The sequence below is a fragment of the Chiloscyllium punctatum genome, chromosome 44 (genome assembly GCF_047496795.1).
Source record: "Chiloscyllium punctatum isolate Juve2018m chromosome 44, sChiPun1.3, whole genome shotgun sequence".
NCBI lineage: Eukaryota > Metazoa > Chordata > Chondrichthyes > Orectolobiformes > Hemiscylliidae > Chiloscyllium > Chiloscyllium punctatum.
The window spans coordinates 17,436,719-18,515,888 of record NC_092782.1 but is presented as its reverse complement, the minus strand read 5'-3'; the positions used below and the strand labels follow the sequence as shown (position 1 = coordinate 18,515,888).

At 42.8% G+C, this 1,079,170-nt stretch overlaps 11 protein-coding genes across 25 annotated transcripts; 7 read left to right on the top strand and 4 right to left on the bottom strand.

Moving 5' to 3' along the window:
* Positions 1 to 8,682: 8,682 nt before the first annotated feature.
* On the top strand, positions 8,683 to 70,118 carry LOC140466777 (histidine ammonia-lyase-like). Of its 2 annotated transcripts, XM_072562393.1 has the most exons (20): positions 8,683 to 9,005; positions 9,589 to 9,649; positions 9,922 to 9,949; positions 17,581 to 17,655; positions 17,759 to 17,831; positions 18,078 to 18,144; positions 19,049 to 19,086; positions 19,183 to 19,308; positions 28,120 to 28,259; positions 33,585 to 33,632; positions 46,321 to 46,468; positions 49,901 to 49,996; positions 50,088 to 50,146; positions 51,527 to 51,607; positions 54,355 to 54,420; positions 55,303 to 55,468; positions 61,876 to 62,010; positions 66,425 to 66,533; positions 66,638 to 66,707; positions 69,441 to 70,118. In XM_072562393.1, the coding sequence occupies exons 1-20, from the start codon at positions 8,759 to 8,761 to the stop codon at positions 69,570 to 69,572; spliced, it is 1,965 nt and encodes a 654-aa protein (XP_072418494.1). In that variant the 5' UTR covers positions 8,683 to 8,758; the 3' UTR covers positions 69,573 to 70,118. The 2 variants fall into 2 exon arrangements, with proteins under 2 accessions (XP_072418494.1, XP_072418495.1); XM_072562394.1 differs by lacking the exons at positions 9,589 to 9,649; positions 9,922 to 9,949; positions 17,581 to 17,655; positions 17,759 to 17,831.
* Positions 70,119 to 73,952: 3,834 nt separating this feature from the next.
* Positions 73,953 to 103,608, bottom strand: amdhd1 (amidohydrolase domain containing 1). The gene is made up of 9 exons (XM_072562392.1): positions 103,312 to 103,608; positions 102,570 to 102,676; positions 102,407 to 102,471; positions 101,175 to 101,452; positions 99,616 to 99,841; positions 95,098 to 95,222; positions 90,255 to 90,348; positions 87,116 to 87,276; positions 73,953 to 76,706 (listed from the first exon to the last, which is right to left on the bottom strand). Exons 1-9 carry the CDS (start codon positions 103,446 to 103,448, stop codon positions 76,601 to 76,603), a joined length of 1,299 nt encoding a protein of 432 aa, XP_072418493.1. The 5' UTR covers positions 103,449 to 103,608; the 3' UTR covers positions 73,953 to 76,600.
* An 8,469-nt stretch (positions 103,609 to 112,077) lies between these two features.
* Positions 112,078 to 178,527, top strand: LOC140466773 (coiled-coil domain-containing protein 38-like). Of its 2 annotated transcripts, none has more exons than XM_072562390.1 (15): positions 112,078 to 112,109; positions 118,359 to 118,451; positions 120,837 to 120,940; positions 129,218 to 129,371; positions 131,946 to 132,013; positions 138,525 to 138,688; positions 141,677 to 141,757; positions 142,493 to 142,662; positions 150,557 to 150,656; positions 154,487 to 154,544; positions 154,940 to 155,091; positions 157,257 to 157,392; positions 168,185 to 168,390; positions 173,601 to 173,694; positions 176,886 to 178,527. In XM_072562390.1, the coding sequence occupies exons 2-15, from the start codon at positions 118,382 to 118,384 to the stop codon at positions 176,997 to 176,999; spliced, it is 1,671 nt and encodes a 556-aa protein (XP_072418491.1). In that variant the 5' UTR covers positions 112,078 to 112,109; positions 118,359 to 118,381; the 3' UTR covers positions 177,000 to 178,527. The 2 variants fall into 2 exon arrangements, with proteins under 2 accessions (XP_072418491.1, XP_072418490.1); XM_072562389.1 differs by lacking the exon at positions 112,078 to 112,109 and adding an exon at positions 115,291 to 115,641.
* A 1,470-nt stretch (positions 178,528 to 179,997) lies between these two features.
* Positions 179,998 to 195,570, bottom strand: snrpf (small nuclear ribonucleoprotein polypeptide F). The gene is made up of 4 exons (XM_072562391.1): positions 195,401 to 195,570; positions 193,935 to 194,060; positions 191,060 to 191,124; positions 179,998 to 180,292 (listed from the first exon to the last, which is right to left on the bottom strand). Exons 1-4 carry the CDS (start codon positions 195,401 to 195,403, stop codon positions 180,226 to 180,228), a joined length of 261 nt encoding a protein of 86 aa, XP_072418492.1. The 5' UTR covers positions 195,404 to 195,570; the 3' UTR covers positions 179,998 to 180,225.
* Positions 195,571 to 309,908: 114,338 nt separating this feature from the next.
* On the top strand, positions 309,909 to 363,119 carry ntn4 (netrin 4). The gene is made up of 10 exons (XM_072562388.1): positions 309,909 to 310,092; positions 310,848 to 311,374; positions 328,309 to 328,584; positions 348,015 to 348,141; positions 350,429 to 350,617; positions 353,745 to 353,958; positions 355,039 to 355,172; positions 355,939 to 356,007; positions 358,474 to 358,644; positions 362,078 to 363,119. Exons 1-10 carry the CDS (start codon positions 310,032 to 310,034, stop codon positions 362,209 to 362,211), a joined length of 1,902 nt encoding a protein of 633 aa, XP_072418489.1. The 5' UTR covers positions 309,909 to 310,031; the 3' UTR covers positions 362,212 to 363,119.
* A 32,392-nt stretch (positions 363,120 to 395,511) lies between these two features.
* On the top strand, positions 395,512 to 442,927 carry usp44 (ubiquitin specific peptidase 44). Of its 2 annotated transcripts, none has more exons than XM_072562380.1 (6): positions 395,512 to 395,642; positions 409,070 to 410,525; positions 433,316 to 433,514; positions 439,283 to 439,391; positions 439,540 to 439,745; positions 441,643 to 442,927. In XM_072562380.1, exons 2-6 carry the CDS (start codon positions 409,125 to 409,127, stop codon positions 441,807 to 441,809), a joined length of 2,082 nt encoding a protein of 693 aa, XP_072418481.1. In that variant the 5' UTR covers positions 395,512 to 395,642; positions 409,070 to 409,124; the 3' UTR covers positions 441,810 to 442,927. The 2 variants fall into 2 exon arrangements, with proteins under 2 accessions (XP_072418481.1, XP_072418482.1); XM_072562381.1 differs by lacking the exon at positions 395,512 to 395,642 and adding an exon at positions 408,691 to 408,978.
* Positions 442,928 to 447,074: 4,147 nt separating this feature from the next.
* On the bottom strand, positions 447,075 to 473,428 carry metap2a (methionyl aminopeptidase 2a). Its single transcript, XM_072562382.1, has 11 exons — positions 473,251 to 473,428; positions 466,301 to 466,408; positions 466,139 to 466,204; positions 463,868 to 463,970; positions 461,269 to 461,430; positions 459,360 to 459,541; positions 459,172 to 459,266; positions 455,918 to 456,014; positions 452,632 to 452,735; positions 451,623 to 451,738; positions 447,075 to 447,855 (listed from the first exon to the last, which is right to left on the bottom strand). The coding sequence occupies exons 1-11, from the start codon at positions 473,396 to 473,398 to the stop codon at positions 447,603 to 447,605; spliced, it is 1,434 nt and encodes a 477-aa protein (XP_072418483.1). The 5' UTR covers positions 473,399 to 473,428; the 3' UTR covers positions 447,075 to 447,602.
* Positions 473,429 to 479,905: 6,477 nt separating this feature from the next.
* LOC140466600 (uncharacterized) lies at positions 479,906 to 634,418 on the top strand. The gene is made up of 19 exons (XM_072562051.1): positions 479,906 to 479,986; positions 486,762 to 486,831; positions 486,912 to 487,015; positions 488,628 to 489,148; positions 518,886 to 518,948; positions 521,804 to 521,851; positions 522,008 to 522,107; positions 524,199 to 524,420; positions 542,018 to 542,173; positions 550,348 to 550,468; positions 551,746 to 551,877; positions 563,267 to 563,411; positions 567,672 to 567,867; positions 579,696 to 579,788; positions 589,279 to 589,585; positions 594,475 to 594,591; positions 624,420 to 624,562; positions 629,881 to 630,015; positions 631,630 to 634,418. The coding sequence occupies exons 2-19, from the start codon at positions 486,793 to 486,795 to the stop codon at positions 631,754 to 631,756; spliced, it is 2,769 nt and encodes a 922-aa protein (XP_072418152.1). The 5' UTR covers positions 479,906 to 479,986; positions 486,762 to 486,792; the 3' UTR covers positions 631,757 to 634,418.
* An 18,821-nt stretch (positions 634,419 to 653,239) lies between these two features.
* vezt (vezatin, adherens junctions transmembrane protein) lies at positions 653,240 to 762,215 on the bottom strand. 3 transcript variants are annotated; one of them, XM_072562385.1, is made up of 12 exons: positions 762,113 to 762,215; positions 730,064 to 730,195; positions 708,072 to 708,155; positions 703,969 to 704,174; positions 699,947 to 700,231; positions 698,859 to 699,004; positions 688,201 to 688,349; positions 685,792 to 686,123; positions 680,093 to 680,286; positions 665,777 to 665,877; positions 655,340 to 655,547; positions 653,240 to 653,904 (listed from the first exon to the last, which is right to left on the bottom strand). In XM_072562385.1, the coding sequence occupies exons 1-12, from the start codon at positions 762,152 to 762,154 to the stop codon at positions 653,366 to 653,368; spliced, it is 2,418 nt and encodes an 805-aa protein (XP_072418486.1). In that variant the 5' UTR covers positions 762,155 to 762,215; the 3' UTR covers positions 653,240 to 653,365. The 3 variants fall into 3 exon arrangements, with proteins under 3 accessions (XP_072418486.1, XP_072418488.1, XP_072418487.1); XM_072562387.1 differs by having other exon boundaries at positions 699,947 to 700,105; XM_072562386.1 differs by having other exon boundaries at positions 703,969 to 704,144.
* Positions 762,216 to 762,417: 202 nt separating this feature from the next.
* Positions 762,418 to 906,103, top strand: fgd6 (FYVE, RhoGEF and PH domain containing 6). The gene is made up of 21 exons (XM_072562384.1): positions 762,418 to 762,672; positions 768,848 to 771,260; positions 796,616 to 796,754; positions 806,341 to 806,405; positions 806,507 to 806,537; positions 810,183 to 810,334; positions 811,875 to 812,031; positions 812,221 to 812,308; positions 833,662 to 833,712; positions 833,804 to 833,862; positions 833,973 to 834,044; positions 844,637 to 844,705; positions 846,691 to 846,774; positions 847,118 to 847,197; positions 852,226 to 852,325; positions 869,697 to 869,843; positions 882,833 to 882,935; positions 890,082 to 890,212; positions 894,980 to 895,108; positions 896,556 to 896,707; positions 903,860 to 906,103. The coding sequence occupies exons 1-21, from the start codon at positions 762,663 to 762,665 to the stop codon at positions 903,894 to 903,896; spliced, it is 4,269 nt and encodes a 1,422-aa protein (XP_072418485.1). The 5' UTR covers positions 762,418 to 762,662; the 3' UTR covers positions 903,897 to 906,103.
* A 46,114-nt stretch (positions 906,104 to 952,217) lies between these two features.
* nr2c1 (nuclear receptor subfamily 2, group C, member 1) lies at positions 952,218 to 1,078,740 on the top strand. 10 transcript variants are annotated; one of them, XM_072562373.1, is made up of 19 exons: positions 952,428 to 952,615; positions 957,277 to 957,394; positions 1,002,308 to 1,002,364; positions 1,011,902 to 1,011,980; positions 1,033,274 to 1,033,378; positions 1,034,627 to 1,034,743; positions 1,039,106 to 1,039,240; positions 1,039,576 to 1,039,803; positions 1,040,294 to 1,040,378; positions 1,044,071 to 1,044,250; positions 1,044,345 to 1,044,492; positions 1,045,333 to 1,045,426; positions 1,045,508 to 1,045,692; positions 1,046,722 to 1,046,896; positions 1,058,264 to 1,058,385; positions 1,058,742 to 1,058,881; positions 1,065,207 to 1,065,344; positions 1,068,041 to 1,068,146; positions 1,075,690 to 1,078,740. In XM_072562373.1, the coding sequence occupies exons 6-19, from the start codon at positions 1,034,633 to 1,034,635 to the stop codon at positions 1,075,862 to 1,075,864; spliced, it is 2,022 nt and encodes a 673-aa protein (XP_072418474.1). In that variant the 5' UTR covers positions 952,428 to 952,615; positions 957,277 to 957,394; positions 1,002,308 to 1,002,364; positions 1,011,902 to 1,011,980; positions 1,033,274 to 1,033,378; positions 1,034,627 to 1,034,632; the 3' UTR covers positions 1,075,865 to 1,078,740. The 10 variants fall into 10 exon arrangements, with proteins under 10 accessions (XP_072418472.1, XP_072418473.1, XP_072418478.1 ...); XM_072562371.1 differs by lacking the exons at positions 952,428 to 952,615; positions 1,033,274 to 1,033,378 and adding an exon at positions 952,218 to 952,403; XM_072562378.1 differs by lacking the exon at positions 1,039,106 to 1,039,240 and having other exon boundaries at positions 952,427 to 952,615.
* Positions 1,078,741 to 1,079,170: the final 430 nt, after the last annotated feature.

Below are 1,079,170 nucleotides of genomic sequence, written 5' to 3'. Positions count from 1 at the left end.
TTCCTGTAAACTGCTTTGAGTTGTTTACTATGTTGAGGAATTTTACATGGATAACCTACAGGGCTCTGACACTGATTTCTAGGTACCTAATCCAATATCTGGTCCCAGTCCAGCATTTGAGGCTGGGCCTTCCTCACTTCAAAACACTTTTCTCCAAATTTCTCACTAAATTGACTTAGAGTCATAGTCATAGAGATGTACAGCACAGAAACAGACCCTTCCGACCATCTTGTCCATGCCAACCAGATATCCCAACCCAATCTAGTCCCATGTGCCAGCACTTGGCCCATATCCCTCCAAACCCTTCCTATTCATATACCCATCCAAATGCCTTTTAAATGTTGCAATTGTACTTGCTTCCACCCACTTCCTCTGGCAGCTCTTTCCATCCACATACCACCCTCTGTGTGAAAACGTTGCCCCTTAGGTCTCTTTTATATCTTTCCCCTCTCACCCTAAACCTATGCCCTCTAGTTCTGGACTCCTTACTCCAGGGAAAAGACTTTGTCTATTTATCCTATCCATGCCCCTCATGATTTTATAAACCTCTATAAGGTCAACCCTCAGCCTATGACACTCCAGGGAAAACAGCCCCAGCCTATTCAATCTCTTCTTATAGCTCAAATCCTTCAACCCTGGCAAAATCCTTGTAAATCTTTTCTGAACCATTTCAAGTTTCACAACATCCTTTCGATAGGAAGGAGACCAGAATTGCATGCAATCTTCCAAATGTGGCCTAATGAATGTCCTGTACAGCCGTAACATGACCTCTCAACTCCTATACTTAATGTTCTGACCAATAAAGGAAAGCATACCAAATGCTTTCTTCACTATCCTATCTACCTGCAACTCCACTTTCAAGGAGCTATGAACCTGCACTCCAACGTCTCTTTGTTCAGCAACACTCCCTAGGACCTTACCATTAAGAGTACAAGTCCTGCTAAGATTTGCTTTCCCACAATGCAGCACTTCCCATTTATCTAAATTAAAATCCATCTGCCACTTCTCAGCCCATAGGCCCATCTGATCAAGATTCCGTTGTAATCTGAGGTAACCTTCTTCGCTGTCCACTATACCACCAATCTTGGTCTCATCTGCAAATTTACTAACTACATCTGTAAATTAATCCTTTAATCTCCCACGTTCCAGGGAAAAGTGCCTCAGCCTATCCTCACAGCGCCAGAGACCTGGGTTCAATTCCCGCTTCAGGCGACTGACTGTGTGGAGTTTGCACGTTCTCCCCGTGTCTGCGTGGGTTTCCTCCGGGTGCTCCGGTTTCCTCCCACAGTCCAAAGATGTGCAGGTCAGGTGAATTGGCCATGCTAAATTGCCCGTAGTGTGAGGTAAGGGGTAGATGTAGATGTAGGGGTGTGGGTGGGTTACGCTTCGGCGGGGCGGTATGGACTTGTTGGGCTGAAGGGCCTGTTTCCACACTGTAAATAATCTAATCTAATCTAATCCTGAGAAATCAAACTCTCCAGTCTCGGTAACATCCTTGTTCATATCCAAATCATTTATATAATTGACAAAAAGTAGTGGACCCAGCACCGATCCTTGTGGCACTCCACTGGTCACAGGCCTCCAGTCTGAAAAACAATCCTCCACCACTACCCTCTGTATTCTACCTTTGAGCCATTTCTGAATCCAAATGGCTAGTTGTCCCTGTATTCCATGAGATCTAACCTTGCTAACCAGTGTCCCATGGGGAACCTTGTCGAATGCCTTACTGAAGTCCAGATAGATCTGCCCTCATCAATCTTCTTACTCAGAACATTCAGTGGTTTAAACAGCCTTTCATATGCAAACTTTCTCAACATCTTTCAGGAAATCTAGGAACACTACAACATGGCACTCTTGATGTTTGCACAGTCTACAAACATGTGGGTGTGTTGGTCAGAATTTTTATTGCTTGCGTAGACACATCATCAGTTGGACTTGCACAGACTTTCTGTATTTTCTATTTGATTGCAGCATTTGCCATTCTTCTTTCTTTGTCTCTGGAATATAAAGAGAAAATTGCCTATGTTCTTTTGTTTGTCAGTACTGGAGTAACAGGTCTATAAATAAAAAAGTAAAATATTGACTGTTTGAGCCCATATCTCAAATGAGCCTGCACTATTTGATTACTGTGTCAACATTAATATATACATAATCACACAGCACAGCCCAACTTGTCCATACCAACTTGGTTTACTAAACTGAACTAGTCCCATTTGCCTGCATTTGGCCAATATCCCTCCAAAACTTCCCAACCAATGTACCTGTCCGTATGTCTTTTCAGTGTTGTAATTGTAGTTTCCTCTACCACTTTCTCTGGCAGCTCGTTCCATATGCACAACACCCTCTGTGTGAAAAGGTTGTCCCTCAGGTCCCTTTTAAAGCTTCCCCTCTCATCTTAAACCCATACCCTCTGATTTTGGACTCCCTACCCTGGGAAAAAGACGTTAGCTATTCACCTCATCTATGCCCCTCATGATTTTATAAACCTCTGTAAGTTAATCCCTTAACCTCCCACGCTCCAGGGAAAATGCCTCAGGCTATCCTATATTTCCTGAGAACTCAAACCCTCCAGTCTCGGTAACATCCTTGTAAATCTTTTTGCATCCTTTCCAGTTTAATAGCATCCTGCCTTTATGATTGTGAGAAGATTTGTAGCTCAGGTTGATGTTCTGATTGTAGTTTAGCTTGCTGAGCTGGTGGGTTTGTTTTCAGGCATTTCGTCACCACGCTAGGTAACATAATCAGTGAGCCTCCGGTGAAGTGCTGGTGTTCTGTCTCCCTTTCTATTTATGTATCTTGGTTTGTTAGAGGTGCGTAATATCATTTCTGGTTCTTTTTCTCAGAGGTTGGTAAATGGGGTCTAAATTGATGGAATTATTGATGGAGTTCTGGTTTGAATGCTAGAAATCTAGGAATTCCCGTGTGTTTAGCCTGTCCTAGGATGGATGTGTTGTCCCAGTCAAAGTGGCGTCCTCCTTCACCTGTGTGTAAGGATACTAGTGAGAGACGGTCATGTCTTTTGGTGGCTAGTTAGTGTTTGTGCATCCTGGTGGCTAGTTTTCTGTCTGTTTGTCCAATGTAATGTTTGTTGCAGTCTTTGCATAATATTTTGTAAATGACAGTTGTTTTGCTGGTTATTGGTATGGTGTCCTTTAGGTTCATCAGCCGCTGTTTTAGTGTGTTGGAAGGTTTGTGGGCTGCTATGATGCCAAGGGGTCAGAGTATCTGAAAGTCATTTCAGAGATGTCTTTGATGTATGGTGATGTGGCTAGAGTTTCTGGGCACATTGTGTCAGCTTGCTTTGGTTTATTGTTGAGAAATCGGCAGACTGCTATATTGGGTATCTGTTGTCCTTGAATATGCCGTACAGGTATTTTTCTTCCGCTGCTCGTAGTTCCTGGGTGCTGCAGTGTGTTGTGACCTATTTAAATAATGTCCTACTGCAGCTCCATTTGTGGTTGCTGGGATGATTGCTTCTGTAGCTAAGTATCTGGTCGGTGTGTGTTGCTTTCCTGTAGACGCTGGTCTGCAGTTCTCCATTAATTGTCCGTTCCACTGTGACATCTAGGAAGGGGAGTCTGTGATTGTTCTCCTCCTCTTTTGTGAATTTTATGCCAGTAAGGATATTATTGATGGTCTTGAAAGTTTCCTCTAATTTGTTCCATTTTGTGATGACAAAGGTGTCATCCCTGTAGCAGACCCAAAGTTTGGGTTGGATCGTGGGGAGGGCGGGGGCACACTGTTCGTTCGACATCAGACAGACAGGCAGAAAACTAGCTACCAGGATACACAAACACCAATTAACCACAAAAAGACATGACCCACTATCACTAGTATCCTTACATACAGACGAAGGACACCACTTCGACTGGGACAACATATCCATCTTAGATTCCCTACAGTATGGAAACAGGCCCTTCAGCCCAACAAATCCACACCAAATCTCTGAAGAGTAACCCACCCAGACCCATTCCCCTATCCTATATTTATTGCTGACTAATGCGCCCAACACTATGGGCAATTTTGCATAGCCAATTCGCCTGACCTGCACATCTCTGGATTGTGGGAGGAAACCGGATCACCCGGAGGAAACCCACGCAGACACGGGGAGAATGTGCAGACAGTCGCCCAAGGCAGGAATCGAACTCAGGTCTCTGGCGCTGTGAAGCAGCAGTGCTAACCACTGAGCCATTGTGCTGCCCCATCCATGCTAGGACAGGCTAAACAGAGACTGCACAGGAATTCCTCGAGGCCTGGCATTCAAATCAAAAATCCATCAATAAACACATTGATTTGGACTCCATTTACCAAACTCTGAGAAAAAAAACGGAAATGATATCACCCACCTTAAGAGACCAAGACACATAAATAGAAAGTGGGACATAACACCAGCACTTCACTGGAGGCTCACTGATGATGTTACCTAGCATGGAGATGAAATATCTGAAAACAAACCTTCCAGCTCAGCGACCAAACTTACAACCTGAGCATCCTCCCTGTAGCTGGGTGACTTGAATTGTACACAGTACTTCAAATATAGCCTTAACAATATCTTGTACAGCAGTAACATGACATCCCAACTCTTCCACTCAATGCTCTGACCAATGAAAGTAAGCATGCCAGACACTGTTGTCACCACCTTGCATACCTGTGACACCACTTTCAAAGAACTATGTTCCTGCAATCTGAGTTCTTTCTGTTTGACACCATCCCCCCCCACCCCCTTAACTGTATAAGTTCTGCCATGGTTTGTCTTACCAAAATGCAACACCTCGCATTCATCTTCTTCAATCAATCTTTTTGGACAGAAAATAGAAGGGACTTAGGGGTTTTGCCCGAAACGTTGATTTTCCTGCTCCTTGGATGCTGCCTGAACTGCTGTGCTTTTCCAGCACCACTCGGGTTGGGGGAGTAATCACTCGGATCCTGAAAGAGAGAGTGCTAGTTTGGAGTATACAGCAACCTCCTAATGATGTGGCTGTGACCCACAGAATCAGATTGCTTTGTTGCATTGAACATGGTACATCACAGTTGGCATTTACCAAACCAAGATCAATCGATTCCCAACAAAACTGTTTGGGCGATCAGTGTGGGCTCGATGGGCAGGATCGCCTGCTTCCACACTGTATGGGTTATATGGTTCCATGGACTTTCCTCAACCCTTTCAATAACATTTTGTTTTTTGGAGGGGAATAAATTGTAATGTAGCCTCCAGTTTTGATTCATTCTCTGAATCGGACATTAATTGCCCAGTGCAATTAACCTGGGAATGTGGTGGTGGGTCAGTCAAACCGGGTCATTTCAGAGGGGTGCCAGACAAATAGACATCACCCTGAACCTTCATGTATCAACCCCCACACATTCCGATATTGGGGAGCACCCGCTATTATCAGTGAATTCACTATATGCAGGAATTCTAAACTGGGGGTGAGGCACAGCTGGTTAATTCCACCACACACTGACCATCCTGGGGAATCTGTATGACAGCCAGGCTGTAGCACACTGCTCTACAGTTACAAAGAGCACTTCCACTGTGTCATTACTCACTGGGACAGGGCACTGAAAATCAAGCCCACTGTTCACAGTGTCAACAATAATATAAAAAGCTTTAGTCAAACTGCCCAAAGTCCCCAATTTATTGGACTGACAAATTCAGGTTACAAGAAAACACTCACAAGCTTTGTGTATTAACGAGAGTAGCTGTTCGTCGCAAAGTTTTCAATTTAAATGGATGCTTTCGAAGGGTTCCAGGAAACTCAAGTGGAATTTTCAATTCCTTGCACAATTCCTTTGGGGTCTGCTATGATGGGGATCCCATAGGGTTCCCGTGCACTCCTCCTTCCTGTACTGGAACAAAGACTGAACAAGGGCTGATGAAGGGCTTATGCCTGAAACGTCGACTCTTCTGCTCCTCGGTTGCTGCCTGACCTGCTGTGCCAGCGCCACAATTTTTGACTCTAGACTCCAGGACCTGCAGTCCTGACTTTCTCCTGGAACATAGACTGTCAGGTTGGATGGTGGTCCTGGCTATCATGTTCTCCATCTCTGAGATCATGAAGCCAACATATCAGGGTGGAATTGCACAACTCTTAGGGGATAGGCCATGAGGATGGAAGCCGACCGAAGAATGTGTCACGATGGGAGAGTATGTCTAAACCTACATATGAATCAGGGATAGGAGTAAGCCATTCAGTCCTTTGAACCTGCTTCACCATTCACTAAGATCTAAGACTTGATCATGATCCAACTCCATTTGCTCCTGCAATCCCCCATCACCAAAAATGATAACCTTTGGTGAGAGGTTCCTGTTGTAGCAATGGTGCTGCTGTCCCGCACCAAACCCCATCTTAATCTCAGTTGGGTACTGGCTGACAGGGATAGCTCAGCCCCCAAGGCAATTTACCTAATTGAGGGAGTGTGTGCTCCCCTCCTCCAAGTGCAGTCCCACCAAAGACCTCCACTCCCATATTTTGGATCAGTTACAGCCAGAAAATGATGTGTTGTGTCTCAGTATTTCAGTCTTCCTTTAGAGATAGGCTTCTGATACCATCACTGTGTCACAGCCTGTGAACTGAGGGGATAGAGATCTCATGTTGGTGGTGGAGGGAGTGGATGTGGTGCCAATGAAGTGGGCTGATTTATCCTGGATGGCGTCAAGTTTGTTGATGTTGCACTCATCCAGGCAAACGGGGAATATTCCATCACACTCCTGACTTGTGCTTTGTAAATGGTGGACAGGAATGGGGAGTTAGGAGATGAGTGACTTGCTGCAGTATTCCTAGTATCTGCTCTGCTGTTGTAGCCAATGTATTTATATGGCTAATCCAGTTCAGTTTGTTTTCAGTGGTAACCTTCGGATATTGAGTGGGGAATTCAATGTTGGTAACACCATTTTATGACAAGGTACAATGATTAGATTATCTCATTGGAGATGGTCATTGCCTGGCATATGTGTGGTCTGGATATTATTTGTCACCTCAAATCTTGTTACATTTGATTGTGGACTGTGTCAGTATCTGAGGAGTTGCAAATGGTGCTGAGCATTTGCTGCAATTCCCACTGTCTCCAGTTTTCTTGAGCACCTTGATGCCACACTTGGTTAAATGTGGTTTTGATGTCAAGGCATATAACTCTCACCTCTGGAATTCAGTTCTGTCTATATTTGAATAAAGATTGTATTGAGATTAGGGGCTGAGCAATCCTGGCAGAACTCAAACTGGGCATCAGTGCGTTATTGAAGAGTAAGCGGCACCTGACAATACTGTTGATTACCTTTCCATCACATTAGTGATCAGAAGCAGATTGATGAGGCATTAATTGATTGGATTGCTTTTAGAATAAAGGACATACATACCTGGGGAATTTTCTATATTGTCAGGTAGATGCCAATATTGTAGCTATATTGGAAAGGCTTGGCTAGGGGAGCAGCAGGTTCTGGCACACAGGTCTTCAGCACAATTGCCAGAATGTTCTCAGGGCTCATAGCCTTTACAGCGTCCATACTTCCAGCTTTTTATTAATATAATATGGAGTGAATTGAATTGGCTGAAGACCAGTATCTATGAAGCTGGATACTACTATTGGAAGAGGCTGAGATGGATCATCCACTTGACATTTCTGGCTGAAGATTGCTGGGAAAACCTTATGTTTTGCATAGAAGCATTGGCTCTTCCATCGTTAATGACGGTACATTTGTGGAGCCTCCTTCTCCAGTGAGTTGGTCAATTGGACATGGCAAGACTACAGAGCTTAGATGTGTGGGATCGCTGAGCTCCATCTATCACTTGCTGCCTATGCTGTTTGGCTTGCAAGTAGCCCTGTTTGGTAACTTCACCAGTTGACACCTCATTCTTAGGTATACCTGGTGCTGCTCATAGCTTGTCCTCCTGCACTCTCCACTGAAACAGTACTGATCCTCTGACTTGATGGTAATAGTGAGTGGGGGATATTCCGGGTTTTGGAGTTGCAGATACTGTTGGAGTACAATTTAGCTACTGTAGATGGCCCATAGTACCTCATGGATGGCAAGTCTTGAATTGCTAGATCTGTTAAAGGGCTGTCTCATTTGGCATAGTGATATTCCTCACAACACGATGGAGGGCATTCTCAATGTGAGGTGGGGACTTTGTCTCCACAAGAACTATCCGGCAGTCACTCTTACTGGTACACTCATGGACAGATGCATCTGTAGCCGGCATATTGGCGTGGATGGGGTCAAACAGGTTTTTCCCTCTTTTTGGTTCATTCATCATCTATCCCAGAATTAGTCTAGCAGCTATGTCCATTAGGACCTGACCAGCTTGGTCAAGTGGACGTTGAAACCCTGCACTTTCTGTGCCCTTCCCACTAGTTGCCAAGGGAGGGGCTGCCTGAGGGGGCGGGGGAGGGGACGGGGCTGGCTCGAGGAGGGGACGGGGCTGGCTCGAGGAGGGGAAGGGAGGGTGCGACGCGGGAGAGGGGTGGGGCGGGGCTAGAATGGGTGCACGTGCTCGAGGAAGGGGAGGGGCTGGCTCGAGGAGGGGAAGGGAGGGTGCGACGCGGGACTAGAATGGGGGCGTTGGCTCGAGGGAGAGTGGCTGGTGGGGGCGGGGCTGGCTCGAGGGTGGGTGGCTGGTGGGGGCGGGGCTGGCTCGAGGGTGGGTGGGGGCGTGGGCGGGGCTGGCTCGAGGGATGAGAGGGAAGTGGAGGGGGTTGGTGGAGTTGGCTCGAGGGAAGTGGAGAGGTCCTTGTGAGTCGAGTGCAGGGTCTGTTGTGAAGGATGGCCCGGTTCACGGTGCATGTCCGGGGTGAGTGGTTGACCGTGCCCTGTAAGGACACCTCGGTCAGTGTGGCGTGGCTGGCTACAGAGGCGCTCCGCCGTTATGTGAAGAACAAGCCGGACAGCGGCGGCATGAGGCCGGGCTCCAGCCCCCGGTTTATGGTCCGTCGCTGTCAGGGACTCGGCTCGTTAGACCTGGACGATGCGGTTCACGATGTCCTGGAGGATAACGAATTCATCGAGATCGGTAAGAAGAGGGGCAGAGCTGGTTAAAGCTTCACTGGTCGGAACCCATCAACTCAGTGACTCAGTAATCAAAGGACTCAATGGCACAAAGTAATCAAACTCATTGTGCATCCAGTCAATCAACTGACTCAGTAATCAGTCAACTCAACACAATTAGTGCATCAGGAGAAAGTGAGGACTGCAGATGCTGGAGATCAGAGCTGAAAATGTGTTGCTGGAAAAGCGCAGCAGGTCAGGCAGCATCCAAGGAGCAGGAGAATCGACCTTTCGGGCCAAAGCCCTTGATGAAGGGTATTCTTGACTAAGGCCTCTTGCCCTAAATTTCGACTCTCCTGCTCCTCGGTTGCTGTCTGACCTGTTGTGCTTTTCCAGCACCACACTCTAGACAATCCACTCATAATTCAATCAATTTAGTAATTGTTCAACTCACTTATTAACTCTGATTCACTCAAATAAATCAACTTGCCAATAAATTAACTAGTCAGCTCACTAACTGGTTAATTAAGCTGTCATTGACTCACTGTTGATCTCAGTAATGAACTGAGTGATGAAGTAACTAATGTCAGTTTCTCTCTCTAACCCAGTGCTGGAGGATGATCTGATGTCTTCAGAGTTTATCCCATCTCAACCTGAGAGAGTTCACCTGTATCCTTAGATTAAAAAAATAAAGATCAACATTTCTATAGTGCCTTTCAGCAGCTCAGGAGACCTTCCCAGATAGGTACCCTTTTACTGCCACTCAGAGGAGAGTTGGTTATACATTCAGAGGTCAGCTTCTCTTCAGAGAAGTCCCACTGCCAGTTTGGTGAGAATGAGACTCACAATTGACTATTTTCTATAAACATTTCCAGTATTTTAGTCTGCAAAATGAAAGATTTTAGTAGGAGATGAAATGCCTTAACTAGTCACTCACACAGATACAGCAAGTACCAGGAGCCAACGGAGGTAAACCTGTTTCCTCATCGCAGCTTTAACTTCATTTCATCGACACTTCAGTCTTTTTCCCTGGACTGGAGACCAGAATTAACTTTCAGATAAGCTTAGAGAATGCTGGAGAAACTCAGCAGGGCTGTTGGCAGACAGTTGAAAATCACAGTCAAAAATGTGTGGTCCTGAAAAAGCACAGCTGGTCTATGCAGAGAGATAGTCTGTTAAAGCTTCTTCTGAATCTCTCCATTTGAGTTTCTCCAGCATTTGTTGTTTTGTTTCAGATTTCCATTATCCATGGTAGTTTGTCTCTATTCTAATCAGCTTTCAACTTGTGGTTTGTACTGTAGTTTCTAAATATATTCTAAATTGCAGTATAGAAACAACTTCTATTTCTGTGGCGTATAGCACTGCAAAGTATTTCTTGGGGGAGCATTACAACAAAAAATGCACCTCTGGGCCACATGAGATATTAGGTTTGACTAAAGCTTGGTCAAATAGGTTTTAAGGAGTATCTTAAAGGATGAAGGAGAAATGTTTAGATGGGAAAATTTCAGAGCTTTGAGCCTAGGCAGCCGAAGGCATGACAAAGATTTAAAAGGGACCTAAGGAGCAACTTTTTGACACAAAGGATAGTGCACGTATAGAAGGAACCGCTAGAGGAAGTTGTGGAGGCTGATACAATTACAACATTTAAAAGGCATCTGGATGCGTACACGAATGGGACTAGATTAATTTAGGATATCTGGTTGGCATGGATGAGTTGGACTGAAGGGTCTGTTTCCATGCTTGTACAGCTCTGCAACTGATGGCAGACAGTTGAAAATCACAGTCAAAAATGTGTGGTCCTGAAAAAGCACAGCTGGTCAAGCAGCATCCAATGAGCAGTAGAGTCGATATTTCAAGAATAAGCTGTTGATCTGGAATGTGGGGGAGAGCCTAAAGGGACTGAGAGATAAATGGGAGTGGGATGGGGCTGGAGGGGAAGGTAGCTGGAAATGTGATAGGTAGATGAAGGTGAAGGGTGATGGTGATAGGTTGGAACAGATAGGTGGGAAGGAAGATGGACAGGTAGGACAGTTCAAGAGAGTGGCGCCGAGTTGAAGGGTTGGATCTGGGATAATGTGGGGGGGATGGGAGATGAGGAAACTGGTCAAATCGACGTAGATCCCATGTGGTTGGAGGGTCCCAAGGCGGAAGATGAAGCATTCTTTGTCCAGGTGCAGGTGGCTAGAATTTGGTGGCGGAGGAGGCCCAGGACTTGCATGTCCTTGGCGCAGTGGGAAGGGGAGTTGAAGTTTTTTGGCCACAGGGTGGTGGGGTTGTGTAGTGCGTGTGTTTCAGAGAACACCTCTGGAACATTCTGCAAGTTGGTGTCTTGTCTCCCCAGTGTTGAGAAGACTACATGGAGAGCAATAGATACAGTAGATGACGTGTGGAAGTACAGATAAATCCCTGTTGGATGTGGAAGGATCCTTTGAGGCCTTGGATGAGGGAGTGGGAGTGGGAGTGGGAGTGGGGGTGGGGGGGGAGGTGGGGATGGTGGAGGTGTGGGCACAGGATTTACACCTCTTGTGGTGGCAAGGGAAGGTGCCGGGAGTGCAGGGTGGGTTGGTAGGAGGTTCTAGTAGTCTCCTTTGTGCTACTAGGAGACCAAACACAGCCAGAAATCCTAACCATCTTACCATACATCAAAGAAGTTTCAGAAATGACAGCCAGACTACTAAGACCCCTCGGAATCCTAGTAGCACACAAATCCACCAACACTCTCAAACAAAAACTAACAAACTTAAAAGACCCAGTACAACCCATGGACAAAACCAACATCATCTACAAAATTCCACGCAAGTACTGCCACAAACACTACATAGGACAAGCAGGAAGAAAGTTAGCTACCAGGATACATGAACACCAGCTAACCACAAAAAGACACAACCCTCTCTCCCTTGTAGCCCTACACACGGAGGAAAGAAAAAAAACACCATTTCGACTGGGACAGGCTAAGCAAAGACATGCCAGAGAATTCCTAGAGGCCTGGCACTCTAACCACAAGGCCATAAACAAACACATAGATCTAGATACCATCTATCAATCCCTCAGAAAATGAACAGGAAATGACATCACCACAAACCCCAGGAACCCCATCCAGGACAAACATATAAATAGAAAGCAGGAGACAACAGCTTTGTTTCACTTGGAGGTCGCCACTGATGATGTTACCTAGCCAGGTAATGAAATATCAAACCTACAGCTCAGCGAATAGATGCCTGCTTTGAGTCAGTCACAGGAAATGGAGAAGGAGAGGTTGAGGAAGGGGAGGGAGGTGTCTGAGATGGTCCAGGTGAACCTGAGGTCAGGCTGGAAGGTGTTTGTGAAGTTGATGAACCGTTCAATCTCCTTGTGGGAGCACAAAGTAGCGCTGATACAATCATCAATGTAGCAGAGGAAAAGGTGGGGAATAGTGCCAGTGTAGCTGCAGATGATGGACTATTCCACGTACCCGATGAAGAGGCAGGCATGGCTGGGGCCCATACAGGTGCCCATGGCTACTTGTTGGTCTGAAGAAGTGGGGTGATTTGAAGGTGAGGACTAGTTAGGCCAATTGAATGAGTGTGTCGGTGGAAGGGTACTGGTTGGGTCAGTGGGAGAGGAAGAAACAGAAGGATTGGAGGCCTTTATCATGGCGGATGGATGTGTATAGTGACTGAATGACCATGGTGAAGATGAGGCATTTGGGAACCAGGAAACAAAAGTCGTGGAAGTGGTGGATGGCGTGGGTGGTGTCCCAAAAGTATGTGGGGACATCCTGGACCAAAGGGTACAGGACAGTGTCAAGGTACGTGGAGATAAGTTTGTGGTGCTAGAATTGGAGAGGTGCAGCTATCTCTGAAGGTTTTAAGGTTGGAGGAGTTTACAGACAGGTAGGAAGAGCCCAAACCCAGAAGTTAAGTGATTGCTTAAACCAGGAGACAATGTAGGTCAGCAGTTGGCAGGAGAGAGTGAGGAGTGAATTGGACTTTGTGCAATTTAGGACAGGGTAGCAGTTTGGATGTTCTTAGGTTGACAGGCAGTAGAATGTGGAAGCTTAGCCAGGAATGTCTTCATTATTCCAAATGGGCCATTCACTTGGTAATCAATGGCCTTGACCTGGTTCACTCCTTGTTAAACTGCACTCCCACCTACTTTCTGTAGCACTTTTCTGTGCAAATACAGGAATTACACCACTTGCCCATGTACCTCCTCACTGTCCAAGGTTCCATCTTCCAATCTGGTCTGTTGTACTCACTGCTACCAATGTGATCTCCACTATACCAGGGAGGAAGGCTAAATGTTGGTGATACTTCTGTTCTCCCTAAGCTTCCAGCAGCCTGTCATTTTATTAATAAACATATGAAATCGGAGCAGGAGTTGGCCATTCAGCCCATCAAACCTGATCTGTCATTCAAAAAGATTACAGTTGATCTCTGCACAATTTCTTTAGCCTGCTAGCTCCACTTGATGTCATTAGTCTCCAGAAACCTATTGATTTATGTCTCGAACTTGCTTAATGACTGAGCTACTGTAGCCATCTGAGGAAGAGAATTTCAGACACCATTCCTGGAATTCTCCAGCTCACTCTCACACTGACATTGCTGTTCTCAACCTGTACTGTTCCAGTCAGGCTCCTTCTGAGCCTAATGTGCAAAACCTTATCTCGTTACTAAGTTCATTACAGCTTTCCAGACTCAACATTGCTGTCTGAAATTGCTAAACTCAAACCGTGCCCCATTTTGTTTCCTTTTCTTTGCACGTTTGTTTTTCTGAGTTCTACTTTCAGACAGTAGTACACCTGCTCCTGACACATCTTTGTTTCTTGCCCTCTCTTTATTATTCCCCTTTGTCCTGGAATAATATCTCCTTTGTAACCCAGTCCTTTGCATCACAGACCTCCTTTGTAATTGTCCCACCCAGTCCCTTGTTCAGGATCTCTTAATTGTGACTTTTCAGAATCCTGTCAAGAGGTCCCCAAATCTCAAACGTTCAGTCAGTTTCTCTGTGTGACTTTACAGATGCTGCCAGTTTTTCAATTCTAATTTATACTTTGAAACAATCCAGTCCAGAATTAACAAAGTCCTGAACAAGGGATTGAACGGTACAGGGACAGAGTTGGCCATTAGTATGGAGGTGGAAGCAGATGGACATAACGATTGTTTGCAAATGTAGACATGATGGGCTGAATGGGTTCCTCTGTTGCCACCATCATTCAGTGATGAAATTCATCTGAGGGTCAAACGTGAGACAAACTGTGAATGGTCTGGTTCAGCCTTGGAGTGATGTCTGACAGTGTGGGGATGGAGTCACTTGCTAGAGTTTGTGATGGGGATTGGTTTTGGCTTTGATTGTGATCTGATTTGAGGAAACTTCTGCTCCTCTAGTATAAAATGTGGGATAAGCAGTCTGATCATTTCCTAGCACTGAGGGATTGAGAGATGTGGTGTGATAATGCTGCGTGCAGACAGAGATATGTGAAAACAACACTGTGCAATAGATGGTGTTGCTGAGGGCATCAGGTAAATGAGAAATAGGAAGGGACCAAAGATAGATCATTGGGGGATCTAGAGGTAATGGTGTGGGAGCACCATTTCGGTCATTAGAAAGCTGAGAGTGGAAGCACGTGGAAGGAATTCCTGCCAGTTGCATGATAGGGGAGAGATGTCAGAGGAGGATGGTTGAGAAACACAAAGAGGGGAAGTTTACCACTTACATGATGTTATTTAAGACTCGATGGAGGGATTCAGATGTGATGTTGCGGGAACAAATAGGCACAGTTGGCACAATGGCTAGTGGTTAGCACTGCTGCCTCACCGCTCCAGAAATACAGGTTCAACTCCTCCTCCTCTGGTGACTGTGTGGAGTTTGTATGTTCTCCCGCAGTCTGCATGGCTTTCCTCCGGGTGCTGTGTTTTCCTCCCACAGTCTAAAGATGTGGTTAAGTGGATTGGCAATGCTGAATTACCCACAGCGTCCAGGAATGTGCAAGCTAAGTGGTTAGACATTGCAAAAAGTGGGGATTAAGATGGGGGTCTGGATCTAGGTGGGATGCTCTTCGGAGGGATGGTGCAGACTTAATGGGCCAAAAGACTTCTTTCCATTTCCAGTTTTGAGGTTACCTCTGAGAGGAAAAGGAGGTTGGAAATGGGACCCTTCGTGCAGGAAAAGGGACATAGAGACAAGGAGTAAAGGAAGGGACTTTGATATTTGTTGGGAGGAGTTAGGAAAATTGATCAAATCTGTTGCAAGTTGTGTTTTGGGATGCTATTTAAATTCTAGAGAGAAATAGAGGGACTTTTCAAAGAGATTTCAGTGAGTGGTGTCAAATGCGCTTTGAAGGGCTTGGGAAGAAACCAGAGTTTTTGGACTTAGGTGTGGAGATGAAGAGAAAGACTAAAAGGGATTGCAGGAACAGAGTCACAGACAGAAAAAAATGTTATGTCCAACCTAGGGTTAGGAGTCAGTGGTCCACAGCCAGGAAAATTAAAAATCACAACACCAGACATAGTCCAACAGATTTATTTGGAAGTACAAGCTTTCAGAGTGCTGCTTCTTCATCCGGTAGTTAGTGGGGCTTGATCAAAGGACACAATGTATAGTAAAAGATCAAAGTGTCAAACAACTGATGCGATTTTGAACAAACCTAGATTGTAGTTCATTGTTTAATCACTTAGAATGGGGATGTAGGTTTCGATTCATTAATATATAAATCCCAGAACTTCTTTCAAGTCACAGTCCTGAGATAATGTAAGGCTTTATTTTAAAAAAAAGTGATTGCTCAGCTCAGACAATACATTAAAGGTGTGAGGTTAGAGTCAGTCTGTATCCCAATCTTGAGTCAGACTGACTCTACTTCCAGAGTAGGAATTTATAAAATGTAACATGGACTGACTGTCTACAGACTGTGCTTTTTGAACAAAGTGAATGCTTCTGCCCATGCAAATCTGCAAATGCAAAATTCGCCCCAGAAACTTATGCAAGTGTGCATGTGTGTGTCATAAGTCTATAGGGTGAATTTGTATTTGGAATGGTTCCACACTGAGACACAGTCTGAGCAGGTGATACATTCAGTTTTACTACAATTGAATTGAAGAAAAGTCTTAATGTCTAAAGCTCATACTAATGAGCAATTCCTGCCTTGTTGGTCAGGTCAAGACAGACAGAGCTCTTTTTAACCATGACAGTTCCTGCTTGGTCATTAACTGTTCTAGGTTGTTCTACTTCAAACACTTCAAAAATACATTTTTCAAAATTTCACCCTGGAATTAGGGTTATCATTTGTTTGTCAGATGGTTAGCCTGACACATGGTCACAATGTATGATGGTCCTTTAAAATGGTCAGTTACATGTTGGTTCCAATTAAAAGGTTATAGTACTTTAGATGTAGACATTATTATAATCCTTAGCTTTGAGCTTTCATTATGAGAGCTGCAAAGAAGAGGTACAATACTGCATTAGAAAGTCAAAATTTGAAATGTTATAACTGAAGCTGCCCTTAACCCAATGTGAAAAGATACTAATGTCTAATATAACAGGAAAATTATAGACCAGTTAGCCTGACATTAGCAGTAGGAAAAATGCTGGGGGTCGTACAAACAGGAAACAGAGTAGGAATATTTTTCCGAGGGACAGGCAGTGTGTAGTGGAGAACCACAGGGGTCAGTGCTTGGACCCCAGCCATATACAATATACATTAATGGTTTGGATGATTGAACTAAATGTAATATCTCTGGTACAAAGCTGACTGAGGGGATGAACTGAGAGGATGCAGAGATGCTTCAGTTACATTTGAACTAGTTGAGTGAGTGATCACGTGCCTGGCAGATAATGCAGATAAATTTGAGATTATCCATTTTGGCAGCAAAAACAGGCAGACTAATTATTATCTGAGTGACAATAGATTGGGAAAAGGAAAAAGTACAAACAGACCTGGGTGTCCTTGGACACCAAACATTGAAATTAAGCATGCAGATGCAGTAAAGTTGGTACGTTGGCCTTCATAGTGAGAGGATTCAAGTACAGGAGCAAGGATGTCTTGCTGCAATTGTACAGGATCTTGGTTAGACTTCACATGGATTATTTTATGTAGTTTGCCTCCGTATCTGAGGAAGGATGTTCTGGCTACGGAGGGAGTGCAGTGAAGGTTTACCAGGCTGATTCCTGCGATGATAGGACTGATGTATGAAGAGAGCCTGGATGGTTAGAATTATGAATGAGGGGAAATCTCAGACAAGTTGTTTCGAGAGGAGAAACCCAGGAAGGATGTTTCTGATGACCAGGGAGTCCAGAACCAAGGGGCACAGTCTAAGGATACTGGTAGGCCATTTAGGACTGAGATAAGGAGAAATTACTTCACCAAGAAGTGATGAGTCTGTGGAATTCTCTGTCACAAAAAGCAGTTCAAGTCAAAATATTGAGTGTTTTCAAGAAGGAGAAAGATATAGTTCTTAGAGCTAAAGGATATGGGTTAAAGGAGCTGGGATTGGGGTGGATGATCGGCCATGATCAAATTGGACGATTGAGCAGGCTCAAATAACCTATTCCTGTTCTATTTTCTTTGTTTATGTACTTTGCTCAATGCTGATCAAACGTTCTAAAGGAAAAACACATTATTTCAGTATATTTGTCTAGATGGAAACCATCTAACAATAGAAGATCTAGTTCAGTTGGGAAGAGGTCTTTACAAGATCAAGGTGAGTATGTTTATTGGACTTGAGCGTTAACAGTTTTGGATTTCAATACACCAGATTCGCAGAACAACAGCGGTTTGATCTTACCTTCCCCCATCTTCCCCAGCTAACCACGGAAGCAGAGGAAAGGATCAAACAGTCAAGGTTACTTCTGGAAAACATTGTGAAAGAAAATAAAGGTATGGTGAAAAAGAGGAAAAGGAGGAGGCAGAATGGCTCAATGACCTGAGAATCCATTCAATTCAACCTCAGGAAAATATAGGTCTTCCAGGATATTTTACAAAAGCTTAATCGGTTTACATTTCTGAATTCTGTAATAAAGTTGACAGCCATTTTTTTGTACACACTGCTTATTATGTACTAGTAAAACACAACAGCCAAGGCAATAAAGGAAAATGACTTTTTCAACTTCATTCTTCTTTCAGTTGTCTATGGGATAACTACAGGCTTTGGAAAGTTTGCTCGGACTGTTATCCCACACAATAAGCTCAAGTGAGTTTGACTGTTTTGTGAGTGAATTGCTGCTCGTGTTAACTTTCTGTAGTAGATTTAGATCTGGTTCTCTATTTTTCTGTTTGACACTGGTAGGCAAACATACTTGACAGTACACTGATGGGATATAGTTGCACAGGCTGCTGGATTTGACTTATTGTTTGAAGTCAATACAGACTAATACCAGCTTTGGGTGTCAAACTTGCAGTCTACCTGATTCTGTGGCTCTTTGTACAATGAAAACATTTATATCACAGTGGTACTTCCATGATCTTAATTCATGGTCTTAGAATAATTTCTGCCCAACCTGTCCAAGTCCCTAACTAGCTACAGAGAGCAGGATCATTTCCAAGAAACTTCCATGCCTAATAAAACTCTTTTCCACTCATGTATCCCAATTCACATCAACTTTGTTTGTGAAATATGGAATCTCTATCTTCTTTGCATTCATCTTCCTGATGGTGCTGACCTTCTCCTGAGGGTTGTTTCCACAATTCTCTGTCCTAGATGAACTCATTCAAGAGCCATTGTTGCCCTGGTAACCATGTACACTGAGGACTGCTTGGAATCCGGACATCTGAACCCTGATCTTATTTGCTGGTGGAACACACACAAAGGGCTGAATAACCTCTTCCCATCTCTGGCCAGCCCTCCTCTTACAAACTCTAGAAAGTGATAAAGAGTCAGAATTCTGAACCATATTGGTTTCCCTCTTTCTGAACATTAATCTCTGTCTGAATTTTTCCAGCTCACTTAGGATCAGGGGCTTGAGACCCACCCCTCCCCCAAATTTGGGAAGGCATTTTTTAACTTTCTATCCCTGTGTCAAAATGTAGCAATAATGGTGTTTTGAGTTTAAAAAGGATTGCTCCAATGTGTAATCTTTTCTCTGCTCTCCACCCAGAGAACTCCAAGAAAACCTTATCCGTTCCCATTCTGCTGGTATGGGCCATTCATCTCAAAGTTCTAATAGACTGTTCAATATGTATGTTTCAAATCGATGTGGTTCATTGATCTGTTGTTAACTCTGCCCATCAGGTGTTGGTAAACCCTTGTCCCCAAAAAGATCCCGGATGCTGCTGGCTCTCCGGATTAATGTCCTCGCCAAAGGTTACAGTGGGATCTCTTTAGAGACCCTCAATCAAATGATCCAGGCATTTAATGGTAATGTGCAAATTTCCTGGTCTGTAAGGTCTTTGACATGAGTTAAGGGATGATGTTTTTCTGAGATAAATGTGTGACTTTGAAACCCTGTTGTAGGAAGGACTGCAGGAGGGGTCACTTTATTTTTCATTTTGAAACATAGAGGCATACAGCACGGGAACACCCTTCATTCCAACTCGTCCATGCCGACCAGATATCCTAATTTAATCTAGTCCCATTTGCCAGCACTTGGCCCATAAACCCACTAAACCCTTCTTTTCATTTACATATCCAGATGCCTTTTAAATGCTGTAATTGTACCATCCTTCATCACCACTTCTGGCAGCTCATTCCGTCTACGCACGACCCTTTGCGTGAAAATGTTGCTCCTTAGTTTCCTTTTATATCTTGCCTCTCTCACCCTAAACCTATACCCTCTAGTTCTGGACTCCCCCACTCCAGGGAAAAGGCCTTGTCTATTTATCCTATCCATGACCCTCCTGATTTTATAAACCTCGACAAAGTCACCCCTCTGCCTTCGACGCTCCATGGAAAACAGCCACAGTCTAGTCAGTCTCTCCGTATGGCTCAAATCCTCCAACCTTGCCATCGTCCTTGTGAATCTTTTGTGAGCCCTTTCAAGCTTCACAACATCCTTCTGATAGGAAGGAGACTAGAATTGCACACAATATTCCAAAAGTGGCCTAACCAATGTCCTGTACAGCTGCAACATGACTTCCCAACTCCTATGCTCAATGGTGTGATCAATAAAAGAAAGCATACCAAACGCATTCTTCACTATAGTATCTACCTGCGACTTCACTTTCAAGAAACTGTGAACCTGCACTCCAAGGTCTCTTTGTTCAGCAACACTCCCCAGGACATTACCATTAATTGTATAGTATAGTAGTTGTATAGTATAGTAATTGGATAGGAATAATGTGATCAAAGATAGTCAGCATGGTTTTTTGAAGGGCAGGTCGTGCCTCACAAGCCTTATTGAATTCTTTGAGAAGGTGACTAAGGTGGTGGACGAGGGGAAAGCGGTAGATGTGGTGTATATGGATTTTAGTAAGGCGTTTGATAAGGTCCCCCATGGTAGGCTACTGCAAAAGATACGGAGGTATGACATTGAGGGTGAGTTGGAGGTTTGGATTAGGAATTAGCTGGCCGGAAGAAGACAGAGGGTAGTAGTTGATGGTAAAGGTTCGTCTTGGAGTGCCGTTACTAGCGGTGTTCCGCAAGGATCTGTTTTGGGACCATTGCTGTTTGTCATTTTTATAAATGACCTGGAGGAGGGGTTAGAAGGTTGGGTGAGCAAGTTTGCAGATGATACGAAAGTCGGAGGAGTTGTTGACAGTGAGGAAGGATGTGGTAGGTTACAGCGGGATATAGATAAGCTGCAGAGCTGGGCAGAAAGGTGGCAAATGGAGTTCAATGTAGCTAAGTGTGAGGTGATTCACTTTGGTAAGAGTAACAAAAAGATGGGATACTGGGCTAATGGTCGGATACTTGGTAGTGTGGATGAGCAGAGGGATCTTGGTGTCTATGTACACAGATCTTTGAAAGTTGCCACCCAGGTAAATAGTGCGGTGAAGAAGGCATATGGCGTACTGGCTTTTATTGGTAGAGGAATTGAGTTCCGGAGTCCTGAGGTCATGTTGCAGTTGTATAAGACTGGTGCGGTCGCATCTGGAGTATTGTGTGCAGTTTTGGTCGCCATACTATAGGAAGGATGTGGAGGCACTGGAACGGGTGCAGAGGTGGTTTACCAGGATGTTGCCTGGTATGGTAGGAAGATCGTATGAGGAAAGGCTGAGGCACTTGGGGCTGTTTTCATTGGAGGAAAGAAGGTTTAGGGGTGACTTGATAGAGATGTACAAGATGATTAGGGGTTTAGATAGGGTTGACCGTGAGAACCTTTTTCCACGTATGGAGTCAGCTATTACGAGGGGGCATAGCTTTAAATTAAGGGGTGGTAGGTATAGGACAGATGTTAGGGGTAGGTATTTTACTCAGCGAGTCGTGAGTTCATGGAATGCCCTGCCAGTATCAGTGGTGGACTCTCCCTCTTTATGGGCATTTAAGCGGGCATTGGATAGGCATATGGAGGATAGTGGGCTAGTGTAGGTTAGGTGGGCTTGGATCGGCGCAACATCGAGGGCCAAAGGGCCTGTACTGCGCTGTATTCTTCTATGTTCTATGTATAAGTTCTGCTCTGATTTGCTTTTCCAAAATGCAGCACCTTGCATTTATCTAAGTAAAACTGCCTCTATCATTGCTCAGCCCATTGGCCCATCTGATCAAGTTCCTATTGTACTCTGAGGTAACCTTCTTTGCTGTCCACTACACCTCAAATTTTGGTGTCATCTGCAAACCTACTAACTATACCTCCTATGTTCACATCCAAATCATTTATATAAATGATGAAACGCAGTGGACCCAACCCTGATCCTTGTGGCACACCACTGGTCATGGGTCTCCAGTCTGAAAAGCAACCCTCCGCCACCATCCTCTGTCTTCTACTTTTAAGCCAGTTCTGTATCCAAATTGGTAGTTCTCCCTGTATTCCATGAGATCTAACCTTGCTAACCAGTCTCCATTGAGGAACCTTGTTGACAGCCTTGCTGAAGTTCATATAGATCATGTCTGCTGCTCTGTCCTCATCAATCCTCTTTGTTACTTCTTCAAAAAAACTCAGTCAAGTTCATTAGACATGATTTCCCCATGCACGGAGCCATGTTGACTTTCCCTAATCAGTCCTTGCCTTTCCAAATATATATAACTCCAGTACCTCAGGATTCCATCAAATAACTTGCACCACCAATGTCTGGCTCTCCAGTCTACAGTTCCCTGGCTTTTCCTTACCACCTTTCTTAAAGAGTAGCACCATGTTAGTCAACCTCCAGTCTTCTGACACCTCACCTGTGACTATTGATTATACAAATATCTCAGCAAGGGGCTCAGCAATCGCTTCCCTAGCTTCCCACAAAGTTCTAAGGTACACCTGATCAGGTCCTGGGACTTATCCACTATTATATGTTTCAAGACACCCAGCACCACCACCTCTGTAATATAGGCATTTTTCAAGATGTCACCGTGTATTTCCCCACATTTTATATCTTCCATGTCCTCCTCCACAGTAAATATTCTTGCAAGATCCTTATTTAGTATCTTCCCCCGTCTCCTGCGGCTCCACACATAGGCTGCCTTGCTGATCTTTGAGGGCCCCTATTCTCTCCCTTGCCAACCTTTTGTCCCTAATGTATTTGTGAAAACCTTTTGGATTCTCCTTAACCTTATTTGCCAGTTATCTCGTGTCCCCTTTTTGCCCTCTTGATTTCCCTCTTCAGTATACTCCTACTGTTTTTATACTCTAAGGATTCACTCAATCTCTCCTGACTATATGCCTGTTTTCTTAACCAAATTTCAATTTCTCTAGTATTCCAACATTCCCTAAACATACCAGCCTTACCTTTCATCCTAAGGGGAATATACTGTCTCTGGACTCTCAGTATCTCATTTTTGAAGGTTTCCCATTTTCCAGCTATCCCTTTACCTGTGAACATCTGCCCTCAGCTTTTGAAAGCTTTTCCCTAATACTGTGAAAATTAGCCTTCCTCAATGTAGAACTTGAACTTTTAGATCTGGTCTATCCTTTTTCCATCACTATTTTAAAGCTAATAGAATTATGGTTGTTGGCCCCAAAGTGCTCCCTCACTAATACCTCAGTCACCTGCTCTGCCTTGTTTTCTGAGAGTAGGTTAAGTTTTGCACCTTCTCTAATAGGAACATCATTTGAGATGTGGGTCTTGCTGGCTGGGCCAGCATTTATTGCCCATTCCTTGTTACCCCTTGAGAAATTGGTGGTGAGCTGCCTTCTTGAACCATTGCATTCCATGTGCTGAAGGTTGACCCACAATGCCCACCAGTGGTGTTTCAAAGGGCTCTGTTCTGGGACCTCTGCTCTTTGAGAGTTTTATAAAGGACTTGGATGAGGAATTGTAACTGTGGATTAATGAGTTTTCCAAGGACACAAAGGTTGGTGGAGTTATGGATAATGTGGAGGGCTATTATAGGTTGCAACAAGACATTGATAGGATGCAGAGCTGGGCTGAGAAGTTGCAGGTGGAGTTTAACCTGGAAAACTGTGAAGTGATTCATTTTGGAAGGTCAAATTTGAATGCAGGTTACTGGGTTAAAGGCAGGATTCTTGGTAGTGTTGAGGAACAGAAAGATCTTGGGGTTCATGTCCACAGATTCCACAGAGTTGCCACCCAAATTTAATTGTGTTTTAAGAAGGTGTATGGTGTGTTGGCTTTCATTATCGGGGGATTGAGTTTAAGAGCCGTGAGGTTATGCTGCAGATGTATAAAGCCCTGGTTAGACCACACTTGGAATGTTGTGTTCAGTTCTGGTCAGCTCATTCTAGGAAGGATGTGGAAGTTTTAGAGAGTGGAGAGGAGATTTACCAGGATACTGCCTGGACTGCAGGGCATGTCTTATGAAGAAATGTTGAGGCTAGGTCTTTTCTCATTGGAGCGAAGAAGGATGAGAGATGACTTGATGGAGGTGTACAAGATGATGAGAGGCATAAGTAGAGTGGATAGCCAGAGACTCTTTCCCAGGGTGGAAGTGGCTGTCATGACGGGACATAATTTTAAGGTATTTGGAGGAAGGTAGGAGGGGAAACGTCAGCGGTAGGTTCTTTACACAGTGTGGTGGGTGCGTGGAATGCACTACCAGCAGTGGTAGTAGAGTCAGATGCACTAGGGACATGTAAGCGATTCTTGAAGAAACACATGGATAAAAGTAAAATGAAGGGTATGTAGGTTAGTTTGATCTTCGAGTGGGATAAAACATTGGCACAACATTGAGGGCTGAACGGCCTGTACTGAGCTGTACTGTTCTTTGTTAGGGAGGGAATTCTAGGACTTCAGTTCAGTAACAGTGAAGGAATGGTGATATATTTCCAAATCAGGATGGTGAGTGGCTTGGAGAGGAATTCGCAGGTGCTGATGTTCCCATGTATCTGCTGTGCTTGTCCTTTAAAATGGAAACAGTTGTGGGTTTGGAAGGTACTGTATGACAATCTTTGGATTCTGCACTGCATCTTGTAGATGGTACACACTGTTGCTTTTGAGCATCGGTGATGGCGGAAGTTTATGACTGCTTTGTCCTGGATGATGTCAAGCTTCTTGTGGTTGGAGCTGTGCTCATACAGGCAAGTGGGGAATATTCCATCACCCCTGACTTGAGCCTTGTAGATTATTGGCAGGCTTTGGGGAGACAGGAGGTAAGTTATTTATTGCAGAATTCCTCGCCCTAGACTTGTTCTGTGTTTATGTAGCAAGTTCAGTTGAGTTTCTGGTTAATGGCCCCGCCAAGGATGTTGATTGTCGGGGATTCAGTGATGGTAACTCTATTGAATGTCAAGGGGTGTTGGTTAGATTGTTTCTTAGTTGTGATGGTCATAACCTGGCATTTGTGTAGTGTGAATGTACTTGTGATTGAATATTTAAAAGATTCTACTCAAAACTATTTCTTCTTTTAAATATAGTCTCTTGCTTAGTTACAGTACTACCTCTCAAACCTTGATATCAGTTTTGAAAAGTGTTGCACTGGAAAAGCACAGCAGGTCAGGCAGCATCCGAACAGCAGGAGAGTCGACATTTCGGGCATAACCCCTTCAATAACATTCCTGATGAAGGGCTCATGCCTGAAACATTGACTCTCCTGCTCCTCGGATGCCGCCTGACCTGCTGTGCTATTCCAGCGCCACACTCTTCAACTCTAACTCTCCAGCAACTGCAGTCCTCACTTTCTCTCAGTTGCTTGATTTCAATGTGCCTGGGAGAAGTCAGTCTTCACACTTCTGAAACCAGTCCATCTGCTATTTAAAGATTTTTATTTCAGATTTCTCTTTGTTCATAGGAACATAACATGAGTAGGCCATTCAGCCCATAGAGCAGGACTTATCATTTAATATGATCACGGCTGATAGAAATGTTCACTGTCTTTTATCCACCTCATCTCCATAGTCCTTTACCCCACTGATAATCAAAAATTAATCAATCTCTAAATGTACCCGAATGCCAAGCTTCCATAGTTCTCTGCGGTAGAGAATTACAAAGATTTGCCATTCTCTGAGTAAAGCAAATTCTCCTCATTTTGGTCTTAAATAGCATCTATCATATTTTCAAATTGTGCCTCCTGGTCCTAGATTCTCCAACTGTGGAAGAGCCTTACTTCCTTCTACCCTGTCTATCCCTTTGTTATTTCTATGTTTCAATGGGAGCACTTCTTATTATTCAAACCTCTAGAGAATACAGGCCCAGTTTACTGAACCTCTTCCCTAAGAACACTAGAACTAGAGCAGGAGAAGGCAATTCAGCCCCTTGAGCCTGCTACACCATTTCATACGATCATGGCTGATCTCATCTTGTCCTCAGCTCCACTCCTCTGCCTGCTCCTTATAACATTTTAATCTGTTGCTAATTAAAATGTCTCCCTTTTCCTTTAATTTACTGTGTTCTGGTGTTCACCGCACTCCAGAGTACTGAATTCTGCAGGTTTATTATCATTTGAGAGAAATAATTCCACCTCATCTCCGTTTTAAATTTGCCACAAGCTATGACTTGTTCTAGATTGCCCCCACAAAGGGAGATATCCACTTTACACAAACTTTGGTTGGACTGATGCTAAAGGGACTGACAATGTCTGCTGCCCCTTACTGTTTCCTAGTTCCTTCCCGAGCACAATCCATACAACGTTCTATCAAACTGAGATCCTCCCTGACTAACATACTATCTTATTATCAGAGCTCTTCCACATTTTTTTTTCCTTTTTGTCTGTCCTTAAATGTTGAATAATCTTGGTTATTCAGTTCCCACTCCAGGTCACTGTGCAGCCACATTTCTGTAGTAACAATTATATCTTAATGTCATGTTTTGGTATCATTCCACATTTTATAGTGTACTCAATATTGGGCTTTGTTTCTCTTTTTTTTACCCTCCCTTGCGTCTTCTCTACCTTCTATTAACAGATGAACCCCCTTCAGTTTTTACCTCCCGCCGCAGCAAACTGCTTCAAACGCACCTTTCAGCTAAACAAAATCTTATGATGAGGTGATTGCTGTTCCCTTACTGACATTTGATGCAGTTGACTCCCCTCATTCTTGAGAACCAGACTCAGCAATGTTTCCTTTTATCCAAAACCAATTGATCTAGAAAAGTTTTCTAAACGCACTTCAGAAATGTTCTCTCTGCCCTTTATGCCATTGCTACTCCAATCTTTACTGAAATAAGTTTCTTTACTGAAGTTTCCATTTGGAATTGTTGCTGGGTCAAACTCCCTTCCTGACAACATTGTGGGTCTACCTATAGCACATGGACTACAGCAGCTAAAGAGGCATCTCAACACCACCTTCCTTAGGGGCAGGTTTAGAATGGGCAACACATGTTGATTTTGTCAGCACCGTTTACAGAGAGAACTGCTAACACTAACCTTAGGAAATGTTAAAATTACTTTTTTGTGGCTAAATGTTGGAATTATAATCTGTCAGTACTGAACTACTGTATTGTGCTTAGTTTTGATGCACTAGATCTCACTACCTTGGATTAAATCAAGTTCCTTAAGCTTTTTTGTCCATCATTGTTGGGTAACACTCTATGCTGGTGTGCTCACTGATATTGGTGTAAGATCCTTGATATTGGATGACTAATTTAAGATACTGTAGATTATTCTGTGATGAGTTATAGCTATTTATGAAACTGTGTTCCAGAATAAAGAGGAATATTAATATAGTGATTTGTCACTGGAACAATCATCTGTGGGCCAAGACTAATGCTCTTCAGTATGTGGGTTCAAACCCCACCAGAGAACTTGGTGGAATTTGAATTCAATGAATTAATGATGGTGACCCTGAAACTATATCAATTGTTATAAAAACACCTCTGGTTCCATGAAGTCCTCAGGGAAGGAAATCTGCCATCCTTATCTGGTCTGGACCAATATGTGACTCCAGACACTCTTAATTGCCTAACCCACAGTGTGGGTCGTTATACTGGTGTGTGTTGGGACACTAACTGCCTACAGTGTGGGAATATTGTTGGCTGGCTCCTATTCCCATTGAGGTTAGGATGCAGACAGAACACCTATTGTTGCACAATTCCTGCTGGAATCACTTGTTCATGAGGGCTGATGAGCCACTGATATCATGGCCAGTTATGGATCTTGTGCTGTATTGCAGACATGAGAGTTTCAAGATAGTCAGAGAGCTGAATGCGGGTGGTGCTTAAGAGGCAGTGTGATGGTGTGATAACATGGGATCCATCTTGGGGGCTGGGCAGACTAAGAGGAAATTTGATGAAATTGCAGTTGTTTAAAATCATGAAAGGTTTTTTTTTGCTCAAGTAAATGAGGAGATTCTCATCTTCAGTGGTCAAGGGAGCAGACTGCAGATGATTGAGAACTAGGGAGAACATGGGGAAAACATTTATACATAGTGATTGGTTAGAATTTGGAAAATACTATATGACAGGATGGTGAATTGCAGATTCAAGTCATAAACAGGCTGTGTGTGGAGTGAAACCCTTTTGCTCTGGTCACATTGAAAATTGATCTTAATCATTCTTTACCCTCTGCATGGTCCAAAATATTCGAGGACATTAAATGCCAAAAATGAGTAAATAGAGATTTGGGATCATCTGTGGCACTGACAATCTAAAAATACTGATGTTGAAGGCTGTCTTTGAAGGGTTGTTTGGAATAACTATCCATTTGACAAAGATGAGCAGATATTTTTAACCTAATGCGTTTTGCCTCCTGTAGCCTCCTGTCTCTCCTACGTCCCAGAGAAGGGGACAGTTGGTGCCAGTGGGGACCTTGCTCCCCTTGCCCATCTTGCTCTGGGACTGATTGGTGAAGGCAAAATGTGGTCACCCAAAAGTGGCTGGGCGGATGCTAAATACGTGAGTTCTCTCTTTATTGTGCTCAAAGTTAAGGTTGTTAAAATATTTGATAGTTTAATGATAGTTTAATGGCATGAGGATCTGATGTGTACATTAGGACGTACAGCAGCAATACTGGAATTACTATTCTAAAGAAGGGTCACTGGACCTGAAATGTTAACTTTGATTTCTCTCCACAGTTGCTGCCACACCTGCTGAGATTTTCCAACAATTTCTGTTTTTGTTCTGCAATGACTGAGCTTGACAGAAAGTGAAAGTCCAGTTTCATGTAATTCTGCAAGGTTTGAAGCTATATCCTTGTGTGAATAGCTATGATACAGGATATTTGAATGTCAAACAGCATGCACAGCAGATCATACACAAGGCTAAGTGTTCTAACAACTAACGGATTAGATCTAAGATCTGCAGTCCTGCCACATCCAGTCGTGAATAGTGGTGGACAATTCAACAACTCAATGGAGGAGGAGCTTCCACAAATATCCCTATCCTCAATGATGGGCAAGGTCCAGCACATTGGTGCAGAAGATAAAGCTGAAGCATTTGCTTCAGCCAGAAGTACCGAGCAGATGATCCATTTTGGCCTCCTCCAATGGTCGCCAGCATTGCAGTTATGTAAGAGTTATAAAGCACAGAAGCAGACTGTTCAGTCCAACTCAACCATGCCAACCAGGTATCCCAAATTGAGCTAGTCCCATTTTCCTGCCTTTTGGCCCACATCTCTTTAAATCTTTCCTATTTATGTACCCATCCAGATGCCTTTTAAATATTGAGGATAATTCCCCTGCTCTTTGAATCATTGCCATGGGATCATTTACAGCCATCAACCAGATACATAAGTGTTGCCTTCATGTCTGATCTGCAATACAGCAGCACCAGCAATGCCATACTCCCGGTCTCTTGCCCTGGTTGGCAGCCTGGACTTTTGCATTTAAAAATGCAGCAAAATGAAGACAGGTGCTATAGCAATAACTGCACCCCTCACCAGACTATTCCAGTACAGTTACAATACAGTGATACTCACAGCGAAAGGCAAATGAGCCACTATCTCCTGTCCACAAAAAATAAGACTCTTTTACACTGACCAATTACCACCGCCAATCACCTATTCTCAATCTCATATAGAACATACCAAACCATACACGGGAAAAGGCCCTACAGCCCACCATGTCTGTACGGACCATGATGCCATTCTAAACTTCTCTTGTCTACCTGTAAATTGCCTGTATTCCCTGCCTGTTCATCTGCCTAAATGCCTCTTAAACATTAATGTAATATCTTCTTCTTCTATCTCCCCTGGCAGCACTTTCCAGGCACCAGCCACCCTCTGTATAATAAAGACTTGCCTCACACATCTCCTTTAATCATTCCCCTCTCGCCTTAAACCCCTGCCCCCTACCATTTAACATTTCCACCCTAGGAAAAAATCTCTGACTATCCACCCTATCCATGCCCATCACAATTCTATATATTTCTGTCAGGTCATCCCTCAGCCTCAATGCTCTTACAAAAACAATCCAAGTCTGTCCAAACTTACCTTATAGCTAACACATTCCATCCAGGCAACATCCTGATAAACCTTTTGCACCTTCTCCGGAGCCTCCACATCTTTCCTATAGTGCACACAATATTCCAAATGTGGCCTAACTAAAGTGTCATACAGATGCAAAATGACTTGTCAACATTTATAATCTGTGCCCTGACTGATGAAGGCAAGCATGCCATATGTTTTCTTTATCACCTTATCCGTTCGCATTCCCAAGGGTTTTGTCATTTACTGTATTCTTCACTCTTGCATTTGACCTCCTAGATGCATCACCTCGCACAAACTCCATTTACCATTTCTCTGCCCAGCTTTCCAACTGATCTATATTCTGCTTTGTCCTCTGATATCCTTCCTCACTATCCATAAATCCATCAATTTTTGTGTCATATGCAACCTTATTAATCAGATCATCTGTATAGTCTGCGATAATTCTGTTCTTGAATGATCCCACGTTATAAGAAAAATGTGTAATAGCAGAACCATCCCAACGATGGGGCCAGAATCATGTTATAGCCAATGCATAGAACATAGAATGGTACAGTACAGTACAGGCCCTTCAGCCTTCGATGTTATGTTGGTCTTCTATCCTACTCTAAGATTAAGCTAACCTACATATCCTTCATTGTACTAACTTCCATGTGGTTATCCAAGAGTCGCTTGCATGTCCCTAATGTCTCTGACTGTACTACCATGGCTGGCAGTGCATTCCACGCACCTACCATTCTCAGTAAAGAACCTACCTCTGATATCCGCCCTAAACCTTCCTTTAATTACCTTGATTTGGAGATGCCAGTGCAGGACTGGGATGGGCAAAGTTTAAAAATCACACAACACTAGGTTATAGTCCAACAGGTTTATTTGGAAGCACTAGCTTTCAGAGCACTGCTCCTTCATCAGGCAGTTGTCAGGTAGTACAACCACCTGATGAAGGCGCAGCGCACTGAAAGCTAGAACTTCCAGATAAACCTGTTGGACTATAACCTGGTGTTGTGATTTTTAACTCTAACTACCTTAAAAGTATGACCCCTTGTGATGGACATTTCCGCCACGCATAAACGTCTCTGGCTATCCCCTCTATCTAAGCTGCTCAACATCTTGGACACCTCTATCAAGTCACCTCTCCTCTTTCTTCGCTCCAATGAGAAAAGTCCTACCTTCCTCCACCTTCCTTCATATATCATGCCCTTCAGTCCATACAGCATCCTGGTGAATCTCCTCTGCACCCTCTCTAAAGCTTCTACATCTTTCCTATAATGAGGTGACCAGAACTGAACACAATATTCCAAGTGTGGTCTAACCAGGACTCTTTAGAGCTGCAGCATAACCTCATGGCTCGTAAAATGAATCCCCCTGCTAATGAAAGCTGACACACCATAACCCACTATCAAATTGGGTGGCAACTTTGAGGGATCTATGGATGTGAACCCCAATATCCTTCTGTTCTTCCACACTGCCAAGAATCCTGCCTTTAACCCTGTAATTCTGCATTCACATTTGACCTTCCAAAGTAATTCAATTCATGCTTTTTCAGGTTGAACTCCATCTGCAACTTGTCAGCACAGCACTGCATCCTATCAATGTCCCAATGTCCCAACCTACAAAAGCCTTCCACACTATCCACAACTCCACCAACCTTTGTGTCATTGGCAAACTTGCTAGCCCACCCTTCCACCACCTCATCCAAGTCATTTATAAAAATCACAAATTGCAGAGGTCCCAAAGCCGATCTCTGTGGAACACCACTGGTCATCGAGCACCAGGCTGAATACTTTCCATTTACCACCACCCTCTGACTTCTGTGGGCCAGCCAATTCTGTATCCAGACAGACCAATTTCCCTGTACTCCATGCCTCCTCACTTTCTGAATGAGCCTACCATGGGGAACCTTATCAAATGCCTTGCTAAACTTCATGGACACCACATCCACTGCTATATCTTCATCAACGTGTTTTGATACATCCTCATAGAATTCAATAAGATTTGTGAGGCATGACCTGCCCCTCTCAGCTGACCATCTCTAATCATGCTATGGTTTTCCAAGTAATCATAGATCCTGTCTCTCCGAATCCTCTCCAATACTTGCACAGATGTAAGACTGACTGGTCTGTAATTTCCAAGATTATCCATATACCCTAATACAGATAAGGAAACTTTTGTGTTTTACAAATAATGGTCTAAATTCTTCAATCATGTTAGAGCCAATTCATGTTGAAGAAATGTGCACTATAGCAGAACTGACTCTATATGTTTATTACAAACAACAGAGATCCCAGTATTGATCCTTGTGGAACACCACTGGTCACAGATTTCCAGTCGCAAAACACCACTCCATATCTAGCCTCCGTCTTCTATGACCGAGACAATTTTGTATCCAACTTGGCAATTTATAATGGATTCCTTGTGACCTAATCTCTTGGACCAGCCTACCATGAGGGACCTTGTCAAATGCTTTAGTAAATTCTACGCAGACAACATCCACTGCCCCACTCTCATCAGTCGTTTTCATTACGTCCTCAGAAAACGCAATCAAATTTGAGAGACAATGTTTCCTCACATAAAGCCATACTGACAATCCCTAATAAATTCTTTCTTCTCCAAATATGAGTAAATCCTGTCTTTAAGAATCTTCTCCAATAATTTCCCTACCACTGATGTCAGGCTTACCAACCTATAATTCCCTGGACTGTCCCTATTGCTCTTCTTAAACAACATTGACTATTCTGTAGTCTTCTGAGATCTCACCTATGGCTAAAGAGCGTACAAAGATCTCTGGCAAGGCCCCAGAAATCTCCCTTGCCTCCTTTAATACTCTAGGATAGATCCCATTGGGCCCTGGGGACTTATCTACCTGAATGTTTTTCAAGGCACTTCTCAAGGGCAACTAGGAATGGGATACAAATGTTGGAAATGCCAGGAATGCTCATGAACAAATAAGGAAAAAATTCACCTGGCTCCCTAGTGTAGACTGTTTCCACTTCAGCACTTCACTTCAGTTTAGGTTTGGTGACTTCACTGTATCAGCATTCTGTAGCTTGAACCTCTCCCAATCTTCTCCATTACTGAGTGCCTACCTGGCAAACCCAATATCTTTCATTCCAAACCCATTGTCTCTACATCAGCAAAAAAAATTCCTGATCTCTTCTTGTACAATATCTCTGGTATTCTTACTCTCTGCCACCGCAACTGATGAAATGTGCTGTGCTTGTCACTTCATTATGATTGGTTTCTTATGGCCATTAAAGTGGTGGTGGGAGAGAATGTATCAGGCAGACCTGGTGACATTTTAACTGCCCAAACCTCACCACCACCACCTCCCCAAACAGGAGGTCAAAGTTAAAATCACTGTTCAGATCTCTGCAAATGATGGCCAAAAATAATCCTGATCCAGGACATTTCTGACAGTTCCAGGCTAATTGAATTGACAGTCAAGCTGGCCTCGATCCTCTTAAACAAAATTCTAATTTTTGAGTTCAGATTTGACCTCTTGGGTTGGGCCCTTTTGTAACTGAGCTGGCCTGAAGAAAATGAAACCATTCTCTATCTCTGCAATGCCTTCAGCTTGTGTGCCTCAAACTGACTTGTAGTGAATCCTATTTTGGGAAGGTATTCAGCCTGGCTTCTCTGCAGATTGGTGTATGGTGTAGATTTAAGGCATTAAAGTGCTGACTTGAATTGACAGCAGTATTGTGCGAAACATTCCTCAAGTGTGTACTCTTTGGAACGTCCTGTTCAAGGTCTCGCTTGGAAATATCTGCCACAATAATGGAATCTCTTCTCTTTAGGTTTTACAAGCACATGGGCTGAAACCTGTTTCACTGAAACCAAAAGAGGTAATTCTGGAGTTTGTATTTCTGACTGCTGCCTTTCTCTAGAACTGGCACTAATCTCCTGAGGAGCATTTCTGGTAGGCAAAAAGTCTTCCCACCCTCCCTCCTTAAATTTCTGCCTTCTATCTCCATCCCTTTTCCTACCTATGCCATTGGTGCCTATGTGGACCATGACTTGGGGCTGCTCCCTCTTCCCCTTAAGGAAAACACAATTTGAGACATCATGGACCCTGGCACCTAGGAAGCAGCGCATCAACCATGAATCTCTCTCGTTCCCACAGAATTTCCTATTTGTCCCTCTAACTTTGGAGTCCCCAGTGATTAATGCTCTACCCCTCTCACCACTTCCCTTCTCAGCAACAGGGGCAGACTCTGTGCAGAAACCTGTATCCCCATGGCTTACCCCTAGTAAGTTGTGCCCACAACAGGATCCAAAATGGTATACTTGTTATTGAGGGGAACGGCTACAGAGGATCCCTGCACTGTCTGTCTGTTCCCTTTCCATCCCTTGACTGTAACCCACCCACCTTTCTCCTGTATCTGAGGTGGGATGATCTCCCTGTAACTCCTCTTAATTATTCCCTCAGCCTCCCAAATGATCTGAACTTCCTCCAGTTCCAGCTCCCTAAAGCGAGTTTAGAGCTAGGACAAACAGAGTTGTAATCTCTGGTTTGTTACCCGTGCCATGTGCTAGCAAGGTGAGGAATAGGGAGAGAGAGGAGTTGACCATGTGGCTACAGGGATCTTGCAGGAGGGAGGGATTCAAATATCTGGATAATTGGGGCACATTCTGGGGTAGGTGGGACCTCTACAAATGGGATGGTCTACACTGAACCAGTGGGGTATCAATAACTTGTGGGGGAAATTTGCTAATGCTCTTTGGAAGAGTTTAAACTAATTCAGCAGGGGGCTGGGAACCTGAATTGTAGCTCCAGTGTACTGCAGGTTGAGAGTAGTGAGGACATAAATAAGGTTTTAAAGTCGCAAGATTGAATGCAGGCAGGAAGGTGGTTTGACATGTGTCTGCTTCAATGCCAGAAGCAGTCAGAATAAGGTGGGAGAACATGCAGCAATGGGTTGGTAACTGGGACTTCGATGTTGTGGCCATTTTGGAGACATGGATAGAGCAAGGACTGGAATGGTTGTTGCAAATTCTGGGTTTTAAATGTTTCAGTAAGAACAAGGAAGGGGGTAAAAGAAGAGGAAGTATGGCATAGTTAGTCAGGACAGTATTAAGGTGGTAGAAAGGTCATTTGATGAGGACTTGTCTACTGAGGTAGTATGGACTGAGATTAGAAACAGGAAAGAAGAGGTCACCCTGTTGGGAGTTTTCTATAGGCCTCTGAAAAGCTCCAGAGATGTAGAGGGAAGGATTGGAAAGATGATTCTGGAGAGGAGCGAGTGTAACAGAGTAGTTGTTATTGGGACCTTTAACTTTCCAAATATTGACTGGAAACGCTACAGTTTCAGTATTTTAGATGGATCAGTTTTTAATATGTGCAGGAGGGTTTCCTGACACAGTATGTAGATAGACCAAGATGCAAGGCCACATTGGATTTGGCATTGGGTAATGAACCAGGCAGATCTTAGATTTGGAGATAGGTGAGCACTTTGGTGCTAGTGACCACAATTTGGTTAAGTTTTCTTCAGTGAAGGAAAGGGATAGGTATATACTGCAGGGCAAGAGTTATAGCTGGGAGAAAGGCAATTATGATGCGATTAGGCAAGATTTAGGATGCATAGGATGGGGAAGGAAACTGCAGGGGATGGGCACAATTGAAATGTGGAGCTTGTTCAAGGAACAGTTACTGCGTGTCCTTGATAAGTATGTACCTGTCAGACAGGGAGGAAGCAGTTGAGCAAGGGAGCCATGGTTTACATAAAGATGAGATGTGAAGGCTCAGGGCGCTTGAGAGTTAAAAGTTAGCCAGGAAGGACCTAAAGAGAGAGTTAAGAAGAGCCAGGAGGGGACATGAGAAGTCTTTAGCAGGTAGGATCAAGGAAAACCCTAAAACTTTCTATTGGTATGTCAGGAACAAAAAAAATGACTGGGGTAAGATTAAGTCCAGTCAAGGATAGTAGTGGGAGGTTGTGCGAGGAGTCGGAAGAGATAGAAGAAGAGCTAAATGAATATTTTTCATCAGTATTCACAGGAAAAAGACAAAGTTGTTGAGGAGAATAATGAGATACAAGCCATTAGACTAGAATGAAATTGATGTTCACAAGGAAGAGGTATTAGCAATTCTGGAAAGTGTGAAAATAGATAAGTCCCCTGGGCCAGATGGGATTTATTCTTGGATTCTCTGGAATGCTACGGAGGAGATTGTAGAGCCTTTGGCTTTGATATTTATGTTGTCGTTATCTACAGGAATAGTGCCAGAGGACTGGAAGATAGCAAATGTTGTCCTCTTATTCAAGAAGGGGAGTAGACATAACTCTGGTAATTATAGACCAGTGAGCATGCCTTCTGTTGTGGATAAAGTGTTGGAAAGGATTATAAGAAATAGGATTTATAATCATCTAGAAAGGAATACATTGATTAGGGATAGTCAACATGATTTTGTGAAGGGTAGGTGGTGCCTCACAAACCTTAGAGTTCTTTGAGATGGTGACCAAATGGTTGGATGAGGGTAATGTGGTTGATGTTGTGTATATGGATTTCAGTAAAGCATTTGATAAGGGTTCCCCATGGTAAACTATTTGCACAAAATACGGAGACATGGGATTTACGGTAATTTAGCAGTTTGGATTATAAATTGGCTAGTTGTAAGAAGACAGAGGTGCTGGTTGATGGGAAATGTTCACCCTGGAGTACTGCAAGGATCTGTTTTGGAGACCTGGATGAGTCGAAGGATGGGTTAGTAAATTTGCAGATGACACTAAGGTTGGTACAGTTGTGGATAATGCCGAAGGATGTTGTAGGTTACAGAGGGATATGGATAAGCTGCAGAGCTGGGCTGAGAGGTGGCAAATGGAGTTTAATGTGGAAAAATGTGAGGTGATTCACTTTGGAAGGAGTAACAGGAATAGAGTACTGGGCTAAAGTTACGATTCTTGATGGTGCGGATGAGCAGACAGATCTCTGTGTCCATTAACATAGATCCCTGAAAGTTCCCATCCAGGTTGATAGGTTTATTAAGAGGGTGTACTGTGTGTTAGCTTTTATTGGTAGAGGGACTGAGTTTCAGAGCCATGAGGTTATGTTGCAGCTGTACAAAACTCTGATGCAGCCACACTTGGAGAATTGCATACAGTTCTGGTTGCTGCATTATAGGAAGGATGTGGAAGCATTGGAAAGGTTGCCTGGGATGGAGGGAAGGTCTTATGAGGAAAGGCTGAGGGACTTGAGGCTGCTTTCGTAAGTGAGAAGAAGGTTGAAAAGTGATTTGAGAGACATACAAGATGATCAGAGGAATAGGTAGGGTGGACAGTGAGAGCCTTTTTCCTCAGATGGTGATGGCTAGCCTGAGGGGACATAGCTCTAAATTGAGGGGTGATAGATAAAGGATAGATGTCAGAGTTAGGTTCTTTACTCAGAATAGTAAGGGCATGGAATGGCCTGCCTGCAACAGTTGTAGGCTCACTAACTTTAGGGGCATTTAAATGGTTGTTGGATAAACATAAGGATTATAATGAAATAGTGTCGGATAGATGGGCTTAGATTGGTTTCACAGGTTAGCACAATATTGAGGGCCAAAGGGCCTGTACTGCGCTGTAATGTTCTATGTTCTAAGTCTTATCTGATCAATCAATGCTTGCTTCAAGGAGGAATCTGCATTTAGATGCAAAGCATTTCATAATATCAAGGCATTCCCAAAATGTTTTACAGCCAGTGAAGTACTTTTGAAATGTCATCACCAATGTATTATGGGTAACTCAGCAATCAGTTTGCACACAGCAAGCTCCCAGTATCACTAATTGTGTGAATAATATTGATTGAGGAGTAGGTGTTTAGTGAGAATTTTACATTCACATAAGAGGGCAGGTGGAGTCTTGATTTAACACCTCCAACGCTGCCACACTCTTTCAATAATGCACTGGGAGTGATGTTCAGCCTGGAATCTGTCCTCCACTCACTGGAGGAGAGCTTGACCCTACAATTCTGAGGTAAGAGCTTTGCCAAGTGCCACAAATTACCCACTAAATGTTTTCAACACCATAAGAGGTTTCAAGAGAGCAAACAAAGAAAAGCAAACCGTATTCCCACTGCTGGGTTAGTCAGTAACCAGAGATCAATTCAGATGGGGTAGGAGTGGAAATATTTTCACTCCTAGTTGACATGGTTTGGGATGCTTCATTTGACAGTGGAATGAAACAGATTTCAAGGATGAGGAGACTACAGTCAAAATGTCAGGAAATTTAAATAAGTACTGCTTTCCTCTTAGAAGCTTGGAGCACAAGTAGGCCATTCAGCCCTTCAAGCATGCTCTACCTATCAATATGTTCATGGCTGATCACCCAACTCAGTATCCTAATCCTGCTTTCTCCCCATAACCTTTGATCCCCTTAGTCCTGAGAACTATATCTAATTTTTCCTTGAAACGTTGTGTTTTGGCCTCGACACTTTCTATGGTAGAGAATTCTAAAGGCTCACCATTTTTTAGGAAAAAAGGAGCACTGCTGCCTCACAGCGTCACGGAACCAAGTTCAATTCCTGCCTTGGGCAACTAACTGTGTGGAGTTTGCACATTCTCCCCGTGTTTGTGTGGGTTTCCTCCGGATGCTCCGGTTTCCTCCCACAATCCAAAACGTGCAGGTTAGGTGAATTGGCCATGCTAAATTGCCCATAGTCAGGGTATATATAGGGTAGGGGAATGGATCTAGGTGCGTTACTCTTAGGAGGGTCGGTGTGGACTTGTTTGGCAGAAGGGCCTGTTTCTATACTGTAGGCAATCTTTAATAAAAAAAATGAAATTTCTCCTCATCTTAGTCCTAAATGGATTACCCCGATCCTAAGACTGTGACCCCTGGTTCTGGACACCCCAATCTGCAGCATCATCCTTCCTGTGTTCACCCCTGGCTTTACTACAGGCTGGTAAATCCACTCTCTACTAACTCAAAAGATGCTACCAACTCTGCCAACACCAACAGTTAGCACTACAGGTTTATTTGGAAGCACTAGCTTTCGGAGTTCTGCTCCTTCGTCAGATGGTTGTAGAGAATAAGATTGTAAGGCACAGAATTTATTGCAAAAGTTTACAGTGCGATGTAACTGAAATTATATATTGAAAAAGACCTGGATTGTTTGCTAAGTCACTCATTTTTTAGAATGACCATGTTGGTTTCAGTTCTTTCATATGTAAATTGCAAGCCTTTTTGTAAAAGTTACATTCTCAAGTGAGGTATCATGTTGGCCCAGATAATGTATTGAAGGTGTGAGTTTCTCTGTGTGAGGCTGTCTGTGCCACAATGGTCAGACTGATTCTAATCTTAAAAAATGGATTTACAGCATCTTACTTGGATTCATGCAGTTTTTGAGCAAAGTAAAATGTAATTCTGCAAGTACAAATTCACCCACAAACGAGGAGTGAGTGTCAGGACTGTTCCCTGTTCACTATGTTTTGAACACTCGGAGCCCCCCAGCAGCAGTGACATTTGCAGCACTCCCACTGCCCTGCACCCCATGATACTGACAGAGGGAGAGCACTTTGCAGTTGGGGAAGGAGTATGAGGATTGATATTTCCCTCTGATTCCACCAAACCCTATAGCTGAAGGAATGCCTGTTTGCAACAACATTGAATCTGGGCGCTCTCTCTCACTGATCGGTCACTGAACCGTGCACAGAGCTAGTTTCTTGGCATTGCTATTGAAAAACTGTAGGGAGTTAGTTGAATATTGGCAGCTATGGCACTCTTCCCATCCCACACCCACCGTGACATTGATTTTCTCACTGTCTCACTCTAACTCACTCTTGCAAGCTCACTCGTGCTCTGTGGGTGCCAGGCTGCAAATGGCCGGATTTGCGATTAGGCTATTAATGGATCAGCCCTTCTCCTTTTTCTTGCATTTCCACCTGCGAGGTTTTGTCAGAACGTTTCACTGTTGATCTCTAATAAGGACAGAACATCCCAGGCAAACACGTTCTCAAGTGTCGCTTGTTGCTGAAGCACAGATTAAGCTGGGTTGACCTCTGTGTTGTATAAATATTGCCTGCAGTTGAAGGTTGTTTCTGTAAACCATTGACCTGTTCGGTATATGAATGACAAAGAAACCAAAAAACTGAAGGGGGGGTGCTCACTGTACTTGCAAAAACACTTTTCAAACCTTAGGAGCAATGTTTTAGTAATTCAAAGAATTATGAACTTATTGGTACTTGGCCTGACTAACATCTGGGGGCTAGTGCTTACACTGGGAGAGCTGTCTCACAAACTAGTCAAGCAACAGTCTGACAATCATACTCTGAGTCATACCTTATAGACAATGTCCCAGACACCACCATCACCATTCATGGATATGTCCTGTTCCACTGGCGGATAGACCCAGTAGCGGTAGCAGCACAGTGCTATACCATCAGGAAGGAGTTGCCCTGAGAGTCTTCAATATTGACACTTCAGACCCCGTGAAGTCTCATATCTTCACGATAAACATGGGCACGGAAACTTCCTGATTACTGTGTGCTGTCCTCCCTCAGCTAATGAATCGGTATTCCTCCATATTGATTTGATTTATTGTCATGTGCATTTAAGTACAGTAAAAAGCCCTATTTGTCAGCACTACAGGCAAATCATAGTAAGCAAGGACGTACAGATCATAAGGTGAAAAAAAACTTGGACAGAGTAAGGCATACAGGTTACAACACAAAAAATGCATGCGAGACAAAATCAGCATTAACAAGACCAGCATTATTTCAAGTTAGAGAGTACATTCATCAGTCCAATAGGCAGGTAAGAAGCTCTTCTTGAACCTGCTTGTGCATGTGTTCAAGCTTCTATATCTTCTGCCTGATGCAAAAGGTTGTAGGAGAGCATTACTGGGGTGGGATGGGTCTTTTGACGTAGGAGCCTTTCTGTGACGTATAAATAGAGTTCATGGATGGGAGGCTGGCTTCCATGATAGTCTGGGCTGTGCACATCACTTTCTGTAGTTTCTTACTGGGCAGGGCAAGTACCATACCTGGCTGTTAATGACCCATGCTTTCTATGGTGCGTTGGTAAATGTTGGTGAGGGTCCTTACAGACATGTCACATTTCCTGAGCTACCTGAGGAAGAAGATGCGTTGCAGTGCCTTCTTGACCATTGCATCTGTGAGCAAAGTCCAGGGCAGGTTGTCTGTTATCTACACTCCTGGGAGCTTAATGCCCTCACCCCACCACCCCCCCACTCCATTGATGTAGATGGGGACATGTTCTCCTTTCTAAAGTCAGTGATCAGTTCTTTAGTTTTGCTGACATTGAGGAAGAGATTGTTATCATTGCACCACATCACCAAGCTCTTTATCTGTTGAACAACACTTGGAGGAAGCATTGAGTGTGACAAGGGCACATGTACTCTGGGGATTTCAATGTCCACCACAAACAGTGGCTTGGTAGCTGCACTACTGATTGAGCTTGTTGGGTCCTAAAGAATGTTACCTGCCAGACTGGGTCTGCAGTAGGTAGTGAGGGAACCAACAATAGGAAAAACATACTTAACCTTATTCTTACCAATCTGCTAGTAGCAGATATATTTGCCTATGACCATATTGGTAAGAATGACTACAGCACAGTCCTTGTGGAGACGATGTCCTACCTTCACATTGAGAATGCCTTCTATCACGTTGTCATAGAATCACTACAGTGTGGAAACAGGCTATTCATTCCTATAAATCCACACCAACTCTTCAAAGAGTAATCCACCCAGACCCATTCCCTGACTACTCTATATTTGCTCCTAACTAATGCATCTAACTTACACAGCCCTGAACGTTATTGCCAATGCTATTGGCAATTTTAGCATAGCAAATTCACCTACCCTGCGCATCTTTGGATTGTGAGAGGAGGCTGGAACACTTGGAGGGAGAATGTGCAGACAGTCGCCTGAGTCTGGAATCGAACCCGGGTCCCTGGCGCTGTGGGGCAGCAGGGCTAACCACTGAGCCACCGTGCTGCCCATATTGTGTAGTATTATCACAGTGTAAGTGGGACAGACTTTGAACAGATCCACCAATTCAAGACTCAGCATCCATGAGGTATTGTGGGCCATCAACAGCAGCAGAGTTGTACTCCACAATGTGCAACCTTGTGGCCTGGCATATCCCCCACTTAACCATTACCACCAAGCCAGGGATCAAACCTAGTTCAATAGAGTGTGCAGGAGTTGCACCAAGTGAGGACTGTGATGGAATACTCCCCACTTGCTTGGATGGATGCAGCTCAAACACTCAAGGTTTGACCCTATCCAGGACAAAGCTACCCGACTGATTGGCACCACCTCCACAAGCATCCACTCCCTCCTCCACTGAGGCTCAGTAACAGAAGTGTGTACTATCTGCAAGATGCACTGCAACAATTCATCAAAGATCATCAGACAGCATTTTCCAAACCCATAGGAAACAGTGAGATCTGCAGATACTGGAGATCAGAGTTGAGAGTGTGTTGCTGGAAAAGCAAGCAGGTCAGGCAGCATCCGAGGACCAGGAAAATTAACATTTTGGGCCAGAGCCCTTCATCAGGAATCTTGAAAGGCTCTAGCCCGAAATGTCAATTTTCCTGCTTCTTGGATGCTGCCTGCCCTACTGTGCTTTTCCAGCAACATACTCTCAACCTTCCAAACTCATGACCACTTCCATCAAGAAGGGCAGGGGTAATGGATGTAAGTTCTCCTCCCAAGCCACTCACCACCCTGACTTAGAAGTATATTGTTGTTCCCCTTCTTAAGGGCAACTAGAGATGGACAACGAATAGTAGCCTTTCCAGTGATACCAACATCTCAAGAAAGAATGTGAATAGATTGACTTTGGCCCAGAGTGGAAAACAAGTGGTTATGAATCTGTAGATCATTTTACATCCCTCCCACTGGTTTCAGTGGAACGTAGGAATGAACGAAGGCCATTCAGTCCCTCAAGTGTGTCACACCGTTCAATTAGATCATGAGTATCTGACATTATTATTACAATCATCAGATCATTTGGGTCCTAACATTACCTGTTCACCCAACGTGTTTGCACTTTAAATATACACCATCAGATATAAATTTTCAATTTCTCCCACCCAGCTCAAATGGTTTTGTGTGGGAAGCAGTTTCAAATGTTGCCTCTGCATTGAGTGGGGATACATTTTCTGATATCACTGTGAATGCGTTAGATTTAATCTCGAGTTTGTGCCCTTTATTCCAGACTCTGCTCAGCCCCCAAATTGGCGCAAGTAGTTTTTATTTAACCTCTCAAATCCTTCAATCATCTTGAACAGCTTGGATGAGGAGCTCTGTTTGAGCAGTGGATAGTGTTCCTGTCTGTAAGCCAGAGGCACTGGGCCCTGCTCTCACTTCAGGACTGGGTTGTGATGGACAGTGTGTTCATACCAAACAGAACTTGTTTCAATCTGCTGATGCTTCTGATATCAAGTGTGCTGCTGGAAAAACACAGCAGGTCAAGCAGCATCTGAGGAGCAGGAGAATCAACATTTCAGGTATAAGCCCTTCATCAGGAACCTTCATCAATGGCTTATGCCTGAAACATTAATTCTCCAGCTCCTTGGATGCTGCCTCTCCTGCTGCGCTTTTCCATCACCACACTCTCGACTCTGATCTCACTTTCTCTGAATGCTTCTGATAAGCCTAAGGCAGGTAGCAAGATTAGCAGACACTGCCAGACCAGGTGCCATTAAGAACCAGCCTCTGCTGACAGTCCAGCGATCAATTCCAGTAAAGTCCCAGCTTCACAAACAGGTGTTTTATCTACAACAGGTAAGCGATCCCCCACACAAAGAATAATCTGTTCCCGAAATATAACATCAAGTTAATTCCAGCATATTCCCCTTGCCCCAAGTATTGCACATGGAAGTTCCAGTCTGCTGTTTCCTGTGCCTGGCTCAGGACAGCACTTTCCATGGAAACTTGGAAAAGGAGGAGGGAGTAGCACTGAGGGATGGGAGTCTGTGTGTACCACTGAGGGAGAAAGAGGGAAGGGACACTGAGTAACACTGAGGGAGAAGGAGGGGAGCGACCCTGCTGGTAACATTGGGGGTATAGAATGATGGTGGACTCACTGAGTGACACTGAGATGAATGATCGCGAGTGTTCTGTGAGTATCACTGTTAATAGAATGAGGAAAGGGGAGCCTGTGAGTAATACTGAGGGGGGGTTCACCCTAAATAATGCTGAGTTAGAACAAAGGTAGGGATACCAAAGGAGAATGAGGAAGGGAACCCTGGGAGTAACATTATGGTGATATGAGGGAGGAAACCCTTGAGTAACAAAAGCAGAATAAGGGAAGGTACCTGTGAGCAACACTGAGGCAGAATGAGGGAAAGGACCCCAGGCATTGGGTCACGGGTAGTGGGCCAGGGGTTGGGATGTTGGTGCTGACCATGGTGATGAATTGTGAACTTGTTTGTCCAATTTCCCCACTTGTTCTGTAAATGCTGTAAGGGGGTCTTATGGTGCAATATTAGTGACCCTACCTCTGAGCCAGAATTCCTGAGTCCATGTCTCATCTGCATCAGAGGTGTGCAGTATCTTCTCTGAACATAGAACTTAGAGACACGGGAGGTAGGAGCAAGAGGAGGCTCCAATGAAAGCAATCCTAGTCTAATCAAGAGGCAGCTAAATATTGCACTTACGGCGAATGAAATCAAAGGTTAAGGGAAGAAAGCAGGATTAGGCTACTGAGTTGGATGATTCATTAAGATCATGGCTGAATCATCCAACTCAGTAGCCTAATCCTGCTTTCTTCCCTTTATCTTTGATTCCATTCACCCTAAGTGCAATATTTAGCTGCCATTGAATATATTCAATGTTTTGACATCAACTGCTTCCTATGATAATGAATTCCACAGGCTTATCACTCTTTGGGTGAAGGAATGTCTCCTCATCACCATCCTAAATGGTCCACCCCTAGTCCTCAGACTGTGACCCATGGTTCTGGACGCACCCACCATTGGGAATATCCTCCCTGTATCTAACCTGTCTAGTCCTGTTAGAATTTTATAAGCCTCTAAGATCCTCCCTCATTCATTTGAACTCCAGTGAAAGCAATCCTAGTCTAATCACTCTCTCCTCATATGTCAGTCCCACCATTCCTGGAATCAGCCTGGTAAATCTTCACTGCGCTCCTTCTGGACCAAGAATGTCCTTCCTCAAAAATGGAGATCAAAACTGCACACAATATTCTAGGTTTGGCCTCACCAAGGCCTTGTGTAACTGCAATAACATATCCCTGCTCCTATACTGGAAACCCCTCGCAATGAAGGCCAACATATCATTTGCCTTGTTTACTGCCTGCTGCATCTGCATGCTTAACTTCAGCAACTGGTGCATCAGGACACCTGCTGCACACTCTCCTCTTCCCAATTTACAGCTCTTCAGGCAGTTATCTGCCTCCTTGTTTTTGTTTCCAAAGTGACTAACCTCACATTCATCCAAATTATATTGCATCTGCCATTGATTTGCCCATTCACTCAACCTGTCCAGGTCATGCTGGAGGATCTTTACATCCTCCTCCCAGTTCACCCTCCCACCTAACTGCAAACTTTGAGATGTTACATTTAGTTCCCTCATCCAAATCGTTAATATATATTGTAAATAGCTGGAGTCCTAGCACCAATCCCTGTGGCACCCCATGAGTTACTGTCTGCCAATTTGAAAAGGACCCATTAATTCCTATACTTTGTTTCCTCTTTGCAAACCAGTTTCCTATCCATCTGAGTACACTTCCTACAATCCTATACGTTTTAATCTTGCACAACAATCTCTTACGTGGGACTTTGTCAAACACTTTCTGAAAGTCCAACTATGCCACATTAACTGGCTTCCAGTCCAACAGGATTGAACAGATTTGTCAAATATGATTTCTCTTTCATAAATCCATGCTGATTCTGTCTGATCATACCACTGCTTTCTAAATGCTATTCTATTAAATCCTTGATGATCAATTTGAGAACTTTCCCCACTACCATTATCAGACCGACTGTTTTATAACTCTCTGCTTTCTCTCTATCTTCCTTTTTGAATATTGGAGAGATATTAGCTACCCTCCAATCTGCAGGGACTGTACCAGAGTCTATAGAATCCTGGAAGGTGACCACCAATGCATCTGCTATTTCTAGAACCACTTCCTTAAGTACTCTGGGATGTAGATTATCAGGCCCTGGGGATTTATTCGCCTTCAACCCCAACAATTTTCCCAACACCGTTTCTCTACTAATATTGATCTCCTTCTGTTCTTCCCTCTCACTAAATCTTGCGTTCTTCAATATTTCTGGTATTTAATTTGTGTTCTCTTTTGTGAAGACAAACCAAGGTATGTATTTAATTGCTCAGCCATTTCTTTGACCCTTATTATACATGCCCCCATTTGTATCTGACGGGACCTACATTTGTCTTAACCAATCTCTTTCTCTTCAAGTTGATAAGAAAATCTCCACATGCTGAGAAGCGGTCTCTGTCCAGTTTAAGGGTTATGAATGCTGCCTACTTGCCGGGTCCTTTCCTGAGCGGTGCTGAGCATAGCTTGGTTGTGTTGCTGTTTGTGAGATGTGCTGGTTTCTCTCACAGGGACTGGCCCTGATCAATGGCACTCAGATGATCACGTCACTCGGTGCGGAGGCAGTGGAGAGAGCAACAGCAATAGCCAGACAGGCAGATATTATAGCAGCTCTCACTCTGGAAGTTCTGAAAGGCACCACCAGAGCCTTTGATAGTGGTGAGTGATCATTGGGGGCGACTGAATGTTTTATTGTGGGCTTTGACCTCCTGGGCTAAGGCATTGCACACACTCAACACGAAGCTAACCACCTGCAATACAGTTTTACAAAATTGCAACATATTATCATTGCTTAAATATTTATTTATTAAAGATAGTCTGCAATATGACACACACACACACACACACACACACACACACACAGTAAGGAGATAACTGAGACTTCTATATTTATTTAAAGGCACTGTGTTCTAGATGTAACTAAACACACTTTATTCTTACAACACAGTTAAAATACAAAAATAAAGAATTGGCATAACCTTAATTCTATTTGAATACTAAACAAGATGAGGAGGTGATGGCCTCATGGTATTATCACTAGAATATTAATCCAGAGACCCAAGTAATTTTCTGGGTACCCAGGTTAAATTTCAGCAATGGCACATAGTGGAATTTGAATTCAATAAACAAAGTCTGGAATTAAGATTCTTATGATGACCATGAAACCATTGCTGATTGTCAAGAAAAATCCATTTGTTTCTATAATGTCCTTTTGAGAAGGAAATCTGCCATCCTTACCTGGTCTGGCCTACGTGTTATTTCAGACCAACAGAAATGTGGTTGACTCTCAAAAACCCTCTCGGCAATTAGGAATGGGCAATAAATGCTGGCCTAGCCAGTGACCCCTTCATCTATGAATGAATTAAAAATATATATTATTTAATCATTAATCATTAACTGTTCCAATATAGGCAGCATGCCACAAACACAACCTTGGCAAAAATCCATATCAGCAAAACCATTCTGCTTCTCACATACTGAGTGTCTCTAGTCCAGAAAAAAGAAACTATCTGCCCCATTTGGTTTTTAATAGGAAGCCTTGCTGTCTAAGTCTCGAGCAGCTGAACACTTCAGATTTCTGCTTCAGCAGCAGAAAATCACCTCCTAACTGAAACCAAAACTAAAAACCTTCCTGGGTCTGTATTGAATTGAAAAGTGGAAAGCTTTGTCTTGCAAGCAATACAGGCAGATCAGAGTTAAATAGCATAGATAAGTAAATAATAGGTAAATCGCAGCAAAAACCAAAACACAGGTACAGGTGAATGCTATGAGTTTGTGAGTCTATTCAGTAACATCCTGCTGAAAGTCAATAATGAGTTCCTTGGTTTGGCTGGCAATGAGAGCTAGGTTGTTCTCGTCGCCATCTGAGATTTGACCGACTATGGTGGCGTCATCAGTGAACTTGAAAATGGCATTAGTCTAGTGTTTGGCAACGCAGTCATGGGTATACACTGAATACAGTAGGGGGTTGAGTACACAACCCTGGCAGGCTCCAGTGTTGAGTCTTAGTGAGGATAAAACATTGTCCCCAGTCTTCACTGATTGTGGCCTGTGGGTCAGGAAACTGAGGATCCAGTAGCAGAGAGTGGGGCTTAGTCCAAGGTCACTAAGTTTGTAATCAGTCTTGAGGGGGTAATGGTGTTAAAGGCTGAACTGTAGTCAATGAGTAGGATTCTTATGTAGCTGTTCTTGGTGTCAAGATGTTCTAGGGAAGTTTGAAGGGCAAGTAATATGGCATCTGATGTCAATCAGGCCAACAGATCCACAACTTGGAGTGGGGCAAGAATAGTGGGGAGGCTGGAGTTGATTAATGTCAAGATTAGAGTGGTGCTAGAAAAGCACAGCAGGTCAGTCAGCGTTCGAGGAGCAGGGAAAAATCAACGTTTCAGGCAAAAGCCCTTCATCAGGAATGAGGCATGCCATGACCAGCCTTTCAAAGCACTTCATGACCACTGAAATTAGGGCCACTGGGTGGTCATCATTGAGACATGCTGCATGAGACTTATTAGGCACAGGGATGATGTTGGCCCTCTTGAAACAGGCAGGGTCACTGGCCTGCTGCAGGGAGAGGTTGAAGATGTCTGAGCAGACCTCTGCCAGTTGACCTGCGCATGCTCTAAATGCACTGCCTGGTACTCCATTTGGTCCCATCACTTTCTTGGATTCACACAAAGGAAAACTGATCTGACCTCTGATGCAATGACGGTTGGGATAAGTTCATCAGGACTAGTCAGAATAGGTGCTCAAAGCGAGCATAGACAGTGTTGAAATGATCTGGGAGGGATGTGTCATCATCTGCTATCTTGCACTGTCTCTTTTTAGAAACCGTGATGTCATTCATTCCTTGCCATAGTTGTCGGGTGTCTGTCTGGGTCTCTAGTTTGGATCGGTATTGGTCCTTGGCTTTCTTAATGGCTCTGTGAAGGTCATACTTGGATTCCTTATATTTGAGTGGGTCTCCTGATCTGAAGGCCTCACACCTGGTTTTTAGCAGGTTCTGTATGTCCTGATTCATTCAGGATTTCCTGTTTCGGAACAACCAGATTGAATTCCTCAGTATGCAGTCCTCCGTATACTTGCTGATAAAGTCAGTGATGGTAGTGTATGAGCCTGACAACACCCATTCATGATTCCTTTGTCTCATTTTGAGGGGGAAAAATCCACCCAGAGATAATCCCAAGCTGTTTACCAACTGCCTGTCTAAAGAAGATATTCTGACACTACTATGGTAACCCCCTTCTGCAAGAGAAACAGCACACATCTCTCCTAAAACCACAGTATCATCCCATACCTAGGCCCCAGAATATATTAAAATAAAGATACCAGCTAATGCCATTCCACAGATAAATAATTAATCTCACTGGACAGGTGCTTCTTACCAACAATCCCATGAGCTCCTTGATAATTTGTGTTGCAAACGTTTCGTCCCCTGTCTAGGTGATATCCTCAGTGCTTGGGAGCTTCCAGTGAAGCGCTTCTGTGATGTTTCCTCCGGCATTTATAGTGGCTTGTCTCTGCCGCTTCCGGTTGTCAGTTCCAGCTGTCAGCTGCAGTGGCCGGTATATTCCCAGCTCGGCGAACAAAACCACAACAATGAGCACCTGAGCTACAAATCTTTTCCCAAACTTTGAGCTCCTTGATAAACCTGAGGGTCTGTTGGCAGAGGATGTTGTCCCTATCTCAGGCCAGGAAATCCAGATTCAAGTCCCGTCTCAGGATGTGTGATGGCCTCAGAAGTGTAGGAATATGTCAACGGATTGATTTTAAAATAGCACAGATGCTCCCTCAGGTTTGATCAGTCCTTCATGTTAGTAAGCTATCATACTGTCTGTTTGTACAACTCAGGGAAAGCTGGCCTCTCTCCACCCCTTTCCCACTACACCAGATTGAACAAATTCAGCAACATGGCATGCATTGTGCTATTGTAACCGCAATGAGATGCAATGGATCTATGGCTAGTTGCATTCTTCAACAAGCTGGCCACATGAAAGGCTTTTAATAACAGCCATAGAAGCCTGTATACAAATCTAACACAATGGCCGGCTGTTGGTTGTCTCTAGTGTTGAATCTGCTGTTATTCATGTGTTTTAGACATTCACAAACTGCGTCCTCATCCTGGCCAAATGGAGGTGGCTTTCCGATTCCGGTCACTGCTAGGTTCCGATCACCATCCCTCAGAAATAGCAGGTAAGCCCTTCCTAGACAAGGGGCCATTGAGGGTTATTTCTCAGCTCATTTCAGGCAGCTTTGTCTCACCATTGCAATGCTTCCTTCACAGAAAGCCACCGGTTCTGTGACCGTGTTCAGGATGCCTACACTCTCCGCTGCTGCCCACAGGTAAGCACCTCCCTATACTTACCTCAACCCTGTCAGAGTTCCCTTTGACTACTTTATCACTGTAATCTCACACCAGCACTTGTAGAGTCATGGACGGAGTCATACAGCATGGAAGCAGACCTTTTGGTGCAACTTCTCCATGCCAACTAGGTTTCTTGAACTGAACTAAACTGGTCCCATTTGCCTGCATTTGGCTCTTATCCATCTTAACCCTTCCTGTTTGTAAACCCATCCAGGTGCCTTTTAAATGTTGTAATTGTTCCAGCCTCCACCACTCTCCCTGGCAGCTCGTTCCATACACGCATCACCCTTTGCGTGAAAAAATTGCACCTCTGGTCCCTTTTAAATATTCTGCCTCTCATCTTAAACCTATGCCCTCTAGTTTCGGACTCTCCTACCCTGGGGAAAATGACTTTGGCTCTTCACCTTATCTATGCCCGTCATGATTTTATAAACCTCTATAAAGTCACCCTTCAGCCTCTCATGCTCCCAGGGAGAAAAGTCCCAGCTATCCAACCTCTCCTCCTAACTCAAACATGCCAGTGCTGGCAACATGCTTATAAATACTTTCTGTCCCCTTTCTAGAAATCTTTGAAGGAATATATGAACCAAGTGCAGGCAGATGGGACTAGTTTAGTTTGGGATTATGGTCAGTATAGACTGGTTGGAACGTAATGTGTGTTTTGCACTGTAATACCCTTCCTATAGCAGGGTGACCAGAATTGTACACAGTATACTGAAAGTGGCCTCACCGATACATTGTACAACATGACTGCACTGTACTCAATGCTCCAAACAATGAAGGCAAGCATGTTAAAAGCTGTCTTCACATCCTGTCTACAATAATTCACATGTGCAAACCACAATGAACTGGATCGTGTGTACTAAATTGCTGATTCTTCCTGGTTTCTGTTGTTAGAGAGTCTTACGTTTCTATGACATCTTTTGTAATCTCAAAGCTCCCACAGCCAATGAATTTTTGAAATGTGGTCACTCCAACGTGTATGAAACCCTACAGGCAGTTAGTAGAAACAGTCATAAACAACAATGAGTCAGCAACTGGATAATCTGTTTTTGGAACCTTGATGGATAAATGTTAGCTGGGACCCCATAGGGAACAACTTCGTGCCATGGGATCTTTTGAGAGGACAGACATTTCCTGCATTTAACACCTCCAAAAGGGGCACCACCAACAATACTCTGCATTACCAGTGTGTCTGTCAGGATCTTACTCTGTTCACACTGGGGCTTTGTACAAAAAAGGCTAAGTCAAAACACTGATGCTCATAGGAAAGCATTTTCAAAGAAGTGTTTATAGTACTAGCATTGTACAAGGGGTTGCTGACATTTGTTGGATTTAATTCATTTTTGTCTTTGCAGGTACATGGGGTGGTGAACGACACAATCACATTCGTGAAAACTATCATTGAGACTGAGATTAATAGTGCGACAGATAACCCGGTATCCTTTGTGAGTTTAGTGTAGCATAGTGTGAACTTTCCTCTTACAGACTTTGTCAACTCTGCGTGTACCCCAGAGAGACAGAGATAAGGTGAGACAATTATTGTAAAGGATGTATATTGAGATAAATTACATATATGGAGGTTAAATGGTATTTGGTGTACAACAAAAAAGGGCTGATTCTAAGCTTCAGTATACTGAACCATCCAAGCAAAAGGAAATCTCGAGGGGAGGATTACTAGAATCATAGAATCCCTACAATGAGGAAGTAGGCCAGTTGGCCCATCAAATCCACATTGACCTTCCAAAGAGCATCCCAGCCAGACCCACTCCTCTTACCCTGTAGCTTTGCATTTGTCATGGCTAATCCACCTAACCAGCATATCCCTGGACACTATAGGCAATTTAATGTGTCTAATCCACCTAACCTGCACATCTTTGGACTGTGGGAGGAAACCGTAATACCTGGAGGAAATCTATGCAAACACGGGGAGAATGTGAAAACTCCACACAGCAGTCATCTGAGAGTCGAATCAAACCCTGGTGCTGAGGTAGCATTGCCGACAACTGAGCCACTGTGCCATCCATATTCAATCATGGCTTTCAAAAGAGGATTGGACAGTTATTTGAAAAGAAAAACATGTTTCAGGGCTACAGGAATAAGATGGAGGAGTGGGTTAGCTGAATTCCCTTCCAGGAAGCGAACATAGACATGCCAGGTTGAGTAGTCTCCTCCTTTGCAGCAACCATTCTCAGGAGGAAGCCTTTAAGTCACTCAAGTCTGCAAAGTCATTCCTTTAGATCATGGACTAAACTAATTTTCAAATTACAAAGGGATTCTGAATGACCAAGTGAATGGTCAAAATTGTGGCCTTTGAAGTTCAATGTAAGCTAGTTTAAGGTTATCCATTTTGGAACAAAAAGGTAACTATCTTGGTTTCATAAGTTAAAACATATGAGAATAATAGAACAAGACGTGACCAGTGGTGTCCAACAAGTGTTAGAGTCTCAATTATTTACATTATTTATTAACAACTTGGATAATGTCATAGAAAGTCAAGCATCCAACTTTGCTGATGGCACACAGTTAGGTTGCATTGTAGACAGTGAAAGTTTCAAAGGTATATTGTTAGACTAGGTGAATGGGCAAAACAGTGGCAGATCGAGTTCAGTTGTAAGTGACTGTGAGATAATCCATTTTGGGCCAAGAAAGGATATGTAACTACCATGGGTTCATAACTGTCAATATCCTTCCCTAACAAAATTCTCTCAAACAACAGTTTTGAAAGTTTCAATAGCCCCCATGCACCCTCCCCACCAACATCAACAGCTTTGTAATGCCAAGTGTTACATATTTCAACTACCTTTGTGCTTGATGGTACTTCTGAATGAGAAGAAAGTGAGGCCTACAGATGGAGAGTCAGAGTCAAAAAGGGTGGAGCTGGAAAAGCACAGCAGGTCAGGCAGCATCCGAGGAGCAGTAGAGTCAATGTTTCAGGCATAAGCTCTTCATCTGGAATGTGGAGAGGGGAAAGGGGATGAGAGATAAATAGAGATGTGGGGGAGAAGGTAGGTGGGAAGGCAATAGGTAGATGCAGGTGGGGAGTAATTTTGATAGGTTGGTGAGGAGGGTGGAGCAGATAGGTGGGAAGGAAGATGGACAGGTGGGACAAGTCAAGAGGGCAGTGCTGAGTTGGAGGGTTGGATTTGGGATGAGGTGGGGGGAGGGGCTATTTAGAAACTAGTGATGTTGACGTTGATTCCATGTAGTTGAAAGATCCAAAGGCGGAAGTTGCGGTGTTCTTCCTCCAGTTGGCAGGTGGCTTGGATTTGGCGGTGGAGGAGGTCAGGACTTGCACGTCCTGAGAGGAGTGGAAGGGGAGTTGAGGCAGTCAGCCACAGGGCAGTGGGGTTGTTTGGTATATGCAGACCAGAGATGTTTTCTGAAATGCTCCATGAGTTACATTATTCATTTCTAAGATCACTCAGTTTTAAGTTCTGGATTCTTCTATCAAATGTGTTAATCATCTCAAAAAACACCAATTAGATGACATCTTACTTTTCCAATTTCAGCAGAATACATGCCTATTCTCTGTAATCTGTCTCCATCATTTAACTACTTTAGTTTCACTATCATTCAAGTGAATCAACGTTGCATTGAATAAGTAATCCAGAGACTTGAACTATGAATCCAGAAGCCTAGAAAAGTAGTGCAAGTAACAACATTTTCAATCCCAACAAGTCAGTCAGTTTTTGAATGAATCCAGATAAGAAGCAAATAAAATCTCTGAGCTTGTCACTCCTGCATCCTCCCTTTGTGTGCAGTTATTTTCCACCTGTGCGTAGGCAATGCACTGATCAAAGTCAGTGTGTGCCATTACACTTCACATCAATCAACTAGATGTCCCCAGTCCCCTTCCCATAGTAGGCTCCAGTCTGACAGGTGTGTACCGCAGTTCAACACTCTGCAGATCACATTTGCTACATTTACATCCCAGCTATTGTTGCAGATGATCCCCCAGACAAACTACAAGCGATCTTATGAAATAGGAACAGGAATCTATGATTAATGTTCTTCTGTCACACAGAACTTTGGGATTGATTTGTGTCAAGAGAAAATAAAAATTATTTGAAGTGTCTCAGTGCAACAATTAGTTCTGTGACTAAGTTTGCCTGGCCTCAGCATTAAGCTCCCAGTGACTATCATACCCACAGGTTGTAAACCTTAATATATTTATTTATTCAAGATGGTGTTTGCAGAAAGAGGGGAAACTATTTCTGGTGGAAACTTTCATGGAGAGTATCCTGCAAAAGTAAGTGTTTGCTACGCCCAAAATTGCTGGCACAAAGAACTATTAGAATTAGCTTTATTGTCACAAGCCGCTACTTATGACACCATCTTAGGTGTCAGAAATAACTTTCAGGAAAGAACAATTCAGACATTCAGAATTAGAAAGTGCCTTGATGGAACTCATAGGGAATATTTTTTTCACTGGTTGATGAATTGGTCAGACATTTCTTTCATCTTGAGAAGAACGAAGAGAGGGTTTGGGAGAAACTTCCAGAGGTTGAGATGTGGAATGTCTGACCAGAGACGGGGACAGAATTTGCAAAAGCTGGCAGCTGAAGATTGGAAGAACTGAAAGAGTATAATGAAAGGTCTCAGAAGTGGAACTGATTGTGTAATTCTTACAGGGAGATAGTACACAGTACTCAGACGATAGGCTGAATGGTCACCTGTGCTGTATGCTTCATAGAGTTCGTGATTTGGGTACTGCGCATTCTCCCTCAACTTATCAATGATGGGTAAAGCTCTAAGCCACGGACATCCTATAATTATTAGAGATATTAATCAGTCACTCATTAAGACTGTTGCTGAGAGATATTTTGTTGAATTTTCTCACCTTGCCCTCATCAGGACGATTTGCAAGAATACCAAAGAGAAAAATCACATTTATGAATTACAAAATGACAGTGCTAATTGGTCACTTTTTACAAAGGTATTAATTACTTTTATCATGTTTTTAAAATCATGACAATGTTTAAAGTGGATGAGAATGTATTTTGTTTTCATTCAATTTATTTTTAATGGTGAAAGGAAACCAAATGCCAGACAGAGTTGAGAAAGCAACATGGTATTGGTTCAGATCAGGCATCTCAGTCCTAGAGCCAATGAAATTCTTGTTGTCTCACAGGCCCTTGATTACCTGGCAATCAGTGTTCACGAGCTTGCTGCCATCAGTGAGAGGAGGATCGAGAGACTATGTAATCCGTCCCTGAGTGAGCTGCCTGCCTTCCTGGTTAATGAGGGAGGCCTGAACTCAGGCTTCATGATCGCTCACTGTACAGCAGCTGCCTTGGGTATGTCTTTCCACTCAGTTTCAGCATGAGTGGCTTTCATTAATGGTCTGTAGGTGCTGACCAAAACCTGGGTCACAAACATTGTCCCAAACAGGAATTCAAATTTTTGATACACAGAGATGGATGGGAATGTAGAAGTAACTGCAGCAATACAATGCTGTATCTATGAGGAAGCTGGATAGGCTAGGTGAAGGGGAATGCAGTGGGGGGTTCCGCTGATAAAACAAAATGTAATCAAGTGCAAGAGGGCAATGCAGCACCCCCTCAGTTTTGCATTAATGTACTGAACTTCAACTACATATTCAGCTGTCTGTACTGAGACTTGAACCCAATACCTTATGTTTCTGTGGAATGAGGGAATCCGTTTGCCCTCCTGTAGGAACGAGGTTGTTAAATTGGAAAGGATACAGAAAAGGTTTACAAGATGTTACCGAGACTGGAAGATTTGAGTTGTAAAGAGAGGGTGGGATATTTTTCCCTGGAGTGTCAGAGGCTGAGGGTGACCTCAGGTTTGTAAAATCATGAGGGCATGGATAGTCAAGGTTTTTTCCCCAGGGTAGGGGAGTCCAAAACTAGATTTAAGGTGAGAGGAAGAAGATTTAAAAAGGACGAGGGGCAACCTTTCATACAAAGGGTGGTGTGTGTGTGGAATGAGCTGCCAGAGGTGGTGGTGGAGGTGGGTACAGTTGCAACATTTATAAGGCATTTGGACAGGTCCTTGAATAGGAAAGGTTTAGGGAGGTATAGACCAAATGCAGACAAACAGGACCAGATTAATTTAGGACATCTGGTCAGCATTGACGAGCTGGACCGAAGGGCCTGCTTCCATGCTGTATCACTGTTTGTCTATAGCTCTATAACTGAGAATCTGATCTGGAGTTCACTCAGTGGTGCGTCCCAAATTAGATTCGATTACTTACGGTGTGGAAACAGGTCCTTCGGCCCAACAAGTCCACACCGACCCTCCGAAGAGCAACCCACCCAGACCCATTCCCCTACATTTACCCCTTCACCTAACACTACAGGCAATTTAGCATGGCCAATTCACCTAACCTGAACATCTTTGGATTGTAAGAGGAAACCCGCGCAGACACTGGGAGAATGTGCAAACTCCACACAGACAGTTACCTGAGGCGGGAATTGAACCTGGGTCTCTGGCACTGTGAGGCTGCAGTGCTAACCACTGCGCCACCGTGCCGCCCTGAGATTTAGAAACCACATCACTGCAATGGTCGGGAATCGAACGCCCCTGGGGCCAAGCTCTTCCAGGATTGCTACTACTTTAGGAGCTGCCTGTCCATGTGGAAAATTGCCCAATGTCCAGTTCATTTAAAAAAACAAACAAATCCAGTTGACCTAAATACTGCTTTGTTAGTTTAGTCATAGAGGCATATAGCACGGAAACACAGCATTCAGATCAACCAGACCATAATCCCAAACTAAACTAGTCCCAGCCACCTGCACTTGGCCCATATCCCTCCAAATATTTCTTATTTCATGCACTTTATCCAAGTATTTCAAATGTAACTGTACCCACATCCACTACTTCTTCTGGATGTTCATGCCACACACTAACCATTCTGTAAAGAAATAATTAATCCTCATGACTTTTTAAAAATCTTTCTCCTCTCACATTAAATAGGCCCCCTAGTCTTGAAATCCCCACCCCAGGAAAAGCATACCTGCCAATCACCTTTTCTATGCCCCTCATGATTTTAAAAACTGCTTTAAAATCACCCCTCAACCTCCGACACTCAAGTGAAAAGAGATTCCAGTCTCTTCTTTTAACTCAAACTCTCTATTTGCAATAACATCCTGGTAAATCTTTTATGAACCCACTGCAGCTTAATAATATCCTCCCTATGAAAGGCTTCACCAACGCCCTGTACAATCTCAACATAACTTCTCAACTCATATACTCAACGGTCTGAGCAATGGAATGCACTTACTGACCAATCAGCTGTCCACCAGGACAAAAGTATTGGAAAGGGTTATAAGAGATAGGATTTATAATCATCTAGAGATGAATAAGTTGATTAGGGATAGTCAACATGATTTTGAGAAGGGTAGATTGTACCTCTCAAACCTTATTGAGTTCTTTGAATAGGTGACCAAACAGGTGGATGAGGGAAAAGGGTTTGATGTGGTGTAAATGGATTTCAGTAAGGCATTTAGAGTCATATAGTCATAGAGATGTACAGCACAGAAACACACCCTTCGGTCCAACTCGTCCATGCCAACCAGATATCCCAACCCAATCTAATCCCACCTACCAGCACCCAGTCCCATATCCCTTCAAACCCTTCCTATTCATATATCCATGCAGATGCTTTTTAAATGTTGCAATTGTACTAGCCTCCACCACTTCCTCTGGCAGCTCATTCCATACACGTACCACCCTCTGAGTTAAAAAGTTACCCCTTGGGTCTCTTTTATATCTTTCCCTTCTCACCCTAAACCTATGCCCTCTAGTTCTGGACTCCACCACCCTAGGGAAGAGACTTCCTCTATTTATCCTATCCATGCCCCTCATGATTTTATAAACCTCTGTAAGGTCACCCCTCAGCCTCTAGCGCTCCAAGGAAAACAGCCCAGCCCATTCAACCTCTCGCAAATCGCAAGAATTCAACATTCTTGTAAATCTTTTCTGATCCCTTTCAAGTTTCACAGCATCTTTCTGATAGGAAGGAGACCAGAATTGCACGCAATTTTCTAACAGTGGCCTAACCAATGTCCCATACAGCTGGAACGTGACCTCCCAACTCTTGTATTCAATACTCTGACCGATAAAGGAAAGCATACCAAACACCTTCTTCACTATCCTATCTACCTGTGACTCCACTTTCAAGGAGCTATGAACCTGCACTCCAAGGTCTCTTTGTTCAGCAACACTCCCTAAAACCTGACCACTAAGTGTATAAGTCCTGCTCAGGTTTGCTTTCCCAAAATGCAGCACCTCACATTTATCTAAATTAAACTCCATCTGCCACTTCTCAGCTCATTGACCCATCTGATCAAGATCCCGTTGTAATCTGAGGTAACCTTCTTCGCTCTCCACTACACCTCCAATTTTGTTGTCATCAGCAAACTTACTAACTATACCTGTTAAGTTCACATCCAAATCATTTATATAAATGATGAAAAGTAGTGGACCCAGCACCAATCCTTGTGGCACTCCACTGGTCACAGGCCTCCCGTCTGAAAAATAACCCTCCACCACCACCCTCTGTCTTCTACCTTTGAGTAGTAGACTAGCCAACTTTAAGGGCAATTAATTGATCATTGGATAGGCATATGGACGAGAATAGAATAGTGTAGGTTAGATGGGCTTCAGATTGGTTCCACAGGTTGGCGCAACATCGAGAGCCGAAGGGCCTGTACTGCACTGTAATATTCTCTGTTCTATGGTCAATAACCAGGCTAGGGCTGACAAAAGGCAAATAACATTCACACCACACAATGCCAGGCAGTGGCCATCTCCAGTAACAGAGAATCTAACTTTTGCTCTTTGACATTCAATCATCATCGTTAATTCACCCACTATCAACATCCTGAGGGTTCCCATTGACCAGAAACTCAACTAGAACACCCCCAAAAAAGGCTACAACAGCAGATCAGAATACACAGTGATAATCTTAAACCTAGGGTATGCAGCAAAGAGGTAGTGTTTCTCAACGTTGCCCTAGCTGAAGGGGTTTGAGGATTCAGCAGTTCATCTGTGGAATTCTGTTGCATGATTTTTTGGAGCCAGATGTACTGAATTAATTTAAAAATGTTATGTGTTCAGAATCTAAAATTAAGTTTGAGGACAGTTTACCCTGTCATTGAACAGACAGTGGGGACATTTCCTTTTGTTTATTTAGGTGTCATTATGATTGCTGCATGTGTTTCTGTTCTTTATATTCTTTATATTCATCAGGGAATGAGAGAAAGAAAGTCGAACATTTCTGTAGTTCCTTTCATGATCACTGGGCATCCCAAACTGCTGTATAGTCAGTGAGGTTTTTTTTTTGAGGTCTCAGTGCTGGTGAAATGTAGGAAACACAGCAATCAATTTGTGCACAGCAAGATCCCAAACACAATGTGACTGATGATCAGGGAATATGGTTTGTGATCGATGTTGTGTAAAGGAAAAGAGGTGTAGAGTTATAATGTAATTCTCTGCCCCTCTGTGCCAATGCCGAATGTGGTTAATGGTGAGTGAAGATTGCTAAATTGTAGTTTCAACAGTGAATAAACCAAAGTAATGGATACATCATTGAGCTTGTAATACCTATATCTTTATGTGTTCACGTGAATTTTAACATTTTTCATCATAATCATATAGCACAGAAATAGACCCTTCATTCCAACTTGCCTGCACTAAACTGAACTAGTCCTGTTTGCCCACATTTGGCCCATAACCTCTAAACCTTTCCTATTCATGTACCAGTCAAAATGTCTTTTAAATTTTGTAGTTGTGCCCACCTCTGCCACCTTCTCTGGCAGCTTGTTCCATATACATGCCGCCCTCCATGTGGAAAACGTAGCCCCTCAGATCCTCTTTAAATTTTTCCCCTTTCAACTTAAACCATCTAGTGCTGGACTCCCCAACACTGGGGAGTAGCTATTGGCAATTCACCTTATCTATGCCTTTTGTGATTTTATAATCTTCTGTAAGATCACCTGTCAACCTTTTATGCTTCAGGGAAAAGTGACCCAGCATATCCTGCCTCTCCTTATAACTTACATCCTCTAATCTTGGTAACATCCTTATAAATCTTCTCATTTAATAACATCCTCCCTAAAGCAGGGTGACCAGAATTATAAGCACTACTCCAAAGTGGCCTTACCAATGTCTTATACATGACATCCCAACTCCTGTCCTCAGTACTGTGACAGATGAGGTTTAACCACCCCATCTACTGTGGTGTCACTTTCACGGAACAATGTACCTGTACCCCTCAGTCTTTGTTTGACAGCACTCCCCAGGGCCATAACATTAACTACGTAAGTCTTGCCCATGCTTCCTAAATACTCATACAAATCATTTATATAAATGATGTACATCCAGCACTGATCCTTGTGGCACACTGCTGGTCTGAATATCAACCGTCTACCACCACCCTCTGTCTCCTACCATCAAGGAAGTTTTATATCTAAATGGCTAGCCCTCCCTGGATTCCATGTGATCTAGCCTTACTAACCACGTGAAATCTTCTCAAAGACCTTGCTAAAGTGAATCTGGTGATTTAAACTGTGAAATCAAAAGCAGAGATAGGAATGGTTATTGTGTTCCCTATAGGGACCAATAACTTTTAAAGAGGGATATGAATTTCCCAGTGACCGACGCAGAAGAACCAGATCTAGCTTTCAGATGAAGTGAAAAAGATAGGCAAAGAATCACTACAGTATAAAAGCAATCTATTATGCCCCCCAAGCACACACCAACCTTCCAAAGAGGATCTCACCCAAAGCAATCACCCTACCCCTGCCATCCTACAGCTCATCCACCTAGTATGCAAATCCCTGCACGCTCTGGGCAATTTAGCATGGCCAATCCACCTAACCTGCACATCTTTGGACCATAGGAAAAAACCCATGCAGACATAGGGAGAATGCACAAACTCCACACAGACTGTCACCCAAGGCTGGAATCGAACCCAGGTCTTGGTGCTGTGAGGTAGCAGTGCTAACCACTGAGCTCCCACAAAAGGTGGCCTAGAGTTATTGGCACTGGAAGATACAAAATGCCACTTACTGTGCCCACTAGTGCTGGCAATGTTTCATTTTATTCATTCATTCACAGGATGAAGGCGTCACTAACTAGGCCAGCATTATTACAGCATTTAGGTCAACATCCCTCATTGTCCAGAGGGCAGTTAAAAATCAACCACATTGCTGTGGGAGTGCAGTGACATTTGTAACCAGACCAGGGAAGGATGACAGCTTTCTTCCCTAAAGGGTATCAGTAAACCAATAGATTTATTCAACAATTGACAGTAGATCCATGGTCATAGTTAGATTCTTAATTCCCGAATTTTTAAAATAGATTTCAAATTGCACCATCTGCCATGGGATTCGAACCCAGGTCCCCAGAACATTAACTAAGTCTCTGAGTTAACAGTCCAGTAAAAATACCACTAAACTATTGCCTACCCTAAAGTTACAACTAGAAAAGTTTGTTTTGGGAATTTCCGTTGTAATTGTGGCTTTATTTTATGACAGTAAAAAGTTGACACAAACTCTCAAGAAAAGGAAGAAGCAAGGTTTTGTAACATTCGCCTCAGTGGAAATAATTTATTTCTGGTTCTACAAAGAGTTTGATTGAGTGAATCTTTTTCTGCAGTTGAAAATTTGAGACTCCAGTGTTGCTGTTTTAGTTTGCAAAGTAGGTATATTGGAAATAATATTCATTATCGCCCTAGTCTCCGAGAACAAGGTGCTGTGTCATCCATCCTCTGTAGACTCTCTATCCACCAGCGCTGCCACTGAGGACCATGTCTCCATGGGTGGATGGGCCGCCAGGAAAGCGCTGAGAGTTATTGAGCATGTCGAGCAAGGTAAGACTCCATACTGGAGGTTGGTGATTTGTTGTACATCAGACATTGAGAACAATTCTGCCTGTAAGATAGTAACAAATGATCCTTTATTGATTTTATGTTTTTAACTGTTGTATTATTTCCTTACAGTTTCCTATTAAAACATTTGACCTCTGGGTAAATTCTTTCATTTATATAATGAGGTGATACAAAGCAGTTTGCTTGATGGGCAGGTTAGGGATTGACACAAATGCCCCTTCACTCTACCATCCCCAGTTACACATTATACAGTGGCTGCTGGTTACTGAATGCACCACAGCAAGTGGTTTAGAATCTTTCAGCAGCACCATCTGAAAGTGTCAGGGGGTCCTTCAGTTATACAGCACCCAGACCTGGACATACAACATTGCCAAGTGAGAAACACCAGGGAAAAGTCAGTCATACTTGGCAATGTATGACCTGGAGCCCTACTCTGAGGTATACATAACAGGTTCTGAACAATATATGTCATTAGCAAGTTTTACTGCTTCGTTTTTCTGAGTACAGAGTCCAAAATGTCAAATTCCACAGCCTAGTGGTGACCTAACAAGGGGCAATTAAGGATGGGTAATGACTGCAGCCACATATTCTCAAAACAAGAAGTAATGGTCTTTTGGCCCCATAAGAGCTGCTGTGGCCAGCTGTGTGCACTCCCATTGCAACAAGTTGTCCCCCAACATCAGGCAGGCAACAAAATGTTGAGAACTATCTTGAAACATTATGTTTTCTCTCATCAGATGCTGCCAGATCTGTTGTGTTTCTCCAGCACACTGCATTTGTTCTGTCTGGGCTGTGAAAATAACTCATGTCAGCCCCTCTAACCATGGAGTCCACATCACTAATGCATTTGGAACTGTGTTGCTAATTTCCAGAGCTGTTGCAACTTCCTTCTTTGCCTTTCTGCTTCCTCGTTCTGTCATTGCCCCAAGGTCTTTCCTGTCATATGGATTCTAAAATTGAACATAAACAGAGAGGTAGGGGAAGAGGAAAGAACAGTTGGGAGACAGCTGTTAGTGGAGAGCTGTTAAGCAGGGGATTAGAAAGTAGCCTATTACTGGTGCAGTAGGTTTTGTGCAACAGGACAGGAAAGGGAAGAGCACAGGAGGACGGGGTCCAAAGGGGGTGGGATGGGCTGAACATAGATTCATACAGCACAGAAAAGACCCATTGGCCCTACAAGTCTGCACCCACATGACTACCATTAAAAGTGCACAAATCCCAATTTCCTGCACTTCTCCCATATCCTTGAATGCTATGATATTTGAAGCATTAACCAAAATATTTTTGTATGGTTTCCAGCCTCCTCTACCTTCCCAGGCAGTGGTCTTCAGGCTCCCAACAGCTGCTGAGTGAAAAAGATTTTCCCCAAATCCCCTCTGAATCTCCTACCCCTTACCCTAAAACTATGTCCTCTCATGATTGATCCCTCAGTCAAGGGAACAGCTGCTCTCTATTCTCCCTGTCCAAGCCACGCTATACTCCTGAATCATGTCCCCCTTACTCTTCTCTGATCTAAAGAAAACTGTCCAAGCCTATTTAGCCTCTCCTTCTAGCTCAATTTCTCCATCCCAGGCAACATCCTAGTGAACTTCCTCTGTATTCCGTCTCATGCTGTCACATATTTCCTGTACTGAGGTGACCAGAACTGCATTCAGTACTCTAGCTGTGACCTAAACAATGTTCTCTACAACTTCAAAATAGCTTGTTGGTCTAGGGGTATGAATCTTGTATATTAAAGAAATATGAGAGGTTCTAGGTTCAAATCCTAGATAAGCCCTGATTGCTTGGGGCAGCACATTGGCTCGGTGGCTAGCAAGTGCTGTCTCTCAGCACCAAGGACCTGGGTTTGATTCCAGCCTCAGGCAACAGTCTGTGTGGAGTTTGCACTTTCTCCCCATGTCTGTATGGGTTTCTTCCACAGTCCAAAGATGTGCAGATTGAGTGGATTAGTTATGCTAAATTGCCCATAGTGTCTAAGGATTTGCAGGCTTGGTGGATTGGCCATGGGACGAGCAGGGGTGGGTGGCTCTAGGTAGGATGTTCTTTGGAGGGTTGGTGCAGAATCGATGTGCTGAAAGGCCTGTTTCTGCATTAGGGATTCTATGGAACACTACCTCCTTGTTCTTATACTCTCTGCCATGACTGACCAAGGCAATGTCCCATATGCCTTTTTAACAATCCTATTCACATACTCAGTTGACTTCAGGGATCTGTGAATAATTGTCCTAAGATCCCTCTGTTTCTCGTGGTCTGCAGGGAAATAGGGAAAAGGCAGGAGATTGGTAGTAAGTAAATGACCACTAGACATTGTAAAATGGGAGCACAGTGGTTACAGGAGCGTGATATGATGTTTGCACAGAGCAGGGATACAGCAGGAGTTAGAACAGATGAAACAATGCTATTGACAATCCCTAGAAAAGAGGGACTGCAACTCAGCTTCAGGTCAAATAGGGTGGGTTTTGCTTAGCTGAATTGCCCAGAGGTACAGTTCGTCATGCATGTGGCACACTGGAGGGCTCTGAACAGGACAGCATCTGCCAAAGGTTCCTGCCTGACCAAACAATATTCAACTTCTACCATCAGGATCAACATGATCTTGTTCTTCTCGATAGGGAATCATAATAAAACATTTAAGTTTGATAAAACTCAGAGATCAATACTGGGTATCTAGGCCTGTGCTGTCTCTGTTCTGGGAGTCTTTGATGGGGGACAGTGTGGATGGAGCTTTACTCTATACGTAACTCAGTGCTGTCCCTGTCTTAGAGAAAGTGAGGACTGCAGATGCTGGGGATCAGAGCTTAAAAATGTATTGCTGGAAACGCGCAGCAGGTCAGGCTGCATCAAAGGAGAAGGAGAATTGATGTTTCGGTCATAAGCCCTTCTTCAGGAAGGGCTTATGCCCGAAACGTCGATTTTCTTTCTCCTTTGATGCTGTCCTTGTCTTGGGAGTGTTTGGTGGGGGCACTGTTTAGGAACCTTTACTCTGTATACCAAACCCTTGCTGTCCCTGTCCTGGTTATGTTTGGTAGGACGGTATAGGGGGAGCTTTACTCTGTATCCAATCCCACACTGCCCCTGTCCAGGGAGTGTTTGGAGACAGTGTAGAGGAGCTGTTAATTGACCTGTGTAATTTCTCAATGCTGTTCCTTGCCCGAAGCCTGTTTGACAGTAAGATCTTGGAGGAAGACTTGCTTTGGATTGTTCCTGTGCTGTAAACAGTCCCATTGGTTGGGGTGGTGGAGCTGGGCCTGTGCTAGCCTGATTCTAGCCTGTGCTGTACCTGGACTGGGTGTGTCTGATGGGATAGTGCTTTCTTTGATCTGGCATGTGCAATACCCTCACCAAAGTGTTTGAAGATGGTAAAGGATATTTGAATATTTCCAAGTGATCAGTCTTGAGGTCAGGAGCTGAGTGGCGCTAGTAGAACCCAAAGTGGGTGTCACTGAGAAGGCTATTGCTGACCAGGGGCTGCTTGATGATGCGTTCCATTGATTTATTGATGATCAAAGGTAGACTGATGGAACAGTAATTAGCTTGGTTGGATTTGTCAGGCTTTTTGCATACAGGACATACTTGGGCAATTTTCTTTATTGTCAGATATATGTCACTGTTGTAGCTGTACTGGAACAAGTTGGCTAGAGGAGTGGCAAGTTCTGGAGCACAAGTATTTTTAGTACTATTCCCGGAACGTCGTCAGGGTCCATAACCTTTGCAGTATCCAGAGTCTCAAACTGTTTCTTGATATCATATGGAGTGAATTGAATTGGTTGAAGACTCATATCTGTGGGGATAGAGACCTCAAGGGGAGGGTGAAATAGAATAGCTTCAATGCAGAAAGAGGCCATTCAGCCTATCAAGTCTATACAAACCCTCTAAAGAGCAACCCACCCAATCTGTTACCCCACATTTCACATGGCTAATCCAGTTAACCTGCACATCTCTGGACTGGGAGGAATCCAGAGGAAACCCGCACAAACACATGGAGAATATGCAAACTCCACACAGATTCCAACTGATGGTGGAATCAAACCCTGATCCTTGGCACTGTGAGGCAGCGGTGCTAACCACTGTGCCACTCCTATCAGGTATCATTTACTTGGAGATGGATAATCTACATTGGGATGGGGATATTGGTGGAACTGGGAGAAAGTGAGGATTGAAAATGCTAGTGATCAGAGTCGAGGGTGTGGTGCTGGAAAAACACAGCAGGTTAAGCAACATCCAAGGAGCAGGAGAATCGATGTTTTGGGCATAAGCCCTTTGTCATGATCGTGGAACCTCTTTACCTCACTGTTTCTAGTCCCAATGTCCATTAAAACTTTTGATTCCAATGTTTAGCTGTGTCTAAAGTTAGTCATTTGTCATGATTTAAACCAATTGTTTTTGCTTCACTCAGTGCTTGCCATAGAGCTTCTGGCAGCGTGTCAGGGTATTGAGTTTTTACGGCCCTTAAAGACAACAACTCCCCTGGAGAAGGTGTACGATTTGGTCCGCACACTGGTGAGGTACGGTTAAACCAGCACCCTCCTGTCAATCACATGTTAACTGACTGGAAGGATTCCTATTTGGATGGTTCATTTTTTTAATTCAAACTGCTTTCCTTTTCCAGGCCTTGGATTAAAGACCGTTTCATGGCACCAGACATTGATGTTGTCCATCATTTATTGGTGGAACAAAAGGCAAGTTGGTGTTTATGTTAGATAAGACCATTTAATCATTGACAACTGAGCTGGGAAAATACATTCAAAATAATATTCCAGCCTTTTGTTTCGTTTTGATCGTTTATCAGACATTGGTTAGGAAATATCTTCATTTTAAAGGCACTTTCAGTTGAGTAATAAAATTAAGTATCCAAGTATGTTTTTTTTGAACAAACGTTGCCATTTCCATGGCGCTAAGCCAATATGCTCAGGAGGTTTGCTGTATGTTCAGGTCTTTTTGGAGGTTTGAGTGAAGGTTTTTGAAAGGAGTGCAGTGCAGTACTGAGATCATCACTACTGCAGGCTGTTGCTTCTCCACTATATTCAGCATGGGAGATGGTCACTCACTTCCTCAAGCCATTTCCCTGTTCATTCAAATCAGCAGATCCACCTTAGCCCAAATTCACTTAATATGGAGTAAAATTCACTTTTAAACCAAGCAATTTTAAAATGAAAAATGTAGTGGAGGTGGTGGCATATTGGCAATATGACTAATAATCTAATCACAATAGCTGGTGATACCTAAATTCTGATATCAAATCTGCAATTGACAGCTACTCTCAGTAACAGTGACTCATCATAAAGACCTATCTAATGTCCTTCAGGGAAGGAAACTAACATCCTTACTTGGTCGGGCAATGTGGGTGTCTGAAATGGCCCAGCAAACTACTCGGTTCAAGGGAAATTTAGAGACATGTAACAAATGTTGGTCTTATGAATGACACCTACATTCTGAGAGAGTACAAAGAAAACAATTAATCTTTCACCTTTTGCCATTTACAAAAGGAATTCTAAACTCCTACCACTCTGTGTGTAACCTGAAATATTGGACTGTAACATTTAAGTGCTGGTGGTAGATAGCATTCTGCTGGTTCAAGTACCTGCCACTATCCCCAGTCTCTGTCTCCTGCGATTTAGCCACTTTCCAAATCAGGTATAATAATTTACTGTGTTTTTTTTGGAATTCTCCACCCCAGAGGAATATGGATGTTCCATTATTGAATATGGTTTAAGACTGAAGATGCAGACTTTTGGTCTCTCAAGTAATCAGCTAATGTTAAACAGGATGAATATTTGGAGTTGAGTTGCAGAATAACTGTGATCTATTTTTGAACAAGGATATATTTTGTCATAGCTTTTGGTCTCGCATTCATCAGGATATTTTGCAAGAATACTAATTCAAGAGGAAATTGTTCATTTATATTACCTGAGAAGAGAATTCCGATTTGTTGGATAGTAGACTCCAATAGACAAAATACACTCATTAGTTAACATTCAGGCTTTGTTTCAATTTTAAAGCAGACTGGTTGATTCTGATTGGTCAGCGTAATACCTTGAGAAATGAACCAGCCAATGGCTGCTGCCTGTATTTTTGAGTTGAAATAGGCACAGTGTGTGAACATGTTGTTTTTGTCTGTAAAGAACAGGCCCCTTTGTAATAACATACATGTCCCTGTTGCACGCAAGTACGTCACATAGTAAATTGGATGTCAGCATAATTCCTCAAACATTTATCATTTGATGATCAGTGAAGCCAATCTGAGGGCTTGACTGACTCGCTGCAGTTCCTGTGTCTTTGGAGCCAATTTTCACCCAAAAGAAAAGTCCAACCATCATCACACTTCATTAGAATCATAGAATCCCCAAAGTGTGGAAACAAGCCATTCAGCCGAACAAATCCACACTGAGCCTCCGAAGAGCATCCCACCCTGACCCAACTCCTATCCCTGCATTTCCCAATCCACCCTAACCTGCATATCTCTGGACACTGCAGGGAAACTTAGCATGCCAATCCACCCTAACCTGCACATCTTTGGACTGCAGGAAGAAACCAGAGCACTGGGAGAAACCCATGGAGACATGGGGCAAATATGCAAATTCCACACACAGTCATCCAAGGGTGGGATTAAACCAGGGTCCCTGATGTGGTGAGGCAGCAGTGCTGAGCGCTGAGCCACCATGCTGCCCAACTGAAACACTGTGCTTGTGCAGAATACCCACGTTCTGTTCGCAAAAATGACCCTGAGCTTCCAGTAGCCTGTTACTTCAATGCACCACAATGTTCCCTGGCCAACATCTCTGCCTTGGGCTTGCTGCAGTGCTCCAACAAAGCTTAGTGCAAGTTGAAAGAATGGCACCTCATGTTCTGCTTCTGCATCCTTCAGGGCTCAATGTTGAACTCAATATTTTTAGAACCTGAACACCTTCTGCCATGTCCGTACCCTAATGCCCTACACACTAAACCTTGTCATCGCTCAACCAGAAATGTTAACTCTGCTTTCTCTCCGCAGATGCTAGCAGCCCCACTGAGTTTTTCCAGCAATTTGTTTTTGCTTGTCATCACGTGGACTGCTTTCAGCACAGCCAACCCTTTTTCAGCTGCTATTAGTTCCCATTACCAGCTTTCATTTCTCCCTAGCTCACTATTATCCATTCCTTTCTCTGCCTGATTGCTGTTCTCGCTCTCTGGGCTCTATCTTCACCTGTTGTTTACTCCTTCCCCTATCCCCATTCCATCTCTAGCACATATACTGTACCAACCATTTCCTAGCTACTATCATGTTCTGAAGAAAGGTCACTGGACCCGAAACGTTAACTCTGCCTTCTCTTCACAGGCACCGCCAGACCCACGATTTTTGGTTTTGTGTCATTACACTTTGCTGAGCAGCGATTTGTTTCTGTTACTGATTGACATTTCTTCCCCCCCCTTAGGTGTGGGAGGTGGCACACCCTTATATTGAAAAATACAGATCAGCCAATCTGCCGGAGGCCAGGCCCATTTCACCAACTGCTTTTACCCTGGAGCCTCCAATGTCTCCCTGCAAGAGAGCACGGATTGAATAGTATAATCGCAGTCTGCTTCAGGCAATCACCTGACATGAACTATCATATGAGCACAATGTATGTAATAAAAATACCACGGATGTTGGAAACTGAAATAAAAATAGAAAGTGATGGGGAAATGCAACAGTGCAGAGTAAAATGCATCTGTGCAAAGAGAAACCGAGTTTCTCCATCACTGTGCTCTTATTTGAGAGCTCTGTGTTAACCTTTCTGTAATATTCATACACAACTGTGCAGATCAATTTTTAAAAATAATGTTTACAAGCTCCAAACACATTTTAATTTTGTGTTGTTAAATTGTCAAGACTGTGTTCCCTTATGTGATGTGATACCTAAGTAACAAAGGTTAGCAACAGCAGTCTGCCTGAGTTTTCCAGAGTACCAACGATGTCGATAGATGCAGAAAGGTCAGTGCTCTCTGCCTGACACATTTTTAAAGACACAACTTTGTGCATCACTGGTATATTGATGGAGAAATGGCACCTGTGCTGTCGACTCCCTGCCTTTTAAGAAAATACAATACAAAGCAATTAAAAATTTTAACTATTACCCTGCTCTGCCTCTTTGTGTTCAGTTTTGTTCAACTTCCTCAGTTTTGTTTGCAGTGCTCATTTCTTTCTTTATTAGAATGTTTCTTTACCTGACTGGCATCAGTGGTTTTGATAATTGGCATCATTCTGTTTGTGAGAAATGGGGGTAATGCAGCCTGAGAGTTTTTCTGGGAGTACACAATGTAGCGATCTTCCACAGGTACCATACGTAGAGTTGTCCTTTGGTGCTGACTTATCCCTTGACATATCCTTGGTAACCTGCATTAATGCTTTGTTTTCAGGAATGAGGGACTTCTAAAGGGTTCTGAAGAAGAGTCAAACCAGACTAAAAACTAACTGTGTTTCCTGCCAAATCTGACAAATTTCTCCAGCATTTTGTTTTTGTGAGAGATGTCTGTTATGTGCAGAGTCTAGAGAAACTGGGATTATTCTTCTCTCAAGAAGAGCAGGAGAGGTTTGATAGAAATGTTCCAAATCCTGATGGATTTTGATGGGGTAATTTGGGGGAACGTCCTTTATTGCCAGAAGAGACAGTAACCAAAGAACACGAATGCAAACACCTGATTTTCCTTTTGATGTTATAAATTGTTATCGTCTGGAGGGCACAGTCTGAAAAGCTGATGGAAACAGAATCTATTGGAAATTTCAACAAAAAATTAATTGAATGTACAGAAGTCTCTGACTGAAGTTTGTAAACTGGTGTTCACCTTTATAGAGTCAGAGTCATACAGCACGGAAGCAGACCCTTTGGTCCAACTTGTCAATACTAACATCACAATCTGACCTAGTTTCATGTCCCAATGTTTGGCCCATTTCTCTCTAAACTTTTCCTATTCACATACCCATCCAGATGCCTTTTAAATGTTGTTGTTGTACCATCTCCACTATTTCCTCTGGCAGCTCATTCCATACATGCAGTACCCTCTGAAAAAGGATCTGAGGGGTAATCTTATCATTCAATGTTTCCCCCCTCACCTTAAACCTATGCCCTCTAGTTTAGGGCTCCCACACGCTATAAAAGAGACCTTGGCTATTCACCCTACCTACTTTTTGACCTTTTAGGAATTGGGGCATTGGACCTTGTTCTCTCAAAACCTGATTCTGTTGTTTCCTGTCAACAACTTTTGTCTTGGGTGGTTTCAGCAAATCAATTGCCATATGGGCAGCACAGTGGCTCAGTAGTTAACACTGGTGCCACACTGTGCCAGGGACCCAGTTCAACTCTACCCTCAGGTAGAGTTTGTCTGTGTGAGTTTGCACGTTTTCCCCGTGTCTACATGCAGGTGCTGCAGTTTTCTCCTACAGTCCAAAGATGTGCAGGTTAGGTGGATTGGCCATGGGAAATGCGGAAGGGAAGGGTGGGGGGTAGATACATTGTCTGAGCAAACCTTTCTATCAAGCTACTTGTGGCTGTATGGCTGGTCCAGGATTGGACCAAAGCTATAATGGAGTCTGGGTGTGTCAAATTGATCAAAACTAATGAAAATATTTCATATGATGCAATCAAACTTCTTTATTCCCAATATTTTCAGCAAAAAAAATGTAGAATCTCAACAACAAATGATTTTTTTCTGTTCTTATAGCTCCTGTGACCACCAGGTGTCCCTCTTCGTGGCTTCCAATTATTTCTTGGCACCTTTTATTGTGAAACAATCTGACAACTGGTGACTCGTGACAAGCTTCTTTATTTTGGAAATCTCTATTCTTCCTTTATGCCGGCAACTAATCCTCAAATTTTGCTCAATGGCATCTTTTGTCAAACTTCCATTGTCTCAAACAGAACAGTTACTCACATCACACTATATGGCAAACGTTTCTCAGATTTCCCTTCTGTAGGATTCCATTTTGAATATTGGATAAATGCAACCCTACATCCATAGCTTCTATATCCTACATATCTTATAACCTATATCCATAGGCTATATTTCAGCAGGTAAGGTACTTGTAACTACTCTTTCTATTTTCTTCACTTCCTGGGCCAACTTTTATTACTCTTTCCCACTAAGAATATGAAGAGCCCTGCCCTATGTTAATAGGCACTTTGGAGATTGGCAATGTGATGTATTGCTAAAGAGGACTAATCATACATTCTCTGTCATCTTAGGCTGAAAACTGAACTGTACAACTTTCTGCTTTTAATCTCGTCATTGTTTTATTTGCTCTCAAGACTTCCTCAGAGGGATGTTTCATACAGCATTCCACTCCACTAAAGTCATTGGGTCTAGTCTCAACACACAAACAGTTTAACAGACAAATCAAAATTCTTAATAGGTCTGCTTCTTTAAGAGTCATAGAGTCACACAGCACAGAAACAGACCCTTTGGTCCAACTCATCCATTGCTGACCAAGTTTCCCAAATAAACTAGTTCTATTTGTCTGTGTTTGGCCCATGTCCATACAAACCTTTTCTATTCATATACCTGTCAAATGTCTTTTAAATATTGTAATTGTACCTGCGTTCATCACTTCCTCTGGCAGTTTATTCCACATACAAACCACCCTCTGTGTGAAAATGTTGCCCTCCGGTCCCTTTGAAATCTTTTTCCTCTTCCCTTAAAGTTATGTCCTCTTTCTGTAAGGACCTGCCTGATTTACCGGGATGCGATTTACACTTTCCAAAGAAGACTGTTGATCCAAATTCTTGAAAAACCCAGATCAGGTATCGGTCATCTTGGCCAATCTGTTCAGTCAAAAAATTGTGTTCAGGAAAATAATAAAACTAGTGTTCCTTTATCACATTGTCATTTTATTTCTCTGAACTAGCTTGTTCTCAGGATCCCTAGGAAAATGGCTTCTTGGTGTGTGTTTTGAAGGGAGTTGTCCATGTTATGCGTGGTCTTCCTTGTCCTGAAAAGAGTGCAGCTTGCTGTAGGTTTTCCTGAGAAGTAACTTCGAAGTTAATTTCTCATTCCATCTGATAAAGTTTGTCCCTGATTCACTCACAAGCATGCCTGCCAATTTTTTGCTATAGTATCAGTAGAATGTTGATTTAAACTGAATTCAGCTTAACTTGGAAAAACAGAACTGAGAAAAAACCAGAGACTTGCTATATTATTCAACCAATAAACACAGTTGTTAAGTTTCCCTTCAACTTGCAAAAATGCACCTTTTATGTCAATTGATGGACCTTCCTAAGAGTATGTTGCGAAGGGGGCTGAGAAATGTTTTATTTATTCATTTGTGGGACATGAATGTCGCTGGTTGGTCCAGCGTTTATTATCTGCCCCTAGTCGCTCTTAAGAAGGTGATGGTGAGCTGCCTTCTTGAATCGCTGCAGTCCATCAGGTTTACCCATAATGCCGTTAGAGAATTCCAGGATGTTGACCTAATGACAGTGAAGGAACGGCAAATATTTCCAAGTCAAAATGGTGAGTGGCTTGGAGTAGAACTTACATGTGCTGGTGTTCCCTTGTATCTGCTTCCCTTGTCCTTTTAGATGGAAGTGTTTGTGAGTTTCAAAGGTGCTGTTTCAGGATCTCTAGTGAATTACTGCTTTGCAACTTGTAGATAGTGCGCACTGCTACTACTGCAAATCAGGAGCATTCTGGACTGAGTAAACAGGGAGATACTGTCCCTGTTTGTAAAGGACAGGGCACAGCTTTAAAGTGGAGTAAATGTCAGGTCAGATAACACTTTTTCCTTCAACTGCCTGGAAATGTGGTGGAAGCAGGTTAAATTGAATCTTCAAGAGGGTATCAGATGTTTATTAAATAGAAATAACATACAGGATATGGAGAAAAGGCAGGTGTTTAGTATGAAGGCAAAATGCCCAGAGAGCTGGTGCAGACATAGTGAACAGAAGGCCTCCAATTGCACCTGAACAGTTCTCTAATTCTGTGATTATCAAAATGCAGGCAATCAATAGATCTGTACAAGAAAAAAACAGGAAGAAGTTTTTGTTCATCAACAAGTAGTTTATTGAGGTGCAATTCTCTGTCACTTTGAATTTAGAGCTAATTAGTAAAATGATATAATATTTTGAATTCATAGTTCCTGTGATACTATTGAGCACTGATGACACAAATTAATTGTCATCTTGCTTCAGGGTTTTCTACAAAGCAATCTGAAACCCAAAACAAGGTTGTGTTACGATATGAAGATGGACAGCCAAATCAAATCAGCCTCCCATTCCATGGAATTACAACACAGTCAAATTAAATTACTTAATGACCCTTAAAATTAGCCCCAATGGCTACTAATCTTTTTTTTAAAGTAACAGGTACCAGACTTTGTGATTAACTAATACTAGACACCAGATTCCTAGCATAAATAAAATACTTAACAATTTATTAATACAATAGCTTTAGCACATCAAAATTAGATAAGATAATGTAATTAATGTCTATGATTTAAACCTAATCTTCTTTGATTCTAGTCCCCATTCTTGTGCAAGGTCAGACAAACAAAGAGACATAGTTAAGGGAGAAATCAAAAGAAAAAAAATGAGAAAAAAAATGTAATTACAAAGTTCACTTAAAGCAGATTCCATGATTTGTAATCTCACAGGCACATGGGCTGTATCTTTCCTGGCTCCTGAAGATACTAATGCATGCAAATAGCATTCAGTAAAGTCTGAGGAATATCCATATAATACTTTGAATTGAGATTCTATTCATTGAATTTTCAATAACATGATAAAGGGAGGATAACCATGGAGTAATCAAACCTCCATCCTGTAGCTTTCACAGTCTCAATTGTTATAACTTAAACACAGTTCCAAAACCAGTTCAAACTTAGGTTTGTCTTTCTTAGACTGGTTAACCCACAGAAAGGCCCCAGTTAACATTTAATATCTGCTATCTGTTTGACCACAATGTATCCCAAAACCGAAACAACTGCTATCTTTTTTGAACAAAAATCAACCTGCAATTAACTTCCAGGCCTGGCCTCATAAGCAAACATCCGTTTGTTCCCCCTTTATTTTTAAACAAGCTGTTGCACACTCCGAAGGTGATGAGGGATAGGATTTCTGACTATTTGGAAAAGCATAGAATGATTAAAGGCAGTCAGCATGGCTTTGTGAGGGGCACGTCATGCCTCTCAAATCTTACTGAGTTCTTTGAGAAGGTGATGAGACATGTTGACAAAGATCGAGCAGTGGATGTAGTGTATATGGACTTCAGCAAGGCATTTGATAAGGTTCCCCATGCAAAGGTTCATTGATAAAGTCGGGAGGTATGGGATACAGGGAGATTTGGCTGTATGGATTCAGAATTGGTTGGCTGACAAAAGGCAGAGAATGGTTGCAGATAGAAAGTATTCTGCCTGGAGGTCAGTGGTGAGTGGTGTCCGGCAGGGCTCTGTTCTCGGGCCTCTGTTCTTTGTAGTTTTTATAAATGACTTGGATAAGGAGGTTGAGGGATGGGTTAGTAAATTTGCCATTGACACAAAGGTTGGAGGTGCCATTGATAGTATCAAGGGTTATTGCAGGCTGCAGCACGACATAGACAGGATGCAGAGCTGGGCTGAGAAATGGGGCAGATGGAGTTCAATCTGGATAAATGTGAAATGATGCATTTTGGAAGGTCGAACTTGAATGCTGAATATAGAATTAAAGACAGGATTCTAGGCAGTGTGGAGGAACAAAGGGATCTTAGTGTTCAAGTGCATAGATCTTGCAATGTTGCCACCCAAGTGGATAGGGTTGTTAAGAAAGCATATGGCGTTTTGGCTTTCATGAACAGGGTGATTGAGTTTAAAGCTGCAAGGTTTTGCTGCAGCTCTACAAGACCCTGGTGAGACCACACTTGGAATATTGTGTCCAGTTCTGGTCACCATATTATAGGAAAGATATGGAGGCATTGGACAGGGTGCAAAGAAGGTTTACCAGATGCTGCCTGGACTGGAGGGCTTGCCTTATGAAGAGAGGTTAACTAAGCTCGGACTTTTCTCTCTGGAGAGCAGGAAGAGAGGTCACCTGATCGAGATGTACAAGGTATAGATAGAGGCATAGATAGAGTCAATAGCCAGAGACTTTTCCCCAGGGCAGGGTTGACTGGCATGAAGGGTCATAGTTTTAAGCTATCAGGGGGAAGGTATAGAGGAAATGTCAGAGGTAGATTCTTTACACAGAGAATTGTGAATGTATGGAATGTGTTGCCAGAAGTTGTGATGGAAGCAGAGTCATTAGAGACATTTAAGCGACTGCTAGACATGCACTTGGGTATTAGTGAATTGAGGGGTGCATAGGTTAGGTTATTTTATTTTAGATTAGAAATATCCTTGGCACAACATCGTGGGCCTAGGGGACTGTTATGTGCTGTACTTTCCTACGTTCTATGTTCTAATACTTTTAGTACTCAGCTCTCAGTTCACGACTCCAAACCAAAAATGAATAAAAAATAACAAATGAAATAATAAAAGATCAGGAAGGGTTCTATCAGTTGCTGATCTATCTATTTTAGCTACTCGTACTCTGGATGAAGTTCCTGCAGAATAGTTCACCGTCATTTAGCTGAGGATTTGGACTTAGAACTGTTAATAATCCAGGCAGCTTTTATTTTCGTATGCGATCTTTCCTTTGGTAATGACATACTTGATTAGATCCTGATGACCTCCAAACTGATAAATCAAATGCTCCCACCTTTAAAACAAAAGACAGGGATTTACTCTGGCAATGTATGAATCACACTGTAGCTTTCTAAAATAATCTTAATTCCGGCTTCAACTTGGAAACATCAACTGCATTTGCAGAAGTTGGAGCAAAGTGTAAAAAAAAGAACAGCACCTAGATCAAAAAAGGATGATGTATACAATTAGAGCTGAAAATGTGTTGCTGGAAAAGCGCAGCAAGTCAGGCAGCATCCAAGGAGCAGGAGAATCGACGTTTCGGGCATGACCCCTTCTTTAGGAATGAGGATTCCTGAACTCATTCCTGAAGAAGGGCTCATGCCCGAAACATCGATTCTCCTGCTCCTTGGATGCTGCCTGACCTGCTGCGCTTTTCCAGCAACACATTTTCTGCTCCGATCTCCAGCATCTGCAGTCCTCACTTTCTCCTAGTTGATGTATACAATTAGCAGATTAAACGTAATGAAGGAGCCCAAAAGGAGCAAAAACAGCAAGCTAAATTCATTGGTATGTTGTAGATTTTTCAACTCCTTACAAAGAAAGACTTGCAGTTATATAGCACCCTGTGCATCTGAAAGTAAAGGAAATGCTTTGAACATAATTTATTACTATAAAATGGGAAACACGACACCCAAGCAACACTAGTATGAGAATGAGCAGAGAATTTATTTTTCTGGTACCAATGAGGGTTAAATATGAGTGAGGACAACAGACTTAGTATTCCTTCTGAATAATGCCAGGGTGTCTTTTACATCCACCTGAGAGGGTGGAAAGCTCTTTGGTTAACATCTCATCTGAAGCAATCCCCGAGGACTGCACAGAAGTTTCAGCCTTGATTTATTTGATAATCTGAACTGAGACTTGAACCCATAATCATCTTAATTAATCAGAAGTGTTCCCCACTGAAGCACTGGTTCATTCTCCTGGATCATTGGTAGCTGCTGAATTTTGTAAGCTATTCCTGCAGGAGATTTGCAGTCATTATATGCCACACTTGTACTACTTTCATACATCCACTGTCATCCAACTATGCCTAGATTTTTAAAAATTCATTCACAGGATGTGGGTATTGTTGGCTGGGCCAGTATTTATTGCCCATCCCTAGTTACCATTGAGAAGGTGGTGGCGAGCTGTCTTCTTGAACAGCTGTTATCCTTATGCAGTGACCATCAGTGTTTGGGGCAGCATGGTGGCTCCGTGGTTAGCACTGCTGCCTCACAGCAAGGGACCCAGGTTTGATTCCTACCTCAGGTAACTGTCCGTGTGAAGTTTGCACATTCTCCCCATGTCTGCATGGGTTTCCTCTGGGTGTTCTGGTTTCCTCCCACAGTCCAAAGATGTGCAGGTCAGGTGAATTGGCCATGCTAAATTGCCCATAGTGTTACGTTCATTAGTCAAGGGGAATATAGGGTAGGGGAATGGGTCTGGGTGGATTATTCTTCGGCGAGTCAGTGTGGACTTGTTTGGCCTAATGGCCTGTTTCCATACTGTAGGGAATCTAATCTAATCTAATCCATAAACCCACAATACCATTGGAAATATGAGTTGAGTGAGCTTCTGGTCAATAGTATCCCAGGATGTTGACAATGTGGAAATTCAGTGATGGCATCTCCATTGATGGTCAGGGGATGGAATTTAAATGATCTCTTTTGGAAATGGTCATTGCCTGGTATTTATATGATGTGAATGTCACTTGCTACTTGTTGGCCCAAGCCTGGATGTTGTCCAGATCTTATTGCATTTGAGCATGGACTGCTGCCCAGTATCTGGGGAGTTCTGAATGGTGCTGAACATTGTGCAGTCATCAGTGAACATGCCCACTTGTGGACCTTATGATGGAGGGAAGGTCATTGATAAAGCAGCTGAAGATGATTGGGCCTTGAGGAACTCCTGCAGGGTTGTTTTGGAGTTGATTTGACTGACTTCCAACAACCACAATCATCTTCCTTTGCACCAGATATGACTCCCATCAGCAGAGAGTTTTCCCCCATTGAACCCCCCTTTCCCTCCTCTCTTCACATTGCCCTCGAGAAGAGATCATGAGTAATGATTAATTAACCTGCTCACTGGTCTGTAAACAAGGTTACAGAATGGGCATTTGTATAAACAGCATTTTTTCAAGTGGTTTGAGACAATGGGAGAGATGAACACTTTCCGTCAGTGTAAATGAAGTCAGTAATTCATGGCATCGTTATAAATTGGGCTCTGACAGTGAAAGTGGGACTTGAATCCATGATCTCCTGGCTCAGACTGGGGTGTGCCAACCACTGAGCCACAGTCAAAATTGCAGCCTTGCCATCAGTGAGTTAAATCCCAGTCTCCCATATGACAAGCTGCGCACTAACCATTACACAGATGCTAAAAAAACACAATTGAGAGCTTTCCTTTTCAAATCTGGATTATCCAATAATTTAAACAACCAAATTAACAACAGCAGCAACTTTGATTTATATAGCACCCATAACTTAAAGAAACACCACAAGGCAGTACATGAGAGTGACTATAAAGCAGAATCTGACATCAAATTATGCAAGGTTCCACCTAGGCAGTTTACCAATGGTTTGGGTGGGCTTAAATAGGAAACAACTGTGGAAAGGCAAAGAGGATTAGAGAGAGAATTCGAGAATTTTGATAGCAAAGTAGAAATTCAGGATGAAGATAATTACACTACAATAAATGACCTTCAATCCATCATATGGTCAAGAGTAGGGATGTTCATCAATGATTGCACAATGTTCAGCATCATTCACAACTCTTCAGGTACTGAAGCAATCCATGTTCAAATGCAACAAGATCTGGGCAATATTCAGGCTTGGATGATAACTAAACTATCAAAGGACACTTATTAGACCTCAGATGAAGTGTTATGTACAGTTATGGGTATCACAATCCACCCAGACCCATTCCCCTACCCTATATTCCCCTTGACTAATGAACGTAACACTATGGGCAAGGTGAAAGTGCATTGGAGAGAGTTCAGTGCAATATAGAATAATGGTTCCAGTAATGAGAAACATTGGTTTTGAGGATAGATTGAAGATGTTGGGACTGTTCTCTTTGGAGAGAAAAATGTTGAGTGGAGATTTGATAGCAGGCTGGGCAGAGTCGGTAGGGAGAAGCTGTACCTGCTTGTCAAAGAAACAAGAGCAAGACCAAGAGAGCCTGGATTTAAAATTATATGCAAAAGAAGCAAGGTGAAGTGAGATTAATAACTCAGTGAGTACTTAGTATATAGAATGCACTGAAAATGTGTTGCTGGAAAAGCGCAGCAGGTCAGGCAGCATCCAAGGAACAGGAGAATCGACGTTTCAGGCTGAGGAAGGGCTGATGCCCGAAACGTCGATTCTCCTGTTCCTTGGATGCTGCCGGATCTGCTGCGCTTTTCCAGCAACACATTTTCAGCTCTGATCTCCAGCATCTGCAGTCCTCACTTTCTCCATATAGAATGCACTGCCTGGAAATGTGTTAGGGAAATGTGAGGCATTCAAGAGGGCATTGGATAATTACTGGGATAGTACTGGGTGAGACCCAGGGAAATAAAGAGGAAAGGGATCAATCTGAGACTGGTACAGTTGAGAAAAGAAGCGAGTCAAACAGGCAGGGACAAAGCAGAGAACAAGGTAGGACTGATAAATTAAACTGCATTTATTTCAATGCTAGAGGCCTAACATGGAGGGCAGGTGAACTCAGGGCATGGTTAGGAACATGGGTCTGGGATATCATAGCAATTTTAAAAATGTGGCTTAGGGTAGGACAGGACTGGCAGCTTAATATTCCAGGATACAAATGCTACAGGAAGAATAGAAAGGGAGGTAAGAAAGGAGGGGGAGTGATGTTTTTGACAAGGGATAGTGTTACAGCTGTACTTAGGGAGGATATTCCTGGGAATACATCCAGAGAAGTTATTTGGGTGGAACAGAAATGAGAAAGGGATGATCACCTTATTGGGATTGTATTTTAGACCCCCTAATAGCCAACAAGAAATTGAGAAACAAATTTGTAAGGAGATTTCAGTTCTCTGTAAGAATAATAGGTGGTTATGAGAGGGGATTTTAACTTTCCAAACATAGACTGGGACTGCCATAGTGTTAAGGGTTTAGATGGAGAGGAATTTGTTAAGCATGTACAAGAAAATTTTTTGATTCAGTATGTGGATGTACCTACTAGAGAAGGTGCAAAACTTGACCTGCTCTTGGGAAATAAGGCAGGACAGGTGACTGAGGTGTCAGTGGGGGAGCACCTTGGGGCCAGCGACCATAATTCTATTCATTTTTAAAAAGTGATGGAAAAGGATAGACCAGATCTAAAAGTTGAGGTTCTAAATTGGAGGAAGGTTAATTTTGAAGGTATTAGGCAAGAGCTTTCAAATGCTGATTGGGGGCAGATGTTCAGAGGTAAAGGGACAGCTGGAAAATGTGAAGCCTTCAGAAATGCCTTCAGTGTGAAAGGAAAGGCTGGTAGGTATAGGGAATGCTGGATGACTGGAGAAATTGAGGGTTTGGTTAAGAAAAAGAAAGAAGTATATGTCAGGTACAGACAGCAGCGATCGAGTGAATCCTTAGAAGAGTATAAAGGCAGTAGGAGTATACTTATAAACAAAATCAGGAGGGCAAAATGGGGACATGATATAGCTTTGGTAAATAGGATTAATTAAAATCCAGAGGCTTTTTACAAATAAATGAAGGACAGAAGGGTAACTAGGGAGCGAATAGGTCCCCTCAAAGCTCAGCAAGGCGGTCTTTGTGTGGAGCCGCAGGAGATGGGGGAGATACTAAATGTGAATTTTGCATCATTGTTTACTGTGGAGATCGATATTAAATGTAGGGAAATAGATGGTGACATCTTGAAATATTACAGAGGAGGAAGTGCTAGATGTGTTGAAACACAAAACGGTGGATAAATCCCCAGGACCTGATCAGGTGTACCCTAAAACTCAGTGGGAAACTAGGGAAGTGATTGCTGGGCCCCTTGCTGAGATATTTGTACCATCAATACTCACAGGTGAGGTGCCGGAAGACTGGAAGTTGGCCAACGTGGTACCACTATTTAAGAAGGGTGGTAAGGAAAAGCCAGGGAATTGTAGACTGGTGAGCCTGATGTTGGTGTTGGGCAAGTTGTTGGAGGGAATCCTGAGGATGTACATGTGTTTGTAAAGGCAAGGACTGATTAGGGATAGTCAACATGGTTTTGTGCATGGGAAATCATGCCTTACACACTTGATTGAGTTTTTTGAGTAACAAAGAGGATTGATGTGGGCGGAGCAGTGGACATGATCTGTATGGACTTCAGTAAGATGATTGACAAGGGTCCCCATGGGAGATTGGTTAGCAAGGTTAGATATCATGGAATACAGGCAGAACTATCCATTTGGATACAGAACTGGCTCAAAGATAGAAGACGGAGGATTGTTTTTCAGACTGGAGGCCTGTGACCAGTGGAATGCTACAGGGATCGGTGTTGGGTCCACTACTTTTCATCATTTATATAAATGATTTGGATGTGAACACAGGAGGTGCAGTTAGTAAGTTTGCAGATGACACCAAAATTGGAGGTGTGGCAGTCAGCAAAGAAGGTTACCTCAGAGTACAATGGGATCTTGATCAGATGGACCAATGAATTGAGGAGTGGCAGATGGATTTTAATTTAGATAAATGCGAGGCGTTGCATTTTGGGAAAGCAAATCTTAGCAGGACTTATACCCTTAAGTAGGGTCCAGGGGAGTGTTGCTGAACAAAGAGACCTTGGAGTGCAGGTTCATAGCTCCTAGAAAAGAGAGTAGCAGGTAGATAGGATAATGAAGAAGACACTTGGTATGCTTTCCTTTATTGAGTTTATGAGTTGGGAGGTCATGTTGCGGCTGTACAGGATGTTGGTTCGGCCACTTTTGGAATATTGTGTGCAATTCTGGTCTCCTTCCTATCAGAAGGATGTTGTGAAACTTGAAAGGGCTCAGAAAAGATTTGCAAGGATGTTGTCAGGGTTGGAGTATTTGAGTTATAAGGAGCGGTTGAATAGGCTGGGGCTGTTTTCACTGGAGCATTGGAGGTTTGGGGTGACCTTATAGAGGTTTACAAAATCGTGTGGGGCATTGAGAGGATAAATAAACAAAGTCCTTTCCCTGGGGTGGGGGAGTCCAGAACTAGAGGGCATAGGTTTAGGGTGAGTGAGGAAAGATATGAAAAACCTGAGGGGCAATGTTTTCACACAGAGTGTGGTATGGGTATGGAATGACCTGCCAGAGGAAGTGGTGGAGGCTGGTACAATTGCAACATTTAAAAGGCATCTGGATGGGTATATGAATACGAAGGGTTTGGAGGGATATGGGCCGAGTGCTGGCAAATGGGACTAGATTGGGTTGGGATATCTGGTCGGCATGGACGGGTTGGACCGAAGGGTCTGTTTCTGTGCTGTACACTTCATGATGCTGTAGTGTGCAGGGATGGGGGGGGGGGGGGGGGGAAGCGGGGAGGGATGGCAGGAGATTGGCACTTGGTAATGATGCTCATTTGAAGTGCGAGTGTTGCACTATGGGCTGAATGGCCTCCTTCTGGACTATAATAATTCTACCATTATCACAGATCATTTACATGAAGCAATTTTTCTTTCAGAGGGGGTCCTCTACTTCTCTTAACTCCAGCAGCAAACATTCAGCAAAGTGAATTCTAAAAACTATTAAAGATTTGTTACATGGAGTAGAAGCTCGAGTTTCAAAGTCCATTTCAATAGAAGGGAAGTGAAGAGCAGAACACAAACCAGTTCTAGTTGAAATGTAATGTTGGTGGAGCGTTAACTCTAACAGTAGAAAATGTTAGATTTCCCTTTAATAGAAAGTTCAATGTCAGGTGACTCTTTGCATTGATTTGTAATTACAGCAAACCTTTTATTAATTGGTACCCATGGGACAAAGCAGTGTGCTAGTTAATCAGATAAGCAAGACTCCACCTATTCAATGTAAAAATACACATCAAGTCGCGGAAACATAATGCATGTATGGAATGACCTGCCAGAGGAAGTGGTGGAGGCAACAATTGCAACATTTAAAAACCATCTGGATGGGTATATGACCATCACTGCTTTACTTCATTTACAGCATAAATTACTTCAATAATAAGGTAACTTTGCCTTAAACAAAAATTAGTACAGAGAGCCCTCTGACACGCTCCTTCAACCGACTGCTTTTTGAAACCATGACGTGGAAGTGCCGATGTTGGACTGGGGCAGATAAAGTTAAAAATCACACTGTGCCAAGTGACAGTCCAACAGGTTTATTTGGAAGTACAAGCTTCAAACAAGCACTGCTTCTTCATCAGGTAACCAGTGGAGTAGGATCATTGGACATAGAATCTATAGCAAAAGATCATACTGTCTTACAACTGATGTGAGATATTGAATAAACCTAGACTGCTGTTAATAGACAATAGGTGTGGGAGTAGGCCACTCTGCCCTTCAAGCCAGCACCACCATTCATTATGATCATGGCTGATCATCCTCAATCAGTATCCTGTTCCTGCCTTATCCCCATAACCCTTGATTTCACTATCCTTAAGAACTCTATCCAACTCTTTCTTGAAAGTATCCAGAGACTTGGCCTCCACAGCCTTCTGGGGCAGAGCATTCCATACACCCACCACTCTCTGGGTGAAGAAGTTTCTCCTCAACTCTGTTCTAAATGGCCTACCCCTTATTTTTAAGTCCTCTGGTTCGGGACTTACCCATCAGCGGAAACATGCTTCCTGCCTCCAGAGTGTCCAATCCTTTAATAGTCTTATACGTCTCAATCAGATCCCTGGTCAGCCTTCTAAACTCAAGGGTATACAGGCCCAATCGCTCCAATCTTTCAACGTAAGATAGTCCCGCCATTCTGGGAATCGACCTTGTGAACCTACGCTGCACTCCCTTAATAGCCAGAATGTCTTTCTCAAATTTGGAGACCAAAACTGCACACAATATTCCAGGTGCGGTCTCACCAGGGCCCTGTACAGCTGCAGAAGAACCTCTTTGCTTCTTAATTCCTCTTGTTGTGATGGCCAGCATGCTATTAGCTTTCTTCATTGCCTGCTGTACCTGCATGCTTGCCTTCATTGACTGATGTACAAGAACACCTAGATCTCGTTGTACTGCCCCTTTACCTAACTTGACTCCATTTAGGTAGTAATATGCCTTCCTGTTCTTGCCACCAAAGTGGATAACCACACATTTGTCCACATTAAACTGCATCTGCCATGCATCTGTCCACTCACCTAGCCTGTCCAGGTCACCCTGTAATCTCCTAACATCCTCCTCACATTTCACCCTGCCACCCAGCTTTGTATCATCAGCAAATTTGCTAATATTACTTTTAATACCATCATCTATATCATTAATGTATATTGTAAAAAGCTGCAGTCCCAGCACTGATCCCTGCGGTTCCCCACTGGTCACCACCTGCCATTCCAAAAGGGAGCAGTTTATCACTACTCTTTGTTTCCTGTCAGCCAACCAATTTTCAATTCATGTCAGTATTTTGCCCCCAATATCATGCGCCCTAATTTTGCTCACTAACCTATGAGGGACTGGATCTCCCTTGTCCATCTTCAGAGTTACATCCTCAAAAGATTCCAGAAGATTAGTCAAGCATGATTTCCCCTTCATAAATCCATGCTGACTCTGACCTATCCTGTTACTGCTATCCAGATGTGTTGTAATTTCGTCCTTTATAATTGATTCCAGCATCTTTCCCACCACTGAGGTCAGACTAACTGGTCTATAATTTCCTGTTCTCTCTCTCCCACCTTTCTTAAAAGGTGGTACAACATTTAGCCACCCTCTAATCCGCAGGAACTGATCCTGAATCTATCGAACTCTGGAAAATAATCACCAACGCATCCACGATTTCTCGAGCCATGTCCTTCAGTACCCTGGGATGTAGACCATCAGGACCCAGGGACTTATCAACCTTCAGACCTTAACAGTCTCTCCAACACCAACTCCTGGCAAATACAAATTCCCATCAGTTCAGGTCCTTCAGCCACTATTACCTCTGGGAGATTGCTTATGTCTTTCCCAGTGAACACAGATTTGAAGTACCAATTCAACTCCTCTGCCATTTCTTTGTTCCCCGTAATATATTCCCCTGTTTCTGTCTTCAAGGGCCCAATTTTAGTCTTAACCTTTTTTTTCCTTTCACATACCTAAAAAAGCTTTTACTATCCTCCTTTATATTTTTGGCCAGTTTACCTTCGTACCTCATTTTTTCTCTGCATATTTCTTTCTTAGTAATCCTCTGTTGTTCTTTAAAAGCTTCCCAGTCCTCCGTTTTCCCACTTTGCTATGTTATACTTTTTGTCTTTTGACTTTATATGTTTCTTAACTTCCCTCGTCAGCCACAGTCACCCCTGCCTCCTCCTAGGATCTTTCTTCCTTTTTGGAATGAACTGATCCTGCACCTTCTGCATTATACACAGAAATACCGACATTGTTGCTCCACTGTCATCCCTGCTAGGGTATTGCACCATTGAACTTTGACCAGCTCCTCCCTCATACCTCCATAGTTTCCTTTATTCAACTGAAATATTGTCACTTCCGATTGTACCCTCTCCCTTTCAAATTGCAGATTAAAGCTTATTGTATTATGGTCACTACCACCTAATGGCTCCTTCACTTCGAGGTCCCTGATCAAATCTGGTTCATTGCACAACACCAGATCCAGAATTGCCTTCTCCCTGGTAGCTGCCACCATCAATGCCGCTTATGCCCTGGGAAAATCCCACTCTCCCAGCACCAGCTGTTCTAAGAATCCATCTTGGAGGCACTCCACAAACTCCCTTTCTTGGGGTCCAGTACCATCCTGATTCTCCCAGTCTACCTGCATGTTGAAATCCCCCATAACGACTGTAGTAATATCTTTGCGACAGGCCAATTTCAGCTCCTTATTCAACTTACACCCTACATCCAGACTACTGTTTGGGGTCCTGTAGATAACTCCCATGAGGGTCTTCCTACCTTTAGAATTTCTCAGTTCTATCCATACTGACTCTACATCCCCTGATTCTAGGTCCTCCCTAGACTGAATATCATTCCTTACCAACAGGGCCACCCCACCCCCTCTGTCCATCAGTCTGTCCTTACGATAGCACATATAGCCTTGAATATTCATTTCCCAGGCCCTGTCCACTTGAAGCCATGTCTCCGTTATCCCCACAACATCATAACATCGTAACATCGTTAAGTTTTTCATCTTTTAGAATGGGTTGCAGGAATTGAAACCTGATGGACTTTAACTTGGCGTTGTGTGATTTGTTTTTACTTTCTGAAGAGAAATGGACTTTGTGTGCTGGTTAATCGAGAGAGTGCCAGCTGACAAGGTGCCAGTTAAAACAAAGTTTGCTGTGTGTTGTTACCAGCCAGCGATTTGGATGAGGGAAGTTTCTGTTTACAACATACCTTGGTGCGTTAATGATGAGGAGATCTCCTTGTTTTCCTACCTCCAGGGAGCCATGAGAGTGGGATTTTCCCAGGGCATAAGCGGCATTGATGGTGGCAGCTACCAGACTCTCGTTCATCGACATCTTCATGTTGACACATGCCAGGTGCATGGTGATTGGCTACCAGGGAAATTACAACAACAAGCGTGACCAGTGAAAATTAAAGAAGCAAAATCATCAATGAACAATCCATAAAGTGCACAAGGCCTCACTCTCCTTAGAGCTGTGAACTCCCCTGAAATAATTCCCCTGAAGGTAGCTCACACAACCAGTGGAAGTCGTAGCTGAACCTGGGCAGGTTCGAAACAGATATTGCTGCTCAGGTAGTGGAAAGGAGGAAATTGTGATGATGGATCACAACTCCAAGACTTATAAAAAGTTTTTTCCAAATTGTATCGGACTGTTCCAAGCTCTACCAAAAGCTGGAAATCTCGAAATGTTGCTGAGAGATTACAGGTGGAAACTCAGCATGTTGAAGTGGATTCAGTAGCAGTAGAGAGATTAAAAGTAAAAGTACCAAGATTGAAAATTTCAGGAAAAAAAAAGAGGAGAGAGAGAGAGAAGTGGGAGAGGGAGAATAGAGCAAGGAGGGAAGAAAGAGAATTTCAGGAAAAACAGCTTGATCTAAAGGGCAGGGACCCTAGACCACTGACCCAAACTTCAGGCTGGAGACATCCCCTTTTGCTTGTTTAATTTCTAGGTTTGAGGAGACAGAGATATTTCTTTTAAGTAGTATTACAGTGGCCAGTCCAACATTTGCCTTAGCTTTCTGGGAAAACTCATGAAGTTTACTCCCCTCTTGCCTGGGGAAAGTGTCACTGATTACATGGCAGTAGAAAAGGCGATCTTAAATGCGTATCAATTGGTGCCAAAGGTATACCATCAAAACTTCCATGCCTCAGGAAATGGCCTGACCTGACTTACCTAGAATTTGAAACATTTAAAATAATTTGTTTTTGACCGACTGCATATGGACATTTATGTCAGAAGCAAGTTATAAAAAATCTCAATGAAATAATTCTCAGAGAGAAGTTTAAGCACTCCATTCCCTTCCCAATAAGGGTACACCTCAAGGAACAGAAAGTGACTGGATCCAGGCAGGGAGCCACACTGGCTGGTGATTCGGAACTGATCCATAAACCCCTGTTCCAGAAAAAGTCCTGTGTAAGTCACCCCCAAAACACACATAGAAAGTAAACATGGCAAATTGAGCTCCCATAGGAGAGGGAAAAACTGAGAGAAAGCGCCACACCAAGAAACCGGTGTGATTCACCTGCAGAAAGGTAGGTCATGTCTGAGTCAACCACTGGATTCAGCCAGAGAAATCAGGAGAAACCCCTTCCCTTGTTTAGTCCTTGTCCACCTCATTTTACTTTATCTCTCTCTCTCTCTCTCTCTCTCTGGGCTCCATTTCCACCCCTCTGCTCACTCCTTTATTCCCTCCCACCCCACCTCCACCTTCAGCATATCTACCATCTTTTCCTGACTTCGCTCAGTTATGACGAAAGGGCACTGATCACAAAACATTGACTCTGTTTCTCACTCCACACATGCTGCCAGACCTGCTGAGTTTCTCTAGCAATTTCTGTTTTCTTTCACCAGGATTTTGCCTGGGATAGAAAATTTCAGCAATGAAGAGAGACTGTGTAAACTCAGGTTATTTGCTTTGGAGAGAGAAGGCTGAGAGGGAGAGGTGTATAACATTCTGAGGGGCATGGACAGGGTGAATAGAAAGCAGCTCTTCCCCTTAGTTCAGGGGTCAATAACAAGGGGATATAATTTTAAAGTGAAGGTTTAGAGAGGATTTGAGGAAACTATTTTTTCATTCAGAGGGTGATGCGAATCTGGAGTGCATTGTTTGGGAGAGTAGTTGAGGTGGGAAACCTAGCAACCTTTAAAAATTACATGGAGGAGCACCCGAAATGCCATAACATTCAAGGCTATGGGCCAAGTGCTATAAGGTGGGATGAGTGTAGATTTAGTGTCATTTTGGTGGCACACAGACTTGATGGGCTAAAGAATCTCTGCTGTACTGTCTGGATCTCAAATGTTTTGATCCATGAATCTGTCACTCTACATGCTAGAAGCCAATTAAGTGGGAAGCCAGTCAGAATGAAACAAAAGACAGAAGGGCTCTCTTGCTCTGAAGTGCTGCTAACCAATTACCATCAAAAGGAAACAGGTCAAAAGGATATCAACTAACCTGCAAAAACTAAAATCCCCAAAAATGGCTGTTTAACTGCTCCGCTATCCATGTTCCACTGTCTACTTTTCCTGAACTATCCAGAGAGATTATCTGTTTATAACCTTTAAATTTTACCTTTTCTTTGGACCCACTTCTTCTTCCCAATATCAGGAGTCACATGAAACCAAGTTATGGTCCAACAGGTTTATTTAAAATCACAAGGTTTTGGAGCACAGCTCCTTCGTCAGGTGAAGTTCCACCTGATTAAAGAGCATCGTTGTGAAAGCTTGTGATTTTAATTAAACCTGTTGGACTATAACCCAGTGTTGTGTGGCTTCTGACTTAGTCCACCTCAGTCCAACACCGGCACCTCCACATCACGACCATCATATTCCCAATATATTATTAATACTTTCCACATGTAGAAACTAATAAACTCACATTTTTGTTAATTCAAGTAAAGCCCAGCTAATTTGGCTCTTTTTGAAACATAATTTGGTCTGGGTAAAAGGCATTCACAACAGAGGAATCCTGTTAAAACGAACCTTACTGTCACAAACTGAGGGAGCAGTGGGACTCAGTCCATTCCTCCTCACCCTGGAACTTAACAATTTGGAATATTTCTGTCTGAAAATATTCGAACTTGGAGAACTTCACATGGGAGTTGTTTGTAACAACTTGCATTTTCAGAAAGCTTTTTGCTTGTGAAAATTGTCTGTTTGGCATTTGAGTACACTTCAAAAGTACACAAATACTTCCCCAATGTTGAAAAAAAACGCTGGATAAACAAGGGATCTTTCATTTCAAAGGCTCCAGATCAAAGCAATGAGCTCAACTGTCCTCTCCACCAAATACATCATTCCTTTTCTTCCAGAGGCACTGGATCAAATAATGGCAGAATGGATTTACTTACCATCGAGCAACAGTATGCATTGGGATTAAAGTCACTACCAAGAGCAACAATCACTCCAGCATCAAGCATGTCTTGGGCTCGTGGTGTCTTAAGCCTGGAAACGTTTTAGAAATGTAACTATCAGCGTAATTTTATACTGCATAAACTTTAAATCGTTTACCAATAAAAATTTAACGTCCACTCCAGTATTCTCTGACTGCGGTCTGCCACCCTTTCACCCCACCATTGGTGTCAGTGAGTGTTCAACTTCCCTCCCTGAAACCTTTGACAACACTTCCCCTTCTCTTCCAGGTCCTCCTTAAATCTACTCCCAAAGAGATGTTTGGTCCTCCCTCCTAATAGTGCCTTCCCTAGCTCAGTATACAAATCGCTGCGAATGTTTCACCTGATCAAAGGCGATTTACAAATGCAAGTTGTGTTGTATCATATTGATCAATGCAGTGACATTTTTTTCTGCATTGTGCCACTGTTTTCTTGGATTAGTCAAAGCCCGTTCCTCTTTCATTGTGAGTGTTGTTGCCACACCATGAGTTTGGGTTATTTACAGACTGATTGAGGAAATGCCAAAGTCATTCAGGCTTAGACATCACCGTATCCCTATTTATTAGATATTAATACCTAGATTCTGCTGCACACAGAGATCATAGATATACCCAGGCTTTGATCCTATAGCCACATTCAGTAAAGACTAATTTATCTGCTTAGTGTGGTCCTGTCCATGTGACATGTTTACATAGGCAGGTCCCATTGTAAATGTTGACAAATCATAGAACCTCAACAGTGTGGAAGCAGGCCATTTGGCCCATTATATCCACACTGGCCCTCCAAGAGCATCCCACCTACCCCCACCCTATTCCTGTAACCCCACATTTCCCATGGTCAATCCACCTAACCGCACATCTTTGGACTGTGGGAGGAAACTGTAGCATTCAGAGGAAACCCATGCAGACACAGGGAGAATGTGCAAACTCTACACAGACAGTAACTCAAGGGTGAAATTGAACCTGAGTCCCTGGCATTGTGAGGCAGCAGTGCTAACCAATGAGCCACTGTGGCAACCAATGGAGGTTCTAATGGAAGCACATCAAAATAATGTTAAGCTCTTGTTAAGGATATGAAGCCTGGATGGCTGAATTGAGTTGAGGCAGAGATCAGCTGTAGAAGCATCTTTGAGGCATTGAGTGGACTGTGCCACCAACCCTTTACTCCTCACTTTACCCAATGACTACACAACTTGACGATGGTGAATTAATGATGGTTTATTGATAGCTAAAGGGAATGGGCACTGTGTGAAATCAGATAGTGATTTATCGAGACATTGCCACAACTTTTTCACTCAGTGATGAAACACGGAAACAGGAAATGACCACTCAATACCTCAAAGGTGTTCCTTGTTCAAACTATCGCCAATCTCTGCCTCAACTCCATTTGCCCATTCTGGCTTCATGTCCTTAATAAGAGTCTGTTGGTGCAGGGAGAGAAGTCCAGTGTGCGCACTGTCAGGAGATGTTGCCTAGTCTTAGCATCCTTCATTCCTCCACTATCTTGAAATTTATCATGTCAAATGTCTACGTGAGTTTATGTAGCACTTGGAAATTAAATGCTGATATTGTACTAGGATGGCGTCATTATCAACCTGCATAGACAAAAACTACTTTGCAGTAAATGCATAAAATATCTCCCAAAATTGCAGACATATGCATTGAGTCATTATACTGCCCCTAGTGCAACTCTAAGGCTGGAGCTTAAGACAATTTGTTTTGAAATTCATGGGACATGGGCATCATCAGCAAAGCGAGTATTTGTTATCCATCGCTAATTGCCCTTTAACTGACAGGTGTTTTCAGTGGGCAGTTAAGAGTCAACCACATTTTGCTGTGGGTCTGGAGTCACATGTAGGCCCAGACCAGAAAGGACAGCATATTTCCTTCTCTAAAGAACATTGGTGAATCAGATGAGATTTATATGATAATTGACAATAGTTGCCATGGTCACCATTAGCAAGATGAGCTTTCAACTCCAAATTTATTCACAGAATGTAAATCCACCAGTTCCTGTAATGGGACTTGTTCCCGAGTCCCAAGAGCATCATTCTGGGCCACTGCAGTAAGAATTCTAGTGTCATCACTACTACTGTTCTGTCTCCCATTTTGAGGATCTTTTTGATTTTCTTGTGTTTTGATGTGTTATTGGCTGGGACAGGGAATCAATCTTTTTGCTTCCAAGTGCTCATTCACTTTTGATTCCTTGTTAAAAGTGAGAAAAAAAAGTGCAGTTTAGCAATTAAAAATTGTACTTGATGCTAAATGCAGCAGTCAAATAATTCCTACTATTGCGAGGTGTGAGTGACTACCCTTGACATCCAGGCTGCATCTGGCCTAGTGTGGCATCGCGGAGCCTGAGCAAAACCAATGTCAATGGCAGTCAGGTGAAGGGAGAACACTAATAAAATCAGGAGACATAGTGTGCACAAAAGAAGATGATTGTAATTGTTCGGGATTAGTCACCTAGCAGGCATTTAGTTAAGGCAGGCACCAATGATGCTTCCTCCAGAAAATCAAATAGCGATGAAAGAGAAGCTGTGGAATTTTCCAGAGCATTCTGGAAGTCGGAATTGAATTCAAGTTTTTTGAGGCATAAGGGTGGCGGTGGTCAGTTAGTCTCCTACACTCAGGAGGAAGGTTCTGGAAGATGACTAGGCTCCTGAGATGATGGTATAGTGGACAATGAAAAAGCTTATCTAAGAGTATATCAGGATTTTGATCAGCTGGGCCAAAAGGCCGAGGGACAGCAGATGGAGTTTAATTTGAATAAATGAGAGGTGTTGCACTTGGGTAAGACAAACCAGGATAGGGCTTACAAGGTAATGGTAGGGCACTGAGGAGTGTTGTTGCAAAAAGTGACCTTGGGATGCACGTACATAGTTCCTAGCAAGTTGTGTCACAGATAGACAGGATGGTGAAGAATGCATTGGGCATTCTTGCCTTCATCAGTCAGAGCCCTGTGCTTTGGAATCTGGACATCAACTTGCAGCTGTACAGACATCGGTGAGGCCACATTTGGAGTACTGCATACAGGAATTTTAGTCATGCTGCTACAGGAAGGATGTTATTAAACTGGAAAGGGTGTAAAAAAGATTTCCAAGGATATTGCCGAGACTGGAGGGTTTGATTTATAAGGAGAAGCTGGATAGGCTGCAACTTTTTCCCCGGAGCATAGGAGGTTGAGAGATTTATAAAATCAGGAGGGACATGTATAGGGTGAATAGTCAAGGTCTTTTGCCTAGGGTAGGGGAGTTCAAAACTAGAGGGCATAGGTTTAAGGTGAGAGGGGAAAGATTTAAAAGGGAACTGAGAGGCAACTTGTCCACATAGAGAGTGGTTGTATGTGGAATGAACTGTCAGAAGAAGTCAGAGGTGCAGATAAGTTACAACATTTAAAAGACTTTTGGGCAGGCACATGGATAGAAACAGTTTTAGAGGGGTATGCCCTTCTATGGCAAATGGGACGAGTTCAGTTTGGGAAATCTGGTCAGCATGAATGAGTTGGATTGAAAGGTCTGTTTCCATGCTGTATGACTCTACCTTTGTTTCTCATGAAGCCAATAATGTTGGTGATGGGGAGAAAGAGGCTGGTGCTTGTGATTTTGAGGTGACCATCTTCTCTGACTCTGCGAGTTACTGCTTCTGCAGTGTCTGATGGAGGAATGGGAGGTGGGCCTCCAGGCCTGGGAAACATGCTGAAGACTTTGGGAATCTGAGCATTCAATTGGGCTGAGTGGGATTCTAGGTGGTTGCAGGTTTTATGACTGTGGGCTAGGGTGAGGGAGCCATACCCTTCCTGGTGCACACCATAGCAGTTAAGTGACCTCTCACTAACCCCATCAATTGAACAGTTCTGTTGCAAAACTCCTCCACTGTGGGCTGAAGTATTTCAGATGACTACTTATTAACAGTAAAAAAAGAATCACACAAAACAAACTTGGAGTTTCCACATGGAACTGTAAGGTCAGTGAGCTTTACCCTGACAGAGCATTACTCTCTGGTTGGTATTTAATACTTATCAAAGCCCCAGAAATAGCCAATGTAAGCAAAATCTGTTTACTACAAAGACAAATATTGACTGAATAGCTCACCTATAACCCATGCATTCTTAAACTCCTGATAAATTATTATCTCACACAAACACTGCCAGAGGCAGAGGAATGTAGCTCAGTGAGCTGTGGTAATGCTCTCAGTCATAAAACAAGCTTACATCACGCAGAGTGCATATACAACATAGAACTGTACAGCGCAGGAATGGGCCCCTCAGCCCATGATGTCACGACAAACATAATGCCAAATTAAACTAATCCCCTCTGCCTGCCCTTGGTCCATATCCCTCCATTCCTTGCATATTGGTGTGCTTATCTCAAAGTTTCTTAAATGCCCCTATTGTATCTGCTTCCACCATCAGCCCTGACAGCATGTTCCAGACTCCTATCACTCTCTGTGTAAAAAAACCCTTCCCTCACATCTCCTTTGAACTTTCCTCTCTCACCTTAATTGCATGGTGCTTAGTCTTAGACATTTCAACTCTGGGAAAAAGATTCTGACCGTTAACCATCTCATAACTTTATAGACTTATATCAGGTCTCGCCTCAACCTAATCAGTCTGTGCTGATTCTATTACCAAGTGCCAACTACTTCTGTATGTAAGACACATGTAAGTTTTCAATTCTACTCCTACAGAAATTACCTCCCCTGTTTTACTTCCCTCGTTAACCTGCCATTGGATTTTTAATGATTTGTGAATCTGTACTTATCGATCACTCTATTCCCCGGTTCATTTAGACACACAATACCTCAATATGTAAGCAGTACTTGGAAGGAGCACAGCGCACGATTTTGCAGTTGCCATAGCAGCAATCCCAGCATCACTCACTTCTTCCAAGTGACTTATTGCGAGAGCACCAAGTTCAGCACCAAGCTATGAAGAGGAAGTCAAATGTATTAGTTACAAACCATCCTGCATCAGGAATGCCCAGCCTCATTAATTCACAGCACCATCACTGAAAATAGTCTGAGCAGCAGAAGGTCAAGTGAACACTAACCCTAAGGACCTTAAGAAGAATAGCAGCCCGAATGTGGCTGTCAGTCACCAAAAGCCTTTCTTGAAATTGTAAATTGCAAATTATTGAAGGAAAGTTTCTGATGCATTCATAAGGCCACCTTTTGTATGAATGAACCTTAATAAAGTTGCACTGCACCAACACCATCCTCCAAAGTGGCCATTCCAGAATAGAACATAGAACATAAAACATAGAACATAAAACGTTAGAGCACAGTACAGGCCCTTCGGCCCTCGATGTTGTGCCGACCTGTGAAATTAATCTGATGCCCATCGAACCTACACCATTCCATTATTATCCATGTGTATATCCAATACCGGTGAATCTACTATTGTTGCAGGCAAGCCATTCCACACCCCAACTACTCTGAGTAAAGAAACTACTCCTGACATCTGTCCTAAATCTATCACCCCTCATATGTCCTTTCATGTTAGCCTTCATCATCCAAGGAAAAAGGCTCTCACTGTCCACCCTATCTAACCCTCTGATTATCTTATACGTCTCGATTAAGTCACATCTCAATCTTCTTCTCTCCAATGAAAACAGCCTCAGTTCCCTCAGCCTTTCTCCATAAGACCTTCCTTCCATACCAGGCAACATCCTAGTAAATCTCCTCTGAACCCTTTCCAAAGCTTCCATATCCTTCTTATAATGCGATGACCAGAATTGTACACAATACTCCAGGTGTGGCCTTACCAGTGTCTTGTACAGCTGAAGCATGACCTCGTGGCTCTGAAACTCAATCCCCCTACAATAAATGTCAACACACCAAATGCCTTCTTAACTACCCTACCAACCTGGGCGGCAACTTCCAGGGATTTACGCACGTGAACACCAAGATCTCTCTGTTCATCTACACTGCCAAGAATTTTAACATTAGCCCAGTATTCTGCATTTGTGTTACTTCTTCTGAAGTGAACTACCTCACACTTTCCCTCATTAAACTCCATTTGCCACTTCTTCTCAGCCCAGCTCTGCATCTTATCTATGTCCTTCTGTAGCCCACAACATCCTTCAGCACTATCCAGAACTCTGCCTACCTGTGTCATCCACAAATTTACTAACCCATCCTTCTATGCCCACATCCAGATCATTTATAAAAATGACAAACAGCAGTGGTCCCAAAACAGATCCTTGCAGCACACCACTGGTAACTGAACTCCAGGATGAACATTTCCCAGCAACCACCAACTTTCAGCTAGCTAATTTCTGATCCAAACCATTAAATCACCCTCAATCCCATGTCTCCATATTTTGTGCAATAACCTATCATGTGGAACCTTATCAAACACCTTACTGAGGTCCATATACACCACACCATCCGCTTTACCTTTATCCACTTGTTTTGCCACTTTCTCAAAGAACTCAATAAGGTTAGTGAAGCACGATCTACCCTTCACAAAACCATGTTGACTATCCCTAATCAAACTATTCCCCTCCAGATTATTTTAAATCCTATCTCTTATAACCTTTTCCAACATCTTATCCACAACCAAAATAAGGCTCACTGGCCTATAATTCCCAGTGTTGTCCCGACTCCCCTTTCTAAACAAGCATCATGGAGAAACTCCTTCAATAAAGAAGGAAGAGACTAGTCTGAAGTAGGGTCTGGCAGTGTAGGAGGAATGGCTGCTGTTAGCTCATGACCTTCCTTATGGCTATCTTTTCTGATGCAAGATATTCCCTTTGACTCTCCCCTGTACAGGGAACATAAAGATTCCAGGAGAGATATGTATGTTATTCTAGAAGCTTCTTATTCTTTTATTGGGTAGAACAATATGCTTTACTTTTTGCTTGGTTCGTCTTATACCTATCTATTGGCTGTCCTCTCCTGTATCTTATCTTCCAGCCACTCTCTCTATCTTGCACCCCCATGCTTCCTCTTTCTAAAAGCATCAGCAAACATAGCATCAGTTTCCATGTGTTTGTTTCTGCTGTTCAGCTCCACCCCATCACCATCTCTCCCTCATACCTCCCGCTCTCTCTGATTGAGACCATACAACCAAAGCAACAGCAGTAGGCTGTTTGACCCATCAAATCTGCTCCACCATTCAACAGGATCATGGCTGATCCAACATTCCTCACATCCACTTTCCTCATGTAACCCTTGATTCCCCAACTGATCAAGAATCTATCTATCTCAGGCTTAAATATACACAGGGACTCTGCCCCCACAGCTCTCTGTGACAAGGAGTTCCAAAGATTCTCAACTCTCTGAGAGAAGAAATTCCTCCTCATCTCAGTCTTAAACTGGCACCCTTTTATTTGATTGACATTCGGTGTTGGAGGAGTGAGTTTCTTCCAATTGGTTATTAGGAAGACCCTGTTGTAGACTCTGTTCACTGACTGTGGATCATGTTCTCCTGACTGGCCACTCCGTACAGTCTGACCCAAATTGTTTGGAACCCCAGACTCCTATCTGACTCCACACTGTGCTCCTACCCACATCATTGCCAAAACTATCTCCGTCCACCTCTCCAGTACTGCTTGCCCCAACAGCCGCAGCCTTGGTTCCTCTAGACCGAAGATGTAAGAACAGAAGTAAGCCATTCAGCTCACCCAATCTGTACCAGATTCGATTATTCCAATGTTGTTCCACCATCTTCCATAAACTCCAACTCATCCCAAGCCCAAACTCCCAAGGAGTTCCAATCTCTCATTTCTCACTGGTCACCCTGATGCACATTATCTCCTCACTTAACACCTCCTTAAATTGTGTTAATGGCAAATTGCATTTTGAAATATCCTCCTCAAATCCTCCCATGTCCTTGTCGGTAAATTTTCTGCTCTTACATTATGACAATGACTCAGTTGAAAGTTCTTCACTGGATTGCGAAGGATTTGGGACATCTGTAGATCACGAAGGCATTATGTAAAAACTTGCATGAATCACAGAAAGTAGATCTGCAATGCAGCACATCATAGGAAAGGCAAATGGACTTTATTGAAAAAGGAATGGACTACAAAAGTAAAGAAATGTTGATACAAATATGTAGGAGCAGAAAATTTACCGACAAGGACATGGGAGGATTTGAGGAGGATATTTCAAAATGCAATTTGCCATTAATACAATTTAAGGAGGTGTTGAGTGAGGGGATAATGTGCATCAGGTTGACCAGTGAGAAAAGAGAGATTGGAACTCCTTGGGAGTTCGGGCTTGGGATGAGTTGGATTTTATGGAAGATGGTGGAACAACATTGGAAGGAGTTGGTGAGACCACACCTGGAATACTATGCCCAATTTTGGGTTTCCTTACTTGAGGAAGGATGTGGTGGCACTGAAGGTAGATCAGAAGATGTTCATCAGATTGAATCCAGAAATGAAAGGGATGTCATACAAGGAGCGATTGAATAGTTTGGGCTTGTATTTGCTGGAGTTCAGAAGAATGAGGGAGGATCTGAGTGAGGTATGTAAAATGCTTAAGGGAATTGGTAAAGTAGACATTAAACAGATGATTCCCCCTTATGGGACAGTCTTGAACAAAAGGTCATAGATATAGAGTGAGAGGAAGTAAGTTCAAAACTGAGGTGAGGAGAAACGACTTTCCTCAGTGGGTTGTGAATCTGTGGAATGCAGAATGCACCGGGGGCAGAATCAATCAATTGATTCAAGAAAGAAATAGATATGATTCTGATGAAACGCAGGATAAAGGGCTATGGGGAGCAGGAAGTAGAGTGGAATTGACACCAGGATAAGATCATGCATGATCATGTTAAATGACAGAGCGGATTTGAAGGCCTGAATTGCCTACTCCTGATCGTTTTTCTCTCTCCAGCACCATAACTCTCTGAGATCCCTGCTGCCCTCCAGTTTAGGTTTCCTGTCCAGCCCTCCTGTTTCCCACTGAACCTCTGCCAGCTATCAAAGCTCCAACTTCTGGCATTCCTTTTCCTGAACCTCTCAGTCCCTCAATCTCTCTTTCCTCCTGTAACATTCTCCTTCAAACTGACCTCATTCACTCACTTTTTATCACTTGGTCTAAAATTTCTTTCTGTGGTTTGGTGTCCAATTTTGATTGATCTGTGAGGGCCACATTTTATAATATTAATTTTACCTAATGAATCTCAGTTTGATCAATTATTTGGATGATTGATTTGTTTCAATTGCTGGAACAGATTAAGAACTATCGCATTGATCCTCACTGATTTGATGACATATAAATTTCTCCTGCACTAAAACAAATCTGCAATTCACGTTTTGGACTATAACATCCATGTTACGACTGACCTCCATTGAATATCCAATCCTTACCTCTGCTGCATGCATTGGATAGAGCTCATCACCATGAAAATTAATCTGGAGTTTCATCTCTTTGCCAGCCTGTAATATAGCTCTGGTGGAATCCAGGTCAAAGACTCCCTTTTCACAGAACACATCAATGTTATCGATGTGAAATTCACCGTTTGCCATCATCTCCTTCAGTTTGGGGAGTTGAACTCTAATGATATCATCCACTGTTTCCGCTGGGGTCTTCCCTCTGGTGTGCAGACATCACAAGTTACTTTCATTACAGTCCAATGTGCTTCTACATTTTAAACTTAAAGTCACTGCCTCACTAAATCTCATAGTCATCTCATGATCATGTCAGATCACTTGTGATCTTATCAAATGGCAGATCAGGTTCAAGGGGCTGAATGGCTTGCTCCAGATTCTCGCCCACATGGTTGAATGTCGAAGTTATGATTAGTTAGAAAGTGACTTGTTATCTTCGCCATCTGTGCTTGATTTGATTTATATATTGTCATGTGTATCATGTTACAAAATTCGGGGTCAATGACCGGGGACATAGATTTTAAGGTGAGGGGCAGGAGGTTTAGAGGAGATGTAAGAAAAACATTTTCATCCAGAGGGTGTTTGAATTGGGAACTCATTGCCTGTAAGGGTGATACAGACAGAAACCTTCACAACTTTGAAGAAATATTTGGGTGTGCACTTGCAATGCCAAGGCATTCAGGCTAGAGGCCATGTGCTGGAAAATGGGATTAGAATGTTAGGTAGTTGTCTTTGATCTACTTGGATATGATGGGCTGAAGGGCCTTTTTTTCTGAGCTGTAGATCTCTGTGACTCAGTAACTGCTTTCTGACTCCATAAATAAATCACATGGTGAAAAATTCCAAATGTTCCTGTAAAGATCCTAGCCTGGCAGTGGGACTAATAATCACAGATCAAAAAGGAGGGAGAAAGCACCTTCATTCCTATCACACCATATCACCTCATCAGGACGTGCTGACGTGTATTACACAGGAACAGGAGGAGGTTAGAAGCAGGAAGGATATTCCCAATGGTGGTTGAATTCTAAACCAGGGATCATAGTTCAAAGTAATGGGATAAGCCTTTAAGGACTGAGATGAGGAGAAATTTCTTCACCCAGGGAGTGGGGAACCCATGGAATTCACTACCACAGAAAGTGGCTGAGGCTAAACATTGTGTTTTCAAAAAGAAGGTAGATATAGTTTTTTTGTACCTAAAAGGATGAAAGGATATAGGAGGGGTGGGATCAGGATATTGATCAGGAAATTTAATGTGGAGCAGGATTGAGGGGTGGAATGGCCTACTTCTGTTCCTACCTTTTATGTTTCTATAGGCCATTCAGCCCTTCACTCTGGTTTGCCTTTACATGAGGATTGGAATTGATCTGTTTATTATATCTTATTTGTTATATTGTTATGTATGTTATATTATAACTGGAACCAAAGACAGTTCAACAATCAATTTCTCATCCAATAGCAGTACTGCACACATTATGCAGACCCACTGTCGGTAGGAAATATAATGATTGGCTTCAAGTAAACCAAGATGACACATTTACCTCGGCACAGAATGAGCACCGCAGTATGTGGAGGAGATGCTGATATCGAGTTCCCTTCGGGCTCGTTCAATCACCCGCAGCATTTTGGTCTCGGTTTCCAAGTTCAAGCCATAGCCTGTCTTGCACTCCACCAACGTGGTCCCTGTTCTGACCATACGCCACAGCCGCCCTCTCAATCTCTCAAAGAGCTCCTCCTCTGACGCCTTCCTCGTGTGTTCGACAGTGAAATGTATCCCTCCTCCAGCTCTGTGAATCTCCATATAGGATGCTCCTGCCAGCTAGTGTGTAAATTGAAAGCAAGTTAATGCGACCATCATTTTCAATTCACTAGGTATTAGCATAATGAAGATAAAATACTGCAGATGCAGGAAATCTGAAATTAAAATGTTGGACAATGTCAGGAGGTCTGGCAGCGTCGACGGAGAGGGAAACAGAATTCACATTTTGAGTACGATATGACTCTTGCACAGATATGCTCAAAGCTGTGGCTCACAGATGGTAGCACAGTCCCAATTCCCATTAAGTCATAGCATCTTTGAGGTGAACTTTGAACTTTGGCCAGTGATGGTTGCTATCCTTTCTCATTGATGTGGCACAGCTAAACCAGTTACCCAACTAAATGGGCCCAACCCAACAAAACAGGCCTAACCCGGCAAAAGAGGCCTAACCCAGCAAATCATGGCCTAAGGCAGTAAATCAAACCCAAACCATGCTTTGTTTCAAAGCTTGTGTTCTGTTTTGAGCCCTGTAATTTGGTTTGGGCCTGTGTTCTGATTTGGGCCCTGTGTTCTGGTTTTAACCCGGTGCTCTGGTTCAGGCTCTGTGCTCTGGTTTGGAGCCTGTGCTCTGGTTTGGAGACTGTGCTCTGGTTTTAACCCAGTGTCCTAGTTCAGGCTTGTGCTCTGGTTTGGGGCCTGTCCTCTGGTTTGGGGCTTGTGCTCCAGTTTATGGCATGTGCTCTGGTTTAGGCCCTGTGCTCTGGTTCAGGCACTGTGCTCTGGTTTATGCCCTGTGCTCTGGTTCAGGCCCGTGCTCTGCTTCAGGCACTGTGCTCTGGTTCAGGCCCGTGCTCTGGTTCAGGCCCGTGCTCTGCTTCAGGCACTGTGCTCTGGTTTTAACCCAGTGCTCTGGATTGAAGTCTGTGCTTTGATTTAGGCCCTGTGCTCTCATTTGGGTCCTGTGACCTGGTTTGAGTTGCACTTTCTGTTCTTTCCTCTCCTCCATGAACTTACCTTCATTGCAAATTCATGAACTCTGTCTCCAGCCCACACCGGATGAGTGTGTGCATCGACCAAACCTAGAAGAGAAAAAGAAGATAGCACAAAAAAACTCTTGAATGTGAAGGTGTCATCACTGTGAAGTTAATATTGAATATGATTACCCCGAGTGACTAACCTGGCAGCACACACATCCCACAAGCGTCAATTTCTTGGTCAAATGTAACTTCTGTATACTTGGATTGGATCAGTTCATTTGGCCCCACGGCCTCAATCAGACCCTCTCTGAAAAATGAGATTAGAAAACTATCATCACTCACTGAGAGAGAGAGAGAGAAATTATGAGGCTGTGTGAGAGAGGGATGTGTGACTGTGGGTGGGTTGTGTGTGAAAGGGGTATTGAGTGTAATTTGACAGGTGTGTGTGAGAGGAATGTGTGAGTATGAGGGGGGTGTGTCAGGTGTTTGTGTGTGAGTGGGTTATGTGTGAAAGAGGTATTGAGCGTGAGTGTCAGAGGGATGTGTGTGAGAAGGGTTTGTGAGTGTGAGAGGGGTGTATACATGGGTGTGAGACAGGTGTGTGTCTGAGAGGGATGTGTGAAAGTGAGGGGGAGTGTGAATCTGAGAGGGGTGTGTGTGAATGGGTTTTGTGTTGAGAGGGGTATTGAGTGTGAGAGAGGTTTTGTGTGTGTGTGTGAGGGGTATGAGTGTGTGCAAGGGTGAGTGTGTGTGTGTGAAGAAATTGTGTGTGTGCAAGAGATGTGTGTGTGGAGTGAAAGTGTGTGCGAGGGGTTGAGAGAGTGTGTGTGTGTGCACACGCAAGTAGTATGGGTGTGTGTAAAATGAGTGTGAATGTGTGCAAGGGATTGAGTGTGTGTGTGTGTGCGTGAGAGGGGAGGGTGAATTTGAGCAAGCTCTTACCTGTTGATGACAATGCTGGCCCCAGTGATCACGACCAGTCTCTGCATCTCGGCCTTGCCCAGGTATTGGGCCCCACTGTCACTGACCTGCACCAGCTGGGCCGCATTCCTCACCAATAACCTGCACTGGCTCGGCATGGTGAGGACAGGGAGAGGGTGAGAGGAGGGAGGGGAAAGCAGAGGAGGCCGAGCTCCCACAAGGATACCCAACTACACCTTCACTCCCTCAAACTCCAAAACACTCAAACACTCCACTTCCTCACCCGTCAAACCCTCACACCCTCAAATCCCCCCTCACCTTACCACACCCTCAGACCTACACCCTCCCCCTCACTCCCTCAGACCCTCTCACTCACTATCTCCCTCAGAGCCTCAGCCTCTCCCTCACACTCAGTCTCTCTCTTAGTCGCTCCCTATCTCAGTCCCTCACTCTCTCAGTCCCTCTTACTCCCTCCCTGATGCTGAGAACTTTGCTCCTTCTCCCTGAACTTTCTCCTTATTCTCTGTCGCAGTTTCCCGGGCACCAGCTTCTATTCCGGGCACAGTGAAGTTTGTGTGGAGAGCCCACAGGTCAGAAATTTCCACCGAGTCTTCAAATACCACAACTCATCTAAATATTGTGAAGGGCTGTAGCAGCAAAGTGTTGTTTAAAAGAAAAATATCTCGGAATAAAGGTAATAATTAACGGAACAAAGAAGCAGACTTCCAGCTCAAAGTGACTTGGCTGATTGACGCAGACTGAGCAGGACTGTGTGTGTCTGCACTGACTGTTGTATCTCAGCAAAGTGTATGTTTGAACTGACTATTATATCTCAATGCAGTGTGTCTGCACTGACTGTTATATCTCAATACTGTATGTCAACACTGACTGTTATATCTCAGTACAGTGTGTGTGTCTGCACTAGCTGTTATATCTCAGCACAATGTGTATACGGCCTCACTCCTGCCTTGGTTTACCTTGGCTCCCGAGGCCAGTTTGAACTGGTCACAGATGCTCATGAGTCTGTGTGCTGAAAGCAGATCTGAGCAATAAACAGCAACGATGTCCATGTACAGGGAGGCATGATCTGCAGGCCCTCACTGCCTGGAATAGTCACCCCTCTCAGGCTCACATCCTTACTGATGGACACAGTAAAATACAACACACACACAAGGCAGGAGAGAATGGGCAGCACTGCCTGACTCCAGTGACGGCACTAATGATGTTGGTGTAGGGCAGTTGGATCCAGTTTGCGAATTTCCTCCCAAAAGCTTATTTTGGAGAGAGCATTCCCACTGTAATAATTACTGTTTATTACAAATAGTTAAATTCTAACTATGGTAGACAGTTATAAATCATTAACATTTAACACTTCAAATTAAAACTCTAAACCCCCTATAAATGACTGAATACACTCATACACACGGACAAATAAAGGTAAAATAGGTTATAGATGAAGGAAAGCTGAAGGCAGTTCACTGGCTTTTATTGACAGGTTGATGAAATAATCCTTCTGATTCTTAGGCTGGTCAGAGCTGTTCAATCATCTTTCTCCAGATGCTTCTGTTGGTTTCAAGAGACACATAGTATCTGGTTCGCTAATAAAAGTTCACTGACTTATCAGTTAAAAGTCATAGTTCCTGAAGCTTGGTGACCTTCAGCCAGTACAGGAATCAAACTCATGCTATTAGTGTTACTCTACATTAGAAACCAGCCACCCAGCCAACAGAGGTAACTAACCCCCTGAAATTAATTGCTTCAATTGCTGCTTGTTCAAACAATGTTTGCCATAAGTGCCTGATGCTCTTCATAACATGTAGCAATCTAATAAACCAGTGACTTTAAAACCATTCTTCCACAATTCTGTCTTTTCAGTGCTTGCTTGGAGGCTCACTGCATCTCTGATTTACTTTCTTGCACATTGTCATTTTATTCAGAATTTTATTTATTCATTCATGGGATGTGGTTGTTGCTGGCTACGCCAGTATTTAATGCACTTGGACTGCTTCAGTATTTCTACAAGCTCTTTAGGGGCTCACTGTAATTCTGTTTTGCCACCAGGTTATAAGGTGTAAGAGCAGAAGTAGGCCATTCAGCCCATCAAGCCTGAATTAGCTTTATTGTCGCATGTACGCAAATGAGTACAGTGAGTACAGTGAAAAGTTTATAAGTTGCCATTTACAGCACCATCCTAGGCATAAAGGTACCTAGGCACACCCCTTAGTTACAGAACAGAGAAATGAAAAACAAGTTACATTACTGTTATACACAGTATAATCACATGTCAGAAAAACAAGAAGTTGAAACGATAAACATCACAGTCTGTCACCAAAGGCTCTCTGCAGCAAACAAGCGCAGCGTGGTCTGACCACTGGCTACAACCTCCTTATCTCTGGGCCGCTGCTCGCTGGCGTCCCCACTCTGGTCACTGGAGTCTCCACCGATTGCTGATCCTGCATTGTCATTCAAGGTATGCTCTATCATTCAATGAAATCATGGCTGATCCGATATTCCTGAATTCCATTTCCCTGTCTTTCCCCCTTATCCTTGATATTTCTATCATCGATAGTCACAGATGAGGTGCTGGAAGACTGGAGGTTGGCTAACGTGGTGCCACTGTTTAAGAAAGGTGGTAAGGAAAAGCCAGGGAACTAAAGACAGATGAGCCTGACATCAGTAGTGGGGAAGTTGTTGGAGGGAATCCTGAGGAACAGGATATACATGTATTTGGAAAGGCAAGGACTGATTAGGGCTAGTCAACATGGCTTTGTGGGAAATCATGTCTCAGTAACATGATTGAGTTTTCTTAGGAAGTAACAAAGAAGATTGATGAGGGCAGAGTGGTGGATGTGATCTATATGGACTTCAGTAAGGCATTCGACAAGGTTTGTTATGGTAGACTGGTTAGCAAAGTTAGATCACACAGAATACAGGGAGAACTAGCTATTTGGATGCAGAACTGGCTCAAAGGTAGAAAACAGAGGGTGGTCATGGACGGTTGCTTTTCAGACTGGAGGCCTATGACCAGGGGTGTGCTACAAGGATTGGTGCTGGGTCCATTGCTTTCTGTCATTTATATAAATGGTTTGGATGTGAACATAGGAGGTATAGTTTGTGAGTTTGCAGATGACATGAAAATTGGAGGTGTAGTGGACAGCGAAGAAGATTATCTCAGATTACAACTAGATCTTGATCAGATGGGCCAATGGGCCGAGGAGTGGCAGATGGAGTTTGACTTAGATAAATGTGAGGTGCTGCATTTTGGAAAAGCAAATTAGAGCAGAACTTATACACTTAATGGTAAAGTCTTGGAGAGTGTTGCTGAAAAAAAGAGACCTCAGAGTTCAGGTTCATAGTTCCTTGAAAATGGAGTTGTAGGTAGATAGGAGAGTGAAAAAGGTGCTTGATATGCTTTCCTTCATTGGTCAGTGCATTGAGTATAACAGTTGGGAGGTCATATTGGTGGCTGTACAGAATATTGGTTCAGCCATTTTTGGAGTATTGCGTGCAAGATCTCCCTTATATATAGGAAGGTTGTTGTGAAACTTGAAAGGGTTCAAAAAAGATTAACAAGAACGTTGTCGGGATTGGAGGGTTTGAGCAATGGGGAGAGGCTGAAAAGACTGGCGCTATTTTCCCTGGAGCATCAGAGACTGAGGGATGATCAGAAAAAATTTATAAAATCATGAGGGGCATGGATAAGGTAAGTAGGCAAGGTCCTGACCCCGGGGTGGGGGAGTCCAAAACTCCCTGGGCAGGACACTAGATATTTTACCCTGTTTCCTGGTAGATTACAGTGAATCCCTGGCAGGACACGAGATATTTTACCCTGTTTCCTGGGAGATTACAGTGTATCCCTGGGCAGGTCATGAGATATTTTACGCTGTTTCCGGGTAGATTACAGTGAATCCCTGGGCAGGACACTAGATATTTTACCCTGTTTCCTGGTAGATTACAGTGAATCCCTGGGCAGGACACTAGATATTTTACTCTGTTTCCGGGTAGATTACAGTGAATCCCTGGGCAGGACACTAGATATTTTACCCTGTTTCCGGGTAGATTACAGTGAATCCCTGGGCAGGACACTAGATATTTTACCCTGTTTCCTGGTAGATTACAGTGAATCCCTGGGCACGACATGCGAAATTTTACCCTGTTTCCGGGTAGATTACAGTATGTATCCCTGGGCAGGATACTAGGTATTTTACCCTGTTTCCTGGTAGATTACAGTGAATTCCTGGGCAGGACACTAGATATTTTACCCTGTTTCCTGGTAGATAACAGTGAATCCCTGGGCAGGACACTAGATATTTTACCCTGTTTCCGGGTAGATTACAGTGAATCCCTGGGCAAAACACGAGACATTTTACCGTTTCCTGATAGATTAGTGAATCCCTGGGCAGGACACGAGATACTTTACGCTGTTTCCTGGTAGATTACTGTGAATTCCTGGGCAGGACACTAGATATTTTACGCTGTTTCCTGGTAGATTACTGTGAATCCCTGGGCAGGACACAAGATATTTTACCCTGTTTCCGGGTAGATTGCAGTGAATCCCTGGGCAGGACACGAGATATTTTACCCTGTTTCCTGGGAGATTACAGTGAATACCTGGGCAGGACACGAGATATTTTACCCTGTTTCCGGGTAGATTGCAGTGATTCCCTGGGCAGGACACTACATATTTTACCCTGTTTCCTGGTAGATTCCAGTGAATCCCTGGGCAGGACATGCGAAATTTTACCCTGTTTCCGGGTAGATTACAGTATGTATCCCTGGGCAGGATACTAGGTATTTTACCCTGTTTCCTGGTAGATTACAGTGAATCCCTGGGCAGGTCACGAGATATTTTACCCTGTTTCTGGGCAGATTACAGTGAATCCCTGGGCAGGACACGAGGTATTTTACCCTGTTTCCTGGTAGATTACAGTGAATCCCTGGGCAAAACACGAGATGACTTACCCTGTTTTCTGGTAGATTACAGTGAATCCCTGGGCAGGACACGAGATATTTTACCCTGTTTCCGGGTAGATTAAAGTGTATCCCTGGGCAGGACACGAGATACTTTACCCTGTTTCCTGGTAGATTACAGTGAATCTCTGGCAGGCACACGAGATATTTTACCCTGTTTCCTGGTAGATTATAGTGTATCCCTGGGCAGGACACTAGATATTTTACCCTGTTTCCTGGTAGATTACAGTGAATCCCTGGGCAGGACACTAGATATTTTACTCTGTTTCCGGGTAGATTACAGTGAATCCCTGGGCAGGACACTAGATATTTTACCCTGTTTCCGGGTAGATTACAGTGAATCCCTGGGCAGGACACTAGATATTTTACCCTGTTTCCTGGTAGATTACAGTGAATCCCTGGGCACGACATGCGAAATTTTACCCTGTTTCCGGGTAGATTACAGTATGTATCCCTGGGCAGGATACTAGGTATTTTACCCTGTTTCCTGGTAGATTACAGTGAATCCCTGGGCAGGACACTAGATATTTTACTCTGTTTCCGGGTAGATTACAGTGAATCCCTGGGCAGGACACTAGATATTTTACCCTGTTTCCGGGTAGATTACAGTGAATCCCTGGGCAGGACACTAGATATTTTACCCTGTTTCCTGGTAGATTACAGTGAATCCCTGGGCACGACATGCGAAATTTTACCCTGTTTCCGGGTAGATTACAGTATGTATCCCTGGGCAGGATACTAGGTATTTTACCCTGTTTCCTGGTAGATTACAGTGAATCCCTGGGCAGGACACTAGATATTTTACTCTGTTTCCGGGTAGATTACAGTGAATCCCTGGGCAGGACACTAGATATTTTACCCTGTTTCCGGGTAGATTACAGTGAATCCCTGGGCAGGACACTAGATATTTTACCCTGTTTCCTGGTAGATTACAGTGAATCCCTGGGCACGACATGCGAAATTTTACCCTGTTTCCGGGTAGATTACAGTATGTATCCCTGGGCAGGATACTAGGTATTTTACCCTGTTTCCTGGTAGATTACAGTGAATCCCTGGGCAGGTCACGAGATTTTTACCGTTTCCTGATAGATTAGTGAATCCCTGGGCAGGACACGAGATACTTTACCCTGTTTCCTGGTAGATTACAGTGAATTCCTGGGCAGGACACTAGATATTTTACCCTGTTTCCTGGTAGATAACAGTGAATCCCTGGGCAGGACACTAGATATTTTACCCTGTTTCCGGGTAGATTACAGTGAATCCCTGGGCAAAACACGAGACATTTTACCGTTTCCTGATAGATTAGTGAATCCCTGGGCAGGACACGAGATACTTTACGCTGTTTCCTGGTAGATTACTGTGAATTCCTGGGCAGGACACTAGATATTTTACCCTGTTTCCTGGCATATTACAGTGAATCCCCGAGCAAAACACGAGATATTTTACCGTTTCCTGATAGATGAGTGAATCCCTGGGCAGGACACTAGATATTTTACCCTGTTTCCTGGGAGATTACAGTAAATCCCTGGGCAGGACACTAGATACTTTACGCTGTTTCCTGGTAGATTACTGTGAATCCCTGGGCAGGACACAAGATATTTTACCCTGTTTCTGGGTAGATTACAGTGAATCCCTGGGCAGGACACGAGATATTTTACCCTGTTTCCTGGTAGATTACAGTGAATCCCTGGGCAGGACACGAGATATTTTACCCTGTTTCCTGGCAGATTACAGTGAATCCCTGGGCAGGATACGAAATATTTTACCGTTTCCTGATAGATTAGTGAATCCCTGGGCAGGACACTAGATATTTTACCCTGTTTCCTGGGAGATTACAGTAAATCCCTGGGCAGGACACTAGATACTTTACGCTGTTTCCTGGTAGATTACTGTGAATCCCTGGGCAGGACACAAGATATTTTACCCTGTTTCCGGGTAGATTACAGTGAATCCCTGGGCAGGACACAAGATATTTTATCCTGTTTCCTGGGAGATTACAGTAAATCCCTGGGCAGGACACTAGATACTTTACGCTGTTTCCTGGTAGATTACTGTGGATCCCTGGGCAGGACACAAGATATTTTACCCTGTTTCCGGGTAGATTACAGTGAATCCCTGGGCAGGACACTAGATATTTTACCCTGTTTCCGGGTAGATTGCAGTGAATCCCTGGGCAGGACACGAGATATTTTACCCTGTTTCCTGGCAGATTACAGTGAATCCCTGGGCAGGATATGAGATATTTTACCGTTTCCTGATAGATTCATGAATCCCTGGGCAGGACACTAGATATTTTACCCTGTTTCCTGGGAGATTACAGTAAATCCCTGGGCAGGACACTAGATACTTTACGCTGTTTCTGGGTAGATTACTGTGAATCCCTGGGCAGGACACGAGATATTTTACCCCGTTTCCGGGTAGATTACAGTGAATCCCTGGGCAGGACACGAGATATTTTACCCCGTTTCCGGGTAGATTACAGTGAATCCCTGGGCAGGACACGAGATATTTTACCCCGTTTCCGGGTAGATTACAGTGAATCCCTGGGCAGGACACGAGATATTTTACCCCGTTTCCGGGTAGATTACAGTGAATCCCTGGGCAGGACACTAGATATTTTACCCCGTTTCCTGGTAGATTACAGTGAATCCCTGGGCAGGACACGAGATATTTTACCGTTTCCTGATAGATTAGTGAATCCCTGGGCAGGACACGAGATATTTTACCGTTTCCTGATAGATTAGTGAATCCCTGGGCAGGACACGAGATATTTTACCGTTTCCTGATAGATTAGTGAATCCCTGGGCAGGATACGAGATGTTTTACCGTTTCCTGATAGATTAGTGAATCCCTGGGCAGGACACGAGATATTTTACCCTGTTTCCTGGTAGATTACAGTGAATCCCTGGGCAGGACACGAGATATTTTACCCTGTTTCCTGGTAGATTACAGTGAATCCCTGGGCAGGACACGAGATATTTTACCGTTTCCTGATAGATTAGTGAATCCCTGGGCAGGACACGAGATATTTTACCGTTTCCTGATAGATTAGTGAATCCCTGGGCAGGACACGAGATATTTTACCGTTTCCTGATAGATTAGTGAATCCCTGGGCAGGACACGAGATATTTTACGGTGTTTCCGGGTAGATTACAGTGAATCCCTGGGCAGGATACGAGATGTTTTACCCTGTTTCCGGGTAGATTACAGTGAATCCCTGGGCAGGATACGAGATGTTTTACCCTGTTTCCGGGTAGATTACAGTGAATCCCTGGGCAGGATACGAGATGTTTTACCCTGTTTCCGGGTAGATTACAGTGAATCCCTGGGCAGGATACGAGATGTTTTACCCTGTTTCCGGGTAGATTACAGTGAATCCCTGGGCAGGATACGAGATGTTTTACCCTGTTTCCGGGTAGATTACAGTGAATCCCTGGGCAGGATACGAGATGTTTTACCCTGTTTCCGGGTAGATTACAGTGAATCCCTGGGCAGGATACGAGATGTTTTACGCTGTTTCCGGGTAGATTACAGTGAATCCCTGGGCAGGATACGAGATGTTTTACCCTGTTTCCGGGTAGATTACAGTGAATCCCTGGGCAGGACACTAGATGTTTTACCCTGTTTCCGGGTAGATTACAGTGTGTATAGAAGCTGCTCGAGCCGATTGTTTTGATTCTAATTGGTTCCCGCGGCGCGAAGACCTCGTCCAGCCGCGCTTTCCAGCCAATCAGAGCGGCGCTGAGTACGGTCCCGCTCATTGACAGCCAATCACACTCCGCGTTTACTCAAGCGGGTGGGCCAGGGTTAACGGACCGGGGAGAAAGTTAGTGTTTCCTGAGGGAAAGGTGTGTATCTGGGGAGGGTGTGAGTTTACCTGAGGGAAAGGTGTGCACTTGGGGAGGGTGTGAGTTTACACGAGGGAAAGGTGTGTACCTGGGGAGGGTGTGAGTTTACCTGAGGGAAAGATGTGTACCTGGGGAGGGTGTGAGTTTACACGAGGGAAAGGTGTGTACCTGGGGAGGGTGTGAGTTTACACGAGGGAAAGGTGTGTACCTGGGGAGGGTGTGAGTTTACACGAGGGAAAGGTGTGTACCTGGGGAGGGTGTGAGTTTACCTGAGGGAAAGGTGTGTATCTGGGGAGGGAGTGAGTTTACCCGAGGGAAAGATGTGTACCTGGAGAGGGTGAGTGAGTGTACCTGAGGGAAAGGTGTGTATCTGGGGAGGGTGTGAGTTTACCCGAGGGAAAGATGTGTACCTGGGGAGTGTGAGTGAGTGTACCTGAGGGAAAGGTGTGTACCTGGGGAGGGTGTGAGTTTACACGAGGGAAAGATGTGTACCTGGGGAGGGTGAGTGAGTGTACCTGAGGGAAAGGTGTGTACCTGGGGAGGGTGTGAGTTTACACGAGGGAAAGGTGTGTATCTGGGGAGGGTGTGAGTTTACCTGAGGGAAAGGTGTGTACCTGGGGAGGGTGTGAGTTTACCTGAGGGAAAGGTGTGTATCTGGGGAGGGAGTGAGTTTACCCGAGGGAAAGATGTGTACCTGGAGAGGGTGAGTGAGTGTACCTGAGGGAAAGGTGTGTATCTGGGGAGGGTGTGAGTTTACCCGAGGGAAAGGTGTGTATCTGGGGAGGGTGTGAGTTTACCCGAGGGAAAGGTGTGTATCTGGGGAGGGTGAGTGAGTGTACCCGAGGGAAAGTGTGTACCTGGGGAGGGTGTCAGCTTACCTGAGGGAAAGGTGTGTATCTGGGGAGGGTGTCAGCTTACCTGAGGGAAAGGTGTGTATCTGGGGAGGGTGTGAGTTTACCTGAGGGAAAGGTGTGTATCTGGGGAGGGTGTGAGTTTACCTGAGGGAAAGGTGTGTATCTGGGGAGGGTGTGAGTTTACCCGAGGGAAAGATGTGTACCTGGGGAGGGTGAGTGAGTGTACCTGAGGGAAAGGTGTGTACTTCAGGGAGAAGGTGTGTGAGGCTACCTGAGGGAGAAGTCTTGTACCTTAAGGGAGGATGTGTACATGGGAAGGTTTGTGTACCCAGTGAGGCCTGTGTAGCTAAGTGAGTTGTGTCCATGTTGTGTCCGGGCAGTGTTGTACCTCTGGCTAGGCCCAATGTGAGACTGCTGAATTAATTCCCAGTGTTGCTGAGATGGAAACCCTGCTCGGCTTGCCAGCTGTGTACATCGAGGCTGCCACAGGGTTGAACATGGATGACAGCAGGAGCTGCGACTATTGGCCCAGTGCAGGAATGTGGACAACATAACACTTCCCAAGGGTCGTCAACTCTGGGCATTGTCCTGGGATGGGGACAGCACTTGATGTGCTCCAGTTGGATGCCAGGCATATCTGTCCCCATGGTGCCCAACCTTCTGGCGCCCATCAGAATGTAAATAGGCCCTTCAGTACTTGACTGAATGATTCTTGATTGCAAATCAATCAGCCTTTTCCCACATTTGATATTTTTATTATCAGTAAACAAGCCTGTTGAAAGAAACGTTTTGTTAGAACTCAATTTTAAATGTCTTTTTGTTTTTTTTTCATCCTGGGTTACTTCCTGCATTGTCCAGAAGTTGAATCTCTTAATCCCTGGGGAATAAGTGGACAACCTGTAATGTTGATAACCCCACCTAGAATATCGATCAGAGAGAGGTGACTTTACCAATGTGGAGATGGGGGGGAAAGAAATATTTAACAGCCTCAGGTCTAAGGTTGTCAAATGTTCAAAGGAATGGTAGTTTCCCAATAAATGACATTCCTCTTTTACTCAGAAATATTCATTTTATTTAAAGAGTCATGATCTATTGACAGATATTGCCAATAGTTTGAATGTAATAAGTATTCTGGAGACCTCTAGTGGTGTATAATAAGATAATGTTTCCTTGATGGCTCCTTGCATTCAATTTTTTTTTGTTTTTAGTCTCTCATGTGAAGTGGGTGTCACTGTTTGGGCTAACATTTATTGCTCCAACCTGGTGATGAGCTGCCTTGTTGAACTGCACAGGCTTTGGGGTATAGGATCATCCATAGTGGTGTTGTTGATCCAGCAACAGTGAAGGAACAGTGATTATAGTTCCAGGTCAGAATTGTGAGTAGCTTGGAGAGACTTTTACAGGTGGTGGTATTCCCATGTACTTGCTGCCCTTGTCCTTCTACATGGCAGTAGTCATGGGCTTAGAGGTTGCTAAGGAACCTTGACAAATTTCTGCAATGCATCTTGCAGATAGTAAACATTGCTGTGACTGAGTTTCAGTGATAGAGGTAGTGAATGTTTAAGATAATTGATGGGATGTTACTCAAATGAGGTGTTTTGTCCTGGATGTTGTTGAGCTTCTTGAGTGTTGTTGGTGTTCTACCTGTCTAGGCAATTGAAGAGTATTCCTTGGACTCCAAATCTGTGCTTTGTAGCTAGTTTGAGGCTTTGAAGAGTCAGTTTACTTACCACAGAATTCTCAGTTTCTGACCTGCTTTTGTAGTCACTATATTTATTTGCGAGTCCAGTCAGTTTCTCATCAGTAGTAACCCCCAGGATATAAATACCCCCAGAATTCAATGATGGTAATACCATTGAACATCAGAAGAGATGGTTGGATTCTCTTTTATTTGAGATGGCCCATTGCCTGGCACTTGTGTGTTGTGAGTGTTACTTGCCACTTGTCAACCCAAGCCTGGTTATTGAACATAGAACATTACAGCGCAGTACAGGCCCTTCGGCTCTCAATGTTGCACCAACCTGTGGAAACAATCTGAAGCCCATCTAACCTGCAGTATTCTTCAAGAACAAACCACAACAAGCAGACCAAACACAGCCAGAAGCCCTTACCACCTTACCATACATCAAAGAAGTTTCAGAAATGACAGCCTGACTACTAAGACCCCTCAAAATCCGAGTAGCACACAAACTCACCAACACTCTCAAACAAAAACTGACAAACTTAAGAGACCCAGTACAACCCATGGACAAAACCAACGTCGTCTACAAAGTTCCACGCAAGGACTGCCACAAACGCTACGTAGGACAAACAGGAAGGAAGTTAGCCACCAGGATACATGAACACCAGCTAGCCACAAAAAGACACTACCCTCTCTCCCTCGTAGCCCTAAACACAGAGGAAAAAAAATCACCATTTCGACTGGGACAACACATCTATCCTGGGACAGGCTAAGCAAAGCCATGCCAGAGAATTCCTAGAGGCCTGGCACTCTAACCACAACGCCATAAACAAACACATAGATCTGGATTCTATCTATCAACCCCTCAGAAAACGAACAGGAAATGACATCACCACAAACCCCAGGAACCCAATCCAGGACAAACATATAAATAGAAAGCAGGAGACAACAGCTTCGCTTCACTTGGAGGTTGCCACTGATGATGTTACCTAGCCAGGTAATGAAATGTCTGGATATCAAACCTACAGCTCAGCGAGCAAACCTACGCCTTAAACCTCAACCTGAGTTACAAACCTCTTCTTAGATCTCTCTTTAATCTTTCCTGGCTAACTTGTAATTCTCAAGCATCCTAACTGTGCCTTCACATCTCATCCTAACGTAAACCTTCTTCTTCCTCTTGACAGGAGATTCAACTTCTTTAGTAAACCACGACTCCCTCGCTTGACCACTTCCTCCCTGCCTGACAGGTACATACTTATCAAGGTCACACAGTAGCTGTTCCTTGAATAAGCTCCACATTTCAATTGTACCCATCTCCTGCAGTTTCCTTACCCATTCTATGCATCCTAAATCTTGCCTAATCGCATCATAGTTGCCTTTCCCCCAGATATAACTCTTGCCATGCGGTATTTACCTATCCCTTTCCATCACTAAAGTAAACATAACCGAATTGTGGTCACAATCACCAAAGTGCTCCTCTACCTCCAAATCTAACACCTGGCCTGGTTTGTTACCCAGTACTAAATCCAATGTGCCCTTGCCTCTTGTTGGCCTGTCTACATCCTGTGTCAGGAAACCTTTCTGCACATATAGGACAAAAATTGACCCATCTAAAATACTCAAACTAGAATTTCCAGTCAATATTTGGAAAGTTAAAGCCCCCATAACAACTACCCTGTTACTCTCGCTCCTATCCAGAATCATCATTGTAATCTTTTCCTCTACATCTCTGGAACTATTCTGAGGTCTGTAGACAGCTCCCAACAGGGTGACCTCACCTCTCCTTTCCTGTATCTAACCTTACCCCATACTCCCTCAGTAATCGAGTGCTCAAAAATCCTTTCTGCCACCGTCTACCTGTAATCCACTTTCAGAGAACTGTGCCCCGATCTCAAAGGTCCCTCTGTTCCAGTACACTCCATAAGGCCCCACCATTCACCATGAAACTCCTACTTTGATTTGACTTTCCAAAATGTAAGACCTCACACTTTTCTATATTAAATTCCATTTGCCATTTCTCGACCCACTTCCCCAGCTGATCAAGGTCCTCCAGCAATTTCTGATAACCGTCTTCACTGTCCACAATACCGCCTATTTTGGTGTCATCTGCAAACTTACAAATCATGCCTTGTACATTGTCATCCAAATCATTGATATAGATAACAAACAGCAATAAGCCAGCACAGACCCCTAAGGTGCTCCACTAGTCACAGGCCTCCAGTCCGACAAGCATCCTTCCACTAATACCCTCTGCTTCCTACCATCAAGGCAATATTGTATCCAGTTTGCCAGCTCGCCCCGCATTCCGTGCAATCCAACCTTTCAGAGCAGCCTACCACGTGGAATCTTATTAATCTGAAATCCATATAGATTACAGCTACTGCCCTGCCCTTGTCAACCTTCCTGGTCACTTCACCAAAGAACTCTAACACATTTGTGAGGCATGATCTCCCACACACAAAGCCATGCTGACTACTCCGTATCAAACTCTGTCACTCCAAATCTTATCTCTCAGAATCTTCTCAAGTAACATACCTACCACAGATGTTAAGTTTACTGATCTATAGTTCCCAGGTTTTTCTTAGTATGCCCTTCTTGAATAATGGCACAACATTCACTACCCTGCAGCCTTCCAGGACCTTACCCATGGCTAACATTGATGCAAAAATGTCAGCTAGGGCCCCCGTAATTTCTTCTGTAGCGTCTTGCAGTGTTCTTGGATATATCTGGTCAGGACCAGGAGATTTATCCACCTTCGTACATTCTAATGCGTCCAGCACCTCATTCTTCTTTCTTGTGGAATGAATCAAATTGATTCCTGACTGCCTTTGGTGATGCTGTTCCTGAGGGGAAGGCCTGAAATGTTTATCAATTATTAATATTTGGTAATTTAGAGAAACTTGTGTAGAGAAATTATTTACAGAAATTTAGGGCCAGAGTGGAAAGCATGAGGTTTGTTTCCACGGTAGAAGGGTCAATTACTAGGGATCACGGGTCCAAGGGTGCGAGGGGGGAGTTTAAAGGAGATGTGCGATGCAAGTTTTTCACACAAAGGGTGGTGAGTGCCTGGAACGTGTTGCCAGAGGAGGTGGTGGAAGCAGATACAATAGACCATTCAAGAAACACCTGGTCAAATACTTGAATAGGAAGGGAATAATGGGATACGGAAGTGAAGACAGTTTTAGTATGGAAGGGCAAAATGTGTCTGCACAGGCTTGGAGGGCTAAAGGGCCTGTTCCTGTGCTGTATTGTTCTTTGTTATTATTAAAAGTTAACCTAAGTTGTTCATTAATTTGCTGTTAGAAAAATAAAGTCATTTTCCTTGCTTCATTTGACAGTATTTTGAAAAAGGCTTTAAAACTTTAAACTTCTGAGAGCAGTTCAAAATGGGCAATAAATTCTGGCTTTGCCAGTGACACCCACATCCTGAAAATAAATAAATTTATGAAATCCCTCAGTGACTATTGAAGCTGATGTGTTGACTTCAAACAATGTTTTGTTTTGAACCAAATATTTTAAAATCTCCATTTAAAATTATATTGTAAAGAAAAATATTAATAATAGATGCTGATTTTGTCTACCCTTAGAACTTAATTTGATTGTAACCTTGAGTTTGGGCAGTCCTAGAAGGTAAATAAGTTTACAAACTGAAGAGGTCTGTATTATTGTCTAAATTTTCATTGGACCTGACAGCTGATGATATTTATTATCCAGGTGATGATAAAGCAGCTGCAACTATGGCAACAGGAGTGATCACAAACCTGCCCTCACTAACTCCAACTTCTGGGACTGTGGATACATTTCCACGTAAGTGCTCTTAACTTAACATGCTAGCACCATTGCAGAATGGCTTTCACTATATTCAGAAATATTAATGGTAATTGCATGCTATTTCTCAAGTTCCACACATGTTCTAGAATGCTGTGTCTCAAGTACATCAAAGACAACCGTGCTTTAATGCTAGTGTAACCGATTCAGCGAAAATATTAACCAAATCCAGATACCTGGCAACATTACCCTTCTGATAGGGATGGGGGAGTACAGAACAGCAATCGGCCATTCAGCCCTTTAAGGCAGCTCCACCATTCAGTAAGGTCGTGGTTGATCTGGTTGTGATTTCAGTTCCATTCTCTTATCTTCCTCCCAGAAGCCTTTACTCCCTCATCGATCAGTAATTCATCTAACATTTGATGGGCGTTTTTTGCAAAACCAGGGGAAACCTCAATAAAGGCAAAGGGGAAAATAATGTGAAGGAGAGAAGTAAAACTTTACAACAATTCAGTCCTTTAATTGAAATTCTGCATTGCTTCACTGAGTCGATAACAACATTTTAGTTTTCTATCACATGTTCATATTTGATCAGACTGTACATTGATGCCAGATGCTGTTGTATCTAGCCTGAAATATAACTCTGTTACTAACTAACTAGTGCCTGTCAGAATTTTTCGTTGTTTAGTTTTGCTAAATCCTGTCTGAAAGAGTATTGTAGGTCTTGTGGACCTTAGCAGAGGATAGAAACAATTTCGAACTGGTAAGGTGTAAGTGTTTCAAACCAGGAGACCCAGAAACAGAAAGGTTTAAATTATGTTGTTGGTTAGGAGTGAAATAGAAAAGGGCCATGTAGTGAATAAGATTTTAATAAAATGAATTCCACAACTGGTATTCAACAATGTACTATTAATTAGTCTTAGCCATTGACCAGTAACACATGGTGAGAAGGTAATTGGGGCACACTTGAACTGACAAGGAAGCAGCAGAGAACCATCACAAGCTGACTGGAATGGGATGTGGGGGATGTTTAACATCAATGTTGAAATGAAAATCTCAGTCCTAGATTGATTTCTCACACATGAGGGCTACTGAGCAGAGGATTGTATCGGAGCTGGTGCTTAACTAGTGCTGCATAGAAACCTGGAGGCTGAAGGTTTCAGGAATCCTGAAACATTGTTGTTGAATTTTGGCAAAACCCAGAAAGAATATTCCAGAGGGGCAGAATGATTCTTGATGGCCTCTTTTTGCTGGGTGTGGTGTACAACCCTAATTAATATGTTGGAAGGCTCGTCACAACTGGAAAACAATCTGACTAATTAAGCCTTCAAAGCCACAAATTGTATTTGATTCCGTTGCATTTTGTTATTTTCACAAATAATAACCATTTGTATGTTTGCTTCAGTTGGTGGGAGGAATTTTTGCCCCTGATCATTAGTCTCATCACAGTATTTCTCCAAATTTCAACAATGGATAACAAATCCTCCAAGGAAGAATTGGCTAGTTTTTGGCAGTCATGCAGATCTGGATCTGAATCCTGGAATTTTTGTTTTAAAGGACGCATTGGGAGATTGGACAAACTAACTTTTTTGTATATCTGAATGTTATGAGAAGTTTTATTTAGATGTTGTTAACTGTTCTAGAACATGTGCCAGTGGCCAGATTATAAGCAGAATATTCAAAGCGGCTTTGGTGAATTTCTACAGTGCATCTTGTAGATGACGCACACTGCTGCTATTGAGCGTCACTCATGGAGGGAATGGATGTGGTAGCAATCAAGGAACTGCTTTGTCCTGGAGTGGTGTAAAAGTTGTGTCCATCCAGGCAAGTGTAGAGTATTCCATCACACTCCTGAAGATGGTAGACAGGCTTTGGGGAGTCAGGTGGTGGTGAGTTAGTTGCCGCAGTGTCCCTAACTTCTGACCTACTCTTGTAACCACTATGTTTATATGGCAAGTGCAGTTGAGTTTCCGGTCAATGGTAACCCCATTATTGAATTGGAGATTCAATGATGGTAACACTATTGAATGTCCAGATGTCGGATTGTCTCTTATTGGTGATAGTCATTGTGTGACCAACAGTCTGTTTCCCCCCTTTCATCATTCTCTGTGGGAACAAGTACTTCATTCTTACCAATCTATGAAAAACAAGTAGAAGAAAGTGTGGACTGCACATGCTGGAGAGCCAGAGTCGAAAAGTATCAGGCAGCATCGAGTAACAGGAGAGTCAACATTTCGTCAGCTATCCTGCTCCTCAGATGCTGCCTGACCTGCTGTGCTTTTCCCGTGTCAGACTTTTCAGCTGTGGAAAACAATGCTTTGTTTGTCATGTTCTTGAATTTGTTGTACATGTTTTTATTTTATTATATGGGAAGTTAGTCATGAAATCTTTTGAAGTTTAAGCATGTTTTCCCTTCCCATCCAGTATTACAAAAGCCATATGAGAGTGAGAAGCAAAGTCGGATATATCCATTTATTAATCCCACTACTGGTATTGAATTCCGAGCAAATCTACAACGGCAACAAAAGGTAAAGGGTGAGCATTCTGCAGCTGCTAGAACATCAGAGTTCCTAACTATTCAATCGCTGCTGAAATATTTGTTCTACATTTGTGATATTATAGAGAAGTGATTGCAGAGATTCCCTTACATGAACAGAAGTAGTAAGAGCAGGAATAGACCATTCAACCTGCTGAGCTGCTTCTGTTATTCAGTAAGATGTCTGATTTTCTACCTTAACTCCGTCTTAATCCAATGTTTCCATATCCCTTGATTTCCTAACATCAAAATAAATCTGTTCATCTCCGTCTTGAATCTAATCAAAACCTGAGCATCCAGATTTCTGAGGGAGACAGTTGTACAGATTCACAACCCTTTGAGTAAAAGAATTTCTCCTTAGCTTCATCTTAAACAGCTGAACTTTTATCTGAAATTGTCATTTGTAGTTATCATTGTAGAGTTGTACAGTACAGAAACCGAACCTTCGATACAACTCATCCATGCTGACTGTCATCCCAAACTAAACTAGTCTCACCAGCCTGTGCTTAGCTATATCCCTCCAAATCTTTCTTATTCATGTACTTATCTAAAAGTCTTTTAAATGGTGAAATTGTACTGCATCCATCAATTCTTCTGGAATTTCACTCCACACACAAACCAGTCTCAGTGTAAAACAAAAAAAAAATTGATCCTTGTCTTTTTTAAAATCTTTCTCCTCTCACCTGAGAAGTATGCCCCCTAGTATTAAAATCCCCCACCCTCAGGAAAAGATACCTGCCATTCACCTTATTTGTACCCCTCATGATTTTATAAACCTCAATATAGTTTAGTTTATAAACCTCAACCTTCTGCGCTCCTTTGAAACAAGTCTAAGCTTATCCAGCTTCTTCTTACAACTCAAATCCTCTATTCCTAGCAACATCATGGTAAATTTCTTTGGCTTAGTATTAATAGTATCCTTGACATACACATGCACCACATTCTGCACACACACTGCCAGCCAAAGGAAACATTCAGCAAGCCAATGTTCCTTTTAAATGTACACATTGAGCAAAACCAGCTTTTTCAGTGTGTTGTTCTTTTCTATAGCTTGTAGGGACATGTGCACACATTATTTAATTCAATGTAAGACTAAGGTAGTATCTTCCAAGCACTGGGCTGCCATGGAAATATACAGCTTAATGGGAACAGGGTTGGCAGCTTTTACTAGCAGAAAGTGAGGACTGCAGATGCTGGAGATCAGAGGTGAAAAATGTGTTGCTGGAAAAGCGCAGCAGGTCAGGTAGCAGCAAAGGAACAGGAGAATCGATGTTTCGGACATAAGCCCATCTTCTCATTCCTGAAGAATGCCCGAAACGTTGATTTTCCTACTCCTTTGATGCTGCCTGACCTGCTGCGCTTTTCCAGCAACACATTTTTTTGCAGCATTTACCTCAACAACTCCCTTAAATATGTTTATCCTTTTAATGAGATCCTGTCCCTTTTCTTTTAAAGTTCGAGGGTATTTAGAACATTCTTACTCAATCTCTCACTATAGAATGCTCCCAGGAAGCTGGCTAATTTTATTTTGCTTTGTTAATGGGATGTGTGCCAGTATTTCCTGTCCCATACCCAGTTTCTTTGGAGAAGGTGGCAGTTGCCTTCAGAGATGTGATGCCAATCAAGTGGTCTGCTTGGTACTGGATGTATCAAGCTTCTTGAGTGTTGTTGGAGCTGCAGTCATCCAGGCAAATGTGGAATATTCCATCACACTCCAGATGTGTGCCTAGTTGATCGGGGACAGGCTTTGGGTAGTCAGGAGGTGAATTACTTGCTGTAGTATTACTAAACTCTGACCTGCTCTTGTAGTCACTGTAGTTATTCGATGACTCAGTAGTGACACAGAGATGTTCAGCACAGAACCAGACCCTTTGGTCCAACTCGTCCACATTGAACAGTTATCCTAACCTAATCTTGTCCCATTTGCCAGCATTTGACCCATATCCCTCTAAACTCTTCCTATTCATATACCCATCCAGATGCCTTTTAAATGCTGTGATTGTACCAGCCTCCACCACTTGCTTTGGCAGCTCATCCCATGCACACACTACTCTCTGTGTGAAAAAGTTGTTCCTTAGGTTTCTTTTATATCTTTCCCCACTCACCCTAAACCTATGCCCTCTAGTTCTGTACTCCCCCACCTCAGGGAAAAGACCACATACTTTTTGACTCTGATTTCCAGCATTTGCAGTCCTCAATTTCTCCCAGGGAAAATACCTTGTCTATTTATCCTATCCATGCCCCTCATGATTTTCTAAACCTCTATAAACCTCAGCCTCTGATGCTCCAGGGAAAACAACCTCAGACTTTTTCCACCAGGACTCCCACCCACCCTCCGAGTACCCCTTCTCCTGCCTCCAACACATCCCATCCACCTGGACACCCCGTGCTAGCCTGTTACCTGCCCTTGATCTCTTTATTTCCAACTGCCACGGGACAATGACCACCTCAACTTGTCCACCCCCCCTCACCCACTCCAACGTCTCACCCTCGCAATGCAGCCCTCCACTGAACCCAACCTCACCACCAATCCAGCAGAGAAAGGGGATGCAGTGGTAGTTTGGCGCACCAACCTCTACACCGCTGAAACCAGGTCATCTACCACTGCTCTCTTGACCACAACCTCACCTCCCATCACCAAACCATCATCTCCCAGACCATTCACAGCCTCATTACCTCAGGAGATCTCCGATGCACAGCCTCCAACCTCATAGTCCAGGAACCCCGCACCACCCGGTTCTACCTCCTACCCAAAATTCACAAACTTGACTGCCCTGGTCAACCTACTGTCTTTACCTGTTCCTGCCCCACTGAACTCATCTCTACATACTTTGACATCGTCCTATCCCCCAGTCCAGGAATTCCTCACCTATGTTCAGGACACTACCCATGCTCTCCACCTCCTCCGTGACTTTTGTTTCCCTGGCCCCCAATGCCTCATCTTCACCATGGATATCCACTCCCTGTACACATCTATTCGCCATGGTGAAGGCTTCCAAGCCCTCCATTTCTTCCTCTCCCATCGACCCCACCGGTACCCTTCCACTGACACTCTCATTTGTTTGGCTGCACTGGACCTCACCTTTGAATCCTCCCACTTCCACCAGACCCAAGAGGGCATGGGCACCACATGGGTTCCAGTCATGCCTGTCTCTTTGTTGGGTACATGAAACAGTCCATCTTCCGCAGGTACACTGGCACCATTCCCCACCTTTTCCTCTGCTACATTGATGATTGTATCAGCACCACCTTGTGCTTTTGGATGTAGGTTTACTCGCTGAGCTGCAAGGTTCATTTCCAGACGTTTCGTTACCTTACTAGGTAACATCTTCAGTGGGCCTCATGCAAAGCAATGCTGAAAATTCCTGCTTTCTATTTATATGTTTGGGTTCCTTTGGGTTGGTGATGTCATTTCCTGTAGTGAAGTCACTTCTTGCTCCTTTTTTCAGGGGGTGGTAGTTGGGGTCTAACAACACACTAAAACAGCAGCTAATGAACTTGAAAGACCCTATATAGACAATGAGCAAAACTAATGTCATTTACAAAATACCGTGCAAGGATTGTAGCAAACACTACATTGGACAAACAGGCAGAAAACTAGCCACCAGGATACATGAACACCAACTAGCCACAAAAAGACATGACCCTCTCTCACTAGTATCTTCACATACAGATGGAAGGACACCACTTTGACTGGGACAACACATCCATCCTAGGACAAGCCAAACAAAGACACTCACAAGAATTCCTAGAAGCATGGCATTCCAACTTGAACTCTATCAACAAACACATCAAGTTAGACCCCATCTACCACCTCCTGAGAAAAGGAGCAGGAAGTGACTTCACCACAGGGAATGACATCACCAACCCAAAGAAACCCAAACATATAAGTAGAAAGCAGGAATTTTCAGCATTGCTTCGCATGAGGCCCACTGAAGATGTTACCTAGTAAGGTAACGAAACGTCTGGAAATGAACCTTCCAGCTCAGCGAGTAAACCTACATCCAAAACTTCAACTTGAGCTACAAATCTTCTCAAAGCTCACTACCACCTTGTGCTCCCACGAGGAGGTTGAACAGTTCATCAACTTCACTAACATGTTTCACTCTGATCTTAAGTTCACCTGGGAGAAAGTGAGGACTGCAGATGCTGGAGATCAGAGCTGAAAATGTGTTGCTGGAAAAGCGCAGCAGGTCAGGCAGCATCCAAGGAGCAGGAGAATCGACGTTTCGGGCATGAGCCCTTCTTCAGGATTCCTGAAGAACACTGACAACACTGACATCTACTACAAACCCATCGACACCCACAGCTCCCTGGACTACACCTCCTTCCACCTTCCCTCCTATAAAAGCGCTATCCCTTTTTCCCAATTCCACTGCATCTGCTCCAAGAAGGACTAATTCCACCACAGAACATACCAGTTAGCCGCCTCCTTCAAAGACTGCAATTTCTCCTCCCACATGGTCGACGATGCCCTCCAGTGCATCTCATTCACTTCCTGCACTCTCCCTGCCTCGAGCCCCACCCCTCCAATCACAAGGACAGAACCGCCCGATCCTCACCTTCCACCTCACCAACCTCCGGTTACATCACATTATCCTCAGCCACGTCCACCACTGACAAACAGACCCCACCACCAGGGATATATTTCCCTCCTCACCCCATCTGCATTCTGTAAAGACCATTCCCTCTACGACTCCCTTGTTATGTCAATGCCCCCCACTAACTCATCCTTTCCTCCAGGCTACCTTTCACTGACACCACAGGAATTGCAAAACCTGTGCCCACACCTCCCCCCAGTTACCTCTGTCCAAGGCCACAAAGAAGCCTTCCACATTTGTCAGAGATTTACCTGCACTTCTGCACGCATCTACTATATCCATTGCTCCCAATGTGGTTTCCTCGACATTGAGGAGACAGGATACCTACTTGCGGAATGCTTCGGAGAACATCTCCATGACACACGCACAAAACAACTCCACTGTCCCGTGGCCGGGTACTTTAACTTCCCCTCCCATACCACCAAGGACATGCAGGTCTTGGGCCTTCTCTATTGCCGAACCCTTACCACCCAACGCCTCGAGGAAGAATGCCTCATCTTCCACTTTGTGACCCTCCAACCACAAGGGATCAATGTGGATTTCACCAGTTTCCTCATTTCCCCTCCCTCCACCTTATCCCAATCCCAACCTTCCAACTGAGCACTGCCCTCTTGATCTGTCCGACCTGTCCATTTCTTTTCCCACCTATCCGCTCCACCCTCCTCTCCAACCGATCACCTTCACCCCTACGTTTAACTACTTATCGCATTCTCGGGTATCTTTCTGCCAGCCCCAAACCTCCTCCCATTTATCTGTCAGCCCCCTTGGACCATTGACTCATTCTTTGAAGAGCTTATGTTCGAAAAGTCAATTCTGCAGCTCTTCGGATGCTGTCTGACTAGCTGTGCTTTCCCAGCACCACACTCTTCGAGTCTGATCTCCAACATCTGCAGTGCTTGCTTTCTCTCAGTCTATTTAGCCTCTCCCTATAGCTGAAATTCTCCAACCCCAGCAACATCCTTGTCAATCTTTTCTGAACCCTTTCAAATTTCACAACATCCATCCAATAGGAAGGAGACCAGAATTGCACGCAATATTCTAAATGAGGCCTAATCAATATCCTGTACAATTGCAACATAACCTCCCAACTCTTGTAGTCAATACTCTGACCAATAAAGGAAAGCATACCAAATGCCGTCTTCACTGTCCTATCTCCCTGCAACTCTACTTGCAAGGAACTATGAATCTACACTCCAAGGTCTCTTTGTTCGACAACACTCCCCAGGATGTTACCATTAAGTGTATAAGTCCTGCTAAAATTTGCTTTCACAAAATGCAGCACTTTGCATTTATCTAAATTAAACTCCATCTGCCCCGCCTCAGCCCATTAACCCATCTGTTCAAGATCCTGTTGTACTCTGAAATAACCTTCTTTGCTGTCCACTACACCTCCAATTTTGGTGTCATCTGCAAACGTACTACTATACCTCCTATGTTCAGGTCCAAATCATTTATATAAATGATAAAAAGTAGTGGACCCAGGACAGAACCTTGTGGCACACCACAGGTCACAGGCATCCAGTGTGAGCCAGTTCTGTCAAAGATTTGTCAGAGATTTCTACCTTTGAGCCAGCTCTGTATCCAAATGGCTAGTTCTCCCTGTATTCCATGAGATATAACCTGGCTAACCAGTCTCCCATGGGGAACCTTGTTGAATGCCTTATTGAAGTCCATATAGATCACATCTACTGCTCTGCCCTCATCAACCCTCTTTGTTACTTCTTTTAAAAACTCAATCAAGTTTGTGAGACATGATTTCCTACGCATAAAGCCATGTTGACTATCCCTAATCAGTTCCTTCCTTTTCAAATACATGTAAATCCTGTCCCTTAGGATTCCTTCCAACAACTTGCTCACCACCGAGGTCAGGCTTACTGATCTATAGTTCCCTGCCTTTTCCTTACCATCTTTCTTAAACAGTGGCACCACGTTAGCCAACCTCCAGTCTTCCAGCATCTCACCTGTGACTATTGATGATACAAATATCTCAGCAAGAGGCCCAACAATCCCTTCCCACAGAGTTCTAGGGTACACCACAACAGGTCCTGGGGATTTATCCACTGTTATGCATTTCAAGACATTTGGCAGCACTTCCTCTGTAATATGGATAGTTTTCAAGATGGTACCATCTACTTTCCTACATTCTATCTCTTCCATGTCTAAAGTAAATACTGATGCAAAATACTTGTTTAGTATCTCCTCCATCTCTAGCAGCTCACACATAAGCTGCCTTGCTGATCTTTTGAGGGGTCATATTGTTTCCCTAGTTACTCTTTTGTCCTTAATGTATATATAAAATCCATTTCAATTCTCCTTAACCCTATTTGCCAAAGCTATCTCATGTCTCATTTTTGCCCTCCTGATTTCCCTCTTCAGTATACTCCTACTGCCTTTATACTCTTCTAAGGATTCACTCAATCTCTGCTGCCTCTACTTGACATTTGCTTCCTTCTTCTTAACCAAAACCTCAATTTATCTAGTCACCCAGCATTCCCTACACCTACTAGCCTTTCCTTTCACCCTAACAGGAATATACTTTCGCTGGATTCTCGTTGTCTCATTCCTGAAGGCTTCCCATTTCCCAGCCATCCCTTTACCTGCGAACATATGCTCCTAATCAGCTTTTGAAAGTTCTTGCCTAAATTGGCCTTCCTCCAATTTCGAACTTCAACTTTTAGATCTGGTCTATCCTTTTCCATCATTATTTTAAATCTAATAGAATTATGGTCACTGGCCCCAAAGTGCTCCCCCACTGACACTTCAGTCATCTGCCCTGCCTTATTTCCCCAGAGTAGGTCAAGTTTTGCACCGGAGTCTGTGTGGGCGGTGTTGGTTACGGACCTTCTCTAGTAGGTGCACCTACATATTGAATCAGAACATTTTCTTGTACACATTTAACAAATTCGTCTCCATCTAAACCCGGAATACTATGGCAGTCCCAGTCTATGTTTAGAAAGTTAAAACCCCCTGCCATAACCACCCTATTATTCTTGCAAATAACTGAAATCTCCTTACAAAATTATTTCTCAATTTCCTGTTATTGGGGGGGTCTATAATGCAATCCCAATAAGGTGATCATCCCTTTCTTATTTCTCAGATTACAGTTGAGTTTCTGATCAGTGGTAATCCTCATGATGTAAATAGCTTGGAAGTCCATGATGGTAATGCCATTGATGTTAAGGGGCAACGGTTGAATTCTATCTAGTTGGAGATGGTCATTGTGTGGCTCTCATGTGGTTCTTATATATAGCACGAATGTTGCTGTGTGATCTTTTCATGCACCTTGGTTTAAGATTTCATGTGAAAGGCAGTGCCTACAATCAAGGACCCCTTTTAAGTTATTTTTGTCATGCATGGCCTGTTTGTTACAATGTGTGGTATGTTAAAATTTCTTTTGGGTGGATAATGATGTGTAATATCTTAAAGGGAATGAGCTCTGAGCTGTTTGGTGCTATCTCCTGCGCATGCATGGAGGAAATATCACTTTCTACAGTACAGCACTCCCTCAGTGGCTGCCTGGATTATGTACTGAAATCTCTGAACTGTGATTTCAACTAATGAGATTTGATACTGTGCTCTGTTGTGCTCTGTTCCACATGTCTGTCGAGGTTCAGGGGCTCGGGGATAAGTTGCTTGCTGTTGTAGTTAATGTTTGTGCTTTTATTCAGGAATTACTAAATGCACACACTGGACCAGGTTATTTGAAAAGCACCTTTGCATCGAGAAGAAAATCTTTTTCTGGCAGCTGGCGAAGATTTGCCTTGGAAGAGCAAGATGAAGACAAGATAAATAAAAAGCCCAAATCTGTGTGTTTTGTTACAGGTGAAAATTCAGTTTGTGCTTTCCCTCACTCTCCCATTTGATCCCTTTAGTCATGAGAACTATCAAACTTCTTCCCGAAAGCATTCAAAGTTTTGGCCTCAACTGCTTTCTCTGGCCCATCATTCTCTAGGTGAAGATATTTCCCCTCATCTCAGTCTTAAATTTCCTATCCCAGATAGCTGAACTGTGACTCCTGGTTCTGGACTCCCTGCAAATACTTGTGCTTTCTTCTAAACTGCAGTGAATATAGCCCTGACTAATCAAGTCTGTCCGTATGTCAGCCTTGACATCCAGGAATCAGTCAACAATCTGTACCTGAGTCTGCATCCTTGACAAATTGCTGCAAAGGTTTCTACAAATGGCATACCTCAAGCCACACTCTAATTAATGTAACACCTGATTTTACTGAAGAATCTTTTCTGTGATCGATCACCTATTGACACAACAAGATTCAACACTGACTGTAAGATTGTTATCCATTTGTTGAATTAGGCAGTTAAAAATTTCAGAGATTTACTAAGCTTTTGTTGTAAATCTGCAATACAAACATAAATTTCCACCTTTCTTTTCTAGCCCGTCTACCCGTCTAGATCCAACCCATCCTGGGGAGAACTCAACATTTTCTTTCTGTATAAAAGATGAAAACCAAAACTTGCCCATCAGGAGCACTGTAACTTAACTAAATGTCAAACAACCTGAAGGGAGAAACTCAGAGCAACTAAATAACAATGTCATGGGAGTTGGAGTTAATGAACTACAGCCTCCGCAGTGCCCACTAGACCTGTAAACCTTCAAGGGTGCTGAGGTGATTGTAACAAGGTCAGCTAGAAGGACCTTTTGGATTTTTAGTTCCCTGACTGGGGCTGTTAATCTGGTCCAATCAGCTAGCCCTGGCTGACAGATAAAGAGTGGAGTGTCATAAAAAAAAAGCGCATCAGAGATGCTAACATTCTGAGAACTAACTCTGAATGAGGCAGTACTAAAGTCAAGGCCTAAATAAAAGGTGACATGGTGACAGGGTACCAACCTCTGTGGAGTCATTTCAGTGGTGACGAGTATGGGGTAACATTTCTGAAGAAACTTGCAACAGTTATAGATTGGGTAAGCATTCCTTACATTATGTCTTTGTTTGGAAAGCTTCACTCATTTGACCCTGCCATCGAGCACTGGAGCCAGTATGGAGAAAAAATGCAGTATTTTATTCAGGCAAATTACATTGTGAAAGACAAAAACAGCAAGCAATTTTCCTGGCAGCCTGTGGAACTGTAGATTTTTCTGTCATTAGGAGCCTAACTTTCCGTATTGGGTTTTTTGACTAGGTTAAGGTAACTGGCAGAAGCCTGTGACTTTGGTTTAACCTTTAATGAGATGCTTAGGGACAATCTGGTATGTGGGATTAATGATGTAAACATGCAAAAACTGGACTTCAAAAAGGTATTCCAATTGCTTTATCATTGGAATATGCAACAAGTGGAGTGTAAAAGTTGCAGGATATTCCGATAGAAGTGGACAACTTTGCCTGTCTGACTGAACTTGGGGAACATCACTTGAGTGAAGGAAATTGCTTACCATTTCAGGCCATATCCTGATCAGTAGGACTCTAGGTCAACCCACAGCAAAACCCTAAAACAAAGCCAAGCCTTGACCAAATAGTTAAAATTTTCTTTTGGATCCTGGCCAGCTAGCCATTGTTGTTGGTAGTGGTATGTGGTCTCAAGACAGTTATAGGGCCCTACTAGACCTAAGTTGAGTAAGAGGACTCCAGGCTGGTATCTAGGAAAGTCCATCTGCATCTGGCTTGAAACAGTTAAATTGCTTAGCAACGTCAAAATCAGAACCAGTCAAGATAACCATCTGGTTAAGTAGTCATACAGTTCTATTGGAGACTGATACTGGCATGGCTGCATCAATAATCACAGAACCAATTTTTAATAAAATTTACTCTGGACTCCAGCCATTAACTTTTCGCAAGACCTTTGCTAAGTTGAGAACGTGTGCTGGGAAACCTTTACAGATTAAGGGTGCAACTTTGGTTCCAGTCTCTTATGAAAACCAGCTGGTTCATTTACTGGTATAGTAAAAGGCTTGGTGTCCAAACTTGTCTGTTTGAAATTGATTGTGAGAGATTCACCTAGATTAGCTCAACATTTTTTAATTCAAAAATGATTGCCTGAGTGAAGTCCCAGTTAAATACCCAGCAATTTTTCAGGAAGTCTTGGAACGAACAAGGGAGCCATAATTCTGCAAGACCCGCTCAGTGCCATTTGCCCTATGGACAAAAGAAGAGGCAGAATTCATATGTAAGATCCCAGTCCTTTCTCTTCATATTTTAAAAACTCTCAGGCAATTTATCAAATCTCCACTTAACAAATGACTACAAACACTCCCCACCAAAGACTGTGGAACAATAACAGAACATAAAAAGGGGAGGAAACAGGCAAGGGGCTAATTCAAAATAGAATTGGTGCAGGAAATAATGCACCCCAGTCCGGTGGTGCTCACGTGTCTGAAAAAAGGGGTCAGCAGAGTGAGCAATGTTTCTATCTTAAATATTCTTTGCTTTTTTTTTAATAGATAAATCCACCGATCAATCTGGATTAAAACAGTACATTCAACAACAGCGACAACTATTCTTGATACAGGTATGAGAACTTCCATGATACTTTCCCTCTTAATCGTCTTGAAATTGTTTGCCTCTGAAAGCTCACCTGCACCTCGTGTTGGAGAGGTGCATTGTGGCTTGGTCAGGTTTTATTGACCTGGAATGAGACAACATGACAGAGGGTCTCCAGATTCAAAATGTTAACTCTCTCTACAGATGCTACCAGACCTGCTGAGTTTCTGTAGCAACTTCTGTTTTCTTTTTATGATCGTGGGCAAGCTCTCTGATTTTCCTGCCCTTGGTATACTTGATGCAGTAGATGGAGAGTGAGAGAAAGGTCCTGCCAACCAGTCTCTGCATCTGACTGAAGCTCCTCATCCTTGGAACTTTTGAAGTGAATATCTTCTGCACCATCTCCAAAATCTGGATAAGTGTGGCAGTGAGAATTGTACTTCCAATGATTTGATAAAGGTTTACCAAACTCCCGTGGTTTTAGTGATGGTTTGAAGGGATTAAGCTTTTATTCTCCTCCATCTCCTTAAACCTGGAGGCTGTCTGAACCGTAGCAACCCTTGGAGCTCACTTCCTACAGTCTACCCTGCCTGCACACAGCCTCCATCCCTAGTGCTTCCCTTTTCCTCAACACTACAATATGGCCAAAGTTGAAAGATACTCCTTTTCCCACAGCCAGTGATAGAGGATCCTCTACCTTTTACATAGACAGGCATAGAAAATAGAGGCAGAAGTAGCCTGCTTGGTCAATCAATATAATCGTGGGCTGACCATCTAAGTCAGTATGCTGGTTCTGCTTTCTCACCAAAACCTTTGATTTCTTTAGCCCTAAAAAATTCAACTACTTTCTGCCCCCATCTGGGTATAACTCCATCTTGGAACTATTGTTACAGACCAGATAAACACCCGCCACCCCCTCCAAAATATAGCAAAGAGATAGCTAGATCTTAACTTTTATATTTATTTAAAGGCACGTGTAAGGCACTGTCGCCACTAGGCTTTACACAAAACACATTTTATTCATGCAACATAGAGCCATAGAATCCTACAGCACGGAAACAGGCCCTTTGGCCCAAAATGGTCCATGCTGATCAAACTGTCCATCCACGCTAACCCCATTTCCCTGCACTTGGCCCATATCCTTCTAAACCTTTCCTATCCATGTATTTGTCCAAATGCCTTTTAAATGTTAATGTACCTGCCTCAACCACTTCCGCTGGCAGATGGGGTGAGTGCATTCACCCTATTCATGCCTCTCATGATCCTATAAGGTCCCCCACCTCTAGAAGGTCCCCCCCTCAGTCTCCTACACTTTAAAGAAAAAAGTTCTAGCTTGTCCAACCTCTCCCTATAACTCAGACTATTGAATCCAGGCAACATCCTTGTAAATTTTTCCTGCACTCTTTCCAGTTTAATAACATCCTTCCTATAACAAGGTGACTAAAATGGAACACAATACTCCAAGTGCAGCCTCACCAACATCCTGTACAACTGCAACATAACTTCCCAACTTCTATCCTGACAGATGAAGGCCAGTGTGCCAAAAACCTTCTTTGCTGCTTTGTCTACCTGTGCCTCCTCTTTCAGAGAACCATGCACCTGAACTCCAAGATCCCTCTGTTCCGTGACACTCCTTAAGGCCCTACTATTACCAAAAAACTCCTAACTTGATTTGACTTTCCAAAATGCAAGACCTCACATTTTTCTATATTAAACTTATTTATATTCCCTCTAAAATATTGCATAGTGTTAGTGTTTTTGCTCAGCTCAAAAATCATATCCGTCTGTCAGTCCCAAAGATTAACTGTAGAACCCAATTGAATCGGTTCATGCTAATGGCCAAAGTGTTGCAGTGGTTTGTGATTGCCTTTGGCAGGATGATTGACTAGGAAACTCTCCTCTTCTCACTGCATGCCATCAAATCTGTTCAAAGAATTACATGGTGACAATCAACCTGTGTTCCTAGTTCACATTAGGAATGTGTCTTCTTGGTCAAAATGTCCTGCTGTGGGACTTGAACCTAGATCTTGTGGCTCCTGGATAGGGACACTAACCATTGTGTCACGAGACCTCTTTAATCATGTGAAGAAGATTGTTCCATTTGTAAAATTTGGGATGTGGGTGTTGATGGCTGGGACAACATTTAATGCCCTTCCCTAATTGTCCTGGAGAAGATGGTGGTGAGCAGCCCTTTTTGAACCACTAAGTCCTTGAGTTATGAGGAGTCCCACACTGCTGTGGATGATTTTTAAGCCAACAATATCCGAGTATGCACTATAGGATCGTAAAGAGGCAGCTACGGAGATAGTGGATGCATTCCTGACCCGGGTGCCAGGGTCAGGAATGTCTTGGAGCGAGTCTATAGGATTCTTAAGAGGGAGGGTGAGTAGCCAGATGTTGTGGTACACATTGGTAGCTTGGAAAAGAGATGAGGATCTGAAAAGTGAATATAGGAAGTCAGGTTGGAAGCTAAAAGGCAGGACGAGCAGATTAGTAATCTCAGGATTGCTATCAGTGCCACAGGCTAGTGAGGCTCGGAACAGAGAACGAGTGCAGCTGAATACATGGCTGCAGAGCTGGAGTAGGAGGGAGAGCTTCAGATATGTGTATCACTGGGATAGCTTCTGGAGAAGGTGGGACCTGTATGAGGAGAGTGGGATGCATCTGAACTGGAGGGGTACCAATATCCTGGGTGGGATGTTTGCTAGAGCTCTTTGGGAGAGTTTAAACTAGTTTGGCAGGGGGATAGGAACCGGAGCTACAGATCAGAGGATGGAGTAGTTGGTGAACAGGCATATACAGCGTACAGAGAGTCTGTGCGGGAGGATAGACGGTTGGTCAGGCAAAATTACAGTCAGTGTGATGGGTTGAAGTGTATCTGTTTTAACACAAGAAGTGTCAGGAATAAAGGCGATGAACTTAGAGCAGGGATCAGTACTTGGAGCTTTGATATTGTGGCCATTACAGAGACTTGGATATCACAGGGGCTTGAATGGTTGTTGGATGTTCCAGGGTTTAGATGTTTCAAAAGGAATAGGGAGGGAGGTAAAAGATGAGAGAATGGCATTACTAATTGGGATAGTATCACAGCTGCAGAAAGGGAGGTCATTGAGGAGGGTTTGTATACTGAGTCAGTATGGGTGGAAGTCAGAAACAGGAAAGGAACAGTGACTTTCTTGGGAGTTTACTATAGACCCCCTAATAGCAACAGAGACACGGGGGAGCAGAATTTGGAAAGGTGCAGAAGTAACAGGGCTGTTGATGTGGGTGACTTCAACTTCCCTAATATTGATTGGAACCTCCTGAGTGCAAATAGATTGGATGGAGCAGAGTTTTATCAGGTGTGTCCAGGAAGAATTCCTGACTCAATATGTAGATAGGCTGACTAGAGGGGAGCCTTATTGGATTTGGTGCTTGGCAATGAACCAGGTCAGGTGTCAGATTTATTGGTGGGAGAGCATTTCGGTGATAGTGATCACAACATCCTGACCATTATGATAGTCATGGAGAGGGATAGGAGCAGATGGTATTGGAAAGTATTTAATTGGGGGAGGGGGAAATTATAATCCTGTTTGGCAAGAAATATGGTGCATAAGTTGTTATGAAGGTGTCGAGGCGTATAGTACCTTTAAGAGAGTTGAAGGACTTCGAGAAATACACAGAGTAGTGGAAAATTTACAATGTAACATTTGGTTCAGCAGCTAGCAGTACATGGATTGCTTTGAGACAAAAAATAAATTCAAATTTGGCCAATCAGTTTGTTATGCCCCATGACACTAAACTCCAATCAAGTTTGAATTTAGTATTTTGTTAATATTAAAACCAATGAAACAATCTGATGCTTTGGGGTATAAATATTAAACAAATTGAACAATTGGGGGAGAACTGCCAAGCCACCAACATATGCAGACTGCCTGCAGAATAGCTCTCTTAAAGGTACCTCTATCTATCAATGACCTGGGAAATGGGAGTCCCGAAGAAGAAAAGAAGACAGAGGAAGATAAAAAGAAGATTCGACAGCTGGCTGGTTTTGAAATTTGAATGTTTTGGTAAATCATAATTGGGGGTTTTATCGGATCAGTATTATAGAAGGGAAAGTAAAAGATAGGTTGGAGAAAGGAGTTGTAAATAGTTGTTAGTTAATTATTCTCTGTCAGACTTTTAAGTAAAAATAAAGTTGTTAATTTTTACTTCAAATAGCAACTTTTGGGAATAGTTCCTTGCCTCTTGAATATTAACAGGTTACAGTGTGGCTTAAATCATTTCCATGTTGCAACTTTAAATTAGTGGGGTGGGGGGTGTTACTCCATCTCATAATATTTGGAAACAGCTATTCTCAGGGAAATGCATGACAGATATGTGGTGGTTGTTAGGGAGCACTTGCTGCAGGTGCTGGAAAGGCTTGTCCCACTGAGGCAAGGAAGGGATGGTAGTGTGAAGGAACCTTGGATGACAAAAGCTGTGGAACATCTAGTCAAGAAGAAGGAAGCTTACTTAAGGTTGAGGAATCAAGGATCAGAAAGGCTCCAGACGGTTACAAGTTAGCCAGGAAGGAACTGAATAATGGACCAATAGCTAGAAGGGGGCATGAAAAAGCCTTGATAGGTAGGGTAGGTCCTTAATGAATACTTCGCTTCAATATTCACTAATGAGAGGGACCTCGTCTTTTATGAGGATATGCTTAAACAGGTTAATGTTAAGAAGGAGGTGCCGGAAATTTTGAAAAACATGAGGACTGATAAGTCCCCTGAGCCAGACAGGATATACCCAAGGTAACTATAGAAAGTGAGGGATGCGATTGCTGCACCTTTGGCAATGATCTTTGCATCCTCACTGTCCACTGGAATAGTACCAGATGATTGGAGGATGGCAAATATTGTTCCTTTGTTCAAGGAAGGGAATAGGGATAACCTTGGGAATTGCAGACCAGTCAGTCTTATGTCTGTGGTGGGCAAATTATTGGTGAGGATTCTGAGAGACAGGATTTATGACTATTTGGAAAACCAAGTTTGATTAGAGATAGTCAGCATGGCTTTGTGAGGGGTAAGTCATGCCTCACAAGCCTTATTGAATTCTTTGAGGATGCGATAAAACACATTGATGAAGGTAGACCACCCTTGGAATATTGTGTTCAGTTCTGGTTGTTTTATTATAGGAAGGATATGGAAGGTTTCAAGAGGGTGCAGAGGAGATTTACCAGGGTGCTGCCTGGACTGGAGGGCATGTCTTATGAAGAAATGTTGAGGGAGCTAGGGCTTTTCCCATTGGAGTGAATAATGATGAGAGGTGTACAAGATGTTGAGAGGCATAGATAGAGTGGATAGCCAGAGACTCTTTTGGAAATGGGTATCAGAAGGGGGCATAATTTTGAGGTGATCAGGGGAAGCTTTAGGGGAGATGTTAGATGTAGATTTTTTATACAGAGAGTGGTAGGTGCGTGGAATGCATCGCCACCATTGGTAGTAGAGTCAGAGACATTAGGGACACTTAAGCTACTCTTGGATAGGCACATTGGTGATAGTAAAAAATAGGTTAAGTTCATCTTAGAGTAGGATAAAAGGTCGGCACAACATTGAGGGTCAAAGGGTTGATACTATGCTGTATGTGTCTTAGGCCCAACCATCTTCAGCTGCTTCATTTAATGAACTTCCCTCCATCATAAGTTCAGAAGTGGAGATGTTTGCTGATGACTGCACATTATTCAATACTATTCACAACTCCTCAGATACAGAAGTAATTACCTTCCATATGTAGCAAGATCTAGACAATATGCAGGCTTGGACTTATAAACCGCAAGTAATATTCCTGCCACACATGTGTCAGGCAATAAACACCTTCAACAAGAAACAGTCTTACCATTGATTCTTGACATTCACTGGCATTACCAATGCCGATACCCCTGCTGTCAATATCTGAAGGTTACCATTGACCACAAACTGATCTGGACTAGTCATATAAATACTGTAGCTACAAGAGCAGATCAGAGGCTAGGCCTCCCCAAAGCTTATCCACCATCTGCAAGACAAAACTCAGGAGTGTGGAAGTATATAGCCTACTTGCTTAGATGAGTGCAGTTCCAACAAGCACCTGTAAGCCCTGTACGACACGTAAGCATGACAGACTTCCTTCTCTGAAGTATATCATAAACCATTGGGGTTTTTTAACAGCAATTTGATTAATTTCAGTGTCTGCTCATCCACTAATCAATGATTAATGTATTCAAACTATTAATGAATTTAATTTCCCAACATAGCATAACAGCATTTCCTGAACCTTTTGGTTCAGTTCTATACAGTAATTACTGGGTACAGTGTCCACTCCCTACAGTCCTGTTCCGTTGTGATCTCTTGCTGTGTTAGTGGTATGAAATTGGAGCCACTGTGTGACACAGTATGGTAGAAGCAGTAAATGATTTCAGGATAGCGACTTCCCACTCGAATGGCACAATATATCTTGTGCAGTTCACTGTCGAGTGATCAGCTCTGGAATCTGTCTGTGTCCTCAAAACCCCTAACTCAAACTCTCTTGGTTGTCTGTAGTACACAGCAGGATTAAAGGAAAACTCAATAAAAGGCTTAAAAGAAGCCGCTCTCGAACAGCAGCAACGGATGATCGAGGATGAAAAGAAACTTGCAAAAAATAAACTCGCCATTGAAAATTTAATGGCAGAAAGTCAAACCAAGAGAGTACAAGCCATGTTACGGTATGTTAGAAGTTGTAGACTTTTGTGAATTCAATAAGGTTAACTAAAATATTCTCTTTGATCTGGCATTGTTCAATCACTGGAAGCTTTAAAGTGACAACATTGTGTACTGTAGTGCACAGAAATATGCAGACTGATTTTACTTTTTGGTTCAGAGATGCCGGTGTTGGACTGGGGTGTACGAAGTTAAAAATCACACAACACCAGGTTATAGTCCAACGGGTTTAATTGAAAGCACACTAGCTTTTGGAGCGACGCTGGTGTTGTGTGATTTTTAACTTTGTTTTTTGGAGTTGAAGATTGGTGGAGTGTGGGTGAAATGAGGCAAGGTGTTAGGATCAGAAAAATCTGAGTCAAAACCTACAATCAATCAGCCATAATCTTATTGAATAGTGCGGCAGGCTCAAGGAGTTGATTGGCCTACTCCTTCTCCTAATGCTTATGATCCTAGGATTTAGCCTCTACTTATTAATCTTTGTGCCACTCATTCTCTTTATGTTTACTATTTCACTTTTCTATGGCTCTACTTCCTCTCTCTGTCTCCCTAAGGATGGCACTCTCACTTCTTTATGCAGATACCTGCTGGTTTCATCAAGAGAGTTGTCTGCATGTCTCATCCTGATCCTTTGTCCGTACCTTCCCTTTGTGCCACTCAATCCTCTCAATCTGAGGAGTGTTAGTTTGAACAGGAGACAGAAGGAGCATGTTGGGATGAATAGGGTGGAAGATGGAAAGTATTGGGTTGAAGGAGTGGGAAGTGGTTACTTGGGTGAAAGCATGTTGGGGATGAATGGGAAGGGACAATGTCAGAAAGATTAGAGAGGCGGAAAGATCAATTCTTGAGGTAAATTCCACTTGCTCACAACTCTATGTTGTGAAGTTTCCCATGTACTGTCTTCTAAATATCTTAAATTTATTTCCATTTCCCCCATTACCAGGTGCTTCAACTCCTTGGAATTACCGACTTCTATCCACATAGTCCCATTCTTTCATAATTCAAAACTGTTCTAATTCCATCATTTCTGCTGTGCTGGGATGAAGATTTTAAATCTTTCTTCCATGTTCTCATACAACACAAAGCTCTAATCAATCTGTTCACCCTTTTGAAATTCTGAATATCCTTCCCATATATGAAGCCCAATATAGTGCACACTGTACTTCCAACCTGCCTGGATGGGTGCAGTTTCAACAATACACAAGAGGTTTGACACCACATAGGGCAAAGCATCCCACGTGATTGCCATCGCGTCCACTCCCTCCAACACTGATGCTTAGTGGCAGTGGTGTGTACCATCTATGAGATGTGCTATAAAAATTCACCAAAACTCCTTAGACAGCATCTTCCAAACCCATAACCACTTCCATTCAGAAGAACAAGGGCAAAGACAAGGTACATGGGAACACCATTGCTAGAATTTCCCTTCCAGGCCACTCCCAATTGTGACTTGGAAATATTTTGCCATTCCTTCAGTGTTGCTGGGTCAAAATGCTGGAATTCCCTCCCTAATGAAATTGAGGGTGTAATTATGGTCCATGGATTGCAGCGTTTCAAAAAAAGCAACTCACCACCACCTCAAGGGCTTCTGGGCAATAAATGCTGCCCCGCCAATGATATTCATATTCTGTGAAATAATAAAGAAAAACGCAGTCTAACTGAGGTCCTACCTAGGTGTTCGGTTAGTCTCATTGTTACCTTTTGATATAGGTTTTCGAAATACTTGTTCCTCTTCTTCTATATTGTCTGTGCCAAAGCCTAGAGTTTTGTTAGCTCTTTGAACCTTGTGAATTGGAGGTGCTGCCTATTGTCCTGTGAACTTGTTACCCCTTGTTTCCCTTCCCAACCCCTCTGCTCTTCAACAACATCAAGTAATTTACGCTTAGATTTTCTTTTTTTTTGTATTCTGCTTTTTTTCTAACAATGAGCTCATATAGATATTGAATTCTTCTTGTTCCACTTTAGCCATTCCTCTTTGCAGTTCTTATGTCCTTTAAAGGAAACAATATACAGCTCCTGTTTTAGTTACATGCACAAATTCCAACAGGTCCAACTCCAAATTGTTGATGTGAATGAAGACGTCCTTGCAGAGCGTTTTTACTCACTTTTCAAACTCACTGAGACATACTCAATCCAGTTTATGATCCTGCTGTTAACTTCATGTTCCTTAAGATATGGCTAAGAACTGGGGATGTGGAGATCTGTAACAAAAACAGAAATTGCTGGAGAAACTCAGCATGTCTGCCAGCATCTGAGGAGAGAAAGCAGAGTTTTGAGTCCAGTGACTCCTTTCTGAAGAAACGTCATCAGACCCAAAATGTTAACTCTGTTTTTTTCCCCCATAGATGCTGCCTGACCTGCTGAGTTTCTCCATCAGTTTCTGATTCTGTTCCATTCTCCTTAATTATTTCAGATAGACTCTTGTGTGATACCTTCTCAAAGAATCTCCACTCATTGAGGTACATTACATCCACATCAGTTCCTCCTCCACCATGCCTGCTCTCCACTTAAAGAATTATATCATGTTTTTCAAGTCCTTTTAAAATTCCTGCTGGGTATTTCTAGTGTTGTTTCTTTAAGATAAGTGGCCACTTCATCTTTAGAGTATACTTCTCCTTGTCACAGATAGTAAAACCAACTGGTCTGAGATTCCCTGAATTAACACTCTTCTTATAAATAGATACTGACACTTCTATCATACTGACCATTCTCCAGTCCTCCAACTCACAATGACACTCAATTGAGCCTGACATTTTACTTTGCAAAACAGTGAAATTAATAAGAGACAAACAATGTGTCACTTTCAGAGCCTGCTCCTTTACTTATATAAAACTTCCCCTTTATCCATAATAACATGGGGGTAGAAGAGGGGAGTGGGACTATTTAGATGGCTCCTTTGCCCAAACAATAGACAGAATCACTTCCTCCTATGCACCTTGTGTGACTCTGTAAAGATTTTTTATAAATGGTGCTAACCTTTTAATTCTTTTTAGGGCAGAAGAAACTGCAAATGATAATCGTCTTGCAATGGAGCAAATAGAAAAACTTACTGAGGAAGTGCAAAGTCTTAAAAGGTGTGCAACATTTATTTTGAATGTCGAGGTATGATACTATATCTTGTAACTATACCATGTAAAAGCTGCTCTCTGGTATTCATTAGAATCCCTAATTGCGAGAATTAATAACATGAATTGTATTTAGTGGACAAGGTCATGCTACTGAGTCAGATATTCCTGGAGAATTATTTTCATTTGATCCAGGGATATGGGGATTACTGGCTAAGCCAACTTTCTATTGGCCTTGTGAATATGATGATGAGCTACCATTTTTGAGCTGCAATCCACAAGACGTAGGGAAACCTAGATTGCCATTAAAGAGGGTTCCAGGATTTTGACCCAATAACTCTGAAGGAATGGTGATTCCAGTTCAGTAATGGAGAGACTCCAGGACAGCTTCTCTTGAACATATCACAACCAAATGTTTATTCATGCTTTAGAAAGTACAAGTCTCCTAGCATGATCACATGGATTGTAGTGGTTCAAGAAGGCAGCTCACTATCATGTTCTCACAAGCATCTAGAGATAGGCAATAAATGTTGGACCAGTCCATATCCCGTGAGTGAACAGAAATAAAACCTTTTGAAGTCAGGCCAACAATCTGCCTCTTGTGCTCAATATGGTGCTCCAGTCTCTGAAGTAGCCTTCTGTCTTGCATCACAACCCTGAGTGTTAACACCTCAATCAGGTAATTTTGTTGATCACCACCATTGAACAACCTACTTCACCTGTTTTTTTTTTAACATTGTATAGTGTAATTGGAAAACAGCAGCAAGAACTGGATTATTGTATAACTGCAAAGATGTTTTTTGAAAAACTTGCACCCAAGGAATGGAAGGAGAAAAGAAAAGAGAAAATGATTGAGAGTGACGTCAGAAAGGAAGCTATTCCGCTTGACTCTCTTACTGTAACTTCTACCAGTGGTATGTTATTTTGCTTGTCTCATGTAAAATATTTTGTTCTTCATAGAATGATATGATTCTAAAGTCCTAATAACAATTACAAGATGGGAATGGTGTGTGGGAGAAGAAGGACCAGAGGTAGCTGGAGAGATACGTCAGCCATTCAAGAGAGCCTCTTAGTCGAAAATGCCCAGGTTCAGCTTTGTTTCCATATACTAGATTACGGAAGACCTATAATGTACATTATATACTGATGTTGCTAACATGGTGGTCCATAAACAGCAATTACATCCCCTCTTAATATCAACTGACTTAACATTGTTTCACCTTAACATTATTGATGATAAAGTTGATGATGATCATTTAATGTTATCAGTTTCGCTTTATGTCAGTTTCATTCTAACAACATTTAAGTAATTTTCTGTCTGTGGTCTGCTTGTCCAGCTGACCTTACCCCATCTCGCCTGCTTCCACCCTGCCCCTCAGAACCTCTTCCAACCAAACTCCACTATCTCTGCCAATCTTGCCTTTCTGTCACGCTATGGCACCCCCCCCCCCCCCCCCCCCCGCCCCCGGCCTCCTTCTTTTCCTTCTTCATGACCTTGCTTTTTGGCATTGCTCTGTCCTGGTTCTGCCTCCAGCCCCAGCTGCGCCTGCTGCCTCTGTTCTTATCTGAGGCTCAGGTTTGTTCTTCTATTCGTTATTGGCTTTGTTCTGGTGGCAGAAGTCAGTCATTGGATGTAGTTCTGGGAGTTCTGCTTCCTGCATGACAAACCTCTGCATGACATCGAAGTTAATCAGTCTGGCTTAATAAAAATGGATATTTAGTGATGTATTTTACTTTGCTAGCTAATTCAGTTAGGAATGTAGTGTTGCACAAGAATGATACATTATTTTAACTTTTACATTTTCTTTGTGGTGAGAAATAACTCACAGAACCTAATTATGTCTTTATCATTGATTCCTGAAGGAAACCATGATTAAGTTCAAAGTTGTTTCACTTAAAGTTGTGATTTTCAGGGATGCAACTATAAGTAAGGTTTACTCTTCAGCAATCAAATTTATTTCTTGAAAATATTTATAATGCGATTTTTGTTTTATTCCAAATGTTTTAACTTAGTTGTGTTGCCTCTTGGTGATGTTAATTTCATGCAATTGAACATCGCTACAATTCTTTGGCAGCGATTCTTTTCAAACACTACCTTTTTTTAGTGAGTATATTCCAAGAGGCCCAGATTCAAGTCCCACCTGTTCCAGAAGTGTGTAAGAACAGCTCTGAACATGTTTATTAGAAAATAGGTTAAATGTACCTTTTAGATGATAAATTTTATGGAATTTACAATGTTCCAAGTACCCTGGCTTTCAGTTTGACTTCCCAGTGTGTGAGGTATAGGATGAAACCAAAGCCAGATTATACTTACTTTATATAGTCTATTAGCTTCCAAATGAAAGTTACAGCAAAGGAACAGGCCCTTCAGTCCTCCAAGCCTGCACTGATCCAGATCCTCTATCTAAATCTGTTCTATTTTCTAAGGATCTGTATCCCTCTTCTCCCTGTCTATTCATTTATCTGTCTAGGTAGGTCTTAAGTAATGCTATCATGCCCTTCTCTACCACCTCCATGGGCAACGCGCTCCAGGAACCCACCACCCTATGCGTAAAGAACTTTCCATGCGTATCTCCTTTAAACTTTTCCACTCTCACCTTGAACTCAGGACCCGTAGTAATTGAGTCCCCCACTCTGGGGGTAAACGCTTCTTGCTATTCAATCTGTCTATACCTCTCATGACTTTGTAGATGTCAATCAGGTCCCCACCCCCCTCATGATCTGTCTAATGAAAATAATCCTAATCTACTCAACCTCCCTTCATAGCTGGTTCCCTCCATTCCAGGGAGCATCCTGGTTAACCTCCTCTGCACCGTCTCCAAAGCATCCACATCCTTCTGGTAATGTGGTGACCAGAACTGTACATAGTATTCCAAATATGGCCGAACCAAAGTCTTATACAACTGTAACATGACCTGCCAAATCTTGTACTCAACACTCCGTCTGATGAAGGCATGCCGTATACCTTCTTGACCACTCTATCGACCTGTGTTGCCACCTGCAGGGTACAATGGACCTGAACACCCAGATCTCTCTGTACATCAGTTTTCCCTAGGGCTTTTCCATTTCCCATATAGTTCATTCATGAGTTGGATCTTCCAAAATGTACCACCTCACATTTGCCCAGATTGAAATCTATGTGCCATTTCTCTGACCAACTCTCCAATCTATCAAATTCTGCTGCATTCTCTGACAATCCCCTTCGTTATCTACTTTGCTAACAATCTTAGTGTCATCTGCAAACTTGCTAATCAGACCACCTATACCTTCCTCCAGACCATGTATGTAAATCACAAACAACAGTGGTCCCAACACAGATCCCTGTGGGACACCACTGGTCACAGTTCTCCATTTTGAGAAACTGCCTTCTACTACTACTCTGTGTCCTGCTGCCCAGCCAGTTCTCTATCCATCTAGCTAGTACACCCAGGACCCCATATGACTTCACTTTCTCCATCAGCCTACCATGGGGAATCTTATCAAATGCCTATCTACAGCCCTTCCCTCATCAATCAACTTTGTCAGTTCCTCAAAGAATTATATTAAGTTGGTAAGACATGACTTTCCCTGCACAAAACCATGCTTACTATCACTGATAAGCCCATTTTCTTCCAAATGTAAATAGATCCTATCCCACAGTATCTTCTCCAGTAGCTTCCCTACCATTGATGTCAGGTTCACCAGTCTATAATTACCTGGATTATCCTTGCTCCCCTTCTGAAACAAGGGGTCAACATTAGCAATTCTCCAGTTCTCCGGGACCTCACCTGTGTTCAAGGATGTTGCAGAGGTATCTGTTAAGGCCCCAGCTATTTCCTCTCTCGTTTCCCTCCATAACATGAAACTTGTCCACCTTAATGCCTTTTAGAATACCCAGTGGGCGGCACGGTGGCACAGTGGTTAGCACTGCTGCCTCACAGCGCCAGAGACCCGAGTTCAATTCCCGACTCAGGCGACTGACTGTGTGGAGTTTGTACATTCTCCCCGTGTCTGCGTGGGTTTCCTCCGGGTGCTCTGGTTTCCTCCCACAGTCCAAAGATGTGCAGGTCAGGTGAATTGGCCATGCTAAATTGCCCGTAGTGTTAGGTTAGGGATATGGGTGGGTTGCGCTTCGGCGGGTCGGTGTGGACTTGTTGGGCCGAAGGACCTGTTTCCACACTGTAAGTAATCTAATCTAATCTAATACTTCCTCCCTCCTTATGCCGACTTGACCTAGAGTAATCAAAGTTAAAAATCACACAACACCAGGTTGTAGTCCAACAGGTTTATTTGGAAACACTAGCTTTTGGAGCGCTGCTCCTTCATCAGGTGATTGATGAAGGAGCATCAACGTCTGATGAAGGAGCAGCACTCCGAAAGCTAGTGCTTCCAAATAAACCTGTTGGACTATAACCTGGTGTTGTGTGATTTTTAACTTTGTACACCCCAGTCCAACACCAGAACCTCCAAATCATAGAGTAATCAAACACCTCTCCCTAAACTCAACGTCCATCATGTCTCTCTCCTCGGTGAATATCGGCGCAAGTACTCATTAAGAACCTCACCCATTTTCTCTGACACCATGCATAACTTTTCTCCTTTGTCCTTGAGTGGGCCAGCCCTTTCTCTAGTTACCTTGTTGTTCCTTGTATACAAATAAAAGGCTTTGGGATTTTCCTTAACCTTGTTTGCTAAAGATATTTCATGATCCATTTTAACCCTCTTAATTCCTCATTTTAGATTGGTCCTAGTTTCCCAAAATTCCTCCAAAGCTTGGTCTGTTTTCAGTCGCCTAGACCTTATGTATGCTTCCTTTTTCCTGTTAGCTAGTCTCACAATTTCACCTGTCATCAATGGTTCCTAATCTTCCCATTTCCATCCCTCATTTTCACAGAGACATGTATGTCTTGCACTCTAATCAACCTCTCTTTAAAAGCTTCTCACGTATCCAAGGTGGATCTGCCTCAAACAGCTGCTCCCAATCCACATTCAGCCGAGCAGCATCAGGAGGTGGAGAAGTCAACGTTTCGGGTGTAACCCCTCTTCAGGACTGAGGGAGGGTGTTGGGGGAGTTGCAGATAAAGGGAGTGGTGGGGGTATGGTGGTGAAGTGAGGATAGGTGAAAACAGGTAGAGGGTACGACTTGGTTGGTCAATGGGAGGAATGAATCCGGTTGGTGGCAGGGAACAGTGAAAGGGATGAGGAGGGGCTGGGAAAGGAGTTGGATGGGAAGGGAGGTTATTTGAAATTGGTGAACTCAGTATTGAGTCCTCCAGGCTGTAGGTTGCCCAGGCGGAAGGTGATGTGTTCCTCCTATTTGTGTTGGAGTTTGTTTTGGCAATGGAGGAGGCCAAGGATGGTCATGTAGGAAAAGAAATGGTTGGGGGAATTGAAATGGGTGGTGACTGGGAGGTTTGGTCAGCCCCTGCAGTATCAGCTGCGATGCTCAGTGAACCGTTCCTTAAGTTAATCTTTTCCGGTTGTAGGCGAAGGTACCTGGGGGTTCAGAGGGGGTTGGTGGGGAGAGTAGCGCAAACCAAGGACTGAGAAGGAATGGCCCTTGTGGAAGACAGAAAGGGTTGGGGAGGGTAAGATGTTCTTGGTGGTGAGGTCTAGTTGGAGTTTGCAGGGAGTGTTTAAGGATGATGCATTGGATGCGGAGACTGGTGGGGTGGTAGGGGAGGACAAGGTGGACTGTCTTTATTGCATTGGGAGGGGGTGGTTTAGAGCAGGGAAATGGAGGTGGTGCGGCAGAGGGCTGTCTGGATGATGGGGGGAGGAAAAACATGTTCAAAATAGGTGAACATCTGGGATGCTCGCGAGTGGAATGTCTCTTCATCCGAGCAAATGCGGTGGAGGAATTGGGAGAATGAGATGGAGTTCTTGCATGATACTGGGGTGAGAGGAGGTGTAGTCCAGGTAGTTATGAGAGTGTGTAGGTCTGTAATGAACGTCCATTTGGAGACTATTGCCGGAGATGGAAATGGTGAGGTCAAGAAAGGGGAGTAAGGTGTCCAAGATGGACCAAGTCAACTTGAAGGCGGGGTGGAATTTGTGGGCAAAGTTGATAAACTATCATCCCTTCCACTACTCCCAGCCACCAACCGGATTCATTCCTCCCATTGACCAATCAGGTCATACCCTCTACCTGTCTTCACCTATCCCCACTTCACCACCCTGCCCCGCCACCCCTGTTATCTGCAGCTCCCCCCACACCCACCCCAAGTCCTGAAGAAGGGTTACATCTGAAACATCAACTTCTCCACCTCTTGATGCTGCCCGGTTTGATGTGTTCTTCCAGCTTCCTGCCTATCTATTTTGGATTCCAGCATCTGCAGTTTTTTTTTGTCCCCAGTCCACATTCCCCAGCTCCTGCCGAATTTTGGTTTAGTTGACCTTCCCACAATTTAGCACTCTTCCTTTAGGACCACTCCTGTCTTCGTCCATGAGTATTCCAAAACTTACAGAATTGTGATCACTATTCCCAAAGTAATCTTCAACCACCTGGCCAGGCCCATTCCCCAACACCAGGTCCAGTCTGACCCATTCCCGAGTTGGACTATTTACATACTGCTCTATAAAACCCTCCTGGATGTTCCTTACAAATTCTGCTCTATCTAGACCTCTAACACTAAATGAATCCCAGTCAATATTGGGAAAATTATAACCTCCCATTGATATCACCCTGTTGCTCCTACATCTTTCCATAATCTGTTTACATTTTTGTATCTCTATGTCACACTCACTGTTGGGAGGCCTGTAGTACAGCCCCAACATTGTTACTGCACCCTTCCTATTTCTGAGCACTGCCCATATTGCCTCACTGCTTGAGTCCTCCATACTGCCCTCCTTCAGCACTGCTGTGATATCCTCTCTGACCAGTAATGCAACCTCCCCCACCCCTTTTACCTCTCTCTCTCTATCCTGCCTGAAGTGTGTATATCCTGGGATATTTAGTTACAAATCATGCCCTTTTCTCAACCAAGTCTCAGTAATAGCAATACCATCATACTTCCAGGTACTAATCCTGGCCCTAAGTTCATCTGCCTTACCTACTACACTTCTCGCATTAAAACAGTGGACGTCAGATCATCTGTTCCTTTGCACTCATCATTTTCTCCCTGCCTACTCTTCTCCATTAGTCATGCTGACTTCAGTATCTAGTTCCTTACAAGCTTTAGTAACTACTTCCTTCCTGTCCACTACTTCCTTCCTGTCCACATTTGGTTCCCATCTGCCACATTAGTTTAAACCCTCCTCAACAGCGTTAGCAAAAGAACCTCCGAGGACATTGGTGCCAGTCCTGCCCAGATGTAGACCATCCAATTTGTAATAGTCCCACCTCTCCCAGAAGTGGTCCCAATGTCCCAAAAATCTGAACCCGTTCTTCTTGCACCATCTCTCAAGTCACTCATTCATCCTGCCTGTTCTTTAGTTTCTACTCTGACTAGCGTGTGGCACTGGTAGCAATCCTGAGATTACTATCTCTGAGGTTCTACTTTTTAACTTGGTTCCTAACTCCCTAAACTCTGCTTGTAGGACCTCATCCTGTTTTGTCAACCTATATCATTGGTGCCTATATGCACCACAACAGCTGGCTGTTCACCCTCCCCTATCAGAATGTCCTGCAGCCGATCTGAGACATCCCTGACCTGAGGCAACGTACCATTCTGGAGTCTCATTTTCGACCACAGAACCGCCTATCTACTCATCTTATAGTTGAATCCCCTATGAATATAGCCCTTCCACTCTTTTTCCTGCATTTCTGTACAGCAGAGCCAGCCACGGTGCCATGAACCTGGCTTCTGCTGCCCTCCCCTGGTGAGCCATCTCCCCCAACCGTATCCAAAATGGTATACCTGTTTTGGAGGGAGATGACCACAGGAGACACCTGCACTGTCCTCCTGCTCTTTCTCTGCCTTTCGGTCACCCATTTCTTTTCTCCCTCAGCAATCCTAATCTGTGGTGCAACCGATTCACTAAACGTGCTATCCACAACCTCATTGGCATCGCGGATGCTGCAAAGGGAGTCCATCTGCAGCTCCAGAGTCATCATGCGGTCTAACAAGAGCTGGAGCTGGACACACTTCCTGCGCAGGAAGGAGGCAGGGACATCAGCCTCATCCCTGACCCCTCATGTTGAAGAAGAGAAGCATAACACAAATTGTTTTTACAGAACCTCTTGCTCCATGAACATAATGTGCTGTATTTCTGATGAAACACATCTTCATCCACTGCATTCTGTGGAATCACTAGAGAAAGTCAAGTTCTTGACATTTCTGAATAAAAGCCTAAAGAACTACAGACACTCTAAATTGAAAACAAATACAGAAATTGCTGAAAAAGCTCACCAGATCTGGCAGCATCGGTGGAGAAAAGTTAACTCATTAACTTTCGGTCAAGTGACCCTTCCTTAGAACTCCAGGCCACCAACAATTGATGAGTAATTACAGAATCAAAGATAAAGCATAGAAGGGGGCCATTTGACCATTGTACCCGGTTCTTTAAAGAGCTATCTAATTGGCTGCACTTTGCCAGGCTGTTTTTTCATGTCCACGTAAGCCTTTCCTTTTCTGTATGTATTCAATTGCCTTTTCAAAGAGAATTCATAATGTCTAATAATGTAGAAATATAACTCACATTGCTTCATCAAGGTTTGAGGGACAGTTACTTTTACAGGCAATAATAATTAGTTCACAAGACCTCTGTAAGCAAGGTCACATGTTCCTTGTATTCATCAGTCAATGGTATGTTGTGCACAGAGCTCAAAATATACAAAGTGCAACAAATCATTAATTTTTAATCATTGTTTTGCTTGTCACACTTTAGAACGGCAAAGTCGTAAAGCAAGCAGGCCAAAAACGAAAAGCTCACGGTTGAGCCCAAAACATTCAGCAGCCACGCAGGTCACTTCCTGGATGGAGAAAGGGTAAGGGAACCCAACATAAAGAAAGAGCACCAGAAGAACTAGAAATGCTGGGATTCCTAGTCTACTCCTGCCAGGGAGTGACTTTTAAAAAGTACAACAGCTTGCAGCATTTGTTGGTGACTTTACACTGAGGGATTTAAATGGCTACAAGAACAGGTCAGTAGCCAGGAATCCTGCAGCAAGTAACTCACCTGCTGACTCACCATCGCATGCCCGTCATCTATAAGGCACAAGTCAGGAGTGCAGTGCAATACTCCCCAGTTGCCTGGATGGGTGCAGCTTCCACTACACTCAAGAAGCTTGATACCAAACAGCCTGCTTGATTGACACCACATCCACTAGCATCCATTCCCTCCATCACTGATGCTCAGTAGCAGCAGTGTGTACTATCTGCAAGATTCACTGCAGAAATTCACCAATGCTGCTTAGAAAGCACCTTCCAAACCCATGATCAGTTGCATGTAGAAGGACAATGGGAACACCAGCCCACCTCCAAACCACTCACCATTCAGACTTGGAAATATGTTGCAGTTCCTTCAGTGTCACTGGTTCAAAATCCTGTAACTCCCTCCACAAGGGCACTGTGAATCAACCCACAGCACATGGTTTGCAGTGGTTAATGAAGGCAGCTCGTCAGCTTCTCAAGGACAGTTACAATGGTTGGGCAATAAATACTGTTTTCGCCTGTTATTCCTGTATCCCATGAACAAGTAAAAAGGTTCAAATTATGATAAGTAACCAAAAGCTTGGTTAAAGGTTAGTAGACGGATGTAGGTAAATTGGGTGAGTGGGTGCACAAAATGTGAGAAATGTGTGAAAATCTGAAATGATCTCTGTCAGGAAGAATGAAATGCATTGTATTTCCAAACTGAGAATAAGTGCAGAATTGCAGATGGAGCTAGGTTATCTCGTACTCGAGTCACAAATAATCAAAAGGCTAATGGAATGGTATCCTTTATTATGTGAGGAATTGAACGTAAAAGTAAGGACATTATGTTTCAGTTATATAGTATGTTGATGAGACACCATCTCGAACTAACTGAAAAGTCTAAGGCTGTGAATAACTTGGAGAAGCTAAAGAACTTGGTATTTTCCAGACTGTGGCCAGACTGTGAAGTGGAGAATCGTTAGTCAGTTGTGAAGGAACGAACTCTGGAAAGCTACATTAGCAGGATTGTTGTGAGCCAAAGGAGAGATGATTCATGGGCATCTTTCTTTCTGTGACTGAATGAGTGAAACTGGAGGGTGAAAGCTGTCATCTGATAGGACCTATTGATGAGTGAAGTACTGTGGAACTGTGTAGCTATGTAGTGTCACATTTGTGTGGGGAGTGTTGGGTTATTTGTGGTTCTCTAAGGGATATCTTTGTCACAAAATCTTTTCATCAGTATGTTTAGTTTTAAGTTGCAGCTAGTTCTTCTACAACATGCATCAGCGCAAATTAGCTATAATGCAATTGATGAATTGTGGAAGTTGTTTGCATAACATAGACTTTCTGCTGAATGGGTATGGAAGGTTTCCATAGTGTGATGTTCTGCAGCGTCATTTCTATAGTGATTTCCAATAGCACGTTTTTTTTATAGTGTGAGGTTGCACAGGAATACAACTGTCGAGCAGAGTGACCTGTTTGCCTGCTAATTCATGTTTAGTTTATGTTGATTCTGATCTGTGTTAATGTAAAACTTACATAAAGTAATATCACGTTGACAGTTTCTCCTATGAGGTCATTTGGTTAGTTTGATTGATGGTTCTCTGTGGGGATCATCACAGATTCTGAACAAATTCATAATGATTATCAGCCAAAAGGCCTTTTGAAAATACTCTCTTACAAATATTATATCCATCCCACTGCTCAAATATGCATCAGTAATTTTGATTCAAAGACAAAGAAATCTTTCTGTAATGATTGTAAAGAGGTCAGCCAGGTGGACCTCATAAAATATGAGGACAGCATGATTACCCAGTGGTTAACACTGGTGCCTCACAGCACCAGGATCCGGGTTCGATTCTGGCCTTGGGCAACTGTATGTGGAGTTTGCACATTCTCCCGTGTCTGCATGGGTTTCCTCTGGGTGCTCTGGTTTCCTCCCACAGTCCAAAGGTTAGATGGATTGACCATGCTAAATTACCCATTGTGTCCAGAAATGGGTAGGGGAATGGGTCTGGGTGGGATACTCTTCGGACAGTCAGTGCGGTCTTGTTGGGCCTATAAGGATTCTATGGTTCTGAGTTCCTAGGCTGGATCCCAATCAACGAGGCCTGGCTGACAGATATAAACAAGAGTGTCAGAGGTTTGTTCACTCTGAGAGCTGGTTCTAAGGAGCTGGATCAGAGTCAGGAACTCTCCACAAGTAAATAAAGGGTGACTTGATGACCGGGTACCGGCCTCTGTGGAGTTATTTCCTTTCACTTCTGCTCAAGGCCTCCACTATCTCAAGTTAAATTTCTATGTGAAGTTTTGATAACTAATAATGAATCACTGTGGAGTGCAATGTAACTAGGCATTATGTTGGATTTCTGCAATCCTGGATTCATGAAATTGTCAAGCTTATTGTTTGACAAGTCAGTCCCATAAGACCATAAGGTATATGAGCTGAAGAAGGCCATCTGTTCTTCTCTGCCATTCAATGAGATCATGGCTGATCTGATAATCCTCAACTCCACTTTGTTGCCTTTCCCCATATTTCTTGATTACACTACTGAATTAAAACTTTCTGTTCTGTTCTGTCCTGTTTGTCTCTCTCTCTTTCTCTCATATCTCATTCTTGAATCTACTTAATGGCTTAGTCACTATAGTACTCTGCAGTAAAGAATTCCACAAATTCACAACCTTCTGAGAGTACAAATTCCTCCTCATTTCTGTGTTAAATGGGCAGCCTCTTCAGACTTTCCCATGAGAAGAAATAGCCTTTCTGCCTGTACTCTGTCAAGTCCCTGAGAATTTCATATGTTTATACAAGGTCGCCTCTCATTCTTGTATCTTCCAAAGAGTACAGGCCCAATCTACTCAACCTCTCCCCTATAGGACAGCTCCTCCATACCCAAGATCAGCCTAATGAGTCTTCTGTCGACTGCCTCTGATGCTAGTGTGTCTTTCTTTAGCTGGACAAAAATTGTTCACAGCTGTGGTCCGATTAGTATCTTGTATAGTTTTAACAAAACCTACTTACTTCTATATTCCATTCTCTTTGAAGTAAAGGCCAACATTCCATTTCTCTTCCCACTTACTTTGTAAACCTGGATGCTAGCTTTTAGTGATTTATGTATGAGGACTCCAACATCCCTCTGTACTGCAGCTTTCTGCAGTCTTTCTCAGTTTGAATAATATTCAGCTCCTCTCCTCCTGCCTCACACATAACTTTACATTTCCTGACATTATTTTCCATCTGCCAAATTTTTGCTCACTCACTTAACCTATTGATATCTCTCTGCAGATTTTATATCATTGTCACCACTTGCTTTTTAACTTAGTTTCATGTCGTCTGCAGATTTCACTACAGTACATTCACTTCCTTCATCCAAGTCATTCGTATATTTCTGAATGATTCTGGCCCCAGCACTGATCCCTGTGGCACTCCACTCAGCTCACGTTGCCATCCAGAAAATGCCCTTCTTGTTCCAACACCAAGTTTCATTAGTTACTCAACCCATGCTAATGCACAACTTCTAACACCATGAGCCCTTAAGTTGCCTAAGGTGTGGTACCTTATCTGATGCTACCAAGGTGTCTGTGAAGTGCTGAGTGTTTTAACTTTTCTGTGTTTTAACATTCTTGACTTATTGTCTTTGATTTTCAGTTAAAAAAAGTATTTTATTTTGTTTCTGCTCAGGGTGGAATCTGAACCTGAGGAAACGCCAATGGAAACTAAGCCTGATGTCAGCCCTGTGGTATGTTGGACATGACTGCAGCACAGATATCGTAAACTAAATGGTTGCTTTCTAAGTTTAGTAAAAGGGTAGATACGGTAATGTTCAGTAATCACATTGGAAAGTGCACAATAGTCTAGCGTATCAACAAGTTTACATCACCTATTTTTATTCTAATTTTAATCTGATGGTACATTGTCAATATATGTAATACATTTCTGCACGAGATTTTTATTTTAAATAAAGTAATTGAGTAGATGTTTCTGGATTATACTTTTGTCACTTTCTATATTGGGGATATCCTATCACAATCTTTAATTCTATGACAGGTTCCTTCATACAACTCGTAATTGCTTTGGGAGTGCTTTATGGAGTTGTTGTTATAATGAGATCTGACCTGTTTTTATCTGTTTAAGGATCAGGAACTGTATTTTAAGGACCCACAGGAAATCCTGGACATTTTCTTTGATTTGGAAGAGCAGATAGTTTCCCTTCTCCAGTATTGTCGTGAAGCTGAGGAGGACATCGACCGAGTTAATCAGAAAATGGCTGCAACACAGGAGGCCATGTATGTGTGACTTTTCAATGTTTGTCTATGATTCTTGTTACTAAAGATATAATCCATACGCTTGTAGAGAAAGAATTTGAAAATGAGTTGGGGGGGTGTGGGCAACAGAACATCCTTTTTCAAGTCTTTCAGTGAGGATTTGGGAGGAATTTATTTCCAGAGAATGGTCAGAAGGTGCCAAATGGAGTGGGTTCAAACTCACACATGAAGCATGGGCACATAGTTCAGGTTATAATTGCAGTGCAGTGCTGCATTGTCAGAAGTGCTATCTTCCATAAAGTGTTAAACCAAGTCCCATTGGCCCTTTCTGATGGATTAAAAAGGATCACAATGATCCCTCAATTTGAGGATGACGTGTGTTCAGGATCATCGGTTTCTGCTGTGCATCATCATGTGCCTGAACAGACTCATTCTGAAAGCACAGAATTTTGGGCATACAGGATATTCCATGGAACAGTGGGATCTGCATTGTGGGATTTGATTCCTTTTCTTTCCCACTCTAAAACCACTGTGCCTCATCATTAAGGTGTTTTGCCTCAAAGTGTGATGCATCTTGATGGATGTGTTGTTGCCATTCAGAAAGACCAGTAGGGAATTCTTCCCAGTCATTAATGTTAATGCTGCTATACATCAAGAAGAGGTTTGGACAAAGATTTCAGACTTTGTAGCAGACTTTTCTTCGTCCTCACCGGAATGCTGACCGTCGAGAATTGAGAAATCAGGACCTGGAGGAGGAGATGCTTTTCAGTCATCCAGATGCAGTATCCAGTCCACCGAAGTTGGTTTTGTAGGGGTTTGGCCTAAAACATGTGGGGTTAGCTTCAAGAGGTACTTGTGTTTGTTCAACAGTGCCCCTCACCCACACTGAAGCTGGAGGATGTGGCAGAGGCATTGCTGGTGGAATTTCTCCTGCTCTCCGTGTGTCACTGATCCATGGTCCAGGTATCCTTGGAACTGCTGTGCACTCTAGGACTTCAGTTGCTTGTCTTTGTTATCAAACACTCGCTGCTGTATTTTGTAGCAGGAGGAGGTGCTGCAGTTGATTGGTGTTGGATCTTTTCGTCAAAGGTAGCCTTCTGAGAAGGGTGACTGCCAAGACTTGGGATATACTCAATATTTTCCAGACTCTCCTTCAACAGATGTGGGAAGCTGGAGTATGTTAGTATGTGACTGATCAGATTTTGGATGATATGAACTTTGTTTTGTCAACATTCAAGGACCAGCCAAGTCCCTTGTTGGCAGAGTTAAAGAGATCGGGAATGGGTGAAAATCTGGTGCAAAAAGGGGAAAGCACTGCAATGGCCCAGTGGTAATATCATTGGGTCCATAAGCTAAGCAATCCCACCCCCCCCAACCTCCGTCGTGCCCTGAAAGGAATCTGTCCTTACCTGGTCAGGCCTACATGTAACCCCAGACCCAATTGTAGTTGATATTTAACTTCCTTTTGGCACTGTAATGCTCAAAAAGTAAAACTGTGAACATTCTGCTGTGATATGGCAACTTGCGAGACCTCAGAATATTCCAAAGCACATCACACCAAAGTATTCTTACAGTGCCGTCACTGGTATAATATCAGGAAATAAAACAAATCAATGATAGCAATGGTATTAATGACCTGATAGTCTGCAGTGATGTTGATTGAGGGATAGATGTTGGTGCCAGGGAGAACTTGCCCCTCTGAAAAATGTGTGGGATCTGCTACATCTATCCAAAAGGACAGAGCAGTTCCAAAGGACACCAGATGGTACAGCATTGTCTCCAGGCTGGGGTCTCAGCCAGAATTATAATGTGAAGTATTTGGACAAGTGCTACAAGGGTTGTAAGTCAAGAATATTAACTGTGAGCCATGACCATCTAAACACTCTGTTAGTAAATTATCCTTATAATATTTCATATCACTATTGTGGGCAGTGAGAAGCAGCACAACATTCAGTTATTATGAATGTTCATTAAACTTTGTAAACAAGATAATGAATGGGGCAGATTTGAAGGGAGCAATGATAACTCATACTGGTGAGATTGCCACAACAATTATAGTGTGGTGAATGATGTCAGATAAATGCACATGCAAAACCTAATTCCAGTTGTTTAATCAATATTGATGACTGAATGGGAAAAGTTACAAATCATCATTGAGGTGACTAACAGATTATATTACCCAATAGGCGGATTAAAATATTCTGCCTGAAGAGCCAGGTGAAGCATTTTGAGGACGCCATTGAGAATGTGCAAAGTGCAACAGAAGATATTAAGTTTCAGGTCAAGATGTTCTCATGGGCAGATTCTACAGGTGAAGATGAGGTAAACACTCCTTGTTCACTGCTCATTGCTATATTATTTTCATCATAAACATTGAATAAGAATGTCATGGCACATTTCTTCTTAACCAAAGTGATTAAGCTTCCTGAAATGTCAGGGATTAATTAAATAGTGCTGTGAATCCATTCATATTACTACATGTTTGTCCATACAAACATGAATTGGGAGCAGGAGTAAGCCATTCAGCCCCTCAAGTCTGCTGTGTCATTCCATGAGATCGTGCTGATCTATTTGTGTTTCAAATTTGCATCTTTTCCCAATAGCCTTTGATTTCCTTGTCCAGCTGGAATCTATCTCCTCTCTCTACCTTAACAATATTCAATGACCCTGTCATCACCACTTTCTGAAGAAGAGAGTTCCAAAATCTCTCTGCCCTCAGTGAAATAGAATTCCCTTCATCTCTGTCCCAAAAGGCAACACAACATGGTTCTGCACTCACCCACAAGAGGAAACATCCTTTTCCATGTCCATCTTGTCACAACCATTCAGCATTGTATACATTTCAAGTTACATTTCATTCTTCTAAACTCCAGTTGGGGAAAAGCCCAGCCTATCCAACCTTTCCTCAAAAGAGAATGCACTCATCTGAGGACTGCAGATGCTGGAGATCAAGTGTGGTGCCAGAAAACCATAGGCAGTCAAACAGCATCCAAGGAGCAGGAGAGTCGGCGTTTCAAGTATAAACTCTTCATCGGGAATGGGGGCTGTGGGGAAGGGGGCTGAGAGATAAATGATAAAGAGCTTATGCTCAAAATGTCGACTCTCCTGCTCCTTGGATGCTACTTGACTGGCTGTGCTTTTCCAGCGCCACATTCTAGATATCAGTCTAGTAAAGCTCCTCTGAACCAGCACTACGCATTTACATCCTTCATTAAATAAAGAGACTAGGGGATCCAAAATGGCGGCGTTCTAGAAAGATTGCGTTGCAGAGCTCCGCGCTACATTGCAAGCAGGAAGAAGTCCTAACCCACCCTACCTGGGCCACTGCGATATCCTGGGATGCTAGAAAGGTTGTGGAATCCCAAGAAATTGTTAGAGAACAACTTACCAGGGATGCCGAGGAAGGGAGGAAGTACGTCCGAGGCTGGGCCCGTAGCCCAGTCTGCAGCATCCCCAGACTCTATTTCCTACCAAGTCCTGATAGCGGAGCTCACGAAATCTTGATGTTGGGCAAGCAGATAGAGGAGAAGCTGGCCCCGATCTCTATCATGCTGCAGAAGCATGAACAGCAGCTGGGAGACCTCAAAAACGGATGGATGAGGTAGAATGCAGAATCATAGTGGGTGGAAGCTCATACTGGTTCCTCCAACGATAGGATCCAGGCCCTGGAGACTTAGGTCTGTAATTTACTTGACCAGGTTGATGATCTCAAGAACAGGGGCAGGAGAAAAAATATTCGGATTGTCGGTCTGCCAGAGGGTAAGGAAAGTGAGCAACTAGTGGAATTTATTGAGGACTGGTTGCCGAAATTCCTTAGCGTGGAGGCAGGAATGAGAAGTTTGAAGATTGAGAGGGCTCACCAGGACACGGCGCAAAGGTCAGGTCTGGACCAATGTCCTCGTCCTATCTTGGTGATAAGGAGACAATTGTGGAAGCTTCCAGAATCCAAGGAAAGGATCCGAAAGCCCTAGTTTGCGAGGGCTGTAAGATCATGGTCCTTCCAGGACTTCTCAGCGGCGGTGATCTGGAAAAGAAAATCCTTTGATGGCATTAAGAGAAGATTGAGGGAGCTCGGGATCCAGTACTCTCTGAGGTATCTGGTGATGCTTTGGATCACCTTAGATGGATCTGTACATCTCTTTGACACGTCTGAGAAGGCAAGAGGGTTTGTGGACAAACTAATTTAATCTGAACAATTTAGTATGTACAAATAGTGTGTTGTTTGGGTACGTCTCTACTTTTCCTTTTCAAAAAAAAAAGGAGGAAGCCTGGTTAGGGCTTTCTTTTCCTCTTTTTTGTATTGGTAATAATCTCATCTAAACTAAGCTTGGGGGTGGCTGGGCTGTTTACTTTCAATTTCTAAGTTATGTTAAACCAAACGATGGGTGGGGTACTTATTTTGTTATTCCATGGTGTATTTTCTTTCTTTCCTACTTGCTTTTGTGGTGCGGCTCTAGCTAGGCGGAGGGAAAATGGTTGGGATGGCTAGCTGCCTATCTATGGGCAGTTTATGCCCATTTCAGGTATTTAAATGCCCTGGCTACTGTATTGGCAGCAGGATGGAAAGTTGGATTTTGGGATGTGTAGATGCCCTCTTTGGGCAGGGGGTGAGTTTCCCTTTTCAGCGCCATTCACACTTTATATGTTGGTTTGTTTTTTTTTTAGTTTTTGTTATATATAATCTTTGATAGCTTCGTAGGTTTGTTAACTGTAGTGGTTTTGGTTTACATAGAATTTATGTTCGAAGATCTTGTGACACTAAGGCTTGGCCATTTGTAATTCGAGTTCCTCCTCTCTGGAATCTAAATGTTACTGCAGAAGGTTATGGCTAATGCCTTGATTAAATGGCATACCTGTAATATCAAGGGGAATCACTCACCAATTAAGAAAATAAAGGTACTCTCGAGTCTTAGAAAGGAAAAGGTGGATATTGCTTTATTACAGAGACACACTTGGATGATAGGGAGCATTTGAAACTACAGCAGAATGGCTTTGATCGGGTTTACTTTTTATCTTTTAATACCAGAAGTAGGGGAGTAGCTTTATTGGTTAGGAGGAATCTCCCATTTAAGCTACTAGTGTGTGTTAAACACGCACATGGGAGGTTTGTAATCCTCAAAGCCCTGATAAACTGGGAAGAATATGGTGTTTTAAATGTTTACTGCCCTCCGGCCCATCCCTCAAATTTCTGGTAGATGCTTTCTCTAAAATGATCAGTCTCGAGTCTGGCATATCATTATAGGGGGAGATTTTAAATGTGTTATGGATCCCATAGTAGACAAGTTGTCCAAAGCACTCCCCCCCCACCCCCCACCCCACCCCACCCCCCCCTCCCCATTCATAGGGCTCCCAATATATCAGCTGCAAAAGTGGGGTCAAAATTGCGTAAGATTTTGTTGTATGCGGATGATTTATTTTGTCAAGTCCTGCATTTTCGGTGCTTCGCCTCATACATTGCATCAGCTCGTTTGGCACCTTCTCGGACTACAAGATTAATTTTGCAAGATCAGAGGCTATGCCTATGGGTGGTCTTATGAAGCTGCTTGGTCTTGACAGCGAATCTCGATTCCCGTTTAAGTGGTCACAGGGGTTTTATGTATTTCATTATTCATTACTCCAGATTTTGATCGGTCTTTTAAAGCTAATTTTGTTCAATTATTTGACAAAATCAAACAAGACCTTCAAAGATGGGAGGCACTTCTGGCCTCATGGTTTGGTCAGATAGCTCTTATTAAGATAAATATTCTCCTCCGTTTGCTGTACCCTATACAAATGCTCCCCCTGATTTTTGATAAACAAATGTCTAGGTGACTGAACAGCTGGTTCAGCTCTTCTATTTGGCATCGTAAGCAGCCCCTTATTAAATTAGCTAACCTGCAGTTGCCTCACAGGCTGGGGGGAGTGGATCTCCCAGACATTAAAAACTATCAACTAAGCTTGTTTTATTTTACGTGAGTGATTGGGCTTGTGGGGACCCTTTTTCAATATGGTTAGATATTGAAACCTCTCAGGCAAAGTGTCCCCTTACTAGCTTGCTGTCTTTGGACAAAATGAGGACAGTTAAGGAATATTGCCATCACCCAATAGTTATCAATACTGTTAAAGCATGGAGGGCAATTCGGCAGAGGGAAGCCAATATTGGTAAAACATCTTTTCTTACACCCGTAGTGGGTATGCCTGGTTTTCAACCGGGGGTGATTGTTTCAGGACTCAAACATTGGGCAGCTAGGGCCGTGTCTTGCATGGGTGATTTATTTGAGGGAGACACAATTATGTCTTTTGATCAGTTAGCGCAGAAGTATGATTTATCTAGCAGGGACCTCTTTCAAGTTAATGATTTTATTCAAAAAAAGACTACACTCTTGATTGATCCCTACAAATCCAACATAGAGAGGAGGGTGCTCAGTGCTAGGAGTACACGTTCTGTCAGCACTTTATATCATTGACCGGTGGGGGCGGCCCCTCAGATGAGTTTGATCGGCTTTGCAAGCGTGGGAGAGAGAGCTAGGCATTGAGGTCTCCTCAGAGACATGGGAAGATATTTGGGAAAATGCAAGAAAGATATCAGTTTGAAATAGGACCCATGCTTTACAGTTCAAGATTCTCCATTGGGTCCATTTGGCTCCGGATCGTTTGTCAAAGTTTAAACCAGGAGTATCTTCAACATGTCCCACGTGTCTCTGCCTCTGGTCCTGTGGTAGGCTTCGAACATACTGGAGCACTGGCAGGTGCGATAGTGGGGATTTTGGGTGTAAGGGTGGAGAAGGACACAATCTCTCCTCTTCTTGGCCTGCCCAGTGTATTCCCTGTAAATGCGCATAAGAAAAAAACTTTTCAATATCCTCACTTTCTGTGTAAGAAAGAATATCTTGTTAGGTTGGGTGTCCTAAAATCCCCTGGGCCTTTTGGGTTGGCATAAGATTGTTATCCAAATCCCTTTGGATTTTCTTACAAGTATGGTACACCACAAAACTGAGAATTTCTATAAGATATGGCGCCCACTTTTGGAATACCTGGACTTTTATGTAGCCGTAACAATTGTGCTTTGCGAGTCCAATATCCAGAGAAGGGGAACTGTGAACATATGAATATGTGAAAATTAATACTCTTGATATTAGAGAGTTAGTGTTTTGTTTTGCTGAGCTGTATGATTATTATTTATTAGTTTGTTGTTAGTTATTATTTATTTAGTTAAGTAGTTAGTTGGGGTTTTTTTTATACATTTAATCATTTGTACAGGAGGGCGGTTTGGGTTTTTTACATTTTATTTTGTTTCTTTTGTATTGTTCAGAACTGTTTTGTTTTGTATTTGTTGTAATATTTTAAAAAAACTATTTTTCAATAAAAGCATATTTTTAAAAAAAGACTAAAACTGCACACAATATTTGAGATATCAATTTACCAAAGTCCTGAAACATAGCATCCTCCCTTTCATATTCAATTTCTCTCTTAATAAAGGCTAGTCTTACATTTAGATCCTTCATTTGTATTCGCATACAATCAGAATACTGGAGGTTGGCTACCATGGTGCCACAATTTAAGAAAGGTGGTAAGGAAAAACCAGACCGGTTAGGAACTCGAGACCGATGAGCCTGATTTACGTGGTGGGGAAGTTGTTGGAGGGAATCCTGAGGAAAAGAATTTATATGTATTTGGAAAGCACTGATAGGGATAGTCAACATGGCTTTGTGTGTGGGAAATCGTACCTCACTAACTTGATTCAGTGTTTTGAAGACGGAACAAAGAGGATTGATGAGGGCAGAGCAGTGGATGGGATCTATATGGACTTCAGTAAGGCATTCAACAAGGTTTGTTATGGTAGACTGGTTAGCAAAGTTAGATCACACAGAATATAGGGAGAACTAGCTATTTGGATGCAGAACTGGCTCAAAGGTAGAAGACAGAGGGTGGTTGTGGAGGGTTGCCTTTCAGACTGGAGTCCTGTGACCAGTGGTGTGCCACAAGGATTGGTGCTGGGTCCACTGCCTATTGTCATTTATGTAAATAAATTGGATGTGAACATAGGAGGTATAGTTCGTATGTTTGCAGATGATACGGAAATTGGAGGTTTAATGGATAGCGAAGAAGGTTACCTCAGTACAATGGGATTTTGATCAGGTTTAGATTAGATTAGATTACTTACAGTATGGAAACAGGCCCTTCAGCCCAACAAGTCCACACCGACCCTATGAAGAGCAATCCAACCAGACCCATTCCCCTACATTTACCCCTTCACCTAACATGCACATCTTTGGACTGTGGGAGGAAACCGGAGCACCAGGAGGAAACCCACACAGACACGGGGAGAATGTGCAAACTCCACACAGACAGTTGCCTGAGGCAGGAATTGAACCCGGGTCTCTGGTGCTGTGAGGCAGCAGTGCTAACCACTGTGCCACCGTGCCGCCAGGTGAGCCAATGGGCTAAGGAGTGGCAGATTGAGTTTATTTAGATTAAATGCGAGGTGCTGCATTTTAGAAAGAAAAATCAGGGCAGGACTTAAATACTTGATGGTAGGGTCCTGGGGAGTGTTGCTGAACAAAGTGCAGGTTCATAGTTCCTTGAAAGTGGAGTCACAGGTAGATAGGATAGTGAAGAGGCGTTTGGTATGTTTCTTTTATTGGTCATTGCATTGAGTATGAGAGTTGGGAGGTCATGTTGTGGCTGTTCAAGATATTGGGTTAGGCCACTGTTGGAATGCTATGGAATACTAAAGGAAGGAAGTTATGAAACTCGAAAGGGTTCAGAAAAGATTAACAATGATGTTGCCAGGGTTGGAGGGTTTGAGCAAGAGGGAGAGGCTGAATAGACTGGAGTTACTTTCCCTGGATGTCTGAGGCTGAGGAGTCACTTTATAGAGGTTTATAAAATCATGAGGGACATGGACAGGATAAATAGACAAGGTCTTTTCCCAAGGATGATAAAGTCCAAAACTAGAGGGTATAGGTTTAAGATGAGAGGGGAAATCTATAAAAGGGATCTCAGGAGCAACCTTTTAATGCAGAAGATCGTGGTGTATGGAATGAGCTGTCAGAGGAAGTGGTGATGGCTGGTACAATTACAGCATTTAAAAGGCATCTGGATGGGAATATGAATAGGAAGGGTTTCGAGGGATATTGGTCAAATGCTGGCAAATGGGGCTCTATTTATTTATGATATCTGGTTGGCATGGACAAGTCGGACTGAAGGGTTTATTTCCATGCTGTATATATCTATAACTCCTATGACTCTATAATTTTTTTGTGACTTATTCACTGGAATGCCTAGATCCTTCTGCACTTTAGAATTCTGCAGTCTTTCTACATTTAAATAATATTCTTCATTTTCAGTCTTCTTTGTAAAGTGAACATCTGATTTTCCCACTGTATATTCCATCTACCAGACATTTGCTCAGCATTCCCTGATACAACTTGTGTTCATCTGCAACTTCTTGTGTGCTTTCCTACCTATCTTAGTGTTGGCTGAAAATTTAGCCACTGAGCCTTTGCTCTCCTTATAAGAGTTACCTGACAAAGGAGCAGCACTCCAAAAGCTTGTACTTTCAAATAAGCCTGTTGGTCTATAACCTGTTGTGTGAGATTTTTAACTTTGTCCCCTCACAAAAGTTGCGGATATAAATTGTAAAATATTTTGGTGCAGCACATGCAACACATGCTGCCAATCAGAAAATGACCCATTTTTTGACACATTCTTTGTTTTCTGCCAGTCAGCCAATCTTCCATTGTTACTGATATGTTACCTCTACAGCATGTGCTTCTGCTTTGCACAATAATTTTCTTTATGTAACACCTTGTCAAATGTCTCCCTTCCTGCAGATGATACTTTTCAGCCCAAAGGAAACTCTCCTGAATCTAGTGAATTTGGAAAGTTAACACCAGTGCATCTGCTACCTCATTACCCACCCTAAGATGAAGTCCAGCTGGACCTATACACCTGTGAGCTCAGAGGTCCAATTGTTTAGTTACTAACAATTTTGTCATTATTGTAATTTCACAAGTTCCTCTCCCGTCTACCACCTGATTTGGTGTTGTTGGAATGTTGGTCCTGGAATGTTGTTGCATTCTCTATAGTGAAGACACAGCAAAATGCTTGTTCACTTCATCCATCATTTCCTTATTATCCACTGTTAAATCCCCAATCTCACTCACTAAAGACCAATGCTCACTTTAGTTTTGCTTGTCTTGTTAAATTACCTGTATAAACTCTCGCTATCCATTTTTACATTCCTAGTTTGCTTCCTCTCATTCTCTAATTTCTTCCTTTCAGATTAACCTTTCAATCATCCTCTGTTGTTCTTTATATTCTGACCAATCATCCAACTTGTCTCTCACCTTTACGTAGTTACGTGCATTTTCTTCACATTTGATACTTACTCTGGTTAACCATGGAGAGGGGAATCTCTTTGTAAGATTTTTCTTCAGTGCAGAAGCATAATTATTCTGATCATTCTGAAATATCCCCTTAAATATCTGCCACTGCTTCTCTATTCACATTCAGACCACACAAGTGCCAGTGAATGACCATCTCCAACAAGAGAGAATCTAACCATTGTCCTTTAACGTTCAAAAGTATTACCATCACTGGATTTCCTACTGTCAGCATCTTGAGAGTTACCATTGACCAGAAACTGAACTGGATTAGCCAAATAAATACAGTGACTCCCAGAGCAGGTTAGAGGCGAGGAATCGTGCAGAGTTACTCTCATCTTGAATCCCCAAAGCCTATCCACCATCTACCTATAAAGCATTTGTGAGGAATGTGCTGTAATACTCCCCACTTGCCTGCTCACCAACACTCAGGAAGCTTAACACCGTCCAGGACAAAGCAGCCTGCTTGATTGGCACCTCTGCCACTACCTTCAATGTTTACTCTCTTCCCTACCAATGCACCGTTGCAGCAGTATGGATCATCTACAAGATGCACTGCAAGTAACTCACTAAGGCTCTTTCAACAACATCTTCCAGACTTGCAAATCCAGATATGGATAGCAGATGCCCACGAGCATCAGCTGCTGCAGTGCAATTTTATCCTATTTTCCAGAGCATTAACTTGGGACTCTGAGTTGCAGAGCAAGTGAACACTACTGTCTTGAGTTTAAGTCAGATGGGAGTACACTGGAATGGTCTAGTCTGGAGATAACCAGCTGAGGGTGAGGATGTCATCAGCAGATAAACTAAAGAAGACAGAGCATCAGTGGAAGTGAACGTAGTGATCTTGTGATGTTGCAGATGTGAGGTTGATAGCTCCTCTTCAGATCAAATGCACCACCAGGGTTGCAAAGAGTTAGTTCAACCCCCAAAGGTTGCTGGGGAGAGTTAGAGTTAGAGTTAGTGGCTGGGGACCCAAGACAATTCTTTGTTATCCTTTCATGGAATATTGACAACACTGGCTGGTCCAGCTTTATTGCCAGCCCTAATGGCCCTGGAGAAGGTGACAGTGAAGAAACAGTGATATAGATCCAGGTCAGAATGGTGTGTGGCTTGAAAGGGAACAGAAAGAGGCCACGGGCCAGTGTTTCCTCACCAGTGCAGAAATGAGTCACACCCCAGTATAGCCTTGCAGGTTATGGCAATGTTACTTGTCAGCAGGCAACAGTGCAGCAACCTAGAAATTTCACAAACTGAACTCTTCATGTTATTGTGCATGTGCAGCCACACACCATTGTAGGATGGATCTCAAACAATGATGAGACAATATAGGAAAAAGAATGCTTGGTGGCATGGTGTAAAGGTAACAATCTCTTCCTCAAAGTCAACAAAACTAAAGAGCTGGTCATTGACTTCAGGAAGCAACATGGAGAGCACGGCCCGATCTACATCAAAGGTGCTGAGGTGGAAGAGAATTGAGAGCATATGTTCCAGGTGTGATGATAACCAGTGATCTATTCTGGTCCACCTATGTTGATGTGATGGTCAGGAAAGCACAACAATGTTTCTCCTTCCTCAGAAGACTAAGGAAATTTGGCATGTCTGTAAACACACACATTTTTAAAGATGCAACATAGAAAGCATTCTATCCGAATGCTTCATGGCTTGGTATGGTAACTACTCTGCCCAGGACTGTACAAAACTACTGAGTTGTAAACACAGTCCACTACATATGCAAGCCAACCTTTTATCCACTGACTCCATCTACACTTTTCATTGCCTCAGGAGGGCAGAAAACATAACCAAAGACCCCTCCCAGCCCAGATATAATCTCTTCCAACCTCTTCTATCAGGCTGTGGGTGCAAAAGCTTAAACATATGTATCAACAGATTCAAGAACAGCTTCTTCCCCACTGTTATTAGATTTCTGAATGAACCTCTCAATTTTACCTTTAATGTTAATCTCGCTCTTTGTGTACCTTATCTGCAGCCATAAAATTGTGTTTTTGCTCTGTTCTACTGCCCTAATGCACTTTGTATGGTATGATCTGCCTGTACTGCACTCAGACTAAAACTTTTCACTGTACCTAGGTACATGTGACAAGAATAGTTCAAATCAAAATAAAGGAGATGCACACTTAAATAAATCATGCATGCACTCCAAAACAATTAGGTTTGTTGTCAAAATGTTCTGGTATGTGCATTCCTGCAATTCTGCTGTTTTGCATTTTCCCAATTTTAAGTACTTTACCACAAGTGGCCTTCTCCTAGCAGATTGCGCCCTAACTCTGGAATCTCCTCCCCTCAAATCGGTCCACCATTAAATAATAGCACCGTGGTTGAGTGGTTAGCAGGGTTCAGTTTCAGCTTTGGGTGACTGTGTGGAGTTTGCACATTCTCCACATGTCTGCATGGGTTTCTTCTCGGTGTTCCGGTTTCCTTCCACAGTCTAAAGATATACAGGTTAGGTGGATTGGCCATGCTAAATTGTCCCACGGTGTCCAGGGGTATGTACGTGGATTAGCTACGGTAAATGCAGGGTTATGGGAATAAGGTAGAAGGCTAGGTCTGAGTGGGGTGCTCTTCAGAGGAACAGTGCAGATTCGAGAGGCTGAATGGCCTCTTTCTGCACTGTAGGGATTCTATGATTCAAATAAATTACATTTAAAGGTAAGTTGCTGCCATATTAGAATAAAATTGGTTGCAGGATCTCAAAACTGCATTGTTGCACACCATTTCTGTTTTAGAAAAAGGTATTTCAACAGTTGGACCAGGGCCTTGCGAGGCTGCATCAGACGTGCTTTAAGGACAGCCAGGTACCAGAGGATACTTTGCAGAAGCTGAAGAATGTTGAGGGTGAGATTCACAGGCTGTTGGATTGCATTGACGCAGCTGCAACAGCGACAACAGTCAGCAGCATCCTGAAGAGAAAACAGAAAGAGGATGCAGATAGGTGAGGACATTGTCAAGCTGATGTTTGTTTGAGGTTAGATTACCTGGAGTAAGTGCCACCAAGCTTTGAAAGGTGTTCAACTTCTCTGTCACAAAGGATTCCATCCATTCTACAGAGAGATCAGACGTTTGTGCCACGGACAGTCCTGTGTTGGGTCTGGTTTTGCTGGAAGCCCTGCATTGCTTTATGAAGAAGGGGGGTTTTGTGTGTTGTTTGACCATGCTGCAAATGCCAAGTGTCACAATTTGTTAAGAGTGCCTACCTGTCCCTGGTGTCACACAGCATAGATCTGGCTTTGGTGCCATCGCACAGTCCATTCAGTTCGGTCGGACTCGACCACCCGGCCCTTGTCGAAAGGCCTGGGCAGAGAAACCACCATGCGGTTCAATGTTCTTGTAGTCCTGCAGGACCAATGGATCCTGTAGGATGGTTCCCAAGCAGACATTCATTTGGCACATGTCTCATCGCCAGAACCTTCAAACAAGCACCAAGATGTCGCTTGACTGGTACTGAGCAACACTCTCCCTATCTGATCCTTCACACAGTCAAGTCTCGGCCATTCTGCTTCTCTGAAAGTGTCTGTGATGAGGATGAGATCATTCTCCACTTCTTTCAAGAGTGTTTCATTGCAGTGAACATCTGGAGTGAGAGGCGGTGTTTGTTTTGTCGGCATCACAGTGTCATAGAGATGTACAGCACGAAACAGACCAGATACCCTAAATAAATCTAGTCCCATTTACCAGTATTTGGCCCATATCCTTCCAAACCTTTTCTATTCAATGTACCCATCCAGACATCTTTTAAATGCTACATTTGTACCAATCTCCATCATTTCCTCTGGCAGCTCATTCCATGCATGCACCACCTTCCGCGTGAAGAAGATGTCCCTTAGGTCCCTTTTAAATCTTTCCCTTTTCACCATAAACCTATACCCTCTAGTTTTGGACTCCACTATCCGGGATAAACCACCTTGGCTATTCACCCTGTCCATGCTCCTCATGATTTCATAAGGTGACCCCTCAGCCTCCAATGCTCCAGGGAAAACAGCTCCAGCCTATTTAGCCTCTCCCTGTAGCCCAAATCCTCCAACTCTGGCAACATCCTTGTAAATCTTATCTGCACTCTTTCACATTTAACAATATCTTTGCTGTACCAGGGAGACCAGAATTGGATGTGACCTTCTTAAATTGTCCTAAACAATGTCCTGTACAGCTGCAACATGACATCCCAACTCCAACACTCAATGCACTGACCAATAAAAGCAAGTCGTCGTCTTCACTACCCTGTCTACATGTGACTCCACCTTCAAAGAACTATGAACCATCACCCTAAGGTCTCTTTAATTGGCAACACTCACCAGATCCCTATGATTAAATGTATAGGTCTGCCCTGGTTTACCAAAATGCAGCACTTCACATTTATCTAAACTAAACTTCATCTACCACTCATTGACCCATCTGGTCAAGGGCCCATTGTACTCTGAGATAACCTTCTTAACTGTCCACAACGCCTCCAGTTTTGGTGTGATTGGCAAACTTACTAACCATTCCTCCTATATTCATCCAAATCATTTATGTAAATAACAAAAATCAGTTGATCCAGTACCTGTCCTTGTAGTACATTGCTCGTCACAGGCCTCCGATCCCAAAAACAACACTCTACCATCACCTTTTGTCTCCTGCCTTCAAGTCAAATTTATATCCAAATGGCTAGCTCCCCCTGGATTCCATGTGATCTAATTTGCGGAACCTTGTTGAAAGCTTTACTGAAATTCAAATAAACAACATCAACTGTTCTGCTTCATCAATCATCTTTGTCACTTCTTCAACAAACCATCATCTCCCAGATCATCCACAACCTCATCACCTCTGGGAATCTCCAACCCACAGCCTCCAGCCTCATTGTCCATGAACCCTGCACTGCCCGATTCTGCATCCTTCCGAAGATTCACAAACCTGACTGCTCCCACTCGACCCATTGTCTCAGCCTGCGCCTGTCCCACTGAACACTTCTCTTCCTAACTCAACACCGCCCTGTCACCCTTAGTCCGGGAACTCCCGACCTACGTTCGTGACACCACCCATGCCCTTCACCTCCTCCAAGGTTTTTGTTTCCCTTGCCCCCAACGCTTCATCTTCACCGTGGACATCCGGTCCCTGTACATATCCATCCGCCATGACAAAGGCCTCCAAGCCCTTCGTTTCTTCCTCTCACACCGTCCCAACCAGTACCCTTCCACCGACACACTCCTCTGCCTGACTGAACTGGTCCTCACCCTCAACAATTTCTCCTTCCAATCCTTCCACTTCCTCCAAACCAAAGGGGTAGCCATGGCACTCATATGGCACCCAGCTATGCCTGCCTGTTTGTCAGATACATAGAACAGTAGTTACACCTGCACCTGTAACCTGTTCCTCTGCTACATTAATGCTGTATCAGCACCACCTCATGCTCTCACGAGGAGGTTAAACAGTTCATCAACTTTACCAACACCTTCCACCCCAACCTCAAATTCACCTGGACCATCTTGGACACCTTCATCCACTTCCTGGACCTCTCCATCACCATCTTCAGCGACCAACTAATTACAGACATCTACTACAAGCCCACCGACTCCCACCCTACTCTTGTAAATATGCCATCCCTTATTCCCAATTATTTCACCTCCGCTGCATCTGTTCCCAGGATGACCAATTCCACCTCGAAGTCTCAGATGGCCTCCTTCTTCCATGATTATAACTTCCCTTCCTATACTTCACGCACCACCACCCTTGAACCCCACCCCTCCCAACGCAACAAGGACAGACCCCCTGGTCTTCACCTTCCACCCTACCAGCCTCTGCATACCTCTTCATCCTCCGACACTTCCACTGCCTCCACAGATCCCACCACCAAAGATACATTCCCCCCACTACCCCTATTAGCGTTCTGGAGAGACCAATCCCTCTGCGACTCACTCGTCAGGTCCACGGCCCCCCAGACCACACCCCACTCCTGGCACCTTTCCCTGTCACCACAGGAAGTGCAAAGCCTGCACCCGCACGACTCCACTCACCTCCATCCAAGGCCCCAAGGGATCCTTGCACATCTGTCAGGAGTTTACTTGTACCTCTACCAGTGTCACCTACTGCATCTGTTGCATTCGATATGGTCTCCTCTACATTGGGGAGACAGGATGCCTTCTTGCGAATTGTTTCAAGAACATCTCTGGGACACCTGCACCCACCAACCCCATCGCCCTGTGGCTGAATACTTCAACTCCCCCTCCCACTCTGTCAAGGACATGCTGGTCCTGGCCGCCTCCACTGCCAAACCATCACCACCCGACACCTGGAGGAAGAAGGCCTCATCTTCCGCCTTGGGACCCTGCAACCACACGGGATCAATGTGGATTTCAACAGTTTCCTCATTTCCCCTCTCCCCACATTGCCCCAGTCCCCAGCCTCCAACTCGGCACCGCCCTCCAGACCCGTTCATCACTCCTCTCTCTGACCTATCACCTTCTCCCTCAGCTTCATCCACCTATCGCTTTCTCAGCTACCTTCCTCCAATGCCAGCCCCCTCCCATTTATCTCTCAGCCCTGACCCACAAGCCTCATTCCTGATGAAGGACTTATGCCTGAAATGTCAATTCTCCTCCTCGGATGCTGCCTGACCTTCTGTGCTTTCCCAGCACCACACTCTTGACTCTGATCGCCAGCATCTGCAGTCCTCACTTTCTCCTTCAAAAACCTCAAGTCAAGTTAATGAAACATGATTTCCCATGCACAAAGCCATGTTGACTACCTTTCCAAATACATGTAAATCCTGTCCCTCAGGATCCCCTCTGACAAATTACCCACTAGATGTTCATCCTGAACAGTGTGGTTTATGGGTTGCTCCCATGGATGTCCACCTAGACAAACATCAATAGCTACTGAAGGGCTGTGGACACGGTGAAAGATGGTCTGCCTAACACTTGTCAGCCTTCCAGCGCAAAGAGCTACGGATGGCCTGTCCCAGTTTGGCACCAGGAATGCATGTTGAGGGCTGTAGTAAAGCTTTGAGCATCCACTGTTGAGTCTCAAAGGGGAAAGGTCCCTGTCTAAGGCATTTCCACCATTGGGGTGTAAATCTGTTTGACAACTTTTGGGCTGCATGTTACTTAACAAGTGTCACTTACTGTATGGGACACAGTTGAACTGAATTGTTGTCTCATTTGAAAGGCTACAATATTTACTTTCTGAATGAAATAACTTGACAATGTTGCTAGTGGCTCACCCTTGGAGCTGTAGAGATGCCCTCATTGTGAGACTACACTCCAGGTGATCGAAAATATATTTGACCAGCAGCTGGGTGTAAAAGTACGTTTCCCACTGACATTAAAATCTGGACAATTCCTCTAACAAATCAAAGAATTGCATTTCTGTAGTGCTTTTCATATCCTCAGGGAATCTTAAAATGCTTGACAACAAATATAATCTTTCAAGTATGGTTCCTGTTGCAGTAAAGCTCCCACCAGAAATGGGACAACCCTCTGTACAGCCCTGGATTCGGAATGGGTTATTTTCTCACATTAGGGCTGTGAGACTTAAACTCCTGTGTTCAGAGGTGAGACCGAGCACTGCGAAGCCACGGCAGCTTCTAAACTGAGCAGCACACGGAGGGCGATGATGGCCCAGTGGTATTGTCACTGGACTGTTAATCCAAAGACCCAGGTAATCCTCTGGACACCTGGGTTTGAATCCTGCCACGGCAGACGGTCGAATTTCGGTTCAATGAAAATCTGGAATTAAGTGTATAATGATGACCATGAACCCATTGTTAATTGTCGTAAAAACCTATCTCTTTCACTAATATCCTTGAGGGGAGGAAACTGCCATCCTTACCTGGTCTGGACCATATGTGACTCCAGACCCACAGCAATGTAGTTGACTCTTAACCACCCTCTGAGCAATTAGGGATAGGCAATAAATGCTGCCTAGTCACTGATGCCCTCATCCCATTAATGAATATTATAAAAAAAACACACTGCCACCGTTTCTAGAGCAGGAACTGAGAAAATTGAACAGCTGACTTGACAATTCATTGATAGTTTCTAGTGTTTGAAATCGTGTTCTGTGTTCATTCACGAGATGTATTTATTTTTATCCGCTGCATTCTTGATAACTAGTTCAGCTTTGACTACCGGCTGGAGTGTGCTAAAAGGCATGTTCTGTTCTTTATCTTAGGCTGCAAGAAGAAATGATGTCTCGTATAAAAAGTTCAATGGAAGCAAGAAATAAAAATCGACGCGAGGCAGCACTAAGAGATATACAGAAACGGGTAGATACTTCTCAGATGTAATTCATTCTGCATCATGTGAAGTGCTTTCATCTCCAAACTAATGTCCTTGAGGGAAGGAAACTGCCATCCTTTATATATATACATTATATATTTTATATATACATTAAGGACAAAAAGGTAACTATGGAGAGAATAGGACCCCTCAAAGATCAGCAAGGCAGCCTATGTGTGGAGCTGCAGGAGATGGAGGACTTACTAAATTAGTGTTTTACATCAGTATTTACTGTGGAGAACGACATGGCAGATATAAAATGTGGGGAAATAGATGGTGACATACTGAAAAAGGTCCATATTACAGAGGAGGAGGAGCTGGAAGTTTTGAAATGCGTAAAAGTGGGTAAATCCCCAGGACCCGATCAGATATACCCTAGAACTCTGTGGGAAACTAGGGAAGCGTTTGCTGGGCCTCTTGCTGAGATATTTGGATCATCGATAGTCACAGGTGAGGTGCCGGAAGATTGGAGGTTGGTTAATGTGGTGCCACTATTTAAGAAAGGTGGTTAGGAAAAGCCAGGGAACGATAGACCAGTGAGCCTGACGTCAGTGGTGGGCAAGTTGTTGGAGGGAATCCTGAGGGACAGGATGTATGGACTGTATTTGGAAAGGCAAGGACTAAGGGATCGTCAACATGTTTTGTGTGTGGGACATCATGTCTCACGAACTTGATTGAGTTTTTTTGAAGAAGTAACAAAGAGGATTGATGAGGACAGAGCAGTGGACGTGATCCATATGTACTTCAGTAAGGTGTTTGACAAGGTTCCCCATGGGAGACTGGTTAGCAAGGTTAGATCACATGGAATACAGGGATAATTAGGCATTTGGATACAGAACTGGCTTGAAGGTAGAAGGCAGAGGGTGGTGGTGGAGGGTTGCTTTTCCGACTGGAGTGCCACAAGGATCGGTGCTGGGTCCATGACTTTTCGTCATTTATATAAAAGATTTGGATGTGAACACAGGAGGTGTAGTTAGTTAAGTTTGCAGCTGACACCAAAATTGGAGGTCTAGTGGACAGCGAAGAAGGTTACCTCAGAGTACAACGGGATCTTGATCAGACGAGCCAATGAGCTGAGGAGTGGCAGATAAGAGTTTAATTTAGATAAATGCGAGGTGCTGCATTTTGGAAAAGCAGATCAGAGCAGGACTTATACACTTAATGGTAAGGTCCCAGGGAGTATTGCTGAACAAAGAGACCTTGGAGTGCAGGTTCATAGCTCCTTGAAAGTAGAGTCGCAGATAGTTAGGATATGCTTTCCTTTATTGAATATAGGAGTTGGGAGGTCATGTTGCGGCTGTACAGGACATTGGTTAGGCCACTTTTGGAATATTGCGTGCAGTTCTGGTCTCCTTCCTATCAGAAAGATGTTATGAAGCTTGGAAGGATTCAGAAAAGATTTACAAGGATGTTTTCAGGGTTGGAGGATTTGAGCTATAGGGAGAGGCTGAACAAGCTGGGGCTGTTTTCTCTGGACCGTCGGAGGCTGAGGGGTGACCTTATAGAGGTTTATAAAATCATGAGGGGCATGGATAGGATAAATAGACAAAGTCCTTTCCCTGGGGTGGGGGAGTCCAGAACTAGAGGGCATAGGTTTAGGGTGAGAGTGAAAGTATATAAAAGGGACCCAAGGGGTAACTTTTTCACGCAGAGGGTGGTGTGTATGGAATGAGCTGCCAGAGGAGGCTGGTCCAATTGCAGCACTTAAAGGCATCTGGATGGGTAAATAAATATGAAGAGTTTATAGGGATATGGGCCAAGTGCTGGCAAATGGGACTACATTTATTTAGGATATCTGATTGGCATGGACGAGTTGGACCAAAGAGTCTGTTTCTGTGCTGTACACCTCTACGGCTCTATCTGCTTCCACTACCTCTTCAGGCAGCGTGTCCCAGATTATAATTTGCTACGTTTAAAAAAAATTCTTATCCTCAGAGCCTGTAGTTCTTTTCAATTCCCTGCAATCTAAGCTCTCTTGTTACTGATTCTGCTGCCACAGGAGACAGTTTCTCCTTATCTGACTGTACTCTTCCATGACTTTGAAAAGGAAACAACAGGATGTAAAGGATAAGTGAGCTGTACAAGCTGGGTTACTATCAGAGAAATGGCACAGAGGCTGGGCTGAATTGGCCCCCTTCTCCTGTGTCACCATTCTGTGACTCTGTTAAAACTTCTCAAAACCATTTCTGTTCTATGGAACACAATTGCAGCTTATCTAGTCTGTTGAACTAAAGTTTCACACGGAACCACAACATGGCTACAACATGCAGGAGGCTATTTGGTCAATCTGGTCAGTGCTGGCTGGCTGCCCTTTTCCCAAACTCCTGGCAGATTTTTTCAGGTTCTTATTTAATTTTCATTGAAAGCTATGACTCAACCTGCCTCCACACACTCTGATGCAGTGATCCAGATTGAAACCATTCACGGTGTTTTAAAGAAAAGGATCTTGCCCCCACTTCTGCTAGTGGGGTCTCTCCCTCTCCACTCTGTTCAGGTCCTTCGCGATTCTGAGTGCTTCAAACAAAACTCCCCTCCACCCTCTTCTCCAAGGGCAATATCCCAAGCTTCTCCAATCTGTCCGTGAGACCATTATAGCAGAATTTAGGCATTCAGCTCTTTGAGTCTGCTCCACCATTCAATCATGGCTAATAGGCTTTTCAACCCCATTTTCCTGCTCTCTCCAGGCCATTTAGTATTCTGTAAGTTTCAATTAGATCCCTCTTCCCCCCCACCCCTTAACTTCACCAAGTAATGAAAGTCTCTCAGTCCCAGAAACATTTTTGTAAGCGGCATGGTGGCTCAGTGGTGCTGCCTCACAGCACCAGGGTCCCAGGTTCGATTCCAGCCTGTGTGTGAAGTTTGCACATTCTCCCAGTGTCTGCATGGGTTTCCTCCCACAGTCTCTAAAGATGTGCAGGCCAAGTAAACTGGCCATGCTAAATTGCCCGTAGTGCTAGGTGCATTAATGAGACGGAAATGGGTCTGGGTGTGCCCCTCTTCAGAGGGTCGGTGTGGACTGGTTGGGCCGAAGGGCCTGTTTCCACACTATAGGAAATCTAATTTATTCTAATCAAGCTTTACCTGCACCTTTATAAAATATTCACAGCTACCAAAGACATGGTGTACAGGCTGGAGCAGTACCGAAACTCAAATGAAATTTTTAAAATTTTTCCAACAGTTGGGTCGAAAGCTGGTGTATCGCTCAGAGCCCATCAGAGACAAAGGGAAAGGGAATGATGTAGTAAATAACGAAATTGAAGAGGTCAATGAAGAAGAGTTCTTTTTCACTTAAGAGTCAAGAGTTAAACCTCGTTGTTTTGTGTTCTGTAAATTATTTATTGATATTCAGCTGTTCATTAATAATGTTGATAGCAAAGATATAACTGGAATGTTTGTGTATTGCTGTTCCACCATGTCTATTGTCCTTATACACCATTCCACTCAAGGTCAAAAGGCACAAGATCTTCTGAAAAGGCATGTTGCAAGACACCTGACCTTTTTTTTATATACCGCAGGACCCATTGTGTGGTTGGCTGCATGTACTACTGCCCATTTTTATTGGGAGTGAGATTTAAAATGTTTTAAACCAGTATATATCCAATACATTAATCACATGCAACTTACTGGCAGACTAGTGTAACTTACATATCTGAACGAAATTGTATAGGGCACTGTCATTGGGCATGCAATCTCAATACCATTTGAGCACTGTATGATCATTGTGAATGCTTTACTTCAAGATTGAGGTAAAAGAGATCTGCAATACATTTCTGAAAACAAGTCAGGAGAATTATAGCAACATTGTTATTTCCAAAGGAAAAGCAGAGATTGCAGATTTTATTTATCATGCTGAGTGTCTTTACTTGCTAGGATACTGACTGATACTGTAGATGTTGGACTAAATACACACATGAAGTAGCTGGTTTGTGCATGTATGTCTGCTCACACCAGGTATTTCCATGATAATTACTACAAGTGATTTTATCACAAGTGGATAGCCAGTTAATCTACTAGACAGCACTGGATTAAAGCAACATTTGTCCCTTTACTGACATGTATATGATCTCTTCTAAGATATGGGATTCCTTCAAAAGAACATTAGGACCAGTTTCTGGCTCTATCCTGCCGTAAAACTTATGAGATGATATGCTAAAATGGTGTTGCTTATTAAATGGTTCTGATAAATTGCCATTTAAGGCAATGGTGGGACTGATATATAAAGTCACATTGATTCAGAATATAATCTTGGATACACTTGGTGAGACTGTTTCAGTGGTACCTTTCACTGGCATCTCTTCCTTCTACTTTTAATTTCAACATCCTACATTCTCCTTGTCCTGAGTGACTAATGACTGAGCTTTCCTAAATATTTCACTCAGCAACGGAGGGATTTTCCAATATCAGCATTGTATGCTCACAGATAAGGTACAGAATGGCCACTTCAAGAAGTTAAAACTCCTTCTGCTCTTCCAAAAAAAAAAATGACCTGAGGACAACCTTCACTAACAGTAATCCATTAGCATTTGCTCTTCAGCTCTTCAAGGATCACAGTCATGTCCTTCACAGTAGAGAAAAGGAAAACACATGTTCTCAGGATCCAAATGCAAACCTTCCTTTGTAGTATTCCCTCACTTCCAATTACTGTTAAATAAACTCTTCATAATGTCTGCTGTAGAAATACAATTTTGTTATTGTTCTCAACTATTGTGCAATTTTGCTGTTTTTCAATATTTTGCTAATTGTAGAGTTTGTAGGATACTGCAATACAAATTGTAATGTATTGTATGTATTGTAGTGTAATGTTTGTATCCTAGTGTAAGGATGGGCTGTTTCTTTCAAGGGATTTTAATTAAAAGCTGTTTAAAAAATAATGGTCTACACTCTTTTTGAGCGAAGATATATTTTACAAACCTGGTTTGTAAAGTCATCTTTGGAATGATAAAAACTCTGTACTCATTTTTCTAAACCCTAATACCTTAACTAGGGACATCTTGTACTTGCATCAGACATCTTGTACTTAACCTCTTACACCCAGCAAACAAAAGAAATTTCTTCAGAGTTCAAATTCAAGTGTTCGTACACTTCAAATTAATTCACAGGCTTTAAAGTGCTTTTGATGTCCCATGGTCATGAAAATGAAGAAGACATGAACCCCTCAATTTGTTGGTAATAAAGGTTTTATGTAAAATTATTAGACTCTGAATGTTTGGCACTACAGTCACCTAATATGGGCAGTCAACCATTCTGGAATATCAACTCCTGTTTTAGTAGATGTTGTGTGTATTCGGAGCAGAAAGTAAGAACCTCAATTACACAGGAAATACCAGAAAGAAAAAGTTTTAAAGGGACCCCAATATTTAACAAAATCGTTATCTGTACATACCTATGACAATATAGACTCCTGCAAAGCTGCAGACCAGCAGTGCTCACATCTCTCAAGCAACTGACTACTTCACTGCAGATAGACTTGGACATCAGGAATCCCTGAATCATTGCACTTTAATGCACACAACTCAGGCTAAAGACAATGTGCAGGGAATGTGCTAGGGCCTCGCTTACACACATTCCACACAGTGATGATTCCACACATCTCTGCAGGGAATGATTCATTAAATTTATCAGCGTTCCAGGGAACATATTGTCAATCAAGGCTGGGGGCAGTATACAATAGGTATCTCACATTTCCACTTCATAATGCAATGGCCTGCAGAGAAAGCTGCACAAAACTGCCTCTCTCAGATTCCATACTGACCTGTTCACACAGTGAAGTTACAAAAACATTCCAAAAGGTGATGCAAGTTTAGAATTCCCACAAACAGCAACTGAAGTTAGGTCAACTGTTAATTTTAAATGGCAGATCAACAGATTTCAGTTAATTAAAGGAATTTAAGGACATGACACAACTGGAGTTAGTAGTAAATGGATATAGTGGGTTGGATCACTGAACAACCACTGTCTTAGTGAATGGTGAGGCAGACCTGAGGAGTTCAAAGGCCTATCTGCAGGTGCGAATTCAGTTCTTACCAAACATCAGTGCAATATCACGCTGCCTTCAGGAAAAATTACATTCACCAAAACAAACATCAGGATTGGTTCTGCAATACAGTGAAACACGGACTTGTATTTATACAAGGACATCTGGTTGCTGTGTAGACCTGCTTAGAGAATGAAGATACCAAACATTAAGAAGTGCTGCATCTCCTTCAATCAAAGGCACCGGCCATTCTTGGGAAATAACTTGCTCACCCTCCAATATACAAAATCTATAAAATTATTACGCATGACAGCTCTCAAGGTGTAAAAGGGTTTTTACTGGTACATCTGAATTCACAGTGCCATATCAAACTAGAAGAGTTGTGTCTACAATTAAATTATTTTGTCTTGTACATTTTGAAGCACAGTAGAACTGTCTGATCTCGTCAGTGCAGCCCCAAAAACAGCATCTTGCTTATTGGATATATAAAAAAAAAGTACAAAAAAATTGTACACATGGTTATTCTTCAAATCAAAAAGGGAAGTTACTCTCTCATTTCTCCATCTTCTTCCTCCTCCTCAACGCCTCTAATGTATAGAACGTTGTTACACCTGTTGAACAGAACACAAGTCATCAATAGCTGAAAAATGTTTTGCTGGAAAAGCGCAGCAGGTCAGGCAGCATCAAAGGAGCAGGAGAATCGACGTTTCGGGCATAAGCCCTTCTTCAGGAATCAATATCCAAACAGGTTTGTTTTGCAGTGTATGCGATTAGAGATTCTAGAACAAGGGGGCATAACCTGAGAATTAGGATCAGTGTGTTCTGGAAAGACGTTAGGTAGCATTTCTACACATAAAGGAAGGTAGAAGTTTGGAACTCTTCCATAAACAGCATTGGATGCTGGATCAGTTGTTAATTTTAAATCTAAGATACATAATTTTTAAAGTTAAAGTGTTGAGGGATACGAGCTGAAGACAGGTTTGTGATGTTAGGCCACAGATCAGCTATGATCTCACTGAATGGTGGATCAGGCTTGTGGGGCTGGAAGGTCTACTCCTATTCGTATGATTAAGTTACTACCATTACACTAAATATGGACTCTGGTGTAATGCAAGTCACCCAAAGAGTTTTATTTCATTATATCCAGTCAACTACTTTTAGTAAAGAAATTACACTAAACCTACAAATATGTGAAATCATCCAAAATGCATCTGGTATGATATGAAGCTTTACCCATGACTTTTGAAAGACAAATGTTTCATTAGCACACTTGGACAACCAGATCAGCAAGTGAGTTAAGGTTCAAATATGCATTCTTCAAGAGACAATGGATTGTTACTCATTGGTTTCCTCAGCACTGAACACAATTCTGATTGGCCTGTAATTAAGAGGAACATTCCCTCTAAACCGGGAGGCTGCATGGGGATCTGAAACCCCACAGAGACCAGGCACAAATAAGCTCTACTAAATTACCTTGCCTGCTAAAACTTTAAAGGGACCATGCACTTGGGATTAAAAATGGATTGGAATGAGGATCCCTTTAGTTATCCCTCTTTTGAACAAGTTTGTGTGTAACATTTGTAATCTGTCAATTTTATAATTCAACATCTAGAGAGGATTGGAAGACTGTCTACTTGTTATTTTCATCCTTGTTTCCTTTAGACCCTGGAACATGACTGTTATATTACAATTCATCAGAAGCCTCTTTTTGTGGTTTCATTGAATTAAAGAGCTCTAAGTTTGAACACATAGAAACATGTTTAATCTATACTCAATCTCTTCAATAGCCTCCCACTGCCCATTTCCGGTTTTGATTCTAATTCACATCTGCCAGGTCCTTTTTCAATTCTGAAATTTGCACATGCCAGTTGAGTGTCTTCATCTTCAATTACTATGTCCTTGTTCTTAATTTGTGTAAGTCAAATAGTGCCAGTTCTTTCCAAAATGCTCTTTCACTAAAGTCTGTTCCACGTCATTCCCAGAAGTCAGTTAAACATTGTTTCTAATCTAACACGGAAGGAAATGATCAATGATCAACAATGATCAACAAAGTTCCCTTGCACACATTTCAGGAATTTCTCTCCTCTTTGCCATTCACTATTCTTTGCCCAATCCAAGGTAACTGAAGTCTCCAGTTATACGTTTATTATCCCTTTCTGTAACTTGCTTGAAAATCTGCGCTTTTATGTCCTTCCCATCATTTAGTATATACCTAGTAGTGGAATTGTCTCCTTACCGTTCCTCAAATCTTGCCAAGAGATTCTGCCTTTGATCCAACTCTGGCAAATTATCTCTGATCATTACTGCCACAGTCATTGTTTCTGCTTTCCTACCATTCCTGCGTACCATTGCACCAGCGATATTAAACATTTCACCCTTCCCTTGTTTGATCCAGGTATGTTACTGTCAGTCATAACCCCATGTGGAAAGGTGATATACAGCTCACCAATCTTATTTATCATTATAATTTCAACCACCAACCTTTCCAGGGCAACTAGGGACAGGGAATAAATGCTGGTTTAGCCAGTCACATTAATTCAGCGAATTAATTCTTTTTAAATGTTATTTGCCTCTCTGCCCTCTGCACATTTTGTATTTTTTTTAAAAATCATTCCTGGCGTGTAAAAGCATCACTGATTAAGGTCAGCATTTCGAATTGTTCTCAAAATATGGTGGTGAGCCACGATTGGAATACAGAAGAGCGCCTTGCTCGGCCACTTCAAAAGACAATCCAGAGTCAGCCACCCTGCACAACAGAATGGGCAAGTACAAGTCGATTCCCTTCGAAACAAAACTCATGCGAAATAGGTGAGTTGTAAGAATCTGTTGTTTTATGGTCACTGTAACTAATGCCTGTTTCCTAATTCTAAATTTTGGTTTAATTAACAGCATGTAAACTCCTTTTTTAATTTAATTAACAGAGTGTAAACCCACCATCACTTAATCGTGCAAACACAGAAACAGACCCTTCGGTCCAACTTATCTGTGCTGACCAGACATGTCAATTTGGTCTAGTCCTACTTACCAGCATTTAGCCCTTATCCCTCGAAACCCTTCCACCCAGATGCCTTTACAATGTTATAATTTTATCCGCTACTGCCACTTCCTCTGGCAGCTCGTTCCATACATGTACCATGCTCTGCATGAAAAAGTTGCCCATACGGTCCTTTCTAAATCTTTCACATCTGGCCTTAAACATCCATCCTATAGTTTTGGACTCCCCTACCTTGTAAAAACAAACAAAAATAAAAGAGCTTGGATATTCACCTTATCCATGCCCCTCATGATTTTATAAATCTCTATAATGCCTCTGACACTCCAGGGAAAAATGCCCAGTCTATTCAACCTCCCCCTTTAACTCAAACTCTCCAATCCTGGCAACATCCTCGCAAATCTTTCTGCACCCTCCTATTTTTAACACCATCTTTCCCATAGCGGAGCGACCAGAATTGAACACCATATCCTAAAAAATGGCCAGACCAGGTAAGGACATCAGATTTCCATCACCATAGGGACAGTGAACCAGAGGGCTTTTACGGCAATTTGTAATGGTTCTATGAGGAAGTAGACCATGTGACAGAAGAGAAATATGTCATTTGGCCTACTGAGTCTGCTCCACCATTCAATGAGAGGCTGATCACATTGATGGCTGATCTGAAAATCCTCAATGCTACTTTCCTGCCTTTTTTTCTATGACTTTAGATCTCTTATTGATCAAAAATTTCTCTCCGTCTGGAATATGCTTATGAGACCATAAAACATAGGAGTGAATGTTAGTCCTCTAAAGAGTGAGAATGGCAAGTTAATCAAACATAATACGCAATTCTTCACTATAGAGTCATAGAGATGCACAGCACAGAAACAGACCCTTCAGTCCAACTTGTCCATGCCGAACGGATATCCCAACCCAATCTAGTCCCACCTGTCAGCACCCGGCCCACATCCCTCCAAACTCTTCCTACTCATATACCCATCCAGATGTCTTTCAAATGTTGCACCACTTCCTCTGGCAGCTCATTCCATACACGTACCACCCTCTGCGTGAAAAGGTTGCCCCATAGGTCTCTTTTATATCTTTCCCCTCTCACCCTAAACCAATGCCCTCTAGTTCTGGACTCCCCCACCCCAGGGAAAAGACTTTGTCTATTTATCCTATCCAGGCCCCTCATGATTTTGCAAACCTCTGTAAGGTCACCCCTCAGCCTCCGACCCTCCAGGGAAAACAGCCACAGCCTGGTCATAGAACATAACAGTGCAGTACAGGCCCTTCAGCCCTCGATGTTGCGTCGACCTGTCATACAACCTGAAGCTCATCTAACCTACACTATTCCATGTATGTCCATATGCTTGTCCAAAGATGACAAAAATGTACTTAAAGTTGGCGAATCTACTACCATTGCAGGCAGGGCATTCCACGCCCTTACTACTCTCTGAGTAAAGAAACTACCTCTGACATCTATCCTATATCTATCACCCCTCAATTTAAAGCTATGCCCCCACGTGCTGACTGTCACCATACTTGGAAAAAGGCTCTCCCTGTCCACCCTATCTAACCCTCTGATCATCTTGCTTGTCTCTATTAAGTCACCTCTCAACCTTCTTCTACCGAAAACAGCCTCAAGTCACTCAGCCTTTCCTCGTAAGACCTTCCCTCCATGCCAGGGAACATCCTAGTAAATCTCCTCTGCACCCTTTCCAGAGCTTCCACATCCTTCTTCTAATGCAGTGACCAGAACTGTACACAATACTCCAAGTGTGGCCGCACCACAGTTTTGTACAACTGTAGCATAACCTCATGGTTCTGGAACTCTATCCCTCTATTAATAAAAGCTAAAACGCTGTATGCCTTCTGAACAACCCTGTCAACCTGGGTGGCAACATTCAAGGATCTGTGTACCTGGACACCGAGATCTCTCTGCTCAACTACACTACCAAGAATCTTACCATTAGCCCAGTACTTTGCATTCCAGTTACTCCGACCAAAGTGAATCACCTCACACTTGTCCGCATTAAACTCCATTTGCCACCTCTCAGCCCAGCTCTGCAGCTTATCTATGTCTCTCTGTAACCTACAACATCCTTCGTCACTATCCACAATTCAACCTCTCCCTATAGCTCAAATCCTCCAATCCTGGCAACATCCTTGTCAATCCTTTCTGAACCCTTTCAAGTTTTACAACATCTTTCCGATAGGAAGGAGGCCAGAAGTACAAGCAATATTCCAACAGTGGCCTAACCAATGTCCTGCACAGCCGCAACATGACCTCCCAACTCCTGTACTCAGTATCCTAACCAATAAAGGAAAGCATACCAAAGCCTTCTTCACTATGCTATCTACCTGTGACTCCATTTCCCAGGAGCTACAAACCTGCACTCCAACGTCTCTTTGTTCAGCAACATTCCCCAGGACCTTACCATTAAGTGTATAAGTCCTGCTAAGATTTGCTTTCCCAAAATGCAACACCTCACATTTATCTAAATTAAACTCCATCTGCCACTTCTCAGCCCATGGGCCCATCTGATCAAGATCCCGTTGTAATCTGAGGTAGCCTTCTTTGCTGTTCACTACACCTCCAATTTTGGTGTCAGTTTCAAACTTACTAACTGTACCTCTTATGCTTGCATCCAAATCATTTATATAAATGATGAAAAGTAGTGGACCCAGCACATATCCTTGTGGCACTCCACTGGTCACAGGCCTCAAATCTGAAAAACAACCCTCCACCACCACCCTCCGTCTTCTACCTTTGAGCCAGTTCTGCATCCAAATGGCTGGTTCTCTTTGTATTCCATGAGATCTAACCTTGCTAACCAGTCTCCCATGGGGAACCTTATCGAAAGCCTTACTGAAGTCCATGTAGATCACATCCACTGCTCTACCCTCATCAACCTCCTTTGTTACTTTTTCAGAAAAACTCAAATCAAGTTTGTGAGACATGATTTCCCACGCACAAAGCCATGTTGACTATCCCTAATCAGTCCTTGCCTTTCCAAATACATGTACATCCTGTGCCTCAGGATTCCCCTCAACAATTTGCCCACCACCGATGTCAGGCTCACTGATCTAGTTCCCTGGCTTGTCCTTACCACCCTTCTTAAAGAGTGGCACCACGTTAGCCAACCTCCAGTCTTCCGGCACCTCACCTGTGACTATCGATGATACAAATATCTCAGCAAGGGTCCCAGCAATCACTTCTCTAGCTTCCCACAGAGTTTTACAGTACACCTGATCAGGTCCTGGGGATTTATTCACCTTTAACTGTTTCAAGACATCCAGCACTTCCTCCTCTGTAATCTGGACATTTTTCAAGATGTCACCATTTGTTTTCCTACATTCTATATCTTCCAAGTCCTTTTCCACAGTAAATACTGATGCAAAATATTCATTTAGTATCTCCCCCATCTCCTGTGGCTCCGCTTGCTGATCTTTGAGGGGTCCTATTCTCTCCCTAGTTACCCTTTTGTCCTTAACTTATTTGTAAAAACCCTTTGATTCTCCTTAACTCTATTTGCCAAAGCTATCTCATGTCTGCGTTTTGCCCTCCTGATTTCCCTCTTAAGTATACTCCTACTTCTTTTATACTCTTCTAAGGATTCACTCGATCTATCCTCTATCTGACATATGCTTCCTTCTTTCTCTTAACCAAACCCTCAATTTCTTTAGTCACCCAGTATTCCCTACACCGACCAGCCTTTCCTTTCACCCTAACAGGAACATATTGTCTCTGGACTCTCGTTATAACATTTCTGAAGGCTTCCCATTTCCCAGCTGTCCCTTTACCTGTGAACATCTGCCCCCAATCAGCTTTTGAAAGTTCTTGCCTAATACCATCAAAATTGGCCTTTCTCCAATGTAGAACTTCACTTTTTAAATCTGGTCTTTCCTTTTCCATCACTATTTTAAAACTAATAGAATTATGGTTGCCCAAAGCACTCCCCCATTGACACCTCAGTCACCTGCCCTGCCTTATTTCCCAAGAGTAGGTCACGCTTTGCACCTTCTCTAGTAGGTAGAGGATACAAAAAAAATTCAGGGAGAATTGCATGTTCTCCCAGTGTCCGCATTGGTTTCCACTTGGTACTCCAGCTTCCTCCCAAAATCCAAAGATGTGCAGGTTAGCTAGATTGACCATATAAAATTGACCTGTAGTGTCCAGGGATGTGTAGGCTAGGTGGATTAGCTATGGGAATTATGAGGTAATGTGGATAGGGTGGGGGCTGGGTTTGGTGGGTGAGATGCTCTTTGGAGGGTCAGTGTGGACTTGATGGGCCAAAAGGGGATTCTATGATTATTAATAGATTGCGAGATTTGTTTTGCAAGGGACAACCCGTGCTGTAGATAAAAGGAAGACTGCTGACATACTGTACTTGGATTTCCAGCAGACACTGGGTAAAGTATCAAGTCAAATTTATTGCTGAACGAAAAAGCTCAAGTTTATTTTTTAAACACATCAGCTTGCATATAAAGGTTGGCTGTTTGGCAGAAAACAGATAGTGTACACCATAGGTTTTTGTTTCACTGGCTGGATGCTAAGAATGGACTCTCACAGGGGTCCATGCAGGCACTTAAGTCTTTTGCAACAATGACTTAAATGAAGTGAGAGGAGCTAAATTCACAGACCACACCAAGACAGTAAGAAAGTGTATTACAAAGACTATGAAGATTGCAGACAGATGTAGATACATTAAATGGAGAAACTCTTGCAGCTGGCATTTGTGGCAAAGTAAAAGAATTAAAAAGCAGAGTGATATTTTGATGGAAATCAACCGCAACCTTCTGAAATGCAGAGGGATTTAGGTGCTCCAATGCACGAGTTATGAAAAGTCACTATCCAGGTACCATACATAATCAAGCAGGTTAAAGGAATGTTATCCTTTATTACAAGTGGAATTAAACACAAAAGCATGTATGCTTCAATTATACAGGGCATTGTTGAAACCACATCTCAAATGCAGTGATTTAGAGATGCAGTTTTGGTCTCCTTAGTTAAGGAAGGCTAATGCATGAGAGGTGGCTCAAGAGGTTTACTATATTGATAATGAATTGGACAGGCTGTGCTTGTTTCCACTGGAGTCTAGAAATTTGAAACAATCAGTTAAGATTCTGAATGTTCTTGACAAGGTGGACATGGAAAGGATATTTCTTTTTGTGAACAAGTTCAGCACTAGGGAGCATTAATCTAAAATTAGGATTGACTTGTGGGACAGTCACAGAATTATTACAGTTCAGAAGGAGGCCATTCAGCCTACCATGTCTGCACGGACTCTACTATCTAGCACCAACCTCTTGCCTTTTCCCCAGACCCCTGCACACCATTATTATCTGAAAAATTATCCAATGCCCCAATGAGGAGAATCTTTCTCTCTCAATGTTCTATGACTTTGGAATTAGAAGGCCTCTTGCAAAAGGATCAAGATCAAGAGAACAAAGCTTTAAAATAATTTGCAAAAGAAGCATATGCGATGTGAGAAAAACCTTCCACAAAACTTCCGTCTGGAAGTATGATGGAGGTGGGTTCAACTGAGGCACTCGAGGGCATCAGATGATTATTTGATAGAAACAATGTGCAAAGCTATCAGGAGAAGGGCATGAAGTCATAATGATCAACATGTGAACCAATGTAGACACAATGGGCCAAATGACCTCTTTTTGCACCATAACACTTCAGTAATTTGATGGAGGCAGGTTCAGTAAATATTTTCAACACTGAGGTGGATAGATTCTTAAAATCCGAAAAAACTGTGGATGCTTTAAGTCAGAAACAAAAATAGAAGTTGCTGGAAAAGCTCAGCAGGTCTGGCAGCATCTGTAAAGAGAAATCAAATTTCACATTTCGGTCCAGTAACCCTTCCTTAAAACTGATGGTAGGTAAGAAACTTTTGGTTTGTATGCAGAAGATAGGGTGGTGGTGGTTGAGTGGGTTTAAGGAGTAAACAATAGATAGGGATAGAGCCCAAATTGAGAAGAGGACAGATGGGCAGTCAAAGGAGTCGATAATGATCTGGCTGAGAAAGTGAATAGTTGTTAATGGGACTATTAGTGGCTAACAATAGGTAGTGTTTAATGACAGACTATGTGATAACAAAGCGCATGGCGGGGTCCAGGACCTAAAATTATTGAACTTGATATTGAGTCCAGAGGTTTCCCAAGCAGAAAGTGAGATGTTGCTGTTCTAGCTTGCGCTGAGCTTCGCTGGAGCACTGCAACAGGCCTGAAACAGAGAGGCTGACCAGGCGACATGGACGGGTTGGACTGAAGGGTCTGTTTCCATGCTGTACATCTCTATGGCTCTATGGAACAGGGTGGTGCTAAAGTAGCAGGCAAAAGATAGCTCAGGGTCTTTTTTGTCAGCAGAATGAGTGATGTTCTGCGAAGCAGTCTCCCAGCCTATGCTTTGTTTCCCCAATGTGTAAGAGACCACATTTTAAGCAGCGACCGCAGTAGACTAGATTGTACGAAGTGCAGGTAAAGTGCTGCTTCACCTGAAAAGTAAGTTTGAGCCCTTGGATACTTGGGAGTGAAGGAAGAATGGAACAGAGGGAAAGGTCCCTACGGAAGGTGGATAAGGGAGGGGAGGGGAATGTGTGTCTGGTGGTGGCCTCTCGCTGGAGGTGGCATAAACAGAGGCAAATGATCTTCTGGATATGGATGCTAGTGGGATAGTAGCAGTGATAGGGAAAAAGTGAGAAAGTGAGGACTGCAGATGCTGGAGATCAGAGCTGAAAAATGTGTTGCTGGAAAAGCGCAGCAGGTCAGGCAGCATCCAAGAAGCAGGAGAATCGATGTTTCTGGCATAAGCCCTTCTTCAGAAATATGCGACTGAGACTGAGTAACTGGGAGAATGAAATGGAATCTTTACAGGAAACAAGGCGTAAATATATATAATCCAGGTAGTTGTGAGAGTTAGTGGGTTTATAGTGGACAGAAGTGGGTACTGCAGATGCTGGAGTTTAGAGTCAAGATTAGAGTGGTGCTGTAAAAGCACAGGAGGTCAAGCAGCATTCAAGGAGCAGGAAAATCAACGTTTCGGGCAAAAGTCCTTCGTGGCCTGTCTATTCCCAGGAATGGAAACAGATGTCGAGGAAGGAAAGGGAGGAGTCATAAACAGACCAGGCGAAAGTGAGGGTGGGGTGGAAGCTTGAAGCAAAATTGATAGATTTTTCCAATTCCAGATGAGAAGGGGAAGCAGCATCGATGATATAATCAATGGATCAGAGAGAGAGTTGTGGGTACAGGCCAGAATAAGACTGGAGCAAGGAATGTTCCACATATTCCATGAAGAGACAGGCATAACCGGGACCCATGGCCACTCCTCTGACTGGAAGAAATTGACAGGAGTTAAGAGAGACGTTGTTGAAGGCGAGGACAAGCTCGGCCAAGTGGAGGGTAGTGGTGGTGGTTGGTGATGGTCCAGGCCTTTGCCCCCAAAGAGAAGGAGAGATCGGAGATCATCCGGGTGGGTGATGGTTGTGTAAAGGGATTGTACACGAATGTCAAAGAGGAGGTAGCTGAAGCCTGCAAATTTGAAATTACGAAACTGGTATAAAGTGTCAGAGGAATCATGGATGTAAGTGGTTAGGGACTGGATCAGGGGAGAAAAGACTGAGTCGAGGTAGATTCTGATTTGGCAGAGTAAGCAAAGGTTATCTGGGATAGGTGAATGCGGAATTCAAAATACAAACAGAACAGCCACAATCTTATTGAATTGCCCAGCAGGTTGAGAAGCTGAATGGTTTAGTGTCGTTGAAACGTACAGCAGGCAAATAGACCCTTCAGACCAACTCGTCAATACGGATCAGATATCCTAACCTAATCTAGTCCCACTTGCCAGCACTTGGCCTATATCCCTCTAAACCCTTTTATTCATATACCCATTCAGCCTTTTAAATGCTGCAATTGTACTAGCCTCCACCACTTCCTCTGGCAGCTCATTCTATCCACGCACAACCCTCTGCGTGAAAACGTTGCCCCAAAGGTCCCTTTTATATCTTTCACCTCTCACACTGTCTACTTCTAATTCATACGTTCATATGATTTTAAAAAATAAGGCATAGTCTCGCCAGAATTTCTTTCCACTTGGCCTCATCATTCTGTTCATCACTGGATTCAAATCGGAGCCACATACAGGAAATTGCAAAGGTTCCAACATATTTGGTAAAGCGTTTTATTCAAGTATCTGCAGGCATACCCTTTCTGAGTGACTTGTGCCATCACATTGTTGATATCCATACAGGAAGCTTCCACAAACAATTGTGTTTTCTATGCAACAACCACATCCAAAAAATGAACATAATTGTCGCTAAAAGGACTGAGAACTCAGAGGTCACGAGAGGTGCTATATAAATGCAAACCTTCTTCTTCTTTGAAGAAATCTCACCTGATTAGGACTTCTCCAAGATGACCCGCTAACGCACCATCAATATATTCTTCTGTGTTTGCAAGCTGGAATAAAAGCAAAACAATTAAATGGTTTCACTCATTTACTCTTCTTCATTCTAGTCTACAATACTAATGTCTTTTAACATAGGATCCAATACTGCTTTGAATCAGACACCAAAGGAATAAATCAGTCAATGTCTGCTTCAGAGCTGTGTTGGGAAAATTAGATTCTAATTCACAGTACAACAAATCAGAGTTTTATTGAGCACTAGCTTTTATCATTGCAAGTCCAACAAGACCATAGTTCATGACTTCCAGATAAATGAAACACAAGTGGAGAAATATTACATGGAAAATTATCGGCATTCAACATCATTTTAGTTGAAAGGCGAATACTTAGAATTTTGAAATGGTTAGACAACAGAGACGGCAATTCAAAACAGTCCCACTCCTTCCCATGCCACAGGAAAATATCTTACAACTTCAAACGGTCATCCAGTTCTCTTTGAGAACTTTCAGGCAGTACGTTCCAGATCCTAACTACTCATTGCGTTAATACTTTTTTCTCATGTCACCAATACATCATCTTAAATCAGGTGCCCTTTGGTTCATGTCCAAGAAACCTTTCAATCTTCTCCTAAGAGGAAGGATTCTCCACCGTCTAGTCCTATAAACAGGATTCCCCATCCTGTGAAACCATTCTCATGATGCATGCCCTTGCTTTGCCATCCTGTACAATATTATTTCTCTCCAAGGGCTCTGTGCTTGCCATTTTCCTTTTCAGGTCACTGTACATCATTGTTGTCAGCTTAACATTAGCCTGCCCAAAATGTCCAGCTCATCCCATTATGCCTTGAACCTCCCACTCGTCCATCCTCACTCAACTCTCCACCTCCCGCGAGGTGGTTAAGCAATTCATCAACTTCACCAACACATTCCACACTGACCTTAAATTTACCTGGACCATCTCTTGACACTCCCTCCCCTTCTGGACCTCTCCATCTCCATTAATGACGACCAACTTGACACTGACATTTTTTACAAACCCACCGACTCCCACAGCTACCTGGATTACACCTCTTCCCCACCTTACCCCTTGCAAAAATGCCATCCCGTATTCCTAATTCCTTCGCCGTATCTGCTCCCAGGAGGACCAGTTCCACCACAGAACACACCAGATAGCCTCCTTCTTTAGAGATCGCAATTTTCCTTCCCATGTGGTTAAAGATACCCTCCACGCATCTCGTCCACATCCCACCCCTCCAACCGTAACAAGGACAGACCACCCCTGGTGCTCACCTTCCACCCTACAACTTTCGCATAAACCAAATCATCCACCGACAATTCCGCCACCTCCAAAATGACCCCACCACCAGGGACATATTTCCCTCCCCACCCCTTTCCGCAAAGACCGTCCCCTCCGTGACTACCTGGTCAGGTCCACGCCCCCCCTACGACCCACCCTCCCATCCTGGCACCTTCTCTGCCACCAAGGAACTGCAAAACCTGTGCCCACACCTCCTCCCTCACCTCCATCCAAGGCCCTAAAAGACCCTTCCACATCCACCAAAGTTTTATCTGCACGTTCACTAATATCATTTAGCGTATCCGTTGCTCTCGATGTGGTCTCCTCTACATTGGGGAGACTGGACGCCCCCTAGCAGAGTGCTTTAGGGAACATCTCCGGGACATCCTGCACCAATCAACCAAACCGCCCTGTGGCCCAACATTTTAACTCCCCCTCCCACTCTGCCGAGGACATGGAGGTCCTGGGCCTCCTTCACCGCCGCTCCCTCACCACCAGACCCCTGGAGGAAGAACGCCTCATCTTCCACCTTGGAACACTTCAACCCCAGGGCATCAACAGTTTCCTCATTTCCCCCTTCCCCCAGCTCACCCTAGTTCCAACTTCCAGCTCAGCACTGTCCCCATGACTTGTCCTACCTGCCTATCATCTTTTCCAACTATCCACTCCACCCCCATGACTTGTCCTACCTGCCTATCATCTTTTCCAACTATCCACTCCACCCTCCTCTTGACCTATCACCTTCATCCCCTCCCCCACTCACCCATTGTACTCTATGCTACTTTCTCCCCACCCTCCTCTAGCTTATCGCTCCACGCTTCCGGCTCTCTACTTTTATTACTGATGAAGGGCTTTTGCCCAAAACATCGATTTTACTGCTCCTCGGATGCTGCCTGAACTGCTGTGCTCTTCCAGCACCACTAATCCAGAATCTCCACCTATAACCACCCATCGCTGCCTCCGTTCCTCAGGTGTCTGGCCTCTCCCTCCACCTCACCCCTTCCTATGACCCTGTTACTGTGATCCTCCCACAAGGCACTCCTCCTTCACCACCAGCACCCTGGCACCCATCTGTCTCCCTCCCATGAGCTAGCCCTCCACTTCCTCCTTTCCACCATTACGTTCCCCCTTACTTTTCAGGAATATAATTACAATTTCAAACAAACACACTGTAAATCTTGTCTACCCTCCTCCAATACTGTCAAATCCTTCCTAGCGTGTGATGTCCTACAGTTGTTCAGTTTTATAATAGTTCATTCTAGTTACTTTACTGTAAATGTTTACACCTCAACTTATAAAGCCCAAGATTCTATTTGTTTCATTAATTTCTTTCAGGAATTCACACATTTTGAACACTCAAGTTAGCTAGACTATAAAATCCAGATCTTATTTTTTGCGGAATAGATTTTGCAATCAGACCTGAGAGAGGATTACAAATGATCTGTGATTTCGGTACCCTGTGATTAACAGATCAAAAGTGAGTACCTAAGGCTAAGACAATAGTCATATTCATATCTAACCAGTAATATGCTTAGAGAACAAGCAAAAGTGTCACCTTAGTCCTTACCTGCATGTTCATATACCCATCAACTGACACTAAGTAACCTTTGTATTCCATTCCCCACTTTAACTTCACCATCACCGGTTTGCCAGTCAACCCATTGAGGAAAGGTTTCGGATTCAATGGTAAACTCTTGAAGGCAAAAGGGAAAAAAAATCAGCCATCACAAAGGAGAACGACCCTCCGTGTATGACCCAAGGAACACTCTATGAGAGAGACCAGGAGACAGAGGTGTGTGTGTCTATGTGTGCAAAACCACCCCACCTCAGCATGAAAACAATCCAGCCCCACAAGGCTGAGGTTTGGGGAGGGGGCAAGGGTCAGGGGACTGGAGGGGTGGCAGGGTTGGGGTAGAGGGTAAGGTCTGGGGGGGGCACCAAGGGTCAGGGACTGGAGCGTGTGTGTAGGGCCGGGGAACTGGAGGGGTTAATGTGATGGTTGGGGAACTGGGGGAGACGTGGGGGGGGGGGGGGCGGGGAGACGTGGGGGGCAGGGAGACGTGGGGGGGGGGGGGGCTGGGGAGACGTGGGGGGGGGGCGGGGAGACGTGGGGGGGGGGGGCGGGGAGACGTGGGGGGGGGGGCGGGAGACGTGGGGGGGGGCGGGGAGACGGGGGAGGGCGAGGGGACTCAGGGGCGAGGGGAGCGAGGGAGGGGACTGGGGGGGCGAGGGGACAGGGGAGGAGGGGGAGAGGGGGGGAGGGGGAGAGGGGGAGAGGGGGGGAGAGGGGGGGAGAGGGGGGGAGAGGGGGGGAGGGGGGGGAGGGGGGAGGGGGGGGAGGGGGGAGGGGGGGGAGGGGGGGAGGGGGGGGAGGGGGGGAGGGGGGGGAGGGGGGGGAGGGGGGGGGAGGGGGGGGAGGGGGGGGAGGGGAGAGGGGGGGAGAGGGGGGGAGAGGGGGGGAGGGGGGGAGGGGGGGGAGGGGGGGAGGGGGGGGAGGGGGAGAGGGGGAGGAGAGGGGGAGGGGGGGGGAGAGGGGGAGGGGGGGGGGAGAGGGGGAGGGGGGGGGAGAGGGGGAGGGGGGGGGAGAGGGGGAGGGGGGGGGGAGAGGGGGAGGGGGGGGGGGAGAGGGGGAGGGGGGGGAGAGGGGGAGAGGGGGAGGGGGGGGGGAGAGGGGGAGAGGGGGAGGGGGAGGGGGGGGAGAGGGGGAGGGGAGGGGGGGGGGGGGGAGAGGGGGAGGGGAGGGGGGGGGGGGGGGGGAGAGGGGGAGGGGGGGGGGGGAGGGGGAGGGGGGGGGAAGGGGAAGTGTCGGGGCACAATCATTCCCCCACCTCCCATCCCGACTTCCCGGAAAGTGAGAAGAGAAACAGATTAGCGCAGGATGGGGAGGCGGGTAGAGATCGGTAACCGCCTGGAGGGGGTTCAGCGATATGCCGGCCAGGAGGTTAACTCTAGACCCGGTGCAGCCTGATGGACCAGGCCGCTGGCACTCCGAGCCGCCGTAGAGGCCACGGGCTGTGTACCGGATGCTCTCACCATGCCGCTACTGCTCGGTGCTGTCTCTGTCTGTCTCTGTCGGTCCGAGAGCGCGGAGCGGGCTGACGGTGCGGCTCACACACAGAATGGCGGTTGCTCCGGGACGGACTCTCTCTCCGACACAGACACACGCGCGGGAGCGCCAAGGGCCGGGAGCAGGGGCTGCCGGGAACCCTCACCTCTCACCCCCGGCGCCATGTTGGGCAGCGGTTACCATGGAGACCGACAGCTCCGCGGCTGCAGTACCTCACCGAAAGTCAGTGGACAAAGTTCTCCACCTGAGTCCTGTGAAATAATGACTGTGCATCATTCAGTGCAGGTACCAGAGAGACATCTGACATTATTAATAACAATAAGCTGCAGCAATAGGTCTCATCCTACAATATTCTGGATTAGTGGTGCTGGAAGAGCACAGCAGTTCAGGCAGCATCCAACGAGCAGCGAAATCGACGTTTCGGGCAAAAGCCCTTCATCAGGAATAAAGGCAGAGAGCCTGAAGCGTGGAGAGATAAGCTAGAGGAGGGTGGGGGTGGGGAGAGAGTAGCATAGAGTACAATGGTGAGTGGGGGAGGAGATAAAGGTGATAGGTCAAGGAGGAGAGGGTGGAGTGGATAGGTGGAAAAGATAGGCAGGTCGGACAAGTCAAGGAGACAGTTACTGAGCTGGAAGTTTGAAACTAGGATGAGGTGGGGGAAGGGGAAATGAGGAAGCTGTTGAAGTCCACATTGATGGTGAGGTTGATGAATTGCTCAACCTCCTCGCGGGAGCACGAGGTGGCGCCAATGCAGTCATCAATGTAGCGGAGGAAGAGGTGGGGAGTGGTGCTGGTGTAATTACGGAAGATCAACTGTTCTACATAGCCAACAATTCATCAACTTCACCAACACATTCCACCCTGACCTTAAATTTACCTGGACGATCTCTGACACCTCCCTCCCCTTCCTGACCTCTCCATCTCCATTAGTGACGACCGACTTGACACTGACAATTTTTACAAACCCACCGACTCCCACAGCTACCTGGATTACACCTCTTCCCACCCTACCTCTTGCAAAAATGCCATCCTGTATTCCCAATTTCTCTGCCACCACCGTATCTGCTCCCAGGAGGACCAGTTCCACCATTAGAACACACCAGATGGCCTCCTTCTTTAGAGACCGCAATTTCCCTTCCCACGTGGTTAAAGATGCCCTCCAACGCATCTCGTCCACATCCCGCACCTCCGCCCTCAGACCCCACCCCTCCAACCGTAACAAGGACAGAACGCCCCTGGTGCTCACCTTCCACCCTACCAACATTCGCATCAACCAAATCATCGCCAACATTTCCGCAACCTCCAAAAAGACCCCACCACCAGGGATATATTTCCCTCCCCACCCCTTTCCGCCTTCCGCAAAGACCGTTCCCTCCGTGACTACCTGGTCAGGTCTACATCCCTCTACGACCCACCCTCCCATTCTGGCACTTTCCCCTGCCACCGCAGGAACTGTAAAACCTGTGCCCACACCTCCTCCCTCACCTCTATCCAAGGCCCTAAAGGAGCCTTCCACATCCATCAAAGTTTTACCTGCACATCCACTAATATCATTTATTGTATCCGTTGATCCCGATGTCGTCTCCTCTACATTGGGGAGACTGGGCGCCTCCGAGCAGAGCGCTTTAGGGAATATCTCTGAGACACCCGCACCATTCAACCAAACCGCCCCGTGGCCCAACGTTTCAACTCCCCTCCCACTCTGCCGAGGATATGGAGGTCCTGGGCCTCCTTCACCGCCGCTCCCTCACCACCAGATGCCTGGAGGAAGAACGCCTCATCTTCCGCCTCGGAACAGTTCAACCCCAGGGCATCAATGTGGACTTCAACAGCTTCCTCACTTCCCTTTCCCCACCTCATCCTAGTTTCAAACTTCCAGTTCAGCACTGTCCCCTTGACTTGTCCGGACTTGTCCGACCTGCCTATCTCCTTTTCCACCTTTCCACTCCACCCTCCCCTCCCTGAGCTATCACCCTCATCTCCTCCCCCACTCACCCATTGTACTCTATGCTACTTTCTCCCCACCCCCACCCTCCTCTAGCTTGTCTCTCTACGCTTCAGGCTCACTGCCTTTCTTCCTGATGAAGGGCTTTTGCCCGAAACGTCGATTTCGCTGCTCGTTGGATGCTGCCTGAACTGCTGTGCTCTTCCAGCACCACTAATCCAGAATTTGGTTTCCAGCATCTGCAGTTATTGTTTTTACCTCATCCTACAATCGTTCACGGGGGAGTTGGAGCCAGGCTCTGGTGCACCTCGACAACATTGCTGTTTGCAATAAAATCTCCCATGAGTTCGGCGCAGATAGAGGTGAAGGGTCAGCCTAGATCGGGGCAAGTGGAAGCCACGGCAGCGGTCAGAGGTGGGTTTGGGTTTGGGGTTGGGTTTTCAAAAGTTTAAGTGAACTAGGGTCACCGGATCAGAGAATCACAGAAATTATAGAATAGTTGTGTCACAGAAGGAGACCATTCAGCTCATCATGTTTGCACTGGCTCCCTTAGCATCATGACTCATCTCCTGCCCTTTCCCATAATACTGCACGTTCTTTCGATTTTAATAATGTCCTCAGTCATTGCCTCAATTGAACCTGAAGCCTACTTCCAGACAGTGAATTCCAGAACAAACTACTTGCTGTGTGAAAAGTTTTTTTTTCTTAGATTTACTTCTTTTGCAAAGGAGAAAATGAGGACTGCAGATGCTGGAGATCAGAGCTGAAAATGTGTTGCTAGAAAAGCGCAGCAGGTCAGGCAGCATCCAAGGAACAGGAGAATCGACGTTTCAGGCACAAGGCCAAAGAAGGGCCCTTCCCGAAGATTCTTCTGTTCCTTGGATGCTGCCTGACCTGCTGCGCTTTTCCAGCAACACATTTTCAGCTTCTTTTGCAAAGCACTTTAAAGCTCCCAGACAGGAGAGTCCTTTTTTAAAAAAAAACTTGCAAATTAACACATTGGTCTCTCCATGTTGTCATTAAAGACAGCAACACATTTTCAGCTTCTTTTGCAAAGCACTTTAAAGCTCCCAGACAGGAGAGTCCTTTTTTAAAAAAAACTTGCAAATTAACACATTGGTCTCTCCATGTTGTCATTAAAGAAGATGAGAAGGACTAGTATGAGTCCTTATGTACCTCATATGTACTAGTATGCTTCAAACTTTTTTACAAAACAGTTTCTTCCAGTAAACTCATTGAAAAGGCGTGCAACATTCAAATACTGTGATGATCAACATGCTGGGCAAGCAGTGCCTAGTATTGAAAGTGAGATGTTATGAATATAATCAAATCCCTACACTGTGGAAACAGGCCATTTTGGCCCAACGAGTCCACACTGACTCTCCAAACAGTAACCAGGCCCATTCCCCTACACTTATCCCTGACTAATGCACCTAACCTACATATCCCTGAACAGTATGGACAATTTAGCATAGCCAATTCACCTAACCTGCACATCTTTGGATTGTGGGAGGAAACCAGAGTAACCAGACGAAACCCACGCAGATATGGGGAGAATGCACAAACTCCACACAGTCACCGAAGTCTGGAATCAAACCTCGGTCCTGTGAGGCAGCAGTGCTAGCCACCATGCCACCCTGTGTGAAGATATCTTCCCGATATATTCAACCAGAGTTGTATATTGTTTTAATCAGGCTGATATGTAATGTTGAGACACAATCCATGACCATCAAACCTTGAGGTGTGACTTGAATGCAGACCTTCTGAATCAAAGGACACCCCATATCACAATCTTTGGATATCCAACCAAATGCTTGCAACACTTTTCAATAGATATTTTATGAGGTGTTATCAGCAAAGGAGACATTGGTGGCAAGATGCTAGTGACAACTGTTATGGACCAGGCCAGTCCCCCTCAAAACATTTCAAGAAAGTGGCCCAGACCCTAAATTTGCTAGTTGTTTAAGCAGGTGTAACACAGATTTTACAGGAGTGATGCAGTTGGTCGAAGCACGTAGTTTTAAAAAAAACACAACTAAGTGGTTCTATGGAAACCTGAATTTAAACAGTAGTGAACAGGTTACGGCTATGTGCCACTTGATAGCACCATCAATGATTCCAATTTGCTCATGATCAAATGTTGACTGAAAAGACGGTAACTTACTGGATTGGAATTGTCTTGCTTTTTGTTAACAGGACACAAACCTTCAGTTCTGTTGTTAGAATGTTGTCAGGTACCACAGCTTTGCAATTTTATGCCTTCTCCCATTTCTTGCTATTGCATGGAGTGAATTGAACTGGGCAGAAGACTGGCATCTGTGCTGTTGGGGACCTCAGTAGGACACTAAGAATAATCATCCACTCAACATTTCTGACTGAAGATGGACATTAATGCTACAGCCTTGTCTTGTGCACTGATGTGATGGATCTCTGCTGTTGAAGTTAGAAATATTAGTAGAGCTTCCCACTCCAATTATCCAAGTGATATTTAAACTATTCAAAGGCAGCTTGTATCTCTTAATGGGGGGTGTGCTATGCAGAGATACTATGCATGCTGGAGGTGCTGAGGGTAATTTCAAAGTGAGTTGTGAATGATTCAATGATGGAAGACCACAGTGGACGAGGTTTACACTTGCCATTCCACTTCTGCCAGTGCCCTTGTTGTTGCCACTCAGCACCTCAGATTGCTGCCACTATGGTAGCCACTGCCAGAGGATACTAATAAATGGCAATCCATGGACATAACATGTACAGTAGCTTTCTGTCCACTTTCACTTTCTCCACATTCGCATCTTCTACTTTGTCCTCCTTTTCCTTGTTCTCATGCTGCTGCACCTAATGTTCTTGTCTAATGAATGTTGGAATATCTGTTCCTTCCTGTTAACCAGGACATGTATTATGCAATCATGAGACCTCTTCAACTGAGTACTGGTGTGCTCATCCTTGCCATCTAGGCAAGAAGTATTGATTGAGACCCCTGATGGTGAATGCTGCATGGCTTTTATTGAACTTCTTTGCATGGGTGGATGGATTCTGACATTTGTTGAGATTATATACAAAACGTCGATTTTCCTGCTCCTCGGATGCTGCCTGACCTGCTGTGCATTTCCAGCACCACTCTAATCTAGACTCTGGTTTCCAGCATCTGCAGTCCTTGTTTTTACTCTGGATTCTGACATTTGCCAGGCTATCTGTGAATAACCAATCTTTTACTTACCATGGTGGGTCCAATACACCTGGCATAAAGGTCTCCCTGAGAATAATAAATCAGAACTGCTACCAGGGTATCGAGTGCTCACCAGAATGAAGTAGTATCTGTACTCATATAGCAGCTATGAACCTTTCAATTCAGCAAACTGGAAGTGTTGACATGAGGTGCATGCAAAGCATTGTGGGTGCAGTGAATGGCATCCTGCATCATGGGAAAATCTGCAATTCATGTAAACCTTTGATGTGAGAACTGTATAAAATATTAATTACATCACCACTGGAGTACTGTATATAGTTCTGGTCAGGAAGGATGTGATCACACCTGATAAATTACAACTGAGAAATACAAGGATGTTGACACTACAGAAATTTAGCTATCAAGGAAGATAGCAAAGGCTGAAATTGTTTTATTTGAAAATGCAGAGGCTGAGATGAGGTTTAATTATGATGGGCCTGGAAAAAGTGGAAAGGAATGGCCTATTTGTGAAAGCAATCAGGGGGCATTGATTTTAAGCTAATGATTGAATACAGGAGAGCTGTGGAGTAGTTTTTATTAACTTGCGGCAAATGGGCCTGGAACTCACTGCCTGAAAATGTGGTAAAGGGAGAAACCCAGATTACATTTCATAGATTCATGGTAGGCTCTTGAAGTTCTCTGAACTACAGAGTTACAGACCAAGAACTGGAAGATGAGGTTAGCATTGACACTGATACAATGGTTGAATGGCTTCCGCTGTTCTGGTACTTTTCTCTAAATTTTTGTTTCTAACTCATTCAGTCACAAAAAAATGTCTTTCAGCAACAACTAGACCACTGTTTGTAGACCTGGGCTTCTCAAACCATGTGAGTGTGGTGCTGGAAACGCACAGCCGGTCAGGCAACATCCAAGGATCTCTCCTGCTCCTTGGATACTGCCTGACCAGCTGTACATTTTCAGCACTACACATTTTGACTCTGATCTCCAACATCTGCAGTCCTCATTTTCTCCTCAAACTATGTTGCATGGTTCCCAGTTGGGTCTCAGTGGTCATATTTGGTATTCTGAGCTGCCCCTCCTCTGAACAAAATGGCGATTATGAAGAGGTGAGATTTCAGTGTGGAGGCTCTGATGGCACAGCCCTGGGTCAATTATGTCAAACACCACAAATGGAATTGAACCCAAAGTACTTTCAACTTGATAAAATATTTCTAGCAGTGAGTTTGAGGGGGCTTGAGATGTTTGTGCACTGATTTGGTGTACGGCAAGTTGTACTCAGGCACTGATCGAATGCAGGGAAAACAGGGAAGATATAGGGCTGAACTGGAAAGGTGAGTAATAGCTCAAAACCTTCCTGTGTTTTGGAACCTGTCTCCCTGTTGTACAGGCTGTTTTAACCTGAGATGGGAACTCTATTTCACAGGCACCAGCAACTTGACCTAAAGGAGGGAAAGGGGGAAGCAATGGCCCTGGTATTATTGCTGGACTGTTAATCCAAAGAACCATGTAATGTTCTGGTGACTTGGGTTCAATTCCTGCCATGGCAGATGGTGGAATTTGAATTTAGTAAAAAATCTAGAATTAAGTCTAATAATGACCTTGAAACTGTTGTCGATTGTCAGGAAAAAAAAACATCTGATTCACAAATGTCCTTTTGGGAAGGAAACTGCCATCCTTACAAGAGAATGATCAGTGAGAGGGTAGGGCTGATTGGAATAGTGGAGGGAACTTGTGCCTGAAGTCTGAAGGCCCTAATTGAGTTTTTTGCTTCAGTATTTACAAGGCAGAGGGACCTTGCTGATTGTGAGAACACCATGGACCAGGTTAATAGGCTTGGACAGATTGATATTCAGGAAGTGGATGTGTTGGAAATTCTGGGAAACATCAAGACAGATAGGTGCCCAGGGCCAGGCCAGATATATCCAAAGTTACTATGGGAAGTGAGGAATAAGATTGCTGTGCCTCCGGCAATGATCTGTGCATCCTCACTCTCCACAGGAATAGTACCAGCTGATTGGAGGGAGGCGAATGTTGTTCCTCTGTTCAAAAAAGGGAATAGGGAAGTCCCTGGGAATTACAGACCAATCAGTCTTACGTCTATGGTAAGCAAGGTACTGGAAAAGATTCTGAGAGATAGGATTTATGACTATTTGGAAAAACATAGTTTGATTAAAGATAGTCAGAATGGCTTTATGAGGGGCAGGTCATGTCTCATGAGCCTTATTGAGTTCTTTGAGGATGTAACGAGACAAGCTGATGAAGGTCGAGCAGTGAATGTGGTGAATATGGATTGCAGTAAGGCATTTGATAAGGTTCCCCACAGTAGGCTCATTCAGAAAGTTAAGAGGTATGGAATACAGGGAAGTTTGGCTGTCTGGATATAGAGCTGAAAATGTGTTGCTGGAAAAGCACAGCAGGTCAGGCAGCATCCAAGGAGCAGGAGAATCGATGTTTCGGGCATCAGCCCTTCTTCAGGAATGAGGAAAGTGTGTCCAGCAGGCTAAGATAAAAGGTAGGGAGGAGGGACTTGGGGGAGGGGCGTTGGAAATGCGATAGGTGGAGGAAGGTCAAGGTGAGGGTGATAGGCTGGAGTGGGGTGGGGGCGGAGAGGTCAGGAAAAAGATTGCAGGTTAGGAAGGTGGTGCTGAGTTCGAATAATTTGACTGAGACAAGGTGGGGGGAGGGGAAATGAGGAAACTAGAGAAATCTGAGTTCATCCCTTGTGATTGGAGGGTTCCCAGGTGGAAGATGAGGCACTCTTCCTCCAACCGTCGTGTTGCCATGGTCTGGCGATGGAGGAGTCCAAGGACCTGCATGTCCTTGGTGGAGTGGGAGGGGGAGTTGAAGTGTTGGGCTACAGGGTGGTTGGGTTGGTTGGTCCAGGTGTCCCAGAGGTGTTCTCTGAAACGTTCCGCAAGTAGGCGGCCTGTCTCCCCAATATAGAGGAGGTCACATCGGGTGCAGCGGATGCAATAGATGATGTGTGTGGAGGTGCAGGTGAATTTGTGGCGGATATGGAAGTGTGCCTTGGACCCTTGAAGGGAGGTAAGGGGGGAGGTGTGGGCGCAAGTTTTGCATTTCTTGCTTTTGCAGGGGAAGGTGCCGAGAGTGGAGGTTGGGTTGGTTGGGTTGGTATGGACCTGATGAGGGAGTCACGGAGGGAGTGGTCTTTTCGGAACGCTGATAGGGGAGGGGAGGGAAATATGTCCCTGGTGGTGGGGTCCGTTTGGAGGTGGCGGAAATGACGGTGGATGATACGTTGGACATGGAGGTTGGTGGGGTGGTAGGTGAGGACCAGTGGGGTTCAGTCCCGGTTGGAGGGGCGGGGCTCAAGGGTGGAGGAGCGGGAAGTGGAAGAGATGCGGTGGAGGGCATCGTCGACTACGTCTGGGGGGGAAGTTGCGGTCCTTGAAGAAGGAGGCTATCTGGGTTGTACGGTTTTGGAACTGGTCCTCCTGGGAGCAGATGCGGCGGAGACGAAGGAATTGGGAATATGGGATGGCGTTTTTACAGGGGGCAGGGTGGGAGGAGGTGTAGTCTAGGTAGCTGTGGGAGTTGGTTGGTTTATAATAAATGTCCGTGTCGATTCGGTCTCCCGAGATGGAAATGGAGAGGTCTAGGAAGGGGAGGGAGGGTCCAGGTGGAAAGTGTTGGTAAAGTGGATGAACTGTTCAACCTCCTCGTGGGAGCACGAGGCAGCGCCGATACAGTCATCGATGTAGCGGAGGAAAAGGTAGGGGGTGGGGCCAGTATAGCTGCGGAAGATGGACTGTTCCACATATCCTACAAAGAAGCAGGCATAGCTGGGGCCCATGCAGGTGCCCATGGCTACTCCTTTGGTTTGGAGGAAGTGGGAGGATTGGAAAGAGAAGTTGTTCAGGGCGAGGACCAGTTCAGTCAGTTGAAGGAGGGTGTCGGTGGAAGGGTACTGGTTGGTACGGTGGGAAAGAAAGAAGCGGAGGGCTTTAAGTCCTTCGTGATGGAGGATGGAGGTGTACACGGACTGGATGTCCATGGTGAAGATAAGGCGTTGGGGACCGGGGAAGCGAAGATCATGGAGGAGGTCTGGATATAGAATTGACTGGCTGAAAGAAGACAGCGAGTGGTAGTGGATGGAATGTATTCCACCTGGAGGTGGGTGACCAGTGGTGTCCCGCAGGGATCTGTTCTTGGGCCTCTGCCTTTGTAGTTTTTATAAATGACTTGGATGAAGAAGTGGAGGGGTGGGTTAGTAGGTTTGCTGATGACACAAAGGTCGGTGGTGTTGTAGATAGTGTCAAGGGCTATTGCAGGTTACAACATGATATTGACAGGATGCAGAGCTGGGCTGAGAAGTGGCAGAGGGAGTTCAACCTGATAAATGTGAAGTGATTAATTTTGGAAGGTTGAATTTGAATGTTGAATACAGGGTTAAATTCAGGATTCTTGGCAGTGTGGAGGAGCAGTGGGATCCTGGGGTTCACATACATAGATCCCTCAAAGTTGCCACCCAATTTGATAAGATTGTTACAAAGGCATCTGATGTTTTGGCTCTCACTGACAGGGGTATTGAGCTTAAGAGCCATGAGGTTTTGCTGCAGCTCTATTAAGCCCTGGTTAGACCACACCTGGAATATTGTGTCCTGTCTGGTCACCTCATTATAGAAAGGATGTAGATGCTTTCGAGAGGATGCAGAGGGGATTTACCAGGATGCTGTCTGGATTGGAGGGCTTGTCTTATAAGAGAAGTTGAGTGAGCTTGGGCTTTTCACACTGGAGAGAAAAAGGAAGAGAAGTGACTTGATTAAGGTGTCCAGGGTAATGAGAGGTATAGATAGAGGAGATAGCCAGAGACTTTTCCCCAGGGCAGAAATGGCTGTCACAAGGGATCATAATTTTAAGATGATTGGAGGAAGGTGTAGGGGAGCTGTCAGAGGTAGGTTCTTTACTCAGAGAGTAGTGGGTGTGTGGAATGCACTGCCAGCGGTGGTAGTAGAGTCAGAGACATTAGGGATATTTAAGTTACTGCTGGACAAGCACATGGATGGCATAAAATTGAGAGGTGTGTAGGTTAGGTTGGGTCTTAGGTTAAGATAAATGCTCGGCACAACATTGTGAACCGAAAGGCCTGTGCTGTGCTGTACTGTTCTATGTTCCATATTCTTACCTGGTCTAGCCCCAGACATCCCAGGGGCTCTTAACTACCCCCTGTGATGGGCAATAAATGCTGGCGTAGTTGGCGATGCCTTTATCCTCTGAATGAATCAAAAAAAGAGAGGGCTTTTGAGTGAGTGAGGAGGGGCTATTGATTGAGTAGGGATTGTAGAGGTGGGATTAAGGATTGTTGAATGATTGTGGGGATAGGAGATTTAGAAGAGAGACTTTTGAGTGAATATATAAATGGGAGGAAGGTTTTGAGTGAGTGAGAAGATATGGGAAGAGGGGCTATCGAGTGAGTTGGTGATGGTGGAGATTGGGGAGAGGGTTGTGTGTATGACTATGTGGGTGTGCAGTGTGGGGAGACAAACTGATTCCAATTGCCTCACAGAGGGTGAGAGGAGAGAGGCTTCACTGAACCTTCCGAGACTAGGGTGGGAGCTTTACAAAAATCGACATGAGCCCATAAAATTATAACATTTTTACAAAGAGTTTGAAAGCACATTTTTAAAACAGGCATCGTTATGCTGGTCGAGAATGCACATGCATTAATAATTATATGCTGAATGGTGCTTTATTTTTTGCTGGCATCTGAAGAAATGAATCTTTGGATATTAAAACTGGGGGTCACATTAGAAAATAGAAGGACTGCACAGGTTACTGAAGCTTGGTCAAACATGGAAATGCATCAAAAATTGCAGCAACAGCCTGAAGAAATAATCTAACAACCAACCTGAAAGGCATTTATGATACCTTTAAGCAGCAATTGTGGATGATTCTTCTTCACACTGTTTCAAGCATCTAGAATTGAGGTCACCATTTAAAAATAAAGGGTTGCTCATTTCCACAGAAATGAGATGGAATTGTTTTTTGCAGTGGATTATAAATCTTTGGAACTCTCTTTCTCAAAAAGTGGTGGACATTGTGTATTTGAATATTTTAAAAATAGAGGTGGACAGGTTCTTCATAAGCAAGGGGCTGAAAACCTATCAGCAGTAAACGTAAATGTGGAGTTGAGTTTACATCAGATTGGAAAGGATCTTATTGAATAGCAGAGTAGATTCGAACATCAAGGAGTGGCCTCCTCCTACTTAGGATGTTCATGTTGTGTTCAGCTGTGCCATGTTAGGAGGGGCCATCAGGTGTGGAGTTCCACAACAGCAGGGCTGATGTCAAGTCACTGTACAGATAGATTAGCATCATGGTATGCCTGTTCTGTATGTTTGTACGTGCACACAAACAAATATCGTGTCCAGTTTAATTCCTGTAAGAAGTGTGGGCATAGGATGCAGACACTATTTTGAACTTTAGTAAGCTTTGTATTGCCTAAAACTGAGATGTTACATACAGCCCAGTTTCACATTCCATTCTGTTTAAGTCAAGTGAATGATCTGATCAGGAGAGGGGCAATTGTAAAAGGGTACAAGGAACAATTAAGCAAGGGGGAAGACAGAGAGGTAGGGAAGGGGCTGATTGGGAGGACAATGGAACTAGCAGTTGTGGGGTGTGGGGAGAAGGTTGTTGAATAGTGATAGCTTTTAATATAGAGCTGTGAAGTTTTTTACCATCTCCCTGATCACTTATTCTCCCTGGTCTTAACAGTCCCGCAATAGCCCACACAGACTAGTCTTTGCTGAGAATCTCACAGGTGTTTTTGGTTATTTTTAATTCATTCACAGGATGTGGTTGTCATTGCCCAGGCCAGCATTTATTGCCCATTCCTAATTGTACAGAAGACAATTAAGAGTCATTGCTGTGGATCAAGAGCCATATATAGACTGGACCAGGTAAGGACATTAATTTCCTTCCCTAAAGGACATCAGTGAACTAATTGAGTTTTTCTGGCAATTCTCAATGGATTTATAGTCATCATTGGACTTTTAATTCCAAATTTTTATTGAATTCCAATTCCACCATCTCCTGAGGCAGGATTCAAACCTGGATACCATCATTACCTGGGTCTGTAAATTAATAGTCTAGTCAAATATTTCTCTGAGCATTAAGTGGTCCTGAAATACCTATCCACAAACACACCTCATTGAGCAATTACTGGATGATAAATAACTGGGTGGGAATTCTAACCAGTACCTCCCCTTCTCAGGCGAGTGGTAGCCCTCTTCAACACCTCCACATCCTGCCTTTCAGTGCTGAGTACCAGAGACCATTGAAACCAGCCACCCTCATTAAAGTGAGATCTTTATGTTTAGAGAGACAATGGTGAGGCAAAGGCTGTGAAACAATATGAAATCAAAACAGACTGTTCCATTCCTGTTGCACTGTTATTGCTGCAAACTGAGACAAGAACAATAGGCCTGTGCTGGTTATTTGGCAAGGTCAGTAGATTAAGGGTTAAAGTACTGAATTTGAAGGCATTTAGTACCAGCCAATGTCCAGACTGGCTAAAACATAGACAATTCAGTACAAAACAACTGTCTGGCCATCATACCATATTCTTGCACTTAGACTGAGGCTGATTGAAGACATGTAAGAGTTTGTATTCCTTGACTAGAACACATGGGGGAGCTCCAGTGTTGCACATGCCTTTGAGAGCTCCATGCACATCCCACAGGAGCTTCTTTATGTCAGATGAGGAAAAAGCATAGCAACTCCAAGGAAAAAGACCTAGGAGTTCTCCAGCTCCTTGTCAAATACTGCCTTGAGCTCTCCATCTTAACGGTATAAAGGGTCTCAGTTTAATGTCCTATTCAAAAGATGGCACCCCTAGCAGCGTAGGACTGAGTTGTCAAACCTGAGATTTAATATCCCAATTGCTAAGCATGGCTTCTGATGGCTTTAATCACTAGACCTTATTTAATATCCCAATCCAGTCCAAAATAGGAATGAAGGGGAACCTTCAGTGGCTGTCAACCAACTATCTCTCATAGGCAAGTAGTTCGTGAGGGTGTTGTAAGTGAGGTGGTGACAGATGGGGCAGTGGGAAGTTTAAGTCAAAGGAGGCCATTTAAAAGCAAAATATTGCAAATGCTAGAAATCCAAAACAGACAGAGAATACTGGAGAAACTCAGCATGTCTGGCAACATCTGTGCAGAGAGAAACACAGTAAACACTTCAGTCCAGTATGACTCTTCTTCATAACAAACAAGGCCATAGTTTTCCTTGTGGAGGCATTTGTTCTTAAACAGAAAAGCAGACTGTTATTTAAATGGAGAGAAACCGCAGAATGTTGCAGTACAGAGGGATCTGTGTGACCACATATGTGAATTTCAAAATGTTAGTATGCAGGTACAGGAAATAATGAGAAAGGCAAATTGAAACTTGGCTTTATTACAAGGAAAATGGTATATAAAAGTAAAGAAGTCTTACTAAACCTGTATAGAGACTACACCCAGGCTAACTGTGTTTAATTAGTACCTTTGATCTCCTTATTTAAGGAGGCATATCCTTGTATTGGAAGCAATTTGGAAAAAGTTCATTGAATTGTTTGTTGTAATAAAGGGGTTTATTTTATGAGGAAAGATTGGGCAGTTTGGATCTATTAGAGTCTAGAAGAATGAAAGGTTATCCAATTGAAACTTGACAAATGCTGAATGGTTTCTCTCATAGGGTAGTCTAGAATAAGTCTATAATTACCTGCCTATCTTCCTTTCCACCTATCCACTCCACCCTCCTCTCTGACCTATCACCTTCATCCCCACCCACATTCACACATTGTACTCTTTGCTACCTTCCCCCACCCTCCTCTCTGACCTATCACCTCCATCCCCACCCCCATTCACCTATAGTACTCTCTGCTACTTTCTGCCCAACCCCACCTCCCTCTCATTTATCTCTCCACTCTGCAGGCACCCTGCCTCTATTCCTGATGAAGGGCTTTTGCTTGAAACGTCGACTTTCCTGCTCCTCGGATGCTGCCCTGCTGTGTTTTTCCAGCACCACTCTAATCTAGACTCTGGTTTCCAGCATCTGCAGTCCTTGTTTTTACCTAGAATAAGAAGACACCGTTTCAGAAAATGGTTTTCCCACTTAAGATGGAGATGAAGAGGAACTTATTTTCTCATGTGGCTTTTAACCTTTGGAATTTCCTACCTTGGAAAGTAGTGGAAGCTGTGACATTTGAATCTACTCAAAGTTGATTTCAACAAATTTTTCATCTACAAGAGAGTTGAGGGTTATGGGGGACAGGTAGGAAAGTCAAATTGTGGCCACAATCAGATCCCCCATGATCTACTGAGTGGTGGAACAGGCTTAAAGGGCTGAATGGCCTGTTACTGTTCCTGTTCCTATCTCTTATGGGTGGAATTTTATTCTCCCTAGTATACCAAGAGTAATGTTGAGTGAGGTGACTAAATAAAGTGAGAATGAAACAAAATTGTTTTTTAACATTGAGAAAATGTTGCTAGATTTTCTGTTCAAGTTTTAAATGGTGGATTCTGAATCTCACCCTCAAGCAGTGATAGCTCATTTCCATGTAGTTGCAACTCATTCAAACTCCAACTCACCACATTAATATTGCAATTCCAATTCTCCTGTCCTCCTGTGGGAAAGTAGATTGTGCAAAAACTCAACAGGTAAAACAAAGCAGATACCTTGCTCATGAAATGCCTGTTGCCTGCCATGCAACAGTTTCTTCTGGACAATTCTCCTACATGGTCCATGACAACTATCCTCTTCAACACTTCATCCACACAACTGAACATCAGCAAACTTTTTGCCTCACCACATCATTATGCCCATTCTCTTACCAAGCCAGATCCCCTGTCAGGCTATCAAATATCCACTAACTATCCATTCTAGAGCTGAGGAACAGCTAAGGTCTGCATGGTACTGAAGGTTGTTTTATGCAGGGGACAGGAATGGATCTCATGGCTCTCCACAGGATGTTTTTGTTCTGACATGGACATAGGCATCTTAAAGGTCTTAGCTTGCTTTTTAGCATTTGCTGATTTAGCACAAACTTGATCACATTCATTGTAGAAGACATTGCATTTTTAGTGTACAAGAGCTTGAACACTGAGTTACAGGCTACTTACTTCTGTGCTTTGACTTTTTTAGTGTAAAAGGAGAAGCACACAGCATTGGGAGGCATTGAAGAGTAGGTGTGTCAATTAGATAAGGGATGGGTGTGTTGATGTACAGGATGGTGCTACATCAGTGTCAGAGTTGCAGCACGTGCCAGCATTGCTGCAAGTAAATGATGGTGTGTAAAAGTCAAAGGGGAAAATTGTTTAGTGGGTGTAGTGAAGAGATCTACAGTTGGTCAGGGAGTGGGTGCAGCCACAGTCATTCAAGAGGGTTGTCTAATTGAAGTCCAGGATATTGGTTACAGTCTGTCAGGTGCTTCGTCTTAAACAGATCTGGAGATGAGTTTGTCTTAAACCAGTCTTTCATCTGGGATTGGGTCATGATCAGTCGAGCAGGTCAAGTGCAAGCAGCCTAGGGAATGCAGTAAGGTTGGTTAGGGTGCTACAGTGACATCAGTCTAGGGGCTGGGCTGTGCTCAGTCAGGGCTGTCCTGCCAAATCAGTCAGAGGTGGGAGGATGCCACAGTCAGTTATGGGTGTTGGTAAATAGTGGTCAGGAGGCTTATCAGTGAGAAGTCCATGGATTTCTGAGACAAATGGGTAACTCAAGTCTGGGATGAGTTTCATTGTACTTGGTCCCTGAAGGAATGATTATAGTGATAGGGAGCAATGCAGATAATGGAGTAAGACCTCAACGTAAATGCGAGGAGAATGGGAGCTCTCGCAGTTTATACTCAAATAGGTCATAGTAAGTCTACCATCTTTATGGGGAGATAACAAGGGCATGAGAATCTGCAGAGTCATGGACTTAGGGGTAATGTGAGCACATTAATAGTGATTTGATTGGTCTCAAACGAAATGGGGAGAGGCTGAAAAGTCATTGGAGCCATAGACACAGCAACATAAAGGGTGGAGGAAAATTGGTGCATCAGAGGTGGAGCTGTCAACTCACTCCCTGCAGCACAGAGTTGGGCATTTGCCAAATCAGATTGAAAGTCATTTGTGTGATACTTACAGCAAATGGCTGCAACTATATGCAATTGGATGGAGTAAGTCACTATATTTTGGGGGTTAAGTAAGCAACTTTGTTTTGAGTCCCTCCTAGAATGAATTGCAGTAATTATGTCAACCCTCTTCCATTATCTGCCTTCAATTTGTCCTTCAGTGGAAGATCAATAATTGTCAAGAATGCAGATATTAAATAAATGGTCTCAAGCAATCATTGCATGTGCCCACTGAATGCCTCCTTATCATTGTCATCTTAACAAGTGTCATGGTAGCAAGGAGCTTACAAACAGACCCTGAAGTTCCCATTTCACAATTACATTCCATATTAAGTTCTGCAAGACCATATGTTGTCACTGCCAGATTCTCACACTGAAATGAAAGCATGCGAGGACCTGGGCTGTGATGTGAAAGGGAGTCTTTTCTTTTGTGGACTGGGGGTTACTATCATGGAGGGTTACTGGCCAATATCTACTACTAGTGTAGCACAAACACTTGTGTTGTTCACCATACAATTAAATAGACACATCCCTCAGGGCTTCTTATCAAGGCATGACTATTTGCATCCGTGTCACACTGTGTGAGGATACTGTATCTTGACCCCACTCCCCCATCTCTTTGCTGTTATGCATGTGAGGGCTCAGGAGTTCCATTAATAAAATTGTGTTACCTGTCTGCCATTTTTCAGATTATTTTCTTACAAATCTCACGTGGAGGACACCATTAATCAAGTCAACATGGCCTTGATGATAATTTAAAGCCAATGCAGAAGGAACATCTTCCTTGCCAATCTGCCTTCACCGAGGGAAAAGTATAGAAACTTCCCCACTCATTTCCTGGATTCTTATATGGTTGGGATCCTTCTATATCCATCCCAAATTTCCTAAGTTCTTGCTTTAGGTGGCCAATTCAAAGGTTTGTAGAAACTTTCAGGTTTAAAATTGCAGGCTGCTGAGGAAAAGATTGCCCATTATTAACTGTCATCTTATTTAGTCTGTGCAAGGGGAATAGTGTTAAAATTGACCTCCAACTCTCAAATTCAATTTCAACCTGTTCCTGACCCCTCCCCTTTTATTTCATATGATTTTCACTGAGAGAGTTTAATTGGTAATTCCAGGGAAACAACAGGAAAACTGTTTCCAGAGCTGTGGCACATGGTATGAGGTAACTAAATCAGAGACACAAAACGGAGTACTAAATTATCTTGCTGAAGTGAATCTTCCAGTGAGAGTCTCATGACTTTATTTCACCCTTAGTCAATAGCACCTGTTGTTTCAATAAATTTGGATCAACAAAAGAGGAAAAGGGAACAAAAACAAGATTAAATTTTAAGCTAATGATATTTGCTAATGGTGCTTGTTTGTTGTTGAGAAACAGTATTAATTGTTGACATTCCTTCGAGAAAGAGAAAATTGAAATGTTCATGCCCTTTCTGAATCGTGCAGCCTATGTCCTCATTCACAAGTCAAACACAGGACTTAGAAGCTGCCTAGTGATGCATGTGAGTTACAGTCAAGATGGGAGAAAGTGAGGACTACAGATGCAGATGCTAGAGATCAGAGTTGAGAGTGTGGTACTGGAAAAGCACAGCTGGTTGGGCAGCATCTGAGAATCAGGAGAATCAACATTTCGAGCATGAGCTCTTCATCAGGAATGAGGATAAGGGCAGATGCTATTGTAATTGCTATTACTATTGCTATTGTACAGAATGTATTGTAATCCTAGCAGCACAGGCAGGTAGTAATTACAGGAGAAAGCGAGGACTGCAGATGCTGGAGATCAGAGCTGAAAATGTGTTGCTGGAAAAGTGCAGCAGGTCAGGCAGCATCCAAGGAGCAGGAGAATCGACGTTTCGGGCATGAGCCCTTCTTTAGGAATTCCTGAAGAAGGGCTCATGCCCGAAACGTCGATTCTCCTGCTCCTTGGATGCTGCCTGACCTGCTGCACTTTTCCAGCAACACATTTTCAGCTCAGGTAGTATTTACAATTGACTGAACCTTCTGAGCAGTGGCAAGTACTGTCAGTTTGCCACTCTGCTCCTATATTTTCACATTATAACAGATGTCCACATTTCTAGTGGGCACTTCTAAACACGGCCTACTGAGAAAAACAGGGTAGTTTAAGTTGGACACTTTCCTGTAGTGCTGGATCATCAAGGGGAGGATAAGCCACAACCCTTTTTACTGCACTGGCTGCTGTTTTGCGGTAAGTACCTTCACCAGCATACTTAAAAGCTTTGAGACATCTAATAGGTGTGAAGAAATTGTTGTCTCCTATTTTTGAATTGCACCTTCTAGAAGTTTCAACATTGGGCTGAAAGCCACCTGCAGATTATCCACCTTGGAAAAACAGTGGTGCCAGACTTGGGAGTACCCAATGAACCGTGTTTTAAGTAAATAGCTTTTGGGAAAAGCAGAGAATGAGAATGGATTTGTAAAAACAAAACTGGAAGACTCTCTCTTCATGCCTGTTTCCTTGAATCCCCTGGTAAACAGTACCCATTAATAAAGAAATTCCTATTTACTGTGAACTTCTGAACACAGCCTGCTGAGAAAAACAGGATAGTTTAAATTGGACACCTTCTCTAGTGCTGTATTGTAGTAAGTAGCAGCACACTTAAAAGCTTAATAACTTAACTGTGAATTTACTATGAACAAATTACTGTTGAGAATACAAGAGATCTATCAAGTCATTATGTTCTCAAGTTAAAAAATCCAACACCTTGAGAACTCTGTGGACTTTTACAAACTGCACATTCTTGACCTTCTGTACCAGCCACTCTCTTTTCACATTTTTATTCTTAATTTGTTTGATGACATATTCTATTACATTTTTGGGTTAGTAAATAAAATTCTACTATCTTTTACTCTAAAACCTTCTGATTGACTCATTCATTTTGATCTAGTTAGCTGCACTTCAACTGACGTGCAATTCATCTCTGTGCTAAAAAATAATACAGTATTTGTAGCAATTGAGGGATTTAATAAGAGGAGAGCCAATTCACCTGGTTGCACAGGTTTTCAGTACTGACTGTATCGAAATGAAGCCCAATAATAATGTCAACTTTTCTTTCATATTCATCTAAGATTGCAGATGAAGCTACAATTCACATTCCATCTGAAAGACAGTACATTTGACAGTGCAGCACTCTATCAGTATTGTCATGGAGTGTTAGCCTTGATTTTATGCTTAAATCTTAGAATGGGATTTAAACCCATGACCTTCTGATCCAAAGTAATGATAATATGATTGTGGTGACTGGATGTGGGCAGGTGAATAACTGTTATCCTGCCTTTATTTGACAGTTCCAAGAATCCTGAAATACTTTTTCTACATTAATCACTCATGGGATAGATATGGGCATTAGTGGCTAGACTAACATTTGTTGCCCATCCCTAATTGCCCTGGAGAAGAAGAAGCCTTCTTCAGCTGTTGCAGTCCATATGTAGATATGCCCAGAATGCTGTTAGGATCAGAGTTCCAGGATTTTGACCCAGTGACTGTGAAGAAATAATGATACATTTCCAGGTCAGGTTGGTGAGTGGCGTGGAGGAGATCTTGTTGTGTTCTCTTGTATCTACTGCCCTTGTCCTTCTAAGTGGGAGAGATCGCAAGTCAGTCATTTTGCTGGAGGATGTGAAATATTAGCTTCCACATGTGGGATCACAGATGGGGTTTGATTGGTCCCAGTGTGTACTTAGGGCACCTCAATATCTGTCCAGGCATATCCTCAACATGCCAATGACCTATAAAACTCACATCTAGTTGGTGATGTGACATTTTTTGTGATACTACAGGCTACCATTTGTGTCCTGTTTGTGTCCCTTAGGAGCCACCCATTGTCCCTGGTTCAGATGGGAAGCGATTAAAGAAAATGGTCTAGAGGATGAAAGTATCATGATAGTTGCCCAGGAATCTTTCACAAGTGTATGTAGATTTATTAGTGGTTTCACACATTGATGGAGTGCAAGGTCTTGTAGTTGACCAACAGTCCTGGGTGAACTGGAGTGTCCCCTGTACACAGTCAATGCCACCCTGTGTTTTGAGGAAGCCAGATAGGGACACAAACCAGAACACCCACTGACTGACTGGCATTATCACAGGTGAAACCAACAGTAATGTATGGCAACCTGCTTCAGCTGTCTGTACATGTCAGACATCCCCTGACATGACTGTCCGAGTGTGCATGGAATCAAGCATCCTAACACATTGAAAATAATGTTTGTAGACCTTGTGTATTGGGTATGACACCTTGCAAACACCACTCTGCTGCTCATCTCAGATGTTACTTTCCCTAACAAGTTTGAAGAAGTTTGGAAATCTCATGCATCACATCTTAAAGTGAAAATCAGATTCAATAACACTCCAGTTGAATGATTATCCTATACTAATAGGGAAACTGTCTTTAGGGTGATCATTCTGGTTGCTGGACTGAATTGTGAAAGTTGGTGGGTTGGAGCTGGTATCTCAATGCACTGTTAAATTCAGCCTTGAACCTTCCAACCACTTCCAAACACATGCACATCTCTGAATGACAATTCCTGAAACTCCTCCATGCATTCCCACTGATTAGTTTTGAATTTTAAAGTACTCTTCTACTGGTTAGGAGAAGTTGAAATAACTTATCATAATGTATCCAGTCAGTCAATGTAGAGTCCCAGAAACAGCAATCATATCATCTGCCAGCCATCTATAGTGAGAATATGTCCAATTTGTACAGTAGCTTCTCACAGTCCAGTTCTTCCATCTGCTGAATAATTTTTCATATTCTTTCCTGTATCCTTGAGACAGGAATTCCTATATCTATCCTCCCAGATGGTTTACCAGCTCCAGTGAATGCTGTTCAAATGGGAGGCTGAACCAACTGATACAAATTGAAGGGAGAGCCCAGAGGTTGGACAGGTCTACTCTCTGACCTGATTGTGAGGTTTCCTTATCCAATCCGGCTCCAGGCAGTTTTACAGACCAAATAAAAACAGAGAGAACTGCGGATGCTGTAAATCAGAAATAAAAACAGGAATTGCTGGAAAAGCTCAGCAGGTCTGACAGCATGTGCAGAGAGAAATAAGAGTTAATGTTTTGGGTCAAGCAACCCTTCCTCAGGTCACAGAGAAAGTACAGGTTTGGAAAATAATCTCAAAGCTCTGGTCTAACTTGCCTGTAACCAGTTCTAATGGATCCAAGGCTGACCAACGTGGACCTACAGATCAGTGAGGTTAATCTCCAACTTTATGTTACAATAAAACAAAACAGTAAAATTATGAATGAAGAAAAGCTTGCATTTATATAATGCCTTCCAAAATCTTAAGATCTCCCTGTTTCAGTTAATATTTTTGACGGGTGATGGTTTATAATGTAGGACACACAGCAGCCAATTTATATACAGCATGCTCACACAACTTAATATTTCTCAGGACTTTGGGGAGAACTCCCCTGTTCTTCATCGAAAGTGCCATGAGATCTTCTACGTCCACCTGAGAGTGCAGTTTAACATATCATCCTAACGATGAGCAAAGCAGCACTCCTTCTGTTGTGCCAATCAAACTTCTGTGTCCCAAGTCCCTGGAATGGGACCAATAACCTGGTAGCTGCTGACTCAGGAGTGAAAGTGCTATCTGCTGAGCCAAGGCAAAAACAAAAACTCCCATCACTTATTTATTAACTCTGAATGTATTCATTAGCAGCACACAGATATTGTATAAAAGACTATTTAAAAAGCTAACACAGGTTTTCTCACACTTATACTTGAAGAAAGTGTTCCTAATTACTGTCTTTCTTTCTGATCACAGTGAGTGATACACTAATGATACACAGGGTGGCACATTAGAACGTTCAGAAATTATTGTTTGTGTTATGCAGACAGTATGAAAATATGTCCCCATAGACCATGAAATCAAGATCAACCAAAAGTATGTTGTGAATTCAACAGATCTCAGAATTTCTGGCACATACTGGGCAATTAAAAGGTATTTGGGCAAACATTATGTAAACCACTGTATATTTATAATGCTCAGCTTTGTGTTCAGCTGCTCTGCTGGACTGCTGAAGCACAAACATAAGGAACTACTTGAAATCATACTGTGCATTTACTTTAACATATAAAAATGTTTCAAGGTGCTATGAAGGAGGCAAGCAAAAGGAGGTGTATCAAAAATTAATCTGAAGAGATGGCTTTTAAAGCAGACCTTAAAGTTTGGAGCTACTTCGACAGTGTTGTGGCCTAAACAGCTGAAGACATGACCAACAATGTCAGGGTGAAGGAAGAGGGGCATACACAAGGGACCTGAGACAAAGGGGTTGTACAGTTCAAGACCTTTACATAGGCCATGGAGCAATTTAAACATGAAGATAAGAATCTTAAATTTAAAGGCTCAGGATTAGAGCAATATAATAATTTAAGTCAGCAAGAGCAGGAATGATGAGGCAGCAGATTTTTGGATGAGCTGAACCAAAATAATAAAGACAAGGTTGAAGGTCTCAGTGGCAAAAACAGAGGCAGGAGTAGAGATGAGTGAAGTTATGGCGATGGATGTAGGTGGGCTTTGTGATGGTGTGGATATATAGTAGAACACAGCTTAAGGCCATATCTGGTTGAATTCAAAGATGTTTTAGTTCCTAATGGTTTATTAGGTATAATTTTCCTGTGATGTGAAAGGACATAAAATCTAAGAGATGTAAACTAGACAGCTGACTCACTGTCAGAACTGCTGACACACTATCTACATTGGGCGGAAGTGGGTACCGCAGATGCTGGAGATTAGAATCAAGATTAGAGTGATGTTGAAAAAACACAGCAGGTCAGGCAGCATCCAAGGAGCAGGAAAATCAACGTCCTGATGAAGGGCTTTTGCCCGAAACTTCGATTTTCCTGCTCCTTGGATGCTGCCTGACCTGCTGTGTTTTTCCAACACCACTGTAGTCTTGACACTATCTACAGTACTGACTCACTATCCAGACTGGCACCTCACTATACAGATGATTGACTCACTATCCAAATTGCTGACTCACTGTACAGAGAGGCGAAAGTGAGGACTGCAGATGCTGGAGATCAGAGTCAAGATTAGAGTGGTGCTGGAAAAGCACAGCAGGTCAGGCAGCATCTGAGGAGCAGGAAAATCGACGTTTCAGGAAAAAACCTTTCATCAGCTTCCTTTTGCCCAAAACATCGATTTTCCTGCTTCTCAGATGCTGCCTGACCTGCTGTACTTTTCCACCACCACTCTAATCTTGACTCTGATCTCCAGCATCTGCAGTCCTCACTTTCACCTAGTGGATTTTAACCTTACTGCAAATCCTCTTGCAAGGATGCCTACTTGAAGAAGTTCTCCACTCTCTACAAAGACTGGCAGTCTGGATTGTCAAGTCATTATCCAGTCTCCTGAATGCTATCATATTTTAGGATATCATGCTCACTCATAATCCAGTCTGCTGACTTACTATTAGAATTGCTGACTCACTACCCAGAATGCTGACTCACTATCTGGACTGCTGATATGCTGACTGCCTGATTTACACAAAAAAAGTGATTCGCACCAGCTGACTGAGTCACATATCGACCAGGCTGGGTATGCATGCCAGGTGGTAGTGAATCATGGCAATTTCATGACAATCTGACAGCATTTTTGTCCTTAGTCAATCATGTCTCGTTGTCGTAGTATGCCAAGGGTGTTTCAAATTGCAAGGAGTTTTGGGTTCAATTCATACAAGTCTGTTGACAGTCATTGAACCTTCAGCTTCTCACTCAAAGGAAAGAGGAGAGAGGAAAAGTGAAAGCCAAGAACGGTATTCGGAAAAGTCAGGACCAGTATTCAAGCTCAAGGTACATAACATCAGCTGCAATACCAAAGACTTACATTATATGCAGACACAGCAGATGATGTTTGCCAGCGAGTAATGTGATAAAAATATGGGGAAAAGCAATATAAACCAAATGTTACAATTTAAACGTGGATGCAGAAACAGAGAGACTTAAGGGTATACACACGTCTTTGAAGGTGGCAGAACAGGTTGACAAGAGTATTAAGAATGTGGAATCCTTAGATTTTAGAGGCATAAGGGAGAATTGCATGTTTCATTGGCAGAATTATTTTCAAGTTTTGGAACTTGATTCATTGAATCCAAAGATGTGCTGGTTAGGTGAATTGGCCCTGTTAAATTGCCCATAGTGTTCTGGGATATGTAGGTTAGGTGCATTAGTTAGGGATAAATATAGGATAATAGGGTAGGGGAATGAGTCCTGGGTGCATTACTCTTCGGAGGGTCGGTGTGGACTTGTTGGTCCAAAGGGCCTGTTTTCACACTGTAGGGATTCTATGATTCTAAGAATAATGTGCTTGCCACTTACTCTTTACCAGAGCAAACTGTCATCCAAACTCCCCAAACAAGTAGGGAAAGTAAGTGGAATTTTATTTCTGTTCTATCATGGGATTCCTTACTAAAGAAGTCACAGCATGGCTCACCAGCATTTTATTTTACAGTGAGTCAGCAGTCCTGATAGTGAATTGATAGTCTGGATAATGAGTTGACATTTCAGATACTATATGACTATATAAATATGGAGCAGGATAACACCTTACATTCCCTTGAGCTAACTCCTCTGCTCAATAAGATCATGTCAGATCAGTGAAGTTATGGTCACAATCTGATGGGCTATGATAGTGTCAAATGACTGAGCAGAGTTGAGGGGGCCAACTGACCTACCCCTGCTCCTGGTTCATACTGTGGTCCCTATGACGATCAATTAGTTACAGTTTACCAATGTGAAAATTGGTGCTGGAATAGCATAGCAGGTCAGGCAGCATCTGAGGATCAGAAGAATCGATGTTTCGGGCATAGGCCCTTTATCAGAATCAGGATCTCCAGCATCTGCAGTCCTCACTATCTCCCAATGTGAAAATTGTCATTTATCCAGACACTCTGTTTCCAGTTAGTTTGCGAACCCTTTATCAGACTTTTATGAGGTATCTTACCAAATTTTTTTTGGAAATTCAAACACACCTAATCTACTGGTCCCCCTTTATCCACCCTGCTTGTTACATCTTCAAAAAATTCTAACATTTGTCAAACACTATTTCACTTTCACAGAACTGTGTTGACTTTGTTTGATAGAATAATGATTTTCTAAAAGTTCTGCTACAACCTGCTAGAGTCATAGAGATGTATAGAACAGAAACAGACCCTTCAGTCCAACTCATCCATACCGACCATATATCCTAAACTAATTAATCTCATTTGCCAGCACTTGGCTTAAACCCTTCCTATTCATATACCCATCCAGATGCCTTTTAAATATTGTAATTGTACCACTTCCTCTGGCAGCTCATTCCATACATGCATCACCCTCTGAGTGAAAACATTGCCCCTTCCTTAGGTCATTTTTAAATCTTTCCTCTCTACCCTAATCCTATGCCTTCTAGTTCTGGGCTCCCCTGCCTGGGAAAAGACCTTGACTACTTACCTTATCCATGCCCCTCATGGTTTTATCAATCTTTATAAGGTCACCCTTTAAGCCTCCGCTGTTCCAGGAAAAACAGCCCCAGCCTATTCAGCCCCTCCACATAGCTCAAATCCTCCAACCCTGACAACATCCTTGCAAATCTTTTCTGCACCCTTTCAAGTTTCACAACATCCTTCCAATTGGAGGGAGACCAGAATTGCACACAATATTTCAAAAGTGGTCTAACGAATACCCTGTACAGCTGCAACTCCTATACTCAATGCTCTGACCAATGAAGGAAAGCCTACCAAACGCCTTCTTCACTATCTTATCTACCTACGACTCCACTTTCAAGGAAACATGAACCTACACTCCAAAGTGTCTTTATTCAGCAACACTCCCCTGAATCTTACTGTTAAGTGTAGAAGTCCTGCCCTGATATGCCTTTTCAAACTGCAGCACCTCACATTTATCTAATTTAAACCTTTATGTGTTTTAAGACATTCAGCACCACCTCTTCTGTAATATGGACATTTCTTAAGATGTCACCATCTATTTCCTCACACTGTATATCTTCCATGTCCTTCTCCACCGTAAACACTGTTGCAAAATACTCGGTTAGTATCTCCCCCATCTCCTGCGGTTCCACACATAAGCTGCCTTGCTGATCTTTGCAGGATCTCTGATCTCTCCCTAGTTACCCTTTTGTCCTTAAAGAATGTATAAAATCCCTTTGGATTTTCCTTAATACTATTTGCCAATGCTATCTCATGTCCCCTTTTGCCCTCCTGATTTCCCTCTTTAAGTATATTTCTACTAAAGGAGTTTCAGCGTTATCCCACTAACTGATGTTAGACTAAATGACCTGGAGTTTCCAGTTTTGTGTCTCTCTCCTTTCTTGTGTCGAGGTGTTATACTTGTGAGTTTCCGTCTGCTTGGGACCCTTCCAGATTATAGAAAATTAAAGCAGTGTATTTATTATCTCTCAGCTACTTCTTTTAAGACCCTAAAATGCAGATCAAGTCCCAGGGACTTGGTTTTTACTTTCTCTAATACTTTTTCCTCTATGAGGAAAGTGATCATGATTGTTTTCGGTTCCCCCCACCCTTTTACCTTTTGATTTTCTACAACTCCTGGGATGCTCTCTGTATCTTCTACTCTGAGGACAAATACAAATTTGCTGAGTTTTGAGAAGATTTGTAGCTCAGGTTGAGGTTCTGGATGTAGGTTTGCTCACTGAGCTGGAAGGTTCGTTTTCATACAAAATACTTGGTTAAAGATTCCTTATTTCCCATAATTAATTTCTCAGTTTCCTTCTGTAAAGGATGAGCGCCTAATTTAGCTATTGTTTTTTTTCTGGAAGATTGCTTGTCTGTTTTCATATTTCTTGCTCACTTTCTCATACTAATTTCTCCCTTTTTTTAGTCATTGTTTGCTGATTACTAAAATGTTACTAATCTTCTGAGCTGTCACTAATCTTTGCAGCATTGAACATTTTTTTTTTAATTTGATACATCTTGCTACCTCTATAATACCTTAGCTTTTAGTTTATTTTCCCAGTCCACTTCAGCCAACTCTTTCTTCACACCCTGTAGCTCTGAGCCAGGAGGTTCAGGCCCAAGTCCTACCTGATCGAAGGTTTGTAATAAAATCTCTGAACAGGTTGATCAGAAAATGTCTGTCATATGTTCTCATTCACTGCAGCCTTGTGCTTCAGAATCTCTTAGTGTAGTTCGCCACTCCATTAGAACACACTGGTCAATTACCTTTGGTGGCTCAGCCTACCGAACTTCATAGCCTTGTAATAAAGGAATACAAGCTGACCTTTAGGCCAGAAATAGCAGCTTTTATCCAGTTAACTTTCAAGGTGCATTCGCCAAACCATACAATTAAAAAAGCAATGAAACTTGAGCTCTTCCTTAGGCTCCAAATTAATGACTACTATTGGATTATTTTAATTGACCTTAGAGCTGTGTTCCTTTCACCCAGACTGAGATCTTGTTTGTAGAGCAGTACGCTGATGAATAAAGTCACATCATTTCACACCATTCAAATTGTGACAAATTAATCAACAAAAACCACATTGTGTGAAAGAAATGAACTCCCTTAGCCATTTTGTCCTCAATTCTGAAGCCTAGCCTCAGTGGTTCCTGGCAAGCTTTCCATATCCATCGTCAGTGCCAGTCAGCAAGTGAACACTTTCCCATTCAACTTTTCAGCAATATGTAAGAAGGGGACTCAGTAACTACACATGGGCTTATCCCACAGAGTGGAGAAGATTAAGAGCTTTCAACTACAGCCTGATTAAAGTCCATCTTTGCCTTAAGAGGCTGCTCAAGCACATTTCTCACATAACGAGCGCCTTGACATGGTACAATACATTTGTAACTCAGGCCTGGGGGAATTAGAAACCAAAGTGTTGGAGGAATGTTATTTCAACTATGATGTGCAAGCTCGATCTGTAGAAGTTTGGAGCTTTAGCACAAAACTTTGCATTTATGTAGCGCCTTTAATGCCGTCTCACTGTCATAAAGTGTCTGCCAAGAACACTACCAAACAACATTGCATGGTGAGGGCAGCATGGTGGCTCTGTGGTTAGCACTGCTGTCTCAACACCAGAGACCTGGATTTGATTCTAGCCCCTGGTGACTATTTGTGTGGAATTTGCACATTCTCTCCACACTTGCATGGGTTTCCTCCAGATGCTCCAGTTTCCTCCCATAGTCCAAAGATGTGCAGGTTAGGTGGATTAGCCATAGGAAATGTGGGCTTACGGAGATGGGGGTGGGTTTGGGTGGGATGCTGTTTGGAGGGGTTGTGTGGACTTGATGCACCAAATGGCCTGCTTCCCACACAATAAGGATTCTATGACTCTATGAATACCAAATCACAGCAGATATGAGAGGTGAGCAAAAACTTGGGCAAAGTGTTTGAGTTTAAGGAGCAACTTAAAGAGATACAGAGAGATATATTCTGTGTGTTAGCTTTCACATTTTCCAGAATGAACATCAGAAAAGATCCCCAGTGATATTACAGATATTGCTTGCCAATCCTCTACACTGTGTCGATGAAAAGATCACTTGTCTAGCCCTTATGTACTGATATAGCTGTTTCTCACTCTGTTTGCAATGCCTCTGCTGTCTCTTTCTTCGCTGCTGGTTTCTCTATATTTAATACTTCTTTTTCCTCTTGGCTAAGCTGGGACATTGTGATGGAGTATGGAGATGTTGATGTCTGCAGGCAGTATTTTATTCCAAGGTTTCAGTGTAATTTATTTATTTTGTTTTCCCTTGTAGCACCTTGGGCCCATTTTCCTGAACACCTCCAATGTGGACATGGTCAGATATAAATGTCTCTCTTTGAAACATACATTTTCTGCTCTGAATCAACTCAGTTCCTGAACCCTTCCTGTCCTACTTGTCATGCCATCGCTAACCTTACCTTTGACCCTACATCCAATCCAATCGTTAATCCCACCTTCTGCTGGGTGGACAGAGACGAAATAGCCCTGAACTTATCTTATATCCTTCAAGAAATTGTTGGGTTTTTTGTAAAGATTGAATTAAGGAATGGTCTATCTGCCTGTCACTTTCTCTCTTTCTCCATCCAGTAGATGCTAACAAGTGACAATATCTTTCTCTTTCTGTCACTATGTTTTTTTTGTCATTTGTCTCTTTCTTTCTGGCATTTTTCTGCCACTCTCTTTCTCTCTCTCTCTTTCACTCACTCACTGTTCATCCCTCTGGTAACTATCCTGTGACTAAAACAAGAATGTGATCATTACAATATATATATATATATATTCAAATACCTTTTGGTTAGGTACAACACTGAGACAACCCTTCACCCAAAGAGATCAATGTGTTACAGCTGGGCCAGGTGTCCAAAGATTAAACCATAATAACCCTGAGATAAGGTTAATTAAGTAAAAGTGAAATATTGCTGATACTGGAAGTCTGAAACTAAAATAGAAAATGCTGGAGAAACTCAGCAGGTCTGGCAGCATATGTGGAGAGAGAACACAGCAACAATTAATGTTCCAAGTCCAATATGACTCTTCTTCAGAGCTGATGAGAGATGGAAAAGTGATGGGATTTATGCTGTTCATAAACTGAGGAGGAACAATTCAAATAATGGAGAAGGTTAGAGAAAGAATAGAGTATGAGGGATTCAAAGTTTGTGAGAAGATTTGTAGCTTGGATGCTCGTTGTTGTGGTTCTGTTCGCTGAGAAATTTGTGTTGCAGACGTTTCATCCCCTGTCTAGGTGATATCCTCAGTGCTTGGGAGCCTCTTGTGAAGCGCTTCTGTAATATTTCCTCATAGAGTATGAGGGAGATGAGAAATCAGACATGGCAAAGAACATAAAGGAAATGATTGTAGAGAACTAAGTTCAGAACATTACTTCAGAGTTGGTGTTAATAGCAAAATAAAGATCAGCTGTGACTGATGGCAAAGACATCAAACATGATTCAGTCCTGAGAGGGAAAAGAAATAAAGATGAAGGGTGGAGTTCATGTTCTGAAGTTATTGAACTTCAAAGGTTAATCAAAGCAGGATATACAACCTTTCACAGAAAGATAAAGATTTCCCTTCAGGAAAGTCAATAAAAATAATTTTATACATTTTAAAGACATGTTTTGTTTGATGATGGTAGTTTTAAAAACAATTTGTAAAAGGGAAAAGATTAATGTTGCCATTTTACATCCTCCCTCTTTATTCCCTGTAAATGTGGGCGGCACGGTGGCACAGTGGTTAGCACTGCTGCCTCACAGCGCCAGAGATCCGGGTTCAATTCCGCCTTAGGCGACTAACTGTGTGGAGTTTGCACATTCTCCCCGTGTCTGCGTGGGTTTCCTCCGGGTGCTCCGGTTTCCTCCCACAGTCCAAAGATGTGCAGGTCAGGTGAATTGGCCATGCTAAATTGCCCGTAGTGTTCGGTAAGGGGTAGACGTAGGGCTATGGGTGGGTTGCGCTTCGGCGGGGCGGTGTGGACTTGTTGGGCCGAAGGGCCTGTTTCCATACTGTAAGGAATCTAATCTAATCTAAAATGTCTATTTAGGAACTTTTCAGTCACTGCTGAGTGAACTGATATATTACCACTTCTTTAAAAAGCAGACTTGGCCCAAGCTTTGACTGTGACTCCACTGTTACATTTGTGACAGGGAGAGGATTCCATGTATTTGTCCCCTCATCCAGGTCAGTTTCTCAGCATTTCTAATGTTCACTCCTAAAAGCTGCACTTTTCCCTCTAGCTTTACATCAATTTTTTTTTTTGGCTGTGATGTTTTGCACATTAGGTACAACTTAACCACTGTTGAAAAATATCCTTTATCCTTTCAAAAGTTACTATTGAGTTAAAAGAGAAAAGATATCCTCTGACAGTTTGGAAAATATCCTCAGGCACTGATTGCTCGGAGTGTAACAACTGTCATACAGCGCACACATGCCAACTCCCACTGGCAATTCAGAAGGGTTGCTGCTCCCTTGAACTAGTGCTATAATTTCATGGAACTATATTGTTGAAGGAATAAACAAATCATTCACTCTTTAAATCAATAACCCGTGTTATCTGCTGGAAAAGTGTGAGGACATAAAGGTGTGTGTGTTTGAGTTTGTGTGAATGCTATGTCAGCATTGGTGAGGTCCAGAAAAGATTCATAATGGCAAGGGCGTTGGTGGGGAAACCCTTTCAAGTTTAACAACATCTATCCTATAGAGGGGAGACCAGAATTGAATGCCATTTTATAAAAGTGGCCTAACCAACCTGTACAGCCGCAATATGACATCCCAAGTCCTATACTCGGTGTACTAACCATTGAAGGCAAGTGTGCCAGACACCTTCACCACCCTGTCTACCTGTGACTCCACTATCAAGGAACAACGCATCTGTATCCTTAGGCCTCTTTTTTTCAGCAACGATCCCTAAGGCCCGATCATTAGCTGTATAAGTCCTGCTCTGATTTGCCTGACCAAAGTGCAACACCTCACATTTACCTATATTGAACTACATCTGCCGTTCATAGAACATAGAACATTACAGCACAGTACAGGCCCTTCAGCCCTCAATGTTGCCCCAATCTGTGGAACCAATTTGAAGCATATCTATCCTACAGTATTGCATTTTCATCCATATGTTTATCCAATGATCATTTAAATGCTTTGAAAGTTGGCAAGTGTACTACTGTTGCAGGAAGTGCATTCCATGCCCCTACTATTATCTGAGTAAAGAAGCTACCTCTGACATCTGCTCTATATCTATTACCCTTCAATTTAAAGCTATGTCCCCTCGTGCTAGCCATCACTATCCGAAAAAAAAGGCTCTCACTGTCCACCCTATCTAACCCTCTGATTATCTTATATGTCCCAATTAAGTCACCTCTAACCTTCTTCTCTCTAACAAAAACAGCTTCAAGTCCCTCAGCCTTACCTCATAAGACCTTCCCTCCATACCAGGCAACATGCTGGTAAATCTCCTCTGAATCCTTTCCAAAGCTTCCACATCCTTCTATAATGGTGTGACTAGAACTGTATGCAATAATCCAAGTGCAGCTGCACCAGAGTTTTGTACAGCTGCAACATAACCTTGTGACTCCGAAACTCAAGCCCTCTACCAATAAGAGCTAACACCTCGTATGCCTTCTTAACAACCCTATCAACCTGGGTGGTAACTTTCAGGGATCTATGTACATGGACACCGAGATCTCTCTGCTCATCTACACTACCATGAATCTCAGCATGAACCCAGTACTCTTTATTTCTGTTCCTCCTTCCAAAGTGAATCACCTCACACTTTTCCACATTAAACTCCATTTGCCACCTCTCAGCCCAGCTCTGCAGTTATGTATGTCACGCTGTAACCCGCAACATCCTTCAGCACTCCACCGACCTCAGTGTCATCTGCACATTTACTAACCCATCTTTCTACACCCTCATTTAGGTCAGCAGTGGCCTCAAAACAGATTCCTTAGCCCATTGGCCTATTGTCCCTGATGTCTACACTTGCTGGGAGTGCACCCAGCTGCAGCTCCTGGGAGACGGTGTTAGGGAGCTGGAGCTAGAGCTGGATGCAATCATGATCATCCAAGATGCTGAGCACTTCACAGATAAGAGTTTTAGTGAGGTGGTCCCACCTAAGGTGCAGGCAGAGAGTAGCTGTGTGACCACCAGGCAAAGCAAAGAGAGAATGCAGGAGTCTCCTGTGGCCATTTCCCTCAAAAACAAGTATACCGTTTTGGGTGTTACTGGTGGGAGATGACCATTCAGGGCAAAGTAGCAGTAGCCAGGTCAGTGGCACTACAACTGGCTCTGGGGAACAGCGGGAAAGGGTAAAGATAAACAAGACTTCAGTGATGGGAGACTTGATAGTTAGAACAGAACAGTGCTGCACAGTACAGTCCCTTCAGCCCATAACTTTGCACTGAGCACTTATCTTAATGTAAGATCAACCTAACCTACACACCCTTCAATTTACTGCTGTCCATGTGTTTGTCCAGCAGTCACTTACATGTCCCTAATGTTTCTGCCTCTACTACCACCGCTGGCCGTGCATTCCATGCACCCACCACTCTCTGTGTAAAGAACCTACCTCTGACATCTCCCCTATACCTTCCCCAAATCACCTTAAAATTATGACCCTTAATGACATTTCTGCCCTGGGGAAATGTCTCTGGCTATCTCTTCCATCCATGCCTCTCATTACCCTGTACACCTCAATCAAGTCACCCCTCTTCCTTCTTCTCTCCAGGGTAACAAGCCCTAGCTCTTGTCAACCTCTCTTCACAAGACAAGCCCTCCAATCCAGGCAGCATCCTGGTACATGTCCTCTGCACCCCCTCGAAAGCATCTACATCCTTCCTATAATGAAGCAAGCAGAACTGAACACAATATTCCAAGTGTAGTTTTATAGAGCCACAGTAAAACTTCACAGCTCTTAAACTCAATTCCCCTGTTAATGAAAGCCAAAACACCATAAACCTTCTTAACAACCCTATCAACTTGGGTGGAAACTTTGAGGGATCTATGTACGTGGACCCCAAGATCTTGCTGTTCCTCCACACTACCAAGAATCCTGACTTTAACCCTGTATTCAGCATTCAAATTCGACCTTCAAAAGTAATTCACTTCATATTTATGCAGGTTGAACTCCATCTGCCACTTTTCAGCCCAGCTCTGCAATCTGTCAATGTCTTGTTGTAGCCTGCAACAGCCCTGGACACAATCTACAGCACCACCAACCTTTGTGTCATTGGCAAATGTACTAACCCACCTTCCACTTCTTCATCCAAGTCATTTATAAAATCTACAAAGATCACAGGCCCAAGAATAGATCCCTGCAGGACACCACTGGCCACCGACCTCTAGGTGGAATACTTTCCATCCACTACCACTCACTGTCATCTTTCGGCCAGCCAATTCTGTATCCAGACTGCCACTTTCTCCATACCTCCTAACTTTCTGAATGAAAGTTCATAATGTACCATGGTGAACCTTTCAAATGCCTTACTGAAATCCAAATATACCACATCCACTGCTTGACCTTCATCAACTTGTCTTGTCACATCCTCAAAGAACTCAATAAGGTTCATAATGCATGACCTGCCCCTCACAAAGCTATGCTGACTATCTTGAATCAAACTATGTTTTTCCAAATAGTTATAAATCCTATCTCTCAGAATCCTTTCCAGTATCTTGCTTACTACAAATGTAAGACTGACTGGTCTATAATTCCCAAGGATTTCCCTATTCCCATTTTATGAACAGAGGAACAACATTCACCTTCCTCCAATCATCCAGTACTACTCCCTTGGAGAGTGAGGATGGAAAGATCATTGCCATAGGCACAGCAATCTCATTCCTCGCTTCCCATAGTAACCTTGGATATATATATGCTCTGGCCCTGGGGACTTGTCCATCTTGATGCTTCCCAGAATTTCCAGCACATCCACTTTCTTAATATCAATCTGTTCAAGCCTATTATTCAAGCCAAGATGTTCTCACTATCAACAAGGTCTCTTTCTCTAGTGAATACTGAAGCAAAAAAAAATTATTTAGGGCCTCCCCTGCCTCTTCAGACTCCAGGCAGGGGGACAGACAGGAGATTCTGTGGTTGCAAATGGGAATCCAGCATGGAGTGTTGGCTCCTGGATGCTAGGATCCAGGATGTCTTGGAGCGGCTGCAGAATGTTCTCAAGGGGGAGGGTGATCCGCCAGAAGTTACTGTGCACGTTGGCACAAATGACATAGATTGAAATAGGGAGGAGGTTCTGTGGAGTGATTATAGAGAGCAAGGAGAAAAGTTAAAAACCAGGACCTCGTCGGTGGTAATCTCCAGATTACTTCCAGTGCCGCGTGCCAGTGAAGATAAGAACAGGAGGATATCACAGATCAATGCGTGGCTAAAGAATTAGTGCAGGGGGCAGGGATTCAGATTTTTAGATCATTGGGATCTTTTCTGGGGCAGAGGTGACCTGTTCAAGAGGGACGGATTACATCTGAGCTGGAGGCGGACCAATATCTTGGCGACCAGTTTTGCTAATACGACAAGAGAGGATTTAAACTAGATTGGCAGAGGGTTGGGATCCTCAACAGCAAGGAGGTGAGTGCAAGGCTGGAAGAAGATACAGTAATCAGAAATAGTAAAGTGAAGAAATAGGTCAGGCTGGAGTATGACAGGGAACAAGGAATGCAAGTGGGCTGATAGGTCAGGCCAATGAACTCAGGGCATCATTAGGTAAGTGATACTGGGATATTATAGAAACATGGTTAAAGGAGGGACAGGACTGGCAGCTTAATGTGCCAGAATACAGGTACTTCAGGCGGGACAGAGATGGTGGAATGAAGGAAGGGGGAGTTGCATTTTTGATTAAGGTGAGTCTCACAGCAGTAGTCAGAGATGAAATAAATGAAGAATCATCCAATGAGGCTTTGTGGGTGAAGCTAAGAAATAAGAAGGGAATGATGTTGTTATTCGGGTTGTACTATAGGCCCCCAAATAGTCAATGGAAATTAAAGGAACAGGTCTGCAGGGAGACTGGGGAAACTTGTAGTAGCAATAGGGTTATCATAGGAGGGGATTTTAATTTTCCTACTATAGACTGGGACTGCCAGAGTGTTGAGGGCTGAGATGGGGTGGAATTTGTTAAGTGCATTTTGGAAAGTTTCCTCAAGCAGTATTGGGGGGGGTCCTACTCAGGAACAAGCAAAACTCAATCTACTCTTGGGAAATAGGGCAGGACAAGTGACAGAGGTGACAGTGGGGGAGCACTGGGGAGCACCAGTGACCATTGTTCTATCAATTTTCCAATAATTATGGAGAGGGACAAAACTGGTCCACAGGCTCAAGTTCTAAACTGGGGCAAGGAGAATTTTGATGGAATTAGACAGGAGCTTGCAGGGATTGATTGGAGTAGTTTGTTTGCAGACAAAGGGGCCTCCGGCAAGTGGGAAGCATTTAAAAGTGAGATAGCTGGAGTTCAAGGTCGATATGTTCCTGTGAGGGTGAAGGGCAAGCTTGACAGGAATAGGGAATCCTGGATAACAAGAGATAGTGAGGCTTTGACCAGAAAAAAGCAGGCATGGCTCAGGTATAGACAGCTGGGATGAAGGGAATCCCTGGAGATATATAGGGGATACAGTTTACTGAAGAAAGAAATCAGGAGGTTGAAAAGGGGACACGAGATGGTCTTGACTGAAAAGATTAGGGTGAGTCCAAATAGGTTCTGTAAGTATATTAAAGGAAAAAGAATAACTAGAGAGAGAATAGGACCCCTCAAGGACCAAAGTGGACATGTATGTGTAGAACCCCAGGAGATGAATGAGGTCCTCAATAAATATTTCTCCTCTGTGTTTACCGTGGAGAAAGATCTGAAGGCTTGGGAACTTGGGGAAGTTGGTGACCTTATCTTGGGGACAATCCGTATCACAGTAGAGGAGGTGTTGGATGTATTAGAAGGTATGAAGATGGATAAATTTCCTGGTCCTAACTGCAAGAGGCTAGGAAAGAGATTGCGGGGCCGTGGCTGATATTTTTGCATCATTGTTAGCCACTAGTGAGGTCCTTGAAGACTGGAAGGTAGCAAATGTACCTTTATTCAAGAAGGGCTGCAAAGAAAAACCTGGGAACAATAGACCAGTAAGTTTAATATCTGTGGTACATAAGTTATGTGAGAAGATTCTGAGAGATAACATGCATTTGGAATGACAGGGTTTGATTAGGAATAGTCAGCATGGCTTTTTGCATGGGAAATCATGCCTCACAAATTTGTTAGAGTTCTTTGATGAAGTGACCAGGATGAGGACTAGGGTAGATGTAATCAATAAGGATTTCAGTAACATTCCACATGGTGGGCTGCTCTGGAAGGTTAGATAGCATAGCATCCAGGGTGAGCTGGCAAATTGGATACACAATTGGTTTGATGGTAGGAAGCAGAGGGTAATAGTGGAAGGATGCTTGTTGGACTGGAGGCCTGTGACTAGTGGAGTGCCTCAGGGGTCAGTACTGGGTCCATTACTGTTTGTTATCTATATCAATGATTTGGAAGATAATGTACAAGGCATGATAAATAAGTTTGCAGATGACACTAAAATAGGAGGTATTGTGGACAGTGAGGAAGGTTATCAGAAATTGCAGCAGGACCTCGATCACTTAGGGAAGTGGGCTCTGAAATGGCAAATGGAGTTTAACATGGAGAAGTGTAAGGTCTCTTGGAAAGTCAAATAAAGTCATAGAGATGTCAGCATGGAAACAGACCCTACGTGTTTCATAGTGAATGGTAGGATCTTTAGGAGTGCAGTGGAACAGAGGGACCTTGGAGTTCAGGTGTACAGTTCTCTGAAAGTGGACTCACAGGTAGACAGGGCAGTGAAGAAGGCTTTTGGCACATTGGCCTTCATCAGTCAGGGCACTGAATATAGTACAATGTAGTTGGAAAGTTATGTTGCAATTGTGTAGGATGTTGATGAGGCCGCACTTGGAGTATTGTGTTCAGTTTTAGTCACCTTGCTACGGGAAGAATGTTATTAAACTTGAAAGAGTGCAGGAGAAATTTATAAGGATGTTGCCAAAACCCAATTTTCTGAATTATAGGGAGAGGTTGGACAAGCTAGAACCTTTTTCTTTAGAGCATAAAAGACTGAATGGAGATCTTATAGAAGTTATAGGATCACGAGAGGCGTGGATAGGGTAAATGCACTCAGTCTTTTTCCCAGGGTTGGGGAATCAAGAACTAGAAGGCATCAGCTTAAGGTTAGAGGGGAAAGAATAAGAGGGAACCTGAGGGGCACATTTTTTACACAGAGGGTAGTACACATACAGAATGAACTGCCTATGGAAGTGGTTGAGGCGGGTACATTAACAACATTTAAAAGGCATTTGAACAGATACATGGATAGGAAATGTTTAGAAGGAAATAGACCATGTGCAGGGAAATGGGGTTAGCGTGGATGTACATTTTGTTTGGCATGGACCAGTTTGGGCCAAAGAGCCTGTCTCCCTGTTGTAGGACACTATGACTCTATGTGTCTATCTGATCAAGGTTCTGTTGTACTCTGAGATAAAGAAAGGAGAACAAAATACAGAATATTATTTAAATGGAGAAAAACTACAGAAAGCTGCAACACAAAGAGACTGTAGGGTACTTATGTACAAAACACAAAGCTAGCTCACAGGGCCAGCAGGTAATCAGGAAGACTAATGGAATGTTGGCCCTTATTTCAAGGGTATTGGAGAATAAGAATCCGGAAATCTTACTGCAACTGCACAAGGATTGGTGAGACCACATCTGGAGTACTGTGAGCAGTTTCGGTCCCCTCATTTAAGAAAAGGTTTTATTTCATTGGAGACAGTTCAGGGAAGTTTAATTAGGGTGATCCCTGTAATGGAAAGATTGTCTTATGAGCAACAATTAAACAGGTTGGGACTGTACTGGAGTTTAGAAGAATGAGAGATGATCTAATTGACACATAAAGGATTCCTAAAGGGGAAATGCTGAGACGGTGTTTCCCCTCATGGGAGAGTCTAGAACCAGAGGCACAGTCTCAGAATTTAATGGGCACCAATTTAATCTGAGATGAGGAGAATTTTCTTCTCTCAGAAGTGAGTGAGTCTTTTGGGACTCATTGCCATAGAGAGCTGTGGTGGGGGAGTCCTTATATGTATTAAAGCTGAGAGAGATAGATTCTTGATCAGTCAGGGAATCAGGAGTTACAAGGAAAATGTGGGAAAATATACTTGGCTTGAAACTATTGAATGGTGGAGTACGCTCAATGGGCTGAATGGTCTACTCCTGTTCGTATTTCTTCTGGTCTATGGGTGAATGAGTTGACTTGGTGAGTGATTTCCATTCAGTGCGCCTGCTTTTACAGTTGCTATTACTTTCCTCAAATAAACATCCTTCAGCATGTTGTCTAATTTCATATCATCAATGTCAGTCACATTGCCTCTGCTCTGCTATGAACAATTTCACAATTTTTGAGCCTGAACTGCACCATCCCCTTTTATGGTGTGCTTCAATTAATGTTGCCTCATTCTCCAGTCAGCTGTTGTCACAGAACAGAATCCCTTACAGGCTTCGTTCCACAGCCAGCTGTTCTATTAGGGCAGGTTTGCCAGCAGCCTATGCAAACTGTAAAGAAGGCACCTGTCATGAATTGTGGACCCTCTTCCCCAAACTTGGCACTGAGAATGATCCTGTGTCATGGGGTCAGAAGAAACAAGAATTTGTTTCAGTCTAAGTGAAACAGTGATTTACCTGCGCTTAACTCAATCTAGACCACTGTATTCACTGAGCTCAATGAAGTCTGCTTTGCTTTGGGGAAATGAAATGCTGATGGGCAATTGCTTTGCAGAACATCTACGTTCTGATTGCAAAAATGACCCCGAGCTTCCAGTTGCCTACCACTTCAATGCCCCACTGTGTTCCCAGACCAACATCTCTATCTCACGCTTGCTACAGTTCTCCAGTGAAGCTCAGCGCAAGCTGGAAGAACAGCACCTCATTTTCCGCTTGGGAATTCTGCAGCCTTCTGGACTCAATATTGAGTTCAATAATTTTAGGGCCTGAGCACCATATCCCATATTTTTATTCCCACCCCCAGTCACCAGGCTTTGTCATCACATGGGTTACTTCTACAAACTACCCATTGTCAGCTACTAATAGTCTCCATTAGCAGCTATTCATTCTCCCAGGCTGTACATTACCCAATCCTTTGCCCAGCTGTTTTTTTCCCTCTCTTTTGGGCCCCAATCCCCAATTATTGTTAACTCCAACCCCTTCCCCTACCCCACCTTCAGCATATATACCTACCTTTTCTTAACTACAATTGGTTCTGAAGAAGGGTCAACGGACCCAAAACATTAACTTTCTTTCCACAGATGCTGCCAGATGTGCTGAGTTTCTCCAGCAGTTTCTGCTGTTGTTTCTGAAGTGATTGTCTCAGAAAGGCAGCATCCTGTAATGAAGAAGGTTTGCCAGTTTACATTCACTACTTTGTTCCTGGCTCTTTGGAAGGAAGGTGAGCCCTCATACAAGGAACATTATTGTAAACAGCAAAGAAAGCCAGCAGCAAAACTAACAGAGGCAGCTGTGTGTGTAGACAATGTTGGGGGAGATTGTGCTATAACAAAAACCATAAATGCTTCTTGCAGGAAAGTACAGGAAATCTATGATTACATTTTCTAAAGGAAAAGTGATATTACTTACATTTATTATTGAATCTCTCCCACTCATTACGTAAAGAAACTGAGGTCTGTAATGATGATGCCCGTCCATTACTTAAGAAACTATACCAGGTTAATGTGTAGTTTCTGATGCCAAAAAGGGAGAGACAATCCTGAGGAAGGTTAAATACATCAGTACAACTCATTTCAACCACTCCCTGCAGTAGGGAGTTCCACAATCTCACTACTCTCTGACATTCTTTAATTCTCTGTTCTGTGATACTCCTTCCTTGTTGCTAAATTATCATACAGTCTATCTGACCTCCAGTACTGAATGAGCACCAACATCTATTAGTTAAATATTGGAAAGAACGAAACTATTGTTTTTGCTGCCTGCTCCAAACACCATGTCTTAACTACCAAGACAATCGCTCTCCATGGCAATGATCTGAGATTAAAGCAGTGCGTTAGCAACTTGCACTTGACCCGGGGAGATGAGCTTCCAACTTCATATTTCCCAGCAACATTTCGGCAGTGAAATGTCACCTGAGTTCATCCTGTCTTACGAGGCCACTTTGGTCTCCCTGCCAAAGGAAAAATGTTGTTAAATTTGAAAGGGTGCAGAAAAGATTTACAAGATTGTTGACAGGATTGGAGGGTTTCAGCTACAGGGAGAGGCTGAAATGACTGGGGCTTTTTTACTCAAGCATCAGAGGCTGAGGGGTGACATTATAGAAGTTTATAAAGTCATGAGGGGCATAGATAGGGTAAATAGACAAGGTCTTTTCCGTGAGTTGCGGGAGTTCAAAACTAGAGGGCATAGGTTTAAGGTGAGAGCAGAAAGATTTAAAAGGGACCTAAGAGACAACGTTTTCACACGGTGGTGCAAGTATGGAATGAGCTGCCAGAGGAAGTGGTGGAGGCTGGTACAATTACATTTAAAAGACATTTGGATGGGTATATGAAGGATTTGCAGGAAATGAACCAAATGCTGGCAAATGGGACTAGATTTGTCTCGGATATCTGGTTAGCATGGATTAGTTGAACCAAAGGGTCTGTTTCTGTGCTGTTTGTCTCTATGACTCTGTGACTCTATGGTAGGCATGTTTCTTTATTATATGATTGTATCTCCAGCTGAAACCCTCGTTCTTGCTTTTGTTCCCTCTAAGCTCCATTATTCTAACTCACTGACTGGTTGGTTGCATGCCCATATTCTACCTTCTGTATACATGAAATCATTCAAAACTCTGCTGCCCATGTCTTAGCTCACACCAAGCCCTTTACCCTTATCCAGGACAAGGGCAGAAATCATGGACCTGGTGGATCTACAACACTAACATAGGAGTCCCTCCAGCAGACCAGAACAGAGTGACCTCACCCCCAAGCCTCCTGATCCCGGATCTTGATGTATCACCCTTTCCCGGGACACTGTTCTTGCTGGACTACATTCACTCTCAGGCCCACAACATATTGATTTTAAAACCTTCATCATTGTTTTCATTTTCCTCCATAGGAACAGGTTAGGTGCATGGAGAAAGTAATTTCTGAAATCTCTTCCAGCCCCATAATCCTCTGAGATCTCCGCACTCCTCTGATTCTAGTCTCTTGAGCATCCTTGATTTTAATCACTCCATAATTGGTGGCTGCACCTTCAATTGTCTAGGCCCCTCTGGAATGCCCTCCCTATACTCCACCACATGTCTACCTCACTTTCCTTCTTTAAGACTCTCCTTAAAACTTACCTCTTTGGCCAAGCTAGTATTCATCTGATTTAATATCTCCATACATGGTTTGTATTATACTTAGTGAAACAACTCCACAGAAACCAGTATCCTGTCACCAGGTTAGCCTTTATCTACATATGGAAGTCCAGAGTGAACAGGATGTCTGATACTGCTGTTTATATCTGTCAGCCAGAGCTCCTTGGTTGGACCACATTAACAGCTTCAATGAGGGAACTCATATTCTATAAAGTTCACCTGGCTGACTTCGTTACAATCACTACACTAAGTTTTATAATGCTCCTGTGAAGCACCTTGGAATATTTAATTGTGTTAAAGGTGTTATATGAATATAAGTTATTGCTATTGTTGGAACTAAGTTTTCTTTGAAGTCCCAATTGGATTGCACCATGAACAAATTATATTGATGTCCTCTTCGCCACAAGAGGAAACATTCTCCATGTATCTATTCTATCAAAGACTTTTATAATTTTAAAAATGTAATTATGATAATATCTAGCATGCACATCTTTGGACTGTAGGAGGAAATTGGAGCACCCAGAGGAAACCCATGCAGACCCCCATAGGGAGAATGTGCAAACTCCACACAGGCAATCACCCGATGGTGGAATTGAATGCAAGTTTCTGGTGCTGTGAGGCAGCAGTGCTAACCACTGAGCCACTGTGCCAATGAGATCTCCCCATTTCTATATTAAAATCAGGCCTACAGTTAACTGAAGAAATCGAGGCTTTGGCTTGGGTGCTGAATGTTTTTATTCATTTACTTGTGGAATGTGGGCATCACTGGATGGACGCTTTTCCCTATGCTGCAGTCTATATGCTATAGGTAGACCCACAGCCCCTTTAGGGAGGGAGTTTTAGGAAATAGAAGAGAAACACTACATTGTTGACCGTGGTTCTCCAGGGTTTTACAGTCAAACATAGAGAGGGACATCAGGAGCAATCTGCATGGATATTCTACTCCCCAATATTTACCTCAATTGAAAGGATATTTAAAATGGCACACAATCTTTACAAAAATGAGGATTGTACATTGTTCAGTTCCATTTACAATTGCTCAGTTAGGGAAGCAGACCATGCTCATAAACAGTAAGATCTGGACAATTACAGATTTGACAACTTCATACGAACCTCAAAAGTAGGAGCTGGAGTGGGCCATTCATCCCCTCAAACCCACTCCACGAATCAGTTATACCACAGCTGATCATATATCTCAAAGTCTCATTATCGTACTATCTCCATATCCCTCCGTCTTTAATATCTGCAAATCTATGAATCTGTATTTTGATTAGACTCATTAGCCCATTTAAGTCCTAAATGGCTTGCGGCTTATTATAAGACTGTGTCCCAATTCTAGAATCTCACCCCAATGACCACCACCAGTGCAGGGGAAACACCTTGACATGCCCAAACAGAGGCAGGTATTGACCACATAACGAACACTCCAAAAAAGAAAGACTCTAAGATACTTAAAGACTATCAACATCCCAGGGGTTACACTGACCAGAAACTGAACTACACACTCATGAAAATACCGTCGCAACCAGAGCAGCACAAAGGCATGGTATTCTGTGGCAAATGATTTACTTCCTGACTTCCTGAAGTCTGGCCACTACCTACAAGGCACAAGTCGGGAGCACAATGGATTACTCCCCACTTGCCTGGATGGGTGCAGCTCCAACAGCACTCAAGAAGCTCAATACTTTTCAGGACAAAGCAGCCTGCTTGGTTGGCACCACATCCACGAACATCCATTCCCTCCACCATGACTTTCAGTAGCAGCAGTGTGTACTATCTGCAAGTTGCCCTGCAGAAACTCACCAAAGCGTCTTCCACAACTAATTGCAATGTGATGTGCATAATAAATGCTAGCTGTGCCAGTGACACCCACATCCAGGGAACAAGCACAGGCTGTGAAAGATGGGTTCAGCACTAGATGGGCAAGCACAGGGAGTGGATTGGTGAACTCAGGGAGTGATGAGTGAATTCAAAGAATGATGGGTGAGAGCAGGGAGTGATGGGTGAGCTCAGAAGGTGATAGGTGACCACGGGGAGTGAACACAGAGCATAATGAGTGAACTCAGGGAATGATGGGTAAGCACATGAGTGATGGGTGAACACAGACATGATGGGTAAGAACAGGAAGTGCTATAAGATCTCGATGTTATGCAAAGTGAGATGTGGCAACTTTGTTTTGAATGATTATGGAATGCTGCCAGGAGGTGCCAGGTGGCTGGAAGGTTCGGGACAGGTCTATGTGAGCCAGAGAGTGGTGTCCTCAGTAAACAGGAGGAATATGGGTAAAGTGTCCTTTGATTAAGTCACCCAGGGCAGCTGTGCGAAACTCTTGTGTACTTTGCTTTTTTAGACCTGCTTGCCAATTAAATTCATATGTATAAAATAATTGTTCAAACTTGTAATCTACCCTGTTCATTCATTAATTCTGAACTCTTCTGTATTACTTGGCTCACTTGTTAAATTTCCTGGATTGTTTTGCTAATAATGCTCTGAGTCAGTGAGAGTGTTTTGGTGAATAGTTTGAGGCACATTTGGATTAGTTAGCACCTGCTATTCACCTTCAGTCACTCTGGGAAATTATCTCGAACAATATTTCCATTGTGCATGCTTCCTTAATTTACTTTGTGACTAAAGCTGTAATGTGATCTTGCCAAGACTGACAGCTGTAATAGTTCACATCTTATACAGATCTCCAAGAACCAATGTGTAGAATCAGAACACTCATTGTTGCTAATAGAAGGTGCTAAACTGTCAAACCCCTCAGCTAATGATATATCCCATTCAAACTCAGAACATGATCATAATATGAAGTGTCCATTAATACCAGACAGCCAGCAGCACATGTATTCTCTCCATCAGAAAGCTCTGAGTCTCATACATGAGAGACTTGAGCCCAAAACTTAGTGTGACACAGTCAGTGCCGATGCTGACAGAGCACCACTGTCAGAGGTGCCATCTTTCAGGTGGAATATTAAACCAACTCTGTCCAATTGGCTGGATATTAAAGATTCCATGGTGCTATTTGAAGAGGAGTTAAAAGGTGTGCTGCTGGAAAAGCACAGCAAGTCAGGCAGCATCCGAGGAGCAGGAGAGTCAACGTTTTGAGCATAAGCCCTTCATCAGGAATGAGGGGGCAGAAGGAGGTTGAGAGATAAATAGGAGGGTAGGGGGAAAGGTAGCTGGGAAGCTGATAGGTAGATGCAGGTAGGGGATGATAATGATAGGTTTGAGGGGAGGTTGGAGCGGATAAATAGGAAGGAAGATGGACAAGTAGGACAATTCATTCAAGAGAGCTTTGCTGAGTTGGAGGGTTGGATCTGGGATGAGGTGGGTGGGTGGGAGATAAAGAAACTGCTGAAGTCGACGTTGATGCCCTGTGATTGGAGGGTTCCAAGGCAGAAGATGAGGCGTTCTTCCTCCACTCGTCAGATGGCTTGGATTTGGTGGTCAAAGCCCAGGACTTACAGAGTGGGTCGGGGAGTAGAAGTGGATGGCCACAAGTGGTGGGGTTGTTTGGTGCATGTCCCACAGATGTTCCCTGAAACATTTCGTGAATTGGCATCCTGTCTCCCCAGTGTAGAGGAGACCATATTGAGAGCAACAGACACAGCAGATGAGGTGTTTGGATGTGCATTAAAATCTCTTCCAGATGTGCAAGGACCCTTTGGGGTCTGGGATAGGGATGAACCTATCACCTTCCCAGCTACCTTCCGTCCACTCCACCCCCCTCCTGATTATCTCTCAACCCCCCCCCCCCACCCCCACCCCCAACACCCCCCACCCCACATTCCTGATGAAGGGCTTTATGCCCAAAATGTCGATTCTCCTGCTGCTCGGACGCTGCCTGACCTGCTGTGCTTTTCCAGCGCCACACTTTTTGACTCTGATCTCCAGTATCCTCACTTTCTCTCTATTTGATGATGACCCAGGACAATCTCTCTCGTGTCCTGCCCATTATAAAAATCCTGCAACCAAACCCCAACTGGTTAATTGTTAATTCTGCTGTTTTGGGGATCCTGCTGCTGTGTACTTGGGCTATTGTCACAAAGGGCAGAATTTAGTTATAGTGTCTTATCTGCTGGCTGGTGAGGTGGTGAGAGATCCTGATGGTCTCTTCACACCAAACTATCACCGATCAGGCACATGGTGGCCATTTACACCTGGAATCAAGACCCCAAGGGCCAGAAATCTCTGAGAGCTGTTGGCCAATCAGAGGCTGCATTGAGCAGCACAACTGGGAATGGGTGAAGAGGGGCAGTTTGCTAATGGAAGGACAGCATTCCCTTTCCCCCAACCACTACAATCCAGGCACTCAGCCCACAGATGTGCGAAAGGGATTTTGCATGGTGGGGATTTTGGGGGAGGAGAGCACATGGGGGTCAGAAGCAAGGGGAGCAGTTCTCAACATCACCCTCACCCCCAATGTCCAGTCTCTCAAAAGCTCCTGCAGAAGCGGTGACAAGCAGCCCACTCGGTTTGACCTGTTGTGCAGGTTCCAAGGCCCCACTTGCAGGTGGGTTAATCACAGTGATGGGGGGAGCGACATGGTCCTGCATAAGAGTCTCAATTAGCAGCAGAACAGGAAGGTCGACCTGTTGACCTTTCTGTTCAGTTCTGAATTCTGGAGCAGGTGGATACACAGTACCCCATCCCAACCTGATTAAATATCCTTTCCGTTTCCAAGCAGTGAAAGTAGAGGATTCCTATAGCACACCGGGACATTCTGAAGTTGATCAAGGTATTCACATAAATGCCAAGTTTTTCTTTAAGGATGAGATAAATATAGACCAATTCTGAGCATTTCTCTACCCAGATAATGATCTTACTCCACTCTATTCACCTGGATGAAATCTCCTGTTCATGTTGTATAATTTTCATCAAGCCTCAAGTGTGTAGATACAAGTTCTAGTAAAAATGCCAGCAGGCCATCATCCAGCCAGGATGTGTACACAACCAGAGAGGATTGAGCTTATGATTGGTAAATTAGATACCTTTCAGCGAGTAGTAGTTCACAGAATGGTGATGTAATTAAGTAACCCAAATTGGCTTCATTTCATTTTGATGTAAAGCTGACATTATCTTCATTTGAAACCTTAACACTTTGTGAGCGTCACTTCCATGTTTTGAGAGGGAAACTGAGTCCAAGAGGGATATGTCTTCATGAGATTGTAGAAAGAGATAGAGTTCTTAAAATTTGGTTGGACCAAGAAGCAACATCAATTCTGTTGAGTTTGGTGGGAACATGAGATTTCGTGACCAGTCACATCAAGGAAGAACTCCTTGATGAGGGAATTTTGGGGTGACAGAGTGTTGTTGAAAGGAAACCCAACATGAGTGGAGAATATAAAAACATAAGAACTAGGAGCAGGAGCAGGACCTTCAGCTCCTCAAGCGTGCTCCACCATTCAATACGATCATGACTGATCTTGTCTTGGCCTCAACTCCACTTTCCTGCCCAGTTGCCAAAACCCTTTAGCCTGTTACTAATTAACAATCAGCCCATCTCCTCTTTAAATGTATTCAGTGTCCCAGCATGCACCACATTCTGGGGTAGTGAATTCCACAGATTCACAACCTTTTCAGAGAAATAACTCGTCCTCATCTCTGTTTGAAATCTGCCAGCCTGATCCTAAAACTACAATGTCTTATTCTAGATTGCCCCATAAGAGGAAACAGGAGCCAGGCTAAATCCTTTTCTTTGACAGCAGTTAGAGTCATGCAACCGTACAGCATGGAAACAGGCCCTATGGCCCAACTCCTCCATGCCAACCGGGTTTCCTAAACTGAATTAGTCCCATTTGCCTGCACTTGGCCCTAATCCCTCTAAACCTTTCCGATCCATGTACCTGTCCAAATGTCTTTTAAATATTGTAATTGTACCCACCTCTACCACCTCCTCTGGCAGCTCGTTCCATATATGCACCACTCTCTGTGTGAAAATGTTGCCACTCAGGTCCCTTTTAAATCTTTCCCCTCTCACCTTAAACCTATGCCCTCTGGCTTTGGATTCCCCTACCCTGGGGAAAAGACCTTGACTATTCACCTTATCTATAAGGTCACCCTCAGCCTCCTACACTCCAGCAAAAAAAGTCCCAATCCAGCTTCTCCTGATAACTCAAACCTTCCAGTCTAAGTTGTAGCCTTGTAAATCTTTTCTGTATTGTTTCCAGTTTAATAATATCATTCTGTAGCAGGGCAACCAGGATTTTATATATCCTCCAAATGTGGCCTTGCCAATGTCTTCTACAGCTGTAACTTCTAGGTCTCTCTGTTTGACAACACTCTCCAAGGCCCTACTTTTAACTGTGTAAATTCTGCCCTTGTTTGTCTTACCAAAATGCAACTCCTCACATTTATCTAAATTAAACTGCCATTCTTCGGCCCATTGATCCATTTGATTAGGATCCCATTGTATTAATGGGTTTTGAGATTTGTAGCTCAGGTTGAGGTTCTGGATATAAGTTTGCTCACTGAGCTATTTTCAGACGTTTCATTACCATACTAGGTTACATCATCAATGGGCCTCCGGTGAAGCACTGGTGGTACGGCCCTCTTTTCATTTATGTGTTTAGGTTTCCTTGGTTTGGTGACGGATGCCATTTTCTGTGGTGATGTCATTTACTGTGAGGATGTCATTTCCTGTATTTTTTCTCAGGGGTGGTTAATGGGATCTAACTCAATGTGTTTATTGATAGAGTTCCAGTTGGAGTTTCGGTTGGCATAACATCACCCACCTTCAGTTCTCTGGCAACCCACTTGTGGATGTTGATGATACAAATATCTCTTCCTCTCTTGCTTCCCACAATGTCCAGGAATACACTTGTTCAGATTCCAGGGACTTATCTAATTTTATGCATTGTAAGATCTTCAGCGTCTGCTCTTCTGTAATGTGGACTCTTTTTAAGACATCATGGCAGCAGTGTGTACAAGATGAATGCCAAGATTCCTTCAAAGTTATCTCCCAAACTTGTCACCTGTACCATTTAGAAATCAAAACAAATCAAAATATGATCTAATGAGCCAAGTATCCATAAAGCCTTGGATCTAACATCTCTGGTAATAACATCAGCTCGGATCATAATAAGATGATTTTATTAATGTTCTTTACAGACTAGTTGAGGGATATGAATATAGAGGTTTGAAGACAGACTTAATCAGGCAGTGCATATTTCTATATGTTACTAATAAATCCATGTTAGATTTATTGCAGTTTAATAAAGACTATACCCTAGAGAAAGCTATACAGCTGATGAGATACGCAGATGTTGGGAATCAGAGGAGAAGCAGACTTTGTACAAATGATCTATAGTGTCTGTATAGTTTGTTAAACACAGGTAGTGAAAGAAATCCAGAAATAGAGGGCAAGTTCAAGGTGCTATGAAACCCTGCCAATACATGAAAAAATCCACAAGCAAGAACAGTGTCCTGAAAACAAAGCAGATTGATTTCATTGCAAGAAAGTTAGACTCTTTGAAAGACATGGAACATAGAACGTAGAACATAGAAAAACACAGCGCAGTACAGGCCCTTTGGCCCTCGATGTTGCGCCAATCCAAGCACACCTAACCTACACTAGCCCACTATCCTCCATATGCCTATCCAATGCCCGTTTAAATGCCCATAAAGAGGGAGAGTCCACCACTGCTACTGGCAGGGCATTCCATGAACTCACGACTTGCTGAGTAAAGAATCTACCCCTAACATCTGTCCTATACCTACCACCCCTTAATTTAAAGCTATGCCCCCTCGTAATAGCTGACTCCACCTGTGGAAAAAGGTTCTCATGGTCAACCCTATCTAAACCCCTAATCATCTTGTACACCTCTATCAAGTCACCCCTAAACCTTCTTTTCTCCAATGAAAACAACCCCAAGTGCCTCAGCCTTTCCTCATACGATCTTCCTACCACACCAGGCAACATCCTGGTAAATCTCTTCTGCACCCCTTCCAGTGCCTCCATATCCTTCCTATAGTATGGCGACCAAAACTGCACACAATACTCCAGATGCACCAGAGTCTTATACAACTGCAACATGACCACAGGACTCCGGAACTCAATTCCTCTACCAATAAAAGCCAGTACGCCATATGCCTTCTTCACCGCACTATTTACCTGGGTGGAAACTTTCAGAGACCTGTGTACATGGACACCAAGATCCCTCTGCTCATCCACACTACCAAGTATCCGACCATTAGCCCAGTACCCCACCTTTTTGTTACTCATACCAAAGTGAATCACCTCACACTTACCCACATTGAACTCCATTTGCCACCTTTCTGCCCAGCTCGGCAGCTTATCTATATCCCACTGTAACCTGACACATCCTTCCTCACTGGATTAGTGGTGCTGGAAGAGCACAGCAGTTCAGGCAGCATCCAACGAGCAGCGAAATCAACGTTGGATGCTGCCTGAACTGCTGTGCTCTTCCAGCACCACTAATCCAGTATTTGGTTTTCAGCATCTGCAGTCATTGTTTTTACCTTACATCCTTCCTCACTGTCAACAACTCCACCGACTTTCGTATCATCCGCAAACTTGCTCACCCAACCTTCTAGCCCTCCTCCAGGTCATTTATAAAAATGACAAACAGTAATGGTCCCAAAACAGATCCTTGCGGAACACCGCTAGTAACTGCATTCCAAGATGAACCTTTACCATCAACTACTACCCTCTGTCTTCTTCCAGCCAGCCAATTCCTAATTCAAACCTCCAACTCACCCTCAATGCCATACTTCCGTATTTTTTGCAGTAGCCTACCATGGGGAACCTTATCAAACGCCTTACTAAAATCCATATACACCACATCTACCGCTTTACCCTCGTCCACCTCCTTAGTCACCTTCTCAAAGAATTCAATAAGGTTTGTGAGGCACGATCTGCCCTCCACAAAACCATGCTGACTATCCTTGATCACATTATTCCTATCCAGATGTTCATAAATCCTATCCCTTACAATTCTCTCTAAGACTTTGCCCACAACAGAAGTGAGGCTCGCCGGCCTATAGTTACGAGGGTTATCCCTACTCCCCTTCTTGAACAAGGGAACCACATTTGCTATCCTCCAGTCTTCTGGCACTATTCCTGTAGACAACGAGGACATAAAAATCAAGGCCAATGGCTCTGCAATCTCCTCCCTTGCTTCCCAGAGAATCCTAGGATAAATGCCATCAGGCCCAGGGGACTTATCTATATTCACCCTTTCCAGAATTTCCAACACCTCTTCCCTACATACCTCAAAGCCGCCCATTCTAATTAATTGTGACTCAGTATTCACATCGGCAACAATGTCCTGTTCCTGAGTGAATACTGACGAAAAGTATTCATTCAGTGCCTCCCCAATCTCTTCAGCCTCCACACGCAACTTCCCACAACTATCCTTGACTGGACCTATTCCTACCCTAGTCATTCTTTTATTCCTGACATACCTATAGAAAGCCTTTGGGTTTTCCCTAATCCTACCAACTAAGGACTTTTCATGTCCCATCCTTGCTGCTCTTAGCTCTCTCTTCAGATCCTTCCTGGCTACCTTATAACTCTCAATCGCCCCAATTGAACCTTCACGCCTCATTTTTACATAGGCCGCCCTCTTCCCTTTAACAAGGGATTCCAATTCCTTATTAAACCACGGCTCCCTCACACAACCCTTTCCTCCCTGCCTGACAGGTACATACTTATCAAGGACACTCAATAGTTGCTCCTTGAACAAGCTCCACATATCAATTGTGCCCTTGCCTTGAAGCCTAGTTTTCCAAGCCACGCATCCTAAGTCGTGCCTTACCGCATCATAATTTCCCTGCCACCAGCTATTACTCTTGCCCTGCAATGCACACTTATCCCTCTCCATCACTAGAGTAAAAGTCACCGAATTGTGGTCACTGTCCCCGAAGTGCTCACCTACCTCCAAGTCTAACACCTGGCCTGGTTCGTTTCCCAGAACCAAATCCAGTATGGCCTCACCTCTTGTTGCCTTTCTACATATTGTGTTAGGAAACCCTCCTGCACACATTGGACAAACACCGACCCATCTAACCAACTCGAGCTATAGCTTTCCCAGTCAATATCAGGAAAGTTAAAGCCCCCATAACAACCACCCTATTACTTTCACTCTTCTCCTGAGTCATCCTCGCAATCCTTTCTTCTATGTCTCTAGGACTATTAGAAGGCCTGTAGAAAACTCCTAACAGGGTGACCTCACCTTTCCTATTCCTAACCTCAGCCCAAACTACCTCAGATGGTGAGTCTTCATCCATCGTCCTTTCCACCGCTGCAATTCTATCTTTGACAAGCAATGCCACACCTCCCCCTCTTTTACCCCCACCTCTGACCTTACTAAAACATTTAAACCCTGGAACCTGCAACAGCCAATCCTGTCCCTGTTCTACCCATGTCTCTGTAATAGCCACAACATCGAAATCCCAGGTACCAACCCACGCTGCAAATTCACCTACCTTATTTAGTATACTTCTTGCATTGAAGTATACACACTTCAAGCCACTTTCCTGTTTACAGGCACCCTCCTTTGAGATTGATGCCATGTTCCTAACCTCCCTACACTCAAGGTCCTGTACCCTAAAGCTACAGTCTAGGTTCCCATGCCCCAGCAGAGTTAGTTTAAACCCCCCCCAAGAGCACTAGCAAACGTCCCCCCAAGGATACTGGTGCCCCTCAGGTTCAGGTGTAGACCATCCTGTTTATAGAGGTCCCACCTTCCCCAGAAAGAACCCCAGTTATCCAGATACCGGAATCCCTCCCTCCTGCACCATCCCTGTAGCCACGCATTTAACTGTTCTCTCTCCCTATTCCTCGATTCTCTATCACATGGCAGGGGTAACAAATCAGAGACAACAACTCTGTTTGTTCTAACTCTTAGCTTCCAACCTAGCTCCCTGAAAGCCTGCCTAACATCCTCAGCCCTCCTCCTACCTAAGTAACCTTTTAAAAAAAAACAAACTAGGTCTAAAAAACAGAACAAGCAAAATGCAGCACTTACCTACTTACCACAACGGGTCTTATTATTAGGTTAGAGGAGGAGGGCGGGTGGGAGACACTACCTCTGTACTGCCTTGGGTTCCACTCCTGCACGTTTTTATAGGGAAAAAAAACCTACCCAGATAAGCTTGCGCTACACCAGCTTCCAGGTCCTGGCTGCCCCTCTGGTCGTTGTCACTTCCCCCTGCTGCTCCCGCTCTTTCTGTGAAGAGAAAAAAAACACAGCTGCCCGCTACTGGTAAGTAATTTTAAAACAAACTGTCTTACCTTAGCTGTAGCCTTCCAGGTTCATTTAAACTCAGCTGCTGCTCGCACTCAAAAAAAAATTTCTTTTAAATTTTAAAAAATTGTCAAATACCAAATTTTAAAGTCCTGAAGAAAATGTTTTCAAACACCAGTTTTCAGTGAAAGTGGAACAACTTTCATCAAAACACTGACTTGCTAAAATCAACAACCTTAGTCATGCAATCTAGAATTTGGACAGATATAGAGCCATTGAGTCATGCAGCACAGAAACAGACCTTTCGGTCTAACCAGTCCATGCTAAACATAATCCCAAACTAAACTAGTCCCACCTGCCTGTTCCTAGCCCATATCCCTCCAAGCCTTTCCTAATCATGCCCTTATGTCTTTTAAATGTTGTAATTGTACCCTCATCCACCACTTCCTCTGGAAGTTCATTCCACACATGAACCACCCTCTGTGTAAAAGATTTTCTCTCATGTATTTTTTAAATCTCTCTCCCCTCACCTCAAAAATGTACTCCCTAGTCTTGAAATCCCCCATCCTAGGGAAAAGACTACCATCATTAACTCTATCTATACCTCTCATTATTTATAAATCTTTATAAGGTCACTTCTCAACCTCCTACACTCCAGTCAAAAAGCTGCAGCATATCCAGCCTTGATTTATACCTGGCAACATCCTGGTAAATCTCTACTGAACCCTCTCCAGTTTAATAATATCCTTCCTATAACTGGGCAACCAGAACTGGTCAAGGGACACATCACAAATTTTAATTTAGACACTGGTGCGACTGAAACACCAGTCACAAGGAATGCACTATAGAGTTATAGAGTCATAAAGATGTACAACACAAAAACAGACCCTTTGGTCCAACTCATTCATGATGACCAGATACCCTAAATTAAACTTGCCTGAAACTATCATTAATCCAGTTATGTATTCCAGGAAGAAATGAATCAAAAGTCAAAGAAATGTTACATGCGACATCCCAGTGCAGATACTGGAAATATTTTATGTGCTATGCAACCATGAATAGTTTATTTAGACCTTAATCTCAATAAGAAAGTGGATAGAAGTTCATCAACAAGAGACCAGAAATCACTTCAGAAAGGATTTGCCATTTTGTTTAAAGACCTAGAAAGACTGAAGGCTGAGTATGGTATCACATTGAGAAAGGATACTAAACCTATATGGATGATATATTAGTGTATGACAAGAGGACGCTCTTCTCAGTTTCCCTCCAGGGAATATCCTTGGAGAAACAACATCAAAGCCAAATGGGTATCACAAAATCAAGAACCCATGGTTAATCATCCATGTGATGGACAAGAATTTCAAAGGCTGCTAAAATTGCCAGATATGTGCTGTACACATTCCAGAAGCATTGATGTCAACCAAGTATCTAACCAGACCGTGGGAATGTCTGGGGATGGATTTATTTATCTTCAGTAGTAAGTTATATTGATTGTTATCAAATAGAATAGAATAGAATAGACCCCCTACAGTTTGGAAACAGGCCATTCGGCCCAACAAGTCCACACTGACCCTCTGAAGAGTATCTCACCCAGACCCATTCCCCTACCCTATTACTTTACATTTCCCCTGAGTAATGCTCATAATCTACACATCCCTGAACACTCTGGACAATTTAGCATGGCCAATTCACCTAACCTGTGCATCTTTGGATTGTGGAAGGAAACCAGAGCACCCGGAGGAAACCGAAGCAGACACAGGGAGAATATGCAAACTCCACACTGACAATTGCCCAAGGCTGGAATTGAGCCCAGGTTCCTAGTGTTGTGAGGCAGCAGTGCAATTTTCGAGATGAATTGAAGCTAAACATTTGTATGCCATAACTACAGAAACAATCATTAGAGCTTTGAAGATTTTTGCAATGCATGGCAGTCTCAGATCAAGTAATGGGCCACACTTTGTGGATTTGTACATGTGACAAGTTCATCAAAATAGCCTCAGCCCAACAGAGGAACTGAATGAGGAGTCAGGTCTATCAATTCACTGTTGAAAAAAAATGAAAATTTCAAACAGAATTTGTGGATTACACAATGATCCACCTGAAAGGTGTGTATGGGAACTTGGATAGTCGGGAGGTAAACAGGCAAGGGATTGCATGTTCTGCGATTGCATGGGAAGGTGCCATGAGAGTGTAAGGAGATGTGTGTGGACCAGAATTTCCCAGATTAAATAGTCCCACTGGAATGTTGACAAGGCAGGGAAGGGAACTTTTGTCTGGTGGTTGCATCCCATTGGAGGTGGCAGAAATGGTTGCTGGAAATGAAAATGGTCACTGGACACAAAATGTTATCTCTGTTTTGCATCATTCCACAGATGCTGCCAGACCTACTGTGTTTCTCTAGCACTTTCTGGTTTTGTTTCAGACCTCCAGCACTGACAGTTCTTGGTTTTATTTAGTGTTTTTTCTTTTAGTTTGATACTATCTCTACCAATTCAAGTTGATGGTAGGTTGTCCTTGATAATTGTTCTTGCTATTTGGAATGTTTATCTTCTGTGCATTCTGAAATATTTCCTTTAATTCTTGCCACTGCATCTGCAGGGATCTAATCTTTAATTTGCCAATTCAGTTTAGCCAGCTCTAATTTCATGCCCTTTTAATTCCTCTTATTTAATTTTTTAAAAATCATACTCTCAGTTGCGCTCATCCCTTGCTGAAATTGAATGTAAAATTCAATTACATTATGGTCATTGCCACTTAGAGGTACCTTCACTAAGAGATCTTTAATTAATGCAGTCTCATTGCTCTGGTCTAGTTTAGCATTCTGATTGGCTCCAGAATGCTCTGGTCTAAGACCTTTCATGAAAATACACTATGAACTTCTCATTTGGGTTACCTTTGCCCATCTGACATTTACAATCCATATGTAATTTAAAATTTCCTCTGATTACTGCTGTGTGTTTCAGACAAGTTCTCATTATTTTTGCTCCATCCTATTAGGGACCTGTACAACACTACCACAACTGACTTCTTGCCATTATTATTTCTCATTTTGACTCAAAACTGTTTCCAACTTTTGGTTTCTTGAAATTAGCTCATCCTTCACTGTACTAATACCGTCATTAACTAAGAGAGCCACCCCTCCACCTGTTCTTTATTTTCTAAACTTCCTAAATGTTCTGTACCCTTCAAGAATAAACTCCTAATTCATGTCAACCTGCAGTCATACCTCTGGATAATGGCATAGACAGTCATATACACACATTTGTTGATGACACAAAGTTAGACTGTAAAATTAGCCAGTTTAAGTCATAGCATAAAATTGCAAAGGAATATTGATAGACTAAGTGAATGGGCAAAATTATGGCAGATGGAATTCAATGTAAACAAGTGTGAGGTTTTCAGTTTTGCATGAGAAAAGGACAGATCAGGAGACTTCCTAGATGATATGAAGTTAAATACAGTAGGTGTCCAAACAGATTTGGGGGTTCAGGTGCATAGATCTTTAAAATGCCATGAACAGATGCAAAAAAAGTCAAGAAAGCTCATGGAATGCTGCCCTTATGTCTAGAGGACTGAAGTGCAGGATGCAGAAGTTATGCCACAGTTATACAAAATCCTGGCTAAACTTCATCTGAGCAGGTCAGGGCACCACACCTCCAGAAGGATATATTGGCCTTGGAAGGAGTACAATGAAGGTGTACATGAATAATATCTGGACTTCAGAGGTTAATTTATGAAGAACAATTGTACAAATTAGGCCTGCCTTCCCTAAAATTTAGAAAGATAAGTGGTGATTTGATTGAAGACTTCAAGACATTAACATGAAAAGACAGGGTAGATAAAGATAAACTATTTTCACTAATTAGAGATCCTATAATTAGGAGACATAATCTGAGAATTATGGCTAGACTGTTCAGGAGAGATGTTAGGAAGCAATTCTATACGCAAAGTGTGGGAGAGATTTGGAAATCTCTTCTACTACTGGCAGTTGATGTTAGATCAGTTGTTAGTTTTAAATCTGAAATAGATTTTTGTACTTAAGCAAAGGTATTAAAGGATACGGGCCAAAGGCAGATATCTAGAGTTAAGTTGCAGATCAGTCTGATTTCATTAAATGGCAGAACAGGCTTGAGGGGCTGAATGGCCTATTCATGTTCCTATGTTCCCATCAGATTGTACTTATTCATTTCTATTCCCACCTTCAATTCATCTGTTTTGTTTTGAATGCTGACAGATACAGAGCTTTTAGTTTTTCCCTTTTGTTCTCTTTGTAAATTCTCACCTTATTTGTTGGTTGATTCTTAGATTCATATTGTGTCTTCCTTTCTGTCATCGTCGGTTTATCAGTTTCCACATTAATACCTTTTTCTTTGGCCTTGACTTCATTCTTTCATTTACCACAGCTTCCCGAATTTGATCCATGCCTCCACCATTTAGTTTAAGATTCTCTCCAAATCCCTAGTTGAAAACCCGGGATCAGCACAGTTCAGTAGGGACCGTCCAATCAGCACAGATCTCACTTTCCCTCGAACTAGTACCAATGCTCCAAAACCCACAACCTCAGAATTCCACATCAGTCTTTGAGCCCCATATACACCTCTTTAACCTGTCCCATGCATACAGACACCCTCATCCCCACAGCTATTTGGACTGTACTCAAATATCTTACATCTCAACTCAAAGGAAGTGTCCTTTAAAGCTCTATTACTATCAGATCAAAGTAGCAAGTAGATTAGATTCCCTACAGCGTGGAAACAGGCCCTTCGGCCCAACCAGTCCACACTGACCCTCTGAAGAGTAACCCACCCAGACCTCTGATTAATGCATCTAATGCTATGGGCAATTTAGCATTGCCAATTCACCTGACCTGCACATCTTGGAACTGTGGGAGGAAACCGGAGCACCCAGAGGAAACCCATGCAGACACAGGGAGAATGTGCAAACTCCACACAGTGGCTGGAATCGAACCTGGGACCCTGGTGCTGTAAGGCAGCAGTGCTAACCACTGAGCCACCATGCCACCCGTACTTCCCCAAAGTCCAGTGAATTGTGAAACTCACCAGGCACACACCTGTTAATGGTTTGGAGATGCCAGTGTTGGACTGGGGTGTACAAAGTTAAAAATCACACAACACCAACAGGTTTAATTGGAAGCACTAGCTTTTGGAGCGCTCCACAATCACCTGATGCTAGTGCTTTCAATTAAACCTGTTGGACTATAACCTGGTGTTGGGTAATTTTTAAACTATCAATGAGGTCAGATATTTGAAAAGAAGAATTTTTCAGTTGGACACAAGTTTACTGGAAAGAACCTCCCCTTAAGTCCAGTGAGCTGTGCTTTTGATAAGATGCGTGTACATGCAGCTAAGCATCTCAGCAGTTAATGTTTGGTCTCTTGCTCAATGCGGGTCGCCCATCTGCCACCCTCTCACCTCGTCTGGAAGCGGAAGTTCCCACCCCTGGTCACTGTTCTGGTATCAGAAAAGTAACAGCCAATTTGCAAATTGCAAGATCTCAGAACAACACGTTGTGTCCCTGAGAGTAGGTCCTTGTCTGTTAATATCTGAACATCATCAGAGTGCTGTGATTCTAATCATAGGTAGGGTGTAATCATTAAGAAGCAGTGGAAGGTCCAAGACCAACCCTTGGCAATACAGAGGAGGAGTGGGAACCTAGTGGTATTATCATTGGGCCAATGTTCTGAGGCAAACCAAAAGAACTGCAGATACTGTAAATCAGAAACAAAAACAGAAATCACTGGAAAAACTCAGCAGATCTGGAAAGAAATTAGAGTTGATGTTTTGAATCAAGTGACCCTTCCTCAGAACCCTGGTTGTTGTTAACGTTCTGGAGACCCGGGTTCGAAACCTGCCTCGGCAGATGGTGAAATACGAGTCAATAAAACAAATTGAAATTAAGAGTCTAATGATGACCATGAACCCATTGCCAATTGTTGGAAAAGCCCATCTAGTTCATTACTGTCATAGAGTCACAGAGATGTACAGCACAGCACAGACCTATTGGTCCAACTCATCCATGCCGACCAGATATCCCAATCTAATCTAGTCCCATTTGCCAGCACTTGGCCCATATCCCCCCAAATTCTTCTTATTCATCTACCCATCTAGATGCCTTTTAAATGTTGCAATTATACAAGCATCCACCACTTTCTCTGGCAGCTCATTCCATACATGCACCACCTTCTGCGTGAAAAAGTTGCCCCTTAGGTCCCTTTTATTTCTTTCCCCTCACACTGGACTCCCCTACTCCAGGGAAAAGAGTTTGTCTATTTGCCCTAACTATGCCCCTCATGATTTTATAAACCTCTATAATTCCTTTAGGGAAGGAAACTGCTGTTCATACATGGTCCGGCCTACATGTGACTCCAGACTCACAGCAATATTGTTGACTCTCAACTGTCTTCTAGGAAATTAGGGATTGACAATAAATACTGGCCTACCTGGTGATGCTGTCATCCTGTGAATTAGTTAAAAAGAGGAAAGATGGACGAGGTGGTGGGGGTGGGGGTGGGGGTGGGGGTGGCTGTGAGGAAACAGCTCTTGATTTTACCTACAGTGACAAATTAAATCCTGCGCCTAGAACTAACCTGATCCATTGGTAACTGTCTAATCGGACTTAACTAAATGCCCTAGCGGCTATTGGATTAGATGCTCAAGTCTCTAACTATTTTTCCTCAGAGATATAAACTCTGAGCTGTACATGGAATCTACAAATGGTCTAAAACACTGAAGATGACGTTGCTATTCTGGACAAGAAAGCTTGAAGCTGAGAATTATACAAACTTCTTTGGGAATTTATAAGTGGCTTTACAATGTTTAACAGCTGCTCCTTCATCAGTGCTACTTTGACAAACCTACACAAATTGTACTTTCCACCTTACTGAAACAAGAGAATTGTTTTTGAACTGATAGCACTTTTAAAGAGTTGAAAATGAACAACAACAATGGAAATTTTTATGGCTCCTTACTGTAACGATATGGCCCAAAGCATTTCACAGGATAAAATGTAGCTTTGATGAGTTGAACTAGGGGACAATAGGACAGGTGACTTGAGGGAGATAGGTTTTAAATGGTGTCTCAAAATAGAGAGAGTTGGATGGTGATTTAGGGAGAGAATCCTAGAGCTTAAAAATTCCTGAGAATAAAAGCAAATATTTTTGAAGACAAACATTTCCCATTTTGAAGTTATTCAGGAGAACATGGGGGAAAATGATGATAACATTCCATGAGGTTAGATTCCCTACAGTATGGAAACAGGCCATTTGACCAAACAAGTCCACACCGACCCTCCGGAGAGTAACCCACCCAGACCCATTCCCCCACCCTATATTTCCCCTTGACTAATGCACCTAATACTAGGACAATTTAGCATGACCAATTCATCTTTGGATTGTGGAAGGAAACTGGAGCACCTAGAGGAAACCCATACAGACACAGGGAGAATGTGCAAATTCCACACAGATGGTCGCCTGAGGCAGGAATCAAACCCAGGTCCCCGGCACTGTGAGGCAGCAGTGCTAACTACTGAGCCATTGTGCCACCCAGCACGGTGAAGCCTTCAGTTATTCTGGTGCAAGCAGCTACACCCTGAGGTATACTTGAAAACACGGGGAAACACTCCACCAGAACTTCCCAACTGGGTGGATTGTCCCAATCAGGCTTTGTAACTTTAGCAGAAATACCTGCAATAATGCATTGATTTTGATGATTTAAGACATGCTGAGGTGGGTGAAAGACATTCTGTCAATCTTCTGCCAAAGTCATGGTTATTGTTTGGGAGAATCTTGTCTATTGTGGGAAGGTGTGAGATGTTTCCATGTGTGTAGAATTATCAGTTTCAGTGATATGAAACTGATTGCTGACATGTATCAATTGAGCGTTGTATGAACAGGTTTAAAATAAGCAGTTGTCACTTCAAGTTGTCTAATAAAACTTTGACCCCAAAAAAAAGCTAAGGAGTGCAGCAGATTGTGATAACTCCTCTAAGCCCCATGGGGAATCACAAATTAATCTTCTTGTGGAAATTCTGAGGAAGCTTCACATGATCCGAGATGTTAATTCTGATTTCTCTCCATAGAGAGCTGAGCTTTTCCAGTAATTTCTGTTTTTGTCCATGCGGAGTTCGTCGAGTTTGACTTCTCTTAGTAACAAGCAATGGGTTGCTCAGCTGGAGCTCATCACTTGTGTTCCAGTGTCCTTACCTCTAAACTAGGAGGCCTGTGTTCAAGATGATTCCTGATGAAGGGCTTTTGCGCAAAATGTCAATTTTCCTGTTCCTCGGATGCTACTTGACCCGCTGTGCTTTTCCAGAACCACACTCGGGCCTGGGTTCAAGTCCCATCTCCTTCAGAGATGCCTGTGTTGGACTATATAAAGCAGACCCAGTCCTTAACAGGCCTAGCATGTAAATATTCAATTGGCTATATGGGTAATTTACTGGTGGTAGTTAATAGATGAAAAGAAAAATGGTGATTAAATGAGAAAAAAAAATGTTCACTAGTGTGCAATAACACTTCTGGATATAGATGAAAACAGAAAGCAGGAAAAGAAAGCAGACACAAGGATGCGTCTGCAAAACAGTAAACAAGTAAACAATCTTTTGCCCGCAGCACTATTTTGTTTCTTTAAGAAATTCTTAAGGCAGAACTGTCTGGCCTTTGTATTATCATGAGTATTGGCTGTCTTTTAGTGTTAAATGTAAATGATATTCCTTTCCAGTCAGGCTTCTAGAATTATTATACAGAGCAGTAATGTTGCTTTAAGAACCTTTTTCAACTGATCAAAAGGTCAAGTTAAAAATAATATTATGTGAAAAGTAAAATAAAAAATATATAGTGAGGGTAAAATGCAGGTTAGTTCCCATTTTAAAGAGATATAATCTATCCTTACTTAATTATAAGAAGTTGCTAATTTTAATCCAATGATTAGATTAGAATCCCCACATTGTGGAAGTAGACCATTTGGCCCATCACCAATTCTCTGAAGAGCGTCTCACCTAGCCTATCCCTGTAACTCTGCATTTCCCATGACTAATCAACCTAGTCTGCACATATATGGACAATATGGGTAATTTAGCATGGCCAATCCACCTCACCTGCACATCTTTGGAATGTAGGAGGAAATCGGAGCACCCGGTAGAAACTCACATATACATAAGGGGAACATGCAAACTCCGTACAGACAATGGCCTGAGGCTGGAATCAAACCTGGATCCCAGGTGCTGTGAGGCAGCAGTGCTAACCACTGTGCCACTCTCAGTAAAAAGTAAAGAAGTAAACAGTCTTTTGCCTGCAGCACTATTTTGTTCCTTTAAGAAATTCTGAAGGCAAGTATTTTCAGGAATGACATGCTGTATATACAATCATAAAGCCTTACTGTAATATCGTGCTGTTTGTCAGTGAGGGAAATTGTTCATTAAAAAAACCTGTAAAGAATGGGATTGTGATACTGAGAGAGTAAGTACGGAATGAGCAGTTTACCTGGACGTAGTGTTGACAACCAAAGTATAAATCATTGTTTTATGAGACAAAAAATGTCATAGAGTTTACACAGGCAATTTTTATGATATATGTGGGATTTACAATAAGACCAAATTGCTAGGGATTGCATGATAACACATCCAGCAAGTATGTTCGAAGAAAGTTTCCATATGATGATTTTTGATAATCAATATTTAAGTCAGAAGCTTTGGAATTCCCTTCCTAAACCTCCACAGCGCTGGTATGGTCGGTAATGTTCGGGTGGAGCCCATCCCCTCTAAGCTAGCTACACTCTTTTTCTCTCTATCCTTCTCTCTTTTTTCTTCTCCGTAGACACTGAGCGGGGACCTTGCAGCAATCCTGGAGCCATGTTTGGGACCCTGGCTGATGATCTGTACCTCAAAAGGTGTAGATTGTGGTGACCGAACACTTTTCACTGTATCACCCTAGTTATATCTGACAATAAATAATTCATTCATCATTCATTCATTTACTTATCCTGACAAGTGCTTTGGGCCATATTATTACAGTAATGAGCTGTGAAAAATAACCCTTGCATTTGTTCTAGGTTGTAAATTTGGATGATGTCTCCTCTGAGTTTCTACATTGTTCATAAACGCTCATGGAAAGCAAGGCAAACCTGGTGATAGTGAATCAGCAAAGCGTTTTATGTCCCTTTGATTTGTTATTCACGTAGGCTGTAGAATTAGATTTGCTGTCTCCTGCTTTGTGTGACCTAAGGTGAAATTGTTCACTGGACTATTACCCTGTTGTCTGTGGTTATCCTGCCTCCACTAGGTTTAGGTCTTCTCTTCATTCTCGGTGCTTTGTGAATTTCAAGCCCCCCACTGGCAGGCTGCACTATATTACAGTTGAGCTTTATAGGCGTACAGTGTGTAATTCTAGACAATACACGCATGAACTTCTTAAAACAACGAAACTTCACTGCATGTAGAAACTTGTTTATAGATCTAATCATCAGTGTAAAACAATTCATTCAGACATAATTGGCCAAGGTCATGTGAGACCTTTAGAAAGTTTATGATGGGTAATTTCATATGGCGTACTGAGTATTTTAAAAACGAGCAGGCATTTTGATCTTGAAATATTCTCACGATCAATCATTCTTAATGACCTGCTAAATGAGGACGGACTGCTTAAGGAGTTCTTCTCCTTTGGCACAGTTTCGATCCAAAAGTGCAGTTATAATGTCAGGTTCTCTTTCTACCAAACCTAATTACAAACACTTCTCAGTGACTAACTGGAGATAAATAATGTTAATTGGCAAATGCCCAATATCACTCTGATACTAGCTCAAAGAGCTGTTTTATTATGTTGAATACCATTGAGATGTCAGAACATTTTTACTCAGTACTGAGCAGGAGAAATGGACTCTCCAATTCCCTAATCACATCAGGGTTGTGTTAAGAGTTAGTTTGCCAGTGCACCTTGAAGAGATATGCTCATGATGTTATGTACGTTTAACATGTTTAATCAAGACAAATATCACACTTTAGTCGGTCAAATCAAGGCAGGACTTATAATGGTTTTTTCATGCAGAGGATGTTGCATGTATGGAATGAACTGCCAGTGGAAGTGGTGGAGGCTGGTACAATTACAACATTTAAAAAGATCCAGATGGGTATATAAATAGGAACGGTTTAGAGGGATATGGGCCAAATGCTTGCAAATTGGTAGATTAGTCAGCATGGATGAGTTGGACTGAAGGGTCTGTTTCCATGTTGTATATCTTTATGATTCCATGTGACCTGAGGGTATGAAGATCACATACTCCATTTTAACAGATCACCTGAAGCATGACACTTGACTGAATGCATGCTCCTGCCTAGTAACTTAATGCCATAATGTTAGCACAAGACACTTCTGTGCCTGAGGAATATATGATTTATACACAATAACAAAAGCAAGGTACTGTGGATGCTGAAAATCTGAAACATACTCAGAACGCTGGAAAAACTCAGCAGGTCCGGCTGCATCTGTGGAGAGAGAAACTGAGTTCATGTTTTGAATTCAGTATGACTCTTCAGGACAGTTCCTCTTTCGAGGAAAGGTTAGACAGGCTAGGCCTATATCCTCTGGAGTTTAGAGAGTCGCTCGTGACTTAATTGATATATATAAGATCCTGAGGAGACTAGACCAGGTGGATGTTGAAAGGATATTGCTTCATTTGGAAGAATTTAGAAATAAGGGTCGTAGTTTAAAAATAAGGAGCTACTCATTTAAAACAGAGATGAGAAAACTTTTTTTTCTGTGAGTTGAGTCTTTGGAATTCCCTTTCTGAAAGGATAGACGTGGATAAGTTCTTGATGACAAAGGGGACGAAAGATTACCAGGGATGTTCAGGAATATGGAGTTGAGATTAAAATCAGATCAGCCACAACCTTATTGAATGGTGGAGCAGGCTGGAAGGGCAGAATGGCCAACTCTTGTTCTTTGTTGGTATGTTTGTGCAATTGGCCTCCCCGGTAAAGTCCACACAGTAGCTCAGAGATACTCCAAGCCACTGGAGATTTCCTGAAATCCAGTTCTGCTGCTGTGGTTTCTGGACACTGATGAAGTTTGGAGCTGAGGTAAAAACAATGACTGCAGATGCTGGAAAGCAAATACTGGATTAGTGGTGCTGGAAGAGCACAGCAGTTCAGGCAGCATCCAACAAGCAGCGAAATCGACGTTTCAGGCAAAAGCCCTTCATCAGGAATATGAAAGGCTTTTGCTCGAAACGTTGATTTCGCTGCTTGTTGGATGCTGCCTGAACTGCTGCGCTCTTCCAGCACCACTAATCCAAGTTTGGAGCTGACCCTACCACAGCTGTGTTTCATATCAAGCAGGTTTTACAGAGAACACTGGAATTGTTTCTCAATCCTACCTTCTCAGCTGCCACTCTGCCTGGTTAATAACAAGGCAAAAGTGAGGACTGCAGATGCTGGAGATTAGAGTCAAGACTGTTGTGCTGGAAAACCAGCAGGTCAAGCAGCATCCAAGGACCAGATTCCTGATGAAGAGCTTTTGCCTGAAACGTCGATTCTCCTAGGAAGCTGCCTGACCACACTCTGGTCATTAACAAGTTTGGACTCAGACTGATGCAGCTCAATAGAAGGGTTTGTTGCCATTTTGCACAATTTTTAAGAAGCTCTTCCCGATCATCACTGACAATAATGCTAAACTTCAAGGAGAGCTTCAGAGCATTTTGTAGCATTTTCTATAAATGAAAACAGTAATGGGATAATGATCAAATAATCTGTTTATATTGATGCTGATTAAGAGATAATTATTAGTTAGGACACCAGGAAAATTGTAAAGGTGCCTAATAAACTTTACAAGCTTGCACATTTGGAGGGGATTTCACCAAAGCTCTGGTGTAGCCATGGTAACAGAGCACAGCCTGCCCCTTTCCCCCAGGGAAGTCAGTCACAGGGAGGACTAACCCTGGCTGATAAAGTGTCTTAAAGGCGTTTTATTCCATTGCATCCTGCCCCCACACACCCCTAAACACCCCCAGAACCGATAGGTGTTTTTCATTGATTCTCCAACCATTGAGCAATACCCCATTAGTCCAATAAGTCCCTGGCCCCATTCCTATCTTTCACTCCTGTCTAAGCATCCTTCATGAACCAGATAGCCAGCAAACATGATGATACAAAGAAAAACATGGGTGGAACAAATAAACATAATTTTATTTTGAAAAACTAACTTAAAAATCTCCCACTATGTTTAACAGCCAGATCTTTAAATCTTTCCTTTTCCTTTGTCCACCATTTTTGACGTTGTGTAGCATCTCTAACCTCACCAGAGGTACAGCAATTTGCTCAGATCCTTGCTTTATCTGCTTATGATGTGGAGGTGCCAGTGTTTAATTGGGGTGGACAAAGTGTTAAAAATCACACAACGTCAGGTTATAGTTCAACAGGTTTAGTTGGAAGTACAATCTTTTGGAGCACTGCTCCTTCATCAGGTAACTGTGGACTAGGATCATAAGACACAGAATTTACAGCAAAAGATCACAGTGTCATGCAACTGAAACGAAACATTGAACAAACCTAAATTGCTGTTCAGTCTTTCATCTTTTAGAATGGGTTGCAGGTTTCATTATAATATATAAATCATCAAATATATAATTATTAATATATAAATCCCAGAACTTCTTTCAAGTCACATTCTTGAGATAACTTAAGGTTTTATATATTAAAAAAGTGACAACTCAGCTCAGACAATGCATTAAAGGTGTGAGGTTAGAATCTGTCTGCATCCCAAGCTTGAGCCAGATTGGTTCTATTTCCAAAGTCAGAATTTATAAAATGTAATATGGATTGACTGTCTGAAGATTGTGTGTGATTTTTGAACAAAATAGAATGTATCTGCAATTACAATTCTGCAAATGCAAATTCACCCCATAGACGTGTGTGTGTGTGAGTGTGTGAGAGAGAGAGCACCTCACATGCACGCACACTCTTTTTCTCTCTCTCACTCACTCACTCACTCATTCACATGCATGCACACAGTCATATAAATCTGTGGGGTGAATTTCATGTCTTATGATCTTGCTTCATAGCTACCTGATGAAGGATCAACGTTCAGAAAGCTAGTACTTCCAAATAAACCTGTTGGACTATAACCTGGTGTTGTGTGATTTTTAACTTTATCTGCTCATGACTGGCATGCTCTGCATTTCAATGCCCATAATGTTCCTGCAGACTGCCTCTGCAGTCTGAACGGGAAGATCATTGATGAAAGCCACCATGCTCTGGCAGTCCCTATCATGACTCATTCTCCATGTGAGTGGCCTTTCTCCTGAAACAGAGTCCTGGGAGATCGCATTTGAGACGAACCCCCCCCCCCCCACCCAATCTCTCTCTCCAATCATGCACAGTGTCTGGGAAAGCTGACAGAGGTCCATAGGAGTTCTGCTGCTGCTGCTCCAGAAAAGTACCCTTTACCAATGAGGCTGCCAGGCTTTGAGGCCAGTCCACCGCCTTTGTGAAACCTATGAGGGACAACAATCAACTGAAAAATTCAGTGCACCATCTCTCAGCCCCTACACTCTCCCCATGTCCTGTCCAGGCCTAGCCATACCTCATCCATGCACTTTGCACACCCCTCCTGCCCCCTTACATCCTGCATGCCAACCTATACTTGTACCCAAATCTATGGCCGTCATATTCTCCTTAACAACCTATGCCCTCTACAGCATTCCCTTGACCCTTTATAGCCCCATGCCAACTTAAAACCAAGTCTAGCCAACCCATGCCTCCCCAATCCGCAGCCAACTTATATCTATCATGCCAGCTCTACCATTGGCAGATCGCAGCAAGTATCCTATGGTAAGGTAAATAATGTTCTGAAGGTCTATTGAAGAATTCATTGCTTTTAAGAAAACTCTCACTGATAAAAAGCCCATTCACTATAGTTACCTTCTATTAATCCATTATTAAAAACAAGCAATGGAATTCATGGTCCTACTTCAAAGAATCTATAACCATTGCGAGCTGTCAATCAAATAGTGAAACAGAAGACATCCCGCTGTCATAATGCAAGGTCACCTCATTTCTCCTTGTGGTTTGGACTTTGATTTACAGAAATTGTTCCTTTTTGCCGATGTATTTTCTATGCACCTGTTTTCTGAAAAATAACTAGCTTGTCCTGTGTACCCTATTTGTGAAGATATGCGAGCATGTTTGGATTTAAAGGAGTATGTTTTAAGTTTGCATATTATGAATTAATAATCCATTCTGCTACATTGTAGAGGATGTGTGTTATAATAACTGTGTTTTTGTTTTTAGTTCATTGATGAAATGTGATGTGAGTTTATTTTGTTTTAGATATTGGTCACAGTCTGCCATTCACCATCCTATTGATTCAGTTGGGCATTTTCAATTCATGGAAAAGTGTGTCTTGATTTCCAACTCAGTCTTCCCATCAGGGTCTTCATACAACCCTGCCTCCCTTGTCCCTTGGAAGCATGTGGGCCTGGATTTTTGAGGGTCTGCTTGAGTCGTCTCAGAGGGAACAACCTCCTCTGAGAAATCTTCATCCACCTCCTTGAATGCTTCCTGCAGGATGGTTGATGATCTTCCAAAAGATGAAAGACATGATTTATAATCTAAAGCGAAGAAGTTGTTAATTCATCATTATGTTTATTCACCCTGTCTGCTGACATCAAGACAACAACAATCAGGATTTTATGTCATTTATCTGTGAGATATTTGATTCCATTATTGTGTAGCCGGGCAGTCTCTTTCTGCCACTTCCATCCTCCATCTTTAATAGTCCAGACATGCAGAATTCAACTGCAATGCAACATCCTTCGTTGCTGTGAGTATGGAGATGGCTAAAAAGACCCTCCAGTTTTTCTCCTGTCACTTTCTGAGATTCCCTATGGCTAAGAGGAAGGAAAGTGGCGGCCTATAATTGAGAGTGATGGACCATGTTAAGTGGATGAATGAACCAGCTGTGGGAGGGTTATTCTGAGGGATGGGTGTGATTAGATTAGACTAGACTACTTACAGTGTAGAATCAGGCCCTTCAGCCCAACAAGTCCACACCGACCCTCCGAAGAGCAACCCATCCAGACCCATTCCCCTACATTTACCCCCTCACCCAACACTACGGGCAATTTAGCATGGCCAATTCACCTAACCTGCACATTTTTGGACTGTGGAAGGAAACCGGAGCACCCGGAGGAAACCCACACAGACACGGGGAGAATGTGCAAACTCCACACAGACAGTTACCTGAGACAGGAATTGAATCCGTGTCTCTGGCGCTGTGAGGCAACAGTGCTAACCACTGTGCCTGTGGTGATGTATTAGGATGAGAATGAATGACATTGGTGGATTATCAGATGGAAATTTGAAAAGCTGCTTCAGCAGAAAGGGATATGAATGCTTCTGAGAGGTATGTTTGTGTAGGGAGTGACCTTGGGAAAGAAGTCAGGTTCAGTTTACATAAGGATATACTTGAATGCATTATAACACTCACTTTTCCTGTCCTGGGCAGGCTACTAAACCTCTTTCAGCCCTGTGTCCAGCATCCAACCACATCCTTCTCCATGTCTGTGTCAGCTAGCTTCTTCATTCTGTTAGCAAAGAACAAAATGCCCCTCCTGCTACAACCTGCAGCATCAAACCCTAGGGAGGCATCAGTGAAGCAAATTGCTGCTTTGAAACATAATAATCCATTGCTACAGTTTCTTGCTCTATATAAATAGCTGGACAATGCTTCACATTTCACCCCAGAGTTCTGTTAAATATTGCAGGCGGATACTGGAAATTGGCACAAGCATGTTGTTATCATGACTGCTGACATTATTGATCAGGAGATACACAAGACAGAGGCAATGTGAAGTTCCTGGGTTTAAAAGCTGATGATGAATATGGCGTTGAAACTTTTGGGCTTCCCATCAAAACATTTATATTTACTTTTCATTCTCCAGAGCCTATATAGCTTCCTTAATTCTCCTACCAAAATACACAACTTTGTACATCTCAGTATAGCAGTTAATTTGCTATTCACTTATCTTTCTATACATTTATGCATGTCTTCTTACTTTTTGTCACAGTTCTCTGCAGTATTTATTGCACCCTCCAATTTGATGACATTATTTTGAAATTGTATTTCTGGTTCTGTAACCCTAACACACCTATTTTTACATCATGTTGTTTGAAGAGTAAATGATAGTCAGGAAAAAGAAAGAATTATTTGCTTTCTTAGACCCTGATGCTGCATTGAAGACATAAAACTCAGCATTATATTGGTTAGTTCGTCCCTGAAATTGACTGAAGATCTGACTGGGATCTGAACTGATGAAATTCTGGCACTGAGGATATTTAGCAAAACAAACTACGCACCAGAATATTATAGAGTGTCCAGAGCAGCACTAAATGCTTTCAGTTATGAGCTTCGGTCACTCTTAGGAATGCTCTTCAATTCATTAATATAACAGGCATTAACAACATTAAACTGAGAACAAAAATTTGTGGACTTTTATAGGGACAGTATAACAAGTGGAGGACTGCAAGTCAGAGTGGAACAAGTTGAATAGTGGAGGGGAGGGTGTGTGATACTAATGAGGAGTATTGAAGTTTGTGAAGTCCATCAAAGAAAGCTTTCTAGTTGTGATCAACTTTGATGAAAGCCACTTGATTCAATGGCCTTTGGGCAGTCAGGATACCATCAGATGACCTACAGTGATGTTTGTAAATGCCTTTTGTTACCCCAAAGAACCTCACTCAAAGAACTTTGCAGATGTTCTCAGTATCCGTAACAATGGCCCTATTCATACAATATATTGAAATCTTAACATAAAATATAATTCACACTCAAAAATACATCAACATCAGTGAAACCTCTTTTCCTTTTGAACACTAATTTCTATACACAGACAACAGACAAAAGATCAAAGAAACCAAAAGGGAACTAAAATGAGGACCGGTAGTGTAAGTGAATAGTAATGAGATCATTTTTACATTTTTCATTTGCTAATAGCTTACAAACACAATGTATGTAATTCTATCACTGCGCTGAGTAAGGGATAGATTCACAACACTTTGCTAACAATTCATATTCTAAAGGTCAACAAAATGTAGCCAAAAGCATTACTCAATCACATTAATAAAAAACAGAATTCCTATTTCGCATTTGTATGTTTCATATTCCAAAGTACTTTCCAAAATGGATATCTAATTCAGTTCATCACTTGGCTCTATGATGACCACTGACTAACATAATTTCATTCTCCCTGGAGTTTGTAGGCTTTCCTGTTAATCCCTGTTTAAGTCTGACTTGTAACGTAAGGCTTAAGGATAGACAAAGGAAAATGGAAGTCACAAGCAAATTCCATTTATAACATTCCCTGAGGAAGGAAATGTTCCTAAAGTCACAGACACTGAGATGATAGTTAAAATACTGGATGTACCAAACTTTGTACGTAGGCACTCTTTATCTAAGATGGCAGTTTGTGTTGGTGACACTGTTACACTGTACCTAATCTTGGAACTGAAGAAGCTGTACCTTTGCACCTAAAATGGCGCTGTAATGGCAACTTATAAATTTTTTACTGTATTCATTTGGGTACATGTGACAATAAAACTAATTCAATTCAGTTCAAAAAATTCAATTCAATTTGATATCAAGAAGGTCCTAGTGATGTTACCTGTATATAGAATTGATAAGTCAGCAGGACCATGTAAAATATTTTCTTAACAGTTTCCTGATGGAACCAACTGGAAGTAAAGCTATTTCAGATCTAGTATTGTGGAATTAGGCAGGGCTAATTGCATCGTAGAAGAAGCCTGAATAAATTGGGACTATATTCTCTGGTGTCTCAAAGAATGAGAGGCAAGCTCATTGAAACACACAATATTGAAGCGGTTTAATAGGGGAGGCTTGAGAGGACATTTAGGATTGAGATTAGGAGAAATTTATTCACTCAAATGTTTGCCAGTCTTTGGCATTCTCAGTGTTGTGGATATTCCATTGTTAGATATACTTAAGGCTGCGATAGACAGATTTTCAGTCCTTTTGGGAATCAAGGGGTACAGGGAGCAGAGGAAACAGCAGCTGAAGCCAAGGTCAGCCGTGATTATATACAGAGTGGAGAAGGTTTGATGGGCCGAATGGTACTGCTCCAATTTCTTATATTCTTGTGTTGGATGCAACCTAGGATGGTGCAAGAATTAAGAGTGAAAATTATCAATGTAATGACCACAATTTGCCAATCTCCTGAGGAACTGATATCAGAGGCTAAAGGATCCAAACATTTGTTGTGGTTCTGTTCGCCGAGCTGGGAGTTTGTGTTGCAGACGTTTTGTCCCCTGTCTAGGTGACATCCTCAGTTCTTGGGAGCCTCTTGTGAAGCGCTTCTGTGATGTTTCCTCCAGCATATATATATGAGACAAAGTATCGTACCCCTGATAACAAGGAAAAGACAAACACACAATCTCAACACCAAGGAGAGGGAAGCACTAAAAACACTAAGAAATGATAAGAACATAACCATACTACCAGCAGACAAAGGCAGAATGACGGTCATCCTGGACAAAGCAGAGTACATCCAGAAAGCGCAACAACTACTTGCAGATACCAACACCTACCAAAAGAGGGAGTTTGGCCCCACCCCACAGCTCACCAATAGGATAAACAACACACTGAGGAACCTGCAAAAAAAAATGGACAGATAACCAGGTTTGACCTACAGAGAATGAAACCTGAAAGCAACACCACCCACAGATTCTATGGACATCCCACTCAGACCCATTGTATCGCTACCAGGGACACCATCACACAAACTGGCTAAAGAACTACAACAGAAACTGAAACACCTGATCAGCGGATCCAGACACTATGCAGTCAACACAGGAATTCTTGGACATCATCAGAAATATACATATAGACAAGGAAGAAACTATGGTCTCATTCGATGTAACAGCACTGTTCACCTCTATCGACAAAACCCTAGCCAGAGAAACAATAGCCAACCTGCTGGACATACAGAACAGACAACAAGACGGGGAACCCATCAACAAAGACTGCATACTCAAACTACTGGACCTGTGCCTCACAACACACTTCACATTCAACAACCAAATATACGAACAAATCAACAGCACACCCATGGGCTCACCGATCTCTGGACTCATAGCAGAAGCTGGAATGCAAAGATTAGAACAAACAGTCTTACTGCAAATTCAGCCCAAACTCTGGGTCAGATATGTAGATGACACCTATGTAATAATTAAAAACACAGAAATAGAAAACACACACCAGATCATCAACGCCACACTCACAGGAATCCGATTCACTAGAGAGGAAGAAAAGGACAACCAACTCCCATTCCTAGACATGATGGTACAGAGAACACCGAACGGAGAATTCACCACAAAGGTTTACAGGAAAGACACACACACAGACCAGGTCCTAAACTATGAAAGCAACCACCCCAACACACACAAAAGAAGTTGCATCAAGACACTGTTCAAAAGGGCCACAACACACTGCAGCACACCTGAACTGCAAAAAGAGGAAGAAGAACACCTCTACAATGTATTTGCCAAAAACGGATACCCGCGCAATTTCATCAACAGATGCCTAAGAGAAAGACAATGGAACGAGGACATACCACAACCCAAAGGACTAGCCACGTTACCATACATCAAGAATATTTCTGAACTGACAGCCAGACTACTACGACCACTAGGACTCATAACAGCACACAAACCAACAGCCACTCTCAGACAACAACTCACCAGAACGAAGGATCCGATACCCAGCATGAGCAAAACCAATGTAGTGTATAAAATCCCATGCAAGGACTGCACAAAACACTACATAGGACAAACAGAAAGACAGCTAACGATCCGCATCCATGAACACCAACTAGCCACGAAACGACACGACCAGCTATCCTTATTAGCCACACATGCAGATGATAAGCAACATGAATTCGACTGGGACAACACTACCATTATAGGGCAAGCTAAACAGAATAGCCAGGGAATTCCTAGAGGCATGGCACTCATCCACAGATACTATCAACAAACACATCGACCTCGACCCAATATACCGGCCACTGCAGCGGACAGCTGGAACTGACAACCGGAAGCGGCAGAGACAAACCACTATAAATGCCGGACGAAACATCACAGAAGCGCTTCACAGGAGGCTCCCAAGCACTGAGGATATCACCTAGACAGGGGACGAAACGTCTGCAACACAAATTCCCAGCTTGGCCATCAGAACCACAACAACGAGCACCCGAGCTACAAATCTTCTCACAAACTTTGAAATCCAAAGTTTACCTATTTGTTCAAGAAAAGCTGTCAGCAACATGCATACAAGGGCAACTGAGCAGCAGGAGACCTAGAGTGATGGCGAAATTTTTCAGACTGGAGGTAGTACAGTGGCCTGCCATGGACAGGAGGAGGGCCGCTGCTTTGCCTCAGCTATGTTATTTAGCTAAACATGTTTGTACGGGGCACAGTTTTAAAATTTGTAGATGACACAAAAGGGTTGTGAAATATGAGGAGGATAGTCACAGACTTCAAGCGGACACATATGGCAGATGAAATGTAATGCAGAGAATGGTAAAGTTGTACACTTTGTTCTGGATATTGGAGACCAGCCTATCCCCAGAAATGGAAACAGAAATGTCAAAGAAGGGAAGAGGGGAGTCAAAGATGGATGTGGTGAGATGTTTGATTTTTTAAAAAAATTATTGTTGTTACATGTACTGAGATACAGTGAAAAGTGTTGTTTTGCATGTTCTCCAGGTAGATCATACCATACAAAGTGCACCAGGTAGCAGAACAGAGTGCAGAATAGTGTTACTGCTGCAGAGAAGATGCAGAGAGAAAGAGAGATCAACATTGAAATTTGGAAGCAAATTTGATTAATTTTTTCCAATTCCAGACAAGAGCAGGAAGCAGCACAAATAATGTCATCGATATATCAGGGAAAGAATGTTGGTGAAGGCTCTGAGTAGAACTAGAACTAAGAATGTTCTACACATACACAAAGAGACAGGCGTAACTAGGACCCATGTGGGGACCATAGCCACACCTTTGACTTAGAGAAAGGCAGATGGAGAAGTTATTCAAAGTGAGACCAAATTCAGCCTAGTAAAGGAGGATAGTGTTGAATGGGGACTGTTCAGACCCCTTTCCAAAAATGAAACAGAGAATTCACACCATCCTGATGAGGAGATGGTCACATGGGGATTGAACATCCATGGTGAACCAGCCTGGATGTCCCAGCAAGTGAGCAGTAGGTCCCGGGCTGACTCCCACAGCTCGGACTCACAGGCTAGGCTGAGGCTCCAAGTCTACAGCTAGGCCCGGATTCCTGAAGGAGAAGTCGTGGTCTTGACACGGAGTGGAAATTTCATCCCCATGTGGAGGTCTTCAGCTATCCCAGTGTTCTGGCAGGCAGTCTTGGCCGTATGGCAGTCTTCTTTGGCAGAGGCTTCTGGTGCAGTATTCCAGCAGCCCAGATTGTGGTCTTGTCCTGGCTGCATCTTCAGGGCATTACATTGTTCCTTTATCGGCTTGCCCCGAGCCCAGGAGCCGTTAACTGAACTGTGATGAACTTTGTCTTAATTTTACTTTTTTAAATTATTATGTCTGACTTCTGTCATTGATGTAGCTGCCATGGTGGAATGAATTATAAAATATTTTTCTGTATTTTTCATGTGACAACAAATTTATTTTCCATTTTTATTCTGAGAAAAGGTGGCTAGGAGCAGAAGATTGGAAATTATGACCAACATAAAGTGTCAGAAGAATCACAGTTGTAAGTGGGGTGAAAAAATAGAGTCAAGATAAGAAGAAATAAGTTCAGTAGGGCATGAACAGGCTGAAATAATGGGTCTGCAAGGTCTCTCCTGTTTGTGGATTTTGGGAAGAAGAGAGAAGCAGGCTGTGTAGAGTTGGGGGACCATGAGGTGGGTAGCTGTAGATGAGATCAATGACAGTTCTGATATTCAGCATAACACAACACTTAATATACTACAATACTAAAATACCACAATACTTTACACATCCCATTCACATGTATGCACTACATTCGGTATAACTCAATACAACACAAAATATGTTATAAACATAATATACTCTTGTGTTATATTGTAGTGACTTGACTTTTGTATCTGCAGTGAAGCAAAGGTAGGCCACTGGAAATCTGATCATCGGTCTAGTGAGGGTTTCACCTCGATCACTGTCCCGTATTACTGCAGCTTTCTTCACTAGGTATTGCCAGACTCGAGTGTTGTCACCAGACTGTCAGACTAGCCAATCAAGGATTTTCAGATACCAAACCAGAAAACAGAATACAGTCAAGTAAAATCATGTTGTTTTTACATTCAGCAAATTAAAAATGATAACACACATGGGTGATGGTAGGAGATAAAATATTCTAAAAAAGTAACTGTTTTACATTTAAAATTACTATCAAATAAACTTAGTTTATAAGGTCCACTATTAAATGTTTTAATAGCATTCCACAAGAGTATTTTCTTTTCAGGGACAAATTTTGTGTTCAACCAATGTTATTAATCATATTATCAAGTTACCACTGATTGAACAAAGTGTACCTGTTTATGGGGTTTCTAATGGCAAAACCACAGTGCGAAGGTGAACATGCTCACGGATTTCAGTGAGTGTTGGTAAGAAAGGACCACAGTGCAGGATGTTGCAGGGCATTCAGGGACAGAACGTAAGTTTAGAATGTCAACACTTGTGCTTCATCCTCAAGTTCCTGTCACTGACAGAAGGGTAATGAGGGTCAACACAGAGGTCACGATCAATATCCTCAAAAACCTACAATGTCCAGACTATTGCCTTATAAAATTTGTGATTCCTTGTGTCATACTGTGTTGCAAAATATTATGCTGTAAAATTATATTTTGTGTTGTGTTAGATTTTTCATTTTTCTTTGTTGCATTATATTGCATTTTGCAATGTTCTTTTGTTTGATTGAATTTAGTTATATTTAGATGATGCTCATAACATACAATGCAATATATTGCAATCCAACATTCCCCAACAGAAAAATGCAACATAACATACCACAAGGCAGCATTAACATAACTTGCATGATGTCACACACACAAGCACAGACAAATGCACTTGTGGACATCTGAACCTATACAGTTGTACACAAACACCCCACACAGACATCCAGACATGCATACATGCACACATCCACTTATGCACATAAACACACATTGCCACAAAAATACACATTCATGTACACTAAAATGGCTGCTAACAGCTCACAGGGACAGACCAGAGGTGAACTAACTTCACAGAATCAACAATCCCATCACCCTTTATTTACATGTGGAAAGTACATGGCACTGAACAGCTCTCTCAGAGCCAGCTCTCAGAATGAGCAGGATGTCGGACACTCCTGTTTTTTCGCACAGTCCACTGACTGTGGCCAGCCAGCTCGGAGTCAGTCCCTGACCTGAAGAGACTCTGACACTTCTGTTTATTTTTGTTTTTTAAATTTTTTTTAACAGAACCTCTGGGACTCCTATTTTTCAGTTTCCTCATACTGCCTAACTGCAGTAGTGCTTATTTATTCCCCAGCATCCATGTTGTGTGTGTGCAGGTGTAAGACACAATGAAAGACAGAAGATGCACGAATCGTTATTCAGTTTCCACCACCAGGAAAAATAGAAACACTCAAGTTGCCAGTGACAAGTAGTGCCCTTCACATCAAAGGCCAATGCTGTGTGATCAAACAGTGAAATCAAAATAGAGTTGGAAAGGGAAATAATGCACTCCACTCCCTGCAGCGCCAACTTCTCCCTGAACAGCTCAAGGGTACTGGTGGTAACCGCGTGCTCCTTTTCCAGAGACACCCGGGCTCTAACATAACCGCGGAAGAGGGGCAGGCAGTCGGCCCTAACGACCCCCTTCACAGTCCTGCTGCCTGGACCTGTTTATGGTCAGTTTGGCCAGGCCCAGGAGCAGACCCACGAGGAGGTCTTCAGACCTGCCCCGCCTCCTCCTCCACCTCCCACCCTGCCCCCTGTAAAAACGCCATCCCATATTCCCAACTCCTTCTTTACTATAAACCGACCAACTCCCACAGCTACCTAGACTACACCTCCTCCCACCCTGCCCCTGTAAAAACGCCATCCCATATTCCCATTTCCTTCCCTCCCCCAAGTCCCTCCTTCCTACCTTTTATCTTAGCCTGCTTGGCACACTTTCCTCATTCCTGAAGAAGGGCTCATGCCCGAAACGTCGATTCTCCTGCTCCTTGGATGCTGCCTGACCTGCTGCGCTTTTCCAGCAACACATTTTCAGCTCTGCCCCCTCCATACCAGGTGTCCGAAGATCAGAAGCATGGGACTGAAGTGCAACCAAAAACAGAGAAGGAGGTTTTTGAGAAAATCAAAAAGGGAGTGCAAACGCCCACACCCAATATATATGGGTCCACGGACTCCACAGCACCACAGAACAAGCAATTGGTCTACGAGTCCTTGAACCACTGCAATCTGTGGTCACCAGGGACTGCTGCGTGCAGTACCCTCCACCCCAGATCCCCGAGAGAAAGGGGGAGGACTCCCACGTAGAGAGCCCTCCACTGGGGATCCCCACCGCCCGGTGGCAAATGGGCACGCCAAGTCGTGTCCGGACGGTGGATGAGGGAGAAGAGGTGGACGGTGTGCAGCAGTAGTCTATACAGGGCCCTTCTCTTCACATCTTTGAAAGAAACAAAATTAAAATTCCGGAGGCAGTTCAGGTTGTGGGGCACAGGCTCCCAGGAGAAGTATGGGGCCTTGTGGCCAATGTGAAACTCCGTCCGAGCTAGGGTGAGGGCGGACGGGATTCCACTGCACACCTGAGCATCCTCCAACTGGTGCACTACGTTAGGTCCGAGCGACACTCCCTATTCTTTATATTTTATTAAACAATTCACAGTTTACAAAACAATTAACATTTACAGCTGTATAGAGAAAAACAGCAATTTTACAAGGGAAAGGTATGGCAAGGCCAAGCGCCAAACCCTGACATTCAATCGGTTTTCAGGGAAATGGGGACAAACCTCAAATCCCAGTTTCAATCATAACAAACAGTAACAATGACATTTGTACATACAAGACAGTCCAGTTACATAAAAAAAATGGTGTGTACAATACAGATCCCAAGAAAACCCAGCAAACCCCCCCCCGTCCCTCCCACCTTCCGGCCACTCTAAGGCAGCCCACCCCTACGCACCTTCTGGCTCTAGATCCGCCCCATGTCCCTTCCAGTTCTCGGTCCACCCTGACACACCTTTCAACCACCTCTAGGACAGCCCACCCAGATCCCTGCCCGGGGTGACAGTGGTCAGGACGGCCTACCCACCTTCCGGCTTCACTAACTGCCCTTAGCACCTTCCAACCACCTCTAGGACAGCCCACCCCGGTACCTGCCTAGGGTGACAGCGCTGAGGATGGCCTACCAACCTGACACTCCTATTCTTTTTTTTTTGCTTACAAGTCTTTATTCAATTTCCACCACCAGGAAGATATGAAAACACCCGAGTGGCCAGTGACAAGCACTGCCCTGCAAACCACAGGGCAATGCTGTGTGATCAAAACAGTGAAGGGGAGGGTAGGGACTAAATCAAAATAGAGTTGGAGGGGGACACTCCTATTTTTTTTTTTTTCTTTTTCTTTTTTACACCCGGGCCAAATCTCATGTTTATATTTTTTTTGTTTTTTTTTTATATTTAACCCCCACACTACCGCCTAAGTGCGGTAGTGCTTATTTTTATTCCCCAGCACCCATAGTGTGTGTGTGTGCAGGTGTGAGACACAGTGAAAAGACACAAAGTGCACAAATCTTTATTCAATTTCCACCACCAGGAAGATAGGAAAAACACCCGAGTGGCCAGTGACAAGCACTGCCCTGCAAACCACAGGGCAATGCTGTGTGATCAAAACAGTGAAGGGGAGGGTAGGGACTAAATCAAAATAGAGTTTGAGGGGGACACTCCTATTCTTTTTTTTTTCTTTCTCTTTTTTTTTATTTTTATTTTTTTTTTTAGGGTGTCAGTGGACACCCGCGTGCTCCTTCTCCAAGGACACCCGGGCCTTTTCCTGTTTTTACTTTTTTTCTTTTTTTTCTTTTTAACCCCCACACTACCGCCTAACTGCGGTAGTGCTTATTTTTTTTCCCCAGCACCCATGGTGTGTGTGTGTGTGCAGGTGTGAGACACAGTGAAAGACACAAAGTGCACGAATCTTTATTCAATTTCCACCACCAGGAAGATAGGAAAGACGCCCGAGTGGCCAGTGACAAGCACTGCCCTTCAAACCACAGGGCAATGCTGTGTGAGCAAAACAGTGAAGGGGAGGGTAGGGACTAAATCAAAATAGAGTTGGAGGGGGACACTCCTATTCTTTTTTTTTTTCTTTTTTTAATTAGTGCTTATTTTTATTCCCCAGCACCCATAGTGTGTGTGTGTGCAGGTGTGAGACACAGTGAAAAGACACAAAGTGCACGAATCTTTATTCAATTTTCCACCACCAGGAAGATAGGAAAACACCCGAGTGGCCAGTGACAAGCACTGCCCTTCAAACCACAGGGCAATGCTGTGTGAGCAAAACAGTGAAGGGGAGGGTAGGGACTAAATCAAAATAGAGTTGGAGGGGGACACTCCTATTCTTTTCTTTTTTTTTTACCCGGGCATGGACGTATCCCCTATTTTTTTTTTGTTTTTTTTTTCTTTCTTTTTTTTTTCCTTTAACCCCCACACTACCACCTAAGTGCGGTAGTGCTTATTTTTATCCCCAGCACCCATGGTGTGTGTGTGCAGGTGTGAGACACAGTGAAAGACACAAAGTGTACGAATCTTTATTCAATTTCCACCACCAGGAAGATAGGAAAAACACCCGAGTGGCCAGTGACAAGCACTGCCCTTCAAACCACAGGGCAATGCTGTGTGAGCAAAACAGTGAAGGGGAGGGTAGGGACTAAATCAAAATAGAGTTGGAGGGGGACACTCCTATTCTTTTTTTTTCTTTCTTTTTTTCTTTTTTTTTCCTTTTTTTCTTTTTTTTTTTTTTAGGTGTGAGACACAGTGAAAGACACAAAGTGCACAAATCTTTATTCAATTTCCACCACCAGGAAGATATGAAAACACCCAAGTGGCCAGTGACAAGCACTGCCCTTCAAACCACAGGGCAATGCTGTGTGAGCAAAACAGTGAAGGGGAGGGTAGGGACTAAATCAAAATAGAGTTGGAGGGGGACACTCCTATTCTTATCTGTCAGGCAGGGCTCTCTGATTGGACGAGGTTAACAACCTTAGTCAGGCACCTGGTGGACTTCATTACAATCACAACATCCCTGCACCTCTGAGTTCAAGGACATAGGCCAGTTCTTTTTTTTTGTAGCTCCTCCAGGGCCTTTTAGCACTGCGTCAGGTTCCTTCAACTATGCCTTGAAATCAGGTGGCGTGTAATGCACAGTAGCTCACCTCTTGCACCCAGAGTGTCATGGAAGAAATTCATTTTCTTCTTCAGGCGGCAAAGGCATTCAGGCAGCAACATCCGCCATGTCCATCTCAGATTGCAAGTTCTCTTGAATGCTTGATGGAGAGGGAGAATCCATGGGTTTCAAAACAATTGAAAAGGCTGTCAAGGAGCTAGGCACATTCTGCTCCTGTTCCATTTACGAGTTGCAGTTTTCATATGGTTCACATGTTTGTTCAAGACCGTCACATCGACCCACATTTCATATGTCACTGGACCTGATTTCACGTCATCCATTCCTCTTACCCATGCACGGCCATTCCAATGGTTCCTACCACAAATTACATCTCCTAAAGTAAACTGTCTCTCTCACTTAGCGGAGTGTTATGTCTGCATTGACATTGTTGATGCCGTTTCACCCTCCCCTCCCCGAGGTCCAGGAAGATTAAATTTAACCTGGTACGGGGTCTTCTCCCATGCTCTGCTGGAGCAATCTGTGTAGTTGCATGAGGGATGGACATATAATCAAATAAGAACTGGGACAGTTTGGTATCTAGTGAAATTATAGGCTGTTTCTTTAAGTCTGCCTTCAAGGTTTTGACTGCTCTTTCTGCCTGACCATGCATTGATGGATGTTACGGAGCTGTCCTTGTGTGTTAAATATCAGTCGACTTTAGGAAATACCCAAATTCCCTTTTGGTAAATGATGGCCTCTTATCTGTGATCAACATTTACCATAGCCTTGGAGAGGGAAAGGTGCAGTTACCAAGGGAAGATATTTAATTGGGGAAAAAGAAATTTGACGCTATCAGACAAGAGTTGGGAAGTACAGATTGGGAGCAATTGTTCCACAGAAAGGCCCACAGACATGTGGAGACTGTTAAGGAGCAATTGTTGCGAGTGATGCACAAATTTGTTCCTCTGAGACAGGCAAGAAGGGGTAAGATTAAGGATCCTTGGATGACAAGAACAGAGGAGCTTCTCATCAAAAGGAAGAAGGCAGCTTATGTAAGGTGGTGGAAGCAAGGATCTAGCACAGCTTTAGAAGATTACAGGCTTACTAGAAAGGAGATCAGAAATAGACTGAGGAGAGCCAAGAGGGGGCGCGATAAAGGCTTAGCAGGAAGGATTAGGGAGAACCAAAGGCATTTTACTCATATGTGAGGAATAAGAGAATAGTAAGGAAGAAGGTAGGGCTGGTCAGGGATAGCATAGGGAACTTGTGCGTGAAGTTTGAGCAGATAGGGGAAGCCCTAAATGAATTTTTTGCTTCGGTTTTCACAAAGGAAAGGGACCTTGTTGTGTATGAGAACTTTGAGGAGCTAGGAAACAGGCTTGAACAGATCAAGATTGATGAAGTTGATGTGCTGGAAATTTTGGCAAACATTAAGATTGATCAGTCCCCGGGGCTAGACCAGATTTATCCTAGGTTGCTCCAGGAAGCAAGAAAGGAGGTTGCTAAGCCGCTAGCGAAGATCTTTGCTTCCCGACTCTCCACGGGAGTCGTACCGGAGAATTGGAGGGAGGCAAATGTTGTTCCTCTTTTCAAGAAGGGGAATAGGGAAATTCCTGGCAATTACAGACCAGTCAGTCTTATGTCTGTGGTCAGCAAGATTTTGGAAAGAATTCTGAGGGATAGGATTTATGACTATTTGGAAAAGCATAAAGGCAGTCATCATGGCTTTGTGAGGGGCAGGTCCTATATCACAAATCTTATTGAATTCTTTGAGGAAGTGACGAGATAGATCGACGAAGGTTGAGCAGTGGATGTGGTGTATATGGACTTCAGCAAGGCATTTGATAAGGTTCCCCATGGTGGGCTCATTCATAAAATCAGGATGTATGGGATACAGGGAGATTTGGCTGTCTGGATTCAGAATTGGTTGGCTGACAGAAAAGAGTGGTTGGAGATGGAAGGTATTCTGCCTGGAGGTCAGTGGTGAGTGGTGTCCCGCAGGGCTGTGCTCTTGGGCCTCTGCTCTTTGTAGTTTTTATAAATGACTTGGATGAGGAGGTTGAGGGATGGGTTAGTAAATTTGCTGATGACACAAAGGTTGGAGGTGCCGTTGATAGTATCGAGGGCTATTGCAAGATACAGCGTGACATAGACAGGATGCAGAGCTGGGCTGAGAAATGGGAAATGGAGTTCAACCTGGATAAATATGAAGTGATGCTGAAAATAGGATTAAAGACAGAATTCTTGGCAGTATGGAGGGATCTTGGACTTCAGTAAGGCATTCGACAAGGTTCCCCATGGGAGACTGATTAGCAAGATTAAATCTCACGGAATACAGGGAGAACCAGCCAATTGGATACAGAACTGGCTCAAAGGTAGAAGACAGAGGGTGGTGATGGAGAGTTGCTTTTCAGACTGGAGGCCTGTGACCAGTGGAGTTTCACAAGGATCGGTGCTGGGTCCTCTACTTTTTGTCATTTACATAAATGATTTGGATGCGAGTATAAAAGGTACAGTTAGTAAGTTTGCAGATGACACCAAAATTAGAGGTGTAGTGGACAGCGAAGAGGGTTACCTCAGATTACAACAGTGTCTTGACCAGATGGGCCAATGGGCTGAGAAGTGGCAGATGGAGTTTAATTCAGGTAAATGCGAGGTGCTGCATATTGGGAAAGCAAATCTTAGCAGGACTTATACACTTAATGGTAGTGTGGCTGAACAAAGAGATCTTGGAGTGCAGGTTCATAGCTCCTTTAAAATGAAGTCGCAGGTAGATAGGATAGTGAAGAAGGCGTTTGGTATGCTTTTCTTTATTGGTCAGAGTATTGAGTACAGGAGTTGGGAGGTCATGTTGCGGCTGTACAGGATATTGGTTAGGCCACTTTTGGAATATTGCATGCAATTCTGGTCTCCTTCCTATCGGAAAGATGTTGTGAAGCTTGAATGGGTTCAGAAAAGACTTACAAGGATGTTGCCATGGTTACAGGATTTGAGCTATAGGGAGAGGCTGAACAGGCTGGGGCTGTTTTCCCTAGAGCGTCGGAGGCTGAGGGGTGACCTTATAGAGGTTTACAAAATTATGAGGGGCATGGATATGGTAAATAGGCAAATTCTTTTCCCTGGGATGGGGGAGTCTAGAACTAGAGGGCATAGGTTCAGGGTGAGAGGGGTACAATATAAATGACACCTAAGGGGCAACCTTTTCACACAGACGGTAGTACGTATATGGAATGAGCTGCCAGAGGAAGTGGTAGAGGCTGGTACAATTGCAACATTTAAGCGACATTTGGATGGGTATATGAATAGGAAGGGTTTGGAGGGATATAGGCTGTGTGCTTGCAGGTTGGGTTGGGATATCCGATCGGCATGGACAGGTTGGACCGAAGGGTCTGTTTCCATGCTGTACATCTCTTTGACATTATGACTCTAAGTGCATAGATCCCTCAAAGTTGCCACCCAGGTGGATAGGGTTGTTAAGAAAGCATATGGTGTTTTGGCTTTCATTAACAGGGAGAGCGAGTTTAAGAGCCGCGAGGTTTTGCTGCAGCTCTACAAGACTCTGGTGAGACCACTCTTGGAATATTAGGTCCCGTTGTGGTTGCCCTATTATAGGAAAGATGCGGAGGCTTTGAGAGGGTGCAAAGAAGGTTTACCAGGGTGCTGCCTGGACTGGAGGGCTTATCTTATGAAGAGTGGTTCACTAAGCTCAGAGTTTTCTCACTGGAGAGAAGGAGGAAGAGAGGTGACCTGATTGAGGTATACAAGGTAATGAGAGGCATGGATAAAGTCAATAGCCAGAGACTTTTCCCCAGGGCAGGATTGACTGGCACGAGGGGTCATCATTTTAAGATATTAGGAGGAAGGTATAGAGGAGACATCAGAGGTACGCAGAGAGTTGTGAATGCATGGAATGTGTTGCCAGCGGTGGTGGTGGAAGCAGAGTCATTAGGGACATTTAAGCGACTGCTGGACATGCGCATGGATAGCAGTGAATGGAAGGGTCCATAGGTTAGGTTATTTTATTTTAGATTAGGAATAATCCTCGGCACAACATCATGGGCCGAGGGGCCTGTGCTGTGCTGTACTTTTCTATGTTCTATATTCTAACACTTCCAGGAATCTGTGTATTGCAAAAGATGCAAGCAGTTCTTCTATCGTCATCCTTGAATGAACTCTATACATGTCCAGCCACTTTGAGTGGGCACCTGTAGTGTCTAAGAACATTGAGCCCATAAAATGACCTGCAATGGTGATGTGTGACTGGGTACAGGGTTTACCTGGCTCTTGCCATGAATGTGGGGTAGGCAGAAGTGAGTACTGCAGTTGCTGAAGATCAGAGTCAAGATTAGAGTGGTGCTGGAAAAGCACAGCAGGTCATGCAGCATTTGAGGAGCAGGAAAACTCAACATTTCGAACAAAAGCCTTTCATCAGGAAAATGTGGGGTAGCTGTTGGCCAGTAATTCCTGTACTTATTGGTCCTATGGACACTGCCTCATAAACTTTAGTATGTCTGCATCCACACCTGGCCACCAGACATTCTTGCCAACATCTTCATTTTGGAAACCCATGGGTGACCCTGATAGAGTTCAGCGAGTATCTGAGAGCAACCTGTTCTCAGGACTATGACTCTTGCTTCCCATATTAATATGCCATCCTGTACTGTGATCTGAGTCTCTCCAGAACCAAAAAGGTTACAATCTGTGTTGTGACAGCCCTTTGGTTTCCCACATCATCACTAGCTAATTTGGTTTTGCCAAGGACTGAATCTTTCTGCATCCAAAGTCTGATATTGTCAGCTGTGAGTGGAAGTGTGTCCAGAAAATTTAAAACTATTACAGACTCTTCCAGTGGTGGTACCACCAGTAGTGTATCGGCCAGTGGGAGGTGGCTTAATGCAACCTCATTCACAACTTGGTCTCCTGGACAGTGTTCCATCTTGTATTTATATGCATTTAGTATTAGAGACCACCACTGAATTTGGCCTGATGGTCTGGCCAGCATTGCCTTGTCCTCTTTAATAGAGTCATAGAGTCATAGAGATGTACAGCATGGAAACAGACCCTTTGGTCCAACCCGTCCATGCCGACCAGATATCCCAACCCAATCTAGTCCCACCTGCAGCACCCAGCCCATATCCCTCCAAACCCTTCCTATTCATATACCCAACCAAATGCCGCTTAAATGTTGCAATTGTACCAGCCTCCACCACTTCCTCTGGCAGCTCATTCCATACACGTACCACTTTCTGTGTGAAAAAGTTGCCCCTTAGGTCTCTTCTATATCTTTCCCCTCTCACCCTAAACCTATGCCCTCTAGTTCTGGACTCCCCGACCTCAGAGAAAAGACTTTGCCTATTTACCATATCCATGCCCCTCTTAATTTTGTAAACCTCTATAAGGTCACCCCTCAGCCTCCAACGCTCCAGGGAAAACAGCCCCAACCTGTTCAACCTCTCCCTATAGCTCAAATCCTCCAACCCTGGCAACATCCTTGTAAATCTTTTCTGAACCCTTTCAAGTTTCACAACATCTTTCCGATAGGAAGGAGACCAGAATTGCATGCAATATTCCAGAAGTGGCCTAACCAATATCCTGTACAGCCACAACATGACCTCCCAACTCCTGTACTCAATACTCTGACCAATAAAGAAAAGCATACCAAACGCCTTCTTCACTATCCTATCTACCTGCGACTCCACTTTCACGGAGCTAGGAACCTGCACTCCAAGGTCCCTTTGTTCAGCAACACTCCCTAGGACCTTACCATTAAGTGTATAAGTCCTACTAAGATTTGCTTTCCCAATATGCAGCACCTCGCTTTTATCTGAATTAAACTCCATCTGCCACTTCTCAGCCCATTGGCCCATCTGGTCAAGATCTTGTTGTAATCTGAGGTAACCCTATTTGCTGTCCACTAACTTACTAACTGTACTTCTTATACTCGCATCCAAATCATTTATGTAAATGACAAAAAGTAGAGGGCCCAGCACCGATCCTTGTGGCACTCCACTGGTCACAGGCCTCCAGTCTGAAAAACAACCCTCCATCACCGCCCTCTGTATTCTACTTTTGAACTAGTTCTGTATCCAAATGACTAGTTCTCCCTGTATTCCGTGAGATCTAACCTTGCTAATCAGTCTCCCATGGGGAACCTTGTCGAATGCCTTACTGAAGTCCATATAGATCACATTTATCGCTCTGTCCTCATCAATCCTCTTTGTTACTTCCTCAAAAAACTCAATCAAGTTTGTGAGACATGATTTCCCATGCACAAAGCCATGTTGACTATCCCCAATCAATCCTTGCCTTTCCAAATACATGTACATCTTGTCCCTCAGGATTCCCTCCAACAACTTGCCCACCACCGATTTCAGGCTCATTGGTCTATAGTTCCCTGGCTTGTCCTTACTACCCTTCTTAAATAGTGGTACCATGTTAGCCAACCTCCAGTCTTCCGGCACCTTCCCTGTGACTATCGATTATACAAATGTCTCAGCAAGAGGTCCAGCAATCACTTCTCTAGCTTCCAACAGATTTCTAGGGTACACCTGATCAGGTCCTGGGGATTTATCCACGTTTACCCATTGAAAGACATTCAATACTTCCTCCTCTATAATATGGACATTTTGCAAAATGTCACCATCTATTTCCCTACAGTCTATATCTTCCATATCCTTTTCCACAGTAAATACTGATGCAAAATACTTATTTAGCATCTCCTGCATTTCCTGCGGCTCCACACAAAGGCTGCCTTGCTGATCTTTGAGGGGCCGTATTCTCTCCTGAGTTACCCTTTTGTCCTTTATGTATTTGTAAAAACTCTTTGCATTCTCCTTAATTCTATTTGCCAAAGCTATCTCATATCCCCTCTTTGCCCTCCTGATTTCCCTCTTAAGTATACTCCTACTGCCTTTATACTCTTCTAAGGATTCACTCGATCTATCCTGTCTATACCTTACATATGCTTCCTTCTTTTTCTTAACCAAACCCTCAATTTCTTTAGTCATTCAGCATTCCCTATACCTACCAGCCTTTCCTTTCACCCTGACAGGAATATACTTTGTCTGGATTCTCGTTATCTCATTTATGAAGGCCTCCCATTTTCCAGCCGTCCCTTTACGTGCTAACCTCTGCCCCCAATCAGCTTTCGAAAGTTCTTGCCTAATACCATCAAAATTGGCTTTTCTCCAATTTAGAGCTTCAACTTTTAGATCTGGTCTATCCTTTTCCATCATTATTTTAAATCTAATAGAATTATGGTCACTGGCCCCAAAGTGCTACCCACTGACAGCTCAGTCACCTGCCCTGCCTTATTTCCCCAGAGTACGTCAAGTTTTGCACCTTCTCTAGTAGGTACATCCACATACTGAGTCAGAAAATTGTCTTGTACACACTTAACAAATTCCTCTCCGTCTAAACCCTTGATACTATGGCAATCCCAGTCTATGTTTGGAAAGTTAAAATCTCCTACCATAACCACCTTATTATTCTTACAGATAGCTGAGATCTCCTTACAAGTTTGTTTCTCAATTTCCCTCTGACTATTAGGGGATCTATAATACAATCTCAATAAGGTTATTATCCCTTTCTTATTTCTCAGTTCCACCCAAATAACTTCCCTGGATGTATTTCCGGGAATATCCTGACTCAGCACAGCTGTAATGCTATCCCTTATCAAAAATGCTACTCCTCTCCTCTCTTGCCTCCCTTTCTATCCTTCCTGTAGCATTTGTCTCCTGGACCATTAAGCTGCTAGTCCTGCTCATCCCTGATCCATGTTTCTGTAATTGCTATGATATCCCAGTCCCATGTTCCTAACCATGCCCTGAGTTCATCTGCCTTCCCCGTTAGGCCCCTTGCATTGAAATAAATGCAGTTTAATTTATTAGTCCTACCTTGTCCCTGCCTGCCCTGACTGCTTGACTTGCTTCTGTTCTCAACTGTACCAGCCTCAGATTGATCTCTTTCCCCACTAGCTCCCTGAGTCCCACACCTCCCCCCGCCCCCACCTTACTAGTTTAAATCCTCCCGAGCAGCTCTAGCAAATTTCCAGTATATTAGTCCCCTTCCAATATAGGTACAATCCCTAGTCCCCTTCCAATAGACCTAACAGGAGTTTTTAGTCTGTTATTATTACAAATTTACATTCGTAAAGGTATTGGTGGAAGCCCTGACTCCAAATATGCCCACAATCCTTCTTTGTCTACCTGAGCTTATTTATGCTCTGTGTTATTCAAAGTTCTGGATGCATATGTTATTGTGCATTCCTCTCCACTGAACTACCTATGAACTAATACTAACCTGATGTGGCATGGAGAGGCATCACATATCAACACCAGATCTCATTTGGGGTCATAATGTGTCAACACCTTACAGGATGATAGCTGTTTCTTCACTTCCCTGAAAGCTATGGCTTGGCTGCACGACCATTTCCGAAGCTGACTCTTTTTTAAGAGTTGATGCAAAGGTGCCAGGATGGAAGCTAGATTGTGTATGAATTTTCCGTAATAATTCACCAGAAAGACCAAAGCTCCACTACAGACGTGGGAGTTGGGACACCTTTGATCGCCCTTATTTTATCTTCCAGCCTGTGTCTTGTTGACTCTAGCCCAAATGGTCACTTGGGGTGCCTGGAATACATATTTTTCCCTTCTATGGCATACATCCACCTAGGAGAAAAGTCTAAGGACTATATCCAAGTTCTCCTTATGAGACTTTCTTGTTATTAACATGTCACCTAGTTAAATGGCTGGAAAATTGCACAGGCTGATGATACCCAAATAGCTGTCTTGTATATTTGTACAAATCCTTACAGGTATTAATTGTAGCACACTTCTGGAAATCCTCATCTAAACACATTTGCAGGTACACATGGCTCACGTCCAGTTTCATGAAAGACAGCCTCCTGCCAACTTTGCGTATGAATCCTCTATGCGAGGGGTTGGGTATTTACTCAATGATAACTGTTGCAAGCAAATTTCTTCAGGAACGTGCTTTACTCTCTGCCACTGAAATAACTCCACAGAGGCTGGTATCCCATCAAGTTACCCCTTATTTACATAAAGTTCTTGACATAAATCTTTGAAGTTTACGTCACATGTAAATGGGGTGGTTAAGAAGACATTTAGCACGCTTGCCTGCAATGCTGAGACCTTTGAGTATAGAAGTTGGGAATTCATGTTGAGGTTGTACAGTGCATTGGGGAGGCTTCTTCTGGAGGGTTGTGTCGAGCTATGGTTACCCTCTAATAGGAAGGATATTATTAAGCTGCAGAAGGTTCAGAAAAGATTTACCAGGATGTTGCCAGGAATAGAGAGTTTGAGTTATTAGGAGAGGCTTGATAGGCTGAGACGGTTTTCTCTAGAACGTAGGAGATTGAGGGGTGACCTTATAGAGGTTTATAAAATCATGACAGATATCGGTAAGGTGAATGGCAGGTGTCTTTTCCCTCGGGTGGGGGGATTTCAAGACTGGGGACATATTTTTAAGGTGAGGGGAGAAAAATTTAAAAAGATATGAGGGGAACTTTGTTACAAAGAAAGGTTCGTGTGTAGAATGAATGTCCAGAGGAAGTGGTGGAGCGGGGTACAATTACAACATTTAAAAGAGATTTGGATAAGTACATGAATAAGAAATGTTTGGAGGGATATGAGCCAAGCACAGACAGATAGGACTAGTTTAGATTAGGGTTATGGTTGGCATAGACTGGTTGGACCAAAGGGTCTGTTTGCATGCTGTATGATCCTATGGCACTGATCCAGCTCCCTCAGAGTCAGCTGTCAGAGTGACAGACCCTCCTGTTCTTTTTTTTCCACGTCGTGTGTGTGCAGGTATGAGACACAGTGACCCTCCTGTTCTTTTTTTCTTTCTTTTTTTTTAGCCAGCTCTCAGAGTGAACAGAGTCTCTCACACTCCTGTTTTTTTCCCCCCACACTACCACCTAACTGCAGGAGTGCTTATTTACCCTCCTGTTCTTATCTGTCAACTAGGACTCCCTGATTGGACCAGATTAATAACCCCAGTCAGGGAATTCCCTCATTACAATCACTGCAAGAGGAATGTTTGACAGAGGCCCAAGCCCTCTAAATTTTCAGTCTGACATTTGCTATCCTCCCAGTCATGTTCCCACAACACCCTGAGCCCATTCCCAGCTCCCTACTGACTGTGGAATGTGTTGCCTTCTCTTATCTTCAACCTCACTGACAGCATGACAATGACCCAGGCATGAGAAAAATAGGAGTAATTTTATTACCAATTGGATTCATTGCTGTTTCTGATGTACATTTTATGAAGATGAAATACACATAAATACAAAAGCAATGGAAACAAATGTCTGAAAGAAACACATCAATGCTCTCATTGTGTTACAGTGAGTAAGCAATAATGAAATAATCTTACTTCATTTACACTGCTCACTTCACACTGGTCTGTAAGGATGGGGTGCCTGGTTTATGTCAGTCTCCAATAATGGGCTGTTAACAGACAATGCTGAAAATACACAGCAGGTCAGGCAACAGTTCTGAAGAAAGAAACACAGGGTAGAATCTATAGAAGTCTGTGTTACATGGGCTATGGAAGATTTGTGGCAGAACTGGACAAGAGGTTCCGTGAGGTTTATCTCAACATCAGGAAATGTCTCAGCTCAACTTTTATGCTTTTCACAAGCAGCAATGTGAGTTTTTTGCTATTTAGCTCCAAGTTGCTGATAAAGGGGGATTATTGTTTGTTAAATGCCTTGTTGACAGCACAACTCATCTCATTAACATTCAGCCTCCTATCTTGCCCAAACTCATCAAACAGACGGGAGGCTGGAAGAACACAGCAAGCCAGGCAACATCAGGAGATGGAGAAGTCAACATTTCGGGTGTAACCTGAAGAAGGCTTGCTGTGTTCTTCCAGCCTGCTGTTTATCTATCTTGGATTCTAACATAGAATCATAGAATCCCTGTAACGTGGAAACAGACCATTTGGCCAACTAGTTCCCGCTGACCCTCCAAGGAGTAACCCACCCAGACTCATTTCCCCTGACTAATGCATCTAACCTACAAATCCCTGAACACAATGGGCCATTTATGATAACCAATTCACCTGACCTGCACAACTTTGGACTGTGGGAGGAAACTGGAGCACTCAGAGGAAACCCACGTAGACACAAAGTGAATGTGCAAACTCCATACAGACAGTCGCCTAAGGCTGGAATCAAACCCAGGTGCCTGGCGCTGTGAGACAGCAGTGCCGCTGCCTCACTGAGCCACTATCTGCAGTTTTTTTTTGTCTCTAACTCATCAAACAAGCAAAAAACAAAACTTTTTTTTACTCACTCATAGGATGTGAGCATCACTAGCTGGCCAGCATAACTAATGCCCTTGTCCTTTTGGACAACTTGTAGATAGTACACATTGCTAGAACATGAGCATTGGCGTTGGAGGGAGTGGATGCTTGTAAATGTGGTGCCAATCAAGTTGGCTGCTTTGTCCAGGGTGGTGTCAAGGTCCTTGTGTGTTGTTGGAGCTGCATTTGTCCAGACAAGTGGAGAATATTCTATCACACTCCTGACTTAGAGTCATAGAGTCATAAAGACGTAGATAAAGCATGGAAGCAGACCCTTCAGTCCAACTCGTCCATGCCGACCGGATATCCTAAACTAATCTAGTCCCATTTGCTAGCACTTGGCACTTATCCCTCTAAACATTTCCTATTCATATACCCATCCACATGCCTTTTAAATGTTGCAATCGTACCAGCCTCCAGAACTTCCTCTGGCAGTTCATTCCATACACGCACCATCCTCTGCATAAAAAGGTTGTCCTTTAGGTCCCTTCTATATCTTTCCCCTCTCAGCCTAAACCTATGCCCTCTAGTTCTGGACTCCCCACCCCAGGAAAAAGACATTGTTGATTTATCCTATCCATGCCCCTCATGATTTTATAACCTCTGTAAGGTCACCCCTCAGCCTCTGACGCTCCAGAGAAAACAGCCCCAGACGACTCAGCCTCTCCCTATAGCTCAAATCCTCCAACCCTGGCAACATCCTTGTAAATCTCTTCTGAACCCTTTTGAGTTTCACAACATCCTCTTGATAGGAAGGAGACCAGAATTGCACGCAATAATCGAAAAGTGGCCTAACCAATGTCTTGTACAGCCGCAACATGACCTCCCAACTCCTATACTGGATGCTCTGACCAATAAAAGAAATCCTATCTACTTGCAACCCTACTTTCAAGGAACTATGAACCTACACTGTAAGGTCTCTTTGTTCAGTAACACTTCCTAGTTCCTTACTATTAAGTGTATAAGTCCTGCTCTGATTTGCTTTTCCAAAATGCAGCACCTTAACATTATCTAAATTAAACTCCAGCTTCCACTCCTCAGCCCATTGGCCCATCTGATCAAGATCCCATTGTACTCTGAGGTAACTTTCTTCGCTGTCCACTGCACCTCCAATTTTGGTGTCATTTGCAAACTTACTAACTATACATCCTATGTTTCACATTCAAATCATTTCTATAAATGACAAAAAGCAGTGGACCTAGCACCAATCCTTGTGGCACTCCACTGGTCACAGGCCTCCAGTCTGAACAATAGTCATCTGCAACCACTCTGTCTCCTACTGTCAAACCAATCTTGAATCCAATTATTTAGCTTTCTTAGATCTCATGTGATGTAACCTTGCTAACCAGTCTCCCATGAGGAACCTTGTTGAATACCTTACTGAAGTCCATATAGATCACATCTACCGTTCTGCCCTTATAAGTCATCTTTGTTACTTCTTCAAAAAACTCAATGAAGTTTGTGAGACATGATTTCCCACACACAAAGCCATGCTGACTATCCCTCAGTCCTTGCCTTTCCAAACACATGTAAATCGGCTCCCTCAGGATTCCCTCCAACAACTTGCCCACCACCAATGTCAGGCTCACTGGTCTATAATTCCCTGGCTTTTTCTTACCACCTTTCTTAAATTGTGGTACCACGTTAGCCAACCTCCAGTTTTCCGGCACCTCACCTGTGACTATCGATGATATAAATATAAGGGGTCCGGCAATCACTTCCCTAGCTTCCCACAGAGTTCTAAGGTGTGCCTGATCAGGTCCTGTTGATTTATCCATTTTTGTACATTTCAAGACATCCACCACCTCCTCTGTAATATGGAGATTTTTCAAGATGTCACCATCTATTTCCCCACATTGTATATCTTCTATGTCCTTCTCCACAGTAAATACTGACACAAAATACTTATTTAGCATCTCCCCCATTTCCTGCGGCTCCACACTTAGACTGCCTTGCTGATCTTTGAGGGGCCCTATACTCTCCCTAGTTATCCTTTTGTCTTTAATGTATTTATAAAAACCCTTTGAATTCTCCTTATCCTATTTGCCAAAGCTATCTCATGTCCCCTTTTTGCCCTCCTGATTTTGTGCCTTGAAAATGGTGGACATGCTTTAGGGAGTCAGGAAGTGAGTTACTCGCTGCAGTATTCCTAGCCTCTGACCGGCTGTTTTAGCCACTGTATTTATTTGGTGAGTCCAGTGAGTTTATAATCATTGATAACTCCAGGATTTTGATAGTTGGGGAATCAGTAATGGTAACACCATTGAATGTCAAGGGTCTGAGGTTAGACTGTCTCTTGTTCGTGATGGTCATAGCCTGGTGTTTGGCTGGTGCGAATGTTACTTGCCACTGGTCAGCCCAAGCCTAGATATTGACCAGATCTTGTTGCATTTGGACACAGACTGCTTCAGTATCTGAGGAATCATGAATGGCGCTGATCATTGTGCAATCACTTACGAACATTCCCACTTTATGATGGAGGGAAGGTCATTGATGAAGCAGCTGAAGATGATCGGGGCTATCTTGAGCAACTCCTGCAGAGATGTCCCTGAGCTGAGATGACTGACCTGTAACAAACACAACCATCTTCTTGTGACTCTGCCCTTGAGAAAACCTGACATAGAAACCGGAGTGGGATCCTGGCAGATTCAGCTCACTGTTTGCTTTGAATGCCCCACACGTCTTATACGGCCAAACTACATCTCAGGGCTCAATCCATGATCACCAGCTGCATATACCCCTCATCGACAGGCATTGCCATTCAGCATTGGCCAACCACTCACGATCCTCATGGCGCCTCTCTGCTACACTGGCATGCTGGACCTCATTCCGGTTTCTATGTCAAATTTTCTCAAGGTTGCAGTCAATTAAGAAGGCAAATGGAATTGTGTCCTTAATTTCTATAGGGATTGAGTTTAAAAGCAGACAGGTTATGTTGCAGCTGTATAGGGAATTGGTGAGGCCAAACCTGGAGTACTGTGTGAAGTTTTGATCTCCTTAGTTGAGAAGGGACGTACCAGCACAAAGGATGCAGAGTATGTTTATTCTGGAGTTAAGGAGGTTGGCTTATGAGGGGATACTGAATAGACTGGGATTATATTCATTGGAATTTTGAAGAATGACGGGGGGGGGGGATCTTACAGAAACATATAAAATTATGAAGGGAATAGATAAGAAGAAATAGAGAGGATATGTCCACGGGCGGATGAAACTCAGACAAGAGGGTACAGCTTCAAAATGTGAGGGAGCAAATTTGGGACTTCTTCACCCAGAGGGTTGTGAATCTGTGGAATTCCCTGCCCAGTGAAGTGGTGGAGGCTTCCTCAATAAATATTTTTAAAGCTAAGGTAGATAATTTTTTGAACAGTAAAGGGATTAAGAGTTATGGTGAGAGGGCAGGTAAGTGGAGCTGAGGCCATGAAAAGAGCAGGTTTGAAGGACCAAATGGCCTACTCCTAGTCCCAGTTCTTATGTTCTGATATTACGTTCTTAAACTGGAATTGGAAAAGTCAGCATAGAAATTATAGGCCAAATGGCTGGCCTCTTTACTGTATGATTCTGTGAGCCAAACCTTGTTAATTGGCATCTAGAACCAAAAGGGTTGTGGCATCTCTTTCTGAGACACTCTGCTTTGTTACCATGGAAAGCAAACTTCATGCAACTTCCAAATAATTGAATTCAAGTCTCAAAAACATCATGATAATGGCTTTTAAAAAGTGGAGAGTTGAGTCTGATTAAAAAATGAAGCAATATTAAACTCACCGATTACATTCCTTAAATGTGCACCATAATACCCAAGAAATCATACAGATGCCTTTGTGAATGCAGAAGAGTTGTTTAATGAGAGGTTTCATGATAAGAGGGTTCATTATGGATTGACATAGCTCCCAGCGTTATTACATTCTTCAACTGCTTATAAAAGAATCAAGCTATACTCTGTATAGAACAGGGTTGATTTGTACTAGAATGATGTTCTGTGTGAAATAATAAGGTTTGTTTGCAGTTTGTTTTATGAATCAAGAAAAGTGCTATTGTTCAAAGTAATATTTTCAGTTGTATACAATACTTTGCACTGTTACCACTCACAATGTTACTTTCTTTGCCACTAGGTCTTAGTATGAGTCTCTCAGAGACATTCTGATGTGCCAGTCAGCAGAAATGTCTAAGGAAGGAACAACTACCTGGCTTTCTTGACCAGTGTCAGGATGCTAACCAATTGGAGACTGGGGTGAGTGTCAAAGCCATTGGCCTAATTGACTTTGCAGGAAGAGAGGTTGGCAAGCTTGGCATGAGGAATGCCAAAAGAAGGGAAAATAATAATCTGCAAAGGGGTATAGACAGATTAATTGAGTGGGAAAACATTGGCTTCTTTTGTAAATAGTTTAAATTTTATGATCGTCTCTCCATCCCCCCTCATGATTTTGAAAACTCAACAAATCACCTCAGCCGTCTTGACTCCATAGAGAACAGTCCCAAGTTCTTCAACTTATCTCATAACTGAAGTTCCTCATTTGCACTTTTGCACTCTTTCCAATTCATTCACACCCTTCCTCTGATGTGCCACCCACAATTGCACATAACTTCAACTCAGGTCTGACAAGTGTCTTGTACAAGTTCAGCCTTACTTCCTTGCTGATGTACTCTATGCCTCAATTAATAAAGGCCAATGTAATGTAGGTAGGTTCATGAAGTGCTCTGCAAAGGTCAGAAGCCAAGGCAGAGGTGTATATCTTACACACCAGGAGTGTATATCTAACCGCCTCCTCCACCTCCGAGGTCCAATCCCTCAATCTTGAGTGGAGTCCCACCACCCCCAACGCAATATTGGGCTGAAATTTTCCCATCCCAGCTGGAGCAGAAATAACTGCAATCCAGGCAGGGTGAGGCCTAACTTTAATCAGTCATTAACTGACCACTGAAAGGCTTCATTTGGTGATGGGGGGGTGTGAGGGATATGGAGCCTGGGCGTTGGAGTCCTCATATAATCCAAGTGGAGGACGAAGCTGGTGGGGTCCTGGCCCAACACCATCCTAATTCAATTCCCTCTCTACACCCAGGCACCAGCCCGTTCTGCCCAAAGTAACAGAATAGATCCTATTTCTACCATGCCTTCCACAACCCAGGGTGAGTTGAAGTGAAGTTTGCTGTTACAGTGTAATTTTTTTTAAAAATATTCATTTTGTGGGACATCATTGACTGGCCGTCCCTAGTTGCCCTTGAGAAGGTGGTGGTGGTGAGCTCCCCTCTTGAACTGCAGTAGTCCACCTGCTGTGGGTCGACCCACAATGCCATTGGGGAGGGAATTCCAGGATTTTGACCCAGTGACAGTGAAGGGACATATTTCCAAGTCAGGATGGTGAGTGGCTTGGAGGGGAACTTTAAGATGGTGGTATTCCCATATATGGAGAGTCAGGATGTGAGTTACTCACTGCAATTTTCCTAGCCTCTGACCTGTTCTTTCAGCAACTGCATTTATGTGGTGAGTCCTGTTCAGTTTCTGATCAATGATAACTTCCAGGATGTTGATAGTGGGAATTCAGTGATGGTAACACCATTGAATGTCAAGGGGTGGTGGTTAGATTGTCTCTTGTTAGTGATGGTCATAGCCTGGCATGAATGTTACTTGCCACTGGTCAGCACAAGCCTGGATATTATCTACATCTTGTTGCATTTCGACATGGATTGCTTCAGTATCTGAGGAATCATGAATTGTGCTGAATATTGTGCAATCATTGGCGAACATCCCCACTTTTGACCTTATGATGGAGGGAGGGTCATTGATGAAGCAGCTGAAGATGGTTGTTCCTTGGACACTACCCTGAGGAACACCTACAGAGATGTCCTGGAGCTACGATGACTGACCCCCCAGAAACCACAACCATCTTCCTATGTGTCAGGTATGACTCTAACCACTAGAGAGTTTGCTCCTGATACCCATTGATTCCAATTTTGCTAGAGCTCCATGATTCCACACTCGGTCAAATGCAGTCTTGATGTCAAGGGCTGTCACTCTCACCTCACCTCTGGAATTCAGCTCTTTTGTCCATGTTTGAATGAAGGCTGTAATGAGGTCAGGAGCTGAGTGACCCTGGCTGAACCCAAACTGGGCATCACTGAGCAGGTTATTGCTGAGCAGGTGCTGCTTGATAGCACTGTTGTTGACATTTTCCATCACTTTACTGCGGATTAACAGTAGACTGATGGGGCGGTAATTGGCTGGATTGGATTTGTCATGCTTTTTATGTGCAGCGCTTACTTGAGCAATTTTCTACATTGTTGTGTAGATGCCGTTGTTGTAACCATATTGGAAGAGCTTGGCTCGTGGAGCAGCAAGTTCTGGAGCATACAACTTCAATACTATTGCTTGAATGTTGTCACAGCCCATAACCTTTGCAGTATCCAAGGCCTCCAACCATTCCTTGATATCATGTGGAGTGAATCGAACTGGCTGAAGAATTATTTTTGTAGGAAATGCCACATTGCACACAGCAAGCCCCTGGACAACCACACTGAGAAAATGATAAAACATGTTTTATCGGTAGAATTAGAATTATTTTCACGTGTATTCAAGTACAGGAGTACAGTGTAAAGTGTACAAAGTCATCGTTCCTGGTGCCATCTTAGGTATAAAAGTACGCAGGTGCCAAATCTTAGGAACAAAATAGAACAATAAAGAAATACAGTTAAAAGTTCACCATTACAGTCCTCCATTGCTATGGGCCTGCAGTCGCTCCACACTGGGCTTTCCCCACATGGGTATGCTCTCCCTGCACTCCCCAAGAGGGTATGCTCTTCCCCACACTGGAATACATCCCTCAAAACCGACCACCATCCGAGTTCTCAAACCATCTCATCATCAACTATCAAAGTCCTGTGGCCCCAGCTGCTGCCATGCTCTGGACTCTAGACTCCAATGCCGTTGCCGCTGCTGCCTCCATGCCTGAGCTCTCTCCAGAAGGTAAGTTAAAAAAAAAACTAAAAAAAAACTGAAAACGAATGAATAAAAAAGAGGAAAGAAGGGAAAGAAGGAAAAGCAGACAGGTTGGATGAGCCCTGAGCTCAGGAACTTAGATGCTGCCTACTTGGTGGCCACCATCTTCAATTGGAATGAGGAGAATAATATAGGGCAGACACCAAAATCTACTTCAAAATTATGGACTTTACTTTTACATCCACTGAAGAGGGCAAACAGGATTTCAACTGAAACACGGATTCTCCAACAGGGCAGCACTCCCTTCTGTGGTACACTGGCCTGGATTTTCTGCTGAAGTGTCTGAAGTGAAGATTGAACCTCTCGGACTCAGGAACGCGACTACTACCCAGTACTGTTGCCCACAGTTAACACTTTATTTGCAAATGTAGAAAGTCATCCAGTGTCTGAATGCACTAAAACATTCTTCCCCTTTTAGAAATCTGCACCATGGTGGGTAGGTTGGGTCTTTGGTTGAATAATAATGCATTATCCTATATGAAGGAATTGATACTATCAGTTACGCAAGGCCCACCATTGTGGGTGAAGTGAAAATATGCTAAGCACTCACTGGGCAATGATAAATTGTACAGGCAGTATTCAACCTGTATCATCAATAAGACAAAGACTAATCTCTGTGCATCTCTATTTCACATAGCCTAGATCCAGTAACAGCTGCAGAGAGTTGGAAGGGATATAGGCCATGTGAAATAGAGGTGCACAAATACAGGTTGAACACTGCCTGTACAATTTACTATTGCCCAATGAGTGCTTAGCATATTTTCACTTCAAATACAATGGTGGAGAGAGGATCCTGTGTGTTAATCAGGATAAAACCACCTGATCAATATACCACAGAATGTGAGGTGCTTCTTTACGATGACAAAGGAGGTTACTATTTATTTTGGCTGTGAGGTTTTCGTGGGAACAATTATGGGCACATAATTTTTCTGTAACTTCCGAACTGTTTGACAGATAGTACGATTCATTTATATTTTGTCCAGTGGCCAATATTTAGAATATTTTTAAAGTAATATCTCACTGATCAGCTTTGCTTAGTAAAATTGATTCAGTTCAGAAGTAAAGACCTGATAAAGTTTCTGTAAAGCAGAATTAGGCCATTCAGTCCATCAAGTCTCACGTGGTGGCTCTGTGGTTAGCACTGCTGCCTCACAGCACCAGGGGCCCGGGTTCAATCCCAGCCTTGGGTGACTGTGTGGAGTTTGTACATTCTCTTTGTGTCTGTGTGGGTTTCTTCCAGGTGCTCTGGTTTTCTCCCACTGTCCAAAGATGTGTAGTTTAGATGGATTGACCATGCTAAATTGCTCACATGTCCAAGGATTAGCCATGGGAAACTGTGGGATTATAGGGATAGGGTATATGTCTGGGTGGGATGCTCTTCCAGGGGCAGTGTGAATTCAACAGGCTGAATGGCCTAATTCCACATTGTCAGGATTTTATGAAATCTGTTTTACCATTCAGTGAGATCATGGCTGACCTGATAATCCTCAACTCCACTTTCCTGTTTTTACCCCATAACCCTTGTTTCCCTTACTGACTAAAAATCTAGCTATTTTAACCTTAAATATACTTAACAACCTGGCCTCCACAGACCTCTATAGAAATAATTTTATAGATCAACTACCTTCTGTAAGAAAAGAAAACTCCCTCATATCTGTCAGCACTGGATGAACACTTATTCTGAGATTATGCTCTCCGTCAGATTCAATACCACAAGGGGAAACAATCTCTTCACATTAACCTGCTCCTTAAGAATCTTGTATGTTTATAAGGTCCCCTCTCATTCTTCTGAACTCCAATGAGTACAGCTCTTATCTACTCAACCTCTCCCCATAAGACCGTCCCTCTTAGTGAAGCCTAGTGAGTTATAATAACTCAGGAAGCCGAACTGGAAAGGAACATTTATTGTTGAACACCAAAAAAAGAGAGCCTCTATTTGTGACATACAAAGGCTAGTCCCAGCCCAGGACATATATCTCTGGGTCTGCTTTTTTTCAAAGGCAGGTATTTTCTTTCTCTGCTAAGAATGCATGGCAGATTTTAATAATCCACCAAATGATCATTTGGAAAATTCCACAAATTTTTATTCCTCTGCTGTATCCAAGGATTGTACCTAGGTACTTGTATCTAAGATGTCACCATAAGAAGGCAGACATTCTAAAAGCTTTCGACTGTACTCCTACAATGGAGTACACATGACATTAAAAGGATATTGTATAAAAAGAGATCATTTAGGAGAGTTCAAACGAAGAGTCTGTGGGACTGGAAATATTGATGTTTCTCTCTCCTCAGCATCGGTACTATTTTGCCTCAAGCTCAGGGAAGAGTTCACTGAGGTTGAATCACAGGTAGGTGAGTGTAGTTTTTATTGTCGGTTTAAAATCCAAACACCTTAAACAAAAGACAATGTCAGCAACAATAGAAATCCCAGAAAGTGAAGGACACCCCCATCTAGGTCTGTGTTTTGTTTCTTATTCCAGAGTTTTATCACACACAACTGAACAGTTTTGTTTCTTTTTATTTATATCCAGAAGTGTTAGCACATACTGTTTTTTTGCCATCAACAAATCACTGTGGTATTTTTATTTCATCTATTACCCACCACCAATAAATCACCTATGGTTGTAATTGAATCATTGATTTGCGAACCATCGAAAGTGAGGAAGAGGTCAGAAGACTGTGAGGGGCCTGCTTCTGCTTTATTCCTTTTTTTAAAAAATCAACCAGCTCAGAGATGTCATCCTACATCTTCAGCAGGTGGGACCTGAAATCAGGCATCCCGGCTTAGAGGTAGAGATACTGCCACTGCACCACAGGAACCCCTCTGGGTCCGCTTTATTTGCCTTTTTTTTCCATCCAGAAGTGCTATCACATACAACTGAATATTCTTTCCTATCACCATGGCTTTTTTCCCTTAATAACTGCCAGCAGTAAATCACCTGTGTAGCCAATTGGGTATTTACATACAAATACTGGATTAGTGGTGCTGGAAGAGCACAGCAGTTCAGGCAGCATCCAACGAGCAGCGAAATCAACGTTTCGGGCAAAAGCCCTTCATCAGGAATATTTACCTTATTTACATACAAAGCCCATAATGAACAATGCACACCATCAAGTGGGAAGGGACTGTATCTGCTTTATTTCATGTCTTTTTTTATATCTGGAAGTGCTATGACGTACGACTGAATGTTTTTATCCCCCATCACCAAAGCACCTTGACATTTATTTTGTTTTTAACTACTAACCACCAGTAAATCATCTGTATAGCCAGTTAGAAATTTACAAGCAGAGCCCATCACCAGTAATGTGAACCATCAGCAAGTGAGGGGAAAGTAGAGAGAGAGAGAGAGGGAAGGGGGCTAAAAACAAAATGGAGTTGGATGGGAAAATAAAGTATGTATCACCCACGATACCCACCTCTCTCTAAATGCATTGAGACCATTGGTCGACACCACATACTCCTTCCCCAATGACACCTGGACAAAATGTAACTGTGGAAGAGAGACAGTCAGTCGGCAGATGTAGTGGGTTCACTTTACAAAGTGCTCACGTGATGAGTTCAACTGGGATAGCCATTGCCTGTTACCAAGGTAACAAATACTCAGCGAGATCCACAGGGAGAGTAATCAGTGATTCCCATGAGCCTTAAAGGGGTTATGACATAAACCTTCTCGAGGAGAAAGTGAGGACTGCAGATGATGGAGATCAGAGCTGAAAATGTGTTGCTGGAAAAGCGCAGCAGGTCAGGCAGCATCCAAGGAGCAGGAGAATCGACGTTTCGGGCATGAGCCCTTCTTCAGGAATCAGGAATCGTTCCTGAAGAAGGGCTCATGCCTGAAACGTTGATTCTCCTGCTCCTTGGATGCTGCCTGACCTGCTGCACTTTTCCAGCAACACATTTTCAGCATAAACCTTCTCTGGACTGCCTCCAATGCCGTAATATCTAAGGCAAGAACCCAAACTTACTCACAGTATTCCGCCAGTGGTCTGCCTAATGCCTTGTACAGTTTTAGCAAGATCTCCCTATTTTATACACCGTCCTCTTTGAAATAAAGGCCAACAGTCCATTTGCCTTCTGTATCATTTGTTGAATTTGGATGCGAGCTTTTTGTGATCTATGTACGTGGCCACCCAAATCCCTGTGTGCCACAGCTTTCTGCAGTCTTTCTCCATTTAAATAATATTCTATCTTCTGTTCAACTTAAGGCCTGTTCCAGTCTAACCACATGGGAATGCACCAAAGTTATGACATGGAAATAGGCTACCTGAGCTGAGCAAATAGCCCCCAATCACATTCACTATCTTATTCTCACTTCCCTCCAACCTCTTCAGCTAATGTATATACACTTTCATTAGCATTTATTTACAATGCTATACTCTACAAGCATAGACCTGCAAACTATACTTCATCAAGAAGTCCATTTGTAGGGTATCAAGAGGGCTCCAGGGAGGTGGACTCACTGTTATCCTGGGCCAACATTACTGGAGCAGGTAATCTGGCCATTGTTCTGCTGCTGTCTGTGGGGTCTCACTGTGCATAAGTTAGCTCCCTGGTTCCTACTCCACAACCGTGATTACACTTCTAAAAGCTCCTCATTGGTTGGAAAATGCTCTGTGGCATCCTGAGGAAATTAAATATCTGATGGAAATGTAAGTGATTTTTAAACTCAACAAGCCATCCCTCAGATTCCTTGGGATATTGCAGTTAATGTCAATGTCCCTGGCAATTTCTCCAAACTGGTCACTAAAAAGACAGCAGATGATTGTCATTACCCCTGAACGCGACATGCAAACAGAATTTCCAAAGGTCATTTCTGGTGCTTACAAAGAATTTCTTGCAACCCTGTTAATAACTCAACTCCTGCAATCCCCAGGATTTTCTGCACAATCAGTTGTGATTTGAAAATTCAGTGGAAGATCCTGGACCTCTCTTAGTGAAATACAACAAGAGTCAAAACTGATTCAGAAACTCACTAAGAGAAAGGAAGGGAGAGGAATATTGCTCAAGCCTATCCTATATAAACGGGATGATTTTTGGAAGGAGTCTTGGACTTAACGCATTGCACCTACACCAGAATGGATCTCATACTTGCATTAGATCCAACAAGTATAACAAAGCTGTGGGACTGCTGCCGAAAGAGGTCCTTCTCCTAGTACAAAAGCCCAGTATTTATCACAGATTCAGCATGCCAGAGCCTCCTCAGTGTGGTTGTGAACCCTCAACTTCATCATTGTTGCTACTAACCTCTCTGCCTTTCTCTTGAAATGTCTCTCCATTCACTTTATCACACTTCCTTCCCTTAACCCTGCTCCTTGCTCACAAGTTGTACAACAATCTTATTCTCTCTTCCATTTATTTCATTTTTAAGCTCTCCATGTTTCACCTCTCTTTCTCAATATCTTTCCCTTTTGGTTTCCTGCCAATCTCATAAAATTAGAAGAAATAGGAGAACACATTTGGCCCATCGAACCCGTCTTTCTATAAGATTGTAGTTGATATGATTGTGATTTCAATTCCACTTTCCTGCCTGTCCCGATAACCTTCATAGAATCATACAGCATAGAAACAGACCCTGCGGTCCAACTTATCCACGCCAACCAGACATCCCAATCTGACCTACTCCGATTTGTCAGTGTTTGGCCCCTATCCCGCTCAACCGTTCCTATTCATGTACCTATCCAGATGCCTTTTAAATGTTGTAATTGTAACCCGCTTCTATCACTTCCTCTGGCAACTTGTTCCATACCCGTACCACCCTCTGTGTGAAAAAGTCTCAGGTCCTCTTTAAATCTTTCCCCTCTCACCCTAAACCAAGCACTCTAGTTTTGGACTCTCCCACGCTAGGAAAAACAGTTTGGCTATTCACCCTATTCATGCCCCTCATTATTTTATAAACCTCTGTAAGGTCACTCCTCAACCTCTCATGATCCAGGGAAAAAAGCATCAGCCTATTTAAAACTTCCATTCAGCAACATCCTAATAAATTTTTTCTGTACCTGTCAAGTTTAACAACATCCTTCCAATGGAAGACGACCAGAATTGTAAGCAGTATTCTAAAAATGGTCTCACCAATGTCCTGTAGCAAAATGATGTCCCAACTCCTATACTCAGTGCACTGACCAATAAATGTGAGCGTGCCAAACACTGCCCTTCACTGCTCTGTCTATTTGTTACTCCACTTTTAAGGGTCTGTGAACCTGCACAGTAAAGTGTCTTTGTTCAGCCACACCTCCCATTAACTGTGTAAGTCCTGTATTTGCTTTATCAAAATGTAACACCTCACAATTATCTGAATTAAACCTCATCTGCCAGTCCTTGGCCCATTCACCCATCTGATCAAGGTCCCACTGTATTCTGAGATAACATCTCCAATTTTGGTGTCATCTGCAAACTTACTAACTATATCTCCTATATTCACATCCAAATCATGTATGTAAATGACAAAAAGCAGTAGACCCTACGCTGATCCTTGTGGGACACCACTGGTCACAAGCCTCCAGTCCATAAAGCAACACTCCACTCTTTTAAACAAAGGATATCAACAACAAAGTGAACACTCCTTGGACACCGCTCCCATCAGATGTTCCTGAGGTAGAGACAGTACCAGCAAAATACAGCGTAAAGTTTCCTCTAGGGGAAAGTGAGGACTGCAGATGCTGGAGATCAGAGTCTAAAAGTGTGGTGCTGGAAAAGCACAGCCGGTCAGGCAGCAACGGAGGAGCAGGAGAGTCAACATTTCGAGCATAAGATTCCTGATAAAGAGCTTATGCTCAGAACATCGACTGGTTGTGCTTTTCCAGCACCACACTTTTTGACTCTTAAAGTTTCCCCTACCCTAGCTAACTAGAAGAGAATGTTTCCTGGACTCTCAAAATAAAAAGAATGAAAATCAATAAATAAAGGATAAATGGCCTCCCTTTAATCTGGCCCATGAACCACTCCTGCTATCACCTCCTTAGTAATTGATTCTAGCATTTGTTCAAAATCATTTCTTAGACTAGGTTGCCTATAATTTCCTGCTTTATGTCTGTCTCTTGAATAGAAGTGTTACGTTTTGTTACACTTTTGTAATTGCTGGATCCTTTCCAGAATTTTGGAGATTTTGTGTCTCTGCAGCAATTTACTTTAAGGATGGAGGCTATTAGGTCGTGGGGAAATGTCAGCTTTCAATCTCATTCACTTTCCTGGTGCTTTTTTTTTTAGTGATTTTACCATAAGACATAGGAGTGGAAGTAAGGCCATTCGGCCCATCGAGTCCACTCCGCCATTCAATCATGGCTGATGCGCATTTCAGCTCCACTTGCCAGCGTTCTCCCCGTAGCCCTTAATTCCTCTAGACAACAAGAACCTATCAATCTCGGCCTTGAAGACATTTAGCGTCCCGGCTTCCACTGCACTCCGTGGCAATGAATTCCACAGGCCCACCACTCTCTGGCTGAAGAAATGTCTCCGCATTTCCGTTCTGAAATGACCCCCTCTAATTCTAAGGCTGTGTCCACGGGTCCTAGTCTCCTCGCCTAACAGAAACAATTTTCTAGCATCCACCTTTTCAAAGCCATGTATTATTTTGTACATCTCTATTAGATCTCCCCTTAATCTTCTAAACTCCAACGAATACAATCCCAGTATCCTCAGCCGTTCCTCATATGCTAGACCTGTCATTCCAGGGATCATCCGTGTGAATCTCCGCTGGACACGTTCCAGTGCCAGTATGTCCTTCCTGAGGTGTGGGGACCAAAACTGGACACAGTACTCCAAATGGGGCCTAACCAGAGCTTTATAAAGTCTTAGTAGTACATCTCTGCTTTTATATTCCAACCCTCTTGAGATAAGAGACAACATTGCATTCGCTTTCTTAATCACAGACTCAACCTGCATGTTTACCTTTAGAGAATCCTCGACTAGCACTCCCAGATCCCTTTGTGCTTTGGCTTTATTAAGTTTCTCACCATTTAGAAAGTAGTCCATTCCTATATTCTTTTTGCCAAAGTGCAAGACCTCGCACTTGCTCACGTTAAATTCCATCAGCCATTTCCTGGACCACTCTCCCAACCTGTCTAGATCCTTCTGTAGCCTCCCCACTTCCTCAGTACTACCTGCCTGTCTACCTAACTTTGTATCATCGGCAAACTTCGCTAGAATGCCCCCGGTTCCCTCATCCAAATCATTAATATATAATGCGAACAGCTGTGGCCCCAGCACCGAACCCTGCGGGACACCGCTCGTCACCGGCTGCCATTCTGAAAAAGAACCTTTTATCCCAACTCTCTGCCTTCTGTTAGATAGCCAATCCTCAATCCATCCCAGCAGCTCACCTCGAACACCATGGGCCCTCACCTTGCTCAGCAGTCTCCCGTGTGGCACCTTATCAAAGGCCTTTTGAAAGTCCAGATAGACCACATCCACTGGGTTCCCCTGGTCTAACCTACTTGTTACCTCTTCAAAAAATTCCAACAGGTTTGTCAGGCATGACCTCCCTTTACTAAATCCATGTTGACTTGTTCTAATCAGACTCTGCTCTTCCAAGAATTTAGAAACCTCATCCTTAATGATGGATTCTAGAATTTTACCAACAACCGAGGTTAAGCTGATTGGCCTATAATTTTCCATCTTTTGCCTTGATCCTTTCTTGAACAAGGGGGTTACTACAGCCATCTTCCAATCATCCGGGACCTTTCCTGACTCCAGTGACTCTTGAAAGATCTCAACCAATGCCTCTGCTATTTCCTCAGCAACCTCTCTCAGAACTCTAGGGTGTATCCCATCGGGGCCAGGAGATTTATCAATTTTAAGACTTTTTAACTTTTCTAGCACTATCTCTTTCGTAATGGCAACCATACTCAACTCAGCCCCGTGACACCCTTTAATTTTTGGGATATTACTCATGTCTTCCACTGTGAAAACTGACGCAAAGTACTTGTTAAGTTCTCCTGCTATTTCCTTATCTCCCATCACTAGGCTCCCTGCATCAGTTTGAAGTGGCCCAATGTCTACTTTTGCCTGTCGTTTGTTTCTTATGTACTGAAAGAAACTTTTACTATTATTTCTAATATTACTGGCTAGCCTACCTTCATATTTGATCCTCTCATTTCTTATTACACTCTTTGTTATCCTCTGTTTGCTTTTGTATCCTTCCCAATCTTCTGATTTCCCACTGTTCTTAGCCACTTTATAGGATCTCTCTTTTTCTTTAATACATTTCCTGACTTCCTTTGTCAGCCAAGGTTGTCTAATCCCTCCCCGGTTAATCTTTCTTTTCTTGGGAATGAACCTCTGTACAGTGTCCTCAATTATACCTACAAACTCCTGCCATTTTTGCTCTAGTGTCTTCCCGGTTAGCCTCTGCTTCCAGTCTATTTTAGTCAGTTCCTCTCTCATGCCCTCATAATTACCTTTATTCAACTGTAACACCATTACATCAGATTTCGCCTTCTCCCTTTCAAACTCCAGATCATGGTTATTTTAATTTTCTCTCTCCATTTTCCCTTTTGATTTTCTACTATTCCTGGGATACTTTGTGTGTCTTCCGCTGTGAGGATAAGTACAAAATACTTGTCCAAAATCTGTGTCATCCTTCTGTTTCTCCTTGTCTCTCTCAGTGGAAAGTACAATCAGACAGATTGTAAAACCAGTGGCTGATTGAATTCTTTCCATCTTGATGAAAGACTTTCTTCAAATAATCCTTTCTCTTTTTCTTCCTGTCTTTCTTCATTTCTGCTACTGTCCTTCTCTGTGTCCATCTCTTTCACATTCTCAACTTCACGCTAATTGTGATTGAGCTTCACTCAAACACATCTCACACATGCATTAAAAACTGATCTCACTCTTCCACTTTCTCAGGGTCGAATTTTGCCATGAGTTGGCTCCATAATTGCCAATTAGAATGGGTTAGACAATTTCAGGAGGAGGGAGCAATTACATACTTGGCCCTATTCACCTGTTAACACAGCTCCAGATAGATTACATTATAACAGACTATGTAAGAGGTCAGACAAATACACAGCAGTAGTTGGTGTTGAGATAAAACCATGGGCAATAATTTGGCAGGTACGGTAGATGTGAATACACTGCACAAAGTGAATGGGGAGAAGTGTGAACATTAGTAGGAAGAACCAGAAAAGGCAAGATAAAGAATGTAACTCTAACATGGATACAAGCAGGGGAACCTTAACATAACCTTCTGTAAATCATTGCAAGTGTCAAGGCAGATTGGTCAATGAAGATGGAATTCTGAGTCTTTCTCCCTCAGACACACACTCTTTAAGTCTCATTCTCTCTCCCTCTCAGTTTCACTCTCTGTCTCCCTCAGTATCTTGCTTAAATTCTCTCTCCCTCTGTCTCTATCCCTCTAGTCTCTTATAGGGAAGCAATGGCCTTGTGATATTATTAGTGGACTGTTAATCCAAAGACCCAGGTACTGGGGACTTGGGTTCAAGTGTTGCCACAGCAGATTAGATTAGATTACTTACAATGTGGAAACAGGCCCTTCGGCCCAACAAGTCCACACCGACCCACCGAAGCACAACCCACCCAGACCCATCTAACACTAGCTTTTGGAGCGTTGCAGCTTCATCAGAGACAGGAGAGAATAAGAGACTGAGTAAGGCATGCAAGAGTGAAATTGAGACGGAGAGAGAGAGCGAATGAGAGGGAGAGAGTGAGAGTGAGACTGAGATGTGAGAGTGAGGGAGACAGGGAAAGAGAGAGACAGAGAGATGAAATTTAATAGTAGCAGGTTTGGAGTAGGGGGATTTAATCAGGCAGGGGCAGGAGTCGGAGCTGGGTCTGCTGGAGTGAAAGCTTGTGGATTGGTTGATTGGCTGGCAGCTTTCAGGCATGGGATGTCTACCCGGGGGGATTAATCCTGGGGAAGGTTGGAGACTGGCCAGGTAATTCCACTGGGCTGTCCTCAACATACCTTACCAGAGACGCTGGTCATCTCTCCAGCCAATGGGCAAGAGCTCTGTTACCAACATCCAAATCCACCTGGGGAGTGAGGCTGAGAGGGAGAGAGACAACTAGGAGACACAGTGAGACTGCATGTGAGAAACTGGGAGAGTGTGAGCGAGCTTTTTCTTAATTCATTGACAGGATGAGGGCATCACTGGCTCGGCCAGCATTTATTGTCCATCCCTAATTGCCTGGGGGGAAGTTAAGAGTTAACGACATTGCTCTGAGTCTGGAGTCACATGTAGGCCAGACAGATGGCAGTTTCCTTTTCTGAAGGACATGAGTGAACCAGATGGTTTTTTGTCAATTAAAAATGGATTCATGGTCACCATTAGATTCTTTTATTGAATTCAAATTCCATCACGGTGGCACAGTGGTTAGCACTGCTGCCTCACAGTGCCAAAGATCCAGGTTCAATTCTCGCCTCACGCAACTGTCTGTGTGGAGTTTGCACATTCTCCCCGTGTCTGCATGGGTTTCCTCTGGGTGCTCTGGTTTCCTCCCACAGTCCAAAAATGTGCAGGTGAGGTGAATTGGCCATGCTAAATTGCCCATAGTGTTAGGTGAGGGGGTAGAGTCATAGCGATACATGGCACAGAAACAGACCCTTAGGTCTAACTTGCTGATCAGATATCCCAAACCAATCTAGTCCCAGCACCCAGCCCATTTCCCTCTAAACCCTTCCTATTCATATACCCATCCAGATGCCTTTTAAATGTTGCAATTGTACCAGCCTCCACCACTTCCTCTGGCAGCTCATTCCATACCCATACCACTCTCTGCATGAAAAGATTGCCCCTCAGGTCTCTTTTATATCTTTCCCCTCTCACCCTAAACCTATGCCCTCTAGTTCTGGACTCCCCCACCCCAGGGAAGAGACTTTGTCGATTTATCCTATCCATGCCCCTCATGATATTATAAACCTCTATAAAGTCACCCCTCAGCCTCCAACGCTCCAAGGAAAACAGCCCCAGCCTATTCAATCTCTCCCTATAGCTCAAATTCTCCAACCCTGGCAACATTCCTGTAAATCTTTTCTGAACCTTTTCAAGTTTCACAACATCTCTCCGATAGGAAGGAGACAAGATTTGCACACAATATTCCAAAAGTGGCCTAACCAATGTCCTGTACAGCCGCAACACGACCTCCCAACTCCTGTACTCAGTATTCTGACCAATAAAGGAAAGCATACCAAACGCCTTCTTCACTATCCTATCTACCTGCAACTCCACTTTCAAGGACCTATGAACCTGCACTCCAAGGTCTCTTCGTTCAGCAACACTCCCCAGGACCTTACGATTAAGTGTATAAGTCCTGCTAAGGTGTGCTTTCCCAAAATGCAGCACCTCACATTTATCTAAATTAAGTTTCATCTGCCACTCCTGAGCTTATTGGCCCATCTGATCAAGATCTCATTGTAATCTGAGGTAACCTTCTTCGCTGTCCACTACACCTCCAGTTTTGGTGTCATCTGTAAACTTACTAACTGTAACTCTTATCCTCACATCCATATCATTCATATAAATATCAAAAAGTAGAGGACCCAGCACCGATCCTTGTGGCACTCCACTGGTCACAGGCCTCCAGTCTGAAAAACACCCTCACCACCACCCTCTGTTTTCTATCTTTGAGCCAGTTCAGTATCCAAATAGCTAGTTCTCCCTGTATTCCATGAGATCTAACTTTGCTAACCGGTCTCCCATGGGGAACCTGGTCGAAAGACTTACTGAAGTCCATATAGATCACATCTACTGCTCTGCCCTCATCAATCCTCTTTGTTACTTCTTCAAATGAGCCTGGTTCAGTTTCTGGTCAATAGTAACCCTGAGGATGTTGATAGTGGGGGATTCAGTGATAGTAATGCTATTGAACAGAAAAACGGAGATAGTCAAATTCTCTGAGGTGGAATACAGTAATTACCTGGCATGGATGTTACTTGCAACTTCTCAGCTCAAGCTTGGATATTGCCCAGATCTTGCTGTATTTGGACATGGGCTGCTTCTCCCATTCCCTGCCTCTGCCTCCCTCATTCTTTTCCTCTCTCTCAGTCTCTCACTCTCACCTCTCTGTCACACTCCCTCTTACTCTCTCCTTCTCCAGTTTCCTTTCTCATTTCCCACTCTCTGTCTCTTCTTCTGTCTCCCATTCTCTCTCCCCTTCTCTCTTTCTCTCTCCCCCACCCTCCCTCTCTCTCTTCCCTATCTCTCTCCCTCTCCATTCTGTCTACTCCTCCAGTCTCTCTTTCTCTTCCTGATTCTCTATTGCTGTCTCACACTCCATTTCTCTATCTTTCATTCTCTCCTTTCTCTGACTGTTCTCTCACATACTGTATCTCCCAGATTCTTTCCCTCCCCCCAGTCTCACTTCCTCTCCCAGTCTCTCTCCTCAAGTCTCTCTCTCTCTCTCTCCCTCTGATTCTCTCCCAATCTCTCTTGTCACCTCTCCCTCTCTCCCATGGTTTAATTTGTTACAAGTCTGACTGCTTTGCCATCCTGGGGTTTCACTCTGTGTACAGTTGTGAGTCTCTCAACTCCCTGGTTGCCTTGCAAGTTGCAGCTGTCAGTTCAAGGGGTCAGAAAGGAACAGCTGGGGATGGGATAGAGTGAACCAGACTTGGTGGGGGTGGGGAGCGGAATAATTCATAGATAAAGAGGAGATCCCAAACCCTGAGGAGTTGTAAAGGTGGAGTTGTAAAGGTGAAAGAACTGAAGTCAAACGGTGTTTCATGGTGATGGGATTTTCCATGAGGACTGAGGGTCTGAGTGAGGGGGGGGGAAGTAATGGTCTGAGTGAGCGAGAAGTGAGGGTCTGAACCTCAGTGGCTCCCACTGAATATAGGTTGAGAAATTAAAACAAGAGAGAAATAAATAGAGATAATAATGGAGAGAGATAAAAACAGAGACAGAAACAGCTAAAGGTAGATGCACAAATAGAGAGAGATGGAGTCAGTGAAAGGAGCTTTCTCAAGAGAGATAGACACCTGGAGATAGAGGGGGCAACACAGACAAGAGAGACTGAGGGAGGTGAAGAGCAAATTATTAGAGAGAGGGACAGAGGGAGCAAGAAATCCTGAGGCTGAGGGAGAAAGTAGAGAGAAGAGAATGTCAGGAGGATGTGGGAGAAAGTGCAGACTGAAATCAGAGACAGGGAGAAAAGGAGGAGACAGAGAGGAAGAGATAGAAAGATGGAGGGAAAAGACAGAGGAAGAGATAGAGGGAGGTGACAGGGAGAGGGAGAGGGGAGGGGAGGGGAGATTCAGGAATGGCGAGGGAGACGGAAAGATAAAGGGAGAAGAGAGTGGGAGGGAAAGGTATTGGGAGGAGAGAGAAAGAGAGGGAGGGAGAAGAGAGAGAGGGAGGGGGAGAGGGTGTGTGTGAGCGGACATTCTTGATCAAGTGACGGGGGCCGGCCGGTCTGGGGGAGGGGGAGTTATATAAAGCGGGAGGACAGGCTGCTCAGGGAGATGTAGGAGCCGGGGAGAGGAGAGCGCTATCCGGGAGTAGGGAGCCGGCTCCTCGGGACTGAGCCCGGGGCTGTCGGCAGCGCCTGAGCGAGCGAGGGACGGAGATGAGCGTGTTGCTGGCCGCCGGTGTGCTCCTGGCCCTGGGCTGGCTGCCCCGGGCAGCCGGTATGTACCAGGAGGGCTGGGGAGCGGGCAGGTCTCAGAGCGCAGAGCCCTCACTCCAACCCTGCCTCCTCCATTCTCACACTCCCATTCCCTCCCTCTCTCTCTCTCACACACTCCTCTTCCCTTTCTCCCTCCCCATGTGCTGCTTTCTTGTGCTACCCTCAGTAGGTGAACAGCTTGTTTCCACTGATCCCAGCCCCAGCTCAGTCACTGAAACCAATATGCCTGAGCAATGTGACCATGGAGACTTGGAACTCATCATGCCAAGGAGAGAGTGACCCCAGACTGACTGGGGCCAGGGGGAGAGTGTGACCCCAGACTGTCTGAGGCCAAGGGGGAGAGTGTAACCCCAGACTGTCTGAGGCCAAGGGAGAGAGTAACTGAGCCTGAGGATTAAACTGTCCCGTCTCCAGCAGGGATACAGGAGATTGATTGGGAGTAATATCAGATTGTAGAGTGTCCCTGGAGTTATGCAGATGTTGACAGCTGTGATCGGCACTGCTGTGTCTACCTCTGTGTACAAAACCTAACCTGCAGATTACTCCATTTCGAAGTAACTAAATGTGAATTGCACCATCTGAGTAGCACAAGGATTGTGTATCTAGATGAAGGAGTTTTGTCTCTCGTTATATCAAACTGCAGTGAAACAGGATTGAATTTTGCCATTGGAGTTGTTTGCTGTTGTGCTGTGGGGCAGTGATGATGCTGTACTTACTGCTGTCAGTAATTTGGATTCCCGTCTCTGTATGTTTCAGGGTTGGTGGATGTGCCAGGGGTGAGGAGGCACTGTGAGTCTGGTGCCTGTAATCCTCACCTGGGAAACCTGGCAGCAGCCAGGCTGCTCCAAACCAGCACAACCTGCGGAGTAAACAGTACTCAGCTCTTCTGCTCACACTTGGGAAGGGGCTGCTCAGAAGCCTTGACATGTGGGAAGTGCAGTGGGAGTTCTAGACGGCATTCCCACCCAGCGGTGGCGATGACCGATTCGTCATTCCAGCTCCCGCAGACCTGGTGGCAGTCCAGCCCGGGGAGTTACAGAGAGACCATCCAGCTGGATCTGGACACTTACTTCTACTTCACCCACCTCATCATGATCTTTAAATCTCCCAGACCCGCTGCCATGGTTCTGGAACGTTCCCAAGACTTCGGCTCCACCTGGAAACCCTACAAATATTTTGCCACAAACTGCAGTGAGACTTTTGGACTGCCCGATGACCTGAACCAGATCGGGGCAATTTGTACTTCCAGATATTCGAATCCATTCCCTTGTAACAGAGGAGAGGTAACTATTTTTACTCATATTGACTGGAATGGTGCTGACTTAGGCTATGAACGGCTATGGACCTGACTCCTTGTTGAGACATCCATATTTAAGATAGAAGCAGCTTGCATTTATGTAGTACCATTCACAAACTGAGGCCATCCCAAACTGCTCCTCTCTGTCCATGAAATACTTTCAAGATGCAATTACTGTTCAGCTGTACAGAGACGTTGCACCTTAGGTATTCAGTGCCCATTGCCACAAGCCACAGTGAAAGAAGTAACTTTTTTTTTTGTTGTTGTCAATTTTTGAGGGATTAGAAATTGGCCAGAACTCCCCTGTTCTCCATCAAAACGTCTACATTCAGCCATATAGCACCTCAGTTTCCCACTTCAGCCTGTCAGGAAGACAGCGCTGAGGGAATGCCGCAGTGTTGGAGGGTCAGTGCTGAGGAAGCACCACGGGGGTGGGGGGGAGGGGGGGGGGGTTGCGTCTGTGCTGAGGGAACACTGCAGTGTCAGGGTAGGGAGTCAGTGCTGAGGGAGTGCCACAGTGTTGGAGGGTCAGCGTTGAGGGAGTGTCGGGATAGGGGGTCAGTGCTGAGGGAGCACTGCAGTGTCGGTGGGGATCAACGATGATGGAGCACCGCAGTGTCAGTGGAGGTCAGTGCTGAGGGAGTGCCGCAGTGTTGGATAGTCAGTGCTGAGAGAGTGCCACTGTGTTTGGGAGTGGGTCAATGCTGAGGGAGTGCTGCAGTGTCCAGGGAGGGGGTCAGCGCTCGGAGTGCCACGGTGTTGGGGGTGGTTCAACCCTGATGGAGTGCACAGTGTCAGAGGGTCAGCGCTGAAGAGGCGCCACAGTGTTGAGGGGGCAGTGCTGAGGGAGTACCACACTGTTTAAAGGTGTCAGTTTCTGGTTAAAAGTACATTGATCCTTATACGTTTATTTCCCATTATTATCCCCCATTCCACATTAGGGGTGACCATTTGTCAGCTATAAGTGTGTTGGACTTGATATGTATGTTATTACTGAAGGTCACACTAGGGAAGGAGGGCAGACTTTAATATTAAAGTTTAATTACAAATTGACACAATCATTTTGGCAATTGTTACAAAGTAGCTCTCACACTATAACAACAATGATAATGTCTTAATCACTTCTTCCAACTCAGATGATGAATGCTGGTGAAGTGTGAGAGATATTGTTAATTTGGGGTTGAATGTACATTTGACAAATTGCTGTGAAGAAATTTGCTTATTCAAGCAGGAGAAAATATTGCCCTCCAGTTTCTTCACGACAAACAAAATAACTGCTGGCCACATATCAGGCATGTATGACATTTTCACCAACCACATTAAATTTTTACCCTCTGGTTCTCACTGTTTCACCAACCAGAACTGTTCTTCACACACAATTTTGATTGGATGTCATCACTTTGAGCTCATCTGTACATTGTAAAGACAACAGTCCCAGCTACTCCAAGTTATCTGCTGAAGCAAAATTCCCTCATCCCTGTAAACATTATTATAAGTCTAATCTGCAACCTGTCCAAAGTTTTTCACATCATTCTTAAAGTGTGGTGCGCAGGATTGGTTACAGTATTCCAGTTGAGGCTGACCTTATGTTTTCTACAGGCTCACCAAAGCTTCCTTAGTTTTGTATTTATGCCTGTGTTTATAAAGACTAGGATCCTGTGTGACTTTTTAAATCACTTTCACAACCTGCACTGCACGTAGAACCCTGGTCACTTTGTTGCGTACCTTCTTCAGAACCTAACTCTTTGGTTTGGATTGTGATTCCACAGTCTACACACCAAAACTAAATGCTTGGTACTTTTCTGTGTACTCACCTGCTGGTTGAAGGTAAATCAGTGTTTGAGTAGTGGGAAACATACTAGGAAGAGATACTGATGGTTCAGGAAAATAAGTATTGCAACAGAAAAAGAAAATGAGTGGGACTCCCAAATCCACAACCTTTTAGACATCAAGGCGCTTAAAGGCTAAGATGTGACAATAAAGGACAGATTCACAGTGCTCAAATCAAAACAGAAACTCAGCAGGTCTGACAGTGTCTGTGGAGAAAGAAACAGAATGAATGTTTCCAGTCCAGTAAGATTTCAGAGTTGCAGAAAGCCTAGTAGACTATAGAAATTACAGGGCTGAAAACAGAGTATGAGGTAAGTAAAAAGGCAGCATGAAAAAGACGTTGTCAGGCAAAAATCTAGAAACACCCCCCCCCCAACACAGACATACATATACACACACACAGATTTATTAATGCATAAGGAACTTGAGAATAAGCAAGTAAGGAGTAGGGCCTATCAAAAAGCAAAATAGTAGAGGTGGATAACATCATCATGGTCCTTATTAAATATTTTGCACCTCTCTTCACAAAAGAAGGAGATATTGTGGTTCATGAAGAGGAATATGAAATATTGAAACAGATAAACACACTTGAAGGAAGTAGTGTGGGGTTTAGCATCTTAGAGTGGATAACTCACCACTTCCTGATGAAATTTATCTCACGCTGTTAAGAGAAGCAACAGCAGAGGTTCTGATTAATCCCCGATGGCTACATGCGCACTGTTGGACGATCAGAGTGTAGGTGGGAGTGTCCTGTTGTTTCAAATGGGAGGGACAGTGATAGTCATCATTTAGGAGGGGACCAATAAGAAATCAGGTTTTATTGTCACGTGTGCTCAGGTAGAAAAATTAGAAAGTCGTCACTCCTGGCACCATTTTAGGTTCCAGGTACCTAGGGACAAAAGCTTTAGTACCAGTAGAATTACTTAAAAGTTTAACATTACAGTTCTTCTTTAATTGGCAAAATGCAAATACTGAAACCATTTTGGGGCCACCATTGAGAGAGATCGCCCTTCTTGATCTGTTAATGTTTAGATTTTCAGGAGTGGGGGGCAAAATGTGATATTTAGATTTTTTCCTTTGATGTCAAAGAAGGCAAAACCAAAGAGTGGATGGGGAAGTACTCCCCCCTTCCTACATTGGAAATCTCACCCTCATTGCTCACTGCTGCATGATCTCCAATTTGAGACAAAGCTTTCACAGGTAACTTAAATTCTATCTTCATTAGAAGCTGGGACCATAGCAATTACTGCCCAGAGTGTGCAGCTAAAATGTTTTAATGGATTAATCGAGGACAACATTGATTTGTTAAGAGAAGGTTATTCCTAACTAATATGATTGAATGATTTTTTTTTAGATCAAAAGCAGGAGTGATGAGGGATGTGTAGTTAATGTAATGTATATTACATTTAGCAAGGCTTTTGACAAAGTGCCATGTGAAAACCTGGCCAGAGAACAAATGTCTAGTGGACCAAAGGGTTCATTGACAGGAAACAAAGTAATCGGATGATTCTGTGACTGGAAGTCTGTTTGCAATGGGATTTCACGGAGATTAGTATTGGGCCTCTTGCTCTTTGTGGTATGTACCAATGATTTACAGTTAGATAGAGTCATACAGCTGTACAGCACAGAAACAGACCCTTTGGGTCCAACTTGTCCCTTCTGACCAGATATCCTAAATTAATCTAGTCCCATTTGTCAGCACTTGGCCCATATCCCTCTGAACCCTTCCTATTCATCTATCCATCCAGATGCCTTTTAAATGTTGTAATTATAACAGCCTCTATGACTTTTGGCTGGCAGTTCATTCCACACACACACACCACCCTCTGCATGAAAAAATTGCCCCTTCAGTTCCTTTTAAATCTTTCCCCTTTCACTTTAAACCTATGCCTTTTAGTTTTTGACTCCCACACCTGAAGAAAAAAAGCTTGGCTGTACACCCTTTCCATGCCCCTCTTGATTTTATAAACTTCTATAAGGCCATCCCTCAGCTTCCAACATTCCAAGGAAAATAGTCCCAGTCTAATCAGCCTCTCCCTATAGCTCAAACCCTCCAATCCTGACAACATCCTTGTAAGTCTTTTCTGAACCCTTTCAAGTTTCACAACATCCTTCCTATAGCAGGGAGACCAAAATTGCATGCAATATTCCAAAAGTGGCCTAACCAATGTCCTGTACAGCCACAACATGACCTCCCAACTCCTATATTCAATGCACTGACCAATAAAGGCAAGTGTACTGAACACCTCCACTGTCCTGTCTACTTGTGACTTCATTTTCGAGGAACTATGAATTTACAACACTCCCCAGGACCTTACTATTAACTGCATAAGCCCAGCCCTGATTTGCTTTTCCAAAATCCAGCATCTCACGTTTTTCTAGATTAAACTCCATCTGCCACTCCTTGGTCCATCTACTCCGATCCCGTTGTTCTCTGAGGTAACCTTCATCGCTGTCCACTACACTACCAATTTGATGTCAGCTGCAAATTTACCAACCATAGTTACTAAGTTCTTGTCCAAATCATTTATATCGATGGCAGAAAACAGTGAACCTCGCACCGATCCATGTGGCAATCCACTGTTCACAGGCCTCCAGACCAAAAAGCAACCCTCCACCATGATCCTTTGTCTCCATTTCAACCTATTATGTCTTCACTGGTTCTATTACCAAGTGCTAATCTCCTGCCTTTCCTCCACACCCCTGCACAACAGTTCTATCCCAATAACCGTCTAATGCCCTCTTGAATGCCTCAATTGAAGCTGCCTTCACCACATTTCCAGTAGGCACATTCCAAATGCTAACCATTCACTGTGTGAAAAAGTTTTTTTTCTCTCTACAGTATCCTTGCTTCGTTTGCACAGCAACATCATTGTTAAATTTGTTTGAGTTAATATAGATTTGACACAAGCAGAAGATGTAATTGTTCTGGATTTTCAAAAGGCCTTTATCCCATAATAGACAAATAAAATCAGAGATTGTGAAGCCAGGGGACACTTTGACAAATAGTTTAGTTTGAGATTTTGGTTGGCATGGATTGGTTAGACCAAAGGGTCTTTTTCTGTGCTGCATGAGTCTGTGGCAGGACAGAGATCTGAGAATGGAACTAAACAGGGGGTTTACTCTCAGTGACAGAAGGTAGGAAGTGGTGACACATAGGGGTCACTGCTGGGATGTCACTTTTCAGAGTCAAAAACAAAATTTCTCAATTTTCAGGTGACTGAGTAATGTTTCTGGCTCTTATCAGGATTGGTCTCTGGAGCGGCTAAGTGAATTGTTCCAATATTCCCTGCAGTTCACCAGAGTGAGAGGTGAAGGCAGTGAAACATGTATATACAATGAAGGGCTTGCCAGCATAGATGCTGGGACATTCTTTCCCCGAGTTTGGGGCTTCTAGGACAGGAGTGGTTAGGGTGCAGTTTTAGGAGAAGGTGTTGATAATCCCATATGCCTCATTCACTCGTCCTGTGACCAAAAATAATTGTGAACAATCTCCATCAGCTTAGCCTGCTCTCGGTCCTCCAGTTAGAATTGTTCTGAATGAGGGGTCAAAGTTATCTTTGTGAGTGGGGATGTCTATGTGTGGGAGGTGTCTCTACGATGGTAGTTTTCTCTTATTCACTCGTGTTCATGGGCATCACTGGCTGGCCGGCATTTACTGCCCATTCCTTGTTCCCTTTGAGAAGATGGTGGTGAGTTTCTTGAACTACTGAGTTCATGTGCTATAAGTAGACTCTCAATGGAGAGGGGATTCCAGGATTTGGAGCCAGCAACAGTGAAGGAATGGTGATATATTTCCAAGTCAGGATGGTAAGTGGCTTGGAGGGGAACTTGCATGTGGTGGCATTCCCATGTATTACTTGCCCTTGTCCTTCTAGATGGAAGTGGTCATGGATTTGGAAGGTGCTGTCTAAGGATCAGTGGCAAATTTCTGCAGTGCATCTTGTAGATAGTACACACTGCTGCTACTGAGGATCTGTGGTGGAGGGAGTGTATTTTTATGGATGTGATGCCAATCAAACAGGCTGTTTTGTCCTGGATGGTGTCAAGCTTCTTGAGTTGCTGGAGCTGCACTCAAACAGGCAATTGGGGAGTATTCGATCACACTCCTGAGTTTTACCTTGTTGACAGGCTGTGGGGAGTCAGGAGGTCAGTTACTCACTGCAGTATTCCTAGCCTCTAACCTGCTCTTACAGTTACACTATTTATGTGGTAAATCCAGTTGAGTTTCTGGTCAATGGTAATCCCCAAAATGTTGATATTGAGGAATTCTGGCTAATCCAAGATGGAGGACGGGAAAAATTTCTGGCTGTAACAGCTGCTCATTTTTGTTTTGAGGTATTTTAGGTGCTGGAGGTGATTTCCTCGAATTCCAGTAGCAGCAATTACTGTTTTAGATACTGTTGCATTATTTTGGAACTTCTGGAAAAAAAAAGTCAAAACAACAGCAGTTTTAAAAGGGAGAAGAACAGACAAAGGAAGCACATGGTGCGGTCAGTGCAGGAGAGAGAGAGAGAAACTGACACCAGAGTGAACCTGCACAGCACTATCTTTGCTGTTTGAATTCATGTATCGCTGGACATCAGAGTGCGTCTGGGAAAATTAATAAACAGTGAAATTTACAAATGATCTTTGAGGAGCTGTTTGGACAAAGTTCAGAATTGAATAAGTTAGTTGTTTTAAGTGGACTACAGAAAATCTGCAGTAGTGAGTAGAGTGGGTTTTTTCTTGATTATATGTTTTTTGAGATATGTCTTTTGATTAAACTTAAAATATAAGCCATAACTATTAATCTAACCTGGGCCAGTATTTTGTAGAGGAATAAGACGGTGTTATTTTCTGGGTCTGTAGATTGTGAAGGAGCAAAAATGGCCTTTAGTAGAGTGATCTGTGCTTCTTGTCAGATGTGGGACTTTAAAGAGAGTTTAAGGGTTACTGCAGATTATATCTGCCATAAATGCTGTTGATTGCGAATCTTATCAGATCGAATGGATCGGTTGGAGAGACAGTTAGAAGCAATGAGGAATTTGCAGCAGCAACAGTATGTCATGGATGGCCGTTATAGGAAGGGAGGAAAGTCTCAGATACTGTCACATAGATGGGTTAACTCCAGGAAAGGTTAGAGAGGTATGCACCTCGTGCAGGTGTGTTCTGTGGATATACCCATTTCAAACAGGTATGCTGTTTTGGAAAATGTAGGGGGTGATGGATTCTCAGGGGAACGTAGCACGAACAGCCAAGTTTCTGGTATTGAGACTGGCTCTAATGCAACGAGGGGTACGTCTGGTTCCAAGAGATCAATTGTGTTAGGGGATTCTCTAGTCCGAGGTACAGACAGATGTTTCTGTGGCCAGAAAAGAAAAATCAGAATGGTATGTTGTGTCCCGGGTGCCAGGATCAAGGATGTCTCAGAGAGGGTGCAGAATGTTCTCACGGGGGAGAGGGGCCATCAAGAGGTCATTGTCCACATTGGAACCAATGACATAGGAAGGGAAAAGGTTGAGATTCTAAAGGGAGATTACAGAGAGTTAGGCAGGAATTTAAAAAGGAGGTTCTCGAGAGTAATTACTCCCAGTGCTACGAGCTAGTGAGGGCAGGAATAGAAGGATAGAGCAGATGAATGCATGGCTGAGGAGCTGATGTATGGGAGAAGGATTCACATTTTTGGATCATTGGAATCTCTTTTGGGGTAGAAGTGACCTGTACAAGAAGGACAAATTGCACCTAAATTGGAAGGGGACTAATATACTGGCAGGGAAATTTGCTAGAACTGCTTGGGAGGATTTAAACAAGTAAGGTGGGGGGGGGGGGGGGTGGGGGATAGGACCCATGGAGATAGTGAGGAAAGAGATCAATCGGAGACTGGTACAGTTGAGGACAGAAGCGAGTCAAACAGGACAGGCAGGGACAAGGTAGGACTAATAAACTGCATTTATTTCAGGGAAGGCAGATGAACTCAGGGCATGGTTAGGAACATAGGACTGGGATATCATAGCAATTACAGAAACGTGACTCCGGGGTGGGCAGGACTGGCAGCTGAATGTTCCAGGATACAAATGCTACAGGAAGGATAGAAAGGGAGGCAAGACCGGAGGCGGAGTGGTGTTTTTGATAAGGGATAGCATTACAGCTGTGCTGAGGGAGGATATTCCCGGAAATACATCCAGGGAACTTACTTGGGTGGAACTGAGAAATAAGAAAGGGATGATCACCTTATTGGAATTGTATTATAGATCTCCTAATAGTCAGACGGAAATTGAGAAACAAACTTGTAAGGAGATCTCGTCTATGTAAGAATAATAGGGTGGTTATGGTCGGGGATTTTAACTTTCCAGACATAGACTGGGATTGCTATAGTGGTAAGGGTTTAGATGGAGAGGAATTTGTTAAGTGTGTACAAGACAATTTTCTGATTCAGTATGTGGATGTACCTACTAGAGAAGGTGCAAAACTTGACCGACTCTTGGGAAATAAGGCAGGGCAGGTGACTGAGGTATCAATGGGGGAGCACTTTGGGGCCAGCGACCATAATTTCTATTAAATTTAAAATAGTGATGGAAAAGGATAGACCAGATCTAAAAGTTGAAGTTCTAAATTGGAAAAAGGCCAATTTTGGCGGTTTTAGGCAAGAACTTTCAAAAGCTGATTGGGGGCAGATGTTCGCAGGTAAAGGGACGGCTGGAAAATGGGAAGCCTTCAGAAATGAGATAACGAGAATCCAGAGAAAGCATATTCCTGTTCGGGTGAAAGGAAAGGCTGGTAAGTATAGGGAATGCTGGATGACTAAAGATGTTGAGGGTTTGGTTAAGAAAAAGAAGGAAGCATATGTAAAGGTATAGACAGGATAGATCAAGTGAATCCTTAGATTATAAAGGCAGGAGGAGTATACTTAAGAGGGAAATCAGGAGGGCAAAAAGGGGACACGAGATAGCTTTGGCAAATAGAATCAAGGAGAATCCAAAGGGTTTTTTTACAAATACATTCAGGACAAAAGGGTAACTAGGGAGAGAATAGGACCCCTCAAAGATCAGCAAGGCGGCCTTTGTGTGGAGCTGCAGAAAATGGGGGAGATACTAAACGAGTATTTTGCATCAGTATTTACTGTGGAAAAGGACATGGAAGATATAGAATCTAGGGAAATAGATGATGACACCTTGCAAGATGTCCATATTACATAGAAGGAAGTGCTGGATGTCTTGAAACGGGTAAAGGTGGATAAATCCCCAGGACCTGATCAGGTGTACCCCAGAACTCTGTGGGAAGATAGAGAAGTGATTGCTGGGCCTCTTGCTGAGATATTTGTATCATCGATAGTCTCAGGTGAGGTGCCGGAACACTGGGGGTTGGCTAACGTGGTGCCATTGTTTAAGAAGGGTGGTAAGGACACGCCAGAGAACTATAGACCAGTGAGCCTGACATCGGTGGTGGGCAAGTTGTTGGAGGGAATCCTGAGGGACAGGGTGTACATGTATTTGGAAAGGCAAGAACTGATTAGGGTTCGTCAACATGGCTTTGTGCGTGGGAAATCATGTCTCACAAACTTGATTGAGTTTTTTTGAAGAAGTAATCAAGAGGATTGATGAGGCCAGAGCGGTATTTGTGATCTATATGGACTTCAGTAAAGTGATCAACAAGGTTCCCCATGGGAGATTGATTAGCAAGGTTAGATCTCACGGATTATAGGGAGAACTGGCCATTTGGATACAGAACTGACTCAAAGGTAGAAGACAGAGGGTGGTGGTGGAGGGTTGTTTTTCAGACTGGAGGCCTGTGACCAATGGAGTGCCACAAGGATCGGTCGTGGGTCCACTACTTTTTATCATTTACATAAATGATTTGGATGTGAACATAAGAGGTACAGTTAGTAAGTTTGCAGATGACACCAAAATTGGAGGTGTAGTGGACAGCGAAGAAGGTTACCTTGGATTACAACAGCTTCATGACCAAGTGGGCCAATGGGCTGAGAAGTGGCAGCTGAAGTTTAATTTAGATAAATGTGAGGTGCTGCATTTTTGGAAAGTAAATCTTAGCAGGACTTATACACTAATGGTAAGTTCCTAGGGAATGTTGCTGAACAAAGAGATCTTGGAGTATAGGTTCATAGCTCCTTGAAAGTGGAGTCACAGGTAGATAGGATAGTGAAGAAGGTGTTTGGTATGCTTTCCTTTATTGGTCAGGGTATTGAGTACAGGAGTTGGGAGGTCATGTTGTGACTGTACAGGACATTGGTTCGGCCACTTTTGGAATATTGTGTGCAATGCTGGTCTCCTTCCCATCGGAATGATGTTGTGAAACTTGAAAGGGTTCAGAAAAGATTTACAAGGATGTTGCTAGGGTTGGAGGATTTGAGCTATAGGGAGAGGCTGTTTTCCCTGGAACGTTGGAGGTTGAGGGTTGACCTTATAGAGGTTTACAAAATCATGAGGGGCTTGGATAGGATAAGTGGAAAAAGTCTTTTCCCTGGGGTTGAGGAGTTCAGAACTAGAGGAGAGAGGGGAATGATATATAAAAGAGACCGAAGGGGCAACTTTTTCATGCAGAGGGTGGTACGTGTATGGAATGACCTGCCAGAGGATGTGGTGGAGGCTGGTACAATTGCAACATTTAAGAGGCATTTGGATGGGTATATGAATAGGAAGGGTTTGGAGGGATATGGGCCGGGTGCTGGCAGGTGGGACTAGATTGGGTTGGGATATCTGGTCGGCATGGACTGGTTGGACCGAAGTGTCTGTTTCCATGCTGTACATCTCTAAATTACCTTTGATTTTACAGATAGAACCATACAGTGTCAATGAGGATCTGCCTTAGAATATGAGATGTTGTGCAGGATCCAAAGTTATCTCTGTCCATGTTGTAATGTCGGGTTGTTCCATGCAGTAACCCTCTCTTCCTGAAAACATGACAATCTCCAGTGTTTAGCACAGAGCACAGAGGGTTCTGAAGCCAGCTGACATTACTGGTCATTAGTTTACACACATCACTGAAACACCAAACATATGTGTGATTCAAGTTAAAAGATCAAGTGCAAATTCCCAAACCCGTCAAAGAATGAAACTGCTTCAGGGTGTGGGTCATGAAGGGGGAGTGAAGAATTTGAAAAGAATTTTGAACATGTTACTTCATGCACTGTGGTGATTACACACTCCATATACATTTGGACTCTTTTTGACAACATTGGCAAATACATTTATCACACCGAATGACTCATTCCCATGTTGCTGTGGAGACCGGGCTTCCTGAGTTGTTCAGTTTCAAATCAACTCCTGTCAAAGTATCTTACTTGTGGATGCTAAAAAGATGATGTCTGGTCCGCCTTGCCCAGCCCAAGCATATTCTCCATGGGACCTCTAGTCCCATAAGGCCTGAGAACAATGCCTCAGGAGCCTTTAGTGACATAAATACCTCACCTTTTAGATTACTTACTGTGTGGAAACAGGCCCTTCGGCCTAACAAGTCCACACCGACCCACCGAAGCGTAACCCACCCAGACCCATTCCCTTACATTTACCCCTTCACCTAACACTACGGGCAATTTAGCATGGCCAATTCACCTAACTGCATTTTTTTTGGATTTGTGGGAGGAAACCGGAGCACCTGGAGGAAACCCACGCAGACACTGGGAGAATGCGCAAACTCCACACAGAGAGTCGCCTGAGGTGGGAATTGAACCCGTGTCTCTGGCGCTGTGAGGCAGCAGTGCTAGCCGCTGTGCCACCGTGCCGCCCACTGTATGTGGTATGCTCCCAGAGGCACTCCTTCCAGCCCCTACACACCCCCCAGGACACCCAGTTCTCCCACGCCTCACAACTCACATATAATCCGCATTTCCTCCGTCCCCCCAAGAATTTCCACATTGATAGAATCCTGCTAATCCTCCCACTCCCTGCTACTCCTTCCCATCTTCTTCCTTATTTCATCCTGTATAGCTGACACCTTCATAGTGGGGGGGGGTATGTTATTCAACTACATGCGGCATCACACCTAGGCCCAAACCTGCGACATTTTCCAGCAGAGTGTTAGTTGAATGGCAGTCAGCTGTGCAAATGAGCCAGGAATGAGAGAGGAGTTGGACATTTGGCCCCTGAAGCCTATTTTGATGTCCAGTTTTGATCACAACTGTCCTGCCACTGAATTTTCTTTCGCTGTCTGAACTGCGTGCTCCTTATCATTCTCTTACCAACCCTGAATCACAAAATTGTTATGGTTCAGGAGAATTGCTAAATGGGCATCACGTCTTGATCTCACTCTTCTGCCTAGCTTCTGTAAGCCTCTCTATAAGACTCAATTTAACCTGCCTCCATCAGATCCCTGTGTGAAGCAAGTTTTACTTCTCACATCACCTTGCTTCTTTCACAAATTGCTTTAAATCTGCGCCCTCTCTTTCTTGATCCTTTTATGAGCAGGAGAGATTTCCCAGTATCTGCTCTGTCGAGAGCCCTTTACCCAAAACCTCTATCCAATCACCTCTCAGCCTTCTTCTGTCCATGAGAACAGTCCTATCTCCTTCAATCCATCCTCAGAATTGAAGTTTCTCATGCCTGGGACCATTCTTGTGAATCCTTTCTGCAATCTCTCTGATGCATTCATGTCTATGTTTTAATTTTCATCACCTTCCCACTAGTAGGTGCTGCATAGATCACACTGAGCAATTGATTGAGCCCTTCTTGTTCCCAAGCTCTAGCCAAATTGATTCTGTCCTTTGGAACCCTCTGAGACATTGGGGCACAGGCAATGCATCCAGATTTCCACTCCCCTTTATTTGTACACAGCAGTGTTTCCTGCTTTCAGCTCAGAATGACCTGGCTGCAATGGTCCCATTGTTCAGGACTGTCCAACCGGGGGAACTCATTTTCTTCCATCTGGCCTGTAATAATTTCACACAACTCTTTATCACCCCGTAATGCTATACCTTTGAGCCCTTGGGCAGGTTGTATCATCCTATATTGTGATTTAACCATTCCTTTAATTCATTAATTGGATGTGGGCAGGGACACCATTTATTACCCTCCCTAACTGTCCAGAAGGCAGTCACAAGTCAACAACTTGCAGTGGGTTTAGAGTCACATACAGGCCAAATTGAGTAAGGACAGCAGATTTCCTCCCTTAAAGGGAATGAGTTTTTACAACAATTGACATCATCTCAATTGGACCAGCTTTTAAATTCCAGATTACATTGAATTCAAATTGTGCCACCTGCTGTGGTGGGATTTTAACCCACGTTTCCAGAATATTAGCCTGGATTACTAATCCTGTGACATTATCACTACACCATCGCCCCAGTGTCTTTCTGTGCCCCAGAGCTGCGCACACTTATAAACTTGGGCACATCTGAGCAGGATTCGCACAATGGAAATACGGCGATCACAAAGCTGTATTTATATAGCATTTGTCATAACCTCTTGTACAGCCAGTTCAGTACCTGAGCAGCATTGTCACTGTTGGAAATGGATTTGCCAACTTGTGCATATGATTAACAGAGTGTGATAATGGCCAGGCAATCCATTTTAGATGTGAGGTTTAAAATTTGATAGGTCACTGTGGAGTAGCCCCCTACCATCCCTTCCCCAACTCTTGGTCAGATATCTTACTCCCTCAATAGCATCTACCCTTTAGACTCAAATCTCAGATGTAAGGTTCGTCCTGAGAGGCGAAAATGGTACCACTGAGCCATAGCTGTCTCTTTAAGCCAGAGTTTGGAGGGATTTTGTTCTTGGATGAAGCCTCACAAGTAAACATTTTCACAATCAAGTTTACAACACCCTAAACAGGAAACACTTTCAATCACAAAAATGGCACTCCTATCTGCACATCTTTTTCCTTTTTTCCAATTTTATTTCTAAGTTCACTGGCATTAATTAAGATCAGGTTGCAGAATCTTACAGCACAGAGGGAGGCTGTTCAGCCCGTTGTGTCTGCGGCTGCTACTGAAGGAGCTATTGACAGGTCACTCATTCACCTACTCTTGCCGAATAGTTCTGCATTTTCTGCTCCCATTCAAATATTTATCCAATTCCCTGAAGAAAATTACCATCAAACGTGCGTCAGACACTGCATTCCAGATTCTAACACATTTCCTGTTTGGTCTGGAAGAAATTATCTTCAATCAGTATCCTCTTGTTTTGACGCTTTCCCCCTGGTTTCTCGTGAACACTCAGACCCAAAATCCTTGGTAAATTTGAACATTCCTCCTCTTATGTCCTGTGACAGTTTCTCCAGTCTCTGCACATTACTGGTGGCTGCAGAGTCTTTCAAATCCTCAAATATTTTCAAGGCAGAGGTGTGTTCTTCATTGCCAAGGGGATGGAAGATTATCAGGAATGTGCAGAATAGAGCTGAGATTCAAATCATAACAGCCGTGGTCTTATTGAATGGTGGACCAGGTTCAAAGGGCCTACTCATTCCTTATTCATATGTTTGTATGAACACTAGGCCCCCATTCTAGTAAATCAATCGCCAAGATCTTGGCTTTCTTGTGCAGCCTCAAACTCTAAAACGTGCCAAGCATGATTGGTCTGTACAGTGCTGGACTCAAACCAATGCTGTGGAGATTGCAGGAGGACTCAACAGGCCACGATTGCACTGTTTAGATTACAGTAGTGCTGGAAAAGCACTCTAGTCTAGACTCTGATCTCCAGCATCTGCAGTCCTCACTTCTGCCTTGATTGCACTGTGCCCATTGTGGAACAGCATGGACAATCCAAAACTGGCTCATTCTCCCCAGGTCACCCCGATAGATTGTATTGATCAATCTTCCATTGGCAAGACTCCCTGCAGGAGAAAGTGAGGAGAAAGTCAAAAAGTGTGGTGCTGGTCAGGCAGCATCCGAAGGAGCAAGAGGGTCAAAGTTTAGAGCATGAGCTCTTCATCAGGAATGTGGGGGAGGCCCAGGGGGCTGAGAGATAAATGGGAGCAGGGTGGGGCTGGGGGCAAGGTAGCTGGAAATGTGACAGGTAGATGGAGGTGGGGGGGTGGGTGATGGTGATAGATCAGAGTGGATAGGTGGGAAGGAAGATGGACAGGTAGGACAGTTCAAAAGGGTGGAGTTGAGTTGGAGGGTTGGATCTGGGATAAGATGGGGGGAGGGGAAATGAGGAAACTGGTGAAATCAACATTGATCCCGTGTGTTTGGAGGGTCCCAAGGCAGAAGATGAGGCGTCCTTCCTCCGTGCATCAGCTAGAATCTGGTGGTGGAGGAGGCCCAGGTCTTTCATGTCCTTTGGAGGAGTGGGAGGGGGAATTGAAGTGTTTGGCCACAGGGCGGTGGGGTTGTTTAGTGTGTGTGTGTGTGTGTGTGTCTCAGAGACATTCTCTGAAACATTCTGCAAGTTCACCCTCCAACTCGCCACTGCCCTCTTGAACTGTCCTACCTGTCCATCTTCCTTCCCACCTATCCGCTCCACCTCTGCTCTGACCTATCACTATCACCCCCGACTTTCATCTACCAATCACAGTCCCAGCTCCCCCCCCCCCCCGCTTCCGTTTGGCAGTCCGCTCCATTGAGCCTCTCCCACATTTCTGATGAAGAGCTTATGCTCAAAATGAAGACCCACTGCAGTCACCAGGGAAATGGGGTCAGAGGGCAGGATCATTTGACCTGTTCAACCCCTGTTTCAATGTCAGGTTGTATCTTATTTTTGTAATAAATCCCTGTAACTGCATTGATAATGGTACTGCCTAAGTGAGTGTGTGGCACTGTAAATACATGCTTTTGCCCATAGTGAGCCCTGCAGACCAATAGTGGTCTAGATGCAGTGGATCGACGAGGCTGTTGCGAGACAGAAGTGTGACATATCGTGATAGCAGATCTCCTGCCAGAAGTAGCCACGAGCAGGACAGGACAGGACAGGCACTCGTGTACATTATGAAAGGAGATCCTGAAATTTGTAATGATGTGTTGACAGAAAGCGTGCGTAGAAAGTTTTAAATGCGTTATTGATATGACACATGCCGTTCCAATCTGTATAATGATCTAATATCTGTCACTTGAGGCAATATCTAACGTCTAATTTAAAACTCTCTGTTGCTTTCATTCCTTAAGCAGCAATTAAACAGCTTGAGTAAATCTTACACTTAAAAGAATGGATAAGCGTAGGAATGTATAAGCCTGTGATCTGACTGGAGGATTTATCTCCTAATCAAGTCTTGATGCATATGCATATTCATTAGTTGCCATAAAGTCTTTACGATAGCAGAATGGGAAGCCATTCAGCCTGTTGAATCCATGTTGGCTCTTTGCAGAAAAATGCAGTCAGTTTCTACACTAACTGCATAGCCTTCATGTTCATTTTTTAAAATTATTTCCCTTGACTGCCTGTTTAGTTTCCTTTGAAAGCATTGATAGTGTCCATCCTCTTGGCCAGAGAGATCTAGATTGTTCCTTCTCACAATGTAAAATAGATCCTCCACAGTGCCGCCCCATAGGCCTCACTCAAACCAGTCAGCAAACTTTCTTTCTCTACCTCACAAACATTGTCAGAAGTCACACAACCATAGTCCAACAGGCTTATTTGAAATCATAAGCTTTTGGAGCACTGCCCCTTCGTCAGGTGACTTCACTCTGAAAGCTTATGATTTCAAATAAACCTGTTGGACTATAATGTGGTGTCATGTGACTTCTGACCTTGTCCACCCCAGTCCCACACTGGCTCCATGTCATCGCAAACATTGAATTACTACTCTTAGATGTCAGTTCAAATTGACACATCATTTTCTGTTTTGTTTCCTCCATCATCTTCTCCCTTCTCACTCACAGCACTCCAGGCTCTGTGCCAATAGGGGTATTGGTTCCTGTCTGATTGAAAGTTCACTTGTGCAATCCTGAAGCTTTGGAGGGCTCTAGCTCAAAAGGCAGTGGAAGCAGAACTTTGAGTAATTATAAAGTAGAGGTGGGTGGATTCTTGATAACTTTTCACCCCCTTGCTTATCAGAGGTAGACAGGAAAATGAAGTAATCAGATACGCATGATCTGACTGAATTGTGAGGCAGACTTGAGGGGCTGAGTGGCCTACTTTATATGTTTGTAGGTTTAGAAATGAGCCTGATTTCAGTTCCTGTTGTCTGATTATTCTTGTGTTTCTCATTGTCCAACAGGTTATATTCCGTGTTCTCTCCCCTCCGCACTCTTTGGAAGACCCTTACAGCATACAAGCCCAGGAGCTGTTGAAAGTCACCAACATCCGAGTGCGTCTTCTCAAACGGCAGTCATGCCCCTGTCCAAGCCTGGCAGCCAGCCTCAAACCCCAGCGGTTTGCACACTACGCAATCTATGACTTTATTGCAATGGGGAGCTGCTTCTGTAATGGCCACGCTGAGGAGTGTGGGCCCACCGAGAGTTTCAGGCCAGCAAGGGGCAACTTTCAGACCGTGGTACGTGTAATCACTATTTCCCTGCAGGAGAGAGGCTGCTAATAGGAGCTGTGCCTTGTGAAATAGAATCACTTCTCGCAGGCTTTGATTTCTGTTAAGAGAAAGAATTTACATTTTCTATAACTCGGCCCAAGTTCTTAGGACATCTTGAAGCACTTTAAAGAATCATGTTACTTTGATGTCGAAGTATTTACAGCACAGACCCAGCCCCATGCAGCCACTCTCACTATGTTTCTACTCCCCGTGAGCTTTCTCCCACCTCCCTTTCTTCAAACCCGTCAACATTGCCTTCTATTTCTTTTTCCCTCCTATCTTTTATCCAGTTTCCAGTTCTCTGCTATTCACATCAATTACTCCATAATAGCAGTAGATTTCTCACTGCTGCCCAGAAAAAAATTACTTCGTCAGAGTTGTCTGATAGGTGCTAAAACATATATCTTATATTTGGCCCCTAATTCTGATTGTGAACTTAAGAACTAGGCCATTTAGCCCACTGCCATTTCACACCATCATGGCTGATTTCAGCTTGGCCTCAATTCCATTTTCCTGCTGCTCCCCATTAACCCATCAACCCATTAATAATTTAAAAATCTGTCTATTTCCCCCTCAAATGTATACTGTGTCCTGGTGTCCATCACACTCTTGAGAAGTGAGTTGATGATTATTTGGAGAAAAGTAATTGCTCCTCGTCTGTGTTTGAAATCTGCCCATCCCCTTTAGCCTAAAACTGACTCCAGTGGGAATCTCTTCTCTGCACCTGCCTTCTTAAACTGTTCAAGATGTTTGTGGTGCTACAGGGGTAGTGTCTGGGTTTGAAATTCCAGGTTCAAGTCCTACCTGAGGACTTATTGGTGATGGGTGATTATTATTGATGGGGTCAAGGAGCCAATAATCAGCCTAGGAATCCTTTTCCACTTACTCCCCAGAGAGAATATGTTGACATGCTTAAAATCAATCTTGACCCCCTTCTCCGAGAGGAAAACATTCCAGTGTTTGTCTTAAATGACACCTCTCAGTTCCAGCTCTGCCCCTTGAAAACTCCTGTGTGCTTAGACAATTTGCATGCAGCATTGATCCCAAACTGAGCTGGTGATCAACTTGGAGCTGTTAGGTGACAGAGGAACCAGAGAATCTTTGTGGTACAGATCGAGGCTATTTGGTCCATTGAGGTTTGCACTGACCCTTTGAAGAGCATCCTTCCAAGACCCACACTATTCCAATAACTCTGCATTTTCTTTCCGTGGCTAATCCACCTAGCCTGCACATCTCTGGGCACCTGGGGCAATTTCACATGGCCAGTCCACCTAACCTGCGCATCTTTGGACTGTGGGAGGAAACTGGAGCACACTGACATGAGGAGAAAGTGCAAACTCTACACAGACAGACACCCAATGGTGGGATTGAACCCAGGTCCCTGGCACTGTGAGGCAGCAGTGCTAACCACTGAGCCACCATGCCACCCTGTTGGCCAGTACTCTCTACATCAACTGACTCTGATAGTAATGCTTAGACAGGACCTTCATCAGACTCCAAGTCACTCCCCCAAAGGCTGACATATATTGCAATGCACTCCTCCCTCAGCACTGAGATTGCACGATCCAGTTTTCTTTTTAAAGTTTACCTTTTAGAGGGATGGCAGCGAAGGCAGTGCAATGTTCCTTTTGCAAGATGTTTGAGGTGAGGGAAGCCATTAGCGTCCCTGCTGATTACACTTGCGGGAAGTGCACCCATCTCCAGCTCCTCCAAGACCATGTTAGGGAACTGGAGCTGGAGTTGGATAAACTACTGATCATTCGGGAGGCAGAGGTGGTCATAGATCAGAGCTTTAGGGAAGTAGTTACTCCGAAAGTTATAGACAGATGGGTGACAGTGAGGGGGACTGGGAGGAAGCAGCCAGTGCAGGGACCCCCTGCGGTCGTTCCCCTCAATAACAAGTATACCGTTTTGGATACTTGTGGGGAGGATGACTTACCAGGGGTAAGCAGCGAGGTTCAGGCCTCTGGCACGGAGCCTGTCCCCGTTGCTCAGAAGGGATGGGTGGAGAAAGGTAGAGCGATAGTTATTGGGGACTCAAAGTGAGGGGCACAGATAGGCGGTTTTGCGGGGGCGACAGAGACTCATGTTTGGTATGTTGCCTCCCAGGTGCAAGGGTACGTGATGTCTCTGATCGTGTTTTCCGGGTCCTTAAGGGGGAGGGGGAGCAGCCCCAGGTCGTGGTCCACATTGGCGCCAACGACATAGGTAGGAAGAGGGGTGAGGATGTTAGACAGGCTTTCAGGGAGCTAGGTTGGAAGCTCAGAGCTAGAACGAAAAGAGTCGTTGTCTCTGGTTTGTTACCCGTGCCACGTGATAGAGAGTCGAGGAATAGGGAGAGAGAAGAGTTAAATGCGTGGCTACAGGGATGGTACAGGAGGGAGGGATTCCGGTTTCTGGACAACTGGGGTTCTTTCTGGGGAAGGTGGGACCTCTATAAACAGGATGGTCTCCACCTGAACCTGAGGGGCACCAGTATCCTTGGGGGGAGGTTTGCTAGTGCTCTTTGGGAGGGTTTAAACTAACTCTGCAGGGGCATGGGAACCTGGACTGTAGCTTTAGGGTACAGGACCTTGAGTGTAGGGAGGTTAGGAACAAGGCATCGATCTCAAAGGAGGGTGCCGGTAAACGGGAAGGTGGCTTGAAGTGTGTATAGTTCAATGCCAGAAGTATAAGAAATAAGGTAGGTGAACTTGCAGCGTGGGTTGGTACGTGGGACTTCGATGTTGTGGCCATTACAGAGACGTGGGTAGAACAGGGACAGGAATGGCTATTGCAGGTTCCAGGGTTTAAATGTTTTAGTAGGGTCATTGGTGGGGGTAAAAGAGGGGGAGGTGTGGCATTGCTTGCCAAGGATAGTATTACAGTGGTGGAAAGGACGATGGAGGAAGACTTGCCATCTGAGGTAGTTTGGGCTGAGGTTAGAAATAGGAAAGGTGAGGTCACCCTGTTAGGAGTTTTCTACAGGCCTCCTAATAGGCCGAGAGATGTAGAGGAAAGTATTGCAAGGATGATTCAGGAGAAGAGTGAAAGTAGTAGGGTGGTTGTTATGGGGTCTTTAACTTCCCAGATATTGACTGGGAAAGCTATAGCTCTGGTTCGTTAGATGGGTCGGTGTTTGTCCAATGTGTGCAGGAGGGTTTCCTGACACAATATGTAGACAGGCCAACAAGACGTGAGGCCATACTGGATTTGGTTATAGGTAATGAACCAGGCCAGGTGTTAGACTTGGAGGTAGGTGAGCACTTCGGGGACAGTGACCACAACTCGGTGACTTTTACTCTAGTGATGGAGAGGGATAAGTATGCACTGCAGGGCAGGAGTTATAGCTGGGGGCAGGGAAATTATGATGCGGTGAGGCATGACTTAGGATGCATGGATTGGAAAAATAGGCTTCAAGGGAAGGACACAAATGATATGTGGAGCTTGTTCAAGGAGCAGCTATTGGGTGTCCTTGATAAGTATGTACCAGTCAGGCAGGGAGGAAAGGGTCTTGTGAGGGAGCTGTGGTTTAATAAGGAATTGGAATCCCTTGTGAAAGGGAAGAGGGCGGCCTATGTAAAGATGAGGCGTGAAGGTTCAGTTGGGGCGATTGAGAGTTATAAGGTAGCCAGGAAGGATCTGAAGAGAGAGCTAAGAGCAGCGAGAAGGGGACATGAAAAGTCCTTGGTTGGTAGGATTAGGGAAAACCCAAAGGCTTTCTATAGGTATGTCAGGAAGAAAAGGATGACTAGGGTAGGTATCGGTCCAGTCAAGGATAGTAGTGGGAAGTTGTGCGTGGAGGCAGAGGAGATTGGAGAGACACTAAATCAATACTTTTTGTCAGTATTCACTCAGGAACAGGACATTGTTGCTGATGTGAATATTGAGTCACAAGTGATTAGAATGGATGGCTTTGAGGTATGTAGGGAAGAGGTCCGGGGAATACTGGAAAGGGTGAAAATAGATAAGTCCCCTGGGCCTGATGGCATTTATCCTAGGATCCTCTGGGAAGCTAGGGAGGAGATAGCGGAGCCATTGGCCTTGATTTTTATGTCGCCGTTGTCTACAGGAATAGTGCCAGAAGACTGGAGGATAGCGAATGTGGTCCCCTTGTTCAAGAAGGGGAGTAGGGACAGCCCTAGTAACTATAGGCCAGTGAGTCTCACTTCTGTTGTGGGCAAAGTCTTAGAGAGAATTGTAAAGGATAGGATTTATGAACATCTGGATAGGAATAATGTGATCAAGGATAGTCAGCATGGTTTTGTGAAGGGCAGGTCGTGCCTCACAAACCTTATTGAGTTCTTTGAGAAGTGGACGAGGGTAAAGCGGTAGATGTGGTGTATATGGATTTTAGCAAGACATTCGATAAGGTACCCCATGGTAAGCTACTGCAAAAATTACGGAGGTATGGCATTGAGGGTGCATTACAGGTTTGGATTAGGAATTGGCTGGCTGGAAGGAGACAGAGGGTAGTAGTTGATGGTAAAGGTTCATCTTGGAGTGCAGTTACTAGCGGTGTTCCACAAGGATCTGTTTTGGGACCATTGCTGTTTGTCATTTTTATAAATGACCTGGAGGAGGGGCTTGAAGGCTGGGTGAGCAAGTTTGTGGATGATATGAAAGTCGGGTGGAGTGGTGGACAGCAAAGAAGGATGTGGCAGGTTACAGCGGGATATAGATAAGTTGCAGAGCTGGGTAGAAAGGTGGCAAATGGAGTTCAATGTAGCTAAGTGTGAAGTCATTCACTTTGGTAGGAGTAACAAGAAGATGGATTACTGGGCTAATGGTAGGCTACTTGATAGTGTGGATGAGCAGAGGGATCTTGGTGTCCATGTACACAGATCTCTGAAAGTTGCCACCCAGATAAGTAGTGCTGTGAAGAAGGCATATGGCGTACTGGGCTTTATTGGTAGAGGAATTGAGTTCCGGAGTCCTGAGGTCATGTTGCAGTTGTATAAGACTCTGGTGCGGCCTTATCTGGAGTATTGTGTACAGTTTTGGTCGCCATACTATAGGAAGGATGTGGAGGCATTGGAACAGGTGCAGAGGAGGTTTACCAGGATGTTGCCTGCCATGGTAGGAAGATCGTATGAGGAAAGGCTGAGGCACTTGGGACTTTTCTCATTGGAGAAAAGAAGGTTTAGGGGAGATTTGATAGAGGTGTACAAGATGATTAGGGGTTTTAGATAGGGTTGACAGAGAGAACCTTTTTCTGCGTATGGAGTCAGCTGTTACTAAGGGACACAGCTTTAAATTAAGGGGTGGTAGGTATAGGACAGATGTTAGGGGTAGATTCTTTACTCAGCGGGTTGTGAGTTCATGGAATTCCCTGCCAGTATCAGTGGTGGACTCTCCCTCTTTATGGTCATTCAAGCGGGCATTGGATAAGCATATGGAGGTTATTGGGCTAGTGTAGGTTAGGTAGGCTTCGGTCGGCGCAACATCGAGGGCCGAAGGGCCTGTACTGCGCTGTATTTTTCTATGTTCTATGTTCTATTAGAGCAGTAATCACTCTCTCTCCAACATTGACATCTGTATGTACATATAACGAACTACCTGTACTGAGAAAAGTCTTCACTGCTCATTATTTCCCAAAAGCTTCCAGTTAAAAACCTGCACTTGCAGAAGTTAATCATTTCAAGTCTTGCATTTCAATCAGAGTTTTTGGTTACTTGTCGAATACTTCTTTTCTGAAATTCCATCTGACACCCACCCTCAGTCACTACCACTCACTAACGGATAGTAGAAAGACTCCCCTGTCACCTCAGACCCCTCCTCCATGACTGGATCCTGGCTCGGTCAAGAGGAAATGGGTCAGTATGTTTCCTCCTTCCTAACGGGGACAGTATGAGATCTCTGCAGTCAGCTCTACACTGGATAGTTTAACATGAGTTTTGAAAACACAGATGGCTCAAGATCATAAAGCAGGTACTCTTTGTTCCACTAACATAAGGGCATTACAAACATGAAGGGAAATTGAGGTTAAACAAGACAGACACCGCAATTACATGGAATTCCCTGGTTGAGAATTTTTCTTGTCTGTTGATCCTTCTCCCCGTAAGATCTACTTCCCCCAAAGACAGTCTTTCCTCCAGAGACGTTCTATTCACTTGCTCCAGCTGCCCTGCTCAGAATCCTTCCTCACTATCTCCAACTGCTGTGGAGCTCCCAACACAACTGCTCAAGCTGTCCTGCTCGTTGCTGTCTGTCACCATCCATCATCACCTGTTGCGGCTGATCCCAATACAACTGCTTGGGCCACACTGCTCAGTGCCATCCCTCACATTAGTGGCGGCTCCTGCAGGTTCCATGACAATAGCAAAGAGGCCCCTCTCTGTCTGTATGGTTGGCAGGTGTGGGTGGGTCCATGAAGGGCTCATGGAACAGGTGCTCTGCTGTGTAAGGAGACTCCAAAGTATTGGACAGAACAACTGCTAGATCTGCTTTTCCACAAACAGGGTAATGCTGAAAAGACAAGGAAAATAGATCATTTGATACCTCCTGTCTCTCAAAAAAACAAGCACAAAGTGCAATCAGGAGTCAGGAGGTGAGTTACTGTCTGCAGTATCCCTGACCTCTGATCTGCTCTTGTAGCCACTGTGTTTAAATGGTGAATCCAGTTCCGTTTGTGGTCATTGGTAACCCCAAGATGTTGATAGACGTGGATTCAGTGATGGTAACATGATTGAAATAAGTGACAGTGGTTAGATTCAGGTTCAAGGCCTACCTGAGGACTTGTTGATGATGGATGATTGTTCATGATGAGGTTCAAGAAGCCAATAATCAGCCCAGGAATCCTTTTCTACCTACTGCCCAGAAAGAGTATGTTGATGTTGGGTATGGTCATTCTCTGTGACGTAGACATTTCCTGCCCCTATCAGGGCCAGCCTGAATGTTGTCCAACACCTCCGCTTACATTTACTAAATATGGAGCTCGCCTTTCTAAGGCAGCCACCGGCATCATCATTCATTGTCCCACTCTGGCAGCAAGAGCTAGTAAATAAATCCATCCTGACCTTGGCCATTATTGTAAACATTGTGACTGGTGCTTTGTTGGCTGTGAGGTAATTCAGGATATTCTGCCTTCCAGCCAATGGGGTGCTTTTACTGGAGGAGATGTGACAGCCAGTTTGCACACAGCAAGATCCCATACTAGCAATGTAGCCATAAGTGATATGGGCTGATAGATAAATAAGGCACTGGAGAGAAGGCTCCTGCTCACTCTGGACAGCAGCTGGCCTCTGTAGGAATGGTCTGACTATAAAACAGTGTTCCATATTGACTGAGTAATTGTGGAATGAGTAATCCATGGCAAGAAGGGAAAGCTGGGAGACAGCAGGAAGCATGTATTATTCCCTCGAATAACATTTTGAGTTAAATGGCTACACTCTTCCTGTAAAGTTTAAGATCCTTAATCGGCTTATAGGATTAACCTCACTTCTCTTGACATGTAAGGGATCAGATTTTATGTTTGTAACAAGGTTTGTTATTTAGCTTTTGCTTTAAAGAGGCTGGGAGCTGTTTAGAATAAACTCAATTATATTTTACAAAGTGCGGGGAAGATAATAATAACACTGTGTTGGTGAGATTAACTCTTTACCACCAGTAGCTAACAAGTCAAAAATCAAAGGGTTTTTAATCTGAAGAAAGGGGAAGCATGAAAACAGTGGCAATTACAGGTTTTAGAAGGTTTGTGATATCCTGCCCACACCACGGGCAAAAGGATTTGTGAATTGACCCTTTCCACTTGGTTGCATCCTGCTATGTACTGTGCAGGTAAAAGGTATTTGTGGAAGGTCATAAACTAAGACTGTCAGAGAGGAGGACCCTCTAGACTGCACTCGCCACCAACCCCCTCAACCCATAACCATCAGTTGCTAGTAACATCAGTTGTGGTCTAAGAGCAGAAGACAAGGATAATTCTTTTGTTCCTCATTTAATGTACAGACGATTGTGATTGAGTACTGTCAACAGGAATGAAGTTTTAGGTAGAATATTGAGTGATTGTAAACCTCCTGACAGAAAAGGATTAAAACGAGGGCTCAATCAAAATGGCAACAAATGACTCCATGCCCCTTCATCTGAATCTTCAATCTTTGATATCACAGACAGTAGATGGGAACCGCAGTTATACTGATGGGAGTGTGAACATGGAAGTACAGTCTGACAGGTACATATCAACTCCAGGTTACTGAAGGAGCCAACCACTCTGACTCTGCAAAACACAAGGAGATGGTAAAACTGCCTGCTGGTGCGGATCACCCGCAGATACTACTCAGAGGGCTACTATTCAAGAGCTGGGCCTTCATAGTCATGCCACCTTCCAATGCTATGTACAGCATCTGTGACAAACAGCTAGTAGGGCTCCTCGTAGCTATCACCATTACACCGATTGCTTATATAAAAACAGAAGAGCCAGGAGCAGCAGTAGGCCATCTGGCTCCTTGAGCCCACTCCACCATTCAATAAGATCATGGCTGATTTTTTCATGGCCTCCACTCCACTTACCTGCCCTCTCACCATAACTCTTAATTCTTTTATTGTTGAAAAAATTACCTTTCTTAGTTTTAAGAACATTCAATGAGGAAACCTCAACTGCTTCACTGGGCAGGGAATTCCACAGATTCACAACCCTCCAGGTGAAGTAGTTCCTTCTAAATTCAGTCCTAAATCTGCTTCCCCTAATTTTGAGGTTATGCCCCCTTGTTCTAGTCTCACCTACCAGTGGAAACATCCTATCTATTTCTATTTTATCTATTTCTTTCAGAATTTTATATGTTTCTATAAGACTCCCCCTTCATTCTTCTAAATTCCATTGAATATAATCCCAGTCTACTCAGTCTCTCCTCATAAGCCGACCCTCTCAATTCCGGAATCAACCTAGTAAACCTCCTCTACACCCTCTCTAGTGCCAACACATCCTTTCTCAAGTAAGGAGACCAAAGCTGCACACAGTACGCCAGGTGTAGCCTCACCAGTACCCTGTACAGTTGCAACATAACCTCCCTGCTTTTAAACCCCAGCAATGAAGGACAAAACTCCATTTGCTTTCTTAATTACCTGTTGTACCTGCAGACCAACCTTCTGTGATTCATGCACAAGGACACCCAGGTCCCTCTGCACAGCAGCATGCTGCAATTTCTTATCATTCAAGTAATCATCCTTTTTCCTGTTATTCCTACCAAAATGGATGACTTCACATTTATTAACATTGTACTCCATCTGCCAGACCTTTGCCCACTCACTTAAACTATCTATGTCCCTTTGCAAACTTTCACAGTCCTCTGCACACTTTGCTTGGCCACTCATCTTAGTGTCATCTACAAACTTTGACACACAACGTGTGGTCCCCAACTCCAAATCATCTCTGTAAATTGTGAATAATTGTGGTCCCAACACTGATCCCTAAGGCACACCACTAGTCATTGATTGCCAACCAGAATAGCACGCATCTATCCCCACTCTTTGCTTTCTGTTAGTTAACTAATCCTCCATTCAATACCTTACCCATAGTGTCATGCAGCAGCAGCCTTTTGCGTGACACCCCTTGATGAATGCCTGTGGAGATCTAGATACACCATATCAATAGGTCCCCAATGTCTGCTGTGCTCCTAATGTCTTCATAGAATTCCAGTAGATTAGTTAAACCTTTCATGAACCCCCCCCATGCTGCCTCTGCCTAATGGGGCAATTTCTATCTCGATGTCTTGCTATTTCTTCTTAGATAATAGATTCAAGCATTTTCCCACTACAGAAGTTAAGATAACTGGACTATAATTCCCCATCTTTTGTCTACCTCCCTACTTAAGGAGCGGCGCCACATTTGCTGTTTTCCAATCTGCTGGAACTGTCTCAGAGTCGAGCGAACTTTGGGAAATTACCACAAGTGCATTTGCTATTTCTCCTGCCAACTCTTTTAGTACCTTGGGACGCATTCCATCAGGGTCAGGAGATTTGTCTACCTTTAGCTCCATTAGCTAACTCTCTTTCGTGATAATGATTGTTTCCAGGTCCTCATCTACTTTAGTCTCCTTGTCGATTATTGACATGTTATTCGTGTCTCCTCTGGGAAGACCAACACAAAATACCTGTTCAATATCTCTGCTATTTCCTCATATTTCCATTACTAAATCCCCCTTCATATACTGTAGAGGACCAATGTTTACCTTAGCCACTCTTTTTCATTTATAGAAATTTTTGCTATCCGTCTTTATATTCTGAGCTAGTTTACTCTCTTAATCTCTCTTTTCTGTTTGGCTTTTTTGTGGCTTTCTGTTGACCTTTAAAGTTATTCCAATCTTCTAGTTTCCCATTGGTCTTTGTGTGCCTTCTTTTTCAATGTGATAGCCTTCCTTATTTCCTGAGACACCAATGGCAGATAATCCCTCTTCCTACTGTTCTTCCTTTTCACTGGTATGTAGTTTCGCTGAATTCTAAATTCATACTGTGATTGCTCCTTTCAAGAGGATCCCTAACAATGAAATCATTTTATTATCCTGTCTCATTACACAGGACCAGATCTAGGATAGCTTCTTTCCTCGTCGGTTCCATTACATAATGTTCAAGAAAATTATCACGGATACACTCAACAAATTCTTCCTCAAGGCTACCCTGACCAACCTGGTTCAACCAATTGACATGTAGATTAAAATTCCCCATGGTAATTGCTGTACCATTTCTACAGGCATTAGTTATTTCTTTGCTTATTGCCTGCCCCAACATGATATTATTTGGTGGCCTGTAGATGACACTATCAGTAAGTTTTTCTTCTTAGAATCTCCAATTCCCACCCAAATGGATTCAACCTTCTCCATTGGACCTATATCATCTCTCACCACCGCCCTAATGTCATCCTTAAATATCAGAGCTACACCACCTCCCTCACCTTGCTGTCTGTCCTTCCAAATAGTCTGATACCCCTGGATATTTAACTCCTAGTTGTGACCATCCTGCAACCATACCTCTGTAATGGCTACTAAATCATACTCATTCGTGATGATTTGTGCCGTTAACGCATTTACCTTGTTTTGAATGCTACGAGCATTCAGGTAAAGTGCCTTTACGCTAGTTTTTATACCCTCTTTATGGATTCTAACATCTCCAATAATAATATCTCCTGAATTATCCTGAATTACCCCTGCACATCTGCTAACCTGCTGCTTTCCTTTCTATTTACCATCATACTTCCTGTCGTTTTCCCCTTCCTTTCCCCAATTCACTAGTTTAAAATCCTAATGACCACCCTATTTATCCTTTTCGCTAGAACACTGTTTCCAAATTGGTTCAGGTGGAGAGTGTCCCATCGACACAGATCCCTCCTGTTCCAAAACTGATGCCAATGCCCCATGAAATGGAACCCCTCTTTCCCACACCACTCCTTTCATCACATGTTTACTTGCCTAATTTTCTTATCCCTAAGCCAATTTTCATGTGGCTTGGGTAGTAATCCAGAGATTAAAACCCTTGAGGACCCATTCCTTAACTTCGTTCCTAATGGTTGTTAATCCCCAAACAGGTCCTCCTTCCTTGTCTATGTTGCTTGCCCCAGCGTGGACCACAACAACTGGACCCTCCCCCTCCTTCTCCAATATCCTTTCAAGCTGGTCAGAGATGTCCTGCATTCTGGCACTGAGCAGACAACACACCATGTGGGACTCTTTATCCTGCTTACAAGGGATACTATCTATCCCTCTAATTATAGAATCTCCAACAACTACCACTTGATGTTTTGATTCCACTCCCTCCCCCCTCCCCTGAAGGCCTCCTGTACCATAGTGTCGTGGTCAGCTGGCTCATCCTCCCTGCGGCTCTGTTCCTCATCCAAACAGGGAGCAAGGACCTCGTACCTGTTGGGCAAGGTCAAGAGCTGTTCTGCCTGGATCCCTCTACCGGACTCACTTGCAATCACACTCTGCTGTCCCTGGCCACTGTCTGAATTTGTGATACTTAATGTACCAGGTGTGACTGCCTCCTGAAACAAAACATCCAGGTCCTTTTCCCCCTCCCGGATGTGCCGCAATGTTTGAAGCTCAGTTTCCCTCTCCTGAACTCTGAGCCAGAGTTCCTCGAGCAACCAACACTTGCTGCAGATGTGGTAACTGCAGTTCACAATGGGATTAGCTAGCATCTACCTCCTGCAGTTACAGCACAACACCTGCCCAGCATTCTCTATTTCTTTCCCCCCTGAACTAAGGAGATTCTAAATTTGAATATTTTCTTTTCTTTTTTCCCTTTAACCCCACACAACTGCCTAACTGCAGTAGAGCTTATATTTTCTTCAGCACCCATGTCATGTGTGTAGGTGTGAGCCACAGTAAAAGACAACAGGTGTACAAATCTTTATTCAGTTTCCACCACCAGGAAGAGAAGAAACACCAGGGTGGCCAGTGACAAGCAGTGTCCTTCTCAGAGGGCAATGCTGCGTGATCAAACAGTGAAGGAGAGGGCAGGGTTTAAATCAAAATAGAGTTGGACAGGGAAATAATACTCCACTCCCTGCAGTGCCCACCTTTCCCTGAAGATCTCAAGGGTGTTGGTGGACACCACAGGCTCCTTCTCCAGGGACATCCGGGCTCTGACATAGCCGCGGAGGAGGGGCAGGCAATCGGCCATAGCGACCCCCTCCATAGCCCGCTGCCTGGATCTGTTTATAGCCTGTTTGGCAAGACCCAGGAACAGACCCACGAGGAGGTCTCTGACCTACACTCCACCCTCCGCACCGGGTGGCCAAAGATCAGGAGCATGGGACTGAAGTGCCCAGTATTATCTACTTAGTTAATTAATTTATTAGTTAGTTTGTTTTAGAGTGTATTTTTTTCAAATCTCAGACAGATTTCCTATCAGCCAATCAGGTCACAGCATTCCTGTGACGTTACTTTTTCCAGTTTGGTCTCAGTTACTCGCTTTGCTCCCTGCGGTCAGTTAGTTATATACGTACAGCTCTGCTCCACCCTCCGCCCTTGAAAACAAGGCTGTGAATCCCCGCAGTCAGTTAGTTATATACGTACAGCTCTGCTCTGCCCTCCAGCTCCGAAAACAAGTTATACTACATGAACCTCCTCCATCATCAATTCAACAGCTTTCCGATTGGAACTACTTCCCATCCCAAGCAAGAGACTGAAAATCCAGAGGCCCACACTAATGCTGTGGGAATACAGCTTCAAATGCCAGCCCGGCAGCTAGTGGAATTTAAATTTAATTGATAAATCTGGAATTGAAAAGTCATCTCCATGAAGGTGACCCTGAGAACCATCATTAATTGACATGGAAAGCCACCTAGTTCCCACATGTTCTTTAGAGATAGAAACTGTCATCCTTACCTACATGTGACTGCAGACTCACTGCAATGTGAGTGACTCTTAACTGCCCTCTGAAATGCTACTCGGTTCAAGGGCAATTGGGCTGGGCAACAAATGTTGGACATCCAATGGAAAAAAGTATGAATTAAATCTCTACATTTTCCAACTGCCTCAAGTCCCATTTGGCAGTTAGTGACTTCATCTCCAGAACTACCAATGATTCCAAGAAGCTGAACATAAAATGCATCAATCAAATCACTGCAGCTTTTCAACTGTAATCTATCATAGTGAGCAGAATAACCCTTACAGAGTGTTGCAGAACTGCAGCTTCTGACACAATTTGTTTTCTCAATAAAGTGAAAAGGGAAACCAGGCAGAATGTGGCAAATTTCAACCTGGAAGACTTGGTGTTCATATAGAAAAGGTTTGTGAATGGCGACCTCTCTAATTGGAATAATGTGTTCAGATGTTCAGGTCTCAGGAACATGCGTTAATATTTCACAGCTGCTACGTCAACATTTTGGAATGTCTCACCTGAAGAAACTATGGGAGTGCCTCCTTCCCCACGCACAATTTTTTTTTTGAAAAGAGAATCAGCTCTATTTATATTTGTAGGATGCAGACATTGTCAGATGGACCAAAATTTATTGGCTTGGAGAAAGGGCGGTGAGCTGCAGTCCATGAGTTGTAGGGATGTATACAATGCTGTTGGGCATTCCTGGGGTTTGACCTAGCAACACCTAAGGTGTAACAAAATCAATGGCTGTGTGTGCCATTGTCATTTCCAGTCCCTTGGTTGATGCTGTCTAGTTTTGTTAGCTTTATCAGACATAGGAACAGTTTGACACACCTGAATGACTTGCTAAGCTGTTTGAAGGACTTGAAGAGTTGGCCACAATGCTGTTGGTCTGGAGACACATATAGGCCAGACCAGGTGAGGATAGTAGATTTCTTTCCCTAAAGGACTTTAGTGAACCAGATGGGTTTTTACACCAATTGTTTTGTGGGGTATGAGGTAGTTGGTTATTGTGCAGACGTTTTGTTACCATGCTGGGTGATGATGATGTTACAAAACATCTGCATGATAAGCCAGCAGGTCAGCAAGCTAACCAATTACCTCATCCACAACCTGAGCTACAGAACTTGGCAAAAAATCTTAAATTTCAGATATATCAATTGAATCAAAATCTCACCAACTGCCGCAGAAGGATTCAATCTGTCTTTCCCAGAATGTACTGCACGGTGTCTGACTGAAAGTTACCCTCATGCCAGAGGCACCCCAGGCTGCTATCTCATTAGAGAGAGGCAACTAATTGCGAGTTGAACCTCGGGGTCATCTTGGGCAGAGCCTCCATGGTGACCTCAGCTAGAATGGGAATTGAACCCCAACTATTGGTGTCACTGTATCAATTCGCAAACCAGATTCTGAGCTCTGGATTCCTAGTGCAGTGACAATGCCACTCCACTACCAGCTCTGTCCAAGTCTGTGACTCTTTATAAAATATAAGGTCATGAGGGGAAGGTCTGTTGATGTTGTGTGTTAGTGATGCCAATGTCACTTGACCATGTGGAGTGACCTGGAAAGAGGCAGAAGCTGTCCAGAGTCTAAGAGAATATGTGTTTCTATGTTGCTGTCAAATATATTTAAAGAAAACAATTTGCGGTACTCCAGAAGCGGCACTTGAGAGATTAAAGCTGGCAAACCTCATACACGCAATAAAACAAGGTGATGCCCTACCACCTTCTCAAGGTAGGATGGACAACAGATGCCAGCGATGTTTAGATTTTTAAAAATCTTTGTGTTTTTTTTAAACCTACCTTGTACACTGGACAATTAAATCGATCTTTAAAAGTAAACCTGATGGATGATGTTTATCATTAGGCTGATGTGTTGATACAAGCACCAGTAAAGCCTGTTCCCCAAATAGCAGGTCATCCACTATCTTGAAGGCAGCTAGGGATGTAATGTATTGAGGCCATTCATCTCATCATGTCTTTACCAGCTCTCCTAATGACCATCGTGATTTAGTGCCAATTCCTCCCCTTCCTCCATAATACTGTAAGTTTCAGTAGTGTCCTTCAAGTGTCCATTGAATTTTCTCTTCCTTAATTTTACTGCCAATATGTTTTCATACCTTCCCTTTGCTTCCATATGTTCCTTCTTTTAGTTAACTTTACAATTTCTATACTTTGTGCTATGGGAAAAGCTCGTAAGAGTCGTAGTCACAGAGTCATTCAGCATGGAAACAGACCCTTTGGTTCAACCAGTCTATGATGAACATAATCCCAAACTAAATTAGTCCCACCTGCCTGTTTCTGGCCCATATTCCTCCAAACCTTTCCTATTCCTGTATCTATCCAAATGTCTTTTAAACATTCTAATTATACTTGCATCCACCACTTTTTTGGGAAGTTCATTCCAGACTTGAATCACCCTCTGTGTAAAACGATTGCCTCTTATGTCTTTTTAAAATTCTCTCTTCTCTCACCTTAAAAATCTGCACCCTAGTCTTGAAGTTCATCATCCTATGGAAAAGCTGACTACCACTACCTCTCATTATTTTATAAACTCACCTCTCAACCTCCTAGGCTCCAGTGAAAAATGTCTCAGCCTATCTAGTCTGTTGTAAACTTTATTTTCTCACTTCTTACATTTGGGGCAGGTTTAGATTTGAGATGAACAATAAATGAGATCTTCTGAGAGACATTCTTAACCCGAGAATCAATTAAAAAATGAAGGAAGTTATGAAGTGATAGTTTCTGGAGGAAGGTTGGGAAAGGTAATACACATTAAATGCCAAGAATAAAAATAGATTGGAAATGTGTTCATTAATGGTCATAAAGGAACAGGCAGAATCATTTGCTCCTAATCTAGAGACACAGTGAGTTGGAGAAGGGAGTTTTTTTTATAATATGAGGGCCTTGCTCAGGTGGCCAGGAGAGTTGTGTACAGTTCATGCTTCATTTTTGGAAGATATGAACACTGGCAAAGATACTACTGGAGCTGAGGCATTGCACTTATTGGGGTTATTGACCGGAGCCAAAAAGGTAAGGGATAGCTGAGAGTTTATGAGAGATAATAACAAAATAGATAAAGAGATAGTAACAAAATTGAGTCATAGAGATGTACAGCATGGAAACACACACTTCGGTCCAACCTGTCCACACCGACCAGATACCCCAACCCAATCTAGTCCCACCTGCCAGCACCCGGCCCATATCCCTCCAAACCCTTCCTATTCATATACCCATCCAAATGCCTCTTAAATGTTGCAATTGTACCAGCCTCCACCACTTCCTCTGGCAGCTCATTCCATACAAGTACCACCCTCTGCGTGAAAAAGTTGCCCCTTCGGTCTCTTTTATATCTTTCCCCTCTCACCCTAAACCTATGCCCGCTAGTTCTGGACTCTTCGAACCCAGGGAAAATACTTTGTCTTTTTATCTTATCCTTGCCCCTCATAATTTTGTAAACCTCTATAAGGTCACCCCTCAGCCTCCGACGCTTCAGGGAAAACAGCCCCAGCCTGTCAGCCTCTCCCTGTAGCTCAAATCCTCCAACCCTGGCAACATCCTTGTAAATCTTTTCTGAACCCTTTGAAGTTTCACAACATCTTTCTGATAGGCAGAAGACCAAAATTGCACGCAATATTCCAACAGTGACCTAACTAATGTCCTGTACAGCCGCAACGTAACCTCCCAACTCCTGTACTCAGTACTCTGACCAATAAAAGAAAGCATACCAAATGCCTTCTTCACAATCTTATCTACTTGCAACTCAACTTTCAAGGAGCTATGAACCTGCAGTCCAAGGTCTCTTTGTTCAGCAACACTCCCTAGGACCTTACCATTAAATGTATAAGTCTTGCTAAGATTTGCTTTCCCAAAATGCAGCTCCTCGCATTTATCTGAATTAAACTCCATCTGCCCATTGGCCCATCCATTGAAGTCAAACCTTAAAAAAAAATTTTGCAAAGGAATTAATTATTTGATAAAGCAGAATATTAAAGGGTATCTTAATATCCATAGCACCATTGGGAGAATTTGCAGACTATCCAAAAACTGGCCAGATACTTGAGAATGAAGAGGGTGGTAGTCAACTTCAGGATGGTATCAATGGTTTGGTTGAATGGGCAGAAAAATGGCAAATGGTATTCAATCCTGAAAAATATGAGTTAATGCGTTTGGGAAGGGCAAGGGCTATACAGGAGGATATTGAGATGGGTAGAGGAAGTGAGAGACCCTGGAATGCATGGGTCCTAGACTGTGACCAGAGAGGTAAGTAAGGTAATAAAGAAGGCATATGGGATACTTTGTTGATGTAGCACAAGAACAGGAGGGAATGCTGAAACTAAGTAAGCCAATGGTTTGGTCACTGCTAAAGCTTTGTGTACAGTTCTTGTCACCACATAACAGGAGGGACGGAACTGCTCTAGAGAGGCAATTTACAAGAATGTTGCCAGAGCTTGAACATTGCAGCTTTGAGGGGAGAGAGATTGTATAGGTTAGGGCTGTTTCCCTTAGAACAGGGGAGGCTCAGGGGTGAGTTAATTGAAGTTTACAAAGCAATGAGGGGCTTGGGTAGCATGGACAGGGAAGAGCTGTTTCCCCTCATGGAGCAGTCAGTGATGGAGGGAGAGTGCAGTTTTAAAATGATTAGTAGAAAAATTAGAGGGACACGAGGAGGATTGCTAGGGGGCGGCACCGTAGCTCAGTGGTTAGCACTGCGGCCTCGCAGCTCTATGGCGCAGGTTCGATTCCAGCCTTGGGCGACTGTCTGTGTTGAGTTTGCACATTCTCCCCGTGTCTGTGTGGGTTTCCTCCGGGTGCTCTAGTTTCCTCCCACAGTCCAAAGGTGAATTGGCCATGCTAAATTGCCCATAGTGTTAGGTGCATTAGCCAGAGGGGAATGGGTCTGGGTGGGTTACTCTTTGGAGGGTCGGTGTGGACTTGTTGGGCCGAAGGGCCTGTTTCCACACTGTCAAAAAAATCTTTTGATCTAGAGAATGGTGGGTGTCTGGAATTCCTGCCTAGGTTGCAGATTGAGGTGGAACCCCTCAAGTCACTTAAAAGGAATCTGGGTTTGCCGCTGAAGCACTGTAATCTACAAGGTTGTAGATCAGGGGTGGAAAGTAGGAAAAAAAAAAGTAGCTAGTTTATTCAGCCAGTGCAGACCTGATGGGCAGAGTAGCCTCCTCCTGTGCTGTAATTTTTCTGTGTTATCTGGAGATGGATTAGATAGATTGGTATATTATAATCTAGGAGGAGGAAACTATTGTTTAGGATGTGATGCTGAGGATTATGGGGTATGAGTGAGAGAGTGAAATTTTATTCCTCAGGATATTCTAAATTGTATTGGGATTGAAGAGAAAGGGAGCCTAAGTGAGATGTTAAAAGGTATGGGGAGCAAGCGGACTAGGATTGGACACGGAAGTGTATTTTAGCCTGTGTTTGCACCGTTTCTTTGGATCCATGAAGGTCCCAGATTTAAACAGTTGAGTATCTTACCCAAGCCAACATTCCAATGAGTATTCAATGAGGCCGAGCGTTCTTTCCAATCAATGCTTATCCCTCATGAAACAGATTCCGTGCAATTTTTATTGCTGAATTGGGGGAGCTGGAAGTAGGGTGGACAGGGAGAGCCTTTTTCCAAGTATGGTGACGGCGAGCATGAGGGGGCATAGCCTTAAATTGAGGGGTGATAGATATAGGACAGATGTCAGAGGTAGTTTCTTTACTCAGAGTAGTAAGGGTATGGAATGCTTTGCCTGGAATGGTAGTAGATTCGCCAACTTTAAGTCCATTTAAGTCATCATTGGACAAGCATATGGACATACATGCAACAGTGTAGGTTAGATGGGCTTCAGATTTGTATGACAGGTCGGCGCAACATCGAGGGCCGAAGGGCCTGTACTGCTCTGTAGTGTTCAATGTTCTATGTGTTCCTTTGGTAATGTAAGTGACTACATCTCATAAAGGTGCTTAAAGTGTTTTGCGACATTCTGAGAGAGTGAAAGGTGCTATATAAATGAAGTTTTTCACTATTTTTTCCAGTCTGTCACTGAGTGATCAGCTCCTTCCCCAGTTCCTGAGGTTCTCCATACCTTTCTCTGACAGGTCCATGGGAAGTGTATCTGTCAACACAACACCATGGGGGAGCACTGTGAATGGTGCAGGCCTTTGTACAACGACCGACCATGGAGACCAGCAAATGGCAAGAGGGGAACTGCGAATCCATGCCGGAGTAAGTAACAAGATGACTTTTGGCTTGCTTGCTTTCATCGGCCAGAGCTTGATGCAGTGGTACAAGACATTGGTGAGGCCATATTTGGAGTACTGCATGCAGTTCTGGTCACCCTACTATAGAAAGGATATTATTTAAACTGGAAAGAGTGCAGAAACTATTTACTGGGATGCTACTTGGATTGGAAGGTTTGAGTTTTATGGATAGGTTGGCACTTTTCTCCCTGAGCTGAGGGGTCACCTTATAGAGGTCTATAAAATCATGAATGGCAGGGATAAGTTAGACAGCTAACAGCTTTTCCCCAAGGTAGCGGAGTCCAAATGTAGAGGGCATAGGTTTAAGATGAGAGGGGAGAGATTCTAAATGTGCAATTTCTTTTACACAGAGGGTGGTGCATGTCTGAAATAGACTGTCAACGGTGATGGTGGAAACCAGTACAATTTCATTAGTTAAGAAACATTTGGACAGATACTTGGATGATAGTAATGGAGGGATATTGGGCCATATGGAAGGAAATGGGATTAGTTTAATTGTGAAAACTGGGCGGCGTGGCCAAGTTGGGCTGAAGGGCCTGTTTCCATGCTGTCCACTTGTATGACTTCATGAATGTGGATCGTTTGGTACATGTTGACCAGAACAGTCCCTGGGAAGATGGCTGCAGAGAGACTGGAGAAACCAGGATTGGTTTCCTGAGTCAGAGAAGATTGAGGAGAACTTTCCCAGAAGTTCAAAACCATGAAGAGATTAAGAGAGAAAGTGGGGAGAAACTGATTCCACTACAGGAGAGGAAACAACTAGAGGATAGAGACTGAAGGTAATTGGCAAAAGAAAAATGATGAATTGGTTTATTCAGCCAGATGGGCTAAATGGTCACTTTCCGTGCTGTAAACTTTTCTATGGCTCTGTGTGATCTGGAGAGGGGTTAGACAGACAGTATTATTATAATCTAGGGGGAGGACACTATGGTTTTGGATGGGATGCTAAGGATTATGGGGTGCGAGTGAGAGACTGAAATTATATTCCTCAGGATATTCTAGATTATATCGGGATTGAGGAGAGTGGGAGTAGCAGAGTAGAATGTTAAAGAGTACGGGGTGAGTTGTTATGACAACCTGAAAGATTGGTGGAAGCCAACTGTACAGTTACACCCAAAAGAAGATTGGATAAATATTTGGAAAGGAGGAATTTGGAGGGCAATGGAGAAAAAGCACAGGGAGTGAAGGGAATGGGATTAATTGAAGTGCTCTTCCAAAATAGCCGTGCAGGCACAATGGGCTGAATGGTCTTCTCCTCCTATCCCATGTGACTGTATCATTCTAACAAGTAAAGGCTGAGCACATACAGCTGGAGAGAGATGTGTCTCAAGATTGATTCCAGACATGAGTGGAATAAATTGATGAATACTATGTTGGGGTCACTATTGGTTCAGGGGGATGCCCACATCCAGAGAAGAGAGGAGATTCATGTACACGATACCCTACCATTCTGGCTAGTGCCATACCCCTCACCCATTCCTCACCCCCTAGCACTCTTCTCACACCCTGACTCTCTCCCCACTCCTTGTTGCCCTCCCCATCCCCAACTTCATTTCCCTACCACCACCTCAGTTCACTGTGCCCACACTCCATCAGATGCACACTATGGGCAACAGTATATTACTTTGCCAGACCATGAGGAATGTTTCTTTTTGCACAGGATCTGATTATGGCCTTGGTGAGCGGGGATGAAGCTCCTTGCTCCAATCTAGCACTGGACCAGGGCCCCATTGTGGCCTGTTCTCCCCATGAGGATTCATCCACCCAAAGGCCTCGGACGGAGGCCCTGGTGGATAGGCCACACCTGCCAATTTGCTGTGTGACCCACTTCCTCTCCGAGGCCTTGGTAAAATGTATCATGGTAAATTTAACGGGCCTTTGTCTGTGATGGCCACTAATGACAGGTGGACACTCTCTGTACCCTAACAATAGCCCACCCAGCTAACCGCTGCCCTAGTGCTGGGGGTTTTCAATCAAGCTCTGACTTTTTAAAGCCATGTTTTAAAGAAATGGCAAAGGGGGATTGAAACATTCTGATCTCCGAATTAAGTATCATTTGTGTAGAGAATAGAGACCAATAAAATCCGGTTGGCCAAAATTGGCAATTTCTAGGTTGGGAAGTCATCCAGGAGAAACTTTAATGCAGACAAATGAATCATTTGGCATTTCTGAATGAGTTTGTTCCAATGAGTTTTAGTTCTGTCTTGCTCGCTTGAAGCGATTATTATCTATTATTTTTCCCCATGTAACAGAATGCACATGCAACAACCATGCAAACAGCTGCCATTTTGACCTCAAGGTGTGGTTGGCATCAGGTAATCATAGTGGTGGAGTGTGTGACAACTGTGGGCACAACACCGAGGGACAGCACTGCCAACTGTGCCAGACTGGCTTCTACAGAAACATCAGAGTCCCCCTGTCTGCTCCAGATACCTGCCTAGGTAAGAGTGTTACTGCTTGAATCATTGCTGAATATGGATTAATAAACCTCTGAATTAATGCTGAACTGCCTCTTAGTCTCCCCCATTGTGTTTACAGTCTTTGCAAGTCCAGTTGCAAAGGAGTTGCATTGGATTGCATTAACGTGGCTCTTAGCCAAGCTAATCTCCTCATTATTATTATCCACAATTTAACACTTTAAGCAGATGGAATCTGATTGTTGTAGAATATTTTAATAATTGTCATTATCGTTATGAGCAATGAAATAAGCCCGCATTATAGGTTTTCAGAAGGAATTAGGTTCTTGGCAACAAATGGGATTCCGATTATAAAAACATCACTATTGGGATTATTGTGGACTAGATGGGCCAAATGGCCTGGGCTGAAATTTGATCTTTGCTAGGAGCCCGATACAAAAGAAAGCCAGCACAGCTTACAGGAGGCTGCTGATTCCTCATCATCACCTTCACACTTCCCGGTTCAGGTTACTAACATGGAGGCCCCCTTGTATGTGATGCTGTTACTGTGGGATCACTTTTATTCACAGAGTTTACAGACCCAGGACGGAAATAGACACAATGGAGTAGAGGAGAAATGTAGCCACCTCCACTTCTTCTTTGGTTTTCTGTCTGAAAGGCAGGTGTAACCCAGTGTCATAATCTCCACCACGGGGTAAGGCCAAATCCACCACCCCGGCCAGAAAAGGACGTGTTCTGTTCTGGCTTGGCACCAATCTGATCCAGAACGGCCATCAGCAAACTGAGACAGAGACACTACCCTGCACCCTCTGGCTCTGTGACTCCCATGGTACATTGACCCGACATTTTGATCAATTAGTTGATAGCAGACCAGTCACGAAGCAATGAAAACCCACACACTGGAGAGCTCTGAGAGCCACAGGTTCAAAAATCACTTCCTACTCGCAAATATATATCATCTATCAACAATGTACATTTATATAACACCTTTAATGTAACAAATCCCAAAGTAATTCACAGAGGAATTATGAAACAATAAATGGCACTGAGCCATTTAAGGCGATCTTTGGTCAAATGACCCAATGGCTTGGTCAAAGGTAGTCTTTTGAAGGAGTGTTTGAGGTAGAGTGGTGGTGAAATTTAGAGAGGGATAATAAAGGCAATGGCTTATGATCTCACATAACTCACATGCTGCATCTCCAATATACCACATTGTGAAAAATGTGCTGGCACAATGGGCTGAATGGTCTTCTCCTCCTATCCCATGTGACTGTATCATTCTAACAAGTAAAGGCTGAGCACATACAACTGGAGAGAGATGTGGCTCAAGATTGATTCCAGACATGAGTGGAATAAATTGATGAATACCCCGTGTTGGGGTCAGTATTGGATCAGGGACATATCTAGTGATAAATCTTCCCCAAAGTTAAATTCCATGTCCAACATTCCCAGAGATTTGTGAATGGAAATGATTTTCTCTCCTTGATTTTTGATGTAGGCTTGAGGGATTATGTTGGCAGCAGCAAAAAAATCATAATTCCTGACTCCACCTGAGCAGACAATTTCAAACAATTCCATTCTACATTCTGAACTTTTTATTTCTTTATTTTTCTATATTTTTTCCCCTGAGAATTTGTACTTCAGAATCTGTACCTTGACACCTTTGTACCTAAGATGACGCCAAAAGTGGTGACTGTAAACTTTTCACTATACTCATTAGGGGCGGCACGGTGGCACAGTGGTTAGCACTGCTGCCTCACAGCGCCAGAGACCTGGGTTCAATTCCCACCTCAGGCAACTGTCTGTGTGGAGTTTGCACGTTCTCCCCGTGTCTGCGTGGGCACCCTCCGGGTGCTCCGGTTTCCTCCCACAGTCCAAAGATGTGCAGGTCAGGTGAATTGGCCATTCTAAATTGCCCGTAGTGTTAGGTAAGGGGTAAATGTAGGGGTATGGGTGGGTTGCGCTTCGGCGGGGCGGTGTGGACTTGTTGGGCCGAAGGGCCTGTTTCCACACTGTAAGTAATCTAATTTGAGTACATGACAAGAAAGCTAATTCTAATCTACAGATAGACTGATCTCTAAACCAGTTGCAGAATTCCAGTGATGTTCCATTAGTGACAGATGAAGGAGGGGAAGAGTCTTCAGAGGCAAATCAAAAGCAGCTATGCTGGAAAGTGCAGGGTGTTTGTTTCACCTCCAGGTGCTGAGTAGTGAGGGTTGTGGCACCCCCTAGTCAGCATGATCCTGATTGCATTCTGTTGCCTTCAGGAAAACAAACCTCTAATTACAAACTGCAAAAGCTGTTGAAATGTTAGCAAATGCCTGCAAAGCAGCATTGCTCACTTTCTGTGTGTTCCCCTGGCATTACCTAAAGAAACATGGTCAGGTCTGCTTAATGAAAATAATTCCTTGATTGGCAGAGTCCACTTCGAAATTATTCTTGTGTTCACACGGTCATCCCAATCTGTTGCAAGTGCCCACTGAAGTCCAGTAGGCATTGTCCATCTCTAGTTGCTCTTGAGAAGGTGGTGGTGAGCTGCCTTCTCGAATTGCTGCAATCAATGTGCTGTGGCTTGATCCACAATACCCTTAGGGAAGGAGTTCCTGGATTGTGACCCAGCGGCAGTGAAAGAACGGTAATAGATTTCCAAGTCAGGATAGTAAGTGGCTTGGAGGCGACCTTGCAAGGGGTGGTGTTCCTATGTTTCTGCTGCCATTGTCCTTCTAGATGGAAGTATGGAAGTGGTCATGAGTTTGGAAGGTGCTATCTAAGGAGCCTCAGTGAATTTCTGCAGTGCAACTTGTAGATAGTAAATACTGCTGCTACTGAGCATTGGTGGTGAAGACAGTGGGTGCTTGTGTGCTGCCAATTAAGTGGGTTACTTTGTCCTGCATGGAGTCAAGCTCTTTGAGAGTTGTTGGGGCTGCACCCATCCAGGCCAGTGGGGAGAATTCCATCACACTCTTCACTTGTGCTTTGTGGATGAACAGGCTTTGGGGAGCTGGGAGGTGAGTTACTCGTTGCAGTATTCTGACCTGCCCTTGTAGCCACTGTATTTATGTGGCAAGCCCTGTTGAATTTTTGGTCAGTAGTGACCCCCAGGATGTTGCTGAATGTGCTGAAAATCTTTTCTTTATTTGTTTGTCTCTAGCCTGCACATGCCACCCTGTTGGCTCTGCCATGTTACCTTCACAGCCCCGTGGCCCCTGTGACCCCGTGACTGGTGACTGTTTGTGTAAACCTGGTGTGACTGGGCCCCAGTGTGACAGGTGTATGCTGGGATACTGGGGCCTTGGAGAATATGGCTGCCGACCATGTGACTGCCCTGAAAGCTGTGATCCTTACACTGGGGACTGTACCAGCAGGTAGGTTCACAGGCTCCAACGAAAGGGTGCAACCCAGCAGAGCTCCACAGAAACAGAGCTCGAATTCATGTCTTTTAGCCTAACTGTGGCATGGATACTGTACCAGCAACTCTGAGGTTGTGAGTTCAAAGCCCAGCCTCACAAAAGTAGAACGACTAAATCATTTTGTGGCTCGTGCCCAGAGAACAATTATTACCATCAAAAAACTATTAGGTTGTTGTGGACTTTCAATTATTTCCCTGCTATCCCTCAAGGAAGGTAGGTTTCTCAGGCTTGCTCATTCCTCCAGTCCACAATATGTCCTTAATGCCTTCTGAAGTAACCCAGATGTGGTACACTGTGTTCTGTCAGTTGGGTCACAGGCACACATGAATGGAGCAGACCATTCAGCCCCACAAGCCTGTTAATCCACTCAATTCAATCATGACTGATAAATTTCATTAACTTGCCTTTGGTCCCTATCCCTATACCCTCACCAAAAAAAAAGTCGTCGATGTTGGTCTTGAAAAGGTCCCTCCACACCCAGCATTTTGGGGACAAAAGTTTCAGAATGTCTCAAAAAATACCTTCTGATTTCACCCCCAATCCAACAGCTTGGCCTTAATTTTAAGGTTCTGGTTCCTTTTTTGGACTTAGTACCCCCCCCCCCCCCCCCCCCAGAGGAAGTAATTTCTATCTGTTTATCCCATCAAATCCCTCAATTCACACTTCAAACTTCAAAACTCAAAGTAGAGTTTTATGCAATCTGCCTTCATCATTAAATCGTTAAACATCATTGGTATATAAATTTTGAAGGAGTGCTTTATTAAGAGACGAGCAGCCTGGCATGTGGGATGGAAGCTGTGACTCGGAATAGAATAGCTCCTCCTGATCCTGTCAAAACCCAATCTTCTAGTCTGGGATTGGCTGATGTCCTCAGGGACTTTATCTCAGAAAAAAACCTGTCGGGGGGCTGCTAGGTTTGGAATAGAGGGAGCAGGTCACCACTACCGTTCATAAGATATTGAGGAGAAAGTTAATTCCGATGGAATTCTCAAAATTTCCTTCATGCCACTGATGGGTGTTCTTTGAATCCGACAGTGCTGTCGATATAAAGTGGTACCAGCAGCCTGCAGACGCAGCTCCCAACCAGGGCCTCTTGTCCACTCTCACTGAGAGAGATCTTACTTGGAACTGGGAAGATGAACAAGGTTTTTCTGCTCTTAGACACTCAGGTGAGGAACCCTCATTCTTCACACTTCACATCAAAATGTTTTCAAGGATTCCTGCTTCCTGCTGGTTTGTGTACTTTGGCTTTACAGACAGTGGCAATGAGTCACCATCTGGTTTTACGTCTTTCCCCACTGAACTATTTCCACAGCAACTATCAAAAAAGGGGTGAATTTCTGCCTGTGACACTATTCCTGCACTGAGTGCATTTCTGATGGCTTTTTGGTGGCTGATGCATTCAGGACAGGATCCTGCTCCCAACATTCCTATATTTAATATCCATTCACACAGTGTTCACTATGTACAGAGTTTTATAATAACCCTGAGTTTAGGAAAAGGACATGGAAGTTAAAAGGAAAAAAAAACAGCTATTCAAACTCCAGATGAAAAACCTTACCCCTCTTAGAAAGCCATAAAACTGTCAATCAAACACACAACCATTGAGATTCCCCTTGTAAGAACACTCTCTCCTCACAAATCAATCAAAATAAATCACTGTTCAGAACCTTTTCAAAACATTTAAATTATCCACCATTTAACCTATCTCTTTGTAGCTTTATGTGAGTATTGAATTTTGACCCACCACATTTCCCACGTGAGGAATCAGTGACATGATTCACTCAGCATCGGGAGAGGTAAATCCAGCACAAGATTTCGATTGGTATACATTATTGTTCCTCCTGGATTTGTCAAGTCTCCATCCAGATTCTGATACTTAAGGCGGAACTAATGCTCTTCCCTCTGATCTCACCTCTTAACTTTTTCTTGCAGGGAAGTGTGAGTGCAGGAAGCAAATCCTAGGAAATCCCAAAGTGTTCTGCAACATGAAGTATACGTTTGGTGAGTTGTGGAGACACTCATCTCATTATTTTCCATTTTGAAGATTGAATGGCCAGGCAGGTTCCAGCAAAATGCCCAGTTTAAGGGGGACCACGGGCAGATATACTGCCTCCACCTTGTTCCATGCCAAAAGCAGAGTGTCTGCACATGTGTGTGTCTTGTGTCTGCGCGTGTGTGTGTCTGCGCGTGTGTGTGTGTCTGCACGTGTGGATACCTGCGCGCGCGCGCGTGTGTATGTGTGTGTGTATGTATGTATAAATATACACCCTCCACCCAACATTGCAGCACAAAGGCTCACAGTGCCAGGTGCCCAAGTTCGATTCCACCTCAGGCAACTGTCTGTGTGGAGTTTGCACATTCTCTTCGTGTCTGTGTGGGTTTCCTCTAGATAGTCCGGTTTCCTTCCACAGTCCAAAGATGTGCAGGTTAGGTGACTGGCCATACTGAAGTGTCCATGGGGAATGTGGGATTGTGGGGATAGGGATGACCTTCAGAGGCTTGGTGCAGATTCGATGGGCCAAATGGCCTCTTACCGCATTGTACAGATTCTGTGTTTCTATACATTGTGCCAGATGAAGTTTCATAAGAGACCCCTACTTTGAAAGAAGATAACGATTGAACCTGGACTTGCTGGCCATGAGCTGGTGCCACTGAGGCTCTGCCAGGCCACCTTGATGGTGCCAAAAATCCCACTTCCACTGTTCAGGTGTGACACGTGCACTCCAGAGCACCAGGCCCTAAACACACACACACACACACACACACACACACACACACACACACACACACACACACACACACACACACACACACACACACACACACACACACACACACACACACACACCATGATCAGGCTCCACCTCATCTCTTGTGTAAAATCACCATTTGCTGAGCCATCACCCCAGTGTTGTGCTATATAGACAGGGAATCGACACAATCAGCAGGTCAGTTGGAACACCACCACTTGCAAGTTTCCCTCCCAGCTATTCACCATCCTGAAATATATATTGTTGTTCCTTCACTGTCACTGGGCCAAAATCCTGGAGTTCCCTCCCTAACAGCATTGTGGGTCTCCCTACAGCATATGGACTGCAGCGGTTCAAGAAGGCAGCTCAGCACCACCTTCTCAAGGGGGAACTCGGAACGGGCAATAAATGCTGGCCAGCCAGTGATACCGCATCCCATGAGGGAATGAATTGTAATCGCACATGGGCAGTGACTCAGTTGCATCGCTGTCAGCTCACTGAACCCCAGATACTGAAACACAAAATCCAGTCAGATACTCCCAGTGCAGTGCTGTAGGGGTGCTACCCTGTTGGAAGTGCTGTTTTTTAACATGTGATATTCAGCTGAGGCTCCACCTGCCTGCTCCATTAGATGTACAAAGTCTCACAGCCCTACTTGAAGAGCGCAGAATTCAACCAAGACTGATATTTATCTGTGTCATCCTTTTGTGTCGGTTGTGGGATCTTGCAGTGTATGGATTGGCTGCTCCTTTTGCCTTCATTGTAACAATGATGACCCTCCAAAAGGACCGTATTGGCTGCAATGTACTAGATGATGTTGCTGAGGTTGTATGACATACTATTTTTTGCAAAGGTTGTACACTTAAGGTGAGAGAGGAAAACATTTAAAGGAACCTAAGGCAAAACCCTTTCTGGCAGACAGTGGTGTGTGTATGGAGTGAATTGCCAGAGGAAGTGGTGGAAGCTGGTACAATTACAACTTTTAGGAGGCAGCTGAATGGGTACATGAATTAAAAGGGTTTGGAGGGATATGGGCTAAATGCTGGCAAATGGGACTAGATTAATTTAGGATATCTGGTCGGCATGGAAAATTTGCTTTGAAGGGTCTGTTTTCGTGCTGTCCATTTCTATAACTCTATGACTCCATGATAAGCCCATCGATAAAATCATTCTCCTTCCTTATTGCTAATTAACAGGAATTATATCAGCAATAATGGATACCCACGAGTAATTAGAATGAATAAACTAATTGAATAGCTTCGTAAATCAGTCTTCAAACCTTGTGCTGAAGTGACAGCCCTGAAGTTAATGCTGTGCGCTAATGTTATGAGTAATGTGTTGACTGTGTAGAAATCGCTTTTCTGGTACTTTCCAGGTTTTGCCTTGTCTTGTGAGTGTAATTTGGTTTAATACAACAAATACAGAGAATGCCAGAGAAACTCAAGAGGTCTGGCAGCATCTCTGGAGAAAAAGCAGAGTTAGTGTTTAGAGTCCAGTGACCCTTCTTCAGAACCCAGGATTAATGTTTCCATTTGGTATGAATCACCTTGAGACTTCATTGCCAAACTTGAGACATTAACTCTGTTTCTCTCCTCAGAAGCTGCCACATCTGCTGAGTTTGTCCAGCATTCTCTGTGCATCTGCGTCTGCAATGTTATGCTGTTATTCCGAATTTGGTTTTAATAATTGTCTATCCGTTTTCCTGTCATTGCAACAGTCCTGAAAGTAAAGATTCTCTCAGCTCATGACAAAGGGTCACATGCAGAGGTCGTCGTGAAGGTCAAGAAAGTGTTAAAACTGACAAAGTTGAAGATTCACCGGGGCAAAAGAGTCCTGTACCTAGAATCATGGACAAACCGAGGCTGCACATGCCCAATTCTGAATCCTGGTAAGAAACACGTTAACATCAGAGCCCCTAGCTCAAAGCTGTCACTATCATGATGAATATTCATTACCCAACATGCAAATGAAACTAGTTACCTTGTCAAGCCACACTGGGAGTAAAGACTACTGAAGCACTGCTGTGCTCAGCAGATCTCAATAGAATCAATGACCGGTCAGAATAAAGGAATCTCTTCACATTACACGAGCAACCATTGGTGTTATTTTCCCAATAGTGAGAGATGCAGAGCTGTGATGGAACAGAGGGACATAAATCACCACCAAGAGAATGGGCAGTGCAGTGATCATATCACTGGGCTAGCAATAAAGAACCTCAGGCTAATGTCCTGAGGAAATGGGTTCAAACCCCATCAGGGCAAATGGTGAAATTTCAATTCAGAGAAAATCTGGATTAAGAATCATAGAATCTCTGTGGTGTGGAAGCAGCCTTTTGGCCTATCGAGTCCACTCTAACTCTCTGAGGAGCATCCCACCCAAACCCACCCCTTCACTGTCACCCCACATTTTCCATGGCCAATCCATCCAGTCTGCACATCTCTGGACTGCGGGAGGAAACTGGAGCATCCAGAGGAAACCTACACAGACAGTCCCTCAAGGGTGGAATCAAACCTGGGACCCTGGTGCTGTAAGGCAGCAGTGCTAACCACTGAGCCACTGTACCACTTGCTGAGTTTCTCCAGCACTATCTGTTTCTTACTTCACGTAAGGTGCTAATCTGTTCATTTCTTCTTTACATTTTATTTCTCTAATTTTTATCATTTTATTCTTCCTCATTTTAATGTTGTTCTCCTACATTTACAAATCCACTGTGCCACACCAAAAAGTTTGCCTCATGGTGACCGTGTAATTATTGTAAAAAGCCATCTGGTTTGTTATCGCCTCTTTCAGGAAGGAAATCAGTAGAAGAATTTAAAACTCAAGGGCATAAGTTTAAGGTGAAAGGGGAAAGATTTAAAAGGGACCTAAGGGGCAACTTTTCACACAGAGGGTGCTTCGTATGCAGTATGAACTGCCAGAGGAAATGGTAGATGCAGGTTCAGTTACAACATTTAAAAGACATTTGGACAGATATATGTAACTGGAAAAGGTTTCGAGGGATATGGGCCAAATGCAGACAAAAAAAGCCCAGTTCAGTTTAAGATACCTGGTCAGCGTGGAGGAGTTAGACTGAAAGGTCTGTTTCTGTGTTGTATGACTTTATAGCTTTCCCTGGTCTGACTTACATGTGGCTGCAGACCCACACAAGGTGCATGGCCATTAGCTACCAGCACAGTGCTCTGTGTACATTAGTCAACAAAGCAGCTGGCCTGCACATTCAGGCCTGAAATTAGAAAGCATCTTCTTCACACCGTGGAGGGTGGGAATCTAGAATTCTCTGGCCTCAAAAGACCATGGATCCTGAAACCAGTTTGAGCTCTGAAGGTGAGGAGGCAAGTTTTCTACCAACCGAGGTGGGGCAAGAATTGAATCCTGTGCTGGTGGTGTTAATTTGATCCATGCACTAGCTCATTGCACTGACCTCTCCCAAAACACAAGGAAACCAAATTGTATACGATGTTGGGGTGGTCTCACTAATGCCCTCTATATTTCGCAAGATTTCCTCACCATTATGTTCTATCCTTCCCTTGCAATAAAGGCCAACATTTTAATTGTCTTACTCATGCATAATTGCACATACCCAATTTTAGATTATCTCTCAGGCTAACAATGTGGTCTATTACATTCGTTGCTCCCAATGTGGTCTCCTCTATAACGGAGAGACAAAACGCCAACTGGGTGATTACTTTGCTGAGCACCTTCGGTCTGTACGCAATCAGGTCCCGGACCTTCCCATGGCTTGCCATTTCAGCACACAATCCTGCTCCCATACCCACATGTCTGCCCTCGGCCTGCTTCAATGTTCCAGTGAAGCTCAACACAAACTGGGGGAACAGCATCTCATCTTCCGACTAGGCACGTTACAGCCTGCCGGTCTCAACATTGAATTCAATAACTTCAGATGATTTTCCCATCTCGACCCCTCTGTTTTCATTCTGCTCCGTAAATTCCTCTCCTCTTCCCCCTTTGCTACCCTTCTCCCCTGGTTTCCATTTTGCCTCTGCTTCACCCATGCCCCCCATCCCCCACATATTTTGTCATATAGCACCGGCTTCAGCCTTGGTCATTCACAGCTCCTAATCTCCCTATAATCTCTCTATACACTGTCATTATCACTTCTTTACTGCTACCTTTGCTTCTGGAGTCATGACTCACCTTCTCTCAGCCCAGTATAAATACTTCCCTATTTGTCCCTTTTTTTTTAGCTTTGACAAAGGGTCAGTTAGACTCGAAATGCCAGCTCTTTGCTCTCTTTACAGATGCTGCCAGACCTGCTGAGATGTCCCAGCATTTTCTCTTTTGGTTTCAGATTCCAGCATCTGCAGTAATTTGCTTTTATCCAGTTTTTTAACAATGTGTGCACTTACACATACTGAAAGCTGCACACATTAGTACTCAGGGCCCTGTTCTTTGCAAACGGAATATGGACACACACTGCATCTGTTCCAACTCAACAAAATAGGCAACAGCCATTCTCTATCTCATTTCTCAGCAATGCCTTACCATTCAGAGTTAACCTGCCTTACTTGAAACTTAGACAAAGCTTGACAGTTAACTTTGACAAAGGGTCAGTTAGACTCGAAATGTCAGCTCTTTTCTCTCCTTACAGATGCTGCCAGACCTGCTGAGATTTTCCAGCATTTTCTCTTTTGGTCTTTTACTTTTTGACAGTTAACTGTCAGTCATAATTAACTGGTGTACTCTCCATGGCAATGCTCGTGCCAATCAAAGTCTCATCAGCCAATCGACACAACCCTCTCATATAGTATTTCTAGATGAGAGCAAGATTAAAACTTTGACAAAATGTCTTTGTCAGCAAACCTTGAGTTGTGTACCTCCAAATGAATATGGCTGTTCCTTCAATATCTTTGAATGCAATCTATTATTGAAGATGCTGAAGAAATTATTCCTCCTTTTCTTTAACAGAGCGATTCTGTAAAATGACTTGCCCTTGCCGATCTCACCACTTTTTGTATTAATTCCACGCAACTGCCGTGGATGAATCCTGGCCCATACTTTCTGATAGTTATTTGCACAAGTGATTTCCCGGTCAGCCTGCAGTTGGCACACAGTCAGCTGTAAAGGAGGTGCTCGCTGGTAAGGATTGGCAAGAACCTTCAAAGTGAGTCATTTCAAAAAGAAAGACATGGATTTATGTAGCACCAGTCGTGGCATTAGGATGTCAGTGTATTGCAACCAGTGAACGAAGTATTCCAGTTCTGTACTCCTAAATGACTATTGGTGCTATTTTTCCACGTGCAGCATTCATCCTCCTCCCAGTGCTGAGCACTGCATTAACGCGAGACTTTCACTCTTCACAGGTACAGAATATCTAATCGCAGGGCGTGAGGACATTCAGAGAGGCTATCTGATAGTCAACATGAAGAGCTTTGTGCAGGCTTGGGAACCCGATGTCGGCCGGAGGATAGCCCACATCTTGAGAACAAAGTGCTAGAGGTGCCTAGTGTTTGAGAGCAGCATAATGTTTCCCGATTGTATCGAGCAGGTCTCTGTCCTAAGGGAATCTGTCAGCCACACGATCATTATGTTAAAGCCCTCAAACACAGTGGTTTTTGATCTAAACTGGCCTTGGATTCTTTTCTTTCTAAAAAAAATCTTTTTGCTTTTTTTGTATGTAATAACGCACTTTATTAGCTGACGGGTCATGACAGGGGAGAGATTATTAGATATGTAACTCAAAAGGTGAATGCATTAAGGTGACAGGAGACTTAATAGCAATACTCCAGCTGTGAAACCCTTGCCACCTTCACCTCTCCTCCCCCTTACACACACACTCACACGCCTACATACACAGATATAAATACAAAGACACACTCTCGCACACACACACTCAGATACATGCATACAGTCTCTCACAGACACACACACACACACACACAGACAGACACACAGTCACACATAGACACTCTGTAACACTGACATGGATTTTGAATCAGAGGGATGTCGCTTTGGCAGGGGTTTTGTGTGTTTACAAGCCACTGAACTAAACTTATTGCAACATAGTGACCTGGTAGTTGGCATCTTTCATATTGGTATGAAGGACCAATCCCACACACCGAGCAAGAAGCTGGGCCCTTCAAACAGTTCAACAGTATATTTGTCATTCTGATTTGGAGTCTCCCTTCACCACTGGACTTGGTGTCTAACATTAAAGATTTTCTGCAGAAGAATGATAGTTTTATGTAGATGTAAACCTTATGCACTGGACGTAAAAGGGAAAATTGCAGTGTTATGTGTTGATGTGTAGACTTTAAATGATAAAATATAGAAATGTGTATGCACTTAGCAGTCCAATGGATTTGCAAAAAAATTTGCCTTTTTTTTACTTAATTTACGCAATAAAATTGGCTGAACTATACATTCAGTGTATTCTTTCTCCTTTTCTAAATAACAAGCTGTAAGGCCTGAAAACTGCATTTTTGTCCTGGGTTTATTCTGAGAGTCATACTAGGTAGGAGATGGGGGTGTGAAATAAGACCGATTCAGTCCTATGGGCAGGAGGCCAGGTTTTTTAATTGGATTTAGATTCCTGACCAGCATCTCCTTGTCCACAGCATGAAGGGAATGTGGTGCAGGAAATTCCCAGGCTTCTTGCAAACTGATGAGCCCAATAAAACCTCCTATTTGAGAGTCAAATGTTTTTTAGTCGTTCATGGGACGTGGACATTGCTGGCTGTGTCAGTGTTTATTATCCACACTAATTAGAGAATACAAAACCTAGAAATTAGGTACAGTAGTAGGCTATTTCAGCCCTTTCTTCCTGCTCCACCATTCAATCTGATCATAGCTGATCATCCAACTCATTCCTCTGTTCCTATTTTCTCTCCCATAACCTTTGACCCTTAGTTTTCCTTGAGAAGTTGAGCTGCCATCTTGAACCAGTGCAGTCCATATGCTGGAGGTAGACCCACAAGGCCTTTAGGGATTGGCCATGATTTCCTTGATTTTGGCCCAGCAACACTGAAGAATATATTTCCAAATCAGGATGGTGAGTGGCTTGGAGGGGGCCTTGCAGCCTCCGAGATGGTGTTCTCATAGATGGTAGTGTCGTGGTTTGGTGGAGGCTGCCTAAGGATCTTTGGTGAATTTCTGCAGCACATGTCAGTGGCACAGTGGATAACACCGCAGCCTCATAGTGCCAGGGACCTGGGTTTGATTCCAGCCTCTGGTGACTGTTTGGAGTTTGTATGTTCTCCCTGTGTCTGTGTGGGTTTCACTTGGGTGCTCTGGTTTCCTCCCACAGTCAAAACATGTGCAAGTCAGTTGAATTAATCATGGTGAATGCGGGGTTTGGTTGGGAGACTCTTTGGGGCATCTGCAGATGTATTGAGCTAAATGGCTTCTATCTGCACCAAAAAGATTCTGTAATCTAGTAGATGATGCACAGTACTGAATGTCAGTGGTGGAGGGAGTTAATGTTGATGGATGTGGAGCCAATCGAGGGAGCTGCTTTTTCCTGGATGGTGTCAAGCTTCTTGGGCATTAAGTAGGGGGTATTCCATTACACTCGTGACTTGTGCTTTGTAGATGATAGGCAGGCTTTGGGAAGTCAGGAAGTGAGAAACACTCCACAGGATTCCTAGCCCCTGACCTGCTTTTGTAGCCACTGTGTTTGTATGAAGACTTCAGTTCAGTTTTTGGTCAATGGAACCCCCAGGCTGTTGACAGTGGGGAATTCAATGATAGTAACACCATTGACTGATTGACTGTCAAGGGGTGACGGTTAGATTCTGTGCCATATTCCAGCTTTCCAGCCCTCCGTCTCTAGGCTGGTCAAGGTGTGATGTTTTCACCACAAAGGAATAAATGCAGAGTACTATGTAGTTTGGTTCTTGGTTCAGGACCCCACCACCAATAGATCTAGTCTCTCCCCGTACATCAGTCCTGCCATCTCTGAAATCAATTTGGTAAACATTTATGCACTCCCTCCATTGCCAGAACATCCTTCCTCAGATAAGGAGACCAAAACTGCACACAATACTCCAGGTGAGGTCACATCATAGTCCTGTACAATTACAGCAAGATATCCCTGTTCCTGTACTGAAATCCTCTCATCGTCACTGCCTGCTGCACCTGCAATGCTTACTTTTTAACAACTGGGGTACAAGGGCACCCAAGTTTTTGTTGCACACTTCCCCCTTCCCAATCTGTTGGCGTTCAGGGGTGGCACGGTAGCTCAGTGGTTAGCCCTGCTGCCTCACAATACCAGGGTCCCAGGTTCGATTTCAGCCTTGGGCAACTGTCTGTGTGGAGTTTGCACATTCTCCCAGTGTCTGTGTGGGTTTCCTCAGAGTGCTTCAGTTTCCTCCCACAGTCCAAAGATGTGCAGGTATGGTGAATTGGCCATGCTAAATTGCCCATAGTGTTAGGTATATTAGTCAGAGGGAAATGGGTCTGGGTGGTCGGAGGGTTGGTGTGGACTAGTTGAGCCTAAGGGCCTGTTTCCATACTGTAGAGAATCTAATCTACCTTCCTGTTTTTAACCAAAGTGGATAACCTCACATTTACCCACATTATGCTTTATCTGCCATGTATTTGCCCACTCATTCAGCCTGTCTAGATCACACCGAAGTATCTGTGCACCCTCCTCACTGCTCTCTCTCCCACCCAACTTTGTTGTCTGCAAACCTGGAGATATTACAATTAGTTCACCCACTTAAATTGTTAATATATATTGTAAATAGCTGTGGTACCCCACCAGTCATGACCTGCCATTTAAAAAAAGATCTATTTATTCCTACTTTCTATTTCCTGGCTGCTAACCAGTTCTGTCTCCATGCCAGTACACTACCCCCCAATCCCATGCGCTTTAATTTTACATCGTAGTCTCTCATGTGGGACCTTTTCGAAAGCTTCCTAAAAGTCCAAGTATCCCCATCCACTGACTTCAACCCCCTTACCAACTCTCCTCAAAACTTCCAGTAGATTTATCAAGCATAATTTTCTTTTTATAAATCCATGGTGATTCTGACCAATCCAGTAACTGTTTCCAAGTGCTGTGCTTTTAAATCTTTTGTAGTGGACTCTGGTAGGTGCCACACTATTGATGTCAGGCTAACTGATCAATAATTCCCTGTTTTCTCCCTACCCCCATTATTACTCTCCAAACCATAGGATATGTTCTAGAGTCTATAGAATTTTGAAACTTGACCGCTAATACATTCAGTATTTCGAGAGCCACTTCCTGAGGTACCCGAGGATGTAGATTATCAGGTCCTGTGGCATTTAATCCCATCAATCTCCCCAAGCCCTTTTCCCAATTAAAACTGATTTCCTTCAGTTTCTCCCTCACACTAGACCGTGTGCACTCCTACATTTTGAGGACTTGATTTGTAAAGATAGAACCAAAATATGTAGCTGCATCTGCAATGTCAGACCTGTTAGACCTACATCAATTTCTGATTTTGTTATTGGTTAGTCATGCCCTATTATAACTTAACCTGATTCCAACTTTAAGAGATCTACATTTGTCTTTATTAATCTTTTTATCTTCACATACTGACAGAAGCTTTTACAGTCAGTTTTTATGTTTTCATGTCAATGTCAATGTCGATGGAAGCTGAATCTCTATGTCCTGGGTCATAAGCTCAGCCTTTCTGGTGCTGACTATCCATCCAGCTCCTTGTAGGCCTGAGAGAACCAAGCTACAAACTGCTGTGATTGACCTTCATGAGATGTTATCAGTAAGCAGCAGCTCACAAAGCCGAGTGCAAAGATACTACTTGGGGATAGAGGCATTGGCAGGTTGAATAGCCAAGGTCTTTCCCCCAGAGTAAAGGAGCCCAAAGTTAGACGGCATAGAGTCATAGGGATGTACAGCACAGAAACAGACCTTTCGGTCCAACTTGTCCACACCAACCAGATATCCTAAATTAATCTAGTCCCATTTGCCAGCACTTAGTCAATATCCCTCTAAACCCTTCCTATTCATATACCCATCTAGATGCCTTCTAAATGTTGTAATTGTATCAGCCTCCACCACTTCCTCGGGCAGCTCATTCCATACACGCATCACCCTCAGTGTGAAAAAGTAGCTCCTTAAGTCCCTTTTATATCTTTCCCCTCTCACCCTAAATCTATGTCCTCCAGTTTTGGAAAATCCAAGATGGAGGATGGAAAACAAATTGTGGCTGTAAGAGCTACTCCTTTTTTGAGGTATTTTAGGTTTTGGAGCTGATTTCCTTGAATTCCAGGAACAGTAATTATTGTTTTATACGCTGTTGCATTGTTTTGGAACTTGGGGGAAAAAAGCTACTGCCTTTGCTGTTTGAGTTCAAGTATTTCTTGGCATAGGTTTAAGGGGAAAGATTTAAAAGGGGCTTAAGGGCAACTTTTTCTTGCAGAAGCTGGTCTGTGTTATGCACCAGGCCAAACCCTTTCAAAACATTTCTAGAAAATAACCTGGACCCTAACTTTGCTGGTTGTTTTGAACAGGTATATGTGGATATCCCAGGAATGATACAGCTGGCCCAACCACTTAGTTTTAAACAAAGCAGAATTTATTTGCAAGATTACCGAATGAAACACAAACAAAAGAGAACAGAATACAGAATTACTTAACCTATCCAAAAACCTAACAGATTATCCAACTCAATGATGCTGTTCCCAATATTTTCAACAATCCCCATAAACACCCCTTTGCAAAAAAAGGAAAATGCAATGCAGGGTGTTACAGGAGAGATGTCAGAGACAGGGAGGGTCAGCATGAAGCTGATTCTTTGGGTTCAGCAGCTTCACAACTGATTGCCTAATAAAAAGCAAACCAAACCAGAAAAAAGCTGAGCTGCTAGAACTGGCAACTCCCCTTTCATTGTACAAGTGTTTGTTTTATAAACTTGAAAGCCTTTTTGCCTGTTAGCTTTAATCAGATTGGCCCGAAAGCCCTTCAAACCTAGACCTCCCGGAGACTCTGGGTCTACAACCCCTCTGAAAAATAAAACCAAGGATGACACAACCTTGTTAAAGAAGCAGCATCATCACATGTGTATATGGAACGAGCTGCCAGAGGAAGTGGTGGAGGCTGGTACAATAACAACATTTAAAAGGCATCTGGATGGGTATATGAATAGGAAGGGTTTAGAGAGATATGGGCCAAATGCTGGCAAACGGGCTAGATTAATTTGGGATATCTGGTTGGCATGGATGAGTTGGACCAAAGGGTCTGTTTCCATGCTGTATACCTCTATGATTCCATAGCCATTATTGATTACTGGAAAGTAATGATTGTGTATGTTTATTTGGAAATATTAGTTGGAAAACAATTGAAGTTTGGGACTCATTTGTTGCAGTGAATAAGCCATTTTGTTTTTCACAGGAACATAGAACTGTGCGGTGTTCTTTTGCTGGAAGCTAGGTTTCAATGCTTAGGTGTCTTTGGGGCAAAATAGCTGCCTCGCAACAGGTTCCGGACTAATGGAAAGTAGCATCAGCTAAACTGAGATGGGAGAAAGCAGTTATAGAGTCATAGAGATGTACAGCATGGAAACAGACCCTTTGGTCCAACTCGTCCATGCCAACCAGATATCCCAACCCAATCTAGTCCCACCTGCCAGCACCTGGCCCATATCCCTCCAAACCCTTCCTATTCACATACCCATCCAAATGCCTCTTAAATGTTGCAATTGTACCAGCCTCCACCACATCCTCTGGCAGCTCATTCCATACACACACCATCGTCTGCGTGAAAAAGTTGCCCCTTAGGTCCCTTTTATATCTTTCCCCTCTCACCCTAAACCTATGCCCTCTAGTTCTGGACTCCCCAACACCAGGGAAAAGACTTTGCCTATTTATCCTATCCATGCCCCCCATAATTTTGTAAACCTCTATAAGGTCACCCCTCAGCTTCCGACGCTCCAGGGAAAACAACCCCAGCCTGTTCACCCTCTCCCTGTAGCTTAGATCCAACCATGGCAACATAAACATGCAAAAAGCCTGTAGTGATTCCAATAATGTAACCACAAATGGCCACAGCCATTTTAAATGTCTAGGTTTGAAAAAGCCTTAGTAGTCAAATGGGAACAGTCTTTAGCAGGAGCTTGTTGCTGACTTCAACCTGAGGAGAAGCACTTTGACACATGGATTTACTTAATCAGAGAAAGGGCTCAAGGCTTAATATCTTGGAGAGAGTCAAGCCAAGTAAATGAAGGCGCAACCTCACCAGAGAAATGTGGCTTTAATTTCTCAAATTGGAAACTATGGAAAAGACTAAAAAACTCTTGAAGTTGCAACTACCTCAGCAGATAATTCCTAAAAATAGATAAGTATTTGTTCTGTTTGTAATTCACTGTGAATTTATTTTGTCGCAAGATATCATTTCCTATTTTGTACTTGACTTTCTATCGATGACGATAAGAAGAAAAATGCATTTAAAAATAAATGGCAAAGTTGAAACCAAAGTTGGGCAGCTTTGCTATTGAGCTTGTCAGCAAGTTACAAACCTTATCCAATAAACAGATGGTTCAGATAGTTCAGAATAGAATCATAGAATCCCTGCAGTATGGAAGTAGGCCATTCGGCCCATCGAGTCCACACTAACCCTCCGCACAGCATCATACCCAAACCCACTCCTCTACCCTATCTCTGTAACCCTGCATTTCCCATCACTAACCCACCTTACCTGGACACAGTGGACACAGCATAGCCAATCCACCTAATCTGCACATTTTTGGACTGTGGGAGGAAACTGGAGCAACCGGAGGAAACCTACACAGACACAAGTCTCTCTACACCGGTCACATAACAGATGCTGAATTCACAGGAGAGAACTGAATGCCCAATTGGACATTAAGCAACTTGTTTGCCATTCTGATACATCACAGCTAAACTCCTGGCTTGCCTCAGCTGACCTCCCCTTCCCTCAAGCACCACAGTGTCTCTTTTTGTTACATTGCTGGTCCCATACCAGTAACAAAGGAAGTAACTTCTCCTCCCATTAAATATAAAGCAAAAGACCAAAACTTAAAAAAAATTGAAAGCTCATGGAATTATAAAGACAAGTAGTAGCATAGACACAAAACTGGGTCAGGACAGCAAAGGGTGAGGATTGGAGATGAATGATTGTTATGCACACTGAAGGGAAATGTGCAGTGGTGCCTCCCCAGAGACAGTATTAGGACCACTGTTCTTGTTGATATATATCAATGCCCGAGACGCAGGTATGTGGACAATACCAAACGCTGGAATGTTGTGAGCTCTGAGGAGAATAGTAACTGACTTGAGGGGTGGCATGGGTGAAATGGGCAGAGAAATTAGCAATAAATGAAAACAGAAATTGCTGGAAAAGCTCAGCAAGTCTGGCAGCATCTGTGGAGAGAAATCAGAGTTAACGTTTCGGGTCGAGTGATCCTTGCTCAGAACTCAGTTCTTCAGTTCTGAGGAAGGGTCACTCCACCTGAAACATTAACTCTGATTTCTGTCCACCGATGCTGCCAGATCTCCTGAGCTTTTCCAGCAATTTCTGTTTTTGTTTCTGATTTACAACATCTGCAGTTCTTCAGTTTTTAAAATTAGCAATAAAACTCAGAAATGCGAAGAGATCCATTTTGGTAGGAGGATGAGGAGATGAAATGGGAGCCGAATGGTGCTGTTTTCAAAAGGAACCAAAAGGTCCAGAGTTTTTGGATACCAAGACTCAACGACTGAACAAATTAAAGAATCTGAAATGGAATCCTTGATTTTATGAATAAAAGCCTAGAACATAAAAGCGACAATGTTGCTTTAAACCTTCCTGAAAATGCCAGTTTACTCTCAGCAGGAGAACTGCTTAGTTCGGAGCTTCATTCTTTCAGAATGAGATCAAGGTTTTGGAAAATGATTGGCAGAGGTTGACAGGAACAGTCCTGGGATGAGGGACGTCAGTGATGTGGAGGGAATGGCGTTGAGCAAAGCATTGATCAGAAATTCTAAAACCAAGAATGGTTTATGAACATGGAACAAGAGTAGGCCATTCAGCCTTCCAGCCTGTTCTGCCATTCAATAAGATCACAGCGGATCTGACTTTAACCTCAACTCTACATTCCTGCACCTCCCAGTAACCTTTCAAGCCCTTGGTCATCAAGAATCTATCTACCTCTGACTTAAAATGTACTTCAAGATACTCCTCCAAAGATTCTCAACCTTCTGAGAAAAATAAATGGTTCCTCATCTCTGTCTTAAATGGGTGACTTTTCTTTAAACAGTGACCCATGGTTCTGGATTCTCCCACAACAGAAACATCCTTTCGACAACCCAAGTTCAACATTTCAATGTCAAGTCCCCACAGGATCTTATATCATCCAATTAAGTGACCTCTGACTTGTCTAAATTCCAGAGGATACAAGCCCAACCTGTCTAGCCCTTCCTCATCAGGCAATTCACTCGTACCAGGTATTAGACTCATGAATCTTATCGGAACTGCTTCCAGTACATTAACCTCCTTCCGTAAGTACAGTGACCAGTACTTTACACAGGATTCTAGATGTGGTTTTGGTTCAATAAATATGAAAGTGCTTTTAGTAACCAGAGGAAAGAGATGATTTGCAGGCCAATAGGGGTGTAGGAAAAAGGGATATTGGCTAGGCACAGCAGAATTGACCCTTCCAATTAATGCAGCACTTTGGTGAGAGTATCAGACTGACTTGGGACCCAATCACTCCCTATAGCAATAAATGCCCAACATCTACACCGACCCCAAAAAGAAAATAGGAGTGGTGCTCAGAATTTTAAACTGAGGGCAGAACACAATTGTAATATGAGGAAAAATGTGCCTTTATGTTGAATTTAAATGAACTTCACACATGCTCCAGTAGACAATAGATGGATATTCAGCAGTGCTCACTGCCCTGTCAACCAAGCACCAGTAAGGTGCTGAGTTACACCACAGTACAAAGGGGTTTCATGTGTGTGATGCCACCATTGTTATTCTATACAACCTTTAAGAAAAAACATTATACAGATCAAACTGAACAGAGCATGGAAGAGTGGTAATCAGATATGACAGAATGCTACTTCAGGCTTTCAATCACTTCCTTAAAGCACTTCATGTCAAAATGTCTAATCTATTGGAGGTTTTCTTCATTCTTTCATGGGATGTGGCCTTCGCTGGCAAGACCAGCTCTTGTTGCCCTTGAACCTTGGGTCTTGCTGAAGTTATTTCAGACAGCAATGAAGAACCAGTCACTCAAATAAGTCAAAATACCGCAGGTGCTGGAAATCTGAAACAAACACAGAAAGTGCTGGAGAAACTCAGTAGGTCTGGCAATATCTGTGGAAGCAGAAACAGAGATAATTTTTCAAGTCTAGTATGACTCAACTTCAGAACATCCAGACCTGCTGTTTAAGTTTCTATTAAGTATCAGCCACATCTCCTTTCAACATTTCCACTCTCACCTTACACCTATGTCCCCTAGTATTTGATATTTCCACAATGAGAATGAGACTCTGACTTTCCACCTAATCCATGCCTCTCATAACTTTATATACTTCTATCAGGGTGCCCCCCCCCCCCCCCCCCCCCACCCCTCAGCTTCCAATGCTCTCGCAAAAACTATCCAAGTTTGTCCAACCTCTCCTCACAGCGAATACACTCCAATACAGTCTTATAAACCTCTTTGTTTACCCTCTCCAAAGCCTCTTTGTGTGGGGGGAATCAGAAGTGCGCACAGGACTCTAAATGTGGCAGCACTAAAATCTTATGCATCAGCAACACGACTTGTCAACTGTTCTCCTTGGAGAGAAGATGTCGAAGAAGAGATCTGATGGACGTTTTGAAAATCAAGGGTGGGCTGGGCAGAGTAGATAGGGAGACACTGTTCCTGCTTGGAAAACAAACAAAAGCAATCATACAGTCAGAGTTATCCAGCATGGAAACAGACCCTGCAGTCCAACCAGTCTTTGCTGACCAAGTTTCTCAAACTAAACTGGTCCCATTTTCCTGCATTTGGCCCAAATCCCTCTTAGCCTTTCTTATGCACATACCTGTCCAAATGTCTCATAAATGTTGTAATTGTACTTGCATCTACCACTTCCCCCGGCAGCTTATTCCACACACTCACCGCCATCTGTGTGAAAAAGTTGCCCCTCAAGGTCCCTTTTAAATCATTCCCCTCTCACCTTAAACCTATGCCCTCTAGTTTAGGATTCCCCTACCCTGGGGAAAAGACCTTGGCTATTCACCTTATCTATGCCCCTCACGATTTTATAAATCTCTGTTAGGTCACCTCTCACCCTCCCAGACTCCACTTAAAAAACGTCCCAGCCTATCCAGCCTCTCCTTATAACACAAATACTCCAGTCTCAGCAACATCCTCTTAAATCTTTTCTACACCCTTTCCAATTTATTAATATCCTTCCTGTAGCAGAGCTGCAAAAGGAGCAAGGGGGGAAGTGAGTCCACTCAGCGAGTAGGTAGAGAATGGAATGCACTGCCAGGGAGTCTGATGGATAGACAGGCAGGAGGCTGGAAGAACACAGCAAGCCAGGCAGCATCAGGAGATGGAGAAATCAATGTTTCAGGTGTAACCCTTCTTCAGCCCTTAGGGGTGGTACAGTGGTTAGCACTGCTGCCTCACAGCGCCAGGGATCCTGGTTCGATTCCATCCTCGCGCGACTGTGTGCATGGGTTTCCCCTGGGTGCTTTGGTTTCCTCCCACAATCCAAAGATGTGCAGGTCGGGTGAATTGGCCAAGCTAAATTACCCAAAGTGTTCAGGCATGTGTAGGTTAGGTGCATTAGTCAGGGGTAAATGTAGAGTAATAGGGGAGGGGAATGGGTCTGGGTGGGATATTCTTCAGAGGGTTGATCGGGATTTGTTGGGCCGAAGGGCCTGTTTCCAGACTGTAGGGATTCAATGATTCTCACCAACCTCAAAACATCCTAAGGGGCTTGACAAAAAAAGGAAAAAGTGGAGTCACTGCTGCTGTGAAAGGAACCAAGCAACGGATTTACGCACAGCAGGATCCCACCCAGGACCATCAAATAAACAATCAAGTAACCTGTTTAAGTGCATACTGGCCAGGACGTGAACTCTCTTTGCTCTTCCTCAAACTGTGCCACAGGGATGTGTAGGTTAGGTGGATTGGCCGTGGGAAATTACCCATAATGACCAGGGATGTGCAGGTTACATGGGTTAGCCATTGGAATTGCGGGGTGATAGGGAGGTGGATCTGGGTAGGATGCTCTTCAGAGTGTCAGTGTGGACTCAATGGGGTGAATGGCCTGCTTCCATACTGTAGGGATTCTAATCAAAATGTATATTCCATCCTCCTTCAGTTTGTCAGTGTAACAGGGCAGCACTCTCTCAGGAATCCCCTTGGAGTGGGGTTATAAATTCACAACACTGATTTAAAGTGCAGTAGAGACAAGCATGTTATCACTGAGCTACGGTGGAACATTTGACCAGTTCCTGAATGCTCGTTCTGCCAAGGTGACACGAGCGCTGAGGTAGAGCTGCTTAACTGTACGGACTCAGACTCTTGGGAAATGCATTCTTGTGATTCTTTCAACAAGAGAACTCATTCCAATCCAAACCCTGGTGTTTAAGATAAAAGAATTTTGTCACAGTTTGCTACTTTATCGCTACAATAAGTCAAGAAATGACCTTGACAGATTAAACCCAGACAATACAGTATTTGTGTGCTAAACAATTACATTTTTGTTTTTGTTCAAGTCACATTCCTGTGTTTAAACTGCCCTTTGTGGCAAGGGGAATTAAAGTTCAGGAATTCTTCAGCCCAATTGGAAACTTAATTGACCGACACAAGAAGGCTGGCAGAATTCTGCGGCATATTTTAAACTTGTAGGTAAAGTTCTGAGAAAGGAAGGCATTTGGAGTCTGTGTATAAAAGTGACTGAGGCAGGGAAAGACTAGTAAGAGACTCGCACATGAATCTGTGAGAACTTTAAAATCACCATCACTGCAGCAGAGGTGAAAGCAAAATATTGAAAACACAGAAAGTGCTGAGAATATTCAGCAGACTGACAGCATCTGTGGACAGAGAAACAGGGTAAATGTTTCAGGTTAGTAACTACTCATTGCAATTTCAGGCAGGCTATTAAGTATTTAAATGCACAAGAACTTACATTCTGCAGGATATACTTCAGTTCATGTGGAAATATCAGCAGTGTCTCATTTGGAAGTTCTGTAGCTCTAAGAGTTCCATCCCTTCTTCCTCAGGGTAGTGTCCTCGGCCTAACCACCTTCAACATCCTCATCAATGACCTTTGCTTCACCATAAGGTCAGAAGTGGGAATGTTCGCCAATGATGGCAGGATGTTCAACCCCATTCACGACTCCTCAGACGCTGAAGCAGTCCATTGTCAAATGCAACAAGATCTGGGTAATATTATTATTAATAATAATAATAATAATATTCAGTAACATTTGCGCCAAACAAATGCTAGGCCATGACCATCACCAATAAGAGAGAATCAAGCCACCACCCCTTGATATTCATTGGTGTTACCATCACTGAATTCCCCACTGTCAACATCCTGGGGGTTACCATTGATCAGAAACTTATTTGGACTCATCACATCAATCCAGTGGCAACAAGAGCGGGTCAGAGATTAGGAATACTGCAACAAGTAATTCACCTCCTGGTCTGTCCATCATCTACAACAATTTAGTGAACCAGATGGGTTTTTCTGGCAATTGACAATGGTTTCATGTTCACTAGTCAGCTCTTAATGCTAGATTTTTTTTATTGAATTCAAATTCCACCACCTGCTGTGGCAGGATTCGAACCTAAGTCCCCAGGACATTATGCTGGGTTTCCTGAATTAATAGTCAAGTGATAATACCATTAGGCCATCGCTTCCCCTTGTGGTTGTGGTTGTGGTTGTGGTTGTGGTTGTGGTTGTGGAGGGTCAGTCATCTCAGCTCCAGGACATCTCTGCAGGAGTCCCTCAGGGTAGTGTCCTAGGCCCAACAATCTTCAGTTGCTTCATTAACAACCTTCTCAGGGATGTTCGCCGATGATTATTCAGTGTTCAGCACCATTCGCGACTCCTCAGATACTGAAGCAGTCTGTGTTCAAATGCAACAAGATCTGGACAATATCCAGGCGTGGGCCGACAAGTGGCAAGTAACATTCGCGCCATACAAATACCAGACAATGCCCATCACCAATAAGAGACACGCTTGACATTAAACGGTATTACCATCACTGAATACCCCACTCTCAACCTCCTTGACCAGAAACTCAACTGGACTCACCACAAACACAATGGCTACAAGAGCAGGTCAGAGACTAGGGATAGGGGAAAGTGAGGACTGCAGATGCTGGAGATCAGAGCTGAAAATATATTGCTGGAAAAGCACAGCAGGTCAGGCAGCATCCAAGGAGCAGGAGAATCGACATTTCGGGCATGAGCCCTTCTTCAGGAGCCCTTCTTCTTCCTGAAGAAGGGCTGATGCCCGAAACGTCGATTCTCCTGCTCCTTGGATGCTGCCTGACCTGCTGCACTTTTCCAGCAACACATTTTCAGCAGAGACTAGGGATACTGTGGTAAGTAACTCACCTCCTGACACCGCAAAGTTCTATCCACCATCTACAAGGTATATTTCAGGAGTGTGATGGAATACTCCCCACTTGCCTGGATGGGTGCAACACTCAAGAAGCTTGGCACCATTCAGGACAAAGCAACACATTTGATTAGCAACACATCTACAAATATTCAACCCCTCCTCCATTGGCGCGCAGTAGCAGCAGCGTATACTATCTACAAGATGCATTGCAGAAATTCACCAAAGATCCTCAGACAGCACCTTCCAAACCCATGACCACTTCCACCTAGAAGGACAAGGGCAGCAGATATATGGGAACACCACTACCTTCAAGTTCCTCTCTCAGTCACTCACCATCCTGGCTTGGAACCATATTGTCATTTCTTCACTGTCGCTGGGTCAAAATCTTGGAATTCCCTCTCTAGGGGCATTGTGGGTCTACCTACAGCAAGCGGACTACAGTTGTTTAAGATGATAGCTCACCACCTTCTCCAGAGCAACTGGGTTGGGCAATAACTGTTGGCCTAGCCAATGACACCCACCTCCATGAACAAATGAGAAAAAAAGACATTGAGATTGTGGCTGTTCCTTGAACAGCTCCCAATGGGATCTATTGTTAAAGATGTAAAAGCAAGTATCCTTCCTTTCCTTCAAAGACAACTTCTCTGAAATTACCTTGTACCTTCTTACCTCAGTGGAGCACATGAATAGGATAGTTAAGAAAGCAAATGGGATGTTTGTTTTCATCAATCGTGGCATAGAGGAGAAGAGTAAGGAGGTCATGTTGGAAACAAAATATTGAGGTTGCTGGAAAAGCTCAACTGGTCTGGCAGCATCTGTGAAGACAAATCCAACTGAATGTTTCGCATCCAGTATCGCTTTCTCAGAACTGATGGTAGCTCGGAAAATGCTGGGTTATCTGCAGAAGACAGGGTGGGGGAAGGGGGTAAGGAGCAAACAATAAGTAGGGATCAAGCCCAAAGAGAGAGAAGGACAGTTGGACAGACAAAGGAGTGATTAACGATCTGGCTGGGAGGATGAATATAGGATAGGTAATCCAAGATGGAGGATGGGAAAAATTTCTGGCTGAAACGGGCTGCTCCTTTTTTTTGAGGTATTTTAGGTGTTGGAGGTGATTTCCTTGAATTCCAGGAGCAGCAATTACTGTTTTAGATGCTGTTGCATTGTTTTGGAACTTTGGGAAAAAAAAGTCAAAACAACAGCAGTTTTAAAAGGAAGAACAGACAAAGGAAGCACATGGTGAAGAGGGTGCAGGAGAGAGAGAGAGAGAGAAAACCTGCACAGTTACTGCCTTTGCTATTTTGAATTGATGTATCGCTGGACATCGGAGTGCGTCTGGGAAAATTAACTAACAGTGAAATTCACAACTAATCTTGGACGAACCTGTTTGGGCGAAGTTCACAGCACAGAATCAGATAAGTTAATTGTTGTTATAAGTGTGTCCAATAGAAAGGCTGCAGTAGTGAGTAGAGTGGGTTCTTTCTTGATTATATGTTTTTGGAGATATGTCTCTTGATTAAACTTAAAATATAAACCATAACTATAAACTTGAAAGGTTCAGAAAAGATTTACAAGGATGTTGTCAGGGTTGGAGGATTTGAGCTATAGGGAAGAGGCTGAACAGGCTGGGGCTGTTTTCCCTGGAGCATCGGAGGCTGAGGGGTGACCTTGTAGAGGTTTATAAAATCATGAGGGGCATGGATAGGGTAAATAGGCAAAGTCTTTTCCCTGGGGTGGGGGAGTCCAGAACTAGAGGGCATAGGTTTAGGGTGAGAGGGGAAAGATATAAAAGGGACCTAAGGGGCAAGGTTTTCATTTAGAGGGTGGCACTGTATGGAATGAGCTGCCAGAGGAAGTGGTGGAGGCTGGTACAATTGCAACATTTAAAAGGCATCTGGATGGATATATGAATAGGAAGGGTTTGGAGGGATATGGGCTGGGTGCTGGCAGGTGGGACTAGATTGGGTTGGGATATCTGGTCGGGCATGGACGGGTTGGACTGAAGGGTCTGCTTCCATGCTGTACATCTCTATGACTCTAATAGCTGTTAATGGAGACTGTTCGTGGCTAACAATAGGTAGTGTGTAATGGTAGATTATGTGATAACGAGGCCTGGTGGGTGTGGAAGGGAGCTCAGACACGGTGGGGGATTGATGGGGCATTGTTGGTGGTGGGGTGCAGGTCCTAAAATTATTCGATTAGATTACTTACAGTGTGGAAACAGACCCTTCGGCCCACAAGTCCAAACCGACCCTCCGAAGAGAAACTCATCCAGACCCATTCCCCTACACCTAACACTACGGGCAATTTAGCATGGCCAATTCACCTAACCTGCACACCTTTGGACTGTGGGAGGAAATCGGAGCACCCGGAGGAAACCCACACAGACAGTTGCCTGAGGTGGGAATTGAACCTGGGTCTCTAGCGCTGTGAGGCAGCAGTGCCACTGTGCAGCCCAGTGAAGAAGACATTTGGTATGCTTTCTTCTACTGATCAGAGCATTGAGTATAGGAGTTGGGAGGTCATGTTGCAGCTGTACAGTACATTGGTTAGGCCACTTTTTGAATATTGTGTGCAATTCTGGTCTCCGTCCTATAGGAAGGACGTTGTGAAACTTGGAAGGGTTCAGAAAAGATTTTTCAAGGATTTTGCCAGGGTTAGAAGGTTTGAGCCATAGGGAGAGGCTAAATAGGCTGGGGCTGTTTTCCCACGGAGAGTCAGAGGCTGAAGGATGACCTAATAGAAGTTGATTCATATCATGAGCGACATTGAAAGGGTGAATAGACATGTTCTTTTCCCTGGAGTGGGTGAGTCCAGAATGAGAGGGTATAGGTTCAGAGTAAGAGAGGAAAGATTTAAAAGAGACCGAAGGGACAACTTTTTCATGCAAAAGGTGGTGCGTGTATGGAATGAGCTGCCAGAGGAAGTGGTGGAGGCTGGTACAATTGCAACATTTCAAAGGCATCTGGATGGGTATATGAATAGGAAGGGTTTGGAGAGATATGGCCCAAGTGCTGGAAAATGGGACTAGATTAATTTTGGATATCTGGTCGGCATGGACAAGTTGGACCGATGGGTCTGTTTCCATGCTGTCCATCTCTATGGCTGCAGAGTCCCCAAATAGAAAATGCTTGTGCTGAGCTTTGCTGGCACACTGCAGCAGGCCTCAGAGAAAGATGTTGGCCAAGGAACAGGGTGGTGTATTAAAATGGCAGGCACATGAATGCTCAGGGTCTTTATCGTGGGCAGAAGGTAGATGTTCTGCGAAGCAGTCATCCAGTCTACACTTTGTTCCCCCGATGTAGAGGACACCACATTGTGAGCAGCGAATGCAGCGGGCTAGACTGTGAGAAGGGCAGGTAAAGCGCTGCTTCACCTGTAAGGTATGTTTGGGCCCTTGGTTACTGAGAATTGGGGAGGCAAATGGGCAGATGTTACACCTTCGGCGGTTGTAGGGGAAGGTGCTGTGGGGCTGTGGGGGAGCGGGGGGTATTGGGAGTGGAGGAAGAATGGACTGGGGTGTCCAGGAGAATGGTCCCTGAGGAAGGCAGACATGGGAGGGGAGGGGAATATGTGTCTGGTGGTGGCATCTTGTCAGAGGTGGCGGAAATGGCAACTGATGATCTTCTGGATGTGGATACTGGTGAGATGGTAGGTAAGGCCAAGGGGAACTCTATTACTGGTGCAGGAGGAAAGACGGGGGATGAGAGCGGAAGTGTGGGAGATGGGTCGGACCCAGTTGGGGACCCTGTCAACAACGGTGCTGGGGAATCCTCTGTTGAAGAAGGTGGACATTTTGGAGGCACCCTTGTCAAAATTGGCCTTATCAGAACATATTCGACAGAGACGGAGTAACTGGGAGAATGGAATGGAGTCTTTACAGGAAACAGTGTGCAAGGATGTATAGAGTCGCAAAATGTGGCACTGGAAAAGCACACCATTCTTGATGAAGGGCTTATGCCTGAAACATTGACTCCCCTGCTCCTCAGATGCTGCCTGACCTGACTCTCCAGTATCTGCAGTCCTCACTTTCTCCCCGTGCGAGGATGTATAGTCCAAGTAGCTGTGGGAGTCAGTGGGTTTACTGTGGATATTAGAGGCCAGTCTAGTCCCAGAAATGGAAAGAGATGTCAGAGAAGGTAAGGGAGGAATCAGAAATAAACCGGGTGAAACTGAGGGCAGGGTGGAAACTGGAAGCGAAATTGATGAATTCTGGACGAGAGAGGGCAGAAGAAGGGGCAAGTACTGAACGATAGATGGGGCTAGGACCCAAAGAGTGAGAAGGACAGACAAAGGAGTGGGTAACGATCTGGTTGGGAGGATGAATAGCTGTTAATGGAGACTGTTAGTGGCTAACAATGGGTAATGTATAATGGCTGACTGTGTAATAACAAGGCCTGGTGGGTGTGGTCGGGGGGGGCTAAGACATCAGGGGAGTTCAGACCCTAAAATTATTGAACTTGATATTGAGCCCGGAGGGCTGCAGGGTCCCCAAGCAGAAAGTGAGGTGTTGTCCTTCCAGCTTGTGCTGAGCTTTGCTGGAGCACTGCGGCAATGTGAGACAGAGAGGTTGGCCAGGGATCAGGGTGGGGTGTTAAAGTGGCAGCAACTGGAAGGTCAGGGGTTTTTTTGGTGGACAGAACGTAGACGTTCTGTGACACAGTCTCCCAGTCTACGCTTCGTTTCCCCAATGTAGAGGAGATCACATTGTGAGCAGTGAATGCATTAGGCTAGATTGTGAGAAGTGCAGGTAAAAGTACTGCTTCACCTGAAGGGTATGTTTGGGCCTTTGGATATTGAGGAGGGAGGATGTAAATAAGCAAGTGTTACACTTTCGGCGGTTGCAGGGGAAGATGCTGTGGGGCTGTTTGGGGGAGGCGGGGGGTGCAGCAGTGGCGTTGGGAGTGAAGGAATAATGGACCAGGGTGTCCCGGAAGGAATAGTCCCCTCTGAAGACAGACAGGGAAGGGGAGGGGAACCTGGCATCTCGCCAGGGATGGAGGCTGATAATCTTCTTGATGTGGGTGCTGGTGGGAAGGACAAGGGAAACATTAACTTTGATTTCTCTCCACAGATGCTGCCAGACCTGCTGAGCTTTTCCAGCAACTTATGAAGAAGTTTCTGATTTACAGCATCCATAGTTCTTTCAGTTTTTATTTAGTATTTAACTCACTGCCACATGTTTTCTTGGCATGCCCATCTTGAAGAAATTCCGCTCCTCTCTCTGATGGGATTTCCGTTCCAATCTTTTCTCTTATCCACCAACATTAATCTCACTGTCACTCTTGATGTTTGACCAGGTATTTGCTAAAACTTGTTTCCACAGCCACATCACAATCCTCAGTGACTACCTCCAGCTCAGACTCACCACATGTGGATTCCAACTGAAGTTTCATCCTTTGTGCTTTGAAACCACCTAGGATCACAGGCATCTCCGTGATGTTCAGTGTTCCACAGACAGCTGCTCTGTCTGTATCCTGAGATCCACACTCAGGACCATGTGGCACTCAGTCACATTTCTCTCCAACAGCATCATAACACATTGGCTCAGGGCTGTACCAGTCTGCAGTTCCACTTCACCCTGCGGCTGATCTGCCGTACTAACTGAGAAACTTTCTGTTTTCCTTTCAAGCATCAAGATCCACAAGATGCAACAACTCAGGGGTACCCATTGCTTTCTGGAAACATTTTCCCTTCCCCTTCCCTCTGACTCCATCCCCTCCCTCAACCCCATCGCCTGTCGTGTATTCACCATCCCTCCTAACTTTCTGCTCCCGGATGCTGAACATTCTGTACCCAACAAAGGTCTCAGCTTTATCCCCCTGCAACCCCACCTTAATGAATTTAGGGCACGACATGGTGTTGAACTCTTCTTCTGTCCTCTTTAACTCTGAGACCATTTCTTTAGACAAGAGTCCTCTTCCTGTCCCACATACTCCCTCACCCAGCTCCAGCACTCTCCCTCCACCTGGACCCCTCCCTCTGGCCTTTTACCTGCCCTCCATCTGTTCATTGAGAACTATTGGTGTGACATTGGTTTCTCCCCCTCCCCCACCCCTCACCCACCCCCAACCATCCATACCAACCTACCTCCATCTGAACTGACTGCACTCCATGTGCTTAGATCCAACCTTGACTTTTGTTGTTCAACCCGCTGATAAGGGTGGTGCTGCTGTAGTCTGGCGTACTGACCTCTACATTACAGTGTCTCACATACCTCCTCCTATCTCCCCCTGGACCATCACCCAACCATGGCACATCAGGCCATTGTATCAATGACAGTCACTGTCACCAACATGTACTGTATATCAACATGTTCCTAGCTACCATCAGTTCTGAGGAAGGATCGTCTGACCTGAAACATTCACTTTGGCTTCTCTTCACAGATGCTGCCAGACCAGCTGAGCTTTTCCAGCAACTTCTGTTTTTGCTTCTGATTTACAGTTCTTTCAGTCTTTATGAGGTAACGTTGGAGTTGTACAGCGTGTCGGTCAGGCCAGAATTGGAGCATTGGGTGCAGTTCGGGTCACCTCACTACAGGAAGGATATGATAGCACTGGAGTTAGTACAGAGGAGGTTCACAAGGATGTTTCCTGGGATGGAGACGAGATAGGCTTGGATGGTTTTGTTTTAGAGCAGAGAAGACTGAGGGGGGGACATAGTTGAGGAGTATAAAATTGTGGGCATGGACAGGGTGAATATAGAGCAGCTGGTCCCCTTGGCTGAGGGGTGAATCATGTGGGGCCACAGTTTTAGGGTAAGGGACAGGAGATTCAGAGAGGAAATCTGCAAGGCACTGCCTGGGAAGGTGATGGAGGCTAGAAACCTGACAACCCAAAAGAAATATTTTGATGAGCACTTGAAATGTCATAACATATGGGACAAGTGCATGAAATTGGGATTAGCGCACTTGTAGTGGTAGTTATGTCAGTTCAGACTCGATGGGTCAAAGGGCCTTTTCTGTACTGTATGACTCTATCTCTACTCTATTCCTGTTTGCACACATTTGGACCAGTCTGTAACTGACACACTTTCAGCTCCAAATGTGGTGTCCTCTGGACCCCGTAGTTAGGATCAATAGGAAACTTGAAGACTTGCATTTATATAGTGCCTGTCATGGTGTTAGGATGTCGCTAAGTGTTTTACCAGCCAGTGAATCATTGCTGAAATCATCACAGTTGCAATGTAGGAAATGCCGCAACTGCTTTGACAAAGCTAGATCCCCCATGTCAGAATATTTTTAAAATGTTTAAATGGCCAAAGTATCCTAGCAGTTTTTATTGGAGGCCGATAGTGAATATGGGGGAAAGGTGATAATGTACAAATAAGTACTTTCCGAAAAGTCAAAAGACAAGAGAATGCTAAACAGTCAGGACATGTCCTAAGATAAGAAGACAGTTTCCAAGACACTGCATAGCACAATAAGAGATAGTACAGACCAGTCAGTGTTGTGGAAGTTTATAAAGGACACCTGGTGCTGATATTAAACAAAGTTTGAAGAAAATGAAGCTGTTCGAAAGATTAGATGGACCAACAGCAAAAAGCATTTTGCATCAGCCAGTGAACTGGTCAAACAGCACACAAGTGGGTTTCTCTCTCCACATGTGCTGCCAGACCTGCAGTGTTTCTCCTGCACTTTCCACATTAGTACAAAAATGAAAGCTTGTCTCCAGTTAAAGTTCAGTTCAGTTAAAGTTAAGAATATTTCAAAATGCAGTTTTAAAGAGTTAAATCATTTGTCTTCAAAAGGCAGAAGAAAGAACTAGGTTGGATTAATTGCCAAGTAATACTGCAAGATGGTCGTATAAATCCAAATTTGATATTTGTTGATAAAGTTTATTGTTTGAAACAGCCATGCTTGAATAAAGCAACTGTATGCTGATTGACAATCCTTCAGTCTGATCATGACCCGCACAGAGAATTACATACAAACTGCAAAGTGCTAAAGGCCAGATAATATTAGAATCATAGAATCCCTTGCATGTGGAAGCAGGCCATTTGGTCCATCAAGTCTACAGTGAGCGTCTGGCAAGCATCCCACCCAGACCCACTTGTTTCCCTGTAACCCCGCATTTCCCCATGACTAATCCACCTGGTCACATCCCTGGACACTTTAGCAATTTAGCATTCTATCTAACCTGCACATCTTTAGGCTGGAACACCCAAGCAGATACAAGGAGATTGTGAAACTCCATCCAGACGGTGGCCCGAGGCTGTAATTGAATGTGGGTCCCTGATGCTGTGCTAACCACTGAGCTACTGTGCCACTCATGTTGTTAATTCATGGTGAACACTGGTCAGGTCACTGGGAGATCGCTCCTGCTCCTCTCTGACTGGTACCGGCACGATCTGACACATCCGAAAAGTTACACCACAGACAGAGCAGCACTCCCCCAGCATTGCCAGACAAGCATCTTTGCTGCAGTCTGTGTAATAAGGGCTTGAAGCCAGAGCCTTGTGTCCCACAGGAGAGAGAGTTATTACTGAACCATGGATGACAAATACAGACACTTTGATTTAATTTATTATTGTCATGAATACCGAGATTCAGTGAAAAATATTATTTCGTGTGCTAACCAGACATATCATGCCTTATGTAAGTACAGCAGAGTAATAGAACAGAATGCAAAATGTAGTGTTATAGCTAGAGAAAGGGCAGAGAAATATCAATTCTAATATATGAAAGGTCTGTTCATTTGGGGAAGAAGCTATTCTTGAATCTATTGGTATGTGTTTTCAAACTTTTTTATCATCTGCTCAATGGAAGAGAGTGGAAGAGAGTATAACTGGCGTGGGAGGGGTCTTTGATTATAGAGTCATTGAGTCATAGAGTTGTACAGCACAGAGACAGGCCCTTTGGCCCAAACTGGTCCATGCTGACCAAAATGTTCATCCATGCCAATCCCATTTCCCTGCACTTGGCCTATATCCTTCTAAACCTTTCCGATCCATGTATTTGTCCAGATGCCTTTTAAATGTTATTAATGTACCTGCCTCAACCACTTCCGCTGGCAGCTCATTCCATATGTGTATCACCCTTTGTGTAAAAAAGTTGCCCCTCAGGTTCCCTTTTATTCTTTCCCCTCTAACCTTAAACTGATGTCCTCTTGTCCTCGATTCCGCAACCCAGGGAAAAAGACTGAGTGCATTCACCCTATTCCTGACACTCATGATCTTATACACTTCTATAAGATTCCCTCCTCAGTCTTCTATGCTCTAAAGAAAAAAGTCTTTGCTTGTCCAACCTCTCCCAATAACTCAGACCTGGCATATATTTGTAAATTTCTTCTGCACTCTTTCCAATTTAATAATATCCTTCCGATAGTAAGGCGACCAAAACTGAACACAATACCCCAAGTGCGGCCTCACCAACATCCTGCACAAGTGCAGCATAACTTCTCAAGTTCTATTATGTTTGCTGCTTTCTCGAGGCAGTCGGAAGTGTAGATGGAGCAAAGATGAAGAAGGAAGGAAAGGCAGGAGGATGTATTAAGGAGGGAGGAAGCTATGTTGCGAATGGATTCGTAGGTAAATTACAGTTACTGGATCAACAGACAGCATTGATGTCAAATGCAGAAACAATGCAACCTGTTGGATTGTTGTAAGAAAGAGTTGGATAGAGCTCTCAAGGATAGTGGAATCAAGGGTTAAGGAGATAAGGCAGGAACAGGATACTGATTAAGGATGATCAGCCATGATCATATTGAATGGTGGTGCAGGCTCGAAGGGCAGAATGGCCTACTCCTGCACCAAATGTCTATTGTCTATTGTTTGAATGCAACTTAGGCTGTTTGAACAAAGTGAGTTGTGCATCTCTGTTCTGTGGAAATACAGGGCAGGCTGGATAAACTGAGAGATAAAAATGAAATGCTGCTATTGCTGGAAATCTGAAATAAAGACAGAAAATACAGGTCTGGCAGCATCTGTGCAGAGAGAAACCAAGTTAACCAAGTCTGGTATGATTCTTGCTCAGAAATGTGAACAGCTGAAAAATTATGGGTTTGAAGCTGAACAAGGAAAAGAGCAGCAACTGGGACAGATGGGGAGGGTACCCAGGGCTAAAAGCTAAATGAGCGGGGGGAAGCGATAGTAGCACAGAATCAGAGGAGTGTTCCTTTGTAAAGAGAGACCACTGGACCCATCATGTCTGCACCAGCTGTCTGAGCATTTTAACTTATTGCCAATCTCCTGCCTTTTCCCCATAACCTCACACATTATTTTTCTGTTTAAAACATCATGATTAGATTCCCTACAGTGTAGAAACAGGCCCTTCAGCCCAAACCAACCCTCCAAAGAGTAACCCACCCAGACCCATTTCCCTCTGTCGGCAATTTAGCATGGCCAAATTCACCTAACATGCACATCTTTGGACTGGGGGAGGAAACCCACATGGACACAGGGAGAATGTACAAGCTCCACACAGATAGTCACCTCAGGCTGGAATTGAACCCAGGACCCTGTTGCTGCAGGGCAGCAGTGCTAACCACTGAGCCAATGATGTCTTGAATCATTTGACTGAAACTGCCTCCATGTTCAGGCAGTATATTCCATACCCCAATTACTCACGGAGTAAAACTAGTTTTTCTCACTTCGTATTCGCTTCTTTTGCAAATTTCATTTAAGAATGAGAACAGCTTATCCCAAATCACTCTGTACAGAAAACTTCTATCTGATCTTCCCTCAGCCTTGGTGACCTCTCTAAAGAGAACAATCCCAACTTTTCCAATCAATCTCCAAGTTTCTCATCCCTTAAACCATTCTTGTAAATCACTGTGGTACACTCCTGAGTGCGTTCATGAGACCAAACTGGATAAATGGGTGTATCACCTCCCTCTCCCCCATTCACAGGGCCCAGTATTGACAATTCAGGGCATCCCTTTTTAGACCTGCCACTACTGACTTCAAAGTAAGAGGATTGGAAATTTTACTTTCAGGCACAACTTAAGTTTCAATTCAAAATCTTGTGCTTTCAAATGCAGAGTCACTCCCTTCCTCAGACATGTTGCAATTGAAACTCAGATTTCTAAAAGACCTGCAGCACTGAGAGGGTTAAAATCTTGCACAAACATGAAGGAAACAGAATGCTGGAATTTCAAAGGTAGGTGTAATTTTCCTGACTGCAGACAAAGGTTTTAACATGTTTATTTTTAATTATTCTGTGGGGGCTGAAGGACCAGAGGGAGATGTAATACAATTGTTGCTGTCCCACCTTAACCTTACTGGTATTTGTGAGAATGTGTATGTGCATGTGTGAGAGTGCATATATGTATGTGAGTGTGTGTGTATGTGTGTGAGAGTGCACGTGTATCTGAATGCCTTTATGCACGCCCAGACTCTCTGCCTCACTGCACGCTGCCCTCGAAACGGCTGCGGAAGGGACGAGACTGTCACACACCTCCTTCTGGAATGTGCCTATGAAAAGGATGTCTGGAGAAGAATGTAGTGGTGTTTGTCAAGGTTCGTCCCGAGCAGCTCCGTGACACAGGACTCCATGCTCTACGGTCTGTTCCCTGGGACGCACACCGAGACGAACATCAACTGTGCCTGGAGGATCATCAACTCAGTGAAAGACACTCTTTGGTCTGCCCGAAACCTGTTGATCTTCCAGCTGATGGAGTTGACCCCGACTGAGTGTTGCGGACTGGCACATTCCAAGGTCCAGGGCTACATGCTGAGGGACGCGCCGAAGCTTGGGGCAGCTGCCTCCAAGGCACAGTGGAGAAAGACCATCGTGTAAGGTCTGCCTGTCTACGAAGAACAGGGGGCCCACTCAGTAGCTGGGCTCCGCTGACGCCCCAGCTAAATATATGGATGATCAATGTACAGACTTACATACATGAATGATTAATTCCCATCACTGTATGTAAAGAAATGGAATGTGTACGTATGTATGGCGTTACCAGTTGTATAGATATCAAAATAATTTTATGAATAAAGTATATTTTTGAAATAAAAAAATGTGTATCTGAATGTGTTTGCATTTCTGTGCATGTGAGAATGTGTATGCGTGTGCATGTGTATGTGTCTGCATGTTAGTGAGTATGTATGTGTGAGTGTGTGCATTTATGAGTTTGTGTGTATTGTGTGTGTGTGAATGTGTGCATATCAGTATGTGTGCGCATCTGTGAGTGTGAAGGCGTGTACATAAGTGTGTGTGAGTCTTTGCATGCACATGTTTGTGCGTATATGTTTAAAGGAATTTCGCTGTGTGTATGAGTGCAGGTGTTGTCTCTCTGCATGGGTATATGTCCTTCTGTATGTGTCTATGTATGTTTGAATGGATGCCTGTGTGTGTGCATGCATGTATGTCTCTGTATGTGTGTTAGATTGAATGTCTGTGTTTGAATGGATATCTGTGTGTATGTGTGTGTTTGTGTTGAACCTGGCTGTGCAACTTCCTTACTGCAACCCCCTCCAGGAGAAGTTCACAATATGTCAGGGTCCAGGGGGTAGTGGCTCTGAGCTAGTAGCTCTGGGTTTGAATCCCACTCGAGGACCTGAAGATGGGACAACCTGTGAGTGAGACCTCGTACCTGTACACCCTCCCAGAGATTCCTGTTGAGATCGAGACCTCCACCATCACAGTCCGGAGGTCCAGGGTAAATGTACATTACCATGGCAACTTGGATTTCATGTGACTGCCAGCGTGGATCAAATTAGTGCCAACAGGCTCAGCTGATTCATGACCCTTGCCCCATGGTGGGTGTGTGTGTGTGTGTGTATTGGAGCTGCCTTGAGGTAGAGAACTGGAGAAGGAGGAAACAAAACATAAAGCAATTCTGCCACCTACTGCCTGAATGTATAAGAATCCATTCTCATAGAGAGAGAGAGAGAGAGAGATAGAGATACAAGTCATTCTCCTCAAAAGCGATTTGTCAACGTGATTTGGCTGTAATGCGATTGGTGAGTTGAGCAACTTTTTTTAAAAAAATGCAAACTCCCATTTGCCATTAAGTGATTCCATCCCCTGTTATCTTCACTTTATAGTGTTTTAGGTGTTTACTTTAGGTCAAGCAAAAGAGGTTGGATGACAGGGCAAATCTTTTCTGACTTTATTATTGATGTTTTTGATGATGTTTTTAGAAATTATTGCAGGAGAAAACATTTGGATTTTAAGATTCTCCTCATTCTGAACCCAGCCATACGCCCGCCATTGGTGAGCTTCCTGAGAATATCAAAGTGTTATTTCTACCTACAAACACAACCTCCCACATTCAACCCATTGATCCGGGTGCAATAGCAGCTTTTGAAATTTATTGTTTAAGGTGCACAGTCAGTAAGCGGATTGCAGCTACTGAGGGGGATAATGAGGATAGTGTTCTTCAATTTTGTAAGAGCTTTAACATTAAGAATGCTATTGACATCATTGTAGAGGCCTGGGGTGATGTCAGTAAGGTCGGCTCGCACGCCGTCTGGCGGAAGCTTCTCTCAGACTTCCTTCATGATTTTAAAGGAGATTCCAGAAATCAAAGAACAGAGCATCGCTCTTGTAAAGCGAGTTGGATTTGAAGAAGTGGAGACTGATCAACAACAACAACTTGTTGCTGTGAAGGAAATTGAAGCTCAGGATGAAGACGACAAAGTCCAGGATGCAGTACCACGAAAACGTTCTACTTCTCTTCTGTCTTCTATCCTGAGGGAAGTTGAGAAGCAGTTACTGCTCTTAGAAGACAATGACTACAGTGCCGAATGCAGCAGGACAGCAGTTTGTGGTGTAAAGTCTTATCTGGCATCCTATGAACAGCTTCTTCATGAAAGAAGAAAGATGGCAAAGCAGCAAAAAACTAGATGCCTTTTTTAAGCCGACCCCCAAGAAACAGTCTGAGATCAATTAAACACAGCTATCCACTTCTGAACTAAATACTTTTTTTTGTTGTAAGCCTGCACCTGAAAGTAATGATGATGCTGATAATGACCTACAGCCCCTGGGGGCTGCATGGTGGTACGGTAGTACAGTGGTTAGCACTGCTGCCTCACAGTACCAGGGACCCAGGTTCAATTCCCACCTCAGGTGACTGACTGTGGAGTTTGCCCATTTTCTGCGTGGGTTTCCTCCGGGTGCTCTGGTTTCCTCCCACAGTCCAAAAATGTGTAGGTTAGGTGAATTGGCCATGTTAAATTGCCTGTAGTGTTAGGTGTAGGGGATGCATCTGGGTGGGTTGGTGTAGACTTGGTGGGCCAAAGGGCCTGTTTCCACACTGTAAGTAATCTAATACAGTACTGTAACTCAGAAACCCTTTAAAGTGTTAAATTTATTGTATTATTTCATTTACATATATGATTTCAACATTTATTTAGACTGTGCTATCATTTGTGTTTAGCGAACTACTATTTTTATTTGGAATTTTACTGATATTTTTGGTAGTTTGCCCCAACCCTGTTTTTCCCATAGGCCCCCTTATTTCAATTGCGCTATTTTCCATAACATGAGGTCACATGAGGACGCACCTACTGCATGATAGCAGAACAGACTGTAGTAAACAAGACACCCTGTTCCCCTTATCCCACCTGCCTGTGCCTGTGCTGAGGAGGGTGGTGGAAATCCCAATCTTTTGGTACCATAGCAGTGAAGGGCAATTCCCTGACTTAGCTGAGGGCCAATTCAAGTGCTGTTTGGACTGAGGGCCTATTCTTGTGCAGGGAAGTCATAGATTCCCTACAGAGTGAAAGTTTGCCATTCAGCCCATCACATTCACACTGACCCTCCAGCAAGCATCCCACCCACACCTACTCCCCTCCCCACCCTGTAACCCTGCATTTCCCATGGCGAACACACTTAGTCTGTGCACTGGGCACTATGGGCAATTTAGCACGGCCAATCCACTTAACCTGCACATCTTCACACTGTGGGAGAAAACCGGAGCACCCAGAGGACGCAGACTCAGGGAGAATGTGGAAACTCCGCACGGGTAGTCACCTGAAGGTGCAATCAAATATGGTTCCCTGGCACCGTGATGCAGCAGAGTCAATCACCAAGCAACCATGCCACCCAATTTGAGCTGTTTGTCCAAGACATCAGGATTTACTGACTGCAGACTTCCTGAACTGTCAGACAGTGAGAGTCCCCAGACTGAACAGGGGGAGCTCATTCAAATTCCACTGTAACAGTATTTTCATCCAACTTCAGCAGGAGGCAACAAATGGGAAAGGAGAGAAGCTACAATAATTCCCTTGGAGATGGCAACCTGAGGGAGGCTGCAGCCTTCCCTTCCTGAAGAAGAGCTTATGCCCAAAACGTCGATTCTCCGACTCCTTGGATGCTGCCTGACCTGCTGCGCTTTTCCAGCAACACATTTTTCAGCTGCAGCCTTCCCTGTCAATGATAAAGATCCCACAGTGCTATTCAAGAGATGTAAAGCTATTCTCTCCTCAGAACCCAAACAAATATTTAACCCTCAACCAACATCGCAAGAAAGGTCCACCAGATTGATTCCTGGAATGGCAGGACTGTCCTAAGAGGAGACATTGACAAGAGTGGACCTGAGTTCGAAGACTTTAGAAGAATGAGACGTGATCTCATTAAAACATACGGAATTATTACATATATAGGGGAGTGCAGAAGGGTATTCCTCCTTGGCTGAGATGTCTAGACCTGGGGAGGGGGTGGGGTGGACATACAGTCTCAGAATAAGAGGTGCTGATTTAGGACTGCGATGAGGAAGAATTTCTTCAACCAGAGCCTGGTGAATCTTTGGAACTCCCCCCACCAGAGGGCACCAGTGCCTCAATCATTGAATATGTCCAAGATTGAGAACAATGAAGGTATCAATGATATTCACGAGAGTTTAGAGAACAAGAGGTGAACTTATTGAAACATATAATATTTTTAGGGACTTGTCAGATTAGGTGTGGTTGGGGTGGTGGGGGGAGGGAGCGTTGTTTCCCCTTGTGAGAGAATCTAAAACCAGAGAGTATTATCTCTTAGGAACGGGGTGCAGATTTACAAAAGGGATGAGGAGGGATTTATTTGCTCTTCGAAGATAGTAAATCTGTTGAATTCTTTAAATATTTTCAAGGCTGACATAGTCAGATTCTTAATCAGTAAGGGAATCAAGTGCCATAGGGGAAAGTGAAGTTGAGGATTATCAGATCGGCTATGATTTCATTGAATGGCAGAGTATACTCAATGGGCTGAATGGCCTATTTCTGCTCCTATGTCTTATGGTCAATACAGGGATAGTGGAGGACACTGTGCTAAGGGCGAATATCAGTGATTGTACTGAATGGCAGAGCAGACAATGATGGGTCAAATGGCCACCTGCTCCTATTTCCTCCAAAGGGGAGCTTGCTCGGAGCACATGGGAAATGTGAACACTTCTCCCTACATAATAAAAGGTCACCACAAAGCCCAAAGGTGGAAGCTGGCCAGTGAAAATGGGGTGTGAGAGAAAGGGGTATGAGATTGGAGAGATGAGACAGAGTCATTGCGAATAGGACAGTGAGAATATGGAGGTGACAGTAGGGTCTCAGTATGGGTGGGAATTTGGGGGGCAAGGTGACATTGGTCAGTATGGACTAGGGGAGCTGGAATGGGATTCTGATATTGAGAGAAGAATTCTGAGAATTTGAGTTAGAAAATGGGTGGGGGTTTAAAATGAGGGGCTGAGAAGAGGGGAAATTTGAGAATGGATTGTGTGAGAATGGAGTGTGAGAGAATTGGGGAGGGGAGAATTGGCATGCTTGACAATAGGGGTGAGTATGGAATAGTGAAAATGAAGCACCTTCCAAATCCACAACCACTTCAATCTAGAAGGACAAGAGCAGCAGATACATGGGAGTACCACCACCTGCAAATTCCCCTCTAAGCCACTCATCATCCTGACTTGAAAATATATTGCTCTTCCCTCACTGACTGGGTCAAAATCCTGGAACTCCCTTCCTAAGAGAACCCATTCTCTCATAACCATGCTCACAGCCCCATTCACACATATCTCTGACATGTTCTTGTAGCCATTGTATTTATATGGCGTGTTCAATTGAGTTTCTGATCAGTGGTAACCCCCAGGATGTTGATAGTAGGAGATAGATGGTAACACAATTAAATGCCATGGTTAGATTGTCTTTTATTGGAAATAGTTATTGCCTGGCATTTGTCTGGCGCAAATGTTACTTGCCACTAGTCAGCACAAGCCTGGAGCTTGTTGTATCTGAACATGGACTGTTTCAGTATCTTAGCATGCTGACCTTTGTCCGATCATCAGCAAACACTCCCACTTCTGATGTTATGATGTTATGAGGGAAGGTCACTCACGAGGGTTGAGAGTGGGGTGAAGAGAATGGGTTGTGAGTATGAGAGGTGAGAAGGGGAATGATAATGAGGGTGTGTGAATATGACGTTGAGAATAGGGGTGTGAGAATGGAGTAGTGAGAATGGGGATGTAAAAATAGGGGTGTTGGAGTGTGGGAGGTGAGAATAATGTGTTTGAGAATAAAGGGTGAGAATGGGGGAATTTGAGAATGGAGGTTGAGAATGCAGATAGGACTCTAATACAGTTCAGAAACTGAGCATTGAAAATGGGGCTGAAAATAGTTGTCTGAGAACATGACATTGAGATTAAGCTGTGAGAAGGAGATAGTGGAATCTGAGAATAGGAGGATGAGAATAGTCAATGAGAAGTGGGTGTGATAATGAAGCTGAGAATAAGGGAGTGAAAAAGGGCTTGGAGAAATGTGTGTGAGAATAAGGTGCTCATACCCCATTTTCACACCCCACCCGTTCTCTGCCCCATTCTAACTTTAATCGTAACACAACAATTTTGCATTTCCCCATTCTCACACTTTCCATTCTCACACCCCCCCCCCCATTTCACATCAATCCTAACATATCCCCATTCTCAGCAGCATTCTGACTCCAATCTTAACACCTCCCCCTTTCTCACACACTGCCATTCTCAGACCTCCCATTCTCACTCCCCATATTCTCATGCTCGCCATTCTCACAACCCCATTTCACATCAATTCTAACACCCCCCATTCTCAGCTTCTTTCTAACTCCAATGCTAACATCCCCCATTCTCACACTCCCCATTCTCAACCTACTCTCATTCTCATACTGATCCTAATGCCCCCTTGTCCCCATTCTCACCGTCATACTCTCACCAACCAAATCCCACCCCCTCACTTCCATCACTAATTTCCCACCACTAACCTCTCAGATACTTCTTGAAGCTGATACCATTCTCCATCCTCCATCCATATAAATGCACAGGTTAGTTGGCTGGGAGCAGGTATCTGCCAACAGCACAGTAAGAATCAACACGTTCAGTGATTGATGTCTCTTCAACAACCCCACTTTGACAGTGATAACCTGACATGATAGGACTGGTCAAAGACAATGTAGTCACTAAACATCAGCTAGTTATGCAGGTGCTGTGGCAGCAATGTGATTTGACAGATAGAGAGAAAGTACAATTTAAAAAGCACTTCCTCTAATCTTTACAACATCTTTTCAGGTTCAATAAATTATAAACTGCTTTTCAGGTACAGACATCGTCTATATTAGAAATATAGTTGACATCTTTGGCTAAAAATGTGTTGCTGGAAAAGCGCAGCATGTCAGGCAGCATCCAAGGATGCTTGGATGCTGCCTGACCTGCTGCGCTTTTCCAGCAACACATTTTCAGCTCTGATCTCCAGCATCTGCAGTCCTCACTTTCTCCTCCATCTTTGGCTAAAGTAAAGGTTTTGAGTTCATGTTTCCTGTTGGTCAATTCATATCTCCAACTATTGGCTTTAAGCCTGGATTTGTTTCCATTAACAGGCCCAGGCCATGGGCTGAGATCAGTGATGTTGCACCCAAATCCCTGCATCTCTGACATGGTTAAGTCTGTACCTGGGTATCTAGGGAATGGTAGTGTGAGTGATCCACCAGAAAGCCTTCGGCCTGTGCTGACCAGTGAGCAACACAAGGTTTTAGGATACATCATCACCACTCTAGATGATGTAGTATCTCCAAGGGTATGTCAATTCTAGTTTGATTTGATTTAGCAAATTGGTTTACATTTTAAAATAGAAAACTTTGGTCATAGGTATATATCCTCACCACCCCCCACCCCCCAACTCCGTCCCTCAAATTATATTTAAATCTGATTGATGAAGACTTGATGTTTGGGCAATAGGGCTGAATGTGGTGATTGACAGCTCTTTGAGGGGCGGAGCCATAACCACACCAAGCCGGCGCCCACGCTGGGCGGGGCCATATGCAATGACGCTCGACGCCAGGCGGGTCGCTACGCGGTGACGCGAAACGTAGCCCGCGCGCTCCCGCCTTAAAGCGGTGACGCTACAAGATGGCGGCGCTTTGAAACGGCGGCCTCGGGCGGGACATGGAAACCAAGAGTACCCGGCCACAGGCCAGCAGGGTAAGGAGCAGGCCTGGATCGGTGGCACATATTACCCAGGGCGGAAGAGGAGGATGGCGGTAGCCCCCTGAGAGTGTGAGGGAGAGAGAAAGGGGAGGTGGGCACCTCAAAGGAGGAGCCCCCATTCACCCTCCCAGTGGGGAGGGTGTCCCTGAGTGTAACAGGGAGGGAGAAGGATGAGGGTGGGGATAGGGTGGGGATTGGGGGGGGGGAGGGCGAGGGCGAGGGGAGTGTTCTGAGGGAGGGTTGTATGAAGTGAGGTTAGAGACAAACAAAACTGCAGTTGCTGGATTCCAAAGTGGATAAACTGGAGGATGGAAGAGCCCGGGCTTGTATGAGATGATGCTGCCCGCAGAGCAGGATTGGAAATGTGCCTCCCCGAGTAAGGGAGAGCTCGATGGGAGGAGCAGAGGGGTGTGAGCTGCTTCAGGATTGTTTGCAGAGGATCCCAGATTAAGGGGAGTGTGATGAGGACTGGCATCCTGGGTATGGAAGGAAGGATGAGGTTTGCTGGGTTAAGGGGATTCTGAGGTGACTTCAGTCTGCATGTTGACAGAACAAGTATAATTAGTGTTGACACCGTACTGCAATCTGCTCCAGATAGTTTTCTGGAGTAGTGTCTTGAGTGACCAATTAGGGCATGGGATATTTTAGGTAAACTGTTAGGCAATGATAAATGGCTAATTGCTAAATCTTGTAAAATAAACTTTAGGGAACAGTGATCTTAGTATGATGACATTTTCCATTGTTTGAAGGTGTAGTTCAATATGAAACTAAGGTGTTAAACTTAATGGGAAATTGTGAAGGTATGTTGTAGATCTTGGTTGGAAAGGATATACTTTAAAAGGTTTGAAGTCAGACAGAAGTGGCAAGTGTTTAAAGAATTCAAGATCATTGGGTAATAGCAAAGGCTAATTGACTTGTTTTATTTCAAGGGGAATTGAATGTAAAACTAAGGAAGTTTTGTGAAAACCATACAATGCACATTCAGACCACAGCTGGAATACTGTATATTTTTGGGCCCCTGATCTAAGTAAAAATGTACTGACCACTGTAGATAATCCACAGAAAGTTCCTTTGGCTGATAACACGTATGGAGCATTACGTTGAGAGGTTGAGTAGTAGGGGAGCTTTTGAAATACAGAAGAATGAGAGATGACCTTGTTGAAACAAAGATTTAAAGCACTGGCCAAAGTAGGTGCAGAATAGTTATTTTCCTTTACGTGAGAGCCTGGTACAAGGGCATAATCTTAGGATAAGGGGGTCACATATTGAAGGCAGATGAGGAATTTCTTCTGAAGGTGGTGAATCCGTGAAATTCTTTACTGCAGAGGGCTGTTGATCTTGTGTCGTTAAGTAAATTTAAGGCTGAAAATGATTTTTTTTTGGACTGGTAAGAAAATTGATCATCTGCAAAGTGTAACAAAGTGGAGCTGAAGTTTATCTGTTCAGCCTTGATCTCATTGATCGGTAGAATGGTTTTGATGGGCTGAATGGCCTACTTTTGCTCCTATGTATTTAGTGCTTGGTTTTCAGAAAGCATCCTTTTTTTATAAAGAAGAAAAAGTCCCCATTAGAAAAAGTGAAATATGGATATTGCTATATGAGAAGCAGTTGAAGTATCTGGGTTGTACTCAAAATTTAGAAGGATATGGGTGAATCTAATTGAGACTTAGAATTCTGAGAGTTCTGGATAGAGTGGATGTGGAGACGATGTTTTCAGTATTCGGAGAGACCAGGACCTGAGGGCACAGTCTCAGCGAAGAGATGATCTCTTAGAACTGAGATGAGGATGAATTTCCTCAACCAGAGGGTGGTGAATCTGTGGAAGCCAAGTCATTGAGTGCATTTAAGACAGAAATGTGGTTCTTGGTAAGGATATCAAGCGTTTTCAGGAGAATTGGGTTGAGAAACATATCAGCCATGATCAAATGGTGGGGCAGATTTGATGGACTAAATGGCCTCATTCTGCTGCTGTATCTTGTGATCTTGTAATGTTAATCACTTTTAAAAGGTTTATATTGTTGCCAAAAACCGTTCTAAGCTTGCGGCTCAGCAGAATTTTAAGAATGTAGCAAAGTAGTAAAAAGAATAGATATGACTGTAAAATAGCAAGAAACAGAAAATGCATTGTAAAATCCTGTCCGTATGTAAAAAGAAAAAGATTGGCAGTGACAAATCTTGGTCCATTATGTTCTGACACGGGGCAAACCCTCCTGCTTAATTTAAAATCAGCAACACAAGATTTATCCTGTGCAATAATCTATAAAAATTCGAGTGGCCAAGAGCTATTTAAAGTAAAAATTAGCCACTTTATTTCTTAAAGTATAACAGAGAATAATTAACTAACAACTGTTTACAATTCCTTACTCTGTTACCTTCCCTTCTATAATACTACTCCGATAAAACTCCCAATTAAGATTTACAAAACAAGACTACTTATCTAAAAGCCAGGCAGCTTTTGGTTCTTCTATTTGGATCTTCTTGTGTCGTCTTTTGCTCTTCTTAGGGGTTTCTGGTCGTCACAGGTTACTGATTGAAAAGCTACCTTCTAAGAGAGCTATTTTTCAAGCAGTTTGTTTACATGCTGGACTTGGTAGTTCTGCTCTCAACTGTTCGATTTTCCCTGGTCTTGTACCCCCAAAGCATTGGATTGTGTCATTAGCTTTTAAGATTGTCAATATACTAAATCCAAACTGGATTGGAGGTGGTATTTTTTGGGGTAGAATTTAAACTGATTGGCCTAATTTGAGTATGCTTTTTTTACACCAGGCAAGGAGCTAATTGAGTTGTTCGACCAAGTGTTACATTGTTACCTTATTGAGAATACTTGGTGCTCTGTCCGGTAGTTCTGCTGCTTTTAACTCTCTTAAAGTACACCCACATCTTAACAATTATAAGCAGAGACCAAATAGGACATAGAGAGCAATGGGCCTCAAATGAGGGCAATACAGGAAGTCTCCCTGAAATAAGGAGTCCCATGAGTATGTGGAAGTGAAAGAAATGAGTATTTATTTTAAAGTAAACCAGTGTTGGAAAAAATAATGGGATTAAAACTTATTTCCTGAATCGTGCTGACTTTCATACAGGACTATCCCAAAAGGATTTGAGTACAGGAGCTACATAATTGTTTGGAACATTCATGAGGGTACAGTTCTGGTCCCCTTGCAGTAGAGAGGATATGCTTATCAGGGGGAATGTAGTAGAATTTCACCAGACTGATTCCTGGGACAGTAAGACTGTCCTGCAAGGAGAGATTGAGGAGACAGGGCCTGTATTATCTGGAGTTTAGAAGAATGAAAGGCAATCTCACAGACTTAATAAATGTCCTTGTATGAATAGGCAGCATGGATGCAGAAAGGGTATTTCCCTCTGGTTGTGGGATCTAGAATAAGAGAGCACATCTCCAAAGTCATTTAGGACTGTGACAAAAGGGAGCTTCCTTGTGGTGAATCTTTAGTATCCTGTCCCTTGGTTGTGGAAGCTTGGTCATTATGCAAATTTAAGTTAGTTTGATAGATTTCTAATTGATCACATAGGGGATTTTGGGAAAGTGGGAATCTGGTGCTGAAGTATATGATTGGCCATGATCTAGAATGGCAGAGCAGGCTTGAAGAGCTGATTGACCTCGTCCCGTTTTTATGTTACTGTGTTTAAACATGCTACATAAAATTTTAGTTTTCCGAAAATGCAAAAGATGCTGTTGAAATGCAAGACTTTTTATTTCACTCACCTGTTCCCATTGCATAAGCTAGCCCACCATTGGGTCAGAAGTCTGTGTAAGAGAGCTTCCCATCTCTCTCCTCTGTTGTCCTCTTCTCTCCCCAATTATCTTCAGGCTGTTGTCTGTTTAGAGTGTCACCTGCATCAGTCAAATTTAGTGTGTTTCTACTTAATAGCAATCATCATTTTAGGTTGTTGTAAAGCCCTACTACAAAACTGAGGAGCACTTGAGTTTTCTAAAACTAGTTGGAAGTATTTCCCATTAAAAGAACGATTGGGAAAGGCTGGATCAAATACAGGTTAAATTACGACAGGTCAAATGGAGTGTTAATTGGGTGAGAAGAGAGAGGTGTAAAGGAGGTATGTGTTCAGAGAACAGGGTGTTGGGGGTGATAGAGTATACTGGGTGGTTGCAGAACAAGGATGCCTACAGAACCTCCAAAGGGAATGGGAGTGTTTTGCTTAGTGTCTTGAAACTCTTTTGCAATGTGTGCAGTTTAACTTGATTTGTAAGAGATAAATTTAAATGTTATCAAAATTCCACTTTTTGCATGTTGGTTCATAGCTAGTTTTCATTTGTTTTATCTCTCATGCTGTTGTATTTTGTTGTGAAGTTCACTGACTCCAATCTAGCACGGTGGAGAAAATTCTAAACTCATTTAGAGTCATAGAGATGTACAGCATGGAAACGGACCCTTCGATCCAACTTGTCCATGCCGACCAGATATCCCAAACTAATCTAGTCCCACCTGCCAGCACCAGGCCCATATCCCTCCAAACCCTTCCTATTCTTATACCCATCCGGATGCCTTTTAAATGTTGCAATTGTACCAGCATCTACCACTTCCTCTGGCAGTTCATTCCATACACATACCACTCTCTGTGTGAAAAAGTTTCCCCTTGGGTCTCTTTTATATCTTTCCCCTCTCACCCTAAACCTATGCCCTCTAGTTCTGGACTCCCCCACCCCAGGGAAAAGACTTAGCCTATTTATCCTATCCATGCCCCTCATAATTTTGTAAACCTCTAAGGTTGCCCCTCAGCATCCGACACTCCAGGGAAAACAGCCCTTGTCTATTCAACTTCTCCCTATAGCTCAATATCATTGTAAATCTTTTCTGAACCTCTTCAAGCTTCACAATATCCTTCCGATAGGAAGGAGACAAGATTTGCACACAATATTCCCACAGTGGCCTAACCAATGTCTTGTACAGCTGCAACATGACCTCCCAACTCCTGTATTCAATACTCTGACCAATAAAGGAAAGCATACCAAACGCTGTCTTCACTAAGGTAAAAACAATGACTGCAGATGCTGAAAACCAAATACTGGATTAGTGGTGCTGGAAGAGCACAGCAGTTCAGGCAGCATCCAACGAGCAGCGAAATCGACGTTTCAGGCAAAAGCCCTTCATCAGGAATAAAGGCAGTGAGCCTGCAGCATGGAGAGATAAGCTAGAGGAGGGTGGAGGTGGGGAGAGAGTAGCATAGAGTACAATGGGTGAGTGGGGGAGGAGATGAAGGAGATAGGTCAAGGAGGAGAGGATGGAGTGGATAGGTGGAAAAGAAGATAGGCAGGTCGGACAAGTCAAGGAGACAGTAACTTCAAGCTGGAAGTTTGAAACTAGGATGAGGTGGGGGAAGCGGAAATGAGGAAGCTGTTGAAGTCCACATTGATGCCCTGGGTTGAAGTGTTCCGAGGCGGAAGATGAGGCGTTCTTCCTCCAGGCGTCTGGTGGTGAGGGAGCGGCGGTGAAAGAGGCCCTCCATGTCCTCGGCAGAGTGGGAGGGGGAGTTGAAATGTTGGGCCACGGGGCGGTTTGGTTGATTGGTGCGGGTGTCTCGGAGATGTTCCCTAAAGCGCTCTGCTAGGAGGCGCCCAGTCTCCCCAATGTAGAGGAGACCACATCGGGAGCAACGGATACAATAAATGATATTAGCGGATGTGCAGGTGAAACTTTGATGGATGTGGAAGGCTCCTTTAGGGTAGAGGTGAGGGAGGAAGTGTGGGCACAGGTTTTACAGTTCCTGTGGTGGCAGGGGAAAGTACCAGAATGGGAGGGTGGGTCGTAGGGGGGTGTGGACCTGACCAGGTAGTCACGGAGGGAACGGTCTTTGCGGAAGGCGGAAAGGGGTGGGGAGGGAAATATTTCCCTGGTGGTGGGGTCTTTTTGGAGGTGGCGGAAATGTCGGTGGATGATTTGGTTGATGTGAAGGTTTGTAGGGTGGAAGGTGAGCACCAGGGGCGTTCTGTCCTTGTTACGGTTGGAGGGGTGGGGGCGGAGGTGCGGGATGTGGACGAGATGCGTTGGAGGGCATCTTTAACCACGTGGGAAGGGAAATTGCGGTCTCTAAAGAAGGAGGCCATCTGGTGTGTCCTATGGTGGAACTGGTCCTCCTGGGAGCAGATACGGCGGAGGCGGAGAAATTGGGAATACAGGATGGCATTTTTGCAAGAGATAGGGTGGGAAGAGGTGTAATCCAGGTAGCTATAGGAGTCAGTGGGTTTGTAAAAAATGTCAGTGTCAAGTCGGTTGTCACTAATGGAGATGGAGAGGTCCAGGAAGGGGAGCGAGGTGTCAGAGATAGTCCAGGTAAATTTAAGGTCAGGGTGGAATGTGTTGGTGAAGTTGATGAATTGCTCAACCTCCTCGCGGGAGCACGAGGTGGCGCCAATGCAGTATTCAATGTAGCGGAGGAAGAGGTGGGGAGTGGTGCTGGTGTAATTACGAAAGATCAACTGTTCTACATAGCCAACAAAGAGACAGGCATAGCTGGGGCCCATACGTGTGCCCATGGCTACGCCTTTGGTCTGGAGGAAGTGGGAGGATTCAAAGGAGAAATTGTTAAGGGTGAGGACCAGTTCAGCCAAACGAATGAGAGTGTCAGTGGAAGGGTACTGTTGGGGACGTCTGGAGAGGAAAAAACGGAGGGCTTGGAGGCCCTGGTCATGGCGAATGGAGGTGTCCTCACCATCAAGCCAGCGGATAAAGGGGGCGCAGTGGTAGTCTGGCGCACTGACCTCTACACCGCTGAAGCCAAACGCCAACTCGAGGACACCTCTTCCTACTGCTCCCTCGACCATGACCCCACCCCCCCATCACCAAACCATCATCTCCCAGACCATACAGAACTTCTTCACCTCAGGAGATCTCCCACCCACAACTTCCAACCTCATAGTCCGGGAACCCCGCACTGCCCGGTTCTACCTCCTTCCCAAGATCCACAAGCCTGACCACCCTGGTCGACCCATTGTCTCAGCATGCTCCTGCCCCACTGAACTCATCTCTACCTACCTTGACACTGTCTTATCCCCCCTAGTCCAGGAACTCCCCACATATGTTTGAGACACCACCCACACCCTCCACCTCCTCCAAGACTTCCGTTTCCCCGGCCCCCAACGCCTTATCTTCACCATGGATATCCAATCCCTCTCAGTCTTCACTATCCTATCTACCTGTGACTCCACTTTTTAAGGAGCTATGAACCTGCATTCCAGGGTCTCTTTGTTCAGCAACACTCTCTAGGACCTTGCCATTAAGTGTATACGTCTTGCTAAGATTTGCTTTCCCAAAATGCAGCACCTTAAAATTATCTAAATTAAACTCCATCTGCCACTTCTCAGCCCATTGGCCCATCTGATCAAGATCCTGTTGTAATCTGAGGTAACTCCTTCGCTATCCACTACACCTCCAATTTTGGTGTCATCTGCAAACTTACTAACTGTACCTCTTATGCTCACATCCAAATCATTTATATAAATTATGAAAAGTAGAGGGCCCAGCACTGATCCTTGTGGCACTCCACTGGTCGCAGGCCTCCAGCCTGAAAAACAACCCTCCTCCATCACCCTCTGTGGTGCATTTGCTGCATTCCTTCACGACCACACATCACTTAATGTGCCATGTGTCAAACTTGTATTTCCAGAGCATGGCGAGATGAAGGAGCAGCTGTTACTGGTGGAGAAATGTACATCCAGCATGCAAAAGATGCCACAATTGGTGCAACTACGATATTGACAATGATGTTTCCTCGAAGCATGGGTGTGTGACTGTGTGAAGATCAGGGATGAGTCATGCAGAAGATGCACAGGCTACTTACTCAACATGCAAGCGCGTCAGCAGTTTTAAAGACACTGTATATTGCATGGAACAGCTGTGCACAGAAGGGAAAAAAGGATATTAATTGTAGAAATGGGGTGGATTGTCGAAATAGGGAGTGCTGAGGCCACGGTGGGATTCAGATTGAAGAACGTCATTCCCCCTATCTTGCACAAGCCAATCTAAAAGAATTAGACAACCCAAACCTACGTTCCACCTCTTGCTCCATAGCCCTGTAGGTTACAACACTTTAAAATGTATCTTCTAGTACTTTAAACACCGCAAGAGTTTCTTTCTCTTGAGCCCTTTCCTCATAATTTAGTCAAGTCAATCATGACCTTTCTTTAACACATCCATGCTACCTGTCCATGATTAATCTGTCCCTTTCTAAATGAAGGTTTATTCTGTTCCTCAGATTTTTCCAATAATCTATCTACCAAGGCTAGACTTACTACCATTTAATTATTTCGTTCATCCCTTCCTTTTTAAACAATATTACTTGTTCATCCATCCTCTGTCACTCAGGCTGTTATCAAAGATTGTTGGAAAACAATGGTCAGCTTATCCCAGTGTCCCTTGCTTTTCTTAGCATCTAGGGATTCATTTAATTCAGCCAAAGATGGTAAACTTTTTAATGTTTATGTTGTTCCAGTATTTCACACTTTCAAACAATGACGTCTGCGTTATCTGCCTTCATTTGTGAAGACAGATACAGGGTACATAGTCTCTAATCTCTTCTGTTCTTCCATTAGTTATCTTTTTGGTCTTTATAGATATTTTTCAGATTGTTCAGGGACGTTATTACATGCCTTAGGGGGCAGGTGGGACTTGAACTTTGCCCTTCTGGTTCGGGAGTAGGGATGCTGTCACTGCAGTCAAATCCCTGACATGCTCTTTGTATATGTAAAAACAATGACTGCAGATGCTGGAAAACAAATACTGGATTAGCGGTGCTGGAAGAGCACAGCAGTTCAGGCAGCATCCAACAAGCAGCGAAATCGACGGTCAAGGAGGAGAGGGTGGAGTGGATAGGTGGAAAAGGAGATAGGCAGGTCGGACAAGTCAAGGAGACAGTGCTGAGCTGGAAGTTTGAAACTAGGATGAGGTGGGGGAAGGGGAAATGAGGAAGCTGTTGAAGTCCACATTGATGCCCTGGGGTTGAAGTGTTCCGAGGCGGAAGATGAGGCGTTCTTCCTCCAGGCGTCTGGTGGTGAGGGAGCGGCGGTGAAGGAGGCCCAGGACCTCCATGTCCTCGGCAGAGTGGGAAGGGGAGTTGAAATGTTGGGCCACGGGGCGGTTTGGTTGATTGGTGCGGGTGTCTCGGAGATGTTCCCTAAAGCGCTGATAGGAGGCGCCCAGTCTGCCCAATGTAGAGGAGACCACATCGGGAGCAACGGATACAATAAATGATATTGGTGGATGTGCAGGTAAAACTTTGTATGTGGTAGGCTCCTTTAGGGCCTTGGATAGAGGTGAGGGAGGAGGTGTGGGCACAGGTTTTACAGTTCCTGCGGTGGCAGAGGAAAGTGCCAGACTGGGAGGGTGGGTCGTAGGGGGGTGTTTGAGTTTTGTATTTGCCTTGATTTTTGCTTGACAGTAAATTTCATGCCAGCTTTCTGCTTTCCTGATTTTTAAACTTTTTAAAAAATGTTTTAATTTCACTCTCATATTTTCTATATTTTAAGCTTTCAACTGTATTGAGATGTTCTCGTCTGGCAAACATTCTTATCCTATGTTATATTCTCTTTGACATCTAGGGTGGAGGTGGGATCTAGATTTGGGAGTCCTGCCTTTGTCTTTCGTGGCTATATATTTCTGAGCAGCATCTATCTCTTCAGTGAATATATCCTGCTGCTCTAACACTAATTTGCCTTCAAGGAGCTGATTCCAGACCACTTTGCCTAATTGTATCTAATTAAAATTGGCCTGTTCTCTGTTTAAAGCTTTGACTTGTTCTGTCTTCTGCCTCCACTGCTGCGCTAAACCAAACTCCATTCTGATCACTGTGACAAAGATGCTGTCCCATTGATGATACTCCTACCTGACCAACTTTGTTCCTATAACTAAAGCTGGAACTGTCCATCGTCTTTGGGTTTTCTGTGTATGGGCAAAAATTGTGCTCTTGAGTGTATGCATATGTTTAGCAGAATGAGGTGACTTGATTGAAGCAAATAAGACCCTAAGGGGTCTTGACCACATGGATGTGGAACAGATATTTCCTCTTCTGGGAGAGTCTAGAACTAGGAGTTGCTCCTTAAAAATAAGGGTCCTCCCATTTTGGGAGAATCATTTTCTGAGGTTCATGAATTTTTGGAACTTTCTTCAAACTGTGGTGTAAACAAAAGTCTTTGAAACTTTTAAAATTAGAGATTAGTAGATACCTGATAAGCAAGACAGCGAAAGGAGAGTCAGGAATGCAGAATAATCGCATCAGCCATGATCTTATTGAATGGCATGACAGGCTCAAGAGGTTGAATAGCCTTCTACTGTTCTTAACCTGTCTGTTAAGAATTCTGTGCTACCTGTGCCTTTTGCCCATTACTAGAAGAATTGAAGTTCTGTGCTATTACTGCCTTATTGTTTGTGCACTCAACAATTGAAAACAAGGATGCAAATTTCGATGGTGTTGCTGGCTTGGGAGTCAGTGTAGGTCAGGGTGCAGATGGATGGTGGGTGAATGGAACTTGCTGTAAGTTAGGATATAGACTGCAGAGTTTAGATAACCTCTGGTTTATCATGGGTGCATTGGGAGGTCACATGAGTATTGGAGCTGAATTTTGACATTCATGTTGCAAGTCTCAAATCTTTGACCATTGTAAGTTCAGTGCTCCATAGCACTCCTCCTGGCACAAGTCATAAGAGTAATTTAGAAACTGCGTGCTACTTATTGTGCACACTTCCTGTTTCCTCTCCACAGTATCATCCGTGTACAGTTTACAGGCCTTTATGGAACCACTTCCCGCTGAGTTCCTTGTGTGGGTTTAAAAGCTAAGATTTATGCCGAAGTCTTGTCAGATTAGCCTGTTGCTCAATTCTGATATAGCATATTTAATTTTTTATTCAGTGTTTAGTAAACTGGCTATCATTGGTGAATTTCAGTTCTTGAGTCTGAACTTGATTCTGATAGTCTATTCACACAGTTGCATTTTAGCAGTCATGTTAAAAAGCATTGCATTTTATTCTTATTGCTTTTTGATAACTCCAGTTTAATGTTTTCTAAGTCTAATACTTGTTTACAGTCACACATTTATTTCTTACCACTTCTATAGTTGCCTAATTGAATTTGAATCCAATCTAGAATGTCTGGACTGAATCATTTTGGATTTTGGAGGATTCTGGAGTTTTGGAATAAGAATGCCTGATATATGTTGCTGATTTTTTTTTCTAATATACCATAGCTGGTATTTAAAAAAACAAACTTTATCCGGAAAGCCTTGGGTCTGCTCAATACCAGTGCAAAAGGAGAGGAAAGTGAAAGAGAGCTGGAGAGAAATCAAGAGTGAAAGGTGGAGAAATAGACACCAGGATAGAGGCATAGACTTGGAGAGTTTAGAAGCTCGAAGATTGTATGATTCCTGGCTGGTGATAGAGTGGATGGGGGAAAGGGAGGACCTCAGACAGACGGGCATAAAGTTCTGTGGAAGCCATTGCTAACTTGGAACTCTATGGTCCTGAAATTTTAGCTTTTCAGTAATTCAGCTTCTCAAAAATGTTAGCATTTGGAATCCCAACCGTCACTTTGGGAAGCCCTGGTGTAGAGAGATACGTTTATAACATATTTAAATGCTGTTGAATGTCAGGGGCAGATGGTTAGATTGTTTCGTGTTGGAGATGATCATTGCCTGTGAGTTGTGTGGTTTGGATGTTACTGGCCACTTTTCAGGCCAAACCTGGATGTTGCCCAGGTATAGGTGCACATTCTGTCAAAAGACTTACAATGGTGCTGAACGTTGTGCAGTCATTGAGTATCCCCCACTTTTGACTTATGATGGCAGGAAGGTTAGAGATGAAACTGCTTATGGTGATTGGGTCTAGGACTCTATCCTGCAACAATTTTCTGGGTCTGGTATGTTTACCTCCTAGTACTGTAGCTGTAGGCATGATTCTCATTGACTGCAGTTTTGCTAGAACTCCCTGATGCTCTACTCAGTCAAATGTGGCGAAAGTGAGGACTGCAGATGCTGGAGATCAGAGCTGAAAATGTGTTGCTGGAAAAGCGCAGCAGGTCAGGCAGCATCCAAGGAACAGGAGAATCGGCGTTTCGGGCATCTGTTTTCCTGAAGAAGGGCTGATGCCCGAAACGTCGATTCTCCTGTTCCTTAGATGTTGCCTGACCTGCTGCGCTTTTCCAGCAACACTTTCAGCTCAGTCAAATGTGGCCTCAATGTCAACGTTATCACTCTCCTCACCTATGGGTTTCAGCTGTTTTTCACATGTTTGGACCAAAGCTGGTTGAGGTGGTAATTGGCCAGGTTGAATTTGACTTGTGTTTTGTAGACAGGACATGCCTGGGCAATTTTCCACATTATTCGGAAGATGCCTCTGATGTAGCTGGACTGGAACGGCTTGACTAGGACTTGTTCTGTAACATATGTCTCTTCTCCCCGCCCCCACCGTCCCCCACCCCCCCCTCCTCCACTCCACAAGTTAGTTCAATTGCCATAATTTACAAATGGATGTGACAGGATTGAGGACTTTTGATCTAATCTGTTAGCTACTGGACTGTTTAACTTTGTACTAATTCTGTTGTTTGATGTACAAATGGTTCTAGGTAAAAACAATGACTGCAGATGGTGGAAATCAGAGTCTAGATTAGAGTGGTGCTGGAAAAGCACAGCAGTTCAGGCAGCATCTGAGGAACAGTAAAATCGATGTTTCGGGCAAAAGCCCTTCATCAGGAATACAGGCAGAGAGCCTGAAGGGTGGAGAGATAAATGAGGTGGGGGTGGGGAGAAAGTAGCATGGAGTACAATAGGTGCGTGGGGGAGGGGATGAAGGTAATAGGTCGGGGGCGGGGGTGGGGTGGAGTGGATAGGTGGAAAAGGAGATAGGCAGGTAGAACAAGTCATGGGGACAGTGCTCATCTGGAAGTTTGGAACTGGGGTGAGGTAGGGGAAGGGGAAATGAGGAAACTGTTGAAGTCCACATTGATGCCCTGAGGTTGAAGTATTCCGAGGCAGTAGATGAGGTGTTCTTCCTCTGGTGGTGAGGGGGCAGCGATGAAGGAGGCCCAGAACCTCCATGTCCTCGGCAGAGTGGGAGGGGGAGTTGAAATGTTGGGCCACAGGGCAGTGTGGTTGATTGGGGGTGCGGGTGTCCCAGAGATGTTCCCTAAAGCACTCTGTTAGGAGGTGTACAAATGGTTCTGAATTGTGGCTTTGTTAGACGGATACCTTATTTTTAGCTAAGCCTAGTGCTATTCCTGACATGCCATCCTGCACCCCTTATTGAACCAGAGTTGAGGATGATCATATTTCCACGTGGGACAATTGTACTTTTACCTTAGCATTTTGGTAATGTAATGCTAACAAATTGTGCCACACATTTCCTGCTTGTGGAAGTTGAACTTAATCCTCATTATCCTCTCTTTTGTATATCTTGCAGGTTAACAAATTGGATATTTGTCATGTATCTTCGAGAATGATATCACTTGAAATCAATGGATAAATGCAAGCACGTAGGGCGGCTTCGGCTTGCCCAGGATCATTCGATCTTAAACCCCCAAAAATGGCATTGTGTGGACTGCAATACTACAGAGTCGATGTGGGCATGTCTCAGCTGTTCACATGTTGCCTGTGGACGCTATAACGAAGAGCATGCACTAAAACATTTTCAGGAAAGCAAACACCCTGTAGCCTTGGAAGTAAATGAATTTTATGTATTTTGTTATGTTTGTGATGACTATGTGCTGAATGATAATGCGACAGGTGATCTCAAATTGTTGAGGAGCACATTAAGTGCGATCAAGAGCCAGAACTATGACTGTACAACTCGAAGTGGTAGGACTTTACGGTCAATGGCAGGAAGTGATGACACTTATCTTTCTCGGGGTTGTGCACAGGCACAGTTGCGAAATGAGGATAGGATGTTCACTGCACTTTGGCATCGCCGTAAACTGCTTTTGTCTAAGGTGTTCCAGTCTTGGTTTGCTCTGACAAGCAGTGGAAAACTGAGGCTCGAAGAAGAACGGCTAAAAGAAGAGGCTGAACTGAAAAGGGAAGAAGCCAGAAAAAGGCGACAAGAGCTAAAGCAGCGGCTACATGCTGAGTTGCTAAGTGCACCACCACGCAAAAGTTCCCGTTTAAACGAACTCTCTCAAGTTAGTGATCTGGCACCTCTACAATCACCAGCAAAATATCCAGCTGTAACAACTGCCCTTACGTCAAGTGCAGTTAGATTGAAAAAAATTGGTGATTCTCCTATTAAACGGAGACCCACAGTCACACCTGGTGTGACAGGACTGAGAAACTTGGGAAATACCTGCTATATGAACTCCATTCTGCAAGTGCTAAGTCATCTGCAAATATTTTGCGAGTGTTTCTTGCATTTTGATTTGAGTCAAACTCAGGAGCTGCTGGCTAGTACAGCAAATGGGAAAACAAGGCCCTCAAACCAGCAATATTTGGTTAGTGATATTAATTCAAGCACATCTTTGATAGATGAGAAGATCTTGAGACGATCCAGTCTTTCTGAAGGATTGAGTGGGGGAGCATCAAGTAGCAGAAATAGGGAGCTAATTCAGTTGAAGGAGCCAAGCTCAAAGCACATCTCTCTGTGTCATGAACTCCACACCCTTTTTCTGGTCATGTGGTCTGGCAAGTGGGCTTTGGTATCTCCCTTTGCTATGCTTCACTGTGTATGGCGACTGATCCCAACATTCCGTGGATATGCCCAACAGGATGCTCAAGAATTCCTGTGTGAGCTATTGGATAAAGTCCAGCAGGAGTTGGAAGCTGCAAAAACAATGTGCACAGCCCCGATCCCCATATCGCAGCAACAGATAATCAGGAAAGTTCTGACTGTGGTTAACACCATTTTCCATGGACAACTACTCAGTCAGGTAATGGCTGTATTACTGAGCAAGGCTTTATAGTGGCATTTTCTGTTTATTGACAAATGAGAATGCAGTATGAAATTAATTTCAGAAGTCGTAATTAAAATCTTGCATTTCAGTTCTGCAACAATGGCAACACTTTGATTCACTTTGCTCCTCTCTTTACTCTCCTAATTCAATAACTTGAGGCTGCACAAGAAAATAGCCCTGAGATTTTGCTGAGCGTGTATAACCTCTGATCACCACTTGCCATTATTAATGTTGGGCATATTGAGTCAAGGATGAGTCTTTAAAATAAAACTATAGTCCCAAGGCAGTGAAAGATGAGCTGTTCACTGTCAGGAGTTATCATCCCTGGAAAATTCTCCAGTCCCTGCTGAACTTAGCTGGCTCAGAAACTTGGCTCTGTTTAATTTGAAATAAATGAGGGAGCTTAATCAGGGTTGTGCTCCTTATCACTATCCACAGGTAGGATTTGTTTCCTTGAACTCTGAAGAATTTGTCTTTTCTTTGAGGACAAAGACTCTCCATACTAAATATTTCAGTTCAGGCTATTGCAATATGTAGCCTTTGAAATGCAATTAAATGTCAGAAAAGGGGAATTATGGGAGGGATAGAACAAAGTACTTAAATGGGTAGCTCTCTGAATGCTAGCACAGGTAGTGGTGTAGCTTGGATGGCCTAATCCTGCTCCCCAGTGCTGTGCTCCTAATCAAACTTAGGATATCGTGAGGGGGCTTGATAGGATGTTTCCTCATGTTGGACCAAATGGTCTATTTCCATGCTGTAGGGATTCTGTCAAGGAGACCAGAAAGGCACAACAGTTTAAGAATAAGAGATCTTCCTTTTTAAGATTGAGATGATGAGATTTGTTGGTTTGAGGAATTTTTTTCCCTGGAAGTAATGTCACTGAATTTTTATGCATGGTAGGGTTAGGTAGATTTTTGATTGATAGAGGAATCTAGGATTATGGAAGGACAGGCACATATTGGAGTTAAGAGATCAAACGACCTATTCCTGCTTCCATGCCCCAAGTGTGATTGGCTGAATAGCTTCGGGTTTTTTGCTGTATACTTGATTCTGTCTTGTGGCTGTATGACCCTATTTGCTCTCAAGATTTCCCCGATAAAATGTGTCTGCATGAATTCCCAGGTTCTGCATACTCTTGACAGCAGCACTGTTAATGTCTTGTACATATCTATCTGTCCTGCCACATTGTATCATTCCCATTTCGGAGTTAAACTTCATCTGTCATTTGAGCTGCTCATGCTGCTCACCCATTCATGCCCTGCTATAGTTGACTGGTGCCATTCTCTTTATCATACCTCCAAGTTTAGCATTAACTGTGACATTGGAATTGAGTAAAATTTCAAATATAAAGTGATCTTAGCACTTTCCAGACTGGTGCATGGGTTAATGATCTGCGATCATGACTTGTTGTTTCCTGGTCTTAAGCAATTTTATTTGTTCTAATAGGATGCTGACCCTCCTCCTTCCTCAGCATCAGTTTTGTTAATCAGTGTGTTACATGACACTTGGCCAAATGCTTTCTTAACTTCCATATAGACATCATCCATTGCAAATTCCTGTTCAAACTAAACAAAAAATTAAAAGAACTGCAGATGCAGGAAATCAGTAATAAGAACAATAATTGCTGGAAAAACCCAGCAGGTCTGGCAGCACCTGTGGAGAGAAAGCAAGTGTTAATGTTTTGGGTCCAGTAACCCTCCTTCAGAACTGAAGTTCAGTTTATGTCCCTTCAGTCTAAGGTGTTACTTCATTGAAAAATTCAATCTAACTAACCAAGCACGATCTCCTTTTTACTGACTCTCTTTCATTTGTAAAGTCCTTTCAAAAACGCTGATATCATTCCCCCTGCCCCATGATTATTTCAGAAAACCTTACCAGAGTTTGTGATGGACAGTAAAGATAATAGCTTTATCCTTTCTCCTGTTTAATTGGTGGGAGGAAAAAAAATCTCTTCATCTGATAGCACCAACTCTCTTGATGCTGAGTTAGAGCTGAATTTTCAGTGTACAAATGACCCGTTGTAAGTGAAGCTTAGGAATGCTTAAGGATATTTTCTTTGGGGCGTCTAAAGGTCATGGAGTAGAGAGAAGCCTTTATAGGAGATGCATTGATGTAGAGTAAAGGAAGCAGGCAAGGCAGTACTAACAGCTTGATAATAGAACATAATGTGGTCAATTGTTATCAAACTTCAAGAAGGTGGAGAAAGATGAGCGGGTGGTTTACATTATTCTAGTAACAGTTTCATTTGTGTATTCACTAAGGGATGGTCTGTGCAATGACAGTGTGAACACCTGCTTGGATGGGTTCACACTTGGAGTTGTGAAAGATATATCAAATATTATCTGCAATGTGGCCATACCTTGAAACCTAGACTGATTTAATTTAGAAGATTGTAGAAATCTCTTTTCTCCTGGGATGATTACAGGAATCTAGACAATGTCTTTAATACTTACTTCAATAGCTTTATTAGTATGATAGTAATTCTGTAAAATGCTAAGAATAACCACAAAGGGTCAAATCTGTGCTTGCCAGATTGTTACACTTCACTTTCTGTTTAATTTTGTTATTCATCATGGGAAATTATGTCTCACAAGCTTGATTGAGTTTTTTGAAGAATTCTCAAAGAAGATTGAGGGCAGAGTAGTAGATGTGATCTGTATGGACTTCAGTAAGGCGTTTAGCAAGGTTAGATCTCATGGAATACAGGGAGAACTAGCCATTTGGATACAGAACTGGCTCAAAGGTAGAAGAGGGAGGTGGTGGAGGGTTGTTTTTCAGACTGGAGGCCAGTGACCAGTGGAGTGCCAAAAGGATCGTTGCTGGGCCCTCTACTTATCGTCATTTATATAGATGATTTGGATGTGAGCATAAGAGGTACAGATAGTAAGTTTGCAGATGACTCCAAAGTTGGAGGTGTAGTGGACAGCGAAGAGGGTTACCTCAGATTACAACAGGATCTGGACCAGATGGGCCAATGGGCAGAGAAGTGGCAGATGGAGTTTAATTCAGATAAATGCGAGGTGCTGCATTTTGGGAAAGCAAATCTTAGCAGGACTTAAACACTTAATGGTAAGATCCTAGGGAGTGTTGCTGAACAAAGAGACCTTGGAGTGCAGGTTCATAGCTCCTTGAAAGTGGAGTCGCAGGGAGATAGGATAGTGAAGAAGGCGTTTGGTATGCTTTCCTTTATTGGTCAGAGTATTGAGTGCAGGAGCTGGGAGGTCATGTTGTGGCTGTACAGGACATTTGGTTAGGCCACTGTTGAAATATTGCTTGTACTTTTGGTCTCCTTCCTATTGGAAAGATATTGTGAATCTTGAAAGGATTCAGAAAAGATTTACAAGGGTGTTGTCAAGGTTGGAGGATCTGAGCTACAGGGAGAGGCTGAACTGGCTGGGGCTGTTTTCCCTGGACCGTCGGAGGCTGAGGGGTGACCATATAGAGGTTTACAAAATTGAGGGGCATGGATAGGGTAAATAGGCAAAGTCTTTTCTCTGGGGTCGGGGAGTCCAGAACTAGAGGGCATAGGTTTTGGGTGAGAGGGGAAAGATATAAAAGAGACCTAAGCGGCAACTTTTTCATGCAGAGGGTGGTACGTGTATGGAATGAGCTGCCAGAAGATGTGGTGGAGACTGGTACAATTGCAACATTTAAGAGGCATTTGGATGGGTGTATGAATAGGAGGTGTTTGGAGGGTTATGGGCCGGGTGCTGGCAGGTGGGACTAGATCGGATTGGGATGTCTGTTTGGCATGGACGGGTTGGACCAAATGGTCTGTTTCCATGCTGTACATCTCTGACTCTATGACTCTGTCCTGTCTCTCTCCTTAACTGACTTTTAGTGTAAATCAACTAACTACTTCTGCCCTTGTACACTCATTCTCTGTTTTATCTGCATAGTTTTCTGTTTCCTAGGTTCTCAGACCCACAAAGGAATTGCAGAGATCTAGGGTTTTCTGGTTTTAGTGGGTTTTCTAAATCAGCGTTCACTTTCCTATTATTCTACAATTTGTCTTCTGGAACAATAAAGCTTTTCTTTTGTCTAGCTGGCATTATCTTTAGGAATTAAGATGGTGATGGAGTTAAGAGGGTGGGCGAGGTTCCTCAAACATCCATGTTTCCAGTGAATTTTGAAAGTCATGAACTTGTAAGGTTGGAAATATACCAACTTAACTGCCTTTAAGCACTTGAATTTCAAAGTTAAACTCAAGTGTGGTTTCATTTTTAATGCTAGAAGCTACATTCATTCACATACCAGGCCCTGTTCTTTGCAGGCAATAGGCTGAAAGAGTTGGACTCCACACTGTTTCTCTTCACAAAGCTGAGTTTGTGTCAGACTTGCTGAGTTTCTCCTACATCTTGTGTTCATTAAGTTGACTTGTCATTGTTCCTTTATTGTCGCTGTGTCAAAACCCTGGAACTTCTTTCCGAACAGCTTTTTGTCATTTCACCCAAAGACTGCAGCAGCTGGGATCGAATTTTGATCCAACCAATGATAGCCACAAAGGAACTAAAAGAATTCCAGCTGCATTTCCATGCCAACCATTGTCTGGCCAGTCAGGACCTTGTCATATGCTGTATGAATTTTTGCTTTCGTTTGAAGTTTTTTTTTCTTAAGTAGGTGGTAGAAACACAGAAACCAGGGACAGGAGTAGGCTGTTTAGCTTTGTCATTCGATGTGGTCACGTCTGATCCTCCATCTCAATGCCATATTTCTGCTTTTTTTAACCCTTAGTCTTTAATCTAAAAAGTTTGCTCTGAACATGCTTACAAAAAAAATTAGATAGTGTTAGATCAGAAATGAAGATAAATAAAATTGCCAGAAAAGTCAGGAAGTCTGTGGATTTGGGAGTATTTTAGAATTGAGCAAAAGAGGACAAATGTTTGATCAACAGGGGAGAATACTAGTGTGAAATTGAACGGAACTGAGTGTTTCCAGTCAGTTTCAATAAATATGTGAAGAGATGATATTTGTAAAGACTATCAGAAGCCAGACAAATTATAATTGGGGCCAAAGAAATGAATACATAGTTTGATTCCGTCTTCACAAAAGAAACCAGAAATAACCTTCCAGAAATGTTGGAGCACCAAGGCTGTAATGGGCGGGTGGAATTGAAGGAAATGAGTATTAGTAAGGAAATGGTGCTGGGAAAATCAATGGAGTCAGTGGCTGACAAATTACCAGGACCTGATGATCTACATCCCAGAAATTAGTCTGGTTTACTATTGTTTCACTTTCTCTATGCAAGTGTATGCTTCCTTGGGGAAGGAAATCAAAACTGTATGTAATACCTGAGGTGCAGTCTCGTTATGACTCTACAATAGCAGTAAGGCATCTTTACTTCTGTAAAGCCTTACTGTAAAGGCCAACAAATTGAGAATGTTCTGCCTTCCCAGTTTCCCTCCTGCCTGGCCATGAGCATCCATTATTCTTGTTTGCACTCCCGTGATTGAGTTAACTCATCTGCTGTTCATCCCATCCATTCCCTTTAAACTCCTAGGCGCTCAGCTTCCCTTCCTGTCTCTGGTATTGTAATTTGTTCCTGTTTTCTCCACAGCTATCCCAAAACTTCTTGAACCCACAGTCATCATTCCACTGCTCCTTGACCCAACCCTAACCACCACCTCTTCAACATGACATCCTTGCCATAAGGGTGACCTCCATATGTAGCTCTTGCTTTTCACCCCATCTTCAATAATTTCTGTCAGACTGCGAACTTGATATCCGATCGTGATTGAGCTATTTCCTCCAGCTAAATCAAGGTCATTGTCTTTAGCTCATCTCAAAATATGTACACAAAATTGTATTTCCTTCCACAGTCACCTTGGGGTTGAAAGGAACCTTTTGAAAGCCTTTTCTAAGATGAGTTTCTGATTCTACATGATACCTTTTTGAAGCACCTACTTTCATCACTTAATCTGCCCCTGTCTCAGTTCATTGTCTGCAGGAACCTTTGTACATACCATTGTCACCTTTAGACTTGATTAACTTCAGTATTTTATTGACTCGCCTCCCATTCTATATCTGTCAGCTTAGACCATTCAAAGCTTGTGTGTCTACTCTATCCTACATTAAGTGCCACATATCCATTATTTTTCTGTCTTCATAACTTACTCTGACTGTTGGTCTGACAAGTAACATTTGTGATTTTCATGCTTGTTTAAAACAGTCTCACCTCTTGTTAGAGTATCAGCCTTGCCCAGTGTGTCTGAAGTACCTTGAAATACTGTTCTTAAAATGTGCTGTTTAAGTGCAAACCTAACATTTGAATAAATACTCACCTATCTGAGAAAAGAGAAGAGACACTTAGAGTCCTGATATATTTACCAGGTTGTTCTTGGTCCTGGTACTGTTAAAGGCACTTGTATCATAAGTTCATTCTTGTTGCTGATTCCTCTGAATAGGTTTAGACAAGATTCAGGCAAATCTTTATTTTCTGTATAGCAATAAATAAATGCTGCATCGCTCTGGCATCCTGAGACAGATCTTTGTAGTTCTTATCAAGTGTGAATGGACAGCAAGTCATTCAGAGCATTATAGTTTGTGCTCCACCTTGTACTAATTAAAATCACAGTTGTTCCCAACATTCTCTGTTCCCAATGTGTGGCCCAGACATTGAAGTGTGCAGATCTTTTAAATGTCTTGTATGTTTCTTATTTGCAGTAATGCGGGGGAATCAACTTATGTTGAACCTGTATGGGGGCTTCTGGGCAGGTTTGAGGAGCATTCTTACTAACTAAGAAGCTATCTTGCCCTATACTATTGTGAATATAGTTAAAAGCTTGTGGACTTCAAAGGACATCTTAAGGTCGTGAAAATCTCCACTGTAAATCCAAATTTTATTACTTGGCAAATCCTAATGTCAAAACCATTTTACAAAGGATATCCCTTGCTACTTCTGCAATCTATTCAGACAGTAAGGTTCAAATCTAGGAAATAGTGACTCATTTCAGAAGATAGAACATTGGGACTTTTCCCCACTAAGAGTTGGAGAATATTCACAACACAAAATGTGTACTTTGTTCCCTAACAACACAGTGAAATATCTTTGATTAGAAGAAGCTGGTAGTGAAGGCTCATTTAGAACTTAAACATCAGCATGGGCCAACTGAGCTGAAGCCTTGTTTCTAACTCTCTGGAACTCTGGCTTGTTTTCTGCATGTGCACTTTTTACCAAACGTTATGGGTGAGCTGTTAATAAGAGACTGGTAATTTTCTTGTTTTTACTCCTTTTCTTCCTGATCCCTACTAAGATAAGACTAGTCACACCAAGGTGAACTATATAGCCTTAAAGCTATCTAAATTGTGATGAAGTCATTTGTTACAGCTTGGGGGTGTAATTGTGACCCATTTAAAGGGGTAATATTCAGTATTATTGATTAGGACACCATCCTGAAATGGTTGCCATGAAACATTGATTTTTTTTTCTTTCGTTGTTTAAATCCTTGTCACTGGAGCCTGTCTAGTTCATTTGAGGCTGTTTACATACAGAGACAGATATGTCACTCTCTTCGCAAGTGAGTCCTGAAGTAATAGTATTTTCTATATTGTTGAGGGACTGTTACTATACTAACATTTCAAAGTGGCAATTCCTGACTCTGACATGATGCTAGTCTTGTTTGTGAGCTTGCTCAGTCATCTTTTATGCATTGACATGCAACCAGATGACAAACTAAAGAAGCGTGGGTAGGTTAGTACCACAACATATAATGCATTCCATCATGCACTTGTCTGGACAAGCAAGCTCATCTTAAACTTAATCTATTTCTAATTTTCCACCTGTGTATTTGAGTAATAATCTTGTGCAAGAGCCAAACTAATTTCACCAGAACACATGTATTTTGGCTGTCATTACCTGAAAATACAACTCAAGATCTCTTCTGTCTTTATTTTTCAATAGCATTCCTAAATTCTTTGGCGTCATCAAGCAGATGTTTAAATGTGCCACGATACCATTTTCTTTTAATTTGATTTTAGAAGTTGCAAACCACTTTGGAGAAATCTTCTGAATCCATTCTGGATATTTTGTGTTCCCTATTGAAGTTGAACATAGCCCAGCCTAATTTTGGAGGGTACTGTGCTTGAGGCATATTTTGGACATGCTTTCTAGGCCTTGACAACCAGTTGACCTCTGTGCTCTGAAGCTGCTTCAATATTCTTCTCATACATTCATTACCTGTACTTTCACTGACACCTCTTCAGTGGTCTGGGCTTCCTCCCTCTTCAACAACCTGTAAACTTCCAATATTACCTTTTTAATGCTACTGTAAGTCAGGTCCTACTGTTCAGAGCAGATTTAGGGGAGGTGGTGCAATTTCTTAGATTCCCTACAGTGTGGAAACAGGCCCTTTGGCCCAACCAGTCCACACTGACCCTCCGAAGAGTAACCCACCCAGACCCATTTCCCTAACACTATGGACAATTTAGCATGGCCAGTTCACCTGAACTGCACACTTTTGGACTGTGGGAGGAAATCTGAGAATGTGCAAACGCCACACAGTTGCCGAAGGCTGGAATCGAACCTGGGGCCCTGGTACTGTGAGGCAGCAGTGCTAACCACTGGGCCACCGTACTGCCCTAGATTAGATTCCCTACAGTGTGTAAACCGGCCCTTCGGCCCAACCAGTCCACACCGACCCTCTGAAGGGTAAACCACCCAGACCCATTTCCCTCTGATGATGCACCTAACACTATATGGGCAATTTAGCATGACCAATTCACCTAGAGGGATCTGTGGGAATAAACTGGAGCACCCGGAGGAAACTCGTGCAGACATTGGGAGAATGTTCAAACTCCGCACAGTCAGTCACCAGAGGCTCTTAGCTTTTATAAGTGTTTGGATATGCTTATTATCTGCCCATTTTCCCTGGTTACTTCCGTAGAGCCAGCTCAATAAGGGCTGACTGTGTGCCAGACATATCTCATAACAGATGTTTTTATTAATCTTTTTTCTGTGAACTATTTAATGTTGTGATCCATCATATTATACATCTGAAATTAATCCAAAAGCCATGGATGAGCTTGGTCAGCTCAAAGTGTGTTCTTGTATCTGGGATATTTTAGGAAAGTAGATTACTTTGTAATATGTTTTAACACAATCCTTCTTTCAAAATGAAGTTCAATAATGTAGCTTCGCTCTTTAAGCTGAAAATTCAAAAGCCCTAAATTTGGAGCCAGCAATTCTGTGCCTGTAGGTGGACCTTGCTCTGAGTGAGGATAGGATTTTGTATCTACAGCCAGTGCATTTTCACCTGGCATCATTAGCTATTGAGAAGCCAAAACACACACGCAACTGTGATCATAACTACTTCAGGAAATTACCAGTAAATGGCATCACAAACAGCAGTAAAAGAGCAAAGGTATGTAGAATGTTGTGGTCGATTCTGCTCACTGCATGCTCGACACTAATTTCATTTTTTAAATTAATATTGTTGAAAAAGCTTTGTCTTACACTCATCAGGGCAATTTGCAAGATTACAAACGTATAGCATGCGACGTGTGTGCTGATTAAGGAGTTGCTATAGATGATGTGCCAGTTATTGATTATTGACAGTTAACTGCAAGCCTTTAAGTTTTAAACAAGGCAGGTTGATTAGTAAATGTTTTGACCAAGTAAATTGAACCAGTGAATGGCTGTCATCTACTATAGCTTAGTGACTGCTGGTTCATATTCATTTGCTGTAATTATGGATTTTCCCCTCTTGAAATTGGTATTCTCATGCCCTAATGACTGCAAGACTAAAAGTTTTGTCAAACTGCCTTTTTTTTTCCAGCAATACTAATTTCTGTCTCCACTTTCTTGTTCAGAAGAATGAGAGGTGATCTTATTGATGCAAGATCTGAGTGAATTTGGCAGATTAGATGCTGAAAGGATATTTCTCCCCATGGGGAAATTTAGAACCTAGGGCACGTTTTCAACATGGGACTCATTTAAATTAGGGATGAAGAGGAATTTCTTGAGTGTTGACTCTTTTTGAATTCTCTTCCACAGAGAGCATTAGCATTGGGTCATTGAATATATTCACGCCTGCATTAGATTTTTGATGGACAAAGGAGTCTAGGCTTATGGCAAACTGACAGGGAAGTGGATTTAAGGCCACAACTAGATCATCTATGCTGTTATTGAATAGGCTCAAAAAGGCAATCTTTTATTTGTGTTCCATATCTATCTTGATGTGGGCTGTAGTATGAAGTGGCTGACTCAGACCTCCATAATCAGTCTGAATGCTAAGGAGTATTTATCAATACAACAAAACTCAATACTTAGAGTTTTCAAGTCTAGGTATTTTACTTCAGTAAATGTTTTGGTTCTGCTTTCTGATGCAAGATTGACTTGACTTCAGCTTTATATAAAACCCATAGAAGATTTTCCCTTTATAAGTAAGCCATGTTCATCAAGAAATGCTGTCTGTAAGTGATCAAGAAGACAGCAGCAGCCAATAAAGATCCAATGGACTGAGGCAACCATTGAGATTAGTTATTTGAGATAAGAAAAGCTATTGAATTTTTAAAAGTGCTTTTGTTTCTTTAGGGAATTTCCAGCTGCTGACCCTAATAGCAAGCCCAGTCTATAGTGACTCTCCTCAAGTTATTGTCTGCATGGATGTTTGTGACTGAGATGGTAAGGGCTGCAGATGTGGGAACTTGGAGTCAACAGATGCGAAGCTAGAAGTGCATAGCAGGTTAGACCGCATCCAAGGAGCAGGGGAGTCAACATTTTGGGCCAAACCCTTCATTAGGATTGGGTAGAGGGAGGGAATCCAGAAGTATATAGAGAGGGGGAGTGGGACTAGGGAGAATAAGTGTGATGGTGATGGGTAGATGCAAGTAGGGAGTTATTGTGATTGGTCATTGGGAAGGGTAGTGCTGATAGGTAGTAGCATGATGGATAGGACAGGGAGGTGAGGAGGAGGGATGGGGCTTGACATAGGATAGGGCTGGGAAGAAGGGATTTTGAAGCTGGTGGTCTACGTCGAGGCCATTGGTCAGTAAGCTTCCTAGGTGAAATATAAAGTGGTGTTCCTCCGGTTTCCATTTGGCCTCACTCTGCCATTGGAGGAAGGGAAAGATGGACATGTTGGAATTGAAGTGGATGGCAACCAAAGGTCGGGGTGGTTAATGCGTGCAGAGTGCTACACCAACTGGTCTCAGCGCCGGTGTTTGGTGTTCATGTCTGGAGCAATAGATGAGATTGGATTATGTGGAGATGACTCTCTGTAGGATCTGGAAGGGTTGTTTAGGGCCTTGGATGGAGGTGTGTGGGTGTGGGGCAAATGTTGTACCTCTTGCAGTTGCATTGAAAGGTACCTGTTGTGTTGCAGAGCGTAGAGTTGACAAGAGAGTTGTGGAATGAGTGGTCCCTGCAGAAAGTGGACGAGGTGGGGGCGGAAATCTTTTTTTGATGGTAGGGTCTGATTGTAGGTGGCGAAAATGTCGGAGGATGATGCGCTGGATTTGGAGGTTGGTGGGGTGATATGGGAGGACGAGGGATTCTGTCCTTTTTGTGGGAGGGGGCGGGGTTGGGGTAGGGGTGAAGGGAGCAGGGACAGGAGGTTTGAGGTCAGAAGTGCATCAAATGGAGGTGATGTGATTGAGGGCAGTCTTGATTACTGAGGAATGGAAATTACAGTTCCTAAAGTAGGAAGATACCTGGGATATCCTGGAGTGGAGCGCCTCATCTTAGGAGCAGATGCGGCAGAGGTGGAGGAATTGGGAATATGGGATAGTGTTTTTCAGGAGGTTAGCTGAGTGGAGGTGTAGTTGTGGGAGTCAGTGGGTTTGAAGTGGATATCAGTGCTGAATCAGTTTCAGGAAATGGAGACTGAGTGCCCTGTGGAAGGGGAGGAAGTTGCCAGAAATGGTCAAGGTGAATTTGAGAGCAGTGTGGAAGATGTTGGCTAAGTTAATGATCTGCCTGAGCTCCTCACTGGAACATGAGGCAGCGTCAGTGTAGTCATAGATATAGTGGAGGAAGAGGTGAGGGAAGGTGCTGTTGTAGTTTTGGAAGAGGGACTGTTCCACGAAACCTACAAAGCGGCAGGCATAGCTCAGGCCCATTTGTGTGCCCATAGTTATCCCTTTGGTTTGTAGGAAGTGAGAGGAATCAAATGAAAGACTGAGGGTGGGGATCAGTTTTGCCAGGCAAATAAGGGGTTCTGGTTGGACCCACAGAAGAGAAAAAAGCAGAGGTCTTTCAAGCTGTCAGCTGTTGTGCCTGTGATGAGGATCTTGTTGTATCCCAGTTAACTGCTGAAGATAATGATTACTGTCTCTTTTTCAATGAAAAAGATGCAAGAAATCTCCTTAAATCAGAGATCCAAGTGATTAGGATGAATGAGGAGTTAAAGGAAATGAGTATTTGTAAGATGACTGTACTGGGGCAATTAATGTAGCTGAAAGTTGTTAAATCCCCAGGACCTGATCATCTGTGTTTGAATATTTGCCACAGAGCTAGTTGATGCATTGGTGATTACGTTCCAAACTCCTATAGATTCTGGAATGATGGCTACTTATTGGAAGCAAGCAAATGTCATACTAATATTTAAGGGAGTGAGAAAACTGGGAAGTACAAACCTGGTTGATTTACATTAGTAGGGAAAATGCTAGAATCTATTGTAAAGGGTGTTATGAATAGACATGTACCTGGTAATGTTCTAATTGGGTATAACCTGGATTTGTGAATGGGTAATAATGTTGGTAAAACCTTAAGGTTTGTCAAACAAAATTTATAAAGGAGAGCCAATGGTTGGAGTATACCTGGATTTTTGGAAGGCTTTTGATAAAGTCCCTCATGTTGAAAAATATTCAAGCATGTGGGATAGGAGGTAATGTGCTGGCATGACATGGTCAGCCAAAGGAAGGATTGTTCTCATGTTGGCAGACAATGACTAATGTGGTACTACAAGGATGAGTACAGCTGTCAGTGTGTCAATGAATTGGAGGTAGAAACCAGTTGTAATATTTTCAAATTTGCAGAGGATACAAAGCTATGTGAGAATGTGTATTGAGAAGTATGAAATGGCTTCAAGATTTGGACAGGTTTTAATGAATGGGCAGGAACATGGCAGATGGAATGTAATGTGGCAAAGTTAAATTGTCCACTTTGATAGGACCAACAAATGTACAGAGTATTCCTTAGATAGTTAGAGATTGGAAAGTGTAGATGTGCAGAGAGACTTAGGTGCCCTTGTTGATCAGTCACTAAATACAAATGTCAATGCAGCAAACTATTAAGAAGGCTATTGGCATGTTAGCCTTTACTGCAAGAGGAATGGGGTTCAGGAATAGTGGAGTCTTGTTCCAATTGTATCAGAGCTTAGTTAGACCACACCTGTGTACTGTGTAGTTTTGACCTCCACATCTCAGGAAAGACAATATTGCTGTTGACAGGATGGAGTGCCACAAAAGTAAATGAGACTTGATCCTGGGATGGTTAGGACTGACCTATGAAGAGAAATTAGGTAAGTTGCACCTGTATTCTCTCAAGGCTTAAAAAGTGAGAGGTGATCTTATTCAAACTTGCAAAATAGCTAAAGGGCAGGCAGAATAGATGGAGATAATGTTTCCCCTGGTGGGGGATTCTAGAACCGGGGGCTTAAGTTTGGTCCAAGACGAGGATTTTTTCTTTACTAAAGGCTGTGAACCTTTGGAATTCTGGGCCTCTGTCAAAACTGTCTTTAAGTATGTTTAAATTGATGGATTTCTGATTGCCAATGACCTTCAGGGTTATGGGGACAGTCTGAGTAAGACATTGAAGTATTCAATCAGCTGTGATCATATTGAAAGGCAAGGCAGGTCTAAGCTGAATTGCCTACTTGTGTTCCCTATATTCCTGTGATTCAGCACTTACACAGCATTTACTCAGTATGTGAAGAATTATTAACCAGTTTAGGATTGTTTGTTGGGCTCACAGCTCGTTGAACTTGTGTGTACTGGAAGCTACACATATTAATACGTTGGGCCCAGGGCTTTGTAGATAGAACTGTCATAAAGCTGGTCCTTTTTTTTGAAAAGTTGTTCCTTTTCTTCTGTCCTTTAATATTTTTTCAGAGGGGTCTTAAAGACTCTGGGCTCCAAAACTGCTGGGTTTGGTACAGAGATGTAAGGCCTTTTTTGTTTATATGTAAACAAATGAGTCTTTAGGCCAAAGCTTTAATGTTTTTAGCAGTAACCTGTATAAGTCAAGAGGGCATGGCCAGCTCTCTAGCTGAGCAGTTCACTCCAGAACTAGTCAGGTTCAGCTGTGGAGCTGTTTGGAAACAGGCTGCTAATCTGTCTCTCCTTCTGCCCTTGTAACTTCGATCTGTAAGCCTTTGTTTCACTTTTACTGGGTTTTAAGGGGCTTGCTTATTGGGACTGTTGTATATATTTGGAACAGCATAATGAAGTTCGTTTGGATAGACTGAGTTCTGTATGAGTTCTCTATTTTCTTCTTTGTGTTTCATTGTGCAATTTTGTGAATAATATTTTCTGTTTTAAAATCTGGTAGTCAACTTAGCTAACTTACTGCGGATAATTTTCACTGTACACTTACTGAAACAAATTGCCAAGTTGTGGTTGGAGCTGCCTACTTAATGTTTTGAGTGGTCTGGCCTAGTCCATAACAGAACATGCATATGCATTGTTTATTTCAGTTCAACAAAATAAGTAGGTGACAGCCATTCTCGATCAGTTTCAGGGCAGTGCCATGACCAATTAGTCTGCCTGGTTTAAAATCTTAACAAAGCTTGGCAGCTAACTTTAGTCGTTGTTAATCAGTGCAATCATCAGAGTACACATGGCAGCGAATAGCACTAGCCTGTTGGATGAATGCTCTTTCCTTTTACGTTATCTCTTAGAAATTATCCTGATGCATGCAAGATTGAAACCTTTGTCAAAATATCTCAAGTTCTATAGTACCAAGTAACTAATTCTTTAGTTACGGAGTCATCTGTTTTAAAGTCTTTTAAAGTTTTGGATGATTGTTGCAGGGCATTTGAGACGTGCTAATACTTCCTGAAGCCTGGGATTTCTTTAAATGGCTTTTTATCTGAAAATCCAAATTGCTATTTTTAACAGTATTGACTTGCACGCAAACAGTAATTGTGTTAATTATTTTATTAGTCATTTAGTTTAATCACTAACCACTTTAGTCTAACCTTGATCATGATAACCACTTTTATTGAAGAAAATAATATGTTTGCAGAGTAGCATGTGTCAAAGTCAATTCCTGTTCACAACAACAGTTCCTTTTCAGATCAGTTGTTTTCTGTAAATTTCCAGATCTTGGTAGGTCCCTAAACCTTAACAGCAGCAGGAAATTATTTGCTTTCATAATGCTTTGTGATCTAGAAATCTGTTTGAAAGTGTAATGCCTGAAGTATATCAGTATATTTGCTCTAAATATTTTACCATTGCTAACAATAAATCAAATAATTAAAGGGCAGAGAGAGACCAGAGTACTGTTTATTCTGTTTGGTGTAGCTTTTAACATCAGGTACAAGTAAATCATTTCCTGAACCAGCATTAATTTGTTTGTAAACTGCACTTTAGTTGCGGAAAAAAAAATTTGTGCTTCAAGTTTGAAATCCGAATCCAAGAATTAAATGTCTGGGTTTGTTTTAGTTCTGGGTTTTTCAGAATAGCTTGTGCAGGCAGTGTTCAATTCTTTTTAAATTGGAGGAATACTGCACACAACTTTGCCAAGGTTGCAAAAAGGGGGTTATATTTAATAATGCTAAATGTACCACTTTTCACTAGCAGGCACTGACCACTGCTGTTTGGGTGAGTGAGCCTGAGCAGGTTTGTCCAACAGGTGACTGTGGTGGGAACAAGGGGGTGAGTGGATGATAGGTAGGTGAGGGCATCCCATGCTGCACTGTGTCCATGATCCTAAGAACCTGTCCTATCCCAGGCTGGAGAGGAGGAAAACCCACTTGTGTATAAATTCCATTGAGGCTGACTTGGAATGTGCCCCCAACAGGGCTGAAAGCATAGTAAGTGTATAAGCTGGTGCAATTTAAATTCAATGAATTTTTAAAAAGTCCTTAAATAAAAGCCATCTCAGTGGTATTGATTAGTACTAAGTTGTTGCAAAACACATCCAGGTCACTAATTTCCTCCAGGGAAAGAAAGCGGTCCTGATCTGATGTGGCCTATATTTGACTCCAAGGCCACTGCAATGCAGTCTAAAATGGGCTAACAAGCCCTTAGGGCTGACCTTACCAGTGCTCACCTTCTATGAACAAATCAAAAGATCTTTGAGGTATGATGCTGATGTATTTCTTCATCTGGGTTTCAATTTCCAATCTAAAGAGCAATTAAACTGACTTCATAATTAGTGCTCCCTCATCTACAAATCATACTTTTGATCTAAGCCTGTTTGTTTTACTATTAGGGTTTGTGGACATGAAGGCAGCGCACACCAGACAAGTTTACACTCCAAGCTCTGACTTGAGCTTATATATTCTGCTGATTCATACAAAATGATTCTATATTGTATACATTTATGGTAAGAAAATTTGAATGTTGGTTGCTGTTTTTGTCCTTGATTTAAGTAATTAGAATTTAAGGCCAACAAGTGTAAACTAAATGTCTCTCATTGTGTGAATATTAAGAGGCGTCAGATAAACTGAAACTCCTCCAGGTTATCACTTGAGTTTGATGTTAAATTGGGCAACCTTAGGAGTCATTTTCCATTTCCAACAATGTTGACTTTTCAGTTGTTAAAAGCATCTGTGTCTTTTCAAGTGACTTGGGTATAGTTATTTCAGACTTTTGGCATAGTCTTTTAACTCATTCATGGACAGAACTCGGTAAGTGTAGAGGTGTGCACTCATGTAAGCCCTATTTATAGGACTCAGTGACCCTATACAGGGAAAAAAACATTATCGTCTGATAGGTTTATGGTGGATAACTTGTACCATTTTGGCTCTGGTATCTCAGTTCTAGGAGGACAGATTGCTAACTTTTGAGAGGCTATTCCCAATCATTTCAGGTGTAATGTTCCAGTTTCTTACAAAGTTAGTGGCAGTTATCAATACCATGTCAGGTGAACACATGAACTGTGCAAGTATGAAACGACCTTTAGTAAAATATCCATCAGAGTTACAAAATATGTTGTAGAGTTCTTTAAAGGTAAATAATACCAATGCACTATCTGTGTCATATCTCTCTTCCACATCCTGTAAATGATATTTTGCAATATGAGCTCTTTCAGTGTCTTTTGAGTAAAACATAGCATTTACTATTTCTGCTCTTGAACAGTTAATGGGCCAGTACAAGATAGCATGCTGTGAGCAGAAAACTGTTGCTGGAAAAGCACAGCAGGTCAGGCAGCATTCAAGGAGCAGGAGAATCGACGTTTCGGGCATAAGCCCTTCTTCAGGAATGAGGGTGTGCCAAGCAGGCTAAGATAAAAGTTAGGGAGAAGTGACTTAGGGGAGGGGCGTTGGGAATGTGATAGGTGGAAGGAGGTTAAGGTGAGGGTGATAGGCCGGAGAGGGGGTGTGGGCGGAGAGGTCGGGAAGAAGATTGCAGGTCAAGAAGGTAGTGCTGAGTCAGAAGGTTGGGACTGAGATAAGGTGGGAGGGAGGGGAAATGAGGAAGCTGGAGAAATCTGCATTCATCCCTCGTGGTTGGAGGGTTCCTAGGCGGAAGATGAGGCACTCTTCCTCCAGGCGTCATGTCGCCATGGTCTGGCGATGGAGGTGGCCAAGGACCTGCATGTCCTTGGTGGATTGGGAGGGGGTGTTAGTGTTCAGCCACGGGGCGGTTGGGTTGGTTGGTGCAGGTGTCCCAGAGGTGTTCTCTGAAACGTTCCACAAGTAGGCGGCCTGTCTCCCCAATGTAGAAGAGGCCACATCGGGTGCAGCGGATGCAGTAAATGATGTGTGTGGAGGTGCAGGTGAATTTGTGATGGATATGGAAGGATCCCTTAGGGCCTTGGTGGGAGGTGTGGGCGCAAGTTTTGCATTTCTTGCAGTTGCAGGGGAAGGTGCCGGGAATGGAGGTTGGGTTGGTTGGGGGTGTGGACCTGACGAGGGAGTCGCGGAGGGAGTGGTCTTTCCAGAACACTGATAGGGGAGAGAAATATATCCTTGGTGGTGGGGTCTGTTTGGAGGTGGCGGAAATGACGAAGGATGATACGATGTATCTGGTAGGTGAGGACCAGTGGGGTTCTGTTCTGGTGGCGATTGGAGGGGCGGGGTTCAAGAGCGGAGGAGCGGGAAGTGGAGGAGATGTGGTGGAGAGCTTCATCAACCACATCTGAGGGGAAATTGCAGTCTTTGAAGAAGGAGACCATCTGGGTTGTTCGGTATTGGAATTGATCCTCCTGGGAACCGATGCGGCGGAGGTGAAGGAATTGGGAATATGGGATGGCATTTTTACAGGGGGCAGGGTGGGAGGAGCTGTAATCTAGGTAGCTGTGGGAGTCGGTCGGTTTATAGTAAATGTCCGTGTTGAGTCAGTTGCCCGAGATAGATAGAAATGGAGAGGTCTAGGAAGGGGAGGGAGGAGTCTGAGACGGTCCAGGTAAATTTGAGGTCGGGGTGGAAGGTGTTAGTAAAGTGGATGAACTGTTTAAGCTCCTTGTGGGAGTACGAGGTAGCGCCGATACAGTCATCAATGTAGCAAAGGAAAAGGTGGGGGGTGGTGCCAGTGTAGCTGCAGAAGATGGACTGTTCCACATATCCGGCAAAGAGGCAGGCATAGCTGGGGCCCATGCGGGTACCCATGGCTACTCCTTCGGTTTGGAGGAAGTGGGAGGATTGGAAAGAGAAGTTGCTCAGGGTGAGGGACCAGTTCAGTCAGTCGAAGGAGTGTGTCAGTGGAAGGGTATTGGTTGGGTCGGTGGGAAAGAAAGAAGCGGAGGGCTTTGAGGTCTTCGTGATGGGGGATGGAGGTGTATAGGGACTGGATGTCTATGGTGCAGATAAGACGTTGGGGACTGGGGAAGCGCAAATCATGGTGGAGGGCATGGGTGGTGTCCCGAACATAGGTGGGGAGTTCTTGGACTAAGGGGGACAGGACTGTGTCGAGGTATGCAGAGATGAGTTCGGTGGTGCAGGAGCAGGCTGAGACAATGGGTTGGACGGGGCAGTCAGGTTTGTGGATTTTGGGCAGGAGGTAGAAACGGGCGGTGCGGGGTTGTGGGACGATGAGGTTGGAGGCGGTGGATGGGAGATCCCCTGAGGTGATGAGGTTATGGATGGTCTGGGAGATGATGGTTTGGTGGTGGGAGGTGGGGTCAGGGTCAAGGGGGCAGTAGGAGGTGGTGTCCGCGAGCTGGCGTTTAGCCTCAGCAATGTAAAGATCGGTGCGCCAAACTACCACAGCGCCTCCCTTGTCTGCCGGTTTGATAGTGAGGTTGGGGTGGGAGTGGAGGGCTGTATGTTGCGAGGGGGTGAGGTTAGAGTGGGTTAGAGGGGTGAACAGGTTGAGGCGGTTAATGTCGCGACGGCAGTTGGCTATGAAGAGATTCGAGGGCGGGTAAGAGGCCAGCACGGGGTGTCCAGGTAGATGGGGTGTGTTGGAGGTGGGACATGGGGTCGTTAGAGGGTGGGTGAGAATCCTGGTTGTAGTAGTAGGCACAGAGGAAGAATTGTTCAATGTCTCGCCGCATCCACCATCCACCTGGACACCCCTCTTACCCGCCCTCTATCTCTTCATATCCAACTGCCGTCATGACATTAACTACCTCAACCTGTTCACCCCTCTAACCCACTCCAACCTCACCCCCTCGCAACATACAGCCCTCCACTCCCACCCCAACCTCACTATCAAACCGGCAGACAAGGGAGGCGCTGTGGTAGTTTGGCGCACCGATCTTTACATTGCTGAGGCTAAACGCCAGCTCACGGGCACCACCTCCTACTGCCCCCTTGACCATGACCCCAGCTCCCACCACCAAACCATCTCCCAGACCATCAATAACCTCATCACCTCAGGGGATCTCCCATCCACCGCCTCCAACCTCATCGTCCCACAACCCCGCACCGCCTGTTTCTACCTCCTGCCCAAAATCCACAAACCTGACTGTCTCAGCCTGCTCCTGCCCCACCGAACTCATCTCTGCATACCTCGACACCGTCCTGTCCAACTTAGTCCAAGAACTCCCCACCTATGTTCGGGACACCACCCACGCCCTCCACCTCCGTGATTTTTGCTTCCTCAGCCCCCAACGCCTTATCTTCACCGTGAACATCCAGTCCCTATACACCTCCATCCCCCATCACGAAGACCTCAAAGCTCTCTGCTTCTCCCTTTCCTACTGACCCAACCAGTACTCTTCCACTGACACACTCCTTCGACTGACTGAACTGGTCCTCACCCTGAACAACTTCTCTTTCCAATCCTCCCACTTCCTCCAAACCAAAGGAGTAGCCATGGGCACCCACATGGGCCCCAGCTATGCCCGCCTCTTCGGATATGTGGAACAGTCCATCTTCTGCAGCTACACTGGCACCAGCCCTCACCTTTTCCTTTGCTACATTGATGACTGTATCGGCGCTACCTCGTACTCCCACAAGGAGCTTAAACAGTTCATCCACTTTACTAACACCTTCCACCCCGACCTCAAATTTACCTGGACCGTCTCAGACTCCTTCCTCCCCTTCCTAGACCTCTCCATTTCTATCTATCTCTGGCGACCCACTGAACACAGACATTTACTATAAACCGACTGACTCCCACAGCTACCGAGATTACACCACCTCCTCCCACCCTGCCCCCTGTAAAAACGCCATCCCATATTCTCAATTCCTTTGCCTCCGCCGCATCTGCTCCAAGAGGATCAATTCCAATACCGAACAACCCAGGTGATCTCCTCCTTCAAAGACTGCAATTTCCCCTCAGGTATGGTTGATGATGCTCTCCACCACATCTCCTCCACTTCCCGCTCTTCCACCCTTCAATCCCACCCCTCCAATCGCCACCGGGACAGAACCCCACTGGTCCTCACCTACCACCCCACCAACCTCCAGATACATCGTATCATCCTTCGTCATTTCCGCCACCTCCGAACAGACCCCACCACCAAGGATATATTTCCCTCTACTACCAGCGTTCCGGAAAGACCACTCCCTCCGCAACTCCCTCATCAGGTCCACACCCCCCACCAACCCAACCTCCACTCCCGGCACCTTCCTCTGCAACCGCAAGAAATGCAAAACTTTAACTCCCCCTCCCACTCCACCAAGGACATGCAGGTCCTTGGACTCCTCCATCACCAGACCATAGCAACATGACAGCTGGAGTAAGAGTGCCTCATCTGCCGCCTAGGAACCCTCCAATCACAAGGGATGAATGCAGATTTCTCCAGCTTCCTCACTTCCCCTCCCCCCCACCTTATCTCAGTCCCAACCCTTGGACTCAGCACTGCCTTCCCAACCTCTCCGCCCCCACCCCCTCTCCGGCCTATCACCCTCACCTTAACCTCCTTCCACCTATCGCATTCCCAACGCCCTTCTCCCTATCTTTTATCTTAGCCTGCTTGGCACACCCTCCTCATTCCTGAAGGAGGGCTTATGCCCGAAACGTCGATTCTCCTGCTTCTTGGATGCTACCTGATCTGCTGTGCTTTTCGAGCACCACATTTTTCAGCTCTGATCTCCCAGTATCTGCAGTCCTCACTTTCTCCTAGCATGCTGTGAGCATCTTGCCAGAGTTTGCCAGCGTGACTACATTGGTGCACATCTTGGAGGATGCAGTTAGTGAATTTGGGGAGACCTCATTGGGAGACGGAAAACAAATGAAAATACATGGGTGGAATGCACAGTTCATCAAAGAGATTTGAATTTTGGGACATTTGACATTCGCAAGGCAGCATGCTGAAGTAGTTGGCTCCTGACCGGTCCGGTCATTCATAATTTACATGTGCAAGCAGTTCACAGGCTAATGTTGCATTGTCATTCTGACAGGCTGGAAGGAACCAGGGTGCATTTTTAACTTTGCCACTAATCTGGGCTATTGATTCAAAATCTATCCTTGCATCAGTGTCCTGAGCCTGTTAATGTTGGCATTGTGATTTGTCCAATCTGGTGTGGTACCTGCTAGTCCTGTGTGTGCATCCACTCGAGCACAGAGACCAGCTGAATTGCTTCACCAGCCTTTTATCAACTAGTGCTGTTATAGTAACCTGTACCAGCAAGTTAGCAATGATTCTCAAAGAGCTTTTTAGTTGCAATGACAGACTTGCATTGAGATAGACTTTGATATTGTGGAACACATTGAACATGCCTGTCTTGAGAGACAACCCCTGTTTCTGACTATCCTTTTGTCTGGGATACTGAAATACCCACCACAGCTTTATTTAAAAATATTTCTTTGGTAGACTGATCCAGAAAACCCAGGAAAAAATGCTTTAACTTGTTGACAGAAGCATAAGCCAGTTTATGTATTTGCTACAAAATTGGCTAATGTTCATAAAATTCAAAAACATGGAAGCAAGCTATTAATCATGTAAGTTTCTGTTGCATTTAAATATAAACTTGATCCAGCTTCATATGAGCACCTATTTCTATTTTGAAATGCTACTAGGCTGGTCTTCTACAAACGCAACTAAGATATGAACTTTTGAAGTTCTGATGAAGGTTGCTGTACCCTAAATGTAATTTCTGATTTCTGTCCACAGATGCTACCGGACTTGCTAAGGTTTCCCAGAGATGTCTGTTTTATGAACTTGGAATGTTCCTTACTATATGAAATTGGGCACTTTATTCAATTAGGAGTGAATTATGAGAGGTCAATCACTAGTTATATCACTGCTTTGTATCTTTCTGAAACAGGTTACATGCCTTGCTTGTGACAACAAATCCAACACGATTGAATCCTTCTGGGACCTTTCTCTAGAATTTCCTGAGAGATACCACTGCAATGGGAAAGAAGCTGCTTCCCAGTATCCTTGTTCATTGACAGAAATGTTGGCAAAATTCACAGAGACAGAAGCCTTGGAAGGGAAAATTTATGCCTGTAACCAGTGCAACAGTGAGTAAAGAGCGTATACTGGATACGTTTCCTGGAGATTTAGAATTAAAGAACAATCTGGTATTCTTTCTGTATTTGCATCACTGTTTAGTGTCAGACTGTTAAAATTGATTAGCAGCTGTGTCCTAAACTGGAGAAAGTTCAATTTAACGTGGTGTAGCAGGTAAAGAAAATATTCCTTAGTTCGAGTTTGGCCATTTCAGAAGGCAGTTGAGTCAACCACATTGCTGTGGGTTAGGAGTTGCATAAAGACCAGACCATGCAAGGATAGCAGATTTCTTTCCCTCAAAGACATTAATGAATGAGTTAGATTTTTACAACAATCAATATCAAAATTAGTTTATGGTTCTTATTACTGAGGTAAGCTTATGTTTCACATTTTTCTGCATACCAACAGCTCACATTCTTTCACCATTTAAAATATATTCTGCTCATTTATCTTTCCCTCCAAACCAATAACTTAGCACTTCCCCATTTGCTGTTTTCCTGTCCATGTACTTAAGAATTGCGCCTTTGCATCTACCCCCATTTACTTTCCCATTGAACTTTGTATCAAGTGAACTGGAATCCTCCACTCAGTACTCTCCTATAACTCAGTAATACAGATAGTGACTAACTGGACCCCAGCACTGATCCTCTGGGCAGTCATCTGTTTCTGTGACTGAAAATGATTGTTTCATGTATGTGTAGTATCATCTATCTGTTCTAATGTGGCTTTGAAGTCTGATTGCAGACTTGGCTTTCTGCAGGTTTGGATAGGATCAGTTAGAGTCATGGAGTCAACAAGCATGGAAACAAACCCTTTAGTCCAAATAGTCCACACCTACAAACCCTCCATTCCCAGCAACATCCTGGTAAATCTTTGCTGTACCCTCTCCAGTTTAATAATATCCTTCCTATAACACTTATTGTTGACTTTGCCCAATCTTTCTGGCTTGCCTTGTGATGCGCACTCAGAACAGCTTGCTGATCTGAAAATGCTCCCTTTATTTCAACACACTTTCTTCTTTGACTAATCCTCGATTCTTGTTTAAATTTTTTGCTCCAGTCTCTAGTCAGGATTGTGAACCTTATTCAAATATATAATATGCTGTTCCTTCTCTCCTGTTCTATTAATTACTATTTAGGCGACTTCCACACAAACAGGATTTACCTTTTCATAAACCTGTGACTCTATAGTTTCGTTACCATGCTCTTAATCATTCCAACAATTTCCTGACAATCGATTTTGTGCTGACTAGCCTATAGTCTCCTTTTTTTTTCTCCTCCACTGCTGAATAGTGTTGTAATCCATGGCAACAGTTAAGAACTTGGGGAATTTTTGAAGGCTGCAATCAAAAATCCTAGGAATCTGGCCTGGGGGTATATCCATTTCTAGTTCCACTTATTTTCATCAGGATTATTTATTTACTGATCTTCACACTGTTCTTTGGGATGTTTTGGTTGTCTTCTCCGATGAAACTAGATGCTTGTTTGTTGTCTCCACTTCCTTATTCCCTATGCAGCAAATTTCCTTTTAAATTGCTCCAATTTAAGTTGTTCCTCTTTAAAGTTGGTCACTTGACAGGGCCTGTATGTAGTCTGGCATTGGAAGTTGAGTTTTAAGTTTTTGTGCTGGGTCTGACTTCTGCCTGCGTGACCAGATTTGGCTCCATTTTGGATGGGCCTCTGCTCCTCCCTGACCCACCCTCTGTCTGCTGATCCCTCCACTTCTTCCTACTGCAAGGCAATGCTGCTCTTCGTGCCCCTCGCTATTCGTTTCAGTCTGTACTCCCAGCGAGAGTTCGGGAAGGCCCCAGTGAAGAAGGGCAGGGAGCAGGATGTGGGGTGCTATCTTCACTTGGTATCTGTAGTCAAGACACTTTGTTTTTCCTGTGGGGTTTTGTTCCTTAAGCAGATTTATTTCTTGCAAATTGTTAACTAATTAGTTAAATATTTGCTGTTGCATATCTGGCAACACATCTTCCAGTTTAATGTCCCAATCTACCTTAGCCAGCTCACCCTTCATATTTACAGAGTAGTTGAGATAAGCAAATAAATACATTTACAGGGAAGTTAAGTAAGTACATGTAATGAAGAAAATGAAAGCATTGTGGGATAGTAGAGTCAGAGGGAATGCATGTGAAGCCTAATCAACATGTGCCTATTGGGCTGTATAGCCTGGTTTTCGTGCTGTTAATTCAATCTAATCGGAAATTTAAACTTAAACATAGAATAAAGAGCAGAGTTGGCAGCATTTGACCAAGTGGGGTGTCCAGGAGCCCTAGCAAAACAGGAATCCAGGGGAATCGGAGGGCAAACTGTCTCTGCTGGTTGGAGCCATGTTGGTAGTTGCTTTGTCACAAGGAGTTTGTAAGTCAGTGTCTGGTTTTTCATTGATAAAATGACGATTTCTTGGAAATGTATTTTGGTGTTTATTGCTGGAGGCTCATGATTGTGATCTTCACAAAATAACCCATAACTGCTGTTACGTGACCATTATTAATGACTCGGTTATTCTGCTATAGCATAAGGCATACTTAGAGTAAGGGATTGGAATTGATTGCAGTCCTGACTGGCTAAGGGTAATGAGCTCCCTTCCCTGGAGAACATTAGTAGACCAGGTGAAGTTTACTGTTTTCTTTCCTAGAATTACCACCAAATACCAGATTTGTTGAATTCCGTTCACAACCCTCATTATCAGATTTTGAACTGATTAAATGACGTAGGTTTTCTAATCTAATATTTCAGACCAATTCCTCAGTTCAGCTGTTTATCTTGGGTGTGCCATTGCAAGAGAGTAGGTCTCTGTTTAGTGTTCTCCAGTGGCCCTGTTTTATGAGCTGTTATGACCACTGTTTTGACTTTTTGCATTTTTGATCACTAGGGAAGTGCTTGCACTCAGTGTCATAACTGGTTTCCCTCCTTGTTCAGAGAACCACCTTTGACCTCAATTATCATTGTTCTGGGCTTGCTCAAATCTTTTTTTAGATATGGGTGTCACTGTCTGTCTGGACTGGCATTTATTACCAGTCTTGAATTATCCTTGAAAAGGTGGTGGTCAGCTACCTTTTAGAATCGTGGGATCATAGACTATTAGTACAGAAGTCGTCCTACAGCCCATGTCTATATCACCACAGATGTGCCATTATCCATTATAGTGCATTATAGTCCCACCTTCCTGCACTAGGTCCATAGCCATCTTTGACCCACTTCATTTGGGGTAGGGAAACCAAAATACCATTTTAGCGATATTGAAGGGACACTAATAAATATCAGATCAGAATTGAGTTGTTTGGAGGGAAGCTTATGGGTGGTGGTGTTCCATGTATCTGCCAGCCTTTATTTTTAGATGGAGATGGTCGTGGCTTTGGAAGGTGTGGTCTGAGAAGCCTTGGTAAATTTCTACAGTGCATCTTGTAGATAGTACACACTGCTGCTGAATATTGATGGTAGAGGGAGCGAATGTTTGTGGATGTGGCGCTAATCAAGCGGCTGCTTTGTCCTGGATGATGTCGAGCTTTGAGTGTCTTTCGAGCGCCTATTGTCCAGGCAAGTAGGGAGTGTTCCATCACACTCTTGACTTAGGCCTTGTAGATAGTGGACAGACTATTGGGAGGTCAGGAGGTGAGCTATTCACTGCAGTATTCCTGGACTCTGACCTGGTTTTATAGCCACAATATTCATATGGATAGTGCATTTCCTTTTCTGATCAATGGTGAGGGATTCAGTGATGGTAACACCATTGAATGTCAGGGGGCTTGTAGGAGAGGGTATTTGTCTGGCACTTATGTGGCACCATTTGTGTGGCCCTGTCAACACAAGCCTGGATGTTATCCATGTTATGCTGCATTTGAGCATGGGCCCTTCAGTATCTAAGGAGTCACGAATGGTGTTGAATATTGTGCAATTGGCAGTGAGCATCCTCACTTCTGACTGTTTGAAGGAGAAATGGTAATTGATGAAGCAACTGAAAAAGGTTGGTCCAAGGGTAGCACCCTAAGGGATACTGCAAGGATGTCCATGAGCAGAGTCAATGATTTTCAACATAACTTTTTTTTTAACCAGGTGTGATTGCAATCAATGGAGAACTCCAGTTTTGCTAGGGCTCCTTGATGCAATACCCAGCCAAATGCAGCCTTGATGTCAACGGTTGTCACTTTCACCTCAACTCTGGAATTCAGTTCTTTGTCCACGTTTGGACCAAGGCTGTAATGAGGGTCAGGAGCTGACTGGAATCCGAACTGGGCATCACTGAGGATGCTATTGTTGAGCAAGAGCTGCTTGATAGCACTGCTGTTGGCACCTTCCATCACTTTACTAATGATCGAGAATAGGCTCAGGTAGTAATTTGCTGGGTTAGATTTGTCCTGCCCTTTTGTACAGGACATACCTGGACATTTTACCATGTCAGATGCCAATATTGTAACCTGAAGAGCTTGGCTAGGGGTGCCAAGTTCTGGAGCACAACTCTTTAGAGCTATTGCATCCTCTTACTGAGTAAAGACAGATGTGAAGTATTCACTTTAACAGTATCAATGTCCTGTGGCTTCCTGCAAAGACTGGCCCCATGCTTCCCAGTGGGCCCTACACTTTTCTTGGTTATTCTCTTCCCACGGGGGACATACCTGTAAGCTTATCTTGGGGTTCTCTGTAATCTTACCTTTTCATGGCCACTCTCTGGTTTCCTAACTGCTTTCTTGAGGTCCCTTCCCACACAGCACTCTATTCCTCTCGGGCCTCTGTTTTCCTCCTTTTGTACCTGTTACATGTTTTTTCCTCTTTATTACTTTATTGTACAAAGAGTACATCTCTACTGGGTGTGGAAAATTGCTACCCTTGAGTTTGCTCAATGCTGACATGGTTGTCGGAACTTAAAATTGTAATTGCCACCACATCATTTCTTAGCTTCAAAATAGTCAGTTCTGCTATACAGTAGTTCTGTTCTTGTGCAGTCCCATGTTATAAAAAAATCACGTAACAGCACCATTTAAACTAATGGGACCAGAATCACATTATAATCAATCCACGCTTTAAAAGTTCGCCCTGTAGCAAGTGTCCTCAATTCGTCAATCGTATTATGATGAATTTGCGTTAACGGAGCGCGTGTTATAACAGAACAACCTGTATTGTGCCCAATATTTTAAATTCTAATTTTGCTCAATTCCATGTGTTAGGTATGGATTAACTTGCAGTCAGACAGAATTGTATGTCCTAAAGTATTTCATAGTGAATTAGTTCTGAGAAATATTATGACTAAAAACAGCAGAGAAAATGCAAAGCTTTTTCAACACACTAAAATATTTCTGATTTTAGATTCCCCTTTAACACTATGCCAAAAATGATGTAGTCTGAGTATTTTCAAAGATACTCTTCTCAATTCTTATTACATTTGTCATCAAATTTATACTCCTTTGGAGAGTTCAGGGTGCAAACATTTTGGTTTCGCATTTCTATACCACCACATCTTCCTAATGCCAGTGAAAATGGCACCTGGGATTTCTGGGTTAGCAGCCAGAAACACTCATCGCTTGTGTTATATCATCCTGATTTGATGTGCTCAATGAGCCCTGGAACTTGAAATGTTCATTGTAAACCATTCAGTAGGCTTCATGTCTGGCACCAGCTTCATCTATTTCACATTTAAAACTGAACATTGTAACTGAGAATTGACTATACTGCTAAATTTGAATTCTGATGCAGTTACCATCCATCAGTGATGCAGCATTTAATGAATTACATTGGAGCCTTTATCAAGTATGATGTTCAAATATTGCCTCATGTTCTAGGAAACCGCAGGAAGTCATCTTCAAAACCATTGGTCCTGACTGAAGCTCAGAAACAGCTAATGGTCCACAAACTACCTCAGGTTATGCGACTACACCTCAAACGCTTTCGGTAATTAAACTGGTTTTTGTCTTAAAGTTAATTCTTTTTTACAACTTCTACTTAGGAAGTTTTAACTGTATTCTGTTTGCATGCGTTTGGTTTGTAATTGGATTTGTCACTGTTTGTAATTTATGCAGTTTGTCATTGCGCATTGTAGGTGGTCTGGTCGCAATCACCGTGAGAAGATAGGAGTACATGTGAACTTTGACCAGCTATTAAATATGGAACCATACTGCTGCAGAGAGTTGGCAGGAGACTTTGGGTCCAACAGCTTCATATATGACCTGGCAGCTGTGGTCATGCATCACGGAAAGGGTTTTGGCTCTGGACATTATACAGCATACTGCTTCAGTACAGATGGAGGTATGTGCTTTTTGTTTGCGTTGAACTTCCCGAGTTGGGAAATGGGTAGTATAGGATTTGAAATCAAATTAAATCCATTAGGTAATTACTTGATAACTTGTGGAATCCAAATTTCTTAAATTTATTGAATGCATATTTGCCCAGAAATACTGAGTTCAACTCTGCATATAAATGCATTCTGGGAGCAACAACAGTATTTAAAACAAATACACGCTGGCTGGGGAAAGAAATGGCTGCACTGTGGTTTCAATTTCCTGCTTCCTCCATATCCTCTGCAGTTTTTATGAAACTGTGTGGTCCAAACCTAGATCTTCCTGTGCTGATAGAAGTCACAGCTGTATCCATACCACTTAACAATAAACCTGGGAGCTCAGTTCATTCACTCTGGTAGATGGTTAGGGCATGATGCTGAATAATGTTGGCAGTGTACATTTTTAATCGCTTAGCAGCAGTAGTTCATGAAAGTCCTGCCTTCTCACCTGTCCCACTCTTTTTGGCGGAGTGCTGCCCTTCATATTATACATACCCAGATGTCTTCACTACAGCAGATAGAGAGGCCAGTTGTCGTTTGGACTATGCCAAGTACTTAATTACAAGTGTGGAGGTGGCAGATGTGGTGACATTTCTAACTCCAAGTCAAGAGTGAGATTTGTCCAGGGGCTAGTTCTCTCTTTGCTCCAATCATTTGAAGAATTTGCCTTTCCTTAATTTTCAGGAGTACACTGCTACACCACTAAGAATTGTCTGTGACTCACTTTGTTCATGGCATTAAGTGCAGGTTTGAAGTTGTGGCCCATTGCCTGATATAAATAGATCTCTTCAGATAGGGTGGAGAAACTTAAACTGTCAAAGGAGGCAAAGGATCACATGATGAATGATAGAATCCTTGGAAGCAGAGACCAGAGGACTTTGGTGTGCATATACACTGGTCACTTAACTTGTCAGGATAGATTAAATGGTTAAGATATTTAGTATACTTATCTTTAAGTGTTGGTTATGCTGTAGATAGTGTTGTGTGCAGTTCTGGAATCCACATTCTAGGAGGGATGTGATAGCACTGGAGTGGCTGCACAGGACCTTTACCAGGATATTGTCTGGGCTGGACAGTTTGTTCTGAAGGGAGATTGGACAGATTGGGATTGTTTTCCTCCAAGCAGAGGAGATTTAAAGGGGACTTGATTGAGATTTAGAAAATTATGGGGCGTTGGGTCGAAACAGACTCATCTGTTTGATGGATGGAATTGTTGACTGGGGGCATAGATTTGAGGTTAGGAGCAAAAGGTTTAGTGGAGATGTGAGAAAATTTTCATCTGGAGGTGGTGGGAATCTGGGACTCTTTCCTTGGAAAGGTGGTAAAGGCAGAAATCCTTAGAATACCGAGCAAGTATTTAGATGTGCACTCATGATGCCAAAGCATACGTGGCTATGGGCCAAGTGCTGAAAAATGAGATTAGAATAGGTTAGGTTTTTTGACTGGCATGGATGCAGTGAGCTGAAGGGGTTTTTCTGTGCTGTAAACCTCTGACTCAATTTGCTAGATGTAAGCTGATTAGACTGTTGAGGGGCACTCCTTGGTAATGAGCAACAATGAATATTTCCCCATAAGGGACTGACTGGAGATTGGCTGTGTGTGACCCTGACTTGTCCTGGACATCTTTTAGCAAGAACTACTTGGGTTGTTTCAGTTTGAATCTGCCATTTGAAAAGTGGTAGTTTGTCAGTGAATTCCTGCCTTCCCCTTTCCTAGATCCAGAAGATGTCTGACAGTGGATCTTAGGAAGCTTGTCCTGTATAAGGCACCAAGTTGAAATGAATAAATTGCAGTTTTGTTGAAATAATGCGCATTCAATGTTATGTCACTAATTTACTTTGTAATTGGGATTTTTGCCTCTGGTAGGTTTGTGGGTCCATTGTAATGATTCCACAGTAACGATCTGCACTGTGGATGAAGTCTGTAAAGCACAGGCCTATATTCTCTTCTATACTCACCGTCTGCCTCACAACATTAAAGTACCATCACCACCTGCTTCACCTGGGAATGATTCAACACCAGCATCGACTTGAATGCAGTTCAGAAGTGCCGCTACTTTCTCAACGCAGTCTGTGCCTGGAGGCAACATTGTTCGAAAGATTTTCAACTATCTTGAGGATTCTGTGGAAGAGTACTTTACAGACATTTTACACAGATGGAGTTGTAACTTTCCTTTTGAATGTGTACAGTATAGTCATAAGTTTTGTAGTGTATTTTTTATCTTGCCAGAGAATTACTTGGGAGTAATTTGCGGAAACGCTTCTATTCTCTTACGTACAGTATTGTTTTAGTAATAGCCATATAGCAGAGAATTTCTATTTTTCATACATTTGATAGAGAGGGATTCAATAGATGAGCTCACTGTAATATTAGCAGCTCACCCCATCTGACAGACAGTATGCTGTTTGGCAATGTATTAATGAGACTAACTTGTTCCTCATTCTTCCTTCACACTGAATTGTATTTCTGTAATGCTTACAGATTCACTAGCTTGGCTTTAGTGATATGCAGCATTATTTGGTTTAACATTCTACTTTCATCTTCTTTCTGCAATGTTAAGATGGCCCTTTGTTGTACCATACACGCTGTAGTTAACCAAGCACAACCAGTGGAATCGCTCAGGAGTGGCTCCTCTCCATAACTTTAAAATGGAAAAGTAATGTTCAATGTTGTATGACTGCTTTCCTATCTTCCTGAGCAAGTGATAGCCTTTGTGAACTGTTATCTACATTCTGTATCCCTCCACTTTATCTTTGATCAACTTTTAGTATCTAAGAAATTTAACTTTATGCAGAACCCCATCATTACAGCAGAATTTATGAACTGGCACCTAGGTGGCCAGAAGTTGATTAAATATTCCAGTTGATTAAGAGGCCCATGTAATCAATATAAATCACACTAAATAATAGAAACATATTTAGGGGGAATATACATCACTGTTATACTTTATTTACAGCATAAACCACTTAAATAATAATGCAACTTTGCCTTAAATAAAATGTACCACCACAGAACCTTGAAGGTTCCCTCTGACTACTGACATTGTGGTAGATTGTGATATTTGAGGAGAAATTGACACTCAATTGAATCAGCTATTGATATTGTGTGGCCATTTGATTGAACAACAAGTAATTTACATTGAGATAATTTTTTTTAAAAAGTAATTGGACAGAATAATACAGTAAGTTTCAGTAAAATACAATAGTCATATAATTTTTGCCACTTTTATCGATAGTGTTGGGCTGGTTAAAACAATATTTGTTGTACTATCTTTGATCCATGACAGTTTGGAAGGCCTGAAATCCATATCGCAAAACATAGAAGCATTGAAATATCATAAACAATTTCTGAAGTTTTATTTGTGTGGGTGTCTTGTCCTTTAGCAACAAAGTTAATTTAATTCCTGTGAAGAAAATGTTTGTCTTATGTGGATAAATTGAGCAGGTGAGCCTATACCCCCTCGAGTTTAGAGTGGCAGGGGATCTAATTGAAACCTGAGGTTTTGAGAAAGGGTGGGGTAAGTGTTTCCCTTTAAAGATAGAGCTAGTGGTTCAAAACATAGGGTCTCCCATTCAAGTTGGGTATGAGGAGGCATTTCTTCTGAGTTATGTTTAGCATTTCACTTCACAGCAGTGGAGGTTATCTCATTGAGTGTTTTCAAGGATGACTCAGCTTACTTATTGACTGGGGAGTCCAGAACTATGGAGGGCAGATTGAAGAGTGGAGTTGAGGCCACAATCAGAGCAGCCATAATCTTATTGAATGTCACAGTAGGCTTGAGGGCCAAATGGCCTTAGTCTTTTTACATTGTGATTTCTCAGTTCACTCTTTGCCTCACTGCTGTCTGAGACTCTTGTTTTTCCCTATGACGTCCAGACTATTATATTTCATGTCATGGTTTAGTGCTGCCACCTAGTATCTGAAATTGAAATTGAAGGTTACTGTAGTGCTGAGCCTTTGGGGTGGCACAGTGGTTAGCACTGCTGCCTCAGCGCCAGGGTCCCAGGTTTGATTCTGGCCTCGGTCAACTGTCTGTGTGGAGTTTGCAAATTCTACCTGTTGTCTGTGTGGGTTTCCTCTGGGTGCTCCAGTTTCCTCCCACAGACAAAAAAATGTGCAGATCAGGTGAATTGGCCATGCTAAATTGTCCATAGTGTTAGTGCATTAGTCAGATGGAAATGGGTCTGCGTGGGTTACTGTTCAGAGGGTCGGTGTGGACTGGTTGGGGTGAAGGGCCTGTTTCCACAGTGTAGGCATTCAATTGTTGAAGGGTTTGGGCCTGAACTCATCAAGCACCCATACCAGACACAGCAATGTGGCTCCTATAGATGATGGAAAACTCTTTACATTGGCGAGCCATTATCCAGAACTCCAAGCTTATTGTACCCCAGCAGCTCCGCTGTGTCCTGATGAATGTTGAGGACAACAGCCCAAGATAGCACTGAAGTTACCAAACCTTCAAAATTTGGTTCTGTTTATGAATACCTGCAGAAATATCCTGGAAGTTACAGAACTGAAACAAGCCCATCAATCATTCAGTGTTTTAACCTGCAGATGAACAAAAAGACTAACTTTCTAGCTCATCTTGAACTATTATTATAGTACAACTGTAACCAATAATCTGGAAGAGAATTCCACAGCCTCCCACCTCGGAGGACAAATGGCTCCTGCCCTTTTATCTAAATCTTGTATAATTTTGTATGTTCTCTCATCATAGTCTTAACTACCGGAAGTAGTCACCTATTATCCTTTCTGTTCACGACACTTCTATTTGTATCCTAAAGAAAACAGACTGGCTTTTTTTATTAATGGATTTGAATTTATTTCCCAAATGCAGTACTTTGCTTTTACATCCTGATGTATTCCTGATGAAGGGCTTTTGCCCGAAATGTCGATTTTCCTTGGATGCTGCCTGAACTGCTGTGCTTTTTCAGCACCTCTAATCCAGAATCTGGTTTCCAGCATCTGCAGTCATTGTTTTTACCTATATATTTATCTTGCCAAAATTACATTAAAGGTAGCTTTATTCCCTTATGTACTTTTTTAATGTGTGCAAAACCTGAGCATAAGTCAATCACAGTGCAGAGTCAATTGAGCAAATTTTTGGATTCTACTATTTGTGCCATTTTATGATGACAACAAACCAGCCTATCGTAATTTGAAAAGTTCAAATTTTTGAAAGCTTTGATCGATTGTTATTTTTTTGATATGAACAGAGAATATTGGGAAATTTTCAGTAGACCGGTAAGCAACTGTGGAAAGAATTAACATTTCAGATGCAATAGCCATTGACTGTTTCTCACTACAGACACAGCCTGACCTCCACAGTGTTTCCAGCTTTTTGATCATCTTCGATGTTGGAAATCTAAAACATTTTGTTTTAGTTATTTTAGGAGTGTTGCAGTGTGTATTTTGTTGTATATAAATTTCCAACATGTGAATTAATTTTAAGTCCACTTTGGCATTCAGATACAGAAACCTGTCCTGGGGCATTTAATGTTAGTTTTGCTGCTGGTCTGGTTTTCACTCGTCAGTGGATATGAACCAGACCCTGTAAAAATCTGCTTTAGATAATTACTTTTCCATGCTTGTTGTTTTCCAGTCTCACCCTGCACCTAGATCCTGTTGTAAGCATCCTGTCTCGTCACTCTAATATTTTCCTCTTTTTGCTGGTCCATTTGGAAGTGAGTCATAATGTGGCTTTGAATCCAGATACTCCAAATTGCTAAAATCAAATACTGGATTATATTTTGAAAAGCTTTTTAAACTAATTTCTCAGCTAGTGTCTAACTCTTAAGGATACAGTAACAATAATTAACTGTCATTAAATGGCTCATTATAGACTGTAATGTCATGCCATCCCACATATCACTCCTGTTGACTTTATTATAGTAAGGGTTGGTTTTGACATTTGAAATATTATCAACTTGCCTAACCTTGTGCTGTGCAAAGTCCCTGGATTGCTCATAATTGGATCATGGTAGAATAATAACTTTCTCATCCAGCCTCAGCTGCTGGTTGAAAGTATTCCTTAATAGTCAGTTCTAAATTATTTTCTAAAATTGTTTGAGGCTAAATTTTTATCTATTTTCTTAATTATTACATTCTGTTGACCATGTCTCTGGAATTTGTACAGTGAGAATACTCTATATATTTTTTACTGGACTTCAAGCAAAATACAGGGATTTTCTTTTGCGACCTTTGAGATGAGGGAATTGTTCTAAAACCTTAAACAATAGTAGTAAAAATACTTAATAGTTGTGCCAAAAAAATTAGGGCACCAAACAAATAAAGCAGAAAATGGAAGATTGACTGTCTCAATCAAGGATTTTCATTTTTGTGCTGCTTTTTCAAATATACAGCTAATATCCCAGTTGAACTTCTTGCATGTACAGTTTGTGCATTAATGAACAAGTTGAACTATGTCACATAGCTCATTTTTTAAGAGTAGAAAAATCTGCTTTCAAACCTGATTTGTTAATTGACAAACTTGTTGCTAGTTGTAAAGTGTTGGTTGTCATAAATTAATTCTATGCAAAATTGTTACCTCAACTTCTAGATATTTTACCTCAATAAAATGATCTGAAAACAAAAGACAGCTATGAGCATTGTTCGGTGTTTTAAATTTATAAGAGTGGGAGATGCAGGTAGAAGTGCAGCACCCAGTAAAATGCATGTGGTAATTTGTCATTTCTGACTAGTGAGCTACAACCCCATATTCACCAGGCAGTGAATTGTTAATTTTTCAATTAAATGGCTCTGGCTAAAAAATGTTTCATGCTTGCCTAGCCAGTAACACCCACATCCCATGCATGAATTTTTTTAAAAAGAAAGTCTCCACAAACAGCAGTGACACAATAACAGGAGTGGCAATAGCTACAATGGTGACTAGTACACATATACCCTCAATAACATTCCAAAGGGAGAAATGGAACTTTGAATCTCTTCTCCATAAAGCAACTGACACTCTAGCACTTCCTCAGTAATGTATATAGTATTTAGTTTTAAAAAATTGACCATTTGAGCATACTATTCTCAACAAATTAAAGTTGAAAGCAGTGAAATCAAGAAATACTTAGCAAAACCCAAGAGGAATTTACAAATCTCAATCTGGTAGTCCAGACAGGGAGCAAGTCAATGTGGAGGCCCTGAATAGAACTTGAGATTCAAATTTCCATGTAAACAGTTCATAAATAAAACCAAAACTGCAGTGGGATATCATGCAGGTGTTTCCATTTCTTCCTTCTACATCGTGACACATTCAAGGACAAGTAGAACCAGTAACATCACAACAGAAATTAACTTTTATTTTTATTAAATTGTTTGCCGGGGTATTTAGAAGACAGTCAAGAATGAAGGTATTTGCATAAGTTATATTCAATACCACTTTCTATATAAAAAGCCTCTGCAAAATACTGGAGAAAGTTGAACTCAGGTGCATTTACTCTTTCTTACAACAAAGCAGCACCCCATGCTCCTGAACATATCAGTACCCGATTAGACTTCCTGCATTAATCCAGCAGCAGACAATCTGTGGGCAGATATTCCAACCCACTTGGAGATGCCAGTATTCAGTTATGTTTTATATTAATCCATCAGTGGGAAAGTGCAAGGAACAAGTCCTGTCAACATAAAAAAAGTTCCTAGACATCAGAAACCTTTTATTAAAAATTTTTGGAGTAGATGGAAATACAGGCTCATCCTCCTCATTGTTACCCTCTAAAACATGGCAAACCTAAACCTGGTCCATCATAAAACAAACTGGTAGAACGATGCAGATGGAACCATTCACACAGTGCTGGTCAGCACAGCAAAGATGGAGGTGCTCAGTAATCGTCCCCACGGCTCACAACTTCTTTACACGTCGGGCGAAGCAGAATAGTGTGCTCAAACTGTGCCGTATATGAGCCTTTGATATCACACAATGGAGGGTATGGATCCACTATACCCAGATCACAGAGATTCTTCAAGGCCATGAGGTATTTGCTCTCCCCCAAACGGTCTAGCCACCGGCGGCAGAAAGCAAGAGTCCCAAAGTTCTCATTGATAACATTCAGGAGGTGTTTTGCTCGTGGAAGTCTAAAATACAGCACAATGAACAGCATTAAATGATCAGCTAATTAAACCTATTCCTCAACAGTTAAAAATTAAGTGCGAGATACATCTGAGGCTCAATATCATCAGCCTAGATAGCATTTATTCAGCAGTAAAATGATTTTTCAGTCAAGCTGAACTATCCATTCTCTAAGTTGATCTCTGGTGTGGGGTTTCAGAGGAAACACATCAGATGAATTTTAAAAATTCTTAACTGCTTTCTACTTAAATGATGACAGGTAGAGTTTATTCTTTGGATGCAATCAGTAATTGGTTGCAATCTGCACCAGTTGAGGTGTTTTCCTTTCCCACCCGACTCACTGCAGAGTTTCTGGCAAACCTATTCCATCATTGACGTAGTATATGCCAAATCAGAGCACGTTTTAGAATGCACTCAAACGTTTACTTCAACACAACTTCCTTAATATATTATAGAATCAAACTGGCAGTTTGATTAATAACAGCTTAAAATTCACAGAAGCCAAAAAACAAATTGCTGGAAAAGCTCAACAGACCTGGCAGCACCTGTGCAGAGAAAGAGTTAACGCTTCCGGTCTGGTGAGCCTTCCTCAGGAATGCTGAGCTTTTCCAACAATTTGTTTTTCTTTCTGATTTACAGCATCCACAGTTCTTTCAGTTTTTAAAACAAAAAGTTCACACTGTTACAATGCACAAAGGCCATTTGACCCATTGTATCTTGTACCACAATAAAAGTGATCACATCCACAGTAACCAGATTTTTAACAGTGAAAATGACAACTATTTGTCAGTTATAATGGTGTACTCTAGCTATAGTGGAGTAAAAATTCAAAACCTGTCCATTTGTATCCTTGCGCCAAAATGTTTAATATTTAGAGCTTTCTGGGAGATTTGTTGAATAAACTGTTGAATAAAGGGAACTATGGAGCTATGAGGGAGGAGCTGGCCAAAGTTCAATGGTGCAATACCTTAGCAGGGATGATAGTGGAGGAACAATGGCAGATATTTCTGTGTATAATGCAGAACCTGCAGGATCAGTTCATGCAGGAAGGAAGATCGATCCTAGGAGGAGGCATGGGTGGCCATGGCTGACGAGGGAAGTTAAGAAACATATAAAGTTAAAAGAGAAGAAGTATAACATAGCAAAGATAAGTGGGAAAACGGAGGACTGGGAAGCTTTTCAAGAATAACAGAGGATTACTAAGAAGGAAATACGCAGAGAAAAAATGAGGTACGAAGGTAAACTGGCCAAAAATATAAAGGAGGATAGTAAAAGCTTTTTTAGGTATGTGAAAGGCAAAAAAATGGTTAAGACTAAAATTGGGCCCTTGAAGACAGAAACAGGGGATATATTATGGGGAACAAAGAAATGGCAGAAGAATTGAATTGGTACTTCAGATCTGTGTTCACTGGGGAAGACACAAGCAATCTTCCTGAGGTAACAGTGGCTGAAGGACCTGAACTTAAGGGAATTTATATTTGCCAGGAATTGGTGTTGGGCCTGATGGTCTACATCCCAGAGTACTGAAGGAGGTGGCTCGAGAAATCGTGGATGCGTTGGTGATTATTTTCCAGAGTTCGATAGATTCAGGATCAGTTCCTGCGGATTGGAGGGTGGCTAATGTTGCACCACTTTTTAAGAAAGGTGGGAGAGAGAAAGCAGGAAATTATAGACCAGTCAGTCTGACCTCAGTGGTGGGAAAGATGCTGGAGTCTATTATAAAGGATGAAATTACGACATCTGGATAGTGGTAACAGGATAGGTCAGAGTCAGCATGGATTTATGAAGGGGAAATCATGCTTGACTAATCGGGAATGTTTTGAGGATGTAACTCTGAAGATGGACGAGGGAGATCCAGTAGATGTAGTGTACCTGGACTTCCAGAAAGCTTTTGATAAAGTCCCACATAGGTGGTTAGTCAGCAAACCTAGGGCGTATGGTATTGGGGGCAAAGTACTAACTTGGATTGAAAGTTGGTTGGCTGATAGGAAACAAAGAGTAGTGATAAACGGCTCCATTTTGGAATGGCAGGCAGTGACTAGTCGGGTACCGCAGGGATCAGTGCTGGGACCGCAGCAGTTTATAGTATATCTTAATGATATAGAAGATGGTATTAGTAATAACATTAGCAAATTTGCTGATGATACTAAGCTGGGTGGCAGGGTGAAATGTGATGAGGATGTTAGGAGATTACAGGGTGACCTGAACAGGTTAGGTGAGTGGTCAGATGCAGTTGAATGTGGATAAATGTATGGTTATTCACTTTGGTGGAAAGAACAGGAAGGCAGATTACTACCTAAATGGAATCAATTTAGGTAAAGGGGCAGTACAGAGAGATCTGGGTGTTCTTGTACATCAGTCAATGAAGGTAAGAATGCAGTTACAGCAGGTAGTGAAGGCGGCTAATAATAGCATGCTGGCCTTCATAACAAGAGGGATTGAGTATAGAAGCAAAGAGGTTCTGCTGCAGCTGTACAGGGCCCTGGTGAGACCACACCTGCAGTACTGTGTGCAGTTCTGGTCTCCAAATTTGAGGAAAGACATGCTGGCTATTGAGAGTGTGCAGCGTAGGTTCACAATTCCTGGAATGGTGGGACTACCTTACACTGAAAGACTGGAGCAACCTGGGCTTGTATACCCTTGAGTTTAGAAGACTGAGAGGGGATCTGATTGAGACATAAGATTATTAAAGGATTGGACACTCAGGAGGCAGGAAACATGTTTCCGCTGATGGGTGTGCACCGAACCAGAGGACACAGCTTAAAGTTACAGGGTAGACCATTTAGGACAGAGATGAGGAGAAACTTCTTCACCCAGAGAGTGGTGGTTGTGTTGAATGGTCTGCCCCAGAGGGCAGTGGAAGCCCAGTCTCTGGATTCATTTAAGAAAGAGTTGGATAGAGCTCTCAAGGATTGTGGAATCAAGGGTTATGGAGATAAGGCAGGAACAGGATAATGATTAAGGATGATCAGCCATGATCATATTGAATGGTGGTGCAGGCTCGAAGGGCAGAATGGCCTACTCCTGCACCTATTGTCTATTTGCATAGAGGTACATTTAGTGGAACAATGGTTGTGATTGGAGACATTGCCATACTTTAAATTTTTAAAAAACAAAGGGAACACAAATTCTGCTGAATGTAATTTGTGCACAAATCCTTGCACTGGTTTGCCAAGTTTGCATTACTGAGCAGAAGCTCCAGATCTTGATGTTTAAAAAGGGCCTTTAGTTTTTACTCAAATGGAATTATGACTCCATTTAGCCTCAGGCGACTAACTGTGTGGAGTTTGCACATTCTCCCTGTGTCTGCGTGGGTTTCCTCCGGGTGCTCCGGTTTCCTCCCACAGTCCAAAAATGTGCAGGTCAGGTGAATTGGCCATGCTAAATTGCCCATAGTGTTAGGTAAGGGGTAAAGGTAGGGGTATGGGTGGGTTGCGCTTCGGTGGGGCGGTGTGGACTTGTTGGGCCGAAGGGACTGTTTCCACACTGTAAGTAATCTAATCTAAAAAAAAATTTAAGACATTTATAGTGTGCCCTATAAACAGGAACATTAAGAGTTTAATATTAAAACACAAGCCATTTATCAGACATCAATTTTGGCACAATGCAATCATATTTAGTCTAAGAATAATAAAATAGTTACACTTGCTAAATGAAAGGAACACCTGAGTGGGCTGATATTACCAAGAATCTTAAAACACCCCACACATCTCTATTTGGCATCAAGGGACAAATCCTACTCATCATCCATACAGAGTATTTACAGACCTACCTTATCGGGACATGGCCAACATCAAAATTCTTCATATAGTGGGAACAGTCCATATCATCATGAACAACTCCTTTCCCTGTGCTGCCAAAAGTCTCTATTGCGTACACTTCTCCTTCCTAAACAGGAAACATAGAAACAATGGCTGAACCTTTAAACTTCAACTCCCCCTACTCCCACCATGATGAACCAAAGCACGAGACATTAGACCTGGTGAGGAAGCAATCCATGACCGTAAGACGAGACTACAAAAGCAGGTGGCTTTTTCTTCAGAATGCCTGAATCTTTCCTGTTTGGTTAGTAGTCATTCCTAACTGCAATTTGTGCGAAACTATTTGGAAGTCATGTTCACAAGAGGCTTTTTGGTCCATTAAATCCCAATCCTCCCAGTTAGCTTCCAACTGCATTTGAACTCCTCACACCCACTCGCTATTTCTTTCCAACATCCCTCTTTGTTGATTACTGAACATTATCACTGACGTGAGAAGCTCCCAATAACTGCTCTAAATATACTCAGTAACATCTTAATCTCCATTGGCTACAGAGTCTTTTATATCCTATACTAAAACCTGACCACTACTTTGTCAGTGGTCAAACAAGATGCTGAGTGGTTGTGGCAGACCCTATCTAAATGCAATCTTTGTTTTAACCTCTAGGTGTCCCCTCAAACTTAGATCTTTCAGTTTATTTCATTTACACCTCAGGGACACTTTCCTCACCTGGCACAACCCCTTTGCAAAATTGCAGCTTTTTGTTGGATCAGGGTATCAATGGAGCAAATTAGCGACAATCTTATAATGTCACAATGCAGACTAAACAGCCTCCATTTGCTCCTATGAAGTAACTTTAAGGGAAGAAAGGGCAAAGCTAACCATTTTTCTCACCTATACAAGCAATTCTGAAGGAGACTAGAAAAAGAACCGATGAACTATATACAGAATTGAAAGGCAGTAATTGTAATTGCCTCTGTGGTGTGCCAAAAGTTTGAAGAACAGAATTTAATGTCCTTTACCTCCATTCTGGTGGCTTCTCCACCTTTGACAATTGGAACAGTTTTCCCTGCATGTATCCTGTACTGCCCAATGGAATGACCATTCAAGTTACGAATTGGTTTTACTGTGAAGGTACAAAATCAAACTTTAGGGAATACACACATTCTTGACAAGAGATAACATTTTTAATGCACCTTTAATATAATAAAGCATCCAGGACACTTAGGAGTACAATAAAGTGTGACCCTGGACTGATAGGGGTCACTGAGGCATGATTTAGGAGTGCTTTAAAGGTGAGGAGAGGCAAAGAGGTGAAGTAAGTATATTCAGGAACTAGGGAGGCATAACAGGCCAGAGTTACAAAAGCACAGAGGAGTTGGAGATTAAAGAGATGTGGGGTGGGAAGGTTACAAATGGAAATAAAAATGAGACTAGGTATCACAGAATTTATCAGTACAGAAGGAGACCATTTGGCACACTGTCCCTGCACCAGCTAGGCCCATTCTCCAGCCCTGTCTTTACAGCTCTCAAGATAGGTCAGCATGTACAGGGCTGAAAGGAGTACAGGATTTGTTAAGAGTCAGGACAGGGGCAGCAAGCCTCAAGTTTATGACAGGCAGAATGTGTAAGACCAGCCACAAGTGTAGTCATCAAGGCACAACTAGGGCTTCAACTGAATTGAGATGAGAAAGGGGTGCAGTTGAGTGATGTTTAAAGTGGAAGCAGATGGCCTTGTCTGTGCGTGAAGTCAGAAGCTCACTGAGGTCAAATTTAGATTAATTACTTACAGTGTGGAAACAGGCCCTTCAGCCAAACAAGTCCACACCGACCCTCCGAAGAGCAACCCACCCAGACCCATTCCCCTACATTTACCCCTTCACCTAACACTACAGGCAACATTCACCTAACCTGCACATTTTTTTGGACTGTGGGAGGAAACCGGAGCACCCGGAGGAAACCAATGCAGACATAGGGAGAATGTGCAAACTCCACACAGACAGTTGCCTGAGGCGGGAATTGAACCCAGGTCTCTGGCGCTGTGAGGCAGCAGTGCTAACCACTGAGCCACTGTGCCGCCCGTGTTACCAAAAGTTACAGAAAAACAAGCTTAATCTCAGATTGTTGCCAAGAGGAGGGATGGAGTCTGCAGAATTGCAGAGTCAGAGATCTACAGCAACTCGTCCACACTGACCTGATATCTGAAATAAATCAAGTCCATTTGCCAGCACTTGGCCTATATCTCTCTAAAGCCTTCCCATCCATATACCCATCTGGATGCCTTTAAAATATTATAATTATACCAGCCTCCACCACTTCCTCTGGCAATGCATTCCACATACTCGCCACCCTCTGAAAAAAAGTTGCTCCTTAGATCTCTCAAATAGTTCCCCTCTCACCATAAGCCTATGCCCTCTAACTCTGGATTCCCCCACCCCAGGGAAAAGACCTTGTCTATTTACCCTCTCCATGCCCCTCATGACTTTAGAAACTTTTATAAGGTCACCCCTCAGCCTCCGACACTCCAGGGAAAACAGCCACGGCCTATTCAAACTCTCCCTATAGCTCAAATCCTCCAACCCTGGCAACACCCTTGTAAGTTTTTTCTGAACCCTTTTGAGTTTCACAACATTCTTCCTAGAGCAGGGAGACCAGAATTGTACACAATATTCCAAAAGTGGCTGAATCAATGCCACAACGTGACCTCCCAACTCCTATACTCAGTGCACTGACCAATAAAGGCAAATGTACCAAATGCCTTCTTTACCACCCTGTCTACGTGCAACTCCACTTGCAAGGAACTATGAACCTGCACTCCAGATCTCTGCTCAGCAACACTCCCCAGGAGCTTGCCATTAAGTGTTTAAGTCCTGCCCTGATTTGCCTTTCCAAAATGCAGCACCTCATTTATCTAAATTAAACTCTATCTGCCACTCTGCTGCCCATTAGCCATCTGATCAAGATCCCATTGTACTCTGAGGGAACCTTATTCACTGTCCACTACATCTCCAATTTTGGTGTCAGCTGCAAACGGACTAACCCTTCCTCTTATGTCCACGTCCAACACATTTATATAAATGACGAAAAGTAGTGGACCATCACTGATCCTTGTGGCACTGATCACAGGCCTCCAATCTGAAAAACAACCCTCCCACCACCATCTATCTTTCAGCCAGTTCTGTATCCAAATGATTAGTTTTCCCTGTGTTCCATGAGATCTAACGTTGCTAACCAGTCTCCCATGGGGAATCTTGTCGAACACTTTACTGAAGTCCATATAGATAACATCCACCACTCCACCCTCATCAATCCTCTTTGCTACTTCTTCAAAAAAACTCAATCAAGTTTGTGAGACATTATTTCCCACACACAAAACCATGTTGACTATCCCTTGCCTTTCCAAATACAGGTACCTGTCCCCCAGGATTCCCTCCAACAACTTGCCCACCACCGTCAGGCTCACCGGTCTATACTTCCATGGTTTTGCCTTACACCTTTCTTAAATTGTGGTACCAGGTTAGCCAACCTCCAGTCTTCTGGCACTTCATCTGTGGCTATCGATGATACAAATATCTCAGCAAGAGGCCCAGCAATCACTTCCCCAGCTTCCCACAGAGTTCTAGGGTACACTTGATCATGTCTCAGGGATAGATCCACTTTCACAGATCTTAGGACGTCCAGCACCATCACCTCTGTAATATGGACATTTTTCAAGATGTCGCTATTTATTTCCCCACATTCTCCTCCAAGTTAAATACTGATCCAAAATACTTATTTAGTATCTGCTCAATCTCCTGTGGTTCCACACACAGACTGCCTTACTGATCTTTGAGGGGCCCCAATCTCTCCCTAGTTACCCTTTTGTCCTTAATGTGTTTATAAAATCCCTTTGGATTCTCCTTAACCCTATTTGCCAAAGCTATCTCATGTCACCTTTTTGCCCTCCTGATCTCCCTCAAATATACTCCTACTGCCTTTATACTCTAAGGATTCATTTGATCTCTGCTGTCTAACATGAAACAAAGTTGGAGCAGTGTTGTATATACCAATATATCAATAAAGCCTCAGCCATAGCAAAACAATAGAACTCTGAAAGTAATGAGCGATCTATTCAAAATACACATGAATATTTGAGGTCAGTGAGGACTCGACAGGTTTAAGATGGAGGTTCTTAACTGCACAGATCACAGGTTCGAGCTGAGGTGACAACAGGAATGCAACAAATGGCCTCAATGCAGCTGGCCCGGCACTGAAGAAAGGATAACAACAACTCCAATGTAACTCAGAGTTAGCATGTCCAGTTGATACCTTGATATGTTTTGCCATCAATTTCAACTTCATAGGATTCCATGACTTCCTGAATGGATTCACCAATGTCACAAAGGCGAACATCAATTCCTGCATTCTAAAACAAAGAATTTTTCCAGATTTGAGTGACAGGTGAGAACATAGAACATAGAACAATACAGCACAGAACAGGCCCTTCGGCCCACGATGTTGTGCCGAACTTCTATCCTAGATTAAGCACCCATCCATGTACCTATCCAAATGCCGCTTAAAGGTCGCCAATGAATCTGACTCTACCACTCCCACGGGCAGCGCATTCCATGCCCCCACCACTCTCTGGGTAAAGAACCCACCCCTGACATCTCCCCTATACGTTCCACCCTTCACCTTAAATTTATGTCCCCTTGTAACACTCTGTTGTACCCGGGGGAAAAGTTTCTGACTGTCTACTCTATCTATTCCTCTGATCATCTTATAAACCTCTATCAAGTCACCCCTCATCCTTCGCCGTTCCAACGAGAAAAGGCCGAGAACTCTCAACCTATCCTCGTACGACCTACTCTCCATTCCAGGCAACATCCTGGTAAATCTTCTCTGCACCCTCTCCAAAGCTTCCACATCTTTCCTAAAGTGAGGCGACCAGAACTGCACACAGTACTCCAAATGTGGCCTAACCAAAGTCCTGTACAGCTGCAACATCACCTCACGACTCTTGAATTCAATCCCTCTGCTAATGAACGATAATACTCCATAGGCCTTCTTACAAACTCTATCCACCTGAGTGGCAACCTTCAAAGATCTATGTACATAGACCCCAAGATCCCTCTGTTCCTCCACCTGACCAAGAACCCTACCATTAACCCTGTATTCCGCATTCTTATTTGTTCTTCCAAAATGGACAACCTCACACTTGGCAGGGTTGAACTCCATCTGCCACTCCTCAGCCCAGCTCTGCATCATATCTAAGTCCCTCTGCAGCTGACAACAGCCCTCCTCACTGTCCACAACTCCACCTATCTTTGTATCATCTGCAAATTTACTGACCCACCCTTCGACTCCCTCATCTAAGTCATTAATAAAAATTACAAACAGCAGAGGACCCAGAACTGATCCCTGTGGAACTCCACTTGTAACTGGACTCCATGCTGAATATTTACCATCTACCACCACACTCTGACTTCAACCGGTTAGCCAGTTTTCTATCCAATTGGCCAAATTTCCCTCTATCCCATGCCTCCTGACTTTCCGCATAAGCCTACCATGGGGAACCTTATCAAATGCCTTACTAAAATCCATGTACACTACATCCACTGCTCTACCCTCATCCACATGCTTGGTCACCTCCTCGAAGAATTCAATAAGACTTGTAAGGCAAGACCTACCCTTCACAAATCCGTGCTGGCTGTCCCTAATCAAGCAGTGTCTTTCCAGATACTCGTAAATCCTATCCCTCAGTACCCTTTCCATTACTTTGCCTACCACAGAAGTAAGACTAACTGGCCTGTAATTCCCGGGGTTATCCCTATTCCCTTTTTTGAACAGGGGCACAACATTCGCTACTCTCCAGTCCCCTGGTACCACCCCAGTTGCCAGTGAAGACGAGAAGATCATTGCCAACGGTACTGCAATTTCCTCTCTTGCTTCCCACATAATCCTAGGATATATCCCGTCAGGCCCGGGGGACTTGTCTATCCTCAAGTTGTTCAAAATGTCCAACACATCTTCCTTCTTAACAGGTATCTCTTCTAGCTTATCAGTCCGTTTCACGCTCTCCTCTTCAACAATACGGTCCCTCTCGTTCGTAAATACTGAAGAGAAGTACTTGTTCAAGACCTCTCCTATCTCTTCCGACTCAATACACAGTCTCCCACCACTGTCCTTGATCGGACCTACCCTCGTTCTCATCATTCTCAGGTTTCTCACATACGCATAGAATGCCTTGGGGTTATCCTTGATCCTATCCGCCAGGGATTTTTCATGCCCTCTCTTAGCTCTCCTAATCCCTTTCTTCAGAACATATTCTTTCAAATACCCTTCGGATACAGAGCCATCACAAAGGGTCATTGGGTAGGGGATTGGTTACGGAAGCTCACAGGAATCTGCCATGGTCCAGCTTTCTCGACCACTACCTCCTCTTAATCCAATTGTGGTCTTAACCACAGCCTTTCAGACGATGACCAATAGGGATGCTCTGTACACGGGTATATTTCTAATCCTAGGTCTATAACACCAGGATATTTATCTGCCTTACTTGCACTAAAAAGGTTGAATGTTAAATACCATTTTCAGTTTTTCTTCTCACCAAATCCACTTGCAAGACATTTGGTACACGGTAACAATGCCGTAGGCAAGGTTGTTGCTCAAGTACAGGACAGACAGTCGGAAATGAGAGGAGTTAGCCAATCTCACAAACATGTTTGTGTTGTATTGTGGTACTGTGCTGGACCAAATTACATCTTCCAACTGTGCTGCACTCCCTCACTACTGGACTGCAGTGCCAGCTTAGGCCATGGGAGCAACTGCTGAGAATAAGACTCTAACTCATTTCCTACTCATGAACTTGGATGGGTGTCAGATATCACAGCAACTGGCGAAGTTATCAACTGGATTAGGTTAACACACCAGATTTGTGGAACTTGATTTAACATGGACAATCTAAACTTCTGCTCAAATCTGAATTACTCCTTTAGATTTGAATTTTCAATACAGGTACCTACATGACTGAAGCCTGAAAACCTATTCAGATTAAAAATACTCCTGCAGTGGCTTATTATGTATTATATTGAATTTTGATTTTATATAAACATTGCTATGAACTGCATTACAATACACGTCCATATCTTCATAACTGAACAGGATAACAGGAAGGTCCCAGCTACATGCTGGTCTCAGATGAGGCAACAGAAACATCATGTCGGTTGTGGAGTTGATGTGTTAAAAATACATTCATTAATCATAAATACAATGCTGTTAATCACCCAGGAGGGAATACAGCAGCAAATGTATCAGTTGCTCACCATTCATCCAATTCTAAAGAGTGCAGGCAATATATTAAAACTAAAGGGCTCAGGTTAGGCTGTTGTGGCACAGTGAGAGAGTCTTTACCTCTCAGCTGGAAGTCCCAGGTTCCAATTCCACCTGAACGTGCAATGACATTGCTGAACAATTTTATTAGAAAGTATCTATCGGGTTCAGGTCCAAAGCGTTAACCAAGCTGCCACCTGCTTTCAACTCAGGTTCCAAGCATGGACAATGTTATTATATTTCCAGCTTACCTTTATACCAGTATTAGTAGCATCTCTAACAGCTTCTATCAGCTTGTCATACTTAGGGTTAAATGCAACTGTGAAAGCACAGTCAATGATATGGCCTGCGGAAGAGAACAGTCAAATTAGGTGTCAACTTAAAATGAAATCTCATAAGACTTAAAACATTTCAGAAATAAAACAAAATGTGGCCCAACCATTGACGTGTGTTCCAAAGTCAATTTTGCAGACATCATCGTACTGCAGCACGGTGGGGTCTCCAGCATTTGGTGTGTAGTGAGCTGCACAGTTGTTCAGGGAGCAGCCAGTCGGAAAAGCCAAGCCAGCACTCAGTCCGTTCTCTTTGATCAGCTTACGGGAGCAATCTTCCAGCTTTTCACTGCAAAATCAAAGCTGCATTTTAGTTTTTTCCCCCTCAGGGAGGTATAATGTCATCTCCACAACAACCATACACCAGGTGATCTGCACTGACTGATTCCTCTGTGTCAGACAGTAAATTAGGTCCAATTGTAAAAGGTCTACCATGAGTATCGAGAATAAAGGTTTGGCCTGAAACAGCAACAGAAATTGTTGGAAAAACTTAGCAGGTCTGGCAGCATCTGGGGAGAGAAAGCAGAGTTAACATTTTGGAACCAGTCACCCTTCTTGCTAGGAGTCAGGCTAGAGGACGATAGCAGCTCTCCTTCTCTAAAGGACATGCATGAACCCAATGCATTTTTTAAAATTAACAGTAATGCAGCATTCACTGTTATATATATTAACTTTTCGTTAATAGAAACAAAAACAAGGTGATCATTCAGCCTTTTGAGCCAGCTCCGCCTTTCAATATGATCACGGCTAATCATTAAATCCTGTACCTTGTTCCCGCTTTCTCCCCAAACCCTTTAATCCCTTTAGAACTAAGAATGAAATCCAACCCCTTCCTGAAAACATTCTGTCTTTTGGCCTTAACCACTTTCTGTGGCAAAGAATTCCAGACTCCTCTTTGTCTGGGTGAAGAAATTTCTTATTTCAACCATAAGCAGTCTACCCCTTTCTTTGAACTATGACCTCTGATTCTGGACTCTTCAGGAAATCTTTCCTACATCAGAATTTATTTACAACTGAATTTAAATGTCCTAGCTGCCATGCTGGATTTTGAATTCAAGTCTCATGCAGATCTCTATACTGATAGTTCAGTAACGTACCTACTGTACTCATAACCCATTCAATGCTGCATGTCATCGAGGTTAAAAACCAAGCAATATGATGCTTGCAGGCTGCCAGTTACAAGGGAGGAGAGAAATCCAGTGACAACATTAACAGTATTCCTAGAAAAAACATTCATGTCAATATAGCTCCTTAGAAAAGCCCCCAAATATATGCTGTCAATAATCCTATGCGTTATTTAAAGAAAAATCATCAGGTACAGTCAGAAAGAGTAGCCACATTTCAACCACTGTTTCACAATGATCCAGGAGGAGAAAGTGAGGACTGCAGATGCTGGAGATCAGAGTTGAAAATATGTTGCTGGAAAAGTACAGCAGGTCAGGCAGCATCCAAGGAGCAGGAGAATCAATGTTTCGGGCATAAGCCCTTCAGGAATGAGGAAAGTGTGTCCAGCAGGCTAAGATAAAAGGTAGTGAGGAGGGACTTGGGGGAGGGGTGTTGGAAATGCGATAGGTGGAAGGAGGTCAAGGTGAGGGTGATAGGCCGGAGTGGGGTGGGGACGGAGAGGTCAGGGGTAGAAAGCATCAGTAAAGTGGAGTAATAAGCTTTAGAGACCTTCTCCATCGTGGATGCCTCAGCAGTCAGTTAATGTCTGGGCAGCAGATCAGATGCTCAGTCATCTCACTCTGAATGAGAAAATCAAGGGAGCTAACAGTTTGTTTTAAATGTACTTCTTATGGTGTCTCTTTAAAGGACAGGTTTCCTTCCATGAAAGGTATTCCTGAATGAGTTGAGTTTGCATCGCATCCTTCACACCCATTTGAGTATCATAAGAAAATTAGAGTTCAAGTTCTCAAACCACTTTTGTGGAGCTTAGTTATGTGTTTTCTGGATCACAAGTCTGGCAACAGCCACCGTACCTAATGTTTTCCATTAATGACAGGAGCGTTCACTTACCAAATCTCAATCATGGTCATGCCGGGCTTGAGCCAGCTCCTGACGTATTTGCGCACCTGTCTGTGCGCTTCAGCTGCTTGTCTGAAATCGCTCCAGATCTCTTCACTAGCCTGGTTTAATACCTTCTTCTCTTCACTAGTCATGCGCCAAGCAGAAGTACGACTAAATACAAGAAATGGTGAGGGAGAATTGAATAAAGGTTACTGATCTCAAAACAACGGGCCAATTATGAGCAAAGACAACATATTAAACGTGCAACTACCCTTTATTAAAAACTCAATCATTTCGACACTCTCCCGTTGTTTGCATCTCTTGTAACTGACACTCAGTTTGGTCTCATTGCATTGACTGGCACAACAATCACAATGCCTAAAGAAAAGATGTTACTGCCAGGCTCCACCAAATCATCCTGAACAGGGGTCAACTGCATGATATAACAAAAATTTAAAAAGGGACCTATTCTTTAAAGCTACAACCCATATTTCCGATAATGAATTAAGCAGCTCATAGGAACCAGTTTAAATGTGCAACCATTAATACCGCCAGATAGGTATTAAAAAAAAATTAATCACTCAAAACTTATTGGAATAAATTTCTTGAAAAATATAACCAGTTAGGTTGAAAACTCAATTTTGATTTGTACAGGTTTCCTGGAGAATTATTATAATAGAGTCAAATGCATTAAATCAGTTTTAAAGAAATGATACAGAAATTTCTGTTTCAAAATTAATCTTACAGGTTCAAATATGGTTTTCTTTATTTATCTGGGCAGTGGGATCACTGGCTAGATCAATATTTATAGTTTGACCCTATTTATCCTTGGTAAGCTAGTGGTGAGCTGCCTTCTTGAACCACTCAGTTCATTTGCGTGGACACACCCATAGTCCTGTTTAGAAGGGAGTTCCAGGATTTTGATCCAATGAGTGTGGGAAGACTGTTATAGTTCCATATCCATAAGATATAGGAACAGAAATTAGGCCATTCAGCCCATCAAGTCTGCTCCACCATTCAATCATGACAGGCAGGAGGCTGGAAGAACACAGCAAGCCAGGCAGCATTAGGAGGTGGAGAAGTCGACCTCTTCTCCTGAAGGGTTACATCTGAAACATGGACTTCTCCACCTTCTGATGCTGCCTGGCTTGCTGCATTCTTCCAGCCTCCTGCTTATCTGTTTTGGATTCCAGCATCTGCTGTTTGTGTCTCTCTCCCACCATTCAATCATGGCTGATAGGTTTCTCAACCCCATTTTCCCCAAGTTCTTCCTGTAACCTTTGATCCACTTGGCAATAAAGATGATGTGGGGCTTGGAACATTTGCTGCCCTTGTAATTCTGGGGCTGTAGAGATCAAGTGTTTGAAAGCCTTGGTGATTACATCTTGTAGATGGTACACCCTGCCACTGTGCACTGGTGATGAACTGGGGAAGTGGTGCATAAGGTGTCAATTAAGCTTTGATGGCATAATATTCTCTTACCCCAGTGGCCTTCTTATATGGAAAACATCGCACCCTCATCAGTCAGATGTCAAAGGATGAGAAAGGGAAGCATTGCATAGCGAGGGCAGGCATAATGAAGTCGGCAATCATTCAAGAAAGAATAGTGAAATTTAAACTGTGTCTATATTTGATCTGGAACTACTCAACACCAGTTCCTTTGACAGGCAACTATTCCAAACAGTCACATGTATTTGATGGTGCCACTCATAAATGATCCTCTTGTCATTTATTCAACAAATGGCAGGACATTAGGAAGCTCAGAGGAACCATGGGATGTTTGTCCACAGATCCTTGATGGTGGCATGGTGGGTTAATGGGGTAGTTAGGAAGACATACAGAATGCTTGCCAAGAGCAGGAAGGCTATTTGAAGCTGTACAGGACTTTGAATAGCCCAGAGCTGGAGTATTCTGTGCAATTCTGGTCACATCATCATAGGAAGGACTGGAGATTCACCAGGATGTTTCCTGGGATGGAGCAGTTTAGATATGAAGAGAGGCTGGTTAAGCTCAGGTTGTTTTCTTGGGAGCAGAGAAGGTTGAGGGAGGATAGAGGTGTATATGATTATGAGGGACATGGACAGGAAACAGCTGTTCCCCTTAGGGTCAATAACAAGGGGGCACATTTATAAAGTGACAGGCAGATGGTTTAGAGGGGATTGGAGGAAAAACCATTTGACCCAGAGGGTGGAGGAAGACTGGAATGCACCAACTGAGGGCGTTGTTGAAGCAGGTAATCTCAACACTTAAAAAGTACTTGGATAAGCCTAGTGTGGGAAAGTGGGACTCGTGTGGGTAGCAGTATATTTTTGGTAGTACAGACCCAATGGGCTGAAGGGTCTCTTCTATATTGTATAATCTTATTGAAGCCTTGAATAACACATTCTGAGTACGAGAGACCCGGATCCAATTGCCTTTTGCTTGCACTTTCTAGTGAAGACCAGCCACCTTCAGCTAGCAATAAACACTAACAAAACACATGGAAAAAACGAAACAGACCAGAAGACATTTTCCGACATATAACAAATCTAAATTAAAACCAAGAGATGTAAAGTACTTAATTTGTAAATATAATAAAAGCACATTATTGCTTGGACGAAGAACTTACCCATCTTGTAAAGGCGGATATTCACATTCTTGCCCTTTAAGAAAGGCCCCAGTAGGGAACAACTCACAAATCGGAATGGAAGGAGGATCTGTTTGAACCTTTGCTGCTCATAGATAAAAGCATCTTAAGATATAGATTAACAGTGTTATAAAACAACAAGTTGCATTAAACTCCGTCCCATAACAGAGGATCAGGCAGCTATCCAGCCCTCCAAGCTGTCATTTAACTTAATCATGTTTGGTTTGTTCTTTAACTCTACAATCCACAAACCTTAACTTGCTGTTTAAGAAAAGCTTAAAATTGGGAGCCCATTGAAATGGTCAAACTCGAGTTTTTGCAGCTTTTTTTGACTGTTCTAGTGCACTTTGAGCAGAAAGGTGTTTCCTGCTCAAACGTTAAAGATATTTCCCTTTGTTCCGGACTCTTGCACCAAAGGAAATATTTCCTGTATCTGCTTTGAACAATTCCTTTAATCATATTTAATACTTTGAAGTTAGATTACCCTTCAGTGTCCTACTACTCCAGAGTCTATAAACAGGCTAGCAGCCCAAGTATCATTTTGGCAAATCTGAACTGTAATCTATCCAGTATCTGTCTACTGGCTACAAACAATTTCAATTCTGGATCTCTCAGCTTCTCCACAACCCTGACCTTCTGACTATTTCCAGGATGCTCTCATTTCTCTTTCACAGTTCAGAACGGGTGAGCTCTCACTTCCCCACACTGAAAACCACCTACCAGAGTCTGACCCTCTTTACAATGCTGCTCCCATTTACACTGCGTACTCTAGCCCCATCTCAGCATCGGCAAGTTGTTGAACATCTGGCTCTCCGTTGCTTCATCTACCCCACTAACAAACAACAAAATGCTGTGCCCCAGTATTATATTTAAGAAGAGAGATTGACCCGTTATTTCCAGTAGAAGGAAAAGAGTAATCAGACAAAACACAAAGCAAACCTCATGAATGGCCAATTTGGACTTCAAAATAAATTCTTGTTGATTAGCATCATTGCCATAGACAAGCATACTGCAGTGGACATAGTTTACCTTGATTTTCAAAAGGTCTTTTGATAAGATGTCTTATGAGACAATTGCATGTCAGAGCATGCAAAGTTAGGAACAAATAGAATGGATTGCTAGACAGAAAACAAGCAGCAGGAATAAAGGGCAGCATACAGAAAGATAGAAGGTAGATGTAGGGCTGACAAGGATCAGTACTGTTCACGATTTATATTAATGATGCAGACTTTGGAGTGAACAAAAACAATTTCTAACATTGTAAATGACAAAATAGGAGTTGGGAAAAAGCCAATTCTGAGGAGGACTGCAATAAATTACAGGGTGCAATTAACAAGTGTGCAAAATAGTCACTATTGGCAAGCTAATTTCATAGAACTGCAATCAGAGAATTGTTGTCACAAAACCACATGGTTGTACAGTGGAGGAGAAACTTGCAGCATCCCACTGAAGCATTCCTCTAAAGTAAGTAACGAGTGTGTGACAATACAAACATTTCAAGGTACTGCACACAATAACTACATTTTATAAGGAATATTGAACAGGAGAGAGAAATAAAGTTGCATGTTTCTTCAAAATAAAGAATCTAAATGAGGTCAATAAGTGAAAGGATCTGGGAGTACAAATACACAAATCCCCTATAATAAGGACTAAGGTCAGTTAGTAAAAGCAAACCTTGCACTATGGTTTAATTTGAGAGGAAAGGAATTACAAAGTGAGGTTACTCATATTTTGGTCATCATTTGGAGGAGTGCACAGTTATGGATTTAAAAAAAAAGGAGGCTGAGGAAAGTATGAAAAAAAATTTACAAAGATGACAACAGAAATGCAAGATTTCTTTTTCCCAGCAGGAAAGGATGAACAGGCTGGGGTTTGCTTTTGAAAACAAAGGATTGTGAAGAGTTTTGCTCTGTGTAGACAGAACTAAACTAAGTACCAACCATAAGGTGTGATGAAGAAAACAAACAAGGTGATCAGAAAAAAAATCTATACCTTAAATGCGATGGGACTGTGGAATAATCCACTGCCACAGGGAGTAGCTGAGACAAATAGTACAGATCTATTTAAGGAGCTCACAAGGAGAAAGGAATAGGAGGTTATATTAATAGAATTTGATGAGGAAAGACCATTGGAGACTTAAGTAGAGAATAAATACCAGCAGGGATTGTTTGAACAGTGTGGCCCACTTCTGTGCTGAGTAGTTCCTGAACTGCTGCAACACTTTGTTCAACAAAGTATTCAAAACCCACTCACGTCCTTTCTTCTTTTTCTTTTTCTTCTTCTTTTTGCCTGTGGAGTTTTCACCTTCACCATCTCCTTCTGTTGGTGACACAGATTTTAAATTAACAAGTGTCTTTAACTTTAACGTAACTAAAGCACGCAACACAAGTTCCTTTTCTTCAGCGTCTGACTTGCCTTCTTCCCCATCTTCATCTTTTTCCTTGTCCTCAAGGACTTGCTTTTCCAGCTGTTTTGTGACATCATCAGTTCCTGCAGATTCCTTTTCACATTCATTCTGCACTCCTTTAGAGAACAAGTTTTAAATGTTACAGACTACAGCAGCTGGAAGGACGGAAGACATCTGATGCCTGCTACCAACACCAATCACAAGCACATTCCACTTATTGCTGCACATTGATACATCGCAGCCAGTGAGCAAAAGGTCATATATAACTGCTCACCATATGAAATGAATACAAAGGAAATCAAGTTATAATTCACTTTTCCCTATTCACAGTAAAAATGGGCAAGACTTCAAGGTGCCGTTGTTTAAGAAAGGTAGTAAGGACAAACTATAGACCAATGAGCCTGACATCGGTGGTGGGCAAGTTGTTGGAAGGAATTCTGAGGGACAGGATTTACATGTATTCGATTAGATTACGTTCTCTACAGTATGGAAACAGGCCCTTTGGCCCAACCAGTCCACACCGACCCTCTGAAGAATAACCCACCCAGACCCATTTCCCTCTGACTAATGCACCTAACACTATGGGCAATTTAGCATGGCCAATTCACCTGACATGCACATCTTTGGACTGTGGTAGGAAACCGGAGCACCCAGAGGAAACCCACGCAGACACGGGGAGAACATGAAAACTCCACACAGACGCCTAAGGGTGGAATCAAAACTGTGAGGCAGCAGTGCTAACCACTGAGCCCACATCTGGAAAGGCAAGGACTGATTAGGGATAGTCCAAATGGCTTTATGCGTGGGAAATCATGTCTCACAAACTTGATTGGGTTTTTTGAGGAAGTTACAAAGAGGATTGTTGAGGGCAGAGTGGTAGATGTGATCTATATGGACTTCAGTAAGGCATTCAACAAGGTTCCCCATAGGAGACTGGTGAACAAGGTTAGATCTCATGGAATACAGGGAGAACTCACCATTTGGGTATAGAACTGGCTCAAAGGTAGAAGACAGAGGGTGGTGATAGAGGGTTGTTTTTCAGACTGGAGGCCTGTGACCAGTGGAGTGCCACAAGGATCGGTGCTGGGTCCTCTACTTTTCATGGATGTCAGCATAAGAGGTACAATTGTAAGTTTGCAGATGACACCAAAATTGGAGGTGCAGTGGATAGTGAAGAAGACTACCTCAGAGTACAACGGGATCTTGATCAGATGGGCTAGAGGGTAACCATAACTCAACACAACCCTCCAGAAGAAGCCTCCCCAATGCACTGTACAACCTCAACATGAATTCCCAATTTCTACACTCAAAGGTCTCAGCATTGCAGGCAAGCGTGCTAAATGTCTTCTTAACCACCCCATCTACATGTGACGTAAACTTCAAAGAATTATGTCAAGAACTTTAAGTGTGTAAATAAGGGGTAACTTGATGGGATACCAGCCTCTGTGGAGTTATTTCAGTGGCAGAGAGTAAAGCACGTTCCTGAAGAAATTCGCTTGCAACAGTTATCATTGAGTAAATACCCAACCCCTCGCATAGAGGATTCATACGCAAAGTTGGCAGGAGGCTGTCTTTCATGAAACTGGATGTGAGCCATGTGTACCTGCAATTATGTTTAGATGAGGATTTCCAGAAGTGTGCTACAATTAATACCTGTAAGGATTTGTACAAATATACAAGACAGCTATTTGGGTATCATCAGCCTGTGCAATTTGCCAGCCATTTAACTAGGTGACATGTTAATAACAAGAAAGTCTCATAAGGAGAACTTGGATATAGTCCTTAGACTTTTCTCCTAGGTGGATGTATGCCGTAGAAGGGAAAAATATGTATTCCAGGCACCCCAAGTGACCATTTGGGCTACAGAGTCAACAAGACACAGGCTGGAAGATAAAATAAGGGCGATCAAAGGTGTCCCAACTCCCACGTCTGTAGTGGAGCTTCGGTCTTTCTGGTGAATTATTACGGAAAATTCATACACAATCTAGCTTCCATCCTGGCACCTTTGCATCAACTCTTAAAAAAAGAGTCAGCTTCGGAAATGGTCGTGCAGCCAAGCCATAGCTTTCAGGGAAGTGAAGAAACAGCTATCATCCTGTAAGGTGTTGACACACTATGACCCCAAATGAAATCTGGTGTTGACATGCAATGCCTCTCCATACCACATCAGGTTAGTATTAGCTCATAGGTAGTTCAGTGGAGAGGAATGCACAATAGCATATGCATCCAGAACTTTTATGCTCTGTGTTATTCAATAAGCTCAGGTAGACAAAGAAGGATTGTGGGCATATTTGGAGTCAAGGCTTCCACCAATACCTTTACGAATGTAAATTTGTAATAATAACAGGCTAAAAACTCCTGTTAGGTCTATTGGAAGGGGACTAGGAATTGCACCTATATTGGAAGGGGACTAATATACTGGAAATTTGCTAGAGCTGCTCGGGAGGATTTAAACTAGTAAGGTGGGGGCGGGGGGAGGTGTGGGACTCAGGGAGCTACTGAGGAAAGAGATCAATCTGAGGCTGGGACAGTTGAGAACAGAAGCGAGTCAAGCGGTCAGGGCAGGCAGGGTCAAGGTAGGACTAATAAATTAAACTGCATTTATTTCAATGCAAGGGGCCTAACGGGGAAGGCAGATGAACTCAGGACATGATTAGGAACATGGGACTGGGATATCATAGCAATTACAGAAACATGGATCAGGGATGAGCAGGACTAGCAGCTTAATGGTCCAGGAGACAAATGCTACAGGAAGGATAGAAAGGGAGGCAAGAGAGGAGAGGAGTAGCATTTTTGATAAGGGATAGCATTACAGCTGTGCTGAGTCAGGATATTCCCGGAAATACATCCAGGGAAGTTATTTGGGTGGAACTGAGAAATAAGAAAGGGATAATAACCTTATTGAGATTGTATTATAGACCCCCTAATAGTCAGAGGGAAATTGAGAAACAAACTTGTAAGGAGATCTCAGCTATCTGTAAGAATAATAAGGTGGTTATGGCAGGAGATTTTAACTTTCCAAACATAGACTGGGATTGTCATAGTGTCAAGGGTTTAGACGGAGAGGAATTTGTTAAGTGTGTACAAGACAATTTTCTGACTCAGTATGTGGATGTACCTACTAGAGAAGGTGCAAAACTTGACGTACTCTGGGGAAATAAGGCAGGGCAGGTGACTGAGGTGTCAGTGGGGGAGCACTTTGGGGCCAGCGACCATAATTCTATTAGATTTAAAATAATGATGGAAAAGGATAGACCAGATCTAAAAGGTGAAGCTCTAAATTGGAGAAAGACCAATTTTGATGGTATTAGGCAAGAACTTTCGAAAGCTGATTGGGGGCAGAGGTTAGCACGTAAAGGGACGGTTGGAAATGGGAGGGGGGAGGGGAAGGGAGGGGGGAGAGTGGAGGGGGGAGGGGAAGGGAGGGGGGAGAGTGGAGGGGGGAGGGGAAGGGAGGGGGGAGAGTGGTGGGGGGAGGGGGGAGGGGAGGAGAGTTGGGGGGGAGGAAGAGTGGGGGGGGGGGGGAAGAGTGGGGGGGGGGGAAAGAGTGGGGGGGGGGGAAGAGTGGGGGGGGGGGGAAGAGTGGGGGGGGGGGGGAAGAGGGGGGGGGGGGAAGAGGGGGGGGGGGAAGAGTGGGGGGGGGGAAGAGTGGGGGGGGGGGAAGAGTGGGGGGGGGGGAGAAGAGTGGGGGGGGGGAAGAGTGGGGGGGGGGGGAAGAGTGGGGGGGGGGGAAGAGTGGGGGGGGAAGAGTGGGGGGGGGGGGAAGAGTGGGGGGGGGGGAAGAGTGGGGGGGGGGGGAAGAGTGGGGGGGGGGGAAGAGTGGGGGGGGGGGGGAAGAGTGGGGGGGGGGGGAAGAGTGGGGGGGGGGGAAGAGTGGGGGGGGGGGGAAGAGTGGGGGGGGGGGGGAAGAGTGGGGGGGGGGGAAGAGTGGGGGGGGGGGAAGAGTGGGGGGGGGGGGAAGAGTGGGGGGGGGGGGGAAGAGTGGGGGGGGGGGGAAGAGTGGGGGGGGGGGGGGAAGAGTGGGGGGGGGGGGAAGAGTGGGGGGGGGGGGAAGAGTGGGGGGGGGGGAAGAGTGGGGGGGGGGGGAAGAGTGGGGGGGGGAAGAGTGGGGGGGGGGGGAAGAGTGGGGGGGGGGAGGACGGGGGTGGGGGTGGGGGAGGACGGGGGTGGGGGTGGGGGAGGACGGGGGTGGGGGTGGGGGAGGACGGGGGTGGGGGTGGGGGAGGACGGGGGTGGGGGTGGGGGAGGACGGGGGTGGGGGAGGACGGGGGTGGGGGTGGGGGAGGACGGGGGTGGGGGTGGGGGAGGACGGGGGTGGGGGTGGGGGAGGACGGGGGTGGGGGTGGGGGAGGACGGGGGTGGGGGTGGGGGAGGACGGGGGTGGGGGTGGGGGAGGACGGGGGTGGGGGTGGGGGAGGACGGGGTTGGGGGGGGGGGAAGGATGGAGATGGGGGTGGGGTTGGGGGGTGGGAGTGGAAGTATGGAGATGGGTGTGGGGGTGGAAGGATCGGGATGGAGATGGGGGTGGAATGATGGGGAAGGATGGAGATGGGGGGGGGGGGGAAGGATGGAGATGGGGGAGAGGGAGGGGGGTGGGGGAGAGGGAGGGGGGTGGGGGAGAGGGAGGGGGGTGGGGGAGAGGCAGGGGGGTGGGGGAGAGGGAGGGGGGTGGGGGAGAGGGAGGGGGGTGGGGGAGAGGGAGGGGGGTGGGGGAGAGGGAGGGGGGTGGGGGAGAGGGAGGGGGGTGGGGGAGAGGGGGGTGAAGGATGGGGGTGGGTGGGTTGGGGGATGGGGGTGGGTGGGTTGGGGGATGGGGGCGGATGGGGGGGGGTTGGCGGATGGGGGCGGGTGGGTTGGGGGATGGGGCGGGTGGGGGGGGTTGGGGGATGGGGGCGGTTGGGGGCGGGTTGGGGGGGGGTTGGGAGTTGGGGATGGGGGCGGGTGGGGGGGATGGGGGCGGGTGGGGGGGGGTTGGAGGATGGGGGCGGGTGGGGGGGGGGAGGTGGGTGTGGGCGGGTGGTGGGGAGGTGGGTGTGGGCGGGTGGGGGGGAGGTGGGTGTGGGCGGGTGGGGGGGAGGTGGGTGTGGGCAGGTGGAGGGAGGTTGGGGTGGGTGGGTGGGAAGAGGTGGGGGTGGGGATGGGGAGATGAGGGTGGGGGTGGGAAGATGGGGGTGGGGGTGGGGGGTGTGGATGTGGGGGTGGGGGGGTGGATGTGGGGGTGGGGGGGGTAGATGTGGGGGTGGGGGGGTAGATGTGGGGGTGGGGGGGTGGATGTGGGTGGGGGGGTGGGGGCATGTGGATGTGGGTGGGGGGGTGGGGGGAGGCGGGGGGGGTGGGGGGAGGCGGGAGGGGGGGTGGATGTGGATGTGGGTGGGGGGGTGGGGGGTGGTGGTGTGGATGTGGGTGGGGGGGGAGGGGGGGTGGATGTGGATGTGGGTGGGGGGTGGGGGGGGTGGGGGTGTGAGATGTGGGTGGGGGGGTGGGGAGAGGGGGGTGGGGGTGTGGATATGGGGGTAGGGGGGTGGATGTGGGGGTAGGGGGGTGGATGTGGGGGTGGGGGGGTGGATGTGGGGGTGGGGGGGTGGATGTGGGGGTGGGGGGGTGGATGTGGGGGTGGGGGGGTGGATGTGGGGGTAGGGGGGTGGATGTGGGGGTAGGGGGGTGGATGTGGGGGTAGGGGGGTGGATGTGGGGGTAGGGGGGTGGATGTGGGGGTAGGGGGGTGGATGTGGGGGTAGGGGGGTGGATGTGGGGGTAGGGGGGTGGATGTGGGGGTAGGGGGGTGGATGTGGGGGTGGGGGGGTGGATGTGGGGGTGGGGGGGTGGATGTGGGGGTGGGGGGGTGGATGTGGGGGTGGGGGGGTGGATGTGGGGGTGGGGGGGTGGATGTGGGGGTGGGTGGGGGGGTGGATGTGGGGGTGGATGTGGGGGTGGGGGGGTGGATGTGGGGGTGGATGTGGGGGTGGGGGGGTGGATGTGGGGGTGGGGGTGGGGGTGGATGTGGGTGGGGGGGTGGGGGCATGTGGATGTGGGTGGGGGGGTGGGGGGTGGATGTGGGTGGGGGGGGTGGATGTGGATGTGGGTGGGGGGGTGGGGGGTGGGGGTGTGGATGTGGATGTGGGTGGGGGGGTGGGGGGGAGGGGTGTGGGGGTGTGGATGTGGGTGGGGGGGTGTGGATGTGGGTGGGTGGGTGTGGATGTGGGTGGGGGGGTGGGGGGGAGGGGTGTGGGGGTGTGGATGTGGGTGGGGGGGTGTGGATGTGGGTGGGGGGGTGGGGGGGAGGGGTGTGGGGGTGTGGATGTGGGTGGGGGGGTGTGGATGTGGGTGGGTGGGTGGGGGGGTGTGGATGTGGGTGGGTGGGTGGGGGGGTGGGGGTGTGAGATGTGGGTGGGGGGGTGGGGGTGTGGATGTGGGTGGGGGGGTGTGGATGTGGGTGGGGGGGTGTGGATGTGGGTGGGGGGGTGGGGGGGTGGGTGGGGGGGTGGGTGGGGGGGTGGGGGGGTGGGTGGGGGGGTGGGGGGGTGGGGGGGTGGGGGGGTGGGTGGGGGGGTGGGGGGGTGGGTGGGGGGGTGGGGGGGTGGGGGTGTGAGATGTGGGTGGGGGGGTGTGGATGTGGGTGGGGGGGTGTGGATGTGGGTGGGGGGGTGTGGATGTGGGTGGGGGGGTGTGGATGTGGGTGGGGGGGTGTGGATGTGGGTGGGGGGGTGGGGGGGTGGGGGGGTGTGGATGTGGGTGGGGGGGTGGGGGGGTGGGGGTGTGAGATGTGGGTGGGGGGGTGTGGATGTGGGTGATAAGAGACAGTGTGTGTGTGTGAGGGAGACTGTGCTGCGGGCGGGCGGTCTGCCTGGTCCCGGGGATGTTTCTGCGCCGCCCGGGGGGGGCTCCTCATGAGGAGACTCCGGGAGGTTCTGGGAATTCACTCTGGGCCCAGTCTCTCCCCCGCGTCCGCCTCTCCTTACCGCTCTTGCCCTTCTTCTTCTTCTTCTTTTTCTTCTTGGTGCTCTCCTCGGTCACCTCATCGTGGGGGACACCGTTGAGCAAGTGCGGGCTGTCGGCCGCTCCCTCACCCCCGCCTCCGGCCTCCAGCAGCACTGCCTGCTCCGCCATCTTGGCTCGAGCACCCGGTGCGCATGCGCGGTGCCAGGCCGTAGGGCTGGCTACGTCAGACGTCAGTCTCTGCTGCACCAATCGTCTGTGAATTACGGTAAAGGGGTGGCACCGTAAATCCTGCTGTAGAGGGTCCAGTAACTGCACCGTTGGCAGCATCCAAGACTATGGTTACACTGTCCACATGTTCAAAGGCTGAGTGTTTCCAGCATTTTTGTATGAGGAAATGTCAGAATGACTAAAATATTGGTGCCAAGATCAGGAGTGTGACCAAAGTCTTCATCATATAGCTGGGATTTTTGAAGGCATCCAGATTCAGGGTCTATACTGGAGAGTAAGACCAACAATGGGACTAAATATAGGGATAACAGGCTACCTCAGTCTCATATAATGGACCTCACTTGTTTTGAACAACCATTTGCAAAACACAATCATCTGGAGTTGCTCCAGCTTCAGGGAATTAAACATCTCTTCCCATCACTGCGGTGGATCCGCATGGGCAGCACAGTGGCTCAATGGTTAGCACTACTGCCTCACAGCGCCAGGGACCTACGTTCCATTCCAGCCTCAGGTCACTGTCTCTCTGGAGGTTGCATGCTCTCCCCGACCCCCGACTGTGTCTGGGTGCTCTGGTTTCCTCATACAATCCAAACGTGCAAGTTAGGAAGGTTGGGCATGCTAAATTGTCCATAGTGCCCAGTGTAGGCTAGGTGGGTTAGCCATGGAAAATATGAGGTATAAGGTAGGGGTCTGGGAGGAATGCTTTTTGGAGGGTTGGTTTAGATTCAGTGAGCCAAATGGCTAAAATTCTGCATTGTAGGGATTCTGTGATGGCACAGAGATATGTGGAGGGCATTAATCTGCCAGAGACTGTTTGTTTTGCTCCCTTCTTCATACTCCATTTCCAAACATTGACTTGATTCTTTTTCCTGACTCAATTTTGCTCCTAACTCAGCTCATCTGCTTCTGAAAACTTGGATTCATGCCTTCATTATCTCGAGGCACAATTATTGCAATGCTCAGGCATATACTCTTATTCTATCTTCCATAAACTTACGGTCAAACAAAAGCCCCAATGGGCACAAATGTTCACCTTTAGAATAGTCAACTGACCAAAAGTTAAAATCATCTGCCTTGAATTTCGAATTGTCCACTGAATTTGCCATTAAACCTGTGGTCTGATCACACATTGAAAGATTGAGTCAGATACCTAGTAAACCTTTCATCCAATGCCTACCCAAGCTCAGTGGTTCTGTCTGCTTGTACTTTGTTTCTTCTTTCACTGCTTTTTTCTTACTTTAGCCTACTCACCTTCTGTGGCTTCAGCACGTCTGATGCAAGATTGCTTCCTGCTGCCAGTGGCAGAGGGAGTTGAGTTTCTCCTCCCAATGGTGATGGTGAAGGAGGGAAGTGAGAGTGTATTCTTGGCAGTGACAGAGAGAAACAAATTTGGGCATAATGCCTGGTAACCTCAGCAGTGGCTGCATTACCGAGATTGGCCCAATGTGGATTCGTGGTGGTGACATCATTGGTAGTGTTACAACATGGGGTAAAGCCTCTGCTAATTTAAAACCCACAACACAGAAAAGATTTATCCCATGCAGTAATCTGAAAATTTGAAAGGCCAAGCACTATATAAAGTAAAATATTAACAACTTTATTTCTTAAAGTATAACAGAGAATAATTAACTAACAACTATCTACAAGTCCTACCTCTAACCTATCTTTTACCTTCCCCTTCTACAATACTAGCCTGATAAAACTCCCAATTAAGGTTTACAAAACATAACTTCTTATCTAAAAACCAGGCAGCTTTCAGTTTTCTCTGTATTCTTGTTTTCTCTTCTTCTTGGGATTCTGCTTCACAGGTTTCTAATTGATAAAGGTACCTTTAAGAGAGCTATTTTCAGGCAGTCTGTACATGCTGGTGGCTTGGCGGTTCTCCTCTCAAATGTTCAATTTTCCCCAGTCTTATACCCCCCAAAATCATTGGATTGTGTCATTGGCTTTTAAGATTGTCAATTTCCTAAATTTAAACTGGATTGGAGTTTGGTATTTTTCAAAGTATAATTTAAACTGAGTGGCCTAATTCAAATCTGTTTTGTTGATTCCAGGCAACTAGTTACCCTAGCTACCCAAGTAACTAGAGCACATGTTACATTGTGTCTTATTGAGAACCCTTGGTGCTGTCACTGCTATCTTTTAACTCTCTTAAAGGGACAGTACACCCACATCTTTGTAACAGCAGAGGCAAGGTGGCACCAAAGAATGGTGACTCCAGCTGGCCAACTGCTTCCCGCTGGTGTTTGTCTCTGCATCAGGATGGAAGAGCCCATGGTTAAGCACTTAAGAAGGACTGTAATGTTGAATTTTTAACTTATTTCTTTATTTTTCTACTTCATACGTAGGATTTTGTATCTAAAATGGTGCCAGGATATTGTATTTTTACACTTTTCACTGTACTCTTGTACTTGAATACATAAAATCTAATTCCAGTTCTATCAATCTTATGACAGGAGACATAGAGAGAAAGAATGAAAAATAATTGAATCAGACAGAGCTATGGTGTCTATTTAAAATATCTAATAAATCTCTCCAACCTAAAAAACTAGGTAAAGCTAATATCCAGTGACTACACTTTTAAGTGTATTAAAATGTATGGAAAAGAAATGTTTTTAATCTGCTCTGCCTCACTCTACTGCTTTAAAGCCTGGCTACTTCAATCTTTGTAATTTATTATGTTAAGGTGCTATATAAATGTACATTGTCATTCCAGCCATATGCAGAACCTATTATATGTTCCAGCTATATAACCCGACTGAGTGTAGAGGTTGTGCTCATGTAAACCAATACTGTAGGATTCTTTTATAAACATACTTCACTAAAGGTTGCAACTTTATAAAGCTACTGTTACATTGGCAGTGGACATATACAATTACTGGGTTATATGCTGTACCCATATAAGAGATGTAATGTTGGTAGTACTAATATAGAACTATACATTATAAATTGTGTCAATATATTGTTCATGAATGCAAGCTGTTTCAGGCAAAGTTATGCTGTTTGCATAGTTGCAATTGTTTTGATGTAAAATTATAAAATGTCATCATGATGGGGTATAGTTTACTGCCTTGAATATTGCAGCTACCCTTATAGTTCTTGTAGTTTAACACATGGTGTGATACACAAAGTGAGAGATAATGATTTAATTTGATTGATTTATTGTCATGTGTATCTAGTTACAAAATACAGTGAGAAGTGTTGTACAGTGTCGCCTCTGTCCAGCGCCATCTTAAAACACAGAAAAATAAACCAAACTATAGAATATGCAGGCTGAAAAATGAAGAAATAAAGTGTCCAATTTTACAGTCCTTCTTGTTAAATGCCCCATCATGGGCCATGGGCCTGGCAGTCAGGCATCAGTCCCCTTTGCCACACAGCTGCCGCTGGAATGACAGCAGCCACTCCTCTGCACCATCTTGCCTCCACCAACATAACTGATGCCATCTTGGTTAAACACTTGATTGCAAAACCAGAATAAGAGAATCAGCAGGAATGAAGCAAACAAAGCTAAAAGGAATGATAAATACCCAGATATTAAAGTCTTATTTAAGTCTGTCTTTATGCAGGGCCCTGGGCTAAGCCACAGCCTGGAGTCTTGGGAGGAGCTGAGTGCTTGCTGCCGCTGACGTCTCCAATTCTGTAACTATCAGTGCTGCAACCGGATCCCAGAACATGCTCAAGTAGGGCCCACTCACGGCCTCTGATTGCTGGATCCTGTGCCGGATCCCAGAATATGCTCAGGCAGGGCCCGCTTGCCACCTCTGATTGCTAGGTCCCCTGCTGGATCCCAGGACATGCTCAAGGAGGGCCCATACACTGCCTCTGATTGCCAGATCCTGGAATATGCTTGGGCAGGACCTGTCACCAATGCCTCACTGAAGCACAAGACTTTCAACAAAAGAGAAAAAAAAAGCAAAAGCAAACAAGGAGAAAAGCATATAGAGGCAAACGAGCTCAGGAGTTTGAATGAAGTGCTGCTGCTCTGCTGTAAAATGAATGACTACTTGGTTTGAATACCTGTTTTATAGATTAGATTAGATTCCCTCCAGATTAGATTCCCTACAGTGTGAAACAGGGCATTCAGCATAACAAGTCCACACCGACTCTCTGAAGAGCAACCCACCCATATCCATCCCCCCCTCTATTTATCCCTGACCCATGCACCTAACATTATGGTCAATTTAGCATGGCCAATTCACCTGACCTGCACATCTTTGGATTGTGGGAGGAAACTGGAGCACCCAGAGGAAACCCTCACAGACACGGGGACAATGTGCAAACTCCACACAGACAGTCGCCCGATGTGTCAGAATATTCTTGGTTAGAAGAGGAAAATCTGGACGAGAGGTTCCATTTGCTCCAAAAAAAAACCAAGATTGATTCAAAGACCCCAGACTTGACAAGGGAATGGCAAAAAGATAACTCATGTCACTAACAGGATCTTGTGACAGATGTACAGAATGAAATGTGATGTTAGTTTCTAAACACTCACCCCTAAGACCTTCAGTGCAGTGCCCAATCTAATTGACAGATCATAAAACTGAGCAATCACTTGCCAATGAGTATCGTTGTCCACTGAGGAAAGTCCGTACCATTGGCCCTAGGGTTCTGTGAGCCAATTCCTCGACCCTTCCTAGCCTTTCCCCATGTCGGGTGAGCAGAGTGGATCTTGAAATGGGCAGCTCAGTCGCGAGAGAGCTGCCAAATGTCTATTTTGTTTCTGTTCCAAGAATGAAAGGACTGAGTCAATCTCCACAACCTAGGTGCAGGTCCAAAGCTAGACACTGCCAGATCTCACACGGTGGCACAGTGGTTAGCACTGCTGCCTCACAGCGCCAGAGACCTGGGTTTGATTCCCGCCTCAGGCAACTGACTGTGTGGAGTTTGCACATTCTCTCCGTGTCTGCGTGGGTTTCCTCCGGGTGCTCCGGTTTCCTCCCACAGTCCAAAGATGTGCAGGTCAGGTGAATTGGCCATGCTAAATTGCCCCTAGTGTTAGGTAAGGGGTAGATATAGGGGTATGGGTGGGTTGCACTTCGGCGGGTCGGTGTGGACTCGTTGGGCCGAAGGGCCTGTTTCCACACTGTAAGTAATCTAATCTAATCATCTCACATCAATTACCGTAGAGTTTGTGTACCCAGCAGGGGTTAGAATTTTTGCATGGGTGATATTGAAGACTTGTTTTCATTCGTGTTTTGTCTGGTTCCTCCCCTCTGACCCTCACCATCCATGGATGACCCTGTTAGGAGTTGAGAACTCCCAATGGCATTGCTGATGGGAATGTGGTGCTGGACAAGCACAGCTGGTCTGGCAGCATTGTAGGAACAAAAAGACGTTTTGAGCATAAACCCTTCATCAGGAATCACACTTTTTGACTCTGATCTCCAGCATCTACAATGCTCACCTTTGCCTGTCACTCTTAGAATCAAAGGAGCACTCAAACTTCTCCAACACAGCAAGGTGGCAATCCACAGAAAAATTAAAAGTATATAATGTATAAAAATGTACGTAATGAATAAAAATGTATGCAATGCAGAAAATTGTATTAATGTAAGAGAAACTAGAGATTAATATTCCATTGCGAAGATGTTCCAGCATCTGCAATTATTTTATTTCTTTATCAATCAACATTATTTGGGTATCCCAAAGGGACTAGCAACCTAAACCATTCAGGTTGTGCCGTAGTCCAGTCCAGTGTAGTGCGGTCTAGTGTAGCGCGATCCAGTGTAGTCCACTCCAGTGCAGTCCAGTCCAGTGTACTCCAGTCCAAGTCCAGTGTAGCGCGCTCCAGTGTAGTCCACTCCAGTGTAGTCCAGTCCAGTGTAGCGCGGTCCAGTGTGGCGCGGTCCAGTGTAGTCCACTCCAGTGTAGTCCAGTCCAAGTCCAGTGTAGTCCACTCCAGTGTAGTCCAGTCCAAGTCCAGTTCAGTCCACTCCAGTGTAGTCCAGTCCAAGTCCAGTTCAGTCCAGTCCAATGTAGTCCAGTCCAAGTCCAGTTCAGTCCAGTCCAATGTAGTCCAGTCCAGTCCAGTGTACTCCAGTCCAAGTCCAGTGTAGCGCGGTCCAGTGTAGTCCACTCCAGTGTAGTCCAGTCCAGTGTAGCGCGGTCCAGTGTGGCGCGGTCCAGTGTAGTCCAGTCCAGTGTAGCGCGGTCCAGTGTGGCGCGGTCCAGTGTAGTGCACTCCAGTGTAGTCCAGTCCAAGTCCAGTTCAGTCCAGTCCAATGTAGTCCAGTCCAAGTCCAGTGTAGTCCAGTCCAGGCGGCCCTGCCCTGTCGAACTGGAACTAAACATTGTGTCGCCCAGGCAACCAGCAGACGCCGATCCCCGGCGGGAGAGGCGAGAACAAGGAGCCGGCTTCTAGCCGCAGGTGCTCGAGTTGGAGCTGCAGCCAGGGGTGGGGGTGGGAGGGTAGGGATTGGGCACAAGACGGTGAAGGGGGGACAGCCCGGATCCTGACTGCTGGAGTGTGACCAAAAATATCAGAGTGACCGTGAGTGCCTGTGTTTGCAGCTGTCTCCAATCTCTGTGAGTCTGTAACTGTGTGTGTGTGTGAGAGAGAGAGAGCACCGTAAGGGGTTTGCGACTCTGCGCTTTATCAGTGGGGGCATCGCGTACAAAAGCAAGAAGGTTATGATCAATCTGTATCTGATAAGGGGCAATGCCGCTTGCATGGACGCGATGGGTCTAATGGCCTCATTCTGTGATTCTATACTTCGCTGAACCTGGTCAGGAATGAGCGAAGGGCAGTGAAATGGGGCTGGAATATCTACCATGACTCACCATAGTTTTTACAACATTGTTCCTGGGTCTTTACCAGAGTTTGTATTTACAGAACAACCTCGGTTATCCGAATTACGGATTATCCAAACAAGATTTCAAGGTCCCAGTTTGCCTTCAATGCTGCATTTAGATCTGCACAATTCCCTGTCAATTGCAGTTCTCTTTGGAATCTGCAACGATGCAGAACATTCTAGATCAAAAAACTTATTTAGTGCCACAAACTTTATCTCCTCTCTTGAAAGTACAAGGCAGATTAACTTAATTGGCCTCCTTAACCATCTACAAGTTTGATCGTGATTTACCACTAAGGCTAAGGACAGGTGGTGGCATAGTGGTAACATCACTGGACTAATACTGTAGTCGATAGTCCCAGAATCTGGCAAATGGTGAAATTTGAATTTAACAAAAATCAAAAATAAATCATAACCTAATGACGACTGCATACATACCTTTGTTGATTGTCATAATTAGCAGATCCTCTGGTTCTTGTAGAAAGTAGTGGATGCGAAAGGGTTAATTCAACAGCTGGGCTGAAGCTGTGCCCACTCTGAGACAGATTATAATACAGCTATTGTAAAGAGCATGGTCAGTTCACATTATCAGATGGTTGTGATTGGGAAGTCATGTCTTCTACTCATGTTACCATCATATAATGTAACCTTAAATATTTACTTAGATGTATTAAACCTTATCTTGTTATCTGAGGTAAGAGCCTCTTTGATTGAGATTTATTTATGGTTAATCCTGAACAACTACTAAGCAGTTCCTAGTCTAGCATAGGAAAAAGGATTGTAGACAGCATGTACACAAGTTAACATTATCATAAGTCTTCACAAGGATACTTCCTTTTTGTAACCTTAACCGGTGCCATTCTTGCTTTGATTATTCTTTTGTTATTTATACTATAAAGACTTTTGAGTGTTTTTAAAATTTATTTCTTTAATCAACTTTGTAGTTAGCTTTATTCTCTATTTAGGTTCTTCCAGACTGGTTTGCTTCATGGGATCTACTAAAAATGACCATAGAATGTGTTGGTCGCAGAAATTTTTTTGTGTGATGAGCCAGAGCCAAGTGGGTGGCACAGTGGTTAGCACTGCTGCCTCACAGCACTAGAGACCCGGGTTCAATTCCCGCCTCAGGAGACTGACTGTGTGGAGTTTGCACACTCTCCCCGTGTCTGCATGGGTTTCCTCCGGGTGCTCCGGTTTCTTCCCACAGTCCAAAAATGTGCAGGTTAGGTGAATTGGCCATGCTAAATTGCCCGTAGTGTTAGATGAAGGGGTAAATGTAGGGGAATGGGTTGCGCTTCGACGGGTCGGTGTGGACTTGTTGGGCGGAAGGGCCTGTTTCCACACTGTAAGTAATCTAATCTAATCAAGTGGGGTCTGAGATGTCTTGTCAATCAAGGACACCAGCCCAATGAGAATGAGTCAAGGGAGGAAGAAACATAGAAGCCTTGTGAGCCTTATGCACAAGTTGTTGGAAACAGCAGTTGGAGGGTGATGGCATAGAGTGGTTGGACCGAAGTTAGACTGTTTCCATATTGTATGACTATGGCAGAAGAAGGGAGGGATTAGGGACTAGGAGATAAGGTGCTGTCATTTAAGGCTTCACCACGTGTTTCATAGGGAGATGATTTTGTGTATTCAATTGTTGACAATATTGTTGATGTGCCCAAATTTCCTGAATGCTTTTGACTTCTCCTTCCCATAACTTATACAGTGTGAAGTTTAGGGAGCTGTCAATTTAATAAGATGAATCCATACGCATTCTACAAGAACATTTGACTTATAGAGTCATACAACGTGGAAACAGGACCTTGGGCCCAACTCATCCATGCTGACCAGGTTTCCTAAACTGAACTAGTCCCATTTGCCTGTGATTGGCCCATATCTCTCTAAATCTTTCCTATTAATGTATCTACCCAAATGTATTTTAAATGTTGTAATTGTAATTGTACTCTAACAGTTCCTCTGGCAGCTTGTTCCATACACACACTACCTTCTGTGTGAAAAGGTTGCCCATCACGTCTCTTTTAATTCTAGCCCCTCTCACCTTAAACCTATGACCTCCTCCCCTTGGAGTCACATAAATATATTAGGCAGATAGCCAAAGTTTAATCAAAGAAGGAGGTTTATTAGGTACATCTTAAAGGAGGATGCAGAGGTGGAGATGCTTAGGAAAGAGTTCAGAGTTTGAGGGTTCAGGCAGATGTTGGCACAGCCATTTCTTTTGGATCAATTAAAACGGAAGATGCTCAATAAGCCAAAGTTAACGCATCTCAATAATCTCAGAATTGTTGGGAGCTGGATGAGATTCCAGAGGTAGAGAAGGGTTAGGCACTAAAGGAGTTTAAAATCAAGGATGAGAATTTTTAAATTAAAATGTTGCTTCGTTCAGGACATATGCTCCAGCTAGAGAAAAACAAACAGTGGGAGAAGGAAGATCCAGAGGTCGTCTCCACACTGGTACCAATCATAGGCGGAACTCCCTCCCTAAACTTCTCAAACTCTGATACCCCCTTTATGATGTGCCTTAAACTTACTTGATGAAACTTTTGGAAGCTTTTCAATGTCCACCATCAAGAGTCGCCTGGCAGCAGCACTACTGATTGTTTGGGTCCTAAAGGACATAGCTGCTAGACTGCGTCTATGACAAGTAGTGAAGGAACCAACAAGAGGGAAAAACACACAACCTCATCCTTATCAATCAGTTGTCTGCCGATGCATCTGTACATGACAGTAAGAGTGACCACTGCACAACCCTTGAGGAGGCAAAGTTCTGCCTTCACATTGAGTATAACCTCATCATGTTGTGTGGCACAATCACCATGGTAAATGGGACAGCCTTCGAACAGGTCAAGCAACTCAAGATTGGGCATCCCTAAGGTGCTATGGACCATCAGCAACAGCAGAATTAAACTCAAGCACAATCTGCAACCTCATGGTCTGGCATATTGCCAACTCAATAATTACCATCAAGCTAGTGTATCAACCCTGGTTCAATGGGGGGTGCAGGAGGCCATGCTAGGAGCAGCACCAGGCAAAACTGAAAATAAAATGTCAACTTGGTGTAGCTACCAAACAGGACTACTTGAATGCCAAACAGCATCAGCTGCAAGTGATAGACAGAACTAAGCAAAACCACAATCAATGGATCAGATCTAAGCTCTGCAATCTTGCCACATCCAGTCGTGAATGGTGATAGCCAATTAGACAACTCATTGGAGGAGTAGGTTCCACAAATATCCCCATCTTCAGTGATGGAAGACTCCAGCACATCAGTACAAAATATAAGGCTGAACCATTCACAACAGTCTTCAGTCAGCAGTGCCGAGTCGATGATCCATCCCGGCCTTCTCCAGTGGTCCCAAGCATGACAGATGTCAGTCTTCAGCCAATTCAGTTCACTCTAGATGATATCAAGAAATGGTTGCAGGCAAGGCTAAGGGCCTTGAAAACTTTCTGGTAATAGTACTGAAGATCTGTGCTGTAGAACGTGCGACTCCCTTAGCCAAGCCATTCGATAGAGTTATAGAGATGTACAGCACGAAAACAGACCCTTCAGTCCAACTCATCCATGCTGACCATATATTCTAAATTAATCCAGTCCCATTTGCCAGCACTTGGGCTCTATCCCTCTAAACCCTTCCTATTCATATACCCATCCAGATGCCTTTTAAATGGTTGTAATTGTACCAGCCTCCACCAATTCCTCTGGCAGCTCATTCCATACACGCACCACCGTTTGCATGAAAACGTTGTCCCTTATGTCCCTTTTAAATCTTTCCCCTCTCGCCCTAAACCTCTGCCCTCAGTTCAGCTATAACACTGGCATCTAGCCATTAACTTAGAAAATTGCCCAGTTGTGTCCTGTACATAAAAAATCTTGGGAATACTTAAGATTATTGGAAGAGTCACCACGGTGTTGTGAAAGGACAGTCATGTTTACCAAATTATTGGAGTTCTTTTCATGAGTAACATGTGTTGATGGTAAAGGGAAGTTGGTAGATTAACTGTGCTTAGATTTCCAGAAGGCATTTGACTTGGTGTCACATCAAAGATTATTGTGTAAAACAGAAGCACATAAAGTAGAGATAACATATTAGCAAGGACGGATGATTGGCTGGCTGGCAAAAAAACAAAGAGTATGAACAAATAGGTCTTTCTTTGATTGGCAGGATGTTGCAAAGAATCCTGTGCTAGGTTCTCATATTTTTGCACTTTATATCAATGATATAAATGATGGAAACAAAGATGGCAAAATTTGTAGCTGATACTAAGAGAAGTAGAATTTAAGTCGTGCAGGAGACAGAAGAAGGTTGTAGAGAGACATAAATAGGTTGAGTGAGTGGGCAAAAATCTGACAGATGGAGTATAATGTGAAATTGTTCACATTGACAGGAAGAATAGAAAAGCATCTTAATTACTTAAATGGAGATCAACTGGAATTCTGAAATGCCAAAACACTTGGATGTTCTGGCACATGAATCACAACTTGTTAGTATGCAGGCAGAGCAAGTAATTATTAAAACTAATGGAAGATCAACCTTTATTATGAAAGCAATTATACATAAAAGTGAGGAGGTTATGCTTCATTTACCTAGGGGGCTGGTGAGACCATGTCTTGAATACTGTGTGCAGTTTTGGTCTTTTTATATAAGAAAGGATGTAAATTTGTTGGAGCTGGTTCAGAAGTGGTTTTACCAGCTCGCTGATTGAAACGAACAGGTTGTTTTGTGAGGTAAGGTTGGACAAATTGGGTTTGACTGGATGTTTTCACTGAAATTTAGAAGAGTGTGGGGTGACTTGATTGAAGTTTATAAAAGGTCCTGAACAGTCTTAGAAAGGTAGATATGGAAAGGATATTTCCTCTTGTGGGTAAGTCCAGAACTTTGTAAAATTAGGGCTACAATTATAAGTCAGAGACAAAGTGAATTTATTTTTCCCTGAGGGTTTTACAACTTTATAATTCTGCCTCAGAAGGCGGTGGAAGTAAGATGGAGGTAGGTAGTTTCTCAGACAATAGGGAGTCAGTGTTGTCAGGAGTAGATAGGAACATGGAACTCGAAACACAAACCGATCAGTCGAGTTCTTAGTGAATGGAGGAGCAAGCTGAGGGGTATACTGGCCTACTTCTGCTTCCAAAGTATATCTTTACATTATTGGATGGTTGACTAGGAGCCAGTATATGTTGGCAAGCAATGGGGTGAGAGCTGAATAGGACTTGTGGTCAGTTAAGACATGGACAATAGAGTTTTGGATCGCCACAAATTTCCAAAGGGTATAGTCTTGGAAATGAACTTGAATATGTTAGTATAATGCAGTCTAAAAGTAACAAAGGTATGAATGAAAGTTTCAACAACAGATGAGCTAAGCCACCGGTGAATTCGGATTGTGGGTGGCATGGTGGCACAGTGGTTAGCACTGCTGCCTCACAGCGCCAGAGACCCGGGTTCAATTCCCGCCTCAGGCGACTGACTGTGTGGAGTTTGCACATTCTCCCCGTGTCTGCGTGGGTTTCCTCCGGGTGCTCCGGTTTCCTCCCACAGTCCAAAGATGCGCAGGCCAGGTGAATTGGCCATACTAAATTGCCCGTAGTGTTAGGTGAAGGGGTAAAAGTATGGGTATGGGTGGGTTGCGGGTCGGTGTGGACTTGTTGGGCTGAAGGGCCTGTTTCCACACTGTAAGTAATCTAAAAAAATATATAACAAAGGTGAAAATAGGTGATCTCAGAATTACCACAAACCTGTGGTCAAAAGCTCATCTTTGTTAAAATATAATGGCAAGGCTTCAGCCAGGGAGTGGGATGGAGGTGGTGGTGACAAAATCAAACACCCTAATCTTTAAGTCGAAGGCATTTTTATTCATCTAGTATTGCTTGTCAAAAAGAAATTTGGCAATTTAGTGAAATTGAGAGCGGGAGGGATGGTAGAATCAACGAACATTCACAAACATATGAAATCTAACAGTGTCCCTTTGCATGACATTGCTGAAGGATAGCAATGTAGGTCAGAAATAAGATAACAGCCAGCATGGATGTTCGGGGAATACCAAAAGAGACCTAGGTGAAGAATCAGGACAACAACAATGGCAACTTATAACAATGTCCACGTGTTGAATTAGATAGCAAAAAGACTTTCAGAAATTTACAAAGGTTCCACTGCAAAACAATATTGTAGCATTTTCATGGAGGAAGAATTCCATGCTTTTTTTTCAACAAACTAAATTAAACAAGAAACAAAAACTGCCTGCTAGAAACATTATAAAGTTAACCAAAACCTTAGTTTTGGCCAACTCTTGTCAGCTAATTTGCAATAAGTCCTACATTTCTGGCCATTGGTTTTCATTGAGAGGAAGAGACTTCCCAGAGCCAAAAAAAAATCAATTCTCCAATTCACAGTCCCACAAAGCAGGATCCCACAACAATGAGAAACTCTCAAGGTGCTTCTTGTTTCTTGCTCGTGTATCGAGAAAACTCAAAACAGGCTTTAATTAAAATAACGTGTTTGTTCAAACAGGTGACTTCAGTGGATTTGTGCAATCTTTGCAATGTCTTTGAAAATCAGCCACTTGTTTTTCTTTGACCAGGTAAGAAAATGGCAGCTTCTTTAAAATCAATTAAAAACTCAACAGGGTCCCATAGTGAGAATCCAATTTTCTCCCAATAGGCAAGTTTTAGGAATTTTAAAAAACCACGGAAGCAGCCAATTAAAAGAGGTTTTGAAGCAATTACTCAACTCAAAGGTCAACAATCAATTAAAGTAGTTCACAGGTAAGACAGTCATCGTTGACTTAGTTTGCAGATAAGATGGCCACAGTTGACCTATTTGTATTAGTGGTGCTGGAAGAGCACAGCAGTTCAGGCAGCATCCAAGGAGCTTCGAAATCTAAAACCTTCCACATCCATCAAAGTTTTACTTGCACATCCACTAATATCATTTATTGTATCCGTTGCTCCCGATGCGGTCTCCTCTACATTGGGGCGACTGGGCGCCTCCTAGCAGAGCGCTTTAGGGAACATTTCTCGGGACACCCGCACCAATCAACTACACCGCCCCGTGGCCCAACATTTCAACTCCCCCTCCCACTCTGCCGAGGACATGGAGGTCCTGGGCCTCCTTCACCACCGCTCCCACACCACCAGACGCCTGGAGGAAGAACGCTTCATCTTCCGCCTTGGAACACTTCAACCCCAGGGCATCAATGTGGACTTCAACAGCTTCCTCATTTTCCCTTCCCCCCACCTCACCCTAGTTCCAAACTTCCAGCTCAGCACTGTCCCCATGACTTGTCCGGACTTGTCCTACCTGCCTATCTCCTTTTCCACCTATCCACTCCACCCTCTCCTCCCTGACCTATCACCTTCATCCCCTCCCCCACTCACCCATTGTACTCTATGCTACTTTCTCCCCACCCCCACCCTCCTCGAACTTATCTCTCCACACTTCAGGCTCACTGCCTTTATTCCTGATGAAGGGCTTTTGCCCGAAATGTTGATTTTGAAGCTCCTTGGATGCTGCCTGAACTGCTATGCTCTTCCAGCACCACTAATCCAGAATCTGGTTTCCAGCATCTGCAGTCATTATTTTGACCTATTTGTACACAAGTTAAATAGCTGATGTTCAGCAGTCAACATTGGAGTAGCATCCATTCAATGAATCAGTGCGCCATTAAGGATGCAAATTTGGTCTGGGTTCAAATCCTAGCATGGCAGATATAATATAATAAAAGAGCTAGTCTAATGATGACTGCGTTTTCATTATTGATTGTTGTAGAATCCCACTGGTTCATTTTGGAGAAGGCTCAGTGGTTAGCACTGCAGCCTCGCAACACCCGGGACTTGGGTTCAATTCCACCCTCGGATAACTGTCTGTGTGGAGTTTGCACATTCTCCCCGTGTCTGTGTGAGTCTCCTCCGGGTGCTCCAGTTTCCTCCCACAGTTCAAAATGTGCAGGTTAGGAGGATTGGCCATGCTAAATATAGAGTTACCAGGATAGGGTTTGGGTGGGATGCTCTTTGGTGGGTCCATGCAGATGTGATGGGCCAAATGGCCTCTTTCTGCACCATAAGGATTCTATGTTTTTAGGAAATCTGCCATTCATGAGTCTGGCCTACATGTGACTCCAAACCCACAGAACCTCTGGGCAAATATGGATGGAGGGACAATAAATGTTGTCCCAGCCAGTGACGACCACATCCTTATGAATTAACTAAAACCAAGCGAAGGGAGCTGAAAACCTCTTTGCTGGGGCTTGTGGAGATGGGAGATGTGAATGAGTTGGTCTGTGCTGTAAGCACCACATCATTCTATTTGGTGGCACTGGTTTCAATGTCTGGGACATTAATTCTTTTTTTCCCAATTTGTCTCTGCCATTACTTTCAGGCCGCAAAAGGCCAAAAAGTCTTTGACAGCCTCAGCAGTTCCTTCTGACAAAAAGGAGGATGGTACTCAGACCCATGACCGTCTCAGCTCAGGAGCCAGCGTGCTCAATGCCTTCACTTCCCTGTTTGCAGACGAAGTTGAGCACATGCAGTATTTCGAAAAAATGAAAGCTGCCACTCCTTCGCTGTTGAGTGAGATTGATGCAATGATTCTTCACTGCAAGATTGCTGGAATCCCCTTCCCCCGGGGCCTGGAAAACATCCTGAACTACAGCTGGAATGATCTCATCAAGGACGTGTCCTACAACAAGAAGCGGTGGCCGACAGCAGCGTGTAAGACCACCTGTGTACCCAGGAAGGCTCCTCAGAAGCTGAGCCAGACCAGTGGCAGTATAGTATCGACCAACAGCGCGGCTAACAGCAGTACACCCAGAAGCAGATCTGTGGCCATATCAGAGGATCTGAAAGAGAAACCAAGAATCAAGGTGGATCGGAGACTCGGTTCAGCCAGCACTGTCAAAGGTAAGTCAATCACTGAAGAAAGGTGGACTCACATTTATATAGTGTTGTTCACACCCCTCTCCAACACCCCCAAGAACAAAGCATCTTGCAGACTGTGGAGTACATTTGCAGTCACTGGTGTAATGTAGGGCACAGCAGGCTCCCATAATCAGCAATCACCCAGACTCTCTTGTTTTATCCATCTATTATTAGCAACTAACACTCCCCACTAACAGCTCTATTCATTCCTGAGGAAGGGCTTTTGCCCAAAACGTCGAACTTCCTGCTCCTCGGATGCTGCCTGACCTGCTGTGCTTTTCCAGCACCACTCTAACCCTGTCTGCGTATGTGTCCTTTATTAAAGGGCACCCTTTACTTAAACAAGTACTCAACAACAAGTATACAATTTTAGATGCTGTTGTAGGGGGGACTTACCAGGGGTAAGCAATGGGCACCGGTCTCTGGCACAGAGTCTGTCCCTGTTGCTCAGAAGGGAAGAGGAACAGAACATTAGCCACTGGGGACCCCATAGTTCGGGGAACAAGACAGGAAGTTCTGTGGGAACAAGAGAGACTCACGGTTGGTGTGTTGCCTCCCAGGTGCCAGGGTTCGTGATGTCTCTAATCGTGTTATTGGGATCCTTGCAGGGGAAGGGGAGCAGCCCCAAGTCTGGTCCACATAGACACCAATGCCATAGGTAGGAAGAGAGATGGGGATTTAAGGAAGAATTTCAGGGAGCTGGAGTAGAAGCTTAGTGCTAGAACAAACAGTATTGTTATCTCTTGTTTGTTGCCCGTGCCTCATGCTAGCGAGGGGAGGAATAGGGAGAGAGAGGAGTTGAACATGTGGCTACAAGAATGGTGCAGGAGGGAGGGTTCTGGATTCCTGAATAATTGGGCATTTTTCTGGGGTAGGTGGGACCTCTACAAACAGGATGGTCTTCACCTGAACCAGAGGGGTACCAATACGCTGGTGGGGACATTTGCTAATGTTCTTCGGGTGAGTTTAAACTAATTCAGCAGGGGGATGGGAACCTGAATTGTAATTCGAGTATTGAGGCTGAGAGTAAGGAGTTCCAAAATAAGGTTTCAGGGTCATAAAAGGGCAAGCAAGAAGTTGGTTTGAAGTGTGTCTACTTCAACGCCAGGAGCATCCAGAAAAAGGTGGGTGAACTTGCAGCATGGGTTGGTACCTGGGACTTCGATGTTGTGGCCATTTTGGAGACATGGATAGAGCAGGAACAGGAATGGTTGTTGCAGGTTCCGGGGTTTAGATGTTTCAGTAAGAACAGGGAAAGTGATAAAAGAGGTGGGGGTATGGCATTGTTTGTCAAGGACAGTATTACGGTGGCAGAAAAGATGTTTGAGGTAGTATGGGCTGAGATTAGAAACAGGAAAGGAGCGGTTATCCTGTTGGGAGTTTTCTATAGGCCTCCGAATAGTTCCAGAGATGGAGAGGAAAGGATAGTAAAGATGATTCTCAATAGGAGCAAGAGTGACAGGGTAGTTGTCATGGGGGACTTCAACTTCCCAAATATTGACTGGGAACACTATAATTCAAGTACTTAGACGAGTCAGTTTTTGTCCAATTAGATGAGGCCACATTAGATTTGGTACTGGGGTAATGAACCTGGTCAGGTGTTAGACTTGGAGGTAGGTGAGCACTTTAGTGATAGTGACCACAATTCAGTTTTGTTTACTTTAGAGATGGAAAGGGATAGGTATATACTGGAGGGCAAGAGCTACAGCTGGGGGAAAGGCAATTACAATGTGACCAGACAAGATTTAGGATGGGGAAGGAAACTGCATGGCATGGGCACAATAGAAATGTGGAGTTTATTCAAGGGACAGCTACTATGTTTTGGATCCAGCTTGCCTTGGATCCTATGAGTTCCTACCTTTGGACCAGCCTTCCAACTGGACCTTGTCAAAGGCCTTAATTGAGGTCCATGTAAGCCATATCAACTGTATTACCCTCATCAAAATACTTAGTCGCCTTTCCAAATAGCTCAACTAAGTTAGTCCGACAGCATCTTCCTCGAATAAATCCATGCTGACCATCGCCGATCAATTTCTGTCTTTCTAAGTGTTGATCAATCTTCAGAATGTTTTTCCAATAATTTCCCTACCAATGACAGCAGACCAAGTGGCCTGTAATGACCTGGCCTATCCCTGCTGCCCTTGTTGAACAAAGGAACTGCATTAACTATCCTCCAGTTTTTGGCACTTCACCTGTGGCCAAGCGTAGCATTAAATACAACAAAAACAAAATCAGAAAATTCTGAAAAAACTCAGCAGGTCTGGCAAAATCTTTAGAGAGAAAGCAGAATTAACGTTAAGTTTGGTTCCAGTCACCCTCCTTTAGAACAGAAATGCTAAATATCTCTGCTAGGTCTTTGGCAAACTCTTCCATTACCTCCCATATCACTTGGAATACATCTCATCAGGCTCTGGGGATTTATACATTTTTATGCCTCCTAAAACATCGAATACCTCCTCCTTATTAATCTTAACAAGCTTTAGAAGCTCACCATCTGAACTGAAAACTTCAACTACTGTGTCTTCCTCCATTGTGAATACAGATGAAAAATATTCATTTAAGACTTAACCCTCATCCTCTGCTCTCTGATAGGCTCCACTCTTTTCCTGGTAATCCTCTTACTCTTAATTTATTTATAAATTACCTTGGGTTTTCCTTAATCCCATCTGTCAAAGATATTTTGTGGCACCTCTTTACCTTCCTAATTTCTCTTACAAGCAACTCTCCGCAAAGTCTGTATTTTTGAAGGGCCTCTCTATTTTTAATGCTCTATACCTGACATATGCTTCCTTCTTTTTTTTTTATTAAACTCTCAATATCCCTTGACATCCAGGGCTCCTTGGATTTCCTGCCCTTGCCCCTCAATCATAGAGAAATATGCCAGCCTTGAACCCTCACTGTATTACTTTTAAAAGACTCCTATTTTCCAAATATAGACTGACCTGCAAGTAGCTGCTCCCAGTCTATGTTTGTCAGATCCTGGCTAATTATGTTGAAGTTGGCCTTCCTCCCATTTAGATACTTAACTTCCAAACTGCCCGTATTCTTTCCATAATGATTTGAAACTTACAGCATTATGGTCACCATTCCTAAAATGCTTGCTCACTTGACTGGCTTCATTCCCTAGGATTCAGTCTAGCACTGCTCTATCTCCAGTAGACTATCTATGTACTGACACAAAAAGCTCTCCTGGATGCACCTTTAAAAATTCCACCTTGTTTAATACTTTCACACTATGGCAATCCCAATTTACTTTAGCAAAGCTGAAATCCCTACAAGTATAAGTCTGTTTCTCTCACACCTGTCTGTGAGGTCCTGACATATCTGCCCCTTTGTCTCCCTATGACCGCTGGGAGGCCTGTAGTATAATCTCAGCAAAGTAATCAGCCTTTTTTATTTCTAAGCTCAAGCCTTCTAGGTTGAGGGGTTGATCTTGTAGATGTTTGTAAAATCATGAAGGGCATGGTAAATAGATGAGGTTTTTTTTCCCTGGAGTGGGGAATCCAAAACTAGGTTTAAGGTGAGAGGGAAAAGATCTAAAAGGGAACTAAGGGGCAATGTTTTCACACAGAGGGTGTTGCATATATGGAATGAGCTGCCAAAGGAAGCTGGAGCTGCCAAAGGAACCTCAGTAAGGCTGGTACAATTATAACATTTAAAAGGCATCTGGACGGGTATATGAATAGGAAATGCTTAGAGGAATATGGGCCAAACGCTGGCAAATGAGACTAGATTTATGTAGGATATCTGGTCAGCATGGACGATTGGTCCACAGGGTCTGTTTCTGTGCTGTATATCGCTACAACTCTATGACCACTCTCTCTTTACTTCAGTAATTGTCTCCTTTATCAATAATGCAACCTGTTCAGAAAATGATAAGACACACTCTGGTGCTGTTAAGACTTCACAAGCCTTTAATTCCAAGTCCACTCTTTAATTTGAAGTAATTTTCCAGATTTACCTTTACAGTACCATAATTATCCAATAATTCTATAAAATAAATACTATATAGGATCACTGCTAAAGAGTTTCCTTGCTGTAGTGAAATTTTCAAGTCTCTCTGGTTGTTTCTGATAACTCACACCCATGACTCGAAAAATTCCAGAAAAGCCTCCCCATTCAGAGAATGGCCATCAGAGCACCGTATAGTTCTATTATTATCTCCTCTGACTTGGTCACTGCTGCTATTACATATACTAAAAAAATGCAAGTTACTATAATGTCGATTTTGCTGCAATGTCCTGTTGTGGTGCAGCGGTCTGAAGGGTTAGATTCATGTCCTACTGCTCCAGAGGTGTGTCTGAGCAAGGTGATTAAAAACAGAAACCGAAATTGCTGGAGAAACTCAGCAGGTCTGGCAGCACCTGTGGAGAGAAAGCAGAGCTAACATTTCAAGGCCAGTGACCCTGCTTCAGAGCGGAATGTAGCTAGGAAAAGGTGGCATATATTATTTTTTATTCATTCATGGGATGAGGGCATCGCTGGCTGCACCGGCATTTATTGCCCATCCCTAATTGCCATGGGTCTGGAGTCACATGTAGGCCAGACCAGGTAAAGATGACAGTTTCCTTCCCAGAAGGACATTAGTGAAGCAAGTGGCTGTTTCCGACAATTGACAATGGATTTGTGATCATCATTAACTTATAATTTGAGTTTTTTAAAAAATTAAAATCAAATTGCACCATCTGCCATGGCAGGATTCGAACACATGTCCCCAGGACGTTACCTGGGTCTCTAAATTAACAGTCCAGTAATAATACCACTAGGTCATCACCTCCCCAAACTCAGAAAAAAAGACAGCTAGACACGGAACCCAGAGAGACAGAGAAAGTTAGGCAGAGTATTAAGTACTCAGTGAGGAAGAAAAGTTGATAATGGGTACAGTAAGTAGGTGAAAGGGGATTGCCTGTGCTGAAAGCAGCCCATGTGATGATAGGGCCTGGTGTGTGGGGGTGGGGTAAGGACATGGGAGATACTGGCCAGGGAACACGGTGATGTGTTGAAGTGACAGGCATCAGGAAGCTCAGGATCATTTTTGCAGACAGAACATTGGTGTTCCACAAAACAGTCACCTAGTCTGTGTTTTGCCTTGCCAGTGAAGAGGAGACCACATTGTGAACAGTGAATACAGTCGACTAGATTGAGTGAAGTGCAGGTAAGTCACCACTTCACCTGGGAGGTGTGTCTGGGGCCTTGGATACTGAGCAGGGAGGAAGTAAACAGGCAGGTGTTTCACCTTCTGTGTTTGCTTGGGAAGGTGCCGTGGGGATGTGGATACGTGTTGGGAATGGAGGGGAAATGGACCAAAGTGTCCCAGAGGGAAGAAGTGTGACTAAACATTTTTTTTCAAAATAAAATTCAGTTAGTTGCTTCTCTGGATTTGTTAAGTGTTGAATCAATTTGGACTCCACAGTCTCTTTTAAAACTTCATTCTGAACCACATCCACACAGCATTCATTGCTATCTCATTTGTTTCTGACATGTAGCAAATTACATGTTCTTACAAGAATTTATTGATTGAATTTTACAGTGTGGACACTGGTCATTTGGCCCATTGAGTCCACAGCAATCCTCCGAAAAGCATCTTGCTCAGACCCACCCAATCCCTGTAACCCTGCATTTCCCATGGCTAACCCACCTAGCCTGCACATTATGGGCAGTTTAGCACAGCATCTAGCCTGCACATCTTTGGACTGTGAGGAAACCGGAGCACCCGGAGGAAACTCATGCAGACACGGGGAGAATATGCAAAGTCCACCCTGAGGCTGGAATCAAACCTGGAACCCTGGCGCTGTGAGGCAGCAGTGCTAACCACTGAGCCACTCTACCACCCCAGCAAATAACTACCTCAGTGGTCATGAAAAGCACTATATAAATCAAATCCTTCTTCTTTCTTTCACAATAATCTAATTCCCAATGCTTTTTCTATATTACATCTCCCACCCCTTTGTACAGGTTCCCTTGCAGTTAATTTTTCTCATTGTTAACTGCTTTCACCTTTGCCCTTTACATACTTATTGCGCTCCCCACCAACCTTGTAGCCTAGTCCTACAATCCACCCAATTGAATCTATCCTTCACTCACACCCCTGGCTTGTGCTCAATCACACTCCTTTGCTGCCCCCCCTCCCCACCTCATCCCTCTCTGCACTGCACTGTCTTGTTCACTCTCAAAGCCCCTTTCCATTGTGTTTAAACACAAAGGTGAGTTGGTTTCAGCGGCCCATGGTGGCCTTCTCGCCTGGCATGGCCTCAGTGTGCACCCTCCGGCTTGAGTTGATTCCAGAATGGTTTCCCAGCTTCGGAGTGGGCTGGAGTCAGGTTGGAGTAGAGCTTGGGTGCCAGTGTGGACTGGGTTGGAAGGACTGTTGTTCTGAACTTTTCATTTCTCTATTTGTTAATTTATTCCTACAATCTATAATGCTGCACGTTTTGTTTCTTCATTTTTCTATTTTATTTTCCTATGAACTTGTATTGAAGAAATGTACTTGTGCTAAGATGGCACCATAAGTAGCAATTTGTAAACTTTTCACTGTACTCGCATGAGTCCATGTAACAATAAAGCTAACTCAATTCAATTCAGTTCAGTAAATGTTCATCGGTAATTGAGCTTGCTGCTCAACCTGTAATGATAGCCCATGATTGGATAGGAACTGGACTCAGAGAAATTGAGGATGCAGCGTTATTTCCTCAGCTAGCAAACAGGATGACTTTGAAGGAAGTTCACTCAGTTCTGATGAAAACTCAGAAGAACCTTTTTAAACACACATCTCCGGGAGCACAACCTTTGAGACCATCACTGGTTTCCATCACTGGCCAATGAGAGCCACTTTCTGTTTGCACCAGCCAATTGGATAGATTGGAGTTTTTAGTGTTTATATGAATCACATCCTTCCCAATTATAAACACTATGGCTCAAAATTCTTATATAGGAAGTTGTGTTTTGCAGAAAGTAATGGCTGAGAAAGAATTAATGTGAAATTGCATTAAGCTCCATCTCATCTGATGATACCACACAGACTTTGGGTGCAGAATTGAGCAGTGTTGTTTGAGATCCTGAGGGAGACACCTCTTGCAAAATAAACCCATAAATTGCTGGAGGGACACAGCCAGTCTGGCAGCAAATGTGATGGGGAAAAGGAGTTAATGTTTTGAGTCCATGCTCCCTCTTTCTGAAAACTTGAACCGTTACCTATGTTTCTCTTTCTCCACAGATGCTGCCAGACTTACTGAGTTTCTCCAGCAATTTCTACTTTTGTTTCAGATCTTCAGCATCCACAGTCATCTCTTCAGTAATTATGCCAAATTAGTTAATATGATGTGTACGAATTGCTGTTGTAGAGTAAATAATGCCTTGCTATCTAAGATAAATGTCTCTTCTTGTTAAGACTCACCCAGTGGTCTATTCTCAGCTCAATGATAATTAGACAGGCCCTGAGGGATAGAAAGGATGATTAATGGTCTTGAACTACCAAATTGCAGGCCACAAGTGATTGGTACTCAGAGCTCAATGTGTGTTAGGAAGGAAATAGGGAATTTTAACGCTCCTAATCATATTCCATACTTGGACGTAAGTCCTTCACAGTTGTTGGGTCAAAATCCTGAAATGCCCTCCCTAACAGCATTGTGTGTGTTTTTACACCAAACAGACTGCAGTGGTTCAAGAAGGCAGCTCAACACCACCTTCTCCAGGGCAATCTGGCATGGGCAATAAAAGCCCACACCCCATGAACAAATTAGTACAAGAAAGGTAACAACGAAATTCCATTAACAACTACAAATTGTATTTATATCGCATTCTTAACACCAGTTTCACATCCCAGGGTATTCAAAGGATTGTTACTAAACTATGTTGTATCAATCAGTAAAAATATTGACAAATAGAATCCTGTTTCAATACATATATCTCTTTGGGCTCTAAAGGTTATAAATCAATCTTAAATATCTAGTCCTTACTTTATGACACAGTTTGAGGATTGGAACAGATCAAAAGGACAGAGGCCAACTTGCCCCAGCAGATTAATGAACATGAACCCAGTGTTGAATTATGATTAGACACTCTTGCATTCGCCTTCCAGATGATTCAGCACAATCACTGATTGCAGGAGGCCAGAGCCATCACAATATGATTCTCAAAGAGGGATGGGTGGAAAATGAAAAGATGCTACTATGAATCCAAACTGCTTCCTACATGCTTTATTAACAGTAATGTTAGTTTTCCACATAGTCATCTTTGTGTGAAAGACCGGGGAGTTCCAGGGAAAGAGTGAAGCTTGCACCTTCGGCCTAACCTGATGTGAAGGTTAATTTGTTTGCAGTCCTTTTCTATGTTGCAGCATTGTACCATTAATTATACCGTTGCAAACCTGAACAAATGTATTTTCCCTGAACAAGGAAGCAACGTTTTACTTGGCTGCAGACAGGCTAACGTTTGACAGCAATGAGGCCTAGTCTGTAGTCAGCAAGGAAGATCCCTCAGCAAAAGCAGTTTAAAAATAAAATCCCTGTCCTGAATTCAAGACTGTTTTGCTTTGATAGTCATGGGCAATTTTGTCTTTGCCACAATATGTACAAATGGTGATTTTGCAATGGAGATGGATTGCTTCAGTTTCCAAAGAGACCAAACCTAGTCTGTAACCACTCAAGACCACACTGGTATCTGGGAGCAAGAGAGAGGCAGTCTCTCTTCAACATTTAGCCCAAATGGAAACTTTCCGCAATATTTGCAAGCCAGCAATTCCAGCTGAAGTAAAACACAAGAGTTTTTTATGTTCATTTTTGAGACATTGATGTCACTAGCTGAGCCAGCATTTAATGGCTGTCCCTTGCCCCTTGAGAAAGTAACCTTTTGAACCACTGTGCTGTAGGTTGACCTATAATGCCGGTAGGGAGGGCAATCAGTGGCTGCAAATCAGAAAAGGAAAGAAAAGAGAGAAAGTGCATTTGTAAATTTGGCCAAGTCAGTGGGAGGACTCTCCTGCCCTTTAAGCAGTGTCATGGCATTACTTATAATATAGCTACTTGAGTCAAAAAGTGTGGTGCTGGAAAAGCACAGCTGGGCAGGCCACATCCGAGAAGCAGGAGCATCGACGTATTGAGTATAAGCCCTTAGAGTCATAGAGTCATAGAGATGTACAGCATGGAAACAGACCCTTTGGTCCAACTCATCCATGCCGACCAGATATCCCAACCCAATCTAGTCCCACCTCCCAGCACCTGGCCTATTTCCCTTCAAACCCTTCCTATTCATATACCTACCCAGATGCCTTTTAAATACTGTAATTGTACCAGCCTCCACTACTTCCTCTGGCAGCTCATTCCATATGTGTACCACCCTCTGTGTGAAAAAGTTGCCCCTTAGGTGTCTTTTATATCTTTTCCCTCTCACCCTAAACCTATGCCCTCTAGTTCTGGTATCCCCGAAACCCAGGGAAAAGACTTTGTCTATTTATCCTATTCATGTCCTTCTTGATTTTATCACCCCTCAGCCTCTGACTCTCCAGGGAAAACAGCCCCAGCCAATTCAACCTCTCCCTATAGCTCAAATCCTCCAACCCTGGTAAACACCCTTGTAAATCTTTTCTGAACCCTTTCAACTTTCACAACATCCTTCGTATGGGAAGGAGATCTTCATCAGGAATGTTGGGTGGTGGGGGGGGGGGCTGGATTGGAGGCCAAGGGGGCTGAGAGATAAATGGGAGGGGGTGGGGCTGGGGGGAGGGTAGCTGGTAATGCGACAGATAGATGAAGGTAGGGGATTGATGGTGTTAGGTCGGAGAGGAGGGTGGAGTGGATGGGTGGAAACAAAGATGGACAGGTAGGACAGTTCAAGAGGATGGTGTCGAGTTGGAGGGTTAGATCTGGGATAAGGTGGGGGGATGGGAGATGAGGAAACTGGTGAATTCCTAATGCTCGAAACGTCGACTCTCCTGCTCGTTGGATGCTGCCTGACCTGCTCTGCTTTTCCAGCGCCACACTTTTGACACCATCTACAAGGCTCAAGTCAGGAGTGTGATGAAATATTTCCGACTTGCCTGGATGGGGACAGCTCCAACAATACTCAAGAATCTTGACACCATCCAGGTCAAAGCAACCCATTTGATTGGTACCATATTCACAAACATCCATCACTGACGCTCTGTAGCGGCAATGTGTTTTATCTACAAGATGCACTGCAGAAATTCACCAAAGATCCTTTGATAGCTCCGTTCAGACCCACAACCACTTCTATCTTGAAAGAGAAGGGCAGCAGATATATGGGAACACTATCATCTCCTCTAAGCCATTTCAGTTTGGAAATATTGGTCCAAAAAACTGTTCTGCACACACTACAGGAATTCCTCCTCTACAATATTGTTACAAATTTGAAGTTAAAAATCACACAACACCAGGTTATAGTCCAACAGGTTTAATTGGAAGCACACTAGCTTTCAGAGCGATGCTCCTTCATCAGGTGGTATCTGATGAAGGAGCGTTGCTCCGAAAGCTAGTGTGCTTCCAATTAAACCAGTTGGACTGTAACCTGGTGTTGTGTGATTTTTAACTTTGTACACCCCAGTCCAACACTGGCATCTCCAAATCATGGTTACAGATTTGGTTTGCCTAATCTAAATGCAGGTTAAAATCACTGATAGTTACAGATGTTCCTTTACTGCACGTCTCTAATTTCCTGTTTAATGTTGTTCCCAATATTATTCCTACAGTTTGAGGGTCTATGAACAACTCTCACTCATGCTGTATTTGCCTCTTGATGTTTCTCAGCTCTACCCGTACAGATTCCACATGGTTGCAACTAATATCTTTCCTCAGAATTGCATTAATTTCAGGGGAATACAATTTGAGCTTGACTGTTTGAGACATTGCCATAGAGAAAACAGCAAGGCAATTCCCTAGCAGCTAGCTGCACCAGGAATTCTGTTGAGCGACTCCAGTCTGCACTGCACCAACAACCAGTATGGCCATGGGAAAGTGCGAGATCATGGAATTTCCTAGCAGTCTTGATGTTTGAGGAAACACCCAGGTTGAAGATTAAGTTGGATAGTTGAATGATGTAAAAGGATTTGTAGAGAATATGGGAATGTGACAGATAAATGAGATCTGAAACCTCTGCACATGTGAATGAGACACACCAACAAGGGGAGCTGTTTGGCCTTATAGCCAGTCTTGTTATTGGAATTGCTGTGTGTGTGTGTCTAAAACAGGAGCAGTTTTGCTGCAGCCCAATTGAACTCAATCTGAAATCTCAGCACATAATTGTTATCAACATATCTACAAACCCTGACAAAGTTCCGCACTATGAAACAATGAGTGTGTGCCCTTACGTCCTAACTTTCCCACTGTTTTGAGCCTTTTCTCATGAATCCTTGAGTTAGTTGATGAGATGAGAAAATGTTGAGAGTGAAACACCATGAGCTTGTTGAATCGGGTTTCCAGCATCTGCAGTCATTGTTTTTACTTTGTTTTACATGGGCCAAGTTACAAGCGTGGCTTTTTACTGTTTTTTTCCTTAAATCAACAGCAATACAGATTTTCAACCAGCAGAGGTCACAATACCTTACTAAAATAATGGGAATAAAAGTCTTGTTTCTGATGAGTAGAAAGTTTGTTGCAGACAAAACCTCTGAGAAGATATACAGAACTACAAGAACTCAAGCTGGAGGTTATGTTGACTTTGATTAGGAGACCGTCACAGCTTCAGCTGGAGTGTTCTGTCCAATTCTGCACTTAGGAAGGATGTGAAGTCATTGGTGAGGGCAGAGAAAAATCATGAGAACAGTTCCAGGGAACCTCATTTAAAACGATAGATTGAAAATGTTGGTACTATTTACAAAGACATTTACAAAGACCAAGAGGTAATTTGGCCCCATCATGTCTATGCAGGTCATAGAGTCATACAGCACGGAAACAGATCCTTTGGTCCAACTCATCCATGCTGACCAGATATCCTAACTTAATCTAGTCCTATTTCCAGCATTTGGCCCATGTCCTCTTAAACCCTTCCTATTCATACACCTATTCAGACGCCTTTTAAGTGTTATTATTGTATCAGTCTCTACCACTTCCTCTGGCAGCTCATTCTATAAACACAACACCCTGAGCATGAAAAGGTTGGCCCTCAGGTCCCTTAGTTAACAAAGATTTGACAAGGCTAATCCCATTCCAAGCTCTTGGCCCATTATCCTGGAGAGTACAGGATTTGAGGGTTGGAAAATAAAAGCAGAGATGTACTACTAAGACTTTATAAAGCTCTGGTTAGGCCCCATTTGGAGTACTGTGTCCAGTTTTGGTCCCCACACCTCAGGAAGGACATACTGGCACTGGAACATGTCCAGCGGAGATTCACACAGATGATCCCTGGAATGACAGGTCTAGCATATGAGGAACGGCTGAGGATACTGGGATTGTATTCGTTGGAGTTTAGAAGATTAAGGGGAGATCTAATAGAGACGTACAAAATAATACATGGCTTTGAAAAGGTGGATGCTAGAAAATTGTTTCTGTTAGGCGAGGAGACTAGGACCCGTGGACACAGCCTTAGAATTAGAGGGGGTCAATTCAGAACAGAAATGCGGAGACATTTCTTCAGCCAGAGAGTGGTGGGCCTGTGGAATTCATTGCCACGGAGTGCAGTGGAAGCCGGGACGCTAAATGTCTTCAAGGCCGAGATTGATAGGTTCTTGTTGTCTAGAGGAATTAAGGGCTACGGGGAGAACGCTGGCAAGTGGAGCTGAAATGCGCATCAGCCATGATTGAATGGCGGAGTGGACTCGATGGGCCGAATGGCCTTACTTCCACTCCTATGTCTTATGGTCTTATGGTCTTACAGCAACACGAGTGAATATCTGATTATCGTTTAAATGGCACGAGGATTTCTGACACTACCACCCACTTCAGGCAGTGAGTCCAGACTCTCACCATTCGCTGAGTGAAAATAATCCTTAACTCTTCCCCTTAGCGTTCTATCTCTAATCTTCAACCAACACTGCTGATTGTTTACCCCTCTAATAATGAAACATGTGCCTTCCAATTCACCCTGTCTGTGGTCCTTATGATCGTATACACCTCGCCCAGGTCCTGACTCAACCTTCACTGCTCCAACGAAAACACCCCAAGTCTATCCATTCTTCCTCATAGCGCAGACCCTCCAGCCCATGCAGCATCCTGGTAAATCTCCCCTCTACCCAATCTCATGCAATCACATTCATCCTATAATGTGGTGACCAGAACTATATGCAACTCCAGTTGAGTTGGCTTCACCATCCAATATGTTTCTCAACCCCATTCTCCTGTCTTCTCTCCGTAACCTTTGATCCCCTTACTATTTAGTAGCCTCTCTGTATCTGTCTTAAATACACTCAATGACGTGGCCTCACGGCCTTCTGTGTCAGTGAGTTCCACAGATTCACTACCCTCTGGCTGAAGAAATTTGTCCTCATCTCAGCTTTATTTTTATGAAATGCATTGCCCTCATCAAAACCCTTGGCTGCGTCCTCAAAACCTTTGATCAAATCTATCAAACCTGACCTTTCCTTAACAAATCTACAAGGACAATGTCTGATTAATCTGTGTCTCTTCAAGTGCAAATATCCCTCAGAATTCTTTCTAATAATTGATGAACATGTGGAGGGAGGTTGAACTAACCGGCCTGTAATTTCGTGGTCTATTTCCGCCTTCCTTCTTTAATAATGGAACAATGTTAGCAGTCCACTGGCACCTCAACTGTGGCCTCAACTTATCTTCACCTTTGCTTCCCTCTATTGCCTGAGATACATCTCATCCAAGCCTGGAGAGATATAGAACAATACAGTGCAAAACAGGCCCTTCAGCCCTCGGTGTTGCATCAACCTGTGAACTATTCTCAGCTCGTCCCTCTACACTATCCCATCATCATCCGTGAGCTTATCTAAGGATTGTTTAAATCTCCCTAATGTGACTGAGTTGACTACATTGGCAGGCAGGGCATTCCACATCCTTACCACTCTCTGCATAAAGAACCTGCCTCTGACATCTGTCTTAAATCTATTTGTAGTTATGCCCCTCGTACAAGCTGAAGTCATCATCCTAGGAAAAAGACTTTCACTATCTACCCTATCTAATCTTCTGATCATCATACACGTTTAAGGTCGCTAAATCTGTTTACCTTGAAGAAGAGAAGGCTGAAGGGAGAATTGAAGCAATATTCAAAATCATTTCAGGCCTGGACAGAGGAGGCTGGGAGAAACTTCCCACTTGTGAAAGGATTAGGGACCGATCACACAGATTTAAAGTAATTGGTAAATAACCACAAGTGACATCAGGAAAAACTGTTTCATGTGACAAATGAATGGAACCCCCTGCCCAAGAGTGTAGTGGGATCAGAATCAATTGAAACATTGAATAAGCTACTTAGACTGAGATCCAAAATGGAAGAATGTGCATTACAGGGAAAAGACAGTATATCAACACAAAAGAACTAGCTTGTTTGGAGAGCTAGTGCTGACAGGAATGGGCTGATAAGCCTGTTTCTCTGCTGTAACAATTCTGTGATTGGAACCTCTGTGCAACAATATCAACTGTCCTGTAACAAGCCCCATCTAATTTGGTTTTGACCCCTGCTGACTGGCAGGAATTGGGCCTGTGTATTGAAACTTGTCGTGAATTGACCCCTCACCCAGCACCTACTCGATTCTCCACTTGCCAACATCTCAACTTTGATTTAGGTGGTCATGGTATTCTCCTGACTGAGGCTAAAGCCTCATTGGTATATATATTGTTTGGGGTCCTATGAGGCCCATGGCATTTTGATGGCCAACCATGCATGGAGGGAGGTTTCTGCTCCTTGAAGGTAAGTCCATAAAACCCAGGAGCTCCTCTGGCTTTCTAGGCTTCTGTTTTCCTGGGCTGCCTTTGACACCCCTTCCCATCTTCTACCATCTACCTTGTGCCTGTGGGCTCAGGGTCAAAGTATATCAGATCCCTTTTTGGCCCTGCAGCCTAGGAGGATACAAAGATGTGAAAAATTCAAACCAGCTCTCCCACAGAGACTCCTGAATGGAGAAGCAGTATTCTTCTCTGTATCTGGACCCCTCATTACCACTCGCCCCATAATCATTCTTTCTGTGTACAGACACCTTCTGGGCTGCTGGGTGTATCCAATGTTATACTTACGTATGGAATGATCTGACAACTTTTAAAATTTATTTGTGGGATGTGGATGTTGCTGGCCAGCTAGTATTTATTGCCCATCCCCAGTTGCCCCTGAGAAGGCTGTGGTGAGCTACCTTCTTGAAATGCTGTGGGTTGATCTAAAATGCCCCTCAGGGAGGGAATTCCAGCATTTTGACCCAGTGACAGTGAAGGTATGGCAATATATTTCCAATTCAGTGAAGGTATGGCTTGAAGGGGAACTTGGAGCTGGTGTTCCCATGTATCTGCTGCCCTTGTCCTTCTAGATGGAAGTGGTTGTGGGTTTGAAAGCTGCTGTCTGAGGATCTTTGATGAATTCTGCAGTGCATCTTGTAGAGAATGCAGTTTGCTGCCATTGAGCATGGGTGGTGGAGGGATTGGATGTTTGTGAATATGATGCCTTTGTCCTAGATAATGTCAAGTTTCTTGACTGTTGATGGAGCTGCACCCATCCAGGCAGGTGGAGAGTATTCCATCGCACTCCTGACTTGTGCCTTGTAGCTGGTGAGAGAAAGTGAGCACTGCAGATGTTGGAGGAATCAGAGTCGAAAAGTGTGGCACTGGAAAAGCACAGCAGTGAGGCAGCATCTGAGGAGCAGGCGAGTCAACATTTTGGGCATAGGTCCTTCATCGGGAATGTCTTGTAGTTGGTGGACTGGCTTTGGGGAGTCAGGAGGTGAGTTACTTGCCACAGTATTCCTAACCTCTGACATGCTCTTGCAGACACTATGTTTATGTAGTGAATTTAGTTGAGTTTCTGGTCAATGATAACCCCCACTATGTTGATAGTGGGGGATTCAGCAATGGCAACACCATTGAATGTCAAGGGACAATGGTTAAGTCTCCTGTTTGTGATGGTCATAGCCTGGCATTTGTGTGGTGGGAAATCCAATCCCTGATTCCCAGCTTAATTCCATGAATTTGAAAGGATAAACATCCCTTTTGCCCTTAAAACAAGATTAATGCTCAATTTTTAAAACTCAACTCATTCTCAGAACCTGAACTTGGGTAAACAAGGTTCTTATCAGTCATGAGAAAGTGGTGATGGTCCCTCCCATTGTAGTGGTGATGGTCCCTCCCATTGTAGTGGTGATGGTCCCTCCCAATGCAGTGGTGATGGTCCCTCCCAATGCAGTGGTGATGGTCCCTCCCATTGCAGTGGTGATGGTCCCTCCCAATGCAGTGGTGATGGTTCCTCCCATTGTAGTGGTGATGGTCCCTCCCAATGCAGTGGTGATGGTCCCTCCCAATGCAGTGGTGATGGTCCCTCCCATTGCAGTGGTGATGGTCCCTCCCAATGCAGTGGTGATGGTTCCTCCCATTGTAGTGGTGATGGTCCCTCCCATTGTAGTGGTGATGGTCCCTCCCATTGCAGTGGTGATGGTCCCTCCCAATGCAGTGGTGATGGTCCCTCCCATTGCAGTGGTGATGGCCCCTCCCATTGCAGTGATGATGGTCCCTCCCATTGCAGTGGTGATGGTCCCTCCCATTGCAGTGGTGATGGTCCCTCCCATTGTAGTGGTGATGGTCCCTCCCATTGTAGTGGTGATGGTTCCTCCCATTGCAGTGATGATGGTCCCTCCCATTGCAGTGGTGATGGTCCCTCCCATTGCAGTAGTGATGGGGGCCTCACATTGCAGTATTGGAGCCTGTGTATGATTTGATTTCACACTGTCAGTTTGAGGTCTTTACAGACCAGTTGAGGAGAAGGCAAATTCAAGAACTGTCTTAAGTAGTAGCGTTTAGGTAACAGTCCAGCATACATTGAGCTTTATAGAATCCCTACAGTGTGGAATCATGCCCTTTGGCCCAAGTCCACACCAACCCTCTGAAGAGTAACTCATCCAGACCCATTTCCCTACCCTATTATCCTATATTTTCCCCTGACTAATGCACCTAACCTGCACATCGCTGAACACTATGGGCAATTTAGCATTGCCAATTCACCTGACCTGCACATCTTTGGACTGTGGGAGGAAACTGGAGCACCCGGAGGAAACCCACACAGACACGAGCAGAATGTGCACACTCCACACAGACAGTCGCCTGAGGCTGGAATCAAACCCGGGTTCCTGGTGCTGTCGCATTCTCTTGGAAAGTGTTTCACTGCAAAACCTATTGAGTTTTCTCACCATACTTTACCAAAGTAATGGCCTTTTGTGGTTTGGTGGTAATATCCCTCCCTCTGAGCCAAGAGGCCCAGGTTAAAATCACGACTGCTCCAGAGGTGGGTAATAACATCTCTGAACAGGTTGATTAGAAAACGCCATCTTACTAAACTTGCCTCATTAACTGTCACTCATGTCTGATTCTATGGCAGTCTTACCAAGCACTGTTGGTGGAATAACCAGATATCTGCTGAAAGATTGGCGTCTCTTGCTCCTGAGCCATCTTTAAAAGCTTGTTATTGGTGTGCACAGGCACTGTCAGTCCTTCTGCACCAGACATGGAAGACAAGGGAACATTTGTGCCTATTATATGGCCTATTACCTGGAAGTCCTTCTGAATGGGATGGAAGGCACAAGACCTGACCAATGCCCAGAGTCTAGATGGGAGTGGTGTTGGATAAGCACAGCAGGTCAGGCAGCATTCAAGGAGCAGGAAAATTGACGTTTTGGGCAAAAGCCCTTCATCAGGAATGCCCAGCCTGGTCTGACACTGCCACCCGGGTCAATGCAGTCTCAACGTCTGGAGGAATGGCAAGTGCTGTAGGAAGAAACTCAATGCCCTTCTCCACTCTGCCATTGTAAGTGACACCATCTTCTTCCCGATACCTCACACCTCACTCCCTGTGACTGCACCCATGTCCCACCAAGGCACTATGGCTGTCATTATTATCCACAACATCTTTCCTCACTCACTCTCACCCGGCCTGACCCTGCACAAATCACTAACCCTGCATCAACAGTAATCGATGTACCATTCACTTGCATCTCCCCAAATTTCTGCCTCTCCCTCTCTCAATCCCAGAGGAAGGGAGCCTACAACAGGGCAGAAAGAATAATGATGGTTGAGGAGCTGCCCTCCATTCAGCTCCTCACCATTTACAAGGAGAGCACCCTGACCTTAACTGCTCCAAGTGCCTGCCTGACTGCATCCAAGGCTGGTGTCAGAGACTGCCCTTGATTTATGTCCTGGAGCCTCTGAGTGAAGGCTATCCCCCTTGACTTGACTGAGGCTTGCTGACAACAATGACAAACTTCCTTGCTTTGTGTCTGAACTACCCAGCAAGACTTGTCAGAAGTAATATAATCTTGGTGTCTCTGGCTGAGGGAGCAATGCAAGGCAACCAGACAGGCTCAGAGTGAGTGAGTGCTATGAGAGTGAGTGAAAAGCCGGGAGATGCAGCTTGGTCCAGTCTGTGAGCTGGGTGTGCGTCCCTGAGCACATGGTAGAGCATACCATAGAGAGTTACTGGGGCAGCCTGAAAAGTATAGCCAGGAACGGATTGTAGATTGGAGATGATGTGCCATTAGGGTTCTTAGAGGTTGGCACATGTTGGATGACAATGTCCATGGACATGGGGTGCATGTGGCTGGTGCTCATGGAGCAGGTTCTGAAGTTGGCACATGATGTTCAACTTGGAGATCCTTTGGAACAAGCAGTGGTCTGGAGTCACAAGGTATCCACTCTGACCTCCATCAAGACTTCTCACCTGTTTGGCATTTTAGAATGGTTAGAAGCTTATTGCATGCATTGTGCCATTAGTAAAGTAAATAAAAAGCTAGAATTCCTCTGAACATAAAGGATGTAGTGAGTTGTTCCTGACATCAAGGTGGCCCTCCCTGGAATTCTCACATGATTAGAAACAAAGAAACATAGAAGATAGGAGCAGGATGAGATCATTTAGCCCTTTCAGCCTCTCTGTCATTCATCATCATGGTTGATCGGCCAACTTAGTAGCTTAATCCTGCTTTCTCCCCCATAACCTTTGATCCCATTTATCCAAAGTACTCTTATCTAGCCGCTTCTTGAATACATTCACTATTTTTGCATCAACCAATTCCAGTGGTAATGAATTCCACAGGCTGACCATTCTTTGGCTGAAGAAATATTTCCTCATCTCTATTCTAAATAGTCCAAGCCGAATTCTCTGACTGTGACCCCTGGTTCTGGACACACCTACCATCGGGAACATCTACCCTGTCTAGTCCTATTAGAATTTTATAAGTCTCTATGTGATTCCTACTTTCTACTGCATCTCTACTTTCTGCGCAGGCTGAGTGAAGCCCACCTCTCATCCCCCATCCTCACTACATTCTACAGAGAGTCCATTGAGAGTACTCTGAGCTGCTGCATCACTGCCTGGTTTAGGAATTGCACCATCTTGGATTGTAAGACTCGACAACGGATAATGAGGACAGCTGAGAGGATCATTGGGGTCTCTCTTCCCTCCATTACAGATTTTTACTCCATGCGCTGCATCCGAAAGACCCCACACACCCCTCACTCAAACTTTTCTCCCACCTGCATATGACAGAAGATACCAGAGCATTTGGTCTCTCACAGCTAGACTGTGCAACAGTTTCTTCCCCCGAGCTATCAAGCTCCTTAACACTCTATGATCGGACTCTTTCCCATCTGGAATTCTTTGCATGACTTTGAACTGCTGCTAAAAAGGTGTCTGTTATTTATCATTTTTCTGTTACACTGTAACTTGTGTGTTTTGCACTTCTTCTGCACTTTATGTCATGTACAATTGTGTAGTTTGCATTAACTATGTAATACCCTCAGTCCAGGAGGAACGCGCTCTCGTTTTTACTGTATCAGTTATATACGGTAGAAATGACAAAAACTACTCTGGATCCCCCGATTCATCTGAACTTCAGTGAAAACAATCCTAACCTAGTCGGTCTGTCCTCTTATGTCAGTTCCACCATCCCTGGAAACAGCCTGGTAAACCTTCACTGCACTCCCTTAAGAGCAAGAGCATCCTTCCTCAGAAAAGGAGGTCAAAATTGCACACACTATTTATTCCAGCTGTGGCCTCACCAAAACCCTGAATAACTGCAATAACACATCACTGCTCCTGTACTTGAAACCCCTCCCAGTGAAGGCCAACATACCATTTCCCTTCTTTCCCACCTGCTGCAGCTGCATGCTTACCTTCAGCGACTGGTGCACAAGGACACCCCGGTCCCACTGCACACCCCCCTCTCCCAATTTATGGCCATTCAAGTAGTTATCTGCCTTCTTGTATTTACTTCCAAAGTGACTAACCTCCCATTTATCCAAATTATATTGAATCTGCCATTGATTTGCCCATTCACTCAACCTGTCCAGGTCATGCTGGAGGGTCTCTGCATCCTCATCCCAGTTCACCCTCCCACCCAACTGCAAACTTTGAGTTGTTACATTTTGTTCTCTCATACAAATCATTAATATATATTGTGAATAGCTGGGGTCCTAGCACCAATCCCTGTGGCACCCCACTAGTTACTGCCTACCAATTTTGAAAATGACCCATTAGTTCCTATTCTTTGTTTTCTCTTTGTAAACTAGCTTTCTATCCATCTGAATACACTTCCCTTGAGCTTTAATATTGCCCAATAATCTCTTCTGTAGGACTTTGTCCAACACATTTTGAAAGTCCAAATATACCGCATCAACCAATTCCCCCTTGTCCACTCTACTAGTTACATCTTCATAGAATTCCAACTGATTTGTTAAACATGATCTCCCCTTCATACATCCATGCTGACTCTGTCTGATCCTGCCACTGTTTTCTAAATGCTCTGCTATAATATCCTTGATAATGGATTTGAGGATTTTCCCCACTACTGATGTTAGGTTTACTGGTCTGTAATTCCGTGTTTTCTCTCTACTTCCCTTTTTGAATATTGGAGTGACATTAGTTAACCTTCAATCTGTACAGACTGTTCCAGAGTCTGTAGAATCCTGGAAGATGACCCCCAATGCATCCATTATTTCTAGAGTCACTTCTAGAGACACTCCCCTCTGACACTAGGGATTTATTCGCCTTCAATCCCATTAATTTTCCCAGCACCATTTCTCTACTAATATTGATCTCCCTCAGTTCTTCCCTCTCACTAAATCTTGTGTTCTCCAACATTTCTGGAATCTGATTTGTCTCCTCTTTTGTGAAGACAGAATCAACGTATATATTCAATTGCTCAGCCATTTCTTTGTCTCCTATTATACCTGCCCCCATTTCTGTCTGTAGGGGACCTACATTTGTCTTTACCAATTTCTTTCTCTTTACGTACCTATAGAAACTCTTAGTGTCAGTTTTTATGTTCGCTGTAACCTTACTTTCACACTGTATTTTCCCCTTCTTGATCAATCCCTTGGTCCTTCTTTGCTGAATTAGATTAGATTACTTACAGTGTGGAAACAGGCCCTTCGGCCCAACAAGTCCACACCGCCCCGCCGAAGCGTAACCCACCCATACCCCTACATCTACATCTACCCCTACCACTACGGGTAATTTAACATGGCCAATTCACCTGACCTGCACATCTTTGGACTGTGGGAGGAAACCGGAGCACCCGGAGGAAACCCACGCAGACACGGGGAGAACGTGCAAACTCCACACAGACAGTGGCCTGAGGCGGGAATTGAACCCGGGTCTCTGGCGCTGTGAGGCAGCAGTGCTAACCACTGTGCCACCATGCCGCCCTAAATTCTAAACTGCTCCGAATCCTCAGACCTATTATTTTTCTTGGCCAATCTGTATGCTTCTTCCTTGGATCAGATACTATCTCTACTTTCCTTTGTAAGCCATGGATTGGCCATCTTACCCATTTTGCTTTTAGGCCAGCCAGTTGTTGCAGATCCTCCATGCGTTCCTTGAATGTTTGCCATTGTCTATCCATTGTCATCCCTTCAAGTAACTCTCCCCAGATTATCAAAGCCAACTCACGCCTCATATCTTCTTAGTTTTCTTTGTTAAGATTCAGCACCCTAGTCTCCAAATCAACTACCTCACTCTCAAACTTGCCATAGTCCATATCACTCAGACCCTATTCTGTTAGATTAGGTAAGGACTAAACTGTCTACTTTGTGTGTTCAGGTTCATGGTGCTCCTTATGTATCTTCCAGAGAGTCTTCCTCCAGCGTGTCTTCCTGGAATGATCCCTCTCGTCTCACATTTCAGAGTATTCGAACTGACCCACACTGTGGTATTTATGTTCAGTGATGTGCAGCTCAGTGACATTATCATGATGTTGCTCCAGGGTCTCAATGCAACATTGTGATTGAAATCCTCCAACCCAGGGAGCAGCAGTTTGATTGGTGTTATTTTGTTCTGTAGCAGCTTTGACATAACTGTTGATGCAAGAGAAGACACTGGAGTTGCTGGTATTTAATATGAATCATTCACACATGCTGTTGTAGGATGGAAATTATGAGGACACTGACCACAATCTTTCAATCCTCCTTAGATAAATGGGTGCAACCTCAGTGCAGGAGGATTATACAAACACCCAAAATAGAAGCAGGAGGAGGCCAAAATGAGATTGTGGCTGATCTGATTGAGGACTCTTTCCCACCCTCCTACCTACCCTCGATAACCTTTGACTCACTTGATAATCAGGAATCCATGCAACTTCGCCTTAAAAGTATTCTATGCCTCTACCCCCACCCCCGACCCCCGCTCTTTAGGAAAAGGAACTTCAAAGGCTCACGACTCGCTGAGAGAAAAAAAAATCTCCTCATTCCCAATTTAAATGGGAGACCTCCCCCCCCACCGACCCCTTAATTATGCTGATCTCCTAGATCTTAGGATTCCCCCATCTTCATTTAACTAAAATAGAATGCTGGACAAGCATGATCAGCACAGGTGTGTTGTCAGTAAACCATTTTTGAGATTTTCAAGGACGTAACACGGATAGAGGATGAGGGCAGTGAGGTTGATGTTGTGTATGTAGATTTCCTGAACCTGATTCACAGAGCACCACCGAACATGTTTGTTAGTAACACTGAAACCTGTGGGATTACCATAAAACATAGCTGCCCGCACAACACATGCTGAGCAGCAGAGCGAGATCTTCAGAACCAGATCTAAGTTACTGCTCAGGCAGCGCAGGCAGTGGCAAGGAAGGGATGAAGATTGAAGAACCTAAAGGTGACATCTTCAGCAGGGAAGAATACACCAATGAATAGGAAAAGCATTTCAGAGCTGGAGAGTTAGCTCACTCTCAGGAGACAGAACATTATTAATATACTGCATTGCATACACTGCACTGCATTTTGTCATATCGAAGGCTCTTTTTCAAAGAATGTGGTTTCAAAATTTGAATACTGCCCAAAAGAAAAGCTTTGAGCACTTCAATTATTTTTTTTTTGGGGGGGGGGGAGGAGAGAGAGCAGAGGGGAGGAGGAGTGGAGGAGGAGGAGTGGGGAGAGAAGAACTGGAGCAGCAGCTCTGGTCCTGAGGCTATGGGTCTGTAATGGTGAAGCAAGTTGAGTGAGAGACTAGACATACATTAATACATTTTGGGGTTTTGTGTGCTTTCTGACCCGCGATAGGGTTTAAGATTAGCCTTAACTCTGTCACACTTGATCAAAAGCAGAATTTACATGACTCCAGGTTCATTTGAAATCTCAAGCTTTTGAGCCCCTTTGTCAGGTGAAGTGGCGTCATGTGACTTCTGACCTTGTCCACCTCTGACCCAGACTAGCACCTCCACATTATGACACTCAGACCAAGACACTACAAGATGTGGAACCTAATGGAGCAAAATTTCAGGCAACTAAGCATGGGATATTAGCAGAATGAAAAATAAGCTGATTAACATTGTTGATGACAGTTTGGAAACAGTTTTTACAGCACAGCTACTTCCTGCCTTTACTCCAAATTCATAACACTCATGGTCTCTGGTCACATATCAACCTAGTTTTGAAAAAGCCTTAAACAAAAAGAAAGACAAAATGAGAAAGAAATCAGTAGATCTGGCAGCACTGGCAGTGACAGAAAAACAATGTTTTGAATCCTATGAGACACTTTTTCAGAAATGAAATTCTGCGAATCTTTTCCTGCACTTGTGCTTTTATTTTGGATTTCCAGTATCCACAATATTTTGCCTTTTTTGAAAAAAAAGCTACACCTGGCTATTTGATAAACAAGTTCATAGTTGAACATGAGCAGTAATTGCCCTTGAGTTTAGAAAGTGTTTTTTGTGCTGTAAAACATCCGATTAATTTATAGTGACTCACTTTCAAGTGACTGATATTTTAGTTAACATAATAGCTAGAGTCAACCTTCAAAAGTAAATATTTGTGGTCTCATCTCCCCATACAAACATACATTATCAACCCATATGCATTGACATACTTGAATCTTGCAACTGTAACGTGCAAACTCCACACAGACAGTCGCCTGAGGCGGGAATTGAACCCGGGTCTCTTGCGCTGTGAGGCAGCAGTGCTAGCCACTGTGCCACCGTACCGCCCCTTTATCTGTGAAAGATAAGTGAGTGGGCAAGGATATAGATATAGATATAGATAAGGGATATAGATAATGCATTACAAGGCATTGTTATTTTGAGTCAGAGATCAGAGGTGAGCAAACAGTTAGCAGAGGCTCCATGTGGGAAAAAAATAAATATTAACTAGGAGAAAATGAGGATGGTTCATGCTGGAGATCAGAGTCGATAAGTGTGGTGCTGGAAAAGCACAGCCGGTCAGGCATCATTCGAGGAGCAGGAGAGTCGATGTTTCAAGCATAAGCTCTTCATCCTGATGAACTCCTACCCTTCGGATGCTGCCTGACTGGCTGTGCTTTTCCAACACCACACATTTTGACTCAAGAATGAATATTAACCCAAGATCGCAGATCCCGTGGATCTCACAAAGCCAGTAATTAAAGTGAGAACTTCTGACAGATGTAAAATGTAAGCAGACCTGTTCTAACAGGAACTGTAAGTTTTGGAGACTTTATTCAGGAAAAGTAGATATCCTTCATAAGAGCCATGATGCAAGCAGGAATAATTTATTTGAACCATAAGGGGCAGGAATTATTCTGTAAAACTGTGATTATAGTGGGATTTATTTAATAGATTGAGCCACTATAAAGGCAGAAATCCTTCAATTTTTACATCCAAAATTATGGAACTCTTCTAACAATGGGAAGGCAGGGATCATTCAATTTAGGCGCAAAACGTAGGAAAATCCTCCAAAATGTTGGTAAAGAGTAGACAAAGTACAATTAATGTGAAAGAAGTCTTTTAATCAAGCTAAATATAGAATCACATTAGGAAAACATGAAATCAGAAATAACTTTGATAGGAATACTTAATTTCAGAGATGGGCCAAAATAGAGGATTGAATTTGATACCTTGGAGAAAATACTTTTCAAGATATAGAAAATTAACCACTAAATAAGAAGCTGAACAAGTAAATACACTTCAATACACAATTAAGAGTATAAACTGCATTGTAGCTCACCAAGAGGTTAAAAAAAAGCAGATACTTTTGAAAAAGCACTGAAACTCTTTGACAATTGCTTCACCCTCAGAACCAATAAAATATTTGAGAAAAACAGGTTTTCAAAGTTTGGGAGAAACAGGTTTTAATAGAAGCATTCAGCACCCAGAGAATCCATAGATAATGTCATTAGTGATCTTTATAGAGTGCATAAATGCAACATGGTGACTTCCAATGAAAGTGGTCAATCTCACATTTTTCGACATTATATTCTGTCTGTCACATTTTTGCCCACTCATTTAACCTTGCTATAAATCTTTGCAGATTCCTCCTCAATCCTTACTTTCCTACTTTGTGTCACCAGCAAGTTGCGCATCAAATCCATTGGCCCCTTTATCTAAGTCATTAATATAAATTGTTCATAGTTGAGGTGCCCAGCACTAACCTCTGTGGCACACCACTTGCCACTTACTGTGAAACTGAAAGTGACTAATTTACATAGATGATTTAGAGTTGGGGACCATGTATGGTGTGTCAAACTTTCAGGTGACACTAAGATGAGTGGTGGAGTGTGCAGAGGACACTGAAGGTCTACAGAGGGATTAGATTAGATTAGATTACTTACAGTGTGGAAACAGGCCCTTTGGCCCAACAAGTCCAAACCGACCCGCCGAAGCGCAACCCACCCATACCCCTACATTTACCCCTTACCTAACACTATGGGCACTTTAGCATGGCCAATTCACCTGACCTGCACATCTTTGGACTGTGGGAGAAAACCGGAGCACCTGGAGGAAACCCACGCAGACACGGGGAGAACGTGCAAACTCCACACAGACAGTCGCCTGAGGCGGGAATTGAACCCGGGTCTCTTGCGCTGTGAGGCAGCAGTGCTAGCCACTGTGCCACCGTACCGCCCCTTTATCTGTGAAAGATAAGTGAGTGGGCAAGGATATAGATATAGATATAGATAAGGGATATAGATAAGTGAGTGGGCAAGGATCTGGCAGATGGAGTACAATGTTGGCAAATGTGAGGTCATTCACTTTGGTAGGAATAACTGCAAAATGGACTATTATTTAAATGGTAAAAAATGCAGCATGCTGTTGTGCAGAGGGACCTTGTGCATGAATCACAAAAGGTTAGTTTGCAGGTTCAACAGGAAATTAAGAAGGCCAATGGGGGAATATTTGTCCTTCATTGCTAGAGGGATGGAGTTTAAAAATAGGGAGGTTATGTTGTAGCTGTGTAGGATGCTGGTGAGGCCACACCTGGAGTACTGTGTACAGTTTTGGTCTCCTTATTTGAGAAAGGATGTACTGCCACTGGACGGGGTGCAGAAGAGGTTCACTAGGTTGATTCTGAAATTGAGAGGGTTATCTTATGAAGATGGACTGGTCTTATACGCATTGAAATTTAGAAGAATGAGAGAGGATCTTATAGAAACATATCAAATTATGAAGGGAATAGATAAGGTGGAAGCAGGGAGGTTGTCTCCACTGGTGGGTGAAACGACAACTAGGGGGCACGGCCTAAAAACAAAAGGGAGCAGATTTAGGATCGAGTTGAGGAGGAACTTCTTCACCCAAAGTTGTTGTGAATCTGTGGAATGCCCTGCCCTGTGAAGCAGTTGAGGCTACCTCATTGAATGTTTTTAAGGCAAAGACAGATAGATTTTTAAACAGAAAGGGAATTGAGGGTTATGGTGTGCAGGTGGGTAAGTGGAGCTGAGTCCCTAAAAAGATCAGCCATGACCTTATTGAATGGTGTAGCAGGTTTGATAGGCCAGATGGCCTACTCCTGTTCCTGTTTCCTCACGTTCTTATGTCTACTTTCTGTTTGCTTTTAGCTAACCAAACTTCTATCCTTGCTATTGTGTTACATCAATGAACTCTTATTTTTCTTGGTAATGTTTGATATGAAACATTGTTAAATATCTTCTGGAATTTAAATTGCACCACATCCACAAGTTCTCCTTCATTCACTTTGCTTGTTACTTTCCCAAAAAACTCAACTATGACTTTCCTTTCACAAAACCATGTTGACTCTGTTTAGAGTCCTAGAGTTATAGAGATGTACAGCACAGAAACAGACCCTTCAGTCCAACTTGTGCATGCCAACCAGATATCCTAAATTAATCTAGTCCCATTTGCCAGCAGTTGGGCCTTAACCCTTCCTATTCATATACCCCCATCCAGGTGCCTTTTAAATGCTGTAATTGTAGCAGCCTCCACCACTTCCTCTGGCAGCTCATTTCATACATGCACCACCCTCTGTGTGAAAAAGTTGCCCCTTAGGTCCTTTTTAAATTTTTCCCCTCTCACCTTAAACCTATGCCTCCTAGTTCTGGATTCCCCCACCCCAAAGAAGAGACCTTGGCAATTCACCCTATCCATGCCCCTTGTGGTTGTATAAACCTCAATAAGATTACCCCTCAGCCTCTGATGCTTCAGAGAAAACAGCCCAGCCTATTCAGCCTCTCCCTACAGTTCAAACCCTCCAACCCTGGCATCATCCTTGTAAATCTTTTCTGAACCCTTTCAAGTTTCACAACAGGGAGGCCAGAGTTGAATGCAGCATTCCGAAAGTGGCCTAACCAATGTCCTGTACAGCCAACCCCTGTACTCAATGCAATGACCAATAAACTGCATGATTGCATTGAGGCTTTCAGCTTAACAAAATAGGGTGCCAAGTGGTTAGCACTGCTGTCTCATAGCACCAGGTACACAGGTTCGATTCTAGCTTCCGGCAACTGTCTATGTGGAGTTTGCATATTCTCCCTCTGCCTACGTGCATTTCTGTTGGGTGCTCTGGTTTTGTCCCACAATCTAAAGCTGTACAGATTAAGTGGGTTGGCCATGCTAAATTGCCTGTTAGTGTGCTGGTTAGGTGGATTAGTCATGGTAAATGCAGGGTTTTGGTGGAATGCTGTTTGGAGCATTGGTGTAGATTTGATGGGTCATATGGCCTCTTTCTGCACTGTAGGGATTCTAGGAAATATTTGACATTGTTGTTACAATTACCTAAGTATGTGAAAAGTTTTGTTTGTGAGCAGTACAGTCAGATCATAACAACAAGGACATACATATCTTAGGTTGTTACTCAGAGACATACAAGGCTATGACTGCATAGGAGGTACACAAAAGCAAGGTCAATGTTAGATTGAAATCAGAGAGGTCCATTCAGCAGTCTAGAACAGCAGGGAAGAAGTTGTTCTTGAAACTGTTGGTGCCTGTGTCCAAGCTTCTACATCTTCTGCCTGATGGAAGAGGTTGGCAGAGAGTATTACTGGGGTGGGAGGGGTCTTTGATGATGTTGGTAGTCTTTCCATGGCAACGAGACGTGTAAATAGAGTCCATGGATGGGAGTTTGGCTTCCATGATCATCTGGGCTGTGCACACAGTTTTCTGTAGTTTCTTAAATATGCCAGCATTTTTCCATGACAGATGTTAAACTAACTAACCTGTAGTTTCCTGTTATTGACCTGAGATACTCCACCTTTTCCTATGTTCCTGCTTTTGCTAACTATCAGGTACTGTTAAATATTCAGGTGCTTATCCCTATAAATCTTACTGAACACCTTTCATCCACTGTGAATCTAATTGTTGCTTACCTGTAGTTAGAAAGAAAAGTAAAATTACTTTTAATTAAAAGGAATCATGTGCCTTGTATTCGCAAGGCCAGCCAGGTTAATAATTTGCAAAAATCACCATTCGTGACTTTTTTAAAAAATTCACATGTTGCTGTGTGTTGATGTCCCTCTCCTAAAAGATTGACAAAGCAGTTCAAAGTTTATAGGAACAGACAGCTAAGTGGAGTTGAGCCCACAGTCAGATCAGCCATGATCTTACTGAATCATAGAACAGACTTGAGGGGACGAATGGCCTAGTAATAATTCAGACAATGCAGCATCCTCTGAAGCCTGCACTCGAGTGTCAATCTAGATTTTGTGCTGAAGTCTCCAGGCTGAGGCACATGTCTGTATTGATCAGAGGTGAGGGAGCTAGCAACTGAACGGACAAGTACTGAGTCAATGAATGGAGAAAGGCAGAGATGGGAGGGACATTGAGGGACGAAAGGGTAAGTTGTTTGTTTTCCACGCTGGTCATATGATCAATTTTTATAAACAACACAATGAATTGAAATGTTCTTTTCTGTCACTGTTTCAGAAGTGAAGAAAACAAAAAAAGCTCAGGAACATGATACATCTAGCAAATCGAGCCCTTTACATGGTAAAGATACCTTCTTTCCATTATAGAATCATAAAATCCCTGCAGTGTGGAAGCAGGCTTGTTGGTGCATTGGGTCCACAGTGACCATTCGAAGAGCATCCCACCCACACCCACCCCACCACCCTGTCCCCCTGCACCCAGAGGAAACGCACACAGACATGGAGAGAATGTGCAAATTCCACACAGACAGTGGGTGGAATCGGGCCCCTGTCGCTGTGAGGCAGCAATGCTATCAGAAAGTGCCTCTGTTAAGCTGTGTTCTGGTAATCTGACTGGTATTTTTACATATACACAGCCGTTGCATTTATATAGCAATCATAACAATAGATAACCAATGAGTTACTTTGGTGTTGTGAAATATAAGCATCCATTGTACTCACAGTGAAATTTCTTTAACTAGAAATGAGCTGAAAGACCTATTGAATGGTTTACTCAATGTGTGAGTTGAGGAAACAATGTCCAAGAACCAGCAGATTCCCTATTGCTGTGTTTTTAACACCCACTAGTGAGGACTGATGGGTGAGTGCTGAATCAGAGGACTCAGCTTAAAAATACAGGGTAGACCATTTAGGAGAGAGATGAGGAGAAGCTTCTTCACCCAGAGAGTGGTGGCTGTGTGGAATGCTCTGCCCCAGAGGGCAGTGGAGGCCCAGTCTCTGGATTTATATAAGAAAGAGTTGGATAGAGCTCTCAAGGATAGTGGAATCAAGGGTTATGGAGATAAGGCAGGAACAGGATACTGATTAAGGATGATCAGCCATGATCATATTGAATGGTGGTGCAGGCTGGAAGGGCAGAATGGTCTACTCCTGCATCTATTGTCTATTATCTATTGACTGCAGGTGCTGGAGAGTCAGAGTTGATAAAGTGCTGTGCTGGAAAAGGCACAGCAGGTCAGGTAGCAAGAGAGTCAACATTTCAGGCATAACCTTTCATCAAGGCTGGGGAGAGGGAAGGGGGCTGAGAAATAAATAGGGGGAGGGGGCTGTGGTTAGGGGAAAGGTAGATGGGATGGCGATAGGTAGGCGAAGGTGGGAGGTGATTGTGATAGGTCGGTGGGGAGGGTGGAGCAGATCGGTGGGAAGGAAGATGGACAGGTAGGTCAGGTCAAGAGGGCGGTGCTGAGTTGGAGTGTTGGATCTGGGATGGGGTGGGGAGAGGGGAGATTTGGAAACTGGTGAAATCAATGTTGAGGCAATGTGGTTGTAGGCTCCCAAGGCAGAAGATGTTCTTCCTCCAGTTTGCGAGAGGCCATGTTTAGGTGGTAGAGCAGGCCCAGAATGGACATGTCATCGGGGGAGAGTAGGAGGGGATGACCACTGGAAGGTGGGGTTGGTTGGGGCACACAGACTAGAGATGTTCCCTGACCCATTCCGCAAGTTTGTGCTTAGTCTCTCCGAAGTGGAGGAGACCACATTAAGAGCAACAGATACAAGTAAAGGTCTGCTGGATTTGGAATGATCCTTTGGGGCCTTGGATGGAGGTGAGGGTGGAGATGTGGGCGCAGGTTTTCATTGAATCATAGAATCCCTACAGTGTGGAAACTGGCCAGTTTGGCCCAACAAGTTCACACCAACCCTCGGAAAAGTATCCCACCCAGACCCAATCCCCTACTTTATTACTCTACATTTACCCCTAACTAACCCACCTAACCTACACATCCCTGAACACTATGGGCAATTTAGCGTGGCCAATTCACCTAACCTGCACATCTTTGGACTGTGGGAGGAAACTGGAGCACCCGGAGGAAACCCACACAGACAAGGGGAGAATGTGCAAACTCCACACAGACAGTTACCTGAGGCGGGAATTGAACCCAAGTCCCTGGTACTTTGAGGCAGCAGTGCTAACCACTGAGTCACCATGGGGACAGGGGAAAGTACCAGGTGTGGAGAGAGGATTGTTGGGGAGTGTGGACTTAATGAGGGAGTCATGGAGGGAATGGTCCCTGCAGAACACAGATAGGGGTGGAAAGGAAATTATGTATTTGGTGGTGGTATCTGACTGCAGGTGGCAAAATGGCAGAGGATAATACGCTGGATGTGGAGATTAGTGGGGGGGGGGGGGAATGTGAGATCCGGGCAGTCTATCCCTGTTGTGGTTGGGGGCGAGGGAGGGATTCGAGTGTGGCGGTGTGGGAAATGGAGATGGGATTGAGGGCATTTTTGATTATAGGGGAGGGAAAACAAAAGGCAGAAGACCCTCCTCTTGCCCTGCAGAGATTAGGGCCCCAAGTATAAATAAATGGAGTTTTCTTTGATTGTTTTGACTCTGTTTCTAAGCCAGGCAGAGTGAGAGTTTGATCGATTGTCAGGTGGGTGGGCAGTCAACAACTGGTGAGTGTAGAGAAGGGAGGAGAGAGAGAGAGAGAGATGGGAAAGGCCCGAATGGTGGGAGAAAGGGTGAGGTTTGAGGTCAGAGGGAGGTCAGAATATGTGGGAGAGGTGGAATGGGTGTGACCAGTTGTGGGAGTTGGTCACGTGGATAGACAACCAGCAGGAAAATGGATGTGGCAGTTCTTTGGCTTTTGGCTTTCCAGAAGACCTGGGTAGTCTTGGTTACATTTAAATAAATGATAAATATTCATGAATGAACTAGCCCAAATTGCAGGCCAATCACTTTTCATCCTAGCTCAGATTTGAAACTTCCAGTTGTTCCCCAGCCTTATGGGAGAGAAGATTCTGGAATTCCACTATTCTTTAGGTGTTGAGTGTTTCCAGATATTACTCCCGATTGACCTCAGTCTAAGTTTAAGGTTTCACTGCCTCGTTCTCATGAATAAGTAGCAATGAGATAAATGTACCAATAATCCAGAAAGCACTTGGTTTGAAATTTTGCTTCTGTTTAATTTCTAGGGTACACAATAAATTTCTCAATCTCATCGAAAGTCTACCTGGATCAAGGTAAGGCATTTTTGTTAAGGATAGAGAAAAATTGTAAAATCCTTTTAGTTCTGAATCAATGAAGCAGAATAAGCAATAATCCATGTCAGTGCCTGAATATGATCCATTAATATTTGCTGTCACTGCATTAATTACCTACCTTTGGTTGTTTGCTAGGGTGGATTACTAAAACATATGATGAAACCATTGCAAAACTGAACTGGAGGGAGATATACACCCTGATGTTGGAGAAACTTCAAGCTGAAAATGCAAAGATGTAAATTTTTTTTAAAAATCATTTCTTGATATTTCAGTGTGCTCAGGGTAATCAAATCCTTGCAGTAATTGAGCTTGATAAAGTTGCCAAGGAGAAATTGTGAATTGCTGAAAGAAGACATTATTGGTCAAAGCTCTTAATCTTGCACTCATCAAAACAAAAACCCACATTTATACAGGATGAGAGGAGAGCTCTGATTTGTTAGTAAATTGTGTCCTTTTTCAGCAGTACTCAAAGATAAGCTGTTTTCCGCTGTAGCTGAGTAGTCAGACACACACACAATGTTAGGGATGCTATGAGAGACTAAATCTCATTCAAGCGTCATAAGGGATTACGATTCTTCACTTTAGATGACTTGGCCTTCACATTTCCTCAAAAACTGCTCCATCTCAGTCTGCCTCAATATTGCTCATGCCCTAGTGTTCCACCTTCTTTTTCTGGGACTTGGCTCCCTTGGTCTCTTGGATACTGCCCTCCAGCATTTACTCACAGGCACAACTGTATTCTTAAACAAACAGTGAACTTCACCGAACACATATTGTCCCAGATTTGTTTCTACTTTAACTCAGTTGCGCAAAATAAATATGATGCGTTGGTTTTCAAAACTTGTTCCCTGCTGGTCTGAGTTATTGTTTGTGGGCGGCACGGTGGCACAGTGGTTAGCACTGCTGCCTCACAGCACCAGAGACCCGGGTTCAATTCCCGCCTCAGGCAACTGTCTGTGTGGAGTTTGCACGTTCTCCCCGTGTCTGCGTGGGTTTCCTCCGGGTGCTCCGGTTTCCTCCCACAGTCCAAAGATGTGCAGGTCAGGTGAATTGGCCATGCTAAATTGCCCGTAGTGTTAGGTAAGGGGTAGATGTAGGGGTATGGGTGGGTTGCGCTTCGGCGGGTCGGTGTGGACTTGTTGGGCCGAAGGGCCTGTTTCCACACTGTAAGTAATCTAATCTAATCTAAAACTTCTTCTGAACCCTCATGGCTCCCAAGACTTGGCTCCTAAGCCCTCACCATGCAGAGATATACAGGGTCCATTCTAGGATTTCCCTGAGTCCCAATTATACAGAACCAAACGATGGTTCAGTTGCCCCATATTAGTTGGGCACAGGTTTCTTTTGAGTCCTTTGCTGAACATGAGCCTTCACTAAATACAGCTCTTTGAGTGCTGTCGGACTTTACTGTGCCCCAAATGCACATAATCCGCATGGTTCAGTGGCCTTTGGCAGCACTGCCTACCATGGCATCTGCCTGTCTTTCTCTGTCTCTCGCATGCACCACACGCTGAATGCTACAATGTTCACCAAATGCTGGCTCCTGCTCTACAGCTTATTATAGCAAAATAAAGATAATTTCTGTTCATGTCTATATTTCTAACATGATTGCTTTTCACTCTCCAGCACCTCAGTATGTTGCTCTGCTTTGAATCTGCCAGGCAAATGAATTTATTTCCCTCAATAGCCATCTTTTCAGTACTGCTTCCAGGTCGAGGGGTTGCCAGGTCATATGGACCAGTATTTGTCATTATCCAAAAACTTATAATTGAGCTCTTCAGATTTGAAGCAAATTGTTAAAAATCATTTTTCAAACTTTCTTAAAAAAAATTACAGATTCCTCAGAGTTTTCAGAGAAATTTGACATTTTCCTTTTTGTACTGCTTTGGGGTTAAAGGTACCAGGACCAAGTTTCTGCACCAGGTCCAAATGATTTTTAGTGTACCTGCACGGTGGCACAGTGGTTAGCACTGCTGCCTCACAGCGCCAGAGACCTGGGTTCAACTCCCGACTCAGGCGACTGACTGTGTGGAGTTTGCATGTTCTCCCCGTGTCTGCGTGGGTTTCCTCCGGGTGCTCCGGTTTCCTCCCACAGTCCAAAGATGTGCAGGTTAGGGTGAATTGGCCATGCTAAATTGCCCGTAGTGTTAGGTAAGGGGTAAACGTAAGGGTATGGGTGGGTTGCGCTTCGGCGGGTCGGTGTGGACTTGTTGGGCCGAAGGGCCTGTTTCCACACTGTAAAGTAATCTAATCTAATCTAATTATTAATTATTCAAACCCTTCCCCTACGACCCCTAACTAATGTTTTCCTCTGCTTTCTATTCAGCAATTTTGAAAAGGCAATGATGATGAAATATGGATTTGACAAGCCAGTGATTCTGCTGCATTATGAAGAGGCCAAAATCGAACCGAGGTTCAGGAAATACTTGGCAATGCCAGAGATGCCACTTGTAAAGGATGGGAAACCTATCATTCCAAATTTGAAAGTGGAGAACCCTGCATTAAGTAAGCTGCATTATGCATTGAATGATGGGTCGGCCATCATTTAGTATCCTTCAGACATTGAGACAGATGTCTTTATCCATGACTCAGTAACACAGAGCTAAGTGTTTTGGGCAAGATGTTTAGAGTTAACAAAGGAAGGAACAAGGTGATATGATTGATATGTTGGCAAAAGTGAGTTGTTGATCAGCTACAGCTCAACGTTCACTCTCCTCTCTGGAATTGTATGTTGTAAGGAATCTGTCTACTGTAAGATTAGACTAGATTCCCTACAGTGTGGAAACAGGCCCTTCTGCCCAATCAGTCCACACCAACCCTCTGAAGAGTAACCCACCCAGACCCATTTCCCCTCTGATTAATGCACCTAACACTATAGGCAATTTGGCATGACCAATTCACCTGACCTGCACATCTTTGGACTGTGGAAGGAAACAGGAGCGAACATGGAGAGAATGTGCAAACTCCACACAGTGACCCGAGGCTGGAATCAAACCTGGGACCCTGGTGCTGTGAGGCAGCAGTGCTAACCACTGAGCCACTGTGCCACCAACAGATCTGTCTGTTGTAAGGGGTCTGCCTGCTGTAAGGGGGGCTGCTTGTTGTAAGGGGTTCCCACAAAGTGAGTTTGAAACCTCAACCAATTGATTTGCTGTGAGGATAAAGCTATTTGGAAACTCAAATCTTCAGCAGGGCATTCCTTCCGACTAAAATGGTCAGACAGTGGAGATTTGAGGCGGATTTTACTGCAGCTGTCCTGCAGGTGATCAGTTAAAATTTTGCAGATAATCTGGGTGGGAGAGTGATGGTGAGAGGAGGGGGGGATGCCATGAGTGTGACGTATAGAAAGAGGGGAGGGTGGCTGGAGAAGAATTGCACTGAAACCTCTGATTGTGTTTTACTCCCAATCTCCCAGTCCTTACGCTGTTGACACCTCAGCGCTACCTCATGCCACCTCCCTCAGCACCTCCCCTGGTGCTGGTAGGTCACACTGTCTGACATCCGGCACTGGATAAAATCATAAATGTTAAATAGGATGGAAACAGGCCCTTTGGCCCAGTTCGTCCCTAAACTGAATTAGCCCCATTTGCCTCCATTGGCACACATCCCTCCAAACCTACATGTTCTTTAGTTTAATATTGGGCAGACTGAAGTCATTAGCTCATCTTAATCACAAATTGCTTTCACTAATCACCGACTCCATCCCTCTCACTGACAGCTTCCTGAAGCTGATCCAGACGGTTCACAATGTATAAATAGGAGCAGAGATCGAGCCCCCAGAGTTCAAGGTCACGGCCAATCTGTTTGTATTTTGAATTCCACATGCCCATCCATCTCTGATAACCTCAGATCCCCTGCCTGATCCCCTGCCTAACAAGAATCTATGCACCTCCACCTTAAAAATATTCAGTGACCCTCAACTCCACTGTGCCCTGAGGCAAAGCGTTCCAAAGTCATACAGCCCTCTGAGAAAAGATCTCCTCAGCAATTGTAAAACAGTGCCCCCTAGTTCTGGACTCACCCACAAGAGGAAATAATCTTTCCACGTCTACGTTGATTGGTATCTTATAAACTTCAATCAGTTATCACTTATTCCCCTAACCTCAAGTGGAAAGAAGTCCATCATCGTAACACAACCCATTCATTCCAGACATCAACCTGTGAACTACCTCAAACACATTTACAACCTGTCTCAAATAAGGAGATCAAAACTGCTCACAGTTTCTGAGATGTGGACTCACCACTGCCCTGTACAGCTGAGTTATTAATCACACAACACCAGGTTATAGTCCAACAGGTTTGTTTGGAAGCACTAGCTTTCAGAACGCTGCTCCTTTGTCAGGTAACTCGTGGGACAGGATCATAAGACACAGAATTTATGGCAAAAGATCACAGTGTCATGCAACTGAAATGATACGTTGAACAAACCTAAGTTGCTGTTAAGTCTTTCATCTTTTAGAATGGGTTGCAAGTTTCAGTTCATTAATATGTAAATCCCAGAACTTCTTTTAAATCACATTCTCCAGATAACTTAAGATTTTGTCAGAAAAAGGTGACATCTCAGCTCAGACAAAACATTAAAGGTGTGAGGTTAAAGTCTGTTTTGTATCCCAATCTTGAGTCAGACTGGTTCTATTTCCAAAGTAAGAATTTATAAAATGCTATGAGGATTGATTGCCTGCATTGACTGCTTGCAGATTGTGCACTTTTTGAGCAAAAATAGAATGAAAATACAATTCTGCAAATGCAAAATCTCCCCATAGACGTGTGTTTGTTTGCATGTGAGGGGAGAGAGAGAGTGAATGTATGTGTGTAAGTGTGAGTGCATGTGAGAGAGTGTGTGTTTGCATGTGTGTATGCTTGGTAGAATGTGTGTGTGAGTGTGACAGAGGGTAAGCCTGTGGGAGGGTGAGTGCATGGGTGTGAGTGTTGGGGGTGTATGTATGTGTGTCTGAGAGAGAACGTGTGTATGAGAGAGGGTCTGCATGAGTGTATGCGTATGTAAAAGTGTGTGTGCATGCACCAACTGTATAACTGAAGCATGACAACTTACCTTTAACTTCAATTCATCTCAATAAAAGATAGCATTCCATTAGCCTTCCTGATGACATGCTGTGTGTGTTTACTAACCCTTTAAGACTCATGCACTAGACCATCTAAGTCCCTCTGCACCTTGTGCTCCATCTAAATAACACCTCTGCTTTTTCACTCTTCCTGCCAAAATGAACAACTTCACATTTTCCCACATTACGCACTATCAGGCAGATTTTTTGCTGACTCACTCAATTTCCTTCCTTCCTTGTCACAGCATTTTAAAAATTTACTGGACAATAACTCACTTCCCCAAATTTACTTCCTTTGAATTACTCACTGCAAGATTCCTGACCTCTGACCTGCTTTTTGTAACCATTGTATTTATTACAGTGAGTCCAGTTGAGCTTCTGGTCAATGGTAACCATCAGGATGTTGATAGTGGGTAAATTAGAGTTGGCAACACCATTAAATATAATTTTAATGCACTTTTGGGATATGGGCTTCACTGGCTGGCCAGCATTTAAATCTCATCTCTAGTTGCCCCTTGAGAAGGTGGTCAGCTGCCTTCTTGAATAACTGCAGTCCATGTGCTATAGGTAGACCCACAATGCCCTTAGGTAAGGAATCCCAGGATTTAGACCCAACGACAGTGAAGGAATAATGTTATATTTCCAAGACAGGAAGGTGAGTGGCTCGGAGGGGATCTTGAAGGTAATGGTGTTCCCATGTATCTGCTGCTTTTGTCCATCTAGATGGAAGTGGTCATGGGTTTGGAAGGTGCTGTCTGAGGATCTTTGGTGAATTTCTGCAGAGTATCTTGTAGACAGTAAACACTGCTGCTACTAAGCGTTGGTGGTGGAGAGAGTGGATGTTTGTGATGTGGTGCCATGTGGGCTGTTTTGTCCAGAGGGGGTCAAGCTTCTTGAGTGTTGTTGGAGCTGTACTCATCCAGGCAAATGCAGAGCATTCCATCACACTGCTGACTTGTGCCTTGTAGGTGATGGACAGGCTTTAGGAAGTCAGGAGGTGAGTTACTCACTGAGTATTCCAAGCCTCTGACCAGCTCTTGTAGCCACTGTATTTATGTGGTGAGCCCAGTTGAGATTCTGGTCAATGATAATCCCTAGGATATTGATAGTGATGATAATATGGGATGGTGATTAGATTGTCTCAACCAGGTCTTTGCCTAGTGTTTGTGTGGTGTGAATGTTTCTTGCCACATGTCAGCCCAAGCCTGGATATTGTCGAGATCTTGTAACATTGGAATGTGGACTGCTTCAATATCCAAGGTGTCATGAATGGTGCTCAACATTGTGCAATCATCAGCGAACATCCCTACTTCTGACCTTATGATGAAGGGAAGATCATTGATGAAGCAGCTGAAGATGGTTGGTCCTAAGACTCTACCCTGAGGAACTCCTGCAGAGATGTCCTGGAGCTGAGATGACTGACCTCCAACAACCACAGCCATCTTCCTATGTGTCAGGAATGACTCCAACCAGTAGAGAGTTTGCCTCCTGATACCCATTGATTCCAGTTGAGTTAGAGTTCCTTGATGCCGCTTAATGTCAAGGGCCGTCACTCTCACCTCCCCTCTGGAATTCAGCTCTTTTGTCCACATTTGAACCAAAGCTGTAATGAGGTCAGGAGCTGAGTGGCCCTGGCAGAATCCAAACTGGGCATCACTGAGCATATTATATGCTGAGCAGGTGCTGCTCGATAGCATTGTTGATGACACCATCCATCACTTTACTGATGATCAAGCGTAGACTGATGGGTGGTAATCGGCTGGGTTGGATTTGTCCTGCTTTTCATGTACAGGACACAACTGGGTAGATTTCAATGTTGATGGATAGATGCCAGTGTTATAGCTGTACTGGAAGAGCTTGGCTAGGGGAGTGGCAAGTTCTGGTACACCATTCTTCTGTACTATTGCCAAAATGTTGTTAGGCCCTGTAGCCTTTGCAGTATCCAGTGTCTTCAACTGTTTCTTGATATCACGTGGAATGCAGACTGGTATCAGTGATGTTGGGGACCACTGGCTCATCCCCTCGGCACTTCTGGCTGCGGATTGCTGTGAATGCTGCAGCCTTATCTATTAGCTGGTATGCTAGATTGATATCTCTGTCTATCACTCACTGCTTTGGCATCAAGTACTTCCACCTTAATAGCTTCACCAGGTTGACACCTCATTCTATGATATGCCTGGTACTGCTCCAGGCACCTTCTCCCCTGGTTTGATGGTAATGGTTGAATGGAGGAATATGCCAGTCCATGAGATTGTATATTGTGCTGGAGTATATTTCTGTTGCTGTTGATGGCCCATAGTGCTTCATAGATGCCCAGTCTTGAATTGTTTGATCTGTTTAATGTCTCTCCCATTTAGCACGGTGATAGTGCCACACAACACAATGAAGGTTATTCTCTGTGTGAAGGTGAGACCTTATCTCCACAAGGACTCTGTGATGGTCACATTTACCAATACTGTCATGGACAGATGCATGTAGAGCTGACAGATTGTTAAAGGTGAGGTCAAGTATGTTTTTCCCTCTTGTTGGTTCCCTCACCACCTGCTACAGACCCAGTCGAGCAGCTATGTCCCTTAGGACCCAACCAGCTAAATCAGTAGTACTGCTGCCAAGCCACTGTTTGTGGTGGACATTGAAATCCCCCACCTAGATTACATTTTGATTTGAGTTATTGATGTCACATGTACCTAAGTACAGTGAAACGTTTTATTTTGTGAGCAGTACAAGCAGATCAGAACATACAAGGACACAGATCATCAGGTGTTTAGACACAACGAGGCAGACATGGTTATGGCTGCACAGGAGGTGCATTAAAGCCGGATCAACATTAGGTTTGAAATTAGAGAGGTCCATTCTGAAGCCTAACAACAGCAGGGAGGAAGCTGTTCTTGAACCTGTTGGTGTGTGTGTTTAAGCTTCTGTATCTTTTGCCTGGCATGATTGGGGTGGGAGGGGTCTTTGATGATGTTGGCAACCTTTCTCTGCAACAACAAAGTGTAAATGGAGTCCGTGGATGGGAGATTGGCTTGTGTGATGGCCTGGGCTGTGCGCACAGCTTTCTGTAGTCTCTTCTGGTCCTGAGCAGAGCAGTTGCCATACAAAGCTGTTACACACACAGATAGAATGCTTTGATTGGTCCATCTGTAAAAGTTGATGATGGTCCTTATAGACATGCTGAATTTCCTTAGCTGCCTGAGGAAGAAGAGGCATTGTTGTGCTTTCCTGACCATCACATCCACATGGGAGGACAAGGACAGATCGTTGGTTATTGTCAATTCTAGGAACTTGATGCTCTTGAACATCTCCACCTCAGCTCCATTGAGGGGTGTGTCCTCCTTTCCTTCTGAAGTCAATGATCAGTTCTTTAGTTTTGCTAACACTGAGAGAGAGATTGTTATTATTGCACCACGTCACTAAACACCCTATCTCTTCCCTACAATCTGACTTATCTTTGTTGACAAATGCCCTTGCCACCCTCTGAGGGTTGTTCAACGTGAAGGAGTACTGATTCGTCAGCTGAGCAAGGTTGGGATATGGTAATCAGCAGGAGGGTTCCTTGCCCATATTTAACCTGAAGCCATGAGACTTCATGGACTCTGGAGTCAATGTTGAGGACTCTCAGGGCAACTCCCTCCCAACTGTATCCCACTGTGCTGCCAACTCTGATGGGAATGTCCAGGGACGGTAATGGTGGTGTCTGGGACATTGTCTGTAAGGAATGATTCCATGAGTAGTCCCCAGATATTAGCTGAGTTTGTGGATTAATAGTCGAGCCTTAATGCCACTAAGTCATTGCTTGTAACATACTTCCCTCCCTATGTTAGTGTTATCAGTGAACCAAGGACATCACTAATTAGAGTTCTAATGCCATCCTTGATTAACAATGCTACCTCTCCACCTCCACCAAGTTTCCTATTCTTCAGGGATGTTCTATAGTATTCACATTTGATGTTGGGTTTGATGATCCTCCAATTGCTCATCACTAAAGGTGTGTGTGTGTGTGTGTGTGTGTGTGTGTGTGTGTGTGACTCGTGTCTGTGAGAGTATGTGACCTGTGTGTGTCTGTGACTGTGACTCACATGTATGTCTGTGACCTGTGTCTGAGTTAGTGACCCATGCCTGAGTGTGTGATCTGTGTCAATCAGTGTGTGACCCGTGTGTGTGAGACCCATGTGTGTGACTGTGTGGCCTGTGTCTGTGAGAGTGTGAAACATGTCCCACGTGTGTGTGTGTGTGTGTGTGTGTGTGTATGTGTGTGTGTGTGAGAGACCAGTGTCTGTAGGATTGCATCACCCGATCACCCGTGTCTATGAGAATGTGTGACCTGTGTCTGTGAGCATGTAACTCATGTCTGTGAGTCTGTGACCCGTGTGTGTGTGACCTTTGTCTGTGACAGTGTGTGACCCCTGTCTGTGAGTGTGTAACCTATGTGTGTGTGTGACCTGAATCTGTGTGTGTGAGATCCATGACTGTGTGTGTGATCTGTGTCTAAGTGTGTGACTCTGCCTATGAGTGTGTGACCCATGTCTGTGAGTGTGTGACCTGCGTGTATGTGTCTGACCTGTGTCTGAATATGTGATCCAGGCCTATATGTGTGAAACATGTGTATGAGTGTGTGACCCATGTCTGTGAGTGTGTGACCTATGTGTGTATGAGACCTGTGACTGTGAGAGTGTGTCACCTGTGTCTGTGAGCATGTGAGCTGTGTCTGTGAGAGTGTGTGACCCCTGTCTGTGAGTGTGACCAGTGTCTGCGAGAGTGTGACCTGTGTGTGTGTGTGTGTGTGTGTGTGTGACCAGTGTCTGTGAGTGTGTGACCCAAGTGTGTATGAGAGACCCTTGTCTGTGAGTACGTATGACCTGTGTGTGAACCGTGTGTGTGTGTGTGTGTGTGTGTGTGTGTATGTGTGTGTGTGACCCATGTCTATGAGTGTGTAACCTGTGTGCGTGTATATGAGCTGTGTCTGTGAGTGTGTGAGCAGTGTCAAAGAGAGCGTGTGACCTGTGTCTGTGTGTGTGTGATCTCTCTCTGAGTGTGTGACCCAAGTGTGTATGAGAGACCCTTGTCTGTGAGTACGTATGACCTGTGTGTGAACCGTGTGTTTGTGTGTGTGTGTGTGTTTGTGTGTGTGTGTGTATGTGTGTGTGTGTGACCAGTGTCTGTGAGTGTGTGACCCATGTGTGTGTGACCTGTGTCTGTGAGATTTTATTACCCCTGACTGTGAGTGTGTGACCCATGTCTGTGAATGTGCGACTCCTGTCTGTGAGAGTGTGTCACTTGTGTCTGTGACTGTGTGATCTATGCGTGTGTGACTTGTATCTGTGTGTGTGGGAGACCCTTGTCTGAGTGTATGACCTGTGTCTGTGTATGACCCATGTGTGTGATTATGTAACCCATGTCTGTGGGTATGTGACCTGTGTCAGTGAGTGACCCATGTGTGTTTGTGTGTGAGACACCTGTGTGTGTGTGTGTGTGTGTGTGTGTGTGTGTGTGTGTGTGTGTGTGTGTGTGAACCATGCCGGTGAGAGTGTGACCAGTCTGTGAGTGTGTGACACCATGTCTATGAGTGTGTAACCTGTTTATAAGTGTGTGACCAGTGTCTACGAAAGTGAGTGATCTGTGTCTGTGTGTTTGTTCTGTGTCTAAGTGTATGACCCATGCCTGTGAGTGTGTGATCAGTGTCAGAGTATGTGACCCATGTTTGTGAATGTGACCCATGTGTAGTAAATGTGTGACCTGTGTCTGTGAATGTGTGCCCCTTGTCTATGAGCATGTGGCCTGTGTCTGTGAGAGTGTATCACCTGTTTCTCTGACTGTGTGGCCTGTATGTGGGTGGCCTGTGCCTGTGTGTATGACCCATGTCTAAGTGTATGACACAAATCTGTGTATGACCAGTGTGTGAGTGACATGTGTCTGTGTATGACCTGTGTGTGTGATTATGTGACCCATGTCTGTGGGTGTGTGACCTGTGTCAGTGAGTGTATGACACATGTGCGTGTATGTATGTCTGTGTGTGTGTATGTCTGTGTGTGTGAACCATGTTGGTGAGTGTGTGACCAGTGTGCATATGAGTGTGTCAGACCCATGTCAATGAGTGTGTAACCAATCTGTGAGTGTGTGATCAGTGTCTATGAGAGTGCGTGAACTGTGTCTGTCTCTGTGTGTGCGTGTGTGTGTGTGTGTGTGTGTGTGTGTGTGTCACACCCATGTCTGTAAGTGTGTGACCCATGTGTGTGTTTGTGAAACTCAAGTCTCTCTGAGTGTGTGATCAGTATCTGTGAGTGTGAGATCCGTGTGAGATCCGTGTGTGTGTGTGACCCGTGTTTGTGTGAGACATGTGTCTGTCAATGCGTGACATGTGTGTGTGTGTATGTTTTTGTGTGTGGTACCTATGTCTCTGTGTGTATGATCTGTGTGAGAGAGCATGTGACCAGTGCCTATGAGTGTGTGACCAGTGTCTGTGAGAGTGTGACCTCTGTCAATGTGTGAGTAACCTGTGTGCATGTATGTGACCCGTGTCTGTGAGTGTATGGCCTGTGTCTGTGTATCTGTGAACTGTGTGTGTGTATGTGTGTGTGAGACCCATGTCTGTGAATGTGTGATCCATGTGAGTGAACACGTGCCCCGTGTCTGTGACCTGTGTCTGTGAGTGTATGATCCACATCCATGTGAATGTGTGACCTGTGTCTGTGAGCATGTAACTCATGCCTGTGAGTTTGTGACTTACATGTGTGTGTAAGTGACCTTTGTCTGTGAAAATCTGACCCCTGTCTGTGCATGTGTGACCAGTATCTGTGAATGTGTGACTCGTGTGTGAGTGTGTGACCTGTGTCTATATGTGTATAACCTGTTTGCACGTATGTGACCCATGTCTGTGAGTGTGTGACCTGTGTCGGTGAGTGTATGACCTGCGTGTGTGAGTGTGTGACCTGTGTGGGTGAGTATGTGACCTGTGTCTGTGAGTGTGTGACCCGTGTCGGTGCGTGTGTGACCAGTGTCTGTGAATGTGTGACTTGTGTGCGTGAGTCTGTGACCTGTGTCTATGTGTGTATAACCTGTGTACATGTATGTGACCCATGTCTGTGAGTGTGTGACCAGTGTTTGCGAGAGTGTATGACCCATATCTGAGTTTATGATCCAAATCTGTGTATGACCTCTAAGTGTGTGATTGTGTGACCCATGTCTGTGGATATGTGACCTGTGTCATTGAGTGCCAGACTTGTGTGTGTGTGTGTGTGTGTTGTGTGTGTGACTCGTGTGTGTGTGTGACCTGTGTGTCTGAGAGTGTGACCTGTGTATGTGTATGTGTGCATGTGTGTGTGTATGTGTATGTGTGTGTGAGACCTGTGTGCATGAAAGTGTGACCTGTGGGTGTGAGTGACCCATGTCGGTGGGTGTGTGATGTGTGTGTGTTTGTGTAACTCATGAGTGCCAGTGTGTGACCTGTGTCTGTGACCGTATGACGTGTGTGTGTGTGAGTGCATGACTCATATGTGTGAGTGTGTGACCTGTGTGTGAGTGTGTGACCTGTGTCTGTGAGTGTGTGACCTGTGTCTGTGAGAGTGTGACCCTGTGTGTGTGAATGCATGACCTTTGTCTGTGAGTGTGTGACCTGTGTCTGCGAGAGTGTGACCTGTGTCTGTGAGTGTGTGTGATCTGTGTCTGTGAGTGTGTGACCCTGTGTGTGTGAATGCATGACCTTTGTCTGTGAGTGTGTGACCTGTGTCTGCGAGAGTGTGACCTGTGTCTGTGAGTGTGTGTGATCTGTGTCTGTGAGTGTGTGTGTGTGTGTGTGTCACCTCTGTCAGTGAGTGTGTGACATGTGTCTGTGAGTATGTGAACAGTGTCGGTGAGTGTGTGACCTCTGTGTGTGTGAATGTGTGATCTGTGTCTGTGAGACTGTGGCCTGTGTGTGTGAGTGTGTGACCTGTGTCTGTGTGTGTGTGACCTGTGTGTGTGTGACCTGTGTGTGTGACCTGTATCGGTGAGTATGTGACCTGTGTGTGTGAGTGTGTGACCTGTGTGTGAGAGTGTGTGACCTGTGTCTGTGAGTGTGTGACCTGTGTGTGTGAGTTTGTGCTCTGTGTCAGTGAGTGTGTGAGGTGTGTGTGTGTGTGTGTGTGTGTGTATGTGTGTGACCTGTGTCTGTGAAAGTGTTGGTGAGTGCATGACCTGTGTATGTGAATGTGTGACCTGTGTGTGTGAGTGTGTGACCTGTGTGTGAGTGTGTGACCTGTGTGTGAGTGTGTGACCTGTGTCTGTGAGGGTGTGACATGTGTGTGTGTGAACTGTGTCGGTGATTGTGTGACCTGTGTGTGTGAATGTGTGACCTGTGTCTGTGAGACTGTGACCCGTGTCGGTGAGTATGTGACCTGTGTGTGTGAGTGTGTGACCTCTGTGTGTGTTAGTGACCTGTGTGTGTGACAGTGTGACCTGAGACTGATTGTGTGACCTGTGTCTGTGTGTGTGTGACCTGTGTGTGTGTGACCTGTATTGGTGAGTGTGTGACCTGTGTGTGTGAGTTTGTGACCTGTGTGTATGAGTGTGTAACCCGTGTCTGTGAGAGTGTGACCTGTGTGTGAGTGTGTGACCTGTGTGTGTGAGCGTGTGACAGGTGTCAATGAGTGTGTGACTTGTGTCAGTGTGTGACCTGTGTCTGAGAGAGTGTGACCTGTGTGTGTGAGTGTGTGACCTGCGTGTGCCCAATGTTGGTGAGTGTGTGACCTGTGTGTGTGAGCGTGTGACCTGTGTCTGTGAGAGTGTGGCCTGTGTCTGCGAGAGTGTGGCCTGTGTGTGTGAGTGTGTGACCTGTGTCTGTGTGTGTGTGACCTGTGTGTGTGACGTCTATTGGTGAGTGTGTGACCTGTGTGTGTGTGTGTGTGACCTGTGTCTGTGAGAGTGTGACCTGTGTGTGTGACCTGTGTCTGTGAGAGTGTGGCCTGTGTCTGTGAGAGTGTGACATGTGTGTGTGTGTGACCTGTGTCTGTGTGTGTGTGACCTGTGTGTGTGACCTGTATTGGTGAGTGTGTGACCTGTGTGTGTGAGTTTGTGACCTGTGTGTATGAGTGTGTAACCCGTGTCTGCGAGAGTGTGACCTGTGTGTGAGTGTGTGACCCATGTCGGTGAGTGTGTGACCTGTGTGTGTGAGTGTGTGACCTGCATGTGCCCAATGTTGGTGAGTGTGTGACCTGTGTGTGTGAGTGTGTGACCTGTGTGTGTGACCTGTGTCTGCAAGAGTGTGATGTGTGTGTGTGTGTGTGTGACCTGTGTCTGTGAGTGTGTGACCTGTGTGTGTGACCTCTATTGGTGAGTGTGTGACCTGTGTGTGTGAGTGTGTGACCTGTGTCTGTGAGAGTGTGACCTGTGTCTGTGACCTGTGTCTGTGAGAGTGTGGCCTGTGACTGTGAGAGTGTGATGTGTGTGTATGTGTGTGAGACCTGTGTCTGTGAGTGTGTGACCTGTGTGTGTGAGTGTGTGACCTGTGTCTGTGAAAGTTTGACCTGTGTGTGTGAGTGTGTGACCTGTGTGTGTGTGTGGGTGAGACCTGTGTGTGTGTGACCTGTGACTGTGAGAGTGTGATGTGTGTGTGTGTGTGAGACCTGTGTCTGTGAGTGTGTGACCTGTGTGTGTGAGTGTGTGACCTGTGTCTGTGAAAGTTTGACCTGTGTGTGTGAGTGTGTGACCTGTGTATGTGTGTGTGTGACCTGTGTGTGTGTGACCTGTATTGGTGAGTGTGTGACCTGTGTGTGTGAGTTTGAGACCTGTGTGTATGAGTGTGTAACCCGTGTCTGTGAGAGTGTGACCTGTGTGTGAGTGTGTGACCCATGTCGGTGAGTGTGTGACCTGTGTGTGTGAGTGTGTAACCTGTGTCGGTGAGTGTGTGACATGTGTGTGTGTGACCTGTGTCTGTGAGATGGGGTTTTGTGTGTGTGACCTGTGTCTGCGAGAGTGTGACCTGTGTGTGTGAGTGTGTGACCAGTGTCTGTGAGTGTGTGACCTGTGTGTGTGACCTCTATTGGTGAGTGTGTGACCTGTGTGTGTGAGTGTGTGACCTGTGTCTGTGAGAGTGTGACCTGTGTCTGTGAGAGTGTGGCCTGTGACTGTGAGAGTGTGATGTGTGTGTGTGTGTGACCTGTGTGTGTGAGTGTGTGACCTGTGTCTGTGAAAGTTTGACCTGTGTGTGTGAGTGTGTGACCTGTGTATGTGTGTGTGTGACCTGTGTGTGTGTGACCTGTATTGGTGAGTGTGTGACCTGTGTGTGTGAGTTTGTGACCTGTGTGTATGAGTGTGTAACCCGTGTCTGCGAGAGTGTGACCTGTGTGTGAGTGTGTGACCCATGTCGGTGAGTCTGTGACCTGTGTGTGTGAGTGTGTGACCTGTGTCTGTGATTGTGTGACCTGTGTGTGTGAGTGAGTGATCTGTGTGTGTGAGTGTGTGACCTGTGTGTGTGTTAGTGACCTGTGTGTGTGACAGTGTGACCTGTGTGTGAATGTGTGCCCTGTGTCTGTGTGTGTGTGACCTGTGTGTGTGACCTGTGTGTGTGAGTGTGTGACCTGTGTCTGCGAGAGTGTGACCTGTGTGTGTGAGTGTATGACCTGTGTGTGTGACCTCTATTGGTGAGTGTGTGACTTGTGTGTGTGAATGTGTGACCTGTGTCTGTGAGAGTGTGGCCTGTGACTGTGAGAGTGTGACGTGTGTGTGTGACCTGTGTCTGTGTGTGTGTGACCTGTGTGTGTGAGTGTGTGACCTGTGTCTGTGAAAGTTTGACCTGTGTGTGTGAGTGTGTGACCTGTGTCTGTGAGAGTGTGGCCTGTGACTGTGAGAGTGTGATGTGTGTGTGTGTGTGACCTGTGTGTGTGAGTGTGTGACCTGTGTCTGTGAAAGTTTGACCTGTGTGTGTGAGTGTGTGACCTGTGTATGTGTGTGTGTAACCTGTGTGTGTGTGACCTGTATTGGTGAGTGTGTGACCTGTGTGTGTGTGAGTTTGTGACCTGTGTGTATGATTGTGTAACCCGTGTCTGCGAGAGTGTGACCTGTGTGTGAGTGTGTGACCCATGTCAGTGAGTGTGTGACCTGTGTGTATGAGTGTGTGACCTGTGTCTGTGAAAGTTTGACCTGTGTGTGTGAGTGTGTGACCTGTGTATGTGTGTGTGTGACCTGTGTGTGTGTGACCTGTATTGGTGAGTGTGTGACCTGTGTGTGTGAGTTTGTGACCTGTGTGTATGAGTGTGTAACCCGTGTCTGCGAGAGTGTGACCTGTGTGTGAGTGTGTGACCCATGTCGGTGAGTCTGTGACCTGTGTGTGTGAGTGTGTGACCTGTGTCTGTGATTGTGTGACCTGTGTGTGTGAGTGAGTGATCTGTGTGTGTGAGTGTGTGACCTGTGTGTGTGTTAGTGACCTGTGTGTGTGACAGTGTGACCTGTGTGTGAATGTGTGCCCTGTGTCTGTGTGTGTGTCACCTGTGTGTGTGACCTGTGTGTGTGAGTGTGTGACCTGTGTCTGCGAGAGTGTGACCTGTGTGTGTGAGTGTATGACCTGTGTCTGCGAGAGTGTGATCTGTGTCTGTGTGTGTGTGACCTGTGTGTGTGACCTCTATTGGTGAGTGTGTGACTTGTGTGTGTGAATGTGTGACCTGTGTCTGTGAGAGTGTGGCCTGTGACTGTGAGAGTGTGACGTGTGTGTGTGACCTGTGTCTGTGTGTGTGTGACCTGTGTGTGTGAGTGTGTGACCTGTGTCTGTGAAAGTTTGACCTGTGTGTGTGAGTGTGTGACCTGTGTCTGTGAGAGTGTGGCCTGTGACTGTGAGAGTGTGACGTGTGTGTGTAACCTGTGTGTGTGTGACCTGTATTGGTGAGTGTGTGACCTGTGTGTGTGTGAGTTTGTGACCTGTGTGTATGAGTGTGTAACCCATGTCAGTGAGTGTGTGACCTGTGTGTGTGAGTGTGTGACCTGTGTCTGTGATTGTGTGACCTGTGTGTGTGAGTGAGTGATCTGTGTGTGTGAGTGTGTGACCTGTGTGTGTGTTAGTGACCTGTGTGTGTGACAGTGTGACCTGTGTGTGAATGTGTGCCCTGTGTCTGTGTGTGTGTGACCTGTGTGTGTGACCTGTATTGGTGAGTGTGTGACCTGTGTGTGTGAGTGTGTGACCTGTGTCTGCGAGAGTGTGATCTGTGTCTGTGTGTGTGTGACCTGTGTGTGTGACCTCTATTGGTGAGTGTGCGACTTGTGTGTGTGAATGTGTGACCTGTGTCTGTGAGAGTGTGGCCTGTGACTGTGAGAGTGTGACGTGTGTGTGTGACCTGTGTCTGTGTGTGTGTGACCTGTGTGTGTGAGTGTGTGACCTGTGTCTGTGAAAGTTTGACCTGTGTGTGTGAGTGTGTGACCTGTGTCTGTGAGAGTGTGGCCTGTGACTGTGAGAGTGTGATGTGTGTGTGTGTGTGACCTGTGTGTGTGAGTGTGTGACCTGTGTCTGTGAAAGTTTGACCTGTGTGTGTGAGTGTGTGACCTGTGTATGTGTGTGTGTAACCTGTGTGTGTGTGACCTGTATTGGTGAGTGTGTGACCTGTGTGTGTGTGAGTTTGTGACCTGTGTGTATGAGTGTGTAACCCGTGTCTGCGAGAGTGTGACCTGTGTGTGAGTGTGTGACCCATGTCAGTGAGTGTGTGACCTGTGTGTGTGAGTGTGTGACCTGTGTCTGTGATTGTGTGACCTGTGTGTGTGAGTGAGTGATCTGTGTGTGTGAGTGTGTGACCTGTGTGTGTGTTAGTGACCTGTGTGTGTGACAGTGTGACCTGTGTGTGAATGTGTGCCCTGTGTCTGTGTGTGTGTGACCTGTGTGTGTGACCTGTATTGGTGAGTGTGTGACCTGTGTGTGTGAGTGTGTGACCTGTGTCTGCGAGAGTGTGATCTGTGTCTGTGTGTGTGTGACCTGTGTGTGTGACCTCTATTGGTGAGTGTGCGACTTGTGTGTGTGAATGTGTGACCTGTGTCTGTGAGAGTGTGGCCTGTGACTGTGAGAGTGTGACGTGTGTGTGTGACCTGTGTGTGTGAGTGTGTGACCTGTGTCTGTGAAAGTTTGACCTGTGTGTGTGAGTGTGTGACCTGTGTCTGTGAAAGTTTGACCTGTGTGTGTGTGTGTGTGACCTGTGTATGTGAGTGTGTGACCTGTGTCTGTGAGTGTGTGACCTGTGTGTGTGAGTGTGTGACCTGTGTCTGTGAAAGTTTGACCTGTGTGTGTGTGTGTGACCTGTGTATGTGTGTGTGTGACCTGTGTGTGTGAGTTTGTGACCTGTGTGTATGAGTGTGTAACCCGTGTCTGTGAGAGTGTGACCTGTGTGTGAGTGTGTGACCCATGTCGGTGAGTGTGTGACCTGTGTGTGTGAGAGTGTGACCTGTGTGTGTGTGCGAGACCTGTGTGTGTGAGTGTGTGACCTGTGTCTGTGTGTGTGTGACCTGTATTGGTGAGTGTGTGACCTGTGTGTGTGAGTTTGTGACCTGTGTGTGTGAGTGTGTGACCTGTGTCGGTGAGTGTGTGACCTATGTGTGTGAGTGTGTGACCTGTGTGTGTGAGTGTGTGACCCGTGTCAGTGAGTGTGTGACCTGTGTGTGTGAGTGTGTGACCCGTGTCAGTGAGTGTGTGACCTGTGTGTGTGTGACCTATGGCCTGTGAGAGTGTGACCTGTGTGTGACCTGTGTCTGCAAGAGTGTGAGCTGTGTGTGTGAGTGTGTGACCTGTGTTGGTGAGTGTGTTTGTGAGTGTATGACCTGTGTGAGTTTGTGACCTGTGTGTGTGAGTGTGTGACCTGTGTCTGTGAGTGTGTGACCTGTGTCGGTGAGTGTGTGACCTATGTGTGTGAGTGTGTGACCTGTGTGTGACCTGTGTCTGCAAGAGTGTGAGCTGTGTGTGTGAGTGTGTGACCTGTGTCGGTGAGTGTGTTTGTGAGTGTATGACCTGTGTGAGTGTGTGACCTGCGTGTGTGAGTGTGTGCCCTGTGTGTGTGAATGTGTGACCTGTGTCTGTGACTGTGTGCCTTGTGTGTGTGTGTGTGAGCTGTGTGTGTGTGTGTGGCCTGTGACTGTGAGAGTGTGACATGTGTGTGTGTGACCTGTGTGTGTGTGTGACCTTTGTGTGTGAGTGTGTGACCTGTATCTGTGAGAGTGTGGCCTGTGTCTGTGAGTGTGTGACATGTGACTGTGAGAGTGTGACATGTGTCTGCGAGAGTGTGAGCTCTGGGTGTGAGTGTGTGACCTGTGTCGGTGAGAGTGTGACCTGTGTCTGCGAGTGTGTGTGTGTGTGTGTATGACCTGTGTGTGTGTGTGTTTGACCTGCGTGTGTGAGTGTGTGCCCTGTGTGTGTGAATGTGTGACCTGTGTCTGTGATTGTGTGCCCTGTGTGTGTGACCTGTGTCTGCGAGAGTGTGACCAGTGTGTGAGAGTGTGTGACCTGTGTCTGTGAGTGTGAGTGTATGACCTGAGTGTGTGTGTGTGACCTGCGTGTGTGTGTGTGACCTGTGTGTGTGACCTGTGTCTGCGAGAGTGTGACCAGTGTGTGAGAGTGTGTGACCTGTGTCTGTGAGTGTGTGAGTGTATGAACTGAGTGTGTGTGTGTGCCCTGTGTGTGTGACCTGTGTCTGCGAGAGTGTGACCAGTGTGTGAGAGTGTGTGACCTGTGTCTGTGAGTGTGTGAGTGTATGACCTGAGTGTGTGTGTGTGCCCTGTGTGTGTGACCTGTGTCTGCGAGAGTGTGACCTGTGTGTGAGAGTGTGTGACCTGTGTCTGTGAGCGTGTGACCAGTGTAGGGTAGAGGTAGAATGGTTGCTGAGGGCTGACATGACCCGAATGGGGCTGCATGTATAGGGGACGGTGTGAGTGATATGTGAGTGTGGGGGTGGGTGGGGGTTTGGAGCTGTGAGGGGGAGTAGTTTGGGCTGTGGGGGTGCGGGGGCAAAGAGGATGATGTGCTGCGGAGATTGAGATGTAGTTAGGTTTTATTGTGTAACATTTGGATATATTCCTATCGTGACAATAATAATGCCAGCAATGAAACTGCTCTCTGTGAGATCCTCCTTGACTGAAGATACAGTTACCCTTCGGGTAATATCGCTGTTTGTCGCAGTCACTCTGGACTCTCCTGTCAAGGGACATTTTACACCAATATCTTCAACGATTCCACCCTGCAACCTGCTTTACTGGCCAGTTTCACTCCGTTTGGCCACGGAAGTGTTTTCTTAGCCGATCAGTGAGTAAAACAGAAAAAACACTCAGACCATTTCAGTGAAACTGTTACTCGTGAAATACAGTGAACCCACTATTTGAAGGTCCACTGCGTAATGACATTTCAGTTGTGCTAATATAGTCAGACTCACTGTGTTGTGTGGTTTGATTTTGTTCGATAACACTGCGGTGAAACCTGGTGTCAACTGGAGGGACCCTTGGGACACAGTGTTAGTGTCCCTCACTAAAGTGGCAGACAGACTCATCTACTTATTATCATCTGAACACTTTGTTTTCCTTAAAAAGTAATTGTCCATGTTCCTGGAGCTCATATTAACCTTGTTTAGTTGAACCAAGGCTTCAGTCTCAGCTGCACTCAGTTAAGCAATTTTGAAAAAGTTTCTTTCTAACATCAAGATATGGCGGATGATGTAGATCCTGAAGAGAAACAATGTGTGTAATCGGACAGGCTGTGTGTCTCTTTATGTTTCGTTTTCATATCTTCTTAACTTTGGGAAGTGTCGATTGTGCCCGGTGGGTCTGCAGGACATGATCATTCCTCTACCGCACCTATCACTCCTGAGACCCTTCCAATGTCCAACCTCAGCTTATTATTGGACCCATACCACTGAGTGAAAATGAGACCCCACTCCAGATTTCAGTGCAAACTCTGGTCTGATATTTCAGTATTGTACTGAGGGAGTGCTGCACTGTCGGAGGGTCTGTACTGAGGTAGTGATGTACTGTCAGAGTGTCTGTACTGAGGGAGTGCTGCACTGTCAGAGTGTCTGTACTGAGGGAGTGCTGCACTGTCGGAGGGTCTGTACTGAGGGAGTGCTGCACTGTCAGAGGGTCAGTACTGAGGGAGTGCTGCACTGTCGGAGGGTCAGTACTGAGGGACTGCTGCACTGTCAGAGGGTCAGTACTGAGGGAGTGCTGCATTGTCAGAGGGTCTGTACTGAGGGAGCGCTGCACTGTCAGAGGGTCTGTACTGAGGGAGCGCTGCACTGTCGGAGGGTCTGTAATGAGGGCGTTCTGCACTGTTGGAGGATCAGTACTGAGGGAGTGCTGCACTGTTGGAGGATCAGTACTGAGGGAGTGCTGCACTGTCGGAAGGTCTGTACTGAGGGAGTGCTGTACTGCCAGAGGGTCAGTACTGAGGGAGTGCTGCACTATCAGAGGGTCAGTACTGAGGGAGTGCTGCACTGTTGGAGGATCAGTACTGAGGGAGTGCTGCACTGTAGGAGGATCAGTACTGAGGGAGTGCTGTACTGCCAGAAGATCAGTACTGAGGGAGTGCTGCACTATCAGAGGGTCAGTACTGAGGGAGTGCTGCACTGTTGGAGGATCAGTACTGAGGGAGTGCTGCACTGTCAGAAGGTCTGTACTGAGGGAGTGCTGTACTGCCAGAGGGTCAGTACTGAGGGAGTGCTGTACTGTCAGAGGGTCAGTACTGAGGGAGTGCTGCACTGTCGGAGGGTCAGTAATGAGGGAGTGCTGCACTGTCAGACAGTCTGTACTGAGGGAGTGCTGCACTGTCAGAGGGTCTGTACTGAGGGAGTGCTGCACAGTCGGAAGGTCAGTACTGATGGAGTGCTGCACTGTCAGAGGGTCTGTACTGAGGGAGTGCTGCACTGTCAGAGGGTCAGTGCTGAGGGAGTGCTGCACTGTCATTGGGTTTGTACTGAGACAGTGCTGCACTGTCAGAGGGTCTGTACTGAGGGGGTGCTGCACTGTCAGAGGGTCAGTAGTGAGGGAGTGCTGCACAGTCGGAGGGTCAGTACTGCGGGAATGCTGCACTGTCACAGCGTCAGTACTGAGGGAGGGCTGCACTGTCAGTAGGTCTGTACTGAGGGAGTGCTGCACTGTCCGAGGGTCTGAACTGAGGGAGTGGTGCACTGTTAGAGGGTCTGTACTGAGGGAGTGCTGCACTGTCAGTGGGTCTGTACGGAGGGAGTGCTGCACTGTCCGAGGGTCTGAACTGAGGGAGTGGTGCACTGTTAGAGGGTCTGTACTGAGGGAGTGCTGCACTGTCAGTGGGTCTGTACTGAGGGAGTGCTGCACTGTCAGTGGGTCTGTACGGAGGGAGTGCTGCACTGTCAGAGGGTCAGTGCTGAGGGAGTGCTGCACTGTCTTTGGGTCTGTATTGAGGGAGTGCTGCACTGTTAGAGGGTCAGTACTGAGGGAGTGGTGCACTGGTAGAGGGTCAGTACTGAGGGAGTGGTTAACTGCTGGAGGGTCTGTACTGAGGGAGTGCTGCACTGTCAGAGGGTCTGTACTGAGGGGGTGCTGCACTGTCAGAGGGTCAGTAGTGAGGAAGTGCTGCACAGTCGGAGGGTCAGTACTGCGGGAATGCTGCACTGTCACAGCGTCAGTACTGAGGGAGGGCTGCACTGTCAGTAGGTCTGTACTGAGGGAGTGCTGCACTGTCCGAGGGTCTGTACTGAGGGAGTGCTGCACTGTCAGTGGGTCTGTACTGAGGGAGTGCTGCACTGTCAGTGGGTCTGTACGGAGGGAGTGCTGCACTGTCAGAGGGTCAGTGCTGAGGGAGTGCTGCACTGTCTTTGGGTCTGTATTGAGGGAGTGCTGCACTGTTAGAGGGTCAGTACTGAGGGAGTGGTGCACTGGTAGAGGGTCAGTACTGAGGGAGTGGTTAACTGCTGGAGGGTCTGTACTGAGGTAGTGCTGCACTGTCGGAGGGTCTGTTCTGAGGGAGTGCTGCACTATCGGAGGGTCAGTACAGAGTGCTGCACTCTAGGAGGATCAGTACTGAGGGAGTGCTGCACTATTGGAGGGTCAGTACTGAGGGAGTTCTGCACGTTCGGAGGGTCAGTACTGAGGGGGTGCTGAACCGTCGGAGGGTCAGTACTGAGGGGGTGCTGCACTGCCGGTGGTTCAGTACTGAGGGAGTGGTTAACTGCTGGAGGGTCTGTACTGAGGGAGTGCTGCACTGTCAGAGGGTCAGTACTGAGGGAGTGCTGCACTGTCAGAGGGTCAGTACTGAGGGAGGTCTGCACTGTCAGTGTGTCAGTACTGAGGGAGTGCTGCACTGTCAGAGGGTCAGTACTGAGGGAGTGCTGCACTGTTGGTGGGTCAGTACTGAGGGAGTGCTGTATTATCAGAGGGTCAGTACTGTGGGAGTTCTGCACTGTCGGAGGGTCAGTGCTGTGGGGTGCTGCACTGTCGGAGGGTCAGTACTGAAGGAGTGCTGCACTGTCAGAGGGTCAGTATTGAGGGAGTGCTGCACTGTCAGAGGGTCAGTACTGAGGGAGTGCTGCACTGTCGGAGGGTCTGTTCTGAAGGAGTGCTGCACTGTCGGAGGGTCAGTACAGAGTGCTGCACTGTAGGAGGATCAGTACTGAGGGAGTGCTGTACTATTGGAGGGTCAGTACTGAGGGAGGTCTGCACTGTCGGAGGGTCAGTACTGAGGGGGTGCTGCACTGTCGGTGGTTCAGTACTGAGGGAGTGCTGCATGTCAGAGGGTCAGTACTGAGGGAGCTCTGCACTGTCGGAGGGTCAGTACTGTGGGAGTGCTGAGCTGTTGGAGGGTCAGTACTGAGGGGGTGCTGCACTGTTGGAGGGTCAGTACTGAGGGAGTGCTGCATGTCAGAGGGTCAGTACTGAGGGAGCTCTGCACTGTCGGAGGGTCAGTACTGTGGGAGTGCTGAGCTGTTGGAGGGTCAGTACTGAGGGAGTGCTACACTGTCGGAGGGTCAGTACTGAGGGAGTGCTGCACTGTCGGAGTGTCAGTACTGACGGAGTGCTGCACTGTCGGAGGGTCAGTACTGAGGGAGTGCTGCACTGTTAGAGGGTCAGTACTGAGGGAGTGCTACACTGTCGGAGGGTCAGTACTGAGGGAGTGCTGCACTGTCAGAGGGTCAGTACTGAGGGAGTGCTGCACTGTCGGAGGGTCTGTTCTGAGGGAGTGCTGCACTGTCGGAGGGTCAGTACAGAGTGCTGCACTGTAGGAGGATCAGTACTGAGGGAGTGCTGTACTATTGGAGGGTCAGTACTGAGGGAGGTCTGCACTGTCGGTGGGTCAGTACTGAGGGGGTGCTGCACTGTCGGTGGTTCAGTACTGAGGGAGTGGTTAACTGCTGGAGGGTCTGTACTGAGGGAGTGCTGCACTGTCAGAGGGTCAGTACTGAGGGAGTGCTGCACTGTCAGAGGGTCAGTACTGAGGGAGCTCTGCACTGTCGGAGGGTCAGTACTGTGGGAGTGCTGAGCTGTTGGAGGGTCAGTACTGAGGGGGTGCTGCCCTGTTAGAGGGTCAGTACTGAGGGGGTGCTGCCCTGTTGGAGGGTCAGTACTGAGGGAGTGCTGCACTGTTGGAGGGTCAGTACTGAGGGAGTGCTGCACTGTCGGAGTGTCAGTACTGAGGGAGTGCTGCACTGTTAGAGGGTCAGTATTGTGGGAGTGCTACACTGTCGGAGGGTCAGTACTGAGGGAGTGCTGCACTGTCAGAGGGTCAGTACTGAGGGAGTGCTGCACTGTCAGAGGGTCAGTACTGAGGGAGTGCTGCACTGTCGGAGGATGTGCACTGATGGACTTTTGTTTTTCAGGTGAGATGTTAAACTGGTCTTCTGTGGCACATGTAAATATTTCCACAGTACTATTTTCAAGAATTGCATGAGTGTCACTCTGTCATCTGGTCATCTATAAACTAACATCACAAATCAGATTAACTGTGTAAATTGGTCCCTGCGTTTTACTCTAAAGATCAAAAGTGCCAGCTTGGCTGTGTTTTGGGATATTCTGTGGTTGGGAAATCTTTAACATGCTACAATCCCATTATCGAGGTACATGTGAGGGATCCCACAGCTGCACTGCACAGATCCAAAGATGCACTGAGGCAGGAAGGGATCCCGGTCAAGATTTATCTCCCAGTGACAGCTCTGAAAGTAGATGATCCAACAATTTGCAAATTCCTGGTTGTCAAAATTTACTGTATAGGCTGTTATGGACCAGGCCAAGCCCCTTCAAGAAAGTATCCAAGACTCTAACTTTGCTCGTTGTTTTAAGCAGGGTGTAACACAGATATTCCAGAAGAGATACAGCTGGTCAAACCACTTAGTTTTAAACAAAACAGAGTTTATTTACAATATTACTGGATGAAACACAAACAAAAGAGAATAGAAAATAGAATAACTTAGCCTATCTGAAAACCCAACGAGTTATAATAATTTCATGATGCTGTTCCCAACACAGGCAGCAATCCCCATAAACACCCTTGGCACAAAAGGTAAAATGAAACTCAGGGTCTTACAGGAGAGAGAGAGATGGCAGCATGGAATACCCTCTTCCATGTAGCTGTTTCTTGGCACAGCGGACTCTAAACTGCCTGACTGCTTTCAGTAAATAGCCAGACTGCCAAAACCAAACCAAACCAAACCAGAGAAAAGCTAGGCTGGGAGAACTGTCCATTCCCCTTTCATTGTAGAGTCATAGAGAATGGAAACAGACCCTTTCGTCCAATTTGTCCATGCTGACCAGATATTCTAACCTAATCTAGTCCCATTATCCAGCACTCGACCCATATCCCCATATACCCATCCAAATGCCTCTTAAATATTGCAATTGTACCAGCCTCCACCACTTCCTCTGGCAGCTCATTCCATACATGTACCACCCTCTGCGTGAAAACGTTGCTCCTTAGGTCTCTTTTATATCTATCCCCTCTCACCCTAAACCTATGCCCTATAGTTCTGGACTCCCCCACCCCAGGGAAAAGACTTTGTCTATTTATCCTATCCATAATTTTATAAACTTCTATAAGGCTACCCCTCAACCTCCAAGGGAAAACAGCCCCAGCCTGTTCAGCCTCTCCCTATAGCTCAAATCCTCCAATTGTGGCAACATCCTTGTAAATCTTTTCTGAACCCTTTCAAGTTTCACAACATCGAGACCAGAATTGCACACAATATTCCAAAAGTGGCCTAACCAATGTCCTGTACAGTCGCAACATGACCTCCCAACTCTTATACTCAATGCTCTGACCAATAAAGGAAAGCACTGTGGGTGGCATGGTGGTTAGCACTGCTGCCTCACAGCGCAAGATACCCGGGTTCAATTCCCGCCTCAGGCGACTGACTGTGTTAAGTTTGCACATTCTCCCCGTATCTGCGTGGGTTTCCTCCGGGTGCTCTGGTTTCCTCCCACAGTCCAAAAATGTGCAGGTGAGGTGAATTGGCCATGCTAAATTGCCTGAAGTGTTAGGTGAAGGTATAAATGTAGGGGAATGGGTCTGCGTGGGTCATGCTTCGGCGGGTCGGTGTGGACTTGTTGGGCCGAAGGGCTTGTTTCCACACTGTAAGTAATCTAATCTAATCTAATACCAAATACCTTCATCACTATCTACCTGCGACTCAACTTCCAAGGAGCTATGAACCTGCACTCCCAGGTCTCTTTGTTCAGCAACACTCCCTATGACCTTACCACAAAGTGTATAAGTCCTGTCCTGATTTGCTTTTCCAAAATGTAACACCTCACATTTACCTAAATTAAACTCCATCTGCCACTCCTCAGCCCATTGGCCCATCTGATCACGATCCTATTGTAGTCTGAAGGAACCTTCTTTGCTGTCCACTCCACCACCAATTTTGGTATCATCTGCAAACTTACTAACTATACTTCCTATGTTCACATTCAAATCAATTATATAAATGACAAAAAGCAGTGGACCAGCACCGATCCTTGAAACACTTCCATTGGTCACAGGCCTCCAGTCTGAAAAGCAACCCTCCACCACCACACTCTGCCTTCTACCTTCAAGTCAGTTCTGTATCCAAATGGCTAGTTGTCCCTGTATTCCATGCAATCCAACCTTGCTCATCAGTCTCCCATGGGAAGACTTGTCGAACGCCTTACTGAAGTCCATACAGATCACGTCCATCACTCTGCCCTCTTCAATCCTCTTTGTTACTTCCTCAAAAAACTCAATCAAGTTTGTGAGACATGATTTCCCACACACAAAGCCATGTTGACTATCCCTAATCAGTCCTTGCCTTTCTAAATACATGTACATCCTGTGCCTCAGGATTCCCTCCAATAAATTGCACAAGTTTTTTTTTTCCCAAAAGCTTGAAAGCCTGTAATCTCAGGCAGTATCTGTTAGCTATTATCAATCTGGCCCTAAAACCCTTCAAACGTAGACCTTTTGGAGTCTGTGTCTTTTACAACCTCTCAGAGAAAAAAGCCAAGGATACCATAACCTTGTTAAAGGAGCAGCATCATCACAAGGCATTGGCTGATACGTTTTGCCACAAAACTAGGCTTTGAAACAATTCATCAGTTGCTTTGGGAGATCCTGAGATTGATGAGGATATAACATAAATGTAAATCCTTGCTCTTGTTAAGTTGCCATTGTCCTTTTTCTACTGTTCACTGGCTCTCCCTCACTTTCAATGAAGCTGGTGGGACTGACAGCTTGGCCAGGTTTCACTGTCCACAAGTAAATTTGTCCATTTGATAAAGACCCTCATCAAATGTTATTTGAAAAATTGAACCATGTGGTTTAGGAGATTGGCCTGGATGAAAGATTGGCTGGCTAACAGAAAGCAGACGGTAGGTATGAATGGGTCTTTTTCAGATTGGAAAGGGCAGAGTTCCACATTTGATGACATAAAGATCAGTGGGAATTTAAGCTAGGCCAGCTGTCATTGCCCACCCCTCACAGTCCTTGAAAGAAGAGGCTTTCTGGGCCACTTCAGAAGTCAGTTGAGAGTCAACCACATTGCCGTGGGTCTGGAGTCACATGTAGACCAGACTAGGTAGGGACAACTCCCCTGTCGGGGACCAGATGGATTTTTTAATGCCAATTGGTTAATGGTTGCTTTTTGATTCCAGATTTAGTAATTGCATTTAAATCCCACCAACTGTTATGGTAGATTTTGACCCCACTTTCAAGGATCATTGTTATGACATCTGTACCACCACTTCCCTTTAATGCAAATTGTCCTTGTGATTTAACTCTTTCAGCCAATTATCACACTGGCCTGAGCATTTTGCCCTCTGCCTCTCTCTTGCCTGATTAAATTTCCCCCACCCCAATACTGGACTCCCTACTCACAATCTCTGTCCTTACACTCTCCCTTCCTTCGTGCTGAGTAATCTCTCTTCCAGTAATGGAAGAGTGGCCTGCACAATCTGACTGGTAGAGGAGTGATTGTGTCTGATTGCTCTTCCTGATGTTGTTATCAGGAGGAGAATCGTGTTGCAGTTCCATGAGCAGGGTGGCCTGATGATCGATGAAGACAAAACAACACTGAAGAATTGGCAGTGGCCAAGGAGGGGAAAGCTCCCTGAACCAATTTGGGTCAAGGTTAGTGCCAATAGGGTCTGAGCTGTGAAACAGTAACCCTGCGGTCTGGTGGGAGTCAATGATAAGTGCAACCATCAGAGAGTGAGCAAACTGCTCTTGAAGGTATGGAGGCTCAGTCATGTGACATCAAATCACGACCTTTGGTCACATGGTTTCCAAAACTGTTACAGTGTTCACCTTTATAAAGATTGAGGGTAAGGGGCAACCGAGAGGAAGACAGGCAGAGGGGTGAAGGACTGAGGGGGGAGGAGAGGGAAGGGGAGGGGGAGGATCAGGAGGAAGAGGAGGATAAGGTGAGGAGGAGGGGAGAATGAGGACGGAAGGAGGAGAAGGGATGATGAAGGGGAGGAGAGAGACAATGAGGAGGAGGAAGATGAGAATGAAAGATGAGGAGGGGAGGAGGAAAGAAAGGGAAGAAGTTGAGGATGAGGAGGGGAAAGAGGATGAGGAGGAATCAGGAGGTAAATGGAACGTTGGCCTTTATTGCAAAGAGGTATGGGAAACAAACATTGTGGAGTCTTGCTGCAACTGGACAGTGCACCGGTGAGACCACTATTGTATACAGCTTCATTAAGAAGGAATATATTTTCCTAGGAGAGTTTACAGAAGGTTAATTTCTGGGATGAATGGGGTATCTTCAGAGGGATGTTTGAGCAGTTTGTTCCTGTATCCATTGGTGTTTAGGAGAATGAGAGATGATCTCACTGAAACATTTAAATCCTGAGGGGATTTGACAAGGTAGATTCTGAGAGAACATTTCCCCTTGTGGGCTGAGTCTACAGGCACAAGTTTCAAAGTAAGATTAGGAAACATTTCTTCCCTTGGAATGTTCTTAACCTTTGGAAATCTCTATCTGAGGGAGGGATCAGTGGAGACAGGATCATTTGTCTATATTCAAGGCTGGATTAGGCAGAAAGTTGATTATCAAGGGAATCCAGGGTAATAGGGAGAGGCAGGAAAATAGAGTTAAGGGCACATTAGATTAGCTATCATCTTAATGACTGGCAGAGCAGATTTAAGAGGCTGAATGGCTTGCTTCTATCTGCTATGTCCTGTTTTATCTTTAGTTACAGGCTCGCTTTTCAGGCCCAGGCAACCATTGGGGATTCTATCTCTACCTTATTAAATCCCCTGAAACCATCTGAAGCCCTTCAATTCTTCTTACCTCTCTGAAGTACGAGTAAACATAACGCGGGTTGATGCGACCCGACCTCTGACCCTAACTGAACTTGTGATATCAGTTTGTTGCTGTGTGACTTGGTGTTCCATATCCGCAGGTTAACGACTACATCACCATCTGGATTATTGCACAATTTTCCATCCACTTCACCTTCAAATGGCAGTTTGAGACCATTCGCTTCCCTCTCTCTCCCTTGTTGAATGCCATTGCCCCTCAGCCTGATGAATTGGTAAGTGCTGATCAGAGTGTGTGAACTTCTGTGTAATGTTCCCTGTCACTGATTCCTCTGCTTCTCAATGACCAGCTTCACAATCTCTCAAATAAATAGTGAGCATGCGTAGATTTATAGGAACATTGGAGAATGGGGGAGGCTATATGTCTCCTCTAGACTGTTGTATGAGATCATGGCTGATCTGTAACCTGATTCCAAACACTTTTAATTGGAATAAACATCATTGATAGATGCAGGAATGTCAGCTCTAATGGGTGTCGTCTGTTCCAGAAAGAATAAATGGTAAGACCTATGAACGAGACATACTGGTCCATCTTGTCTTGTTTACTTCAAAATATACATTATTTTCCAAGTGTTCCTTTCTCTTAAAACTGTTTTTCCTCTGTCAGGGTGATGACTCTATCACTTGGCCCTCAATGTCCAACAGTCTGAACCACTTGATGAGCCTTTCCTCTGTGTACCGCTAATAAACAACAGTTTGTAAGGAAGAAAAACATCCGCATTTGTGTTTTAGAAACTCCGCCATTGTATTTCTCTGTCTGATTGGTTGAAGTAGGCTCTGATTTCTGTTCTCCCAGGGGAAACCTGCAGAGGGTGATCAACCTGAGGGGAGAGGATAATAAGTGAGTGTTGCTCACCCCACGTCCATTATCGGGCATGTCCTGGTAGGGTCAGTGTGTTCACACTCGACTCCACAAAAATACAGGTCAGCATCACTGCACAGTACTGAGGGAATGCTGCACTGTCAGCACCAATCCTCCTTCACTCCTCCCAGCTCCTAGCATGGAAACAGACACTTTGGTCTAACACGTCCATGCTGACTAGATATTCTAAATTAATCTAGTTCCATTTGCCAGCATTTGGCCAATATCCCTCTTAAACCCTTCTGATTCATATATCCATCCAGATGCCTTTTAAATGTTGTAATAGTACCAGCCTCCACCACTTCCTCTGGCAACTCATTCCATACATTCACCACCCTCTGCGTGATAAAATTACCCCTTAGGATCCTTTTAAATCTTTCCCCTCTCACCCTAAGCCTATGCTGTCTAATTTTGGACACACCCACCCCAGGGAAAAGACTTTGCCTATTTACCCTATCCATGCCCCTTGCAATTTTATATAAGGTCAACCCTCAGCCTTCAATGCTCCAGGGAAAACAGCCCCAGCCTATTCAGCCTCTCCCTATAGCTCAAATCCTCCAACCCTGGCAATGTCCTTGTAAATCTTTTCTGAACCCTTTCAAGTTTCACAACATCCTTCCTATAGCAGGGAGACCAGAATTGCACGCAAAATTTCAAAAGTGGCCTAACCAATGTCCTGTACAGCCACAACATGACCTCCTAACTCCTATACTCAGTGCATTGACCAATAAACAAAAGCATACCAAACACCTTCTTCACTATCCTAGATACCTGTGACTCCACTTTCAAGGAACTATGAACCTGCACTCCAAGGTCTCTTTGTTCAACAACATTTCCCATGACCTAACCATTAAGTATATAAGTCATTAAGAAGATACAAAACTTAAAAGCACGTACCAACAAATTCAAGAACAGCCTCTTACCTGCTGTTATTAGATTTCTGAATAAACTTCTCAAGTTTTAAATTAAATGTTGATCCTGCTGTCTGTGCATCTTCTCTTGCAGCTGTAACATTGTATTCTTCTCTCTGTTCTATGACCCTAATGCACTTTGTATGGTATGATCTGCCTGTACTGCACACAAAACAAAACTTTTCACTGTACCCAGGTACATGTGACAATAATAAATTAAATCAAAGCAAAGCAAAACTTTTACAGAAGGATGGGGGGGAGGGGGTGGGTGGTGGTGGGGTGTCCTGGTCAGTTAATACCCCAGAGCCAATATCATGAAGACATTGTGGGTCCTCCCATATCCAAATTGGCTGCTACATTTCTGTATTTCAACAGTGAGCATACTTCATTGGCTGCAAAACATTTTGGGATCCTCTCATGATGTAAACGTTTTTTTTCAACATAATTTTCATGAGACATGACTGGGCCAGCACTTCTTGCCCATTCCTAGTTGCCCTTGAACTGAGTGGCTCACTCAGCCATTTCAGAGGGCACTTCAGATTCAGCCACATTGATGTGGGTCTGGAGTCACATGTAGGCCAGACCAGGTGAGGATGGCAATTTCCTTCTCTAAAGGACATTAGTGGACTGGATGGGTTGTTGATGACATTCGATGACAGCTCATGTCCAGATTTATGAATTGAATTGAAATTCCATCAGCAGACCTGGTAGAATTTGAACCAGAGCATTAGCCAGGGCCTGATTAGATTAGATTAGATTCCCTACAGTGCGAAAACAGGCTCTTTGGCCCAACAAGTCCACACCTACCCTCCGAAGAGCAACCCACCCAGGCCCATTCCCTACTCCCTACTAATGCACCTAACACTACGGGCAATTTAGAATGGCCAATTCACCTGACCTGCACATTTTTGGATTGTGGGAGGAAACCCACGCAGACACAGGGAGAATGGGCAAACTCCACAAAGACAGTCACCCGAGGCTGGAATTGAACCCGGGTCCCTGGTGCTGTGAGGCAGCAGTGCTAACCACTGAGCCACCATGCTGCCTTCTGGAATACTAGACCAGTGACAATGCCAAAACATTACTATCTGGCATGATCTGCATTGTAAAGTGTTAAAGCCACCAAATGTTGATTGTTTTCAGTGAAGCAGGGTTTGAGAGATTGTCAGTGTTGTGTGTCAGCTATTACCATATACGTGCTATTGTCAAACCATATCTCTCATTCATAAAAATAAAAAGTTGCCTTATCTAATGGTGTACTGATATCCTTACCTGGGCAGTTAGGGGTGGGCAATAAAGGCTGGTCTAGCCAGTGAAGCTCTCATCCCATGAATAAATTTTTTAAAAATCAAGCACGAAACAAAAGCAACAAACAAATGTAGTCATTTAATCACTCTCCCTTAGTTTAAGGTTGAGTCGAGAGTGTGGTGCTGGAAAAGCACAGCTGGTCAGGCAGCATCCCAGAAGCAAGAGAGTTGACGTTTTGGGCATAAGCCCTTCATCAGGCTTACGCCCGAACCGTTGATTCTCCTGCTCCTCAGATGCAGCCTGATCTGCTGTGCTTTCCCAGCACCACGCTCTTGACTCCGATCTCCAGCATCTGCAGTCCTCACTTTCTCTTTAGTTTAAGGCTGAGCAGTTTAATCTAATTAGTTCACTAATTCAGTGTAATAAATGCTCTGCTGTGAATGACCAGCAGAGTCTGAACAAGGGGGTAATACGAGTTGAACAACAATTGAACGAAGTCAGTGAGGCAGCTGAAGTAAACTCTCTGTCCATTCAACCTGTTTCAATCCAGCAATCCTGAAGATTAATACAAAATCTGCAGATAATTATCCTGATAAAGTCATAGTTCACGTATCAGCAACCTCTATTTTAGTTGTTTACTGTTGTCCAATTAAAAATAACTGACAACGTCATTGTGGGTGAGTTATTGTATGTGGTAACTTTAATCAAAAATAATTCACACAACACTTGGAAATGGGGGTAAGGATTCGAATATTGCTCAAATGAGAAACAGGATGAGTCAGGACAAATATAAGAAAGATACATTTTGAGCAATAATAATTTATGCTGTAGGAGCAAAGGGCTCTTTACCATTGTCAATCACAAGCCAATCTTTACTGATCAGATTGGGATTAATATAGATCCACACGCTGCAATGATTGGTTTCAACAGCAGTTGTTGAAATAGAGTCATGCAAGATTGCAGCCAGCTTGCAGAAACAGAATGCATCAAAACTGTCCTTTGGGACAATGGCTAGCCTGATCAGACCATTGCTCACAATGTACCTCTCGCAAACCTGCCAAATTGCTAAAGACTCCACTTTAGAATGTGGAAATTACCCTGTTAGCCTCAAACACTCTTGAAAGGAAACGTCTGACAAGTTGAAAAAGCTAGCTGATTCACGCTGTTACTAATAAGAAGCTGCTGCTAGTCCAAGAGAAGAGTGTGCCTACCATACAATTCAAAACATCATGTAAGGATTTCAGATTTGGCACCTGGAGTGTGGGCCTAATGTGTCAGCGACCCCCTGATCAAGTAACTAGAACATTCCTTTGGCACTTCATAACAGCCTGAATACAAACTGTACTCAAACAGCCCATGCTCACAAAGCATGATATCCATGTTAGATGTGATTCAATGACTTTGCAGTACCTGCCAAACAATCATGAGTGTGATAGTAGCTACACTAACCACCAATTTACAATGAACAGTTCAACTCACATTGTGGCTGGGTTATGTTTGTTAGGAGAGCATCCATATGTAGGGACCTGCTCTCTGCAAGCAAAAGGAATACATTCAAACAGATACACAGGAACCTCAATTATCTGAAGGACACAGCAGGGGAGTATTTTGTTTGGTTAATCAAATTCCGGATAATCAAATTCTGGATAACATAGTTTGGCTGAACATCAGGACGTTGCGATCTTGCCGGATAATCCAATATTCGGATAATTGAATCCTGGATATTTTAGGTTCCTCTGTATTACCTTTTATCAATGAACTGGGCCTTTAGTAGGTTATAGTTCCTTGTTGCTTTGGCCATGGCAACACTTTGGCCAATCAGAGTTAACCTGCCAACCAATCAGCACCCTTTTCTCCTGCAATATAAATTCTTTGGCTGAAGGTTGGCATTCTTGCCTGATGAGTCACAGTGAAAAGCCTTAGTATCACCTCTAATCCAGAATCTGGTTTCCAGCATCTGCAGTCATTGTTTTTACTTTAGTATCATATCTCTCTTGTCAGCATCTTTTCTCATTGACCAGTTCTGAGATGTTATTACACACCTTGGGAACAAGTTGGACTTGAACCCAGGCCGCCTGGCTCAGGGATAGGGACATTACCTCTGCATCACAGAGCCCCCTCATGTCTCTCTATTCAGCAGTACACAGACCCAGTGAGTAACATCCCTGTCTATGAGTTTGAATCCCATTCAAGGGCTTGGTAGCAAGGGATGGCACGTTCACAATGCAGACAAACAGATTGAGGATCAACTTCTAAATCTTAGGCCATTGGTAGGTGGTACGAACATGAGAGATCACACATCACTCTCTGTAGCTCTGGAGTACAATATGCCAAAGCAACTTAGATTCCTTGAGTGTAGGTTACACATACCCACATATTTACTTATATAGGTGTCTCTAACATCTACACATTAAGGAAATAAAATATAATCTCTCCTTTTTATCTCACCAAGAATTGCACAGATGGATTAAAGTTCTCTTGCAATTGTCACATGCCTATGAGTGTTGAGATTCCATGACCAGCAATGGTTATTACTATTACCTATTTCCTATTTACTAATCAGAAATGCAGTTATTTATATCTGACTTTAAATCAGCTCATTGAATATCCAGTGACTGGTGGCTCATTCCTAATTGTTTGTGGTCACCAGGAGACTGGGAAACAGACTGGGATAGCAATCCTTGGTTAGTGCTGACATTTAGCTGGAAGTAGTCCAATTGTTTGCCCTTAGCATTCATTACCTCCAGCTGATTTCACAGAGTCTGACTGGGTCAACCATTCTGTGACCTCTTAAAACAATACAGTCCTTTTACTGTTAGGCATTGCTTTAGTATTTTTGACGAATGTCCAAGTGCTAATATATGATAAACAATGAGACTAGATCTACACTAAGATGTATGTCATAGAGTCATAGTCAAAAAGATGTACAGCATGGAAACAAACCCTTCAATCCAACTCAACCATGCCGACCAGATATCCTAATCTAATCTAGTCCCACCCACCAGCACCTGGCCCATATCCCTCAAATCCCTTCCAATTTATATACCCATCCAGATGCCTTTTAAATGTTATAATTGTACCAGCCCCCACTACTTCCTCTGGTAGCTCATTCCATACACGTACCACCTTCTGTGTGAAAATGTTGCCCCTTAGGTCCCTTATAAACTTTTCCCCTCTCACCCTAAACCTATGCCCTCTAGTTCTGGACTCACCCACCCCACAGAAAAGTCCTTGTCTATTTATCATATCCATGCCCCTCATGATTTTATAAACCTCTATAAGGTCACTCCTCTACCTCCGATGTTCTAGCCTATACAGCTTCTCCCTGTAGCTCAAATCCTGGTTGCATCCTTGTAAATTTTTTCTGAACCTTTCAAGTTTCACAAATTCCTTCCGATAGGAGGGAGAGCAGAATTGCATGCAATATTCCAAAAATGGCCTAACCAATGTCCTGTACAGCCGCAACATGACCTCCCAACTCTTATACTCAATGCTCTATCCAATAAAGGAAAGCATACCAAATGCCTTCTTCACTATCCTATCTACCTGCGACTCTACTTCCAAGGAACTATAAAGCTGTACTCCAAGGTCTCTTTGTTCAGCAACACTCCCCAGGACCTTACAATTAAGTGTATAAGTCCTGCTTTTATTTGCTCTTCCAAAATGCAGCACCTCACATTTATCTAAACTAAACTCCATCTGCCAGTCATCAGCCCATTGCCCCATCTGATCAAGATCCCATTGTAATCTGAGGTAACCTTCTTCGCTATCCACTACACCTCCCATTTTGGTGTCATCTGCAAACGTACTAACTATACATACTATGTGAGAAGTGTCTTTCAATATCTTAGACCCAACAAATTCAATATTTATTATGCAATATTTTAGGGAGAGCTACAGACAGATACAACATTTTCTTCAACAGCAGCCAGGTTACTTATGAGAATGAGAGGATCGAAACATAGGAGTAAAGATTCTGTCAGAAGGTTGACCAAACCAGGATCAGTAAGTAATGACTGGAGCAGGAAGGAAGGGAAGAGCCAGATTGGGGAGATCAGTGTGTATGAAATCTCCCACTGAGCAGGAAGCACATACCTTCCCTCTGTGATTGTGGCAGAGGGGTGACTATTGGTCTTGCTTTGTAACAGATATCATCACTTGTTTCTCACTGGGCATTCCCTGCATTTCTCACTGGTCTCCCTTTCTCACTGACCCATCCCCTTTCTCATTGCATCCCCCTCCCTCCTATCTTCAAAGACCAATTGCATTCAGATTCAATATTTTAATGTCTCTCTTATAGTGAATGGGTTAATTCAATATTTCCATTGAAGATGTCATTCTTAGGCTCTGGTCTGACTTAGAGCCAACATATTGCAGGTGGCAGGAACTGGAGGAGGTTGTTCAACCTCTCGATGCTATCCACTCCAATGAGACCAGGGCTCAGCTGTGTCTGTATTCATGCCTTTGACCAATACCATTCAGTATCTTTGGTGAAAAAGTTCTGCCAAGCCCAGATTTTGACAATTGACTTGACATCGATGGGGGTTTGCAGAAGAGCATTCGGCCCTCCTTGCCAGTGTGTCAAAGCTTTTCCTTATCTTACTGCTAAAAGTCTTTCAGTTTAAGTTCCTAGTCAATATCCATCTCCCTCTCAACTCCTGGCTCCGTGACAGTCTCTCATTTGTCATACTGCATGTGTGACACAATTATATATTGGAAAGATAAAGCCAATCTTTTCACTACCCTGAATGAATGGTTTCCCAACCACTAGTTAATGAGTCACTGTTTGAGGCTAAGCCAGATCGTTTGAAATTTTGCCCTGAGCTGAGCTTCCAACCCTATGGCCATCACCTGATACTCCTCTCCACCCTCTTCCTGTAATATCACCCACCTCTGTATCTGTCTCAGCTTATTAACTGCTGAAACACAAATCCACCCCATTATTTCTTCAGATTCAATATTTCCACTTGCCAATCTCCCACTGTTAACCCCTCCTCCATCTTTGGCTCCAACACAACTGCTCCACTGCTCTGACTACGTCCACGACCCCACTCCAGCAACAGCTCATTCCTCAAATACTTACTCTTGCCTTCATATCCTTTCATAGCCTTGCACCGGCTTCTCTTATCGCTCTGCCTTCCTCCTTCCTGACCTCAACTGGATTTTCAATATCCTTCACACCACCTCAGGCAGCTGGCTGTAACTTCAGCTGTCTACACTGCAGTCTCTAGAACTGTCTCGCTAAAATTCACAACCTCTCCCTTACCCTTTTAACATCTCTCCAATCTTTGCCTTCGACTGAATCTTGGTCCATCTGTCCTGACACTGCTTTCTTTTGCTTGGCGTCAGTTTTTTCTGTGCCTATGAAGTGTTGTGAGATGATGTTGAAGATGCTGAACAGTGGAACTCACATATCAAAAAGGTGCAGTTAAAGGACACAGCTTCAGTATAATTGACAGTTTTTAATTTCACTGCCTCTAGGCAACACAGACTATTACCCCAAAAACACATTAGGATACCTGTGTTCTGATACTGAGTTGATCCAGCAAAGTGATCATGCTTCCATGGCAACACATCACTGTAAACAAGTTGAGCAGATTAATTTTCTTGAATACAGTGTATCTTTGGAAATGTTCTCATTCTTTAACTGAGAAGAATGCGTTTTCTTTAAAATGCTCAAAGTTAGCTGTACCTCATGACAGTTTATTCTGTATGACGTACAATTCTTCTCCCAGTGATCTCTCTGATGATTCTCTTTCAAAAATGTGAAAGCTTCACCTCATTATATCAGTGATAGACCAGGAGTGTTCAACGCTGTGCCTTGTTCATCTTCCCTCTCACTCTCACAGCCCCTTCCCCAAATACTCACTCACACACACACAGACACTCTCAGATACTCTCTCTTCTCTCTCATACACACACCTTTTCTCACACACACTGTCTCTTCTCTTTCTCTCACTCTCTCTCTCACACACACTCTCACTGTCTCATTCTCACACACTCTCTCTCACATGATGTGGAGATGCCAGTGTTGGATTGGATTGGACAAAGTCAAAAATCACATGACACCAGATTGTAGTCCAATGGTTTTATTTGAAAATCCTACCTTTTGGAGTGCTGCTAGGGAGAGAGGAAGACTTTAGGTACAGACTTTATAAGGAAAAGATAAAAGGATTATACAACTCATGTGAATGAATTGAACACACCGAAGATGGCTCTTAAATCTTTAATCCGTTAGAATGGAGGTACATGTTTTTTTGATTAATATGCAAATCCCAGAATTCTTTTCAAGTCACTGCCCTGAGATAAATTAAGGTGTTATCAATATCAAGGAGGTCACACCTTCAGTCAGACAATGTATTTTAGGTGTGAGGTCTTGTTTGGAATCTGTTGGTGTCTTAACCTAGAGTCAGATTGGTTTTATTTCCAAAGTAGGAGTTTATAAAATGCCACATTGACTGACTACCTACAAATTGTGTGCTTTTTGAAAAAGATAGAATGTATCTGCAAACACAAAACTGCAAATGCCAATGCCAATTTACCCCACGGATTTATATGTGTGTGTTTAGATTAGATTAGATTACTTACAGTGTGGAAACAGGCCCTTCGGCCCAACAAGTCCACACCGACCCGCCGAAGCGCAACCCACCCATACCCCTACATTTACCCCTTACCTAACACTACGGGCAATTTAGCATAGCCAATTCACCTGACCCGCACATCTTTGGACTGTGGGAGGAAACCGGAGCACCCGGAGGAAACCCACGCAGACACGGGGAGAATGTGCAAACTCCACACAGTCAGTCGCCTGAGGCGGGAATTGAACCCGGGTCTCTGGAGCTGTGAGGCAGCAGTGCTAACCACTGTGCCACCGTGCCGCCCCGAATTGTGTGTGTGTGTGTGGTATGGGGGTGTTGCGGGGGAGGGAGTGTGTGTGTGTGTGTGCGTGTGCGTGTATGGGGGGGGTTTGTAGTGGAGGGAGTGAGTGTGTGTCAAAGAGAATGTGTGTATGACAGCGTCTGTGCACAGTCACACAGACTCTATGCACACACTCTATCACACACACACAGGCACACACTCATATGTACACTCTCACAGATGCATATACTCCCTCACACTCGTGCATACTCAAATACATACACACAGATTCTCTCACACACACTCTCTCAGATGCACAGACTCCCTCACACTTGCGCACACTCTCCCTCAAACACATACACACACTCACACATACAGTATCTCACACACACTCAGATACATAGACTTCCTCACACTCACGCACTCTCTCTCATACACAAACTCTCTCAGACACACGCACTCTCATGCACACTCTCTCAGTTGCATAGACTCCCTCACACTCGTGCACACTCTCTCTCAGACAGGCGTACGCGCACGCGCGCGCGCACACACACACACACGCACACACACACATAAATCCGTGGGGTAAATTGGAATTGGCATTTGCAGTTTTGTGTTTGCAGATACATTCTATTTTTTTCAAAAAGCACACAATTTGTAGGCAGTCAGTCAATGTGACATTTTATAAACTCCTACTTTGGAAATAAAACCAGTCTGATTTAAAGTTAAGAGACAGACGGACTCAAACAAGACCTCACACCTAAAATACATTGCCTGACTGAAGGTGTCACCTCCTTTATTTTGATAAGACTTTAAATTATCTCAGGGCAGTGACTTGTAAGGAATTCTGGGATTTGCATATTAATCAATAAAACCTGCACCTCCATTCTAACTGATTAAAGATTTAAGAACCATCTTAGGTGTGTTCAAATCATTCGCATGAGTTGTATAACCCTTTGATCTTTTCCTTATAAAGTCTGTATCTAAAGTCTTCCTCTCTCATTAGCACCTGATGAAGGAGCAGTACTCTGAAAGATTGTCATTTCAAATAAAGATGTTGGACTGTAACCTGGTGTCATGTGATTTTTGACTCTCACTCTCATTCTCTCGCTCACACACAGTCACTCTCTCATTCTCACACGCTCTCTCACACACTCACTCTCACTCTCTCACACACTCACTCTCACTCTCATTCTCACTCTCTCACACACTCACTCTCTCACACCCATGATAGCAATCCACTCTGGTGACATCATCCTGTGGAATGACATCACATGGGACTCAGTGGGCGGAGAGGCTGGGGGATGGGGAGGTTAGGGTTTAGAGGGTGAGAGTGCAGGTAGAGGGGGATTGGGCAGGGAAGGAAAGGAGGGGACACAGAGAAAGATAGACAATGGGGATCAGGAAAGGTGGAAAAGGTAAGGGAGATGAGAAGGTGAGAAGATGGGGAATAGGGAGGGAAAAGATGGAGGTATAGGTGGGGGAGGGGAGAGGGTGGAGAAGTGGGAAATGGGAATGGGAATGGGAATGGGAAATGATGAGGGCAGATACTTAGAGGAAGAAAAGAGAGGGGGGGAAAGGGTGAGGGGGTTAGGGAGGGGGGTGAGGATGGCAGTTGGACCAGGGTAGAAGGAAGGAGGAGAGGGGAGGGGAAGGAGGAGGTGTGGTTGGAGAGGAGAAGATGTTTTTGCAAATAAAAGCTCTTCCTACCTTCTGCCTCAATAGATTTTCAGGAAGCGCTTCACTGTGCAGAGATCAGTCACTTCTCCACGTGCTGTTCCAGAAATCACCATCCATTACCTGCGGCAGCTACACAGGAAGATCAAGAACATTATCAATGACTGGATGGAGTATTACAGAATTGAAACTGGTAAGTTACTCCAGACCCGGAAAGAACTGCTTAATCTTTGACATTTGTGAATTGTTACCAGTTACTTTTATGAGAGTAATTGGTTGGGACTTTGACTTTATACAGTATAGTGCAATGAATGATGTTCTGTTTCACTAATCCTACTACAATGGGAGGAAGAATGAAGACAATAGGTGCATATGAAATAGAAGTAGGCCATTCAGCCCATCATATCTGCTGCACCATTCAATGAGATCATGGCTGATCTGATCATCCTCAACTCCATATCCTGCCTTTTGCTCATAATTCTGATTCCCTCACCTTACTCGGTCAAATGCAGTCTTGATGTCAAGGGTTGTCACTCTTACCTCACCTCTGAAATTCAGCTCTTTTGTCCATGTTTGAACCAAGGCTGGAATAAGGTCAGGAGCTGAGTAGACCTGGCAGAACCCAAATTGGGCGTCACTGAACAGCTTATTGCTGGGCAGGTGCTGCTTGATAGCACTGTCACTGACTGAGAGTAGACTAACAAGGCAGTAATTGTCTGGGTTGGATTTGTTCTGCTTTTTTTGTACAAGACATACCTGGGCAATTTTCCATATTTCCAGTAGATGCCAGTGTTGTAACTGTACTGACACAGCTTGGCTAGGGGAACGGCAAGTTCTGGAGCACAATCTTCAACACTATTACCAGAAGGTTTTCAGGGCCCATAGCCTTTGCAATATCCAGTATCCCCATAGTTTCTTGATATCACATGGAGTGTATTGAATTGGCTGAAGACTGGTGTTGGTGATGCTGAGTACCATTGGAGGAGGCCGTGATGGATCATTAATTCGGCACTTCTGGCTGAAGGTTGGTACGCAAGATTTAGCTTTATCTTCTGTACTGATGTGCTTGACTCCCCCATCATTGAGGATGGGGATATTTGTAGAACCTCTTCCTCCAGTGAGTTGTTTAATCATCCACCATCATTCATGACTCGATGTGGCAGGACTACAGATTTGAAATCTGATCCTTTGGTTGTGGGATGATTAGATTCCCAATAGTGTGGAAACAAGCCCTTCGGCCCAACACATCCACACTGACCCTCCAAAGAGTAACCCATCCAGACCCATTTCCCTTTGACTAACGCACCTAACACTATGGGCAATTTTAGAACGTCCTATTCACCTGGCCTGCTCATCTTTGGACTGTGGGAGGAAACTGGAGCATCCAGAGGAAACCCACACAGACAGTTGCCCGAGGCTGGAATCAAACCCAGGTCCCTGGCACTGTGAGGCAGCAGTGCTAACCACTGAGCTACAGTGCCGACCATACATAGCCCTACCTATCACTTGCTGCTCATGCTGCTTGACATGCAAATAGTCCTGTTTTAGTTTCACCAAGTTGACACCTCTTTTATAGATAAGCCTAGTGCTGCTCCTGGCATCCCCTCCTCCACTCTCCATTGAGCAAGGGTTGATCCCCTGGATCGATGGAAATGGTTAAGTGGGAGATATGTTAGGCCATGAGGTTACAGATTGTAGATGACTACAATTCTATGGGTTTATGGCCCACAGCGTTTCCTGAGTACCCAGTTCTGTAATGATGGATCAGTTTGAAGTGTATCATTTTAAGAATAGTGGTAATGCCACAATACATGATGGAGGGTATTCTCATTGTGAAGGCAGAACCTTGTCTCCAAAAGGACTGTGCGGCGGTCACTCTTACCGATACTGTCATGGACAGATGTACCTGCAGCTGGCAGACCACCTGCCGCAGACCCAATCGAGCAGCTAGGACCCGACCAACTCAATCAGTAGTGCTGCTGCTGAGCCACTCTTAGTGGTGGACATTGAAATCCCCCACTTTGTGCCCTTACTACCTTCAGAGTTTCCTCCAAGTATTATTCAGCACAAAGGAGCACTGATTCATCAGCTGGGGGGAGGGGTGACAGTACATGGTAATGTAGTTATAGTCCAGAGCCCCAATATTATGGGGATATGGGTTCAAATCCCTCCCTGGCTGGTGGAGTAATTTTGAATTTAATAAAGTGTGGAATTAAAAACTTGTCTAATGCATCCTTTAAAAATCCTTCTGGATCATTAATGCCTTTTGGAAACTGAAAATGTAAGGATGGGAAGTAGCACATTGCAAAAAGGTAAATTCTCTAATGATGCTGAATAATGGCTCTGAGTCTTCACTCTCTTGCCAACCCTTGGATAAATATAATGATAAAATAACATCAACAGATATCAACAACATATCAACACTGTACTTCACACGATCTCGGTTAAAGTGAGGACTGCAGATGCTGGAGATTAGAGTCGAGAATGTGGTGCTGGGAAAGCACAACAGGTCAGGCAGCATCCAAGGAGCTGGAAAACTGATGTTTCAGGCAAAAGCCCTTCATCAGAAGCACCACTCTCTCGACTTCACACAATCTAGTCTACTGTATTCGCTGCTCACAATACGGTTTCTTGTACAATTGCAGGCTGGGTGACCACTTCACAGAACACCTACGTTCTGTCCGCAAAAAAGACCCTGAGCTTCTTGTTGCTTGTCACTTCAACACACTATCCTGTTCCCTGGCCAACACCTCAGTTCTCAGGCGTGCTGCTGTGCTCCAGCCAACAGCACCTCATTTTCTGCCTGGAACGCTACTGCCTTCAGAACTCAATATCAACTTCAGTAATTTTAGGCCTTCTCCCATATCCTTACCCCACCCCCCACACACTAGACCTTGTCATCACATGGGCTGCTACAACACACATCGGTTCTCAGCTACAATAGTCGCCATTCGAAGCTATTCATTCTCCTAGACTGGTCTTTATCTACTCTTTTACCGACGCAAATGTTTCTGTTTCTCTCTGGATCCATTTGCACCTATTGTTTACTAATTCCCACCCCAACACCATCTTCTGCATAAATACCAACCTTTTCCTGGTTCTGAACAAGAGTCACTAGACTCAAAACGTTAACTATGCTTTCTCTCTCCACAGATGCTGCCAGACCTGCTGAGTTTCTCCAGCAGTTTCCATATGAACAGATTGGCTGGTTACATTCATGAGACCCACAGCCCTGAGGCTGAATACCACATGGTTGTTACTTAACATTTATATGTCAAGTACAACGTGACACACAGTCGCTGATGACCCAATCCCTGGAAGTCAGCACCTTACCCCTGTCTTCACATCGAACTCAGGAGAGTCAGGGGAGACTGGGCGCCTCCTAGTAGAGCGCTTTAGGGAACATCTCCGAGACACCCGCACCAATCAACCAAACTGCCCCGTGGCCCAACATTTCAACTCCCCCTCCCACTCTGCCGAGGACATGGAGGTCCTGGGCCTCCTTCACCGCCGCTCCCTCACCACCAGACGCCTGGAGGAAGAACGCCTCATCTTCCGCCTCGGAACACTTCAACCCCAGGGCATCAATGTGGACTTCAACAGCTTCCTCATTTCCCCTTCCCCCACCTCATCCTAGTTTCAAACTTGCAGCTCAGTTACTGTCTCCTTGACTTGTCCGACCTGCCTATCTTCTTTTCCACCTATTCACTCCACCCTCTCCTCCTTGACCTATCACCTTCATCTCCTCCCCCACTCACCCATTGTATTCTATGCTACTCTCTCCCCACCCCCACCCCCACCCTCCTCTAGCTTATCTCTCCATGCTTCAGGCTCACTGCCTTTATTCCTGATGAAGGGCTTTTGCCCGAAACGTTGATTTCGCTGCTCGTTGGATGCTGCCTGAACTGCTGTGCTCTTCCAGCACCACTAATCCAGTATTTGATTTTCAGCATCTGCAGTCATTGTTTTTACCTTCACATCGAACTCAACCCATCCATTCTCTAATTCTGTTGCTGTGTCACCATAGTCTTACCAGATCATAGGGCCTGCTGTCTCATTAGAGAGAAGTGACTGGTGGTGATTTAACCTGAAGGACCTCAGGTGAGGGGAGAGGTTGAGAAGGAGAGTCCTTCATGGTAACCTCAAACCGGTGATGAGAGTTGAACCCACACTATTGGCATCACACTGCTCTGTAAACTAACAATCCAGCCAACCGAGCTAAACCGATAACCTCTCTAATCCTAACACTTCAATTACTAACAGACTGAAATGGTGTGCGAAAGGAGGACTTTTAAAAAATCCTGATTTCCTGTTTCATGGGGACAGAATTGACTCAATAAACACTGACAAGAATTGATGGTTTAATTAAAAGATGTATTTTGAAATGTTGTTCCAAGAGCTCTCCACATACTCCTGATGTGATTGGAATTTCCCTGATTATTTGTTTGCACAGGTCTCAGTAAATTTCCATTCGTCAGGCGTAGCGAGAGTGAGAGGCATATCTCCAAAATTCAACCAAAGAAGCAACCGTTCCAACCCTACATGCCAGCAGGCAAAGGTATTTCAGCACAGGCAGACTACACTCGCTTTCTGTCCACTCCCAGCCAGGAACAGAATAAGTGTGTACCCAGGAGCTGCACCTTTACCAGGTTAGTCAGTGGGAAGCTGTTTCCAAACTTAGAGAGTAAGGTGGGAAAATGGGAAGTTGTTCATTTTGGAAGATCAGAATATTGTTTGAATGGAGAAAAGCTGCAGAAAGCTGAATACCAAGGGCTTGGGGGAACTTGTACATGAAATACAGAAAGCTGGGTCATAGGGACAGCAGGTAATCAGGAAGGCTAATGGAACGTGGGCCCTGATTTTAAGGGGCTTGGAGGATAAAAGTAGGGACGTCCTACTGCAACTGTACAAGGTTTTGGTGAAACCACATCTGGGGTACTTTGGTCCCTTATTTTAAGGAAAGATACTTCATTGGAGACATGATTCTTGGTGTGGAGGGATTGTCTTATGAGCAAAGGTTAAACACGTTGGGACTCTACTCCCTGGAGTTTAGAAGAATGAAGGTGATCTCATTGAAATATATCAGATTCTTAAGGGGCTTGCCAGGATAATGCTGAGAGGACATTTCCCCTTGTGGCAGAGTCTAAGACCAGAGAGCTCAGATTAAAAGGACAATGATTTTAAGGCTGAGATGAGGAGGAATTTCTTTTCTCAGAGGGTTGTGAGTCTTTTGCCTTCTTCATCCAAGAGAGCAGTGGGGAATGATTCCTTCTGTATACTTAAGGCTGAGAGATTTTTAATCAGTATGGGAAATCAAGTCGAATGGGGAAAAGAGTACGAATGTGAGGAATGTCAATCATCCATGATCCTGTTGAATCCTACCCATGATCCTACAGTCTTATAGTCTAATCTTGAAAGCAGTTGGCAAGGATTAAAAGGAATAGGAGGGTAAGAATCTCAGAACTAGGAGCAGGAGTAGGCCATTCAGCCCCTCCAGTCTGCTCTGCCATTGAATATGATCATGGCTGATCTCCTCTCAGCCTCAACTCCACTTCCCTGCCCACTCTCTATAACGCTTTAACTTGTTCCTAACTTAAAAATTTGTCTACCTCCTTCTCAAAATTAGTTAATGTCCTGGCATCCACCACACTCTGAGGTATTCTACAGCTTTGAGAGAAGTAATTCCTCCTTCATTTCTGTCTTAAATCTGCTAGCCCTTAGATTAAGACTATGGCTCCTTGTCCTAGATTGTACCACAAGGAGAGATATCTGCTCTATCTACTCTGTCAATCCCCTTTAGCATCTTATATACCTCAATTAGATCTCCTCTCACCCTTCGAAACCCTATGAGTATCAGCCTAAACTGCTCATTCCCACCCCATAAGACAAATCTTCCATCTCTGGAATCCATCTAGTGAACTGTCTTTGCACTGCCTCCAAGAGAGGGGAACCAAAACTGTATTTCAAATCCAGTCTCACCAATATACCGCAATGAGGGATGTCTAATGGAGGGCTTCCCAAAGTAGGTTCTCAGGACCTCAAATGAAAACTCAAATGGCATCATGATAGAATCTCTACAGTGTGGAAGCCGGCCATTTGGCCCAAAGAGTCCACAACAGCCCTCCTAAAAGCATCCCACCCAGACCCACCCCATCTCCATGACCACACATATCCCATGGCTAATCCACCTAGCTTGCACATCCCTGGCCAATTTAGCATGGCAAATTCACTTAACCTGCACGTCATTGGACTGTGGAAGGAAACAAGAGCACTTGGTGGAAAACCACGCAGACACAGGGAGAATGTGCAAACACCACACAGGCAGGCATCCAAGACTGGAATCAAATGTGGGCCATCTCTTCTGTGGCGGGTGCTCTGGTTCCTGTCTGTCCCTTGACCTTGGGAAGCCTTTGAGCTGTGAATTGAACAAAGGTGGACCTTTTCTTAATTTTTTTTATATGTGGATTTTGTTATTAACTTAAGTGCCAGATGGTGACAACTTAAGCACTTTTGTAAAGATACAAGTGATAATAAATTACTATTCTATTCTACTGTTTCCCCTCACTCTCACAGGTTTCTATTCCCTACAAGTATTAGAAAGGCAGGTCAACTTGAGGTCAACTAGAATATCTCCAGAGTTGATTATGAGCAGGCAGGGCTCATGGATTCTGTACTAGAGCTGAGTTCCACACTGAAACTCCTGATAGGTCAGCACCATAACGGCTGGATTGCATTATTTTTCCTCCTCCCATGAGACTTTGATTTAGCTCCCACCCAACTCTTCTTCCTTCCATTTTTAGTAGTGGGTTTTGCTTCATGTTATAATGCTCATGGTGGGCTATTTTTGTCATTTGTATTATTTTACATAAAAATAAAGAGCTGAGAACAGGCTGCAGGCAGGTTGGTGGACTTCCCTGTGGGCCTATTCCTGCGATAGGGTTAAGTAGCCATCACCAGATCCTGCTAATGGGCTACGGAGGGTTTGTGATTCCTGGCTGTCCACCCCTCTTTCCCAGTTATGTCCACCTCTGGCTGTTTTTTAGACTGGGAGCATGTGTTGTCATCTGGAACCCTTGAAGGTTTTTGGGATAGCAGGGAGGAGAAGGTGATGGTTTTGTCACTGGAATAGTAATCCAGGAACCCAGTCTAATATTCAAAGGATATGACTTTGAATCTCACTGTACCAGGTGGTGAAAGTTAAATTTAATAAGCAATCTGGAATAATCACATAACCACTGTCGATTGTTGTAAATACCCATCTGGTTCACTGATACCCTTCAGGGAAGGAAATCTGCCAACCTTACCTTCTATGTGATTCCAGACCCACAGCAATGTGGCTGACTCTTAACTAGCCTCTGGGGAATGTGGGAGGGGCAATAAATGCTGAACTCGTCAGTGACACCTATGTCCCATGAACAAAAGGTAAAACAAAGAGGCTTCCAAAAGCTTCACAACTCTTCACCTTGCTGAAATAGCCATCTAGACATTGACAAAAGAGCTCACAAAAAGAACAATTTATTGTAATCAGCTAAAGATGTCAATCAACCAAAATCAACATTTCATTTAATCTGTCAAAAGAGCATCACTGCTGAGCTCACAGATTGATTTGTCTTGGTTATCAGCCAAGTAGGGCTAACAAGGACATGGTAATATGGATAATGATGACACGGACATATGGATTTCCATCTTCTGTTTTATTCAATCATGGTTTCACTGGCTTGGCCAGCATTTATTACCTGTCCCTAGTTCCCCCTTGAGAAGGTGGTGGTGAGCTGCCTTCTTGAATCGCTGTGGTCCATGTGCTATGGGTTGACCCACAATGCCATTAGGGAGGGAATTCAAGGATTTTGACTCAGCAACAGTGAAGGAAGGGCAATATATATATTTCCAAGTCAGGATGGTGAGCGGCTTGGAGGGGAACTTGCAAGTGGTGGTGTTCCCATGTATCTGTGTCATTGTTCATTTAATATAGCACCAAATTTAGAAAGTGCCTGTAACACATTAAAAGGTCTCATGGTGCTTCACAGTGGCATTAAAACAAAGTATGACACCATTATTAAGGTGAAAGAGGGGCTTAAGGTGAAAGAGATAGGTTTTAAGGTGTGTCTGAAAGAGGAAAGTGAGTTTGAGAGAAGAATAAATGGAGTGAAGGAATTTGAAAGTCTGGGGGCATATGTAACTGAAGACACAGCCACCAAGTGTGAAGTGACTATCCTTGAGAATGCACAAGAGGCCAGACTTACAGGAGAGTCCTGGGTTGAAAATTTCAGTTCTGAATATAGATTGTGCAGAGCTGGGTGGTTTTCCTTAGATCATAAGAGACTGAGAGGGGACATGACTGAGATGTGTAAAATTATATGGGGCATAGATATAGTAGACAGAAACGTTTCTCATTGATGGAGGGACCTGGGGGGCATAAATTTAAGGAAAGGAGCAAGAGATTTCAAGCAGATGTGAGGGTAGTGGGAATCTGGAACTGACTGCCTGTAAGGGTGATCGAGGGAAAAATCCTCACAACATTGAAAAAGTACTTGGATGTGCACTTGCAAACTGAAAGCACGCAAGGCTAAGGGCCAAGTGCTGGGGAATTGGATCAGTTGTGAGGTGTTTGCTTTTGATCGGTGTGGATATGATGGGCCAAAGGGCCTTTATCTGCTGTAGGTCACTTTAACCATATGACATTATTGAGATAGGAATTCAACTTAATTAGAAAATCAAACCTTCAGTTTGTCTTTGCTTCTGGGAATATAGGATACTGTGGGAAATTATAATGAAATATCTTCTCTATGTGCCAGAATTCATCTACAACAGACACTGTCTGTAAGACACACCAGTCGTTAGAAAATAGTGATGCTCAGCAAAGCAAAGTAATATCCAGGAAGACTCATATGGGATTGTGACAGCCCGTCCTCTGTTTTAATAATAATTTGCCATTAATTATATTGTTTTGTATTGTGATGTGCACAATACTGTGACATAAGCTGGGTCTTAGTTCACTCTTCATAGTGGTTCTATGGCCCAGGGAAGATATCTATCAGGTAGTCTCTACAGGATGTTTGGGGTTGGCATGACAAATCTAGGCCAGATTGCGACCTTCTGCTCTGCACGAGGCACCCTTTAGGTGATGCAGTGATGGTGATTGTCCAAGTAATAGCAAGTGAGAACTGTAAGGAGTGTACTCACTTTAAAAATATAAAAACATAAGTGATACGATTTTAGATGAGTAAGACTATATTATTTTCTGGGTCTGTAGATTGTGAAGGTGCAAAGATGGCCTTCAGAAGAGTGATGTGCACTGCCTGTTGGGTGTGGGAGGTTAGGGAGAGTTTCCATGTTACTGACGATTATGTCTGCAGGAAGTATATTTGGTTGCCAATCCTATCGGATCACATGGATCAACTGGAGTAGCAGTTCGAGGCAATGGGGAATTTACAGGAGCTGGGAGGTGTGATGGATGGCAGATTCAGGAAGGGAGATAAACTGCAGGTGCAGTCAGGTAGATGGATGACCTCCAGGAAAGGTAGGAGAGGGAGGCAGGTAGTGAAGGAGTCTCCTGTGGCTATCTCCATTTCAAACAAGTATGCTGTTTTGGAAAATGTGGGTGGCAATGGAGTCTCAGAGGAATGTAGAAACATGGAAACATAGAAGATAGGCGCAGCAAAGGGCCATTCAGCCCTTCGAGCCTGTTCTGCCATTCATCACGATCATGGCTGATCGTCCAACTCAATAGCTTAATCCTGCTTTCTCCCATAACCTTTGACCTGATTCGCCCCCAGTGCTATATCTAGCCACACTGACAGCTAGGTTTCTTGTACTCAGATTGGCTCTAATGTAGCAAGGGGAATGCCAGGTTTCAAGTGATCAATTGTGATAGGGGACTGTCTAGTTAGAGGCACAGACAGACAATTCTCCTGCCAACAGTGGGACATCAGCATGGCGTGTTGCCACTCTGGAGCCAGGATCAAGGACACCTTACAAGGATGGGGTATGTTCTCAAAGGGGAGCAGGACCAGCAGGAGATCGTTGTACTAGTTGGAACTAATGACTTAGGCAGAGAAAAGGACAAGATTCTGAGGAGAGAATGTAGGAGGTTAGGCAGGAATTTAAAAAGTAGATCCTTGAGGGATGTAATATCTACCGTGAGCCATGAGCTAGTGAGGGCTGAGGAGCTGGTGCAGAGGAGAAGGATTCAGATTTTTGGATCATTGGAATGTCTTGTAGGATAGAAATGATCTGTTATAAGAAGGACGGATTGCACCTGAATTGGAAGGGGACTAATATACCGGCAGGGAGATTTGCTGGAGCTGCATAGGAGGACTTAAACTAGTAAAGTACCAGGCTGTGGGGTCCTTGGGAAATAATTAGTAAAGAATTCAGTCTGAAACCGATACATGTAGAAAAAGGAGTGAGCCAAACAGTCAGGGCAGGCAGGAACAAAGTGGAGAATGAGATAGGACTGATAAATTAAACTGCATTTATTTCAATCAAATGCCTATCAGATAAGGCAGATGAACTCAGGGCATGTTAAAGAACATGGGACTGAGATATAATAGCAATTACAGAGATGTTGCACAGGGATGGACAGGACTGGCAGCTTAATGTTCCAGGGTATGGATGCTATAGGAAGGATCAAAAGGGGGGGTAAGAAAGGAGGGCGATTGGCATTTTTAATTAGGGATAACGCCAAATATGTATTTAGGGAGGACGTTCCTGGGACTACATCCAGGGAAGTTATTTGGGTGGAAATGAGAAATAAGAAAGGAATGATCACTTCATTGGGATTGAACTATAGACCCCTCAATAATCAGCGGAAAATTGAGAAATAAACTTGTAATGAGATCTGTTATCTGAAAGAATAATAGTGTGGTAATGGTATGGGATTTTAGCTTTCCAGTTATAGACTCGGATAGTGTTAAGGGTTTAGATGGAGAGGAATTTGTTAAGTGTGTACAAGAACATTTTCTTATTCAATATGTGGATGTACCTACTAGAGAAGGTACAAAACTTGACCTACCCTTGGGAAATAAGACAGGACAGATGACTGAGTGTCAGTGGGGGAGCACTTTGGGGCCATACTTCAATACTTTTAAAATAGTGATGGAAAATGATAGGCAGGATCTAAAAGTTAAAAGTTCCAATTTGGAGGAAGGCCAAATTTAATGATAATGGGCAAGAACTTTCAGAAGTTACTTGGGGGCAGATGTTCGCAGGTAAAGGGATGGCCGGAAAATGGGAAGCCTTCAAAAACGAGATAACGCGAGTCCAGAGACAGTACATTCTGGTTAGGCTGAAAGGCAAGGCTGGTAGGTGTAGGGAATACTGAACGACTCGAGAAATTGAGGTTTTGGTCAAGAATAAGAAAGAAGCATATATCAGGTCCAGACAGTAGAGATCAAGTGAATTTTTAGAAGAGTATAAAAGTAGGAATATACTTGAGAAGGAAATTAGGAGGGCAACAAGGGGACATGAGATAGCTTTGGAAAATAGGGTTAAGGAGAATTCAAAGATATTCTGCAAATACATTAAGGACAAAAGGATAACTAGGGAAGAGAGTAGGACCTCTTAAAGTTCGGCAAGACCACCTATGCGTGGAACCGCAAGAGATGGGGGAGTTACTAAATGATTATTTTGCATCAGTGTTTACTGTGGGGAAAGACATGGAAGATATAGAACATGGGGAAATAAATGACGACATCTTGGTTAGATCACACAGAATAGAGGGAGAACTAGCTATGTAGATACAGAACTGGCTTGAAGGTAGAAGAAAGAGGGCAGTTGTGGAGGGTTGCTTTTTCAGACTGGAAGCCTGTGACCAGTGGAGTCACAAAGTTCAGTGCTGGGTCCACTACTTTTCATCCTTTATTTCAATGATTTGGATGTGAACATGGGAGGTATGGTTTGCAAGTTTGCAAGTGACACGAAAGTTGGAGGTGCAGTGGACAACGAAGAAGATCAACTCAGATTACAACAGGATCTTGATCAGTTTGGCCAATGGGCTGAAAAATGGTAGATAGAGTTTAATTTAGATAAATGTGAAGTGCTGCGTTTTGGAAAGGCAAATCAGGGCAGGACTTACACATTTAATAGTAAGGTCCTGGGAGTGTTGCTGAACAAATAGACCTTGGAGTGCAGGTTCATAATTCCTTGAAAGTGCAGCCACAGATAGATATGATAGTGAGGAAGGTGTTTGGTATGCTTTCCTTTACTGGCCAGTGCATTGAGAAGAGAGTTGCGGCTGTACAGGTCATTAGTTAGGCCACTATTGGAATACTCTGTGCAATTCTGATTGCCCTGTTTGTAAGAAGGATGTTGTTAAACTTGAAAAGGGTTAGAAAAGATTTACAAGGATGTTGCCAGGATTGGAGGATTTGAACTATAGGGAGAGGACTATTTTCCCCAGAGTGTCAGAGGTTGAGGGGGTGACGTTATGGAATTTTATAAAATCATGAGGGGCATGGATAAGGTAAACAGACAAGGTCTTTCCCCTGGGGTGGGGGAGTCCAAACCTGGTTTAGGGTGAGAGGGCAAAGATATAAAAAGGACCTAAAGGGGCAAAGTTTTCAAATAGAGGGTGGTACATGTATGGAATGAGCTGCCAGAGGAAGCTCTAGCCCAATTGCCTTTTGTCCTTCCACTCACTGCCCATCAATGGCACCCCCACCCCCCCCGATGCAATGTATCAACACACATTTTAAAATGAGGGTCTTTTACACTGAGGTTTCACAATGTGGCATACATGGAGTTCATGAATGCTTGCTTTTCTCAGTAAACTGAAATTCTAATTCCTCTGATAAAGGTCAAAACAAATTCAGTGCAAAAATCAAACTGTTTAAAACCATAATTTATCAATGGAATTTAATGTCCTTTAAACCCTTCGATATGTTTATAAATGACACTGCACATTCTAATCATGTAAAGGGAATATCTCTGTTTGAGATATTTGAATGAAGGGGATTGTGTTACTCAGACTAGTTGCCCAGTAGTTAGTCTGAAAACTATTGGGGAGACAATTGGAAATGTAAAAGTGTACCGAGTTTAAAATAGGGTAAGTTATTTCAGGATATGTGTGTACCTCTGTCAGAGCCATCCTCATTCTGTGTAGCAGCCATGGAACCATCTTTTCATGTCTCCTCTTGTCTTTGTATTTTCTCATAACTGAGAACCTGCGAGCAGGTTTTATACTGGACAAACTGGTCCTTATCCAGTCTGTCCACTGCCTGGTACCAGACACTGTAATGTCTCGTACACTTGAGGGGCCGGGGGAGCAGCAGACTCATTTAAAGTGGTGAATAATTTGTAATTTGAAAGTAATTTCACATAATACATGAGTCTAAAAGACAATAACCAACCAGGAATAGATTTTTCCATCAACATTTTGTCTTTTGAACTTTGACACAGGTGGTTCAGGTAAATGTTTTAAATGTGGGATAGTGGATAGGGAAGTTTGTGTTGACTTTGCCAGTTAATGTGCGAATGTAGCCCATCAAATCAGATATTGTCCAGTAAGGGCAAGAAGCCAGAAACGAGGGCACTTTTGTTACACTGAATAGTATTTGATCCTTGATATAAGCATAAAGACTAACTTAGCCCTGAGTGTAGGATTAACTTCAGAATATGAGAGAAATCAAAGACACCTTAAGAATTAAAAACTGAATAATGAATTACTAAAGCTCATCCTAGCTAATGGGTTTAGAATAAAACATTTAAAGAAAAACACTCAAGCCACAAAAATGACCATCTCCAACAAGACAGAATCTAATCATCACCCCTTAACATCTAATAGTGTCACCATCATTGAATCCCCCACTATCAGCATCCTGGGAGTTATCATTGACCACAAAATAACTGGACAAGCCATTGTAATACAATGTCTATGACTGTAGGTCAGAGGCTAGGAATCAGGTGGGTAACTTACCTACTGACTCCCCAAAGCTTGTCCACCATCTACAAGGCATAGTCAGGAGTGTGATGAAATACTCCCCACTTTTGGATGGTTGCAGCCCCCACAGCATTCAAGAAGCTTGACATCATCCAGGATAAAGCAGCCCACTTGATTGCAGTTCGCACCATCTCCAAGATGCAAATTCCAATCACCATCCTGACTTGGAAATATATTGCTGTTCCTTCAGTGTCTGTGGGTCAACATTCTATATCCCAGACCCTCCAAAAACATCTTGGACTCTGGGTTAGACTTCAGACAGCTCGGTCTTACTTGGCGCGGTGGCTCAGTCATTACCACTGCTGCCTCACAGCACTGGGGGCCTGGGTTCGATTCCAGCCTCGGGTGGCTATCTGTGTGGCATTTGCCTGTTCCCCACATGTCTGTGTGGGTTTCCTCCGGGTGCTCCAGTTTCCTCTGACAGTCCAAAGATGTGCAGCTAAGGTGGATTGGCCATGCTAAATTGCTCGTAGTGTTCAGGGTTGTGCCGTCTAGGTGGATTAGCCATAGGAAATGCAGGATTATGGGGGTGAGGTGAGGGGGCTCTGAGTGAGTTGCTCTTTGGAGGGTCAGTGCAGACTCAAAGTGCTGAAGAGCCTCATTCCACACCATAGGGATTCTAATAGTTATCCACAAAATGTTAAATAGATTAAAACCATGTCTAATTCCACTGTTTATATGACTGACATCAGCCCTCAATCTGACCGACCGCGCCATCCCATGTCTTCTGACACCTCTCCTGCCAATAGCACCTTGACCACACAACTATTTTCCGAGCCCCTGACAGCTTGTTGTGCCAATCTACCCAACCTCTCACCCACCATTTATTCATGGGAAGTTGGCATTGCTGATTATGCTTTTTTAATTGTCCTTGAGAAGGTGGTGGTGATCTGCCTTCTTGAACTTTGCAGTCCCTGTGGTGCTGTTAGGAGAGACCTATCCATTCACCACCTTGTCACTCATTCTGATCTACTGCCGCCCAACTCCCTTGGTCTCATACCTCACTCACACCCATTCATTCAGACACTGGACAAGGCGTTCCAAGGTTTTGCAGTATATGTTAATGAAGGAATTGAATCAGAATACAGCATTCAGTGCTGTAAAAAGAAGGAGGGGCTTGTCTTCCCCAACACACTGATCTTTTGAAGAGGCAGTGTACAGAAGTCCTGGTCAGAAATGCGGAAAAATCTAGGAGAGGAGCAATAACTGATTGGTTCTCAGGTGATTCATGCCTTGATAATGTTTGAATAATATTTACAGAGGATGTTGAATAGGGTGAAACACTCATTCTATTGCACATGTCTTACCGAGGCTGCACCTAGAACAAAGTTGCAGACGAGAGAATCGAGATCAAGTGACTCTGCATTGCTTTCTGCAACGATGTAGACTTTATCTGACTGATATATTACCAGATAGGATTATAGAGTCATACAGCATGGAAACAGACCCTCCAGTCTAACAAGTCCACGCTGAACATAATTCCAAACTAAACTAGTCCAACCTGCCTGCTCCTGGCCTATATCCCTCCAAACCTTTCCTATTCCTATATTTATTTACATTGACCTTTTTAAATGTTGTAACTGTGCCCACATCCACCACTTCCTCAGGAATTCATTCCACATTCAAACTATCCTGTGTGTGAAAACATTTGCCCCTCATATATTTTTTAAATCTCTTTCCTTTCACCTTAAAAATATGCCCCTAGTCTTGAAATCCCCCATCCTAGGGGAAGACATCTATCATTAACCCAATCTATACCCGTCATGATTTTACAAGCTCCAAAAGGTCACCTGTCAACCTCCTCTGCTTCAGTGGAAAACAGTCCCAGCCTATCCAGCCTTTCTTTATCACTCAAACCATCCATACCTGCCAACATCCAGGTAAATCTCTTCTGAACCCTCTCTAACTTAATAATATCCTTCCTATAACTGGGTGAGAACTGGACACCGTTTTTCAGATGAGGCCTCACCAATGTCCTATACAACCTCAACATGTCTCCCCAACTCATTTACTCAAATGACTGAGCAATGAAGGCAAGTGTGCTGAACTCCCTTTTAACCACCCTGTCTCTATGCAACACAAACTTCTAAGAATTATGTACCTGAACCCTTAGGTCCCTCTAACACTACAGATTGCTGTGGTTCTAGAAGGAAGCTCACCACTGCCTTCTCAAGGACAATTATGATAGGTAATAAATGCCAGCCTAACCAGTGATACCCACACTTTGAGAAATAATAAAAAATAGGCCCCAATAGCATCAATTTGAGAAAAGACTTTTGAGCTAATTTGTAAGATTGTCTGCCTGACAGACTCATCTTTGATGTCTGAAGCTTTTGCAATTTGAGACCTGTGAAAAATCATTGTTTTTTTTAAAGAAGAGCAATTATATGTAATTCAATTTTGAAATGCCTTTGATTAAGGGAACTAAATAGTTAATAATTTTTCAATGGGACAGCCAGTGGGAAGTGTTGTAACAAAGCAGATCCCTTTCACTTTGCTTTTTGTGCTGATTAATAATACAACTTCTCATTTGACCAGGGGTTTGGCTGCAATGATCTCCAGAGAAGGTAATATCGGCTTATTGATGTCTAACAGACACGGGTCTTCAACACGTGCTGATATCAAACACTGGTAAGTGAGAACTAAACACACACCCAACCTTGAGAGATTTGTGCAGTCTGGAGGTATATTATTTGGTGTTGTAAACTTTTAAGCATCAGTGCAGAGCAATTGCTTGAACTATAAATGACATGATTGCAACTTAACAAAAGCACTGGGATCCAACATATCCATAGATCAGGTCTCTTAAGGACTATATATCTGCAAGTCATTCTGTTATAACACGTATTTTGTCAATGCAAATTCACTATAACGTGATTGATGAATTGGGGATGCTGTTTCTACAGCCTGAACTTTAAAACCTGTTTTGGCTATAACACAATTACCGCATCCACACCTTAAGCACTGTTTCTAAAGTATGATTTCTCTATAACGCAGGGTTGTACAAGAATGCAACAATCGCATTATAGAAGAACTGACTGTACATAAAAAGCCACCGCTGGGATTTGAGGAAGTTCTGCAGTTTCTCTGTGGAGCATAGGGCTGTGCTACTGAATGGAAGTACAGGGGTTTACCCCTTTGGTGAGAACCTTGAGGCCAGAGGTGAAGGGCTTCCCCCTACAATTGGAGGGGGTCAGCCCTCCACTAATGCTCATACTCACTTTCTTGTGACTGGCTTGCAAAGGAGCGACAAACAGGCTGTGTGTGGTCGCTCGGTCCTGACCATTCACTGCAATACAACACCAGCTCACTGGGAGAAAGTAACTGTGTAGGAAATGTCGGAAAGGACAGTGTGAGGTAGGAGGAGGTTCTTTGAAGAATGCAAGCTTGGATTCTGAGAAAGAACACCACACTTTCTGGAATGTGCCAGTCAATTGTTTGAATTCTCAGCAGCACAGTGCTGTGTATTATTCTTGAAAAGAATGACACACAAGTCTCTAATGCAGCAGGAAAAGAAAATATTCCTGGTAATAATGCTCCTGCTACAACTTGTTGCAAATAAAACTCTAAGAGTTCCTCAGCATTGATTTGCATGTGATGCTGGGAGTCATAATCCTTTCTCTAGAGAGGATTCAAACCACAGTTAATCTGACAATCATGAAGCAGAGCTTCTTAATTCCTCGGTACCAGATCTTTACAATCATGACAGGAAATTAATGTTAACCTCGGAAAACAAAGTGTTTACATCAAAGTAGGCCTATAGTTCACATCTGACTGAGGAAATCCTTTCTCTCTATGAGGCCTCTTTCTGATAAAGACACCCTTTCCTGCCTGGAAGAATGCTGGAGACAGGGATAATCATGGCATTCAAAAGGGCATCCGATGTTTCTATTTAAATAATCAACAGTCAGGTTTACAGAGACCAGGCAGGAAGTTGGCGTTGAGTCAAAATACTCAGAGAGCCAGCACAGACACAATAGGCCAAATGGCCTCCTTCTGCACCATAACATTGTGTAATTCTGTGGTTCCACTCAGGTGCTCAAGCTCCCCAGCTTGGTGCAATACCACACCATCACCACCTTCTGCTGAAGGGCCTGTTCCAAGACATTCATTGGTCTCCCTGGCTGATATTTTGCATCATCATTAACCATGGTTGAGGTCCAGAAGACTGGAGGGTAGTGAATGTTGAGCCCTTATTCAAGAAGGGCTGCAAACAAAAACCTGGGAACTACAAACCAGTAAGCGTAACAGCTGTGGTAGGAAAGTACCTTGAGAAGATTCCGAGGGGTAAGATATACATGCATTTAGAAAGACAGGGTTTGATTAGGAGCAGTCAGCGTGGCTATGTGAGTGGGAGATCATGCCTCACAAATTTGTTAGAATTCTTTGATGAAGTGGCAGTTGATGAAGTTGATGAGGACAGGAAGGTTAGATCGCATGGAATCCAGGGGCAATTGGATACACAATTGGCTTGATGGTAGGAAGCAGAGTGTAATAGTGGAAGGATGCTTGTTGGACTGGAGGCCTATGACTAGTGGTATACCTCAGAGGTTGGTGCTGGGCCCATTGATATTTATTATCTAGATCAATGATTTGGATGAGAATGTACAAGGCACGATTAGTAAGTTTGCAGATGACACTAAAATAGACGGCATTGTGGACAGTGAAGACAGTTATCAGAAATTGCTGGAGGACCATGATCAGCTGGGGAAATGGGCCAAGAAATGGCAAATGGAGTTTAATATAGATAAGTGTGAGGTCTTGCATTTTGGAAATTCAAATCGAGGTAGGAGTTCCATGGTGAATGGTAGGGCCTTAAGGAGTGTAGTGCAACAGAGCGACCTTGGAGTTTAGGTGCACGGTTCTCTGAAAGTGCAGTCACAGTTAGTTAGACAGGGCAGTGAAGAAGGCTTTTGACACACTGGCCTTCACCAGTCAGGGCATGGAGTATAGAAGTTGGGAAGTTGTGTTGCAGTTGTACAGGATATTGATGAGGCCGCACTTGGGGTATTGTGTTCAGTTTTGGTCACCTTGCTCTAGGAAGGATGTTATTAAACTGGAAAGAGTGCAGAAGAAATTTACAAGGATGCTGGCAGAACTCAAGGGTCTGAATTGTAGAGAGAGGTTAGATAAGTTAAGGACTTTTTTCTTTAGAACTTAGGAGACAGAGGGGTGATTTTATAGAAGCATATAAGATTGTGAGAAGCATGGATAGGGTTAACACATTCAGTCTTCTTCCATCGAGGACTAGAGGGCATAGCTTAAGGTTAAAGGAGAAAGATTAAGAGGGAACCTGAGGGGCAACCTTTTTACACAGAGGGTGGAACGCATATGGAATATGCTACCAGCAGACGTGGTTGAGGCGAGTACATTAACAACATTTAAAAGGCATTTGGATAAATACATGGAAAGGGAAGGTTTTAGAAGGATATGGGCCAAGTGCAGGGCAATGGGGTTAGTGTGGATGGACATTTCAGTCAGTATGGACCGGTTTGAGCTGAAGGGCCTGTACCCATGCTGTAAGACTCTATGACTTTATGACTCTGGAAGACAGTGAGTCCTAAGTATCAAGGCAGGTTCAGCTCTTGCGCCTTGCTGGATGTCAGGGATGTAAAATGTTTGTCAGTGTCCCGTTCTTGGTCTATCCTTTGCACTTTCAAAATTTTAACTTTATCCATGAGATACGGAATGTAGACTTTATTGAACATCCCTTGGGATCCATTGACCTTAGAATATTTACAGCATAGATAGAGATCATTCAGTCCACTATGTCTACTTTGGCCGAATAATATAGCCACCCATTCTAAACCCACTTTCCAACCCCTGGTCTGTGACCTTGCAGGTTCCAGCCCTTTAGGGACAGGCTCCTGTTAAGGTTTTGTACCCCATCCTCCAAAGGGGCAGTCAGTTCCAGACACTCACCATCCTCTAGGCGTAAACACCTTTCCTTCTGCTAATCACCTTAAATCTGTGGCCCCCCAATCATTGACTTCTCGACACTGTGAAACAGCTCTTCCCTGTCCAGTCCATCCAAGCCCCTCGGTGTTTGTACACCTTGTTTAAAATACACCTCAGCCTCCTCCTTTTTAAGGAAAACAACCCCAGCGTATGCAAGATTATTTTTGGCTGCAATTTTCAAGCCCTGGTAATGTTCTGGTACATCTCCTCTGTAGTAATTGTATCCTCTTGTAATGCAGTCATTAGAACTGCACTGTGGCTGAATCAATGCCTCATATAGTAGCATTACATTCCTGTTCTTGTATACAATCGTTCTCATCACAAACCACAACCTTTGCAATATTCCAATGAGTGCTTGTGGATTGATACACTTTCTGCTATTACGCGATTTTCTTTTAATGCGGCATTGCACAGGATCATAACTATCGTGTTAAATCTGCTGCCCTTGTCCTTCTAGATGGTAGTGGCTGTGGGTTTGGAAGATACTGTCTAAGGACCTTTGGTGAATCTTTGCAGTGCATCTTGTGGATAATACACATGCTGCTACTGAGTGTTGGTGGTGGAGTGTGCAGATGCTTGTTGATGTGATGCCAATCAAGTGGGCTGGTTTGTCCTGGATGGTATCAAGCTTCTTCAATGTTATCCATGCAATTCAGGCATACAAGTCAGGATTATTCCATCACATCCCTGACTTGTGCCTTGTAGATGGTGGACAGGCTTTGGGGAGTCAGGAAATGAGTTACTCACTGCAGTAAACCTTGCCTCGGACCTGCCATTGTGTTTATGTGGCAAGTCCAGTTGAGTTTCTGGTCAATGATAATCCACCGAATGTTGATAATTGGGGATTCAGTGATGGTAACACTACTGAATATCATGGGTGGTGGTTAGATGGTCTCTTTTTAGAGATGGTCATGCCTGGCATTTGTGTGGCACAAATATTACCTGCCACTTGTCAGCTTCAGCCTGGATATTGTTGCATTTGAACATGGGGTTCTTCAGTATCTGAGGAGTCATGAGTGGTGCTGAACATTGTTCAATCATCCGCAAAACTTCCTGACCTTATGATAGAGAGAAGGTCATTGATGAAGTAGCTGAAGATGGTTGTGCCTACGAACTTCAGAGGTGTCCTGGAGCTGAGGTGACTGACCTCCAATAGCTACAACCATTTTCCCATGTGACAGGTGTGACTCCAACCAGCGGTGAGTTTTCCCCTGATTCCCTGTGATTCCAGTTTTTCTCGGGTTCCTTGATGCCATACCAGGTCAAATAAGATCTTGATACCAAGGGCGGTTGCTCTCATCAAGAAAGTAATGAAGACAGAAGCTGATACTGATTCCAATTCTGACCATTGCTCCAGAATTACACTGTGCTGTGCACCCATCCACTCCTTTGACAATGCCATGCAGCACTGCCCCCTGACATGGCTCCATGCATTACTGCATCTTTACACAGTTTCATGCATCACAGCCTGACACTACTTCCTGCACCTCTGTACTCTGGCATTGATATATTAATCATAGTCCAACACAGCTCCATGCATTACTGCTTCATGGTATATCGGCATGCACCGCTGCATCATGACACAGCTCCATGCATCGCTGCATCCTGACACAGCTTCATGCATCGCTGCTTCATGATATATCAGCATGCATCGCTGCATCCTGACATAGCTCTGTGCATTACTGCTTCGTGGTATATCGGCATGCATCATAGAAACATAGAACATAGAAAAATACAGCGTAGTACAGGCCCTTCGGCCCTCGATGTTGCGCCGACCGAAGCCTACCTAACCTACACTAGCACAATAACCTCCATATGCTTGTCCAATGCCCGCTTAAATGACCATAAAGAGGGAGAGTCCACCACTGCTACTGGCAGGGCATTCCATGAACTCACAACCCGCTGAGTAATAAATCTACCCCTAACATCTGTCCTATACCTACCACCCCTTAATTTAAAGCTGTGTCCCCTAGTAACAGCTGACTCCATACGCGGAAAAAGGTTCTCACTGTCAACCCTGTCTAAACTCCTAATCATCTTGTACACCTCTATCAAATCTCCCCTAAACCTTCTTTTCTCCAATGAGAAAAGCCCCAAGTACCTCAGCCTTTCCTCATACGATCTTCCTACCATACCAGGCAACATCCTGGTAAACCTCCTCTGCACTCGTTCCAATGCCTCCACATCCTTCCTATAGTATGGCGACCAAAACTGCACACAATACTCCAGATGAGGCCGCACCAGAGTCTTATGCAACTGCAACATGACCTCAGGACTCCGGAACTCAATTCCTCTACCAATAAAGCCCAGTACACCATATGCCTTCTTCACAGCACTATTTACCTGGGTGGCAACTTTCAAAGATCTGTGTACATGGACACCAAGATCCCTCTGCTCATCCACACTACCAAGTAGTCTACCATTAGCCCAGTAATCCATCTTCTTGTTACTCCTACCAAAGTGAATGACTTCACACTTAGCTACATTGAATTCCATTTGCCACCTTACTGCCCAGCTCTGCAACTTATCTATATCCCGCTGTAATCTGCCACATCCTTCTTAACTGTCCACAACTCCACCGACTTTCGTGTCATCCGCAAACTTGCTCACCCAGCCTTCAAGCCCCTCCCCCAGGTCATTTATAAAAATGACAAACAGCAATGGTCCCAAAACAGATCCTTGTGGAACACCGCTAGTAACTGCGCTCCAAAATGAACCTATACCATCAACTACTACCCTCTGTCTCCTTCCAGCCAGCCAGTTCCTAATCCAAACCTCTAATGCACCCTCAATAATTTTTGCATTAGCCTGCCATGGGGTACCTTATCGAACGCCTTGCTAAAATTCATATACACCACATCTACTGCTTTACCCTCGTCCACTTCCTTGGTCACCTTCTCAAAGAATTCAATAAGGTTTGTGAGGCACGACCTGCCCTTCACAAAACCATGCTATCCTTGATCACATTATTCCTATCCAGATGTTCATAAATCCTATCCCTTACAATTCTCTCTAAGACTTTGCCCACAACAGAAGTGAGACTCACTGGCCTATAGTTACTCGGGCTATCCCTGCTCCCCTTCTTGAACAAGGGGACCACATTCGCTATCCTCCAGTCTTCTGGCACTATTCCCGTAGACAACGATGACATAAAAATCAAGGCCAATGGCTCCGCTATCTTCTCCCTAGCTTCCCAGAGGATCCTAGGATAAATGCCATCAGGCCCAGGGGACTTATCTATTTTCATCCTTTCCAGTATTCCCCAGACCTCTTCCCTACGTACCTCAAGGCCATCCATTCTAATCACTTGTGACTCAATATTCACATCAGCAACAGTGTCCTGTTCCTGAGTGAATACTGACGAAAAGTATTGATTTAGTGTCTCACCAATCTCTTCCGCCTCCACACACAACTTCCCACTACTATCCTTGACTGGACCGATACCTACCCTAGTCATCCTTTTCTTCCTGACATACCTATAGAAAGCCTTTGGGTTTTCCCTAATCCTACCAACCAAGGACTTTTCATGTCCCCTTCTCGCTGCTCTTAGCTCTCTCTTTAGATCCTTCCTGGCTACCTTATAACTCTCAATCACCCCAACTGAACCTTCACGCCTCATCTTTACATAGGCCGCCCTCTTCCCTTTCACAAGGGATTCCAATTCCTTATTAAACCACGGCTCCCTCACAAGACCCTTTACTCCCTGCCTGACTGGTACATACTTATCAAGGACACCCATGAGCTGTTCCTTGAACAATCTCCGCATATCATTTGTGTTCTTCCCTTGAAGCCTATTTTTCCAATCCACGCATCCTAAGTCATGCCTCACCTCATCATAATTTCCCTGTCCCCAGCTATAACTGTTGCCCTGCAGTGCATACTTATCCCTCTCCATCACTAGAGTAAAAGTCACCGAATTGTGGTCACTGCCCCCGAAGTGCTCACCTACCTTCAAGTCTAACACCTGGCCTGGTTCATTACCTATAACCAAATCCAGTATGGCCTCACCTCTTGTTGGCCTGTCTACATATTGTGTCAGGAAACCCTCCTGCACACATTGGACAAACACCGACCCATCTAACAAACTCGAGCTACAGCTTTCCCAGTCAATATCAGGAAAGTTAAAGTCCCCCATGACAACCACCCTGCTACTTTCACTCTTCTCCTGAATCATCCTCGCAATACTTTCCTCTACTTCTCTCGGACTATTAGGAGGCCTGTAGAAAACTCCTAACAGGGTGACCTCACCTTTCCTATTTCTAACCTCCGCCCACACTACCTCAGATGGCAAGTCTTCCTCCATCACCTTTTCTACTGCTGTAATACTATCCTTGACAAGCAAGGCCACACCTCCCCCTCTTTTACCCCCATCTCTGACCCTACTAAAACATTTAAACCCTGGAACCTGCAATAGCCATTCCTGTCCCTGTTCTACCCACGTCTCTGTAATGGCCACAACATCGAAGTCCCACGTACCAACCCACGCTGCAAGTTCACCTACCTTATTTCTTATACTTCTGGCATTGAAGTATACACACTTCAAGCCACCTTCCTGTTTATAGGCACCCTCCTTCGAGATCGATGCCATGTTCCTAACCTCCCTACACTCAAGGTCCTGTACCCTAAAGCTACAGTCCAGGTTCCCATGCCCCTGCAGAGTTAGTTTAAATCCTCCCAAAGAGCACTAGCAAACCTCCCCCCAAGGATACTGGTGCCCCTCAGGTTCAGGTGTAGACCATCCTGTTTATAGAGGTCCCACCTTCCCCAGAAAGAACCCCAGTTGTCCAGAAACCGGAATCCCTCCCTCCTGCACCATCCCTGTAGCCACGCATTTAACTCTTCTCTCTCCCTATTCCTCGACTCTCTATCACGTGGCACGGGTAACAAACCAGAGACAACGACTCTTTTCGTTCTAGCTCTGAGCTTCCAACCTAGCTCCCTGAAAGCCTGCCTAACATCCTCACCCCTCTTCCTACCTATGTCGTTGATGCCAACGTGGACCACAATCTGGGGCTGCTCCCCCTCCCCCTTAAGGACCCAGAAAACACGATCAGAGACATCACGTACCCTTGCACCTGGGAGGCAACATACCAAACGTGAGTCTCTGTCGCCCCCGCAAAACCGCCTATCTGTGCCCCTCACTATTGAGTCCCCAATAACTATCGCTCTACCTTTCTCCAACCTTCCCTTCTGAGCAACGGGGACAGGCTCCGTGCCAGAGGCCTGAACCTCGTTGCTTACCCCTGGTAAGTCATCCCCCCCACAAGTATCCAAAACGGTATACTTGTTCTTGAGGGGAATGACCGCAGGGGGTCCCTGCACTGGCTGCTTCCTCCCACTCCCCCTCACTGTCACCCATCTCTCTATAACTTTCGGAGTAACTACTTCCCTAAAGCTCTGATCTATGACCACCTCTGCCTCCCGAATGATCCGCAGTTAATCCAACTCCAGCTCCAGTTCCCTAACATAGCTGCTTTCTGACACAGCTCCATGCATTATTGCTTCATTATATATCGTCATGCATCTCTGCATCCTGACACAGCTCCATGCATTGCTGCTTCATGACCTATCGGCATGCATCTCTGCATCCTGACATAGCTCCATGCATTGCTGCTTCATGATATATCGGTATGCATCGCTGCTTACTGATACAGCTCCATGCATTGCTGCTTCATGACCTATCGGCATGCATCTCTGCTTCCTGATACAGCTCCATGCATTGCTGCTTCCTGGCACAGTTCCGTGCATCATTGCCCCTATGCACAGCTATATGCATTGCTGCTTCCCAACACAGCTCTGTGCATCATTGACTCCTCTCCACACACGCTCACAGTTCTAAGCATTGGTGCCCATTCTGCTGCCTTGTGAAATCTTGCTGCAATGGAACAATTTGAAAGCCCTCACAATTTATGTTCACGCTAAAGGACAGGAGCTTCTCTGAGGTGCAGGCAAACTAAGGGTGTGGAGTTGATGATGAAGGGTAGAAGTAATTGGAGGGGGTTCACATGAAAGGAGCAAATAGATACAGATGGAAAGATGTCAAAGTGTCTATTGTTATAAAATTATGTCTTTAGTTTGTCTCTATCTCTGTAAGTGCTGTTATAGTGTGGATACCTTAGTGAGCTCAGTGACTGTGGTTCTGATCATGACCCCCTTCCTTTAGGCATCACTTTCCTAAGGTTCCTAAGGAGGATAAGGAGTGGCTGCTGTCGCCCAGTCTGTGTCCAGTTGCATTGCGGGCCGCGATGCTGGGCACAGGCAAGAAACACTGTCATTGCGGGACCACCAAAGTTCCCGACATCACTGATCTGGAGTTTGACACATTCATCAAGAGATCTACAGCAGCGATCGAGCAGCTCGTCATTGTCTGTGTTGTTGCATTACAACACCTCAAGCCTGCGCCCTACGAGAAAATGATCCAGTATTTGTATGAGGAAAACAACCGAAACCGAAACCAGCCCTGTGTGGAGGTACAGTCCATACCGCAACCCCCTCCCAAACTCGGAAATGGTACAGTCCCCTGCCAACCCCTGTCTTGGGTAAAGGTACAGTTCTACTGTAACTCCCTCCCACCCTGGATAATGGCACAGTCCTCTGCCACCCCCACACCTGGAGATTGGTTTAGTCCACCCTTTCTAATCCCCGTTGCTCACAGTACCAGCCGCAGTATTCCAAAAGGGGGCCTAACCAATGTCCTGTACAGCCGCAACATGACCTCCCAATTCCTATTCCCAATGGCGAAGCAGCGTCGAGGACTGAATAGCCTATTCATTCCCCTATTTTGTAGATTTGACTTCATGTTGTAGTTATGTGCGACCCACTTTGGCTGCAAGAGGCTAATTGTGTACAGCCCTTGCACCAGTGATGGCATTATTTGCCCAGGGGCAACATCCCAGGCTTATTGACCAAGCTTAAAGGTGCCACCTTTCTGAGAGTTCTCTGACTGTGAAGGAGGTATTCAGGGCTGATATCACAGCAGCACAGGATGGGCTTGCATTCCTCCTGGGCTTTTACATTGGCTTCCGATGGTCAAAGAGGTGAAAGCAATCATTGCCCCTGCACCACCACTCCCTTCCTGGGTCATCCTGGTCAGAATCTGTCAGCTTCAAACTGTGTAGGCCACCAACTTGTGATCGAGTCAGGTCCCAATGATGTGAGCCCACACAGTCAGAAGGACCCCACCAGTGTTTGATAGGTGCCCTCTCTGCCTGCCATGCTCAGCAGGTGGAGGCTGATCTTTGCCAGGGCCTCCAGGTAAGCTACATGACCCAGGAGCTTCTAACACTGTACACCGGGCTACAAAGGAGTTTCCGTCACCAGTCATGGTGTCGGGACATTGTTAGACTGAGAACACATGTTTTATGAGCTTGATGTGCAGGAGAAAGTTGTGTATCATTACGGGAGTGGGACAGGTCACTTCAAAGCCCCTATTGCATTAGACTTTTCCTACAATTCCTCCTTTCACAAACTGAGTATTCTGGCTAAGTTTGCAGATGATACAAAGATAGGTGGAGGGACAGGGAGGCTGCAGAAAGATTTTTAAACAGGTTAGGAGAGTGGGCAAAGAACTCGCAGATGAAATACAACGTGGGAAAGTGTGAGGTCACACACTTTGGTGGGAAAAATAGAGGCATGGACTATTTTTTAAATGGGGAGAAAATTCAGAAATCTGAAGTGCAAAGGACCTTAGGAATCCTAGTCAAGCTTTCTCTTTGGGAAAACTGCCAGATCATTGAGTTAGTTAAAACAGAAATAGACAAGATCTTAGTTGCCAAGGGGATTGTGGGGAGAAAGTGGGAAAATGGGGTTGAAAAACCTATCAGCCATAATTGAATGGCAGAGCAGGCTCAATGGGCCGAATGGCCTAATTTCTGCTATGTCTCATAGTTTTTTGGTCTTTATAGGTTAATCATTTCAGGAGCTCCTGTCTGTAACACAGTGCAGTTCAAATCCTGTGACTTGGTCCTATAATTGTTTACATGTAAGTTATCAGACAGAATGATTAAGGGAAGGGCTAAATGTCAGTGAGGAGAGGGGTCAGAAGTTAGGGCAGGAAGGGAGGTGAGGGAAGGTACAGTGAGATGGTTTAGGAGAAAGGCAGGTGAGGGTCAGTGGAAGGAGATGAGGGATGGAAAGAGAGTAGGGGAGCGGTGGGCAGGTAGGAGGGACAATGGGAAGGGGAGAGGAGTGGGAATAAAGGAGGTATGAGGTGGGTGGAGGAAATTGGAATGGGGACAGGGAAGGCTTGGAGAAAGGGGTTAAGGGATGCAAGATTCATTCTGGGAGGGGCTACTGTCTTCATTCTCCCTCCACGGAATCCCATCTTTTTTCAGCCCAATCCCCCATCATTTTAGTCAGTCAAAGACTACCCCCATCTTGAGTCTGCTGACACTGCATACCATACTCCTGCCGGAAGCAGCTCTGTGTTTGTGTGAAATGGTTATAAATGAAAACTGGCCATGCCTGAGCTCCAGTTTCCCTGGTTACGCAGTAACCAGCTCCAACATCACAGGTCGATATTCTCTAAAGTTTAAAATGAGAAATGATCTCATTGAAACATATAGGATTCTGGATAGAGAGCTACAGGAAGGAGTCTTTCCCACACCACCCCCTAGGGTGGGTGTCTGGAAAAACAGCACACAGTCTCAGGATGGTGGGGGCGGTGGGGGGGCTCGGGAGTGTGGGGGGGGGGCGGGGGGAAGTGGGTGGAGAGGTGTTTAAGACTGAAATGTGGAGGAATTCTTTCCCTCAGAAGGGATTGTCCTTTGGAACCCAGAGATTGTGAAGGTTCAGTCATTGAGTAAGTTCAAGACAGAAACTGATAGATTTGTAATTACTAATGACATCTACGGATATTTGAGAGGGACAGTGCAGTCAGACCCCACCAATAGGCTTCCCCCCAGTTTCATAGACGGTGAATTGGTTCCCTGCCATTTGTAGGTTGGAAGTCTTACAAATATCACTCCCACCACCCCTACACACCCCTCCCCAGAAGATATATTCCTCCTCCAGAGATGGGGCTCAGGGGTGACCTGGTCCAACAAACTAACTAGGCGAAAGTGAGGACTGCAGATGCTGGAGATTAGAGTCGAGAGTGTGGTGCTGGAAAAGCACAGCAGGTCAGGCAGCATCTGAGGAGCAGAAAAATTAACGTTTCGGTCAAAAGCCCTTCATCAGGAATGAGGCTGGGAGCCTCGGGGATGGAGAGATAAATGGGAGGAGGTGGGGCTGGGGAGAAGGTAGCTGAGAGTGCAGTAGGTAGATGGAGGTAGGAGTGAAGGTGATAGGTCAGGGGGAGGGTGGAGTGGATAGGTGGGAAGGAAGATGGACAGGTAGGACAGGTCATGAGGACAGTGCTGAGCTGGAAGGTTGGAACTGGGATAAGGTGGGGAAAAGGGAAATGAGGAAACTGGTGAAGTCCACATTGATGCCATGGGTTGGAGGGTCTCAAGGCAGAAGATGAGGTGTTCTTCCTCCAGGCGTCAGGTGGTAAAGGAGTGGCGATGGAGGAGGCCCAGGACCTGCATGTCCTCGGCAGAGTGGGAAGGGAGTTAAAGTGATCGGCCACGGAGCAGTAGGGTTGGTTGGTGTGGGTGTCCTGGAGATGTTCCCTGAAACACTCTGCGAGAAAGCGTCCAGTCTTCCCAATGTAGAGGAGAGCTCAACGAGAGCAACAGATACAGTAAGTGATGTGTGAAAGTGCAGGTGCAACTTTGATGAATGTGGAAGGCTCCTTTGGGGCCTTGGACGGAGGTGAGGGGACAGTTGTGGGCAATTCCTGTGGTGGCAAGGAAAGGTGCTGGGAGGGGAGGGTGGTTTGCTGGAGGGTGTGGACCTGATGAGGTAGTCGCAGATGGAACTATCTTTGCGGAAAGTGGATGGGGTGGGGAGGGAAATATATCTAAGGTGGTGGGGTCTGTTTGTAGGTGGCAGAAATGGTGGAGGATGATACAATGTATACGGAGGTTGGTGGGGTGGAAGATGAGGACCAGGAGGGTTCTGTCCTTGTTGCAGTTGGAGGGGTGGGGTTCAAGAGCAGAGGTGCGGGAAGTGGATGGGATACGCTGGAGGGCATCATCAATGACGTGGCAGGGGAAATTGTGGTCTTTAAAGAAGGAGGCCATCTGGTGTGTTCTGTGGTGGAACTGGTCCTCCTGGGAGCAGATACAGTGGAGGCAGAGGAACTGAGAAGAAGGGATAGCATTTTTACAGGAGGCAGGGTGGGAGGAGGTGTAATCCAGGTAGCGGTAGGAGTCGGTGGATTTGTAGAAAATGTCAGTGTTGAGTCGGTCACCATTGACAGCATGGCCAGCGGACTTGAGTTATTTGCCAGCTCTATATTCACCTACACCTTGGCCAAACGATACAGACCTTGTCCCTCATGTCTTCTCTCCTCCATCACCCACTCACAGCCGTTCCTGACCCCCTTCCCTCCCCCTCACACCCTATCTCCTCACTCCCTATCTCCCAACCTGCCTCTCAGCACTTCCCTTCCTCTCCTGCGCATCGACTCCCCTTATTCACTCTCCCCTCTCTCAACTCCTCTCCTCTCCTCACCCCATCCTGCTCTCCACTCTTCCTTACCCTGTCCCTGTCCTTTCCAATCACCCCTTCTACTCTCCCACTCCCCTCTCCCTCCCCTGCCCACCAAATCCTCACCACTCCCACTCACCCCCTCCTTTTTCCCACTTCTCTCCCCTCTGTCACTCCCCTCCGTCACTCCCCTCCTTCTCTGCCCTCTCTCACTCCCGTCCCTGAACTTTCCTCTCCCCCCACTCCCCTTCCCCCCACAGATTTCTGTCAATTCCAGTTTCCATTCCAAATCTTTTTCCGACATTTGTGGAGCCTCCATGTCTCCAGCATTGTTTTCACACACCCCATTCTTTCTTGTTTATGTCTGATCGGAGGACGTGGCCAATACCGTTTCTAATGAAGAGTCAGTTGGATCATGTGGGTCTGGAGTCATCTGTAGGCTGGACCAGGTAGTTTATGGTCAGCTCCCTTCACTGTCAAACAGATCACTACCATTTCCACTCAGTGTGGTGGGATTTGAACTCAAAAAACTCAATATAACACCCTGGACGATGAGACGTGGCTCATGTACCTGTGACCATACTCCCCATACCTTACCATCGGTTGCTCGGCCAGGCTGGCATCTCTAGAGGTCTTTAGGGACCTTCTCATCCCTTTAACCAAGGTTTGAATCACTTTTCCTAAAGCTTTGTTGTCCCATTTCCTGTAGCTGTTTAGAAAGGTGCTATGCAAATGCACGTTGCTGTGGATAACATTATCAGCCCAGGATGTCCAGTTATTTAACTCATGCAGTTAACTGTGCAAATGTATTTCCTGTTCCAATCAGTGTCAAAGTGATTCGTTTCGACTGCTAAAGTACAACATCAGCACGGCCCATAAGTACACAGGACAAAGCCCAGTCTTACTGGTCAAACGGCACAACGTAACTCCTGGCATGTTCCTGGTAAGAGAGGGCATTGGGTGTGTGGGAAAACAAATGATGGTTCACTTTCAGAAAATGTTCCCCATTTAATCCAATTACCATGAATTAAAACATTAAATGCTGCTCCAAGAACATGTATGTCCCAGTGTCTCTAATCTGTGCCCTGATTGGATGAGAAAGCCCCTACTCTAGTTGGTTGTGAGATTTCATCCCCAATTTCCACCCTGCTGACACTCCCCAACATTGCTCAGCCGACGTGGTCAACATTGTGACACACTCGTTCCTTACACAACCCAACACATGAATGCCTGCTTGATATTCCAAATGGCCCTTTTTTGTTCCCTGTCTCCAATATTTTAGTTGCTAAAAGACAAAGGAAGCAGAAACAGGAACCGTGTTTTAAGTTCCCACTGTGATTATTTCTCATAGGTGTTGTTTGGATCTGATCATCTGATATGGGCGGCCCGGTGGCACAGTGGTTAGCACTGCTGCCTCACAGCGCCAGAGACCTGGGTTCAATTCCCGCCTCAGGCGACTCTCTGTGTGGAGTTTGCACATTCTCCCCGTGTCTGCGTGGGTTTCCTCTGGGTGCTCCGGTTTCCTCCCACACTCCAAAGATGTGCAGGTCAGGTGAATTGGCCATGCTAAATTGCCCGTAGTGTTAGGTAAGGGGTAGATGTAGGGGTATGGGTGGGTTGTGCTTTGGTGGGGCGGTGTGGACTTGTTGGGCTGAAGGGCCTGTTTCCACACTTAAGTAATCTAATCTAATCTACTTCCGAGTGACTCTGTCACAACCATTGGAAGGGTCATCAACTCTGGCGGTATCTTTAACCAATGTTTGACCACTTTGTTCTCATGCAGTCGCTGATCATGTCTCCAGATGTAAACCAGGGATGTCAATGCAGATAGGATACGTGCAGTAACAGAGAGAAGGCTGTTTCACTCCTTGCTTCAGTTCCATCAATAAATGAGATCATGGCCAGTGATCTATCTCCTTATCCCTAAACACTGCTGAGGAACAAGGGTCCCCTTGGATTCCCACTGTCAATTTTTATTTGTGGAAGGCAGTTCCAAACTTCTAGCACAGACTTGGTGATGGGAAGACCATTAGGTGGGGTGGTTACCTACCTGGACCCTACCCCAGTCCCCCCTCCACCACTGCTGACTAGCCAGCGATGTCCATGTCACACAAATGAGAAAAAAAGGTATTGACCAAGGATGGGATGGTGTCCCAGGAAAGAAATTGAGTTTATAAAGATAATAGAGGACAACGACCTCCACGCTCCCAGTGTTTAAATAAAAAGGGTGAGAGGCAATGGTTCACATCTGAAAGTGAGTAGGTCAACGTAGAGACCCATGAGTAACACTGCCAGAAGCAAGGAGGGAGACAGAAAATGAACATGTTCCCTTATGCAGTTAGTAGTGGTCTGCAGAGGAAATATCTGGACTCGGAGTCTCAACATGAACAATAATAGTGGCAAGAAGTGAAGACTATATGAAAGAACAGTAATGCAGTCATAACTGGCTTACAGAAAAAACACTGGATGGTGAGACTTACCAGGGACACCAACAATAGATAGGAGAGGATAATAAATATATTGAATAATGGGAAGAGCATAATTGATCCGCAATGATAATGGCAACCAATCATAATGTATTGAAAGAGGGTAGGTAAGGGCTCTTGTCAACTTTCCTGGCCACTGCATATCGAGGCTAGTAAGTGGCCAATTAAGGACCATTTAAAGGTGTCATCCCTCTAGCCCTGGGATTCAACCAGCTGCAAGTGTCACTGTTGCTGTGCAGGGTGTGGGATAGGTCAAACTGTGTGGGCTCCTTGTCACCTTGGGAGAGTTGTGAAGATTAGTCAAAGCCCCTCAATGCCTGATCAAGGGAGTTTCTTTTTTTAATTGGATGTGGATGTCACTGTCTGGACCAACATTTATTGCCTGTCCCCAGTTGCCCAGAGGGCAGTTACAGTCAACCATATTTCAGTCAGTCTGGAGTCACATGGAGGCCAGACCAGATAAGGATGCCATATTTCCTTCCCTAAAGTGCATAAGTTAAATGGATGATTTTTTTTACGATATAGTGGTCATCATTAGACCGGCTTTTTCAAGAATCATAGAATCCCAAGCAGGTCATTCAGCCCATCAAGTCCACTCCAAACAGTATCCAACCAATCCCTGTAACCCTGCATTTCCCACAGCTAATCCACCTGACCTGCACATCCTTGGACCATGGGAGGAAACTGAAGTACCCCAGAGGAAACCCACACAGACACGGGGAGAATGTGCAAACTCCACACAGACAGTCGTTTGAATGTGGAATCAAACCCAGGTCCTTGTGAGGCAGCAGTGCTAACCACTGAGCCACCATTTCCTGGAGTTTTATTGAATTTGCATTTTACCATCTGCCATGGTAGGATTTGAACCCAAGTCTCTGGGATTTTTGCCTGGGTTTTGGATTCCTGGTGCAGTGACATTACCACTGCACCATGATTTCTCCAACAGGCAAGGTAATACCAGCTGACAGGCATGCCCTCCTGCCTATATTTCTGACTCCCTTGCCACCATCTGCCCATTACCTTCAACCTGAGACCCATCTGCCCCCAACCTCACAAATCACTTTCCTTCGTTCTGCATCCTCAATGATCCCTGGTTGCCCTTTCCACAACTTCCAGGATTCCCCAGCAACCTCTGAACCCAGAAGACCCCAGCCCATGATTAGTGGGGATTCTGCACAAGGGTCTTAATTCTGGGATTTGACTCATGGGTGTCCTCGCCATTGCCTGACTGGTTTGTAGATCAATGAACTCTCCTGAAAAAAAGGCTTCCTGTGGCTCTCCAGCTGCCTCACTATGATTCCAACTCTGTGTGTAAAAGTATTTCTTAATTTCACTTTTGAAAAATCTGGCTCTAATTGTGAGACCACAGTCCTGTTAGTTTGACCTGTCAGTCATCGGGAAAATGTTAGAATCTGTGTTAAAGGACACAAATACTGGACATTTAGAAGAGAAAGGTAAAGTCAGATCATTTCATCTCTGTGTGTTATCTCTCTTCAAGTAAGTTATCCCTTTACCCTCCTTGTTTATTTTAAAGCCCGGCTGACAGTGCCATAACTTCTTTAAATGAATTAAACACATGATGCTGAAAATACTCAAACTGTTGGGCAGCATCAATACAAGAAAAAAGAGAGTTAACATTTTAGTTTGGTCCTAAAAAGCTCTTGTTTCTCCATTATTTCTTCGGAAGCGTATTTTCTGATCAGATTCAATCCTGTAGGTCCTTCTCTGGATGCAGTTTCTAGAGTCTGAATTTTGGGAAGAGTTGTACCATATCTTGGGTGTGATTTGTCCAGAGCTTCGTACAGTTGTAGTATTAAAAACCACCCTGTTGTGTAGATTCATTGTTTTGACCTCACTTAGTCTGGTGGGCGACACCATTTTGTTTATCATAAACGTTACTTCTTTCAAATGATCAGAATTTACAATTGGTTTGATTCTCTAGTCTTTACAAAATTATTTTTTCAAGGAAGTGTTAAGGAGATGCATGTTTAAGGAGGTGGTTTTCTAATCTTCGTCCTCCTGTGATTTGTTGGCGTTTTCTCAGGCTTTTTGTATTTTCTTTAACTATTCTAAAATGGAATAATTATCTGAAATCTTTTGGCAAAAATATAATGCATTCCAATTGTATGCTGTTAAGCTGCAATGTATTGCACTCTTGTAACCGTGGTGACATTTGAAATATACCATGGAATTAATGCTTAAAGAATTTCAGTAGCCCTTTCAGTCTTGATTCTCTAGTCTGTGGTTCCTTGAGAGAAACTGCCTTGATCTAGCAACAGTTGTTGTATGCAATTAGCTATTACTTCAAAGCTACTTGAAATGTACTTCCAATTGAACAAAATAAAACGAAACAAAGTGAGGCCTCCTCCTTGGATAGGCATCTGCTTGGTGTTTCTCAGAGAAAGCAATTTGTGTTTAAGAAGGGTAGTAAGGACAAGCCAGGGAACTATAGACCAGTAAGCCTGACATTGGGCAAGTTGTTGGAGGGAATCATGAGGGACAGGATGTACATGTATTTGGAAAGGCAAGGACTGATTAGGGATAGTCAACATGGCTTTGTGCGTGGGAAATCATGTCTCACAAACTTGATTGAGCTTTTTGAGGAAGTAACAAAGAGGATTGATAAGGGCAAAGTGGTAGATGTGATTTACATGGACTTCAGTAAGGCATTCGATAAGGTTCCCCATGGGAGACTGGTCAGTAAGGTTAGATCTCACAGTATACAGGGAGAACTAGCCATTTGGATACAGAACTGGCTCAAAGGCAGAAGACAGAGGGTGGTGGTGGAGGGTTGTTGTTCAGACTGGAGGTCTGTGACCAGTGGAGTGCCACAAGGATCGGTGCTGGGTCCTCTACTTTTTGTCATTTACATAAATTATTTGGATGCGAGCATAAGAGGTACAGTTAGTAAGTTTGCAGATGACCCCAAAATTGGAGGTGTAATGGACAGCGAAGAGGGTTACCTCAGATTACAACAGGATCTGGACCAGATGGGCCAATGGGCTGAGGAGTGGCAGATGGAGTTTAATTCAGATAAATGTGAGGTGCTGCATTTTGGGAAAGCAAATCTTAACAGGACTTTTACACTTAATGGTAAGGTCCTAGGGAGTGTTGCTGAACAAAGAGACGTTGGAGTGCAGGTTCATAGCTCCTTGAAAGCGGAGTCGCAGGTAGATAGGATAGTGAAGAAGGCGTTTGGTATGCTTTCCTTTATTGGTCAGAGTATTGAGTACAGGAGTTGCGAGGTCTTGTTGCGGCTGTACAGGACATTGGTTAGGCCACTGTTGGGATATTGCGTGCATTCTGGTCTCCTTCCTATCAGAAAGATGTTGTGAAACTTGAAAGGGTTCAGAAAAGATTTACAAGGATGTTGCCAGGGTTGGAGGATCTGAGCTACAGGGAGAGGCTGAACAGGCTGGGGCTGTTTTCCCTGGAGTGTCGGAGGCTGAGGGGTGACCTTATAGAGGTTTACAAAATTATGAGGGACTTGGATAGGGTAAATAGACAAAGTATTTTCCCTGGGGTGGGGGAGTCCAGAACTAGAGGGCATAGGTTTGGGTGAGAGGGAAAAGACATAAAAAAGACCTGCGGGGCAACTTTTTCACACTGAGGGTGGTACATGTATGGAATGAGCTGCCAGAGGATGTGGTGGAGGCTGGTACAATTGCAACATTTAAAAGGCATCTGGATGGGTATAAGAATAGGACGCTGAAAATGTGTTGCTGGAAAAGCGCAGCAGGTCAGGCAGCATCCAAGGAGCAGGAGAATCGACGTTTCGAGCATGAGCCCTTCTTCAGGATGCTCTTGGATGCTGCCTGACCTGCTGCGCTTTTCCAGCAACACATTTTCAGCTCTGATCTCCAGCATTTGCAGTCCTCACTTTCTCCTCATATGAATAGGACGGGTTTGGAGAGATATGGGACGGCATGGTTGGGTTGGACCGAAGGGTCTGTTTCCGTGTTGTCCATCTCTATGACTGTATGACTCTATGGTGACTCAGAAACCAGGAGAAATAATCTCAAGCTAAGGTCAGCTATTTAAGACCTCAATGGGTGGGGAATATCTCTTCCCTCTGAGTTTGGTGAATCTTTGGAATTCTCCTCCACGGAGGGCTGTGGAAGCTCAGTCATTGAGTAAGTTTGAAGACAAGAAGGCAGTAGATTTTTGGAGACTAATGACATCAGGGATGTGGCAATAGTGTGGGAAGGTAGATGATGTCGATCAGTCAGAATCTAATTAAATGGTATAGCAAGCTTGAGGGCTGATTGGCCTAGATTCTACAAACAGCGGAAATAGTTTGTCTCTTTCTATTAGTGATCTTGAACATTCAAACTTTCAACAAATTACTCCGTCACCTTCTAACTTCTAAGGAATATAACCCCATCTTGAATCATCTCTCCTCATAGCTCCACCCTTGAATCCAAGGTATCATTCAAATTGAGTACGTCTGTAGTGCAGACACTCCAGTGTAGCCTTCACATGGCATGATGTCTACAACTACTCACAATCCTCAAGTTGTGATCTAACCAGGGCTCATCACTGAAGCATGACTTCTCCCATCTTGTATTCCTGATATAAATGCCGGCATTCCGAAAGGTCCTTTTGATTATTTTCTCGTCCTCGTCTTGACATTTTAACTAATTGTGTACCTGGGGCACTGCAATCCCACCTCACACCCCTCTCTGAATTTTCACCGATTTTATTGTGGCAAGTCCCAGCCTTTTAGGGTTTCGGATGATGGATGACTTTACCTTTGCAATCGTTTGTCACAGTTTTGACCGCTTGCCTAGTCTTTCAATATCACTGTGATGTTACGCTTCCATCTCCATTCTTGACATTACTATCAACCTTTCTGTCATTGGCAAATTAGTACACCATCATTGGAGTTATTAGAAGATGTTGGAACCTGTAGCTGCCTTGTTTACTGTGATTTCTAGTTAATCCTGGAATTTATTTCTGAAAATCAGACTTTGCGTGGAAAATGAGATTTGCCTAGAAACCTGCACAGTACATATATGGAGGAGAGTGACAATGCTGGTTTTGAATTCAGCAGCACCAGGTTCAAATCTCTAGTGACAGAATTTGAATATTTAAAACACAAAGATGTACATTGCTATTGTACATTTCTAAATCTTAGGGCAGTCCAAAGCTGACATTCAATGTTGTTATCATAACTGAATCCCTCACTATTAATGTTCTGAGGGATTACCAATGACCACAAGCTGAAATGGACTCTCCATATAAATACAGTGGCTACAAGAGCAGGTCAGAGGCTAGGAGTACTACAGTGAGTAACTCACCTCCTGACTCCCCAAAGTCTATCCACCATCTACAAGTTGCAAGTCATGACTGTGATGGAATACTTCCCACATGCCTGGATAGGTGTAGCTCTATCCACACTCAAGTCGCTTGACACTGTCCAGGACAAAGCTGCCCACTTGATTGACACGACATCCACAAGCATCCACTTCCCCCACGACCAATGCACAGTAGCAGCAGTGTGTACCAACTACAAGATGCACTGCCCTCCCATCTGAAAGGACAAGGGCAGCAGATACATGGGAACACCACCTCCTGCAAGTTCCCCTCCAAGCCACTCATCATCCTGACTTGGAAATATATCGCTATTCCTTCACTGTCACTGGGTCAAAATCTTGGAATTCCCTCCCTAATGGCATTGTGGGTCACCCCACAGCACCTGGACTGCAGTGGTTCAAGAAGGCAGTTCACCACCACCTTCTCAAGGGGAACTAGGGATAGGCCATAAATGCTGATCCAGCCAGTGATGCCCACTTCCCATAATAAATGTTTTAAAATCTTAGTGTAACTCTCTCTAAATAGTACAACACAGCCCTGAATTAAAGGCAAATGAGTAGGTGTGTTGCAGGGAAACAGTGTGGAGAATGGGAATGCACACTCTGATATAGGTGGAGCTGTGATTTTTTACCATAATCAGAGCTATGATGTGGGTCAATGGTGCTTTGAGGGAGATGCCAAATTGCAAGAGCATTTCACTCTGAGAGCAAATTACCATGCCTGACGTCAAGCTGAAAAATTCCCTATTAAAACAATTATAAATGAGCTGAAACAATCTCTTGCAGCTTTGAGTTTGCTGCTGGTTCCCAAGCTGCTAAGAACTGGATGGTCCTGGGAAAGTCTGAATCCTCCAAACAACCGGAATAAACTTTATCTTGGAATCCTTTCAGTCAGCTGGGTTCAGGATGTGGGTTTCGATGGGAACTATAGCCAGCTTGGGTCTGCTGTAGAGATGCTGAGAGGGCAGAAGAAGCTCATGTTTTTATAATTAAAACTATCATTGAATTCGGGTCAGAAATCTCAGGGAAAGATGGAAATCTGTGATTTGTAAAAGTTAGCTTCTCCATTCCCTTTGGCGACTGTCAATTAATTGTCATAATATATTACAATTGAAAGCCAATAATTCTGTTTTATAATTATACACATGTACATCTGAAGACAGAAAGCTGTCCAGAGATAGATTCAGAAAGACTGACACATTGGACAGAATCTTATGTTTTCTTTTGGCAAGGTGTGAAGTTTGATGAGTGTTTTGGAGAGTTTCTGGCTGCGAGGTCTCATGCCATACTTTATTTTATCGAACTTGCCTCATTAACTACCTACTCTACTCCCTATGGCACCACTCACTACTGTTTCTAACCTTATTCTACCACTCACCATTTCTGGAAAAACTCAGCATTGCCAGGATAGCTCAGCATCCCTGACACCAGGACCATCTTCACAAGTCCATTGTGTACCCTAGCAAGCTTTGTCAGTCTGGAGCTGCCCTCTAAGTTCCTGACCTTTACCCCGGGCTTGGCAGAGAAGGGAATATTAGTGGCCAGTGAACGGGTAGGGATCTGGAGGTCCTTCAGGGCATGGTACTGTTGACACTGGACTTCCCCCTTCCCTGGGAATGACAGCAGAGGCTACAACATCAGACTGCACCATCCTGGTCTGAGGATTCCACCTGGGTAAATGCAGTCTCAGCCGCTTGGAGGAAGAAGCTCAAAATCCTTTTCCACTCTGCCAGTATGAAGTTATTTTATATTCACTTGTGGGATGTGGGAGTAATTGGCTACCCAGCATTTATTGCCCTTCTGTGGTAACCCTCAAGAAGGTGGTGGTGAGCTGGCTTCTTGAACCACTGCAGTTCATGTGCCATAGTTAGACCCATGATGTCCTTAGGGAGGGAATTCCAGGATTTTGATCCATTGACACTGAAGGAACTGTGATACATTTCCGAGTCAGGATGGTGTGTGACTTGGAGGGGAACTTGCAGTTAGTGGTGTTCCCATGCTACCCTTGTCCATCTAGAGGGAAGTGGCCATGTGTTTGGAAGGTGCTGTCTAAGAATCTTTGGTGAATTTCTATAGTTCACCTTGCAGATATTACACACTGCTGCGACTGAGTGTTGGCAGTGGAGGGCGTGAGTGCTTATGGATGTAGTGCCAATCAAGCGGGCTGCTATGTCTTGGATGGTACGAAGCTTCTTGAGTGTTGTTGGAGTCACCCCCAAACACGCAAGTGGGGAGCATTTTACATACTCCTAACCTGTGCCTTGTAGGTGGTGGATAGGCTTTGGGGAGTGAGGAGGTGAGTTACCTTTTGCAGTATTCCTAGCCTCTGACCAGGTATAGTAGCCAATGTGTTTATGTGGTGGGTCCAGTTGAGTTTCTGGTGTCAATGGTAACACCCCCAGATGTTGATAGCTGGAGATTCAGTGATGTTAACACGATTGAATGTCAATGGACAGTGCTTAGATTGTCTCTTATTGGTGATGGTCATTGTCTGGCATTTGTATGGTATGAATGTTACTTGCCAATTGTCAGCTGAGCCTGGATATTGTCTAGATCTTGTTGCATTTGAGCACAGACTGCTTCAGTATCTGAGGAACCATGAATGGTGCTGAACACTGTGCAATCATCAGTGAACATCCCCCACTTCTGTCCTTATGATGGAGGGAAGGTCATTGATGAAGCACCTGAAGATGTTCGGGACCTAGGCCCTACACTGAGGAACTTCTACAGAGATATCCTGCAGCTGAGATGACTGATCCCCAACAACCACTACCATCGTTCTATGTTGTGGAGGAGCCGGTGTTGGACTAGGGTGGACAAAGTTAAAAATCGCACAACACTATGTTATAGTCCAGCAGGTATATTTGGAAGCACTAGCTTTTGGAGCACTGCTGCTTCATCAGGTGCTTGTGGAGAGGATCATAAGACACAGAATTTATAGCAAAAGATTATAGTGTCATGCAACTGAAACGATATATTGAACAAACCTAGGTTGCTATTAAGTCTATCATCTTTCAGAATGGATTGCAGGTTTCGGTTCATTAATATGTAAATCCCAGAACTTCTTTCAAGTCAGGTTCTTGAGATAACTTAAGGTTTTATAAGCTCAGACAATGCATTAAAGGTGTGAGGTTAAAGTCTGTTTGTATCCCAATCTTGAGCTAGACTGGTTCCAAAGTAGGAATTTATAAAATGTTACATGCCTGCAGATTGTGTGCTTTTTGAGTAAAATAGAATGTGTCCGCAAATCGAATTCTGCAAATGTGAATTCAGGCATATGTGTATATGCAAGTGTGAAAGAGAGAGAGTGTGGGTGCACGCATGTAAGTATGTGCATGAGAGTGTGAGTGGACATGAGAGAGTATGTGTTTGCGTGTGTGCATGCTTGGTAGAGTGTGTATGCGTGAATGGAACAGAGTATAAGCCTGTGAGAGGGTGTGTACATGGTTGTGACTGTGGGGGTTGTGTGTCTGTGAGAGAGGGTTTGAGTGAGTGTATGAGTATGCAAGAGTGTGTGTGCATATGTGCTTGCACTCCGAACGTTAGTGCTTCCAAACAAACCTGTTGGATTATAATCTGGTGTTGTGTGATTTTTAACATTGTCCTATGTGCCAGTATGACCCCAACTAGTGGAGAGTTTGTGCCCATTGATTGCAGTTTTGCTCAGGCTCCTTAATGCCACACTCAGTTGAGTTTGGCCTTGATGTTATGAGTGTTTCTCTCATCATGTCATCACCTTCTCTCCGATGCCTCACACTCATTCTATCTGTGCTACTTTGCCCACCTGCCACCAAGACCCATGCTCTACCTCTGTCACTATTAAAGCAACATCTTCCCTCACTCGCTGTCTGCCACTCTAACAGCTAACTTCTCACCCTGGATGCCGTCCACACTGTCTGCTCACCCTGATGGGACAGGAACAGCTGTGCCACCGCTTTCATCACCTTGAATACCTGCTTCTCTCTTTGAGGTAAACAGATCAGAATAAGGTTGAAAGAATGAAAACTTTTGTTAGGGTGTCCGATATTTGGCTTCTCAGCCCTTTATGGGAGAAAGATGCTGACAACTACTGCCTGAGTGACTGACTGACTGACTGACTGAGTCTAATGCTGTGCCATAAGCCCCTGAGCGAAGGCTATTCCACTGGACTTGACTGAGGTGTGCCAACAACCATGACAATGGCCTGCTAAATAGCACAGCACTGCAGTAGTTCAATGAGCCTGGAATCTCTGGCTGAGGGGACTTATGCACAAAGGCAGGGATGCTGTGGGCATCCAGGTAGGCTCAGAGTGAGTGAGCACCATGGGAGCAGGCGAAGAGCCCAGAGATGCAGCCTGGTCCAATCCCTGAGCAGAGTGTCTGTCCCTGAGCACACAGTGTCCTTGCTGCAGCATTGCAACGAAAATTTCCAGGACAGCCACAGACACTGCTCTGAGGGACAGAAGCGTCCTGTTAATGGATTGGAGATGTGCCGTGAGGCAGAGCTGAAGTCACCAGGTCTTGTTTTAACTTCCATGTTGTGTCTGATTTGCTTGCAACCGGCAGGAGGACAGGAAACTGCATAATAATAGAACATAGAACATTATAGCACAGTACAGACCCTTTGGCCCTCGATGTTGTGCTGACCTGTGGAACCAATCTGAAGCCCATCTATCTTATACTATTCCATTATCATCCATATGCCTATCCAATCACCATTGTGGGTGGCACTGTGGCACAGTGGTTAGCACTGCTGCCTCACAGCGCCAGAGACCTGGGTTCAATTCCCGCCTCAGGCGACTCTCTGTGTGGAGTTTGCACATTCTCCCTGTGTCTGCGTGGGTTTCCTCCGGGTGCTCCGATTTCCTCCCACAGTCCAAAAATGTGCAGGTTGGGTGAATTGGCCATGCTAAATTGCCCGTATTGTTAGGTGAAGGGGTAAATGTAGGGGAATGGGTCTGGGTGGGTTGCGCTATGACGGGTCGGTGTGGACCTGTTGGGCTGAAGGGCCTGTTTCCATACTGTAAGTAATCTAATCTAATCTAAAAAAAATGCCCTTAAAGTTAGCGAGTCTACGACTGTTGCAGGCAGTTCCATGCCCCTACTACTCTCTGAGTAAAGAAACTATCTCTGACATCTGTCCTGTATCTATCACCCCTCAATTTAATGCTGTGTCCCCTCATGCTAGCCATTGCCATACGAGGAAAAGGGTCCATCCTATCTAACCCTCTGATTATGGTACCCGTGACAATAAATTCAATTCAATACGTCACCTCTCAAGTTTCTTCTCTTGAATGAAAACAGCCTCAAGTCCCTTAGCCTTTCCTCATAAAACCTTCCCTCCATCCCAGGCAACATCCTAGTGAATCTCCTTTGAACCCTTTCCAAAGCTCCCACATCCTTCCCATAATGCGGTAACCAGAGCTGTATGCAATACTCCAAGTGCGGCTGCACCAGAGTTTTGTACAGCTGCAACATGACCTTGTGGCTCCGAAACTCAATCCCTCTACCAATAAAAAGCTAACAAACCTTCTTAACAACCGTATCAACCTGGGTGGCAACTTTCAGGGAGCTATGTACATGGACACTGAAATCTCTCTGCTCATCTATTCTACCAATAATCAAACCATCAGCCCAGTACTCTGCATTCCTGCTGTTCCTTCCAAAGTGAATTACCTCACACCTTTCTGCATTAAAGTCCATTTGCCACCTCTCAGCCCAGCTCTGCAGCTTATCTATGTCCCTCTGTAACCTGCAACAGCCTTCAGCACTATCCACAGCTCCACTGACCTTAGGGTCATCCGCAAATTTATGAAACCCATCCTTATATGCCCTCATCCAGGTCATTTATAAAAATGGCAAACAGCAGTGGCCCCAAAACAGATCCTAGTAACTGAACTCCAGGATGAACATTTCCCATCAGCCACCAACAGTCTTTTCTCAGTAACCAATTTCTGATCCAAACCGCTAAATCGCCCTCAATCCCATGCCTCTGTATTTTGTGCATTAGCCTACTGTGGGGAACCTTATCGAATGCCTTACTGAAACCCTTATACACCATAGAAATTGCTTTACCCTCATCCACCTGTTTGGTCACTATCTCAAAGAACACAATAAGGTTTGTGAGGTACGACCTACCCTTCACAAAACGATGTTGGCTATCACTAATCAACTTGTTCCTGTCTTGATGATTATAAATTCTATCTCTTATAACATTTTCCAACACATTACCTACATTAAAGTAAGGCTCACTGGTTTATAATTACCATGGTTGTCTCTACCCCCCTCCTTGAATAAAGGGACAACGTTTTCTAACCTCCAGTCTTCTGGCATTATTCCTGTAGACAACAATGGCATAAAGATCAAAACCAAAGGCTCTGCAATCTCCTCCCTGGCTTCCAAGTGAATTCTAGGATAAATCCCATCCAGCCCAGGGAACTTATCTATTTTCACACTTTCTAGAATTGCTAACACCTTATGAACCTTGTTCTCCTTTTGAACTTCAATCCCATCTAGTCTAGTAGCTTGTATCTCAGTCTTCTCCTTGACAACATTGTCTTTTTCCACTGTGAATACTGATGAAAAATATTCATCCAGCACTTCTCCAATCTCCTCAGACTCCACGCACGCATTCCCACTATTATCCTTTCTCTAATCATTCTTTTATTTCTGACATACCTGTAGAAAACTTTAGGGTTTTTCTTGATTCTATCTGCCAAAGACTTCTCATGTCCCCTCCTGACTCTTCTTAGATCTCTCTTTAGGTCTTTCCTGGCTAACTTGTAACTCTCAAGCGCCCTAACTGAGTGTTCATGTTTCATCCTAACATCAGCTTTCTTCTTTCTCTTGGCAGGAGATTCAATTCTTTAATAAACCACGGCTCCCTCACTCAACCACTTCCTCCCTGCCTGACAGGTACATACTTATCAAGGACACTCAGTAGCTCTTCCTTGAATAAGCTCCACATTTCAGTTGTGCCCATCCCCTACAGTTTCCTTCCCCATCCTATGCATCCTCAATCTTGCCTAATCGCATCGTAATTGCCTTTCCACCAGTAATAACTCCTGCCCTGCAGTATATACCTAGCCCTTTCCGTCGCTAAAGTAAACATAACCAAATTGTAGTCACTATCACTAAAGTGCTCACCTACCTCCAAACCTAATACCTGGCTGGGATCATTACCCTGTGTTCATGAGATGAGGTGCACAATTAATAAGATCATTAAGGTCAAGCAGTAATCTCCAGTATTGGGGACTCTGCCACCTAGCAAGACTCTCACCAGGAACTTCCCAATTTGAGACAGACCTCGTTGGATTTCTCATGTGATTCTATCACATTTCATGTCATAGCCCACATCATACGGACTTCCACACAATTCCACACATAGAGATATGCACAAAATTAAATTCACAAATCAAGTCAGGATCTTTCCCAGTGTCCTGGTCAATATTTCTCTTTCCACTAAAGCCACCAATAAGAGATGAATCAATTCTCCCTCTTGTTGTTGTTTGTCAAGAAAAATGACATTGTTAAATGAAGCACTCCAACCCCTTCCCATTGTTATCAACTCGAAACATTAACTCTGTTTCTCTCTCCACAAATGCAGCCAGATCTGTTGACTGTCTCCAGAACTTGCATTTTGTGTTTATGGTCTCCTTGTGCTCAATATGCATCCTTCAACTGGCACCAACAAAACATCTATTTCCTGTGGTGACATTATCTCCAGCTCTTTTTCTCAGGGGGTGGTAGATGGGGTCCAACTCAATGTGTTTGTTGATAGAGTTCTAGTTGGAATGCCATGCTTCTAGAAATTCTGGTGTGTGTCTGTTTGGCTTGTCCTAGCATGGATGTGTCATCCCAATCAAAGTGGTGTCCTTCCTTATCTGTATGTAAATATACTAGTGAGAGTGGGTCATGTCGTTTTGTGCCTAGTTGGTGTTCATGTATCCTGGTGGCTGGTTGTCTGCCTGTTTGTCCAATGTACTGTTTGTTACAGTCCTTGCACGGTATTTTGTAAGTAACATTAATTTTGCTTGTTGTCTGTATAGGGTCTTTCAAGTTCATTAGCTGCTGTTTTAGTGTGATAGTGGGTTTGTGGGCTACCATGATGCCAAGGGGCCTGAGTAGTCTGGCAGTCATTTCCAAGATGTCTTTGATGTAGGGGAGAGTGGCTCGGGCTTCTGGACATGTTTTGTCTGCTTGTTTGGGTTTGTTGCTACGGACTCTGTTCATTGGGTACCTGTTCTTTTTGAATACACTATATAGGTAATTTTCCTCTGCTCTGTGTAGTTCCTCTGTGCTGCAGTGTGTAGTGGGTCATTGGAATAATGTTCTGATGCAGCTTCATTTGTGGATGTTTGGATGATTGCTTTTGTAGTTCAATATTTGGTCCGTATGTGTTGTTTTCCTGTAGGTCCTATGTTTGGACAGACATGAGGTGACCCTATGGAATTTTCTGCTGCAGAACATAGTTGAGGCCAAAACAGTGAATGTTTTCAAAAAGGAAATAGATATTGTTCTTAGAGCTAAAGGGATTGAAGGATATGCGGAGAAAGCGGGAACAGGGATAAGCCATGATCATACTGAATGGTGCAGCATGCTCCAAGTGTCAATTGACCTCCTCCTGATCCGATATTCTATGTTACTATGCACTGTGCCAGTTAGTGGAGGTTATACTAGTTAGAGGAGGGGGGGTTAGCTATGAGAGAGAAAGGAACAGTTAGGTAGAAGAGAAAAAGGTAATTGCAGTGGTACAAATCCTCGAGTGTCAAACCCAGTGGGAGTGGGAGAGAGTGAAAACAAGACTCAATTCAGTCCAGTCAGACAGGTTTCATATAATCACACAGTACAGAGGAGACCCTTTAGTCCATTGAGTCTGAGCTGCCAAAAATAACTACCTACACTAGTCCCACTTACCTGCATTAGGCCCATAGCCTTGAATGTTATGACCCTTCAAGTGTTTATCCAGGACTTTTTAGAGGTTATGAAGCTACCCTTCCATTCAAGACCCCCATTACCTTCTGAATGAAGAAGTCTTTCCTCAAATCCAGTCTAAACCTTCTGCCTTTCACATTCCCCTTTGTTTTTGACCCTTTGACTAAGAGGTATAGCTGATTTCTTTCCACCCTGTCCATGCCCCTCATCATCTAATACAGCTCAATCAGTTCCCCCCTCAGCCTTCTCTGCTCCAGTGAAAACAACGCAAGATTATCCAGTCTCTATTCATCGCTGAGATGCTCCATCCCAGGCAACATCCTCTCCTCTGCACCCATTTCAGGTTTGTAATGTGAATTCGGTCACTACTTTTATCTCACCCGAGATCCATGATTGAGCTGCTAAGGGTTGAGAGGAACTTGCAATGGGAGTGGGACAATCCAGCTGTTATAGTCCATGTCAAAGACCTCAGTGACACTGGTAAAACTAGAAAAGAGGTCCTGCATAGCCAGTGTGAGGAGCTAGGCCCCAAATCAAGAAGCAGAAACAGCAAGGAGTTAATAAAAGATGACTAAAATGAGGGAAAAATTAGAATGTGAGAGAAAGTTGGCCAAAAATATAAACCAACTTTCTTCAGATATTTCCAAAAGAGTTAATAAAGTAAGTGTTGCTGCAATAGAAAATGAGTCTGGGGAATTAGTAATGGGAGGATAGAGATGGCGGTGGAATAAACAGATACTTTGAATTGGTTTTCACTAGAGAGGATGCATGTAGTATCCTGGAAATGGCTGTGAATCAGGCATTGAGAAGGAGGGAGAAACTCAGGAAAATTACAATTATCAGGGCGTTGGTACTGAATACATTGTTAGAATTGTGAGTTGACAAGTTCCCAGATCCTGATAGATTTCATCCTAGGGTCTTAAAAGAAGCAGCAATATAATAATTGATGTGTTAGTTTTAATTTTCCAAAGCTCATTCAATTTGGGGAAAGTCCCTTTAGATTGGAAACCAGCTTATTTTTTCAGGGAGGCAGGAAGCAGGAATCTACAGGCCAGTTAGCATAACCTCTGTCATAGGGAAAGTATTAGAAGCTATTATTAAAGGTATTATAACAGGACATGTTCAAGGTAATCAGATAGAGACAACTTGGTTTTGTTAAAGGGAAATTATGTTTAACTAATTTATGGAGGTTTTTTTAAGAAGTAGCTTATGTTGTAGATAAAGAGGAACCAGTAAATAAACTACATTTAGATTTCCAGAAAGCATTTGATAAGGTGCCACAATGAGATTATTGCAGAAAATAAAAGCTCAAGTTGTTAGGGCTTACAAAGTGGCATGGATTAAAGATTGGCTGGTTAATAAGAAGCAGAGTATAGGAATAAATGGGTCTTTTTCAGGTCAGCAGGATGTTATAAGTGGTGCGTCACAGGTGTCAGTGATTGGGCCTTAACTCTGCACAATTTATATAACTGATTTGGAAGGGACTGATGATATGGTTTCTTGTTGACACAATGTACATGTTGGCGGGGGGGGTGGGGGAGGTGTGTGGCATGCTCGCTCAGTGGTTAGCACTATGGTCTCACAGTGCCAGGGACCTGGGTTCGATTCCAGCCTCAGGTGATTAATGGTGCAGAGTATGCACATTCTCCCCGTGTCTGTGTGGGTTTCCTCTGGATGCTCCAGTTCCCTCACACAATCTAAGGATGTGCAGGTTAGGTGGATTGGCCATGCTAAATTGCCCCATAGTGTCCAAGGATGTGCAGGCTAGGTGGATTAGCCATGGGAAATGCAGGGTTGGTGGGATGACGTGTGAACTTGATGGGCTGAATGGCCTGCTTCTGCACTGTAGGGATTCTATATTCACTGTAGGAATGTGAGCTATGAAGAAGACATAAGGAGCCGATAGAATGTTATGTTTTATTGCAAGGAAATTGAGTGCAAGAATAAAAAGCTTATGATTCATTTATACAGGGCACTGGTGAGACTGATTCCAGAGTACTGTGTACTGTACTGGTCACCGTACTTACACAAAGATATTAATGCATTAGAAGCAGTTCAAAGAAGGTTTACCAGGCTAATAGCATGGAATGAGTGGATTACCTTATAAGGAAAGGCTAGAGAGGCTGAGCCTGTATCCTCTGGAGTTCAGAGAGCCAGAAGTGATTTAACTGAGTTAAAAATCACACAACACCAGGTTATTGGAAGCACTAGCTTTAGGAGTGCCGCTCCTTCGCCAGGTGAAGGGACGACACTCCAAAAGCTAGTGCTTTCAAGTAAACCTGTTGGACTATAGCCTGGTGTTGTGTGATTTTTAACTTTGTACACCCCAGCCCAACACCGGCATCTCCAAATCATGATTTAACTGAAACATAGTCAAAAATCATATGACATCAGGTTATAGTCCAACAGTTTTATTTGAAATCACAAGCTTTTGGACCAATGGTCCTTCATCACATGCAATGAGAGAGGGCACACAGACACTGAGTTTATAAGCAGAGACATTAAAGAATAATACTATTGGTGTAAGTGGAATGAACAAACCTAAAATGGCCGATAGAGAACTCTGTTAGAAAGGTGATGCAAGTTTCGATTGATTAAGATGCAAATTCAGAATCTGTTTTAAGTCACTGCCCCGAGATAATTAAAAGTTTTACCAGTGTCTGCCTAACTTTCCAAACTTCAATCAAGCAGACTTACAAAAGAAGAGATTTCAGGTCAGACACTGTCTTATTGGTGTGAGACCTAGTTCATAATCTGCCTCCAAGTTTTGTTCTGAAAGCAAGAATTTTTAAAATGCCACACTAACTGACTGTGACTACTAATTGTATGGGTTTTTTTCAACAAAATTGAATGTATCTTCAAATAAGCATTTCATCCAAGACATTTGTTTATTTGAACAAACAGATTTTGAATTTGCATCTTGTTCAATCGAAAATTACATTCCTTTCTAACAGAGTTCTCCATCAGCCAATTTGGGTTTGTATACTACATTTACATCAAGACCTGGACTTACACACTTAATAGGAAGGCCCTGGGAAGTGTTGCTGAACAAAGGGACCTTGGAATGCAGGTTCATAGTTCCTTGAAAGTAGAGTCACAGGTAGATAGGGTGGTGAAGACGGTGTTTGGTATGCTTTCGTTTAGTGGTCAGAGTATTGAGTGCAGGAGTTGGGAGGTCATGTTGCAGCTGTACAGGACATTGGTTAGGCCACTGTTGGAATATTGCGTCAATTCTGGTCTCCTTCCTATCGGAAAGATGTTGTGAAACTTGAAAGGGTTCAGAAAGGATTGACAAGGATGTTGCCAAGGTTGGAGGATTTGAGCTTTAGGGAGAGGCTGAACAGGCTGTGGCTGTTTTCCCTGGACCCGTCGGAGGCTGAGGGGTGACCTTATAGAGGTTTACAAAATCATGAGGGGCATGGATAGGATAAATAGGCAAAGTATTTTCCCTGGGGTGAGAGAATCTAGAACTAGAGGGCATAGGTTTAGGGTGAGAGAGGAAAGATATAAAGGGGACCTCAGGGCCAACCTTTTCATGGTGCGATGGGGATGGGGATAGAGTTCCAATCCTCTGGTGGTGCGTGTGTGGAATGAGCTGCCACAGGAAGTGGTGGAGGCTAGTACAATTACAGCATTTAAAAGGCATCTGGATGGGTATATGAACAGGAGGGGTTTAGAAGGATATGGGCCATGTGCTGACAAATAGCACTAGATTGGATTGGGATATCTGGTCGGCATGGACGAGTTGGACCGAAGGGTCTGTTTCCATGCTGTACTCTATGACTCTAATTGTATGATCCTTTGACCTCTCTGCCAAAAACCTCTGTGTCTGTGTGCCCTCTCTCACTGCACCTGATGAAGGGGCATCACTCTAAAAGCTCCTGATTTCAAGGAGACTATAACCTGGTGTTGTGTGATTTTTGACATTGTCCACCCAACAGTGGCATCTCCATATCTTAACTGCAATGTAAGATCCTGAGGGATCTTGACCAAGTGGATGGGGAAAGGATGTTTGCTCTTGTGGAAGAATCTAGAACAAGTGACATAGTTTAAAAATGAAGGGCACCTACTTAAACCAGAGATGAGGAAGCACTTCTTTCCTCTCTGAGGGGTTAGAATTTTGGAGTTCCCTTCCTCAACAGGCAGTGGATGGAGTCTTTTAATGCAGAGGTAGATAGATCCTCATCTCCCAAAGCGATGAAAGATTAACGGGGGATATGCAGGAATATAGGCAAGAAGTTAAAATCCAATCAGCCATTATCTTGAATGGTGCAGCAGGCACCATTAGCTGCTACTGCTGTGCTGTAGTGAGGCGAGATTGGAACTCTGTCCCCATCCCCATCGCCCAACACCCCCCCTTCTCCCAAACGGAATCTGGGAAATCAGCTCAAGAGCAGTGGAAGCACTTTCTCAGCTTGCATTCTGTGCCCAATAGCCTTTCACTTCAGGCTGTATTCAAAACTCAGGATCTAAAATTTGTAAACTGCATATCCTGATCAATTTCCCTTGTCCTCTGTCTGTTTTGGATCTGGTGAATTTCAGACAGCCTGGGAAATCCATTGGCCATTAAAGCCAGTACCTAGGCTATGTAGTCAGTATCAGAATATGTTAATTGAAGAGTTGCTTGTCCCGTGGGGGGTTTCTGTGTGGGAATAAACACGAACGAGTTAAAATTGAGGTAAAATGCTGTGGATGCAGGAAATCTGGAGAAACTCAGCTGCTCTGGTTGCGATGCTGAAGAGTTGACATTTTGAGTGTGATATGATTTGAGTTGTGGCTAGTTTCCAGACATGCCAAAACTTTTCAATTTTCTGATAGCCCACACACTTTGACATTTAACTACACTGGCAGGTTCACACCACACCCCTCCCTGGAACATTTCCTTTGAACCAAGGGGAAAAGGAGCAATTCTGTTTTCTCCACAACCCACGTCCCTGACAGGATTTTATTTGAAGCAACATTCTACCATACCGTGTTACATGTAGACTTTATTCCCATTCACTTTGAAAACTGCCTGGGTCAAAATCTGAGCTCAGTCACATTGGTGTCACATAAACACGCAAACTGTGTACCTTCCATCTCGCACACATAACTCTTCTTTCTCACACTTTCACAAACTTTCTTCCAAACAACTTGTCACGTACTCCACCCTTCCTCACACACACACAATCTTTCTCTCGTGCACTCTCTCTCATTCCACACACTCACTCTCTCACACACACTCACTCTCTCACACACACACTCTCACACACACTCACTCTCTCACACACACTCTCACACACACACCCTCTCACACACACACCCTCTCACACACACTCCCTCTCACACACACACCCTCTCACACACACACCCTCTCTCTCACATACACTCTCTCACACACACCCTCTCTCTCACACACCCTCTCTCTCACACACCCTCCCTCTCACACACACTCCCTCTCACACACACACCCTCTCTCTCACACACACCCTCTCTCTCACACACACTCTCTCTCACACACACACACCCTCTCTCTCACACACACCCTCTCTCTCACACACACTCACACACACTCTCTCACACACACTCTCTCACACACTCTCTCACACACTCTCTCACACACACTCACTCTCTCACACACTCTCTCCCACACACACTCACTCTCTCACACACACTCTGTCTCACACACACTCACGCTTTCAGTCACAAACTTACATAATCTGAAACAAAAACAGAAGTTGCTGGAAAAGCTCAGCAGGTCTGGCATCATTTGTACAGAGAAATCAAAGTTAATGCTTTCTCTCTCTCTCTCTCTCTCTCTCTCTCTCTGTCTCTCTCTGAAATGAGTTGTTAGATAAACATTGCCTCTTTTTATTAAGTATCATAAGGTTGAGGGGGATGGTTTGTGTGGGATCAGCCTCTCAGTGTTCCAGCTGGTAAACAGCGCCAGCTGCTACCTCCGTCATTGTGAGTGCTTGCTAGTCCTCTCTCTCACGGGTTGGCAGTCCCTCAGCTGGTGCGCAAGCAGAACTTCAGCCTCAAACCAAGAAAACAACTTACACATGACAGCCCCTGCACATGTGTTTCCGTTCTGTGCAAGAAATGATCTGAAGGGAGTTGGTTTATATTCTGCAGTTCACGAGTAACTCTCAGGACTGCAATAATATCCCTGCAAGTGGCAAAGGTCAGAGCACAGCACAGTCCCAGACAGTCGAACGGAACTGACGACCATTCATTCTTCATACTGATCATCTTCACATATCCCTGTCATGCATTAAAGAACAGCATTGGTAGAACAACATAGAAAGCATAGAACAAAAATCATACAACAGATTAACTTAGTAAGCAGGAAGTTATTGACAAACTTGTATTTGTTTATATTGATCTGATTCCGTAGTAATTCAGGAAAGCCATAGTGAGTTGATCTGTTTATAACTAAGTATGTTTGTGTGATTGTCAGTATATACTTATATAAATGTGAATATAAGGTGTGTGGTGTTGGTGTATGGAGTCATAAGCATTGGTATATAGCATGGTTAATTTTGTTTAACACTCATAGGTGGCACATCGATCTGCTGTAGATATGTAGTTCTCAAAATTCAGAAACATCCTTGTACCATCAACAAGAGAACTGGCTCAAAGGTAGAAGACAGAGGGGGGTGGTGGAGGGTTGTTTTTCAGACTGGAGGCCTGTGACCAGTGGAGTGCCACAAGGATCGGTGCTGGGTCCACTACTTTTCGTCATTTATATAAATAATTTGGATGTGGGCATAAGAGGTATAGTTGGTAAGTTTGCAGATGACACCAAAATTGGAGGTGTAGTGTACAGCAAAGAAGGTTACCTTGGATTACAATGGGATCTTGAGCAGATGGGCCAATGGGCTGAGGAGTGGTAGATGGAGTTTAATTTAGATAAATGTGAGGTACTGCATTTTGGGAAAGCCAAACCTTAGCCGGACTTACACGATTAATTGTAAACTCCTAGGGAGTGTTGCTGAACAAAGTGACCTTGGAGTGCAGATTCATAGCTCCTTGAAAGTAGAGTCACAGATAGACAGGATAGTGAAGAAGGCATTTGGTATGCTTTTCTTTATTGGTCAGAGTATTGAGTACAGACATGATTCTGGGTAATCCAAGATGGAGGATGGGAAACATTTCTGGCTGTAACGGGCTGCTCCTTTTTTTTTGAGGTAATTTAGGTGTTGGAGGTGATTTCCTTGAATTACTGTTTTAGATGCTGTTACATTGTTTTGGAACTTCTGGAAAAAAAGTCAAAACAACAGCAGTTTTAAAAGGAAGAAGAACAGACAAAGGAAGCAATAGTGAGGTCATTGCAGGAGAGAGAGAGAGAGAGAACCTGCACAGTTACTGCCTTTGCTGTTTGAATTCATGTATCGTTGGACATCAAAAGATTAACAAACAGTGAAATTCACAACTGATCTTGGAGGAACTGTTGGGCAAAGTTCACAGCTCAGAATCAGATAAGTTAATTGTTGTTTTAAGTGTGGTCTACAGAGAATCTGCAGTAGTGAGTAGAGTGGGTTCTTTCTTGATTATTTGTTTTTGGAGATATGTCTCTTGATTAAGCTTAAAATATAAGCCATAACTATTAATTTAACCTGGGGCAGTGTTTGTAGAGAAATAAGACGGTGTTAATTTCTGTAGATTGTGAAGGAGCAAAATGGTGTTTAATAGAGAGATATGTACTTCTTGTCAGATGTGGGAGTTTAATGAGAGTTTAAGAGTTACTGCGGATTATATCTACCATAAATGCTGTTGGCTGCGAATCTTATCAGATTGAATGGAACGGTTGGAGAGACAGTAAGAAGCGATGAGGAATTTGCAACAGCAACAGTATGTGATGGATGGCAGTTATAGGAAGGGGGTAAAGTCTCAGATGCAGCCACATAGATGGGTTAACTCCAGGAAGGGTAATAGATGTAGGCACCTAGGGCAGGAGTCTTTTGTGGATATACCCATTTCAAACAAGTATGCTGTTTTGGAAAATGTAGGGGGTGATGGATTCTCAGGGGAACGTAGCATGAACAGCCGAGTGTCTGATATTGAGACTGGCTCTAATGCAACGAGGGGTACGTCGGCTTCCAAGAGATCAATTGTGTTAGGGGATTATCTAGTCTGAGGTACAGACAGATGTTTCTGTGCCAGCAGCGAAAAAGCAGAATGGTGTGTTGCTTCCCTGGTGCCAGGATCAAGGATGTCTCAGAGAGGGTGCCGAATGTTCTCACGGGGGAGAGGGGCCATCAAGAGGTCATTGTCCACATTGGAACCAATGACATAGGAAGGTAAAAGATTGAGATTCTGAAGGGAGATTACAGGGAATTAGGCAGAAATTTTAAAAGGAGGTCCTCGAGAGTAGTAATATCTGGATTACTCCCAGTGCTACGAGCTAGTGAGGGCAGGAATAGGAGGATAGAGCAGATGAATGCCTGGCTGAGGAGCTGGTGTATGGGAGAAGGATTCACATTTTTGGATAATTGGAATCTCTTTTGGGGTAGAAGTGACCTGTACATGAAGGACGAATTGCACCTAAATTGGAAGGGGACTAATATACAGCAGGGAGATTTGCTAGAGCTGCTCGGGAGGATTTAAACAAGTAAGGTTGGGGGTTGCGGGGTGGGACCCATGGAGAAGTGAGGAAAGAGATCAATCTGAGACTGGTACAGTTGAGAACAGAAGCGAGTCAAACAGGGCAGGCAGGGACAAGGTAGGACTAATAAATTAAACTGCATTTATTTCAATGCAGGCCTAACAGGGAAGGCAGATGAACTCAGGGCATGGTTAGGAACATAGGACTGGGATATCATAGCAATTACAGAAACAGGATGAGCAGGACTGGCAGCTTAATGTTCCAGGATACAAATGCTACAGGAAGGATAGAAAGGGAGGCAAGAGAGGAGGGGGGTGGCGTTTTTGATCAGGGATAGCATTACAGCTGTGTTGAGGGAGGATATTCCCGAAATACATCCAGGGAAATTATTTGGGTGGAACTGAGAAATAAGAAAGGGATGATAACTTTATTGGGATTGTACTATAGACCCCCTAATAGTCAGAGGGAAATTGAGAAACAAACTTGTAAGGAGATCTTAGTTATCTGTAAGAATAATAGGGTGGTTATGGTCAGGGATTTTAACTTTCCAGACATAGACTGGGATTGCCATAGTGGTAAGGGTTTAGATGGAGAGGAATTTGTTAAGTGTGTACAAGACAATTTTCTGATTCAGTATGTGGATGTACCTACTAGAGACAGTGAAAAGCTTGACCTACTCTGGGGAAATAAGGCAGGGCAGGTGACTGAGGTGTCAGTGGGGGAGCACTTTGGGGCTAGTGACCATAATTCAATCAGATTTAAAATAATGATGGAAAAGGATAGACCAGACCTAAAAGTTGAAGTTCTGAATTGGAGAAAGGCCAATTTTGATAGTATTAGGCAAGAACGTTCGAAAGCTGTTTGGGGGCAGATGTTCGCAGGTAAAGGGACGGTTGGAAAATGGGAAGCCTTCAGAAATGAGATAACGAGAATCCAGAGAAAGTGTATTCCTGTTCGGGTGAAAGGAAAGGCTGGTAGGTATAGGGAATGCTGGATGACTAAAGAAATTGAGGGTTTGGTTAAGAAAAAGAAGGAAGCATATGTAAGGTATAGACAGGATAGATCGAGTGAATCCTGATTAGAGTATAAAGGCAGTAGGAGTATACTTAAGAGGGAAATCAGGAGGGCAAAAAGGGGACATGAGATAGCTTTGGCAAATAGAATTAAGGAGAATCCAAAGAGTTTTTACAAATACATTCAGGACAAAAGGGTAACTAGAGATAGAATAGGACCCCTCAAAGGCGGCCTTTGTGTGGAGCTGCAGAAAATGGGGGAGATACTGAACGAGTATTTTGCATCAGTATTTACTGTGGAAAAGGATATGGAAGATATAGACTGTAGGGAAAGAGATGGTGACATCTTGTAAAAATGTCCATATTACAGATTAGGAAGTGCTGGATGTCTTGAAACGGGTAATAGTGGATAAATTCCCAGGACCTGATCAGGTGTTCCCTAGAACTCTTTGGGAAGCTAGAGAAGTGATTGCTGGTTCTCTTGCTGAGATATTTGTATCATCGATAGTCATAGGTGAGGTGCCGGAAGACTTGAGTTTGGCTAACATGGTGCCACTGTTTAAGAAGGGTGGTAAGGACAAGCCAGGGAGCTATAGAGCAGTGAGATTGACCTTGGTGGTGGGCAAATTGTTATAGGGAATCCTGAGGGACAGGATGACATGTATTTGCAAAGGCAAAGACTAATTAGGGCTTTGTGCGTGGGAAATCATGTCTCACAAACTTGATTGAGTTTTTTGAAGAAGTAACAAAGAAGATTGATGAGGGCAGAACGGTAGATGTGATCTATATGGACTTCAGTAAGGCGTTCGACAAGGTTCCCCATGGGAGACTGGTTAGCAAGGTTAGATCTCACAGAATACAGGGAGAACTAGCCATTTGGATACAGGACTGGCTCAAAGGTAGAAGACAGAGTGTGATGGTGGAAAGTTGTTTTTCAGACTGGAGGCCTGTGACCAGTGGAGTGCCACAAGGATCGGTGCTGGGCCCTCTACTTTTTGTCATTTACATAAATGATTTGGATGTGAGCACAAGAGGTACAGTTAGTAAGTTTGCAGATAACACCAAAATTGGAGGTGTAGTGGACAGCAAAGAAGGTTACCTCAGATTACAACAAGATCTTGACCAGATGGGCCAATGGGCTGAGAAGTGGCAGATGGAGTTTAATTCAGAGGTGCTGCATTTTGGGAAAGCAAATCATGGCAGGACTTATACACTTAATGGTAAGGTCCTCGGGAGTGTTGCTGAACAAAGAGACCTTGGAGTGCAGGTTCATAGTTTTTTGAAAGTGGAGTCGCAGGTAGATAGGATAGTGAAGAAGGCGTTTGGTATGCTTTCCTTTATTGGTCAGAGTATTGAGTACAGGAGTTGGGAGGTCTTGTTATGGCTGTACAGGACATTGGTTAGGCCACTGTTGGAATATTGCGTGCAAGTCTGGTCTCCTTCCTATCGGAAAGATGTTGTGAAACTTGAAAGGGTTCAGAAAAGATTTACAAGGATGTTGCCAGGGTTAGAGGATCTGAGCTACAGGGAGAGGCTGAACAGGCTGGGGCTGTTTTCCCTGGAGCGTTGGAGGCTGAGGGGTGACCTTATAGAGGTTTACAAAATTATGAAGGGCATGGATAGGGTAAATAGACAAAGTCTTTTCCCTGGGGTCGGGGAGTCCAGAACTAGAGGGCATAGGTTTAGGGTGAGAGGGGAAAGATATAAAAGAGACCTAAGGGGCAACTTTTTAACACAGAGGGTGGTACGTGTATGGAATGAGCTGCTAGAGGCAGTGGTGGAAGCTGGTACAATTGCAACATTTAAGAGGCATTTGGATGGGTATATGAATAGGAAGGGTTTGGAGGGATATGTGCCAGATGCTGGCAAGTGGGACTAGATTGGGTTGGGATACCTGGTCAGCATGGACAGGTTGGACCGAAGGGTCTGTTTCCATGCTGTACATCTCTATGACTCTAGGCGTTGGGAGGACATGTTGCAGCTGTACAGAACATTGGTTCGGCCATGTTTGGAATATTGCATGCAATTCTGGTCTTCTTCCTACCGGAAAGATGCTGTGAAACTTGAAAGGGTTCAGAAAGGATTTACAAGGATGTTGCCAGTGTTGGGTAGGATTTGAGCTATAGGGAGAGCCTGAACAGGCTGGGGCTGTTTTTCCTGCAACATCAGAATCCCTACAGTGTGGAAACAGGTTCCTTTGACCAACAAGTCCACACCAACCCTCCGAAGAGTATCCCATCCAAACACATTCCCCTACATTTCACCCCTGACTAATGCACCTAACCTACACATCCCCGAACACTAGGGGCAACTTAGTGTTCCTGAAGAAGGATTCCTGAAGAAGGGCTTATGCCCGAAACGTCGATTCTCCTGCTCCTTGGATGCTGCCTGACCTGCTGCGCTTTTCCAGCAACACATTTTCAGCTCTAAGTTAATGTCCAGTGATTCTGACATCAAACATTTGAAGGCAGCTTTGTTGTTCACAGAACACCTAATTAGCGGTAAAACACTTTAGGACATTCTGCGGTCATGAATGTTGCTATATAAATGTAAGTCTGTCGCCTCTTAAAGAAATCTCTCAACAATTGAGGTTGTGTAGTCAAATTGCTGCCTTACAAAGCTGCCTTTAGCAGGACAGGATAATTACAGTGTGACTCATTAAATGGGCAGTTCCATTATAAATTTAGACATTTGATTTACAATGCAAAACAGTTGACATTATTAAATCCTTTCAGACAGGTAGTGACACTGGCATATAATTTTCAACATACAATCAAAATATCTGAGTTCTTCCTAGTGTCATTCCCATATATTAGTTACAGGCAATTTCCAGAACGCAGACTTTCATTTACAATACTCCCAAATTATGAATGTCATGGACTAATTTTGTGATTGCTACAATGTAAATTTGAAAAATAGTTGTGAGCAGAGAATTGAAGTTTAAATCCAAACTCGTGGGTGTAATGGAAATGAATCGTTAATAAACAGCATAAAGCTTTGAAATTTACTTTCATTTGTTGCTGTAGAACTAATTCATGAAGGAATAATTCTCTAAGTTAAGGAACCTTCTCAACTTGTATTTCTCATGATTAAAAACAGAAGGAAATTCTGGAGGGTTCCAAACTGTACTATTAGAGGAACGAAGCCCACAAACCCAAAAGAATTTATATATCAGCAAAAGTACCATGAAATGTGTATTTTAAGATATCTTTGCACCTTTTCAACCAGCTTTGATCAGACTGCAGTGGGGAGCTGGGAATACGTTTGGAAGATTAAAGAGCCTGGCATGATGGTGGGGGTAATGGTAATGTCACTGGACTAGCAACCCAGAGGAGAAAATGAGGACTGCAGTTTCTGGAGATCAGAGTCAAAAAGTGTGGCTAGAAAAGCACAGCAGGTCAGACAGCATCTGAGGAGCGGGAGAGTTGACGTTTCGGGCATAAATTCATCATCAGGAATGTGGGGTGTTGAAGGGGACTGAGAGATAAATAGGAGGGTGGGGGTAGGGTCAGGGTGAGGTGGTTGCAGATGGGGGGATGATGGTGATAGGTCGGATGGGAGGGTGAAGCAGATAGTTGGGAACGAAGATGGACAGGTGGGACAATTCAAGATGGCGGTGCCAAGAACCTGGGATGAGGTGGGGGAGGTGAGATGAGGAAACTGGTGAAGTTGACAATGATGCCATGGGGTTGGTGGGTCCCAAGGCAGAAGTTCTTCCTCCAGACGTCGGATTTGGTGGTAGAGGAGATTTTCGTTCTGGGTCCTTGGTTTAAATTCTACCATGGAATTTAAATTCAATAAAAGGACCTGGAAGTCAAACCTTGCTGTAGCAATTGTCACCAAAACACATCTGATTCCCTGACACCCTCTAGGGAAGTAAATCTGATATCTTTAAATGGTTTCAATATACATAGGACTCCAGACCACTGGTATTTTTTCCCAGATGACCATTCCTGGCATCTTGTGGTATTTGTCACTTCTACCCGTATGAGGGAGTGGATAAGGATTATTGAGGAAGTTCACTGCCAGCAATCCTCCTTTGTTTAAGCTATGTCTCTTGTGATTAGTGATAGAGGATACCGCACCATGCAGTATCTACAGGAGAAGCCATGTTCTTTAGATAACGAGGTCTGTTGTACGATAGCAATAATGTTTAGGCATAATTACCAGGATCTTTAAAAGTTCTAGGAGAAAGTGAGGACTGTAGATGCTGGAGATCAGTTGAGAGAGGGGTGCTGGAAAAGCACAACAGGTCAGGCAGCATCTGAGATTAAAGGCTCTTGCCTGAAACACTGATTCTGCTGCTCCTTGGATTCTGCCTGACCTGCTGTGCTTTTCCAGCAACCGCACTCTTGACTCTTTAAAAGTTCTGTCCAGTTATTGGTGTTTGTCTTCCTCAAGCTATTGCTGCTGATTCATTGACTGCTTTTCTTTGACCTTTTCCTTGCTACCAACAGATGTACATCAGAGGCAAGTTGCTCTTTGCTGACCACATATTTAATGGGTACAGTAACAGTCTTAAGGATCTGATGAAGCAAATTACCAAAACATATGACGACTACACCAATGGCCGCTACCTACTGTATGACTTCAGGTTCAGGTATTTTATCAACTTTCTTTTTGTCACGAGTCAGTGTTACGTTCTGTTAGCCAGCCATTTCATAATAATCTGATAGCACAGAATTCCACAAAGGTTTGAAGAGGCAATGTAACAAACACAGCAATTCCTGTAGTTGGCTTAGCAGTTCCTGAGCATTCAATGATAAAGCAAAGCTCATGAGTGTGATCATTCCAGTGGACCCGGTGATATAGCAATGCTCTAATACGCTCACTGGCTGTTCCAGTGGACCCAGTGATAGCACAGTGCTCTCTAATACTCTTACTGGCTGTTCCAGTGGACCCAGTGATATTACATTGCTCTCTAATACTCTCACTGGCTGTTCCAGTGGACCCAGTGATATTACAGTGCTCTCTAATACTCTCACTGGCTGTTCTAGTGGACCCAGTGATATTACATTGCTCTCTAATACTCTCACTGGCTGTTCCAGTGGACCCAGTGATATTACAGTGCTCTTGAATACTCTCACTGGCTGTTCTAGTGGACCCAGTGATATTACATTGCTCTCTAATACTCTTACTGGCTGTTCCAGTGGACCCAGTGATAGTACAGTGCTCTCTAATTCATTCATCCGCTGTTCTTGAGATACAATTTCTCACTTTAGTTTTTCATCTCAAGTTGGAATTGTTATTTAATACTTCCCCAGGGAACAGTGGGAAAACAATCAGCCTTTCCCATTCTTTTCCGCCGACTCACACCCACAGCTCATTTTTGCTGTTCCTGGTAAAGGTCTGACTGTGGGAACAGAAAGGAAAAGGGTTAGTTTACAAACATTGTGTCAGTGAAGAGAGGGTGGCCTCAATTGTAACCCCGCCCTCCCAGAAAGAATGGGGTTTTTGGGAGCTGGGACAGCCTGTGATAAATCTAGGCTGCTGTCACTTCCTGTCTCTGCTCAGCTCCATTCCATGTGCTGAGCCTGGCCTTGTGGGAAAGCTGGGGAGTGCTGTCAACACAGTGTCAACACAGCATGGGATGGATTCTTACTCTGAGCAGAATCCAAGATTTCCAAAGCCCAGTGGGTTTGACCTGTCATGGTCAATTTTACACAATAGTGTTTAATCTAATTTACTTCCTATCTGCAAGTACATGTGCCATACTAAATTCCCTCTGTCATACCCACTCCTCAAGAATCTACTGTTGCTCTCTTATAGACCCTTGGGATAGCTGTCACTTTAATTCGATGGGTTCAGAGATGGGTGATAGGTTCAATTTGCGATCAGCAGAGTTTTTTCATTCACTGTTGGGGTATGGGTATCACTAGCTTTACTGATAATCCCTAGTTGCCCTTGAGAAGGTAGTCGTGATCTGCCATCTTGACCTGCTGCAGTCCATGTTCAATGGTGCTGTCATTCTGTCACATGTGGGACAGATAATGTCAATGTTTGGGTAGATAAAAGAGGCAGGGTGTGCTCCCTCCGATTCCTGTATGTGGCGTTCCTGATGAATTCTCTCAATATATTCAGTACCTTCCTGAACAAGTATCTCCCTTTAAACACTCACAAATCAGAAAGTCAATGAGTCTGTTTTGACCTCTTTGATTTGATTTTTATTTGATTTATTAATATCACATATACCTAGGTCCAGCAAAAAGTTTTGTTTTGCGTGCAGTATGGGCAGATCATACGATACAAAGTGTATTAGGGTGATAGAACAGAGTGAGGAATACAGCCAGGCAAAAGTGAGGATTGCAGATGCTGGAAACCAGAGTCTAGATTAGAGTGGTGCTGGAAAAGCACAGCAGGTCAGGCAGTATCTGAGGAGCAGGAAAATCGACGTTTCGGGCAAAAGCCCTTCATCAGAAATATTCCTCTACTCCTGATGAAAGGCTTTTGCCCGAAACATCGATTTTCTTGCTCCTCAGATGCTGCCTGTCTTGCTGTGCTTTTCCAGCACCATTCTGAGGAATACAGCTGTAGAGAAGGTACACAATGAATGAGATAAACGTTAAATTTAAAATATGAGAGGTCCATTCAGAAGTCTAATCACAGCGGAGAAAAAAACCTGTTCTTGAATCTGTTGGTATGTGTGTTTAAACCTTTGTATCTTCTGCTGGATGGATGAGAGTATAACTGGTCCTTGATTATGTTTCCGTGAGGCAGCAGGAGGTCTAATGGAATCCATGGATGGAAGACTAGTTTGGGTAATGGGCCAGGCTGTGTTCACAACTCTCTGTAATTTCGTACGGTTCTGGACAGAGCAGTTGCCATGCCAAACTGTGATGGATCTGGGTAGAATGCTTTCTATGGTGCATCTGTAAAAATTGGTAAGAGTCTTTACAGACTTGCCGAATTTCCTTAGCCTCCTGAGGAAGTAGAGGCATTGATGTGCTTTCTTGATGGTTGCATCACCATGGCTGGACCAGGACAGATTGTTGAGGTAAAAACGATGACTGCAGATGCTGGAAACCAGATTCTGGATTAGTGGTGCTGGAAGAGCACAGCAGTTCAGGCAGCATCCAACGAGCTTTGAAGCTTCTTGGATGCTGCCTGAACTGCTGTGCTCTTCCAGCACCACTAATCCAGGACAGTTTGTTGGTTATTGAAACTCCCAGACCTTAACACTGTCAACTATTGATGTAAAGGGCGTACCCTCCACCTTGCTTCCTGAAGTCAATGACCAGCTCTTTTGTTTTGTTGACATTGAAGGAGAGGTTGTTATCTTTACACCAAGCACGCTGTCTCTTCACAGAGGCTTTGAATATATTGGTGTTATCCTCCTGCAGGGTCTGGGTTTCATGCCAAAAAGTTTCTTTAGAAACACAAGTGCTAGATCCTGCCAGTGGAGCGGGTTTGGACTGATTCGCTTGGGAGAGGACACTGTTGTTAGACCGTCTTTCCTTCCCAGAGGCACATTTTGTATTTCACCGTTATCTTTTCCCATCAGCTGTCCAAAGTTCAGTACTGGTGAACGAAATTTAAAAATCCAGATACTATCATCATTTAAAAACTATTCAGCAGTGATGACTAAGGAAGAAATTCGAGGAAAATCTTTTCCACCCAGACAATGATAGGAATCCAGATTGCACTGGGAGAGTAGTTGAGATGAGAAACCTTATCACCTCTAAAAAGGATGAGCACTTGAAATGTCAGAACATTCAAGGCTATGGGCCTAGTACTGGAAAGTAGGACTAGTGTAGTTTTGGCAATGCAGACCCGATAGCCCAAAGGACTTGGTCTCCCATGTCTGATTCTATGAGAACAATCAAGCCTCTTTAATCTTTCCTCCTAACTCAAATCCCTCATTCCTGTGATCACTCCAGTATACAGAAAAACCTCGGTTAACCAAACATCGTATTTCGGATTATCTGAACAGATTTCAAGGTCCCATAAAAATCCGAACAATCAGTTAACCAAACAAGGTACTCCCACCCATCTCGTTCAGATAATCGAGATTGTTCTGTACATTGACAATAAAACGTCACCAATGTTTCACATCCTTTCCAAGTATGGAGCCCAGAATTGGACACATTATTCCAGCTAAGATCAGTGATTCATCATAACTTCGTTTGTCCTCCAGGTCTCTGTTTATAAACCTAAGGATCCTGTGTATTTTTTTTAATTGTCCTGTCAAATTCGAAGATGTGTCTATGTTCTGGTCTGGCAGCTCTCCTCCTCATTTTAAAATCATACTGATCGCCTACCTCCCCACTCTTCTTTCCAGAACAAATGCTTTCACGACTACATTCTCTTCAAGTCTATTAATATCCAAAACAAAATCAGAATATTTGTTTAGCCCCTTTAATATTTAACGGTCCTGACAGGAAGAGAGCCAAAAAGATAGTTTGATAAAATATTAGGCCACTTGTGGCACAGTGGTAGTGTCCCTATCCCTGGACTGGGAGTCCTGAGTTCAAGTCTACCTGCTCCAGAGGTGTGTAATAACATCTAGAAACAGCAGGTCAGGCAGCATCCGAGGAGCAGGAGGATCAGGGCTTATGCCCAAAACGTAGATTCTCCTGCTGCTTGGGTGCTGCCTGAGCTGCTGTGCTTTTCCAGCACCACCCTCTTGACTCTGAGCTCCAGCATCTGCAGTCCTCACTTTCTACTAACATCCAGGAACAGGTTGTTTAGAAAAAAATAGGTAAAGCATTCGGGCAGATGCCCAGAAAGCTGGTCAAAGAGAGAGATCGTTAAGGATATAGAAGGAAGAGGGTTCAGCAGAAATGAGAGAGGTGGGAAGGCTTAGGGAAAGAATTCCAGAGCTTAGGGTCCCTGCAGTTGAAGGCACATACCCAGTGGTGGAATGAGTAAAAGACTGAGATGTACCAATACTTCAGTCATTGTGGAATTCTATCAAAACGTTAGTCAAATTTTATCAGCCATAGAGGACTTGAGATATCAAATGCTCTAAAGTTACTGGTGCTCAGAGTATCAGCCTCTGTGATAGTCATAGAGATGTACAGCATGAAAACAGACCCTTCGGTCCAACCCGTCCATGCCGACCAGATATCCCAACCCAATCGAGTCCCACCTACCAGCACCCAGCCCATATCCCTCCAAACTCTTCCTATTCATATACCCATCCAAATGCTTCTTAAATGTTGCAATTGTACCAGCCTCCACCACATCCTCTGGCAGCTCATTCCATACACGTACCACCCTCTGTGTGAAAAAGTTGCCCCACAGGTCTCTTTTATGTCTTTCCCCTCTCACCCTAAACCTATGCCCTCTAGTTCTGGACTCCCCGACCCCAGGGAAAAGACTTTGCCTATTTACCCTATCCATGCCCCTCATAATTTTGTAAACCTCTATAAGGTCACCCCTCAGCCTCCGATGCTCCAGGGAAAACAGCACCAGCCTGTTCAGCCTCTCCCTATAGCTCAAATCCTCCAACCCTGACAACATTCTTGTAAATCTTTTCTGAACCCTTTCAAGTTTCACGGTAGCAGCAAAGCAGGGAAAAGGGTAAATCAGGAATTCATCCAAAACAAAAAGAAGAACAGATCTAGGGGACACATTTTGAAAATTAGCGCTCTCCGATTTGAATCGAGGATGTGGAGAAACATCTTCTTTGAGGGTCTTGAGTCTGGATGTCACTATTAGAATGAATTAGGCCTCTGTTTTCTCCCTGCTGATGATAACTAAGTATTTTGATGCTTATTCTGGTGTTTAAAAACCCTTCTGCAATTTTTTTTCCCGTTAACAAAGTATAAGATGTCATGTGGCAATAACTAGATGTCTAACCATTCTTAAATCCATTGTGGAAAATGACAGTTTACTGTGAGATCTGGCACAACTTTTCAAAGACTTGCTGAATCAAATTATTAATCTGAAACAAGTTATTGACAAATCTCTCCCCAGTTCCACTGAGCCCAAGTTGCCAAGTACCACACAGGATGACACTTCGCTGCAATGTCAGCCTGACAGGAGTGCAAGGCCTAAATCAGAAACCTCGATTAAGCCAGAAACCACATGTAGCTTTCAGTCTGCTAACAGGTAAAGAGCATGGATTCTGGGTGCCCTGGGAATGGGAATGGAAATGGGAATGGGAATGGGAATGGGAATGGGAATGGGAATGGTTGCCCGCTATGTAAACTTATCAGCTGATATGGTACTGAGACAAAGTCTCAGCATTGGTTCCTGGTATCCTGAGTTACATAATCTCAAGCCAGTAAAATGGAAATGGGTTTAACGTAATTAACCAAGGGAAAGGTAGTGGAGTTTTCTGACTTATGTCCATCCAATGACTTGCATCTGACATGAACAATAGTACCAGAATTGGACAGCTCGGGGAGAGACCAGTCAGCCCATTTTGCCTGGACTGGCACTTTGCTATTAGATCCCAATCACCGAACCAATCACTGTCCACTCTTCTTGTGATCTTGATTTTTTGCTTCAAATGTTTGCCCAACATTTCCTCATAAAGGTGAATGGTATCTGCCTCATCACTTCACTTTGAGCAACAGTTCCCAGATGCCTGTTCTTGAAGACCTTGACAGACCCTCAGTCACTATCATAGCCTGATGCCCCCATGTTATTGAGACCCCAACCACATTTCCTACACAGTCAGTCTGAATCAATGTAAAATATGTTTTCAATTTTCTTGGCACTTTTTGTGCTCCTTGGGAAATGAATCCAATATCTCATAAAGATGGCTTCCTCCTGGTATTATCATCTCATGATGTTACCCTCTCATTAGCTTCAATGTTGGCATATGATTAGATTCCCTACAGTATGGAAACAGGCCCTTCAGCCCAACCAGTCCACACCAACCTTCTGAAGAGTAACCCACCCAGATCCATTTCCCTCTGATTAATGCACCTAACACTATGGGCCAATTTAGCATGGCCAATTCACCTGACCTGCACATCTTTGGACTGAGGGAGGAAACCCATGCAGACACGGGGAAAATGTGCAAACTCTACACAGACAGTTGCCAGAGGCTGGAATTGAACCTGGGTCCCTGGCACAGTGAGGCAGCAGTGCCAACCATTGAGCCACCGTGCTGCCCCTCTAAAGTTCTTTCTAAAGTCGCACACCCCAAACTGCACAGTCCTTTATGATAGTCTAACATAAACCTTGCATTAATTTATGAATATTTACATTTTTGTACTTCTTCCCCATTTTATAAAACTTCCTGCCTTGTCATTTTGATAGCTCTCACAGTTTGGGAGGGCTTCGAGAGCCTATACCTGGCTGTTGAAGATCAACAAAAGTGCTCCTTGTCTGGGTCCTACAGCGCTGCTGACTGCCTCACCCACCGCTGGCCCCCCATTGTCATGTGGGAGTGTTTTCCCAGTTCACTCAATATGCAGGTGGGGTGCACTGTGAGCAAATATGGAGATGGTTCCAATGGGTGTCAGTGTCCATGGGCTCGGGAGTGAGAGGAGCCAAGTGGCAGTGAAGGTGAATACAGAAGTAGCAACAGTTTGCACAGCCCAAACCCTTTCCAAACACTTCACTATCCCCATCATTGGGAAGCAGGTTAGAGAGTGACTGGGATAGTATCCTGTGCTACGACGGGCTAACAGCGAGAGTGGACGATAGGCAGAAAATAGAAGCGTACAGTCATGTCCCAGAATCAGACACAATCTTTCTTTTCTTTTCCAGAGCTGCAACCATCCAGGATTTCATTGCGTTTAGCTTGACCCAGAGAAATATCTGTTGCAACACAGACAGAATTCCATCTGAAATAATGGAAAGCATGCTGGAAAGCTGTTCCCGAAGACCCAACTGAGAGCGTCCTGGACATTAGCAGAGAGCTGCTGCTTGTACATTGTGGACAGAGTACGTCAGCTGGTGTACTTCCTACAGTTCCTCCCTGATAACAATCACTGTTAAACTGTTGTTAGTTCTGACCAAATATAGCAGGATGAGATGATTGTGCTGCTCAAGAGTTCCATGTCATCCTTAATCTTAGCCATCAAATGTTTTCAAGATTAGTACAATCACATTCAAAGCTCAGCATTTGAGGGGGCAGAAGATGGTAACTTTCCCAGGTTGATCACGAAAGACACTTTCACTGAAGGGTCATTACTCAAGACTGAAGGGTCACCACTGAAGACACATTTGCCCAGAGACCATAATTCAAAACACATTCGCTGAGGGACCAGCACAAAGTGCACATTCACTGAGGGACTGTTACTAAACACACATTCACCCCAGATTGTTGATAAAGACACATTCATCCAGTAATCATCACTCAAAATACATTTGGATTTCTGCAGCTGTGATTCAATATATGTTGGCCATTACAACAAACCATCAACTAAGATAACAATGCTCTTGGTACTCCAGTCTGTTTCTTAACTGTGTATGCTACATTAACAAAAGCCAAATCCTTTCCATGCTCCTAATGTAGTCTGTTTTAATTTATGTTGCCTAAACCAGTCCTGGAACATAACTGTGCTTCCACTATTTGGTTCAGGCTCCTCACCACAGCACTGATCCCACTGAGTGCAAAGGCCCAGATTTGTTTCTAATTCACTCGATGGACTTGAGAGTTGGTGGCTGGGCCAGCATTTATTGTCTGTCCCTAGTTGCTCTCGAGAAGGTGGTGGTGAGCTGATTTCCTTTGTTGCATTAGAGAAACAGATGACATTTTTTCCAACAATCAGCAGTGTTGCCATAGTGAACATTAGGTTCTTAATTCCAGGCATTTATTGGAATCAAATTCTACCAGTTACCATGGCAGGATTTGAACTCAGGTTTCCAGAATTCAGATTTCTCCAGTTTCCTCATTTCCCCTCCCCCCACCTTGTCTCAGTCAAATCCCTCGAACTCAGCACCGCCTTCCTAATCTGCAATCTTCTTCCTGACTTCTCCGTCCCCACCCACTCCGGCCTATCACCCTCACCTTAACCTCCTTCCACCTATCACATTTCCAACGCCCCTCCCCCAAGTCCCTCCTCCCTACTTTTTATCTTCGCCTGCTGGACACACTTTCCTCATTCCTGAAGAAGGGCTTATGCCCCAAACGTCGATTCTCCTGTTCTTTGGATGCTGCCTGACCTGCTGTGCTTTTCCAGCAACACATTTTCAGCTCTCCAGAACATTAGGTGAGTTTCCTGATTAATAATCTAACGATAATACTATTAGGCAACCACCTCCCCAGATAGTGTATTTGCGACTTACTGTCCGTCTTCCATTTCAGTACCATCTTGGACATTGTCAACCACACTGTCTCCCAGTTTGCCTTCTACATATTCCATTATAGTTGCTTTCTCCTCCAAAGCTATTTGGTCATACTTTCAATTTAGTCTACTATATTCATCCATCAACATTAGGAGACCAAAGGCCATTTTGTGGATAACAGTTCAGTTCACATTGTGATCTTGAATCTCGGGGTACCTGCCATTTTAACTTTTCACCTACTCCACTGAGACATTTGTTTCCTCAAGCTCCTGCAGTTTTCCGATGAAGCTCAAAAGAGCAAGAGACTAGGCATTTCACAGCCTACCAGACTCAACACTGATTTCAACAATTTTAAACTTTCCCACCTCCCCGTTTATTACCTTTTTCTTTGCTGGTGTTGATTTTACTCTCTCTTGCCCTTTTACATGGTAGCTGTTAATTATCTTACCATTCACATTTGCCCTAGGTATTTGTCCTTTCTTTGCTTTTATCTAAAAAATTTAATATCTCAATGATCCTCTTACCACTGTCATCCCCTTCTCCTCGTTTAAAACCTGTTACATCCCTAACTCTCCCTTGACTGAACTGAAGCATTAATTCTGTTTCTCTCTCGACAGAGACCTGCTGAGTTTCTCCAACACTTCATTTTTATTTCAGATTTCCAGCATCTGCAGTATTTTTTTTTGTATCAGCCTTGGCCTGTCCTGTGTGTCAGTCATACACTAACCCTGAGCAATGTTAGAAAGAAGTACACAGAAGGGAAAGAATGAATTTACATTCACCATGACCTTAGGCCACAAAGACAGTGTTCCAGCCAATATCAACTTCTCTCAGTTCCTTTGTTGCTGAAACCCTCATCCATGTCATATTGCCCCCTAGATTTGACTATTCAAATACTGTGCAATCTTATCTTCCAGCCTCCACTATCTTGAAGCCAATTGAAACCCTACTGCCCAAATCATAACTCACACTAAGTCCAGTACACTCGTAACCTTTCTGGCCTACATTGGTCCCAGTTAAACAATGCCTCAATTTTAAAACTTTTGTTTTCAAAATGCTCCATGCTCAACTCCCCTCTATCTCTATAATCTCTCCCAGTTTTATAACCCACTGAGATCTTTTGCAGTCCTGAAATTCTGGCCTCTTGAGAATCACCATTGACAAGGATTCCTTTAGCTGCCAAATTTACATCACCCCCATCATCCTCTGTTTAAAACTTTATTATTGATTGGTTTTACCTTGTTAAATTAAAACATATCATTTCACACTTCTGTGTGTTAATTTCCTGACCATTTTACCAGAGAATTGAACAGTCTCCCTTGGTTTCTCGCCAACGTTTTCCTATCTGCTTCAGTGTTTGCTACATCTCTGCATTCAGTATCATCTGCAAAGTGAAATACAACGGACTGTGAACCCAGGGCTAAGTCATTATGTGGAAGCTGTGCTCTGGAAGATGGTGAGGAGAACGGTGGGTGGGTGAGTTTAAACAGCTAAGAGTCTGAAGAAACCAGGTTCTTGCTGTAGGCTAACACTCAGTTCTTCAATCTCAAATAGGAGGTCAACTTTCATGACGACAAGTGGTCTAAGAGCTCATGTGCATGCATTTGCATCTCATTAAAACTGAAATTAAAGTTGTCCTTCCCAGTTAACTTCTATCCAATTGAGAAATCCCTCCTTTCAGATATGACCGCATACAAAAGGTGTGTACCTGTGACCTTCACTTTTTCTTGGGTTATAGGGTAAGTATTTATTGCTTTGCCCATATAGTGATACACAATGTTTGTAACATGTTGCAGCATAAGGTCTTCAAGTACAAAATAGCGAAGGGGAGGAGACTAGAATCCGACTGTTTGTGAGCTATGTTAAAGCTCTGAGAGCTAAACATGTTAAAGTTCAGATTATTAATGGGAGGGAGGGACGATTAATGGGCCAAGGATAGAACACAGTCTAAATAGGGGGTGCTGTGGGGCAAGGATGGGGCATGATCTAAATGGGGGGTGATGTGGGGCAAGGATGGGGCATGATCTAAATGGGGGGTGATGTGGGGCAAGGATGGGGCATGATCTAAATAGGGGGTGATGTGGGGCAAGGATGGGGCATGATCTAAATAGGGGGTGATGTGGGGCAAGGATGGGGCATGATCTAAATGGGGGGTGATGTGGGGCAAGGATGGGGCATGATCTAAATGGGGGTGATGTGGGGCAAGGATGGGCATGATCTAAATGGGGGGTGATGTGGGGCAAGGATGGGCATGATCTAAATAGGGGGTGATGTGGGGCAAGGATGGGCATGATCTAAATGGGGGGTGATGTGGGGCAAGGATGGGGCATGATCTAAATAGGGGGTGATGTGGGGCAAGGATGGGCATGATCTAAATAGGGGTGATGTGGGGCAAAGATAGGGCATGATCTAAATGGGGGGTGATGTGGGGCAAGGATGGGGCATGATCTAAATAGGGGGTGATGTGGGGCAAAGATAGGGCATGATTTAAATGGGGGTGATGTGGGGCAAGGATGGGGCATGATTTAAATGGGGGTGATGTGGGGCAAGGATGGGGCATGATTTAAATAGGGGGTGATGTGGGGCAAGGATGGGGCATGATTTAAATGGGGGTGATGTGGGGCAAAGATAGGGCATGATTTAAATAGGGGTGATGTGGGGCAAGGATGGGCATGATCTAAATAGGGGTGATGTGGGGCAAGGATGGGCATGATCTAAATAGGGGGTGATGTGGGGCAAGGATGGGGCATGATCTAAATAGGGGGTGATGTGGGGCAAAGATAGGGCATGATTTAAATAGGGGTGATGTGGGGCAAGGATGGGGCATGATCTAAATAGGGGTGATGTGGGGCAAGGATGGGGCATGATCTAAATAGGGGGTGATGTGGGGCAAGGATGGGGCATGATTTAAATAGGGGGTGATGTGGGGCAAAGATGGGGCATGATCTAAATAGGGGGTGATGTGGGGCAAGGATGGGGCATGATTTAAATAGGGGGTGATGTGGGGCAAGGATGGGCATGATCTAAATAGGGGGTGATGTGGGGCAAAGATAGGGCATGATTTAAATGGGGGTGATGTGGGGCAAGGATGGGGCATGATCTAAATGGGGGGTGATGTGGGGCAAGGATGGGCATGATCTAAATGGGGGTGATGTGGGGCAAAGATGGGCATGATCTATCCAGGGATGGGGCACAGTTTGTCCAGGGGAGGAAGGCTGACCCTCCTCCTAATTTCTGTCCATGGATGATCATGAGCACGGAGGGTACCTTGCTGCAGGAGGCTCATTGGGAGTGTTGGATCTGGTAGGGTAGAAGTTGGAAGGTCAGGGAGTGTAAGATCTGCTTCATGCAAGGTGATGGTGCAGGTAGCCCTTGACAATACAGAAGGCCCAGAGGACTGGGATCGGTATGGGTTCAGGGGCAAAATGGAGAAGTTAGTGAAAATGTGAACAGGGGCCAGTAGGGAATACAAGGTGCTCAGGACAGAATTTAATGGGTGATGGGGATTGGGGTGAACATTTTCTTTCTAACTCCAAATGCATTCTCATCTTCCTCAACTACTCCGCAATCCTGTACATTTTCAGAAAGGCAGAATCTGAGTGGGACAAGGTGTTTTATTTTGGATGGAATTAATGATTAAAATCTTGACTGAACAGGTATCTGATGTATAAGACAATTAGGATTTGAAAGAATTAACTGATATCACAAGACAAGCTCCACCCATCAGGACATAAAAGACTGTTGCTGGAAGGAGCGAGCCAGTCTCTGGTGTGCTTCAGAAATTGTTCTTAATGTTAAAAGCAGTAGTTAGTCGTTATGTGTATTCACTCTAAAGTTGAGCTGATCTCTCAAGACAGAAGTATGCATCTCAAATGCAATGTAACTAGATACTCGGGGATATCTAATAAACCTATTTATAGTCCTTATGATTAGATTTCTTACAGTGTGGAAACAGGCCCTTCGGCCCAACAAGTCCACACCGATCCTTCGAAGAGTAACCCACCCAGACACATTCCCCTACATTTACCCCTTCACCTAACACCATGAGCAATTTAACATGGCCAATTCATCTAATCTGTACAACTTTGTACAGTGGGAGGAAACCCACACAGACACGGGGAGAATGTACAAACTCCACACAGAAAGTTGCCTGAGGCGGGAATTGAACCCAGGTCTCTGGCGATGTGGGGCAGCAGTGCTAACTACTATGCCACCATGCTGCCGTAACTCTTCTGCCTCTTATAACGAGGAGATTATCCTTTCCCACATAGTATTAGTAACCTATGAATATTACAAAAAAATCAGCTAAGTGCCAATTTTGGGATTTGCATGGAGGGTTTCTCACCATGAGGTGCTGTTAGTTTTCATACACACTTCTCTGTAGCTTGCCTCATTACGTATTGTCCTCCTATATGGCTGTCTACAGCAGACACCTCAGGTCGCTGCAGCAGTATAATTGATGCTGCCTGCATTAGATCCTGTGAATCCACCAGGAAGAAAGATGCATCAACACCAGCGTCCTTGTTCAGGCCAACATCCCCAGCATTGAGGCACTGACCACCTTTGATCGATTAAGATGGACTGGGCATGTCATCCACATGACTGACACGACATTCCCCAAGCAGGTGCTATAATCCCAGCTCCGAAAAGGCAAGTAAGACCAGGCAGACAGAGGAAGCGCTTCGGTGATACTCTCAAGGCCTCACTGACAAAGTGCAGCATTCCCACAGACACGATGCAATCACTAGCCCAAGACCGTCCAAAGTGGAGTAAAAGCATTTGGAAAGGTGTTGAGCACCTCGAGACCTGCCATCAGGAGAAAATGGAAGCCCGACGAAAACAGCAAAAAGTGTCCCACCCAACCTTCCCGTGACTACCTTCTATCCCAGGTGTAAAAGAGCCTGCAGTAGCCACATCAGTCTGTACAGCTATCTATGGACTCACCTTGAGGATGGAAGCAGTCTGCAAGGGATCGCCAAGGGATGAATGAATGCCTCTCGCACTATCGTGAGCTCAGCAATGGCAACAGTACTTGCTGTTAATGGGATCTCCTTGAATTCCCAGTGCTATGTCATATTTAAAGCTTGTTATAGATTTCCAGCATCTGCAGTATTTTACCGGTATTATGAGGTCCCATGGTATTGGAGGCTGTTTATTAGCACGGATAGAGGATTGGCTAACCAACAAAGAGTTGACAGTTCCAGATGACTTTTAAATGTTGTAATTGTGCCTCATTTCTTAATCAGATTAACTGCTGTCAGTGGGGACTGCCCTTCAACTTGCACGTTGTAAGAGAGGAATGAAAACAGCTTCTGAGGGTACATTGGTGACACATGACTGCAAATACAAGTTTTACATTTCGAAATGTATTGCTACTTTACATCATTGCCTATTGACTGTCACTTAGTTGCAGCTACAAGATTAAAGCTACATTGGTTAACCATCTTTAGTGCCAGACCATGTTAGAACATTGTCTGAGGAAGTGCTACTGCTTTTCTAAGGCCCAGGATAACCTCATATCATCTCATTGTTCAATGTGGGAGCAATGCATGCTGAAAAGTCATCCAATAGTTGCAAATGTTAACATATATTTAACAACAGCAGAAGTGAAGGTAAAACCAAAAATAAATGTTGGATTTGCTTCTGGAAACAGGCAAGAGTTGCTTACGTTTCAAGCAACAACCAGTTACGGTTAATAAATTAATCACTGGCACCTGTCAACAATTGAAGCAAGTGTCAATTTACTTGTGTCCAGCTTGTGGTCCATATGCTAGACCACTCTATCAGCCATGTAAACTATAAAGCAGTCAACTCAACTCCTTATTTCTTTGAAACTACAGTATTTGTTTAAGTTTACATTTTAAAAGATTTGTCAAAGCATATTTTTTATATTAAAAATGCATCTATGTGAGACTGAGATGAAGGGCATGGGATAGAGATTATTTCAATGCAACTTTCACCCAAAATTGCACCCATTTTCAAAAGTCTTTTCCACACCTGCCCTGCTCAAACTTATTTTCATATCACTTAACACACCACCTGCTTTGGATTAGCACAACTGGGCAGGGTTTTTAAAAAAGTCATATTAATGGATGTTAGCTTTAAAAACATTTCTCTATGTTCAAATAACTTCCTGCAGTTTGATTTTGTGGTTTCTTGCAAGGTTTCTGGAAAAGTCCCAGAGGATTGGAAAGCTGCTGATCTAACACCTTTTTCTAAAAAAAAGCAGGGAGTCAAAAATAGTTGTCTGTAGGCCAGTTAGCTTAACATCTATTGTTAAAAAAATATTAGACTGTTATAATGGATGTAATAATAGAGACACATATATAGTCAAATAAAGTGAGAATGGTTTCATGAAGGGGAAATCATGTCTGACAAATTTATTACAGTTCTTTGAGAAGGTACCAAGCAAGGTACATAAAGAACAACCAGTAGATTTAACATACTTGGATTTCCAAAAGACATTTGATAGGGTATCAGGTATAAGACTATTTAACAACATAAGATCCCTTGCTCTGGGTTTCTGAAGAAGTCATATCAGACACAGCATGTTTTTTTTCTCTTTATCTCTCTCCACAGATGCTGTGAGATCTGCTGAGTTTCACCAGTATTCTCTGGTCTTGTTATAGATTTCCAGCATCTGCAGTATTTTACCGTTATTATGAGGTCCCATGGTATTGGAGGCTGTTTATTAGCACGGATAGAGGATTGGCTAACCAACAAAGAGTTGGGATAACTCCTATTCATATACCCATCCAGATGACTTTTAAATGTTGTAATTGTGCCTCATTTCTTAATATCATGTGGAGTAATGGAACATGCTGAAGACTGGCATCTGTGATGCTTGGGACCTCTGGAGGATGGAGAGATGGATCATCCACTTGGCGTTTCTGACTTAAGATGATTGGAAATACTTCAGTCTCATCCTTTTCAATGATATGCTGGGCTACCCTATCATTGAGGATGGAGATATTTGTAGAGCCCCCTCCTCCAGTGAGTTCTTTAATTCCGCACCAGCATTTACGACTGCAAGAGACAGGACTGCAAAGCTTAAACCTGCTAAGTGCATAAGAACTAGGAGCAGGAGGTGGCAATTCAGCCTGCTCTGCCATTTAATGCAATCATGGTTAATCTAATTTCTTCTTGACTTTCCTCTTCTAATCTCTTCCCATAACCCTTTAACTAATTAAAGTATGTCTCCTTAGATTTATTCAGTGTCCCGGCATCCACCACAGTCTGGGGTAGTGAATTCCATAGATTCAAAGAAGTCATTTCTTATCATTGTTATTTAAATCTGCCACCTTTTATCCTAAACTTTGACCTCTCATTCTAGATTACCCCACATGAGGGAACATATGCCAGATCTCTGCTTCATCAATCCCCTTTAGCATGTTATATACCTCAATTAAATCTTCTCAACTTGCATCAGTATAGACCTATATGGCTCAATCTCTCCTCATAAGATAAACCTTTCATCTCCGGAGTTAATCTAGGGAACATTCTCTGAACGGCCACCAATGCAATTATATCATTCCACAGGCGAGAGGATCAAAACCGTACACAGTATTCCATTTGTGGTGTCACAAATGTCTTGTGTAGTTACAACAACCCACCCTAATTTTATATTTCATTCTTTTAGCAATAAATGCTTCAATTCCATTTGGTCTCTTCATTACCTGCATACCAGCATTTTGTGATTCATCTTCAAGGGCCCTCAGATCCCTCTGCATCAAAGAAATTTGAGATTTCTCTTCATTTACATAATAAGTTGTCTTTTTATTCTCCCAACCAAAATGAAAAACCTCACACTTATCAACATTACATTACATCTGCGAATTTTGGTTCATCATTTAACCTAACAATATCAATTTTTAAATGTTTAATTTCTTCATCACAATTTACGCTCCCACCTACTTCAGTGTCATCTGCAAATTGGCTATCATACTATTTCCTTAATAATGGATTCCAACAATTTCTCAATGACAGTCCTTTCTGGGCAGCTATGTTATCAAAACACCACTCGAGAGCTCAAACAGACCAACATTTACTCCAGTGATTATATTAAAAATCTGTTAAAAATCAGCTACCAAGGCATCCAAGTCATCTCCCCTTTGAAGGGGAACCATTGCTCAATGACAGATTTGTGGCAAAAACTTTCAGTTCAGTCTATTCTGCCCAGCTTTGCTCTTGGTCCATTGAAGTCAGTTCACCACCAATTGATTTTTCTTATGCTGGATCTACTATTGTCATTTTCCTTCATCATCGTAAACTTCCAATACAATGATCACGAGTCTATTAAATATTTCCCTCAATAAGATGATCCACTTCAAGAACCATGGCCAGTATATTATTTCTTCTTGGACTGGATACATATCGCTGCAGGAAACCTTCCCGAACATAATCGCTGTATATATTTGGGTAATTACAGATTCTCATTATAACTATTCTATAATGTTTCTCTATAATTTTTCTGATCTGTCGTTCTGCATCTTTCCGATTAATCTGAGTGGGCAAAAACTTGGCATATAGAGTCATAGAGATGTACAGCATGGAAACAGACCCTTTGGTCCAACTCTCCCTTGCCAACCAGATACCCTAACCTAATCTAGTTCCATTTGTCAGCACCTGGCCCATATCCCTCCAAACCCTTCCTATTCATATCCACATCCAGATGCCTTTTACATGTTGTAATTGTACCAGCCTCCACCACTTCCTCTGGCAGCTCATTCCACACACGCACTGCCCTCTGTGTGAAGAAGTTGCCCCTTAGACCCTTTTATATCTTTCCCCTCTGACCCTAAACCTAAGCCCTCTAGTTCTGGACTCCCTCACCCCAGGAGAAAGACCTTGTCTGTTTACCCTATCCATGCCCCTCATGATTTTATAAACCTCGATAACTTCACCCCTCAGTCTCTGATACTCCAGGGAAAATAGCCCCAGCCTATTCAGCCTCTCCCTGTAGCTAAAATCCTCCAACTATGGCAACATTCTTGTAAATTTTCACAATTTCACAACATCGTTGCGATAGGAAGACCAGAGCTGCACGCAATATTCCAAAAGTGGCCGAACCAATGTCCTGTACAGCTGCAACATGACCTCCCAACCCCTATACTCAATGCTGAATTACATTGTGGGAAAATGTGAGCTTAAGCACTGTGGCAGGAAAAAAAATGAAGGGGTGTGTATATTATTTAAACTGTGAAAAAACTGCAGAAAGTTGCAGCTCTGATGGATTTTGACTTCCTTGTCCATGGATCACAAAAAGCCAGCATCCAAATTCAGTGGGTAATAGGAAAAGCAAATAGAACAATGGCCATTATCTCAAAAGGAATGTAGTATAAAAATAGGGAGGTCTTGCTAAAACTATACAAGCCACTGCAAACAGTTTTGGGCCCCTTATTCAAGGAAGGATACACTACACTGGAGCCAGTACAAAGGTTGATCCAAATGGAGGACTGTCAAAAGAGTTCCGGGCAATGAAAGGTGACATAGTTAAAATAGGAGAAAGTGAGGACTGCAGATGCTGGAGATCAGAGCTGAAAATGTGTTGTTGGAAAAGCGCAGCAGGTCAGGCAGCATCCAAGGAGCAGGAGAATCGACGTTTCGGGCATGAGCCCTTCTTCAGGAATGAGGAAAGTGTGTCCAGCAGGCTAAGATAAAAGGGAGGGAGGAGGGACTTAGGTGGAAGGAGGTTAAGGTGAGGGTGATAGGCCGGAGTGGGGGTGGGGGCGGAGAGGTCAGGAAGATGATTGCAGGTTAGGAAGGCGGTGCTGAGTTCGAGGGTTGGAACTGAGACAAGGTGGGGGGAAGGGAAATGATTCTGAGTTTCTTCATTTCCCCTCCCCCACCTTGTCTCAGTCCCAACCCTCGAACTCAGCACCACCTTCCTAACCTGCAATCTTCTTCCTGACCTCTCCGCCCCCCACCCCCACTCCAGCCTATCACCCTCACCTTAACCTCCTTCCACCTATCGCATTTCCAACGCCCCTTCCCCAAGTCCCTCCTCCCTTTTATCTTAGCCTGCTGGACACACTTTCCTCATTCCTGAAGAAGGGCTCATGCCCGAAATGTCGATTCTCCTGCTCCTTGGATGCTGCCTGACCTGCTGCGCTTTTCCAGCAACACATTTTCAGCACATAATTAAAATATACAAGATTCTTATAGTCTTGCCAGGGTAGGTGTAGAAATGCTGTTACTGCTTTTGAGCAATTCCAGAACCAGAAGGTATAGATTTCAGAGTAAGAGGCTCCCTTTTAAGAGAGCAATTAGGAATAATTTCTTCTGCGGTTTGAGAAACTGGAATTCTTTACCACAGAGGTCTGTTGAGGTTGGATCATTATATTCAAGACCTGAAGAAAGATCAGCAAACAATAAGGAAATAAAATGTTTAGGGGAAAAGGCATGAAAGTGGTGTTGAACATTACCAGATCAGCCATTATCTCACTGAATGGTGGAGCAGACTCAATGGGCTGAATGGCCTTCTGCACCTCCTAAATGGTTTAAGGTTGTTTATATTTATCCTTAGGAGACTTATTATTAGATTCCTTACAATGTGGAAACAGGCCCTTCGGCCCAACAAGTCCACACCGACCCTCCGAAGAGTAACCCACCCAGACCCATTTCCCTCTGACTAATGCACCTAACACTACGGGCAATTTAGCATGGCCAATTCACCCAACCTGCACATGTTTGGACTGTGGGAGGAAACCGGAGCACCCTGAGGAAACCCACGCAGACACAGGAAGAATGTACAAACTCCACACAGGCAGTCGCCCGAGGCTGGAATCGAACCTGGGACCCTGGTGCTGTCTTATAGCTTGAACCTGTTGTTGTGGAGAAAATAGTGGAAGCTCACATCCTTTTAAAACTTATTGCAATATCAATAAATTTATACATGTAAGGTGCCTTCACCTCATGTTAGATCAATATTTACTAATGCAGCTCCCATAACTCATGCCAATAAACCTTGAGAAGTTGCTGCACTTATTAATAAATGCATGTTTCTTAAAACTACCAAAGAAAAAATATACCCATGACAATGATTGTTGCAAACTCCTCCTGCTTTTGATTGCTGCAATATGTAAGAATGTACCATCTCACACATGAATAGTCCAAAAGGAAGATGTTTTGATGGGGAAGGCTCTGGCTTAACAACATCATCAGACATTAATGTTCTGTGAAACTTAAGTTCTTTGGAATTAGCACTGGGAGCTCATACAGACACAGTGGTTCCAAAGCTTGTTAGCCTGTAAGTACTATTTACATTTCTATTGCAGTTCACAGGAATCGGATTGTTGGAACAAATCATTTAAAACTTGCATAGACGCACTTCATTATGTGGCTTCGTTGCCTCTGTAAGCTGCTGCCGAGAATACTGAAGTTATTCATTGCATCTGGGCTTCGTTTCAAGGGTGTTTTTAAGGCCCAATTCTAAGATGCAAGAAATCTAGGATGTAATATTTGGCAAATTTCAGAAAATTATTCATTCCAAACAATCTTTCATTGTTTTGGCATTTTAAGTGTTGGCTTCTTTAAAGTTGAAGGTGTTCTTGAAGAATCACCAGCAGGACACAACCCGAAAGAGACTGATGTGATGTCTCAGATTATCAGTCACTTTAAAACCAATCTCTTCTGATCTTACTCAGCCAAGACATTATTCAATAACACAGAATATAGAACATAACAGCGCATTTCAGCCCTCGATATGCGCTGACCTGTGGAACCAATCTGAAGCCCATCTATCCTACACTATTCCATTTATTTATCCAATGACCATTTAAAAGTCCTTAAAGTTGGCGAGTCTACTACTGTTGCAGGCAGTCTGTTCCACGCCCCTACTATTCTCTGAGTAAAGAAACTACCTCTGATATCTGTCCTATATCTATCACCCCTCAATTCAAAGCCATGTCCCCTTGTGCTAGCCATCACCATCTGAGGAAAAAAGGCTCCCACTGTCCACCCTATCTAACCCTCTGATGATCTTATATGCCTCAATTAAATCATCTCTCTAATGAAAATAGCCTCAGGTCCCTAGCCTTTCCTCATAAGGCCTTCCCTCCATACCAGGCAACATCCTAGTAAATCTCCTCTCCATCCTTCCTATAATGCGGTGACCAGAACTGTATGCAATACTCCAAGTGCAGCCGCACCAGAGGTTTGTACAGCTGCATGATCTCGTGACTCTGAAACTCAATCCCTCTACCAATAAAAGCTAGCACACTGCATGCCTTCTTAACAAATCTATCAACCTGGGTGGCAACTTTCAGGGATCTATGTACATGGACACAGATCTCTCTGCTCTTCTACACTACCAACAATCTTACCATTAGCCCAGTACTTTTATTCCTGTTGCTCCTTCAAAGTGAACCACCTCACACTTCTACGCATTAAACTCCATTTGCCATCTCTCAGCCCAGTTCTGCAGCTTATCTATGTCCCTCTGTAACTTGCAACATTCTTCAACACTCCACAACTCCACTGAACTTAGTGTCATCTGCAAATTTACTAACCCATCCTTCTACACCCTCATCTAGGTCATTAATAAAAATGACAAACAGCAGTGGCCCCAAAGCAGATTTTTATGATACACCATTAGTAACTGAACTTCAGGATAAATATCTCTCATCAACCACCACCCTCTGTCTTCTTTCAGCTAGCCAATCTCCGATCCAAACCGCTAAATCACTCTCAATCCCATGCCTAATGTTTACTGTCAGTGTTTAGATGCTAGCTTGTTAAGGTGAAGGTATTCTTATTGTTTCTCATGAAAAATAAGATTTTAAATCACTGTCAATCCACCACAAGAGAGCTTGAGTTTGAAAATACATGACTATCAAATATATTCATGTTTTTTAGTTAGCTGCACATTCCTATGACTCTAAAATGAAGTATCATTGATCATCAATTTCTTCATAAATTAACAAAACTAATTCCAAAGATTTCAATGAGTGTCCTTATATCAAAAAGGTATTTCAGCCTACAGTCATGGCCAGTCTTGAGGGCAGGACTGGTTTTGAGTATAATGATTTAATAGTGTCACCAAAGATCATGAAAATTTGAGTATGTCAAAACATAACTCACACTTAAATTTCTGTTTGCATTGGTTACACTGACATTGGGCTAATTTTGCCAAGAAAACAAATCAGATTGAGTGGAAGCATAATGCATACATCTTTCAAACTGGAGCCTACTTAAGGAGCTGCCCCACCAAAATTGGAAAATTTTCACATCTGTCTTCTGTTGTGCCAGGGACCAGGCTGATCATTTCGAGCTGAACATACGTTACTTCTGCATTTGCGGAGTTAACCCCAAGCTTACAGTCAGCCACTGCGATATTGTTGACATTACTTTGCCATAGTGGGCACAGAGACTCTGGTTTCACAATGGTCAATCAGTAAATCTTGACACCTATAGCCTGACATCTTACCTTTGGAACTGCAAGTTGCAGAATCACCATACTAAGTGATTAAAGTGATAATTAAATATCAGTATTTATACTTTGCAGAAATGATGATTTTTGTCCATGTGTTTAAACAGCATAATCTATATTTCCCCTCAAGACTGTAAAAAGTAGCAATCATGAATTATTCAAGGATGTGTGACTGACTCCTTCCTCAATTTTCCTTCAGCAAGATGCTGGAAGCTGTTTGTTAGGACTAGCATTTGTATAGCACCTTTCACAGCCACAGAATTGCCAAACCACCTTATGACCTTTTGAAATGTAGTCACTCTCATAGGCAGTCAATTTGCGCACAGAAAGCACCCACAAAGAACAATGAGATAATGACTGGTCTGTTTTAGTGACTTTTGGTTGAGTAATAAAGATTGTCCAGGACATTGCTGCGAAATCCGCTGACCCTCTTTGATCAACAGATATTTTGAGCAAGATTAGATTTCAAAATCATGAGTGGACTAGACAGAACACATAGTGAGAAGCTATTCCCGCTTACATATGTGGATTTAAAACTAAGGTAGGATGCAGAGGGGATAAATATTTTCACTCAGTGAGTCATTAGGGTATGGAATGCACTGCTTGGAATTGTGGTGGAATCAAGTTCAATTGAGGCATTCAAAGGGCACTGAGAGATTATTTGGTTAGAAATAGTGTGCAAGGCTATGGGGAAAAGGCAGGAGAGTGACACAAGATAATAGGATTGGTGCAGGCAAGATGTGTCACAATAACTGCGATACTTTGCATTTTTGAGAGGGGGCAGATGGTGCCTCAGTTTAACATCACAGCTGAAAGATAGCACGTCTGACAGTGCAGCAGCCCCATGTTGCAGCTTGGAATGTCAGGCCATATTTTTATGCTCTCGTTTCTGAAGTGGTACTTGTATCCATGATCTTCAAACTCAGTTGCAAGAGTGCTAGCTATTGTTCTACAGCTGACACTGAAGTCACACAGCAATCTCCTTGATAGCTTGGCTGAGATGAAGTCAAATTTTTGGTTAATTGTGCAATGTGTAGAGCTGATGGGGCTGAAATCATTGGTAGGATGAAGAGATTGCAAAAGGGAAACAGGACTGAAGCTGATCACAGAATTAGGGATTTGTGTAAGGTTTGTAAAGTAGAGGGAGTGATCACGGGTTGTTGTACGAGCTGAGCAGAATGGCGGCAGTTCCACTTAAAACAAGTTAAGCACTTATGGAAGTTGGAAGGGCAGCGAGGGTAGCAGTAGAATAATGGAGTTGAGAGATAACAAACCAGCAGTGCAAATTGTTTGACCCCATTCCTGTAGCACATTGGATCATAATATTTCATTGCTCCTGTCACACCGCACACATAGGCATGTATATGCACATCGATATTTCACCACTGGCACACAGTAGCAGCAATGTACAATCAAGAAGACACACTATAGCAACTCACCAAGGCTGCTCTGATAGCACCTTCAAAACCATGACTTCTACCACCTAGAAGGACAAGAGCAGCTGATACATGGAAACACGACCAGCGGGAAGTTCTCCTCCAAGCCTACACCATCCTAACTTAGAATTTTATTACTGTTTCTGCACTGGTACTGAATGAAAAGTGTGGAATACCCTTCCTTACACATTGTGGATGTACCTTGACCCTAAACACCACTGTGGCTCAAGTGGCTTAACATCAACTTCAGTAATAAAGGTTGGACAACAAGTTATGGTTTAGCCAGTAGCACCCATATCCCATGAAGGAATAAAGAAAACAATATTTCTGCAAACTGTCTGGTATGGGGAACCCTGTTTTTTTAAACACTACCCTGCCAAGAAACAATGAGCTTAGTTGCGAAACCTCCTTAAACACCATTGAGAGAAGTCATTTAGATTAGCAGACATAAAGGATGAAAATATTTCTAGTTATTCCATTCCGATCTGAAATCTATTTCTACTCAGTATTGTTTAGTACTGCACCTACCACACAATACAGCTGACCTGACATTGGAAACTCTATGAAAATTAGACAGCAGTATCATTCAATTTCAGTTAGCTGTGATGTCAAATTCTTAAGGGCTGAAGTGTGTTTGTAAATTATTTATAATACAACAGTGATCAGATTTGTGTAAAATCTTTACACGTGCTAATCTAAATCACTGACTGATTTACTCCGAATAGGTAAATTCTGTTAAAATGACGCCTGTAGAAATATTAGACAAAAATGACACCCAGTCTTTTCTGTTCATACAAAAATATTGCCCCTACAACCAAAAATTAATTTATTCACTAATTTTACTGGGGATGCAGTTGCAAATAAACTGTCCCTGTATGGCATTTTGGAAATATTTTTGTATATGATTTTATGAAATATTCCAAGTTGTTATACTGGCTTCCTTTGCTTTAGAAGAGCAAATTTCTTGATAGGTTAGACAAAAATATGGTAAAACAAGAATGGATATCCTGAAATCTCTTGCACTATTTACAACTGAAATACTGGACAAAGAAAAAATGTCATTTAAGCCAATTTTATTTCACAGCAATTTGTAAAAGTAGCACAATCCACAAAAGGCAATAAAATCATTGGTTCTGAAATAAATTGCATTTTCCTTAATCATCAGCTAAGTGGGGAAGCAAGTCAAAACTTTGTTTAAGCTTAATTTAGAAAATGAATTGTATTTCTTTGGGAATCCCCAGTGTCAATGACTAAGTCAGGATTTGTTGCCCACCTGATGTAGGAACATAGGTACAAGAGTAGGCCATTCAGCCCCTCAAGCCTGTTCCGTCTTTCAAAGAGATCACAGCCGGTATGTGACCTAAGTCCATATATCCTAATACCTTTACTTAACAAAATAAAATCTATCTCGGTTTTAAAATTAACAATTTACATATTAAAGAGCCAAAACCAGCAAACCCATTCTAAAAGATGAATGACTTAACAATCTAGGTTTGTTCAGTATATCATTTCAGCTGCATGAGACTGTAATCTTTTGCTATAATTTCTGTGTCTTATAGTCCTACTTCACAATCACTTTGGGGTGGCGGGGTGGCTCAGTGGTTAGCACTGCTGCCTCACAGTGCCAGGGTCCCAGGTTTGATTCCAGCCTCGGGTGACTGTCTGTGTAGAGTTTGCACATTCTCCCAGTGTCTGCATGGGTTTCCCCTGGGTGCTCCGGTTTCTTTGCACAGTCCAAAGATGTGCGGGCCAGGTGAATTGGCCATGCTAAATTGCCCCTAGTGTTAGGTGAAGGGGTAAATGTAGGGGAATAGGTCTGGGAAGGTTGCATGAGTCGGAGGGAAATGGGTCTGGGTGAGTAACTCTGCGGAGGGTCAGTGTGGACTGGTTGGGCCAAAGGGCCTGTTTCCACACTGTCGGGAATCTAATCTAATCTAATCACCTGAAGAAGAAGCAGTGCTTTGAAAGCTAGTGCTTCCAAATAAACCTGTTGGACTATTTTAACTTTGTCCATCCTAGTCCAACACCAGCTCCTCCAAATCATCACCTATACACATTGCCATTTGTGGAAGTTCCAAATGTCTACACTTTCTGTGAAGAAGGGCTTCCTAACTTCTCTCCTGAACAGTCGGACTCTAATTCTCAGACTATGCCCCCTAGTTCTAGAGACCCCAATCATTGGAATTACGGTAGTTAAAAAAGAAACTATCTTTTCTGTTCATATCTTGAAGACTTTGATGAGATTACCATTTAATTTTCTAAACTCCACAGAAAACAGACCAAATTTGTTTTATTTCTCCTCGTGACCTAATTTTTGAAATCCAGATATTATTCTTGTAAATTTACATTGGATTCCTTCCGAGGTCAGTATATCCTTCCATAGGTACGGTGCCCATATCTGCTCACAGTAACTTCAAGTGCAATCTAACCAGACGTTTGTGTAACCGCAGCATAACTTCTGCATCTTGTACTCCAGTCCTCTATATATAACAGCCAGCATTCTGTTAGCTTTCCCTGATTATTTCCTGCACCTGTTCATGACATTTTAAAGAATTATGCACCTGAACTCCCAAGTCTCTTTGGACATCAACTGTATTTAACTTCATACCATCCAGAAAGTACCCTGTTCTATTCCTTTTCGGTCTAAGATGGATTGCATCACACTTGACTGCATTGAACTCCATCTGCCACAGTTGTGCCCATTCACTTATTCTATCAATTTCCCTTTATAAGTTTATGCTATTATCTAAACTGTTGACAGTTCTGCCTCATGTTGTCTCATCAGCAAATTTGTATATATGGCACTCTACACTGTTATCCGAGTCATGAATAAATAATGGAAATGATCAAAGGCTCTAACACCGACCCTCATGGGCCACCGCCATCTCCCGTGCCAAAGAAGTCTTCAGCGTCCTGTCTCTACGACTACCGCGCCATTGTGCTTACATCCATCATCGTGAAGTGTTTCAAGAGGCTCATGATGAAGCATATTACGACCCTGCTGCCCCCTCACTGGGCACCCTGCAGTTCGTGTATCGATCAAACCGCTCAACAGATGACGCCATCTCCACCACTCTCCATCTGGCCCTCACCCATCTGGAGGAGGAGGATATCTATGTCAGATTACTGCTTACAGACTTCAGTTCTGCATTTAACACTATCGTTACTCAGCAGCTGCTGGTCCTAAATACCTTCCTTTGTAACTGGATCCTGAACTTCTGACTGGGAGACCTCAGTCAATCCAGATTGGGAACAGCATCTCCAACACCATCTCACTGAGCATCAGGGCCCCCCAAGGCTGTGTGCTCAGACCACTGTTGCTCACCCTGCTGACACAGGTCGAATCACACCATCACGTTTGCTAATGATAGAATGTAGTGGGCCTCATCAGCACGAATGAATCAGCATACAAAGAGGAGGTGCAGCAGCTAACAGACTGGTGCAGAGCCAACAACCTGTCTCTGAATGTGGACAAGACGAAAGAGATGGTTGTTGACTTCAGGAGGGCACGGAGCGACCACTCTCCGCTGGACATCAATGGCTACCCCTTGGAGATCGTGTAAAAGCACCAAATTTCTTGGCGTACACCTGGCAGAGAATCTCACCTGGATCCTCAACACCAACTCCATAGCCAAAAAAGCTCAGCAGCGTCTCTACTTCCTGTGCAGGCTGAGGAAAGTCCACCGCCCACACCCCAACCTCACCGCATTCTACAGAGGGTTCATTGAAAATACCCTGAGCTTTACACCTTAACAATCTACAGTCCCAGAAAATAATAGACAGGATAAATGCATGGCCTGAGAGATGGCGCAGGAGGCAGAAGTTCAGATTTTTGGGAAATTGACATCAGTTCTGGGGGAGGACGGTCTACACCTGGGTTGGACTGGAACCAATGTCCTTCGGTGCTTTTGCCCAATCAGTCAATGGTTGGGCAACTTAGATTAGCTTTTCTCAAAACAGACCAAAGAAGAAATAAATAAAAAATAGAAACGTACCTTCAATGCTACAAAAAAAACCTAATCTTTTTATCTGGAAAAGAAAGTCCCACTGAAATGCTGGCTGCAACTGCATCCTTTGAAAATAATAACAGTTAAAGTCATAGACTGTGATTAAAGGATGTGTATGGAACCTCTCAAATTGAGGATGGCCATACTGTGACAGGATTCAATGTTTTCATGACTTTATCAACGTATTAGAAGAACACAAAATGAGATCACCTTCCCTCAGGTCTGTGGCTGTCAAGCCCATAAAATATGTTTGTCCAGTGACGATGATGTTCTGCTTTGAGCAGTGCTGAGTGGGGACTGTGATTGGTGTGTGCTCACTATTATTGAGTGAGGGCTTGACACTCCATTTTTTGTGTTTTGCATCTTGTTGGTAACTTGTGAATGGCTGAAGAAAGTTACTGAAATACTTTGTGACATTGATCATTGATGTAGACAGGTGATGCTAGAGTTTAAACTACTTGCTTCTTATATTTGAAAAGTTAATTTAAAAAATTCCCAGCTGCAAGTGTAATCTTGTTGATGGGACATTATCGCCTCAATTCATGACCGGATTGTTCACCATTAAGACCAGCATTGGTTGCCCACCCCAAATTCGCAAATATAATTGCCTGGCTTGTCAAGATACTTCAGCAGACACAGCAATCCAATAGTTTCATCATCACTCTAACTGAAATCTAATTTTAATGCATGTCTATACCTGTTAAAAATGAAAATCAAACTCTCAAACAGCAGTGGGAGGTGAATTCATTATCTTTGGATTTGTGCGCACCTCAGCTACTCAGCTGTTTTTACACTACAATGTTTTCACTTGGTACATCATCAGAGACCAGATGCAGAGAGGTAAGGTGCATTCGGTACTACTGGGATTACACAGAGTATTGTGTCTTCCCTTAAGAAGTTCATGCATAGGTTGAAAGGGTTTCTAACTTGTTTCCTTAGAATCTATCAAATTAATTCTTCACGCAAGGTAGGAATACAGTAATGTAGTCAGAGGAAACAATGCAAGTTGCTGCAGAATAGGTTGTGAAGGGCTCATGCCCGAAACGTCGATTCTCCTGCTCTTTGGATGCTGCCTGACCTGCTGCCCTTTTCCAGCAACACATTTTCAGCACAGAATAGGTTGTTCCAACATTCAACAGCATCCAAGTGTTTCATTCACCACAGAGAATTCTCATTATATCCTTTTGTTTACAGTGAAAATTCATACAGCCAGGTACAAAATATACACTTTACTGAACAAAATTATTCACTACCATGTTACACAGAATACTTTCTGCATCACAGTTCTGACCTGCTTTTAAGTATTAAAGAAAGCTTAGCATGCTCCAATCACTCTGCATTTATGGAGGTCCAGAATTTACACATTCAACATCTATATTCTCATCTTCCTCTTCCTCCTCCTCATCATCCCCAAATGTCTGTTCTGATAAATGAGCAAAGCTGTGAGAGCGAGCAGCAACCTGGGCAGCAAGAGCTGAGGCAAATCGGAGGACAACTGGCCCATGTCTTTCAGCAAGTCCCTGTTGAACAGCTGTCTGCAGCTGCTCAGATGCAGCTGGCTGTGAATTTTCTTGCTTTTGTATGGAACTGTCTGCAGTCTCTGAGCAGCAAACCAAGCATCCACTTACAACACCCGTGCTGATAGTGTCACTTGGATCAGCATCTTTGCTGCCAACCAGATGTACATCAATGCAGTCTGGACCTCTTCCTCTGCAACATTCTTGGTTATCCATCAAGCAATCTAGTTGATTGGCATCTATCCCTTGGGGGCTGTCATCACGAACTTTATGGCATTCTACATTTGCGTCTGCCTCCTGACATTCCAGTGGGACTCCCTCCAGCTGCATAATGTCTGCAGATGAAACTGTTTTCAGCGCAGCTATGAAAGAAGTTTTGAAGAGTGACAGGGTTAGATTCTTACATTACCATTTTTTAAACATGATAAATTCTTAATAAAAATCCCATGTTGATCATTTTATAGTGTTAATGTTGCAAAATGTATCTGTCTTGTTCACCTGTCACATCCCTTTTCTATTTTGAATTACTCACATTGCAACTCTTGCTTTATTTGAGCTAGAGCAATGACAGCTGTAGAAAAGGATGGGACCCTGCACTAGCAATGAAATCAGATGCCCAATAACAGACTTCAGACCCAGTTAAACAATTTATCTCCCAGCATGGCTTTCTTCATTGCTGAAATGAAACAATATCAACTGTGGCTCAGTGGAAAGCACTCTCACCTCTGAGATTAGGTGGTCAAGGTTTCAAGCCCCACTTCTGACAGCTAAGTGCCCCTCCAGGTTAAAATTTCAGCAGGGTACCAAGACAGTGTTACACAGTCTAATATGCCCTCTTAGGTGCATGTAAATAATTCCACAATATTATTTGAGGATGATTGGAGGAGTTCTCCCTAGTGTCCTGCAACATCACTAAACTGCATTTCAGTAAAAACAACTGCCTGATTGCTAATCATTGTTATTTATAATTGCATTCGAATCACACAGAAGGCCAACATGTGGTCCTATCCTGTTGTACTGCCTTTTTGAAAGAGCTATTAAATTAGTTCTATTCCAGTCGTGACGATAACAGGGTCAGCCTGGTGGACCTCATAGAATGATTAGGTTAATCTGGTCCTGGCTGACAGTTAACAACAGGAGGGTCAGACATCCTGTTCACTCTGTGAGCTGGCTGTGAGTGATCAGTGTTAAGGACTCTCCATGTGTAAATAAAGGGTGATTGGTGACTGGATACCTGCCTCTGTGAAGTTATTTCAATTCTTTGCCCATTTCTCATAACTTTGTTTTTGTAATAATATTCGTTGCTTCAAATTCAGATTTCCCTACAAGAAAAGACATTGCTTTGTTCCCAGGGTGTTGTCTGTGGGAGTACCATCTCAAGGGTTGGAATTTGTGAAATAGGCTCACCACCACCTTCTCAGGGCAACTGAGGGTAATAAACCAGAGGTCCAGGCTCTGGGGAGACTGGTTTAAATCCCACCACAACTGGTGGAATTTAAATTCAGTTAACAAATCTGGGAGTGAACTTTAGGGAAGGAACTCCGCCATTCTTATCCCTTCTGGCCTATAGGTGACTCCAGATCCATAGTCACACTACGGTTGACTCTTAACTGCACTCTGAAATGGCCAAGCAAGGGCAGTTAGGAATGGACAACCAATGCTGGACTTGGCAGCGACATGCACATGCCATGCAAGATTAAAGGGTGACAACAACAAGAACTGTGTCAGCACTTTGCATAGTTCATAAACAATTACAAAAATTCTAACAACTCAACAGGAGGAAATGCTATTGCTCACCATAATCGTTGAAGAGTAGCTGTTTCCACTTTTGCCTCTCCAGTTCAGAGGCCTTGAACCCCAACACACTTTTCAGCTCCTGAAGCATTCTCCTGGATTCCTCCCTCTCTTGCCTCTCCTTCTCTTCTTCCTCTTGTGACAAGTATTTCAACAAGCCCCCTCTAAAATCTCCATCTGAATCAGATTCTTCTACGTAAGCCTCAAGTTCCTGGAGTCAACAGATAGAAAGAGACAGAGTGATCTAGCTGGTAGATTTGAACCCCAGGTGCCAGGGTCGAGGATATCTCAGACTGGATGCAAAACGTTCTCAAGCAGGAGGGTCATCCGGGAGAAGTAATTGTGCACATTGGCATAAATGATATAGGTCAAAATAGGGATGAGATCCTGTGGAGTGATTATAGAGGGGTAGAAAGAGTTAAACACCAGGATATTGTTGGTGATAATCTCCAGATTACTTCCATGCCATGTGCTAGTGAAGGTAAGAACAGGAGGATATGGCAGATTAATGTGTGGCTGAAGAATTGGTGCAGGGGGCAGGGATTCAGGTTTTTAGATCATTGGGATCATTTCTAGGACAGAAGTGACCTGTTCAAGAGGGAGGGGTTGCACTTGAACTGGAGTGAAGGGCTTTTGCCCAAAATGTCGATTTTCCTGCTCCTTGGATGCTGCCTGACCTGCTGTGCTTTTCCAGTACTACTCTAATCTTGACTCTGATCTCCAGCATCTGCAGTACCCACTTTCGCCCAATATCTTGGCAGCTAGGTTTGCTAGTGCCACAATGGAGGGCTTAAATTAGATTGGCAGGGGTTTGGGATCCTCAACAGCAGGAAAGCAAGTGCGAGGCTGGAAGGAGATGCAGTAATCAGAAGAGACAGGTCAGGCTGGAACACGAAAGGGAGCAAGGAATGCCTGTGGATTAAATTGCATCTCTTTCAATGCAACAGGGGTGACAGCTGAGGCCAATGAACTCAGGGCGTGGATAGGTACGTCGCACTGGGATATTATAGTCATTACAGAAACATAGCTAAGGGAGGGACAGGACTGGCAGCTTAATGTGCCAGGGTACAGGTGCTTTAGGTGGAACAGAGGTGGAGGAGAGGGGAAGGGAGAGTTGCATTTTCGATTAAGGCGAGTCTCACAACAGTATGAAATAAATGAAGGATCATCCAGTGAGGCTTTGTGGGTGGAGCTAAGAAATAAGAAGGGGATGGTAATGTTATTGGGCCCCCAAATAGTCAACGGGAATTAGAGGAACAAATCTGCAGGGAGACTGGGGAAACTTGCAGGAGCAGTTGGGTTGTCTGAGCAGGGAATTTTAATTTTCTTAACATATTCTGGGACAGCTACAGCGTTAAGGGGGTGGAATTTGTTAAGTGCATTCAGGACAGTTTCCTCAAGCAGAATATAGAGGGTCCTTCTTGAGAAGGGACAAGACCCAACCTACTGTTGGGAAATTGGGTAGGACAGTGGCAGGACGGAGATGACAGTGGTGGAGCACTTTGGGAGCAGTGACCACAATTTCTTTAATTTTACAATACTTAAAGAGTGGGACAAAACTGGTCCACAACTTCAAGGTCTAAATTGGGACAAGGTGAATTTGATGGAATCATTCAGGAGCTTGCAGGGGTTGATTGGAGTAGTTTGTTTGCAGGCAAAAGGACCTCCGGCAAGTGGGAGGCCTTTAAAAGTGAGATAGCTAGAGTTCAAGGTCGATATGCTCCTGTGAGGGTGAAAGGCAAGGTTGGCAGGAATTGGGAACCCTGGATAACAAGACATATTGAGGGTTTGACCAGAAAAGAGGAGGAGGCATGGCTCAGGTATAGGCAGCTGGGATGAAGGGAATCCCTGGAGATATGAGGTTTACCTTACATGAAGATCAATGGTCGGCACAACATCGTGGGCTGAAGGGTCTGTTCTGTGCTGTACTGTTCTATGTTCTATATGAAGGGGATACAGGAGCTTACTGAAGGAGGAAATGAGGCAGGTGAAAAGGGGGCACATGATGGCCTTGACTGAGAAGATTAGGGTGAATCCAAAGACATTCTTTAAGTATATTGAGGAAAAAGAATAACTAGAGAGAGAATAGGACTCCTCAAGGACCAAAGTGGACATGTATGTGTAGAAATGCAGGAGACAGGCAGGTCTCTATGAATATTTCTCCTCTATGTTTACCGTGGAGAAAGATATGAAGACGTGGGAACTTGGGGATGTTAGTGGTGATATCTTGGGGACAGTCCATATCACAGTGGAGGTGGTGTTAGACATATTAGAATGTATGAAGGTGGATAAATCTCCTGGTCCTGACCAGATGTAGCCAAGAACACTGAAAGAGACTAAAGAAGAAATTGCGCGGACCCTGACTGAGGGCTCAAATGTTGTGCCCTTATTCAAGATGGCTGCAAAGCAAAACCTGGCAACTAGAGACCAGTAAGCGTAACATCTGTGGTAGATAAGGTATTTGAGAAGATTCTGAGATAAGATATACATGCATTTGGAAAGACAGGGTTTGATTAGGAGTAGTCAGTATGGTGTTTTGCAAGGGAAATCATGCCTCACAAATTTGTTAGAATTCTTTGATGAAGTGACCAGAAAGGTTGATGATGGCAGGATGGTAGGTGCAGTAGATATAGATTTTAGTAAGGCTTTTGAGAAGATTCTACATGGTGGGCTGCTCTGGAAGATTAAATCACATGGAATCCAGGGAGAGCTGGCAAATTGGATACACAATTGGTTTGATGGTAGGAAGTAGAGGGTAATAGATGAAGGATGGTTGCTGGACTGCAGACCTGTGATTAGTGGAGTGCCTCAGTAGTCGATGCTGGGCCCATTACTGTTTGTTATCTATATCAATGATTTGGATGAGAATGTACAAGCATGATTAGTAAGTGTGACAATGTAGCTCCTTTAATAAAGTTATGTTCTTCTTGTTTTTTTTCCTAGCAGGCTCGTAAAGGCAGAGGTTATAACATAGAACATAGAACAGTACAGCACAGAACAGGCCCTTCAGCCCACGATGTTGTGCTGACCACTGATCCTCATGTACGCACCCTCAAATTTCTGTGACCATATGCATTTCCAGTAGTCTCTTAAATGTCTCCAATGACCTTGCCTCCACAACTGCTGCTGGCAACACATTCCATGCTCTCACAACTCTCTGTGTAAAGAACCCGCCTCTGACATCCCCTCTATACTTTCCTCCAACCAGCTTAAAACTATGACCCCTCATGTTAGTCATTTCTGCCCTGGGAAATAGTCTCTGACTATCGACTCTATCTATGCCGCGCATTATCTTGTATACCTCAATTAGGTCCCCTCTTCTCCTCCTTTTCTCCAATGAAAAAAGTCCGAGCTCAGTCAACCTCTCCTCATAAGATAAGCCCTCCAGTCCAGGCAGCATCCTGGTAAACCTCCTCTGAACCCTCTCCAAAGCATCCACATCTTTCCTATAATAGGGCGACCAGTATTCCAAGTGCGGTCTAACCAAAGTTTTGTAGAGCTGCAACAAGATCTCATGACTCTTAAACACAATTCCCCTGCTAATGAAAGCCAATACACCATATGCTTTCTTAACAACCCTGTCTACTTGGGTGGCCATTTTAAGGGATCTATGTACCTGCACACCAAGATCCCTCTGCTCCTCCACACTGCCAAGAATCCTATCCTTAATCCTGTACTCAGCTTTCAAATTCGACCTTCCAAAATGCATCACCTCGCATTTATCCAGGTTGAACTCCGTCTGTCACCTCTCAGCCCATCTCTGCATCCTGTCAATGTCCCGCTGCAGCCTACAACAGCCCTCTATACTGTCAACAACACCTCCAACCTTTGTGTCATCTGCAAACTTGCTGACCCATCCTTCAATCCCCTCATCCAAGTCATTAATAAAAATTACAAACAATAGAGGCCCAAGGACAGAGCCCTGTGGATCACCACTCACCACAGACTTCCAGGCAGAATATTTTCCTTCTACTACCACTCGCTGTCTTCTATTGGCCAGCCGATTCTGTATCCAGACAGCTATGTTCCCCTGAATCCCATTCCTCCTGACCTTCTGAATAAGCCTACCATGGGGAACCTTATCAAATGCCTTGCTGAAGTCCACATACACCACATCCACAGCTCGACCCTCTTCAACTTTTCTTGTCACATCCTCAAAGAACTCGATAAGGTTTGTGAGGCATGATCTGCCCCTCACAAAGCTGTGTTGGCTGCATTTAATCAAGCCATGCTCTTTCAGATGGTCATAAATCCTATCCCTCAGAATCCTTTCTAACACCTTGCAGACGACGGACGTGAGACTTACTGGTCTGTAATTGCCGGGGATTTCCCTATTTCCTTTGTTGAAGAAAGGAATTACATTTGCCTCTCTCCAATCCTCAGCTATGACTCCATTGGAGAGCGAGGAAAAGATCTTCGCACTTCTTGCCTGTCTCAGAGGGACATATTTATTCATCACTTGCAACAACTGTTCCTTAAACAGTCTCCACTTGTCTATAGTGCCTTTACTATGGAACAATTGCTCCCAATCCATGCTACCTAACTCATGTCTAATCGCATCATAGTTTCCTCTTCCCCAATTAAATATCCTCCCATTTTGCCTAATCCTCTCCTTCTCCATAGCTATGTAGAATGTGAGGTAGGTGTGGTCACTATCACCAAAATGCTCTCCCACCACAAGATCTGATACCTGCCCCGGCTCGTTTCCGTGCACGAAGTCTAGAATGGCCTCTCCTCTCGTCGGCCTGTCAATGAACTGAGTTAGGAAACCCTCCTGAACACACCTTACAAAAACAACTCCATTCAAATCTTTTGCTCGAAGGAGGTTCCAATTAATATTGGGAAAGTTAAAGTCACCCATTACAACAACCCTACTATGTCGACACTTTTCCAAAATCCGCCGACCTATGCTTTCTTCCATCTCTCTGCTGCTATTGGGGGGCCCATAGTAAACCCCTAAAGAGGTGACTGCTCCCTACAATATCTGGAAATATCTACTTGAAAAAGCTTTTAAGTGTTTTAAAACACTAGTACAATGAAAGGAGAGTGGCCAGTGCTCCCAGTTTAGGGTTTGGTTTCAGCAATTTGTTCCGTTTGCAGCTGCTGGTCAAATTTTAGCTGGGAACCCAGAAAAGCTGGCCCAAATAAACAGTTCCATGCTGATCTTCTCTCTCTCTGTCATCTCTCCTGTAAGAACCGGCGTTTGATTTTACCTTTTTTGTCAAGGGATTGTTTATGGGGATGCTGCAAGTATTTGGAACAGCATCATTAAGTTGCAATAGAGTCGACTGGATTTTCAGATAGATTAAATTTTTCTAAATTCGGTTTTCCTTTGTTTGTATTTAGTTAGTATTCTGTAAATAAATTCTGTTTCGTTTGAAACTGAAAGTGGTTGGACCAGCTGCATGACCCCTGGAATATACACCCTACACCTGCTTAAAACAACTAGGAAAGTTAGGGACAGGGCTACCTTCTTGAAGTGGTTTGAGGGGGTCTGGCCTGGCCCATAACAGGAAGTTTGCAGATGACACTAAAATATGCAGTATTGTGGACAGTGAGGAAGGTTATCAGAAATTGCAGTAGGATGTTGATTAGCTGGGGAAGTGGGCCGAGAAATGACAAATGGAATTTAATATAGATAAGTATGAGATCTTGCATTTTGGAGAGTCAAAATTAAGGTAGGCATTTCATGGTAAATGGTAGGGTCTTATGGAATGTAGTGGAACAGAGGGACCTTGGAGTTTAGGTACACAGTTCTCTGACAGTGGAGTCACAGGTGGACAGGACAGTGAAGTTGGCTTTTGGCTCACTGGCCTTCGGTCATTGAGCACAGAGTTGGGAAGTTATGTTGCAATTGTATAGGATGCCACACTTCAGAGTATTGTGCTCAGTTTGGGTCACTTTGCTTTAGGAAGGATGTTATTAACCGGAAAGGGTACACAAGAAATTTACCAGCATGTTGCCAGGACTTGATAGTCAGAGTTATAGGGAGAGGTTGGACAAGCTAGGGACGTTTTCTTCAGAGCGCAGGAGACTGACGGCAAATATTATAGAAATGTATAAGATCATGAGAGGCATGGACAGAGTGAATGCATTCAGTCTTTTTCCTGGGGTTGGGGAATTGAGGACTAGAGCCATCAGTTTAAGGTTAGAGGGGAAACAATAAAAGGGAACCTGAGGGGCAACGTTTTTTTTAAAAACACAGAGGTTGGCACGCAAATGGAACAAGCTTCCAGTGGAAGTGGGAGAAAATGAGGACTGCAGATGGTGGAGATCAGAGTAAAAAACTACGGCGCTGGAAAAGCACAGCTGGTTAGGCAGCAACCGAAGAGCAGGAGATGTTTCAAGCATAAGCTCTTCACCAGGAATGTCAAGTGGTTGAGGCAGGTACATTAGCAACATTTAAAAGGCATCTGGATAAATATGTGGATAGGAAATGGGGTTTAGAAGGATATGAGCTAAGTGTAGGGAAATGGGGTTAGCATGGATGGGCATTTTGGTCAGCATGGACCAGTTTCGGACAAAGGGCCTGTCTCTGCGTTGTAGGACTGTGGCTCTCTGAACATTAAACAGACTAGCCAGGTTTAGTAAAATAAATAAATGTTCTAGCTGCACAACCCTAGCTGTTGGGCAGAAATTTGGCTCCAGCCTGCAAATGCAAACTTGCAAATTTATAGGATTTGGCATACACAGGAGGGCAGTTTTAGTCTACTCTGAAATTTTGTGAGCGTGGGCTGTTGATTGCAAATATTCTGTCAGCCTCCACTCTCAAATATGTGAAGGTGGTCTAACATTCTGGTTCCCTGGTCTGCTTCCCTCAGACTTTGGTTGGTTTCAAACAAACAACTTTGTACATGCTTTCTCTTCACTTGTTTTTTAAAGAGTTTAAAATAAACTACACATGCTCTGCACGCTGATACATCTGCCAGCTTGTACTCACACAGTGAGGGAATGCTAATGACTGACTACCAGTTAACCAGGGATCCTGAATGCCAAGAGTGCCTCAACATGAATCAGCAGCAGGACAAACGGCATGCCAAGATAAAATAAATATTCATGTCAAATGAATGAAGTGAATAGAAAATGGGGATGTGTGTCAAAAAGTCAAGGTAAAAGGATAAACAGGTGAGGAGTGTTCACTGATTGTGGACTTTTGGGGCAGTTGTGACACAATGGTAGGGCCCCTACTCTGGGCCAGAAGGCTTGGGTACACGTCACACATGCTTCAGAGCTCTGAACAGCTCTACTAAAAATATTGTAGATCTGTTTATATACATACATCTGTTTATGTATGGAGAGGAATCGAGGCTTGTGACACTGTGGTAGTGTCCTTACCTCTGGGTCAGAGGGTCTGGGTTCAAGTCACATCTGCCTAAGGGCATGTAAAACATGCTTGAACAGATTGATTTAAAACAAAATCTGGTCTTAGTAAAGGTGACCATGAAGCCATTGTTGACGACTGTTGTAGAAACCCATCTGGCCAAGATCCATAAAATCATTCCCCATCTCAGAATCTGACCATCTTTACGATGTTTAAACAGGCTGAAAAATATACACAGGTAGACAACGCCTTATCTGAAATCCTAAAATCCAAAAAGCTCCAAAGTCTGAAGGCTTTTTGTGAAGTTTTTTTCCCTTTTTAACAAGGCTGTTTGGCGTGCAAACAGTTAATCCAAATTGACACCCACTCGATGCGTGCCACTCAGATGTGGGGGTTGGCGTGGCCCAGCACTGGCAGGACTCAATTCTGTTTCAGGACCTGTTTTACTCAGTGAGTCTGCTCCTCTGATAAGATTTTTAAAAATTTCACTGAACTGTCACTTAATCTGAAATTCAAAAAATTCCGAATTTCAAAAACTAGCTGGTCTGGAGCATTTCGGATAAAGGATTGTGCACCTGTATATAAAATATGTATTACACAAATGTGGTTAAGGTAATGCTTTTCAAATCGATTGGGTCTCCCCAAGGCTGGCTGAGTGCTTTTAATTACATTTCTCATTATTTATGACTTCACCTGTATGTCTACAGAATTAATTATAGGCTAATTGGAATTTAAAAAATTGCAACCAACATTGGGAAAATCTTACTTTAATTGACTTTTCAAAGGAATAGGAAGAGTGGACAGCTGGAACTGGCTGTAGGAGGACTCGGAGATTGTGATCAAGTTAATAAACAGTCAAGACAAAGCTCTGTGTCTTACTAACTGCTTCACCTTCAAGTTGGATTTTGTTAAAAGTAAATGCATTCACTTCAGGATATTCTGTATATTGGTATTGGAGGTACAAGGAATACAAAATGTATATTTTCTGTCCAGTGGTGAATGAGAAATTATACCTACTGTTTAATTGTAAGTTACTTTGTTGTGGTTCTGTTCACCGAGCGGGAAATTTGTCTTGCAAACGTTTCGTCCCCTGTCTAGGTGACATCCTCAGTGCTTGGGAGCCTCCTGTGAAGCGCTTCTGTGCTGTTTCCTCTGGCATTTATAGTGGCCTGTCTCTGCCACTTCCGGTTGTCAGTTCAGGCTGTCCGCTGTAGTGGCCGGTATATTGAGTCTAGATCGATGTGTTTGTTGATAGAGTCTGTGGATGAGTGCCATGCCTCTAGGAATTCCCTGGCTGTTCTGTGTTTGGCTTGCCCTCTAATGGTAGTGTTGTCCCAGTCGAATTCATGTTGCTTGTCATCTGTGTGTGTGGCTACTAAGGATAGCTGGTCGTGTCGTTTCGTGGCTAGTTGGTGTTCGTGGACACGGATCATTAGCTGTCTTCCTGTTTGTCTATGTAGTGTAGTGTACAAAATCCCATGCAAGGACTGCACAAAACACTACATAGGACAGGAAGACAGTTAATGATCCGCATCCATGAACACCAACTAGCCACGAAACGACACGACCAGCTATCCTTAGTAGCCACACACACAGATGACAAGCAACATGAATTCGACTGGGACAACACTACCATTATAGGGCAAGCCAAACAGAGAACAGCCAGGGAATTCCTAGAGGCATGGCACTCATCCACAGACTCTATCAACAAACACATTGACCTGGACCCAATATACCGGCCACTGCAGCGGACAGCTGGAACTGACAACCGGAAGCGGCAGAGACAGGCCACTAAAAATGCCGGAGGAAACAGCACAGAAGCGCTTCACAGGAGACTCCCAAGTACTGAGGATGTCACCTAGACAGGGGACGAAACGTTTGCAAGACAAATTCCCAGCTCGGCGAACAGAACCACAACAACGAGCACCCAAGCTACAAATCTTCTCCCAAACTGTAAGTTACTTTTGTAAACTTATCGAATCTCACTTATTGATGTAACTGAGATGTAGATATGAATATATTAACATTTGAATCAAAATTCATAATTATAAACTTTGAATAGGAATTTACATGCATGCCCTCTGTCTCTGTGCCATTTCTTCACACAAGAAGGGACGTAAATAGAATTTTAACTACATTTTCAAAGCACAACTTCAGTGGGGTAGGAACTTGCTTTTCAGGAACTGAGTCTGTGCATACCTGGGGCTTAAAGTTTTCTGGAAGCAGCTAGTTACTTGTCGCGAAAGGCCTCTAAACATCTGGAAAATTTCAATGAGAGGGTAACCAATGGGTGAAAAAGTGACACCAGGAGTAAAATTGAGAAAATGAGTAATGGAACAGGGGAAAGGGGGATTGGATAGCGGAAATGGAGAGGGGCAGGGGGAATGGAGAAGAGCAAGAGGAGAAGACTACAAAGGAACTGTAGGGAATGAGAAGAGAAGCTGCAAAGGAGAGAGAATAGCTTTAAAACTGTCAACAAAGAAACATTCACTTAACTGGGAGGCAGAAAAACCCTAAATTAATTGAGGTCATGAATTTCTTGCACATGATTGAGGAATCTCCAGTTTAAGGTTGGAAAACTTTAGAAGCTTGATACAAATGGATGATGTTAAATACTCCAGCTTTGTGCAGATGCTTTGGAAACACATGACCTACAATCTCAACAGTCTGAGGTGGTGTATTTAGAATGCTGTTTTTTTGTGTGTAGGATAATGGATATTTACTTTAGGGGAAAAAAAAACAATTTCTGTTGTTAACCGATGCCTGTTGTCCTCAGAAAACTGAGGTATTTAGAAAATTAATAGCTTCTTTGTCTGGGTGGCTTTAAATTAAACAGAAGGTTGACAATTACTGAGGAATCTTCTAATTCTATTTTTACGTTAGTCTAAAGACTCCACATCAACTACAAGATGTATTATTACTACATGACTATAATCACCTAGCAAATAAATTCATGAAAATGTAAAAAGAGCACCTGAAAAGCAAAGCAAAAGCCCTTCATGAAACCCCATCAAAACCTCAATCATGGAGTCATACAGTCAGTTAACTCTTGAGCAAATTTCAAGAAGAATCCTTCTTAAAAGAATATATTTTGTTGTTTGGTACACACGTGTCCTTACCTGTTCTTCAGGGACTGGATCCTGATCTTTGATATGTACAACAGACTTTGCTGACGGTTTCCAGGTTGGAGGCAAAGTTTTGTCCTGTGCCGTAGGTCTGCCTAAACATCAAAAAAGGCATTGGAAAAACGGAGTGCAAGTGTTCTATTCCACCTCTGCCTGCCGAAGACATGCTTTAGAAGTTTTTACAAAACGGTAGCAAGTTACATTTCAAACTGTATGATTTCCCATGACATTATTTCTGAAACTGTGAAATTAGACCAGTTAGAAAAGTTCAGTCAGACCTGCACAAGCAGCACTGCTAATGAAAGTGCATTTACAAAGTGCTGGTAATCACTAACATCATGATGGCTAAACAAAACTGCAGAAATCTAAATTGCTTTCACTGAAAGCAAACAAATACTTGTAATTCTACTTTCACAGTTTCCCATATAAACTAAATGGGTAAGGTTATAAAATTCCAAATCCAAATAGGATATCGTGAATTTGTTTGTAATAAGTTGACTGTTCGTAGCCTAGAAAATGTAATACGGTACTGAAAACAAAGAATGCACTGTACAACGAGAAAGGCACCTCAGAACTGGTTTCAATTTCAGTTTGTTTTACGTGGGCACCAAAAGTGGATGAAGAATGAAACACAGATTAGAGTGTCTGCAGAGGAAATGTAAAGTTTAATTTATTCTACAATGCTCCTGCTGTTATCAGACTGATAAAAATGTAACACAAACACGTTTAACTGGTAAAGATTTCATTTAGCATTCTGGAAGCTCTGTAGTTCTGTAATTTTTAAAAACCACAGCAGTGGCCACTGCTGGCAAGGTCAGCATCTCTCGTGGCCCTCATTTAACTGAGAATTTTGAGGTGTATTTACACTCCTAGATCAAACCTATACTATATAGCATTCTGCAACTCCCAGTCCCAACACTACAAATTGATAAGACTGATCAAGTTTTGTACATTCTGTATCTCATAAATACTCCTGAAAATAAATAAATATATTTTTTTAATTACTCCAGCTGCTGATGACGCTCACTAGTCTGTTAAATTGCCTGACAGAATCCAGTATGCATTTGCCAATTTAAAGCAGAAGACAAACCCAAATATAGCAGGATCTCTAATTATTTGAGTACAACACATGAATACTGCTGCTGCTCCAGACAATAAATCTCAAACAACACTTCTAATTGTCCATTATCTTTCAATACAGACTGGGTACTTATCTTTCTTACAGTTTCCTTTGTACAGTATTCTTCATTGCTCATTTCCTCAAGAGACTTAAATAAGAAATGTCTGGGGAAAATGGTGCCCTTTCACCTCCACAGAACAAGGTTCAAATCCAGCCCAGACTGCTGGGAAGAAAGTCTTTTTTCTCTTGAAAACTGTTAAGGATTTTAAGTGAACTTGGAACAGCCTCAGCTCAGTTCCTAACAGGCTTAGGTCAAAAGGATGCATGGATATTTGCCATTAGCCTCTAGCAGATATGATATGGAGTTATGTGTAGAAACATCTCATTGTTACTGTTGAGATTGCTTTCTGTGATTGGAGTTGTTGCACCACGTCAAAACCACAGAGAAACAAACTAACCTGACCATCAGCACTGGAAGCTAGAAACTGACTTTCAAATGTTGAAGTGTTGTTTAAGTCACCATTGACTTTTCCTATCTCAATGAGCACGTAAGTCATTCAAAATAATTACAATTTTTTTTAAGGTATCGAGAAGTGAAAAATCTATTATGGAGTTTAAACAGCTTGACAAGATTTATCTTGTCCACAAGATAAATCTACCTTGTGTTACTTTAATATTTGAAAGGCCAAATCAGAGTTTCCCCACTAGTAAAAGACCAATTTAGGATTAGCAGGATTAAATAGGTTAGAAAGTATTCAGAGTGATCCAAAAAAAGAATAAAACAAGTAAAGAAGAAAAGCAATCTGAGCAGACGAGCTCCGGCTCAGGAGCCCTCCTCCGCTATCATCTTGGGAATGAAAATTGGTTTAGACTGTTTAGATTGGGAGTTTTCAGGTTTAAGATCCAGAAATTGACAAAATTGACTCCAACAGCCAATCTTTGTCAAGCAGAATCCACATCTCTCTGAATTAGCTCTAGTTACAGACCATCACCTGTATTGCATTGATCCAAGCCATTGAAGAGTGGTCTGTTTTGTGGTGTTTCCTAATGTAAACAGGGAATAGAATACTTCAGCTGTTTCAACTTCTGCCTTTTATAAAGTAGATGAAAGATGAAAGAATTCCATGTTATGAGTGTTCTGGCCCATACCTTAATAAAGGAAGGTAAACAGACACATGAGTAAAATGTGTACAAGGAGGAAATTTAAAGACCTAGAGAGGAACAGGAGACCATTCTGCCCCTCAAGACTCTGCATCACCATTAAATTAGATTATGGTTGTTTTTTTACTAAGTTTGGAGATTTTACTGCAGGTGTCTCAACAGTCAGAGGACGATAAAGAAGCAGATATTTGGCAAATCATTAAAAAGATACAAGGGGAATAAAAGGTGAGATGTGGTAGTAGATTCTAACTTTGCTAATATGAACTGAGATCACCTTAAAGTGAAAGGATTAGACAGGTGTAATTTTTAAACTGCATCCAGATATAGTTAACCTTACTTGACAGGGAGCAGTATGAAACCTAATCTGAGGGAACAAAGTCAGTCAAGTGGTTGAAGTGTCCATGAGGAGCATTTTGGGAATAGTGACCATAACGCTGTAAGTTTTGAAATCATTATGGAAAGGGATAAGAATAGTGCAAAGTTAATTGTTTAAATTGGGAAGGCCAATTTCAATATCATTAGATGGGATCTGACAAACATTGACTGGGAGCTGCTACATGCAGGCATTTGGAACGTGGGAATTTTTAAAGACTAGTACAGTGAGAGTTCAGGGCAAGAGCATTCCTCGAAGATTGAAGGGTAAGGGCAAGAAGTCCAAGGATCCCTGGATGTCAAGGGATATGAAGTTTGATAAAGAAATAGGAGTACATTAAAAAGAGTGTGAGAAGGGGGTTTCTTATAAAAGAAATTAGGAGGTCAAAGAGGGTCACAACATATTTCTGGTACTTAGGATTAAGGAAAAGCCAAAGACATGTTTTAAATAGATTTTATAAGTAAGTGGATTATCAGGGAAAGAGTAGGGCCTTTCAGAGACCAAAGCAGTAATCCATGCATAGAGGCAGAGGACGTAGGTGAGATCTTAAAAGAATACTTATCATTTATCTGCAAAGGAGAAAGACATTGTAGCCGAGGATTTCAGTTGGGAGGATGAGGTTCTATAGCTTGTTAATAAGGAGGTATTTGTTATTTTAGCCAGTATAAAGGTGCATAAATCTCTAGGGCCTAGTGAGATGTATCCCAGGCTGCTATGGGAGGGGATTGGTAGAACCCTGTTGGATATTTAATACTTTACTGGTCACAGGTGAACAGCCAGATGACTGGAAGACAGCTAATTTGTTCAAGAAGGGCCACAGTGTGAGGCGAGATAATTACAGACCTGTTAGTCTGATGTCAGTGGTAGGGAAATTATTAGAAAAAAAAATTCTGAAGGTTAGATTTAATTAACACAATTGATCAGGGATAGTCAGCACAGATTTGAGAAGAGAGATCCTATCTGACTAATTTTATCAAATTTTTTGAAAAGGTGACCTAAATATTTGTTGAGGCTAGTGCAGTTGGTATGGTTACATGGAGTTCAGTAACTTCTTTTCACAATGTTCAACATGGGATCCAAGCTGGCAAACTGGATCCAAAAAAGTCCCCAAAATAGATCCATCAATGTCTCTGATGTTGGGATGAGACAGAAAATTGTTGACACTGTCAAACTATCAAAACAGGAGAAAGCTGGGATCCAATGCAAGTTGGCAAAATTGGCTTGCAAATAGGAGGCAAGGGGTGAAAATGGAGAGTTGTTTTTGTGATTGGAAGCCTGTGAGCAGTGATTAGATTAGATTACTTAGTGTGGAAACAGGCCCTTCGGCCCAACAAGTCCACACCGACCTGCCGAAGCACAACCCACCCATACCCCTACATATACCCCTTACCTAACACTACGGGCAATTTAGCATGGCCAATTCACCTGACCTGAATAGATTAGATTCTCTACAGTACGGAAATAAGCTATTTGGCTCAACAAGTCCACACCCACCCTCCGAACAGTAACCCACCCAGACCTATTCCCCTACCCTATATTTACCCCTGACTAATGCACCTAATACGATGGGCAATTTAGTACAGGCAATTCACCTGACCTACATATCTTTGGATTGTGGGAGGAAACCAGAGCACCCAGAGGAAACCCATGCAGATACGGGGAGAATGTGCAAACTCCACACAGACACAGTCATCCGAGGTGAGAATTGAACTCTGGTCCCTAGCGCTGTGAGGCAGCAGAGCTAGCCACTGAGCCACTGTGCTGCCATCAGAAAAATGTGACTGCACTGGAGACTGTGAAGAGGAGATTCATCAGGATATTGCCTGTGATGAAAGATCTCAGTTATGAGGAGAGACTGGAAAGGCTGGATTTGGTTTCCTTGGAGCAGAAGAGGCTGAGGGGGATCTGATTAAGGTAGACAAAATTATGAGAGGCATAGACGGACTAGATCGTGATAATCTTTTCCCCATGGCAGACATATCTAAACCAGAGGACATAAGTTCCAAGGTGACGAGAAAGTGGTTCAGAGGAGACTGGAGAAAGAATTGTTTACACCCAGTGGGTAGTACAAATACGGAACCTGAACGGAAGTGAAGTCGGAGCGCAAAGCCGGTCGGGAAGGTAAGTGATTGTTGTTTGAGCGGATGTGTTCTAGACCCCAGGTCCTACAAAGTAGGGCCTCCCTCCCACCCTCCTCCTCTAACCTAAATTAAAAGTCCACAGACTTGCCCCAAAAAGAGGGTCCAAGGAAGTTCCTGTGGATTGAAGAGTGAGGCTTTAGCTCAGGAGTCTTTGACGAGGAGGTTGAGTGAAGTGATTACGCCACAGTTGAAGAGGGTGAAGACATGACTGTCAAGTTGGTTCAGTGTGCTACATGCTGATGTGGGAGGTCAATGACTCTGGTGTGTCTGGCTTGTATAAGTGTGGAAAGTGTGTGCACGTTCAGCTACTGACAGAGCATATTGCAGCACTGATGAAAGAACTCGAGGACTTAGGCTCATCTGAGAGAACGAGATCTTTCCGGACAAGACCTTCAGCGAGGTTATTACACCGACCATACCAGAAGAGAGCAGACAATGAGGAAGGCAGAGAGGAGACAGGTGCAAGAGACCCCGGGGGAAGTACCTGTCAGGAACAAGGTGAATCTTTTGGAAACAGTAGAGACAGATGACACTGCCAGTCCGTGAGGCAGCCAGGTCTGTCAATCAAAGGTTGGCGTGAAGGCAGAGCGGAAGAGTCGGACATCGCAGAGCTGTGGTAATAGGGCGCTCCATAGTGAGAGGAACTGACCGGGGTTTATGTGGCAGCAGGCAGGACTTAAGGATGGTATGTTGCCTTCCTGGTGCCAGGGTTAAAGACATCACAGACAGAGTGCAGGAAATCCTCAAGGACGAAGGTGAAGAGCCAGAGGTGGTGGTACATGTCGGCACAAATGATGTCGGGAAGAAGAGGAGGAACATACTACAGCGGGACTTCGGGGAACTAGGAAGAAGGCTGAAAAGCAGGACGTCCAGGGTGGTTATCTCTGGTTTGCTTCCAGTTCCTCGGACTGGTAAGGCCAGAAACAGGGAGATAATGAACTTGAATGTGTGGCTGGGAAACTGGTGCAGGAAGCAAGGATTTAAATTCTTGGATCACTGGGGTATGTTTTGTGGTAAGCATAAATTACACAAGAGAGACGGTTTACACCTTAATAGGTTGGGACCAGCATTCTGACAGGCAGGTTTGCTACTGCAGCACAGCTATGTTTAAACATAGGGAGGGGACAAACTGGATGTTTAAGAAGGAAATTGAAGGGAAAGTTAGAACAAGGGAAGTCAAGAAAGACAACGGTATCGATGAAGCAGAAAACGCAAAGGATCATGCTGTAAGGTTGAGTGAAATAGGAGTTGATGGGAAGGGTGAGGGCAGTAACAAATATATGAATGCACGAAGCATTAGAAATAAGATGGATGGGCTTGAGGCTCTTTTGGAAATTGGCAGCTACGATATTGTGGGGATAACTGAGACGTGGCTTCAAGTGGACAGGGCCTGGGAAATGAATATTCAAGGCTACACGTGCTATCGTAAGGACAGACTGATGGGCAGAGGGGGTGGGTGGCCATGTTGGTAAGAATGATATTCAGTCCCTTGTGCGGGGGGACCTAGAATCAGGGGATGTAGAGTCAGTATGGATAGAGCTGAGAAATTCTAAGGGTAAAAAGACCCTCTTGGGAGCTATCTACAAGCCCCCAAACAGTAGTCTGGATGTCGGATGTAAGTTGAATAAGGAGCTGAAATTGGCCTGTCGCAAAGATGTTACTACAGTTGTTATGGGGGATTTCAACATGAAGATAGACTGGGAGAATCAGGATGGTATTGGACCTCAAGAAAGAGACTTCGTGGAGTGCCTCAGAGATGGATTCTTAGAACAGCTAGTGCTGGAACCTAGCAGGGAGAAGGCAATTCTGGATCTGGTATTGTGCAACGAACCAGAATTGATCAGGGACCTCGAAGTGAAGGAGCCATTGGGAAGTAGCGACCATAATACAATAAGCTTCAATCTGCAATTTGAGAGGGTACAATCGGAAGTGACAATATTTCTGTTGAATAAAGGGAACTATGGAGCTATGAGGGAGGAGCTGGCCAAAGTTCAATGGTGCAATACCTTAGCAGGGATGACAGTGGAGGAACAATGGCCACCCTCTAATCCGCAGGAACTGATCCCGAATCTATCGAACTCTGGAAAATAATCACCAACGCATCCACGATTTCTCGAGCCACCTCCTTCAGTACCCTGGGATGTAGACCATCAGGCCCCGGGGACTTATCAACCTTTAGACCTAACAGATATTTCTGTGTATAATGCAGAAGATGCAGGATCAGTTCATTCCAAAAAGGAAGAAAGATCCTAGGAGGAGGCATGGGTGGCCGTGGCTGACAAGGGAAGTTAAGAAACATAAAGTTAAAAGAGAAAAAGTATATCATAGCAAAGATAAGTGGGAAAACGAAGGACTGGGAAGCTTTTAAAGAACAACAGAGGATGACGAAGAAGAAAACAGGCAGAGAAAAAATGAGGTACGAAGGTAAACTGGCCAAAAATATAGAGGAGGATAGTAAAAGCTTTTTTAGGTATGTGAAAGGCCAAACAATGGTTAAGACTAAAATTGAAGACAGAAACAGGGGAATATATTACGGGGAACAAAGAAATGGCAGAAGAATTGAATTGATACTTCAGATTTGTGTTCACTGGGGAAGACACAAGCAATCTTCCTGAGGTAACAGTGGCTGAAGGACCTGAACTTAAGGGAATTTATATTTGCCAGGAATTGGTGTTGGAGAGACTGTTAGGTCTGAAGGTTGATAAGTCCCCAGGGCCTGATGGTCTACATCCCAGGGTACTGAAGGAGGTGGCTCGAGAAATCGTGGATTCGTTGGTGATTATTTTCCAGAGTTTGATAGATTCGGGATCAATTCCTGCGGATTAGAGGGTGGCTAATGTTGTACCACTTTTTAAGAAAGGTGGGAGAGAGAAAGCAGGAAATTATAGACCAGTTAGTCTGACCTCAGTGGTGGGAAAGATGCTGGAGTCTATTCTAAAGGATGAAATTACGACATATCTGGATAGTAGTAACAGGATAGGTCAGAGTCAGCATGGATTTATGAAGGGGAAATCATGCTTGACTAATCGGGAATGTTTTGAGGATGTAACTCTGAAGATGGACGAGGGAGATCCAGTAGATGTAGTGTATCTGGACTTTCACAAAGCTTTTGATAAAGTCTCACATAGGAGGTTAGTGAGCAAAATTAGGGCGCATGGTATTGGGGGCAAAGTACTAACTTGGATTGAAAGTTGGTTGGCTGACAGGAAACAAAGAGTAGTGATAAACGGCTCCATTTCAGAATGGCAGGCAGTGACCAGTGGGGTCCCGCAGGGATCAGTGCTGGGACCGCAGCTTTTTACAATATACATTAATGATATTGAGAGTACTTGAGAGTTTTGTTTATTTTTGTAAACTTGTAAAAATGTTAAATTTCTAATAAAAATATCTATAAAAGAATGATATAGAAGATGGTATTAGTAATAACATTAGCAAATTTGCTGATGATACTAAGCTAGGTGGCAGGGTGAAATGTGAGGAGGATGTTAGGAGATTACAGGGTGACAGGGACAGGTTAGGTGAGTGGTCAGATGCAGTTTAATGTGGATAAATGTATGGTTATCCACTTTGGTGACAAGAACAGGGAGGCAGATTACTACCTAAATTGAATCAATTTAGGTAAAGGGGCAGTACAAAGAGATCTGGGTGTTCTTGTACACCAGTCAATAAAGGTAAGCAGGCAGGTACAGCAGGTGGTGAAGGCTAATAGCATGCTGGCCTTCATAACAAGAGGGATTGAGTATAGAAGCAAAGAGGTTCTTCTGCAGCTGTACAGGGCCCTGGTGAGACCACACCTTGAGTATTGTGTGCAGTTCTGGCCTCCAAATTTGAGGAAAGACATTCTGGCTATTGAGGGAGTGCAGCCTAGGTTCACGAGGTCAATTCCTGGAATGGTGGGACTACCTTACGCTGAAAGACTGAAGCGACTGGGCTTGTATACCCTTGAGTTTAGAAGACTGAGAGGGGATCTGATTGAGACATATAAGATTATTAAAGGATTAGACACTCTGGAGGCAGAAAACATGTTTCCGCTGATGGGTGAGTACCGACCCAGAGGACACAGCTTAAAAATACGGGGTAGACCATTTAGGACAGAGATAAGGAGAAACCTCTTCACCCAGAGAGTAGTGGCTGTGTGGAATGCTCTGCCCCAGAGGGCAGTGGAGGCCCAGTCTGGATTCATTTAAGAAAGAGTTGGATAGAGCTCTCAAGGATAGTGGAATCAAGGGTTATGGAGATAAAGCAGGAACAGGATACTGATTAAGGATGATCAGCCATGATCATATGGAATGGTGGTGCAGGCTCAAAGGGCAAAATGGCCTACTCCTGTACCTATTGTCTATTGAGAGGGTGGTGGACGCTGTACTCTTGCAACATTTTAGGAATACCTGGATGACCATTTAAAATGCTCTGGCCTAGTAGGCTACGAACCAAGTACAGAAAAATAGGGTTAATGTGGTTTGGTGTTTTTTGGATGACAGATATAGTGGGCTGAAGGGCGTTTTCTATGCTGTATGACTCTATGACTTTAATGTGTGTTAATATCCTTGCCTGACAAGATCTACCAATATCCAATGTAAGACTTTCATTGACATTCAGCCTCAATGATTGTTTTGGGAGTTGGATGGTGAATGGAGAATATAATTCGAGTTGTGTGTGAAGTGTTACCTGATATCAGGCTGGATTTCAGTTGACAGTATTTGGAAATGTTGCGCGAAAATGCCTGCAAGGATGAGATTTCTGTGTGCTGGTGTACGTGTGTACATGTATATCAGTCAAAGAGAGAGAGCAAAAGCAAGAGCAAGAGAGTGCGCACAAGACTGTGAGAGAGAAAGTGAGAATGTGTATGCGTGTGTCAGTGTCTTTGTTTTTGTATGAATTAATCTGTTTGTGTCAGGATGAGAGAATCCCTATATGTGTAAGTGCGTGCTTTTTTGTGGTTATGTTGCTAACTGGAGTTGGGTGTCCCTCTCGTAGAATGTGCTTGGAGCTTACCAGGTGCTGAGGCAGACTGTTTAAAAGGTCAGACTTGCTGCTTTAGGACTTCATTACAGTTATAATGGAAAATCCCTCATCCACCACCCCCAGGTCATACACATTCCACTTGCCCCATATATATATACATACATACATATATATGCCATTTCATCTCTTGCCCCCCACTCACTCCATGGCCCGTTATATCTTCTACATCTATCTATGGAATTTCCAATCCCATTCACACTGTATTGGATCAATAGATCCAATAGTGACAATAGTACATATTGTGACAATAATTCATTCATAAAATTCACGACAGCACAATAAATGTGTCAATCATCTAAATTCTTCAAGTTCAATAGCAGAAACTGTAAGCACTTGAAACCTCTATATTGTTTAAGCTAAAAACTGTGAAATTAACAGAACAGATTACAGAGCCAAGCTGTCAATTAAGTGACACTTTCCCTTTCCGTGTAATATCTACCACCTGACCTCCCCCTCTAACCAAAGAAAATGACTCTCAGTGGAGGGTTAGTTAGGTAAGGCATTTTAAAAATCTCTTTTAGCAGTTTAGAGCAGAGGAGATAGAAGCTAGGGCAGTTGCATGCTCCTCTTGCAGGATGCCGGAAGTAAGGGTCACCACTAGTGTCCCTGCTGACTTCACCTGCAAGAACCTAACAGGGAAAGCAGATCAACTTGGGGAATGGTTAGGAACATGGGACTGGGATATTAAAGCAAGTACAGAAACATGGCTCAGGGATGGGCAGGACTGGCAGCTTAATGTTCCAGGGTACAAATGCTATAGGAAGGAAACAAAGGGAGGCAAGAGAGGAGGGGAAGTGACATTTTTGATAATGGATAGCATTACAGCTGTACTTTGGGAGGATATTCCCAAAAATACATCCAGGGAAGTTATTTGGGTGGAACTTAGAAATAAGAAAGGGATGATCACCTTATTGGGATTGTATTTTGGACCACCTCCAATAGTCAGTGGGAAATTGAGAAAAACATTTATAAGGAAATCTCAGCTATCTGTAAGAATAATAGGGTGGTTATGGGAGGGGATTTTAACTTTCCAAACATAACACTGTGACAGTCCCAGTCTAAGAGTTTAGATGGAGAGGACTTTGGTAAGTGTGCACAAGAAAATTTTCTGAGTCAGTATGCGCATGTACCTACATGAGAAGGTGCAAACCTTGACCTACTCTTGGGAAATAAGGCAGAGCAGGTGACGGAGGTGTCAGTGGGGGAACACATTGGGGCCAGCGACCATAATTCCATTAGTTTTAAAACAGTGATGGAAAAGAAGAGACCAGATCTAACAGTTGAAATTCGAAATTGGAGGAAGGCTAAATTTTGACAGTATTAGGCAAGAACTTTCAAAAGCTGATTGGGGGCAGATGTTTGCAGGTAAAGGAACAGCTGGAAATTAGGAAGCCTTTAGTAATGAGATTTCAAGAGTCCTGAGACAATATATTCCTGTTCGGGTGAAAGAAAGGCTGGTTTGTGTAGGGAACGCTGGATGACAAGAGAAATTGAAGGCTTGGTTAAGAAAAAGGAAGCATATGTCAGGTATAGAAGGAGAGATTGAGAGAACCATTAGAAGAGTATAAGGCAGTAGGGGTATACTGAAGAGCAAAATCAGGAGAGCACAAAGGGGACATGAGATAGTTTTGGCAAATCGGGTTAAAGGGAATCCAAAAGGCTTTTACGAATACGTTTCGGACAAAGGGTAACTAGGGAATGAATAGGGCCCCTTAGAGATCAGCAAGGCAGCCTTTGTGTGGAGCCACAGGAGATGTGGAGATACTAACCAAGTATTTTACATTAGCATTTACTGTGGAAAAGGACATGGGAGATATAGAACGTGAGGAAATAGATAGTGACATCTTGAAAAAGCCCAGATTACAGAAGAGGAAGCGCTAGATGTCTTGAAATGCATAAAGGTGGATAAATCCCCAGGACCTGATCAGGTGTACCCTAGAATTTTGTGGGAAGCTAGGGAAGTGATTGCTGGGCCCCTTGCTGAAATATTTGTATCACTAATAGTCACAGGAGAGGTGCCAGAAAACTGGAGATTGGCTAATGTGGTGCCACTGTTTAAGAAGGGTGGTAAGGACAAACCAGGGAACTATAGACCAGTGAGCCTGACGTCAGTGGTAGGCAAGTTGTTGGAGGGAATCCTGAGGGATAGGATTTACACGAATTTAGAAAGGCAAGGACTGATTAGGGATAGTCAACATGGCTTTGTGCGTGGGAAATCACGTTTCACAAACTTGACTGAGTTTTTTGAAAAAGTAACAAAGAGGATTGATGAGGGCAAAGCAGTGGACGTGATCTATATGGACTTCAGTAAGGTATTTGACAAGGTTCCCCTGGGAGACTAGTTAGCAACATTAGATCTTATGGAATGCAGGGAGAACTAGCCATTTGGATACAGAACTGGCTCGAAGGTGGAAAACAGAGTGTGGTGATGGAGGGTTGCTTTTCAGACTGGAGGCCTGTGACCAGTGGTGTGCCACAAGGATCGGTGCTGGGTCCACTACTTTTTGTCATTTATATAACTGATTTGGATGTGAGAATAAGAGGTATAGTTAATAAGTTTGTGGTGATACCAAAATTGCAAGTGTAGTGGACAGCGAAGAAGGTTACCTCAGAGTACAAAGGACCTTGATCAGATGGGCCAATGGGCTAAGAAGTGGCAGATGGAGTTTAATTTAGATACATGCGAGGTGCTGCATTTTGGGAAAGCAAATCTTAGCAGGATTTGTATACTTAATGGTAAGGTCCTGGGGAGTGTTGATGAACAAAGAGACCTTGGTGTGCAGGTTCATAGCTCCTTGAAAGTAGAGTCGCAGGTAGATAGGATAATGAAGAAGGCATTTGGTATGCTTTCCTTTATTGGTCAGAGTATTGAGTACAGGAGTTGGGAGGTCATGTTGCAGCTGTACAGGACATTGGTTAGGCCACTGTTGGAATATTGCGTGCAATTCTGCTCTCCTTCCTATCAGAAAGATGTTGTGAAACTTGAAAGGGTTCAGAAAAGGTTTACATGGATGTTGCCATGGTTGGAGGATTTGAGCTATAGGGAGAGATTGAATAGGCTAGGGCTGCTTTCCCTGGAGGGTCAGAGGCTGAGGGATGACCGTACAGAGGTTTATAAAATCATGAGGGGCATGGGTAGGGTAAGTAGACAAAGTCTTTTCCCTGGGGTGGGCGAGCCCCGAACTAAAGGGCATAGGTTTAGGGTGAGAGGGGAAAGATATAAAAGAGACCTATGGAGCAACGTTTTCACGCAGAGGGTGCTGTGTGTGTGGAATGGGCTGCCAGAGGAAGTGGTTGAGGCTAGTACAATTGCAACACTTAAAGTGGTCTGAATAGGAAGGGTTTTCAGGGATATGGGCCAGGTGCTGGCAGGTGGGACTAGATCGGGTTGGGATATCTGATCTGCATGGACGTATTGAACCGAAGGGCCGGTTTCCCTGCTGCACATCTCTATGACTCTAAGTGGTGGAGGGATGTTGTCCATTCACAACAGTGGTTGGAATCTGCACACAATACTTATGATTTTTTTGTAAGCCTCCATTAATAGCATATGAATAATGGAAAATAATTTCAGAACAAGGAGAGGGTAGGTTTATTGGCAGTGGGGTGACATTTTTCAACAGATAATTTGATTTTTTTTTAAATAACAGAAACTTAGAAAAGCTTCAATTCCAATCTTGCAAGCTAGTTTCTAATTAAAAATAAGAAGCATTTTTTACAAAAAAGTAACAGACAGACAGGGCAGTGGCATTAAGTGATGCCCTGACACAGGTGTTGGTGAAGACACTATTTAACCTTAAATGTAGGACTTTCTTTCACAGACCATCACTTCACAGACTGTTCTTGCTGAATAGTTAAATCATTTGCAACTAAAATATCTTCCAGTTCACAAAAATACAACTTTAGAGCTGCACTTTACTGGACCAGAAACAACTGTCAGTAGCTGAAGTGGAATGATGTTAGTTCTGTTTTCTAACTGACAACCAGGAATTGTGACACACGCTGCACTCTCACACAGTTTTAAACTGACCTTCAAGCAGATTGAATAGGATTTCAACAAGAGTCATTTGGAAGGTCATTATTCATACCTATTAACTTGGAAAATGCATTACACAGAATATTGTCAATGGCTTAAAAAATTCCAAGTCACTAATTCTAAACACGAGCTCCCTGCTTTGTTTCAATGTATGCAGAAACACTATTTCAGTAACAATCTTCATTATTTTATACAATGCCTTTAACAAAGAGTCAAAATGAAAACATAGGCAGAATAAAATGTATAGTGAACCAGGAATGGATAAATCAAGACTGTAATTCTAATTTGATTGAAAAGTTGGCCTTTGAGAAGGTTTTTTTTAGACTGGAGAGGGGTGGAGTGTTTTAGGCAGGAAGTGCCCAAGAGTAGGACCAAAATAGTGGAGCATTATACCTCATACATTAAATTCATAGCCATCTTTATAATCTCGATTTTTTTGTTATTATACTATTACCTTTACTGCCGAAAGACTTGTGTACTAGTTTATCCACCAGATTACTTGTCTCATCCCAGCAATTTATGCTCGCTTCCATATGTGGTTGAATCAGTTTAAATTTCTGATGCAGATCACGGTACACTTCCTGTGTTAGTTTATCCTGTTCCTGGGATTCATGGAACTTTTCCAGACAATCCTCTAAAGAAATAACCCTGTGTATCAGGAAGGCATTATGAATGCATTTTATTACACATTTACAGACACAAAACAGCTCATAAGAATAACAACAACAATATGGGAAGGCAGGCCTAATGGTATTGTCATCAGAAAATTAATTCAGATACTCAGATAATGTTCTGGGGACCCAAGTTCGAATCCTGCCATGACAGATCTAATTATGATGGTGAAACCATTGTCAATTGTTGGAAAAAAACCCCATCTGGTTCACTAATGAGGGAGCCGTGGTTTAACAAGGAATTGGAATCCCTTGTGAAAGGGAAGAGGGCGGCCTATGTAAAGATGAGGTGTGAAGGTTCAGTTGGGGCGATTGAGAGTTATAAGGTAGCCAGGAAGGATCTAAAGAGAGAGCTAAGAGCAGCAAGAAGGGGACATGAAAAGTCCTTGGTTGGTAGGATTAGGGAAAACCCAAAGGCTTTCTATAGGTATGTCAGGAAGAAAAGGATGACTAGGGTAGGTATCGGTCCAGTCAAGGATAGTAGTGGGAAGTTGTGTGTGGAGGCGGAGCAGATCGGTGAGACACTAAATCAATACTTTTTGTCAGTATTCACTCAGGAACAGGACATTGTTGCCGATGTGAATATTGAGTCACAATTAATTAGAATGGACGGCTTTGAGGTATGTAGGGAAGAAGTGTTGGAAATTCTGGAAAGGATGAAAATAGATAAGTCCCCTGGGCCTGATGGCATTTATCCTAGGATCCTCTGGGAAGCTAGGGAGGAGATAGCGGAGCCATTGGCCTTGATTTTTAGGTCGTCGTTGTCTACGGGAGTAGTGCCAGAAGACTGGAGGATAGCGAATGTGGTCCCCTTGTTCAAGAAGGGGAGCAGGGATAGCCCGAGTAACTATAGGCCAGTGAGTCTCACTTCTGTTGTGGGCAAAGTCTTAGAGAGAATTGTAAGGGATAGGATTTATGAACATCTAGATAGGAATAATGTGATCAAGGATAGTCAGCATGGTTTTGTGAAGGGCAGGTCGTGCCTCACAAACCTTATTGAATTCTTTGAGAAGGCGACCAAGGAAGTGGACGAGGATAAAGCAGTAGATGTGGTGTATATGGATTTTAGCAAGGCGTTCGATAAGGTACCCCACGGCAGGCTAATGCAAAAACTACGGAGGTATGGCATTGAGGGTGCATTAGAGATTTGGATTAGGAATTGGCTGGCTGGAAGGAGACAGAGGGTAGTAGTTGATGGTATAGGTTCATCTTGGAGCGCAGTTACTAGCGGTGTTCCACAAGGATCTGTTTTGGGACCATTGCTGTTTGTCATTTTTATAAATGACCTGGAGGAGGGGCTTGAAGGCTGGGTGAGCAAGTTTGCGGATGACACGAAAGTCGGTGGAGTTGTGGACAGCGAAGAAGGATGTGGCAGGTTACAGCGGGATATAGATAAGTTGCAGAGCTGGGCAGTAAGGTGGCAAATGGAATTCAATGTAGCTAAGTGTGAAGTCATTCACTTTGGTAGGAGTAACAAGAAGATGGATTACTGGGCTAATGGTAGACTACTTGGTAGTGTGGATGAGCAGAGGGATCTTGGTGTCCATGTACACAGATCTTTGAAAGTTGCCACCCAGGTAAATAGTGCTGTGAAGAAGGCATATGGCGTACTGGGCTTTATTGGTAGAGGAATTGAGTTCCGGAGTCCTGAGGTCATGTTGCAGTTGTATAAGACTCTGGTGCGGCCTCATCTGGGGTATTGTGTGCAGTTTTGGTCGCCATATTATAGGAAGGATGTGGAGGCATTGGAACGAGTGCAGAGGAGGTTTACCAGGATGTTGCCTGGCATGGTAGGAAGATCGTATGAGGAAAGGCTGAGGCACTTGGGGCTTTTCTCATTGGAGAAAAGAAGGTTTAGGGAAGATTTGATAGAGGTGTACAAGATGATTAGGGGTTTAGATAGGGTTGACAGTGAGAACGTTTTTCCGCTAATGAAGTCAGCTGTTACCAGGGGACACAGCTTTAAATTAAGGGGTGGTAGGTATAGGACAGATGTTAGGGGTAGATGTTTTACTCAGCGGGTTGTGAGTTCATGGAATGCCCTGCCAGTAGCAGTGGTGGACTCTCCCTCTTTATGGTCATTTAAGCGGGCATTGGACAAGCATATAGAGGTTATTGGGCTAGTGTAGGTTAGGTAGGCTTCGGTCGGCGCAACATCGAGGGCCGAAGGGCCTGTACTGCGCTGTATTTTTCTATGTTCTATGTTCTAATATCCCTCAGGGAAGGAAATCTGCCATCCTCACCTGGTCTGGCCTACATGTGACTCCAGACCCACAGCAATGCTGTTGACTCACAGTTGCCATCTGAAATGACTTGGCAAACCTTTCAGTTGTACCAAGAAGTCTCAAAGAAATGAAACTGGATGGATCACCTGGCATCGACCTAGGCAACAGAAAAGAGCTCTTTCGACTCTGCAAACAAATGGGGCCAGTGCCAAAATTGGCTGCCTCACAGACTAGTCAAGGAACAGCCTGACATAGTCATACTCATGGAATCATACCTGACAGATAAGGGCCCAGACACCACCATCGTCATCCCTGGATATGTCCTGTCTTACCAGCAGGACAGATCCAGCAGAGGTAATGGCGCACCTCTGTATCAGAGGTGATGAAACATTCTAAAGGGAGGAAGGGAGCTGCTCTGAGAGTCCTCAACATTGATTCTGGACCCCATGAGGTTTTGTGGCTTCAAGTTAAACATGGGCAAGGAAACCTCCTGCAGATTATCACATAGCATCCTCCCTCAGCTGATGAATTGAGACTCCTCTGTGCTGAGCAACACTTAGTGGAAGCACCGTGGATGGCAAGGGCACAAAATATACTCTGGGTGGGGGATTTCAATGTTCACCATCAAGAGTGGCTCGACAGCAGTACTACTGATCGAGCTGGTAAGGTTCTAAAGGACTTAGCTGCTAGACTGGATCTGGGCAGGTGGTGAGGGAACTAACAAGAGGGAAAAACATATGTGACCTCATCCTTAGCAATCTGTCAGCTGCAGATGTGTCTCTCCATGACAGTTTCATTAAGAGTGACCATGCACAGTTATTGTGGAGACCAAGTCCTGCCTTCACATTGAGAAAACCCTCCATTGTGTTGGGTGGCACTATCACCTTGCTAAACAGGACAGATTTCAAACAGATCTGGCAACTGAAGAGTGGGCATCCACAAGGCACTGTGGGCCATCAACTGTATTCAAACACAATCTGTAACCTAATGGCCTGGCATATTCCTCACTCAACCATTACCATCTACCCAGGGGATCAACCCTGGCTTAATGGAGAGTGTAGGAGGGCATGCCAGGAGCAGCACAAGGTTTACATTAAGATGAGGTGTCAACCTGGTGAAACTACTAAACAGGACTATTTGCATGCCAAACAGGACCAGCAGAAAGTGATAAACAAAACTAAATGATCCCACAACCAATGGATCAGAATTAAGCTCTGCAGTCCTGCCATATCAAGTCATGAATGGTGGTGGACGAATAAACAATGCACTGGAGGAAGAGGCTCGACAACTATCCCCAACCTCAATGATGGAAGAGCCCTGCACATCAGTGCGTAAGGTAAGGTTGAAGCTTTTGTACCAATCTTCAGCCATAAGGGCCGAGCGAATGATCCATCTCTGCTTCCTCCAATGGTCCCCAGCATAACAGACATCAGTCTTCAGCCAATTCGATGCACTCCATGTAATGTCAAGAAACTGTTGGAGGCACTGGATATGCAAAGGCTACGGGCCCTGACAACATTCTGGCAATAGTACTCCAGAACTTGCCGCTCCCCTAGCCAAGCTGTTTCAGTAGTTATGGCATTAGCATTTACCCAAGAATGTGGAAAACTGCCAAAATATGTCCTGCACTTGTATAGCAGGACAAATCCAACCAAGCTAATTACCACCCCATCATTTTATTCTTAATCATCAGTAAAGTGATGGAAGGTATCATCAACAATACTAACAAGCAGCACCGGCTTATCAATAACCTGCTCAGTGATGCCCATTTTGGGTTTCTCCAGGGCCACTCAGCTCCTGACCTCATTTGGTTCAAATGTGGATAGAAGTATTAAATTCCAGAGGTGAGGTGAGAGTGACAGACCTTGACATCAAGGCTGTATTCGACCTTGAGGTATCAAGGAGCCTGAGCAAAACTGAAATCAATGGGTATCAGAGGGTAAACTCTCTGGTGGTTACAGTCATACCTGACACATAGAAAGATGGCTGTGATAGTTGGATAGTTGGAGGTCAATCATTTCAGCTCCAGGATATCTCTTCAGGTGTTTCTCAGGATAGTGTCCTAGGCCCAAACATCTTCAGCTGCTTCATCAATGACCTTACCTCCATCATGTCAGATGATTGCACAATGTTAAGCACCATTTGCTAGTCCTCAGAAACTGAAATAGTCTGTGTCTAAATGCAACAAGATCTGGACAATATCCAGGCTTGGGCTGACAAGTGGCAAATAACATCTGCACCACACAAATGCCAGGCCATGACCATCAGCAACAAGAGAAAATCTAACCATTGCCCCAGTGGTGTTACCATCACCGAATCCACCACTATCAATATCCTGGGAGTTATCCTTGATCAGAAACTTAACTGGATTTACTACATAAACGCAGTGGTGACAAGAGCAGGTCAGAGGCGAGGAATACTGTGACAAGTAACTCATCTCCTGAATCCCCAAAGCCTGTCCACCATCTACAAGGCACAAGTCAGGAGTGTGATGGAATACTCCCTGCTTGTCTGGATGAGTACAGCCCCAACAACACTCAAAACACGGTCCAGAACAAAGCAGCTACTTGACTGGCACTGCATCCACTCCCTCCACCACTGATGCTCAATAAAAGCAGTGTGTACTATATACAAGATACACTGCAGAAATTCACCAAAGGTCCTCAGACAGCACCCTCCAAACCCATGTCCACTTTCACCTTGAAGGACATGGGTAGCAGATATTTGGGACCACCTTTAAGTTCACCTCCAAGTCACTCACCATCTTGATTCAGAAATGTATCACAGTCCTTCACTGTCGCTGGGTGAAAATCCTGGAATTCCCTAAGGGCATTGTGGGCAAGAAGGCAGTTCACTACCACCTCTCAAGGGCAACTAGGGATGGCTAATAAATGCTGGCTAGCCAGCGATGCCCACATTCCCTAAAAAATGAATAAATAAAAAAAGAAAAGAACAATTGGAGCAATTAAGTTATATGCATAAAGGAACCATGATTAACTGGCAGAGCTCTCCTCCCTTTTTTGAATACTTCAGAATACTAGCAAATACAAACTGAATTAATTGCAGGAAACTTAAAACATTTTCAGATAGACCAAGTTCTGATCCAAACAATGATTTTGAGATTCTATTATTGCAGAACACTGACAGTAATATTGTAGAATACTGCATCAAATTAGCCAATACAGATCTGTAAGAAGACAGTGATACCAATATTATATTAACATAACACAATATTTCTGTTAAATGCATGAACTTACTCATTTAGTAGCGCTTTAAGGTGGAGCTGCAGGCTACGCATCACGGTGTATACATTCGTCAGCTCCCTTGATTGCTGTTTGGTCTTATTTGATGGTTCTAAATTAGATAGGTGCTGTACCTGCCAGTATCTGTGGAAGTCATAGCTGTGTTTCAACTCTTCAAGGCAACTTGTAAGGACATGAGGTACATTCTTGGTTACTTCTGCAACGACATGGTGTGCCAAGTGCTCTGCAGTAATATGGGACTTGGGTGCAGCCTGGACTGGAGATAATAACAAAGCCAGGCGTCTGAAGAACTCTGAGCTTTGACCCACCCAAAGCTGAAACAGTACCTGTGCAGAATGAGTTATACTTCAGTGAAACATGAAAATATCTACCAAAATCAATAGTGTTATTTAGTGGTCTGTATAATCGGAATAATTTTGCTGAATTCATTCGAGCAACATGACAGGCATAATCATTTTAAAAAATGAAGTATCATATTTGCCACTGTAAAGAACAATTACCCTAAAGTGAAGAATTTTTATCTATTCTATTTATTCCTGGTACAACTAGGACCTGCACTATGTATTTGAAACTTGTATGCACAATGTAAACAAACATGTAAATTTATCCCATTTCAGACTATTATAATTCACTAACTGCACATATGCAGGATTGTTACTGAATGGATTCATCAGAGATTACACTGTTGCTTCCCATCTTGTATTATATTTGTGAGATGTTACAATGTTTTTTCTTTGTTTTCCTCTTGAGGAAGACAGAAGAGTGAGCACGTGTCATCTTCTGATTCTCTCTTCCTGTGGATTAACTACTTGACCTTTACTTCGCTTTTTACACGGTTGACAGCAGGAAAGCTTGCAGGGACAAACCTAGGTATTGCACCTTCATAGCATGGGCTGCTGTGAACTCCACCATGCTGCACCAATGAGTCCAGGCACTTATATACAAAGAGATTAAAACTAGTTCAAAGATGTGCAGTTTAGGTACATTGCTCATTGCTAAGATGCCCATAATATCCAGGGATTTGTAGGTTAGGTGTGGGAAATGCAGGGTTATGGGTTAAGATGGGTCTGGGTGGGATGCTCATCAGAAGGTTGGTGTGAACTCAATGGGCTGAATGGCCTGCTTCCACACTGTAAGGATTTTATGTACTGAAGCCAGTAGTTGGCAGCACAGTAAAATAAGCAATTAAACAGTGCAACTAGAAACAGTGCTTTTGGTGTTATGCACTAGACCAAACCCCCTCAAAATATTTTAAATGGCCAGACTCCAACTTTTTCTTAATTTTAAAGGCAAGTGCAAGGATGCAATTTGATTGGTCAGACTACCAGACTTGAAGTAAAACACATTTTATTCTTACGCTTTAGTTAAAATACAAACAAAAGAAAGAAGAATTGCAATAACTTAACCCTACTGGAAAACTTAATAAGTAATAGATTATTTAACTAAACAGCAACTGTTCCAATATAGTAACATTGCATAAACACACCCTTAGCAAAGCCAAATTCAGTAATATAGATTGTCTCAAATGCAATTCTCTAGTCCAGGAGGAAAGAACTTCAAGAGAAAATTGTAGCAGGGAGAAATGTGTAGCAATTCCCAAACCTCAACAGCTCCTGAAAATTAAACTAAAGTCTGGGTTCTGAGGGAGTTTGATCCCACCTCTTTGGGCTGCCTGTATTGTTCCAACTTTTAAAAACAACCCCATGGCCTCACAAGCTGGTTATGTTATTGGCCTGGAACTGATCACTGTCTCAACCTCCCTGCATGACAAAAAACCAGGACAAAATACACTTCTTAAAACCATAGTATTGTCACTGTGGAAAGAAAATACCATTCACAAAAGTCATATCTGTGGTATTAAAGGTGTTTTTACTCTGGAAATAAAATACAGGTTGTTCTTCTATAATGTACGCTTTGTTAATGGAAATTTGCCAAACCACGATTGACGAATTGGGGACATTGTTTCTAAAGTGTGAACTTTTAAAGCATATAATAGTTATAACGTGATTCCAGCCCCATTAGTTTAAGTGGTCCTGCTATTATGAGATTTTCTTATATCACAGAGTTCCACGAGAACAGGACTACCGTGTAATAGCAGAACTGACTGTAGCTAATTCTCCATTAAGGTTAATTTGCTTGAAGGAACCTTTGATTGGGAGACGTTTGTACTACACATTACCTTCATAGCATACAGAGAGACCTATCTGGTCTTTTCCAGTGAATGTGCTCCACTTGAGGTACATCCTGTCTGACTTCAACTGATTCATTGCTCCTTCATGTGTTTATCTAAATTCCCATAAAATTCATGTTGCAGTGAACTTAAAAAAACATTAATATGTAAATGTTTTACTTGGATTAAGTATAACATGTCTTTTCCAACTTAGATTGTAATGCTCCACATACCTTTAAGTCTTTGAGACTGTAACAATCTGTCAGCTCCTGGGCCTCCTCCTCAGACACAAGGTCTTTGTCGAGTCCCATGCCAAGCTCATTTATTGGGATTGCAGAGAGGTAATTAGTCACGTTATCAATTTCAGAGTTCAGAGGATAGGTTTAATAATAATTAAGGCATTATAACAAGTCATTGTCAGCCTGCAAACTGTTCTCTGAGCCATACTCATGTCTTATAAGAGTAAATAAACAAATCAAAGCAACATATTCAGACTTGACCTATTTCGACCAATTTATTCATAGCATGTTCTTTGGAACAAAAGTTAAAAATATAATCAATTGAAAAATACTATATGATTTAGACTACTGGATGATACTATAAAGTGAAATGAGCTAATTACTGAAACTAAATTCTGTTCAAACATGATTTGGAGATGCCAGAGTTGGGCTGGAGTGTACAAAGTTAAAAATCACACAACACCAGGTTATAGTCCAACAGGTTTAATTGGAAACACACTAGCTTTCGGAGCGACGCTCACAATCACCTGATGAAGGAGCGTCGTTCCGAAAGCTAGTGTGTTTCCAATTAAACCTGTTGGACTATAACCTGGTATTGTGTGATTTTTAACTCTATTCAAAATACTTGTGTCTAGGACTAAAAAAAAAGACAATCGAGTTAAGCCATAATTAGTAAATCTCAATACAAGGTTTTAAACAAAATAGTGATGTGCATATTTTTTAAGGTCATGTACATGGAGTAAAACATCACTTGTAAAAAGTAAAATACTTGTTTTTATCACCCTTCGATAATCAGTAGTAGGCGAATGAAACTGGAGGAATATCTGGATTTAAGATACTTGATTTCTAAGAGGCTGATTTCCATTGACAGTCTTTCAACATAGAGACAAAGAACAATTTTAGTCTGTAGATGAGGCTCAAAAATTCTGGAAAAGCTCAGCAGGTCTTGTAACAACTTGGAGAGAAACAGTATTAATATTTCAGATTGAAGATCTCTCCTCCACAATTTTCTCTTTTGGTTTCAGATTTACAGCATCACTAGTACTTTGTTCTCAAATGAAAAGTTAGGGAAAGATCAGAAATTGCTGGAAAAAACTCATCAGGTCTGACAGCAACTGTAGACCTGCAAAGTTAACATTTTGTGTCCAGTGGCCCTTCTTCAGAACTGAAGAAAAACTTAACTTTGCTTTCTCTCCATGGAACATTTTGGAAGGTGTTTTATTTCAATTCTTCTGGGTTGGGGGTTGTGAGGGTGAGAAAGTGTGTGTGTGTGTGTGTGTGTGTAGTGAGTGCAGTGTCTTAAGTCTGTGAGGGGGTGCATGTGTGGGAGTGTGTGTGTCTAGAAGGGTGTGTGTGTGGGTGTCTGTGTGTACCTGTGTCCATGTGTATGTGAGAGAGAGTGTGTGTGTGTGTGTGTGTGTGTATGTAGGAATATCTGTGTGTGTGTGTGTGTGTGTAGTGCAATGGTGATCACCTGTAATGTGACATGAACCCAAGGTCCCGGTTGAGGCCCTCCCTATGGTTACCAGCCTCTGCTCGGCCACTTTCCTCTGCTGCCTGTCCCGAAGTCCACCTTGGAGGATGGTCACCCGAAGGTCCGAGGCTGAATGTCCTGGACACTCCCACACATACTTAAGACACTCTGCACTCACTACACACACACTCACACTCTCACCCCAGACAGACACACACACACACACACACACACAGACAGACAAAGACCCACATGCACACACATATTTTGTGGGGTGAATTTGTACTTGCAGAGTTACCTTGCACTTTGCTCAAAAACTGCATACATTCACGTAGAACTCTGAGCTCAAAAACTGCATGAATTTATGTAAAACTCTGTTATCTCACTTTTTAGATTAGAATCAATCTAAACATCAGGTCATAGACAGAGAACACAGGGGCTAACACCTTCAACATATTGTCTAACTATCACTATTGTTAATTGCTAAGCCGAGAATGCAACTTTAAAAAAGAGGTTTTGTGATTTACACATGAAAGAAGTGAAACTATCACTGTATTCTAACAGATGAAAGGCTTAACAGACAATCAATTATTCAATGTATAATTTCAGTTACATCACACTGCAAATTTTTGCTATAAATTCTGTGTTACGATTGAGCCCTCCACTATCACCTGATGAAGGAGCGTCGCTCCGAAAGCTAGTGTGCTTCCAATTAAACCTGTTGGACTATAACCTGGTGTTGTGTGATTTTTAACTTTGTACACCCCAGTTCAGCACCGGCATCTCCAAATCATTTCTCAACAACAGTTGTTAAACTAACTGGTCTGTAATTTCCCACATTTTGCCTCGCTCTCTTTCTGATTAAGGGTGTTAATGTAGCCATTTTCCAATCTACATGAACTTTTCCCATGTCCAGAGAATTTTGGAGTATTTTAACCAATGGGTCTCCTATCTCCGTTGCCACTTCCTTTAATACCCTAGGATGTAGGCCATTAGGCTCAGTGGACTTGTTAGTCCTCAATCTTAATAGCTTGCTTGTATCTTTTTCCTACTGTTCTAGGTTCTACCTTGTCTATTGCCTCTAACTTGCCTGTTCCAACGATACTATTGTCCTCCATCATGGAAACTGAGGCAAAATATTGATTCAGCATCTCTGCCATCTCAGTGTTCTCCACTATTAACTCTCTGGTTTCATCTTCCAAGGGACCAACATTCACATTAGCGACTCTTTTCCCTTTTATATACCCTTAGAAGCTTTTGCTATCATTTTTCTATTTTGTGATGGTTTTCTTTCATAATTTACCTTAGCTCTACTTATTAATTTTTTAGTATCCCTTTGATTATGTTTGCAATTTTCTAAATCTTGCAGCCTGCCACTGGCCTTTGCAATAGGGCACACATTAGTTTTGGCCTTTATATTGTCCTTGACCTCCCTGTTTAGCCATGGATTTTTTTACCCCCACTACCATCGTTCTTTCTCACTGGGATATGTCGGAGTTGTGAGGAATTGAATAGCTCCTGAAATATCTGCTACTGCTTATCTGCTGTCTTACAATTTATCCTTCCAGTCCAATCCACTCAGGCTAAATCTGTCCTCATGGCTATATAGTCACATGACTGACTGCATCTTCACAAAATTGGCTTAATGGCAGGAGACAGAGTGATGGTGGAGGATTCTTCTTTGGACTGGAGGCCTGTGACCTTTGGATTTCCACAGGAATCAGTGCTGAGTCCACTTTTGTTGTTGTTTTATATAAATGATTTAGATGTGAATATAGAAAGCATGTTTGGTAAGTTTGCAGATGACAACAAGTTTACTGGTACAGTGAACAGTGAAGAAGCCTGTGCTGATCATCATGCCCTAACTACAAGAAAAAATAAACCTGCGGTCCGTATCCCTCCATATTCATGTAACCATCCAGATGTGTCTTAAATGTCGCCAACGTGCCTGCTTCCACCACCTCTTCTGGTAGTGCATTCCAGGCTCCTACCACACTCTGCATGAAAATCTTCCCTTGTACATCCCCCTTAAGTTTTACCCCTCTCACCTTGAACATAAGGGCCCCGTGTAATTGAAATTTCAATAGTGGGAAAAAGCCTCTGAATATCCACCACTATGTCTCTCATAATTTTGTAGCTGCTGTCTTTCCAATGAAAACAAACATGCTTCTGGGAGAACAAAAAGATGTTAATCAATTGGGTCAATGGGCTGAGGAGTGATAAATGGAGTTTAATTTGATTAAATGTGACAAACAAAGGCAAAACTTATACAATTAAAAGTAAGGCTTTATGTAATGTTGTAGAACAGAAAGACCTAGGGGTTCAGGTATAAAATTCTTTGAAGTTTGCTTCACATGTCAGGTAGTTGAGAAAGCATTTAACATGCTTGCCTTCATTGCTCAGAGTTAGGAGTTGGGACATTATGTTGAGGTTGTACAGGATCTTGATATGCCTCTCCTGGAATAGTGTCCAGTTCTGGTCACCCTGTTACAGGAAGGATATTATTAAGTTACAGAGGGTACAGAAGAGATTTACCAGGATGCTTCGGAATAAGGTGGGTGAACTTGCAGCATGGGTTGGGACCTGAGACTTCGATGTTGTGGCCATTTCGGAGACATGGATAGAGCAGGGACAGGAATAGTTGTTGCAGGTTCTGGGATTTAGATGCTTCAGTAAGAACAAAGAAGATGGTAAAAGAGGGGGAGGCCTGGCATTGCTAGTCAAGGACAGTATTACCGTGGCAAAAAGGATGTTTGATGACTCACCTACTGAGGCTCTACGGGCTGAAGTTAGAAACAGGAAAGGAGAGGTCACCCTGTTAGGAGTTATCTATCGGCTTCCAAATAGTTCCAGAGATATAGAGGAAAGGATAGCATAGATGATTCTGGATAGGAGCGAAAGTGACAAGTTAGTTGTTATGAGGGATTTTAACTTTCCAAATATTGACTGGAAATAGGAGAAAGTGAGGACTGCAGATGCTGGAGATCAGAGCTGAAAATGTGTTGCTGGAAAAGCGCAGCAGGTCAGGCAGCATCCAAGGAACAGGAGAATCGACGTTTCGGGCATCAGCCCTTCCTGAAGAAGTTTGTGGGCTTCCCACCTCTGGTGACTCTCTGTGTGGAGTTTGCACATTCTCCCCGTGTCTGCGTGGGTTTCCTCCGGGTGCTCCGGTTTCCTCCCACAATCCAAAAAATGTGCAGGTTAGGTGAATTGGCCATCTAAATTGCCCGTAGTGTTAGGTGAAGAGGTAAATGTAGGGGAATGGGTCTGGGTGGGTTGCGCTTCGGCGGGTCGGTGTGGACTTGATGGGCCGAAGGGCCTGTTTCCACACTGTAAGTAATCTAATCTAATCTAATCTAATCTAATCTGACAGTATGTAGACAGGCCAACAAGGGGCGAGGCCACATTGGATTTGGTACTGGCTAATGAACCCAGCAAGGTGTTAGATTTGGAGGTAGGTGAGCACTTTGGTGATATGACCACAATTCGGTTATGTTTACTTTAGCGATGGTAAGGGATAGGTATATACTGCAGGGCAAAATTTATTACTGAGGGAAAAGCAATTATGATGCGATTAGGCAAGGTTGAGGATATACAGAATGGGGAAGGAAACTGCAAGGCCTAGGCACAATTGAAATGTGGAGCTTATTCAAGGAATTGCTCCTGTGTGTCCTTGGTAAGTATGTACCTTTCAGGCAGGGAGGAAGTAGTCAAGCGAGGGAGCTGTGGTTTACTAAAGAAGTTCCGTGGTGCCACTGTTTAAGAAGGGTAGTAGGGACAAGCCAGGGAATTATAGACCAGTGAGCCTGACGTCGGTGGTGGGCAAGTTGTTGGGAGGGAATCCTGAGGGACAGGATGTACATGTATTTGGAAAGGCAAGGACTGATTAGGGATAGTCAACATGGCTTTGTGTGTATTTTGAGTTTTTTGAGGAAATAACAAAGAGGACTGATGAGGGCAGAACGGTAGATGTGATCTATACAGACTTCAGTAAGGCATTTGACAAGATTCTCCATGGGAGACTAATTAGCAAGTTTAGATCTCACGGAATACAGGGAGTATTAGCCATTTGGATACAGAACTGGCTCAAAAGTAGAAGACAGAGGGTGGTGGTGGAGGGTTAGTTTTCAGACTGGAGGCCTTTGACCAGTGGTGTGCCACAAGGATCGGTGCTGGGTCCTCTACTTTTTGTCATTTATACAAATGATTTGGATGCGAGCATAGAGGTTTAGTTAGTAAGCTTGCAGATGACACCAAAATTGGAAGTGTAGTGGACAGCAAAGAGGGTTACCTCAGATTACAACAGGGTCTTGACCAGATGGACCAATGGGCTGAGAAGTGGCAGATGGAGTTTAATTCAGATAAATGCGAGCTGCTGCATTTTGGGCAAGCAAATCTTAGCAGGACTTATACACTTAATGGTCAGGTCCTAGGGGTGTTGCTGAACAAAGAGACCTTGGAGTGCAGGTTCATAGCTCCTGGAAAGTGGAGTCACAGGTGGATAGGATAGTGAAGGTGGTGTTTGGTATGCTTTCCTTTATTGGTCAGAGTACTGAGTACATGAGTTGGGAGGTCATGTTGCGGCTGTACAGGACATTGGTTAGGCCACTGTTGGAATATTGCGTGCAACTCTGGTCTCCTTCCTATCAGAAAGATGTTGTGAAACTTGAAAGGGTTCAGAAAAGATTTACAAGGATGTTGCCAGGGTTGGAGGATTTGAGCTATAGGGAGAGGCTGAACGGGCTAAGGCTGTTTTCCCTGGAGCGTTGGAGGCTGAGGGGTGACCTTACAGAGGTTTACAAAATTATGAGGGGGATGGATAGGGTAAATAGGCAAAATCCCCTGGTGTCGGGGAGTCCAGAACTAGAGGGCATAGGTTTAGGGTGAGAGGGGAAACATATAAAAGAGACCTATGGGGCAACTATTTCACACAGAGGGTGATACTTGTATGGAATGAGCTTCCAAAGAAAGTGGTGGTGGCTGGTACAATTGCAACATTTAAGAGGCAGTTGGATAGGTATATGAATAGGTTGGAGGAATATGGGCCGGGTGCTGGCAGGTGGGAGTAAATTGGGTTGGGATATCTGGTCGGCATGGACAGGTTAGACCGAAGGGTCTGTTTCCATGCTGTACATCTCTATGACTCTAAGTTAAATCTCTTATCAAGAGGAAGAAGCAATGAGCAAAACTAACGTCATTTACAAAATACTATGCAAGGACTGTAACAAACACTACATTGGACAAACAAGCAGAACACTAGCCACCAGGATACATGAACAGCAACGAGCCACAAAAAGACATGGTCCTCTCTCACTAGTAGCCTCACATATGGATGAGGAAGGATATCACTTCGACTGGGACAATACATCCATCCTAGGACAAGCCAAACAAAGACATGCACGAGAATTCCTAGAAACATGGCATTCCAACCAGAACTCTATCAACAAATACATCCAGTTAGACCCCACCTACCACCCCCTGAGAAAAGGAACAGGGCTGACCTCACCACGGGAAATAACATCACCACAGGAAGTGATATCACCAACCCAAAGAAATCCAAATATATAAATAGAAAGCAGGAATTTTCAGCAGTACCTCACTTGAGGCCCACTGAAGATGTTGCCTAGTAAGGTAACAAAACGTCTGGAAATGAACCTTTCAGCTCAGCGAGCAAACTTACATCCAAAACCTCAAACTAAGCTACAAGATTTCTCAAAACTCGCTAGGAAGAAGAAGGCTTATGTTAGGATGAGATGTAAAGGCTCAGTTCAGGTGTTTGAGAGTTACAAGTTAGCCAGGAAAGACCTAAACAGAGAGCTAAGAAGAGCCAGGAGGGGTCATGAGAAATTGTTGGCAGATAGGATCAAGGAAAACCTTGAAGCTTTCTATAGGTATATCAGGAATAAAAGAATGACTAGAGAAAGATTAGGGTCATTCAAGAATAGGAGTGGAAAGTTGTACATGGAGTCAGAGGAGATGGGGAAGCAGTAAATGAACATTTTTCCTCAGTATTCACAGTGGAAAAAAAACAAATGTTGTCAAGGAGAATACTGAGAGATAGGCTACTAGACTAGATAGGATTGAGGTTCAGAAGGAGGAGGTGTTAGCAATTCTGGATAGTGTGAAAACAGATCAGTCGGATGGAATTTATCCTAGTATTCTCTGGGTAGCCAGGGAGGACATTGCAGAGCCTTTGGCTTTGTTCTTTATGTAATCACTGTCGACAGGAATAGTGCAATAAGACTGGGGACAGCAAATATTGCCCCCTTTTCAAGAGGGGGAGTAGAGACAACCCTGGTAATTATAGATCAGTGAGGCTTATTTCAGTTGTGGGTGAGGTGTTGGAAAAGGTTATAAGAGATTGGATTCATAATCATCTAGAAAGGAATAAGTTGATTAGGGATAGTCAACACGGTTTTGTGAAGGGTAGGTAGTGCCTCACTTACCTTATGGAGTCCTGTGAGATTGTGACTAAATGGGCAGATGAGGGTAATGTGGTTGATGTGGTGCATTTGGATTTCAGTAAGGCTTTGAGAAGGTTCCCCGTGGTAGGCTATTGCACAAAATACGAGACATGGGACTGCGGGTGATTCAGCGGTTTGGATCAGAAATTGGCTATCTGAAAGAAGACAGAGGGTGGTGGTTATGGGAAATGTTCATCCTGGAGTTTAGTTACTTGTGGTGTACCGCAAGGATCTGTTTTGGGCCACTGCTGTTTTTCATTTTTATAAATGACCTAGATGAGGGCGTAGAAGGATGGGTTAGTAAATTTGAGGATGACATTAAGGTTGGTGGAGTTACGCACAATGTCGAAGGATGTTACAGAGGGACATAGATAAGCTGCAGGACTGGGCTGAGAGGTGGCAAATGGAGTTTAATGTGGAAAAGTGTCAGGTGATTCACTTTGGAAGGAGTAACAGGAATAAAGAGTACTGGGCTAATGGTAAGATTCTTGGTAGTGTAGAAGAGCAGGGAAATCTGTGTCCATATACATAGATCCCTGAAAGGCGCCACCCAGTTTGATAGGGCTGTTAAGAAGGCATATGGTATGTTACCTTTAATTTTTAGAGGGATTGAGTTTCAGAGCTATGAGGTCATGCTGCAGCTGTACAAAACTCTGGTGCGGCCGCACTTGGAGTATTGCGTAGTTCTGGTTACCGCATTATAGGAAGGATGTGGAAGCTTTGGAAAGGCTCCAGGGGAGATTGACTAGAATGTTGCCTGGTATGGAAGGAAGGTCTTATGAGGAGAGGCTGAGAGACTTGAGGCAGTTTTCGTTAGAAAGAAGGTTGAGAGGTGACTTAATTGAGACATAAGATAATCAGAGAGTTTGAGTGGACCGTGAGAGCCCTTTTCCACAGATGGTGATGGCTAGGATGAGGGGACACTGCTTTAAATTGATGGGTGATAGGTATAGGACAGATGTCAGAAATAGTTTCTTTACTCAGAGAGTAGTAGGGGAGTAGAATGCACTTTCTGCAACAGTGATAGACTCACCAACCTTAAGGGCATTTAAGTGGTCATTGATAAACAATATAGATGAAAATGGAATAATGTAGGACAGATGGGCTTCAGATTGGATCCACAAGTCAATGCAACATAGAGGGCCGAAGGGCCTGTACTGCGCTGTAATGTTCTATGTTGCCAGGAATGGATGGTTTGAGTTATAAGGAGAGGATGGGACTTTTTCTCTGGAGTGTAGGAGGTTGAGAGGTGCCATTATAGAGGTTTATAAAATAGAGGCATACAGATAAGGTGAATGGCAAGTATCTTTTCCCTAGGGTGGGGGATTTCAAGACTAACAACATATTTTTAAGGAGAGAGGAGTAAGTTGTTTTTTGACACAGCCTGTTGGTCTCAGGGTATGATTCTCACTTTGGGCTTTTCATGATGCAGAAATATGAGAAGTCCTGAGTTCAATTCTGGGTGAGCCCTCGTTTCTCATTTTCACTGATGGCGGCATGGTGGCTCAGTGGTTAGCACTTGCAGCCTCATAACACCAGGGAACCGGCACATTAGTCGGAGGGAAATGGGTCTGGGTGGGTTATTCTTCGGAGGGTCGGTGTGGACTTGTTCGGTCAAATGGCCTGTTTCCATTTATAGGAAATCTAATCTAAAAATTTCATTGCAATTCTTCCTACTAAATTTGTTTCCCTACAATCTTTAAGGTCACCACTGAAACTCTTGGCGCTCACAATCTTAATTGTCGTTCTGAATAACAGTTATGGTGTTAAAATCGTGCCGTTGCCAACTTCACTCCGTTGTGAGAATTGATCTTGAAGTCTGATAACAAGAATTGGATTGGAATTTACCACGTGTTTCACATAAGATGTTATGAGAATGAGTTTGAGAATCTGTCACAGCCTGTGGCTGATAGTTAGAGGACTGCAGTGGTTCAAAGAGAGGGTCCTCCTTTTACCCCATCATCATTAAGGTAACTGGGATGGTCAGTAAATGTGGAATCTACATCCCCAATAGACAATAATTGAAAAATACATTGCATGCAATGAATCCGATTGATCAAGATACTACATTGTCACTGTAATTCCCTCCCTAATAGCATTACCTAATAGGTCCACAAAGGTGGACTGCAGCAGCTCAAGAAGGAGGCTCACCATCACCTTCTCAAGGGCAGCCTAGAGATGGGCAATAAATGTTTGCCAGTCAGCAATGCCCACACCCAAAAAAATGAAGAAATAATATCGAAGATACAGATGTAGTCAGTTTTCTCAGGGTTAGATTATAAAGGAGAGGATGACCGAAATTAAACTTGCATTTTCCAAAACATGGATGGTCAAGGGTGATTTGATAAAGGCATTTTGGATTTGAAGATAAATAATAGATTAATTGAGAATTATATTGGTTGGGAATCTAGCACAAAGGGATTAAAAATTAAAAATGAGGATCAGGCGATTCAAAAGAGCAGTTACAAAACATTTCTTCCCCCAAAAAACAATAACTGCTATTAAGAATCTTAAGTCTGAGATTGATAGATTTTTCCTAGATGATTGTATAACCAGACATGGAGCCAAGGCAGATGGATGCAGTTAAGGCACAGTTCAAACTCAAGGGGCTAATGACACAATCTTGTAACTGTGCTTTAAATTTATCAACCCAAATTGGAAACAGAGTTACTTGGTGACTTAGTTGTGAGGACATTCATAACAAAAAGGATATGACTTCAGCATCTGGCAGGTAGCCACTCGAGAAGCTCGATAGGCGGATCTCACTGATCTGTACACTGCCCTCCGAAGGCCAATTAGCTGCTGACCTTGCTGTTGCCTGGAGTTCCCCAGCTTACTGGCAGGACATGTAGCAGTCACTCTGGAAAACAAACAGTTAGCTCTAAATATTGCACAGTTCTCTCTGCAAAGCTGGTTATGATTAAAATTCTGCTTGGAATCATTTCATGAGTATACGATGAATCAATGATTGCAGGAAAACAAAACGCATCAAACTCCATATGTAATTCATCATAGAAACTCATTATCAAAGTTTTTGAAAAATTTTGAATACATAAGGATTAGGGTTTGTAGCTTTGCATGCGCATTTGCATCGTATGATTTAAACCTGGAAGTACTGAAAAATGAGATTTAATTCTAAACATAGCTAAGATTATCAAATCAGTGAGGGTACATGAAAAAAGTAAATGTTTTCGTTGTTATTCAAGCTAGGCAAAACATGAAGTCAAATATTACATAAAATGGTGAGGAAAGATGCCTTAATCATTTTAGTATAATGCTTCAAATAAAGTGTTCCCTTTTTTCTATTGATTTAATCATACAATTTCATAGTGATACTTCACACAATTTCCCCAAGTTTGTAGGCTGTCTCACTCAGTTATGCAAAGACATTGGATTGCTCGAGAATGATGTAGTAAACCAGCTACTACAGGATACTACTTCAGCTTGTGGCAAGAACCCACCCAAGATGCTTCACTTGCAATATTCAGAGATCTGTGTCTGTGTAATGTTTTATCTTAATCATTGCTGCCATTGTAATCTTCTTTTCCTCTTGGCATTTCTCCAGACCTCTCAATATATGCAGGCTTATTAATCAGTAAAAAAATCTTTTATGTAGCGATATTTTTCTATACCTACTTGCTGTGTATACCTTTGCTGCCCCATAATTACAACATTTTGAACTAACAAAATTTCATCACTTTCAATAGTTTGAGGAACTTCAACAGACCAAAATGTTAAATAAAATAACTTTAGCTGCAGTCGGTAATGAAATAAAAAGCAATGTTTGTATAAAATGACTCACAACGTGAATCCTCTTGAAATGACTTCTGTCTCTTGAATTTGTCGAATTGATTTTCTGACAAGACTGGTGAAAGTGTGGCTATTCATCACTATATCTTCCAGACTGCTGTTGCATTTTCTCATGGATCGCTGGAGCTTGGCTGTTCTCCATAAACTGAAGCTTCTGAAAACCATATAAAGACTGAGACCACACAGACCCATTCCTACAGGGCCCCAAGGGAAAGTATCACAGTGGTTTGAGGTCACAACTAAGGCACTAGCAAGGATAGCCAATGCTGAAATATCCCTAATACGCAAGAAGAGACACAAATTTAGTACTCTGGAAGTTTCCTCAAATATTTCTGGAAAATAGAACAATAAAATTGAACAGAGTAGTAGTAAATTCACAGGAATATTAATTTAGAGCCCCAGACTAATGCTCTGGGGACACAGACTTGAGTCCTACCAAGGCAGATGGTGGGACATGAATTCAATAAAATAAAGCTGGGATAAAAAACTGGTCTAAATAGAACCCATGCAACAACTGTTGATTATCATTAAAACCCACCTGGATATCTAATGACCTTTCGGAAAGGAAATCTGCCGTGCTTCCTTTGACTGGCCAATACATGACTCCAGACCTACAGCAATATGATTGACTCTAAATGCCCTCTTGGACGATTAGGGCTCAGTAATAAATGATGCCCATGTCCCATGAATGAATTTTGTGGTTCAAGAGGGCAGATCACTATCACCTTCTGAACAGCAGTTTGGGCTGGGCAATAAGTATTGGCCTAGCTTGCAATAGCCACATCCCATGAACAAATACGAATAAAATAAATATTCTAAAACAATTACCAAAGTTTGACCAACACTAGTAACGTGCCTGCATTTTCACTACTAGAAGACTGGATTACTTTTCTCCCCCATCGTGTTTCTCTTCACAACCTCTCCTGAAGATATTGATCTCTCTTTGGGATGTTAGTCCCTTAATGATAATCTGTCCACTGGTCGTTGAACTTGTATCAAGGATCAAATGGTTTTAACAGCATCAAGTGGAAAGATTAGATTAACTTTTTCCAGGCATTAGAACATAAGCACATCTTTACACAAATGACTATGGAATCTATTTAGGAAGGGATTAAATACTTGAAAAAGAAAAGCTACAGCAAAAGAGTAGGGGACTTGGTGTTACAATAAATGGCTCTTGTGAAGCTAGCACCAGCATGGATACAATTGTCTTTTTCTGTGCTGAAATTCTGTTCTCTGATTCCAGCAAGGTATGACGTGCAAGAGATTGATATTTTGCAATGGAGAGGTTTTGAATAGGTTTAGAAATTGATCATCAGCTTATTCTCATGGACCTACTAACAAATTGTATAACCTCACGGGTTGATTTTTTGCACACAGTTATGACATTTGACATGAAGTGTGCTATTAATTGAAGCTGCTTGGCTTATTGTTTACTAATAACATATTTTAAATATTCAATCATCGAAGTCAAAACCCTCTGGAGCAAGTTACTGTTTTGACAAAACTAAGTTTACAAATTTACAATCTTCTATTTTCAAGACTTATACCACACATCCTAACCACCCCATTTCATACATGCAACAGTATGCATTCTGGTCAATAGACAATATTTAGAAAAAGAAGGGCACACAGACTAATAAAGTTTCCACTTCAGAACAAAGGGGCTTAATACAGAATAAACAAAGATCAAATAAAGAATTTAGGTGGACATTCTTCACAAAAATTAGTTGCAATATGGAATTCACTGCCAAATGGAGTTGATGTTGGTGCATTTATGGGAAGTTTTGTTGCAGTCATGATGGACTGAGAATAGAGAAGACACAGGGTCAGGGTAAGACAAGGTAATTGGAGGATACTTGGATGTAGCAATAAACATCAGCAGAAGGTCATTGGACTGAATGGTCTATTTCTGTCATGTAGAAATTGTGTAGCACTGGGGAATTAACTTACTTCATGGCCTAGAATGAAGCCATGCAGGCCAGTTGATCCAAAGTTCAATTTCTGTCCTATAGCAAATTAGCTGATCAGATACTGGCCTTAAATATCCCTAAATAACAAAGGGAGAAAAAAAAATCAGACCAGTTTACTAGTTCTGACAGCTATTGACTGGAAACTGCAAATGTGAGGACATGGGGTAAGAACAGGGTCAGGTTTAGTTGCTGTATTTTCGAAGCTTGCATAATCTCCCAAATATAACCATCTAAGTTTGAAAATAAAGAATGGCCATTAGGTTGAAGCATAGAGAGTTCATAGAGTCATAGAGATGTACAACATGGAAACAGACTCTTCAGTCCAACCCATCCAGGCCGACCAGATATCCCAACCAGTTGCTGAGTAATAGAACTTTATTCCACAAGAGTCGACGCAATCAGAATGGCAGAAAAAGGGTTTTGACTTCGATGATTGAATATTTAAAATATGTTATTAGTAAACAATAAGCCAAGCAGCTTCAATTAATAGCACACTTCATGTCAAATGTCATAACTGTGTGCAAAAAATCAACCCGTGAGGTTATACAATTTGTTAGTAGGTCCATGAGAATAAGCTGATGATCAATTTCTAAACCTATTCAAAACCTCTCCATTGCAAAATATCAATCTCTTGCACGTCATACCTTGCTGGAATCAGAGAACAGAATTTCAGCACAGAAAAAGACAATTGTATCCATGCTGGTGCTAGCTTCACAAGAGCCATTTATTGTAACACCAACAGAAATATAAATAGAAATTCAAAATGGTACATCTCAAGTCTGATATAAAACAGAAACAACAGTTTCTTCCCAGTCTGTGATAGTGGAACACCATTTAGAGCTGGCCTGGGAGGGAGAGACTATTCAGAAAAGGGTGAAAGGGAAACAAACACCATTCAGATTTGCAGGGTGCCACAGTACCTCATGGTGATCCCCAATGGGTGCCTGGCTATGGCTGCAGGGATGCCTGTCTGGGCATTAAGATGGGAAACTGATTTGCAGAGGAAAGTTTAGTAAACTGAAAGATAAACCCGGAATTATTGCAGGCCTGGAGAGGGGATACAGGTAGAGTCAAACAGAGCAGGATAAAATGCAAGGTGAGTGAATCTACTAATAAACAGCACCACAGGAACTTTCACATGAATCACTGAAACAGTTGATCATCACATCAGGTTAATATTTGATCTAAAAGAATGGAAGGAGAATTAAATCACCCATAACTCTCAGTCTAAGTGGTGGTTCAGCTTCGTAGGCTCTGAAAGTTTGAGAAAATCTGCTGGCATTTAAACATTTATTTTCAATCTAAACAGTTACTGACTAAAATGATATAGTTTTCTCTTCAACAGGCATGCCCACAAACAGTACTGTGGCATTAATGAAAAAACAAATATTTAAAACTAGAAGGGAATACAAGATAAGGACCACCTCAATATGGCATTATATCTTGCATAAACAGGAAAAACCCCGAGGAAGACCTGAGCAAATGAGCTTACACAATTTAGCTGCTAGATGGATCAAATGTGACAGCTCCCACAAATTGAGCCATGCCGGGACACCCATAGATCTTTCTATAGCCGACAACACCAGCAATGCTTGGAAGCAAAGACCGAATTCAGCGTGTCTTGATGAAATTGAGATGGCAATAGCCTATAAATCCGGCAGGGGCTTATTTCTGCAGAGAGTGACTAACAGCTTAGGGATGGTACTCCCTCTGACTTAGGGTCCCATAGACTTAAGGAGTGATGAACACCAACAGAGGGCAGTTGTTCCAAATGGCCTGTTTCTGTTATGTAGTTTCTTTGTAACACAGCCTTGGAAACAGTCCATCATAAGGTGAAAAATCAGGAGGAAAAGGAGCTGGAAATTAACCCAAAAGCTCCAAATGGCTGAATGTGTGATACTTTAATTAAGGTCTATCCCAAAAAGGACATGCTGCTTGTCATTGTGAAAGCTGTTCCTCTATAGATAACTGATACTGAAATTGTTTTATTTGAAACAAAAGACTATTAGAAAGTGTAAGAAAAGTATTATAGGAAACATACCAAATATTAGGAGTTCTCCATAACCACTTGGACGGGAGATAGCCATTTTCGTGTTGTTGGGCTTGTGTTGATTGCAGGATACTGGGGTCAAGTAGGTCAATCAGCTCCACATCCTCCTGCAGAAGCACTTCCTGTTTCAGGATGGTGCACAGAGTGCACAGTCGAAATCCAATATCCTTGTTAAGAGGTGAGGAAATAATGGGCGACTATTTTTGTAAATTACATACTGGATGTGAAACACATAGAAACAGTATGTTTGCAGGTAGTTTTAAGAAAAGCAACGTCCATTTTAAATAGATGTTTATTCAGTAAACAATAATTTGTTGTCATTAGTCATTTCTATGGAAGTAACACTGCAAACTATCTTAATAGCAGGCTCACTGACTTCTGGAAGAGAAATGTATAGAAGATAAAGTACATCTCATGAGTATAAAGAAGTACTTAAGGGTTCAATTAAGATCATAAACAAGGAGTAGAACTAAAAGACTTTTAAAATGTAATTTAAATTTCAATATTGGGAACACACTGAAAACTATCCTCTCTCTTGCACACCATCACTCCTGACATTACCACATACTACATTTATATAATGGCTTTAACACAGAAAAGCTAACATTTTGTTCAAAAGCAATATTGAACCACATGAAACTATTTTGTTGGCCATTTGCAGACAGATGCTGGAACGGTGGGTATAGGACAAGATGCATCTTTTGAAATTCAGTTCAAACCCAAGTAGGACATAGACGTTACACAATATCAGTTTCAAAGTGAGTGTCTAGCATGGATCACAGAATCAGAACTTAAAGCAAGAAGCTTTTGACAAGAACCAAGCAATCAATTTGGTCTTGGCAAAGTTCAGTTGGAGTAAGTTCTACATTATCTATGATTTATCATTACATAAGATGATGAAAGAACATTAGTAGTAATTTGATTGATTATACTGGCAAGGGGTTGAGCAGAGTTTCTAGCATACAAAAGAAAGCTGATTTAGTACCTAGAAATAATGTTTTAGAGCATGCCATACGAGCAGGACACTCAAGTAGAAAAACCAATAAAGGTATCTTACAAAAGACACTGCTAATTTTCTTGAGGCTTCCACATCTTTCAGAATTAAAAATGATAACGAATTTGACGTTTATATTCGGAGATTCTCTTGGGACACAGTTGCGCTGCCCATTTTAGTAAACATCTAAGTTCAGGTATGTGTGTGGACTGTTGAATATTCAAGGACAGAACTGCATAACACAGGTGTGGCACAAGATGTTGAGATAGAAACTGGATACACTCTGAGAAGAAAGTGCTTCCTCAATCTTTTCAATCATCATTTGAGAAGCACCTTTTTGAGATTAGACAAGTACAATTTACTGAACTCTGTTTTACAGCAAGCAAACTCACTGAAACTGTTCTGGTTCAGACTTCCAAATTTGCTCAGCTGCTTTCCCTTCACTAACCCAGGCTTCCTTCCCACAAGTCTAGCTGGCTGACTGCCATATGTGTTCTTATGAAGTGAGTTTTCATAGGAAGTGGAAGGGCAAGGCTCTGGTTCCTTGCTTGTTCAGGGATTAACCAGGAGCCTCTCAATTACACAGACTACCACCCTCTTTGCGTATGAGAATGTAATTCTCAGTACACACCTCATGTAACTCTGAAATTAAGACAGCTATTAAAAGTCTAATTATTTCAAGAGGGAAACACAGATGAGGAGGGGTGATTAACCTTGGTGGGAAATGACTGCAATTGACCTTCTGCCCTTTGCACCCACAATTCGATTTACTTTCCATAAAGATCAACGTAAAGTGAAATGAAGTAGTGCATAAAATGGGTGGTCGACCTGGATTTATCAGTTTCACTCTGAGCAGACTAGGGCAGAATGGTTTCTGACTGCAGCAGTTTATTTTACTGTGGAATCAGTTCAGTCAGAGCTCTAGCTGTCTTATCTATGAAAGTGTGAAATTTAAAACATTTTGAACAGAACTTCAAGAAGCAAACTGATCAAATGCATTTGGTAGGGTCAGGGGTTACAAAAATATTAATTTAAAATATTTGTTTACTTACTACTATGTAGCAGATGAGCTGATTTGATCTTTCAAGACAAGCAAATAGTCCTGTACTGGTTTTCTAAAGTTAGCAGTTTGCAATGAAGGGAGATGCAAAATTCAGACTTATAACCTCTGGACTCAACATCGAGTTCAACAAATTCAGACCATGTACTCGGTCCTTCATCTTGTTATCCTTACCTAACTCCCTTCCCATGCCCAGTGTTTTGTTTTCAGTAAGAGCTGACTGATGCTCTGCTATTGACACCTACCTAGACCCATCTCTGTTCCGTGGAATAATTAACATTCCCTTTACTTTTTGTAGAATCCCTACAGTGTGGAAACAGGCCATTTGGCGCTACAAGTCCAACCCATTCCCCTACCGCATTACTCCATATTTTACGCATAACTAATGCACCTAACCTACACCTCCCTGAACACTATGGGCAATGTTCGTGCGAAGATTTGTAGCTCGGGTGCTCGTTGTTGTGGTTCTGTTCGCCGAGCTGGGAATTTCTGGTGCAGACGTTTCGTCCCCTGTCTAGGTGACATCCTCAGTGCTTGGGAGCCTCCTGTGAAGCGCTTCTGTGATCTTTCCTCCGGCATTTGTAGTGGTTTGAATCTGCCGCTTCCGGTTGTCAGTTCCAGCTGTCCGCTGCAGTGGTCTGTATATAGCGTCCAGGTCAATGTGCCTATATACCGACCACTGCAGCGGACAGCTGGAACTGACAACCGGAAGCGGCAGATTCAAACCACTACAAATGCCGGAGGAAAGATCACAGAAGCGCTTCACAGGAGGCTCCCAAGCACTGAGGATGTCACCTAGACAGGGGACGAAACGTCTGCACCAGAAATTCCCAGCTCGGCGAACAGAACCACAACAACTATGGGCAATTTAGCATGGCCAATTTCCCCAACCTGCATATCTTTGGATTGTGGGAGGAAATCCACACAGACACAGAGAATGTGCAAACTTCATACAGACTGTCTCCCGAGGCTGGAATTGAACCCGGGTCCCTGGCACTGTAAGGCAGCAGTGCTATCCACTGAGCCACCACGCCACCCATTCAATACTGTGATCTCAAACCTCTTTTCGTCCCTAACCTTCCCTGACCCTTCTTTCTGTTTCACTTGCGCCTCTCCACCTTTTTTCTACATGATAAAACCCATCACTTTTCCACCTCTCTTCAGTTTCAAGAGGAGCAATATTGGACTCAAAACATTAACATGCTTTCTCTCTCTACAGATGCTGCCAGACTTGCTGACTTTCTCGAGTCTTTCTGTTTTTATTTCAGATTTCTAGAATCCATGTTTTGCTTGTGCAATATCTGTATGTTATGTCCAGTTCACACAAAAAGGTTGATTTCCAATAATTAAATCAATTTAAGTTTTTCAGTTTTAAGGCATTTAACATTCATCACAGACTTACCTTATATCAAACATGATTGGGGATGTAACAGATATTCCTCTGGCATAAACTATACAGTCTCACAAACGCTTCTCCAATCTTTTCACAGGTGGACTGAGAAACACTTTGGCAAGATCAGGCCAGGTACAATTCATTGAACCGCTTGGTCTTATAGGAAGTCGGCTCAAATGCTTTTGTGGCTTTGAGTTATAAAGCTCTTGAATGCATCAGCAAAAGTAATTTTCTGACAAATAGGCTTGGTTGATCTCTCCGTCTTGCCCTACCTCTCCTTCACTTATGTTGTCATTGTACTGCCCTATATGTATAAATTGGTAATCAATTTAGAAATATGTGTTTGACAGTGGAAAGAAAACCTGCTACTTAAGTAGCATCTCTGGGTATATATAAAGCAAAAAATAAGGAAATAAGGTTAGGTGAATTTGTCAAGCTAAATTACCCGTAGTGTTAGGTGAAGGGGTAAATGTAGGGGAATGGGTCTGGGTGGGTTATGCTTCGGCGGGTTGGTGTGGACTTGTTGGGCCGAAGGGCCTGTTTCCACACTGTTAGTAATCTAATCTAGTAATCTAATCTAAAAAAATTACATTTCAGGATGGAAAAACCCGCAAATGAAGTTGTAGGTTTGTTATATGGAAACTTACCAATGATTCTAAATCAATTATTTTCGTTCCAGTGAATGGATTCCATTTGTGAAGAACATTAACACACTTCTGTAAAAGGCTTTCCTGCATTATGATAGAAAACAGCACTTAAGGCATTGATCACAATTCCAGACAGATAACATAAATCAGCTGCACTAATGAAGTTAAATAATTTTTGTTCATTCGGCTGCAAATTACAAGACAATTTTTTTTAACAAGAAACTTTTCTTTGCCATTTTGGCATCTCTCACTCACTTTTAATGCATCATATCTTGTTTAATTCTGTGCAATAACCTTTCCCTCATCATTATATCAAGTGGCCCCTGTTTCTGGGCTTGCAAACGAGATGCTGAGTATTGTAATTTTCTTTAACTTTATTCCATTATTCTCTCAGTTGCTTCTATTTGATTTATAAAATTGCCTGGAGATATCTGTAAACCTTTAAGAGACACAAACACAGCTTTCAAATCAAATGTGTAATTCATGTTTCAATCTTCATGTTCGTGTTTCACCAACAATGAGTACAATAAAACCCCATGAAGAATTTCAATGGAGCCATATAATGCAAATTTAATGCAGAGCTACCTAGTGCATTACAGTACCCTGTATTTAAAGCACATGCTCAAACGCTCAGTCCCCATCCATCCCACTCTGCTTGTCTTTACTTATGTTGTGATATTGTTTCAATACCTCAAATTTCCTCTTTGAATTTCTAAATCTCCCTTCACCTACAACCCTCTCAGTCTTCCCCGCTTCGATTAGGTTAGATTAGTCCCTACAGTATGGAAACAGGCCCTTCGGCCCAACAAGTCCTTACTGACCCTCGGAGAGTAACCCACCCAGACCCTATACTGGGAGGAAACCAGAGGACCTGGAGGAAACCAATGCAGACACGGGGAGCATATGCAAACTCCACACAGGCAGTCACCCAACGTGGGAATTGAACCTGGGTCCCAAGTGCTGTGAGGCAGCAGTGCTAACCAATGAGCCACCGTGCTGCCCTGGTTAGCTTAAAGACCTGTCTGCAGATCTAGTTATACGATGTCCAGGATATTGGGGATCCCAACCTGGTTTCAGTTAAAAAGTTTTTAGGTGACCTCGAGTTTATAGAAGGGGTTTATCCCAATGACATTCAGATTTCATGGATGGCAGGAGAGGCCTGCACCTGAAGTGCGGTCCAACCAGTTTGTCTTTGCAGGCTACTAGTCAGTGAATGGGGATGGGGAGGGGTTTTAGCTTTCCAGATCCCTGGCGCCAAAGGCATCCCTTGATACAGCTTTCTGTCTCAGTCTTCGTCCTTCTTCACACCCTTTTTCCAGGTTGTTTCTACCTATTTATTCCATCTATGCCCCTTTGAACTTTGTATGCCTCAAACAGATCACCTCCTTATCAGCTTTCTCTGCTCTAAGGAAAACAATCCCAGCATGGTGGCTTAGTAGTTAGCACTGCTGCCTCACAGCACCAGGGTCCCAGGTTCGATTCCAACCTCGGGCAACTGTCTGTGTGGAGTTTGCACATTCCCCCCCGTGTCTGCATGGGTTTCCTCCGGGTGCTCCGGTTTCCTCCCACAGTCCAAAGATGTGCAGGTCAGGTGAACTGGCCATGGTAAATTGCCCATAGTGTTAGGTGCATTAGTCAGAGGGAAATGGGTCTGGGTGAGTTACTCTTCGGAGGGTCAGTGTGGACTGGTTGGGCCGAAGGACCTGTTTCCACACTGTTGGTAATCTAATCTATTAAGCTTGTCTTCATAGTGGGACGGCAACAACCTAGTGAATCTCTTCTGCACCACCTCCAGTACAACCATAGCCTTCCTGTAGTGTGGCAAGTAGAACCTCACACAATACTCCAGATATGGCAATAACGTTACAAACAGTTCCAGCATAACTTTCTCTTGTATTTAGTGCTTTGACTACTAAAAACAAATATTGCATATGCCTTTCTAATCACCTTATGTACCTGTCCTGCTTCCATCAAGGATCCATGGACATGCACACTAAGATTCTTCAGATCCTTTGTACTTCTGAGAGTCCCACCAAATCTCAGGAGCAGGATTGAACCCCCAACTCACTGATTAGGACAAGAAAGGGTTTCCTATCGAAAGTAGGAGATCAGCCAAGTTCTGTTACAATAATCAAGACTAGAGGTGACAAAGAAATGAATGAGGGCTTCAGCAGTAAATAAGCTGAGGCAGGGATACAGTCAGGTGACATAATAGAGGTGAAGACATGCATTCTAAATTATGGCATCCAAGTGTGGCTAGAAGCTTATCTCGGGATTAGAATGATGCCAAGGTTGTGAACCATTCAGTTCAGTCTAAGAGAGTTACCACAGAGAGGGGTTATATTCACAGAGAGGTATGCAGTTGGCAGCTGGAGAACAGAGTTTGTAGTAGGGACCTAAGTTAATTGTTGGGTCTTCACAATATTTAAAGTGGAGGACATTTTGCTCAACCTGTGCTGGTCAGGTAGAGTTGCATATCGTCAGTAGGGATGCAAAATCTAACATTTTTCTGGAGGATATTGCCAAGTTCAAGTTGGTAGGGAGTAAGGGTTGCTCCTCACCATAACCTCAATTTGAGACTGACAGGAAAAAGTCATGGGTAACAGGAACAGGTCAGCACCTTGGGGATGAAATGGTTGTATTGCGGAGGTTAAGGCACCTCCCTGAACAGCCACCTCTCCACATCTAAAGCACAAGCTTCTCTCCACTCCACAAGATCAGTCAAACCCCCCCACACCCCCAATCATAAGTGTTCCCTCCGCTATTGCACCCTCCATCAACACTGCCGTCCCACTCTTCACAGACACTCAGGCTTCACAATCAGTCATGCTACTTTAACTTTTGTCCCTATACAGACACTTTTTGTGCCATCCAATTTAATATGATTGGCCGTCTTGAATATATGACTCTTTGTTTATTAATACAAACTTTTTCTTTAACGTTGCGACCAAGGTTTAACATTATTTCTTCATTTTTTTACTTTATACTAAGGGGAACTGTAGTGATGAACTTTTTAACTTATTTGTTTATTTTTCTATTTTGTACCTAGATACCTTTATGAGGTAAAAACAATGACTGCAGATGCTGGAAACCAGATTCTGGATTAGTGGTGCTGGAAGAGCACAGCAGTTCAGGCAGCATCCAAGTAGCTTCGAAATCGACGTTTCGGGCAAAAGCCCTTCATCAGGAATAAAGGCATCGGGAATAGCGACATTGTTCACTTTCAACTATACTTCTGTTGTAGAAAGTGAGGATTGCAGATGCTGGGGATCAGAGTTGAAAATGTGGCGCACGAAAAGTACAGCAGGTTAGGCAGCATCTAAGGAGCGGGTGAATTGACATTTCGGCACAAGCCCTTTATCAGGAAATAATGATCCTGATTGAAATGTCGATTCTCCTGTTCCTTGGATACTGCTTGATCTGCTGTGCTTTTCCAGCACCACACTCTTAGCTATACTCCTGTAATCCAGTACAACAGAGCACGTGGCAATAAAATCTAAACCTAAAGTTTGTACTCACAAGGTTACTTCCAATTCACTTTAATTTTTTGAGTTAATTTCTTCTCTAGAGCCTTGTCAAATGCCTTATGGAAGTCCATTCAGGCAACATTGATATCAAATTCTTTACCCACTGTATTAGTGTACTTTTCTAAACATTGACCGCAACAATCAAAAATGACCCACCCTTCAGCAATTGATATAGACCTTGTTGGTTCACTTTGGTCTAATCCAAGTCTTCAGTTATTCTGTCACCATTAACAGATTCAAGTATATTCTCTACAATTAATGTTAACTACATGACCGATAATTACCTGGATTTTCAGTCTCTCATTTCTTAAATAACGGAATTACATTTTCAAATTTCTAATTCAAAGACAATTGCTAAATCTGATTTATTTTGGAAGATGATGAATACAACTGTATCATTATGACCTATTTCTTAAAAAATCTGTGAAGGAAAACATCAGATTCCAGAGATGCATCTATTGCAAGTCCCATTAGTTTTACTTTAATTTTTTCCTCACATTAAATCCAGACTTCTCCCCACCTTTGATTTATTTTTGATTTTCTCATCCCACTGGTATTTTCTGCTCTTCTTGCACCTCTTGTGCAAATCTGTCATTTTCTCATTATCCATTGTAGTCTGGTTTCTTCAAATCTTTCTTCTATACATTTACCAAATCTCTTAATATTATGTTTGATAACCCTTGCAAATACATACTGCTTTGTTTGCACTTCATCCTTTTGTTTTTACACTTTTTCAGCATTTAAAATCTCTTCCTTTAGCTTGATTTTGGCTCTTACCTTATTTGTTGATCATAGTTCCTTCATGGCGCAAGTGAAGTACTTAACTTTTAAGGACATATACTAGAGTTGTACTGCATTAATTACTTCTTTCAATATCTGCCAGTGTTTGATGGGTGCAGCAAATAAAAAGAAAATCAGAGGAAAGGACTGTAAGCACAGAAGGAGGCCCATTCAATTAAATTCCTTAACTCTCTACTTTGTATTAGAGATCGTAGGATATTCCTCTATAGATGTTGGGTCTTCAGCATTGTTCAGAAGCTCCTAAACCATATCTAAGATGTGCCTTGATCAAGAAGTAGCCACTTTCTTGACGTTCCAAGAACTGAGAATCCCTCTCTCCAATTACAGCCCCATTCCATTGTTTAGAGGAGATTGATAGCAACCATCCCTCTATTCACTAAAATTCATTTCAGTGTATTGCTAAAAACCTGTCAAACTTTGACTCCCTCCAAAATCAGACCCAGTGGCTTTAACAATATCAATTAAATATTCCTGCAAATATCCTAAAGCTTATCAAACAATAACTGCCTACCTTTGAGCTAAAAGGCCTGGGTTCAAGTCCCAACTGCTTCAGAGGTGCGTCACATCTGAACAGATTGATTAAAAATATCTATAAAACAATTTTAAGACACCAGTAAATGCCTCACTTAAATCTTCTTGGCGTCACCAATCAAACATCAATTTACCTCTGAATCTGGCAATAATTGGGTCTTTGACTACAAAGTTCAACCTTCAACCTATCAAAAACTACAGAAGTTGTTTAATACCTCCCATTATTTTAATTCACTGAATTATTTCATTCTGTTGATAATTTGCGGGCGGGAGGGGGCTGTAGGAAGTGGTGGAGAGAATAAAGTACTGCAGATAACCAAGAACACTGAACAATATTTCTGTTTAACTTCCAGGTGGAGTGCACACCATGTGTCTTATACAAATCTTGCTGATTGAGCTCTAGCTTGTTTGATTACATTTTTCGGTCAAGTCGTACGGTTACTTTTCAGTCAGTCATTCATTATTACTGGAATGTCTCCAAACATTTGATGGGGAAATAGTGTGGTGATGGTAATGTCACTGGCAGGTAAGCCATAGGCTCAGACCAAAGCTGTGCAATACATGTTCAAATTGTATCATGTCAGTTAATGGAATTTATATCAATTACTGAATCAGAACTATCAGTTAATGAATCAGAACTAGAACGTTATCTAGATTATCATTGCATTTGCCATCTGGCCTACATGTGACCCCAGTTCCATAGTAATATAGTTGACTCCTTTGAAATGGCCTACAAAGCTACATAATTCAAGAGGAATTAGGGATGGGCAATAAATGCCACGACACTGTCATCTTATGACACAATAAGGAAAAAAATCTTGTATTTTTGTGACCAGAATAAATACATCAAATGTGTGGTGCTGGAAAAGCACAGCCAGTCTGGCAGCATGCAAGGAACAGGAGAATCAACATCGATTTTCCTACTCCTCAGATGCTGCCTGACCTGCTGTGCTTTTCCAGCACCACACTCTTGACTCTGATCTCTTCACTTTCTCCAGAGGAAATATGTGCCAGACTGCCATTTTAATAAATAATACTCATTTTCTAAATTGGTTATTGAGTTTTTGTAAATAGTTCTTCTAAATCAACAAGTTTTGATGTACTGTTTGTAATATTCTAATCATTCACAATATATGGCCTCTATCACAGGAAATATTATCTACATGTCATCCGCTGACAGAGGAGACCACAAAAATCCATATAATGATCTTCCTTGATGAAAGTAAGCCTCACCTGTAATGTTTTGGTGATATTAAAATAGATAACTTTCACAGTACTGTGTTATTTCTCTTTTTTTAATGGGGAGTTTTTTTGTCGCATCGTTTGCAGCACCAATCAGAATTAAAGGCATGTGTCATTACAGCATATAAAATTCCAAAGGTGACTGTTCCACATTCCTATATTGACAATAATTTTTTCTTCTGTTATCACAATACACAGTTCAAAGTCTATTTTGTGTAAAGTGCATAAGATGTAGAAGTACGCCATTCAGACCATTAGTCTGCTTCACTATTAAATGAGATCATGGCTGATCTAATTACTCTCAACTCCACTTTCGTGCCTTTGCCAATGCCCCTAGATTCTATTCAATTGAAAATCTTTCTGTCTCTATCTTGGATATACTAAGTGGCACAGTCTCCACAGCCCTCTGCAGTAAAGAACTGCACAGATTCATTACCCTCAAAAAGGAGAAATTCCTCCTTGTTTCTGTTTTAAAAGAACAATCCCTTTTTCTGAGACATGCCCTCTGTCCTTGACTGTCTTAAAAGGGGAAAAATCTTTCTGCTCTACCCAGTCAAGTTCCTGAGAATCTTGTATGCTTTAATCTTCACCTCTCATTTCTTAAAACTTCAAGTACAGGCTCAACCGAGACAATCTCTGCTCTTACGAAACTCCCTGTAATACGGGGATCAACTTTAAGAACCTTTCTTGAACTGCCTACAATGCCAGTATATCTTTCACTATTGTAGGAAAACAGAACTGTTCACAGTATTCCAGGTATTGTCTGATTACTGTCCAGTATAGTTTTAACAAAACATACCTATTTGTAGAATCTATTCCTTTGAAATAAAGCCTAACATTTTATTTGCCTTACATATCACCTGCTGAAATTGTATCCTAGCTTTGAGATTTGTACACAACAACCTTTCAAATTTCTTTATGTTGCAGTTTTCTGCAGTCCTTCTCCATTTAAATAATATTCAGCTCTTCTATTCTTCCTGCAAAAATGCATAACCTAGTATTTTCCCATATTATATTCCATCTGCCAAATTTTCCCACTCACTTAATCTATGTTTGTCTGCAGATTATTGGTGTATTCCACCATTTGACTTCCACTTGTTTTTGTGCCAGCTGCAAAGTAGGACATAGTTACATTCACTACTCTCAATCAAGTCATTACTATATATTGTAAACAATTGTGGCCCCAGCATTGATCCATTGGCACTCCACTAATTATAGGTTGTCATCCTGAAAATGTACCCTCTTATCCCAGTTCTATTTTCCATAAGCCAGCCAATCCTTTATTTATACGAATATGCCATCTCCAATACCATGGGCCCTTACCTACTAAATAGCCTTATGTGTGGTACCATATCAAATGCCCTTTGGAAATCCAAATATATTTCATTTACTGGTTCCCCTTTATCTTTCTTACTTGCTACCTCAAAGATTCTAAAGAATTTGTCAGGCATGTAGCCTTGCTAATACTGTTCAATTATGATTTGGCGTCGCTCCGAAAATTAGTGTGCTTCCCATTAAACCTGTTGGGACTATAACCTGGTGTTGTGTGATTTTAATACTGTTCAATTAGGTTATATGTATTTCTAAATGCTCTGGTATAACATCCTGTATAATAGACTTTAATGTGGAACAGTGGTAATGTCCTTGCCTCTGGGCCAGAAGACCTGGGTTCAACTATCACCTGACACAAAGATGCATCATAATATGTCTGAAGAGTTTGCTTAAAAAAATTCTATAACTTTATATTTACCTATGGCAACAGGCCTAAATAGTCTATTGTTATCCTTTCTTTGTATACCTGCCTTTTTGAATAACAGTACGATATCAGGGGTTTTCTACTCCTGAGATTTTTCCAGGATCTAAGGATTCTTCCAAGATTACTAATAGTGATCCACTACCCCTGTAGCTAGTTCCATTTAATATCCTAGGATGCAACCCATCAGGTCCAGATGACATACTGCCCTTTAGCTACATTAGTTTACATAGCAAATTTTCTCTCATGATAGTTACAGTTTTCTTTCCTCATCCACCAACCCCTCCCCCAGAAAACACACAGATCAGGATTTATGTAGCAGCTTCAGAAACCACACAGACGAGGAGTTATATCAGGAGATTCAGAAATCACACAAACGTAGTGTTATATCAGCACTTCAGAAATCACACTGGTAAGGAGATATATATCAGATGAAGAGTCACACAGCAAATTCAGAAATCTCACAAATGAGTTATGAAGCAAATTCAATGATTCTACAGATGAGGGCTATGCAGAATATTCAGAAATCAACTATGAGAAGTTATGCAGCAGATTCAGAAATCATAAAGAAGGAATTACACAGAAGATTTTGAAATCTCTCAGCTGAGGAGTGTACAGCACATTCAGACAAAGCAGAGTTGAGGTGTAATGCAGCAGATTCAGAAATTGCAGTTGAAGTATTATGCAGAAGAGGCATTTTTTTAATAGATTAGATTTCCTACCTTGTGGAAACAGGCCCTTCGGTACAACCAGTCCACACCAACTCTCTGAACAGTAACCCACCCAGACCCATTTCGCTCTGACTAATACACCGAACACTATGGGAAATTTAGCATGGCCAATTCACCTGACCCGCACATCTTTGGACTGTGGGAGGAAACCGGAGCACCCGGAGGAAATCCATGCAGACACAGGGAGCATGTGCAAACACCACACAGTCGCCAGAGTCTGAAATTGAACCCGGGACCTTGGCGCTGTGAGGCAACAGTGCTAACCACTGAGCCGCTGTTGCCACATCTAGTCATTTTTATCTTCTTCAATCCATAGGACCATAAGATGCAGGAATAGAAATAGGCCATTCAACGAGATTGTGATTGATCTGATAATCCTCAATTGTACTTCCTTGCTTTTTCCCTGTAATGCTGGATTCCCTGACTAATCAAAAGTCGCTCGACCTTGATTATACTTAGTAACACAGCCCTGTGCGGCAAATAATTCCACAGAAACTAACATAGAATATGGACCAAACAGTGCAAACTTGGCAACATGTGTGGACAGAGAAACCATCAATGCCTCGAGTCCGGAATGACTCACCCTCAGAATTTGACTGCTCCTCCCTCCATAGATGCTGTCACTCTAGCTGAGTTTCTCCAGCATTTTACGCATTTGTTTCAGATTTCCAGCACCCACAGTATTTTGCCTTTATGAAAGAATTCCACAGATTCAATACAGTCTCAGAAGAAATTCCACCTCTTCTCCATCTAAAATAAGCGACTGCTTTTTATGAGATTAAGTCCTCAGGTTCTAAAAACTCTCACACAAGGAAAAACAACTTCTGTGCATGTACCCTATCATAGAATTTCATATATTTCAATAAGATTGCCTTTCATTCTTCTAATTCCAATGAGTACAAAACTAATCTACTCAAATTGTCTTCATAAGAGTCCTTTTTTGTTTGTTGCTTATTGACTTGTAGGATGTGAGATCACTGGCTGGGTAAGTATTTACTACTCGTCCCTCCCTACCCTTGAGTAGATAGTGGTGAGCTGCATTCTTGAAATGCTACAGGTCATGTGCTGTAGGTAGACCACAAAACCGTTGAGGAGGGAATTCCAGGATTTTGACCCAGTGATACTGACGAAATCGCGATATACTTTCAAGTTAGGCTGCTGAGTGGCCTGGATGGGTTCTTGCATGTGGTGGTGTTCCCAGTTATTTGTTGCCCTTGTCATTCTAGATGGAAGTGAATTTCAGCAGTGCACCCTGCTACAACTGAGCGTTGGTGGTGGAAGGAGTGAATGTTTGTGGACGTAGTGCCAATCAAGTGAGTTGCTTTGCCCTGGAAGGTGTCAAGCTTCTTCGGTGTTGTTGGATCTACACTCCTTCAGGTAGGTGGGGGGGTATTTCATTACATTTCTAGCCTGTGGATGGTGGACAGATTTTGGGCAGTCAGGTGAGTTACTTGCTGCAGTATTCTCCAGCCTCTGACCTGCTCTTTGTATTTATTTGGTGAGTCCAGTTCAGATTCTTGTTAATGGTAACCCTCAGGATGCTGATAGTAATGGTAATGCCATTGAATATCAGTGGGTGGTGGTTAGATTATCTCTTATTGGAAATAGTCATTGCCTAGTTTTTGTGCGGTGCGATTGTCACTTTCAGCACAAGCCTGGATATTGTCCAGCTGGTGTTGCATTTGAAAATGGATATTTTCAGAATCTGGTTATAAATCTAGTAACCCTTCTGTGGACTACTTCTAATGCCAGTACATCTTTCCTTAAAAAGGGGCCCAAAACTGTTCATAGTATTCTAGCTGAGTGTGTTGTATAGTTTTAGCAAATCTTCCCTAATATACATATTCCCTTTGAAACAAAGGACAATGTTCTTTTTGCCTTCTCCATTACCAGACGTTGGACGCAAGCTTTTCTTGATTCATACACAAGAACACCCAAATCCCTCTGTACTGCAGCTTTCTGCAGTCTTTCCCTATTTAAATAATATTCAGCTCCTCTAATCTTCCTGGCAAACAGCTTAACCTTACATGTTCTCAGCACTATACTCCTTCTATCAAGTAGTTTGCCCACTCGCTTAACTTGTCTAGATCGCTCTATATTACCTTCACCACTTGCCTTTTCACCCATTTTTGCATTGTCTGCAAACTTGATTTTACTAAAGTCAGTAATAATATTGTAAATAATTGTGGGCCCAGCAATGATTCCTGTAGCACACCATCGCTACAGGTTGCCATCCTGAATCATAGAATTCCTATGGTGTGGAAACAGGCCTTTCAGCCCATCGAGTCCACACCAACCCTCTGAACAGCATTCCATTTAGACCCACAATCCCTACCCTATCCCCATAACCCTGCATTCTCCCAGGCTAATCCATCCAGCCACCACATCTTTGGACTGTGGAGGAAACCAGACCACCTGGAGAAAATCCACATAAACATGGGGAGAACATGCAAGCTCCACCCAAGAGTGGAATCGAACCTGGGTCCTTGGCGCTGTGAGGCATCAATGCTAACCACTGAGGCCTGAAAGTGCCCCCTATATTCTAACTCTGTCTTCTATTAGTTAAACAATCCCCTATCCATGAGGTAAAAACAATGACTGCAGATGCTGGAAAGCAAATACTGGATTAGTGGTGCTGGAAGAGCACAGCAGTTCAGGCAGCATCCAACGAGCAGCGAAATCGACGTTTCGGGCAAAAGCCCTTCATCAGGAATAAAAGCAGTGAGCCTGAAGCATGGAAAGATAAGCTAGAGAAGGGTGGGGGTGGGGAGAGAGTAGCACAGAGTACAATGGGTGAGTGGGGGAGGAGATGAAGGTGATAGGTTAAGGAGGAGAGGGTGGAGTGGATAGGTGGAAAAGGAGATAGGCAGGTCGGACAAGTCCGGACAAGGAGACAGTGCTGAGCTGGAAGTTTGAAACTAGGATGAGGTGGGGGAAGGGGAAATGAGGAAGCTGTTGAAGTCCACATTGATGCCCTGGGGTTGAAGTGTTCCGAGGCGGAAGATGAGGTGTTCTTCCTCCATGCGTCTGGTGGTGAGGGAGCGGCGGCGAAGGAGGCCCAGGACCTCCATGTCCTCGGCAGAGTGGGAGGGGGAGTTGAAATGTTGGGCCACGGGGCGGTTTGGTTGATTGGTGCGGGTGTCTCGGAGATGTTCCCTAAAGCGCTCTGATAGGAGGCATCCAGTCTCCCCAATGTAGAGGAGACCACATCGGGAGCAACGGATACAATAAATGATATTAGTGGATGTGCAGGTAAAACTTTGATGGATGTGGAAGGCTCCGTTACGGCCTTGGATAGAGGTGAGGGAGGAGGTGTGGGCACAGGTTTTACAGTTCCTGCGGTGGCAGGGGAAAGTGCCAGAATGGGAGGGTGGGTTGTAGGGGGGTGTGGACCTGACCAGGTAGTCACGGAGGGAACGGTCTTTGCGGAAGGCAGAAAGGGGTGGGGAGGGAAATATATCCCTGGTGGTGGGGTCTTTTTGGAGGTGGCGGAAATGTCGGCAGATGATTTGGTTTATGTGAAGGTTGGTAGGGTGGAAGGTGAGCACCAGGGGCGTTCTGTCCTTGTTACGGATGGAGGGGTGGGGTTTGAGGGCAGAGGTGCGGAATGTGGACGAGATGCGTTGGAGGGCAGCTTTAACCATGTGGGAAGGGAAATTGTGGTCTCTAAAGAAGGAGGTCATCTGGTGTGTTCTATGGTGGAACTGGTCCTCCTGGGAGCAGATACGGCGGAGGCGGAGAAATTGGGAATACGGGATGGCATTTTTGCAAGAGATAGGGTGGGAAGAGGTGTAATCCAGGTAGCTGTGGGAGTCGGTGGGTTTGTAAAAAATGTCAGTGTCAAGTCGGTCGTCACTAATGGAGATGGAGAGGTCCAGGAAGGGGAGGTGTCAGAGATGGTCCAGGTAAATTTAAGGTCAGGGTGGAATGTGTTGGTGAAGTTGATGAATTGCTCAACCTCCTCGCGGGAGCACGAGGTGGCGCCAATGCAGTCATCAATGTAGCGGAGGAAGAGGTGGGGAGTGGTGCCGGTGTAATTACAGAAGATCAACTGTTCTACATAGCCAACGAAGAGACAGGCATAGCTGGGGCCCATACGTGTGCCCATGGCTATGCCTTTGGTCTGGAGGAAGTGGGAGGACTCAAAGGTGAAATTGTTAAGGGTGAGGCTCAGTTCAGCCAAATGAATGAGAGTGTCAGTGGAAGGGTACTGTTGGGGATGTCTGGAGAGGAAAAAACGGAGGGGTTGGAGGCCCTGGTCATGGCGGATGGAGGTGTAGAGGGATTGGATATCCATGGTGAAGATGAGGCGTTGGGGGCCGGGGAAACGGAAGTCTTGGAGGAGGTGGAGGGCGTGGGTGGTGTCTCGAACGTATGTGGGGAGTTTCTGGACTAGGGGGGATAGGACAGTGTCGAGGTTGGTAGAGATGAGTTCAGTGAGGCAGGAGCATGCTGAGACAATGGGTCGGCCAGGGTGGTCAGGCTTGTGGATCTTGGGAAGGAGGTAGAACCGGGCAGTGCGGGGTTCCTGGACTATGAGGTTGGAAGCTGTGGGTGGGAGATCTCCTGAGGTGATGAGGTTCTGTATGGTCTGGGAGATGATGGTTTGGTGATGGTGGGGGTGGGGTCATGGTCGAGGGGGCAGTAGGAAGAGGTGTCCTCGAGTGGACGTTTGGCTTCAGCGGTGTAGAGGTCAGTGCGCCAGACTACCACTGCGTCCCCTTTATCCGCTGGCTTAATGGTGAGGTTGGGATTGGAGCAGAGGGATTGGAGGGCTGCGCGTTGTGAGGGTGAGAGGTTGGAGTGGGGGAGGGGGGTCGACAGGTTGAGGCGGTTTATGTCCCGGCGGCAGTTGGAAATGAAGAGGTCGAGGGCAGGTAATTGGCCAGCGCGGGGTGTCCAGGTGGATGCAGTGTGTTGGAGGTGGGTGAAGGGGTCCTCGGAAGGTGGGCGGGAATCCCCTATCCATGTTAATGCAGTAACTCCAACACTGTGGTCTCTTATTTCATTAAGTAGTTGAAAGTGTGGAACATTAACAAACACAAATTCAAATATTTTTGTCCCACTATGACTCTATGACACGATCTGTCCTGCTTGTCTTAAAGAATCCTGGTAAATTTGCCAGACTTGACTTCCTGTTCATGAAGGCATTTGAATTCTGCTTTGTCACATTATGTATTTTTAAGTGCTCTGCTATCACACCCCTTGTAACAGATTCTTCTATTTTGCCAATAACAGATGTCATGCTAACTGGCAAATGGTTACCTTTTTTGTGTCATCCCCTTTTTAAATAAAGTTGTTATAGTGGCATTTCCCTGTCCTCTGGGACTTTTCCAGAGTGTAAAGATTCTCAGAAGATCTACCAATGCAACCACTACCTCCACGGGCACTTCCTTCAATATCCTGGCTTATATCCCATCAGGTCCAAGGTCTTTAGCACCATGACCTTCTCTAGCATTTCTTTTTCCTCCAGTAACAGCTACTGTATTTATGTCCTCCCTCCCTATAGCCTTTTGATTATTTAGTAATTTTGGAATGTTGGAATATAATTCGGAAGTTTGGAACAATTTTGAAAACAAAATTTTCAGCTTAATATTTTGATTTTATTTAAATATAAAAATTACCAATTAATAAAACCCTGAAGTATCTGAAATCAAAAACAGCATAAAATTCTGAATAAGTTCATATCATTAAATAATTCCTTGAACAATAAAATTTGATCAAGTGCACATTGTTATTGCCCATTTATTGCCCATCAGAAGATGGTGAGTTGCCTTCTTTAACTACTGCAGTAGTGACATAGACACATCCATAATAAAGATAGGAAGCAATTCCAGGATTTTGATACAGCAACTCTCCAAAGAGTTTACCACTAAAAGTGAGCATTTCTGGGAAAGTACAAAATGGTGATACTCATAGGCCATGTGGCCCATCAAGTTTGTTCCATCATTCAATCATGGCTAATAGTGGTTTTCAACCTCATTTTCCCGCTTTCTCCACATAACCTTTGATCCCCTTGGCAACAAAGAACTTCTCTATCTTGGTCTTAAATATACTCAATGACCTGGCCTCCACAGCTTTCTGTGCCAATTAATTTCACAGTTTCACTACTCTCTGACTAAAATTGTTTCGCCTTATCTATGTTCTGAAAGGTCTTCTCTTTACTCTAAGGCTGTTTTCTCGGGTCCTCGACTCTCCTGCCAATGGAAACATCTTCCCAATGTCCATTATGTCCAAGCTGTTCAGTATTCTGAAAGTTTCAATCAGATCCCTCATCATCCTTCTAAACTCCGAGTATAGTCCCAGAGTGCTCAAATGTTCCTCGTATGTTAAGCCTTTCATTCCTGGGATTAAGATATTTAAGAAGGATGAGCTGAGATAAGCCCATTGGTGTTTTCTGACTCTATCTACTTCTGAAATGAAATCAATTTGTGCATGCACTTCTGTCACACATTGTTTCCAGTATTATACAACATAAACAACTCAACTACTTGGTTTGATAGGGGGCAATAAAATAAATCAAAAGCTGTTGTGATTTTAAATATATGAAAGTTTTATCTCTCATTTTCAATTCCAATCAATGAGACTGCTATCTCAAACAATCATGCTGCTCCTTTGCAATAAGGGATTGTTACTGTGTATTTAATGTTAACGTTCAATTAACAATTTTCAGTTGTCCAAGGAAGATTGACAAATACATTAGAAACAAATCAAAGAATGCATTGTAGTGTGTAAAAGAAGGGAGAAAAACACTATCAGAGGAGTTGAACCCTAGATGAGACTCTCAAATATTGAATCACTGGATGACAAATGCAAATGCATCAGGGCACGTTGCTGATCAGCTGCATGTGCACAGAGCGACTGGCTGGTGGGGAGAAATATGTATGATGCTACATCCCCACGATATCAACTTCAATTGGCTAGGAAAATATCATCATAGAGAGATTGAGATCTGCAGCACTAAAAAAAGGCTCTTCGGCTTTTGAGTCTGTGGCAGTCAAAACAACCACCTAACTATTCTAATCTCATTTTCTAGGATTTGGCCTATAGTCTTCTATGCCTTGACATTACAAGTACATGCATAAATAGCTGTTAAATGTTGAGGGTTTCTGTCTACCACCCAGATTCCCATCACCCTCTGAATGAAAAAGGTTTTCTTCACATCCTCTCTAAGTCTCCTGCCACTTACCTTAAATCTATGCCGCATGCTCATAGTTCCTTCCTGTCTACTCCATCTACACCCCTCAATTTTGAACCCCTCAGTCATGGCCTCCCTCAGCCCCAAGGAAAGCAACCTCAGTCGATCCAACCTCTCTTCATAACTAAGATTTTCCAGCCCAGCAACATCCTGGTAAATCTCATTTGCAGCCTTTCCACTGCAACCACATCCCTCCTATAATGTGGATTCTAGAACTGCACACAACATTCTAGCTTTTTATACAGTTCCAGTATAACCTTCCTGCTCTTAAACTCTGTGCCTCAGATAACAAAGCTAAGTATCCTATGTGTCTTCTTAACCACTTTATCTACCTGACCCACGAATTTAAGGAACCAGTGTATATGTGCACCAAAATCCCTCTGATCCTTGGTGTATCCCAGGATCGAAAAATGTGTTGCTGGAAAAGCGCAACAGGTCAGGCAGCATCCAAGGAGCAGGAGAATCGACGTTTTGGGCATAAGCCCTTCTTCAGGACGAGGAAGGTGTGCCAAGCAGGCTAAGATAAAAGGTAGGGAGGAGGGATTTGGGGGAGGGGCATTGGGAATGCGATAGGTGGAAGGAGGTTAAGGTGAGGGTGATAGGCCAGAGAGGGGGTGGGGGCGGAGAGGTCAGGAAGAGGAATGCAGGTCAAGAAGGCGGTGCTGAGTCCGAGGGTTGGGACTGAGATAAGGTGGGGGGAGGGGAAATGAGGAAGCTGGAGAAATCTGCATTCATCCCTTGTGGTTGGAGGGTTCCTAGGTGGAAGATGAGGTGCTCTTCCTCCAGGCGTCATGTTGCCATAGTCTGGCGATGGAGGCAGCCAAGGACCTGCATGTCCTTGGCAGAGTGGGAGGGGGAGTTAAAGTGTTCAGCCACGGGATGGTTGGGTTGGTTGGTGCGGGTGTCCTAACATTCATCATGCATTCTCTTGCCTTGTCCTGCCCAACTGTATCACCTCATATTTATCTGGATTGAATTCCATTTGCCACTGATCAGCTCATCTGACAAACCCATCTGTATTCTCCAGGATCACCATCTCTTTCATAGGGCCTTCCAATAACTGACTTTAAAAAAAGTGCAGGATGTATTATAAGAATTCTGCTTCCTCTAAACCTTTTATACAGGTCATGTCTCACAACCCTCATTGAGCTTTTTGAGAAGGTGACCAAGCATGTAGATGAGGGTAGGGCAGTTGACATGGTGTACACGGACTTCAGGAAATCCTTTGATAAGGTTCCACATGGTAGGCTTTTGGAGATAATGCAGAGGCATGGGATTGAGGGTGATGTAGCAGTTTGGATTAGAAACTGGCTTTCTGAAAGAAGGCAGCGAGTGGTGGTTGATGGAAAATATTCAGCATGGAGTCTGGTTACTAGTGGTGTGCCACAAGGATCTGTTTTGGGAACACTGCTGTTTGTCATTTTTATAAATGACTCAGACGCAGGCATAGGTGGATTGCTTATTAAGTTTGCAGATGATACTAAATTCAGTGGAGTAGTGGACAGTGTGGAAGAATGTTGCAGGTTGCAGGAGGACTTGGATAAACTGCAGAATTGGGCTGAGAGGTGGCAAAGGGAGTTCAATGCAGCTAAATGTGAGGTGATTCACTATGGGAAGAACAATAGGAAGGCAGAGAATGGAAAGATTCTTGGTAGTGTGGATGTGCAGAGGGATCTTGGAGTTCCATGTACATAGATCCCTGAAAGTTGTCACCCAGGTTGATAGTGCTGTAAAAAAGGCATATAGTGTGTTAGGTTTCAGTGGTAGAGGTATTGAGTTCCTGAGCCACAATGTCATGCTGCAACTTTACAAACAGCTAGGGCAGCCGCACTTGGCATATTGTGTACAGTTCTGGTCGCCCCATTAGAGGAAGGATGTGGAATGATTGGAAAAGCTGCAGAGGAGATTTACCAGGATGTTGCCTGGTCTGGAGGGAAACTCTTATGAGGCCCCCTCGTACAAGCTGATGTCATCAACCAGGCTGAATACTTTCCATCTACCATCATCCTTTGTCTTCAATGGGCCAATTTAGCTGGCCTTGCTAAAATCCACATATACCACATCCACTGCTCAAACTTTGTCAACATGTTTGTCACTTCCTCAGCCCATTGGCTCATCTGATCAAGATCCCATCGTAATCTGAGGTAACCCTCTTTGCTGTCCACTACACCTCCAATTTTGGTGTCATCAGCAAACTTACTAACTGTACCTCTTATGCTTGCATCCAAATCATTTATGTAAATGACAAAAAGTAGAGGACCCAGCACCAATCCTACCATAAGCCCTCAGGACTGACCTTGGCCTACCCTACTGATTAACCTGGAAGGACACCCCAACTGATGACTGAGCAGCCCCCAAATGACTTATCACCAACTCTCGACTTTTGCACTGGATCTAAGCAATGAACACAGCCCACACTCAGGACGATAATCATATGGAATCTCTAGCCCCTAAATGCCCGTAGCAGCCAACTGACTACGTTTAAACCTCTGCACTAATATCAAACTATGCCTTGACTTAATGTGGCCCCTGATTAACAACAGCTATCTTTGAAATGACCGAGGAACTACTCCCTTTCAAATCTGAGAGATAACCACTTGGTTGAAGCATATGCAATGTACTTGCCATGTAAGCCGCTGCCATATGCTGTGGGTGTGACATGGATGCAGCAGTGTCATACAGCATCCCATCTGTCCCATGAATGATCACTACTAATAAATGTGACAAGCTGCTTGGTTTTGTGCCTGCACTACAAGGCAAGGCAAGACATTATTGTAAGCCTGTAAGCTCTGCTTGAGGCAGTAGTGTTCAAATAAGCAAGGCAATGCAGAGATGCTGTACAAAGTGAGCGAGGGCTAAGAAAGCAAGCTATCAGCCCTAAGATGAACCTTGTTAGAATACACGAAATAGGTGCCTGCCCTTTATGCAACATGTAAATGAATGGCATCAGTGAGCTCTAAAGTGCAGTATTAAAGTGATCCACTTTATTATAAGCGAGTTGAAGATATGCCAAGATGTGGTGAGGCTAATGCATGTTTGACGCCAACCTCTGTTGTCAAGGGGTGCAGGGCATTGCTGTCCATACAGTGTGCCTGGAGATGTTGGGGAATGCTAGATAAAATGGACACCCAGAAAAGATGCAAGCCTGCTTAGAACTTTATGTCAGGAATTAACGCAATCTAGTTTCTCTCAGCCATGTGAGAGAGAAGCAAATTGCTTTTAAGTGTGGTGGGAATAGATACCAATGAGATGAAAATGCATGTAAAAAGGTCCCTCTTTATTCACGTTCAAGATTCTCAATGCAGCCAGTAAAATCTTGTATGGAAAAGACAGACTATTTTTCTTGATGTCGGAAGTCACATTTTTCTGATCTTACCATATTTTCCCACCTGATTCATTATTGCCCATGTCATTCAGGGCTGGGGCGATTCCATCATTTAAAACAACCAAACTATTTCTTAATTCCATATAAATGATTGAAGAGATTACATTCCATTTTTATTCTACTTCAAAGTATTGAGCACGTTTACTGTGGAAAAGGACATGTGACGTATAGAACGTAGAGAAATAGATGGTGACATCTTGAAAAACGTCCATATTACAGAGGAGGAAGTGCTGATGTCTTGAAATGCATAAAAGTGGAAACATCCTCAGGACTAGATCAGGTGTACCCTAGAACTCTGTGGGAAGCTAGGGAAGTAGTTGCTGGGCCCCTTGCTGAGATACTTGTATCATTGATAGTCACAGGGGAGGTGCCAGAAGACTGGAGGTTGACTAACAGGGTACCACTATTTAAGAAAGGTGGCAAGGACAAGCCAAATAATTATAGACCGGTGAACCTGACATCAGTGGTGGGCAGATTGTTGGAGGGAATCCTGAGAGACAGGATTTACATGTATTAGGAAAGGCAAGGACTGATTAGGGATAGTCACCATGGCTTTGTGCATAGGAAATCATGTGTCACAAACTTGATTGAGTCTTTTGAAAAAGCAACAAAGAGGATTGATGAGGGCAGAACGGTAGACGTGATCTATATGGACTTCAGTAAGGCGTTTGACAAGGTTCCCCGTAGGTGACTGGTTAGCAAGGTTAGATCTCATGGAATTCAGGGAGAACTAGCCATTTTGATACAGAACTAGCTGAAAGGTAGAAGACAGAAGGTGGTGGTGGAGGGTTGTTTTTCAGACTGAAGGCCCGTGACCAAAGGAGTGGCACAAGGATCGACGCTGGGTCCGCTACTTTTCGTCATTTATATAAATGATTTGGATGTGAGCATAAGAGGTACAGTTAGTAAATTTGCAGATTAGATTAGATTACTTACAGTGTGGAAACAGGTCCTTCAGCCCAACAAGTCCACACCGACCCACTGAAGAGCAACCCACCCAGACCCATTCCCCTACATTTACCCCTTCATCTAACACTACGGGCAATTTAGCATGGCCAATTCACTTGACCTGCACATCTTTGGACTGTGGGAGGAAACCGGAGCACCCCAGAGGAAACCCACATAGACACGGGAAGAATGTGCAAACTCCACACAGACAGTTGCCTGAGGTGGGAATTGAACCCAGGTCTCTGGCGCTGCGAGGCAGCAGTGCTAACCACTGTGCCACTGTGCCGCCCTGATGACACCAAAATTGGAAGTGTAGTGCACAGCGAAGAGGATTACCTCAGATTACAACAGGATCTTGATCAGATGAGCCAATGGGCTGAGAAGTGGCAGATGGAGTTTAATTTAGATAAGTGCGAGGTGCTGCATTTTGGGAAAGTAAACCTTAGCAGAACCTATACACTTAATGGTAAGGTCCTAGGGAGTGTTGCTGAACAAAGAGACCTTGGAGTGCAGGTTCATAGCTCCTTGAAAGTAGAGTTGTGGGTAGATAGGGAAGTGAAGAAGGTGTTTGGTATGCTTTCCTTTATTGGTCAGAGTATTGAGTACAGGAGTTGGGAGGTCATGTTGTGGCTGTACAGGACATTAGTTAGGCCACTTTTGGAATAGTGTGTAATTCTGGTCTCCTTCCTATCGGGAAGATGTTATGAAACTTGAAAGAGTTCAGAAAAGATTTACAAGAATGTTGCCAGGCTTGGAAGATTTGAGCTATAGGGACAGGTTGAATAGGCTGGGGCTATTTTCCCTGGAGCATCAGAGGCTGACAGTGATCTTACAGAGGTTTATAGAGTCACGAGGGTCCTGGATAGAATAAATAGAAGTCTTTTCCCTAGGGTGTGGGAGTCCAGAACTAGACGGCATAGGTTTAGGGTGAGAGGGGAAAGATATAAGAGACCTAAGAGGCAACTTTTTCACACAGAGGGTGGTACGTGTATGGAATGAGCTGCCAGAGGAAGTGGTGGAGGCTGGTACAATTGCAACATTTAAAAGGCATCTGGATGGGTACATGAATAGGAAGGGTTTAGAGGGATATGGGCCGGGTGCTGGCAGGTGGGACTAGATTGGGTTGGGATATCTGGTCGGCATGGACGAGTTGGACCAAAGTGTCTGTTTCCGTTCTGTACATCTCTATGACTCTAAAATGAAATGCTTGCTTTATGATGGAGACAACATACAATATTTGAAAACTAAGAAGAATCTCACCTTTTACAATGTGAAAATAAATCAGTGGAGAAATATTTTTACGCCACTGAAACCCATTAGCTGTGCTCCTTGACTTGGTCTTGACTCCTCGTCCCAATGCCTCAAATTCTGATATTCTCATTTCCCGCTTTCGGATTTTTGCATGTTCCGTCCCTCTCGAGTTCTCTAAGCTCCTTCAACATTCCATGAAATCTTCTCGGGAATTCTATCACCAATCTCTCCACCTCTCTGCTCCTTGAAGATGTTCCATAAAACCTACAATTCTGTCTAAGCTTTTGGGCATCTATTCTAATTTTTTTTATATGGCTTGGCATAAAATATTTCTTGATATTGCTTAAGTGAAGCACTTTGGAACAGTTTCTTACATTACAGCCACTATGTAATTGCAAGCTATTGTTGCTTAAACAGGCTATTTTACATGTGGCTCAAGAAAACCTTTAACAGAGATACGATACACAAATTTTTACACAAGTGTCTGAGGGTTAAACTTATACACAAAAGGCAAAATACACAGCCAATTTTGGCAGATATTAACTGAAAGGATGCTGTGTCTTTAATATAGGCATAGAGTCAGTTCCCATAATGTTTCCCTCCTTTCAGAGTTTTAAGCACTCACTGTTGGCGTGGCAGGGATATCCAGTTCATTTGGCTCTTCGTTTGATGAGCATTCTTCCGCCCATGATGAAGTTGGACAGATTTCAAAGTCAGTGTGTCCCACATCCTGCAAATACTGGTACAAAGGAGAGTTCTGATAGATAAAAGGGAAATAAAATAAGTGACATATTAAGAAAGCAGTGCAACAGCAGATCACACTTTCAATTAGCCTTTCAAGCTATCAAAAAAAATGCATTGTTACTTACGAATGCTTCTCATTCTTGTTTAAGACCAAAATCTACGATCACAAAGTATACCACCACTTGAGGACGCAATGAATCATGTGAAGATAAAATCACCATAGTTCCAGAAGAACATAGGGCTGCTCTGTCATCAGAAAGAGATGGCTGGTGGTGATTGAAACTGAGAGTCACCGAACTTCAGGCTAGCGGAGGGGTTAAGAAAGGGATCTTCGTGGGGGTCTTAGATGGCACAGGAATTGAATCTATGCCATTGGCATCACTCTCCATCAGAAACCAGCGATCCAGCAAACTGAGCTGTCATGTTGGCATTAATTAAACAGGACCAGAGGGTTTAAATTGGTTCAGATTTCAATTTTACAATTAAATTATAAATTTACAGTTTAAATTTGAAATTTGATCTGTATATCGTTATTTCCTAAACACATTTTCCAACTAGACATTGGGCTACTATTGAGCTGAGAGATGACTGGTGATGGTTTAACTTAAGGGTCACCATGCCTCTATCGTCCTGTTACCCCCCACTTTAGACGAAACAAAAGGCTCAGAGACACAGTATAGCTTTACCGCCTTCATCTTTATGCTGGGTCCTGGAGGCAGAGAGAACGATCGCCCATGAGCACAGAGTCATGAGTTCACGGTCTTCTCTGGAACAGCTGTTTCTAAATGAACTATACAGTCATTTTACGGGGAGGAGCATCCAGATAAGGCATTATACATATTGATCGGGTGACCGTTACAATCAGCGAGTGTCAATAGTAAATATTAAGCTATCTGCTGTTACACAATAAATAACTGACTTCACATAATGAATATTTTCCACCTTATTAACTGACGTCACATACTCAATGCTACCTCATCTTGTTAAATGGCTCTATGTAATGAATGCTTTTACACCTTGTTAACCCATTACTCTTGCCTCCAGCATCCCATTGTTAACTGTAAGCTGTTATCTGTTCTGAGTCATGCTCAGCTGAACCACTTGTTTCACAAAACTCAAAACTTAACTCTTTCCCTGTCTGCTTATACCCTATGCACATTCTCACCTCAAGTGAGGGGAAAAAATGTTGAGGAACAGAGTTCCTTTCAGGTAACTTGAACCGATTTAACCAGCTACCAAAATTGAACCCCTGCTGTTGGCATCATTCTGAATCACAAACTGGACACCAGTGAACAGAGCTGTCATGTTCTGCAGCACTCAACTGGATAGAGCCAGAGGGGTCTCGGTTTAATTGGGACTTTTGTATGGGACAGCAGGATCATAGCACAATGGTTTCTGCCTGTACTTGATATCATCAAATATAGGTTTTCTATATCAACCAGTTCAGAGATGTTATGACACACCTCTGGAGTAGGTGGGACTTGAACCCAGGCAACCTGGTCCAGAGGTAGGGAATTATCGCTGTGCCACTAGGACCCTTCTGAGGTTAATTGGTAAATGTAGAAGTTAATGAAGCTCAGTTGGGGTGACAGAAGAGGATCATTAATTGACTTCAGAAGGAATGGATAAAAAGTGATAGGGCTGCTGGTACTGATTCCATCAGGTGATTCATACATGTAAATGAATACCAAGTGAGGATAAAGTTGGACAGGGATGTGAGGTTTTGCCAAGATGCTCACTGTATAAACATTCAATAAAACTAAACATTTTGGATATATCCCGGAAGCTAACTACACCCATTGAACTTTCGCAAATTGCTGCCTTCAGGAAGCAAGGCAAGAATCGTGAGCAGGGACGGAATTGGAGATTTTGTTTCAAAGTGTAAAAATGTTCTTGCGTTTTTTTAAAAACGCAGCATAATTTATTCAACAATATTTAATAACTTGAGGTATTAAGAGTTGTTACATAATGAACTGTCTAAACTGCCTTATCACAAAGCAGATTCTTTTGACAGCACCTTCCAAATCCGTAAGCCCCATCCCCTTGAAAGACCAGGGCCTGGGAACACCATAAGCTGAAGTTTCTCTTCAAGCCACATCATGCCAATTTAGAAATATATCACTGTTCCTTCATGGTTTAGGGGGAGGGGGAAAGATATAAAAGAGACCTAAGGGGTAACTTTTTCACACAGAGGGTGGTATGTGTATAGAATGAGCTGCCAGAGGAAGTGGTGGAGGCTGGTACAATTGCAACATTTAAGAGGCATTTGCATGGGTATATGAATAGGAAGGGTTTGGAGGGATATGGGCCAGGTGCTGGCAGGTGGGACTAGATTGGGTTGGGATATCTAGTTAGCATGGACGGGTTGGACCGAAGGGTCTGTTTCCATGCTGTACATCTCTATGACTCTGTAACTCAGTTCAAACAATACTGTGGGTGAAACTGTCCGTCATAAACTGCAGCAGTATAGGAAGGCAACTCACCACCACCTGCTCATGGGTGATTAGGAAGTACATTAAAAATACTAACATAATCAGCAATGCCAAGTGATTTTTAAAAACAATTACCTAATAGAATGCGTTGGGGCAGAACCTTAAAGTTATTGTACAGTCCCAGATTCCAGGTTGCAGAGCAATAAATTTGAGATTTCAGGGAAGGAATGTCGCTACCATCTTTCGCTTCTCTTCATTTTCATGTATTCAGTGAAACTCTAGATTAGAATACTGCACTAAACTATATCCCTGAAGCTACTCAAGTTATTATCCTGATGACTGTTATCTTTCTTGAGAGGGCATTCTTCTCTTCTCTTTAGGCATTATGCCCGAATACAATTGAGACTGGTTGGATTAAATTATTTTCCTGCTGAAATAAATTAACTTTGGCATCACCAACAGTTCATCCCTGAATATTCAGATCTTAAATCAAATATTTAATTTGATTCTTAACTGTGAATCAAGTGCAGATCAAAAGGAAAATTTGAGACAGACGTATAAAGGTATTTGTTCCAAATTAAGTCTTAAGAGGTTGATATCATTGGCAAAACAAAACATTTATTTTCCATCCCGAGTTGTCCTGAAAGAAAGACTAGAGGTTCCTAATCAAGTGACAACCAATGAAGTACCTTAAGTGTTGTCATTGTGGTAATGAAGGATATGCAGCAGCCAATTGGCACTATGCAAGCTCCCACAAAACAGTAACCAGATAATCTCCTTCATGATGATAACTGAGATATAAGTATTGGCAAGAGACAGAAACACTGCCCACCTCTTCATCAAAATAGTGCCGTGAGATCTATTATGCCCATTTGGGAGAATACTCCGGGCCTCAGTTTAATATCTCAGCTGAAGGATGGCATTTGCAACAGCACAGCACTTTACTAATATGAAAGAACACCTACAGAGTGGAAGCTGGTCATTCAGCCCATCGAGTCCACAATGACCCTCTGAAGGGTATTCCACCCAAACCCACACCCCCTACTTTATCCCCATAATACTGCATTTCCTAGGCTAATCCACCTATCCAGCACATCTTTGTGTTGTGGAGGAAACCAGAGCAATCAGAGGAAACCCACACAGACATGGGGAGAATGCACAAACTCCACACAGACAGTCATCCAAGGCTGGAATTGAACCAGGGACCCTGGAGCTGCAAGATAGCTGCGTTAACCACTGAACTGCCCATGTATACTCAAATCTGGACTGAAACTTAACTCAGTGACAGTGTTACCAACTGAGACATGACTGGCACAGATGGCCAATAAGTGAGAGAGCCAGAGAGTGGGAGCTGTTCCCTTTCTTGAGGAAGGAATTTTTACAGCATCCCATCAATGTTTAGTCAAATGGGAAAGACTACAGTTGCTGAAAATCTGAAATATAATCAGTAAATGCTGAATATATTCGGCAGGCGTGGCAGGCAGGATTTATGGAAAGACAGAAGTTAACATTTCAAGTCGGTTACCTTTAATAAAAACCACAGCCCATCGTAATGATTTTTTTCAGTTGCTAGTTCATAAGTGACCAGGTTTAATTAATCAACTTTCTCAATTTGGCATGCTGAACTCTCAAACTCTGAAATGCAGGTCCAGCAATGTAATTCATTAGGCTGTTTGTGTTTACATGGACTTGAATACTTGGTTACAAGTTGCAGTTGGGAACAGAGTCAAAGATATTGCTGGGGCAATTTGACTTTGCACTGAATGTCGGAGTGTTTAAGTGCAATTTGTAGGTTCTGTTTCCTACAGTGATTATCATTAAAATAAATGGTCAGTCCAATCATTTTTTTCAAAAATTATTTCATAGATTGTCAATATAGCTGACATTTTTATCCTTTCCTCACTGCTCTCGAGCAGATAATAATGAGCTGCCTTCCACAGTGCTGTTAAGTAGAGAGTTCCCAGTGACCGCGAAGGGACAGTGATTTAGTTTCACGTCAGAATGGTGTGTGGATTGGAGGGGAATGTGCAGGATGAGGCATTCCCATGTCTCTGTGACCCCTGTCCTTCTGGGTCAAAACGTGTGGTGCTGGAAAGGCACAGCAGGTCAGGCAGCATCTGAGGAGCAGGAGAGTTGACATATTGGGCATAAACCATTCCTCAGGAATGTGGATGGGGGAAGGGGGCTAAGAGATAAATAGGAGGCTGGGGGTGGAAAGTCAGTGGGAAAGAAGATGGGACACACTCATCAAGCAACCCCACTGCCGTGTGGCCAACCACTTCAACTCCCTCTCCCACTTCCCCCAAGGAGATGAGCCGCCTCCACCCGCAACTAGAGGAAGAATATCTACCTCGGGACCCTACAACCACACAGCATCAACATCAACTTCATTAGTTTCTAAATCTTCCCTCACCCCACCTCATCCCAGATTCAGCCCTCCAACACAGCTCCGCCCTCTTCATCTGACACGTCCTACCGGTTTCCACTTATCACCTTGCCACCTATCTTTCCCACCCCCCCCACACCTCCCCACCCCCCCCCCCCCCACCCCCACCCTCCTATTTGGCTGTCATCCACCTGCCCCCTTCATATTCCTGAAGGGCTTATGCCTGAAACGTCGATTCTCCTGCTCCTCAGATGCTGCCTGACTTGCTGTGCTTTTCCAGCACCACATTTTGACTCTGACTTCTCCAGCCCTGCAGTCCTCACTTTCCCCTTGACCTTCAGGGCTAGTGCTGCCAACCTTCCTTCTGATGTGACTGCATTTTCATTTTTCAGCCTTCATGTGAACCCAAGGATAAGTTTGAGGGGTGCTGCAAGAGTCGCTGACAGTGAGGTGAAACATCATCAAGCCGCAACAAATGGGATGGAAGAAATTGAGTGTATACCCCTTCACAAAACCCCCAACTCATCCCCCAACATCAACCTGCCCCTTCCCCAAACCTCTGTCATGTCCTCTTTCCTCTACCACTGTGCCACTCTCCTTCTCCCACCATCAACAACCCCTTTATCCCCAAATCTCCGTCAACTTATCCATCTTCCTTTTTCCTCTGCCAACCACCCCAGTTTTCACCTCCCTCTAGTGACCCCTCATTGTCCCCTCAATTCACCAACCCATCTCCCCCCTATCAAATTCCCATCTCCATTCCCTTTACCAAAACCCACTCTCTATCTCCACCCTCGCCAACAAACCCCACTCCATGTCAACAATCCCCTCCTTATCTACCCTTGCTCCGATTATTCCCAACACCCCCCCGCCACCGTTAACAACCCTCTCTCCATCTCTTCACAATCTATTCAGCACTTCCTTTTCTTCAAAATCCCTCTCTCCCTTTCAATAAATCATTCCTTATCTTCTCTCTTTGAAACTCCCCTTCCCATCTCTCCCCCTCTTGAAAAATCCTCTTCCCATTTCTCTGCTTCTTCAACAAGCCCCACCCCAACTCCCTCCCTCATGTTCCCCTTCCTTCAACAATTACTCTCCCCATCTTCAACAAGCCTACACTATGCATCTTCCCCTTACTTCAAAAAGTCTCTTCCCATTTCCCTGTTTTCCAGAACTGTTCCTAGTCAAAGACACTTCCCTATTTTCCCCCTCTCCTCAACAACCCCATCCCCATGATGTAACATACTGTTGCCACCTGGCACCAGTGGTCAAATGAGTAAAATGTTTAAGGTGGTGGCTGAGTTGCCAAACAAGTGACTGCTGTGTACAGGGTGATATCAACCTTCTTGATTGTTGTTGGATTTGCACTCATCCATGCAAGTGGATTGTATTCGATCACTCTCTTGACCCATGCTTTGTAGTTGGTGAACAGGTTTTAAAGGGTCAGGAAGTAATTCTTTTGCCACAGAATTTCCAGCCACTGACCTGCTCTTGTAACCGCAGTAGTTATATGGCTGGTCCATGAGCAAGATTTAATCAGCTTGAATGGATTTGAGTGGGAGCTAGTCGTGAGGACGTAAATATTCATCAATAGGAATGATTAAGGCAAATTGATTTGCTCTAAATTCTGGTATTAAAACACTCTTGCAATCTCAGTATTCAGATGTGAATACCACTACATACCAAGGTAAAAAATTATATGTTCAGCTATGTCAACAAATTTCATGATTCTGAAAACTATTTGTACTAGATTTTACCATAACAAAAATGTAAGCAAATGTCAGAAGTTTATGCTGCAAACTGCAGCTGTTTCAAATTGTACATTGAGGAGCAGCACTTTAAAGTGGAGGTTTTGTTTAAATATTTGTATAAGCTGAGTCCATGTACAACACGACCAAACGTGTACAGTGCATCAAAAATAAAAAATCTTAAGGAACTTTGTAAAAATATAATCATTGAAAACAGATGCCAAAGAGAGAGAACAAAGTGAGGACTGCAGATGCTGGAGATTCAGAGTCGAAATGTGTGGTGCTGGAAAGGCACAGATCAGACAGTATCCATACAGCAGCAGAGTTGACATTTTGGGTATAAGTCCTTCATCAGGAATGTGGAGGAGGAAGATTGCTGAGAGATAAATAGGAGGGTGAGGGAGGCTAGGTTGGGAAGGTGATAGGTGGATATATGTAGGACAGGTCAGATGAAGAGGGCGAAGTTGATGCCATGTGGTTGTAGGGTCCCGAGGTAGATATTCTTCCTCCAGTTAGGGGTGGAGGTGGCTGAGTACATGCATCTCCTTGGGGTAGTGGGAAGGGGAGTTGAAGTGGTTGGCCACAGGGCGTTGGGTTGTTTGGTAAGTGTGTCCCAGGACTGTTCCCTGAACCGCTCCATGAGTCGGTGTTCTAACTCCCCGATGTAGAGGAGACCGCATCAAAAGCAATGGACACAACTGATGACATGAGTGGTTGTTCAGGAAAATCTCCGGCGGATGTGAAATGATCCTTGGGGTCTTGGACAGAGGTGTGTGGCGGGGGCAAAGGTTTTACACCTGCTGCGGTGGCAAGGGAAAGTGCCAGTTGTGGAGGGTGGGTTGGTGGGGGTGTGTAGACCTAGCAAGGGAGTCACTGTCTCTGTGGAACGCAGATCGGGGTGGGGAGGGAAATATATCTTTGGTAGGTGGTAGAAATGGCAGAGGGTAATGCACTGTATCTGAAGAAAGAGACATTACAGTGGTTAGCAAAAGTGTAGCAAGAAGTTCAGTTCTAAGGAGGCTTCTAAAGGAAGACTGGGGGGTGGAGAAACAGAGTGTAGTCTTGTGATTTCAAAGCAGAGTGATTACAGTGCCAGTGATAAGACGAGGTGGTAGTGGGTTGACAGGACAGATGCAGATAAAGTGTTTTAATGGAAGAAACTGCAACTTATTTAACACTAGATGTTAGATTAGTTCTCTGATAATACAAAGGTTATGTACAGGCTGAATGAGTTAGTGCAGAGATCGAGTTAAGTATCAACAATGCATCTGGGATATCTGATCCTGTATCTTCAGGCAATGTTGGCAAAGACCAGGAAATAAATGAGGAAAAGGAAGGGACCATGATGGCTGCAGGTGTAATAATGAAGAGACAGGAAGATGAGCGATTTACTGGGGAATTTGAGGCTCTCAAAGCACTGGAGCTGGACAGTGTGATCAACTATGTCAAAGATTGTGGAGGTCCTAAACAGCATAGTTTGATTTAATGTAACAGAAATTAAGAGAACTGGGTATGGGGAATTTTGAGGTGTTGTGCATCAGATAGTATAGCTATACTATATTTTGTACATTTTGCAGTCCTCCCCTGCACCATAATCTCCATAACACATTTCTCAACTTCAAAAAAATGGAGACTCCAACACTGGTGTTGACGAGATATTTTGGGTCTTCACAGTGGAAAAGATATAACATTTCTCAGACATTTGAAAATCAAGAAGTGAAAGGGAGGGAGGATTTTAAAACAATCCCAGTAAAAAAATTACTGGGAAAGCTATTAGACCATGAGTATGGCAAGTCCTCAGGGATAGATGGCCTGCTACCTCAGGTATCAAAAGAAATTGCTGCAGGGCATATACAGACAAAATTCCTTATATTCTGGAAGGGTCCCAGCAGATGGAAAAATAGACAAATACAACATTATTCAAGAAAAAATAGAGATATAAATCAACAAACTACAGGCCAGTTGGCTTAACATCTGTCACAGGAAAATCGCTAAAATCCATTCTTAAGGAGATTGTAGCAGGACATTGAGAAAATCATAACATGATCACGCAGAGTCAACAAGATTTTATGAAAACAAAGTTGAGTTCAACTAATTTATTAATTTTTTTGAGGCAAACTGGTATTGCAACTTGATAAGGTGCCATATCAAAGATTACTAAATAAAATGAAGTAGCAATGTAGGGGGATGGAGAGAGGGCATATAAAATGGATAAAAGATAGCTTACTTAACAAGAAGCAAAAATACAGAAAATGGGCCTTTTTCGCATTGGTAAGCTGTAACTAGTGGAGTGCAACAGGGATCTGTGCTAAGGCCTTCGCAACTTACAATCCATATCAATCATTTAGATGCAAGGACTGAATGTAAGACAGCTAAATTTGCTGATGACTCCAACAAGTTAGTTGTCAAGGTAAGGAGGAGACCGCAAAGAAGATTACAAATGGACTGTGAGTTAGCAAAAATTTGGCAGATGGAGTGTAATGGGGAGAAAATGTGAATTTGTTCAGAACAGAAAAGCAGGATATTATTTAAGCAGAGAGAGATTGCAGAACTTGGAAATACTGAGGGATCCAGTACTTGAATCCCAAAATGTTAGCTTTGCAGGTATGCCAAGTAATCAGCAAGGTACATGGAAAACAGAAGAAAGGAATTTTACTGCAGCTGCACAGGCCTAGCTTAAACCATGTCTGGAGTGCAAAGTACAATTTTGGCCTCCCTGTTTGAAAAAAGATGAGAAACAGTTCATAGTGGGTTCACCTAGTTCATTGGTCATTTGAATCAATTGAAGGTCACAAGAATGAGAAGTGATCTTATTGAAACACAAATCATCCTGAGGGTACTTGACAGGGCAATTTCCAAGGAGAAATTTCCCTTTGTAGGAGTGACTTGAACCAGGGGACTCAGTTTAATAAGAGGTCTTGCTTTTAAGAGGGAAAAGAGGATAATGTTTTTTGTCTTAGAGTCATTAGTATATGGAATTCTCTTCCCAGAAAAGTGTAGGTTGGGGTCATTGGAGTTACTCAAGGCTGAGTCAGCTGGATTTTAATAGACTGGTGAGTTGAGGATTATGAAGAGCAGCAAGTAAAACAGAACTGAGACCACAAGCAGATCATTCATGATCCTATTGATTAGTGCTGCAATCTTGATAAGCTGCATGGTATCTTCTTGCTTCCAAGTTCTGTGTCCCTAGTTTACTATATTAAAAAAGTGAAATAGAATGGATTTTGTGGTAACTTGCACAGAATGACATGAAATATTAGGTTGTCGATGGGCATGTTGGTCAAGATATCAATGCTTCCGATGTGACTATATCACTATTTAAATAGTTTTGCCAGTCACCACACAGCTGTTACTACATAATTGAAACAAGTGGAGACATAGCTTAATCTGCAAAGCACCATGTTTACTGTACAAACAGACCAATTGTGACAGGTGTCATAGTTTTACTGCCTTTGTTGTGACCAGTGTTGAGAAATTCCTGCAAACTGCTTTTCTAGTTTCAAATGTTAATAGTACAGTTTGGGACTGGCGGATATCTGTTGCAGCTTTCCTTCTGTGTTTTAAATTCTGAGAGTAAAAGGAACATACACAATTTTCCAAAGATTTATAAACAATTTCAAATTCTAAATACAGTACAGCAGCAAAAGCAATTACATGTTGAATTTCAAAGAGCTGTTAGAGGCCCTCAGTAGAGTAATGCCCTGGAAGATTACTAAACAACAGGAATCTTCAATACACTTGGCACCAAAAAGCAAGAAAATTGGCTGATTGACTCTCCCAACAGTTGATCTTGAATTTTTTTTTAAGACCAGACACATTTGTGAACGTTAAAGGTTACAAGAAGAATCTAAACACAAACCAAGGGCTATCATTGTAATAATGACAATGGTAACCCAGAATAGACAAATTCCAATGAGTAAGAAAAATTCCAAAGGATGAACCCACTATCCATGGTTAATTAGATAGGTTATAAAGATAACATCAAACTAATAGGAAAAGCGTATAATTGTGTAAAGACATGTGGCAGGTCAGAGGATTGGGGAAAACATAAAAGAAAGCAAAGAATTACCAAAACATTAATAAAAAGGGAAACGTTAGTGTGAGAGAGCGAACCAGAAATATAATCGAAATAGTAATAATTTCTCCAAATAGAGTCAGAGTCATAGGGATGTACAGCATGGAAACAGACCCTTCGGTCCAACCTGTCCATGCCAACCAGATATCCCAAACCAATCTAGTCCCATTTGCCAGTACCCGGCCCATATACCTCCAAACCCTTCCTATTCATATACCCATCCAAATGCCTCTTAAATGTTGCAATTGTACCAGCCTCCACCACATCCTCTGGCAGCTCATTCCATACACATACCATGCTGTGTGTGAAACAGTTGCCCCTTAAGTCTCTTTTATATCTTTCCCCTCTCACCCTAAACCTATGCCCTCTAGTTCTGGACTCCCCGACCCCAGGGAAAAGACTTTTGTCTATTTATCATATCCATGCCCCTCATAATTTTGTAAACCTCTATAAGGTCACCCCTCAGCCTACGACGCCCCAGGGAAAACAGCCCCAGCCTGCTCAGCTTCTCCCCATAGCTCAAATCCTCCAACCCTGGCAACATCCTTGTAAATCTTTTCTGAGCCCTTTCAAGTTTCACAACATAAAGAAAAGGGTTAACAAAGCGAGCGTTGTATCCTATAGAAAGTGAGACCCGAGAATTAATAATAGAACATATTTTGAATCTGCCTTCACTGAAGAGAATACAAGTAACATTCAGGAAACAGCTATAAATCAAGTAATAGAAGAGAGGGAGGAAGTGGGCAGCACAGTGGCACGGTGGTTAGCACTGCTGCCTCACAGCGCCAGAGACCCGGGTTCAATTCCCGCCTCAGGCAACTGTCTGTGTGGAGTTTGCACATTCTCCCTGCGTCTGCGTGGGTTTCCTCTGGGTGCTCCGGTTTCCTTCCATAGTCCAAAAAAATGTGCAGATTAGGTGAATTGGCCATGCTAAATTGCCTGTAGTGTTCGGTGAATGTAGGGGAATGGGTCTGGGTGGGTTGCTCTTTGGAGGGTCGGTGTGGACTTATTGGGCCAAAGGGCCTGTTTCCACACTGTAAGTAATCTAATCCAAGTCCGAAAAATGACAATCAGCAGATAAGTAGTACTGAGTAAATTGCTGGAACTGTAACAGACAAGTGCCTGGATTCTGATGGAATTCATCCTAGAGTCTTAAAAGCCTAGAGTCTTAAAAGAAGTGCCTAATGAGATAGTTGTGCATTGGTTTCAATTTTCCAAAACTCCCTTGATTGGAGGATAGATTGGCAGATAGTGATTGTATCTCCTGTATTCAGAAAAGGACAGAGACAGAAGCAGGATACTACAAGCGAGTTAGCTTAAGATCTGTCACATGGTAAATGTTAAAAGCTGCTTTTGAAATGGTTATCGCAAGTTTAAGGACTACAGGTAGAGTGTGGATAATGGGGAATCAGTGACTGCACTGTATTTAGATTTCCAGCAGGCATTTGATAAGGTGTCACACTAAAGGTTATCATGAAAAATAAAAGCTTATGGTGTACTGATGTGCATGTTGGCATGGTTTGGCTGGTTAACAGGAAGCATAAAGTAGGCATAAGTGGGTCACTTCAAATTGGAAAGATGCATCAACTGCACAGGGGAATGGTGCTGGGGTATCAACTGCTTATGTTTTATATAAATGACTTAGATGAAGGAACAGAGGATGCAGTTGCCAAATCTGCTGACGACACAGATAGGTAGGAAAGATTAGATTATATCAGATTCCTTGCAGTATGGAAACAGGCCCTGCGGCCCAACAAGTCCACATTGACCCTCCGAAGAGTAACCCACCCAGACCCATTCCCCCTACCATATATTTACTCTTGACTAATGCACCTAACACTATGGGCAATTTAGCATGGCCAATTTACCTGTCCTGCATATTTTTGGATTGTGGGAGGAAACTGGAGCACCTGGAGGAAACCACACAGACATTGGGAAAATGTGCAAACTCCATACAGACAGTTGCCAGAGGTGGTAATTGAACCTGGATCCTTAGAGCTGTGAGGTGCAGTGCCAACCACTGAGCCACGGTGCCACCTGAAAGTTGCAAAGAGGACATAAGGAGGGTACAGATAGATAGATTATGAGAGTTGGTAAAGATGGGGCAAATGAATTACACAGAAAAATGTGAAACAGCACTTTCTGGCAGGAAGAATACCAAAATACATTTGCTCAATGAATCTGAGATTCAGAAGCGTCCTCATGCATTAATAACGAAAGGTTAATATGCAGGTACAACACATAATTAGAAAAGCTAATAGAATGTAATCATTTGTCACAAGGGGAACTGAATGTACAAAAATAGAAGGGTTATATTTTAGTCATACAGGGTGGTGAAGAGACTGCATCTGAAGTACTGACCACAACAGTGGTCACCTCATTTAAGCAAGGATGCAACTGCCTTGGAAGTGGTTCAGAGAAGATTTATGAGACTAATAGCTGGTCTGAGAAAGTTGTCTATGAGGAATGGTTGGTCAGGCTGGACTCGTGATTGCAGATCGCTTGAGTATAAAAGGTTCGAGGGGACTTAAAAAAAGAAAGCAGGAAAGCAAAGAGAATGCACGAGAAGGCCTTAGCTGATCAAATAATGAAAAATTAAAAAGAGATTTTTTTAAAAATATAGAATAAAATAACTATGGAAAGAGCAGGGCTCATTGGGAAGCACTGAGGTAATCTGTATGTTTACCCCAGAAGACGGGATTACAATCCTCATTGAATACATGGCATTGGTCTTCACAATGGAAAGGATGACACATATACATATCAGGGTGGAGGACTGTGAAATATGAGAAGAAATTAGGAGAGAGAGAGAGAGAGAGAGAGAGAGAGAGAGAGAGAGAGAGAGAGAGAGAGAGAGAGAGAGAGAGAGAGAGAGAAAGAAAAGAGGCCTTAAAATTGGATAAATCCACAGGCTTGGATGAGATGTATCCCAACAATTCTGGGAGGCAAAGGAGAAGCTATTAGAAGCCCTAGTTTTAATTTTCAAATCCTCTGCAAGATGCCAGAGGACTGCTAATGTTGTCCCATTATTAAAAAAGGGAGGCAGAATACACCAGGAAATTACAGACTAATCAGTATAACCTTCATGGTAGTAAAATTATTAGAGATAATCTTGAGGGAACAGAATACATCTGCCCTTGGAAAGACACAGATTATCAAGGGTAGTCATCGTGAATTTGTTCAGGGAAGGTCAGGCTTGACAAATCTGATCAAAACTTTTGAGGACATAACTAGGAATGTTGGTGAGGGCAATGCATTTTATTTAGTCTACAAGGACTTAAGCAAGGCTTTTGGTAAGGTCCGTCATGGCAGACTGGTGAAGAAAGGTTGACAGGAACAGGAACCCTGGATGACAAGAGATACTGAGACTAGAAAAAGGAAGCATGGCTCAGGTATAGGCAGCTGGAATCAAGGGAATCCCCAAATAGGAGTTTACTGAAGAAAGAAATCAGGAGGGTGAAAAGGGAGCACGAGATAGCCTTGGCTGAGAAGATTAGGGTGAATCCAAATAGGTACTTTAAGTTTATTAAAGGAAAAAGAATAACTAGAGAGAGAATAGGGCCCCTCAAGGACCAAAGTGGACACGTCTATGACTCTATATATGTGTAGAACCGCAGGAGATGGGTGAGGTTTTCAATGAATATTTCTCCTCTATGTTTACCATAGAGAAAGACATAAAAATTTGGGAGCCCGGGGAAGTTAATGGTGATATCTTGGGGACAATCCATATCACAGTAGAGGTGGTATGAAAATGGATAAATCTCCTGATCCTGACTAGATATATCCAAGAACACAGCAAGAGATCAGAGAAGAAACTGCGTGGGTACTGGCTGATACTTCTGCATCATCATTAGTCACACTGAGGTTCCTGGAAGATCAAAGGGTAGCAAATGTTGTGCCATTTTTCAAGAAAGGCTGCAAAGAAAAACCTGGTAACTACAGACCAGTAAGCATTAACAGCTGTGGTAGGTAAGGTACTTGAGAAGATTCTGAGGGATAAGATATACATGCATTTTGATTCGGAGTAGTCAGCATGGCATTGTGAGTGGGAGATCACGCCTAAATTTGTTAGAGTTCTTTGATGAAGTGACCAGGAAGGTTGATGAGGGCAGGGCAGTAGACATAAAGTCTATATGGATTTCAGTAAGGCCTTTGATAATGTTCCACATGGTAGGCTGCTCTGAAAGGTTAGATTGCATGGAATCCAGGGTGACCTGGCAAACTGGATACAAATTGCCTTGATGGTAGGAAGCAGAGGGTATTAGTGGAAGGATGCCTGTCAGACTGGAGGCCTATGACTAGGGGAGTGCCTTAGGGGTCTGTGCTGGGCTCATTACTCTTTGTTATCTATATCAATGATTTGGATGAGAATGTAGAAGGCACGATTAACAAGTTTGCTAATGACACTAAAATAGGCGGTATTGTGGACAGTGAGGAAAGTTGTCAGAAATTGCAGCAGCACCATGATAAGCTGGGGAAGCAGACCGAAAAATGGCAAATGCAATTTAATATAAATAAAAGTGAGAGTACTTACAATTTGGAAAGTCAAATCAAGGCAGGGGTTTCATGGTGAATGGTAAGGAGTGTGGTGGAACAAGGACCTTGGAGTTCAGGTTCACAGTTCTCTGAAAGTGGAGGCATAGGTAGACAGGGCAGTGAAGAAGGCTTTTGGCACAGTGGCCTCCATCAGTCAGGGCATGGAGTATGGAATTTGGGAAGTTATGCTGCAGTTGTACAGAATGTTGGTGAGGCTGCACTTGGGAGCATTGTGTTCAGTTTTGGTCACCTTGTTATAGGAAGGAGGTTATCAAACTGGAAAAAGTGCAGAAGAAACTTACAAGAAACTTACCATTGACTGGACTCAATGGTATGAGTTATAGCGAGAGGTTGGACAAGCTAAGACCTTTTTCTTTAGATAGATTACTTACAGTGTGGAAACAGGCCCTTCAGCCCAACAAGTCCACAATGACCCTCTGAAGAGTAACCCGCCCAGACCCATTCCCCTACATTTACCCTTTCACCTAACACTACGGGCAATTTAGCATGGTCAATTCACCTAATCGGCACATTTTTGGACTGAGAGGGGAAACTGGAGCACCCAGAGGAAACCAATGCAGACACGGGGAGAATGTGCAAACTCCACAAAGACAGTTGCCTGAGGCGGAAATTGAACCCGGGTCTCTGGCGCTGTGAGGCAGCAGTGCTAACCACTGTGCCGCCCAGCCTAGAAGACTGAGGATGGACCTTATAGAGGTGTACAAGATCATGAGAGGCATGGAAAGGATAAATGCCAGGGATTTTTTCCCAGGGTTGTGGAATTGAGGACGAGAGGGCATCAATTTAAGGTTTGAGTGGAAAGAATAGAATGGAATCTGAGGGGCAACCTTTTTTACAGAGAGGGTGGTACACATGTGGACCTTCCAGCGGAAGTAGTTGAGATGGGTACATTAACAACATTTAGATTAGATTACTCACAGTGTTGAAACAGGCCCTTTGGCCCAACTAGTTCACACCAACCCTCTGAAGAGTAACCCACCTAGACCCTATATTGGGAGGAAACCAGAGCACCCAGAGGAAACCAACACAGACACAGGGAGAATGTCTGTGTAGAGTCTGCACAGTCACCCGAGGCTGGAATTGAACCTGGGACCCTGGTGCTGTGAAGCAGCAGTGCTAACCACTGAGCCACCGTGCCCAAAGGCATTTGGTCAAATACATGGATAGGAAAAGATTAGAAGGATATGAGCCAAGTGCACAAAAATGGATGGACATTTTGGTCGGTGTGGACCATTTTGGGCCAAAGGGCCTGTCTCGGTGCTGTAGTTCTCTATGATTCTGTGAAGTAAGAGCATTGGGATCTCAAGTAACTTGATGGACAGGATCTGAAATTGTAAGATGCAGGATCAGAGGTTAATAGTAGAGGATATTTCTGTGACTGGAAGTCTGTTTCCAGGGGGTTCTGCAGGGCTCAGTGCTGGACGCTTGCAGTTTACGGTGTACATTAATGGTTTTGACCTAAACATAGGGGTTATGATCAAGAAAATTTCAGATGATATGAAAATTGGCAGGCTTGTAATTAATGAGGAGGACAGCCATAAACTGCTGGAGAATATTAATGGACTGGTTGGCTGGGCACAGCATTGAAAAATGGAATTCACTACAGAAATGTGTGATGTTATATACTTGGGGCAGGCTACCAAAGCAAGTGATTACATAATGAATTTTAGGGCTCTGGAAATTAATGAAAGTCAGAAAGACCTTGATTTGCATATCTTCAGTTCCCTGAAGATAGCAGGGAAGGTAATATAAAGGTTTAAGAAGGCATAAAGAATACTTTCTTCTATTCAAGACTTGAGAGTGGTGTATAAGAGTGTAAGGGCCACAAGACAGGGTGGATAGGAAGGCATTTGTTCCATTATTAAAGGGGTCAATAACCAGGGCATGGATTTAAGGTACAGTGAGGTAGAAGGCTAACAGGAGAATTGTTTTCACCCATGAAGGAGTTTGGAATTTCAATCTCCACGGTTGAAAGCAGCAATTGAGTCAGAAACTCTCATAACATTGGTATTTAGATAATTACTTGTATTGCATCCAGGGCTATGAGCCAAAAATTGACTTGGAATATGGGATGAGAGTAATTTGTGACCTGTGCAAGGCCAAATAGCCCCATCAGTATTAGAAGGGTGAAGAAAATTTTGTATTGCATCAGCAGTGCGGTTTAGAAGTGTTTGGCCAAATTACTTTAATACTATGTATCAATGATATTCTTGAAGTGATAGTGAAATGGAGAACAATAGATTCTCCAATGGCACAGTGGCTCAGTGGTTAGCACTGCTGCCTCACAGCACCGAGGACTCGGGTTCATGGGCGACACAATGGTACAGTGGTTAGCACTGCTGTCTCACAGCGCCAGAGACCTGGGTTCAATTCCTGCCTCAGGCAACTGTCTGTGTAGAGTTTTCACATTCTCCCAGTGTCTTTGTGGGTTTCCTCCCACAGTCCAAAAATGTGCAGGTTAGGTAAATTGACCATGCTAAATTGCCTGTAGTGTTAGGTGAAGGGGTAACTGTAGGGGAATGGGTCTGGGTGGATTGCTCTTCGGAGGGTCGATGTGGACTTGTTGGCCGAAGGGCCTGTTTCCACACTAAGTAATCTAATCTAATCTAAAAGTAATCTAACCTAAAATAAACATTTGATGTTTTAACAGGTAAGAAAATTGCTCTTCTCCCAAGGTAGACAGATTTTTAGTTCACCTAAACATTTCTCAAAGGTTAAGAAAGGGATTAACAAAGTTGATTCAGACACGGGTATTCAGTAAGGTTTAAATTCAAGCAATTAAATTGCAACTAGGAGTATCAAAGTAAGGATTTTGCAAAAGGATATAATTGTGAAACAAGCTACTGAAGCATATCACATAAATGGGATAAGTTTTCCGTAAAGTGAAGGTATTGAGGGATTGGGGAAAACAGGAAGGTTTCACCTCAACAGGAAATAGAAGAATTTCCTGTCCCAAAAAAACTCAACCTGTAAAACGATGAAAATTCCCAGAAACATATGCTAAGAATTTGAGTGGGAGGATATCCAGGTTCCAAATTTGGGAACTATGACAGTTTAAACAGGAATTTTATATGACTGTGTGATATGATATGGGTAAACTCTCCTGCTTAATTTAAAACCAGCCACATTGAAAAGAGTTATCCCATATAGTAATCTGTGAAAATTCGATAGGCCAAGAACTAGTTAAATTAAAAATTAACAACTTTATTTCTTAAAGTATAACAGAGAATAATTAACTAATGACTATTTACAATTCCTCCCTCTAACCTATCTTTTACCTTCCCTTCTATAATACTAGTCCAATAAAACTCCCATATAAGATTTACAGAAAAATCCAAATTTTAAAACCAGCCAGCATTCGAATCTTCTCTTTATCTTCATCTGTAAATTGGCTCTCCAGGTCAGTGTTGAAGTTTTTCTCTGTGCAAACTCCTTCTCTGGACAGGTACATCTCAGAGTTCTGACTAGCAGACTACATCTGTTGGTTGGGTGGCAGTTCTCCTCCCAACTGTTCAATTTTCCATAGTCTTATACCCCAAAGCATTGGATTGTGTCATTGACTTTTAAGATTGTCAATATACTCAACTCAAACTTGATTGGAATTTGATATTTTTCGGGGTACAATTTAAACTAATTGGCCTAATTTGAATCTGTTTTATCATTTCCAGGCAACCAGCTACCCCAGTAGATGGAGCACATGTTACATTGTGTCTTATTGAGAACAATTGGTGCTGTCACTGCGAGCTTTTACTCCCTTAAAAAGGTACAGTACACCCGCATTTTCATAACAGTGTGAGACAAATCAAATGTGGTAAAGGGAAACAAGGAACATAGAATTGTTACACAGGGAAGAAATCGAAATAGGTTCCCAATATACAGTGTGGGGAATATTGATCCACAACAACCAAGGAGAGAGTATTTAACCCTAATTGTATTGGATATAAACCACCATTAGCTTGGTGCATACAAATAGAGAAATTAGATACAGCGGCAGGCCACGCTTCCATTTTTGAATTCTGTACAACTCCGTACGATCATGGCTGATCTGGGGTGGTGGTGGTGGCTGCAGAAGAGGGAGGGAGGGAGGGAGGGAGGGAGGGAGGGAGGAAGGGAGGAAGGAAGGAAGGAAGGAAGGAAGGAAGGAAGGAAAGAAAGAGAGAAAGAAAGAGAGAAAGAAAGGGGGGGAAGAGAGAGAGAAAAAAAGGTGGGGAGAGAGAGAGAGAGAGATAGAGCGCGAGAGAGAGAGAGAGAGAGAGAGAGAGAAACTGGGAAAGAGAAAGAGATAGGATGAGCACAGGGAGGGGCTGTACAGGAAACAATAGGGTGTGACAGGAGAGAGGGCATACAAGGGAGAGCGTAAGACAGCAGGGGTGGGGGGTAAGTGTTTTTGAACTTAATTCATTAAAAAAAAGGAATTTGTGGACTCCTGGTAGCATACTTGGATTTTCAGAAAGTTTTTGATCAAGTCTTCCATGGGAGGTTAATTAGTAAAATTAATGAACATGGCTTTGGAAGTAACATACTGGCATGTAGTAATATTGGCTAATAGACAGAAAACATAGATGCAATAAATGGATCATTCTCATGTTGGCAGACTGTGACCAGTATGAAACTGTAAGGCTCAGTAGTGGACCACAGCGATTCAGAACACATATCAATGATTTTGAGGACAGACACAACACATTTCCAAGTTCATGGATGACACAAAGCAAGGTGCATGTGTGCTGTGAGGAAAAGGCAAAGTGCTTTAGGAGGATTTGGACATGATACTGACTGGGCAAGAACACCAGATGAAATATAACATGGAACGAAGGTCAAGAGTATCCACTTTGTAGGAGAAACAGATGTGCAAGAGCATTTCATAACTGGGAAGAGATTAGTAAATTTAAATAAAGAAAGTGACCTGGATATCCTCTTCAATAAGGCACTGAAAACTAACAGACAATGTAGCAAGCAAATGGAAAGTTGATCCTTATGTAAGAGGATTTGATTATAAAAATATCAGAGTCTTGCTTCAATTAGCTAGGAGCTAGATAGACTGCATCAGGACTACTATGTGCAGTCTTGGTCTCCTTAACGTGGAGAAGACTGTATTGCCATAGAGATATTGTGCAACAAAGGGTCACTAGATTTGTTCCTAGAATTATCCTTTGGAGAGAGACTGGGGCAAACTGGGCCATGGGTTCCACAATTTCAAAGAGAGGTGATCTGATTGAAACCTACATATCACTTAAAAGGCATAGAAAGGGTGGATGTTTGCTCTCATTGTGTCTCCTCATTCTATATGTCCCAATCTCAACATAAAGGGAAAGTGCCGAATATCAAGTTATTTTTAACTCAGAAGATTGTGAATCTTTGGTATTCTATAATTTTCGCAGCACTCTGGACTGTCATTGAGCATGTTTACAGAACTGACAGATTTCTATAAACCAGTGAAGTAAATGAATATGATGATAGTTTGGAGGAGGCAAAGAAATTTGAAGTAGATGAGCATTTATGGTTGTACAGGAAGCAGAGAAGACTTAAAGTGTTGAATGGCCGACTACTTCTTCTATATCACCAGGTGATAGCAGGTTAAAGGGGAGAACAGGGTATGGAATGGCAAAGGTTCCTGGTTGTTAGCTAATGTTGTATTGTCAACAGGAAAGCATGTAGATGGATATTAGGGTAGACGAGCTAGATTCACCTTAGGTTAAATAGCTTACTAACACTTGTTACCTTGGTTGACAGGGAAATTATCTCCTGTGGCAGTCCTGACATGCCACGTTTGCAAAAGAAATGGCTACACATACAAATTATCAAAATATATTTGCACATATTCCTGGTCCATTGCTGGTTTTCCTTTTCTTGAACAGTAGCAGTTTGTTCCGTACTGTTCTTGGAATTTGACCCCATGACAATGAATGAATAGTGATTTAGTTCCAAGTCAGGATGATGATTAGCTTGGAGAGGAACTTGGGAATGCTGGTGTTCCCATTGCATCTGCTTCTTTTGTCCTTTGAGATAGTACTGATGTTGAATTTTGAAGGTGATGTCAAAGGAGCTTTGGCGAGTTGCTGTAGTACATCTTGTCATTGGCACACACTACTACAACTGTGCATCAGTGGTGAATGTGGTGCCAATCAAGGGACTCTTTTGTCTTGGATGGTGTCACTTCTTGAGCATTGTTGAAGCTGTACTCAGAAGTAAGTGAAGAGTATTCATCACATTTCTGATTTGTGTCTTGTAGATGCTGGACAGGCTTTGGAGAGTCAGGAGGTGCATTACTCACCAAAGAATTGCTGAGACTGTCAGCAGAGGTACAAAAGTAGTACAGGAGTCTCCCTTGGCTATTCCTCTATCAAATAAAAATACTGTTTTGGGTACCATTAGGGAGGATAGTCTCTCAGAGAAAAATAGAAGTGGTATTCAGATCTTGGGCACCAAGAATGAATCTTATGTTAAGCAGGGTTTGACAAGGTTCAAAAGAGTAACTGTTATAGGGGGCTGAGGCTGAGACTGAGACTGGGACATCATGGCTATTACAGAAACATAGCTGAGGGAGGGATAAGTCTGGCAGCTCAATGTTCCGAGGTTAAATGTTTTGGAAGGAAAGAAAGGGAGGCACGTGAGCAGGGGTAATGATGTTTATGATTTGGTTAAACATTACTGCTGTACTCAGAGTGGATATTTCTGAAGAATCACTGAGTGAAGCTATATGGGTGAAACTCAGAAATAAGAAGGGCTTGATCACCTTGATGGAATTGTACTAGTGAGTTTTGAGAAGATTTGTAGCTCAGGTTGAGATTCTGGATGTAGGTTTGCTCGTTAAGCTGGAAGGTTCATTTTCAGATGCTTCGTCACCATACGAGGTAACATCATCAGTAAGCCTTCGGATGAAGCTCTAAGGAGCAATAAAGTTGAAGTTCCAAATTGGAGGAAGGCCAATTTTGACAATATGAGGCAAGAATGTTTAAAAGTTGGTTGGGGGCAGATTGTCGCGGGTAAAGGCACAGCTGGAAAATGGGAAGCCTTCAGAAATGAGATAACAAGATTCCAGAGACATTATATTCCTGTTTGGGTGAAAGGCAAGGCTGATAGATGTAGGGAATGCTGGATGACTAGAGAAATTGAGGTTTCGATTAAGAAAAAGGAAGCACATGTTAGGTATAGACAGCAGAGATCGAGTCAATCCTCAGGAGAGGAGAAGGCAATAGGAGGATACTTAAGGGGGAAATCAGGAGGACAAAAAGGGAACATGAAATAGCTTTGGCAAATAGAGTTCAGGAGAACCCAAAGGGATTTAAAAATACATCAAGGACAAAAGGGTAACTAGGGAGAGAATAGGGCCCCTCAAAGAGCAGCAAGGCAGTCTAAGTGTGGAACCACAGGAGATGGGGGAGATACTAATTAAGTATTTTGCATCAGGGTTTACTGTGGAGGAGGACATGGAAGATACAGGACGTGGGGAAATAGATGGTGAAACCTTGAAAAATGCCCATATTACAGAGATGGTGCAGCTGGATGTCTTGAAATACATAAAAGTGAATAAGTACCTAGGACCTCACCAGGGATGCCCCAGAACTCTGTTAGGAAGCTAGGGAAGTGATTGCTGGGCACCTTGCTGAGATATTAGGATCACCGATAGTCACAGGTGAGGTGCCGGAAGACTGGAGGTTGGCTAACCTGGTGCCAACCTATTTAAGAAAGGTGGCAAGGACAAGCAAGGGAACTATAGACCGGTGAGCCAGACATTGGTGGTGGCCAAGTTGTTGGAGGGAATTCTGAGGGACAGGATTTACATGAATTTGGCAAGGCAAAGACTGATTAGGGATAGTCAACGTGGTGTTGTGCTTGTAAAATCATGTCTCACGAACTTGATTGAGTTTTTTGAAGAAGCAAGAAAGAGGACTGATGAGGGCATCTATATGGACATCAGTAAGGCGTATGACAAGGTTCCTCTTGGTAGACTGGTTAACAAGGTTAGATCTCATGTAATACAGAGAGAACTATCCATGTGGATACAGAACTGGCTTGAAGGTAGAAGACAGTGATGGTGAAAGGTTGCTTTTCAGTCTGGGGGCCTGTGGCCAGCGGAGTACCACAAGGATCTGTGCTGGTTTCACTTCTTTTCATCATTTATATAAATGATTTGGATGTGAACATAGGAGATATAGTTAGTAAGTTTGCAGATGACACCAAAATTGGAGATGTAGCGTACAGCGAAGGAGATTACCTCAGACTACAATGGGATCTTGATCAGATGGTCAATGGGCTAAAGAATGGCAGCTAAAGAATGGAGTTTAATTTAGATAAACTAAACTGTGAGGTACGGCACTTTGGAAAGGCAAATCAGGGTAGGACTTTCACACTTATTAGTAAGGTCCTGGGGAGTGTTGCTGAACAAAGAGATCTTGGAGTGCAGGTTCAAAGTTCCTTGAAAGTGGAGTCACAGGTAGAACATAGAACATCACAGCACAGTACAGACCCTTCAGCCCTCAATGTTGCATCGATCTGTGGAACCAATCTGAAGCCAATCTATTCTACACGAATCAATTTTCATCCATATGTTTATCCAATGACCATTTAAATGCCCTTAAAGTTGGCGAGTTACTACTGTTGCAGGCAATGCATTCCATGCCCCTACTACTCTTGAAAGAAATTACTTTTGACATCTGTCCTATACCTATCACCCCTCAATTTAAAGCTATGTCCCCTCATGCTAGCCTTCACCATCCAAGGAAAAAGGCTCTCACTGTCCACCCTATCTAACCCTCTGATTATCTTATATGCCTCAATTAAGTCACCATTCAACCTTTTTTTTCTCTAATAAAACAGTCTAGAATCCCTCAGCCTTTCCTCCATACCAGGCAACATCCTAGTAAATCTCCTCTGAACGCTTTCCAAAGCTTCCACATCCATCTTGTAATGCAGTAACCAGAACTTTGCGCAATACTCCAAATGCAGCCACACCAGAGTTTTGTACAGCTGCAGCATGATCTCGTGGCTCCAAAACTCACTCCCTCTACCAATAAAAGCTAACATACCGTACACCTTCTCAACAACCGTATCAACCTGGGTGGCAACTTTCAGGGATCTATGTATATGGACACCGAGATCTCTCTGCTCATCAACACTACCAAGAATCTTACCATTAGCCCAGTAATCATTATTCCTGTTGCTCCTTCCAAAATGAATCACCTCACATTTTTCCACATTAAACTCCATTTGCCACCTCTCAGCCCAGCTCTACAGTTTATCTATGTCCCTCTGTAGCCTGCAACATCTTTCAGCACTATCCACAACTCCACCGACCTTAGTACAAATTTACTAACCTATTTTTCTATGTCACGCCCTCATCTAGGTCATTTATAAAAATGACAAACAGCAGTGGTCCCAAAACAGATCCTTGCAGTATACCATTAGTAACTGAACTCTACGATGAACATTTCCCATCAATCATCACCCTCTGTCTTCTTTCAGTTAGCCAACTGATGGGCGGCACGGTGGCACAGTGGTTAGCACTGCTGTCTCACAGCGCCTGAGACCCGGGTTCAATTCCCACCTCAGGCGACTGACTGTGTGGAGTTTGCACGTTCTCCCTGTGTCTGCGTGGGTTTCCTCCGGGTGCTCCGGTTTCCTCCCACAGTCCAAAGATGTGCAGGCCAGGTGAATTGGCCATGCTAAATTGCCCATAGTGTTAGGTAAGGGGTAAATGTAAATGTAGGGGTATGGGTGGGTTACGCTTCGGCGGGGCGGTGTGGACTTGTTGGGCCGAAGGGCCTGTTTCCACACTGTAAGTAATCTAATCTAATCTAATCTAAAAACTTCTGATCCAAACCGCTAAATCACCCTCAATCCCATGCCTCCATATTTTGTGCAATAGCCTACCATGGGGAATCTTATTAAATGCCTTACTGAAATCTATATACACCGCATCAACTGCTTTAGTCTCATCCACCTGTTGGGTCACCATCTCAAAGAACTCAATAAGGTTTGTGAGGCACAGCCTACCCTTCACAAAACTGTGTTGACTATCTCTAATCAACTTATTCCTTTCTAGATGATTATAAATCCTATCTCATAATCCTTTCCAACACTTCACCCACAATCGAAGTAAGGCTCACTGGTCTATAACTACCAGGGCTGTCTCTACTCCCCTCTTGAACAAGGGGACAACATTTGCTATCCTCCAGTTTTCTGGCACTATTTTATAGGTCAATATGATAGTGAAGAAGGCATTTAGTATGCTTTCCTTTATTGGACAGGTCATTGAGTTGTGAGGTCATGTTGCAGCTGTGCAGGACATTGGTTAGGCCACTTTTGGAATATTGTGTGCAATTCTGGTCTCCCTCCTATAGGAATTTTGTGAAGCATGAAAGGGTTCAGAAAACATTTACAGGAATGTTGCCATAGTTGGAGGATTTGAGCTACAGGGAAAGGCTGAATAGGCTGGAGCTGTTTTCCCTGGAGAATCAGCAGCTGAGGGGTGACCTTATAGAAGGTTATAAAATCATGAGGGACATGGATCGGATAAATAGACAAGGTATTATCCCCAGGGTGGGGAAAGTTCAGAACAAGAGGGCATAGGATTAACAGTGAGAGGGGAAAGATTTAAAAGGGACCACACGGGCAACTTTTTCCACGCAGTGGTGGTGCGTGTATGGAATGAACTGCCAGAGGAAGTGGAGGAGCTTGATCCAATTGCAACATTTAAAAGGCATCGGGATGGGTATATGAATAGGAAGGGTTTAGGGGGATATGGGCCAAATGGGAAGAGATTAATTTCAGATATCTGATTGGCATGGACAGGTTTGACCAAAGGGTCGGTTTCTGTGCTGTACATCTCTAAACCTCTATATGTAGAGAGATCTTAGTTATATACGGTTGTAATAATCAGGGATTTTGACATTCCAAACATCGACTTAAACTGCCATAGTGTTAAGGGCATGGATGGTGAGGAATTTGTTAAATACGATCCAAGAAAATTTTCTTTATTAGTATGTTGATATATCTACAAAAGTAGCAAAACTTGATCTTCTCTTGAGAAATAAAGTAGGGTAAGTGACTGGGCGTGGAACTTTGGGACCAGTAATCATAATCCTACTAGTTTTAAAATAGTTATGCAAAAGGATAGGCCTTGTTTAAAACTTAAAGTTGTTAAGTGGAGTAAGGCAAATTTTGACAGCAAGAGGCAGGAAGTTTCAAAATTTGATAGGGATAGTGTTGCTCATAGGTAAAGGGTCTACTGGCACGATGAAGGTTTCCATAGTGGAACAGCAAGTGCTCAACAACAAAATGCTCTTGCTAAAGTGAAGGGAAAGACTGGTAAGAATAGGGAACAATACATGAATAAAGATATTGAGGCCCTGGTCAAAAATAAGAAGGAGACATTTGAAATCTGAAAGAATTTAAGCATTGTACAGGCATTCTTAAAAGGGAATTCAGGAGGAATAAAAGGGGATGTGAGCACCTTGGCAGATAAGGATAAGGATAATCCAAAGACATTCAAAATTATGTGAAGAGCAAACAGGCAACTAGAGAGAGAACAGGGTCCCATAAAAATCAATGAGGTTATCTCATTGTGGAAGCACAGGAAATGGGAGAGATACTAAATGAATATTTCACACCAGTTTTTACTGTGGAGAATAACAAGGAGGCTAGGGAACTTGGGGAAATAAATATTGATGCCTTGAAAACGTCCACATTACAGAAGGGGAAGCGTTAGTCTTCTTAAAAAACAAAGGTGGATAAATCTCTGGTGAGATGTTAAGGGATTAATTTGCTCTGCTATCCTTCAAGAAATTGGATGCCCCGGGTTAGGGTGGTATGTTTCTCTGTCTTGCAGATACAATGTAAAAACTTAACATTGCCCTCTCCTACTATTCAGAGTAAATTTACATTATCATCTCCTACTATTCAGAGTAAGTTTACATGATCATCTCCTATCCAGGATCAATAAGATTACTACAGCTAAAATTCTGATTACCGCCTGCAATTAAAAATAACCACTTACACCAGATCTTGCCATTAAGGAAGATCTAAATTACATTGTTTGTGGAGATAATCAGGTCACTGCATTGTGTCTTGAATGGCATGTGACGGTGGGGAGTGGCTGGGGGTTGTCTTGTGGGCATTACTGACTGCAATGTGAAATCTTGTATTGTATAAAGGAAGAGCTGTTCCCTTGTTCAGACAGCCTTGCTTGGCATGCTTTGCAAGCACTGCGAAGAATGTTAAGTGATCCTCCATAAGCTTGTACTTGCTTAATAAATTTTGACTGTTCACAGAAGTTGGTGTATTGTAATTGCATCAAGCGTGTAAGAATCTCAAGAAAAAGAACCTAACACTGGGATCTGATCAACTGCATCCCAGGATGTTGTGAGAGGTTAAGGATGAAATTGCAGGGCACCTAGCAGTGATATTTGTATCATTAACAGCCATGGGTGCGGTGCCAAAGGTGGTTAATATTGTGCCTTTATTTAAGAAACACTGCAAGGAGAAGCCTGGGAACAACAGACTGGTGAGTTTGACATCAGTGACGGGTAACTTGTTGGAGGGGATTCTGAGATAGGATATAAATGCATTTAGTACATAGAACAAATGTAGCACAGGAACAGGCTCTTCGGCCCACTATGTTGTGCCAAACATGATACTAAATTAAACTAATCCCTTCTTCCTGCCCTTGGTCCATATCCATCCATTCTTTGGATATTCATGTGCTTCTGTAAAAGCCCCTACTGTATTGGCTTTCAGCTCCACCACCTCCCCTGGCAGCACATCCCAGACTCCTACCAATCTGTGTAAAAAGACTTGCCCCCTCTCACCTTATATGCATGCCCCTAGTTTTAGACATTTCAACTCTGGGAAAAAGATTCTGACTGTCAACCTTATCTATGCAATTTAAAGACCTCTCTCAAGTCTCCCCTCAGCATCTACTACTCCAGAGAAAAGACCTTGGATTTTTCTAGCCTCTCATTATGGCGCATACCCTCTAATCTAGGCAGCCACTTTGGGCGGCACGGTGGCACAGTGGTTAGCACTGCTGCCTCGCAGCGCCGGAGACCCGGGTTCAATTCCCGCCTCAGGCGACTGACTGTGTGGAGTTTGCACGTTCTCCCCGTGTCTGCGTGGGTTTCCTCCGGGTGCTCCGGTTTCCTCCCACAGTCCAAAGATGTGCAGGTCAGGTGAATTGGCCATGCTAAATTGCCCGTAGTGTTAGGTAAGGGTGAGATGTAGATGTAGGGGTATGGGTGGGTTACGCTCTCGGCGGGGCGGTGTGGACTTGTTGGGCCGAAGGGCCTGTTTCCACACTGTAAGTAATCTAATCTAATCTAATCTAAACCTCTTCTGTACCCTGTCCAAAGCTTCCACATTCTGCCTGTAAATACGACGATCAGAATTGAACGCAATACTCTTAAACGTGGCCTGACCCAAGTCTTATAAAGTTGCAACATGACATCCTGACGCTCTTACTCAATACCCTTCCCAATAGAGGCAAGCATGCCATATGCCTTCTTTACTACCCCATCTACTTGCATGACCACTTTCAAGGAGCTATGGAGTTGAATCCAAAGAACCTGTTGGACATCAAATTTGTTCAGGGTCCTGTCATTAACTATATACTTTTCCTTAACATTTGTTTTCCCAAAGTGCAGCACCTCACACTCTTCCCGATTAAACTCCATTTGCTATTACTCCACCCTTATTTGCAACTGATCTATATCCAACTGTATCTTTTGACAACCTTCTGTTTTATTTGGATAAATGCAAGATATTGCATTTTGGTAAAGTGGACAAGGACACAGCTTAATAGTAGGGCACTGTCTAATTCCTAGGGGTTCAGGTATACAGTTACAACATTTAATAAACATTTGGACAGATTCATGAATAGGAGAGATATAGGCCAAACTCAGGCAAGCAAGACTAGTTTAGTGCGGAAAACTTGTGCGGCATCGACAATCTGGACAGAAGGGTCTGTTTCCATGCTCTCTGACTTAGTCTCTAGCCTGCTCTTGTAGCCGAAGAACTTCATATGGAGGGTCAAGTAATATTTCTAGTCATTATAACCCTCCATAATGTTGATTGGGGGAGGATTCAGTGATAGCAATGTTGCTGAATACCAAGGGAGATGGTTAGGCCCTTTCATGAGGAAACCAGACATTGCAGAGTCCTGAAGGATTCCCATAATGGAGGATGGTGAGTGTGAAGTCTCCCCCTCCAGCAAGTAATTGTCCATCATCATTCATTATTGGATGTGCCAGGATTGCAGAGTTTGCAGAGATCAGTTGGTTGTGAAATTGCTATGCTGTGTCACATGCTGTCCCATTGTTTGGCATACATGTAGTTTTGTGCTGTAGGTTCATTCATCAGGTTGTCACCTAATTTTTAGGCTTGCCTGAAAATACTCCTGATATGCTATCCTACACTCTTCAGTGAACTAGGGTTGACCCATTGGTTTTATGTTAATGATAGAGTAGGACACATGCCAAGTTGCATACTGTGGTAGAATATAAATCTGATGCATCTGAAGGCCCACTGTGCATTATGACGGCCCAGTTTTAAGCTGCTAGATCTATTCTGAATCTGATTTAGCACAATGGTATTGCCACATAACACACTGGAGAGCATTCTCAGTGTGAAGATGGAACTTTATCTTCACTAAAGCAAATGTAATTGAAAAAAAAATCCCTTTTCTAATTAAAGCAGAGTTCTGGTAACGTGTGCACATTCAATCCACAATGTCAGAGCACAACAGAATTAACAAAAAGGATGCAATGACATTAAATGATAATAATACAAACTATAAAATTAAAATTTACTGTTATAGGAATACAAACTTTATTAACTTTTAGTAATACATAGACCAGTCTCAAATATCATAACAACATGTTATTGAAAAGAGTTTGACATTCTCTGAACATTAATTATTTGACTGCATGATCTTCCAACCATACATTTCTTCTGTTAACATGACTGCATCATTGTCTAACTTCACCCTACCTTTGCACATCTTCGGAAATCCTTTCCCATACCTATGTTGTGGTTCTGTTCGCCGAGCTGGGAATTTGTGTTACAGACGTTTCGTCCCCTGTCTAGGTGACATCCTCAGTGCTTCGGAGCCTCCTGTGAAGTGCTTCTGTGATCTTTCCTCTGGCATTTGTAGTGGTTTGAATATGCTGCTTCTGGTTGTCAGTTCCAGCTGTTCGTTGCAGTGGCTGGTATATTGGGTCCAGGTCGATGTGCTTATTGATTGAATCTGTGGATGAGTGCCATGCCTCTAGGAATTCCCTGGCTATTCTCTGTTTGGCTTGTCCTATAATAGTAGTATTGTCCCAGTCGAATCCATGTTGCTTGTCATCTGCGTGTGTGGCTACGAAGGATAGCTGGTTGTGTCGTTTCGTGGCTAGTTGGTGTTCATGGATGCTGTCTTACTGTTTGCCCTATGTAGTGTTTTGTGCAGTCCTTGCATGGGATTTTGTACACTACATTGGTTTTGCTCATGCTGGGTATCGGGTCCTTCATTCTGGTGAGTTATTGTCTGAGAGTGGCTGTTGGTTTGTGTGAGTCCTAGTGGTCGCAGTAGTCTGGCTGTCAGTTTGGAAATGCTCTTGATGTATGGTAGTGTGGCTAGTCCTTTGGGTTGTGGTATGTCCTCGTTCCATTGTCTTTCCCTTAGGCATCTGTTGATGAAATTGCGCGGGTATCTGTTTTTGGCGAATACATTGTATAGGTGTTTTTCTTCCTCTTTTTGCAGTTCTGGTGTACTGCAGTGTGTTGTGGCCCTTTTGAATAGTGTCTTGATGCAACTTCTTTTGTGTGTGTTGGGGTGGTTGCTTTTGTAGTTCAGGACTTGGTCTGTATGTGTGGCTTTTCTGTATACCTTTGTGATGAATTCTCCGTTAGGTGTTCTCTGTACCATCACGTCTAGGAATGGGAGTTGGTTGTCCTTTTCTTCCTCTCTAGTGAATCGGATTCCTGTGAGTGTGGCGTTGATGATCTGGTGTGTGTTCTCTATTTCTGTGTTTTTAATGATTACAAAGGTGACCCAGAGTTTGGGTTGAATTTGCGGTAAGACTGTTTGTTCTAATCTTTGCATTACCACTTCTGCTATGAATCCAGAGATGGGTGAGCCCATGGGTGTGCCGTTGACTGAGGAGGTCACCTAGACAGGGGACAAAACGTCTGCAATACAAATTCCCAGCTCGGCGAACAGAATCACAACAATGAGCACCCGTGCTACAACTCTTTTCACAAACTTTGAATTCCTATACCTATAATTGACAATTATAACGTCAAATTTTAGATGTTCAAATTAAAAGATGAAATATTACTAGCTTTTTGTAAATATACCCTTTTTTTGCCTTTTTTGTTTCCATTGATTATTTTCAGTAAAGGCTGAAAACAATCAAGATATTCTGTGTGCAATGAAATCTGGTTTTAACGATTTTAAGAAGACGTTCTGCTTGAATTATGACGACAACGATGTTCACTAATAAAATGATGGTGTGCACAAAGAAACTGCTGCTCACGCAATCCTCTGAAATGAGATGTTATTAATTTCTATACATTTTATAGTAAATGGAACAGTCACTAGACTAAAGCAAATTGACAGATCAGATCAACCAAATATCTTTGTAGAAAGTTAAAGGACTAACACAGTATAACAAGGTGTTATACAGCAGCTTTGAACTTTGAAACTGGACTTCTCATTTGAATGATAAAGACCAAAAAGAAACAAACTAGCGCTTACCTCCAACACCAGTTCTTCATCAAACTCTTCACCAGCCGCCATTGAAATGGATGAATGCAATCAGAGGTGAGAGGAAGGAGTGTGTCGCGCTGAGGACGGTGGGAGTTGTAGTCTAACTGTGCAGTTTAAACTTCAGAAGTGCTACGACTGGGGGACACAGGAACTACAAACTATCCCATGAAGCTTTGAAGGGGTGAGCAAATGCTTGTGCGACGCTGTCAACCTTGAGAATCAGGGCCAACCGTTGGAGGAGGCGCGCGCTCGCGTGTGCGCTGCGGCTGGTGTCGCGAGGGGAAGCACGCGCGTGCGCGCCCTGCTGTATGGTTGTTCGTCGAGCCGCAGGGGGCGTCTCAGTCAACTAGAAGACGGACGGTGAATTTCAGAGTGAGGGCGAGGGGAAACAAAAAAAACAACACCTTTCTGCGTGATATGTAAATATTATTAGTTTGTGGTGCAGCTGGCACCGGTCGGTGTGGTCGGGCTGATGTTGTAGCCGGATGAAGTACGCTCCGATGGCCCGGGAGCGGTAGGAGCGCACGGTGTTCCCAGTATGAGCGCAGGTGAGCCTGTTCCCCGCTGTAGTCGCGATCTGGACCCGGTTCCCGCCGACCCGGTTATGTTTTTTTGCTGTTGCTGTTGCTGTTGTAGTAATGGCAGATCCGTGCTGCCTCTTGAAAGAAGTGAAGGAAGCGGTGATTTCGGCGGCGTTGCTGCTGCCTTGAGAAGGTTGGGGGGAGGGAAGGGAAGGCTCCTTGATGTCTTCATGTCCTGAGCAAGGCGGTCAGGTTCTCTCTGACTCTTTCTCGCCTGCATCGATCTTAATCCCATTTTACTTCGTGTTTCTTTTTGGAGGGGTGATGGTGGGGAGATTGTGTTGAAGCTGCGAGTTAATTGGTAGCGAGGTGACACAATCTTCTCTTCATGGTGGAGGAAACCTTTTTTCCCCCCACCTGCGAAATATTTCAATCGGTTAAAAACTATAGCTATCGCTTGTGCAAAGATAAATGACTGGAATTTTTTTCCTCCCGTGCATACTTGTCATTTTAATGGTTTGTTCGATCACTGAGATTATCAAAGACTTTGTGCCCAAATTTTCAGTGGGTGGATATTTCCTTCTGAAATACTAGGATGGGGGGGGGGGGGGAACGACTGATTGATTTATAGCCAAGCATTGGCCACATAAGTTCCCATCTGTCGCCTTCGAAAACACCAGCCCTGTCCCAAATTTATCTTTCAGTGCAGTAAGTTCCAACCAGCATCAGCTGCACGGGATCCTTTTGTGCCAGAGTATGTCTGGTTTCGTATCCAGTTTACACGCTGTGGTAGGATTATGTTGCGAAAAATAACTGCTCTTTCAATTGTTACATCTAGTTCTAAAAGGAGTTTTCCCGATGTAGTTAACGCAAGTATGGGCCGTCGTTGATAACTTTCAGACGACTATAGTGTGATTCATGTAAACTCAAAATGGTTGAATGTCGGCCACTATTGATAGTTTTCTAGAGAGCTAACGTTTTTTTAAAAAAAATAAAATTGATGTCAACTGCTGTAAATAACGCTACATTCATACTGGGGCTTCCACGTCCTGTATTTTGCAACTCAGTAAGTCTGAATTTCTTTGGCTTTGAATGACATGTATTCCTTTTGTTTTTGTGACATCTGGTTTATATCTCCGAACTGTTTATTGTTAGGGAGCTCTGATTTTTAAGTGGACTGTTCTAAAAGTAGTAATTGATTTAAGTTTCTGAGGAGCAGCTGTGTCTTTGACACTTGCGGTGGTCTGGCTGTTCAACCCTGAATTTAAGATGCTTGCTTTTATTGCGGTGACCATCAGTTTAATGCCTGGTCACAGCTGACACTGAGATCCATTCTTTAGTGTTCAATGAAGTTCTGTTTGTTCTCAGACTGGCAATTGTTAATCTCAAATTTCTGGGAGCCTCAAAACAGATTTAAGCGGTAAAGACTTGAGTTTAGTTTCTTGGATTACTAAAAAGGTTCTTAGAAAATTGCTAGTTTTCCTAAAACACTTCATTAGCTGAGGTGCGCTATTAATTAGAGCAGCAACGATTAAACCTTTATGTTCTAGTCATATGTTGTTTGAGAATTACATTTCTTTAGATCTGTTTTAATGGTGTAAATTATTAAGATAATATTTGGGTAAACCGTTTTTACAGAAAGACTAAGAAGGTTTCTTTTGGTGTTAGGTGAAAGTGAGGACTGCAGATGCTGGAGATTAGAGTCTCCAGTGGTGCTGGAAAAGCACAACAAGTCAGGCAGCATCCGAGGATCAGGAGAATCGCATTTCGGGCATAAGCCCTTCATGAAGAATTCCTGATGAAGGGCTTATGCCCGAAACGTTGATTCTGCTGCTTCTCGGATGCTGCTTGACCTTCTGTGCTTTTCCAGCACCACACTTTCGACGACTTTTGGTGTTAGTTCTTCGATTACTTCTAATTTAGCTGGGTCAGTGAAAGAACTGTGACTGTTCAATTTTGCACTGGGTAATTGAATGGAAAATTGGGGGGCTGCTGTTTCCCCTTGTGGTTTGTATTCCGCAACTCTTGCCTGGAAGTGTATGGACAGACTGAGTTCATATATTGCCATATGTGTAGAATTATCACCTGGACAAGCTGCAAGAAAGACCAGCACCCACTGAATCATTTAGCATATCCAAAGGAAGGAGAAGGATGCAAATAAGTTATACTTTTTGAAAAAAATTCATTTCGTACAACAGGTAACAAAGTGCCAGCAGATTAAGTTTTTCTGTAGGAAGCAGAGAGTATTCCTGTTAATTAATTTGAAGTTAAACCTATCTGCATGGCTTTCTAGGAATGCAACAGAACAAACCCATTTTCCTATGTTCTCACTTTTTCTCTTAGTTACGGTATTTTCTCTCTGAATTGGCCTTGGAGCCTAACTATGTATTCTGCTTCAGAGACTGCTTCTAGTAACTTTTTGCACCATCTGCCACCCTTCGCAAACAAGGGTTCTAGCTGTTTCTCTACCGACTGTTATTTACTAATGTTCAATTTGTGTTCCCTAGATCTTTTAATAAATAGTTGGAATTACATTTGTGTAAATTCCTTTCTCTTACATCAACAGCATAACTTCAATTAAAAGTAGAAAATGCTAGAAATGCATCAATTTCTAGCAGTTAGTTCGTCTTTCAGATGAGATCCTTCATCAGAATATTACATGTTGATTGGCATATTCTGCAGTTCCAGCATGGGTTCTCATTTTAGTTGCAACCATTATATATTCCGTTTGTCAACCCTACATTTATTTGGTTTACAATTTATCTGATGAAGGTAGTCAAACTTGCAAAGAAGATGGTGGAGTTTCAGTTTTTTACTCATTTGTGGGATGTAGACTCACTGGTCAGCCAGCATTTGTTGCTCGCCCCTAGTTGCCTTTGAGAAGGTGGTGATGAGCTGTCTTCTTGAATCACTGCAGTCCATCTGCTGTGGGTTGACCCACAATGCCATTAAGGAGGGAATTTCAGGATTTTAACCCAGCGTAAGTGAAGAAATGCAATATATTTCAACAGGTTTATTTGGAAGTCCTAGCTGCACCTTCATGAAGGAGAAATAAACCTGTTGGACTATAACCTGGTGTTGTGTGATTTTTAACTTTGTTCAACACTGGCACCTTCACATCAGTATATTTCTAAGACAGGGTGATGAGAGGCTTGGAGGGGAACTTGAAAAGTGGTAGTATTCCCAAATATCTGATGCCTTTGTCTTTCTAGATGGAAATGGTCATGGGTTTGGAGGGTGCTGTTGAAGGATCTTTGAGTTTAGGATATCTAGCTAGGCTGTGGTGTACAACTCTAAATGTTTACATAGGCGGTAATGTTTTGTTAGCTGTAATTCTGCTAACTTTTTAAAATAAAATTCTTCAACATTTTTGAGGAATATCAATGAACAGTGTAAAATGTTAACATTTTGGAACGCAGTGATTGAAAGTGGTCGAGATAACACATTTTTTTGAAGCTAGCTCTTTGTGGGAGTATAAGGTTATACTCTTGGTATATTAATCATTGGTCACATCTCATCTGAATGATAGTTTGAGGAAAGTTAAATTTAACCCAAAAAGGGGTTAGAAATAAAAGGACAATGATAATCCAGATGAAATTTAAATGAGAATTGCACATTGTCCTCTCCTTAATACTGAGAGATCTGAAATGCAAATTTGTCTCCAATGCTATAAAAATCACACAACACCAAGTTATAGTCCAACAGGTTTAATTGGAAGCACTAGCTTTCGTAGCGCTGCCCCTCCGTTAGGTAGTTGTGGACCACCTGATGAAAGAGCAGCACTCTAAAAGCTAGTGCTTCCAAATAAACCTGCTGGACTATGACATAATGATGTGTGATTTTTAACTTTGTACACCCCCAACAAACACCAGCACCTCCAAATTACAATATCTAAAGGTTTAAAAGTTCAGTGTAAAATCTTAAATGGCAATATTTTCTTTCCATAGGGAAACCCAGTTTTAGCTTAATTTGCAGTTGGTAAATTGGAATTTGCAGTTCCAATCTCTGCTTACATTGCAAAATCAACCATATTTGTAAATACTAAGCATTTTATTTTCACCTACACACCTGTTAAACATCTGCTTTACTCTTACTTTCTCTTCCCGGAGTTGTTGCTATGGTGAATAGTTTTGGCTGCTGTGTAAGTTCCTGTATCCTACGATGTTTTTAGATTGCTACATAAGTGCAACTGAAGTTCCATGTTCATGGCCCATTTTATTGGCAGCTGACAACAGATAAAATGCAGTGTTATTGTATGCTTCAATTCTTGTTATAACATGGCCACTTGTGGATCAGAAAGATGCTACTACTACAAGCTCCTTCAACACTGGTGGGCAATAGAATGTTTGCAAGTATTTAATTCATATTCTGAATGTCAAGGATTTAAATACTGAAGTCAATCCACTATCGCTAAGTGGTCTCATCTTGATCATTCTGTCTCGTGCTGATGTCTCCTCTTTCTGAAGTCCATAATTGTGCTATCTCACGCCTGTGTGCTTGCTTTGTATGCTCTCTAGTTCTAGTTTCTCTGTCCTCTCCCTATCTTTTGCATGTATCAATCACAGAGTCATAGATACTTTTATCACAGAAGTAGTTATTTCATTCCTCCATTCTGGTCTATCTTAACCCCATGTATTGGGCTGTAACCTATCAACTTCTCATTTTCAACTGGTTGTCCAGCTACCTTTTATTTATAGAATCAGCTTCCACCACCTATTCCTGACAAACCTTCAAAATACCAACAGAAAAGTTAAAATATTTCATAGAATCTCTACAGTATGGAAACAGGCCATTCTACCCCACAGGTTCATACCGACCTTCCAAAGAGTAACCTACCCAGACCCATTCCCCTACCCTGTTACTCTACATTTACACCTAAATAATGCACCTAACCTAGACATCCCTGAACACTATGGGCAATTTTAGCATGGCCAGTTCACCTAACCTGTGCATCTTTGGATTGTGGGAGGAAACTGGAGCACCTGGAAGAAACCCAAACAGACACGGGGACAATGTGCAAACTCCACATAGACAGTTACTCGAGGCTGGGATTGAAGCTGAGTCCCTGGCACTGTGAGGCAGCAGTGCTAAGCAGTGTATAAATCTTCTGCCAATGATTTCATGTTAAATCTGTTTTTTTGCTAAATCATCAGATTTCTCTTTCTACTCTGTCAAGACCTCTTGAAAGCAGACCTAACTTTTCAAACATCTCTTCATTATTGGAATCTTTCTCATCTCTGGTCATGTTCTTGTAAGCATCATCTGTACCATTTCTAAGTCATTTATATCCTCCTTAGTTAGGTTCCTACAATTATCTGGTTCTCTAATGAAAATAGACACCAGGAGGCTGGAAGAACACAGCAAGCCAGGCAGCACCAGGGGGTGGAGAAGTCTGCGTTTTGAGTTGAAGGAAGAATTACACCCGAAATGTTGGCTTCTCCACCTCATGATGCTGCCTGGCTTGCTGTGTTCTTCCAGCCTCCTGCTTGTCTACCTTGGATTCTAGCATTTGCAGTTCTTTTTTGTCTCTGTCTTCTAACAAAGGCCAAATCAGGTGATTTACAGAGTTGTTCTATATGGTCCATTTAATTTTATGCCTAACACTTCCAAGTAGCTCATGTCCTTTTAAAACCTTGCTCCCTTGCCCTCCCTTTATCAACTGAATTTCCTTTTCCTGACCCCTCACCATAATTCTCCAGTCTCCTGCACGCTCTCCTGCATGCACTGAGTGCTTTTATTTGAATATCCTTGTTTCCATATCTACTCATTTACTGTCTGTCTTCAGTGTGTCTCTGTGTATTCTCTCTATTTCAGTAACACATCTGTCTTGAGTCATCTTGCATTCCAGATCTATTTTTCATCCTTTGCCTTCATTCTATCTTGTCCATATTTCTTCTCTCTCTATTTCATCTGCTTGCATTTATTCTTCCGCTCACTTCTTTGAAATTGTTCAGTTGTGCTCCCATTGGCAGTTCATCCACACTGGTTCTTGCTCTTATCCGCTGTCCTCTTATCTGAAAATAGTACTAATGTTTTAAAGTTACATTGAAAGTTACTGTAATTGTTTAAGTATTCTATACATTTGTGCTGTAGCTTAGTCCACATGTTAGTCAATTTTTGTACAAAATATGCTCTTCCAAATGAGCGCTTGTCTCATCAAAGCTAATGAAACACAATTTTTCTGTGTATCTTTTTCCTGTAGGAATTAAGAAGCCACCAGTGGCCCCTAAACCCCGAATTACTTTGGGAAAGAAGCCACCTCCTCCTCCAGTGGCGCCAAAGCCAGACATCCTCATATCAGAACCATTCTCAACACATAAGGGGCCAAAGCCAGCATTAGCACCAAAACCAATATTGCCAAAAGTTACACCTGTGGCTGAAGTCAAACCAACACCACTGCAAATTAATAAATGTTCAGAGAAAACTAAGCAAGAATTGAGTGAAAATGTCAAGTGTTCAACTTGCCAAGGTGATGGAATGCAAAAGGGAGACTGTGAATTGATCCATCATTGTGTCATAGCAAATTACTCATGTAAAACTGAATATGAGCATAAATATATAAATGGTGAATATACAGATAAAACACAACTTGTCATTGACCACTTGTCCAAATTGGAACCTTTCGAAAAGAGCAAAAAATACAACCAAGCAAATTATTCCTCTAGAGTATGGCACAGACCAGAGACTCAGAACAGCAAAAAAGTTAACAAGTATCAGATAATGAGTAAAACTAGTTTCCCAGAGCAGAAATTTAAAGATGTGCTAACTCAGGTTGTATCACCAAACAATTATCTTCCAAAACAAAAAGATGCACTTGGTGATGCAGATATCAAATTGCACAGTAGTAGCAATGGGCAAACTGAAGTGTTCAATACTGACCAAACTTGCCAAAATATAAGAAGTTCCAAAAGAAATACAGGGGAGCCATTTGTTATTGGGAATAAAAATTATGAAGTTAAAAATGTTGCTGAACAATCAGAAAACGAAATGAAAAATGGAAAAAATTGTCACTCCTCTGGTACTGATCTCAAAGAAAGTGTGCATGACAACCAGTCAAAGGTTCTATTTATGGTTGCAGAAAAGGAGAAGTTGACTTTTCAGGATAATTCTTCAATTACCACTTCAACATTCGCTTCAGTGCCTTGCATCAAACCAATTCCTATGCCAAAGCCAAAAAAAGTGCATCTAGTTGGTCTCATCAGGCAGAATTGTATAGACAACTGTATGGAAGATGCAATGTGTCCTAATGAGATAGGCAACAATCTTTGCTTCAAGACTCCAGATGGAACTGCTGTAGATTTGAAGAAATCAGTTGTTTCCTTGGATGCTGGAAGTGCTTTTATGAGTAAGAATGAAAGTTCATATCAGACTGTCAAGATGAACAGTGCATCATTACAGGATAAGATTGCTGAACTTGGTCACTCAAAAGATTCTTGTAATCAAAGTGTTTTACACTCCAAAAAGCCTGTTCTGGACTGCGTCACTAAAGTTAAAATCTCTTCAGACTTGCAAAATAAAAGTAAAATAGAACAAATAAAGAAAGATTTAGAAAGTGGCAACAGAACATTGCCAGCAGACAGCAAAAGCAGTTTTATTAGAAGTAGCTCGCTCTCTATGAGTTTGCCCAAATACCTCAGTTTGTCATATGCTCCAAAAGTGCCTGTATCAAGTAATGATACTGGTTCAAATTTTGATAGAGTGCTGAGCAACGAAGCAATGTCCACAAAGTCAGACATCTCTCCAAAGATTATCCCAGAAAAACCACAGCGTCACAGCATGCCTTCATCTGTTATAGTTAAAAAGGATCTGTCAGTAAGCAATGAGAAAAGTGCAAGTGGTTCAATAGAAAATGATTCAGAAGAGGGAATTGGCAGTTTATCCACCAGAGAAACTAAAACATCTAGTAGTGAACACAAAGCAATTCATCTGAATGAGAAACCTGTATGGAAACTGCCACATCCTATTTTGCCTTTTCTGGGGAATCCTGGCACTGTAACACTAACAAGTACTTCACCAAATAGTGAAGTCGTTATATCAAAGCCAAGAGCTAAGTCTTTGTCATCTGCTGATTCTGAAAAGCTGGAAAAGTCACTAAAAGCGCCTACAAAGAAAAATTCATTTAAACGAATTCTTGGTATAAAACTCTCTGCTAAAATGAAAACTGACTTTCCAAAATTTTTGACAAAAGGCAGCTATTCACTAGACAGCACACCAGATGGATTTCTTTCTATGGAAAATAAGGACAATAATCTCTACCTTTCAGGGTCCATGACAGGTGATCGAGAGATTAAGCCTGTGAAAGCACACTCTGTGGATTCCTGCTATCCCACAAAGAAAGGGCAAATACTTAAAAGACCCTCTGATTTTCCAACTAATGCTCCTGTTCAACAGGAATCTCATGTTCAATGCCACAAAGAATGGGCACAGAATTTTAAAGTGCATTTGACTGAACAACAGTCTGTTACTCCTGAATATGAAAACATCAGTGGCAATTTTGACTGGAAAAGTTCTTCCAGTGTTGAAGACTGTGACAGTAGTTTTTATGAAATACAACCCTATGCAGTATCAACCTGCTATCAAAAATATGCTGCAACTCAGAAGAGCCAGTGTATCAGGTAATTATGAGAATGTTAGTATGTTAGATGTGTGTATGAAGCTTCCTAGTTGTATAGGAGAATCTGATTTTCTGAAATTGTTTGGAACTGGATCTTTCGTTAGAGAACCCTGATGAACAGACCTGAAACATTAATCCTTTTTGTCAGACCAGGTGAGTTTTTCGTGCATTTTTTTGTTTTTGTCTATAATTTCCAACATCTGGAATATTTTGCTTCTGATTATCTTAAAATTGATTGTTCTTGCCAAATTTCAATTGAAAACTGACACTTCTATTTATAGTAGATTTGCTTATAAAGGGCAGAGAAGAAAAGTACTTCCATCCTGATCATATTCTGTTGATTTTTCAACCACAAAGCTACATGAATAAGCCCTTCATTTTTGCTGCCTTAAGGTGTAGACCATTAAATTCTAAGCTGATGTCTCACTTTAAAGTAATGCAGGATCCTTTCAATTTCAATTTGTTTAAACAGATACTATGTAATGTTGAAATAATCTTGAACCCAATTTGACTTATAATACGAACTCTCTGAATGTTACATTTTACGCAAGTCACAGCGTAAATAGTTGACCTGGTCAATTAACAGCTTCATAACTACAGAGTTCTACTAAGTTTTCTAATAATGACCTATTCTGAATAAAGCTTAAACTTTGCAATTCACTATATATAATGTATAACAAACATAAAATAAATAGATTCCATTTAGTTTGCTTTGGTCAGTGTTCAATCATATCCTGATTTGGTATCATTTTTGTGGCAATAACAACAGATAACATAACTGCAGTGAAGCAGATGTGAAGGAAGCCCATTTAGACATGGAACTGATAGCGTGTTGCAAAGGTGGGTAGAGTACTTGTAGATTGGGAGGTAGAAAGTTAGAATTTGGTGTTTGTAAAGTGCTAGGGGTAAAGCATTATGTGGTTCCTTTTAAAAGATCATGTGCTTTTTCTGTGCTGAGGGGTTTAAAATGGATGTCTGTGAGCAGCAGTTTGAATGTTTGCAAGTACACAGAGAGCACTTGAATTGAAACATTTGTATCAAAAGGTTGTACAGTTACCAGGCCAAGTAGCAGTCTTTACCAAGACATCAGGTTTTTAAATTTAACCAATCAATTTGAACCAGGCACTTAGATTACATAATCTATTAAACTTAAGTCTTATGGTTTTGATAAAGGACCAGTCGTATTGTAAGAAATATTAATAAGTCATCACGGGTATTAAAAGAAGGGGGCAATTGAACATAGATCCCTGTGCTAGCTGCCATCCGCCAGAGCTAATGACCATTAGTTCTCGAGATAATCGCTGGCTCTCAAAGCCTCCTCTGTCTTAGAGAAAGCACCATCTAAATAACAATGGTACCAACAATACAACTATTTAATTTTCTTGAGAGAAGAATCAACGGAGAAGGAACAGAACATTCCAGAAGACCTTGCTAGAATTTCGAGAGACTAAATTCTTTTTTCTAATAAGAGTGGGACTTGTATTTATTGGAACAGCACACCATTAGAATCTTGCTTTATTTTGTAATAGTAGTCACTGTTAGAAGAGCTGGATAAATAAATTGTTACTTGTTGATTTTAAAGTGAATGTCAGGGATTTATTTGTTTAAACACTAGAAATGTTGAAAGGCAGGTTATACCACTTTTCACACTCCTTTTACAGATTATGGGGTGAGGTGCTCTTCTTTGGTTGTTTTTTTTAATTCTCAGAGGGGGGGGGGGTCAACCTCCGCATTATAACAAGTGCCTTAAAACATGACACGCCATGAGGAGCTGCAAATTTAAGCGAATGGCTCAGCTTCAACACAGAACTATTTCTTCATTCAGTGATTGGTGGCCTCTGAAGTAAATGGACATGGCAGGACTGGGTTTTCTACTGCTTATAAGGAAGGACTCCAGAAGAATTGTAGGGACAAACATTGGGATGTATGGGAGGTGGATTGGTAGAGGGCGGGGGGGAAGGTGGGAGGAGAATGGTGGGATTGAATGGGTATTGTGCTAATCATTCTGGTTGATGAGATCTTGCCCAAGATTGCTGTAAAATAGACATTTTTTTTTCTCTCCCATTCCCTTCCTTTTACCATCAGTTGAGAGAGAAGTGATGCTTTTTCATAATCTAATTGAAGACCCTGATTTTCCTGGTTCTTGTCTTTCATATTTGTTTGACTATTCGGGTCTTTTCTCACATCTAGAAGATTCAGGGGAGATTTCCAAAATAATAGTGATTTGGTAATTACTTAGCAAATGGATTCATAAAGAGAGGGGATTGGTTAAAAAGAATTGGCAAAAGCTCAGAGGAGATTAGATTTTTTTCATGCAACAAGTTACATGATGCTGTGCCTGAACAGAATAGTAACTTATAAAAAGGAATTATGGAGAAAAAAAAATCAGGTAAGTTGTGCTATTTAGATTGCCCTTTTTAAAGATCTGACACAGACACAACAAGCTAATAAGTCTCCTTTGGAGACAGACAACCAGGAGGCTGGAAAAACACAGCAAGCCAGGCAGCATCAGAAGGTGGAGAAGTCAGCGTTTCGGGTATGACTCTTCTTCAGCCTCCTGTTTGTTACATTGACTTCTCCATCTCTTGACGCTGTCTGGCGTACTGCGTTCTTCCAGCCTCCTGTTTGTCTACTTTGAATTCCAGCATCTGCAGTTTTTTTTTGTCTTTAAATAGGTATCCTTTGGTTCTTTACTATTTGATAATTCTGTGAATAACATTTTATGGTAAACATGTTTTAGTGTATTTAAGCATGTGTTAGCTTGCATTGATGTTAGCACTTCTGGCATCAGGACACTTCAGATTGTACTTCCATATCTAAGCTAGCAGCACAGGTGAGGAAAGAAAATTGCAGTGTATGATTTAACTGTGCCCAAATGGCTGCTGTTATTTGTCAATGTAACAAGTCTCAGCACCTCAGAGTAATTATATGTTTTGAAGTACCTTAAGGTATTTAGTGAGATGCAATCTCCTCATTTTTCTTTTGTATTGTTTAATTGATATTATTATTGCTTTGAGCCCAGTTATTTTCAGTTAAGGTAAATCAAAATACAAAACACTGTCACCATGTTTCAGCTGGACCAACAAAATGCATGAATGTACAAATATTCAACACTTTATCATGTACAAATTTCAACAATATAATTTTGCCATTTTATATGCCCAAGTTTATTAATTTCACCCAGCAACTGTAATCTGACAAACATTATTAAGGGCAAATTAACAAGTCCATTTATCTCCTTGCTTATTATCCACTGCTATGCATGGAATTTAATCTATGCTAGATTAGTGTGGTTTCAAAAGAGCATTGTATGTTAAAAGTAACATCAGACTGTTCCTTTGGCACTATTTTTGAGAGGACTGCTGGTGTCCTATTGTTCAACAGCCAATATGACCAAAAAGAAAGTAAGGTCTTGTAACAGGTTATGTATACAACGACTGCCATATTTATTTATAGCCTGATTTGTGTGCTTCAAGCCATACATTTCTTCTGAGGATTGAGAGGGCTTAGAACACTTTGCCAAAGAGAGCTGTGGGGGTAGACTCCTTGTGCATATTTAAGGCTGAGAGAGATTCATAGGTAATTAAAATAATTTTATTTAGCTGAAATATTCAATGTGAAGAATATCATAAGATTCTCATTCTTTCACCTGGCTGTTACCTAATTGATAGCCTGTGGTTTTGGAATCTAGTCGGTCCCCTTGTAATTTCTACTGTCCTAACAAGTCTGTCAAGCTAATCACTCCTGTTGACTTCAGTGTATGAGTTGGTATAGACCAGACATGGGAAAAGGAAAAATAACTGGGTTAGCAGCTGGAACAGCAATAGTCTCCTCTTGAATGCTCAATATGAGCCCTTAACCACCAGCAGTTTTCTGTCTTCCTAATAGCAACATGTCATCTTGGATGCGCTCTGTCCTATGAGTTGATATCTAATTGTCTGATTATAAGACAGGGATAAGCAGAGTGTGTGAGATGAAAGCTATGTGGCTGTTGGAGAACCATTGCCATATAATTTCAAAGCTTAGCAGTATCTCACCCCCAGCACAATGATCTGGAGACATCTCAGTATTTGAGGCTCAAAAGGGTAGTCATGAAGGAATCTCCTTGAGAACCTTGAGCGTTGCCTATGTACAGTGCAAGTGAGCACTTAGTATATCAAGGATGACTGTGAAACCTCAGGTGTATTATGTACTCCTCTGTACTAAAGCTTGGCTTGACCTAGCTTTTCTTAGCAGTTGATGAAAAGAATGAGGTAATCCAGCAATTGCTAGCAGAGAAACACGGCATCTGCAGGGTTTACATTATGGAAGTTGGTTGTGAATCTTGAATTGCTGCAATTGTTGATTGTAGATAAACCCATGGTGTTGTTAAGAAAGGAGTTCCAGGATTTTGACCTAATTACCTTAATGACAGATCATCACAATTCAAGCACAATACCTTCCAAAACAGCTGTAGGACTGTCCATGATAAATTCGGAGGTACAAGACACTTTCCAAGTCAGAAAGCAGGTAAATTTGAATCAAGTAGATCATAGAGACTGCAAGAAATTCTACAGTGCTTGAAGAGCCTCAATCAACTGATTCATCAGCGATCCTGGGTTTAGATAGGGCATTACAAATTCGAAGAATATAAGCAGAGCTGTTTAACCACCTCCTCAACTAACTTCAATCTTTCAGTGAAAAAGCAGTCAACAGGCTGTCACAGGTCACCATTAACTGCTGTCTTGATGAATGCCCTACATTGTTACAAAGAGAATTAAAAAGCAAGACCTCAAGGGTTGTAATCCAAGGATTCCACCCTGTACCATATGCAAGTAAGGCCAGAAAAAGGAAGATAGTACAGCTGAATATGTTGCTCAAGAGAGAATCTTTTCATAGAAGCCCAATAGTGCGGAAACGGGCCATCTGGCTCAACTCGTCAACACTGATCCTCTGAAGAGCAGCTCACCTAGATCCATCTCCCGACTCTATATTTCCCATGATTAACCACCTAGCCTGCATATCCCTGGACACTGTGGGCAATTTAGCATGGCCAATCCACCGAACTGCTGTACTAGGGAGGGATTCAGATATCTGGATCATTGGTATCTCTTGCAAATGGAACCTGGACAAAAAGGAGGGGTTGCACTGGAGGGGCATCAGTATCCTTGTTGGAGGTTTGCTACTGCAAAGTTTGTGAAGGTTTGTAGCTCAGGTTGAGGTTTAGGGTGCAGGTTTGCTCGCTGAGCTGTAGGTTTGAAATCCAGACGTTTTGTTACCTGGCTAGGTAACATAATCAGTGGCGAGGGGTACCAATATCCTTGGGGTGGGGGGGGGGTGAAATTCGCTAAGGCTATTGGGGTGGGTTTAAACTAATCCAGCAGGGGGATGGGAACCAAAATTGTAGTTTCAGTGTAGAAAAGGTTGAGAGTAGGGAGGTCCGAAATCAAGTTTCAGGGACGCAAGATGGCACCGGCAAGCAAGAAATTGGTTTGAAGTGTGTCTACTTCAACGCCAGGAGCATCCGGAATAAGGTGGGTAAACGTGCAGCATGGGTTGGTACCTGGGACTTCAATGTTGTGGCCAATTCGGAGACATGGATAGAGCAAGGACAGGAATGGTTGTTGCAGGTTCCAGGATTTAGATGTTTCAGTAAGAACAGAGAAGATGGTAAAAGAGGGGGAGGTGTGGCATTGTTGGTCAAGGACAGTGTTACAGTTGCAGAAAGGATGTTTGGGGGCTCGCCAACTGAGATAGTATGGGCTGAGGTTAGAAACAGGAAAGGAGAGATCACCCTGTTGGGAGTTTTCTATAGGCCTCTGAATAGTTCCAGAGATGTAGAGGAAAGGATAGCAAAGATGATTCTCGATAGGAGTGAGAGAGACAGGGTAGTTGTCATGGGGGACTTCAACTTTGCAAATATTGAATAGGAACACTATAGTACGAGTACTATAGATGGGTCAGTTTTTGTCCAGTGTGTGCAGGAGAGCTTCCTGACACAGTATGTAGACAGGCCAACAAGGGGCGAAGCCACATTAGATTTGGTACTCGGTAATGAGACCGGCCAGGTGTTAGACTTGGAAGTAAGTGAGCACTTTGGTGATAGCGATCACAATTCTGTTATGTTTACTTTAGTGATAGAAGGGGATAGGTGTATACCACTGGGCAAGAGTTACAGCTGGGGGAATGGAAATTACGATGTGATTAGGCAAGATTTAGGAAGAATAGGATGGGGAAGGAAACTGCAGGGGATGGGCACATTAGAAATGTGGAGCTTATTCAAGGAAAAGCTCCTGTGTGTCCTAGATAAGTATGTACCTGTCAGGCAGGGAGGAAGCTGTAGAGCGCGGGAGCCGTGGTTTACGAAGGAAGTGGAATCTGTGGTCAAGAGGAAGAAGAAGGCTCAGGGCGCTGGAGGGTTACAAGGTGGCCAGGAAAGACCTAAAGAGAGAGCTCAGAAGAGCCAGGAGGAGACATGAGAAGTTATTGGTGGATAGGATCAGGGTGAACCCAAAGGCTTTCTGTAGGTATTAAAGGAATAAAAGAATGATGAGAGTAAGATTAGGGTCAATCAAGGATAGTGGTGGGAAGTTGTGTGTGGAGTCAGAAGAGATAGGGGAAGCGCTAAATGAATATTTTTCGACAGTATTCACTCTAGAAAACGACAGTGTTGTCGAGAATACTGAGATACAGGCTACTAGACTAGGTGGGATTGAGGTTCACAAGGAAGAGGTATTAGAAATCTTGCAGAGTGTGAAAATAGATAAGTCCCCTGGACCGGATTGGATTTATCCTCTGATCCTCTGGGAAGCCAGGGAGGAGATTGTCGAGCCTTTGGCATTGATCTTTAAATCGTCATTGTCTACAGGAATAGTGCCAGACGACTGGAGGATAGCAAATGTGGTTCCCCTGTTCAAGAAGGGGAGTAGAGACAACCTTGGTAATTATAGACCAGTGAGCCTTACTTCAGTTGTTGGTAAAGTGTTGGAAAAGGTTATAAGAGATAGGATTTATAATCATCTAGAAAAGAATAATTTGATTAGGGATAGTCAGCACAGTTTTGTGAAGGGTAGGTCATGCCTCACAAACCTTATTGAGTTCTTGAGAAGGTGACCAAACAGGTAGATGAAACCGGTGGAATGTGGTGTGTATGGATTTCAGCAAGGCATTCGATAAGGTTCCCCACAGTAGGCTATTGTACCAAATGCGGAGGAATGGGATTGTGGGAGATACAGCAGTTTGGATCAGTAATTGGCTTGCTGAAAGTAGACAGGGTGGTGATTGATGGGAAATGTTCATCCTGGAGTCCAGTTACTAGTGGTGTCGCGCAAGGGTCGGTGTTGGGTCTATTGCTGTTCGTCATTTTTATAAACGACCTGGATGAGGGCATAGAAGGGTGGGTTAGTAAATTTGCAGACGACACTAAGGTTGGTGGTGGTGTGGATAGTGACGAAGGATGTTGTTGGTTACAGAGAGACATAGATAAGCTGCAGAGCTGGGCTGAGAGGTGGCAGATGGAGTTTAATGCAGACAAGTGTGAGGTGATTCACCAGAGTAACCAGAATGCAAAGTACTGGGCTAATGGTAAGATTTTTGGTAGTGTAGAGCATATCCGTGTCCATATGCATAGACTCTTGAAGGTTGACACAGGGTTGTTAAGAAGGCATACAGTGTTTTAGCTTTTATTACAGAGGGATTGAGTTCCGGAACCATGAGGTTATGCTGCAGCTGTACAAAACACTGGTGCGGCCGCACTTGGGAGTATTGTGTACAGTTCTGGTCACCATATTATAAGAAGGATGTGGAAGCTTTGGAAAGGGTGCAGACGAGATTTACTAGGATGTTGCCTGGTGTGGAGGGAAGGTCTTACGAGGAAAGGCTGAGGGACTTGAGGCTGTTTTCGTTAGAGAGAAGAAGGTTGAGAGGTGACTTAATAGAGACATTTAAGATAATCGGAGGGTGAGAAAGGGTGGACAGGGAGACCCTTTTTCAAAGTATGGTGACGGTGAGCATGAGGAGGCATAGCTTTAAATTGAGGGGTGATAGATATAGAACAGATGTCAGAGGTAGTTTCTTTACTGCAACGGTAGTAGATTCGCCAACGTTAAGTACATTTAAGTTGTCATTGAACAAGCATATGTACGTACATGGAATAGTGTAGGTTAGATGGGCTTCAGATTGGTATGTCAGGTCGGCGCAACATTGAGGGCCGAAGAGCCTGTAATGTGTAATATTTTATGTTCTATGTTCTATGTTCTATAATGAGGGAGAAAACACCCAATGGAAACCTGAGGGGTGGAACTGAGGAGCCATAAAGGAATGAAAACCACAATAAGTGTCACAGGTCATCTGGTAGCACCTCAGAAGTGCTAGATTGTATAAATTATGAAATTAGGCAACTATGTAACAAAGGCAGAGTAGTATTAATAGGGAATTTTAATTTCAATATAAACTGACAAGCATCTCCCAGGAAGGCTGTGAATTTCTAGCATGTGTCTGGGCTAGTTTCCTATGGCGATATGTCTTGGATGTGACATGGGGATAAGCAATGTTGGATCCAGTAATGAGCAGTAAGCCTGATTTATTTAGTGTCTTAGTTGTTCACGAGCATTTGTCAAATTGTGATCATAACATGATCGAGTTTCCTATTGCATTTATAAAAGATAATCAAAGATCTGATTGTAGAATTTTGGATTTAAATATGGCAGACTTTTAATGGGATGGGACAGAGACTGTCTACAGTAAACTGGGAAGCTCTGCTAAAACAACTGAGGAGCTATGGTAGATATTTAAAAAAAGGTTAATACTATTCAGAAGCATTTGTACCCATGAGCAGGACAAGCTGCAATTCACAAAAAAAACCAGCCATGGACATCTAAGAAGGTAAGGGACAGCATAAAATTAAAAGGATTTTAAAATAAAATTAAAATTAAAAATGCAAAGAACAGTGCATATCCCACAGAATATGACAAATACAAGGACAGCAAAGGGCCATAAAGCAGCTTGTGAGAGTGGCTAAAAAAGGATTATGAAAGCAAACTTTTAAGGGACAGAAAAGAGCATCTCGTCCAGACCCATCTCCCTACTCTACATTTCCCACAGATAGCCACGTAGCCTGTACATCCCTGGACACTATGGGCAATTTCACATGGCCAATTCACCTAACTGCTCTGCAAGGGAGGGCTTCAGATATCTGGATCATTGTGATCTCTTGCTGATGGAGCCTGTACAAAAAGGAGAGATTGCACTCGAGGGGTAGCAGTATTCTTGTAGGGCGGTTTTCTACTATCACTTGGGAGGGCTTAAATTAGTGGGGCAGGGGTCAGTAAGAAGAGTTTTAGAGTTATATAAAAGGAAATCAGCTGGTTAAGAATACTGTTGTCCCACTTAAGACTGAGATATCATCAATGATCATGAGGAAATCGTAGACATGCTGAATGATTATTTTGCTCCAGTATTCACAGAAAAGGAGCATAACTTGCCAGAAGTCCCAAAGAAATCAACAGAGGATCAAGGACAGGGTCAAACTAAATCTTCAATAATGGGGAAATTAGTGGAACTGAAAAGTGACAAATCCTGAGGACCTGATGATTTCCTGATGGTATTAAAGGAAGCAGGAGAGTACATTCCCTGGATTCAGGCACTGTATCTCTGGATTGCAAATTTGCTCTTTAAGAAGGATGACCAAGGGAAACCAGGGAATCACAGACCAGTTATCCTAACATCTATGGTGGGAAAATTGTTGGAGTCTATAATCAAGGATGGGGCAACTAATGGGTGCTTGCACTGATCTTGATGATTTTCTTTACCATGTTTAATGATGATAAAAATCACACAACACCAGGTTATAGACCAACAGGTTTATTTCTCTCTCTCTCTCTCTTTCCCCCAAATCCCTCACAAATTCTGTGTCCTATCATCCTGCCCACTAGCCAGCTAGCAAAAGGAGCAGCACTAGTAGAGCAGGATCATAGGGCACAGAATCTGTAGTAGGAGATCAAGGTGTCGTGCAGCTGATGCGATGTATTGAACACACTTGGATTGCTCTTGGGCCTTTGATCACTTGGAATGAGGATGCAGCTTTTGATTCATTAATGTGTGGGTCTCAGAGTTTCTTTCGAGTTAAGGTTAAGGCGACAACTTGAGGTTTTATACTATTTAAAAAAAAGGGGGTGACATCTCAGCTCAGACATTGTGTTAGGGGTGTGAGGTTGGAGTCTGTCTGTCTCAATCTTAAGTCATACTGGTTCTGTTTCCAAAGTGGAAATTTGTAGCATGTTGCATGGACTGATCGCCGACAGATTGTGTGCTTTTTTAACGGGGTAAAGTGTATCTGTGGATAGGGGTCTCCAAATGTAGATTCACTGTGTGTGTGTGTGTGTGTGTGTGTGTGTGTGTGTATGTGAGAGAGTGAGAGAGATCCTGCCTCACTAGCTAACTGAGGAAGGACCCACGCTCCAAAAGCTTGTACTTCCACATCAACCTGTTGGACTATAATCTGGTATTGTGTCATTTTTAACTTTGTCCACACTAGGGATTCTATGATTCACCCCAGTCCAACACCATGTGCTGTACATCTCTATGACTCTTTGCCTTCCATGATAGTGATCCTGGTATTGCAATCACAGAATTAATGGATACAAAGCTGTTCAATCTGAGACCACTTCAAGCAAAGACCAAAGTCTTCAAGTTCTAGTTGTTGATGACTTTGCACCAACTATCTGTTGTGTGCTAGACACTGAAATAGTATGGACATGTCCTCAAGGGGGCGGCACTGGGGGTGGCCCAGTGGTCAGAACTGCTGCCTCACAGCACCAGGGTACCAGGTTTGATTCCAGCCTTGGGCGGCTGTCTGTGTGGAGTTTGCACATTCTCCCAGTGTCTGCGTGGGTTTTCTCTGGGTGCTACAGTTTCCTCCCACAGTCCAAACATGTGCAAGCCCGGTGAATTGGCCATGCTAAATTGCCCTTAGTATTAGGTGCATTAGTCAGAGGGAAAAGGGTCTGGGTGGGTTATTCTTTGGAGGGTTGGCATGGACTGGTTGGGCTGAGGGGCCTGTTTCCACATTGTAGGGAATCAAATCTAATCAAGTGCACATGACAACTTTGGCCTTGCAATCCGCATGTTGAACAGTGAAGTAATGCACCAGAAAGTGCTCCAGAAAGATCCTGTTTAGAGCCTAGGGTATCAACCTATGACCAGAATCTGTCAGCCCCCTAAATCGCTAGGTGGACCGTTTCTTGCCCACTCTGATTACTCTTGAGCAGTTAGTAGATAAGTCTTTTAAAACTGCTGCAATCCTTGGTGTGCCCACAGTGTTGCTAGGAAAGGAATTCCAAGATTTTGAACCAACAACAGGGAAGAGATTGTTCCAAGAATAGTGTATGGCTTGGAAGGGAACTTGCAACTGGTGATGTTGCTATGCATCTGCCTTTTTAGGTGCGGGACATGAGTTTGGAAGACCATGCCAAACAAGCCTTCGTGAGTTACTACAGTGTATCTTACAGATGATATATACTGTCACTGTACATCATTGGAGCTGAATATTGAAGATGGGCTGAATAGAGTTTCAATCAAGTGGGCAGCCTTGTCCTGGATAGGGTTGTGCTCTTGTGTTGTTGGAGTGCAACTCCCCCAGGCAAGTGGAGTGTATCCCATCACACTTTTAACTTGTGCTTGTAAATCATGGTCAGGCATTGGGGAGACAGGAAGTAAATTACCTGCTGCAGAATTCCCAGCCTCTGACTTTATATTGTAATTAGTTCAGGTCTTGGTTAATGGTAACCCTTTAGGATGTTAATAGTAGAGGATTCAGCAATGGTAATACTGTTTACATTAAGGGACAATGGTTAGATTGTCTTGTTCAAAATGTTCATAGCCTGTCACTTCTGTGACACATGTTATTTGACAGTTGTGAGTCCAGCCTGGATGTTTCTAGGTTGCTGCATATGAATACTGACTGCTTAGTATCTGAGGAGTACACAAATAGTCTGACCTCTCACCTCATGATGAAAGGAAGATACTTGATTGAGCAGCTGAAGAAATCTGTGGTTTGGACACTACCCTGAGGAACTTCTGCAGTGATGTCCTGAAGCTGATGGTCAGGGATTTTAACTTTCAAACATAGACTGAACTACCATAATTTTAAGGGTTTTGATGGAGAAGAATTTCTCAACTGTGTATAAGAAATTTTTCTGATTTTTTTTTATATATATGGGGATGTACCTACGAGAGAAGGTGCAGAACTTTACCTACTCTTAGGAAATAAGGCAGGGAACTGACTGAATTGTCAATGGGGAAGAACCTTTTGGCCAGCAGTCATAATTATATTAGTGTTAAAATTATGCTGGAAAAGGGTACCCAATGAACACAGTCCGCCGATTTCTCAGCAACAAACCCAAACAAGCAGACAAAACATGTCCAGAAACCCTAGCCACTCTCCCCTATATCAGACATCTTGGAAATGACTGCCAGACTACTCAGACCCCTTGGCATCATGGTAGCCCACAAACCCACCAACACACTAAAAAAGCAGCTAATGAACTTGAAAGACCCTATACAGACAACAAGCAAAACTAATGTCATTTACAAAATACCGTGCAAGAGCTGTAACAAACACTATATTGGACAAACAGGCAGAAAACTAGCCACCAGGATACATGAACACCAACTAGCCACAAAACGACATGACCCTCTCTCACTAGTATCCTTACATATGGATGAGGAAGGACACCACTTTGACTGGGACAAAACATCCATCTTAGGACAAGCCAAACAGAGACAAACACAAGAATTCCTAGAAAGCATGGCATTCCAACCGGAACTCTATCAACAAACACATCGAGTTAGACCCCATCTACCAACCCCTGAGAAAAAGAACAGGGAATGACATCACCATAGGAAATAACATCACCAATCCAAAGAAACCCTAACATATAAATAGAAAGCAGGAATCAGGTACACTGTTTTGTCTGAGGCCCACTGTAGAGGCCCAATTCCTCCGCCTCCGCCGTATCTGCTCCCAGGAGGATCAGTTCCACCACAGAACACACCAGATGGCCTCCTTCTTTAGAGACCGCAATTTCCCTTCCCACGTGGTTAAAGATGCCCTCCAACGCATCTCGTCCACATCCTGCACCTCCACCCTCAGACCCCACCCCTCCAACCGTAACAAGGACAGAACGCCCCTGGTGCTCACCTTCCACCCTACCAACCTTCGCATAAAGCAAATCATCTGCCGACATTTCCGCCACCTCCAAAAAGATCCCACAACCAGGGATATATTTCCCTCTCCACCCCTTTTCTCCTTCTGCAAAGACCATTCCCTCCATGACTTCCTGGTCAGGTCCACGCCCCCTACAACCAACCCTCCCATCCTGGCACCTTCCCCTGCCACCGCAGAAACTGTAAAACCTGCCCCCACACCACCTCCCTCACCTCTATCCAAGGCCCTCAAGGAGCCTTCCACATCCATCAACGTTTTACCTGCACATCCACTAATATCATTTATTGTATCCGTTGCTCCCGATGCGGTCTCCTCTACGTTGGGGAGACTGGACGCCTCCTAGCAGAGCGCTTTAGGGAACATCTCCAGGACACCCGCACCAATCAACCACACCGTCCTGTGGCCCAACATTTCAACTCCCCCTCCCACTCTGCCGAGGTCATGGAGGTCCTGGGCCTCCTTCACCGCTGCTCCCTCACCACCAGACAACAGTTTCCTCATTTTCCCCCACCTCACCCTTGTTCCAAACTTCCGGCTCAGCACTGTCCCCATGACTTGTCCTACCTGCCTATCTCCTTTTCCACCTATCCACTCCACCCTCTCCTCCCTGACCTATCACCTTCATCCCCTCCCTCACTCACCCATTGTACTCTATGCTACTTTCTCCCCACCCCCACCCTCCTCTAGCTTATCTCTCCACGCTTCAGGCTCTCTGCCTTTATTCCTGATGAAGGGCTTTTGCCTGAAACGTCGATTTGGCTGTTCCTTGGATGCTGCCTGAACTGCTGTGCTCTTCCAGCACCACTAATCCAGAATCTGGTTTCCAGCATCTGCAGTCATTGTTTTTACCACTAGATGTTACCTAGTAGGGTGACAAAACGTCTAGAAATGAACCTCCCAGCTCAGTGAGCAAACCTACGTCCAGAACCTGAGCCACAAATCTTTTCAAAGCTCGCAAAGATCCAAAAGTTAAGTTTCTAAATTGGAGGAAATCCAATTTTCACAGTATTAGGTGATAATTTTCAAAAGTTGATTGGGAGCTGATGTTCACAGGTGAAGGTGTGTCTGGAAAATGGGAAGCCTTCAAAAATGAGGTAACAAGAGCCCAGAGACAGTATGTTCCTGTTAGGGTGCAAGGAAAGGCTGGTAGGTGTATGGGATGCTGGATGACTAGAGAAATTGAGGTTTTGGTTAAGAAAAAGAAGAAGCATACATCAGGTACAGACAGGATAAAGTGAGAACTGCAGATGCTGGAGTACCAGAGTTGAAAAATGTGGTGCTGGAAAAACATAGCAGGCCAGGCAGCATCTGAGGAGCAGGAGAATCGACGTTTCAAGCATAAGCCCTTCTTCAGGTACAGACAGCAGAGATCAAGTGAATCCTTAGAGTGTAAAGGCATCAGGAGTATATGTAATAGAGAAATCAGGAGGATGAAAAGGGACACGTGATAGCTTTGGCAAATACGGTTAAAGAGAATTAAAGGGATTTTATGAATATATTAAGAACAAAAGGGTAAATTGGGGGAGAATAGGGACAGGAGCTGGGAACCGCAGGAGATGGGGGAGATACTAAATGAGTATTTTGCATCAGTGTTTACTATGGCATAGGACATGGAAGATATAGAAATGTGGGGAAATAGATGGTGACAGCTTGAAAAATGTCCATAATACAGAAGAGGAGGTGCTGGATATCTTAAAGTGCATAAAAGTGGATAAATCACCAGGATCTGATCAATTGAACTCTGGGAAGCAAGGGAAGTGATTGCTGAGCCCCTTGATGAGATATTTGAATCATCAATAGTCTCAAGTAAAGTGCCGGAAGACTGGAGATTGGCTGAAATGGTACCACAGAAAGATGGTAAGGAAAAGCCAGGGAATTATAGACTGTTGAGCCTAACATCGGTGGTGGGCAAGTTGTTGGAGGGAATCCTGAGGGACAGGATTTACATGTATTTGGAAAGGCAAGAACTGATTAAGGGCAGTTAACATGGCTTTGTGCGTGGAAAATCATGTCTCACAAACTTGATTGAGTTTTTTTTTGAAGAAGTAATGAAGAGGATTGATGAGGGCAGAGCAATGGACGTGATCTATACGGACTTCAGTAAGGCATTCAATAAGGTTCTTCATGGCAGAGTGTTTAGCAAGGTTGGATCACGTGGAATACAGGGAGAACTAGACATTTGGATACGGAACCGGCTTGAAGGCAGAAGACAGAGGATTGTGTTGGAGGGTTGCTTTTCAGACTGGAGGCCTGTGACCAGTGGTGTGCCACAAGGATCAGTGCTGGCTCCACTGCTTTTCGTCATTTGTATAAATGGCTTGGATGTGAACATAAGAGATATCGATGGTAAGTTTGCAAATGACACCAAAATTGGAGGTGCAGTGGACAGCAAAGATGATTACCCCCGAGTACCACTGGATCTCGATCAGATGGGCCAATGGGCCAAGGAGTGACAGATGAAGATTACTTTAGATAAATGTGAGGTGCTGCATTTTGGGAAAGCAAATCTTAGCAGGACTTACACACTTAATGGTAAGGCCCCAGGGAGTGTTGCTGAACAAAGAGACCTTGGAGTGAAGGTTCATAGCTCCTTGAAAGTGGAGTCGCAGGTAGATAGGATAGTGAAGAAGGCATTTGGTGTGCTTTCCTTTATTGGTCAGAGTATTGATACAGGAGTTGGGAGGTCATGTTGTGGTTGTACAGGACATTGGTTAGGCCACTATTAGAATATTGCGAGCAGTTCTGGTCGCCTTCCTATCGGAAAGATGTTGTGAAACTTGAAAGGGTTCAGAAAAGATTTACAAGGATGTTGCTAGGGCTGGAGGATTTGATCTATAGGGAGAGGCTGAACAGGCTGTGGCTGTTTTCCCTGGAGCGTCAGAGGCTGAGGGGTGACCTGTTAGAGGTTACAAAATTATGAGGGCATGGAGAGGATAAATAGACAAAGTCTTTTCCCTGGGATTGGGGAGTCCAGAACTAGAGGGCATAGGTTTAGGGTGAGAGGGGAAAGATATAAAAGAGACCTAAGGGGCAACTTTTTCATGCAGAGGGTGGTACGTGTATGGAATGAGCTGCCAGAGGAAGTGGCGGAGGCTGGTACAATTGCAACATTTAATAGGCATTTGGATGGGTAAATGAATAGGAAGGGTTTGGAGGGATATGGGCCGGGTGCTGGCAGGTGGGACTAGATTGGATTGGTTTGGGATATCTGGTCGGCGTGGACAGGTTGGACCGAAGGGTCTGTTTCCATGCTGTACATCTCTATGACTCTATAACTTACCTGAGGCAAATGGAGGAGACTGGCGTTTGTGGTAAGTCCCAGATACGAGGCCAGGCCAGCATTGGGTGGCGATGTCCTTGGGGACTGGAAACAAGGCATCAATGTTTGAAACCCAGCATGTTCTGGAGACTTGGCCAGGCAGTCTGAAGGCTGGCACCAACTTGGTGAAAAGACTAAACTTTGAGTGCTTTTTAAAAAGAAAACTTCTTTATTCTTATGCGGAACATTTATTTATAACTCTCTCAAATAACTAACACATAAATAAGTATTCTGTGCCTAGGTACCCTGTACCTAAAATGATGCCAAAGCAGCGACATTATAGATTTTTCACTGCATTCATTTGGATGCATGTAATAAAGGCTAATTCAATTCAACTCATTTACTCGTCCATGTGGGAATTTTCCCAGATATGTCCTGTACGCACAAAGCAGAACAAATCCAACCAAGCCAATTGTCATCTCCTCAGTAAAGTGATGGAAGGTTTCATGAACAGTGCTATCAAACAGTATTTGCTGAGCAGTAATCTGCTCACAGATGCTCAGTTTGGTTTCTACTGGACCCACTCAACTCTTGCCTTCATTATTACCTTGGTTCAAATATGGACAAAGAGCTGAATTCCAGAGGTGAGATGAGAGTGACTGCCCTTGACATCAAGGCTATATTTTACTGAATGCGACATCGAGGAGTTCTAGCAAAATGGGAATTGGGTTAAATTCTCTGGCTGGAGTTGTACCTGGTTAAAGGAAGATAATTGTGGTGGTTGGAGGTTAATCATCTCTGCAAGAATTCCTCAAGATAGTGTCCTTGGCATGACCATCTTCAGCTGCTTCATCAATGACCTTCCCTCCATCATAAAATCAGAATTGGCAATGTTCACCGATGATTGCACAATGTTCAGCAGCATTCACAATTCCTCAGATAATAAAGCAGCCTATGCCCTAGTGTTATGAGATATAGACAGTATTCAGGCTTAGACTGACAAGTGGTAAGCAACATTCGCACCATACAAATACCAGGCAAGGACCATTTTCAACAGAGAGAATCTGACCATTGCCCCTTCAGTGGCATTGCCTTCACTGAATTCCCCACTATCAATAGCCAGGAGATTACCATTGATCAGAAACTGAACTGGACTAGTAATATAATAATTGTGGCTATAAGAAGAGGTCTGCAGCTAGGAATACTGCAGTGGTCACTCACTCCGAGTCTCCAAAGCCTCCCCAGCATTTAAAAGGCACAAGTCAGCAACGTTCTGGAATACCTGCACTTGCTTGGATGAGTGCAACTCCAAAAACACTGAAAAAGCTTGACATCATCCAAAATAGAACAGCTTTCTTAGTTGGCATAACAACCACAAACTTTAGTCTCTCCAACACCACTGGCGTGCAGTTGCATCAGCGTATATCTACAAGATTCACTGCACAAATTCATCTTCCAAACCCACAATTACTACTATCAAAAGGAGAAAGACAGTAAGGAATTTGGGAACATCATCATCTCCTAATTCTAACCCAAGACTCTCAACATCCATCCTTGCAAATCGTCTTACTTCAATGTCACTGAGTCAAAGTCTTCATGGCATTATGGGTACCAACACTAAATAGACTGCACTAGTTCAAGAGGTGCCTCACTGCCACCTTCTCAAGGGTAACTAGGAATAGGTAATAATTGCTGACCTAGCCAGCAATACCCACATCCCATGAGTGAATTTAGAAATGGTCATTTGTGTTCTAGCATTTGATGTGTTCTGATGTTTTCTCATCCTTTTGAGGATAATCCTTCTAAGTCTGAATCTCAAGTTATGAATTTGGCAATTGGTGGGAACAGTCTTAAGTTTATGATCCCAGCTCTTGGCAGTACTCCATAAGTCAGATGGCAGAATAAGACTTGGTTTGCTAGACAATAAGTCATTTTATTTAGTTAACCATTGTTATTACCAATTCTTTCCAAATATACCAGTCACTGAATATATTCATGAGAGGCTGCCAATGTGCTTTTAACAAAAGAACACAAACATTTATTACAATTAATAAAAATGCTAATAACAATATAATAGTATTCAAAATCGGGTGGTTCACAAGATAAGGCGAAGCTAGATTTTTTTAAAAAATGCTCTTACCAGCAAGGCTACTATTTGTTGCCTGTCCTTAATTGCCATTGGAATGAGTAGCAGTTATGAACCATTTCAAAGGGCAGTTAAACATCAACCATATTGTAATGTACAGACCATGTAGCCTTGACCAGTTAAGGACTGTAGATTTCTTTTCTAAAGGACATTGGTGAACAATTGATTATGATGTCATGACAGAATTACTGAGGCTACATTTTCAGTTAGCTTTTTAAAATCAATTTATTACATTAAATTCTACCAACTGCTGTGATGGGTTTTGAGCCCTTGACCTGGACTACATCACCATCTGCTTGATGATTAATGTAATAAAGTCAAGTCATTGCCAACAATACATTGGATGCAATCAAGTCATATAGATAAGCCTGGAACTGAACAAAGGTGGTTCCATCAAAAAACATTGTAAAGATATGTTATGTCAGCGTCTTCCTTTTTAAACTAGTATTGAGTGCAAAAATTCATCACCTCAAAATTTATCATTCAATTTTGGATCAAGTACTGTGTCTCAAAGACTTGCATTCAAGCCCTTCTTTTCTCCTATTGTCCTTTATGAAATCAAACTGACTATCTCTTTGTGGTTTATCCACTGTGGCTGCATCATGTCATTGGAGGAGTACAGATTTCTCAGAGTTGAAGGTTGTAGGGCTGAAGGTCATTGTAGCAAACAAAAGGTGCAAAATCACTTAACTGAAAACCAGGATGAAAAGTTTAAAATCCAGATGTTAGTTCGCACAGAGCAGCCTTTTGCAGTTGGCAATTGTGAAAAATGAAATTGAAGAATTCAGCTGGGAGATGACAGAAGTTTCAGGTGGGACAGTGACAATTGTATGTGGGTTTCAAAAATTCCGTTTGGGAGTCAGAAAAGACACTGGCATAAACACTGCGACTCAGCCTTTTTTGTGGCCTGATATGGGAGAGTTATTAGAGATGGCACAAAGTTTACACTGAGAATTAAAAGGCAGTGGTTCCATATTTTAGATGTTTAGCAGGAGAGAGAGCAGAGGAAATCATGACTCAACTAAGATTGGTTATTAGTATGCAGTCTGACAATATGGCAGTAGAGGGCTTAAGAGGTCAAGTGAGTGTGCTGGCTTTTGTGTTATTGTGCAATTAGACTCCATATTTTTGAATAATAGTGCCAAAGTGAAGAGGAGATTGAGTAATGTGTTGTTTAATATCTTGTGGTGTTTCCAAAAGTAATGGTGCAGAGGCTGGATGAGACATTAATTGCTTATGATGCATTATTTCAATAAAACTGGTGTTAATGAATCACTTCCTGGATCTGCGATTTTGCAGTTCGAAATGAAGTCATTCTTGCTTCTTATGCCTAAAAGACACTGAGCGCTAGTCTATTAAAGGTATTTGATGAGTGTCCAGAACCCTAAGTTTCACAGGATGCATTGAAACAATAGACATGCAGTGAATTTTATGGCAGTTACAGTTTTATCAAGGCCTGAACTGGCATAATTGTTTGAACTTTATAACATATTTATATAGGGAGGCTTCTCTTTGACCTTGATTAGCTGTTTAAAAATGAAAGCACGTGTATGTCATTTAAATTTTACCTACTCTTGAATTGCTTAACTCTGCAATAGTTAATAAGAGTCCTTCATAACTCTTCTGATGGTGATAGAATTAATGGTATGCAAATGTTCCAATTTTAAACGACAGAAGGAGGCCTAAGTAAATTTCCTGTTTATTGCTGGGACTGTAGTTAATGAATAGGATGTATATTATTTATAACTCAGGATGGAGAGGCTAAACATTAATTGAGCTATTTTTGCTTTCCTTAGAATTGTCGAATGAATGATGGATAAACATTTTTCACAGAAACTCAAATTCTGCTTGCAGGATTTAAAACTCATTCACGCATACTTTCCAAGAGTTTCTGATGTTGTGATGATGTCACTGGACTGATGCCCTGGGATACTGGTTTAAATCCCACCTCAGCAGCTGGTGACATTTAAATGTAATTGATTAACAAACGTTTGGAAATGAAATCTTGCCTTTTTGTGGAAACCATGATCAACTGTTGTAAAAAGAACTCATCTGCTTCATTCGTCCTTTAAGGACATTGTCCCTATCCGGTCTGCCCTACCTTAGACTCCAGATGCACAGCAATGTACTTGACCTAACTAACCACTCAATTGTACTGAGCTACTATTTAAATAGGTCAAAAGGGAATAAAACTGGACAAATCACCTAGCATCACCCTAGGCAGTGGAAATAATATCACCATGCTGTAGATCCTGCAAAGTCATCATGATTAACTTCTGGGAACTTGTGCCAAAATTGGTGAGCTATCCCACAGATTTGTCAAGCAATACTCTAATTTAATCATATATGTTATATCATACTTGCAGCACTATGGCCCAGACACTACCATCATCATCCTTGTGTATGTCCCATCACTATAGAACAGACCAAGCAAGCACAATGGTATATCATCAAGAGGGAATTACCATAGGATTCCTCAAAACTGATTGACTCTGTACCCCTTGAAGTCTCATGGTATCGGTCCAAAACAGGCAAGGAGATCTGCTGATTACCATGTAATACCTTCACTTAGTTGATGAATAGGAATTCTTCCATATTAAACCCCAAATGGAAGAAAAATTGAAGACAGAGCCAGAACACCAAATTTTATGGACTTCGATATCCATTATTAAGGGTGGCTCAGTAACATCACCACTAACCAAACTGGCTGAGACTCCAGAAAGAATCTGCAAACTCTACTTATGATTAGGTGGTGAGGAAATCGAAAAGAGGGAGAAATCAGTGAAACTTTTTGATCACCATCAAATACTTTTTCATATGGTTCATCTGTGGAATGAACTGCCACAGGAAATGGTAGATGCAGGTACAGATGCAACAATTAAAAAACATGTGGATAGTCACATGAATAGGAAAGGTTTAGAGAGATACGGACCAAATGCAGTCAAGTGTGTTTAGTTTAGTTTGAGAAAGTTGGTCAGCCGGGATGAGTTGGACCAAAGAGTCTGTTTCCATGCTTGTGACTCTCTGACTTCGTGACTTATTGCAGCAGTATCTATTTGCAGCAGTATTGGTCAGCATGACCACCATACAGCCCTTCTGAAGATGATGACTTGGCTCCATACTAAGCTTACCCTCCATTGTGTTGTGTGGCACAATCGGTTTGTTAAATGGAATAGATTCAGAACAGATCTAACAACAATATGAGGCATTTTGGATCATTGGCATCATCAGAATTGTATTCAACAATTCCCTCATTCTCCCATTGCAATCAAACCAGAGGATCAATTCTTTTTCAATGAAAAGAGCACGGTAAGAATATCAGGTGTAATGGAAGAATGGATTTCAACCTGCTGAAGCTACAATACAGAACTTGAATGCCAAACAGCAAAAGCAGTATGCAACGGACAAGTGTCAAATGATTCCACAGCCAAAGGTCTGCAGTCCTGCCACATCAAATTGCAAATGACAGTGGATAATTAAAGAATTAACAAGAATCATAGAGATGTACAGCATGGAAACAGACTTTTCGGTCCAATTCATCCATGCCAAACTGATATCTGAACCCATTCTAGTCCCATTTGCCAGCTCTTGGCCCATATGCCCCTCAATCCTTCCTATTCATACGTCCATCCAGATGCCTTTTAAATGTTGTGATTGTACCAGCCTCCATCACTTCCTCTGCCAGCTCATTCCATACACCACCCTCTGCATGAAAAAGTTGCCCCTTAGGTCACTTATTAATTTTTCCCTTCTCATCCTAAACCTATGCCCTCTATATCTGGACTTCCTCACCCCAGGAAACAGTTCTTGCCCTTGTCCAAGCTGCTAGACTTGGAGGATTTTAGCGACAGGGAGAGGCTGAATAGGCTGGGACTCTTTTTTCCCTGGAGTATCGGAGGCTGAGGAGTGATCTTACAGAGGTTTATAAAATCATGAGGGGCATGGATGTGGTAAGTAGACATGGTTTTTTTCCCTAGTTGTTAGGGAGTACAGAACTAGAGGGCTTAGGTTTAGGGTGAGAGGGGAAAGATATAAAAGGGACCTAAGAGGCGGCAACTTCACGCAGAGAGTGGTGCATGTATGGACTGAGCTGCCAGAGGAAGTGGTGGAGGCTAGTACAATCGTCTGACTCAACATTGGGACACAGACAGACTTTAACACATATTGTTAGAAAAGCTGAGCTATCTGGAGAATGTAATTTAAAAGTTCTGAGATTTACATATCAAAGACCTGAAACCAGCGTATCCTATTCTAAAAGATGAAAGATTTAATCTAAAATTGTTGCTGTGTCACATCTCAAGGACACTGGACTCCTTTTGGCTATAAATTCTGTGATTATGATCTTATTCTCCACAACCACCTGATGAAGGAACGGTGCTCTGAAAGCTAGTGCTTCCAAATAAACCTGGCAAAAATGAGAACTGCAGATGCTGGAAATCGGAGTTTAGATTAGAGTGGTGCTGGAAAAGCACAGCTGGTCAGGCAGCATGCTCCTTCCAAATAAACCTGTTGGACTATAATCTGATGTTGTGTGATTTTTAACTTAGTTGCATTTAGACATGAACTGCTTCAGTGTCTGAGGAGTTGCAAATGGTGCTGAGCATGGTGCCATCATCAGCAAACATTCTCACTTCTGACCTTACGATTGAGGAAGCAGGTGATGATGGTTGCACTCAGGACACCGCCCTGAGGAACTCCTGTGGAGATGTCTTGGAGCTAAGAAGACTGACCTCCAAGAACCACAAACATTTTCCTATGTGTCAGGTATGACTCTAACCACAGGAGAGTTTGCCCCCGAATCCCAATGATCCAGTTTTGCTCGGGCTCCTTGATGCCACACACTAAGGAATGCAGCCTGGATGTCAAGGCCTGTCATTCACATTGCCTCTGGAATTCAGCTTTTTTGTCCATGTTTGAACTTTATGGTAATATTAGTGAAGACTTGAGCTCCAGAACCAGCCCTGCCCCGAGATAAGCTGTAGCTGCAAACTTGAATTGCCAGCAATGTGGAAAATTATCCAGGTATTTCTCTGTTCACAAAACATGGACAAATCCAGTTACCATCCCATGGATACTCTTGATCATTCGCAGTGTTGGGAAGTGTCATCAACAGTGCTACTGAGAGCACTTTCTGTAACAACGTATTCACTGATGATCAGTTTGGGTTCAGCCACAGCAAATCCGGCAGTAACCTTATTACAGCCTTAGTCTAAAAGAGATGAACTCAGTGAACTAAGAGAATGACTGACTGTCTTGAACAACTGAACATCATTTGACCAAGTGTGGCAATCAGAGACTTTGGCAAAATTGAAATGAGCCATAATCAGGAAATAAGCCTCACCACTAGTCCTAGCTAATATGAAAGAATGTTTGTGGTTGATGGAGTCCAGTCATCTCATTCCCAGAGTGTCACTGTAGGAAGTCTTTCGGGTAGTATCCTTGGCCCAACCTGTTCTTTCTTCCATGACCATCCTCCATCGTAAGGTCAGAAGTAGGGATTTTTTCTGATAATTGTACAATGTTCGGGACCATCCCCAACTCCTCAGATACTGAAACAATCCATGTGTAAATGCAGCAACCTGAGCAACATTTGCACCACTCAAGTACCTGGCAATGACCATCTCCAACAAGAGAGAGTCTAATCATCTCCTGTGACACTTCAGATTACATGCAATCTGACTGCAATTGTCTATAAGTGGTTCCAGTGGGATATTCTATCCCCCACACTTGAATTATTTCAAGGAATAGTATTTTTGCCAAGACCAGATTTTGGCTCATTGTTAATATGTAATTTACCACAGATGTTAGTAATCTGTAAAAAAAAAAAATTAAAAAGCTATAAACAATGCGTAGGTTGTACCACCATAATCCAGTTGACTTGGGACTGGGTCTTTGCCAGCGTAGAAAATTTACCAGTCACCTGTGCTCAACCCCCAACCCAGCTATAGCAGCTCCAACTGCCAACCCAAGAACAGCAGCCCTGCAATGTTGACCCAAGCACTGTTGCTGGTCTAGACTGTGTCAGATAAGGATGATGCTTACCTGCATATGACTTAACAGTATTCAAATTAGGTGACTAACATTTTAAACAAGAAAACATGGATTAAAAGTAGATGAGCTCAAATATTAATAAGCATTTCACAGCACAAATCCCTTGTATATTTTCAGTTTAAATGCATTAGGGTGACTGCTATGTGAAGTGAAGGGGAAAAGAAAATCACATTAATGCACTAGCAGGTCTTCCTAAATTATTTTAGATCATAGTCAGATTACAGTGCTTTTCTCTGCTATTCGATTAGATTAGATTACTTACAGTGTGGAGACAGGCCCTTTGGCCCAACAAGTCCACACCGACCCACCAAAGCGCAATCCACCCAGACCCATTCCCCTACATTTCACCCCTTCACCTAACACTATGGGCAATTTAGCATGGCCAATTCACCTAACCTGCACCTGTTTGGACTGTGGGAGGAAACCGGAGGAAACCCACGCAGACACAAGGAGAATGTGCAAACTCCCCACTGTCAGTCGCCTGAGGCGGGAATTGAACCTGGGTCTCTGGCACTGTGAGGCAACAGTGCTAACCACCGTGCCACCCATACTTGGGAGAGATAAGATGTTCACTACTAAAACTTTTCTTAGTTCAAAAGAAGTACCACTCTTTCAAATAAAAGGGTTTTGAATTTTAATATTCAACATAAGCTGAAAGCGTAAGACTCTACCCTGTTCTGATTAACTTCTTTGTAGCCCGATACAGGATCAGGATAACCATTCTTTAGAAATGGACATCAACTCAGATGAAGAAGAAATCATTTTTAGCTCCGATGAAGAAGAAGATACCAGTTCAGATACAAGTAAAGGAGAACTGGATCAGCAAAAGAAGCAGGTACCTTGATGTCCAGATATGATTCTTAAGACACCTTTTAAAATCTTATTCTAGTAGTTCTGCTGTGGCATTACTCAATAACAGGGATCATCATGTTCTATAAAGCAAGCATTCTTTCTTGTCATTGGATTTATTCCATTCAGCCTCTATATATCAATTTATTAGATGCCTTTCCGTTAACTATGGGTATAAACTTTAATCTCTCACCAGTTTTAAAACTGAATATATTTTTGTGAGAGCAGGTAAGCATAATTGAGATTAATATCATTCATTGAACTGCATAAATAAATTTTATAGCCCTGATTTTACGAGAAAAGGTATGTAGATGCTAACAATGTATAATATCTGCAGCAGTTTCGAAAAGATTGTTGCATATAGTTTCGAAAAGTCAACGAAAAGATTGTTGCATATAGTTCCAAATGGATATTTTCTCTGCCTTGGTGGTGCCAGTTTTTTTGGCATGTTGTGCAGCTGCGACCATTTGTTGTATGTTCACATCAGCAGGTCAGGCAGCATCAAAGGAGAAGGAGAATCGACGTTTCGGGCATAAGCCCTTCTTCTCCTTCTCCTTTGATGCAGCCTGACCTGCTGCGCATTTCCAGCAATACATTTTTAAGCTCTGATCCCCAGCATCTGCAGTCCTCACTTTCTCCTAGTTGATTTTAACCTACTGCGAATTCTCTTGCAAGGATGCCTTCCTTGAAGAAGCTCTCCTCCTCCCTCTAGTTAGAAGTTCTTGCAATTTTGACATTCAAGGGAGCTTCTTAAGTCTCCCTCCCTACAACATATTGTGCATTATTTAAAAAAATCTCCATGACTCTACTTATTCATCAATTGACTGCACAAATCATGAGAAGTTCAACTTTTTTAAAACTTGCAATCTATTTGATATTATTAAAGTAATTTTCCATATAGTTTTCAACATCATAGGTATTTTGTCTTGACTGCTGCCCAAATAAATGCTTTTCACCAAGTCAAAATCATGTCTTTTGGTTATAATTCTTCTGAGATATCTTATCAAAGATTCTTTTCAAATTGAGTTCTATGACATCAAATGTCTCCTTTTTCAATTATTTTCAAAGAATTCTAATAGACATTGGTCAGTTCGCTGAGTTGGTTGATTTTCTTGCAAATGTTTCGTCTCCCTCCTGGGTGACATCTTCAGTGCTGTGTAGCATTCAGATGAAGCACTGTCGCAGTGGTCTGCCCCAAATTTATACAGTTCCATCTATTGTGGCGGGTGGTTCTACTTTAGTGGTCGGTTGATGGGGTCTATTTCAACATGTTTGTTTATGGAACCGGTGGATGAATACCAAGTCTCCAGGAATTCCTGAGCTTCTCTTTGTTTAGCCTGTCCCAGTATCATAACATTGTCCCAGTTGAATTGGTGTCCTTCATTGTTAGTGTGTATTGATATAATTGTTTGTTCTATGTAATGTTTCTCACGGTTGCTGTGTGGTATTATACATCACAATCGTCCTGCATGTTGTGGGTATGATAGGACAAATGGGCAGGAAACTCGCCACAAGAATACACAAGCATCAGCTTGCAAGAAAACGACATGACTAGTCCTCCCTCATATCAATACACACTGACAATGATGGATACCAATTCAACTGGGACAATGTTATGATATTGGGATAGACTAAACAAAGACAAGCTCGGGAATTTTCATTGGTTCCATAAAAAACTTGTAAAAAAGGACCCCATCTACAGACTACTACGGTACAAAACCGAAAGTAGAACCACCTGCCACAATAGACTGAACCGTATAAATTTGGGGCAGATCACAATGACAGCGCTTCATCTGGACGCTCCACAATCACTGAAGATGTCACCCAGGAGAGAGACCAAAGCTTTGCAAGAAAATCAACCAGCTTGGCAAACCAACCAACAATGTCAACTACAACCCAAGCTACAGATTGTCACTAAAATCTTAAATTCTGATAGATATTATCACATATAGCACTTGATATGAGTAAAGTCAGAGACATGGCTTTATTTTGAAATGATATTAACAATAAGCTGTTAAAATCCATTTGAAAGTGTAGCTCTGTTCCTGTATATTAATGAACTTAAGCAATAGTATCTCATTTGCTAGCATGTTCCATGATTTGAGTGTGTCTCAGAGATAAATCTTCATGTCTGACTTTATCTTCAATGTATGGGAATCTTCATTTTGCTTTATTTTCCAATTTTTACTACTTTAAAATAGTAATCTGTTGAATTCTTTATTTCTGTTTTATTAGCCCTTTGTGTCTGCCTGTCTTAGCCTACACATTAGCATGTGTAGTCATTAGCAGATTGTATTGTTAAATATTTATTTTCCAGGCTATTGATCTTGGCTACTGTACAAGATTCAAAGTCCAAACATTCAAAGTTTCAAGAGAACAGCTAAAATTTGAGTGACTGCACACACTATACATATCATTTATACATTTTATGACATAAATGGATTTGCGGTTCTGTAGTTAAAGTTTCAGAAGCTAAGATGGATATTTGATAGTGGTATTCAGAATCATGAGGAGTCTGAACAGTGGATAGGACGAAACTGTTGCCAATGGTGGAAGGGTCAGAAGCCACAGGTTATAAATTTTGTGTTGTAATAGAAGCAATGACAACATGAGGAAGAACCTTGTTTGTACTGAGAATGGTGAGGATCTGGAATGAAGTGCCTCAGAGCGTCGTGAAGAAAGATTAAGTTGAGGCATTTGAAGGGGAAAAGGCTGGTAAGTGACACTAAGGACATAGGAAACAACATAAGAAACAAGCCTGCCCCACCATTCAACAAGATCATGGCTGATCTGCTCCAGACCTCAACTTGTCTGTCGTGCCAGCCCATCATTTGTCCTCAAGCCCCTGATATCACAAAAAATGATCTACATTCTTTTTAAATACTGTCAGTGATCTTGTCTCCACAACTTTCCGTGGTAGGGTATTCCAGACATACATTACACTCTCAGAAGAAATTCCTTCACATTTAATTTTAAATGGGTATCCTATTATTCTGTAACTATGTTCCTGAGTTCAGGCAGCCCCTTCAGAATCCTGTATGTTTTGATAAGATCACCAATGCCAGTATATTCTTTTAAAAAAATATGGTACCAAACTTATACATAGTACTTCAGATGTGGCCTCACCAACACCCTATGCAATCATAACAAGCCTTCCCTGTTTTGAATCTCCAACTTCCTGGCATTAAAATTTCATATGCTGCCTTAATTATTTGCTGGATTTCCATGCCAACCTTCTTTGTTTCATGCACAAAAACATCCAGGTTCCTCTGTGCTGCAGTTTTGTTTTGGAGTCTCTTTCCATTTAAATAATAGTCTGCCTTATAATTCTTCCCACCAAAATGCATCAACCCACACTTTCCACATTAAACTTCAGCTGCCAAATTTATACCCACTTACTAAACCTATTTAATATCCTCTTGCAGATTCTTTATGTCCTTATCACAACATGCTTTCTCACCTATTTTTTGTATCATCAAATTTGGATACATTACACTTGTATGTCAAGTGTAAATCTCATCCCAAGAATTGGTTTAGTGGACGTACATCGTATAGGCTGTGTGAAAGGGTTGGTGACGATTCACCACGGCACATTCGTCACCAATGATTAGCCACTGCCGGTTCGCCACCAGCATTTTTCCACTGAGGTCATTTGACCTCTGAAGACTATTTGCCACCAGATTTCCCTCCCACCTGTTCTTTCATACTTCTCAGTCCCCTTTGTTGATACAACTGCATACTACATATTGATTTTAAAAAAAGAGGTAAAATAAATATCATTTTATTGGTTAATTCTAACTTCAGGAAAACATTCTCTCATAGCACTGATATAAAACCATCGTGGTAAAACTTCTTATTTCCACGTTTACTAATAATTTCTGTTTCCATACTAAAAATTCCTGTTCCAAAAATACAAGCTTAAAAAAAACTCTCCAGGGGCCAATGGGCGGTGGCTAAGGGCAGTGGGGAATCATTGGCGGCGAATCTGCTGTGGCGAATGGTCCCATCCCAGTGTGAAGGAATGTATATCCTTTCTTGGGTAAGGAAACTAAAACTGTGTTAGTACTCCAGATGTGGTCTCATCAAAACCCTATATAATTACAGTAAGAAGGGCTTCCTGAAGAAGGGCTCATGCCCGAAACGTCGATTCTCCTGCTCCTTGGATGCTACCTGACCTGCTGTGCTTTTCCAGCAACACACTTTCAGCTCTGATCTCCAGCATCTCCAGTCCTCACTTTCTCCTAGAAGTCATTATCCTTGAAGTCTTACTCTTGTAAGGCTAGCATACAATTCACCATTTTAATTTGTTGCTGCACCTCCGTGTGATTCTGATTTGTTTACAAGGTTTGCCTGAATTCTCTTCAATGTGCCACGTTCTTGCTGTTCATTTCATTAGTCTATATCCTTTACATCCTTTTGTTAACTTAGTTTCCCAGTTAGTTTTGTATTACAAGCAAAATTAGATACAATACATTCAGATCCTTCATTTAAATCATTATAGGTTTTAATTAGTTGAGGCTTGAATACTCATCCTTGCCATAGCTCGAGGAACAGGGTCCCAACTTGAAATGAGCTATTTATTTGCACAGTACATAAACAATGAAGTTATGTTAAAACTTTCATGAAACACCAGTTAGGCCTTAATTTGAGTACAGTATTCTATTCTGGGCACCACAATCTTGGAAAGAAACCAAGGCCTCAGCCTGTAGAAGAGATTAAGTAGAGATATGACAGGGATTAAAAATTGAATAGCTGGAAATCTCTGGTTGTTCTCCTTAAAGCAGAGACATTTAGGAAGAGATTCAACACAAGGTTTCAAATCATAAATAAGTAAAGTGAAACTAAACTGTATCAGTGGCAGGAGGTTAGAAACCAAAGAAAAAATCTAGGGTGATCAAGAAAAAGAATCAGGTGACATGAAGAAACTTTTTTTAAAATACTGAATTGTGAGCTGCAATCCACAGTCTGAAAGGGTGAAAGTAGATTCAACAGTTATTTTCAAAATTGAAATGAGTATGTAAAGCTGAAGATAAAAAGATGCTGAGTTGTGAGGAAAGAGCAGGGGTTAGGCATCAGAACCAAACCAAAATGTTGATTCTAGCACTATTAAGCTAATAGTCTCCTTATGTGTTGGATAAGACCCTGAATTATATTTTCTTTTGAAAGCTTCTTCATTTGCTGCAAGTGAAGAAAACTAATGCAAAGATTTCCAAACCACTTTGCAAGGGTGATCACTGTTGTTTGCATTTGTCATCTCAAAAGACTGTATATTGTCTAGTCAGGACTGTTTCCAGAATCAGAAAGGGCATGGAATTTTTGTTTAAATGTATAACCTGTTGAATCTGACATCACCTTTTGCCAAATAATATTTGTGCTTCTGCCACATCACAAACAGATGAGTTAGTCTTTGTCAGATTTCTCTTTATGGGAGTTTGCTGTGTCAAAATTAGCCACTACGTTACAACAGTAACTATATTTTAAAATGACTCTTGAGTGTTTGTGAAAAGTGCTATATAAATGCAAATATTTATAACTTTTTACGTTTGTATTAACTTTGCAAATGAAGAACCACTTGACTGCCTGGCAGAGCAATACACTGCACCATGTACCTAATGATTTCCACACAACATAAGTTTCAGCTTTGCTTTTCATTTTAAAAAAAATCTTTCCCAATATGCTTATGGTTCATGTATATTAGAATAAAGTACTTTGAGCAGCCTCCTAACTTTGAGCTCAGTTGGAGATGAAGAGAGATTGGACATCCATAACGAAGAGGAGGTGGTTCGAGCCACGAAATGTGAAACTTTAAAATGATGGAATGCACCAGAAAAATCATGGATTTTGGGTTGAGAGAAACAAGGGACGAAATATGTAGTTCAGTTCAGTAGGGCAGAAACGGGCTAAAGTGATAAGTCAACCAAAGCAGTCCTATTTGTGACTCTTGGGAAGGAAACAGAAGCAATCTGATTGGGTATAGGGAAGTAGGAAACCATGAAGGGAAGATCAGTGTTCTGGAACCAGTGGCTTGTTGAGATCAAGCTCCTTATTCAGAGTCCAAATTACAATGGCAGAGTCTTTATTTTCTTCACTGGACCTGAAAACGTCTGATTTACAACACCTGCAGTTCTTTTGGTTTTCTTCATTTTCTTTGCTCATTACATGTTTTTAAGTTTTCTGTTCGCAGTTCTTTAAAATTTCCATCACATTTTGCATTCAGTATACATAGTGACAGAGTTCACAGGTCTTGTAGTTCTGACATCATTGATATATGGATGGCATTTAATCAGTAACATTTGAAACGATTCATGCTAATTTATTTTATTTATGGCACAGTCCTTTGTGGCACTTGAATGACTTCTTAAAGTTGGCATATTATAAAAATTATGATGAAAATGAAACTGGAGAGTTTTGAGATTTCAATTGTGATCTTCCATCCGAAGGAGGTTGCACAAACAGTTTCTGTAAACTGTTGAGCTTTTTTTGTTGCATTATTAGCAGTGTAAAATATTGCAAGGCAAGCCAAAGCACTGAAGCAAATGAACAATCCAGTTTTAATGAAGAGTTAGTTCACATAATGTTTGAATGATGTAATGCAGTAATACCCAAGACATTGCCTGCTGAAGACTATGGCTCAGCACTTGTGCCTTTAAGTCACTCAGTTGAGACTCCATAACAGAAGCCTGGTTACAAAATCCAGGCTTGCACTCAAATTTTCAATTTCTCAGGTAAACAAAAAATCGCATTGAGAAAGCATTAAGTTCTCCAATGCTCTGATTGATATTTATCCCTCAAATATGATGAAAATCAATTTTCTAGTCATCGGTTCATTGCTATTTGTGGATCCTTTATGTGAGTAAATTGGCAGTTACATACCATGCATTATAAACAATGACTGCACCTCAAAAGATGGACTGTCCAGCAATTTGAGATGTTCAGAGGTCATTTAAGGTACTCTATAAATGTAAAGCTTTTTTTTTAAACATACTAAAGCAAACATATTTACTATAGCCGATGACATGCCTTACTTGTAACACTAACCTCAAATTTTCAGAATTGTCAGGGCTGAATATTAATAAAGACTATGTTACGATTGCCTTGTTAATTTTAACAAATGAGAAAGCTTTATTGCTTCTCCAGAACTTAGAAGCTTAAAGGGCTGACAATTCTCTGTTTTAGTCCTGGTTTAATGACTTGCATCAGACATCCACTGCTGCCTGTGCTCATGCAGAAGGGGATTACATCCTTAATCATTAATGAATCATTATAATTATGTATTTTAGAAGAGTAGACATGCAGCTGGGTGAATGAGGCTCACAGGATAACAGGATGGGAAGGTATGTCCAGGAGAAGGAAGTAGGGCAGTGGAGAGAGAACCAAAGAGAAAACAACCAAAAATTCAGTTTCCAGATGAGCGCTATATGTTAAGTAGGTGGAAAGATGAAGAAGAAAGGAGATGGTTCTTCATTTTAACTTATGATGCTTACATTATTTGCATAATTTGATGCTTCACACTGAATATTTTTGATTCATATTTGACTCTCCAAAGATAAATCTCCCTAATGTGGTTTTGCATTCCACACAGTCACATCTGAGCTTAGGCAAATTGGATGATGTTTTCTCTTTCATTTATAAGGATTCTACCAAAAATGTTTTTTGAGACATGCAAGTTCACATCAACTTAGTTCCTAATTTACAAAGATCTACATAGCAAAATAGCTACAATTGGCAACTTCTCACAAGTATAAGAGAATGCACAGTGTAGAAAATGCAGTTATGCTTCTGTTGGCGATGCTCTCCTGTGTTTTCGATTCAACCATATAGAATATAGAACAGTACAGGCCCTTCGGCCCATGATGTTGTGCCAAGCACTTATCTTAATCTAAGATCAACCTAACCTACCCACCCCTCAACTTACTGCTGTCCATGTGCTTGTCCAGCAGTCGCTTAAATGTCCCTAATGTCTCTGACTCCACTACCACTGCTGGCAGTGCATTCCACGCATCAACTACTCTCTGCGTAAAGAACCTACCTCTGACATCACCCCTATACCTTCCTCCAATCATCTTAAAATGATGATCCTTCATGACAGCCATTTCTACCCTGGGGAGATGTCTGAACTGGAGAAGGTACTCTATTTTGAATGTATTTGAAGTTAATACTGCTCTGCTTTCAAGCCCAACATTTCGTATTTTGAGTCCCCACAACCTGGAAACGTGCAACTTCAACAACACAAGAAGCTCAATGTACCCAGTAGCTAGTTGTTTAATTCAAAGTATTTGATTGTTTCATTTCTTTGTAATAATTTCCACCTTGTTATTCACATTGCTTAATTAAAATTAGTTGGTTGGTTCAAAATTTCTAGCACAAAAAAAAATTTCCACTTATCAGCAATGACTATTTTTATTAATACAGTTGATTGCAGTTTATAGGCTGAGGCAAATAATTTTGTAGTGATTCATTGTGTGTTCAAAATATTTAAAGTAGTTGAGTATTATGGCCAATTCTCTCAGTTCTCATCTGTAATGTAATGGTTTCATTTTGCTCACCTTGAATGTTTTGGATGGCTATGAACTGTTCAGTAAATGTAGAGCTTTTTGTCTCATGTTTGAGTTTACCATTCACAGATAGTTCTGGGTAACACGCGTTTCGGCAGTGCAATTAGCCAATAACGTCGCTGAAGAATTAGGGAATGGTATTTTCGAGAAAGCTTACCTCCTTTGGTAATAACGCCATTCCAGGGGGGATCAGTTCACACTCTTCGTTTTGCGTAGGTGCTGATATCCACATCATTCTATGCATGCACTGATGTCCGTGCTGTTCTGCACACGTTGATGTTTGTGACGTCCCGTGCATGCGTGACATCATTGCTGGTCGTCTTGCCATTCTGCGCATGCGCCAATGTCTGCACTGAAATCTCCACACCACACTGTTCATGCATGATGTCAGCACTGGTCTTCGTGCTGTTCCGCGCATGCGTGCTGTCAACTACTGACTGAGCAGCTTTCTGTGAGTTACTGTCCAGAGAGAAGCTTCCTTACATTTTTTTAAAAAGCTGTACTGTTAAATTTACTTTTGTTTTGTTAATAAATATGATTTCAACCTTCATTCAGTTAAAAATCTCACAACACCAGGTTGTAGTCCAACAGGTTTATTTGGAAGTACAAGCTTTCGAAGTGCTGCTCCTTCGCCACATAGCTAGTGGGCGTACAGGTTGCACAGCTAGTGATAAAGGAGCAGTGCTCTGAAAGCTTGTACTTCCAAAATAACCTGGTATTGTGTGATTTTCAACGTTGTCCACTCCAGTCCAACACCGACACCTGTACATCATAACCTTCACTCAGGCTGTGCTATACTTTGCCTTAGACGTTTGGGTGATTTTTGAGCGATATTTTCTGCCCCAAACCCCACTCTTCCCATCGGCTTCATTATTTCTATTAAGCAAGGTTTTGCTAGAATGCAACTATGGCATTATAAGAGATCTACCTGTATTCTGATGTAATGCTGTTGTTATATTTTATATTTTCCTGTGAATGGTAGTGTAATTTCTAAATCTTGCCTTTTAACATTAACAGAATGGCGAAGGAAAGAAAACCAAAGTGTATCATATTGCTAGAGAAATCATGAGCTCCGAGAAAGTGTATGTAACATGTTGATTTTGATATTTAAAAATTACAACAAAATTTGAATAATCTCATTTTACGCATACAAGAATAAAGTCATGGATTTTTTTGTCAACAGATTTGTGGATGTTTTGAAGCTTTTGCACATTGTAAGTAATTGATTTTCTGTTTTTATACTTTGAGTCTTTTTCATTCTTTTGAAATCAGTAGATGAAAGAACATGATCAGCAGGTGGTTCATATAGAATGTGTTGCACAACAAAATGTCTGTAATAGACTCCCCTTCTGAAATGCAGTGCTTTGGTGTGGTCATAAGAAATGAACTTGAATGAATTTTAGGTAGTATTCTAGTCCTGTACTTCTGAAAAACAGTTTTAGTATGCGCTGGTCAGCTGTCACATTCTTGAAGAAATGAGTGGTTGCCCATGAACAACAGTGAAAAGGATTCAATATCCATTTCAGAGGTATGTGAGGGTTGTAGCTGGCATCTGTCAAGGCCTTCCATTTTTGTGTTAGTGTGTCATCTGGTAGGCTTTAATCATATGATATTTCCCAGTGCTAGTCATATAAACTATAAACCATTTTAATGATCGAAAAGCAAACATATCCTTGCAACACTCTGAGTGCAAAGCTGCTGGGTCCAAAATAACTTTGCATTTTGCAATGATAGGTTGCACATTGCTTGGGTCAGCAATTCAAAATTGATTGGTTGCTGTCTTCAGTAATAATTTTTTGAGTAGTTAGTCATTCAGACAGTGGTTTTTTTAAAAGGTTGGTTATAGTTCTAGAAGCATAGTAATTTGTATAATGCAGCATCAGCCAATTCAAAACAGTTTAAAATATCTGTACTACTTCAAAGTATTTCTGTTTGCATGAATTTGTGCCTGACACAAGTATGTTTTAAATGTTTTACAATAGCTGCATAATGCAAAAGCAAGTTTATGTACTAAGGACAGTTTTGTATGTTGAGAACTTAATTGAGTAGATAATGAGAAAATGACTGATCAAAATTCCTCATTGCCATTTGTTCCTCTGGGACTTGACAAGATTATGAACCTGATGACCAAAGTGCATTATCTTATGTCTGCTAATATTAATGAAGTTATATTACTCATACAGCTTGTTGTTCTTTGTAAATTTATATCCATGTTTCAGATAATTAACAAAGGTAAATTGTCCATGTTTGATTATATGGTATTTTAACGAATTGTTTTGAAGTGGCCTCCAAAAGGAGAGTGGTGGGAAATCTGGTGATAGAACAAGAATCGCAACCAGTTTGCAAGGGAGAAAGTAACACTTGCATTTCCCATGGATTGCTTCAATTTTGAATAACTGCACACTGAATAACCTGAAAATACTTTCGTTTTAATTCTTTAATCGGATATTGCCTAGGCTAGAATTTATTTCGCATTCCCAGTTGCCCTGAAACTGAGTGGCTTGTTGGGCTTTTTCTGAGAGCAGTTATAAAGGGCATGTGGCTGTGGATCCACAGTCATGTGTGAATTAATTTTTTAAAAAGTAGATTTAATTTGCCACTGGCTTTGAATTGTATCTAGCTATTTGTTTTCCCATAGAACATATTTTTATATTCAGCTGATATTTAAGGTGTTACATAAACTGGTGATTCACCCTACACCTGTAATATCATTGCATTTCCTTACCTTGTGATGCTGAACCATTCCGATTTCTTGCATGTGGATGACCTGTGGATGAGTCTGGCTCTGCAGTTATTAGTTGCAGTGTAATTATGCATGATTTAGAATGATTATTCTATTGATTAATTTAAACTTACAACTATATTCTATAAAATGATGTAAAACTGAAAGGATTCTGCTACTGATCACCATCCAGTGATTGTTGGAGAAAATGAGGACTGCAGATGCTGGAGAATCAGTGTCAAACATTTTGGTGCTGGAAAAGCACTGCAGGCCAGGCAGCATCCGAAGAACAAGATAATCGACATTTTGGGCGTAAGCCCTTCATCAGGAATGTGGTGGTGGGGCAAGAGGCTGAGAGATAAATAGGAGGGTGGGGACGGGGCTGGGGAAGGTAGCTCTGCAGGCTATAGGTAGATGGAGGTGGGAGGTGATGGTGTTAGGCCAGAGGCGAGGGTGGAGTGGATAAGTGGGAAGGAAGATGGATAGGTAGGACAGTTCAAGCAGGTGGTGTCGAGTCGGAGGATTGAATGTGAGATGAGGGGGTGGGAGAGAAGATGAGGAAACTGGTGAAATCTAGATTGATGCTGTGTGATTGGAGGGTCCCAAGGCGGAAGATGTGGTCGACCACTTCAACTTCCCCACTCACTCTGTAAAGGACATGCAAATATTGGGCCGCCTCCACTGCCACATCCAAGCCATCCGATTCCCAGGGGAAGAACCCCTTGAGAGCCTCCAATCACACAGCATCAACAATGATTTCACCATTTTCCTTATCTCCCTGACCCCCATCTCTTCCCAGATCTAAACCTTCAACTCGGCACCACCTTCTTGAACTGTATTACCTGTCCGTCTTCCTTCTCACCTACCTGCACCACCCTCTCCTTTGACCTATCCCTATCACCATCACGCCCACCACCTCCATCTACCTATCGCCTTCCCAACCACCTTCACCCCCCAGCCTTCTACTTATCTCAGCCCCCTTCCCCCTCCATATTCCTGATGAAGGGCTTATGCGTGAAATGTCAATTCTCCTGCTTCTTCGATGCTGCCTAACCTGCTGTGCTTTTTCAGCACCATACTTTTCGATCTTGTGATTGTTGCCAATGATGAACAGTCACAATATGATTGTGCAAATTAATTGAGCACAGCCTGCCTCAATCTTGCAGGAAAACCAAATGATCAGGACTTTGGAATTGCCAGCATCCATGAAACGGTATCTATCCGAAGCAAGGTCCAGAATGGGGGAGTCCAAAACTAGAGGGAATAGGTTTAAGGTGAGAGGGGAAAGATTTAAAAAGGACCTAAGGATCAACAGGTTTTCGCAGAGAGTGATGCATGTATGGAATGAGCTACCAGAGGAAGTGGTGGAGGCTGCTACAATTACAGTATTTAAAAGGCATCTGGATTGGTCTATGAATAGGAAGGGTTTAGACGGATATGGGCCAAATGCTCGCAAATGGGGCTAGATTAATTTAGGACATCTGGTTGGCATGGATGAGTTGGACCAAGAGATCTGTTTCTGTGCTGTGCACCTCTATGTCTCAATTACATCATAGAAACAGATGAGAAGTTAAAATAGAAGCAAGTCATCCATTTATCCTCCAAGCAACCAGTTGGTTCTTATCGTGCCTGATCGGCATCATCTGAAGCTCCTGTCTCAAGTCGAGTCTTGACTTAGTTTTTGCTTCCTGCTGGTAAGTTCCATAGTACCCGAACACTTTGAACAATGTTTCTCCTCTTCTCTGTTTGAAACCCCTTATATTTAATCTTGTGCCTGTAGCCTCTGATTCTTGAACCTTTAACAGCTGGTAGTAGTCTACTATTTTTACCATAACGGTAGTTTCCTACCTCCTGGAGCAGGAGGGCAACCTGCTCTGGAGATGTGTAGTGACATCTCTAAACAGAATAAAAATGTCTCCAATTATTTCACGATTGAAAACTCTTTATTGCATTCCCATTCAATTCTTCCTTATTCATATTTCCCCATACCAAGCAGGGTTAAGTTTGCAAATTAAATTTTTATATACTCCTTCAATTATGTTACAGTTTTGGTACTCCTACTTTCATATGTTTATTCCAATAGACAATTTAAATATTGAAACTTACATGCACATTTGATTCATCTGGATTCTGACAGGATTTCAGGGATTCAGTAATCCAATCTTCAAGACAGTATGGAAAGCAAGTGATTGAAGATAAGATCTTGAACCAGATCCTGTACTACCTGCCACAGCTGTATGAACTAAATCGGGGTCTGCTACGAGAATTGGAAGAAAGAATGGCACACTGGTAATGGATCTTTCAGCTTTTGACTTGATAAAATCTATTTCCTAACAAGTATGAACTTCTGAATCTGATCAATAATGTGATAGGAATAAATTATGAAGAAAGTTTGAGGGATATGGGGCTCTCTTTGGGAGGATATCACTGATATGTGACATAAAGTGAGGTAATAATCCAGAAACTAAACAGTGACTGGCAAGAGCTGCTAGTGAGAAGGGAAATGGTGGGATAGTGGTCATGCCATTAGATTAACCATCTAGAGGCCTGGATTAGTTATCTGAACTGATCGGTAAGCAAAAAAAACATAATCTGCTATTAGCTGAGCGCAACACAAATAATGGCTAGCCGACAATGAAAAGTCCATAAGAACTCTGTAACTTTAAAATGTTCACTGAGTGACCATTGCATCACTTTCAGATAGTCACCTGAAGCTTCTATTGTGATGTCTGAAGCTCTGTGGTAAGCACCTGTGAAGGCTGTAAAAATCAAACTCTTGGAACACTTGACTGAATAGAATGCTGTAGTGAGATTTTTATGTTTAATTAAACATGCTTGTCAATAACCTTTTCGCTCTCTAACTTGTAAAAATCTGAAAATGATGGCAATAATGAGTAAATCTATTAGCTTCTGGAAATATTGAAAGAAGTGAAAGTTTTGTCAGACTTCAGCTTTAAATGCTGACCAGTATTTTATCTGTAGAAATCAATAAATCTGCTTGTCATTCTAGTATTCATTTATATTGCATTCCCAATTTTTTCTTTTGTTTTACCTCAGTATCCTAAAATAAAATTAATCTTCACAATTAAATTCTGTTCTCATTTGAACTGGTACATCAAAATAAAATCATTACTGTGCATTTTCCACCAAAAGAGATTTTCTTTACAACATGGGAAGCTATAGTAGTTTAATTCCCTCTTAATTACAACTTGTCCCTAGTTCTGAGGAAACCAACATGTAGACTGCTTCATGGTGGCTTACAGGCAGCATGCTTTTTGAATTTCTAACCTAGTTACACAACTGAGAATGGGTGAAATCTATCTGTTGTGGATAAATGAAATGTTGAGGATTTCTACTCAGTTTCCCAATATGGTTTCTTGCACTTAAAAATAAGCATTACTTCATTTCACAATCTATTGAATCACAAAGTGATAAAAATAATCAAGGACTTCCAAAATCTTGATCAAACAACCTTCTGCCAGTGTGACTAATGACCCGTACAATTCTAGGGCATTCATAGCTGAATCTGACGTTCTAATTATCTAACACTCCCACCTCACAATTATCATAGCAGTTGCTTAACAGCAGGACTAGGATTCTTGTCCAGTTTTGAGCGTGTTCAATATCTCCATTGTCACCACAGGGACACTGGCAATTATTTAGATTGTATCTGCTGCATCGCATTTATTCACTGAATCATGGAGTGTAAGATACAGCATTCATCTTCCATATACCAACTATAGATCTACGCCAACAATATCAATTTTGCCTGCCTTTAATATTGAATTGCAATTTATTTCTGTTCCATGTTATCAAAATAACTTTGTAGGGAAGAGCATCAGAGAATAGCTGATATCTTTGTGGAGAAGGGACCATACCTCAAGATGTACTCAACTTATATCAAGGAGTTTGACAAGAATGTTTGTTTGTTGGATGAACAGTGCAAGAAGAACCCTACTTTTGCTACTGTGGTTAGAGAATTTGAGGTAATAACCATCCTTAGATCAACATCAAATTTAACATTTTGCTGCAGCACATTTGTATTTTTTATGGGCTAGCTGTAAGACTTAATTCTTATGTAGCGTCCAAAAACATCACATGAAGTGCTCCAATGTATTACAACTGGTTTATGAATCTTCTCATCTGCAAAATTTCAGGTTTCTCTTCTCTTTTAGATGAGCACTCGCTGTGCAAATCTGGCACTCAAGCATTACTTGTTAAAACCTGTCCAGAGGATTCCACAATACAAGCTGCTTCTAACAGGTATTGTTACTTCATTACTTCTGAAATATATGTTCATGCTGAAGTGCTTAAAATATATTCCCACTACTTGATGGAAGACAACATCATTCAAGATACATTAGACATTCAGGGTGTGTTTATGTTGCATTGTAGTTGGTTTGTAATACAATGTTTAAAAAAGTTTTCAGTATAATGATTCTAATTTAGTATGTTTTTGATTTAAGCTGGCAAACTAAGCATACTACTGTTTGCAACATTCCTTGTGGTGTGTCTTGTCAGTTCATAGTAATTTTGGGTAGACTGCATTGTAGATCCAGGTACTATATTTACTGCATACCCATGGTAGGAAAATTTAAAATGTAGCCTACATCATTCTTTAATTAACTTTTAAGAGTCTCATACTTTCATATTGAATGCATTGAAGCAGCAATGAATAATGGCAATTTGAAAGTAGCATTGACCTGTCTTTGCATTAAAGACAGAAATTATTCCTTACATCTTTGATGCTTTATATCAACTAATTTAACTGAATCATTTGCCTGAAGAGAAATATCTTTGAACATCTTGTGATATATATAAATGACTTGGATGAAAATGTAAATGGTGGATTGATAAGTTTACAGACATTACAAAGATCAGTGAAATTTGGGTAATGAAGAAGGTTGTCAAAGGATACAACGGGATATAGATCAGTTGCAGAAATGGCAGGTGGAGTTTGATCCGGATAACTGTACAGTGCTGCACTTCGGGAGATCAATTATTAAGGAAGAGTAAACACTTAATGGCAGGGCCCTGAACAGCATTGATGTTGGGGATCTTGGGGTTCAAGTCAATTGCTTCCTGAAAGTGGCCATGCAAACAGATAGGGTTGTAAAGAAGGCGTATGGCATGCTTGCCTTTATTGGATGGGGAGTTCAGTTCAAAAGTCAGGATGTCATGTTACAGCTTTATAAGACTTTGGGGTCAGGCCACACTTAGAGAATTGTGTTCAGTTCTGGTCGCCACATTCTAAGAAGGGTATGGAAAGTTTGGAGAGGATGCAGAAGAAGTTTTACCAGAATGTTGCCTGGATTTTAGAGGGTATGAGCTATGAGGAAAGGCTAGAAAAACCTGGGTTGCTTTCTGTAAAGTGGCGAAGGCTGAGGGAGGACTGTGATAAAGATCTGTTAAATTATGAAATGTAAAGATAGGGTTGAAGTTCAGAATCTTTTTCCCAGAGTTCAAATGTCTAATACTAAGGGGCATGCATTTAAGGTGAGAGGGAGAAAGTTCAAAGGAGATGTGATGGGGCAATTGTTTACACAGAGTGGCAGGAGTCTGGAATGCACTGCCAGTGATGGGTGTGGAGACAGATAAGATAGGGGCATTTAAGGGACTTTTAGATAAGCACATGAATATGCAAGGAATGGAGGGATATGGACCAAGGGCAGACAGAGGGGATTAGTTTAATTTGGCATTATGTTCAGCTCAACAATATGGGCCAGTGGGCCTGTTCCTATACTGTACTGTTCTATTTTGATTTGAAGATAACATTCATGTAGACTTTGCTTTAAAAAAATTGCTTGTTATAATTCCTTTTTATATCTTCACATTTCATTTCACTGAGAGTGACTGGCCTTGACATCAAAGTTTCATTTGACTGAGTGTGGCATTAAGAAGACGTAACAAAACTGGGGTCAGTGGGAATGAGGGAAAACTCACCACTGGTTGGAGTCATACCTGGTACACAGGAAGATGATTGTGATTTTGGAGGTTAGTCATCTCAGTCCGAGAACATCTTTGCAGAAAGTCTACAGGGTATTGTCCTTGGCTCAACCATCTTCAGCTCCTTCATCAATTACATCCTGGCCCTAATTCTGAGAAAACCAGCATGTTAACTGCTTCATGGTGGTTTGAATTTCTAACCTAGTTATACAACTGAGAATGGGTGAAACCTGTCTGTATGGATAAATAAGTTCAAATGGTGAGGATTTCTACTCAGTTTCCCAAAATGGTTTCTCGCATTTAAAAATAAGCATGTCTTCATTTCACAATCTATTGAATCACAAAGTAATAAATATAATCGAGGACCTTCAAAATCTTGATCAAGCAACCTTCTGCATGTTTGACTAACGACCCGTACAATTCTAGGGCATTCATAGCTGAGTCTGGCCTTCTAATTATCTAACACTCCCATCTCACAATTATCATAGCAGTTGTTTAACAACAGGACTAGGATTCTTGTCCAGTTTTGAGTGTGTTCAATATGTCCATTGTCACCACAGCTGAGATTAGCATTTATTTTGACTGTGTAGGCTGCATTACATTTATCCACTCAAAAATGGAGTATAAGCCACAGCATTTATCTTCCATATACCAACTATAGATCTATGCCAACAATATCAATTTTGCCTATCTTTAATATTGGATTGCTTTTATTTCATGTTATCAAAATAATTTTGGAGGGAAGAGCATCAGAGAATAGCTGATACCTTCATGCAGAAGGAACCATACCCTCAAGATGTATTCAACCTATTCCTGCCACTGTAAGGTTAGATGTGGGCATGTTTGCTAATGGCTGCACAATATGTTTGTGACTTCTCAAATACTGAAGCTGTCAGTGTCCAAATGCATCTGACCTGGGCAACATCCCATCTTACACTGCCAAGTGGCAAGTATCATTTGCACCACACAAGTGGCAGGCAATGACAATATCCAACTAGAGAGAATCTAACCTTTGGCCTTTGACAGTCAGTGGCAATAGCTTTGCTGAATTCCCTACAATCAACATCAATATTAATGATGGAGGTTACCATAAGCCAGAAACTGAACTGGGATAGTGATATAAACATTTTGATCACAAGAATAATTTAGAAGCTCGGAATCGTCAGCACGTAACCCACTTTCAAACACCTAATCTGTTACTGACAATGTTGATATCAAAGGAGTCATGGGATTTTGATCAAGTGACAGTGAAGGAACAGCGATATTGTTTCAAGTCATGATGGTGTGTGGCTTGGAAGGGAACTTGCAGAGAATGGTGTTATGTATCTTCTGCCCTGGTCCTACGTGCTAGAAGTTCCTGATTTGGAAAGTGCTGTTGAAGGACAATTGGTAATATGCTGCAGATGTGGACATGTCAGTGTCACTCTGTACTCATGGAGGAGAGAGAAAATATTTAAGTTGAGTGATAGATGTTCTGATCAAGGGAAATGTTTAGAGATTGATCATCTCCAACAAGACAATGTCTGGCAATTATGTGACATGCCACTTGTCAACCCAAAGTTGAATGTTGTCTGGGTCTTGCTGCATATTGTTACAAAGTTGAAAGAGTATATGGACACTTTAGTGTTTTCTAAATTTAAAGTACAGCCACAGCTGCCAGTATACAGAACAACTAAGAGACAGCTGTTCCAATTGACTGTTAAATGAATACCTGAGTTTTGGTTGCTGTTTTGACAGCAATTCAAATTTAACCAATTAATTTAAATTATGCCCAGGATACCAATACCCAAATGAATTTGAATTTATTGTTTTGACAGCTTTGTACCAATGAGAGGGTACGATATTGAGAGTATAAAATATGAGGGCATTTTGAAAATTGTTCAGAGCAGCTGCCAAAGAGCCAGAGAGCAAAGGCCATCTGAAGAAATCAATATCTCGCTCTCAAAGAAATCTCACAAGGAACTATCTTATCAAAAGGTACCTTTTCCTGTAAAAGCAGTAAGAAGTAAGATGATGACTCAGGGAGAAGACAGCAGAATCGGAAGACTGGAAAGAAGATAGCAGAAGAGACTGAATGGACTTTGAGAAATTAGTTCATGTAATGTTTAATAATTGTGTTATTGGAACACCATATTGTTATGACACAGTAGAAACCCCTCTCCTAATTTAAATCAGCAAGACAGAACAGATTCACCCCGAGCCGTCATCTCTTAAAATTCAAGAGGCAAAGAACTGTCCCAGAGGTCACTATTTGAAGTAAAAATTAACAACTTTATTTCTTAAGTCCAACAGACAATATTAACACCAACAACTATTTACAATGCCTTTCTCTTAAACCTATCCTTTACCTCCCACTCTACAAAACTAGTCCGATTTTAAAAAAATCCCGATTAAGGTTTACAAAAAAAAATCATGTTTGAAAACCAGCCAGCTTTGTCAACTCCCCTTGTAGATTTTCCTCGGTAGATTCTCCCAAGTCAGTTTTGATGTTCTGCTGTGCAAACTCCTTCTACAGACAGATACCTTTTAGAGAGCTCTTGAGCTGGCAGTCTCCGTGGCAGTTCTCTCTCTCGCTGTTCAAAATGTCCGGTTTTATCCCCCAAAACATCAGATCATTTCATTAGTTTTAATTTTGTTAAAATACTAAATTCAAATTTGATTGGATTCTCTTATCTTGGGGCATAATTTAAACTGATTGAGCGAACTTGAATTTGTTTTTATTCCATAGCAACACAGTTGTACTATTGGTTTTGACCAAGTGTTACACTGTTACCTTGTTCAGAACACTTTATGCTCTTCTTGCTAGCTTTTCAACTTTCTTAAAGATACAGTACCTCTGCACCTTCATAACAATATTAATAGAATTGTGGTCAGCTAAGGGATAGTGGTGAGTTAGAGGAAACTGTTCAGTTTGTTAATAGTTTTGGTTACTGTTCATTGTTAGGGTTAAATAAATAAATTGTTATTTTTACAGTGGAAATCAGGGATCTTCTTTCATACACACTTTTTTAACAGATTACGAGGTGAGATGATCTTCTCTGGGTATTTTCGTTAAATTAGCAGAGGAGTTCGACTCTCGCGTGGTAACAATATGGACAGACTTTTTCAGTATTTGAGGAATCACTGCTGAAAATTGTGCAACGATCAATTAATATTCCCCTTCTGATTTTACTTTGGACAGAAGATCTTTGCTGAATCAGCAGAAGTTAATACTCTGAGGATCCCCTGCAACAATATTCTGTGTTGAGATAATCAAATCCAGGATCATAGCCTTTACCTATGTGCTAGGTTTGATTCCAGCAATGGAGCTTTGTCCTCCTGATTTGCATTGACTTCAGGTTTGTTAGACATCCTTGATGACAAACCCTGTGAAATGTTATATTGATATCAGGGGCCATCACACTCATCTCATCTGTGGGTTCAGTTCTTTTGTCTATGTTTGGACAAGGCTGAATTGAGGTCAGGTGTTCCTGTGGAACCCACACTGTTGCATGCCTTTAATTTAATCTTAAACAATTGAGTGACGCCTATATATATCTAAATAATGGTACTGCCATAGATCCCTTCTCGATCCACTGCACAAACACTTTTTTAAACCTTCCCACGGGAAATATATTTTCAACTGAATGAGCTCTAAATTCCTATTCAATACATATTTCTGATATATATGCGATCCTTGAATTTGCAGCCACCCATACACACCTTACTAAGCTCTGATGAATGCTCAAATTCACTATTTAGATAGGGCAGCCCAACACAACTCCAGCTTCCTCAACATCTGATCTTTATTTGAAAATGCAGCAAAAAAGTTGAGACATAGCTATTGTAAGGTTGCAAAAGAATGTTACATGCAGCTGAAGGATTTTGTCTTACACTGATCAAGTCACATGTAGAAACAATCACAACAATTTACATCACAGGAGAAAAGGATTGGCAAGTCCACTGTAGCCGAGGCTTTGCCATGTAGAATGCTATGGGGAACATTAGGCTCTTTGAGCTACCATGAAATTCAAAAAAGGCACAAGGCATGGACATTTTACTTTTATTTACAGAGAGCAGGTCTCTATGTACTGAAACTACATTGCTTTTAGTAAGTGTACAGAGCCACATTACCAGCTTGAGTGCTTTATCTTAAATTGATCATTTGTGTAAGATGTCACTCAGGATTATTCAGCAAGTTCTGCTCAATCACAGAGTCACATTTATTGGTCGACACTTTATTCTGGGTTTGCAAGGACAGCATGAATATTTATAGTCTACTACTGTTATTAAGAACATTTAAAGGAACATACTATTTAATCTGCCAGACATTGAGATACCCAGTTTTGCTCTTCCACTAAAATTTGTGCAAAATGAAAGCTTACATGTTTTTGGGCTGATGACAGCGTCCTGATAATGGAAAATACCACTTGGATCACCTTAGGAGCAGTGCAAAATAGCTTGCTCAAGTTGTTGACTACATTTTTGAGATACTTTGCATTTTCAGGTTAATTTGAGGTAGACTACATACTTCAAATCTTCAACAGTTGGCAGCCTGTGGTCCATTTATGAGTTTGCATGGTACATAATCAACAATGATCTGATAAGGCTAGCCATTGCCCTGTGGGACAGTTTTGACGCATTCTGTTTTTGCATTCAGCTTGCAAGTTGATCAAAAGGTTCAATTTTAGAAGATTGCTAATGAGGCCAATGTTATAGTGCATGAAGCTATACGAATCCCAATGTGCATTTTAAATTGTGAAGATAGGCTTATGGTAAACAGTAGTTTGGAAACGCTTATTGGATTTCTCAACTGGCATGTTGAGGAAAGATAGGTGTGTTGGATTGCTCCATCGCAAAAGTGAATTTGAGCATTCAATGGAGTGTGGTAAGCTGTGTAAGGAATGTGCAAATTTAAGAATTGTGTACATGTAAGAAATATGCATAATTGGGGAAATTAGAGCAGATCAATGGAAAACCTGTCCGAGGGAAAATAATAAAAATATTTCTGTGCATTGGACCTAGAGTGGTTCCATGGCCACACCATCTATTTAGGTGTACACCAGTGTCATTAAAATAACTGAGAGTTGTTTAGTTGATAAATTTGGTGAAAACTGATTCAGAAAATAGCACATCTATATTGCTGTGATCTGGAAAATTGTCTCTAAATTACACTCTGCGCTTTCTAATTTTAGAATTAAAAGGAAACAAAGAACAAACTGATTTTTAGTTTACTGTTCAAATGAATATTTAAAAGAACAATATGAAAATTCTTCTGCCTTTCTATACCACCAGTGTGTGTTGGAGGCGTTGTTGTGGAATGCTACTAATTTCATTTTACGCACAATTAGAACTAAGTAAAATAATAAAATGTTATTTTATTTTGTTTACTTCATAATTATGAAGAGCTCAGGAATCTTCATCCCATATAAAATTAGTTTTCATTGCTGTCAGCTAGGAATAGTATGATTGATGCAGTCAGACTTTCTTAACTAATTTTCTCTCACCTGGAGGGAAGGGTAGTGCTGAGTCTCCATTTACACATACCACATCAGTAACTTGCTATGTCAACGTTTTGATGAGGCTACGCTTGAGTTAGATATTCCATTGCTATGTTTACGCTACATCCGTGGAACTCAAATTTGCAACTGCATCATTGGTTTGGGCATGTTGTGTCTTGTTCAGTACTGCCTGACTGCAACTCTTTTCTTAACACTGGGTAGGTCATGATGAATGTGTGGTTACACATAGTCACAAGGCTCCTTTCCAACAGGTAAAATGCAGATGGTAGTTTTGGCATTATCAAAACATTGAAATTAATTTTAGGCAGGTTGAAAAGATGGATGAGATCCAAGATTCTGAGGCACTCCTTAAATTTAGTTCGATAATGTACTGGAGTGACATTCACATACCATATCAAATTGAAATAGTGAACTACCTTTCCCCATTAGTTGTTTATTTCCTTTTTTTCAGTCCTGTTGCCCCCCCAAGGCTCAGATTTGAACAGCATGCTTTTCATTGGTGCAAAGTAAATGGTACTTCCAGCAAGACTGAAACTATCGGGCTAATCACAGAATAACAGAATTATTACAGCACAGAAGAGTCCTTTCTGTGCATCATGTCTGCACTGGCTCTCTGAATGAACATTTCACCTTGTATCATTTTACTAATTTCTCCCCATTAATCTGCACATTGTTCCTTTGAAAATAACTTTTTAATTTCCCTTTTGAAAGTCTCATTTTAACCTGCTTCCACCAGAAACCTTTAGGCAGTGCATTCCAGACCCTAATCACACTGTGTGAAAAAGGTTTTTTTTCCATATCACTTTTGCTTCTTTTGCCAAATACTTTAAATCTGTACCTTCTTGTTCTCAAGCCTTTCATGAATTTCAACGTTTAATTTTGTCTGCTCTGTCCAAATCTCTCAGCACTGGATACATTTTTGGAAGTTTTTTTTCTGAATCCTCTCCAGTATTTTCATGACCTTTCTAAAGTGTGGCAACCTGAGCTAGATACAGTGCTTCAACTGACGATAAACTAGCAACTTGTATAATTTCAACATAACCTCCTCGATCTGTACTCTACACCCCGGTTATTAAAATCTGAGATAGTGTATGCATTATCAACTATTCTCTCATCCTATACTACCATCTTTACTGACGTATGCACACAAGCAGCCATGTCCCTATGGTTATGCACTCCTTTTCAAGTTGTACTCTTAGTTTTATATTGTCTGTTCATATTTTCCGACCAAAATGTATCACCACACATTTCTCCACATTGGGTGTCAGTTGCTACTGGTCCACCCAACTTGCCTTTTGCCTTTCGAAATTTGATACCATGCTCCTCATTTTTTGCAATGCCTCCTGGTTTCATACCTTAAATTTTGAAATTATGGACAAGGTACATGTTATTAATATATATTAAAATAGGAAGTGTCAAAATAGAAAAAGGAAAAGCACAGATCCCAAAATTGGCCATTAGGGAACACCACTGAAAACCTTCCCAATTTAAAGAACATCCATCAACCACCGCTGATCCTATCAACCAGTCAATTCCTTTTCCAATTGCTACTGTCATTTTTATTTCATAAGCTCAGACTTTGCTCAAAGGCTTTTTAAAATTCTTCCACAGGATGAGGGTATCCCTGACTAGACCACCATTTATTGCCCGTCCCTAATTACCCAGAGAGCAGTTAAGAGTCTTAGGTATTCTTAGATAATATCACGTTTAATTAACTTACTGGAATCTTCTGAAGACGTAACAGAGAGGGTTGATGACAGCAATTTTATTGATGCACGTGGACTTCCAAACAGACATTTGATACAATATTGACCACCACTGAAGTTAAACTGACTGGCCTTATCTTTTTTTCCTTTTTTCTCAAGTATTTACCATTTACAGTTTCCAATTTCAATTCTCTTCGTATCACAATATAATTCCTACAGTGTGGAAACAGGCCATTTCGCTTAACAAGTCCACACTGATCCTCTGAAGAGTAACCCACCTTAGTATCCTTGGAATGCATCTCATCCAGTCCCAGATTCTTATCAACTATCCAACATCTCATTCTTATCAAATGTTAGCCCTTCTGGTGACTGAGTTAACTCCTCTTTCTTCTTGGCTTTTGCAACATCAATTTTCTTTTAAAAGATGGATGTGAAGTATTCATTTAATATATTGGCTACTCCCCTCCCCACCCCCGACTGAGCTTCAATATTCAACCTGGTTTTCAATTGGATCTTCTATTTGACATCAGTCAAAATACACCTTTTCTTTGTTATCTTAATTTACGTCGATTTTGTCAACCAGAAGCTCTTGCCTTGTTTACCTTAATTTTCCTTTTTGAGAATACAGAGGAACCTCGATTATCCGAATATCAATTATCCGAATATCGGAGATCTCAAGGTTCCAATAGAAACACTACATCAAAGATGTGTTTCCAACATTGATCGCACCTTTTGTTTCCGATGATTAAAAACAAACTGTGCTTACTGAAATGCTGCCGAGAACAGTCTAGGACATCAATGGGAGCCCAGTCTCCAAATGACTGATCCCCCCCCCCCGCCCCCGCTCTCTCCACACACTTTTTTTCCCAAGAGTTCTACACAGGGGTGTACCCCGCTTCCCCAGATAATCTCTCTAACAATGGTGGAACTTGACAAAAAGTTGTGTGTGTGTGTCTGTGTCTGTGCGCGCATGTGTGTATGCGTGTGCGTGCGCGTTATTTGGAGACTCACCCAGTGGGGGAGGGTGAAGCAATGCTACAAGTCCCTTACACACAGGTGTGTGTCTGCTCAGAAAGAAAGAGAGAGGAAGCAAGGCAGGCAGTGCAAGGGAAAAGCAAACTCCAGAAAACACCAAGCCCCAGAGGAGAGGCATTAAATCGATTAACCAAATAATCAATTATCTTAACGAAATAGTGCCTGCCCATCTCATTTAGATAATCTAGGTTCCTCTGTATACCTTGACTGTGTGAACTACCTTTCTTTCAAGATAGCTGAGTGTTCAGTTGCAATTGCATCCCAAGTATTGTAGTTGGTGTGTTCAAGACTTTTGGAAGTTTCTCTTAGAACTAACCTCAAACATAGAACATTACAGCGCACTACAGGCCCTTCGGCCCTCGATATTGTGCCAACCTGTTAAACAACTTGAAGCCCATCTAATCTACACTATTCCATTTTCTATATCCTTATCCAGTGACCATTTAAATGCCCTTAAAGTTGGCAAGTCTACTACTGTTCCATGCCCCTACTAGTCTCTGAATAAAGAAACTACCTCTGGTCTGTGCTGTACATCTCTATGACTCTATGACATCCGTCCTATATCTATCACCCCTCAAATTAAAGTTATGTCCCCATATGCTAGCCATCACAATCCAAGGAAAAAGGCTCTCCCTGTCCACCCTATCTAACCCTCTGATTATCTTACGTGCCTCAATTAAGTCACCTCTCAACCTTCTCTCTAACAAAAACTGCCTCAAGTCCCTCAGCCTTTCCTCATAAGACCTTCCCTCCAAAGCAGGCAACATCCTAGTAAATCTCCTCTGAATCCTTTCCAACACTTCCACATCCTTCCTATAGTGCAGCGACCAGAACTATAGTAATACTCCCAAGTGCAGCTGCACCAGAGTTTTGTACAGCTGCAGCATGACCCTGTAGCTCCGAAACTCAATCTTTCTACCAATAAAAGCCAACACACCATATGCCTTCTGAACAACACTATCAACCTGGGTGGCAACTTCCATTGATATATGTACATGTACACTGAAATCTCTCTGTTCATCTACACTGCCAAGAATCTTACCATTAGGTCAGTACTCTTTATTCCTGTTAGTCCTTCCAAAGTGAATCACCTCACACTTTTTTGCATTAAATTCCGTTTGCCATATCTCAGCCCAGCTCTGCAACTTATCTATGTCCCTCTCTAACCTGCAACATCCTTCAGCACTATCCGCAATTCCACTGACCTTAATGTCATTCTCAAATTTACTAAACCATCCTTCTACACCCTCATCCAGGAAAAAGTGAGGACTGCAGATGCTGGAGATCAGAGTCAAGAGTGTGGTGCTGAAAAAGCACAGCAGATCAGGCAGCATCCGAGGAGCAGGAGAATCAATGTTTCGGGCATAAGCCCTTTATCAGAAGTGAGGCTTGTGGGTCGGGGCTGAGAGATAAATGGGAGGGGCGTGGAGCTGGGGGGAGGTTGCTGGGAAAGCGATAGATGGATGAAGGTGAGGGAGAAGGTGATAGGTCAGAGGGGACAGTGATGGATGAGTCCGGAGGATGGGGCTGAGTTGGAGGCTTGGGACTAGGATAATGTGGGGGGAGGGGAAATGAAGAAGCTGTTGAAATCCACATTTATCCCGTGTGGTTGCAGGGTTCCAAGGTGGAATATAAGGCATTCCTCCTCCAGGCGTCAGGTGGTAACGGTTTGATGGTGGAGGTGGCCTATGATGGAGTGGAAGGGGAAGTTGAAGTGTTCAGCCATGGGGCTGTTGGGTTGGAGGATGCAGGTGTCCCAGAGATGTTCTGTTAAACAATCCGCAAGGAGGCGTCCTGTCTCCCCAATGTAAAGGAGACCACACTGGGTGCAACGGATGCATTGGTAGAGGTACAGGTGAATTTCTGACAGATGTGGAAGGATCCCTTGGGGTCTTGGACGGAGGTGAGGGAAATGGTGTGGGTGCGGGTTTTGTACTTTCAGCAATGGCAGGGAGAGGTGCCAGGGGTGGGGAGTGGGCTGGTGGGGGCTGTGGACCTGATAAAGGAGTCGCGGAGGAATGGTCTTTTCGGAACGCTAATAGGGGTGGGGAGGGAAATATATCTTTGGATGGAGGGGTCTGTTTGGAGGTGGCAGAAGTGACAGAAGATGATACATTGTGAGTGGAGGTTGCTGGAGTGAATGGTGAGGACCGGGGGGTCTGTCCTTGTTGCGTTGGGAGGGGTGGTGTTCAAGGGCGGTGGTGCATGAAGTGGAGGAGATGCACTGGAGAGCATCCTCAACCACGTGGGAAGGGAGGTTGCGATCATGGAAGGAGGAGGCCATCTGAGACTTTGAGGTGGAATTGGTCATTGCTCATTCTGAGGTGGAATTGTCTCCGCCAAAACATCATCCCTTATTCCCAATTCCTCCAGCAAAACGCCATCCCTTATTTCCAATTCCTCCACCAAAACGCCATCCTTTATATCAATTCCTCCGCCTCCGCTGCATCTGTTCACAGAATGACCACCCTTGACTAACAATGCCCCCTCCATATCATCTTTGTTCTTACTGAAACATCTACATCCTGGAAGCTGCAACAACCATTCCTGTCCCTGCTCTATCCATGTCTCGAAATGGCCACAATATCAAAGTCCCAGGTACCAACCCATGCTGCAAGTTCACCCACCTTATTCCAGATGCCTGTGGCATTGAAGTACACACACTTCAAACCACCTTCCTGCTTGCCAGTGCACTCTTGCAACCTTGAAACCTTAGTTCTGACTTCATTACTCTCAACCTCCTGGACACTGGAACTATAATTTAGGTTCCCGTCCCCCTGCTAAACTGGAAGAGTACATTAGCAAATTTCCCCCCCAGGATATTGGTACCCCTCTGGTTCAGGTGTAGACCATCCTGTTCATAGAGGTCCCACCTACCCCTGAATGAGCCCCAATTATCCAGGTATTAACCCTCCCTCCTGCACCATTCCTGTAGCCACGTATTCAACTCCTCTCTCTTCCTATCCTCATCTCACTAGCACGAGACATGGGTAACAAACCAGAGATAACAGTTCTGTTCTAGCTCTAAGCTTCTAACCCAGCTCCCTGAATTTCTGCCTTCAATCCCCATCCCTTTTCCTACCTATGTCATTAGCGCCTATGTGGACAATGACTTGGGGTTGCTCTCCCTCCCTCTTAAGGATCCCAAAAAACGCAATCTGAGACATCATGAACCCTAGCACCTGGAAGGCATCACACCAACCGTGAGTCTCTCTCGTTCCCACAGAACCTCCTATCTGTATCTGTAACTATGGAGTCCTCTGCTCTGTTCCTCCCCTGCTTCCCTTCTGAGCGACAGCGACAGACTCTGTGCCAGAGACCTGTATCCCATGGCTTACCCGTGGCAAGTCTTTTCCCCCCAACAGTATCCAAAATGATATACTTGTTATTGAGAGGAATCCCTACACTGTCTGCCGGTTCCCTTTCCATCCCCTGACTGTTACCCATCTGCCTTTCTCTTGTACCTGAGGTGTGACTATCTCCCTGTAATTCCTCTCCGCTCCGCTTCCTGAATGATTCGAAGTTCATCCAGTTGCAGTTCCCTAACGCAGTTTTCGAGAAGCTGGAATTGGGTGCACTTCCCACAAATGAAGTCCATGGGGACACTCGTGGTGACCCTTACCTCCCACGTTCTGCAGAAAAAACATTCAACTTCCCTGTCATCCCCACTATTCTAAATTCCCAAAAAGACTATTGAAAAATAAAGAATTTTTAAAAATCTTGTTACCTTACCAATCCGGCACACAGAACTTTTTTTTGGTTAGAGGAGGATGATGGGTGGGAGACACTACCTAAGTAGTGTTTCAGTTAACGCACCTGCCCAAATATATTACTTCACTAACTCAGCAGTCCAGTGTCTGCTCCTGCTCAGCATGCGCTCTGCCTATTCACGAGGTAAGTTCCTCAGCAGTGATTTACCTTCCTGGCAGCCCCCTGGTCGTTACTCCCACTTTTTTGCTGCTAAACAAAAATAGCAATAACAAAAAAACCTAATTTTTTTATTGCTAGTTACACATAATTACTGTAATTGAGTATGATGATCTGCTACTGTCAGAAGTATGGTGACTCAGTTTTTAGTACTGCTGCCTCAGAGTGATAGGGATTCAATTCTAGCCTTGGACAACTGTATTCTTCCCGTATCTGCATAGGTTTCCTCTGGTTGCTCTGGTTTCCTCCCACCATGCAGGTCATGTAGTTTGGTCATGCTAAATTGCCTGTGGTGTCAGGGATGTTCAGGCTAAGTGGATTAGCTATGGAAAATGCAGGGTTACGGATAGGGTAAAGGGGTGGGGGGAGAGATCTGGGTGGGAGACTCTTCAAAGTGTGACATGAATGGCTGAATGTCCTGCTTTCACACTGTCGGAATTGCGTGATTCTATGATACTGTACTTTGACCCATAATACAAACAGGTAAAGTTCAGTTTGTAATTTTTCTGGCTCAACCTATATTGTTTCTGCCACAGTTAAATGAAATTTTCTTATGCTGAAGTTAATGTGCAGGTGACATTTCTTGATGCTCAGAATTGATATGCTGGGCAATTAAGGCTCTTTGAGCATGATGAAGGGCTTATGCCCAAAACATCAATCTTCCTGCTCCTTGGATGCTGTGTTTTCCCAGCATGACACACTCGACTATTAAAGAGAAATGTTGGTATATTAAAATTCTCTACTTGGATTAGAGGACTTAAACTAATTTTTGCTGAAAAGCAAAGCACATTTTTAAAGTATTTTGTCTTGTACTCATCAGAACAAACTTATTTTCTGAAAAAATGTTTGGCAGTGCAATTAACAAGAGCCCTAAACATGCAGCATTTTTGTCCAATCATATGCTCACCAAAAGCAGAGAGTTTGTCTTGGTGTGTAGCTTTTTTTTGGTGTTTCTATCTTCCAAGTTAAATGGGAAGAGGTATTTGATGAGTATGAGCATTTCTGTTTCTATCCTGCTGCAATGCAGTGTCCCAATGAAAATGCCAAGACCTTGAAACAACGGATCTATTGTATGCATATTGTACAATACCAAATTAATTGTCTCAAGCAGCCTACACTTGTACTGCTAGGTGCATTTGCATGATGGGGTAGCATTTTCTTAACAATCCTGAGTATGCTAACAACTGCACAAATGCTCTAAGTCTAAAATAAAAGTAGAAAATGCTAGAGAAACTCAGCAAGCCTTTGAGCACAGAACAGAGTTAACTTAAGAACTGAAGAAGAACCAGTTTTACGAATAAGGTCTTAAAGAAACTAGTTGTTGGTAGCAAGCATGATCAGATTATCCAAACTTGCCTAATATTGCAAAAAATGAATTGGAGAAGGTTGATGAAAACTACAGTCAGAAATGGGTAATTTACAATGGGGAGCAAAGAAATGGCTGATGAATTCAATTCATACTTTGTTTCTGTCTTAACAAAGGTGAACACAAATAACGTACCAGAAATTATGGGGTTTAGTGAGAGGAAGGAACTGAAGCAAATTTGTATTAGTGGAGAAATGGTGTTGGAGAAATTGATAGGATTGAAGGCTGCATTACTTCCAGATTACACGAGGAAGTGGCCCTAGAAATAGTGGATGCATTGGTAGTCAGCTTCCAAGATTCTTTAGACTCTGGAACAGTTTCTACAGATTGGACGCAAGCTAATGTAACCCCGGTATGGAGAGAAAGTAGGGAGTTATAGATTAATGAATCTGACGTTGATGGTGAGTCCACCATCAAGGATATTAAAGCAGAGCGTGTACAAAACAGGATAGAATCAGACACAGTCACATGGATGTACAAAAGAGAAATCATTCTTGACAAATATACTGCAATTCTTTGAGGATGTAGCTACTAGAGCTGATCAGAGGGAGCCAGGGGATGTAGTTTATTGTGATTTGTAGAAGGCTTTTTGACAAAGTCCTACATAAATGATTAATGTGTTAAATTCAAGTGCATGGGATTGAGGGTAGTGTAATGAGATGCATGGAAGATTAGTTAACAGACAGGAAACAAAGAATAAGAATAAATGGGTATTTTTCTGAATGACAGACAGTGACTAGTACCACAGGGTACAAGGACCCCAACTACAGAGGAACCTCAATTATCCGAGCGAGGTGGGCGGGCACTATTTCGTTCAGATAATTAATTATTCGGTTAATTGATTTCCTCTGGGCCTCGGAGTATTCTGGTAAGTCTGCTCCCCGTTCAGGAGACTAGGCAGCAGCACGTTGTGCACGAGCCCACGCCTCCTAAGCCCGTCTGCCCCTGACGCCTTCCCCTTGCCTACCCCCTACCCCGTACACAGTCAGCCCACGCACCACACCCCCGCGCTCACCCACAAGTCCATCCAGCCCAAATCCACCCCCAACCCCCCTCCCCTGCCCGCCACCCCCTGCCTGCCCCCAACCCCATTCACCCCTGCCCACTCCCAAGTCCATCTGCCCCTACCCCCATCCCCCTGCCTACCTCCCAACCCTGTTCACCCGTCCACACTCGCCCACCGTCCAACCCCCTGGCACCTCCCACTCTCCACCTCAGGCAGCCAGATTGTACACCTACAGTAAGACTGCTGCTGCCTTTGTGGGGTAAGTCTCCAAATAGCATAGACACAAACGTTTTACTGCAACATTTTGACAGGTTCCACCTCTGCCCTGTACAGGACAATATTGAAGAGATTATCTGGGGAAGGAGGAGGTTTAGGGTACACCCCTAAGTAGAACTCCAGGGAAAGTGTGGGAAGAGAGAGAAAGCGGGAGGTCAGTCATTTGGAGATGGTACCTAGACTGTCCAGGACTGTGCATTTCAGTGAGCCGAGTTCATTTTTAATCATTGTGCCTGTAAACAAAAGACGCGATCAGGGTTGAAACAGCTCTTTGATGTAATGTTTCTATCGGAACCTTGAGATCCCCTTCGGATAATCTGAAATTCAAATAATTCATATTCGGATAATCGAGGTTCCTCTGTACTCACAATAAATGTTAATGATTTAGATGAGGAACTAAATGTAAAAATCTCAAAATTTGCAGATGATCCAACACTGGGTGGAAAGGTGAGCTTTGAGGAGGATGCAGAGATATTGCTGTGTGATTTGGACAGTCTGAGTGAATGGGCAAATGCATGTCAAATGCAGTATAATGTGGATAAATGTGAGATTATCCACTTTGGAAACAAAAATAGGAATGTAAATTGTTCTTTGAATGGCTGTAAATTGAGTGACAGGAATGTTCAATGAGACCTGGACCAGTTGTGAATGTAAGTGCACTGGTACAGCAGGCAGTAAAGAAGACAAACTATATGTTAGCCTTCATCACAAGAAACTTTGAGTGTAGGAACATCGATGTTTTGCTGTAGTCATATAGTTATAGAGTTATAGAGATATACAGCATGGAAACAGACCCTTCGATCCAACTCGTCCATGCTGACCAGATAGCCCAACCCAATCTAGTCCCACCTGCCAGCACCTGGTTCATATCCCCCCCCAAACTTTTCCAGTCCTATACCAGGTGCCTTTTAAATGTTACAATTGTACTAGCCTCCACCACTTCCTCGGGCAGCTCATTCCACACACACACCACGCGTGAAAAAGTTGCCCCTTATGTCTCTTTTATATCTTTCCCCTCTCACCCTAAACCTATGCCCTCTAGTTCTGGATGATTCCACCCCAGGGAAAATACTTTGTCTATTTATGCTATCCATGCACCTCATGATTTTATAAACCTCTATAAGATCACCCCTCAGCTTCCGACGCTCCAGGGAAAACAGCCCCAGTCTATTCAACCTCTCCCTATTGCTCAAATCCTCCAACCATGGCAACATCCTTGTAAATCTTTTCTGAACCTTTTCAAGTTTCACAACATCCTTCCGAAAGGACAGTGTTATGAAGGTTTAGAGGTATACTGTACCTTTAAGAAAGACTGGAAGTTGGTATGGACTTAGAGAGAGACAGAGAGTACTGAAAGAAGTAACAATGTAACACTTGGTCGAAACAAATAGCAGCAAATGAGTTGCCACAATACAAAAACAAATTCAAATTCGGCCAATCAGTTTAAATTATGGCCCAAGATACCACAATCCAATCAAATTTGAATTTGGTATTTTTATAATATTAAAACCAATGAAACAACCCAATGTTTTGGGACATAAAACCGGAAATTTTGAACAGTTAGTGGGAGAACTGTCAAGCCATCAACAAGTACAGACTGCCAGCTCTGAAAGGTACCTGTCTGTAAGAAGTTTATGCAGCAGAACATCGAAAAGACTACAGAAGAAAATCTGCAGAGGAAGATACAAAGAGATGATTCAACAGCTGACTGGTTTTGAAAGTTGAATTTTTTTTTGTATAGCTTAATTTGGATTTTCTATTGGGCTAGTATTGTCGAGTGGGAGGTAAAAGATAGGTTTAAGAGAAAGGAGTTGTAAATAGTTGTTGGATTTAATATTCTCTGTTAAAGAATAAAGTTGTTAGCAAGTTTTGAGAAGATTTTTTTTATTAGATTAGATTACTTACAGTGTGGAAACAGACCCTTCGGCCCAACAAGTCCACACCGCCCCGCCGAAGCGCAACCCATCCATACCCCTACCCCTACCCCTACATCTACCCCTTACCTAATTGGCAATTTAGCATGGCCAATTCACCTGACCTGCACATCTTTGGACTGTGGGAGGAAACCGGACCACCCGGAGAAAACCCACGCAGACACTGGGAGAATGTGCAAACTTCACACAGAGTCGCCTGAGGCGGGAATTGAACTCGGGTCTCTGGCGCTGAGGCAGCAGTGCTAACCACTGTGCCACCATGCCGCCCCTATTTGTCGCTCAGGTTGAGGTTTTGGATGTCGTTGGCTCACTGAGCTGAAAGGTTCATTTTTCAGACGTTTCGTTACCTTACTTGGTAACATTTGACCCAAAGGCATATACATCAAACACCACTAACTTCATCAACAAGGAGAATATCATCAAGCAGTGGACCTATGCCTTCACCCACTTCACCTTCAACAACAGAACTTACAGACAAACCAATGGAACACCCATGGGATCTCCGATATCAGGGTTCTTAGCAGAGGCAGTAATGCAGAGACTTGAGCCAACAGCTCTGTCAACTATCTAAACCAAACTCTGGGTCCTTTACATGGATGACACCTTTGTCATCACTAAATGAAACAAGTTAGAGGAAACCTTCACGACCATCAATAATACCCTTACTGGCATAAAATTCACTAAAGAGGAGGAAATCAACAACAAACTGCCATTCCTAGATGTCACAGTAGAGCGAACAGCCAATGAGAAACTTCAAACCAGCGTTTATAGAAAAACAACACATACAGACCAAATATTGAACTACAGAAGCAATCATCCCAACATCCACAAATGAAGCTGCATCAGAACATTTCAACGAGCCAACACACAATGCAGTACAGAAGAACTACGCAGAGCAGATGAAAATCACCTATACCATGTATTCAAAAACAACGAGTACCCAATGAATGATTTCTCAGCAACAAACCCAAACAAGCAGACTAAACACCTCCAGAAAGCCTAGCCACTCTCCCCTACATCAAAGACACCTTGGAAATAACTGCCAGACTACTCAGACCTCTTGGCATCATGGTGGCCCACAACACACCAACACACTAAAAAAGCAGCTAATGAACTTGAAAGACCCTATACAGACAACAAGCAAAACTAATGTCATTTACAAAATACCGTGCAAGGACTGTAACAAATACCACATTCGACAAACAGGCAGAAAATAGCCACCAGGATACATGAACACCAACTAGTCACAAAAAGACATGACCCTCTCTCACTAGTATCTTCACATACAGATGGAAGGACACCACTTTGACTGAGACAATACATCCATCCTAGGACAAGCCAAACAAAGACACGCATGAGAATTGCTAGAAGCATGGCATTCCAACCGGAACTCTATCAACAAACACATCGAGTTAGACGCCATCTACCACCCCTAAGAAAAGGAACAGGAAGTGACTTCACCACAGGAAATGACAACACCAGCTCAAAGAAACCCAAACATATAAATAGAAAGCAGGAATTTTCAGCATTGCTTCGCATGAGATCTACTGAAGATATTACCTAGTAAGGTAACGAAACATCTGGAAATGAACCTTTCAGCTCAGCGAGCAAACCTACATCCAAAATAAAGTTGTTAATTTTTACTTTCAATAGTGACCTTTGGGATAGTTCTTTGCCTCTTAAATTTTAACAGACTACAGCATGAAATGAATCTTTCTGTGTGGTTCGTTTAAATTAGCAGAGGGGTTTATCCCATGTCTTAACAAATGCATTGATGAGACTTCACCTGAAGTATTGTGTGCCCGTTTTGGTCTCTTTATCTGAGGAAGGATATGCATGCTGCAGAGGGAGTGCAGTGAAGGTTTACCAAATTGATTCCTGGAATGCCAGGATTTAAGTATGTGGAGACATTGAGTTGGTTAGGATGTATTCACTGAAGCTTAGAAGAATGAGAGGAGATCTAATAGAAACCTATCAAATTCTAACAGGTTAGATACAGGAGGGATGTTCCCGATGGTGGTGGAGTTCAGAACCAGGGACCATAGTTCAAGGATAAGGGGCAAGCTTTTTATGACTGAGATGAGGATAAATGTCTTCACCTAGGGAGTGGGGAGCCTGCAAAATTCACTACCACAGAAAGTGATTGAGGCTAAGACATTGTGGTTTCAATAAGGAGGTAGACATAGCTCTTGTGGCTAAAGGGATCAAAGGATATGGGAGGGGAGGGTGGGGGATGGGATTAGGACATTGAGCTCAATGATCAACCATGATCATGATGAATCGTAGAACAGGCTTGAGGGGTGGAATGGCCTAGTTCTGCTCCTATCTTCAATGTTTCTATGATTACATTACTTAGCAGGTTGGAAACCACATTCAATATTACTTTTTTCAAAATCAACATAAACTTAATGTTTTTAGATGTCATCTAGCATTTTTTTTAAAAGAAAGGAATTGACAATCTTATAGAAACATTTGACAATCAAATATATTTTCCCTTTTCCTTTTCCATCTTTCTCTTCTCGCCTCAAAGACATTTCTTTTTAAACTGGGTTACAATGTCAAAGATACTAATATTAATATTGCAGTTTTTAAAAATATACATACTTATGAACTAGATGTCCTTGTCAAAGCCAATATTTACTCCTCATTTCTGATTGCTGTAAGAAGTGAGCCTTAATGGTGACTACAGGCAGGCTGGTTAATGACTATTTGAACCCTTTCTTAAATCCATTGTTCCTTTTGGAGTCATTTTCAAAGGGGCTATTGAACCACATTTGTGATCTTCAATACAGATCACATCTGCTCTCTCTGGTTCTTTCATGTACTGAATAAAGGTACCCAGCCATTGGGAGAAAATGTATATTTTTAACCTACAAGTAGCTTAAGGCATACTCTGACTGAAACTTCTGTGTATTCCAGATTATATGAAGAACCTGTCAAAAGACTGTGCTGACTACAAAGATACTCAAGGTATTAAATCATCTCAAATAATTGTTTATAAAATAGTAGCATTTTTGGCTTTCATATACTAAGATACTGCTGATTATCTTTCTGTTGTCAGCTGCTCTTGCCATTGTTGTAGAAGTAGCAAACCATGCTAATGACATAATGAAACAAGGGGTAAGTAAACAAATTTAACTCACTACTATTAGTAATTCATTGCTCTGTTTGATTTTTTTTTAGAAACTAGCTGTAATCTTAAAGTTGTCTTTTTCTCCCTCCGCCTCTAGGATAACTTCCAGAAGCTGATGCAGATTCAATATAGCCTAAATGGCCAACAAGAGATTGTACAGCCTGGAAGGGTAATTATTGCTGACTGACAACAGAAACTTCTATTCAAATATTTAAAGGGAATTTTGTAAACTATGGAGTACAGAAAAGGAGATGCATCTTTCATTTATTTTTCTTGTATATCTAGACCCAAACCCTTTTAATAATCTGGCTATTCTTATTTTGTGCTGCTGGCTCAAACATTGTAAAATTGATAAATGCAGTCGCTGCAACATTGTAATGCTGACGCAAAGATTTACTCTCAAAAGACATTGATCTAGTAAGAGGTATATCTGTTGAAATGTAATACACTGTTGCTCAAAATTTTTAAGTTTTATATATTTGCAGAGTTAAAAAATCTCACAACACCAGGTTATAGTCAACAGGTTTGTTTGGAAGTACAAACTTTTGGAGCACTGCTCCTTCATCAGGTGGTGAGTGGGGCAGGATCATTGGACACAATTTACAGTAAAAGATTAAAGTGTCATACAACTGATGTGATGTATTGAACGAACCTAGATTGTTAAGTCTGAATCACTTAGAATGGGTTGCAGCTTTCGATTCAGTTGTATGACACTGCGATCTTTTACTATAAATTCTTATGATCCTGCCCCACTATCTACCTGAAGAAGGAGCAGCGCTCTGAAAACTTCTACTTCCAAATTAACCTTTTGGACTATAACCTGGTGTTGTGTGATTTTTAACTTTGTTCACCTCAGTCCAACACTGGCACCTCCACATCATATATTTACAAGTTAGTATAGGAACAGGAAGACAGAACAGAAAGGAGGGCTTTAAATTCGTGGGACACTGGGACCTGCACAGGATAGATGGGTTGCACCCCAACAGAAATTTGACCATTGTTCTTGTAAGGTGTTATGGTTGTAGGGGATGGTTTAAACAAATTAAGTAGCAGGGTCGGAACCATATTTCAACATTAGAAAGAGAAAACAAATGGCACAAAGAAATGGGAGAGTCAGATTGCACTTGGGAATAAGATCAAAATTAGGTTTGCAATGCATGTACGTGCAGTCCTCCTATAAAGTAGTTGCTTTCCTGTGTGACACGGTGTTGCAGAAAATCACGCAATAAAAGTAATGGGGCCTATAGGAAAAACGGGATTGGTGACTCCAGTTTAGCGAACCTGGCCATTTCTGGTCAGTAACAAAAATGCCAAGTTTTACAAGCAAAATTTCCCAGTGTATTGTTGTATTCCCAGTTTCTTGCAGAGTGGAGTTTATCCACAATCCACTCTGTGCCATTAAGCATTTTGAAACTTCTGGAAGTTTTTTTTTTGGTGCGAGTAAAATCTTTTTTTTGACGAGGTGGCTAAAGGGCTGGGATGCTCTGAACAGCTGGAGGTTTTGATGGGTCTTGGGTTTCAGAGAGGATGAGAGGCTGAGACTCTCAGATCCACTCAACCCAATCCCCACACCACCTGCTTTCAAACAGTGATTGGGTGAACTTGGATCAAGCATAACTTGGGGATGGGTGGTGTGGGGAGTGATGAGGCTTGCCAGTGGTCTGCCCTTTGTTTCACACCTCCCTCTTTCAACACACACATCCTCTCTTGTAAAGTCACCATATGTCGAAGCTTCAGATAGGCAGCAACTGAGCCTCTGCTTAACAAAAGGCCCTGCTTACTCTCCAACATTCAGTGGAAATTGCTGTATTTGAACCCTCTTTTGTTCCATATCTATCTATTTCTCTCTTCCTGTTCCTTGGCCCCAACCCCCAACTCCGTGCATGATCCCAGTAAGCACTCCAGCAAAATATTCCAATGTTCGCTTCCCCAACTCAGTTGCAGATAGAAGCAAAAAAAAGTACACACACACAAACAATAACCTGTTGCAATAAATGCACCAGCAGAATAAATCACAGCCAGCTGATCATACAGGGGATGGAATCATAAAACAGCGAACGGCAGTTCGCTTTATTAAAAAAAAGACTGCAATTCACAAACTGCATTACAGCCAAATTGCATTTACGAAACGTGTGTAATAGGGAAACTACCTGTATGTGATTGTGTAATGAATGAGGTTGGTAAGTTGCAGGCACAGATCAGCATGTAGGGGCTTGATATTGTGGCAGTAATGGAGATCTGGCTCCAGAAAGGTTAGGACTGGTTAGTAAAAGTTCCTGTTCAAACGTAATGTTCAGGGAAGAAATGAGGAATGGGTCCGACAGTACTGATTTTAAAGATAACAGTTTGGTGCTAGAGAGAAAGTGTCCCACAGGAATCAGAGAGAATTTATTTGGTTGGAGCTAACAAACAACAAGGTAATTTTAACGTTGTGTATCATATCACACTTTCCTACAATCAATTTAATCATTCACACATATGCCAATTGCACCATCCTGCTCTTGAAGTTTATTATCCTTCTCATAGTTCACAAAGTTCCTGTTCTTAGGCATATTCTATCAGCCTCCAACTACTGGGCAAGGTATAGAGGAGCAAATTTGAAAGCGGCTTTTATAGAGGTGCAAAAATTATAGGCAGCTGTAGTTACTATCATTCTCAGACTGTGGTAGTCCATAGTGTAAAGGTTAAGAAGAGGGGGATGTATTTTTGGGATGGTGAAAATGGACCTGACTCAGGAAACTGGAATCAAAAATTATCAGGCTAAAATATAACTGAATAAAGGGCTCCTTTAAAGAGGAAATAGATTGAATACAGTTTTGGCACATCCCCACAAGGTGGATAGGTAGTATAAACAAAATTGAGCCTACTTCCAATATGATGATTGAGATAGAGAGGAAGAAGTGAAAAAAGGATGCATACGATAAATGTCACAATGATGATAGAAGTGAGATCTAGGCTGAATGTAGCAAGTATGGATGAGAGGTAAAAAAGTGAGAGTAACTCGGACAGAGTACGAGAAGAGACTGACAGCCACCATAACAGGGAATTGAAAGTTCTTCAACAGGCATATAGATAGCAAAGAGAGTTAAAATGGAAGGACTAGGGCTACCTAGGGATCAAAATGTTGATTTATGCATGAAACAAAGGGTTTGGCTGGGGCACTAAATGAAATCTTTGCATGTGTCTTTACCAAGGAAGATGATGTTGATGGAGGTAATGAGACAATAACAGTTGATAAAGAGAAGGTATGAGAAAAGCTGCCTATATTTCAAAGTTGGTAAGCCACTAGGATGACATTAGATGCATCTGAAGATGCTGAGGCAAGTAAAGACGAAAGCTCTGGAGGCACTGGCCATTATTTTCCAATCATCATTTGATATGGAGTGATGTCAGAGAACAAGAAACTTGTAAATGTTATATTACTGTTTAAAGTAAGGTGCAATAATCACTATAATTCTAGGCCAACCAGTTTAGCTTCAACTATGGGAAAGTATTTAGAAACTAAATCCTAAACCAAGTTAATAGTCTCTTGGACAAATTGGATAGGAAAGCTAGGATGGGATATATAAAGGGAAACTCAGATACAACTATAGAGTTTTCTGATGAAGTAAGGGTTGTTAAGCCTATAGCAGTTGACATCATGCACATGGATTTTAAAGAACATTTGGTGAAGTGTTGCCAGTATAGTTAAAACCTGTGGAGTGAAAAGTACAATGGCAGCATGGATACAACGTTGGCTGAGTGACCTGGATTTCAGTGCACAAGGTACAATTTCAAAATTTAGAAATATTATGAACTTTGTGAATTATGAGAACAATAATAAACTTCAAGAGCATATGGACTGGATGGTGCAATGGGCATATGTGTGACTGATGAAACTTATTATGGGAAAGCGTGATACACTTGGTTAACAAAAACAAGGAACAGCAGTATAATTTAAAGGGTACAATTTTAAAGAGGATAGAGGATGTATGAGCAGAAGGACCTTAGGTTATATGTGCACAAATCATTGAAGATGGCAGGGCAAATTTGGAAAGCATTTATCAAAGCATAAAAATCGAGGCAATCTATACAAAAGCAAGGAAGTTAATGTAACTCCTTTCTAAAATGAAGTCCAGCATCAGCTATAGTATTGTCTACAATTATGGATACAACAGTTTCAGAATATATTTGAAGGAGTGTAACAAAGAATTATGCAAAAGGTTCCAGAAATGAGAAACCCTTTGGCACAAGGGTTCATAACCAAAAGTCATTGAGTTCTTGTAATTGGAAAAAATGCCAGCGATTATAAGGAAAAACATTTTTACACAGTAGTTCAGATTGGGAATGCTCCGCATGAGCATGTAATGGGTACAGATTCACTCATGGCTTTCGAAAGGAAATCAATTAAACACCTGAAGATAAAAGATTTGCAGGGCTACAGGCAAAAGACAGAGCAGTGGGGCTAGATGAATAGCTCTGAAAGAGCTCTAACATGGTCACAATGAGCTGAATAGTTTGCTTCAATGTTGTAACCATTCCATAGTTCTGTAGTTCAGTAAGTAAAGGGTGGCATGCTTAGTGTTAACACTTAGCACTGATAATAATCTCTGCTGTTGCTTGTTGTGATAATGCATCACTGAACATAGAAAGGAATGGGACAGGTAAGACAGACGTCAATACTTCGGCAATGGACCTGTGTGGATTTCAGGTGCAGTGGCAGCGAGGTTAAAAGGAGCACAATGAGTGGAGAAATCCCAGGAACTGATAAGTTTGGCCTCACAGGAGAGCCGGGAGGTAACTGGGTGTTTCTCCTGGCTCTTTTAACTGATTTAAGTTAAGACCTTGAGTACAGCTTACACCTTCCAATAGGTAATTAATATCTTCAAAATTAAATTTCATTCTTTTGACAGAGTTAGGGGGGTTCTGGTTGTTTGACATTGTATCTTAGAATTTGCTCGTCGTTATTTAAGTAGGTGTAAGGTTACAAAAAAATACATTTTATTTAGTCAAGGTGTGTCTGGGGGTCTCCGGTCTGTGACGTGTACATTCTGCACTATGTGGAAAGTTGTAGGTACTCCTGATGGTCTAGATGGCTGTACATGCAGGAGAAGCTTCTGGGTGGAGTAACTCTAGCTCTGGGTTTTGGGACTCGAGTACCAAATACAATAAAGCCGAGATGTTTGCGGATAGCAAGTTTTTGGATGTGGTCATCCTGCAACTTATGAGGGCATGAATAGGGAAATAGACAAGGTCTTTTCCTACGGTCGGGGAGAGTCCAGAGGTAGACGGCGCATAGGTTTAAGTTGAGAGGGGAAAGATTTAAAAGGACATGGGGGAAACTTCTTCACACAGATGGTACTGTGTGAATGGAATGAAGTACCAAAGGAAGTGATGGAGGTTGGTACAATTACAACATTGAAAAGGCATCTGGATGGGTATATGAACAGGAAGGGTTTAGAGGGATATGGGACAAATATTGGCAAATGGGACTATATTTATCTAGGATATCTATCCGGCATGGATGAGTTGGCCTGAAGTGTATTGTGCTGTACATCTCTATGATTCTAAGTTCAGGAAAAGAAGATTTGGCAACTGTCAGACAGAATGTAGTGATTAGGCAGCAAACTTCCCTCTGATTACATTTCCTGCTGCGCGGACCTCAGATCCATGCATGGCAGCAGCTTCCAAAGTCAGGTGTTAGTGTTGGAATGACCTCTATACATCTATTTGTGTGCATGGAACATCCAAGAAGTTATACAGCCATGTAGTTTAGAGGGAACTTGTCAATCAATTAGTGAGGGAATCCCCTCAGTCTATCTCATTCACAAAGCATTTTACAGCCTTGGAAAATAACAAGAGTGACGGTTCCTCTGTGCATGCCAGCCAGCCAGTTCCAAAGTGCTATGTGTTGTTCAGCTGCACAGGCTTGAGCAGGGTAGTAGTGGTAGGGGATTCATTAGCAAGGGGAGTAGACAAGCATTTCCATGACCATGGACTTCACAATGGTACATTGCCTCCTGGGTGCAAGGGTCAAGGGTTTCACATTCTGAAGGACAAGGGTGAACAGCTTGAGGTTGCAATCCATAGCAAGCAATAATTAGTTGTATGCCACAGAAACCAGTGCTGGGGCCACAATTATTTACAATATATGTTAATAACTTGAATGAGGAAAGTGAATTAACCATGGCCAAGTTTGCAGTTAACACAGAAATAGGTGGGAAAGCAGAATAGTGAAAATGACAAAGATTTTGCAAAGGATTATCAACCGGTTAAGCAAGTGAACAAAAACTTGGTAGATTGAATGTAATGTGGGAAATGTGAGGTTATGCATTTCGGCACAACAAACAAAGCTGAATATTGTTTGAATGGAGAAAGACTGCAGAAGACTACAGGACACAGGAATTTGGGAGCCCTCATTCAAGAATCACAAAAAGCTAGCATCCGAATTCAGCTGATAATAGGGAATGCAAATGGAATGTTAGCCTTTATTTCAAAAGGAATGGATCTTAAAAATAGGGAGTCTTTGCTAAAATTATACAAGGCACTGGTCAGACAGCAGTTAGAGTATTGTGCACAGTTTTGGGACCTTTATCTAATGAAAAATGTACTAGTTTTGGAGGCAGTCCAGAGAGGGTTCATTACACTGATATCAGGTTGTAGGTACTGTCTTCTATGGAGAGATTGAGTAGATTGGGTCTTTACTTATTGGGGTTTAGAAGAGTGAGAGGCAACCTGACTGAAATATACAAGATTCTTTGGGGACCTGACTGGATAGATGTAGAAGGTTTGTTTCGCTTTGTGGGAGAGCTTAGGCTCAGGGGGCATAATCTCAGCATAATCTAAGAGGTTACACGTTTAAAACAGAGATCAGTAATTTCTCCTCAGAGAGCAGTGAATCTGGGCAATTCTTCCCTGTAGAAATCCATTTTGCTAGATCATTAAGTGAGATCGAAAGACTTTTAGTCAGTAAGGGAATCGAGGGTAGTCTAGAAACAGCTGGAAAGAGGACTTGAAGATGATCAAATAGACCACGATCTCACTGAATGGAGGAGCAGACTGGATGTGCTAAATGACCTACTTCTGATCCTACTTCTTACAGCCTTGTGTTGGGACCATGGCACATGAGGAAAGAGAAATGAGGTCCTGCAGCTAACCTTAGGGAGTGACCCCTGGGAAATTGAAAAGTATAACTTCAAAGACTGGATTAGCCCTGATGCCATGCAGTAGTGAGTATAGGAATACAAAGACTACTGCGTGGCTGGAGAGAGAGAGTGCAGGAGGGAACACTTAAGAGTCCTCAGGCATTGGGGCTGTTCTTGGAGGACCTATACAAGTTGGACATGTCACATCTGAACAAGAACAGGGTCATCTTTGTCACATGGAATTTTGCTGTTGCTGTTAGGTGGATTTAAACTAGATTGGTAGGGGAATGAGATCTTTGCAAGTATTTTAGAGGAGTGAGAAGCTGAGATGGAATTAATCTGGAAGGCAGAGGAAACATAGCCTAGATAAGAATGAAGTGAGTTTAGCAAGGAAAAATAATGCACAGAGCCTGAGGATAAGGCAGACGAGTTGAGGGTGCAGATAATCTTGTGAGGTTATGATATCATAGCTATGACTGAGAGCTGTAAGACGGGTAGGATTTGCTGCTCAACATTCCTGGTTATAATATATTCAGATAAGATAGAGAAATAGAAGAGCGGTCACAATATTGATTGAGGAATTAATTCTTATTCTGAGGAGAGATGACATCTTGGAAGGATCATCGAATTAAGATATTTGGATAGAAACAAAAACACAGAAGGGGCAAATACACTGTTGAATACACGCTATAGGCCCCTAAATAATCAAGGAGAGACAGACAATCATTAATGTTATCAAATATCAGAGAACTGTAAAGATAATAAGGTAGTCATGGTTACATATTTTAACCATCTAAATATTAATAGGCAAGGTTTAGTGTGTAAGGTAGGAAGGGTCCAAAATTCTTAAATTGCAACCAGGATAATGTTCTTACTGCATAACTGAAAAAGGGAGGGGTAGTTCTGAACCTAATATTTGGAAATTAGCTCAGATAAGTGGATGGAGCAGGGGAGCATTTGAAGATAGTGACCATAATTCAGATTTAGGATAGTTATGGAAAATGATAATGATGGGTGAGGAATAAAAGTTCAAAACTGGGGAAAGGCTATTTTCAATAAGATGGATACAGTTTGGCCAAAGTGGACTGGGATCAGATACTTGCAGATAAAACTATGTCATAGTAACAACAGGCATTGAAAGAAGAAAAAAATGAAAGTGTACAGGGCAAACACATTCCACAAAGACAAAAAGTGTGACCAAGACTGAGGAACTCTGTCAAGAGGGATAAATCATAAGATGGAGAAGTAAGCTGCACAGGCCATTGAGTCTCCTCAACCATACAATGAGATTGTGGCTGATCTGCTAATCTTCAACACTTTCCTGCTTTCTCCCCATAAGTCTTGAATCTCTTACTGATTACAGTTAGGACTAAGAAGAAAAAAGAGAAGTTTGTGACAAGTACAGAGGGCTCAATTTGGCACAGATCCTGATTGGGGAATAGAAGTGCAGGGATAACTTAAAAAGGGAAGTAGGATAGCTAACAGAGTACATGAGAAAGAATTGGTGGGTAGCATAATGGAAAATCTGGATGGGTGTTTAAAGTATATAAAGGACAGAGAATAACTAGGGAAAGAGTAGGGCCCATTAGGGACCACTGAGGCAATCTATGTGTTGGTTCAATTCTCAAGGAATACTGTGTTAGTCTTCACCATGGAAAAGGACATGCTGGACATCAGGATACCAGGATGGACACTGTAAAATATTAAAAGAAATTAAGTAAACAGAGAGGATATACTTGTGCAGTCTTAAAAAGTGAGTAAATCTACAAGCTTGGGTGAGAAGCATCCTAGGCTACCACGGAGGCAAAGTAGGAAGTATCAGGGCACTGCCAGCAATGTTCAAATCCTCTTTGTCCAAAGATGAGGTGCCAGAGGTCCTGGAGGCCTACTAACATAGTCTCATTATTAAAAAGGTGAGGTATGGATAGACCAAGAAATTGGAGCTAGTCAATCTAACATCAGTGGTTGGAAAGGTATTAGAAAAGATTCTCAAGGACTAAATATATTTGCATTTGGAGAGACAAAGATTAATTGGGGATAATCAGCATGGCTCTAAAGGAAGGTTGTGTCTGATAAATTTGAGCAAATGTTTGAAATGAGAAGCATGAGTGTTGATGAGGGTAATGTATTTGATACATTTGATATATTTGGGAGACAGGCCGTCTACTCGCGGAACGTTTCAGAGAACACCTCTGGGACACCCGGACCAACCAACCCAACCACCCCGTAGCTCAACACTTCAGCTCCCCCTCCCACTCCACCAAGGACATGCAGGTCCTTGGACTCCTCCATCACCAGACCATAGCAACATGAATGGTTGGTGGAAGAGCGCCTCATCTTCCGCCTAGGAACCCTCCAACCACAAGGGATGAACTCTGATTTCTCCAGTTTCCTCATTTCCCCTCCCCTCACCTTGTCTCAGTCAAATCCCTCGAACTCAGCACCGCCTTCCTAACCTGCAATCTTCTTCCTGACCTCTCCGCCCCCATCCCACTCCGGCCTATCACCCTCATCTTGACCTCTTTCCACCTATCGCATTTCCAACGCCCCTTCCCCAAGTCCCTCCTCCCTTCCTTTTATCTTAGCCTGCTGGACACACTTTCCTCGTTCCCGAAGAAGGGCTTATGCCCGAAACGTCGATTCTCCTGTTCCTTGGATGCTGCCTGACCTGCTGCGCTTTTCCAGCAACACATTTTCAGCTCTGATCTCCAGCATTTGCAGACCTCACTTTCTCCTCTAATGTATTTGATAGTCAACATGACTTTAATGAAGATTTTGATAAGATCCTTTATGGCAGGCTGATTTTTAAAAAGTAAGAGTTTGTGGGATCCAAAGCAAAATGCAATATTGGATCCAAAATTAGTCAAGGGACAGGAGGCAGAGGGCGATGGTACAGAGATGTTTTTGTGATTGAAAGTTTCTAGTGGAGTTCTGCAGTATCCTGGCTGTTTGGTATTTTAATGATTTAAAGTTAAATGTAAGTGGCGCAGACACGATGGGCAGAAGGACCTCTTCTGTGCAGTATGACAATGTAATGGGTATGATCAAGAAGTTTACAGATGATTTGAAAATTGTTATGGTGTTAGAAGGGCTTTGGAGGATAGCTGTAAACCACAGGAACATATCAACAGACTGGTCAAGGGCAGTGACAAATGGAATACACCCCGAAACAGTGTAAGGTAATGCAGATGGGGAAGGATGACAAGGCAAGTATTTAAATCATGGGTGGTAAGACCCTGGAAAGTACTGAAGATTAGAGGAACCCTGATGTATATATTCACAGATCCCTGGAGATGCAGGCTAGGTAGATAAGGTGGTTAGGAAGGCATATGGGATGTGGGATTTATTATGGCCTTTATTAGCTGAGTGAGAGAATGCAAGAGCGGAGAAATTACGTTGGACTAGTACAAAACAGTGGTTAGGCCATAATTGGAGTACTGCTTGCAGTTTTGGTTACCACATTATAGAAAGGATGTCATTGCAACAGAGAGAGTGCAGAGGAGATTTACCAGGAAGTCTGGTTTGAATGGTCTGAGCTATGAGGTAAGTTTGAATAGTGCATTGTTTCCAAAGAAATCTGTCATGTCTGCTTAATACAGTAACTAATAGCATGATCATGTTGTTTCTCTCTGACTAGGTTTTTTTGAAGGAAGGCACTTTGATGAAGCTGTCTAGAAAGGTTATGCAGCCCCGAATGTTTTTTTTGGTATGTAATTTTGTCTTTAAATCCTCTACATCTAACCCATATTTTTGCTACATGTTTTGTGCTTTATGTAATTTTTAATTTTGTTAGATGTTGTTGCAATCCAATAAACACGATAATTTGCTTAAATTCGGATGCCTGTAAGTGAGAGAAATTTTCTCAAATGAACTCATTTAATTTCATGAAGATTTAAGACTGGGAATAAAGTGTACAAAGCTACCAGGAAAGAGCAGACAGATGGAATTAATTGGATAGTTCCACCAGAGAGCTGGCATTGAGCTAGTCTTTTGTGCTGCCAGTGTACTACTAAGATACTAGTTAGTATCTAATGACATTTCTTTCAGGAATTTCCAGTGTGCAGCTGTATTTGTGACAGTCTGTACTAATCTATCCATAATTAGTCATAGTCCACAAGGGATGTTGGAATTCCTCTAATACCCCCTCCAGTTTTGCTTTGACATGGCCTTTGCTGATGATTCATCTTCTGTTGTCACCAAGGCCAGACTTTCATCCTGAATGTTAAAGTCATCATATTTAATTTCTGTTTCTTTACTTCAGCTGAAAGCCCATCATGTGCTGGGACTTCAGTTTTCTTGTTGACAAAGTCAATAATTTTCAATCTCTCTCATATAGCGCAAGCTTCATAGCATCGATTTTGAACATTGCTTTTTCAAATGCAGGCCAACATTGAATGCTCTCCATGACTGAAAACAACAAATGCTGGTGATCACAGTGGGTCAGACAGTATCCATGGAGAGAGAGCAAGCTAACTCTGACGAAGAGTCATCTCGACTCAAAATGTTAGCTTGCTCTCTCTCCATGGATACTGTCTGACCCACTGTGATCTCCAGCATTTGTTGTTTTCAGTACAAATTGCAACATCTACGGTAATTTTCATCTACATTTTGTTGAATGTTCTCCATGTCTCAATGTGCACTCCGTGTTGGGAAGTTTTAAACAGACAGATGTTAGTGTCAGTTAAAAGCTGAGTACCATTGTTCTGGATGGTTTCTGATATCATTTTTGAGTTAATTGCAAAACCTACTAACCACTTAATAGTGGATACAAAAGGCACAACAAATCTATCTAGACAATTACTACTGTGTAAGTCTACTCTCAAACAACAGCAATGTAGTGGAGGGTGTCATTGACATGGATATCAACTGTTAATCAGAGACAGAACTGGACCAGCCTAGAAATACTGTGATTCAAGTGTCTGTTAATTCTGCGCTGAATAACTCACCTTCTGACTCCTCAAATTTGACTACGATCCATCTACAAGGTGTATTGGAATACTCCCCCCTTGACTTGGTCAGTACAATTCCTACAAGACTAAAGAAGCCTGATAGTATTCAGAACAAAGCAGTGTGCTTGATTGGCATCCCAACTCTCACATTACGCATTTACTTACTCCCCCGCCAACACACAGGAGCAGCAGTATGTACAAAATGAAAAATGCACTGCTGTAATTTATTCAAGGTCCCTCAACAGCACTTTCCAAACCCACTGCCTAGAAGGACAAGGGCAGCAGATGCACCACTTCCAAATTCCCCTCCAATCACTTACCATTCTGACTTGGAACTATATCACCATTCCTTAAGTGTTATTGGGTTAAAATGCAAGGACTCCCTTCATAAGCACAATATGGGCATATCTACACCACAACAAATGAAATGTTTCAAGAAAGTAGCTCATGACCATCTATTTGAGGGCAGTTAAAAATGAACAATAAATGTATGTCAAAATAGAAGCGCTCATATCCTGTGAAAGAATAAAACAAAAGTCATGTGTACAATTGTCTAACCTTGAATCATCGCTTACGATTGTTGAAATTTACAGCTCATCATACAAACAGTATGGCACATGGTCATTTGTGTGTTGAACTACTTGGTTTGGGAACTAACTAAACCATTATGAAGGAAAGTTTAAGTTTTGACCCTGATTATTGCTTTGAATTCACATTTAGGTTATAATGTTTTCCTTTATAGCTAAATGATGTGTTATTGTACACTACACCAGTACAATCTGGAATGTTCAAGCTGAACAATATGCTTTCTCTAGCAGGTATGAAGGTAAGTGATTTTTGATTCTCCTTATCATTCTTTTAAGATAAATTGTTAAAGTAATATAATTTTATCATTTTATGGAAAATGTTCCACACCAAGTAAATAAAGTGTGGACACTTCTAAGGATCTTTGAGCAATAAATGCATTGAAAAACCATACCAACTGCCTCCTATACAGTTGCCTGTTATCTGGTTGAACCAGTATTCAGCAGGCAATTAAGAATAATTTCATTAACTATAGTGTGTTGCTGTGACCTTAATTCAATTAATAATACCTTTCCAGACAAAATGAAGGTGAATGCTTTCTGTTGACCTGTTTAAATGTATGAAACATATTGTCTATCCTGTAGGTCAGTAAGCCATCTCAAGAAGCCTATCAAAATGAACTGAACATAGAGAGTGTTGAACGATCTTTCATTCTTTCAGCAAGGTAATGGCTCATCAGCAGGACTGAGTTAAATAGATATAACATCGCTAATACAATGTCAAGATTTGCAATATCTGTTTATAGAAAAGTGACTGTTGATAGTTAGGGGACTTAGAGGGCAGGTACCTCAGCCTTTGTAGTTGTCCAACAAGTTGGAGATTCTTTCAACTTGTCTAGATGAGAATGAGGGCTGCAAAGGATTAAGCTAACTGACTATATCACTGAGGAACAGGAGCCTTCTCGAGAAGGAGGAATAAGAAGGACTGGTAGTAGTGGGAGGATCGGGTCTGTCCTCTGAAGCAAAGAGTGTGAGATCAGATGACTGTGTTGTCTACCCAGTACCAGATTTCAGCACATCTGCTCAGGCTGGAGAGGAACTTGGAGGGGTGGATCCAATAATTATCGTCTGTGTAGCTTTCAATGACATAGGCAGATCGACTGAGGAGGTCCTGTGCAGTCAGTATGAGGAGCTTGGCGCAATATTAGGAAACAGAATCTCAAAGGTCTTCGCCATAATACCTGCACCGTTAACAGAACTGGGTTCTGATGAAGAGTCACTGGATTCAAAACATTAACTCTACTTTCTTCCCACAGATGCTGCCAGAACTGCTGACAATTGCCAGCAATGTCTATGTTTGATGCATAACAAGAAAAATAGAGAGAATTTTAAACTAAATTATGGAGACAAGGTCTCAAATTTGAGAAGATGTGACAAATCTAAGAATAGAGTTAAGGCTAAAGAGAATATTATTAATAAGTGAAATGATAAATAGATTTGACAGGAATAGATTGAGAGTATGAATCTAAGAGTCAACCAACAGGTAAGAGTTGAATTTACAAAATGAATAAAAAGATAAAACTGAATGATCAATCTGAATGCATACAGCATTTGGAACAAAATGGATGACCTGGAGTGCAAAAAAAACAAGTATGATCTGGTAGTCATGAGAGACATGCACCATGCAACGTGACAATGATTGGGACTGAATCAGGACTAGACTAGGTATTGTGCAATGAGGCAAAATATTACAATCTATTATAAATGATATCAAAACTGAGCATTTGGGAAAAAAACTGTAAAATTGGACAGATTCAACATGGATTTATAAAATGGAAATCATCTTTGACAGACTTGTAAAAGTTTTTTATGGATGTGACTTGTAGTGTAGACAAAGGAGAACCAAAGAATGTGGTTTATTTAGATTTCATAAGGCTTTTGATAAGGTTCAACATAGGAGGTTGGCAAATAAAATTAGCGCATGTAATTAAGGGAAACTTACTAGTTTAGATCGAGAACTAGTGAGTAGACAGAAAGCAGAGAGTAGGACTAAACAAATAATTGTCAGGATGGCAGGCACTTATTAGTAGAGTACAGCAAGTGGCAGCACAACTGTTCACAATCCAACTAAGTGATCTGGATCTGGAGACCAATTATAATATTTTCAAATTTGTTGATGGCACCAAACTAAGAGAAAATGTAACTTTTCAGGACGCTTGAAGAGGACTTGGATGGGCTAGAACTGTGATAGATGGACTATAGTGTGAATAAGTGTGAAGCAATTCACTTTGGTCGGGAAAAAAAAACAAAGGCATGGAATTCCTTAAATGGTGAGAGGCTAGTTAATGTGGGTGTCCAAAGGGACCTGAGTCTGAAAGTGCACTGAATGCATGCAGGTTCAGCAAGTATTTAGAAAGGTTCCATTTCAAGAGGATTTGAGAACAGAAGTAAAGATGTCTTGCTTCAATTGTATAGAATCTTGGTGAACTACAGAGAGGTTACAGCACAGAAAAAGGCTGTCAATCATGTTTGCGCCGGCTGAATAAACTAGCCAAAAAATGTATTCTCACTTAACAGCACTTGGTCTGTATCTAGTAATTCCATTGTAGTCTTCATACACAGATTTCAATGAAGTAATGAGATTACTGAACCGAAGCCTATTATACCATTATGTTTACTTTGATACTTTGTGAAGAGGTTGTGATGGTTATTCTAGAGAAGATGTTTTGAAGTACTGGGGTCGACAGCAGAACTGATGGCTAAACTGTGAGCTTGGGCAAACTTGAGTTGCTAATTTAGTCTCCCTTTCTTGACAGCAGGACTGTTGATAAACATAAATCTGGACACTGCAAGGAAAGATGAGGTGCTGGGAATCATGGCTCCTGCAAAGTTCTCATTTAATATTACATGATAATAGGAACAATGATTACAAGTCCATTATTACTCCATAGTAAAGCGGTTAAGCACCAATGAAACTCCCAATTGCACTGTTTATTAAGGGTATTGAGTTTATTTCGATGTTGTCTTTTCTCTCAGCTGAAAGGGTAGGCATTCTCCTTAGTATCCTGTGCCTTGCATCTCCTCAATATGAGGAGAAGCAACATCAATTCAGATTATGAAATTACTCCTTTCCTTCTGAAAACAAAAATAACAACTAATATGTTAGAATTTGCCTGAATGATTGTGTACAGTTTGAACATTGTTACACTTCATTGTTACCTCCATAGCTTGGCTGAAGGATTTTTTCAAATTCTTTATTTTGGAAAGACTGAATAAAGTTGATGGCTTGTTGTTTTTGCTTTAAATCTATGCCTAACATTGTACGCGCGTTATAATTGCCGATGGCAAACTCAATCAGTTGCACAACAACTTGACTCTAACCTCAACTGCTTGGAGTACTATTAAAAAATTAGTTCCTGTTGCCTCTAAACAAACCCTTATGTCAATGGCCTGATAAATTTCCTTGATCCTTACCGAGGCATTTTTTATTAATGCACCCCTTTCCAACTATCTTTAGTTTGTCGCATCAGGATGTCTGCAGTATGCTGATATCTCTCAGCAGGAAACTAGGATACAATTGTTTTTATTTCTTATGGTAGTGGCATGATTGACGTTAAACTGTTAGGTCTGGAACTAAAAACAGTGCAGAAATAATCAAGTAGAAAGGAAAACCTGGAGGCAGTACTTTATGATGGAAGAATTTGTCCATTTTTTTGAGACAGAATATATGTACTTAAGTGCTAATTTATTGCTAATAGAGAGTTCTTTGAATGGAGTCATGCCAGTAATGTAGCAGATGGAGAAAATCCCTATGTATCTGAAACAGAAGCTGTGAGGTGTTGCATCTTGATAAGTGAAACCAGGGCAGGCCTTGCACAGTTAATATTGGGGCCCTGTGGAATGAAGTTGAACAGAGACACCTAGGGGTGCAGGTATATAGTTCCTTGAAAATGGCATCACAGATAGACAGGGTGATGAAGAAGTCGATTAACATGCTTGCCTTCATTGGTCAGAGCATTGAGTACTGGAGTTGGGATGTCATATTACGGCTGTACAAAATATTGGTAAGGCCATGTTTGGAGTATCACATCCAGTTCATGTCATCCTGCTACAGGAAGGACGTTATTAAACTGGAAAGAGTGCAAAAAACATTTACAAGGATGTTACCAAGACTGGAAGGTTTGAGTTATAAGGAGAGGCTGTATAGGCAGGGACTTCTTTCCCTGGATTACAGAAAGTTGAGGGGTGATGTTATGGAGGTTTGTAAAATCATGAGGGGCATAGATAAGGTGAATTGCCAAGTTCCTCCAGTGTAGGTGAGTCCGAAACGATAGGACATACTTTTGAAGTGAGAGGGTAAAGGTTTAAAAAGGGAACTGAGGGGCAACTTTTTCACACAATGGGTGGTACGTGTAGAGATTGTAATGAGGTCAGCCAGATGGATCTCATAGTTCCCTGATTGAGACTGTTAATCTGGTCCAATCAAGGAGTCCTGGTTGATAGATAAAAACAGGAGTGTCAGACATCCTGACGCTCTGAGAGCGGGCTCTGAGGGAGCTGGATCAATGTTGAGGACTTTCTGCTTGTTAATAAAGGGTGACTTGGTGACAGGAGACTGGCCTCTGTTGAGTTATTTCAATGCATATATGGAACAAGCTGCTGGAGGAAGTGGTAGATGATGGTACAATTGCAACATCGAAAAGACATTTGGACAGGTACTTGGATAGGAAGGATTTAGAGGGGTGTGGCCCAAATGCAGATGAGTTGAACTAGTTTAGATTAGATTAGATTACCTACAGAGTGGAAACAGGCCCTTTGGCCCAACCCTCTGAAGAGAAACCCACCCCCCACCCCCCTATATTTACCTCTGGCTAATCCACCTAGCACTATGGGCAATTTAGCATGGCCAATTCACCTAACCTGCACATCTTTGGACTGTGGGAGGAAACCGGAGCACCCAGATGAAACCCACACAGACACGGGGAGAATGTGCACACTCCACACTGCCAGTTGCCCGAGGCAGGAATTGAACACAGGTCCCTGGCGCTATGAGGCAGCAGTGCTAACCACTGAGCCACCATGCTAGTTTAGTTTAAGAAACTTGGTTGGCATGGATGAGTTGGGCTGAAGGACCTGTTTCCATGGTGCTGACTCTGACTTTATTCGGCAGTTAAGATGTGTGGGGTTTTGTAAGCTCAGGAAATTCTAGGACCATTATTGGGCTGCCTGGAGATTAAGCCCTATAGGATGACAGTCTTGGTGCAGATGCCACTGGAGTGGCCTCGTAAAGAAGCCACTATCTGTGTCGGCTTTGAATCTTTCTGTAAGAAGTGGTAGTACACCCCTTTCTTGTTTGAATGTTCTCTGTAGCAATAGAGTAAAATTGTTAATTCATTTTTCTTGTTCTGTGTGATTAAATTTTAGTAATGGAGCTGATTCTGCATCTTAGAATTAAAACTAATGGATTTATATGTTTGAATACAGTAGCACTTTCCTTTGGGGGGAAAAAACAACAAACAAATTGGGCTGCTTCACAACTCCAAGTACAGCTGCATTTAGTTAAATAAGGGTGAGGGTTTTATACCCTCAACTTCCAATGAGTGTTAAGGAAATCTTTATGACCTAAGCATTGGAATCAATGAAATATAAGAGCGTCAAAGCATTAGATCCCTGTATTACAGATGTTTGCCAGTTTGGTTTAAAGAGTGTTTGTCGACACTAATTCTGAACTTTGAACTCTTCTCTTGATACAGTTCAGCAGCAGAAAGAGATGAATGGTTAGAAGCCATTTCCAAAGCCATTGAGGACTACACAAAAAAAAGGATAACATTCACTGGAAGTAAAAGCCTTGAGGTATGATAATCATACAGTTCTTTGAAGTTTTTCAGCGAATAGATTAAACAGCATGCAACAACGTTAGATACTTTGGTTCTGGTTTGTTTTGCTTTCTCCCCTCTCCATTCTTAATATACTTAAGATTTTACTAGAAAATGTGTTGTGAACAAACTATATCTGCTTTGTGCAATACGGAAGCCGTTTTGAATTAATTTTCATTGGAGTACATCAATGTTGGTAGGCCTGTGTGTATATGGTGAGTCTACTGAGAATTTAATGAATCTTTGCTGTTATGCAGATGGACTTCATAAAATCAATGCCAGTTCAAAGGATTTTATGGTTATTAATAGACCAATCAATTACAGCTTTAGAAAAGTGGAATCAGTGTCAAGATAAAAGGCAATGCTAAAATAAACATCTACAGAATTGCAAGAAACAAATTAACAGGTACAGATCAGGCAGCCTCTCCTTTTCAACAAATATCTTTGTTTAAAATCTATTCAAAAAAAAACAAATTCAGACTAATAGACTGACTCAATTTGTCTGTTTAACCCTTTCATGATGTGCTTTTCAAAGGAGTTGAGTGGGCTAGATTCAACAGCTTGCAGTTGTTACTTTAAATTGATCTTTTGGTGATCAAACTAAAGTTGCCTGTTGACTTAATTTACCTTAAGGTGTATGACGATTTTTATTAGTTGTCCTCTCAAATTACAAAGTGCAAAATCTCAAATAGGTTTATTGTACAATCAGTCTCATTTCAGTTCGTAGTAAGTACTAACTTGTCTATGCGAGGTAACTAACTTATGAACAATGTTCTGATGATTTCAAGACACACACCCTCCCCCTCCCCCTCACAACATGAGCACAGCTGGTCTGAGTGGTCAATCATCATTGTTATGAAGACCCATCCCACCCTAGTAATGCTCTCCTACAACCTTTTCTGGCAGGCAGAAGATACAGGAGCTTCAACACATGCACCAGCATGTTCAAGAACAGCTTCTTCCCTGTCTTTATTAAACTGATAATGCACTCTCTAATATCAAATTATGCTGATTTTGTTAATGTTGATCTTGCATCACGTTTGTCCTGTGCGTTCTAACCTGTATGCCTTACTCTGTCCAAGTTTTTGCTTCTCATTGCTTACTATGATCTGCCTGTACTGCTCGCAACAAAGCTTTTCTCTGTACTTGGGTTTACATGACAACAAATCAAATCAAATTAGTAGAATGTAGAATTAGTAGACAAACTGTTCAGAAGTGAAAGAGCTACATTATTCAACACCTCACCTTCTAGTTCTTGCTCATCAAAGTTAGATCAGGATTGGTGTTTTGATGTTAGCTCGAAAGATATTAAAATCTGTGTATAGAATTTCAGATTTTAAAATGAAATTCAAGTTTTCCATTTTGACATTAATTGTAATAAATTTGTAGCATGAGAGGAATTGAGCAGTTAAAATAATAATTTTTTGAATTTTTCTGTGTTCCCAACGTATGTGCCATTAAAAATAGCCATCAGGAGCTGTTTGGGCATGTGCAGAGAAGTCCAGAAGATGGGTCTGCTGCACCAAGGATCTGAGCTGCCAATATGTGCCTGTATGGTTAATGTCACATGATCAAAATGAGCAGAGATTCTAGTTTAGTGCATACTATCAATGGGAAATTTGAGGGTTTGATGTAAAATGAGTGAGTCAGAGATATAGATTCAGGCCGTGCAGTCACAAAAATATCCTGCCTGTATTTGCATTTGAATGATAGAACACCAACTGCTATTGAGTAGCTGGTGAAAATTAATTTCGTATTCTGGAGGACCAAAACCTTCATAATCAGATTATTTAACATTGCCATAGATGCTCAGTAGCTTTTGTCTCCTATTGTGTACCAGCAGTGCTGTCTTTACTAGAATTAACACAGTGATTCAGTGGTTAGCACTGCTGCCTCACAGCGCCAGGGACCCAGGTTTAATTCCCACCTCGGGCAACTGTCTGTATGGAGTTTGCACATTCTCCCCGTGTCTGCGTGGGTTTCCTCCAGGTGCTCCGATTTCCTCCCACAGTCCAAAGATATGCAGGTTAGGTGAATTAACCATGCTAAATTGCCCGTAGTGTTAGGTGGATTAGTCAGGGGTAAATATAGGGGGGTGGGTTTCTCTTTGGAGGGTCGGTGTGGACTTGTTGGGCCGAAGGGCCTATTTCTACTCTGTAGGTAATCTAATCTAATCTAAACTGCTGGTCCATCACTTTGTAATGATGGAGCCCTACTCTGATGTAGCCCTGTGTTCTTTTCTGCGCGTTTGTGCACATTGCTCCACCTTGTGGTGATGTTGGCTTTAAACACAGCCAAATTTCTTTTAGCAGGCTAAATCCTCTGCATTGCTTCTGAAAATAAGTAACATTTGATTGAGCAGAGCAACAGTTTCCTTATAAAAGTCTAGAGTATAAGTGTAAATGTTTTCCTACAAGCTGTACTTCTTGAAGTGTGTTGAGTATAATGCTAATTGTTTATATAGTTGTCTTTTGTTTAATAATCATTTTGCTAAATTTTTTTAAAATCTGAGCTATTGATTTCTGCAAAAAATCAATATTGAGAACTCCGAGGCAAAAGTGAGGACTGCAGATGCTGGAAATCAGAGTCTACATTAGAGTGGTGCTGGAAATGCACAGCAGGTCAGGCAGCATCCGAGGAGCAGGAAAATCAACGTTTCGGGCAAAAGCCCTTCATCCATCGATTTTCCTACTCCTCTGATGCTACCTGACCTGTTGTACTTTTCCAGCACCACTCTAACCTAGATTGAGAACTCAGAGTTCACTGACCATATTTCAATGTTACACATACTACATTGACTCAACAGATGTACACAAGGTTTATAATCCACACAAACATCCTCCCATGCACTTTCTCTACACACCCTACTGCTGTTTTCTTCTAGACCCTCCTCTCTTATCTCTCTTTTGAATCTTCACTTAAAATGTGTTGATGGCATCTACTCTATCAGATTTAATCAAACTTGTTAGAGATTCTTGTGCAAATACTTTGTTTCTTTTGATATGTTTAGAATGGACAGGGTCCAGCTCACTTTTTCTCACAATGCCGAAAGACTCTGATACCTACTGGGGTACAATTCATGGGTGGTAGTAGATAGTTTACTCGTTCCTCAACTAATTGCCCATTCTTCATTTGAATAATGAGTTAGCATTATTATCCATGAGAGCAATCATAGACGGTCCAATCCTGTCATCAGCTGAAACCCATATACATATATTTGCAGGAATGTCATTTCCACCTTTTAGATAGAATTCCACACTTTGACGAGGTTTTGTGACCACCGTGACCCCCTTTCAATAATGCATTGCTGCAGGTATCCCTTGTTTAGACAATATTCATTTTAACATGTTTATTGCATGTGCTCAGTGTTTTTAATAAACTGATTTGCTGCTTTCCTCACCTGAACCTTCACTTGTTGGACATCAAGGCGTCAGAAGAGGGACTTGGCGAATGGGAGGGTTGAGAGAGAGAAGTAACAAATGGGTGGTACAGATGAGGAGCAGCATGCATGTGCAAAGTAAAAAGAGTTTCCTAAATTTTATTTATCAGGAGTTCTAGAGTTAAGAACAAAGAAAATTACAGGCCTTTTGGCCCTCCAAGCCTGCACCAATCAAGATCCTCTATCTAAACCTGTCACCTATTTTCTAAGGATCAGTATGCCTCTGCTCCCTAACCATTCATGTATCTGTCCAGATTCTTCTTAAATGACATTATTGTGCCCACCTCTACCACTCTGCTGGCAATGTGTTCCAGGCACCCACCATCCTCTATGTAAAGAACTTTCCACACATATCTCCTTTACACTTTTCCACTCTCAACTTGAACTTGTGACCCTTAGTAATTGAGTCCCCACTCTGGGGGTCAAAAGCTTCTTACTATCCACCCTGTCTATACCTCTCGTCAGGTCTCTATCAACCTCTGACTTTCTAATGAAAATAATCCTAATCTACTTAACCTCTCTTCATATCTAGTGCCTTCCATACTAGGCAACATCTTCACCCTCTCTAGAGCATCCATATCCTTTTGGTAATGTGGCAACCAGAACTGTACGCAATATTCCAAATGTGGCCGAACCAAAGTCCGATACAAATGTAGATGTGACCTGCCAACTCTTGTACTCAATACGCTGCCCAATGAAGGAAAGCATGCCGTATGACTCCTTGACCACTCTATCAACCTGCGTTGCCACCTTCAGGGAACAATGGACCTGAATATCCAGATTTCTCTGTATATCAATTTTCCCCAGGGCTTTTCCATTTTCTGTATAGTTCGCTCCTGAATTGGATCTTCCAAAATGCAACACCTTGCATTTGCTCGCGTTGAAATCCATCTGCCATTTCTCTGCCCAACTCTTCAATCTATCTATATTCTGCTGCATTCTCTGACAGTCCCCTTCACTACCTGCTACTCCACCAATCTTAGTGTCATCTGCAAAATTGCTAACCAGACCACCTGTACCTTCCTCCAGATCATTTATGTTATTTCAAACAACAATGGTCTGAACACTGATCCTTGTGGAACACCATTGGTCACAGTTCTCCATTTTGAGAAACTCCCTTCCACTACTACTCTGTCTCCTGCTGCCCAGCCAGTTCTCTATCCATCTAGCTAGTAAACCCTGGACCCCATGCGACTTCACTTTCTCCATCACCCTACCATGGGGAACATTATCAAATGCCTTACTGAAGTCGAGGTATATGACATCTACAGCCTTTCCCTCATCAATCAACTTTGTCGCTTCCTAAAAGAATTCTATTAAGTTGGTAAGACATGACCTGCCTTGCACCAAACCATGTTGCCTATCATTGATAAGCCCATTTTCTTCCAAATGTAAGTACATCCTATCCCTCAGTATCTTCTCCAGCAGCTTCCCTACTACTAATGTCAGGCTCACCAGTCTATAATTACCTGGATTATCCCTGCTACCCTTAAACAAGGGGACAACATTAGCAATTTTCCAGTCCTCCGGGACCTCGCCTGTGTTCAAGGATGCTGCAAAGTTATCTGTTAAGGCCCTAGCTATTTGTTGTGTGTTATGAGTGTGACGTTTTGTAAAATGGTTCTGTTAAGGACTGTCCCATTAACCTAAGGTAAATAACTTAATGAGGGTCATGTGACTGCAATCAGTTCTACCTGACACATGTGTAATTGAAATGCAGATACTAGATTTAACATCTGAAAACTTAAGGCAGAGGTAGGTGTTCTCACTGCAGCAGACTTTATTTCTCAGAGACTTTGCACAGGAAAAAGAAAGACTGATGAGGAACAGTAATGTTATTTCTGCAGTAGGACAGGGCTGCTTTCTCTGTTCGCTGTCAGACTTTGCTGGAGAAAGTTTCTTTGCTGATTGAAGTCAAGGAATCTACAGTGGTTTAAGAACATGGAAGACTTCACCCAGAAAAACCAAAAGAAATGATGAATGTCAGTTTAATACTTCAGAGGACTGAGGGAACCTTTGGGCACTTGATGCTATTGCTTGGTAAAATGGGGAGATTGAACTGTTTAAAAACTGAGAAAAGCTTTGAAAAGACTGAATTCTCGAAAAAGCATGCTTGAAATTACATATGCAACATGGAATGATTAGTTGTTCTAAAATCTTAAGGATTTTCTTTTCTGTAGTTTAGAGTACTCATTGCCTCTGGAGTAGTGTTTTGTTGTTTGTTATTCTTAGTGCCTTACAATTTGAAATCTCTTCATGTCAGTCACTAGGAATTCAAATATCTTTTAAAAATCTAAGGTGGAGGATGGGGAAAATTTGTAGTTATAGGAGCTGCTTTTTTTTTGAGATATTTGCAGTGTTGGATCTGATTTCCTCAAATCATAGGAACAGTAATTACTGTTTTACAAGCTGTTGCATTGTTTTAGAACTTTGGTGGGGGGAGAAAAGAGCAAAATAATGGCACTTTAAAAAAGGAGGATGACAGACAAAAGCCACGTGGGACATGATTCTAACAGAGAAAGAAACCTACACTGCTGTCTGACCCAGCAATGAATCTGAACAGCTAACTGCCTGTGTTGTTTGATTTCAAGTATCTTTGGACATCTAATTTGATCTAAGAAAAATCAACAAACAGCAAAATTCACAGCTGACCTTGGAGAAACCTGTGTCGGAGAGCTCTTTGTAGTGGCTTTTTGAAGTGTAACCTTATTGTTTATTTTGTTAAGTTACAATAGTAAGTGGAGTGAGTTCATTTTTGATAATGTTTTATTGAGATGTGTCTCTTGATTAAACTTAAAAAATGTAAAACACAGATACTAAGTTAGCCTAGAGCAGTGTTTTTTATAGCAGTAAGACGCTGCTATTTTCTGGGTCTATAGATTGTTAAGATGCAAAGATGGCCTTTAGTATAGTGATGTCTTCTTCTCACCAGATATGGGAGATAGGTAGAGTTTCTATGTTACTGATGATTATGTCTGCAGGAAGTATGTTTAGTTGCGAGTCCTATAGGATTGCATGGATTGGGTGGAGTGGCAATTAAAGGCAATGAGGATATCATTGAGCGGTTTGGCCTTGGGGAGGTTTTTACCAAATGGGTCGCAGTGCTATATAATGACCCAAAGCAGCAGTACTTACTAATGGCATAAGACCACATAGTTTTAGTGTTGGCAGAGGTTGTCGTCAAGGGTGCCCTCTTTCATCACTATTATTTACATTAGTGATTGAACCGCTGGTGAAAGCTATCTGGACGGACTCCAGTATAACGGCCCCGGAGTTAGGATCAGAGTACAAAATTAATTTTATGAAATCAGAAGCCATGCCAGTGGGAGGTCTTATCAGCATATCCAACTTTGCAGATGGAACCCGCTTCCCCTTTTGGTAGTCACAGGGAGGTTTTCTCTACTTAGGCATTTTTACTACCCTGGCATTTGACAGTTATATGAAGCTAACTATGTCCATCTGTTAGAGAAAATAAGGCAGGACCTTGGGCACTGGGAAGACATCGCGATATCCTGGTTGGGAAGAATATCTCTGGTCAAGATTTCTGGTTTCCTCCCACACTCCAAAGATGTGCTGGTTAGGTGAATTGACGATGCTAAATTGTCCGTAGTGTTAGGTAGGGGTCGATGTAGGGGTATGGGTGGGTTGCGCTTCGGCGGGTGCGGTGTGGACTTGTTGGGCCGAAGGGCCTGTTTCCACACTAAGTAATCTAATCTAAAAAAAGATGAATATTCTCCCTCGCCTATTATACCCTTTGAGAATGCTTCCTTTGATATTGCAGAGGTAAGCGCTGGTTGGCTAGGTTCCTTTGTTTGGCATTATAGACTGTCCCTTATCAAATTAGATAAATTGCAGCTCCCACAAAAAAGGAGGGGGGAATCTAGATTTCCCAGATTTTAGGAAATACCAGCTGAGCTCCTTGCTATCATATGTGGCTGATTGGGTCTCTCGTGATCCACAATCAATGTGGTTGGATATTGAAGCTTCCCAGGCAAAATGCCCCCTCATCAACCAATTGTTTATGGATAAGATGAGAACTGTCATGGATCATTGTAAAAGCCTGATTGTTCTAAATACAATCAAAGCTTGGAGGATGATCCGACAGGGTGAGGGAATCTACAAAAAACCTCCCCCTTCACTCCTATAGTGGTAATGTTGGGATTTCAGCCAGGCTTGATCGAGATTAGATTAGATTCCCTTCAGAGTGGAAATAGGCACTTTGGCCCAACCAGTCCACACCGATCCTCCGAAGAGTAAACCACCCAGACCCACTATACTCTGATTAATGCACCTAACAGCATGGGCAATTTAGCACGGCCAATTCACCTAACCTACACATCTTTGGACTGTGGAAGGAAACCGGAGCACCCGGAGAAAACCCATGCAGACACTGGGAGAATGTGCAAACTCCACACAGATAGTCACCCGAGGCTGGATTTGAACCTGGGACCCTGGTGCTGTGAGGAAGCAGTGCTAATCACTAAGCTACCGTGCCACCCTGATCGATGCTGGCTTTAAACTTTGGGAATCCAGAGGAATCTCCTGCTTGGGAGATCTACAATGAGCTACAATAAGAGTGTGTTGTGTGTTATAACTTTATTGAAAGTAAATTAAGCTGTCTTGTTATGATTGATAGAATTCTATTTTGAATGTTTATTTATTTTTCTTTTTTTTCTTTTTTGTTATTTATCGTATTGTAGTTTCTCTTTATATAGAGTTTTTTCTTTTATATTTTACTCTGTGTTTTGGTAGTTTGTAGAGTAGATTAATAGTTTGTTTTCTTTATTTATATTGTTGCTATGTTGCTATTGTATTGTAAAGTGGTTACACTATTTTGTATTAGTTTTGTAAAAAAAAAACCAAAACCTTTTTTCTTTTCATTAAAAATATTCATAAAAATAGGCTATGAGGAATTAGCAAGGGCTCGGGGCTGTGATGGGTGGCAGTTGTAGAAAGGGAGAAAAACAGCAGATAAAGTCAGGAGATGGGTTACGTCCAGGAAAGGGAGGAGAGGGAGGCAGGTTGTGCAGGAGTCTCTTGTGGCTAGCCCCATCTCAAGTTTGCTGTTTTGGAAAATGTAAGGGGTGAATGGATTCTCAAGTGAGTGTAGCACAGAAAGCCAGGTTTCTCATACCAAGGCTGACTGTATTGTAACAAGGGTTTCAAGTGATCTATTGTGATGGGGGACTCTGTAGTCAGAGGCACAGATTGACATTTTTGTGGCAGACAGCGAGAAATCAGAATGGTGTGTTTCCTCCCTGGTGCCACGATCAAGGATATATCTGAGAAGGTACAGAATATTCTCAAAGGGGAGAGGGACCAGCAGGAATCATAGAGTCCTATAGCACGGAGACAGGCACTTTGGCCCAAACTGGTCCACACCGACCAAAATGTCTGTCCGTGCTAAACCCATTTCCCTGCATTTTGTCCATATCCTTCTAATCCTTTCCTATCCGTTTATTTGTCCAAATGCCTTTTAAATGTTGTTAATGTACCCACCTCAAACACTTCCGCTGGCAGCTCATTCCATATACATGTCACCCTCTGCGTAAAGAAGTTGCCCCCAGTGTGCCGCAAGCTAGTTAAGAAAACTGGTAAGGAAAAGCCAGGGAACTATAGATCAGTGAGCCTGACATCAGTGGTGGGCAAGTTATTGGAGGGAATCCTGAGGGACAAGATTTTCAAGTATTTGGAAAGGCAAGGATGACTTAGGAATAGTCAACACAGCTTTGTGCATGGAAAATTGTCCTTCACTAACTTGGTTGAGTTTTTTGAAGTAGTAACGAAGAAGATTGATGAGGGCAGAGCAGTGGATATGATCCCTATAATATTCAGTAAGGCATTCGACAAAGTTTCTCATGATAGACTGGTTAGCAAGGTTAGCTCACATGAAATATAGGGAGAACTAGCCATTTGTATACAGAACTGACTCTCAGGTAGAAGACAAAGGGTGGTGGTAGGTTGGCTTTTCAGACTGGAGGCCAGTGGTGTGACTGAGGATTGGTGCTGGGTCCACTACTTTTTTTTCATTTATATAAATGACTCAGATGATGACATAGGAGGTATGGTTAGTAAATTTGTAGATGACATGAAAATTGGCAGTGTTGTGGACAGCGAAGAAGGTTACCTCAGAGTACATTGGGATGTTGATCAGATGGGCCAGTGGGCTGAGAAGTGGCAAATGGAGTTTAATTTAGATACATATGAGGTGCTGCATTTTGGAAAGGCAAATCAGGACAAGACTTACACATTTAATGGTAAGATCCTGGAGAGTGTTACTGAACAAAGAGACCTTGGAGTGCAGGTTCATAGTTCCTTGAAAGTTGCAGGTTGATAGGATAATGAAGAAGGCGTTTGGTATGCTTGCCTTCATTGCTCAGTGCACTGAGTATAGGAGGTGAGAGGTCATGTCATAGCTGTACAGAACATTGGTTAGGTCACTTTTAGAATATTGTATGCAGTTGTGAAACTTGAAAGGATTCAGAAAAGATTTACAAAGATGTTGCCAGGGTTGGAGGGTTTGAGCTACATGGAGTGGCTGAATATACTGGGGCTGTTTTCCCTGGAGCATAGGAAGCTGAGGGCTGACCTTTTACAAAGGTTTATAAAATCATGAGGGGTATGAATAGGGTCAAAAATATAGGTCTTTTCCCCTGGCTGGGGGAGTCAAAACTAGAGGATATAGGCTTATGGTGCAAGGGGAATGATTTAAAACAGACCAAAGGGGCAATGTTTTCACACAAAGGGTGGTGTGTGTATGGAATGAGCTGCTAGAGTAAAAGGTCGAGGCTGGTACAATTGCTACATTTAAAAGGCACCTGGAAGCGTGTAATGAATAAGAAAGGTTTAGAGGGATATGGGCCAAATGCTGGCAAATGGGACTAGATTTATCTATGATATCTGGTTGGCATGGACGAGTTGTACCAAAGAGTCTGTTTCTGTGCTGTACATCTCAGTGACTCTGACTTTAAGTTCCATCCCTACAGGTATTGAAATGCAAATTAGTAAGAGCTAGTGAGAAGAATTTTTCGTTCAAGGCAGCCAGTAGAAAATTAATGTAAAAATAAAGGGGTCATATGTTAACCTATTCTTATTAGATGTTTTCTACTGGGAGTGATTTTTGTTTAGTTTAGCATGCTTTTTTTTTAGGAATGTCGTTAGGAGCAGGGTTCAATGAGGGTTGCGTTTGGCTATTTATGTGCACCCCTCCTGTCTGACATGCACTAACTGCTCTGATTACTGTAATGCAGAGTTCACTTTGTGATCTCATATACCTGCATTAGTCACTCGTTGACAGTAACAGAAGGTAATTAAGGGAAAACTAATGTTTCTGCCCACTTGAAGACCAATATTTCACGTGGCCTAGAATTGTTTGCATTTTACCATGTAATTTTCCAGCTCCTCATGCCACAGTAATTTTGCTGCTTTACTTTGTGTACATAATACTTAACATTATCGGATCTTTTTGTTTCTCTCTCTCTCACTCAAGTTTGCATTTATAAATATATTGTGACCTTGGTAAGTTAAATCTTGTTTGATTTTAGTGAAAGGAAAATCACAGATGATAAATGTTCTTGTTGTCTTTTTTTGAGTACTGGCAGGGAAAAGATTTATAATGTTGAAATTTAGAGATATGTGACGGCCAAGTTGTGGTTCGTAATGTCCCAAGAACAGCATTGAAAAAAAGACTCAATTTGTTTCAGTGATGTTGAATTGAATGATAATTTTTGTCCAGGATCTAGGAGGCTGTCCCCAGCTCTTATGGAAAAAAAACCATGGTATTTTTTACAGTCATCTGAGAGTAGGTGAAGCCTCCAATTTCTCTTGAAGGATTGTAACTTACAAAGTGGCACTGAAGTATTAACCTGGATTATGTGTTTTGTATATGCTTCGTGCATGTATTTAATTTCTTATGCTGAATCTTATTATCCGTCAAAATGCAAGTGTACGTAATTGAAGGTGACCTTGTGATGTGGATCAATAATTATTTATAAAACAGTGGATAGATAAAGGGAACATTTCCTGAGAGACAATGCAGTTAATACTGTTTCCCCTGAGAATCTTACTGATGCGCCAATTATTCAGTGTACAGATCATTCTGCTATAACATGCATTTTATTAATGTGAATTCGCTGAAATGCATTTCTAAAGCATGAACTTTTAAAGCGTGTATTGGTTATAATGCGATTTCGGCCCCATTAGTTTAAATGGTGCTGCTATTATGGAAGTTTCTTGTAACATGGGGTTGCACGAGCATGGAACTACTGTGTTATAGCAGAACCAACTGTACATATAAATAATTTTGTTAAAGGTATAGAAAGTTGTACATGCAAACTTGCAGCTAAAACTAAGTAAGGAAGTACAGTAAGCTATATAAGATGGTGTAAGAGAACATGGACCAAATATGTGAGTGGACCAAACTACAGCTGATGGAATTTAATATGGAAAAGTATAAGTTCATGAATTCAAGAGAGACTCATACTATTGGTTTCTTAATGGCTTAGGGAAGACTAGGAATTATAGGAAACTAAAGGGATTTGGGTATCCATGTACATATCCAAAATCTAGTACACAGGAAAACAAAGTAAAATGTAATCACTTGTCATTTAATTCTCGGTCCCAGAATTGTTAATGAAGATAAATCATTTATTTTTGTCATTTGGGAATGTGGGTCCTAAGTGGTGCAAACTACTGTTAGAATTTTCAATTTTCTGAAGGTCTGAAAATTTTTAAAGGTCAATGTCATTTTGAACAGTGAGCTGAAAATATCCTTTCCAATAAATCATGATTTTAGCTCAATGACTTCTGGGAACTAGATGCTGGAGTGTTTGTTGACTGAGTTTTGGAACCCAGAGAGAGAAGAGCACAAGAATCCAGTTCATTTAGACAGAAGAGTATCCCATGGTAGGCTCGTTCAGAAGGTCAGGAGGAATGGAATATAGGGAAATTTAGCTGTCTGAATACAGAATTGGCTGGTCGACAGAAGACAGCGAGTGGTAGTGGAAGGAAAGTATTCTGCCAGGAAGTCAGTGGTGAATGGTGTTCCACAGGGCTCTGTTCTTTGTAATTTTTATTAATGACTTGGATGAGGAGATTGAAGGATGGGTTAGCAAGTTTGCAGACGACACATAGGTTGGAGGTGTCATTGACAGTATAGAGGACTGTTGTAGGCTGCAGCGTGACATTGACAGGATGCAGAGATGGGCTGAGAGGTGGCAGATGGAGTTCAACCTGGATAAATGCGAAGTGCTGCATTTTGGAAGGTCGAACTTGAAAGCTGAGTACAGGATTAAAGACAGGATTCTTGGCAGTGTGGAGGAACAGAGGGATCTTGGTGTGCAGGTATATAGATCCCTTAAAATGGCCACCCAAGTGGACAGGGTTGTTAAGAAAGCATATGGTGTTTTGACTTTCATTAACAGGGGGATTGAGTTTAAGAGCTGTGAGATCTTGTTGCAGCTCTATAAAACTTTGGTTAGACCGCGCTTGGAATACTGTGTCCAGTTCTGGTCGCCCTATTATAGGAAAGACGTGGATGCTTTGGAGAGGTTTCAGAGGAGGTTTACCAGGATGCTGCCTGGAATGGAGGGCTTATCTTATGAAGAGAGGTTGACTGAGCTCGGACTTTTTTCATTGGAAAAAAGAAGGAAGAGAGGGGACCTAATTGAGGTATACAAGACAATGAGAGGCATAGATAGAGTTGATAGCCAGAGACTTTTTCCCAGGGCAGAAATTGTTAACATGAGGGGTCATAGTTTTAAGCTGTTTGGTGGAAAGTATAGAGGGGGTCAGAGGCAGGTTCTTTACGCAGAGAGTTGTGAGAGCATGGAATGCGTTGCCAGCAGCAGTTATGGAAGCGAAGTCATTGGGGATATTTAAAAGATTGCTGGACATGCATATGGTCACAGAAATTTGAGGGTTCTTACATTAGGTTTACCTTACATGAGGATCAATGGTCGGCACAGCATCATGGGCTGAAGGGCCTGTTCTGTGCTGCACTGTTCTATATTCTATAAGAGGCCCTTGACTTAAAAAGTATGGTTAGTAGATATGCTAAAGTGCTCAGAAATCAGTGAGAGGAAAACTCAAGTAGAGTGGAGGTGTCAGAGGACATCAAACAATCCTATAGAAGACATGAGGTCATCGAACTCATGTTGAGTAATAAGTGAACAAAGTTAATAACTCGTTTTAAAGGTCTTAGGAAGAGACATTAACTCAAGGAAATAGCACTAAGTGAGGCAAAAATTTGCTGAAAATAAACTGATGCAGCTATGCCTCTTGAATGGAGAGAGTGTTGACTATTCATTGAAGTTTTGAGTATCTGTAAGGAGGTTAAAAGGGTTCTTTCAGACATCGATGATGAGAGAATTCTAAATGGTCTGAAATGATATAATATAGTTTGTGTTTTTGGTCCCATGGGCCAAATGGCCTGCTTTTGTTGTAGAAAGAAATTACATGGTGAACTTTTTACTACAATTGTCAGTGAGATCAGGATGGAGTAGTATATTGCACTCTTTGACCAAGTGTGAAGTTGAGTAATTTTTAAGAGTTCTACCTCTTTATTGAACTATTCTGAAAGAAAAGTATGGTTTCTTAGTAATTATTCTGGTCATCGCAGTGCTCTGGATACTTTTAGAATCTTCCAAAGACATTAAAAATGAACAGAACTAGAATTTATCTCCAAATATCCTGAGTTCTCTGCCATTTCTTACATTAATATATTTCATATATTAATATTTTCAGAGGTATGTCAATACAAGAAATTTTTATGTGATCTTTTGAAATCATAATGCATAAATGGACATTAAACAGGAAATGGCCTCATTCCAATTGCAGCTGGCCACTGTAGTGGTGGTATCAGAGAGTGAGAGAGGAATAGATGGATTGTGAGATAAAGGGAGGGATGTTGAGAGAGTTGAATAGAGAGAAAGAGATAAAGGAGTAGATCAAGAGGGACATAATGATGTGATAGAGATAGATAAACAGAGTGAAAAAGAGAGAGGGGATAGAGAAAAAGTGGTCACAGAGAGAGAGAGACAGAGACAGAGATGGGGTCAGACTTAGGGGGTTCGAGAAAGAGATATTATGGTAGAGAGAGAAATAGAGAAGGGGAATAGAGGGACGTAGAAAATAAGAAGTGGTGACATATCAAATAAAAAAATCAAAGGAGAGTCACTACCTGAGTTGGAGCATTTCAGATGTAAATAAGTTTGGGTTGCTTCCTTTGGAGTGGTGAAGATTGAGGGGGGGATTGTAATAGAGGTGTTTGAGTTTGAGGGGCATGGAGAAGGTGTATAGAAAGCAGCAGTTTCCCTTACTCAAAGATTCAGTAACAAGGGGTCATAATTTTAAAGTGAAAGGCAGGATTTGAGGGGATTTGAGGAAAACATCCTTCACCAAGAGGATGGAGGGGATCTGGAATGGATTGTCTGGGAGAGTAAGTTGGTGTCGGGGGGGTAACTTCACAACTTTAGAAAAATACTTGGATGAGCACTTAAAATGTCATAGTTTTGTGTGATTGAGGGCTTCATGACTTGCCTATTGCAGTAAAATGGGGGTAGTGTAGGTAGACATATATTTTTGGTGGTATATGCTCAATGGGCATGAATCTATGAAGAGTTGTGTTGATGAGCGGGGTGGAGGTGATGGTCTCATTGTTATTGCTGGTCTATTAATCCAGAAACTCAGCTAATGTTCTGAGGACCTGGGTTCAAATATTTCCAGTTCAATTAAAAAAAAAAGTCAGGAATCAAGAATCTATTGATGACCATGAAACCATTGTCAATGGGAAGGAAATCTGCTTTCTGCATCTGGTCTGGTCTAAATGCATCTCCAGCCCTATAGCAGTGTAGTTGATTCTGGCCTAAGCAGCCATTTCTATGAAGTCTCAAAAAACTGGATCACCTTGTATTGAACCAGGCACTGGAAAAGACAATGGCAGAAACGGCCCTGACGACCCTGCAATGTCCTTCTTACGAACATTTGGGTGCGAGTGCCAAAATTGGGGGAGCTGTCTCACAAAATAGTCAAGCAATGTCCTAACGTAGTCATACTCTTTGGAATCATGCCTTACAGACAATATGCTAGACACCGCCATCACCATCCCTGGATATATCCTGTCCCACCAGCGTACAGGTGGAATACATTGGGAGACGCCTTTCGAGTGCTCAACATTGACTTTGGGCCCCTTGAAATCTCATGGCTTCAAAAGAAACATGGGCAAGGAATTCTCCTGCTGGTTACCACATACTGCCCTCACTCCGCAGATGAATCAGTACTCCTCCAAGTTGAACTCCACCATGTTGAATAACACTTGGAGAAAACACTGAGGGTGACAGGGGCTCAAAATGTACTTTGAAGGGGGGACTTTGATGTCCATCACAAAGAGGTGGCTCAGCAGCAGCACTACTGGTTGAGCTGGGTCCTAAAGGACAGAGCTGTTAGACTGGGTCTGCAGCAGTTGGTGAGGGAGCCAAAACAAGACCTCTTCCTCACCAATCTGCCAGCTGCAGATGCATCTGTCCATGACAGTATTGATAAGAGTGACCACCGCACAATCATTAAGGAGATGAAGTCTACCTACAAATTGAAAGTAAGCTCTATCATTTTGTGGGCACTATCACCGTGCTAAATGGGACAGACTTTCTACAGATCTAGCAACTCAAGGCTGGACATCAATGAAGTGCTGTGGGCCTAACGGTGGCACAGTGGGCAGCACAGTGGGTGGAATGGGTGGCATGGTGGCACAGTGGTTAGCACTGCTGCCTCACAGCGCCAGAGACCTGGATGCAATTCCCACCTCAGGCAACTGTCTGTGTGGAGTTTGCACATTCTCTCCGTGTCTGCGTGGGTTTTCTCAGTGTGCTCCGGTTTCCTCCCACAGTCCAAAAATGTGCAGGTTGGGTGAATTGGCCAAACTAAATTGCCCGTAGTGTTAGGTGAAGCGGTAAATGTAGGGGAATGGGTCTGGGTGGGTTGCTCTTTGGAGGGTCAGTGTGGACTTGTTGGGCTGAAGGGCCTGTTTCCACACTAAGTAATCTAATCTAATCAACAGCAGCAGAATTGTACTCCAGCACAATCTGCAACCTCATGGCCTAGCATATGGTGTAGTGATGGCCTAGTGGTATTATCACTGGATTGTTAATTCAGTGACCCAGTAATGTTCTGGGGACCTTGGTTTGAATCCCTCCATGGCAGATGGTGGAATAAAATTATGGAATTCAGAGTCCACTGATGACTATGAAACCATTGCCAGTTATCAGAAAAACCCATCTGGTTCACTCATGTCCTTTAAGGAAGAAATTGCTATCCCTACCTGGTCTGGCCTACACGTGATTCCAGTGCCACAGCAAAGTGGTTGACTCTTAACTGCCCTCTGGGCAATTAGGGGTGAGGAACAAATGCTAGCCTAGCCAGCAACATCCTCATCTTGTGAATGAATTTTTAAAATGTTTTCCTAATCATTTATTTTTAAGCAACAGAGGAGCAATTAAGGATAACTAAAGGGTTGAATCTTTGAGAACTAAGACCCGATCCTTCCTCTTTACCCTTGTTGTGTCTCAATTAAAGTTAAATAAATACCTAATCTATAATGGACCACACCTTAGTTTCAGGCCAAGGCAGAGGTCTATGGTGTAGAACTGAAATCTCATAATGCACTCTTATATCTTGGATTCGTGTACTAGTTATTTAAAATTGTGCCAGAGCTTCTTAGATTTTCACAACCTTTGGTTTTCCTTTTCATGATTCAGGAAGCATTAAATTTCCACTTAATACCACATTTTTGTACATGTTTTAAAAGAAAATATTTTTTATTTAATTTCAATATATTGCAACAGCCTGCAGGTAATGTGGATGATTCAGTTCCTTTTTAGTTTCTGTGCTATTGTGAACTTCTTTCTTCTTCTAGGAAGAACCAGACAAACCAGAACTAAATACACCTCTGGGCACGAAGGCACCCATATGGATCCCTGATCCTCGGGCTACCATGTGCATGATTTGTACATGTGACTTTACACTTACTTGGAGGCGGCATCATTGTAGAGCGTGTGGAAAGGTTAGTGTTTGATTGCATATTTTATGTTGCTTTGACTCTTACTTTTTGTATCTTTTATTGAGGTACAATTTTTTTTTTCTGGTTCTCACAGTGCCTTTAGAAGGCATTGTAATAATTTCTAAATTATATTCTAATTATTATTTTCTAAATGATAGCTTTGTAACCAGGATGTGGGAATTTCCATTAAGTTTATGCAGTTCCATCAGATGTACAGTTTGCTTTTTTAGACTGTTCTATTAGCTTTCACAGGTAAGCTGGCACCGTGCATAAGGAAGACTTTTAATACAAAGAAATGTAATTGCATAAACATAGTTCAAAAATCCTTACATAAGTAAAATACTGTGGATGCAGAAAATCTGATGCCGAAAACAACCGCTGGAAATACCCAGCGATTGTGGCACCATCTGTGAAATGAGAAACCAAGTTCATGTTTCCGGTCAGTAACCATTCAGTAGTACTGGAAATGGAAATTTTAAAATGTTGAGAAAGGGAAGGTAAAGATGGGCCATGTGAAGGTGAGGATGGGGCTACAAGTTGGAGACAAAGCTGTAGGCATCTTTCAACCAAAGCAAAAGGTGGCATCACTCTCGTCATCAATGTACTTGAGAAAGAGTTAAGAAGGTCAGCTCATATAGGATTAGAACAAAGAATATTCAGTGAATCCTTCAATAAGGTAAGCATAGTGGCCCATACAGGTTCCCATTCACAACTTCTTTTATTTGGAGAACATGAGTGGAGTCATATATTTTGTTGTATGTATCAGCATGTTTTGATAGGCAGCAGAGTTATACTGAATGACAACCAGTTCAGAATGTGCCCACTCAAGAAGTGGTGGGCTTGCAGGTTGTCTCTTGTGGGATGGACTTGTAAAAACTCAGATCAGTAGGACTGGAGAATTGTAAATGCTTTTTGTAACTCTCTTCTGCAGCAAGATGCTAAGGATTCATCTATAGGGATAAGGCCATTTTAGATTAATAAGGCAGCACTAAATATAATTTCACAATTAAAAATAAATTCACTGGATAATAATGGTCATAATACAATTAAATGCTATTAAGATTCAGAGCAATTTATTCATGACTCAAACAAGTATCTTAAGCTTAAACAATGCAAGTTTCATTAGTGTGTCGGAAGAGCAAGCTAAGGTTTATTTCATAAATAAATCAAAAAACATGGTGATAAATAAACAATAGAAAACATTTGAACAGTCTATGTCAATTAAAATAAATCCCATTAAATAACACAAAATCTGCAATAAAGAATCATCTTGGCGTACAAATTAATTATAGTATTAGATTTAATTATAGTATTAGATTTAAGTAAAAAAACTTTGAATTATTCTTGCTAAAATTTTAAGTCTGAATCTTTGGAGTTGTTCAGAACCAGCAAAAGGCCATGAAAAGTTGGTGGAAAGGAAAACATAGGATATGAAAATAAATAAGCTAAAAATGTAAATGCATATTTTAAGTGCTTTTACAAATACAAATAACAGAGTAGCTAATATAAAAGTTAATCCCCTGGAAGCAGAGACAGGCAAAATTGTCATGGAAAATGAAGAAATGGCAGAGACACTGAACAAATATTGTGCCAGTTTTTCCCATTGAAGATGAAATGGAGGATAGCTTGGGCTAAAAAGAGTGAAGTAATTCAGGTAATTAATAACAGCAGAGGTGCAGTACTGGAGAAACTTGAATAAGTTTGAATATTAAATACCTTGTGAATCAACGGAGCTAAGGCTGAACAGGAGCAGATGTGGACACAAGGACAGCTGGGTAAGTGAACTAATATACTTGGGCATGGGCAGTGGCTACACCCGAAACACCACATGCTTGGTGTCTCCCATCCTTCCTCCTCCTCAAATCAAAAAAAAACACCGTGTGGAGGGTTGGTAAAGTAAGGAAGTGTTTTTTTCTTTCTCTTTTGGCAATTGAGAGCAGAGGGGATGGCAGCTGGGGCAGTTGCATGCTCCTTTTGGACAATATGGGTGGTAAGGGTCACCCACTAGTGTCCCTGCTGACATCACCTGCGAGAATTGCACCAGACTCGAGCTCCTCACAAACTGCGTTAGGGAATTTGATTCGGGTGAACTTTGGATCATTCGGGAGGCTGAGGGGATGATAGATAGGAGTTATAGGGAAGTAGTTACACCTAAGTTACAGGATAAAGGTAGCTGGGTGACCATCAGGAGAGGGAAAGGGAATAGGCAATCAGTACAGGGATCACCTGTGGCTGTTCCCCTCAATAAGAAGTCAACCACTTTGGATACTGTGGGGGAGAGCCAACCACAGGTCTCTGGCACTGAGCCTGGCTCTGTGGCTCAGGAGGTAAGGGGGGTGAATAGAAGAGTGATAATGATAGGAGACTCAATGGTTAGAGGAACATACAGGAGATTCTGTGGTGAGGAACGAGACTCCTGGGTGATATGTTGCCTCCTGGGTGCCAGGGTCAGGGAGGTCTCTGATCGAGTTTACAAAATTCTTAAGGGAGAAGGTGAGTAGCCTGAAGAATTGGTACACGAGCTAGGAAACGGGATGAGGACCTCAGAAATGAATACAGGGAGTTAGTTTGGAAGCTAAAAGGCAGAACAAGCCAGAGTAGTAATCTCAGGATTGCTACTGGTGCCACGGGCTAGTGAGGCTAGGAACAGAGAGCGGGTGCAGCTGGTCACGTGTCTACAGAGCTGCTGTACGAGGGAGGGCTTCAGATTTGTGGATCATTCAGATACCTTTTGGGGAAGGTGGGACCTGTCTAAGGAGGACACCTTGCACTTGAACTGGGTACCAATATCCTGGGTGGGAGGTTTGCTAGAGCTCTTCAGGAGGGTCTTAATGAGGTTTGGCAGGGGGATGGAAACTGGAGCTACGATCAGAGAATGGACTAACTTGTGAACAGGCAAATACAGCGTACAGAAAGCATGTGAGGAAGGATAGACCATTGATAGGCAAAGTTGCAGTCAGTGATAGTTTGAAGTGACTCTTTTTTAACGCAAGTAGTGTCAGGAATAGGGGTGATGAACTTTAGAGCATGGATCAGTACTTGGAGCTACAACATTGTGATCATTATGAAGACTTGGATATCATAGGGGCAGGAATGGTTGTTGATGTTCCTGGGTTCAGGTTTTTGAAAAGGAATAGGGAGGGAGGTAGAAGAGGTGGGGGAGTGGCTTGCTAATCAGGGATAGTATCACTGCTGCAGGAAAGGAGGTTGTCGAGGAGGGTTTGTCTACTGAGTCAGTATGGGTGGAAGTCAGAAAAGGAAAGGAGCAATCGCTTTATTGGGAGTTTCTATAGGCCCCCTCACCCCCCCCCCCCCCCCCCCCATAACAACAGAGACACGGAGGAACAGATTGGGAGGCAGACTTTGGAAAGGCGCAGAAGTAATAGAGTTGTCATGGGTGACTTCAACTTCCCTAATACTAATTGAAACCTCCTTAGTTCAAATAGTTTGGATGGAGCAGATTTTATCAGGTGTGTCCAGGAGAGATTCCTGACTCGATATGTAGATAGGCCAACTAGAGGGGAGGCCATATTGGATTTGGTGCTTGACAATGAACCAGGTCAGGTGTCAGATATCATGGTGAGAGAGCATTTTGGTGATAGTGATCACAACTCCCTAACCTTTACTATAGTCATGGAGAGCGATAGGAGTAGATAGTATTCAGCGAGGGGAGGGGAATTATACTACTATTAGGCAGGAACTGGGGAGCATAAATTGGGAATAGATCTTCTCAGGGAAACGCATGACAGAAATGTAGAGGTTGTTATGGTGCACTTGATGAGAGTGCTGGATAGGTTTGTCCCACTGAGGCAAGGAAGAGATAGTAGGGCAAAGGAACCTTGGATGACCTAGGAAGAAGGAATCTTATTTAAGGTTGAGGAAGCAAGGATTAGACATGGCTCTATAGGGTTACAAGGTAGCCAGGAAGGAACTAAAAAATGGACTTGGGAGAGCTCAAAGGAGGCATGAAAAAGCCTAGGTGTGTAGGATTAGGGAAAACCTCAAGGCGTTCAACACTTAGGTGGGGAACAAGAAGATGGCCAGAGTGAGGGTAGGGCCACCAAGGATAGTGAAGGGAACTTGTGCCTGGAGGTAGGGGAGGTCCTCAATGATTACTTTGCTTCAGTATTCACAGTGAGAGAGATCTTGTCGTTTGTGATGACAATGTTTAACAGGCTGATATGGTTGAACAAATTGATGTTAAGAAGGAGGATGTGCTGGAAATTTTGAAACACAGGAGGATAGCTAAGTCCCCTGGGCCAGATGGGATATACCCAAGGTTACTATGAGAAGTCTGGGGAAAGATTGTTGCGCCTTTGTGATAATCTTTGCATCCTCACTGTCTGCTGGAACAGTACCACATGATTGGAGGGTGGCAAATGTTATTCCCTTGTTCAAGAAAGGGAAAAGGGATAACCCTGGGAATTACAGACTTGTCAGTCTTAGTTTGATAGTGGGCAAGTTACTGGAGAGGATTCTGAGACAGGATTTATGATGATTTGGAAAAGCATAGCTTGATTAGAGCTCATCAGCATGGCTTTGTGAAGGGAAGGTCATGCCTTCCAAGCCTTATTGAATTCTTTGAGGATGTGACAAAACACATTGATGAAGGTAGAACAGTGGATGTGGTGTATATGGATTTTAGCAAGGTATTTGATAATGCTCCCCATGTGAGGCTCATTCAGAAAGTAAGGAGGCATGGGAGACTAGGAAATCTGTCTGTTTGGATGCAGAATTGGCTGGTCCATAGAAGACAGAGGGTGGCAGTAGATGGAAAGTATTCAGCCTGGAGCTTGGTGACGAGTGGTGTTCTGCAGGGATCTGTTCTGGGTCCTCTGCTCTTTGTGATTTTTATAAATGATTTTGATGAAGTGAAAGAGTGGGTTAGTAAGTCTGCCAATGACATGCATGTTAGAGGAGTGGTGGATATGTGGAAGGCTGTTGTAAGTTGCAACAGGACATTGGCAGGATGCTGAACTGGACTGAGAAGTGCCAGATGGAGTTCAATCTGGAAAAGTGTGAAGTGGTTCATTTTGGAAGGTCAAGTTTGAATGCAGATTACAGGATTAAAAGCAGGATTCTTGGCAGTGTGGATGAACAGAGGGATTTTGTGGTCCACGTCCATAGATCCCTCAAAGTTTCCACCCAAGTTGATAGGGCTGTTAAGAAGGCGTATGGTGTGTTGGCTTTCATTAGCATGGGGATTGAGTTTAAGAGCTGCAAGGTTATGCTGCAGCTGTATAAAGCCTTGGTTAGACCACACTTCGAAAATTGTGTTCAATTCTGGTCACCTCATTATTGGAAGGATGTGGAAGCCTTAGAGAGGGTGCAGAGGAGATTTACCAGGCTACTGCCTGGACTGGAGGGCATTCTTATGAAGAAAGGTTGAGGGAGTTAGGACTTTTCTCATTGGAGTGAAGAAGGATGAGAGGTGATTTGATAGAGATATACAAGATGATGAGAGGTATAGATATAGTGAATAGCCAGAGACTATTTCCCAGGGTGGAAATAGCTATCATGAGGGGGCATAATTTTCAGGTGATTGGAGGAAGGTTTAGGGAAACGTCAGAGGTAGGTTCTTTACACAGAGAGTGGTGGGTGCGTGGAATACAGTGCTAGCAATGGTAGTAGAGTCAGATATGTTCAGGACATTTAAGCGACTCTTGGATTGGCAGTCGGATGATGAAGGGTATGTAGGTTAGTTTGATCTTAGAGTAGGATAAGAGGTTGGCACAACATTGTGGGAGAAAGTGAGGACTGCAGATGCTGGATATCAGAGCTGAAAATGTATTGCTGGAAAAGCGCAGCAGGTCAGGCAGCATCCAAGGAACAGGAGAATCGACGTTTCAGGCATAAGCCCTTCAGGAATGAGGAAAGTGTGTCCAGCAGGCTAAGATAAAAGGTAGGGAGGAGGGACTTGGGGGAGGGGCGTTGGAAATGCGATAGGTGGAAGGAGGTCAAGGTGAGGGTGATAGACCGGAGTGGGGTGGGGACAGAGAGGTGAGGAAGAAGATTGCAGGTTAAGAAGGCGGTACTAGTTCAAGGGATTTGACTGAGACAAGGTGGGGGGAGGGGAAATGAGGAAACTGGAGAAATCTGAGTTCATCCCTTTGGTTGGAGGGTTCCTAGGCAGAAGATGAGGCGCTCTTCCTCCAACCGTTCTTTTGCTATGGTCTGGCGATGAAGGAGTCCAAGGACCTGCATGTCCTTGGTGGAGTGGGAGGGGGAGTTGAAGTGTTGAGCCACGGGGTGGTTGGGTTGGTTGGTCCTGGTGTCCCAGAGGTGTTCTCTGAAACATTCCGCAAGTAGGCGGCCTGTCTCCCCAATATAGAGGAGGCCACATCGGGTGCAGCGGATGCAATAAATGATGTGTGTGGAGGTGCAGGTGAATTTGTGGCGGATATGGAAGTATCCCTTGGGGTCTTGGAGGGAAGTAAGGGGGGAGGTGTGGGCGCAAGTTTTGCATTTCTTGCGGTTGCAGGGGATGGTGCCGGGAGTGGATGTTGGGTTGGTGGGGGGTGTGGACCTGACTAGGGAGTCACTGAGGGAGTGGTATTTTCGGAACGCTGATAGGGGAGGGGAGGGAAATATATCCCTGGTGGGGGGTCCGTTTGGAGGTGGCGGAAATGACGGCGGATGATATTCTGTATATGGAGGTTGGTGGGGTGGTAGGTGAGGACCAGTGGGGTTCTGTCCTGGTGGCGGTTGGAGGGGTGGGGCTCAAGGGCGGAGGAGCGGGAAGTGGAGGAGATGCGGTGGAGGGCATCGTCGACCACGTCTGGAGGGGAATTGCGGTCTTTGAAGAAGGAGGCTATCTGGGTTGTACGGTATTGGAACTGGTCCTCCTGGGAGCAGATGCGGCGGAGACGAAGGAATTGGTAATATGGGATGGCGTTTTTACAGGGGGCAGGGTGGGAGGAGGTGTAGTCTAGGTAGCTGTGGGAGTCGGTCGGTTTATAGTAAATGTCCGTGTTGATTCGGTCGCCCGAGATAGAAATGGAAAGGTCTAGGAAGGGGAGGGAGGAATGTGAGATTGTCCAGTTGAATTTGAGGTCGGGGTGGAAAGTGTTAGTAAAGTTCAACCTCCTCGTGGGAGCACGAGGCAGCGCCTATACAGTCATCGATGTAGCGGAGGAAAAGGTGGGGAGTGGTGCCAGTGTAGCTGCGGAAGATGGACTGTTCCACACATCCTACGAAGAGGCAGGCATAGCTGGGGCCCATGCGGGTGCCCATGGCTACTCATTTGGTTTGGAGGAAATGGGAGGATTGGAAAGAGAAGTTGTTCAGAGTGAGGACCAGTTCAATCAGTCGAAGGAGTGTGTCAGTGGAAGGGTACTGGTTGGGTCGGTGGGAAAGAAAGAAGTGGAGGGCTTTGAGTCCTTCGTGATGGGGGATGGAGGTGTACAGGGACTGGATGTTCACGGCGAAGATAAGGCGTTGGGGACTGGGGAAGCGAAAATCATGGATGAGGTGGAGGACATGGGTGGTGTCCCAAACATAGGTGGGGAGTTCTTGGACTAATGGGGACAGGACCGTGTCGAGGTATGCAGAGATGAGTTCGGTGGGGCAGGAGCAGGCTGAGACAATGGGTCGGCCGGGGCAGTCAGGTTTGTGGATTTTGGGCAGGCGGTAGAAACGGGTGGTGCGGGGTTGTGGGACTGAGATGGGGCAGTGGATGGGAGATCCCCTGAGGTGGTGAGGTTCTGGATGGTCTGGGAGATGATGGTTTGGTGGTGGGAGGTGGGGTCATGGTCAAGGGGGCACTAGGAGGAGATGTCCGCAAGCTGGCGTTTAGTCTCAGTGGTGTAAAGATCGGTGCGCCAAACTACTACTACGCCTCCCTTGTCTGCCGGTTTGATAGTGAGGTTGGGGGTGGAACGGAGGGAGTGGAGGGCTGCACATTCCGAGGGTGAGAGGTTGGAGTGGGTGAGAGGGGTGGAGAAGTTGAGGCGGTTAATGTTGCGGTGGCAGTTGGCTATGAAGAGATCGAGGGCGGGTAAGAGGCCAGGATGGGGTGTGTTGCAGGTGGGAGAAGGGGTCATCAGAGGGTGAGCGAGAATCCTGGTTGAAGAAGTAGACGTGGAAGAATTGTTCGATGTCACGCCAAGTGTCGAACTCATTAATCCGAGAGTGTAGGGGAATGAAGGTCAGGCCTCTGCTGAGGACTGATCTTTCATCCTCGGAGAGGGGTAGTTCTGGAGGGATGGTGAAAACACGGCAGGGCTGGGAGCTAGGACCTGGTGTGGGTCTGGAGCTGGGAGTGGGGGGGGGCGGGGTTGGGCGTGGGAGCAGGGACAGACATTGGCGTGGTGACAGAGATCGGCGTGGGGGCGGGGTTAGGCATGGTGACAGAAATCGGCGTGGTGGTGGAGTTCAGCATGGTGACGGAGATCGGCGTGGGGGCGGAGACACATGTAGCGTGGTGGTCGTGCAGGTTAGTGATGTCACTGGGGGCGGAAGTGGCTGTGGCGACGACAGAAACAGTGTTATTCCCGATAGCCGCGGAGGCTGTGAATCTGTCAGCAATGGTCTTCCTGGTGATCGTGGAGGCGGTTGTCTGGGCGGCGAACGCGGAGGCAGTTGTCTGGGCGGCGATTGCGAGGTCGGTGGTGGCGGATGTGGGCCAAATAGCTAATACGGTGCTGTACTGTTCTATGTTCTAAGCTCCTGGGGGACTAAAATCTGACAAATCCTCAGGATCTGATGGCCCAGATTCTTGAATCTTTGGGGCGGCACGATGGCACCATGGTTAGCACTGCTGCCTCACAGCACCAGAGACCCAAGTTCAATTCCCGCCTCAGGCAACTGTGTGGAGTTTGCACATTCTCCCCGTATCTGCGTGGGTTTCCTCCGGGTGCTCCGGTTTCCTCCCACAGTCCAAAAACGTGCAGGTTCAGTGAATTGGCCTTGCTAAATTACACAATAGTGTTAGATGAAGGGGCAGATGTAGGGGAATGGGTCTGGGCGGGTTGCTCTTCGGAGGGTTGGTGTGGACTTGTTGGGCCGAAGGACCTGTTTCCACACTAAGTAATCTAATCAATTCTAAATAGAGCTGCAGAGATGGTGGATGTACTGGTTATGGTTTGCCAAAAATCCCTAAACTCTGATATGGTCCCACCTGTTTCTAGTTTAGTAGATGTAACACTGCTGTACAAGAATGGGAGAAGAGAGAAAACAGGGAACTATTAGTCTGCTATCAGACATTGAGAGAATGCTAGAAAGCAATATCAAAGAATTCTTGATGGTCTTTCTGAAAAAAGATTGTATCATAAGATAATGTCATTGCGGTTTTGAGAAATGGAAATTGTATTTGATAGATTTATTGCCTTTTTTAAGCATTTAACTGGGTAAAGTGGAACCATCAGATGTAGCATACTTAGATTTCCAAAGGTATCGCATAAAAGGTAAAGGCTTGTGGAGCTGGATATATTATGTGAACAGATGATTTGATCATGGACAGGAAGAATTGGCAGGTTATGACGAGTGAGAACTGCAAAGTTGCTTGATGGGGCCACATTTGACTTTAATGTGGAGAGCGGGCACAAAGAGCTGTAAAGAAATGTAGGCAGGATAAGTGAGCGAGCAACAAGGAGATAGATGGAATACAATATGGTGAAGTATGTAATGTTTCATTTTATTCAGAAGAATAGTAAAGAAAAATATCTTTTCAATTGAATGAAATTTGTACGTGAGGATGTACAAGTGCACCTGAGTTTCTCTCAACAAGAAACCTGAGATGGTAGTATGCAAATAAATAAGGCAAATGACCTGTTGAAATTTATTGCGAGGGGATTGAAATGCAAGAATAAACCTTGTTACAGTTGTCCAGGGTTCAGAAGGACCGTACTTGGAATACTGTATGGACTTTTGAGTTTCTGTATTTAAGAAGGATATACTTGCCTTGGAGACAGTAGAGTGAAATTCCACTAGATTTGTCCATAGATTGAGAGAACATAGAACATAGAAGAATACAGCGCAGTACAGGCCCTTTGGCCCTCGATGTTGCGCCGATCCAATCCCGCCTAACCTACACTAGCCCACTATCCTCCATATGCCTACCCAATGCCCGTTTAAATGCCCATAAAGAGGGAGATTCCACCACTGCTACTGGCAGGGCATTCCATGAACTCACTACTCGCTGAGTAAAGAATCTACCCCTAACATCTGTCCTATACCTACCACCTGTGAGCACAAGCTGAACAAATTGGATCCAAAAAGAAGAATTAGAATTGATCTCATTATAGGGACTGATAAGGTAGGTAGGGAGAGGTTGTTTCCCCTGGCTGGCAAATCGAGAACATGAAGATACAGTCTCAATACAAAGGGAAATTATCTCGGACTGTGAGAAATTTCCTCACTTAGGATTATGAATCCTTGGAACTGTTTCCCTCAGATGATTGTATATGCACCATCATTGAACTTTGTTTTCATGATAGGATGTCAGCTAAATCAGCATTTGTTGCCCATCTTAATTGCTCTTGAGAAGGTAGTGGTGAGTGACCACCTTGAATGGTTCCTATCCTTGGGATGTAACAACATCCATAGCGCTATTAGGAAGTGAGTTCCAAGATTTTGACTCCGTGACAGTGAGGCAATGGTGATAAGAGTTCCAAGTCAGGATGGTATATGGCTTTGAGGGAATCTTGCAGGGGGTGGTGTTCCTTTGTATCTGCTGCCCTTGTCCTTTTAGGTAGTAGAGATCTCAGATTTACAAGTGCTGTTGAAGGAGCCTTTGCATTGCTGCATTGTATCTCTTAGACAGTAAACACTGCTGCCATTGGACATCAGTGGTGAAGGGAGTGAATGATGAAAGTGATGGATGGTGCCAATGAAGCAGGCTGCTTTATCCTAGATGGTGTCAAGCTTCTTGTGCATCTAGGTAAGTGGGGAGTATTCCATTATGTTCCTGACTTGTGCCTACCAGACAGTGCACAGGCTTTGGGGAGTTGGGAGGTGAATTGCTAAGGAATTCCAAGCCTACTCTTGTTAGGACAGTATCGAAATGGCTGGTCCAGTTCAGAGTCTAGTCAACACTAATCCCTGGGATGTTGATAGTGATGGTAATGCCATTGAATATCAAGGGGCGATGGTTAGATTTTCTTTTGTTGGAGATGGTTGTTGTCTGCCACTTGGGTGGTGTAAATGTTACCTATCACTTATCAGTGCAGGCCTGATGTTGTTCCAGATCTTGTTGCATATGGACACAGATTGTTTCAATATGTGAGAAGTCCGAAATGGTATTGAACTTTGTGTAATCATCAACAAACATCCACACTTCTGACCTTATAATGAAGGAGAGACCTTTGATGAAGCAGCTGAAGATGGTTGGGCCCAGGATGCTCCCCTGAGGAACTCCTGCAGTGAGCTCTTAGGGCTGAGAGATGTTTGATCTTCAGTCTTCCTTTGTGCTGGTTATGACTCCAAACACGCAAGCTTTCCCCTGAATCCCATTGTCTCGAATCTTGCTAAGGTTCCTTGGTGCTGTAATCTGCTAAACGCTGCTTTGATGTTCTCTCATCTGTGAAGTTTAGCTCTTCTTTCATTTTGGGCCAAAGACATGATAAGGTCAGGTATCAAGGAAGTATCGCATGATAACACTGTTGACAACCTCTTCCATTCCTTTACTGATGATTGAGAGTAGGCTGATGGGGTGGTTATTGGCTGATTTTGAATTTGTCCTGTTTTTGTGCACAGGACATATCTTTGCAAATTTCCACAATGTCAGGTAGATGCCAATTGTAATTGTACTTGAACAGCTTGACAAAGAGTGCAATTAGTTTGGAGCAAATGTCTCAGTCCTATTGCCAGAATGTCGTCAGGGCACATAACCTCTGCAAGATTCAATATCTTCAGACATTCAAAGTTTGTGAGAAGATTTGTAGCTCGGGTGCTCATTGTTGTGGTTCTGTTCGCCGAGCTGGGAATTTGTGTTGCAGACGTTTCGTCTCCTGTCTAGGTGACATCCTCAGTGCTTGGGAGCCTCCTGTGAAGCACTTCTGTGATGTTTCCTACGGCATTTATAGTGGTTTGAATCTGCCGCTTCCGGTTGTCAATTCCAGCTGTCCGCTGCAGTGGCCGGTATATTGGGTCCAGATCGATGTGCTTATTGATTGAATCTGTGGATGAATACCATGCCTCTAGGAATTCCCTGGCTGTTCTCTGTTTGGCTTGTGCTATAATAGTAGTGTTGTCCCAGTCGAACTCATGTTGCTTGTCATCTGTGTGTGTGGCTACTAAGGATAGCTGGTCGTGTCGTTTCGTGGCTAGTTGGTGTTCATGGATGCGGATCATTAGCTGTCTTCCTGTTTGTCATATGTAGTGTTTTGTGCAGTCCTTGCATGGGATTTTGTACACTACATTGGTTTTGCTCATGCTGGGTATCGGGTCCTTGGTCCTGGTGAATTGTTGTCTGAGAGTGGTTGTTGGTTTGTGTGCTTCCGAACATTTCTGAAATGAGCATTTCCGAACCGACGGCCAGGCTACTGCGACCACTAGGACTCTGTTCATAATCTCCGCTGTCACCCACTTCGGGAAACCTTGCTACCTCTGGCATGTACTCTAATTGCAGGTCAGTATTTGCTGTTTAGTGGTACTGTTTCAAATATTTGCTGCATAAAGTTAAGTTTCAGTTCAAGGCAAAAGAACAAGCTTGACTATGCAAGTTAAGCTTTTGAAGATTATAAATAATTTATTGAGACGTAGCCTAAATTGGAACATTTACTTCATGATTGAGTAGAACAAAAATTTAGCATCTGTTTTATGCATTACTCCTTTGATTCCAGTGTTAAAATCAGATGGTAATGACCTAACACCAACTCAATGTGGAATTGCTCATTTACTAGTGCTGATTAATTTTGAGATATTCATACATATAAGCTTCATCAGATTTTCTGCAGACCTGAACCAAATTGTACCTTTTTATTCAGTTTAAAAACATTATTCTGACAGGTAAAGTTTTGTTGAGCAGTGTGTGACATTGTTTTATCTTTCAGATTGTTTGTCAAGCCTGCTCAGTAAACAAATTTAATCTGGATTACCTTAAAAAGCGACCTGCAAGAGTTTGTGATTTCTGCTTCTCAGAATTGCAAAAGAGAGGTAAGGAAAATATTAATGTTAGAAACGTTGATGCTCTGGAAATGTAGTTGTATCTTGCAGAAGAGACAATCGAAATAACCACTCCTCCAAACCATGTTGATCCATGTAGAGCCAGAAAAGAACATTTGATAATTGTAGTATACATACATGTGGATATCAATTCATCTGACAGTTAATTCAATGTATAATTCCTTTGATTATTCCACAACACCAGATTATAGTCAAACAGGTTTAATTGGAAGCACTAGCTTTCGGAGCACTTCTCCTTCATCAGGTGGTTGTGGAGTACACATTTGTAAGAATTGTAAGAAACAGGATTTATAGCAAAAGTTTACAGTGTGATGTAACTGAAATTATACATTGAAAAATACCTTGATTGTTTGTTAAGTCTCTCATCTGCTCGAACCTGATGAAGGAGCAGTGCTCCGAAAGCTAGTGCTTCCAATTAAACCTATTGGACTATAACCTGGTGTTGTGTGATTTTTAACTTTGTACACCCCAGTCCAACACCAGTATCTCCAAATTTTGATTATTCCGGATTTGATTTAAAGAATAATTATGTTCTGATCAAATAAGAGTGTGGATTGTCACAGATACCAGAAATTAAAAGATTAATCATTTTCCTCAACTGTTTGATGTTTTTTTTTTCTTCACATCTATCTTTCTGTAACCTCCATTTCGCATCCAAGATCCAAACACACAAAATTGTCACCAACTCATTTTCACCCATGATTCCCTGATCAAATCCCTCCCATTCTGCTTGCACCCTGACAACAGCACTGAATGCTGCTGAAGGCAGTCAAAGTCCTTAGCGACTGCCTTGACTGTAACAATGGTATTTTATTCTCCTTGTCCTTTAGCAGTATTTAACACTGTTGACAGCCCAAACACAGTTCCCCCATTAAATCCAGTGTCCTTGTCTGTCTCCATGTCACCAAATATTTCTAATGATACTGCTTCTCAGAAATCCCAGGGATCATCTCTGCAGTACTCCAAAGGGGCAAAGGAAAATGCAGTCCTTCATCAATATTATTCAGAAACACTGGTGAATTTTTCTATATCGATGTGATAATACTTGGCTGTATCTCTCCCCAGCATACTTAACTTTTTCATAGCCTTTGTGTTAACGGATTGCTTGTCCAGCATCATTTAACAGGTGAAGAATAATAATTATTGGTAACGCCAAAACCATTATTTGACTTCTGCCAAAATGTTTAAAACCCTATTCACCTCACTCCACTCTCCTATCTGCAGTTAATTTATGCAAAATCTTATAACTTGGGTGACCTGTTGATTTTGAGTTTAGCTTCAAGCTCAATATCCTGTCTGTTATCACGTTAGCTTATTTAACCCTTGCTTAACTTTGTGTTTACCTCCCCTCCACTGCAGCACAAATATATTCCAGCCATTAATGCCTCTAGAACCTGTCCTTTGTCTTGCTTGCTGGTGCTGTGTAGTTCATTCCATGCAAAGTTCCTACTTATTCAAAATTGCACTTCACATTCATTGATTTCTCCATGACCTCACCCAATCATTTAGCTGCAACATCTTTCAGCCTTGCATGCCATCTGATGTGCTTCAGTTGGTAGACTCTCAAGTTTTGTGGATCCTGCATCTTATATCCTTCACTATTATTGCCAACCTCTATAAACCTTTTGCCCTAAATCCAAAGTTTTAAAATTAATTCATTGAGGATGTGGGCTTTGCAGGTAATGCTCATTTTTTTTAGGTTCCCTTCAGCCCAACCAGTCCACACCGACCCATTTCCCTCTGACTAATGCACCTAACACCTATGGGCAATTTAGCACGGCCAATTCACCTAACCTACACATCTTTGGACTGTGGGAGGAAACCGGGGCATCCAGAGGAAACACACAAACACGGGGAGAATGTGCAAACTCCACACAGACAGTTACCTGGGGCTGGAATCGAACCTGGGACCCTGGTGCTGTAAGGCAGCAGTGCTAACCACTGAGCCACCGTGCAGCCTCTTATTATTCCTAATTTATTCCTAATTGCCCTTGAATTGCTGCAGTCAGTACAATTAGTTGTTGGAAAGGAAATTCCAGGATTTTGAACTAGTGACTGTGAAGAGGTTTTGTATTTCCAAGTTGGAGTGATGAGAGACATGGAGGGAAAAATGTCAGGTCTTCCCCTAGTTGGGTTGATAGCCAAAGTGTTGGGATCATGAACTCCAATGCAGCAATGGCTGCGTGGCATTGTGACCATGTATGAACAATAGTGAGGCCCCTTTAAAGGATACAGTTTTTTTACTTGTGGGTGGGTCCTAACTACCTGCTTTTGAATCCTGAAAATTGTCTTGTCCTATGCTCTTTAACTTCAAAAATCTTAAAGCTTTCCTCCTTTCTCCCCTCACAAGTTTCTCATTTCTTCACTCTTTTTCATATCTTCCAGCTTTCCCAAGCCTGGGTTCCATGCCTCATTTACTTTCACAAGCATGTTTCATTTTGCTGTCAAAACATTCTCCTTCCTGCCCACCCCAGTTCTCACAGATCATGGGTGTTGGCAGCTTTGGAGCACCAAGACAAGGTCGTAGAATATTACTATATCTGGTTCAGTTAGGGTTCTGTTCATAAACTCAGTGTTGTTGATGGAGGAATTGGTGATGTTTATGCCATTAGATGTCAAGAAATGTAGTCAAGACTGCTGCCTCATAGTGCCAGGGACTGTGTTTGATTCCTGCCATGGGCGTGTCTGTGTGGAGTTTGCACATTCTCCTTTTGTCTGTGTGGGTTTCCTCCAGGTGCTTCAGTTTCCTCCCACAGTTCAAAGATGTGCAGGTCAGGTGAATTAATCATGCTAAATTGCCCATAGTGTTAGGTACATTAGTCTGGGGTAAGTATAGGGTAAGGAAATGGGTCTGGGTGGGTTACCTTTGGGTGGGGGGGGGGGGGGGGGGGGTTGGTGTGGACTTCTTGGGCTAAATAGCCTGTTTCCATGCTGTAGGGAATCTAATCTAATCTACTGTAAAAGATACTATTGTTGAAGATGATCATTGCCTATCATTTGTATGTGGTACAAATGCTGCATGCCACCAATCAGCCCAAAGATATATGTTGTCCCTGAGTCTTACTGTATGCAGAAACAGACCCTTGCTATTTTTCTTTGCATTTGGCAACCTCAAATTTAGTTTTAAAACTACCTTTTACCATTGCTGGTCAAACCACTGAATAACCTAATATGTTTACATCAGTGCCATTAAATAAATACAAGTAATTGTGGTTTTTGTGGGGTGCTGCATTATACATGAATTATAAAGGTAGAGTAGAAAGTATGTAATCTTAAAAAGCTGATACAATGTTATACTGTTCACATATTTATCCTTAAGAGAATCTGGGAAAACTTAACTCTGTTCCCCATGTGGATACTTAATACTTTTGGATTGATTTTCTTTGTTGAAGAAATTTGAGAAATATTTATTTGAAGTGTTTTTAAAGAAGATTTCACATTTTTTGGAGGTGCTTTTAATGTTTTCATAATGAAAGCTTATCCTCCTCCTATGTAGTTTGAAAGTGTTGTTTTGATTATCCAAAACAATTTATCTTGGTGTCAAAACTTTCTGATACATTCAGGAAATCCTAGCAGTATTCTTTTCTCAAAATTTTTAATTTCAAAAGGGAAGAGAACATCAAAGCAACATTCTGGTATGTGTTTCAATTGGTATTCTTGGTATTTTAGCTGAGATAAATTTCTAGTCAACTATTTGACCATGGGAACATCCCAACTGAACTCCACTCTATCTTTACCTACAAACTACCTGCTCACAAAAATGTGTTTTCCAGTAGGAAAAGTGGAGGTTTTTTTAAAACAAGTAAGTCCTTTGTGTTTTTTTTTAATCATCTCCTACTCAACTGAGTTCAGCACAGAACCAGGAATCTGTGACATTCCTGGACTCTTTGGCTGAGTACACTACCTGCCGACATGCTGTGATCAACCAATGACCTGTTGAGAAAGCACAAATCATTTTCAAATAAAACCATTCTGAATAGGAATAGGCCATTCGGCTGCTCAAGCCTGGTCTGCTATTTAACAGGATCATGGCTATCCAACATTGCTAATATTCACTTTACTGCATTTTCCCCATAACCTTTGATTTCTCCTGCTGGTCAAGAATTTACCTAACTCAGTGTTAAATATGTACAAGGACTCTCCCTGCTGCTTATTGTGGCAAAGAAGTCCAAAGACATTCAACCCCCAGTTCAGCCTTAAATTGGTGCCCCTTTATCTGAGACTATGCTCTCTAGTCCTAAACTCTCCCATGAGGGGAAACATCCTTTCAGAATTTAACCTGTCAAGCCCTTTAAGAATTCAGTATGTTTTAAGGAGATCATCTCTCATTCTTCTAAACTCCAATGAATGGAGTCCCAACCTGTTTAGCTTTTGCTCATGAAACAATTCCTTCTTACCAGGGATCTGAATCAAGAGTGTGGTGCTGGAAAAGCACAGCAGGTCAGGCAGCATCCGAGGAGCAGAAGAATCGTGTTTCAGGCACGAGGTCTTAATCAGGAATGAGGCTTATGAGCTGGGGGGGAGGAGAGGTGGAGGGTGGAGAGATAAATAGGGTTGGGGGGGTGGGGCTGGGGGAAGGTAGCTGAGAGTGCGATAAGTAAATGGAGGTGGGCGTAATGGTGAAAGTTCAGAGAGGAGGGTGGAGCAGATAGGTGAGAAGGAAAATGGACAGGTCACTGGTGGAGGAAACTGGTGAAATCCACATTGATGCTGTGTGATTGGAAGGTCCCAAGGCAGAAGATGAGGCATTCTTCCTCCAGGTGTTGGGTGGGTAGGGTGTGGTGATGGAGGAGGCCCAGAACCTGCATATCCTTGATAGAGTGGGAGGGGGAGATGAAGTGTTCGTCCATGGAGCGGTGGGGGTGTCCAGGAGATGTTCTCTGAGGCATTCTGCAAGTAGGCATCCTGTCTCCCCAATGTACAGGACACCACATCGGGAGCAATGGATACAGTAAGTGACGTGTGGAAGTGCAGGTAAAACTCTGGATGTGGAAGGCTCCTTCGGGGCCGTGGAAGAAGGGGTGGGGGGTGGTGTGGGCTCAAGTTTTGCAGTTCCTATGGTGGCAGGGGAAGGTGCAGGAGGGACAGGTAGGTTGATGTGGGGCATGGACCTCACGAGAGTCACGGAGGGAATGGTCTTTACGGAAAGCAGATGGGGTGGCAGGGAAATATATCTCTGGTGGTGGGGTCTGTTTGTAGATGGAGGAAATGGTGGAGGATGGTGCAATGTATAATGGAGGTTGGTGGGGTGGAAGGCGAGGACTAGGGGGGTTCCTCCGCCCTCAAACCACACCCCTCCAACTGCACAAAGGCAGAACCCCGCAGAATCCACTTTCTGTAAAGATCATTCCCTCCATGCCCCTGTTGTCAGGTCCACGCCTCCCACCAACCAACCCTCCCCTCCCGGCACCTTCCCTTGCCACTGCAGGAATTGCAAAACCTGTGCCCACACCTTCCCCTCCACCTCCGTCCAAGGCCCCGAAGGAGTCTTCCACATCCATGAGAGTTTTATCTGCACTTCCACACATGTCATTTACTGAATCTGTTGCTCACGATATGGTATCCTCTCCATTGGGGAGACAGGACGCCTACTTGCAGAGCTCTTCAGAGAACACGTCCAGGACACCTGTACCAACCCCACCGTCCTGTGGCTGAACACTTCAACTCCCCCTCCCACTCTGCCAAGGTCATGCAGGTCCTGGGCCGCCTCCATCACCACTCCCTTACCACCTGATGCCTGGAGGAGGAACGCCTCATCTTCACCTTGGGACCTCCAACCATATAGCATCAATGTGGACTTCACCAGTTTCCTCATTTCCCCTCCCCTCACCTTATCCCAGTTCCAACCTTTCAACTTGGCACCACCTCAAGACCTGTCCTACCTGACCACTTCCTTCCCACCTATCCGCTCCACCCTCCTCTCTGACCTATCACCATTACTCCCACGTCCATCTACCTGTTGCACTCTCAGCTACCTTCCCCCCGCCCCCCCCCCCCCACCCCCTCCCATTTATCTCTCCACCCCTTCGGCTCACAAGCCTAATTCCTGATGAAGGGCTTATGCCTGCAATGTCGGTTCTCCTGCTCCTCGGAGGCTACCTGACCTATGCTTTTCTAGCACCAGATTCTCGACTCTGATCTCCAGCATCTGCAGTCCTCACTTTCTCCTAGTTGATTTTAACCTGACCAGGGTTCTTCCTTACCAGGAACTTTCTCTGGACTGCCTCAATGAAATGATATAGGACAAAATCTTCTCTCAGTGCAAAAGATGTGGTCTCACTAGCACCTTGTGCTGTTGCAGTAAGACTTCCCTACTCTTTTATAGTCCAATCCCTTTGAAATAAGGGCCAACATTCCATTAGCATTCCTGATTTTCTGCTGCACCTGTGTGCTAATTTTATGTTTCGTGCACAAGTACTTCCAAATCCTTTTTGTGTTGACAGCTTTGTAGTTTTTCTCTAAACTATTTTAAATAATATGCTGTTCTTTTGTTCTCTCCAAAAATGAACAACTTCATATTTTCCCACATTATGGGTCACTAACCTGAAAAGGAACCCCTATCCCCATTCACCGTTTCCTGCTCACTAGCCAATTCACTATCTACATTAATGTACTACCTGCAACCTTTTGTGAGGCACCTTGAGAACACCTTCTGGAAGTCCAAATACAATACATCTTCCGATTCCTTTCTATCCATTCTATTGAGATTCCCTCAAAAAACTAATAAATTAGTCAGACACAATTTCCCTTTCATGAAGCCATGCTGATTCTGCTTAATTGGATTATAATTTTCAAAATGATCTGCTATTACTTCCTTAACTGATTGCCATTCTCTTCCAACAGTACACATTAGGTAAATTGACCTACAGTTACCTGCTTTTTACTTGCCCCTCTTTTTGAATAGGGGTGTCATATTGGTAGTTTTTCAAATTTCTGGAAATTCTCTAGTATCCAAATGATGATGCAGCTCCACTTTCTCCCATCCCTCCTCCAACTCCAAATACAACTGTAGAAACCAATTAGATACTGCAAGAGTTTAAATTGTTTTTTTTTTAAATCCTGCATTGGATTTTAATATTAATTTTAACATAAACCTATTCACTTACTGTTAATTAGAAGTACAGTCACCTGATCCAAAGATGCTTTCTCCAACTCACAAATCGTCAAGTGCCCTTACATCAGTTTTTCACAGCATTCAGCATTCTTCAGGACGGAAGCACAAGAAAATTCCAGCAGCACTGAAAGAAGTAAGTGGGGCAAACAAGTTTAACTGATATTCATCTGACTGTTCTAGTCACAACAAATAAAAGATACAACTTGAATATTTAATGCTCTTGTAGCCTTTGGTACTGTCTTGCCTATTAAGGAAGAGCTGCCAGAGGAAGTGGTGGTAAGGCATCTGGATGATTATATGAATCGGAAGGGTTTCACAGAATATGGGCTAAGTGCTGGCAGATGGGACTAGATGAATTTAGGATGTCTGGTCAGCATGGACAAATTGTACTGAAGGGTCCATTTCTGTGCTGTACATCTCTATGACTCTAAGAAAGTGACTTTCCACAGTTGCATGACTGTGGAATAGATAATGTACACTTAGGTATATGGAGGGGGTATTAATTTGCTGTCACATTAAGGGTTTTACTAACTTCAAAAAAACCTACAGACAGTTGGCTGTTTTCAATTGGCAGAAAACCGAAAAAATGACAGACTATCATTTATTGCTTTCCACCAATACCCGATGTATTGACAAGAAATGAACTCATTGATGATTGTGCATAAATGATTATAGGTTGAAAATGTTGTACCACATTTCTACTACCAATAGCAAGAACATGTTGACTTTGGAACATGACATTATTGCTTTCATGCACTCCAAAGATTGCATGGTCTTTATAAATAAATTGTTGGGATATTGTGATGAAAATTGAAATCTACTTTTCTCATGGATTTCAAGCTCTTCTGGACTCAGTGCTGGGTTTTATTGCAATTCTTAAAATCTGTTTATTAATTGTCAAATGGTATTTGCATCTTTTTTACCTCCTGGAACTGCCCTTTTGATGCCACTAGTGACGTGCTCTTGGTGGATGTACAAATCTAAGTATTTCTTCTTGTATTTCACTGAAAGCAAGGTCAAACTGCTACTTTGTTTCCTGAAAATTAGGGCACCAAAGCAGCAACATGTTACCCCACCCGATTTGATTTTTGGATTTGAGTGAGGAACAGATGAAGTCCAAAAATGCAGTTACTATTTTGTTTAAGTTGGTATTATATTTAACTTCTCTTTTATTATGTCCCTGATATTTGTCTTTAAAACAAATCAACTACTATAACAGAAACTATTTATTTAGCATTTTTTGAATAGAAAGAAATTGCTATTGTAGACAACTTACATTGTGCCTTTTAAGATAACAAAAATCCTGAGGCCACAGGCATGTAAAGGAGCAATCTTAACATAAACGGCATAAAGCATTGAGAAAAAGTGGCAAAAATTGAGGAAAAATAGTGTAGAGGCAAAAAGATTTATGGGGATTTTCCAGAGCTTAGAATCTCGTCACTTACTGATGGTGAAACAAGTAAAATTGGAGATGCTCAAAAGGATACAATTAGATGAACATCAATACCTCAGAATTATTGAACTAGAAGAAGGGTAGAAAGGCTATAAGGGACTTGAAGAAGTTTAAAGATGAGAAGTTTCAAAATGGATACATGCTTCACTTGGAGTCAGTGAGCATGAGCAGCATCATGTTGAATGACTTTCAGTTGCAGGGTACAAGGTGGAGGTCAGCCAGGGGCACTTTAGGATGATTGTGTCTAATCTCAGGAATATACTGCAGTAGTCAAGTTAGAAGTATCAAAAGAATAGATGAGGGTTTCAGCAGAAGGTGAGCTGAGTAAGGCAGATTCAAATAATGTTCTGAAGATGGAAAGGGGCAATCTTCATGATGGCCCTGGATAACAAAAGTGATAGATGGCAAGATAAAACAGAAAAGAAGTGTGTGACAGATGTCCGATATAAAGAGAATCCAAAAGTCTTGTAAAAACACATAGGAATGTCGCAAGAAGAGGCAATTAAAAACAAAAAATGGGATTTATGCACGAAGACAAAGAGCATAGCTGAGGTAGAACATCGAACATAAAACAGTACAGAACAGTACAGGCCCTTTGGTCCACGATGTTGTGCCGAGCACTTATCTTAATCTAAGATCAACCTAACCTACACACCCCTCAATTTACTGTCATCCGTGCACTTGTCCAGCAGTTACTTAAATGTTCCTAATATCTCTGACTCTACTACCACTACTGTCAGTGCACTTCACGCATCCACCACTCACTGCATAAAGAATCTACCTCTCACATCTCCACTATACCTTCCTCCAATCACCTTTAAATTATGACTATATGACTTCTTTGCAACTATCTTTACTAAGAAAGTGCTACAAAAGTGACTATTGTATCCATTTCTGACCACTATAGTTTAGAAACAGTATGAAGACTTTAGAGATAGCACAGGAAAGATTCATCCAAATAGTTCCAGGGTGAAAGCCGGTTTGAGGATATACTGGAAAAGCTGGAGCTGCTATCTTTTACTGGAGAAGGTTGAAAGGAGATTTGAGAGATGAAAACCATGATGAGTCTAGATGGAGTAAATAGAGAAAAATCAAAGAATGAATAGAGCAACATGAAAAAGTTTTTGTGTGTGAATGTCTGTGAATTTCACAGACAATGTGCTTTGTGGAGGCAGTTTCAAATATAGCTTTAAAAAGGAACTTGAAAATTTGAAAACATTAACAATTTTGGGTTACAGGAAAAAGGGGAGTGTGACCTCTGAATTGCTGTTTGAGCGAGCCAACGCAAATGACCTCTTTCTGTGCTGTAACTATTCAGAAGCCAGGCAGTAGAATTTGTGCCAGGCACCAAGGATAATGACTTCAGTCTTTCCAGTATTTAATTAGAGGAAATTTCTGCTCATCTATTATCTGTGTCAGATATGCTGTCAGGCAATTTAATAAGTATGGAGTAGTTGAGAAAGGTGCTAGTGAATTTGACCGGGATGCTATCAGCATGCGTGTTTAAAACTCGTACTGGTTTTGATGACATCTCATTGGAAGCAGTACTTGTAGCACAACTCCATAAACAGAAATTAATTTAACTACTGATGATAGCCATCAACGTTGATGAATGAGGAATGCCATGTTACATTTCTTCCAATAGTGCCATAATATCCTTAACCTTCACATGATTCATGTAAATGTCCATTCTGAGAGTGTAGCAAGATGTCAGTGCTGTTTGGGTATTTAATTTTAGATGGTCTACAAGTTCTAGATCTGACCTTAAAAGTCTATAAACCTTCTGATCCAAAGGCAAAATTGCAGTCAATAGAGTGGAACTTAGGTGTATTGTCTCTTCACTATTCTGCAGTTATGCTGATTTTCCATCCCTCCCTGCATACCACTGTCAAAAGAAGGTTTGTTATCCCAAGTTAACTTTGCAAGTATCAATCCTCATGGAAACGGTGGAAGAATAAACAAGTTTTTTTTTGGCCTGATCTAACAGTTAGCATGTCACAGAGATCAGTGCTGGAGCTTTGACTCTTTACGATTTATAAAATGATTTGAATTAAGGAATTGAAGGTAGGCAGGTAGGATAATGTGTTGTGAAGAGGACATTAAGAGGCTACAAAAAGATATAGTTTGTGAATAGGCAAAGATTTGGCAAATGATGTGTAATGAAAAAGTGAAACTATTTTGGCAGGAAGAATAAAAACATTATTTACTGATGAAAGATTGCAAATTTCTGAGATGTAGAGGATCTGGGTGTTGTAATGCATGAATCACAAAAGATTAGCTAAAAGAATGTTTGTTTTGTTTAGGGTAAGAAGCAAATTAAGAATAAAAGTAGGGAGGTTATGCTTCACTTATACAGGGCATTGGTGAGACCACATCTGGACTACTGAGCACAGTATTGGTCTCCTTTTTATTTAAAGAAGGAAAAAATGTGTTGAAAACAGTTTAGAGGTTTTCTAAGCAAATACCTAGGATTGGTGAAGAGTGTCTTATGCCAAAAGATTGGACAGGCCAAGCTTGTATCCACTAGCATTTAGAACACTTGACAGATAACTATATTGAAACCTGGAAGATATTTAGGGCTGTAGATGATGCCAGATCTGCTGAGTTTCTCCAGCAACTTCTGTTTTTGTTTAAGATTTTGAGGCGTCTTATCAAGATGGATTTGGAAAAGAAGTCTCCTCTTCAGGGAGAATCGAGAACCAAGGATCACTGTTTAAAAGTAAAGGTCATCCATTTAAAACAGATGAAAAATGATTGCTGTCAAGAGGATCATGAGTCTTTGAAACCCTCTTCCCAAAAAGATGATGGAGGCAAATTCTTTGAACATTTTTAAGGCAGAGGTGTATAGTTTCTTGGTAAACAAGTAAATGAAACATTTTCAGGGATAGGCAGGAATGTGTAGTTGAGGTTACAGTTAGAACAACAGGCTTTAGGAAACAAATGACTGACTCCTACTCCATCTTGTATGTTTAAGGCAACTTACCCTGTTGGGTGAAAATTTTGCAGAGAAGTATTCAATTGAAGTTAACCATAGCTCTGTTTTTCAGCGACAGAATCAATTCCTGAATTTCATTTCTCTACATGTTGTTTAGGAAGCTGCCTTTATTGCAGTTCCCTAGCTATAGGGCTTTATCTACAGGTGACAGAGGAACTCTTCCTTGACCTTTCCATCATTGAACTACTTACAATCAACTTTGTTACAAGTTGCAGGACTATTCTAACTAGTCGAGAATTATGAATTTTGCTGCTATTAATAGTTTGCAGTCAGGAGTGGAGAAAGTGAAATTGAACAAAGAAGTTCACGGCACCCACAGCATCTTTGCTAGAACTAGAAATAGAAAGATCAGTAAACCTGTCCACAAACCAGAAATAATCAAAGTAAGAGAGACACAGGGAGTTGTCCAAAACTTTACTTTAAAGTATACAGTACTCCACTGTTTATTTCAGGTATCTGCTAATACCGGAGCATCATCAATGAGTGGCTACCTTTATAGGTCAAAAGGTATTAAGAAACCATGGAAACGACTCTGGTTTGTCATTCAGGATAAGGTGTTATATACTTATGCTGCCAGTGAGGTAAGAGCCTGTCCAGTTATTATACATATAAATATTTATTTGTCAATTAAATGTCTATGACTGTACCACAGCTAACTGATGAGAACTAAAAAATGTTTAGAGTGCAATGGGTGATATTATTAGTTTCCACATTAACACAACACCATTTCATACTAAGATATTATTTTATACCCTGTTTCTTTCTATGATTAAGTTGTCATGATTATTTTACAAAACTCAACATTTTTTTTAGGACCTAATAAGCTATTTATGCCAGTTTATTACAATATTCACTGTATTGTGTCTATCAACCTCTACAGCTGTGTTGGGAACAATCTTAGCCTGTTTGTGTGGCATGCATTTTTTTTCCTTTCCCCTCAAATATTTCTCACTGGAAAGACAAGTGTTTAATTCACTTATCTGTGACATTTGAAATGCGCTAAAACAATGGGAAACACAATAGCTACTGCAGTTTTAAGTATCCAACTGTGTGGCTCCTGATCCCTGCCATTGTAGCCTTTAAAGTACAGGCTATACAGTTCTCCTTTATATTCAGATTGTTTTATTGCTTATTTTCCTCAATGAATTTTATGGATGTGGAGCTTTAGAAAGAGGCATTGATTTATTAGTGAATAATTTGAAATTGTTTATTGGTTTTAACAGCCTGTAACATGAAAATTAATGGATGGATTTGAATGGAAACTTGGGAGCTTTGTAAACTGTTGAGAAGAACTCCAAAATGAACTTACATAAGACACTTGTTTGACCTCAGTTGAAACATTGTACACATTTCTGCGCACCACATTATTGGAACAATATGAATACATTGAAAAATGTAGAAGTGATGTTCAGAAATGATTCCAAAGAAGAGAAATTTCAGTTATGAGGATAGATTTAAAAAGTCAGGACTTTTCTTCTTGGAAAGAAAAGGCTGAGGAGATCTGATAGGAATATTCAAAACCTTGATACAGTAGATAGTGAGAAACTGTTCCTGTTTGCAAAAAAAAAATGAGAGCATAGATTTGAAGTGATTTGTGAAAGAAGCACGGATGATATGAGAAAAAAGCATTCCACACAGCAAGTGGTTAGGTTATAGAATGCATTGACTAGAAATGTGATGGAGGCATTTTCAATTGAGACATTCAAGAGGGCATTAGATTATTTGAATAAAAATAATGTAAAAGGCTCTGGGGAAAAGGCAGGAGATTGGCGGTTGGTACTATTGCTCATTTGAAGAATTGATACAGGTTTGATGGGCTGAATGGCCTCCTGCACAGTAAGATTTCTGTGACTCTGTAAATGTTCTTTGTAGCCCCTGTCACTGAGAGCAAGGACCAATACGGCCCACAAAGCCAAAACTTTAAATAAATTGCATTAAATAATCTAGTGATATAATTTTATTTAATATGCCTTACCTATTTGAAGCTTTTCTCAAAAATTATCTCCAATGTCTATTTTTTAAAAACAGGATGTAGCTGCATTAGAGAGTCAACCATTGCTGGGCTTCACAGTTTCTGAAGTCCAGGATGATCTCTCAGAACCCAAAGTGATTTTCCAGTTGCTTCATAAGAGTACACTGTTTTATGTATTTAAAGCAGATGATCATCATACAGCCCAAAGGTGAGTAAAACAAGTCATTGGACATCAGCACAGGCAAAAGCTGTAAATGCTAGAAGTTACTGAAAATACTCAGCAAGTAAGGCAGCATCTATGGAGAGACAAAGTGAGTTAACATTTCAGATCAGTGACTTGTCATCAGTACTGGTAAATTTCTCCTTTTAACATTCTCCAAATAGTGTTCTGATGAAAACCTCCTTTGCCTTCCTTTTCCTGGAGTTTGTGAGACATTTTCCGTCTTTCATCTCTTTTTTTTGTTTCTGGTTCATTGGCGGTATTTGTTTTGCTTCTAGATTTTTGTTCCAGGCTGCCAAATTTCATCGACTTTGTTTCATTTTCCACCTCACTTTTACCTTCATATGGTCCATTTCTATTCCTCCTGCTAATTATCTATCTTTACCGAGGGATAGGCTGTTAACAACTATCTACAATAATCTCATGGATTCCTGCAGATAACATTCTCTCAGCTTCTTCCCACCTTGATTCCTGATAAGAACATGTTCCTTTCTTGCAATTTTTCTGTCTCAATTTCACCTCTTCTAAAAATGTTACATACAAGGCTGTATTGTGGGATTTGATCATTGCTCAGAATTCTTTTAGCATGAGAGGATTAGCAAACTAACAAAAAAAAAGTTGAGAAAAGTCACTAATTTTCAACTGTAACTTGTGGGATGCCATAAGGATTGGTGCTGGGGTCTCAACTATTTACAATCTACATTAATTACCTTGATAAAGGATCCACATGTGCTGTAGTGCAGTTTATTGACAACATCCCAGCAGTAGGAAAGTAAATTACTTCAAGGACAAAAGGAAGAAAAGGCATTGGAACACCACCATTTACAAGTTACCCTCCAAGCTACACATCATCTTGACTTGATACTATATTGCTACGTTCTTTCACTGTTTCTGGGTCAAAATCCCAGAATGCCCTTCAAGTAGTACTGTGGGTGTATCTACACCAGATAGAGTGCAGTGGTTCAAGACATTGTCTCATGACTCCTTTCTCAAGGGTACTGAGAGATAGGCAATAAATGCTGGCTTAGACAGCAATGCACAAATCCAATAAAAGGTTAAACGTTATCCCACTTTAGATTCAACTGCCAAATGTTTACTCATTCAATCTGTCCATATCCCTTATATGCATCTTGTAGATGGGTACGTTGGTGTGAAGGATATGAATGTTTGTTTGGTGGACAGGGTGTTGAACTAACAAACTACTTTGCCCTAAATGTTGAGCAGCTTGAGTGTTGTTGGAGTTGTACTCATTCAGGTAAGGTATTCTATCAGAATTCTAATTTGTGACTTGTAGATAATGGGTAGGCTCTGGAAAGCAAGAGATGAGTTATTCTCCACAGAATTCCCAATCTCTCTCCTCATATCCACAGCATCTATATGGTTGCCCAATTTCCATTTTTGATCAGTAGTAATTCCTAGGATGTTGATCATGTGAATTCAGTGATGATGGTGTTCATTATCATGAGGAAATGATTACATTTCCCTTGTTGGAGCTGGTCATTTCCTTGTACTTGTATTGCACTAGGTTTACTTGTCATCTATAAGCCAAACTTCCTCACAGCTCATTCTCCCAAGAGGCTTTGTGTTGTCTGCAAGCTTTGAGATATTACATTTTGTCCCCTCATTTAAATCATTAATATAGTTGGGATCCCTGTGGTACCCCACTAGTCACTGTCTGCCACTAAGAAAAAGGTCCATTTATTTTTGCTCTTTGTTTTCTGTCTTCCAACCTATTCTCTATATATGGCAGGGTTATATTAGTTACCTTCAAATCCATAGAATTATTCCAGAATCTATAGAATCTTGAAAGATGACCTCAAATGGTCCTTTCGTTGTTTCCCCATTATAAGTTCCCCTTTTTTTCTTAATTTGTGGGACTTGGGCATCGCTGGCTGGCCAGCATTGATAGTCTATTCCTGTTTGCCCTTGAGAAGGTGGTGGTGAGCTGCCTTCTTGAACCGCTGCAGTCGATCTGCTGTGGCTTGACCCACAATGTCGGTAAGGAGGGAATTCCAGGATTTTGACCCAACAACTGTGAAGGAATGGCAGTATATTTCCAAGTCAGAGTGGTGAGTGGCTTGGAGGGGAACTTGCAGGAGGTGGTGTTCCCAAGTACCTGCTGCCCTTGTCCTACGAGATGGAAGTAGTTGTAGGTTTGGAACGTGCTATCAAAGGATCTTTGGTGAATTTCTGCAGTGCATCCTGTAGACAGTACACACTGCTTTTACTGAGTGCTGGTGGCGGATGGATTGCATGCTTGTAGATGTGGTGCCAATCAAGCGAGTTGCTTTGTCCTGGCTGGTATCAAGCTTTTTAAGTGTTGTTGGAACTGCATTCATCCAGGCAAATGGGGAGTATTCCATCACACTCCCGACTTGTGCCTTGTCAATGGTGGATAGATTTTTGGACACAGAGGAGTTGCTTGCCACAGCATCCCTAGTCCCTGACCTGCTCTTGTAGCCACTGTGTTTATGTGGTGAGTCCAGTTGAGTTTCTGGTCAATGGTAACCCCCAAGAATGTTGACAGTGAGGGATTTGGTGATGGTAATACAGTTGAATGTCAAGTGGTGGTTAGAGTGTCACTTACTGGTGATGGTCATTATCTGGTACAGAAGAACCTCAAATATCTGAATATCTATTATTCAAATATCGGATTATCCGAAGGGATCTCAAGGTCTCAATAGAAACAATACGTCAAAGAACTATTTCAACCCTGAACGCGGCTTTTGTTTACAGGTACAGTTATTAAAAACGAACTCTGCTCACTGAAATGTTACCGAGAACAGTCCTGGACAGTCCAGGGACCATCTCCAAATGACTGATCTCCCACCCTTTCACTCTGCCCCCTCTATGGATACAGGACCAACCTGTCCTTGTGAGACAGTCTATCCATCCCAGAAAGTAGTCGAGCTAACCTTCTTTGATCTGCTTCTATTTAAATTATTATTTGTTCGTAAGTAAGGAGATCAAAACTACACAGTACTCCAGACATAGTGTCACCAGTGCCCTGTGCAGCTGCACTAACATTTCACTACTTTATACTTTTATTCCATTTGCTTTCCAAATCACTTGCTGCGTCTTCATATCAGCTTTTTGTGATTCGTGTACCAGAATCTCCACATACCTCTGTATCATAGTGTTCTGCCATTAAATAATATATTGGTTTTCTCTTTTTACTGTTCATTCATACCTGGCATAGAGGAAGATGGTTGTGGTTGTTGGAGGTCAGTCATTTCCAGGCTGGGACATCTCAGCAGAAGTTCCTCAGGGTAGTGCCCTGGGCCCAACCATCTTCAGCTGCTTCATCATTGACCTCTATTATAAGATTATAAGTATGAATGTGCAATCATTGGTGAACAATGTTCAGCACCATTCACAACACCTCAGATACCGAAGTAGTCCAAGTTCAAATGCAACAAGATCTGGACAATATCCAGGCTTGAGCTGACAAATGGCAAGTAACATGTGTCACACACATGCTAGGCAATGACCATCTCCAATTAGAGACAAGCTAACCACATCCCCATGACACTCAATGATGTTACCATCATTGAATTCCCCACTGGGGGTTACCATTGACCAAAAACTCAACTTGACTCCATACATAGTGGCTACAAGAGCAGGTCAGAGGCTAGGAATATTGTGGCAAGTAACTGATCCTCTGACTCTTCAAAGCCTGTCCGCCATCCACAAGGCACAAGCCAGGAGTGTGATGGAATACACCCCACTTTCCCGAATAGGTGCAGCTTCAACAACACTCAAGAAGACCGGCACCATCCAGGACAAAGCAACCCAAATGAATGGCACCACATCCACAAGCATCCACTCCATCCATTACCGACATTGAGTAGCAGCAGTGTATACTATCTACAAGATGCACTGCAGAAATTCGCCAAAGTTTCTTACACAGCTCCTTCCATCTGGAAGAACAAGGGCAGCAGGCACATGGAAACACCACCACCTGCAAGTTTCCCTTCAAGTCACTTATCTATCTGACTTGAAAACATATCATCATTCCTTTACTGTCGCTGGGCTAAAACCATGGAATTCGCCCCCTAGCAACATTGTGGGTCGACCTAAAGTACATGGACTGCAGCAGTTGAAGAGGCAGCTCACCACCTTCTCAAGGGCAACTGGAAATGGACAATAAATGCAGTCTAGCCAGTTATGCCCAAATCCCATGAGTGAATAAATTTTTTTAAAAGTAACCAAGCATATATTTTACAATATTCTGCATGATGTTTAATGTTTGGCTGATCTATTAGTCTATCTGTTTTCCCTTTGTGACCTCTTGATAATTCACTTTTCTACCTGTCTTTGTGCAGTGCCTTCATCCAAGTCATTGATATAGATTGCAAATTTTTGAGACTCAAGCATTGATCCCTGGCCCACTCACAACAGCTTGCCAACTCCACTTATCCCTCATGCTCTGCCTTCTGTTAGTGAACTCATCCTCTATCACTGCTCATATTGTTACCCCTTTATGACAATATTATGGCTTTAAGAAGTGTATTTTATCCTGGATTTTTGTCATGAAGAAAGATTGAGAGAGAGGTCTACTCAGAACCACTAGGGTAAACCTTTTTTTTTAAAAGTTGGAACAATAGAAGCAACCTGAAAGGGTGGGGTCAAACTCCCACAGAACCAGGATTTTTAGTTTCAATTTTTCAGTAGCAGCTGCTGGGGTCTTGAGGCTGGATGTGGAAGCTGTTTTTCCTCTGTCAGTTACAGCTAAAAGCTGGGGGTTCTCCTGTTAGAAATGCATGTGAGACAAAATCTGTTATACTGAATTTGCCTTTTGCCAAGGGTATGTTTGTGGGATAAAATCAATGAGGTAAAAACAATGACTGCAGATGCTGGAAATCAGATTCGGGATTAGTGGTGCTGGAAGAGCACAGCAGTTCAGGCAGCATCCAAGTAGCTTCGAAATCGACGTTTTGTTTGCCCGAAACGTCGATTTTGAAGCTACTTGGATGCTGCCTGAACTGCTGTGCTCTTCCAGGACCACTAATCCAGAATATGTTTGTGGGAATGTTATTGTATTGAATAGTTACTGTTTAGTAGCTAAATAATCTATTACTCTGTTAAGTTTTCCAATGGAGTTAATGATTCCAATTCTTCTTTTTGTATTTTAACTATAGTATATGAATAAAGTGTTTTTGCTTCAAATCTGGTAGTTTGACCAAACATATTGCATCTAGAACTCAACATCTGGCACTTGCCTACAAAATAAGAAAAAGTTAGGGGTCTAGGCTATCATAATATATTTTGGGGGTGGGGGGGGTTTGGTCTGACCCATCTTACACCACAAGCCTTTATTTATTTTGTGTAGTAACCTTTTGTTGGGGCATCTTATCCAAGCATAGCGCATTTTCAAGTTCCCTGTTATATACTTTTCTTGTTACTTTCTCAAAGGAATTAGTCAAATGTGATTTACTTTTCAAACATAAACCATTTGGCAAGTTTTGAGAAGATTTGTAGCTCAGGTTGAGGTTCTGAATGTAGGTTTGCTCGCTGAGCTGGAAGGTTCATTTCCAGATGTTTCATTATCCTACTAGGTAACATCTTCAGTGGGCCTTGGGTGAAGCAAAGGTACAAGTTCCTGCTTTCTGTTTATATGTTTGGGTTTCTTTGGGTTGATGATGGTATTTCCTGTGATGAAATCACTTCCTGTTCCTTTTCTCAGGGGATGGTAGATCTATTATGGACATCCATAAACCATGTTGTCTCTGCCTGGTTGTAATACAATTTTTAAAATGTCGTTCGCTTTTACCTCCATGTAGTTTTTCCATTTGACAGATGTTTAAGCTAACTAATTTTATGTTTACTGCTTCCTTTCTCCTTTCTTGAATGGAGGTGTTACAGTCGCAATTTTCCAAACTACTTTCCAATGTATCTGTATCTCGACAGCTACTTCATATCAGACTCTAGGATTCAGGTTGTCATATGCAGGGGGCTTATCAGCCTTTGTTTCTGATATTTTTTCCCATATAATTTGTGGTTGTTTAAGTTCCTTCCTCCCTATAACCTCTTGATTTTCAAGTATTCTTAAGATGCTTTTTGTGTCTTCTATAATGAAGACAGACACAAAATGCCTAATCTTGTCCTTTGTTTCCATTATTTATTTCTTAGTCTGATCCTCTGTGGGACCAAAGTTCACTGCTGCTGCTCCTTTCCTTTTTATATACTTATAGAAACACACCATTATTTTTAATAATTCTGTCAAGCTTTCTCTTCGACTCTAATGTCTTCCTGATTATTGTTAATTACGTTTTTGCTGGTTTTTAAGTTCTGTCCAATCTTCTGACCTACCAATAAACTTTGCAATATGTAATGCTTTAAATTTAATACTGTCCTCCACTCCTTATTTAGTCATAGTGCATAATTCTCTTGGAGTCTTTCTTTGTCAATAGAACATATCTTGACTGAGAATTATGAAATATTCCCTTAAATGTCTAACACTGCTTCTCTACTGACCTATCCTTTAACCTGTTTTCTGAGTTCACTTCAGCCACGTTCTTGTGCCCTTTATAGTTGCCTTTATTTAAGATTAAGACACTAGTCTTAGATCTACACTTCTCACTTTCAAACTCTGTGTGAAATTCTGTCACGTTATGATCACTTGCTTAGAGGCTCAATTACTATGAGATCTCATCGCATACTGCAAGGTCTAAAGTTGCCTGCTTCCTGATTGACTGTGTTTTACATTCTTACTTTCTCTTGGGGAAACAAAACTGTCACAAGTACACTCTATGAATTTATAAACCTTTCTTTGCCAATCTGATTATGAAGATTAAGATTGCCAGTTATTATTACCATATCTTGAAAACCTGTAATACTCTACCCAATGGTGTAATTACGTAGTTACTGCCTATAAACCACGCCCACAAGTCATTTGTTTGCTATTTCTTATCTCTACCCAAACTGACTGTATAATGTGATTTAGTGAACAATGGTCATCTCTCACTATTGGACTAATGCCATCCTTAATTAGCCTAAAGAAACATGCTCCTTAGTTACCAAGCAGATGAAAATTTATTTATTTATGCATTTGTTTGAAACTGTAGGGCATTGCTTTGTACATAAAATTCTGAAAGACATGACCTACAACAATTAACAAATGTTCCAATTTCTTAACAGGTGGGTAGAAGTTTTTCAAGAAGCTACTGTGTTATAATCCTCCTAAAACAGACACTACAGTAGGGAAGGACTTAAAGAAGCAAATCCCTGAAAAATATACTACACTGAGATGCTAAAGTATGGGGTTGATGTTTCAAAAAGATTGAATAAAAATATTCACCTACACACCTTAATCTCCTGTGACTAACAGTTTACCTTGAATATCAGATTGAACTGCAAAGATTCTGCACTAGCCACAAAAGCTGTCTGCGTGTGCTCAGATGTTGTCTGAAAAAGGCCCCAAAGAAGAAAAGTTGATCAAAGTCATTGACTAATTTAATTGCTTTGTGATGACAGTGAAAGCAAGAATTAATCAAGGTCTATTCTTTCAGTCTGGCTATTTTCTCAAACAAAAAATTTCCAAGGTGATGTATTTCTGTGCTACATTTCTCAAGTGCAATTGTATGGTTTCATTGCAAAACTGTGAAAATCACATTATTATTGATGTAAAGGCCTATCTTGATCTCTCCAGTTTAATCACAGGTTATTGAACTGATATTTTCTATCTCTTGAAGACCTCCATATTCAGAAGTGATTTGTGAATACCTCTAATTTCCAATGAGGTAAATTCAGTACCTGATTTGACACGCTGCTTTGTAGACCACAAAGGTCAAGTTTGTGCAGATATAGTTGATTTTATCGGGAGTCAGAAATTGCCTGAATATCTATGCTATAGAGAAAGAAAGAAATAGATATGATTCTACTCATCACTGCCCAGGAACTGGAATAGAGAGTACCTATCTGGACACCAGATAAAGACATTGGTAATGATTGTGAAGCCAGGCAGTTGGAGAGAGACTAAATTCCTGAAACAACCGAATGATTCCCTGAAGGACTGCTAGGGCCTGTCTGTGCAGCTACGTCAAGAAAGAGCTGCTGCTTCGGAAAAAGGAAGAGAAGAAAATTGGACAAACAGTTGCTATTTGGTTCATGACTTCTGAACTTTGAGATACAAAGTAATTTGGTAGCCTGACACTACTGTATATATAAACAAACTCAGCTGGGATATTTTTGGAAGTAAGTAGTCTTTGATGATTCCAATATTCTTGCCTTATTTTCACTGCATTAATATCAATACCAGATGGTTTTCATGTTTTTCCAGGTTTATCAGAATGTGCATTTATATTTTTCAAAATGTTATGGTGGGAACAGGGCTGTTAAGTACTGCCCAATTTTCCAGTATATTTTAACTTTATTGTTTTTATTTAATGATTAGCTTTTGTAAAAAACATTGAAGACAAGATAGTTTGGCAAGAATTTATACATGCAGGCATGAGCTAGATTTGTGTATTTATTTAACTATTGTAATAAGCATCTATGGTTCTTCATGGAGCACAACAGACATCACGTAGAATTCAAAGTGCAAATTAATGTAAAAATATGCCTGTTCTTCCAGTACAAACTTTTTATAAGTGTGTAGAAAGTTGAATGTAAATTAGCATTTGGGATAAATATGGCCTGGTGAATCTAAATTTTTCACACCATGTAGGGTTTGTCTCAATTGATGAGGGAAACATTTTCCTATTTAAAAAAAACTGCAAAATGCTGAAGCTGTATATTCATTGGTAACCAGACATATCTTTCAAAAGGCCAGATATAAAATTGCTTACTTCCAATTTCACAAGTAATGCTACAATTTGCCTGAATCACTTTGGATTATAGATTTCACTTCTGAAAGATTCAGAATTCTACTTGAGACTTCAGTCAGTATGAAGGCTGCTGCTTTGATGGAGATGCCTGCTTTTCGTTGAGACATTAAATTGAAGCTCCTGACTGTTTAGGTGGATTAAAAGTAAATTTTGTAGCATTGCTTTGAAGAAGATCTGGCAAATGCTGGTCCATCAGACACCAACACTAAATGATAAATTATTTGGTCATTCATCTCTTTAAGGGTCAATGAAACTATTTGTGTGAATTGTATTTGTGTATATTAAGATCTATATCTGTTACTGAGGGTATGATTAAGCACAATTTAAAGTCAAACTCTTTAAAAGCAATTTCTGGATATTGACCTTGACTAGAAATGCATTGATTGATTGTTTTGTGTGAAGAATCTGCTGATACCAGTTATAAACTTGCCTTTTACTAGTTTGCATCAATGTCCACTACAGTTTAAATCTACCTTTTCTACAATTTTGTTTTTGATTTGTCTCTGTGAAGTGCCTTAGGACATTTTTCTACATTAAAGGTGCTATATAAATGCAAGTGTTATTTACTGTCTTAAATAGCTCTGTAAAACCACATTCTCAGTCAGCTCCTTTCAAAGTGGAACATGAGATTTCGTCAGTATTCTAGTGTAACCAGGAATCTTTTTTTGAAATTGCCTCCATTCTTTGTGTTTCTGGCCAATATTGTGAGGACTGACCACAGTCTATTAAAGATTGACATTTTTCAGTCTTCTATATAAAATTGTTCTCTATACAATTCCATATTGTTTAATAATTTCACACAATTTTACAGTACAGAAGGAATCTATTTAGCTTATTTGCAACTCAATGATGCTGATTATAACTCTGCAAAATCTGAGAGCACTGAGACTGATGATCAGAGAATTGATTTCTTGAGCTGTACTGTTGTCCAAATAATAATGGTGACAATACAAATAATATATTTTTTTCAATTTTCAGAATGGAGGGGAAATGCATTTCCACATTAGACCTTTGTATTCTTCTTGTAAATCACAGCACAATTCCAGGAATCAGTACTGCTCTTCTATTTGCCGTTATATATTCACGTGGGCCTAGGACAAACTTGCACGAACAATAGTAGCATTAAAGTTTGCAACATTTAAGCTGCTATATAACTGCAAGAATCACCTGCAAAAGCTTCCTGCTTCCATAGTGTTGTCCCTGTACCTTCTAAGAATTGCCTCCTATTCCTTAACTACATGATGTTCCTAGATAGCAATATTGAAAAATATAACCTTGGTTTCAAAATGTATAGTGACAAGATACTGCTACACATCATCTTTCTTAAGCCCTCCACTTTCTAAATGTCAGACAAACAGAATTTACTTTGATTGAATCATGGTAAGACCAAAGCCATTGTCCTTGATACTTGCAACTCTATTCCCTCGCCACTGACTCAATTTCTTGCTTTCAACTGTCTGATAATGAGGTAGACTGCTTACAACCTTGATGTCATATCTGCCCTCAAGATGCACTGACCCAACATTGTCAGACACACCCACTTGCACCTCCATAACATTGCCCAACTCTGCCTCGTCACTGAAACCCTCATCCATGCCTCAACTATTCCAAAGCACCTCTGGCTGCTCTCCCAGCTGCACCCTCCATAAACATAAGGTCATCTAAAATTGGGCTGCTTATAACCTAACTTGCACTAAGTCTCATTTATCCCATCATCCCTGTGCTTAGTGCTAAAGCTAATAACAGCACATTTTAGAATGTTCATCTTTGGTTTCAAATTCTTCCTTGCATTCCCTTCAGTGTTCTCTGTAACCTTCACCAGCCTTTTGTTCCTCCAAGAAATCTGTGTTCCTTCGATTCTGATCTCTTGCAATCAGTTTTTAATTATTCCAGCACTAATGGCCCATATCTTTTGGTTGCTGATACCTAAGAACTGGAATTCCCTCCATGCTGCTCTCCCTCATTAAACTCTATAAGAAACTCTTTAAACGTAACTTTTGATCATCTGCCCTAATAACCCCTTTGTGGTGAGAGTCATGTTTTGTTTTATAATCCTTCCTGGATGCATCTTTTGATGTTACAATATGTTTAAAGTGCTATATATACATGTGCTTTGTTGTATATAAGCACATTGTGTCATCCTTGTTGCTGTTATTTAGACAAGTTAAATTTGACCTAGGACCTTGCAGTGTTTGATGCTGACCCTGGTGCTTGAAATATTTGAAATGTTCTATAATTGATACCCTAAACTTATTAAAACAAATTGAGACGGAAGCATCAAAACCTTCATTTTAAATATACTTGTTCAGTCAACTTGCCAGCTCAGTGAATATACCCACAATTGCATACTTATGTACAAACTCGAAACTGGGATAGTGTGCAACTATCTTTTGGTGTAAAATGAAATCTGGCAGTTTCTGCTCATGCCATCATCACTAGACTTCACTTTACACTAATCTGCCTGTTTTTAACAAAGGTTTGTGGTATGAACAACGTTTTATTAATTCCTAACTTATGGGCATTAATGGAAAGATATGGGTTCATTGTCCTTCGCTATTCGTCTTGGGAAGTAATGGCAGATGTTATAGCAGTTTGATACACCTGAGCTGCTTGTTAAACTACTTGCAGAAATCCAGCATGTTAGTGTAGGACTAGGGTCACATAGACCTGATCAGTTGGGGATAGCAGGTCTCCTTTTTTCAAGAAGCAACTTGAATGTTTTACAACACTCCAACAGCTTTTCATGGTCACGTTTATTGATATCAGCTGTTTATTTCAAACAATTCAAATCTTACAACTGTTATTGTGCGATTTGGACTTGTTTTCTGGATTTGTATCCTGGCCTCATAAATTAACAGGTCAGTAATATAACCACTGCAATACTCGAAGGATCCACTTTTCACTGCAAACATTTATACTGTGTGTATCAAGGTTCAACATTTTTGATATACTCTGCTGCCCAACAGGCTTTTCTGTTAAAAATGTGTAAATGCTCTGAATAATGTGTACCAAAACAGATACATCTGTCTTTATATTCTCAAATGGCAGGAGTTTATGGGTAAAATTGAGGACACTGTACAGAGGCTCATCCCCAAGAAGAGAAAGATTATCTGGGGAGGGATTAGACAGCCATGGCTGACAAAGGAAGTCAGGAAATCTATCAAAGAAAAAGAGAGATCCTATAAAGTAGCCAAGAGCACTGGTAAATCAGAAGATTGGGAAGGCTACAAAAACAAACAGAGGATAACAAAGAGAGAAATAATGAAGGAGAGGATCAAATATGAAGGTAGGCTAGCCAGTAATATTAGAAATGAAAGTAAAAGTTTCTTTCAATACATAAGAAACAACCGACAGGCAAAAGTAGACATTGGACCGCTTCAAACTGATGCTGGAAGGCTAGTGATGGGAGATAAGGAAGTAGCAAGAGAACTTAATAAGTACTTTGCATCAGTCTTCACAGTGGAAGACATGAGTAATATCCCAACAATTAAAGGGAGTCAGGGGGCTGAGTTGAGTATGGTTGCCATTACAAAAGAGAAAGTACTAGAAAAGCTAAAAGGTCTTAAAATTGATAAATCTCCTGGCCCCAATGAGCTACATCCTAGAGTTCTGAGGGAGGTGGCTGAGGAAATAGCGGAGGCGTTGGTTGAGATCTTTCAAAGTCACTGGAGTCAGGGAAAGTCCCGGATGATTGGAAGATCGCTGTTGTAACCTCCTTGTTCAAGAAAGGATCAAGACAAAAGATGGAAAATTATAGGCCAATTAGCCTAACCTCGGTTGTTGGTAAAATTCTAGAATCCATCATTAAGGATGAGGTTTCTAAATTCTTGGAAGAACAGGGTCGGATTAGAACAAGTCAACATGGATTTAGTAAGGGGAGGTCGTGCCTGACAAACCTGTTGGAGTTCTTTGAAGAGGTGACAAGTACGTTAGACCAGGGAAACCCAGTGGATGTGGTCTATCTAGACTTCCAAAAGGCCTTTGATAAGGTGCCACATGGGAGGCTGCTGAGCAAGGTGAGGGCCCATGGTGATCAAGGTGAGCTACTGGTATGGATTGAGGATTGGCTCTCTGACAGAAGGCAGAGAGTTGGGATAAAAGGTTCTTTTTTGGAATGGCAGCTGGTGACAAGCGGTGTCCCGCAGGGTTCGGTGTTGGGGCCACAGCTGTTCATATTATATATTAATGATCTGGATGAAGGGACTGGGGGCATTCTAGCGAAGTTTGCCGATGATACAAAGTTAGGTGGACAGCCAAGTAGTATTGAGGAAGTGGGGAGGCTGCAGAAGGATCTAGACAGTTTGGAAGAGTGGTCCAAGAAATGGCTGATGGAATTCAATGTGAGCAAATGCAAGGTCTTGCACTTTGGAAAAAAGAATACAAGCATGGACTACTTTCTAAACGGTGAGAAAATTCGTAAAGCCAAAGTACAGAGGGATCTGGGAGTGCTAGTCAAGGATTCTCTTAAGGTAAACATGCAGGTTGAGTCCGTGATTAAGAAAGCGAATGCAATGTTATCAATTATCTCGAGGGTTGGAATATAAATGCACCGTTGTGTTACTGAGACTTTATAAAGCTCTGGTTAAGCCCCATTTGGAGTAATGTGTCCAGTTTTGGTCCCCACACCTCAGGAAGGACATACTGGCACTGGAACGTGTCCAGCGGCGATTCACACGGATGATCCCTGGAATGGTAGGTCTAACATATGAGGAACGGCTGAGGATCCTGGGATTGTATTCATTGGAGTTTAGAAGATTAAGGGGAGATCTAATAGAAACTTAAAAGATAATACATGGCTTGGAGAGGGTGGACGCTAGGAAATTGTTTCCGTTAGGCGAGGAGACTAGGACCAGTGGACACAGCCTTAGGATTAGAGGGGGTAAATTCAGAACAGAAATGCGGAGTCATTTCTTCAGCCAGAGAGTGGTGGGCCTGTGGAATTCATTGCTGCAGAGTGCAGTGGAGGCTGGGACGCTAAATGTCTTCAAGGCAGAAATTGATAAATTCTTGATGTCACAAGGAATTAAGGGCTATGGGGAGAATGCGGGTAAGTGGAGTTGAAATGCCCATCAGCCATGATTGAATGGCGGAGTGGACTCGATGAGCTGAATGGCCTTACTTCCACTCCTATGTCTTATGGTCTTATCTGTGCTTCTCATTGCCTGTTCTTTTCCCATTGGCCAATAAATGTTCTCTCTTTAATATTTAATTTGATGAGTTCACAGAATCATAACAGTATAGAAGAGGCCCGCTCAAAGCAACACTAAATCCACACAAGTCAGACCTTTCAGCACTAGGCCCCCACACCCTTGAATGTTATGACATTTTAAGTAATTATCATAAAGTACTTTTTAAAGGGTATGAGGTTTTCCCACCTCAAATATCCTCCCAGGCAAGTGAATTCCAGATTATTACCACTCTCTGGGTGAAAAACTGTTGCCTCAAATTCCTTCTAAAATTCCTGCCTTTCACCTTAAAATTATGCTGCCTTTGATGAAGCAAAACAGGTGATTTTTATGTCCATGTCCCTCATAATCTTACACACCTCCATCAGGTTCCCCCCTCAATCTCTACTCCAGAAAAAAACCCCTAAACGTGTCCAGTCTTTATTCACAGTAAAGGCACTTCATCCCTGGCAACATCCTAGTGATTCTCCTTTGCAACCTCTCCAGTCCAATCACATTCTTCCGACAGTATAGAGACCAGGACTGCATGCACTACTCCAGCTATGGCCCAACCAAAGTCCAAAATAGCCCCTCCATAACCTCCATGTTACATGTAATATTTATAAAATGCAAGGATAGAAAACAGGAGGCTCTGCCTTCAGTTGTACAGAATCAGAACTGTTGCAAATGAAATCATAGAATCTTGCAGGAAAGAGTGAGGTCATTTGGCCTACTGTGCCTATGCCATTTCTTAAATAAATATCCATTCAATTCCACTTGCTCTTCTCCTGGTGAGCAATAAATGTTTCTGTTTAAATATTGAATATAATTCCATTTTGAACATTACTACTGAATCTGCTTCCAGTACCGTTCCAAAAAGAGCATTCATTTCATAGAAACTCAACATGTAAAGTTTCCATTTTCCTCTCTATTATGTAAAGGCCCTTAGTGCATTTAGGTCTATCACCCCAAAATGTTTTCAACATATGACATGTAACTAACAATTATTTTCACCTCTTGATGGTATATTATCTTCTCTGCAACTTAACCCAGATTGCCGTATGAAATATACGGCTGATAGTATGCAAGTTTCACAATTTGCTTTGTTTTCAATGCTGGTAGCACATGAACCTATATGTGCAACATAGCCTCAGTCTTTGCCCTTTCTGCTCTGTCTTGAGTTCATCAATTTATTTTCATTCCACTTTTAGTTAAATACACCATCTCATTTTCTGTAGCTAATTAGCTGCCCTCACTTATCCACTTCAACTCTGATGGGAAAACTTATTGTATTTGATTTGTCCCCTATACTGATGTTTCACTCTTGTTTGAGTCAGAAAATCTACATAAAATTTAGCATAATATCTACACTGACACTTCAGTGTAGTGCCAAGTGAGTGCTGCAATGTCAGACGTGCTGACTTTGGATGAGATGTTCAAGTGAAGACCTATATACTCTTTCAGGCTTATAATATCTGCGACCAGTGCAGTCATCTGTGGTGTCTTAGCCTAAATTTATTCCTCGATTAACATCACAAACAAACAATCTGGCCATTATCATCATGCTGTTTAGTGGAACTTTGTGCAAGATGCCTGCCATATTTCCTACATTCCAATAGCGACCACAACTTTGAAAATACTTTACCTGTTATCATTGAATACTTTACAGCTAATGAAATGTAGCAGGGGTTGTAATCAGTGCTAAACTTGGTACATCTAGCATTTATTTGTGGAATAAGCTACCAAAATGTCATTTGATCAGACTGGCAAATTATCACAAAACCCACTGAAGAGGAGAAATGCCAACAAGCAAAGAAAAACCATCCCTTTGGCTCCTAACATCTATGTGGTAAATTCTTTCCTTATTTGTTGTTGTTCATCAAACTTTCTGTAATATCAAACTTTTTAAACAAATTTTATAGAACTATGTATAACTTTGTTTAAATTATGTCGTTTTTGCTTATTTAGAAGACATAGTTAGTCAATTTTAGAGTTCCAATTATGGGCTGGGGCTGTGGTTCCAAGGAGTGTGGAAGTCTGTTTTCCTTACAGTCATTTTACTGAGTTTTTAACAAGCTTGATATGAAGAGCTGGGACAGTTAAGAAGTTTGATGCATTTTTATTAAATTGTATAATTGCCCAGCGATAGAAATCTAGTGACATAGAAACACAATAATCCAGAAAGTCAATAAGTGTATGGTCTATGCCATAGAGTGATGAACTGCGAGACATTTAGTTTATGGAACTCCTGTCTTTGCTCTGAAATTAAAGAAAGAGGTCAGTTTGCAATTTGTTCCAGGTGTCTTGGAGAGAGAGAGACATCAGGTAAAAGGATAAAGCATCCAGTGAATTTACAGAAATTCACCAAAGAAACCCGATTGCATCTATCTTAGCCTGAGTCTGAACAAAGAGCCTTTATATGGAGATAGTGGTAATCTTTCATTGAGCTTTAAGTATTTTAAGGATATTGCTGGGGATCAAAAAGGTAATGCGAATTTGAATTTTTTTCTGATGTCTGATTAAACTTTTACAACTTTTTGTCTGTTTTTCTTTATTCTTTATGTTGGAAGTACACCAGCAGCTGCCTCTGAATTTAAGTGACTGATCTCCATGGTTTAAAAGGAAAACAAAGTTAGAATCTAATAAGCCATGCTTCACTCTGCAATCTGATTTGTTCAAATTAACATCATCTGGGATTGTAGTAAAATACAAACATGGATCCATATCAGTAGTTTACCCAGAAAGGTGCAATCAACTTTAAAAATCCTGTCTTGCGCACAGGAAAATGACATTAAGAATTAGAAAAAGTTATTAACAAAGCAAATTGAATAATATGAAAGATAAATGAGTTCTGAAGAAGGGCCACTGGACTCAATCATTAAGTCTACTTTCTTTCCAGAAATGCTACCAAGCCTAAACTTTTGCAGCAATTTCAAATGTAGTTTTGTTTTATATTATTAAAATACAAATGTTTGGTTCATAAAGTTCATCGTGTTTTCATGCCAGGTCTAATTATAAAACTGGGATGAAGTTTGCCAGCGATGAGTAGGATTGACTAACCGACGGTCAGCAATTTTGCTTTTAATATGCTCAAATATATGGACTGATCACCACTGAAAAACATCAACTTTTTAAGTGTATTTCATAAAACTCCCAGGGATTGTTTACAAACAATAAACATCTGGCTTCCTTCCACCATTTAACATGTCTTAACTTTCCTCCCTCCCTTTCAGCTTATCTTTTTTTAACTGCTATCAACTGGAGTGGAATCTCTGTTAAATATTAGTTAGTTCACGGAATCTTCAACATCATGATGGGTTTCTATGCATGTTTTTGATCCAGCTAAATATGATACTCTCCATGTTCAGTAATAAACTTTCTCTCACTTTTTACAATAACTGTTTTATACAAAAGCAGAAAATGCTGGAAATACTACCAAATCAGGCAGCATCTTTGTTTTTAATAGTTACAACATTTCATGAACTGGAATGGGCCATTTGGTTCTCTGGGTCAGTTCTGTCAAGCAATAGGATTGTAGTTGACCTGGTTGTGATCTGAATTCTTTTCTGATTTATGTTGGCATAGTTTTGACTGTTCAAGTCAATGCAGAGCAGACCTCAAGATATTTCTTCAAACAGTAGTTTGCACTGTATATCTAGTGATCTTGTAGTAGCTGACTCGGTCCCTAGTTACTCAAGATCTAACCTTTTGGCAGAGAAGCTCTGATATATTTCTACATATGATAAAAAGATACATCTCGATTATAACAATGCTATACATATACATCATAGCCGACCTCAGTATTTCATCTGCATATTTCTTAATTCTTATACCAATATTGTCACCTGTAACACTTGACTTTCAAAAATGTGAATCCATCAAATTCAACAATTCACACCCCCTTGCTTTCTAGGGAAGAGAATTCCACAAAGTTACAATCATCTGTAAGAAATATTTCTGCCCTAACTTAAAAGGGAAAGGTATTAGTTTAAATTATGTCCCCTAGATTACCCCACAAAGGGAAACATGGTCCTGATAACCTCCATGTCAAATCTCTCAGGATCTTAAGATCACCTCTCCTCCAAATTCCAACAGTTACAGGCACAACCTAACAAGTATTTCTTCATGAAAAAAAGTCATATTCTCTGCTAATGAGTGGAGTGAACCCTCTCTGAACTGCCTCCTTTTATATATCCTTTTCAGCACAAACAGGAAAAATAGTACAGAGCATGTCAGATGTCTCACCAACACACTACAGCTACAGTGGGACTTTGCTACAGTTTAAATTCTGTATCCTCCCTTCAATTAATAAAACATTTCATTTGCCTTCCTAATCACTTACTGTACCTATATAACTAAATATATTGGAACACCCAGATTCCTTTGTACTACTGAGTTTGTAATCTCTCCACTTACATATATACTGCTTTACAATTCTTCCTGCTAAGGTGAATAAGTTTACATTTTACCACATCTGGCAATTTTTGCTCATTCACTCGACCTGTCTATTTCCCTTTGTAGACTCTGTTCTCTTGACAACCTACTTACTGACCTACAACAAAAACAGAAATTGCTGGGAAAAACTCAGCAACTTGAACTCAAGACAACTTTGAAAGAAGATTCACTGGACAAGAAGAGTTGAGTCTGCTTTCTCTTCAGACACTGCCAGACATGCTGAGATTTTCCAGCAGTGTATACTTTTATTTCTGATTTCCAGCATCCACAGTTGTTTCTTTTGTTTTTACTTTCCTACTTATTTTATTTCACTCATGGGATGTGGGCATCGCTGGCTGGGTCAGAATTATCAGCTGTTCCTAGTTGACCTTGAGAAGGTGGTGGTGAGCTGCCTTCTTAAACTACTGCTGTCCACATGCTGTAGGTGGACCCACAGTGCCATTAGGGAGGGAATTTGAGGATTTTCACCCAGCAACACTAAGAAACAGCGATATATTTCCAAGTAGGAATGGTGAGTGGCTGCAGGGAAACTTAGAGATGATGGTGTTCCTATGTATCTCTTAGCCTTGTCCTTCCAAATGGAAGTGTTTGTGGGTTTGGAAAGTGCTGTCCAAGGATCATGGGTGAATTTCTACAGTGCATCTTGTAGATAGTAAACTGCTGCTACTGACAATCGTTGATGGAGGGAGTGGATATTTTTGGATGTGGTGCCAAAAAATTGGGATAATTTGTCTTGGATGGTGTTGCACTTCAAGTGTTGTTGGAGCTGCACTCGTACAGGCAAGTGGGGAATATTCCATCATACTCTGACTTTTGTCTTGTAGATGGTGGACAGGCACTGGGGAGTCAGGTGGGGTACTCATTGCAGGATTCCTAGTCTGTGATCTTCTCTTGTAGCCACTAGTTATGTGGTGAGTTCAGAGTAGTTTCTGGTCAATGGTAACCCCCCAGGGTGTTGATAGTTGCAGACTCGGTGATGGTAACACCATTGAATGTCATGGGGCAGTGCTTAAATTGACTCTTTTTGGAGATGCTCATTGCCTGGATTTATATAGCATGAATATTACTTGCCAGCTGTCACCCAAAGCCAGGATATTGTCCTGATCTTGTTTCATTTGAACATGGACTGCTTCAGTATCTGAGGAGTCACAAATGGTGATAAGCATTGATGATTGCACAATAAACAGCTCCACCTCTGACCTTATGATGGATGGAAGGTTGGTGATGAAACAGCTGAAGATGATTGGATCTTGGATACTACCTGAGGAAGTCCAGTAGAAATGTCCTGGAGCTGAAATGGCTTACCATCCAACAACCACAATCATCTTCCTATGTGCTAGGTATGACTCCAACCACTGGAGGGTTTGTCCCCAGTTACCATTTGCTCTAGTTTTGCTAGAATTCCTTGATGTCAAGGGCTGTCACTTTGACCTTACCTCACCTATTTTGGTGTCATCAACAACTTTAGAAACCATACATTTATTTCCTTCATCTAAGGCATTGCTATTGATTGTAAATAGTTGAGGGCTGGGCCTAACACTGATCCCCCATAATGCTCCACAGGTTTTGGCTTGTCAACCCAAACACGGCTCATGTAGCCTGACCTATTCCTATAAGCCAATGAATCCTTTGACCATGCTAATATATTACCCTTCCATCATGAGGTTTCATTTTTGACATAAAATTATGATGTGGCACACTATCAAGTGCATTTTAGAAATTCAAGTAGACCACACCTTTCGAATCCCTTTTATCTAACTTGTTTAGTAGTTTTTCAAACAACATTCGAAATTAGTTAAATTCTCACTTGATTGTACAGAACTTAAATGTTGCTTCAAATAAGAGACATCCTGTCAAAGCTTTTTGTCTTGAAATAATCACAACAGAATTCCAAGAATACCAATTTTTAGAGTGAACATTTTTATCATGTATGTCAAGCATGCTGAGTGGTGGAGACACTACTGAGCAGAATGCAGCAGGAAACAAATCAGATAAGTTGACTATGACTGGTTAACATGATGTGGAGGAGCCAGTATTGGAGTGAGGTGGACAAAATTTTAAAAGTCACACAACACCAGGTTATAGTCCAACAGGTTTATCTGGAAGCACTAGCTTTCTGAGCACCACTCCTTCATTTGGTAGCTGATTGGTTAAGGCATTGCCATGGGGAATCCACCAAGGCTGTTCCTCTTGCTTTTCATGGATTGGTAAAGTCTAAGTTATGGACTTTTTCGCAAAGTATAGAATCCTCCATGAGAATTATTATCATCGTTTTTTTGTTAGGCAGACCCCCAAGACCAAGGATGACTGTGAATATATCTCACTCCAAACATATGTAAGTGAGCCGCACTATGAGCTTAACTGGTAATCTTAAGTTTGTTGTTAATGTACACCAGCTCAATGCACGTGTACTGACCAAGAAAGGTAAAGGGAGACCACCACATCTGCAGATCTGGTTACCGTGGTTTCAATTACCGCAGTTTACCATGGCCTGAACATATTATATGGAACATTTCATAACCAGGGACCAGGAGGCTACCGGGAAGGTACATTTCCCATTTAAATGAATGGGTTCGCAACTATCCGCGGTTTCAGGCTTCCGCAGTAGGCTTTGGAACATATCCCCCATGGGTACGGGGGGACTACTGTATGTTTTCAGTTACATTGATTTCTCAACTCTCAATACAGCATCCATCATAAAATGTGATGCCACAATTCGTCAACATTTGCTACATAATCTGGAATGTGCAAAAACAATGCTGACACCAATTTAAGACTGACAATTGTTCTTACAGGACGGCAAACTTGAGGTATTCAAAGTCTAATATATTAATAGGACCCTGCTTTTGCAGACAAGCAGAAAATGTACATACACGGCCTGTTTCAACTCAACAAAGTAGCTGACCTCCGTATGCTGGTTAATTTCTCCAGGGAATGCCTTGATCAATCAGACACCGCTTGCCTTGTTTAAAATTGAAACAGAGCTTGGCTGTTAACTGTCAATCATGATTAACTGATACATTATCGGTGTAATGCCTCTACCATTCGGAGTCCACTTGCCAACTAATCAGCGCTTTCTTCTCATCCAGTATAAATATAAATGTTGTTTCCTTTTACTTGGTATTTCCTATGGATCGTCCTGAGCGCAATATGAAAGGTTTCAACAATTTTTCTTCTTTATCGATTGAATAGCTCTATACTATCAAAAAACTATGTACTGAAACATTAAATGCCAATTGCTGAAAACAAGTTCTGGAGTTATCGAGGAAATTTGACAGGATCTGTTGAGAATAACAGTTGATAGTTCAGGTCAATAATGCATCTTTTTCAATTCTCAGAATCATACAGCGATACAACACAGAAACAGACTCTTCGGTCCAACTCATTCATGCTGACCAGATATCCAAAATTAACCTAGTCCCATTTGCCAGCACCTGACCTATATCCCTCCAAACTCCTCCTATTAATATACCCATCCAGATGCCTTTCAAATGTTGTATTTATACCGACCTCCACCACTTCCTCTGGCAGCTCATTCCATACATGCACCACCCTTGGCGTGAAAATGTTGCCCCTTAGGTCTCTCATAAATCATTCCCCTCTCACCATAAACCTATGCCCTCTAATTCTGGACTTCCCCACCCCAGGGAAAAACCTTGTCGATTTAGCCTATCCATGCCCCTCATGATTTTATATACCTCTATAAGGTCACCCCTCAGCCTCAGATACTCCAGGGAAAACAGTGCCAGCTTATTCCGCCTCCCCATAGCTCAAACCTTCCAATCTGGCAACATCCTTGTAATTCTTTTCTGAATCCTTTCAAGTTTCACAGCATCCTTCTGATAGGTGGGAGGTCAGAATTGCACACAATATTCCAAAAGTGGCCTAACCAATGTCCTGTACAGCTGCAACATGACCTCCCAACTCCTATACTCAATATTGTGACCAATATAGGAAATCATACCAAATGCCTTCTTCACTACTCTATCTACCTGTGACTCTACTTTCAAGGAACTATGAACCTATACTCCAAAGTCTCTTTATTCAGCAACACTCCCCAGGAATTTACCATTAAATGTATAACTCCTGCCCTGATTTGCCTTTCCAAAATGCAGCACCTTAAATGTATCTAAATTAAACTCCATCTGCCACTTCTCGGCCCACTGGCTCATTTGATCAAGATCCCGTTGTAATCTGAGGTAACCTCCTTTGCTGTCCATTACACCTCCAATTTTTATGTCATCTGCAACTTACTAACTAGACCTCCTACCTTCAAATCCAAATCATTTATATAAATAATGAAAAGCAGTGGACCCAGCACTGATTAGGAATAAAAGAATGACTAGGGTAGGAATAGGTCCAATCAAGGATAGTAATGGGAAGTTGCATGTGGAGGCTGAAGAGATTGGGGAGGCACTGAATGAATACTTTTCGTCAGTATTCACTCAGGAACAGGACATTGTTGTCGATATGAATACTGAGGCACGAATAAGTAGAATGGATGGCTTTGAGATATGTAGAGAAGAGGTGTTGGAAATTCTGGCAAGGGTGAAAATAGATAAGTCCCCTGGGCCTGATGGCATTTATCCTAGGATTCTCTGGGAAGCAAGGGAGGAGATTGCAGAGCCATTGGCCTTGATTTTTGTGTCCTCTTTGTCTACAGGAGTAGTGCCAGAGGACTGGAGGCTAGCAAACGTGGTTCCCTTGTTCAAGAAGGGGAGTAGGGATAATCCTAGTAACTATAGGCCAGTGAGTCTCACTTCTGTTGTGGGCAAAGTCTTAGAGAGAATTGTAAGGGATAGGATTTAAGCACATCTGGATAAGAATAATGTGATCAAGGATAGTCAGCATGGTTTTGTGAAGGGCAGGTCGTGCCTCACAAACCTTATTGAATTCTTTGAGAAGGTGACTAAGGAGGTAGATGAGGGGAAAGCGGTAGATGTGGTATATATGGATTTTAGTAAGGCGTTTGATAAGGTCCCCCATGGTAGGCTACTGCAGAAAATACAGAGATATGGCATTGAGGGTGAGTTGGAGGTTTGGATTAGGAATTGGCTGGCTGGAAGAAGACAGAGGGTAGTAGTTGATGGCAAAGGTTCATCTTGGAGTGCCGTCACTAGCGGTGTTCCGCAAGGATCTGTTTTGGGACCATTGCTGTTTGTCATTTTTATAAATGACCTGGAGGAAGGGTTAGAAGGTTGGGTGAGCAAGTTTGCAGATGATACGAAAGTCGGAGGAGTTGTAGACAGTGAGGAAGGATGTGGCAGGTTACAGCGGGATATAGAGAAGCTGCAGAGCTGGGCAGAAAGGTGGCAAATGGAGTTCAATGTAGCTAAGTGTGAGGTGATTCACTTTGGTAAGAGTAATAAAAAGATGGGGTACTGGGCTAATGGTCGGATACTTGGTAGTGTGGAAGAGCAGAGGGATCTTGGTGTCCATGTACACAGATCTCTGAAAGTTGCCACCCAGGTAAATAGTGCAGTGAAGAAGGCATATGGCGTACTGGCTTTTATTGGTAGAGGAATTGAGTTCCGGAGTCCTGAGGTCATGCTGCAGTTGTATAAGACTCTGGTGCGGCCGCATCTGGAATATTGTGTGCAGTTTTGGTCGCCATACTATAGGAAGGATGTGGAGGCACTGGAACGGGTGCAGAGGAAGTTTACCAGGATGTTGCCTGGTATGGTAGGAAGATCCTATGAGGAAAGGCTGAGGCACTTGGGGTTGTTTTCATTGGAGAAAAGAAGGTTTAGGGGTGACTTGATAGAGGTGTACAAGATGATTAGGGGGTTAGATAGGGTTGACAGTGAGAACCTTTTTCCACGTATGGAGTCAGCTATTACAAGGGGGCATAGCTTTAAATTAAGGGGGGGTAGATATAGGACTGATGTTAGGGGTAGGTTCTTCACTCAGCGAGTCGTAAGTTCATGGAATGCCCTGCCAGTAGCAGTAGTGGACTCTCCCTCTTTATGGGTATTTAAGCGGGCATTGGATAGGTATATGGAGGATATTGGGTTAGTGTAGGTTAGGTGTGCTTTGATCGGCGCAACATCGAGGGCCGAAGGGCCTGTACTGCGCTGTAATGTTCTATGTTCTATGATCCTTGTGGCACACCACTGGTCACAGTCCTCTTGTCTGAAAAGCAACCATCCACCACCATCCCTCTGTCTTCTACCTTTAAGCCAGGTCTGTATGCAAATGGACAGTTCTCCCATATTCCATGTGATCTAACCTTGCTAACCAGGTTACCATGAGGAACGTTGTCGAACACCTGATTGACATCCACATAGATCACATCCACCGCACAGACGTCATCAATCCTCTTTGTTACTTCTTCAAAAAAACTCAATCAAGTTAGTGAGACATGATTTCCCACACACAAAGCCAAGTTGACTATCCCTAATCAGTCCATGCCTTTCTAAATACATGTAAACCCTGTCCCTCAGGATTCCCTCCAACAGCTTGCCAGGCACCAATGTCAGGCTCACTGTTCTATAGATTCCTTGGTTTTCCTCACCACCTTTCCAAACAGTGGCACCATGTTAGCCAAGCTCCAGTCTTCTGGCACCTCACCTGTGACTATCGATGATACAAATATCTCAGTAAGGGGCCCAGCAATCACTTCCTCGCTTCCTACAGAGTTCAAGGGTACACCTGATCAGGTCCTGAGGATTTATCCACCTTTATGCATCTTAAGACATGCAGCACCTCCACCTCTGTAATATGGACATTTTTCAAGATGTCACCATCTATTTCCCCATATTCTATACCTTCCATGTCCTTCTCCACAGTATACAGAATATTCGTTTAGAATCTGCCCCCATCTCCTGCAGTTCTAACCATCGGCTGCCTTGCTGATCTTTGAGGAGTCCTATTCTCACTTTAGTTACTCTTTTGTTCTTAAAGTATTTATAAAATCCCTTTGGATTCTCCTTCACCCTATGTGCCAAAGCTATCTCATGTCCCTTTTAACCCTCCTGATTTCCCTATTTATGTATATCCCACAGCCTTTATACTCTTCTAACGATTGACTCAATCTCTGCAGTCTCCACCTGACCTATGCTTGCTTCTTTTTCTTAACCAAACCCTCAATTTCACCAGTCATCAGCATTCCCTACACCGACCAGCCTTTCCTTTCACCCTGACAGGAACAGACTGTCTCTGGACTCTCGTTATAACATTTCTGAAGGCTTCCCATTTCCCAGCTGTCCCTTTACCTGTGAACATCTGCCCCCAATCAGCTTTTGAAAGTTCTTGCCTAATACCGTCAAAATTTGGCACCGTCCAATTTAGAACTTCAACTTTTAGATCTGGTCTATCCTTTGCTATAACTATTGTAAAACTAATATGGTCACTGGCCCAAAAGTGCTCCCCCACTGACACCTCAGTCACTTGCCCTGCCTTATTTCCCAAGAATAGGTCAAGTTTTGCACCTTCTCTAGTAGGTACATCCACATAGCAAATCAGAAAATTTTCTTCTACATCTAAACCTTCAACACTACAGCAGTCCCAGTCTATATCTAGAAAGTTAAAATCCCCTACCATAACCACCCTATTATTCTTAGAGATATCTGAGATCTCCTTAGAAATATGTTTTTCAATTTCCCACTGACTACTGGAGGGGTTGATAGTACAATCCCAGTAAGGTAGTCATCCCTTTCTTATTGCTCAGTTCCACCTAAATAATTTCCCTAAATGCGAGTGATTCATTTTGGAAGGTTGAATTTAAATGTTGAATACAGGGTTAAAGACAGGATTCTTGGCAGTGTGGAGGAACAATGGGATCTGGGGTCCGCGTATATAAATCCCTCAAAGTTGTCACCCAAGTTGATAAGGCTGTCAAGAAGGCATATGGTGTTTTGCTTCCATTAACAGGGGGATTGAGTTTAAGAGCTGCAAGGGTTTGCTGCAGCTCTATAAAACCCTAGTTAGACCACACTTGGAATATTATGTCCAGTTCTGGTTCCCTCATTATAGGAAGGATGCTTTCGAGAGGGTGCAGAGGACATGTGCCAGGATGCTGCCTGGATTGGAGGGATTGTCTTATGAAGAGAGATTGAGTGAGCTAGGGCTTTTCCCACTGGAGAGAAGAAGGAAGAGAGGTGACTTGATAAAAGTGTACAAGGCATAGACAGAATAGATAGCCAGAAACTTTTCCCCAAGGCAGAAACGAGGGATCATAAATTTTAGATGATTGGAGGAAGGTACAGGGGAGATGTCAGAGGGGGGGGTTCTTTACATAGAGCATAGTGGGTGTGTGGAATGCACTGCCGGAGGTGATAGTAGAGTCAGAGACATTAGGGATATTTAAGCAACTGCTGGACATGCACATGGACAGCAGTAAATTGAGGGGTGTGTAGGTTAGGTTGACCTTAGATTAAGATAAATGCTCGGCACAACATCGTGGGCCGAAGGGCCTGTACTGTGCTGCACTGTTCTGTGTTCTAAGTACAGCCAGAATTTTATCTCTTATCAAAAACGCCACTCTACCTCCTTACTTCTGTTTTCTATCCTTCTTACAACATTAAGCTGCCAATACCGTCCATCCCTGAGCCCAGATTGATCTTTTCCTCACTATCTCCCTGGGTCCCATCTTACCAGCTTACATCCTCTGCAGCAGCTCTAGCAAATCTCCCTGCCAGTATATTAGTCCCCTTCCAATTCAGGTGCAATATTAAAAATCACACAACACCAGGTTATAGTCCAACAGGTTTAATTGGAAACACACTAGCTTTCGGAGCGACGCTCCTTCATCAGGTGATTGTGGAGGGCTCGATCGTAACACAGAATTCATAGCAAAAATTTGCAGTGTGATGTAACTGAAATTATACTTGAAGAATTGATTGTCTTCAATGTATAATTTCAGTTACATCACACTGCAAATTTTTGCTATAAATTCTGTGTTACGATCGAGCCCTCCACAATCACCTGATGAAGGAGCGTCGCTCCGAAAGCTAGTGTGTTTCCAATTAAACCTGTTGGACTATAACCTGGTGTTGTGTGATTTTTAATTTTGTACACCCCAGTCCAACACCGGCACCTCCGAATCAGGTGCAATATGTCCTTCTTATACAGGTCACTTCTACTCCAGAAGATTCCAATGATCCAAAAATGTGAACCCTTCTCCCTTGCACCAGCTCCTCAGCCACATGTTCATCTGCTCTATCCTCCTATTCCTACCCTCACTAGTTCGTGGCACCAAGAGTAACCCAGATATTACTACCCTCGAGGACCTTCTTTTTAAATTCCTGTCTAAATTCTTATATTCTCCCTTTAGAATCTCATCATTTTTCCTTCCTATGTTGATAGTTCCAATGTGTACAATGATCTCCTGTTGGACCAACACTCCTTTGAGAATATTCTGCACTGTTGCAGATATATCCTTGATCCTGGCACCAGGGAGGCAACACACCGTTCTGTTTTCTCAATGTCAGCTGCAGAAATGTCTGTCTGTGCCTCTGACTAGAGAGTCCCCTTTCACAATCATTCGCTTGGAACCTGACTTACCCCTCATTACATTAGAACCAGTCTCGGTATCAGAAACTTGGCTGTTCGTGCTGCATTCCCAAGAGTCCATCATCTCCTACATTTTCCAAAACAGCATACATGCTTGAAATGGGGACGGCCACAGGAGACGCCTGCACTACTTGCCTCTCTGTTTCCTACCTTTCCTGGAGATATCCCATCTATCTGACTGTATCTGTGGTTTTTTGCCCTTCCTATAACTGCCATCCATCACACCCTCCAGCTCCTGCAAATTCTTCATTGCCTCTAACTGCCATTCCATCTGATAGGATTTGCAACCAAATGCACTTACTGTAGACATAATTGTTAGTAACATGGAAACTCTCCCTAATCTTCCACATCCGACAGGAAGAGCACAACACTCTACTAAATTTAAGAGTGTGGAAAGGCACAGCAGCTCAGGCATCATTCGGGGAGCAGGGGAATCGACATTCCAGGCATAAGCCTCTCATCAGGAATGAGGCTTCTGGGTCGGGGGGCTGAGAGATAAATGGGAGGGGCTGGGGAGAAGGTAGCTGGGAATGTGATAGGTAGATGAAGGTGGGGGGGAAGGTGGTAGCTCGGAGAGGAGGGTGGAGTGGATAGGTGGGAAGTAAGATGGACAGGTCAAGAGGGCGATGCTGAGTTGGATGTTTGGGACTGGGATAAGATGGAGGAAGGGGAAATGAGGAAGCTGGTGACGTCCATTTTGAGCCTGTGTGGTTGCAAGGTCCCAAGGTGGAAGATGAGGTGTTCTTCCTCCAAGGGACAGGTGGAGAGGGATTGGAAATGGAGGAGGCCCAGCACCTGCATGTCCTTGGTGGAGTGGGAGGGGGTATTAAAGTGTTCGGACATAGGGCGGTGGGGTTGCTTGGTGTGGGTTTCCCAGAGATGTTCTGTGAAACGATCCACAAGTTGGCGTCCTGTCTCCCTGATGTAGAGGAGACCACATCGGGTACAGTAGATGATGTGAGTGAAAGTACAGGTAAATTTCTGTCCGATGTGGAAGGATCCTTTGGGGCCTTGGATCGAGGTGAGGGGGAGGTGTGGCACAGATTTTGTACTTTCCCTTTTCAGATTGACACCCCCCACCAGGGCACACCCCATTCTCGGCACCTCCAAAACAATGCAACAGCTTATAAAACAATAATTATTGTTCCTGGAATTGGAGGAAATCACCAACCAACACCTAAAATACCTTAAAAAATACAATCTGTTTGAGCAGTTACTCATCCCTTTCCCTCAATTCTATCTATGGGGAGGGCTGAGTTTTCTCTAATTTAGTTGCTCCTTTCCAGATGTTTCAGGGAAGGATCCCTGGTGTACCTTAAACAGTGGGGGTTTGTTTAAATGCTTGGCAGGCCTGAGAGCCCACTTTCCTTGCAGGTCTTGAAGCTCTCCCTCCTACCAATTGAAAAGTCTGTAAGACTGGTAATGTACATACTGGTCTGAATCATCCTGTACACTTCAAAATGAAGGGAGGGCTTTGAGACCAGTATATTCATGTCCAAATATTACTTTCTTTTCACTACTTTTTCCCCTCAGAATGTGCAAGATCAGTTATGGACCACCCTATAGATGTATCTCTCCTCCATCCGCACCAACACAAATAGTAAATTGGCGGCCAGAATGATTTTGACCAAAAATTATAAGAATATTCATGAAAATCATAGTATACCTAAAGTGTGGAAGCAGGCTGTTCGGCCCATCAAGTCCACATTGACCTTCCAAACAGCATCACACCCAGATCCACCTCCCTACCCTACGTCTGTAACCTGGCATTTCCCATGGCTAACTCATCTTGTCTGCATGTCCCTGAATACTATGGGTAATTTTAAGTATGGCCAATCCACCTAATCTGCACATTTTTGGACTGTGGGAGGAAACCCGAGCACCCAGAAAACACCCACGCAGACATGGGGAGAATGTGCAAACTTCACACAGCCAGTTGCCTGAGAGTGGAATCAAACCCGGTTCCCTTGCACTTGGAGGCAGCAATGCTAACCACTGAGCCACTGTGTCACCCTTAGGTTCATGAACACCTAATCCTCTGCTGTTCCTTTCAACCCCTGATTGAGAGCTCCAAAAGATCACCCCTTGCTCTTAAATGCAGGTAATCTTTCTTCATACCAATTAAGGGGTTATCACCATTAAAGTTCTAATAAGTCACTGTTTCTGTCGGGGCAGATTAGATTACTTACAGTGTGGAAAACAGGCCCTTCGGCCCAACAAGTCCACACCACCCCGCCGAAGCGCAACCCACCCATACCCCTACATTTACATCTACCCCTTACCTAACACTACGGGCAATTTAGCATGGCCAATTCACCTGACCTGCACACCTTTGGACTGTGGGAGGAAACCGGAGCACCCGGAGGAAACCCACGCAGACACGGGGAGAATGTGCAAACTCCACACAGAGAGTCGCCTGAGGTGGGAATTGAACCCGGGTCTCTGGCGCTGTGAGGCAGCAGTGCTAACCACTGTGCCACCGTGCCGCCCATTCTGACTTGTGTTTCTTGCCCTCACAAGGAAGGTCCTGCTCTTGGTGTTTATTTTTTGCTGGACTCAGCTTTCCACAATAGGTTCTGAGCATTAATGCTAAAGTAATATGAACTCAGTGACATTGTGGCTACCGGTTAACCTCTTGAGCAACAATAGTTCTGACTTCAGCAGAGCAGACTGCCCAATGAAGAAATATAGGCAGCTGTTTTCAAAGTCGGATTGTCAATTTCTTGTAACACATAGAAACCTTGCTGCTGGTTTTCCTTCTGGTAACTGCAAAGGTGGCAGTTTTTACTGACATATAAAAACCAAACAGCAAAGGCATTAAACAGTTGAATGTGCTTTTGTTCATGGTGGAAGGAGATTTGATTACAAACTTCTGATTATAATTTCACCATTTTGGAGCAAAATTCCTGCTGTTGATAATTACACCCAAGCCACTTGTCGTTCAACTTGACTACTTTTTTTTTAGATTTCAGATTTTGTGTTTCTAATTGTTATCTTGTATTTAAACAATTTTTGTTGAATTTAATTATTTTAAATTATTTCTGGTATTTTTCGGATTTCTTGCTATCTTTATTTTTGTTGGTCATGCATTTTGCTCTGCAGAATGGGAAGGGGCAACAGAAGCTAAATGGCACAATTTTGAACTATGTACATCAAGGGAGAAAATTGCAGGATCGTTCACTTCTACAGATCTTTCATGATTGAATTGGTAAGTCTGTGGATAGTCATACATATTCAATAGCCATGGTAATATCAAAGGAAAGAAATACATGTAGATGCAAAATAGCAATGGAATTGAAAGAAAATCAAATCGTTTTCTTATTTGGGTAGCTTCATTGATGAGAAAAATGGTCTAGACATTAAGAAGTGCATAAAACTTGCAAAATAAACCTTTACAATAATGTCAGAGTTCTTCAGAAATAAGGCAAAAGTGAGACTTTCTTTCAGATGCTGGAGATTAGAGTCGAGAGTGTAGTGTTGGAAAATGCACAGCAGGTCAGGCAGCATCCGAGGAACACGAGAATCGACGTTTCAGGCAAAAACGCTTCATCAGCTTTGAAAATTGGCACTGACCAAAACATCAGCTTCCCTACATGGTCAATACCTGCTGACAGGTAGTTCTCCTATAACACCACATGTTTTGCATGGCAGCAAAACCTCGCTTAATAGAAAATTGCTTAATATAAATAATGGAGCCTATGGGGAAAATGGAGTTCAGACAGACCAGCAAAAAACATCACTCACCATCACTCAAAAAACACTCAAAAGTCTAACACAAAGTATAGCACAGCCTGAATGAAGGTATAAATCATATTTATCAATGAAACAAAAGTAAATTTAACATGGCACATATTGTTAATGCAGGGACAAATGGTCATCATTGGTAAGGTAAATTCCCTCATTCCTGTTATATCACATATTCTCTCCTTACGCTCAAATCACTTCATAATATCTAGCTTCTCTTCCAGTGTTGTAGCCTTTCTTTTGCATTCACCACCTGCAATTTTATCAACAGGACGCTTCTTGTTAACATTCTTTGTCACTATGACCCTCCGTTTTTTTTAAAAAGGGATAATCTAGAAGTAGTGTATCTTTCATAGGAAGTGTGTTCGATGTATCTCCCTCAGAAAGCTGCTCTCTGTACAGTACCTCTCACAGAAAGCTGCTCTCTGTACAGAAATCGGCACCTGACACTGGTGCATGTGCAGAAAGGCACGAAGACCAGCGCTAATATCGGTATATGCGCACAAATTTTGGCATAGACATCAGCGAAAGCACAGAATGAAGTGCGCGAAATGAACACCGCTGGAATTGCACTATAGCCAACAGAGGTAAGCTTTCTCGAAATTCCCGTTCCTTAACTCCTCAGCAATGTTATAAACAAATCACGCACTTGTCACACGCATTATCCGAGAACTACCTGAAATTCCTAACACAATTCAGGACGTCACTACTGTACTTTGGACTTCACTGAAATGTTACACTACAATGGTCCAACTTCACAAGTTGCATTTTATGGCTCTTAATTTACTTTTTTAGCTTTCTCTTTGTTTGCTTGAATATTCAGAACATCTCTTGTTTGTCTGGCCTTTTAGCACAAACAGGAAGGTAGGCAACTTGTCATGTTTGCCAGCACTGAAGTCGAGTGCGACTATTTTGCTGTACAGCTCCACACTACAGTACATGCCAACAGGTGACACGGCAAATACATTGCACATGCCTCAACTAAATGATCAGATCTGGAAGCAAAAAAGGGGAGCAGTCTTTAGTGGAGTTAAAGGAGAACAATGGTCAGTCTGGGATGTAATGCCACACTTACTCAAAGACATCAGTCAATCTCAATTCAGGGGGTGGTCATGGTTAGTCTGGTACTTGGTGAGACCAGTGTCTGGAGATCAGTGTCCTTGCACTCCAGGGATTGACCATATTGGGCGGCACGGTGGCTCAGTTGTTAGCACTGCTGCCTCACAACACCAGGGACCCCGGTTCGATTCCAGCCCTGGGCAGTTGCCTGTGTGGAGTTTGTACAATCTCCCCGTGTCTGTATGGGTTTCCTCCCATAATCCAAAAATGTGAACTAGCCATGCTAAATGTGTAGGTTAGGTGCATTAGTTAGGTTAAATGCAGAATAATAGGGTAGGGGAATAGGTCTGGGTGGACTATTTCTCAGAAGTTCAGTGTGGACTTGTTGGGCCAAATAGTCTGTTTCCACACTGTAGGGATTCCATGATTCTACGATAATCAGTAATGCAGGTTTGGTCTGCAGGATTGGGAGTTTGCCTTCTATGACCAAGTTTGGATGGCAGTTGAGCATTGATCATAGTGCACCTTTGAGTAAATATGCACTCCCTCATTAAACTAATAAGTAGAATGAACCAGTGCTGCCATAAGTGTGGAACAAGAACAGGAGGAAAGACAAGGCATTCACGTTAACTTTCTACTCAGCAACCTCCTCATTGAAGTGCTAAGTCTTGGCTGCACTCCTGAACTTAAGTGTTGAAGGATGCCTAAAATCTACTGCTATCCAAGATAGTTCCTAGAGGTAGGCAATGTCTTGCCAAAATAACTCCCATCCTCTTTGGTATGAAGACGCTACTTAACTTTTAATGACAGCCTTAAAACCAGATCCTAAAGCTAAAATGACAGTCAATCATATATGCAACAACTGAAATAATCATGGGTAACTTCAATCTTTATATAGATTGAGAAAATCAAATCAGCCAAAGTATCCATGAGAACAAGGATGAGGAATAATATGTTTTGGATACAACAAGGGATCAGGCTATTTTATGTCTGGTAATGAGGCAAGTTTAATAAGCAATCCCCATGGAACAACAACCATAACTTGGTAGAACTTAGCATTCAGTTTGAGAGGGAGAAATTTGAGTTGGAAACAACCTTGTTCAATTTAAATAAGGATAATTACATGGAGATGAGGGCAGATAGTATCAAATTGAAAGAAAAGACATAAAATGTACAATAATTAGTGGTAAACCAGAGGATTGGGAATGTTTTAAAAACCAAAAGTTGACCAAATTAAAAAACAAAGAAGGAGAAAACAAACTATGATGGCGAATCAGCACAAAGTTTTCTTGAACAAACAAAAGAAAGAAAGGATGGCAGTCAAAGTGAAGACAGGCCCCTTGAAAAAGAAGGCTCCAGAAAAAATAATGGGGAGCCAGGAAACAGCAGAGGAGTTGAATAAGTATTTGGTGTCAGTGTTCAATGTACAGAACATTAATTGCATTCCAAAAATACTAAATAATCAAGGGGACTAATGGAAGGGGAAGAAATAAAGAAAGATAGAGGAAACGAACTAGGGAAACCAATGGAGCTAAACACTGGTAAGTGTCCTGGACCTGATGGGTCACATCCTCGGATTTTAAAAGATACAGAGACAGAGATAGTGCATGCATTGATTGTAATTTTCTCAGAAACCTTAGATTTGGAAAATTGCCAGTGTAACACTTTTATTCAAAAAGAGAGACAAAAAGTTGATAATTCTCTAAGCTAGTTAGCTTATCATCTATCATAGAAGCCCCACATTGTTGAAACAGGCCATTCAGCCCATCGAGTCTGCAGCGACGCTCCAAAGATCATCCCACCCAGACCTGCATCCTTGTAATCCTGCATTTCCCATGGCTAATCCTCCTAGTTTGCTTTTTGCTTGATATTGAGTATTATAGCATGGCCAATCCACCTAACCTGCACATCTTTGGACTGTGGGAGGAAACTGGAGCACCTAGAAGAAACTCACACAGGCACGGGGAGAATGTGCAAACTTCACACAGACAGTCACCTGAGGGTGGAATCGAAACTAGGTCTTGGCGCTGTCAGATAGCAGTGCTAACCATTGAGCATTCCTGATGAAGGGCTTTTGCCCGAAACGTCAATTTTATTGCTCGTCGGATGCTGCCTGAACTGCTGTGCTTTTCCAGCACCACTCTAATCTAAACTCTGGTTTCCAACATCTGCAGTCATTGTTTTTACCATCTTGCTGCCCATCAGTCATTGGGAAAAATCACAGAATCATACTGAGGCAGGGGGGGCTCTTCAGCTGATTGAGTCACGAAGAAAAACACTACTCTAAATCTACATTCGTCCCATTTTCCAGCACTTGGCCCTTAGCCATGAATGTTATGACATTTCAACTTCTCATCCAAGTACTTTTTAAATGTTATGAATTTTCCTGCTTCAACTATCCTTCCATGCAATGCATTCTAGATTCCCAACACATTCTGTTTCTTTTATGTATAATTATTGTTCCTCAAATCCCCTTTAAACCACCTGACTTTGACTTTAAAATTATGCCTCCTTGTTACTGACCCTTCAATTGAGGGGAACAGTTGCTTTCTATCCAATCTGTCCATGCCCCTCATAATCTAATTTACCTCAATCAAATACCTTCGCAGCCTCTCTGCTCTGAAGAAAACAATCTGAGCATATCCAGTCTCCCTTCATACCAAACTGCTCCATCCTAGGCATCATCCTGGTGAATCCCTTCTGTATCTTCCAGTGCAGTCACATTGTTACGATAGCATGGTGACCATAAGTGCACACAATAATCCACTTGTGGCCTAACAAAAGTCCTGTACACCTCCAACATAATCTTGTTAGAATCTATGCCACGACTGATAAAGGCAAGTTTCCCAAATGCCTTCCTAACAAGCTGTGCTGCTACTTTCAGGGATCTTTGGATAAGCATCCCAAGACCCTTCTGTTTCTTTGAACTTCCATTCATTGATTACTGCCTTGTCTTAATACTTCTGAAGTGTATCGCCTCACAGTTATCAGGGTTAAATTCCACCTTACACTGATCTGCTCATCTGACTAATCCACCAATATACTTAAAGTCAGAGATGTACAGCATGGAAACAGATCATGCTGTACATCTTGTCCATGCCGACCATATATCCTAATCTAATCTAGTCCCATTTGCCATCACTTGGCCCATATCCCTCCTCCAAACCCTTTCTATTCATATACTTATCCAGGTGCCTTTTAAAGACTGTAATTGTACCAGCCTCCACCACTTTCTCTGGCAGCTCATTCCATACATGTACCACCCTCTGCGAGAAAAAGTTGCCCCTTAGGTCCCTTTTTGTATCTTTCCGCTCTCACCCTAAACCTATGCCCTCTAGTTCTGGACTCCCCCACCCAGGGAAAAGACTTTGTCTATTTACCCTATCCATGCCCCTCATGATTTTATAAACTTCTATAAAGTCACCCCTCAGCCTCTGATGCTCCAGGGAAAACAATCCCAGCCTATTCAGCCTCTCCCTATAGCTAAGATCCCTCAACCCTGGCAATATCCTTGTATATCTTTTCTGAACCCTTTCAAGTTTCACAACATCCTTCCGATGAGAAGGAGACCAGAACTGCACGCAATATTCTAAAAGTGGCCTAACCAATGTCCTGTACAGCTGCAACATGACCTCCCAACTCCTATACTCAACGCTCTGACCAATAAAGGAAAGCATATCAAGTGCCTTCTCCACTATCCTATCTATCTGCGACTCTACTATCAAGGAACTATGAACCTGTACTCCAAGGTCTCTTTGTTCAGCAACACTCTCCAGGTCCCCATTAAGGGCACCGATTTGCCTTTTGAAAATGCAGCGCCTCACATTTATCTAAATTAAACTCCATCTTCCACTCCTTAGCCCATTGGCCCATCTTGTGTAACTCAAGACCTTCTTCCTCACTATCAACCACCCAGCCAATGTTCATGTCATCCATAAACATACTTGTTGTACTCTCCACATTCTCATCTATATTGTTTATATATATCATGAACAATAAGGAACCCAGCACTGATCCCTGTTGCACAGCACTTTACATTAGCCTCTGGTCATACAAACAGCCTTCTACCACCACCCTCTGTCTGCTGCCAGTAAGCCAGTTTTGGATCCAAGTTGCCAAATTACCCTGGTTCCATGTGCTTTTAACTTCTTTATCAGAGTCCCACATGGGACCTTACCAAAGGTTTTGCTGAAACCCACACAAACTACATCACTTGCACAACCCTCAACTACACACCAGGTCCACCACCTCAGAAAGGTCAATCAGATTTCTGAGGCATGACCCTCCTGTGACAATGGCCCTGCTGACTATCCCTGATTAAATCTTGCCACTTCAAGGGGAGACAAATTCTTTCCTTCAGAATTTTCCCTGATAACTTCTCTCCTTCTGATGTACACTCAGTGGTCTATAATTCCCTGGTTTATCTTTACCAGCCTTCCTGAACAGTGAAACCACATTAGTTCTCTACCACATGTGCCAGTTCTCTGGCACATCTTCTACGGCCATGGAGGAATTAAAAATTTGGGTCATGGCCCCTGTAAGTTTCTTCCTCGTCTCCCACAGCAGCCTGAGATATGGGGATTTGTCCACTTTTAAACCCAGCAAAACCTCCAATAACTTCTCACTCCCTGTGTGAATCTGCTCAAGAATATTAGAGTCTTGCTTCCCGAATTCTGTACCTACAACCTCCTCCTCCAAAGTGAAGGCAGATGTAAAGCATTCAGTTAACACCCTATCAAGGCCCTCTGACTCCATGCACACAATTGCCCCCTTGGATCCTGACAGTCCTTCCATATACTCATAAAATATTTTTGGGATTCTCCCTAATTCTATTCTCCAATATTTTCTCATGCCCCCCTCTTTGCTCTCTTAATTGTTTTCTTAAGTTCTCCATGGCACCTCCTATACTCCACTAGGGCCTCTGCTGATTTGCTCCCTTTGTACCTAGAGTCATACTGCATGGAACAGAACCTTCAGTCCAACCAGTCCACGCCAACCATGTTCCCGTATTAAACTCATTCCACCTGCCTGTGTTTGGCCTATATCCCTCCAAACCTTTCCTCCTCATGAACTTATCCAAATGTCTTTTAAACATTGTAACTGTATCTTCATCCACAACCACAACATTCTCTGGCAGTTCAGCTACACACTAATCATTCTCTGTGTCAAACAAGTTGCCCCATGTCTGTTTTAAATGTTTCTCCTCTCAGCTTAAAAATATATCCCTTCATCTTGAAATCTCCCACCTAAGGGAAAAGACACCTCTCATTCATCTCATCTATGCCATTCATGATTTTATAAACCTCTAAGAGGTCACCCTTCAAACTCTTATGCTCTAGTGAAAGAAGTCCTAGCCTATCCAGCCTAACATTATAATTCAAAGCCTCCATTTCTGGCAACATGCTGGTAAATCTTTTCTGAAACATCTCCCATTTAATAGTATCCTTCTCTTCTTCCTCTTATCTAGTCCTGAATATTCCTAATCATCCAGGGTTTTCTGGGCTTGTTACTTCTATGTTTCACCCCAAATGTAGGAGCAACAAGCCCTATTCTCTCCGATTCTATTTGGAATGCCCTCTACTGTTCTGCTGTAAATTTACCCAGCAGTAGCTATTCTCAGTCTATTTCGTTCAGATCCTGCATTAGTTCAATAAAATCTGTCTTTCCCCAAAACATTAAACTATATTATAAAGGATGTAATTGCACAGTATTTAGAAACACATAACATAATCAATCAGAGTCAGTATGGCTTCATGAAAGGTAAATCATGTTAAATCTAATTATAGTTGTTTGAGAAGGTAACAAGCAGGATAAAGAAAACAATACATGCATAATATGTGAATTTCGAAAATGCATTCCATAAGATACTGCACATCAGGATACCTAATAAGATTACAGCCCATAATGTTAGAATGTAGTACATTAACATGGATAGAGGACAGCCTAACACAAGACAGAGAATTGGAATAAAGTGCTCATTTTCAGGACGACAGTTTGTAACTTGTAATCTGCCACAAAGATCAGTGCTGGGGTCACAATTACTTTTACATTAATGACTTTGGATAAGAGAAGCGTATGCACTTTTGCTAAGTTTGCAGATGACAAAAATTAGTTAGAAGGCAAGTAGTGGGGATGACACAAAGAGTTTTCAGGGAGATACAGACAGGCTAAGTGAATGGGGAAACACTAGGCATATGGAATATGATGTGGGAAAATGTGAGGATATGCACTTTGGCAGAAATAATTAAAGAGCTGAATATGATTTAATTGGGAAAAGACTGCAGAAAACTAATGCACAAAGGGATTTCAATGTCCTTGTGTATGAACCATAAAAAGCTCGCATACATGTTCAATAAATAACATAGAAGACAAATGGAATGTTACGTTTTATTTCAAAGGAAATGGAGTATAAAAGTAAGGAGGTCTTACTAAAGCTATACAAGGCACTTGTCAGACCACACCTGGAATACTGTGAACAGTTGTGGTCCCCTTATCTCAGAAAAGATATGTACTGGCATTGGAGGCAGTCCAGAGAAGGTTTACTTGTTCAACTCTGAGTATGGAAGGATTTTCTTATAAGGGGAGATTGAGTAAATTGGGTTTGTATGCATTGAAGTTCATAAACTTAAGAATGAAACATACAAGATTCTCAGTTAGATTAGAGTGGTGCTAGAAAAGCACAGCAGGTCAGGCAGCATCCGGAATTCCTGATGAAGGGCTTTTGCCCGGAATTCCTGATGAAGGGCTTTTGCCCGAAACGTCAATTTTCCTGCTCCTTGGATGCAGCCTGACCTGTTGTGCTTTTCCAGCACCACTCTAATCTAGACTTTGATCTCCAGCATCTGCAGTCCTCACTTTTGCATACAAGATTCTCAGCAGACCTGACAGAGTAGACGTGGAGAGCTTGTTTCCCCTTGTAGGAGAATCTAGGACGAGAGGGCATCATCTTGGAATAAGAGGTCAACCATTTAAGATAAAGTTTTTCTCTTTGAGAGGGTAATTTGTGTAATTCTTACTGCAGAAAGCCTGTCAAGGCTGGGTCATTAAGAACATTAAAGGCTTAGAGAGACAAATTATAAATAGTAAAAGAATCAACTCTTCTGAGATAATGCAGGAAAGTGGAGTTGAGGATTACCAAATCAGCCATGATCTCATTGAATGGTGGAGCACAGTCAATGAGCCGAATGACGTACTTCTCTTCCTACAGCTATGGTCTTATAAACGTGTATACAGATTTATAGATGTGTAAGTGCAATAAAGTATTCTCACCAGCTGTATGCCTTTGGAGTATTTTTTCCTCTTGCCTTCCCACTATATTAGATGCAGTCTGAGTTGCTCAGTTGGGGTGAAGGGAGCCTGCTCATACTGGATCCTGTCAACATTGAAAATTTGGGCTGACAAACCAGAGATATTTATGGCTGAAGGGTCCAGACATGCTGTGAGTGTTCTCCAGATGCAGGCTCACCCTCCTCAGTAGCAACTTCCACAGTGTCCAGTGTCTCAGACAAAGTTGCAAGCTGCTCCTGTGACTATGGATTTGTCATTAATGGTAAGGCGACAGCCATCTGGTATTATCACTAGACTATTAATCCGGAGAATCATTTAATGCTCTGTGGATCCAACTTCAATTCTCGCCATGGCAGATGGTGGAATTTGAATTCCATTAAATTTTTAAAATTGGAATTAATAGTGTAATGGCGACCACAATATTATTGTTGATTGTCAGGAAATCCAGAGGATCATTAATGTCCTTTTGGGAAGGAAACTACCATCCTTACCTAGTCTGGCCTACAATTTGGTTGACTTTTAACTGCCCTCTGGGCAATAAATGTTGGCCCAGCCAATGATGCCCACATCACATGAATGAAAACTTTAAAAATGGCCAACATCATGGAGTCATCTTCTGCCTGTGCCTGAAATCCATCAGTCCTCTGAGGGCCAGCCTCCTGAGACATTTATTCCTTGGCCAGTTGTGGAGACTGAATGTGATGAAAGAGATTGGAAAGGCTGTTAGTTGTGGTGCTGGATGCTGGAGCAGAGCTGGTGAGGACCATCAAGTGAGTCAATTGGTGGTGCAGAGGACAGCAAGGACTAGTAATTTGGGAGGATGAGGTGGTGAGAGCCAGTTAGTGGAGATGATACATTCAATGGTGAGAGTTGTAAACAATTAGACTCGGTGATGTTTTCTCACAAATGGCTGAGTTTCAGCGAGTGTGAGAAAGCAGAAAGAAGATAGCAACACCTACACTCGCAGGGTGTAGAAAATCATTAACCTTCTTGCAGCACTACCGGTCCTTTTAATCAGCAAATTCGTACTTAGGGCCAGATTTCTGGGTCCCGACTGGCTATTTTTAGTACTGTGAACCCCTTTGCTGATCCACAATAAAGAAGATGGTCCTCCTCTCCACTCTCTGTCCACAAACATCGCCATGTTCTTTTCATTGAAACAAATGCCAACTTCCCTTTCTGCAACATCGAATTCACAAAAATGGTGGAAAACCAAACTGTAAGAGGCAGTACCTGAATTTCAGCATTTTAAGTAGTGCATAGCTGTGGTTTAAATATAGAACCCATAGCAAGAATAGCAGAATGTCCCAGTAGCAGCAGGCACTCCTGCCTCTGCTGCTGCATGATTGCACAAGAAATATTCATTGTAACCACAGCTTGCACAGGAATTGAATCCACATTTTTGGCATCAGTCCATGTTGCAAACCAGCTGTCCAGCCAACTGTGCTAACCAAACCCAGGGACGTGGACCCTCCCACAAGAGGAAACACCTTCTCTCCATCTCCCCTGTCAAGCCTCCAAAGAATTTTATATATTTCAATGAGGCTCCTCTCATCACTCTAAACTCCAATAAGTACAAGCCCAACTCTCCTCATCAGAAAAATCCCGTCTCACTTGGAATCAACCCAACTTTCTCCGAAGTGCCTCCAATGTCAGAACACCTTCACTGAGCTAAGAGAACCAAAACTATTCACGGTATTCTAGCTGTGGACCTGACTAGTGCCTTGTATAGTTTTAGCAAGATCTCCCTATTTTTATACTACATTCCCTTCAATATGAAAACCAAAAGTCATTTCCCTTCCCTAATATCTGCTGAACTTTCATACTAACCTCTTGTGATTCATGCACAAAGACATTCAAATCACTCTGTGATACAATTTTCTGTAGACCTCTCCTATTTAAATATTATGCAGCCTTTGAATTCTTCCTGCCAAAGTTCATAAGGTCAGCTGTTCCCACATTATATTCTATCAGGAAAGTTTCTACCCACTTACTTCATTTGTCCCTATCCCCTGTATACTCATTATGTCATCCTCACTACTTACCTTCTCACCCGTTTTTGGGTCATCTGCAAACTTGACCATAGTATATTCACTTTCCTCCTCCAAGTCATTAATCTATATTTTAAATAATTGTTGACCCAGAATTGATACAGTGGCACTCCATTAGCTACAAGTTACAATCCTGAAAATGTCCCCTTTACCCCCAACTCTTGGTATTCTATTACTCATGCAATCCTCTATTCATGCTAATATTCTCCATCTTTAATATCATGGGCTCTTATTTTAGCCTTATGTGCAGCACCTTATTAAATGCCTTTTCGAAATCCAAATATATTACATCTACTGGTTTCCTTGTATCTACCCTTCTTGTTAACTCCTCAAAGGACTTTAATAAATTTGTCAGGCATGATTTCTCCTTCGTGACAGCTTGATTACATCAAAAGATATGTAACCCATCAGGCCTTCAACCCCATTATTTTCCCAAGTATTTTTTTCTCTCATTTTTGTGTTTATTTTCTCCCCATCCCCATTAGCCCCTTCATTATTTAATATTTGTGGAATATTATAGTGTCTTCCAATTTGAAGACTAATGCAAAATAGTATTCAGTTACTCTGCCATTACCTGGTTCTCCATTAATTAGTTCATTAGCTTTGTTCTCTAAGTAGCCTATATTCAATTTGGTCTCTTTTCCTTTTTATATATTTAAATAGCTCTTACTGTCCATTTTAAAAATATTACTCACTAATTTGTGCTCATAGTCTATTTACTCCATCTTAATATTTTTGATCATCTTTTATTTGCTCTTAAAATCTTTTCGATGCTCGAGTTTACCACTCATCCTTGAATCACAGATAATTTTTCTTTCAATTTGATATCACTTTTGATTTCCTTAACCATGGTTGGTTTATCCCCTTCCCAGAATCCTTCCTCACAGGGATAGACCTTTGCTGTGAGTCATGAGCTATTTTCTTAAACGTCTGCCATTGTTCCTCAACCATCTTTGATGCTTAACCCCTTTCCCAGTGCACTCCAGATAACTCAGTCTTCATCTCTGTGTAATTATCCTTATTTAAGTTTAGCATAGTTGCTTCCAATCCACGTTTTTCTCTCTCAAACTGAATGCTAAATTCTATCATGCTATGGTCGCTGTTCTGGAAAGGATCTTTTACTCAGAGATCATTTATTAGACATGAAACAAATACAGAGATTGCTGGAGAAACTCAGTAGATCTGGCAGCATCTGTGGAGAGGAAACATGATTAACGTTTCAGGTCCAGTGACCCTTCTTCAGAACTGGACTTAAAGCATTAACTCTCTTCACAAATGCTGCCAGACCTGTGGAGTTTTCCTCCAACACTTCCTCTTTTTGTTTCAAATTTGCAGCATCCATAGGTCTTTGTTTTATTCTTCTGGATTACATGTGCCTTATTACACATTATTGGGTCCGAAATGGCCAGATTCTTGGTTTTATCCACAACGTGTTCATTTGGAATCTGTTCCAAATATACTCTCTGAATTCTTCCTCATAGTTAGCTTTGCTAACTACATGAAGATTAAATTCACCCATGATTTTGCTATTTTTTAACCACTCTCATTATGTCATTATTTATTCTCGGATCTACAGAACAGCTACTACTAGGGGGCCTGTAGACTACTCCCAAAGGGTTCTTTATTCCCTTGTTACTTCTTACATCCACTCTACATTGTCCGATCCTCGATCACTTCTTGTACTTATTCCATTTCATGCTAACAAAGATGTTCCACTATGGTTTCTTCTGTCCTTTTGAAAAGCTATGTTCTCCTGAGTATTTAGTTCAAAGCATTGTGTAACTATGCCTCTGTAATAGTTAGAAGATCACACCCATTAACCTCCATTTATTATATTGGGAATACTATGCATATTTAAGTAAAGAACCAATAATGTTGTCTTTTATGCCATTTCCCCATTCTCCGCCACCCCCCCACCCCCACTCCTTTTTTAAATGCTTGTACAATCTGCCCTTTCTTATCCCATTCTGGGTATCATTATCAAAACAGCTGCCCTGCAATATAGTCCTATCTTTTTGCTTTATATACCCACATTTCCTCAAGCAAACCCTCCCTGCCTCTAATTGTTTTAAAGCCCTTTCTACAACTCAGGGTTAATTGTTTCACCAGGACATGGTCCAGATGTAACTGAAATGACGCCACCCCACCAGAGTAGCTCTCTTCTGGCCCAGTACTTGTGCCCCACTGCCCCATGAATTGAAACTCATTCCTGCCACACCACTATTAAGTCATGCATTTACCTTCTTAACAATATTTACCCACTCCCAGTTTTCCCCCGCTTAGGTCATATTCCTAAGACCATAAGAAATAGGAATAGGAGTTCACCCTCGAGCCTGCTCCATCATTCAAAAGGATTGTGGCTGATCCAACATTCCTCACTTCCACTTTCCTGTCCTTTCCCTGTAACCCTTGATTCAATGACTGATCAAGAATCTATCTACCTCAAGTTTAAATATACACAAGGATTCTGCCCTCACAGCTCTCAGTGGCAAGGAGGTCCAACCACACTCAACCCTCTGAGAGAAGAAATTCCCCCTCATCTCAGTGTTCAACTGGCATCCCTTTATTCTGAGACTATGCTTTCCAATCCTAGACTATCCCATGAGAGGAGACATCCGCTCAGCATTGACCCTAAAAGCCCTTTAATAATCTATATGTTTCAATGAGATGACCTCTCATTTTTCTAAACTTTTCTGAAAATAAGGGGACCAAAACTGTTCACAATATTCCAGATGTGGTCTCACCAGCACCTTGTACAAGTTCCATTAAGATTTCCCCACTCTTACACCCTTATGAAAAATGGGCCAACATTCCATCAGCCTTCCTGATTACCTGATGCACCTGTGTGCAAGGTTTTTGTGTTTCATGTACAAGTAGCCCCAAGTCCTTTTGTGTTGCAGCTTTCTGCACACATTCTCCATTGAAATAATATTGTTCCTTGGTTGTCCCTTCCAAAATGAACTTCCCATTTTCCCACATTATACTCCATTTGCCAACTTTTTGCCCACCCCCTCAATCTATCAATATCTCTCTATAAACTTTTTGTGTCTCTCTTGGAATTCGCCTTTCCACCTAATTTTATGTCATCTGCAAATCTGGAAATACTCACTTCCTTCTTCCGAGTCATTAATATAGACCACTGTGCCACCGTGGGCGGCATGGTGGCACAGTGGTTAGCACTGCTGCCTCACAGCGCCAGAGATCCGGGTTCAATTCCCGCCTCAGGTGACTAACTGTGTGGAGTTTGCACATTCTCCCCGTGTCTGCGTGGGTTTCCTCCGGGTGCTCTGGTTTCCTCCCACAGTCCAAAGATGTGCAGGTCAGGTGAATTGGCCATGCTAAATTGCCCGTAGTGTTAGGTAAGGGGTAAATGTAGGGGTATGGGTGGGTTGCGCTTCGGCGGGGCGGTGTGGACTTGTTGGGCCGAAGGGCCTGTTTCCACACTGTAAGTAATCTAATTGTAAACAGCTGCAATCCCAGCGCTGAATCCCGTAGAACACCACTAGTCGCCTGTGATGTTAAAGAGTTAATTTGCTGACCTGCAGGAAATTGAATGTCCCGAGGCTAGGGTGGGATGCCTCTGACTTAGAGGTAGATTGTAAGGAATTTACATTCCCATCCCTTGCCATTCAGAGCCATCTTCTATTATTCAGAGATCTCTTGACACGCTTCGCAAGTACAGTGAAGAGTGTTAAGAGTTTCTCCAAAGCTTGTACTGTAAAACTTGGTTGTTCACAGAAGTCGGCGTGTTGCAGTTGCATCATGTGTGTAAGAACCTCTGAAAAAAGAATCTAAAATTTGGTGGCAGCGGTGGAATTCCAACATACACGGAGCTTTTCAATAAGTGATTGTCTGAGTGTCGATTGCATGAGATGGATGGGTCCAGTAGGTAAGATTTACCTCGATCTCTCTCCTTAACCTACCACTCAGTCAACCTCTCGTCCCCTCGGACTCTGTGGTGATGGAATCTCTGAGGTAACTTAAGCACTTGCATGCCGACAAGTTTGCTTTCAGGATCATGAAAGTTACTGGGAATTCAGAGGTTAAAATCCTTTGGGAAAAGGAGATTAAAATCGTCTGGGAAAAGGAAGTTAAAGTCTCCCTCGAAAAAAGAGTCCTCTCGAGGCTCCAGAACATAGTGCAAAAAATAAAAAATAACTGTGTCTGTCTTAACCACCCAGCCTTAGACCAGCTGTTAAGAGGGGAGATCCCCCACACAAAGGTCAGGACCCTGAAGTGGGTGTGGAGACTACAGATATGAGGTTTGAGGCTCCGGAGCATAAAAAAAGTTAGAAATCAGGACTTCAAAGAAAAACATCTAAACAAAATTTCACTGTTTAAAGTTAGTGCCTTTATCCCCCATATCTCCCCTTAGAAGTACTTTTAGGACAATATGGCATCACTGGGAGAACATGGAGAAAGTGGAACCAGTCCACTTGGATCCCGACAGTGTCATAGAGTCATAGCGATGTACAGCATGGAAACAGACCCTTCGGTCCAACCCGTCCATGCTGACCTGATATCCCAACCCAATCTAGTCCTACCTGCCAGCACCCGGCCCATATCCCTCCAACCCCTTCCTATTCATATACCCATCCAAATGCCTCTTAAATATTGCAATTGTACCAGCCTCCACCACATCCTCTGGCAGCTCATTCCATACACGTACCACCCTCTGCGTGAAAACGTTGCCCCTTAGGTCTCTTTTATATCTTTCCCCTCTCACTCTAAACCTATGCCCTCTAGTTCTGGACTCCCCGACCCCAGGGAAAAGACTTTGTCTAACAGTGGCCTAACCAATGTCCTGTAAAGCTGCAACATGACCTCCCAACTCCTGTACTCAATACTCTGACCAATAAAGGAAAGCATACCATACGCCTTCTTCACTATCCTATCTACTTGCGACTCCACTTTCAAGGAGCTATGAACCTACACTCCAAGGTCTCTTTGTTCAGCAACACTCCCTAGGATCTTACCATTAAGTGTGTATGTCCTGCTAAAATTTGCTTTCCCAAAATGCAGCACCTCACATTTATCTAAATTAAACTCCATCTGCCACTTCTCAGCCCATTGGCCCATCTGGTCCAGATCCTGTTGTAATCTGAGGTAACCCTCTTCGCTGTCCACTACACCTTCAATTTTGGTGTCATCTGCAAACTTACTAACTATACCTCTTATGCTCACATCCAAATCATTTATGTAAATGACAAAAATGCCAGGGAAGATTTGTCCGGGTGTTTGTTGTGGAAGTCTCAATTTCTGGGCTATGGACTCAACTCGAATTGTCTTTCTTCTGGGGGGACGGGGTGGCTTGGGCTAGGGGGCTGTGTGGTCCGCTGTGAGGGTTTTCTTTTTTTGTGGGTGCAGTTTCATCAGGAGAGGTGCAGCCTCTTCTGGTGGTGAGGTTGGGTTCCTCGATCCGGTTTCCACCAACGTGAGGATGTTTAGTGATCTTTTTATGTGGGGTTCGTGGAGCTTTGGGAATCTTGGACCAATGCTTGTGGGTTTTTTTTCTGTGCCACAGTGGTGAATGGGAGTCTGTGGATGTGACTTATTTTTGTCCGACTCTGGTGTGGATCTTTTGGGGCCACCTCCTCCATCTTTTTGACTTCTCTTTTTCCATCTGGATCATCACCAGGCGAACTGAGGGGGGTCTCAAATGTGCACGTTTTTTCCCCGTATTAAAATGAGAAGAATTCTGACCAGGAGCTTTTCAGAAAAAAACAAGAAATGTTGAAATTAAGGTTGTACTAATACTTGGTCGAAAAAGGAAGTTTCAATATAAATTATGCCGTACTGATAGTGTTTGATAGTCAAATATTTTGGTTTGTTAAAATACTGGTTCAGAAAATCTTTTTAAGTAACTGTTTTGCCTCATTTGAATCAGGATCTCAATTCAGGGTGTTTTGTGGGCTATGTAATATGGCAGATTTTGTTTTTACAGTAATATTATACAACATTAGGTTCTTTTTAAAATTATCAAACATGTAACCTTCAAAAAAACTGATTGAGGACCTTGGGCTCCTGATTTGTTTGAAATTCTACAATGCCTGTTTATTGTGTCAGTGGTCATGCTTTCGCCAGATGAGCGTATTGTATTAAAATATGTATACTTTTTTTAATGCAGCGTTTTCACAAAAAGAGGGCATTTTAATTTTGATGTTTTGTTAAGATTTTAGAGAATATTAGAACTTGAGACTGAGCTATTTCAGTTCTGTCAATTACTGTTAAAACTTCATTGGTCCCCTTCATATTGCAAATTGAAAGATTGTTGATCCCTACCAAAGTTGTACAGTTACTGGTCTATAGCCACTGTAATTCCGACTGTTTTATTTGGGAAGTTTCATTTGGAGAACATATATTAATATGTTCTGCATTTGTTTCCCATGAACATTGAGATTTAAATCTGAACTGAAACTGCCTCTTCGATGGCTAAAGCACAAGAAATATTTTGTTGTTTTCTTGCTGTTCCAGATCTTTAAAATACTTTTCCTAACAGCTTTCACATTAGCCAAGTATTAATTTGTTAACAGAAAATAGTTTTTGAATAGCCTAAGTGGAGTCCCCCGAGGGTTTGATTTTATAACACAGATTGTTGTTATAAATGACTGAATTGTTGAGGCAGTACAGTTTAAAAGTTTATGGATTGTATGAAACTTGATAATGTCATAAAGACTGAACAGAGTAACAGACTTCAAGGATTCAAAGAATGTTGAAACAGGCAGACAAAATTTAGTTTAGTTACGTGTGACTGTCTTCATACAGATACCCACCTTGGCAAAGAATGATTGAGACAGGAAATGCAAAGATACTTTCAGCAGCTAACATCTTCTCCAGAGTTTCTCCATTCACCGGTAAAGCACGCCTTCAGACCATCGCATATCCCTCCACAACCTAATCCAAAGATTCAATCAGCTCCCCAGTCATGAGCTCGAAAAGTGAAGAAGCTAACAACAGTGCAGAGAAGGTCCATACACTTTTTGTCACTGGTCTTCTTATGGATATTTAACCACATGAGCTTTACCTTCTCTTTCAATCATTTAAGGGATATATAAGGTTCACTGATCAAGCTAACATCAAAACAGCCAGTTGGCTTGTTACATTTGACAGCAGAGTGGGAGCAGAAGCAGCAATAAATGCTGTATTCACCTAGCCTGCTGCTGCTGCACTGCACACTCAGATGCGCTGGTATCCCACATCTGAAGCACCTCCGCAAGGATCGAAGTCTTGTCAGTTTTGGTAAGTATTTAACTGCCATTATCCAAGAACTCAGATTTCTCCGTGGAGTGATGCAGAGTGAAAGATGGGATTTTGTTTTCAGGTTGGACTTTAGTGAAGGACAGTTTGAATAACTGGCCCATTTCCACTCAACTTGGAGGGGGTGGAGTGGTCAGTAAGGACTGTGGATTTAAGAACTTTATTGGTGATCTTTTTTTCCAAGTGGAAAGGTCCTGTGGATCCTATTTACCGCATGGACTAGTCATTTTTGTGGCTATAATTGTGTGTCAACAACTTGCTTAAATACTGGCTGTCAGAGTCTTATGAATAAGCTGGTAGCATCATCTAGATGGTTATCATGGAATGATAAAAGGAGGGAGTGTGATATTAAAGAGTAAATTTGCTCTGCTGACCTGCAGGGAATTGAATGTCCCGAGACTAGGGTGGGATGCCTCTGACTTAGAGGTAGATGGTAAGGAATACACATTCCCATCCTTTGCCATTCAGAGCCATTTACATGGCCATCTCCTATTATTCAGAGATAACTTACATTTGCATCAGCATCCTTTTCAAAATCAGTACGAACATTGCAATTGGAATTTTGACTACTCCCTGTAGTTAAAAAAAATTGCAACAGATTTGACCATTAAGGGATGATTTACATTACACTGTTTCTGGAAATGATGTTGTCACTGCATTGTGTCTTGAGTGGCATGTGACTGTGAGGTGGTGGGGGGGGGAGGTTGTCTTGTATGCATTAATGTGATGTAAAGATTTTGTATAAAGAAAGAACTGTTTCCTTTGTTCAGAGAGATCCCTTGACATGGTTTCACAAGCATTGCAAAGTGTGTTAAAGGGTTCCTCGAGAGAGCTTCCTGTACTTGCCTAATAAATTTTGCTTGTTCACAGAAGTTGACGTCTGCAGTTGCATCAAGTGTGTAAGAATCTCAGAAAAAAAAAGAACCTAACAAGTCAACCTGAAAAAGAACCTCTCATCTCCACTCGCTATTTCCTGCCTACTGGCCAATTCTCTGTTCATGGCAATACACTACCTCAACACCGTGGGCTCTTATCTTATGACTTAGTCTTTTGTGAGGTAGCTTGTTGAACACCTTCAGTAAGTACAAATGCACCTACTGGTTTCCCTAATCCACTTTGCTTGATATTTCCTTGAAAAGTTCTAAGAAATTAGACACAATTTCCCTTTCATGAAGCCATGCTAATGTTGTTTGATTACATGATGATTTCCCAAATGTTCTGCTATTACTTCCTGAAAAATTGATTCCAATACTTTTCAACAAAATACGTTAGACTAGTGGACCTGTATTTACCTGCTTTTTGCATCCCTGCTTTTTTGAATAGGAGTGTCACATTGATAGTTTTCCAATCCTTTGCACCTCTCCAGATCAAATAATATTTGGAAAATTATAACCAATGCATCTAATATATCTGTAGGTATCTCTTTTAGGATCCTAGGATGCAAGCCATCATCTTGGATCTGGTAAAGAGCAATGAGACAGATTTAAAACATGACCTGGGTAAAAGATCTAAAACATGACCTGGGAGAAATTGAGGACAGCAGATGCTGGAGATCTGAGTCAAAAGTGTGGTGTTGGAAAAGCACTGCAGGTCAGGCAGCATCCGAGTAGCAGGAGAATCGACGTTTTGGGCATATGGGCTTATGCCTGAAACATCGATCCTGAGTAAAAGATACCAAGGAAGAAGTAATCATACAACGATAGAATTTATTTTTCTATTCAAAAGTGAGAAACCTGGATCGGAAACAATAGCGTTTAACTTAACTACAGTGAAATGAGAATAGAGTTAACTAAAGATTGTCCTGAGATGATTATCTTGGGAGATTTTCAGATCAGCTCCTAACTGTGTTCCAATTCTTTCAGAGGAATGTCCTTTACAGTCCTGTCAATGTTTTTAAAACCAACATGTATGATGACATGTATTGCTGTTTGTTATCAATAATTTGGATGAGCATGTACAAGGCATGATTAGTAAGTTTGCTGATGACACCAAATAGGCTGTATCGTGGACGGTGAGGAAGGTTATCAGAAATTGCAGTAGAACCTTGATCAGCTGGGGAAGTGCGCTGAGAAATGGCAAATGGAGTTTAATATAGGTAAGTGTGAGGTCTTGCATTTTAGAAAAGTCAAATCAAGGTAGGAGTTTTATGGTGAATGGTAGGGCCTTAAGGAGTGTAGTGAAACAGAGGGATCGTGGAGTTCAGGTGCACAGTTCTCTGAAAGTGGAGTCACAGGTAGACAGGGCAGTGACAAAAGCTTTTGGCACACTGGCCTTCATCAGTCAGGGCACTGAGTTTACAAGTTTGATTAGATTAGATTACTTAGTGTGGAAACAGGCCCTTTGGCCCAACAAGTCCACACCGACCCTCCGAAGAGCAACCCACCCATACCCATTCCCCTATGTTTACTCCTTCACCTAACACTATGGGCAATTTAGCATTGCCAATTCACCTAACCTGCACATTTTTGGACTGTGGGAAGAAACTGGAGCACCCAGAGGAAACCCATGCAGACACAGGGAGAATGTGCAAACTCCAAACAGACAGTTGCTTGAGGCAGGAATTGAACCCGGGTCTCTGGTGCTGTGAGGCAACAGTGCTAACCACTGTGCCACCATGCCGCCCTGTTGGGAAGTTATGTTACAGTTGTATAGGACATTGGTAAGGCCGCACATGGAGTATTGTGTTCAGTTTTAATCACCTCGCTATAGGAAGGATGGTATTAAACTGGAAAGAGTACAGAAGAAATTTAAAAGGATGTTGCCAGGATTCAATGTCTGAGTTACAGGGAGAGGTTGAACAAGCTAGGACTTTTCTCCTTAGAACATAGGAAACTGAGGGGGGACCTTATGGAAGTATGTAAGATCATGAGAGGTATGAATAGGATGAATAGTCTTTTTTGCAGGGTTGGGAAATCGAGAACTAGAGGGCATCAGTCTAAGGTTAGAGGGGAAAGAATAAAAGGGAATCTGAAGGGCAACTTTTTTTTTCCACAGAGGGTGGTATGCATGTGGAATGAGCTGCCAGCGGAAGTTATTGAGGTGGGAACGTGAACAACATTTAAAAGGCATTTGGACATATATGTAAATAGGAAAGGTTTAGAAGGATATGGGCCAAGTGAGGGAAATGGTGACAGCATAGGTGGACATTTTGGTGGGTGTGGACGAGTTTGGACCAAAGGGCCTGTCTCTGTGCTGTAGGACTCTATGACAACTGGATCCTCCCACTCCAATTTCCTCTCCAGCCCTGAGGGGATGTCCTTAATCCTAACACCAGGCAAGTAACACAGCCCTCTTGAAATGAATGCTAACGTTGCATTTGCCTTGCTAACATGAACCTGCATGTTAACCTTAAGAAAATCTTGAACTAGGACTCCCAAAAACCTTTGTGCTTCTGGTGTCCAAAGCCTTCTTCATTTCATCTATGTCTCTATTCTTCCTACCAAAGTGCACAATCTCACATTTCCCATTTTCTATTCCATCCACAATTTCTTTGCCCTATTCTCCTAGCTTGTCCAAGTCCTTCTGCAACCTCGCTGCTTCCTCAAAACTACCGTCTGTTTACCTATTATAGTGTCATCTTAACAACAATGCCCTCGGTTCACTCATTCAGATCGTTAATGTGTAACATGAGTAGTCCCAGCAAGGACACCTACAGAGTTCCACTCATCACAGGCAGCCATCCTGAAAAAGACGTACACTCTGCCTACTGCCAGTCAAACCAATCCTCTTTCTATGCCAGTACCTTCCCCAGTATGATGGTCTCTTATTTTCGAGCCTCCTGTGCAGCACGTTGTCAAAGGCCTTCTGGAAATTCAAATAGATCATGTCCACTGGCTCTCTTTTGTCTAACATGCTCATTACTTCAAAGAATTCTAACAGAGGATGTTGTTAAATTTGAAAGGGTCCAGAAAAGATTTACAAGGATTTTGCCAGGGTTGGAGGATTTGAACTATAGGGAGAGGCTGAACAGGCTGGGGCTAATTTTCCTGGAGCATCGGAGGGTGAGGGGTGACCTTATAGAGGTATATAATATTATGAGGAGCATAAGGGTAAAAAGTCAATATCCTTTCCCCAGGGTAGAGGATCAAAAACTAGATGGTGTAGGTTTAAGGCGAGAGGGGAAATATTTAAAAGGGACCTAGAGGAATTTGTGTCAAATAGTAGCAGATGGACTAGGTCAGATTGGGATGTCTGGTCGGCACGGACAAGTTGGACTGAAGGGTCTTTTTCCAAGCTGTACAACTCTGACTCTGACATTTGTTCAGGCATGACTTCCGCTTGATGAAGTTGTGTTGACTCAACACTATTTTGCCATGCACTTCCAAATACTCCGCAATCTCATCTTTAATAACGGACTCTAAAATCTTACCAATGACTGAGGTAAAGCTAACCGGCCTGTAGTTTCCTGTCTTCAGCCTCTCTTCGTTCTTAAACAGAGTGCTACATGAGCAATTTTTCTGTCCTCTGGGATCCTCCCTGATTCCAGTGACACCTGAAAGATCACCACTAGTGCCTCTACAATCTCCTCAGCTATCTCCTTCAGAACTCTGGAGTGCAGTCCATCTGGTTTGGGTGATTTATCCACCTTCAGACCTTTCAGCTTCCCCAGTACCTTCTCCTCACCTCTGCTCCCTAATTCTCCTGTGGTTCTGGTATGCTGCTGTTATCTTCTACCAGAAAACTACTGCAAAGTTCCAATGCAGTTCCTCTATCATTTCTTGGTTCCCCATTATTACTTTTTGGGGGCAACTTGGTGGCTCAGTGGTTAGCACTGCTGCCTCACAGTGCCAGGGATGTTTTTTTTTCATTTTGATTTTTCAAAACTTTTGATTTCCAGTATCTTTATTTCAATATTAGTTTTCCACTTCACATAGTATATTTTTCATTTTGGATATTCTTGTATTTTATACTTTTGTTAAAATTTCTATAATTCATAGTGAATTGTTGAACATTCTGGTGCTAATTTCTTGTCCTTCCTATTCCATTTTTGTTCAATTATTTCAGATAATACTTTCCTTTCAAACTTCTGTACTTTTTATTTTCAATTCCAAGCAAGAAATGTGGTTAGGCAAGAGGTTTTTTTGTGACGTTGATACAAGAAATTTGTCAGAAATGCCCTTATCAGTGATTGACACGATCATTTGCTTTTAGCATAATGAGCAACAAACATGCCAAGGTGATTCTCAAAAGTTCACACAAAATTTGATGTTGAGCGAGATATTTGGGCAGGTAACCAAAACGCTTGTTCAAAAAGGTCTTTTACGGAGTGTTTGAAATGAGAATGACCTAACTACCAATGGTAATACTGATAAAATAGGGTGATGCTAAAGATCAGAATTACTGTTAGGAACAGGGGTATGCAAAGATCTTGGTGGATTGTAGGACTACAGGCAGTAATAGATATGGATGGATGAGGGCATGTAAAAATTTGAAAACTAATCAGATGAGATTTCAAATGCCAACATTTAATGGGTGCATCAGACTTCTGTGTTGGGATATTATCAACTAGGAGAAAGTGAGGACTGCAGATACTGGAGCCTTAAAGAGTGTGGTGCTGGAAAAGCACAGCAGGTCAGGCAGCATCTGAGGAGCAAGAAAACTGACGACTTAAGCATAAGCCCTGACTCCTGGTGAAGGGCTTATGCCTGAAACGTCGATTCTCCTGCTTCTCGGATACTGCCTGACCTGCTGTGCCTTTCCAGCACCATACTCTCGACTCGAATCTCCAGCATCTGAGTACTCACTTTCATCTAGTTAGGAAATTTTGACGAGCAAATAACTGGCATTGTTCTTGCCTGAGTAGTACTGACCAAGCAGAGGCGTGAGTATTCGAAGAGGGCGAGATGCTCAAAACTTCAAGTTTCTTGCATTTCAACTTTTAAGTTTCCTGGAATGTATTACTTCAAATTTCCTTTTTTTTTTCATTTTGGACTACCAGTTTAAAAGTTTTTGGATGTTTCGATTTCCGATATTTTCTGTTCCTTTTTTCACGATAATTTCGAACATAGAAATAAATAATTGATCTTGAACTGGAAGTAAGCCAAGCCTGCCTCTGTGTGTGTGTGTGTGTGTGTGTGTATGCGTTTGTTTGTTGGTGGGAGTGGAGAGAGAGGGGGAGGAGGAGGAGGAGAAGAGGCCCAGCAGAAAATGGGGGACGGACGTAGTTTCCTGAGGCGCTATCATCCGCCGGCGCCGAGGCGCTGAGAAGGAGGCTGCTGACCAAGAATACTACATCAGCGGACAACCCTCACCGGCTCTGAAGTATTTCGAACGGCGTGGCAGATCAGCGGGAGCAGTGTCTCCTCCGTTCCGCAGGGAGGAGAGGGTGAGCGGCGGACCTTTGGCTCGAGTCCAGGCTTGCGGCAGCCATTTTGTGGCGCTGTCGGGCACCCCCCCCTCTCACCGCCCGCCTGCGCATGCGCCACCAGCCGAACCGAGGGAGAGGTCACGAACTCTGACCCGCGGCGGAGCCGAGAAACCGGGGGGAGGGGGGAAAGGTTCGGGGCTTTTCCGCCCCGTTTGAAAATAACGTCTCAGGTAAGAGGCGGAAACAGCGCTTGAACTTTCCGTCCCGAGCCGAATCCTGCCCGAGGCCCGACGCCCAAATGGCGGCGACAGCGGTCGCTGCTATAGACATCCAACAGGCGCCGCCCCACTGAGGCCTCGGGATCTTGAAGGAACCGGGATCCCGAGCAGGCCTGAGGAGGCCTCGGGCCTTTTTGTCCCCCATCGGAACGGGAGCAGCGGCACTGCCTTCCGAGCGTTGTGTGTGTGTGTGCGCGCGAGAGAGAGAGGAGGAGGAAGAGGTGGCGGCCGAGGCGGACAGCTGAGAGTCCCGGCCTCAGGCCACCTTTTGCATATCTGACGAAAGCGGTTCACCCCCTCCCGGTGACCTTTCACCCAGAGCAGCCGCAGCTCCAGCTCCGAGCTCCGGCGGCCTCATTGCTGCAGCCACATTCCCCTCATCTCATTTCTTATCCCCTCAACCGGCTCCCAGTCTCTGTCCCATCATTCCGCCCTGCCAGGCCCATGGACTGAGCTTCCTTCTGGAGCAGGCAGCGGGCTCAAGTTGAGCTGAACCCCAAAATGCAGAGTGTGTGCTCTCCCGTAAATGCAACCAGTCCCTTCTGAGAGCTCAATTCTTCTCTAGCAGATTCCAGCTTTCTTTTGGAATGGATAGTGCTTGTGTTTTTATTGCAAATTTACCAAATAGGCCTAGGGGTTGTCACCACGGCGACATCATGTCAAGAACTTGAAAGGGACTGGGAGCAAATGTAAACTTGGTTGTTGGCTATTGGACGATAAAAAAGAGTTTGAATGACTTTTTATTTTAATTGTTTGCAAGTATGTGTGGGTCGTTTGTTTAGTTGCTCTTAAGGATGTGAGAATCTGATGTGAAAAGTAAAGAATTATAGGGAAGGGGCAGTTGGCAGGTTCCAGATGGGTTATGTACTATTTTATGATTTCAGTTGTTGTCATTGTGCAAAAGAACGGACATATGTGGCATTGCAAAAAGGGCTACCAGAATTGAGAATGTAATTTGGTAAAGAGAGGATTGATTAAGCTAAAGATTTCTTCTCTGGAAAAGAGAATGCAAGAGGAAACCTGATCCATTGACTTATGAAGGTTTGATAAAGTGAACATAGATAAACTGTTTACACAAAGTCAAATTCAGTCACTAACAGACCAATTTAACAATTGACTTTAGGAAGTATTTCGTCAACAGTTTACAAGGCTGTTGAGTCAAAGTAGTTAAAATAAATAACACTTACAATTTTATTTAGGCAGGTTTGGTGCAAAAATAAGAATGGAAGAATGTGGAAGCAGAGGTCAGTGGGAGAATCTTTGTGTAAAAGTAAATATTGGTGCAGATCACTTGGGCGGAATGGTCTTTTTTTTACTGTATTTCTGGGTAATATGTTCTATCCACTTGTCAATAGGGAGTGTCATAATGGTCACGTTTTCAATACCTAATTTATGTGATTGAATTGAACATTTGAGATGCAGTAATATTTGGGATTTAGTTTATTACATGTTCTGTAGGGACTGCTTGTTTTTGCCTACAAATGGGTGTATTTATGCTAATGTCATTGTTTCTGTCAAATAAATACTACTGTTTGGTCATAAATTTGGACTACAAGTTAAAAGTTAGGAAATGACCTAAAGCTGAGTATGGCTGCAACTCCAGTGTCGTGATGATGAATTCTTCCTTTGTGCTTTGTTGAACATCCATTCTTCAAAATCAGTTTACTGTAATATGTTGTGTGTCATTAGGCCAAGCCAATATCATTTATTGTAAATATTGGATATAAATCAGTGTTAGATGGATGGGTGGAGGTATTGGCTTAATGCTGTGCACACTTATTCTGAAGGCACTTGACTCTTGTCAAATGTCAATATCGCTTGATAGTAACAACTTCTGTATTTGGGTCTGCCCAAAATTGCAAGCTCGGAGGTTGGTTCATATCTCGGCTATATCCTTGGTTTGGGGTCCTGTGTTTTAGCTGGCTATAGAATACTGCCTTTAATACCTAAGAATCCTCCATGTGAACCGTGTAATACATCATGTGAGCTCTGAGCACTCACTCGATGCCACGTATGCAGCCTTCGAGTAGAAGATTTTGTCCCACCATCTATGTTGCAAATAGATCTCTGCTAGCAATCAATCTAAATCTAAAAGTTCAGTGATGCTTTGGAAATCATGGCGCTTAATTTAATCTGTGCATGCTTAGTGTTTAGGTAGTGAGGAGACTGTCATCCACATTTCCTATGTTTTGACTATTGGCAAGGAAGTCCTCGGCTAGCATATCATCCCAGGTGCAAAGGTCTCTTCAGACCAGCAGAACCAGCTAATGTACGCAGACTGTGAATATCAGTGCTTGCTGCAGTGTCGCTGAGCACGAGAAATGGATTGAGACTTCTGATAACCTGAAGCTTCAGTTATTTTTATCTAAATTTGTTGATGTGTCCACTTCTGGAACGTGATGTAGCTGTTGTTGGAGTCTGCAATTAGTGACCTTCACACTGACACTTGTAATATTGGCCCATCTTAAGCCTCTCTTTGCTTGCCAAAGTTATTCAACATAGTATCACCTCCCAAATCCATGCAGTCCTTCTAGGAACTTCACATTTGAACAAACCTAATCTCAGCATGTCACAGCTGAAAAAGCCTTTATCAAAGTTATAAATGACATTGTATGTGACCAACATTGGTAAACTTTCCTTCCCTTTGTCCTTGTTGCTGTCACTGCGCACACCTCAGTGCTGCTCATTCAGCTGGACGGAACTGCACTTGCTTTGTTCTGTTGATGCAAGATCTGTTCAATTTGTCTGCCTTTTACGTGTTTTGATTTGTTAGTTCCCTGGACGTGCTCATGAGAGAACCAATGTTTGCTTGTAGAAATTCATACTATTTTAATATTTCAAGCTTTTTCTTGTACTCTTTAAGTTCTCGCTCCTTATTAATGTTTTAATCATTCTTTTTTTTATATTCTATTCAATCATATGACTTGCCACTCCTATTTCTCTCATTTTGATTCTGCCTTTAACTCAGTTAGCCGTGAAAGATGTGAGTTCTCTTGAAATGTCTTGTTCACTGGTTTGTTCTTTAATTGAGTATTCTGAAATATCTCCTTGAATGGTTGCCACTGCATTGCTATTGACCTTTTCTGGAACCCAATTTCTCAGTTCCCATTCTTAGTGTCCTCATTGTCCTTAGTTAAGTTTTTAAAGTACCAGTCTTAGATCCACACTTCTCTTCCTCACTGCAGTTGATATCCAGTCATTTAATAATCATTGTTACTTCGAGACTCGGACACCACAAGGTCATTAATTAATCCTGTCTCTTTGAACATTACCAATTCTCATATAAACTGTTGTCTGACTATGAAATGTGTTTACAACATGCTACACTAACCAACTGTCCCAAAAATACTCCATGAACTCATCTTTGCAGAATTATGTGCTTTTGTTTTCATGATACCTGATCATTTTTGTTTTTTATTGGAGTATTATCCATAAATGCATAATAGTCAGATTTAGGCATTGTTCATACATGCTGGAAGAAAGACATGTATTTCAATACCCCTTTTACAACAACAGAGCAGCTTGATTGTTTAATAGCTGGTGAATGCTTTTGAAGTGCCTATTGTAGGAAATGTGATAGCCAGCATGCACTTAACAAGTTACTCCAAATCTTGTTCCTGGCTAGTAAGCAACAAGATTGTTTAATGGATTAGTGGTGCTGGAAGAGCACAGCAGTTCAGGCAGCATCCAAGGAGCAGCGAAATCGACGTTTCGGGCAAAAGCCTGATGAAGGGCTTTTGCCCGAAATGTCGATTTTGCTGCTCCTTGGATGCTGCCTGAACTGCTGTTCTCTTCCAGCACTACTAATCCAGAATCTGGTTTCCAGCATCTGCAGTTATTGTTTTTACCTCCAAGATTGTTTAATATCCAACTGTGTGGCATTCCCTCAGTGTTGCATTGTGCCAGTCTTTGCCATCCTCTACCATTGTCTCTTCCATTTTAAAAAGGCTGAATAGGACCAAACTGAAAAGGCTGAATATAATAATGAAATTTAAAACGAAAAATGCTAGTTAAAATGTGGGCAGCAGAGTTTTGAATGAGCTTAGGTTATGTAGGATGGAAGATGGGTGACCATCCAGACGAGAATGGTAATCTATGGATTAGAGTTTCTTCAGAAAATGAGCTGAAGCAAGTGGAACTGTTATGGACGGTGAACTGTGGTTGGAAGTTCATCTTGACGTTAGAGTCAATACCATTGTTACAAATTTGTTATAGCTGCTAACTGTTGTCAGAGATTGAGTTCCTAACTAGAAAGCAGGTTGACAGTGGGGCTCAATGTGACCATGTTGGCCTTCTCAATATTTTGTTGGAAATTTCTGTTCACCTGGTGCGCAGCCAATGTGACAAATCCAAGGCAGTGGTTGTGGTGCAAGTTTTGACCACTTATTTGGTGATCAGTTTTAAGTGAGTGACTTTAAAAATATTTTTGAGTTCATGTGGAAGTTACTTTCAAGGTCAAAATTTGTTGCCCATCCATAATCGCCCTTGACAAATAGTTGGGAACCATTACCTTTAACTGCTATAGTCTATATGCTGTAGGTACACATACAATGCTGCTAGGAATGAATTTGCAGGTTTTTTGATTCCATTGTTTTCTCCCTTGCTTCTCTTAGCAATCTGAAATGGGAACGATTAAACCGTAGAGGGATTTGAACCCAACGAAGGTTGTGGACTTCTTTGTTCTTGATGGTATTGTGTTCCTCACATTTTGTTGGAGCTGCACTCATCCAGGTAAATTGAGATGATTCCATCAGACTCATGATTTGAGCCTTGTCGAAGGTGGACGGGCTTTGTGGAGTCTCGGGTTCTGATATGCTGTTGTAGCCACGGTATTTGTATAGCTCTTCCGATTAGGTTTCTGGTTAATGATGAACTTTTGGTTGTTGGTACCCTTAAATGCCAGGGAAAGGTCAGGCTCTCTTATTGGAGATGATTGTAACTTGGCAATGATAATTGCTTGGCTTGCCTGCCACTTATCACCCCCACGTCCAGATGATGCTCAGTTTTCCTTGCATGATTCTTTCTTTCTGATGAATTGAGAATAGAACTAAACACTACAATTATCAATCAGTGCCTCCACTCTGACCCTATGATGGATGGAATGTCATTATTGAAGTGAATAATAGTTGTTGACCTTAAAGATATCACCTAGATGAACTCCTGCAGTAATGTCCGAGAATCAGACATAATTGCTGGAGATCAATCTTTGTTTCTCGTGCTGCATTTGACTGCAACAGTGGAGGTTTCCCAGAATGCCATTGGCTTTAATTTTACTAGATTTTCTTGATGCCACATTGAACCAAATGCTGCCTTGAGGTCAAGGGCAGTCACTCACTCACCCTGTAATTCAGTTCTTTTGTCCATATTTGGACAAGGTGTAGTGTGTGCTCCAGGCAAACGTTGACCTGAGACTGCTAAGTAGTTATTTGTCAGTGGCAGTTAGTAGCACTGTTGACAAATCCTTTTGTGCTTTGCTGATGCTTGAAATTACGCTGATGTGTAATTAGTTGGATTGAGTTTGTCCCCTTTTTTATAGATGGTCGTAACTTGGCAATTATCCACTTTCTTCTTATCTGCCTCAGTCGAAGCAAAACGCTCAGAGACACAATATGGCTTTACCTCCTTCATATTTATTCCAGGGCCTGGAATGGGAGAGAGCAATTGCCCATGTGCACAGAGACATGAGTTCATGATCTTCTCTGGAATAGCAGTTTCTTAATGAAGTATATAGTAATTTTACAGGGAAGAATATCGAGATAAGGCAACATACATATTGATTGGGTGACCATTACAATCAGCGAGCATCAACAGTAAAGATTAAGCCATCTGCTGTTACACAATGAATGTTCTTAACCTTAACTGGCTTCACATAATGAATACTTTTCACCTTCATAAACTAACCTTACGTACTGAATGCTTCCAATATTGTTAAATGCCTGTACGTGATGAATGCTTTTCCACCTTTTAACCCATTGCCCTTGCTTCCAGCACCCCGTTAACTAAGTTCTTATCTGATCTGAGTCATGGTCAGCTGAACCTCTTTCACAAAACTCAAAACCTAACTTTTTCCCTACCTGCTCATGCCCAATACACATTGTCAAGGTAGATGCCAATCTTTTGGGTCTACTGGAACTCTTTGAATAAGACCAGCTAGTTCTGGATCATACCTTCACTGTTATAGCATAAGATGCTAGTTTGTGTGAGTAAGAATTACAGATGAGTAAATTTAACTGAGTTATTCAAGCAGTAAAGGTGCATTGATATGTATCTGTATGATAGTCAGTCAGTGGTTAATTTCAGAAAATCGTACTATTCTATGTACCTGATCTTTGCGTTTTAGGACAAAATGCTAAAAAATAACTTTATCAAACCAAGAAAATAAGACAATAATTGCTGCACTTTTAATCTTCAAGATATTTGAGAATTTTCAAATACTGTAATGACATTTTCAGTTTAATGAATTTATGAAAGTGACGTTCATAAATATCACCAAATTAAGAATTTTGACCCTGTATTGTATATATTTTAAAAAGTCTTCAATTCAAGTCTGAAGTTTCACGTGTGTAAATCCAGAACAAGGGATATACGTACCTAAGGTAGTCAACCACAGATCCAATAAGGAATTATTCTGCCAGTAGAGTGGTTAAAGCAGGTAGTAGTGACATATTTTGATACATGCCAAAGAGTAATAGAGGAACAAGAGAAAGGGGAGGTAATTATTTGAGGGATGAGGTGGCTAAGATAGAATATAAACTCTGCAATAGATCAGTTGTGGTGAATGGTGTGCTTCTGTACTATAGCTTGCAAAATCCTTTTTGTGCTTGCCTGATCATTCTAGTTTTTTTATTCAATTTAAGAATTCTGTAAAGGGAGGCAATGTCACTGGACTAACAATCTAGGACCATAGATTGGCGGCATGGGTTTGAATCTCACTGTCTCAGATAGTGAAACTTGAATTCAATAAAATCTGCAATGAAGAGCTTTCCTAAAGGTGACCATGTAACCATTATCAATTATCGTGAAAACTCATCCTTTAGGGAAAGCGATTTGTTGTCCTTGTCTGGCCTACCTGTGACTCCAGACCAATAGAAAAGTAGTTGATGGGCAGTAAATGTTGGCCTAGCTAATGATGTCCACATCACATGGACAAATTTTATTCCCCCTAGAAGTCCTAAATGTGAAATTGTGTGTTTTTTCAATGTAGTTTCAATTTAATATTGATCGATATTGGCCTCTGTTGTATTTTATGAGGATCATATACTTGCAGCTTTAATATGAGGTAAAAACAATGACTGCAGATACTGGAAACCAGATTCTGGATTCATGGTGCTAGAAGAGCACAGCAATTCAGGCAGCATCCAAGTAGCTTCGAAATCGACATTTCGGGCAAAAGCCCTTCATCAGGAATCGACTCAGTCCATGAGTTTGCAAAGATTTTGATTTTAATTTGAACACTTAGTTTAATTTTTCATAATGCACTGATTTTTTTGATTGGAATGATAGTCAAGTTATGGATTATCTATGAATCCACTTGGCTTCAAACCATGTAAAATTTGTGCAAAATACTTTTTGTTTTGCTGCACTTCACATTATTTAAGCTGCTCCTGCCAGTTGAGTTCCAATTGAATGCATTGCAAAACACAATTTTTTGTGAAGTGCACTGCTTCAGCCGTGCTTTGGTGATGGCATAATCTCACTCCTAAGTCAAAAGGTTGTGTATTTTTACATCTTGAATGGATGGTGAAAGGATCTCATGGCTTTATTTGGTAGTAATCAATGGCATCCATTCTGAATTCCTAACATCCATGTTACTGGAGTATTCCGTGAATGTGGATAGAGATTAAAGTCATTGTTGTGCTCAAGTTGAGAAAACCTGCTGCAAACCCAGCTGGTTATTTGTTCATGTCTCTGCAGTGTAGCTCTTACAGTTTCTTTGAGCAACTGTTCCAGTCTGTACACACTCTTTGTACTGCTGGCCTTGCTGTTGTATACTTGTTAGCAGAATGCAGTTGTCTTGTGTGAGCAGAGAAAATCTACGCTCGATGCTTGAGCACAGTCCTTCAGACTACAATTCTAATTGTCAGTGGTACACTGAAGCCAACTTTCATGCAATGGCACCCAGGCCTGTCTAATATCTCATTTGCAGAACAAAAGAATTGGACCGCATTGAAGCCAAACCGACTGAATATGTGATGTATATCATGCAAACCTTTCAAGAACTTCGTGAATACTTCGAGTGATACAAGAGCTTTACAAAAAGGATAAATGGCTGTAAATGATATCACTGCCACCAATAAAGATCTGATAAATGATCTAGCAGCAGAAACTGCACTATGTGACCTTTCTCAAACCAAGTTATACACTCTCTCCATGCAAAGACTCTCATCTCCTCCGCATGTAGAATCACAAGGACAACCGGCATGTCAATTTAGTTATCTGGATTCAGACTGTTCATCACATGAATGTAGCAGACAAAAAAAATTAACACTGCATTCCACTCCACAATGACACAGTGGTATACCTTAGCTGCCCATTTCGATCTAGATTTGTAAGGATGTAGGATGCAAAATATTTATGAGAATGTTTGAAGATGAATAGAAATGGTTCCCTGATGGCCTGGTAAAAATTCTTTCCTCAATCGACATCGGTAAAACAAATCTGGTTATAATTATTTGTGGGACAATGCTGCCATGTTTTCTATGTTATAACCATGACTGCATTTAAAAGAGCTTCGTTGCCCCAAAGTACATTACAGACAATCTTTGGTGAAAGATGCTTGTGTAAATTACCTTTATTGTGGGTATTACTTTGTTCAATATTGTTGACTTGAAGTCTTTGGAGTACAAATATGCAGATTATGCTCTTGCTAAGGGATGAAATAGAGGAATGTTTTTAAAATTAAAAATGAAATCTCTTCACAGTTTTTCCTCTTCCTACCTAGTTACCCACCTTTAGCCCCACTTCATAGGCTTTATCCTCGTCTTTCCCTTCTGGGCTGTTCTAACCCCGAAGTCGAGAATGTGTTACTGACATCCATTTGTGCAGCTATTTACTTTCCATTCCTTTTAAAGGCCACCTTTGTAACCATGCTTTTCTCTTCTGTTCTCTTTTGCTACTGCTTGGCATCTGGTTTTGTTTCTGTGGAGTCCCGTACTATGGTTATTTTCATTAACGATGCTAAATCTGTAAGTTGAGCAATTTTCTGATAACAAATTGTTGCACTGATATAAGGAGGAGGATTTCACGTATCCCAAAAAATTGGTTTGTCCTTGTGAATGTTCCGCCCCCGCTCCCACCCCCCCCCCCCCCCACCGTGTTTCTAGCAGATCCACACTCTTTTTTTGCCTTTAATTTCTGCAAGTCTAGCCAACCTTAGATTGAAATACTTGACTATGCTTTTAGCATGCATGAATTGGATTACAGCCATTAAATTGTCCCTGACTATTCCATTACTTGGAAATGGGTCACTGGAAATGCTGCATTTGTGATTGTTCTGTGATTTGTACAGGTGAAACGGTAACATTTTCAACTTTCCAGTTGGGACAGGTCACTGTATTACGTTGTGCTGATAACAGAGATAACTTGAAATGATTATCTTGCTGCGTTCCAGTCAACAACATTTGCTCTATTAAAATAAAACTATGCATGGTGAAAAATCTATTTCTGAAGATATGCTTCCTTATGATTATTAAACCCATTGTAATTGTTTGCAGAATCACAGAACTATTGCAGCACCAATACAGGTTATTTGACCCATTGTCTGCAACAGTTCTCTGATAATTTCATTCCGTGCCTATCTCCTGCTGACTCCCCTTAAAAAAGCACATTGTTCCTTTCTAGTCTAATTCCTCTTGAATGCCTCGATTGAACATGCCTCCACCACACTCAGGTAGTGTATTCCAGACTTCAATCACTTACCAAATGAAAAAGTTTTATTTCCTATTCAACATGGGCAATTACAATAATTGATCTATAAAAGATTAAGCTCGCTCAAATTTTAAGGTAAATTTAAGCGCACTTGGTGATTATGATATGAGATACACTATTTGTATTTGCCACATTGTAAAGTATGAGTAAGCAAACTTATAAGTTGCTGACTGTAAAACGTTATTTTCTTTTGGGCTGATTTTAATGTCAATGTCTCTGCCAGTGGCGCGACAATACGCATGTGCAGAAATTGTGTTGTAATTGTATGTCCCTGATGAAAGAACAGTTGCCCTAATAGTTGGAAAACATTTTCTTTTACTTTGAGTTCTCTTTCAGCAATGTATCCCACTTAACTAAGTCGCTTGAAACTAATTATCATGCTGTTTGCTATCAATGTCATGTAGTACATTTTTTTAACATTTTACCTGCAGTCGAAGTTGATATTGACCGACCATAAAAGAAAGCATCCAGTTTTTATGAATTAGAAGAAGAGTTTGTTTTCAGTAATGCAAGGCCCATCTGCAATGTCAGTTTAATGCCTCGGCAGTAGATTTAGATGTACCTTTGTGTTTTTGTTTTATGTTTCTTGTGCTGTGTGCTATTATTGTGTAGAATTATCAATGTTTTTCAGTAACTGGAAAATTGTTGGAGTCAAACTTGATCAAAATCTAAGTTTTTGAATGAAGGTGGCCTGGTCTGCAGTAACTTCTGCTCTCAGTGGCATGCAGTGAAGCAACAAATTTCAGTGTGCACATTTCAGGTTGTCATTCTTGCAGATTCGTTTTGTAATATTTGGAATACTTCCTCTGGTATTAAATTTGATTTGTTAATTTGACATTATTGGACATACCCCAAAACAGACAATACAGTTTTCTGTAAGGAAAGAAATGCCAAATTTGTTTTGGATCTTATTCTGCTTTGGACTGCAAACAATTTGGATTGTTTGTGAATTTTACGCTCTTGAAGCTGAGGACAGAATTGGCATCAAACTGTAAAACATGTGCTTTGTGGTTTCTAGCACCATCAAGCCTGTCCAATTGAGTTTCATAGCAAGTTAATGTACCGGTTTTTATTTCCCAATCCAAGAGAATTCCTATTGCAGAGTCAGGATATTTTTGTCCATTCTCCCCACACAGCCTCTGAAGTTAGGCTGTCTATTTTGTGTTCACCCCTATAGTTAAGGGTTCCCAATTATTCTATTTTGAACCAGGGGAAAATCTATTTTCACTTTCTGTAGAACATGCATTTCGATTCACTATCTTCAGATCAGTTCTATAGATTTTCATGGTGAAGCATTACTTGAACCTTTAGTTATATAAATATTTATATAACTATGCTAGTTTACAAATGATTTGGAGATGCCGGGTGGCTGATGAAGGAGCAACATTCTGAAAGCTAGTGCTTCCAATTAAACCTGTTGGACTATAACCTGGTGTTGTGTAATTTTTAACCTAGTTTACAAATTGAGACACCAGTCTACAACTCAAGTCATTAGAGTGCATATTGCAGATAGTTGCTACTTTGCACCAGTGGTGTAGAAATTGTTTAAGGGGTGGTTTGGGACCTGCACAATTAGCTTGTTTTGCAATTGTTGAGTGTTGTATTAGCAGCACTCATCCAGGCCAGTGGAGAATCTACCATCACACTTCTCACTTATACATTGTATAAATAAAAGAAAATAACAAAACTGGCCAAATTGCTTAAGTGGCTTTCACGATGTGTTGCTCCACAGGCTTAGGTGATGGCTTGTTGGTTTTTTTTGAAGCTGTCGATCAGGGTCACCTTTTCAGTTCACTCAGGCAAAGACAATAATATTTATAACTTAATTTCATGTATTTTGAGCTTCCAGGAACTGCTTACGGGAAGATAGGCAGGGAGCTTTTAAATTTTTGTGTTGTAGCATCAACAGCCAAACTCGTTCTCACTGAAATCACAGTCAGAAACCCAATTTGAGCTCTGACCACTCCCTAACTGACAGATTGACTCATAAAGTTATACAGCACAGAAATAGATCCTTCGGTCCAACTCCTCCACGTCGAACAGACACCCCAATCTGACCTAGTCCCATCTGCTGGTGTTTGGCCCATATCCCTCGAAACTTTTCTTATTAATCTACCCATTCTAATGCCTTTTAAATATTGTAATTGTACCTGCCTCCGCCACTTCCTCTGGTAGCTCATGCCATATACGCATTGCCCTTTGCATGAGAAAATTACCCTTTTTAAAATCTTTCTCCCCTCACCTTCAATCTAAATCCTCTTGTTTTAGATCCCTCTCCATAGAAAAAAAACATTGGCTATTCCCCCAGCCATGCCTCCCATGATTTTATAAACCTATATAAAGTTACCCATCAGCTTCCGATGCTGCAGGGAAAAAAAGTGCCAGCCTATTCGGCCTTTCCTTATAACTTGAACCTTCCAGTTCCAGCAACATCCTTGTAAATCTTTTCTGCATACTCTCAAATTTAATGATATCTTTCCTATAGAAGGATGACGCAGTATTCTACAAGTGGCCTCATCAATGTCCTGTACAGGCAACGTGACATCTCAACTCTTAAATGCAATGTTATGACTAATGAAGGCACATGCCGCCTTCACCACCTTGTCTACCTACAACTCCATTAAAAGACAAAAAAGTCTGAAAGTCCTGGAACAGTCACCAAATCCAGTTTGTGTCAGAGAGCTGGTGACTGCAAACTCCTGTGATGGTATTGGAAATATATTGATATACTATAGTGTTTATGATAGGTCAGGTAAATTTGCAAGGCCATGAGCTTTGTTTTTAGTTCAGAAGGAACATGGATCAGGAAATTTTTTAGAAATGCAGTTAAGAAAGCCAGAGTGGAGTGCAGAACTAAACAGTTTCTCTCTCCAAAGAGGAGGATTGAGGGCAGTTCAGAAAATAAGTTACCCCAGCAGAAGAGTTGTGAAATTTCGAAGTGAGAAGAGTTTGGTTGGAAATACAGGTCATTAGAACCAAAAAAGTTTGTTGAAAAATTCACAGGCAGATTTGGAAAGGATTCAATGAATTGTCATCATAGTTCACACTGACGAAACTTAAATGACTTTGTTAAGTAGACCCCTGACATGTTGAGATTGGGGAATGATTCCTGTGGATTTGAATTTATGTTATGGATATTATCAGGTGACTGAACCATAGCTATGTGTTTTAGATCATTCCAACTGTACCTTGGTTTTATTTTCATATTTTCATTTAATAAAGTTCAATTCTGTTGTTAAAAGAAAGTCCATGGCTTTGTGTGAATGCTTGTGACTAACTGTCATATTAATGATAGGTTATATATCTATCAAGCCAGATTATATTCTGGTATCTTGTCCAGTAGTGACATCAGCTGGGATCATGACAGTTGTCAGAATTAGAAAACGCAGTGAGAAAGTCCACCAAAAATACATCTGAAGTCTCCTTCCATTTATCTGATTGCTTTGTATTTATAGGCATACAAGAGACCGAGATGGCTAGTAGATTTCGAGAAGTGATTACACAGTAGGATCAGTCAGATAGATGGGTGATTGTCAGGAAAGGTAAGAAGGTAGTTAAGAAGTCTCCTGTGGCTATTCTTCCCTCAAACAGGTACTCTAGTTTGGGTACTGTTGAAATGGATAGTCTCTGAAGAAAATAGAAGAGATGGTCAGATCGTTTTCACCAAGAATGAATATTATGTTAGACTGCGTTTAACAAAATTTTAAAAATAATTGTTATAGGGGACATTTGATATCAAGGACATAGACAGGAGGTGGGTAAATCTCTGGCGGGGCTGATCTAATGTAGCCTTGGTCTTTGTGGCTATTTATGGAGGAAACTGTAGGGCCCCTAATAGAAATATTTGTATCATCGATTAAATGCAGGTGAGGTGCCAAATGACTGGAGAGTGGCGAATGTTGTGTCTTTGTTTAAGAAGGAATGTAAGGGGAAGCCTGCAAATGATAGATCTGTGAGGCTGACTTCAGTGGTAAATAAGTTGTGGAAGTGCTTCTGAAAGTTACAAATTGTGCATTTGGAGAGGCAAAGAATGATTAGGGATAGTCAGCATGGCTTTGTGCAAGGGAAATGGTGTCTCACAAACTTGATTTGAGTTTTTTGAGGAAGGAGCCAAGAAGATTGAGGGCAGAGTCCTAGACGTTGTTTACTTTAGTGAAGCCTTTGACAAGTTTCTGCATGGTAGACTAATTAGTAAAATTAGATCATATGGGATTCAAGATGAGCTTGCCATTGGATACAAAATTGGCTTTACAGCAGGAGACATTGTGATGGTGGAGGGTTGTTTTTCAGACTGGAGGCCAATGGCCAGTGATGTTCCACAGGGATCGGTGCTGGGTCCACTTCTGTCATTTATTAAATGATTTAGATGAGAATATAGAAAACATGATTAGTAAGTTTTCAGATGACATCAAGATTGGTGGTATAGTGGGCAGTGAGGAAGGTTGGGTTTAAACTAGCTCAGCAAGGGGAAGGGAACTGGAGGTGTAGTTGCAGTGCACAGGAGGATGAGAGTAGGGAGGACAGGGACAGGATTTCAGGGTCACAGGAATGTGCTGGCAGATACTCCTACTTCAATGCTAGGAGTATCCGAAATAAGGTAGGTGAGCTTGCAGCATGGATAGGTACCTGGGACTTTGATGTTGTGACCATTTCGGAGACATGGATAGAGCAGGATGAGAAATAGATGTTCCAGGCTTTAGATCTTTCATTAAGTACAGGCAAGGTAGTAAAAGAGGGGGAGGCGTGGCCTTGTTAATCAAGAATAGTATAACGGTGGCTGAGAGAATTTTTGACGAGGACACGTCTGCTGAGGTAGTGTGGCCTGAGGTTAGAAACAGGAGAGGAGAGGTCACACCGCTTGGAGTTTTTTTTATATAGGCCTCCACAGAGTTCCAGGGAGGTGGAGGAGAGGATTAGCAAAATTATTCTGGGTAAGAGTGAAAGGAATAGGGTGGTCATTATGGGGAATTTAATTTCCCCAACATTGACTGGAAATGCTATAACTCTAGTACATCGGATGGATCAGTTTTTGTCCAATGTGTACACGAGTGTTTTCTGACACAGTATGTCGAAGGGCCGACAAGAGAGGAGGCCACACCGGACCTGATGCTTGGTATTGAATAGGGCCAGGTGTTTGATTTAGTTGTAGGTGGGCACTTTGGAGAGAGTGATCATAATTCAGTTACTTTTAGCTTAGCGATGAAAAAGGATAGGTACATGCCACAGGTCAAGGGCAATTATAATGCGATTAGGCAAGAATAAGGATGCATAGAATGGAGTAGCAAAATGCAGGGGATGCAGACAGTGGACATGTGAAGCTGGTTTAAGGAACAGATATTGTGTGTCCTTGGTAGGTATGTCCTTGTCAGGCAGGGAGAAAGTGATAAGGTAAGTGAACCGTGGTTTACTACAGAAATTGCATCTCTTGTTAAGAAGAAGAAGAAGAAGGAGGCTTGTATGTTGATGGAGGCAAGATGGTTTAGATGAAGCGATGGAGAGTTACAGATCAGCTAGGAAGGATTTAAAGAGAGAGTTAAGAAGAACAAAGAGAGGACACGAGCAGTCTTTAGCAAATAGAATAAAGGACAACCCTAAAGCTTTCTAAAGGTATGTGAGGAATAAAAAGGATGATTAGCGTAGGAATAGGGCCAGTTAAAGAGAGAAGTGGGAAGTTGAGTGTGGACCCTGTAGAGATTGGAGAGGTGCTAAATGAACATTTCTCATCGGTTTTCACTCAGGAAAAGGAGAAGAATGAGATACGAGATATTAGACTAGAAAGGATCGAAGTTAGTTACAAACAGGTGTTATGAATTCTAGAATGAGTGAAAGTAGATAAGTCCCCTGGGCTGGATGGGATTTATTCGAGGATTCTCTGGGAAGCTAGGGAGGAGATAGCAGAGCCTTTGGCTTTGATATTTGAGTTGTCATTGTCTACAGGTTTAGTACCAGAAGACTGGAGGATTGCAAATGTTGTGTCAAGAAAGGCAGCAGAGACGACCCAGGTAACTATAGACCAGTGAGCCTTACTTCTGTTGTAGGAAAGGTTTTGGAAAGGATTATGAGATAAGATTTATAATCATCTCACAAACAGCGATTTCATTTCAGATAGTCAACATGGTTTCATCAAGGGCAGGTCGTGTCTCACAAACTTCATTGAGTTTTTTGAGAACCTGGTGTCATGTGATTTTTAACTTTGTCCACCCCAGTCCAACACCAACTTCTCCACATCATTTTTTCACTCAAACGTAGGAAATTAAGGTGACTTTATAGAGGTTTATAAAATAATAAGGGACATAACTAGGTGAATGGCAGATGTCTTTTCCCTTGGATGGGAGATTACAAGACAAGAGGGCATATTTTTCAAGTGAGAGGAGAAAGATTTAAAGAAATGAAGGGCAATTTTTTTTTCCAAGTGGTTTGTGTGTGGAATGAACTTCCAGACGAAATGGTGGGTGAGGGTACAAGTACAATGTTTGAAAGACATCTTGGTAAATACACGAATAAGAAATGTTTTGAGGGATATGGGCCAAGTGCAGGCAGGTGGGACCAGTTTAGTTTGGGATTACGTTCTGTGTGGACTGGTTGAACCAAAGGGTCTGTTTCCGTGCTGAATATAAAATTATCCACAATTTTGTTCCTGTAATTGTGAAACAGACTCTGGACCAAATGCAGTTTCATTCCACCTTCAGTTTTACTGACCTGATTATTGATGGAGGCGAAACTTGCTAACAGGGGTTAGGACCAGCTGACAGGAAGAAAATGTAGTACAGTAAAAGAACAGTACAGTACAGGAAAAGCCAAAATGAGTTAAAATATCAGGGAAATACAGATAGAGAAAAATTCACAGCACTAAATTGGATGGACACAAAGAGAAATAGAAAAAGAGAGAGAGAGACATGCACACAGTTAGAGCAGAAAGTCTGTTGCTTCGGCTTCATTCTGGGCCAGTGGTTTTCAACTGGTGCGCTGTGACGAGGTGAGGAATGAGCTGCAAACTTTGTGTTCACGCATCTGATCTCCCCTGGAGCGCCATGGCTATTATCGAAGGCTGTAACTGCTAACATTCATCATCATGCATGTGCAGAACGGAAATCCAATTGCTTATAAAGGTTCTGGACCATTGCTGCGGCCAAGTTAAATGGATTGGAGTTACTGATTGAGGCAGTGTGGATGTTTCCTTTTGGCTCCAGCATGATTTAGTTCTCTTCTCCCAGCTCCCCAATTCTGATTGTTTTCTGACCTTTATGAACTTAAACGTTCTGGCTACAATGTACAATTATTACAATTTGCTCTTTGATAATCTTAATGATTTACTCATTCCAAGCAAGCTAACCTTAACTTACTTTCAACTCTGGCACTAGATGAAAAGTGGCAAGAATTGAATGAAAACCTTTTTACAATTTCAGTTTTGTGTAGCATTTATCTGTTGAGAGTTGCATTTCTGATCACTCAGATGGGAACTGGTCCACAAGAATTCAAAACTTATCACTGGGTAGTAACCTGCATGTCAATTTAATAGTGACCTTGTCAATTTCTAATACAGCAGTTACTGTGCTGCTTCATTTGACAAATTCATTTAAGATCACATTAAACACCGAGCGAGTATGCATTCCCAGTGGTAACAGTGGCACTTGAGATCTTGCACATGCATTGATGCCTCTTCCCTGTCACACCCTGTATTGCCAGAAAGCATAGTGTGTGTTGGCATCACAACATCTGTGAGGTACAAAATATTCTGCTGTAAATGTGTATAACATTCAAACAATGCCTTTTCTGAGTGAATATCATTGTGAAGTCATACTTGTGCATGCATCCATTGATTCTAATGGTTGAAAATTCACGAGACCCATATCTTTCTTTTTGCCTGATCTTCACCACTGGCACGTGCAGTTCTATGCTGGAAATGCAGATTGTACAACTCATTTCACCAATGTGGTGAACAATTAAAGTACCAATCACTTCTAAAATAATTGGTCAAAATCCAGATATACACCTAAAGCTCCATTTGGTAAGGATGGTGTTCTATTTTTGAAAAAATAGTTTAAAGATGTACCAGCATTTTTTTTGCTCTATATATAGAATCATAGAGAGCACAGAAAATATCCCTTTGGCCAGTCGTATCAGTACCAGTCAAAAAAACCACCTAACTTTTTAATCCCATTTTCCAGCACTTGGCTTACTGCATTGAATGTCTTGATGCATTTTTTAATATCTGAAGATAAAATCTAATTAGGCATACTGGATTGTGGCAATTGTTTTTGGCTGAGTAATTTATAACATTGAACCGTAACTCATAACAAGGTGCGACAGTGTGCAGGAGTCCACACTAAATTATCAGCTGTAGTAGATTTCTTCCCCAACCAAATCATATTATGGGTTTAAGCTCATTCCAGTACCATACTGAAGAAGTGCTCCATTGTTAGGTGTGTCACATTTTCATTGAGACATTAAACCTTTTCAACCTGTTCAACTGAATATAAGGTATCATGTCAGTGTACAGCAAATAGCAACAAAGTTCTAGTAACCTAACCAATATTATTCTCTCAATCAAAATCTCCAAAATTAAATACCTGAACATTTTATCATAACACTGTTTGTGGGATCATGCCAGTTTGGGTGAAAAACTGGCTGCATTGTTTGTGCGAAAATGTAAGTTGCTGTTCTTAGTCGCTCTGGATTGTGCCATGTACTTCTTTCTTTACAGTCATGGCTAACTTAACCACAGTTAATTTGCTACCTTGAATTAAAAAAAAATCCAAGACTAACAGCCTAAAACTTGGGCAACTTGAACTTTGCTGCTGGCCATATTAAACAGAAGTTATTGTGTTCATATGATAATTATTCTTCCTATGCATTCTGTGCCCTTTTTCTTCAAGTTTTATTAAAGTTCCTGTATCAAAATATATATGAAGATTTTCAGATAGTGCTGTTGGGAATGCATATTCATATTTAAGGACTATGGGGAACTGGAATGTGGAACCTTTTGGGCATTCTAAATTGAAATGTTTTTTAAGGGATGTGATTTTTGGGAGTTCTGCTTATTAATTACTGAAGAATCAAAAGTTGAAGTGTATTGTGGTTCATATTTGTTGACAAAAAATGTCAATTGACTTTGTGGAAAGAATAACTAAGCTTTTAAGAGAGATGAAATGTGTTTTATGGCTTATAATTTTTGGATAGGCTAAAGATTGTCTACAAACAGCCTCTGAACTGAAGTTAATTTTAGTTAAAGGGACAAACCCCCATGAAGCAGGCAGCAAAAATAAAGATCTTGCACAGATCTCTTTCAATAAAACCTTTTCTGGGAATCTGAGAAAGTTCGAGAAATCAGTATCTTCAATTCCTCTTGTGCTCTGAAAAGTGAACTGTTACTTCCATTCAAATATCTACGCTGAACTGACTTTCTACCTGAAGTCCGATATGAAGATCTCCCTTTCCAACCTTTCTTTGAACCTTTTCTGACTTGCAAGTACTTTCCTCAGTGTAGTTATCCCTCCGTCAAATGTGGCACATATCTGCAGCTGTCAGTGTTGTAATCTCAAAGACATGAAATTGACTGAACTGTGATAAGTCTTCCCTTTTCCTTACTCCTTTGAATTTGGGTCCTTAGCCGTTGGGGTTTTTTTTGCACCATTTTCCTTTTTATAAACCCACTGTCTGTCTGTCAAGATTGTGTACATTTGGGATTAAGGGGTTATAGTTTGATCCTGAATGGTAGATTAGTTGATAATCACCTGATGAAGGAGCGTCGCTCCAAAAGCTAGTGTGCTTCCAATTAAACCTGTTGGACTATAACCTGGTGTTGTGTGCTTTTTAACTTTGTACACCCCAGTCCAACACCGGCATCTCCGAATCATAGTTGATAACCAGTTTTATCAACTTTTATAAACAAGTCTATTTTTACAATAAACATTATTGGCAAAATCTCTTTTGTTTAGGTTAACAGTAATTGAAAAAATGATCATTGATTTATTATAATAAATATTAAAACTTTGGTATTTATCATAGCATAGTGAGGCTTGATAACCAGTGCACTTGTCCCTTTAAAATTGTAACAATGCTTGATTTGTTCCAATTTCTTTGTTTATTCTTAGATTCTTGATTTGTGCTGTCATTTTACTCCAGGTATGGGGACGGCAAACACGAGGGGACACAACTTTAAAGTGAGGGGAGATACGTATAAGACAGATGTCAGAGGTAGTTTCTTTATTCAGAGAGTAGTACGGGTATGGAATGCTTTGCCTGCAACGGTAGTAGATTTGCCAAGTTTAAGTGCATTTAAGTCGTCATTGGACAGGCATATAGACTTACATGGGATAGAGTAGGTGGGATGGGCTTCAGATTAGTATGACAGGGCGGCGCAACATAGAGGGCCGAAGGGCCTGTACTGTGCTGTTATGTTCTATGTATGTGAGGGCAAAAAAGTCATTAGCCTGAGCTGAAATCAACAATTTTATTATTCGATAGTCCTAAAGTTACAGAACTGATGGAAAAGTCAATGTCACTTTCAGTGAGTTAATTCAATGTACTCAAGTTAGCATTGCTCTGAGCCTGGACTAAGCCATTTTAAATTAGAAATGCATTTCAATCTGTAAAATTAACACAATAGAGAGACAAAAATCATATTATGCATGCTTGTTCATTTCTTAAGATAGAACCTGACCTTGAACCTAATGTTAAATATTGTGCTGTGAGGAAATGCTTCACATTCTTGCTGCAATCATATTCTGTGTTCACACTGGAGTGGGATGTCAGTCTGAAGTTTCTCGCTTTACAAACTATTGGCTTGTTGAGAAAGGGGCATTTGCATAATTTCGGAAGTCCTTATTGGCTAACAATACGATGAAATCATCCTCTTTAAAAAATGTAACACAACTGAGAATATGAATGGCTTTGGGCAAGTTTCTGTTTCCCAAAAGGCAGTGAATGTATAGTGAAATTTAACATTGAGTTAAGATTTTCTTGGCATAGAGATGAAGGTCATGCCAAATGAATCAAGATGTGCAGAACTAAAATAGCTTCATTGTCAGTGTAATGTCTGACATATTGTTCTCAGATGACATTGTTAAGTGCAACGGTCATTTGAATTCAAAATAAAGTAGTCATCTAGAAAAGTGAGGGCCTTTGATCCTTATGTAATAGCTCTTGCATGGTTTGATATTTTCCTACTTTTGGTTATGTAGTGACGATATTTCTGTACTTTCCACGCTCCCATCTATGCCCACTCTGACTCCTCTTTCCTGTCCTCCAAACCACCCAGAAAGTCCCCTGAACTATCCATTGCAATTCCAGCACTCTCAGGTTCAATATCAGCCTGCAAAGTGTTTATTTTTTTGTGAATGAATCCTGTTCTCCACAATAAGATCAAGAAAAAGTAAATCATCATTGTAGAAATTGATCAGTAATTTGACTCCTCAATCCCCTTTTACTGAGTGCCGTTACCCTGTCATCGCATCCTCTGACCAAACTACTTTGTAGAATTGGAGACATCTTCTCAGGATGGTGCCTTTTAGTGTTTCCATGTTAAACATATCACCACAAATCTCCCTTTCCAACCTTTCTTTGAACCTTTTCTGACTTGCAAGTACTTTCCTCAGTGTAGTTATCCCTCCGTCAAATGTGGCACATAAGAAGATAGTTGTGGTTGTTAGAGGTCAGTCATCTAATTTCCAGAGCTCCTCTGCAGCAATTCCTCAACAGTGTTGTCGGCCCACCATCTTTGGCTTCATCAGTGCATCTTCCCTTCATCATAAGTTCAGAAGGTGCGTTTATTCGCTGATGGTGCTAAACATCATGCAATAATTTGCGATGACTTCGATACTAAAGCAGCCCATGTCTAAATGCAATAAGACCTGGCCAAGATTTAGGCTTGGCTGACAAGTGGCAAGTAAGATTTGCGCCAAGCAAATGCCAGACAATGACCATCTCCACTAAGAGACAATCTAACCCACCCCAACACCACCTGCCTCTCTCTTGACATCCAAAAGGTGTTCACTTCATGGAATTCCTCCACTGTCAACATTCTGGGGGTTACCATTGACCAGAAACTGAACTAGACTTGCCATGTATATACAACAGCTACAAGAGCAGATCAGAAGTTGGGAGATACTGCAATGAGTAACTTGCCTCCTAATTCTTCACTTGCCTGGATGAATGCAGCTCTCACAACATTCAAGAAGCTTGACACTATCCAGAACAAAGCCCACATGTTTGGCACCACTTCCCTTCTGTACGAGCAGTATGTACCATCTACAAGATTCACGGTAGAAGATTGTTAGATAACACTGTAAAAATCCAGGGCCATTTCTATCTAGGAGATAGATAGGACAGCGATATTTGGAATGCCATCAGCTACAAGCTCCCCTCCAAGCCATTCAGCATCCTGATTTGGTAATATACCACTGTTTTTTCAGTGTCATTGGGTCAAACTCCTCCCAAAGCACATTGTATGTATGTCTATCTACAGCACGTGGGCTACAGCAGTTCACCACCATCACCGCAAAGACAACTAGGGGTGGGCAATAAATACTGACCTAGCCAGCGATATTCATATACCACAAGTAAACTTTTAAAGTCTGGGATTCTGTATCAAACAACCCTCTATACATTGGCATTTTATTCCCTTCCTCGTCTGTAAGACTTTTTTGTTGAGCTCACATCTCTTTCATTCTCAATTCTGTTTTGTCAATAAACATTTGCATTCTTCATATCATCAGTATCAGTAACTTTGAGGGCTGTCTTGTGGTAAGACTTTCCTAGATATTTGGGCTATGCGATACTTTATCCACATCTAATGTCTTTCCTTTGCATTACATCTAGCTGGTGCAGATGCTGTGTATTCTTGTCAGCGGCACTGTGGCTGTGGTTAGCACTGCTGCCTCACAGCGCTAGGCACCTGGGTTCGATTCCAACCTTCGGCAAATGTTTTGTGTGGAGTTTGCACATTCTCCCTATGTCTGCGTGGGTTTTCTCTGGGTGTTTCGTTTTCCTCCACAATCCAAAGATGTGCTAGTTAGGTGAATTGGCCAAGCTAAATTACCCATAGTGTTCAGGGATATGTAGGTTAGGTTCATTAGTCAGGGGAAAATTGGGTAGAGGAATGGGTCTGGGTAGGTTACTCTTTGGAGGGTCTGTGTGGACTTGTTAGGTCGAAGGGCCTATTTCCACACTGTCGGGATTTTATGATTTGAAGTAAATCCAATAGAGAATTCAAGGGTAACATCTTTGCCCAAAAAGTGTTAAACACCTTATTATCTTCCATGAGTTTTTCCTTCCCTACCCATACTTGGTCTTCAAGTTTAATTCATGTATATCTTTGGTTTCTCTTTCCATCATTTGACATGCTTTTACTGAGAAATAACCAGAATCATGGTGCTAGCTACAATATTGAAGCTAATATGTTTCTACATTCTCAAACTGCCATATTAACATTAACATTCCTCTTGCTTGATGCAGACATATCTAGTGCCATTTTCTTTCATTTCCACTAGTATCCAAATTTCAAGATAATTGAGTACTTGCAGGTTTAAGTGAGTATTAAAAGATGACTGAGATGGTGAGTTGAAAGACTTCAACTGGAACTGCCTATCTGTGGTATAACATCTGTACACCCTCATACCTGCTAGTTAATTTAGAAGAAAAATAAATGAAAAATCCCATCCCCAAAGTAAATTCCAAATGACTGCGACAACTGAGTGATGGCACGACCAGTGAACCAGCTACCTTCTGTATGGTGTTACATTGGTCACCCTCTAGAACTTGTGTAGTTCCTACGTTTTATTGGAGATAATCCGCACTAGTTGCAATATAGGGCTGCTGACTCAGCGAGTAGCCATTTGTTGAGGTGATTCTAGTCTTGTGCTTATTTCCTGGCGACATGAATATTAATGCCACCAGCTTCAAGAAAAATTATGTAACTTCCATAACTTGGGGAAATCACATGGGCATTCCATATGTGCATGGGGACAGTGGCATGTCAACTGTTGACAGCTGCTTGTGCATCATGTGCTCCATACTCCACATGCCTCACCTACCTCTGCACGCACCATGCTCTGCTCTTCAGATCAAGCTGGCAACCATTTTGTGCACAGCATGTTTCCACAGCTAGAGTGAGGCGTGTTCATAAAAATTGCAGTTTGCACAATCTTTCCTGAAACTAGTTGCACGGCAGAAATCAGAAGAGTCATACCTAGATGTAAACAGAGGGCAGTGTGCCTTATTCTAGATATCTTTCTTCAGCTGGATCAAAAATTGTAATAATAGACAATAGACAATAGACAATAGATGCAGGAGTAGGCCATTCTGCCCTTCGAGCCTGCACCGCCATTCAATATGATCATGGCTGATCATTCCTAATCAGTATCCTGGTAGGATAACTGGTAGGATGAGTACTTGAGAATTACAATAACATTTTATAATGTGTAATGAATTGCCTAAACAGCGTTTGATGCACTTCTTAGAGTGATCAATGAAGATAATCCAGACAAAAACAGTCTGTGTGAATATAAAATAGAAAAGCAAATTCTTGAATATATTTGAACATATGATCACAGCTAGTAAAATCAGCATGTGATCAACTGTGGAGATCTTTGTACTTGAAACACTGCCTGACTTTGCAGAAGGTCCATATACTTGGACTCTAGTTTGTGGGAATGTTTTCCAACACCCTAGGTGCATTATAAACACAAGTTGTAGGTTATAGAGCGTAAGTGACTGGATGTTCTTGTCTTTCGTGTAGAGTAGTGATGCCAGTGCATTATCCCAACTCTGATTTCCAATTTGTGAATTGATGAAATCCCTAAGTTATTATACCCTCTGCCAAATGAAGATGTTCAGCTGTGATAACTCCATTAATACCTCTCTTGGTAATGCTGGCATGTATTTGTAGGACATGTGATTCTGCATTTCAGATGCAATCTCAAAGAAACAAAACCCAGAGCATTTCATTTGGCTTCACTGGATATCTCAATTGAGCAAGGAATTGAATTATCAATGAATCGAGCTGCTGTGCCTTTTCTGTAAATGAATCATTTTTAAATGCTGAAGAATGTATTCTCATTTCCTTTCGCTACCTGAATACCACTGAACATAGGGCACAGTAGTTTAGTCTGTCTCCAGTGCTCTTCAGGTCGAGTGAAAGGGTGCAGGGCAGGGCATGCAGATGTAATTCAGCTCCCATTTTAAAAAAAAATTCGAATAAAACACTTCTGGGCAATGTTAACATAGATTGCATAACTCTTGCTAGTGATGGTGCTGCAGCACCAGCCAGGCGAGGATATAATTGTGCTATAACCAGTTCACACAGGCATTTTAAATAGAAACATATGAATTTTATATTTTAGTTTTAAAGTATCGATAAACTTTCAACATGAATTTAACTGAAACTTACTCATTTCAAAGCTTGGATTGGAAAATCTCAATGTGTTTTTTTCAGATTATTACTGTTTCTAAAGTTTGGTAATTAATCCCTGTTGTCCTTGGCCCTTCGTATTGTCATTGAACTCTGATATTTGGGTGCAAAATGACAGTTAAATTTACTACTTCAGAAAGTATCTTCGATGCAGACAACAGTACAACAAAATGAGTTTTACTGTTCTTATAAATTTAATCCAACAGGTTTAATTGGAAGCACACTAGCTTTTGGAGCGACGCTCTTTCATCAGGTGATAGTGGAGGGCTCAATCCTAACAGAATTTATTGCAAATATTTACAGTGTGATGTTACTGAAATTACACAGTGTGTTCAGCCTTTCATTTGTTAGAATACAGTGATAGTTTCATTTCTTTGATGTATAAATCATAAAACCTTTTTTTTAAAAAGTTGCATTCTTGGGTTATCTGTCAAATCATATAAATATAATGCTCTTGAATAGGTAGCAATGCAAGAACAAGTGGTGGAGTTTGATCTGGATGGGCTTGTTTGCAAGGAATGTTTGGTTCAGGAGAGCATTTTGAGAATTTAACCCTTTAATTTGCAATCAAATCCACCTCTCCTTGGCACTTAACTGGATTACAGATTCAGAGCAGGAATTGTTTTTAAACCAGGGTGGGTAAATTGTATAGTTCTCTTTTTCTATGTCAAGCAACAAACCAGAAGGAAATCATATTGTAGGACAGAATGTAGCAGAAAGCATTTTCTAGCAAGGGTAAGTGAATTGTACAAATAGAAATTTCGTGGATTATTTTGTCAAAGGTTGCAATCTATTTTTCATATGTCTGAGGAGATTGGTAGCTCTGCCTGGATGTTGAATGTTGGTGTACAGGCTCTTAAAACACAACAATGGAAATCTGAGTGTTTCAGTTCAAAGTATCTGTGCCCCTCTGGCATTGTTGAGTTAGAATTTAATCTTATTTCCCTTTACCTTTCATTCTCATTTCAGGAATTGAGCACAGAAACATAGGCTGACACTCTGTCATTGCTACACTGACTAAGGTGCCACCTTTGGCATCTGTTGCCTCAGGTAGATGCAGAAGTTCCTGTGATATAGTTTCAAAGAGGAACACAAGTGTTCATCTTAGCGTCCTGGCGTATATTCATCTCTCAATCAACATTTCAAACAGATAATCAGATCGTTGTCACATTGTTATTGTTGTTGTTTTTGGACACTTGCTGTGTGTAAATTGGATGCCATACTTCCTGCATCCCAGCAGTGACTACATTTGGAAGGACATTTAAGCAACTCTTGGAATGGCACATGGATGATAGTAAAATATAGAGTATGTAGGTTAGTTTGATCTTAGAGTACGATAAAAGGTTGGCACAACATTGAGGGTCGAAGGGCCTATACTGTGCTGAACTGTTCTATTTTCTGTGTTCTAACTTATAAAGTACTCTGGATTACTCTGCTTGTGAAAGGTGCTATGTAAACTATGTTCCTCCTTTTTCTTTTCTTTTCTCCCCTCTCCCTATCTCCAGGCCTTTTCCACCCCATCCTATGGTACCCACGTCATTAATACTTAGAGGAAAAGGATAATTCTGAACGCACGTATCTGGTTACAGATTAGAATTAAGGAGATTGTAGATCTGAAGTTTAGTCTCTTGCTCACCTATACAGGTTCTGTGTCTGATAGGCACACTCTTCTGTAATTATTGTGTGCCTCAAAATGGAGACTTCTGTTATTGAGTTAATTTTGTATTCTTGCATTTGCACTGTCTCTGAAATTGCAGGCAGTTTTTAAATGTGAACACATTCTTTGAAATTTAATTTCCTAATTTACTTCTCACAGTGGAGTATGAATGCATTATCTAAGGTATTCTTCAATGGGGAATGTAAATGTTTTGAACATACATTGTTTCAACAGTAGAAACAACTGAAAAATGAATTTAATCAAGATTCACCCAGTTGAAGACTTTAATGAACAGACATATCATGAAGACATGCTATATGTTAACTAAACGTTTTAATCCATCAGCTGCCAGCATGAATTGAGCTTGTAAAAACAAACAAAAACATGGCCAAAACTTAACTTGGGATCACAACCAAAGATGGTTAACCCAAGTTGCATTCTACTATACAATCTCTACTATAAAAATGAAGACAGTGAATCTCCAAACTCACTAAAGATAATGACTGATACGGAAATGGGATGACTGATCCAAATAAGGCAACATCTATATTGATTGGATGACCGTTACAGTCAGCGAGCATCAACAGTAAAGTTTAAGCCAATCTGGCATTACACAATAGATGTTCTTCACATCATTAACTAGCATTACACAATGGATATTCTTCACCTCATTAACTCACTAGCCTCGCATCTAGCACCTTATTGTTTATTGCAAGTTCTTATTTGGTCAAAGCCATGCGAGCTGAGCCTTTGTCGCACAACCCAAAACTTAACTCTTTGCCTACCTGCTCAGACCTCAAAATCATTCGAAAGATAACCTCCCGCTCTGTCCACTATACCACCAATTTTGGTGTCTTCTGTAAACATGACTGTAATATTGTCATCCAAAACATTAATACAAATGATAAAGGTGTGCCTGCCATCCTGCTCCACCACCTCAGTTGAAGCAAAACGCTCAGAGACAGTGTAGCTTTACCTCCTTCATCTTTATGCAGGGTCCTGGAGGGGGAGAGAACGACCACCCATGTGCACAGAGACATGAGTTCGCGGTTTTCTCTGGAACAGCAGTTTCTCAATGAACTATATAGTCATTTTACAGGGAAGAGCATCCAGCTAAGGCAACATGCATATTGATTGGGTGACCGTTACAATCAGCGAGTGTCAATAGTAAAGATTAAGCTATCTGCTGTTACACAGTGAATAACTGGCTTCACATGATGAATACTTTTCACCTTATTTAACTGACTTGCATACTGAATGCTCATCTTGTTAACTGTCTCTACATAATGAATGCTTTTCCACCTTGTTAACCCATTACCCTTGCCTCCAGTATCCCACTGTTAACTGTAAGTTGTTACCTGATTTGAGTCGTCCTCAGCTGAACCTCTTGTTTTACAAACCTCAGAACTTAACTCTTTCCCTGTTTGCTTATACCCTATACACATTCTCATTCCCTCCTTTTATCATTTCATGATAACCAATGGTATTACCAGCTTTCATAAGACTGACAGACAGTATTTAAGCAAGTCATTGACATACAGCATATAATGATTATAACAACAAAAATTACAAGTCTGTTACAGTAAATACAATTTGAAGAATCCTCCCATGTGGGGGAAAAAAAATTCACCAGTCAAGTTCTTAAATCCACAGTTCTTAGTGACCACTCCATCCCCTCCAAGTTGAGTGGAAATGAGCCAGTTTTCCAAAATCTCCTTCAGTAAAGTCTAACCTGAAAACAAAATTCAGTCTGTTCTTGCATCACTCTGAGATATCCGATTTCTTGGATATGGGCAGTTAAATGTTTCACAAAACTGACAAGACTTCCCTCCTTGCAGAGATGCTTCAGGTGGAGGATACCAGGGCATCTGAGTGTGCAGTGCAGCAGCTGTAACTGCAGGCTAGGTAAATACAGTATTCTTTGCTGTTTCTGCTCCTGTTCTACTGTTAAATGTAACAAACCAACTGGCTGTTGTGATGTTAGCTTGATTAGTGAGCCTTCATATCCTTTGGTCGAAAGGCAAGATATAGCTCACGTGGTTTAATTCCATAGCAAGGCCACTGACAAAAGTGTACCACCACCACCTCCTCATTATTGTTAGCTCCTTCACTTTTCCTGCTCATAACAGGGGAGCTGATTGAATCCATTGGATCAGGTGGTGGAGGGGTGGGCAATGATCCGAAGGTGTGCTTTCCCTGTGAATGGAGAAACTCTAGAGACAATGTTAGCTGCTGAAATTTACTTTTCGTTTCCTCTTTCATTTCTTCCTTACCAAGGTGGGTATCAGTATGAAGGCAGTCACAAATTTAATTACACTAATTTGTGTCTGCCTGTTTCAACATTCTATGAATTTTTGAAGTCTATTACTCTGTTCACTATTTATGACATCATCAAGTTTTATACAATCCATAAACTTAAAAAATGTACTGCCTAAACAACTTAAGTCAATTATAAACAAGGGTCCTGAAATCAAACCCTTGGGTGCCTCCATTCAGGCTATACAAAAATTATTTTCTTTTAACAAATTGATACTTGACTAATATGAAAGCTGTCAGGAAAAGTATTTTGAAAGTCTGGAACGGCAAGAAAGCAACAATGTTTCCTGTGCTTTAATCCTTGAAGAAGCAGTTTCTGTTCAGATTTAAATCTCAAATATTCGTGGGAGACAAATTTGGAATATTTTAAAATATGTTCTCCAAATGAAACTTCCCAAATAAAACAGTCAGAATTACAGTGGCAACTTTGGTAGAGATCAGCATTCTTTAAATTTGCAATATGAAGGGGGCCAATGAAGTCCTAACAATAATTTAACAGAATTTGAAAAGCTCGGCCTCAAGTTCTAATATTCCCTAAACTCTTAACAAAGCATCAAACTCAAAATGCATTCCTCTCTTTGTGAACAATCTGCATCAATAACACAGCAGCAAAAATATTTTAATACAATACTCTCATCTGGTTAAAGCATGACCACTGACCTAACTGTGTTTTAAACAGGCATTGTAGCATTTGAAACAAATGCTGTATGGGGCTCAAGCCGCTCTATCAACTTGTTTTAAGGTTATAAGTTTGATAATTTTAAAAAGGGCATCATGTTGTACAATTTCAATGTAAAAACAAAATCTGCCCCATTACATAGCCCACAAGACACATTGAATCAAACAAGGCAAAACATTTACTCTAAAGGATATTCTGAACCAGTATTTTAACAAACCAAAATTTTTAACATCAAACACTCTCAGCATGGCATAATTTACATTAAAACCTTCCTTTTTCAACCCAAGTATTAGGACAACATTAATTTCAGCATTTCTCCTTTTGTTCACATCCTCTCACTGAAATTACACTCATAAAAAGAGAAACCCTCGCAGCAAACCACATGGCATTGCAATCCAAGCCCCACACTTCCCCCAGAACAAAGACGCGCAGAGACTCAAATTTCGCCACGAGTTGACTTTAACCCCTTTCTAACTTTATTCATCATGGGCGCTCGGATCCCACTTAAACTTAGAAAACTTGAACCTCGCATAAACACAAAGCTCGGAGCCCAGCACAATGCGGAGGACTTGAACCTCAACCAAACCCACACCAGGGGACTTGAACCCAGTACTGCACAGAGGACTCGAACCTCAATCATGCAACCGCCCCCCCCCCCCTCCCCTCCCCCAATGCAGTGCAGAGGACTCAAACCTCTGCCTGCCAGTGCACTTGCAAGACTGTATCTCTTGACTGAACTAATTACCGTTCAATGATCCATACAATAGAGAGTGATTGAATGAGGAGACCATCTCCGGCACACAGGAATATTGCGAGGGACCAAGGTTTAAAATCTTGCTTTGCGGGCCCATGCGTCTCGAGAGACTGATGCGCTGGGCGATCGCTGACATAGTCCGATTGCAACTATTCTGGGTTTGTAGATTGTGAAAGAGCAAAAATGGCCTTCAGTAGAGTGATATGTGTTTCTTGTCAGATGTGGGAGTTTAAGGGTTACTGCAGATTATATATGCAATAAATGCTGTTTGTTGCGAATCCTATCAGATCAAATGGATCGGTTGGAAAGACAGTTAGAAACAATGAGGAATTTGCAACAGCAACATTATGTCATGGATGGCAGTTATAGGAAGGGAGGAAAGTCTCAGTTAACTCCAGGAAAGGTAAGAGAGGTAAGCACCCAGTGCAGGTGTGTTCTGTGGCTATACCCATTTCAAACAAGTATGCTGTTTTGGAAAATGTAGGGGGTGATGGATTCTCAGGGGAACATAGCACGAACAGCCAAGTTTCTGGTATTGAGACTGGCTCTAATGCAACGAGGGGTACGTCGGGTTCCAAGAGATCAATTGTGTTAGGGGATTCTCTAGTGCGAGGTACAGACAGACGTTTCTGTGGCCAGCAACAAAAATTCAGAATGGTGTATTGCTTCCCTGGTGCCAAGATCAAGGATGTCTCAGAGAGGGTGTAGAATATTCTCAAGGGAGAGAGGGGCTAGCAAGAGATTTTTGTCCACATTGGAACCAATGACATAGGAAGGGAAAAGATTGAGATTCTGAAGAGTTAGGCAGGAATTTAAAAAGGAGGTCCTCGAGAGTAGTGATGTCTGGAATACTCCTAGTGCTGCGAGCTAGTGAGGGCAGGAATAGGAGGATAGAGCAGATGAATGTATGGCTGAGGAGCTGGTGTACGGGAGAAGGATTCACATTTTTGGATCACTGGAATGTCTTGGGGTAGAAGTGACCTGTACAAGAAGGACAGATTGCACCTCAATTGGAAGGGGACTAATATATTGGCAGGGAAATTTGCTAGAGCTGCTTGGGAGAATTTAAACTAGTAAGGTGGGGAGGTGAGACCCAGGGAGATCGTGAGGAAAGAGATCAATCTGAGCCTGATACAATTGAGAACAGAAGAGAGTCAAACAGTCAGGGCAGGCAGGGATAAGGTAGGACTAATAAATTAAGCTGCATTTATTTCAATGCAAGGGGCCGAACGGGGAAGGCAGATGAACTCAGGGCATGGTTAGAAACATGGGACTGGGATATCATAGCAATTACAGAAACATGGCTCAGGGATGGGCAAGACTGGCAGTTCCAGGATACAAATGCGATAGGAAGGATAGAAAGGGACGTAAGAGAGGAGGGGGGTGGCATTTTTGATGAGGGATAGTATTACAGCTGTGTATGAGGGAGGATATTCCCGAAAGTACATCCAGGAAAGTTATTTGGGTGGAACTGAGAAATAAGAAAGCGATGATCTCACCTTTATTGGGATTGTTTTATAGGCCCCCTAATAGTTAGAGGGAAATTAAGAAACAAACTTGTAAGGAGAATAATAGGGTGGTTATGGTAGGGGTGTTTTTAACTTTCCAAACATAGACTGGGATTGCCATAGTATTAAGGGTTTAGATGGAGAGGAATTTATTAAGTGTGTACAAGACTATTTTCTAATTCAGTATGTGGATGCACCTACTAGAGAAGGTGCAAACCTTGACCTACTCTTGGGAAATAAGGCAGGGCAGGTGACTGAGGTGTCAGTGGGGGAGCACTTTGGGGCCAGATACCATAATTCTATTTGTTTTAAAATAATGATGGAAAAGAATAGACCAGATCTAAAAGCTGAAGTTCTAAATTGGAGAAAGGCTAACTTTGACGGTGTTAGGCAAGAACTTTCAAAAGCTGCCTGGGGGCAGATGTTCGCAGGTAAAGGGATGGCTCAAAAATGGGAAGCCTTCAGGAATGAGGTAACAAGAATCCAGAGAAAGTATATTCCTGTTATGGTGAAAGGAAAGGCTGGAATGCTGGATGACTAAACAAATTGAGGGTTTGGTTAAGAAAAAGAAGGAAGCATATGTCAGGTATAGACAGGATAGATCGAGTGAATCCTTAGAAGAGTATAAAAGCAGTAGGAGTATACTTAAGAGGGAAATCAGGAGGGCAAAAATGGGACATGAAATAGCTTTGGCAAATAGAATTAAGGGGAATCCAAAGAGTTTTTACAAATACATTAAGGACAAAAGGGTAACTAGGGAGAGAATAGGACCCCTCAAAGATCAACAAGGCGGCCTTTGTATGGAGCTGCAGAAAATGGGGGAGATACTAAGTGAGTATTTTGCATCAGTATTTACTGTGGAAAGGATATGGAAGATATAGACTGTAGGGAAATAGATGGTGAGACCTTATAAATTGCCTATATTACAGGGGAGGAATTGCTGGATGTCTTGAAACGCATAAAGGTGTATAAATCCCCAGGACCTGATCAGGTGTACCCAAGAACTCTGTGGGAAGCTAGGGAAGTGCTTGGCCACTTGCTGAGATATTTATATCATCGACAGTCACAGGTGAGGTGCTGGAAGATTGGAGGTTGGCTAATGTGGTGCCACTATTTAGAAAGGGTGGTAAGGACCAGCCAGGGAACTATAGACCAGTGAGCCTGATGTTGGTGGTGGGCAAGCTGTTGGAGGGAATCCTGAGGGACAGGATGTACATGTATTTGGAAAGGCAAGGACTGATTAGGGATCATCAACATGGCTTTGTGCATGGGAAATCATGTGTCACAAACTTGATTGAGTTTTTAAAGGAAGTAACAAAGAGGATTGATGAGGGCAGAGTGATTGATGTGATCTATATGGACTTCAGTAGGCTTTCGACACCAAAATTGGTGGTGTAGTGGACAGTGAAGAAGGTTACCTCAGATTACAACAGGATCTTGAACAGATGGGCCAATGGGCTGAGAAGTGGCAGATGGAGGTTAACTCAGATAAATGTGAGGTGCTGCATTTTGGGAAAGCAAATGTTAGCAGAACTTATACACTTAATGGTGAGTTCTGAGGGAGTGTTACTGAACAAAGAGACCTTGGAGTGCAGGTTCAAAGCTCCTTGAAAGTGGAGTCACAGGTAGGTAGGATAGTGAAAAAGGCATTTGGTATGCTTTCCTTTATTGGTCAGAGTATTGAGTACAGGAGTTGGGAGGTCATGTTGCGGCTGTACCAGGACATTGGTTAGGCCACTGTTGGAATATTGCGTGCAGTTCTGGTCTCCTTCCTATCGGAAAGATGTTGTGAAACTTGATAGGGTTCAGAAAAGATTTACAAGGATGTTGTCAGGGTTGGAGGATCTGAGCTATAGGGAGAGGCTGAACAGGCTGGGGCTGTTTTCCTGGAGCATCGGAGGTTGAGGGGTGACCTTAGAGGTTTACAAAATCATGAAGGGCATGGATAGGATACATAGACAGTGTGTTTTCCCTTGGGGTGGGGGAGTCCAGAACTAGAGGGCATAGGTTTGGGTGAGAGGGGAATGATTTTAAAGAGACCTACGGGGCAACGTTTTCACACAGGGCAGTACGTGTATGGAATGAACTGCCAGGGGAAGTGATGGAGGCTGGTACAATTGCAATATTTTAAGAGGCATTTGGATGGGTATATGAATGGGAAGGGTTTGGAGGGATATGGGCCAGATGCTGGCAGGTGGGACTAGATTGGGTTGGGATAACTGGTCGGCATGGACGGGTTGGACCGAAGGGTCTGTTTCCATGCTGTACATCTCTATGACTCTGTGACTCTAAATCCTATCTTTTCAGAATCACTTCCAACAACTTAACCACAAATTTTGAGTCTCTCATGTATATAGTTTCCAGGTTTCTCATTACAGCCCTTCTTAAACATGGCATAACATTAACCACTCTCCAGTTCTCCAGTCCTTCACCTGTGTTTATAGATTGGAATACAGTAGTACCTAATTTGGCTCTCCTGGACAGTTGAAGGGAAAGTCACGGGGCAAACCATCCTTTATATGTTTTATGCACTTGTTTTCTCTGCAGAACTGAGGCAAGCAGCTGAGATACTAAGAAGACCCATGAGGGATCCCTTCTTCCTTTCTGTCTCCAATTTACCTTACCTGGTTTGCTGACTATGATAAGCCAGTCTTTTTTTAAAAATAAATCAATGAAGCACAACTATCTCCAGAAAACAACTAAATCAGCTGTCAGCAACTTTAAATTGGAAGCATCAGTACCACCAGAGGAAAGGCACCAGACAACCAAATTAAATCTGAAGCCAGCTGGTTCACCAAAATATAGATTCTGTATTCCTATTAATTTTTGGGACTCTATTTTGAGCAGCATAGCCTTCCCACACTAATCTGTATTTGTTTGTGTGAATTTACTGTGTTTGTGGAATTTTAAAAAAATTACTTCAGTTTAATTATAATAAAGCTAACCTCTGTTAAAATCAGAAATTCTGTCTGATTACGTTTATGATCACAGCATGTAAACAGTAAAGTACTGACTAAATTGAAAAGTAATCTGTTTTCAGAGAACAGAAAAGCTTGTTGCTGTCAAATGAGTGAATGGAAAACAAGGTAGCCATATGAACCCTCCTAATCTGATTGTAATAAATGTTGTGAGGGCCAGGCACCCAATGGTAGTTACGTTGTTTAACTGTACAATTCTTTACACCCGAGCATGATTTGCTTTACAAGCTACTCTGGTCATCATGTGCATACTTGTTTTGGAATAGATTACAGTTCCCTTAATGTTTTTTTTTTCTTTTCAAGTGATTAATGTCAAAATCTTCTTCATCCTACATGAGGACAAAATGTACATTGCAGCTTGTTCAGAAAGTTCTGTTGGTATTGTGTCATAATGTTGAATTGAAACTTCAGAAGTAACAGAAACCTGGCCGAAAGACATGCCCCAGTGCCTCAGCAGTTTGCATGCAGCTGTTTTATATTAAAAAAATTCTAGTTGCAGTGGGTCTTCTTGAAAATTGCAACATGTTGATTTTCGTGCAGGTTGAAGTGACCTGTTCATAGCATCATTCCTAACCAAATTATGGATTGGGAAGAGATGTTATTTTTCTTTTTCAGCCTGTATTCAAATGTTTGGCATAAACAAATGTAATGACAAGCTGTACTACATCTTTATAGTCCAGAGGATATATCAATTATTGTACTTACTAATTGCTGCTGCATTTCCCTACATTAGGCGGCATCATCCAAGTCGATACAGAAATAACATTTGCAAAAAGATGCAAAGCTGCAGCACCCTTGAAGACTGGTATTTTTAGGTAATAGGATAAGTTTGCTATTTGAATGTAAAGAAGTAGGTGTTGAAGACTTCTTTACATAGTATTTGGTAGGAATAGTTGAGTATGGTATAAAAGATCTTCTAAAGGCATTAAAAGTGGGTGGAGGAATACGTTTTGAGCTCTTGTTAATACAAAAGGCATTATGTGCTGAAAGTGACTGATTTTAGGAGTAGAAGGGGGAAGGGTGATCAATGAGATGCATGTTAGTTCAGGAAAAACAAAGAGAAATGCTCGACATGCCAAATTTTCCTTGTGTCACCAGCTCCAAAATAGGCATAAAAATTGTTAGAGAAGGCACTTAAAAAAAAAACTGAGAAGTGTTATACTAGACGAAACCAGTTTTAGGCATTTAGCCTGCCTGAAAAGGTGATGACAGACACCAGCATTTTGATTTTCTTTGTCGAAACAAACATCGAAAATAATGTTTGATTCTTCGTAATTTTATATTATTGTCATCTTATCCAATCTCAGCCATGTCTACGATGCTGTCTTAGGAAATTCCTGGTCAGCTATGCGATGGAAATAAAATTGGACCTTCTTTTATTACTCTAGATTACAAATTGCCACAACAGCATGGAGACCTTGGAGATGGCCCAGTTGGCTAGAAGGCATTTTCATAATCTCCATTCGATCTGGGTAGAATTCAGGACCTGCCTCTTTGGCCTACCTGCTTGTGAAAGTTGTGATGTGCTGTTCTGCTTTCAGGTTCACCTGGACTAGAGAGTCCAACTTCACCCCAGGTTCACTGGCATCTTGCTTAGCTTGGCCTACCTCCTGTTAAAACTCTTGGTTGCCTTTAGACTTCCCTTGTCAACTTGTCACTCTTCAATAAACTCCAGCTCTTTGAAAACTCTGTAGTGCATCAAACTAATTTATTGATTTGCTATATCTGTCCTCTTTGACTAATAATGGTTTGCGACAGACCACAACTTTGGCCAAATATTCAGGTCAACCTCTGCTTCCCTGGTATATACCCTCTTCTCCTCCAGACCGCTATCACTTAACAAAGATTGGCTACTTTTAGTGTATGGGCCAATGAGGGGAAAGTGTTTCTGGATGGGTACTGGAGTGGTTCCTTCAGCAATGTTTCCATTCCAACAAGGAAAGATGCATTGTTGAATGTTGTTCTTGGAAATGAGATAGACCAAATATTTCATGTGTCAGTTGGCAGAGCATTTTTGATCATTTTATCAGAAGGTTCCGGTTGACTTTGGAGAAGGATATTCAACAACCCAGAGTTGGGTGAGACCAGACTTGACAAGATTGACTAGAATGAGAGTTTGGCAGGATAAACAGTAACTACAATGGGCTACCTTCAAAGAGGAAGTGGATTGGGTACTGTCAAGATATTCGCTCTCAAATGGGAAAAGTAGAGCAAACAGAGATACCTGGATTAAAAAGGAGATAGAACTTAAGATAAAGAAGAAAACATGTACTCATAACAAGTGTAAAGTAGAAAATAAAATTGAGAAACAAAAGTAATATTAAAGGTTCAGAGGGAAGGTGAAAAGGCACATAAGAGAAGCAAAACAAATTTTTGAGCAAAGATTGGAAGTCAACATAAAGTGCCTCCGGAGGTGTTCTATGACCATCACGATAGTAAAAGAAGGCCTAAGGTGATTATGGATCAAAATGGGGATTTACGGTTGGAGGTGGGGGCACGGCTAAGCTGATAAATGAATTCTTTGCACCTGCCTTTACCAAGAAAGATGCTACTGCCTAGGTCATGGTGCAGAGTACAGAACCCAGTCACCAGAAGGTTCAAAATTGATGGGGAAAAATGTTGGAAGGATAGTTGGTACTTAAATTTGACAAAAGACCAAGTGAGATGCATCCAAGGGTTTTCAGGGAAGAAATTGTGGAAATTGAAGAGGCACTGCCAAAATATTAAAATCTCCCCTGGACACAGGGAGGTGCCAGAAGACTGGAATATGGCAAGGAGATGCTCAAGCTGAGGGACCTGCATGTATATGTTCAGAGATCATTGAAAGTGGCAGGGTAGATAGAGAGTATAATTAATAAACCAAAGTGTCCTTGGTTTTATTAATAGGGGCATTGAGGGCAAGATCAAGGAGGTGATGTCAAACTTGTATAAGACACTTGTTAGATCTCACTTAGAGTATTGTGTATAGTACAGGACACCGCATAGTAAGAAGGATGTGAACACATTGAATAGTGTGTAGCATGGTTTACAAGAATGGTTCCAGGGATGAGGAACTTCAGTTCTGCAGATAGTCTGAAGAAGTTGGGACTGTTCTCCTTGGAGAGAAGAAGGCTAAGAAGAGACCTGATAGGAGACTTTCAAATAATGAGCAGACTGGATATAGCAGATAGTGGAAAACTGCACTTTTATCTCCTCCATTATAACCCTCCAAATTATCAAAATACACATTCCAGACAGAATAACTATGTTCTTGCATTGTAATCTGTTTACAGTGCACTTTTCTATGTGTGAATTGGGTGACCACTTTGCAATCTCCATTTATGACCCTAAGCTTCGGTCATCTGTCAATTTTAATTCTGTGCCCAACAAGTACTCTACTTTCAACATCAGTGTTTAGATGAAGCTTCATGTCATCTCAAGGAGCAATGCCACATTTATCATAAAGCCTTCTAGAATCAACAATTTCAAATCCTAATCTGCCCTAGTTTTTCTTTATACAGCAGCTGTTCAAAATCATCCTATTTTCCCAATAACACTTTTCCCAGACCAATCTTTATTTATTCTTATTACCATCATCAATTGCCTTGCTGGATCTCCCTTTTTGCCATTTGATCTTTTCTGCCTTTTGCCACGTCGTAGTTCTTTTCCCTGATTTGCCTAATTTTACTTACCACTGTATTTGCTTAAAATTTGTATCTCTAAGATTTTGCAGAGATAATAATGGTCATCAACCCAAAATGCTACCTTTTCAGATGCTGCCTGAACAGCTGAATGTTTTCAGTATTTTGGTCCTTATTACACCATTAATGGCGTTTTTGTACAGCAATCAATGTGATGACGGCTAGTCTATTTGTATTTTGAATTCCACATTCCCACCTACTCCCGATTAACTTATGGTGCCATTGCATAACACATGTACCTACATTTCCTTGAAAAGTATTCAATTGCTGGCCTCTACAGCCTTCTGAAGCAGAGAGAAAAAAAAATTGTTCCTCATCTCTGCCCTAAAAGTGTCATTCCTTATTATAAAATATCCAATCCACGTCTAACTTGTCTAGGCCTTTCAGGTCAGTGAAACAATTGTTGATTGTCATTAAAACCCATCCAGTTTACTAATATCATTTAGAAAAGGAATTCTGCCATCCTTTCCTGCCCAGGCCTACATGTGACTCTGGATCCAGAGCATTATGGTTGACTCTTAACAGCTTTCTGCAATCACCCAGCTAGCCCTCAGTTCAAGTGCAGTTAGGGCTGAGCAGCAAATGCTAGCCTTGCCAGCAAATCCAACATCCCATGAATGAATAAAATCACATTCCCTCACATACCTATTTGATTTCTCTTCAAATCGTTTATGATGTCTGCTTCCACTACACTCATAGGCAAGGAGTTCCAGTTCGCATGCTGTATTCTTAAAAAGAAAAATCATCATCACTTTCCTCTTGCATCTCTTGTCCCAAACCTTGAATCTGTCTTTTAGTCCTCACACCATCAGCTAACTGAAGTAATCTTTCTTTGCTCATTTCATCCAAGCCTTTATTCATGTTGTTACCTAAACTTTAAATATTTTTAAAGGTTTATCTATGATATTTCAGCTTAACTTCAGCAATTTAGTCCAATCATTTATTTCCCTGAATGTAAAATGACATGTGAGAGGTTGATCAATGCACTTTACTTCCAGGTTTGTGAATGCCAGTTTGCTTACATTGCTCGGTGATGTTACTATTTCTAGATGCCTAGCAATCCCCTTAACTTGTCAGGGAAACCTTTGAAGATCTATATCATGATATACAAGGTATCACTCCTGTGTGAGATGAGCTGGCTGGATAGTCTCCAGTCCAAAGTTTCCATTTGTTCTTATGGTTCCGAGCGTCCTATTTTTGAAATGTATACATGTTGCAAAAATACAAATTTTAAAAATTGAAACTCTCACAGCTGCAGTGTCCCATTTCACTTGCATTTGACCGGTCTGGATTAGATCATCTTCTTTATTTAGTTCAGTGAAAACAAAAGAGTCCACAAGAGTCAGTAACTTCACTTGTGATATTCATCTCAATATCTCTAATGATGTCAGAAATTACCCACAGGAAAGGATGCACATGCAGGGCAGACCATGAAAGGATGATAGGATTCCTTTCCTAAAACATATTAGTAAACCAGGTGAACTTTTATGACAATCAACACCTCATACAAGAAAGATGTCTTTGTACATCATGATATCGACCATCTTTACCCTCCAGGGGATGTATCGCCATCTTTGAGTGGCTAAATTTTGGGTTTAAAAAACCTAAGGCAAATTGTGAAAGTGAAATCTGGAAAGTGATTTCCTCAGCAGACATAATTGGTGGAGGAGATCAAACCAACAATACCTTCTGTTGCTATCTACCCATGAGTGCAGTTAACCACTTGTTGCACCATCTGTAGCAGCCCTCCTGATAAATGGTCCAATTTCCTTTGGTGCTCTGTTTTAAGTTGGAAGTTGATCTCTAATTTTATGGAGAGGAATTTGTTAAGTGCGTACAAGACAATTTTCTTATTCAGTACGTAGATGTACCCACGAGAGAGAGTGCAAAACTTGACCTACTCATGGGAAATAAGGCAGGGCAGGCGACTGATGTGTCAGTGGGGGAGCGCATTGGGGCCAGATACCATAATTCTATTTGTTTTAAAATAGTGATGGAAAAGGATAGACCAGATCTAAAAGGTGAAGTTCTAAATTGGAGAAAGGCCAATTTTGACGATATTAGGCAAGAACTTTCGAAAACTGATTGGAGGCAGATGTTCGCAGGTAAAGGGACGGCTGGAAAATGGGAAGCCTTCAGAAACAAGATAACAAGAATCCAGAGAAAGTATATTCCTGTGAGGGTGAAAGGGAAGGCTGGTAGGTATCGGGAATGTTGGTTGACTAAAGAATTTGAAGGTTTAGTAAAGAAAAAGAAGGAAGCATATGTCAGGTATAGACAGGATAGATCGAGTGAATCCTTAGAAGCATATAAAGGAAGTAGGAGTGAGAGAGAAATCAGGAGGGCAAAGAGGGAACATGAGGTAGCTTTGGCAAATAGACTTAAGGAGAATCCAAAGGGTTTTTGCAAATACATTAAGGACAAAAGGGTAGCTAGGGAGAGAAAAGGTTCCCTCAAAGATCAGTGTGGAGCTGCAGAAAATGGGGGAGTTACTAAATGAATATTCTGTATCAGTATTTACTGTGGAAAAGGATATGCAAGATACAGACTATAGGGAAATAGATGGTGACATCTTGCAAAATGTCCATATTATAGAGGAGGAAGTGCTGGATGTCTTGAAACAGTTAAAGGTGTATAAATCCCCTGGATCTGATCAGGTGTACCCGAGAATTCTGTGGGAAGCGAGAGAAGTGATTGCTGGGCCTCTTGCTAAGATATTTGTATCATCGATAGTCACAGATGAGGTGCTGGAAGACTGGAGGTTGGCTAACATGGTGCCACTGTTTAAGAAGGGTGGTAAGGACAAGCCAGGGAACTATAGACCAGTGAGCCTGACCTCGGTGGTGGGCAAGTTGTTGGAGGGAATTCTGAGGGACAGGATGGACATGTGTGTGGAAAGGCAAGGACTGATTCGGGATCGTCAACATGGCTTTGTGCATGGGAAATCATGTCTCACAAACTTGATTGAGTTTTTTGAAGAAGTAGCAAATAGGATTGATGAGTGCAGAGCAGTAGGTGTGATCTGTATGGACTTCAGTAAGGCGTTCGACAAGGTTCCCCATGGGAGACTGATTAGCAAGATTAGATCTCATGGAATACAGGGAGAACTAGCCATTTGGATACAGAATTGGCTCAAAGGTAGAAGACCTGGCAGTTCATTCCATACACATACCACCCTCTGTGTGAAAAAGCTGCCCCTTAGGTCTCTTTTATATCTTTCCCCCCTCACCCTAAACCTATGCCCTCTAGTTCTGGACTCCCCCACCCCAGGGGAAAGACTTTGCCTATTTATCCTATCCAGGCCCCTCATAATTTTGTAAACCTCTATAAGGTCACCCCTCAGCCTCCGGAGAGTTGTTTTTCAGACAGGAGGCCTGTGACCAGTGGAGTGCCACAAAAATCACTGCTGGGTCCTCTAGTTTTTGTCATTTGCATAAATGATTTGGATGCGAGCAGAAGTGGTACAGTTAGTAAGTTTGTAGGTGACACCAAAATTGGAGATGTAGTGGTCAGCGAAGAGGGTTACCTCAGATTACAGCAGGATCTTGACCAGATGTGCCAATGGGCTGAGAAGTGGCAGATGGAATTTAATTTAGATAAATGTGAGGTGCTGCATTTTGGGAAAGCAAATCTTAACAGGACTTTTACACTTAATGGTAAGGTCCTAGGGAGTGTTGCTGATCAAAGAGACCTTGGAGTGCAGGTTCATAGCTCCTTGAAAGTGGCGTTCCAGGTAGATAGGATAGTTTGGTATGCTTTCCTTTATTGGTCAGAGTATTGAGTACAGGAGTTGGGAGGTCACGTTGCGGCTGTATAGGACATTGGTCAGGCCACTGTTGGAATATTGCGTGCAATTCTGGTCTCCTTCCTGTCGGAAAGACGTTGTGAAACTTGAAAGGGTTCAGAAAAGATTTACAAGGATGTTGCCACGGTTGGAGGATTTGAGCTATAGGGAGAGGCTGAAAAGGCTGGGGCTGTTTTCCCTGGAGCGTCGGAGGCTGAGGGGTGACCGTTTAGAGGTTTACAAAATTGAGGGGCATGGATAGGGTAAATAGGCAAAGTCTTTTCCCTGGGGTGGGGAGTCCAGAACTAGAGGACATAGTTTTAGGGTGAGAGGGGGAAGATATAAAAGAGACCTAAGGGGCAACCTTTTCATGCAGAGGGTTGTATGTGTATGGAATGAACTGCCAGAGGATGTGGTGGAGGCTAGTACAATTGCAACATTTAAGAGGTATTAGGGTGGGTATATGAATAGGAAGGGTTTGGAGGGATATGGGCCCGGTGCTGGCAGGTGGGACTAAATTGGGTTGGGATATCTGGTCGGCATGGACAGGTTGGACCAAAGGGTCTGTTTCCGTGCTGTACATCTCTATGACTCTATAACTGTTGCTGTATACAGTGAGACAAGAGTTATCCTGTTCAGTGAAGTTATAATTCCTTCCTTTTATGGATAAATCTGTGGTTTCAATACAATAAAGTTATCAGCAAACTTTTCTATCTAGTTAGAATGTTACTGTGAATCAAATTTAAAAGCAAAATTCCTGTACATGCAGCAGATAGATTTGGATGGATTCACTGTTGTTGACAAATCCACCTTCTCTGAAACCTTCTGTGAATGGTCAACAAAATATTTTCTCTGCAGGGGACACATGATTCCTGTGCAATATGCAAAACAGTAAAATCAATTTCTTGTTATTTTGCTCTCCATAACGATCTCCCAATGAGGCATAATTTGGTCTTTCTTTCAGGATTCTGGAATTTTGTATGCTTCGAATTTAGTATGCTTCCTATTTTAATTTTGGTCTCTTTCCTTGTCCCTTGTTTAGTCAGTTCTGATATTTTGAATATTCTTGTCATTTTTTTAACAAGAACCTGGATCACACAGTGAGTTTAGTGGCATAATTTATGACGCGGTGGCATTAGAATGCTTTTGCCTTGATCTATAGTCCTGGAAGATTGCAAAAATAATTTCATATTCTGATAATGGTAAAGGGAACTAAAGATCTGTTTTGAGGTGATGCATTGGTGGCACTCTGGTTGTTGCTGGCTAAATAATACCATCTGAGGTTGGGTTAATAAATGCAGTGTTGGCAGGCTGAGTTTCAACCCGTTGTGGATTTATTCTCTGGTTAGAAATGGTGCTGTCATGATTTGTACCATTCAACATCCAAAACTGGGAAAATCATTGTTTAGCAATACTGATGAACAAAGCTCATTTTTCTTTTTAAAAGGTGCTGAGCTGACAAGATTTGGAAATCATAGCAAATGTAGGTTTCTCAATTTTAATGAAGATAAGTCAGTGCAGTATATGAAAAGCAAATGCTGCAGGGGATGAAAACATTGAATTTTTTATTGCATCCAGTGAATGGGCTTCAGTTGATCCCTAATTGATCCTCAGGGGCGGCTCAGTGGTTAGCACTGCTGCCTCGCAGTGCCAGGGACTTGGGTTCAATTCCTGTCTCGGGCTCCTGTCTGTGTGGAGTTTGCACGTTCTCCCTGTGTCTGCGTGGGTTTCCTCCCACAGCACAAAAAAAAGATGTGCAGGTCAGGTGGATTGGCTATGCTAAATTGCCCATAGTTCGGTGCATTATTCAGGGGTAAATATAGGGAATGGGTCTGGGTGGGTTACTCTTCGGAGGGTCATTGTGGACTTGTTGGGCCAAAGGGCCTGTTTCCACACTGTAGGTAATCTAATTTTTGAAAAACTGATCAGTAAAGCCTTTCAAACGCTGGGAGGCACAGTGGCTCAGTGGTTAATACTAATGTCTCACAGTGCCAGAGACCCAGGTTAGATTCCAGCCTCACTCAACTGTCTGTGTGGAGTTTGCACATTCTTCCCGTCTCTGCGTGGATTTCCTCCGGGTACTCCGGTTTCATCCTGCAATCCAAAATTTAAAATCATGCAACACCAGGTTATAATCCAGCAAGTTTATTTGGAAGCATCAGCTTTGAGTGCTGCTGCTTCGTCAGGTAGCTTGGAGCGGGACCATGAGACACAGAATTTATAGCAAAAGATTACAGTGTCCTGCAAATGAAATGATCTATTGAACAAACCTAGATTGCTGTTAAGTCTTTCATCTTTTAGAATGCGTTGCAGGTTTTGGTTCATTAATATGTAACATACAGTAATCTTTTGCTATAAAGTCTGTGTCTTATGGTTCTGTTCCACAGCTACCTGATGAAGGAGCAGCACTTTGAAAGCTCATGCTTTGAAATAAATCTGTTGGACTATAACCCAGTGTTGTGTGATTTTTAACTTTGTCCACCCCAGCCTAACACTGACTTGTCCACATCACAATCCAAAGATGTGCAGGTTAGGTGAACTGGCTCTGCTAAAATTGCCCAAAATGTTCAGGGATATGTAGGTTAGGTGCAATAGTCAGGGGAAATGTAGAATAATAGGGTAGGGGAATGGGTCTGGCTGGGTTATTCTTTGGAGGGTCGGTGTGGACTTGTTGGGCCTAATGGCCTGTTTCCACACCCTGGATATTCTATATTCTATTCTAAAATGAATTTTCAAGATCAGTAAAGCTGTTTTGGCATTCTTTCCACATGAGTGCAGTTAGCCACTTCTTGCACCATCTGTAGCAGTTCAATTTCCTTTGGTCAGCAATTTTCGTAGACCTTTCATTTTACCATCGGAATATCAAACTCCTTTAAAGTCCTACTAACTAGACAGGTTGGTGCCTTTGCCTGTTGGGTCACAATGCCACACATTGACTCAGGTCGCTGATGAAACCGGATTGTGAGGCAAGGGCGTCATTCTGACTTCAGAAGAAAACAACCGGTCACACCGAGTGTACTTTTTGACTTCTGCTTTGTTTTTCTCCAATCACTCCCCAGTCTGGACCAAATGGAGGAGTGCTCCTTTCTCATCACGCTCATCTGAAGCTGCCCTCTTGATCTAACCATGCCTAACTACTGATACAATTTTTCTGAGCAAACAGCCTGCTCTTGCTACATTACAGTGCATTGTGCTGAAAGGGTTGTTCTGAAGGAGACGAAACACTGATGATATTGCATGGTAGTTTGAGATTGACAACAACTACACTATGCAAATAAAGTTTACTTTGTGTCTAGAAGAAATGTTTCCTGCTGTGGTATAGAGTAGTAAAGTGCTTTGTTTTGAATTCAAAGCACTCTACAATGACATATGTATTTTCAAAGCAATACCTTGAAAACATGTAACTCTTATCTTCTCTATCTGATACCTTACCCCAGTGAAGATCCACAAATGAAAATAGAAGTGAATATGGACAGGCTATTCAACAAAATATGCATTCAGTCTAACCTAATCTTTTCTTCATTTGGTGTAAAACAGTGGGCAATTAAACTCAGGAAGCCTGTGACTGTTGAACAGTCTGATAATTATTGAATAGTCATAAGATTTTAATTGTTTGAATTTTGAAAGCGAATGCAGTCGAGTGTGATATAGACATTTATTGCCATCACGCTATTGATCAGAACTTCTGTTGATTGTACAGATTTTCATATGTTCTAAATAGCTCAGCAGAGTTTGTAAGAGGGAATGTGTAGATATTGTCTTTGTGTAGATATTTTAGAATTTGAAATATTCTAGTTGAACTTGCCCCCAGTCCTTTGCCTCATTTCTTAGCTTAGTGATGAACATTAACCTGTTCTTGTTTCTGGACTATTCATCCTCTAGAGATTGTTGCCAAGAGAATGTTTAATCTTCATTTCTTTTAAGTGGTACCTTCAAAATAGTCATCCATTTGCCATCGGCATCTAAAGATGTCCCAGAACAAAAGCAAAAGGGGGTGTTATTGACAGTAGAGAAGTGATATGGTTGACAGTGGTGTTAATAACAGAAAAATAGATCAGCTGTGCTGAGCGCACTGAAGTGACCATAGTCTGAAAGCATTTAACTCAGTGTTGAGTCCTGAAGGCTGTAAAGTGCCTCAATCGAAAATGAAGTACAGTTCCTCCAGCTTGCATTGTGTTTCACTGGAACACTGTAGGAGGCCTAGCTCAGAAACATTAGCATGAAAGTTAGATGGTGTATTGAAATGGCAAGCAATTTAAGGCTCATGGATAGAGTAAGGGTGTTCTGTACAGCAGTTCCCCAGTCTGCATTTGGTCTCACCAGGGTAAGAGTCTAAAAGGGTGGTGGTGGTGGGAAGACAAGCAGGTGGGGGGTAATTGTGATAGGTCAGTGGGGAGGGCAGAGCAGATTGTTAGGAAGGAAGATGGACAGAACAGATCAGGTCAAAAGGGGGGGGCCACATTGGAGGGCTGGATCTGGGATGAGGTGAGGGGAAGGGAGGGGAGATTTGCAAACTAATGAAGTCAATATTGATGCCGTGTGATTGAAGGGTCCCAAGTTGGAAAATGAGATGTTCTTCTTTCAGTTAGCAGGTGACTTTGATTGGGTGGTGGAGGCGGCCTAGAACTTGCATGTCCTCAGGAGAGTGGGAGGAGGAGTTGAAGTGGTCAGCCACAGGACAATGGGGTTGTTTGGTGCATATGTCCCAAAGATGTTCCCTGAAACTCTGTGAGTTGGCATCCTGTCTTCCTGATGTGGAGGAGACCACATCAAGAGCAACAGACACAGTAGATGAGGTGGATAGGTGTGCAGGAAAATCTCTGCCAAATGTGAAAAGATCCTTTGGGGCCTTGGATGGAGGTGAGGGGGGAAGGTGTGGATCCAGGTTTTACATCACCTGCAGCAGCAGAGGGAGGTGCCAGGTGTGGAGGGTGGGTTGGTAAGAGGCGTGGACCTAACAAGTGAGTCACAGAGAGAATGGCAGGGAGGGAAATATATCCTTGGTGGTGGGGTCTGTCTGTGGGTGGCAGAAATGGTGGAAGATAATGCGCTGTATCTGGAGGCTAGTGGGATGGAAGGTGAGGACTGGGATGGGGAGGATTCTACCCTTGTTGCGGTTAGAGGTGTGGGAAGTGGAGGAGATATGCTGGAAGGACATTGTTGATTAGATGGGAGGGGAAATTGCGGTCCCTGAAATGGGAAGGCATCTGGGACATCCTGGAGTGGAATTGCTCTTCCTGGGAGTAGATACAGCGGAGGCAGAGGAATTGGGAGTAGATATGGCAGAGTGGAGAAACTGGGAGTAGGGGATCACTGCTAAATAAAAGCCACCTGCCACCTGGAGGAAGAACACCTCATCATCTGCCTTGGGACCCTTCAACCACATGGCATCAACATCGACTTCACTAGTTTCCAAACCTCCCCTCCTCCATCTCATCCCAGATCCAACCCTCCATTTCGGTGTCGCCTTCTTGACCTGTCCTAATTCTCCACTTTCTTTCTGGCATATCTGCTCTGTTCTCCGACCTATCACAATTACCCCCACCTGCATCGATCTATCACCTTCCTCCCAGCACCCTATTTATCTCTCATCCCCTTCCCCCTCTACATTCCTGACGAAGGGCTTTTGCCCAAAACATTGACTCTTCTACTCCTCGGATGCTGCCTGACCTACTGTGCTTTTCCAGCACCATCCTTTTCAACTCTTGACTCTCCAGCATCTGCAGCCCTCCTTACCAGGGTAAGGAGACTATATTGTGAACAGCAAATGCAGTAGACTGAGTTAAAAGAAATGCAGATAAATTGCAGCTTCACCTGGAAATTAAGGAGAGAAAAGATAAAGGGACAAATGTTAAACCTTCTGCAATTGCTTTGGTGGGAGAGGTGTTGGAGAACGGATTGGAGTGGGCCAGGGTGTCTTTGCGAAAATGATCCCTGCCGAATGTTGACAAGGGAGGGGAAGATGTATTTGGGTGTGACATCCTACTGCAGGTGATAAAAGTGGCAAAGGATCATCCTTTGAATGTGGAGGCTGGTGAGGTGGAAACATATGCGATTAGAGCAAATATGGACCATTCAGCCCCTCAAACCTATTTCATTATTCAACAAGATCTTTCTCCGTTCCATTTACCCCCGTTAATCCTTAATTCCCATGCCTAACAAGAATCTATCCAGCAGAAAGTTATGACTACAAATGCTGGAGATTACAGTCGAGTGTGTGGTTCTGGAAAAGCACAGCAGGTCAGGCAGCAACCGAGGTGTAGGAGAATCAATGCTTCAGGCAAAAGCCTTTCATCGGGAATTCCTGTCCATTTTTGAGATTTTGAAGCTTAAAGGAATGTATAGTTACTGTAAGCCGTTTAATAAAGGAATCATAATATTGTCCATTGCCTACTTGAAATACCCTTTAGTATATTTTCCTTGTCCAGCTCAACCAATATGTGCCTCAGGCTTGCATAGCTTCCCTTATTCAAATTTTACCCTTCCTTCAGGTTGAACTTTATGTCCACACCAGAGATTCAAGTACCTAATCTAGGCTCTCATTACAGTGTGATACTGCATGAGTGTTACCTCATTAGAAGCACTGTGTGTGGATAAGCCTTTGAATATCTGACAGTTCATGCAGATAAAAAAGATTAACTAAGAATTGGAAACCATCCCCACTGTTCTGGTCAAAAATGTTTCCCCTTAAACAATACAATTGAATGTAGATGACCTATGGTTTATCTCTGAGCCCAGCAAGACCTCAGAAATTAGCTGCAACTAATTACAACAGTCACTATGTTTCAAAAGTAATTCATTAGTTGTAAACCACTTTGCGATGTGCTGAGGAAAACAAATTGTGTTGTGCAGATCTTTGTATAATACATTGCCAAATCACAGCAGTTGAATAATAATGATATTTTTGAAATGCTAGTAAGTATCCAACTTTCTTGTCTGTTTCATCCTGCAGATCAATAGGGTGTCATTCGTCTGAAGTGTTGGGCTGGAGAAGGAAGGATAAAGAACGGTAAGCAGCAGAGAATTCTGTATCAAACTTGTACAATTGAAGCTGTAACTTGATTTCAGCTTACACATTTGCAATGAGTTTATAAATGGATTACATACTGCTTAAACATAGCATGTTCAATTATTTCCAGAAAGATTTCTATATCTGATACAGATATTGTATAAGAAAGGTCCTTCAATCAGTTATTGAGACAACTTGAATGAATATTGTGCATTAGCTTCCTTTCGCACACAGTTCCATTGTTAAAGGGTGAGATAAACTACAGATACTATTGGCTTTAAAATGAAGAAAAGTCACATAATCTACAAATTTTATTTCTTAACTGTAGTGCTAATGCATTAAGGAAAATATGAACAGTCTGTGTCAACCGTCTTATGGGTTAGTATGTGGCTAATCTTGTTTATAGTACATTTTACTTTTTCTTAGCTTATAGCCATTTGCAATGTGGAAGTGTTCTTGTGTTGCAGTGCACCTGTTAATAGCACCATGCTTGTTTGCTATCATAAAGCTTACTATAATTGATTTTGCTACTTTGTTTGGCTTGTTGTGGTCTAACTTAGACACCAGTAATTTTAAAAAAGAAATTGAATCTTTCATTTATTAACCAAACTAATTACACCACAAGTTTTTGTGCTTCAAAAAGAATTCTTCATTGCCTTGCAAGAGGTGAACAAATTAAGTACTACTAGCTTTAACACTATATTTTAAAAGCTCTTATACTTTAAAACCATAACATCTCAACTGAATACTTCCTGTTCCAGTTCTATTTCCATCTATTTCCATCCTCTATGCTTCACATGATATTGCTGGTTCCTTCAATTCTCCTGAATCCAAACCAAAATGCAACACAGTTCTTGGGAAATGATTCTCCTCATGTCCATGCTATTTTCAGAGGCAGTGGATAACTATTTGTAGGGGTACCCTTGAGGTTTTGTTGAGTGCTACTTTTTGATTTTGGAAGACTTCCCTGTTGGATTTTAGAGATTTTAATTTTATTTTCACTAACTCTCGTGATTATAGAGTCAGTCATAGAATCCTACAGCACGGAGACAGGCCCTTTGGCCCAAGCTAGACCATGCTGGCCAAAATGTCAGTCTACGCTAACTCCATTTTCCTCTACTTGGCTCATATCCTTCTAATCATAGAACATAGAACATAGAAGAATACAGCGCAGTACAGGCCCTTCAGCCCTCGATGTTGCGCCGATCAAAGCCCACCTAACCTACACTAACCCACTATCCTGCATATACCTATCCAATGCCCGCTTAAATACCCATAAAGAGGGAGAGTCCACTACTGCTACTGGCAGGGCATTCCATGAACTTACGACTCGCTGAGTGAAGAACCTACCCCTAACATCAGTCCTATATCTACCCCCCCTTAATTTAAAGCTATGCCCCCTTGTAATAGCTGACTCCATACGTGGAAAAAGGTTCTCACTGTCAACCCTATCTAACCCCCTAATCATCTTGTACACCTCTATCAAATCACCCCTAAACCTTCTTTTCTCCAATGAAAACAACCCCAAGTGCCTCAGCCTTTCCTCATAGGATTTTCCTACCATACCAGGCAACATCCTGGTAAACTTCCTCTGCACCCGTTCCAGTGCCTCCACATCCTTCCTATAGTATGGCGACCAAAACTGCACACAATATTCCAGATGCGGCCGCACCAGAGTCTTATACAACTGCAGCATGACCTCAGGACTCCGGAACTCAATTCCTCTACCAATAAAAGCCAGTACGCCATATGCCTTCTTCACTGCACTATTTACCTGGGTGGCAACTTTCAGAGATCTGTGTACATGGACACCAAGATCCCTCTGCTCTTCCACACTACCAAGTAGTCTACCATTAGCCCAGTAATCCATCTTTTTATTACTCTTACCAAAGTGAATCACTTCACACTTAGCTACATTGAACTCCATTTGCCACCTTTCTGCCCAGCTCTGCAGCTTCTCTATATCCCGCTGTAACCTGCCATATCCTTCCTCACTGTCTACAACTCCTCCGACTTTCGTATCATCCGCAAACTTGCTCACCCAACCTTCTAACCCTTCCTCCAGGTCATTTATAAAAATGACAAACAGCAATGGTCCCAAAACAGATCCTTGCGGAACACCGCTAGTGACAGCACTCCAAGATGAACCTTTGCCATCAACTACTACCCTCTGTCTTCTTCCAGAGAGCCAATTCCTAATCCAAATCTCCAACTCACCCTCAATGCCATATCTCTGTATTTTCTGCAGTAGCCTACCATGGGGGACCTTATCAAACGCCTTACTAAAATCCATATATACCACATCTACCGCTTTCCCCTCATCTACCTCCTTAGTCACCTTCTCAAAGAATTCAATAAGGTTTGTGAGGCACGACCTGCCCTTCACAAAACCATGCTGACTATCCTTGATCACATCATTCTTATCCAGATGTGCATAAATCCTATCCCTTACAATTCTCTCTAAGACTTTGCCCACAACAGAAGTGAGACTCACTGGCCTATAGTTACTAGGATTATCCCTACTCCCCTTCTTGAACAAGGGAACCACGTTTGCTAGCCTCCAGTCCTCTGGCACTACTCCTGTAGACAAAGAGGACACAAAAATCAAGGCCAATGGCTCTGCAATCTCCTCCCTTGCTTCCCAGAGAATCCTAGGATAAATGCCATCAGGCCCAGGGGACTTATCTATTTTCACCCTTGCCAGAATTTCCAACACCTCTTCTCTACATATCTCAAAGCCATCCATTCTACTTATTCGTGCCTCAGTATTCATATCGACAACAATGTCCTGTTCCTGAGTGAATACTGATGAAAAGTATTCATTCAGCGCCTCCCCAATCTCTTCAGCCTCCACACGCAACTTCCCATTACTATCCTTGATTGGACCTATTCCTACCCTAGTCATTCTTTTATTCCTAACATACCTATAGAAAGCCTTAGGGTTTTCCCTAATCCTACCAACTAAGGACCTTTCATGTCCCCTCCTTGCTGCTCTTAGCTCTCTCTTCAGGTCCTTCCGGGCTACCTTATAACTCTCAATTGCCCCTATTGAACCTTCACGCCTCATCTTTACAAAGGCCGCCCTCTTCCATTTAACAAGGGATTCCAACTCCTTATTAAACCACGGCTCCCTCACACGACCCTTTCCTCCCTGCCTGATAGGTACGTACTTATCAAGGACACTCAATAGTTGCTCCTTGAACAAGTTCCACATATCAATTACGCTCATGCCTTGGAATCTACTTTTCCAATCCACACATCCTAAGTCATGCCTCAACGCATCATAATTTCCCTGCCCCCAGCTATAACTCTTGCCCTGTAGTACACACTTATCCCTCTCCATCACTAGAGTAAAAATCACCGAATTGTGGTCACTGTCCCCAAAGTGCTCACCTACCTCTAGTTCTAATACCTGGCCTGGTTCGTTACCCAGAACCAAATCCAGTATGGCCTCACCTCTTGTTGGCTTATCTACATATTGTGTCAGGAAACTCTCCTGCACGCATTGCACAAACACTGACCCATCTAACGAACTTGAGCTATAGCCTTCCCAATCAATATCAGGAAAGTTAAAGTCTCCCATAACAATCACCCTATTACTGTCACTCTTCTCCTGAATAATCCTTTACTCTCCATGTATTTGTCCAAATGCCTTTTAAATGTTGTTCACGTACTTGTGTCAACTACTTCCACTGGCAGCTCATTCCATTTGCTTACCACCCTCTGTTGTCTCTCAAATTCCCTTTCATTCTTTCCCCTCTAACCTTAAGCTCATGCCCTCCAGTCCTCGATTCCCCAATCCTGGGAAAAAGACTGAGTGCATTCACCCTCTCATGCATGCTTCTCATGACCTTATACACTTCTATAAGGTTCCCCCTTCAGTCACCTTCACTCTAAAGAGAAAAGCCCTAGCTTGTCCAACTTCTTGTAACCCAGACTGTTGACTCTTGGCAACATCCTTGTAAATTTCTTGTGCACTCTTTCCAGTTTAATAACATCCTTCCTATAGCAAGATGACCAAAACTGATCATGATACTCCAAGTGTGGCCTTACCAACGTACTGTATAACTGCAGCATAACTTCCCAACTTCTAAACTCTATGCCCTGACTGACAGAGGCCAGTATGTCAAAACCTGCCTTCACTGTTCTATCTACCTGAGACTCAACTTTAAGAGAATTGTGAACCTGAAGTCCAAGATCCCTCTGTTCTGCCACACCTCTTAAGGCCCTACCATTCACCATAAAACCTCTACCTTGATTGAATTCGCAAAATGCAAAACCTCACACTTATCTAAATTAAACTCCATTTGCATTTCTCGACTCACTTCTCCAGTTGTTCAAGGTCTTGTAATTTCTGATACCCTTCATCGCTGTCCGCGATACCAACAATTTCAGTGTCATCAGCAAACTTACTAATCGTGCCTTGTACATTCTCATCCAAATCATTGATCTCGATAACAAACAGCAATGGGCCCAGCACTGACACTTGAGGGATACTACTAGTCACAGGCCTCCAGTCTGACAAGCATCCTTCCACTAATACCCTCTGCTTCCTACCATCAAGTCAATTGTGTATCCAATTTGCCAGCTTGCACTGGATTCCATGTAATCTAACCTTCCAGAGCAGCCTAGCATGTGGAAACTTATCAAAGGCCTTACTGAAATCCATATAGACTATTTATACTGCCCTGCCCTCATCAGCGTTCGTGGTCACTTCTTCATATAGTCAAGTGTAACAACCTGCATTGACATATGAGGTCTTTGGGCTGTCAAGAAATGGAATTGGAAGAATTCATCAAAATCCTTAATAATTAGCAGTCATCTATGAAAATTAAAGCCCACACACGCACACACACACCATTAATTCTGAGACATCATAAATTTAAATTGGTAAAAGATAATAGATCTAAGTTAATAACAGTTTATTTTTCCAAGTAACATGGCTGTACATGCAAAAATCCATCATTCCAAACTTACATAGATTAGTGGTGTCTCAGCTCATGTATTTCTATTGCATAAGGACAAAGCTAAAATATTTTAACTAGGCAATTACTACTCTTTTATTAAAAAAACTATATCTCAGTTTAACAATTGACACAGTCTTCATTACAATAGAAGTATTCAGCACCTTTTCCCTAGACAGTAACCTCTGAACAAATGCAGCCTTAAGCTTGAGATTCCACATTCCTTTGCAAGGAATGATTACAAATTTTCCTACCTCCGAGTCAGCTAAGTATTCTTTTGTTGGCAAGTTTAAAACAGTTTTCTGTCATTTGCAGCCTCTCTTTGGGCCTCTCCTTGCCACCCCACCTCTACCTTCTTGCACTACCCCATGTCCCTTGCAATCACTTCTGTCTAATCACCTCCCACCTCTTTTGCTTTTGCAGCCTGCTCACCCCCGAAAACTGCACACTAGTCTTGGGATCCCCTGCAAAGGCCCAACTGCCCCAGCTTTGGCATTGACTTAGGTTTATTTTCAAAGACTATCGGCAGAAAGTGCATGAGAGAATCAACCCATGATTAAGGAGCAGCTTCTCAGATTCTGGTGATCCTACTTATGGGGGCAACTTTTCTCTGAATGAAGGTCCTTGTGATTGAATATTTTTGGTTTATGTGTATTTTGAGCACAGCTCTGATGGAGGAAGCTCAACTGTGAGTCTTGCCACAAATTTATTCAGTGACTCCAAATCCTTGTTTCCAGTAACCCTTTATTATGGTTCCATCTGTTTTTATAGCTCCTGGAAGATCTCTCTCTTCCCTTCTCCAAACTGCTCTGTACCCAGACTGTAAAAACCTTGACTGAAAAAGATAAACAAAAGCCTCCCTGCAAACTGTCCCCACAACACCCTCACACACCTGGGATATCCCAGATAAAGACTGAAAGTAATGATCTCCAACTTCACATCGTCCCTGTGTTTTGATATACTGTATCAAGAATCAAAATATTCTGTTTCTTGGATGTTATGTTTAGAGTATTGGGGCTACATTTTGGTATTTGGGGCCTCCTTAGATCTAAAGATTTAAGTTCGAAACTAAATGGTGCTCAAAGTGGAAATTTTGCTCCAGACATACATTAAAGGATATTAACGAAGCAGGAGCTTCTGTGCTGGGCATGCAGCTGAGAATTGTAAAACAGTTAAAATTTTTTTGTTTACTACCTCCCTAGTACTATTGTTCCCATCCACTGACTGATATTGCAGCTAACTCAAATTCTGGAAGTTCTGCATCGATTAGACTCCCAACTTTTTCTAGCCATCGATATACCTCCTAAAAAAAACTAGCACAACGAGAACCAAAGATTGTTTGCAAACAGTTCCTTACACTAAAAGTGAAGTCTAAAGGGAATAGAAGGAAACCTGATTTCTCTGCATAATAGCTTTTCTACCTTTATCCTAGTTATCTCTCTTTTAAACTTTACTTACAAAATAAATCTATGGAGAAATCTAAAGTAAAAAAGGCTGTAATCTTTTTGATTAGTTATTGTTGTTCCAGCAGTCGTTCCCAAATATGAAAGGCAGGACCAAGAGGTGATTTAGAATGTAAAGTAGTATAGCATAGGAATAGACCCTTTAGCCCACTTTGTGCTGACCATGTTGCCGTTCTGAATTACTCCCACTTTCAGGGAGATAAACACCCTGTTAAATAGTATAATTTCCTCTTGAATCTGATCTTTAAAATGTATCATCTCACACTTGTCAGGATTAAATTCCATCTGCCATTTCTCTGCCCAACTCCACCTGATCGAAGTCCTGCTGCATCCTTTGATAACCTTCCTCAAGATTCACAATTCCACTAATTTTCATGTCTGCAAATTTACTAATCAGACAAGCTACATTTTGATCTAAGTCGTTTATATATATATATCGCAAACAACAGAGGTTCCAACACTGATTCTCAAGGAGCACCACTGGTCACAGACCTTCAGTCAGGAAAACAGCCCTCCACAACCACCCTCTGTTTTCTATGACCAAGCCAATTTTGCATCCAATTTGCCAACTCACCATGGTTTTATGCAACTTAATCTTCTGGACTAGCCTACCATTAGATAACTTATCAAATGTTTCAATCAAGTCCATGTAGACAACATCCACTGCCTTACCCCTCATCAATCATTTTTGTCACTCCTTCAAAACTCTCTACAAGTTTGTGAGACAAGACTTCACCCATCCTGATTTTCCCCAATAATTTCTTTCTTTTCCAAATGCAAGTAAGTCCTGTCCCTAAGAATATTCTACAATAATTCTCCTACCACTGACGTAAGGCTCCCTAGCCTATAATGTTCTGGATTTTCCTGTTGGTCTTCTTAAACAGGGAATGACATTGATTATTCTCTAATCTTCTGGGACTTTGTGGCTAAAGAGGTTATAAACATCTCTGTCAAAGCCCCAGCAATCTCCTTCCTAGTCTCAGTCAGCATCCTGGGACAGATCCTAACAGACACCCAACACCATCTCCTCAATATTGACATGAAAATGTCAGCATATCCCTCTTTAATTTTACTCTCCATGTCCTTCTACATAGTGAACACCGATGCAAAGTACTCGTTAGGACCTCACCCACTTCCTCTAGCTCAACGTTTATTTCCCTCCTTTGTCCTTAATTGCATCTACCCTTTCCCTAGTAACCCTCTTGCTCCTAATATATGTATAAAATGCCTTGCATCTTCCCATAATCATACTTGCCAAGACCATTTTGTGGCCCTTTCTAACCTGCCTAATTTCTTGTTCACTTCTACTTCCTTTATGTTCCTCAAAGGTCTTGTTTGGTTTCAGTTTCCTAAACCTCTCTTTTTCTTTTTGACTCTTTGAATAAAAATTTTTATTCAAAAAAGTAATTGAAGTTTTTTAAAAAATTCATTCACAGTGTATGGGTGTCTCCAGCCAATGCCTGTATTTATTAATAATACATAAATGCCCAGGGGTCAGATATGTGTCAACCACACTGTTGTGGTCTGGATTCACATGTATACCAAACCATGTATGGACAGCAATTTCCTTTCCCTAAAGAACATTAGTGAACTGAAAAAAGGGTTTTCTGACGATCGACAAAGATATAGTATGCAGGTTCACCAAGTGTTAGCAAAGCTAATGATCTGTTATCATTTTGCACAAGGCAAGTTGGATACAAGTGTCAGGAGCTTATGTTTCAGTTATACAGGGCACTGATAAGGCTGCCCCTGGAGTGCTACATATAGTGTTGGGCACCTTATTTAAGGAAGGATGTAAATGCATTGGAATGGTTCACAGGAGGATTATCAAATTTGTACCTGAAATGGGTTATGAGACGAGGTGTGCTATATCATGAGGAAATGTCGGACAAGCTAGGCTTTTGCCACCAGAGTTTAGAAAGATAAGTGAAATGTGTAAGCTCTGGAGTGGTGCTGACCGAGTAGATATGGAGAGGATGTTTCCTATTGTCAGAGAGGTTGTTGTTTAAATATCAGGGTCACACATTTTAAACAGGTGAGCCAATTTTTTTTCCCTCAGGGTTGAGAGTCTTTGGAACTCTCTTCCTGAAATGGTGGTAGAAACAGGGTCCTTGTACATTTTTAAGGCAAAGGGAAATGGATTCTTGTGCAATCAAGTGAAAGTTTATTAAAGGTAGGCGGGAATGGAGATTTGAGGTCACAATCAGGTCAGGCATTATCTTATGGAAGGGCGAAACAGGCTTAATGAGCTGAATAGCCTGCTCCTTCTCCTAATTTGTATTTTCATATGTACATCAGTTTCAAGAAAGCATGCCTGGGAGAAGCTCTGTGGTATTAATGGATAACATGTTTAAATATTGCATTCATGGCAGGTAGAATTCATTTAACTTCGGCTTCAGGACAAAAGGACCATGCTATTCGTTCAGAGCAATACAGTTCAGAAAATAGAACAGTTTCTTCTAGCAGGAGAATCAAGTCAGTTCAGGGAACCCAGTCAAGCCATGGGAGGTTAGATAGAAAACTTCAGTTTATTTAAGTTAAACTGAAAAGATTTAGGTAACCAGAATTGTGTAAGTTTCAAACCAATTGACTTGATATTGAAAGATTATCTCTACAATTCGAGAAGAAGAAACGGGAAAGTGTCAGTTAAGTAAAGATTTAAAAGCTGAGATGTGATACTTCTCTGGGAATGAGTCTGTATAAGAGATGACATGAGAAATAGGTGCAAACTTTGACTATGTTAAGATCTTTATACCTTTTCCATATATATTGATATAGCTTTGTCTATTTACTTGTCTAATAAATGTTTCTGTTGTTATTAAAGGATATCTGGCTCCTCGTATGATTTATGTTTTCATGACAAACCACCATGTTAATCAACTGCAGAACTTAAATACATGAGCTTATCAAGCCAGGTTACATTCTAGGATCTGACTTATCCAGCATTACCATTAGCTGGGACCACAACAAAGTGCGTCAGTTAGATTATGACTGGCAATTAATAGCCAATGTTCTTTAAATTTAAACAAGAAGCTTCAACAAAGTGTGTCTTTTCAGCAGTATTTAAGTTTTTTTACGACAAAATAACTATTTGTATGTATTTCTTGCAGGAAGTGCCCATGAGTATTCTGAATGGCAAACAATATGGAGGAGCTGGCGCAGCAGATTTCTGAACATCAAATGGCTGAGGTACGCGGGCAATATTAAAGCAGCTTTCCAGAGATTAACAATTTGAAAATCTTGATTTTAAGTTCTGATTTCAGTTGATGCATTTCATCAGTTTCATAGTCTCGTCCAGGAGTTCACTGTATCTCCTTTGGAAGAGAAAACTTATATCAAGTGAACATCAGGAGAACGAAACCTACAGGGATGTCTGACCATGCAGTAACCTGCACAGCTGCTGCCTTTGCTGTAACCTTACTGTTTTTGATTTGTAAATTTATAATATTGAGTGGAAAGAATTATTTTTTGATTATATGCTTTTATCGAGATCTGCCTCTTAATTACACTGTGAAAATATTAAAAAAGGTACTAAGCTAGCCTGGAGCAGTGTTTTTTAGAGGAGTGAGACTGAGCTGTTTTCTGGGCTGTTGATTAAGGTGCAAAGATTTCCTTTAGTAGAGTGATGTACTCTGCTTGTCAGATGTGGGAGATTAGGGAGAGTTTCCATGTTACTGATGATTATGTCTGCAGTAAGTATATTGGGTTGCGAATCCTATCTGAGCGCATGGATCGGTTGGAGCAGCAGTTAGTGGCAATGAGGAATTTACAGAAGTTAGGGAGTATAATGGATGTGTGCTGTAGGAAGGTAGAAAAACTGCAAATACAGTCAGGTAGGTGGGTTACTGCCAAGATTAGGGACGGATGTTTGCAGGTAAAGGGATGGCTGAAAAATAGGAAGCCTTCAAAAATGAGCTAACACAAGTCCAGAAACGGTATGTTCCTGTTAATGTGAAGGGCAAGGGTGGTATGTATAGGCAATGCTGGAGAAATTGAGGTTTTGGTCAAGAAAAAGGAAGGAACCATATTTCAGGTATAGACAGTAGAGATTGAGTGATTTCTCAGAAGAGTATAAAGGCAATAGGCGTATCCATAAGAGGGAAATCAGAAGGGGCAAAAGGAATACATGAAATAGCTTAGACAAATAGGGTTCAGGAGAATCCAAACAGATTTTATAAATACGTTAAGGACTAAAACTCCTATTATCTAGGGAGATAATAGGGCCCATTTAAAGTTCAATAAGGCCGCTGGTGTGTGGAACTGCAGGAGATCAGAGAGATACTAAAAGAGTATTTTGCATCAGTGTTTACTGTGAAGTAAGACGTGGAAAGTATAGAATGTGGAGAAATAAATATCGACATCTTGAAAATTGTCCATATTACAGAGGAGGTGGTACTGGATGTCTTAAAGGTGTTCCAGTACAGTCACAACACTGGTATCTACCCAACAATGTGGAAAATTGCCCAAATACATAAAACCTAGCACAAATCCAACCGGCCAATTACTGTCCCATCAGTATACTCTCAATCATAACTAAAATAATGGAAGGTGTCATCGATAGTGCTATCAAGCAGCACTTGCTCAGCAATAACCTGTTCAGTAACGCCCAGTTTGTGTTCTGCCCGGGCCTTTCAGCTCCTGACGTCATTACAACCTTAGTTCAAACATGGACAAAAAGAGCTGAATTCCAGAGGTGAGATGAGAGTGACGGACCTTGACATCAAGGCTGCATTTGACCGAGCCCTAGCAAAACTGCAATCAATGGGTATCGGGAACAAACTGTCCGGTGGTTGGTTGGTGTCATACCTGACACATAGGAAGATGGTTGTGATTGTTGGAGGTCAGTCATCTCAGTTCCAGGACACCTCTGCAGGAGTTCCTCAGAATAGTGTCCTCAACCCAATCATCATCAACTGCTTCATCAATGACCTTCCCTCCTCCATAAGGCGAGAACTGCGGACGTTGGCTGATGATTATGCTATGTTCTCAAACTCCTCAAATACTGAGGCAGCCCATGTTCAAATGCAACAAGATCTGGATAGTATCCAGATAGACTTGAGCTGACAAGTGGCAACTAACGTTTGCGCTATATAAATGCAAATCTATGACCATCCTGAATAAGGCATTGCCCCTTAACATTCAACAATGTTGCCATCACTGAATCCCCCACTGTCAATATCCTCAAGTTATTATTAACCAGAAACTCAACTGCAGTCACCACAAAACACAGTGGCGACAACAGCCGGTCAAAGCTAGGAATACTGTAGAGAGTAACTCACCACCCGCTCCCAAAAGCCTGTTCACCATCTACAAGGCACAAGTCAGGAGTGTGATGGGATGCTCCCCATTTGCCTGGATGAGAGCAGCCCCAACAACACTTAAGAAGCTTGACACCATCCAGGACAAAGCAGTCTGCTTGATTGGCATAACATTTACAAGCATTCATTCCCTCCTCCACTGATGCTCAGTAACAGCAGCGTGTACTATCTACAAGATGCACTGCAGAAATTTACCAAAGATCCTCAGAAGCACCTTTCAACCCTATGACCATTTCTATCTAGATGGATAAGGGCAGTAGATCTATGGAAACACCACCACTTTCAAGGTCCACACCAAGCCACTCACCATCCTGACTTGGAATTATATTGCTGTTCCTTCACTGTCGCTGGATCAAAATCTTGGAGTTCCCTCCTCAATGGCATCGTGGGTCGATCCACAGCAGGTGGACTGCAGTAGCTCAAGAAGGCAGCTCAACACCACCTTCTCAAGGACAATTAGAATCATAGAATCCTTACAGTTTGGAAACAGACCATTCAGCCCAACAAGTCCACACCAACCCTCCGAAGTATCCCACCCAAACCCAAACCCAAACTTGATACTTATCCCTAACTAATACACCTAACCTACACATCCCTGAATGCTATGGGCAATTTAGCATGGCCAATTCATCTAACCTACATATCTTTGGAATGCGGGCGGACCCGGAGCACCCGAGCACACCCCATGCAGATGTGGGGGATAATGTGCAAACTCTACACAGGCAGTGACCCAAGGCTGGAATCAAACCCTGGGTCCCTGGTGCTGTGAGGCAGCAGTGTTAACCACTGAGCCTCCATGCTGCCAATTAGGAAGGGGCATTCAAATGCTGGCCAACCAGTGATGCCTACATCCCACAAATCCATAACGAAGTGAAAATAAAATCCCTGGGACAGAAACTAGAGAAGTGATTGCTGGGCCTCTTACTGAGATATATATCATTGATAGCCGCAGATGAGGTGTCAGAAGACTGGAAGTTGGCTAACGTGGTGCCACTATTTAAGAAAGGTGGTAAGGAAAAGCCAGGGAATTGCAACTGGTGAGCCTGACATTGATGGTGGGCAAGTTGTTGGAGGGAATCCTGAGGGACAAGATTTACTTGTATTTGGAGAGGTAAGGACTGATTAGGGATAGTCAAAACGGGAAATAGTATCTTATTAACTTGATATTTTTTGAGGAAGTCATGGAGAGGCTTGATGAGGGCAAAGCGGTGTACGTCATGTGGACTTCACTAAGGTGTTCAACAAAGTTCCTCATGATAGACTGATTATCAAAGTTAGTTCACATGGAATAGAGGGAGAACCAGGGATTTGTATATAGAACTGGTTCGAAGATAGAAGACAGGGTGGTGGTGGAGGAGGGTTGCTTTACAGACTGGAGGCCTGTGACCAATGCAGTGCCACAAGGATCGGTACTGCACTTGTTGCATTTTGTCAAAATTGAAGATGTGTGGACAGTGAAGAAGGTTACCTTGCAGGACCTTGATCACATGGGCTAATGGGACAATGAGTAAGCAGATGGAGTTTAATTTAAATAAATGTGAGGTGCTGCAATTTGGGAAGACAAATCAGGGCAGGACTTATATACTTAATGGTCAGCAAGACTGGGGAGTCTTGCTGGATAAAGAGACTTTGAAGTGCAGGTTCATTGTTCCTTCAAAGTGAAGGTAGATAGAATAGTGAAGAAGGTGTTTGGTTTGGTTTCCTTTATTGGTCAGTGCATTGAGTATAGGAATTGGAAGGTCATGTTGCAGCTGTACAGGACATTGGTTAGGCCACTGTTAGAATACTGCGTGCAATTCCAGTCTCCCTGCAATAGGAAGGATGTTGTGAAACTTGAAAGGTTTCAGAAAAGATTGACTAGACTGTTGCCAGGGTTGGAGGATTTGAGCTAGAATGAGTGGCTGAATAGACTGGGGCTATTTACCCTGGGGTGACCTTATAGAGGTTTATAAAATCATGAGAGGCATGGAAAGGGCCAATAGGCAAAATCTTTTCCACAGGGTGGAGGAGTCCGAAACTGGAGGGCATAGCTTTAAGGTGATCGAAGAAAGATTTAAAAGGAACATAAGGGGCAACGTTTTCAAGTAGAGGCTGGTGCATGTATGGAATGAGCTGCCAGAAGTAGTGGTGGAGGCTGGTACAGTTACAATATTTAAAAGCATCTGGATGGATATATGAGTTGGAAGGGCTGAGAGAGGTATGGGCCAAATACTGGAAAACTAGACTAGATTAATTTAGGATATCTGGTCGGCATGTTCAAGTTGGACCGAATAGTCTGTTTCTGTTCTGTCTATCTCTTTGACTAAATCATGGAAAATACTCAGCAGCAGGTTGATGTTTGCATGTAAGAAAACCAACCACATGAATGGACGGTCTAGTTTGTTTCTCAAATTGAACATTTTGCAAGATATGATACTCTGCTACTGTGCAAATTCAATGAAACCTGGTAGTTGCAAGAGAATTACTGAAAACAAATTTAATGGAATTTCCCCTTCAACTACTAGTGAAGGGACAATGGGTTGACTGCCTTATATTGATTTTTTGTTTTGTTGACAGAAGATGTGGAGGAGTCTGGTACAATTGCAACATTTAAAAGGCATTTGGATGGGTATATGAATTGGTTTGGAGGGATATGGGCCGGGTGCTGGCAGGTGGGACTAGATTGGGTTGGGATACCTGGTTGGCATGGACAGGTTGGACCGAAGGGTCTCCTTCCATGCTGTTACATCTCTATGATTTCATCAGGATGTAAATTATTGAAATATTTTAGGAGTTTGAGGAGCCTCCAATAATTAGAGTTTTTGATTACATTTAACATAACTTACCAACTGCTGATCAAAAACATTTTAAGTAATGAAGCTGTTAAACATGCTTTATTGTGATATATTCCAGAGCTTGAAAGATATAATCTGTGGAAATAGTGCCTGAGGCATTTGCTTTTTATTGAAAATGGGTGTCAGACTACTACAAAACCTGTTAAGTTGAAATGCGATGCCTTTGTAGAAAGTGCCATTTTTCATTACAGCAAAAGTGAAAAGTTATTAAGCTTGTAATTTACAGACTGTTTTAACAGATGTAAATAATAATTTGTAAATATGTGGCCTCAAACTGGGATCTTGTTTGAATTTTATGCTTTGTATTTTTAATCAGCAGCTACCCTTTAGTTCTGATTCATCCACCAGTCAACAAGGAACTTGCAAACTGGAATGTGCCTTTACCTGCTCACTATTTATAACTAAATGTACTGAGACTTGGAGAAACCTTGTCATGGTAGCCTGGTTATTAGAATGTATCATATCTGTTGTTTGATCCATTGACTAGAAGATGGGCATTATCAAACCTTAGCTGAGGCTATAAGTCAACAAGTGTATTTATTTTATACTGTATAAAATACTACGCCATATAAACCAGAGAAGCGCATTAAATTGTTTTCTTTAATGTCAATAAACCATTCTGTACTAACTCTCACCATAACCTCGACTTTTTCTTGAAAATGTGACTCATTCTTTATTTTAACATTATCATTTTGGTACCAGTGCGAGCTCTGCTGGATTCAGAAAGGCTGACTGACTGTCTTTCTTATCTACGATATGGGCATCACTGGCAAGGCCAGCATCTATTGCATATTCCTAATGCCCTTGAACTGAGTCGTTTGCTAGGTGCTTTGAGAGGGCACTTAGAGCCAAGTATTTTGCTGTGGGCTTGCAATACCATCTTGACCCGACCAAGTGAGAATGGCAGGTTTCCTTCCCTAAAGGATATTAATGAACCAAATGTGTTTTTATGCTTATTTCATGGTCAACAGTACTGAGATTAGATTTGATTAATTGAATTTAAATTTAACAGGTGTTATGGTGAGATTTGAATCAATATCTCTAGTGCACTAAACTGGGCTCTGGATTATTGTCTAGTGACATTACCACTGCACCAATGTATCTCTTAAATGAGATACAGTCAACCTCAGATGTACTTCAAATCCTTGGCTGATATATTGAACCATAGGGCATAAAGCACAGTATTGCTCATAACTGTTTTCAAAAATAAGTGACGTCATTTGTTTTCAATTGCATAGGATGTTTGAATCAATTTAAATTGATTGATTCATGGATCTATGCTAATATTGTGACCTTCAAATGTGTTCTCAGCTAAGTTACAATGATAGCAATAAACCTGGTACATTACAACCAACATACAGTTGTTGATTGGACTTATAGGAACTTTGGATTTATAAATAGAGGCATAGAGTACAAAAGCAAGGAAGTAATGCTACACCTCAACAAATCTTTGATCAAACCACATTTGGAGTATTGCGTTTAGTTCTGGGCACTTTATTTAAGTAATAATGTTAAAGCCCTGGAGAGAGATCAAAGGAGATTTAATGGAATGATACCAGGAGTGAAGGATTTTAGTTACAAGGAAAGATGAGAGAGATTGACCTTGTTTTCCCTGGAGCAGACAAGATTAAGAGGTAACCTTATTGAGGTGTTCAAAATTATGAACAATTTTGGCAGGAGTTTCCACTGGTTAGTATGTCAGTAACTAGTAGTCACAACCTCAGGATTGTCAGCAGGAGAGCTTAGAGTGAGATGAAGAAAGACTTCTTTACTCAGAGTTGTTAGGATTTAGAATGCGCTGCCTGGGAAAGTGGTGGAGGCAGATTCCATAAGAGGTTCCAAAAGAGAGCCAGATATCCCCAGCAATTACAGACCAGTAAGTCTCAGGTGTTAAAAGGATTCTGAGGGATAGGATTTATGACCATCTGGAAGAGCATGGCTTGATTAAATGCAGTCAACATGGCTTTGTGAGGGGCAGGTCATGCCCCTCAAACCTTATCGAGTTCTTTGAGGATGTGACTAGAAATGTTGATGAGGGTCGAGCTGTGGATGTGGTGTATGTGGACTTCAGCAAGGCATTTGATAAGCTTCCCCATGGTAGGCTCATTCAGAAGGTCAGGAGGAATGGGATACAGGGGAACTTGGCTGTCTGGATACAGAATTGGCTGGCCGACAGAAGACAGCGAGTGGTAGTAGAAGGAAAATATTCTGCCTGGAAGTCTGTGGTGAGTGGTGTTCCACAGGGCTCTGTCCTTGGGCCTCTACTCTTTGTAATTTTTATTAATGACTTGGATGAGGGGATTGAAGGATGGGTTAGCAAATTTGCAGACGACACAAATGTTGGAGGTGTCGTTGACAGTATAGAGGGCTGTTGTAGGCTGCAGCGGGACATTAACAGGATGCAGAGATGGGCTGAGAGGTGGCAGACGGAGTTCAACCTGGATAAATGCGAGGTGATGCATTTTGGAAGGTCGAATTTGAAAGCTGAGTACAGGATTAAGGATAGGATTCTTGGCAGTGTGGAGGAACAGAGGGATCTTGGTGTGCAGGTACATAGATCCCTTAAGATGGCCACCCAAGTGGACAGGGTTGTTAAGAAAGCATATGGTGTATTGGCTTTCATTAACAGGGGAATTGTGTTTAAGAGTCGTGAGATCTTGTTGCAGCTGTATAAAACTTTGGTTAGACCGCACTTGGAATTCTGCGTACAGTTCTGGTCGCCCTATTATTGGAAAGATGTGGATGCTTTGGAGAGGGTTCAGAGGAGGTTTATCAGGATGCTGCCTGGACTGGAGGGCTTACCTTATGAAGAGAGGTTGACTGAGCTCGGACTTTTCTCATTTGAGAAAAGGAGGAGGAGAGGGGACCTAATTGAGGTATACAAGATAATGAGAGGCATAGATAGTCTCTGGCTATCGATTCTATTTCCCAAGGCAGAAATGACTAATACGAGGGGTCATAGTTTTAAGCTGGTTGGAGGAAAGTATAGAGGGGATGTCAGAGGCGGATTCTTTACACACAGAGTTGTGAGAGCATGGAATGCGTTGCAGCAGCAGTTATGGAAGCAAGGTCATTGGAGACATTTAAGAGACTACTGGACATGCATATGGTCACAGAAATTTGAGGGTGCATACATGAGGATCAGTGGTCGGCGCAACATTGTGGGCTGAAGGGCCTGTTTTGTGCTGTACTGTTCTATGTTCTATATATATAGTTGAACAGGGTGAAGGTAGAGGTCTGTGGAGATGGGGCTGGAGAGTGGGACTAGCTGATTAGCTCTGTAGGGAGCTGATACAGAGGCAGTGGATTAAATGACGTCCTTCTGTACTGTGAAATTCTAATTTTATTCCTTGTGCCTGTCATTCATTGTACTGTTTAAAAAATGCAAAAATGACTGACTATTATGGTGTGTAACAATATTTTATTAATTAATAGCAGCACATTTGTCAGAGTTAGCCATCTGATTCACCAGCAAAGCATAATTCTTGCGTTCGCGAATGTCAGTAATTTCAGTAAGTGATTAGTACAAAGTAATGATGTTACTCAATCCTGCAGGGATAATTTCAGGATTCTTCCTTTTACACATCAACATTTTGAACTACTTACTCTGTCTTGTTCGAACATAACCCCAAAAAAAGGGCTAGAACATTTGTCTCTTTAAACTTGTGCTTTGTTAATATGACTAGACTTTGCCTTTAGTGCAACTTTGTTCTATTCTATAATAGCAAGGTGAAGAGATAGGAAAAGTAAACTGTACATGCAACTTGTCACAAACCAGGAAAGAGTTTAGAATGATTTCATCAGCAATGATCTCATTGAATGGTGAAGCAGAGTTGATGAGCAGGATGGCTTACTTCTGCTGCTGCTTATGGTCTTTACACCAACATGCTGTGGTAAAGTTGGGCAGCTAAAAGTATTTGTCATCTTGAGTCTACAAGTGATGCTGTAGAAGATGGGTTATGTTTCTGTTCATGGGCAAGTCTATAGATTAGATTATTTACAGTATGGAAACAGGCCCTTCGGCCCAACAAGTCCACACTGCCCCTCCGAAGAGAAACCCACCCAAACCCATTCCCCTACCCTATATTTACCCCTGACTAACGCACCTAACACTGTGGGCAATTTAGTATAGCCAGTTCACCTGACATGCACATCTTTGTGATTGTGGGAGGAAACCGGAGCACCCGGAGGAAACTCGCACAGACACACGGAGAATGTGCAAACTCCACACAGACAGGCGGGAATCGAACCCAGGACCCTGGTGCTATGAGGCAACAGTGCTAACCACAGAGCCACCGTAAATCCGTTTTTGCATTCACACTTTGACTTAGTGCATAATATGATTGGAGTGTATGAGGTATATATACTGCATTAATTCAAAATAACTTTGGTTTGAATTTTTTCATTCCCAGGCAAGGAAAGAGGCAGCAGAAACATAAGAAGTAAGAGCAGGAGTAGGCCTTCCAGCCCTCAAGCCTGCTCCATCCTTTTGTAAGATGATGGATGATCTGCCCTACGTCTCAACTCCTCTTTCCTGTCAGCTCCATTTAGCCCTCTGCCTACATATTTCAAAAATCTATCTCCACTTTAAATAATTTCAGTGATGTCACCTCAATAACTTTCTTGGTTGGAAAATTCCAGACATTTATTACTCTCTGATTGACAAGATTCTTTTGAATCTCAGTTTTAAATGAATTTCTACTTATTCTGTAACTATGACACCGAGTTCAAGATAGCCTCACCACTGGAAACATCATCTCTGCATCCATTCTATCAAGCCCCCTCAGAGTCTTACATGTTTCATTAAGATCACTGCTCATTCTTCTAAACCCTAATGATTAAAGGCCAAACTTGTTTAGCCATTCTTTATTAGTCTCAGTGCCTTCATCACAGAAAATGAAAAAATAGACAGGCAGGAGGCTGGAAGTACACAGCAAGCCAAGCAGTATGAGGAGGTGGAAAAGTCAACATTTCAGATGTAACCCATCTTCAGGACTGACTCTCTTCATCACAGGAAACAGCTTAGTGACTCTCTTTTAAACTGCCTCCAATGCCAGTATTTCCTTAAATATGGGGACTAAAACTGTATGCAATACTCCAGGTATGGCCTCACCAACGCCATGTACAATTTTAATCATTGTTCCTACTAATTTTCTTCTGTGTGGACCTCTACAGTTCTCTGTATGACTTCTGGAAATGGAAGTTAATGCTGCAAATAGCATTAATTCACTGCAGTGAATGCGTACATTTGCAAATTAGATGAATCATTAGGTGTAACAAGACTCCAGTCCCCTAACAACAAAAGTCAAAATTCAATTTCCTGCCTTATGCACTTGTTGCATATGTTTGCTAATTTTTCACATTTCATGCACAAAAACGCCAACATCCCTATGCATTGCTCTTTTTTTACAGCCTCTCTCTATTTAAGTGTGAAAATACGTGTTTTGATTCTTTCTATCAAAGTAATAACCTCTCACTTTCTTACATTAAATTCTGACAAATTTTTGCCACTCTCCCCTTGCAGATTGCTAATGTCCTCCTCACAAATCCTTCCACCTAATTTTGTATCATCAGCAAATTTGGATATATTGCATTTGCCCTCCCTCCTGCATGTCATTAATATAGTTAGGAAATAAATGAGCCCCGAGGACTGATGCTTATTGCACTCACAAGTTATGTCTTTCCAACCTGAAAAAGACTCATTAATCTCAATTCTGTCTTCTGTGTGTAAACCAAACCTCCTCAATCCATGCTAAGGCATTAAACCTAACGTGAACTTCTATGTTGTGCAATAACCTTTTATGTGAAACCTTACTGAATGCTGTATAGAAATCCAAATAGTCTACATTAATTGATTTTCCCCTTTTATCCCTTTTGTCTTATATTCTCAAAGAATTCTAGCAAATTGTCCAAGCATGCTTTACCTTTCATAAACCGTGTTAATTCTGTTATGCTTTGATAAACGTACTCTTATTTCTTCTTTAATAATGGATTCTAGCATTTTTCCAACAACTGATGTTAGGCTAGCTCACTTATATTCTCTTATTTTCTGTTTCCTACCCTTGTTGAACAGGGATTGGTGACTTTTCCATCCAGTGAGTTCTGGAATATTTTGACCAATGCCTCCACTATCTCTGTAGCCCCTTCCTTTAAAACTTTGGATGCTGGCCACCAGGTTCTCATCCTTGGATGCTGCCTGAACTGCTGTGCTCTTCCAGCACCACTAATCCAGAACCTGGTTTCCAGCATCTGCAGTCATTGTTTTTACCAGGTTCTTTGGTCTCATTAATTTGTCAAATATTTCATCCCTCATAATAGAGACTCTTACAATACCATTCCTCCCATGAGCACTTAAGTTTATCTGTTATCTCTGGAATTTTTATAGTGTCCTTGATAGTGAAGGTCAATGCAAAATATTGGTTTAAAGTATCTGTCTGCTCCTTGTTATGAATCCTCCAGTTGCATCTTCCAAGGGTCCCACATGCATTCTAGCTATTCTTCCTTTGTATATACCGATAGAAGCTCTTGCTATTTGCTTTTTTTTTTGCTGAGTTATTTTCACAGTTGATTTTCTCCCTTATTAGGTTTTTAGACATCAGCTGCTGGTTCTGAAAACAAAAAAAATCATGTAGTCTATCATTACTTTTCACTGCTTTCCATGCCATAGTTTTTGTTTGGCTACTCTCCTTTATTATCTTTTGTTAATCTTTGCTGAATGCTATAAAATGTTTGCTTAAGTATTTGACCCTGATTACACAGTGATCATCTTCTTAGTCTATTTTCTCAGCCCTCCTTCGACCACACTTTCTTCATACCTTTGTAATTGCCCTTATTTAAGTTGACGGTGATGGTTTTGTACTCTCCTTCAAACTGAAATTGAAATTCCACCATATTGAAATTCCTACCTGATAGTGAATCCTTAACTGTGACATCTTATTAATCCTCCTTAATTACTTATTACTAGACCCAAAATAGTCAATTCCTGGATAGGTTGTGCAATATACAACAGTAAGAAATAATCCATTGTACACTCTGCAAATTCATCTTCCATGTTAGCCTTGCCCATTTGATTTGTCCAGTCAATATACAGATTAAAGGACAATTGCAGTGCCCTTGTTACAGTCCTCTATTATTTCCTGATTAGTACTTTCTCCTACAGTGAGGTAACTCTTCAGAGGCGGATAGATGTCTTCCACCCTTTGCTTCTTTCCCTTGCCATTCATTATTGAATTCAATAGTTGTGGCATCAATTCCTCTACCTTGATCTGACTGCATTCAGATAAAAAAGCCTAAGCTTTGACTTCTTACCATTGTTATCAACTCTGGTTCTAATTTCTTGCCCATTCTTGTCATACTTGATTATTGTTTTCCTCTTCACTACCTACTAGGCCGTTTCTTTTTTTTTCATTTTAAACTTCAAGTCATTTAACCCACATCCCCACCCCTTCACTAATTATTGTAGAGGCCTGCCTACAATCTTAAGGCGATCAGGGCTGGGAACTAAATATCCAACGATGTATGTCCTATTGAAAGGGCATGCAGAGGGGTTGGGGTTGCTTTGTTGGTGAGAAACAAAATTAAATCGATAGCAAAACATGATATAGAGTCGGTAAGTGTAGAATCTGGATAAGAGTTCAGGAACCTCCAATACTAATCTGAGTTATGTACAGGCCAGGTAGCAGTAGTCAAAAGAAAGTAAATTAGATGTTGGTAAAGGCAAATAAAATGGCACTATAAATTATAATCACAGGATTTCAGTATGTCAGTAGATTCGGAAAAATTGGATTGGTAGCAGATCCCAAGGAAAGGAATTTGTAGAATATCTAAGATTTTTTTTTCGGAACAGCTTGTGGTAGACCCTACTAGGGAATAGGCAATTCTGGATTTGGTGATGTATAATGAGGCAGACTTGATTAGGGAGCTTAAAGTGAAAGAATCCCTAGGGTGCAGTCACCATAATACGGTAGAATTCACTCTACAGTTTGAGAGGGAGAAGTTGGTATCAGATGTTGTATTACAGTTGAGTAACGGTAACTTCAAAGCTATGATGGGGGAGCTGGCCAGAGTTGTTTGGCAGGCATGTCCGGGGATAATTCAGGAGGCAGACCACAAATTCACCCCAGGGCAGTAGAAACATATGAAGGGGAGGACAAAACATCACCCCATGGCAGTAGAAACATATGAAGGGGAGGACAAAACAACCATGGTTGTCAAGGGAAGTCAGGGCAAGCATAAAAACAAAAGAAAAAGCATACAATGTGGTGAAGATTAATAGGAAACCCTTTAAAAACCAGCAGAGGATATCTAAAAAAACAATAAGGCAGTAGAAGATGAAATGTGAGGGTAAACTAGTTAGTAATATACAAGAAGTTTGCAAGAGTTTCTTTAGATACATAAAAGGTAAGAAAGAGGCAAGAGTGGACGTTATACCACTGCAGAAAGTAGTTACAGGATTTTGACCCAGTGACACTGAAGGAGTGCTGACATATTTCTAAGTTAGGTTGGTCTGTGGCTTGGGAGGGATTTTGCAGATGGTGCTATTCCCATTGTATCTGCAACTATTGTCCTTCTCAGTGGTGTTGGTTGAGGGTTTAGAAATCACTGTCGATGGAACCTTTGAGTTGATACACTGCTTGTTGTGGATGATGCACACTGCTGCCACTGAACATTGGTGATAGACAGAATGAATGTTTATGGTGGTGGATGAGGTACTAACCAGATAGGCTGCTTTGCCCTGGATACTGTCAAACTGCTTGAGTGTTGGTGGAGCTGCACTTATCCAAGCAAATAGAGACTTCTCTGCCTCACTCCTAACAACTGTGTCTTTGAGAGAATTGTTCTATGCTGTTTCTCTTGTAGTGAAGTGCTGCTCAGTGGTGCTGGAATATCTGCTTCAGAAGCAGTGGGAAAACAGCTTAGCGTTTTTTAAAAATTAGACAAAGGAAGCATGATTGGGTAGAGTCAGGCTCTCATGGACCCAGGATTTTAATTGTGCTTCAGTTGAACAGTTGAAGATTAGTTGTTAAATAATATATTATTTTTAAGTATTTCAGTAAAGTTAAAGAAATATCAATTTTTTTTTGTTTGTGTTTTAACTGTGTTGTAAGAATAAAGTGTGTTTGCTTAAAACCTAGTAGTGGATGAATCAAAGCATGAATACAGCACAGTTCCTTAGACCTGAATTTAAATGGAATAAAAAAGTAGTGTCTAGGCCATCTCCTTGATACAGTTTAAGGGATTTTGGTCTGGTCTACGACAAGCCTCACTGCAGTAATGCTCTGAAAATCAAGACCTAATATTTCCAGAATTTGTAAAAAAAAAGCACATCGAGTTCCTCAATTTACTGGACTTCCAGACCCAAATTGACAAAGTACAGAATAGATTTCTGTACTCAACAGGAATTCTTAGTTATTGCAAGTAGATAGTCTCCAGCTAGGTAAACATTTATGAACCGTCAGCATGTATCTCTACCAGTTAAGTGTTTAACGCCCTTAAAAACTCCCATATTTATAATTTAGTTTGTGTGTGTATATATCTATATATGTTTCTTTTTTCACATACATAGAGTTAATGCATTATATAATACTGAAAAAATAGGTATTATGGGCAGAAGGAAACAGTTCATTGGTCCCAATTTGCCAATGTGCTAATGGGAACACTGCTTCTCGATCTTCCTCTTACAGATAGTTTCACTGGTTTGCAGGGGTCATTGGGTAGCTGGTCCACAGTTACAACACCTCGCAGACTTGCTAGTTACAAGTCACAGCTTAGAGAAATTGCTGAAAGTAAAAATGACCCAGTTTTCTTAAGACTTTAAGAGGGTTTTATTGCAGAGAACAGAGGGAGCTCCTGACCTTGCAGATATCAGATTGCTTCTCTCTATCTTATTTGCAGCCTAAAGCTGTTCAACTGCCTAAAAACCAGTCAGAAAGCCTTGGTCTGTGGATTTGTGATTAATCAGTTACTTGCAGTCAGTTGAATTGCCATTTGTACACACCATTTTCTTCAGCTCGTCTTCACCTTCTGTTACTACTCTTGCGACCTTTCGAGATTGCTCCACCGTTAAAAGTGACCATGGTCAATCCCCTATTTCAATGCCATACTCCATACTCCTGCTTTCTCTCCGTGTCCCTTGATACCTTTAAAATCTAAAACTCTATATATCTATCTATCTCTTGAATATATTCTTGTGCTCTGAAACCTTCTACGTGATAGATAATTCCACAGGTACACTATTTCACGTGAATAAATTGTTCTCCATCTCAGTCCTAACTGGTCTATCCCACATCCTAAGATTGTGTCTCCTGATTCTACACTGTTCAAGCAGAAAACAAAATTCTCCCTGCATCTAATCTGTTCAAGCCTGGTAGAATTTTATATATTTCAATCAGATCCCCTCTTATCTTTCTAAACTCTGAGGAATACAGGCTCAGTCAAGCCAGTCAGTCCTCATGCCATCCATGGTATCCGCCTAGTGAACCTCCAGTGCTCCCTCCATTGTAAGTAAGTCTTTTCTTATGTGGGTAAACAAAAATTACATTCAGGATTCTTGGTGTGGTCTCCCTCAGTCTCTATAACTGTAGTAAGCATCACTACTTCTGAACTCAGATCCTCTTACAATGAACAACTGTATGCCATTTGCCTTTTTAATTGCTTTCTGTATCTGTCTATTTTCATTGACTAATGTACAAGGATACCAGATTGCTTTGAACATCCATTTTTCCCAATATGTCACCTTTTGAAATAATGGTCTTCCTTTCTGCTTTTCACACCATAGCGTATAACTTCATATTTAGCCACATTGGACAAACACCTGGCAAATACAGTACATTTGCTCAACTTGTCTAAATCACCTTGAACCTTACTTCCATTTTCCTCACAACTCTAAGTTCTGTCCAGTTTTGTACAGTGAACCAGCAGCTGTGTAAACAGTACCTACACGGAGTTTCAGATTACTGCTTTTAAAGCATGCAATCAATATCTAACAATCCTTGACTATAAGGCAGTTTTTTCCTCATTTCAATTCATAATTAAAATGACACAGAAAATTAAGACGTTGTTTTTACACTTGTGGCTTGTAGGTTGTGAACAGGCTCTTGGGAAGCAGGAGATGAGTTGCTCACCACAGAATTTTGTTTTTTATTTTTTTGTGGATGTGGGCATCACTGGCCGGGTCAGCATTTATTGCCCATGCTTATTTGTTTAGGGGGCAGCTAAAAGTCAACCACATTGCTGTGGATCTGGAATCACATGTAGGACAGCTCAAATGAGGCTGGCAGAAAAGGGACATTATTGAAGCAGAGAGGTTTTTATGACAATCAGCGAAATTTACAGGGTCACCATTAGAGCAATTTTTAATTACAGATTTTTTTAATTGAATTCAAATTTCAACATCTTCCATGGTGGGATTCAAACTCATTTCTCCAGAGGGATGATTCTACATTAATTGCCCAATGATATCATGACGAAGCCATGAGCACCTCTCTAAATTACTCTGTTAGCCACAATATTTATATGACTAGTCCAGTTCAATTTCTGCTCTGTGGTAAAGGATTTTGATAGCGGGGCATTCATTGATGTTGCTGTTGACTATCAAGGAGAAATTGCTGCACAAATACCAGGCACAAATATTTCTTGCCACTTATCACCCGAAGCCTGGATGTTGACTATTAGTCCAGCAGTGCTTTGATTTTAATAACTCTGATTCTTATGTTCAGAATCCTTCAGGGACACATCCTTCTTTTTCTCCACACCAGCACCATATAGATTTGGCTGTATAATCTGGGCTAGATTAAAATCAAGAATTCCCTATCTAGCGATAAGAGAGAGTGGTAAATGCAGCCTGAAAACAAACCTTGAAGTCTAACAGCTTTAGTGTTTTGAGGAACGTTTTGCATCCATGCACAATCTTTTAATGACACTCAGGATCCCAAGTGCCTTTTTATCATGTACTGCCTTAGCACTTCCCCTCAGATTATGGACCTGTTGTATTGTATCCTAAATATATCATCTTCCCAATTGTGTACAGGTCATTTTGCTATAACAGTACAGTTGTGTTCCTCTGCAACCTTCCGCTATAGAAAATCGCGTTGTAGAAGATTGCAAATAGAAAATTGCTGTTCCCATTCAGTAGAAAGTTCATGTTATCCAAATAATGTCCACAATTCGACAATCACATTATAGGTAGTGATGAAACGCACATTATAGCCGAACGACCTACAACATTCTTGCATCATTTTGGCGCACGTGATTTATTCCTATCACTGTCTTTGCTGACTGAAATTTTTGTCACCTACCTGATTGAAATACTTGAAAGAAAAAGTATGTAGCCACTGAGGAGTCAGTTCAAGTTTAACTAACTTCAAGTTTTTTTGATCCTATCCCTTAGAATTAGATTTCCTGAAAGGAAAATAAGCCAGGCAACCTGTTTCCTTCAGGGGTGCAGACATGAATGTGATCTGGTTTCTGAATATTTCACCACAGTAGACCATAAGCACAAACTATTTTGTCATTAGAAAATGCTGACTTTTTTTTAAAGCATCAAGAGGTTTTGGGGGCTGATACATGATTTAAAAAAAAAATTTGAATGCTGAAGATTCATCATGGTTTGGATGGTGGACAGGAGATTGGAGATCTTGTTGCTGCATTTTCTTGACGTGCAAATACATTGACGTGCTAAGGGAGCAATGTGCACTGTATCTCTAAGAATGGGTTGCAAAATGGCCAGATATTTCAATTCTAAGCACAAGTTAAACACTAATCACTCCTATTATCAGGTGTTCAGTATGTATCGCAAGGAAAATGTTGACTACTGAGGTTGAAAAAACTTGGAATCTGATTAGATATTCTTTGAGCTGAACTTGACTACAAGCGAGCAGTCCATTATATTGGACGTGGAGGCATTATTGATCTTTCATACAACATGAAGCTTACTCAAAGCCAGCACTAAATTGTTTAAGGTGAAGAGTTTCTCATAACATGAGTAATTAAGTTGAGGAATTTTTGTAGCTGACATGAGCTCTTTTGGCAGAGTAGTAGTGTCCCTACCTCTGAGTCAGGAAGCCCAGGTTCAAGTCTCACTTCCTGAAGAAGTATGTAATAGCATCTAGTTAGGTTTGAAACCATAGCTTCCAGCTTGTCTTTGACTGCATAATCAAGATGATGTGCTGTCACTTGAGATTTTAATGTTAAAAATCACATTTTTATTAAGTACATATTTCCTTTAAGTTTAACTTTGGTGATGCTGTTGATGAATTGCCTCAAATGATCTCGCTGTTGAGGCTTTTTGTTGAAGGAACTTTCTGTGATGGTACCACTATGCTTAAAACTTTCACCAAAGGCTAACCTCGTTTCCAATATGACTGCACCACTACTTGAACTTCTGAATTCTTTTGGCTGGGCAAAGAAAGAGTTTAGATTTGGTTTCAGCCAGTTGGGTGCCAGTTCTTTATGTTGGGGTGCTACCTGTCTCTGCACCTTAGGATAGAGGGTTAAACACTTACATCATTGTTTTTTTTACAACAATAAAGCCAACTCTCACAATTGAGTGTTAAATGGGTAAAAAAGATTGCATTTATAAATAGCTTAAGTCATTTCTTTTTGATCATTCCAAATGTGCTTCATATCCATGAATTTTTTTAAAGTGTTGCTAATCTGCTACAATTTCCTTTGGGAATTTGATAAATGCTTGAGAAATTTCGAAAAAAAGCAGTAAAGTAATTGGATAACTAGTTAAAAAGCCAGTATAAACATGAAAGGCCGCAAAGTTCTATGAGCTCAATGCCTATTATAATTGCTGCTATGGAAAACCTTCACCTAAACTAGGCAAACTGGTCCTTGGTTTTACCTCAACTGGATGAAGATTATGAGAAGATTAGATAAGTGTTTGACTCCAAAATCTTGGAACCCCTGAAGCTGCAGACAATCTAATAATTAATGCTCTTTTGGCAGCAATTCTATGTTTAATGCATTGTAACTGCCAAAAATTAAATTAGTCATGTCCAAGATGCTATTAAATTAGACTTTAAACTTTGTACTTTTACTTGGTAGGGCAACATCAGCAATTAATACGGAAATTGTGAAGTCTTGCTTTCACTGGAAAATGTGTTAGCATGGGCACAAGTGTAAGATTTATTCAGCTTTGTTGAAAGGAGCTATTTGAGAGCTATTCATTCAATATATGTTTACTTTCATGGTGAGTTATTGAGACAGAAAGTCAGTCAACGTTTAAGGTTGTATTGGATAGATGGATGAAAGTTAAGAGATGTGGAAACTAGTTATAAAAATGTAAATATGGTTATTTGTGTAAGTGGAGGATAAGCACCAAAAATGGCATGTTATGTGTTGTGACTTCTATTTTTGTGGTCATCTGTGTCAGTAAGTGACAGCAAGCTATTTAGCAGAAAGATATACTCAACCAAACCTGATATCCTTCCTCCAAAATATAATGCATGCACCTTTTCACCAATCACTGGATAAACATCCATTGCTGGGTCTCTAGCTGACTATTGTACCACACCAGAGCTGAATTTACTTCTCTGTGTCTCCTGAATAGGTCAGTAAGGAACAAAGAAAATGGGTGAAAATTAATATTGTTGGATCATTATTAATTTGTGTGCAGGAAATGGAAGTTTCTTGCAGTTGATTTTATTGCTTAAAGGATGTTTCCTCTTGCAGAAGTATCTCGAGCAAGTGGCCACAGTTTAAAGCCTTTAAGACAAACATGAAAAATTTCAAGGTCATTAGTCTTTGGAATTCTGGGCCACAGAAAGCACAGTGGTTGGGTCATTGAATAAATTAAATGCAGGGTTGGACAGATTTTTTTAATTCACAAGAATCTGCTGAGTTGGGTTTATGGGAAGGAGAAAAGAAAGTGGAGTGAAGGCAACAGCTGCATCAGATAATCTTTTAGAAAAGTGCATCTGGTTTGAAGGGCCAAATAGCTTCATTCTTTTACTATTTCTTACAATGTTAGATTTATGTTTCAGGTTCAGGCAATGGGTATCTCTGGTAATTAGGCTAAGATGGAGGATTCTAAATGATCAACAGCAACTTTTAGATATGATTCTCAACCTTACCATACCACTAGATGTGTTGCTTTGTCATAAATAGCTGATTTGTCATGAACAGCAACTCCTGTACGTACTTTGTAAGAGAGCTTTTGGAGCACCTTATTTTATACAAACTTTTCTCCAGGTGAAATGGGAAAATCCCTTGGTAATCCTTTATTGATTGCAAGGATAATGAAGCGAAGGAGTATGTGAAGATACCAGCCACTTGATACTTCAACACAAGATATGCACCCAGTTTTCAGCAGAGATTAATTTGTATTAATTGTGATTAATTCTGTGTGAATGGCTCTGAAACACCTGAGCAGCTCTAATCTGCCTCCTGTCCAGATTGTTATACAAACATCGTACAGTCAAAATGTACTGCTATTTTAATGTAGGGTGTGTAGTTTTCTGATACTCCAAGAAGACCTTTTCTCAAACATACTTTGGATGATAAAAAGTCCTCTTTACCAGTTTCAAAATCCCTTACTTGTTGTCCTGTGACCATGTTTTCTTTGAGATGAGAAGGAAAATAACAGTCAAGACTGTAATACATTTGAATTGTCTTTTGAACCACCCTCAAAAACCATAGAATTCTCCTCCTCTCCCCTGTCCCACGAGCATGGGCACCTACATGCCTACCTACCCAGCATTCATTAACTCTATAGTGATGTTTTAATTACCATTTTTTTAAAACCAGCAGGATAAAATACTTTGTCTTCCACAGCATCCTAATTCATGTTTTAATTGGACAGGCTGTAGAGCTTTGATAGAGCATTTTATGTACTCAGTCATGAAGGATGTTGGAAAGGAAGGTCATGTATCTTATTGCATTTGCTTGTCCCAGATACCTTAACTCAATAGTGTAACCCTGTTATATCTTTTTCTTGCATCTATTGTTGAAATATTTGAATTGATCAGGCCCCGCTTTCTTCCCAACGCTTGCATTATAGTTGGGGCGTTTAATAAGTTATGATAAACTTTCTTCTACTTAGTGGAATTCTCTGCTGGTTAAGCATGTGAGCTTGATGACAAGCATAGACCTCAACTCATGAGTAAGGGAGGAAAATATGTTCCTGTAAACACAAAACATAAAAGCAAAGAATCAAACAGAGGAAGAAAGCATGTTAGTTATAAACTGTTCCGATTAGACAAAACCTGTGTAAGGATGTATTACTCAAAAGTAATTTAAATTCAATTAAGCGTTTTAATTAATTTGTTACTGATGTAATAATATTACCCCTCCTTGTTTTAAAAGTAATTTTTCTTTCACTCTTTAGGCATGCTGAAAAGCAGCAAGTAATTGGGTCATCATTATCGCTTTTGAATACAGTAGTATTTTTTACCTCTGTAAAAGCTGAGAGCATTGTGAGGACAAGTAGAAGGTAAACTTTTCTGTCACTTTGAAAGTGGTCTTAGGTCATTTGAGTTTACACTTTCTGCATATACTGATGTGGCTTTTATAGCTTAAGTCAGTGTAACACATGCAGACATGCATTTCATTACATTTATATTATAGTTCAGACTCCTCTGCAAAATAGAAACAGATTTGTTTTATTCCATTGGCTTTCAGAGCAGTAGAGTGATGAATATTGCATGGTGGCTTTTTCTGCAAGCCCATGCATTTTTGCATTTATTTCTGCACAGTCAAAAATCTGCAAATGCATTGTCTGCCCCTGGTTTGGACCTCACGTAATATGGGGACAGGACGTGGATTTACTTGAAAACTGGGACCTGTGTCATGTACCTGTCAAGCAGCGTTTGAGTGTTCTCATCAGTTTCAGTCCCTCTCTGCAAGAAGTCACGCCACTTGCTTCTGCCAGCCTGTTATAGCATTAACAAACTATTTCACAAGAAATTGTTCATCTTTTTCAACTCTGGATGTCAACTGAGAGGCTTCTGAGTAGAAAAGTTCTACTACAGGCTAAACTCCATGTATTATTGCACCTCTGTGCACATAGAGAAGTTGCTTCCAACAAGCCGTTTACTCTCAGTTGTGTGATTTCAACTACAGGCTGCTTGACAACTACTGAATAAACATCCATTGCTGGGTCTCTAGCTGACTATTGCACCACACCAGAGCTGTGAAAGATGATGTACTTGCTGCAGGTTGACACTGTGTCATCCATGCCTTCATTCTCCTCCCTCCCCATAGTCCTAATGTTTCCACTACAAGCTGGTGTGGGTGTACTGAGAAAATAAGTATGGGACTTGACCATTTGATTGGGAGTCAGGCCACCTTCTAATAATGGTACTGGACTGCACTGAATTGTTCTGATTTTGAACTTGTTTTGATGACTGTATCCTTAGTTTGGGGGAAAATAGCAGGATGCAATCTAAAAATTACAACTGAGCCATTCAGGAGAAAAACGTAGGAAGCACTTTTTCTATCTAAAGCGTACTGAAAATCTGGAATTCTCTTGCCCTAAAAAGTGATGATGCTGTGACAATAGACATTTTCAAGACTGAAATTTTGTTAAATAAAAATATGAAAAACTATGCACCTAAGGCAAGTAAATGGAGTTGAGCTATAGGTCGGACGCAATCTACTTGAATGGCAGAACAGGCTTGAGAGACTAAATGGTCTCCTCCTGTCACTTTGTTTCTAAACAGTTGCTTTGCGTCCACTACAGGTTCATATGCATCAAGTGTCTATGGCTGGAAGTCCACCAGTCTCCTTGACTGAACAGGCTCAAGTAAAGCTCATCACAATTACTGATGATTTAGTTCAGCAACTAGCTGAACAACAGGTATAGTCTATTTGTTCCAGCTACTACTGAAAGTGATTATAAATGCATAAACTCTGTTACATGGACAGTAGTTGCAACTGTATTGTGAATCTTATCAATCAGATTAAATTTGAAAGGCCTTTGTTAGTTTTTTTTTAAACACTTCCTATCGAAAGGATGTTGTGAAACTTGAAAGGGTTCAGAAACGATTTACAAGGATGTTGCCAGGGTTGGAGGATTTGAGCTGTAGGAAGAGGTTGAATAGATTAGATTAGATTAGATTACTTACAGTGTGGAAACAGGCCCTTTGGCCCAACAAGTCCACACTGCCCCGCCGAAGTGCAACCCACCCATACCCCTACATTTACCCCTTACCTAACACTATGGGCAATTTAGCATGGCCAATTCACCTGACCTGCACATCTTTGGACCGTGGGAGGAAACCGGAGCACCCGGAGGAAACCCACGCAAACACTGGGAGAACGTGCAAACTCCACACAGTCAGTCGCCTGAGGCGGGAATTGAACCCGGGTCTCTGGCGCTGTGAGGCAGCAGTGCTAACCACCATAGGTTGGAGCTGTCTTCCCTGGAGCATCGGAGGCTGAGGGGTGACCCTGTAGAGGTTTATAATATCATGAGGGGCATGGATAGGATAAATAGACAAGGTCTTTTCCTTGGAGTGGGAGAGTCCAGAACTAGAGGGCATAGGTTTAGGGTGAGAGGGGAAAGATATAAAAAAGACCTAAGGGGCAGCTTTTTCACGCAGAGGGTGGTACGTGTGTGGAATGGGTTGTCAGAGGAAGTGGTGGAGGCAAATACAATTGCAACTTTTAAGAGGCATTGGGTATATGAATAGCAAGGGTTTAGAGGGATTATGGGCCGGGTGCTGGCAGGTGGGACTAGATTGGGTTGGGATATCTGGTTGGCATGGACGTGTTGGACCGAAGGGTTTGTTTCCATGCTGTACATCTATATGATTCTATGACTTCAATTTGCATTTTAATTCATTTAGGATCCTTCAGTTGAAAAATATTTAGTTTTATTGCAATGTATTTTCCCGCACAATTTTATGCTTGGGAAAATTTTAGGAGCCAAATCAATGGCGATTGAAACTTAAAATCTCACCATGTATTTTTCTTTTGATGGAACTCTGCTGAAAGAACAAGAACATTGAATAAATTGTGACTCTGAACTTTGAATGTGAAAAGATAAATGCATGCCTCATTCTGCTCTGCAACTGAATAAGAAAACAGATGTGCAGTCAACTTGCTTTTCTGGAACTCTGAAATACACGCATACCACTTCAAGTAACTTCAATACAAACTTCTCATTGTGAAAGTGGGTGCATTTTGCATTCTTGGTATGTGGAGAACAAAAATTTAAAATCCAATTTCTAATTGTTTTAAACAACAATAAGTTCCTCCAAATCCCACGCCATCCTGTCTTGGAATTATATCCTTCACTGTCACTGGGACAAAATCCTAGAATTTCCTTCCTAATGTATCTACCCTACCTGTAACAGATCAAGAAGTCAATTCACCATTACTTTCTCAAGGGCAATTAGAGGTGGGCAATAACCGAGACATCCATACCCTTTGAAAAAATAATAAAGGAATCCAGTAATCCATGATGTTTTTCTTTGTCTGAAACAATTTTACTCTTTTTTTTAAAAAATATATAATCTAACTCCTCTAAAGTTTTGCATTATCCAGAAACAATTTGGTTTGGTCTTTTATGTTCAGACCTGGATTTGAATTCTACTCTGAACAGTATTCCTCTGCACAAGGCTTTTTGCTGTACAAATTAGAAGAAAATAAAAACAGTTGCTAAAGAAAAGCTTCTTCTACCTGGGTTTCCTTTGAAACAGTTTTCATGAATTACATTGTGAACATAGTTGCTTTTGGCACAGTTCAGCATCAAAAATGTTGCTTCTGAAAAGGTACAAAATAGCTTACCATAAACTGGAGCTTGTGAGTGTCTTATGTGTTCGTTCCTGTTTGAGCACCCACTAAAGAAGTAAGGCTTTATAAGCTTGAGGACAATATCCTTTGGTGCCTTTACTGGCAGAGCCAGCTTTTAATAAATATGTGCTTGAGGCATATTGTTACACTCTATTACTTTTGTCTATTTGCTCTAGAAGTGATTGTCACGCTCATTTCCGTTTTGTTTTTCCTGTTTGGAATTAAGCTTGTTTTGCAATGTTAAATCACCCCTCTAACACACAGTTGTAATACTTAGCTGTTTGCATATTTCACTGAGATTTATAATATTGATTTAGTTTTATTCATTACACTCAACAGGCGGCCTAGCTAAGAAATCATTAGAATGACCATGATTCCCTTTTTAAGCTGCTGGTTTTGCTTAGCAGCGGGGATCTAAGAGATTTGCAGAGTTTAGAGTTTTGGTCTCCTCTGTGTAAAGATATATAAGTATAATGCAATATAAATTAACTACTATGCCGAGAATTTTGAGGTTGCAATATTAAGGGGCAAAAAAGACCTGAAAGAACTAGTTCTAATGTTTTGACTGTATCCTCCATCCTTAGGCTCCTCAATTTGTTAATTCCAATTTTCCCTATCTGTTCTCTGTTTGGGTTTGCCACCAAGTTTTGTTTGAAATGAGATGCTTGGAAATGTTTCACTGTATTAATAGTGCTGTTACAAATGCAAGCTCTCATTCACACAAGGTACTTGGTGAAATTTGCATGTTACTTTTCAGAAGACCTTCAAGGTTAGTCAATATACTCAAATTTATTTATTGAAAGTAGTTGGGATGGAAAGCAGATGATGTGAAAACTGGAATCGTTCTTGCAATAGTAACCAGCATCTGTTTGAAGTTGATCCTGTTTGATACGAGAAACCCTGCAAGGGACTTGCATCGCCATTTTCGAATCACACTGCAAATAATTTTGTGAAGACTTCTTCTCTTGAGTATGTTTGGTGAAATAATAAGCAGTTTCTGAAATAATTCAGAAACTCAAAAATGAGCAAATCTGCTTAATTATATTTATAGTGCCATTCCACAAAGAGCAAACTCTTCCAATGTAATGCTGCCATGTAATGTCATATGCATCAAGTAATTTGGCTAGGTGATAAATATTGGGGAGGTTGTTGGAATATTAGGAATCACATTAGGTAATGAAGATGAAGACATGAAAGAAAATTGAACAATGTTCAAAAAGGTTGAGGTAATGCAGGTAGTTTTAATGTGGTAAAGAGACATTGGAATGGTAGAAGTGAACTGTGTACCTTATGAAAAAACACCTACCAGAAAAGTTGGACCTTTAATGGGATTGTTGGCTGAACACAGAAGTTAGCAAATATTTGCAAAATTGTCAAAAGCAAAGTTAGTCATGCGTTGGGGACATTCATATTCATACATGCATACCATGTTAGTTGAATTATGTTATCATCAGACAAATTGAGTCATGTTATTGTGTGCACTTTCAGGCACCATACAATGAAAAGGACATTGATGTATTTCTGAGGGCAACATGGTGTAGTGGTAATCAAAGTGTCTAATTTGTAGAGGCTGGCAGAAGCATGCTTTTTTATTTCATTGGCTTTTGCCCGAAACGTCGATTTCGAAGCTACTTGGATGTTGCCTGAACTGCTGTGCTCTTCCAGCACCATTAATCCAGAATTTTTATTTCATTGACTACTGGGGTGATCAGTGGCTCAATTTTATAAATTGCTGAGAGCGATGAAAACTTTGGATACCAGCAGGGCATTTTGGAGGATCAGTGTCACATCAGAAGACACGTCTTACAAAATCAATAAATAACTAGTTGAAATTATAAGCTTCTTTGGACATTGCTGTAAATTTCTGGAACAGCCAGGGTTGACAAACCATTCAGTTATCTCCTAGGGATGGAAGCAAGAGTTATGGCAAAGCCTTTTGTCATTCAAGGGAGGAGTCCCTTGTTTAACATGTGCTAACTAAAATGAAAAAGGAATTTCTTTGGTGATATACTACTTCACTTTTGCCAAGTTAGTAAAATTATTTTGATAGATGTAGTATTCATAGTTTTCACCAATTTCAATTTGGTTTTCACTCCATTTTCCCAGTTTTAGCCAGGAAGTGGAACTCCGTTCAGCCTGGCTCCAGATCATCTTCCATGTTATTATAAGCAATAATTACAATAGTGGAGCCAGTTGAAATTCTGGCTTTCTCAATCTCCCAGCTGAGCAAGGAACTGCGATAATGAGGTACCAGTGGGAAATTAATAAAAGAAAATGTGGAGGTGCCATATGTCTTAAAAATCATTTTAAAGTTAATTTTAATTGCAATGGACAGGGATGTTTTTCTTTAAAAAAAAATTGAAGTTAGATGTGCCTTTTTTTTATTTTTATTATTGTATATTTCCTGGCAACTTCCTCACAGGTCTCCCACTCTCAAGGGACATTATCTACTGTAGCTCCAGGAACTGTAATAGGACGACCAATAATGACCAGTACCCCACAGAGGATTCAGATTGTTCCTGCAGACCCTGGTGTCACAGTAGCTCAGCGCATTCAGGTAGATTTTCTCTTACTAAATGTGGTGAAAGTAGCCTAACAGTTGCATGTACTTGAGCGTTAAAACCAACTCCATCCATATACTATTTTCAGCCTTTGCAAAGGATATGTCAGCAGATGAAGAAGTCTGGCTTTCCCCCTCATGTAGGTAGTTACTGGTCTGTGTGGCGTTGTACCTCCTTGCATTGTGCTGCCAGTACTTTTTAACTAAATAAATTGTCTGTCTCATTGACCATTAATTGCTGCAGACCTAAAATATGACCGCATTAAATTTGGTTTTTCCTCATCTATCATTTGACAAGCGTCAGGCACTAAACAATACATTTTTATTTGTAGATCGTAACTGATCAGCAGACTGGCCAGAAGATTCAAATCGTCACATCGATGGATCATGGTGCGAGCAAACAGTTCATCTTAACTAATTCAGACGGCACACCATCAAACAAAGTGATTTTAGCCAGACCTGATTCAGGGCAAGGAAAAGTAATCCTGGCCACACCTGACTCTGCAGGTCTCAACCAACTCATTTTTACATCACCTGATGGATCAGCACAGCATATACAGGTGCAGTGAATGTAAAAGTAGTAACCTTTATAATTTGAAAACTGCAATTGAATTGAAATAATGTATTTGCCCCATTGTATTCATAATTTCTCAACTTTTCTTGGTATTCTGTTTTGCGTGCTCTTGGGTGAGTGCCTTTGCCAAGCTCAACTTATGTCCATTCCAAGTTGCCTTGAAAACGTGGTGGTGGATTGCCTTCCTACCACATTTAAAGAGCCGTGGCAAAGCCATCTCCAGAATTCAGTATGTTCCTGAACCACTAATGGTCCTGCCACTTGGCAGCAAGCAACGCCAGTTATATTCAAATATGCTGACCTACTAAAATTTCCACCATTTTTCTGATCCCATTTAAGTTTGGCCAAACCTTCCAGAATGTCTGTTAATATTATGGCGGAAAATCCAGAGAACGTCCCCATATATTCTAATCCTTGATACTTTATTGAATTAAAATAGAGGTGAAAATAATGACTATGTATTTTTGTATTTGTAGATTGTAACAGATACTGCTTCAGGAGAGCAAAGTGCAGTCAAACCGCCACTGGAGTTTTGTGTAGTTTGTGGGGACAGGGCTTCAGGTAAGAGAACACTTCAATCTCTGACAAATATTCAAATACAATTAGTTTGCAGAGAATTTTGATTACATAAAAATAATACTTCCAACTTGTTTTGTGTCTATGCAGTTGTTTTAATCACTTCAATCAATTTAATACATTGAGATAGATAGAGGTGAGATGTTGTGGATCTGCCTAGCTCCTTGATTTGGTCATTCTTGTGTTTTTCTGTACTTGTTTGAAAAAGTTAGAATACTATTATCTGCCTATTGCCTGTCAGTAAAACATTATTTGCTCTGAGGCTCTGTTTAGTCCTTCTTTCTCCTATATCATTGGTCCCATAAAATTCATTGACAGGCTGACAGCTAGTAATATGTAGAATGAAATAATGGCCCTTTTGAAAAGATTTCGGATTAAAGATTAGTTGGTGGACAGTTTGCTATATGGTTCTAGGATTTTACTCTCCGAGTCTCCCTGAAAGAGTCAAGATAGTATAAGCAACATTTAAGCATGTGTAGAAAAAAAATTATCTTTATGTAGTGCTTTTAAGGTAATTTAATGCCCTTGGGAGCATTATAAAACGCAGTATGATACCAAGCCTCTCACACAAAAAAAATAGATCTGAGAAGCAAAGTCTTTGGCCAAACAAGTTTTGAAACCTTCTCACCTTCCCTTCATCATGAGGTCAAAAGTGAGGATTATTGCAAATAATTGCACGATGTTTAGCACCACTCGTGTCTTATGATACTGGAGCAGTCCATGGCCAAATTCAACAAGGCCTGGGGAGCACCCAGGCTTGGGCTGGCAAGTACTAAGTAACATTCATGCCACTCAAAGCAATAACCATTTTCAGGAAGAGAGAATCTCTGTGTCGATCCTTGACATTCAATGTCATTGCCATCACTGAATCCCCACTGTTTACATTCTGGGGATTATTATGGACCAGAAACTGAATCGGACCAGCCATAAAAACACTAGCTATGAAAGCACATCAGCGGTGAGTGGCACTGTGGCACGGGGTTAGCACTCCTGCCTCACAGCGCCATAGACCACCTCAATTTCCACCTCAAGTGACTGACTACGTGGAGTTTGCACATTCTCCCTGTGTCTGCATGGGTTTCCTCCAGGTGTTCCGGTTTCCTCCCACAGTCCAAAAATGTGCAGGTTAGGTGAATTGGTCATGCTAAATTGCCCGTAGTGTTAGGTGCAGGGGTAAATGTTGGGGAATGGGTCTGGATGGGTGTGTTTCGGTGGGTCGGTGTGGACTTGTTGGGCTGAAGGCCCTGTTTCCACTTTGTAAGTAATCTAATAACTCCTCTCTTGCCTCCCCACTTGCCTGGATCGGTGGAATTCCAACAATATCTGAGAAGCTTGACATCACACAATTCACATCATATGCAACCCACTCAATTGACACTACAACCACAAACATTCACTCCCTTCATCACAAACAGTAGCAGCAGTGTGTACCATGTGCAAGCTGCAGCGTTGAGATTCTCCAAGATTATTTTCAAAATCACTATCCAAACCCACAACCACTACCATCAAGATTTGATTTATTATTGTCATATGTACCTAAGTGCAGTGAAAACTTTGTTTTGCATGCAGTATAGGCAGATCATACCATACAAAGCGCATTAGGGTAGTAGAACAGAGTGAGGAATACAATGTTACTGCTGCAGAGGCGCAGTCAGTAAGATCAATATTAAATTTAAAATTGAGAGGTCTATTCAGAAGTGTAATAACAGAAGGGAATAAGCTGTCTTGAATCTATTTGTACATGAATGCAAACTTTATATCTTCTGCCTGATGGAAGAGGGTGAATGAGAATATAATATGGGTGTGGTCTGATTATGTTGGTCATTATCCTGAGGCAGCAGGGGGTATAAATGAAGTAATTGGATGGAAGGCTGATTTGCGTCTTGGACTGGACTATGTTCAAAAAGGAAAAGGGCAGTAGTTAAATGGGAACATCACCAATTGCAAATTCCTCTCCAAGGCATTCGGCATCCTGACTTGGAAATATATTTTTTGTCTTTTGTCACTGGGTCAAAATCCTGGAACTACCTCCCTAACAGAATTTTGGGTGTACATCAAATAGACTGCAGCAATAAAAGAAAGGCAGCTCACCACTACTTGCTCAAGCATTTAGAAAAGGCCAATAAAATACTGGCCTAATCAACCAAACCCACATCTCCTGAGTGAATAAAAATGTCTGAGGGACAGAAACAAGAAGGGAATTCCAAAATTGCTATTTACACAACTGAAAGGAACTATTACCAATGCGAGAGAAATAATGATTAGATTAGATTCCCTACAGTGTGGAAACAGATCCTTCAGCCTAACAAATCCACACCGACCCTCCAAAGAGTAACCCACCCAGACCCATTTCCCTCTGACTAATGCATCTAATCACCTAGCATAGCCAATTCACCTGACCTGCACATCTTTGGATCGTGGGAGGAAACCAGAGCACCTGCAGGAAACCCACGCAGACACGGGGAGAGTGTGAAACTCCACACAGTGACCCGAGACTGGAATCAAACCTGGGTCCCTGGTGCAGTGCTAACCACACTGAGCCACCATACTGCCCCAAATAATAGTTGGGGATGTTCAAGAAACCAGAAGTTGAAGAGAGCAGATAACTCAAAGTTGAAGAGCTGGAGGGAATTCGAGATAGTGATGGACAAGACCCTGACGAAGGGTTTGAAAAAGATTGGAATTTTGAATTCAACATGTTGTTTGACCAGGAGCCAGTGCAGGTCAGTAAGCACTGGGAGGAGAGGAGAACAGGAGTTGGTATTATTTATGAAACTGGCAGAAGCATTTTGGATGACCTTAAATTTATAAATAATAAAGTATTTGAGACCAGACTGGAGTGAGTGTCTAGAGGAATCAATAACACTGATGAAAGTTTCATTGCTGATGTGCTATGACTCAGTGAAGATGAGCGATATTGCAGAGATGAAAGTACCTGATCTTCATGAGGATGTGGCAATGAAGATGGAAGCTTATGTCTGGATTAAATGTGATATCAAAGTTGGAAACAGATTAACCTAACCATCAATTGTTGCTAGGAAGAGGGATGTATTCAGTAGTTAGGGAACGAAGTTTGGAGTGGGGAATATTCTTCCCAATATTTAATTGGAGGAAGTACAAGAGGAAAGTGGTTAAAAAGTAGGAATAAAATGGAAGGTTCCAAAAAATTAGTGGGAGAGAAGTAGGGTAATAATTGAAGAAATAAGCTGTTTATTTTTGGCTGTAATGATTTTCAGTTATGTTACAGACTGATGATGGTACTCACTTGTACTGATTGTGTACTTACCATTCAAGCAGCTCAGTATAAAGATAGCACATATTTTGAAGTTCTATGGCTTTCACAAACCTTATTCTCTTTCAATCTAAACTTTAGAGTCAAGAGAAATGCTAAATTCTGTCATTTCATGGACACCTTATGCATGGAGCACTGAAGTTCTGTGTGAATTTAAATCTACACAAACCTGGAACTGGCTCAGGCCATTAACATGTGCAATGATCATGTGTGTCTCTACATTTCTTTTCCTGTTAAATGCTGTAGCACTTTTTTAATGGAAAATTGCAAGTGTTTAGCACTTGCTAATAAACTAGTAATCATTTTCGTTATTCGCTGTAATCTTGCTTATAAGTTTGATACCGGGATGCTAGTCTTTTGTTCTTTCCTCTCCATGCTTTTATAGGGCGCCATTATGGAGCAGTGAGCTGTGAAGGCTGTAAAGGCTTCTTCAAAAGAAGCATAAGGAAAAACTTGGTGTATGTCTGCAGAGGATCGAAAGACTGTGTTATTAACAAACATCATAGAAATCGCTGCCAGTACTGCCGGCTGCAGAGGTGCCTAGCACTAGGGATGAAGCAGGACTGTAAGTGAATGGCTGAACCTCCAAATGATTTGAGACCATTTACAAATTAAGAGTAGCTGTATTAACTGTTGTGATGCTGTCTGCTTTTCAATAGCTGTTCAGTGTGAACGGAAACCAATTGAAGTTTCACGAGAGAAGTCTGCAAACTGTGCAGCCTCAACTGAGAAGATTTATATCAGGAAGGATTTACGGAGTCCTTTAGCTGCAACACCTACCTTTGTAACCGACAAAGAAAGTGCAAGGTACTAGATAATCTATCCACGTTTATAGAACGAACAGTGTTAAATCTGGAAAATCAATTATAATAGCAGCCAACAGTGTCAGACACTGGAATGTCCAGAATTGGTATGGAGAAAGAGTTTAGATTTTGAAAACAAAAATTAAAATGGTATTCCATGAGGTTAGAATGCTGTTTGCTCTAATAAAGATGGTTTGATTGGTAGCTCCTCTTTTGGGCAGACATTTGTGATGAAGCATTCGATGCAACAGGTTCCTGGCCCAGAATCAATTTACTGCTGTTGATTTTTTCCCTACTTGTTGTACAAACAATAAATTAAATGCAGTCGATTAGTATAACATCCAGTTTTGAAGTGTATCATTTTAATATTCTTATTCACATTATTGGAAGATAGAAACTCATGGGATTACTCAAAGAAACTAGCCAATTTATTCAGAGGTAATAGCAATGTAAAATGCGGAAAATACTCAATAGGTCAGGCGGTAAACCTAATGAAAGCTTACAGACCTGAAATGTTGTCCGGTTTTCTTTCTATAAATGCTGCCTGATCTGAGTGTTTTCAGATTGTCTATTTTCATTTCTGGTGTCCAGCATCTGCATTATTTTACATATGTAACATATTCAGAATAGACAGCTAACCAGGTGTTTGGGTGGAGTTACTGTATGCTCTTCCAGTTCTCCCTTGTGGTTCTTTATCTGTCACTAGTGACATAAGAGAGCTCCTTTAATGGTCAAGTGGAGTTGATGTGCTTGTGTAGGAATTTAATCGATTGACCGCAGAAGGAGTGAAATGTGTCATGGTGGTTGTGTACATACAAATTACTTGCATTTTTATTTCTAAAAGGCCTGCAGGTCTGCTGGAGCCTGGAATGCTGGTAAACATACAACAGCCACTGCTGAAGACAGAAAGTGCTATGCTACTCGCAGCTGAGAGCAAGGTGATCTAACTGAGTCTAAAGTTCCTGATATCCTTTAAGCTCTTCATTTAGAACCTTTGTGACCTGTCCTTTTCTTTTCAGGCCGAAACCTGTCAAGGTGATTTAAGCACTCTTGCAAATGTAGTAACATCACTTGCAAACTTAAGCAAATCCAAGGATCTGTCCCAAAGTAGTGCTGATTTATCGGGGATTGATACCTTAAGTAATGGAGATACTTCTTTATCAGAAATGCAACAAGATGATCAGTCTGCCAGCGATATTACAAGGTAATTATAATCTGATAAGTCATAACAAATATTAGAACTATTACAATAAAAGCAGTATGCTTAGAAGTGGTGAGCAAAGGGAAAAACAAAACAGAAAAGAAATCTGTAATAGGATGGAAGACAGACAAGATTAAGTGGCAAAAGGGTGATGGCCCAAGGCAAAAGGAGATGGTAATGAATCAGTGAAAAAAAAAGTTAAGGCTAAAGATTTGAGTGCTGTCAGCAGAATAATTTCTAATGGCTGCTGTCTAACGGCAGTAGTTATGATCTGAAATTGTTGAAAGTGTTCTTACAGTGCAGTGGTACTGTCCTATCTCCAAACCAAGAGGCTCAGGTTCAAATTGTCCCTGCTCCAGAGGTGTGTCATAGCATCTCTGAACATATTGATTTAAATATCTTTAAAACTGTTAAGTGGGGCATTCCAGGATTTTGACAGTGGCACTGAGCGCATAATGAATATACTTCCAAGTCTGGATGATGAGTGGCTAAGAGAGGAACTTGCAGGTGTCAAACTCACACTTTGGAAGTCATACAACCTTTTGAAATTGCATATACAGTTTTGCTGTCTGTAATTACCATTTGTTTTTCACAGTTTGTCTGAGTAACTCACATGGTTTTGGTAATTCGTTCAGAGATTATTCTGCAATAGACTATCTGTTGTTTGCAAACGCATCTTGCAAAGCTCACCTCCCTACAGTTACAAACAAAACATAGAGTAGTACCCGTATTTAATTTTTTCAAGAAAGTGAATTTTATATTTACCTTGGAATTAGCGAGACAAAGTCCAGACGTATCCTTAAAATGTACACCAAAGATCTCATCATTATTCTAAAATTATCCTGGTGCATTACAGACTTTGTGGTCACAAATGTTAATTATGGGTATCTGGCAGACTTTTCAACCAGTTGATTTATTTGTAGTCTTCATCATACTATATTATCAGCTTCATGATATCACTAAAGCAGATGTACGACCAGGAACGTTACTTTAGTAAAACGTGCCTGTGTTTCCTGACTGTTGGTATTTCAGGGCATTTGATACACTAGCAAAAGCACTAAACCCTGCAGAGGGACAGGCTGTTCAGAACTCGGCAGAATGCATGGATACTTCTGGTGCCAACATCCAGCTAATTAGCGGAGAGCAGTCTCTTCCTGTTGTCGAGATAGAGGGTCCTCTTCTCAGTGATGTGCATGTCGCCTTCAAGGTATGGTTGTCTTGTGTTCCATACTGAAGTTATTCTGACATGGGATGTTAAATTTCACTAATGTTTTACAAATTTGTAATGGATGTGTTGCAGTGTGTTCTACTTGCCTGCTGCTACTCATCTGTGTGGTGCCACTGGATCTCTCTTTCTCACCCACGAGAACAGAGTTTAATCCAAAAGCTAGCATCTATGGCTTAAACGAAAGTGCATTTGCATTTTCCTGACTTTAGGATGTCCAAAGCCTTTTAGAGCCATTTGAGGGATGTGATAGCCTAGTGATAATGTAATTCAGAGACTCGGGTATTTCTGACGAGGGCTGTAATCCCACCATAGCAGATTGTGGAATTTGAATTGAATAACCTGCAATTAAAGAGTCTAATGATGATGCTGAAACCATTGTCTATTGTTGTAAGAACACATGGTTCACTAATGTCCTTCAGGGGAGGCAACTGCCATCTTTAATGGTCTGGCCTTCATGTGACTCCAGACTCTCAACAGTGTGGTTTGCTGTTCACTGTCTTTAATTTCCATTTAATTTTATCAACTGCTAGAGCATCTTGAAAAAGGAATGAAACTGGACAGAGCACATGGCATTAAGACCCAGAAACAGCAATAACAAACACAGTCTTATTGACCCCTCTCTCTCAGAATAGTTAAGCAATAGCCTGACATAGTAATACTCACAAAATCACACCTTACACATAACATCCCAGGCACCACCATCATCATCCTTGGGTACATCCTGAGCCACCGGTAGGACAAGCTCAGCACAGGTGGTGATGCAATGTTACACAATTGGGAGGGAGCTGCCCTAGGGGTCCTTTAACAAACAAAAACAGGGATTGCTGGAGAAACTCAGTGACTATCCATAGATGCTGTCCAATCTGCTGAATTTCTCCAGTAACTTCTGTTTTTGTTTGTTTCAGATCTGCAGTTCTTTGTTTTATTTTGAGAGTCCTCAATATTGAGTCCAGATTTCATGACATGTCAAGGCCTCATGGCATCAGGTCATAGATAGACAAGGAAATTTCCTGTTGATTACCATGTAGCATCCTCTCTCACCTGCTGAATCAGTACTCTTCCGTGTTGAACAATACTTGCAAGGACACAGAATGTACTCTAGATGGGAGATTTCAATCCACCGCCAAGAGTGGCTCAGCAGTACCAATGCTGACTGAGCTGTGGGAATCCTAAAGGACATTGCTGCTAGACTGGATGTGCAGTAGGTGGTGAAGGAATAACGTACTTGATCTCATTCCTCATCAATTTGTCCACTGTAGATGCATCTGTCCATGACAGCATCAGTAAGCGTGATCGCCACTTTTGATGTGTTGTCGCATGGCAAGATCCCAAGCAATTAACCAATAACCCATTTTCATTGATGAGTAAGCGTTGATCAGGGCACTAAGCAATCTTCTTGCTCTGATTAAAATAAAACCATGGCAAATTTTTAAATTCACCCAAGAAAGTAGCTACATCCACAGTGGAACATTACTTGAAACAAGTAGCATCTGTGACAGTGCAGCACCATTTATGTATTTCTTTGAAATATCAGCCTTATTTAGAAGCTGAGGTCTCCAATGTCGCTAATATCCACCAAGAATCACGGGTGCTACCACTGAGCCACAACTAATACTTAAAGACTTAATTGAATTAATTAGCAGAAAGTCTATAGATCACATTCTTTTTGGGTATTGAGAACACAGTTTCTAGATTTGGCTGTATATTTAATGTGTAAAATCTTAAAATGTTTTTTTCTGCATGTTACTGAATTATGAATTGCATAATCATTTGTTTTCCTTTATCTTCTCAAAGGGGATAATTTGTTAACTACATTATTCAATCGTTTTGTGCCTCTTCACATTCCCACTTCATATTTTGCTGTCTTCAGTTTCTTTGCTTGAACTCTTGACTTGACCTATTCCAATCTAATCTTTCATTTTCAATTTATTAGGCTACTTCAATTAGACAGTTTCAGTTCTGAAGTAGTAGTCCGTACCAGTGCACTAACACTTTTCAAATTGCTCAAATGTCTTGTAGTGAGTTGGAGTAAAAACTATACTTGGTACATGTCTTTTGTTGAACAATATTAAAGGTTTTGCTTCTAATGGTAAACTATTATTAGTTTTCCATTTTGTTACCCTCCTCTTGAAACCCCCGGCCAATCTTCAGCCAATTCACTTCACTCCATTCAATAGCAAGACACTCATGAAGACTAGTGCTCCTAGTCAGGCTGTTGTCTGCAACTACAATCCTGACATCTGTCTGACAATTTGGAAAACTGCTTGGGTGTATCTTGTCCACAAAAAGCAGAATATATCCAATCCACCCAATTACTGCTTCATCAGACTACTCTGAGAAATCAGTGAAGTGATGTAAGATGTTGTTGATAGTGTTGTCAAGCAGTACTTAAACAGAAATGACCTGCTCGTCAATGCTTAGCTTGGGTTCTGAACCACTTTACTCCTGAGCTCATTGACATAAAAAGAGCTAAATTTGAGAGATGAGATGAAAATGACATCAGACAGCATTTGATTGAAGGTGGTAGTATGGCCAGGTAGCAAGCGGGAGAATGACTCACCACTTTTCTTACAGGTTTGACCACAAGAGGTTGTTCTTTTAAATAAAGTGCATACTTAGAAACTGAGTAAGTATTTGAGTACTGTGACTGTAAAAGAGAGACAGATATGTTTTCTCATAAATCTTCTCAAAGACAAGAGAAAACATTTTTTATTAAATGTTTTTATCGTTAATCTAGATCTAAATAAAAATAGCTGTGAAGCTCTCTGTGTCTTAGCCATGCACGTGCACTGACATACACACTGAGGTGCATGCATGCAAGTAACTTACAAAATGGAAGGTTACATTACATCATTTTAAAAGTCCACAAAAATCTGTTGTCTCTGAGTTTAGTAGATTGATACCTTTGATAGTTTTGGATCGGCCTCAAGGTTCTTTTCAGATTCTGCAATGGTACAATTTCAACTTGTTTCTGGGCGATTTTCAGTTGGTCTCCTGAAGTTAGCAGCTGCTGGGTTCAGTTTTTTAATTCTGTCTGCAAGGTAGACCATGTAAACAACAGGATGAATGGAGATAGAGGAAGAAAGAGTGTCTTCTCAGGGGCTATCATCTTTAACATCTCTTGTTCTCTGGCCTGGAGGTAAACGGTTTTTTTAAACATGAGGTTAGGTGACATGACCCATGATCATAGCAAGATTATTTAAGTTTTAAGGTTTAGAATTGTTTAGATAATGGCTGGAAGAGTTTATTTCTTCATCAGAATCCATTATCTAAAGCAATTGCATCTAATGGCCTGTTCTACAAACGGTCTGAATAATTTCTCAATTGATCATGAGATGGGGCCACACCCATTCCTATAAGGTAATTGTTTCTGATGGATTCTTTTAGATAGCCTGACAATATTGTTAAAGGCCTTGGAATTTTTTAGGGTGACGTTATGCAAATATTCATGCAACTTAGAAACTGCTATGTTTAGTCTGTGAGCTTCTGTTCTTCAGTTTTCTAAAATTTACTGGGGTTCTGCTGATAAATAGGCATTTTTGATCAAAAGCATGGCCTTGTAGCAGTGGTATCAAAAATAAACTTGAAGTGACTGGAAATAATGGGGAATGACTCTCCATTGGATGGAGTTGTAGCTTTGTGGTTTTTGCAGGTCAGTCATCTCAGCCTAGGGCATCACTGTATAAAATTCCACAGAGTAGTGTCCTAAACCTAACTATCTTCACCTGGTTAAAGCTTCAACACATTCGCTCTGTCATAAGGTCAGAAATGGAGATGTTTGCTCATGACTGCACAATGTTCGGTGCCATTTGCAGCCTATGTCCATATTTAGCAAAACCTGGGCAACATCTAGGCTTGGGTGATAACTGGCAAGTAAAATTTGCACGACTCATGAGTCAGGCAATGACCATTTTTGACAAGAGAGACTCTAGCCATCCAGGGAGTTATTATGTTCAGAGATTTAAGGAAAATCAAGCTGGTAGTAGATCGCAAGAAAGGCAATTTGCGGAATGTCTATGAGATGGCATTTTGGAGAAGCTTGTGGTGGAGCTCACTAGGGAACAGGCAATACTGGATTTAGTGTTGAACAATGAGACAGACGTGATAATGGAGCTTAAGGTCAAGGAACCCTAAGGAGGCAATGATCATAATATGATTGAATTCAGTCTGTAAATTTGAGAGGGAGAAGATGGATTCAGAGGTAATGGTACTACAGCTGAATAAAGGCATGAGGGAAGAGCTGGGCAGAATTGACTGGGAGAGGAGACTAGCAGGAAAGACAATGGAACAGCAATAGCAGGAGTTTCTGGGAGTAATTCAGGAGACACAGCAAAAATTAATCCCTAGGAAAAAGAGGTACAGTACAGGAAGGATGAGGCAGCCATGGCTGACGAGGGAAGTCAGGATAGCATAAAAGCAAAAGACAAAGCATATAATGTGGCAAAGGGCAGTGGGAAATCAGAGGATTGGGAAGCTTACAAAGACAAACAGAGGGCAACAAAAAAAAAGTAAGGATGGAGAAGATTAAATATGAGGATAAACTGGCCAGTAATATAAAGGAAGGCTGGGCTGAGATGATTGACCTGCAATCTAAAGGGTGGCAGCTGGTGACAAATGGTGTTCCGCAAGGCTCAATGTTGGAACCACACCTTTTTACTTGATACATTATGACCTGGATGAAGGAACTCAGGGCATTCTGGCTAAGTTTGCGGATGATACAAAGATAGGTAGAGGGACAGGTAGTTTTGAGGGGGCAGTGAAGGTTGCAGAAGGATTTGGACAGATTAGGTACATGAGACAGGAAGACTAAAGGGTTTCTTTAGATATATAAAAAGCAAAAGTGTACATTGGGCCACTGGAAAATGACGCTGGAGAGATAGTAATGGGGAGCAAGGAAATGGATAAGGAACTAAATAATTACTTTGAGTTTATGTATTACTGAGGATTGTATCTGCAATAAACGTCATAGGTTGCAAATCCTATCAAATCGTATGGAATGGTTAGAGCGACACTTAGAAGCAATGAGGAATTTACGAGAGCAAGGGTGATAGATGGCAGTTATAGAAAGGGAGAAAAGTTGCAGATACAGACACAGAGATGGGTTAACTCCAGGAAAGGTGAGAGAGGTAGGCAGTTAGTGCAGGAGCCTTCAGTGACTATCCCCATTTCAAACAAGTATGCTGTTTTGGAAAATATAAGGGGGTGGTGGATTCTCAGGGGAATGTAGCATGCACAGCCAGGTTTCTGGTATTGAGACTGGCTGTAAAGCAATGAGGGGTATGTCGGGTTCCAAGAGATCGATTGTGTTAGGGGATTCTCTATTCCGAGGCACAGACAGACATTTCTGTGGCCAGCAATGAAAAATCAGAATGGTGTGTTGCCTCCATGGTGCTAGGATCGAGGATGTCTCAGAGAATGTTCTCAAGGGAGAGAGGGCCCAGCAGGAGGTCTTTGTACCAACGACATAGGAAGACAAAAGGATGGAATTTTGAAGGGAGAATACAGAGAGTTAGGAAGGAATTAAAAAAGGAGGTCCTTGAGAGTAGTAATAGCTGGATTACTCACGGTGCTACGAGCTAGTGAGGATAGGAACAGGAGGATAGAGCAGATGAATGCATGGCTGAGGAACTGGTGTATGGGAGAAGGATTCACATTTTTGGATCATTGGAATCTCTTCTGGGGTAGAGGTGATCTGTACAAGAAGGATGGATTGCACCTGAATTGGAAGAGGATTAATATACTGGCAGGGAGATTTGCTAGAGCTGCTAGGGAGGATTTAAACTAGTAAGGTGGTAGGTGGGACCCAGGGAACTAGTGAGGAAAAAGATCAATCTGAGACTGGTACAGTTGAGAAAAGAAGCGAGTCCAACAGTCAGAGCAGGCAGGGACAAAGCAGAGAACAAGGTAGAACTGATAAATTAAACTGCATTTATTTCAATGCAAGGCAGATGAACTCAGGGCATGGTTAGGAACATGGGACTGGGATATCATAGCAATTACAGACAAGGCTCAGGGATGGACAGGTCTGGCAGCTTAATGTTCTAGGATACTAATGCTACAGGAAGGACAGAAAGGGAGGCGAGAGAGGAGTGGGAGTGACATTTTTGATAAGGAATAGCATTACAGCTGTACTGAGGGAAGATATTCCCAAAAATACAACCAGGGAAGCGATTTGGGTGGAACTATGAAATAAGAAGGGGATGATCACTTCATTGGGATTGTATTATAGACCCCCTAATGGTCAGAGGGAAACTGAGAAACAAATTTGTAAGGAGATCTCGGCTATCTATAAGAATAATAGGGTGATTATGGTAGGGGATTTTAACTTTCCAAACATAGACTGGGACTGCCATAGTGTTAAGGTTTAGATAGAGAGGAATTTAAGTTTTGTGTGCAAGAAAATGTTCCGATTCAGTATGTAGATGTACCTACTGGAGAAGGTGCAAAACTTGACCTACTCTTGGGAAATAAGGCAGGGCAGGTTATTGAGGTCAATGGAGGAGCACTTTGGGGCCAGCGACCATAATTCTATTAGTTTTAAAATAGCGATGGAAAAAGATTGACCAGATCTAAAAGTTGAAGTTCTCAATTAGAGAAAGCCCAATTTTGTCAATATGAGGCAAGGACTTTCAAAAGCTGGCTAGGGGCAGATGTTTGCAGGTAAAGGGACGGCTGGAAGGGAAGCCTTCAGAAATGAGATGAGAGTCCAGAGATAGTATATTCCTGTCAGGGTGAAAGGAAAGGCTTGTAGGTGTAGAGAATGCTGGATGACTAAAGAAATTGAGGGTTTGGTTAAGAAAAAGAAGGAAGCATATGTAAGGTGTCGACAGGATAGATCGAGTGAATCCTTAGAACAGTATAAAGGCACTAAACTTAAGAGGGAAATCAGGAGGGTAAAAACAGGACATGAGGTAGCTTTGGCAAATACAGTTAAGGAGAATCCAAAAGGTTTTTACAAACGCATGAAAGTCAAAAGGGTAACTAGGGACCCTCAAAGATCAAGATTAGAGTGGTGCCGGAAAACCACAGCAGGTCAGGCAGCAAACAAGGAGCAGGAAAATCGATGTTTCAGGCAAAAGATCTCATTCTTGATGAAGGGCTTTTGCCCAAAATGTCTTATTTTCCTGCTCTTCGGATTCTGTCTGACGTGCTGTGCTTTTCCTGCACCACTCTAGTCATGACTCTAATTTCCAGCATCTGCAGTACCCACTTTCACCCTCAAAGATCAGCAAGGCAGCCTTTGTGTGGAGATGGGGGAGATACTAAACGAGTATTTTGCATCAGTGTTTACTGTGGGGAAGGGCATGGAAGGTATAGAATGTAGGGAAATAGATGGTGACATCTTGAAAAATGTCCATCTTACAGAGGAGGAAGTGCTGGATGTCTTGAAATGCATAAAAGTGGATAAATTTCGAGGACCTGATCAGGCGTACACTACAACTCTGTGGGAAGCTGGGGAAGTGATTGCTGGGCCTATTGCTGAGATATTTGTATCAACGATAGTCACAGGTGAGGTGCCAGAAGACGTGCGGTTGGCTAATCTGCCACTGTTCAAGAAAGATGGTAAGGACAAGTCAGGGAACAATAGACAAGAGAGCCAGACGTTGGCAGTGGACAAGTTGTTGGAGGGAATCCTGAGGGACAGGATGTATATGTATTTGGAATGGCAAGAACTGATTAAGAATAGTCAACATGGCTTTATTCATGGGAAATCATTTCTCACAAACTTGATTGAGTTTTATGAAGAAGTAACAAAGAGGATTGATGAGGGCAGAGCGGTAGACATGATCTATATGGACTTCAGTAAGGTGTTCAAAAAGTTCCCTATTTGTGACTGGTTAGCAAGGTTAGATCTCATGGATTACAGAGAACTAGCCATTTGGATACAGAACTGGCTCAAGGGTAGAAGACAGAGGGTGGTAGTGGAGGGTTGTTTTTCAGATTGGAGGCCTGTGACCAGTGGAGTACCACAAGGACTGGTGCTGGGTCCACTACTTTTCGTCATTTGTATAAATGTTTTGGATGTGAGCATAAGAGGTATAGTTAGTAAGTTTGCAGATGACACCAAAATTGGAGGTGTAGTGGACAGTGAAGAGGGTTACCTCTGATTACAACGGGATCTTGACCAGATGGGCCAGTGGGCTGAGGAGTGGCAGATGGAGTTTAATTTACCTAAGTATAAGGAGCTGTATTTTGGGATAGCAAATCTTAGCAGGACTTATACACTTAATGGTAAGGTCCTAGGGAATGTTGCAGTACAAAGAGATCTTGGAGTGCAGGTTTGTAGTTCCTTGAAAGTAGAGTCGCAGGTAGATGGGATAGTGAAGGCGGCGTTTGGCATGCTTTCTTTATTGGTCAGAGTATAGAGTACAGGAGTTGGAAGGTCATGTTGCGGCTGTGCAGGACATTAGTTAGGTCACTTTTGGAATATTGTATGCAAGTTTGGACTCCTTCCTATCAGAAGGATGTTGTGAAACTTGAAAGGGTTCAGAAAAGATTTACAAGGATGTTGCCAGGTTTGGAGGATTTGAGCTATAGGGAGATGTTGAATAAGCTTGGGCTGTATTTCCTGGAGCGTCGGAGGCTGAGGGGTGACCTTATAGAGGTTTATAAAATCATGAGGAGCTTGGATAGGATAAATAGACAAGGTCTTTTCCTGGGGTGGCGGAGTCTAGAACTCTAGAGGGCATAGGTTTGGAGGGAAAAGATAGAAAAGAGACCTCAGGGGCAACATTTTCACGCAGACGGTGGTACGTGTATGGAATGAACTGCCAGAGGAAGTGGTGGAGGCTGGTACAATTGCAACATTTAAGAGGCATCTGGATCGGAAGGGTTTGGAGGGATATGGGCCGGGTGCTGGCAGGTGAGACTTGATTGGGTTGGGGTATCTGGTCGGTATGGATGAGTTGGACTGAAGGGTCTGTTTCTGCGCTGTACATCTCTATGACTCTTACTAAATAATTACTTAACATCAGCCTTCATAGTGGAAGACATGAGTAATATCCCAAAAATTCATGGAAGTGAGGGGACAGAGCTGAGTATGTGGCCGTCACCAAGGAGAAGATGCTAGAAAACTTGAATGGCCTTAAGGTGGATAAATCACCTAGACCAGATGGACTACACCCCAGAGTTCTAAAGGACTTAGCTGAAGAGATAGTGGAGGTATTAGTTATGATCTTTCAGGAATCGCTGGAGTCAGGGAGGGTCGCAGAGGACTGGAAAATCACTAATGTGACACCCCTGTTTAAAAAGGGAATAAAGTCAAAGATGGGAAACTACAGGCCAATTAGCCTAACCTTGATCATGGGTAAGGTTTTGGAGTCCATTGTGGAGGATGAGATTTCTGAATACAAGTGTATGGTAAAATAGGGCAAAGTCAGCATAGTTTTATCAAGGCGAGGTCATGCCTGACAAATCTGCTAGAATTCTTTGAGGAAGTAACAAACAGGTTAGACCAAGAAGACCCAATGTGTGTTATCTACCTGGACTTCAAGAAGGCCTTTGACAAGACGCTACACAGGAGGCTGCTAGTAAGATAAGGGTCCATCGTGTTAGAGGCGAGGTGCTAGTGTGGATCAAAGATTGGCTGTCTGCCAGAAAGCAGAGAGTGGGGATTAAAGGGTCTTTCTCAGGTTGACAGCCAAGTGATGTTCTGCAAGGCTCAGTGTGTGGACCATAACTTTTTATTTTATACATTAATGATCTAGATGAAGGAACTGAGGGCATTCTGGCTAAGTTTGCAGACGATACAAAGATAGGTAGAGGGACAGATAATATTGAGGAGGCAGGGAGACTGCAGAAGGATTTGGACAGGTTAGGAGAGTGGATAAAGAAGTGGCAGATGCAGTACAACGTGGGAAAGTGTGAGGTCATCCACTTGGTAAGAAGAATAGAAGCATGAACTATTTTCTAAATGGGGGGAAAATTCAGGAGTATGAAGTGCAAAGACACTGCGGAGTTCTTGTCCAGGATTCTCTGAAGGTAAACTTGCAAGTCGAGTCAGTAGTTAGGAGGGCAAATGCAATGTTGACATTTATTTTGAGAGGACTTGAATCTAAAAGCAGGGATGTACTTCTAAGACTGTAGAAGGCTCTGGTCAGAACACATTTTGAGTATTGTGTGCAGTTTTGGGCCCGATAACTCAGGAAGGATGGATGTATTGTCCCTTGAAGGTGTTCAGAGAAGATTCACAAAAATGGTCCCAGGAGTGAAAATCTTAACAAATGAGGAAGACTCTGGGTCTATACTTGATAGAATTTTGGGGGTGGGGGGGCTCTAATTGAAAACTTAAAGAATACTGGATGGCCTAGACAGAGTGGATGTTGGGAAGGTGTTTCCATTGGTGGGAGAGACTTGAGGGCACAGCCTGACTGTAAAGGGAAGACCTTTTAAAATGGAAATAAGAAGGAACTTCTTCAGCTAGGTATTGGTGAATGTATTGGAATTCGTTGCCACAGAAGGTTATGGAGGCCACATCATTGAGTATATTTAAGATGGAGATAGATACGTTCTTGATTGTCAAGGGGATCAGAGGTTATGGGGAGAAAGCAGGAGAATGGGGTTGAAAAACTTATCGGCCATGATTGAATGGTGGAGTAGACTCGATGGGCTAAATGGCCTATTTTCTGCTCCAATGTCTAATGGTCAATGTAGCTCACAACCACCTGTCATAGATAATTATGCATGTGTCACCAGTGCTAGCCTAACCAATAGCACTCTCATTTTAACAAATAATAAGTTAAAAATCCTGAAACATATATTCTTGTCTGTTTAGATTTAGATTACTTACAGTGTGGAAACAGGCCCTTCGGCCCAACAAGTCCACACCGCCCCACCGAAGCGTAACTCATACCCCTACATCTATATCTACCCCTTACCTAACACTACGGGCAATTTAGCATGGCCAATTCACCTGACCTGCACATCTTTGGAGTGTGGGAGGAAACCGGAGCACCCGGAGGAAACCCACGCAGACACGGGAGAACGTGCAAACTCCACACGGTCAGTCGCCTGAGGCAGGAATTGAACCCGGGTCTCTGGCGCTGTGAGGCAGCAGTGCTAACCACTGTGCCACCGTGCCGCCCTGTTATGTTTAGTATCTTGGGAAAGAAAACTGCATAACAAGAAAATATTGTCATATTGAGATATAACAAATGTTGTATTGATTTAAACACCTGTTGAAGTGATCTAAATCTTTGAGTAAATTAAATGTAGGAAGGATAACCTTAAGGGATAACACGATTGTATCACTAACTAAAACAGAAATTTTTCGACTCAGCAAGGAAGCTTTTCTGACTGGTGAAGAGTTACCTTGATATTAATAAGTACTTGTTTTTTCACCTGCAGCTAACTATGCCATCACCTATGCCAGAATACCTGAACGTGCACTATATCTGTGAATCTGCATCAAGATTACTCTTCCTCTCCATGCATTGGGCAAGGTCGATTCCAGCCTTCCAAGCTCTTGGGTTAGTGCTTTATTTGACCACTACTTGGTGTTCTGGCTTGGGGAAAATTGCTTCTAATGGGGCAGTAAGGAACAGGCACTTTCTAAGGGTTAAATAGGCTTTCAGAGGTAGAACCCTGAAGAGGTGCCAAGACAGAATCCTAGGAGGTCGGGTGCAATGATGAATGCAAGTGTCAAAGCAAGGTTTTCTGATCTGTAAAGATCAGTCCTACATTTACTCAAAGAACTCATAGTGTGAATCTGTTTATTATATACTGTAGAAATTCATCAGTACTTAATTTATGAAGAGGTTTTAGTTCTTTGTTCCTTCTTCATTTTAGGTTTAAGAATTCTACATCATTTATATCTTTTCCACAGGCCAGACAATAATACAGCTTTGGTACGCGCTTGTTGGAATGAACTCTTTACACTCGGTCTTGCCCAGTGTTCCCAAGTGATGAATTTATCAACCATACTCACAGCAATCGTTAACCATCTGCAGACAAGTCTCCAGCAAGGTATGTAGAAAACTGTTCTTCAAAGCTTGATTTGAGTATGCGGTAGCATAGTTTAGGTACTTCATTTAATGCATCATTGAAGAGAAATAACATGAATGTGCGCTGTGATGGCTGTACCTTATACTAATAAAGGGGGAAGAGAACACTGGATTTTTGAGTGAAGAGAATTAAACAGAATTATCAAAACTTAAATTCAGACAGGTACAAAAAACTGAAAAGGCATGAAAAGAAAGTAGAGAAAACCACGAAAATCAAACAACCATAAATTTGCAAAAGATATCTAAGGCAAGGCATAAAGTTGTTTTTTATAACAAAGCTATTTAAAGAAAACAGGAGATTGTGGTTAATGTGGGATTCTGATTTTGCAATTGAGAATAAGGAAATCACACTCTTGTATTGACATTTCACAGACACCTTTGACATTGACACTTTATATTGATATTCACAGTGTAGCATGAGAATAAAGTGCTGAGATCTAAGTAGAAATGAACATCAAATCAAATGTGTAAAGATAAAAGTTTAACACCGATAAATGAGATAGGACCAAGGACCAAAAAACTGAAGTAAAGAGCTAGACTTTAAAGAGCTCTTAAGGAAGGAAGGGAAGATAAAAAGACTTCAGAAAGGAATTCTGGATCTTATACTTAAGGAATGATTAAGGCATGACTGCCAGTGGGTGGATTGATAAAAATTAAGCAATTACAAATCACCAGAATTGGATAAGTACAGAATTCTCAGAGGATAATACAAGGATACAGGGATAGGGATGGCTATGACTGTGGAAGGATTTAAAAACGCGAATGAAAGTTTGAAATTGAGGCATTGCTGAATCTATAGTCAATGTAAGTTAGTAATCAGAAGGGTGGTAGATGAAAGAGACTTGGTATAAGTTAGAATGTCTGTTGTGGGCGAATTAATGGAATCTATATAAGAATAACTGCAAGCTTGTGGCCATACATTTCCCTGTGGGCTTCAGGCACTCCATTTACATTATCCGTGCCGCTCATGATTTTATAAATTTCTATAAGATCACCCCTCAGCCTCCAAAGCTCCAGGGAAAATAGTCCCAGCCTATTCAGCCTCTCCCTATAGCTCAAACCCTTCAGCCTGGCAACATCCTTGTAAATCTTTTTTGAACCCCTTCAAGTTTCAAGCATCCTTCCAACAGGAGGGAGTCGAGAATTGCACAAGATATTCCCAAAGTGGCCGTGCCAATGTCCTATGCAGCTGCAACATGACCTCTCAACTCCTATACTCAATGCTGTGACCAATAAAGGAACCAAATGTGTTCTTCACTATCCCATCGATCTGCAACTCCACTTTCATGGAACTATGAACCTGCACTCTAAGTTCTCTTTGTTCAGCAACACTCCCCGGGACTTTACCAATAAGTGCCCTGATTTGCTTTTCCAAATTGCAGCACCTCACATTTATCTAAATTAAGCTCTATCTGCCATCTTCAGCCCATTAGCCCATCTGATCAAGATCCTGTTGTATTCTGAGGTAACCTTTGCTATCCACTACACCTCCAATTTTGGTGTCATCTGCAAGCTTAATAAGTATACCTCCTACATTTATATAAATGACAAACAACAATGGACCCAGCACCAATCCTTGTGGCTGGTCACAAGCCTCCAGTCCGAAAAGCAACACTCCGCCACCACCCCTCTGTCCTCTATCTTCGAGCCAGTTCTGTATGCAAATGGCTAGTTCTCCCTGTATTCCATGTGATCTCACCTTGCTAACCAGTCTGCCATGAGGCACCTTGTCGAACGCCTTACTGAAATCCATATAGATCATGTCTACTGCTCTTCCCTCATCAATCCTTTTGAATACTTCTTCAAAAAAACTCAATCAAGTTAATGAGACATGATTTCCCACACACAAAGCCATGTTGACTATCCATAATCAGTCCTTGCCTCTCCAAATACATGTAACTCCTGTCCTTCAGGATTCCCTCCAACAATTTGCCAACTGATGTAAGGCCCACCAGTCTGTAGTTCCTTGGCTTTTCCTTACTACCTTTCCTAAACAGTGGCACCACATTAGCCAACCTCCAGTATTTTGCACCTCACCTGTGACTCTCAGTGATACAAATATCTCAGTAAGGGGCCTAGCAATCACTTTCCTGGCTTACCACAGAGTTCTAGGATACACCTGATCAGATCATGGGGATTTATCCTCTTTTATGCATTTTAAGACATCCTCCTTTTTAATATGAACATTTTTCAAGATGTCACCATCTATTTCCCCACATTCTAAATTTTCCATGTCCTTTTCCACAATAAACAGTGATGCAAAATACTCATTTAGTATCTTCCCCCATCTCCTGTGGTTCCACATATAGGTACCTTGCTGATCTTTCAGTGGTCCTCTTCTCTCCTTAGTTACTCTTTTATTCTTAATGTATTTATAAAATCCGTTTGAATTCTCCTTCATCTGATTTGTCAAACCTGTCTCATATTCCCTTTTTGCCCTCCTGATTTCGTCCTTAAGTACACTCCTACTGCCTTTTTACTGTTCTAAGGATTCACTTGATCTCTCCTGTCTATACCTGACATCTACTTCCTTCGTTTTCTTGACCAAAACCTCAATTTCTTTAGTCATCCAGCATTCCCTGCATCTACCAGCTTTGCCTTTGACCCTAACAGGAATATACTGTCTCTGGATTCTCATTATCTCATTTTTAAAGGCTTCCCATTTTCCAGCTGTCCCTTTACCTGTGAACATCAGCCCCCAGTTGGCCTTTCTCTAATTTAGAATTTCAACTTTTAGATCTGGTCTATCATTTTTCATCACTATTTTAAAACTAATAAAATTATAGTCACTGGCCTCAAAGTGCTCCCCACTGACACCGATCACTTGCCCTGCCTTATTTCCCAAGAGCAAGTCAAGCTTTGCACCTTCTCTAGTAAGTACGTCCACATACTGAATCAGAAATGTTTTTTGTACACCCTTTACAAATTCTTTTCCATCTAAACCTTTAACACAATGGGTAGTCCCTGTCTATGTTTAGAAAGTTAAAATCCCCTACCATAACTACCTTATTATTCTTACAGATAATGGAGATCTCCTTCAAATTTTGTTTCTCAATTTCCAACTGACTATTGGGGGGTCTATAATACAATCCCAATAAGGTGATCATCCCTTTCTTATTTCTCAATTCCACCCAAATAACTTCCTTGAACGTATTCCCAGGAATATCCTCCCTAAGTACACCAGTAATGTTGTCCCTAATCAAACACACCACTCCCCCTCCTCTCTCGCTCCCTTTATTTGTATCCTGGAACATTAAGCTGCCAGTTCTTTCCATCCCTGAGCCACATCTCTGTAATTGCAATGGCTGAGGTGGCAAATGGAGTTTAATGCAGAAAAGTGAGGTGATTCACTTTGGAAGGAGCAACAGGAATGAAGAGTACTGGGCTAATGGTAGGATTCTTGGTAGTGTAGATTCCAGAGAGATCTAAGTGTCCATGTACGTAGATCCCTGAAAGTTGTCACCCAGGTTAATAGGGTTTTTAAGAACGTATACGGTGTGTTAGCTTTTATTGGTAGAGGGTTTGAGTTCAGAGCCATGAGGTCATGTTGCAGCTGTACAAAACTCTGGTGTGGCCGTACTTGGAGAATTGCGTACAGTTCTGGTCACCGCATTGTAGGAAGGATGTGGAAGATTTGGAAAATGGTTCAGAGGTGATTTACTAGGATGTTGCCTGGTATGGAGGGAAGGTCTTATGAGGAAAGGCAGAGGGACATGAGGCTGTTTTTGTTAGAGAGAAGAAAGTTGAGAGATTACTTAATTGAGACATTTAAGATAATCAGAGGTCTAGATAGGGTAGACAGTGAGAGCCTTTTTCTTCAGATGGTGATAGCTAGCATGAGGGGACATAGGTATAGGACAAATGTAAGAGGTAGTTTCTTTACCCAGAGAGTAGTAAGGGTGTGGAACAACCTTTCTGCAACAGTAGTGGTTTTGCCAACTTTAAGGGCACTTAAATGGTCATTGGATAAACATGGATGGTGATGGAATACTGTAGATTAGATGGGCTTCAGATTGGTTCCACAGGTTGACACAACATCAAGGGCTAAAGGGCCTGTACTGCGCTGTAATGTTCTACGTCCTATGTTCCTAACTGTGCCCTGAGTTCATCTACTTTCCCTGTTAGACCTCTTGCATTGAAATAAACGCTGTTTAATTTATCAGTCCTACCTCATTCGCTACTTTGATCCTGCCTACCCTGACTGTTTGACTTGCTCCTTTTCCCAACTGTACCAGTCTCAGACTGATCTCTTTGCTCACTATCTCCCAGCCTCCACCTTTATTAGTTTAAATTCTCCCGAGCAGCTCGAGCAAATCTCCCTGCCCGTATATTAGCCCCCTTCAGGTACACTCTGTCCTTGTGCAGATCGCTTCTACCCCAGAAGAGATTCCAATGGTCCAAAGGTGCGAACCCTTCTCGTTAAACACTAAACTTCAAATTAGTCACATAGTAATGTTAGAAGTCTGGGATCTGGAGGTCATCTCATTCATCTAATTCAGTGTTAGTGTGGCACTGGGAAACCTGAAGAGAGATATTAAGGTCAACCATAAGTTAAATTACTCCAAGGACAGAACAGATGAGTGTGGCGAGTTCTGATATGTAAAGGTCATCAATGAACTAATTGGATTTTCAATGCAGTTGAAAGTGTTCATGTTTAGTTGTCTTGTCCCAAGCCCAAATTGTAAAGAATTCAAAATCACAACTTGCCAGGCAGGAGTTTGAAAACACAACTGTGGCGCTACTACTCTAGTAGCCAATGAGTTATTGTATCCATCATAAATTAATTGGTCGTAGGGAAACTACTGAACTTCCTATGAAATTACGTAAATTAGTTTGCACTTATCCATATTTCTCCATTTGAATAAGTTGGTTTTTGGTTGATTAATTGTCTCAACTTAGACTATAAGACCATAAGAAATAGGAACAGGTGTAGGCTACTCAGCCTCTTGAGCCTGCTCTGCCACTCCATAGGATCATGGCTGATCTGACATTCCTCACACCCATTTTCCTGCCCTTTCCTCATAAACCATGATTCCCTGACTGATCAAGAATCTTGGATGTAGGTTTGCTTACTGAGCTAAAAGGTTCATTTCCAGACATTTTGCTACCTTACTAGGTAACATCTTCAGTGGACCTCATGCAAAGCTATGCTGAAAATCCCTGTTTCCTATTTACATTTTTTGAAATCTTTGGGTTGATGATGTTATTTCCTGTGGTGAAGTCACTTCCTGTTCCTTTTCTCAGGGGGTGGTAGATGGGGTCTAACTCGAGTTAGACCCCATCTATCACCCCCTGAGAAAAGGAACAGGAAGTGATTTCACAGGAAATAATATCACCACAGGAAATGACATCACCAACCCAAAGAAAACCAAACATATAAATAGAAAGCAGGGATTTTCAGCATTGCTTCACATGAGTTCCACTGAAGATGTTACTTAGTAAGGTAACGAAACATCCGGAAATGAACCTTTCAGCTCAGTGAGCAAAACGACATCCAAAACCTCAACCTGAGCTACAAATCTTCTCAAAACTCGCAATGATCAAGAATCAGTCTATCTCTGCCTTATAGTATATACATGGATTCTACCTCCACCGTTCTCTGTGACAAGTTGTTCCAAAGACACACAATGATCTGAGAGAAGAAATTCTTCCTCATCTTGGTCTTAAATTAACACCCCTTAATTCTGAGACTAAGCCTGCTGATCCTAGGCTCTGATGAGGGAAAACCTTCTCTTAGCATTTACCCTGTCAAGCCCCTTAAGAATATAATATGTTTCAATGAGATCACCTCTTATTCTTCTAAACTCCAGTGAGTCAAGTCCAACCTGTTTAACCTTTGCTCATAAGACAATCCCCCCATACCATAGATCATTCACTGAACTGTCTCCAGTGAAATAAAATCTTAAACTGTTCACCGTACTCCAGATCTTGCGGGTTAGTATTGGATCATTTGTAATTATTTAGTGGTATCACAGTGGATTAACATACCGTAAATCTTAGGCGCATGTCTATAATTTCCAGGACTGAAAGCTCCCCATTCTGAACTAGGGGAGACTGTGAAAGTCTGAGGAGAATGGTGGAGCAGGTCATAGGAGGAGTTAATGCATCCCATTTATAAAATCATTAGGGGCAATGTTGAAACTGAGCCATGAATGAAAGATGGGCAATGGTAAGATTATATGATCACTTCCATTTTCCAGTGAGGTTTTTTGTTCTCCTTTCAGTTCAGCATAAGAATGTGTCATGCTGATAGATTACTGTTTGTTGCATCATTTTTTAATGAATAGATAAATTGTCAGCAGACCGTGTGAAAGTGGTGATGGAACACATCTGGAAACTGCAGGAGTTCTGTAACAGCATGGTTAAACTATCTCTGGATGGATATGAATATGCCTATCTCAAGGCAATTGTTCTCTTTAGTCCAGGTGAGTAAAACTAGAATGTATAAAATCAGCTAGGAGAAAGTGGGGACTGCAGATGCTGGAGATCAGAGTTGAGCATGTGGTGCTGGAAAAGGCAGCATCCAAAGAGTAGGAGAATCGATGTTTCGGGCATAAGCCCTTCATCAGGAATGAAGCTTGTGGGTGGGGGGGGGCAGAGAGATAAATGGAAGGAGGGCTTGGGCTGGGCCTGGGCCTGGGCCTGGGGGGAGGGCAGCTGGGAATGTGATAGGTAGATGAAGGTGCGGGTGGAAGTGATATCGGTCCAAGGGGAGGGTGGAGCCCCTCCAACCTACCACTTCCACCCACACCTTCGTCTGCCTATCACATTCCCAGCTGCCCCCCAACCCCCAATTCATCTCAGCCCCTTGCCCCCAGGCCTTATTCCTGATGAAGGGCTTATGCCTGAAACGTTAATTGTCCTGCTCCTCAGATGCTGCCTGAGCTGCTGTGCTTTTCCAGCATCTCAATCTCAACTAGAGTACATAAAAGCAGCGTGACTAAATAAGAAGCTTAAACACTACTTTAATTTCGAGTTGTAAACTTTTTACAGAGCAGAGGGCATCTATTCCGCTCATTGGATTTGTGCTGAATCTCTGAAAAAGCTGTTTATTTAGTCCCACGTCTCTGTCTTTTCTATAGACTTTTTGTTCCAATATTTTTTCACTTTGTTTCTGAACGTTATTGACCTGAGGCAGTGTACTTTAAATCCAAAGAAAATTCTCCCCAACTATTCTTGTGCCTTTTGGGGAGTAGTACTTTTGGAGGAACAAAAAGAAACTAATATAGAACCTTGTTCTATATATTTTAAAAGTAAATTAAGGGAAAAAATGAAATCAATGGTAAAGTTTTATATATGTTTCCAAAATATGCAATTATTTATTTGTCTTTGGAGTTTGTGATCTGACAGAAAATTATTTCAATCACTTCATAGGAAGAAGTTTAAAGATTTACTGATCCATTGTACATTTTCATAAAATTACTTTTGCAGGTGATTTTACAAGGGTTAGTTTTCCAAATTTGTAGCCACAGCTCAGATCTTCAAGTATACATGATGACTTGATCAGCATATCTCCATGGAAAGGTTGATATGCATATTTCACTGTTTTTGGTAAACTACTTCATCATATTACCCCTCCATTATCCTTGTTCTTCATTGTCCATAACTACTTATAAATGCCAGTTCCACCAGAATGCATTTCTCTGTCATTTATACTAGGGATACTCTTATCTTTTTTGCTTCTGAGGATCCTCCCTGTTTTATAAAAATTCAGTGGACTCCTGTAATATAAGTCTTTTTATCTGTATAAAAATTAAATCAACAAATATATATTATTTTTCCTTAGCTTTGTTATGGATGAGACCAAACCCCCTCAAAATATATAACGGAGATAGCCTAAACTCTAACTTGTATTTTATTTAACGGCAAGTGTAAGAGGGAGGGGGTGGCTGAATAATCACTTCATGACTTACAAGCAAGTATGTGAAAATAATCCGTGTATGCACTCCAGCAATGACTATTAATATCAGTGAGATATTCTATGACAATCTAGAGCAAGATATTTCAAATACTGAACAGGACGACAAGTTAATTTGTGGCAGAGAACTTCAATGCAATGGTAAAAGTTGACTATCCAGCATGAGATGGTGTGCTGCTAATTTCCTGGGGACACAGTAAACCAACCTCCGAGAATGAAAACTCTGTTATCAAATTAACAAACTGCTACAGGAGGAAAGTGCAGTATGTGCAATATAGCTGGGAAATAAGGGCACAAATTTTGTGAAGAAATCGCTCCAGAAGAGCAGTGAGAACCTGCAATGGAAGTTGTCTAACATGCAAGGTATACCAAACTTGCTGGACACTTCAAGTCTATACTGAACAGCACAATGTGAGGAATTTCTATAAAACTCTGAAGACTGTGTGTGTGGTCCACCCTTATTCGGCTGCATCTCAGATCTCAGTGCTGGCAGAGAGTCTCTTCTGACAGGACAATTAGTAAAGGACATTGGCCTAAACAATTAAGGAGTGCCTTATTTACTCTAAATGAGACAGCTTTACAAAGACAAGCTTCCAGACTGGCTCAAATATGAAAACCTGGACAACAGTCTTTGTTGAGGAGGCTGACAAGACCATTGATCCTGACTCCTGACAGGCATTTGTTTAAGAAGCATTTTAAAACAAATTTTACAGGAAATACAACAAATCCATCTTTTCCCTCTTTTTAAAGAAGCAGTGGATAAATGCCTACGGAACAGTAAATATAGAATTAGAGAACAGGACAAGGTTCATGTTTTGGAAATGGGGTCAATCAGAATAGCTTTGCTGAAGATTCTTCTGGTAATTGGAGAAATATCACCATCAGGTTTTCTTTTTTTAAAAGACAAAAGACACCCCTCTTGCACTGAGGAGAGACAAGTCACTGAGTTATCAGTCGGTGACCTGTCAATTGGGCTGTCCATTTACAAATGAGAGCTCATATCCTGTATTTACTTGTAGAGTTCCACGGGACTACAGGTTGAGAGCCCTTAATTTACAGAATCATATCCTCCTGCCTTGGGTCAGGAGATGGGATTATATTGGCGATTTATTACATTAACTTTTAAGCAATAAAAATAAAGTGTTTAAGGCTATGAACTGAATCTGTGCAGCATTTTAAGTAGAATTATTTTGTTTTCCATAGATCATCCAGGCCTAATTAATGCAGCACAGATTGATAAATTTCAGGAGAAGGCATATATGGAACTTCAGGATTATGAAGCAAAAGCCTATCCAGATGATTCTTACAGGTATGATGGAATAACTTTCTGTAGTTTTCAATGCAACACCTCTACTTGGACACATCGCAGGTTCAGAATGAAACTCCTATTCTACGAGCTGATGCCCTGACACTTGGCGAGAGTCAGATGCAGCAAAGTTACTTAGGTACACTAGGTTGAAAATAGAGGCACCTTTTGCCTTTTGGGGTATCTTAAATGGGTGCAGTATCTAATCTGTGTTGTCAAATCAGTTCTCATTATTTTTAGGTGTCATTGGTTGTGCCTGAAATCAGCTTTAGACTAATCCAAATATGCAGGTCTGAGCCTGTTTCAGAACCCTTCTGTAATGTGCATCATCTAAGTTCTGACTAATTTTAGACTTTAGTAGTTGCTCTTGAATGAACCATGGGAGATCATCTTGAACACAATTCCTCCACCCCACCTGTTGATTTGTTTTGGTACCTTGGCTGTATACTATAGTAATCCAAGACTTAGATAATGCAATAGACAGCCATATATCCAGGTTTGCTGATGACATAAAGATTGGCAGCATAGTAAATAACTTAAGAGACACTGGTAGTTTAAATGAGTGGACAAAGCTGTGACAAATGAATTTAATTGGACCAAAACATAATAGATCTGGGGCTGTACAGGAACATTGGTTAGGCCACTTTTTGGAATATTGTGTGCAGTTCTATTCTCCTTCCTATTGAAAGGATGTTGTGAAACTCGAAAGAGTTCAGAAAAGATTTATAAGGATGTTGCCAGGATTGGAGGATTTGAGCTGTAGGGAGAGCTCAAATGGGCTAGGGCTGCTTTCCCTGGAGCGTCGGAGGCTGCCGGGTGGCCTTACAGAGGTTTATAAAATCATGAGGGGTATGTGGATAGGATAAATAGACAAAGTCTCTTCTCTGGGGTGGGGGAGTCCAAAGCTAGAGGGCATAGGTTTAGGGTGAGAGGAGAAAGATGTAAAAGAGACTTAACGGCCAACTTTTTCACACAGAAGGTGGTACGTGTATGGAATGAGCTGCCAGAGGAAGTGGTGGGGGCTAGTACCATTGCAACATTTAAGAGGCATCTGGATGGGTATATGAATAGGAAGGGTTTGGAGGGATATGGGCCGGGTGCTGGCTGGTGAGACTAGACTGGGTTGGGATAGCTGGTCGGCATGGACGAGTTGGACTAAAGGGTCTGTTTCTGTGCTGTACATCTCTATGATTCTATCTATTTTAAATGCTGCAAACCAGGAATGTTGGAGGTCCAAAGAGATGAAGGGGTCTGCGTGCATAAATTACCAAGAGGTTATAATCAGGTTAAAAAAATCAAGAAGGTTATTGGAATGTTCAGCTTTAACATGATGGCTAGAAACAAGTGGGGAGAAAGATTTCCTGCTGCTACATAACATTGGTCAAACAACTGCTGGAGTATCGTGTATTTTCAGGACACTGCACCTCATGATATGTTGGTCTGGAAGACACTACACACGTTTTCCAGAACGTTACTGTACGCCTCATGGTTAAATTCTGAGGAGAGAGTATAGAGGGTGATGGGTGATTTTGTATTATGTGGAGGACTGAAGCAGGTCATTTGGCCTAGCTGCACTGTGGTTGTTTTAATCCAGCACACAAGCCGGCTCCCACCCCTCTTCTTCAGCATAAACTTCTGTTACTACTTCTCCCATGTGTATCTACCCATAAATGCATTTCTCCTGTCGGACTCCTCTATGCCATGTGACAGCAAATTCTAACTGCTGTCTGACTAAAGAATTTTTTTCTGAATTCCTATATTGAAACTAGTTTACATTTTATTGAAATTTTTTCAAATGTTCAATGGGGTCATAGAGATGTCCAGCACGGAAACAGACCCTTTGGTCCAACCTGTCCATGCCGACCAGATATCCCAACCCAATCTAATCCCACCAGCCAGCACTGGGCCCATATCCCTCCAAACCCTCCCTATTCATTTACCCATCTAGATGTCTTTTAAATGTTGCAATTGTCCTAGGCTCCACCACTTCCTCTGGCAGCTCATTCCATACACTTACCACTCTCTGAGTGAAAACGTTGCCCCTTAGGTGTCTTCTATATCTTTCTCCTCTCACCCTAAACCTATGCCCTCTAGTTTTGGACTATTTATCCTATCCCTGCCCCTCATTATTTTATAAACCTCGATAAGGTCATCCCTCAGCCTCTGACGCTCCAGGAAAAACAGCCCCAGCCTATTCAGCCTCTCCCTATAGCTCAAATCTTCTAACCCAGGCAACATCCTTGTAAATCTTTTCTGAACCCTTTCAAGTTTCACAACGTCCTTCTGATAGGAAGGACACCAGAATTGCATGCAGTATTCCAACAATAGCCTAACCAATGTCCTGTACAGCCACAACATGACTGCCCAACTCCTGTATTCAATACTCTGACCAATAAAGGAAAGCATGCCAAATGCCTTCTTCACTATCCTATCTCCCTGCGACTCCACTTTCAAGGAGCTATGAACCTGCACTCCAAGGTCTCTTTGTTCAGCAGCACTCCCTAAGACCTTACCATTAAGTGTATAAGTCCTGCTAACATTTGCTTTCCCAAAATGCAGCACCTCACATTTATCTGAATTAATCTCCATCTGCCACCTCTCAGCCTGTTGGCCCATCTGATCAAAATCCCATTGCAATCAGAGGTAACCTTCTTCACTATCCACTACACCTTCAATTTTGGTGTCATCTGCAAACTTACTAACTATACCTCTTATGCTCACATCCAAATCATTTGTATAAATGATGAAAAATAGTGGACCCAGCACCGATCCTTGTGACACTGCACTGGTCACAGGCCTCCAGTCTGAAAAACAACGGCCACCCTCTCTCTTCTACCCTTGAGCCAGTTCTGTATCCAAATGGCTAGTTCTCCCTGTATTCCGTGAGATCTAACCTTGCAAACCAGTCTCCCATGGGGAACCTTGTCAAACGTCTTACTGATGTCCATATAGATCACATCTACCGCTCTGCCCTCATCAATCCTTTGTTACTTCTTCAAAAAACTCAAGTCAAGTTTGTGAGACATGATTTCCCATGCACAAAGCCATGTTGACTATTCCTAATCTGGATTAGTGGTGCTGGAAGAGCACAGCAGTTCAGGCAGCATCCAACGAGCAGCGAAATCGACGTTTCGGGCAAAAGCCCTTCATCAGGAATAAAGCCTTTATTCCTGATGAAGGGCTTTTGCCCGAAACGTCGATTTCGCTGTTCGTTGGATGCTGCCTGAACTGCTGTGCTCTTCCAGCACCACTAATCCAGTATTTGGTTTTCAGCATCTGCAGTCGTTGTTTTTATCCCTAATCTGTCCTGGCCTTTCCAAATACACATACATACTGTCCCCAGGATTCCCTTCAACAACTTGCCCACCATCGACGTCAAGCTCACTTGTCTATAGTTCCCTGGCTTGTCCTTACCACCCTTCTTAAACAGTAGCACCACGTTAGCCAACATCCAATCTACCAGTGCCTCACCTGTGACTATCGATGATACAAGTATCTCAGAAAGAGGCCCGGCAATCACTTCTCTAGCTTCCCACAGAGTTCAAGGGTACAGCTGATCAGGTCCTGGGGATTTATCCACTTTTATGTGTGTCAAAACATCCAGCACTTCCTCTTCTGTGATATGGACATTTTGCAAGATGTCACCATCTATTTCCCTACAGTCTATATCCTCCATATCCTTTTCCACAATAAATACTGATGCAAAATGCTCATTTAGTATTTCCCCCATTTTCTGTGGCACCATACAAAGGCCGCCTTGTTGATCATTGAGGGGCCCTATTCTCTGAGGAGAAAGTGAGGACTGCAGATGCTGGAGATCAGAGCTGAAAATGTGTTGCTGGAAAAGCACAGCAGGTCAGGCAGCATCCAAGGAACAGGAGAATCGACGGAAGGGCTGATGCCCGAAACGTCGATTCTCCTATTCTTTGGATGCTGCCTGACCTGCTATGCTTTTCTAGCAACACATTTTCGGGCCCTATTCTCTCCCTAGTTACCCTTTTGTCCTTAATGTATTTGTAAAAACCCTTTGGATTCTCCTTGATTCTATTTGCCAAAGCTATCTCATGTCCCCTTTTTGCCCTCCTGATTTCCCTCTCTTAAGTATCCTCCTACTTCCTTTATGCTTGTCTAAGGATTCACTCGATCTATCCTGTTTGTACCTGACATATGCTTCTTTCTTTTTCTTAACCAAACCCTCAATTTCTTTAGTCATCCAGCATTCCCTATACCTACCAGCCTTTCCTTTTACCATAACAGGAATATACTTTCTCTGGATTCTCATTATCTCGTTTCTGAAAGCTTCCCATTTTCCAGCCGTCCCTTTACCTGTGAACATCTGCCCCCACTCAGCTTTTGAAAGTTATTGCCTCATACCGTCAAAATTGGCCTTTCTCCAATTTAGAACTTCAACTTTTAGATCTGTTCCATCTTTTTCCAACACTATTTTAAAAATCATAGATTTATGGTTGTTGGCCCCAAAGTGCTCCCCCACTGACACCCCTGTCACCTGCCCTGCCTTATTTCCCAAGAGTAGGTCAAGTTTTGCACCTTCTCTAGTTTGCACCTTCTGTCCACATACTGAATCAGAAAATTTTCTTGTACACACTTAACAAATTCCTCTCCATCTAAACCCTTAACACTATGGCAGTCCCAGTTTATGTTTGGAAAGTTAAAATCCCCTACCATAACCACCCTATTATTCTTGTAGAGAACTGAGATCTCCTTACAAATTTGTTTCTCAATTTCCCTCTGACTTTAGGAGGTCTGTAATACAATCCCACTAAGGTGATCATCCCTTTCTTCTTTCTCAGTTCCACCCAAATAACTTCCATGGATGTATTTCCGGGAATATCTTCCCTCAGTACAGCTGTAATGCTATTCCTTATCAAAAATGCCATTTTCCCCTCCTCTCGCCTCCCTTTCTGACCTTCCTGTAGCATTTGTTTCCTGGGACATTAAGCTGCCAGTCCTGTCCATCCCTGAGGCATGTTTCTGTAATTGCAATGATATCCCAGTCCCATGTTCCTAACCATGCCCTGAGTTCATCTGCCTTCCCTGTTAGGCCTCTTGCATTGAAATAAATGCAGTTTAATTTATCAGTCCTACCTTGTTCTCTGCTTTGTCCCTGCCTGCCCTGACTGTTGGACTCGCTTCTTTTCTCAACTGTACCAGTCTCAGATTGATCTCTTTCCTCAGTATCTCCCACCGCCACCGCCCCCCCCCAACCCTGCCACCTTACCACTTTAAATCCTCCTGAGCAGCTCTAGCAAATCTCCCTGCTGTATATTAGTCACCTTCTAATTTAGGTGCAATCTGTCCTTGTACAGGTCACTTCTACCCCAGAAGAGATTCCAATGATCCAAAAATGTGAATCCTTCTCCCATACACCAGCTCCTCAGCTATGCATTCATCTGCTCTATCCCTCATGTTCCTGCCCTCACTAATTTGTAGCATCGGGAGTAATCCAGATATTATCAGTCTTGAGGACCTCCTTTTTAAATTCCTGCCTAACTCTCTGTAATCTCCCTTCAGAATCTCAACCTTTTCCTTTCCTCTATCATTGGTTCCAATGTGTACAATGACCTCCTTTTGGCTCATCTTCCCCTTGAGAATATTCTGCACCCTCTCTGACACATCCTTGATCTTGGCACCAGGGAAGCAACACACCGTTCTGATTCTTTTTGCTGCTGGCCACAGAAACATCTGTCTGTACCTTGGACTAGAGAGTCCCCTAACACAATTGATCTCTTGGAACCCGATGTACCTCTCATTGCATTACAGCCAGTCTCAATACCAGAAACCTGGCTGTTTGTGGTACGTTCCCTGAGAATCCATCACGCCCTACATTTTCCAAAATAGCATACTTGTTGGAAATGGCGATAGCCACAGAAGACTACCTGCCAATCTCTCTTACGTTTCGTGGAATTAACCCATCTGTGTGACTGTATCTGCGACTTTTCTCCCTTCCTATAGCTGCTGTCCATCACTCCCTTTGCTTTTGTAAATTCCTCATTGCCTTGTACTGTCTCTCCAATGGATCCATTCGATCCGATAGGATTCGCAACCAACAGCATTTATTGCAGATATGACCCTCAGTAACCCGTAAACTCTCCCTAAACTTCCACATCTTACAAGAAGACCATATCACTGTACTAAGGGCCATTTTTGCTCCTTCACAATCTATAGACCCAGAAAATAGCACTGTCTTATTCCTCTACAAAACACTGCTCCAGGTTAAATTAATACTTATGGCTTATATTTTAAGTTTACTCAAGAGACATACCTCAATAAAACATAAGCAAGAAAGAACCCACTTTACTCACTGCTGCAGACTTACTGTAAGGCAATGCTTAAATATTCGCTTCGGTTTCTGTTCTTCAAGATTCATTATGAATTTCACTGTTTGTTAATTTTCCCAATGCACTCCAATGTCGAGTGATACATGAATTCAAACAGCAAAGGCAGTAACTTTGCAGGTTCACTGCTGTGTCAGTTTCTCTCCCTCTCTCTCTCTCTCTCTCTCTCTGTCTCTCTCTCTCTCCTGCACTGACCTCACCATGTGCTTCCTTTGCCTGTTCCTCTCCCTTTTAAAACTGCTGTTGTTTAGACTTTTTTTTTCTCTGAAGTTCCAAAACAATGCACAGCATATAAAACAGTAATTGCGGCTCCTGGAATTAGAGGAGATCGTTTCATAGAATTTTTCTTTACGTTGGTGAGGGAATCTAGAATGTGGAGGCATAACCCTAAAATCAGAGCCAAGCTCTTTGAGAGAACATCTCTCACCAGAAGATAGAATTGCTAACTCAATTTGTAATTTTTAGGTGGGTATCATAGATAGAGAGTTAGGGCTAACGTGAGTGAACGGAATATCAGGCTAGCAAGTTATGTTAGTCATTCCTTTTCACATGGTCTCCTGCGATGGACAGGTGTGGTGGAACTGTCTAAATAACAACAACCAGTCACGATTGAGCTGTTCCACAGATTGTGAGAAGCTTCTCATTGAATCAAAGCAATGTGACTCTATTTCCCCCATTTACTATCTCACAAGCAGATAAAGTCAGCAATTAACTCCAGGAAGTTTCTGTTTCTTTTCCTGAACATCACAACATTTCATGTTTTTTTCACTCATTGCTTTTCCAACTTTCTTCATAAATTTTAATCCAATGACTACTGCACCCTGTTGCTCTTTGTTCAAATATATTAGTGCAATAAAAGCTGCAAGTACGTTACATTTTGTAGTGGTTGACATCGCTTGCAACAGAAAACAAAGTCATCAAATTAAATTTTCAAGAAATAACATATCTGTTAAAGTATAGTACCAGGATATCAATTAAATAAGATTTGTTGTATTTGTGTTTTGGTTCCACAGCACTGAAATTGCGACGTGCTTGGGTTTTTGCTATTTGTGAAGTCTTGGCTGCCATTTTCCCCCTAAGTGTACATACCAAAAGCTGTTCTGCAGAACCTAGCATATTTTTGTCTTGGAACACAAAAGGTAAAGATTTCAGCTAACATAATTATAATTTATTGTATTTTTTTCTGCCAGATTATCAAGACTTCTTCTGAGATTGCCTGCACTACGACTCATGAGTTCTGCCATCACAGAAGAACTGTTCTTTGCTGGACTAATAGGAAATGTGCAGATTGACAGTATAATACCTTACATCCTGCGAATGGAAACTGCAGAGTACAACAGTCAGATCACAGGATCTGCAGTGTGACTTAACACCTACGAACAATCTCAACAACCTGCTGAAAACCTCTTGACCTTCACTCAGCAATGAGGGACAATTGCAGGTTGTTCATGTACAAAGAAATCACGGGGTAGTCTTTATAAAAGAAGAGAATGATAAAAAGCAATTCATGGAGAGTAGACTGTGAATATTTTTCATTGCTGAATTGTGCTTGATAGCAATTGTAATAAAAAAAAAGACCATGAATTATCCCTTCCTGTTTTTAAATTAGTTTCTGCAGTTTGCAGAATGTGTGTACAGCTTGAGTTGAAAGACGCCACGACCATATATTTGTGTTTACCCCAAATTTTAAAAAAATTTATAGGACTGTATTTGACTAAGTGGTCATTTGAGAAATATGGGCTTATTTAATGTTTGAATAACATTGATAAAGCACTGATGTTGCATGTCTGAGACTGTTCCTATATATAGCATAGCATTTAGATGTTGATTCACACATTTTGGGCAAATATTGGACAACTATGTGAATAGTTGACAAATTTGCCTTTATCAAATGACTAAGTAATTGTATCTGGTAGCTTAATTTTACTGATGTATCTCATATTCTGTATTCTTTTTAATGAATAAGAATATAAGGGAAAGTGAGAGAGGTGACAAATTGTATTTGCAGTGCTACCGTGTCAAGCTAATATTAGATTTTTGTCATCCTCTTCATTGTAGAATGACATGATAGCAAGTACACTGAAATCCATCTGATCTTCAGTGATCCCACAACCCAACTCAAGTGGTGAACATCCCCAAGGAAACAGTCTCACTTTTATATTGAAAAAACGCACAGAAGTGCTAAATGGAAGGATATGAATTTGACTCGAGGATTTGGATGCATTTAAAAAGCAGTTGTAAAAATAATTTACTGTAGCACTTTGAGAGCTGTCGAGAAAACAACAATGCAAAGTTTTATTCACATTGTATATCCCAGTTTCTTTTCCCCCACCCTAAGTCATTTGTTTTCCAACCTTTTTTTTCTGAATAAGTCCCTAAATGCAGAGGAGAAATCTGTGATTTAGCAAGTTTCAGACTAAGTCCATGAAAATATCTGGACTTCCCTTCCCCCTAAAAGAATGTCAATGGCAGATACCTTGATAAAAATTTGAGTACATTTTTATATTTTCACATTTATGTTTGCTGGAAAACCAGCTTCTTATGGATACAGGTCCTGGCAATCTTGGACTTGACACATTTTCTTTGTGCTAATATTTCCTCAGATACAGTAACTGATTTCATATTTATGTTCCAATAAAATCAAAATGGTTGATAAGTGTTTAGTCTGTACAGTTACAGGTTTAGCCAGTTTTTAGTGTTGCAGCAATGTTTTCTGCTGCACCATAGTGGAAACTTTACCTGCATCGAAATGTTTTATGGAATGCCATTCGCGAATACATGTTTTCTGTCTGAATTGTGGTTTTCAATATTCAACTTTAGAATTTTACAAATGTCCTGTTAGATATTTGGAACGGAAAGGAATGCTAGTATGGAGGAACAAGCAATATGTGGGCATGTTGGTTGTTGGTTTTCCTTTGCTACTGACTTTGGTTATGTTGAAGGAAGCCCTTTTCATTCAGCAGTCTTAACCTGCTGCAGATTTTAATCAATCAGAATCTGCATTTTTCTTTTGAAGGGGAGGGCAGGGTTCTCTTTGGTTTGTGTAGTGGGAGGGTGGGGTGGGGAGGGAACAATAATTGAAGCCGCGTAAAATGAAACCTTTGACTATTGCTAGCTTTCTCACCAGCTTTTGCAGGATAACTTAAGTTGACTATTTTGTATAAAAAAGAAAATATATAATTTAAAAAGCCTTTCTGTGTCTGATTCTTTAAGCCCCCCAAAACCCCTTGCTTAATACACAATCAGGCCTCTTGCATGTTTCCAAAAGCAAGTTTATTCCCTTTCGAGGCATATTTGAAAACTACATATATTGCTAGAATCTCTATTAATGAAATGTGTTCCTTCCATAGAGGTCTGACTAAGCACTTTGCCTGAGGAGGTGAACCACTGAAGCAAATGTTATTAATTTTAAATTGCACCGTTTGATTCATCAGTAGCTAATTGATCAGAAAAGCTGAACGGTTCCATTACTCAAGAAACGGCTAATAATGCAGGTAACAGAGGAAGCTTAAGACCTGATGGTAATTATAGCTGTTGCCATGACAATCATGAATCGTTTTTATATTCCTGTGTTAGTGGCCATAAAATTACGTCCTGTCAGAGCTGTGTATAACGATGGTGTAACTTGTTTTTATATATTATATATATATTTTATATATATATATATATATATAAAAACATACATACACACACAGTGCACATGAATTGAGGTGTAGCCTAGACCCTCTTAAAGATGATGTGCTCTCCAGTTTGAAGTGCTTTGTATTCCATATCTATGTGTCATACACTAGTGATAGCTCAATCTTTATACCGTCAGTATCCACCCCAGTCCCTCCCCTCAACTGTGCTTTTTGTATAAATGCTCCTGTAAATGTCTTGAAATCAGACTACAAGTGTAAATTCTATTTTGACTGTATTTTTTTAAACAGATTGTAACTGATTTTATTAGGAAACGAATCTGTGACGTTTATCTGTTTGTATATAGCTACATGTTAGGATGATGGCAATAAGATTGAGTATTAAAGCAGCAGCAAAAAAGCGAGTTCTGTGTACTTGTGAATGATAAAAAAAACTTAGTAAACTAAGACTGGCATCTCTGTATTTTGTTAGTGACATTTCTTAAAACAAACCTGTAGCTATTGTACAAAATGCAAAATATGACGAATGCTGGAATCTGACATTAAAAAGTCAAGCTTGCTGGGGATCTTGCCCATGTCGATGCTGCACTTAAGGAAATGAAATACGGTGTCGCTGTTTCCTGTCTCTGGCCCTTCTGAAAGAACATTTTAGTGCTTCGTGGTGCAGCTTGTTACATTGCTTGTCGTTAAAAAATCAATGTAGTAAAACATCCCAAAGTGCTTTTCAGCAACATGATTGAAAATATGATGCTGAGCCACACAAGAAGAATTAGAGCAGGCCTTGGGCGCAGAGTGAAGGTTTTGAGGTGCATTTTGAAGGAGAGATTTCATGAGGGAATTGTCAAGTTTGGGAGTGCTATGTTCCACTAGAGCAGCAGTAATCTGCTGTTTAATACTGAATCTATTCTTGAAACCACATCTGGAGTACTGTACCCAGCTTTGGTCTCCCTATTTAAGAAAGTTTGTAATTACCTTAGAATAAGTTCTGGGAACGTTGACCTGACTGATTCCTGGGATGAGGGACCTATCTTAT

What these genes read in the sequence shown, in the direction of transcription:
- metap2a (XM_072562382.1), bottom strand. Translation starts at nt 473,398, where the DNA reads ATGGCGGAGCAGGCAGTGCTGCTGGAGGCCGGAGGCGGGGGTGAGGGA. An exon ending in AAAGAAAAAGAAGAAAGGAC is followed by an intron (nt 463,971 to 466,138) that starts GTGAGTGGGTTT and finishes ATCTATGAGCAG; the next exon opens with CAAAGGTTCAAACAGATCCT. An exon ending in ATGACCATGATTGAGATTTG is followed by an intron (nt 459,542 to 461,268) that starts GTAAGTGAACGC and finishes TTGATTTTGCAG; the next exon opens with TGAAAAGCTGGAAGATTGCT.
- amdhd1 (XM_072562392.1), bottom strand. Translation starts at nt 103,448, where the DNA reads ATGCCGAGCCAGTGCAGGTTATTGGTGAGGAATGCGGCCCAGCTGGTG. An exon ending in TGGGATGTGTGTGCTGCCAG is followed by an intron (nt 102,472 to 102,569) that starts GTTAGTCACTCG and finishes TTTCTCTTCTAG; the next exon opens with GTTTGGTCGATGCACACACT. An exon ending in GGTGCTCATTCTGTGCCGAG is followed by an intron (nt 99,842 to 101,174) that starts GTAAATGTGTCA and finishes TCTGCACACCAG; the next exon opens with AGGGAAGACCCCAGCGGAAA.
- vezt (XM_072562385.1), bottom strand. Translation starts at nt 762,154, where the DNA reads ATGGCGGCTGGTGAAGAGTTTGATGAAGAACTGGTGTTGGAG. An exon ending in CAAGTCTTTCGGCAGTAAAG is followed by an intron (nt 665,878 to 680,092) that starts GTAATAGTATAA and finishes TTTGATGTTTAG; the next exon opens with GCAGACCTACGGCACAGGAC. An exon ending in GCTACTCTTCAACGATTATG is followed by an intron (nt 653,905 to 655,339) that starts GTGAGCAATAGC and finishes CTTCTTTCATAG; the next exon opens with CTGCGCTGAAAACAGTTTCA.
- snrpf (XM_072562391.1), bottom strand. An exon ending in ATGGGTATATGAACATGCAG is followed by an intron (nt 191,125 to 193,934) that starts GTAAGGACTAAG and finishes CTTTTATTCCAG; the next exon opens with CTTGCAAACACAGAAGAATA. An exon ending in CTTGGAGAAGTCCTAATCAG is followed by an intron (nt 180,293 to 191,059) that starts GTGAGATTTCTT and finishes TCTGTTCAACAG; the next exon opens with GTGTAACAACGTTCTATACA.
- nr2c1 (XM_072562372.1), top strand. Translation starts at nt 1,011,924, where the DNA reads ATGGCAAACAATATGGAGGAGCTGGCGCAGCAGATTTCTGAACATCAA. An exon ending in GATCAGCACAGCATATACAG is followed by an intron (nt 1,039,804 to 1,040,293) that starts GTGCAGTGAATG and finishes TTGTATTTGTAG; the next exon opens with ATTGTAACAGATACTGCTTC. An exon ending in TCTGCCAGCGATATTACAAG is followed by an intron (nt 1,045,693 to 1,046,721) that starts GTAATTATAATC and finishes TTGGTATTTCAG; the next exon opens with GGCATTTGATACACTAGCAA.
- usp44 (XM_072562380.1), top strand. Translation starts at nt 409,125, where the DNA reads ATGGATAAATGCAAGCACGTAGGGCGGCTTCGGCTTGCCCAGGATCAT. An exon ending in TGCCTGTAACCAGTGCAACA is followed by an intron (nt 433,515 to 439,282) that starts GTGAGTAAAGAG and finishes CTCATGTTCTAG; the next exon opens with GAAACCGCAGGAAGTCATCT. An exon ending in CTACACCTCAAACGCTTTCG is followed by an intron (nt 439,392 to 439,539) that starts GTAATTAAACTG and finishes TGCGCATTGTAG; the next exon opens with GTGGTCTGGTCGCAATCACC.
- LOC140466777 (XM_072562393.1), top strand. Translation starts at nt 8,759, where the DNA reads ATGGCCCGGTTCACGGTGCATGTCCGGGGTGAGTGGTTGACCGTGCCC. An exon ending in TATCCGTTCCCATTCTGCTG is followed by an intron (nt 19,087 to 19,182) that starts GTATGGGCCATT and finishes TCTGCCCATCAG; the next exon opens with GTGTTGGTAAACCCTTGTCC. An exon ending in ATGGAGAGTATCCTGCAAAA is followed by an intron (nt 54,421 to 55,302) that starts GTAAGTGTTTGC and finishes GTTGTCTCACAG; the next exon opens with GCCCTTGATTACCTGGCAAT.
- ntn4 (XM_072562388.1), top strand. Translation starts at nt 310,032, where the DNA reads ATGAGCGTGTTGCTGGCCGCCGGTGTGCTCCTGGCCCTGGGCTGGCTG. An exon ending in TCCCTTGTAACAGAGGAGAG is followed by an intron (nt 311,375 to 328,308) that starts GTAACTATTTTT and finishes ATTGTCCAACAG; the next exon opens with GTTATATTCCGTGTTCTCTC. An exon ending in TGCTCCAGATACCTGCCTAG is followed by an intron (nt 350,618 to 353,744) that starts GTAAGAGTGTTA and finishes GTTTGTCTCTAG; the next exon opens with CCTGCACATGCCACCCTGTT.
- fgd6 (XM_072562384.1), top strand. An exon ending in CTCAGAATTGCAAAAGAGAG is followed by an intron (nt 882,936 to 890,081) that starts GTAAGGAAAATA and finishes ACTGTTAATTAG; the next exon opens with AAGTACAGTCACCTGATCCA. An exon ending in ATACTTATGCTGCCAGTGAG is followed by an intron (nt 895,109 to 896,555) that starts GTAAGAGCCTGT and finishes TTTTAAAAACAG; the next exon opens with GATGTAGCTGCATTAGAGAG.
- LOC140466600 (XM_072562051.1), top strand. Translation starts at nt 486,793, where the DNA reads ATGTCTTTGAAAATCAGCCACTTGTTTTTCTTTGACCAG. An exon ending in ACTTGTTTTTCTTTGACCAG is followed by an intron (nt 486,832 to 486,911) that starts GTAAGAAAATGG and finishes TTCTCCCAATAG; the next exon opens with GCAAGTTTTAGGAATTTTAA. An exon ending in GAAACCAGCCCTGTGTGGAG is followed by an intron (nt 589,586 to 594,474) that starts GTACAGTCCATA and finishes TGTTCCAATCAG; the next exon opens with TGTCAAAGTGATTCGTTTCG.
- LOC140466773 (XM_072562390.1), top strand. Translation starts at nt 118,382, where the DNA reads ATGGCAACAGGAGTGATCACAAACCTGCCCTCACTAACTCCAACTTCT. An exon ending in CAGAAAGAGGATGCAGATAG is followed by an intron (nt 168,391 to 173,600) that starts GTGAGGACATTG and finishes TCTTTATCTTAG; the next exon opens with GCTGCAAGAAGAAATGATGT. An exon ending in TAAGAGATATACAGAAACGG is followed by an intron (nt 173,695 to 176,885) that starts GTAGATACTTCT and finishes TTTTTCCAACAG; the next exon opens with TTGGGTCGAAAGCTGGTGTA.